Source organism: Ambystoma mexicanum, chromosome 6p (genome assembly GCF_040938575.1).
Source record: "Ambystoma mexicanum isolate Mex_15411 chromosome 6p, UKY_AmexF1_1, whole genome shotgun sequence".
Classification (NCBI taxonomy): Eukaryota; Metazoa; Chordata; class Amphibia; order Caudata; family Ambystomatidae; genus Ambystoma; species Ambystoma mexicanum.
Genome location: NC_090935.1, coordinates 1,307,221,486 through 1,308,177,263, shown reverse-complemented (window position 1 = coordinate 1,308,177,263; position 955,778 = coordinate 1,307,221,486). Strand labels below are relative to the sequence as shown.

Genomic DNA, 955,778 nt, shown 5'->3' with positions numbered 1-955,778 from the left:
AAAAGCGTGGAGTCTCCGGGATTTCCGGCCGTGTTAGCAAGTACGCCCACACCTCTACGTGATTGGCTACAGACAGAGATCTAGCGGCCAATCACATGGAGGTGTGGGCTGAAAGAAAGTATTCCGCGAAATTATGATCATATTGAGGCATTCGACGTTGGGATTGGCTTTTTTTGTGTGAAAATGAAGGTGGGTGGGGTCTTGTCAAAAAGGGTGAGTGTGTCAATGACATCATTCCCCGGTTTCGCTTCAACAAATTTAGGCAGGTCTGCACTTACTATGGTGTGTGACCCTCCCAAGAAGTGTTGCCAACTTGGCGGCTTTAGAAAGTGCGCCCCCCTAGCGACTTTCTGCTAAAAAAAAAAAAAAAAAAAGCGGTTAGCGAGAAATCTAGCTACTTTCTTCCATTGGTTTGGGAACTTGCACTTTTTCCTATTGGTTTCCAAACCAATAGAACAAAGTTGCTAGATTTCTCACTAGCCACTGACCTAATATGGACATAACTCTTGACTTGACACCTGTGGGGTCACCAGTGAATGCAACTGCAGAGCGTGACGCCGTCCAGCAGCCTGTTAAAGGAGGCATCAGGCTCAGCCTCCATTTCCTGCAGTGCTGCACTACCTAGGCTGCTGCTGCAGGGCACTGGCAAAAAAATAATACTAGCACTTTTTTTTTAAACTTCCTATGTAAAATTTTGAGCTATTCAAGCTCAAAATTCGCAAAAGCAAGCACATGGGCGCATCCATTTTGTGAAATGGATGCCCGCCTGTGCTGGCTTTTGCTTTTGCGGCACTAATGAAGGAAAAGCCAGCCAGCTGTAGTAAACAAAGGCTACCGCTGGGTGGCTTTTCCTTCATTTGTGCTGTACGCGGAGGACGGGAACCAGAGACTACAGGCAGAAAAGCTGCAGCTGCATCTCGGTTAGTGCTATTTTTTTAATAAAAATAAACACTAGCTGCGTTTTTTTTCTAAGTTTTCCGGGCTGGAGGAGCCCAGAAAACTTAGAAATAAAACCGCAGCTTTAAAAATGTATTTATGTTTGCGGTCGCTTTTGAAGCGACCGCAAATATAAATACAACGTTGTGTTTGAAAACGCTGCGGTTTTTCTTTCCAAGTTTCTCCGGCTCGGAGGAGCCTGAGAAACTCGGAAAGAAAAAATGCAGCGTTTTCAAACACAACCGCGTGTGTTTCCCGGAGACCCAAAGTGAAAGCCAAGGCAGGCAGAAACACACGCGGTTGTGTTTACATGCCGCAGTGTTTCTGCCTACAGCTGATTTCCCATTTGGGGCTCTCGGGCTCCCCACGGGGGGCCCGAGAGCCCCAAATGGGAAATGCTAAATGCTGCAGTGTTTCTGCCTAAATCTGCTTTCCCATTTGGGGCTCTAGGGACCCCTAGAGCCCCAAATGGGAAAGCAGATTTAGGCAGAAACACAATGCGGTTGTGTTTGAAAACGCTGCGGTTTTTCTTTCCAAGTTTCTCAGGCTCCTCTGACTCAACCACTTACTTTTTCATCAATGGCTCCTCTGAGCCTGAGAAACTTGGAAAGAAAAACCGCAGCGTTTTTAAACACAATAACGTTGTATTTATTTTTGCGGTCGCTTCAAAAGCAACCGCAAACATAAATACAACGTTTTTAAAGCTGCGGTTTTATTTCTAAGTTTTCCGGGCTCCTCCAGTCCAGAAAACTTAGAAAAAAAAACGCAGCTAGTGTTTATTTTTATTAAAAAAATAGCACTAACCGAGATGCAGCTTTTCTGCCTGTAGTCTCCGGTTCCCGTCCTCCGCGTACAGCACCAATGAAGGAAAAGCCACCCAGTGGTAGCTTTTGTTTACTACAGCTGGCTGGCTTTTCCTTCATTAGTGCCGCAAAAGCCAGCTCAGGCGGGCATCCATTTCACAAAATGGATGCGCCCATGTGCTTGCTTTTGCAAATTTTGAGCTTGAATAGCTCAAAATTTAACAGGAATAAAAAAAAAAGTGCGAGCATATTTTTTTTAATATTGCCTATCTATTTTTTAAATAAAAATTTTAGGCGAACCATTCCTTTAATGTTATTTGCAGAGTTTGGGCTCATCTGCATCCATGTCTGCACTGTAACGGATAGCACAATAGGAATTGAGCTTTTTAGATCATTAGAATTATATTACCAAGATATCAGCTTGGTTTATGCACCACGGCCCGCAGTACACAACCGTACGGGACCGCGACTTATTGTCATGACAACCCTATAACAAATTAGTTCCAAAATGGCGTTGGCTGAACTTTCATCTCGAGTACAGCCGACGCGAGTGATTGTCTTCTAATATGGTAAGTGACCAATAGAATATTTATGCAGCTCAGATGTATATACCCAAACATAGTGGATAACGACTAATTCATAGAGAATTATCAAGATATAATGGAAAGCTGAATATGACAATTTTGGCAGCAAAATAATGAGAATTTTTTAACACTTATTTTCGATGTGAATACTGCCGATTATTATTTAGGTAATATAATGGATACTTATTAGTCAAATGTTACGGATGGTTAGAGAGGTCAGGCAAATATGAATTGGCAAGAATTAGCCCATAATCGAACCAAGTGCTAATATATTACTTTAAGGATTGAAGTATGGGACCCATCCCATTTATAAGAAACTACTGATTGAACGGTCGTAAAAGTCATGAAATTACATTGTGTAAGTTACCCAGGTCACATTTAGGACTCAACCACTTACTTTTTCATCAATGATATATTATTGGCTGCAATAACCTAACCAAATGCTAAATTTCTTTCTTTTTCTCTCTCTGTTTCTCCCCCCCTTTTTTACTTTCTACAGTTGCGCTCTGTTTTATGATGTTTTCATGCATTATTGATGATTTCATGATTTATGCATGTCTTTCTTAACACCCATACAATCCTCCCCAATGCCAACCCCTATTTTTCAGTCACTATTATTGCATTTTGCATATTATGCATATTATTAACAAATACACAATTTGGTTTACATTTTGAAACTAATGCCAATCAATTTCATACCCTACGATTTGATTTGATACTGATGCATGACTTTTAATTTGGTGAATGTTGGCACATTGGGGGCACGTCATATGTTTTGTCTGATTTCCTAATTATTAGATGTTGTTATTATCAGCCCAGATTTGAGAAAGGCTCTGCTGAGCCGAAACACGTGTAATCACTAAGGGCACTTGCATGGAATAAAGACACAAAGCTACATCTGGCGCAGAGTCCTGGATTCTTTTTTTTTAGTGACCTACATTTAGTCACTGCTTTAGGCACTATACACTTTTGTAACCTGCACAAGTCACCTACCCTTCAAAAGGTCTGCCTGTGCTCTTTCAAAAAATGTATGCGTGCCATTCCTCACCACATTTGTTTTCTTAGACATGCTAAGAACGTCTGTTTAGGCCGTAAGCATACAAAACCTGTGTAACATGGCTTAGTGTTTGGCTTGTGGTAATGCTTGTTTTGTGAAACTCTACGAAAAATGTGTGATTTTCTAACTGGAAGAGTCGGGGGAATGTAGCAGGGCATTAATTTTCTCAAAATTCACAGAAGCCATTGCCTTACCGGGCCAACCATGTCCAGCACATACCTTTTTTTCGGTAATTTTTCCAATTGTTCCCCAAACTATGGAATATTTCCCTACAAAGTTGTTGCCTGGCCTGCGCAAATCACCCCTTCCTAAACTTGGAATTTTGTCTACTTTTCAGAAATGTATGCCTTTCTGTCTTCCCATTCAGCTTTCTTACCCTCCTCTTCCATTCCGTCCATGCATGTACTATTGGAAAAAAATGCTGAAATCGCCTACCTCTCACAAAACGGCTGGTAACCATATCAAAATATGTTTTTTTGGTTTCCACTCAACCTGTTCTTGAAAGCCTGGAAAATGGCGAATTCAGCAAAGCAAACCATTTGTTCCTAGCTCTTACAAGGAAAAAAACCACAGGCTTCTCCATACATCATTTTATTGGCATTTTCTGAAAAAAACAAAATGTTCTCACTTTTTGGTTATTGTCTCTCACCCCCATATAGAAAACTAGGATTCCATGGTGGTGTTATAACCGCCTACATGTGGGAATAAAAGGGGCCAAATTTGGCCAAGATATCTCATGTAACAGAAAAGTTACAAGGGATTGAATGGCGACATACCGAAATCACCAAAAAAGGCCTTGGCACCGGGGGGGAACCCTTGGCAGTTAAGGGGTTAAGGGAACGTGTCCTGCTGAATGTCCATAGCAGGCCCAAGCCCAGAGGCACTGGGCCTCCATGGTGCTGATGTCCCAAAGCACACTGGGGCCTGCTGGATGCCAAGAGCAGTCCCCCATAACACTTACGAGACTATCATGTGTGCAACTGATAGGCAAACATATTTGTGGGGGGCATCTAACTTCTTTAGGCATTCTAATGAGACTATTCTAGTGCAGCTTCAATTTTATAAGCAGTTAACTCCTTTAAGTCTGACCCACCCACTTAAGGATTGCTGTGAGAATGAACAACCTACCCTTCCAATCACTCCACTGCCATGCTTGTTAGCTCGTGTGGAGCGTCACCGGCATTCCGGCCATTGAATTATGGGCCGGTGTGGGGGTGCGCACGCTGCGCAGTGTATAAAACACGTCCACATTGGTTGCTGACTTTACCCGCGACTGCCCTTCCGTTGTCGGATGTGCATCACAGTCTTTATTGTACATTATCACGTTTGCGTGATGACATATACACAACATTCCTCTTCTTTACCATTAACAAACAAATAAAACATACACAAAACTTTATCACAGTACACCCTATGGATCCATGTTAGCGCACATAGTCACTTAGCTTTTCTGGATGACTGGGCGCGCCCTCAGGTGGTACTGGCTGGGTTGCTGGACCGCTGGATCCAGTAGAGGGCTGACTGTCAGCATCGGCAAGTCTGGGGGTCTGAGGCCACCCTTCCTCTTGGCTTTGGTTTCCTACATGAACTGGTCTAGTGCCACCCTCCTCCTTGGCTATAGCTCTCCACTGACAACCCTCCCTCTGCTGTATCTTTGTCGTTAATTTGATATCGCTCTTCTATCCATAATGTCCGGGACTTTCTTGAACCAGGATGCGTTCCTGGTGATTAATTACCCTTCTCGGCTTGCAGTGATCATAGTTCCTCTCTGTTCAGTCACTGTCCAGGGGTCAGTCTCGAAAAGGCTTGCCAGCTTGGTTCTTGATGGGTTCCGGAGGACCAACACCTGATCCCCTGCTTTGGTGCATGATTTCCTGGCTCGTCGTTTGCTGCTCATGTACTCATTTGCTCTGATCATCTTGTCATGTGTCTTTTGCTTATCCAGAGATTGTGCTTTGTTGTGGCGGTGTTGAGGTATGGAGGAACGTAGCATTGTGCCAAACATGATGTCAGCCAGGGGGTTATTGGTTGACGTGTGTGGTATAAACCGGTAGTTTCAGAGGAAACAGTATACTTTGAATTCCCATGTTATGTTACTACATTGCTTAGGCACATGACCGCCCAGAGGTATCTTGGCGCTGGGGAGACGGGCATACATCCATAGCAGAGAACTACTGAAGAAGAGGCACAGAGCCTACTGAAAGAGAAGTGTCTTAATTGCTTTCCTGAAAACCAAATGGCTTCAAAGTTTCTTTATTGAAGGAGGTAGTTTGTTCCACAGTTTGGCACCAGCTACAGAGAAAGCCCTACCTCCAGTCCTCATGCGATGGTAGGGGGGCACGGTAAGCAAGTTAGCTGAAGCTGACCGTAGTTGACCATTAGGACAATAACGTGAGAATTTGGCTTGCAGATACTCAGCACCCTGGTAATGTATGGCATGATGGACTATACATAATGCCTTAAAACAAATGCGCTGGTTAACAGGAAGCCAGTGCACCAGTGAACGTAGCACTGGGAACATATGTGCTCGTAGGGGGTGCCGGTGGCCAGGCGGCCGCTATATTCTGGAGGCATTGTAATCGCTGATTGAGACCCTTCACCTGCGCCAGATACACAGAGTTGCAGTAGTCCAGCCGAGATAGTATCAGGGCAGCCACCACTAGAGGGCGAAGAGGAGCAGGGATCAAAGGGAGTACCTTCTTCAAAACCTTCAGCTGACAGACAGCAGCAACTTGGTTGGCCATAGACAAAGAAGCCGAGAGGATTACACCAAGGATTTTCACCTTACCCACTGGGGGGGAAGGACACCAAGGGAAGTGGGCCAGAAGGAAGAAACCCAGAGTGAGGGATCGGGTGGACACCCCACCACCAACACCTCTGTCTTGTCTCCGTTCAGTTTGAGCCAATTTAGGTTCGTCCATTCTCCCACAGCAGCCAGGCATTAGGCGCGACGACATCTCAACCTGATCCAGGTCTTAGCTGATCAGGATCTGAGTGTCGTCGGCATAGTAAAACCTGATACCGTAGGAGTGGATGAGACACACAAGTGCCCAAATATAGATATTAATTAGAATTGGAGACAAAGACGACCTCTGCGGGACCCCACAGCTAAAATGGCAGTGAGCAGATAGAAAGGGTGGTATGGAGAGAATCTGGGTACGATCCGCCAGGAACAATGTGAACCAGACTAGTACCTGGCCAGATATGCCTATCTGGCCCAGCCGGGACAACAGTATGGGGTGGTCAACCGTGTCGAATGTTGCTGACAGATCTAACAAAATCAGAGCACCGATCCGACCTGAGTCCACCAGCCTGGCCATGTCATCCTGGACGGAGACCAGTACACTCTCTGTGCCTCTGCCTGGCCTAAAGACGGACTGCGCAGGGTCAAGGAGGTGTGAGGATTCTAAAAATGATGACAGAAAAAAACAAAAAAAAAGAAAAAAAAAAAAAAGAAAAAAAGAAAAAAAAAAAAAAAAAAAAAATCAAAAAAAAAAAAAAAAAAAATTAAAAAAAAAAAAAAAAAAATTAAAAAAAAAATTAAAAAAAATTAAAAAAAATAATAAAAAAAAAAAAAAATCAAAATGATGACAGAAGAGGTGATACCAGAGATTCAAGAAGTTTTGTAAGAAAAGGGAGGAGAGAAATCGAACGAAAGTTAGCTGTCAAGTGATGGCATCTTTAGAAGGTGAACAACTCTAGCCACATTTAGTTCATGTGGGAGTAGCCCAGATTGACATGAGTTGTTCACTGCAGCAGTGAGTAACGACAGGAGATCGGGAGGCCCCATGGGGCTGCCTGGGCCTTCGCGATCCTGAGGACTTTATTGATCGTTCTCATAAAGCGTTCCACGTCGCCATTTGCTTGGGGCCAGCGCGGGGTGATGAGGTGGTGTGTGATCTGAAGATCGTCCATGTACTTTGCAAAATCAGCTCCTTGGAATGGTGGTCCATTGTTACTTTTCAGGTGTTTGGGTAGCCAATGTGTCACAAAAATTGTTTTCTAGGGCTGGTACTATGGCCTCCGCTGCCGTTGAATGGACTACTTCTATCTCCGGATATTGAGAGTGTTCTTCGATAGTGACTAGGAGGTAGGTCCCCTCTTGTAGGGTGCAAAAATCAACACTCACTGAATCCCAGCACGACGTGCGTGACATGCTTCTTGGGGCGGATTGAATTGGCTGTGGTAGTGGTGGTGATTCAGTGGTCAGGCACGGGAGGCATGATGAGATGACTGATTCGACTTTGGCATCGATCTGTGGGAACCACACTCAATCTCTTATCCGTGGTTTGGTCCTCACTATGCCCTGATGGCCTTCGTGTGCTAGCACTATTATTCTTCCTTGTAGGGTGGGCGGCATCAGGATGCGAGTCCCCCCTTAGGATGAGGCCTTTGTCCGTGATGGATAGCTCATGGCTGACGGTAAATACCTCTGTTAAGAAAACTCTTGCATCCGGGGTGCGGTTGTGATTGTTCTGGAGGAAGAAGTTCCACACCCCTGCAAGGATGGTGTTTTTTGTGAGGTTGCAACTCGGGTCACTGTTCGTGGCCTCTACCAGTTCGTGTGTGCTCACAGCTTTTGGTTTGGTTGCTTCCACGACCAGGCATATGCGCTCTTCTGTTTATGCAGATTCTGAAACGTCTGCTCCGGTACCGGCTCGTGGGTGTCTGGGTAGAAAATCCACAGGGTTGTCTGCTCCCGGTCTGTAGATGAGGTCAAATTCGTACTGCTGCAGTTAAAGTAACCACTTCCCGATTTGTGCTGGGGGTGTTGGGCCGAACCCGTGAAAATGGGAATTTGTGGTCTGTTAAAGTCTTGAACTTCCGTCCGTATAGGTATAGATGGAGTTGTCTGCACCCCCACAGGATGGCAATGGCTTCCTTTTTGATGTGTGAGTACCTTTGTTGAGTGGGAGTGAGGGCTCTGGATGCGTAGGCCACTGGTCGCGTGTCTCCTGTGGGGGTGTTTTGGACTAGCAGCGCCCCATGTCCCACAGGGCTTGCGTCCATGTATAGCTCTGTGTGTAACTGGGTGTCGTAGTAGGCCATTGTGGTATTGACTGATAGCGTATCTTTGATGTTTTTGAAAGCCTCCTGAAACGGCTTGTTCCACTCTCATCAGGGCTTGTAGTGGTTCTGAGAGTGTGGCCATGTTGTTGATAAACCTCCCGCAGTATGTGGCCACTCCTAAAAAACTGCGCACTTATGTGGGTGGCGTGGCTCCCTTGATATCAGCTACTGTGAGTGGGTCTGCTGGCACGCCCTTGCTGTTAAATACATTTCCAAAAAACGTTAGTTCCTCCTTTGTATTTGTGTATGTCAACCCGGTTTTCTCTAGCCTGTCGAGGACCGATGCCAACCTGACCACGTGTTCTTCGTTGTCCTTAGCGTGTACCAGGATGTCATTGCTGACATTTGTCACGCACACATCCACTAACAACTCTGGAATACCCCGGGCTCGCCCTTGTCCCTCAACCCCACCCCATTCCTCTGTCAGGTTCCAGGACTCACGTGTACAGCCCCCGATTTCCCGTGTGCCAGCACGGGTTATCCGTAATGTTACACACTCTCGATTGCGCCCGTTCCACTGGCATATCCCCTCATGCCTGAGAGACCGGCTACCCTACAGTTCACTTCCACGTCACGTGACTTACGCTTCCTGCTAACGTGACTCTAAAACCTGTTCACGTGATGCGGTCGCGCGTCACGTGACAAGGAAGTAGTTCCGGTAGCGCCAGTATTTAAACAGTGTCATCCGAACACTCGATGCTTCACAGCTGTTCGTTTCGACTCTGTTTGGCGTCTTGGTTACGATCGTGTTTGGCTTCTGGAACTCGACCTCGGCTTGGAATAAGGACTTCTTTTGGAACACCCATTGGTTGCTGGCGTCTTGGATGAACTTTGATCATTGACCACGTACTGTTTCTCGGACTGTAATTGGATTATCCCTTGGCACTTTGTTCTTTTTTGGTACTCTTATCAACACTTCTCAAGCTACTTTGGATTTTGATCCCTTGATCAGGTGGGCTTGACTACCACACCCCTAACTGAGCTCATTGGCTCGTTACACCGCACTGGTGAGCGCTGCCCTTGTGAGTCCTGGAACCCCAATCCTAAAGGGTCAGCAGCGCCATCTCCACCCTTTTTGGTAAACCCGTTCCACGTTTGTTTATACTGTCTTGCTTACTGTTATTGCTGTTTTGGCTTGGTACTTAACCGGTGCTTTCTTTGCAGTGGCCTGGGGTCTCCAGAAGTTTGTGGTTCCGGAAGTAACATCTCCCACATGTGGTCTCAAGGATTGCACAGGGAGTGATTTGGACTCTCTCTGTGCGGCACTTGGAGACAGAGATTTCTTCTGCCTACACGACAGTCAAGTCACAACAGACTGTGAAGCCACTCAGTCGTGTAGTCAATGGAGGGAGCCGCGGACGACCCAATGGCTACTATGGTCCAGGCCATCACTGTGTTACGTGCAGATATGGCCGCAGCTAACACTGCCATTCACCAACGTTTAGACAACATCCAAAGCACTAGACACCCCTTGCCTCCTGACTCTGAATTCAGGGATGCACCACCAGTTCTACAACCTACTCCACCCCCCGTACCACCTCCACGGAACCCCGTACCTGTGGTGCTCCCTTCCCCGTTCCCTTTAGCAGCCCGAGAGGTATCATGGGGATCCACGTAAGTTCAGGACCCTTCTTAATCAATGCAAACTGCACTTTTAGTGCAGACCTCAGGCTTTCCCTGATTCAACCACTAAGGCTGCGTTTACACTCTCACATCTAGCCGGCACGGCCGCCGCCTGGGATAACCCTCTCCTGGAGAACGACGATCCTGCTCTCTATGACTTCGACCTACTCATCACAGAAATGTCTCGGGTGTTTGACACTAGACACAAGGTTTTGTCCCGAGATTTAGAACTCCTCGACTTGGGTCAGGGAAGGGGGTCGCTTATCGAGTATATAACCCGATTTAACCAACTATCAGCAGAGACGTCATGGCCCAAAAGCAAGAAGGCAGTGGTGTTTTATAGAGGCTTAAATAACTCCATGAAGGATGCCCTTTCCGTCATCCCCTCATTGCCAACACCTTTTCAGGACCTGGTTGACTTAGCCCTCCAAGTGGATGCCCGCCGCTCTGAACGCAGAGCTGAGGTCGGTTTCGCTCAATCAACTGCCCCATCATCCACTTCTTCTTCCTCAGACACTAGTCACGAACCCATGCAGATAGGGGGTATAAGAAGTCCTATCACTCCCATTGAGAGAGAACACAGGAGGGTAGACAATGCTTGTTTTTATTGCAGCCTGACCGGTCATTACGTTAAGGAATGTCCCCGTCGCCCAAAACCCAAAACACCGGGTTTTCGGACTGCTCGATCCTAGTGCCAGGGACTGGATCGAGCTCCTCTTGCTATACCCCGAATCCCATCCCAGTGTTTGGCCGTATCAGGCCCATCCACGTGCAGGCTGTTCTCCAACCCACACCTGATATCACACACCCCGTCACTATCATAATTGATTCAGGGGCCATGTGCAACTATATTGATATCTCTCTGGCTCCGGCGTTGCAGGTGAGCGCGGCACTCCAGGTGAGACTGGGCCTGGGCTGCCTCCATTTTGGCCAGCAGTGGCCCCGGCAAGCCCCCGCCATGGCCCGTAGCGTCCCTTTCCTGCGGCTCCCCTTCCCTCCCTCCTCCCGCCTCCCTGCCCGCCCCCGTCCGGTGATTGGCCAGGCTGAGGCCTGTATTTAATATGGAGTTGCCAGGGCTCCCTGCACGCCTGATTCCATCCCGGCGTTGCAGGTGAGCGCGGCACTCCAGGTGAGACTGGGCCTGGGCTGCCTCCATTTTGGCCAGCAGTGGCCCCGGCAAGCCCCCGCCATGGCCCGTAGCGTCCCTTTCCTGCGGCTCCCCTTCCCTCCCTCCTCCCGCCTCTCTGCCCGCCCCCGTCCGGTGATTGGCCAGGCTGAGGCCTGTATTTAATATGGAGTTGCCAGTGCTACCTGCACGCCTGATTCCATCCCGGCGTTGCAGGTGAGCGCGGCACTCCAGGTGAGACTGGGCCTGGGCTGCCTCCATTTTGGCCAGCAGTGGCCCCGGCAAGCCCCCGCCATGGCCCATAGCAACCCATTCCTGCGGCTCCCCTTCCTTCCCTCCTCCCGCCTCCCTGCCCGCCCCCGTCCGGTGATTGGCCAGGCTGAGGCCTGTATTTAATATGAAGTTGCCAGCACTCCCTGCACGCCTGATTCCATCCTGGCGTTGCAGGTGAGCGCGGCACTCCAGGTGAGACTGGGCCTGGGCTGCCTCCATTTTGGCCAGCAGTGGCTCCGGCAAGCCCCCGCCATGGCCCGTAGCGTCCCTTTCCTGCGGCTCCCCTTCCCTCCCCCCTCCCGCCTCCCTGCCCGCCCCCGTCCGGTGATTGGCCAGGCTGAGACCTGTATTTAATATGGAGTTGCCAGCGCTCCCTGCACGCCTGATTCCATCCCGGCGTTGCAGGTGAGCGCGGCACTCCAGGTGAGACTGGGCCTGTGCTGCCTCCATTTTGGCCAGCAGTGGCTCCGGCAAGCCCCCGCCATGGCCCGTAGGGTCCCTTTCCTGCGGCTCCCATTCCCTCCCTCCTCCCGCCTCTCTGCCCGCCCCCGTCCGGTGATTGGCCAGGCTGAGGCCTGTATTTAATATGGAGTTGCCAGTGCTCCCTGCACGCCTGATTCCATCCCGGCGTTGCAGGTGAGCGCGGCACTCCAGGTGAGACTGGGCCTGGGCTGCCTCCATTTTGGCCAGCAGTGGCCCCGGCAAGCCCCCGCCATGGCCCATAGCAACCCATTCCTGCGGCTCCCCTTCCTTCCCTCCTCCCGCCTCCCTGCCCGCCCCCGTCCGGTGATTGGCCAGGCTGAGGCCTGTATTTAATATGAAGTTGCCAGCACTCCCTGCACGCCTGATTCCATCCTGACGTTGCAGGTGAGCGCGGCACTCCAGGTGAGACTGGGTCTGGGCTGCCTCCATTTCAGCCAGCAGTGGCTCCGGCAAGCCCCCGCCATGGCCCGTAGCGTCCCTTTCCTGCGGCTCCCCTTCCCTCCCCCCTCCCGCCTCCCTGCCCGCTCCCGTCCGGTGATTGGCCAGGCTGAGACCTGTATTTAATATGGAGTTGCCAGCGCTCCCTGCACGCCTGATTCCATCCCGGCGTTGCAGGTGAGCGCGGCACTCCAGGTGAGACTGGGCCTGTGCTGCCTCCATTTTGGCCAGCAGTGGCTCCGGCAAGCCACCGCCATGGCCCGTAGCGTCCCTTTCCTGCGGCTCCCCTTCCCTCCCTCCTCCCGCCTCCCTGCCCGCCCCCATCCGGTGATTGGCCAGGCTGAGGCCTGTATTTAATATGGAGTTGCCAGCGCTCCCTGCACGCCTGATTCCATCCCGGCGTTGCAGGTGAGCGCGGCACTCCAGGTGAGACTGGGCCTGGGCTGCCTCCATTTTGGCCAGCAGTGGCACCGGCAAGCCCCCGCCATGGCCCATAGTGTCCCTTTCCTGCGGCTCCCCTTCCCTCCCTCCTCCCTGCCCGCCCCCATCCAGTGATTGGCCAGGCTGAGGCCTGTATTTAATATGGAGTTGCCAGTGCTCCCTGCACGCCTGATTCCATCCCGGCGTTGCAGGTGAGCGCGGCACTCCAGGTGAGACTGGGCCTGGGCTGCCTCCATTTTGGCCAGCAGTGGCCCCAGCAAGCCCCCACCATGGCCCATAGCGTCCCTTTCCTGCGGCTCCCCTTCCCTCCCTCCTCCCGCCTCCCCGCCCACCCCCTCACCCCTATTGGTTCATCAAGGCTCTTAAGCCACCTCCCCAGGGCAGCCCCTGCCCGGCAGCCCCTACGGCTAAGGAGCCCGAGGCGAAGGACGGCTACACAAAGTGTCTGCAGGTGTCCGCAGGGGGGAGCAAAGAAGCAAACTGACGCCAACTAAACTGTAAGTGTGGCACGGGTAGGGAGTAGAGCAATTACCCAACTCCAGAAAGCCAGCGTCAATCTACCTTACCTCTCCTGAACGCATACTGCCATAGAATCACACCATGCATACCTAGAGAGATTTGTCATCTCCAGCCTAACTCCATTATTGGCCTGACTGTAAATGTTGTAATGCATTACACACTAACACACCAGCCAATTTTAATTAGCGCCATATCGATAGAGAAATGTCATGATTAGCCTGCACCGCATCTAGACTGCATTATGAATGTTAGCATGTACCACACCTAGATTGAATTCGCAATTTTGACTTGCGTCGCATCTAGACAGGATTATGAGCGTTAGCATATACCACACTTAGCTGGAATTCTCAATTTAACCTATGCCGCATCTAGATAGAAATGTGAATGTAGCATGTACCACACTTAGCTGGAATTTTCAATTTAGCCTGCGCCGCATCTAGATAGAAATGTGAATGTTAGCATGTACCACACTTAGATTGCATTCTCAATTTAGCCTGCGCCGCATCTAGAAAGAAATGTGAATGTAGCATGTACCACACTTAGATTGAATTTGCAATTATGGCTTGCGTCTCATCTAGACAGGATCATGAATATTAGCATGTACCACACTTAGATTGAATTCGCAATTTTGGATTGCGTCACATCTAGACAGGATTATGAATATTAGCACGTTCCACACTTAGCCGGAATTCACAATTTAGCCTGCACCGCATCTAGACTGGATTATGAATATTACCATGTACCACACTTAGCTGGAATTCTCAATTTAGCCTGCGCCACATCTAGACTGGATTATGAATGTCAGCATGTACCACACCTAGATTGAATTCGCAATTTTGGCTTGCGTCACATCTAAACAGGATTATGGACGTTAGCATATACCACACTTAGCTAGAATTTTCAATTTAGCCTGCGCCGCATCTAGACTGGTTATGAATGTTAGCATGTACCACACTTAGATTGCATTCTCAATTTAGGCTGCGCCGCTTCTAGATAGAAATGTGAATTTAGCATGTACCACACTTAGATTGCATTCTCAATTTAGCCTGCACCGCATCTAGATAGAAATGTGAATGTAGCATGTACCACACTTAGATTGAACTCGCAATTTTGGCTTGCCTCACATCTAGACAGGATTATGAACGTTAGCATGTACCACACTTAGCTGGAATTCTCAATTTAGCCTGCGCCGCATCTAGATAGCAACATGAATGTTAGCATGTACCACACCTAGACTGAATTCGCAATGTAGCCTGTGCCGCATCTGGATAGCAACATGAATGTTAGCATGTACCACACTTAGATAGAATTGTAAATATTAGCATGCGAACGAGTGCCTGAGCGAACGAGTGCCCAGAGTGAACAGACGTGTTACGTAGAGCAGACAAGTACGTAAAATGAACAAGCTCAGATTGCATCCAGTACTGATGAGTGTGTAGAAAGGATGAGTATGTAGAGCTGCTGAATCCGTACAGCGTGGGGCAGACAAGAGTGTATGCATGGGGCAGACACGAGTGCATGCATGGGGCAGACAAGAGTGCATGCATGGGGCAGACAAGAGTGCATGCGTGGGGCAGACAAGAGTGCATGCGTGGGGCGGACAAGAGTGCATGCGTGGGGCAGACAAGAGTGCATTCGAGGTGCAGACTGAAACGCGAGGGGCAGACTAGAGCGCGCGGGGCAGGCTGGAATGCATGAGTGTGTGGAGCACACCAGAGTGTATAGACAAGACTGGGGTGCAAGGAGTGGATAGGAATGCACGGAATTGACTGGAGCTCATAGAATTGCATGACGTATATAGTACGGTCTGGAATGCAGAGAACGTTTGAAAAAGCATATAATTCATCATAATCACACCACCACGCTTACTCTCTCCTTTACATCACCACTCAACTAGAACACAGAGATACTATGACACCATTCGGTATAACTGTTCTCATACCAACATCCGCCGCTTACCCCACATCACTCTAAGTAAACACTGCTGGTTTCACACCCCCAGCCAGGCGATCTCCTCAGCCCTAACGCAGCCACATCCATTCTGAATAAATCCTGTCAGAACAAACACATTCTCCTGATCTCTCAACCACCACACATACCGTTAAGAAGTAGCTATTACACGATTACCGCATGAGCTGCACACATACCCGGTGCTCACACGCACCTTTTTGACTCTCTCTACTCTCTCTACTGATCTGAACTTCGGTTCCCAAGGGCGTTCAACCTACCAGCGCCTTCAGACCATACCAATGGTATATAAGGCGCTATATAAATGCAAAATAACATAACATAACATGATCTGAACTTGCCCCTTCTGAATAAGCCCAGACCAGAACCCGTGCAGGCGGTTGATGGTACATCATTGGTTTCCAGCCCCATTAAACAGCAGACGGCCCCATTACTTCTGACAAAACAATCTGTTCATAAAGAAACCTTAAGCTTTGACCTCATTTCCATGCCACAGTTTGGCCTAATACTGGGGATACCTTGGCTCCAAGAACATAACCCGCTAAATGATAGGAAATTAGGTTTGGTACATTTAAAATCAGACGTTTGCCAGAACTTCTGCCTTCCCACAGTCACAAGAGAAAACACGCCCGCCCAGGCCTTGGGAGCTATTGCTCAAGTAACCCTAACCGATACCACGGAGCCACCAACAGAACTCCATGTGGTAGAGCTGGTCACCACGAATGTTCCCACACAATACCAGGAATATGCAGGGGTGTTCGACCGTGGTTCCTCAGAAGTCCTTCCACCAGACCGCCCCTACGATTGTCCAATAGACCTGATCCCAGACACCACCGTTCCCACAGGTCAGATCTATTCTCTTTCTCCTACTGAGGACTTAGCCTTGAAAGAATACATCCAGAAGGCACTCCGTTTAGGTCACATACGCCCCTCCAATTCACCAGCAGCAAGTCCCATATTTTTTCGTCCCTAAGAAAGAGGGCGATCTACGTCCATGTGTGGACTATCGCCGACTCAATGTAGTTACAAAGAAAAAACGGTACCCCATCCATTTTCACTAAGTTGGAGCTACGCGGTGCCTACAATCTGGTCCGCGTCCGCACCGGAGACGAATGGAAGACCGCCTTTTGTACTCGTTATGGGCTGTACGAGTATACAGTCATGCCGTTTGGCCTGTGCAACGCCCCAGCCACGTTCCAGAGATTTATGAACGACATCTTCTGTGATATCCTGGATGTGTTTGTAGTGGTCTATCTGGATGACATCTTGATCTTTTCCCAGAATCTGGACAAACACGTACAGCGTGTACGTGAAGTGCTCTCACGCCTGCAGAAACACTCCCTGTTCGCCAAGCCTGAAAAGTGCCAGTTCCATGCTGATAGCGTGGAATTCCTGGGCTTCCACATCACGCCTGGGGGTCTGGCCAGGAACTCATCTAAGGTGAGAGCTTTGTTGGACTGGCCCGTTCCTACTACCCGAAAGGCGCTTCAATCCTTCCTTGGCCTCGCAAACTTTTATATGCGTTTTATCTCCGGGTTCTCCTCTGTAGTGGCTCCCCTCACTTCCTTGACCAGTCCTCACATACCCTTTTTGTGGACGGAAGAACACCAGAAAGCCTTTGAGGCATTAAAGACAGCCTTTACTACTGCCCCTGTTCTCCAACACTCCGATCCGGAACTCCCTTTCGTTGTTGGTTGAGGCTGATGCCTCCTCCTTTGCCATGGGCGCGGTACTATCCCAAACCTGCCCCTCCACTGGTCGGTTACATCCCGTGGCCTTCCATTCCCGCAAATTCACTACGACCGAAACACACTACACGGTTACTGAAAAAGAATTGCTCGCAGTCATGGATGCATTCCGTGTTTGGCGTCATCACCTCTAAGGTGCTAGGCACCGGATCACGGTATACTCGGATCACCAGAACCTGCAAGATCTAGCCTCCTTAAAATGCGTCAACAGTAGGCAAGTAAGCTGGCACCTATTTTTTGCGGCTTTCGACTTCCATATTAAGCACCGATCGGGCTCTGCCCACGGAAAGGCCAATGCTTTATCACGTTCCCCTGCGGGTGTTGCCTTGCCTGTATCCCGATACTCTCTTGGACTGCGGTAAGGTGGTTTGTTTATGTACTCCGTCCTTGCCTCTGTTGGAGGCTGTACGGAGCTGGGTGTCCCTTCACCCCGACCAATTGTCCGATTGGGACCCTGTATTCCACGACGGGTTGACCTTTGTCTTGGATCGTCTGTTCTTGCCCACTGCAGATACCCGTAATATGGCCTTGGAATGGTCCCATGATGCCCCTGTTCATGGACACCCTGGCCAGCGTCGCACTTTGGCTCTGCTGAAACGGTGCTGGTGGCCGTCCATGAAGAGGGACGTGGAGTGCTACGTCAACACCTGTGCAGTCTGTGCACAATGCAAACACCGTAGGGGACGTCCTGTGGGTCTCCTGCTTCCTTTACCCATACCTCCCAAACCCTGGCACACACTAAACATGGATTTTGTCACAGATCTACCCCGGGTACAGGGTTTCGATACCATATGGGTGGTTGTGGATTCCTTTTCTAAAATGGCCCGCTTCATTCCCCTCTGCTCCTGCACTGGCCAAACTGTTTTTTGAGGGTATATTCTGTCTGTTTGGGTTGCCTTCAGTTCTCATCTCTGACAGGGGTTCTCAATTTACGTCCCGCTTCTGGCGAGCGTTGACTAAGCTGCTTGGTATCGATGTTTGGTTCTCCTCAGGCTATCACCCGGAGACGGATGGCCAGACCGAGTGGGTCAACCAGTACCTGCGTTGCCTGGCCCTGCAGCTGCAGACATCTTGGTTGCGAGTCGTGCACCTCACTGAGTTCGCCTATAACAACGCCACCCATTCCTCCACTGGTTTCTCCCCATTCTACGTCTTGTACGGCCAGCACCCCGTGTCCTGCCCATCCCTGACCTCCCGTCTTCTGTCAATCCAGCCGCTACTGCTTGTGTTAGGGACCTGTCCTCCATCCACGCTTAGACCTCGGCACATCTTCTTGAGGCCCAGGCGTCTATGAAGGCTCAGGCCGATAAGAAGTGGGTGGTGGCCCCGGTTCATTCTGTGGTGTCCCGGGTCTGGTTGTCCACCCGTCATCTACGGTTGGTGGGTTGTCGCAAGCTCATGCCCCGCTTTGTGAGGCCTTATGTGGCTTCCCAGGTGGTTAACCTGGTGGCTTATTGCCTTGTGCTCCCGGGGTCTTGGCGGGTTCACCCTGTTTTTCATGTCTCTTTGCTCAAGCCGTGTCCTGGTCCCTCCCGACTCCGTGCCCCTGTGGCCCCGGTATCCCTGTCTTCCCCGGATGTGTTTGAGGTCTCTGGTATCTTGGGTTCCCGTGTGTGTAGGGGGCGTCTGCAGTATCTGGTTGACTGGTCTGGGTACGGGCTGGAGGAACGGTCCTGGGTCCCTGCTGTCGATGTCCACGCTCCCCGCCTGGTGGGCTGCTTTTATCGGGACAATCCTTCGTGCCCACGGGGTCGTGGGCCTTTGGGGGGGGGCTCTGTCACGCACACATCCACTAACAACTCTGGAATACCCCGGGCTCGCCCTTGTCCCTCAACCCCACCCCATTCCTCTGTCAGGTTCCAGGACTCACGTGTACAGCCCCCGATTTCCCATGTGCCAGCACGGGTTATCCGTAATGTTACACACTCTCGATTGCGCCCGTTCCACTGGCATATACCCTGGCGCCTGAGAGACCGGCTACCCTACAGTTCACTTCCGCGTTGCGTGACTAACGCTTCCCGCTCACGTGACTCTAAAACCCGTTCACGTGATGCGGTCGCGCATCACGTGACAAGGAAGAGGTTCCGGTAGCGCCAGTATTTAAACAGTGTCATCCGAACACTCGATGCTTCACAGCTGTTCGTTTCGACTCTGTTTAGCGTCTTGGTTACGATCATGTTTGGATTCTGGAACTCGACCTCGGCTTGGAATAAGGACTTCTTTTGGAAAACCCATTGGTTACTGGCGTCTTGGATGAACTTTGATCATTGACCACGGACTGTTTCTCGGACTGTAATTGGATTATCCCTTGGCACTTTGTTCTTTTTTGGTACTCTTATCAACACTTCTCAAGCTACCTTGGATTTTGATCCCTTGATCAGGTGGGCTTGACTACCACACCCCTAACTGGGCTCATTGGCTCATTACACCGCAGTGGGGAGCGCTGCCCTTGTGAGTCCTGTAACCCCAATCCTAAAGGGTCAGCAGCGCCATCTCCACTCTTTTTGGTAAGCCTGTTCCACGTTTGTTTATACTGTCTTGCTTACTGTTATTGCTGTTTTGGCTTGGTACTTAACCGGTGCTTTCTTTGTAGTGGCTTGGGGTCTCCAGAAGTTTGTGGTTCCGGAAGTAACATCTCCCACCTGTGGCCTCAAGGGTTGCACAGGGAGTGATTTGGACTCTCTCTGTGCGGCACTTGGGGACAGAGGTTTCCTCTTCCTATTCCAAAATCTAGTCGCTTGTATCTACTAAACTCTAGGTGCATCGAGAATATGGTCATATATCTCCAGTCTTTGTGAAGCTTGAGTTGGTGATGTCCTGCTTTTATTTCTATTTTGGGGAATACTTTGGACCCTGTGAGGTCTGCGATTATTTAATCAAGTGTTGGAGTGATGTAGCTCTCCCGGATGATAGCTGCATTGGGAAGACGCATGTCTATGCAGATTCTCATCTTCCCTGGTTGCTTTGGTTTCTTTATCACAACCATAAGGGAGATCGATGGTGTTGGTCCTGTCACCTCCTCTATTATTACAGCTTTCTCTAGATTGCGTAGTTCTTTGGCTACCAGATCCTGCATATGAAAAGGTGTCCTCCGGTGTCGTACTGCTTGTGGCTGTATGGTTGGGTCGATGTGTAGTTTTATCACCTTGCCTTTCAGACACCCGATCCCCTCGAACAACTTGGGGTGTTTTGACAGGAGGTTGCGGATTTCGTTGTCGTCTGAGATGTCGCAGATAAATCTGATCAATCCCAGATCTTCTGCTGATTCCCAACTGAGTAGACACTCGATGTCTGCGTCTACAATGTATATTTTCGATTGAATTGTTAGTCCCCAATCCCTGCTGAGCGTGGTGAGAAACCGCCCAACCACCGTAAGTGGTTTCCTGCTGACATACGCATAAAATTGTGTGCTGGCCGCCTTCAGTGCTGGTTGGGGCTTCATTGTGCGTAGGGCGTCGATTGGCATCACGTTCACTGACGCTCCAGTGTCGATTGTCATTGTCACCTCCTGTTCTCCCACTCGAATATTGCATCTGGGCCTCGCCTTCTTCTTCTTTACTTTCTGGTCTCCTTGCACTAATGCAGAGGTTAGGTGCATTTTCCCTTTTTACTTCTTGGTCTGGTGAGTTGCAATCGCTGCCATGGTCCTACTCTCTTCGTCTTCTGAATCGTCCGATGAGGAGTTGCTTTTGTTTGCTTCTTGCCTTTGGGTGTCGTTGGCCTGTGGGATTACCTGAAGATTGGCAGACTTTGGCGTAGTGGTCGAGAAGGCCACAGGCGCTGCATGATCGGCCCTGTGCTGGGCGATTCTGCTTTCCATGTCTGTGTCCACCGCACCACCCGCAGTCATTGGGGCCAGGGATTCTGGGTGCTATCTGGAGGTGCGGGCGAGGCTGTAGTCCTTGTAGGGTTGTGTTCATGTGGGCGGCCATCTGGCGGCCGTATTCCAGGATGTGGGATAGAGGAATTCCTTTCTTGCTTAGTAAGATTCTCCTTAATTTCTCCAAATACATCCCATTGATGACCTAGCATCTGATCTCCTTGTCGACATTTTCAAACTTGCAGGACAGTTCTAGTCACTGCAGCCGGGTGTGGTATGCATGAAGTGTTTCTGCCTAGCTTTGAACTGTTGTGCAAAAGTTGAACATTTCATAATTTGGATTGAGTTGGGGCATGAAATGGTGTGTGAGAGTGTCTTTTGTCACTTTATATTCATCATCAGCGTCCATTGCCTGTGGAAGCGAGTTGAAAATGCGTAGTGAGTCATCTCCAACATTTAACAGCAGGTGAGACCGCATTTTCTTTAGTGTGTTAATGTCTTTTCAGTCCATAGCCATCTTGAATTTATGAATCCTTAATGCCCATCTTGTTCCAACCAATGATGGTTGTATGTAGCGTTTGAAAGGGGCCATAGGCATACCCAGGTATCCTTGAGGACGTGGTGTGAGGTTTGGGCTGAATGATGGCACCAGTCTGACAGGAGTGGTTGGGCTCGGGGTGGCAGCCATTTTAGAAGTGAGTGGGCCTGACAATCACTCCTTGTTTTTGGCCAACTATAGTCTGAACCCACCTTGGGTGAGTCATGTGGGCACCTGCTCTGCATCAGCAGGATTATGGAGTTGGCTTGCTGGCTGGTGTCAGTGTTGGCCTGTGGGCAATGGCTCGTGCTGATGGTGTTTTTTTTTTGTCCGTGCTCGGGCCTGGGTCCCGTCCTCACCGCCAGTGTTAACTCGCGTGGAGCATTATGAAAGAGGGACGCCACGCTAATTAAACAGGTTAAGTGTTTATTGACACGGAGCTCGCCAGTCGCCCCTCTTACATCAGGCCGCCTTTTCGTTTTCCTTCTAACCGCCGTTCCTCGCTGCGGTCACGCGACGCTCATTACAATCAAGCACAAGAGCACGCGCGACCGCCGCGAGGTACACGGCGGTACTTTACATTCTCTACATATCTTCCCCCTCAAACAGGGCAAAAAACACTTTATATAATACTTATAACTGTAATGTAAAACTTAACAACTATAATTTAAATAAATCAGAAAATATGTCTGAATCCAAATAAAATACAAAAGTCAACAGAATTGTACAGTTTGCACATGACTTAGTACTTTCCATGTCCATTTACATTTTGAATACCTTAAACATGACTTGAGTAAAATAATATCAAGTCTTGTAATCCCTCATCCACACCGACTTAGACCTGGACCTATGTAAAGAATCCTCTTCGACTTTTGACCTTTGACTGTCATCTTCTCTGACCTTCCCACTTATCTTTTCCATGTTCTCATCCGGCACCCCTCCTCTCATCTTTTCATTAAATCTAGTATTATCCTCCTCCATCTTCCTCAACTGTTCCTCACCTTCGTTCCTTTCCTCATCACCCACTTTCGCCAGTCTCCCTTTCGACCAAACTTCACCACCTTCCAGAACTACCACATTACTTTTTACTGCACATATCTTCTTAGGACCCATAAATCTACTTTCCACACACTTGTTCACTAGTCTAGGATTTTTGACATACACTTTTTCTCCCACTTTCCAATCACGTTCCTTCACCCTCATCCTGTCATCAAACAGTTCCTTATTTCTTTCCTGACTCAATGCAATAAGTTTCATAATCTGATTACGGTCAACATTAACCACCTTGGCCATGCCAAGCCATCCTGGACAAAGCCTTGTCCCAGGCTCCCTTCCCTTCATCGAAACAAGTGGGGATACTCCCGTCACCGAATGAGGCGTAGTGACATAATTCCATGTCAGCATCTTTAATACTTCCCTCCATGGTTGCCTCGATTTCATGGCCATCTGCAGGCCCCCCTTTATATATCTGTTAACTCTTTCAACAAGCCCATTTGCTTTAGGATTATACAGAGCGGTCCTTGTGTGTTTTATACTGTATCCTGCAAGAAACTTCTTCATTGCCCCAGACACAAATTGTACCCCATTATCTGACACAATTTCCACTGGGACCCCCTCCTTAAGAAATACTTTTTCTAAGAATCCAATCAGCTCCCTTGCCGTGACCTCCCTTACAGCCTCCCACTCAAACCATTTGGAATGAAAATCCACTACAACAAACACAAATTTTAAACCATCTCCCAGACCTGCCACCGGACCCATTATGTCCACTGCTAACTTACTCCACGGTTGGTCCGGTACCACATTTGGAATTATCGGAGCTTCTCTCACCACTCTGCATTTGTCACTCGTTTGGCAAATTATACAATCCTTGACACACCTTTCCGCACACCTGTCAATTCCCGTCCACCAATAATTCTGCCTCAATTTCCTTTTCATAGCCGCTTCTCCAGGATGCCCCTGATGAGCCAGCTCAACTAGTACTGACCTAAGGGAATGAGGAGGAACAATGCACCTCCCCCTCCTTAACCTATCCTCACATAAGTTTAACTAATTTTTTACTTCCCACCAAGTATTGAACTTACCATCCAAACTTTTCCTTTCTGGCCACCCCGTCACCGTCCAACCTTTGACTAACTTGAGGTCATTATCAGAGTTCTCTTCCTTCACCCATTCCTCCTTACTGACTGCACTTTTTACCTCTGCTACCACTAACTCCTCCTCTGTCACTCTGTCCTCCATAGGTTCACCATTAAGAGGCAGTCTGGAAAGGCAGTCTGCCACAACATTCCTCTTCCCTGGTAAATAGCTCACTTTGAAGTTAAAGTTTTGGAGTCCCAGACCCCACCTGCTTATTCTAGGAGAACCCATGGCCCACCTGCCACTCTCAAACATCTGAACCAGGGGTTTGTGGTCCGACCTGACCACAAATCCTCTTCCCCACAAGAAGAACTTAAAATGATTTACTGCCCAAAACATGGCCAACGTTTCTCTTTCAATGACAGAATATTTGCTTTCTGCCCCTCTCAGCGTCCTAGACGCAAATGCTATCACTCTCTCAGTATTGTCCTTGTTGTACTGCACTAACGTCGCGCCCAGTCCCAACATGCTCGCATCCACTACCAAAACCGTTTTGTCTTTAGGTTCAAACCTACCTATGGATGGCGCCTCACCCACTGCTTGCTTAATGCACTCAAAAGCCACATCACATTCCTTAGACCATTCAAACCTCACTCCCTTTTTTAGCAACATTCTGAGGGGCACTGATACCTTGGCAAAATATTTTACAAACCTATGATAATATTCGGCCAAACCAAGAAATGATTTCACCTGCTCTTTATCTTTGGGTACAGGTGCACATCTTACTGCTTCCACCAAGTTCTTTTTTGGCCTCACCCCTTGCTCATCTATCTCATGTCCCAGATATTCCACCCTATGTACCGCAATCTTACACTTGCTCCTCTTCACCGTCAACCCTGCCTCACTCAATCTGCTTAACACTTGTCTCAACACTTCATCATGTTCTTCAGTAGATCTAGCATATATCAACACATCGTCCTGGAACACAATAATGTTTTTTACTCCACTCAACACCGTCTCCATGACCCTTTGGAACACGGCTGCCGCGGACGCAAGCCCAAATGGCATCCTACAGTATCTAAATGAACCAAACACCGTGATAAATGCTGTCAGGTGTTGACAATCCTCCTTCAACGGAATCTGATGGTAAGCTTGTGAGAGATCGATAACCGAAAACACTTTGGCATTGTTCAGTACTGATAGCTGATCACCTATTATTGGTAGGGGATGTCTATCCACTAATATGTTTCTGTTCAGATCTCTCAGATCCACACATAACCTAATGTCTCCATTGGCCTTAGCTGCTACTACTACCGGCGATAGCCATTCCGAGCTTTCACTCTTCTCTATTATTCCTCTTTGGAGTAACGACTCCACTTCCTCTTTGAGTTTCTCATTCAATCCATGAGGTATTGGTCTCACCTTGTGTACCCTCGGAGTGGCCCCGGCCTTTAGTTGAATTTCATGTTCAAAACCCTTTAACAATCCCAGTTCCTCCTGAAACACCATGGGATACTCTTTTTCCCATTTATCCTTCAGTTCAGCCACATCAACTGGTCTCTCCGCATTCGCCTGTATCCTAATTCCCAATTTCCACTGTTCTTCCCATCCCAGAAGTGAAGAACCTTCTTGGGTAACATATATCTCTGCTTCACAGCTCCTCCCTTTGTACTTGATGGAAGCTTGGAACATCCCTATAATTCCAATTCTAACATTTCCATATGCATATGGCTCTATATTATGCTTCTTCAATTTTGTCACATATCCTTGCATGCAACTCAGGAATGTCGCCTTGGACATTAATGTCCATGGTGAGCAACTGTCCACCTTCATTGTCACCACCCTTCCATCGACCATGAATACATCGGTAGGTGCACCTCCCTTGCTTGATACTTCTGTTACTTCCAATACATGCTTTGTTTGGTTGCTCCTTCCCATCTCTAAATCTTCACATTGTTCCAACATTCTTCCACCTGCTTCAATGCTCTGCACCGTCCCTGATTCCCGACACACTCTTGCGAAATGCCCTTTCTTTTTGCACTTTAAACACGAGATATTTCTGGCTGGGCAAAACATGCTTGTGGAAATATGACGGTTACTACCGCACTTGTAGCACTTGATTTCCTTGTTGAGGCCAGTCTTGCGAAATCCCTTCACAGCAGCCACTTCTCCTTCCGACTTGTCTCCCTTCATAGTGGTCATATATTTATGGGTCTGTTCCATACTCCTTGCCACGTCGATGGCCAACTCCAGTGATGCATCCTTTGATAGTAACCTCTCTTGTATCTTTATGTTATTTGTGCAACAAACTAATTGGTCCCTTATAAGAGAGTCAGTGAGCAGCCCAAATTCACACGTATGGCTAAGAGACCTCAACGCTGCAATGAAGTTCTCCACCGGCTCTTGCGGATCTTGTATTCTTTGGAAGAACTTATGTCTTTCAAATGTTATATTTTTCTTGGCCTCAAAATGAACTTCCAACTTCTTCTCTGCTATGGAATACTGGTCCATCTCTCCCTGGCCTTCTTGTGGAGGCTCCGGTAATCCATCATAAACACTTCTGCCTTCGGTTCCCAGATTGTGCAGCAGGATTGCCTCTTTTCTTGCCGCTGCAAACTTATCCCCTCCAATGGCAATCAGGTACGTGTCAAACAGCTTCTTCCACCTATCCCATCTTATAGGTGGAGCACCAGGTTCTGACAGGAACGATGGCGGAGGTGACATACTTGCCGCAGCCATTTTCTTGTAATTAGTGTCTTATTTTCCAATTGTCACCCTATGTGTTATTTTGCTTTTATCTTCAATACTTTTCTATTTTGTTATCCTTATTTCCTACTATCTGCCAGTCTCATGTGCTTGTCCTCTTAGGCGACTCTTATGTATGAAGAGCACAGGTTCACAGTAATACAGAATTACTTTGGCACACCTTAAAGTCAAGACTATGCCGTTACTTTACTGTCCTCTGGGAGGCATTCTTCTTGCTGATACTGCAATGACAACATTGACCACTAGGGCACACATTTGCTCCGCTTCACTGTGCTATACACTCTTGTTTCTTAATATGGCTCTTGTTGTCTCTGAGTTACTCTCAGTTATAGTATCTGCCCTCTGGGAGGCAGTCTTCCTGTGCACACTGCAAGCCACTGGGGTTTCACCTCTGCTGAAGTTTTAATGTCCCGAACACACCCCTCTTATGCTGTCTTCCATCGACTCTGAATTTTCCTTTACTGCACCTCCTCCCTGGCTACGCCCCCAGCCCCCCCTCTCCCTGCTCCTCACCTTCATGTCCAATGAGAGGGGGAGTGGGCGGCACCCACCAGGACAAACAGCCTTTCCTTGTGTGGACTTTCTAGTGAGAGTGGGGAGAACGTCCCCCTGCAGCGCCACGCTCCAAGGCACTGCGGAGACAGCTGCTCTTTAGGCCCCCACCTCTCCACAGGCTTCCTCCTGTCTTCGTCTAATCACAGCACGTTCCGCTTCAAAGGAAACGTCGCTGGGCTCCTCGGCAAGCTCCGTGTGCATCCTCGTCGCCACTTGAAAGAGGGACGCCACGCTAATTAAACAGGTTAAGTGTTTATTGACACGGAGCTCGCCAGTCGCCCCTCTTACATCAGGCCGCCTTTTCGTTTTCCTTCTAACCGCCGTTCCTCGCTGCGGTCACGCGACGCTCATTACAATCAAGCACAAGAGCACGCGCGACCGCCGCGAGGTACACAGCGGTACTTTACATTCTCTACACATTACTTGCATTCCACCCATTGAATTATGCGCTGGTGTGGGGACGCGCGCGTGCTACACAGTTTATAAAACACATTCACACTGGTTGCTGGCTTTGCCTGCGACTGCCCTTCCATTATCAGATGTGCATCACGGTCTTTATTGTACGTCATCACATTCGCATGATAACGTATACATAACTGTGCTAACCCCAAATCACGATTTCAATCGCCTAAAAATGTATGCATATGAATGCAGGTGCTAACAGTGAAATGCTTTACTTTGGTAATTGCAGGGCCTCAAACATGATTAATTAACATATGTAGCAATAGAGCTAACACAATTGGCTGAACTTTGAATTAACCAAATTGTAGACAATTGTATACCTGGTAAATCATCACAACCAATGTATCCTCTCCTTTCCCGCCCTCACTGCCACGTTTGCCTTTCAACAAAAATCTGTTTTATAAAGAGCACTTGAAAAGTATACAAATCATCATTAAAGTAGTCCAGAAATATGGGAATCCTTATAGAAATATGCTAAACAGAAAGATCACAATTGTTGTGTTATATACCCCATCTTGAAGACTACAAATACCAGAATGCAATTCAACGAAAGGATAATAAATGGCTTTTATGCTTTCTTTCAAGATTTAGACTCGCAACAAAAGATCATGTGAAAAGGTAACCTGGGTGTTTTGCATTGTTTGGCAAAGACATACTTCCTAGGATGCGAGTGAAATGTGATATTCTACAAAACAATAAATGTATTTGACACACCAAAAAGCAAACACATGAAATCTAGCGAGATAGTTTGCAACTTGTTTTGTTAACATGTTTTAATTGTTCTCCAAAAAGACGATTTGGGCATAAAACTATTTTTTTGTATGTACTTTTAGAATAAAACACCCCTTTCGTACACCCTGTCCAAAACAATGGTTCTTAAATGGACCGATTACTCATAAGCTCCATCTGAGCTTAAGGTATGTGTAAATGCACCACTTCGGTGGACAGGCTTCGAAATCCATTCAAGCACACTAGAATGCAGCTACGACTATGTCAAATTTCATTAAAGTTTGTCTTTCACTATTGAAAAAACCACAAGCAACAAAAAAACATTTACCCATGGAACAAATGTTCATATCATCTTGCTGCTTAAGTATAAAATGTACGCACCTTTTCCACTCCCAGTGAATATCCCTCCAAATGAATTGCAGGCTTTACAGAGGAACATATTAAGATTCGTCTGGGGGAGTGGGGGAAGAAGCCCAGGATTTCTAAGCAAATTATGCTCCGGGGAAGGGTCGCGGGCGGGCTGGGGGTCCCGGATATGTCTAGATACGCGCTTGCAGCACAATTATCCCATGCATATACCTGGTCCCAAGACTCTGATCCTCCACTCTGAACGCAGCTGGAGGAGGCCTGGAGCCCCTCCCAACCATCGGGGCTGCCTCACCTGCCTGCTATCAGACCCCAGCCCAATCAGGGGCCCTTCTCGGCCACAACATTTACGGTTGCTTGCTGGAAATCTGCTGCGCATAAATGGGGGTGTAAGGGTCCGAGGGGTCCACCGATGCCGATCGGGCACAACCCGAGTTCTCCCCAGGAAATCCCCCAGGTAGCTTAAGGCTTCCGGCTGGAAAAGCTGTCAGACTTTATAGAAGGGGGCGCCCCCATTACATTTGAAAAATGCAAGGAGAGGTTCGGGGTGGATGAAGGGGAGAGGTTCCACTATATTCAACTCCGGCACTGGATCTCCCAGGAAATTGTGAGAGAGCGCGGGGCTAGAGCCCTAACTGCATTGGAACTTGCCTTCACCTCAGTGGCCCCCAGGGGCGGGATATCGACCCTTTATCGTCTCCTTGAGAGAACAGACCCGGTGGGAAAGGAAAAATATATGCTGGACTGGGAGCAGGACCTGGATCGGGAACTTGAGGTGGAAGATGGGGGAAGATTTGGGAAAGACTGCACAAGAGTACGCAATGTATCACTGACAGGAAGGGAGGATATCTGCTACAGGTATTACGTCACCCCAGTTCAACTGAACAAGTCTAACCCTGAAACTCCCCCATATTGCTGGAGGGGCTGTTCAGCTAAGGGCACTCTATTCCATCTGTTGTGGGCCTGCCCCAAAGCAGAGCGGTACTGGAGGGAAGTAACGAACCAGATTAAGGCCATTACCGGACTGGCTTTCCCGTGGGATCCGTGAATCATACCACTGGAGGACACGGGAGGAGGGGAATTTCCACTATCGGGCCGAATCTCACAGCTCCGCACGCACCTCCTGCTGGCAGCAAAGGTATCAATGGTTCGCCTCTGGAAACACCCAGACGGACCCTCAATTCCACTATGGTGGTCCAAATGTTGGGAGATCGCAATGGCGGAAAAAGTAACAGCTATACGCTCTGGGAATCTGAATCTCTTCCTGAATATCTGGGAGCCCTTCATGGACTATGCAGAACAATTCCCATGTCTCACCAGAAGGCCACCTTTAACCCGTTGGCTACAGGGCTGATTTTTTCCTGCGGGGGGAGGGATGGGTGGGAGGTACAACTTACAAAGTATATAGATGTGTCGGCGACCGTACTGCTATGCTTAATCTTGTGGAAAAGATAATGATGCTATCCTGTTGCAATTGTTCCTTTTATCTCTAATAAAATGTTAAATTGAAAGTATAAAATGTACGCACCTTTTACATTTGAGAACCTGTAACCAAACATGTCCTGTATAGTAAGATGTCAATATGAGACATTGTGCAACTTGTGAGAAACCTGAGGGTGTCTCACCGGCTAGTCCCCGGGGATCTGTCATCCAGGTGGCCAGGACACGGCCATCGCTATTAGATCCAGTTCCTGGGGGTGGAACAGTGCGGGAAGATCACCTAGAGGGGGGGTCCTCGGGGAGTGGAAGTGGCACACTGAAGGGCGAGATGCGACATCCCCTTCCTTGTGTCACCTTTTCCCCATCCTACCAGGTAGGATACTTAGAAACTCAACCCCACCCCCTTTTCCGACACAAACACTTTCTCACGGACAGTCCATCGTGAGCAACAACGGACTAACACCAGAGCCGTATACCTGACATGTCCCAACACAAGTGTCAGGCAGAGTACGGCAATCACTGATAATTACACAAACCTGATTTCCATCATACTTCCCCACACGGATAAAAGGTGGAGCACGAAAGCACACTCGTAGCAAGGCAACACGCACAATTAGGCAGCAATTAGAAACTGGCAGTTTAAACCGAGGAGAAAGGTGGCGAGATCGGAGAGGACGACAAGGAGGGAAATGCCCTTCCCGTTTTCCACGTAGAACAGCAATTTTTAAGAAGCCTCAAGGAAAAGAAACTTAACTCCAGGGGTTGCAGCTGACGAACAGTGTAACGTGTGTCAAAGGTACACAGGGCCCTCCCGCATTGTTAGCTGTGGCGGGGAGAAGCGATTGCCACTGTGGTACTATCCTTGACTCTGACAGTAAAGCAACGCCAACGAGTTTGCCACAGCTGGTGAGTCAGAAGAAACTGATAGCAGGCCCGCAGTGTTATGCTGAAGATTGCAAGCGGCAACATTGTACGGACTAAGAACTTTTGTGCGATTGAACTTAAAGAAAACCCAATTAAGTACCAGATACAGAGTGATCCGGCGCCACGTGGGTGCTCACTCAAAGGTCTCTGTCTGGTGCACCCCCCCACCCTCCGAACGGGGAAGAATTATTGAATTGTGGAACCGAAGTGGTCCTGCAGCGGGTTATGTTAAATCCCAGGCACATTCGAAAGACTTCGATTGGCTAAGAATTTAAATTGGTCAGAGCCCGGAAGAGGGGGTCTAATTGGTTTGAAAAGGGGATCTGAGCCCAGAAAAAGGGGATCCAGGGTGAACAGCAAAACTCACCCGAGAAGATTGTTGTGGCAAATGTGAACCCGACTGACGGATGCCTAAAATCTAAAGTTGGTCTGAGCCGGACTGAGGGAGGCTAAAGGTGAAAGAAGGATTGGAGCGTGGCTGAGGGGGATCCAGGGTGAAGAGTAAATCACCCGCTCTTCATAAGGAGAAAGGAACATTATTTGTTGTTTTTGGTACATCAGGTGCTCTGAGGCAAGAGACTTTACACAAAAGAGACTTGGACACAGAAGGCCCTGATATGGGCGAAAAGAACTGTAATGTAACCCTGTGCCAGAGAAGCCCAAGAGAGTGCTGTGCTGGAGTGACCCGCCTTGTCGCGTGCTAAAAATGTGGGGAAGGGAAACCAACGGCCTAACATCCTGACTTATCATTTTGGGAACACTTCTTCCTTTTTTGTGAACATTATCCCACCCTATTGTGTAGCATAGTGTGAAGGATTGGCAATAGTTCTTTTTTTAGTATATGCCCTTTTATTTGAGTAGACTCCACAAGGACAGTGTTATCATTATTTGATGGTCGTAGCTTGCTCCGATCTTAGATTTAGGTTTAGATTAGTTGTTTATCTCACCCATTGTGCAGTTGAATAAATACCCTTGGACTGTGATCACTTGTGTCTGTCTTACTTTGATTCCATGCCTTCCTTACAAACTCCATCACACACGATTGCTGTGGTCTTGTGGTTAAGTGTCTAGTTTCACTGGTGCAAGGCTATGGTTCGATTCCCAGCCGCAGCACTGCAGCCCGTTTTTTTTCATTTTTTAAAATGTATTTCTTAAACACACAAGGAGAGCAGCCGTCCGTCCGCCCTCTCAAAAAAGTGAGCGAACGCCGTCCATCTGCATGGTCCCTCGACCTGAGCCCTGTGTGCATATGATTGGTCACTGATCTACAAGGAGCAGCATGCATAGACTACTATTGAAGCTTTTTTCGAAAAATGGATACTATAAACTTCGACAGGCTAACAATTTTTGCAGATAAGGTACACTAAGAGAACATTATTTGTCCAATGTTGTGGGTAGATCTGTCTATGAAAGTGTGGCCTGTTAAACAGATCCTCCTTTCATAATACTTTTTGCTCAAAAGCATAGTGCAAACATGTTACTCTGCTGAGCCAATCTACTGACACTCTCAGTAGCTCCTTTATAGTTTGGCAACATCCCAGTTACAAAGTGATATGTACATTCCTCCCAACAGACCGATGGAACTCAAGTTCAAACAGCCAGGATCAGCCTTTGACCATGGACAGCCCTGATCGTATATTAAGTTGTATAATTGTGTCCTCCCAGCGCCTGGTAGCAGATTTAACTCTCAAAATAAGCCATGTCTTCATTGAAATTGTCATGCTCTGCAAGAACCTTGGTACTTACCATAGATTGGGAGCAATGTCTTGAGTCTAACAGGTGGGGTCTGTCCCTATAAAAGGCCCGCCTGACAGCCAATTAAAGTCTGGTTGTAAGAAGGTCCTTCCACAGACACGCTCCACAATGCAGATAAGGGGGGGAGCCCTCTGGGAAAAAAAGTGCCCTGTAGATCTGTGTGTGGTCCGGATTCCAGATGGTGATCCGAGTGGAATTACTGATGGGGGGCAGTATCCAAGACAAGACAGGTATCAACTGCAGCAGGTAAGGAAGCAAGGGAACTAATCACAAGGACGTAGAAGGTGTAGACAAGGGATCAGGAAACAAAGCAAGACACAAGGAAGGGAAGGTACTTTGGAAACCAGCATCTGCTTATCGATCGAGAAGCGTTGTGACGTGAGGAGCTCCGCTGCAGACTTCAGTATGTTCCTGTTGTATCATGATGACGTGGCATGCGCCAAGCACTAACCACTAGAATGCTCAAGGCTATGTCAGGAGGCGTAGCGGGCACCGCAGGGAATAACAGGAAGACAGGATTCCCCAGTAACGGGGAATCATAACAGATATTGTGGTCTTTGAGAATCCACAATTATACTTCCAAAACCTATTGAGCTCATATTATTGTCATCTTTGTTGCTAGTGACACACTAATAGGGGCTTATCCGTATCAGTGTCTGAGAATAGGCTTCACCCAAAACAACCATTTCAGCCTGTTTGGAATACAGCCCACTTTCTACCACTTGCGGTAGCTCCCTGTACTTATTCTTGGCAAGCTTTTCTGGGTGTGTGACTTATCTTTCTCCTACAAGTATAACCGCTGGATAAATCACATTTGAAAATGCTCTCTTGAAAAAACTGGTAGAACTAGAATCTGTACCGTGTACATTTAACAACATGAGCAAGAAGAGGCACAATACATTACGCAGGTTACAAGACAATATAGCAAAAACCATCACACCTGCCGATACACAATCGTGGTAATGGACACCACAGATTATCAAGCTATGGTGACAAGATTACTAGATGACCATACCAGTTGTAGGTGTTTGCCCGGTGTCCCCACAGCATCCATCAGACAACTTATAGGCCCAGTTGTGGAAGACGTAATGAATGAGGGCTAAATTATCGAGAAAGGAGATTGAGTTTTTGGAACCAATCCATCCACGCATACCAGCCTCCTATGCGCTACCAAAGATGCTTAAAGGGGTCCTGCCACCACCAGGGAGACCAATAGTGTCAGGAATTGGGTCCAACCTAGAACCCCTTTCCCGGTTTGCAGATTTCCTCCTAAAAGGAGAAGTCTGCCCTATGCTGTCTTATATAAAGGACACTACGTCAGTACTAATTTTTGGTGACAATGGATATTGAATCCCTTTATACCAAGGTACCACAAGAAGAGACCCTTCTAATAATAGAACGGACACTAAGGAAAAGAGACCCACCTCTAGAAATGCTGGTTGAACTGATATTACAAATGACAGAAATCGCACTAACAAAGAACTTTTTCCTATATGATAGTGTGTACGAACAGGCATCCGGGACGGCAATCAGGGCAACCTTTGCCCAGAGACTGGCAAATGTATATGTCTCAGATTCTGAAAGACTAACCATTTATCATTCTCAGAACCTGCTTAAACAGCACATTGATATGGGAGGAACAACAGCTGGACAATGTTGTCATTGGGTTGAATGAGCCAAATAGATTCTTGAATTTTGTGCCGACTAAAAGTAAGATAGCAGTTCTGTTTTTAGACCTGAAGATACGAGCCAATGGAGGTGTATTAGAGACAACATTTTTCCATAAAAACCAGATAGGAATGAATTACTTCAGTTCCCAAGTTTTCACCCACGAACTTTGAAAAACAATCTGCCTGTTGGACAATTTTTGAGGTACCAAAGAAATTGTTGTAATCTGGAGGTATTTGATAGATAGGCACGTAATCTTACTGAGAAGCATAAGGGCCGGGGTTACCAATGGAAAATTCTACACCAGGCAAGAAAGAGGGCAAGAAATAGCCCCAGGGAAATCACTCTCACCTAGAACCGCAGAGAAAAGAACAGTCCCGAACAGATAACAGCAGTATTAACCAATTCCCCCTTAGTGAATGCTATTCATCAGGAGATAAGTAAGTTATGGCCTATCCTCAATGTGGGCTATAAATCATTACACAAGCTCAAACAATTTTGCCTAGTGCACACCTTTTGCTTAAATTAGGTAAAAGTATTAAGATACTTAGCAGGGTGCAGGGGAGAATATCAACCCTGACACTGGGTTGTACCAAATTATGTGAAAACAGCAGGTGTCCACAACCTTTGTGGAACACTCCCGTCCCTTGCACACCTTGTAGTTGAAAACACAACCAAATTCTCTTGCGTAATTTCAAAAATAAAACTTTATAAAGGGACGATTTCGTCATCCATGAATTTTGTACCCCAATTAGGGTTAATTTAGACAAACAATAATTCAACGTTCAATTTGTATCAGTTCATAACCAACATATATAACCTAAAGTAAACTGATTTTTACAGTACATGGTATACATAGTAACTATTTTTCATAGTCCAGACAACCAAACACTTCCATTTACAATTCATATGGCTTATAGTAGACAATTTGTACTTGATTTTAACTCCTAATCCAATGTTCACAATGATATGTGATATGCGTCTTAGCAGACAGAGTCAAAGTCTTCAAAGTACAGTATGCTTTACGCGTTTCGGGGCAAATAGAACCCCTTCTTCAGAAGATGTCTACTAGACGTGTTTTTTCTTCAATTTATCTGTATCAACAGTAAAAAGTATATTGTTATTTTAATCATAATGATACATCGTAATCCCTGTCTGTCATGACTGGATTTTTCTTAATGTATAATCACCTGTTCGTTTCTTAGTATGGTCTCAATTTGAAATTTAAGTTCCATCTTGATCAGTATATCTTTGCCAATCCTAAATAAATATATAAAAAATATATTAAAAAAGGGGGTTGTAAATCCCTACCGTTATGAGAAGTAAAGATGTTAGATATCAGCAACCATGTTTGCATTCTCAAACATGTCCATTAGAGAAAGGGTATAGGTGATTACCTGATCTGTAGGTCATAGTCAGGATTTTGGATAATCTCCCACTTTGTTTAAGCTCTATAATCCTGTAGTGGGTTTTAGCGGCACAATCAGTGATAACGTGGGCCCTGTTGACAGAAAGAGGTTCCTCAGAGGCTATTCTTATCAGTTAAAGAAATGCTATGGAATCATTCTATGTGGTGAGTATAAAGTTCTAACTTAGCTTACCTAAAGAGGGGACGCCCTTGTGCATGTATCCTGTGATGAAGTTCGTACGAACGGCAACTGAAAGAAAATGGCCGTCGAGATGTTTATATAGCGTATTGACGTCAATGCGTGTCAACGTCGTGACGTCACAGTGTTTACTTTTGACGCGATACAATGTGTGGTATTAACAGAACAGGGTAGAGTCTTAAAGGCTAAATTGGAACCTGTATTTTGAACATATTAGATGGTAAGTAATGTAGGTCCATTGAGTTATTACATGAATCTAGAATAGTATTTAAAATTATCACCGACTCGTGATTAGAGGAAAAATCCAGCATGCTCACAGTCTATCTGTTGTTGAAAATAAATGTATTTCTTCTATGTCAATTGATTACAATCGTGTGGCATCAATGTGGGTGTATGTATACATTTCATTGTTTCAAGTAAAAAATAGAAACTCAAGTTCTATCCAGCATTGATGGTGTTGAGAACACAAACAATCTAATAGTCTAGATGTATTTGCAACCAAAGAGACTATTCCTTAGATGTACATGTATATTTTATTGTCAGATATTTTTAAACGTCAACTTAAAAATTTGTGTTAGTACAGCTAGTCATCAAAAATATTCAAAAGTCTAACAGTAAGCTTATGAGGAGACTTATAAGAAAACACCCAAATTAAATTCTTCATTCATTCCGTTGGGAGAAAGACTGTTCAGTTTTTCAAACCAATGCAATTCTCTTTGCCCCATGCGTCTGTCATGGTCCCCCCTCTAGGTAATTTTTTCACTTCCTCCAGAATAATTACTTTAAGTTGGGCTACTGTGTGTTTATTCAGAGAGAAGTGTCTAGCGACAGGAGATTTGATACTGTTGGTTCGGATATTGCTCTTATGTTCATTCCATCTTTCTTTAGTTTTCCTGATGGTTTGACCTACGTAAAATATACCGCAGGGGCAACTGAGACCGTAGATTACTGATTTGGTGTCGCATGTGGTGTAATGATTCAATCGAATTTTTTGTCCACTGTTGGGGTGCCTCACATAGCTACCCTTCATCACATTGTTACAATTGCCGCAATTTAAGCACGGAAATGTGCTTGTCTTCTTCTTCTTCAAAGTCCGTTGTTTGTCTTGTTTGATCTTTTCTGCTTTCACCAGTTCGTCTTTGAAGTTTCTTCCCCTCTTGTATGCGATTAAGGGAGGTTTTGGGAATAGTCTGTCCAGTTGTGGATCCATTTTGATAATGTTCCAATTTTTCTTGATAATTCTGGTAATGTGATGACTTTGGGCAGAATATCTCAAAGTATGGAGAAATGGAATATCCTTCGATTTGTTCTTATTTATAAGGAGATCCTTTCTTTCAAGTCTATCGACTTTGTCTTTAGCCTTTTCAATGATGTCACTAGGGTAGCCTCTTTGTCTATACTTCTCGGCCAGCAGTTGATTTTCTTGTTGTAGTGTCGTGGTGTCTGACATTATTCTTTTAAGCCGTAAGAACTGGCTATATGGTAAGTTATTCCTTAGATGATCAGGATGATGGCTCAAGTAATGTAATGAGTTGTTCACATCTGTCGGTTTGTGATAAACATTCATAATTATCACTCCATCTGGTCCAATCCACAGTTCAACATCTAGAAAGTGTAGTTTGGGTTCTCCCACCTCCACTGTAAATTTAATCTGATTGTGAAGGTGATTAATGAAAGCCAAAAAAGCTTGTAGATCGTCTTTTGAACCTCTCCAAACGACAAAAATGTCGTCTATGTAACGTTTCCATGTTATTAGGTTCTGTTGCCATTGTTGTACATTGAGTATCTGTTTGCTCTCTAAATGAAACATAAACAGATTGGCATACGCCGGGGCCATTGAGGAGCCCATAGACGTGCCTGATGCTTGTAGATAAAATTGTGATTTGTTTCTGAAATAAGTATTAACCAGTATAATCTTACTGAGTTCCAGAATGAAAGTTTTGTTGGCTTCACAATTATTATTCAGCAATGCCCACTCTAGTGCTTCCAATCCGTCCCGATGCGGAATTGATGTATATAGACTCTGTACATCGAAGGAGACTAGTATGTCGTCCGCCTTGATGGTTGTAAGTGTAACAAGATGGTTGAGAAAATCCATCAAAAGAAGAAGAAACCTGAAGGATATACTAATACATACATACCCATGGGTAGAAGAAGAGACACAACAGGGATTGTGGTCTTCACCGAAACCTAAGGGCCACAGCCCATGTGGCCAATGTGGCCAATGTTCTTTTTGCGCACAAACGAGGTGCAAGACAGCCTTATACATTGGTTGGCATACGGAGTGGGAGAAGCAATATTATACGAGCTGCAATACCCCAAATGTGGTCTACCTCTTCATATATCTGTGTGGCCTCAAATATATAGGTATGACTAATCTCCCTATAAAAACAAGAATCACAGAACATGAATCCTGTATTGGAACCAAAAAACATACAGCACCAATGGTGGAGCACTTCATTTCTTGTAAGCACTACCCAGATTCCTTAAGGTGGACCATTTTGGAAAAACTAACAAAGCGCCCAGAGGAAGTGATCTGAACACTGGGTTACTCCAAAAAGAGCAACAATGGATTACTTGTCTGGGTACTGTGAGGGGTCATAAATGAGAGGCGGACACAAAGTGGTAATATTCTCATCATTAACCAGTTTATTAACAGAACAGGGTTTCGGATAAAGGCCTAACTTTCTCTATCCTAAAGCAAATGTCCCTTCTCTATAAATCTAAAATGGGCTGACCTTGTGTCCAAACTAAATCTGACCCTCACACTAACACATACAATAAAAAGGTGCAAGGCAAATGTTCCAAATTCCAATTCAATGAAAATATGTACACACGTAAATATATAACTTCACCCAAAACAATCCTTGTGTCCATGGGGTTGGTTCCCTTCCCCTGGATTATTTCAGGAAAATTGTTAAGCATTTTCATTTTCAAAACAAGTCTCTGGGCCTCATTACAAGGTATGCGGTAAGGGTTTACCAGTACCGGTAAGGGCACCGGTGCCGGTAAACCCTTACCGCCTTACTACAAGGTCCCTCTGCCGGACCTGACCTCGATGGCTGGTTTTACCAGCCGTTAAGGAACGGGCCCGCAAAGGGACCTTGGTGCTAATTACGGTACCGCAATTTGCGGTACCGTAGTTACCTCCTTCCCCATTCTCGAGCCCTATGGGGCAAAAATGGGAATGGGGAAATGCCTTGGTGAATGGGGAATTACTGGCCCGCTCACCTTGGAGTAGGCCGGGAATTCTGCCATCCACCAGGGTCGGACACAGTAAAATACCGGCAGCAACCATGCCTGAATGCAGTTTCAAACTGTCTGTACTGGCACACTGCGTTGTGAACAGCCTATTGGGGTCTGAGGGCCCATTGACCTGGCCCTGTGTTGCAGGTGTTCTGTACGTACCACCTCACTTGTATTTTGCAAGTGGCAATACTAGACTAACCATATAAATTATTTTATGATAGAAGGCTATCATTCCAAGATGGACAGTATGGTACACTCTTATTGTACTCTTTCAAATTACCTCTCTGAGAGTGGGAAAGGGGACAAATGGCACCAATGAGGATTCCTGTATACTTTGCATTAAATCAAAGAGCACTTTAGGACTATAACAGTGATCAGAGATCTCTACATTTTATAAACAAGTCTATGATAAAAGGATTGTATGTGCAAATCTCTAAATGCATAACTGATGCATGGCGTGGCCCTCACATCACGGTTCACAATACTCACCCTAAAATTAAAATGTTTGTAACCATGAACCATACATGCTCATTTGGACAGCTTACGTTTTTGGATGCGAGTGTAAAATGGCTGCAACATCAGCCACTGAAATGGGGTACAAGAGCTCTTTTGCTTCTTGTTTCTGGAGAATTTTAGAGGAGGAAGAGCTGGGTCTCAATGTGGGCATGCCCAACCCCAGTACAGAAACATATTTAGGGAATTATATCTACAAACAGTGCAGGTTACCGCACAAGAGAGACCCAATAAACAATTCACAGAAAGGCTACACAGAAAGGATTGTACCTCTTTCAAACTTTAGCCTGACCAGTAATAAGCTGATGAAGCGTTTTAAAAAAAACTGGCTTCTGGTGCATGGTAAAGGGCCCACAGTTGCTCAGCCACTACCTCCTCACCACTGCACAGGCCTCAGGGATTATTTCAGCAAAAAAGAGCAGGACCATGCTTTATCTAACCGAGCTGGCATTAGCATCTTTTATTAGTGCTGGCCTGCAGCTAGTGAAAATCATGGTGTGGCAGTGTAGAAAGGGCGTTTGGCCTTGTGGATTTACAATTTGAGGCAACTTCTTTGATTGCTTGAGGTGTTTAAGTGTGGACACAGTATGGCATGGTCGTCAGAGTCACATACACAAAACAGTCCAGTGGCTGGCTTGTTTAAAAATAGCAAAAAAGCTGTTGTGGGTGAGTGTTGAGAGAAATAATGCGCCAGTAGTTCAAACTTGGTGAGCTTAATTTAGTAGAATTCACTGTCACGATTCGTATGGAAATAAGAGGACTCCCACCGCCTCTTGAAATTGTAAAATCAAATCAATGCCACAAGACAATTCGCGCCAGTGTTAAAGAACAAATCTTTTAAAATTAATTATCTCTTCACAATATCTGTTGGCAACACGTGTTTCGGCAATAGGCCTTTTTCTTAGCCGGACAATTAGTGCTGAATACAATGACCATCCCTAAGTGGCAGCCAATGTAGACTCTTCACAAAAAATATTTAAAGAGCAACACTATATGGGTGTAATCCCTGTACTTGTTTTCATGGAGTTCAATCTCCCTCCGTCTTTCATTTGTTTCCCCTGGTTTAAAAAGAGCTTTGATGCTGAGAGGATGCATTTAGTCCATGTCCCAAAGCAGCCACTAGAATACTTAAGCAAGAAAATTACTGTTAACCTTTCCAGGGATGCGCCATATGTAACTAAAAAGTAATATAAAAAAAAGTTTTGGTGTGTCAAATAAAGAGACATGAAAATAAAGAAAATAGTTTTAAACTTTTCTGTGTGGCATGTTAGTTAATTCTCTTTTGCATAGGTTTGGTCAGCTGATACCTTTGCTGGTTTGGTGAATAACAATGCCCCATGTTCAGTTCTTAACACTGAAATGTTAAGCAGATACTGTGTAAGAACAATGGCTTGTTAAGTGACCCATCAGTTGAAAGGCTGTTGGCACAAAGAATGAGGGTCACAGGGTGTGTGACTCCAGAGCATCTCACACACTGCGTTTGGAATATGCATTCCTTTGTTTGCATATCCCAAATGCATCGCAGTCCTCCAAGTCGGCAGAGGGTAGCAGCCGCACATCGCAGAGCAGCGCTCACCGGCACAGCAGGCTGCTTAATCTGTTGTCTAGCAGCTTTTCAGGATGTGGATGCGTGCCCCCCTGGGCATGAGGCTGCGGCCCACCAGGGGGGCGCGCCCCACACTTTGAATACTGCTGCACTATGCTAAGGGGGGACTTCTCTACTTGAAAAAAATTAATGTGAAACAGACATGGTACCAGTAGTCAGACACAAAAGATATAGGGCCTCATTACGGGCCTAGCGGTAACCCTGCTGGTGCTACCGGTGGGTTGCCGCCGGACCCGTAATATTTTACCGGCACCTGAGTTTCCCTTATGAGAGTCTATGGAAGTGGGGACACGGAAGCACCGGCACCATTAGCAACGGTGCCGGTGCTTCCGTGACCAGTCCACCTACTGTGGCTGCAACGCCCTGCAGGGTCAGACCTGTCGAGCACAGCGACCATGGCAGGCAGACTCGGGGTTTGCCAATCCGGAAACAAGAGTGCTGGTGAGTTTACCGGCACCCTTGTTTCCAGACCGGCAAACTTGTAATGAAGCACATAGTCTCAAAACCTTTATTTGTACAATCAGGATGGGAGTAATACCTATCTAACCCTAACTCTAAGAGGTGAATGCCCTCAACTGATGAAACTAAGACTAGTCTGGGTCTAAAAGTCCAAAAAGAATAACTGTCTGTCCCACAACCTATCCTATCCCTATTTCTATGTGCTAAGTAAATTCTGGGTTGACCAAAATAACAAGTGTCCAAAAATAATAGTTCTTCACTATGCTTGAAGATCAACTCTCTCCTGAGTTCAAGTCACTCAGGAAACTTAACAGTTCTGAGAACAGTTCCTAGGTCTCTGAGCACAAAACACAGAACCTTCTTGTAAACTCGGGCTGGAGTTCCCTTCCCCACCTTTAGGCTCTCTCCTAGGTTCAAAACATTCAGGAAACTTCACAGATCTTAGAATAGTTTGCTGTTCTTTAAACTCAAAGCACAATACCTTCTTGTGAACTGCTTTTGGCTCTTCTGGTCTGGGTGCTATTGCTGGACCACTCAGTACACCCACTACAGGTTGCACCACCAGAGCCTGTGGCCTCTGGTGGACCTCTCGCGGTTCGCTTTCCTGTTTCCAGTTCTATGGTTTCCTGGACTACAAGTCCCACAATGCTTCCTTGTTTTTCAAGGGCTCTGCACCCTCTTCTGTTTTATCCCTCTGGCTTAATCGTTACCTTGCTCTGTGTGAGAACGCTTTCCTTTTTACTTTCTTTGGGTTTTACAGGATTCTTGGGCTTTTTGATTGTGAAATGCTTTCGACCGTGTTGCTTCTCTTTGTCTTACGCAGTTACATATGACAATGTTATGTTATGTTATCTGTACTTGTATAGCGCACCGTCACCAACGGAATTGGTCCCCAGGCGTTCTGGCGGATCTGTAAACTGGAAGGGCGGGGGTAAAGTTAGTCGGGAGGAGGAGAGAAGGAGAGTGGGAGATGTGGTGTGCTGTTGGCAGCTTCAGCTCTGTTGACACCGAATGCTGGGCTTTGGTGCAAGTATTGGATCGGATGAAGGCCTCGAGTGCTGTGGGTGAAGTTTATGTGTTGTTCATGCGGTGTGGTAAAGTGCGTGCGGATTGCTGGGAGAGAGATGGTTGTGTGGTTTTGTGTGGGTTTAAGTAAGCAGAAGATTGAGGGTTGGGTTAGTGGGGTCTGTATCCAGGTTCAGGTACTTACGATTCCGTTAGAGTTGTATACCTGTGGGTTCGGATGTTGCTGTGGGTTCGGATGTTGCTGGTTCCTGGTGGCCAACTCGATTTGGTGGTGTTGCGCTGGTCCAACTGTATCCTATTGAGTATAGTATGGATTGGTGGGTGCGTCTGAACCTAATCTTCAGGTGTGGGACTGGGTGGGTGATATCTATTCTTAGGTGATCTAGTGTGACCCTGGTCGGTTAAGGCTTTGAGTGGTTCAGGGCTGCGGTCATGTTGAAGTGTTGTCCTAGTGGATCCGTCTTGGTGAGCGTGTGTATTCAGACGTTCGTATCCTTCTGTCGTGAGTGGTTTCCTCCTAAAAGGAGAAGTCTGCCATATGCTGTCTTATATAAAGGACACTACGTCAGTACTTAATCTGCTCGAAGATAAAAGTTTGTCATCAGAGACTCAATTTTTGGTGACAATGGATATTGAATCCCTTTATACCAAGGTACCACAAGAAGAGACCCTTCTAATAATAGAATGGACACTAAGGAAAAGAGACCCACCTCTAGAAATGCTGGTTGAACTGATATTACAAATGACAGAAATCGCACTAACAAAGAACTTTGTCCTATATGATAGTGTGTACGAACAGGCATCCGGGACGGCAATCGGGCAACCTTTGCCCAGAGACTGGCAAATGTGTATGTCTCAGATTCTGAAAGACTAACCATTTACCATTCTCAGAACCTGCTTAAACACCACATTGATATGGGAGGAACAACAGCTGGACAATGTTGTCATTGGGTTGAATGAGCCAAATAGATTCTTGAATTTTGTGCCGACTAAAAGTAAAATAGCAGTTCTGTTTTTAGACCTGAAGATACGAGCCAATGGAGGTGTATTAGGGACAACATTTTTCCATAAAAACCAGATAGGAATGAATTACTTCAGTTCCCAAGTTTTCACCCACGAACTTTGAAAAACAATCTGCCCGTTGGACAATTTTTGAGGTACTAAAGAAATTGTTGTAATCTGGAGGTATTTGATAGATAGGCACGTAATCTTACTGAGAAGCATAAGGGCCGGGGTTACCAATGGAAAATTGTACACCAGGCAAGAAATAGCCCCAGGGAAATCACTCTCACATAGAACTGCAGAGAAAAGAACAGTCCCGAACAGATAACAGCACTATTAACCAATTCCCCCTTAGTGAATGCTATTCATCAGGAGATAAGTAAGTTATGGCCTATCCTCAATGTGGGCTATAAATCATTACACATGCCAAGACATGCCATCAAAAGAAGAAGAAACTTGAAGGATATACTAATACATACATACCCATGGGTAGAAGAAGAGACACAACAGGGATTGTGGTCTTCATCGAAACCTAAGGGCCACAGCCCATGTGGCCAATGTGGCCAATGTTCTTTTTGCGCACAAACGAGGTGCAAGACAGCCTTAGACATTGGTTGGCATACGGAGTGGGAGAAGCAATATTATACGAGCTGCAATACCCCAAATGTGGTCTACCTCTTCATATATCTGTGTGGCCTCAAATATATAGGTATGACTAATCTCCCTATAAAAACAAGAATCACAGAAGATGAATCCTGTATTGGAACCAAAAAACATACAGCACCAATGGTGGAGCACTTCATTTCTTGTAAGCACTACCCAGATTCCTTAAGGTGGACCATTTTGGAAAAACTAACAAAGCGCCCAGAGGAAGTGATCTGAACACTGGGTTACTCCAAAAAGAGCAACAATGGATTACTTGTATGGGTACTGTGAGGGTTCATAAATGAGAGGCGGACACAAAGTGGTAATATTCTCATCATTAACCAGTTTATTAACAGAACAGGGTTTGGATAAAGGCCTAACTTTCTCTATCCTAAAGCAAATGTCACTTCTCTATAAATCTAAAATGGGCTGACCTTGTGTCCAAACTAAATCTGACCCTCACACTAAAACATACAATAAAAAGGTGCAAGGCAAATGTTCCAAATTCCAATTCAATGAAAATATGTACGCACGTAAATATATAACTTCACCCAAAACAATCCTTGTGTCCATGGGGTTGGTTCCCTTCCCCTGGATTATTTCAGGAAAATTGTTAAGCATTTTAATTTTCAAAACAAGTCTCTGGGCCTCATTTCATGGTATGCGGTAAGGGTTTACCGGTACCGTAAGGGCACCGGTACCGGTAAACCCTTACCGCCTTACTACAAGGTCCCTTTGCCGGACCTGACCTCAATGGCTGGTTTTACCAGCCGTTAAGGAACGGGCCCGCAAAGGGACCTTGGTGCTAATTACGGTACCGCAATTTGCGGTACCGTAATTACCTCCTTCCTCATTCTCGAGCCCTATGGGGGCAAAAATGGGAATGGGGGAATGCCTTGGTGAATGGGGAATTACTGGCCCGCTCACCTTGGAGTAGGCCGGGAATTCTGCCATCCACCAAGGCGGACACGGTAAAATACCGGCAGCAACCATGGCCTGAATGCAGTTTCAAACTGTCTGTACTGGCACACTGCATTGTGAACAGCCTATTGGGGTCTGAGGGCCCATTGACCTGGCCCTGTGTTGCAGGTGTTCTGTACGTACCACCTCACTTGTATTTTGCAAGTGGCAATACTAGACTAACCATATAAATTATTTTATGATAGAAGGTTATCATTCCAAGATGGACAGTCTGGTACACTCTTATTGTACTCTTTCAAAATACCTCTCTAAGAGTGGGAAAGGGGACTAATGGCACCAATGAGGATTCCTGTATACTTTATGTATACTTTGCATTAAATCAAAGAGCCCTTAAGGACTATAACAGTGATCAGAGATCTCTACATTTTATAAACAAGTCTGTGATAAAAGGATTGTATGTGTGAATCTCTAAATGCATAACTGATGCATGGCGTGGCCCTCACATCACGGTTCACAATACTCACCCTAAAATTAAAATGTTTGTAACCATGAACCATACATGCTCATTTGGACAGCTTACGTTTTTGGATGCGAGTGTAAAATGGCTGCAACATCAGCCACTGAAATGGGGTACAAGAGCTCTTTTGCTTCTTGTTTCTGGAGAATTTTAGAGGAGGAAGAGCTGGGTCTCAATGTGGGCATGCCCAACCCCAACACAGAAACATATTTAGGGAATTATATCTACAAACAGGGCAGGTTACCGCACAAGAGAGACCCAATAAACAATTCACAGAAAGGCTACACAGAAAGGATTGTACCTCTTTCAAACTTTAGCCTGACCAGTAATAAGCTGATGAAGCGTTTTAAAAAAAACTGGCTTCTGGTGCATGGTAAAGGGCCCACAGTTGCTCAGCCACTACCTCCTCACCACTGCACAGGCCTCAGGGATTATTTCAGCAAAAAAGAGCAGGACCATGCTTTATCTAACCGAGCTGGCATTAGCATCTTTTATTAGTGCTGGCCTGCAGCTAGTGAAAATCATGGTGTGGCAGTGTAGAAAGGCCGTTTGGCCTTGTGGATTTACAATTTCAGGCAACTTCTTTGATTGCTTGAGGTGTTTAAGTGTGGACACAGTATGGCATGGTCGTCAGAGTCACATACACAAAACAGTCCAGTGGCTGGCTTGTTTAAAAATAGCAAAAAAGCTGTTGTGGGTGAGTGTTGAGAGAAATAATGCGCCAGTAGTTCAAACTTGGTGAGCTTAATTTAGTAGAATTCACTGTCACGATTCGTATGGAAATATGAGGACTCCCACCGCCTCTTGAAATTGTAAAATCAAATCAATGCCACAAGACAATTCGTGCCAGTGTTAAAGAACAAATCTTTTAAAATTAATTATCTCTTCACAATGTCCGTTGGCAACACGTGTTTCGGCAATAGGCCTTTTTCTTAGCCGGACAATTAGTGCTGAATACAATGACCATCACTAAGTGACAGCCAATGTAGACTCTTCACAAAAAATATTTAAAGAGCAACACTATATGGGTGTAATCCCTGTACTTGTTTTCATGGAGTTCAATCTCCCTCCGTCTTTCATCTGGTTCCCCTGGTTTAAAAAGAGCTTTGATGCTGAGAGGATACATTTAGTCCATGTCCCAAAGCAGCCACTAGAATACTTAAGCAAGAAAATTACTGTTAACCTTTCCAGGGATGCGCCATATGTAACTAAAAAGTAATATAAAAAAGTTTTGGTGTGTCAAATAAAGAGACATGAAAATAAAGAAAATAGTTTTAAACTTTTCTGTGTGGCATGTTAGTTAATTCTCTTTTGCATAGGTTTGGTCAGCTGATACCTTTGCTGGTTTGGTGAATAAAAATGCCCCATGTTCAGTTCTTAACACTGAAATGTTAAGCAGATACTGTGTAAGAACAATGGCTTGTTAAGTGACCCATCAGTTGAAAGGCTGTTGGCACAAAGAATGAGGGTCACAGGGTGTGTGACTCCAGTGCATCTCACACACTGCGTTTGGAATATGCATTCCTTTGTTTGCATATCCCAAACGCATCGCAGTCGGCAGAGGGTGGCAGCTGCATATCGCAGAGCAGCGCTCACCGGCACATCAGGCTGCTTAATCTGTTGTCCGGCAGCTTTTCAGGATGTGGATGCGTGCCCCCCCTGGGCATGAGGCTGCGGCCCACCAGAGGGGCGCGCCCCACACTTTGAATACTGCTGCACTATGCTAAGGGGGGATTTCCCTACTTGAACAAATTAATGTGAAACAGACATGGTACCAGTAGTCAGACACAAAAGATATAGGGCCTCATTACGGGCCTAGCGGTAATCCTGCTGGTGCTACCGGTGGGTTGCCGCCGGACACGTAATATTTTACATGCACCTGAGTTTCCCATATGGGAGTCTATGGGAGTGGGGACACAAAAGCACCGGCACCATTAGCAACGGTGCCGGTGCTTCCGTGACCAGTCCACCTACTGTGGCTGCAGCGCCCTGCAGGGTTAGACCTGTCGAGCACAGCGACCATGGCAGGCAGACTCGGAGTTTGCCAATCCGGAAACAAGAGTGCTGGTGAGCTTACCGGCACCCTTGTTTCCAGACCGGCAAACTTGTAATGAAGCCCTTTGTCTCAAAACCTTTATTTGTACAATCAGGATGGGAGTAATACCTATCTAACCCTAACTCTAAGAGGTGAATGCCCTCAACTGATGAAACTAAGACTAGTCTGGGTCTAAAAGTCCAAAAAGAATAACTGTCTGTCCCACAACCTATCCTATCCCTATTTCTATGTGCTAAGTAAGTTCTGGGTTGACCAAAATAACAAGTGTCCAAAAATAATAGTTCTTCACTATGCTTGAAGATCAACTCTCTCCTGAGTTCAAGTCACTCAGGAAACTTAACAGTTCTGAGAACAGTTCCTAGGTCTCTGAGCACAAAACACAGAACCTTCTTGTAAACTCGGGCTGGAGTTCCCTTCCCCACCTTTAGGCTCTCTCCTAGGTTCAAAACATTCAGGAAACTTCACAGATCTTAGAATAGTTTGCTGTTCTTTAAACTCAAAGCACAATACCTTCTTGTGAACTGCTTTTAGCTCTTGTGGTCTGGGTGCTATTGCTGGACCACTCAGTACACCCACTACAGGTTGCACCACCAGAGCCTGTGGCCTCTGGTGGACCTCTCGCGGTTCGCTTTCCTGTTTCCAGTTCTATGGTTTCCTGGACTACAAGTCCCACAATGCTTCCTTGTTTTCCACGGGCTCTGCACCCTCTTCTGTTTTATCCCTCTGGCTTAATTGTTACCTTGCTCTGTGTGAGAACGCTTTCCTTTTAACTTTCTTTGTGTTTTACAGAGTTCTTGGGCTTATTGATTGGGAATTGCTTTCGACCGCGTTGCTTCTCTGTGTCTTACGCAGTTGCATATGACAATGTTATGTTATCTGTACTTGTATAGCGCACCGTCACCAAAGGAATTGGTCCCCAGGCGTTCTGGCGGATCTGTAAACTGGAAGGGTGGGGGTAGGGTTAGTCGGGAGGAGGAGAAAAGGAGAGTGGGAGATGTGGTGTGCTGTTGGCAGCTTCAGCTCGGTTTACACCGAATGCTGGGCTTTGGTGCAAGTATCGGATCGGATGAAGGCCTCGAGTGCTGTGGGTGAAGTTTATGTGTTGTTGATGCGGTGTGGTAAAGTGCGTGCGGATTGCTGGGAGAGAGATGGTTGTGTGGTTTTGTGTGGGTTTAAGTAAGCAGAAGATTGAGGGTTGGGTTAGTGGGGTCTGTATCCAGGTTCAGGTACTTACGATTCCGTTATAGTTGTATACCTATGGGTTCGGATGTTGCTGTGGGTTTGGATGTTGCTGGTTCCTGGTGGCCGACTCGATTTGGTGGCACGCTGGTCCAACTGTATCCTATTGAGTATAGTATGGATTGGTGGATTGGTGGGTGCGTCTGAACCTAATCTTCAGGTGTGGGACTGGGTGGGTGATATCTATTCTTAGGTGATCTAGTGTGACCCTGGTCGGTTAAGGCTTTGAGTGGTTCAGGGCTGCGGTCATGTTGAAGTGTTGTCCTAGTGGATCCGTCTTGGTGAGCGTGTGTATTCAGACGTTCGTATCCTTCTGTCGTGAGTGATTCTTTGATTTCCGTAGGGTGAATATCCTTGAGACTGTTGTTTAGTTGTAGTTTGTGTGGTGGGGCATTGTGCTTCCTGCTTTGTATTGGTCGGCCGTGTGTAGTGAAGAAACATTCTGTTTCTCACCCATTGCCTTGGGCCCGTGATGTAGTGCTTCCTTTCCCTCTCTATGATTTGTTCTAAGGGCTGATGGGGAAGGTCATAGTTAGGTCCATGTCCTCTTGATGATTTGTTCTAGTTTTTCTGTCTTAGTTTGCCATATTTACTGTCTTTGGTTGTATTGCAACTGTCTCCCGTTTGGTCCTTTAGTATGCCGTGGGATATTTACCTCAGCTTTTCCCATTGATTGATTGGTGCATATCGCGGTCGGTCTACGTTTGTTGGTGTTTTTTGGTATGTCGGTGCCCCTGTGGCCAGTCTTTCTAGTTAAGACGTGAAAAGCCAAGTTTTTAGTAATTTCCTGAATAATAGGTGGTTTCTAGTGTTACGTATGTACTTTGGAAGGTCGTTCCAGGTTTTCGGGGCTTGGTGAGAGATGGAGGATCCTCCAAGTTTTCTTTTGTTGTAGGGCTTCGGTTCCAGGCGGATGTCCATGCTTGATCTGAGCGTTCTTGTTGGTCGATGTATGCGCAGTTTGTCTCTTAGGAACTCAGCGCCTTCGTTGTGTACTGCACTGTGCGTAATGTACATTGTTTTGAATTGTATTCGTTGTTTTATTGGTAGCCAGTGTAGTGTTTTCAGCGCTGGTGCGGTGTGTTCTCTTCGGGGTAGTTTCAGAAGTAGTCTGGCTGCCGCGTTTTGAATGCGTTGTAGATTTCTTAGGAGTCGTTCAGGCATGCCTAGGTATAGCCTATTGGCGTAGTCTAGTTTGGACACGACGAGGGCGAGGATGGTGGTCGTTTTGTTGGTGAACGATAGGAACGGTAAGATTCTCTTTGCCGCTTGCAGGAGGAAGAAGCATTTCTTGAGGAGAGTGTTTACTTGTGGCTCTAGCGTGAGATTATTGTCCATCAGAACCCCCAGGTTTGTTACAATCGCAGAGGGTGCTGGGGTAGTCCCGAGTTCCCGTGGCCAAGGGATGAATTGGTTTTCTGCTCCATTTTTTGTGGCAATCATTATTTCAGTTTTGCCTGGGTTGATTTTGAGGGAATTGGAGTTCATCCAGAAGAATACATCGCAGAGGCAGTTTTCTAGCGTTGAGTTTCTTTCCGGGTTGTCTTGTATTTTGAAGATTATTTGTGTATCATCAGCGTTGTTGTAGCAGATGAGGCCGTGGCTTTTGATGATTCTGATAAGTAGATACAGGTAGATGTTGAATAGTAGCGGGGAGAAGATCCATAGTAGGGCGGTGTCTGTTATTCCAAGTGCTTCTAATCTCATTATGAAGGTGTCATGGTCGACTGTGTCAAATGCTGCCGAGAGGTCTAGGAGTATCAAGGCAGTGCTGTTGTCCGAGTCTGCGTTGGTTTTTAGATCATCCCATATTGAGAGTAGAGCTGATTCCGTTCCTCTTAGTGGTCTGAAGCCAACTTGTGCCTGGTCTAGTAGGCCGTGCTCTTCTATAAACTCTTGGGTCGTTTTGTATATGTACGTTTCAAGCAGCTTGGCTGTATATGGGATATTGGAGATAGGTCTGTAGTTGGAGAGGTCCTCTACGTTTCTCGCTGTATCTTTGAGTAGTGGCCAGATGTATGTAGTTTTGAAGGCTTGTGGCACTTTCCCAGTTGCGATGGAATGGTTGAGGACATTCCTGTGATATTCCATGGGCGTTCCTTGTTTGAGAATTGATTTGTATATGTCTGGTGGGCATGTGTCATCAGGGGACCCTGAGTTGTTGCTTTCATTCACCAGTTTGACGAATGTCTCCACTGATATTTCTGGAAAGCTTCGTAGTTTGTTTGGGTGCTCCTCTCGGGTGTAGGTTGGGGTTGTGGTCAGATCAGATGGTCTGCTTTGAATGGTTTGTTGGATGTTAGTGATTTTGTTTTTGAAGTGATCCACAAGGTCGTTGCAGAGTTTCGTGGACGGAGTTGGTGTGTTTTTACATCCTGGAGGGTTTTTGATTTCGTTTATGATTTTGAAGAGCTCTTTTTGGGTGTTTGGTGCTCCGAAGATTTGGTTGTCGTAGTGTTTCCTCTTTGCTTTTTGTATTTCCTTTTTGTAAGCCCGGCTGTGTTGTAGGAATTTCAGTTTGTTCGCCGCATCGTTTTGTTTTCACCAATCAAGTTCTAGTCTTCGTTTTTTTCTTTTCATGGTGCACAGTGTTGGGGTGAACCATTTTGCCGCAGACCGTTTATTAGAAGAAGCAAAGGGTTTTTCTTTTGCGATGTTGTCTATAATAGTTATAATCCAGGAATCCAGCAGGGTTACCTTTTTGTCCAGGTCATCTTCTTCCATGAATGTTGGGTGTGGTTTGTTTAGCTCCAGGAGTTCATGCAGGTTGTGGAGTTTTTGATGGTTCTCCAATTTCTTCTCATGGTTTTCGTTGTTTTGTCTGGTTGATTGTTTGTTGGCCTTGTAATTTTGATTACAAAGGGGATGATGAGGTGGTCGCTCCAGGGTATTTGAATTGGGGGTGCCGTGGTGAGGAGTAGTTTGTTGGCGAAGATTGCGTCAAGTGTATGCCCCGCCGAGTGGGTTGCTCCTTTGACTAGTTGTTGTAGGTTCATTGCTGCTAGTTGGCTGGTTGGCGATTTATGTATGGTTGTGCTTTCTCCTTCAAACCAGATGTTGAAATCTCCTAGGACTATCATGTGATTGTGTCTGGTGGCTAGGACGGTGATTGCTTCTGTGAAGGAGTCTACGAAGGTTGCATCGTAGGTTGGTGGTCTATATATTAGTACGAATTTCAAGTTTGTTTTGGATGTTACTGCTAGACGTATGATTAGGGATTTGCATTTATCGATGATTAGTGGGTCTTCCGGTTTGATATCCAAGTGTTCTTTGTGAATGATTGCCAGCCCTCCCCCTCTTTTGGTTTTTCTGTTTCATTGGACGCATTTGAAGTATTCAGGTAAGCAGTTGTTGAGTGTGATCTTGTGATTGTCGTCTAGCCAGGTTTCTGTTACAAATCGGATGTCGATCCCTCTGTCGCAGAGCAGATCGTATATCTCAGTGGCATGTTTCGACATTGATCTTGCATTGATGAGGTTGCAGTGGATCTTATTGGTGTGGTTTTGCTTGTTGGTTGTACCTTGTTTTGGTTTGTGGTTGTTTGGTTGCGGTGCATCATTGTTGGCGAGCAGCTTTCATTTCCTCTTTTCTTGCTTGCGCCAGATACACTGTTTCACACACACATACACACAAACACAATTGCTTTTACAATGGTATTGGAGAATTCTTGAAGACTTTCGACACAGTGCCGGTAACCTCCCTGACCACTTCAATGTTCTCTCACTCTTCCATTGTATTAGGTATCTCAACAAAGGGCTCTCCTGATCCGTTCTTTTAGCTTTGCTACAAAGTTTCGCAGTTCAATTCAAAACTCCCTCTCTAGCCGGCATTTCGGAACAGCAGCTTACCAGCAAGAGTTGGGGAGTTCCTGAGCTTGCTTCTGAGTTCACAATGCGGCTTCCCAGCCGTACAAGAGGCTCCCTCTGCCCCCGATACCCTCCCAGGCAGTGGCCCGTTGCGAGAGAACAAGCACAGTTAACATTTGGGATCACAGGGTCCAAGGTCTCCACACTCTGCCTCTGCACCTTGTTGCCTTGCAGGGAGCTCCAGCTCCTCAGCACGCCAATCCTTCTTTCAGTCTGTCCCCAACTTCAAAGATCTCTGGTCTCTGCCTTGTCTCCTGCATCACAGCTTTCCCTTCTGTCTCGTCTTCCGCTCCTGCTCTTTGGCTCTCTCGGTCCTCTCTGCTCCCTGGCAAACTGGCTTGGGACTGAAAAGGGATCCCCTGCTGGACTGAGCCATGCAGCCTCCCTCCTGCTCTCCCAACAGCTTCTGTCTGTACTGTGGCAGGCCTCATCTTTTATACACCCGAGGCCTGTCAAGGGTCTCTAGGTGTGAGTTCTTGGCCTCCCTTGCCTGACCTTTACTAGGCCAATTAATGGGAAATGCCTGACTTTTAGGACCCCCTTCTCTTTTTGGTTTGCTCTTTCACCTGTAAATGGACACGCCTTTTATAGTTGAACCTCTGGTTAAGTGGAGTCAAATGTGAATAGTTGTTTATTACTGCCTGACTCTATCCGTGTATTGTGTTTTTTTAAGTTGGTTCCCGTTACTTTTCCTATGTTATTACTATGGGTAATCTGTATTGATCTTAGTTGCCTTTTCTTCGTCCCCGTATTTTGTAAGAATGGGGAGGGGGAGATAGAAGGGGTGTTAAGATCCCCCATGAAGGTCGAGGGAGGGGGTCTGGAAGTGTGATGGGAAAAAGGGGAATACCATGTCTTGCCGTTGGGTGTTCTACTCCCAATCCTTTGTGACCCTCCCCTGAGGGGATCCTCCCTCGCTTGTCCACCCCCAGGTTCCGGATCCAAAGGCCATGGCCCTTCCCTGGCCACCTGAATAGAGGGTCCCGGTGAAGTAGGTGGGAGAACACCCTCGGGTTTCTCACACTAAGGAAAGTATGAGTCAAAGAGTTCAACTTAAAAGTCTGTCTGTGTCCAAAACATATCATTGCCCTCACAACTCCAATTAAGCAATGTGTAGGGATGTCAAAGGAATTAGTGTTCAATTCAACTTTCCGAGCTTCTTCCAGCTCACAGCTTACTTTCAGCTCTCTTCCCCCAAGCATAAGAAAGTTCGATGAAAAAGTCTCAAAGTTTACCTTTTCCCAGTTCAAGGTGTTCTAGTTCTGTGCCAATCCTTGGGGTTCCCTTCCCCAAGTTTCAAGTAACACAATGCAAAAGCAAAAGAGCGGTGGTTTAACTAATATTATGCCCTTTATTTTTAATGTTATTTTTATTTGTGATTTGATACATTTTTTCAAAAATAATTTTTATTGATTTTAATTTGCCAACAAACCAACCACAACAGATCAAAGAATTACCACTAAAAACACCCCCTTTGCCCACAAGCTTACTCTAAACCAGCTTCCTTCACGTCTTGTGAGGATATGCACACTTCTGCGTCAGTGGAGGAGTCTTCTACCTCAGAGTCGTTCTGCGCCGACTCAAACAGTGTGGCCACTAATTGTCTCCAATCCATCAGCGACTCTCCCAAGTCATCTCCCCCTCTATGAACTGCTTCGCCCCACACCACCGTCTCCGGCTTTCCAACCCATGGCGATCCGACGCTTGGCCAGAATATAGGCCAAGTCCTTTAGTTTACACAAATGTTTCATCTTGCGTGGCCTGGGAAACCCCCCCAGCATGCACGCCCACAGGGACTCCACTTCTAGTTTGATGCCTTTCCATTCAAGCGATGGGCCACCTCCCCCAGAATCTCTTTATTTCAGGGCATGCCCAAAACATGTGTATTATGCCCGCATTTACTTCACCACATTTAGGACATTTCTGCGTCCCTGCATTCTTAAATTTCACAATCCTCTGAGGAGTCATGTGCGCCCTGTGGGTGATAAACAACTGAATTTGTTGCGATCTTGCATTTCTAGACAATTTCTTGTGGTATCTCTGAGCCCGCTCCTGTAACCCATCTCCCATAGGTTCTCCTGATTCTTCTTCCCAATCCCGCCTTAGCTGGATCACTTCTTTCCCAACCTTAGACATGAATAGTTCGTAGATCCGGGAGACCTCATGGCCCCCTTCCGACATGTGATAGATCGTTTCTACGACAGCGTCCGGCTGTCCTTCCAGCACTGCATTTTCCCATGTATCTTTTACCATCCGAACCAACATAGTGTAAGCAATATATTGTCCCCGACACAACCCGTTACTTTCTGCTAATGTGTCGAAATCCAGCACTTTCCCGTCTTGCCATACATCCCCTAATGTCTCAACTCCATTCGGTTCCCAGTATCTACTGATCCCCTTCTGCAATTGCTCATCAACCCCAGCCAGTGCAACCAATGGTATTTGAGGGGAACACAGGGTCGGGATCTCAATAGCCTGGAAGGCTCTCTGCCAGACTCTCCTTCCCAGTTTGAACATCCTCTTACCTTCCCTCTGCTTTGATGCCGGCAGCCAGATCCATTCCTTTAGGAAGAACGGGGTGCATTCTGCCTTCAATAGCTTAGATTTCGGTGTTGGGTCATCCGAAAGCCACCTAGCCACATACTGTAGCTGACTGGCCAGGAAATAGATCTCGAAGTTTGGTAGCTTAATGCCCCCCTATCATAAGATTTTTACAATTTCCACAGTGCTATCCTATTTCTTGTGTTGTGCCATATAAACCCCCTGCATAAGCTTTGGAGCTTAACAAAGAATCTCTTGGGTATCAGGTAAGGTATGTTCCCAAAGAAGTGTAACAGTCTGGGCAACACCACCATCTTCATCAGCACCACCCTCCCCATCATGGCCAAGGGGAGCTTGGCCCAAAACTTCATGCTGCGTTCAATGTTCGCCACCGCCTTCACTGTGTTATGTTTATTTTTCGGCCTCTGTCGTATGATAGACATTTATCCCCAGGTACTTAAAGGTCACGGTTTCCCACGGTATTTGGAGTATCGGTAGCTTCTCACGTACTATCCCTCTATACGTACCTAGGGGGAATATACAAGACTTCTTGTGGTTCACGGTTATCCTGCAAAATACAGCGTATCTGTTCATCACTTCCAATATGTATTATAAATTCTCCTCAGGGTACCTTAAATGCGATAGCATATCATCAGCATACAATGATATCAAATGCCGCCCTCCTCCCGTGGGAATTCCCATTTCTCCGTATTGTTGTCTCAAATAAATCGCTAGGGGCTCCAAGGAAAGGATAAATAACATCGGGGACCACAGGCATCCCTGTCTGGTGCCCTTGACCAGTAACCATTTATCAGAAATAATCGTGCCTGTCTTCACCCGTGCCAGTGGCACGCTGTATAGCAGGTGCACACATCTCAAATACAATGGCCCTATCCAGTAGCCTTTTAAAACCGCCATCATAGAGGGCCATTTGAAAGAGTCAAAGGCCCTCACCGCATCCAGTGATATGATTGCTACCTCTTGTGGATCCTCCTCTACCTGTTCCATGACGTAGTGGAGCTTCCTAAGGTTATCTGATATATGTGTATGTGGGACATACCCAGTCTGATCTGGATGTACTAGTCTATTAATGACTGGCTTCAGCCTGTTTGCCAACACTGCAGTAAGTATTTTGCTGTCTTGGTTAAGCATGGACAGCAGTCTGTATGACCCGCAATCCATGCTTGGTTTGCCAGGTTTAAGTAGCGGGATAATAATCACCTCTCTCAGGGATTCTGGCAATACCCCCTTCTCCAGTGCCTCATTCTACATTGCCAGCAACGGGGGAAGCAATTCCGCCCTGTATGCTTTATAAAACTCGCTAGGGAGCCCATCCACCCCAGGTGCCTTATTAGTAGGTAGGAGTTTGATCACCTCTTCCAACTCCTCTAAAGTAATTGGGGCTTCCAGGGCCTCTCTGTCTGATGCCTCTATTTAGGGGAGGCCAATTTCTTCCAGTGTCTATTATGTCCGTTTCTGACTCCCCACCAGCATCTGCATACAATCGCTGGTAGAACTCTACAAAGCCCTTGTTCACTTCCCTTGGGGTGTCCAGCGTATACCCATTTTTATCCATTATCGTTCTAATTGGTTGCCTGGGTGTTTCACATTTGTACAACCAGGCCAACAGCCTGCCTGGCTTATCTCCTCCCGCATGTTGTCTTTCTACATATTTTTTGTAATTCAGGTTACACAGCCTTCCCCAGTGTGTCTCGCAATCCTGTTGCAAGCGTTTGACAGTCTCTATCTCTCCCAGAGAGTGCCCGCCCCTTCGCATAATCTCCTCTAGTTTCTCCTCTGCCGCGTGTAACTCTTTAGTGATCTCCCCCCGCAATGCCTTGGATTTTGCCATTGCTACTCCTCTCACCACTACCTTAAATGCCTCCCACAGTGTGCCAGCTGACTCCACACTCCCTGTATTGTGTTTAAAATATTTCACAATCTCTTCTTTGAGGTCCTCGCTAAACATCACATCTTTCAGGGCCTCCGCTCTAGGTTTCCATGTCGGAATCTTTGCTCTGGGTGGGGAATACTGCGCTTCCACAATCAGTGCCGAGTGGGCCGACAGGACTCTAGCTTTATACTCCGAACGCACCATCTCCCCTGACAAGTCTGTCGAGACAAACATATAATCCAGCCGCGTATGTAAGTCTTGTGGTGCTGCATAGTGAGAGTACTGTCTATCGTGTGGGTGGTGTATCCTCCATATGTCTACCAGGTGGAAATCCTCCAACAGGGTCCGGAGTGCCTTAGCCGATGGGCCTGGGTTTGTTCCATTCTTGTCTGACCTATCCATCCGAGGATTCAACGTGCAATTACAATCTCCCCCCCATATAACAGCCGCGCCTATACATGGGCTGAGTTTGCCATATAAAGCCCTGAAATAGCTCACTGTGTCTTGGTTCGGGGAGTACGTGTTTATGATACACAATTCTCAATTTTCTACCAGGCCCTTAATCAATACCATCCTCCCATCCGGTTCTATGGTGGACTGTAGTAGCAGAAAGGGGACGTGTGGTGCTATCCAGCTAATAACTCCCCTCGCATACGCTGAGTATGTTGCTCCTATAGGGGTGCCTCTCCACTTCCTCCCCACTGTCTCTTACTTCTCTTTAGTTAAGTGAGTCTCTTGCAATAGGGCGATATCAACCTTTTGTCGTTTCAAATACAGCATGACCTTGTTTCTCTTCAGATAGCTATTTAGCCCCCTGACGTTCCAGGTAACTATCTTAAGGTATCCCATATCAACCATATCCCTTCCCGCCCTTCCCTTCTATCCTCAGCATTTGCCCCTCTCTCACCTCCCTACCAACTTCCTCCACCTTCTTCAGACCCAGTGGCATATAGATATAAACTCGTTCCCCAACTAACATTGTCACACACAACATCCAAACTCCACCCCCTCCCTCATCCCTACCCACCCCAAATTCAACCCCCCCCTGTTTCCAACTCCCTACCCTCCCACCCCAACACTAACTGGTGCCCAGCTCCATCCCTGGATCTCAGGCTACCCCGCATCTAGCCCTTTTCATGGCTGTTGCTCGTACTCGGGACACAGCGGGGGGTACCCCCCTACTGGCAATTCAACTACTCTAACTACTGGGGGTAGGTCATGCTTCTCCTATGTCTCTAGTATCAAGCCATTATACGCTGCATACTCCTCGCACCTGTCAACGTTGCATGCTTATATATTCCAGTCCAACAAGTCCACTAGGTGAGTATGCCTCATGTCAGTGCCCCACCCCTCTGGAATGCCCATTCAACTCCTCTAGTGATCTATATTAACACCTAGCCTTAGCAATCAGAGTGGCAATGGTTCACTTATCCTGTCCGTCTCGTTCCGATCTAGCTGCATCCTCCGGGCAGCCATGGGCGTCCGACCAGTTTGTCGCCTCTTCCGGCGTCTCAAAGAAGTGTGCCTTGCCTTTGTGTAGGACCTTAAGTTTCGCAGGATACAAAAGCATGTATTTGAAACCGGCTGCCCTCAGTCGTCGTTTCACTACCACGTAGCTGAAACGTCTCTGCACCAGCATGGTGTAATCCGGGTACACAGTGCCCGTGGCCGATGCTCAGGGTTATCGTTCCACCTTTACGAAAGTACTCCAGGATCTTTTCCCTATCTCTGTAGTTCACATTGTTTTCAATGATTGCGTGGGTAGGAGCCCCAGGTTGAGGCTTCTTTATCTGGGCCCTAGGTGCTCTTTCAATGGCAAACCCTTGGGAGAGCCTGCCTGCTCCTATTGCCTGGATCAACATGTTCTCCATATAGTCTGTAGGGTCCGAGCCCTCTTCCCCTTCAGGCAGCCCTACCATGCGAATGTTGTTGCATCTCGCTTGTCCTTCTGCCTCCTCTGCTCGGTTTTCTAAATTGCGCACTTGTTGTTTCAATATGTGAACCTCCCTGGCGTTGGCAGAGCTGACTTTTGTGTTCGTTTTCACTGTGCTTTCTAGGCCACTTGTGCGTTCTGCCAGTGCTCTCACATCCTGTCTCAGGAGGTTGACGTCCACTCCTATTGCGTTGATCTTGAATTCCAGTGCCGTCTTCAACTCCGCTATCATGGTCACCCACGAGGATTTCAGTTCCGTTATGGCATCTAGGATCAGGTGATCATCTCGTGTCGATGCTGCTGTTTCCTGTGCGTTAGTTTTAGTCTGTGCAGGCGTGGTCGAGGATTGCGGTGGTTTGGCAAAGATGTCCATTGTTGGCTGTTTGCCTTTAACTTTACCACCTTTGAGCGCCATTACTCCCGTCAGAATCAGCCTTGCTTGCCTCTCCCCCGTACAAGGTCTAGTGTTGGGCGTCTGCTCTCCCACAGTGAGTGTTCGGGCTCCCAACAGTGCGATATACCACTTGCCCTTTCACCTTAGAGGCCAAGTTCGCTGTATGCAGGGTCTCCGCGACCCGTCTGCCGGCTTGCTGGCCTGTGCAATCACTGAATCCAGTAGGGCCTGTGGCTCCTCTTCTGCCCAATCTTGACTATTGCCACCTTGCTGCCTGGCCATTATTCCTATGCGGGCCACTTGTGCCAGTGCACGTACTCGCAGTGCTGCCTGCCTGGGAAGCACTACTATCCGAGCCCTCAGGTGCCTCCTGGACTATTGCCCTTCCTGTTGGACCGCAACCGTTCGCCTGTTAGCACTATCATGCGCCTTGAATCCCCACTGTCCCAGTTTTCTGGGGGATTTTCATAGTATCTGTTAACTGGGTTGCACACACACTAGTGCCAAGCGAGCTATTCTAAAGTGGGGCCTCACCCACCTGATCTGCTTTGATACACTGCTGCGGTATTGTCCTGCTCCGCTTTTGGTCTTAACTCCAGGGTACCTTGATTGACTGCACCCCAGTAGCACTGCCTCTGATGTTGTAAGCCTTGGAATCCCCAACCGGGCCATCTGTTTGTTACCATGTATCTCTCGGTTCTTGCTGCTCTCCCGACCAAGTGCAACAATGTTATGTGTTGTGATTCGCACTTCTCTGCTGGCTGTGTTCATCCGCTTACTTCCTATGCTCGTTCAGGGCGGCTGGCTCACTCTCTGGTTTCATAACACGTGTGCCCCACGGATCACCAGCTGAGTCGTGCTTGTAGCCGATGTGTCCTCGTCGCATTATTCGGCGTAGCCTTAAAGTCATGGGCGGCCCTGATGCATCACAGCGCCTCTGTTATACTGCGTGCTGTGTAGCCCGCAGTTGCATCTCGCGCTGCTCTTTATTCCGGCGCTGCGTGGCTCCCGATATGTTTTGTACGTTCCAGCCAGATCTCCGCCGCATACTGTGCCCAGGAAAATGATGGCCGCTTTGCTTTCCGTGTTCTCCGTCACTGGGCTTTTATCCGCTACAGGTTGCCAGCAGCTCCGGTAGCTCTCAGCAGGCAGCAGGTCCATGAGGGTTTACATTTCTATCGTGCTCCAGGCCAGCGCAGCCTTTCCTGTCAGGCATTGCGTCCGTGGACCTCTCGTTCCAGAATTGCTGCACCACCGCTCTGCCAATGCCCATTCCTTTGTTATCAGGCGGGCGCCATTTTCCAGGCGTCTCTCTCCGGTGTCACCAGTTACTTCTATCCTCGGAACTGCGGTTCCCGACCTCGGTTTTCCATGAGGCTTAGCTCTCCATGTTCCTCTCCTGTTCCCACGTCCGTATTTGTGTTTTCAGCGCTAATGCACGGGCAATGATGCATGTGCACGGCAGGATCATTAAGGATCAACGAGAGCCTCGGGAAGACACTTCCTATGTCATGGCTGCCTAGCCACGCCCCCCTGTGATTTGATACTTATGGTTTTATCGATTGATATGGTAAAAAAACTATGATGCTGTAATTCATTAATCTTAAGGAATTTGGTTGATAAAGCCCAGTTTTGAAAAAGGCCTAAATAGGGCCGAAACATGTATCACATATGGGCATTTGACAATGGGCATTTAGAAACAATAAAATGTCCATGTGCATTTAAGTTTCAAACTTTGGCCTATTCATTGAAACACCCAATTACCTGTATAACTCTGGAGTGTCTGGCGCACCATTTGGGTACATCATCACAAACAAAAGCAAAAGAGGTCTTGAGACACCGCTCTCAAGACAAGTGTGGTTGCTTTAAGCCTCAGGTTTCCCTTCCCCAAGACTTCATTTCTTCCGCTTATACTTGTTACAGTCTTTCCAAAGAAAAGAGTCTTAACAAAACACCAGGTCAACCTGACCTTCTTTCAAGGCCCACTTCGCCCATTCATTTGCATTAGTTTCCTTAGGTGGGGGCTCTGTGTCCTTATATTTTACCATGCAGGGTCCCCGGTCTAGGAACAGTTGTTAAACTGCATGGTCCACCCATTGCAGGACATGCAACCATGGCCCCAGGACTCCTCAGTACCCACACACAGGTTCCATGGCACTTGCTCCTGTGCACGAAGTCACCTTCACTTAGCTCCTTGTAGTGGCCTCTTGGCTGTGTGGGTATTCTTGCACTTCTCTGGCTTCTCCTTATTAGCCTTGTGGCCCTGCCACCATGTGTCTTTCAGCTCCTGCCAAGCTGTGGCCTTGTTGCACTCCATTCACCCTTAAAAAGTTCATTGCTTAACTCTTTTCCCCTTTTAATACTCTTGACTTTGATGTTTGAATTAAATCGTTGTGCAACATGTGCTCAATTTGGTTCAGTATTAAAATGTGCTCTTTTATTGTTCAGATTTAAAGTTCTATTCAATTCGATATTCATTATAAATTCGCATTTTGTTCGGTATTCAATGAGATTTAAGTTGTTCAAATTTAAGTTTCTCGTTAGCTATGTATTCAATGAGCTTTTAATTGTTCACTGTTAAGTTTGTCTTTAGTTCGGTATTCAATGAGCATTTAATTGGTCAAAGTTCCTCTTTAGTTCAGTATTGAATAAGCACATTGTTATTCCCCCCCCCCACATCCTACCTCTGCAGGAGTCTGTCCTGATAAATTCTAGTTTCACCATCAACGCCTTTTGCCAGTGCTTGGATTTGACTTGTATGGACTTCATTGACTCACGGTGTCTCACCCTCTCTCAACTCTCATGCTGGACTTACCCTGTATCTTGTACTCATGGTGGCCCTGAATCATGCTGTTCCCATTTTCATCTTGAATCCTGGCTGTTCTCTCATAACATTATGTGTTACTACTGACTGCTGCAGTTGTATTCGCTCTCCCCTCTTGCTTCTCCACTTTTCACTACTCACTCTCTGTTCTCTCCACCTATCCTTATCTCCTCCCCTCCTCCCCTTACTTTCTTCTATGCACGTTCTCTATCAGAATTGTCCTTAACCAAGTATGATAGCAACATTGTTTGTCTCCTCCCCCTCCCCTACTTGTTTTCTCCCCCCCCAGTACTATCTGAAATGTCGTCAGGCCTAGTACATTAGTCGCTTGTTTTGTTCCTCCCCTCCCTTTCAGCATCCCTCTCCCTCACCTTTTGTTAATCTCCGTCTCTACCAGAAATGTCGCCAGGCCTAGTGCGGTAGTCGCCTGTCTGTTTCCATTTACCTCCCACTCTCCCCCTCCCTTCCTTATCTATGTCTTAGCTCTTGCACTATCTGAAATGCCGTCAGGCCGAGTACGATAGTAAATTTCACAGTCTTATTGTTCATGGCCTGTAAGAATGTCATTGTATTTTCCCTTGTTCCCTCCCGTGCCTTGAAGCGGTTTGAAACACATTGTGTATAAGCGCTATATCAATAAACTATTATATCATATTAGGGATCGGTTTTCCCTCATGGTCCTGTTGAAGAGCCCGGAGTCTCTCTGCCCTTCCGACACTCACCGGTCATCGGGGCTTTACCAGCGCAAGCCCGGTTTGCCTGCCTTGTGCCTCTCTCTGCACCTATCTGTTTTTTGTACTAGCCGCCTCATTCCTTATGTTCTTGCACCGAAAGGGCACCTTCCCACTGCTCAAGTTGCACCCCATTTTTCCTCACAGCCTAAGCCTTAGCTCACTCTTGCCATTTTAACAATGGGATGTAGCATTCGCTTGCTCTCCTTCCTCATTGTGTGGACTAGTATGCTTTTCTGTAGGAAACAATTACCAATTTTGTTCCTTATTTCCCACCATGGCTCCTGCATTCCTGGACTCATTTAATGTTCACACTAGCGACAGGCGCCTCTGCTCTTTTATGGTCTCTGCACTGTAAGCAACTTCAATTCAACACTACAGCTAAGTCAATGCCTAGTCTGGGATGCTGATGGAAGCCCTTATTGATGTATTTTTATGTCCAGTTCGTTTACTCTGGATGACAACCCTTATATAACACCCCTCTCTTAGAATCCCCCTGATCCCACTGAGCCAAGAAGTAGGTTTGTTTTGCAAATTAAAAGGTTTATTTGAAAATTAAACAATATATATCTATCACACTTTTATAGTAAATTAATATTTGATAGCACACTTTGAAGATGATAGTGATCAACAATGGATAATGTTACAGTGGTACACTCTTTTTGATGGCTTAGAAGTGAGATAGAGAGGATAAAGTAGCAGAGAATGCTTTTATGGCTTCAAAGACAATGCAATGATGAATGAAATGCAGTACAGAAAATAAACTTGATATGACTTCAACAAAAGACAATGTAATCACTTTTCTTTGACAATTCACCCCCCTCTTTATGCAAGGTAAAGAGATGGAAGAAAAGCACACAGTTCTCAGGAATGCAATCAAATATAATTCAGTTCCCCCTAGCAAGCTTAGAGGAAAACAGATAGGAGTTTTAAACACAGGCAATATACTTTGATGTGGTTGCAATTAAGTGAAAATATGCAAAAAATGCGTTTAATTCCCTATAGGAGGTTCAGGGTAGGTGATAGCTACTTTGTATTAGTTCAGGATCACTTTAGCAATGCTCTATGAATGATTGTCAGGTTGCAAACGAATTTCAGCAAAGGAATGCAAGGACAAATCTTTTTACACGTGGCTGAAATTAAGCAAAATGTCAAATCGCTGCAATTTAGTCACATGCGTTGAGCGCAATTACGGAAGCACTATAAGGAGTATGAAGTTGGTTCTAGGTCCGACGGAAAGCCTAGAATCTTAGCTTTAAGATGAAAGTTAAATCTCGTTCCTAGCACAAACGGTTCTGGGGATACGGCCGATTTAGTAAAGGTAGTTTTCGGATTTGAAATTTTAAAGCTCAGAATGACAGATGACAGTTTTTAGTTTTAAAGATGACAGAATGACACGATTCTAGGAGGCAGTTCTAATAGGCTAAAATAGTTTGGATTAGATTATTTTAAACTAAGAGATTGGTTTTGGCACAGTGCTAGCTGGGTACTCACACTAGATGTTGGACAGGAATGCGACTTCGTTAGCGATCGGGTCAGGATTGGCTGGACTTCTGCTAGCGGTTCTACACAGCGATCTGGTCTCTAGGTCTCTGGTTCTGTTATTGGTTCTGCTAGCGGTTCCGGATACAGCGGTCTCTGGTTCTGCAGGTCTGGATCAAGTGGATTCTTAGCAAGCAGCAAACCGCACAGCCCGGCGGTTGAATAGTTTGCAAATGATTTTTTAGGCCTGCTGAAGAGAACTCAGCTTGTAGATTAGCCTCTCTGCTACAAGTTCTGAAGTGAAGTTCTGGATCCCTGGAGTTCTGGATTTGAAGTCTGGAGTCTCCCAGCAAAGCGTCCCGCAAGAAAGTGGAAAGTGAATGTCTCTACCTGGGTTTCAATGTTCCTTTTATGTGTTTTGTAAATGGGTGTGTGCCTGGGCCTAGCTAAGCCTGCCCCTCTCACTTATCATTGGCCAATCTTTCCTCTCTCCCTTGATTGGGGGAAGGAAATGGAGTGTCAGAGTGATGCTGTAGGTTTTATGATCAGAGGAACCTCCCCTTGTCAAATTGCACACAAATCTATTTCTGACCCAAATACATATTTATCTATGTACCATTTTTCTAATATTATAGGTCCAGTTAACATATTTTCTGTAGCACCAAACCATCTGATCCCTGTCTTTGTACGATGTCGTGTCCACTTATGACAGAATTCTCCCCTTTTCATCCAGATAACGACCTCTAAACCTTTCCATATTTTACACAAATGTGCACCAGGGATATGGGTTTCAGATGATAAAGTGTCAGATTTTTAACATGCATACCTTTGGAGTAACAACCTTTTTTCCGCTACTATCCCCAAGAACATACCACAGGGTCCTAACACCTCTTAAATGTGCACAGAAAAATCACAAGAATGATGATGTTATTTATATAATTTTTACAAGTCCGCACTATGAATTATCCATCTTTCTAAAATCATGCTCTGGCCCCAAAGGGGTGTGGTTTTCCAAAGCACATGGTGGAATTTCTGGTTTATCCACTTCCCCCAAGCTCAGCTTGCTCTCACAGGCACTGCCCCTCCCAGTTTCTCCCAAGAGGAAGCCATTTTATGACCCCCCCAATATAACATTTGCCTGAGCCAGGGACAGTGCTTTGTTTAGTTTCCTGTAGTCCCCAGGTGCCACTTCCCTAATTCAATCAGAGAGGTGTCATCTCCTTTTGGCAGGGGCAGCAGGATGCAGCCAGGCCTGGGAACACAGCTGCTGAATTCCCTCTCCTGTCGGGGGTAGTTGTCAGGCAGAATCCAGTTTCATTAAGCCAGGCTTCTGCTAAATGTTCAAAATTATGACATTTAACAGTTGCAACCTATGTTACACTCAAAAGTAGGTCACTCATTTATTTTAAACATTTCGATTTTAGTGGCTTTCTGTCCATTTAACTTAAGCTGTTGACATTCACAGCTCAGCCAGTTTTGTTATAAACATTGTTTTGGGCTCTTCATCTTTCAGATTTTGTATGCACACAAGAATACATTCTGCCAAATGTCTGCTGGTGTTCATTGAGATTTTTGAATATCTTGTGATGTTTAAAATAGGCATTTTGAGCTTGCATTCAGGGAAACAAAGGTGATTTTAAAGCGCTTTTTTTTAGCCAACCGGCACTGCTGTTTTTCCTTTGGCACACATTTCACTCATGGCCCTCCTGGCCCATCATGCTTGCACTGGTGGGAGGCAGGTCAGGGGACCGCTTTGCTGTGCGCAAAACTGCACGGTTCTCTAGGATTCTGGCGCAAATGTGGGCTTTTCTGCCCTCTTGGATTTCCTAAACCCACAGCACCAAATGTTGCAGCATAATAGTCCAAACGTGGGTCAGGACACCCAACAAACCCCCCCGCCCGACTGCACTTTAATTTCGAGTCGAGATGGAGTCGGGTGCAAAGGATGTTTTGATCCACGCGCTGGGATGTCCGCATCATCTTCTTCCAATTCCGCAGATGGCACAGTTCAGCATCTTTTCCTCCATTCGCTTGGATCGATCGGTTCTCCTCGCCTGTCCTGATGGGAATATTGGGCGGTACCCCGGGCCCCTTGGATCTTTGCTCCCGGTCTCCGGGTCGTTCTCCATGGTCATTCTCTGTGGTTTCATCTCTCCTAGGATGATAAAGCAAAAGCGGCAATACCTATTCGTAGACATTTCTCCACCACTATTAATGGTGTGGCGAACACATACATTTTATACATCCGGTTACATTTTTCAGTCTTGTTTTAAAAACAAGATATAACAGGTAATATTTTCCTACCAGAATCATGATATTTTAGAGACTATCTGTGGGATATTTTAGGGTTGGAATTGAATTACTCTGGGGCAGCCCCCTCTGGGATTCCAGAGGATTCCTCCAGTTGTTGCAGAGTGTGCCTGGGATGGCAACACGTTAGCTGATTAATATGGACCCACTTGTCTTCCCCTTCCGCCAGACTACCTTTGGGGATGCGGATCTTATACGCTACGGGGGAGATCTTGTCTATAATTTCAAACGGTCCCTTCCATGTAGGCAAAATTTTCGCTGTTTGGCCTGGTTCCTTTGGAAATTGTATAGATAGACCCGGTCTCCCACAGTATATTCCTTCCTGGTGGTCTTCAGGTCGTAGTAGGTTTTCATGCTATCAGCTGATCTTTCTAGATTCCGCTGAGCATAGGCAAAAGCATGCTGAAGGTGTTTCCTTAAATTCTCCACATACTCATGAGTTGTGGAGGCATTTATCAGTGTCTGCTCTTGGGTCCTGTAGAGCAAATGCTGGGGAAGCACTATCTTGCGTCCGGTCATCAACTCAAATGGTGACATTTTAGTTGCAGATGAAGGGGTAGATCTGATGGCCATTAGGACCAGAGGTAATCGGATATCCCAACTTGACCCAGAATCTGCCACAAACATTTTTAATATGCTCACAATGGTTCGGTTGGATCTCTCTAATGCTCCAGAAGAAGCTGGCCGGTAAGCAATGTGTAGCTTCCTTTTAACCCCCAGTATCTCCCACATCTTTGTCATTACTTCACTGGTGAAGTGGCTACCTCTGTCTGTCTCAATCCTTTGAGGTAGACCAAAACGGGAAAAGATGAGGTTAATCATCAGGGCAGCTGCTGTTTCTGCCTTGCAATTTTGGGCTGGGAGACATTCCACCCACTTGGTAAACAAGCATGTGACGGTCAACATGTACTTGTTTCCTCTAGACGAGCGAATTACAGGGCCTACAAAGTCGATTTGCAAATCTGACCATGGCAGTGTCATCCCCCTCTTTTGGAGAGGTGCCCGGTGTGTGAGGGATGTTGACTGAAATTGTGCACACACCCCTTCAAGTATTGGTCGAGGTCCTGCCCCATGTGTGGCCAGTATGCAACCTCTCTTAAGATTTCAAGTGTTGTATGAAACCCCCTATGACCGGCGGTAGGCCGCATCATGGGCGTGACTTAACATCAGGCTTCGGAATGAGGTAGGAACAACCCACTGATCATGGCCAGCTTGGGATTTCCTTACCAACAAACCGTCTTGGATTCGGAACCTTTTTGGACATTTCATCAACACTCTTAGGTCCTCTTTCCCAATGTAATCGGTATCCGTCAGGGGAAAGTTCTCAGGGTCCTCAATGTGTTGGTAAAACTTACCAATTATTGGATCTCCTTTCTGAGCTGTAATCAAATCAGCATCAGGGGTCTCCTTAGTCCATTGTGCAGTTGAAAGATCATTGTGAGCATTTGTCTGGGACCTAGGGATAGCAGTGACCTGGATTTCCCCCAACAGGGACTCAATCTCTATTAGATCCCCTTGGATGGCCCCGGTTTTGGCCAGCTGATCAGCTAAGTCATTTCCAGTTTTGTCTGGTCCCTCTACTTTGGAATGACCCTTGATCTTTTTCCAGTAGATGGTCATCCCATTCGATGTGACCAGATCATCAATGTTTTGGATTAACTTCCCATGTTTCAAGGGTTTGTTATTAGCACATAACATGCCTCTGGTTTTCCAATTAACCAGGTGCTCCACAAACCCGTTCCGTACATAATCCGAATCTGTGATTATGATCAGTTCGTGGAGTTGATGTTGGACAGCAGTGATGATGGCCTGATGCACAGCCATCAACTCTGCCACCTGACTACTTCGGGGACCAATTTTGTATCCAGCGGAGGGTTCTGGAAACTCCTTCACCCATGCATTCCCTACACCGGCCACCAGTTCTTTCTCCCCGTTGTTGTCAACATGGTAAGAGCATCCATCCACATAGACAGTGGGCATTCCCTCACACTTGTCTTCTTCAAAGACTTTGTGTGGGGAATTAAGGTATGCCTCCATGTTGTCCTTGATTTTTAGACTTTCGTCCTCAAGACAGTTTTCTCTGGTACAGTCATGCAAGTCAGCCAGAACTTGCGCGAGAGAACTCTTCTTGTTTTGGCCATATCTGACCTCCACAGGAAAGCCTTGCATTGACAGAATCCAGGAAGTAATTCGGGAATTACTCACATTTCCGGCCCGAATTCTGTCACTTTGGAGATATTGCAGAGGCTGGTGTGGAGTCTCCACTATGATGTGTTCCCCCTGGATAAACGGGCGGTAATTCTTCAATGCCCACACCGTTGCCAGGAGTGCCTTCTTACAATCATTGAATTTTTCCTCCACAGAGGATAAAGTTTTGCTCGCATAGGAGATTACTTTATTGACCTTGTCATGCTTTTGGTATAATACTGCCGTCAAGCACGTATTAGAGAACCCTGTCTCCAGGAAGAACTCCTTGTTTCTGACAGGGTAAGCTAGGCAAGGCGCTTGTGAGAGGCTTCTCTTGAGTTGTCTTGCTGCCTCAGATTGTTCTGGACCCCATTCCCACTTGACCCCCCTCTTCAAGAGATGAATCAGGGGTCTAGTGATCTCTGCGTAGCCTTCAATGAACTTTCTGCTGTAATTCGTCAGTCCAAGGAGGCTCCTTAGTTCCCGCAGAGTTGTGGGATCCTTCAGTTTCTGAAGTGCTTCCACTTTCTTTTCTTGGGGACAGAGACCCTGAGGAGTAATCTCATGCCCCAAGAAATTAACACGGTTTCTACACCACTGTGCTTTCTGAAAGGAAAGTTTTGCTCCGGCGGCCCTCAACTGTGTCAGAACATAACGGATCTCCGCTATGTGTTCTTCCACAGATGAACTTTTGATGAGGACATCATCTCCATAAGCCAGGTTACCCCTCGCACCCAGGTCGGGCATGGCCTTATGTAGGAAAATGTTGAATTCATTGTCGGAGTTGAGGTATCCGAAGGGAGTCCGGGTCCATGTGTACTGCTGGCCCCCAAAGGTAAAAGCCAGTTTGTATTGGTCCTCCCTACTGACAGGCACGGTCCAGTATCCATTGGTCAGGTCTATTGCAGTGAATACCTGTGACCCCTGGATCTGGGCCAGCCCTTGGTCAATGTAGGGCAGAGGCCATCGGGAAGTATGGACCCATTTGTTGAGCTCCCTAAGGTCGGCGCAGAGTCTCCACTGGCCATTTGGCTTCAATATTCCCAGCACCGGATTATTGAAAGTGCTGTGGACTGGACGGATTATTCCCCGGGACTCAAGGTTCTTAATTATTTCAGTAAGGGACTCCATGTATGCGAGAGGCAAACAATATTGCTTCACAAACACTGGAGTCATTCCAGGGTCCGTGGGAATTGTTGTTGTGTGGATGTCGGTGCGACCACAGTCATATGAGTCTACCGCAAAGAGATCTTGGAAATCCAAGAAAACTTGTTTCAACTTTTGCTTCTGTTCCAGAGTCACACAGGCATCAGCTAGGTTGACTCTCTCTTCCACCATCTGCCTGAAGCCTGGAAAGACTTCTGGTTTGGCTATCTCAGCGGCCTCCTCCAGCTGGGTGGAGAAGTCCCTGGTCAGAGTGCTGATTTGGACTGGAGGCTTCAGGTGGGAAAGGCAGCCCTCATGGACCTGGAAAATCACCTCATCCCTCCTGAAGTCACAAGTCACATCTTCCTTACCATAACGGCAAGAAGTGTACACCAGGAAGTTCCCCCCATGCCGGGTGAAAATCCTGTCTGGTGTTGTATTGTCCTCACTGTCACTGTCAAAACAGTCCTTGGGGATTGGTCCTAACAGTTCATTTCCTAAATCAATGGAGAAATGTCGGTCATCAACCGCCATTCCAATAATGGTGCCTGCGGCTAGAGTAATACTCTTTAAGTCGCTGTTATCCACCTCTATTGGAATGGTGTCATGTTCTATTTTGACTAATGGTGTTGGCTTTACCCCTAACCCTTGCTGTTGGAGAGAAGCATTTAGATGAATATAAGCATCAGGGTTTTTCAATTTTTGTCCTCTTTTAACTTTCACTTCCAGGGAGAATTGTCGGGTCCTTTCTGGGATGGTGACTTTCTCTTTAAGCTGAATTTCAACTGCATAAGGTAGCAATTGAGCTGACCTAAATGCTTTTTCTTGATCATCAAAGCCCATGGGATTATCCGCTAATCGGGACCAAGCTTTGAAGTTTATTAGGTGCAAACTAATGGCGAAGCGATTGAGAATGTCACTGCCTAAGTAAAAGGCGGCAGTGACGTCTCGCACGACCCAACAATTATGGACTATGCTCTTGTTGCCAATGGAGATTTTGAGCATACACCTGCTTGGCAGGAGATGTTTGGAATTGGGTGTTTCCAGATCCATTTCCCATTTGTCTATCAGTTTGAATGTGGGAATGGCTGGATCTTTTGGGAGTTGGCGGGCCATGGCTTCGCTGATGAAGCTCTTACCGTTGTTCACACCCACTCAAGCGAGAAACAAGTCCTTCCCATCATTTAACTGAACAGGGATGAACAACTGCTCTCCAGTTTGCTGAATATCAGCCAGGCTCTGAGCTGATTTCACATCTTTCTGGACTATAGGAGTGGGAGTGTCTGATTGTGGATTGGTAAAGAATTTCAGAGTATTTCCTTCCAGTGTGGAATACCACCTTAACCTGGAAGGAAGGTTGATTTTCAGAAATAGAGAGGACCCCCCCATCACCAGTCTGTTGTCCTACTGCTATTACTGTCACGTCTGGAATTTGGTTGTTCTGGAAGTGAAATTCTACTTGGTCAGATTTTTGGTTCAACCATGTGGCAGGTGCCGTTTAAACTAACATGGTTGACACTCTGTTTTAATTTTATTGGTCGACTAGTCTGGGTCCAGAGGACCTTGTTTACACAATCTATTAGGGGTGACAACCTTCTCAGGAGGTTATTCCCTAGTAAACAAGGGGTGCCCTCTGGAGTCACTACTATGACCGGGTGTTTCACCTTGTGTCGACCAATTTTAATGTCCAAGTCTGCAGTCCCCTCGACAGGAATTTCCTTCCCATCAAAGTTCTGCAGTTGTCCAGGAAGAGAGGTGAGAGGAATTCAGTAATTCTCCCCCCTTCCTGCATTTAGTTCATCAAAGGCCCTTTTGGACAGAAGGGTATCTTGGGATCCAGTGTCCACCAGCGGCAAGATTGTACCCTGCCCCTGTACTTGTATCGGGGCATAGTATCTTCCCTCCTTCTCCTCAAGGGGGCACAGATAATGCACATTTTTGAACAACTGGTGGGCTAACTTTCTGGTTTCGACCCATGGGATTTTGGTATTGTTGGTTCTGGGATATAATAATGGGCGGCGACAGCTCAATCCCCACATCTACCCAGTCTATTGATTCGGTTTTAGGTTCCCCTGGTTCCAGTTCTGGGCCGCCCCTGCCTTTTGGGAGGCAGTCACCAGGATGGGTTTGAACCAGGGGTTTTTGGTTTTGTTGGTTCTGGGATAGGATGATGGGCGGCGACAGCTCAATCCCCACATCTACCCAGTCTGGATTGGAATCTCTTGGGACCCATTTTTCCTTGGGAGGAGTTCCCCCATCTCTGAAGGAGAATATCCTTTTCCCAGTGTCCTCTGAGGATCCCTCTCCCTCAAATTGGAAGACCTGTACCTCCTCCACAAAGTGGGTCTGTTTGGGTCCTTTGTTTCTCCTACCTCCTCTCTGCTCCTTGGGTGGCAGACTTTCAGGGGTAGGAGATTTTGTTTCCGGTTCCTGGTTTTCCAGGGGCTGCTTACAAGTTGGGAACAAAGCTTCCTCCAAGGCTTTACACCCCCCTTCCCCTTGTGCCTCCTCCCTGGGAACCGGTGGGTTATCGGGGTGCTGCCCCCGTCATTGTTCTGGAGCACCAGGCCCAGAGCTTGGGGCATTCTGTGGTGGCATGCTCATCTGAGGGTTCTGTTGCATCCTCAGCATGTGACCCAGATCCCATGCCATGTTTTGGACCTGGCACTCTAACGGGAAAACCCGCTCAGGCTGATACGGGGTCCGGTTTTCCCCCCTGGGCTGCTCCCGGGAAGGGTAGCTATCCCTTCTCTGGTAATACCCTGGGTTGGGAAGATTTGGGTACCCCTCCACCCTTGACCTCCCCTCTCCCGGATTAGGTTGTCTGGGCTCAGGGAATTGGGGAAAGAAGGATGGATGAGTTTGGGGCTGGAAACCTTGTGGATACCTGGGGAAAAAGTTCGGCCCAGGGTTTGGTGAATTTCTGCCCTCCTGTGGGAAGTTTGGAGGGAAGTTCTCTGGGTTAGGTGCTTGACTGGTTCCCCCCCCTTGGGCTGGAGGAGTCCACACATAACCCAGGATGGGTCGGTTTCCCTTGTAGCGGGGACTTACATAATCAGGGGAGCAAGGGACCCCATTTGTGGGACTACCTCCTCGACTCCCTGTCTGTGACTGGCCCGAGGGCCTTCTGGGCTGTGAATTATTTGGTGCAGGCAGGTTTTTAGGCCCCCCCATCTCCAAATCTAAAACGGGGGCAACCTTTACCTCTGCCACCTGCACCTTGGCAGCAGCAGGGGTGCTGTTGGTTTTGGGGTTTTTCTGCGCATTACTTTTATTTTCTATGGGCTTCTGCACCTCATAGATCCGGGTGGCTTGCTCAATGACCCAGTCTAAAGATCTTTTCTCGTGAAAATCTCTCACGAGCTGGGTCATTATGTACTTGGGAAGAGCATGAAAAAATGTGTTGATGAATTCTCTGCTGTCCGTGCGCACCCTTCTGGTGGTCTGCGCAAAGGCACGCTTCAATTCTTGCACGAATTCTTGTGGGGCCTGATCCTTCCCACATTGCAAATTGTAGGCTGCCTTGCGAGCCTCTTGGGTATTTCTATGTACAGAGAAATGTTTCAAGATGGCCGCCCTATATGTGGGCCATCTTGAATGGTTTTGGTCCTCCAGCCCCGCAAAAAAACTGGAGTATTCAGGCGAGAATGTCCATTTGACGTACTGGAAGCAGCTACTGCTGTCCTTCAAATGGAAAGTCTCCATCATTTGCTCATAGAGCTCCAAGTGTTCCCAAACAGAATACTTGGCGTTCTTATAATAAGGCGTGATGACACTCCTTATTGCCTTAATCTGTTTTAAGGGGTCCTTAAGCAAGGCCCTTTTCACCTTATTGGCCTTTTTGGTTCGGGTAACCCTGGTCCATTCATCCTCTGATTCAGAAGCACTGCTCCCAGAGGTGCCCGTCTGATCTTCCAGGTTTTCCCGGATTCTGCGAGCCTGGGAATAGCTGGCAGAATGTGGGGACCTGGTCTCCTGTGTCCTGTGACACTCAGTGGAGTCTTCAGATCCCTCCTTGCTACCAGGATTTGATGGGTACCCCCCCACTGACCTAACTGGCCAGAGGTTTTCAGGATGCCCTTTGTGGGCCTACTCTCCTGGGGTTCCCCACTAAATTGCACTGTACTTAGGTGCCCATACCCGGATGCCCGCCCATCCATTCCTGGGTGGTACTGGCCTATGAGCCCCATACTTTTGGCTGGATAGTAATCTGCCATCCCTGTGGCCCTGTGCTCATGTGCGCCAGGGGACATGGGGGTGGCAGCGTCCAGGGACTGGGAGAGATGAAGGCCTCTGGTACTAGGGCTCCTGAGGTTATGCTCAGGCGTTTCCCTTTCCCAGCGAACCTCATCTCTATCAGCCCCTGCTCCCTGTTGCAATGCAAGAGCCTGCACTTTCAGTTCCTCAGTTAAGGCCTTACTAGACTCTATCAGTCTCTCCTGCATGGCTACCTGTTGCTGGAGCCTATCATTGTGCTGGCAGAGAGCCTCATTCTCTCTCTGTGCCCCCTGATTGGTCGTGGAATACTGGACCAGTCTTTGCTGCAGGAGGGTTACCTCCTGAGTCCCATCCCTACTGGCCTGCTCCTTTCTCGCCAGAGCATCTTCCACCCTCCTGGTGTGCTCTAACAAGTTCTGATGCTCTTTTTGGAGGTCACCCAGCCCCTGGAGGGCCAGGTGATTTTCTTCCATTTTCCTTTTTAAGTGGCAGACTTCCTGGCCTAAGGTATCCCTTTCCTGAGTAAGAGCCTGCATCTGTGCCGCCAGGTCGTCCCTCTGCCGTTGAAGGGCACCAGCTTTCTGGCGCTCTTCATCAAACTCTGCCTGGATATCCAGGTCTTTCAAAATCATTTTATTGCTTTCCTCTTTCTCTCTGTCTAGTTGGGTTTGCAGGGTGGCTACCTGCTCTGTGCATGCCCTGTTGAAATTGATCTGTTGCTCCAGCTTTTTCTGGCACTGCAGTAAGGAGTCCAAACTGTCTTGGTGCTCCTTCTGCAAAGCCAGAATTCTGGTATCCTGGTCAGCCTTTTCCTGTTGCAGGATATCCATATCCTCCTTCATTTTAATGATGTATTGTCTACTCTCGTTTTCTGACTCCTGGCTTCTGTGCAGCCTCTGTTCAGAAGAGACCAGGTCAGATTGGGCCTTTTCTAATGCCATCTGTTGCCTATTTGCCAGATCTTGGCCTTCAGCACATTTGTCCTGCATGGCTCCCATATATAGATACAAATATGCCACTATCCTGGCAATCTTATTGTGTTCATCTTTGGCTCTAGGAGCCATATATAGTTCACTCAGGGCCACATGTAAGGGACCCTGATCTCTCCACATATCTGACCCAGTTGTAGTGACCTGTTGTGTGATCGCCTGCAACCATACATTTTGGTCCTGTTCAGACCATTCACCTCTCACAAACAGTTTATGTAAGAGGTGCTCCCTAGCTATCTTCATATCTACCAAGGTCGTCATTCTGGAACTTGATTTCCTACCAGACTTACAGAAGTTTGTATTTTATTTTGCATAACAGACCGTTTCCTTAGAGCGTTCCTTTGAGGGGTGTTTTTACAGTGTAACACGGCGTGGTGATCTGACAGAATTTATATATTCTGTCAGTTAGCAAACTGTATTAATCTGCACAAGTGATAGATCTAATCCAGAATCCCCGGCTACGAGCCCCCACTTTCAATTCAACACTACAGCACTACAGCTAAGTCAATGCCTAGTCTGGGATGCTGATGGAAGCCCTCATTGATGTATTTTTATGTCCAGTTCATTTACTCTGGATGACAACCCTTATATAACACCCCTCTCTTAGAATCCCCCTGAGCCAAGAAGTAGGTTTTTTTGTAAATTAAAAGGTTTATTTGAAAATTAAACCATATATATCTATCACACTTTTATAGTAAATTAATATTTGGTAGCACACTTGTGAAGATGATAGTGATCAACAATGGATAGTGTTACAGTGGTACACTCTTTTCGATGGCTTAGAAGTGAGATAGAGAGGATAAAGTAGCTGAGAATGCTTTTATGGCTTCAAAGACAATGCAATGATGAATGAAATGCAGTACAGAAAATAAACTTGATATGACTTCAACAAAAGACAATGTAATCACTTTTCTTTGACAATTCACCCCCCACCCACCCTTTATGCAAACTAAAGAGATGGAAGGAAAGCACACAGTTCTCAGGAATGCAATCAAATATAATTCAGTTCCCCCCTAGCAAGCTTAGAGGAAAACAGGTAGGAGTTTTAAACACAGGCAATATACTTTGATGTGGTTGCAATTAAGCGAAAACTATGCGAAAAATGCTTTTAATTCCCTATAGGAGGTTCAGGGTAGGTGATAGCTACTTTGTATTAGTTCAGGATCACTTTAGCAATGCTCTATGAATGATTGTCAGGTTGCAAACGAATTTCTGCAAAGGAGAGCGAGGACAAATCTTTTTACACGTGGCTGAAATTAAGCAAAATGTCAAATCGCTGCAATTTAGTCGCGTGCGTCGAGCGCAATTACGGAGGCACTTTAAGGAGTATGAATTGATTCTAGGTCCGACGGAAAGCCTAGAATCTTAGCTTTAAGATGAAAGTTAAATCTTGTTCCTAGCACAAACGGTTCCGGAGATACGGCCGATTTAGTAAAGGTAGTTTTTCGGATTCGAAATTTTAAAGCTCAGAATGACAGATGACAGTTTTTAGTTTTAAAAATGACAGAATGACACGATTCTAGGAGGCAGTTCTAATAGGCTAAAATAGTTTGGATTAGATTATTTTAAACTAAGAGATTGGTTTTGGCACAGTGCTAGCTGGGTACTCACACTAGATTTTGGACAGGAATGCGACTTTGTCACCGATCGGGTCAGGATTGGTTGGACTTCTGCTAGCGGTTCTTCAAAGCAATCTGGTCTCTGGGTCTCTGGTTCTGTTATCGGTTCTGCTAGCGGTTCCGGATACAGCGGTCTCTGGTTCTGCTCAAGTGGATCAAGTGGATTCTTAGCAAACAGCAAACCGCACAGCCCGGCGGTTGAATAGTTTGCAAATGATTTTTGAGGCCTGCTGAAGAGAACTCAGCTTGTGGGTTAGCCTCTCTGCTACATGTTCTGAAGTAAAGTTCTGGATCCCTGGAGTTCTGGATTTGAAGTCTGGAGTCTCCCGGCGAAGCGTCCCGCAAGAAAGTGGAAAGTGAATGTCTCTACCTGGGTTTCGATGTTCCTTTTATGTGTTTTGAAAATGGGTGTGTGCCTGGGCCTAGCTAAGCCTGCCCCTCTCACTTATCATTGGCCAAACTTTCCTCTCTCCATTGATTGGGGGAAGGAAATGGAGTGTCAGAGTGATGCTGTAGGTTTTATGATCAGAGGAACCTCCCCTTGTCAAATTGCACATAAATCTATTTCTGACCCAAATACATATTTATCTATGTACCATTTTTCTAATATTATAGGTCCAGTTAACATATTTTCTGTAGCACCAAACCATCCGATCCCTGTCTTTGTACGATGTCGTGTCCACTTATGACAGAATTCTCCCCTTTTCATCCAGATAACGACCTCTAAACCTTTCCAGATTTTACACAAATGTGCACCAGGGATATCGGTTTCAGATGATAAAGTGTCAGATTTTTAACATGCATACATTTGGAGTAACAACCTTTTTTCCGCTACTATCTGCAAGAACATACCACAGGGTCCTAACACCTCTTAAAATGTGCGCAGAAAAATCACAAGAATGATGATGTTATATATATAATTTTTACAAGTCCGCACTATGAATTATCCATCTTTTTAAAATCATGTTCTGGCCCCAAAGGGGTGTGGTTTTCCAAAGCACATGGTGGAATTTCTGGTTTATCCACTTCCCCCAAGCTCAGCTTGCTCTCACAGGCACTGCCCCTCCCAGTTTCTCCCAAGAGGAAGCCTTTTTACGACCCCCCCAATATAACATTTGCCTGAGCCAGGGACAGTGCTTTGTTTAGTTTCCTGGAGTCCCCAGCTGCCACTCCCCTAATTCAATCAGAGAGGTGTCATCTCCTTTTGGCAGGGGCAGCAGGATGCAGCCAGGCCTGGGAACACAGCTGCTGAATTCCCTCTCCTGTCGGGGGTAGTTGTCAGGCAGAATCCAGTTTCATTAAGCCAGGCTTCAGCTAAATGTCACTTTTGTTCCCAGTTTTTCTTCATTTAAATCAAACTCACAATTTTTGCACATGCAGCTAGAATGCTGATTCTAAGTTCAAAACTATGACATTTAACAGTTGCAACCTATGTTACACTCAAAAGTAGGTCACTCATTTATTTTAAACATTTCGATTTTAGTGGCTTTCTGTCCATTTAACTTAAGCTGCTGACATCCACAGCTCAGCCAGTTTTGTTATAAACAATCTTTGGGCTCTTCATCTTTCCAGATTTTGTATGCACACAAGAATACATTCTGCCAAATGTCTGCTGGTGTTCATTGAGATTTTTGAATATCTTGTGATGTTTAAAATAGGCATTTCGAGCTTGCATTCAGGGAAACAAAGGTGATTTTAAAGCGCTTTTTTTTAGCCAACCGGCACTGCTGTTTTTCCTTTGGCACACATTTCACTCATGGCCCTTCTGGCCCATCATGCTTGCACTGGTGGGTGGCAGGTCAGGGGACCACTTTGCTGTGTGCAAAACTGCACGGTTCTCTAGGATTCTGGTGCAAATGTGGGCTTTTCCGCCCTCTTGGATTTCCTAAACCCACAGCACCAAATGTTGCAGCATAATAGTCCAAACGTGGGTCAGGACACCCAACAGCACCCCACACATTCTGCAGGAGACATTGTACCATTCCACATACAGTTAATATTTTGCACGCTCATTTCACTGCAGCATCACCCTGAGGCAACACTTTTTCTGCATTCTGTCCCCCATAATCTTCATGATAATTATTGTTTTTAATATATTTTTATTATGATCAACAATTGCACAGTGAGTACATTGTGTTTTTCATTACAGTACGGTACAAATGAATGACCAAACGTTTTTTATTTTTAACATTTAACCCTGTCTCCTCCCTTTCCCTTCCACCCCTCCTCCCAACTTAAATCTACCAAGCTGAGGTGCGTGTGAGGCCTCTGAATATACACCCACGTCAATAAGATCTCAAAGGGGATACAGGGAAACTAGACATCGGTTCTAAATGTTTTCCTACAGACTGATCATCATGGGCTGCGTGTTGGGATTCTGGATTTAGCCTTAGATCGCCTAGGGGGGTGGGGTGGAGGGAGTGGTTCGCTATCGCCCTGCGGAGTTCCTTTCGGCTAGGGTTTCAGGGAACCATTTTATTTTTTTCCCAAAACTAAAGGAAGGCAAGCCACTGTGTGTCTATGTCAGTGTGGGACTCCAGTAATGCCACAGTGAGGCTTTCAATTTCATAAATTTCCTTAGCTTTGCACAGCCATTCTATCTTTGAAGGCAGGGCGCACCCCTTCTATCTCATAGTTACACAAGTGTATGCTGCTAAGACCAGGTTCCTGAGCAGGTGGGGGAGAACCATGTACTGTCCATCCACTTGTTCAACCCCAAACACCACCAGGAGAGGGGAGAGTTCACTGTCAATTCCATCTATCTCATGATTCCAACCCAGGATCTCGTTCCAATAAACTTGTATGCTGGGACAGTCCCACCACTGGTGCCAGTATGTGCTAATCTGTGAGCACCCTCGCCAACAAAAAGGGCTAATGCATGTGTACATTTTTGCTAAACGCTGGGGAGTTAGGTGCTATTGCATGAGTAGCCTAAAATTATGCCTCTTATATTGGACCGCTATTGACTACCTCCAAACTGCTCTGAATATTGTGGCCCATCCCTCCTGATTGTCCTCCCACCCCAACTCTTTCTCCCATTTCAACTGGGTGCAGGGGTTTGGTAGGTGACCTCTTTCTATAAGAGCTCGATACATTTTGGCAATGAGCCCCTTGGTCTCCGATTGTGTATTCAAGATATTCTCGAAGGGGGTGAGGTGCTGCTGTAGCTGCGTGTTCCACCATGAGTCCATAAGGACCCCTTTCAGTTGCAAGAATGGGAGTGGTTGAATCTTCAGGCCTTTTTGTGCGCTCTCAAGTGCCTCTCTAGACAGGAAGACCCCCTCCCTCCACATTTGGCCCACTCTGACTAACCCCTGCTCATATTGAGGCTGGAAGCGGATCGGGTCTATGATGAGGTCCCTAATAATGGGGCGCCAAATACAACCAAGGGGGGAGGGGCAGGTGGTAACTTCACACATATTTGTGTGTTTTTCCATATTGTTCATAACACCACTAAAACTGGGTGCTCTCACATCTTGCGTGGAAGAGATTTCAGGGGGGCCCAAAGCCATTCACCCAGGGTGACTGGGGCAAAGCAGCCATTCTCCAGATGTACCCACTGTTTGCCCTCGGACTCCTGAATGTGGTATACAAGCACTCTCAGCTGCACCGCTCTATAGTATTCATGAAGATCCGGGTATGCCATACGCCCTTTTTCCTTGGGGAGGATCAGAGTGTAGTATGCGATCCGGGGCCTTTTCCGTTCGCATAAAAACACCAGCAGGGTGCGTTTGACTTCCGCAAGAAAGGAGTCTGGGAGAATGATTGGGAGCAATTGAAAAGGAAGAGAAGCCACAGTAGCACGTTCATTTTTATGGCCATGAATCTCCCCGCCAATGAAAGCTTTAATTTTGCTTTAATTTTAAAAGTGTTTAATCGCCGTCCAGAGGGGCCTAAGGTTTGCCTGATGCAGATCTGTCAACTGCCTCATTATCGTAATCCCTAGGTATCGGAAGTTGTCGCCTGTGACTTTTAGGCACCATTTCGCTGGGCTTGAGTTCGAGTGGATACACTTGTCTCTTAGTGGCAGGGCTACGGTCTAGTTTCGATTTATGTGAAACCCAGAGTGCGCATCATATTCTTCCAATCTGGCCAAGAGCTCTGGGATGGACTGACGGGGTCACGTAGACTAGGACATCGTCGGCGAACAGGGCCAGTTTATACTCTGCCAAATATTTTAAGACCTATTATCGAATTGTCGTTCCGGACGATCGGGGCCAGAGGTTCCATCACTAGGGGGAAGACCAGGGGCGCGAGGGGGCGCCCTTGTCTGGTCCCTCTTGTCAGGGCAAAGGAGGGGGATTTTACGCCATTGACTACAACTTTCACCCTAGTGTTGCTGTAAAGCGCTTGCGACCCTGATCTAGGCCCCAGGTTAGTTTTTTCCAGCACCTGGAGCAAAAACCGCCATTCCACCCGGTCGAAAGCTTTTTCTGCGTCGACCGAGATCAGGATGGGGTCTACGTCCTCGGTGTGAATCAATGTCATTAGATCTAAGGTTTTGCGGACATTATTGGAGCCCTGTCGCCCCTTCGCATAACCCACCTGATCACTATGCACCAACATTGGGAGGACCCTGCTCAACCTGTTGGCTAGGAAGCTGGTGTATACCTTAGCATCCATATTTAACAATGAAATTGGCATATACGAACCACACTCGAGTCTGTCCCTCCCCTCCTTGGTTCTCACTATGATTCTAGCCTCTGTGAAGGAGGGCGAGGCTTGTCCCATGGCCAATATGTCATCGAACAAGAGAATCAAAAAGGGTGTTAGGGCGCCTCGAAAATGTTTATAGTAGGCTGGGGTAAAGCCAACCTGTCCCGGTGCTGATCCCACCCTTAGGTTAGAGATGGCAAAGTCCACCTCCTCTGCTCTTACGGGCGCTCTCAGCCCGTAATGGTCTGAAGTTCTCATTGGGGGAAATGTGACAATTTCCATAAATTCTGCTATGCTCTCTTGGGTGGAATCGCAGTCTGAGGCGTACAGCCATTCGTAGAATTGAGCAAAGCGAGTCGTTATTTATGTGGCTCCCGACCAGGATCTAATCCTATTGACTGTCCTTTCAGCTCTTTGCCTTCGCAGTCTGGCTGCAAGTAGAGTATGGGCCTTATCACCCTTTTCATAATATCTTTGTTTGACATATCTGAGATGGGTTAGGACCTTTCCCTGCCAAACCTCTTTCAACGCTTGAATAAGCTTTCTGATCTCAGGTAGGGCTTTAGTTGTCTCCCCCACCCCCTCCTCTAGGACTGCTTCCCTCCTGCTCATTTCCCTTTTCAACTGGGTCTCTCTAAGCAATCTCGTTCTTTTCACCAAGGCTCCTTGCGCTATCTCTAGACCCCTTATTGTGGCTTTCGCTGCTTCCCATACTGCTGTGCGGGTTGAGGTCGCCTGTGTTGTTTAACTTGAAAACTTACCAGATCTCTGTGTGCAATAATTCCCTAAAAAACGTATCCTTGAAAATTGTTTTTTACATGTCCACCTTTAGTCTACGATCCCGCTAGGGCCCAGATCCAACACGACTACAGCCATATCATGGTCTGACCACCCTACTAGCTCGATGGACACACTTTTGACGTGGTTCTCGAGTTCCACCTCTAGGAATATGAAGTCTATCCGGGAGAATGTTTTCTGTGGGGGGGAATAAAAGGTGTATGTCTTTAGTTGAGGGTGTTGGGCTCTCCAGGAATCCACCAAAAAATAATCCCTTATCAGGCTCTGAAAGGACTCCTTATCCTGGGGGGGAATGGCACCTTCTCTATATGATTTCCAATCTAATGCAGGGTTCATAACCAAATAAAAGTCCCCCTCTCAAATCAGGGCTCCTGTCCTCCCGCTGTCCAGGAATACAAAGAGATCTCTGCAGAACGCTAATTGCTGGGAGTTTGGAGCGTGTGCTGAACACAAGGTGATCTCCTTAGATCTGATAGTCCCCTGTACAATAAAGTTATCTCCTGCCTGTCCAGATGAGTATGTGTAACCTGTAGCCCGTGGGGTGCGTGGTACAGGATCCCCACCCCTCCTTTTTTTGCTGGGCCAGGTGCCCATATGGCTGCCCCCAATTGTTTGCTCCTAGGGATGAATTCCTCATCCCGTGTGAATTTGGTTTCTTGCACAAATAAGATGTCTAATTTAGCCTACTGGAAAGCTTTCACCAGCACTGATCTCTTCTGTGGCAAATTAAGAACCTTGACATTTAGTGACCCCATTTGTACTGAATCAGCTGCCATATTTTCATTGGGTTTGTGCAGTATGCTTGACCAAGTGTGTTACCCCTTCGCCTGCTTGTGTATGCCCTCAAGTATCTGATGTTGCTGTATATCTTTGCTGTGTGGGTTTAATGGCAAGGCGCGCGTGTTACCCAACCCTCCGCTGTTTGGTGTGGTCTGACGGCCTGCCCTGGAACTTGACCGCTCCCCCTTGTTCCTGTACGAATACCCCTGGAACCTCCCTTATTCCCCCACCACAATTGAAATAAAAGAGGAGAAAAAGAGGTTCCCCTTGAAATTGGAGATGCCCTAGGAAAAAACACAGGGCCACACAACGGGTGTCTCCCCGAGGGAACAAAAAACATGAAACTTCAACATATTGGCAGATAACTGGCGTGAGTGAACTGTGACCACACAATAAATAGTCCATCCCGACGAACAGTGGGTGATGAGCCATGGCAGGGCCCGTAGTGTCACTCTTGCATCGAGTCACTCCCTCAGGTTTTCTGGTCGGGTGCTGTTACCCCGCTACCGGCGGAGTACGCTTTCTGCTCTTCCATGGCCCACCATGATGGAATCATTGCTGTGAAGCACCCTCCATGATCAGGGAGTGTTGAGCCGCTTGTATTTTCTTGTGCCTTTAGATCGGCCTCTCTTCGGCCAGGGCCCAATTGGTTTTCTGGCTGGCTCTGAGGATGACCGCAGTTTCTCAGCGTCGGCCCGTCCTGCATTCTCTTTCAGGCCTCGCAGCACGCTGTTCAGCCCCGAGACCACTCTGTATTCCTCGTTGGCATGCTCAAACAGGAGCGCGAAGGGGAAGCCCCATCTGTTTCTGATGTTGTGCTCTCACAGCCAGGAGGTTAGGGGGCAGCGATCTCTTCCCAGGTCGAGAGTGGTGGCAGATAGGTCTTGGTATATGTATTCTCATTCTCTGGCTCGCAGCACTATTTTCACCTTATGTCTGTTGTGATGACACTTTTTAAAAAAAAAAACTTTTTATTGTTTTAGAAACATAACACCAACTTCACCAACTTTTAGGACATTCACACATATGCATCACATAATTATTGTCGCATGTTTTGCATCACAGTCCACCCCCTCCCACCCCTTTAACTCGAGCCCCTACTTCAATACCTCAGAATTTATTCCTTAGGGTTTATCCCCCTCCTCGTTCTCAAGCGTCTAATCTTCGCTAAGTTTGGCATGAGAGAGTCCCGCCATCGTGGCCACCAGTTGTCTCCACGCTATGAGGGGTCCTGCCTCCTCCTCCCCTCCCCTAGTGACCGCTTCATATCATGCCGCCGTCTCCGCCACACCTCTACTCTGGGTCTTTGGGCTGCTTTCCAGCCCATTGCAATTCTCTGTTTGGCCAAGATGAAAGCCAAGTCTTTCATTTTACTGATGTGCCTCAGGTTGCGTTGTCTGACAAAGCCCTCAGCATGCATGCCCATACTGACTTCACCTCCAACTGAATCCCCTTTTGTGACAGACGTTGTTGAAGCTCCATCCAGAATCTGCCCACCTCCGGACATGCCCCAAACATGTGGATCCTCCCGGCCTCTACCTCCCCACACCTGGGGCACTTCTGTATCACTGAGCTTCCAAACCTGGCAATTCTGCTAGGGGTCATATATGCCCTGTGGGGGACGTATAACTGGACCTGCTGTAGCCTCGCATTCGGGGATACCTTCTTATGATACCTCTGGGCCCTCTCCCATTGTCCGTCTTGCAAAGCTTCTCCCGCCTCCTCCTCACAATCCCGCCTCAGTTGGAGCAACTGCTTGCCCACCCTGATCATCAATAATTTGTAGATTTGGGATATTTCGTGCCCGCCCTCCGAAATATCATACATCGTCTCAATGACTGTATCGGGTTGTTCAGCTAGTGCTACCTCAGGCCACCTCTCTCACAGTCGCTTGATAATTCTTGTATATGTAATGTATTGTCCCTTGTGTAACCTGGTGTCCAACTTATATGGGGAGGAAGCCCGGTATACCGTTGACTATAGAGAGTTAACAACGTATACTCTATCTAGGTCCGGGAGGACAGTAATCCATTATTTACAAAGGAGACAGAGCTAGTTAATATAGATGCCACATGTACACAGAACTCATAATATTGGAGTATCTCAACAAGGACCCGTCATAATTAAAAATGATTAATATCAGATTTAATGAATCACAGATTTTTAAAAACAAATTAAATCATACGGTCCACAATATGTACATACATTTTGAAAATCTACACCACAAACAAAGGACATGGACAACAGTTACGTGACAAGCTTTCAATAGCTAGTTGCCAGTGTGTCAAGAGTAAACACACCGAACACCAAGCGGTACGTTTTATATACAGTTTTACGCACCCAAAGTTAATTAGGGTTAAATGTGTCAGCAAATTGGTCACTCTGGTAACAATCCAGAGTGTTGGCTCGACATGTTTCAGTTCCTAAACTAGGTATGGAACATTCATCAGGAGAAACATAAATGACAACGTAACCAAATAATTCTAATCAACAGACAAATATTAATATCAGAATATTTCTTGGCATCTGTGGGGTAAAAAACAAACAAACAAGGCAAGAGATGAGCTAACAAATAGCAAATGGAGTTGCCGGTTCTGACTATGAACAAAGGTATCACAAATAGAGGGGATAAATACCTCTAGTGATGCCTGTGGGTGCTCTCTACTGAGTGGTAGTAGGAAGTAGGAGTCCGGAATCCGGTCCAACCTAGGATAGACAAATATAGATATCCATAAGAGCGCCATGGGTAGCTCTCAAAAAGCCGGAGATGCGCCAAAACAAAGCGACTATCTGAGCCGAAGAACGGCAGAGGTGCCTTCCCTAGATAATTAGAGATAGAAATGGTGAAAGAGACCTAATGGTAAAAAACCTCTAAATAATCATATGGTCGCCATATGGGCAGCAAGTGCGGAGGGGAAGCCAAGTCCGCTCAAGGAAGAGGGGACAAGATGGCAAGAAGAAGTGTCACCCCAAAAGATATTTCCAAGAATTCCCTGATTATCATCAAGAAAGCGGATAAAGGTGGCGGGATCGTGGTGCTGAATCGCTGTGACTACATTTCGGAATGTGAAAGACAATTGAACAACAACCACTATTACCGTCCACTTACCGTGGACCCTACTCCGGAACTGATGGCTCTCGTGGCCGACAAAGTCTCTAAAGCTAAAGACCGTAAATGGATCTCGAAACAAGAAGCGGAGTTCCTTGTCAATAAGAAACCGAGTATTCCTACTTTCTACACTTTGCCCAAAGTGCATAAAACCTTGGTTAACCCTCCGGGTCGTCCAATTGTAGCTGGGATTGATTCCGTTCTCGAACCTCTCTCCACCTTTGCCGACCATTATCTTAAAGGATTCGTACAGACCATGCAATCATATCTGAAAGATTCCAGAGACGTCATCAATAGCCATGAAAATTTGACCTTCAACACTGAGACTCAACTTTTGGTGGGCCTGGACATTGTCTCTTTATACACCAACATCCCCCAACAAGCGTCCCTTGACGTCATTGAAGAAATACTCCTCTCCCGTGTTGATTCTGACCCTGTGCCTACCTCATTTATCCTCTGGTGTGTTGAACTGGCTTTAAAACGTAACTATTTCGAGTTCAATGGCAAGTTCTATCAGCAAATTGAAGGGACTGCCATGGGTGCCACCATGGCTCCGAGTGTGGCCAATCTCTATGTTGAGACCTTCGAAAAGATTAACATTTACAGCGATCAAAATCCGTTTAGCAATAACATTGTTAAGTGGAGTCGTTATATTGACGACATCCTTGTTATATGGAAAGGGACTATAGAAGATGCCAACGCCTTTTTTAATTGGCTCAATAACCTGAATCCACATTTACAGTTTACTATGACATTGAGTAATGAATCCACACATTTTCTGGACCTTACGATTTTTGCTTCCAATGGCCTTTTGAAAATTAAGCCTTACCACAAACCCACCGATAAAAATTCCCTTCTGGATTATTCTAGTCACCACATCAAACACCTTCGTGATAATCTTCCTTTTGGTCAATTCTTACGCCTCAAAAGAAATAGCTCTACTAAAGAAATATATGAGTCAGAGGCTAACATTCTCACCAAAAAACTCAGACAGAGAGGTTACCCAAAGAAATTGGTAAGAAAATCAGCTAAGAGAGCTTTCAACAACAATCGAGAAGCTTTATTGGAACCGAAACCTGTTAAAACCAAAGATGAACGTATTGTTTGTGTGAGTACCTTTTCTAACCGGAGTTTTGAGATCACCAACATCATAAAGAAAAATTGGAAAATCTTTAAAACCTCTGCTCCCTCCATGCCCGTGCCTATCTTTGCGTACAAAAGAAGTACCACGATAGGGAATAGAGTTAGTAATAGCAAGCTTAAATCTATTCCCACCGTTGAACCCCGTTTAACCACCCTTTGGGGGTTACCCGAACCCACTGGACATTATCCTTGTGGTTCGTGTGGAGTTTGTAAATTGACCTCCGTAACTAAAAGTATTGATGTTGGCCTCTCAAGACTCTGGACTCAAAAGAATTTGACTAATTGCAATACTGAATTTGTTGTCTATCTGATTACGTGTACCTGTGGACTGCATTATGTGGGTAAGACCACCCGGAAGGCAAAAACACGCATCATGGAACACCGGAGCTGTTTGAAGAATAGAACCGAAAATGCTCCGATGGTCAAACATTTCAACCTTCTGAAACATCACTATGAGGATTTCAAATGGACAATACTTCTATCACTGAAAGGAACCAACTATGCCACCCGTGAAAAGAAACTCCTCAAGATTGAGCAAAAAATGATTTATACTTTGCAGAGTGACACTAGGGGTCTTAATGACTCTATAGAATGGCACAATATCTAAGCGCCCTTTCTCTACATGCCGGGGGTCGGTCTCTATACCGAACTCTCTCTTTTTATTTTTATTTTCAGTACTCCATAGATTAGCTTTGGGGTGAAGGGTTGAGTACGCCGTCTGTTTTGTCCTGCCCGTAGACATGGGGGTACCCTTGTAACAGTTCTTCACACTCTGTGTGTCTCCATCTTCCTAGAGTGGTCGGATGTGTCCTTAGGCTTTATCTATTCTGTACTTTCTCCCATACTTCTTCATAGTTCTTTATAACTTTTTATCTTCCACTCACGGGTGTCACTTGCTCTTTTGTCTTTCTAACTCATGAACTCTACTTAGGGGGTCAGCTGTCACTGTTGGACGTTCGCTATTCCATTTTTTTATCTCCACTCCAATATGGCCGCCAGGGCCGTTACACCTTTAACGCCTGTCGTGTCACATTGACATAGACGTAGGACTGCCCGTGTCTCCGTAATTTGTTAAGTATTGGCCAGGCATCATACGCTGCCCTGTCCTGAGACCTGATTTACACGGAGCTTTGCCGCGGTCTCTTCAGCACTAGCGCTGACACGCTGATTTCTCCTAGGGATTCATTGTATGTTTCCCCTTTATTCCACGAAGGGAACCTCTACCTCTCAGGTACGCCTCAGGCTTCACAGACGTTCCGCCGGTTACAGCGGGCTCGTCAGAGTTATCTCTATTGTTACTCCCTCTTGGGTTTTGATTTACACTCGTACTTGGGTATCTCGGAACGGAGGCACAGCGTTACGATAGGGGCCTTGTTGCTTCGGCGCTTAGACTGTGTGACACAGGACGAGTATTACTACTTTTTTTTGGGGTGACACTTCTTCTTGCCATCTTGTCCCCTCTTCCTTGAGCGGACTTGGCTTCCCCTCCGCACTTGCTGCCCATATGGCGACCATATGATTATTTAGAGGTTTTTTACCATTAGGTCTCTTTCACCATTTCTATCTCTAATTATCTAGGGAAGGCACCTCTGCCGTTCTTCGGCTCAGATAGTCGCTTTGTTTTGGCGCATCTCCGGCTTTTTGAGAGCTACCCATGGCGCTCTTATGGATATCTATATTTGTCTATCCTAGGTTGGACCGGATTCCGGACTCCTACTTCCTACTACCACTCAGTAGAGAGCACCCACAGGCATCACTAGAGGTATTTATCCCCTCTATTTGTGATACCTTTGTTCATAGTCAGAACCGGCAACTCCATTTGCTATTTGTTAGCTCATCTCTTGCCTTGTTTGTTTGTTTTTTACCCCACAGATGCCAAGAAATATTCTGATATTAATATTTGTCTGTTGATTAGAATTATTTGGTTACGTTGTCATTTATGTTTCTCCTGATGAATGTTCCATACCTAGTTTAGGAACTGAAACATGTCGAGCCAACACTCTGGATTGTTACCAGAGTGACCAATTTGCTGACACATTTAACCCTAATTAACTTTGGGTGCGTAAAACTGTATATAAAACGTACCGCTTGGTGTTCGGTGTGTTTACTCTTGACACACTGGCAACTAGCTATTGAAAGCTTGTCACGTAACTGTTGTCCATGTCCTTTGTTTGTGGTGTAGATTTTCAAAATGTATGTACATATTGTGGACCGTATGATTTAATTTGTTTTTAAAAATCTGTGATTCATTAAATCTGATATTAATCATTTTTAATTATGACGGGTCCTTGTTGAGATACTCCAATATTATGAGTTCTGTGTACATGTGGCATCTATATTAACTAGCTCTGTCTCCTTTGTAAATAATGGATTACTGTCCTCCATTATCCTCTAGAAGTCTAGTATCTCCCCCTCTTGCCATATGTCCCGAAGGGTCGCAAGGCCCATCGGTTCCCAGTATTTGCGGATCACTTTTATCATTTGCGTGTCCTCCCCGCATAGCGCCACAAGCGGCACCTGCAGGGAGCTTGGGGTCGGGTTCCCTGCTATTTGGCACACTCTGTGCCACATTTTCCAACCCAGTTCCAGCAATCTCGCGCTACCTTGCATCTCTGGTTGAGGCAGCCACACCAGTTCCCTCAGAAAGAACGGGGCGGAATCCTTGCTCAGCAGTCTAGCTTCGGCCGTCTCCTCTTCGGACAGCAACCTTGCCACATACTGGAGCTGTCCCGCCAGGTAGTATATCTCGAGATTCAGTAGATTTATGCCCCCCTTATCACAAGGGTTCTGCAGCTTCCAAAGGACCACCCTGTTCCTGGAATTATGTCACAAGAAGCCCCTGCATAGGCTATGAAGCTTCGTAAAAAAGCATTTAGGGAGCATGTGTGGGATGTTAGTGAAAAAATGTAACAGCCTGGGCAGAACCACCATCTTAATCAGGGCCGCCCTTCCCATCATGGCTAGGGTGAGCTTTGCCCAGAACCCCATACTATTTTTGATGGCATCCACTGCCCTTTCCGTATTGTGTTTATGTTCGTCCGCCGTCATATGGTATATGTTAATCCCCAAGTATCGGAATGTCCTGGTCTGCCAGGGTATCAGCAAAACAGGTAGGCTCCTGAGCGGGGCATCTCTATATCTCCCCAGGGGGAACATGCTTGACTTCTTGGGGTTTACCGCTATGCCGAAAAGGGTCGCATAGCAGTCCATCACTTCCAGGACATACTGTAAGTTTTCCTCTGGGAAGCGCAGGTACAGCAGTACATAATTGGCGTACAGTGATATCAGGTGCGGTCCCCCCTTCGTATGGATTCCTATCTCCCCATACTGTTGTCTGAGACAGATCGCTAGTGGTTCTAATGCAACAATGTAAAGCATGGGCGACCAGGGGCAGCCCTGTCTAGTGCCCCTACCAAGCTGCCATTTGTTTGAAATTATCGCACCCATTTTGACCCCGGTCATTTGAGACCTATATATCATCTTAACCCACCTCAGGTACCCTGGTCCCATCCCGTATTCCTCTTGGGCCGCCAACAACCACGGCCACCTCACAGAGTCAAAGGCTTTTATTGCGTCCAGCAAGACTATAGCCATTTCTCCTGGGTCCTTCTCTGTCTGTTCTATAATGTGGTGCAGCCTCCTATCGTTGTCAGTTATGTTCCTGCCCGGGACATAGCCTGTTTGATCGGGGTGTATAAGTTTACCAATTACCCTTTTGAGTCTGTTTTCCAGCACTGCCATTAGAATTTTGCTATATTGGTTCAACATGGACAGGGGTCTGTATGACCCGCAATCTGTGCTTGGCTTGCTTGTTTTTAGTAGCGGTATAATCACCGCCTCCCCCAGAGACACCGGCAGCCTACCCTTATCGAACACTTCATTGAGCATGGCTAGCGGCGGGAGGGGGGAGTACTTCCTGCTTGTATGTTTTATAAAATTCACTTGGGAGCCCGTCCGACCCCGGGGCTTTGCATGTGGGTAGGTGCAGAACCACTGTCTCTAATTCCTCTATTGTAATTGGGGCGTCCAGGTTCTCCCGTTCCTCATCATTTAATTTGGGTAATCCAAGGTCTTCCAGTGTTTCCTGAATTTCTCGACCCATCTCCTCCCCCGGGTCCTCATAGAGGCGTTTATAGCAACTAAGGAACCCCTCGTTTACCCCCTCTTGGGTGTTCCAGGTCTAACCTTCCTCTCCCTTTATCTCTCTGACAACCGGTCTCGATGTCTCATTTTTATATAGCCATGCTAGCAGCCTTCCCGGTTTATCTCCCCCTGCGTGCTGCCTTTCAATGTATTTTTTGTAATTCAATTTACATAGTCTTTCCCAATGCTCCCTACTAGCTTGTTGTAGTAAGTCCACCTGTTCGGCGTCCTCCTTCTTCATCATTTCTTCCAGTTTCTTCGCTGTCTCTTGTAGCTCTCGCTCTATGCCCCCTTGGAGCCCTCTGGATTTGGAGATGGCCGCGCCTACCACTTTAAACGCCTCCCATAAGGTTCCCTCTGACTGCACGCTCCCTGTGTTAATGTCAAAGTACTCGATAATCTCCTCTCTCAAATCCTCTTGGAATACCGAGTCCTGCAGGGACTCGGCTCTGAGCCTCCATGTCGGGATTCTCGCTCTGGGGGGCTGATGTCGCCACTCCAAGACCAGGGGGGAGTGGTCCGATAGTACTCTTGCCTTGTATTCTGAGCCTATCATTTCCCCTACGAGTTCCGAAGCAACAAAAATATAATCCAATCTTGTATACAGGCCATGCGGGGCAGCATAATGTGAGTAATGCCTATCCTTCGGGTGTTGCTGTCTCCAGATATCCTCTAGTCCAAAATCTTGCAACAGGGCCTATAGTGCTTTCGCGGCAGGGGTGGGCTTATTTAGTCTGTTATCTGACCTATCCATTCTGGGGCATAACGTGCAGTTAAAGTCCCCTCCCCATATAATCGCGCCACCCAGATGGGGGCAGATTTTGCCGTATGGGGCCCTGAAATAGGCCGCTGTGTCTTGGTTGGGGGCATAGGTATTTATAATGCTTACTTCTCGGTTTTCCAGCAACCCACACATCATTATCATCCTCCCATCTGGTTCCGCTGTGGCCTGCAGCATCTGGAATGGCACATGAGGTGCTACCCAGATAACCACCCCCTAGCATAAGCAGAGTACGCCGCTCCTATGGTGGTCCCTTTCCATTTTTTTCTAACCACCTCCAGTTTCTTTCTAGTAAGGTGGGTTTCCTGTAGCAGCACTTTGCCCACTTTCAGCCTTCTCAAGTGCATCATTACTTTGTTCCTCTTCAGGTAACTATTAAGGCCTCTCACGTTCCAGGTGACAAATCTAAGACTACCCATCGCCATGCGTGGTTTGTCCTCTATGCCTCCATCTTTGTTCCTCTCTCCTGTCTCGTTTGGCATGAATATGGGCTCGTACCTCTCCCAATTGCAACAATAACTCCCCAAATAACCCCCCCCTCCCTTTCAACCGCAACTATGTTCACAGCACACCTTCCCACCCCTCCCTCCTCCCTACCCGTCCCCAACTGATGCCCAACTCCATCCCTGGATCTCAGGGTCCCCCGCATTTGGTCCTTTCTCGGAATGCCGAGATCAGGTTCCCAGCAGGGTGTCACCGGTCTACCGGTCACCTACGTAATCTATCTACGGGGGTGTGAGAGCAGGTTCCCCTAGGCTCCTATATCTAGCAGTATGTTCCCGTGCCCCGAGGATCATGTTTATACGGCCCTTATTGCGCCTATCCCAGCAGCCCTAGACCTGTCTTATATTCAAGTCCCAGTGTCTAAGTCTGCTGCACCGTTAGCGCCACAGACTACCTTCTACTTATTTGCGCCGTATTCCTTCTGGATACTCGATTCCGGCAGACAGCTCTGTGTATCAAGCCACTCCGACGCATCCTCTGGGGTGTCAAAGAACAGTGCCCTGTTTTTGTGGTACACCTTCAGTTTCGCAGGGTATATTAACATGTATTTGTAGCCCGCTTCCAGCAGTCTTCTTTTCACCGAGCCATAGTTCATGCGTCGTCTTTGTACCAGCAGTGTGTAATCCGTGTATGCTGTTATGTTTGCCGATGCCCTCTGTATCGTTCCTCCCTTCCGGAAGTGCTCTAGGATTTTCTCCCTGTCTCGATAGTTCAGGATCTTGGCTATTATCGGCCTCGGGGTGGAGGGGGCTCCTGGTGGTGGCCTCCTTGTCAGGGCCCTGTGCGCCAGCTCCACAGCAAATCCTTGGGTCAGCACCCCCCCCCCCCGGTTATTTCTTGCAGCAGCATTGTTTCGATGTTCCGTGGGGTTTGGTCCCTCTGCTCCTTCCGGCAGACCCACAATGCGGACCTTATTCCTCCGGGCACGTCCCCCCGCTTCCTCACGTACTGTTTTCTAAGTTGCTCACGCGCTGTCCAAGGATGTGGATCTCTGCTTTGTGGCGCCTTCAATTCGACCATGGCTGATTCCAGTTTGGTTTCCCACGCCATTTTCAGGTCCGCTTTTGCTTCCAGGATTTGCTGATCTTTGCTTGTGGCGTCCGGGCTTGTGGTGGGGGTCCTCTCCTTACTCCTGGCTCCTTCTGCCATAAGCGGCGTTCTGGCATATTCTTCCAGCCTGGGTTCTTTGCCTTTTGTTTTAGCCTGTTTGGTGGCCATCTTGATGTTGTTGTGCGTTTCTCTGCGGGCACCCTGGCTTGTGGCCTTCAGCTCCTCAAGCTCACCTCGTAGTCAGTAGTGGCTCATGGGGGGGGGCGCAGTGGGGGTCTCCATGCTCTGTTAGTTCACGTCCAGAGTGGGTTGTGTCCTCCCAAGTACTTGAGCACTATCACTTCTTATTGTCCTTATGCCCCGACTCCAGGTATTTCAGGTTGCTGTCTGCACCCCGATGCCCGTGGTGGTATTTGGGTGTTGTTGCAGCCCTGGCTGCCCCCAGAAGGTGGTGTTGCTTGCTAGGATTAAGCTCCAGCGGGTCCCCCACTTCAATTTGTGCCGCAGGTTATGCCTTCAGCGCCTCTCGTGTGCACCGGGCGGCTTTGCTGGCTGCCACCAGCTTCCTCACATTGCAGCCCTCACAATCTTCGCCGGGTCCAGCTGTCACTGCGGGCTAGTCCTCACTGGGGCTCTGCAGGTGTCTGTATGCTTGCGCAGGTCCACGCCGGCGATCCCTGTTTCTCCTCCGCTGTGCTGTCCCGGGGGAGAGGGGGTGTCTGGTCGGCGAGGGGGCTTCCTCCAAGTCGCAGGCTGCTCTGATATTACATGGGTCGTGCTATGTCTCCCCCCCCCTCGCAGCCTCCGTGGTGGACACCCCAGGCGAGCGCTCTGCCCCTGGTAATACCCACCTGCAGCAGGCTCATCCAAGGTCAATGCTGCCGGGTCACACTGTTTCTCCATCCATAAAGTAGCTTGCGCTGTTATTGCTCTCAATGCCTTGTGTGTGCTCCATCTGTTTGCTTCCTCTATAAAATACGACGTGCACCACTCAGACAACAATGTCCCTGATGTGTTTCAGGGTCACGCTGCCTTTTCAGCTCCACTCAGGAGAAGGAGCTTCTGATACATTGTATCCTGCCGGTATTCGTTCGTGCATCAATATCAGAGTGGGGTGCTTCCTGTACGCGCGTCCTCGCGGCCACGTACCTTGTTACTTTGTGGCTGCATGCGGGCCCGGCCTCCTCGCCGTGCTGTTACGCCTCTGCTGCAGTCCTCGCAGTGTCATGGTGTCATTCAGACGCTACCCCAGTGTATTCCGACACTTACACAGTGTCGTTCCAGCGCTCGTACTGTGGCAGACGAGCCCAGTGTTCGCTCGTGCTTCGGTCCAAGGGCCAATGCTCAGCACATCACGGCAGTGTATTTGGCCAGAGCTCCACAGCAACCTGGACAACCCTGTTGGAGGACACCGGGAAACCAACCATCCGGACACACGATCCGCCCATGTACGTCGCTCTCTCTTTGTTGCTAGGCGGCAGCCATCTTTTTTCCCCGCAGGGGTGAACTCCGAAATCTTCTCCAGCTTACAGTATAGCCCTCGTTCTATGCCGCTGCACCACAATGTATCCACATATGCCTTGGGGCTTTATACACACGATCCTCTGTTTATAGCTCAAAAGCAGCTTCATATGCACGGTTTTCAACAGGATGCCTTCTGAATCAGCAGGGGCCTCAGAGAAGGCACATCTCCCTACATGGCCCCTTGGCCACGCTCCCTCTGTAGTGATGACACTTGGCTAAGACGGATCTTGGGCCATTTGGGGGGGCCTCCAGCCCGATGAACTCTCTCGAATTCTAGCTCAGGGGACAGGGGGGTTGGGGAGAGCAATCCAACCAATGCCTTCCCCCTCCTTTCCAAGCTCGCCAGCGCTTCCTTGAGGCCTCTCCCTGATTTCCAAGGCATCAACTTTTGTCGCCAAGTCAGAGTTCCTCTGCTCCAGGTCCTGAAAGCGACTTTCAGCCCTCATTTCGATGAGGTCTGTGGACTGCTGATAGTTTTCTAGGGCCTCCATCTTGTCCTCGATTTTATGAACCCTCTCCTGAAGGGCGTTAACTGTTAGCGTCATGCTGTTTCTGAGAGGGAGAATCTCGTTGAGCAGAAGAGGCACATCTGCTTTCGTGGATGTCTCCTGGTCTCCCTACGGAATGAGGGGGACCTCCTGGGGTGGCAGTGCCGCCATGGGGGGGACCTACCCGGCGAAACTCCTGTAGCTTTTGAGCTGTTGCTGGGTCTATCCAGCTCTGCATTTGCACCTGACTGTTCCTATGGGCAGAGCGTCTCTATGATGGGGCGTCCCGGATCCTTCTTTTCTTTGCTAATGGCTGCTTTGATGAGTGCGTGTTTACCAGGGGGGGGGCACATGGCCGGGGGGTTCAGGTGTTGCTATGGCCACTTCAGTGGAGTGGGCCTGCCCCTGTTGTGTTTTGTGGTGTGGTTCCCATCCATGGCCTTGCTTTGCCTGCAGGAGCACTGTTTATCTGTGTGCGCTCCTCTCCTTCTGCTGGTGGTATTTGGTCAGAAGCAGGCACCTCTACTCTGTTTCCCTAGTTCCTACTTGCGTTCCGCTACACTGTGAGGAGCAAAGTTATGCTTTTTGCCCCCTTTCCCCCTACTGCTGACCCCTTTCCTTGGGGGTGATATGTGGCGTTGGTTGCTGTCCTGCGGTTGCTCTGGTCGGGGTTGAGGGGGAGGCTTCCCAGGTTGTGGTCCACACTTACCACTCAAATTTTACGAGCTCTGCTATGGCGGGGCAAACTGTTAGTCCTGAAGTGCAGGCACCATGGGCCTTTGTTATGTTTGATCGTTTCTGAGTTATGATGTAATGGTGATGTAGTAGTTTGGGTTGGCAGGGTTCTGGAATGATGAGGGTTCCAGAACTATGTGAGTTGAGAGCTGAAGGTATCAACGGGTGCACCCACCTCAACTGAGTCGTGCCGGCAGAACAGGGAGCCGATACCTTCTCTGCTCTCTCGCTGGGATAATGCACTTGCCCCCGATGACTTCTCAGTCCCTCTGGTCCAGCTCCTCCGATGTCCTTTGTGGCTCTTTTCCTTCTACATGGCTACTACTGCACAACGCTCATGTTGCAGCTCTGTTTCTTCACTGCGCTGCTACTAAGCTGCGCCCACGTGGCGCGGCTGTCTGGTCACTCACGATCAGCTGGGGCTCAGGGGTCCGGCGGCTCTACTCTTCGCTTTGCGTTTTCTTGGAAACCCTCACCAATTTCTCTCCAGACTGGGCCTGCCATACGTTAACTCTCACCCACACCAGTATGCTCACTCAGATCTGCCCACGGGCTGGGCAAGCTTTAGATCATCGCCATAACTCGTGGGTCCTTAGTGAGGCGAGTGCTCAGGCAGCCTTTCGTCTGCGCCCCCTGGTGCTTATTTTCAATGGGCATACGCTGTGCATGAACATATGCAAATGGTTGAACTGTGGCAGAGCCTGTACCCCGGTCCACAGAAAAATTCTTCCACGGAGAGTACCCATTTTATCCTAGATTTCTGTATGTACGAGTTTCGCAATGTAAAACTGTTTTTATTCTCACAAACTAATTAGAAGACTGCTTTGCCAGAGGTACTCTTAAGATGGAGCCCACATGGAAGTGACCTCATCAGCTGCTGGACAGTCTAATGCAGACCTAAACCTTATACTGAAAGGGAATTAGCAGATGTCCAAGTAAACAGATTCCTTGTTAGTGGCACAAATGACGGGTATGCAGTCTTTATAACATCTTTTATCAAGAAAGGCTTTTATACCAAAACATTTATAACATGTGCATTCGACATAAAGGGGGTCGTTATAAAGACATGTAACCAAAGTGACGCAGGATGTAGATTAACCGCACAGCAGAACTATCAAAGTTCCACCTTGAAGGATGCATACCAAGTGCAAGTAACAAGGCTCAAAGAGTTGCGGAATACTCAGGTCAGAAAGCAGGCTTGAGTTGTTGCAGGCTTAGAAGGAGGCCCACAAGGTTGCTGACAAAACCACACTTCCGGAGACAATGTAGAGCAATGCAGCATAGGAACCCATGTATTTGGAGTTTGCAGGCCCTGGCAGGTCATAGCTCTTCTGCGGAGGGCACACATTGTAGGTCGCCCCGAGACTGATTAGGCCCATCAGTCAATGGGACAGAGTCTTCTTCAGATCTTCCATGTCAATTGTAGTGAAGCGGTCCGGACAGCAGCTGTGACTCAGCCCCTGGCAGTCATTGGAGGTGCTGGTGACATCCTTCTTGGTTCTTTGCTTCAGAATCGTCTTGTTTCAGTGGTCGACTCTCAGGTTCTGCTCCAGGATATCAGGATGTATCCAGCAACAACAGTTGAATCCACTTCGCGCCTTGAAACACTTGTGTATAAGTGCATTATAAATGCCATATCATACCAATCATGTCCCATGCACCATTCAAACTTGGGGGTGGCTGTCCAATGGGGACAGCCAGCCTCCCAGTCTGCACTGGCTTCAGCCAGGCACATTGCAGGGCGAGAGGCAGGGGTGCTTGAGTTGTCCTTCCCCACTTCCTGTCCTGCCAGACACTCAGGGACCCTTTGCAGGCTTTCCTTGAGAAGCACGAAGACAAAAGGACCAGAATGGAACAAAAAGGGATCAGAAAGGACAGGCCATCTTATTCAGGGCTTAAAAAATAAGACCACAATGTGTTGGGTAAATGGTGTGCCTTTTGTGCCTTACCACAGCTGTGCCAACAACCTGCAATAAAATTACGAAAAAGGTTGTGATAAAAATACAGAAAGGATAAAAAGTATCCCTCTGCCATGGAAACTGTAAGAGTTACTCAGGGAAAGAAAAGAAACAATGGAGGAGAAGTTCTAGGAGCTTCTGGCAACACTGCATCTGGTGCTGTCTGTGGCTTCATTAAAAATAGATTAGAAAAAAATAGATGACTAAAAGTTGGAGGAAAGCACAACTCCAAAACGAAATCCCAAAAGGTTTCCCTAGATCAGAGTAAAAGTGTAAAAGAAGGAGTCGGTGTGGACAAAGGTTCCCACTCACCCAGGAGAACTAGATAAAAACATCCAGGTGTCCAGCAAAAAGTAATGGGTGACTCGCAGGGATTTTACACAAGAAGAGAAATCTACCCTAATAGTTACCTTCTCTTTAAATCTCTGTAGTTTCTCTAGATTTAATGAAGGCCAATTACTTGCTTTTTATTTCACCTCTTAGGACAGCCTTCTCTGTACCCCATATTATACGTGGATCCATATTCTCCACGTCATTTTCTCTGAAATAATTGGACAATGTGTCCACGCGAAGGTCGTTTATCACAGAATCCCACGATTGGAAATCATTTAGCTGCCCCGTTTTATGAGGATTAGACAGCATACACAGTACTAAGTCCACGATAACAGAGCGTGGTCTGATAACACTGACCAAGTTGAGCAGCAAGGGTTTTGAATATTAATGTAAAAGACACTACAAACATGTAAATTCTAAAGAAGCCGCAATGGGAGGGCAAATAGTGGGTGTAATCCCTTTCCTTTTGATGAAAAAATCTCCACTGATTAAAGAAATTGGAGCATTTTTGTAACCGTCTGGAAGATTCTCCCATCTGCCTGAGAAGGTGGTTATGTTTTGTCAAATGTGGGGCCAAAAACAGTTAAAATCACAGCCTATTATTTCACCCTCTATGAACTGGCACATCTTTTGGATTAAATGGTCAAAAATGCCTCTTGATCATTTGAAGCTGTGGTGAATCCCCAGATGTCGTCACTTCTCCCTGGGGGGAAGCCCCTTCCCATGAGACCAGGGAGGTGGGGCCGCTACCCGATAGTCCCCCAGGGGGTAGTACTCAGCAGGTGGGAAGCCCCCTATGGGATTAGTGACGACCTGGGGAGAACTATAACTCACCTAAGCCTAACACTCACACCAACCCTTCCCCTAATGTTCCTATATGTTTTTGCCATACTATCAATGTAGGAAGTACTAGGACAAGGAAGAGTGTGGACTCCTCAATGGACATGCATCCTTCAAGTACTGGGACAAGGGAGAAACCAATGGACTCACTTGAAGACCACAAGATCAGTACTTGGACAAAAAAAGAAGTGCAGAAGCATAAAGAGCACTCATGAGAACTTGAATCAACAGTCTAGTGTTTCCTGAAACCTGATTGGGCAAAACCCATTCAAAACTGAAAAGGGAAACCAGGAAGGAGAAAGAAGCCCTCCCTGGAGGAACCACGAGACGGGAAGTCAACCGGAGCAGAGAACAGAACAGCTTGAAGCTGGGAATGCTGCCCCACAGCCAGAGCTGTTCCTATCCGGTCCGCTGAGGAGAGATAGACCAGAGACATGTAGAAGCAGGCGTACAGACACGAGAAGCAGCTGCAACACAAATGCTGCAGAACACAAGGAAACAGCAGGGACCGTGAGATACCTGCAAGGACACGGAGAAGAGCCTCTGACCAGCCAAAGGACACAGGCAAGACCTTTTCAGGTACCTGGGTTGCCAGGACGGTTGGTGGGTCTTCAGAAGGGCTGATAAGTATGCAAACATGGGTCAGGGGCCTGCACCCTTTTGGGAAGAGTAACCCAAGTCATCCTCATAGTCCCAGTACCTGGAAGGACAGTGAACCAGGTCTGCAGCACCAAGAAGAGAATCCCACTGGTCTGGGACAGGTAAACTTTTATGAAGAGTAGCCCAAGTCATCTACATAGTCACAGTACCTGGCAGGATAGTGAACCAGGTCTACAGCAAAAAGAGAAGTACATGGGTCTGGCACCCACACTCATAAGACTGAGAGTTAATGTTTGCCGACATTTGTAGTGCAAACCAAGCCAGGGGGGCGGGAGGCATTCCCCCTGGCAGTGTGAACTGCATACTAAAGCCTGAGAAGGTCTTAATGAAGGGAGTCATTCCCCCAGCCTCAGCCGTGTGTACCGTGAATACAAGAGACATCAGGAGAAGAAAGCTATACCTCCTGGTGTTGTGCACCGTGAAACAAAGAAAGATCAGGGGAGGAAGCTGTATTGAATACGACAGTTATCACCGATTCCCCAGTGGTAGAGTGGTAACCTCCTCCCATGTGGCCAGAGGACAGCAGCTGCTAACTGATCCTAACCCTGAGGGCGGCTATATGAGAGAGGATCACATGGGAGGAGACAGCCTCTATGAGGATGTCGTGGCACCATCGGACAAGACATGGTATCCCTCATTTTCCTTTGAAAATAACATACCCATGTCTGAAACGCTCATGGGCTATTGTCATTTATCTACTCCCTTTCCTATGAAGAGCAGGGAAAACCCTTGTTCTAAAACTATTGGCCAACCTTGGTCTAATTTGCCAGTGTGATGAAATCACCTCTTTCAATTCCACTTGTCAAATCAACCAGAACAAACTTGCCATCAAAACCTTTTCAAAATGCATATCCAAATTTAATAAGTCATTCACATTGAACTTCTGTTCCCAGAATTCACAAAATACTGGGACAAAGAAGGATCAAGCAATGTGGAGCAAAAGAAACTGCAAGCCTAGCAAGCTTTCTACTGTTTGCTGGCACTCACCTGTGCCCTGGAAATGTAAACAACCCAAACAGGGAATGGAAGGCAGCTGCTGTGGCGAATGGCGTGACAAGGTTTCACCTCTCCACAGGGAGCCGAGAAGCCAGGACTAGCATTGTGGAGTCAAGCGGCTCACCACCAGAGGAAGAAGGAACTGCTAAACAGAGGGTCACTGCAGGAACGTCACGAGCTGGAGACGAACCCCTTGGTGTTTACAGGCAATTATCATTTCACTTACCGGAACCGAGAAAACAGCAGGCGTGTCAAGAGGAAGCCACATCGGACTGGCGGGCGAAGGAAAACAAATTGTAAGAGGGAAGCAGACAGGAATCCTAGGAATCCGGCCTACAGAAACAGGTTAGTCCTCCGAAAAGCAACGGGGACACCGGGGTGAATCGGCAAACACACTGAGTGCAAACAATTGAAAGTTACTTAAATGGGAAAAAGATGGACATATTAAAAGAAGGGAATTTGAGTCACAAATAAACCTCTTTCTAATGTGTAAGTGTACGCAGTGTCAATACGAAGAAAGAAAGATAATATTTCAAGAAGATAGATTATCAAACACTATATACAGACAACTTTGGGAGTGAGCGATAAACCCAAGTGAACAGAAGCCCTGGCAGGGGAGTATACCAGGCAATTGAAGATGATTGTGCTAATCAAGCTTTATGTGCAAATGTTGCATTTGGCCAAGAAAGGCCCAACTAATTGTTCTTGAAAGAAACTGTGAAGTCAAGCAGGTTTTGTGTACAAGTGTTGTATTTGGCCAAAAGAGGCCAAAACAACTATGGTGTATGAAAACCTCATGGGGTAAAGAAGAAACCAGGAGAAGGGAGCTACCCCCTCTGGAACCAAGAACTTTATACTTGAAGAAACCTTTTATTTAAGTCATTTATCCTTCCAAATCACTCCAGGTTAAAGACACCTCCTTTTTTCACCTTAGAGTTAGGTTTGTAGTTTGAGCGCCAGAATAGAACATTGGAAACAGGACAGTTTTGTTTTTGACATCCTGACACAGACAGAGCCTAATTTTTTGTTTAGGTAGTGAAATTCCTTTAGAGAAGGGTCAGAGAGGCATTTTCCCAACCCCTTTTTATTTTCAATAAAAGGCTGTAACCAAAAACATGACAAACTTGTGTCTGACTAATTTCCGACTCCTCACAAAGCCAAGTATTATTGCCCCTTTCAGCAGCATGGCATGAACTTCCCTGACGAGTTGGGCTCCATGCTGTTCTTGTCTGATCACGGGAGGAATGCAGGGGCACTTGTCTTGGAACTCCAGAGTGTGTCCCTGCTCGATGACATCAAACACCCATTTGTCTGTGGAGATGTTGCGCTACATGTCGACACAGCTCACCTCCAACTGGGGTGCTGGAGTGGGGGTTCGGGTGCTGGGCCTGGTCAGGCTTCCTTCTGCGTATACGTCCTGGAGGCTTGCTGATGACATTGCTGAGTACTTCCCCCTCTAGGCCTGGGAACAGCCTCTATCCGCTTCCTGAGCAGTGGAGTTGGAGGGCTGAAAGTAGGAAGGGTTGAGCACCTTGGAAGTTCAGGAGATTCTCTCTTTCAGGGAGCAAATGTTCAGCCTCTGCCGTTGCTCTGTGCCCAGAGAGCGTGCAGTCTCTGTGTCTGTCTTGATGGTAAGAAGAGACTCATCCACTGCTTTGCCAAAAAGGTTATCCCCGTCGAAAGGCATGTCATCCACCTTGGCTTGGAAGTCCTGCCTGAAATATGTGGCCCTCAGCCAACCTTGATGGCATAGGGCGACCCAATTGCCCATCTGGCAGAAACCAGAGTCAGCAATATAAAGGGTGACCGTGATTGCATGGTCAGATACCACTTCTCCTTCCTGAAAGATTGCCATTATCCCCCTTTTAGTCCTCTGGCAGGAAATCGAGGCTGGGTCCCAACTTGTACCAGAGCTCTCTGTTGTAGTGTGCAAGGATGGCTAGGGAGTTGGTGCCAAAGTGGTGGTTAGGTGCTTTCCAGACGCATCCAGCTTTCTCCTCTCCAGGTCAGGCAGTACTGAACAAGAGGATGAAGTATTAAACAACCTCTTCCTTGCAGCAATCGAGACTACATAGTTCGGTGTTTAATGGCATTTAAGTGCCGTCTCCAGCACCCTATAATTCTTTTCTCACCTACTAACAATGGACAGGGTGGAGAAGGTCTTTTGCATCACCAGCAGCACATCCTCCCAGATGTCATCCAGAAATGAGACTGAGACCACAGTCTTTCCGGAGGATTAACGGTGCTGGAAAAGGAATTCCTCCCTTTCCTCTGGAACCAGGTTGAAAAGCTTGGCCGCTCAGGAAATCATTGCCTGGAAAGATCCCACTTCATCCGGGGGAGAGTCCCTAGATGGTAGGTCTACACATCTGGTGGCTCACCATCTGCAGGGACTTTGTCCTCAAACCCATCCATACCATGGGAACAATCTGCATCCACGTTAGTGTCCGTACCAGTGTCCGTTTCGGTCAGGACCAACTCCTCCTCAGAGGGCCGTGAAACAGGTGGTGGCTGCAGGATCGCAAGCACTTGAGGAGGTGGCGCCAGGTGGAGCTGAGGCGGTCTTGGTGGGCTGGCCACACGAGCTGAGCCTGGAAAAACAGGAGGACCAGGAGCCACAGGCAGTAGTCACTGCTGAATCTCACACCAGAGTGTGGAGAGTTGACAAAATGTCAACAAAATAAAAATTTCTTGGCAATGGATCTCTCCGAGCCAAAGGTGTTAACATTGGTGCATGAGGCGAGGGGCTTGTAGGGTGAGCAGGCTGAAGCGGTTGTGCAGCCGCTGGGCTGGCTGTGGAAGCAGGCCAACACCCCTCTCCATAGGGTGAGAGGCGACATCTTCAAAGACTTCTTCCTCCTCCAACAGGATGACAGGAGCAGAGACAGGGGACGAGAAGACGACCCTGGGAGGCCTCACTGGGGATGTTCCAAGCAGTCAAGGGGCCTTTGTGGGGTTTGGTAGAAAAGAGATCTGGAGGTGCCTCTCTACCTCTGCTGGAACCTCTCATGAAGGTGCATAGCACAGGCGCACATGGAGAAGGTAGTGCAGACAGAACAGACTCAGCCAGCTCTGACCAAGACCTTGGAGCCAATGCTACCCTAGAAATAGCTGCTAGGACCGGTGAGATGGTGCCAGTAGTCATATGTGACAAAAACCGGTACCGCCGGATTGGCAGACTGTCATCGATGAATATTTTGACAACGGTCTTGGTGTCGACAATGATGCTGCCAACTAAGATGAACAATGTTTTGTCGACGTGGTTGATGAGGACGGAGTGGACATCTTTGGCCCTCTGGACAGGGTTCCCTTGCGTTCCCTTGATGCCAGTCACCGATCCAAACAACCGAGATGCCTCAGCAGCGTTGCTCATTGACAAGGATGTCAGAGCGTGCAAGCACTTCGCCTTTTTACGTACCTTCACCTTGGAAGCATCCTCAAAGGATCTCGACTTCTTGCCCAAGGGAGTACGATTTTTGGGCCTGGCAGAGGCATGACTGCACACAGATGCTGAGTCAGAGACCTTACCCTCCTCCAGCCATGAGACTAGTCTCCAATTGCGATCTTTCCTTGTCTTCGTGGAGAAAGACTGGCAGATGGGGCATCCCTCCACATCGTGGCCCAGGTACAGACAGTAAATACACTTTTGGTGGCGGTTCTCGAAGACATTCTTCTGACTGCATCTGGAACAGCTCTTGAAGAGGCTCTTCTCGGCCTCCGACATGGCACATTAACGTGGCCCAAAACTCGGTTTGCGGCCTCACATGACATAGCGATCCGACGAATGGTGGGATCAAGACTGCTGCCGACAAGTCACAATGATGACAGATGAAGAAAAACTATCAAAAATACTTGCAAGTCGAGAAAACCAGAGGACTCCCAGCAAGAAAACGTGCAGTAAATATCTGAAGATGGCCACCAGGGGTGGAGCTAACGAGGACGAGTGTCATTGGTTGGGGCAGTATGACCACAGCAATAGGCTATACAAGCGACAAAGCAATTTTTAGCGTATAGCAAAACTGCTTTATTTTACAGAGGATTCCCAGCCCGACGGGGAATATTCATAGCATGTGAATCCATGTAAGAGCCCGTGCTGGAGGAAGACTGCCCTTTTAAATCCATGCTCTTCTAGCAACACTACCATAGACAAAGGGGGGCATGAACAAACAACTTACATAAAAACAAAAAAGACCAGGAGGGCTTAAACAACCAACTTCCATTCATAATCACTTTGTGTACAATTTAGGGTGTGGGGGGTTCTCGCTAAAAGTCCCTGACAATTTCTGCCATGGCCAGAGCAGGCAGGCAACCAGGGTTCCTTCTTTCTTTGTCTTCCAGGGGTGGGGCTCTACCTCATTCCAGAGTTTGATTCTTCATCAGAATGCTGACCTCTCATATCTGCTGCTTTTTCCGCTAATGCATTTCGCTATTTTTGACCTTCACATGTAAAAAAAAGGTTTTACAAGGAAAGCCCCATCTGTAATTTATTCTATTCTCCTGTAGCCAAACTGCCCTCAAATTCAATTTTCTTCTTTTGTTGAGGATGGTTTGTGACACATTTTGGAACATTACAATATCTGCATCAAGGTAATGTATACATTACTGCGAACTAGCTGCAGATATGATCTCCTTTGCCTTAACAAAATGTACTCTGGTCAATACATCTGGGATGAGTCCATTCTTTTGTTGAAATGCACAATATACTCCATGTTCTGTCCAGAATCATCTCACTATCCTCTGTCAATTTGAGACTCGCCGACAGAACAATACCTGTGTGAATTTCTCTAGGTCCTGATCAAAGTATCGTGGCACCCCTCTCAATCTTATGTTTTTCCAGTTGGATCATATTTCCATATCATCCTGCTTCGTGATCAGGACATTCAACTGTTCCTCTAGGTTGACCATCCTACCCGCCAATTCAGCTTGATGACATAGGGCGTTTTCAATGAGTCTGAATGTTTTACCACCACAAATAGAAGCTTAAGCTCAGCAATAGATTTTGGGAGACCTTCAGCACTCCCCCTTAATCTCTTCCTTTCTCTCAAGAGCATTTGAAGATCATGTTTTGTGACTAATGTGTCATTGCTTTTTATTTTCACCTGGATCTGCATGAATCTGCGTTTCTACCACTTGCAGTTGTTTTTTGGCCATTTCTTCTTTTGCCTCGATGCGTTAATATCCACGTAAAAATATTGCGATACAAAAATATTGCCATATTTTTGCGCAAGATTGAGCAATGGACCCTGCGGGGGACACCACCACAACCCCTCCATTATTTTGAAATGTGCAGGGGACACCCCCGCATCCCTCGCTCACACAAATTACCCCCCCCAAAAAAATATCACCTATGGCGAGACAAACTACCATATGTACAGTGATATTTTTGGTGGGGATAATATGTAGGGATACCCTTCTTTCTGCAGAACTGTTTTGATACCTTCGTTCTTTATTTCAGTTGAAGACCTGGTCAGGAGGTCCACATTGGAACTGTACCCACAAAGTCTCCACTGTGCAAGGGTGCTGCATTCCATTCTAGCGCTGTGGCTAAGGCGTCCAACTGAAAAGCAGTTATTAGTAATGCAAAAGGATGTAACAGAACGTTATCGTTGCTCAAAATTCCACAAATTACAGGTAAAAAACTGAGGCAGATCTACCAATCCTATCCCATGCAGTTTACCAGTGTAGTTACATGTCTTAACCAAATAAGTATTTCCCATGCTGTACAAGGGTCCCCAGTCTGTGGGCTCCTCCATCCCAGTCAATTCAGCACCAAGCACACTGCTCAGACTCATGGTTCTAGCCCCAGCCTAGCCTCACCCTTGGGGCTAGAGGGGATCCTGACCAAAACTCAAGTTTGGACCACTGATCTGGACTGTATACTGCTGTCTCCCCTCTCCTCATAGGGCAGCAACAGCCTCCAGAGCACAGCGGAGCACCTTCCAGCATTAAGGATTGGTGGCCTTCTTCGCAGGGCAACCCAGGGCTAGCACAGTCTAGCAATACATATAGAGCTGTGTCAGTCACCAGAGTAGAGCGTTGCTCAGTTCAAGGCACTCTCTTGGTGGGAACACAGGTCAAACAATGCTGCGGCTCAAGGACCATGGAGAGATGCGAAGACAAAGCTACTCTGGAGGATGCCACCAGTCCTAGAGAAGGTATGGTGCAGGTTACGCTAGGTTGTTCATGCATTCTAGGGTAGTAATTAGGTTCACAGGCCAGATGGCGCTCCCCTCTGGTACGGCTTTAAAAATGTTCTTTGAGTCCTGAACTTGTACACGTGACAATCATGTACTCTCCTCTCTCTCAGGAGTTGTTAGCTTCACCCCTGCCCCCTTCTGCAGACCCTCCACTTATGATCCTGCATGCCCAGAATTCTTTTTAGCCACAGGTATGTAATGATCTATTTTAATTTGCCCACTATTTTCAGGAGCCCCCTTCTGCTTCCCTTCACGATGAAGCAAATGAAGAGACTTACATTTTCTCCTGTTCATTTGCCACCACCACCTCTGCCTGTGGACATTCGATCTGATATAAACTGTAGTTCACAATGACAGGACCACACTACATCAACTGCTCTTCTCCACTGGCAATTGCAGCACTTGCAGGGCTCAGCACATTTCCTAGGGACAGCCAGCCCAAGCACTGAATTTCCCAGATCCGAGCAGCTGAACGGGAGACACCTCTATGACTCGCCATTAGGATCCCTAGCTCAAGACTACTGGCCAGATCCACCAGTCCCTATAAGAGCATGCCTCTATGCTCCCACAGTGCTCGAGTTAGGCTGGCGGTGTAAGGACCCCATGGTGGCACCAGTAAAGACAGGCACAAGTGATCACAGTTCAAGGGTGTTTATTAAACCTTAAAAGGTAGGTTGGAACAGCGCCTAATCTAAACCTATATCTAAGATGGGAGCACGCTTCGACCACCAAATGAAAAATAAGGCAGTCCTTGTGGCATCTTGTCAAAATAAAAGGCCAAGACTTTAAAAAAAAAAGACAAATTAAAAAAAATGTTTGCCAAATCCTTATGCTAAATACAAAAAAGTGTGGGATTATTTTCTAAAGAAGGAAGTGTTCACAGATTATAAATCAGGATGTGGTACTTGAGGTCTTCCATCCCCATGTTTTCAGCACGGGACAAGGTGGGACTTTGGAGCACAGCACACGCTCGAGCTTCTCCCCTCTTCCGGAGCAGATCCCCAGAAAGTTATCAATATCGGAAGCAGGTGAGACTTTCTCTGAAGATTCTGAGGATCTGATAGTTCAAATACAAAAAGTTCAACAACATCTCTTCTCTGTATTTGGGTGATGCCCAGCTCAGACCCCTCTCAAATATCACTTCTTTATCGGGTTCTCTCTGGCATATCATGCATTCAAAAGGCTTTTCCCTCTTGTGTTTTGATTTGTTGCACTCACAGGTCCGTGGGTGTTGTCTTTTCACCCCTGAATCCCCTTCTTCCGGGCTTAGATCTGACTTGACTGTTTGCCTCCCTCGATCAGGTTCCCTATGGCTTTCAGTAGCGACTTATCTGGTGACATTTGTAAAATGGCCTTTTGTATTGGTATTGATATTGATATTGTACTTCTATTGCGCTCGTACACAAGTGTTTCAGAGCGCGACAGGGGAGGGGAACATTGGAGAACAAAAAACGATCTTACTAGGCCCAATGAAATTGAGAACGCGCAAGTGCATGGGGGAGGGGAAGTGCATGGAAGGGGGAAGAAGTGGAAAGTGCGAAGCAAAGGAGAAACAGATTAATAAAAAATAAATAAATAATAAAAGGCAGCAAACAGTGGTAGTGCAGCCAGCAATTGGCAAGTGCTAGGTTTAAGGCCGCAAACAGGGTAGGTCTGATAAGTGCAGGAAGAAAAAGGGGCAGGGGCTGTATGGGTACAGATACAGACCCTAGTGCAAGGGGTGGCCCGGAGGCAGTGCGGGAGGGTGGCAGGCTGAGCAGGTACCTGGGCCCGGAGGACAGAGGGTGGCCAGGTGCACAGTGCCAAGAGAGAACAGATCAGCACGGGACAGGGGGCGCAAAGGCAGAAGAAAAGAGGAAGGTCTTGAGGTGCTTCCAGCACCGGAGATGGTTCTCCTCAAGTTTTAGAGTGGCAGGGAGGCTGTTCCAGAGGGAGGCCCCAGCCGAAGACAGAGATCTTCCCCCAGCTCATTTCTTTGAAAAACAACTGACCCTGAGGGAGTTAGAGATAGAGGAGCGAAGAGCTCGAGAGGGGAGGTATTTGCAGAGGGATAGCTGAAGGTATTTTGGACCCAGGCCCTAGAAAGCCTTGTGGACAATGCAGAGGATTTTGAATTTAATCCTTGCATCCACTGGGAGCCAATGGGGGGGATTTCAGAGCTGGGAGATACGATCCCAGGGCTTGAGGCCAAGGACAAGTCTTGCAGTCCTGTTCTGCATTAGTTGCAGAGGGCGGAGCGTAGAGGCAGGTAGATTTAGAAAGAGGCTGTTACAATAGTCCAACCTAGAGAGAACCAGAGCTCTGGAGACCATGGGCTTCTGGAGGAAGGAGAGGAAAGGCAAAGTAACTCTGAGAAGGTGCAGCAGGAAGTTTGACTTTTTAGAGACATCAGAGATGTGGGCGGAGAAGGAAAGTGTGGAGTCAAAGATGACCCTGAGGTTCTTCGCCTTGCAGGTGGGGGTAGGAGGACGACCAAGGGAGGCCAGCCAGAGAGTGTGGGGAAAGGATGGTGAAGGTGTGCCGATGAGGAGGATCTCTGTCTTGCTGGCATTCAGACAAAGATCATTGGCAGCACACCAATCTTAAAGGGCAGTTTCACAGTGTTCATCCCTCTGCTGGGTTCACTTTTGTCAACACACTGTATTTCAGGACTTAGACTGTGCACCCCCTGTGTCGGCATCCCTCGATCGGGTTTACCATGACTGGTTCATCCAACTTGGTTTCTCTTCAAATGTCGGATTGCTATGGCTTTCCTCAGTCACAATTCTTAATTTTTTGATTGAATTGACATGCAATTTTTAGAAGTTTACTTTCTTTCATTCCGGTCTCTCTAAAAAAAAATCTGTGGTTTTGGAATATTGTGTCCGTACTGATGAGGTCTGTTTGCTTAAGTCTCTATTTCCCAGAGCTCCAGTTTCTGGAAGAACTGAGCGACTGCTATTACATAGGATGTTTTTTCACCTTTGATTAAGTGAGGCTACCAATCCCCTTCATTCCAAATCAGCAGATCCTTGAATAAATGGCTTATGTGTGTGTGTTTCTTAATGTAATCAATAATAGCAGCTGTATGATTGTTTCCTGATATTCTGCGGTCTTAAAGAAACAACACTCATTTCCAAACGACAACCCTCTTATAGCTCTTATTTCGTTTGTCAGAAGAAGGTTCAAACGTATCCGTAAGAAGGCCTTTTGCAGTGATTTATTGGGAAACTTCATCATATAATTCGGAAGTTCAATGACTTTCCTGGTCGCTGGAGGCAAATTACTTGTCAGTTAATTTCTAGAGGTCTGGCAGATGGTCTGGATCCAATCCCACTCTTCCAGTTTTTTTTTCATCTTATTGGGATTTTGGATTAGTTCATCTTCCGAGCAAATATATCTCCTCTAGGCTCCCCTTGTTATTTTGCACCCAGTTAATCAATAGTTTACTCTTCTTTTCTGCGATTTCTGTCTATACGATACCAAGAACAGTTGTGCATTACATATGATTGTTTTTATATAGCATCAACAAGTTCCTTTTTACCATTGATTGCAGCGATGGAATACATAGTTTGTGGCGTATTGATGCCATTGATGTTGATGTTGGTAAATTCAACACTCGCTGCCAAAAAAGGCCTTCCAATCGTAGCCAGATCTCCTTTGGGATCATTAGCAGCGCATCAGAGTCATATATCAAAGATGGAACAACCTTTCCTTTGTAAAATTGCATGACCGATATCATTGAGAAGCGGCCATACTTTGTTTATTGCTCTGGCTTTTCAATTAGGTTTGTTTGCATTGGGACTTTCTCGTTTGCTGTTGCTTAAGATCACTCCCAAGCATTTGAACTCTTTTACTTGTTCTATTTCCTGTCCTTCCAGCTTCCAGTGAAATGTCTCCTTTATTTGTCGGCTTCTCCATAATTGCAGTATGGATTTCTTTCGACAGGCCACCTCCCTTGTTCAGACGTACTCTCAATGTGTTTTGATGGAGAGATTTAATTGGCTGCAAGATGTTATCAGGGCATTTTCGTTTTGACAGTTTCTCCCACAGGATTTCTATGTTGACCTGGTCGAATGCTTGGACCAGGTCAACTAAAGGCAAAAAGATTCTTGCGCTACCATCCAAAATTCTGTGCTTTAACATACTCAAAAGGAGGATATTTGATGATGTTCCCGCCTCCTTCACGAACCCTCATTGAAAGGGGTCTTCGTTGACGGATGCTCTGGCCCAAGATTGAAAACTGTCAAGCATTAGAGACCCAAAGACCTTACCAATAACATCCAATAGAGCCATGGGACGATAGTTTTTTGCTGTTTCTCTACGTCCACTCTTATAAATAAAGGACCACAATTGATGTTGTCCACGATGATGGAATAGTTCTCGTTTTCATACAGTTCCTAATAACTATGGATGAAAACAGCAGATTGTTGTGGGTGTTCTTTTAAATCCACGTTGACGATTCCGTCTGGGCCTGGGGCCCTTGAGGTGTTCAGTTTTGACATTTTCTTCTTAATCTCTTCCATTTCACACAGTACACTCCGTACAGCAGCGCTCTTGTCCGGGGTTGCTGTCAGAGTTTCCTCTGGTTTTTGGAAGCAAGCTGTGAAATAGTCGGTCCAAACTTTCGCCTACATTATTTTCCAAAGAATTATTTTTGTCCTTTGTGATTGTTTTTTTATTAGGGTCCAAAATTCTCTGGATTTCCGGCAGCACACTGCCTTCAGAATTTCGGCCGCGTCAGCCTGGTATAGGATTACTCTGAGACTTCAGCCAGTTTTTATAGAGCTTTGTTGCTGCAATGGCTAGGTTGTGATGTTCGCGGCAGTTTGTCTTCTTAGCCAGGCGCTGGATCTTTATACGTTTTTTGTCATTTTAGAGTTGCTCCACCCTTTTTTCTTGATTTGATAAGCAATTAGGAGTGGTTGGTATTCGATGGAGCCTGTCAATCTTCCATCGCTTCTGGTACTACTGATCTGATTGTAGGTAGCAGTTAGCTCTGCGATATTCTTCGCGCTCAGTCTGAGGCGTGTGCCGCCGCTGCAAGCCTCAACTTCAGCCATCATTCTTGATCTAGACTCCCATCTTGTGACCCACCTGGCCCTCAGAAGATTATGATCACTATTGTTAGTTCTAATTATTTCAAACTCACTCCTTCTCGGAAGCAGTTCTCTAGATACAAATATGTGATCTATGTTAGCACTTTGTCCGTTTCTCTCCCAGGTTGGAATCTGGTCTGTAGCTTTTGTTGTTAAAATTTGAAGATTATGTAGATCACGTACATCAGGAGGCCTCAAGGATAGCCATAGGAATCCTCTCATCATAGTTAAAGGCATTTTTCCTGGGAGGTTATTCTTGGTTTCTTTCAGTTTCGGACAGGTGGCGTTCAGATCACCACATATTATGATACATTTTGGTTGGCATACTGTGTAGGCTTCTTCGAGGATGTTCTCAGCCATTTAAAAAAAATGTCATTTGTTATAATCAGGGGATTCCAATAAGTGTTAATCAGCATCAGGTCGTCCCCTTGGTCACTCTTATTTTGGTATTTGTCTTGTATCCAGTTCAGAAGTGACACTTGAAAGAAGAGCTTTGTGGTTAGAGGTCTTATGTAGTGGAATTCACTTCCAGAGCGTATTGCTGCCAGAAGTCTGGAGGACGGACGACCTCTTGGACCCTTTGCCGACGGCGATAAGTAGGTTTCCAAGCTATCCAAATATTGCTTTTTGGTTAGCCACGTTTCCTGGAGACACAGGATGTTGAAGGCACCCAGGTTGTCATCACTGGGTTCCAGGAGGTGAACAAATCCTCTGGTATTCCAGGGACCCATGGTTGTTGATTGTTCAGCCACTGGCATTTCCTCACCCTCCATGTTGGAATCTCGAGGGATTGTAGCCTATTTGGATGGCTATCTTCTAGTCAAGGCTTGCGAAATCCATGTCCATTTATGATGTTCGTTCATTTGGGATCCTATGCCCTGATCCTTGGTCTGGTCCCTCACTTCTGATGAGATTTCTTCTGGCTAAAAAGTCACTGAGTACCGGGAGAGGTCCTCGTGGTACACAACCGATCTCCAAAGGATCCTGGAAGATCGAATTTTCCCTTCTTCTGTTCCCCGAGTCGTCTTCTTCAGATCCTAGGGGTCCAAGTCAACTCTACTTAGCAGCCTCTTCTTGTACTCCACCATTTCCACTTCTCCCTTTTTTGTTTCTCTTAATGTATTTTCCCTCTTTTATCATCTTTTGATCTCGATTGGTGATCTGAGAGCTTGCTAGGTATTCCATTTTTACAAAAAGATGGAGTTCCTTTTTGATCACTGTAAGAAGGGTCCCCACTTGAGCAATCGACTAGGTCATATCCTAACATTTGGAAACTTTCTGTTGCCACAGTCAACATTGTGCGGATTACTAATGAAGGTATATGTAGCTACACACAGTCTCGTCTTCCTGTAATACCAAATTCCATATCTTCAAATCATCCGAACGAATCTGTCGCAAATTGGGAATACAGTGGAATAAAGTCATGACATTTTTCCTGTCGAGGATAGTGTCATCCTGTTTGTTTCCTATTCGCTCCAGCTTGAAGGTACGTTGGCTCTTTATCTTTTGGCTGTAAGGAATATATTGCTCCTTCTCTAATTCTTCTCTTTGGCCTAGTCTTTGCCTTGAGTTTGCTTTTTTCCCCTCTAACAGAAATGTATGATGACACATTTGTCTTTTTCCACAACAGAATCTTGTGTGTCCTTGATTTTTCTATTGACATGCTTCTAGCTCAGCTTTCACCATGCTCTATTGTTTTTGGTGGAGAAATTCAATGTCTTGTTGGAAGAGATCCCATTGGTCTCTTCATCTCTTGTTGGTTGGATTTTAGCTCTCTGATCAGGTGGTCGCTGATCTTTTGACAGTTTTTACATCTGTCAGCCAGGCTCATGAAATTCCTGAGTTGTTTTTCATCTGACGTATACTGGGGACCAGGCATGCTTACATTTGCGGTTGGTTGTGCCTTGTCCAATATTGGAATTTGCAGTTCTGACTCAGAGTCTTCTACCGAGTATTGGGACAGATCCATTAGGTCTATCCTGGCCTTTGATTCGTCAATAAGGATTTGTGGAGGGTTGCACGTTTCGGTTTGAGAACCCAGGGTATTTCCTGGGCTTGCCGCTGCTAGTTTTCTCGGTGCAGGGACAGGAATCACTTTAGGGATTTTTAGGTCTTTTCTCTTTTGAGGTGATGTAGCGACCTCAGGAACATCCTCTATAATCGTTACTCGTTTTCCTTCATATCTTTTGTTCTCTTTCCCCTGCGAGAACAGGGGATAATTTACAGGATCTTTATGAATGGTATTTCTCTCCGGCTTTGAGGTTTGGGGCTGATGTGTTCCTTTTTTTTTTCTCGGTCCGTTCCTCTCCGGATGTCCCGTTCGTGGGTTGTCTGGGCACAATACGTGTTCATTCAGTTTCAGGACCACACACCCATTCGCGGATTTTCCAGGTGCAGATGGTTTAGCAGATTCAACTGCGCTGTGCAAATTACTTGCAGACAATTTTGTATGAATTATACTGTCTGTAAGCTTAGATGCATCTGGGCTTGGATTTGGTTCATCCCTTAATTTTGTCAGATCCCCCTTAGAAATAGTATTTGTTGAGTCAGATCTAAAAGTCTTCTTGGGTACCAACTCAGTCTGAGTTGCTATTGAAATTTTTGGCAGTGCACTTGATCCTGTGATCAGTTGTTGACAAGAGGGGTTTGCAGATTATGTAGTTTGTTGAAGATTTCCGGCCCTCTCTTTGTTTCCAGAGCTGTAATATAACCTTTCAAATATATCATTTTCGCATGCAGCATTGTTGTGAGTGTTGTGTGGTCCTTGAGTGTATCATTTAAAGATTCATAAAGTTTGCTGAAGGGCACCAGAGCGATAGTTACAGCAGACATTAAAAAAAAAAAACAGACCTCTTTGCCATAAAGTGTCTCCTTACCACTCTGTGGAAGTAATGCGCTTGATCTTCGGTTTTGCAGTGGTGAGCAAGCTAAGAGGTTCTCTGTGTTGCTCAAAGATTGCATTGAGCTCCTTTTGGAGTGGTTTGATGGTTCTTCATTTTTCTCATCTGCCTCTCTGCAATTTCCTGAGTCAGTCCATGGAGATATACTGTCTCAAATCTGTGGGTGGGTCAGATGAACCAGCGCGATTTAGAGAACTTCTTCCATAGAATTTGAAACTTCCCCCCTAGGTTCACTGATCAAATATGAGTCCCCGTTGGGTTCCTTGCTACGTCCTGAGCTACCCAAGGTGGTGTTTTGTAGGTCGGCTTGGGCTGCCCCTCCAGTGGGGGCCCTTGAAAATATCAGACGTATGGAATTTGCATTCTGTGGTGCGGTCATTGCAGGGACCATTTTGGGTTGGTGAAGCAATTGTTGGTCAAAGGGTCTTATTTGTGCCTACAGCAAAAGGCATTGTGGTTCTAAGACCTGACCAGACAAAGCCATGGTTTTCTTGATGTACTTGATTCATAGGGACAGAAGCACCTTCCAGAATCTTGGCGTCAGATAGTTCATCCGAGGTTAACAATGCTTTGTGTGCAAGCGGGCTACTCATCCCACAGGTACAGACGCAATTATTTGAGTGCAATGATCTTGCGTAATATTCTCTTTTTTTCTTGAGGTTTGCTGTCCTTAATTCCGCTCCTTATTTGTATAGATTTTTGAGTTCTTTTTAGCTTAGATGTTTTGCTTTTGCCATGTTTTTGCGAGGTCCTCACATTCTCCCTCAGATTTATTGGATTGCCCCTCAGTGGGGGACTTGTTGAAGCTTCCATTGTGATTGTATCCCCTGTGCCGTTGAATCCAAGGGGTCGTGTGTAGGTACAGTGGAATCATTTAGACCCTCGCTGTCTTCAGGGGGGCCATTGATATCATCTGGGTGCTTTTTAGGAGAGTCGTCGCTAGGTTGCCCAGGTGCAATATTAGCTTCAGTGCCTAATGCTTTCCACAGGCTCAAGCAATCAGTTGGACTCGTCAGAACTTGTCCAACTGGCGTCGGATGAACTTCTATGTGAATCTGTAGCGGCTGAGATGCGAGTGTGTGTCATTCTGTTTTTCTTCCATTGGTTTGAGAGATTGTTTTTCTATGTTTGCGTAATCAGATTCACAGTCCTCAACTCCCAAGGTAGCTTGTGTGGGCCTGCATATACCTGGCGTTGGTATGCCATGTCCCTCAATCGTCGCTCCTTCTCGCTCTAAATGGTCAGACGTAGCTTCTCGAGGCGGGGACACAGCCCACACATCTTCAGATCTGGATGAATTGAGCGTCTCCGCGACTTATACACAGATTTGTTTATTTGTAACGGGCAACAGACCCAAGGAGATCAGGCCGCAAGGACAAGGACATTTTCAGGTTCCATAGTTACAAGATACAAACCAAAATATAACATAACTTACAGGATTGCAGATATGATACTCAGATATACAAAGGATAATTTTGTACAAATATCCATGGATGAGATACATTACAAAGTACCAGGTTAATTACAATATAGGTCGCCACAAGCGTATGGTGTAGGAAACCAAGTACAAGGAGAGGGGGCGTGCACGGGGTCGGTTACAGAAGTGTGCTGTTGTAACTTAATAGAGAATTTAAGCTCTGAAGACGTTACAAGGGAGGAGAGTTGGAGCGGGGGTGGCTCGTTTGGGCTTGGATATCATTAGTTTTAAACCCGTTGATAATGCTTTGCCTGCAGTGTGGGTAAGATTGGTCCACCCTGAGGAAAGGTGGGAGGGAATTCCAGAGCTGGGCAGCTTTGACAGGGAAGCTATTACCACTGATTGTCATCATTTTGAAGTAGGGGACTGTCAGACAGTTATTATAGGCCACTCTGGTAGGTCGGAGTGTAAGTCTTCTATTGAACCTCTCAAGTAACAAGGTGCTGCGTTATTAAAGAAGCCACTTGAAAGTTAGTGAGGCAGTTTTGAGTCCGATTTTATCAATGGTGGAGAGCCAGTTGGATTGTCTCCTTGCTGTTGATATATGGTCACTTTGTCATTCCTAACGCTGCTCCCAAGGCATTGTTTTGGAGTATTTGAATTTTCTTAGTTTTGTGTTTGTTGGATCCGATATATAGGGTGTTGCAGTAGTCCAATTTAGACAACACAATGGTTCTTGCCAATGTGGTACAACTGCTTGTTGAGAGGAAGGGTTTGCAGATCTAATCAGTTTACGTGTGTAGGCCGTAGATGATGCCATTGCATTTACTTGTTAAGTCAGAGTGAGGCTGGCGTCAAGGTAAAAACCTAAGGTTTTTACCTCCTTAGCAACCTTGATCGTATTGCCATCTATATCAAAAGTGGTATAGTAGTGGCCAAGTTTGTTAATGTTAGGTGTGGTCCCCAGGATGATGAGCTCAGCTTTATAATCATTCAGGCATAGACCATGGAGTGCCATCCATGCCTGGATGATGTGGTATATTCTATTCACCAATGCCAAATAATGATTGTAATCCCCTGAAAGTGGGATGAGAATCTGGGTGCCATCTACGTAGTTAGTGTAGGTGACACCGAGACAGTCCAGATCAAAGAGGGGCTTGGTAAATATGTTATGCATGGTAGGGGAGACGCAAGACCCCTGGGGAACACTGCATGTGATAGGAATGGGACCAGCTGCTTCTGATGTGGAGAAGACTCTCATAGATCTTTCACTTAAGAAAGATTGAATCCAAGCTATAGCTTGTTGCGAGAAACGCGCTGCTGACTCAAGGTGGTTGCAGAGGACTTTATGGTCCATCAAGTCAAACTCTGCTGAAAGATGCAGAAGAAGTAGTAGGGCACATTTTCCCTGATCTCTCAGCTAATCAACTTGGGCCTTAAGGTCTATGAGTGCGGTTTCGGTCCCATGCTGTGGTCTGAAACCTGATTGGCGGGTGGCAAGGTGTTGATTTTGCTCCAGGAAGTTCTGAATCTGAAGGTACGCCACCCTATCTAGTATCTTTAGGAGGAATGGCACTGTTGTAATTGGCCTACAGTTTGTAGGTATAGCAGGGTCCAGAGTTTGTTTCTTCAGGAGGGGGAGGACCCATGATTCCTTAAGGTTACTTGGGATGGTACCTGACGTGAATGACACGTTAATGAGCTTGGAGATAAAAAGGTGATAGGTCTCTCGCCGCGTCTTTTATGATTTGGGCAGGGCATTTATCTCCTCAGCAGTTGGAAGGTTTGAGCGAGAGTATTATTTTTTCGACCTCTAGTATGGAGACTTTAGTGAAGTTTAAGCGAAGTGCTGGTTTGGGTAATGTGGGTAATTACCAACTTGATGGGTTGATGTTGGTACGTTTAATTTTTTCTTGGCAATTTTAACTTGGAGTGGCAATTTTGTCAGCGAGTGCTTTCTGTATGTCAGAGCACCAGGTCTCATCTTTAACACAGTTATCGGGTACAGGGATTGGGTTCTCCAATTCCCTTAGTATTGCGAAAAGTTCCTTGGTGCCTGAATTGCCTTGCAATATCCTATTATCAAAATGTTCTTTTTTTGCTCGCCATATTTCAGCTTTGTATTTTGCGGAGATGTTAATAAGGTTGGCTTTGTTCACCTCAGATGGTGTTACCCTCCAGATGGATTCACTTTTACGTTTTTCTTTTCTTAGTGACTTTAGATATAGCATTAACCAGGCATTTAAGTGTGCTCTTGGCTTACTATTCCTCATTTTTAAGGCAGCAAAAGTATCAAGTGCTTCTGTCATACCTTTGTTAAATTCATTCACTAAGGTGGCTGGATCTATCGAGTCTGGTAGTGAGTTTAAAGTGGGGAGTATTAGCGGTAAGAGTGTGTTGGCCGTTATGTTTTTTTAATTCCTGGTTAGCATGGGAGGTGCTATGTTTTCTTTTGGGTCAGGTTGACTTTGGCATCTAAATTGAAAGCTATGAGCGAGTGGTCAGTCCAAACCAGTGGGCTGATAATGGTAGTGTTACAGTTATAGTCAGCCACCCAGTCAAGTGTTCTGCCCTTGTCATGGGTTGGCTGTGTTAATTTTTGTGAGAAACCAAGCGCCGTTAAGACGTTAGCATTGGACATTGCGTGTGCATCTTTAGGATCATTGTAGCCCAAGTTCACATCTCCTACTCGGAGTGCTTGTGATGCATTTTTTAGGTTGTCTGAGAGGATCATGGAGAGGTCCTCAAAGGAACTCATGGGGCCAGGCGGTCTGTATATGAGATATATAGTGATAGTTTGAGAATCTGAGATAGGTAGCTGACTGAGAGGGATTCACAAGAGTTGACAAGCACCGGTACTGCTAATCTCATTGCTAGGCTAGATTTAGCTATAATTGATAAACCTCCTCCACGGGAGTCAGCTCTATCTTTTCTAAGGATACTGTAGTTAGCTGGAACAGCAAGCATCAAGGCGGGGCCTGCTGCCTGGTGTAGCCAGGATTCGGTGATGGCTAAGAAGTCGTAATTTTCTGTTTCTATCAGGTCAGCAATTTCTAAAGCGTGCGCTACTAAGGACCTAGCATTAATAAGTGCTCCTTTGAGCGGAGGAGCAGGGAGCGCTGTTGATATAGTAGGCGGGGCCTTATAATGGTGAGGCGTTATAGTTGGATGGTTGTTAGGTTTAGATATTCTGGGATTCAGATTGTGAATGGCACTGGAGTTAGTGCAATTCATCTTTTTGAGGGTAGTATCATATTCATTACTGTGGTAGGTACGCGTGATGGACTGGCTGGCTGGCTGTTCAAATAATTTAGATAGTCTTGAACGTAGTTTAATATTCCTATGCGTAAGTTCGCATGGGATGTTAGTTCTGGGAGAGTTCAGTGTAGTGCTAAGGTTGGAAGGTTTAGCCAAGCTACAAGTGTTGTTAGTCATGGTGTTTGATGACATATTTTGGAGTAGCGAGCCGGCAGTAGAAGACAATGCGATTAGAAGAACAGTTAGGTAGAAGCTGGTGGCATGCATTGTGTACTGTGGTAATCAGCAACAGTGAAGACGGGGGTGGGACCACTCTATGTATAGATCTCAGCGCAATTGGAAATTTCTATACTTCCTCTTCTCCCAAGGTACGGCTCCGCCAAGCTGAATTCATCACAGGGAGGGGCAGGCGGAGCTGACACGTCAGCTAATGCGCCCGTCTCCCGCCCCGCCCGAGACAAGCCCGGCTTGGAAATCTGTGGGCATGGACTCCCTCGTCTCAGCGCTCGCGGCCAACTGGCCCGCCCCGCTCACCTCCAAGCCGTCGCTGCCCTCCCGACAGGAATCAGGTGAGTCTGGTCTTAGAATGTTGTGTGGGGGAGACGCAGTAAGGGGACTCAGGGGAAGTTTGTCAGATATCAACACGCTGGAAGGAGGGGGGGTTGAAATAGTTTGTGGAAAGCAGGGTAGGGGAGGAGATGTAAAGACCTTATCTGGAGAGGTCCTACCTGGCCCAGGGAAAGTTCTTGAATCCATGGATGACAATGTGAACTTTTTTGACCACAGTGGAGTTTTCAATGGACTCCTCAGTTCCATACCCAAATCGTCTCGGCGGGAACGCTGACTCCGAAGGCGCTGCCCATCCTCTTCCATACTGCTTTCAGGCTACATACTTCTTTCAGGCTACTGCTGCCTCAGCTGGCGCGGACTGCTGCAGAATGCACCACAACTCAGCAGCCGACTCTGCAGCCGCTGCGCACCTCAATTAGGCTTTTAAGGAATCTCTTACTCTGGCCTTTGGCAATGATGAAAACAGTAGAAAGACTACCGAACCTAGTGAAAGCCAGCTAAATGTCTGGGACTGCTGCAGACTGCACCACAACTCAGCAACCAACAATTCTTAATGTCTTTTTAAACAAGTCACTGTGAACCTCTTTCATGTGTTCACTCTTGTCAACACAAAATATTCCTTGAGGCATTAGACTTTGCCCTTTTTCATCGGCAACCCTCTTCCGGGTTCACCATTTGCTAATCTTTTTTTCACCATGCGGGATTCGTTAACCTTAGCTTTCCTTTACTTGTTGGACAAAGACTTTCGACTGTACAGAGGATTTTACTAGACCCTCACATGACCACTTTGACCCTCTTCTTGCCTTTCCCAAGGCCTTCTGGTTCTGGTGGTTTCAATAATCGGGTAATCACCCAGAGTTACTCGAGTGAGCACCCACGGGGTGCGTGGCTCATCTGTAGTTGACTTTCCCTTTAACATTAACAGTTCTTTGCACATTCTGTAATCGGCCGTTTACTACTTTTGTTCAACACAGTTCGGTTTATCAGTGGAGGAGGGTCTCATGTACAGTTGACATCTGCTGCAACACACGCTGGTTATCGTTAGCTGTCTTACGATTCCTTCTGAGGTTTCACAGGCTTTTATCAGAAAGGGCAAGGTCGCTTCTCTCCTGGTCACCCTCTCGGTATGCACCGTCTTTCTCCTCCTCTTGAACTGCCGTGCTGCGTTAGCGCTCACGTTGTGCGGTTTGCCAAGCTAGTATTTTGCTCTTGTGCTCCATCTTTTATCCCTTTGGGGAGAAGGGGCCGCCAGGTGTGTGCGATTCTGGTTAATTGCCTGACTCTGTCTGACCCTTGGGTTGCGACATGTCAGGAAAAACAGATTTAGCATTTGTCAATTTTTTATCATATTGTGAGGAAGCATTCGGGTTAGAAAAGGAGGGTAGTAGAGTTCTTGAGTATCCTACGTAGTAGGATGGAGAAAAGGTGTTACACAGGGGTTTGGGTAAATTCGGTTGGGGTTGTGGAATGAACGAAAGAGACCAGAGTTTTTATTGTGACCTTAACAGGGGGGATTGTGGGAATTGTAGTGTGTTTTCAATACAGCATACTGGGGTTTCAGGAAAAATAATCAAAGGGACGTGAAGAAGAATGACTGGGAGTATTCAGGTAGGAAACAGGGATTCTGGGGTATGTGGTTTCTAAGTGTAACAGGGTGTCTAATGGATTCACCAAATGCGCAGAGGATGGTGGATTTTCGAAAAGGCAGTTCATTGGGTGGAAGGGAGGTCGAGTTGATGCAGCCCATAAAAGCTTTGAGGTTCTAGTCTTCCTTGACCCTTTCTCTGGTATAGTACCGTGTCTCACCTGGCTCCCGTACCCAGGTGATCCTCCCTCGCTCATCCAGCCCCAGGGTTGGGAATCGAGAGCGCCAGCCCTCCCCTGGTCTCCTGAATAAGGGATTCTCGAGGCCTGCTGGGGAGAATATCCTCAGGGTTCTCACAACGGTCATACAGGATCCTTGGAGCAGATAGGAAGAACTCCACCATTGCTAACATCACTTGTGCCCTCCTAAAATCCCCTGCAAAGTCCCCTCTACCCAGTCTCTCTTCCGAACACCCCACCAGCCAGAGCTTGCCACCCAGCTCTCCACTTCTTTGCTTGGAGTCAGTGCACACATCCGCTCTCCCCTTCTCAGACAGGACTGCTGTAGCACCATGAAGGATCCCCTCCCTCACACACATCGAGCACATACTTTTACTGCACCATCATGGCACTGTGACTAGCAAGCTCCTCCCCCACCCCAAGCTGCTGGTGCCTATTTGGTTCCTCACAGTGGCTAAGTCTTCCCCTATCAAACACCCCAGGATTCATGTACAGTCTCTTGGGGTTCTGAGTGTTAGTTCTCAGCACTCACATAGGGGTACAATCTTTCCTTCCCACTCTCTCCTAGGGCTCCGGTCCACTGTTCTGCCCAGCCAAGCTGCTCCCATGGCTCACCAGTGATTGACAATTCAGCAAAATCGCACCCACCTCTCCCTATGGGTGTACGTACCTTCCTTCACCCGAAACATTTAAAACCCTCCAAACTTTGCAGGAGAACCCAATTAAAGGAATAATCCAGGATGATTGTCACATCAGAGCAGATCTCCACAGAGGCAGAAGTGTCTTTTGGGGGAGCCCAGCCCACAAGGTCTGTAAGGGCAAATTGTACCACTGGCTTCCCTTGAGCAGACTAGTTGAGTTTATAAACTACCGTAGCAATTGTTATCTGGCAAGAAGCATGAGGTTTGCCATACGCAGAAGCCCTCATGAAGTCCAGTTAAGGGGAGGTGTCCAGGCAACTGCCATTCCAAAGATCGGAAGCTAAGTGGGTGAGGCAACCTCATGGTTGTAACATTCTCTGGGAAGTCCTCCACATCTCCCAAACCTAAATGCTGCAGCCCTAAGAGATGGGATAACCCTCATAAAAAATCTCCCAATTCTTTTCAAACAATTGGGCCCCCTGAACCAGAGGAGTAAACTGAGGGGTCAGTGCCATGGATACCTCATCTGGAGTCAGAGCAAGAACCAAGCCAATATCCGTGAAGCTCTGGTCTGAAGAGGCACAGCTGCCAGCTTGTCCAAGTGCGGTGGACACAAGCTGCGCTCCAGACAGAAGTTGCAATGCATTGACAAAGATGTCCAACATCCTTTTGCCTAAATTCTTCCCACTGCTCCAGTTTAGAAGAGCGAGAGGAAAACCATAACTTCAATAGTGGTTAGTCTCCAGAAGATTCTTTGTTCCCACAATGGTAGGCACTAATCTTTTTGGAAAAAAAGGGAGCCATAAGACGTTGGAACGCTTCTTCACGATTACCTTCATGCAAGTTCATATCTTCGATGTTTATCTTCCCCGAAGCCATGTTCTGCACCCTTTTCCTATGTACAGAGGGGGAGAGCAGGACTACAATTGAAAAGTATCTGTGTGGTGCATGCACACCTCCAGACGCTAGCTTGCAGGTTTCTGTACCCACAGCTTACATGGGATGAATGCCTTCAGAAATCTAAACTCCTGATGGACAAACATTCAATATAACTCCGGGATTGGTTACTAGGGCAGAAAAGAATAGAACACATGTGGTCTTTCAGCAAATGGATGCTGCAAGAGTTGCTAATCAAATATTCGCTTTCTCAATAACTCTTCATTTTACTTGCAGCATTTTGGCCACGGCTGTTCAGTGTGAACATATGGACCCAAACCAAAAATGTTACAGGAATCTCATGGTTCAATCTATTGCGGTCTCGCACTAGAATACAGCGGTGGTGGCAATAATGTAAGGGGGGGAAGTTCAAGTTGCAAGCAACTAGCTAGCCATAAAATGTCACTCGCCAATTCAATTCTATACATAAACACAGCACACCATTTCATAGGTCACCAAGAGTCAAATATCACTAGCCAATGGCTAGTTTGAGTGCAAATTTAGACCCTGTGATAATGTACATATTTCCCACTCTGCTTTGAGAAGAGTTACAGGATTTTTGGATGAGGAAATTGTCTTGTAACCCTAACATCCCTACTCCTTCCAGACCCAAAATTATCCAAATGTTATCTACTTTGAGCATATGCATAACGCTTCTGCAAAGATGTATCTTTGTAGCTTAAGAAAAAAATAGGAAGCACATTTAAAACACAATGGGCCTCCAAACTCGGGTCCGTGGTCCCTGAATGGGGAAATACCGGGCCATTCCGAAATTGGAGGGCCCGGTATTTCCCCATTCAGGGGACCCGGACCATCCCCATTCCCATTGAGCCCCTATAGGGCTATATGGAATGGGGAGAATGTTAATGACGGGCCTGTTAGCATGCTGGACCCCGCGCGGGACCCGCAAAAGACGTCTCGTCTGACCAGATGTCCAGAGTGGGTCCCGCGAGGGGACCTCGTAATGAGGTGGTACGGGGTAACGGCGCTGGCACCTTTACTGGCGCTGTTAAACCCTTACCGCCTCACTTGTAATGAGGCCCAATGTCCCAGTGTCATTAGACCACTCAGGTCATCATTAGAACCTACTAAATTAGGCACCTTTCAGCTATAATTAATTGCTGTTTTTTTGGCACAGGCCTGCAACAATTTTCCCAACCCAAATTTAGATGACTCACACCAAAATTTCAGATCACTTCTTAAAAATTAATCTTTAAGTATTCATGGAATAGTTGAACAGCAAGCAGTACAGCTGAGAGCAATTGTGTCCATACTGATCATCCCCCAAGTCTAGCGTGTGAGTGAAGGTTATCGAAGAAAACAGTGCTTCAAATCTACAATGCTTGGTGATGTAAAAGGATTTATTTGAATCTCCCTAGCATAAACCCCTACAATATTCGTGTGCAGAATCATTAAATAAAGCCTCAATGCCAATACAACCAGCTTGTTCCTCATTCAAGTATTAAAAGTCCAATAGCCGCAGAAAAGAAGAATTTATAAAACACAGACTACATACCACTCCCTCACCGAGACATGTCATAACCCAAACTGAAGGTAAGCAGTAAAATACAACAGGTAATCCATAGTTCAATTTCATTTCAAGATTGTTCATTTAAACAGTATACATCAGACAAATATTTTATACAAAACAGAATATTTTGAGGCCTGGGTTGTCCCGCCTGACCCTTGCAGGGAGCAGGGAAGGGACACTCACGAGCAGCTCACTGGACCGGGGAAACTGATGGCTGGACTGCCCAAGGAAAGACCTGCAAGGTACAAGGACGCCTCCCACCTATGGCGGTGTTGTGAGTTTGAGGTGCTGAACAGAGGCCGGTTGAAGGAGGAATCATCAGCGACACCTGCCGAGAGAGGAAAGTCTCGCCACACGCCCGTTTCCGCCATTCAACGGCGAGGAGGTGGGACATGGCGGACACAGTAGAGTGCCAGAGAGCGTCCCAAAGCACTGTGGTGGTGTGGCCCGCTGCAGGTGCCTGCCGACTGGCTCCCATTGCTAGCAGGAGTCAAAAAGGACACAAGAGGAGGCCACCAGGGGGCGCGGGCAGGATGGACGCCTGAACGTCGAGCTCCGCACCCAGCCCCGGGTGAATCACGATTTATCGGCGAAACGAGGGTCCCATATACTACGCGACCCCCCCCAAAAGACGTGGAAGCCTGTGGCCCCCACCTGGGTCCAACTTTGGTTCCGATCCGACGCTCCTGTGCGGAGTTACACGGACCAAGGCGATATCGGCTGCCCCTCCCCCACGACCTGGCGCGGAGTGGCGCAGGAGACAGCACGAGCCGCGCCGCCCACGAATAGGCCCGAGAGGGTGAGCCCGCGGCGCTTCCTCCCCTGGGCATCCTCCGACTTGAAGAAAACCCTCCACCCACACAGGGAACGCACGCCCGGCGCCTCTGGTGCCCGAGGCCCGGCCTGACCCGGAGAAAGGCGGCGTCCGTCGTAAACTGGCCGACACGAACCCCTCATGAACTGGAGAGAGAACTTGCTGAAATACCAGTTTGTTCCCAAAGAAAGGACCATGGCCGCCGGTAGCCCCACCGTCCCACCCCCGGATCTGGGGGCTATCCAGAACAACATCCAAACGATTCTGGAGGAGATACGAGGTATGAGGACAGACATGGGGGCCAAACTGGCCGACCTCACCACCAAGGTCGCCACCCTAGAAGACCGCGTGGAGGGCGTCGAGAATAACCAACTTTCGGCGACACTCCTCGAAACCCAAATGGACATGAGACTCCGAGACATGGAAAGGCGCGAGGAAGAGCTTCGGTTCAAGGTTGACGACATGGAAAATAGGGAGAGGAGGAACAACCTTCGAATCTTTGGCCTGATGGAATCTGAGGGCGAATCCGTACAAGGACTTGAAGGCAAAGTGCACGATATCGTGAGGATCGCCCTGGGAACGGAAGACGTGGGGGCGACCAACTTCGACAGGGTGCACCGAGCGGGGGGGGGAGGCAGAGGCCCACGCTCGGTTCTGGTTCGGCTGCACTACTACAGGGACAAGATCAGAATCCTGGAAAAGGCGAGACATCTTGGCACCATACAGTACGGTGATTCAAAGGTATCCATCTTCCAAGACCTCTCGGCCCTAACCCTGTCAATGAGGAGGAAATGCGGCACACTCACAAGATGGTTGCAGGGAAAAGGAGTCCGATATCGGTGGGGTCACCCCTTCTATTTGGAGTTTGAGTGGCTAGGTGAGAAACACCACCTGGTGTCGGAGGAGGACATACGAAGAGCCACGGACGATCTGGTGAACGACCAGGCGGGCCATTCGGGCGCCCAGGAGGGAGGACCACGGGACCCCCCTAGGGGTCCCGACGGCCCAGGAAATCACAGTGGGAAATCTAAGGTCAAGGGGGCCCGAAAGTTTCGGAAAACCAGACACCCGTCGATGAACCCGGAAAATCACACTGACTCATGAAAATGACGTTCGATTGGAAGGAGAGAAAATCATGAGGTGAGAGACGATTCAGGGTACGGACGCAGGAGGCCCCGGGCCCACGAACTGCCTTGAACGGACACCGCGGCGGTGTCGCGTTTGGCCCACCGGACCTTGGGTCGGCAGACCATTATGTTAAAAAGTTAACTGTTTATTTGTGTTGCCCCGCGTTTGGGTTTCTGGTTGTGGGTTGAGGGCCCGGGCGGGGTCTCTGGTTTTTGTCTCGGTTAAGTGCACCGAAGGCCTGCAGGGGCCGACCTGAATCGGACTTGCGATCTGGGACTCTCCAGACACACGAAAACCCCGGGGCTGGGGTTGGAGTCCTTGGTGGTTCGTTGACCGGCCCCAACACATGTTGGGGAGAGTGGACGGACGCCTCAAGGTACAAGGGTGGGGAGGGGGGAGGGAAGACACGGGGAGGGGGGTCAGTTGCAAGGGGGGAGGGGATGGGGGGGATAACGGGGTAGTTTGGGGGACTCAGGGGGAAATTCAGTTCAGACCGCAAGAATACGCTTGGCAAGGGGCACTAAAATTCAATCACCACGAGGGGTTCAGAATACGCACACGGTATGATGACAACGATTGAAGGGAAGGTGGGCACGTTAAATGTCAAGGGTCTAAACTCTCAAAATAAAAGATCCCTCACGGGCAACATGTTCCGAAAACAACACCTGACGGTCCTATTTCTACAGGAAACACATTATAAGCGCGGGAGGGAATCCAGAATCAAGGGGAAAGACATCGGTAGCAACTATTGGGCTTCACACCCGACCTCGAAGAAGGAGGGGGTGGGCATTCTCCTGGGAAGGGCTCTCCAACTAACGGGGGTGGAAACCAAGAGGGGGTTTGGGGGTCGATTTCTGGGTGTCAAGGGGCTTTGCGAGGGGCAGCGAGTTACTCTCGCCACCGTATACGCGCCCAACACGGGCCAGGTGGAGTTCCTCACACGGATCTTTGGTGTCATGGATGAATGGGCCGAGGGGGCCATGATTCTCGGGGGTGATTTTAATCTCATAGCCGACCCCCAACTGGACTGGTGGTCCGCCAGAGGTGGGGTACCCAAGGGGATCACGAGGGATAACCAGGCCTTGCAGAACCTCTTGAAGGATCACTACTGGGTAGATGTTTGGCGCAAGGCGTACCCGGCCCAGGGTGGTTACACATTCTTTTCTCCCCCGCACTGCACCTACACCAGAATTGACCTTCTGTTGGCCTCAGAGGAGGGAGATGGGGCGATGACCCAACCAAAAGTCGAGACCATAACGTGGTCGGACCATGAACTACTTATAGCTAACTGGTCCCTGCCCATCGCCCCGAGATCGGCTCGATGGCGGTGCAACGACACGCTCCTTAGGGATCCAGTATTCCGTGAGTTCATGAAGCAGGAAATGCTGGCCTACTTCGAGACAAATGACACGGGGGAGACGGACATGTCCATGGTATGGGAAGCGGGGAAGGCCACCTTCAGAGGCCTCCTCATAGCGGAGGGCTCGAGGCGTAAAAGAGAGAGGGGCCTGATCGAGAGCAGACTCCGAGGGGAGCTGCAGATCTTGCGGGCCAGACTGGGAGTCCCGGGAGTGGACCGGAGGGCACTATTGGACGAGATGCAGGGCAAAAGACAGGAGCTCCATACGGTTCTCATAGGGGAGGTGGTTAAGAGGATGCGATATACCAAACAGAGATACTACGAACAGGGCGACAGGGTAGGCACTCTGCTGGCTCAGAGGTCGAGGGGGTGTAGAGTGGAGAGAGGGATTACCCGGTTGACCGACGAAGAGGGCAGGGTTCATGGGAACCGGCATGAAGTGACGGAATGCTTTGCTGAGTACTACAGCAAACTCTATTCTAGGCAAGCGGGCGAATCTCGGGAGGACATTGCCTCCTACCTGGCAGAACACCCCCTCCCCAAACTGACCGACCAGGACTTGGAGGCCCTCGAGGGGGAAATTTCAGAAGAGGAGGTGGAGGGAGCCATCAAGAGACTGAAGGCCGGAAAGGCTCCTGGCCTTGACGGCTACACAGCGGATTTCTATAAACAGACCCAGTCCACCTTAGTGAAGCCCCTGACCAAATTGTTCAACCAAATTAGAGGCAACGACACGATCCCCCCGACTTTCCTACAGGCCCTCATCACCGTCATACCTAAACCTGGTAAAGACCGGGCAGCTTGTGGGTCTTACAGACCCATTTCACTTCTCAACTTAGATGCCAAGATCTTTGCTAGGATCCTGGCCTCCAGATTGGAAAACTCCCTCCCACGCCTGATACATCCTGATCAGGCGGGATTCGTCCTCAATAGACAGGGTTCCGATAATTTAAGGAAGACCCTCCATGTATTGGCCACGACCGAGGCCAGGAATGAAGGCGCTCTCCTACTGGCTCTTGACGCGGAGAAGGCCTTTGACAGGGTCAGCTGGGCTTTCATGAGGGAGGTTCTCTTGTCAGTGGGGATGGGTCCAAGGTGGTTGGGATGGATATCCGCGCTCTACTCCTCCCCCTCGGCCAGAGTGGTGGCTAACGGGATTGAGTCTAGGGAATTCCCCCTTGAACGTGGCACGAGGCAGGGATGCCCCCTGTCTCCGTTAATCTACGCATTGGTGATGGAACCGTGGGCAATCTCGATCCGCAATGATGCGGACATCAGTGGTGTACAGATGGGGGATATGCACTGCAAGATCTGCCTCTTTGCGGATGACGCCCTGCTCTATGTCACCAGACCGTCCCAAACAATCCCTCGGGTTCTGCAGGGCCTCGCAAGATATGGAGAACTATCGGGGTATAAGGTTAATTTGGACAAATCGGTCGCATTCATGGGTGGGAACCTGCCAGACACGGAGGTGACCTTTGTGGAGGGTCTCCCCTTCAAGCGGAGCGATGAGGGGTTCCGTTACTTGGGAGTCCAAATCACACGTAACCTTGAGGACCTGTATGGGGCCAACTTCCCCCCCCTCTGGTCAGCAATCAGGAGAGACATAGAAAGGTGGGCGGGAACGGGTCTCTCATGGATGGCACGCCTTAACCTTATAAAAATGGTTATCCTCCCAAAATTTCTGTTTCTCTTTCAAATGCTCCCGGTCCAAGTCCCCAAGGCCTTTTTTGACGAGACAAAACGCATCCTCCTTAGATTCCTCTGGCAGGGCAAAAAACACAGGATTTCATACGAGGTTCTGACTAGGACCAAGGAAGATGGAGGGGTGGGCTACCCTGATCTCGAGACGTATTATAGGGCTTCCCAGTTGAGGATCCTGGTCGATCACTTCTCACCGGGACCGAAAAAACAGTGGGTAGCCATGGACAATAGGCCCCTGGCGCCCGTCACACTAGAGGAATGGCTCTGGGTCCCAAGGAGAACGATCCCCAGATCAGTCTTGAACCACCCGATTCTAAGAGTACTGTGGTCCCTGTGGAGAGAGGGAGGTTACTATAGATGGCTCACGACATGGCCCTCCCCCTTGAGCTGCATCTGGGCCCCTCCTTTCCTGGCCAAAATAGCGGAACCAGCAGCCTACCAGACATGGTTCGAGGCGGGCCTTAGTAGGACCGGCCAGTTGTGGGTGGGGGGCTCCTTCCTCCCCTTGAAGGACCTTGAGGAAGCCCTGGGAATAGGCACGCTTTCCCCGTTCCGATATCTTCAGCTTAAGGGTGCCCTCACGGAACCATCTTGGGGTGATACCCTCAGGAGGGAACTCACAGACTTTGAAAAACTCCTTCTGACCGCAAGGGGCTCCAAGGGGATAATCTCCCGCCTATACAAGCTCTTTCTGTTCTCCATCCCCCGAGACCCGCCACCAGCACGCATACAATGGGGTAGGGACCTGGGCGAGGAAATTGATGACGAGAGATGGACAGAGATGTGTAGACGGGCCAATCGATCCACATCCTCCCTCCAATATCGCCATCAGGCCCTCAAGATATTACATAGATGGCACTACCCCCCGCAAAGAATAGCCAAAATGCGTCCAGGATATGACCCACACTGTTGGAAATGTAGGACAGAGAGAGGTGACTATATCCACATGTGGTGGGGATGCCCAGTGGTCCAGAAATACTGGGACAAGGTGCGGACCTGGATCAAAGGGGTAGATGGGATAGAACGAGTATCCTGCCCGTGGCTCTTCCTCTTCGGGATTAGTAACGAAGAGGACCGGGGTAACACTCATGATCACATGCTCCAGGTGATGCTGGTAGCAGCTAGATGCTGTCTAGCGCAGAAATGGAAACACCCGAGAATGCCAGGGGAAAAAACCTGGGTGACCAAAGTAAGGGCCATCTACGACATGGAGTTCCTCACACACCTGCTCGATGAGTCTAAGTCCAGTATCGAGGAAATTTGGCTCCCCTTCTTTGATAAGTACGGCCGAGTGGTCTAGGTCCTGAAGACTGAGCTGAGGGATTCCCCTCCTCCCCACGGATGTGGGACCATGGGCCAAGGACCCGGCTGAGAACTGAACTCGTTTGGCCCATATGACTTTGGCGTGCCACACGCATATTGTATTGACGCCTCCATCATTAAGAGAGCCCGTTGTGCAAGTGTTTATCAAGGCTATGTAAGCGCGAACTGAAGGGGGGTGGGGGGAGGGAGAGGGAGGGGGGGGGCATGGGGTGTGTTTCGTCTGGTTTTCTCTTTATGTTAACTCACATTAATAAATGCAATGCAAGAATGTAACCTCGTTATGCACCAAGGAAACTTAATAAAATTGATTTTCAAAAAAAAAAAGGACACAAGAAAGGTATCCCAAGACCTAGGGAGCTGAGCCACCTCTTCTACTCTCTCTCTTCCCTCCCTCACGTACATCAACCCTGGCAACGGGGAGCCAAGAACTCTTACCGGGAAGGTTGGACAGGGAAGGAGACAAGGTAACAGCCATGAAAGGGGAGGGGACGGTGCCTTGGTCCTTGAACACCTTAAAGAGGGAAGGGGGTGGGAAAACTGGAAACCAATGAGATGGGATGAGAAGACTATATAAAGGAGGAGCTGAAGCAGGTTGTTAAGTGTCACTCTGATTCTTGCAGGAACTAGAGATGGAAGCAGAAACAGCAGGATATATCTGGGCATACTGAAGGAATACCAGGAAGCAGTTACTCTGGAGGGTTTGAGGGGAAGACCGGACAAGATATTGGCTGAACCTGAAAAAGAAAAACCGGAGGACAATTATGTAATTGTCACATTCATGGTCAAATAAAAGAGGGATCACAAATCCAAACCCAGTGTGTTTCCAGTATCATTTCCTGGAAGCACTCCCAAATATACTTAATCCACATTAAATCAATAAGAGATTAAACATATATAACAAAGCACAATTTCTAAAAAGATATGAACTTTACTTCAAAAATGTTGTCTTAACATAGGACAGCCCACATACATTCGATCATAACCTTTATCCACATACATGCAGAACAACAAGTATCCCATTAAGACTTATATTGTAGTTCCCATCAAGCGCCGTAAACATTTCAGTCCCAAAAAAATAAAAAAAATAAAAAAACCACAAACATTTCCTATTATTACCCACCTTTCCATCCAATCACTTTCACGCAACCCCTGCAGGTGTACATCCCATTATCCTGACCCCATTACCTTAAGAAATGGGATTGAAGTTTCCCATGCTACATTTGGGGGTGTGAGGCGAGTGTCTGGTGTAAACCAAGTTGAGGACACCCCAACTGCGTGCAACATTCCTTCCTTGATCCAATACTCTGTTTTGAGAACTTCTAGTTCCACATTGGCCCTTTCTATCAAGTCCACAACCCAGATCTCATACCTCAACCCACAGCCTAACTTTATGACTGGGCCATCGCCTAGATTTGTGAACCTGGCAACAACCTCCCACTTTCAACTCATCAACCCAAACACTCGAAGGTAACTTTAATAGCACTTACCTGTTACCAAAACAATTACCTGTACAACCTTACCTCCCACTAAAATCTGAATCGCAGAGCAGTCCAAAACCATATGAAAAAAGAATGCACCCCGTTAGGCTAGGGAGGTGAGCCTACTCCACGACACCGTCCCTAGGGGTCGAGGCAAGTAGGACTTCACCGGCAGAGACACCCCCCCCCCCCTCTTGGGGACAAGGACTCCCATGATGAACTCCCTGATGCCTTCCATGTGATGGCCTACATGGAACTATCTAATACACCAAATCATTACAAGTCCCATGACTGCAATGCTGAGGCGTAGCCAGGATCGTCTAATAAGGGGGGCCTGAAGCTAATGTAGTTGGGCCCACCGCAGTGACATTAACATCTGTAAATGCTCACACAGCGCTGTTGAGTGGGCATTTACAAATTGTGGGTGGGCCTTGCCTGCTACATCCTACCCCATCTACGCCTCTGCGGACGAAGATAAAGTGAACTTATACCATTATCAAAGGGAAAGAGAAGCTGTCCCTTTAAATCACAATCTCCAAAGGACTGTGCGAAATACGTTCAATAGAGAGGAGGCACCAGGTCTCACTCTTAACCCCATTATTGGGCCCTCAGACATTCCAGATGGAAAGTGTTTTTTTAAGTCATTCTCACAAGTGATCCCTTCTATGTTGCAGATGATACTTCTCCAGCATGCTTGACCATCATTGCATAGACCATTTACTCCCCTACCAAACATCATCACGCCAAACTTGCCTGCTATTCCTCTCTAGTAAACAATCTTCTGAAACCAGTTGGGACACTAACTCCACTAAATAGCCTAAACCACATCCTACCAAAGATCCTAAGCATTCAAACCTAAGTAACTGACCAGTCACCTAGCTACATACTCTATAGGGGTTAATGGCAGTGATTAAATCAATTGACGAGTCCATGGAACACCAACACTTGATTAGTCTTCTTTTGCAACTACATACTTCTATAAAGCATAGTGCTGTCTTGTGGCCCCTCTGCTGCCAGTTCACTGGGTCAGAGTAACATCACAATATGAAACAGGCAGGAATTTATTCCAGCTGGTGAGTTTTGAACACTTCCCCGGAACAAAGTATAAAGTGCAACTATTTTCTTCCAGGACCACCTTGTTGAAGCCACTCTTTGTGCAAAATTCAATTTTTGGGGAAAGTTTTTCTAACTTGGAGTTTCCCCTCTTTTCTGTATTCCTTTGGTTTTGACTATCCCTTTTCTCCAAGCTGGGCTTGATCCAAAGTCTGACTGAGTGCATCTCTTTTTGTGTTCATCCTTAAGAGTACTTATGACCCCTAAGGCAGGGGTACTCCAAAAATCGCCCCTTCATGTCCTAGAGAGAGTACCAACTCTTACCATATGGGTAGGCTGGTGAGAATGTTTGGCTCTGTAAAATGGTTCCACAGTGTGAACTCAACTTTATCTGGTGGGGTCATTTTAGACCCCCCCCTTCATTTATCAAAGCTATCTTTGGTCGCTTGATGTGTGTCTCCCAGGACTGGGAGCTGTATTCCACCTGGGACATGTTCTGAATAGCATATGTGTGTCTGGGACAGTGTGGAGTCATTCCTTTGTGTGAGATCTCTCTCCAGAATGCCGGGGTATGCTTGGAGGGATGGTGTGCCATTGGCTGAACACCCTTCTATTTGAGCTATGCTTGGTGTGTGATTGGGTGCACTGTTCATTCAATGGTTTTCTCTCCTAGGAGATAAAAGCAGAGCCTCTGCTCGCTCAACTCTGATAGCTGAATCTACGAACTTGCAATCTGGAAGGACGGCAGCGAGAAAGGACAAACTCTGCACCAGCCCACTTTTATACCCCAAAAAAGTAGATGAGGAAGAATGGCTTCAAAAAAGCAAGAATCCTCTTTGGTGCTCCTTTTTCCCCATATCTGGAAGACTCTTCACCACATGACCCCAGTCGAGGACTATGGTTCAATCTCCCCTACACCTGTTAACACCAGAGGCTTTGCTGCACCCATTCTTGCAACGACAGAGTCGAACTCTCCTCCCCAGTTGATCTTGCGCAGTTGGTACTTCACCAATGCGCTTTCTTCAATATCCACTGTGTGGGGATCTCGCCAAGGTGACCCACTCCCCAAAAGCCGGATACTGTGCCCAAGGATATCGGAACCCTAAATTCTTGACAACCCTTTACCAGAGCAATCTCTGGTCTGGTCTGCTCCTCTAGCTCAGAATCCTGATCTAGGAATCGCCAAACCTGGAATAATAGTCCTTACCAAGGATCTCAGGGTTCAATCTGCATCAATGTGCAGTCACTTGAGTACATAATGGTGGCTGAACAACTTGTGATGCAGCCACCTTTGGAAACTGCAAGCTTAAGAATGGCTTACCCGGTCCCAGGATCTTGCACTCCTGGTAATTTTTTTTTTGTTTTCTCCATCTCTGGGCTGCTTCTTCACAAACCCTTCTTGTTTCAATTGAACTTCAGAAACAGCTCCATGGGGACACTTTTGCAATTAAGAATTTCTCCCACTAAGGAGTGCCAGAATTGAGAATACTGTACTTGTATGAACTTGCCTACTGTGACAGATTTAGTAGGCCAACACAGTTAAGAAGGGATGAGATCCAGAGCCAGTCCTACCTCAGAGGAAGAAGGTGGCAGGTAGGGGGGGCCTCAGTAAGGAACAAGTTACTTACCTGTAACTGTTGTTCTCCAGCATGGGTCTGGCATGGATTCACATGCTCATGAATATTCCCCGTCGTCAGGCTGGGAATCCTCGGTAAAGAAAAAAAAAACAGTATCAGTTTCGTTTCTGATCTGTCTTTCGTAGTAGTAACCAATCACTGGTCTCTGCGTCATACTGACCACAGCCAATGACTGCCCTCTAGCTAAGCCCCGCCTCTGGCAGCCATCTTCAGATTTGGAAGCACGTGAAGTGGCAGTATGACCAAGTGAAGAGCCGCAGAGGGGTAGGCAGGAGGGTTCGCATGTGAATCCATGCCAGACCCATGCTGGAGAACAACAGTTACAGGTAAGTAACTTGTTCCTTCTCCAGCATGGGGTCTGGCATGGATTCACATGCTCATGAATAAAGAATACATAGCAGTACACACATGCACAACCACGGGAGGTGGCAAAGGCTCAACATTAAGCATTACATAAAACTCAACATCAAGCAATCTTACCTCCTCACCAGGGTCACCTCAGGCGAACAGGTTGCGCAGCACTGCTTGGCCGACCCTGGACTCCTCCCTGGAATCCCGATCGACGCAGTAGAATTTCGTGAAGGTGTGCGTCGACCTCCACGTAGCAGCCCTGCATATGTCCAGCAGGGGCACACCAGAAAGGAACGCCGTGGTAGCTGCGATCGCTCTGGTGGAATGGGCTCTCGGACGGCCAGGCAGCGGTCGGTTTGCCAACCGATGACAGTACATGATTCAGCCGGAGAGCCATCTGGAAATGGAAGCCTTCGAGAGAGCCTTCCCCTGATTGAAAGGTCCAAAGTTCACAAAGAGTTGTGACGTCTTCCGAAGACACTTCGTGCGGTCCACGTAGAACTTCAGCGCTCTAGCCACATCAAGCGAGTGCAAAGTCCTCTCAGCCAGCGACGAAGGCGATGGGAAAAACACAGGCAACACCAAGGGTTCGTTGAGGTGGAAGTCCGACGGCACCTTGGGCATGAAGGAGGGGTGCGTCCTGAGCACCACGCTCGTGTCGTGAAAAGTCAAGTATGGTGGCTTGCAAGATAGGGCCTGGATCTCTCCCACTCGTCGTGCGGAGGTGATGGCCACAAGAAACGCTGTTTTCCACGACAGGAACTTCAACGGGGCCGAGTGCAGAGGCTCGGATGGAGGTCCCATGAGCTTGGTCAGCACCACGTTGAGCTCCCACGCCGGGGCCGGTGCCTTCACCGGCGGGAACGATCTGAACAGTCCCTTCATGAACTCTTTCACCAGACGATGAGACCACAAGGACGTCCGCCCCGTGGTTCTGGTGTATCGGGAGATCGCAGCAAGATGAACCTTGATGGACGCGTGTGCCAGTCCAGCCTTGGCCAGCGTCAACAGGTACGGCAGCACTTGGGGAGCCGTAATCCTCAGAGGGTTAATCTTCTGTGCGTGGCACCAGACAGAGAACCTCTTCCATTTGTGTCCGTAGCATTTAAGAGTCGAGGACGCCCTGGCCTTTGCAAGAACCTCTCTGCAGTCGGCCGGTATGTCGTATCCTCCAAACTCTAGCGCTGCAGGAGCCAGGCCTGCAAGTTCAGCGACTTCGGGTCGTGGTGGAGGATGGCGCCTCCTTCCCTGGAGAGCAGATCCGCGTCCACCGGCAGCTTGATCGGCGGGGACGCTGACAAGTCCAGAAGGTCCGGGAACCTTATCTGCCTCGGCCACGCAGGTGCGACGAGGATCATCCTGCACCGTGACCTCTTGAGCTCGTTGATGAGCCGGATCAGCAGTGGCAGAGGAGGGAACGCGTATAGGAACAGGCCTTCCCAGGGGAACGAGAAAGCATCCCCCATGCTCCTCGGCTGGGGAAACCTGCTGGCGAACCTCCGGCACTTGGAGTTCGTCGCCGTCGCGAACAGGTCGATCTGGGGTGTGCCCCACCGTCGGAAGAGGCAATCCACTAGATCCGTAGTTCCCACTCGTGGCACGAGCGCAGCTCCCTGCTGAGTGAGTCGGCGATGGTGTTTTTTATCCCTGCCAGATGAAACGGCACCAGAAACATCCTTTGGGCGACGGCCCAATGCCACAGGTCCTGCGCCTCCTTGGACAGTGCTGGGGACCTGGTTCCGCCCTGTTTCCTGATGTAAAACATGGTGGTGTTGTTGTCAGTGAAGATCCTCACCACCTTGCCCTTGAGGGACGGAAGGAAGGACCTGAGGGCCCAAAACACTGCACGAAGCTCCAGGACGTTGATATGGAGGGACTTCTCCGTCGGGAGCCAAAGGCCTCTCGCGTGCAGATTTCCGGTGTGCGCTCCCCACCCTTCCAGGGAGGCATCCGTGGTCACTGTAAGTGAATAAAACAAACAAACAAACAAACAAACAAACAAGTCTCCTGGTGGCCTGGGGTCTGGAAGTCCATGCCCGCGGTCAGATGCGCGCGGGCGCCCCACCACCGGATCGCTCGTCGGAAACTCTCGTCGAGTGTGATCCTCTCCTCGAAGTTGCCCGTCGTTTGGATCCAGCGCGCGTCCAGGAACTCCTGCAACGGGCGCATCCGGAGCCTGCACATGGGAATGAGGTAGATGCAAGAAGACATCATTTCGAGGAGGGACTTGATGGACCAACCAACATCCGCTGCACCTTGCCCAGGATGGCCCTGGTCCTTTCCTCCGACGGGGAGGCCAGAAGGGACACTGTGTCGAGCTTCGCTCCCAGAAACAGTGCTACTTGCGCGGGTACCAGGTGGGACTTGGCGTAGTTCACGGAGAATCCCAGGTCCGTGAGAAGTTGGACGGTCCTTGCCGTGTGCTCCACGGCGAGCTCCCTCGTCTTGGCTCGGATGAGCCAGTCGTCCAGGTAGGGGTAGACGTGGGTCCCCTCTCGGCGCAGCTGCGCCGCCACTGGTGCAAGGCACTTGGTGAATACCCTGGGTGCCGACCGTAGACCGAAGGGAAGGGCTCTGAACTGATAGTGACGTCCTTGGACCACGAACCTGAGAAATTTCCGGTGCCCCTTTAGGATGGGAATATGGAAGTAGGCATCCTCCAAGTCCAACGACGACAGGAAGTCGCCCTCCTCCAGCTGACCCAGGACGTGCTGGAGGGTGACCATCCGGAACTTCTGCGCCTTGATGAACTTGTTCAGCCGTCGTAGGTCTAGGATGGGGCGCCATCCTCCCGTCGTCTTCTTCACGAGGAAGTATCTTGAGTAAACTCCGGAACCCCGAAGCCTCTTTGGGACGAGTTCGATGGCGCCCTTCCTGAGCATCGCCTTTACCTCCAGGAGAAGCTGAGGGACGTGAAGCTCTTTCCTGGCCACAGGGGGGACGCGCGGGCACCTTCTTTGAAACACGAGCGCGTGACCCTGGGCTAGAGCGTCCAGCACCCAACGGTCTGTGGAGATGGACTCCCACACGCTGACGAAGCTCGCCAGCCGGCCTCCCACCGGGGTGCTTCGGTGGGGGCCCGACCCCACGGCCAGTTCAATCCTGCTTAGACAAAGCTTTGCCGCCTTGACCTCCTTAGCGACGACGGCGGGGTCCGCCTGACTTGCCTCGTCCCCTGTAAGCTTCCTGAGACGATGAACGGGCCGCTTGACGGTAGGTGGAAAATCCGCCGCCGGAACCTTTGGAGGCGCCCTTGCCTCCGCCGCTCCGAAAGGGCGGCCGCCGTTGCTGGAGAACCCCGAGAGCCCGGGCCGTCTCCGCTTTAATGGCTTGAAGGGAATCGTCCACTGTTTTCCCAAACAGGTTGTTCCCATCGAACGGCATGTCCAGGACTCTGGTCTGTACGTCTTGACGGAAGTCTGTAGCCTTGAGCCATCCACGCCGCCTAAGGCACACGCCGTTGCCCAACTGGTGAAATCCAGTGTCGGCGATGTCCGTCGCAATCGTGATGGCGCGGTCCGACGCCACCTCACCTTCCTGCAAGATCTCTAGGGCATCCGCCCTCTTGTCGTCCGGTAGGAAGTCCAGCAGGGGAACCAGTTTGTACCACAGCTCCCTGTCGTAGCGGGCTACGATAGCTAAAGCGTTGGCCGCCTTAATCGTCGTTGCTGCAGACGAGATGACCCTGCGCCCCATCGTATCCAATTTCTTTACCTCGCCGTCCGGCGGGGAAGTCGATGTGGAGGCCGCACCCCCCCCCCCGCTTTCTTTCTGGCCGCCGCGGAGACGACGGAGTCCGGGGTAGGCTGTGCCCGGAGGCACAAGGGGGCCGCGTCCGGGACCCGGTACTTCTTCTCGTACCGGTCTCTTCTAGCCGGCGTCGTGGATGGGTTCTTGAGGAGGGCAAGGCCCTCATCCCAAATATCGTCCAGCAGAGGCACCGCGAGGACCGTCTTCCTCTTCGCCTCGCGCCGCTGATAAAGGAAACCTTCCTTCTTCTTCACCTCAGGGCAGAGCTGGAAGAGCTCGGATGCCCTGGCGATCATGGAGTGAAAAGATCCAATCTCGTCGGGTGGGTAAGCCCGGGTGGGAGGTGACGACGGCAGATCCTCGTCGTACACCTCGTCGTCCGTACAGGAAGGTGTGGGTTGTCTGGCCGAGGTCAGGAGGGGCAGCAGACCAAGAAACTCAAAGGAAAAAAGAAAAAAACAGTGGATTGGAGCATGGAGGCATTTTAGAGCAATGGTGAGGTTTTGGCTGGTGAGAGAAAGTGGTGCTGTGCTGTGAGTGTACATGTAAGATGTGAACAGTGACTGAAGGATTGAACAAGTGAATGAGTTGGTGGGTGTCACAGTAGTAGGAGTGTGAGCAGAGTAGTAGCGGTGCGTATGTACGAGTAGGCTGAGTAGTAGTTAGTAGGAAAGAGTAGAAGGGGCTTAGGCGGTAGTAGGGTGCACATACAGCAGCAAAAAAATAGTATATTAGGGAAGAGTAGTAGGCAAGGATAAGATCAGAGGGTAGAGTTAGTGAGTAAAGGAGAGGGCATCATCGAGGGACAGAGAATAGATAGGAGGACTGGGAAAAGAGGATGAAAGGAACGTAGAAGAGTAGTGAAGCAGGGGGAAAGTGAAGCAGTACAGAAAATAGAAAGGCGTGGTAGATCAGACGAGTGACTTGAGGGCCCCATCCAACCATTGCCCAAAATAGATGTCACCTAGATTGTTCCCTGAGGAAGTCTGGATAAAGCATTGGTCTTTAGGCCATTACCTATAGTTTTTAGATAGTAGTAGTAGTAAACGATCAATAGAATCAATCCAGAGTCGTTTACGCCCTGGTTAGTGTGTGATTGCCCATTCCTAGGCTAGAGGAAAAGGAACAGCCAATAGGTCAGTTGGAAATCAAAATAAAACCTCTGAATCTCATCTGGGAGTGTATGAGTTGCCCTCTGACACTATCCAAACTAAAATGTGTCCTACCCATTGCTGCAGTTTCTTTCTCAAGGACTCTGATGCCAAAATGTACTCATTTAAAAAGTGATACCTGCTTGCCGCATTGTAATCTCTTGTAATCTGTTTTACAAGTTCTACTTACCTTTAGGGTATTTTTTCTTTTTGCCTTTCTTTAATATAAAGATTATATATTTTAGACAAATATAGTGTGTATAGGACGTATTTCACTTGCTATAAGATGAAGTGTGTGGACTATCCCACTCCACCACCTTGGAGTTTGGCCTAATCTGCTCTGCCACACCTTCCACTTAGAGTGCCTGGTGTGCTTAAGGAAATCCCTGGTAGGACCTGGGTCAGGAAGAATACCACAGGACCCTGACCACAGGGCCATAAGGAACATCTTTCTGACAGCAACTACTTCAATAACATTTGGGCACTAGTCTAAAAAAGCCCCCACCCACTTAAAAGGTGACACTGGAAAAGCTCCAGCCCCCCAAACAAGCCTACAATCATTCAATGAATTCTCAGCCTGCCTTTCTTCCCATTGTGGTATCTCAGGGTCCACTTCAACGCCTGCTGTGGCCTCATTTGTTCAGGCGTTTCCCCCACAACAGTAGCTACAAATCTTGTTCCATGCTCTGGAGGGCATCTTTCCTTTTCCACAGAGTCTCACACTTCGAGGAAAGAAAACCGCTAAGCCATTATCTTCAATTAGGAACCAGATACAGCAGAATAAACTTGCAAATACACCAGTGCTCTTTCCGTTTCATTGAATGGTCCTGCAATCTAGATGTGCAACACTGAAAAATCGTGACACTAAGCAACATCTGATTGGACCTTTCCTCCTAGAAGTCTGTAGGATATGCCCCTGTAGTCAAGTAGTCTGGCAAACAGGATTCTAGGTGGAGCACAGCAGAGCTCTGGGATTACATGGTATCTTGTGCACCTAGTCGATCACAAATGCTGCTATGTTCAAATCAGGATGATTTCTCAGCCAAAAGCGCAGGAATGCTGCATCATTTGGTACCCTCTGAATTATTCATGGATTACAGCTACACCGATTTTCAGCCTTGACCAACCCGCTGCATCATCAGCCCCCAGTTCCAGCTGTTGTGCTAGCTTCTGCAACTCCCCCCCCCCAACTCACTTCCTCTAGAGACCATTTGTAGATGCTGTAAAGCAGCAACACCTCCACTCCCACCAAATCAATAGTGGCCTCCAATAATTCTTTGTTTTCCCAGATCATTATCAGCCGTTGCTGAAGTCTCTGGTGTGCCAATGTATGTGTCCTGGATGCTATGCATATTCTCAGACACCTTGTGCTACCTGAAAGACTAAATAGATTTTTCAGCAAACTTGTCAATTTTGTTTTGAGCTCTGTGGTGCATATTTTTGGACATTCACTGACTTCACAGTTAGGCATGTCCACAGCCTTCATGTTGTGAGCAAAATGCTATGTCCCCAATGGCCGGAGTAAATAACAGTCCACTCCAGTCTGGTGTTTGGCCTCTGTGCCTTACATCCTGCAAACCAGTTCTGGCAGATTGCTTTGCCCAGGTCCCAACTTCAAGGCGGCTCCCTCACTCTCTGCCACTTGAGGATGACTCCAAAGCGCACCAGTAGTAAACTTTCAGGAGAATCCATACCGTATCAATTTGATGTTCGATTACAGTAATGGCAGATATACTGCTGCATACCAGGTTGACAAAAGACCAATGGAAAGAACCACTGCTGTATTCTACATAAAGAAATTCAACATAAATAACTGCAATTTTTAATTTATAAACTTTATTGAGTAGAATTGTAACTGAACAGTGAAGACTTTGCTGCATAGTAAACTGCAATGCATGTAAATTGTACATAAAAAATTAGAAGCACAACTTACCTGTTGCAAATGCAGTATGTGAAATGATTCCTCTCTGAACTAAGGATTTTTTACCTTGTGCGAGAGCTAACAGTTGCACACCAAGATGTTACACAATTTACCAGTGCACAATTAGGAAAATCAAAAATATTGCACGTTAAGCTCGGCCGTTTCTTTCCGAATTTAACATTTTAGATTGTTAACAGCATACATACATATTAGCATGCATCTTTCGAAATATAATTTGAGTAACGCAAACAAAATTAAATTATTTTCACATGGAAAGCGCCTCATCTTCTAAAAACAGATTTGATAATGTTTCCTTGAGGAACATTTACTCAGACCTTGGTATTGAATTTACATGTCCATTAATATGCACAAAATCATGTTGGTGGTGCTCTTCATCAAAATCCCAAATATCCTCCATGTCAGACTCTGAAGCCATATCAGTGATGGTGAAGTCTGGGACCTGTAGATTTAGAAGAGAGCATTTTAATTTAGCTTAAGCTGTGCATGTGTGGCATAAAATATAGACATGCAGAACAACAAAGCAAAGAAAATCTTGCCAATCACTTCACTCTTTTTCTTCGCTTCTGGAATTCCCTTCTCATCACAGGCCCTCCCCTGCCCAGTTACCCTACTTTTAACCCCCTGGATGATTCCATGTTGCATTTCAGTTTGAGCTTTATAAAGACCCCCATGTACAGAGTGGTCCAACCCTTAACATTCTGCATTAACCATTCTGGAGGGTGGTGATATGCAGTCCACTCCCAGAAATCTACATCCTTCCAACCAAATAAATAGAGCACCTTTGGAATATTCCTGGGCTACACTACCCAAGCTTAGAGAGGGCTATTGGACTTTGCAAGTCCGAAAGTTGAAACCACTGCTTGCCAAAGTTTACAATCCAATATAATCCCTTAAAATAGAGTACATGTCTGCCCTTACACTGGGCGACCGTTAAAGAGGATGCTGGAAGCACATTATTTTTCGATCCTTTCGTTCCAGCAACAGAGCAGCAATAGACAAGCTGTAAATGCATTGTCAAACAAGCAAAGAGTGATTGAAATTCAAATACGGTGGCGTAGTAAACTGAAGTTAGTGTAAATTAGAGATTACAAAATTAGAAGCACATCGTATCGGTTGCAAATGCAGAGCTGAAAGGAATCCGATTAATCCTACCTGAGTAACTCAATCACAGGAGAGGATAGGTGAATAAAGTCTGCTCAATATTTGCATGTAAAATGTTTGAAACAGTGCCTTCAGTTGCATTCCAAAATTACAATCAGTGGATGGTATTTAGGATCGTCTTCCATCATAAATTTTGCTCACATGATTGAACTATCTCCTGGCACCAAGGATGATTCTGTAGCACCTAGCATTTTGGGATGGGAGAGTAAGCTAAAAGGAATTTTAGTGCTTGGGTACATCCATCTATGCACCATAGAAATCTACAACCACCTCTGCCTAAACAATCTTTACCGAGACAGAATAAGTCCAGTGATGTCTGCTAGCTCAAAGCTGTATAGCGCAACCCGGATGCTGAACAGAAAGGTTTTCAGACTTTCCTCTCATTTTATGAAATCCGCTTCTGGTGCAGCAATCTGTGTCAGGAATGTATCCATTAGAAATTGAGCTATAGCTCAAAGCAGGCCAGTTATTAGTTAAAATGTTCAGTTACATAACTGCAGAAATCAGTTAAAAGAGAAACAGTTGTGCCAATGAAAATAAACCTTTTTTATTCTTAAGTATATAGCTACATTAGAAGCCTTTTATACAAACAGAAAACAGACAAAAACAATAATCAAAGAAAAGAGTTTATATGATTTCTACGACAAATGATCCTTCACTGTTATTTTACCAGCTGTAACTACCAATCTAACCTTTCAAAATAATTGAAATATTCTCGCCCCACAATCTGTGCTCAAATGTGTTCCCAATCTGTATATTTGTTACGGAATTGCTCAAAACATTTGCTGCATCCTTGTTCAAACTGCAGATAATAGATCAGATGTTTTGCAGTTTCACAAGTAACTCTCCAGCAAAATCTGTAATCACAATGACTGTGGGCAATTCCCCTCCACCCCCGTTAATTCTAGCAAAGGGAGTAAATTAAATTGTGAACGTGACCTGAAAACCACACTTAATTTTCCAAGTTATTAAATTCATTATTAAGGCCATGGTGCAAGGCCAGGTCATTTAGAGGCATGCTACAGCTGTATCAAAAAGATAGTCTATGAGAGAGTCCCTTATACAACCAATAAATGTGTCATTTTAAAGGCATGGTCTAGTAAAAATTTGTATTGTCCCTGCGGGTCGGCCATGTTTTTTTTAAGCCTAAGTGGCTCGATTTTAGAAAACTTTCCTATGGACCTTACCCGAGTTTTCGTCCATTAAACGCACGCGAAAACAAGCACCAGGGAGCCGCCATTTTCTGATAATCCTATCTTTTCCCCGATCGCCCTGGCTGACCTGCTTTTGCGGCACTAAATCAATTCCCCCGCCCCTGAGCCTGTAATCAGCAGACTCGTACCGCCCATTTCCCAACGCCAAAGCACGTCTCGTGTCAACATTTGCTGCGCTTCAGCTAATGACGTGTCGCCATGGAAATGGCAGGACGCCTCTCTCCTCAATAAGTATAAACAGACCGTTTCACAACACAGCAGCCGATTTTCGATTCCATTCCTCTCTCTGTTACTTTGAGTATTCTGTGACTCGTTTCAGTGCTCTGGTCAGCTACCTTCGCCGCTTGTAGCCCGTGTGAACAGATACCAGTACCACCGCTATAAATTATTTTAGTTTGTTTAACACACAATGGCTACAATAATGCCCTACATGTACGAGCCCGAGTATACCGAGGAGGAACTATTGGAAAGGGAAGCACGCGAAAACGGTGGGGATTCGGACGGCAGTTGGCAGGACGAATCAACAGATGAAGAGCCTGGGCCTAGTCGAATGGACGGTGTCTCCACCTGGTGCACATGCAATCGGTGCGAGCTAATGCCAACTGAGGACGAGAACTGCTGCTGCCGAGAAAACTCGGGATGCCTGGCCTACATTTCGGAAGGCGAGCCACGACCGCAATGCATCACCGAGCTGCCAGACTTCAGGGCAGCCTGCCTCACACGGGCCATGTTGAGAATAATGATGGTGCTTACGCACAAACTTCGAGCAACTGTTCGTCCTCGTAATCCGAGTAACGAGTAAGTATACTCTGCTTGTCATGCCACACCTATTTCATGGTCTTCTACTATATTCAACGACTTACATGCGTTACAATGATATGTAGATGTAATTTTGGATAGTGTGCATTGTCTAGATAGCATTTGTCCGTGTAAAATGCCATTAGTTACAAGAATTGTCATTGACAACAAACGTTTATTAAACTTATCTTGGTAATTTAAAAACAGTTTGTTTCATTCCTTTTCACAGGTGGTACAGGCTGGTGGCCTATCGTTCCTTTACATGGTGGCTTCACGGGAGGCTTGGACACAGCGTTCGAAGAGTGATACCCGCCTGTGCCGTTCGTGCCATTAGAGAAACGTTCCCGAGTGACAGCGGTCAGTACAGGGGATTTTCTCTCGCTGTGCTGCAACCTGACCTGTATAATCTTTAAAGTCTTGTATTTTTGTGTCATGAAAATAAGATACAAAATAAAACACCACATATATTTTAACAACGGTTGTCTCGATTTTTTAAATGAATCAAGTGTCTCTCCATTCAAGGATGGACGTCAGACATCTGTGCTCCGAATGGGTGAAGGTCTGGTTGCTGTGAAGCAGGGTGGTCACTATCTATCTAAGCTAACATAAAATATTCTCGATAATGCATGCACTAAAACACACTTGTTCAAAGTCTTTCAGTAGGTTATGTCTCTATAAAAGTGACACATATCTATACTAACATTTACCATTGGATTATACAGTCTTGACCACTACAATACACCGGTTGAAGTGTGGGTCTGTGCTCACAAGAATCTCCGGTATGTGGCATTTGTTATTGATAAGCAACGATATACTATCATTGATATAAAGGCGATATACTGTATATTGATATAAAGGCGGTTCGCGTCAGTGGATGCGCGCTGGCATGGGGGGCTGTGACGGGCGCAAACGGCCAAGGTGCCAAACTACATGTACACTTCAAAAGGTGTCCCACGCCAAGGGGCCATCGGTCACATGGCCTCCTCAGACCCTGTGTCTCCAGCCAGGCCTCCCCTTGAAGCAGGCCGCCCCCCTGCTATCCACATAAGTGTGTCTCCATTCAGCAGTCTTCCTGTGCCTTATCTGCACGCCCCAGGCCCATCCATCCCACCCCCCTCTATCAAAGGCGGTTCACACCCGGGGATGAGCGCTGGCATGGGGGGCTGTCAGGGGCGCGAAAGGCCAAGGTGCCAAACTGCATGTACACTTCAAAATGTGTCCCACGCCAAGGGGCCATCGGTCACATGGCCTCCTCAGACCCCTTGTCTCCAGGCAGGCCTCCCCTTCAAGCAGGCTGCCCCCCTAATACCACGACATACACACGTCATTCATTCACAAACACACCCCAGTTTCTAATACTTTAAAAACCACTCTATATGTCTCATGAGAACATCTTTGTGCTTTGCAAGTCAACTCCTGAACGTGCTACCTGGGAACCACTGAGATCTATGCTAATCTGCTCGTCGTCGTGCTATCCGTGAACTTCTGTGACCGCTTTGAGCATACCCATTAGTGCGCTACCTGTGGCCATCCACCTATTCTCCCGCAACATACTGCTCTGCTTGCTGAATCCAACTGTTTGTTGGTCAAGGTAAGGCCATGTATCCTGGTCATATTTCGCAGATTTTTAAATTTCTATTTTCGAGTAGAGTACACAGTAGTGCTATGTTCATTGGTCTCATTGGTATTGACTTGAGTTTCCATTGCTATGCTATCAATAGATCTATTTATTTTCATCTGTGTCTATTGTCATTGAATTGCATCCTTCGGGGGTCCAGTCTATGATGTAAGCATATTTCCTTCTCGTGCAAGACAGAACATCCAAGGGACGAGTCACATGTTCAGATTTCAGTCACATCAATTATACATTTCTGCAACTTATGCAAATACTAAGCAGCACATAATGAACTGGTATAATTCCTGCATTGATCATTGTATGATTCATTTACTTTTGTATCAAATCTTTACTCTTGAAGATTGTATAATAATGTCGATATTTACTTTTCAGATTTATCAACAATGCCTGCCTGTTCGATTAGCGGTTGCCCTTCGAAGACCCATGCGAAATCTGAAGGAACTACAATGCATGTATTCCCGAAAACTGTTGATCGAATAAGAGAATGGGTCAGACATTGCGGATATCCACTGGATGAGCTGGAAAGTACAGTCCAACAAGTCTTGGAGGACAAGAGGGGTGATCGATACCGCATCTGCAGCCGGCACTTTTCCTTGCACATGTACACAACTTCTTGGGTAACAAAGAAGAATAAACGGCGAACGACACGGAAATTGCGCGAAAACGCTATTCCCACTCTATTCGTCCACATTCCGCCACCGGTGAGTCAAGTGTCCGATTTAGCTTTAGGCCTTGCGGTAGTGTGTAGGTAGCCGAATGGATTGATATTGTAGGTGTTCTATCCCTTGTAATAATTTCAATATTGATATGAGTGTATAGTTTTTAGAATAATGACATTTATCAATATATTCTTTTTTCGATTTCATAACCCACAAACGCAATGTATATATATATATGGGGACAGGGAACTGTGCTGTATTGAGCATTTTTCAAGTATTCTGTCGGTTTACATGGCTATTTTTAATATTGGCATTTCATTATCAATCATTAATTGACCTTTACAACTTCTTGACTATCCCTTGAATCTGAAGCAAGAACATTCTACATCCTTGACGTGGTCGCAGTTATCAACCACTTCTAGCGCGTATCAGGTAATCTTACTAGGCTAATCCGCTACATACTTGTTTTATGCATGTCAAGTAATAGTTTTATTCTATCGTGTAATTATTTTACCGAATGTTTGGTTACTGCTTTCCAATTGATATACACCTTAGTTATCGTCCACTGGTGTTTGTTTTCAGTTATAATTAGTGTTATCCATACTAATGCAAGTACTGTCTTTCAGGGAGATGCTGAAGCGTCCGCCACATCTACAACATTTCTAGATGTTTTTCAACATCAGGAGGTATGGATACTGACAGCTCCATCGAGCATCATCATCAGAGCTGGAATTCTTGTCGTTTGATTGTTCTACACAATGTTTCATTCGTGGTTAGCCGTTGATATGTACCTGTGCTGTCGACCCCAGGTGTGTGTTATGTTTTCACAATTGTAATCCTCACTAATGCAAGTACTATGTTTCAGGCAGATGGAGCGTCAACCCCTGCACTTGATGCAGAGCCTGACATTCAAGTATACGAATCAGCGCAACAGCTTTCGAAAGTGCGCACTACATTTGCAACATCCATAGATATTCTTCAGCAGCACGAGGTATGGATAATGACAGCTCCAGCATGCGTGATCATATAACGCGATTCCTTTTGCTATACTTTCTTCCCTATTAACGCAAGTGCTGTGTTTCAGGGAGACGACGAAGCTTCCACCACAATCACAACATCTCATTTAGATGATGCAGATGTAAAGGAATCGTTGAAATAAGTCGATGAAATGTGATCATATTTTGATTTTCCTTGATTCTTTTGGACAATGCATCTTTCGCGGTTATCTCTTTATATGTACCTGTGCGTTGGACCCCAAGTGTGTGTTATGTTTCCAATATTGAAAACCATACTAATCCAAGTACTGTGTTTCAGGGAGACGACAGAGCTTCCACCACAATCACAACATCTCATTTAGATGATGCAGATGTAAAGGAATCGTTGAAATAAGTCGATGAAATGTGATCATATTTGGATTTTCCTTGATTCTTTTGGACAATGCATCATTTGCGGTTATCTCTTTATATGTACCTGTGCCGTCGACCCCAAGTGTGTGTTGCGTTTCCAATATTGAAAAGCATACTAATGCAAGTACTGTGTTTCAGGGAGATGCAGATGCCTCCTCTCCAATACAACCATTCATGGCAGTCCATGCAGAGCCAGAGGTATGGATACTGACAGTTCCATCGAAATAGATCATCACTGGTCGAATACTTGTCGTTTGATTGTTGCACACAATGTTTAAATCGTATTTGGCTATTGAGATGTACCTGTGTGTTCGTTCTCACGTGTTTTATGCTAACAATATTTTGATACAAAGTAATGAAAGTACTATGTTTCAGGGAGATGATGGAGCCTCATTCCGTGCTGTCTATGTGGATACAGAAAATATAGTCGTTGCAGCGCAAGAGGAAGGGAGGACATGCGGAAACGAATCGGAGCTACAGCGTGCAGATGTTGAAGGTCGAGTCAAAAAAGTTGCAAAGAAAAAAAAACAAAAAAAAGGTTAGTTACAAACAGTTCATAACTTTAAAAAAATGTTTGTCCTGGGGACTATTTTATGTTTTTTTTCCAGTCAATTCTACTACACTCCAACTTGTGTTTAAACTGAACATCCCTTTTCCAATCTCTCCTCCAGTTACCCGTGGGTGTCAGAACTATACACACACAGACAGTGAAGCGAATGAGAGATGTGGCTTGCCAGACCGTGTACACTATGGAGGAACTATTAATTGAGGCGAGGCATGTTCAGGCTCAAGATGCTCATGTCCAATGGCCAGAACATGAATTAATTGTGTTTGGAGACTACAGCAAAGTTGCATTGGACCATAGCTACAGTGCGACCGCACCACCACAAGAAGATGTTATTTAATGTATTGAAGATAGCTCTGAAGTAGTTGCAGATCAATTTACACAATCTACACCCGCCAAAAATTTGCCACCAAAAAACCTGTCGACATTGTTGTGTTCTCCCATCAATGTTGAAGTAATAGATGTTGAAATGACAGAATGAACCAGCCGCAGCATCCATAGAAGCATCAGAACTTGATATCAGCGATATTACTTTTCAATGTGTTGAAATCTCCACAACGTCAAAGGCCGAAACAACGTTGACGCAGGATGACAGCCTAATGAAAGAGAGCAAATACATTGTATTCGACAGTTGTTTGATGGAAATTATAAGTATGCTGAAATGTGTGCATTCCATTAGAGGGAAAGTATGTGGGAAGCCATTGATTAATGTGACTCGTCAAATAAAAGGCTGTAACGTCAAAATAAATGCCGCCTGTAGATTAAATCATAGGTTCTCATGGTCTGCACAACCGATGCTGGGGAAACTGCCAGCAGGCAATCTACTGTGTGCAGCTGCATCACTTTTTAGTGGCTCCAGTTTTAGAAAGTTAGAGGCTTTCTTTCAGTTTGTGGGACTCCATTTAATTTCTAAAGCGCTGTACTACACATACCAACGTGATTATCTGTTTCTGGCCATTAGTGATGCTTGGAAAATTGAACAATTGTCTTTAGCAAGTACATTCGAAGGCAAAGGTTTCAGGCTAGCCGGCGATGGACAGTGCGACAGCCCTGGATTTTCTGCCAAGTACTGCACCTACCACTTTCAGGAGATGGATAGTAAGAAAATTGTGAGTTCGGTGGTCGTGCAGGTAACACAATGTACATCCTCAGTGGCCATGGAGAAACTAGGTTTTATAAAATCAGTGGAATATCTACAATCGAGGGGACTGCACATCGACCTCATAGCCACGGATAGACACGTTTCAATTGACAAGACAATGAGAGAGCAGTTCCCACATATTAAAAATCAATTTGACGTATGGCATCTTTCTAAATCAATCAATAAGAAAATCTCGGCTGCAGGGAAAAAAAAAGGTTTTGAAAGTATTTTGCAGTGGTCACATTCTATCACCAACAATCTTTGGTGGAGCTCAAAAACGTGAGGGGTCAGTGGAAATACTACTTGAAAAATGGCAGTCACTGATACACCACTGTACCAACGTTCACTGCTGGACAGCAAATGAACATTTCCACCAATGTGAACATGGCCCTTTGTCCCCAGAGGAGGCACGGAAGAAGAAGTGGTTGATTCCATCTTCACCGACACACAAAGCCATTGAGAAGATTGTTTTCGACAAAACTCTATCAAGAGATTTGAGAGGACTGACAAAATTCTGTCACACAGGAGATTTGGAGGTGTTCCACAATATGCGCCTAAAGTACAGGCCAAAGCGCTTGTATTTTAGTTTTCGGGGCATGAGACATAGGACTCTACTAGCAGTCTTGGCCCATAACAGCAATGTCGGACGTGAACAATCTAGGACTAGGGGTAAAGTAAGGAAGCCTCGCTACACTAAGGTGTTTTCAAAACGAAGTAAGCAATGGGTGATCAAACCAGTCTATGATGAAATGCAGTTCGACTTTGTGAAAGGCCTTATTGTTGCTGTGTTAGAGAAGCACAGATATGGAATTTTGGACGTTTCTGTGCAGAGCAGTGATCCATTGCCACCGAACATTGCGACTGTGCCATGCCCACCCGAAGCACAGCTGATTGTGAAGCACAAATCCCGGTTTAAATAATTGCAATACGATTGTCTTTTTGTAAATAAATGTTATTGTACAGTGTACCTGTAAACCTAACCCCTACCTTCACCATCATGGGTGGCGAACAAGCTGGGTGTCGTCTTTGAATTCTCTCTATTCACCTCACATATGTGTATGTATATATTTGTCTCATCTCATGTAAATGCTGCGCACTGTTAACGGAGGGGAGGCTTGCATATTGCAAATAATAAAACAAACAAACAATAAATCTCACTTTTAACTCAACTCCTGTGGTACTTTATACTTTCCCTGACCTTCTGCCAAAAATTAAATGTCTCAATTTGGGCTGCAAAGCTCGCAGACAACGGGGACAAAATTGGGGCACCTAGAACGCGCCAGCCAAGCGGGCCGTGGCATTTGGGAGAGAAGCCAGTTCGCATTTGCACATTGAGGCGCACTACATAGACGGATACTAAACTTCAAGTTCTCACAGATGCCTATATTACGTGATGTTGCAAATGAAGAATGCGAAGGACAGCGCCCAGATGAGGCCCACAAGTCGCACTGGAAGTATAAGGGTCTATTGTTTTTTTACCTTGAGACAGGGACCATGCCGAAAGAACTACATTTGAAGGGAGTGCGCAATAACGTAAGAGACGATAAGGCAGAAAATTCAGAAACTAGACAGTTTCATTTTAGGTCAGTATACGAAAAATCATTGTCAAGAGCACGGTCTGTTTTACAGACTGCATTACGAAGAGACACAATGGAAATTTCAAATATAATGTAAGTAAATCTTTACACGTTTTTATACCGGAATGAAGATTTAATGAATGGATGCATGAATAAATGAATGAATGAAGAGCTAGGAAAAGCAAGTAAAACTGTTCATAGTGGGCACATGGGCATGCAGGTCCACTGGTCTCACCGATCTCAGTCCTTGGCCCAGCCACTTTTCCCTGCACTGCCTACCTGCACTATGGGACTGTCTCTGTATCCTTCAGCCCCTTCTCCCGGCATTTACCTTGCACTTGCCACCAGCTGGCCCTATTTAATTTGTATTCAACTAACCATGTACAGCCCTTCCCGATGCGCGATCAGAAAGACACCTGGCCTAGTAGGATCGTTGTCTGTCTGCCCTTGTTCCCCACCTGCCTCGTCACGCCTAGAAACACTTGTGTATAGGCGCGTTACACATGCCATATCATATATCATATCATTCCTCACGCATGTAGACTGTCGTTTATCATTGTGTGTTGGCCTCGATTTATCTCGTTACTTTTCGCATTGATTTTAGAGACGAACATACTCCATTGAACTATCCTTGCAAGCAAATAGTTTCTGATCGGCCGTAATAAATAAAATGAGTAATATTAATGAAGTTCGGCTAGCGAGACTAATTATCATTTTTTTGTTTTCATAACAGGTATTTGATCCCTTTCTGCCACTGCCATCTGTTTGAGACACCGGCGGATGGATTCTTCAGCAGACACCTGCAGCTTCGTGTCAACAACTGGAGCATGATCACCATATTATGGGACGATCGCCAAGGGCCCACATGCCCTTACGCTGTACTAGTGGCTAGAAGCAACATATCAACCTTTTGGCTGGACTAGTGCCTAGTTGATGGAACAGCCTTGCGGTTCACCGTGCTTCCAAAGTGATTCTTTTTACGAAAATGAACACCCTGTGTACCATAAAGGAACAGCGTGTGACTCAAGATGAAACAGAACAGTTATTGCGGATACAGATAAAAGAAAATAAATGGCTTCCGGAGTTCATATGTCAATTGCTGAATATTCTCTAAACATTTAATGTCAAATAAATGTACTTTACCAAATGTACTGTGTTGCTGTTTCATTTTAAAGTACAGTTTCATATTCCGAATTGTGGCGCGCTGTGTTGCGAGTTGATCTGTGTTGGTTTCCGGGTTCTGTGTGGAGTCGCGTAGAAGACGACTGGACGCGTTAGTCTACGCAGCACAGTAACATCACGGGGAGAGGCGGGGAATATGAATGTTTTGATAATGTCAGGCTCAGGGGCGGGGGAATTGATTTAGTGCCGCAAAAGCAGGTCAGCCAGGGCGATCGGGGAAAAGATAGGATTATCAGAAAATGGCAGCTCCCTGGTGCTTGTTTTTGCGTGCGTTTAATGGACGAAAACTCAGGTAAGGTCCATAGGAAAGTTTTCTAAAATCGAGCCACTTAGGCTTAAAAAAACATGGCCGACCCGTAGGGACAATAAAACATTGTACTAGACCATGCCTTTAAGGTTCTCTTATATTGATGTAATATGGGATGGCACAGGATTTAGCTAACATTTCAATCGTTTGAAGTCCCAAGTCAGCGTAGATTTAAGCCATAGGCGTACTGGATGGGAAATTCAGTAAGGAGCACCAGCATATGGCCTCTATATTTTTGATACGACAATCTGAAGGCCTATAATTTTCAATCAGGTAGTAAGTAGGTCAGAAGAAACTTTGTAATCCTCCATCAACAGCCGTAAACTATATCCACAGTGTCCCATTTCAAATAGTTTGTGTTGCGTATATGTACAACCCTTTGCCATAGTATATATAAAGTGTTCATTTCATGTATTATTTTTAGTAAGCATTAACTACAAAATATTTATTGCCAAGTGCAAAAACATAATTATTTGCTTGGTTTTGTCTTTACATTAAATATAAGTTGATTAACAGATGATGCAGATACATTTGTAAGCATTCTTTGAAGACATGACTAGGTATGATTCAGCAGTACAACAGCATCTGCATTGACGAGCCATGACCGACTAACTTTACCTAAACGCAAAAAATAGTGGATTCAGTAATCGCCTCATCCAGCCTAGCTAGATATAAACTGTATAATACTGAGTCCAACATGCGTTCTAGTTTTAAAACAATTGTGCTTGGGTATGTTGTTACCAAGTCAACCATTAAAATGTACCCTAATTTGGAAAGATGAATTAGAGAGCCAGGGCCATTTTTAGTACATGTGGGGACATGCCAAATTTAATCCATTATTTACTGTGCATAACTTTGTAAAACATGCTAGTGTAGTCTACGAATGTAGTATAGATGGATAACAAAAACTGTGTTTCACAATAATCAGGGTCTAAATATATTTGCTCGAGCTCCCTGGCGCATACTAAAACCAGTATTAATGGCAAAACGCGACAGTGAGAACTAATGATTAATTTCCATTAGTAGGACTCGTACAAATATTTCAGCCGGTGTCTCCCATACCTTAGTTTCCAGGCAAACTATGATCAGCCTTTTTAATAATTGGTACACTTATGCTTTTAGTCCACGTTGATGGTAGTTTACCTTAATGAAAGCATTATAAAGATCATCCTGACCAGAGGAATAGAGAATTCTTTAAGCAGCAATTCTATTGTCATTTAGCCTTCCACAGTATGTCCATTCAGATAGACTAGTGAAAACTAAAATGTCAATCTCTAAATTAGTTTGAAAATAGGTCATTAAATCTCATTCTCAATCCACTGCATAAATGCATGAGGCTAGGAGTAGTCGGTATATCAGTAACGTTGGCAAATAGCCAAAATGTCCTACTGTTGTATTGCATCATATTTTGCCATTGCTTTAATTTTTTTGCTTATATCATGGTTTTTCATCCACTTCTCATACCCTTTTATAGCATTTGCATACATTTGACATGTCTTTTTTTAAAGGACTATTGTGGCCTGTCTGAGTTGCACTCTTAAGCGTTTTCTGCATGTCTTTTAAATGTATTGATTGCCTGGTAAAGTATGGTGTATTAGGTAATCGGACAATCTGCTAAATGTTCATATTTAAGGTGGATCTGCTCTGCAAAAGTATCTATTAACGAAGAAGTAATGCTAGGGCAAAGAAAGCTTTCATTGTGCATTAAAAGAGTAACACATTTTGTCATCCGTCCACTTAAGACAACCACATGGATTCAGGCTTATAGCAGCACCAATTTGATCTAAATGCACGGTTAGTGGCCTGCTAAAGTTCCATCTCCGTATTAGTGGAGAGCGTTCATAGACCATGAAAATGGCAGTGTTGCATGGTATAAATCACAATTTAACGGACTGGGCGATGAACAAATTACTTGCCACTCGGTAATGTTCTTTCTGATCAATTCCTCATCTATGATATCCCCATCCCAGCAAAGCTGTTTGCCAAAAACATTACCCACCACCAAGGGGTGCATCGCCTGAGGCCGATGTGTTACGACTGGCCTTCGGGGCCGTTCGTTATGGCATCGTTGGCGGCTTCAGCCTAGGTTGAGGATTTGTACCTCCAACATGGCGCCTGTAACCAGAAGGAATGGTATAGTTCCTCGGACGGGAGTGAAGCCCCTTCTCTCTCCCTGGAAACAGTACATGGATCCTGGACGCCTGAGCAACAATGCATTGCTACTGTCTTCAGGGGTTCCACGAGTTACCATCCTTAGCATTGCGAACCCCTTTCGACTCGCTTTCAGATTGCTAACTCTCCTTTCCTCGATCTGTATTTACATATAGGGAAGCACCGCCACCCCAACCATATTCATCCGCTCTGCCGCAATACTCCGGCTACCAAACGCGGACCAGATTCTCATCAGCTCTAGTAAGCGACTCTACTTTATTTGGCTACAAGCTCTTTGTCGGGTCACCGCTCCCTCCTCCTAGGATTGATTGCCATCTCTTGTGTTTCCCCAGAATACAGTCTTTACCGTTTCCGTTCCGGCTTCACTTCAAGATTCAGCCGCAAACCTCACCGGGACTTCATATTCAAGTCCCATTCTCACACAAGCACTGGTAGGAACTCCTTCCATCAAACCTCCTCCCATCTTTTTCACTTTACATTCCCAGAATAATCCCTTTCCTTTTATGTGTTCCGATTTTACTTTAAGATTGGGTACTCTTCACGGCTACATGATAACTCCTCCCACTAGACCTTGGTGACTACAAACTGGGTACATTTACTCTTCTTAAGAACTCTCAGGAAGGTTCCTATAAACACCCTGGTTAACCCTTTTCTTTCTAGCCCCAGTTTGCAACATGAATAAACCCTTCAAGAATACTCACCTTTTTACTTACCTACAAGAGCGTCATCACGCAAGACGAGTAAGAAGCTGATCCAATTCATCCTTCAGCGCTCTCTACTTACAGCCGGGTTTTCTTCCCCATGAGGGTTTCCCAGGAGCTTCCTTTCGGCGCCTGTGCTTGAAGGCGCAGGAAGATTGTTTCAGGTGGACTTATCTAATCTTCGCTTCTATTCGAAGACAAGGTAGGACTTGTTTTCTTGTCTGCGGGATTGATTGTGGGGTCCCTCCAGAGGTAAAACAAAGGAAACCCTTAACACGATGCCTCTATGCGCCCCGTGCCAGATAGGACATTGGGGCCAGTAAATATAGCGGTGCAGCGCCCTGTGACCCGAGTTCCACCCTTTTTCCATAGCACTCTGAAGCTGCAAAACTGTAGAACCGATGGTGTACTAGGTTCCCGCAAAGAATGGCAGGTAGGGAGGGTGATGAGGAATCCATGGGAGGAACATCCATTAGAAAGAACATTACCAAGAAGTAGGTAAATTGGTTCTTCTAATGGATGCTTTCCTCCCATGGATTCCTCATATGTAGACTCCCAAAGCAGTAAATAAATCTGGTGGAGGGTGGAAGCAAGACAACCACCTAAACCAGAAAACTCTGGAGGACAGCCCTACCCAACCTGCAAATACACCCATGTTGCTGCCACAAACATCCAGGACAGGGACTGCTCTCTGCACGGCAGAGGTGGCAGCCATTCCTCTTGTAAAATGACCGAGACCTTCAGGCACATCTTTCCCTGCCTACTTGGACACGGTCTTTTTGGTCACAGCCCTGCTAGCACAAGCACCAGTGTAACCAGCGAAAAGCTTGCCATCTCTTCTAGCCTCTAGTATGAGAGACCTAGAACTTAAGAGCGTGTACCAGGGAGGTAAAAACAGAACGCCTATAGCTCACTCACCTGTCTCGTGGAAGTGATGGCAACCAGGAAAATCAGCTTAAGTGTGAAAAATCTAATAGATCATGAATGAAGGGGCTCAAATGGAGCGCCCATAACAAATGTTAAAGCTAAATTCAAATCACACGCCCGAACCACAAACTGGCGGGAAGTAAACTTGTTACACAAACCCTGCAAGAACTGCCTAACAGTGGGGATTGTGACAAAATAGTCTTGTTCTGGTGACCTCTTGAACACAGAAATAGCGGGGAGGTAATCCTTCACAGTGCCAACCTCCAGGCCCGCTTGGACCAAGGAAAGCAGAAAATCCAACACAGGGGACAAAGGACATGATAAAGGATCCAGGTCCGGCACCAAATCGAAAATGTACGGCACCTGCAGGCATACATGGATTTTGTAGCGGGCCCCCCAAGCTGACAGGAGCACATCAAGAACATTGTCCGACAAGTCCCACTCCTTGTGTCTCAGCCTCTCAGTAGCCAAGCATGAAGGTTCATGCTGCGGAGGTTCAGGTGGAGGACCCGGATGTACGTGATATCTGATTATGAAAAGCTTGAATTGCAAAATACTAAGGGCCACTTTGCTACATTTTTCAATTTGAGCTTTTCGCTTTTTCCCCCCTGTATTCGGGGGGACACCCCAGCAACCCCTGAAAATACTGAACTAGAGGAGCAGGGACACCCCCGCAACCACGGCTCACCTAATACAGTATTTTCGGGTTCAGTGTTTTCTGGCTATACTGAATGCTGAAAAACCATCCGTTTGTTCTTTTTTTCAGTCTTTTGGTGCGATTCTTAGGACCCCGCCCCTCAGATTGGAAAAGCAAGTATACTCCCCTCGGAAGGCGCCAGAGAGAACAGATGGACATGTCCAGCAACTCCAGATACCACCTTCTCTGGATTCAGTCTGGAGCAATCAGGATCAATTTTGTTCTGAACAGGAGCAACCTCCCGAGAACCAGCGGAATGACTGGGATCAAGGTTGAAAGTTAATTTGACCGTCAGTGATGAGCAAATTCTTTGGAGCAGAACACCACACACTCCCTGCTGGCACTGGAACCATCTGAGGAGTCCCCCAAAGGGAGAAGATCTCCTCCAGAACTTCCTGACAGAGCTCCCACTGATGCGAGGCGGAAGTCTGCCTGCTCAAGACATCCGCTTTGACATTCTCTCGTCCGGCCAGATGAGCCGCCATCAGAGACACACTGTTCTCCAGAGCCCAGAACCACATTGCTTCTCTGCACAGAAGCAAGGACCCCAACACCACCTTGTTTGTTGAGGTACTGCATGGCCACTGCTTCCGTCAGGATCAGCAGAGTCTTGTGTTTCACAGAAGAGAGGAAAATTAACAGGGCAAGCCCGATAGCCCTATATCCATCAAGTTGATGTGTTCCAGAGACCCTGAGACCACAGTTCACTCACCGCTTGGTCGGAGAGGAGAGCACCCCTGCCAGTCAGCCATGCATCCGTGACAAAAGTCAACTGGGGCCATGGTTGGCGAAACAACGCACCTCTGCAAGTTTGCTCGCACAGTTCACCATGTGAGATCCTGAGCCACCTTGTTCGAGACATGAAGGTGGTCCAACATGTGGGCCTGGAACTGTGACCATTGGCAACAGCGAAGCCACTGAAGCAATCTCATGCGCAGCCTTGCTTCCGGCACCACAGGAAGCCATGAGGCCAAGAAGGCGCAGGAATGCAGAGGCACAGACTCGTTCCTGTGATTGGAGGACAATGACATCCGAAAGATGTTCGCCACTCGATCCTTGAACGGGAAAAGCCCTGCCCAGGTGAGTTCCCAAGACTGTCTCGATGAATCAGAGAGTCGGACGGCTAAACCGGAGACTTTTTGAAGTTCAGGGAAAAGCTAGGCTGTAGAAAAGAGTGCATCTGAGGCAGAGGTGCGTCAACACCAGATCTGGGGAGCGGGCTTGGATGAGCCAGTTGTACAGGCAGAGAAATACATTAATACCAAGCCACTACCACTGCCAGCAGCTTAGTGAAAACCCTGCAAGCAGAGGAAAGACCGAACAGCAGGACCTTGAACTGGTAACTGTGTTGGCCCACTACAAACCTCAGGTACTCTGTTCTTTCAATTAATCGGCTCATGGAACTAGGCATCCTGAAGGTCCAGGGAAACCAACCAGTCGGGCAGATTGAGGGCTTGCAGAATCTGAGTAACCATATTTAAACTGTCCTTGCACATGAACAAGTTCAGCAGCCGCAGATCCAGAATGGGAGACGAGTCTCTGTCCTTCCTCTGCACCAGAAAAATACGTGGAGTACCACTCCTTCCTCGTTCTGAGTATGGAACCAGCTTCATCTTGCTTTTCACCATAAAGCTGATGGACCTCCAGGAGGCCAGGGTCTGGAGTCAACGAGGGTAGCCAGAGGGCGGTGGTCCCGGGTGACAGGCGCTGTAGGCAATAACCCCATCAGGTGACCTGCAAGAAGGCCTAGGCGTCAGACGGGGTCCTCAACTATTCCGTGCTGAGCAAGTAAAGCCCCCCCCCCTCACTGGAGACTCATGGTAAAATGACATCACTGACGTTTGGTGGTCTGCGGTGTGGCCACCCCTCTGAGCATTTCTTACCCTACCTCTCAGGAAGAGTCTGCCTCTTACTGGGGCAGATTGGCTACAACCTCTCTGGGCAAAGGCAGTAAAGGAGAGAAACCCCTGCCCAGAGATGACAGTTGTGTGGATGGCTGTTGCATGGCAAGCCCCAAGGACTTCGCTTTTCATGGCTGAACCTTCTGGAGGGTATCGCCAGCTTTCACTCCAAAAAGTTTGTTGCTGTTGAAGGGTATGTACAACAATCTGGCCTGGACCGTGGCCCCAAACACAAACGTCCTCAGCCAGTAGTAGTGCCAGACCACTGAGCCGGTGATTATAGCCCTAACCACACAGTCCACTGTGTCCAGCCGTGACTGCACCATTTGGTGTGCTGCCCCTTTTCCATCAGAGACGAGGGATTGGAAACAGTCCCTCATTTCTCCCTCCAGGAAGTGCTCTGCTGCCTTGGCCTCCGCCGTTCAAAGGCCAAAGGAAAAAGTTGCCATGGTGCAACAGGTATTCACAGCCTGCAGTGCCAAACCTTGTTCCATGCATCAAACCCCTTACGCTACCTGTCCAGTGGAAGGGAAGGGAAGTTAAATATCGTCAGGCTTGCCGCAGCAACATGGACCACTAAGATCTCTGGTGAAGCGTGGGAGGAGAGAAAGATCAGGTATGACCGAGCAAGACGGTGCTTCTTTGCCATGTCTTATCCACAGCCAGTACAGAGACAGGCTTCACCCATGTCTCTAGTACGGGGGCTTCCACGACACACTGAAGGGCAGGAGTTTTTTGTTGAACACTTCATTTATTGCACATGGTAATCGTACATTTTGCAAACATTATACACTTGTATTTGTTAACATGGTTAGACACATATTCAAGTTCAACATAGCAATGATCACATAGTACTATTGCTCGCACTCTTGCGAGTACATTTATTTCATATCATTGGCCCAAATCATGTCTTGAATCCAATCTTTTCGTGAGGGTGCTTCCTGCCATTTCCATCCCATAAGAATAGCTCTTTTAGTTAACAAGAGCCCTAAATTAACAAGTTTACGCTGCAATACATTACATTTTTTGGTGTAACCCAATACACCGGCTGTTGGGTCCATGATAAGGGTTGTCCTATTTCATCGAGCGTGTGGCATATTGCTTCCCAGTATGCAGCTAGTGCAGAACTCCACAGCATATGTAATATATCAGCGCTTGAGTCATTACATCTTGGGCATCTACCTTCAGATGTGGCAAACATTTTCTTGAGCCCTGTGTATAGTACGTTCTATTGAGAACTTTGAATTGTATTGAGAACTTTGAATTGTATTAACCTATATCTGGAATTCAGGGTAACCTGCTTTGTGAGTCTGCATAACTGTGTCCATTGTCTGTCTGTAATAGAAGTGTTGAGATCTCTTTCCTACTTACCACTGATGTCAACTGTCTGCGTTATTCAAATTGTCTGCGCAATTTTATGCAGTAGTGATATGACTTCTTCCCATCTTTTGCGACAGTATATATTTAAGACATGGGTTCAATTTAGGTTCTGACGGAAGTGTCCATGCCACAGCTACTGCACAGCAGACCCGGTAATAATGGAACCGTTGAAGTGGCGAGTCGCTGATGTGTGTCTTAATCATTTCCCATGTAATAAAGCTGTCTCAAAACAAATAATTCCCAATTTTGTGACACCTGCTGCACTCCAATGTGCACTTAGCAATTTATCATGAGAGGGGCTCAGGGCTATCAGGCCCCAGAGTGGCAGCGCTCTGTCATATAGTACTAAGTTCTTAGGATGGTGTGTTGGCAAATCCCATGCCGCATGTGTGGTGCCTACCGGATCAAGCTTGTGTGCTGAGATTGCCTGCAATCAAGTATTATGGAACAGGGAGGTGCATGAAGCCTCTGGTCTCATATGTGTAGGCCCTGGATCTCGCTCTAACCAGTATGTCGCGAAGTGTGCATGCACAGTCAAATAATATAATTCAAAGTCTGGGGCTGAGAGTCCACCCGTTTCATACGGTTGTGTGAGGCGTTACCACTTCGCTCTAACCTGTCCATTCCAATCAAATGAAGAGCAAACCCTACCTATTTCATTAAAAAACGACCTCCCCGCCCACAATGGTATGTTACTAAAGAGGTATGAAAACTTGGGGAGGATAATCATTTTTAACAGCGCTACCCAACCTGCTAGTGATATAGGGAGGTGCTATCGTAATTGAGGGTCTTGGTCAGTGCGGGGGTGCATGCTATTTCTATCCTCCAGTATCTAATACTCAAAGGTGACCATCGAAGGTCAAAGTTAACCTTGGGTTCCTGTGTGCCTTGAGTCAATGGAAATATTTCAGATTTACTGCTATTCAAACTAAGGCCCGAAAATCTACCAAATTCCGGCACTTCTGTTAGTATTCTTTGCAAATTATGTTCTGGGTTCCTCACATATAGCATTATATCATCCGCATATAGCATAATAAGCTAAGGTTGGACGTTTATATGAATACCAGAGTTGCTAAAGCGGGCACGTATCAAATCTGCCAACAGTTCTATAACCAAGGCAAACAGTGGTGACAATGGGCAACCCTGTCTGGTGTCCCCTTCCAGCTGTAATGTGGCGGAGAGTATGCCATTGGCGTATATTCTTGCACATGGTTAAATATATAACACTTTCACCCATTTTATAAAGTTATGCCCAAATCCAAAGTTATTCAGTACTCGAAATAGGAAAGGCCAGGGCACTGTCGAATGCCTTCTGCATGTCTAGCGTAACTGCCACACCCTGGCTGTCCTATGGTACATGCGGATAATATTATACATCCAATTCAAATTTAATGCTGTTGTCCTTCTTGGAATAAAGACCGCCTGGTCTTCATGTACCATGAGTGGCATTAGTGGGGTTAGTCGCGACACCAGAATTTTTGCAAATATTTTAGCATCAGTATTCACCAATGATAATGGTCTGCAAGACCCACATTCATTAGCAGCTTTACCTTTAAGTAGGGCTTCCGACCAGAGCTTCATTAGACGGGGGCTAGTTTGTCCGTGAATTCTTTATAGAATCAGCACCCATCCCGTAGGATCCTGGTGCTTTCCCTTTCGGTAGATTTTGATGGCTTTTTTAACCTCGGTTATTTCGATGGGTTCTTCCAGTGACATTTGTGCTTCGGCCAACAGGAGGGTCGTGGGAATTCCTGTTAAATAGGCGATTTCTATGGTTGTAGCCTCCCCTTTCGGGGCGTATAATGCAGCATAAAACTCATAGAACACTGCGTTTACATCAGCATCGAGATTCGCCACAGAATCATCAGGTTGAATTATACAGGGAATGTGGGGACTACGTTTATCGGAACGAACTACGCACTAGCAATTTGCCTGGTCTGTCCGCCACCCCAAAGCGACATGCAGCTGCAATTCCCCATTTGCTATATCGCAATGTTTATCCAGGGCTATCTTAATGTCGAGTCTAATTGCAGGGGATGGGTCAGTCACATAATTCTGCTGCATTTGTGATAGTTCAGACTTGCACCTCTTTAATTCACTTCTAATATCCTGCAACACCCTATGTTCTGTCGAGATGGCTATACCCCTAATATAGACTTTGAATGCCTGACACAGCATAGCTTGTGTGGTGACCGAGCCCTCCTTGTTTTGAAAGTAGCTTATAATGTGGTCCTTTATTTTGAATCTAAATACTGTGTCCTCTAAAGTTGTTGGTTTAAAGCGCCATTGTGTTCTTATTTCTGCGTGTCCGGGTACATGTATAGTTAATAGGATCGGGGAGTGATCAGACAGCATTCTGAGGAGTATCTGGCAATCCAAGGTCCAGTTCAGTAACCTGTGTGTGATTAACCATAGGTCAATGCACAAATGCATATCATGCACAGAAGAGTAGAATGTGTAACCACACTGAGTGGCATGCAATACACGCCACAGGTCCTCAGTTTCTGCCAGAATAGTGCAAGATGCATTAGTCTGAGAACTAGCAGTTGCAGAGGTGCAGTCAAGTTGTAGGTCCACAAGGGTATTAAAATCCCCCCCACAGATGACCAATGCGGTTGGGTATTTAGCACCTTCATGAAACATGTCCTTATAAAAGTCTGGGTCATCTACATTGGGGCCGTAAACATTGAGTAGAAGAACTTTGCAGTTACGCAAATTCCTGGGTACAAATACGAATCTTCCCTGTTCACTTACAGTTTTGTGGTGTGTGAAAGCGAGGAAGTGATGCATAAGTATCATCACCCCACGCACTTTGGTAGAATATGATGTACAATACTTCTGATCCCCCCCCCTCCCTCCCCATCCTGGTGCTACCCAATGGGTCTGGTGATCTAGCATATGGGTTTCTTGGAGGAACAGAATATTTACACCAAGCCTATTAACACATAAAATGACCTGAGACTTTATTGGTGACCCCAGACCTCAAAAATTCCAGCTTAGTATATGGGACCTTTCTCGCTGGGCATCATCCTGTATCTATTACTTCATCTATCTTTGTTGGTGTGTCTTCCCATGTAACCACTGATCTGGACCGTTTTACCATGTGCATTTTATAACATTTTCTCCAACTTAATCTTCAACCCTGCCACCCTCTCCCTCCCTCATAGTCCCCTAAACTTAGACTATTTACATTTCCCCCTTCACATTTCCTTTCCACCCAAACTAGTGCCTGCACTCGCATCAGCGGCGGACAGTCACTGCTACGAGTGGACGATTGTATTGATGCCCAGAAGAGGGCTTTACATGGGTAATACAAGGTAATTACTGATTCAATGCTATCAACACATCATTACTAAATCAAGGCAGGCAGGCATTACCCAATACATTATCAAGTTTCTGCAGACACTTGTCCTGAAGGTAATGGGATACGAGTCTCTACGAACGCAGTGCCCTCCTCCCGAGTGTGAAAAAGTAGGTCTTATAATTATGTTGTATGCATAGCCTAGCTGGGAACAGCATAGCATAAACAATATCCCGTTCCCCCCCCCCCCCCCCCCCCCCCCCCCAAGTACTTTTTGGACTCCATCAAAAGTGTGCGGCTCTTGTTTCATAGCTATAGTATAGTCTGGAAAGATGCGTACGATATTGGATCCCATCTTCAGCTCTCGTTTCTCAAGAGCAGCTCCAAGTACCAGGTCTCCGTCACGGTAATTCATCAGGTGAGCTATTATCGGTCTTGGGTAGCCTCCCGGCTTGGGTTTCGCAGTTAGTGCCCTGTGGGCCAGTTCTATCACAAACAGTGGGGACCACCCAGGGTCTCCGAGAAGTTCTTGTGACAGTTCCTCAACTGCTTTCTCCATGTTACCAGTGTGTGAATCTTCCAGGACTCCTATAATGCGCACGTTATATCTCAGTGATCTCGATTCGAGATCCTCACATTTAACTTTCACATAGCTCATGTCTTTAGAAAGAGCCGTCACAGTGTCCTGCAGTAATGTTACTGCGTCTTCAGTGCTGCTAATGCAAGTCTTGGTTTCCGTTATGTCCTTTTTCCAGTTGGGCACGGATTGATGTGACATTAGCCATTATGCCGACCAGCTCGTCATTTATTGCAGCAAAGCCTTGTTACATTGAGTCCATCACGCCCTGCAGATCGATAGGTGGTGGGGCCTAGGTTGCCTCCCCTAGCTCCTGTACTCGCGATGCCTCTCCTGCCATTTCCGTGGGTTTCGGGTTGGGTTTCGTGAACCTGCCAATTGTGCCTCCTTCCTTGTGCCCCATACCCTTTGTCCTATTGTCTCGTGCTTGCGTTTATAATTCATTTATACACCTGGTTTGTTGACTTCTGGCGCACTAACAGATTAAGAAGAGGACTAGAGATGGAAACACTTTCTCTTAGTCAGTATAGCCCAGTATTTGCCTGTGTAAGCAGGTCAATTTTGCATGCACAGGTGCAGTTGCGGTGGGTCACTGTCGTGCTTAACTGTTCCCAGGGTCTAATCTAGCCAGATGCCAGTGGCGAGATCGCACTGTTGCCCCCTTGATCCGTTTGATGATTTCTGGCCTAGATAAATTGCGTCCCAGCCAGGGACTGAGTGTGCTTGTGCCTTAACTATTATGATCCTCTTCCCGCGTGATTCGGACACACAGGAGTGCTTTCATATAGGGCAAGGGAAATTAATAGCAATTAGCACTAGCCAATGCAGGAGACATTCACAGGCTTTAATGTTGTCGGGCGGCCCCCAGGGAGTAGCACTTCGTGTCATCAATATTTTTATGGGTGATGATCCTCAGGTTCATCACGCTGGGCCGTAGCAGTGTGTGCTCCGAAGTGTCTCTGCTCCAGTTACCTTTTGGAGCTGCGCAGTTACACTCCTTACCAGCGACCCGTGTTGTAGCAGGGCGGGGCTTCAATGGAGGCCTTGTTTCCCGGCTCGGGTGTTAAGGCAACCCGGTTAACGGAGTCGATCTCGGCACCGACAGTGCCGTTTTCTTAAAAAATTACAGTGAGTGTGCTTCCACTGCTTGGTTATTAGAGCCTAACTTTGTAGTTCTTAATGTCTACGCATACCACAAAATGACGCAAGTTAATCCCCCCCACTCTATGCAGAGCTTAAGCGCGGTATGCCATCCTGGCTTGCCACACAACAGCACCCCCCCAGAATGTCACAAAGTTCATATTGAACCTTGGACTTGGATGGAGCAGACCACCCGAGAGTACTGGCCACTTTAGCCATCAAGCACTGGAACACTACTTGGGGCTTTCCCTGGGTGAGAACTGGAAGGAAATCCATCTCTGGGAAGGTGTCAAGGCCACTGGCCCCTTGCAGGATATCTGCCAGTGCCAGCACATCCTCATCTTCCCTGTAAAATTCTTCCGTGAAATCCCTCACTTTCACAGAGCACAGATTCCAGCCCAAAAGGGACCTGGTCACTCATGGTAATAGAGGTCGTACATATTTCAAATAAAAGCATCCGTAGGGAGTGGGGGAGTATTTCTGTGAAACCATGGTGCCCATGGTGTAGAAGACCGTGCTGAGGCTGTTGCGCCTGAAGGCGGGGTCTGTCAGTGCTGAGGGACCTCAGCTTCTTTCTGGTCCAGGCCCGAATCCATAGGTGTGTGGGAGTGGTCCCCTGAAGGCACCTTTCTGGTCCTAACAGAGGCAGTGGGACCCTGCAGCGCTGTAGCCAAAGCCGACGGCGCAGTTGCCTGCACCACAGGAACCAAGGCTTTGGTGCCTTGGCGAAGATGTCCAACATCTTCCGACAAACTCCCATTCCGCCTGTGTGGAGGAAAGGTTAGAAAAGGCACCTCATTTGGCCGCTCAGGCGAATCCCTGGAGCAGTGGCTGTTCTGTGAAGAGGAGCATCTGTGCGAGGACTCACTCTCAGAGCTGGACCTCTTCCGATTCTCCTGCTTACTCTCCTTTTCCTTGCACAGAGCCACCCTTTTTTCGGAGTGCCGATCTTCACTGTGTGACCACGACAAATCGCAGAGCCTCACTTTTCGTCTTGTGGACAAAGGCAGAGACGTTGCTAGAGGGGGTGGCGTGGGGGTATAGCCGTAGGTCTTCTGGTTGTAGCCCTGGATAGAAGTTCAGGGGTTACAACCAAAAAGGCAAGCTAGTCCCCAGTCCCAACAGTCCCAAAATTAGCATTGCCCCGGATCTTTTCCAGACCTAGCAACACCCCTGGATGAAGGCGAACATCTTTGCTGCCCTTCTCCAGAGGGCCTTTGGGTGCATGGACTGGCACGCAGTCCTGAGTGTCGTGGTCCTCGCCCAAGCAGCACAAATCAATCATGTGCAGATCCAAGACCAACATCGGTCAGCTGCAATCCGCACACAGCTTAAATCGCGAGGCCTTAGACGGAGTAGGCATGGTGACATATGGGGGAGAGAGGATGGAGAAAGTTAGGCTTGATGGTGCAGGTCCCCGATTAGTGAACAGAATGTGTGGGAAAAGAAAAATGAGGTCACGGGGTGCAGCGCTGGCCCAAACATCCTATCCGGCGCAGGACACAGAGGTGTCGGATGGAGCCGAAGAAGAGCTGCACTTTGCCCCCTGGCAGCAGAACAGTTTCTGGAGAATAGCTGCGCTGAGATAGGGTTATCAGATGAGGAATCCGTGGGAGGAAAGAATCCATTAGAATTAAGAGTGTCTACGTTGATGTAATCCAGGCACTAATGTATAGTCTATAGTGGTATCCGGTTTAGAATTCAAATGAGTGCACTGCCCTGGTAAATCACCCTTAGCTTGGCCATTTAAAACTGCAAGAAGTCTTGTTTCAAGGAATTAACTTCAATATACACATACATTATTTATTTTATTTATTTATTACATTTATATAGCGCACAGACAGCCCAGGGGCATTGTGGTACTGTTACTTGTAAGGAGACTTAGTTACAATGGGTACAGGTTGTGCCTTGGGTTACAGTGAGGCGGTGACCTGTGATCAGCTATCGGTGGTATCATACAACCTAATACATCATACATGATATTCATGAGGGCTTATGTTCTTGTCCAAACAGGACTTCTGGGATTCGCCAAACATTCAACATGTCTTGGTCTTGATCCAGGCCCAGGAGTTGTGGACATTTGGTATTAACCACTCTACTCAATATAAAAGACATATACTGTGCTCAATAGCTTGCTCAGTTACAGATCATTTACGGTTCCATGCAGATGGGCTACATGTGCCTGTCCAGCCAGGGATGGCGGAGGAGTGTGTGGGATGGCAAACATGGCAAACATTAATGAGTAGGTTACGATAATTGTGTCAAGTTTGAGTCAAAGGAGGGGGGGCGTGGCAGGGAGCTTAGCTATAAAGATGTGAGCCTGCAGAGCTCCAAAGACGGCCAGACATCCTGAAATAATCCTGCCCAATAAATCCCTTTTTGTGGGATCGTGAAGGGGAAGTGGAGGAGATTTGGACTGCCGCATCAACAAAGCAAAATCGGAGCAGAGAAGTGAAAGTGAACCGGCATTGTAGGGAGGCCTCGTTGGAGGCCTCAGCCATCTTCAGAGAGGCTACCGTGGTGCTGGAAGGAGGAGCCTGCCCACGTGTGCCACTGAAGCAGCACAGGCGGATGAGTGACGGAGCCGGAAGGCGAAGAAACGGGAGAGTGAACGGGTCGCTCTCAGAAGAGCGGGAGCCCTACAGGGTGCGCCCAACTGGTAACAAGGAATGGGAGAGAGAACGGAATACCCGGCACAAAGCAGGTACGGAGCGGGGACACAGGGCCTGATAGAAAGCAGGGGCCTGACCTGCGGTGAAGGCAGAATGCCTGGCTGTAGAGACTAACAGTGCAAAAGATGCACCTGGGAGCAGGCCTGATAAAACAGCAGAGGAGTAAGCCCATTTAACATCAGGCAAGAGAGAGGGTTCTCATAATTGTGCAGGACTCGCAGTGGGACAATAAGTGTGTGCAGAGCAACTAGAGGATCCAAGAGGGCAGGCTCCCATAGCAAGCAAGGGAGGTGGCAGTGACTAGAAACAGAATGTATGTGACCTGGGGGTGGGGGAGAGCACTGGATAGGCACGGCCGGGTTGACCAGGCGGACATATTGACACAGTAGGCAGAGCACTCCTGGAGTTGGGGTTGGGTCTGGCACACTGAGGAAGAGAGATAGTGAAGGGACGAGGGATGGAAGCATACCTGGGGCAAAACCGAGGCAGCATAAGCAGGCCATGGACCAGCCGGATAACACAGGAACTGTGCCAGTAACGGGAGAAGTGACGAAAGAAAGCTTGATTGCGGCAATATAGGACTTGAAAGGCGCTGGAGGGCAAAATCCAAGAGGTGGGGTTGGATGTGCCCCTGATATGCGCAGACTTCAAGAAGGTCAAAAATAGGGTATCTGAGGCAGAACAAAGGGTTTGTGACCTAGAAGATGCATTGGCACTATTGCAAAATAAGGTTAAAGGCATGGTGAGAGCCAAAAGAGTCCTCAAGGACAGAGCAGAGGATGCAGAGGGCCGCTCCCGAAGATGCAACATTCGACTGGTGGGGGTGCCAAAAAGAGGAGAACAATTACTCAGAACTGTGTGGAAACATTGGTGATGTAAACTGTAAAAACTAGGAGGTGGGCATCTGTACTTCTGCACCCTATATGGTAGGGCAAAGGCACAGAACAACCCCAGCAAGGCTCTCAATTTGGTAAAATGTGGCGAACATCTAGGCTGTCAGGAGGTGACGCAGGCTGGTTCTTAATTACAGTTTTTCCCCAAAGCCCCAACAAAGGAATGTCCACACACTAGATTAGGTGAGAACAGCTTCTTTATATAAAATAAGGTTTGCTACTTATTCCAACAGTATACATGTAAATAGCACTTTTTACATGGAATACATATTCAGTAAATGGTAGAGGCATACACTATGCGGTACCACATTCCACTTAAATTCAGTAAGAATTGCACTAACTGCAGACAGTTTTAAATGAAGGTGTAACCAGCATAGAATAGGAAATAAATAAAGGTTAGTTCTAAACAGCAGAATGCTTTCTTTAGACTAGACAAGTAATTCTAAGTGAGGATCCCCCCACCCCCCACTGGGCCACCTGTAATAGAAAAGTTAGGAGTAACTTATGTTGTCCTTTACAGCCCAGTCCAATATTTTTCCACAACCTTCTGCTTTCTTTAAAAGGTTCTACCACCCCAAAATACATAGGAGGCCGTAGGACAACAGGATCCATTACGAATCTGGGATCCCTGGACAACTCCAGAGGCTAGAAAATGCTCTTGCGTGTCACAGTACCTTTGGTGCCTTGGCAGGCGAAGTGGCAGAGGTTCTTGGCTTTACTCAACGATTGCCTCGGAGGATTGACCCCCTTTAGAATAAGGAGCCGCTGGGATGCCGAGTCCAAGGATAAAAAAGAACCAGTCTTTTGGAATGGCAGCAGTTTGGCTCTTCGCAGTGCTCTTCTTTCTAACTGTAAAGTCCTGTGAAGAAGAAGACACTTGCTGGGGTCTCCTTAAAGGGTTGGTGGATGAAGATAAGACCCTTGGGACCCTTCAATAACTTCTGGCGGCGACGGGTGCATAGGTCACTTTTGGTGTTGGGTTTCGAAAATATCACAGCTTTCTGACTTACGGTTCTTTGGTACTGCAGCCGCAGCACGGGCCTCAGGACGGCTCCTTGCACACTGGACTTGACCACTGGAGTGGACCTCGGACCGTCGCCAAGTCTGGACCCTTGGGACAACGTCGATAGCTTCTGGTGGTGGGAAACCCACCGACGGACCTTTGACGGCACCCAACGACTCTGGGCTCTCCCCGGTGGAAAAAGTGGTCACTGCAAGGATGTCCTTTCAAATGTTGTTAGGCAGTTTGGGACTTTCGCAGCTCCGGGTGTCCAGCAGCACTATGTCAGTGTACACCCTCTTCTAAACGGTAGACCGCAACTGCTTCCATCGGTCACAAAACGCACCTCCGGACCCTGAGCGACACCAATGGACTTCTCTGGCTTTAGATGTCCGGCACTCCCCCTTTGAACTTCGAAGAGCCCTTCTCCGGATGGCAGGCACACAGGACTGGCTTCCAGGATACTTCTATGAAGAGTAGCAGTTTTGTACGATGGTCCCTCAGCTCGGGGAGGTACTCTCTAAATTTGTCCTTGGGAGACACGACAGGTTTTGGATTGTTGAAGAAATGCAGCAGCAGACTTCTCTTCGAGCTGGGCTTCAAGGAGCAGCTCCTTCTTGCTAAGCTTTGACTTCAGCTATTGAACACATTGGTAAATTAGAGGTCCCAAAATATACAGATCTGTCCCTCATTCACTCCGCCTGAGCCAGGCTAAGTCAGCCAATCACACAGTAGGGCCATCATGCAGGCAGGAAGCCAATTGGGCTGACAGGCATTCAGGCCATTCCCTCCACCCAGACACCCATAACAAAAGATGTGGATTGGCGCAAGTACCCAGCCTTTCAGTACACCACACTACATTCATGTCAGTTTCAGGCAAGGTCGTCTCATTCATTGTGTCACCAACACAGAAAACAGACACCCACAACAGAGAATGTGAGCTCACTTCAGACTCCATTCACACAGGTCCTACCCCTAAGGTGTACCCACAACACCTGGTAAGGCTCCAGTCAGGCAGACAGGAGGCAGCCCCAGAGCCATATATGTTCCACCCAACAGCCATTCAGGAGGACGCGACAGCGTCAGGATTTCCCAGGACTTTGGGAAACAAGGTAAAAGGCAATGGAAACCAAGAGGCCATAGGGGCCATCTTGCCCACTGTCAGTAATCCATTGATTCCTATGGCAGAGCCTGGGTATCCCAAAATGGAGGATACTCAGAGCCACTTTCAAGTCAGCATGTAGCTGCCACCAGCCCATACCCTGCTCTGTTGTCAACACACAGGTGCCCAAAAAAACACATAAGGGGTACAAGGGTGTGCCCCCACCCACTGGCGCCATAAGGGTATCTCATGGGTAATCTTTAGCAAGACAGGGCTCCTCCAGGATAGCAGCAGAAGTTGGTTGCCAGGCCTCTTTCAGTCGGATCTCTAGTTCCTTTGCAGGTCTCACAGCTGGATAGGATTCTTGGCTCCTTCAGGTTTCTCCAGGATCTCTGAAGAAACTGGTGCAGGCGTCCTCTTATCCTAACAGCCAGGTGAGAGCCAAAACTCGCACTAGCCAATAGCAGGACTAACCCACACAACCCCAGCAGGGGTCCAATCAGGACTACTGGCGGGAACATTCATGCATACCACTCACACACTGAAACCAGTTTGTGGATTTGGACCAGACAGTCCAAGCCCACATCCTGCCAGCAAACACACAACCCTCCAGTAGCCCACGAAAAGCTTCTGCTTTCCGGGGCACTGGAAGTCCTTATAAGGATTTTCCTGGCCTCTCAGGCCAGGAATAAGGCCAAAGAACAAGATGGCAATAGGACAAGCGAAAACGTTTGTCGCACGGTCATGTTTGACCAATAGCCACAGTTAGTAGCCAAACGCGGTAAAGCTAAAATGAAAAGTATCCAAAAGTGGGGAAAAGTCACTGCTGCCATCAGTTTATCCATTTAGTACACCTAAAGTCACCAGAAACCCTCTTAGTCTTAGTCTAGGGGTGAAACAAAAATGTACCCAGTTGTCCCGCAGTGTAAACTGCATTGTACAATGATAAAAAGTTACCACAGGTGATACAAAAGTAACCAAAAGGAGCAGCACAACAAGGTTTCCCAGTACTGACAGCCTGAAGGACGTCAGTTTCTCCATAACATGAGCAAAAGCCAGGTGTCACTGCACTGCAAAAAGTACAGGTCAGATTCCAAAATAAAAAAGGAAAGGCAGTAAAGAGAAATCTTTGCCAACAGAACTCTCATGGTAAAAGGGAGATTAGAGGGGCAAAGCTTCTGTATAGTTAACTCTTATGCACCCAACATGGACTACAAGGAATATTTACAGTCAGTACTGGCTTTAGCGAAATGAAATGTTATTTGATTTATATCGCATTCGTACACAAGTGTTTCAGAGCGAAAGGGGCGAGTGGAGAGGAACAGCCAATATTTGTATTCGGGGCGGGGACTTTAATTGTTACCTGTACCCGACCATGGACCGGTTGGTCACAGACACGGCACCCAGGCTGAAGTCAACGAGATCATTGTATAAAGTGGTGTCTGACCTGGACCTACTGGAATTGTGGAGAGGGTGACAAGGGGATGACTGGGAACAGGGAATACTCCATTTACTCACCAGTGCATTGGTCATACTCCAGGCTAGATTATCTATTTGCGGGCAGGGAATGCGTGCAAAGATTTAAAAGTATCCAGGGCAGGTTCTGTCAGACTATGCCCAGCGGGTGACAATGTTTAAGAGACTCACCAAACGAAAGTCTATACTGACATGGAGACAGAGTAGCCTCATTAAAAGATGTAGCATTCTGGGAGGAATTGCCTTCCTAGAGAATAATGAAGGGTCAGTAGCAGAGGTGGGGACCATGTGGGAAGCCCTAAAAGTGTTGATCAGAGGGGCCTGTATTTCTAAGGTAGTGGGGGTGCGGAGAATGCTATCAGAAACATTAAGGAATCTGAACAAGTGATCAGCAAACTAGAGAATGAAATGGGTAATAGACACGGTTTAGGGGAAGACCTAGCAGTAGCACTTCATACCCAGCGGGTACATCAAGAGGCACTGTCCAAGTTTGAGAAGAGTCAATGCATGACAAAGGGGATAAGGCAGAGCGCCTTTTAGCATGGCTGATGCGCAAGGAATCTCTGAGGGGGGCCATCACGCAGATTTATGATTTGATGGAAACACATGCAGTCACGCAGCAGCATACCGTATTCCAGGCGTATTATAAAAATCTATACACCAGTGAAGGCATATACACAGAGGAGGAAGCAGTAGACCACTTAGACATTGCACGGGTACCACGGCTGCTACAACAGTGAGGCGCTAGATGCTCCCATCAAGGAGGAGGAAATTGGGAGAGCACTCCGGTCCATGCAAAGGGGCAAAACCCCGGGCACAGATGGGTTGCCTGTGGAATATTACCTAACCGCTGCAGAGACAGATTCCCCTGTTGAAACCAGTATGAGGAGGCATTTGAGAAGCAAACCGTTCCTAGTTCTATCCGAGAAGCCTTGCTTACAGTATTGTTGAAACCTCAAAAGATCTGCACTACTGGGACTCGTGTAGACCCATCTCTCTCATAAATGTAGACGCTAAAATGCGGAAAGTGCTGGAATCTTGATCATCTAATGTGGTCCTGGATCTCATACACCCGGATCAATGTGGGTTTGTGAGGGATTGGAGGGGGGAGGGGTGATTAATACTTCCATGAATATTAGGAGATTACACTACATTATTGAGCAGGTACATGGTTCAAAAGAAGAATTAGCGATAATGGCCCTGGATGGAACTAAGGCTTTTGATTTGGTGGAGTGGCCCTTGGTTTTTCAGGTATTATAGCTTTTGGGTTAGGAACCGGCATTCAGAAGTGGATTTGTTTACTGTATAGGGATCCAGTGGCATGAGTCAAAACAGGGGGGGTGGATCTCTTCGCAATGTTTGCTAGAAAGGGGAACCAGGCAGTGGTGCTGGTTCCCCACTGCTGTTCGCCATGGCTCTGGAGCCCTTAGTGGGGTACTTCAGACATTACATGTCGGAAACTGGGATCAGGTTCCGAGGTATCACTCATAATATATCTCTATGCGGACGATGCACTACTGTACGCCAGTAACCAGAGGGAGAACATCCCAATAGAAGTTTTCTGGTGAACAAGGAAAAGTCAATATGGTTCCAGATGGCGGACTTACAAGGACGACCGAGGAAAGCGCTCCCTCATTGAGAGGTAAAATGGGAATTGGAATCCTTCCGTTACCTAGGAATCACAGTCTTCCACGAGATGGCAGAAACCTTTGTGTACAATACGGGCCGGGCATTGCTATGTAGCATTCTGGAAAACGTTTCCATTGTCTTTAATGGGGAACATCACCATATGCAAGATGGTGGTATTACCGAGGCTCTTATATTACTTTGTGTACATACCTTACAAAAGAATTTTTTTTTTATATATGCTGAATGGAAAAAAAGGGGAAATACTGTGGGGGCCGGGTCGCATACTAGTGGCCTCAGACACATTGCGCCGCCCAGATCTAGAGATTTGGGGGGGGCTCACTCCCAGATTTTGAAGCTTACTTTGTGGCAGCTCAGCTGCAGACGGTAACCCGTTGGAATGACTCACCAGAAGGGGATCAGACGAGGCTCCTACAGGGATTCCAAAGAAATAGGGAAGAGATAGTGTTATTGTGGGACCCTGCGGGCACTGCGGGAGTAGGCCAAATATATACAGTTGCAAGGCTAATTTGGAGTAATCTATAGTGTACAGCCCAAACTTGCCATTAGAGTTCGATACAATTCTCTGGGAGCGGCTGAAGAGTTTTGACATGAGCAAACTGTGTAGTAAAGGTTGCACTAGGGTAGGGGACATATATGGAAGGGAAATTTATGCCGTTCGAACAGTGGAGACAGACATACAACATGTCAAAGGTTTTTTTTCTGGGATATGCATGCCTAGTAAAGAGGTTGGCAGATTAATGGCAGGAAACCCTGAGGGAGCCAGAGGCGAACCCCCTGTTGCAGCAGGTGTTACATCTGGGCAAGCAGAGGAGCGATATCAGGATTGTATAGGGGGATAGGTGGACAGAGACCAGAGCTAGGGATCAAGGTGAAGTGGGAGAGGGGCATGGGGTAAGAGATTTCAGAGGGCACATAAGATTTGCATATGGGAACAGGTCAAAAAGGTATCTGGGAATGTTCGGTTTAATTTAATTAAATATAATTTTCATCCAGACTCCACACAATTAACCCACAAATCTCACTGTTGCCCTAGATGTGGAGGAGCCTCTGCAAGGTTCTGGCACCTGACCTGCGACTGCCCCATCAGAACGTATTGGCTGGAGGTTTTGGTAAGATTGAATTAATGGACATGCATCACATATGACCGCACCCCGGAGATATGCCTATGGGGGCAGGTACCCGGGGGAATGCACAAAAAAGAAAATGGTACGCTTCCGATTAATATTGGCTAAGCGACATATCGCAATATCATGGAAGTGCCCTAAGGGTCCAATGGTGCAATCCTGGGTGGGGGGGCGTGCAACGCTGGGAAATGGCAGAAGCAGACATTTTGAGGATGACAGATACCGGGCAGGGAGAGGATGAAGGACTGGATTGGGGACGAATGTTCAACGAATTAATGACAACACCGGACCTACGCCCACCTGGAATAGGGAGGCCTATGGGTAAACAAAAATTGTTATGTTTGCTGTGAGCAAGGTGGGAGGGTGTGTAGCGCAACGGAATAGTATGTTCGATGTCCTGCTGCAAAAATGTATTATTCAAGTTGTGGTCTTGACACTGTTTGGACTGTTACTCTGGATAGTACACAGACATGTAATAGAGGTCTCTTCTGTATGATGTTTAAGGACTCAAATATTTGAACAACTGTGTACAAAGTTTGTTTCATGCCTGAAAACCAATAACGAAATTTAAAAATAAAAAGTTTGAGTCAAAGGAAATATGATCGACTATTAATGTTTGTATGATTATGTAAACAAATAGACTGTCTACCATGCACTCCTTTCCATGCCAGTTCAAAAATGGCGTTCCTGGCCTCAAAATGCAATTTTTCAATGGGCCAGCTTTTCTGCAGCAAAAAAATATATCATGCCTTATTAACAGATCATAAGAACTATAATGGCTTTGAGTCTTGTTAGATACATGGTTAATTGTCTTGACTTGCTAGGGTCGGGCAAAGTGAAGCATTATATAATTACATACTTGGGTGGCCATCCCCATAGCTTGGAGGAGATGCATTGTTTTTACTTACTAACCATATGCAGAGGGCGCAAGTGTGGCGCAGAACTTTACGAACATTGGAAACTATCAGCATAACATGAAAAATGAATCTTGGGGAAGGGAAAACTTGAGGTTTAACTCCCTTATGGACATAAGGGTGGAGTCTGAAGGTACTGTTTTGTTGGAACTGCTTTATACTTGGGGAAGGGAGCTGAAAAAAGCTGTGAGCTGGGCAGAGCCCCAAACTTCGTGTTAAACACTGTTTTGTTGGTTACCGACATCCCTACACATTATATAGATTGTATAGATTAGTTGTGAGGGCAAGTATAGTAAATTGAACTGTTTTGACTTTCCTTAGTTTTGGTTTGGTAGGGAAATCATAGCATAGGGAAGGATGGGCCTTTTCCCACCCTGACGTTTGTTAATAAAGTGTTATTGTTAATTCAGAATCTGTTTTACCCAAAGTTGCCTTCACAATACTCACAGAGAGGGAGAGGGTACGGATATGGAGGATCAGGACCCAGATTTGGAGGACCATATTTTGTATGTGGGCAGAGGGGACACTTTGCATGAATGTGCCCACACGGACAACAGCCGCAGTATGGCAAAAGGGGTCCCAGGAATATGTTCAACCAATGTAGCAGCAGATACAACCCATTCAGCAACAGACAACTACAGCAGGTGCCTTTCACACAACAGTCCAGGATGCAGGACCCAGGGTTGCCCGGACACCACAGAGACACCCAGCAGAAAGCAATAGTACCACAGAGTGCCTTACAGGCTCAAGCACAAATATACACACAGGAGGGACATCACACGGTTAGCCCAGAACACAGTAACAGACTAAACTGTACTGACTGTACTTGGAGGTAACCCTTTCCCATTTCCAAGCCCAGACCCAAAAGCCCAATGGGCCAGCCCACACTGGACACGCATGTGCCCAATACTTCCGATAACTGAAGACCCCGAAGAGGAACCCGAGGTAGCAGTGACGATTGAACAAAAAGATCTAATTTTTGATCGACATGGGCGCTACCAAATCCTGCATTAAAGAGGGCGTTTCCCTTGTCGGACAGAGTAATGGACACAGGGATTTTCTGGGGCTGTTGAAATGGTTCCCATCACAGAAGATTTGCCACTCACAACAGGCACGCAGCAAATAGTAGTGCTCCTGTTTTATTAAAACGACACCCATCAACATATTACAGAGAGACATAATGAGCAAATTAAATATCACAATTTGATTCTCGGAGAAGGGCATTGTATACTCAACACCCGGCATTTTTAACGAGTGGGTCCCAGTAATCATACAAGCGTTTTGCACACAGAACACCCTGCGAGGTGCACCGCATCACGCCAAGTTATTCCTTTATGTAGTACAATTATTGTTAGGGTGGGTACTGTGAGGGGTCAGAAATGTGAGCTGGACAACTTTGTGAAGATTTTTCAAAAAGATACCATTTTATTAACTCAAATGTTTGGATGAAAGCCTCACTATCCTAACCCTGGCGAAGATTTCCCTGCCTAAAATAAACTAAAGGAAACACGCTTAGCTTTCTGTCCCTCACACTTATACATACAACTCAACAAGGTAATGTATGGCAGTTTGCATATAACAAATACAGCAGTTATGTTCACAACCTGATAACTGTCTCTCCTTATAATCTGGGTGAATTCCCCTTCAGACCCAGCAGGATTATATTCAACAGTTCCAAAAGGATAAGGAAATCCTGTCTTGTAACAAAGTTCCAATTCAGTATTAGTTTCAACTTGACAAAAGTTCCAACTTGAATTCCACCAACAGTTCAAAATTGTTCAACAAGGTTGTTCCTCTTTCCACTTATTATTGTTCTTTTGCCTTTATATAGCGCCTTATATACCATTGGTATGGTCTGAAGGCACTGGTAGATTGAACGCCCTTGGGAACCGAAGTTCATATCAGTAGAGTGAGTAGAGAGAGTCAAAAGGTGCGTGTGAGCACCGGGTAAGTGTACAGCTCGTGCGGTATCTGTGTGATAGCTGCTTTCTAGCGGTAGGTGTGATGGTTGAGGTCAGGAGTATGTGTTCGTTCTGGCAGGATTTATCCAGATCGGATGTGGCTGCGTTAGGCCTGAGGAGAACGCCTGGCTGGGGGGTGTATAACCAGCAGTGATTACTTAGAATGATGTGGAGTGAGAGGCGAATGTTGATATGAGAACAGTTATACCGAATGGTGTCATAGTATCTCTGTGTTCTAGTTGAGTGGTGATGTAAGGAGAGAGTAAGCATGTTGGTGAGATATGATGGGTTACATGCCCTTTCAGACAATTCTAAATTCACAGAGAGGCTATTGGGCACGCTTCTAAAAATTCACAGATAGGCTATTGGGTACACTTCCATATTCAACTTTTCACAGAGAGGCTATTGGGCATACTTCTTAATTCACAGAGAGGCTATTGGGCACACTTCTAAATTCACAGAGCGGCCATTGGGCACACTTCTAGAATCACAGCGAGGCTATTGGCCGCACTTCAAAGTTCCGTCTCCACATAGAAGCCATTAGGCACATTTCTGAATTCACTGGGAGGCTATTGGGCACACTTCTAAGTCCAATATTCAAAGAGGTAGTTGGGCACAATTCTAAAATTCTAAGAGGCTATTGGCTACACTTCTAGGTTCAACTTTTCACAGCGAGGCTATTGGGCATACTTCTAAATTGCCCTCTACGTACTCATCCCCTCCATGTACTCGACCCCTCTACGTATTCATCCCTCTACGCACTCATTTGCTCCCCGCACTCATCCGCTTTAAGGACTCGTGCTTTATACACATTCAACAGCAGTATCCTGTACCATGTATTCATCTCTACACTCATCTGTCTATGCCTTCATCCGTTCTGTACATTCATTCTTACTGTACACTTATCTACCCATCCGCTCTATTCACTCAATTAGCTCATCCGCTTATCAGGTCTATACATTCATCTACTCCATCCACTCATCTACTCCATCCACTCATCTACTCCATCCACTCATCTACTCCATCCACTCATCTACTCCATCCACTCATCCGCCATATACACTCATCAGTCGTATATACTCATTCGCCATATACGCACTCATCCCCTCTGGACACATCTCTGCGCACTAGCCCCCTCTGCGCACTCATCTCCTTCATGGCACTCATCTGCTCTCTGCACTCATCCACTTTAGGCACTTGTGCTTTACACGCATTAACAGCGTTATGCTGTTCCATATATTCATCTCTACCCTCCTCTGTTCTATACCTTCAACCGTTCTGTACACTCATCATTACTGTACACTTATCCATTCATCAGCTCTATACACTCATCCGCTCTGTACATTCGCACGGTCTGTACATTCTTCTGCTCCAGTGATCTACACACTCTCCGTACTTCCATATTCATCCGTTATCAGTATTCATGTGATCTACATACCCATCTGCTTCACGTATTCATCTGTTCTACACACTTATCCGCTGTACGCTCATCCGTTCCGGATATTCATCTGTTTTACGCTGTTGTTCCTCTCATGCATTCTTCCACTTAGCGCATTCCTTTGTCCTTGCTGATTTATCCATTCTAACTAATTCATCTGCGTGATTCCTTTAATTAGTTCTGCATGCATTCTGTTCATTTCAGGAGTTTAAATCACTTTACTGTTTCCGTATGTTTTACTCTAATAATCCTTTCGCTGTTTTGCTCTACCTTTATTCGTTTAATTCTGTTTGCCCTTCTAGTTTATATTATTAGGGGTTGTTAGCTGTTGGTTTCTCGCATCAGCATCAGGTGGTTCGACGGATTGGTGTCCTTGAGTTGCTGTTGGTCTGTTTGGGTTATTTTGGAACAGGTTGGTTTTAGGGGAAGAGCCAGGTTCTCAGGAGTTTGCGGAAAGACATTAAATCCTCAGTTAGGCAGATGTGGGGTGGGAGAGAGTTCCATAGCGTGGGAGCCAAGGCTGAGAATGACGATCCGCCTAACCTGATTGAGTTTGTCTTCGGTATGACTAGGAGACCGGCTGAGCTTGATCTTAGGGTGCGTGGGGGGTGGTAGGGTTTTAGCTTGTCTTGAAGATATTGAGGTCCGGTTTTATGCAGTGCTCGATGGGAGATGCACAAGGTTTTGAAGGTCACTCTTCGGGCTACTGGAAGCCAGTGTAGCGTCTTAAGAGCTGGGGAGATGTGGTCCCTTGGGCCGAGCGCAAGTAGCAATTTGGCTGCCGCGTTTTGTGCTCTATGGAGTTTATTCAGTTGGTACGTGTGAACTCCGAGAGGGTTTGCGTAGTCCAGTCTTGATATAACGATTGATTGGACCGCAGAGAGTCTGTTGGGAAAGGAGAGATATGGAAAGATGCGCCTAAGGGTTTTAAGATGGTAGTGGCAGGACTTTGAGACATTGTTGACTTGGCGCGAGAGTGTTAGGTCAGAGTCTAGGGTGCATCCAAGATTTTTCACTGAGTTGGAGGGGGTCGGTGAGTTGCCCATGGTGGATGGCCAGGGTAGTGGGTGCGGAAGGAGTTCAGAATTGCCACATACCATGATTTCTGTCTTGGAGGGGTTTAACAGGAGGTGGCTTTGGGTCATCCAGAGGTCTATGTCAACGAGGCAGGAGGTTAGGTCAGGTCGGGAGTTGGGTTTTGAGTCCAGGAGTTTTAGAATTAGTTGAGTTTCATCGGCGTAGTTGTAGCACAGGATGTTGTGATCGAATTATTGGTGGGAGGGTGATCAAGTAGAGATTGAACAGGAGGGCGGATAGGCATGCTCCTTGTGGGACTCCCGTGTCAACTGGTCGGGCTTGGGCGGTATAGGTAGAGAGTATCATTGTTTGGTACCGATCTTTGAGGAATGAGGCTATCCATTTAAGAGCGGTTCCACGAATTCCTAGGGAGTGGAGGCGGTCTAGGAGGATTGAGTGATTGATTGTGTCAAAGGCGGCGGATAGGTCAAGAAGGATTAGTGCTGCGCATCCCGCAGAGTCGGCAGTCATTTTAAGGTCATCCCAAATAGAGGTTAGGGTGGTTTCAGTTCTGTGACGGGCTCTGAAACCTGATTGAGCGGGGTCTAGGAGATTGTTGGCTTCGACAAAGGCATTTAGTTGGGAGTAGGCAGTTCGGTCAATGAGTTTGGCAAGGAATCTGGTGTTTGAGATAGGGCAGTAGTTTTTGGGCTCGAGAGGGTCGAGCAAAGGTTTTTTAAATTAGAGGTTTGACGTGAACCGTTTTGAATGCGTCAGGAAAGATACCAGAGGAAAGGGAGGTATTTATGATGGATCTTGCATGTTCTCCTCCGCAGGTGGAAGCGAACATTTCTTTGAGGATTTTGGCTGGGCAAGGGTCTAGCGGCGAGCCAGATGGTTTGCGGGCAGATAGGAGTTTGCGAAATTGTTCTGGTGGTATTGGACTAAAGGATTCGAAAGTTGGTTGCATATTGGTCGCAGCTGGTGGGTCGACTGGTATTGGGGGGTGGGATTTCTTGGGGGATGTGAGAGGGCCAGTTTGGTGGCTAGGGTATTTGTTCTTTCGAGAGCTATGGTGTAAAAAAGGAGGGAGAGCGAGTTGCACAGTGATTGTGAGGGGGACAGGATGGTCGTGTTGCAAGTTGGATTGGTGAATTCGGAGATGATTTTGTGGAGTTCTTTGCTTGGGTTTTTGCAGTTTAGGATTCGGGAGTTGTAGTGGGCTTTTTTTGCTTTCCGGATTTCGGCCTTGTACTGATAGAGGTGTCGGGCCAAGGTGGTCCTGTTCTCCTGGGTTTTGTCTTTCTGCCATTTGCGTTCTAGGTATTTATATAATAGTTTAGTGATCTTCAACTCAGGAGTGAACCATCTGGGGAAGATGCCACAGCGGGTTGATGGTTTGCAGGAGGGTGTGAGCCGCATCAGAGGTGCGTTGAGCCATGCGTCGAAGGCGTCGGGGGTTAGTTGTTTGTTGAGTTGGCAGGTAGGTGGTGGAGACTGGAGGAGTGCGTCGGCTAGGTCCAGGACGATTATTAGTTTTTTCCAGGATTTGCGTAGATTCGGGGGTTCAGATTCGAGTACGGGAAGGGGGTCAGGTGAGTGAATGGCGAACGGGAGAATGAAGTGATCGGACTAGAGGATAGGGGTGGGGGGCTTTAAATGAACCAGGGAGTTGGAGCTAAAGATGGCATCAAGAGTGTGTCCTTTATAGTGAGTCGGGCCGTTTATGGGGGGTTGGAGGTTAATTGCGTCTAAACCGTCAACCAGAGTGTGTCATAGGGTTGGTGGGGCTGTCGAGCCATATGGTGAAGTCTCCAAGAAGGGTGAGGTTGGGATGGTTTAGTTGAAGGGTGGCAATATAGTCGCAGAGGTTGTTTACAAATTGTCCATCATAGCCAGGGGGCTGGTAAATTATTAGGAAGGTGTGTGAGAGCGACGGGGAGAGGGATAGTCTAACGAGGAGAGCTTCGCAAGAGGGAATGGAAGGTTGGTTGTCGATGATCAAGGCGTGGAAGAGGTACTTGAAGACGAATGCTATTCCTCCTCCTCTGGAGGGACGGTTCAGTGGGCTGAGGGAGTAGTCAGGGGGGAAGGCTTCCTTAGCGATTGGGGCGAAGTCGTCCGAGAACCATGTTTCGGTGATTAAGACCAGGCCTGGTTTGTCTGAGGCGAGGAGGTCAAAGATGCAGTCTGTTTTTCGCTACGGATCGGGCATTAAATAGGATGCAGTTTACAACCGCCGGCGATGTTGATCTTGGGGCTGGAGCGGAGGGTGGTGGCGGCGGAGGGAGTGGAGACTGGGGAGGGAGAGGGATAGGGAGGGGTGATGCTCGATGGGAATAGTGGGCGAGCAGATAGATTGGCGGGCTTCGGGCAGGATTGGGTAGCTGTGTGTGTTAGGATGATAGAGTTTGGTTCGGGGGATTTGAAGGTGGGGTATGGGGGGTTAGGAGTTTCAGTTGCCGTTGATGAGAAATCGAGGGAGAGGGGTTTTAGGAAGGGTGAAGCCACGGGGGAAGGAGGTGATTGTGGGAGTGAGGTGATGGGTCGAGACAGGGGAGGTGAGGAGTGCTGAGAGATTGAGGGGGACCATGTACGTTTCCTCTTTAGTTTCTTTGTCACGATTGGAGTATGAGAGAGGGTAGGTGGAATGGAGGGAGAGAGGGATACAGCCTCGGTTCTTGCTAGGGCTAGGCGTGCAGTTTGTGACAAAGAGCTCAAAACAACAACTTCTTCTAAACCAAGAATACTTCCATAGTTCATTAGCATCAACAAAAACATCTGTCGGGATAATTCTGCAACAGTTCACAAAACACTTGCATCAGTGGTATTAATTTGTCAGGATGATTCTTTTAACAGTTCACAAGAAAATCTTAGTTGTTCTGCCACTTTTAGACACTTAACCACACCAAAGTACTTAAACCACCTCCACCTGGTCCAGTCACCTGCCAGGCCTACTACTACAAAGTTATCTGCACTGGTGTGACTATTCTGTCCTGGCAGGAGAGTGCCAGGACAAAGTAAGACTAACTACAAGTATTTGTGTGGTTAAGGTTAGCTTCAAAACAAGCTAGCAATGTCTTTTGCTCTACAAATGCAAGTGTAAGTATTTCTGGGGAAACAAGAAACACACTGGTGCGGTTTGTTACACACTTGTGATTGCCACACGGAATGCAGGCTACGCTCCACTCCTCCTGAATGCCTCCTATCAGAAGGGCAGCCCACATCCCACCCTTGTCTCCCCACTTCCGCATTCACCAACTGCTGACAATTCTCTTACACTTCTTTGGATTTGGCAATGTTGGTTTAAGCCAGTTCCTCTTAAGACCTCCTTTACATATGGGCAATATGTTTTACAAACACTTGGGTTCTCAATTGCCCCCTCTTGGCTTTGGCAATGTTGTTTCTTTATCTCTTGTCATGGTAGGATTCTCTTTTGGCTTGGACAATAGTTGTTTGTCTTGGTTTCTCAAGTTCTTGCCCTCTCCTAGTACTGGTCTTGGATCTGCCCCACAGACACAGTCGCACCCTTCTGTTCTGATTGTTAGATTTTTATTCTGCCACTTGCTCTGCTTTAAGTCAACTTGAATTACAAAAGGATAATCAGACTGCTTTATGTCAGTTCGGTATTCAAAACAAGATTTATTTTCCCACTTCAGTTTAGTTATATCTGTTTTGTGCTTAAGGCACCTGGACTTGGGAAGTGGGCGGTTACGGAACACTCCAGGGTCACAATCTACTTGTGAACTCACCAGGTCCGGTGTGCACGTCCGCTTGCCTCGCTGCCTCCAGGTCCTCTGCGTGCGCTTCCCTGCACGGCTCGGCAACCTCTTCTAAACATCCCGTGGCCTGTGCCTGTCAAAGGAGCTCTCCTTGCGTCTATGGCTCTCTGGCGCTCACCGGCCACCGGAGTACGTCAGACAACTGGAAAAGCTTTTAAATGTGTGCTTCCCGCTGCGCAACCTCTGCAATTAAGATCTCAAAAAGCAGAGACCCTCCCAGGACTGGCATCCGTTCAGTCCAAAACGGTGGTCCCAGCGCCCCTGCTCTCCTCCAACTTCTGCAGCCATGTGGAGGTGCCACAACTACTCTGCCTTTTGCTACTGCTCTTCTTGACTGCCTGCACCTGAGGGGGCCGTTTATGTCTCAAGTATCCCTCAGGTGTGGGTCACTACCAGCAATAGGCCGCAACTAGCAGTCTTGTGCCTTTGCACCTCTCTTCCTCGTCCAGGTACTTTGGGCATTGTGGGCCTTGGAGTCCACAAAGTCAAAATCAGCTTTTCTCATGGAAATATCAATATTAAGTTCGCTTCTCTCCTCAATATATTCCCTAAATGAGTATTATAAGGATTAAATGAAAAATTAGGCTTTACAGAGGAATGAGGGTTTTCATGGTCTAAATTGGTAATATTTAAAGACTCCTCTCTATTATTTCCCTGCGAGTCGCAGGAGCCTTCATCCCTATTGATGTCTGAATTTAAAGGGAGTTTTCTTACTGCAAATACATAACTGGTTATGATTGTTTTCACCCACATTTAGATAGTCTGCTTGGGAAAGTATCAGCTCTCTCCGGCAGTAAGCCATTACATATTCTGGTATCAATGACATTTCCTTCCTTGGGGAAGACAAAGACGGCTTCTCACCAAACGGAGTCCTCCTGTTCCCCTGGAGCCCTTCTCCTCCCAGGTTATCCACCCGGCTAATACCACCCCAAAGGTCAGGATCAGGAAGAGTGCATTTTACTGGCAACCGGGGAAGAGACTTTAGGTAGGGTCTTTGTGAGGACTCTGCAGGATACACCACAGTACCCAGAATGAAAGACAAGGCATTTCGATTGGTCACAGAGTTCTTGTTCAGACCAGCAGTACACAAAGAAATGGCACTAGAACGACACTCCCAATACACTTAGAAGCAGCACTCACCAGGAAGGACATGGTAAATTTATACAGGACCGACAAAGCGGGTATAGAGTGGCACACGGTCCTATGGATTGACCCAGCATTATGACCAACAAACTTGACAGATGAACAACTGTTTACGGAGGACGAAGAGGAGGGAATATATTTCAGATCTGCATCCCTTGTCAGGTGAATATAGAAAAGACCGGTCCCCCAGAGGACATGGTGGGCCCGTTATCGGCTCACTTGTGGGACAGTCTGAAAAAAGTACCAGAGATACGATGGACCAGTGGGACCCATGATGTAGGGTTGATTAAGGGAGAAGGGGCAGTCCGTATAAAATTTAAGGATGCTGCCCCAGATTAAACACCCACTGTCGCAACAAGGAGTCGAGGGCATATATAACACTCCTTTCATTATGACGAATGGGCAGAAGTCAGAATCCCCATGTAACAAGGCCATTTACCCTGTCAAGAAAGCGAAAGGTGGGGCTTGGAGATATATTCAATATCTCCACCCCTTCAATAACGCAGTCTAAGCAGAGTTTTCACTCGTACCAAATCCATCCACCATCCTGTGTAACATCCCCACAGAAGCAACATACTTCAGTTATAGATTTAAAGAATGCATTCTTACATCCTATTGCACCCATACTCCCAGTATCTCACTGCATTTACGTATCATGGGACCACATTCCAACACACCCGCTTACCACAAGGGTATTGAGAGTCACCCAGTGTGTTCAACAGGGTGATCCAGATGGACCGAAGCCACTTTCAAATGCTCAGCACAGTCATCCAGGATATGGATGATCTCCTGATGTGCTGTATAATAGAGGACCACTGCAGAAAAGTTTGAGACACTCCTGACAGAACTGGTAGAGAAGGGATACAAGGAGAAATTACAGTACTGACAAAAATGATTAGTGTACTTCAGACAGATCTAAAACGGCAGGAGGATCCCTCCAGAAAGGGTAGAAGCAACACACAGTCAAGCAGATGCAGCAGTTCTTAAGTCTGTGTAATTACTGCAGGGCCTGGGTCTTCAACTATTCCACATTTACAAAGCCCCTCTTTCAGGGGTTAAAAGCAGTACAGAAAGCAAAAGGTTGCATAATATGGACACCGTAAATGATGGACTCATTTGCAGAACACAAGGAAGCGTTTGTTCATGCAGCAGTTTTATCAACTGCTGATTACAAGAAAGGGTTTTTTGTTTTCACATTCTGATGGCACAGTGATAACGGCTGTCCTCACTCAAAAGAAGCCACAAGTACACAAGCCTCAAGCATATTACAGCATTCTTTTAGACCCAATAATGCAAGGCCACTTCCCATGGGATCAGGCACTCGCTGTAGTGGCATTTGCCATGGAGAAATCTGCAACAATCACCATGGGCTATGCAGTCATGCTCTATGAGGAGCATTCGCTCTTAGCGATATTAGAAAAAACAAAATCCACACTAATAACTCAGAGCCTAAGGCTACGCAGTGATCTTGCCCAATCCATCAACTGAGGTAATGAGGTGTTGGGTTGTCAACCCAGCAACCTTCATAACAGCCAGTGGAGAGAGGGGAGTATGTGCACGATTGTGCCCAATACATGGACACCATTGAGAATGATACTAGAGTGCAGGAAGAGCATAAAAAAGGAGGAGAAATGCTCACAATTGACTGATCCATGACGATTGATTCGAACATGGGTTGTCGACATATGGATGCAGCAGTGGTTTGTAATTATAGAGAAGAGTTTAATATGTGGGCTCAGGTGAAGTTGCGACTGCACTGTAGGATGGACAAGCTGCTACCATTTCTCACATTCCGCCTGCCTCACATCCACAGTGCACATGGGATTGGCCTGATGGAAAAGGAAGGGTTTCCAGAGGAGCAAGGTCTCCCCTGTGCAACATGCAGAGTTACTGTCCCGATTAATGTACATACTGCGCCTCCCAGCATCACTGGCGGTAGTAAAATGCACTATCCATACAAATGGCACAGATTTAATTTCAAAAGGCAATGGCGGGGCTGATTGTAGAGTAAAAGTAGTAGCATATTTGCCACTACACACAACACTGCACATGCCCTTTAAAGAGGATCAAACTTCCTTGATATTGCTGCAAAGGCAGCAATCCATACTCGCAGAGACATTAATTGCTTTACCCATTGCCCATGAGATAGAGCTACAGGGGGGGTGCACCTGCAGGACGGGCGCGGGGGCGTTGGGGAGATGGATTGGAAATCACTGACTTAAGTTGAACGGCGAGAAGATCAACGTGATGGTGGTAGACCCTACATCTGCATCCTCTTATTGGTCACCTGCCTTCTGGCCATCACCTGGTTCTGTAGTTTAGTATCTGGGGGCGAAAATGGCTACTTCCTTGTCCATGGAGGCACAGGTTGGTGCATTGTGCCAACACAGCCATTTCCATCTAAAGATGCTTCATAAGGTTCCCTCGCTTATTCCTGTACAGTTTCCGGCACCAGAGGTCTGGGCATTGCTTGTCTCTTAAATCGACTACTGTAACTCCCAGTTTGCACAGCCTGCTTATTGTCTGCGACTGTTGCAAGTCCTTCAAAATTCAGCTGCTTGTGTGGCTACTTCCACACCTCGCTGTGCCAAGATCTCACATGTGCTATGGAAGTTTCATTGGCTTCCTGTAGCTTAGCGTATTCAATTTAAGGCGTTATGCCTTGTCCCTTTTAAGGTCAAGGGGCCGTATATCTCCAGATAAAATTTCTCCCATTTGTCACTGGGTGAGCTCTAAGCTCAGCTAATGCTCCTCTCGTTTGTATCCCACGATTTAAACTTAGCTCGGTGGGTGGACAATCCTCTGTCGCTGTACCCATGTTATGGAACTCTTCTTCAGTCATTGCGGGCTATTTCCACCCAGTCTTTAGTCAAGCATTAAAAAAACTCACCTTTTTTAGGTGGTCTTTTTCTTCCTTTATGAGCAGCGCCAAGATGCTTCTGTGTGAAAGTCACGCTTTAGAAGTTAGTTTAACAAAACCCTAGCAAAAGCAGGAGTTATGAGAAAGGAGGGGTTCCTCACGGACACCCACGGATTGGTGTGTAGACGGAATAGTACAGGGAAACTGGTGATGCCCCAGGAGCTGCATAAAACCGCACTGGATCAGCTGCATTACCCAGCATATGTCCCAAAAGAGCACGTTGCTGGGATTAACTAACAATGGTTTGTACTGAATTTACAGGAATTGGTAACAGAGTCTGTAAATAATTGTGTGATATGTCAGAGGTTCACAGCTGGTCACACACTCAGAACTGTGAAAGCAACATAGCCACGCCAGAGGGGACCTTTGGAATTGGACATCAACATAGTCAATATGCAGGACAGGCCTAACTCTTATAGGCATACGATTATAGTTGCATGCCCTTTTTCACATTGGCTTGAGGGTGGCCCACATGCCCATAATGCCAAATCGGCAGCAACATTGCTAATGCGCAAATTATTCCCCAGATGGGGAGCATGCAAATTGTTGAGGTCCGACAACAGACAGCACTTTGCCAAAGATCTTTTAAGGAGATAACCACCTTACAGGGTATCAAGCAAAAACTGTGCTCTGCATACCATCTTCAAGCCAACTGACTTGGGGCGCGACTCAACGGCCTACTTAAAGCATGCACTGCCAAGTTGTCAGACACACTTGGCAAGAACCGTCGGTCTCTCGCTTTGTTTGCACTAGGCAATTCCCCTGGCGTAGATCATTTGACTCGGCATAAGAGTGTTCCTGGCAGAAGAAAGCATGTGCCTCTCACTCCCGTACTTACAATTCTGGACGCAAATAGTACTGTGCAACTCCTGAGAGAAGAACATAAGGTGTATTTAAATGAGCTTGCAAAATCTCTGAACTATATTTCACACCAGCTCCAACCATGTCAAGGCATGCCTGCCAACCTGTTTTCAAATATAGACAATCCATCACCACAAGAGACTCAGGACTTCACAGCACAGCTTCCTCTCAATCCAGGTGACAAGATCTTGATCCAGAACTTCATGATGTCCTGGAAGGAGCCCAAATTCACCAGGCCCTATACAGTGACATACGGCACCCCAACAACTGAAGGTTGCAGAGATGAGTCCATGGATTCATCTTACAGACATCTGCCGGAACAAAGCCGGCGCGCCCCTTTCAGGAGAAGGGGGGGGAGCTGACTGATGGGAAGTATTTGCCAATTGACTGTCATTTTTATCCTCATTTCCCTTTTACAGAAAACACGTGAGCAGTCAAAAAGAGTTGCAGCAAGTTGAAGTAGCAGGAAAAGGAAAGGGGGATGTATAAGCTATGCTTTTGTAGTGCAGCTTTGTCTGTTTATTTTTATTTGGTTTTTAGCTGGAAGGGAACAGTTTGCCTCTAGTAGGAGTGATAATGAAGTGTGCAATAAAAGAGGTGTTTAATTCTACATTGTTAGAAAATGCCATCTTGCGAAGACATGGCTCAGAGTCGGGCAATGTATGGTATGACGATATGAGAACGGTGGGGTGAGAGAGGGCCAAGGAAACATGTTGTGCTCTCTCATTCCACATGTTACAGGGGCACTGTGCTGAAGGTGAGGTGATCATCCCAAGAACCTTGGCCTGGGACACTTCTCATGTGGCCAGGGAAAGGCAGACTCTTCCTGGTCCCCACAGTTTTGATGGTCTAATGTTAAATCAAGGCCTTTGATAATTTAAGAAATCAGAACATGGTGACGTAAAGTCCCACAATGTCTTAAGTACTGGGATGAGGAAGAGGAGCTCAGAGGCACCATTCTGCAGTATGCAGTCTAGTGGTTCTAATGACCCACACCTAATCGTAACGCTGACCACTTAACAATTTTGAATACCGAACTAATGCAAGGTGGTTAGGTGGGCGATATACTCACTGTAAAGGAAAGCAGGCTACAACCATTACTGCGAAAACGAAAAGAGGGCAATATTGCAGCCAGATGGAAACATGCATTACCCAAGTAAAGAGGGCACAATACTTTGGCAAACCTATAACACGCATTGGCAATGTAATAAGAGAATATTGTAACCATTATTCGCAGAGTGAGCAAGAGGCAATAGTTAAGCCACCCATCCACAAGCATTGCTTAAGTGTGAAGGCATCACGAAGCAGACCCAGACAACAGATTAAAGTTTGGTCTATAAACTTATGAACTAACAATGCAGGATGGAATAAGGCCTACCTTGCCCTATGCTAAGGTGAGAATTCCCTACCTCAAGAAAACTAAGGATAGTCTTTGTTAGAAAGTCCAAAGCAAATTGTGTCCAAAACCTATACTTGCCCTCACATCTAAAGCTATACAATGTGTAGGGATGTCAGTTATCAAAGTAAGTAGTGTTGAAATAAAAGTTCAGAGCTTCTTCCAGCTCTTGGCTTGCAACCAGATTTCCCTTCTCCAGGTTCAAGATAGTTCACAAGGCACTGGGGTTCCCCTGCCCAAGAGTTCAAGTCTTTCAGTTTTCCAAAACAACAATTCCTTGGGACACTACCCAGCTATTCTGATATGGTTACCTTTCACCAATTCATTTATATAGTTCAGTTCTTTGCAATTCAAACACAAGCTTATTTATGGCAGTTTTCAGTGGCACTCGTTCTAGGGGTATTTGTCGATTCACACGGTCCACTCATTACAGGTCACACAACAGATACACAACTTGCTTCCTTTCCCCATCAGCACTTTGCTGCTTCAGCTTGACAGTGGTGCTTGATTCATTCATATATCACACCCTCTTGTGGTGTGGTGGCTTGGTTTGCCATCATGCACTTGTTGCACTTTCTTATATTCTCCTGGCTCTTGCCAATGCTTGTTTTCTCAGATCATACAGTTCCTTGTATCAGAAAGTTTCCCAAATTGCTTTCACTCAGATCGATATTCAAAGAAATACTTGTTTTCATTCAAATAAGTGTTCATTGCTAGCTTTGTGTGCTCGCCTGTCATCCCGGTGTTCCCCCTGCTTGGTAGACTCACGGGTTGGAGCTTACGGCATTCCGGCGAGTCATCCTGCCGCCACAAGTTCTCCCTCTCTCGTGCGAAGGCTTGCTAAGTCTCCAAGCAGCTCTCTGTGGCTTCGCCCAACAATACTTCTCCTGCAGCTTGGGACTCCTACAGATCCCCGCTCACGGTCTGCCAATGGCCTCCAGCATCCTTTAGCTTCGCTTCCCGCTGGATAAACTCTGCAACCTCCAAAGGGCCTTGAGCGCTCCGCTTGCCAGGCCGCTTTCCCGGAGAGGTCTTCTTTCGCCCAACAGTCTGTAGCCCTGCTTCCACAGCTGACTCCATTTGCACAGTACTTCCCGCTTTTAAAGTTCCCGCCACCATAATTGGTCCAAAAAAGGACTAGATTGCTCACTGTTGAAATGCAAGTCCTGATTTACTCTTGCTGGCCTTCTCCATGTCCCAGTACACAACTAATGTCTGTAAGTATGTGTTACGAAAGTGAGGTGGTTTCTCTCTAGTTGGTCTCTTGCTCGTCCCAGTACCAAGCTGGCATTTCTTGGGGAATGTTTTAGGGGTAAAACAGGGACAGGATTGACAATAGCCTATAAAGGCTTGAGGGACAGAACACTTATGAAAGGGAAATGGGGGACACCAAGTCTCACCTAAAGGGGCCTCATCACCACTCCCAAAGTCTCCTCCACCCAGGAGATCCTCCCTCGCATATCCTCCCTCAGGGTCAGGATCCAAGAACGATGGCCTTTCCCTGGCCGCCCGAGAGGAGAATACATGGGGAAAGAAGTGAGGACGCCCTCAGGTTCCTCACACTAAGCCAAAGAAAGGCAAGTGTGATAAAGAATGGCAGGCAAGACACCTTCCTTGTAAGAGGCATCAAGGAGGAGAGGAATATAACCGGCATTGCCTGGGGCAAATAAATCAGTTGAATGTACAGCACCAATTTGTATTGTGTCTTCACAGAAGAAATGGTGAATCTTAAATTTTGGTGAAAGTTAAGGACTTTTCTGAAAATGTGAAGCAAGCCTTACCACAAAGTACTTGTAGCAGTGTTGGCAGATTTTGTCCTGGCAGAGGAGTAGTAAACCAGGACAGGGATTGTTTGTGGTAGCCCTGGCAGGTTAGTGGACCAGGAAGAAGACATTGAAGTACTGCACTGTGGTTGAAGGTTGCGAAGGAAAGAAAGTGGCAAAGCCACTATTGTGTTTGATGGACTGTGGAGAAAAAAGAATATCCTGACAAAGACATTGTGAATCAAGAAGAATTGGAGTTGCCACTCAACCACCACCACCCCCTCCCCCTGAAGCCCCCCCCAAGAAGAAGTACTATTGCAGTGTTGATTATCAGTTTGAACATTTTGAAAATTAAGACGGTTTCTTTTGTGGAAACTTGTCAAGTGCTGAGTGGAAGACCTTTGGAGCAAGAAGAACTTCATGAACAGAACTTGGCTATACAAAAAGGGGAACTTTCTTGTTTGGAACATTAATTGTAAATCCTTTTTTGAACCTGGGGAAGAGGATCCAAAGTTAACAGTTGTGTGGACCCCTGTACGATTCGTTTCGCATGGGGTTAGAATACTTTTGATCCAGTGATTGGAACAGCTCCGGCCAAGCAGCACACACCATGAACTCCAACATCCGTTGAGAGGACATTTAGCCTTTTACCCAGCGTGATCCATACACAGAGAACTTGAATAATGAAGAAACACCAACAATTGTCAGCCATCTTCTAGACCCTATCAGAAGTTACGACATTTAGAATTACTCTGTGGCAATACTAAAACACGAGAGAAACAGGACCTCTTCATTCTCCTTTTTCTTCCTGTCTTGATGAAGGCCACTCACTCCTCAGCAACACAGATCGGCTAATGAATGGCCGAAACACTGTTGTGTCGACTCCCCCCCAGTGTTAAAAGGTCAACACTACAATTGTTGTAATTTGAAGCACTTTGGCTACATGTAATTTGTTCACTATGATTCCTCAATGTTGCAAGAATTGCACATGTTATTCTATATTTAGGTCCAGGCAAACCGGCTTGGAAAAACATCAATGTATCATTCACATATTATGGGCCCAATACATAGAATGAAGCGCAGAAGTAGCACAAGCGCCGCACGCCGAGAAGGAGCATGTGCCAGCTGTGGCGCAAAACAATTGCGCTGCACGCGTATTCATGGATTTTCCGAGTCATCAACAGCTGTGGCACAATGAACATCAAGCAGCGCCAGTTACGCACCCAACACACCCCCATGCGCAGTAAAAAGTTAGTGAAATGCCTAACACGGCGTAAGGCCCCACGCCATCCGTGTGCCAGCACACTGCCCCCCCACCCCCAGCGTAATCGTGTGAAAAATCAGCACGTACCCCGGTCGCACCAGCCAAAATCGCATGGAAAGGCCTGTGCATACCCCGTCCGCACCCCAGCGTAATCGCGTACCCCGGTGCATCAGCCAAATCGCTTGTTAAGCCCTGCACGACCCCGCGATACACGCATAAATCCCCTGGAAGCAGACGCCTCCTGACGGGACAGCCACACCTCTGCATCCATCAGCCACGACCACACCCCGCAGGCAGCCCACACCACATGCCCCCCCATCACCCGTGACCACACCCTGCAGGCAGCCCACACCACATGGGACTGCCCCCCAATCACTTGTTACCACACCCCGCAGGCAGGCCCCTGCCTCATGTCAGTCCCGTCCCCCCTCCACAACACATGTGACGGCAACCTGCAGGCAGGCCCCGCCTCATGTTCCCCCCAACACACTGTGGACTGATAGAAATAAATGCAGCAGATGTGAAATGAAATGCCACCACATGCTGCACACTCCAAGTGCACCTTAACACCCACCCATTGATCATGCACACAACATGCCACATGCCATTGGAAGTTAAACATGACATGCATGCAAGTGTGCACACACATGAACAAGGCCAGCATCATGGACATAGAACAGAGTAAGCAAGAGTGAAACTTGCGCTAAACCTTTGAGCCCAGACACCACTGATTTTCAATAAAAAAACATTAAAAACAGTATAAAAGTCATACTCGGTGAAATTAAAAAATTAAATCAGCATGAAATGAATAAATAAAAGATTGTCAAAATGAATAAACATTGGATGTTAACAAAATAAAACAGAAATCAAAGATGTGGTCCAGGTCCAGAAATGTCAGACCAAATGAAAACACTAATGAAAAGAAAACCATTCATTCATGGTGAACAGAAAATGTACTGTGAAAAAGATAACTATGTACAAACAACCAGGGTCCATTGTCCCAAACCATGTCCAAAAATCCTGAAGAATAAAATCAAGAAAGAACTATGTACAAAAAGTGGAGCAACGTCCAATAACTCCAAATACAAGATAAAAATAAATTAAACCTACACCTAAAGAACTATATACAATGGCAGCGGGCTAGTCCTTCGACTCACCATGTCGCCTCAAAGTCTCGGCCAGGGAATCGTCTAACACTGCGTCCACTTCCCCTTGGCAGACCTCCGCTCTCCCATCGAGGGCTTGCAGGGACTCCAACATGCTACTCCGAAACTCCCTGCAAGTATCCTCGAGGACCTCGGCCCACCTCTCTGCCCGACGCAGTGCATTCTCCGCCATGGTGAGTCTAGATCCCCGTGCCCGCTGCCGTTCTGTTCCCATCTGCTGGCCAAACCGCTCCAACATTGGACATCCTTGTTGTAAGGTCCACGTTTGCCTCCTGCCCGATGGCCGATACCTGCCTCTCTTCCATTGGAAGCCCCGAGTCCTGTCGCCTCCTACTCTGAGCCTGTTGCTGCCGATTAGCCCGGTGCCTGCGCCTTAAGGACAACCTCCTAGAAGACAACCCCTGGGGCTGTCCTGCATGTGCCCTGCTGCATGGTGCCCGCTCTTCGTCCATTGCCACATGTTCTGTCGCCGGCTGGATTTCCATGGTGACCACCTCTGCTGAGCCTCCTTCGACTCCTGACTCTGGCAGGGATGTGGTCTCCACCAGACTGGCCGCCGGGGTTAGGACAGGTACACAGGGGGCCCTGGTGGTATCTGGGCCGGAAGACGGTAGGGAGGACGACTGGCACACAGAGGAGGAATACGAGGAGGGGGTCACAGCAGTGTCCAGCACATGTAACCAAATTGTGACCAGGAACTGAGCTAGCCAGAGGCGACAGACCTCATTGCGATGATGTGCAAGGCCCAGATTGGAAGTCTGCATGTCATCACGAATGTTACCTGTACGCCTCACGATACCGGCGACCAACGATTCCACCCTGTCACAAATTGCTTCATCCGCAGGTATTGGCGTTTCCATTTGCGTAGAAACATCCGCTACCTGCGGATGGGTCCGGCCTGAGGCATATCCGCAGGTGCATACTGGTGCAGTCGCAGTCCCAGGGACAAGATTAGGCACAGGCCCCTCCACGGTGACCTGCACTGCCTCTGGCCCCTTACCCTGGACTGCACCAGTCACACCTACGTCATCACCCCGCCGGGCCCCATATGGTGGGCTGATGCAGCCTCCTCCTCCAAATCCACCATCCTCAACTGGATAGCAGATCTCAACTGTAACACCACCATCCTCACCAACACACCATGTGCCTGGACTGACCATCACCTCATCACTTTCACCATCAACAAAGACAAACAAACACCTGCACCCCTTCCCAACGTTCCACCCACACTCACAAGAAACAGCAAAAATATCAGTCAAGAAACTCATACCTCTACTCCAACCCATCATCGACTTCACACCCACCATTACCAACCCCACAGAATTAGTAGACCTCTATAACACAACCATTCTCAAGGCCATAAATACTGCAGCACCACTCAAATTAGGGAAAGCCAAACCACGCGCGCATCTCAACTCCTGGTTCACTCCTGAACTAAAAACTCTGCAAAAACAAAAGACAAGCTGAATCAGCGTGGAAACAGTCACCTTCCACTAATAATAAAACAACCTATTCCCTAGCCTCCAATATCTCCAAGTCAGCAATCACCCAAACAAAAAAAACATGCACAATGAGAGAATTTGCAATGCCAAATCCAACACCAAAGAGCTCTTTAACATCCTGCGAGACCTCGAGTCCCAATCTCCCATCCCAGACACATGTACCAAAGGCATCACTTGGTGTACCAACATACAAGAAGCACTCCTTGGCAAAATTGAGTCAAAGAAAGTCTCATCTTCGCAGACAATCCCATCTCTCCCACCCACACCTCACGAATGGACGATAACAACCTATTCGAATTCTCCACCATCACTACCAAAGACGTTGAAGACATAATTAACTCTTTGAAACCCTCCAAAAGCCAAGGTGACATCTGCCCTTCTCCAGTGATCAAAGACGCGGCCAAACATCTTGCCCCTTTCATCACATCCCGTATAAACTCATCCTTCACATCCAGCATAGTACCTAACAACCTAAAGGATTCCTGGACTTTACCTCTACTCAAGAAACCCACGCTAGACCCCAGTGTCCCCACGAATTACAGAACTATTCCTACTGTGCCCTTCTTCCTAAAAATCCTTGACAGAGCTGTCAACCTGCAGATCCAGAACCACCTAGAGAAAAATAACTTACTATGACTAAGACAATCGGGCTTCCGCCCCAAACACGGCACAGAGACAGCCTTGATCGATCTCAAGACACAAATGGACAACCTCAAAGACAACGGCAAACTAGCCCTTCTCCTCCTCGACTTGTCAGCCGCCTTTGACTTGGTAAATCATGATATTCTCTGCAAACATCTAGCCTCAGCAGCCAAATTCTCTGACAAGGCCAATGCCTGGATTCAGTCCTTCCTGAATAACAGACCCATGAGGCTCTTTGCTCCCACAACCTCTGTCGAACCAGCCCCTGCTACATGTGGCGTCCCCCAGGGCTGCTGTGTTTCCCTCACACTATACAATGTGTTTACAAAACCTCTCTTCGACATACTGGACTATTTGGGTGTCATCTACACGAAGTAAGCAGATGACACTCAAATACTCATCCCACTAACAGGCGATTACTCCACCGACAACACAGTACTCACATTTATTCCATTATCCAAGAATGGATGGCCAACTACAGCCTCTGCCTCAACGACAAGACCGAGCTTCTTCTCCTAGGCTCCCAATCCAGACTCCAACTTAACAAACTTTACCAGACATTTCCCATTGAAGGCAACAACATTTCTGTCTCCAACAGCGTCAAAACTCTTGGGAATTACCTTGACTCCTCCCTTACACTGACAAGCCAAATCAACGCCATCTCATCCGCCACCACTTACACATGTAAGCTCATCAACGCCAGTAGACCTTACCTCTCGACCTCCAACTGCACTACCTTAGCCAGAGCACTAGTACTCTCTAAAGTCGACTATTGTAACCCTCTCTACCTGGGTACCAGCCAAAAGAACATCAACAAGCTTCAAGTTATCCAAAATAACGCACTAAGAGCAGCTATGAACATACCCAAACATGAGCACATCTCTGACCCCAGACGCTCCTGTCAATGGCTATCTATACCTCAGGGAATCGAATATAAAACACCCTCACACACAAATGCTTATCCAACCAAGCACCTAAATACCTTTCGGACAACTTCACGCACCATACCCCATCTCGCCCAACTAGATCAGCCAAAACACACTGCTTAAATATCTCCAGAATTAAGATCCAAAAAGCAGGCGGCACAAGCTTCCCTGTGATTGCCGCTAAACTCTGGAACTCTCTACCAGCAGATCTTAGATCCGAACCATCCTTTCACGGATTCAGACAGTGTGTCAAAACTTGGCTACTGGTCACTCGCGTGGCCAGCCGGAAACAGAGTGACTACGCAGGTGCGGAAACAGCGCGTTAGCGTGAAATCAGAGGAAAGGGCCTAAGCACGTAACTTACGCGACACGCACTGAACGCACGTGACGTTCAGGATCGGGATAAAGTAGTACGTAGGAGAGCATCACACGCTTGCCGAGTTATAGCGGACGGACGTGAGGACTTTGTTTCCACGCGATCTCTTCACTGCGTGCAAGACTCTTTTGGTGGGGGATTGCCTCCACGCACAGGCGTGTGTACTTTTGAGACCGAGTTGCGTACGCATTTTGCAATCTGTGGGTGCCCATGTGTGTCGCGTAACCCCTTATTTAACATCACTGTAGCTTACGTGTTTTTCGTGTACCTATTTATTGTGTTGCTGGGTTCCACAGCGTACTGCATTAGGTTTTTTCTTTACACGTGGGCTGCCGAGGGGTCGCGTACATGTTTTTTCCATATTTGGGGTGCCTGTGCATTACGCGGCCAGTTTATTTTTACCCCAGGGGGTACTGGGGCACACTGGTACATTTGACATCACGTACACTGCCCCTCACTCAAAACTCAAATTGCCCAGGACAATCGATAGCTGCACCTCCCATTGCACCAATTCATCTGTGCCATGGGGGGGGGCAACTAGGGGGAAGGGAGGCAAAGTGTCATGATGCCTACCCCCGGGCATCAGGACCAAGCCCATCAGCTCCGGAAGCAGGCATCCAGATACCTTTTAAAACCCCAACAGCCCCATCTGGGGGCTGTTTGGGTTCAGTTCTGGCACCTTAGGCATCAGGCTCATCATGGAAATCAGTCCTGGCACCATAGGCGCCAGGCTCATAGACTTTACTTACCTGATGCAGACCATGCTGCTAGTGAGTCCAAGCCAACGTGAGGCCTGGATGGGACTATTTTTCTATAGGGACTATTTTTTACTCGGGCGTGATTCTAGGGAACTTCTTACCTGGAACTACTTTGGAGGCTATTTAAACCACGTCCGAGCAACAGCACATGCTTCGCATTATTCTGAATCCAGCAGTGTAACGCTCACCGTGCCTGCAGTCTGTATCCAGTCTTCTGCCACGCCCGCCTCAAACCTGGAGCTCCTAAAACCAAGAGGAAAGAAAAGGACAAGATTAGAAAACAAACTATTTCAAATTCCTCACCCGATTTCGGATCCATCTCGCCTCCGAAACCTGGAAGGAATATCATTTCTGTACATGTCGCATCTCCAGCTACAGCGCCGCGCCGAACTCACCAGTCCTCACAGCATCTTTCGATTTGACGGTGCCTCCATCATTTCTTCACCGAACTCCGGCACCTGAGGGACAAAAGAAAACAACAAGGTGAGCTGAGAAAACCAACAAATAAAATACTTATCATAGACTTACCTGATTACCACTGTAGGCATTATTCTATAACTCTCTACATCTTCATGTGCCGCACCTGCAAAGGGAGAGAAAACAACACGTTAAACACCGGCAACATTTACCGGACGGTGTTGGGTAATACAGACTCTTACCTGAGCGCCACCAACTGCCACGAGGGGTATCTTCTCACGATCTTAGTTGCAAGACAAGGAAGGAAGGGGGGACAAGAGTCAATCATCGGACATATTGAACTCTATGAACTTGATACTTACCGAACTTTGCCAGGAAACCTCAGTCAATACTCTCCGGAACTCTCCCACGCCTTCAAACCAGTGAAGTAACTGGCATCAACGCGCCCCTGCAATCCACGAAGGATGGAGAGCTCATCATTTAAATACATAAGGTGAGGTTCCTAAAAGGGGATATCAGAGGTGACAAGAAGGGAGAACGAGAACAGTGGGAGGGAGCTATCCCTCATATCCACGGGTGGCTAAATCCCTTTCTCCACTTACAGGAGAATACTTCTACGGATCAAGCAGACGAGATTAGGCGGGCCAGTCCACACAGTCATCTCAGCACTATGCATCACGTTGGTGGAGACCGCAGATGTCCGGGTCCGATCGACGCCCCTGTGGGAACCAGGTGAGCGTAACACAAACCTGGCTGGAGTGACGGAGGCGCCCAAGGTGGCAGAGGTGTACTAGGTGGCCGGGGCCGTGCAGGGAGAGCTATGCCCCCCACCCAACAGCGTCAGGAAGCTGCAGGGGCAGCTGTAGCAACCACCACCCAGCCTCTGGGTCCCCCAGCTATGCCTGTGGTGCTCCCTGCCCAGTCCACAGAGACGGAGGGGCAAATGCTATTCGTGCATCAAAGGGGAAGGGATATGCTGTGCAGCGCCATGGCACCGGCACCCAGGTACAGCCACCTGCAAGGGCACCTACAGTCACACCATCAGTGTGTGTTGCCACAGCCCAGGCCACCAGTGCTCCAGCCCCTAATGTCCCAAGTGGGCAAAGCGTGCAGTAGGCAAACAGGCTCAGCCCCAAGGTATGGCACATGAGACCTGCACGTTGAGAAAGAGGAGCTTTGGTGAGGAGCAGCTCCAGGTCCTCGTGGACTACGTGCGGGAAGATGAACATGACATGCTTGTGCGGGGAGGGAAACATACGCCAGCCCAGCGCATGGCCCACTGGCAGTGTGTCGCTGATCTTATTAACGCCTTGGGCCATGATAGGCGCAGGGAGATCTGACAATTTATGAGGGAAGGTCTGGTGAGTGATGATGCGTGTGTGTCCAGGTCATGTGTATGTTGCTTGGATGAAGTGTGTTTATTGTCGGGCAGTTCTCGTTGCATTTGCATGACTGCAATGGGTGAACCAGGTCATGGTGGACTGACACATGCTTGTTGACCTGCATACTGCATACGCACAATGTGCTGCACACCGTGACAAACCCATCACCACACCTGCTCACTCCTTCCATGTCACTCTGTCCAGGCTCTCTTGGCCATCTTCCTGCTCCAACCTGTGATGGCGGATAGCCTGTGACAATCTTTCACTTCACAATCGCCTTCTCTACGCACATCTCCGACGTCTGAGAGGTCACCCTGCCAGCAGCACCTCCTCAGGGGATTCCTCCTTTCCTCTCATTCCCCCAGTAGCTCACAGTCTCCAGAGGACTGGTCATACCTATGGTGGGGTACGGCAACTGCCTATACCCAGATTTCTGTGCCTCTGCAACTCATCCTGACCTGGACAGTGGGGAGTGTCCTTTTGTCTTGGTGCCAGGTATTGTGTCTTCCTAGGACTGTGATGATGGCACTGGCTCCCAGTGGCTACGACTTAATTTCCAATCGCTCTGCATTGTCCAGAGGGTCTCATGGATCCTGGTGGCGCAGTTCCTTTAAGTCCATCTTCCCAATTTGCTTCCTTCAAATGGTTTTTGATCACCCCTTTCCTACTCCCTCAGGGTCCCTTACTTCTCAGAACAATTAGTTGGTGGTTAATGTCTGTCTTCGGCTGGGGCCTCCCTCTGCTACAGCCTCCCTGCCTCAATAGAACTGTAGGTGAACCTTCTCTGGGTCTGGGGGCACTTATTATCCTTCCTCATGTGTTCTGCTTTCTCTACCTCCTCTCCCCTGCTGGAGTCCTGGATGACAGAGAATGCACTAGTCATCTGCCCACACTCTGATCTCCGACACAGGCCTCTGAGCCACCAGTTGTACCCATGCACTGCCTCCATGCCATACTCCACACTCTGTGGCCGTTTATTGTATCCCTACAACCCTCTAGCAGCTATTGACACTTGATGTCTGCACATACATTTCCACCAGCCCGCCGCATTTTCATTGATAATGTAGTTGTAATTAATTGGTATGCCATTCCCATGTACTGCACTGCCCACTCCCACTTCCAACCCCAGGTCTCACCTTCACCATGCCTATTCACTCGCGTGATGTCAATGTGACCTGGCCTAATGGGATGGGTGTGTCTGGCTTCACTCTATTCCACCACCCTTGCATCGTAGCACCGTGTGACACTTGTGTGTATTGAGTTAGTGATTTATATGTCATGTCACATCCATTGTAAATGGGTCTGGGACAGTAGTCGGCAAGTCCCATCTCATGCAGTATTACAGATCAGGCATGGCTATGGTACATGGCATATGTGTTTTTGCATCTGTGATGTTGGTGGATGAACTATGCTAGTCAGGTGCTCATGTGTGCAGCAGGTGCTATGCAACATGCACTACATGTTGTACTTAGCCCTTCCACACAGGTCCATGGCTGCTTTCATGCTACCCTTTACTTGCACTGACACTGTGTAGGTGCAGGAGTTTATGACATGGCAGGTTGATGTGTTGCATGACGACATTGTGATGCCTGTGTGTGTGGGCTATGGTATGTTACGCTCATCTGGTATCCATGGGGGCGCCACACAATACTGGGTGGAGGTCTAAGCGCTATCCTGGATCCCTCTCTGCTTGGTTATGTGCCAGACATTGGGTAACACCTATAACAGGAGAACGGAGGGTTAAGATACTGGTTCTGTGATGGGTGGACTCCCACCTCCCTCTGGTCCAAATCCCCTCCCTTGGGGTTATTGCTCACCTTAGGTTTTGTGCGTTCAACTCTGTCCTGCATCTCTGTGCAGGGGTGCGTGGTTGGTGCGGGCGTTCCGCGGACCTAGTTGCTTCACTGGTCTATGTGCCCTTATGTAGGGTCGAGACCGGCTGTGACTCCAACTCTGCTTGCTGTCTTCCAGGTGAGTTATAAAGTTTTTTTCCCTCCGTTTTCTCTGTCTTCTCGGCATCTTGCTCCACTAAACTGTTCCTGAACAATGTCTCTTTGTTTTCACACGGATGGTTGCGATCTCAGAGTTTTGCCGCGCCGATGGCGAAGACCACGATGATTTGTTGATGCGGAGCGCTGCACTGTTTATTGGTGTTAATTGCTAACCTGTGTTCTCTTCCCTTCTTTGTACAGGTTGCAGTGATGTTCCGGAGTGATGAGCGATTGAAGCGCTGCTTGCCCAGGTAAGTGCTTTGTTAATGCCGACCTAGTTCCTTCTCCCTTGCAGGTTTCGGTGAAACCCGGAGATGGGCGAGGTAAGAGAAGCACAGGGTGCTGCCAGGACTCGCTGCTTGCCCAGGTAAGAATTGTTATTAATGCTGTCCTTGTTTCTTTACCTTTGCAGGTTGCGGCAACTCCAGAGATGGGCGAAGTAAGCGAAGCGCAGGATGGATTCAAGACCGGTTACTTCTCAGGTAAGTGTTCTTGCTCGCTAATGCTGTTCTTGTTCTGCCAGGTTATTAATGCAATCCGGATCTAGGGCTTCAGGATCGGGCCGCCGGAGAACAATAAGTTATTCTCTTACCTGGTAACCTTCTTTTGATGGGATGGTCCAACGACATATTCCATATCTATGACAGTAATCACCACAGCTGTGCTGCTTCGGAAAATTTTCGGCGTCTGCGTCCTGCGTCGATGTCGATACTGTCCTCAAGGGCCTCCGTCGAGCCGACGTCACCGGATGTTATAAGTAGGACGCACGACGCCTGTAGCCTCAGTTGTAGTTTTTTTCCCCCAGAACGTGTGGCACCAAACCACTGCCAGTATGACCACAGAAAGCCTTGTGGAAACATAAGCTGCAATCGCATAAGAAATTCTGTAGCGGGGCAGGTAGAGAGGGAGCGATATGGAATACGTCGGACCATCCCATCGAAAGAACGTTACCAGGTAAGAGTAACTTTTTCTTCGAGGGGATTGGGTCCTCCGACATATTCCATATCTATGACAGACTCCTAAAGCAGTATCAACTTATGGAGGAGGGAAAAAGAATTTAGAATATAGAAATTTAGAATGCCCAATCAAATTGCAGAGTAAAGGACCGCCTTGCCAGAGGTCGGATCCTGCTCATGGATAGAATCTAGGGAGTAGTGTCGTACAAAAGTATGGACTGAAGCCCACTTGGCTGCTTCACAGATGCTACAAATAGGAACACCCCTCTGCAGGGCAGTAGAGGCAGCCATACCCCTAGTAGAATGGGCCCGAAAGCCTAACGGAGGGTCCTTACCCGCCAGGCGGCAATATTCAGAAATTGCCAAGATAATCCATCTAGACAAAGTCTGCTTAGTAACAGCTTGTCCCAAACGCCTTCCAGCATAACCAATAAAGAGCCAATCGTCCACTCTGACCCGGGACATGCATGAAATGTAGAAACTTAAACCTTTCCTAGGATCCAACCTATGGAGCCTCTCCTCGTCCTTAACAGGATGTAGAGGAGGATAGAATGCCGGAAGAATAACCTTCTGGCTTAAATGAAATTCCGACACCACCTTAGGAAGAAAGGAAGGACGAACTCTAAGGACAACCCTGTCCTTATGAAACACAGTGAAGGGTGGTTTAACTGAAAGTGACCGCAACTAAACACATAGTTTTAAGGGTTAACAGCCTCAAAGGACAAGAATGTAAAGGCTCAAACAGAGCACCCATAAGGAATTTCAGAACAAGGTTCAAATTCCAACCAGGCACCTGGAAAGGTGATGGCAGAAACACATTAGTGAGTCCTTTGAGAAACTAAGAATTTAAAGGAATTTTGAAATAGGAACACGCCTCAGACGAGCGCTCAAATATAGACAGCGCCGCCAGGTAACTTTTAACCGTACCCGCTTGCAGGCCCCTGTGGGCCAACGAAAGCAAAAAAGACAGAACCACAGGAATGTCACATGAAAAAGAATCCACATTCTTAACCCTGCACCAGTCACAGAACTTTCTCCAACAGCAACGGTACAGGGACTTCGTTGCCGGCCGTCTGACCGAAAGCAACACCTCCATCACATCTTCAGGGAGGTCCCAATCCTTATGCCTCAGCCTTTCAGAAGCCAAGCGTGAAGGTTGACGGATCTGATCTCTGGATGGATAACCTGACCCCCCTCCCGTGAGAGCAGATTGTCTCGGTAGGGAAGACTACGTGGAGGGCAGATGGACAAGTCGAGAAGGTCCGGGTACCACACCCTCCGGGCCCAAGCCGGAGCAATGAGGATCATCCGGGAACCGAACCTCCGTAACCTCTGCAGCACTTGTGGGTTGACGGGGACTGGAGGAAACGCGTACAGCAGAGGGAAGGACCACTCCACCAGGAACGCGTCTCTTAAGGCTCCTTTTGGAGGAAATTCCCGCGAGCAGAACCTTTCGCACTTCAGGTTGACACTGGAGGCGAAGAGATCCACTTGAGAGGGGTACCCCAATGGGCAAAGATCTCCAGAAGAATCTCCTGAGCCAGCTCCCACTCGTGAGAGATCGCGCTCTGCCTGCTCAGAGCGTCTGCCGTCTTGTTTTAGTCTCCGGCCAGATGAAATGCTGAGATCGAAACTTCCTGCTGGATGGCCCAGAACCAGAGCTGAATCGCCACCCTGCACTGAGGAAGGGACCCTGTCCCCCCTTTTTGTTGAGGTAGTGCATGGCCACTGTGTTGTCTGTCAGAATCAGGACCTTCTTCCCTCACACAGTCGGCAGAAAAGCCTTCAGAGCAAGCCTGACGGCACTCAGCTCCAACAGATTGATATGGAGTCTGGACTCCGGAGACTAACGACCGCTGACTGAACTCGTTGGCATGCGCCCCCCATCCCATGAGGGATGCGGCAGTCACGATCGTTACCTCCGGCCAGGGTAGCCAAAATGGAGCCCCCTTCATCAGACTGCCTTCGACGGCCCACCACAGAAGGTCCTGGGCGACCGAGGGCGGCACCTGAATGGGATCCGACAACCTGGCGGAGGACTGTGACCACTGCATCTTGAGGGCCCATTGCAGAGATCTCATCCGCAACCTGGCCTCTGGCACCAGAAGAATGCAAGATGCCATGAGGCCGAGCAACCTCAAGAACTCGAACGCCATGAGACTCTGGGCGTGTTGAAACTTGTGCACCATCTGCTGAATGTGATGAGCCCGCACCTGGGGAGGGAAACACTGCCCCAGGGATGTGTCGAGCACTGCTCCGATGTACTGGAGCCGCTGGGTTGGCGTCAAATGGGACTTCTTTAAGTTGAGGAAGAAGCCAAGCTTGTGAAGGGAGTGGTAGGTGATGGACAGATGATCCAGGACTTGCTCGGGAGAGCGTGCCCTGATCAACCAATCGTCCAGGTAGGGGTAGACGTGAATCCCCCCCTTTCCTGAGATACGCTGCCACCACCACCATGAGTTTGGTGAAGACCCTCGGGGCAGAGGTCAATTCAAACGGCAGGACCCGAAACTGAAAGTGCGAGTCTCCAACCGCGAACCTCAGGTACTTCTTGTGCTTGAGATGGATTGGCACTTGAAAGTAAGCATCCTTGAGGTCGAGACACCAACCAGTCCTGAAGTTGAAGGGCCTGGAGGACTTGAGAAAGAGTAAGCATCTTGAACTTATCCTTCCTGAGGAGCTTGTTCAAACCGCGCAAGTCCATGATGGATCTCGATCCCCAGTCTTTCTTTGAAATCAAAAAATAAGGGGAATACCATCCCTTGTTCCTCTCTGCTACAGGCACTAGTTCTATGGCGCCTTTCTCCAGCAGAGACTGAATTTCCTGCGCAAGGAGCAGATCCTGACACTTCAAAGAGAGATTCCCTGGTGGGTTGTCGTGAGGCCTCTGCCGGAAAGGAAGACAGTAGCCTTGGGCTATGATCTCCAGAACGCACACATCTGAAGTAATGGCACACCACTCTACAAGATGCTGCGCCAGCCTTCCCCCAACTGGCGAACCATGGGACCTGGCCTCATGACTGAGCTGAAGCGGCTGCAGCAGTTCCTGAGGGCAAAGAGGCAACTGCCCGAGCGGCCTTGGCACCTAGAGTACCCCGTTTTCCACCTCTGGCACTCCTAGGGTGGCTCCTTTGACTTGCAGCTCCTCTCGATTTACTAAAGGATGAGTAATATCGAAAGGAACCTCCCCTCCATTGCTGTCCCCTAGGACGAAAAGGCAAAGGTTGGCGAACTGCAGTGCTCAATGACTTCGCTGGAGCTTTTGAGGTTTGCAACCTCTCAAGGCTCTCGTCAGCCTTGCTGCCAAAAGATGTTCACCATCAAAGGGCATGTTGAGGAGCCGGGAGTGCATATCAGGAGCAAACCCCGACTTCCGCACACGCAAACCTGCGTATTACTGTGCTCGCTGCCATGGATGGGCTGACACAATCTACCATGTCCAGACCCGACTGAACGGACTCACACATAGCATCCTTGCCATCCTGTACCATAGCAAGAAAACCATCCAGGAATATGTTCAGCCGCCAATTAAATACAGTTCCACAGAGTGTGCGTGAAATGTGACAAGGCACACACGGAGTTGGCTGCCTGTAAAGCCATACCCCCTCAAGAAAACACTTTCTTCGCCCAGCCATCAAAACGCTTGTCGTCCCTATCTGGAGGAATGATAGGGTATGATGTCTGCTTTGCTGGGGCCTTAGCCGCCTGCACCACCGAACTCTCCCGAGTGGGGTGCGTGGTCATGTAACAGGGGTCGCTACTGGCTGGGCGGTATTTTCGCGGCAAAGATTTGCTTGCTGCCTGGAGACTTCTCCGGGGCAGTCCAAGCCGCCACCAACCTTCTTTGCAAAGCCATATGGAAAGGCAGTACCGTGTCAGTTGGAGGACCTTGGTCGAGGATGTCCATCAGGTCATCCTGCAGAAAATCCACAGGTGGCGCAGACCACCCCAAGTATTCCGTGACCTTCGACATAAGGCGCCGGTACGAGAACTCGGCATGGGTGCCAGGCTCAGGCCTACAGAACTCCACATCCGGAGAGGTGTCCAGACCACTTGTGTCGTGCAAGGACTGGCACAGGTCTTCAATCTGGCTATCCCCAGACAAAATCTCGTCGGGTACCTACTCAGGAACCAAACCTTCCTCGGACCCTTCATCCACCTCAAAAATATAATCCAGAGGCTGGAATGAGGGCACAGAAAAAGGGACAAAGATATTTTTAGCCTTGGCCAGAGCCTTTCTAGGGGGCACCACCGTGCCACAGGGTACCTCCGACAAAGCAGCCTCGAAGGGCGTCGACGACAACTTCGACAGTCGACACAGTCCTCGAGGGCGGAGCCTGGGCGCCGATGGCATCAACGGCTACCTCAGAGGCGGAGCCTCGAGAGAGTCCCTCGAGGACCTCGGCGTCAAAGGCGTCTATGTCTTCCTCGAAGACTTCACAGGCTCCGACAGTCTCGAGGGCGTCGAGGACCGGGACCTGTAACAGGCATGCCTAGAGCGACCAGCCTTGTCCGACTGGGACCTCTAAGGCGCTCGGTGGTCGCGACAACCGCTCGAGCCAGAAGGCGCACGAGTGGCGTCTCTAGCACGCTCACGGCCGGCGTCTTTCGCCGGCGCGGACGGAACGGAGCCCTGCGACTGAAAAATCGCCATCATCTCCTGCCGGAACGAATCCCATTCCTCAGGAGTGGAATGCTCGTTGGACAAGCAACCCGACGACGGGCTGAGTCCTCGGATGAGGACGGGGAAGGCGACCTGTGACGGCGCTTCCATGAGTGCCTCGAAGAGGCAGAGGAATGGCAAGACCGACTCCTGGACCGAGACCCCCCTCGGACTCACGACGACGATGCGGAGGGTTGCCCCTCGAATCGTCTGTCGAAAGTCCAGTGGATCGTGACTTCGCGGGCTTGGCCACCTTACCCACCGACAGCTTCTTCTTATGCTCCCGCAAGGCCTTCGATGTAAGCGACTGGCAGTCGACAAGTCATCCGTATCGTGGTCCTCCCCGAGGCACTAGAGGCAAGCGTTGTGCATGTTCGTCAACAAAATCTTGGAACCGCAAACCCAACACTTCTTAAAACCTGACCGCGGGGTGGAAGAAGCCGAAGACATGTTACTACACAAACAAACAGGTTCGAAGAACCGAAAGAACAGGATTCAGTAGAACTGAGGCGCGCCGAGATCTCAGAAGCGAACACGTTCGTGGAAGTGCGTCCTACTTATAACATCCGGTGACGTTGGCTCGACGGAGGCCCTCGAGGACAGCGTATCGACGTCATTGACGCAGGAGCCGAACATTTTCCAAAGCAGCACAGCTGTGGTGATTACTGTCATAGATATGGAATACGTCGGAGGACCCAAACCTCTCGAAGCAGATGAGCAGGAGCTGGACACAGTGAGCGTTATGCTGCAGGAGTGCAGAATAACGCAAAGCATGTTCTGCTGTTTGGGTGTGGTTTAAATAGCCCAGGTAAAGCAGTTCCAGGCCAAGTAGTTCCAGGCCCAGCCACACCCTAAACACTAGACCGCATGGCTTGGTTCTAAAGAACTGAGCTGTGTAATATGCCTCCATGTTGGATTAAAGTCCAAAACTGGTATTGCTTTATTCCTGATAAGGAGCCTGGCGCCAAAGGCCCCAGGACTGACTCCATGTATGTTTCTGATGGCATTTAAAGGCCCTGGGGGCCAGTGTGAAGAGTGTAAAGGGCTTTAGCCCCACTGCTGCCAGGGGGCTGTTATACCTGAGGGGGTCAGGGGCATGGATCGCGACAGGTATTTACAAGGCTCTTCATTTATTTTTCTGTCCATGTGCAGGTGATGAGGCACTGGATGCAGAGGAGGTGGAGGAGGAACAGGATAGTGAGCCACGACCAACCACCAATGGAGGACGTGGTGTGGTAGCCTATGAAGATCCACTGGTGCTACAGGCCATTCTGGCCCTGACTCAGTCTGAGTCTGCCTCCGAGGAAGCCTTAGGCACTAGTGGTGAATCAGATATAGATACCTCTGTGCTGTCACGGGTGAGTGCATCAACTGTGGGTGCTTTTGCATCCGAAATGTCTGGAAGGGGCAGAGGGGCAACCCCTCACAGTTCCACTCAGTGATGGTACATCCGTCTGTGTATCGGTTGCAGGGTCACGCTCCACAGTATTGACTCCTGGTCCTGGGGCAGCAGATCAAGGGAGGGATGCAGTCCTGTAGCCAGACGGCGTCATCACATCAAGGGCCAGGTACCCTTGGCCTAGGCAAGCGTGGGGTCCGCCAACGCGGTGGCTGTGTGTTAGCTGGCGATACTATGTGGGAGCAGTCCATGTATGCTGTTGAACAACAACAGGCTGCTTCACATGAGATGTTGGCTCAGGGCATGGATAGGGTGGCCAATTCCATGATCCCTCAGCAAGACAGGTGGAGGACCAGCAGCAGGCATTGCGGTTCACATGCCACTCACACAGGCTGAACATGGTGGCCAGCAACAGGAGCCGATGGGCAGAACTGAGGGCTCTGCGTGCATCCTTGGCTGCAGAGGGTCGGGCCAACAGGGAAGCCCTGAGGTCAGAGTATAGGTCCCTCAGGATTACACTGACTGCACTCGAGGCATCCAGCAGTAGACGGTCTGAAGAGCAGATGCAAATGATGACTCGAACGATCACGAAGGAACTGCGTGCATATTGTGAGGTGATGCATGGAGACCTCCGGGCCATCATGTTGCAGATGCAAGCATCTCAGTTCCGCATGGCCACTGCCATGGAGGACCAGGCCATGGCTATCCTCCCTTTCCACTACCACATTCTGATGCAGCAACAGAGGGTGGCAACAGCAGCAACAGGTTTCCCACTCCATCATAGCCGTGCAGCCCACTAACCCATGGAGGGTTATTTTTTAAAGTCCACACGTGTGTGTTACATGCACCCCCGCCCCCCCACCCCCTGGTCCCCTATGGGCATTTTTGATTTTTATTATTAGTTTGTCTATTGTCATTTATGTGACAGTGTGCTGCTTTGTGTGGCAGCTGAGTGCATCCACTGTAGGTTCCAGCTGGACCCATAGAGGCTTGTCTCGTGTTGGTGATTTTGCCTTGGGTCCAGACACATATGCCACTGCTGCTTCCCCTTTCCATGGGCTTGCTAGGAGTGCAGCGTGTGAAAGTAACTTACACAGTGGCATTGGGTTTCCATTTCATCTGTGGGCAGTCTCAAGTCCGACCTGTGTATATACCCCTAGTGGGATTCATGATTGTTTGTCCAGTGCATGGTTGGCATCCCTTTTTGTTTGTATATTGAGATGCATCCTTTGTTCATGTTCCATCTTCATGTATTGCCTGACTATCTCCATTGTTGTTAGCCTTCATGCTGTATGCACTTCCCTAGACCCCTTTGGTTAGCAGTGCCACACAAATTTAGAAGGGAGGCATGTGCAAGTCACGACACATTGAGGCACATGTGCATTAGGGTATGGTCACGGTCAGACAGATTAACTCTTGGGTCCTGTGTTTCCGGTTTGTTGTACTGGCCAATTGATGTTCCTGTGTACATGATTATACTGATTAGTTAATTCTGGACATTTTAGGTTGATCATTGCACGCTTTGTGACAGTCAGGGTGTTAAGGTTGGGACAGACGATTGTCCCTTTGTCATCATAGATTGTCACCTGGGGTGTGCACTCCGCAAGGGTTGGATTTTAGGTGACAAATTGTGCCACAAGCTGGGTACGGGCAGCCTCGCCACATGCCCATCCCCTCCCACATGCTGCCACAATGATCCTGCACACTACTGGTGGCGCATATAGTAGCTCACCACCAGAGTGGTCAAGGGTGTGGAAGCGTGACTTTAGCACTCCACTATGCCCCTAGTTGCAATATGGGCTGCGTTGCATCTTACCTGGGGTGGTGTGGTGGGGTTCCGTATTGGCGACATCATGTAGGTGCTCAGAGGGTAAGCACTCTCCCCTGTAGAGGCGAGATGGGTTGTCAGTGGTGTGGTTTTGTCTGTGTGAGAAATGCATGCATTTGCAGGGCCATTTTTACTCACCAATGAGTCATGTGTTGCCATGCCTCCTAGCTTCCAGGGCCCAGTGTAGGGGTGACATTCTGAATATGAATCTATCATGGGTGGACCCCGGATAGTTGGCAAATACAGAGGTAATGATTCCCTTGGCATCACATACAACCTGCACTTTGATGGAATGCCAGTGATTGCGATAGATGTGCTCTGTGGCTTTACATGGACGTAGGCCACATGGATGCAATCAATGGCACCAAGTACTTTAGGGAAGTGTGCCACCCTGTAAAAGTCCTGGACCACGGCCTGCCTTTCTGCAGCTGTTCTGTGCATGTATATGTGCCTGCGGACTGTGGGGTGTGCATTCATGATTGCCAACACCTGGTGTAGGCAGCGTGACTGCGTGGCCTATGAAATGCCCCCGAAAATGACAGTTGTCCGCTGAAATGACCCAGTGGCCAAACAATACAGTACATTGAGCACCTTTTCCAAGGGGCTCAGTGCTTGGGAGCACAGGGTGGGTAATGTGAGGTCATCTTCCCACTGTGTGACAAGGTCGAATATCATAGGTGAAAACTTATACCTGCCATAGACCTGGTCATCAGGCATATCCCAAAAAGGCTGGTCCTGGGTAAAAAAATGTGTGCCCTGGCTATCCTCTTCCTGCGGTGTCCCGCGATCACTGCTGCAAAAAATGTGACATTCATCGTAGCAGCATAGCACATCTGTTTTTCGCACACCCTTTTTATGCATTGTTTTTAGTACACAGTGATGCTTATGCCTGCTTTCGCTTGGCGGACTGCTTCCGGATTATCACGTCTTTTTCCGCACGCCGGAGAGCCCTGTTCTATTCCATGAATACGTGTTAACACGTGTGTTGGCGTTACAAGTATTCTACTGTGGTACTACCCACGTAACGCCCACATTTACGCTCCTTGTTCCCCATTCCATGTGTTCTGCCCCCTTTTGGGCATCTTGCGTAAGGCGTTCGTGGTGTCACAGTGATGTGTTGGACCCGCACGGATTCAGCACAAGTCTTCGGTAAACCACGCGCAATGTGTTCCATGAATCAAAAAACGGGCGCTTGCATGCATTTTGCACGCAATCACCCCTTTTTCAGTGCTATTTTATTCTATGAATCAGGCCCATTGTCTTTTCATTAATTTGCATCCTGTTGAAAATATTTTTTAAAACATTTTTTATGCATTAAAGCATTTGATAAAAATGAAAATCTTGATTCTACCAATTTGTAACAATGTCATTAATCTTATAAGTGAATATTGTGTGGAGTGTGTACATCACGTTCAGTCACCCTTATAATGTGTTCTCTTTTTGACTGTTAACTTTATGAGTTCTTTGAATCCCTTACATCACTTATACATACAATCAGGCACACACCCAAGTCTCGCCCAGCATCTAGTGCGCAAATGAAACCCTTATTTATTTTTGTCTAAAAGTTCAATATTCTGAATGATATACTACTCATATCACACCCTTCTCACAATACCCCCCAGGTTACACTGATCCAGGAATCAGGCTAGTTTCAAAGGCAATTATTTATTTGTTTAGAATTTAAATCACAATATATTTTTAATAGGTAACAACAATCACCAGTGGGGTGACAGGAACAATTAATACAATCTTTAATGCACTGGGAATCAAGTAAGGAACACAAAAAGAATGCAGCAAGGAAAATAATACTTTCAGGTTGGTTTGGAATAGATGGCACTATGGTCAGAGGTTCCCCCTGCAACACCCCTCAACCCACCAATAGGCAATTTAAATAGATGTGAGGAGAGAGCAAGTACTCAGGAATAACACAGACCAACAGCTTATCACTCCCACCTTCCCCCTTTAAACACAAGAGAAAAACGGATTTGACTTTTCAACTCCTGAGCAAAAACACCAAATATGGTCAAAAATGCTTAAATTATTATACATTTCTACGGGAGCCGCTTTGAACAGATGGAAGCAAGCACAAGCAAATGATTTAATCAAAGAAAACAATTGGAATCTCAAAGGCCAAGTAGGAAATAATTTAAAGGCAATTCACACGTGTAAAACGTTTGCACATGTAAATTCATGGCAAACTTACAACGGGTCAATCGCACTGTTTAGCACTGCGGTTTTGTGTTGTGTAGCTAAGGATGTTAGGTATAAGTGTGAGTTGAAATTTTGCTTCCATCTTAAAAACTGAGGGAGTTATGGAGGTTTCAGTGAGGTTTTAAAGATACAAATTTAACGAGGACGTCAGTTCAAAAATCAGAAAATATGGATAATGCACTTACTCAAGACTAGAGCGTTCAGACTAGACAACCAAGTTGGGACAAAGTAAGCTCTGAGACGGATTCATGACTTCAGTAACAGATCCCCATCACCTTCCCCGGCGGAACCAGTCCAAACACTCGAATCGGGATTTTTGGATCAGAGTTGCACAAATAAAAATGTCTATCAAAATGACACTTTTAGCAAAGACAGGATAGAATAGCACTAAAGATTCTGACACTGTTACCGGTTATGAAAGTAAGGATAGTTCAAAGATGGGTTGGGACAAGATAATGCAAGGTAGACAATAGTTGTCTAGAGTCCTGTTAATACTCACACCCCACTGTGATTTAAGGTTTTTGGCCCATCCAGATTCTGGTGAATGGATCGGTCTATCGGGGAAGGACAGCACATCAGTCTCAGGACAGGATCAGCTAGGCCGGTCACCGGAACTGCACAGGATCTGCCCTTCTTGTTTCTGGGTATTTCAAATCAGCGGGATTGTGAGTTCATCAGGCAAGCATTTGTGGTAGCAAGCCAAATAGTTTCAGGATGCTAGTTTCATGATGCTTTCCCACACCACAGCGCTACACTGGGTTGTGAGGATAAGTTGAGGATTGAGGCCTTGCTGAAAATGGGTCAGCTATTGCTTGGCATGGTCCGTGGCATCTGGATCCGGAAGGATGTTAAGTGCTGGATGCAGGATCAGAGTGCTTTGCTGGAATCAGAAGAGAAGAGAGAGTGTGTGTGTTGTCAGATGTCTCCATTTATCCTTTCAAATGACATCACAAAAATGGGTGTATGGGCCTGCTTCACTAAGCTTGCCCCTGTGAACTGGGATTGGGCCAGAGCCTCATCTCTGCCTTGCACCCGAGTGATTGGATCAAGGACAGATGTCAAGTTTTATGGTTTGGTTTTTACAATCCTTAGAAACTTCCACTAATATCAAAATAGAATTTCATCCTTAATGCATGTTTATACATGTGTAACCTCTACAAAAATCACATACAAGGATTACATATATTATGGAGTATGTGTTCCTCAAAATCCTGCAGCTGTGAGATCTTGTTTCGCCTTTTTGCAGCATTGTTTCAATTTCTCCATGAAAACGTTTTCCGAACTTTCCCCAAATTTCTACAAATGTGTGTTTGGCATAGGAATGTGTGTGCAAAGTTTAACAATTCTAGCATAAATACAGTTCCCATAAAACCACAGATTGCCATTCCTGTTCAGAATATGCTACACAGGTCCTCCACATTTTGACATGTAGGGCCAAAAATGTAATTTAAAACTCTGCCCTTTTTATATTTTTCACCATTTTTGATAGCAAGTTATGAGTCTCTAAAAATGTTAATTACATATTCTCTAACAGAAAATGGTCCGTCTTGTGTCTGCCTCAGGAGCTCAATGAGTGGCCCCAACTTTGGGATTTCCTTCAGCAAGCCAGGTTTACCACCTCTCCAAACGTCCATTTCCTGGCCTGGAGGATCTGCCAATGTTCAGTCTCTGGCTGCAGACAAAAGTCTGTCCTATTCCACAATTATTATATGCCAGTGAGCATCTGCTGAGAGTAATGCCCTCTCCCTGGGTGGGAACCTGTTGTTCTACTTCTGCCAGGCCCAGCCAGGCTAGGTTAATCCTTTATTTCTTGACTTAAAATCCAGCAGAAAACAAACTTGTTGTATCAGATGACATAGGTAAATTACATTCTTAGATTTAAACCTGTTGGATCAAGAACAACTGAAATCTGTGTTCCTTTCATCACAGTCCTTTTACATTTGCTAATCCGGCAGACTGTTAGTTTAGATAACTTTAAAGTTTAATCAGGAGAGCCTATTTGACAGAAGCCGTCATTCACACGTAGCCTAGTGTGGCTGCACACAGATTTTTGACAGGAACGGTCATTCACAGGCAATCCAGTTTTGCAGAGAAGGTGTATTGCTCTTAACATTTTAGGACTTTGTACATTCACAGTGCTTCCTTAGGTTAAACGAATTTTAGCGCCAAGCAAGATTTTGAGTGTTGGGAAGTGTTATGTACAGGCATTTTGGAGTTTCAGCAGCAAAGTAAATGTCATTTACAGGAACATTTTGGAGTTTCACTGGCAAAGCGCTGCTGCTCCCGCGGTACCCCAGGTTTACTTGTCATGGAGCCCACTGGCACTTTTTCTGTGGTTTTGGAGGTTTTGCCGTGCACGAGGGTTTTGCCGCCACTTTGCTGTTTCTCACACCATAGATAGCAGAGTGGGGCCGCATAATATAGCAGAGTGGGTCAATACATCCCACAGTGTGAGGGAAGATTCGTTTTTAGAGTGTTTTCCTTTAGTCTTGTTTTGATAGACAGGGAAATCCTCTTTAGGTTAGGGATAGCGAGGCGCTTGCCATTTTATTAACTCAAAAGGGTTTGACAATGTGTGAAAAACCTTCATCAAGATGTCCGCCTCGCATTTCTGACCCCTCACAGGCACCCAAGCTTTTCCTCCCTCAAGAGGAACCAGTAAGGGTGGGTAACTGTCTGGTTTTTTGGCATTGTGCAAAACAAGGGGTCTGTTCACATTGACAAGGGGTGTCAATGTGATTTTGTTCCAAGAAATGTTTTATCCAATAAGGGTCACCTAAGGTAAAGCTCACTATAGGGGTCTGATGTAGTTCCACCAATCAGCTCCTGTGACCTGCCCCAAAAAGGTAACTAAAATGTTGTATGGTAATTGTGTAATTTGTGTATAAAAAGGTTTAGCCACAGTGGTTGGTGTCAAGCTAATTTAATTCAGTTCAGTGGGGCTGTCTAAACCGTATCTCCCAGTTGTTTGGGTCCAATAAATATGCAATACTTCTTGCTCGGTGTGTGCTCATTTTTGATTATTGTTTGTTTACTGGGATTGCTTTTGACAGAGGTTCTGAGTACAGTCTTTCGATCACTCATTTAAGTCACTTAAAACCTACCTATAATTCAGCTCTTCGTCTCCTGTCTTAACTTTCTTCTAGAGTTATTCTATTTCCTCTGCTCTTTCTTCCATCTGTTGGTTGCCTTTTCCCTCCAGTCTTAAATTCAACTTTCTCTGCATAGCTTAAGTCACTTCAGAAACCTATTCTCCACTAATATCTTTTGTCCTCGACTTCATTCTATTCTACACTTCGCTCTTAGTTCTCAGTCTATTCCTCTTAACTGTCCCTCGCCTACCTTGTGTCCAGTTCCACTTCGTCACGCTCTCTCTTGGCCCCTTTACATTGGAACACACTCCAGTACTCTCTCTCTGCACTCTGTCTTCCTATCCGTTGTTCCGCCATGGTCTTAAAGACCATCTGCTTGGTTCTTAATGTTTTTACAGTTTTGGAAATCATTCTGTTCATCGCTTTGACGTAAAGCGCCACATAAATCAAATAAAATACAAATGTTATACCTCAAAATGAATGGGATACCATATATTATAGTGCCAGATTATATATAATAGTTGGTATCACAACAGAAATGTCTGGAGGACTCCAAGAAGTAGAATATAAGGCTGGCCCATACTCAACTCACCTTCCCAACACAAGGCCAAATCAAGTGGTATCTTGTTACACAGAGGGCCAGTAAAATCAAGGGAATGCCAAATACAACACTTATCAGTATTTGTATTTGGTAGCCTCAAAAATTAATGGACAGGATGACTTCCAGAAGGAGAACATAATTGTCACGCTCACCTGATTCCCACGGAGGCGCAGGTCTGGCTTCGAGTGCTGATGCTTCTTCAATGGTGAAGCGCAGGACTCTGAAGATGGACTCACTGGCTCGCAGGAATATTCCCCTGTGCGTGAAAAGGGAGTATTACCTACTGACGGAATAATGCTCAAGCCTCCCACTCCCTTCCAACCCTCCAAGAAACCCTTCCTTGATTCCCTGTGAAGTCTCACCTTAGGGTCTGGAAGGATGAGTTCTCCATCCTGCTTCTGATGCAGGGGCGCGTTGAAACCCAGTTACTTCACTGGATTGAGGTTTGATAGGAGTTCAAATAAGCTTGACTATTCTGGTAAGGTGCTGTAAGAGTTCTGTAGCAAGTTCAAAAGTTCAAGCTTAATAATAATGTTCATTGTCTTATTGCAGCAAGCGCTAACGCTTATGTCTTTTTCCCCTTAGGGGCCGGGGTTCGGAATGCCGGAGATATGGCGCCGACCCGAAGTGAAACGTGCAGTTCCAGTAAATGACAGGTAAATTCTGGATGAGCGTTCGGGTAATGTCTTTGCATTCGCTCATTCAATGTCTTTGTCTTTTTTCCCCATAGGGGGCCGGGGTCCGGAATGCCAGGAAGCGGAAGGACCCGAAATGAAATGGGAATGACCCAACAGGTAAGTCTTAGAAGGAAACTGAGCTTTTCCTATTCCCTTCCTTCTCTCACCTCGTGTTCTTGCCTAGGCTCTGGGAAGTGGCTGCGGATCTGGATGATCGCTGCTGAAGATGGAGGTGCCCAGGAAAGGTGAGTGAAATGCAGCGCTGCAGCGATCGAAGCGAAATGCTTTTAAAATGATGTCTTCCCTTTCAGGATTGTCGGTGTGATGTCTCCGTGATGCAGCTTTAGCAGGTAAGGTCTTCTTTCTCTCCAATTCTCTCTTAGCAGGTGACCCAGGATGCTGACAGGCGTGGCTGAAGTCCAGATGCAGGAGCTGACACGGTGAGCGTCCAGCTGCGAGGAGCAGAACAACGCGAAGCGTGAGTTGCTGATCGGGCGTGGTTTAAATAGCTTTGGAAGAAGTTCCAGTATGTATCCTTCCACCGATCAGGTATGTATCCTTCCCCGACCACACCCAGGGAAAGTAGTCCCACAGGTAAAGTAGTTCCATTCAGGCCTCAAGAGGGCCTGGATGTAGCAGCATGGTCTGCATCAGGTAAGTGCACATTAAAACACTTGAACACATGTCTAGCTTTATGAGCCTGGCGCCTAAGGCGCCAGGACAGGGGTCCAACATGAGCCTGGCGCCTAAGGCGCCAGGACTGTGTCCAAAGGGCCCCAGCTTGGGCCCGCTGGCACTTCCCTGGGGGAAATGATGCCTGCCTCTGGGGTTGCTGGGTCGGACCTGGCTCCTTGGAGGTAGGCATCATGACAATAATGTAGACAAATTATTTACTCACATCCACAATACAAGAAATGTTTCAAACACTGTTTTGTTAAATGTTAACCCTTGAAATAAAGGTGATACCAAATATTCCAGCAATGAATCAGTGCTATAGCTTGCACCCCCACAAAAACTGGTGGAAGGAGAGTATAATGCAGACATGCTTTACTCAACATTCTAATATAAGGCCAAATCAAGTGGCGTTTGGAATGTGTTACTGAATAGCTTTTACTATAATTCCCTGATAAATAGATGGGAGTACCCCAAGAAGAAGAATCTACTCCCCTACTCACTACAAGAATTCAAGTGGTGTTTTGGTAAAAGCTAGCCTGAAAATCAAGGCGATGTCAAATATTACAGCACCATTTTACCCATCATAGTTGATATCGCCACAAAAAAGTATTCAAGGACAACAAGAAGGACAATGTAAGGTGGGCACATACTCTACTCACCTACTCATTACAAGACCAGATCAAGCGGTGTTTTGTAAAGTTGGAATCCTCAAAATGTAGTGGAGTAGGGGATACTTAATACAACACTAGATAGGCCATTATAGTTTGTATTCCCACAGAAATGGATTGGGGAGGGCACACAAAGGTTAATAACCTACTCATCTTCCCTCTAAAAGAACAATTCAAATGGTGTTTGGGTAATAATTAGCTCTCTGAATCAAGGGGATACCCACTACTACAGCAATTAATTGGCTTTTCAAGTTGACATTCCCTCCAAAAAGATGATGGGAGGGGACGTGGCTTGGACGGCCATGTAAGGGGACGTGCTCCGGAGGAGCTCCTTTGATCCTGGAATGATCCTGGAGGGAGAGTGCATGCACGGATCCCAGTCGGCACTGATAATCTACATCCACAATTATGAATATGGTGGCCACACTCGCTGAACTTCTGGTGCATGTGTGATGCACGAAAACAAAGTTACACTTATTTGTTCGCCGCAAGCCCTGATCGAGAAAGTTGAAACAAAATGGCGGCCGGTACAGAGAACAACGAGGGCCATGGAAGCGCTGCGACTATAGCTAACGGAAGGCTTGGAAGACACCCGCTTTGCAGCCCACGATCCTGTGTTTAATTACAGTCCCGAACGGGCCGCAGCGTGGAGGACCAGACGAAGGAGAGGCGGACTGGCCGGGCCGCGCTCTGGCTTTGCTGAATGACGATCGATGAAGATGCGTGCGCCCGGATCCTAAATATGCGTGGAAGGTAATTGACGAAACCTTACGTGCAGACTGTTGGCTGACGCTGGGCCCGCACTGATACCAGAAGGATTGCCGGAGATAATTGTGGAAGATACATTGTATGCGTGCACCTGGATAAGGAATGAGCGAATGTTGCGCTCGGTACACAGTGCCTGCTCGGGTGCTGGCTACAGGGTAACAGAAGACCCAGGGGCAAATGCGAGTGAGTGAGCGGCAGCAGCGGCATTGAAGAACATTGCGGCCGAATGCACGGAGTGACTGGAGAGACCCAAAAGGTAAAGCTGGTCGATTAAAACTAACATTACATACGCACTAAGATCTGTAAACTGGGCTGCATAAAGCAGGGGCGGCCGCTGAAGGCGCGAGGAGTGCTTGATGCTGAGGAGCAGGCGAGATTCAAGGGACCATCCCCCAGAAGCACTGGAGGTAGAGGGGAAACACGAGATCGTGGAGCCTTACAGAGTTGGGTAACACCGAGCGGGGTGATCTAGTCCCAAAACTGAGGGAACTTTGTTATAGATTATTGAAACAGGCCTGTCAAGGAGGATATTGCGGGACATTTGCTGGTCCCCAAACATAACTTAAGATGATCCCATTGAGTCAGGGAACGGGAACAAGATATTCGGGACTGCACTGTGAACTGAATGGGCTTGAGATCTACAAAACAATGAAGAAATAAGGCACAGGCCGTAGTCACGACAGAGCGAGAGTTAGTACATGGGAGAACACAACCCATTCAGGGTTAGAGGAGAGCGACAAGGACACCCATAGACATGGTCGCAACGACCCTATACTGTTAAGAGTGGCCTGTGGCCACCTGGACATTTGTGAGCAGAAAGACGCAGAGGATTCAGGCCCGGACAGCATAGCAGGATGTCCTCGAAAGTTGTCAGACCCAGGATTAAACAGCCCACGATGGAGGCTTATGCTAAATCGCCCCCAGGTGTGGAGGGGGGCAAGAGCAAGGAGACCCCCACGACAGTGGCAGAGGCACCGGGCACGATCCAGGAGGTGCTGGTAGCGATTGCTGACCTGAAAGTGGCCTGGGAGACTAAATTGGGACTGGCAATGAATGATTTGATAGTAGGCCTGGACCTCAAGATTGTAGCGGTCCAAGAGGAAGTTAACCTGCTGAGACAAGATGTGCGGACGATTGCGGAGCGCACTGAGACCTTTGAACACGGTGGCGTGTGCCGCACATGGAGTGGAGCTCCATGCCCTTACGCAGCGGGTGAGCAACTTGGAAGAAAGAGCAGAACAGGCAGAAGGGCGCGCCAGACGGAATAACATTCGTATTGTTGGCTTGCCAGAGGGAATGGAAGGGCCTAACACTACAGAATATGTGGAAACTATGCTCCTACAGGAGATAACAGGCTGGGCGCTGACCTAGGGGTTCATGGTTGAAAGGGCGCACAGGGCCCTGACAAGGAGACCGCCCCCAGGAACCCCCCGCGTCTGTTGATCGCAAAGATTCTGAATTATCGAGCTTGTGAGAAGATACTCCGGAAGGGGGGTGAACGATTAAAAAGGGAGCGGCGAAGATCACAGCGTATCCGGACTACACGTTGCATGTACAGAGTAGCAGGATGAACTTTGGTTCAGTGAAGAGGAGACTAAAAGCAGCGGGCCTTCGTTATATGCTGCTCTACTCAGCCAAGTTGAAAGTGTTCTATAAGAACAAATCTGTTTTTCGATATGCCGCAGGATGCGATGGAGTGGCTGGATATACAGGGCCGCCCTCAGGAACCGGATATCCAGACTGAGGCTGTGGAAGATAAGTAGCACGCGGACATGTCACATTTGGTGGAATGGCTAAGACATTGGGACTTGAATATAGAGTAAAATGAAGCATGTGGGGAGTGCGCTGTGGTATAAACTGGCGGGATCCGTAGGAGGTAACAATCCTAAAATAGACGAATGGGAGCACCTAAGGGACACCCCTTGAACCCACTAGTAGTACATTTAGTTAGGTCACTGTTAGATTGGTGACGCCCCGCGGGGTCCTAGTCCTCGTATTCGAGATAGAACCAGACGCGGGTGGGCCTGAGATCCAGGGATGGAGCTGGGCATTTGTTGGGGTAGGGTAGGATGGGGTGAGGGGAGGGGTTGGGATGTGTGCAGTGGGGCGGAGGTTGGGGACAGGGGAGGGGGGAATTGTTGAGGTTGGGAAGGGCAAGAGTCGGTGAACGGGCTGTCAGAGCAAGCATTGATGGGAGAGGTGGATTGGGAATATACTGAGTAGATGGCATCGGGTAATCTCAGAGTGGTGACCTGGAATGTGCGGGCCCTTAATAGTTATTTAAAACGTAACAAAGTGATGATGTACTTAAAGAGGATGCGGATTGACGTAGCCTTGTTACAGGAGACGCACCTCACAAAAGAAAAGTTGGAGGTAGTCAGGTGAAAATGGAGAGGTAATGTTATGGGGGCCACATATTCGGCATATGCAAGAGGGGTGATCACATGGGTGGCGCCGCACGTGCCGTTTCAGGTGCTTAGCTCAACAATAGACCCAGAGGGCAGAAAGGTGGTAGTGTCGGGATTTCAGGAAAATAGGGAAGTGCATATTATAAATTTATACGCCGCTAACCATGATACGGCAGCTTATTTTAGGTCCCTCTATGGCAAGATCGGCCCCCTGTTGGGTGGCGGTGATTTTAATTGTACCCTGAATCCTAGAATAGATAGATCAGATGATAAATCAGGGAAACTGGCGCCAGCGACTAAAGCGCTAGGGGCAATGTTAGCAGACCTAGGCCTACAGGATGTGTGGAGAAGATTGCATCCAACATACAGGCAGTACTCGCATTATGCGGCACCACATGACCTGCACACGAGGCTAGATTATGTATTTGCTGCCAGCGAGATAGCGGAAGAGATGGTGGGTGCGGAATATAAAGCCCGGGTATTGTCCGACCATTCGCCTCTGGTCGTAGAATGGCGACACCAACCCCCCAGAGCGCGGATCCCGACATGGAGACTCAGAACTGAGGCATTACTAGATGCAGGGTTTTGTGAGGATTTGAGAGAGAATATAGAGGAGTATTTTGAAATTAACACGGGCAGTATACGTTCTATGGGAACTGTCTGGGAGGCAGTTAAGGTGGTGGTGCGTGGGGGGGCTATATCGAAATCTAAAGGGCTCCAAGGGGGCATAGAACGGGAACTTCAGGAAACTGAAAGAAAACTGGAGGGTTTAACACAAAACGAGGAAACCACCCGTGAGAACTGTGCTAAGATTAAAGACCTACAGTCAACCTGCAGTGGACTCTGGGATAGATTATGTAAATTAAATGATAGAAATACACGGAGAAGCTACATGCAGGGGGGGGATAAGCCGGGAAGGTTGCTGGCCTGGCTGTACAAGAGTGAGACCCCCCCGCACGATAATCGGAGAGATTAGAGATGTGGAGGGTCGAACCCGTAATACCCAGGAAGGGGTGAATGAGGAGTTCCTCAAGTATTATAGACAATTATATGAGGACACGGGGGAGATTGAGGAACAAGACATACTGAAAACAATAGAGGATATGGAGCTGCCCACCCTGGATGACCTAGAACGTGTGGATCTGGACGCCCCTGTAACCTTGGAAGAACTGGAGGTGGTGATCCAACACCTGCCCAAGTGTAAGGCGCCCGGGTCAGATGGGTTGCCTAGTGAGTTTTACAAGACACAGGCAGGAGCTGCTTCGGCCATTGCTTGACATGTTTAATGAAGCCTACGAGGTGGGAGAACTGCCATCGTCCCTCCGCGAGGCAGTGATCATCCCACTCTTGAAACCAGGCAAGCCGGCCAGGGAGTGTGGGTCTTATAGACCCTTGTCCATGCTCAACCAGGACAGTAAAATACTTACGGCAGTGCTAGCTAACAGGTTAAAGAGGGTGATTGGTAAGTTGATACACCCAGGACAGACAGGCTATGTCCCTGGTAGGAATATCACAGATAACCATAGGAGGCTGCACCATATCATTGATCACACTGAGGAAGACGTGGGCGAGTTGGGTATCGCGTCGTTAGACGTGGTGAAAGCCTTTGATTCGGTGCGGTGGCCATGGCTGAAGGCGACTCTGAAAGGATATGGAATGGGACCTGGATATATCAGGTGGGTCCAGATGTTGTACAGCACCCCGATAGCGAGAGTTAAAACGGGATCCACAATTTCAGACAAACAGCAGCTTAGCAGAGGGACCAGACAGGGATGCCCATGGTCACCCATGTTATATATACTAGCATTAGAGCATTTGGCAATATGCCTGCGACAACAACATGGGGAGGTGGGAATCCGTACGATAAGAGGCACACATCTGATATCGCTGTATGCAGATGACATGCTCCTCTATCTGCGCTACCCGGAGGAGAACCTGCAATATGTGTTGGAGGTGATGGATCGTTATGTCACCCTTTCGGGCATACCGGTGAACCCCGGGAAGTCTAGTTTGTTCCCCTTGGAAAGGTAGAAGAGTGTCCCGTCTGAGAGGTTGCCGTTCCTGCAAATACCCTGGCAGACTGCGACATTTAGGTATCTGGGAGTAAACATCTATCATAGGACAGAGGCAGAGCACAAACATAACACTGAAAAAGCGAATGAGGGAGTTAAGAATACTATGGTGTTCTGGTCCAGATTACCCCTATCTATGATGGGGAGAGCAGCTCTGCTCAAAATGGTGGTTTTGCCCAGACTCTTGCACTTTTTTGTGAATGTCCCAGAGGTTTTTTTGGAAGACTTCATGGCATGTGCAGGAGCTTCATATGGGGCAAATCTAGGAATAGAGTTGCCCTGTGGAAATTACAGAACTCGTGCGACAGGGGGGGCATAAACTTGCCGAACTTTGAGCTTTATTACTTGGCGGGGCAGTTGTTGTTTGTGGCCAGGTGGTTGTCGTCGGAGGACTCGGGAGAAGCTAGGCTTTTTTAGGGTGATATGGCTCCATACTTTCTGAGAGAGACGGTGTGGCTGCAAAAGAATAAAATGGTGGGAAAAGGGAAACTACTCTAGTTGGGTCGGAAGGTCTGGCGCAGGACATGGAGAACGGTGGTGGATCCGGATCCGCTCTCCCAGCAGGTCCCACTGGCGGCGCTATGTGGAAACGACTCTCAGTTGATGGAAGCAGTCCGCAGATACTGGGAACCGGAAGGCTTGGCCACCCTCGGGATATATGGCAGGAAGGGGAGGTACTGGAATTCCAGAGGTTGCAGGAGGAGACACTTGCACCTGACTCCTGAAACGGGTGAGGGAGAGGTGGCCTGAGACAGCGCTGGCAGAAGAACCCGATGCCGCCCTGGAAACGATGTAGGATGTCTCAGAGGGCGGGCACGAAATATCCAGGGTATACGAGCTCCTGAGAGCAAAGGTTGGGAAGGAGGTCTTCAACTGAGGCAGGACTGGGAGGAGGAAGTAGGCGGTCCCATGACAGAGGGGCAATGGGAGAGAGCTCAAAGGTACCATGAAAAGGTGTCCCGAAATGCAAGACTCCAACAGATCCAGTTATATGTCACCCACAGTTCTTATTTGACCCCCGGGAAAATAGCCAGATTCGGAGGATTGGCCATACAGAAATGCCCCAGCTGTGGGGAGGTGGAAGCGGGGTTGCTGCATATGTTCTGGGCCTGTCCCGAGGTGCACAGATTCTGGGTCGAAATAAAGACTAAGATGGCCGATGGGGGAGTGGTGCTAGATGTGGGGTCAGCCTGGGCATGCATGCTCGGGATTTTTCCCAGGCCACGCAATTTAAAGCACATAAGCAAGATGAAGGACTTGGCTTATATCCTGGATAAGCGTAGGATTGCAATGGGTTGGAAGGCGGCCCACGGACCCAGGGTGGAGACATGGTGGGCAGACGCAGAATCAGCAGTATGGTTTGAAGCCGCCACCAGGGGTGGTGAGGAGGAAGTGGGCCCCTTGATGGCTTGGCGACAATTGGTGACCTCTATGGTAAACCCCTACCAGGTCAACTATGAAACAGGAGACTGATGAGTCTACAAGCATAGCGATTCCCGGAAACGCTCCTGTAGATGACATGGATGAGCCGGCTCAAGTTTAATGGGGCGGAAGGGGGGAGGACGGAGAATAACACTGCATAACGTGATGGTTTGATTGATTATGCACGTCCTGAAAAGTTTTATTATTTGTTGGTTTTGTGTGTTGAAAATAATAAAATATTTTTAAAAAAAAGAAAGAAAAACTCCAACAAGAATGTAATGCAAACTGATACACTACTCACCCGCCCAATTTACAAGGCCTTGTGTGAACTGTTAATTCTTGAAATCAAGAGGATATCAAATACAAGAATACCAAGTATCACAGCACCATATGAGCTATTAGATTTTGAATCTCCACAAAAAAGGTAGGATGCACCAAATAGACAAAGGTGCGTGAATATACTGTACTCGCCTCCCCAATATAAAGGCAGTTCAAGCAACATCTTGTTAAATGTTAACCCGCGAACTCAAGGGGATACCAAATATTACAGTACTAAATCAGCTGTTATAGTTGGCATACTCCCAAAAACCAAATGGGATGACTCCAAGAAGAACAGTGCAAACACATCCTCTGTTCATTCTCAGATATTCCAGACAATTAAACATATCCCACTTAAGGTGTGGTTCAACAGATATCCATCCAAATCACAGATTGTGTCAAAATCACAACAACTCACCTAGAAGGTTCAAGGGTTTTAATTAAGGTCTCTTGTCTCCTGTGGGCTTTTTCCTTCCCAGCCCAGGCATCCCTAAAGGTTGTTACTGGATCAGCAACACCTATTATCTGTAATCTGACTGGCTGGTTGTTATGGCCTAAAAAGGCAAATTCCTTATCTTTCTAATTCCATATGGGAATTACTAGGCGGATGCTATCCAGGGGTCTCACAGAAACGATGATCTTACAACTGGGCAAAGTGCCGTCTAATTTCCCCAAGCTTTTCTCTCATGACCTCATACCCCTCACCCTGAGCTTCTCTCCATCTCCTTCCCATACCTCCCACTCTCCACCCAGTCCCTCCCCTCCCTCACACTCACTCTTCTGTACCTCACTTTCTCTGTTCCAGACCTGTTGGGGCCCCAGAAGGGTATTCCCTGCATCTCGCCTGCCTCCTGTATAGCCTGCAGCAGGGGCTCCAGGTAGATTATGTGAAGGAGAGGGGAAAGTGGACATCCCCGTTTAGTCCCCCTACTCAGGAGGATGGGGCGCGACATAGACCCGTTCACCGACAGGCATGTTACCCCAGCATGGTTGTTCGTTTTCACCATTCTTAGAAAGTCTCCCCCAGTCCCATTTTTTTCATTACATGGGACAGGAACGTCCACTCCACCCAGTCAAATGCCTTTTCCGCATCCAAAGAAAACAGGACAGCAGGGGTGTTTGTCTTCTAAGATTTCTCCAATAGGTGGGCTACCCTTCTGATTTGATCGGCTGTTTGCCTTCCCAGTACGAACCCTGATTGGTCCTGGTGGATCAGAGAAGTTAAACTCCCCTCTAACCTATTTGCCAATATCCTAGTATAAATGTTTGTGTCCACATTGATGAGCGCTATGGGCCTGTAGGAGGTGCACTCTGTAGGATCTTTATTGGATTTCGGTATGAGGGTTATTATTGCCTCTTCCATGGAGGTGTGATGCACCCTGTTTTCCTGAAGGTATTGAAGAGACGTGTCATGTTTTACTAGCGCTACCGAGAATGTTTTATAGCAGGGTTGCTGTGTACTCATCCGGGCCTGGTGCCTTGTTCATAGGTAGCTTTGCGATCACCCTTCCCAATATATCCAAAGTATCCCTCCAAATCCTTGGCAAGTGGACTTTCTCGAGGAAGTCAAGATGCTGTTGGTTTGGAGGGTCCTGCGAAGAGTAGAGGGTTTCGTAAAACCTCGAAAGACATTCTTGTATGTCCTCCGTGCGGGTATGATGCTCCCCCCTCTCGTCATTTATGGCTGCAATCACATTCCTCTCCCCCGCAACCCACTCAGTAATCTGGCTAAGAGTGCATTCGCCTTATTGGCTTTTGCATATTTCTGTCTTACCAATAGGAGTGCCCCTTCTGCTTTTTTCGTTCTAAAAACCCCCAAGTTGCCCTACCGCCCTTCTGTAGGCTTTGCGAATGTTTCTCGTGGGGGATCCCCGACTCTTTTCCTGGCCTCCACCTCTTCTAGCTGAGCCTCTAATGCCTTCATCTGCCTCTCCCTTTGTGCACTGGCCTCCGAGTTTGCACCTCATTGTAGCTTTGAATGCGTCCCACCTGGTGCTCTCGCCCGTGCTATTATTGTGTTCGAAGAACCCCTTAATCTTACCCTCCAGTTTCTTCCGTATCACTGGGTCCCTCAGCAGCCCAGCTGGAATTCTCCATCTCCACAGCCCCTTTGTTCTTTGCCACTGCCTCATTCTCAATGTTACTACCTTGTGATCCACTATCCCTAGAGGACCCACCTCCACATCTTCCACCCTTGCCAGTAGTGTTGCAGACACCCATATGTGATCTATTCTTGATTGTGTGCCATGTACTCCCGGTATGAATGTGTATCCTCCTTCCTCTCCCTCAAACCCGTCCATACATCACTTAGTCCAGCATGCTCCATCCTTTTTTGTAATTCAACTGAGGCCACTACTCCGCCTCCCAGTCCTCCCCTCCCTAATCTGTCCTTGCCCTGGGCCATGCCATGTTGAAGTCACCCATTAGTATGATATATCCCTTTGCAAATATTTCCAATGCTCCTAAAAAGTTTATCCTAAATGGTTCCTGTCCGACATTAGGGGCATAGACACCATGGTATAGGAGACCCCTGCACATTCCCCTCTTATCAGTATGCATCTTCCTCCCAGGTCCCTTTTGATCTCTGCAACCCTGAAATCCAGGGTATTCTTGAGGTCCAACGCTACCCATCCTGTTTTAGTCAGGCCCAATGCAAAGAATATTTGGTCAAATCCCCCTAGTTTAAGTCGCTCCTGGTCCTTCAGAATGAGATGAGTTTCATGTAAACCCAAATTGTCGGGGCCTAACTTTTTAAATTTGTTTATTTAGAATTCAGCACACAGGTGAGCATATACAGTAACAATTGCTTATAACCTCTCAGAACATGTAAGACAGTATATCCCATCCTCCCACCCCCTGTGGGTATTGTTCTCGGACCTCATTCGGCCTGACCAGGCAACGAGAGGTCGCTAATAGAGTGGAGGGCTCTTGCGATCAAGCATGGCTTATAGGTCAGGACCGGGTAGTTCTGGTCATAGTCTAGCACTGGTGCCCAAATGTTTATAAATTGGTGGAGCAGTCCCGCTTTAGCTGCCGTGACCTTTTCGGCTATTAGAATGTACCAAAGTTTCACCCACCAGAGAGTCATCAGTGGTCCTTTCACGGACTTCCAGGTGCGGGCCACCATGATTTGGGCTGCCAACAAAAATTGTGATACCAACGTTGCCCTCCTCGGTTAAGTGTCTGGGAGTGGGATCCCTAGGAGGACTTGCTCGGGCTCTAGCGGAATTGCCACTTGGGTGATGTCCTTTATTGTGGCAAGGCATTGGATCCAGAACTCCCTTACCTTGGGGCAGGTCCACCACATATGGAGGTAGGATCCTGGGTGGCTGCAGAGACGCCAGCAGTGGGGGTCCAGGGCCTGCTGAAAGTGATGAAGGCCCAGGGGAGGGGGTAGTACCAGCCCAAAAGCAATTTGTGGGCGCATTCCCGATTAGTGATGCAGCGGGATGCTGTGCGCGTTCTAGTCCAGATGTCCACCCATGTGTGATCCTCTATAGCATGACCCAGTTCCGCCTCCCATTGGGACATATAGGAAGGCTTAGTGTGGAAGGTGTCTTCTTGCAGCAGTTTATAACAAGCCAAATTATTTTCACGGACTGGCAGGTCATTTACAGTAAGCTCTAAGGTGGTAGGGGGACGTGTTGTAGCCGCTCGGGTCTGGGGGTGGAAGCACCAGTGCCTCAGTTGGGCGTAGGTAAATCTATCTGTCTCCGCTATTTCTCCAACTTCTTCCTTTTGATGGGCTGTTGAGCCCGCTCACGTTATGTGTTAGCCATTTGAATTTCACGATGGAGTTTTGCTTCTTAACCTTCTATTCCACATCCTCCCCTGTCCCTCCACCGAGTTCTGCCAACCCCTCCTCTCTTCCCTGGGACTGTTCTCGTTTCTCCACTTGAGTCTAACCTGTGGTGGTCCTCCTTTTCCGGCTTAAACTCCTTCCCCCCTCCCTTTCCCTATCCATCCCATTCCCCAACTTTGGGATGTACTGCGCTCCCCTTCTCACCTACCCCTTCGCCTTTCCTTTTCCCTCTTCCTGCCGGGCTTGTCCTCCCTTATTGATTCCAACATGATTGTGCTCCCTGTTCCCCACTGCCCTTAATCAACCCTACTTATCCACCACCCCTTTACTTTAGGTATTTGTGCACCCAGCGCCACCTCCATCATCCATTGTTCCCTCTGTCACCTTTAGGCTCCTCTCCCACTTTTGGCCGCAGGCCTCTTCGTGTCGCTCTCCTCCTGCGCATTTCCCCTGCTGTCACCCACTCCCATGGCCTGGGCCCGATTCTACTCTGTTGGGGAGGGCCACTCACCCCATATCTAGGTGCATTAGGTCTGCTGCCTCTTGAGGGGGAAAACTACCCTCTTTTGGACTCAATAGTCAGCTCCCTGACTATTGGTCCCATTAGGCAGCATTTGGTTAGCGTACTGTTTGCCAAGTCTTGGAAAAGGGAAAATTGTTGTTGGCCCTTGTAGAGCACTGGCTGGCTCCTGCAGTCTGGCTGCCCTTATGACCACTTCTTTCTGGCTGTATCTCGCAAATGTGGCTAGTACATGCAGTGGTCTTGCATTAGGGCCCTTTTTCTGTGGACCCGGTCAAGCTCCACTTCACTGGTTCTGCTTCTGCCAGGAGGTCTGCAAAGAGCCTCAGGGCTCCCTCTTTCAGATCTCCGTGTTGTATCGGTTCTGGGTGCAGTTTGTTAGATTGATTCTCCTCAACCTGTTCTCCATTTGCATTTCAAGAATCTGCGTGGCATCATTTAGGCGTTCAATGGCCTCGCTGTTTGCCGTGACCTCTTCGTCTACCTCCTGCAACCCTCCTTCAAATAGATCTGTCCTTTCCCCTAGTCGGCCCACCTCCTTTCTAATGTCCGCCAGCGCTAAATTGAGCTCTGATCGCAATAGCTGAAACTGCTCCTGAAACGTCTTGGCCAGTTTTTCCTGGAGGGACTTCATTTCTCCATGAAAGGCTTGTCTAGTCACTGGGGCCGTTGACTCTCCTACGGTTGGGTACTTTCACTCTAGCACCAGGTCCGGATTGTTCTTTCACTGGTCCCTTGTCTTCAGGGCTGGACACATAGTGGGGAGGGTGCCCGGTGTTTCCCCCACTGTGGGAGCCGTTTTTGGGGGCCCTGCCCTTGGGTTTAGCAGACATTTGTGCCCCCGGGCTCTGCCTCTTCCTTCATTTCCTTTTTGTCAGGCCGGCCTTGGCTGTTGTGGTGCTGCCTGGGGATGTGAGGGTCTCCTCGGGCCCCAGCCTTCCACTCCTTCACCGGTCTTCCCCTGGTGCTGGTCTTCGATGTCCCCGCCTTGAGGGTGTTATGCTCTGGTCCCGGCTGGTCCTGGGGGGGGGCCTGTGAACTCCTCTCTGTCCCAGGTCTGTCCCTCTCCGCCCTCCCGGGTGCTGGTGGTTTCCTGTCCTCCCGTCGGCTGCTTTTACTTGTGTTTTGAGGATGGGCCAGGAGCTCCGGTGCACTACCCGCTACTTTTCCGGGTTCTGTGTCCTAGTCCCAGGGGGCAAGGACCGGCCTCAATCAATATAAGGCCATCTCCCCCTCCTCCCGCCAGGGATTGCTGGTGTTCGAACAGCACAGCCTCATCTCCCCACATTCCTGCTGGACCTGCTTCAAGTATTTGCCTCCCCCATGCCAGAGGCCGCAATAGATTGGCCAAATTAATTATGTACAACCTGGTCCTAAATCCCACCGCCTAGAGGGGCCAGAAACGTGCCCCTACTGACTCAATAGTACTCCAGTTCACCCCAAGTTAATGGGCCATAAAGACAGTTATCCACCCCTGAACCAACATATCGTAAAGTGATCCCTCACCACATCTAACAGAATAAAGTGACAACACAGCTCACCCCGTGCCCTCTGACAAGATACCTGGACTTAGGTCACTCGGTCGAGAAGTCAAAAGCAACTGTACACTGATGTATTGGTGAAGTTTCACATTGCATGTTGTTTCCCTCGTCTCTCATGTGACCATAGATTAACCTGTTGTAGGATTTGCAGGACAACTGGAGTCATATAATGTGATGAGTGTTTGTGTGTGTCTGGTCACAAGGGCAAAATGTTAGAGTAGCCACCAATCATCGACACAGACCACGTCCGGCCTGGCAGCTCCACCCCGACGAGCCCAGCTGACCCGTCCACCCCACGTTGGCACCACGCAGATGTCCACCAATCCTGGAGCAGCTCATCAATGCACCACCTATAGCTTAGTCGACGCCACCCAATTCCCAAGACTTTTGTGCCCCCTATAGCTACAGGATTTATGACGTAGTTCTGTAATAAATATGACTGTCTTTGCTATTGTCAGACAGAGCGCTCTAGGAGCTTGCAGAGTCCTTTGCATGCCCTATAATGGTTAGATAAAAAAAACCCTTTACATCACCCGGACTTGGTTCAGGTCTCATTCCCTCCTGGGGTGTGTCCTTTATTGCCTCTCATTGTGGGGAGGCTACTGCCTTTTGGGGACGCTTGCTTTCACACGCATGAGAACAGAAGTCCCAACTCTGATACTGGTTCATTCCATTAAACTGAGAAAACCAGAAGGCAGGCTGGGGAAATGGAACCCAGACACCTACAGGGCAAAGTCTGATGCCAGGTGGTGCTTTGAGAGAAAGCTGGGATAATCAGCTTGCAACCCCTCAATACCCAGACAGCAAAAAGTGATGGCAAAAGATCCCTGAAGCAAGCCCTTAGAGACCAATAGGAGGAATGCCGTAACCAGCCCAATGGTCAGAAAGGAGCGGTTATCAAGTTCCAGGCAGATTCCGATTGGCGAACTACACCAGAAAAAAGTCAAGGGAGACTTAATTCCGAAAAATCACAGCGCAGGGTCTGACCGTACAAAGATCAGAATCCAGTGGAATACATGATGAACCCAAAGAGGAGCTACCCACAGACAGATTAACTGAAATGTGGAAAGAAGAAACCACAAAGAAACTAGCCAAGACAGTGGAGACCAGGAAGCACTGGAAACCCATTCCCACCAGAGGATCTGCCACCAGATGTCCAAGAAGAAAACTGGGGAGAACTGCACTATCTATTACAGCCCAGACACCCAGGGAATACTGTGCAGGAAGCAGGCAAGTCAGAAAACAGAAGTGGGTAGATGACGACCACAAGGCTTCTGAACCCAACAGAGACACTGGATAACGGGCCAAAATAGACCTCATCCTCTCTGGGGAGTTAATGGAGAAGAACTCAGATCAGGGAGAATTTAAATGGCAGTCGTGCATCTAGGGAGAATGTCAAGAAATCACCATCGGAAAATTTACATTCTCCCAATGGGAGACCAGTAGGTAGGGCAGGGAGATGTGACTAGGTCCCCTATTGTCATTTCACAAACACGCACACACTCCGGCTCAACTTTGTAGCGTGCACACACTCATAGCATGTTACAGTTGCATGGTTCATCGGATATCATCCGCTCCATAGGAGAGAACCCCTTTCCCAATTAGCCAGGTCAGTATGGGAAAGAATGGAAGAGAACACTACCACTCCCAAAATGCCTCACTGGGTTGAAGTCAAAACCTGGCCGTTATCTCAAAAAGGCTGCTACGAATACCTGAGGCAGAATGTCGCAAGGAACACCCAGTTAAGTCCAAGGTTGCTAAAAGAAAATTAGGGAATACTTTGACAACCCAGGTCCCCACAGATTTTCTCAGAGCTGAAAGGGAAGGACTGCATTTCCCAGAATTCCCCTGGTTTCCTGATGGAAAGCCTGGACCATACCAAGAAACCACATTTGTTGTCACAAGTACAAGAGAACCCTGGCGTTTGGTGCCATGTCTTTTTCCATCTGGCCCCTGGGGACAGCCTGCTAATTGTTCAGGTATACAGAACCTAAGTTTGGTTTTCGTGATCTCACTAATCCCAATGGGACGTTTGTTGCACATGTGGCTTGTGGTGCATGCAAGCAATGCTTGTTTGGTTGAACCTCCTGTGTGAGAATATTTTATGTGTAAACGGTGGTGGTAAAACTAGTAAACGCTTGCAGTATTAGTCCATGAAGGGTGACATAAGTGTAAAGTTCAAGCATACATTTGTTGAGTTTATTTTGCATGTGAAATCTGGGTTTCAACCACCTTAAGTGTATGGTGTTTATGCCCGTTCTGCAGGGCATTAGGATCATGTGAAGGAAAATGGAGGAGAGCAAAAGAGCATCATGCAACATTGCACCCTGCCTTTCCGTCTTTCACTCATGTTCAGAGCCCACGGAGAAAAAACATTCACAATTAACTTTTCTGAGCTTGGTATTTACATGTCATTTAAGGAAGCTGCAGGCTTTTCAAGAATGAGAATGCAAATGTATTTTCTACAAGGGAGTAGGCAATCTTGTATACAATCTATTGCCTACAAGGGAGGTCTCAGGGCTTAGATTTAAAATGCCATCTGATGGCCTTGCATGTCGCTTTGCAGCAATGTGGAAGAAATGGAGACACTGCAACACCTCCTTATTTACTGCCCAAGTTTACAACTGATCTGATCCGAATACTATAAGCACATATATGACAAGGATAAACCACCTGGGTGTGCCCAACTGTGGCCCAATAATTGTGCAGTCTCTAAGGTATCCTTAGTAGTAGCAACATTACGGTTGCTAAGAAAAATAGTAGAGCTTCAAATATAGGACTTGTTATGAGCCTTTACGTTAACACACGTTGAATCTTGCATTAGAAAAGCAAAGAGTGGTGGTGTGTACATTCCACATTTTTGTACTGTAGTTTGATGAACGGCTGATTTGTATTTTTTTTTCCAAGATAGATATTTTATTTATTAACCAAAGAAATAACAATTAAACAGCAGACATCTATATTGGCATAAGCTTAAAATGGCATAGTTCATTGTAGTTATAATAAAATCATAAAATTAACATATATTTCATTCACAGTGTTGCTTGGCCGTGGAACCAGGGGTGGTGGAGAAGAGCTCCGTGCGAGGGAGGGTGCCTCGACTTGCGATTCAGTCTAGCCAACGGGCGGTGGGAGGCTTTTGCGTGAGGGCTGGATAGCGTTCTGCATAGTCCATGAATGAGTGTTTCGGAAGGGATTGAGGTTGAAGTGCAGTGATCCTTTCCGCTATGACGATGTCCCAGCACTTGGCCCACCATAGTGGGATAGAGGGACCCTCAGGGTGCTTCCAGAGACGGGCGAGGGCTATCGTGGCAGCTGTTAATAGGTGTGTACACAAGCTTGCTGCATTCCCCGACAACGGCAAGGCCCCTTCCCTCGTGTCTCCCAGCAGAATGATTCCGGGGTCCCACGGGATACTGAGACCTGTGATTGCTTGGACATGCATCAATACCCCTTTCCAATAGTGCTCCGCCTTAGGACATTCCCACAGGAGATGGAATAGCGATCCCTCCTGCGGACAGCCTCTCCAGCAGTTCGGTGATGGGTTTACGCCCGCCTTGTACAGTTGGGCTAGTGTGATATAGTACCTGAAGCACACTTTATATCCTCCTTCCCTGTTGGTAACACATTGGGTGCTTCTGTGAAGACTTGCCCATATTTTGTTCCATGCCTCTGGCTCCAGGGAGTACCCCAAGTCCCTCTCCCAATTCAACATGCATCTCTCCTTCGACTCTGGGTTAGACTTTTCCAAGAGTTTGTAGAGGGCGGAAATCTTGCCCCTCGGAGGGGATGACGTCAGTGTGAGTTCTAGAGGTGTTAGGTCCCTGGAGCCGCGTTCTTTAACGGTGCGTTGAGAAATCCAGTGACGGATCTGCGTGTAGTTGAATCTTTCCTCCTCTGTGATGTTAAAGCTCGCCTTGCAGTCCTCAAATGAGAGCGGCTGACCCTCTTTTAGAAAGTCTGAGATTCTGTGAAGGCCTTCCTCTTTCCACTTAGCGAAGCTGCAGTTGCAAAGGCCGGGGGAGAAACACGAGTTGCCCCAGATTGGAGTCAGTGGGCCCAGTGAGCTTTTGCTTCCCCACTTCCTGATCGCAGTTCTCCAGCTGTTCACTGTGTTGCATGTTGCTGGTAGCGGGTTCAGAGTGGGGGAGGATCTCCAGGACTGGATCCGTGGCAGGTCGGGCAGGGGTGACTTGCACCATGCTTCAAGTAAAGGCGTGTGCGAGCTGGGCCGCTCGCCGGTATCTGGGGATGTCCGGGACGCCCAGTCCACCTAGCTGACGGCTATGGGTCATAATTTTCCTGGCAATGCGTGCCCCCCCTTACCCCCCACCCAAGATTAACTTCATGGTTTCTCGCTGCAGAGAGATTAGGTCCACTTCTGGGATATGGGTTGGGAGTGCATGGCAATGGTACAGCACTCTAGGGAGTAGGTTCATTTTCACCGCCGCCGCTCGGCCCAGCCAGGAAATCTCCCGTTTGTTCCACGGTTTCAAATCTGCTAGAAGCGTTTTAAATAGCTGCGGGAAGTTATGTTTGTAGACCAGTGCGCTAGTTTGGGGGATTTGGACTCCTAGGTATTCCAGTGTGGTATTGGCCCATGGGATCGGAAGGTCGGGGCATAGAGCGTTTCTCTGTCGCTTTGGTAGGTTAATCGGTAGAGCTGAGGACTTATCATAGTTCACTCTGAACCCAGAAATTGGGCCAAATGACTAGTTCTTCAAGCAGGGGTTGCAGTGACCTATGCGGATCAGTGATAGTCAAGAGGACATCATCTGCGTAGAGTGCCACTTTGTGTTCAATCCCACCCACGGTGACCCCCCTGATGTTTGGGTTAAGGCGAATCCTCTCGCCGAACAGTTCCATAGACAGAGCGAACACCAGGGGCGACAGCGGGCACACCTGATGGGTCCCTCTGGATATGGGGATGGACGCTGATTTCCTCCCGTTGACTCGGAGTTTTGTTGACGGGTGTGCGTAGTTTAACATTGTCCAAGTTATGAAATTGTGGCCCAGGCCCATGCAAGTGTTAGGGAGAATTCTCCGTTAAGGCTAATTTCCCAAACCTAGTGAGTCCCCCAGCAGCTTCGCTTGATTTTTGGGGTTTATTTTTTCTCCTGCTAAGAGTGAGACACTTTTTCTCCCACTCTTAGACACGATTTGAGATATCCTTTGACTTTGTAATGTGTTTGATGGGCTATGGGGTCTTTTACTCCATAGGGTTTCATGTGTTTTTGGTATGTGTGTTACACAGCACCCTCCGTGCCTTAACACAGGGGTGTCATAGTGACCACCAAACAGACTCCGTACCCTGGGACTGACTACTGTCTCCAAGGGCATGTAAAGTCACCATTGGCTTTACTAGTCCTAAATTGTGAACAGAGCCAGTACAAACCATCATATTGTGGGCTTACTGGTAGGGGCAATTCGATTGCACCTGGGTCTGTTCGAGGGGGCACTGTCCAGTCCCCCCTGAGCGAGTTTTGGCTGGTGGCAGTGGATACTACTTTTTATATTCAACCGCGAATATATTCCTATTTGATTTTCCCATTGTTCGAGGCTGATACTTTTTAACATAGCCTCAAACATACGGCTGGTTTATTTATTTAATATTAATTCACCAGTTGGTATTTTTTGCCAGAACTCTGTTCCAAAATGGCGTTTGTGTTCGCTTCTGTGACTCCAACCCAAGTCGAGCCCTTTGTTCCACTTTTTGGCGGGCTTCTCCACAGAAGCCTCCAAAAGTGGTGCCACTCTGTCTGGGTACCACAGGGGATGTGGGAGGGGGTTTAGGCACCCTGGACTGAGTTGCCTCGGCAACTGAAGTCGCACTCTTGTGTGATTGGCCAAGTGGTGAGCCATCCGGGTCACCACTTAGCATGTTTGAGTGACAGCTAGGACTGACGAATGGGGGTTTTCTGCATAAAAGCAGGGCTTTGGGGACTGGGACTTCAGACGTCGCCACAGGACCAAAGAATCCGAAGAGGAAGAAGCTGAGCCTACCTGCAATGACGACACCACCGGTGGAGCCCTGCTGAACCGACTCACCACTTCTTCCAACGACAGAGGAGATCTTCATCCCGAAGAGTCTTCTTCCTTTGACTGGTGGGGATAACCAGTTTGCCCGCCTTTTCGCCTTCCTGGATCATCTCGTGGCCGCCTTGACTGTGCCAAGCACCCCGGCAACCGGAATACCATGTTTTCTCCACCACTGCGAATAAAAGGGTAGTACCTTTTACCGGAGAACTCTGCGGCTGGTTTCTTCCCTGGCAGTGCAACGACCTTCAGCTTTCATCCACGCCGAGATCTTCTCTTCCTCTGGACGACGCCGCAACTTGCATCCACTGCCAGGAACAACTGCCCCCGCTGGAGGATTCTCTCCACTTTCAAGGTACTGTGTCCGCCTGGCCTCCCTCGCAACAGTCTGTGTGGGGTGTCTCGTAAATCCTCAATTTAGCACTTGGGTTGGCCCTAGGCTGGCTAACTGAACTTTTCTGAGCTGAACTAATTCCTTTTTAAACTCTCTGCAAGACTTTCCAAGCCTTTTAAACTGTGTGATCTCGGGCGCATTGGTGTGCTACTCTCTCCAAGAGGGAGCTTGTCCTCTGAACTTTTTGCTCACAAGTAGACATTGACTTTCCTGCCTTGCTAAGTGCTTCTAAAGTATTGTGTTGTGTGCTGTTCCTAATTTCTGCCTTTTCCCTCGCTTTTTCTTAAACCTATTTGAGTGCCATCTTTAGTTAAGCGCTCACCCTCTGTCTGGAAATAAGTGGTGTTAACTAAGACTTGTCTAATAAGGACTAAGGGATGTATATATATTAATAGTGACTGTTTTTGAACATGTTTATAATAAGTGTTTCTTTAAATAAATAATTATATACTTGATACCAAAAGCTCTGGTCAGTGTTTGCTTGTGCTACTGTATTTTGGTACCTATCTTGTATACTCTATATACTGTCTAACTCTTGTTGAGAGAAGTCTGGCTGCTCAGCCACAGCTACCAGGTAAATCTGGGTGGTGCAGACTGCTACCAATTGGGTTTACTGCCAACACCTGTAGTCTTAAGCCTTTTGCAGTGGTCCCTAAGGGAACTGCACAGGTTTCTGCCTAACAGCAAGCTATGGTGCTCCGAATGTAGTCCCAGTTTACTAGATCAAACTCTTTATGTGCGTCGAGGGGTATTAACAGCAGGGTCTTCATTCTGTTCAGGGACTCGATATTTAGCGTGCACCTAATATTATCATGTGTCTCCCCCCCTGCCCGGGATACAGCCTGTTTGATCTTTGTGTATTAACTCGAGGAGAATCCTGCCTAGCCTATCTGCTAACACCTTGGAGTAGATTTTCCCCTCGTTATTCAATGCTATTGACGTATATGAAGCCGCCTGTTGAGGGTCCTTCCCCGGTTTCTGGAGTAGGATGGTGGTTGATTCGGCCATGGAGTTTGTTACCTTTTTAGTGGATAGGAAAGAGTTGAATAGCATTGTTAGTTGCAGAATTAGGATGCGTGCAAATGATTTATAAAAATTGGGCATCAGTCCATCCGGGCCTGGGGCGGTGTTCTTTAGTGATTTTGTGGCGTCTATGATTTCCTCTGCAGAGATCGGGGCTTCTAGGGAGTTGAGGGGGGACGTGACAGCCGGGGCGTGAAATGACGCTAGGTAGAGTTGCTGCTGGGCTCTATCCTCTTGAGATGAGGGTGCCCTTGCATGAACGCCTTATAGTGGTTTACCAGGGTTTCTATTATGTCTGGGGTGGTGAATTTGCTTTTCGCATTCGACCCTTTGTGGCTTATGATGTTGTTTCTGCTGTGTCTTTCGTAATTTGTGTGCTAGTAGCCGGTTTGCCTTATTGCTTTTATGGTAATAAAATTGTTTTGTGTAAGCCAAGGCCTTTGCGGTGTGGCCGGCCCAGTGCATCTCTAGCGCCCTGCTAGCTTTTTTTAGCTCCCTGTCTGCCCTTCTAGAGTATTGGGTCTTTAGTTCTTTTTCTAGAGTGGAGCCTTTGGAATCCAAGACTTGTTTGCGGATCTTGGAGACTCTGGCATACTCAGCAGCTGCACTGATAAACACCCCTCTTATTACGGGCTTCATAGCCTCCCATAATAGCCCAATTGTGACTTTGGGGTTCCAATTTTCCTTGAAGTAATTGATCAAGGCGTCTTCCGCCTCTCCCCTAATCACCTGGTCCAGTAGCAGGGTATCATTGAGCTTCCAAAATCTGGGAGGGGGGTCGGGCACCCCCGACCCCCCCCAAGATCGAGGGGTCTGCCGACACTGGTGCATGGTCGGATACCATATGTGTGTGGATTTCTATGTTGCTAAAGCATGGGAATAGGGTGCTAGTGGCTAATATGAGATCAATTCAGGAGTGCCCTCCATGAGCGTTTGAGTAAAATGTGTTGTCGCGGGTCTCTGGGTTGGCTACCCTCCATATGTCTACTGTGCCCGACTCTCTGAGCAATCTAGCTAGTGCCAGTCCTCGGGTGAAATCTGGGTTGGATGGGGCAGTGATTTATCCCTTACGGTGTCTGGGACTGCGTTAAATTCCCCCCCGATTAGGAGGTATCCCGTGGTGAAAGTTAGTAGCGATGGGAGTAGTTCTAATATGAATTTGTCCTGATTTGCGTTAAGCGCGTAGATCCCTGCGATTGTGATTGGTTGCACGGCAATGTATCCACGTATAAGGAGATATCTGCCGCTGGGTCCTTTTTAACTGTGGGGTTGGATAGAGGGAACTTGTCACTTAATAGGATCGCCACCTCCCCTCTTTTTCTCACCACTGGAAGCAAAAAAGCCCTGTTTGAAGCGTTTAAATTTGATTCAGTGCTCGACTGGCAAAAGGTGGGTTTCCTGGAAGATTACTACATCCCCATTTAGTGTCGCCAACCTATTCTCCATCGATTTGCGCTTCCTTGGAGAATTAAGACCCTGGACATTCCAGGTCAAGATGCGGACATCTCTTAACGTTGTCCGGGCCTATTGATTATGGGGCGCGGTTGGTTCTGTGCAGGTAGTGCTGTATAGGAACAGGGGAGTCTTTGGGTGGCTCCCGTGTGTGTGTGAAGATGTGCTGCAATTACTGATGTCCACAAATAAAACCGTAACTGTTAATTGGGGCCACTGGGGAATTGAATAGTTCGCCGGGCCCTTAACTACCCCCCCAAAACTGTAGGAATGAGACCATAAAGCTCATCCGTGGGGTTGCTGGTCAACCCCATCGTCAGAAGTTGCGTCCCACAGGGGTAGGGAATATCTGCAGGGGAGCGGTATTGAGGGCTCAGGGGCAGTGTGGATGATGTTGGCGTGAGGTTATGTGCTTAACTGGGTGCATATGGGATTTCCCCGTGGGTGCTAGGCCCTTCCCCCACTCCCGCCCGGGTGAGAGGAGGGCATCCAGAGCGATGACGGTGCTTGTATGTCTCTCGAGTTCTCCGAGGGGATATGGCACTAACCTGTCATGATGGCTTCAGGCGAGATACTAGGATCAGCCAATCAGTCCGGATTATGCTGATTCCGGGGGCCACGGGGCCTACGGCGCCTGCCGGCATGTGACCAGCGGTTGGATGTTGGCGAGCCGGGTTGTGAATGGGAGTGTGTAGCAGGTTCAGAGTTCTCGTTGGTGGATCTTTTTCCCAGAAACCGTTCCGCCTACTTAGGGTTGTGGATCTGCCTGTGCGATCCTTCCCATTCGAAGCATAAGGCTGTTGGGTGACCCCAGCGGTATCGTTTCTGGAGGGTTATGCTTGCAAGGTCTTGAAACAGCGCAATGTTGGCGCCTCTGAAGGTGATTTGCTTCGAGGACCTAGCCCCTCTCATCTCCTCCTTGAACCTGAAAAAGTGGATTTGGGCGAGAACATCCGGAAGGGAAGATGCTGCTTGTCTTGGCGCTGTGCGGTGGACTGTCGATTACTAGAGGGGCACTGTCCGGTAATGTTATTATGAACTTCAACAGGTATTCGGTGAAGCCTTCGAGCTTTTCGTTGTTGATTGTGGTAGGGATTCCGCGAATACGGATGTTGTTGTGACGGAATCGATTTTCACTATCCTCCTGTTTGATTTCAAGTGCGTCGCACCTGGCTTCCAAGGTCGCTATTCTGTTTAAGCCACATTCTAGTTCGAATGTGTTGTCACACAGGCCGTTCTCCACTTCCTCTGTGCTTTTTTTCACCTCCTCCACTCTTCTGTCCAGAGAGGCGATTTTCGTAGTGACTTCCCCTGTGCCCTTTTGGACCTCTTTGGTAAGGGCCAGCAAAAGATCTTTTAGGTCTGTTTTAGTGGCGAAATGGTCCACCTGCGATTGCTCCATTGAGTGGGTGCCCCCAGGTGTAACGCTTGTGGCGCGGTCGCACTTGCCCGCTTTATTCTGGCATGTGCTAGTCATCATTGTCGTGATGTCCGCTTGTTTTGCTGCTTTGCTGCTTTTTGACATGGCTCTGCCGGACGGGAAGTGTGGGAGGAAATGCTGCGGCTAATCCGTCTGCTTGCAGCTTTGGAGGGCTCTTACGGGGCAGAGGGCAGAGCTCTGCCGGTTGTGCCCTGCGATTGGGCGGGAGTTGGCGTGCGCCTCTGTGATGCTGTGCTGTCTGGTCTGACATGAGGACTGCTGCGTGCGCCAGGGTTGTGTGTATTGCATTTTGGGGTGACTCCCGGTGTCCTGCTGTTCTCCGCTGCGCTGCTGGGCAGTTCCTAGGTTGCCAATCACTATGGCTGGGCCGGAACAGCGCCAGCTGTCGCCACAAGGGTGGGGTGGGGGGGACCCCGGGATGTCGCGCTTGATACTTGGGCTCTCAGTGGTTCTGGGCCAATGCTGCATAGCGGTGTGTGGAAAGCGTTCCGAATGTGGGCCGCTTTAGGTGCAAATGGTTCTTTGGTTTACTTGCGGGATGATCTGTTGGCCTGGCCAAGGGTGTGCTTGGCTATGCTAGCGCCCGCAAGAGAGTTTTCCAAGCTGGGGCAGGGTGCATAGAGGGTTTGGGGGTTGCGGCAGTTGTCCGGCACTCTCGCAGATGTGGGTTGCCCTACGGACTGGTGTTACCTCTGTTGCGGACTAACCTTTAAGAGGGCCGCCTGCCTGCTCAGTAGCTGCTGTCTCCTGAGCCGTAAGAGGGGGACGTTGCAGATGTTGGAAGCCCTCTTGATGGGCTCTGGTCTCTGACTTTATGTGCAGTGTCCCCTGGCGCGGTGTGTGGTGTGCTCTCGGGTGCTGCAGCCTAACCCGGCTGGATGATAGTAGGAGGGGCCGGCACAGGGCCCAGCGTCCCCCGGGCCGCAGGGGGGGGGGGGACACCACCGATGTTGGGGAGTTCTTTTGTTGGATCCTGGGCTCGGCCTTTGGAATTGCGGTCCCCTAGTGCGGCGTGCGCTAGGGTGCTACCGCCGAGCCTGGCTGGATGAAAGTGGGAGGGGCCGGAGCAGAGCCCGGCACCCCCTGCGTCACAGGAGGGGGACACCGCGGATGTCGGGAGCTCTCCTGGTGGGTCCCAGACTCAACTTATCTGCTTGGGGTCCCCTGGAGCGGGATGTGATGTGCGCTCGGGCGCTTTCACCGGGTCCAGCTGGATGATGACAGGAGGGGCTAGAGTGGAGCCCCAGCCTCCCGGTGTGCTGCTCCAATGCCTCTGGGCCAGGGGCCCCGTGCCCGTTTACAGCCTCGATCACGTGGGTGGCTGCTGCCTCACGGGTTCTCCCTCGATGGCACCGGACGGTGCTGGAGGGCTTCTGCCCGCTGATCTCCTGGATACGCTGCTGTGGGGATCTCCGGCCACCGCAGCCCGCTGGGTTCACCTTCCAGGGCCACATGCGGGACACACGCGATGGCACCGCTCAGTGTGGGCAAATCCGAGGCCTTACTGCGGCCCGCGGCTGGCTGGTGTTAATGGTGGTTTGCCCCTCCCCCTCTGTGGCCACAATCAATATGGGCACCCGCCATTTTGGCCTTCTTCCTGCTGGTTTGTTGGGAGAGTGCAGAGCTCTCCCGGCCACAAGGATGCACTGTGCTGCTTCTGACCATGCTCACCAGAAGCAGTGGATATTCATTCATGGTTCGGCCGTGCCTGATGTAGGTTCGGCAGCGGCTTCAGTCCGCAGGAATTCGCTCCGACGACGGGGCTGTCCAGGAACGCTCATGGAGCCATGCCGTACGGTCGGCACCCGGCCACGCCCCCCGATTTGTATTTTAAAACTGTTACTCTTCTTTATTGACTCTTTGATGTATTGTATTTGGAATCCATAAAATTGTATTTGATGAATTCAAATGCAATTTTATTGATTCCAATAAAATGTTATCAATATTTTTATTGATTAATGGATAGAGTTGAATTTGTATTTTTGCATTCATAGATTTTAGGTTGGATTGAATGTGTAAGGTATAATTAAAACCATAACACTCAAAAAATATTTATAACCCACTCTGTTTTGATGGTAACCATCCCAATCGCATGTGCTACAAGAATTGTTTTACAATAATTCCTCAAATCCTATCGAGTGTGAGGAGCCAGGAAAGAGACTCAGAAATCATGATTGTGGTTACAAACTGTTATTCAAAATAATAAAGGGGTTGGAAAATGCCTTGCTGTCCCTGCTCAAGGAGGCATTTTCCTACCTCAACCAAAACTAAGCATCTGTCCTGCATCAAGATGTCCAAAGCAAAATGTCCTGTGTCCGAAATTCTATCCTAGCGATGACATTCTAAAAGTAACAAGTGCTAAGGGTAATGACTTTGGCCTTGAAAGTGCACACATGTTCAAGTCCAAAATAAAGGTGCAACTCCAACACAAACATTGCCAATGGATCGTGTTCAGCTCCAGGGGATGGTGCCCTTCCCCAGGTTTCTCGTCACCAACGCAATGGATCAACAAGGCAATCAAAGTTCCTTATAGCCCAAGAGGATAACCCTCTCCTCTTGGCATTGCACTTCACTCCTAGAAAAATGTCTCCCTTCCAGAGGCCTGTTCATAGAATTCAAAACCCTGAGTATTAGTCTTCCTGGGTATTCTCTGTTCAACAAAACAACTTTGATTCAACACAACTTGTATGCGGGTCCCAGACTCGCAGGACACCTTGTCTACCACCCCAAAAGGTTCTTCTCCACGTTAAATGCAACTTGACTCACAAGCTTGTCTTTGGGATTATTCTTTTACAACGCACTTAATACTGGAAACCAATTTCTAACTGCGAGACTGGGATTCGGACCTGTGTTGCTATGTGTGTTCTTGCTTCCAACACAAACAAGCTATCCTCCAGGCCACCTGGTGTACCTTCTTGCCAGGCCTTTGTCCTGTGGTTCACTTCACACACTTGCAAAACTTGGCTTTGACCGGTATACTTTGCTGTCAGGACTTATATCAGGTGTCAAATCCCGTTTCATTCACCACACTGGCTCTCATCTGTCCTTGATAACGTTGCCGAAGCGCCCCGGTGTACCAGCTTCGCTTCTTTGGACTCACTGGCTTTATGTGGCATTCTCAGGTCCTCTCACGGAGAATGTGAAGCAACGCTCTGGCGCCTCGCCTCTGCTTCATGCGCTCACCGGTTTCGCATAGCCACTTCCATGTCTTTCGTGGCTCCCATTCGGCTGCTGAGCCGTTCTAAGTGTTCGGACAGTGCTGGTGCGGCATCTTGCTTACCGTGGCCGCCAGGAAGACTTCCCTTCTCTTCATGCTACTATCCCAGCACGGCAAGCCCGCTCCAGCAGTTCTCCTTCCGCTGTCTCCCAAGGCTCAATCCTTTCGCTGCGGCTCGGCAGTCCCACAGTCAGCACCAAGAGGATAAAACTTCTCTCGATAGTCTCCTGCCTCCATGCTGGTTGGGGTTTTTAAATGTCCCGGGACCCATCATACGCTCGCAACCACTAAAGTGCGTTCTGGGCTTCACCGATCCTCATTGCACCATTCAGCCTACTCGTCCCAATATTACATGGGAACGGTAGGAAGTCCTTGGCATTCTATTCAGAGTATTGAAAAATGTCATTAGGTTTTATGGATGGTTGAAGGTAAGTGTCACAGTATGCTATAAAGTTCAGTAGGCTTTTATTCGACATAGTCATCTTGCCTTAACAGTCTTACAGAATACATAAACAGGAAAATCAACATAAAATATAACATTGAAACAGAAATTAATTAAAAATTACAGTAAACAATACCCATTGGCTCTATTAGTGCAATTCGTTCAGCTACGTTCGCAAATAGATCAAGATATTTATGTGCTCTTTGATTTTTTTGGCTCTAATCTACCACGCACAAGTGGAATGTGGATACACAAAAAAACACTTTAATCTCACCACATTTAGAGAAACCTCAGTACCTTGTTTATTGCTATTCCATTAGCGTTGAACAGTGGGACTAATAACCTGCGCCGGGCCGCACAATACTTTGCAGAAAAACAAATATGCATCAACTCCTCCTCAGCTATCGGGCATACTGGGCAGGAGCCATTCCCATTTGGGGACCACTTCTTGGTAACACGCCAGGTGCATGTTAGAAACTCTAAACCCGACATACATTCAAGACCCCATCCAGTCTTACTTTCCAAATAGGAGATACCCCCTACTGTACTACCACAGTCAATAACTAATTCTACTTCAATAAACGATCTTACTTGGCTCTTTGCAGCGGTTCCATCTCCCCGGGTGGTAAACTGCGGCCTATACCATGAGTCCAACAGGCCTAAGCTGCCCACAGATTGTTTAACTTGCAGGGCCCACGGAAGAGATCTGCCTCCCTCTGGTTCGAGGATATGAATTATATCTTTTTGGTAGATAGAGCTCTGGGGCTGACAAGATCCTCAGCAAAAAAATGCTGGTCTAAAGCGGACCTCTCACTGTATTGGCACAAGACCCAATTCTAAATAAATTTGATTAGTAGGAGCTGATTTTGGTAGGCCCAATAATTTAAGACTGCTCGTTCTGGTAGGCCCAATTTATTACGGCCCCATAGTTCAGCTCCATAGGTTGCCGCTGCCTTCGCCAGTGTAGAGAACATTTTGATTGCCAAGGAAATCGAACCTTAACCATGCGAGTAAAAAATAAATCTCGTTATGCCCCCTTCATATTTTTCCATTTGAAAGCTAGCTTTACTCACTTGCGGGAACCAATTCCCTTGATCATTAAAGCGTATGCCGTGATAATCATATTCCTGCACGTGTTCTAGCGCTAGGTTCTTAAGCAGCAACTTCAGTTTGGTGTAGAAAAATCAGTTTTACTCTTAGACATATATTCATCTCTAGGCTTGACTCGGAGCATTTGACCTCAAACACCTTTACCATGGTCTTAAGCCCTTTAGGGCCAAGTGGCCAGTACAACAGCGTCATCGGAAAACGAGCAGCAGGCCTTTCTCTGCTCCCAGTTTGGGGGGGATCCAAACAATTCCCCCTAACATGAGTCACCACCTCATCCATGTATATCAGGAATAGTAAAGGAGCCAGCATACAGCCCTGCCTAACCCCTCTTTGGACTGCAAACTGCTCAGTCAATTCACCCCCCAGAACCCACCTAACAACCGCCTTGTCGTCTGTATATAGCTGTATGATTATCTTGGGTGGGGGGGGGGGGGGACTCCCCTTTTAACCAGGATTTTCCAGAGAACTGCCCTTATTTATTTTATTCATCTATTTGTAACGTGCCAAAGCCCACAGGCATCAGGGCGCGGAGAGAGATCATGGCTAGCAAGCTGTCATGAAAAGTATCTAGGCACTTGTATTAACCTGCACTTGCGTTAACCTACTGAGCTATCTTGCATGTATTTAGAGCTTATTCGAAGCATGGAGGAAAATGCTGAACCAGCCAGGCCTCTCGGACTGAGTGAGCCAGCATGCTTGTGCCGGGTTAACTGTGAAGGCCCTTCTTGAAACATAAATATCTAGTTTTGCAAGAAGCCCTGCGCAGCGTTTAAGAGCCAGGCACTGCCATTCTCTTCTGCGCTTGTCAGGTGCACTGATAACACAGGAATGAGGAATGTAGAAAGGCATTTCCCACAACAACGTACACGGAGCCTGAGAGCCGAACACTGGCAGTAACTTTCCAGTAAAAAACATGTTTTGCTGCATGGAAGGTGTTGGACTAGAAGATTCTCGAAGAGCTGGTACGTCATAGTGATTGACGTGCAGCCCCTAATAAGAGAACTCTCCTTGGGCCAGTTAGGGAGGGACTCTTACTGGGCTGTTTGCGAGACGCACGCACGGAGAGAAGCAGCGCCTGGATGACCAGCCAGCACTAGAGGGCAGAGGCTCCTGGCACCAGGGCAAAGGCTCCTGGCACGACATCCCTTGTCTGGTGCAGGCTTTTGGGGGCTAGGCCAGTCCCTGAGGGGTGCCGGGCACACAGTGGAATGGGTCCTGGATGTGGTTCTATCGTATCTCCAACGATTCCCAGGAGAGTAAGTCCATTGCATATTCATCTGCAACTGATAATTTTATTATTCAGCTTGCACTTTCATTCCATATTACTGAAAACTGCTGCTTGATTATAATTAGTGTACGTAGTAAATAAACGCAAGCATAAAATCTTCTGTGTGATTGGCTTTCTTCCAGACTGTGTTCATTGTGCCTCGCATACATTCTTACTTGTGTGGGAGAGTGATTAGGAGTGATTTTTTCACTAAGGGCTGGCCCCGGGAGGGTGCGGGCTCCCCTTTTCACTACACAAGCGATGCAAGTAGGTGTCACTAAACTGATTCATGAAGAGAGTAGTTTTCAAAGTTTTTTTTTTAACCTAGGGAAATTTATTTCACATTGTTGGCGAGGGGGCAGTTTGTTACAGACAGTAGCCGCTTTCACAGGGAACAAACTTTCCTTCCCACTGACTCTACGAGATTTTCGGGCATTGTAGTCGCATGGTGTCTAGTACTCCGAGTAGAAGTTTGAACCTTAATACGTTTTTTTAAGATAGCCAGGTGCATCGCTAAACAGGCATTTGTGTGTCATATTAATTTTAAATTCTATTCTTGTTTACGCAGGAAGCCAGTGAAGGTCTCTTGTGCTGTGAGATATGTTCGTGTTTTGGCACATTTGTCACCACTCTGACAGTTGTTCTGCAGGATCTGTAATTTCTTAACACAGCTTTTGCTAGCTCCACCAAGTAATGCGTTCCGATAATCCAGTCTTGAAAGAGCCCTGACCAGTGTAGCACAATTTTCAGTTGAAATAAAAGATTTCAACCGTCGTATTAGTCTTAGATAATAATGAATACTCTTAGTCACGCTAGCAACCTGAGCATTAGCCTTGAGTGATGCTTCAATAGTCATCCCTAGTGTTTTTACTTTATTGACTACTGCAATTTCGTGGTGATAGATATATAAAATATTTTAGATGCTATTCCTAATTTATCTCTAATTTTGTTGGAATCGGAAATCAGGAGTTCGGTTTTCTGACCATTTAAGCAGAGTCTGTTCATCATCCAGATACAAATACTTTCATCAACGATTGTGATCATACTAGCATCTTTGTCATAATTTCCACTTAAACTGAATATGAGCCGAGTATCATCAGGGTAATTCGTGAAGCAGAGACCCATGGACTCCAAAAGGGCACAAAGGGATCTACTAAAAGCTTTGAACAAAGCGGGAGATGAGCATGCTCCCTGGGGAACTCTGCATATAATCTGCTCTAGGCTAGAGGACGCCTTTTGCAAAATGATTTTAGATTTCCTGTTGCTCATAAAAGATTGAAACCACTTAACACTGCCAGGAGAGCAATTTCCATGTACCTGTATACATTTTCTAAGTTTGGCGTGATCAACAAGATCGAATGCTGCAGATCCAAAAGCATCAAAAGACTGGCTTTACTATCAACTATCTCTAACATTTCAGATTGCAGGTCTACCATGTCGGTTTCAGTACCATGTGCCGTCCTAAAACCGGACTGTCGACAATGTAAGATTTAGATTTTTCAATGTTGTTGGGACTGAATCGCAGCGATTTTATCAACAATCTTAAGTAAGAATTGTGTATTTGTAATAGGCCTGTAGTTAGAGAGTACTGTAGTGCCGAGATTAGATTTTTTTTAGCAGAGGTTTTACAGTGCCATTTTTCAACAGATCTGGTATATCATTATGCAAAAAAGAAGAATGTAAAAAACAAGTTCAAAATGGTGCAAAAATCTCCAAGTGTTGTAAAATGATCCGAGAAGGTAAAATATCCATTTGACAAGATGTTGGGCGCATCTTTTTCAAAGTCTTGATCAAAGAATCAGTGGTTATAGATTTAAAAGAAAAAAAGGACAGTCCGTAAAAGTCATAGGTGGAGTAATAAAAGTCTGGTCATCACAGGTAGTCTGTCTCCTTTGCCAAAGCAATGGAGGAGTGTGCAGAAATGATTTTGTCTGCAAAGACTTTTTGGATTGCTTCACAGTCTGCATAAGTAGGACTGAACAGTTTTTGGGCTAATGGTTTTTCTAGGGTTTTGACAATCTCAAACAATTTAACATCCTTTGTGGAGTTAGCCCTCATCACCGAGTCGAATGTTGTCCTCAGGTCGATGAAGGCAGAATATACCTTCTTCTTCCCAAGTACTGCATATGTCTGAGTTACAAGATGAAGTCAAAGAGGCTGGTCTAGGGCACGAATTCTGGGTTGGAATCCTGCTTGCAGGGGATAGAAAATGGCATTATGCATTACCCATTCCTTCAAGTGAACACAGATTGATTTAGCAAAAACTTTTCCCACCCCATCTAATAACGATATGGGCCTGAAATTGAATGGGTTGGTCCTATTTTATAGATTGGCATGATTATTGCCAAGCGCCTTGATCTAGAGACCCAATTCAATCTTAGACAAGTGTTAAAGAGGAGCCATAGCAGGGGGGCCCATATTGTAGCTTCATCCTTAAATACATATATAGGGATGAGGTCAGGTCCAGGGGCCTTATCCCATTTCTGGTTAATTGCCTCACAGACTTCTTTCAGTTCTAATTGGAAGGGCCTACTTTTGGCCTCATCCTCCTCCCGTATAGCCTGCCGGAGCGTCTGCCCATCCATGCCTTTTTTTTCGCCCCCGCATATAACCCCTAAAAAATGTCCAGTCCATACATTAGGACTTATTTCTGAAATCACTCCCTTATCCTATCCATAATTGAGACCGTTCAACCTCCAGAATGTTCGGCTATCGCCCCTGGATCCTGCCTCCTGCATGGTGTCCCATTTGGTACAGGCAAAAAGATTTTTTCCTTTCGGTTACTGCTTTGTATTTAGCCTTAAGTGCTCTAGGTTCTAATTTATCGCTAGGTTGTTGACTTATTAAACAAGGATGGCACTATTTGCATTTCTGAATTCCCTATCAAACCATGGGCAACATAACATTGCATGGCTTTTTTTGCTCTTACTTGGCTTCGATACGAAGGGGGGAATGGGCTCTATAACTTTATAAAAAGGTGGCTACAAGCTCTACATCGCTTATGTTAGTCTGTGCCAGGTCACTTATTAGAGGCACTATTGCCTCGTATATCTGCGGTTTGGCTTGCGTGAGATCAAGACCTATCCATTTAATTCATGGTTTGGTAAAAACCCTGTACACATATCAGGACACTATTAAGTTGACAGGTATTAATATTAGGGCTCCCACTCAGCTCATTCCTTTTTACACAACAGTTTATGATCACTCCCCTACATATCTAGGACTTCCAAATCCTTTATCCTGCCCCATTGCCCCACAGATACGAATATGTAATCAATGTGAGAGGAACCACAATGCCTAAGTGGTACCGAAGTGGCTGTTGGGTGGTTGGAGAGACCTTTCTTTGCTGTTCTCCTGCTGTCCCGTGTCTCCGTCCCCAAGAGGAAGTTAGCAGTTTGAATTTCGCTGTAACGCGGCACGTACATTCACTGCTTTGGACTGGGTGAATATTATTGTTCATTTTTTTTCCCTGATCAGAGCGGATTTTGTCTGTGGACCTTGTGATCAATATTGTGCGCTCTCTGTCCCTGATCAGAGCAGACTGTCTGGATTTCGCTCTTTTTTGTTGAACGCTGGTACTCGCATAGCTCTTTTCTTTCCTTTGTTACAGCGTTCCTACGCTTACTTTGTGGCCCCGCCCCCTTTCCCCTGACGCTGGCCAAGCCTACTTCACGCCACTTCCTAGCGCACCTAAGTGGTACCGAAGTGGCTGTTGGGTTTTTAGGCGGTGAGGGCTTTACAAAACAAACAAAAAAAGGAGAAATTTCCCTGTACAATTTTGGCCTCTGTACCTGCTCTTGAGGCACTCTTTACTGAATTTGCTTTAGGCAGCTACTTTGTGTGTGAGATCTCTGGTCATTACTGTTTGTGAGTTTCGGCCACTAGAGCAATATTGAACTCTTAAGGTCTCTGGGATTCTGTGGCATTTTGATTTCTCCCAAGTGTATCTACTCAACGTGGCCACAGTGTTAAGAAATGGGAAAATATGTCTCCCAAACCCAATTCCCAAGAACCCTAATGTTGGCCCCCTCAAATGAGGGTCAATGCCACCCTGAACCAAACAATGAAAACGATATGGTTGAATCCAAGGGTAACTTAGTGGACTTAGGACTAGGGGGAGAAATAAATGAGCAAAAAGATCTCAGTTGTTATAAATCTGGAGGTAGTGGGAGACAATGATTGTTTGATGAATATGGCTGTAAATAAAAAAAAAAAAAATCACAAAAATACAGATATTATACAGGAAGTGGAACCATCACATATGGTTGCAGAGATATTCCGACTGCACAACAGTCTGTGGAGCAATCTGAGGAGTTAGAGGACACAAAACTGGATGTCTCGATATCGCAAACTGTGAAATTAGAACTGAGTAAACATGTAAGGCTTTCAAGAGGACCCTCTACCCCTGTCAATGCGGCATGTAATGGTGTTGACAATGTTCACCTATTTAACACTTCCTCGAATGCAGACCTTGACACCACATAGAATATTCTCTGCCAGTGCAAAATTCCCTCTTCCCTCAGCCTCTATTTTTTCTGAGGCCGGGGGTCAAAAGTGGGCAATGGAGGAGAATATTGATTTGGCTTTGCATGAGGGGTTGTTGAGTCCAAAGGAGCAAAGTAAAATATTGCCATCAGTGCCCGAAATTCATTCACCTCCGCCTAGGGCCTCCTTGACTAGTTCCCCAAATCTTAACAACGAGCATTTTGAGGATACTAAATCTCCTGCACAAGGGGCATGAGTTGACTCATTGGGAAATCAGAGACCTCAAACGGATTGTATTAGACACACAATCCAAACTCAATAGGGTGGAAGGATTTCTAATGGGTAAAACATGTGTTGATATGCCAGGAGCAAGGAAGACTTGCCTTCTCCTCTGACAGCCAAATAACAGGGCTGTCAGACTAGTGAACACAAACAACCGTCCCAGTTTTAGTGCAGTTGTAACCATCGCAAGTAAGTCGACAATGACTGACTTGGCCCTTACAGACAATGCACGGAAAATATGTGATGAAGGGGATAAACAAATTCTTAATGTAATGAAAGAACTATAAAAAAATGACTAAAGTAGAACAGGGAGTGCCAACTTTGGTTCTGTCTTCTACTTTTAAAACAACTGGGGAGGGGAAAAGACCATGGCGGCAGTAAAATCCACTCCAGACGCCCTTGATAGTCTGTCAGTTCTGATAGACCTTTTGGAAAAGTCTAATAACGTAAACAACTCAGTTGCGGGCTCTCAAAACACAGAAGATGCATCAATGCAAGAATGTGAGGGTTATTCACTCTTAAGACGCCAAAAAAGTCTGGCGCTGAAAGCAAAAAAAAGGCAGTTAAAGAAAAATCAGCCGGATAAGGTACAAATAAAAACTAAAGAATGCAAAGCTCTTTCTTTTGGACCAAGGAGCGTGTGAGCAGCGAAGTACTGCATCTAAACCTGCATTGCATCTGCCAGGATCCAGGCACTGCGAGCGTTGCTCTTGCCTGGCCCGGACTGCTTCCTGGAGGGGGCGGAGTCATCCGGACCACGTGTGTGATCACGTGACTGGCCGCGAGCAGAAAACTGCGCTCGAGCCGCCTGAGCGGCACATTTCTTTTGGACCAAGGAGCGTGTGAGCAGCGAAGTACTGCATCTAAACCTGCATTGCATCTGCCAGGATCCAGGCACTGCGAGCGTTGCTCTTGCCTGGCCCGGACTGCTTCCTGGAGGGGGCGGAGTCATCCGGACCACGTGTGTGATCACGTGACTGGCCGCGAGCAGAAAACTGCGCTCGAGCCGCCTGAGCGGCGCATTTCTTTTGGACCAAGGAGCGTGTGAGCAGCGAAGTACTGCATCTAAACCTGCATTGCATCTGCCAGGATCCAGGCACTGCGAGCGTTGCTCTTGCCTGGCCCGGACTGCTTCCTGGAGGGGGCGGAGTCATCCGGACCACGTGTGTGATCACGTGACTGGCCGCGAGCAGAAAACTGCGCTCGAGCCGCCTGAGCGGCGCATTTCTTTTGGACCAAGGAGCGTGTGAGCAGCGAAGTACTGCATCTAAACCTGCATTGCATCTGCCAGGATCCAGGCACTGCGAGCGTTGCTCTTGCCTGGCCCGGACTGCTTCCTGGAGGGGGCGGAGTCATCCGGACCACGTGTGTGATCACGTGACTGGCCGCGAGCAGAAAACTGCGCTCGAGCCGCCTGAGCGGCGCATTTCTTTTGGACCAAGGAGCGTGTGAGCAGCGAAGTACTGCATCTAAACCTGCATTGCATCTGCCAGGATCCAGGCACTGCGAGCGTTGCTCTTGCCTGGCCCGGACTGCTTCCTGGAGGGGGCGGAGTCATCCGGACCATGTGTGTGATCACGTGACTGGCCGCGAGCAGAAAACTGCGCTCGAGCCGCCTGAGCGGCGCATTTCTTTTGGACCAAGGAGCGTGTGAGCAGCGAAGTACTGCATCTAAACCTGCATTGCATCTGCCAGGATCCAGGCACTGCGAGCGTTGCTCTTGCCTGGCCCGGACTGCTTCCTGGAGGGGGCGGAGTCATCCGGACCACGTGTGTGATCACGTGACTGGCCGCGAGCAGAAAACTACGCCCAACCCACCCTTGCGGCGTTAAGCCTGACGGTGAAAAGGCCATTAGCTGTTGTGCGGCTGTTTGGCGGCGTTCATAGAAGGTGTAAAGTTGGATTAGTCCCTACCTTTTACAGGTCCATACTAACTTTTATTTAGTAGGTTGTGATTTCTGTTTTTATATTAAAATTAACTATGGCTAATGGATTGCGTAGTGGGCGGTGTACAGAAGCAATACTAAAAGCTTGTACTGAAACCAACAATGACTTCCTAGGCCATAAAAGCAGTATTCCTGATAATGAACTATTGGTTACCAATACTTTAGCTGAGGAAGCTAAAGATGATAACTTAAATAGTATTGATACTCCAGCACAAACTACCTACATCGCTCAGATTCATGCTAACCCAACTGCTAATATCTGCAATTTTATAAAAGAGGAAGCTAATAATGTTGCTAGGGTGGGCTTGGCGAGCTGCATAACCCCATTATTACCTTGCACTTTGAATGAAGACCCGTTTAGAATTATTATGAGGAAAATGGGTGAACTAGATGAACAAGTTAATCAATCTATTGATATGATGACCCCACTTGTCTATAGGCCTTCTAATAAGGGGATTTTTAACTCCACCTCTAGAAATCGTACTGTGCAAACTCATAACGAAATAATGGGTGACGGAGGCACTGAAGTGATTTCACATGCTTTATCGTATTCCCCTGAGCAAATCAAAGCCCATAGAAGGTCTATAAATGACGATCCTGAGGGTAGCACATCCGACAAGGGAAGTGCCGAATTTCAATCTCCTAGTCCCCTTCCTGTGATCACAAAAATATTAGATCTTCTGGATAAGGGCCACGAACTTACCCACTTGGAACTAAAGGAATTAAAGGCAACTATGCATTTTCTTTGTTCCAAGATGGATAAAATTGAGGGCTTTATAACTGCAATTGATACCATGAGATATTTGCAATATGAAATAGGTGGACAAAGACCTAGAGTGGTTACAAATGATTGTCATGAGAGAAGCACGCAATGTTCGCTCCCTGATCACCCAGAACGTAACAACTCCGGGCAAATATATGGGGTATCATCAGAGATATTGAAGTGCTCTTGTGAGAACGATTTGAGTGAGATTAAGGCTTCGATAATTGCATTAAATAATACAATAGCTTCACAACTACTTAATAAACCACAGCCTTGCGATATGCTGCGTAGTCCTATTCCCCAAGTGTTGAAATTAGATCAGCCTGATAGTCCTTCAGTTTTGTTGGATGAAATTGAGAAGCAAAAAGAGGCAGAAATTGAAAATTTGCACACTGAGGTAACCTCAACTTTTATGTCTCGTCGAGCTAGAAGGATGCATATGCGTGCTGTGAAAAGACTTGCGAAAAGAAGGAGGGAGGAGAAGTGCATAAAATCTACTTCTATCCTAGAAATTGCAGATGAGGAGATCATTGACTTGGATCAGCTGTCCAAAGAGAGTCAGGATGCCCTCACACCTGCAACTGAACCAAGTGTAGAAAAAGAGGGTGAAAGCCTTGGCACCTCTGAATTATTGAAGGTGGATGTGCATACGAATATGGGAAAGAACAAAACCTATACTACACAATTGGCAAAATTGAACACTCAGAAAACCCTAACTTCTAAAGCTGTGATACATCAAGATGCAGTTACGATTATTCCAAAGGTCCACTTAATACAGGGAAAGGGAAATGTAAAGCCTAACTCGGACTGCATCATTCAAAACTCACCAAAAATCACCTTAAATGAATATTTCCCCTCAGTAGGTAGATGCTGTACGTCAAAAAATCAGATTAAGCATCAGGACGGAGGAATTAGTGTCCCCCTAAAAATACCTCTGAGGAAATCATATAGTGAGATATGTATTAGTGCCTTGAATATCCAAACACATGTAAATAATGCACATAGACTGAGTAATGTAATAGAATCAGGAGTAGGAATTGGAAATGGTAACAAAATGAACGTAAGATGTGCCGATGCAATAATGTCGGATAATTGCTTAGCGGATAAAAAGGAAAATGTAGTGATGGTAAATGGCCGGGGGAAAAAAGTGGAGACCTCTGAAGTACCTTTTACGACGCTTTTTGGGAATTTATCAACAAATGAACTAAACAACGTGAGTACCCTTTTTGCCCCGAGCCACATCTCCATCCATGGTCCTGCAATGAGTAAGTCCCTACCTGAGAATCAAATTAACATCACTAACTCAAATAGGGATTACGATTTACCTGTTAGTGGGAGTACATTTTCACCTGAGCCAAATCCCTGTGCGGTTTCTATGACAATTCCACAGGTTGTATCTTTAATGAACACAGAAAAAAGTACACCTGCTACTAGGCCTCATCGAAGTGAACTGGCAACTCAGTGCATCATTGGATTTGAGGGGGATGTAAAGATATTGGCGGATAATCGCATTAATCGATCCTATACATTCTCCGTATTCTCAAAAATACCTCAATTGAGAATAATCAAATCTGAGGATATTACAAGGGTTTCTCTGGCAAGTACAAATAATCACAGGGCTATTTGTTATCTTGCCTCTGAAGCTATAATGAAATTTATATGGTTTAATCGTGAGGAAATAAAAAAGGAGGGTCTGACGCTGTTTACTTTTGATTGTGAGTCGGAGGCTTTAATATTTCTAGAAACACCAGGTAAGGGTATTGGAAAAATTCAAACTGCAGGTGGTCCTTGCGTGCAATCTGAAGCAGGGTTGGAGGGAGGAATGCGGGAAATTTTGAAACTTGCAGCCAATACAAAAGGTCTACCATGGTTGGAACCTATGCTTTCGGCAATCTTATGTCCGAATCCCCCGATCCCGGCGAAATAGCTATGCATTGATACGCGCATGCAAATTATATCATGGAATTCTTGTGGGTTTGTAAACCTGATGAAATGGCACTCTGCTCTAACCTACTCAGAACAACCTACTATAATAATGATACAAGAAACAATGAAAACTGACCCATTTGTGATTCCTGGATACTTAACTTTTACATCACCTGCAAGGAGATCTTTGTTAGGTCGTCCATCTGGGGGTTTGTTGGTTGGAGTCAAGATTTCCTTGCAGGCTCAATCAGAATTAGCTTGGGAATCTGTCAGTATTTTGGCGATTCATCTTGTAATACCCTCATTTAGGTACTCATCTCTTATGATAATTTCCTTATATTGGAATCCAGCTGCCCTCTCAGTTGATGAAATGTTAGACGAATTAGATGCATGTTTATTAGATATATCTACCAGATACCGCACTTGTGAAATCATTATAGGCGGTGACTTTAATTGTGATTGTAGAGATTTGACTGTAATCCATAAATTTAAATCATCCACTCTTTCACGTAGTAGAGGAGGCAAACTTAGAGAACTCCTCACAGAGTGGGACATGGACTTAATGGTCAGAAACGACATGAATCTTGGTAATACATGGTCAAGAGGAACAATGCAATCAATGATAGATTATATATTTGTATCTCATAATCTGTTTATGCACATGGCACCCCTAGAAATAGGACGGATTGAGATAGGCGATCATGCACAACTTTCTACCTTTTTTCAACTAAAATGTAATTCGCTTATACCTAATATAACCCTGACAGTGGTTGAAATAGATCGTCCTTTCCATTCCATCAGATGGAACCAAGGAATATGTAACCTTGTTGTTACACAAATCTCCTCAGAGATTGAGAGGATCAGAAGTGCAGGGGGAAATTATGATTATACATTGTGTATGCATTATCCAGATATAGTTGCAACAGCTCTTGAACGATTCGGCAATATACAAAGCAATGTGCAACATGCACATCCATATGATCATACATGCAAACTATTAAAAAGGGAGAAGAACAGGGCATTGAGATATTTAAAGAAAGGCAACTTGGGCAGTGAAGTTAGTAAGACAAGGAGGAATGGAATACTATTAGCCTATAAACATAACTTGAGATCTGCTCGTATTTCAAATTATAACGATGCAAATTGTACATTAATTCGTGCCATCTTAGCTCATGACACACGAGTAATCTGGCGCACTCTGAAAGCTGATAATAGACGCGTGGCAACGTTTTCGTTAAATTGTATTCCTGAGCACATTTGGCAAACTTTCATAAAGGCTAAATACCAACTACCTTGCAAATTTCACTTTGTCCCTGATGTTTCTCTCGAATATTCTAATATCCCAAGGCTGAACTGGGATTGCAACGATATTATATGGGCAATCTCCAGGTTGACTTATTCAAAAGCCGCAGGACCTGATGGCCTTCCCCCCTGTCTTTATAAGGCAGATCCCGTGTTGTGGGCTGACATCATAAACCTTAAGTTTGATTCTATTATTAAATCTGGGGAAGTTCCACCCTCTTGGCTAACCGCCAATATAGTACCTATTTTTAAAAAGGGCGATCCATCTCTCCCAGAAAATTATCGTCCAATATCGTTAATTGATTCTGAGGCTAAGATCTTTTCTATCCTTCTCTTAAATGAATTGGAGAAAGTAATCAGGGCGAATGACATGTATTCGAAATATCAAACTGGATTCAGGAAGTCTATGAGTACAACCCTAAATGCTTTTATCATGTCGCATGTTATTGCTGGAGTAAAAGAAAGAAACTCTAATCCTGTATATATAGCAATGATTGACATGAGTTCTGCTTTCGACACGGTGGTCCGCAATTTACTGTGGAAGAAAATGTTGAAGTTAGGGATTCCAGCTGTGTTGATGTATTGGATTATTAAGTTGCACACAAACACTTCGTATAGAATAAGAATCTCCCCAGAAGGTGGGACCACAGCCCCTATACGTACAACAATAGGTGTGAAACAGGGCTGTAACCTCGCGGCTACCTTATTTAATTTATACCTATCCGATCTTGGTGAAAATTGGGAAAAGGGCGATTTGTTTTCTGTTAAAGTGGGGAGTATTCATTTGAAATGGATTGCATTCGCTGATGATATTATTTTGTTTGACCCTACTCCAGTAGGGCTCCAAACCAAACTCTCATTATTTGAGAATTTTGCAAAAGCACATAATTTGACACCTAACCCAGCAAAAACTGCCATTATGACCTTTGGAGTGAAATCAAAAAATGCGAATTTTAGATGGCAAATATTGAATACACAAATTTGCATTGTGAACAATGCTATCTATTTAGGGTATTATATATCAGCCCTTAACTCTATTAACGCATGGTCAAATATTATTAGAAATAAAACTCGACCACTGTTGTCCCAAATGAAAAGGATTTATAGCCAGTACTGCAAATTCTCTTTAATCCCGCTAATAGACTTCATGACATTAAAAGTCGAAAGTGTCATATTGTACACATAAGATATTTGTCTGTGTGACATGACTAGCGTGCTTGATAGTATACAGGGTTCTCTTTTAAAATCTGCAATGTTTCTCCCGATGTCAACTCCTAATGCCATTATTCGACATGAACTGGGTCTGGTTTCATTATCAACTCGTTGGAAATGGAGACAATTGTCCAATTACGTTAAAATTCATTATCCTCCTATCAATTCATTGTATATCGATTTAAATAAAATGTTGGGCATGCAAACTCCAAAATCCCTTTTTAATTATCAATTGAAAATGCAACAAATTTTAGATAATATAAATACAACCGTTGAGGACATGCAATATCGTCCCGGTTTTGTTAAGAAAAAACTTTTTGAAATGGATTGGTGTATTACTATTGATTTAATTAAAACCTATGTGTTGTATAAGGAATACAGTATGCATGTAAAACAGTGCATTCCACGTTATGACCATGTTTTGTTATTCCCTTGCGAAAATATCCGAAAGGTATATATTCGCTTTAGATTAAATCTATACCATACACGGGAACGGACTAAAAACTGGGAAATTAATAAATTAAATGATCGCGTGGGATGTCGATTTGTTGAATGTAATGAATCGTACGAAACATTGAAACATTTCATACTGTATTGTCCGCATTTTAAGAATACAAGGACACTCAAATTGAGGAAATTTGCGGAAATTGAATTTGAGGACTGCCTTGAAGTTTTGTGGACCAGAATGATGCAGGGATGTCACAAACCCTTAATATATGAATTGGCAAGTTTTTGTAAACACATTGAGAATGAATTAGAGCTATTTTTGTAATTGTAAAATGATTATTTGTAATATTTTAAATTTTGTAAAGGTTCTGCATGAATTGTTGTGTATTATGAACCAAATGCAAATAAAAGAATAAAAAAAAAAAAGCTCTGACAAATGAGGTTGCACTGTCAGACTTGATACAGCTTAATGAAGAAAGCCAAGGGGCTCTGCAGCTTTACAATGTAATTTCTGACTTAAATCTCTCCTGTCCAGTCTTGGAAAATAAAAAAAAAAAAAAAAATCACAAAAAACAAAAAATATAAAGACAGAACAAGGGGGGTGAAGATATGTGAGGATGAAAATATAACTTCAGGGCCTGAGTACAGATCTCTCTCTCTTAGTACGAAGGGGGAGGATATCAAAGAAGTAAAACAGCTCCAACTTTCCAACTTCTATAAAGTTTTGGAAAAATCAACCTCAAGCCAAATCTTACCACAAGAGATCTTGAATCAGAAGGAGGAAACCCCAATGACATCAATGGAATCTAACAGATTGGGCTTCACATCATAACCATTGGCTGGTAATCGGAATCCTTTACCCCCAAGGGAAGTGGACTCCTGGCTCTTGCCGGACAAGGTGCTTACCTTAAAAACAGAATTGGATGATCCCAACAAAAGGGTTGATATGGACCAGGCACTACCAGTACTAAAACAGTTCCACAATGATCAATAGAGGAAATTGGGAAACTTAATAGTGACCTTCCAATGATTATTAAAACAATGATATTGGATCTAGTAGCAGATGCATCTAGGCTCAAAAATCAGGATCAATGGGAAAGTCTAAAGGAAGGAAATGGAAGTTCCCATCAGGACCATGTGGAGGCCCCTACTAATATCAACATGCAGGTCGAGCCGACTTTGAAACATCCTATTCGGACAACCCAGCCGAGTATGGGGGAAAACTCACAAAAGGTCCAAGGGAATTCATCTGAACCTCTCTTTAACCCTAGAATTACTCAAACAAAACATCAACAGGATGGTGGCTAGGTCCTGCCAACAGCCAATAATGCCAATTCACATTAAAGCCAGTGATTTGCGGCAACCGGCCCTACCAGATTACCCTAGCATTTTGCTATACAACCTATTTGATATTGGTGGTCCGTCTTCCCTAAATAGATCATGTGTTCTCTCACTGTTCCATGAGATCCCAAAATTGAGACTGATCTCCTCGGTGGACATTAGTTTAGTGGACTTCATTCACCCATCACGGCTCGACCATGTGAGAATTGTCCGGAGGTCTCAGAACATTTTTGATCTCATAATACAGGAGACTGAACACTTTAATAAGATGGGGTATGACATCCTTATCTTCAGCAACGGTTGGGACACGGTATGGATTCTAAAGAACAGAAACCCAACACGCTACCATTGCGGGAGGAGGGCCGTATGAGTAAAGATGCCAATATTCCTGCAAGGGGAGGTGACGATCAAGAATGGAGATGGTTAGCGCTATCTCAGAGAATCTATATCTCAAATACAAACTATGCAACAGAAAATTTAGTTAGACAGATTCTACGCAATTTTGGCAAATCCTCTCATGGAACTCTAGGGGCCATTCAACCTTGATGGCCTCTAATCTGGTATGCACTAAACTTAAATCCATGAATCTGATTTGTATCCAAGAAACATGGTTGATATTCCCTCTTCATTTGGACGGATTTGAATGTAGACATCAATTTGCTATGATGGGGACCCGTGGTAGACCATCTGGGGGCCTCTTAACAGCAGTGAAAATAGAAAATGGTACATGATTAATAGAATCTCTCACTGTCACAAGTGGCGTTTTGGTAATTATATTGGAGTATAGGAATTCATATTGTCTGACTTTTATGCTGGTAATGAATATCTACTATAACCCAATAAAAAATGTATTGGACAACATCATTCCGTCCATCAACGCTTGCCTCTCGAATATGTTGCTCAAATATAGGTGTCTTGATATTATTGTAATGGGTGACTAATTTGGATATTAGATATGGTGTGGGGATGATTAAAAGGATGGGTTCCACCTCTTTTAGATCTATGGGGAACTCGGGACCGATGGATGGGGCACCCTATTCAACTTCTCACAAAACTATGCATGGGCATATTTCGTCTAAACATTTCCATTCTTGGGGACTAAACTATATGAAACCAATTTTCGATACCTCTGCCAATGAGCACACATGGTCAAATGACACAAAAATCAGCTATTGATCACACGTTTCTTTCAGACAGACTTGTAGCTTCCTGTGTTGATTTCAGTGTGGGTGAATCCTACACGAGTGATCATAGAACTTTAGAGGCTAAACTGAATTGGAATTATGCTAATCCAACTCAGGATTCCCTTTCAACGACTATGATTGCGTCGTGTGGGGGGAATCGAATTGGATGGCATAATGGCAACAGATAAATTAAATGCCACCTTTCTATATGAGCACCATTGTACGCCATTGTCCACAAGACTAACATTATTTTCGGTTCCCTATTTCTGTGAATATGAAACATGAGGCACCAACATGTGCACATTTATGATCCTATGGTAAGGGCAACAAAAACAAATGAGACAAACCGTCATATTAGAGCAATTATAAAATCTAACCAAGATCAGGATACAAAGGTCAAGGCAATCCATTCTATCAAACAAGCAAAAAAGAATTGGCTGAAAACCCATAGGATGTATATGCTGGAGAAAAATATAATATAGCAATGTTAACGGCATTAAGAGATTCATCTGCCCGTCAATTTTGGACATCAATAAACTCTTTGGAAAAAACACAAGTAAAGTTACAAACCGTATGTGTGCATGAGGACGTTTGGGCTACTCATTTCCCTACTTTATATGAAGGAAAGTTTGCTATGACAAATAGTCTAGAGATAATTAAAATGGGAAACTGGGCATGTAGTTTTGATGTTGAAGAAATAGAAAAACAGATTAAGGCCACTAATGCCTCTCGAGCTGCCGTCCCAAACAAGCTTACCAACATTACATTGAAGAGAAACCCTGAATTATGGGCTAAGGCACTTTTTATATTATTTTCAGACATTACATTGACCCATTCCATCCCTGTCTCCTAGAGGATTTCATATATTGTTACCATATACAAAAAAGGGGACAGAAGGTGCCCACATAATTACTGTCATGACCGCAGCCTCCAAGGAGTCAGGTTTAGCCCAACTGCCTCGGAAGCTGGGTCACAACTTCATTTCCAGGCACCCATCGGCTCCCATAGGGGCCTTATGGACCTTGTCCTGGTGCCAGTGGCGCCAGGCTCATAAGGGGACCCAGTCCCGGCACAGGACGTGCCGGGCTCATGATGTAAGGAATGGTGCTTGGGTGGACCTACCTGCTGCAGACCATGCTGCTCACTCACCTGCAGGATGAAATCCTCATCCATCCATGGCTGGAACTACTTTACCTTCTGGGTGTGGCCAGCACCACTCCCTGGGACTGGATACTGGAACTATTCTGGAAGCTGGGACTTCTTACCTGGGCGAGGCTGCTGTGGAAGGAGACACCTAAGCACTCCAGTAAGCTATTTAAACCACGCCCGATCAGAGCAACGTGCTTCGCGTTATTCTGCAATAGCAGCAGGACGCTCACCGTGTCAGCTCCAGAGAATCTTCAACTTCTGCATCTGGGGAAGAGAAATCCGCAATCTTACCTTCCGAAATACCATCTTCGTCTCCAGCAGCATCTGAAAAGGGAACAGAACACCAGGTTAGCAGATAAAAACCAGCGCAGCACTTACGCAGTCCATCGGTGTATCTCAAGCCACGGGCTGCAGCTTTCCATTTTTTCCGGCACCCTGTGTAAGCAAAGACATTTGTTAGTAAACCTCTGTGAAACTTTCCTTACCTGCGCTGCATTCTTCTCGCCTCCGCCGACGCTGCTACTCGCATCTGCAAAACAAAAGGACATCATTAAGAAATACAAAACTCCATCTGTACGCACGTGTTTTGGGCAGCGCTCATCTTTCTCACTCCTCGGTGCATTCCTCGACATCCATTTTTCTACCCAGCTGCTTCTGCGACCTGAAAAAGGAAAAGAGACATTAAGAAGTGCTTTTAACTTCGAATTGGCATTTTCTACTTACTTGCCTGCAATACCTTCGCCATTCCATCGCTCTCCGGATCTCCATATTCAAGCAACCGCCGTTCGTGCTGCTAACAACGGCCTAGCTCCAAATCTTCATCCTCTGCAACCAAGAGGCTGGACAATTAACCAGTGAAGTAACTGGCTTCGGCGCCCCTGCACAGACGCAGGATGGAGAGCTCCGCTTTCACCTACATAAGGTGAGCACATTTAGCCTACAAACTACTTGGGAGTACCAGGAAGGGGAGGCAGCTTACCCAGTCAGGCTTATATATCCATATTAACCCCTTGCTCTCATAATTGCAGACACCTCACCCTTCAGATCAAGATCTCAGTGAGGAAAGGGCCTTTCCAGGGTGGCATTCGAGGCCTGCGCGTGACCCTAGAAGACTCCGAGAACCCCCAGCCCAGACCTGCGCCTCCGAGGGATTCAGGTGAGCATTACAATTACCGTCCAATATCTACCATGGACGCGGACTCTAAAATATTTGCAAGAATAGTCCATCGGAAAATCGAGGAATGGGTGGAAATAAATCGGATACTCCGCATGCAACAATTGGTTTTCGAAAAGGGATGGGTACAGAAATAGGGGGTTTAATTTTTACTCTCTTTCTGGAGAAGGCGTGTAAGAAGGCCGCCACCCCTATATACCTAGCCTCGATTGATCTTTCCCTTGCGTTCGACAAGGTAGACTGGGTAAGGTTGTGGTCCAAGCTGGCTTTATTGGGGATCCCGACTGGACTCTTGACCATTCTCATACACCTACATGAAGATTCTGCCATTCAAATTCGCTTAAATTTATCAGGGGATCTGTCACAGCTCATACAATCAGGTAATGGTTTGAGACAGGGGTGCCCGTTTGCACCCACCCTTTTTAACCTTTATATACTGGATATTGATGGGCCTTCAACAGCACCATCTCTTGTTCCAGCAAGGATCGAGGGTGGGAAAATATCTTGGACAGCTTATGCTGACGACATCCTTCTGATCGATGCCACCCCTGTGGGTCTTCAGCGGAAATTGGTGGCCCTTTCAAAATATGTGGAGAATAATGGCATGATTATCAACGGGAAGAAATCTGTTGTAATCACCCTAACAAATAGAAGAAAATTGACCAATTTCAAATGGAAGATAGATGGTTGTTTATTACATAAGGTTAGATCTCTTTGCTATTTGGGTTTCCCGATTTTCAGACAATAAAATAAGGTGGAGAAGACTAGCCTTATATCGGAATCTCATTACTGCCAAAGATAATACCATATATGCATTAATGGGTTGCAGATTGAGAACCGGCTCATCGACATCGAAGTGGTTGTTGAACCTACAAATAGACTGTCTGAATTGTCTTGATTCCATCTGTCTTACATTGGAAACTGATTCTCAATCCTATTCTCAATCCTATGAGAGTTGAGGAAAAACTCCAATCCCTGGATTAGCTGCAATCCATGGAAAGGGTCGTGGCTTCCAGGATTTATAATCAGATTGTTTATGATGGAAAGAAAATTGCTACACCGCAGTTTGCCTTAATTAGATTTACGGACCCTAGAAGGAGGGCTGCATACATGAGATTGCGCTTCAACATCTTGCTGACGGGGGACATTTTTGAAATTCGATCTGGTACCACACAGAGAATCTCCTGTCGTTTTGCCACAGTATTGAAACATTGAAGCATCTATTATTGAAAAAGTTTTACAATCTCCTCTAATTTAATTGTCACATTGCTAGGTAGTGGCTCATCTACTGGTTCCCTAAATGTTACGTCATGTTATATTATGTGATGTTTCATTAGGCTCCTTTGCATTAATGTGCAATGTCCAGGCACCTTGAAGCAGCCATAAGGTGGCAGGTAGCCCTTCCTAAAACACCCAAATAATATATATATATATATATATTTTCTTTTCTAAAAGGAGCAGCAGCACACAGTTTAGGACACCCAAGGTACTCCTGGAAATGTAATCTGGTAAGCAAACGCCACACCCCTGTTTAGACCTGTTAGAGGAGTTTTCCTAACGTCCCACTTGGAGACAAGACTTTAGTAAGTTATCCCAGTGGTTTGTAGACCCTCCCTCCCCACCAACTCTTAATATTAGTCTGTAATACTCAAGGACCTTGATAGAGTGGCAGAGCAGTCAGGTATATCCTAAGAGGAAGCTGTGAGCTGTAGGTAAGCACACTGAAACTAGTTAGTAATGCACAAAGAAACACTTAGACATACACTTATATTAAAATATAGATTGATTATATTTACACAAGTCACTGTTAAATACTTAGCACAATAAACCAACACACACAGGTATACTTTACAATGCTTTCAAAAGGCCACTTCTTAGTTGGTAGTTGCTGAACGCGCACGATTGTTACAGGAGTTTGACAAGTCTACCGCACTATCAGTAATAACGCGCACCCACAAAGTAATACAGTAATTGAATTTAGTCAGCATGCACATACACGATAGTGATTTTTGTGAAGGGAAACATTTAGTTAGTCTTTTCCTAGTAGAGCTGCAGGTTCTAGAGGCAGTTTCCCTGCACAACAAATCTTTTATAGTCCAAAACGCAGCCCTAGCTAAAAGGCAGTTTGGAGAGGCTTAGTCTTGAAAAGCAGCAGTAGTCAAACGTTCCTGTGGATACTTTCTAGTCTCTAGAAAAGAAGATACAAGAAGGCTTAACCAACGTTGGAGATCCTATTAAAGTACTCGCTAAAGGGACACTAGCAGCGGCTTGAGTCAGAGGTAAGAGGGGGTTGCCCTGGACACCTCATCGTGCACTCCAAATCGCTGGAGAGACTTTCTGGAATAAGGTAAACAATACCCTTTTCCCCCCACAGTACCTTTGGTTTGAAGAAAATGTTAGTGGTGAATACTGCACAATGTTGCAGCTCTGGCCCAGACTGCCGGATTCCTTGGTCTGATGATGAAAGGCACGACAATGGACGGGATCTCTTAGCAGCAGTCTCGAGGGAGGACCTCTGGCACGGCTTTCAGCAACTGCTCTGTTCACTCCAGGGTTTTGGCGCTTTCTCTGCAGCCCCAAGAAAGGACGCGATTCGCCCAGTCAATCTTCGTTTCCTGCAGTCCCACACTCTGAGCGGGTCTGGCCGAGTTGGATTAGGTCTCTAGGGTGTCCTTGAGGGCTCAGAAAAGACTGACTGATTCGGCCTGTCCACAGCGATGGACTCGAAATGGGGAGCACATCTCCTGGTATTGGGGTTCTACAGCTCTGGAAACTCACAGCACCTCGGGAGATGGCTCAAAATAAAGTTTGTTTTGGGACTGGCTGCTCCCACCAGTCAAAGGGAAGGAGTCCTCTTTGGATTTCCTCTGTTGCACAGAAAACTGGGTAAGGACAGCAGTGGTCGATTCACGGTGTTGCAAAGGGTCTGCAGGCATCTGTGGTCTTCTTCGGTTACTTCAGCTTTCAGTGGTCTACTAGCTTTTCACTCCATCAGCCTCGCCTTTGATACAGTTCCACTACTTACTCCTCTGCAATATTCCTCAGCAGTTTAAATAAAGTGGCATTCAGCTGTCCAATCACGACAGCCAGACCCTCAGTGGGAGCTGGTCCCATTCAGGAACTCTGGCAGTCAAAGGGCAGGCGGTGTAAAACTCCTCCTCCACTTCCTGCTTGCCAGCCCAGAAACTCTGGAGCCTAGGCAGGGACACCCAAGAGTTTCTGCCAAAGGCAAAAAACACACACACACAGACACCTCACAGAATGTAGCAAGGGCTAACTAACAGAGAACAATCACGCTAGTAACGGCGAAAAAGGAAGGGATGCCCCAAGTTGGTACTTGGGTGCTCATATTGTGCACTATCGAGGCTATGGACATAGCCTGCAGTTGAAAAATCACGCAATAGTAGGTAGAACATGTCCACTGCCACCAGCCATAATTAGGAGTTTGTCTGGGACATAAAAAGTCACAGGAGCAGAGTGAAGGGGGACACCAAGGATCCCTTTGGCACTCTACGTAAGGTGATATGTGCCAATCACATAGATTAAAGGTTTAGGCGAGATATGAAGTATCTATCCGGAAAAACTGCAGTTACTCAAGGATAAAGAAAATAATCTCAAAGGAGGACTCTAAGGGTCCCCAGCTACACTGCCCCTAAGGAGCTGTGTGCTGCAATAGTAAAATAGACATTCCTTTAAGTGTCATGGAGGAAAACGGACTCCATAGGACATGTACAAATCCAAAGAATAAAGTTGCAAAAGACAGAGCCCATAAGAATGAATGAGTGGAAAAAGGCTCCACTCATTCAGGATTAAAGAAAAAGGTCCATAAATCCAGCAAAAAGTGCTAGGGGTCTCACTAGGAGAGGGGATGAAGCATAAAAATTATAAATCTCCCTAACAAGACCCAAGATGTTTATGCTAACCCTCCATTAGCAGGACAGGGTAAATACAGCTCAGCGCAAGAAGAATATACAAATGCTGGATTGTGAAGATTAATTCCTATAAGAGCTCATCCTAAAAGGTCCTGTTCCACACATTACTATAACTACCCCCATAAAGTTCCTAGTAGGCCTTAAACTCCAGGCAGCCCAGTCCTCAACTTTTGCTCCCAGAGGAGCCAGGTGTTCAAAACCCACCTTCATTTAAACATGCACATATTTCCCTCCAGATTTCTTGTCTGTAGAACCTGGCTGTTTGGGGGTCCATGTGAATAAGCATTAAGCAGAAGGGCATTGCCTGCCGGTTTTATTGGGCTTAGTTTCAACATGGCTAACTCTCACAATGGCAACCTGGCACTGTGGAAGGCTTAAAAGGTTTGACCCCTCCTGAGCCAAATACAGTACTGTGTCCTTAAATAGGTTTGGCAAACAGACAAGCCTAGGCACATTGTTAAAACTGTGGTGGTGGTTTGCCACAGTATAAACATATATATGCTCTGGTCCTCCACCAGGTAACCTTCTACCAAGGCCTGTGGGTATTCTGTAGATGCTGCAGTCGAGACTTTAATGAATCTATCCTCAAATGGGGGAATACTGAAGGTTTGTGGTCTTGCTTATATTCATATACTTCCCTATGTGGGAGCTCTGCCATTGCCATTACTTTCTGGAAAAAAAGCAGCTCAGTGGCTTTGGCCCGGTTCTTAAATGTGAGATTATCAGAGATGTCCCACTGATTCTGGGACTTGTGCACACAGTCTTGCTCTGCCCCAGTATTGTAATATTGAGGAGTACACATTAAAGTAGCATCCATAGTTACCTTGTCCCTCGAGCCCGTTATCCTCACATTAAGATAGGAAGTTCAGGGAATTCACCACAGGTAGTACTTACTTTGAGGTCATGAAAAAGTTATTTTGGAAAGAAATATAGCACAACATACAAATTAATATTTCAGATGACTCTTGAAATTATTACCTGTATTTTGGTCGCCCTGAAGAAGCACTTGTGAATGAAACCCCATGCTGGCACAAATAAAATGTGTTTTCACACAAGTGCCACAACTATTAGTGTATTCAATTATTTCGACATTTCTCTTAAATCCGATGCCTATGAAGGGTTTTTCTTACACAATATGAATGGGATTGTGGTGATATTACACTCCTTCAGGCTTGGTGCATATATTGTAATATTTAAAGAGCATTAAGTGTTAGGTGTTATATCCAAGACCTGAGCTATGGACGCAGGAAAAGGATGCCCAGCGGAATGCTCCAGCCCAGTGCAGGAGGCAAGGTCAATTGTTTACTTTTTTAAAAAATTTGTTTTTATTAGGCGTTTTTCAAACACAATACTTGGACATCAACCATAAATGCAGTATCAAACCTCCCCAACAACCCCTCTCCACCCAACGTTCCCAATGGGAAGCATTCAGTGAACTTATGTTTCTTGTAGCAAGTGTCCTTGGGAAGTGGAATCTAGGAGGCTTTCAATCAGTCATTTATAGGCTTCGAGGAAGGGAGCCCATTCCATTTCTCTGTTCGGTAGGTGGTCGCGTAAGAGGGTTGTTAAATTTTCCATCGCGTAAAGGTGTTTGGCTTTTGTTGCCCAGGTAGTCCCGGTCGGGAGGGCTGGCAATTTCCAGCTGATCGTGATGTACGCCCTTGCTGCCGGCAACAGGAAGTGGGTCATGTGAGGCACCTTCATCCATCGCTCTTCTTGCTGTTCCAAGCCAAATAGGACCAGTTTGGGGTCTAGGTCTCTGGGGATCCCTTAGATCTTTCTGATCCATGATAGTACCTCCTTCCAGTATTCTTGCGACTTCGGGCAGGCCCACCACATTGCCAATAGTTCGCCTGGGCGCCACATCCCCTCCAGCACATAGGACTCGTTTGGCGAACATTTTTGAGAGCCTCTTTGGATCAAATTGCCACCTGTGTAATAATTGTATACCGTGGAGTTTGTATTGGGCCTAGATCGACGTTTTGTACGCCGTTCTGCATAGCATGGACCATGCATTGCCCGTCATTGAGCCCTTATCGGTTTTCCATCTTTTTCGGAGAGACTCTGTTTTGTTCCTCCTCGCGCCATTGAGTGCTGTGTATAATTTCGAGATGAGACCTTTGGTGTGGGATGAATCACTCAGGATTTTTTCCAGGGGGGTGAGTTCTCTCAGATTATCGTTCCATTTCGCCGCTGTCAGCTTGCCCTTTACTTGGAGAAATTTGAACACATCCAGTGGACCCATCTGCAGTCCAGCCTCTAGGTCTTGGATTGAAATCATCAAAGACCTAATTGTTTCTCTATAGACTTAACAAAACATCTTTTAAATATTATTAAATTATGAAAATAGTGAGAAAAGATTAACTGTGCACTTTCAAAAGTTCAAATGCAAACACTCTGTAGCATTGTAAAATAATAATATATTTAATTCATAATCATAACGAACGATTTTAGAATTATGCCAAAGGTCATTTTTTAAGAATATGGCTACAAATTGTAACGGTTCTCCCCATTCACAATCCGGCCCTGTTCCGGGCCAGGTATATTTGTCCAACTCGGCAGGGAACATTTTGTTCACCCTTAACCTTCATAACCTTAAACTTCAAACAATGCATGCTGTTGGGATATTGCTTCCCGAATTACACACTGAGTCACAATTCCATTCTGGACTCAATTACTGATGCACCATGATTGGATATATTTGTGCATCTATTGCTGCAAGGAATTGCCACCTGGCAAGGGATACACACCTTGTTTTTTTAATATTTAATAATACATAAAATGATACGGATAATTCCATACCTAGAAGGGTAATATACTAACCAGATTCCCTTTTCGTCAACGCCATGCCAAAAGCATAGTGTACTTGTGCCTTGCTGCATCAGTCGCCTGATCCGCCGAACCTGCTCTGCTCGTGGCACAGAGCAGGTTCAAAGATCACAAGATGCACCTTTTCGACAGCAAATCTCTGCAGTGCAGAGACAGCATTTAAGATCCACCCCCCTCCCCGTAGCAAAACTAAGATGATCATGAGAAGTCCATGCTGATGGGAGGGTAAACCCAAAATTAAAGCTATGCCTGAGTTTAGACATGATCATGGCTGCCACATCCCACCACTGTGTGAGCCAATCAGACAGAAATTGCATTTATTTATATGTTTCTCTGCTCAATCACGGTTCTAGCCACATTTAAAAAAAATCAACCCTCTCATTGGCTAATTGACAGATAAAAAAAAAATAAAAAAAAACACATGGAAACTCTGTACATAACTGCCAAAAACGTTTTCAGCATGCTAATCGTCTATAAACGGACCAGGGACAATCTTACATAGCCCCTTTTTTTTCCTCCGGGCCCGGGAAGCTTAGCATTAAAAATACTCCGGCCCAGGAAATGGACGACCACAAGGATACCACCCCACCATCACAGTCCACCTGCTCTGGTGAGGTGCGCTCAGCAACCTGCAATGAAAAGGTTAGTACAGAAGATGGGCAACAATGCCGAGTTCTTTGATGTTAATGAGGCCCAGTACACCGGAGGGGAGTTTTAGTGCCCTTGAAGGCTTTTATATAAAATAAACTGCAACGGTAAAACATACCCGATTTTTTTCAATCCAACCCACTGCCCCAATCTATAGTCCCATTGCATGTTGGAGGATGCACTGATATGGGTAGGGGATACCAATTGCTCAAACCCCTATGCATATTAACCTTAAGCAGGTTATCAATTACTTCACTCTAAGCATCCTGTTACTACATCCTTCCGACATTTACTTTAACACTGCGATACTTTGAACAACCATTGCAGCTGCAGTCTGCCCTTATTAACTAACCCACAGGGCTCATTGGTCAGTCCCAAAACAAAGTCAGTAAATTACAGTACCTCTGCTGGTGCCTGTCCTTCTGCACAATGGGTGGCTTTCACAGGGCATATTGGTGGCTTTGGCAGCCCTGTGTCTTGGTTGGACTTCGGAAGCCCTGGTATCCATATGGGTTATTGAAGGCCTACTTTCCTTCATGGTGGTGCACACGTGCAAATTACTCCCCTAGGACTTTGGAAGGACTTGCATTCATATTGGGCTTTGGGAGCCCTTGAATCTATGCTGGGGCTTAAAAGTACACATTTCATCTGTGGCGGTGAAAATGCGGAGTAAAACCCCAACTGTTAGTTTGGGCTTAGGAGCCCATGCACTCTGTACGAGAAGGTGCAGGGTTATATTTCCTCTGTGGCGGTGTGTACACACTGTCCAGGGGTTGAGAGCCCTCTGTTCATTTTTCCTCCATGGCAGTGAGAGCCTTTGGACTCCGCCCACCAAAGCACCCAGCTGACGCACTCCCCGATGAGCCCCAGCCGCTTAGGACATTGCGGCCGGGGCTCCAGGTTAGTTTTGCTTTCTCCTGCTCTCCCAGTCTGGCCCCGTGGAGAGCTGCTTGCCGGCAGTCACCACCCTCGCCCCCCTGACCGCCTCCTGGCAGTGCTGGCGATCTTGCTGGTGCCATCGTCTTTTCTTCACCGTCCACCTCGCCTGGCCATGGGGCGGGCAGAATTTCCCCAGCACAGCCATGCTCTTCACCCGAGCCTCACTGTGCACGCCGCCCAGGACCTCTACCTCTGGGCCTCCCGAATGGACCCCTGGGTGGCCTGTAGCCACCAGGCCATGTTGCGGGTTGCAGCGACACACGCCCCAGGGTGTTATTTTCACCCGGGCTGCACCGGGCACGTGGCACAGGACTTTCTCTTCCTCTGGCCCACCCGGGTGGGCCATTGTCTCCCAGGCCATGCTCTTGCTCAGAGTCCACCCAGCACAGGTGGCCTTAGGCGTTTTCATTCACCCAGGTCACTGCACGCACATGACCTGGGCAGGTTCCTCTCCTGTGTCGGGCTGCAGCTGACAGACACAGCCCGGCTCAGCAAGTTCAGAGCCCTGGTGGGCCGCTCGAGGCAGCAACCTCCCAGGCAGCATTAATCTTTTTCCTTTCTTTCTGTGCTCTATCCTACTTTCTTGTCCATCTCTTTGCACTCCCCTCCTTCAACTGTCAATTTTCAGCGGTTCTTTTCTGTCTCCCAGGTGAGTCCAGTCCATGGCTCTGTTGGTTGGCAGGGGAGACATGCCATTGTCCTCCAGTGTTCCATGTGTCCCCCATGGTGGGGAACATGGTACAGTCAGGTAAGTGTTAACACATACACATTTAATAAAAGCTTTAATCTAACTTAATGTGTCTCGTCTTCATCTATTTATATACTCCTCATATACGTTTACCCCCCCCCCCCTTAGCTAACGGGGCTCATATGTGCCGGGGGTTACACTTATATGGTATGATCATTATCATAAATACACCTTTAAACTGTATACCTACAGAGCTGTGAAGTTTCCCCTTGTAATGCCTGATGAATTCATTGTTTTTTTTTCCCTTGAAACTCTAAAAATTGTAATTTGCCTATATTTTATGTGGGAAAGAAAAGATTACAAGAAAAAAAATGTAAAGAAAGGGGCTGCATTATCTTATACGTGGGAAGGGGAAACTGGCTATGTATACCAGGTGTCTATATATAGCAGTGTGCATTAGGTAAACGTTTTAATGAAAACCGGGCACCCCTCACGCCCTACAAGCACCATTACAAATGTCCCCACAAACACGACCAATATAAAATGAGTTGCTGATTAACAGCTCAGCTCAGGATGTGAGTGCAGTGTGCTCACCACCCTCCAAGCTGCATGGTTATAAAAGCCCCCTCATGCAGCACCAATAGAACTTGAGTGAATGCACCACAATGAAACTTGGGACGGGTGATGTAGCTCATGATGAATCTGCCCCACATTCAGTTGTATTGTTCTCAAAGCCCCACCATGCAGCACCAACTGGGACGGACGGTGCAGTTCAGTCTGCTTTTGCATCAATATTTTTTTTATTTACTTGTTTATAATCAAGAGCATTTGATTTTTACAAGACGTTGATACGCAACATAGAAAAACATTTTGTAAAAGAAGAAAGATTGAAACCAGTAAACTAAGTGCTTCACTAAAGAAACAATGTCCCAGCAGAAAAGAAAATCAATATTCATTGAATTACACTTAACTAGGTTGTAAATTCTGGTTTAGACTCAAAGCTGCGTCTAAGATCTTTACTGTCGCTATAGACCACTTAGTTCTGTCTCCTGCAATCAGACGACACCACCATGTGTTTTCCTCTCGGAGTGATACATCGTACATCAAAGGAAGCAAATAGGCTTCCGCAAAAATGTGGTTCTAGTGCAAGTCATGAGTAAATGTCTTATAGTTTCCACTAGATCTGGCTCCGAACAGAATCTGCAAGTATGAACGTCAGTTTTCGTGCAGATTGCCATAATTTCCTGCGTCAGTAGCTGATTGAATCTTATTTTCATAAAAGTTTTCTGCATTTTTTTGTTGGGAAATTTTATGCAGTAGCTCATAGGTTGGTTAAGTTTATTCATTGTTGCTGGTAAATGAGCCAGGAGCTTATTTCCTATTGTTTTTTCACCAGTTTGGATCCAATCTGCTTGTGCTATTTTTGCTTTGATTCTGTTGGGATTCACGATCAGGTCATCTGCTGAGCAAGCCAAATCTGCTAATTGTTTTGTAAGTTTTTGTGCCCAATTATTTAGTGCTCTACAACGGCCTTGGCTGAGCTCTATCTGGACCAGCTTATAGATTGGAAGGGTATCTGGAAGAATAATTTTCCGAAAGAGACGCATCTGGCTTTGGTTAACTGATGCATGTAATGATAGTAAGCCCAATTTGCGTCTAACAGCAGCAATTGAGGAGGATTTGGGCAGACCCAACACGGCTTTCCATAGGTAGCCTTCCAGCTTTGTCCATATGGTATTATCGATGTTCAACACAGCGTCCATGCCATAGATGATTGCCGGAACTTCCTTTTGTTTGTAGAATTGGATCGCTGGAAGAAGCGATAATTTGCCATATTTCCGATCCACTAATTTCGTTTGGGTTGCCAGAGTTTTGATCTTTGTCCATTGCGCTAAATGGGTCGCACTTTGTGACCTTTTTGAATCTATCATGCTTCCCAAATATTTCATAGTAGACACGGTTTCAAGTTTCGTGTTGTTCAAATACCAGTGGCCTTGGTGAATCGTTGTTTGACGACTTTTCCCCATCGTCAGTATTTTTGACTTATGGATGTTTATCTCCAAATCATTATTGCTGATATAGTTTGCCAAGTTCGTGAGTTGGCATTGGAGACCTATTTGGGTTTGATCCATAAGGATCAAGTCGTCAGCGTATAACAATCTTGAAATTTCAGTATTGCACAATTTGGGTGGAAAGGCTCTGACCCCCGGTTGTGTATGCTGGAAGTCTCCCATGAAGGCGATGAATAGGGCCGGAGCGAGCGGGCAGCCCTGTTTAACACCACGCTCTGATGAAAATCGGTCCGATAGCATCCCTTGCCGATTTAAGCGTACTCTTAGTTTGGTATCCGTATGTAATGCGATCACCGGGCCCAAGATCTTTGCTGGGCAATTCCACGTTGTTAATTTCGCCCACAGCTTTTGACGGCTGATCTCATCAAAAGGCTTGTGTTAAATCAATGAACGCAATATAAACTGAAGGAGCACCGTTCTTGACATTATCCTTTATGATGTTCAAAATCAGGATGTCGATACTGGTGCTTGCGTTTTTAACAAAGCCCGTTTGGAATTTATCTAGGCAGGGCGCCTATCTCGCTCAGTTGTGAAATCTAGTTAAGAGGGTCGAAAAGATCTTTCCCATGATGTCAAGGAGGGCGATTTCCCTTTTTAAAAATAGGTACTATTCCCGCCTCAGTCCATGTTTTAGGTATTTGCCTAGTGATCGTACATTGCTCGAAAATGTTTTTAATTAAGGCAGCCCCATTCCTCTGGGTGCTGCTTTAGATCTATATTGGTTAAGCCATCAGGGCCGGGAGCCCTAGAAGTTTTTAATTTCAAGATAGTCGCCAGAATTCCGTCGCAATCAGCCAGGTCTTCCCAAGATGTTGTTGTGCAGCATAGAGATTTGCTTGAAGTTTGCGGGATAGGAGCAAATTGAGATGAAAAGATGGTTATCTACGCCTGCTCTGATACGGCATTCGAAAGTTGATTGATTGTTTGTCTCATCATCTTTATCTTTAATCAGGGACCAGAATTCTCTGGAATTTTTTGTTGTTAAGGACTTTAGCATTTGCTCTGAGTCATTCTGGTACATTGCTGCTTTGTGTTGTCTCACCCAAGATTTGTATAATTTTGTGGCAGCTTTAGCGGAGTCCTTTTGTTCCTGATTTTTGGAGACTTTAGCCAGGCGGTTTAGTTTACGCATTTGTTTTAGTTTCAGAACCAATTCAATATCATACTCCTGTATCCCTTTTCCATTGGGTCGATGACTTAGACCTTTTTCTTTCCTATGCGGCAACAACAAGGGCATGTAGTTTGGTCTTCTAGTTGGGTCCGTCATTGTTTTGCTGAATACATCAAATTTTTTGGCGATTTCCTTGATGTTTGTCGCTGTAAGTTGGATTCGCGACGACCTTCGCGCTACCTCCACCTCAAATGGATATACTTGCTTTGGAGTAGATTCTGACTCGAGTCATTATCAAGGGGTTGTGGTCGCTAGATTTTGTTCTGTATACCTCAAAAGAATCAACAAAGGGGAGGAAAGAGTAGGACACAAATATGGTCCAATGTTGCTGATGCTTCAGCTAGTTCCCAAGATGGAATTCGGGGTAGATGGCCTCGAGCTGATGCCACGTTGTAAAATTTTCTTGAGTCCATAAAATCAGACCACACCGCACCTCTCATAGCTGAGGGGCAGAGATAGGACGTGGCAGAAGTTTGACCGATTCTTGCATTCAAATCGCCACAAATTATGATGTAGTCAGTTTTCTCTTCAAAAAGGAATTTGTCTATAGTTTCCGCAATGTTATCAAGAAAATACGTATTACTTATTCTCTGCGGGTTCCAATAGACGTTGATGATTGCGAGGTTAGATTTCGTGTTACTTCTCGATGGGGTTTCTGTACGGAACCACTCAGCTAATAGGGCTAACATGCTATATGCTTCGGCCACTTTCTTTCTAATAGAGATGCCCACTCCGATTTTAATTGCCGTTAGGAGGCCTGAGGACGGTATTCCAAATAAAACTTTAACTGCTGGAGAGATGTGTGTATCATATCCATCTAGCACTGGTGGTTCCATAAGCCACGTCTCCTGGAAATAGATGACATCAAAGTTGCTCAAGTCAAAAGCGTCTGGCTTGGTCAGATGATCATGACCCCTCGTGTTCCAAGAACACATGATACTCCTATTCCTGCAAGGACATTCCAGTTTTAAAAGTGCCGTAGAATCTTTTAGTTGTTAATTTTGATGGTTTGGGTTTAAAACCTTTTTTAACCATCTCCAGGGCCCCGATGATTCGCGCTTTTTATTGTGGGGCCACTCAGCACTTTCGTCAGACTCTGGATGCCTATGATTTTTCCCCCATCTGGGATTTGAACTCCAGTTGCCATCATATTGGAATTTTCGATGATTTGTATTGATGTTAGACGAATGTAGTCTCGATCTGAATCTCCCCCTGCTGAATTCGGGTTTCTCCCTAAAGGCAACTCTTCTATTGCCCACTGGCAGATCTGTAAAGTTAGAGTGACGTTCCGATTGGTTTGCCACCGCGTTACTTGGAAGAGGAACAATCTTTACCGCAGGTTCAGACACAGGGATTTCTTCTAGCGAGAAGCCCAATTGAATCAAGGCCGCGGTTACATCTTCATCACCGTCTAGGTCCACAGGATTGTTCACATGAAAGTAGGTTTTTGCCTTCCCGTCCCTATGGTAAGGCTCAACTAGTACAAGATCCGATGTTTTTAAAGATTTAAATGCTGGTATATTAGTTAAGATTTTCAGGACCGTCTTTCTGTTCAAGACTAGGAAATTTTTTCCAGGTGCAAGTTGTTGCATTTTATAGACTCAAGTAGATGTTGCTTTAGAGTCACACCACCGCCTTGTCTCTAAGGGGGTCTTTGTTACAGCATTTTCAGTTTTTGTCTTTTCAGAGATATTTTCATGTTGTTTTGGTCGCAAGTCCCGTTCATTGGCGGAAGAATCCGCTGGTGCTTTTTCCCCCCCTCTTTACAGATGGCAACTTTTGTTTTGTTTGTATTTGAAGGTAAGGATTTACTCGCAATTTGTGGTTCTTCTGCATCATTTGCATTTAACTCCGAGTTTGTTTCCTCTTCATTCAAATGAACTGTCAAGTTAAGGAGTGACGAGTTCCTCATTGAACCTTGCTCATTTGGTTTGGAATTATCAAGTTCGATAATAGTTTGTTCAATTTCTGGATTGTTGTACACTGGGGCTTGAGGTGCCGCATGGATAGTTACAATCTTTTCCTGAATTGGAACAGTTACTTTAGGAATTTTAAAGATTGATGGCGTTTTTGTGAGTTCTTTGCTTTTTTTTTTCCCGTTTAGAGATGTAAAGATTGGACGCTGATTTCTTACGGTTTGGTTTACCTTTGCGCCTTTTGTTTGCAAGTCCTTTGGATTTAACAAGGTAAGATGTTCTGAGAGTTTTGCATATTTTCCCCAAAATTTCTTACAGTGCTTAATCTGGTAATTAAAGACTCAAGCCGGGTAAGCTTAGAGTCCCATTGTTTTTCTTTCTCCACGTTTTGTTGGTTTTAGGCGGTGATGAAACCTTCCAAGAATGTTACTTTTGTATTTAAGGTTGAGACACGAGTTAAGGAATCCTTCATTGAATCGTTAATTGATTCATACAATTTTACAAAAGGTGCCATGCCCACTGTTATAGCGGACATGAATGTAACTAAGTCCGATTTGTTTTGTTGGTGTGTCTTTAGGTTGGTGACCTACCATGTCACTGGGTCTTCTGTTTCTCACCGGTGTTGAGGTGTCTTTTGGAGAGTCGTTGTATGGAAACTGTCTTCCAGATGCAAAATCTGATAGTATTGTTTTTGCCCATAAGAAGCCAGCACAGGTGGAACGGCTTTAAGAAGGGACTTGTTCCTTAAGTCCGGTTGGACTGGTATTGGTGACGATGTCTTTCTTTGGTTATTTCCACTTGTTGGAGGGGAAATAGTTGCTGGTATTTATAGATTATTCCCCAGTCTGCCTCTCTCCGAACGGTGTGGGGGCACGTCTTCGTCGAGGAGATTTATTGCCTCTGTTCGTGCTCCCGTTCGACAAGAAATGATCCTGTTTCTTTGAACATCCCTGCCACCTCGACTGGTGGACAATGGAGTGGTTGACTGATCACACTGGACCTCAGCTGCACTATAGATGGTGTCCGCTATCTTTTCGGGGCTGCACCGGACACGTGGGTAATTCCAGTGGGACATCAAGCATTTCTGCGTCGGAAAGTTCGATGTCCGTTTCTGGTATCCTCTTTGTTTAAAAAAGAATTCTTTAAGAGTGTGTGGTGTCGGGAGATTCTGAAGAGTAGATATGACTAGGTCGCATTTTTTTGTTTCTGGTTTGTAGCCCTTTTTTGTTGCTGGGAGCCGTGATCTAAATGTTCCCCCAATTCCTTTTCACTCTTTCTTGATAGTGCTCTTTTTTTTTTTTTTAATAGCGCCATTGCAATTTCTCTCTTCTGGGCAATGAGCTCACAGGCTACAGCGTTTGGTCTGTTTCCCAGAGTTTGTCGGTCCAAGACTACGTCCATGGACCCATTTTCATCAGTACAAGTGGTCAAAAGAGCCAAGACAGCCTGTTTTCTTGAGGCTTGGCCACGAGGTGGCAGCAGAGAGGAGCTCTGCGTCTACATCGCCAGAGACTAACACAGGCTGAGGTTGAGAAGCAACGGCTTCCGCCTGTGAGGAGACTTGGCGGCTTTGATGATCCGGATCCTTGGTGATAGAGGCGGGGGGCCCCGGCACTCTCACCGATGGAGAGAGAGGTACGTGGGAGCCACAAACAACCCCCGCTGTCGACGTGGCGGCCCGCAAGCGAGGGCGGTTGCGCAGGGTCCTACGACTCCGCTTGGCTCGCTCTCACTCGCCGCGGCGGAGGCCCGCGGGGCGCCAACAGCGGCGGGCTCGTACTACGCGGCGGGCTCCCAACCTCCGGCGTTGGGACCGTTGCAGTTGCAGAGCGATGGCCCTCCCCTCACAGGTCCACAGCAGACTGGGCTCCCGATGTATTCGGAGACGAGTGGGGGGGAGGGAAACTGAGTTGGGAGCAGAAAACTCAGAGTGAGCAGGTACCGGGGCCAGATACGATGTTTCACAGGAAATGTTCGTAGAATCCTCCTCCGAGTTTTCACTCATTACACTCTCCAAAGTAGCGTAGGACATGTCATTTAGTGCATTCCGAGAGATCGCTACCTTACAGGTCGCGTTTTGAAGGGGGTTTTCAAGGGGGCTGGAAGTCATTTGGGTGGGGGGCGTTAAGGAGCATAAGGATGTCACTTTTTTCAATAAATAAGTTAGCATTAATTCCGGGTTTTTTTTCTTGCTGTGTAAATTTTACGCGGTTCTTTCTGCTTCTCCAGGCACAGATATTTGCTCTTCAGTACCCTACCGGATGGAATTTTTATTTGGGGGTGAAGGGAGGAAAGTTCAGAATTTTCCATAACGATTTCAGGTCTAGGAAGCAGGGGGTCCGTTTGCAAGTCCATCTCTCCTTACCTCCTAGCCAAACAGGGAGGACTGCAGTTGACTGCTCGCACCTCAGCGAGCCAACTCCGCGTAAATAACCACTCTGCAGGCAGTGCTATAGCTCACACAGGCAATCAGTTAACAAAAGGAGTGGCTTGGAGGTAACTCAAAGCACAGGAAAGACTAGAAATGCATAGGATATAAGATCCACAGTTTTATTGCAGTACCCGTTACCTTGGTCAGTCACACACACCTTCACTCTCTCCACACGCTCACACACACACACACACACAAGACTTATCCTCGGCCTCCAGCCCTGACATCTCTCCACTGGCTCCCAGTGTCTGCAAGGATCAAGCGCAAGACCTTATGCATCGTCCACAAGGCTTTCTTGAGCACGGGTCTGCACTACATATAACTCTTCCAAAATACCTTCCTTCCAGTCCTTCGCTCAGCTACCTCCAACTCTGAGGGTCAGAAGGTTCTCCAGGTAGAGAGTGGGGGTAGATATCTCCTCTGCAGGTGCCTCCCTCTGGAATGGCCTCCCCGTCTCTCTGGAAGCAGCTCAAGACTTTCCTTTTCTCCTCTGCTTTCTCTCCTTCCCTCCCCTGCTGACCAACTGTCGCGGCACTGACTGGTTGCTTGGCTAACCTCAGTCTCACTGGGTACCAGGCTCCTCCATGATCAGTCTCGCCTGCACTGACTCTGGGCATACTGCGCACGTAGGGGCTTTAACTGTCACCTGTACAGTCCCCTTCTTTGCACTTACTCAGAGCCACGCTGCCCTGGCTGCACTTCGTCCTCCCCCCACTTCCCCCTGCACTTTGCGTCGTCACACTTGCACGATCTGAATGAGAAGGCCTAGTTTGTTTTGTCCTCTCTCCCTGCTCTTGTTGCGCCTAGAAACATGTGTACAGACGCTTTATAAATAACATATCTCACACACCCAGTTTATTTAAAAGGTACTTATTGACAATGCTATGCAATCTGTGCGGTCAGCCAGGCATAAACTGAAGTCCCCAAAGATTTGGATGTAGGTTTCAGCAACGGAAGCAACTTTCTATCAATATGAAAGGTGCTTTATCTGTGACCACAATCAGAGCTCAGCTGCTTCATGTGTGACTGCGCGACACACATCAAGCATCCCATGAACTAACGTTTACACCTAATGAAGCGTTTAATACACTAGGCTGTAACATTTCATTAAAATACAAAGCTCATGTGAGACATTTTAATCAAAATACGAGGCTGCCACTGTAGTGTGTTTAGAAGCTTTTATTACTACAGCAGGTCGCTGCAAGCCTTCGGAAACATTTCTTAAACTAGAACTTGTGCTGCCAATGAGGAAGCCTTTAACAATTTATTGCAGTTTATGAAATGTCGAGCTGTGCTCTGTTGTGGTAATCAATACAACACAGTTTATTATTCTTAGAGAAAGCTTTGTAAGGCTGCCACTGGAGATTAAAACAATTAATGCAAGGCATTCTCTCTGAATAAACGGAGTTCATCTATTAAATACTGCAACACGTCAAAAATACCCAACTAATGGACCAGGCACAAGTAGGCTTCAGACCCATGAGAGGAACAGAGACAGCACAACTCTATATATGGGACAACCGAAAGACCAACGCAGACTCCAACACTAACTCACCACTGATAGTACTCAATCTCTCTGCAGCATTCAACGCATTGGCACAGGAAACTCTACTGAGTGGCCAAATGGGAGGGCAATGAGGGATATATGGGAGGAACATCCAGTCGAAAGAACGTTACCAGGTCTAAGTAACTTGTTCTTCGAATGGATTGTGTCCTCCCAGGTATTCTTCATCTTTGACTCCCACATCAGTGTTTGGTTTGGAGGAGGGAGTAGAATTTAAATTCCTATAGTCTCATGGCTGAGTGCTGTACATCCTTGCCAAAGTACTATCCTGCCCAAGGGAAGATTCCAGGCAATAATGCTTAGTGAATATGTGGATGGAAGACCATGTTGTCATTTCACAAATGTTTTTAAATTGGTACACCCCTTTGCAGGGCTGTAGAGGTAGCCATGCACCGGGCGGAATGGGCCCTTAAGCCTTCACAAGGTTCTTTCCCTGCTAGCCTAACATTCTGAGATTGCCAGAATTATCCATCTGGATAAGATCTGTTTAGTAACAGCCTTACCCAGCTTATGTCCTGTATATCCAATTAAATGTTGGTCATCAATACATAGTTTAGACATTCTTGATATATAAAAGCTTAACGCGCTCCGAGGGTCTAACCTATGTAGTCTTTCCACCTCCTTACCAGGATGAGGTGGGGTAAAGAAGGTAGAACAATTTTCTGACCTATATGAAAATCAGAAAATTATTTTGGGCAAAAAAGAAGGTTTGACCCTTAAAGCAACCCTATCCTTGTGGAAGATAGTAAAGGGTGGCTTGGATGAAAATGCCTGCAACTCGCTCACTCGACGGCCGAAGTTAGAGCTACCAATAGAACGGTTTTAAAGTTTAACAACCTTAAAGGACATGAGTAAGGGTTCTTCAAAAGGTGCACACAATAGGAATTGTAGAACCAGATTATGGTCCCAAACTGGAACCTGGAAAGGAGATGGGGCGGGGGAAGGGTGGGGGGGGGTACCACATTGGTGAGCCCCTTTAGAAATTGTGTCACCAGTGGAATTTTGAAATTGAACATTCCTCCGACGACTGCTTAAAGATGGACAGCGCCGCCATGTAGCGTTTAATAGTACCAATTTGGAGCCCCAGATTATCTAAAGATAGCAGAAATTAGAAGTTACTCACCATAGTAACTAACGTACTCTTAGTCCATAGTCCCCTTTCCTCCATACTGCATGGGCGTCCCTTGCTAGGGACGGGAGACGGAACGTTTCCCACCAGAAAAAACCTTCTTCCCCTTTAAATCTAGAGGCGTGCAGGGTTGCGGCCCTGGGAGCATGGGCTCCCCTGACTCCACCCACTGGCGCCACTCCTCAGTCCCCATTGAGGCATCGACAATATTACAATTGCCTAAGTGACACCAGTTTCATTAAGGGGGAGGATGATGGGACGTATGGAGGAATGGGAACTATGGACTAATAGTATGTTAGTCACTACAGTGAGTAACTTGTAATTACTCTTACGTCCCGTCCCCTTTCCTCCATACTGCATGGGCGATTACAAATTAATGTAGCCCCAGGGTGGAGAGGTGCTCCTCCTTAAGAAAACAAGTTCCTTAATGCTGCCTGCCAGAATGCTGCATCTGACCCTGAGCCGGCATCCCAACAGTAGTCCTAGCAAAAAGCAGCGGGGGTGGCATCAGTGGCCGCCCTGCTAATGACCTGCCACTGTACGTGTCTCTGGAAGACGACTGCCGTGGCCCTGGCTCTGAATGAGTGGACATGCACGTTTGCCGGAGGTTGGCTTGTGTTGCCTCTCCCAGGCCTCCCTCAGGAGGCCACCACCCACCTTGCTATGGTGGCCTTGGAACACTGATATCCTGGCCCTAACCCTCCGAGGGTGATAGAGCCTCAGACTTGCAGAAGCTCTTGGCCCTGTCCACATAGAACTTTGGCGCTCCTCTAGCATGAAGACAGTGCAGAACCATCTGAGCATGGTCCTTAGGGTCAGCGAAGAAGGTAGGGAGTACTATCTCCTCATTTAGATGGAACTCAGAGACTACCAAAGGTAAGTACACAGGATGCCTTCCGGGGACCACTCTGACCTGTGAAAGGTAGTGTATGGCTACGGTGCCATTGGAGCTTGGATTTCGCTGACACAGCATGCAGACGTAAGGCCCACCAAGAGGGCTATCTTAATGGTGCTTAGCCTGATGTCCGTGGATGCCATTGGCCCAAAGGGTTTATGCGCCAAGGCGCCCAACATTATACTGAGGTCCCACACGAGATGTGGCTTCTTGATGGGAGGGTAGAGCCTGGAGAGGCCTGTCAAATGTCCTTTAACCACCGGATTGGAGGATGAGAAAAAACGTCCTCCGAGTTCCGGTAGGCTCCGATTGCCGCCAGTTAGACTGAGGGCGAGCCAGATGGCCACCAACTTGAGCCGATTGACGAGGGCTGCTCCTGACTGAACCCTCTCCCTGGACCCTGTGACTGTCCAAGGTAGCTTTCCATCCTCCTAGGGATGAGTCAGTGGGGATGGTAACCTGCGGAGCCTGCCTATCCGTAAGTTGCTGTCCGTGCTCCACCAGACTAGGTTGTGACGGAGATGCGGTGGAATGCTGACCCGCTCCGCCTGGGAACCCTTCTCCTGACTCCAGGAGGCCACGCAGTATACCTGCAATTTAGGCGTTGGTAACACCATGCCAAGGTCAGTGTTCTGCTGCGAAAATGCCCCCTGGGCCTGTGATGGCTGTGATCTTGTCCTCTGAAGGGAAAATTCACTTGAAGCTGGGCCTGGGCTCCAGCTGTGACTTCTTGAGATTGTGGCCAAAGGGTAGAAACTTGCATAGCAAATGAAAGGCCATGACCCTGACCTACGAAAAGACAGATGGGGCTGCCGATCGGTATGTGAAGGTAAGCATCCTTCATATCCAGGGAGCACATGGAGTCTCCCGTTAACAATATCTCTGCAATACACGCTGGGGGAACCATGGTATGGGAAAAATCTGTGAATAGGCAACCAGACCCCGCTGGGAGGCCGTGCCTTCACTGCCTGCCTCCCTACGTGCAAGCGAATTTCTGCCCACCGAGTTATTGTCTGAATCTGTGGGAGCAGAGGGAAGGAGAGAGGCGGAGGAGGGATTGGTAGGCGGTGGCCAGAGGACATTGCGTGGAGGATCGAAGTGTCCATGAACCTTGTGCACCAGCATGGGTGCGCGTCTGGCTATATGCACTAGGGGTGGCTTTAGTGAGGATGCATAAGGATTCAGCAGTCTGGGAACTGTTCCTCCTCTTGTGACGTTCATAATCAGTAGTGGAACGGACTAGGATGAATCCCCCCCAGTCCCCCTAAAGGAAGGTCCCGTATGCGTTCCTGGGCGTCTGGGTTGAATTTGTTCACCCGTAGCCCGGTAGTCCTCCTGCCAGTAGCAGTGAAACGGCACCACCTGAGGTGTCAATGCGTGCCACGGAGGGCTCCATTATGTTCTGCGCAACTATTTTTGGCCGCCGCCAGCCCTGTGGCATCAAGGCGTCTGTTTGTAGGCTGCGCCGAATAGGGTTCAAGCTATAACGTGCTGACCCGAGCCGGCTGCTGAGAAGGAGGCCATGGTGCTGCCAAGACCATTGGAGGCGCGGCAGCCGGTGTTGTGGGTGCTGGCATGGGCAATTGGAGCTGCACAGGAGCCGGAGGCGCTGGAACCAAGGGCAGGGTGGCCGTGGTGTGAAAATATATCAGTTTGGTGCCTCATAATGTATGCATGTTGGCACATCACAATTGCTGCAATAACAATGGCTACGTGGCCATTTTGTTTTACCCGCCATCTTGGCTGCATTATTCAGTGTCTTGTTCATTCTGCATTTTCGCTCTGTACACGCTAGAAGACCGCTGCATGAACTTTCTGGCACTGCACATTCTGCTGAACGTGTTGTTAGTCTTACACTGTAGAACCTCCAAGTCCTTGCAGAAGCATAGCTAATCTGCAAGTCAGGTGCGCTCCTGTCTCGGTCAAATGTTTTCTCCACTGAACTGTTAATTATAATAATGTGCATCTGAAACGTGCTCCTTCTGAGAAACCCCATTTCCAAGTTTTTGAGCAGCATGACCTTAGGCTCTAGGAGCAACATAGTAAAAGCTCCCACACAATAAATGGTCTGCGTAAAGACCGGGAAATATGCAAGTATGTTGTCATGGTAATACCATCTATGTGGAAAGGTCACAAACCCTATGGTGCCTATCAAATGAAGGGGCAGGACAAGCGCATCGTAGGTTATTCCTAAATGAATATATGCTTGTTTTCTGGGACTCCGGGCTCTCTCCCTCCACAGTGTTTGTGCGCATGCATCGTGAGGTGCAGCCCTGCGACAATGAAGGGTATGCCGTGGGCCACATACTTGGTGAAGACTAGTCCCACCTGGAAACTCGTTCCCCTACTTGTTCTCCAAAGCGGGATGTGTCGGACGAGCCGCCTTTTTATCTGGCCCGGCAGCCATTTTGTCGGGCTGCGTGCCTGTGTCGTGGTGCTTGCCACATTTGGTCCCGCCTCTTCCAAGACTCCTGGTGGTCGAGGCCTACCCTGCACCTCAGGATGGGGCCTGGTAGGGGGATTGTCGCAGGCAATGCCGCCAGTAGTGCTGCGTACAGGCTTCCCCTCAGACATCTGTCTGGAACTAGGGGGTAGCCCTTCGGGCCTTACCCAGTAAAAGAACCTTGCAGCCCCTCTGCTCAATCACCGGTAGGATCTCGCGACGACTCGGCCTGGCGGCCAGTAGCTGTAGTAGCAGCCTTTGTACCTGCATAGGTACAAGGACCTGGAACTCCCGTGCTAGTGCCTCCTGGGCAGAGACAACTTTGCCGGGTGTGTGGTGCATACAGGCACCCCCTTGGACATCTGTCCGACACTGGGGCGTAGCCACTGGGATCTAGACCCAGTAATTGAACCTTGCAGCACCCCAGCGCAGTCGCCTGTAGGATCTCGCTACCCCTCCGCCTGATGGCTTGGAGCTGTTGGCAGCCTTGGTACCAGGACCTGAAAGGTCCCTCTCGCTCCTATGCTTCTTGGGGAAGGAGACACTTTTGCGGGGTACGTGGTACATACAGGCCCCCCTCGGACATCAGTCCGGTAATAGGGCATACCCACTCAGGCGTAGACCCGGTAATAGAACCTTGCAGCCCCTCGGCGCAGTGTCCAGTAGGATCTGGCGACCCCTCAGCCTGACGGCCGGTAGCTGTAGCAGCCCCAGAACCTGCACTGGTACCAGGACCTGAAAGGTTCCTCCCGCTCTTGCGCCTCCTGAGGGAGGAGTCGCTTTTGCAGGGTACGTGGTGTGTACAGGTGCCCCCTCTGCCCTCTGTTCGGTACTAGGGTGTAGACCCGATAATAGAGCCTTGTCGCCCTTTATCGCAGTCACCGGTAGGATCTAGCAACCCCTCAGCCTGGCAGCAGGTAACTATAGTAGTCTTGGTACCTGCATTGGTACAAGAACCTGAGAGGTCCTTCCCGCTCTATGTGCGGATGAAAATAGTTCCCCTAGCTTTGGCCTGGACTTGTCCTGACAAATTCCTTTTAGTCCTCTGGCTTCCAAAGAGCCTTGTCCACCGGGCTAACCTGTTCTTCAGAGTGCGTTGTAAGCATATTGCACGCGGTACATGACTCCTAGCAGTGGTCAGGGCCAGGGCAGCCGAGGTGGAGAGCATGGGGGTGAGACGAAGGGACGAGCCCCTTGCAGGCTGAACACCTGCTGGAGCCTGCTGACGACGTACTTTGCCGGGGAGAAGCATGGCGCCAGAGGACAGATGTATCTGATTAAAGACAAGAAGATAAAAAGAAAATACTTATCCGGGGAAGAGCGCATTGAATTACAAGGCCGGAGGCCTAACCCAGGAGCACTGGTGAAAGCAGTGCGTTCCTGTCGATGCAGAAAAGAGGACTGAGGAGTGGCACCTCTAGATTTAAAGGGGAAGAAGGTTTTTTTCTGGTGAAAAAGGTACCATCTCCTGTCCCTAGCGAGGGACGACCATGCAGTATGGAGGAAAGGGGACGGGACGTAAGAGTAAGGATCAAACATCTGGTGTTTTACATAGAAAAGGATCTACATTCTTCTCCCTGCACCAGTTGCAGAATTTATTCAAACAGCAATGGTACAAAGACTTTGTTGCTGGCTTCTGGCCAAAAGCAAAACCGCAATCACGTCATCTGGCAGTCCCAATCCTTATATGTCAACATTTAAGCGTGAAGGTTGAGTGTCTTGACCTCTGGATGGAGAACCCGACCCCTCTTGCAAGCAAAGTTTATCTCTTTGTGGAGGACAGATGGACACATCCGGAAAGTCCGGGTACCATGTCCTCCTGGGCCAATCCGGGGCAATTAGGGCCATGCGTTTCCCGAACCTCCTCAACCGCCTGATCACATGAGGAATGACGGGGACTGGAGGAAACCAGTCCACTACGAATGCATCTCCTAGAGCTCCTCTTGGGGGAAATTCCCTGGAGCAATAACTTTGCACTCCCTTTGGACCTCGGTCCTGAACAGATCAACTTGAGGGGTTCCCCGATGCGTGAAGATCTCTTGAAGGACTTCCTGAGCTGGTTCCAACTCGGAGACTGTTCAGCCTGCTCTGAGCGTCCGCTGCTGTGTTCTCTCCGGCTAGGTGGACTGCGAATAAGGAGATTCCTTCTTGAATCGCCCAATACCAGAGCTGCATTGCCTCTCTGCAAAGTGGTAGTGACCCTACACCTCCTCACTTGTTGAGGTAGCACATGGCCACTGTGTGGTCTCATTATCAGGACATTATTTTCCCATACAGAGGGCAGAAAGGCCTTCAGCGCTAGTCTGGTAGCCCTCAGCTCCAAAAGATTGAAATATAGTTTGGACTCCGACAGAGACCAACGACCGCTGATTGTAAGATCGTTGGCATGGGCTCCCCACCCCGTAAGGCATTTGTCACTAATGTTATCTCCGGCCATGGTTGCCAAAAGGTTCTCCCTTCAGAATTTTGTCCTTGCAGGCCCACCACAGAAGATCCTGTGAGACCCTGGTTGGACTCTCAATTGGGTCGGACATCTTTCCTGATAACTGGGACCATTGAGTTTCTTAGAGCCCATTGAAGGGATCTCATTCTCAGGAGGGCCTCTGGCACCAGAAAAATGCAGGATGCCATTAGGGTGAGCAACCTCAGAAAATCCAAGGCCTGTAGACTGCAGCCATTCTGAAACTTGGTAACCATCTGAAGAATGTCTTGAGCCCTGACCTCGGTTGGCAAGCTCTTTCCCAAGGATGTATCTAGTACAGTTCCAGTGTCATATGGGACTTCTTGTAATTGAGGGAGCAGCCCAGTCTGAAGCGAGTGGCAAGTGACGTTGAGACCGCGCCATGATCAGCTAATCATCCAGGTAGGGGTAGACGTGAATCCCCCCTCTGAGACTAGCTGACACCATCATCCAGGTAGGGGTAGACGTGAATCCCCCCCCCCTCTGAGACTAGCTGCCACCACCGCCATCAGTTTGGTGAAAACCCTCAGGTGGAGGTTATCCCGAATGGCAGAACCCGAAAGTGATAATGAGTACTGCCAACTGCGAACCTCAGGTATTTTCTGTGCTTGAGATGGATTGGAACATAAAAATAAGCATCCTGAAGGTCCAATAACCCCAACCAATCCTGAAGTTGGAGGACCTGAAGGATCTGAGAAAGTGTGACCATCTTGAACTTATCCTTCCTGAGGAACTTGTTCAAGTATCTCAAGTCCATGATGGGTCTCATTCCGCCGTCCTTCTTGGGTATTAAAAAATAAGGGGCGTACCATCCCTTGTTCTTCTCCGCTACAGGCACTGGTTATATAGCACATTTCTCTAGCAGGGTTAACATTTCCTGCAAAAGCAGCAGATCTGGAATCCTCAAAGAGTGGTTCAACGGTGGACTGTTGAGGTCTCCTTATAAAAGGAAGGCAGTAACCGTGGGCTATGGTCTCTAGAGCCCAAGCATCCAAAGTAATGTCTTGCCATTCTTCTAGATGCTGAGACAGTCTCCCCCTGCCGCTGGTGAGCTGATACTCAAGACCTCAGAGGTTTTGAGGAGACTGATGCAGTGGCCGATGGTAAGGAGGCTGCTGCTTGAGCTGGCTTTGCACCTCTACCTCGTCCACCACAAGGACATTTTCTCTGGCCCCTTTGACTGGCCATTCCTCTCACCCTTCCAACTGAGGAGTAGTAGCGAAAAGATCTACCCCTTCAAGGTTCCCCACTAGGATGAAAAGGTTGCCTAATAGAGGCGCCTAAAGATTTGGCTCTGCCTTTGGGGGTCCGCACTTTCTCAAGGCTCTCGTCAGCCTTGTTGCCAAAAAGATGAGACCTGTCAAAAGGCATGTTCAGAAGTCTAGATTGCATGTCCGGTGCAAAATCTAACTTTCTCAACCACGCTAATCTGCTAATAACAGTGCTGGTAGCCATAGTTCTGCAGATGCTATCCGCACATGGCCTCTTTGCCGTCCCTAAAAATAGCTAAGAAGCTGCTTCTTTCATCCCCTTCTGGAATGTGCTCTGCCATGATGAAAATGCAGTCCCATAGAGTGAACGTAAACTTTGCGAGGGCACATGTGGAGTTGGCAGATTTTAGTGCTCTGCTCCCTGCAGAGAATACCTTCCTTACCCATCCATCTACGCGTTTGTCATCCCCATCAGAAGGGATGGTAGGGTACGCCGCTTGTTTTGAGGTTGCAGTAGCTGCCTGCACCCCCAGCATCTCCGCAGTGGGGTGTTTTGACAGGTAGTCAGGGTCACTACTGGAATGGCGGTACTTCTTAGTTAAGTTTTTATCAACTGCTGGATTAGTTTCCACAGTCTCCCAGTTTCTGGCCACACTTTTCTGCAAGGCTATATGGAAGGGTAAAATGGGATCCTATTGAGGACCTTTGTCAAGAATGTCAGTAAGGTCGTCCTGTTCATATGGTAATGGAGGCCTACTCCAACCCATGTAATCCACCACCGTTGACATGAGCTGCCTGTAGGATGCATCCGCATGCTCCCCAAACTCAAGTTCAGGTGAGGTATGAACCCCACTTGCAGTCTATACATTTTCATAAAGGTACTTCATCCTTGACTCTTCCGAAATGAAACTGTCTGGTACATTGGGTGTACCATATTGCAGGCCAAATGGGGCATCTTCATCAGACCGCTCCTCTTCTTCAGTTTTTGAAGAATGAGACTTAAAATAAACGTCTTTCTTAGACAGAGGAACCTATGTTTTGTCTGGGATTGTGGTTTTTGCGATTGTGACATAACTGGCTGCAACGCCGTAGTGGTCGTCAAGGTTTTCTTTATCAGTGCCATTGGTTTAGGAGGGGTGCTCGGCGTCGATGGCACAGCCGGTAAAGATGGCGCAGCTGACGTTTCAGTCTTCGGCGTCAACGTCGAGGGTTTGGCGGGCGTCGAAGGCGTCGACTTGTGCTTATGTCTCGAGTGATCCTTCGATGAAACATCGGATTGAGGCGTAGAAGGCTCACAATGTGGATCAGGCTTTTTTCCTGGGATCGAAGGTGTGCAAGACTTAAGACGGGACCTTTCCTTTCCGGCTTTTTTCGAAGGCTCAGTAAGAGCATGGCTAGGTTTTTGTTTTTCAAAAATCTTAAGCATTTCAGCCCAGAAGGCTTCCCACTCGGCCGGAGTGGATTACTTGGTCGAGCAAGCACCTCTTTCGGGGAAGGCAACCTACGGTGCCTTATCTTCCACTTTGAGGATGAAGAAGAGTGGTGTGAGTCACTCCTCGACCTGGACCGCTTGGCCTTCCTCCGAGCAGAGTCGCCTTTCGACTTGTCAGTCAAAGGTTTCAGAGATCGGGTAGGGGATTTTTTTTTTTTTTTTTAAAAAGAGACTTTGCCTACTTTCAGCTTCTCCTTCCGTTCCCTCAAGGCTTTTCCAGTCATGGACTGGTAATTCGAGCAGTCAGAGGTGTCATGGTCCGCTCCAAGGCACCACAAGCAGAGCAGATACGGTGCAGATCAGTCAGCGACATTTTCGATACGCAATCCCAACACTTTAAAACCAGACTCTGTGTCAAAAATGAAGACATGTTTTGGAAGATTTTTAACAAAGACGTCACAAGATGTGAGGCACGCCGAATTTCGTTGAAGCTATCACGGAAAAACGGAACTGAAGTCAACAGGCGCTGCGTGTGCTATATATGCCTTCAATGATATCTTCGACGGAGGCCTTTGAAGGACAATGACTGGACGCCATTGACGCACAGCACCCTCTGCCGAATTTTCTGAAGCAGCTGAAGCTGGACAACAAGTGTCAAAGGTGAGGAATACGTGGGAGGACACAATCCACTTCAAATGCTTCTTCCATCTTCACACAATCAAAAATATTCTACCCTTCCTCTCCTTCACGCACAACACACTGGCCATCATCTCCCTCATGTCCAGTATAGACTAAATGAACAGCATTTATAGCATGAACCACATGTACCTCGGAATGCCCGAGTACTTACTGAGAAAACTGCAACAAATACAGCAAATTCAGAATGCAGCTGCCAGAGTTCTCTCTGTGATAGTTTGAGGATACCACATCACATGAACGTCAAGGATGCTACATTGTCTCCCAGTCAAAAAAAAAAAATCACCTTCGTCCAGTGGAAGGGAAACGAAATAGAAGACTGGCTTAGGTCACTAACACAAACTACCGGGGTGGCACAAGGTGGAGACCTGCTACGTTTGATATACACACAAATTCGACATAGCGATTTGTGACGCAAAAAAAACTATGAGGAGTACGCTGAGGAAAATATCATCTTAAACACAAAACAGGGGGGAGCTCCATTATTGAGTGTGTGGAGCGTCGGCCCAGCGGATGGCCCTTGATAATAACCACTGAGACTATTGATGGGATTATAATCAGCCTAAAGAGCTCAAGGGCCCCAGATCCTAATGGGCTTGCTAATATCGTCTTAAAACAAGACACAGTGGGTTGGGCTAGACTCCTCAAAATCCTATGCACCAGAGTTTGCCTCGACCAGAAAGTTACAGGCTAAGGTCGCCAGTCTATACTCTTGCCTATCTATAACGAAGGAGATAAAATATCACAATGTAATTATAGATGATTGTCCCTTCTGGAGGCTACTGTAAGTGGTTTCAACCCAGCACACCACCTAAGTCAATGCCTAGCGTGTGATGCCCAGCTGGAATCCTTAATTGTATATATTTATGTCTAAAGATTTTATTGCTGAACGATGTACCCTTATATCACGCCCCTCTCTTTGAATCCCCCTGGTCTCACTGAACCAAGAAGGAGGTTTGTTTGCAAAGTTAGGATTTATTTGATGGATTTAACAATATATAAACACACTTATGAATTTGAACAATATCTAGATATCAGACTATTAATATTTATACAATGATCAGCGTTGGGTGATATTACAATAATCAACAATCTCTTTAATCAATAGGAGTATGGACGAGAAGAATAATGTAGCATAGAATAAAACTGTGGGTTCAATGAAATGCAAGGATAGGAAATTAATGCAGCACAGAAATAATACTTGTGTGTTCAATCAAATGCAATGTAATCACTCTTTCCCCCTGATACTACTCAATCCCCCTAATATGCAATATAGAGACGGAAGGAGAGAAAACAGGTTTCAGGAATAAACACTCTACAAATGCAGTTCAATCCCAATTTCCCCCAGCAAGCTTAGAGAGAAACACGACTGCTTTTAAACAGGTCAGATGCTTTTGTATGTGGCTTGGAATGAATGGGAAAAATGCAAAAAATTGATTTAAGTCGCTAAATATGATTCAGAACTAGTGGGAGCCGCTTTGGATAGTTCCAGGTAGACACTAGCAATGATGATTGAATGGTTGGCAGATAGGAAACTGAATCCAGAGGTTGAATGCAAAGAAATAGCTATTTTACACGTGGTGAAATTGAGCCAAATGCAGAATCGCAGCAAACTTTTATGCGTGCGTTAAGCGCGATTGCAGCAAAACTATAAGGAATGCGATTCTGGATTTGTTGGAAAGCTGATGATGTTAGCTTCAATTTGACACTTAAATTTTGTTCCTAGCATGTACGGTTCAGAGGTTATGGTTTTAGTAAAGGTCGATTTTTCTAAAAAGAGTCAAGATTTCAAATGAGAGATGCGCTTTTGAAGACTACAAACAAGGATTGGCTTTACACTAAGGGACTATGAAGATGTGAGGTACCAACGGTACAGCCACCAGTCCAGAGGCACCTCTGTCTGATCTTTGCCCGCTGCGACACTTGCCTTTCTTCAGCAACTATATTAGCGCAAAGATGATTTATCACTACAATTATCACAGGATTATATGGATGAGCGAAGGATTCAGGACAGACAAAAGAGGTTCTACAATGCAGTTATGGATATGATAGAATGGGTTGGATGGGATTACTTAAGGATAAGAGATTGGCTATGGACAGTTCTATGCTAAATACTCACAATTATGGTTTTGAAATAGGCCCGCCAGGATCTGGTCACAGGGTTTTGGACTGGAATCTGCTCGCCTCCGGACATGATTCAGGCGCTTAGTTCTGCACTCAGCAAGACACTCTGGTCTCTGCACGGTCTCTTGGACTGGATCTGACGGGTTGGTTCTGGGTTACAGCTCTGCTCTACTGGTTTGGATCTCGGGTTCTAGAAGGGTTCTTGGCAAGAACCAGAAACAGCACAGCCCGGCTGTTGAATTGGTTGTGCCCCTTGGAAGTTTGGGGTTAAAATCAGGTTGCAAGATTTTTAAAGGCCAGCTGAGAAGGGTTAGGGTAGGGCCTTCTGCTTTCAGAGTTTTAGAGTCTGGATCTTGATTCTCGATTCTCCTGCAGAACGCTTCACCAGTAAATCAGTTGATGGGTGAATGTGTGTGTCCCTCCAGGTCCTCAACAGTCTCTATTTATATATTTCCCAAGGGGGTGGATAGGCTGATAAGCCCACCCTCTAGGAAACTGATTGGTTAAAGTATTCCCGCTCTCCTGATTTGAGAAGGAAACTGTCATGATGATGCTGTATTTCTGGTCCAGGAGAAAAAAAAAACCCCTTTGTTTTTACACAGAAAATCTATTTTTTAATATAAAGCATATTTACAATATCACCAACTTGCAAATACATATTTACATCCCAAATTAAATAAGGCGCGTATCTGTCCAAGTCCCATCTTCTTAAGAGTTTTGGTTCACAAATGACAGTTTTTCACGCTTTTGGTTGGTTACCCAGTGTCAGATCTGTACACATTTTTCCACATAGATGCGCATAACAGCTGGGCACCATCCTGTAAATTTTCATATTCCTAGCATTATCACAATTGCTACAATATCAACATTTTCGTGTTTCAGTCTTTGAACATCGCACACATTCGAGTTGTTCCTACTTGTGACCAACATTTTCATTTTAACCACCTATAAATTTCAGATTTTTACCAGTCTGGCACAGTTTTCTATGACTCTTTTTCTCCAAACTATATTTTCTTCAGTTCCAGATACACAATTCAGTCTAGCCCCGCCTCCAAGGTTTGGCTGAGCCAAGGGAAACTTGAGCCTCTTCCTGCCAGCAGCTGGTTTCTGTTGACGCCCAAATTTGCATTTCCTTTCAGTCAAGGGAGTCTTTTGTCTCCTGTCAGAGCAGGCCAAAGTCCCCTCCCATTTCCATTAACACCTCCCTGCCAGTTCCTCAGTAGAGAGCAGGGGGGAAGATTCCTTTGTCTGGGAGAAGTTGTGGAATGTCTTTGAAGTCCATTGTGGCTGGTTTTAGCTCATTTTTGAAACCCTGTTTAAAATGGTCTTTTTTTATAAAATATAAATTAAATTTTTACAAATTTAGCCACAAATCTCTTAATTCCAGCCTTTCTAAAACAGAGATTGAATTGTGCAACCTATATTGCTTTTGATAGGAAGTCTCTTCTTTTCCGTAATTTGATTTTAATGTACAAGTTTTAAATGACAGCATAAGTAAATGCCAGCTTCTGACATAGGTGAGTGGCGGTACTGCACCCATATCCGACATTTTCCAAGCAAGCACCTTTGAATGTGGATTTTCTTCTGATAAAATGTGCTTCTGCTGACATTGGGCTTAAGTGGATTCTTTAAATAAAGTGATGTTTAACACCCAACAAGGATGTCAGATCTTCTCTGCTGTTTGAGAATCATTTTTTCACTTTCCACAGCCAAGGAAAAACAGATTTTTAAAGCAGTTCTGTGTTTCCCTTGCAATGCAGCACTGCTTTTTCAAGTAGTTTCATCTTACTCTGTGGGCAACTCAATGATAGGTTTTGGCAGTGGTCTTCTGTGTTACCACTGACATAGCAAAAATGGATTGGTGGCCTATTTTTCAGGTTTTCCTGTGCACTTTGAGATTTTTAGCACGCATAAGGCTTTTCGGCGGCCATTCTGTTTTTTGATGAAAACAGCGCACAAAGATGTTGCAGGGCATGACTAGTGGGTTAGAACATCCCACATTACTGTTAAGATTTTCTCTACGTTAGTCTTCAGGGAACTAAAGTCCTTGGCAGACGAAAACTATCATTTTACACAAACTGGTTTTCGGCCAGGTAGGTCTACTACCCAAAATTTGCGAACCTTGGATATACTAGCCCGAGAAGCTGCAACTAAAGGTGGCTCTCCGCTGTATGTTATCTATGTTGATTTCCGCACAGCCTTTGATGGTGTTAGTTGGCCTTAGCTATGGGCTAAACTGGAATGGTGGGGCTGCCCTGGGTGGTTGCTTGACATTTTGATAAACCTACACACAAACACGACAGGTCAGGTAAGACTGGACAATAGGGCCACTGACTTCCACAGTTCCCCTTGATAGGGGGTTAAGCAAGGGTGCATCCTGGTCCTGCTGCGGTATAATCTATACTGGCAGACCTACCCTCATACTTTAACAATGTGGTGGGGTGCTGCCCTAGAATTGGAGGGGTTCCTGTCCCTGACCTTCTGTATGCTGACGACTTGGCCATTTTTAACCATACCTTCAGCAGCATAAAAGATGTCTGAAACCCTGGCTGTGTATGCCGCTGAAAAAGAATTGGTGGTGAATATGTCCAAGACAAAGATTATGCTGGTCTCTGCCTTCAAGGTAAATCGCCCACCCTAAATACCAGTTTGGGCATATTGCCATACGTCAAAAATAAGTACCCATATTCGGGCCTAAATATGAGCCTGAGTCGGTCTTATATACACATTATAGAGGTTAAGACAGCAAAAGGCAGAGGGCTGACTAGTCTGATAGACAAGTTTGCCCGGAAAACAGCAGGCTACTCCTTGGAGGGAATTCTGACCCTATACTGCCAAAGTTTTTGCCAAATGATATATGGCTTGGAGGCCCTCCTAATAGCTAATCTGAACTGGTTAGATCGTGTTGAGGGTTACTTTTGGAGGCGGGTCCTTAACCTCACAAACAGTACCGGTAGAATTACTGCACCTGGAATTGGGGATGGTCTCCCTGAAGGGCCAACTATTACTTAGACAGGGAGGGCTCCATATGAAGGCTAACTCCCAAATTAAATGTAAACTATTGGCACTTGTGGGATCAGACAAGGCACCTGAAAGGAAATGTGGAGGAGGGGGTTATACCTGTCTGATTTACCAACTGTATGAGAGCCTTGACTGGACCCCCGGCTAAGCGGGGTACTGATTAGGACACCTTAAAATCATTATTTAAAAGAAAGCTGAACGCTGGGACTGGTGTAGTAATTATACTCGATTATAGACACTGAACATATCAATATGTGGCCAACATGTCACAGTTATTTATGCCTGCAACCCTACCTCCGATAATGCCCCTGTCCGTCTGTCCACACCCTGATGCTCAGACTGCGTACCAACCAAATTCCTCTCATGGTTTTCCAGGGCGCAAGGTTAAAAATAGCATTGGGATCAACAAATTTGCTGTATATGTAAATTGACTGGCTTTATCGAGACACCCAAGTATGTGTTTAAAGAATACAGCCTTCTCAGAACTACTTGGATGACTATTCTTGGGGGCTATGTCTACAGCTATGATTCAATTAAAAGCGAGGCATTTTGGAACTATTGCCTAAACTCAGACTTGGAAGCCCTCCATAACTCACTATCTTGGCTTTGGCGTAGCATTGAAAAACTACTCTAAGTTACAAAGACCTAAATTAAACCACTCTTATTGATTAAGCCCTCATGACTAACTTTGTTGCCCAGAGTTGCTAAATTCTCTGCATCAAAATAGGGCTACTAACCTAGATTAGTGGTTTGGTTGTGCGCTCATGCCCTATAAAGAAAGAATGTAAACTACAGGAGACTCTTTGGTGCAAGTCGGCAAACTGTGTACATTATGAAGTTATAGAACTATAGAATTATATCTCATGAAACTTTTAGGAATTTTATGGTATCCATATTCATTTGTGATTTTATGAAACCCATTGCTTGAGGCCGTTGATGGAAGTACTACTATGAATATCATATTTATTTTATGGATCTTACTCTATGAATTTTATGATCTGTCTGAATAATGAATGAAAATGTGATTTCAAATTCTGATTTTCAGATTTAAACACCAAATTGAACTGTATGATATGTAAATTGAAACTTAATTACTTTCTTTGCAATCATAAATAACCTTCAAAACAATGTGCATAACACACAAAGCAATCCACGGCCAAGGAGAGGAATTCATACAAAAAAATCATCTACAAGCCAACAAGAACAGTTGGATCCAGCAATGATATTCGCCTAGGACCTAAACGAGACAAAAAGGAAAAAACCTAGTGGATCAGCATTCCCCTCATATAAGCGTAAAACTATAGAATGTCATGCCAAGAGAAATACGAACTATGAAGAACCATCTAAAATTTAGGAAACTTCTAAAAACTGAGAACATCCGCACACCATGAAACGAACACACAACAAAAAAAAAGGAGTGGGGGAGTGGACCGGACCAGAGTGGAGGGCAGGGAAGAAGAGACGGGTCCAACTTGGAAGGATGGCTGGAGACCAGAAGGGTGTCTCTTCCTGAGAACTGGCCAAAGGTGGAAACAGGGGAGGGAGATGTGTCCCACTTAATCAGACCACAGAGGGTGTGAAACTCGTCACACAAAGGAATGCGGCCGAAACTGTGATGCTCACAGACCGACCACGAGGCACAGGGAACACATCACTGGTAGGGGTGGTAATTGATACACACTATAATGAATCAAACGGGGAAGGGATGTGGGTTGCATTTATTCAGAACATCAGGGGTAGGAAATGTACTGCCACTAACCATACTAAAAACTCACCCTTCTGCATACACCTTCTCAAACTCATCACAAACATACCTCCCTACAGGACCACAAATCACATGCACTGAACACCATGACACGAAACAAACCACACAATCTCGTCCAACACCACAAGGCGACTACGAACCAAAAAACACCTACGCTCAGTGACCGGTTTCTCTGAACTGAAGCTGCCAACAGCACATCACAGCGCTCTTTTTCCTGTTCAATCATACTAAGTTACCCACCATCCTTCTTGCATTACAGATCTGCCAAAGCGCCAAGAGACCACTCAGGTGACACTGCGCGGTATAAGAACCTTTAACGTAACATTAATGCAATGGGCACAGCTCGGTACTCTGTGACAGCTAGTAAGAGGCAGTGGTGCTCAGACTCTGGGGCGGTATTTGGTGTAAAAGCTACTCAGCGATTATTAGGCAGAGTGTGGTTTGGAAATCTTTTCAGGCAAAAAGCATTGTTCATTTTTTCTGTGTAGGACTATGGATTCAAACGGTGGGGAAGCCCATCAGGAGATTATCGGTAGTATTGCAAACCATCTCGAGGGGAGAGCGAATACTATTTTGCCTAGTGTGAGGGGTCAGCAATGAGAGGCGGACAAAAAGTTGAAATATTCTCAATATTTGCCATTTTTATTTAAAAGAAAAAATGGGTTTAGAAAAAGGCCCATCTTGCCCTAACCAAAGGAGAACACCTCTACCTATGAAAACAAACTAAAATAAGTTGACCTCGTGTCCAAAATGCCTCTAGCCCTCACACTAACATAAAAAATCATTAAAGGTAAAATACAATTTCTATAGTCACTTCAACCAAGTTGTGCAATACAGATACGTGGGATACATTACTCACTATAATCGTATTTGATGCTTGTATCAGCTTAGATTCACATGCTATGCATAGGCCGACATCTAGTGGTAGCCACAGAGTATTACATTTTTTGTTTTCGAAACTCGAAAAAGCGACAGGGCGTGTCAGTAATACTATCCCTAGTGTGACGTCCACTGTACCCATGGTCCTTCACAAGTCGCGGTCCCTCAGATTGTTTTGTTTCTGACACGAGGTATGAAGTGTAGTGCGAGTACAAATTTAATAAAGCAGATAAGAGTAGATCAAGCCAGAAAACATCTATGCACCTTCTACTCCCCTGAGAGGAAGGGTGGGCACATGCAAATCTAAGCAGATACAAGAATCAGAAATACGATTACGGTGAGTAATGTATCCCTTCTGAGGCTTGTGGATCTGCTTAGATGACATGCTATGCGTAGATTAGCAAGCAGTGTCTGGAGAGGGTGGTGGGTTGTGAGAAAGTACAGCGGCAAATAGATGTTTAGCACTGCTTGTCCCACCTGCTTTAGAAGGTGTGTCAATGCGGTAGTGCAGAGTAAAAGGATGTATGGAGCTCCATGTAGCTGCTTTGCAAATGGCGTCCAGCAAAACGTTTGGAATAAAGGCCAAAGCAACTCCTGTACCCCTAGTAGAGTGAGATCTTGGTGTGAAAGAGTTTTGTTTGATAGAGAGTAGCAGAGCTGTAGGCATTTCACTATCCATCTGGAGAGGACTTTTTTTTTTTAACGCGATTACCTTCCCTGCCAGGTGCTATGGAGACAAGCAGTTGGTCTGTTTTTCGTAGCGGTTTTGTTTTGTTTACATAGTAAAGAACCGCCATCCTTACATCCAGTGTATGGATGTATGGAGGTTTCTCTCTGCTGAGCTTGAAGGGGGAGGGAGCCTTTTTACTCCTTCCATGAATGCTTAATGACCAGGACTTTCCACCAGGACACCTTGCTTTGAGAAGTGTTGTACGCGGATAGAGTCAATAGGTGCACCTTGATGGAGTTGAATACTAGACGGGAGTCTAGTAATTGGAGCATGTAATGAAGAATGTGTGATGGAGTACATTCGATTGGGTTTACATTTTTTGACTGACACCATATTACACACCTTTTCCATTTGTTACAGTAACAGTGTCTGGTGTTTGGTTTATGTGCCTCCTTGAGGATTTCCATACACCTCTGACTAAGTTTTAAATGACCAAATTCTATGACTTCAGGAGCCAAGCTGCCAAGTTCATAGATTGAGGATGTGGGTGTAAAGTTGTCCGCCCCGGTGTTGGGTGAGCATGTTGAAAGGGTACAGGAGTTAGATTGGATCGCACATTGACAGTTTGCGCAGATGCGGAAATCAAGGTTGTCTCGCCCACATAGGAGCAACCAGGATTAGTGTAATTTGTTCCTGGTGCATCGTGTGCACTATCCTGTGCAGTAGCGGTGACCGCAGGCACATTTCCCCAACCAGCTGATCCACAGGGCGTTCCCCCTTGGACCCGGGTTGGGAAACCTGGATGCAAAGTCTATGCATTGTGTGCTTAGGCTTGTGGCAAACAGGTCTAAAGTATGATAGCCCCAGATGGAAAAGCTATCATCTGAAATCTTCCTGCTGAGCTGCCACTCGTGCTCTTCGGGTAGAGGATTTCTGCTTAGTGAGTCTGCCAGAGAATGGAGTTCTTCTGGAAGGAGTTGCAACACTAGAAACATATTCCGCTTGAGTGCCCACTTCCACATTTCTGGGGCTAGTCTGGACAGACTTGGAGAGTGTGCCTCCCTGCTTGTTTATATACAACATGGCAGTGGTGCTTTCTGTGAGGACTTGTACTGTTTGGCCCGACAGATGCACTTGAAAAGCTTGCAGGGCTTTGAGCACTGCTAGTCGCTCTAAAAGGTTTATGTGATTTTGGGCTGTGATATGGGTCCATAGGCCATGTGCTGTGTGGTGAATGTAATGGGCACCCCACCCGGTGAGTGATGCGTCTGTTGTGACAATCGCTTGCACTGTAGGATTGTGAAAAGGTTTTTCCTTCAACAGATTTTGCTTTGTCCACCAGCGTAGCGCTTGAACTAGGGTTAGCTAAACAACCACTAGATCGTTCCGCTAACCACTCTTGCATTGGGCGCATGCGCAACTGTGCATCCGGAACCAGGTAAATACATGAAGCCATCATCCCAAGCAAAAACATTGCTGGCTAGATACTTTCGTTTGACGGGAAGACCAGTCCCTCCTCTGTCTTTATGATAGCTCCTAAGAACCATTTTGTTTTGCTTGGATTGAGAATCCAAATTGGAACAGAAGACTGATTGTTCTTTGGGTATTTTGCTGGCAAATTTGAGGGGATTCCCCTGTTACCAGCCAGTAGTCCAGATAAGGGTACACTGGGATAGATTATCTGTGTAGGTGTGCTACCACTAGTACCTTGGTGAATACCCTTGGAGTAGAGGTTATGCCAAAGGGCAGCACCTTGAATTGGTAGTGTTGATTCGCGTTCTTGAAGCGCAGGAATCTTCTGTGCGCTGGGAACATTGAAATATAAAAGTATGCATCTTTCATGTCCAAGGTTGCCAGGTAGTCCCCCTGTTTTAACAGTGTTAACAGTGAGATTACTTCCTGTATGTTGTCATGCAGATATATTGATGGACATAGGTGTTTGCAGGGTGCAGGTCTAGGATAGGGCACATTGTTAGGTCTATCTTTGGCACAAGTATGTGGAATAAATACAATTGTTTACCTGGTTTGCCGGGATGATTTCTAAGGCATCCTTTAGTAGCAGTGTCTTGACCTCTTCTAGCAGGATGCATTCTTCCTGTGTAGTTCGTCTTTGCGGGTGGGTTGCTGGTGTTCGTATTAGCTCTATGCAATAGCCCCCCACCACAGTGGAAAGTACCCACTTGCCCGACATGATCCCCTCCCATGCGTGGGTAAAGTGAGAAATACAACCTCCTACTGGACAGGCATGGGAGGGATCGTGTAGCGGGTGGTCATTGCTTGGGGGGGTGGAGTCCCCTCTTGAGGGGGATCTGCCCCTACTTCTGGACCTTTTGTGGCCCCTTTGAAAGTTCTGTTGCAAGGACTGCCCCTGAGAAGAACTCCAGCACTAACTCTGCCCACCCTGCTTGTAATTGGAGGGCCGCTTGGAGTTCTGTCCTCTAAACCGTTGTGTATTTGACCCTCATCTCTGCACGAAGGGTTAGTTAGTGAGTTGTCCCAGGGATATGAGGGTGTCCTATTCCTCCTTTGCACGCTGCAGTGTGTTGGGCTTGATGGGCATGTTTAAAAGGGTAGCCTGCGTCTCCAATTTGAAACCCGAATGCCGAAGCCATGTATGGTGTTTGATGAGGGCACCTTACGGCACAATTCACCCTGCATTGTCTGATGCGTCTAAGCTATTTTTAAGAATGCAGCTTGCTACTCGTCTCCCTTCAGCAATATTTTGTAAGAGCTTTGTCTTAAGCGGTTCTGGAACCAAGTCTATTTATTGTGCGACCTCATCCCACTTGTGGCAATTATAGCTGGATAATAGCTTACTGTTCTCACTTGATAGGCAACCTAGGAAGCTACTTTCCAGCCCAGGGTGTAGATCTTCTTACTCTCCTTGTCAGGAGGGGCTTCCGCAGAGGTTAAAGGTGTTCCTGCTCTCTTTCTTGTGGTGGCGACTACTATAGAGTCAGGCTTTGGCTGCCCCCGAATGTACAACGGGGCTGGTCTAAACATTTTTTTCAATGCATGGGTTTACTGCCCATGTCAGATTGGGGGCAAGTAGAGAAGGCTGAATACGCCGCTGGACAGATTGAAGCAGTGGGATGAACTGTGCTGCAGATTTCTTATCCCCAAAGATGTCATCTACAAAGTCTTTATCGACTTGAGCTTCCTGGGTATCCATTTTAAAGGGTTCTGCAGCCTTTAAGAGTAGGTCATTGTACTGCAGCTGGTTGACCATCAGGGAATTGGCTATTAGTTGGTAAGTATGGTTTGGGGATTGTATGATATATACATCATTGTCATAGTATTGATTTAAGTCCCCTGTGTCCACTTGGTCTTCTGGGTCTGTAAATGAGACAGGGTGTTGGGAGCCTTGAGTGTCGTAATAATGTGTGTCCTGAGCCACGTCTTGATATGACAAGGTATTGGTTTGTGTTGCATCCAGGCAGGCTCTTTCTAGCTGCTTTGCCTTGAAGGGGGTGGGTGGGGAAGGGGCTGAAGGTTAGGGAGTTTATCTGGGTGTTGATCAAAGAAATTTACAAAACTAGACATTCTCCTCATGACCCTATCAAACTGTTCTGGGGTCCATTGAGGTGAGCTTGGCAACACTGAGGGGACAGGTGTGGGCAGAGGCTATGGAGCAGGGGACTGTTTGTGATACATTGCCCCTGAAAGGGTGTCCTTCGGGGTAGAATAATCCCTACTCTTTGAACTTTGAGATTTTGATGCTTGGGGTTTTAGATTTTTGATGGCTTTGCTTTGAGCAGGCTGTCAGACATGTTTTTTAATTCGATCACTCCTCTCTGAGCTTTTTGCAGGAGCCTTCGTGTCCTTCCGGAACCAGAGGACTTTCCAGATTTCGTCGCAATGTCGGAAACTGACTTCGGTGTCTGTTTCGGGGGCCTGTCTTGCAGTGATTGCGACCGCAATGGCCCGGAGGACAGGGATTGACAGGGACCTTCCCTTCGACCCCGCGTGTGGCATACTGGTCGACAACATGGTCGACTGTCGGCCGTGGGGGATGTGCTTGGTGTGGCGTATAATGGAGGTGCTTGAGCCGCCGGGTGTCATCTCCGTAGCAGAACCGCTGGCCTGCCAGTGGAGTCGGGGGCTTGCATGCCGAAATACAGTGGGTTCAGATCACACTCAGCGTCACTTACGACGCCGACATCGCTGGAGGCTCCCTCGACATCCATGGCGGACTCGGCCTGCATGGCGCGGTGGGCCCAGCGTTTAGTTTTTCAGGTCCATTCAAGTTTTTGGCCTAAACAGTTTGCAGGACTTGCACTGTTTTTCGGCGTGGTCCCTAGGGAGGCAAAATGTACACACTCAGTGTAAATCCTTCCAGGGAAACTTCCTGTTAAAGAAAGGACAGAATTTAAAAAGGAGTATTTTTCCATAGTGTGGAACGATGGCAGCCTGGCGCAATACAAGGATGCATAGGGGAATATGCATTCTCTAAGTGAGATGGAATATGAACCTCCCCCCACTCTCCCTACTCTCCCTACTGTATGGGCTGAGGCCTGTTGGGGCCTAGGTAGGCCGCAGACAAAGTTGGTAGAGGCGGGAATTATTGTTGATGAGTGGTCTTGTCCTTGAAAGCAGTCACCGGAAATCTTATGGTGTATGGTTGTCAAAAGGACAGGAAGAAAGACTAACTTAGTAATGGCGTCAGCCAGAAGAAGGAACTCTGCGATATGCGTCAGACTATGATGGTGGAAAAAACAATCTGAAGGACCACGATGCGTGAAGGACCATGGGCACAGTGGATGTCACACTAGGGATACTATTACTAGCATACCCTGTCAATGTCCCTTTGAGTTTCGAAAACAAAAAATGTAATACTCTGCAGCTACCACTAGATGTCAGCCTATGCATAGCATGTGATAAAACATTGCATTTCCGGACTTCTACCCTTCGCAGGGCTCCTCCCCTGAAATGTCCAATTTCAACAAAGACATAAAAGGACAAAAACTCTTTTCCAACACAACATTACATGTCCTGGTGTACTCCCCTGCCAGGAATATCCCCCCTTTGGCTCACAGAGCCCCTGCTGTACTCTCCCACCAGGTATCTCTTTCAAAAAGGTTTCACTAGGTGATGCTCTTATCAGGTCTCTCCGCAACATTCACATTTCTCTGAAATGTTCGTACAATTTCTGCCACCCCAGTCTTCTCAAATGTGGAGTCCCACAAGGCTCTTGCATTGCTCCTACCCTTCATAACTTATTCACGAGGCCACGGTTCACCCTGCTAGACACCCTGGGCATCTCCTTCACTAATTACGCTGACGACGTCCAGGTGCTCATCCCCACCCTCTCGGGAGACTACCAGGCCGACATGAACACCCTCAATTCCATCTATTCAACTATCCAATCCTGGATGGCACAGAATTGGCTCTGCCTAAACACAGAGAAAACCACTGCTTCTAATTGGGTCTCCTGCCACCCTGGGCAAACTGGGCAAACAGTACAGCTCCTTCACCATTGACAACACCAATATCATGGTGTCTCAAACCGTTAAGACCCTTGGCATTTATCTCGACTCCAATCTCAACATGGATAGACAGGTAAACGCTGTTGCCTCATCCTCAGCTTACTACTCTAAACTGCTCAATGGAGCAAGACCATTCCTCTCCCAACTCAACTGCCTTACCATTGGTACGGCAATAATTGGGTCACGTTTGGATTATTGCAACGCTCTCTTTGTAGGACCTCCAGTAAGAACTTTGCCAAACTGCAACTGGTACAAAATAATGCCCTCAGGGCTGCCACTGGGATCTCCAAGAGGGACCACATCCCACAGGTGCGCAAGGAGGTGCATTGGCTCCCAGTAAAAGAGAATTGTTTTTAAAACTCTTGCCCTCACACACAAATGCCTTCATGCATTAGCACCACCCTACCTGGTCTGAAGAATAGTGAAGTCCACTTCTAACAGGCCCACCAGGACTGCCTACGTCAACAGGATCTCCCTGCCAAAAACCCAAAGAGTGCGTGCAGGCGGAACAAGTTCCCCCTCCCTAGCAGCTTCCCACTGGAATGCTTTACCTCCACACGCCAGGCTCATTGATTCACACTTTGCCTTCCGTAAAGCAATGAAAACCTTGCTATTTGTCTGATGCCGGATCAACCTGCACCCTTCTCCTGTTTTTTGCCTCCTGATAACTGTTTGCACAGTCTGTTAATGTCTTGTAACTAAGCAACTTGGGCAGCTTTTTTGTAACCCTTAATCAAGCTCACGTTCATTTACTTGTGACAGTGCCTCGATGCCCCTGGGCTGTAGTGCGCTATACAAATAAATAAATACAATTGCACCTCTTCATTGGCACAACCCTTGTTGACTTCAGTTAGCACTTGCACTACCTCCCTCATACTGACATCCCCTACATGAGGGTTTGTTCAAGCTCCTTCTGTCAACCTCTCTTATACGTCTCTTGGTTCTTCGCAATGCTTGTTCCAGGTTCCCCCAACTGACATCTCATTGTCTCATTTTGGCTTCTCCTACTCGTGGTTTGCTGTAACATCAGAGTTCTGCTTCGGATTTGCCATCTGCAGCTTGTCAGACCCTCGGTCAAGTCCTCTGCCGGCTTTGTGGTCCCTCGCCGGTACGGTCACTGCTTTCCAGTTTGGCAGCATCATGTACAACCTGTCTGCGGTTGCAGACACCGCTGCACTTCTCTGGAGCCCTCCAACCCTCATTGCATCTCCTGCCACTCCATTAGTCTCGCTGCTGTTCCTCTTCCCACTCTACAGCCAGATCTGGCTGCTCCTTCGCTTTCGCTGTTTAACTGCAAAGTTGAACAACTTAATACAAGGTGGCAATATTGTTCAAACTACATGTTTGGATGGACTTGCTTACTCCAACGTGTACACAAAGGTTTCTATCCCTAGAGAGCTTGGTAATTCAAAAAATTAAGCAGGTGTATGTAGCAGTGGGTTGACCCCAGCCCCTAATACATACTTAGAACATGATCGGGCTAATTATATAAAATGTACATTACTTAATACACGCTCATTTGACAAACCTTCAGCTGAGATTTCAGATTACATCCCGATGCACCAGATTGACCTCCTTGCAATTTCAGAAACCTGATTACATGCTGCTGCCGGTCCCTCACTTTCCTTGGCAGTACCAGCAGGCTATAACATCTTCCGGACAGATAGGATTGGGTGCAAAGGTGGAGGAGTAGCGCTGATTTGTAGATCAGCATTGAATGCGCACTAGGTGGAAATTCAGGGGCCCTCGGGGTGCGTTATTGTGCGAATACCACAGTTAATATCATGCTAACATATAGACGACCTAGAGTGATGCCTGAATTCTTGGACCAATTTACGGACATGTTGCTTTGGTTGCTCAAACCTACATCCAAATGTATTGGATGGCAGACAGCACATATTACATAGCACTGTCAGTAGAGTCCTTTGTAAATAAGATGGGTTTCACTCATGTGCATGAACCACCATGTAAAAGGTAACATTCTGAATTGGTTGGACAGTATTCATACTTGGATTAAGGGAGTCGAAGTTCCCCCTACCTCTGGTCCAACCACAGTTTCATTGCCTTTAACATCCTATTATCTATACAATTAAAAAAAGGGAGGCCAGTGAGAACTATTGTACCCAAAAATGTCCGGAAGCTTACACCTGAAGCAATAATTCCATGAATCGCTCCGCTCTCACATAACCTAGACCACTATGAGCTTGCCTGGGCTTATCAGAATACCCTATCGGAAGCAGTGGACTTAATTGCTCCTTTGAAAACTCACTTTTTACCATATGAGATACATGGTTTAAAATTTGAAAACTGAAAGACTTGTTATACTTGGCTTAAATCTAGAACCATTGACGATAGGGAAACCTACGCTTTCCATCATCAAAGCAAAGAGGGCAGATTATGATACAAGATTATGAATGCCGGCTCGGATACGAGGGAACTTTTTAAAGTCCTTAGAGAATTAGAAAATCCATGCCCGAGGGAAACCAAACTCACGAAGGATAGAGCCTGTTGTACCAATGTTCAGGAAGCTAATATCGGAAAAGGCCCGAAAGATCAGTGATAGCATCAGCAATAAACATAAGATTAAATGCAGTGTAAGTCAACGTAAAGCTGCCTGCATATTTGAAGTGCAACCCGCTCCTAGGTTAGAGTATTGGTGGTCATGTTTTTAGTTCAGAGGTAAGGACCAAAGCTAGCTAGCGGTCAGTGAGAGCTGCACACCCTAAAAACACGGTTAAAGCATTCAGTATTTTTTTATTCCAGCGTGTCTTCAAACATGTGAAATGGTTGTTACAAGTGATGTTGCGTAATCATTTTTATCGCGTTTCATTCGATCCCATTAGGCCAATGCATTTCAGACTTAAGTCCATCATCAGGGTAAAAATCTTTCATACTGATCCAACCAGTACATTCATAGGTCACACCAAGGACCAAAGAAACCAAATCATTCAAAAAGGTTCATATACATTGCTATTATACCCACTACGGTACACACTGTGTACAATTGGACCAACTTCAAAGATGGATTGGATCATTACGGTATAAGTAAAATCAGAAATCTTAAATAGTCACAGAACAACAGAAATAAGAATGAAACCAAGTGGATTTACAATAAAAATAAGGTTGGAAAAGCATAAACATGAAGTGATCATAATGAAAATAATTGTGAAAAGTCATAATGAGAAAAATAAAACATGGTTGGCCACAGAAACAAAAACATAGGGAAAAGCTATACATAGGTACATAGTTAATATGTGAAATCAGAATAAACTTTCATTGGTGTGCAAACACCATCATAATAAAGTAATGTTGGTAAGGGTACACTGATTTTCCATAAGGGTAACTCTGAATCACTCTTGAGTTGACCTTTTGACAGACTACACATGCAGTGCATCTCGTGCTCTACTGCAACTCGTCCTTCCCATATACAAGCTAGAAAGCACGCGATAGGCAGGCATGCATTCATGATCTCGTGTGACGTCAGTGGTATCAAAGAAACAGTGCTGATATGTTTGGCCCTAGTTAGTAATGGTAGATGCGGGTAAAAGGGATGTAAAAGAAACTGAAACCTGCGGTCAAACTCGTCACTTGAAGGATCACCAACGCCTTGAGTGGCCAATGCTGCGAATAACAGTGACATGAGGTCATTAACAGACCGTGGTTAAAGTCCCACAAACAGTGTGGTAAAAATAAGCATATACCTGTTCTGAAAATTATAGTGGCTGAGAACAGTGTAACCAGTTAGCCTCCGTACGCGGTGGGATGATTGGAGTTCAGGTTGGTACAAGAAGCTGAACTGATAGCAAGTCAAGCCAACTACTTACAAAAGGGATGATTGCCCTGTGGTTGTAGTAAAGGCTTGTGTGCCGTCTTTGATTCAAACGATCACAAAATTAATCTTTCTCAGAGGGTCATGTCCCTGAGTGCATTAAACAGGCCTGGATTTCTCCTCTGCTAAAGAAGCCCACATTAGATCCCAATAATGCTGCCAACTATAGGCCGATTACAAACGTTCTTTTTCTTCTCAAGATTCTTGATCATGTGGCTTATCTTCAGATTCAGGAGCAATTAATTGCTAACATTGTGGTTAAGGGACATCCTGGTTTCAGAATGGCGCATGGCACCGAAACCGCACGGCTGCACCTGAAAGTTAATATCTTGCAAGTTATGGAGAGTGGGACACCAGTGCTGCTGATGCTTTTAGACCTATCCAATGCTTTTGACTTAGTGGATCACACCATTCTAGTTGACCAACTTCTAGACTCAGCATATTTCTCCACCACGGCAGCCAAGTTGGTCAATTCCTTCTCGGCCAACTATTCAGCCAGAGTATGAAGCAGTGAAGCATCAGCAGATGCAGTCAATTCTTTCAGGTCCCTAAAGGGTCCTGCCCATCATCGGCCCAGTATAACATTTTTCACCAAATCAACTACGCCGATCATAAGCAATGCTTAATCCCTCCGTCAGGGGAATACAAAATGGATTCAGAAAATATTTAATAAGGTTTACTCCCTAATTCAACACTGGACGGTGGAGGGCATGGCACTAAATTATGGCAAAACTGAATTAATGATCGCTGGCACAGCGGGCAGGCTAAGTAAAGTAGGCAGGGATTACAATAAATATCATTGCAGGAGGCAAGATCGCTACACTGCCAAAGGTGAAAATCCAAGACGTCTATTTTGATCAGGAAATTAATATGAAGGAGCATGTAAACGATCTGGTTTCCACTTATGCATTTTACAGCAAACTGCTTAGTCAGCCGCGTCCCTTTGTAACTAAAAAGAACTGTGCTATCATTGCCAGAGCCATCATCAGTGCCAAACTGAATTATTGAGGTAGTCTTCTACAGCGTATAGGCAAGAGAGACGTGACCAAAGTCATCAGTCGTGATTACCCAGCCACCAATAATCACCTGCTATCTGTTCCAAGGATAAATCTTTGTACAGCAACACCTGCCTCTTAGCAATGACTGCATGAACGCGCAAGCCTTTGGGTATCGATTTCTTTTGTAGTTTGTACACTTCATATACAGGAGACAATCCATCTGGCTATTGTAACATTGAAGACTGAAGGCCCGCTTGCTGACCATCAAAAGGTACGAACAAGAGGTAAATGTTCTACAAGCACTTAAATGTTCAAGATAAAATCTAGGTGCCCTTTGCATGTGAAGTGTAAGCAGAACTCCACCCCCCCCTTCTGTATGCAGGTATGGAAAAACGTAAATTAAATTATTGCTGAAAGTGAAAAGCTGACACTACCGTAGGCAGAAATTTAAGGAGAGTTCTTACCACCCCCTTTTCTTTGTGAAATGTTGTATATGGCTCTGTTGCCGACGGTTTGAATCTCACTAATCCTTCTAGCAGAAGTAATGGCCACAAAAAAGCTGCCTTCCAAACAACTAGCTTTTTGTCTGCCGATGACATGGGTTTTGAATGGTTTATGAAAAATTGCAGCCAATACAACACCGAGATCCCATACCGGATGAGGCTTCGCCACTGATGGAAGAATGTGGAGAAAACCCTGAAAGTATTTTTTTTATAACCGGGTTTGAAGTGCATATGTTGAGTTCCGGAGAACTGACATAGGCTCCTATGGCTGATCAGTATGTGTGACAACAATGTACATTTATGCCGTGCGATGAATCTGATGATGTCATCATTTCTTTCCAGGAGTTAGCCTCCCACATGTGGCCAGGGGATGGCAGCCACTATCTGATCCTGGGGCAGCTTTATGTGGGAGATAAGATGAGACATCATTGGGGAAAATATCATTGCCCACCCACCCCTAATTCCTTTCCAGGGATGTTTCCTATATCCCTCAGACCTTAATGGCATATTGCCATACTCCTCCCAACCTCTGATTTCGCCCCAAATTCCAATTAGGGACCATATACTAATTACTGGGATGAGGAAGAGGCCAGGAGCAGTGAGGATCACTACTAATGAAGCTCAGTATCCACTTCCTCAATACCATTCAAGAGGAAGTTACGTAGCCACTGACATTAGGAAAACCAACAGAGCAGTAATGATTACTAGGACCGGGCAACCAACGCGACGGCTAGTTTCTGGAAAAGGAATAACCAAGCCGGGAACTTTAAATTCTACTCGGCCACAGCTGATGAAAGACAAGTGGAAGGAGCTGCAGACACCGGTCTGCTGGTCGGTCAGTAATGAAGCCGAGCACCAAATTGAAGTAAGGCACGCCACGGCAGTTGGCTGGAATGCTAAACGAATGGCCGGAAGAAAGAGGTGCAACTGGTTCACAGAGAGAAAGGGAACTGAAGCATGAACCTGCACCTGGGGAAAGATGCACAGGAGCAGGACTGCGCTTAACGGAGTGGACACAGAGCCAAAGCAGTGCACCGGACGGAAGGGAATAAACGTCAAAGGCAACCGGTAAACCCGAGGAAAGCAAAAGGGTTATCAGCGTATGGATGCCGTGACACAGAATTAATACAGAAAGAAGGTAACGGAAGCAAGGGGAAGCTAGAGACTAGAGAGGAACCCAAATTATACAAATGGGATGCCAGATGGTCTTACAGGCTCTGCCGCTTTATAAGAAGCTAACGAGAAAGCACATTTAAAGTCATTGAACAAGTGGAAGTATTTGCCAATCAAGTTATGAATGGGACATTAAAATCCTATCTAAGGAAGAATGTATCTGTGTAACAAAATCCTGGAAGGGGAGTATACCAGGTGAAGAACAATGTGTGTACAAATTGTGATGGTCTTAAAGAAATACCATGCTTGAGACAATGAACTAGTGTGCAGACTGTTAAGAGAAACATCTCAAGAAGGGAAATTTCTGGGAGTGAATTGTGAACAAAGTGATTAAAAGAAAAGAAGTCTTTAGAAGTAAACCCCTTTGTATACAAGCTGAAGAGAAAGCTTGGGAAGGGAGCAAATTCCCAGAATAAAGTGAGGGAGAGAAAGCCTCTTGAAATTGAAGATTCTGTTTAGAACTTATGGTTATATTACAAAGAGTCTGAAGGAAAACTGAACATTGTCAGTGTGAAAACCTTTTTGTTGGATTTGAACTTGTGTTGAACTTTGAGCAGCTGAACACTTGGAAAGCAAGAGACATTACCCTTTTCACCTTGGAGTTACTTTAGAGTGTGAGGTCCAGCATAGGATTACGAAACGGGATGTACTTTTTGTTTGGAAATCTTAACATTGGACAGGCCCATTAGTTTTGGTTGAGGTAGGGAAATTCCTCCTAGATTAGGGATTGTGAGGCCTTTTCCAACCCCCATTGTTTTAATGTAGCCACAAACATGCATCCCCTATGTCTGTCTCATTCCTAGCTCCTCACAGGCGTTAGAAGCTACATAAGACAAAAATGAAAGGACATTGTCCAATGAAGGATGAAAAGGGTTAAATGAATGTTCCAACATCCAAAAGCAAAATCTAACCACTTACTCTTGTATTGTGACCTGGTAAGACTGCTTTCAGGCAGCGTGTATGTAGCACAAGCTGTAGAAAAGTTAGAGTACCAGAGGAGTATTCTGTAACAAGTATGTACTAAGCTTTTGTAGGTAAAACTGGGTTCAGGAAAGCTGGCAGGCTCTCCCTGAATGACCACAAGCGTTAGGCCTGGGCGAACGTCTATGGGCAAAGAAACGCGCAAATCACCTCCACAGCAGCACAGGAGTGGCAGAACGACTAGGTAAATATTTCCTTGACTCTCACAGTAGCTGGGCAATGAAGATGCAGGTGGACACCCTCTTGATGCAGCAGCTGCAGGACCAGGTCGCCGAATTCTGGGTCTTCTGATTAAAGGAGGGATACAAAGGGATTTTGCAGCAGCAGTCGAGTGGAGAGGCTCGCAGCAAAGGATTCTACGTGCCTTATCGCGGCTCTGTGATTTTGGTGCCCTTTTCAAGACACCAGATAAAGAACAGTTACTGCCCAGTCGATTCGCCTCGCTTTGTCAGCCCAGCACTCCACAGTGAGGGGACTTCAAGGAGTGGAATCTTGCCTCTGGAAGTCCGGAAGGAGTCCACCAAAGTTTTGGGAGGATTCGATCTTCTGAAGATAATGCACTGCACGATGGTGCCAGGTCTCAGGGTATTGGCAGTTTGCAGCCCAGGAAGGTTAGAGGTCATCATGGTATGGCTCAAAATGCAGGTCGTCTCAAGGCGGATAATGCCCAAAGTCCTCTTTGGTGCTCCTCTGTCGTATGGAAGAGCAGGTCTGCACGCAGCAGTCACTCAGCAGGCATCTCTCGGAGTAGCTGCAGGCATCTCTCGGAGTAGCTGCAGGCATATTTTTTCCTCTTCGGATTTAGTTCCAGTGGTGGACTGTGGGCACCAGGAATCCAGCCTCTTATCCAGTAACCCAGCCAATCAGCTACATTCAAACTTGGGAGGAGGGTAGTGGGTGTGGCTGTCCTGCCTAGTTGGAACTGGTTCCAAGCAGGCATGCAAGAAGACAAAGACCAGAAGTGTTTTGTGATACTACCTTGCTTCGTGTCCTCACAGACACACTGGCACCTTGACAGACTTCTCAAAGGATGCTCGCAGAAGACAAAGGTATGAGAAGAACCTCCCCCCACCCTGCAAGGCGTAAGGAGCACCAAGAAAGGACAAGCAACCCAGAAATGGCAAAAAAAGAAAACCGTCACCATTTTGGGTTCAATGGTGACCCTTTGTTGCATTACCACAGTTGTGAGCACAGCCTGCGAGTGAAAACAGAAGACGTCCACTGCCACCAGCCATTCAGGTATGTTTGCTAATGCAACAGAAATGTTACAGGAGCAGTGAGAAAGAGGATACAGTGTGACCCCCTCAGCACTCCACATAAGGTGGTGTGTGCTGATCTCAATATAAAAAGTAGAAAGGATAACAAGTATCCCATTACCATTGAGAACATGTGTCCTTAAAGACAAGCCCAAGGGGCTCCCCAGCAATACTGCACAGAAAGTGCTGTGTGCTGCAAAAGTACATTATAGATGCCTATAAAATTGGAGGAAAGCATGACTCGAAAAATAAAGTATCGAGAGAAACAGAAATGACTCACAGTCAGAATAAAATAAGGGGCTGGGGTAGGGGAGAAGGTTCCCACTAACCCAGGATCATAGGCAAGAAATCCATAAGTCCAGCAAAAAGTGCTAGGGTCCCACAGGTGTAGATTGGTCATAAAAACTGAAAATCTACTTAATTTTGATTTGGGCTCTGTGGTGTGGAGAGGTTCTATCTGGGGTTATCTGGTCTTAGGCCTGGGGGACTCCTGTAGAGCAACTGGAACCACAGGGAATATACATGCCGAAGTACGCCTGACAGATTCACATATTGATACTGAATATCTAAGGCTGCTTACTTTGGATCAGGTATATCCCTGTATATTACACTCTACACTATACCTCACCTCAATAAAACATACTAGCACACAGCGTATATTAGCTAACTGCTGCACGACGGACAACCTTTATGTCATAGGTTTCTTATTCTGGAGCACTTCAGTCAGTGTTTTGCATTTTGCTACACTGGCTGTGTATATTGGCATGCGTACTGCAACCACCAAACTTTACACTTGTGTACCTTCATTAGATCTTTAAACACCTGTATTTTAACCTCACTGCTCCCTGGTATTCCTTAACAGATTACACCACGGTGGTGAAACATTAGCAAAAAAAGAACCCTCCAATTGTTGGAAGAAAGGGAAGACGCGTGAGCAGGCATGGAATTGTCTGCCAGTAGTTTGAAGCAATCCACAATCAACTCAGCGCTCTACAGGCAGCAGGCACTTGGTAGTGCAGGGCCCTTAGAGGCCACTGCGGAGGCCAATATTATCTGCCATTCTACGGATGCTCCGACCACACCTGCAAAGGCCAATGACCAAGAGTGATGATCTATTGGATCCTGTGCTGACGCCTGTGGCCACTTTGGACGGCTGAATAAATTCCCCCCAGATGGATGGGGTAGTCTCGAGCAGGGTGATCAGCCAGAGTGTGTATATGCTCACCAAATCCAGTCCTGGGCCCTGTGCCAGACTTCCTCTGTGGACCAAGGTGTCCTAGACGGTCCCTCTGCTAGCTCGATCCTTGCGGAATTCGAGCGCTCCACTAACCGCCTCTATGAAGAAAATTGCTTCCAGCCAAAGAATCTAGGTAAACTCCCAAATGCGGTGGATTCTGATTTATCTGCAGTCAATGCTCCGATACTTGGATGCAGGGCAGATTGCCCGCTGAATGAGATAACATGCTGCACGGAAGAAAATGCAACGTCTGATGGCAGCGGGCATGAGATCCTTTGCCGCCATTCCTAACATTAAGGATAATTCCAGTAATCCATCTAGTAATGCTTAAGAAATGAAGGGGTTGACACGATCTTTTCTTGGATCTCGACTATAGTTCTTGTTTGGTGGATCCTGACCCTATGGTGCCGTTCTCAGCAAAATGGGGCACCCTCTATGCAAAATATATCCGGCTGATAAACCGGGTGGTGTAATGGGCAGCAGAATGTACTTCACCAATCATATAAATGGTTTTGTTTGCCTTGTTTCTGGAGGGGAGGGGCGAATAGTACTTCGAAGCAGACTACATTATCCTCTGCCCTTCCTACTGTGATGCAAGGTACATAGTGCGGGTAATAAGATATATGATCCTGACTGGATAAATTGGCTAATCAAATGTGATGTGATTCATCTATGGTAGACTTCGTTAAAGGGCGATACAGAAATTGGTGTTATCTTAAGATTTTTCGTGTGCAGCGATCCACCAAGAACTAGGCAGACCAAGGAAAGGCACTGCAATTTTAGCACGCAGACCTTTACATTGACAACCTGTCCCAATTATGAGCCCTTCTGATCAAGTACTAGCAAACTTCCTTGCCCAAAAGGACGGTGCCGAGAATAAGCTCATTATTATTAATGTGTACCTGTATTCAAATGAGAATGCTGCAAATTTCTTGGCAACCGAGGGTTGGCTGGCAAAACTGATTATATCTAGCTGCAATGATAGCATTATGAGGGATTTTAATGTTTAGTTTGACCGACATATGGAACCAGGCAAGGAAAGGAAACTCTTGGAAACAGCATGTGGTATCCCTGAGAGGAGCCAGGGCATGCCAGTATGTGACGCTCGTGGACATGTGATAAATTCCTTTTTGCAACACTTCTCCCTGGTCGATCTGAATAGGAGCTGTGCAGGGAATACCTCCCCTAAGGCAACCTTCAATACTGGTGCCAGAACATCAATAAAAGATTGCTTGAATTTCTTTCCCGTATGTGTGCGACTGTGCGGTGCATGATACACCGGAAAGTGATCATAACCCCATTGTTCTTTCGTTGAAGCTGGAATTACCAAATACCTCAGGGCAGGGGTGGGGGGTCAGTACCGTAAACAAACTTGCTCCATGAGACAGTCCAAGGAAAAGCTAGCCGTAGTCTTGAAGCAGATAGATGTGTGTAAATGGGGTTCATTTTGTCCGGTCTATGTTCAAAGGTTCAGATGCAATAATTCCAGTTTGAGGAGTTGGCTACATTCACCTCCAGTGAGGTACTGTAAGAGGCCAAGTAATGAAACTTGATTGTGGGCAAAAAAGTGACGGGATGCTCCCTGGTTTGATGGGGGTTTGGGGGGTGCTGGGGTTGATTGGTAAGGCGTGAATTATTCACCATTAGCAAAAATAAAAGCACAACGGCTGGTAATGTACACAATTTAAAACAATTGTATAAAAAAAGATTAAAAGGAAAAGTGTACATTGAGTCGCGATGGGACTTGGACAAGATGGTTAGAGAAAATAATGTAAAAGGTTTTTGGGGCCTTGTGGCGCAAGGTTTTAGGAAAAATTACGATTGTAGCTTCATTTTGCCAACAGGGCGGATGTCTCATTATAAGGATTCTGTTTAATGTGGATGTAGAGGCACCTCCGAGCATATCGAAGTCAAGGTTCCCTTCCATCAGAATTGTTTTTATGCTAGATGTACATAGGGCAATTGCTGGTAGCAAGTCAGGTAAAGCTGCTGGACCGGATGCCATAAGGTCGGACATATATAAATGGTTCCAGGTATGGTGGGCCCCAATCTTGTTGAAATTATTTAATGCAATCGCCCAGACCCAGGTTCTTCCTTTGTCATTGAACAAGAGTATAATTATACCTGTTTTTAAGAAGGAGTCGCCCGATGATCCACATTGCTACCACCCAATATCATTGCTTGATAGTGCCTCTAAGATTGTTGCCTGCAGTCTGGCTGTGAGATTAGAGGAGTGGGCTGTGGCTAATGATATTCTGCCCATCTATTAAGCAGGCTTTAGGAAAGTTTTCAGGGCAATCTATCATTTTGTTCTTAATATAATACTTGAAAACTATGTTTTAATTAGTCAGGGCCGGGTCCACACTGCATTTTTGGACCTGGCAAAGGCTTTGGATTCTTTGATCGGGGCAATGTTGTGGAGTAAATTGTATAACACTGGGGGTCCCTGCAGCCGTACTGCAGTTGATAAACAGTCTCTATTCCGACACCTTGGCGGTTGCCCATTGGCTCTGCTGCTTTTTTTTATTTTCCCTCCGATTTTAATCCCTGTTGCCAGCAGGAAACAATCTCCCTGTCTCACAGTTTTAGATATTCTTCTCTTCTTTACGCTGATGCTATTTTATTGGATTTTACTCCTAAGGGACTAGGAGCCAGTCTAAGTGATGCAGCCAGTTACTTCAAGTCACATAGCTTGAAGTGAAATCTCTCCAAATCAAAAGTAGTCGCATTTGAAAAAATAAATACATTTAAAAAATGGAAAAATCGCTCTAAGTATACATGCCAATTAATGTTATCATTGAGGTGGTGACCACCTACAGCTATTTAGGGACCATGTTCTCAAGTAATTATTCTTGGATTCTGCATCTTAATGTGGTGGAAAAAAGGCTACGAGTGAGTTTAGGTGGCTTGGCTAGGTTTAATTATAAATCTGGCAGCTGCTGGCTCAATAAGTGCATCCAGGTGATGAGGCCAAAGTATACTCTGCAGCACTGTATAGTTGCGAAAATATGGGAAAATACAAATTGTTCTGCATTAGATCGCATACAGAATGGGGTACAGAGGAAGATACTGGGTCTTAGTCCTAGCACACCCACCAGGGGAGGCACAACGGAAGGAACTGAGTATACCAAGCTTCAGGCTATGTGTGGAACAACATTTTGTTTGAATTTTGCTGGAAACACACAGCTAGGAAATCCCAACATTATGAATGCAATGGGGGAAAGTGAGTCCCAGCTTCCCCATGTTAACTAATTGTGGTTTATAAGTGTGCCACCCTTTACAAGAGTTGGGGAGTACATTTTAAAAAAACCTAACAAAGAGTCAAAGTGCTAGAACACAATCATGGTACGAGATCTAATGAGAAGCAGAGTTCCCTGAAATACTTAACTGTTGCCCGTAGTTTAGCTGCTGTAGGAAAAGCAATTAGCAATATAGGATCTCCACAGCAAAGGCAAATTATTTTAATGTTAAGACTCAATATTTTCCCTTCAAGGGGACGAATACATTGGCTGCTTAAAAATTGCTGTTCATCAGAAATTCGGCAGAGGCAAGGACATTCATTTTGTGCTGCAATGATGGCAACATTATTTTTGATTTGTGTGAATATGTAAAAGCATCTTTTAAAAGACTGGGGAGACAATTTTAATTCCATTTTATAATATATATCTTTGGTTTTAGAGAATGGAGAGTCAATTTTAACTTAATCCTATATTGTTGGAGTGTTAGCTATGAGCTAAACCTACCTCACTTGTGAGAACCCCAGAACTTTTTGCTGAACTGGTATATTAATTTACCCGATACCAGGGGAGTTGCTAAGTCTGGAAAAGACCCGGGGCTACGTCGGAACTGTCGGGACTGGGGGCTAGCTAGACTTTTGGCTGTAGCTCCCGAGATTCTATTCGGGGCTACAACCAAATGATAAGGGGCTATAGCCCCCTTAGCCCCCCCCCAGCAACGCCCCTGCCATATACCTCAGTGAGTAAGAACCTTTTTCCACACTCCGATCCTTTTACTCTTTATGGGTGCCATTTTTAAGACTCTTCATGGTGTCCTTTTAATTTTATCCTCTGCCAACTTTCAGTATATACCCTTTTATTGTTACAGGGTTGCCCTGTGGGGCTCCCCTTTTACTTTCTCTGGCTAACATTGAGAACTACAGTTCCTAAGGGTAGATATAATATTTCTATCCCTTCTATATCTTGTTAGGTGAAATCAGCACACCCCACCTTATGTGGAGTGCTGGGGAGATGCAATGTGTCCCCCTTCTCTTTAGCTCTGTAACAAATATGTTTCAGGGACAAGCTTACCTTAAATGGCTGGTGGCAGTGAACCATTTTGCAAATTAGGTGCACCTTTACTGCAGGCTAATTTCAGAGCACTACTTACCAAAATGGCCCCATTGTTGTGCTTCTTGGTCTTTCCCCTGCCCTCCACGGTGGGAAATTCCTTTGTGTCGTTTTGATCTTCAGCGGGAGACCACAGTCAAGCCCGCCCAGGCTCCAGACTGTCTGTCAAGGCAGAGACTGTTGTGTAACCAAAGCCTGCTGTTACCCTTCCTTCCAAGCGACCTGGGAACTCCGAAAACAACAACCCAGAGACTGGTGAGCTCCACTAGAGACTGCATTTTGAGCCATCCTACGTCGTGCTGCGACTTTGCAGGGCTTCAATCTCCTAACACCTTGAGCCATTGTGCAGTGCAGAGTCTTCCGAATCGAGCTGGACCTTTGGTGACATCCTGCTGGACCTCCAGAGACGTGATTCCAGTCCTTGATGTCCCTTCAGAGTGCTGGACCAGATTAGCGAGGCAAATACAATCAGCGATATTCAGTCTTCTGGCTCCAAAAAAGGGTGCCAAAACCACAGAGCTGCATGCAGCCGCGATGAAACTTGCCTGTAGCCTTACCTGTTGATCACTGCTGCAAAATCCCTTCCAGTGTCATGACAAGGAATTCAACGACCAGGTTTTTGGCTGCATATCCTGAATTCGGCCCAGTTGCAACAGCTTCTTCTGTGCGGAATGAACCATGCAAAGAACCTCTTGCCTAGAGCCTTCCTAGTTGATCCTGGCTGCAAAATCCCTTCCAAAGTCCCGTCTTCCGTCTTCATGACAAAGGAATCCATCTACCAGGCTTTTGGCTGCAGATCCTGAAGTCTCCCCTGCTGCAACTATTCTTCCATGCAGAGGTACTGTTTTGGCTGGGGTATTTACTTACCTTGAGCCTGTGTAATGTCTGTAAAGCGTTTGGGGCGTTTTCTGTGATTGGGAGTCCACATCCAGTTCACCCAGGCCCACTGCTGCAATCCTCGAGGGTGGTGTCTTTGAAGTGCATGGACCCTACCTAACTTTAAAGTGAACTACTTACTTGTTTGAACAGGACCTGTGACATTTGCTGCGACAGAACCCTATCTCACCCTGCCTACAGCTGGCACCTAGGACACCAGGGTCCCTCTTCTGCCCCTGACTGAACTCCTGCAATAGACTTGGGAAGGACTGGATAAGTAAAGGGTTCTATCTTGAAAAGAACAAGCGGTTAAAAGTGTACTTACTTGTGAAATTGTTAGTTGGTGACTAACAGAGTGAAGAGTTAAAAAATGTCTTACTTGCCTCAAATGTGTGTTGTGCCAGTCTGAAAAGTATATGTAAGCTTATTTTACTCACCTGTGAATTGGTTATGCCTCTTCCCCAAAGGTAATGCTGTTGGCTTCACTATATTATTCCGGTTAGTATATAAATGTATGGGTCCCCCAATTGGGTCCTGCTTCCTCTGACTTACTGTTAGCCTGTCTAGATAAGTCTGCCTTAGGTTATACTTACCTTTAAGTTGCTGGTAGCTCCTTTAAAAAGTATAGGGGTTTTATTTATCTTGAATAGCTGTGCGCCATCCTAAAATAAGTTAGAGAGTTATTGCTTATCTTAGTTTGTGTCCCACTGACCTGAAAAACATCTGTAATAGTAAATTACAACATTAGGTTTTGCCTGACTAGAATATCTGTGTGCCATTCCTAAAACATTTTCTGTAGGTGTAGCTGACCTTGGTCTGCCTGGTGCAATCCTAAATTAGTGTAAAGAGTTCTTGCTTATCTTAGTCTGTGTTCCACTGAGCTGAAAAGCAACTAATTGTATATTACACCAAAAGGCCTTACTCACCTAGTATAGCTGTTATTATAAATGTAGTCACAGGTATATACTGTTCCTTGAATATGGGGACCACTATTCAGAAAAATATCCTGTTACCAGGGTTGGTTGATTATGTGATTTCTTTGCCGAGTGTCACTGTATGACAGACAGGGTCTACTACCCTTAACTTACTGTAAAGTAATCAAAAATATAACTACTGGTTTTACTCCCCAAGAATAGGTGTGCCCTATACTAAATGGGGTTGATAAGGTCTGGCTTGCCTAGAACTGTTAGTTTTCCGAAAAAGGTCTATACTTTGGTCTGTGTACTTTAAAGCATAGTAGTGTGTTTTTATAATTGTGTTTATGACTATGACCAGTACTTACCCCAAGACTTGGCCTATTTGTATTTATAATAAACCTTTATTGTTTTAAATAATACTTCTGGTTGTGTTTCTATTGAATCCTTGGTATACTACAGGTTCTATGTACTTTCCTACAGTCCTCTCTCCCTCCTAAAATGAGCCTGGCTGCTCTGCGTACGCTACCATATACTCCGGTGGTACAGCTTTACACTAAGAGTGGAGTCTTGCACTGTCTCAGTTGCATGGTTTTGCTAAGCCCTTAGTTGGACTTCAGAAAAACTGTACTAACAATGAGGCACCAAGGTCACCATATGAATAGAATCTGATGAAGATACCTCAGGATTATCCTCTGCCACTCGGGACACTGATGCTGCAGGAGGTTTGATGCTGCAGGAGGTTCTTCTTTTCTGTGCTCCTTAGTTGCTGTTTTGAGGAAAGAAAGTGGTCTGTGTACTAGAAGGTTGTGAAAGTGCCCCACAAGTCAATGTCTGAAGAATCTGCAATCTGAGGCAACGTAGTGATACAGGGAGCTGTGCTCAATGTGGAGCTCTTATTTTTACAAGACCTTTGAAGGCCCTCTGGGTGTATCCCAGTAGCTAAACCCTCAGAGGAACTTCTGGATGGTCGAAGACCCTCAGGGCCTTTGGCTCTGGTAGGCTTATGATGCTGAGGCATCACCTCCGGTATGGAAGACCCAATAATAGACCTCAGAGGGCAGTAAGTGTTACCACTGGTAGAAGTCTGGATGGCCTCGCTGAACTCCCGGTCACAGTAGACATGACCTTGGTGCAAGCACCAGTAGCAGCCAAAACGGCCTCAAAGAGGACTCCGGTAGCGCGTTGGCTAACCGCAACAGTTCTACTGTCCCTCCTGCTTGCACAGGGTGCCTGACTTACCTGCTTCGATGACTGCAGACACACAAATTCCTTGATGTTGCTGGGCGGAGGCACGTGGAACAGAAAGGGCAAAGCAAGAAGAACATGCTACCCACCGATGGTTGGGTCTAGACGCTAATCAACGCACGTGGGTATCCGCCACCGCAAAATGCCTGTGGCACGAGGCACAGGTGGAAAAACTAGTAACGCCCGTCATAAAACTGATCTGGTGTTGCCGGAAGGCAAATTAATTAGAAAAAATGTAAAGTGAAAACAGGTGCAGAGACTAAAAATATGCATGTGCAGTGAAAGCATCCAGTCCCGTCAGTGCGGAAAAAAGGATGCTGGGTGTTGCCGGTAGGAGTCAGCGGGGCTAGCAATCCCCGACTGCTATGCCACTAAGACGATGGCGGGTGGGCTGCATAGAGGAAAAGGAACCATGAGCTAGAGTACAGTAGTCACTACAGTGAGTAGTATTTTCTTACTCCCAAGTCCCGTCCCCTTTCTTACAAAACGGTAATACCCAGTTTAGGAGGTTGGCAAATAAAAACAATTTAGTTTGTATATTTCCTCATTGGATATATACTGCTATGTATGAGAACCAGTGAGCACATACCTATGAACAAACTAATACCCACATGTCAGCCAAAGATGTTTTGAAGTCCGGACTGTTCAAATGATACATCTGATGTATCTGATCTTGCCTTGGTAACCAAGTATTGAGCTTGCAGAAGGGTTCACCCATGTCGCAGTCAAGAGGAATGTGCCTCTGAACACCACAGATGGCACTTCTGCTCTCAACCAATGCACTTTAAGGGCCTTTGGTAGTGAGAGGCTATTCCATGTACATGTCTTTAGGATCCAGTCCACCACCAATCTAGGAATCGTCGTCTTAGAAGCTGCCGCACCGGGGGTCTGTGTGCCGTAGGTGACAGACGTTCCGTTGACCTAATCCGTGAAGCTTTCTCCATGTAAAACTTTAGAGATATCCAAATTATCGAAGGATCAGAAGTTGGATTAGAGAAGTTCGGTTTACAAATACTCTGGTTCATGTGGAAGTCTACATTTTTCGGCAGAAAATTAGAGTGGGTTTTGTGCCGAATCTCACAATGTCATCACTCTCTCGGGGAAACCCTTCCCATGTGGTCAGGGAAGGACAGCTGCTACTTGATCACGAACCTGGGGGTGGCTGCCTGAGAGAAGACCATATTGAGAGGGAAGGAGACTCATCATCGCTGCAGCACACCACAGAGGAGGGCAGGAGCCCCAGCCTCTCAAGAGCCCAGGAGCGGCTCCAACTACACACGGATCAGCTGTGCACCGGATTGCCCCGTCACACACAAATCCTCAAGGGTGAGGTCTTTTCATCAGTATTATATAGGTATGCGCCTTGAGCACCCCTACATCCAACTGCAGCAGCCGCACGCCGTTATTTCCACCCGAAACCGAAGCGCACCGCATCGAGTGAATCACCTGAGCTTGGCAGATTCTTCCGCCTGACTCCGTAATGGCAGGTGCATTGCGGCATCAGAGCGAGGCTCTGGCTGCGTGACTTCGCTGCTGAGCAACAGAAGCTTATTTTTACCGCTCCACTTCCGCCGGCAGGCGGAAACGCCAGCCTCACAACTAAGGCCCATACAAAGACCCCTGTTTGCCCCATGTTTGCGCGCTGGAGCGCACTACTCTGCCCGTCCTCATACTCGAAGTATGTTCTCTGTGCCAACGTCTCAACTGAAGTCTAGAGGAGTAGGAGATCCCGCCATCCACTGTAGGAGTAGCAGGATCTAGGATCGATGGCCGCAGGCCCTGCCAGATGTAAGGTAGGCCATAGGCCTCCCCTAGTTGTACTCCAAATTTCGGAAGCATGCCTGTTTCTTCTCATTCCTATAGTGGTTGGGCACCCACATGGGCCCTCACTAGCAAACGGCATCTAGCCTGTTTTCTACTGCCACATGTAGTAGAAACGGTAATTGTACCTATTGTAATTGTACAATTGTAATTGTAACACCCCAATTTGCCAGCTCGTGCCTTATAGACTCGCTCTCTGACACACTACTACTGGTCTCACACATACCACCCTAGCTCTATAGCTTTAAGCATGACTCGGAACCCTTGAATGCTACCCCACTATATGACTACCTTGATTGTGTTGTGCCCTATGGTCGCTAATAGACCACATTTGATTTGTGTTGTGCCCTATGGTCGCTAATAGACCACATTTGATTTGTGTTGTGCCCTATGGTCGCTAACAGATTACATTGATTGTGTTGTCACTCGCTCGCCTTTACTGTGAAGTTTGCACATGCCATCTTTTAGCCTGAGTGTGACCTCTAATTTAGGTGAACCCTTTGTCTAATTGCATCTATTCACAATTTTAGCCTAAGTGTGATCTCTAATTTTAGGTGAATCCTTTGTCTAACTGCATCTGTTTGCACATGCCACTTTTAGCCTGAGCATGATTTCTAATTTAGGTGAACCCCTTCCACTGAGAACTCTCCAAGGTCTTAGGCCTCTGAATCTAAAACACTGCCGGCATTATACCAATTGTTGTGCCTTACCTGATATTGCCTTATACTAGTTTGCACCTAACTGCTGCTGCCACAATCACCACTAGACCTTACCTGACGTTAGTTGCCGCTCCCTTCTACTACCGCTACAGCCAGAATAGCCCCGCTATACAATATTCGATCCACACTACTGTCGCTGATCCCAGATCCAAATCGTACAATGTACCTTCGTAAGAGCCAAACAGCCACCCTACCATACCTCCTCATACCCTTACTACACCTTGCCATCTTTACTGCTGCCATAACTATGTACCCTGCAGAAAATGCACCTTGCCCAACCTTAGAAAGAAACACCAGACTACGAGCCAGACTACCCCGCCTCTACGAGCCTATCTACCATAACAAGAGACCCACCTCGCAACACTAATACCCGCCCGAACCAAACCACACCCTGCTACAACTCCACCCAACCCAAACTCATCCCTTTAACAATCCAGGACACACCCAACTCTACCATTATATCCGGAGCCTAGATCAACGCGAGATCGCTAGTGGCCCACGCCACAGAAATAGCAGACACCTTATCCTCAAACAATCTCGACCTCCTAGCAATCACTGAATCATGGCTGCACGAAGCAGCAGGCCCAGCACTTTCAATAGCCATTCCAGAAAATTACCAAATAATCAGAACGGACAGGCCCAACAATAGAGGAGGTGGCCTAGCCATCATAGCTAAAACAAACCTCGAGCTAAGAACACTGTCTCAAGCACCTCTCAAATCCTGCGAGCTCCTAATAGCCAAACTGCCTATCTCCAACTGTCTCGCCTTAACCATTTATCTAATATATAGGCCACCTGGCCCCATTGGCTCATTCGAAGCAGACCTATCCAGCCTCCTAGCTAACAATATAAAAGACACCTCCCAAATATTATTGCTAGGCGACCCTGATGACAAATCAGCACAAGCCATAGCCAACATGCTAGATGAACACGGCCTAATCCAAAGAGTGCTCACCCCCACCCATAATAAAGGTAGGACCCTGGACTGGATCGCCACCCTGAACTGCGATACCGTCATCACCAAAACCGCTCCCCAACACTGGGCAGACCATCACCTCATTGACTTCACTTTATCTCTCAATAAAGAAGTCAAAGAAAACATCATGGCACCACCACTGCCCACTAGAGCAAAAAAAAAATATAACCCCAGACAACCTCCTACCACTACTACTGCCAACCCTCAATGATCTTCCCGACAACCTAAATCCAGAGTGTTTAGTAGAAAATTACAACAATGCCATAAAGAAAGGTCTAGACATCATTGCCCCTCTTAAACTGCAAAAGAGTAAACAACAAGTCCATCTGAACACCTGGTTCACCCCACATCTGAAAGAACTTAGATTGCACAAAAGGAAACTTGAAACCCAATGGCGCAATTCCCCCACTGAAGAGAACAAATCACAACTTTTTGCAAACAACTATAAAAAAGAAATTCTACTCACAAAAAAGAATCTCTTCAATGAAGGAATCGAAAAATCTAGCTCCAACACCAGAGAACTTATTGCCATACTAAGGGAACTAGAATCCCCCATACCCCCACCAGACAATATAATCAAGGACAAAGCATGGTGCACCAGCGTCCAAAACCCCCTAACTAATAAAATCAAAACTCTCCAAACTAAAATCGCACTAAAAAAAAAAAAAGACTCCCTCACCATCAATGAAGCATCTCCCAGCAACCACGCCAAAACAACCAACCCTCCAGCTCAGAATCTCTTCAGGTTCACCAAAATATCTATCCCAGAAACAGAGAGAGTTATAGCCTCACTTAAACCATCTAACTGCAAAGGCGACAACTGCCCTCCCCAGATAATCAAGGATGCTGCCAGGGACCTATCCCCCTTATAACCAAGCTGATTAACGCATCCTTCTCTTCCAACACCATACCAAGCAACCTCAAAGAATCTTGGGTCTTGCCTCGCCTCAAGAAGCAAACCCTAGACCCTGCTATTCCCACCAATTACAGGCCCATCACCACGGTGCCTTTCCTGTTAAAGATAATAGACAGAGTAGCATACCTACAAATTCAGCAATATCTTGAAACTCACAAACTATTAGGCACCCGCCAATCGGGCTTCAGACCATAGCACAGTACTAAGACAGCCCTAATTGATCTTAAAACCCAGATCAATGAGATCAACGACAAAGGGAACACCGCCATGCTACTCCTCCTCGACCTGTCGGCAGCGTTCGACCTAGTGGATCACGCAGTCCTGTGCGAACACCTGGCCTCAGCTGCCCACTTCTCGAAAGAGGCCATAGCCTGGATCCAATCATTCTTGGACAATCGAACCATGAGGGTCTTCTCTACCCTAGCCTCAGCAGACCCCATCAAAATAACTTGCGGGGTACCCCAGGGTTCCTGCGTCTCTCCCACCCTCTACAACATTTTTACCAAGCCCCTATTTGACAAGTTGGACAGACTGGGTGTCTCATATACTAATTATGCAGATGACACCCAGATCCTCATACCACTTTCAGGCAACTTCGACTCAGATACGGCCTTGGTAAACAAAATATATCTCATCATTCAGGCATGGATGGCCACACACGGCTTATGCCTGAAGGATGAGAAAACCGAAATCCTGCTCCTCAGATCCAACACTAATCTAAAAAAACTCAGCTCCAATTATAAGGCCTTCAACATTGATGGCAACACCATCCCAGTGGCCAAAACAGTGAAAAAGCTAGGCTTTCACCTTGATGCAACCATGTCACTAAAAAAACAAGTCAACTCACTAGCATCCTCTACCGCCTACACACGCAAGCTAATCAGGGCAAGTAGAGCCTTCCTCACCCAGGCTAGCTGCATCATCATTGCCAATGCCCTAATACTATACAGACTTGACTATTGTAATGCCATGTACCTAGGAGCCAACAAATACATAACCAACAAACTACAGACACTACAAAATAACGCTCTCAGAACAGCCCTTAACCTACCCTTCCAAGGAACACATTTCCAACAAAAGGAGAGAACACAAATGGCTGAAAATCTGACCGCATCTCTCTCAAAACGGGATCACTCACTTTCAAATGCTTAAACAACGCAGCCCCCTCCCCATCGCGCATCCAGAATAAAGAAAAAAACCTCCACCCGCCCCACCAGATTGATTAACTCCTACTGCCTGCAGGTACCCAATTTCAGACAAAAGAAAACCGGCGGCAGTAACTTCCCTGTCTTGGCAGCCCAACATTGGAACGCCTCCCACTCAACGTTAGGACAGAACAATCCTACTATAACTTCAGGCGAAACATCCTCACCTGGCTGCTGTCTAAAGATCCCCATGACTAACCCTGCCATCTCACCTGCCCATGCCTTTGCTCAAACTGGGCTCCTATGCACAGCATTAAATATGTAAAAATGTAAGTTCAACCGTACTGTCTCTATGCACAGCACTAAATATGTAAATATGTAAGCAATGTATTAACTATATGTATATATGCACATTCCTGCAATGTAATGCTAAGCCTCTTTTTCATGTGTGCTTTATCCTGCAACTACGTTTTTATGTAATCCTACCTTCCTGCTCTCTGTTGCGCCCTGTTACCTCTGGGTTTTGAGCGCCATACCAAATAAATAAACAACAAATAAACACCAACTAGCAGGAACTTGGTATCCCTCTTTCCACTCAGGCTATGACACCAACCCCATGCATTCCCAATCTTGTATGGCATATTGTGACAGATCTAGTTCATCCAGTTCGCACTGACCTTAAGGCTTTCGCCCATTCACTCAACGGAAAGACAGACGAGGAAGAGCAGAGTAATGCTGAGCATTGAACTAGAGATGCGTTCCAGTGGTTGGATGAATCCGATGAGCGCCAGGACATTTAAAATGCTGGCACTGCGAGGATGATGGAGATTCACTATATCCAGACTCGGGTCGGGAAGCGAGGGAGGAGGCAACAGCAGTAGAGAACAGGAGAATCCCTACCGGCGCCGTCACAAGAAGCTTGGAGGACAAAAAGGTACACCGCCCAGGAGCCTGCACCAGGAGAGGCTGCGGAGAAGAGACCAAGCTGAAGCGGGTACCAGAGGGCAGACGGGACGCCAACAGCAGAGGAAGGTTCCCTGCTGGAGAGAGCAGAGACCACAGCGAAGACCGCAGAGAATGCCAAGGCAACCACAGGAGACCTGTGAGCCTAGGCGAGGGAAGTGGGACACTGAGGCGCTTCACAGCGTACTGCGCAACGAAGATAGACTGACATTGGTAAAGCGAACCTGAGCAAGGTAGCAGGCACGCTGAATGTGTTACGAAATAAAATAGATGTATAGGTGTTGAAGACCCCAAGACTACGTCCTGCTAGGACCGCCTTATCATACAACTGTTTGGCTCAGAGTACACCAGGCAACGTGTGGAGAGTACCCACACCCAAATAAAAAGTGAATATTGTGATAGCCATGTCAGGAGAGTACCAGGCAATGTGATTGTGGGTCTGTGAACCGCACCAAATTGTAAATGAACTGTGAGACTTGGGAAGAGGAAAGGCAGCATCTTGATTGTGGAAACTCCAGGGGAAGGCAACCATACCCACTATCTGGAACCTTGGATAGTTTTGTAAAGACAAGGAGCAACAGAATCCCTTGTGTGTGAGAGATCCAGGGCAAGGGAGCCATATCCCCATGACTGGAAAGGTACATATCTTTGAGAAAGAAATCGGTGATTGTGAAGTTTTATAAAAATAAAGGAGAGTGAGAGAAACCCCTCAAGTGTGAAATCCCCTGGATTGGAAAGTTGTCTACTGAGAGAAAGAAATCAAGGGAAGAAGCACCCCCCCTTGAACCATTGTGTTTTAAAAGTGTAAAGTGTCTAGGAAACTAAGGGGAAGGGAAGCACCTCCTGAGTGTTATGAAAAGTGTAAACTATCTGAGGAACTCAGGGTAAGGAGACCCCCTTGGAAGAATTCTGAATGTGAATTCTAAAGTGCCTAAGAAACTCAGGACAAGGGAAGCCCCTCCTGAGTATTGTAAAATTGTGAAAAGTATAAACTATCTGAGAAACTCAAGGGAAGGGAATTCACCCCCCCTTAACCCCCCTACTGAGGATTGTGCAACTTGATTGTTTCTTTTTGCACCCTTTTGGAAATTTGGGTTGGAACTCTGAAGAGCACCACAGTTGAAAGACTATATCCCTTTTCACGTTAACGTAGGTTCAGAATGTAAGGGTTAGATTAGGATTTTGGACAAAAGACTGCTTTTGGAATTCTGACATTGACATCCTTTAATTTCGTTGCAGGAGGGAAACCCCTCATAACGATAGCACATGATTGGTCTTTCTCCAACCCTCTTATTACTTTTATTAAAGTCTATAGCAATCAACCCAATGCCCTCGTATCAGAGTCTTTCTCCCGATTCATTACAGTTTACAGGACCACCTTGTCTCAAAGACGGAGAACACCCAAAGAGCACCCGCAGTTAGCCAATCATCGAGGCTGAGATGACAGCAATAAGGCATACGGTCTTCCAAGTCTTAAGACTACCATCCGTTCAGGCCATGGGCACAGAGTTCGCACATCAGAGTTTTTAAAACATTATGATCCAGTGATGGCTGCGGGATCCCTCTGCAAGGGTAAAACCACACCAACACTCCAAAATGTTTATTAATTGGGTTTGAAATGGAACCATCTGCTTCAACTTTTTATAGGAAGGCACAGATTACTGAAAGATAGGTCCTACAGGAGTCTGTATTAAGGCCTGACTCAGCCAACTGCGATCTGAAGGAGTTTACACAGAAAGACTGTTCCCACCCTCGTCCGCACACAAATGGCAAAACTTGGTGCATTAACTGGCATACTGGGATCTTGCGAAGATTAACAGGCTGCCCTCAAGGTCTGCATGTTTCTCGAATCATTCACATGTCATAAGTGGGAAATTGGTTGAGAACCCTCCCCCCAACTCCAGCATGAAAAGGTTCGACCTGAGCTGCAACGGATGATGAAGTATGACCAACATTTGAAGGTCAGAATACCAGAACCTGCTCAGCCAAATGGACTATGTTGACCCCCTCCCACCGGCTGCAGTAGGTTTGTAAACACTCGACAGAAGCGGGTGTGAGAGAGGTTGGCGGAACACAAGGGAACTGTATGTCTGATCTCAGGAGAAAGTTATTTCCCAAATAATCAGTCCTTCCGATGCCCAAGAGGTATACAGAGAGCACTTTCTGCTGAACCTTGAAGCAAACAGATCCACCAAAGGTCCCCCAAAGCTTCAAAAGATCCGACCCACCAGAGATTGAGAAAGCTCACACTCCTTTGGAGCATGTGTGCATTTGGAGGGAGTTTCTGCTGCCCTGTTAGGCTCTCCCAAGAGATGGGAGGCTAACAGAGAGATTGGGGGGGGATGTCTAATGATCCATAACCACAACTCCTGGCCTAACCTGTATGGGGGGGATCAGGGGCAGGTGGAAGGGCATTTTGTACCTCCATGCTTGTTGAGTGAAAACCTTGCTGTTAAATGTTAGAATGCAAACTCCCAACTCACTAGTGAGGCATGAAATGGAACATTATCGGTCATCTTGTGAAAAAGGAACTCCTGACAGATTAAGTGAGTTGGTTCATCAAGTCAAATCTCAAATGCAATCTAAGACTGGGGAGCTGGAAGGGAAAGGGGGGTGGGGGGGAAGAACAGCACCAGAGCCGATTAGGATAAATACCCGGTTTCCAGTGCTCAACTAGATGCTGATAGATATTCCTCAGAAGGCCTTGCATTAGAGACAGCCAGGACAAAAGAGGCCATAAGCCCCAGCAGCCTCTGGTAGGATATCCGATACAAGAACGGCGGTCACTAGTTTCTCATTGGAAGCCAACCTGAGCAGGGAACACGATCGCCTGGGCCATGTCCCATCGGGACCCTATCAAGGTGATAGTCTGGCTCAGTAAGAGGGAGAAATTCTACAAGGAGTGGATTCAATCCAGGATTCTTCAAGGGAAGGGGATGTCTCCAGAGCCTGTCACTGTATCAGCCAGTTGTCCAGGTAAGGATATATACACACAAGTTAACCCTTCCCTGATATGAGCTACAACAGCTGAATCTTCATGTAGACCAGGGGGAGGGCTTGGAGAGGGACCGGACGTGAATTGAGGCTGAAAGGAAGGACCCTCTTCTGGTGAGCAGTAGGGGAAGCAAATCTGCGGAACCTTCGGTGGGGAGGTGCCTAGAGACATCCCCAAGATGTATTGCACACAGCGAACTCCCCTCTTGCAGGGCTTACAGGATGTGTGCAGGTGTGCCAAATTTGAACTTTTCCCACAGGAAAAAGGGGTAAAAAAAAAAAATCAGAGAGGTCGAGGATGACCCACAGGTCTAATTCTTTCCTTTGGGATTGCAAGAAAATGAAATAAAATCCCTTCCCCTTTTTATGCACGGGCATCACTTCTATGGCTCAAGGGTAGAAGCTTCCTAACTTCCACAAGGAGTTAGCTGCTGGGGGAGAAGCAGGGAGGCGTTGGAGGGGGAGACGTGTTGGGAACAGTGGAAGACGCGAGCCCCTCTTTGTCACCGATAAGGTCCAGGGATACCTTGTTATCTTTTCCCACACATGAACCATCACTTCTTGGCATCAGGTTGGTGCTGAGGAAGGGGAAGAAGCATTTGCTTGTGCATTGCTCTTTACGTGATGGAAAGAAAGGAGGAAGTGGCGGCCAAGGAGCTTCTGTCGCTGTTCTCCTGGTCTCGATTGGAATCCTCTTAAGTCTGAGAATGTCCTTGACCGATGAGAACTACCGGTCAAGGAAGCCCTGGGCCTGGACTAGTTGGTAGACTAGGATTTTTCCATTAGCAGGTTTTGTCCTCCTTCAGGAGTTATTTATCTGCTGAGACATTGAACAACTGGAACATGAGCTACTTTATCCTCGCCTGAGCCACAAGGAACAGATTAGTACACTTGAACCATGCCCATCTGTGCATGCTTAATCTGGACCCTGAGGTTGTGTCTAGGTGCTTGCTGCCCCCTACCAGTGACGCTGCTCTGGACCACACTCTCCAGCTCTGGACTACACTCTCCAAAGCTTACCACGAGTTTCAGCGTTAGGAAGACGCTGTTGCTTCTGCCAAGATATGTAACATTGGTGTCTACACTGCAGACTGCGGAGCAACTACTTTACAGCACCCCATGTGGTGTTGAGCTTTTTTGCCTTACCGCACCACGAGCTACAGCCACGCTGATATCCCCTCACAGCGGAGCCGTGTCTTATTATACTAAACCACTAGGACCTACAAGCATCATAAGTTGTGAATTGAAGACTGCTATTTTGTCCAGCCCACCTCCATGAGTCACTAGCAGCAAGAGACTGACACCTGCCGACTACATCGGGCTCTCCTCCACCAACAGCTTCTACTGTTGACTTGCTCCTTCCCCATCCCTCCACATCCCGGACCTAAGCACCAGGGAGACTCAATCCTGAGGCCCAGAAGAAGGCACCACATCTGGAAGCCCAAACATCTGAGGACTAGGCACTCCACCAGCCTGTTTAACTTCAATCCTGGTAAGTTCTTTTCCCGACAGACCAATGATTGGTCAACATTACACCACAGTGCAATCCTTATCAGACAGGGTTACTCTTTTTCTAAAAAGGACAGTTACTCCTGCATTCCCTACGTTCTCTCCTTTCTCTTTCGCTACAGCACTATTAACTATGCTGTTTGACCTCCTATATCTGCTGATATTGATGTTCAAAATTGCAACACAGTTGTTGTGGGTTTTTAGTGTACCCTGTATAATTTACTAATTGTCAAGTCATGTTTTTTCTGTTTTCCTGAAAATGTTTGGCTTAATATTAATTTGAGACGTATGCTCCAACTTTGCTATTCACCTCAGATATGTTGGTATGAATTACCTTGACTGTCTCACAATCAACATGCTGAGAAACATGAAATAAAACTCATGTATAAGCCTTATGAATGAGACTATGAACTAGTATGTTATTTATTCACATATAGTCTAGAAGCTTAATGTCTCAATATCTAATGAAAAATATGGGCCACAGGTGACTTAATTAACACCAATATTCTACCAGAATAGAATAGCATACTTAACTAATGGTATGCTCTAATCAAAATTGGCGGCTAAACCCTCTGCAACGCTCTTGCTGCTCCCTACAGCAGGTCCATACCCAAGAGTTTGGCCTCAGCAACACCTGAGAGGAATTGCTCTCGCTTGCCCTCTAGGGTGAAAGGAGAACTCAAACTTCTTTCTCAGGTGCAAGTTGTTTGCTGCTAGGGTAGCCTCAGCATTCTTCTGCCTCAGATGCAGTGAGCTATTGGAGTACACTTCCCTTCCCATAGTCTCTATGGCTCCCTTTGCTGTAGGGGTCCTATTAGACGAGATTGAAGATCAAGAGAAGGGGCACTGAGCTACATAGTCACAGGCACTAGCACTGACTGAGCTGTAGGGTGGGAAGCCAATCCAATCTGAATTTGGCATCAAGTCTTATCTGCAGGGCCACTGGCACAGGAGCTTCCCAGAATTTGCACGACTCCTTCAGCAGATCATTTTTTAATGGACTTCTTTATTTTAGACAGAATCCTAGATTCCATGGGAGTCAGCTCCAGGAGGTCCAATTACTTCATAATGCCCATTACCTGTTTGTGGAACACAGACTATAACACCTTCCATCCTCATCCTGGGCATCATTGTCCCCCCAGTCGTGTCAGTCAATGCTGTGTCTAATTGAGGTGATAAGTATTTAATGATGCAGTGGCCACTGGAAGGCATCAAGAAGCAGGTACCAGAGCAACTGGCTGTGGTGTAACATATTGCTATAGTAAACAGTGCTGGGATAACCAGATGAGAAACTGGAGTAAGGGACAGAATAAACATTGGTTCTACTTGGTGAGGCACTCCCACAGATGTGGGGCAGCGTAACAGTGGTTAGTAGGGAATGGTACTGGCAACACTGGTTGAGGAATAACCTCTTATGAGGTCTGTGATGAGTGCATCATGGGTGTAGTTAGTAAGTGATGATGTCTCGTTAGCAGGCACTCTTCGTGATGTATGGAGTTGGGTGACAGATTGTATAGGGTTCCTAGGCCTCCAATGTGTGCTGAAGACAATGAAAGTGGTAGAATATTTCCCCATTTTCAGGGGTTCATCCCGGGTCATGTCAAATGATGGGCCGACAGCAAGACCAGGCCAGCAGGAAGAGCAAAACATCAAATCGGAGGAACCTGTGGTACATGTTGTAGTATGGGTTGGAGGTGGGTGTTACATTAGACTAACGGACAAGGGTGCAGACAGGAATCTAGCAAAGTAGCTTGCACAGGTCGCTGAGACTGCTCCATGTTGCTGCCAGAACCGTGACAACAGAAGAATGGGACGAACAGTGAAGTTTGGTGTACCCCTCCTTACCCCACCCCCGCCCCAAGAGGTGACTTAAGACTGGATGTGGCAGCTGCAAGACAACAATGCTACCCCACTCCAATAAAGTCAACAGTTCTTCTTTGAAGAAACGACAGTAGAGACCAGCCCGATGAGTCTATACATGGAGCACTTTCTAACAACAAATGCAATTCCGTTCAGTCTCCAACCTAAACAGTGCTCCCACTTCTTGGATGGTGATGCACACAGCTAAGGGCTTCAGGGGTTACAGGGTTAAACAGTAGGACTGTTCCCACCCTGGAGATGGAGTAGCAGAGCTTCACCTTGCAGAAGGACGAGTCGCCCAGCAAGTTGCTTCAAAAGGATCCTCAGTGAAGTGTTCTTACAGGTACACCAGAGCTGTTTCAGGTAATAGTTTTAGTTGCCACAGGTACACATTAAAACAAATATAATAAACATGACTGGGGAAGATACCAACCCATTTAAATCCACAAGCACCAGACAAATATGTGGCAGCCTCTCATTCAGAAGAGGTCAGTATCTCATCAGTGTGGACACACTGGTTTGTAGACGTACCTGTCTGGCAGGCTGTCCGGTCATTTGGTCGACAGACAATTGGTCGACAGACAAATGGTCGACACAATTTGGTCGAAAAGAATTCGACCATTTGTCTTTCGACCAAATTGCGTCGACCATTTGTCCTGTCGACCTTTTTCTTTTCTCGACCAAATGACCTGTAACCGTCTGGCAGACAATCATCCAGTCAGAATACATTCCCATTCAGCTAGGCTTCCTTTATGAGTTCAAGTTAGAGCTCATATCCACAGCCTTGAGAACTACACTAGAAGGGCAACAAACAGTCACCTAGTCACAGGACCTGAATATCAGAAAGTCATTTTGCCCCTGCTCAGGGAGAAAACTGGCCACAAAAATGAAACCTAGTAACAAGAAAAAAGCTACCAGCAGCTTGTAATAGACAGAGGGTGGGAAATCTCAACAAGGGACACTCTGGGGCACTTTAGGAATACCCCTCCCTGGACAGCCATATGGACTACAAAGGCATCCCATAAACAGAGTTGCCGACTGCAGTGGTGCTATGGATAAAAGCATAAATGATAGGATAGATGAGTAGTGTCTTCTAGAAGTGTGGGAAGCGCTTGTTATGTTATAGGTTCTTATACTTCTACAAGCCGCAAGGAGAAGGCCAGAGGACAAGCCCTGCACTCCTCTTTGCAGCTCCGCTGCGAGTGCCTCCATCAGCTGTGCTCGATCAGCTGGCAGCAGAATTCCATCTGCTTTTCGGAGCGCCAGCTGATCTCGCGCACATCGCGAAGGCCCCCGCCTTGGAAGGCATGGGCACCGACAAAGCATCTTTTGAATTTGGCGCCGAAACGACGCCGCTTCCCGCCCGCAGCCCGCAGCCTCATACGGCTTCCCGCCCTGCCGGCTCCACCCCCCCCCACCATAAAGAGAGACGGGGCTCACCGCCAGGCGAAGCCGCAAGGAGAAGGCCAGAGGACAAGGCCTGCACTCCTCTTTGCAGCTCCGCTGCGAGTGCCCCCATCAGCTGTGCTCGATCAGCTGGCAGCAGAATTCCATCTGCTTTTCGGAGCGCCAGCTGATCTCGCGCAGATCGCGAAGGCCCCCGCCTTGGAAGGCATGGGCACCGACAAAGCATCTTTTGAATTTGGCGCCGAAAGGACGCCGCTTCCCGCCCGCAGCCCGCAGCCTCATACGGCTTCCCGCCCTGCCGGCTCCACCCCCCCCACCATAAAGAGAGACGGGGCTCACCGCCAGGCGAAGCCGCAAGGAGAAGGCCAGAGGAGAAGGCCTGCACTCCTCTTTGCAGCTCTTCGCTGCTCGAAGTCTGCCGTTTACCACGGACTCTTGCTGGAATCACAAGGTAAGGAGTCCCGCACTCCGGAACTACCCCACACACTCGCAAAAAGGCGAGACCGTCTACGCACACGTACTCTACCTAGCGTATTGGTCACTCTGCCCATCCCCACAAGTGCACGCAATGCACGACTAGAGTCAAGAACCTTACCTACAACTAACCGAAAGGCCACCTCCCCAGTACTGCATCTATACCACAAACTAATCCACACAACGAAGCTGACCCCACTTATCAAGCACCACCGTGAGCCATTTGCATTGGATACAATGTCTAAGACTCTTGTTAATGTGTCACTCACACGTTTGAATGAAATTACCGCTATTTGCAATTCTTCTACCACTGCCTTGCTACCTAATGATGCAAATGCCACTTTATCTGTGTCTATGACCCCAGGAAACATGCCTCCCACCGGTTCGGATAGGCCACCCCCGACCATCGATGTCACCCCTGAACCGCACCTCAAATGTGCCCTCATCAACGCCCGCTCCATCAATGCGCATGCACTAGACATCCACGACCTTATTACCACCCTAGATCTAGATCTTCTAATGGTCACCGAAACTTGGCTACATGAAGCCTCAGGCCCCGCCCTATCCCTCGCTCTCCCACCTGGCTATGCCATCACGAGACAAGATCGCATGACCACTGGAGGCGGTGTCGCACTCATAGCCAAAGACTCAATCACCATCAGAAGGGCTGACAAAACTATCAACAATAACAGTGACTACCTTCAATTAAAACTCACCATCTCGCACCAATGCACCATCACCCTACACCTCATCTATCAACCACCAGGCCCCCTAGGAGACTTCCAGGCCTCCATCACCCACCTCCTGGCGGACAACCTCAAAAAGTCATCCAAAGCCATTCTCCTTGGAGACATCAACCTTGGCCTGAATGACGCCAAAGCCTACAGCCAAACACTTGACACAGTTCTAGCCACCCTAGGATTCGTCAACACCATCAACAACCCCACACACGCCCTAGGCAGATCACTAGACTGGATCGCCCACCACAATTGCCCCATCACAGTCACGGACAACACCCCCACCCCATGGTCCGACCACCACACCATCACCTTTAACATCCCCACCACTACAACCACATCCCACCCCCCTCCTCCCTTGCCTCCTGCCCTTACAAGGAGTGCCCGTCAACTGACCAAAGAAAGACTCCTACCCTTCTTACAGGGACCTGCCTTCACAGCCCCATTCTCCAACGACCCGGAAACTCTGGCAAAAAATTATGATACGGCCATCACAGCAGCAATCAATACCATCGCCCCACTTAAACTTCGGAAAACCAAACCCACTAGACACGCTAATGCGTGGTTCACCCAAGACCTTCTAAAACTACGCTCCGACAAACGGGCAGCATTAGCTCTTTGGCAAACATCCCGGGATGAGAAAGACAAACTCAACTTCAAATCCCTTGCAATTAATTACAAGAAAGCCATCATTAAAGCCAAAGCTAAATCCTTCGAAGAGTGAATTGCTGAGGCCAAGTCGAACACCAAGGAAATGTTCGCCATTTTCAGGGAACTTGAGAACCCCACACCCACCCCCCAAAACTTCACTAAGGACAAAGAATGGTGTGACAACATCCAAACAGCCATGCGCAATAAGATCAGCTCTCTCCAAGCCAAAATCTTGAACACCAAACTAACACTCTCCACCCACACTACACCCTCCCCACCACCACTGCCCCCATCACCCACTGAGGCCCCACCCACCTTCTTGTTTAAAACCGTCCAAGAAAACGACATGATCAACATTATGAAAAACATAAAACCCTCCAATTGCAAAGGCGACCCCTGTCCTGCCTCCATCATCAAAGACTGCGCAGACACCTTGGCCCCTTTTCTAACAGCCTTCGTCAACGCCTCCTTCACCACTGGGAGAGTCCCCGCCTGCCTAAAGGAAGCATGGGTCCGACCCCTCATAAAGAAACCCACACTTGACCCCACCTCCCCTAATAACTACCGCCCCATCACCACTGTCCCTTTCCTCCTCAAGATTCTAGACAAAGCAGCCTACCTGCAGGTCCAGCACTTCCTCGAAGAACAGAACCTCCTTGGACTGAGACAATCCGGCTTTCGCCCTAGGCATGGGACAGAGACCGCCCTACTCGACCTAAAAAACCAAATGGACGACGCAAGGGACCAAGGCAAACCTGTCTTGCTCCTTCTCCTGGGTCTGTCGGCAGCTTTTGATCTTGTAGACCACGACATCCTCTGCCACCACCTCTCCTCCACAGCCAACTTCTCTCAAGAAGCCATTACATTGATCACCTCCTTCCTCCAAGGCAGGACCATGCAGGTCTTCTCTGACCTAGCCACTGCATCACCCTCTATCATGCTATGTGGGGTGCCCCAAGGCTCCTGCCTCTCCCCCACCCTCTACAACATCTTCACCCGCCCCCTCTTCCTCATCCTTGACGCCATGGGCATCTCTTACACCAACTACGCCGACGACACACAGATCCTTCTCACTCTGACAGGCGACTATGACACGGACTCTGCTACCCTCAACAACAATTCAAATGTGGATGGCTATCAACGGCCTCTGCCTTAACTCTGACAAAACTGAGCTCCTACTCGTAGGCTCCCCTGACACCATCAAGAAACTTGACGCTCAGTTCAGCCATTTCACCATTGACTCAATCACGATCCCAGTACTTGACACGGTAAAAACACTAGGTGTCTACTTAGACTCCAATCTATCCATGACCAGACAAGTAAACGCCATTGCCTCCTCGGCCGCTTACCATGCAAAACTCCTTAACGCAATCAGACCTTATCTGTCAAAAGACACCTGCACTAACATAGCCAGGGCCATAACCGGCTCACGACTTGATTACTGCAATATTCTTTTCCTTGGGACCTCCAACAAAAATCTTGAGAAGCTCCAAGTAATACAGAACAGTGCCCTACGCGCTGCACAAGGCATTGCCAAGAGAGAGCACATCACCGCTGCCAGAAAAGCTTCCCACTGGCTCCCCATAAAGGAGAGGATCCTATTCAAAGCTCTAAGCATCACCCACAAATGTGTCCATCTTGCCGCCCCAATGTACCTTTCGCAGAGGATCCACCTGGTCTCCTCCACAAGACCCACTAGATCACCCTATGCCAGCATGCTCTCAGTACCCAGGGTAAAAAGGACTAAGCAGGGGGCTCCAGTTTCCCGTACCTCGCTGCCGTACACTGGAACACCCTCCCTAGCTCCCTGCGCTCTGAACCCTCACTGACAGCCTTTCGGAAAACCCTGAAAACGACCCTGTTCATCTAACAATTACATGGCCTAGCCCTCATAATTGTATTGTATGATGTATTATGTGATATATCTGATCACAGGTCACTGCCTTACTGTAACCCAAGGCACAACCTGCTCACATTGTAACTAAGTCTTCCTTGCAAGTAACAGTGCCACAATGCCCCTGGGCTGCCTGCGCGCTATATAAATTTAATAAATAATAAATAAATAAATAATAATACCGTGCACTGTTGCCACCTTTGTGGTTTCTTGGTGCCCTGCGGATATGTAAAGTAAGGGCAGAGGTTAGGAGGGGGTAATTAGTAGGACTGAGCGGGAGAAAGCAAGGGAGCTGTGATGTGTTATCGGCAGCTTCAGTTCAGTTGACAGCATTCGCTGAGCGTAAATTTATATTTCGGTTGGTAGTCGCCATATGCTGTTGGCCGGGGCTATGTGTGGTTTGTTTCGTTGTTGTAGTGAAGTGCGTGCGGTTTGAGGTTCATGCAGATTGTTGAGGTTTTTAGTAGGCTTATGTACAGAAAAGGAATGACGGAAAAACTACCTTCCTACACAACCTGATTCAGCCATCAACAAGCCCACAGAACTCTGTCAAACATCCTTGTATATTTTAGAAAGTCAAACATCATTCCAATTAGCAAATTAGTTTAATGATTTTTTTAAATTAATCAGATCCAAAGATGCAAGAAAGTTTACAAAGTGCAGAGACACTGGTTTCCCCATCAGAATCTAAGGATGCTTGATAGCCTAGACGTTCTTTTACCTTTAAGGAAGTGCCTCCTCTACTGAAAAAGCTTAAACATGGTTGTTCCAGCTCAGCTACTCTACTTGCTCTAGTAGCGCAATCTCATTCCATGGTTTTGACCAAATACATCACTCAACTACTTAACCTGTCTCTTCGTGGGATTGTTCCTTAAGCACTAAAAACCACCCTCCTTACTCCTCTTAAAGAAATCCTCTGTGTATCCTGAAGAACTATCAACCTCCTAGCCAGCTTTCCTTGGATGGCCACGATTCTTGACAAAACAGTGATGCAACAATTTGAGGTGGTCATGGAGAATAATCAGATGCTGACTCCTTTCAACCGGCTTCGGCTCAAAACATGGCATGGAAACCACTCTGGTCTCTGTTTGGGATGGCGAATTGTATGATTCTAACTTAGGTCACCTGTCTTTGTTGCTCATGTTAGACCTGCCTACCTCTCTGGAATGGTTTCAGAGTTTTCTTCCCGGAAGGTCACAGGCAGTTGCAAGGCATAAATTAGTTTTCAAAAATTGATCAGCAGAGTTTGCTAATTACATTTTTCTTGATAAACAAACAAACCCATTTGATTAGCAATTTTGTTTTTAATGCCACCAGAAGATACTTGTACCCAAGATATAAAATGAGCAACAATACCACAGTTTTGTATAAAGCTGAAGTAAGACATTAGTGAGATAAGTCGGGCCTTGCAAATTCATTCTGTAAAATGGTGCATGAGACCACAAATCCACTTTAGTTTGGCACACTAGTGTCACCCACAGGCTGGCCATGCACCCAAAGGCCGGTCATGCACAGTGAAACCTTTATTTGACATTTACTGCAAATAAAGTAAAGGTTAAATAAAGGTTTGCAACATCCCCAGCAAATGGTACTGGCCCTTCTTAAAATCTAATCGACTATGCAAGTGGGCAAAAATGCTTTGCAAACCCTGCATGAGTGTCTGTAAAAAGGTTAGCTGCATGAATGGCCACAAATAATGAATATGATAGAAAGACGCTTAAAACGGTTTGGCAAGCTGTCTCTACTGCAGGTGCAAATATATAATGCAACCATAATCATAGAGCAAAGTGAGCTCTGTAAACCAACTACAGTGTACAGTTTTGAAGTAGGTATGTATGTAGATGTACAGACTGGCTGAAACTATTTATCACTACTTTAAGTAAATATCGAGTTAGATTTGTGTATTCATTATGTAAAAGACTAAGCAGAGTGGATGGCATAGGCAGAGAACTGGGCAAACTAGGCAGAATATTGTAGTTTGCGGCTATCTCACTTTCAGGGTAGCGGGTATAAACCAACCTGGTAAGATAGAATGTCCAAGAGTATGGGATCAGCTCATGGGTTGACCACCAGTTGAAAGCTGTATGTAACCAGTAGGCCACAGGACTAGGTTTGCTATCAAAGCATTTGGCCGAGTGGTCATGTACATTTTCAAAAGTCTTCACTCGTCAACATGATGCATCTTCCCCAACAAAATGAAATCTAATGGACACAAATTTACATACACTTCACTGTAAAGCATGCAGACAATGCAGAGTTTTACAGTAGCAATACTGTAATTATGCATTACATAACCTATTATATTTTTAGAAAAGTAATTGAAAGCATTTTTAAAAAAACTAACATACTGGTCTTTGGCAGACAGGATACAGTTAGCTTAATAACATTATCCTGATTATTTCTGGTTTGCAATTATTTGAAAAATAAAATGTGCCTAGCACTTCCACACAGGCCTTTTGGCACATGAGTGAAGGGGGTGATACTGCTGTACTCTCTCTCCATTAGCCACTTTGAACTTGCAGTGAACTGAGAAAAGCTGGTGGAAAGATTTTTGAACGCAAGAGAGAAATGCAGGGTGAGCTGTGCTTTCATTGAACAGGGTAACAAATAGCTAACTTTGCTATACAAGTGCCAATTTAATTAGCAAACCTACAGAATTGCATAGCAAATTTCTCTGCAACACTGCTTATTTTATGCCTTGAGTTAAGATTTGCCCTTTTATGTCGGCCTCTCAGATTACTTGTGAGGTACCTTATGGCTCCTCTCTTCCACCTCACATGTTTAACATTTATGTTCTGCCCTTGATGACCATCATCCACCACTTCGACATTCAGTTTCACATGTTGTGGATGCTACACAATTTAAGGTTTCTGGTCCTCGGGAGAGTTTGTCCCTACTCCAGTCTTGGCTTGATGGAATTAAACTATGGCTGGACACCAATAAACTCCAACTAAATCCCTCCATGACCAAGGTCATGCTCATGGTGCCTAAACACCTACGAAAGAACCATTTGAGATACACTTTGCCTACCTGCTCTGTTCAGCCTGGCAATATAGTTTTCAAATAAGGTCAAAAACCTTGATGTAAATTGGGACTCAAAAACTGAGCTAAACCCACCAAGTTAATGAAGTTGTAAGATCCTCGTTTTTTGTCTCCGGATGCAGAGATGCATTCTGTCCTACCATCCACAGACAGCCCAATGAGGTGGTGGTTGGTACTTTGGTAAACTCACATTTAGACTATGTCTATGCTTTGAAGGCGCAATAACCAAATAATCTGTTGAGTCATCTAAAAAATCACTAAAAAACCCAGCTGTCTGGCTTACATTCAAACTCACTATGATTTCGTCAATATCTGCCATCAGACATACCCTGCATTGGTTGCCTATGCAGCAATGTATTACCTTCAAGATACTTGGTCTAATTTTTAAGTGCATTCACAGTCTGGCACTGTAGTACCTGACTCAGAAAATTCAACAGTAACATCTAGCGTGGCCCCTTCGCTTGACATTTACAGTTGTTGAACATCCCTCCTCCTTCCGTTGCACAACCAGAGGGTATGGCTGTTCTCTGTGCTGGGCCCCGGTCTGTGTAAATCTTCTACTTCACCTTTGCTCACTAAACTCTTTAAACTTTTCATAAAGATTTGAACATCTCTTTTCTTAACCTGTTACCCGGTTTGAATCCCCGGGTTATATGCATTACAAATTCTCAATCAATCTGGATAGTTTGGGGGATATTCACCTAATAAAGTGTTTCAGGATGCTGCAGAAAAGATGTTGAATGTGTAACCAAAATGGTTTTCATAGCCATAATCCCAAATTCATGTTTTAAAGAGGTCAGAAGTACTGTGTTACCTAAAGAAACGAGGTTGGATTGCCAATTGATTTTGCTGAGTCTAGTCAGTAAATCTATGGTGTCCCAGACAAACCGGTTAAGCTGTCACAATGTTAATTTGTCAATGCAGCCGATTTCTAGATCAATCCCTTGGAATTTCACGATTTAGATTACGTCATCTGCCCTTTTGTTGGTAGAGTTATCTTTTGCACTGGCTCAGTAAATGAAGTCACCACATAAGCTCTATTGACTTGCAGATGATTCAGAACATAAGGATATATGTTTAGTTTGATCACTGCACTATTTCCATCTGTATGCAGCAGCCATGTTTCTTCTGCCTTTTTACAAGGTTCAGTTTTTCCAATGCTCAGTTCTTGGTTCATCTGCTTAATTTGTTTCAGACACTATGGCAGTGTGTCAGCTATGCTACAATTCAAGTAGTTTGAGCATTGTCTTTGGAATCGGTCATATGCTTACTCACAGGTTTGTCATTCAACTGTTTTTCTTGTGCAGGGCCATTTCTATTGGTGTAAAAGGCAGCTACAAGGGCTTAAAACGAGAAAGGGACATGCAAAGGCAGATGTGAATTACTCTCTGTACTGTTTACCTAATGAACACCCTAATTGAGCAGGGGCAAAGGACAGAAGCCTGCACTAACTGGCCTGTTTCAATATTCCCCCACACACCTTCCGACATGCAGACAGCGCAACCTTGTTTATCTACCATCCCAAACAATAGCAATTCTTTGCAAGCCCTTGAGGAACAATCACCTGTCAAAGGGAAAGGTTAACTAGATGAGTGATGCATTTGATTAGAACCATAGTATAGTATTGAACTTAAGATGTAGAGCATCTGAACCTGAACTCTGAATGAGTCTTGCCGTCCTTGAGTGATGCAAGACCATTGGCACACCCAGAAAAAGAAACAAAAAAAGCTAAATCATACTGAAGAGAAAGCAAATTGAGAAGGGAAGGATATGAGGGGGCAGGAGAAGGTTCAGAGTAAGAGGTGGTGAAAGAAAAAGGATGATTTACTTAGAGAAGTGAAGGCTGGGCAAAGAACATGGAAAAGTTGAAAAAAGAAACAAAACGGAGAAAAATAAGAGTGGCGCAAAAAAAGATACAAATCAGTAAATTTGCATGATGTTGAGTCACAGTGAATCATAGCCACCCATACAAACATCTGCCAATTCTGGTAATGGCTGCCCAACCTGAAGGCCAATCCTCACTAACTGCTCTTCCCAACTCATCCTGGGCCCCTTTTCCTCTCCTACTTCCCTCTCCAACCATTTCCCCCAGGGCTCTATACTCTCCCGCTGGCTTCAACATCAACCTTGCTCTCCTTGCACGCCTCTTTTTCCTCCAACTTCCAGTGTTACACAGACACACAGCTCTTTTCAGACTCCCTGCTGACGCTCTTCACCCTTCATCATCCCCGACTGCCTCTTTGCCATCGACTTGTGGTGCACCTCCTGCCCCAATGCCTGTTAACTGAGATCCTTCCCACCGGGACCCATGCTCCCTCCTCCTTCCCCTCACTTTGGCCTTCCTCCTTGGGCTCTCCGCCTGCGCCTTCAACTGAAGCCAGAAACCTTGAAGTCACCTTCAACTCAGTCTCTCTCCTTCATCCTTCACACTCCGGACATTGCCAAGAAGTCCCACTTTCAGCTCTTCCTTCTCTCACCTTTTTTCACTTTCCCGGAGAGGCTCAATGTGGCTCAAACCCTGGTCCTCTTTAGACTGGACTTCTGCAACAGCCTCCGCCTACTTCTACCATCATCCACTCTGAAACCCCTCCAGCTAATCCAGAATAGGGCAGCAAGATTTATCTTTATTATCATTATCCTTGGCCTTAAGCCAGGGGCCGCATCTCTCCTACACTAAAAAGTCTTCACTGGCTCCCGGTCGCTGCACAGATTAAATTCAAATACCTCTGCATCATCCACAAGGCTGTCTGCGCCCAGGCACCACACTATCTTCAACTTTATCTCAGTAAATACTCTCCCTCTAGACAGCTACGTTTCTCTGGCAACTCTGTGTGTAAAGCGTTTTGCTAAACAAAGGGCAGGGGGTCATTCACTCTGCTCAGCGTGCTCCCTACTTTGGAATAGCCTCCATGTCCCCCTGTGCCTTGAGCAGGATCTTCTCAAATTCTGTAAGCTCCTTAAGACCTTCCTCTTTTCCTACTCCTTCCTTCTTCTATCCTTTGCTAATCCTGCAGTTGCTGAATCTGTGTCCTAGGCCCTTATGCATCCTCGGGGCTCCGACCTCCCACACCAATTCTGCCCAGCTCCTGTCTATCCACATCACTTGCATATGCACACCATCCGTTCTGAAGGTTCGCACTTACACCTCCCATAGCCCCAGTCCGTGTAGCACTCAACATTCCCAGCACTTCATCTGTGGCTCCCCCATGAGCTCGGACTCCCCAGTACTTATCCACTCTTCCCTCTTCCTTGCTATACTTGCACGTTCTGAACACTCACAAGGTATAGTAGGTTTGTCCCACTCCCTCTTCCTAACAAATAAAAAATCTGGCTCAAGCGGCCCATGACCATATATGGCACATACTGGTTTCCATGTTTACCACTTAAACACAGCCTCCTTGTTTACACTCTGGTTGTGATTTTAATGGGATGTGTTTCCTTATCACAAAGTGCTTGAAGCCAATGAGCTGCCACCAGATAGGGAGTCCTACAAAGGGCATGGCGACCTGCTTGAGGAAGCAGACTATACGGTACCCTTCGGGCACCCCAGCGGGGAATTTTGGAACTCCCACCGAAACTGAAATATAGAGCCTGTGAGGCTTTGGAAAGGAACTCGCTGGAAAAATGATTTGTGAACTGAGGGGGAAAATGTAATCTGTGTCAAGGGACTGGCGGTCAAACATTTTACGACTTTCATCACATGGGCTCAGCATGCCAAGACGCAACAACGGTGGGTAAAAGGGACCTACCAGCCAGTTGAGTGGAGTGTTGCTGATAATGTAGTCCACCATATCATCCAGAGATCCCATCATTTTGTCAAGCTTTTCTTTAGTGGTTGCAAGGAGACTGTCAGACACTTCTCTGAAAGAAGCCAAGTGGAAGTTTTGGTACAGATCACCTGCCATCATGCTCATGTGGCAAGCATGCCTCTGGATATTGTGTGGCAGACCTTGTATGCTGGAGAACATTGTGCTACATGTGGTCTGAAGATTCTTGGCAAGGTTGCGTGTGATAGCCAGAGTGCGAGACTCTACATCCTAGAAGGAAAACAAGTCAATGTATGAAGACTGCATTGTTATTGTCCACCAAATATACCCCTTATCCCCACCCGTATGCTAGCGATGTGGTAGATCCATAGCTAAGAACCAGATGAGGCCATGTAAGCTAGATGGGATGTTCCTCCGACGTATTCCTTATCTTTGATAGATCATCTCCCAGCTTGCTGGCCTCGGAAAACATTCTCAGCAGAGGGCGCTGCGCGTCGACGTCCCTCAAGCCAATGTCCCTTGACGGCCTCTGTATCGGCGTCACCACGCGTATAAATAGACTTGCGCAGCGTCCGTTGCTCAGTTCCGTTTTGACGTTAACAGTTGTATTACATGAATTGGTTATTGACCTTGAAGGAGCGTAAGCTGCAACCACAAGGGAAGTATTACTGCAGGGATGGATGGGAGGGGCGATAAGGAATACGTCGGAGGAACATCCCATCGAAAGTACGTTACAAGGTAAGAAGTAACTTGTTCTTCGAAGGGATTGTGTCCTCCGACGTATTCCTTATCTTTGATAGACTCCCATAGCACTGGTGTGCAATTGGAGGTGGGAGTAAAACGCAATGTTTCCTTTTAGGAATGAACCGAATGTAATACGGCTTTGCCAAACCTAGTCTCTTGACAAGAGGAGGAATCCAGGTTGTAAAATCTTGTGAAGGTATGTGCGGACGACCATGTGGCAGCCGCACATATGTCTCGAACCAGAACCCCTCTTTGGAGGGCCGAGGAGGCTGCGATACCCCTGGTTGAATGAGCCCTAAGATTTTGAGGAGATTCTTTCCCTGCTAGTTTGTAACATTCCAGGATGGCCAAAATAATCCACCTGGAAATGGTTTGTTTTGTTATCGGTAGTCCTAATTTGTGCCCTGAGTAACCTATGAACAGTTGGCCTGCTTGCCTAATCCTAGCAAGTCTGCTGATGTAAAAGCTTAAAGCCTGCTTTGGGTCCAGCCTATGTAGCCTTTCTTGCTCTTTCCCCGGACGGGGAGGCGGATAGAATGAAGGTAAGGTAATTTTCTGAGTGATGTGGAATTCAGAAACCACCTTTGAGAGGAAATTAGGCTTCACCTGTAGGACAACTTTGTCTTTATGAAAAATTGTATAAGGGGGTTTACAAGATAGAGCTTGTAATTCGCTCACCCTTCTAGCAGATGTTAAAGCTACTAATAAGACAGTTTAAAGGGTAAGAAATCTTAGCGAACAAGAGTGGAGTGGTTCGAAAGGAGTACCCATCAGGAAATTTAAGACTAAATTTAAGTCCCATAAAGGAACCTGGAAAGGTCTTGGAGGGTAGACATTTGTTAATCCCTTTAGAAATTGTATTACTAAGGGTAATTTGAAATACGAAGGCTCCTCTGCAGTGCGCTTGAAGATCTACAGCGCTGCGAGATAGCCCTTGATAGTGCCAACTTGAAGGCCTGAATTTGCCAAGTAGAGTAGAAAGGATAACACCGTTGGTGTACCACATGAAAAGGGGTCGATATTCTCTTCTCTACACCAGCTGCAAAATTTGTTCCAACGGCAGCGGTATAAAGACTTTGTTGCTGGCCTTCTGGCCGAAAGCAACACTTCCATGACATCATCAGGGAGGTCCCAATCCTTGTATTTCAACCTTTCAGAAGCCAGGAGTGAAGGTTGAGAGTTCTGATGTTTGGATGGAGAACCTGACCTCCCTTCTGAGAGAGAAGATTCTCCTTGAGTGGAAGACGAATTGGAGGGCAGATGGACATGTCCAGAAGGTCCAGGTACCACGTTCTCCTGGCCCAGTCTGGGGCAATTAGGATCATGGTTCTCCGGAATCTTCTCAACCTCCTGATCATTTGAGGAATGACAGGGACCGGTGGAAACGCGTACAGGAGTGGAAACTCCCAGTCCACTACGAACATGTCCCCTAGAGCTCCTCTCGGGGGAAATTCTCTTGAACAAATCAGATCGCACTTTCTGTTGGTACTGGTGGCAAACAGATCCACTTGAGGGGTTCCCCAAAGGGCGAAAATCTCCTGAAGGACTTCCTGAGCTAGTTCCCACTCGTGGGAGACTGTGCCCTGCCTGCTCAGAGCGTCCACCGTCAAGTTCTTCTCTCCGGCTAGGTGAACTGCTGATGGAGAGAATCCTTCTTCAATTGCCCAAAACCAGAGCTGCATTGCCTCTCTGCACAGTGGCAGTGATCCTACGCCTCCTCTTTTGTTGAGCTAGTGCATGGCCACTGTGTTGTCCATCATCATTAGGACATTTTCCCCCTGTACAGATGGCAGAAAAGCTTTCAGCGCTAGTCTGATTGCTCTCAGCTCTAACAGGTTGACATGTAGTCTGGACTCCGATGGAGAACAACAACCGCTGATGGTCAAGCCGTTGTTATGGGCTCCCCACCCCGTGAATGAGGCATCTGTGACTACTGTTATCTCTGGCCATGGTTGCCGAACAGTTCCCCCTTTAAGATGTTTTTCTGTTAGGCCCACCACTGAAGGTCTCGAGCCACCTTGTCCGGAATCTGAAGGAGGTCTGTCATTCTCCCTGAGTTCTCAGTGCCTACTGAAGAGATCTCATTCTCAGGCGAGCCTCTGGCACAAGGAAGATGCAGGATGCCATGAGGCCTAGCAACCTCAAAAAGTCGAAGGCTGGGAGACGTTGGGCATTTTGAAACCTGGTGACCATCTGCAGAATATCTTGAGCCCTCACCTCTGGTGGCAAGGCTTTTCCCAGGGAAGTGTCCAGGACCGCTCCAATGAACTGGAGTCTCTGTGATGTTATCATCTGTGACTTCTTTAAATTGAGGGAGAAGCCCAGTTTGTGAAGGAAGTGGCAGACATAATCTAGCTGGATCTGAGCTTGTTCCGGCGATACAGCTCTGATTAGCCAATCCTCCAGGTAGGGGTAGACGTGGATCCCTTCCCTCTTTAGACTTGCAGCCACTACCGACATTAGCTTGGTGAAGACCCTCGGGGCGGAGGTCAGCCCAAATGGCAGAACTCGAAATCGATAATGAGAGCCGCCAATTGCAAACCTCAGGTATTTCCTGTGTTTGAGATGGATTGGCACATGGAAATAAGCATCCTGGAGGTCCAGAGATACCAGCCAGTCCTGGAGCTGGAGGGCCTGAACGATCTGAGAGAAGGTTACCATCTTGAACTTGTCCTTCCTGAGGAACTTGTTCAATTCTCGTAAGTCCAAGATGAGTCTCAGTCCTCTGTCTTTCTTCGGTATGAGAAAGTAGGGGGGAGTACCAGACTTGTTCCTCTCCGCTACAGGTACCGGTTCTATGGCACCTTTCTCTAGCAGGTCTACAATTTCCTGCAGGAGGAGTAGATCTGGAACTTTCAGAGAGCTGTTCCCCGGTGGAGGACTGAGGGATGCGTAGAAAAGGCAGGCAGTAACCTTGGGCAACTGTCTCCAATGCCCAAGCATCTGACGTAATAGCCTGCCATTCCGTCAGATGTTGAGTTAACCTGCCCCCTACTGGTGTAATGTGAAGGGAGTCCTCAGAGCGGTTTGGAGGCGGATGATGCAGATGCCGAGGGTAAAGAGGCACCTGCTGCGGCTTTAGTATTTTTACCCTGTCCACCTCGGGAGAATTTTTTCGGACCCCTTTGAACCGGCTGTCCTCTGCCTTTTCCGAATGCGGAATAAAAGCGAAAGGACTTACCGCTCCAAGAGGTTCCTGAGGGGCGATATGGTGTCCGATGGATTGCAGCTCCTAGGGATTTTGCTGCTGCCTTTGATGTTTGTAGTTTTTCTAAACTGTCATCCGCCTTCTTACCAAACAAAGAAGAGCCGTCAAAGGGCATATTAAAGAGTCTGCTTTGCACATCTGGAGCAAAATCAGACTTTCGCAACCAAGCAAATCTCCGGGTTGTTGTACTTGCCGCCATGGCCCTGCTGATGCTGTCAGCAGAATCGATGCCAGTTTGAAGGGATTCGCACATAGCGTCTTTACCATCCTTGATGACGTTTAGGAATGCTTCCCTTTATTTTCCCTCCGGGAGGCAGTCAGCCGCTGATGAAGCACACTCCCAAAGTGTGTGGCTGAACCTTGCGAACGTACAAGTAGCATTGATGGATTTCAACGCCATGCTACATGCGGAAAATACTTTTTTGGCCATAGAGTCATATCTCTGATCATCCCTGTCCTGTGGAACAGTAGGGTAAGCCGATGTACTCCCTGCTGAAGTAGCTGCCTGAACAACCAGACTCTCCGGAGTTGGGTGTTTGGATAAATATCCAGGGTCAGCAGAAGACACCCTATATTTAGCTTATAATTTTTTGTTAACTGCCGGGATTACCTCAGGTGTTTCCCAGTTTGCCAATATTCTCCTTTGTAATGCCGCATGAAATGGCACCACAGGATCCTCCTGTGCACCTTTGACCAATATGTCTGTGAGGTCGTCTTGCTGATCAGCAGGTGAGGGTGTGGACCACCCCATAAACTCTATTATCCTTGCCATCAAGGTTCTATAAGGTGTTTCAGCATGTTCCCCTGGGTCTGGTGTGGCAAATTCCACTTCTGGGGAAGTGTCCAACCCACTTGCTTCCTGTAGTGATTCATGGAGGTCTTTCAACCTACCTTCCTCAGAGGTAAATTCCTCTGGTGCAGGAGTTGCAGATCCCTGCAACTCAAAAGGTCTTTCCTAATCCGAATCTTCCCCTTCTTCATAAATAGAAGATAAGACTCTGGAGTGATCAGGTCTTGAAAATGGTATAAATCCCATTTCCAGAGCAGAAGGAGCCAAATTTGTCATGATTGGCTGAGAAAACGTTGACGTCCTCGACGCGGACGTTAAAGGCTTCGAAGCCGTCGAGAAAGGTGGTAGAGTCTTCGATGAACTCGAGAGTATCGGGATTCTACTCGAGGTTGTCAACGACATTCTCGTGCTCGAGGCTCTGGCCGTGGGTTTATCCTTTCTCAGCGTCGAAGACGGCGTCGACGCGACTGACCTGTGCGTCGAAGAACCCTTCGGCGACGACAACGCCGATCTGTGTCGAAGGGATCTTCCACGACGGCGTTGAAGATGCAACTTTGCCTTTACTGAAGGGTTTGTGACGCTCTCGAGTGGCTTCTTTCGCCGGGTACTGCGACTCGCGGTTTTTTGATTTTTCGAGTCTTTCACCCAGGGTATCACCCTCAGCAGTCTTCAAGGGGGTCGAGGCCGCTTTCTCGAAGACGCTTAGCATTTTTTTCCTGAATTCCTCCCACTCAGCCTGAGAGCTATGTTTTGTGGGGCAGGAGACCCTTTTTGGGGAAATGGAAGACGAAGACGAGGAAGGGGATCTTTGACGTCTCGTTTTTGAATGCTTAGATCTCGAAGAGTGATGGGAACTGCTTCGAGACCTAGAACAAGAATGTCTTTTGTGATGGCAAGGAGACAAATGTCTCGACTCCGCCGAGGAAACTTTCGGAGAAGTTTTGACTGCCTTACCTCTTTCGAGCTTCCCCTTACGCTTCTTCAAGGCTTACGCCGTCATGGACATGCAGTCCTCGCACTCCGAACAATGGTGCTCGATTCCCAGGCACCATAAACAGATCCTGTGAGGATCCGTCAACGACATTTTCTTTCCACAGTCTGAACATTTTTTGAAGCCGGACCGTGGAGGAGTCGGTTCGGGTGAGGAAGCCATCGAGTACGAATCGGTATTCACGAGGAATAATTTTATATTTGACTGAAGAAATGAGCAGCGATATTCCGAGGCCCCGCGAAGCGCGGAAAAACGGAACTGAGCAACTGACACTGCGCCAGTCTATTTATACGCGTGGTGAAGTCGACGCCGATACAGAGGCCGTCGAGGGACATCGGCTCGAGGGACGTCGACGCGCAGCAACCTCTAATGAAAACATTTTCCGAGGCCAGCAAGCTGGGAGATGATCTATCAAAGTTAAGGAATACGTCGGAGGACACAATCCCTTCGAATATGGATTTACAATATATGTGCTTAGATTTCTGAAGATTCAATACAGTCAATAATATAAGCTTGCATACCTCTGTGCCTTTACACTGCTCAATGCCATGGCCAGTGTTTTCTTTCCACTGCAACCAAGACTGATACAGCTTTTCCTGGGCATCGTGCAGCTTCTGGTTGGCACTGTTCATGTTCTTCCTGGCATACTCGATCTGTTTCAAATATATTTAGGCCATATTAGAACAATCTAATTCTGAGAAGAGTTACATTGATGATTATTTACACAATAGGGCATCTGCACAGTTTCCCGAGTAATGAGAACTGCACATAAAGAAAAGTTCAAACTACCTGAAACATGTCTCAATGGGGCTAGGAGTGGGGAGGCAGGGATGGGTTAATTACTAGGGCAGTCTAACTTAATTTCACAGCAGCATTTAATACTGTGGGCTTTAGCTCCTGATTCTGACTAGCAACAATCTGAATTGAAGGCAACACTGCCCTAAAGTGTTCAACCACCTTCAAGGACCAAACATCTGTATAAAATTTGAATGTATATGTGAATCGCCCATATCCTCTAGTGGTGCCCTCCAAAATCCTTCCCTTGGCCCCTGCATCGTTTAATGTGCACATGGTAACACCCATTAAACAAATACAGCAATTTAAATGCAATTTTCATACAAAGACTGGCAAAGGTGTAGATTTGAGTATAGGATTAAAAGGATGGGATCCTTAAACAAATGTATTTACATCGAATCCAGTAGAACAAGTTACTTACCAACTGGTAACGTTCTTTCGACTGGATGTTCTTCCAACGTATTCCACATCTTTGACATGTAATGTTCATAACAGTGCACTTCGGAAAGTTTTTCAGCAGAGGGCGTCCTGCGTCGATGACGTCAGGTCAATGTCCCTCGAAGGGCTCCGCCGAGGGCAACGTAAGCGGATGTTATAAATAGGACGCACAGCGCCCGTAGCCTCAGTTTGTTTTTTCCCTCAGAACGTGTGGCACCAGTTTCATGCCTGCTTGACTGCACATAGCCTTGCGGAAACGGAAGCTGCAATCGCACAGGAAATTCTCCAGAGGGGCAGGCTGGGAGGGTGATGTGGAATACGTTGGAGGAACATCCAGTCGAAAGAACGTTACCAGTTGGTAAGTAGCTTGTTCTTCGAATGGATTGTGTCCTCCAACGTATTCCACATCTTTGACAGACTCCCCAAGCAGTACCATGAAATGAAGGAGGGAAAAGAATTTAGAGTACCCAATCAGATTGCGGAATAAAGAATCGCCTTCTCAAAGGCCATATCCTGACCATGGATCGTATCCAGGGAGTAATGTTTAACAAAGGTGTGGAGCGAAGCCCATGTAGCAGCCTCACAAATATTCCTAATAGGAACAGCCCGCTGGAGGGCGTGGTAGTAGCCACGCCCCTAGTGGAATGAGCTCGTAACCCTTCAGGAGGGTCCTTACCCGCCAATCAGTAACACTCCGTAATAGTGAGGAGAATCCACCTGGACAAGGTCTGTTTGTTAACAGCCTGGCCCAATCGGTGTCCAGCATATTCTACAAAGAGTTGATCGTCCACTCTGACCCTGGATATCCTAGAAATGTAAAAGCTCAGAGCTCTCCTAGGATCCAACCGATGAGTCACTCCTCTTCCTTACCAAGATGAGGAGGATAGAAAGATGGAACCACCTTCTGACTCAAATTAAATTCAGGTACTACCCTAGGTAGAAAGGAAGGTAACCCTTAATGGTACCCACTTCAAGGCCCCTGTCGGCCAAAGAAAGTAAGAAAGACAAAACCATAGGAATGGAGCACTGAAAAGGACTAATATTGTGACCTCTGCACCAGTCGCAGAACTTACAGCAAAGTTACAGGTATTTTGTTGCAGGCCGCCTGGCCGAAAGCAACACCTCCATCACGTCATCCGGGAGGTCACAATCCTTCTACCTCAACCTTTCAGATACCAAGCGTGCGAGAGCAGATCTCTCAGTAGGGAAGACAGTGTGGAAGGGCAGATGGACATTTCTAGAAGGTCCGGGTACCACGCTCTCCTGGCCCAATCCGGAGCAATGAGGATCATGTGGGAACCGAACCTCCGTAACCCCCGCAACACTTGAATGACTGGGACTGGCGGAAACTCGTACAGCAGCGGGAATGACCAATCCACTACGAACGCGTTTCCTAAGGCTCCTTGAGCTCCTTCAGCAGAATCTCTCGCACTTCCGGTTGACACTGGTGGTGAATAGATCCACTTGTGGGGTTCCCCAAAGGGCGAAGATCTCCTGAAGGACTTCCTGAGCCAACTCCCACTCGTGAGAGCTCGTGCTCTGCCTGCTCAGAGCATCCGCCACTGCATTTTTGTCTCTGGCCAGATAAACTGCCAAGATTGAAACACCCTGCTGGATGGCCCAGAACCAGAGCTGCATTGCCTCTCTGCAGAATGGGAGTGACCCTACCCCCCACCTTTTTTGTTGCGGTAACACATGGCCACTGTGTTGTCCGTCATGATCAGGACACTTTTCCCCCGCACAGACGGCAGGAAAGCCTTCAGGGCCAGCCTGATGGCCCTCAGCTCTAACAGATTGATGTGGAGTTTGGACTCCGACGGAGAGCAACGACCGCTGGCGGTCAAGTCGTTGGCATGGGCGCCCCATCCTATGAGGGAAGCATCCGTCACTACAGTCACCTCCGGCCATGGTTGCCAAAACTGCTCCCCCTTCATCAAGTTCCCCTCGTTGGCCCACCACAGAAGATCCTGGGAGACCAAGAGTGGAATTTGAACGGGATCCGACATCTTGCCCGAGAACTGCGACCACTACATCTTGAGGACCCATTGCAGGGATCTCATCCTCAGCCGAGCCTCTGGCACCAGAAAAATGCAGGATGCCATGAGGCCGAGCAACCTTAAGAATTCAAAAGCCGGGAGAGACTTCTGGGCATGTTGAAACTTGTCCACCATCTGCACAATGTGATGAGCCCTCACCTTGGGATGCAAACACTTCTCCAAGGACGTGTCTGGCACAGCCCAGATGTACTGGAGCTGTTGGGAAGGGGTCAGATGCAACTTCCTGAAATGAAGAGAGAAACCCAGCCTGTGGAGGGAGCAGCAGCTGAGACCGAGGGGATCCAATGCTTGCTCGGGAGAGCGCGCCCGGATCAGCCAGTCGTTCAGGTAGGGGTAGACATGAATCCACCCCCTCGGCCTGAGGTACGCTGCCACCACCACCATGAGCTTGGTGAAGCCCCCTCGGGGCGGAGGTCAATCCAGCCGCAAACCTCAGGTACTTTCTGTGCTTGTGATGAATCGGCACATGAAAGTAAGCATCCTGTAGGTCCACAGACACCAACCGATCCTGAAGTTGAAGAGCCTGGAGGACTTGAGATAGAGTAACCATCTTGAACTTGTGCTTCCTGAGAAGTTTGTTCAACCAATGCAAGTCTAGGATGGGTCTCAATCCTCCATCTTTCTTTGGGACCAAAGGCACCAGTTCTATAGCGCCTTGCTCCAGCAAGGTTAAAATCTCCTGCGCAAGGAGCGGATTTGGAAGCTTCAAAGAGTTTCCCGGGTGGATTGTCGTGAGGCTGCTGTAGGAAGGGAAGTCCAGAACCCACGCAAAGTAATGACGCGCCACTCTTTGAGATGCTAAGACTGTCTTCCCCCAACCGGAGAACCATGGGAAATGGCCTGATGACTGTTTGGAAGCGGTTGCGGCAGTGCCTGAAGGTAAAGAGGCAGCTGCCTGAGCGGCTTTGGCAACACTATTTCCCCTACCACCACGGGTACTCTTTCGCTGGCCCCTTTGACTGGCGGCCCCTCTTATTCTACCAAAGGAGGAGTAGTAACGAAAAGAACCTCCCCTCCACTGCAGCACCCTAGGACAAAAAGGCAGAGGTTGGCGCACAGCTGCGCTTAAAGATTTTGCCACAGCTTTTGAGGTTTGCAACCTCTCAAGGCTCTCGTCAACCTTGTTGCCAAACAAATGTGCGCCATCAATTGGCATGTTCAGAAGATGGCTTTGCACATCCGGAGCAAAACCAGACTTCCGCAACCACGCAAATCTGCATATAACGGTGCTCGCAGCCATGGACCAGCTAACACGGTCTGCCGTATCCAAACCCGACTGAAGGGATTTGCACATAGCATTCTTGCCGTCTTGCACGAGAGCCAGGAAACCATCCCTTTCTTCCCCCTCGGGAATATGCTGAGCCGCTAAAGAAACAGTTCCACAGAGTGTGTGAGAACCTTGCTAAGGCACAAGTGGAGTTGGCCGATTTCAAAGCCATGCTCCCCGCAGAAAATACCTTCCGAGCCCAACCGTTGAAGCGTTTGTCGTCCCTATCCAGAGGGATGGTAGGGTACGCTGCCTGCCTTGAGGTGGCTGTGGCCGCCTGAACCACCAAACTCTTGGGAATGGGGTGAGTGGATAAATAGCTGGGGTCGCTAACTGAAGGGCGGTACTTTGTCAAAGATTTATTAAAAGCCGGAAGAGATTCCGGTGACTGCCAAGCAGCTGCCACCCTTTTCTGTAAGGTAAGATGAAACGGTAACATCGGGTCAGAGTGTTAGGCAGAAACCTGTGCAGTTCCTTTGGGGACCACTGCAAAAGATTTAGGACTACAGGTGTTGGCAATAAACCCACTTGGTAGCAGTCTGTACCACCCAGATTTACCTGGTAGCTGTGGCTGAGCAGTCAGACTTCCCTCAAGAAGAGTTAGGCAGTATGTAAAGTATACACAATAGGCACTCAGATACAATAGCACAAGCAAACACTGACCAGAGCTTTGGTATCAAGGTATATAATTATTTATTTAAAATCACACTTTTTGAAACACTCCAGCACTATTATTGTACATCACTCTAAACACAGTTACTATTATTATATATACATTCCTTATTCCTGATCAGACAAGTCTTAGTTAACACCACTTATTTCCAGACACAGGTGAGCGCTTAACTATAGATGGCACTCCAATAAGTTAACGAAAAAGGGAGGGAAAAAGGCAGAATGTAGGAAAATACACCACACTAATACTTAGGAACTCTTGAGCAAGGCAGGAAAGTCAAAAGTTACTTGTGAGAAAGTCCATCGGTCGGCCCACTCTTGGAGAGAGCAGGGCACAAATGCACCCGAGATCACACAATGACAACAGGCTTAAAAAGTCCTGCAGGGAGTTCAGAAAGGTTTTAGTTGGGTTTCAGAAAAGTTTAGCCAGGGTGTCCCAGGCTAACTCAGGGTCCAAAGCCGGGGGCTAAATCTACCCCGTACAGTCGGTTGCAAGGGCTGCCTGGCGGAACACGGTACCTTATGTGGAAAGGATCCTCCTGGCAGCGGTTGCAAGTCACGGCGTCGTCTAGAGGAAGAGAAGATCTCGACGTGGAGGAAAGATGAAGGTCGTTGCACTGCCAAGGAAGAAGCCAGCCGCAGAGTTTTCCGGTTGAAGGTACTACCCTTTGATTTGCGGTCGTGGTAAAACGTGGTACCCCGGTTGCCGGGGTGCTTGGCACAGGCAAGGCGGCCACGAGATGCTCCAGGGAGCGAAAAAGGAAGCAGACTGGTTATCCCCACCAGTCGAAGGAAGAAGACTCTCCGGGCTGGAGATCTCTGTCGTTGGGAAAAGTAGCGAGACGGTTCAGCAGGGCTCCACCGGTGGTGTCGTCGTAGCAGGTCGGCTCAGCTTCTCCCTCGTCAGATTCTTCGGTCCTGTGGCGACTTCTAAAGTTTCAGTCCCAAAAGCCCTGCTTTTATGCAGAAAACCCCCATTCACGCAGCCTAGCTGTCACTCAAACATGCTAAGTGGTGAGCCGGCCGGCTCACCACTTGGGCCAATCAGGACGGAGTGTGACTTGAGTTGCTTAGGCAACTCAGTCCAGGGTGCCTATATCCCCCTCCACCCCTCCTAAGTACCCCAGACAGAGTGGCACCACTTTGGAGGGCTTCTGTGGAGAAGCCCGCCAAAAAGTGGAACAAAGAGCTCAACTTGGGTTGGAGTCACAGAAGCGAACACAAATGCCATTTTAGAACAGAGTTCTGGCAAAAAATACCAACCGGAGAATTAATATTAAATAAATAAACCGGCGGTATGTTCGAGGGTATAGGAATTAAATAATTAAAGTTGGTAGCCTCGAACAAGGGGAAATCCCATAGGGATATATTCGCGGTCGAATATAAAAGGTAGTATCCACTGCCACCAGCCAAAACTATCAGGGGGGACGGAGACGTGCCCCCCTCGACTAACAGACCCCAGGGCAATCAAGTTGCCCTGGCCAGTAAGTCCACAACATGATGGTTTGTACTGGTTCTGTTCAGAATTTGAGACTAGTAAAGTCTATGGTGACTTTACATGCTCTGGGAGACAGTAGTCAGTCCCAGGGTATGGAGTCTATACTGGGGGGTCACTATGACACCCCTGTGTTACTGCACTGAGGGTGCTGTGTAACACACATAACAAAAACACATGAAGCCATATGGAGTAAAAGACCCCATAGCCCATTAAACGCATCTAGAATCAAAGAGACACACTTAAATCATGTCCAAGAGTGAGGGTAAAAGAGCCTTACTCTTGGCAGGAGAAAAAAATAAACCCCAAAAATCCAGCAAAGCTGCTGGGGGACTCACTAGGTTAGGAAATTCAGCCTAAACAGAGAATTCTCCCTAACACAGAGGACTGACCTAGATCTATGATGTCAGTTAGATCATCCTGCACAAAGTCTTTTAGGAGGAATGGACCAGTCCAAATACTCGGAGACCCTAGCTATGAGCCTCCTGTATGAGGATTCCGCGTGAGCCCCAGACTCAGGCCTACCAAATTCCGCTTCTGGGCAAGTATCCAACCCACTGGCATCTTGAAGGGTTTGCCTCAACTCCTCCAACTGTCTCCAGAAGAAAAAGATTAAAAAAAAATAAATAAAAAAAAAAAATAAATAATCGGAGCCACATTAAGTTCACCAGGGTCCTCAAAATCACCTTTTTTCCTCTTCATATATGTCATCCAGAGGGAGTTGAAACCCTGGCCTGGGGACAGAAGAGGGCCTGGAGTCCAATACAGGCCTCACAAATTTCACAGGAGCCTTCCTAGGTGGATCAACCACATCGGGGTACTCCAATAGCAAATTTTGGACAAAAATCCCCAAAGGCTTCGAGTGCCGAAGGCTTTGGAGTCAATACTGGTGCCGACGGCGCCATGGGCTGATGAGACAGAAAAGCGTTGACGTCTGAGTCGGACAGACAGCGCCAACCGAGTCGACGTCGGCTTCGGGTCCTTAGTAGGTTGCAGCGGTCTCGCCGGGGACGAGGACCGAGACCTAGAAGCAAGAGACGTCTCTTGCGACACTCTGAAACCTTGTCTGAACGGGACCTCTAAGGTTCCCGATGCGAGACACTTCACGGACCCGAGCCCGAAGGAGTGCGACTCACGGTATGAGACCGATCCTGGCCAGCTTCGCTAGAAGGCGCGACCGGACCCATACCCTGCAATTGAAATATCGTTAACATTTGCTCCTTAAAGGCAGCCCATTCCTCCGGAGTCGAGGACTTTGTTGGGCATGCACATTCATTAACCCGTGATAAAAAAAACATTCAGTGTTATAAGATGAAAGGATGTTCCCTTTAATCCATGGGAGTATTGGCCAGTTGTCAGTTCTGCAATGGACTACTGGAACTCTCCCGAGACAAACTAGAAACTGCAAAAAGGTTAAATGCCATTGTCTCACTGATCAATTCCCAAAAAACGCCTACACTGGCATTACATCCTTTGTAATGGTTAAATTCTGATCTGCATAGGACTCTTGAAGGAAGCCCCACTATATGTAAAATACACTTACTAGACAGTTGATGTCTTAGATTTGAGTTTTATTGTAGTTTTTATTCGAACTGTCACAAGTGATGACTTTCCAGTCTAGGTCATAAATGTCAGGAATCAATTTGACAAAACTATACCTTTACCCAACGGAGAAAAGTATCTTTATCCAACTTCAGCTTGGAAATAGGATTGGAGTTTGGCCTATGATACATGGTGAACTTTGAAAAGGATAGCCGATTCAAAAGGTGTGGCCGAGGAGGGATACATCAAATGCAGGGCCTGGGCTAAAGAAAAATAAGAACAAGTTACTCTCTTACCTGGTAATGTTCTTTCGATGGGATGGTCCGACGACGTATTCCATATCTATGACAGTAATCACCACAGCTGTGCTGCTTCGGAAAATCTTTCGGCGTCTGCGTCGATGACGTCGATACGCCGCCCTCGAGGACCTCCTCCCACGGCCGACGTCACTGGATGTTATAAGTAGGACGCATGACGCCCGTAGCCTCAGTTGTAGTTTTTTCCCCAGAACGTGTGGCACCAGTCTTCTACCAGTCTGACCACAGAAAGCCTTGCGGAAACGTAAGTTGCAACCGCATAAGAAATTCTGTAGCGGGGAAGGCAGGGAGGGAGCGATATGGAATACATCAGACCATCCCATCGAAAGAACGTTAGCAGGTAAGAGAGTAACTTGTTATTCGAGGAGATTGGGTCCTCTGACGTATTCCATATCTATGACAGACTCCCAAAGCAGTACCAATGCAAGGAGGTGGGAAAAGAATTTAGCAAAAGAAATTTAGAATGCCCAATCAAATTGTGGAACCGCCTTGCCAAAGGCCAGATCCTGCCCACGCATGGAATCGAGGGAGTAGTGATGTACAAAAGTATGGACCGAAGACAAGGTGGCTGCGTCACAGATGTTACGAATAGGAACATCCCTCTGTAGGGCAGGAGAGGCAGCCATACCCCTGGTAGAATGGGCCCGCAAGCCGACCGGTGGGTCCTTACCCGCCAAGCGGTAACACTCAGAAATAGCCAGAATAATCCAGCGAGACAAAGTCTGCTTAGTCACAGCTTGTCCCAAACGCTTACTAGCATAACCAATGAAGAGCTGATCGTCCACTCTGACCCGGGACATGCGTGAAATGTAGAAGCTTAAAGCTCTCCTAGGATCCAGCCTATGGAGCCTCGCCTCTTCCTTACCAGGGTGCGGAGGAGGGTAAAACGCCAGAAGAATAACCTTCTGGCTTAAATGAAATTCCGACACCACCTTCGGAAGAAAGGAAGGACGAACTCTAAGGACAACCCTGTCCTTGTGAAACACAGTGAAGGGTGGCTTAACTGAAAGTGCCTGTAACTCACTCACTCTGCGAGCGGAAGTGACCACAACCAAAAATACAGTTTTAAGAGTTAACTGTCTCAAAGGGCAAGAATGCAAAGGCTCAAAAGGAGCATACATCAGAAACGTGATGACAAGGTTCAAATCCCAAACGGGCACCTGGAAAGGTGGCAAAGGGAACACATTAGTGAGCCCTTTTAGAAACTGAGAAATTAAAGTAATTTTAAAATAAGAACACTCTTCAGACGAGCGCTTATATATGGACAGCGCCGCCAGGTAACCGTTAACCGTACCCACTTGCAGGCCCCTGTGGGCCAAAGAAAGCAAAAAAACAGTTGCAGAACTTACACCAACGGTACAGGGACTTGCGGGCCGTCTGGCCGAGAGCAACACCATCATGTCTTCAGGGAGGTCCCAATCCTTATACCTCAACCTTTCAGAAACCAAGCGTGAAGGTTGAGAGATCTGACCTCTGGATGGAGAACGCGACCCCCCTCCCGTGAGAGCAGATCGTCTTGGTAGGGAAGACGACGTGGAGGGCAGATGGACAAGTCGAGAAGGTCCGGGTACCACGTCCTCCAGGCCCACGCCGGACCAATGAGGATCATCCGGGAACCGAACCTCCGCAGTACTTGCGGGATGATGGGGACTGGAGGAAACGCGTACAGCAGTGGGAATGACCTCTCCACCATGAACGCGTCTCCTAAGGTTCCTTTTGGAGGAAATTCCCGCGAGCAGAACCTCTCGCACTTCCGGTTGACACTGGAGGCGAAGAGATCCACTTGAGGGGTCCCCCAAAGGGCAAAGATCTCCAGGAGAATCTCCTGAGCCAACTCCCCGACGGCCCTCAGCTCCAACAGATTGATATGGAGTCTGGACTCTGATGGAGACCAACGGCCGCTGTCAACTCGTTGGCATGAGCTCCCCATCCTGTGAGGGATGTGTCCGTCACGATCGTCACCTCCGGCCAGGGTAGCCAAAATGGAGCCCCCTTCATCAGATTGTTTTCGACAGCCCACCACAGAAGGTCCTGGGCGACCGAGGAGGCACCTGAACAGGGTCCGACAACCTGCCGGAGGACTGAGACCACTGGCGCTTGAGTACTCATTACAAAGATCACATCCGCAACCTGGCCCCTGGCACCAGAAGAATGCAGGATGCCATGAGGCCGAGCAAACTCAAGAACTCGAACGCTGGGAGACCCTGGGCAAGCTGAAACTTGTGCACCATCTGCCGAATGTGATGAGCCCTCACCTGGGGAGGAAAACACTGCCCCAGGGACGTGTCGAGCACAGCTCCGATGTACTGGAGTCTCTAAGTTGGTGTCAAATGGGACTTCTTTAAGTTGAGGGAGAAGCCCAGCTTGTGGAGGGAGTGGCAGGTGACTGACAGATGATCCAGAACTTGCTCGGGAGAACGCGCCCTGATCAACCAATCGTCCAGGTAGGGGTAGACGTGAATCCCCCCTTTCCTGAGGTGCGCTGCCAATACTACCATGAGCTTGGTGAAGACCCTCAGGGCAGAGGTCAATCCGAACGGCAGGACCCGAAACTGAAAGTGCAAATCACCAACCGCGAACCTCAAGTACTGCTTGTGCTTTGGATATATCGGCAGATGAAAATAAGTGTCCTTGAGGTCGAGAGACACCAACCAGTCCTGAAGTTGAAGCGCCTGTAGGACTTGAGAGAGTAACCATCTTGAACTTGTCCTTCCTGAGGAGTTTGTTCAAACCGCGCAAGTCCATGATGGGTCTCAAACCCCCGTCTTTCTTGAAAATAAAAAAATAAGGGGAATACCATCCCTTGTACCTCTCCGCAACAGGCACCAGTTCGATGGTGCCTTTCTCCAGCAGGTATTGAATTTCCTGTGCAAGGAGCGGATCCGGACTGTTTAAAGACAGATTCCACAGTGGATTGTCTTGAGGCCTCTGCCGGAAAGGAAGACAGTAGCCGTGGGTTATGATCTCCAGAACCCACACATCTGAAGTAATGGCGCGCTACTCTGCGAGATGCTGCGCCAGCCTTCCCCCAACCGGCGAACCATGGGACATGGCCTCATGACTGAGCTGAAGCGGTTGTGGCGTTGCCTGAGGTCCAAGAGGCAACAGCCCGAGCGGCATTGGCACCTCGAGTACCTTGTGTTCCACCTCTGGCACTCCTACGGTGGCCCCTTTGACTGGCAGCTCCTCTCGCTTTACCAAAGGATGAATAATAACGAAAGGAACCTCCCCTCCATTGCTGTCTCCTAGGACGAAAAGGCGGAGGTTTGGCGAACTGCAGCGCCCAACGACTTCGCTGCAGCTTTGGAGGTCTGCAACCTCTCAAGGCTCTTGTCAGCCTTGCTGCCAAAAAGAGGTTCCCCGTCAAAGGGCATGTTGAGGAGCCGGGCCTGCACATCAGGAGCAAACCCCGACTTCCACAACCACGCAAACCTCTGTATCACGGTGCTCGCCGCCATGGACCGGCTGACGCAACCTGCCATGTCCAAACCCGACTGAACGGCCTCACACATGGAATCCTTGCCATTCTGAACCATAGCAAGGAAACCATCCCGTTCGTCCCCTTCGGGAATATGTTCAGCCGCTAAGGAAACAAAGTTCCACAGAATGTGCGTGAAATGTGACAAGGCACATACGGAGTCGGCCGCCTGAAGCGCCATACCCCCTGAAGAAAACACCTTCGCCCAGCCGTCAAAACGCTTGTCGTCCCTATCGGGAGGGATGGTAGGATACGAAGCCTGCTTTGCCGGGGCCATAGCTGCCTGCACCAAACAACTCTCCGGAGTGGGGTGCTTGGTCAAGTAGCAGGGTTCGCTACTGGCTGGGCGGTATTTCCGCAGCAAAGACTTGCCCACTGCCGGGAGACTCTCTGGAGCAGTCAAAGCCGCCGCCACCCTCCTCTGTAGAGCCATATGGAACGGCAGTACCGGGTCAGTTGGTGGACCTTGGTCGAGGATATCCGTAAGGTCATCCTGAAGAAAATCCCCTGGGGGAGCAGACCATCCCAAGTACTCTGTGACCTTAGACATAAGGCACCGGTACGAGGAGTCGGCATGAGTGCTAGGTTCAGGCCTACAAAACTCCACCTCTGGAGAGGTGTCCAGCCCACTGGCATCGTGCAGGGACTGCCGCAGGTCCTCAATCTGGCTATGGCCCGAGAGAATCTCGTCTGGCACCGTATCAGGAACCATGCCATCATCAGAGCCCTCATCCACCTCTGAAATAAACTCAAGATGGCGGCAAGGCACAGAATGTGGAACAAAGCCATGCTTGACCTTGGCCAGAGCCTTTCTAGGTGGGTTCCCCGTGCCACGGGGTACCTCCGACACCACAGCCTCGAAAGGCGTCAAGCGAAACGGCGTTGAGCGCAGCACCGACAACATCAACGGCTTTGACACAGGCCTCGAGGGCGGAGCCCCGATCGTGTCCTTCGACATCCAGGGCGCCGATGGCGTCAACGACTTCGGAGGCGGAGCCTCGAGAGAGTCCGTCGACCTTGGCGCCAACGGCGTCGCCGTCTTCCTCGAAGACACCACAGGTGCACACGGTCATGAGTGCAACGAGGACCGGGACCTGGATCGGGAATGACGATAACGATTCCCCTTGTCCGAGCGGGACCTCTCCCGCGAATCGTGCTGACCACTACAGCCCAAACAAAGCGTGTGAGCAGTGTCTCTCGACCGATCACGACCAACCCCACTCGGAGGCGCGGACGGACCAGTGCCCTGCGATTCGAGAATTGCTAACATTTTCTTCCTGAAGGAAGCCCATACCTCTGGCGTCGCATGCTTGGTGGGATAAGCGACCCGCCGACAGGCAGAGTCCTCGGATGAGGACGGGGAAGGCGACCGACGACGGTGCTTCCGGGAGTGCCTCGAAGACTCCGGGACCGAGACCCACTGGACTTCCGACAACGATGCAGAGACTCGCCCCTCGGATCGTCCGTCAAAAGCCTCGCAGACCTCGACTTCCGTGGCTTGGACACCTTACCTACCGACAACAACTTCTTGCGTTCCCGCAAGGCTTTGGACGCGAGCGACTGGCAGTCGACAGTCATCCGTGTCATGGGCCTCCCCGAGGCACCAGAGGCAGGCGTCGTGCGAATCCGACATCTTGGTCCCACAGTCCCCGCACTTCTTAAAGCCCAGACGCGGGGTGGAAGACGAGGTAGACATCTTCACGAAGAATATACTTCGCAATACGAACAGGTTCGAAGAACCGAGAAAGAACAAACTCCAAAGAGTCGAGGCGTGCCCAGATCTCCGAGCGAACACGTTTGCGGAAAAAACTGAACTGAGGCTACGGGCATCGTGCGTCCTATTTATAACTTCCAGTGACGTTGGCCGTCGGCGGAGGTCCTCGAGGGCGGCGTATCGATGTCATTGATGCAGGAGGAGAAGATTTTCCGAAGCAGCACAGCTGTGGTGATTACATGTCAGATATGGAATACGTCAGAGGACCCAATCCCCTCGAACAGGTGGTAAGAGTGAAGTAACTTGTTCCTTCTCCAGCATGGAGTCGTACATGGATTCACATGCTCATGTATAGGATTACACAGCAGTACATATACACAAGCATGGGGAGTGGGCAAGGCTCACAGAAGCAATACACTTACCTCTGGAACAGACTCAGCTCAAGCAAACTTATAAAGCACGGCTTCGCCGACCCGGGACTCTTCCATGCAATGCTTGTCGAAACAGTAGAATCTTGTGACGGTGTGGGTAGACCTCCAAGTAGCAGTCCTGCAGATGTCGAGCAGGGGAACACCAAAGAGAAACACTGCAGTTACTGTGATGCTCTGGTGGGATGTGCTCTCGGCCGGCCGGGTAGTGGTCTGTTGTCCAGCTGATGGCAATGCAGGATACAGCCGGAGAGCCACTTGGACACGAAATCGTTCGACAGGGCTTCCAATGTGCCATAGGTCCAAAACTGATGAAAAGCTGAGAAGTCTTATGAAAGTCCTTTGTGCGAGCAACATAGAACCCCAAGGCCCACGCAACGTCCAGCGAATGCAAAGATCTTTCTGCACGGTGACGACGGGTTTGCAAAGAAAACTGGTAGAACAAATGTTAGTGCAGATGAAAATCCGACAGGACCTTTGGAATGAAGTAAGGATGGGTTTGCAGTATCACCTTAGTTGATTGGAATGACAAATACGAAGGCTTACAAGAGAGCCTGCATTTCCCCACTTCGCCTGGCCGAGGTGATTATCACCGGGAAGGCGATCGTCCAGGACAAACTCCAAAGAGGCCCGATGCATAGGTTCAAATGGAGGCCCCATCAGTTTCTACAGCAACAGATTCAGCTCCCACGTAGGGGCAGGAGCCTTCACCAGAGGGAATGTTCTGAAGAGACTCTTGAGGAGCTCCTTAACAAGCTTGTGTAACCACAGGGAGAGCTTGCCTGGAGCACAGGTGTACCAGGATATGGCAGCCAGGTGTACCTTTATGGATTTATGGACATAGCCAGACTTGGCAAAGGAGAGCAGTTAAGGAAAATGGTGTGGCGCTGTTACGCGCAGCGGAGACATCTTCTGTGACTGACACCACACTGTAAAGCGCATCCATTTGTGTTTGTAGCAGGTGTAGTGAAAAGGGCAACCCGCACCCCCCTGGGGCCAGCAATAATCACTCCTAATCACTTTCCCACACAAGTAAGAATCTATGCAAGGCACAATGAACTCGGTCTGGAAGAAAGCCAATCACACGGAAGATTTGATGCTTGCATTTATTACTACAGTGACTAATTAGAATTAAGCAGCAGTTTTCAATAGCATGGGAATTAAAGTGCAAGCTAAATAATACGAATTATCAGTCACAGATGAATATACAATTCTTACGATACTAGGAATCGTCGATGTTGATACGACAGAATCACACCCAGGACCCACGACACTCAGTGTGCCAGGCACCACTCAGGGACTGGCCTAGCCCCCAAAGCCTGCACCAGAGCGGGGATGTGATGCCAGGAGCCTTTGCCCTCTAGTGCTGGCTGGTCATACGGGCGCTGTTGCTCTCCGTGTGCGCGTCTCGCCAACAGCCCAGGAACAGTCCTCCTCTAACTGGCCCAGGTACAGATCTATTAGGGACAGCACGTCAATCACTATGATGTACCAGCTCTTCGAGAATCTTCTAGGCTAACCCTTCCAGGCAGCAAAACATGTTTTTTACTGGAAAGTTACTGCCAGTCTTGGCTCCCAGGCTCTGTGTACGCTGTAGTGGGAAGCGCCTGTTACATTCCTGTGTTATCAGTGCACCTGACAAGCGCCGAGCGCAGAAGAGAATGGCAGTGCCTGGCTCCTTAACGCTGCGCAGGGCTTCTGGCAAAACTAGATATTTAGGTCTCAAGAAGGGCCTTCGCAGTTAACCCCTCGCAAGCATGCTGGCTCACTCAGTCTTAAAAGCCTGGCTGGTTCAGCATTTTCCTCCACACTGCGAATAAGCTCTAAATACACGCAAGATAGCTCAGTAGGTTAAGGCAAGTGCAGGTTACTGCAAGTGCTTAGATGCTTTTCACGACAGCAGGCCAGTATAGAGTAGGCTCTGGCCCTGGCTGGAATGTTCTTGCATTTCAAAAGGCAGCAAAATGTGTTCAAATTCTAGGGTTGAAGGAGCCAGGCTGTGAGGCTCAGACGCTGGGTCGTGGTGCAGGATTGCACTTACTTCTCTGGAAAGCAGGTACGGAAGGGGAGGCAGTTTGATGGCTGGTACCACCGACAAGGTCCGAGTACCAGATCTGCCTGGGCCACGCTGGTGCAATGAGGATCATCTTGCAGTGGCACTGTCCAAGTGTGTTGATCACTCGTAAAAGGAATCTGCGGGAATGTGTACAGGAAGAGGTCCTCCCAAGGGAATGAGAAGACATCCCCCAGCACCTTGGCTAAGGATACCTGCTGGCAATCTTGATACTTGGTGTTGATAGCTGTGGCAAAGAAGCCGATTTGAGGCAGACCCCAATCTCTGAAGAGACGAAACCACAGCTCCCTGCTGATAGAGTCCGCAATGATGTTCTGAACGCCTCCCATGTGAAATGGGACGAGAAATATCCGCTGAGAAAAGGCCCAGTGCAACAGATTCTGCGCTTTCGGAGAGAGAATGTGGGAGCGCATCCCCGCCCTGCTTCAGGATGTAAAGCATGGTGATGTCTGAAGATGTGCACCACCTTCAAATGGAACGGAAGCTGAAAAGACTTGATAGCCCAGAAAACTGACCGCAGTTCTAGGACATTGATGTACAATTCCTTTTCTTCCGGGAGCCAGAGGCCTCTGGAGTATGAATATCCTGTGTGAGCGCCCCAACCCTCTAGAGAGGTGTCATTCATGACTGTCGCCCGATACGCAGGGATCTGAATAAGGTAGCCCCCTGTGAGATACGGGCGAATTGACCACCATGGCAGGGCCTGACGGAATGCCCGATTCGGGCAATCTTGTTCCATGCATCATTGACTTGCTGCCATGTTGCACCCAGAAACTCCAAGTGGTCGAAGAAATTGTACCAACATACAACAATTTGATGAACATGCACAGGACCTCACTAATGGGTTTAAGCAAAGAGGGTACCCGAACAAATGCATCAGAAATGCTAAAAGAAATAGCAAGGAATGTGAAGAGATACATGCCTCACGAAGTACATCAAAGAAAAAGAGGAATAAATAACATGCAACACTATGTATAGCCCTGTGAGCTCTGCTATCAAAAAACCCATATTTTGATATGGCCACCAGTGGCCCACATTGGCCACTGGTGAACACTTCAGATTTTTATCCTATGAAACCACGATTTGCCTTAAAAAAAAAAAAAACAACAATCTTAAACAAATGTTGGTGCACACATATAAAGAACACCACCACAAAATAAGTCACACACTAAGGTCAATGCCACCCGTAATGGGACACCACAAATGTGGTCAATGTTCTGTGTGCGATTTTACATCCAATACAAAATGCTTGGAACTAAACAAGATCACGTTTAATCAACGAGTTCACTAACTGCAAAACTGCCTGGGCAATTAATGGAATCAGGTGCCCGTGTAACCTGTGGTACATCGGGAAAACTAAGACCTGTGCGACAGCGGATATGCAAACATCGCTCCTGCTTAAAAAACACACCAGACAAGCCTCTCATAGATCATTACTAGAAGAGACATGCATACTCTGATTTTAAAAATTGTACAAAATACAAACCATCAGAGCTAAAACTCGGGGAGGAGACCGAGATCCCCATTTGAAAAGACTAGAACATTTCTTTCTGTAGGTCTCCAAAAATTGTCTTTGAAACACCTTCACATTATGTCCACACTATTCCAACAAACATTGCAGATCTGTAATTTATCCAACTTGGTTTTTTTTGTCCCTTTAATCTCCCCATTTTGCAGCATTTCTTAGCTTTAAGACTAGCAATCACAAAAATGTTGTTTTGCATTAATTTACACAAGACCAATATATACTATTTAACTAATACAGCACCACTGTCAACATTAACAATGAATTGCAGTTATTTTATACCCTGTATAAGGTCTCATTGAGGTTTTGTCTTGTATGTATTCTGAGTCATCACTATCTTCCATGGTTTGTGTTAAAATGACAAATTTAATATGGTGAATATAATAACTGAATGCAGACACGGAAATGAAGGTCAAAATAACAGTGTGCACCACCTAAATAATCTGCTAAAAAATGGCACGTTGGAAGTTTTCCGTTTACGGAATAAGCAAACTACTTATTTGATGAATTATCAGACATTCTAGATTGTGGTTGTGAATCCATAAACCGGAGAGGCTTCTTCGTTGATGTGATGCGACAGCTTTTGCATCTGAGTATCTTTAATAGCCATTACACAGACCACCTATCTGAAGGCTTAATCTTGCACCAATACATGCAATCCACACCGAGTGACACCCTATGTGAAGGGCCGTCAATTTTCTGCGGCCTCCGCCACATTTTTTAAGAATGACCATCTCAGTCCCATTTCTTTATCCATGATGGATCATGGCATGTCATGGTACCTTTAATTGCAAAGCCCGGAAGTCCCGCGTCCTTAGCGAGTGTGCATTACAGCGCGGACGCAGTAAAAGTGACAGTTCCTGGGATCGAACGGATGCCCTAAAGACACCGGTAAGGAATAAGAAATGGAGCCGTGGGGGAACGGGCACACACCGAGTACCGACGGCACGTTTCTGATTTTTTCACAATTAAAATAGGATGGACCACGCTCTTGGAGGGGAGGCAAAGTCACATCATGTTACTCTATCCACACCACTCCATCACGCGGATAAGACCCAGCTATGGTGGTGGAGATTTGGGAGTGAGCACAACACGTGCACCACACGTGCACCTTCAACATGTATAATTACAGTCATTCACAATTGGGCAAAGCATGCTCCGGGGTACAAGGTAAAACATCACCCCGCAGGGTTTTTCTCAAAAGAAATCTCAATCCTAGTTTGAAAGATAAGGAATATGGTTGTCACCCTTATTAGAACCAGGTTGTTCAGCCATGAAGCAGTGGTTTCACTGTATGCCCACACCGGGGCTTTTAGAATACCACAACCATGGCGGTACACTCTCTTTCTATATAAGTAATGAAGGCTGATAGTCAAGATCAGGTGGTGCAGCCACACGCCAGCTGACTAAATGCAGCTCCGTTTTTCCCATAGGTTCTGCACCTGATGGGGAGTGACCCACGTTTTAGGATGAAAGACAAGATTGGCCTATGGCTCACAGAAGGTAGAGATTGCTCTCACCTTCCACTTTGTAACAATACCAGCCAGTCATACAAATTGATGTTTATGGTGTAATATATATATTCAATACATACCCCTCCTGTCATTTTCAGAACAACAAAATTCCTCTGGCATTGTATGCGGATGTATGCTAGACCCCGCTATCAGTCGACTCAACAAGGTGAGCAGACTCACACTTTCCTTTTGAGCTATGTGGCCTCACAATTCTCTTACCCTTCTGATTTAGTGTCATGACCCTTGCCCCTGGCCCTCACTGGCAAGTCAGCCTTCCAGTTAGGGCCAGGTCAAAGGCCTTAAAACCTCATCCAAGACTCTCTTGGAGTCAGTCCTGGTGCCTTTGGCTCATGACCATCATGAAGATCAACATTAGAATGTGACTATTTACTTGGGACTATTTAATTTAGGGGGGGGGTTCAGCCAACATGGAGGCACACACATAGCTCAGTTACAAGGAACTGAGCTATGCTGTCTAGTCTTTTGGGTGTGGCAGGCCTGGGACTATTTTACCTGGACTACTTTGGGCGTGGCAAGCCTGGGACTATTTTACCTGGACTACTTTACCCGAGACTATTTAAACCACACCCAAACAGCAGAACATGCTTTGCATTATTCTGCTGTGGGCAGCGTAACGCTCACTGTGTCCAGTTCTTTGATGCCAGCTTACCTGAAACTAAGGACCTGCAGAGAGAGAAAGAACACTACGAAACTTACCTGGAACAGTATCATGTCTTCAATCCATCGCTGACTTCAGTTCCATTCACCTGAAGGTACGAACTCCATCATCCGGCACTGCATACATCCTGGAATACCAGAACCTGGAAAGAGGAGAAAGAAAGACGGCATTAGTAAGCGTTTACTCACGTTTCCTCCCGATTGAAGAAAGCCACACAATTCTTACCTGGGTAGTCATCTCCTGGTCAGTATCATTGCTGGAACATTACGGCGCTCGGCGAGGAACATCGCAACCTGCAAGCAGAGAAAAGACACGGGTTAGCAATATAAAAGGCGCAACAGCGCTGCGCATCGCGCATTAATCACCGGACAGCATCGCGCACACCGCGCTTTCGCCTACTGGCCCATGCTCATCTTCAAACTGCATGACAACATTAAAATACCTTTCCATACCTAAAAGGACAGAAGCAAGACATTCGAACTAAGAGGAACATAAGAACTGCATATAAAGACTGTAAAGCAGCAAACCTACGGAGTCGCAGCAGGCCTGGATTCCCACAGGAGGGCCTGCACCAGTGAAGTAACATGGTCGCTGCTCGCCCCCCATATCTATGCGCGCCTGCCAAGAATCTGGTATTGAATCCAGCTCTCCTATATTGCAGACCCATCTTTAACCAGAGGCCTTACCAAGGGACCGGGAGAGGGTTCGAGAGTGCAAATCATCCAACCAGGGCTGGGTGGCGTCCCCGTGGATACTTTTAATATGGTTTAAATGAAACGAAAGATAAATAAATGTTATATATATTTTTCTAACTCCAGGCTTGTGTGTGTCCACAGTTTTTTGAACAAGTCACATATGACATAAGAATCCAAATAAGTTTATAGTAAGATACAGAGCGGGAGACGGGTAGTTCGTATTTCATTTGCTCTCCTTTTACAGTATTCTTGCTCGGCTGCAACACGTTCCCACCTCATTAACAAAAAACTTGAGTATGACCTACCTTTGATTGTGTGCAAAGGGCAACCAGATAGATGCAGGAGGACATCATCTGCAGCAAGGACTTGATGGACCAGACTGTTGCAACAGAAGCGGTCTATAGCCATTGGACCTCTCCCAGGATGGCCTTCACTTTCTCTTCTGAAGGAGCCGCTATACAGGAGACTATGCTGACGCAGGATCCCAGGAATGGCACGTTCAGAGATGGTGATATGCAAGATTTCTGATAATTTATCAAGAATCCCAGTGAAGTTAGGGTCTCAATGGTCTCCATGATGTGCTGGATTGCCAGCGAGTGATCAGGATAGGATCAGCCAATCGTCCCGGTAAGGACAGACCCATATTCCCTTGCGACACACATGCGCCGCCACCAGAGCCAAACATTTGGTGAATACCCTCAGGGCAAACTTCAGGCCATTCTGCAGGGAACTGGTAATGTCTTCCCTGAATGAAAACGCAGGAACATCCGGTGTGTGCAATGAATGGGGCTGTGGAAGTAAGCATCCACCAGGTCAAGGATCACCAGGAAATCTCATTCCTCCAGTTGGTCGAGCACATGCTGCAACATGACCATCCTGAATTTTTGGGACTTTAGTTGAGGCGTTGCAAGTCTTGAATGGGTCTCCACACTTCTGACTTATTTCGCGCCAGAAAGTATCGAGTCGCTGAGGGACTGGTTCTTGCCCCCTTGTTTAGCATGGCTCGATCCTCCTTTAGGAGCTGCGCTACGTGCGGTTATCGCCTGGGAACGAGAAGAGCGCAAGGCATTTGTCCTGGAATTCCAAAGATATTACCTGTTGAAAGATATTGTGCACCCCATTTGTCTGTGGAGATGTTGCACCACTGGTCGACAAACTATGATAACCAGACTTCCACTGGGGTGCAGAAGTGAGGAAGCAGGCCCTGGGCTCGGTCATGCTTGTTTGGTGTCTGCGTTCTGGATGCTGAGGCGTACCAACGCTGGTTGCCACTTCTATAGGCCTGGGAACGCTCCCCTATATGCCGCCTGGGTGGTGGAACGGGAGGGCTGGTGATAGGGTGAGGTGAACCCTTTGGAGGACCTCAAGACTTCAGAGCAGGTCTTCATGGATGTTCAGGAGAGCAGTTTCCGTGGTTCTGGCAGCTCTGAAGCCAGCCTGATGGTCATGAAGACAACCAACAGATTCAGTGTGGAGATTAAGCTGAGAGATGGCCAGTTTCTCGAGGAACTTGCCCAGGAAGGGAGTGATGGAGATTGGGTGATAGTTAGCTGGGCAGGAGGGGTCATCGGAGGGTTTCTTAAGAAGAGGGTGCACAAGGGAGTGCTTCAGGGGGATGGGATGACTCCAGTGGTGAAGGAGTGATTGCAGAAATCAGCCAGGGCAGGAACCAGTGAGTTGATGTGGTCCTTGATAGTTTGAGGAACAGGGGTGTACCTGTTTCAACAAGCCTTTCATAGATCGGTCTAGAAACCTCTTGGGCAAACTACCTATGTGGAGTGTTTGGGGATAAAATGTATCGCCTTGCCTACTTAACTCCAGCTTTTTGGTTACAATTGCAAGTTTACTTGAATGGCTGGTGGCAGTGGGTTTACCGTAGAAACCTTTGTCTTATTACTATCAGGCTGTTAAATCAGCCTCACTAAGGCACAGAGGGACCATCATTTTTCTGCAATGGTGGGCTCCTTTTTTGCCATTTGTTTGCTTGTAGTCTGAGCTCTTCCCGTACGATTCTAGGTGGGAACGACGTCAGTGGGAGTTTTGTCTTCGGCGGGAATCCTTTCTTTTCCTTACCAAGGCTCCAGAGTGTCTGAGAAAGCAGGTGGTGTCGAGGAAGGAGCCCTTTGTCTTTCACCTTGCCTGAAAGTAAACTCCCAGTGGGGGCAGCTGACAAGTTGACCACTGGACCTGAATCCAAAGAGGAAGATTAAGAACCATGGCTGATATGATTTCCAGCGACTGGAGAGACTGCAGTGTAACCAGAGCCTGCTGTTACCCTTCCTTCCAAGAGAGTTGGGCACTCCAAAAACAACGACCCAGAGCCCTGTGCGATCCACTAGACTCAGGAAGAGCTACATTTTGAGCCACCCCACATCATGCTGCGACCTTGCGGGGCTACAATACCCCACTACGCTGGGACCTCGAGCCATTGTACGGTGGACTGTCCTCTGTATCGAGCTGAAACTTTAGTGGCATCCTGCAAGACCCTGCAGAAAAGTGAATTGAGTCTGAAAAGTCCAAACAGGGTGCTGGACCTTGCAAGTGACAAGAACCCAACCAGCGATATTCAGTCTTCGTCTGGCTCCTGAAAATGGCGCCAAAACCACAGAGCTGCATCCAGCAGCGAAGAAACTCTTGCCTGGAGCCTTCTCAGTTGACCCCTGTCGCAAAATCACTTCCAAAGTCCTGTCTTCCGTCTTCATGACAAAGGAATCCATCAACCAGGTTTTTGGCTGCAGATCCTGAAGTCTTTCTGCTACAACCCTTCTTCCGTGCAGAGGTACTGTGTTGACTGGGGCATTTACTTACCTTAACATGGGGTGTTTTCTGTGATTGGGCGTCATCTCAACTAGCTCACTCAGGCCCACTGCTGGAATCCTTCCAGGATGCCTTCTTTGAAGTCCCTGGACCCTAACCAACTCTATTTGAACAGTCTTCCACAGGAACTCTGAATAACCCCATCTCACCCTGCCTACAGCTGGCACCTAGACCACTAAGGTCCCTCTTCTGCCTCGGAGTAAACTCATGACATAGACTAGGGAAGGACTGGATAAGAAAAGGATTCTGTATTGAAAAGTATAACACGTGTTTAAAAGTTATTTACTTGTGAAATAGTTGGTTCGTAACTAGCTCAGAGTGAACATGTGTGTTGTGCCATTCTGAAAAGTAGATGCAAGGTTGTTTTACTCACCTGTGAATTGGTTGTGCCCCATCCCAAAAGTAATGCTGTTGGCTTCACTGAACTATTTCTTTCAGATTATTAGTGTGTAATTTCACCAACTGGGTCTTGCTTCCCCTGACCTGCTGTATAGCCAGTCTAAACTAGGTCTGCCTTGGGTTTTACCTATTTGGAATAACATGGAGTCATTCTTAAAGTGTAACATTGGGTTTTGCTGTCGTTGGTGTGTTTTATACAGATAGTAAAACAGACTTTGGTTATTACCTAACGAAGTTGCTGGTAGCTCCTTTAAAAAAGTATATGGGTTTTACTTACCTCGAATAGCTGTGTTCAATTCTTAATAAGTTACTGTGGGTTATACTAACCTTGGTCTGCCTTGGGCCATCCTAAAATAAGTTAGAGTTATTGCTTACCTTAGTCTGTGTTCCACTGAGCTGAAAAGCAACTGTAATTGTACATTACACCAAAAAGGTCTTACTCACCTAATAGAACTGCTATCCCGAATGTGGTTATAGGTTTCTACTGTTCCTTGAATGAGTGTTCCACTATTCAGAAAAGTATACTTGCAGGTTGGTTTACTTAGTGCTTATCCTACAAATAATTTGCCACATATATTATTTTTGAGTCATTAACAGACAAATGATCGCCATGTCGAATTTAATGTTAACTGAAATCTTACATTTTGCTGACACGTGTTTTGATCTTTGGTCGTCTTCAAGGCATTACATTGTATATTTACGCTTGCTCATCTAAATATTCATGATAGGTAATTTTTCAAAATACAATCAAATCAAAGCAATAAAGACAATTATCCAAACATTGCCATTGCAATACCAATTCAAATGAGCTCAATAATTATGTTGAGGAAGAAAGGTAAAATAAGAATAATAAAAAGAAAAAAGATGAAGAAAAATGACAAAATTATAGTTCGCCATTTTATCTGCTCGGTTAACATTTATAGAGTCTTATCCTAGTACCTTATACATGATAATTACCTGTCCTGTGTTTATATATCTTCATTGGTCAGTATTCATTCCACATGCAGTATTGCATGCTTGTGTCTTTAGGTCACATATGTTCATCGAGAATCAGTGGTTCACCCACACCCATGTCAATTTAAAGTGTGTAAAATGAAATGGGATTCCTGATTATTACTATAGTGGTAGATATTCCCCTCCGTGCATTCCAGTCAATTGCATGCATTATAATTCTTGTGTTTAGACATGTATTGTTATATGTTAACCATTGTGTCTCACACCTCATAGGTATTGAGTGAGTCTAACAGAAGACATTTTAGGTGTTATTATATTATTCCATTACGAGGACTCAACAAGCTCATCTGCCTCTTATATTGTCCTTAATTTGGACTCTCAAATTTCTACATGTAAAAGTGCAAACAAGTTTTAGTTGATCATGTTGGGGCATATTGAGATTAATTTATGTGGGAGATAAAAGTGAAATGTTAGAGAAATAATCTCACCCTGTATTCAATACAGAAAGTCAATCCTTCAGTGGTTGTTGACATGTTCTTGAAATATATCCTTGATTGAGAGGATTGTCAACATCATCTGTATACAGTAGAATCACAGTATATTAGCCACTGCTAGGACGCTCTTAACAAGTGTATTCACCAGGGATTAGATAATTACTAGTCATTTATCTATACAAACAATTTTTTCTTACCTCTGTCATTTTCAATTCACCCGATCGGAGTTTAATCCTGGTCGCATCTGCGTTATTCGTGGCAATCTAACGCGATCGCCAGTTTGAAACATTATAATTGACAAACTACTCAATGACATCATAGCGCACGCTGCGTGTGAATGTGCAAGTCTTTCTTCATTAATTTTGAGGTTATCAATAAAAAATATTAAGTAATAGTTATTGGCTGATTATCAATATTATATCCTTCACTTACAAATCATTAAGATGTAAATATAAAGACTTGTATATGATGATTAGATTCCCAAAAACTTCCATTACGCTTAACTGATAAGGATTTGATACCCGATCCTGCTCAATCATAAGATGCATGAATATGTTTTGGTAAAATTTGGTTCCGTCATTGTCCGGTTTGTATGCCATATCTAATCGTTCATATCTATTTACACATATTGAATATTCAAACACAACAGTAGACCATTGACTAGGTGATCAATTTGAATTGTGTCATTGTTCAAGTAGTATACTGTGACTATATATAATCGTTATCTGTTGATGGAAACTGTAAATGATTGTCGGAAGCAGAACATAATTTGCTTAATCTAACAAATTGGTGACTTGGTCTGGGTGAGCAACGGATTCTCAAATGAGCTTGATACATTGAATCCAATTAGGTAAATTCATCATAAGGTTTGTAGTTATATGTAAATCAGACATGCATTATATTTTACCCAGTTTTCACTTTTTACATACGTAAATGTCATACAAAATTGACTGTTCTAATCCATACATTATAAAAAGACATTCATCTCATGTTCCAGATTCAGTCCAGTTCTTAGACAACATAATTGACATATCATTTTGGATTCTATTTGTCTCAACAGTAGCTTCTGATCTCCCCCACAAATACCCATTACTACCTTGTGTAGTCCAATGAAATATATCATCTTAATTGTCCACTTCATGTTCTTGCCAGTGAGCTGCCAGAGGCAGTTGCAGGTCTTGTGAATTAAGACTTGATAAATGTTCTCCGATGCGGATACGCAACTCCCTTATAGTACTGCCCACATAAATGCGGTGACAAACAGATGATGGCATATACCACATATTTTGATCTGCAATTGACGAGATCCAAAATTCAACCTACGGTTCCATCAAAGTGTATGTGTGCATATTTGCACATGCTACAATTAAGACATTCCTAAAACCCTTCTGTGCATGGCATCATCCATGCACAGGTTCCCAAAGTTTCTGTGTTCATGGGTTTGAGAAATGAGGGCTTCACTTTATTCTTAATAGTACATGCTCGAGTTTATATAAATGTAGGTTTGTTATCTATATACTCATCCGGATAATTATCTGGAAAAGATGCCAATGCCGGTTAACTATTTTAAATAGCTGATTCGTAGCCTCTGAGAATTTGGTGACTAGACGCACCTTAAGTTGCTCTTTAGTTTTCATTGATGTTTTAGGTTTCAGTGCGTCATTTCAATTCATACTTTTGATTTTGTTATGGGCTTGAGAGAAGCATTCTCCACTGTACCCTCTCTTACTGAACCTCTTACTCAACAGATCACTCTAACTCAAAATCTTTGTCATCACTGCAATTTCTGCGGGCTCGAAAGAATTCCCCCATAGTATGTTGTGAATGGTTGATCTCTTGTGGCAGCTAGAAGCAAAAAGGGTGGAGTTGAACTCAGTTTGTTTCCTGCATCTGCTCGCAATTTAGTCAACCTGGATGTAAAGATGCAGGTTTAAAAATTCAATGTGTGTGGGATCACTATTGACTGAAATATCAACCACCATAGTAATCACCAGGAATCCCACTTGATTTTACACTCTAAATTGACATGGGAGTGGATGAGCCACTGATTTTCGATGGACAATTGTATGTGACCTAAAGACACAAGCATGCGAGCCTGCATGTGGAATCAATACTGACCAATGAAGATATATAAACAGATGACTGGTAATTATGTATATGGTACTAGGATAGGACTCTATAAAAGTTAATCGAGGCAATAAATTGGCGAACTATAATTTAGTTTTTTATCCTTTTTTTCTTTTTTTCATATTTATTTTCCTCTCAACATCCTCATAATTATTGAGCTGATCTGAATTGGTATGACAATGGCAATATTTGGATAATTGTCTTTATTGCTTTGACTGTATTTTGAAATATTACCTATCATGAATATTTAGATGAGCAAGTGTAAATATACAATGTAATGCCTTGAAGACGACCAAAGGTTGAAACATGTGTGGACAAGATTTAAGAATTCAGTTAACATTAAATTCGACATGGAGATCATTTGTCTATGTTAATGACTAAAAACTAATATATGTGGCAAATTATTTGTAGGATAAGTGCAATACCAAGAAGGGAGTAGTTTCTTACCTGTAACTCCATTTCTCCAGTGTTGGTATCTTTCATGGATTCACATGCTGTGAATATTCCCAGTCAGGCTGGGAAACCTCGGTAACTTTAACTTAGCGTTTCCCTATGGAAAACTTGGACGTTCTTTTTGGGTGCTTTAGGCCACGCCAATAGGACGTCCGATATAAATAACCCCGCCCCGCAGCTTGAGGGAACCCAGGTTTGCCTGCAAGGGTGGCCGGCAGGTGCATGTGAATCCATGAAAGATACCAACGCTGGAGAAATTGAGTTACAGGTAAGAAACTACTCCCTTCTCCAGCATTGGATCCTTCATGGATTCACATGCTGTGAATAGATTACATAGCAGTACGACCAATGTGTGGTGGTGTATCATAGGCAAACCAACCAATAGCACCTTATCATGTACATGCAACCAACAACCCAGCAAGTGACAGAGCAAAATAGAAAACCCTCGAAGCTGCTGGGCCTACCTTACTGAAAGAGGCATTGGAGGACCGCCCGCCCCACCTGCACCTCTTCCACATATTGCTGCCCCAGACAATGCCTGGTGAAGGTATGCAGCGGCGCCCAGGAAGCAACCTGACAAATGTACACCAGCAGTATCCCAGACCATTGTGTCGCCGCACAGGCCGTGGACTGCGTAGAATGAGCCTTCGGAGCACCCCTCAAAGGCTTGCCAGCTTTTGTGTGAGAAAACGAAATTGTAGATGAAACCCAACAGGAAAGTCCTTGTTTGGAAATAGACTGCCCCTTGTTGGCGGGCCCAAATGCCACAAACAGCTGCTTTGACTTCCGGAAGTCCCGTGTAGGATTCAGATAGAATTTGAGTGCCATCTTAACGTCCAGAGAACGAAGGACCCTTTCTGCCGGCGTGGATGCATTAGCAAAGAACAAGGGTAAGGCAATAGAGGAAAGTTTGTGCAACTCCGACAGCACTTTCGGGATAAAGTGCGGGTTAGTAGCCAGGAGAACCTGGTCCTTCATAAACCTCAGATAAGGTGGGTGAATGACCAGTGCCTGCAATTTTTTATTTTATTTTTATTAAGTTGTTTTCAGTTCATAAAACTATACAACTTTACATACATATCAATCACATTAACTCATAATACAATATTAGCACAATATTAAATACTCATTCATACTTTAGTACAAAAGTGCAATGCATAATACAATGAGGTGATAATTACCTTGAATCATGGTTATCACATTTCGTCACCAATTTATCTTTGACATTTTCATTATTTCTAGGCGGAAATGTTTTCCATACTCTATATAATGCTATATAGACTGCCTCAGATTGCACATTCAGGCACCATCTCCAAAATTCCTCCGACTGTATATAACTCATGTTATGGACTAAACGACCATAATTCAACAAATGGTGATTTTGTCTTTCTGGGCATGAGGTTCGTACATGCCTAACAGTCTCACATTCATCCATGTCCAGACACATTCAACAATATCTCTCTTTTTCAGGAATCTTCCACTGAGAACCAAAGGTAGACTTCACCGGAAGTTGATAATAAGAATAATGGACTCAATCATTTTGGTGGAAAATGAGATTGGCCATTCTCTACAAAAGGGTCTTGAGAAGTTCGTATCTAATCTCTTATACATGGTGTTATTAATGTGGATAGTCCACGTTTTCTCTCCTATCGAGTTCAAAATACAAGCTTTATTCACATTTCTTACATTATTTAAGATTTTCCAAACAGCAATAGACTCATTTTATTGAAGGGTATTAAACATGGTCTGCCATTTGGTGTTTAATTTGGACCATTTTCTACTTTTACACCAATTGGTAAATCAATTTTTCAACCACATTTTCTAGTTAGTGATCTCGATGGACCCCATATTGGATTTTATCAAGAGCCGAAGAGAGCGTAAATATTTACGTTTTACCAACAGCTCCCCATCAAAAGATCGATTGATCTCGTTTCCAGTATTAGTTTTCGGACTTCCCTTCACAGTCCCGACATAGTCTGTAATGGCTTTAATCATGAATTCAATCTCATTGCCACTAAGGGAATGGGCATGTTTATAGACCGACTCAAAAAGGCCATGTAAATTGTGTGACATTATCTTACATTTTTTTATGTTCCACTTAATGTTTGTACCCTTATGGTTAGTGTAAATATTACCAGTGGCACTCGTTGGTATCTTAATATCCATGCCTAATTCCAACTTAAAACACAGCATTGCATGGTCACTATATTTGTTCTCCACTATTTCAAAGTCACTAACGAAATCGAGCATTTCAGTATTACCCCATATGTAATCAATCCTGGAAGACTTCTTACTGCACGACCATGTGTGTTTCCCTGGAGTATCCCCGACTGTTCTACCATTAAGAAAACTAAGTCCCCATTCATTCATATATCTTACCCATACACTCCCTTGTGTATTAGACTTGGAACACAATGCTGTGTTGTTAACTGCCAACTTGTGAAATTTGGCTTTCATGATCATTGTTCCACATTGTGCATTCATATCTCCACCTATCAAGATCATAGAGTTATTAACATCAGATGGCCATGGTTTTACTCCCACCTAGGGACTCATATACATTAATGATCAACATATTAACAACATGAGATTTTTGTTTCAGACCAATAACAACTGCAAGGACATTATAGTTTGTTTCTGTGGGTATGAGGGGTTCAGAGTCAAATTCATGGCCGACTCCAATAATCAGACCTCCAAATGGCCTTCCCTTAATTCCCTTTTTCGCATGGTTATGGAAGAGGACACGAGAGTCTACCAAAAACTCCTTCAACAGCTAAGTTTCCTGTAAGAGAAATATTTGATGGTTAAGAATACCATTTAAGAGTGCCCTGGTCTAATAAAATGGGCATGTCCCCTAGTATTCCACAACACAATCTTGCATACTCATGGACAGGATTTTTTCATCATGTCTACAAGTTGTTGCAACCAACTTATTCCAATTTGATTATCTGTGTCCCCTTTGGGAGCAATATTTCTCTAAATCTAAATCATAGCCAAGGAAGTCGAGAGATTCTCCCTGGGCTCTTATACCTTAGCTGTTGCAAGCAAAACACAGTGCACTCTAGATATTGCCCCAAACTGCCTCCTGAATAAATTCAAAATCACATGATTTAAACATTCTCAGTTCAGGAATTTTAGCAAATAAAGTTAGTAAAGAGGGTTTGTTAATGGGATTCTTTGTTCTTTTATCTATTTTTTCACTTATTATGAAAGTCTGTAAGTCAAGATCTTTATCCTTTTTGTCACCAAGTGGGGCATACTTGTTCTCCACACAGACCTTCACCTTTTGACCATTACTTTTCCTTTTTATGTCAGTGCGTAGTCACAGAACTGATTGAAGACCCTTCCAGTTCACTTTCTGAATCAGAACTGTCATCTTCCAATGGTAGTTCTTTTTTCCCCCATTTGCCTTGTTATTTTGAAGTAACCAGCTGGTTAACATACCAGTTTTCATTTCGTGTTTTCTTTTCCGATTTGCCCGCTTTCGGGCTCGCCTCTTATTGATTTTCTGATCTTTACAAGATGTTGTGGTTGAATTAAGATGATAGGGTACAATCTCATCTTCTTTAATATTTTTGGTCTTTTTGGTTCCACTCAGTTGTCTTTTCTTAGGTTGTTCAATTGTTTAGGTTTTTTTTTTTTTTGAGGACCATTAGAAAGCATTTTTTTCATCAGGGTAATTCAGGCCTTTCACAGGGTCAACAATCACTGCCGAGTTTCTGCTTTCATCCATTTCAACAACATCTGGAGCTTTATTGTCAATGACTATGGCCTGATGCGTTGTCTTCACATTTTCCATCAGGATGTTTAAGTATTGACTATGCACCTGAGTCTGGGAGTAAATGTTATCACATAATTTAATCAGGATTTTAAGGGCAAAATGCAACAGATTCAGTGATGGGGTGGAAATACTAATCGTGTGGGGGCATTTATATTGTCAGATTCACTAATTTCTCTTGTGGACCCTTCATGATTCAGCGTATCGTTTATACCCTCTTCTCTTCCTGTGTTGGGTAGCGTTTCAGGTATGTTAGTTGGAGGAAACATAGAAGGGGTACTGCATAATCTGTCAGTTTTTTGTTGTATACTATGTTATTTCCCAATACCACCATTATTAAAGCCACATGCCACTTGACTCAAACTGTTTATTACTTTGCTCAATAGCACGTTGATTGGATCCACATAGCTGACAACACAAATTCAACAAAGAGTTATCGTCTATTGGCCGAAATGATGGAACTGATGCTACACTCCGGTGACCCAAACCAACCTTACCATGTACCGGGGCAGTCAGTATTCGTGGCATTATCGGGTTTAAAAAAATCTGTGATTTGAATGGGAGATCTTCCAGGAAGTATGGTTGATTTCTTAGGTTCACTATTTCTCTCACCTCTATCTCCACTAAGCGGCGAGTCACTGCACTGTGATGCAGCATTGGATTTAGCAGTTTTCCCATAAGGCTTGTTTTTACGTAAATTATAATGTTTACTTCTCCCCTGTGCTTTTCCAGGCATAATAGAAAAGAAGGTAGATCACCAATCAAATATAAAATCAGAAGCCGTCCAATACAGGAAGTCGGCAAAACTGCAAGAGTAGCCTAAATGCAACAATTCAAAAAAGTAGTAGATATAAATAAGTAAAATGATTTATTATACAAATCAATTCTGTGTAGAAAAATCAAGTCCAGAAAGGGAGGGTGGGGGGTGAGACACTCTGGTCTCACAAACCTCAATAGCCCCCGTCTGACACTCTACAACTCACTCCGCAACACGTGTGCGGCTGAGTTTAACTCCGTAAGCTCCTTTTCTACAATACCAACGCGGCTCTCAACGACCGCGTAACTCTCCTTCTCCGCTGCACCACCCAAACACAAACCTCTAAGTGGTCCTGGATCGGTCGCGGATCGCAGGCACCAGGCGGGCACCCAGCCAGTTAAAGCCGCAGGATCAAAGAAACGCTTCAGCTCTTTGCGCCACACCTGACTCGCAGAGGCACAGGAGGACTAGAAGAAAGAATCTCTCAACATGAACAGAAAGCAGAGACTGTCAAGCCGCACGGTACTCTGGCAATCTCTACCGGCCGCTTCCAACAATCCGTCAAAGTAGCAAAGTGCCTGCAATTCTGACACCCGTCTGGCCGAGGTAATCGTCCACTAGAAATGCCACCGTCCACGAGAGGAACTTCAAAGAAGCTGTCTACATGGGTTCAAATAGAAGTTTCAACAAAGCCGAAAGTACTACATTGAGACTCCACACCAGTGCAAACCTTTTCTCCGGGGGAAATGTCCGAAACAGTCTTTTCAAAAAATGTTCCACCAAGCGATCACTAAAAACAGATGAGCAGCACGGTGCCTTCTCGTGAACCTAGAAATTGCCACCAAATGCACCTTGATGGAGGATAACGCCAGGCGCCCTTGTGCAAGGTGTAACAAGTACGGGGTAATCCGAGCCGGGAGACGTTCAAAGGCTTTATCTCAGGGTGACCCTCACACCTGGCACAGAATCGCACCCATTTATGACCATACGAGACATTGGTAGAAGAGGCTCTTGCCGCCTCCAAGATCGGCCACACTCCCGGGAGATAACTAGATGACCGAACTCTGAGTGTTCAGGAGCCATGCCGCAAGGCTGAGAGATGCCGGATCGTGATGCCACACTCTGCCGTCGTCCTGAGACAGGAGATCCGGATCCGCTCCTAGTCTAAACGGCTCTTCCACCTTTAGATGAAGTAGGTCTGAAAACCACGTCTGCCTGGGCCAGAATGGGGCTACCAAAATCACCCTGCACCAGTACTTCCGCACCCACTGGATGGTCCTCCGAAATAGTGGAAACGCATATGCGAAGAGGAACGTCCACGGAAATGAGAATGTGCCCCCTATTGACTCCGACTGAGCCCCCCTGCTGGCAAACTCCAGACACGGTTTGTTTTCCATCGTAGCAAACAAGTCCATCGGAGGTGACCCCCATTGCCGGAAGATTCTTGCCACCTGTTGTGCTTTCAGCCTCCACTCGTGCAGCTGACTGGCGTCTCTGCTGAGCATGTCTGCTTGAACATTCAGAACCCCCAGCAGATGGAAAGCGACAATATTGATCCCTTGAGCTAGAGAGCAAAGCCAAACGTCCTGCGCCTCCTTTGACAGGACTCGGGAATGCGTGCTGCCCTGCCTCCTTAAATAGAAAATTGTGGTGGTACTGTCCGTCAACACCTTATCTGGGACGCGTCTGCCGCGACCGTGAATTGGAACTCCGGCTCAAGCAAGGGCATGTCCCTTACGAGATTGGTTGTGCAAGTCCACCACCGAAGGACGTCCACCAAGCCCTCGTCGACCACCAGCTTGTCTGACCACAATCCTCGACTCTGCGACCACCGGTCTGCGAGGAACTCCTGCACCGGCCTCATGAACAGGCAGCAATTGGGAAGAAGTGGGATACACAATACTATGGCCCCCCCCAACAGCAACATGTAACCTCAGACAGAGATCACTGTACCCCCTCTCCACTCGCCTGCCTTGGACCGCAACGTTCCCACTCGCTGGAAGGTTTTTCCAGTTTGTCTTGGATAAGAAACTGCGCCCTGAGGAACACCAATTCTCTGGACGTGTCAAATATGATTTGTTGAAGTTCACGGCAAATCCCAGCCATTGCAAAAGGCCCATGGTCGCCATGAGAGACTCCCTTGCCCGTTCCTGCGACAAACCCCTTACCAACCAATCGGCCAGGTAGGTGTACACATGATGGCCCTCTCTCCGGAGGAAGGCAGCCACCGGAGCCAGACACTTCATAAACGTCCTGTGGGACGACTTCAGGCCAAACAGGAGTACCCAAAACTGATAGTGATCCTCTCCGACCACAAAAAGCAGGAACTTGTGTTTTTTCCTCATCGGGATGTCAAAGTAGGCATCCTGCTGATCTAATGATGCTAGGAACGCGTCCGGTTGCACCGAGCGTATGACATCTTGAAGGGTGAGCGTCTTGAACTTCAGGCGTTTCAGATTCTTGTACAACGCCTGAAGATCTAGAATAGGCCACCACTTGCCATTGGGTTTTTTCACGACAAAGTACCAGGAGTACACCCCCCCTGGCCCCGTTCCGTGACTGGAACTGGTTCTATCGCCCTTTTTTCTAGCATGAGCACCACCTCCTGCCGCAAGATTGGAAGATGCGGCTGCACCACATACAATGGCGGAATAGGGACCGGAGGACGCCGAAACTCCAAGTGGCCGAGATGTACCGTGTCCAGCACCCAGCGTTCTGATGTTATCCGTTGCCACTCGTCGACATGGTTCGCCACCGTGCCCCAGCAGATTGTCCATATGGTAGTCATTGTTGAGCTTTTGATTGCCTTCCGTTAGCCATCGAGGACTGCAAACCTTTCTTTCGTTGAGCTTGAAAGTCCCTGCTCTTCTGAGCAGACTGGACTGATCGCCATTAACCTTGAGACGAGTAGCTGGAGCGCCCGTAACTGCGATCTCTGGAGGAGACAAACCGGGCATTCCCAGAGGCTCCATGAAAAGCTCGAAAAGAGCAAAAAGAGAACCACTTTGTAAAGAACCCAAGGACTTTGCCGTCTCTGTATCCTCTCATTACTTTCAGGGCCTCATCAATTTTTTTCCCTGAACAAGTGTTCACCCTCACAGGGCATATCAATGACCTTTTATTGGACCTCAGGACGAAAATCTGTATACTTCAGCCAGGCCAGCCGTCGAAGCACCACCCCATTATTAATTTGCTTAAACCCGACTCCGCGAGGTCCACTGCAATATTGATGCTGTGGTTGGAGGCCCCCCCCCCTCTCACACCAACAGCATTGCCTCCTTACGGTGTTGCTCCAGATGATGTTCAATCGGGCCTAGGCGGCGCCACATTTCTCGATCATGTCTGGCCATAATTGCCAATGAATTTGCAGCCTTCACAGTCGTAGCCCCCACCGTCAGGACCTTCGGCCCAAAGGCATCCTGTTTTTTGGCCTCACTGTCCGGAGGTGTAACATTTGTGTTGGCTTCTGGCCTCGCGGCTGGCAGCCGCCGAAACCACGGACTCGGGCGTAGGCTGTGACACTATATATTCTAAGGGTAAACTCAGGAGTCTTGCATTTCTTTTCAAGGTGACCCTTCACTGCCCGTTCTGAAAACAGGTTGTGCATCGTGCGAAGGCCCTCCTGCCACACGTGGTCCAGAATCGGCACCGAAAAGACAGCCTTCCTTCGCTTTCCCATATGGTCGAAGAGAAAGCAGTCCTTGATTCCTCTTCAAGCGGAAGCCCAAACTCCAGACACGCCTTTGACATCATGGCATGGAAGGCCCCAATATCATCTGGCGGAGATGGCTGTGCTGGACTACGTGGCTGTTCCAGCTCAGGGTCCGTGTCCCATGCGTCATCCCTCGTTGGCGACAAAGACACCTGATGGGGTGTCCTGCAGAGCACTCTCAGGGTTTGATTCAGTTAACTCCCCCTCCTCAGGATGACTCAGTGGATAGCCCAACCCCACCAGACTTCCTCTGCGCCTCACCGGGCAAACTGTTGACCACCGGCACTGCCGGACTCGGAGGTGGTGGCAACCTCGCATCCAGTTGCCCCAACAAAGACTGGAGCATAGATAACACCTGCAACGACAGCAGGGATTGCTGTTTAACCAACGGGAGAAGGGGGGGCCCAGCCCCCCCTTCTCCCGTTGGTCCAGCCCCCACCCCACTCGACGGCCTTGCACTCTGCAGACCCCCGAGCCGACGGGTCAAAATTCTGCTCCTGTTACTCCTCCATCGCACAGGAAACAGAAAATGTAGCTGGATCCTGCTGAAAATGTTCACAGGAAGCATGGACTCAAAGACGGCGGACTGTCACACCCCACCCGTCGTCAACAATCCTTCCAACTCCATCTGCGATGACAACAGCAATGGACCACTGTCTGTCAAAGTCGTGGACGGCAGCGATGACACCGTCGATGACGGAACCCGTAGATTGCATCTCCACTGTCAACAAAGGAATATCCGTTGACGAGCTCATCGTCGGAACCACGCCCTCCCCGCTCTTAGGTTTCACCGGAGACCCAAACCTTTTGGAAGACAAACCTGACCGGTGCTTTGAAGACTCCCAGCTGGACAAAGACTTGTGGTGATCCATGGACGAGTGCTTCGATGAAGACTCCTTCGGCTTCACCTGTCCTTTTCCCAACACTGTAGACTTCTCGGGCCTACTACCAGACCCCGTGGACTTTAGCGTAGGGTTCTGCTGACGCCGCTCGGCGATGCTCCGAGGCCTTCTCTGCTGTCCCTTAAGACTGGCTCCCCCGGGCCAAACCCACCTCCGAAGCCAGGTAAGTTCCCTCATTAAGCCAGCATATGAGCCGTCGATTACGATCTTTCAAAGTCTTCTGTGAAAACCCCTGGCATATCTCGCAGGCATCCGCCAAGTGATGGGGTAGAGACAGAGACAGTCCATATGGCCATCCCCTTCATACACCACCTCCAGGCCACAGGTAGCACAAGGCCGAAAGACTCTTCTGGGCTACCGAAGACATCCTAGCCCACAAACCAAAAGCACGTACACAAAGTGATCCCAACAGTTTGGAGACGGTTGAAATCTGAAGGGAAGCTGCTGGGACAGGGCTATTTATATCAGACGTCCTGTTGGTATGGCCTAAAGCAACCAAAAAGAATGTCGAATTGTGTAACGCTCACCTGATTCCCGTAGAGGCGCCGGTCTTGACTGGGCGTATACCGTATCTTCAAAGGTGATGTATAACACACGGCTGGCTCTTTGGGCTGGACCTCTGTGCACTGTATGTCTGACTCGAAGGGTAAGATGTCTTAGGTAAGTGAACGCCGTGCTCTCCATCTGCCTCGGGGCAGGGTGCTGTAACCAGTTTCTTCACTGGATAAGGGGAGCAGGCCTCTTGACTTCAGAGGACTGCTGTCCGTCGTTTACTGCACGAACGGTAAGTTTCGAGTTATTCTAATGTCTTTAAAGTCTTTAGTAATGATGTTTCTTGTTTTGCAGGGTTCCGGCGATGGCGGAGGACGGGCTGAAGTGAGTTGAAGATGGAGCCTGTGTGATGAATAGAAGCGCCTGGAAGCACGTAAGTAAGCGCTTGTTGCCTGCTTCACGATGCGCTCTGTCTTTTTATTTTGCAGGTACAAGTTCGGAGCGGCTGCAGGGTGCCGGAATACCCACTGGGTTAGATGTGGAAAGGAGTAATGACACGTGAGTATTAAAGTTCCCCAATGTCTTTAAACGCACCTTGTTTTGTCTTTCAGATGCGGGATGCAGCGCCGAAGGCCTCCGGAGCGTGCGAAGAGTTGGTAAGCTTTTGTCTTTCAGATGCCAGAATGCAGTGTGAAGACCTCCGGAGCGCACGAAGAGTAGGTAAGCCTTTGTCTTTCAGATGCCGGAATGCAGCGCGAGGCGTTGGTGACAGCCGATGGACCAGGTAAGTGAAGAGCTGTCACTGAAGACCGTAATGCTAACCTGTTCTTTCTTGTCTTTATAGGTGTTGCTGAAGACTGGATTCAGGATGGTAAGCCTTTTTCCTTAGGCCCAGGATCAGATGCAGAAGACACGATGAGAGTTCTGCTGCAGAGGATGCAGAATAACGCAAAGCAAGATTCATCCATCGGGTGTGGTTTAAATAGCCTCCTGTAGTGCTTAGGTGTCTCCTTCCACAGCCACGCCTAGGTAAGAAAAGAGTTCCTGCTTTCCAGAAGAGTTCCAGTGTTCTGAATCTAGGGAGTGGCTCCTGCCCCACCCAACAGGAAAAGTAGTTCCAAACAGAAGAGGATCAGAGGCTCAACTGGCAGGCAAGTAAGCAGCATGGTCTGCTGCAGGCAAGTCCACCCAAGCATTATGAGCCCTAGCGCTTCCAGCGCTGCGACTGGGCATATTTATGAGCCTGGTGCCACTGGCGCCAGGACTGGGTCCAAAAGGTCCCAATTGGGACTGGTTGGCACTCGGAACCTGGGTTATGGATCTGCTTCCAAGGGAGTTGGGAAAACCCTGACCTTTTGGAAGCAGAGATCATGACAATAGGACACTAAAGTATCAGAGTTTTCCATATGAAAATGCTGTTTTTGTTGTTTTTTTAAAACAATTTTTTATTAATTCCAACTTGGTAACAATACAGTATAGCAGCACATATACATTCCAATTCGCATGTACCGTTTCATGTTTTCTCCCCCCTGCCCACCTACCCTACCCCCCCCTTACCGAGCATACCACCCCACCAGCCTTACACAACCCCTTCTATGGGCATCTCTCCTTCCTCTCCCCCTGAAGGGCTGTCTTCCTCCAGACTTGCCTGGTCAGATCCAGACAGTGTAGCTACTATTTGCTTCCAGGCTATCAACATGTCTGCTTCTTCCTCCCCACTTCTGTTTTCTGCTTCATTCCACACCACTGTTTCAGCATTCACCCATTTCTGGAGATCATGCCACCAGGTCTCAACTTTCAGTCTTCTACTTGCTTCCCAACTCATTGCTATCCTACGTTTGGCTAGTATGTACTCCAGATCCTTGAGTTTACTCATGGGTTTAATTTTACGCGGCCTGGGGAACCCCCCCACCCTAACATGCATGCCCACAGGGAGTCTACATCCAAATGTATCTTTCCTCGCCATGAGGTGGGCCACCTCCCTCCAGAATCTCCTTATTGCAGGGCATGCCCAGAACATATGTACCATTCCTGCGTTAACCTGCCCGCATTTTGAACAGGTCTGTGTTCCCAGGTTTTTAAACTTGGTTATCTTCTTAGGGGTCATGTATGCTCTGTGGGTGACATAACTGAATCTGTTGCAACCTCATGTTCCTCGGTACATTTTTGTGGTTTCCCTGTACCCTGACCCACAACCCATCTCCCATTTATTCCCCAGCCTCCTCCTCCTAATCTCGTCTCGTCTGGATGACTTATTTTCCCACCTTGGCCATCACCTGTGTTTACCTCGTGGCCTCACTCCGACACATCATTAAATGTTTCTATGGCAGTGTCGGGCTGTTGGGTCAACACTGCCTCTGCCCATGTACCTTTTATCATTTTCACCAGCCTAGCGTATGTGATGTATTGTCATCGATGTAATCCTGTGTCTTCCACTAGAGCATTAAACTATCGCCTTCCCCTCTTGCCACACATCCGAGGGTCGCTATACCCATCGGATCCCATTGCCTTCTGATAATAATCCTCTTTTGCCCATCCATCCCATCGACTGCCACTAGCAGCATCTGTGGGGAGCACGGGAACGGGTTCTCATTTACCTGGCAGGCTCTCCGCCACATCTTCGCACCCAGATCCAACAGTTTTGTCCCCTCTACTCGCTGTGATTTTGGCTGCCACATCCATTAATTCAGGTAATAACGAGTGCACTCGGCTCTCAACAGTTTGGACTCTGATGTAGGATCCTCCGATAGGCACCTTGCTACATACAAGTTGGCTAACCAAATAGTATACTTCAAAGTTGGGCAATCTAATGCCCCCTTGTGCATATGGGTTTTGAAGCTTCCACAATGCTATTCAATTCCTGGAATTGTGCCATATGAACCCCCTACATATACTCTGAACTTTAGCGAAGAATCATTTGGGTATAATATGGGGAATATTCGCGAAGTAGTGTAATAGCCTGGGCAGTACCACCATCTTTAACAGTGCCACTCTCCCCATCATGGCCAGAGGCAGCTTGGCCCAAAATGTCATGCTATTTTCAATTTTAGACACCGCCTTCTCTGTTTTGCTTGTGTTCAACTTCCACACTGTGGTAAACATCTATTACCAGGTATCTGAATGTCTCAGTTTCCCACCTTATCTTTAATATCGGCAGTTTATGTTGTGGTATTCCTACATATCTACCTAGGGGGAATATGCCAGGCAGCATCGCATATCGCTCCATAACCTCCAAAATATACTGTAGGTTTTCTTCAGGATACTTCAAGTACAGCAGTATATCATCTGCGTATATAGATCTCAGATGTTGCCCTCCATTAGTGCTGATCCCTACTTCTCCATATTGCTGCCTCAAGTATATCGTTAGGGGTTCCAGTGCTAAAATAAAAAGCATCGGGACCACAGGCATCCCTGTCTGGTACCACTGTTAAGTTGCCACTGTTCTGATATGGTCGCTCCCGTTCTGACTCGCGCCAATGGTTTGCTGTATATCAATTGGACCCACTTCAAATATGTAGGCCCAATACCATATCCCTTTAAAACAGCCATTAACCAGGGCCATTTGACTGAATCTAAGGCTTTCACTGCATCTAATAAGATTATTGCCACCTCTTGGGAGCACCCCCTCTGTCTGTTGTATAACGTGATGGAGCCTCCTAAGGTTGTCAGATATACTCCTGCGCGGGACATACCCAGTCTGGTCAAGATGTAAGAGTTTATTTATAACTGGTCTCAACCTATTGGCCATCACTGCTGTATCATACCTTCCTGGTTGAGCATTGATAGTGGTTTGTATGATCCGCAGTCCGTGCTTGGTTTATTGGGCTCAAGGAGCGGAATGATGAACGCTTTCCTAAGGGACTCAGGCATCGTACCCCTGTCAAACGCCTCGTTTAACATTGCTAGCATCGGGGGGAGCAATTGAGACCTGTATGTTTTGTAAAATTCACTTGGGAGTCCAACCGCCCCTGGGGCTTTATTAGTGGGTAGTAGCTTAATCACTCATTCTAAATTCTTCCAACGTAATTGGAGCCTCCAAGTTCTCTCTTTCTACTGCTCCAAGTTTGGGAAGATTAATCTGTCAATGTTTCCAGCACATCAATTTCCTCCCCCTCTGTTATGTCTGTGTATAATCTCTGATGGTACTCAAAAATAACTTTTGTTCACACCTTCTTGGGTATCTTGTGTCTGCCCATCCATCCACTGCATTGCTCCGATTGTTTGTCTGGGGGTCTCACTTTTATATAACCAGGCTAGTAATCTGCCCGGCTTATCTCCTTCTGCATGTTGCTTTTCTACTTATTTTTTATAGTTTAGGGTGCATAGTCTTTCCCAGTGATTTCTGCAATCTTGTTGTAGTTGGTGTATGTCTCGGCCTCCTCTGGGGAACGCCCACCCTCTCACATTTTGGTCTCCACTTTCCTTTCTGCGTCATGTAATTCCTGTATCATGCCACTTTTTAACCCTTTTGATTTTGATTTTGCCGCCCCTCCTTACCACCAGCCGATCCTACACTATCAGTGTTATGTTCAAAGTACTCTCGTATTTCTTTCCTCAGGTCTTCTCTAAACACTGTCTTTTAGTGCCTCTGCCCGACTCTCCATGTCCGGATTCTCTCCCTAGGAGGCAAGTATTGCCATGTTATTGTCAACGGCGCATGGTCTGAGAGGACCACAGCTTTGTATTCCACTCTCATTTCTCTGGTTAGCTCTGATGCAACAAATATTTCCATTTCCTCGTCACCACCTCTTGCCTATCTTTGGTCAAATGAGTTTCCTGTAACAAGGCAATGTCTATTTTCTGTCTTTTCAGGTACATCATGACCTTATTCCATTTTCTATAATTATTTAGCCCTCTTACATTCCAGGTCACTATCTTCAGGTCTCCCATCTCAACCCATCCCATGCCATGCCCCCCTGTGAGTGTCTGTGTGCCCCCATGCCCCCCCCATGGGTGTCTGGGTGCCCCCACCCTTACCTGCCTTCTACCCTTTTCCCCCCCTCCACAATTCCCTCCTCTTCTACCATCTTCCTACTCCCCCACCTACCTATTTCTCTCTCCTCTCAGCCTTCCCCCTCCTAGCACTTACTCCTATCATCTGTTCCCTTGACTTTTGAAAGCAGCTTGTCTGTCTCCCCTCCCCCCCTTGTTCTTCTGCCTCCTCCCCCCACCCCCACTTTTTAAATTTGTCACCGACAAATTTGCTCAGTAGCGTGCCCTGTTCATCTCCTTCTCCCCACTCATATCCCCCCGTCCCCACCCCTCCTCCTGTATACCACCTGCACTACATCAATTGTCGTCAGACATAGTAATGTTACTGCTTGCTTTGTTCTCCTTCCTTTCCATTACCTATTGCCTTACTTGTTCTATGCACTTGCACTATCAGAAATGTCGACAGGCCTATTACGATAGTTATTTTTCTCATTCTGTCAAGGACTGTTTCAAGGACTTTTCCTGAATGTAACTTTATTTTCCTATGTTCCCTCCCTTCTTGAAGCACTTTGAAACACATTGTGTATAGGCGCTATATAAACAATCAATCCGTTCCCTACACTGCCTGTCTCTTCTACTGCCCTCCTCTTCTTACACAGTGGCTTGCGATTGTAGACTCGTCCCTTCTTAACACTCCAAACTACCCTTCCTCCCTCCCTCCTCCCTAACCACCCCAAGTCCCCCAACTTTCACCCCAATTATCCCCAACTATACCCAACTGTTACCCAGCTCCATCCCTGGATTTCAGGCTACCCGCATCTAGTCACTTACACTCAATTCCCCATGCAACCCTTCCTATCAATCACAACACAGTCTGCATTATAGTCTAGTCCCAAAGTCCACCTCTACGTAATGTTCATTGCTTCATAACATCTACTTACACAACAGCACGGCCAGGGAACCCCCAAATACACTTACCTGTTCCGCTCTCCGTCTGGTCACCTGCTCTCGCTGCACAGTTCCTTGCGTCCAACCATGCTGTCACGTCTTCTGGAGTCTCAATAAACAGGCTTTGTTCTTATGAAACACCTTCAGTTTCCCCAGGTACATCAGCATATATTTGTAGCCTGTTTCTGGAAGCCTCCTCTTGATCGACACATAACTTAGTCGCTGCCTCTGCACCAAGAAGGCGTAATCTGGGTATGCAGGGATGGTCGCTGATGCTCTACTCGTCGTTCCTCCTTTCCGAAAAAAATGCTCCAAGATCTTCTCTCTATCTTTATAGTTCAATATCTTGCAATGAGCAGCCGTGGGGGGGGGGGGGGGCTGTCGGGCTCCCGGTGGTGGCCTCCTGACCAGTGCCTTGTACGCTCTCTCCACTGCGAACCCCTGCGTGAGTACTCATCTCTTGTAGGAACATATTCAACAGTTATGATCCTTCTCCCTCCGGGAGCCCCACAATGCGTACATTATTCCTGCCTGCACCCCCTTCTGCTTCTTCTGCCCTGCTCTCCAGGTTGCACACTTATTGTTGAAGTTTATGAACTTCTTTGACATTAGCTGCGCAGGTGGCTGTGTTAGCCTTCACCTCATTTTCCAGTTCACCTGTGCGTTCAGTTAGCGCCCTCACATCTTGCCGCAGCAAATTAACGTCTCAGGATCAGCAGGAGACAGTTTGCCACGTCCCATCTCATGGCTACTTAGCCACGCTCCGCTAAATTAACGTTCCTGAGGTGTCCCAGCCTGACGACGGGGGAAATATTCAAAGCATGTGAATCCATGAAAGATCCAATGCTGGAGAATTTCACTTATCCTGCGCCCTGAGGTAAGGCCCACCAAGAGTGCTGTCTCAATAGCGACCAATCTGATGCCTACCGATGTCCTGGGCTCAAGCGGTCTATGGGCCAGGGTGCCCAGAACCATGTTGAGATCCCAGACCGGGTGTGGACACTGGACAGGAGGGTGCAACCTGGTTAGTCCTGCTAAATGCCTTTTGACACCAGGTTGGAGGTGGAGAAAACATTATCGCCTGAGTTTTTGTATGCACCTATGGCTGCCAGGTAGGTGCGACATGTCCACCTGCACCCCAGTGTGCCAGATGTGCAGAGAAGGTTAGCACATGGTCTAGGGTACACCCTAATGGGTATATGCCCTTTCCCTTGGCCCAATGGCAGAACCTGGTCCATTTGCTTCTGTATTGGTTCCTAGTGGAAGCGCTTCTTGGCCCTTGCATGATGTCCAAGTTGTCCTGTGCCAAATGGAGGTGCTGCAGCGTTGCGTGCTCAAGAACCAGGCTGCTATGGCCAACTTCTCTGGGTAGGGTTGGACTACCACCCCCCCTCCCCCACCCCTTGTTGGGATAATAGTGGATGCAACCCCAGTGGGAGGGGTATTGGCGGTTGATGAGACAGTCGTAACAGCTCTGAGAACCATGGTCTGGCAGGCAACTGTGGCCCTATAAAAATGAGGCGTAGTCAATGCGCCTCCATGACCTTGCAGATGACCCTGTGTATTAACGGAGTCAGTGGGAATGTGTATGCCCACATGCCGTCCCACTGAATATGCAGCGCATCCCCAGTGAAGCTCTGCCTTGTCCCATTCAGGAAGCAAACTGGTAACACCTCCTGTTGAACAAGGTGGTGAATAGGTCGTGGATCACCCCATCCGTTGAAGATCTCGTTCAATTGCTACTCGTATTTGGCGAACCCCAGCTTGCTGAGCGCCTGTCCACCACTAGGTCGGACTCCCCCCGGCTGGTGGATGGGCAAGAGCGAAATGTTGTTCGCTAAAGCCCACTCCCATAAGTCGATGGTCAGCCTGCACAGAGGAGATCCTCTGGAGACCCAGTTTGTTGAGGTAGTACATGCAGGTGGAGCTGTCCATCTGAATGCAGACTGGGCTGTTGATAACCGGAAGGAAAGCTTTCAGATCCAACCATATAGCCATCATTTCGAGCCAATTTATGTGCTTGTCCTGATCCACCCTCGACCATATGCCGTGCACACAGTGGTTGGTCAAAGTAGCTCCCGAGTCCCCAAGGGAGGAGTCTGTCGTGATGATGTATGTGGGCTGGAGCTGCCTTAATGGTCTGCCCGCCAAGAGATTGGCGTCAGTCCTCCACCATCGTAGGTCCTGGTGACGATGAGCTGGTATGCTGACTAATGCCGCTCGGGAACCAGTTTCCTTGCTCCATGAGGCCGAGAAATGTAGATGCAGCCTCCTCATTTTGAGCCGGATATAAAAGCACAGCCAATAGGCAAGTTGCCATAATCACTAGTAAGTGCTGGAACCACCATCCCGAAGTCACCGGCCTGCTTAGGAAATGCCCTGTAGCCGCTTTGATTGCTGCAATCTTGCCCACGGTGAAGAATATATAATCTCTGCTTTCGTATCCCAAATGAGACCCAAGGTGGTCAAGGACTGAGGAGGCTAGAGCTGAAACTTCTTGAGGTTAATTGAGAACCTCACTTCATAGAGCGTATGCATAAGCCTGGCTGCTGTGTTTGACTCCCACTGGAGAATCCGCTCGAATCAGCCAGTCTTCGACATGGTGCCCTACGACCTGAGCAGAGCCGCCACTGCATTCATTAGTCTCGTAAACACCTGAAGGGCTGAATTGAGACCGAATGGGAGAACCTTGTATTGCAAGTGGAAGCCCATGACCCGGAACCGTAGGAAGGAATGACAGGCCTGCCAAATCGGAACGTGGAGGTATGCATCCTTCAGATCCAGGGAGCACGTCCAGTCTTCCCCATACAGGGACTCCGCTATCAATGCTGTCGGAAACCATCTTGAACTTTTTGAAGGGGTAGGTAAAGGTTTAATGCCGACAGATCTAGACAATTCGCAGGCCTGCCTAGTGGTTCTTCTGTATTGCGAAGATGAAAGAGTAAAATCCCAAGCCTCGTTCTTAGGGGGGAGAACTTCCTCTACTGCCTCGCTCGCTAGTAGAGAGCCCAGAGAGGATTTCTGTAAGGAGAGATGGCGTCCCGATCTGCGGGATTTGGGAGGGTGAGGAGTAAAGCCCTGAGAAATCAAAAAGTATCCATGGGTCCGTGAACAGTGTCCGCCAGGACTGAAAATGAAGGGCAAGCCCCTCACCAGAGAGCTGTGGATCCTGATGACACTGTTGCTGTTTCTTTCCCTCTGAGGATGGTGCCTGGGAGGGGGACTGGAAGAAGCCCTTGTGTGCAGTCTTCTTCTAATTACGCCGGTGTTGGCTGGGAGACCTGTTCAGCTGTCTAGTGCAGCTGTCCTGGAAGTCTGTGAATCCACCAAAGGTACAACCTCTGTCAGACCGTGATTGGCTCTGGCCACTGCTCTTAGCAGCCGGCTTTGCAAGTATTGCCAGAAATTTGGCTTTTTGGGAGCTGTTCTTTTTCTTGTCCAACTCTTCATCAGTGGAGGAATCCCCTCCCTCAAATGGTAGATCTAGAATACGATCCTGTACATCTGGATTAAACACAGTGTCAATGTGAACCAAAGATGATTCCATTAAGTCTTAAGCCACCATTTTTGCTTCTGGAAGACCGGCCCGGAACCGAACCTGCCTATGAACTTGGAGATCCAAGGTGGTCAGAAATTTCCCTCCACAGTTTTTGGTTTACGGCAGCTAGCGTGGTGTCCGCATTGTCTTGCCATAGGTGGACAGTGGTATTTGAGAATACCTTTTTCCATCGGCCTCCAGGACCTTTTCCTCCTTGCCTAATAGGGCCGAAGTGGATGAGGACGTGGAAGTCTGAGGCTTAGCATACATTGATGCTGCCACGATGATGGCTGTGGGTGCACGGACAGGATGAGAATCACCCTCTGCCTGCATTTAACATCTAGACGCTTGTTGGTTGGCTGAGTGGAATGAGGTTTTACCCAACCCTTCGATTCCAGGTCCTCTGCATCCTTTTGCAAAGGTATGCCCTATTTGGTGGCTCAGCAGATGGTCAGTACCTCTGCTAGGACCCCCACCTCTGGCTGCTCCTTTTGTGGTGGAGGAATCCCTAGGTACTCCGGCAAACCTTTCATGGAAAGCCCTCGCGGAGGTGTCCTGATCCTCCTCGTCCTCTGTGGCCTGCTGTGTCTTGCAGGTCTGTGCAGTCTGCAGGCAGCGTATTTGGGGGAGCTGCAGGAGGCTGCGCTATTAGGCTGAACGTGGGGCTCTGCGGGCTGCAGCGAGGCCACCACAGTATTTGGTAGCGGGGACTGTACCATAGCTGGAGGTTGCGATGGAGCCGGTGTTTGGACTGGAGCTGGCTGTTGCAGGAGCATAGGGAAGGGGGATGTGGGAAATCATATCCTGAAGTATATTCCCATTTGTGGGGATTTCATGAGTGTGAGGAACTTTTCAAAAAGCGCTATTTCACATGCTGGTGAAGGGCGCTCCTGCATTGGTACAGCCGTGTGGGCCGGCACGTACTGCTGAGATCTCCCTGCCTGCACTGGGCGTAGCCCATGTAGAACCCTTGCCCCGATGTGGTCGGGTAGGAGGTGCTAGAAAGGTGCGCCTCCGGACGAGCCACCATTTTGTCTGGCTGAGCAGCCATTTTGTCTTGTACTGCACCACGTGCTGGATGCGTGTCATCTACAGTACTAGCCCAGGCCTCTGCCCGTTTGCTTTAGTGCGTAGGCTTGGACCTGTCCTGCACCTCATGTGTGAACCTGTCAGACTCAGTGCCCTCAGACATTTTACTGGTAGCGTTTTCTGTACTGCGTGTAGGTGTCCCCTCAGGCTTGGGCCTGGTAGTAGAGCGGAACCGCTCTGAGGAATTCCCCGGAACAAGAGCCATGTGGCCCCTCTGCGTTGGGACCAGGTGGATCTGTGCACCCCTCAGCAATGTGGCCAGTAGCTCGAGGAGCCGTGGTCCCCTTGCTGGTAGTAGAGGCTGAGAAGGAGTCGCCATTGCAGGGTGCTTTAGAGATACTTACCTTAGATTTGGTCTTCCTCTGTACATACTCCTTGATATGCTCCTTTGGTGATCTGGAGAACAGCACCCTCCACCTGGCCAGCCAGTTCTTTAGGTGACCGGGGAGTAAGTGCATTGAATGCCGAGCAGCCGTCCCAGCTGTGGTCTTCACTGAGACACCGGGAGGCAGAGCACGTGCGGGTTAGACATAGGAAATGATCCATCGTAGGCCAGGCACCTTCTAAAGCCCGTCGCCGCCATGCGCCGGGCAGGGGCGTGGCACCAGAGGACAGTGTATTGATATCTCTAGAACAAAGTAGAATGGTTAGTACAGAATGAAATAAAGGGACAAATACCCCTGGGGACGATCGGATTGCGTAGATCACTAAGGGGAAAAAGGGCTTTAACCACAGCGTAGGTGAAATAGGATGCGCCCATCGACGAGGAATAAGGTGCGGCGCCGGTGGGCAGAGTCAAGGAAGTGCATGCTCCCGTGGGCTGCGCCCAGGTAAAGGACCTTTTCTGGTGAAAAAGGTTCTGTTCCCGTCCCTAGCAAGGGACGCGACGTAAGAGTACAATGTTTATTATAGAGGTGTTATTTGGATTCATAGCCATCTCTATTTCTATGCTCTCCATTCGTTCTGGTGGGTTAGTGGGGAAAGTGAAAACGCACAATTGCTGTTGTGATGCGTGCATACTGGAGGGAAAAAAGCATCTGCTTGCAGGCCAGTTTCTATGCCTTCTGTTTTGAAAGCATAGAGATCTTTGCCCCCAGGGAAGTCTTGTGTCCTCATGATACAAGGATGCTTTCGCTGTAGTAGGTAAGCTGGCTGTACTGTGTTAAGTTCTCCAGGGAGGGGTGTTTAATTGGTTGGCTTAGTATGAAAATTGTGTTGCACAGACTTGATGGAGGGGGGGGAACAGTCAGACCAGGATGGGCAGTGGCACAATCTTGAAATCACATAGCAAATTAGAACATGGCACACCAAGGTAGTAAACTTTTTTTTTTTAAAGTATGAAAGTCACCAAGCAATGAAACACATGAAAGGTTTTGCGGCAAAAGAGCATGTCCTTCCCACACTAATACAAGTGTTCTTTTGCAGACAGATTCCTTCTCACTTTCACACAATGCCACAATATCTCCCTAATAGATAAATTGTACCCAGGTGCATCAAGGATCTGGGAATTGGCGGATGGGGGAGGGGAAGTCTGGAGACCCTACTCAAAAGTCATACGCTAAGGGCCAATGGAGACGAGTGTGTTCGGTTCAGAAAAAGGGCCATTTCATTTGGAGTTGTCCCAGTCACAGTGGCATTTTGGGAAATGACTTGGTGGATCTGGCGGCGGGTGAAGGTATGAGGAGGGGAACGGTTGATGTGAGGTTGCCTTTGAGTGTGGATGAGGTGAAGGCTGTGGTGGTGAGACGGGTCATGGATGAGTGGCAGGAGAGGTGGGTGAGTGGGGTGAAGGGCAGGTGGATGTTTGGTGTCCGTGGGAAAGTGTCAGTGAAGGTGGACGCGGGAAGTCTGGAATGGAGGAGGGGGGAGGAGGTGATGCTGAATCGGTTGAGGATAGGGCATGTGGGGCTGAATGACTGTCTGCATCGAGTGGGGAAGCGTTGAGTCGAGGGACTGTGCAGTATTGGGGTGCCCGAGACTGTGGGACATATTTTGCTTAGGTGTGAGAGACATGTTGTTGAGAGAAAATTGATGAGGGTTCGGTTGTCTGCGCTGGGGGTGGCTGAGATGAGTGGGAAGGCTTTGCTGGGAGGTGACGGGGTGAGAGGCAGGAGGAGGAGCAGTGTGTTGTTGGATTTTGTGAGACAGACGGGGCGGTGGGAGGAGTTGAGTTTATGTGGGCTATGTGTTGATTGGTGGGTTGGTGCAGATCATCCTATTGGATGGGGAAGTGCCTGCGTGGGTCCTCCCACGCATTCAGTAATGAAGGAGAAGAAAGAAGGGAGAAGGGAGAAGAAAGGGCCATTTCAACTCCCTTACGTTGGTTAGCAGCCTCAGTGGAGTCTTGAATCCAACTCACTTGCTCAGGTGCTGTACACAGTGGCCTTGGGGGGCATTGAACAGCGGCTATTTATCAGGGAAGGGGGCAGAGGGGAAGAGGGCCGTTTCTCCCAGAAGAATACCACAGTGTCTCACTTTACCACCGGCCAAAATGAAATCTGTCCTTGCTCACCTGGTTTGGAGACAGCTCATTAACTCCGGTTTCAGAATAACATTGAAACAGTGCAGGGGATTCATCACGATGAAATGACAAGAAAGGGTCGAGTATGAATTCCTTCAAAGGCCCCACAAAGCTGACTGCACCATACCTTGGCCCAATGGGTGCCAAAGTTGCACGCAGGGGAAGAGAAGCATACAGACAGCGAAAGCATGGGGATGCAGGGGAATGGGATGGGCTGTCTAACAACATTGCAATTTTGAGCGTATATCACCAGTCCCTTAGTAGGTACGGAAACTCTGCCTAAACTCCTTTAAAAAGGAGCTAAACATTAAGACTAAGGAAAATGCAAAAATACAGTATTTCTCTTACCCATCAGCAGCTATCTGCACAGTGAAATGGGATAGGGGCAGCCTATCTGGAGTAAGGTGGGGTTCACTGAGGGTGCTCCAATATTTAGACTTTCACACAATTTAATATGATAGGACTTCTGTGATGGGCATTACAAATTGTGTTTTTGAAGCTAGTTCCAAAAGAAAGCTACGAAAGGCCGATTTTGTGGACACCTTTAGACTGCCTGGACCTGCTTTCTTTTCAGACTCCCCTTCATGGGACTTCCCTTTTTCCTTGCCCCTCTATTACTAGCCCAACTTAGCTGCAGATTCCCTGCTTTCTCCCGACACCGTCCCAGCGAGATATCAAACTGTACCTTTGCCTGTGCATATTCTGCTGTCTAGATCTACATAGGCCCTTGCTGGTCTTTTGATTACACACAAGCTCTTCAAACTGTCAGTAGACCGATCATATTTTATTTATTTTAGGTTTGTATAAAGCGCAAACAAAGCACAGATGCATCAGAGCTCCGTACACAATTTTAACATATACAATAAGAGAATACAATAAAATGTAATTAAATAAAACCCCAAACAATTAAAATCTCTGAATATTCCATGCTTTCAGCGTTTTCCTCAATCTAAGATACTGCAGAATTAGATAGCAAGGAATTCTAATATGACACTGCAGCACCTCAAAAGGATTTCAACGAAGAGTCCCGGTTGCAAAAACCTCTAGAACCTCAAGAAATTATCTGTTAATAAGCCAGATAAGGGGTCTGAAAATAGATTGCTTTGTAAATGCATAACAATGTAATCTAATGGCATCTAATAGCAAACAGTGAAGAGACTAAAATGGGAATAAAACTATCACATTTCTGTGCCCCTGAAACTAATATTGCAGCCGCATAAAAAACAGCTTTGAGCGGAGCCCAAACGTTTTAAGGAATACCCACTAAAATTAAATTGCCAAAAATCAATCCACAATAAAACCAGATTGTACTAATAGAAAACGTGTGGGTGAGAAAAAAGATTGTACAGATCTCGCAGTAAAAAGGTAGACGTTTCCAGATTTCACAGCAAATTGATGTGGAGGTAGAAGACATTCTGGTGGCCAGAGTGAAACCCAGCAATTCAGCAGTATAAGAAAACAAAAAGACCAGAGGATTTTAGCATTCAATAACCGACTGGAAAGCATAGCCTGATGGGAAGAATTCGAGAATAAATAACTTTTGACCGTTTCAAATTCAAGAATTGAGAGGCAATCCAATGAGCAGTTACAGAGCTGCAACATAGATTTGTCTGGAGAAATTAAGAGATGGAGCTGAGCGTCATCAGCATATTGCATGAGGTATCTCCTAAATTTTAATAATCTTGTTTGAAAAAACATGGGGAAATTTTGACATTGCTGTCAGATACAGGAAGCCGATTTTTCATCACTTTAAACAAGGCAAAGAGTGCTTTATACCAAGAATAATTTGCCTAGGAAAGGTCATGAAAATAGCACTGTTCCTTTTTTAGATTACCTACATTATCAACCAAAGGAAAGGAACGCCAAATACATTCCAAACATCAAACAGACTAAGGAGTTAAAAACTACAGAGAACAAAGGGGCTGACCCATTAGGTTGCATAGTTTCCATATGCAATGGGTCTATATGGACTATCTGTCAAGACACTAGGTGTCTAACTCGACTCTACCCTGTCCATGACACGCCAGGTCAGTGCCATTGCCTCAGCCTCTGCCCACATACGAAGCTCATCAACGAGGTTAAACCCTACCTATCCAAACAAAACTGCATTTCTATCGCCAGAGCCACTATTAAAACTAGATTACTGCAACACCCTCCTTGCAGGAACCTCCACAAAAAAATCGAAACCGTCTGCAGGTTATCCAGAACAACGCCCTTAGAGCCGCTCTCAAACTACCTAAAAGGGATCATATCACACAAGCAAGGTGTGACGCGCACGGGCTCCCTGTGAAAGATCAGATCACGTTCAAGATGCTCACGCACAAGTGTCTCATATTGAATACCCCACCTCTCCGGCACCATTCGACGAGATGTATTCACTCGCCCGAAAAGCTGTCACGCCAACAAACTCCGCACCCAGACCATAAAAAGGTAGAAAGCAGGAGGCATTGGCTTCCGCCATATTGCACCCTAACTCTGGAATGCACTCCCCAATTCACTGAGAGCAGAACCATCCCTCTAAGTATTCAGTAAAGTGCTAAAAACTGCCCTGTTCCACTAACCTCCTGCCCTTTCCACCTTCCTAGTCCGTTTCTCTTTTCCCCTCGTCTCTGCAACTAAGTATGTATGTATGCTCTTGCTCGTTCATGTACTATGTACTTAAGTTTGAATCTCCTGTAACAGCGCCACGATGCCCAAGGGCTGTTGTGCGCTCTACAAATGTGAATAAATACGATCCCCTGCAGATTTCATATCATCTTGACCAAACAGAACAATTCTCTACTTTCAAAATAGCAACATTTACCAATGCTAAAGAGAGACGTCATTGATTAGCCTAGTTTCTAATAGAAAGTGTTTCTTATCTTTACCTTGCAAAAAGACTTGAATTGTTAGATAAATTAATCAAAATGATCCAATCAATCGACATTCTGACACTCTGGTTTAAAGTAAACATTGCGTGGGCTGACAATCCAATCAATTAGATTCCCTTTAACACAGGTGGGAAAACAACAATTCTGTCGAAAATCTAAACGCTCAAGTGATGTGTCTAAAGAGGTAAAATAAGTGCATGCCGTATTCTCAAACGGAACATTAAAATCCCCTACAAAAAGGCAAGACGGTGATAGCAAACGTGCGTTGGTAATGATATAAATCAACAACGACACAAATGCATCATTATTCCGCGAAGAATGATATATCCAATAAACTAAGGTTAAAGAAGAAGGAACAAAAACGTCCATGGCAATAAAAGGACAATTAATAGTCATTTGAGAAAAGCTAGCACTTCTTAAAAATGATAGCAACCCCCAGCTCTATCAGACATGTTCTTACGTAAAATATAGAATAGTCAATCGGTACCAAAACGTCTAAAAGGTACCGAGGATACACGTGAAACCAAGTTTCCATGATTAAGAGAAAATCTCTGATATGTAAAATGATGCCATAAAGAATTGTGGAAGCATGTGCAATAGCCGAACGAGCATCAATCAATAGCCATTTGATCAGTTTGTTCTGAACAGTCGTATGCTAGAGCCCGATATTAGATCGGACCTGGTCTGTCGTCTCCTAGGCTTCATAAAATGAAGTCTAACCAAGCGACTCACACCATGGATGATGGATTAAAAAAACGAAAAAAGACATTGTCGGAACAAAGAAAAATTAACCTTCAAATGGCCCAGGAAACAATAGCTCTTAGCGGTCTCAACAGCTTCTCCAGCTGCCAAACTGCAAAGGCAAATTTGCGCGACGCTGGCCCGCCGAGCGCTGCCACCTCCAAGGCTTTGCTATGCATAACATGTTGCAGAGAGAGTTCCTTTCAGAGTTTTAAAAGCATTCATCGTGAAAGTAACCATTTAAATTGCAGTAGCTAAAGATGCATTGTGAACGGAAAAGGGAATCAATGCAGCAGCCGCTTAGATTCATATGGATTGTGAAATAACATCACATCTTTTGTGGCTGGATGTGACACGTATGAGGCAATCCCTTTGAAGAGTCGTATTTTTGGCAGCGGCAGCAGGTGAAATGTGCAAGTGGTGGGGCGCTAAGCCTGGAATGAGTAAGTGAATGTGACCGAGCATAGCAAGCAAGCCGAAAACCGCATCATTGGGGGGGGGGGGAGGGTGGCTTCCCCTCTGCCCCCAAAATATTTTTAAAAATGGGGTTTAAAATATGCATTTTACAGAACCGTTTTCAAACTAGCAATATGCTTTTATTTCTGAAACTACAGATTAGGATTATGTTGGCTGTCAAAAGAAATAAACTCCAAGCAAGTACCAAGGATGTCACTTCAGGGCAGGGATTGGCCCTGGTAGTCCGGCAGGTTGAGTCTACTGCAGAATTGCCCATAAGTGCAATAGAGCAAGCCCATTTACCTGGGATGTCTTGAGGCAGGAAAGTAAGCATTTTTCAAGTCTTCAAATTTGTTAACAGGGTTCAAATCCAACAAATGAAAAGTGGGGGTTTGGGGTGGCTCAGAAATATATACATAGGCACCAACTGGGGCAGATGGCGTAGGTGCACCCATTGAGATACTGCCACAGTAATCATCTACTCTACTTTTAAAATTGCCAAAGACCTGTGTGGGGATACTAGGCAAGAAACATTCTCTTTTTGAAATAATTGTGTTAACTTTCTTTTTTTTTTTTAAAAGACTGTCCTGCAATTGCTTTCCTAAAGATTTAAGTTGTCACAAAATGCATAATTACAGTACAGCTACTGTAAAAGGCATCATTATCGCCATGTTTTTCAGTAAAATTTAAGCAAGTGTATCTACATCTCAGTGTAAACTATTCCTTTTTGTTGGGGAAAGAGCATCATATACACTAGTGAACACTTTTGAAAATGTACATGATCACATAATCAAATACTTTTAATGGTAAACCTAGTTCCGTGTCCTGCGGGCTGCATACATCTGTGCAACTGGTTCTCAATCCATGAGCTGATCCCAAACTCCTTGAAATTCTATCTTATTACCCTGTTGCTTTACACCAGTTACTCTGAAAGTGAGATGGCCGCAAAAATAAAATATTGCACCTAGTTTTATGCCCAGTTCTCTGCCTGCTACACTTTCCAATCTGCTTAGTCGCTTACTTTCTTTCCTCTTACATAATGAATACATAAAGCCAACTATAAGTTTACATAAAGCAGTGATCTTTAGTTCCACCCAGTTTGTACATTTAAAGAGCTACTGCAATACCATAACACTGTAGTTGGCTCCAGAGATAGCTTTGCTCTAGGATTATGATTGGATTATATATTGGCACCTGCGGGAGAGAGCTGGCTAATCCAGAGCCTGGGAATGCAAACCGAATCTCAAGTAGCTGTGTGAATTTCATGCCAGGCTGCTGAGCCAATGCCCAGTTTTGACCCAGTCCTTGGAGGCAGAGTCCAAGGCCAAGTCTTCAAGGATTGACACACCTCAGCCACCTTTTCATTCACTTGCACACCTCCTTGTTCACATTCAGGTTCTGGAAATACTCATTTCCGATCACAGATATTTCTTTTTAAGGAAAGCATGAATTGCACAAAGCCTGGTTCCCTTCAAAACAAAAAGTATCAGCACCCTGGGTTCGAGTCCTAACGGTGATAGATATCACTTAAATTGGTGCACAGGGCTGGAATGCTGCACCTTTGTGCTTAACCGACTCAGCCGATTGTGTAAACTATTGATATCAATGACAGATGAGAGCATCGTATCCATCAGAAGTTGACAATTACCTTGCTCACCACAAAATGTACTATGTTTTCAGTCTCAGGCTAGGACTTTCCTTTAACATCGTGACCTTTTTGGTTTTACGAAATCTCCGAACTTCCGTACATGGAACATCATGGGTCAAGCACACAAAATACAGGACACTGTCCTGTGCAATACTGACAGCACCCAGCTGCATAGAGCGTTGCACTGAAAAATGAATTCAAAGTATTTTTATCTAATCTATTTATTTCTCATGCACCTTAGCTTTTACAGACACTCGCACTGTCTTACTTCAGCGGTACACAAAAATGCTGCATTTTTGATAATTGTATGACTTTTGTACAAAAACTTCTGGTGACATTTAAAATATTAGTACCGACATGCTAATCAAATCAGTTGGTTTGCTAATTAAGACAATGTTAATTAGCAAATAATGCTAAACAAATGTTAAAAACGAATGCATGCCTTGATTGGAAAGGAGCCTCATTAATGGACCACCTAACCTTTGATTGGAGAGTATGGGCAGGCCAAAACTGCTTTGGGGGTGCAGAAGTAGCGGTGGATACTATAGGGGAATGCCGCAAACAACTCAGAAGGTTAGGTAACTGTCGCTGAGATGTTATATGTTTAGACCCGCTTTCCTATAAATCATATGGCATTTTGATTTTTTCTATTCCTGATGTAAAATGCGTTTCATTTCAACCTGGGGATGGGTACAGCTCCCTCACATCCCTCAGTGTGGTAATCTCTGCCCACTCGTAGCAAAAATCAAAAGCTGCCACCCATTAATATACGCACATTAAGTGAGCATAACTTACAGTGAAATATACACATTTAGTTCAATTGACCTTTCCCTTTAGAAGAAAGTGCACAAGACAAGTATTTGCCTTTCAAAAAAAGTATCCAACACTGGAGAAAAAAAAAGAACCCGAGAGGAGAATTTCCAATAATTATGCTGGCACCTTTTAAACCCAACAATTGATATTGAAATAGTCCAAGGAAAACAAAATCCAAATAGGAGACATGTGCTTTGATGACACTTGTGTGGTGACTAGTGCAGATGATGCTTGCCCGCAAGTTGTGGGTAAGCGTCTGCACTGTAAACATGACAACCTGGAGTGAAATACTAGTAGCTGAACACTTTAACGATCCAACTTTTTTCAATGCTACCCTCAAAAACACCTACAAGGGGTTGAGTTTGCCCCCTAAAAAAGGGGCAGGTGCTGTCCACCCACATGTATACTCTACTTGTACCCTGAAAACCAGCACAGGCCAGAACCAGAAAATATAACCCCTCCAGTCTCCAGGTTAGAAAATTCTGTTGTCACATCCTGGGCATATAGGCTCACTTGCCCCTCATCTTTACACTTGTCACACCACACATTTAGCTGTCAAAAATACTATTTGAAACAAAGCCAAACGTGGGGGAGAGAAAGCTAAGGATAAGAGGGCAAGTGAAATACTCCGATTTACAAAGATAACTTGAAATGTACACAAAGCATGGTAAAGCACTCACAAAAATATATAAATCCGTTTACAATTGTGGCATTATTCACTCCACCTTGAAGTTGAATGGAAGACTACTAACACCAGAATGCAATTCTGTAGAAAGCAAACACTCATAACAAAAGGTAATGTGGGAAAAGGTTACCTGTTTGAAAAAGGCATGATGCTTCCTATATAATGTGAGGAATATATTGCATTATACCTAAAAGAAACTTTGTGGGCGTGGTAAATATCAACATGCGAAAATAAGGCATTACGTTTAAAACAGTCTTCTCTCTAGCGCAGAAAAGCCGGATTTGTAGTCCCAGATTTCTCGCTCGACCATGTGTGATCCTGCACATATAACTATCTGTCTGACAAATATAAATATTTGCCTTGCTGTAAAAAATTGGGGAGCATTTGGAAGCAGGCGGAACACTGGTATCAGTCGCCCGATCATAATTAATCATAACTAACTCCGTTATGACTAATTATGATTGGGCCATGAAAGAAAGGATGTACATACAGTACGGGATGATGAGGGAGCAGTTCAGAGCTGCCAAGACTGTCAGCAGCTCCCAAAAGCTTGGCTTTTTGCTGCCTGGCTGATCCACAGAATTGGCTCCCTTTACACTTCACGGAATTACAGTCCACGATTAAAACTAAAAAGAGACTCCCTTTTGGGTTGTAATCAAGGCGGTGGGCCATGAGGCAGGGGTGTTGCTTGGTCTGGAAAAGATCTGGGGCTACGTGAAGGACGGTACTGTCGAGACTCGGGGCTAGGTATCCTTTTGTTTGAAGACCCCGAGCTTCAATCCGGGGCTACAACCAAAAGACCCGGGGCTATAGCCCCCTCAGCAGTGTAAACTCCCTTTCGGTGACTCTCCATCGCCGTCCCCGGACCACAGGCTGCACTTGGCCAGCACACAGGCCCCAGTTGCTGCAGCAGCAGAGTTGCAGACTGCACTTTGCTCCTGCTGCGGCCTGTGCTGAATAACACCCCGAGTGTGCGTGAGTATCAGGAGGAACACAGGGGCCACAAGCATGCCAGGCACTTGCCTTCAGCACCAGCCTGCGTTGGGGCAGGCGTAGTGCTGGAAACTTTACATTTGGGATGAAAAAGAAAAACCAAGACTTGGTTTATCTTTTTCCAACAAATCATGTATAATTAATCATAGGTTGAGAGGTACCAATTCGGCAGAGTCACGCCACTGGACTGGAGTGGACTGGTGGTCTCGTTGCTTGCACGCGGTCGGAGCAGCAACTAGCAAGTCAGGCTGAGGCCTGCAAGTGTGGTGGTGATTAAGTTTTAAGTCAGCCACGGCCAGGCAGTGATGGACAGTGACCTGCCCATTGCCTATGCATTTCACAGCCTGGTGTGGGTCCAGCAGCAACCCAGGTCCCACCCCAGCCTATGAGAGCCATAGGCAGTGGGCAGGGTCAAGTAGTCCAGAGGGCATTAAGCAATCGCCCCACTCTGACAGTTCCTAAACATCTCCTGATCCTGCAGTCTCAGCGGCACATGAGAATTGGGTGCTGTGCAAAAAAGGGCCCCTCTTCCCACACATGCGCCTGCGGCCATACATTTTTTGTCATCAAAGGCCCTGCATTTACGGCTGCATTCCATGTGCGCTACTCCACGTTGATCTCCCACCCGTTACACGATTGTCCTGTCTTCATGAAACCACACTCTAGTCTCAGATATCCCTCCCTTTGTCTCCTTCATCTCCTCGCACTACCTTACATTCTGCTTGCTTCCCCCCTTACTCCACAGCTACATGGCAGAAATACGTCATGACTGCCCTTGCTACTATTCTCCGATTCACTCTCTTTACCATGCCGCCATCCCTCTCCTTCACTTCCTTCCTTTCAGGCCTGAGCCTCACCCCCAGAAAGCTCTTTGCTCAAGCAAACTACCCTAACCTCAACTATCACGCGCCTGCCCTCCGGCACTGCACTCATTCCCACAATCGCTTATTACAATTCCACTCTAGCTCTGGAATTCCCAATCTGTATGCACAAATCTATGCTCACCAATCATGATCTGGCTCAATGCACCCCATTGTAGCTGCAGCCATTACTCGGACCTGGAACAAGTGCCACAACTCTGCAACCCCAGCTGCCTTTCACGACTGTCACATTTGTTCATTCCTCCTGTGCATCTAAGGTGGTGGGTTTGGACAATTTATCAAGAAGGCTTATTCGTTGGATTAGTTCCTCCAACTTTTTACCACTCGTTTCAAATCACAGCTACCAAATCTCTCCCATCCATACCGCTCACTCGCAGTTCCCCAGGTCTACAGCTCCCCCACCGCGGGTTCTATAGACTCGACAGTTCTTGACCTCATCCAGACTGCTTTCCAAAGATGTCCCCATAGGGCTCACAGGAGATTACAACCTCTCCAAGATCTCCCTCACTCACCAATTACAGACCTTAATTGAGCTCCTCTGACCACTTCATAGCTTCCTTTTCGAAGACATTTGCTCCTGAAAGAAAAAGAACTCTCGACATGGTCTTCATCTCTTAATCCAATCACACCCTGGACCCTTTCACCCACTGACCACTATTCTCCACTTCAATATGTTATCCGCACCCCCATCGCATCCCATCCATGTTCTAACCAGACCCTGCCTAGCCAGAGTCTGATCCTCTGCTCTTGCCCGAGCACCGAGATGGCATTCTGACTTTAGTGCGGTTCTCTGTTCCCATCTGGACCACTCTATTCCTCCCAAACCTTCACTCCTCCATCTCTCACCCCCAAACAAATTATCAATCTCCCTATAAGCCAGTTTCTTTTGGAATAGGATCTCCTAACTTATCAAACCACCTTCACGCAGCCCCACTTTATCACTAAAGAAACCAACCTCTTCCAGGTCTCCAATTAGCTTATCTGCTCACGATCAAACTTTCCTTTGTTCCAATTCCGTTTGTCCTCTCGGCTGCCTTTGATGCAATGGCCTCCCTCACTATCAAAACTCTGATCTGGGAATCTATGGCATGGTTTGACTATACTGCTTTTGTTGACCGTTCTTTCTCCACCTCCTCGAATGTGGACATTACTCACAGCATGTCCCTGTATGCCCCTCAAGGTTCCGTCCTTAACCCCTTCCTCTTCACCTTCACCTTCTGGCCAATTTATCTCCTCCTTTGGCTTCTATCATCTCATCGGGATGAAAGAGAAATCTGCCCCTTCCTACTTTTAATCCCTGCCCTTCCTCAAAACCTCATTACTTCCTGATATTCTCCCCCTCCCCAAAGCATGCAACCTTGTGGTCATTTTTGACAGGGATGTTAAACGTCACCATTTCACTACTCCCATTCTGGCAGCTAGGATCAGAAAGATCCATCCTCTCCTCCCTAACTCCACCAAAACCCTCATATCAGCTCTTGTGTAGAGTCAGCATTACTATTTTGACAGCTTCTTTCTGGGTCTAGCACTTATCCCTGCTGGACAATACTCAACTTCACCATCCGTGCCTGTCACAATCTTTCCTGCTCTTCTCCCACTTCCCTTCACCATCTCCCTACGAGCCATCACTCCATGTAAAATGGGTCCTTACAAATTCCACCTCGTCTTCAATCTCTCGATGGCCTTGCACAACCCTTCACGCCCTCTGCCTTACTATCTCCAGTTTCTCTCCTCCACTCAAACTCTGATCAAGTGTACTGCACAATCTATTCCCCAACCACCATTCACAGTGTGATGTTGGAAATGCATCAGTGGGACAGGGCCTCCGTATCCTTGTCCTTTACTGCTTTTTATCGTGTTTTCTGTTGCGTTTTCCGTGCAGGAGTTCATGTGGGACTCCTGGCGGTGCTGCTCTCTTTTGGTTTGGTGAACAGACCCATGCGATACCCTTATGGCACCCATAGGTGGGGGTACAACCCTGTGCCCCTAGTGTATGATTTTGGGCACCTCTGTGTGGCCCACAGAGCAGGGTATGGGCTGGTGGCAGCTCCATGCTGAATTTGACAGGTGTTCTGAGTATCCTCCATTTTTGGATACCCAGGCCCTACCTTTGGAATCAGTTGATTCCTAATGGGAAACAAGATGGCCACTGTGGCCTCTTGCCATCTATTGCCTGTTAACTTGTTTTCCCAAAGTCCTGGGAATCCCTAACTCTGTCCCTTCCCCCTGACTGGCTGTTGGGTGAAATATCCATATATGGTGTTGTTGTGAAGTCCAGGCCAGACTGGCTGGAGCCTTCCTAGTGACTATGTTGTGGGTACACCCTGTGGGTGGGACCTGGGTGAATGGAGTGTGTGACGAATACGCATTCTGTGTTGTGGATGTCTAGTATCTGGTGTTTGAGACAATGACTGAGACAGCCCTGGCCGAAACTGGTATTAATGCAGTGTGGAGTGTTGAATGGCTGGGTACTTGTCCCAATACACAACTTGTTGTGAGTGTCTGGAGAGAAGTGAATGGCCTGGATGCCCTATGCACCTGATTGGATGCCTGCCTGCATGAATGCCCTTCTGACCGATTGGTTGCCTGAGTGTGACCCAGCAAAATGAATGGGAGATCAACTAGTATATCTGGGGGTCTCTCACTGCTAGAATTCGTGTTCAGAAGCTGAAGTCCACTACGAAGAGTAACTGGAGTAAAACCGAAGCTTAACCTGGAAGCCCTGCTGGACGAGAAGAATTGCTGCTGTTCTCCTTCACAATCTGAAAGCTGCTGTGCCTGCAAGGACTGACCCAGAGAGGACCTGATAAGGCGCCCTCTTCCCGAGCTACGAGGGACCATTGTACCCCAGCTGATCTTTGCCAAAGCTCCCTGGTAGATGGACCTACGACAGGCTGCCGACCGGAGACGGGGACTGCCGCGGAATCCCAAGGAGAAGCGCCCGGACTGTTGTCCGCCACTGTCAACGACCACCGTCATTTGATCCAAGGACGCTCTCGTCTGCATCGCCGCCCGCTTTATCCTGCTGGAGAAGGCCCGACCGTCGAAGCGCCGAGGAGCATCCGCTGGTGGGTTTCCCGCCACCTAAAGACCACAGAGACACCGACGACTCAACGCCCTTGCTGGGCCACAGTTCTTCACCAAATCTTTGCGGTCCAGAGCTATCGTCACTGAGGTGCCCCGCATGCCTCTTCCTTGAAGGACGCCAACGTTCCGTCGTCAACGAGCACCGCTAGGAACGAAGCTACCACTTCACTGCCGTAGTTCACCCTGTTCTCTGAACGTTCGATGACCCGTGACTCCTGCCTTAAAGGGAGGGCACTCAAGAAGGGCTGTCGATTCCCCGATGATGAACGCTACATTCCAGGTACATTGGGCTTGTAGAACTATTGTAGAAGGAAATAAGACTTATAGAATATATGGACTGGGCTTGTGATACATCTTTGCTTTACAGGTTACCCAGGTGGGAGGGGAAGGGATATCCACACAGAACTGTACCTAGTTGGTAGAGGCCAGTATTCTGCCAATTGTTCAACAATCTTGCTTTCCTTCCTCTCTCTACTGATGGTTTCCTCTTTATTGATCTGTGTGACATTTTGACAGTATAGTTGATGCACTTTAATGAGATCAGATAATATTTGTGGTACCACTTTAAAACTGTATATATTTACCATTGTTGATTTTCTGAGCACAAAGTGAGTTATTGTGATATGTAAATAACCTTGAATATTAATTATATAAAGACTGTTTTAACCAATACAGTGTGTGGACATTCCTTTGTGGGGGGCTTGGGGATTACAATGTACTTAAGAACCAGCCTGCATCACCTCCCGAGAAGCTAGGCCTTGATTGCTCGACCACAAACCAATAATAGAGAATCTTGGCTGGGGTCCTCTGTGCCTCTCCTCTGCCATATAGAGAGCAGAAGTACAGACACCTCCCTCCAGTCTTTACAAACAGCCGCTCACTTTTGCTCCTTTTCACATCTCGTTCAGCACACTGAGAAATCCATACCGCCTTGTCAAACTCCCTACATGCCTTCAAATACCCAATTACACGTCCCCTCTATTCACCACCACATTTCCACAGCAAGCCCAACTACCCAGCACTAAAATCCTCTGTTTAGAGCAAACTGCACATGTATAGACTCCGCAAGCCGTCTTTCCTGGTTTTGTCCCTGGTACATCGAACTCCACTAAATATACTTATCATTTTCCTTAACATATTTCCTGGTGATACACAGAAACTGTTTCAAGGTTACACCTTTTCTGTAGCAATGCATTGTGCTTCTGTGTGAAACAGCTTGTTCCCTCAAAGAGAAATACAAAGACAAGCATGGAACAAAGGAAAGTCAAAGGTATTTCTTTTATGACCAGTGTTTTTCTATTGCATTGTGACTAGAACTCTAATGTACAATGTTGGGGATCTTGCAGAATTCCAAAGAATGCCAATGATATGGAAACATGAAGGGCCTGATTCATGGAACATTTTCCCATGGGATTGTGCCATTATAAAAACACTTCCATGAATCGGGCCCAAAATGTTTTTTCTTACAATATACGATTTTAGAAGGCCTTCCTTACTTACCAGGTCAACAGTATGGTGGAGCTGAGATATAGCTTCCTGACTCCTTAATTTTGCATCTTGCACACCGCTGATGGCTCGCTGGTAGGCACGCTTGCGGACTTTAGTAGACAAGGACCCAAGTCGAACATAGCAATTTGGCTTCAGTGTCTCTATTGTACAGTCTTTATCTGCAGCTTCCTCTGCTACAAAAAAAATACCACATGTTACAAAAGCACCCATCCCCATCACACCATCCCTAGTCAAAGGAAAAAAACCTGTTCGAAATCATAACAGGAGTACTAACAGAGACCGTGTTCTCTTGAATCCTGGAAGAATTTATCTGGTAGAAAACTTTATTCAGAGGGCTCGAGCAGGCAGCACAGAAAACCCCACAATATTCGATCAAATTAACCATTGCACAAGTGACAAGTAAAATTGTCGACAATACGAAGCTTATGCTGTGCAACCAATTATTCCATTCACATTGGTCCTCTCAGATACGTGCTCTAGAAATACCCCCACTACATCAAACACGCTTTTTCCACTCTGCTCCTTAATACTTTAACTGCTGTGGGTTTTATCCACCAGTGCCAAGACCTTTCTTTTGGACATTTGGGTGCTTTGTTCAAATATTAACATCGAATTGGATTCCCTTTCTCTAACCCCCCCCACTCGCCCCGCCCCCACCAAGCCAGCACTCGTGGACGTTGGCAGTGTTTGGCAGAATATCACGCGAGACATTTGCAAAAACTACAATTTGTTTTTTCAATTTTTAACTGAAAAGGATGCATTTTATTTGACTAAATAGTTTCTAGCCCTAAAATTGCTGTACTTCATCAGGGTGAGGGACAGGAAATGATAACTCAGAAAAGTGTGCTCAACATAGAGCAACCTTTTCAGGCAATCTGCAGCCAACAGATGGGTCAGTAGCTGACAAGGTACTATGACAACGTTCCATGCCTGATTTGGAGGACTTCTGGTGGGGGTGTGCTGGGGGGGGGCGGGGTAGAGGGTCTTGCCAGTACGTCCCCAAACCAGAAGAGGATGTACCTAAAAGGTGACCTATTGGGGATAAATGTCATCTACACATAAAACGCTTCCACATCATAGTCATCCAGTTCAAAATCGAACTATTAATCAACATCCCTGTGCAGTCAATATGGTCACTTAAAAAAAACATAGCTCAGGAATATACAGCAACAGGCAAGTGCAGGAATAAAACTCATACAAACCTCTCTGAAGCCTATGAGAGTCACTCAGCAGGCAGTAGAAACATTGTAGTTCGGGAGTCCATACTCACTGTGGAGAGTGAACCCTTGGCAACGCAAGGTTTTCCCCAAGTTCCCCACGAAGTGTTGCTGACTTAATGGAAACATTGTAGCACAAGAATAACTTTCCCTTGCAATGAATGAGAAGGCCCTAATTAGGCCCCAACAAACACAGTCAAAGGTCTCAGGCAATCATGCGTTAAGTTACAGGGATAAGACAAATGTTACTGATCCAGTAATCCAGTAGAGACTTGGCCTGGAGCACCACCTCCAAGGACAGGGCGAAGGCTTGACAGATGCGCAGCAGTCCCAGCATAAAATGCAGGTGGCTACTTGCAGATTCTGCTAGTGTTCCTGGGTTTCATATTGGCAAGCTCTCTACAGCAGGTGCTGATGTATAATACAATCAGAGCAAAGGGAGCTCCGGAGGCCAACTACAGTGTATGGTATTGTGCTAAATCTGTAGATGTACAGACAGATGGAATTATTGATCATTACTTTACATCTGGTTAGCTATGTGAACTCATTACGTAAAAGGAAAGAAAGTAAGACTAAGAAAACCTGTTGGAATATTGTGATTTGCACCATCTCACTTTCAGGGTAGCTGGTATAAAGCAACAGGGGGGCGAGACGGAATGTCAAGGAGTATGTGATCTGCTCATGGATTGAGCACCAGTTGTACAGCTATATGTAACCAGCAAACCACAGAAGTAGGTTTTCCATCAAAACCATTTAGCCCGGTGATCATGTACATTTCCAAAAGTGTTCACTCGTCAATATGATGCACCTTTCCAACAAAGACATAATTGACAGGTTTAGATACACTAACCTAAACTTTACTTAAAAACATGCAACATGCAGCGTTTTACCCTTGCAATATTGTAATTATGTAACAACTTACATTTATAATAATGGAATTGCAGGACTGTCTTTGCAAAAGATTAAAGGTAACACATACTGGTCTTTGATAAACCGGATACAGTTAGCCTAATAAAAGTCTCTCTATTACTTCTGGTTTGCAATTATTTGAAAAAGAAAGCTTTTCTTGCTTTGCCTTCTCACAAAGGCCTTTGGCAATTTTAAGAGTGGAGGAGACCATTACTGCTGCACTCTATATTTGCCACTTTGAACTTACAGTGAACAAAGAAGAGCGGTTGGAGACAGCCCTTACGGCAAAAGGCGAACGCAAGGTGAGCTGAGCTTTCATTGAACAGTCTCATTGAAATAGCTAGCTGTGTTACACAAGTGTCAATTTAATTAGCAAACCTACAAAATTGCAACACTGCCTATTGTAAGCCTTATTGGTGGTGAGAAGTAGGCCCAGAAGTATGACCAAGGTCCAAGTTGCAGCCGTACTAATCTCGTTTTAAGGGACATTAGTAATGAAGGATAAGGTCACCCTGGTGCTGCATGAGAGTGAGCTTTTCAAGTAAATGGTAGTGCTTTATGTGCTAGTGTGTAGCACAGTTGGATACGTTTGACAATCATCTTGAAACAGTGACCTTAGAAACGGGATCCCTGATCGGCCTGTTGCGAATGAAACAAAGAACTGGCTGGTCTTTATTATTGGTTTTGTCTTGTTAAGGTAGAACATTACTGCTCTGCGCACATCTAGTGTGTCCAATGCCTTTTCACCCCTATTCTAAGGGTTGGGGGAATAAACAAGGTAGTTCAATGAATCAGTGGATACAATTTTTATATATATGTTGGTGAGAACTATGATCTGTTCTTAATACAACCTATGTTTGTGAATGGCAGTGAACGGTTCTGTAACAGATCGTGCTTGTAGTTCGCTTACTACTGCAATAGATGTTACAGCTATTAGGAGAGCCACCTTATAAATTAGATCCCTTAGAGAAGCCTTGTGAACAGGTTTGAAAGGGGCTCCCAGAGTCGCCGAAGAACTGTACTAAGGACCCACCCTGGCAGCGGATGCACCAGTGGGGGTGCATGAGTTTAACCCCTTCCATGAACGCCAAATAGTCAGACCATGAATGATCTGACCATTTCCTTTTGGAATGGGATAGGTCTCTACCTGCGCAGTACAAAATCAATCCAGCAAAGTTATGGACGTCGTATAGAAACCAGCGCAAGCTGTCCCCTGCGGCAATGATACCCCTTCTCTCTCCTATGACAGACAATCTAAACGATTTGTATACATGAGATGAATTTGCGAGGGCCTTTGGTAACACTTGAGAAGGCAGTCAATATGCTAGCCAATAAAAACTAGGCTGCTGAAACGCCAACATAAAAAATGGTATTGCTCGGAGATACAAACGTTAGGATAACAAAGGAGAACGCCATGAAGCAATGGCAAAAAACGCAGGCAGTTTAAGACAAAATCACCTACATTGCGGTAACCAAAAAACATAAAAATGCCATTTTAACAGCAAAAAAATGCTGCTATAACATGAGGATTGCAGGGCGGGCTCAAGCACAAAGGAACTGTTAAGGATTCTCAAAGAGCAGGAGGACTCATGTCATGTTCTATTGCAGGTCACGAAGGATGCCAAGTGGTGTCGGACCATCCAAGACACCATGTGTAACAAATTGTTCGATACCCAAAAGGACATCTCTATTAAAGCCAAGCATGCACAGGGAGACCATCTGATCACTCCACACTACGCCGCTTGTGTGGAGCACCCTAAATATGCATTTCAGCCTATTAGCGAGGAGCATTTTAGGCAACTAAAACCTACAAACTGCAAGGTAGATATTTGCCCTGCCCTGACCATTAAGGAGTGCGGCCCGCAACTGGTCCCAGTGAGCACAAAATGTATAAATGCCCCTTTCAGGGAAAGCTCTGTCCCAGCGTATCCAACAGGCCTATACCCCCCCCATTGATGAAAAAAAAAATCTACCTTGGATGCAAATGTGCCTGGGAACTATTGGCCAATTAATAATGTGCCCTTTCTACTCAAGATCCTGGATAAAACAGCCCAAAAACAAATTGAAGAGTTCTTCTGCCAATTCCACATCTTAGGACAAACAATCCACCTTCCGCTGTGCCCATAGTGCAGAGTCTACCCTCAGAAATGAAATCTAACATCTTAAACATTTTGATAAGGGGGGCACAGCTATGTTGGTGCTGCTAGATCAGTCTGCAGCGTTTGATCTTGTTGATCACACCACCCTCATGGATATATTGTGTAGCACAGCGCATTTCTCAGCTGAAGCGGCACACCGGGTACACTCATTTCTATCTGAGCGCAAGGCCAGCGTTTTCGCCCAAGATGTTTGTGCAGAGGAGTTTCACGTTTCTTGTGGGGTGCCTGAGGGGTCCTCAGTGTTTCCTACTCCAATATCTTTGCGTACAAATTATTTGACCAACTGGATGCTGCAGGCATAGTTTATTCAAACTATGCTGATGACACGCAGTGCCTTGTGCCACTGTCTAGTGATTACAAGGTAGACTCCTCAACTCTAAATAGCACACAGACTGATACAAACGTGGATGCTGGCAAATAAGCTAGCACTAAATGAATCCAAGACAGAATATATGGTGGTCGGTACTGGTCCCCAAATTAGGAAACTATGGTAAGAATACGAGCAATTTGAGGTTTCTCGCTGTCCAATTAAAACACAACCCAAAGTAAAAACGTTGGGTGTGACCCTGGATCAGAACCGGCCAACGAGGGCTCAGGCGAATAGTCTGGTGGCAGGCACCTCATATCACCTGAAGTTGCTCGCACAAGTACGGCCGTTCTTGAATGTCAACAACTGTGCCATGGTGGCGTGTGCCATCATAGGATGAAGACTAGACTATTGTGCCAGTCTCCTGCTAGGCATCACCAGTGGGGATTTATCAGTGCGCATAGTTGAAGTACTACTTAGAACAGACCACGTGTCCGCTGCTCGCAGAGCCCTACATTGGCTCCCTGTAAGCTATCAGATTTGTTTTCGGGTCCATTGCATTTCTCATCATTGCATCTATGAGCAAGGTCCTGAGTATTTGGCTAAACATCTCTCTTGGCTTCCGGCCCCCGTAGGGCTCGACGGTCTAACACTTGCCTGCTGCTCACCCCACGTGCTAAATTGTCCTGTGTTGCTTGTGGGTCTTTTCCACATGCATCCCCGGTACTGTGGAATGCCCTTCCATCTGATTTGCGAGCATGTGCGTCGCTACCAGAGTTGAAAACCAGGCTGTTTTGCTGACTCACATGCTCCGATTTCCATGGTTTCTGTCTGGCTCCATTTATTTGTTTGAGTTTTGAGAGAACCCCTTGTTTGAGTTTTGTAAGAACCCCTATGCCTCCGGGCTTTTTTCCTATCGTGCTATAGATATAAATTAAATTTTAAAAAAAAAATAACTCCTTCACAACTGGTACCTTCCACAGGATGTCTTGTGTTGGGAAGTAGGATAGGCCACTAGCAATGCCAGATGTACCTTGAGAAGAGTTGTAGAACAACCCATGATGCAATAAATGCAATACCTATATCACAAAATCTGCTGGGGTACGGTTGATGGGGTTAATCTGATTTGTTTTACACCAAATGACAAAACGCTCCCATTAGTTGGAGTAGTAAAGCATTGGGTTTGGTTTTCTTGCTTCACTTAGAATTTCCATACATCTTTTCAGAAGTTTTAAGTGACTACACTGCGATTTCAGGAGCCAAGGTGCCAAATTCTATTTGTGTGGGCAGGGATGTGTTAGTTGCCGGTGTTGTTGGGTTAACAAGTTAACAAGTTGTGTGTTCTGTAACTTAATTGGTGGGTGCATGACCATATTCAAGATATGCAGATACCAAGTTTGTTGTGCCAACTTTGGGGTTTGGGGGAGGGTGGGGCAGTGAGCAAATATCCTTCAAGTTGCAATGGTAAAAAATTTAAAAGATAATCTATAGGAGTGAAGAGATTTGAGAGCTGGAGAAATGTGGACATGTTAAGGAAGGTTCATAACTATCAAGCTGCAGTGTTTTGAGCTGCTGTAGCGTACGCATGTTTAGGAGGGATTGTGGACAATATATATATTCAGGACGCCATCATGCCTTGCCATTTCATTACTCTCTGTACAGATATCCTTGACCCAATCAGATATGTTTGTGAGCATCGCCTGCTGCGATGGGAAAGCTAGTGCATTATTGCACCTAGGCACTTTCTTTTCCTGAGATGGTACTAAACTATTTCGTCTCAATGCTAAATCCTAGTTTGTGAAATTGGCTTTCCACTTTGTGTGTTCTCTAGGCATGACTGCAATATCTCAACAGTTGTGAGGCAATCGTTTAGATAGGGATAAACAGGTATGTTCTCTCTGTGTAGGTGCGTCGCCACTACTGCGAGAACCTTTGTGAAGGTTTGACCTGAAAGTGTTGTGCCACTACTTGGAATGTTGGGAATCTTCTTTGACTGGTGAACACGGAAATATGCATCTTCCAGGTCTAATGTGGTCATGTATGTTCCTCTTTTCAGTAAGAGAATGACTTCATGAAAGGTGGTCATTTGAAACCTTTGAGGTCTTAAATTCTGGTTTGCTGGGTGCAAGTCTAGTACTGGTCTTTTTGTGTTGTCCTTTTTGGGACTAGAAAAATAATTAGTAAATGCCCTTCCTTACCAGATTTTGATGTACGAGTTCGATAGCCATCTTTAGTAGTAAGACCTTAAACACCTTCTGTAATAGTTCCTTGTGTTGTCTTGGCATTATTCCGCAGTCGTAGACTGCATGGAAGCTTTAGTAGCTCTTGCAGTACCCCATGGACATTTTAACACCCACTGGTCTGATGTTATGCCCGCTCATGCGTGGGTGAATAGTTTTATATGCCGTCCTACTGGGGATGCATGGAAGTGGACCCAAACTTTGGGGTCATTGTTTCCGAGTGGAGGACGACCGTTGCGTGGGCTGTCCTCTACCCCTAGTCTTACCCTCTGTGTATTGTGACGAATCTTTGGATGTCGTCTTTTCTCCCCTAGGGGGAGCCCCTTTCCATAAATCCAGGGAGGTGAGGCTGCTACCCAATAGTCTCCCTGGGGGTGGTACTCAGCAGGGGGGCGGTGGGCACATGGGGAGGGATACCCCCTATGGGACTAGAGGCAACTCTCAAGGGAGACTGAGGTATGGCCGAAATACAGCCCAACCTCCCTCATCATCCTCATTCCTTTACACAGTACACTAATCTCCCCACACTTACATGCACTTGTGTAGAGTAGACAGCCCAACACTTGAAAGAACCACTGAGATGACGAAGAATAGGCAGTACTTGCCTGAAGTATCTGGAAACTGAGCCGAGGAAGAGTCCAACAAACCCAATAAGAAGTGAGCATACTTGTACTAGAACGAAGATATGTGGAGCCATTAAGAGCACCCCACTAAACCACAGCAAGCATTCCAGTCTATATGGACATTAAGTATAAAACTGAGGAGGGACTCATAACAGAGGCAAGCCCTCCCTGGAGGAAGCGCTAGAGCCAGCGTGGCCCCAGGAAAGTGGAAGGCAGCCGACTGGCACACCAAGGCGTGAGCAAGAATGTCCGGAGCAGGTCCAGAGCGGCAAGGATTGCTCGGCAAGCCAGGAAAGGCAAGCTCTGTGTCCCTGAGAACAGGGAAGGAAGAGCCACGCTACCCAAAAGAGAATTATCGCTGCATAGCTGCTGCAGACCAAAGTAGGACCACGAGGGTTGGGGAAGCGCCACAGATGACCGCAGGCACCAAAGGAGACCTGGAACTACCGCGGACCACAAGAAAAGTTATGCAGGTTGCTGGGAAGATGCCGGGGCCCCAAGGAGGTGGTGGGAAGCCCAGAGGGGGGAGAGGAGCTGACTGAGGAAAAGGAACTCTTACACTTTTGAGCGGCAAGATAGTACGTGGCAAGAGAGTGAACCAAGTCCATTAGCACAACCAAGCAAAAAGGGAGAGTCTGGGACCCGCACCGTAAGAGGACTTTAATTTTTTTATTAGCATTTGGTTAAATTACATTTCAACCCTTTTGCCACTCTACCAATGAGAAAAAGAAACAAACCATAAAATCTATCAATTTACAAAACAGAATAAAAAACTAAGACGCAAATGAACTCCCAATTTAAAGATGCCAAAACAAGTTCACTTCCCCACAATTCTGAAGTCAACACATAACTAATCTTTCTAAAAACAAATTCATTTAACCACAACTTTCATCAATTCTAAAAATAAAGAACCCTTTAGAAGCAAGCAATTCACTTTCAAATTTCATCAGATATGATTCCTAATTTTACATAATTAAAAAAAATGACAACTGGTGGGGGAACCACCCAATAATCTGGACCAGGCATTCTCACTGTCAATTATCTTAACGCTAAAAACAAGTTTCTCAAAATAAAGTATTTGCAGGATTATTAACGCTTTACGAAATTGATATATGTGCTGCAGGTTTCCCATTTCATTCAGCTCATTGCAAAATCTGCAGTAAGCGTCCTCCCTGGAAATAAGACCTCTGCGAACCAGATTCGGTCTAGTTGGATGTATGAGGACTCTAAGATCACACTAGAAGAAACATTCAAATACGGTGTCACAATTCCCATTAACTTATGTTCATGATGTAAATGTTCAAGTGAGAGATAACTATGCATAGATTCAAAGAACTGTATCCAGTCCTGCTGATGCAATCTCTATTTTACCTTAGATGGATCAGCCAATAGGCTTTCACTGTCAACCCCAGTTTTTTTAGCAGTTTATTGCAGGTTTCCACCAAGATGTTTACAGTGTGTACACTCTTACCCATCAAAAAGCGATTGAAATCCTTCTAAGTCGTCTTTCGGTGGACCAAGTATGCTACAGTATCATGCAAGCATTCGCCATTCCATACGAACCATTAATGACGTCAGACCCAGTTCATACCCAATTAGAGATATAGGGATGTAATTAGGTAGGCGCAAGACCTTCTTCCATAACATTGCTTCCACCAGTTCTAGGTTGCTCTCTGCATAACAACTTAGGCACTTGGACCTCATAGAATCTTATCAATTCTCTCAATGAAAACTTGCCATACTTGTTAATTCTTTGCATCCGACCTATGAGTGCCAAAGCCATACTCATCACAAAACCTTACACATAGGTTTTAGTTGGCTTGTCCAAGACAAAAACCCAGAACATTTCAATAGATCTCCAGCATAGAATTATCCAAGAACCAAGTAACTTTCGTCCGTCTGCTGGACTTTGTCAATCTTAGAATCTGTTATTTTTGGGTTCATACTACGAGAATTCTCTCGAGCATACGCTGAAAAGGAGGTTTCTGTAGACCGATTGGTGTGCAATCGAACAAGATGAAGTCATCGGCGTAGGCCGTGCAGGTCTATTTTATACTTGCCGTGGTGCAAAAGCCTCCCTGGTAAGCAACTCCTCTGCATCTGAAATGTACAGGATGTACAGGTTAAAGAGACATGGGGCTAATATGCACCCTTGTCGCAAAGAGGTTGTGTTTGTAATCTTCCTTCAAAGTCCCCCTTTATATTCAATCAGACTTGAATGTTTGAGTTATGTGAGCCCACCAATATATTTAAAAGGTGGGGGGAGAATACCCCATGAGCAAGCTTTGACCACAACCTGTGATGGCTAACCATGTTAAATGCTGCTGCAATATCTATTGAAACTACATAGATCGAATCGCTTTTACCCACCCAAACTAGATCCTGTAGACTTCTGACCAAGTGACCATTTAATGCAGTACCCTGTTCCTTACGAAAGCAGGTTTGAAACTTTCGTAGACTTCCCACACTCTTGGTCCAATCTTAAATGTATAAGGATGATGGATGCAAATATTTTACTATCCGCGCCCATCACCATGTTAGGGAAGTACTTTTTAGGGTCCGATCTTAGACCACACTTATGAATTGGCACCACAAAGGAAGTCTCCCAGGATGATGGATAACACCCCGTCATAAGATTGTCATTGAATAAGTGGCACAGCATTGAGGCCTGGCTTTCTGAATCAGATTTGAATACTGAAATGTGTTCACCTGTTGGGCCCCCAGCTCTGGGGCGGTTTGCTTTCTTAATACAGGCCAAAATGTCATCTTGCTCGATTGTACAGAACCAGATTTAATAAGTTGGTCCCACTACAGATTCAAAATTAACTATACCGTTGTCCCCATTCCAGCGTAGATCGAGAGAAAGTGTTCCACCCGTTCCTTTTTGGAAATCTGATTAAGTTGCGCAAGGACTTGGGCATTACCCAATGAATTGAGACCAAAATCTCACGGGGCCCTTCAAAACCAAGAAGTTCAACATCAATTCTCCTTCCCTTTGATTTTGCATGACCCGGTGGTTCCTAATCCAGTTCTTATAAGACTGCTTTGCCTTACGAATTTCCAGTTCCACCCTCATTGGAGACTTTCCTAATTGTTTTAATTTGCATCTTCAGCAAATCCTTTCTACCCTTAATTTTAGGGACAGAAGGATGAGGGTGTGACTTTTTATTATTTACCATCCCAACGTCTCCCAGGGATCCATTTTTCTGCACCATGAAGATCAGCCCTTTACTTCTTTTTTATTTAGACAGTAAGGGAAGGGAATGGGTTTTTGACATGCAATGGTGGACTACTTGTTTTTTTGACAGACATCCTGACAGAGTCCTTAATATTTGGATTAGGCAGGAAAACCCCTCTTGGTAATTGGGATAGGTAGGGTTTTCTCCTTTTATTAGTCACTAGTTTATAACCAAAAATATGCCACGTTTGGGTCAGCCTCCTACTGCTACACCCTTACAGTATAGGTTACATTTGCTGCTGACTCCGAGATCTTGTGAACCAACAAGGCCCAGCCTGTTTTTGGTGGGTGCTTGGCTGTGCATAGGTTGCAGAGCAAAAGGCGCATGTATTTGTAGGGAACCCTCCATTTTGAATAGCTCGCCCAGAAATGTTACCTACATTCTTTAGGGTATTGTGATCTTTTTAAGCACCCTCTAGAGCTTCATCTACCCGTGTCCCAAACAGATGTACTTCATCCCTTGGCTTAACCATGAGTCTAGCCTAAGTCTCTGGCTTACATTTTGTACTCCAAAGCCAAGCAGGTGTTGACGATGGTTGCACCCACTATCTGTCGGCCCGCTGGCTAAACTGCGTCCATACTATTTTTAATGATAGTGTTCAGAGTGTTTGCCATCTGCAATGGTCTTCCTAAAAGCTCTCTGCATTTCTTCAGGTATCTGCTTGGCCAGTCCCTCCAGGTTATCCTTTTAGAGCCATTATATCTGGCAAGGAATGCCCCTGCATTTGCAATTCTTGCGTTATAGGCAGCAGACCTGGCTGCTCTTTTCCCCAGACCATATGTGAGTCTTGTCTCCCGGTCTGGTGAGTACTCCGTAACTGCCATAGGTAGGGTACCTCTTCTGTGTGAAGCATCTATGACTAAAGAGTCTGGGATGGGATGGCCTCTTATGTACACTGTGGGTGAGGGTTTGTATTTCTTCTCCACTCGTGGATTAACTGCCTTAGTGGTGGCAGGGTTCAATAAGGAGAGGTTAAAGTTCTTAACAGAATCAAGTAGGGGTATACATTCGGAAACTGGTCGCTTTTCCTTTAGTACATTCACTATGAAATATAACTCTTTGGTAGGTTCCTCTGTCATAATCCAAAAATCACTGTGCTGCTTCTGTGACTAGGTCTGTATACAGGAATGTGTGCTCTGTAGGGTATGGCGACATTGGCGGCACTTCCTCATCTGAAGAGGCCATTATATAATAAACTGGGTTCAAATACTCTGGAGGATCTAGGTGTGAGTCGAAGTCCTGTATGTTCCAGTAACTCATGAGTTGAGGAGGTGTTCGCGTGGGAGCTAGTCTGGTCCTCGAACTGTGCCTTCTTTGCAGGAGTCTACCCTTGTGGAACAGAAGATCTCTTTTTGTGGCAGTCATGGATCTCCATGAAAAACCATTTCATTTGCACTAGTCAACCTAATCGTCGACATGGACCACTCTTTCACTGGGCTACCCCCCTTCCTCACCCTCCTAGTCCTGCTGAGTTGATGTCCACTAATGCTTTCTTTTTTATAGTGCTGGAAATGGAGCTAGAACCTTTTGTGTAGGTCTGTTTTGTGTAGTGGATGGTTTATGTCCTGAGGGTGTCCTTGGCCTCATGTTTTCCCCTTTAGGTGTCGGGTACTATTGTGTTCGATGTCTGGGAAATGTTGCTGCCTTTGTGTTGATAATGTCACACCCCTTGGAGTATCTCACACCTCCAACCTTATCACAGAAGCCAAATGCAGTTGACCCCTCCCACCTTGGTTGGCACAGGCTCCTGATTTTGTTTAACAGGTTACCTCGAGGCAGCCAATGGGAGGGGAAGCGGGTTAGGGAGAAGATGTGGATAGGGAAGGGGGTGTTTAGGGTAACCAGAATTAGGGCAAGGATCTTGCGAAGTGGATGGGTATTGGGGAAGTAAGGAAAGGTACATACAAAATCTATAGAAACACCTGAATTTGTTGCACCTGACCTCCTAATACCAGTGTTCAGTCCCTTGATCAGCGTAAGCACACTCCTTGATTAGGACTATGCTCACATGAAGAAGCAAACGTACATTGAGTCATAACATAACTGACAAGCAACCAACAAGCAAGATAGCACCAGGAAGACCTGGAATAAGCAGTACATGAGCACACATACAAAAGACAAGAGCGTACTCTTAGCACTGGCGAGCTTGCTGAACACAAGAAAACATGGCAGAGCATAGTATTTAGCAAAGAAGTACTGTTAGCGCGCACAACCAACATTGCATTGTTCTTAGCCCCTGTCCAAACACATCTGGTACTTAGAGCGTTCTTTTAACTTGCTGAACAACAAAGAAAGGAACATTTCGTATGCCAGATGAAACGTTCCTGGTTGAGCTTGCCAGATTATCTATTCTGGCCATAGTCTTTCCCCCACGTGTCCTCAACCCACACACCATGAGACGTGGAGCACTCAACTGAGGCCTGGAGTGGGGGGGCAGACTGCCACCTTCCCAGGCTCTGAAGATGAAGCCTTGAGCGGGACGAACCCGCGGTCTGAGCAGTGAGATCTTGCGCACCATGAGGGAATTCTCCTGTTGCCTCATCCTACGGTTACCCATTCGTTCACGCTCACCGTCCTGCCGTCATTAGTGGTCCTGCCCGCACTCCTCCCGCCCATGCCAGATGCCAAAATCAACTAGCGGCACGGGCCGGGGCTTTACAGGCAGTCTTGCTTGTGCGCACGCACCCATGGTTCCCATTGCCTCATGGGAACTGTAGTCTTCTGGGCCCCACGGACCGCACATGGAGTCTCCGTGCCCCCGCAGTCTTCTGGGCCCCACGGACCGCACATGGAGTCTCCGTGCCCCCGCAGCCACAGAGCTAGCCCCACTCATCTTTTTCTCACATTACCCACTCTCCCAGGACCCGGTATGTCCGGGTGAGCAAGATGATTAAACCCTTACCAAGCGAGAGGCGTGAACAGCATCTCAAGGCTCCCAAGAGTCATCCTCCAGACCATAACCTACCCAGGAAAGCAAATGCCATAGCTTCCAAAATACGATGCACCTCGAATTCTTCCTGACCATCCCGCAACACCCCGGGAGACTTCTATGTTGCTACACCAGGAGCTGCGCGTTTAACCAAAGAAACATGAAACACAGGATGTACCCTCATAAGGGATGGCAATCACAAACAAACTGCTGTTTTAGAAATACACTTTACAATGGTATATGGCCCAATAAATCGAGGTAGCAATTTGAGACCCGGTCAATCTGATATGTTGAGTGGACAAGCAGACAATCCCCTACAGCATACTTAGGACTCTCCAGTATCCTCCAATCCGCCTGTTTCTTATAGGCATGCTTGGCCCTGTTGGGATGTTGGCGTGCCCTCGGTCTGATGACCACAAGCTCTTGCGCATGCTCAGTAATTGCAGGTATCTTATTGTGTACCGGAGACTCCTCTGGCAACATCTTACAGTATTGTCAGTATAAACAGAAATGCAGGGACATACCCAGGGAATCATGCTGCTTATTGTTATAGCAGAAATCCGCCAGCCACAAGGCACGCACCCAAGATGACGGACCTTCTGCTAAAAAAACCCTCAAGTACTGTTCTATGGTTTGATTTATTCTCTGCGTCTGCCCGACTTTTTGGGATGGTAGCTTGTGGACAAGCCACAGGAAATTGAGCATCTTGCAGAAAGCATGCCAAAACCTGGACATAAACTGGGAACCACGATCAGACACTATGGTTCACAGCAACCCATGCAATCTCACCACATGTTGCAAGAATAATTCAGCCAACATTCCCGCAGTCGGAATTCCTTCATAAGGAATGAAATGCACCTGCTTAATCAAGTAGTCCACCACCACCCAGATGGAATCAAACCACCCATCCTTGGGTAGTTTGATAACAAAATCCATAGACAACCAGGACCAAGGCTCCTCCAGAGTAGGCAAAGGTTGCAGCAATCTTGCCTTTTTCAAAAGATCAGACTTGGATCTCACAGGTCTCACAATGTGAAACATAATCAGGCACATCAGCGGTTAAGCCCTCCCACCAAAAATACAGCTGCACCAGATCTTCGGTTTGTTTGTTTTTTTATTTGTAATGCGGGCCAGACCCAGGGTATCAGGGCGCAGAGGAAACATGAATATTTTCAGCTTAAGGTTACACATTTACATACAAACGAAAGCCGGTATTGCAGAAAGGTTAGCATCGGTCAGCTATTTGGGAGATATATACATACAATCAGAATGGTCAATTACATAATACACAATGTTACGGTTCATCAGCTACTAGGCATTGTAGCAACTGTATAGTGCAGGATAAGGGCTGGTGCAAAGGTGAAGACGGTAGGACAACAACAAGTGTGTGTTACTGGTCATTTCCTCTAAGCCAGATGAGGTTATGTCTGAAGTTCAGGTAAGTTTGGTCTGCCCTCAGGGATGGGGGGAGGGAGTTACACGTCTGAGCTGCTTTGACTGGGAAACTGCTTCCTCCGACTTTGGTCAGTTTAGACCTAGATACCACTGGACAGTTTGTGCTTGCAGTCCTGGTTGGACGATTGGAAAATTGTCTATTGATTCTCTCCATGAGGTATCGAGGTGCAGTGTTGTTGAGGCACTTGTGTGTAAGCGAGGCAGTTTTGAGTAGAATTTTGTCACTGGTAGAAAGCCAATTGTTTTGTCTTCTTACCTCAGAGATGTGCTCTTTTTTAGCTATGCCCAGTGCCGCTCTAAAGGCATTATTCTGGAGAATTTGGATTTTGTCGATAAAGTACTTATTTGCACCCAAGTATAAGGAATTACAATAGTCCAATCTCGACAAAATTAAAGGCTCTAGCCAGAATGGTGCAACTATTCTTAGATAGGAATGGTTTAGTTTCTCTGTTTGACTTGAATGTGTATGCAGAGGCAGAGGCCATGGAATTGACCTGTTTGGCAAAGGTGAGGGCGGAGTCTAGGTAAAAACCAAAGGTTTTACCTCTTTGGCCACTTTAATAGTGTTGCCATCAATATTAAAAAGGTGTATATGTGGCCACGTTTGAGATTGAAAGTAACTCCCAGAATGATGAGTTCAGTTTTGTCATCATTCAGGCATAGACCGTGAGTGGCCATTCATGCCTGAATGAGATAGATTTTGTTTACCAAGGCCAAATCCTTGTCATAATCCCCAGTAAGTGGTATGAGAATCTGGGTATCATCTGCATAGTTAGTGTAGGTGACACCAAGATGGTCCAGATCATTGAAAAAGGGCTTCGTAAATATATTGTACATTGTGGGTGAGACACAAGAACCCTGTGAGACTCCACATGTGCTCGGGATAGGGTCAGCTGCTGCTGATGGTGAGAAGACCCTCATAGTTCCTTTACTCAGAAAGGATTGGATCCAGACTATGGCTTCATGAGTGAAGTGAGCTGCTGAGTCCAGGTGATTGCATAGGACCTTGTGGTCCACCAAATCGAACGCGGCTGAGTGTGACGCTCACCTGGTATCCACGGGGACGTCACTCAGCCTTGTTCTGACCTCTTACGACCTTGAATCCTTCCCTGGAGTTTACTCGACTGGAGACTGGGCCTGAAACACAGGATTGGTAGAGTTTAACTCCCTATTGTCTCTGTGTGCTTGAACCCCTTCTTCCCCGGGGTCCAACCCTTCCCTTTGATCCACAGCTCACCTTGTTTTCTTGGAAAGTGTGCTCTCCGTTCTGCTTTCAGCGCAGGGGCGCGTTGATTGATGCAGGCTCGTTGCTACCTAGTTACTTCACTGGCAAGAGTCCGACAGGTAAGTATAATGAGTCTTTTGAACAGTTCTCCAACTTCGTTCCTTTCCTTCCTTAGATGATGGCCGGCGTCCAGGGATGGCGACGTGCTGCTGAGATGAGTAGCGCTAAAGGTGAGTGAGAGCGCGATGCGACTCTTTCGTATTTGTATTCTTTTTCTGTGTCTTTTAGGTGCTGCAACGTTTTCAGCCTGGATGCCGGTTATGAAGAAGAAATGCGGTGAGTAAGTGCGGTATGCGGCGCCTCTAGATGTTTCCACGCTAACCTGGAGTGTCTTTTCCCTCTTGCAGATGGATGAGAAGTTCCAGAGACAGAGTTCCCACAGAACGGCTGGGATTCAGGAAAGCGTTTGAAGCTCGTACAGTCTTTAAAAATAAGCGAAGATTTGCTGAATGCTTACTAATGCCTTTTTTCTGTTCTTTTACCTTTTCCTTAGGAAGCGGCATGTCGGGATGGGAATGACACCGCCGAAGATGCCCGCAGAACAGAAGAAGCGATGAATGATGGGCAGAAGCGCTGCAAGGTAAGGCTGTTCCTAACGGTGTTCTTGTTCTTGCAGGAGCTGAGCACAGAAGAAAGATGCAGGCCTACTGGAGACTGATCCAAACACAGTGAGTATCACGCTGCAGGTGCAGAAAACACAAAGCATGTTTCTCAGCCTGGGCGTGGCTTAAATAGTCTCTGGGTATCCCAGGTGTCTCGGGGCTGAACCACACCCAAAAGACTAGCCTGCACATGCAGTTCTGGGAACCGAAATATGTGGGGGCATCCATCTTGTCCCCATCAAAGCACTACAAGTCCAATCCCCAATGTTATCCTATGGGAGTGAGTGAGTATGGTGCCGCAAGCGCCAAGTCTGACTCCAAGTGGGTCTTTGGTGGGATGGTAAGCCCCTTGAGGGCCATGTAGGTGAGCGTGGCCTGGCTCCAGCCTGACATCTTGGAGGGCTGGGGACATGAGGGGCAGGAATCATGACACCGAGAGATCTAGGAGAAGTAGTAAAGCCGAATTTCCCTTGTCTCGAAGTTCGTCTATTTGGGCCTTAAGATCAATTAGTGCGGTTTCAGTACCGTGTTGAGGTCTAAAGCCTGATTGTCGTACTCCTAGGACTGGTTAATCTCTAAATACTCCTGTTTCTGGAGATAGGCTACCCTGTCTGAGATTTTAAGTAGAAATGGCACGGTTGTGATGGGCCTGTAGTTAGTGGGAATAGATGGATCTAAAGACTTTTTTTAAGGAAGGGGAGAACATAGGACTCCTTTAAATTGCTAGAGATGGTGCCAGTATAGAACAACATTAATGAGCTTAGTTATGAAGGGTGGCAAGTCTCTTGCAGCATCTTTAATGATTTGGGCTGGCCATGTATCTCCCCGACAGTTCGAGGGTTTGAGGGAAAGGATGATTTTTTTCCACACCCAGGATTGAGACTCTGGTGAAACTAAAGCGTCGAGATGGTTTATGGGAGGGCGCAGGGTTACTAGCTGGTGTGTCAATAACAGGTAAGCTTGCTTTTTTGTCAGTGATCTTATCCCGCAACTTAGTTACTTTGTTGGTTAAAGCCTTCTGTATATTAGAACACCAGGTTTTGTCCTTGGCACAGTTGTCTGGTACAGGAATCGGGGCTTCAAGCTCTTTCAGAATAACAGAGTTCCTTTGTGCTTGAATTAGCTTGAGAAATGTATTTCCGCCCTCAAGGTTTTGAGGTGAGGAGTGAGCCAAGAGTTCAAGTGTGCTCTGGGTTTACCCTTCCTCATTTTTAGGGGGGGTGATAGTATCTAAGGCTTCAGTCATGATTTTGTTATATTCATTAACTAAGGTAGTAGGACCAGCTGTCGCTGGTAGTGAGTTGAGAGTTGGCAATATTAAGGGTAAGAGCTTATCTGCGGTGACTTTTTTATTCCTTATCAGGGTGGGAGAGGCAAGTGGGTTATTTTTAAGGATTTTAGCAGCTAGTGAGAATGCTACAAGGTGTTGGAAGTATCATCCTGGGAAGAGGCCAAATTCCGTAAGAACATTAGAAATGACTGTAGCTTGCTGGTCTGTGGTGTCATTGAATCCAAAGTTGAGATCCCCTATCAAGATTGTCAGATAAAATGGTGGAGATGTCCTCCTCAAATGCACCAATGGGGCCTGGAGGTCTGTAAATAAGACGAATAGTAATCGTTTGGGAGTTGGAAATGGGTAATTTGGCAGTATGGTATTCACAGGATTTAAAGTCAGGTGAGGGGACTAGTTTCATGGTTAGGTTAGACTTAGCTATGAGGGCAATGCCTCCACCCCTTGCCTCGGTTCTGTCTGCTCTGAGAATGGTAGAATTATCAGGTACTGCGAGCATGAGGGCAGGGCCTGCTGCTGCATGTAGCCATGATTATGTAATGGCTAGAAAGTCATACTTTTCTGCCTGAATTAAGTCCACTATCTGCGTGGAGTGCGCCACTAGAGATCTAGCGTTTATTAGGGCTCCCTTAAGGTCTGGAGTAGGGGTTCCTGTAAATGGATTGAGTGAAGTACAATTACTTGTTTCTTTGTCCAGTATCGCAGTCAAGCGTTTATTCTGCTGATTTATTTTGTGGGTAAGACCATTGGTCGTGGGTAGATTAGTGGGGCTGGTTTTTTTGGATATGTTTTGTTTGTAGTGAGGGCATTCTCTCCTAGGGCCTGTATTAGTTATCAAGGAGCTGGCAGGTAATTCGTAAAGTTTGGAGAGTCTGGAGCCGAGTCTAGTGTTTCTAGAAGATATGTGGCAAGGTCTATTAGTTTTAGGTAAATCCTGAGTGAAGTTGAGCCCAAATGGTAATCGTCATTGGTCCATGATCCTAGGATACTGATCGTCAGATGGAGAGGTCTCCTCTATTCTCGCCTCTGTAGAATTTCTAGTCAAGGTATTGAACTTATGTTTCAGGTTCTGCTTGGATATCGGTAGGGTGAATATAGTACCCAATATATCTGCCATATTACTTGTCATGGTAGAGTAGGGTGCAAGTATAGTGGAATGAATTGTAATACTAGTCAATAGACCTGCTACCAGTAGGGCTAGCAGTAGGCATGTTCGAAGGACATTGGGGAGCATAGTGCCCTTGGGTCCGTTTCTATATGTTATATCCAAGGGAGTTTTGTACCTTCTTCCTGCATGACCTCCCAGGGGGGACTTGTGGCACCAAAAAAAGGTTTTCTTCTGCAAAATCTCCGTGGAGAGAAAAATCTTTCCTCTCTGATAAGGCAACCCCTCCTTAATACTCTTGGCTCTGCTTCCCCGCAACCCCTACTGCCACCTCTTCCTAGGGAAACCCTTGCACACCTCCCAGAGCATATCCTTTGTGACTGCCCCCACAATCTTATCCTCCGATTTGATACTTCTCTCCACCAGACATTGTCCCCCCGTAGTCTCTTGCCGGGACAGGGCAACAGCCTTCCCATTAATCCTCCAGGGATGGTAAGTGACCACGAAATCAAATTCCTCAAAAAACTGAGACCAACGTAGTTGGCGGGACTCAGGGTTTTAGCTGATCTTAAATACTGCAAATTCTTATGGTGAGTAATAAAACCATAGAACGTCGGGCCCCCATCAAACATGGTCGCCATTCTTGAAAAGCAGTTTGAATGGCTAAGAGATGCTTATCCGTGATGGCATAATTCTGTTTGCAACTGGATGCATGTGTCTGTCCTTTTCTGCCTGTGACAAAACCATCCCTGTGGCCATATTGGATGCGTCCATCTCCACTTGAAACAGCCTCTCCAGATCTGGATGCCTTGGTAAATGCTCGTTTTAACTTCTTAAATGCTTCCTCAGCCTCTGTGTCACACTCAAATTTGCTTGCCTTTCTTAATAACCTCATAATGAGTGTAATAGTAGCTGAGAAGTCTTGACTGAACCTGTGATAGAAGTTCGCAAACCTCAGGAATGAATGTCGTTCACACTGGGGTTATGGCCACTTGGTTACCGCCTGAATCTTCCCGTCATCACTGACCGCCCCAGTAGGTGTCAAAATGAATCCTAGAAACCACTAGTGTGCTTTAGCAAAGATTTCATTTTATATGTAATTCATTTTCCCTCCAGTGGTTTAACACCCCTGACCCAAATTTTTGTGCTCTTTAGTCTGATTTTGCCAGGTGAGCACAGCCTTCTGCTGCACTCCTCTGGGCTTTTGCTCACTTTTTATGGGGAAACTGACATGCCCCCAAGACAATCAGTACTGGGAGACTGTTTCCCTTAGTCCTTGTCCACTGTTGCAACCCTTCTGCAACATGTAACAAGTGTGCAATGTATCTTCCAATACAGCACACTTGGGTCTCAGTCATTTCCAAAGGCCATCTATGCTCTCAAAGGAATTTTAGGAGATTTGCAGATGTGTCCTGGACAGGGCTGGTGGCAGCTATCTTTTTGCATATTTTTTTAACACTTTCCTGCCAGGTAAACCGTGATTACCACGTTTGGCACAAATAGGTGGCCTACCTCCAAAATGGCCATGCCACAAGGTTCTTTGTTCAGTCCTTTGGCCATCTTGGGCCTTCACCTTCAGTCCTTATTTGGTCATGCATTTTTTTGCGAAACGCTAAGCTTTCGCGGGCTTCTGCATGCCTTGTATGTGTGCCTCCAGGATGTGGGCTGGGGTGTCTGTCCCCAATACACATCCTGGGTGCCAGAGTCTAGAGTGCGGTGAATGCCTGGGACCACCATGGTCCGGGATTGGTCCACGTATGGAGTGTGTTTGTGAGCAGATCTCCCATTGGGTCCTCTTCATTTTGGCACGAAGGAGACTCTGGATAAGAGGAGGCCCCAAACACCCATGCCATGTTGATCTCTGGAGTTCTCACTGAACGAAGGCTAGGATCCAAGTATCCTGAAACTAAGAAGCCAAGTCGAGGAACTGCTGGTGACCCGCTGGAAGGTTTGGCACCCTGAGCCCACTGTCGTCCCGTGGGACCCCTCTGCATCTGGTCATCCTAGAAGGTCTGCGAAGACGCTTCGACCCATTAGAATAGTGGGACCAACTATTCTCGGCACCTTCATCAAAACCTGCAAGTAAGCCTTCTCGGAAGTGTCCCTGGGCCAACCAGTGGGCTGGCCAGCTTACACAGGACTTTTGCTGGTTCCATGTGTTAATATCCCTGCAAAAATATCCCGATACAAAAAGAAAAATGGCCATATTTTTGCGGCAATATTGAGCCATGGACCCTGCGGGGGACACCCCTGCAACACCCACTCCCACAAATTATCCCCCCCAAAATATATCGCCTATGGCGAGACAAACAACCATATTTTTGGTGGGGAGAATATGTAGGGATACCCTTTTGCTCTGTCTCTGCCGCCGTTACGGGGAGGCCCTCGAAACTCGGTAGATTACAAGCTCCTTGTCCGCGGCACCCTCACACCGAATTTTCGAACTCTTGGCATTCCCAGGTCTGAAGTGAGACGAGTGCACCCGGCCCGGAGCCGACACGGTTATCGTGTTGCCCAGCCGCAGCAACAATCTTTGCAGGTGCGCTGCATTTGTACCCCTCTAGACCCTGAAGCCTGCTGCAGTGAAACTGGCCTGATCCATCCATCGGAGGCGGAGAAATCGCCACTGTCCCGTTTGGGAAGCATCACTATCATCATAACTGAAAGTCGCAGTACCGTCATATTGCCGCATTTGAACCTGCAACCGAAGTGGACTCGACTGGTGAAAATTGGTCCGCAGTGCGCTGGCGAGTAATTGCATTCCTGACCAGTAGCCTGTAGCGCCTCCATCCATTTTTACGCACAAGTGGCCCCTCGGGGCCCCTCTCCTTTCCACTGCTAGTAGCAAAACTATTCCCGAACCTTGGAATCACCTCTGCCTTCAAGTGGAGGCCCTCCTCAAATAGTGGGAATCGATTCTTTATCGCCTCACCCACCGTCCTGAGCTGCTAGAGACCCCTGAAGAGACCCAGTTTTGCCCATTGGAACAAACGCGTGCACTTGCATTTCATGTACTATTGAGCATTAGGCTCCTATCTTCTTAGGGATTGGACTGCCTCTTAGTTAGGTGTATGTTTGATGTTGAAGGGGACTAAAGACTATCTGCACTGCCTGTTTCCTTCCCGTCTAGGTTGTGGACATATTTTGTGCCTTTAAACCCTTTAGACCCCATTGGTATTGTATACATCTTGTATTGATATTGTGGTGTTGGTTTGGAAGTATTGCTGTGATTCTTTACTGTGTGTTGTTTTACAAAGGCCTTGTAATAAATGTGTTTATATTTTTGATATATACCCCCGTCTGGGAGTTATTTCTAAGTGTCCTGGCTCTGTGTGCTCATTGAGGTCCTTCAGTCACCCTCACCACTCCCGAGACCTAGTCTTGACCGCAGACCATAGCTACCCTGATTGGTCTGGCCTGTCCAAAGGTTACCCCGTTCCAAGAAACTAGGCTGGCCTTCTGAAACTCTGCCCACCAGGTCAGAGTTCGGAAATCCATCTGAACAGCGATTCAAATTTCTCCAATTTTGCAAACAATTGATACTTCTGCAATCTCCTCAACACCGCCTTTATGTGCAGAACATGCTGTTCGGCAAACTGAGTAAATCAAAATGTAAACGATTACAAATAATTCCCAAAACTCATGTAACACCTCCTGCATGAAGTGTTGGAAAGCCGCTGGGGCATTACATAATCCAAAAGGTATGACCAAATATTCAAACAGACTGAATTTAGTCTAGAAAGCGGTTTTCCACTCATTGCCCTCTTTAACTCTAATAAGGTGATAGGCAACTCTCAAATCCAGCTTAGTATGTGTCTTAGCTGCCTTCACCAGGTCTAGCAAGACAGCAATTAATGGTAGTAGGAACCTATTTTTGATGGGACCCTATTCAAGGCCCGATAATCTATGCAAGTCCTCAAGGTACCTTCCTTCTTGGGCACAAACAAAGAAGAAGGGTTAAGAAATAGGTGTTTAGGAATGTTCAAATAAACACACAAGTCAACATTTTGTCGAGATGCTGATGCAGATGTTGTCTTTTTCCGAGAGAGCATAAATACAGCATCACAGCAATTAGCATTAGCCTCCAATCAATTACACAGTCAAATGGTCTGTGTAATTTGAATGGTGGTAACTCTGCTTTTTGTCCTTTATCAAAAACCTGGTGGACACCGCCCCAAAACTGCTCTGTGGGCATAGCCCTTCCACCAGAAAATGGGTAGGCCCCCCAGCAGCAGTCAAGTGGGAACCACAATGCTTCGTCTCAAAAGTCAATGTCCTCTCCCCCCAGTCAATTGCTTGGGTTATGTTTTACTAACCACAGCATTCCCAAAATGACTCCAAACTGGGGGGCCGCAATTAAATCTTATACAATAACCTCCTCATGTGCTGTCCCACACCTCATTGTCATACCCTGGGTCTGTGTGGTGATGGGAGCCGAGATCAAACATTACCCATTGACTGCTTGTACCGGCTCACTCTTCCTTCAGTACAGTAGCTATACCCAATTTGGCAGCTAATGAGATGTCTAGAAAATTCCCAATAGCCCCAGAATCTAACATTGCAGAAACAGTCTCCCTGGAATTGGCAAAAAAGTAAAGTTACCAACAGGTATAAATGTGGTGCCTTGAGCAGAGTCGTATTCGCCACTGACGGGAACTCTTCCCTCCTAAGGCTCGGCACAGTCGTTCCCCCCCACCTCGGACTGCTTCCTCTCCGTGTTTCTGGCTTGTGTATTGGGACAATTCCTAATAGAGTGCCCTGCCTTACCACAGTATAGACACAAGTTGCCTGCTCTCCTTTTCTCACTTTCCTCTGCAATGGTACCTGGACACTACCAATTTGCATATGCTCCCCTTGTTCACTCCCGTGATGTATTGGCAGAGGTTTACAACAGAAAGCCATGTAAAGGCATTTAAAGCAATCAATATACGCAGGAAGCACAGGGCGTTTTCAGGTAGAGCAGTACAGCCAGGAATACATGGATATTTGGTTATGGAGTACCAAGTCATTAGACAGTTACTGTGGGGCTGGGGGTGAGTCTCTCCGATGCGCTCTCCTCTTGGTTGTTCAGGTAGCTGTTGAAGGCAGCCCAAATGTTCTTAGGGTGGGAATGTCCAGGGAGCATAGTTAAATATTCCTCTTTGCAATTCCGGGACCAGTAAGTGCATTGAGCCACTTCTGAAAGGTCAGGGGAGTGGGGTTCTTGCAGCTTTGGAGCATACATTTCTTGGCCACCATGCAGCTTATGTTTAGGAATTTGGTCATGCGTTTAGTCTCATCCGTATTCCACACTCCAAACAAGGCTCATAGTGGATTAGGATCAATTACAGTACTAGTAATGCCAGCAAATGGCCCCAGGATCCCATCCCAGAAGCTCCCCAGTTTATGGCACGTCCAAAACATGTGCAAGTGATCTGTGTTCTCCACCTTACAGCGAGCGCAGGAATGTGTAGAGGTGTGAGCAAACTAGAGATTTTAGATGGAGTGTAGTATAGCCTGTTCAGTAATTTATATTGCATGACACGGTAGCAGAAGTTGAGGGATACCCTCTTAGTGTGTGTGCATATCTTTTCCCATAATTGATCAGTGATCTCAAAGCCCAGTTCGGTCCCCCACTCGGAGCGTGCCTTGGAAGGTTGGGCCGGGGTGCCCGCCAGTAGTATTTTATATAGGGAGGAGACTATGCCTCAGACCCTGCTCGAGTTTGCAATGAATACCATCTCTGGTGTATCGGGGGGCTCACCAGGGAAAGTGGGACATCTATTCCTAAAGTATTGCAGGATCTCGAGTGCGGACCCGAAGTGTCCCTGCTTCCATGTCTGAATCAATGAACCTCCCGTTGGGATATAAATCTGTTAAAGCCCAATAGCCTAGAGCCTCCCAGTGTCAAGCCAAGGCCACGTCATTCGTCGGCTCCAGGTCGGGGAACCTCCACATGCAGAGCCATTTATAATAGGCATGGGATCTTGTGGTTGCCCGCAGTAGTCGATCCCAGACGAGTAGAGTAGTACCGACTGGGTCAATGGGGGAATCTGGCACGTAACGGTGGTGTAGGATAAGGGTCATTATGTTGAATCCATCCGCTGCCAGGGTTTCCAGCTTGACGTGTGGGCGAATCAGAAAGCTGGGGTACCAGATAGTGGCATGTTGGGCCTGTGCTGCTATCCAGTACAGTGTTAGGTCAGGGGCTGTGAATCCCCCACTTCTCGTATTGGAGTGCCAAAGCGGACCATTTCTTACGCACCGTGCCAGAGTGCAACAGGAACTGCACGCAAGAGTTATGAAGTTTAATGAATTATGTTTTCCCAGGCCAGACAGGTACGTTGCTGAAGCTGTAGAGCAGCTTGGGGACCAAGACCCTTTTAACAAGGGAAAGCTTCCCTGCTAGTGACAATGGGAGAGAGCGCCACTGCGCCATTTTCGACTCAGCGAGTCATGCTACAGCCAGGTAGTTGTACGCCAACAGAGAGGTCTTGGATAGAGACACCCGGATTCCCAGATACTTGACTCCGTCAGGGGACCAGCGGAGTGGATATTCTGTGGTGGGTGGAGTTAGTGAGTGGGAAGATCTAAGACTTGGAGTAATTAATTACAAAGCCAAAGTGGGTGCCCAAGCGTGTAATGTCACGTAGTATGGGATCAAGATAGGTGGTGGGATCTCTGACGTATAGTAACACATTGTCAGCGTATAGGGAAATTATCTCAGGGGTATCGTTCAATTGTATTCCCCTATGGTAGTGGCATGTTCTGATGTAGTCTGCCATTGGCTCTATCACCAACGCAAAAAGGATCGGGGAGAACGGGCAGCCTTGTCGGGTTCCTCTAAAGAGTGTGAATAACGTGGATGTCAAGGAGTGGACTCGGACGATCGCCACTGGAGTGGTATACAGTATTTTGATAAACCCAATCATGTTAGGGCCAATGCCCACCGTTTCTAATACTAGCCACATGCATTTCCATGACACCATATCAAATGCTTTTTGAGCATCGAGCGTAACCGCAACAGTGTTCGAGTCCTGGTCAATTCTGGCCATTACATTAAAGAGTCGCCTGATGTTGTGAGAGGTGGATCTCCCTGGCACGAAGCCACCTTGGTCCTATAGAGCAGGTGCGTCATGATCGGGAGCAAACGGTTTGCTATACCTTAGCAAAGATCTTAGTATCAGTGTTCATAAGAGAAAGTGGACGGTACAAGCCGCATTCGTCGCTAGGTTTGTCAGGCTTGAGCAACACTGTTATGGCAGCCTAACGCAAGGAAGGCGGGAGGACGGACAAGTGAAGTGCTTCATCCCAAACCTCTAGTAGTTTTGGGGCGAGGATGGCAATATGTTCGTGGCAGAATTTGGATGTGAGCCCGTCCGGGCCCGGTGCCTTACCCTTGGGTAGATCTGAGATGGCCCGTACTATATTATCCAATAGAATCGGGGAGTCAAGTGGTCCCTGGTAGAGGAGGAAATGTATGTTGTGGGGATCTGATCAAGGAGATCTCTCGTGTTGTTCACTGGGTTCCGGGGATAGGGCATATAGATTTGTGTAGAACTCAGTGAAGATATCTAGTATTTGCTGGTCTGACCAACAAAGGACACCCTGGTTTATTCTTGACAGAGGTGATTTGTGCCTGGCCCCAATCCTTTTTAGTCAAATATGCTAGTGTTTTCCCGGGTCTTTCACCTTCTCCGTACTTCCATGCTGCCTGTGGGCGGCTGAGGTAGCAGACTTCTCTCGTGGCATGCGTCTCGAATATCTTAAGTTCCTCGCTAATTAATGCCAATTTGGCTGGATCAGCCGCCTTTGAGCAGTCTTGTTCCAGCTCGCGCAGTCTGGATTTAGAGCAATTGAGAAAATTTCTTATGGTTTTCAGTATGCCCGCCTCCCTAGGTATGGACATCCCCCTAATATATACCTTGAAGGCGTCCCAACGGGTACCTGCGGTGGTGGTCAGGGGGGAGTTACACTCAAAAAAGGTCTCAATGGCAGCTAGTATGTCCGCTCTGAACACTACGTCCAGGAGGGCTGCGGTCTTAAAATGCCTAGTGCTAAAAGCTTGCGCCGGCGTACCAAACTCCACCGATAGGGTGATCAGACAGCGTACGGGTAAGTATCTGCGCCCTATCGACCCTACCCATTATATCACTAGATATTAAGAACAGAACGATCCTGGAGGAGCTGTCACGGACAGATTAATAATGAGTATATTCCCACAATTGAGAGTGGAGAGCCCTCCAGGCATCCCGGATGTCAAGCGATGCAGTGTGTGATTAGTCCGGTGTGCGGTGCATGATAGGGGTCTGGGTGCAGGTCCCGTCCTGTCCAGGCTGGTGTATAGTATCGGGTTCATGTTGCCCCCGCAGATGATCTGAATTCCCACGTAGCCTAGCAGTATTGAGGAGATGGTATCGATAAAATCTGGGGTATCAATGTTGGGTCCATAGGTGTTCACCAGAAGGTACTCTGTTCACCATCGTGCAGTGCAGGATAACATACCTGCCCTCGGGGTCTATATAGCTTTTGTGAAGTATACATTTTATGGAATCCCGAAATCCTCCCGAATTAAGAAAGCCACACAATTCTTACCTCGGTAGTCATCTCCTGGTCAGTATCATTGCTGGAACATCACGGCGCTCGGCGAGGAACATTGCGACCTGCAAGGAGAGAAAAGACACAGGTTAGCAATATAAAAGGCGAAACAGCGCCATGCATCGCGCATTACTCACCGGACAGCATCGCGCACACCGCGTTTTCGCCTACCGGCCCATGCTCATCTTCAAACTGCATAACAGCAAAATACCTTTCCATACCTAAAAGGAAAGCAGCAAGACGTTATTATTCAAACTAAGAGGAACATAAGAACTGCATATAAAGATTGTAAAGCAGCAAACCTACGGAGTCGCAGCAGGCCTGGAGTCCCACAGGGGGCTTGCACCAGTGAAGTAACTTGGTCGCTGCTGGCCCCCCACAGCTACGCGCCCCTGCCACGAGGAGCAGGACAGAGTATCCACATTTTACAATATTAAGACCAATCTTTAACCAGAGGCCTTACCAAGGGACCGGGAGAGGGTTCGAGAGTGCACATCATCCAACCGGGGCTGGGTGGCGTCCCCGTGGATACCAGGTGAGCGTAACAGTTAGTACACCTCTGGCCTGTGTAGAGTAAGTTGTGTAGTACCTGTGGGGTCCCCATATTGGAGCGATGGTCATTGCCAGTCGGCCACAGGAGTACATTTCTTGCAGCATCAGTATTTTGCTGCTGTGTCTATTGGCATATGCTATGATCTTACGGGCCTTGGTGTAGTTACTCAGCCCCCGAATGTTTCAGGACATTATAGTAGTAGGCATTACGTTATTCTAGGGTACATCCCAATTTATATGTCCTAGTATGTGTCTATGTATTGGATTGATGCCCTGAGTCGCCCAGCAAGTCCCAAATTGTCGGCTTGCCTCCATATACTCAATGTACATCCCAGCAGATGTAGCTTCGTGCGTGTAACCAGTAGGATTTGTCCTCATCATAATGCACTTCCACGTCGTGGACTGCTGTTTTGCCTCCGCCATTTTCAATTTCAGTTCCTCTATTTTGTCCCTCCTCCTCCCTCACTACGTGACCCCAACCGGCAGTGTCCCTCCCCTCCCTCCACCCGCAATGAAAAATCACCCCGCTCAACCAGCTGGCAGTTGACCCGCTCCAGCGCAGTCTAGCTGCCCTTTGGGCCCAACAATTAAAAAAAAAAAAATCACTAAAACCGTTGCAACTGCAGTGGGGTGAGCTGTTGCCATCATACACAGGAGCAATGAGGCATCAGAGTTGGTGCATAGATCAGCGAGATGTTTTGCTATTGCATGTATTTAACAGCCCAGTCTATGTGATGAAAGAATCGGCATTGAAGCATGAGCAGGCGTAGCCCATCAGTACCACTCAGAGATAATAGGTGTGGTCCCAGATGGGGACATCCGCTAGTATCACATCAAGGTGCATAGAACTGGGAACGGGAGCTGACAGAGCTTAATCAAAAACAGTTCAGTGTCAACCAAGTCAGCACCACCCATATATATGAATATTAACAGTTGGAGCAGCAATAACAAGAATGATATGCAGGCGAACAGTGTATGGATCAGTCGTTGTCCATAAGGTCATCAGCTGGTCTGTGGAGCGGTATCTGTGCTTCTATAAATTTCACTGCCTCATCAGGAACCGTAAAGAAATACAACTTTTCCCGAAAGGTGAATTTGAGTTGTGCTGGGAACAATATTGCATTGGATGTTCCGCTCTCTTAGAAGCTTTTTCACACCAAGAAACTGACGTCTCTCTTGCTGTACCCCTACAGAGAAGTCGGTGAAGATCCCGACAGTCTGGGAGCCAAGACGCAAGTCCCCTTTTTCTCGTGACAAGCGGAGGATGAGGTCCCTGTCTCTGTAGTTGAGGATTTTGGCAATGATGGGCCTGGGGAAGTCGCCAGGTTTAGGCTGTGGTGAGTGGGCGCGGTGTGCGCGTTGCACAGTGCAGGGAGACCGGCCGGTGTTGTCCAATAGTTATTTGAGAAGGTTTTCGACTGCCAGCTCCATCCAACCCTTTAGGGCATTTTCAGGGACCCCCAATGATGCGTACGTCGTTTCTGCGTGATCTGGATTCCAAATCATCGCATTTCGCTTTTACAGTCTTCATATGGTCAGGGAACCAACCGTGTCTTGAAGGGTATGCAGACTGTCCTCGTTAGCTCCAATTCGAGATTCTGCCTCTGTGTTCTAGTCCCAGCCTGATAAAGTTGGGATTTCAGCGATGCGACATTGGCCTTTTTATCATCCAGCTTTTCATAGAAGGAGGCAAAGTTCTTAGCCATGGACCATCATTGCCGTGAGGTCAGGAGCTAGATTGTTTGGAGGTGAGTCGGGGTCTTCCTGGTTAGAGGATGCATGTGCCGATTCTGGTCTGGGAGTAACTTTGGCAAATTTATCCATAGCCCCGGCTTTATTAGCACCACAGGATCTGTTCGACATGGCAATGTATTAGAGAGCGGTGTCGTGCCCAAGGTAATGGTGTCTGATGATATGAGGTAAGCAGCCAGTTATTGGAGGCAAGGAGGAACCCAGATGTAGAACCTGCAAATTTGGGGTCACACGGCAGCCAGCGCCAGCCAGGCAGCGTGCAGACAGAGGTCTTGGCCAGCAGCCGGCTCTCAGATCTGAGGTGAGCGGAGGTAGAGATGAGGCAGGTTGAGTTGGTGTGTGCAGCACAAGGGGTGGTGGCCAGGATCACAAGAATGTATGGGCGATTTAACAGAACTGCAGGTCTCCAGCGACGTGCACGAGTATGCTGCCTGTTTTGTAGGGGCTACTGTTGGCTGCCGGCTGGGGTGCAGCAGTGTATAATGCAGTCTGACACCAAAACACGAGTGAAAGGAGATGTTCATTGCAGGCCCAGAAGACATTTGCCACTCAAGACAGTCGGGTATGCTCAGAGTCTCCACGGTCTGTATCCCGTGGGCCCACCAGGTGAGGAAGCAAACGTGAGGCCCTAGTTGAGATTGAGGAACATATATTTTGCAGTTATTAGGCCCATCTATGGCCTGGGGCTCAGCCGGCTGGTAGAGATCTTGTAATGTCCAGGCCCGGAGCACGCTGCAATGGTAGCAGGTACCCGCAGCAACAAGGAGCCAAGCACAGCCCCGGGAAGAACAGGGGCACACCCCCAGGCCCGTGGCTACCGCCGTGCACGCAAACGGGCACCAGGGAATATGCGTCCAGGCCCCCGCGGCTGCTACTAGATGCGAGGGCCAGCTGCCGCAATATGGCGCCAGGCCAGGGTTCGGTGGAGCCTCACCAAAGCTGCCGTGCACAATGCACGCCACCCACCTGTGCAGGGCACCTGATGGGCCGCCACGGGGGCCAGGCCAGGCCGCTGAGGTGGCCGGTGCGAGGGTTGGGGAGGTAGTCGGTGCCCAGCAGGTCGCCCGCAGCACCGGTCCTCGTATGCAGTGGGACCCGCCTCTTCAATTGCCTCCTCCTCGCATGACTCCCGCAGCATGGAGCGTCGGCCTCACACGGGCAGCGCAGCAGCCAAGCTCCACAGCTCAGCCCCTCCCCCCAGTCCAAAAGTAGTCGCAGGCAGCGGCTCAGCTCTCTGGGTCGCAGACGGTCAGGGGGGCCGTAACAGGGACGCGGAGCTCCGATTTTCCCCTAAATTAAGTTTGACTGTTCTTCAGTACATCAGCTACTCGCTGTAGCAGGCATGAGTCAGGGACATTAACAAATCCGCCGATGTAGTCGGATAAAGCTGGATGGCTCACAGAGCCATTAGGCTAGGCAGCCATTTTTCAGGCTGCTCAACAGCCCCCCCCCCCTCTCTAGTCCTCTCTGGCCTCAGTTCTTCTTTTCGCCCCCCTACGTTAACTCAATCGGGGATCGCGTCTCAAGGCCAAATCAATTAGAGCGCCACATGAATCTGCTTGAGGTTCCACATGGGCTATCGCATCCTTTAACTCATCCCTCAATCCTTGAGGAAACAAAACAGTCTGCTTAGGCTCCGGCCAAGCAGTCTCCACTACTAAGCAGTTAAACTGTGTCACGTATGTGACCAAATCCCTGGGTCATTGTCGCAGGGCCAATAATTCCTTGTCCTGTGCAAAGGAAACCATGCGCTGATCAAACAAGCATGCAAATTCAGCTGAAGCCCCCCGGTCTCATAAAATCATCGGCTCATCTTTCTGTACCAATCTTTCTGTACCAACGGAATGGCCCAAGCCGCAGCGTCCCCGGACAAGTATGATAAAACAAACGCTGTAGGCGCTTGGGCTGACTCAAACGATGTTGGCTTACACAGGATATGTAGCTTACACTGGGTCCAAAAAGGTAGAACATTTCTTGTAATCCCCTAGAAATCCCTCAGGGGCCGCCAATGGTACCCCCAAAAGTTGCTGCTGCACCACCGCTGTGTTGGAGCGCCCCAGGGACCCTGAGGCTGATATGGTGTGGCAGCACCCCCCTGCAGTGTGTTCCTTGAGCTCTCAATCCACAGACCTGCATCTTCAACATGTCAGTCTCCTGCCTAGACTGTACCAATTCCGCCTGAATATCCTGCAGTGCCTTGAGCACCTCAGTTAAGGGTGGAGGGGACTCCATATAGCTTAGGTGTTATCATCTCAATTTGGGGGTTGGTGATGTCACACCCCTGGAGTATCTCAACTCCTTCCCGACCACGGAAGCCAAATACAGTTGACCCCTCCCACCTTGATTGGCACAGGCTCCTCATTTAGTATAACAGGTTGCCTCGAGGCAGCCAATGGGGGTGGGGGGGGGGGGGGGCTAGGGAGAAGTTGTGGATAGGGAAGGGGGTGTTCAGGGTAACCGGAATGAAGGTAAGGATCTTGCCTAGTGGATGGGTATTGGGGAAGTAAGGAAAGGTGCATACAATATATTTACAGCTATTTAAACCAACACTAATCTCCATGTAACAACAACAAGGGACTCTCTAGTCAAACCTCCCCCTGAAGAACCGCTTTACACCTACAAGCGGGGAAACGCGCGTCGAGGACTTTTCAAGAACTTTGAGTAACCAGCCCCACATAAGGACACCTAACAACTATTTTGAGCAAAGACAGACGCATTAACCCTAACAGGAACCCTCAGGTTATTGATGTACTCCAACCCAATTGTCTGACGTGGACAAAGAAGAATTTGTTCGTATGATTTAACCAACAGGAACCCTTAAAGGAACCTACAGACAATTAGTGAATTCCAACTAAAATGTTTGGTGCAACTTACAGAAGCAAGGAGGATAGCACTCTTATTTTGTTCCATTTTTATATTTCTAAAGATTTAGTGAACACATTAACTAAACTAATTTGTTTTTTCACAATACTGAATTAAAGTATTTTTTCTTTTCAACCTTAATAGTCTTATGTAATTATTTTGAAAGAGCTCATACCAAAGACTCAACAAATCTTTGTACTGGTTTCCGCTACTCAGGTCAGCCTCTGAGTCTAGGACGCAGCCCTTCCGTTACTTTGTCTACATTTCCAAGTGGTAAGCGCAAGCATTGCCCTCAAGGCTGATACCCCCCTCTTTTTAGCTATCTTGCAAGGCGTCAGTAGTTTTCCCCATTCATCCATTTGCTTCCTTTATTTTTCCGTCATATTTCACCTTTTTTGCATTGCCTCTTGCGAGGCATTAGTAGTTTCTCTTTATTTTTCAGAGATTTAGACTTCTCTAGTGGTGCTTGTTTTACCTTCCTACCCTTATCCCAGCGTTGACTGTCGTATTTTGTCATTTATTATTGGTGCTACCTATACCTGGCACTGCTTATGTAAGGGAGGGAGGTTTTTATTCCGTTTTCTTGCAAGTGCGAGCAGTCTTGTGTGCATGGAGCGCTGGTGCAAATGGAAAGGGGAGCAATGGAAAGGCTACCTTGTCCAGCTCGGTTATAGTCCCAAAAGGGGCCTGAGGGCAGGTACCCCCCCCCTGCTACATTAAAGGCCTGGTGTCCTCCCTTCCGTCTGGATGAGAGGAGGGCCTTTGATGTAGCTGTCAGTGGCAGGGACCTCCTGTATGACAGGTGCATGTTACTTGTCTCTGCCACCTTCAGCCTGCTCGGGCACCCAGAAGGGGTTGGAGGGGGAGGGTTATTCTTTGGCACCTGTGTGCCTTGCCTAGATGGAACAGTTTGCCGTGTTGCAAGGAAATCTTAAGAACTTCTATCCTCCCCCCTTAGTGAATGGAACTCAGGACTGATGGATTGGGTGGTGGTGTCATTGACCTATAAAACCCCACTTTCCCTCAATAATCATAATTTTATTCAGTCATTGGCGTCTGCTCAACCACACTTCGGCGGCAGTAACCTCCCCCTTCGGGAATAGCACAGGCCTGCTGTCCTTAGAGGTGTTGTCAATGGCAACCTAAACACATTTTCCACACATCCTCATCCTTTTCTTCCAAAGTAGACATTGCAGGGTAGTTCCATCGACCACCTAACTATCAAGACTGCCATCATTAGTGATGCCTCTATTCCTACTTCATTTTATAGCAGTTATATGTTAAAAGGTACCAAATATCTTGTGCCAACGTCCGGGGTGCTTGCCTCAGGCCTATTTAATGCTCCTTTATTCCTGCTTATCCCTTACCGTTCCTTATTATCCAGCTCCCTTGTTAACCTTTGCAACAGTGCGCTGTATAACCTTGCCCTCTGGGCGGCCCTGCTAGCTGGTACCTACCTTTTGTCTGCCCCCCTCTTGTGCTTGGCGTCCCCCATATGTCCCCCCCTCACTCCCCCTCCCACCATCTACTGGTTTCTTGATGGTGTGGTAGGGCCGGGGGCATGGGGTCTATTTTGCTCCTGATCGACCTTTAGAAGAGCCCAATATGCTTGACCCCAAACCCTAGCATACCAACACTATGTACCCTTTGAAACGTTCTATAAATTGAAATTCGGACCCCTCTACCTGTCCTCCAATGCATGGGTGTCATGGATAATTGACCCACCGATATACAAGCATCTCATGAAGTCACATTCCTCTGCGCATATTCAAGGGCAATCGTGAATTAACATGCGCAGTCTTCCTTTTTAGACAATTAGCTATGTTTGTACCCAACCGTGTTGGATGGACTGTTGAGCCATGCCTGTAACTACCTTTACTTTGCCAACCTGCAGTGCATCTGCAATGATCTCCGAGTGTTGGCCGACGGCTGGCGTTTCACTGCAGGCTTCTTTCATCTTTCACAGTCTGTTGCAAACCAGCGAGAGCAGTATTCCGTTTCCTTGCCAGTGCCAGCAGTCTTGTGTGCACGGAGCACCGTTGCAAATGTAATCCGGATGAGAGGAGGGCCTTTGATGTAGCAGTCAGTGGCAGGGATCTCCTGTATGACAGGAGTATGTTACTTGTCCCTGCCACCTTCAGCCTGCTCGGGCACCCAGACTGGGTGCCTTTTGTGCCCAAGGCCTAGTGGCCCACCCTGCGCACATAGGTGTGAATGGACAAGCACCTGGTAGGTGCTGCCCATGTCCGCTTCCCCTGCAATCTCACCTCCCATCTTATGCCCCTGGGCCTTCCACTTCGGCGGGCCCATGTAAAGTGTCAGCTGCAAACTCCGCTGCTACATGGCCAAGGGACTTCAAACTGCCCAGTACTGCACCTGGAATATTCCTACAGGAGGTGCACTTGAAATGCACTGCAGTGATGAGTCCAGGAATGCCAGGATCTGTTCTGCATCAATTATCAAGGTGCCCAGGAGTTTAAAGTTCACAGCCATCTTGGCTGGGCTTGGTAGCGCACGTGCCCCCCTCCCGCCCCAACTAAACTATCAACTTGCCACCAACACCCTGCACCATAGCAAGACCATTCGGTCAAAGGTTGCTACATAATTGGCATAAAACCTCTAACAGAGATTCTGAACACCAAATAAAATCTCTTTTCATCTGACCAACAAGCCTCTGCATGTGTCCCAAGCCACAACAGGATGAACACTCGCAATGGATAGAAATCCAGGGGTGCAAGCTGCCATTTCATTCGCTTTTCTGATGATGAACAGAATGTGCTGTTTTCTGTAGCTGCAAATGGACCCTGTAAAAGGAGGACAGTTCAAACCCTGTCCGAAGCATTAATCGCCCGTATCAGCCTCCCTGGTTCAGAGCTGAAAGACTAATGAACTCAAACAAGTGATACCAGGTCCGAATTACACAGTGCAGCCTTTTACAGGCATAACTGCTGGCAATAGGGCAAATGCATGAGGTCTCTGTCTGGTCAAAGGCAAGGCAGTTCTTGGACAGCAGCTCTTACACACACAAATAAGTCTAGCAAAGTTTTGAAGTAGTTTATAGTTGCTTCTGATCTGCTTAATTTCTCTGGATGTGGCAGTCCACATACTTGGCTAGAACTTTGTTGCTCAAGACATGAACAGGCACATCCTTGCGGAACCAGCTGTAATTGTGAGTCCCGCACCGAATCAACAGCCAGTATCACTCGTTTGGTTCCAGGCCTGAAGAAAGAAGTCATTTTTTTGTGGCAAATGACTAGGCAACCATTAGGAGCAGAACGAGCACTTTCCTTTAAAATTTTCCTTCTCCCATTGGATTTGTTTGCAACAGAGGATAAAGTAATAGCATCTTTATTTAATGTTTTCAAGTTAGACATGTGGAAGTATACAACAATGAACTCTTTTTTTATTTTTCTTAATAGGATGGGAAGCCTGCTCTTTTTATATAATTGGTTGGCTGGACTGACCAGATGCTCACATGCAATTAACTCATTCAGGTCTTCCATTGAATCTCTGCTTAGATAGAGTTTATTTCAATACCTCACAAGTGAGTGACCTTCACTAGTGAATGCAGCCTCATATTGCATCTTTCACTATGCAACTGACAGTGTTAGGACTGTATGCAAACAAAGGGGGGTCTGGGAATCTCTCTACCAGCACGAACACAGCCCAATGACCTGTTCTTGGGAGAGACTCTACCAAGTCTTTAGCTCACTGTCCTTTTCACAGAGAAGAAATTTCCACGCATATCAGCCTTTGTCCTGCCCAGGGGCAGTCCAGTGCCGAAATGCTAGGCAATTCTCCTCTGAACAAGAGTACCATCAGTAACCCCATACACGTGTTTCAGCCTTGTTGGGCATCATCAGTGAGGTGAAACTGTTGCCTCTCTGGTAGAGAGATTCCCAGACCCCCCTTTATTTGCATACATTAACTTTGGGTTTCACCCTAAGTTAACAGGGCAATCCAGACGTGGACCCCTTGCTCACTGTTCTTAGAGAGGCAACAGTTTCACCTCACTGATGATGCCCAACAAGGCTGAAACACGTTTATGGGGTTAGTGATGGTACTCTTGTTCAGAGGAGAATTGCCTAGCATTTCGGCACTGGACTGCCCCTGGGCAGGACAAAGGCTGATATGCGGGGAAATTTCTTCTCTGTGAAAAGGACAGTGATCTAAGGACTTGGTAGAGTCTCTCCCAGGGGTTATTCACCCAAGAACAGGTCATTGGGCTGTGTTCGTGCTGGTAGAGAGATTCCCAGACCCCCCTTTATTTACAGCCAAACCCTTCTCTCCATTGCAGACAAGCTCCCTTCTGCACCAACGCCAAAATTTACACCCAGCCCAACGCATTGTAATGAAAACCTAAAAGTAAGGCAACTATGTAAACGTTAATTAACTATACAATGAAAACAGTTCTACAGCAATGCACAAACAGGGCTATCAAAGTGTGCAGTAGGTTTTTATTTTTTTTTTAAAGTAAAAGCTTACACAAAGACTGGCCCATCGGTTTATAGTAAATAAAACTACACTGCCCCTTTGCCATATTTCTGTCATTGTCTGTGCCTGCTGCCTATTGGCTTCCTTGTAGTTTGTTCTACAATTCTGTTGCCACCTTTCTGCAGCTACTATGTACTGAGATGTGAGTCTATTAAATCCTGTTTTGTTAGCGAAGGAGATTGTGCAATTGTTGTTGTTGCCTTCTAGCTTTCTTAAAGCATGGTTAAATCCCGTTGTTTATTCCTACGGTCTTTGAGGGATTCATTCTGTGTACAGATTGATCAGTTTGGTGTATTGGGCGTTTTAAGAATTCTATGTTGGTTATTTGTTTTATGTAAAAGTGATGTGAAGCTGTACACCTGGTTATTTTGCATCTGGTATCTCTTTATGTACAGAGGCAGATGCTCAAATAACTACCAACGCTAATTTAGCAAGTCATTTTTCTGAGGTTCTCACAATGTCTAGCATCACTGAATTGAACTGATGGACTATCTATAGCCCTCTGCACTGCACTGGATACCCTCTTCTCCACCAAACCTCAGGACATCCTGTCCTCACCTTCATCTACGCCCCTCCCTATGCCTCTCCTTCGTTGCCTCCCTTGCCTACCCCACCCCACTCTGATCCCACCCCATACTCTTCCTTCTCTCCCATTGCACCGGATGAGGTCTCTAGAATAGTCCGCTCTATGAAAGTCCCCAAACAGGTGCTCCCCTGCTCCTCCAGAACTATCCAGAACAAAATCTCGTCTCACGTCCCTCCCTTGGCTGACTTCTGCAACCATTTCTCTGCAACTGGCTCTTTCCCATAACCCCTCAAGCACTCTTGTGCACCCTATCGTAAAAAGCAGTCTGATCACCCTTCCTGTCTGGCTAACTACCGCCCTATCTCCATCACCCCTTTCTTGGGAAACACATGGAGAAGTTTGTCATCCGCCAACTGATCCACTACAATGAATTGGTTGGATGCCTCCACAACCACCAGTTTGGCTTCAGAGCATCCAGAGGCACGAAAACTGCACTCCTGAACACCCGTGAAGACCTGCTCTCGAATCTGGATTCCAACTCTTCCTCTGTTCAGATTCTTCCTCCTCCTTTGACACAGTCCATCATGCCATCCTCATAAATCGTCTGTGATACCCTAGGCTTCAGGGACCAGGCACTGGCCTGGCTGACCACCTTCCATTCTAACGGACCCTTACAAGTGGAACTGGCCCTTTCCTCTCCTCCACCCCTCTCCACATGCAGCCTCCCTCAGGGTTCAATCCTATCGTTGTGGCTCTTCGATATCTACCTTGCCCCTCTGAGCCACTTGATTCTCCACCTTCTCTCCTCAATTCCAGTATTATGCTGATGACACAGCTCTCCTTTAACCTTCCTCTAGCTCCTCTTCTTCCTCACTCTTACCAGACTGCCTGTCTGATATTCTGGCACGGTTTTCTGCTAACAATCTCTGCCTTAATGCCAGTAAGGCAGAGCCTTCTCATCCGGACGCCCACTCCGTTGCCCTCCCACTCTCTGGCCACCCTCTTGGGTCCCCTCACCCTCTTGTGAGGCAAAAAAAAAACCTTATGGTCATCTTCGACTCCTCGCTCTCCTCTCCACACAACGGACCTTGCCAAGAAGTCCATCTTTCAGCTCCACATCCTCAGAGGCATTCTCGCTTGCCTCACCTTTCCCCAGAAGCTCAATGTCTACAGAGCTCTGGTTCCCTCTAGACTGGACTACTGCAACAGGATGTATACTAATTGACCTTTTCAAAATTGATTGTGAAATGAAGGTCTATTAGGACATATATGCGGGATAAACCCCCCGCAAAAACACACTCAATCCCATTATATCATTTATTACCCCAAACCCACCACACATATATAAAAAGTCTAATAAAAAAAGTAATGGCCAATTGTGCAGAAGGTCAATTAGGACCACTATTAGGTCAATTATGACAAATGGTCAATTGTAAAAGGTCAATTTGGGTAATACCCTGCAACAGCCTCTTCCTCAATCTGCACCATCCTCCCTTTGCCCTCTCTAACTCATCCAGAATAGGGCTGCACAATTTATCCGTGGCCTCAAGGCCAGGACCGCATCTATCCAGCCCTACAATCTCTCCACCAGCTCTAGGTGACTGCAAGGATCAAATTCAAGATCCTTTGCATCATCCGCAAGGATGTCTGGGGCCCGCTACATCCAGCTTTCTCTCCCTAAATACCTCCCTGCTAGAGTTCTTTGGTCCTCTAGCTCCAACTCTCTGCAGATCAGACATTTCTCAAAGCAGAGTGTGGGAGGTAGATCTCCTTTGGCAGGAGACTCCCTCTGACATGGCCTCCCTGCCCCCCTAAACTTGAGCCCTTAAGTTTCAGAAACTTCTCAAGACTTTCTTTTCCTCCTCCTCCTCCTCCTCTCTCTGTTACGCTCACCTGGTCTCTGCGGGGACGTTGGAGCCCTCCCTGGATTTGACTTCCCTGGATCTTGCTTTACCCCCACCGAGTTGGTCTGGTCAGGTTGCTGGCAATGCCCTTGGGGGAAGTTAAGAGGCAGTGAGAATGCTGCGACTGAATTGCGATCCCCTCGTGCCAAAATGAGATGTGCAAGCGTTTTCCCATACGCTCTCACCTGTTATTTTGCAAAGATGAGCTCTCTGTCCTGCTTCTCTTCAGCAGGGGCTCAATAGACAGACCCAGTTGATTCACTGGTCCATATGCGTAATGGCCTATACCGGCTGCGACCAATCCTCGTGGGAGGTGAGTGGTGATAACAATGATTATTGTCCGTATCCTTAATAATGTCTTTCTTTTCCCCAATAGGTGTTGAAGATGGATTTGCTGAGTTGCGTTGCTGACGGTGTACCCACGCGGTGTCTGAAAAGAATGTAGCGGACCCCACTCGAAGGTAAGCAGGGTTTTTAAATGAAACGCAAGGCTTAGGTGTTACGTGGCCAAGCATTAAATGTTTATGCGGTTTCTAACCTTGTGCAGTCTTTATTTCTTGCAGGGATGGCCTGGTGTTGGAAAATGGAGAACGGCTATCCGGGAAGCTGTTCACGGCTGCGAGATGGAAGAACCACGTGGATGCCTGACGAGAAGAAGACTTCTGCGTGAATGAAGACTGACAGGTGAGGAAGAGGCACCCAACAGAAGATGGATTCGAGGAGACAGGTAAGATGCGCGCTGGAGATACTGGCATGAAGCTCGTAATACTTCAAGCAGTGCTATGGCTGGTTTCAGGTAAGGTGCGCGCTGCGGATGCCGGATCGAGGTTGGATGCGTTCCGGGCAATGGTATAGCTGGAATCAGGTAGGTGCGCCGAAGATGTGAAGCTGGAATCAGAAGATGCAGAGCTGGAGACGGGTAAGAGCTTCAGGTGGTGTTAAGCGTTACGCTGCATACAGCAGATTAACGCGAAGCCTCAATGTGTGGGTGGGGCCAGCTTAAATAGTCTGACCCTAGCCACTCCCCTTTAGCTCTGCCTTGTGGCCCTACCTCACCACTCCCATAGATTATTGCACGTGCCTTCCAATGCTTTCTAATGGCCACACCCGGCCCGGATACACGTGCCTTGGACCCAAAGTGTGCAGAGCACACACTATGAGCCTGGCGCCAAAGGCGCCAGGCCAGGGTCCATTAGGACCCTTTGGAAGGAGTAAATAAGGGCCCTTGGTTAGTGGCCATGACACTCTCCCCCTCCCATGGCAATGCCCCCTGCGACTGGTGCTTGGTCCCTTATGAGTCTTACAGGGGCCAGGCCCTACTGGACCAGGGTACCCCAGCACCCCTATCCAGCACTTGCCCTTGGACACCCTTCCGAACCAGCCTGAATCTAGGCCACTGTCCATCGCACTCGTTTTTCCCTTTCCCCTCATTTCCCCTGGCACTTGCCCTCTATGGCTCCCTTAGTACTTGCTCATCCCCTTGGGCCCACTGCACCACCCCCCGCCCCATCCCAACCTTTCCTCCCTGGCCTTCACGCTCCCCTTGCACTTCTGTCACTGCACCTGCACAGTCAGAATGTCTCGAGGCCTTATATGACCTTACTGCCGTTTCTTCCTCTGGGCGCCCCCCCCTTAGACCCCCCCACACACTTTTCTGCCTTGAGGCGCCTGGAAAAACGTGTATAGGCGCCATACAAATGTCCACTAAATAAATAGCTCAAGTGATGTAGCTCACAGTCGCAGCCACAAAAGACCAAGAAGCTAAATTTATTTACTGCTCGAAAACACACCCTTTTCAATCCCTCCTGAACAAATCCCTCCTGCACATTTCCAATGAACACCAACGTCTCCCATCCATGTTAATTTGCAGGCTTCAAAATACTGCAGCTAGACTCATGCTACTGTGCAAAAGCAGCCACGTTTAGCCCAACATCATGATTTTCACAAACTTGGTTCTCGCACAATCTCAAAATGTAAACCCTGCCATCGGATCTGAAGCCGTTGTGCATTATCCAGAAACCAGTCCCCCTAACCCCCACCATAAAACTATGCTCGGGCAGGACTTCATTGGTCTTTCAGTGTGTTGCCCTGCACTTCGCATTGTCGCACTTGCACAATCTGAATGTCATAAGGCCTAGTAAGATAGTTTGTCTTGTCCTCCCTCAGTCTTCCCTCTTTTGTCTTGACGTGCCTTGAAACACTTGTGTATAGGCACGCTATCAATGACATACCACATAACTGCTTCCAACTTCAGATCAGACCGCAATTTAACTCCCAAGAGGTCCCTGAAAACATGGCTCCTCAAATCTAATCTCCACTGGCATAGGGATAGCACCAAGGACTACCGGGTAGGCAGCTTCTAAACCTTCTCAACAGCAATGATATGATATGATATGATATGGCATTTGTAACACGCCTGTACACAAGTGTTTCACAGCAAGGTTACTCGCCTGAATCACCCTTTGTTGCTATTGCCCCCATGGTTTGAAAGCAGAAGTTCTTCTGTTGATTGGTTTCCCTGTTGGTCAATTATGCAACATTGTTGGGAGGAGAATTAGAGCTGCTACAAAGGTGTGTAGGAATTTGGTCTTGAGATCCTGCCGTATGTGCAGGTGTCTTGTGCTTGGTACCAAGCTGAGTGTTGCTGTACATCTTTGTAAGGAGTTGGATTGTGGCCATCCCTGAACTAGGCTTCATTACAGATCGCCTTTCACAGATTGTGCATTTTGCTCAGCAGTTAAAATGTATACCTTACACAACCATGCGTGTGTATGGTGGGGATGGTAGCAATTCAGCAGTATTTATGTGTGGGTTGGGTAACTGGCATAAATTGGTAAACAGTGTTCCGTATTGGTTAGAGTGCTATTGCATGGCAGGGGGTGTGCTTGCAAGTGGCATTCATGTCAAGATGGTTCTGTGGATTGAAGGCACTTATGTGGGCATGTGGGTCAAGTATTCTGGTAGGGATAGCCACTTCAAGCTATGAACCAATTGAAACCTTTGCAAATCCAGATGTTCTGGGTATAATGAGTGGATTGGCCACATGGTACCATCAACAGTTAATAAATGCACTCCTTGTTTATTCTGTGAAGAACCAGCCTGGTGGTTTAACAGAACAGATGTTTTATAGCACCAATAGATCTCTTTTTTCTCAACACCAAAACACACCCTTTGTTGTACTTACCCAAATCTTCCTCAGTAAGTGGAAAATATTCGTCTACTAGAGTCTCAGATTTGGTGAGGGCACTTTCTACACCATGGTTAACAATTTTCACCACATGGCTCGTCAGAACTGTATTAATACCACCGTTTACAACAGATTTGCTCATTTCCACACCTTCATTCACAGCTTCTTTAGTCCGGTCGAGTACACCAGTGATTGTATGGGCCACAGTATCTTTAGCACCAGTTACTGTGCCAGATAATACAGCTTTGGCACCAACTACAATATCGGAGGCTCTAGAGACTATCTGTAAAAAGAAAAAGGAAATAAAAATTGTTTATAAAACCCAGAGGATAGCTAAAAGCCAAGTTCACTTTAATTACTTGTACATTTCCAGCGTCACATCCAAAGCACCTTAAAAACAAACTATAACGCAGATCTGGGACAAACTTCCTGTATATGCTGTTCATCTACTAAAAACGCTGTTGCTTGCACATTGGGGTAATGTTACACTTCCCCGCTCGAGTCCACAACAAAGAAACACAAGGATTGACAAAGACAAGAGCTTTAGCTTCATTTTAGGGGCTTTGTTAATTGGTTGGGAACAGCAATCTAACCCCTACACACCCGGTATAAAGCGTCAACTCCGACATTCCACTGAACATGCTCACCTCAGAACAGTTGACTAGCATAGGGAAAAGGAAGATTAGGACAGTGATATGGACAAAGAAGAAGTATGTGGACAGGCTAGAGAAGGGCATTAAATGGGAGGAAGGGAAAAGCGAGAACAAAGGAAACAGACACAAGATGACATGATGCAAATAAAATGGAGCAGGAGAAGGTAACCCACAGCAAGGCAACAGGAAGATAAGTCGAACAAGGGAGCTCATTTATAAGATTGGAGTGGAGGCAAAGAGCAAACTACAAGGAGATATATATTCCCATATAAGGGAATGAAAGCAAAGCCAATCTTGCACTGCTGGAGAAGGAGAAACCGAGGTGAGGGAACGGATTGGAAGGCTTCCCGATTATCCAGAACTCACAGCTGCACTTCTCCACTTACAAAATTACTTTGACTATAGGCATTGTGAGATGGCACTTTACTTGAAATTATGAAGTCTAGGTGACACCACCATTTTATCACTAGGCACCAGTTTTACATCCCTGGTGTCAATGAAATAATGCATTCTTGAGGTAATCTTTGTTAACATGAAGGGGAAGGATTAGGAAAGGGAAATGACGAAGCATTTGCTTCAGAAGTTCTAAATGGTTTCCTCAAAGTCAATTACCTCATGGTAACTTACTTTACTGAAATTACATTAAGCACAATTCAATTTACTTTGACGAAACAGGGTGAGCTCTCTGGCTAATGTATCATTTGTTCTAGCGCCATCTAATGTGGGAGAACAATATTTGGCTTCACAAACATCCATATGTACAAAAGTAGATTGGCATTTGCAATGCATCTGCATGCAGAACACATCCTGGCAGAATGAGATTGATTAATGAAAATTAGTACTAGCAACAAAATGAAACCCTACCCTAGCACTGCTGTGGTAGGCCCCTCATTTTTCTGGACCTGGCTTACCCGAGGAGTCTTCATTTGAAGTCACATATAGTAAAGTACAGCCAACTATACCCTGGCAGTGTCCTGATCAGAAGAACATGTTAAATCCAATAGAGTATTATGGCTAGGTATAGGTTCTAAGACGAGTGTGATACAACTGATGCTTAACAGGGTAATCTTCTGCCTCGCAGAGCAAGATGCTATAACCAGATATTACCCTTTTGTGAATGAGCAGATTCAAGTTTCGACCCATGGTTGGAGAGTCTGAAAATGTAATGTGGCAGACCACCAGCGACAGGGTGGACAAAGGTTTGAATCAGGGTGCAAAATGTGCATGCACTCGCCACTAGCTACTGAGGACTCTTGGCAAGTAAGAAATGGTGTGCCATATGTATAGAATTGAGGCGGCGAGTACCTTATGGCTGGCTAGTAGCTTGCAGCTTGAATTTTTTCACTTTGTTTGAATGAATGCAATCCTATGATTGGAAGTAGTCAGCCCCTAATTTTATATATAAAATGAAGGTTTGGCTACTCACCTCGTCTAATCTAATAATGAGCCCATGGAATTGTGAGGAGGCTGTTGATCCATGCATTCTGATAGGAATTATCCTCCAGCAAAGTTCTATGCAATATATTTGAACACTGGTTTGCTAATGTGCAGAGGGACCTCTCCTACCAGCTACCAGGAAAAGCTGAATCACAAAGTCTCAAGTATCACCTGCTCCAAGGTATGCATTGTTCTCTAGTTCCTGTGCTAACTTAAATCGAAGAGGCAGAAGCCCTGCACACAGAGGGATCTAGGTTTTGTTCGCAAATCCCAGAGGGCCAGAAGTTTCCAGCTAAAATATATTGCTTTTAAATGGGGACTCTCGCCGTCCCACGTACAACTAGTCCTGCCACTGCTTCAAACTACCAAAATGCATTTATGGTTTCAAGGGAGTTTTGCTTCTTTGCAGTTAGGTCCATAAACCAAATGAAAAAGCACTCAACTCATTGAGACAGAGGCCTGTGGCTATGACTATAAGCTCAAGAAAAGGCTACAACAAGAAAGAAGCCATAAGTAACGCCAGAGCACGGGGGTTCTCTTATTCATTAATATTTATAGAAAAGGCTATTTTGTTAAACACTACACATTAACATAAAAATGGAGTGAAGCAGTACATTTGCAGGATGCTCGGCAATAAGACAAGCATAATGTGGGTCTAGATAGTGGGGATGCAGGTGGAAACATGGTTCAAGGACTATGCAAGTTGGCAGTTTATTTTAGACTTTATATGAATGGCCAGCGTGTGACCACCGAATCCTACTGGTACTGGACATGCATGGTCAATGAACCAGACAACTGCCTTGCTACCATGCTCCAGCAGCTCCCATTCATCACAGCAGCATTGCCAGAGGTGCCTCAGCAGTCCTTGTTCTATAATTTTACATCACAAATGTAGAATTTAAGTACAGAGACCCCCCTCCTGTTGTCCCCTGTCCTTTTAGACCCAAGTGTTGACAGCCAGTGGACAGAAACAGCCCAATATCAGACCGTGATGTTGCACGTACACAGAGTGCCTTCAGAAAAACATCCAAATGTTTCCAAAGAAAGATCTTATCTTCAGCATTGGCCCGAATACTTCCATTCAGGGACTGTGTAGCATAAGTATTGGTATCTCCAAAAAGAAGCAAGTTGTCTACCCAATCATTCCTAGGAGTATGAATCCCAGTTGAGGCTGCAAGTTTCAAGGCGCCCCCATCTGTCAAAATGGGCACCATAGGGAGCCAGATGACTGCCTGAGGGACCCCATCCACAAAGCTAAGTGGCACACTGATGCTTGAGCTAAAACATGGCACTGGTGCGCAGCGCATTCTGGAGGCACTCAGAGCCATAATGGATATTTATTCCATGCCTCAGTGAAAGCTGCACTTGCTTTGCTGAAAAAACATGTTTTCAAAGTTAATCGTTGCTGAGCCTGGTATCCAGGCCTCAGCCAAGGACACTGAGTTGGGAAAGGTAGGATCCACAGGTGCCGGCTGGTACCAGATAAAAAAGGTTCGTTATGGCTTGCTATGTTTGTGCAAGGTCTCAGGATGAGCTATGGAATTGTTTTCCGTGGTGCTTTAGGAGCGGGAAGCGCTTTGCTCCTTGGGGTTACTGTTGGTTGGCCCGGCCGGCAGCCAACGGTCACTCATCAATGCGCAAGCGCTAATGCCAGAAGGTTCGAGAAATTGCCACCCCTTTTGAGGAGTGCATATATGCGGAGCTCTGGAAAGGTCAGGCGGAAAAAGCACAAACACCTCAGTCGGAGGGGGGACGTCTTCTTCCGACATACCTTTGGGCTGTTGTGCTCTCGGCCTGGCTGTTACCAGGGTCTCCACTTTATATAAGGCTAGACAAAAAAGACCCCTTTTCGAATACTCCCTCTCTCTCACGGTCAGGGAATGACCAAAAGTGTTAATATGTCAAGGAGACAGTTACACCATTCATAAAATGTACTGATCTTTTGCAGATGTATTAATGCACACCCCACCCTCCTGGTACATTTAGTCTTGAAGAAATAGACCCAGTACGTGTTACTTCAATTATGAAAAAAGTTTTGTTTTAATCAAGTATTCACAACGATAAAAACACTCATAAAAGTGTTTGGTATGAGTATGACCCAACCTCACACAGCATGGTATAAAAAACAATACAAATCACAAATTTGACATACATATAACCACATCCAATAGTAAAAAACTATACACGACACACAAATGGATTTAACAATTTTCCAAACAAACTGAGTACACTGACTCAGATACACAATAATCCCAACATGTTTCAGTTCTTCCTTGCACTAAATGCACGAACTTTCTTCAGGGCAATAGTTCCAATTCATAGTTTCCACCAGGCAATCCAGAGCCACACCCGGAAGTTCCCAAATTGTTCCTAAACCAGGAAACACAAACAATGGGGGCGGTCACCAGGCATTGTTCATCATACACCTACACAAGTCAGAATAGACTGGAAATCAAATTCCACATCCCAGTACCAAATGCTTTTTAATCACAATGCATTGGGTTGACAGGACAGGTTTGTTGTCAACCTGTCCCCATTATCAAACTACATACCTCTTTAATTGGTATTGGTAGTGCTGGTGTTTCAAAACACCACAGGTTAGCTGTAGACTCCACAACTCAAGTCTCTATTACTCAATTTGTAGCTTCAAAATAGCTGTCGGTCCACTTCAGTACTGCAAATCAACCAAACAGACAATCTCATCAAGGTATAGCCATATGGGACCCACCACGGACATATCCCATCACCGACATGCACCACCAGCACCTCTCACTAAATTATCCGGATTGTGACGCAACATTACATGTCTGCTTAGTGAGACTACATTGTCTAACTTGTACCAGATGCAATAACACACCACCTAATTGTGAGAACAAAAGTAGCAGTACCTCCTTTTTCAAAATATTCATCTCCGTGACTTCCATCAAGATTTTCCTTCAATAAACCGAAATCCCTATACTCAATAGTTCCAAGGGTCGGTGCCCATTTAAAAAAACCATGCGTATATGTATCAGTATGCGGTCTTGCCACTACAATACAGCCTCACTCTTACATGTATGGCTATGGGAAAGAGCCACCAATTCAGAACAAAACGAAATGCAACGTACCTGTATCCCACGGAGTGTTTACATCTCAGTGTGACCAACGCCTCAAATCTTCTGCATGTATGCGAGCCGCGCTAAACTTTATTTAAGTGTGCTCGCGTATAAACATTCAGATGTGTCAAACGCCATAGACAGGACTGCGTGCACTACAACTATGGATACAGAAAGAGGACTTGCACAACAGAGATCCAAGCCATGCAGAAAAACGGCAACCCAACGTCACCACATCGAACATTTAATGAATATCCGTAATGGCTATGTGAAACCAATTCAATCCCACAAGGGGAAGTAATTAGAACCCAATGGAGAAAGAACGAGTCAATCTACTGCGATATCACAAATCATAGACATCGAAAGCAGACCAACAATACCCACTACACAATAATGATGAGGACAATGCAAGTGACAACCAACCGAATTAGTGGGTGTGTAAAACGGCGGCGCTGGATTATATGTTGGGAAACGCAGTGCTTTTTCAAACCCATAGGTGAAAAACATTTCAGAACACCACTTTTAAGTCAAGATTGATTTTCTGGTTGTAGGCTCTAATCATGTGTATGCTGCCACTCAATTTCTTCATTTAAACCAACGACATGACTGACATTTGAAAATCATTTTCTGTTCAAACAATAACAATTTCCCATCTGTTTCTGACTTGCTTTTGCCCAACACGTTTTTCAAAATCGCCCATCTCAAATCCTCATGTGAATGCTTCATTTGTATAAAGTGTTTAACCATAGGTGCCGTTAAAATCTGATTTTTTATACAGCTTCGATGTTCCACCATACGGGTACGACACTTCCTGTTAGTTTCGCCGATATATTGTAGTCCACATGGACATGTGATTAGGTAGACCACCTTTTCCGTGTTACAATTTGTCATATCGTTAAGAGACCACATAGTGGTAGGATTGAGCAAGACCTGTTTTGTTTCTTTGGTGTAAGCACACATGATACATTGTCCACAGGGGAAATGTCCCTTAACAGGGGGAAGACCCCACAAAGTGGTTTGTCTACGTACTGTCATATATGTTTCACCGATATATCGTTTTTAATCAACATGCCTCTGATGTTCTGACTTTTTGAAAGCCACTAAAGGCGGTGGCACAGATTTATCATTATAAACCTTTGTCCAGGTTTTGTTGATGATACCTTTGATTTTATAAGATAAATTCGAAAAGGTATTCACAAACACAATACGGTTCTCTCTATCTTCTCTCTTCTTTTTTTCTAGTAGAGCCTCTTGATTATTGTTAAAAGCTCTTTTGGAGGATGTTTTCACCAATTTCGGCGGATAACCTTTACTATGTAATTTACTGGATAACAAGGCCGCACTACTACGATAGTCTTGCTGTAAACTACTGTTCCTTTTGAGTCTTAAAAATTGCCCAAAAGGCAAATTTGTTTTAATGTGGTCAGCATGATGGCTGGAAAAATGCAGCAAGGCATTGCTTGTCAGTTTTTTTGTTGTAAGGTTTCACTTTTAGATTCCCTTCACGATGGAAGATAGTGATGTCTAAAATATGGATCTCATGTGTATTTATTTCCTTTGTAAATTTTAGAAAAGGATTTTGTGTGTTTAGCCATTCCATAAACAGCTCAGCCTCAACTTTAGTACCTTCCCATACTATGAAAATATCATCTATGTAACACAACCACTTTTCCAGATGTTTTTTGAAAGGATTGGTGTCGGGTTAGATGACCAGTTTTTCAAAATATTCAACATAAAGATTGGCAAGATTAGGTGCCATTGCTGCACCCATTGCAGTACCTTCTATTTGTTCATAGAAACTTCCTTGAAATTGAAAGAAGTTTCTAGTCAGAGCAAATTCTGCACACCACATTATGAAAGCATTGCTAACCGGATGACCATCTTCTCTGTCTCTCAAGATTTCTTCGACTACTTCTAGTGTCGCTCTTTGTGGGATTACTGTATACAAAGATTGTATATGTCGAGGCTGATCAGTAGAAAGTTGTCGGAATTATAAGACAGATTTTCAATTTTATTGATGGCATCCGAGGTGTCCCTTAGATAGCTGCTCATTTTCAGAACAAAAGGTCTCAAATAATCCACAAATTTGGACAGTGGTTCTAGTATGGAACTAACCCCCGATACAATGGGTCTGCCTGGTGTATTAATCAGACTGTTGTGCACTTTCGGTAAGATGTAAAACACCGGTACTCGTCCTTGCTTTCTGATGAGATAATCACATTCCTGCTTGCTAATCATCTTGGCCTCATAAGCACTTGATACCTTGATTTCTATAATAGCCATCAAAGTACTCGATGGATCATTAGGGATGGGGCGATAGCTTCTAGCATCATTTAGTAACCGTAGACATTCACCAACATAATCTGTACGGTTAAGGATGACAATGGCCCCACCTTTGTCAGCTTGTCTCACAATGACATCTGCCCCAGCCAGCTTGGAAATTAGTGCCCTTTGGATATTACCAAAGTTGGAGTGATTAGGTATGCCTTGTTCCAATTTATAAACTTCTTTGAGGGATTGTTTTTCAAACACCTGGCACTCAGAGGTGCAACTGTGAGAACAAGCGTTGAATGTAGATGTATTTCTTAAACCCGTGCGATTAAGATTTTCATAGATGTTATTCTGGAAAAATTCATTTAAATGAACTTTCCGCATGAAGCTGTGGAATTACGATCTAAACTCCAAAGGATCATGGAACTTAGTGGTGACAAAATGTAAACCTTTATTTAGTACTTGTTCTTCATTGCTACTTAAGGTATAACTAAACAAATTGATCACCACCGATTCCTCGCCCTGCTGCGCGTTTGTATCCGATTCCCCCAATCCCCTCGGTTGGGTCCATGTCCTAAAAAAGGACGTCCTTGGTTTTGTTTATTTTGGTACCGTTGTCCTCGACCTCTACCTGTACCCTGTTGGTTACTTTGGTCTGTGGACTCTGTACTTCCATCGTCACTTGAGCTGTAAGAGGTATTACGAAAGTGGATCCTCTTTTTAAAGGAGGTCTGACTATTTGTGCCATGATAGGTGTTCCCAAATTTATAGCCATCAACAATGTAGGGGAAGATCTTCTCATGCGAAAAATTAGAAAGATCTTTTGTCATTCTCTTTACCCGCTCAGAATTCGTGTCGTTCTTGAAGTCTAGTAATTCTCTGAGATGTTGATCTAAATTATTCTTGAAATCCTCGAGATCCAAGGCTTTCTTCAGTTCATCTTGTAGTTTAGAAATATCTATTTCTATCTGTTTAGATACCTCTGTAGCTATCTATAATAAGCACTAGCCAGTCTCGACCACATTTGTTAGATATGTAACTCCAGTTGCTCTTAAATTCTGATTTGTCCAGAAATAACCTGGGTTCATTCCTAGCAATCAATTACCAGGGTCTTCCAGCCGCTTCTGGCGGGATGAGGGATTCACTTACGCCCATGGTGATGTATTCTTTCTAATTCACTATCTTTTCTGTGATTTATTTCTGTGTTATCACTTATTGCTTTATGAATAAATAGCCGTATAAGTGCTCATTATCCTCCAACTGCACGTGTGGGTGTGAGTTATTGTTCCGTCTACCTGCGTTCAAAGTATTTGCTCAGCTCTGCAAATGTACTGGTGATAAATAACTGTCCGTGCACTCTTGGTGAGCAACACACACCAAACTAGTAAATACTTGCAAACAAAAACTTGGCAGCCACATACGCACATTTTCCAAGAATACGTTTTCATAAGTAGTGGCAGCATATAAAAAATTAAGGATCTTGAATGTGATTGACTGACCTGAAAATAAACCTAAAAGTAAACGTTTTGGTTTGCAAGAATTACTAGGTGTGAAGTCGTATGAATTAATGTATTCCATTATATATATATTTTTTGAACTTCTGTTTATTGTTTTTGAATACAACTATCATATACATCTTACACAATAGCAAAGATTTCAAACAGCAAGATCAAAAGATCCATAGGGTCTCCCAGCTTACTACCAATGCAGATACTTATAATCTTGTCCGTGTTTCCTTAGCCACCGCCTGTTGTGTTAACCAGCGTGGTGTTCCTTGTATACTCGACTCTTCTCGATCCCCTAGGTCAACGTGGCCTCTCCCTACTCCTCCTCCACCCTCCTAATCCTACCTATTTAGATACTACTCAGATGGAGACCGGTAGAGTGAGAGTAAAGTATGGATGCAGTTCTGTATCTTATGGCTTGGTGATCATCACATATGGGCTGTCCTGCGTGGGGTCATCTGGGTATTTGTGGGCAGACCCAAGGTTGCTCGTCGGTGGGGCCTGGTTATCAGTGACATATCTTCCCGTAGTAGTATATATGTATGGCGCTATATGAATGAGTCTAGCAATTCTCAGAGCTTGCGTGTACGTTCTGCGTTAGTCGGTTTTAGGCGTTTAAATGCATTTTTCTCCAGTGAGCATATTTTGGTGAGGTAGTCTGTCCATTGCAACAGTCTATCATAGGCAGCGCTATGTTTGGGGTTAGCCAGTAATCTATACTCTAGTAGCCCTGGTGCCTGTGTGAATAGAACGTATAGTCTCTGCGGACCCCATGGAGGTGCCTCCACGTGTCTCCCAATCCAAGGTCTGTCAAAAGTGCACTAAGTGTGGATTGTTTTTTCTGTTTCCCCAGGTTGATGTCACTCGTGCTCAGGCGGTCCAATGTAGGATCGATTGCGACATTGAGGTCCCCCCCAATAAATGTTAGTCTTCCCATGAAAGGTGCACAGGCTGTGAAAGTGTGGGTGAAGAAGACCGGAGTGTACGTCCTGGGGGCATAGATGTTTTGGAGTGTGATAGGATGATGCAATTGTCCTTTCATTAAGTACATATCTGCCCTCCCCGTCAGATATAGTGTTCTGTAGTACGAAATGGATCCGCCTATGGACACCCCTCACTTTCCTCGGTACAGGGCGTGAGCAGCTGCACCCACCCATCCCTGTTCCAGCATTTTTGATTCACCCTCATTTAGGTGGGTTTCTTAAAGAAACACTATGTCCCCTTGAAGGTCCATCAAATGGTTTAATAGCCTTCTCTTGATGGGGTTATGTTATTTTTTCTGTTACAATCAAAGAACGGACTTGAATATAGCAGCGATCTACTGAAGAAAAAAAAATTCCAATGCTGTTTCTTTAATGTAACCATACGCTAATAGTGCTGTAACAAGTGAAATGTTTCATCTGTTTTTTTTTCTTTTTTTCTTTCTTTCTCTTTATGTTGCCTTAAAACCAATAAAACCAAATTTAAAAAAAAAATAAAAAAAGTGTAATCTTGGCCATCATCGTATGGGGGTGGGGGGAGAAGGAGTCTAGGTCTGTCCCGCCAGTATCGGGGGCCGAAATGCATCTCTTTCCTAGGTTTGAAGATGTGGCTTAGAGGCACATTCCGATTGCTCGGCCTCCATTTCCCTCTGCCCGATCCCAGTCTCGTAACCACCCCAATAACAAAAACAATAACTATCGGGAGCAACATCCCCCATATAAACCAAGTCTCTCCCAATACCAGGCAATATAGCCCATGCATGGTTTTGCTGGGTGCGGAGCAGATTAGCCACACTTGCTCCCATGCATTGCGAAGACCCCTCATCAGAGGGTGTGGGTTCACAGCATCCATCCAGAATGTTTGGCCCGTGTGATCACACCTAGAGTCTGCACAGTGATTGGAAGTCGGGCTGCATATCAGATTCTGGACCAAATTTGCATCAGATTTGAAGTCAATAGCTTTGCCATAAACAATGTTAGTGGGGGTTTCGATTGCTAGCGGGACCGCTGTCGCCACCGGAGCCCAGTGCCGTTGACATACCTGTATGTTCATGTCGCCCCCCTCTAAGCTGCAGCCGACAGCGTCTGCTCTGGTCCTGCATCAAAACCTCAGGCCATTCCCGCCCTGGTGTCATATCGAGGAGCGGTCCTCGATCTCAGGGGCTCATTAATCCTTTTCCCTTAGATCGATGTATAGATCGTGATGCCCGATTTTGAGTAGGGAGTTTAATTTGTTGGCCCCTTTTGCATATGGTCTGGCGCCCTGAGGCTCCTCCCAGGCCTTTGCCTTCTTCCCCTGTTCCGAGGAGATCCGTGGTCAGACGATGTCATTGGCTGCAGTGCTTGCGTCCTTTGTTAGTATGTTTAGCCTTTGTAAGTATCACCATGTCTCCTCCGGGTCCTCAAACGAGTGCCACTGGCAGTCAATTTGTATGCACCACACTGCCAGGAATTTTAAGTAATGTCTCTAGTCTTGTCCCATAAGTGCCTCAAAGAGGGGATTGAATCCTTTCCAACGCCGGGAGACCTCCGCTGAATATTCATGGAACAGTCGTATGGGAACTTCCCCCTATTTTCACATGGCTGACAGATCTGTATGCCTTCAAGATGGCCATCTTAAGCTGAAAGTTAAGTCAGAGCATAATCACTCTTGGTCGTTCCCCCGTCACAGGTTTGGGGCCTGCGCCGGGTGGATCCTCTCAATGGTATAGTCCTGGGGGTTCTCTATGTGAAGCACATCCTGCAGAAAATTATATATGAATGTTCGAGGTCCGGGCCCTCTGCGTTTTCTGGGGGGCCGACCACCCTAAGATTGTTGCATCTGGACTAGTTTTCTAGCTCTGCACCAAGGCGCTGTACTTCCCTAAGGATCCCGTCTAGCTCGGTCGCCGTGGACTCTGTTGTCCTCAAGCAAGCTGATGCGCTGTCTTTTCTTTCAGCCTGGACATTGAGTCTCGTTTGAACATCTGGGAGATCTCGTTTGATGGCTTGGACCGTGGTGTTAGTCTCTTTTGTCCGCTGGCCAATGATCTTCATTTCCGCCAGGATAGCCTGAAGTCGTGGAGCGACGTGGGGTGGGGTCGGCTGTGTTGAGATTTTCTGTTGGTCTGGCTGGCTTATCAGGGTTCCCCTGTGACATAGCCCTCAGGGCCCTTTTTTATCCATCTCGCCCATCGGTTGTGTGCATGTCCCAACTCCATCACTTCAAAGGGCTAGATGCCTCTATGGGTCCCTGTGCAGCTGTCCAGCGCTCGCAGGCCCCGAGGTACTGGCCAGTCTCTATCCAGCCCTGCCAGTCCCAGTAGTTATGATGAAGGCGGTACTGCAGGTGCTGAATTCACCCTTAGCGTCGTGGCCGGGGTGTGCGTCGGTATCCTAGCGGAGGTTTGGTAGCCCTGCTGTGGTGTCGGTTACACTGTCCCGTTTTGGGTTGTTTTCTCACTGGCTTGCCACAGCATCAATGGGGTATGTAGATCTTCTCCCTAAAGGATATATCCCGTCACGGGGCCCCACGGCACCCTAGAACAGAGCAGACTGGCCCTTCTGGGTTTTGGCAATAAATCTGCACCATTCCAATCGCCTTGGTCAGAGGTGAGGGTGCCCCCTTCTGTTGGCCTTCGACCTGGGCCCGTTTCGTAGTGCTCCCGGGAGCCCGGATGGTGCTTTTCAGGTAATTGGGGGGGGGGGGGGGGGGGGGCGCACCTCAAGCAGTGTAGGTGTGGGTGGGATGTCGCCATTAAGGCAGCATGCTGGAATATTTTCTCAGTGCAAGGGGCCCTCTGCACTTAACGGGGGCATCAGGGCATGGGGTCTCTTACCTCTACATAGAGGCTTGCATGTGGTCATATGAGCGGGAGGATCCAGCTTCACGAATTCATCCGCACCTCATGGCTGTCTCCGGGGCCCAGGATATTGCCTCCGTTGACGTCTCTGTGTCCCCCTCACTGCAGGGGCAGTGCTGTCTCCTCCCGAGGCTGCTGCATGCACGCCCGGGAGCCGCCGCCTGCCTGGTGAGCATCTGAGGCTGCGTTGCCAAGATTTTGCTTGGTGGATAAGAGGGCAGGTGGGGGCTGACAGTTGAGGCTGCTGGCCGACATTGTTCCTCAGGCACATAGTACTTTCCGCGGTTCACTGGATGGAGTGTACAAACTCTGCCTCCCCTTCGGATGTGTGTTACCAGCAGGGTGGATGAAGTTATCCGCTTTTGGAGACCTCACTGCCAGTCTCCCAGCCCTCCTGCTCTCCGAGGCCGACATATTCCAGCTTCTCATTTTATATGAAGCCGTTGTCGTTTGCGGCTAATATTGTCATCGAGTGTTCTAGGACCTGTAACACTGCTGTGGTGCCATTCACAGCAGCGTTTCGGGGCTTTGAGCAGGAGAATGTTGCCGGTTTATGGTAGGTTCGGGCAGAGCCTCAGCACCACGCAGCCATCTTTGCTCGGGCTCTCAAGCACTCCTCTGTTCCATTACATTGTTAAGTCTGAAAGAAATGCACCATGGGCTTATCGATTACTAAACTTTCTAAAAAATTCCAAACTTTAAAATGAGTAAAATATTGCCACTTCAAAATCGTACAGGATGAGCGATGTAGGGTTGTTTGTCCAAATTTAGGTAAAATAACTTCCACCCAGAAAACCAGGCTATGGGAATCCTCAAATGGCACAAAAGTAGACTTGGGCACTCATTCTGCATTTACCCTGCTGCAGTTTCAGAAGTCAATATTTTCCATCCTCTAGCAGGGCCCCACTAGTTAAGCAGAGCTGAACCTATGCTAGGTTAGGCTTGATTAGCTAATCCAGTTTCTTTGTATTCAGAGACTTCATTCTTACACTTCCCTCACTCTAATATAGGGCTACAAGTTCAAGTATTGGGGAAAAGGCAAAACTGGGCCACGTGACCTACTCACACAGTTGGCTTTATACGAGAGATATAAGATGTATGCAAGGGATCTCATTCACAATAAAAGCAATACTAAAAACGGACTTGGCATATCAGTCTAAAAACCCAAGAAAAATAAATATTGCCCCGTTCCCTTGTCTTGTAGCTCCCCCAATAGTTGTTTGACATTTGTAATGAGTTGATGAGCCATTAAAAGACAGTAGTTAGCTGTAGCGCAAAGGCACACCTCAGTTCAGTGTGCCTGTACACAAATGATTGCAAACCAGTCAGGGAAGGTCAGGTTAAGGATATTGTCTTTCAACTAAGCCACAGTGTCTTGGGCTGCTGAAAGGAAAAGTAGAGTTCACTTTACTTCTAGCAGCAGCTGCGCAGGAATCGGGGTGAAGTGCACACTTGCCATTTATTTAATTTACTGAATTGAGGAATGCAATACAGCGTTGTATGCCTGTCACAAGGCCAATCAAAAAAGGGGAAAACGCTCTTCGTCATGGGTGGGGGGCCACCAGGGAAGGATACAGAGCCAGTCCAACCTCTGAAGTGGACAGGGTAGCATACATGGCTCCAGTTCTTCCCCTCCCCAATTTCATCTGTGCAGACCCACTTATGGAGCCTTGCCTCAGAGTACGTATACTCACCAGTGTTCTTTTCCCATTTCATATACAGATACTGACGAGAGGGCAAAATAAGTCACGGGGACCCAAGAATAACCACAGTGTTGCAGAGGCACAACCACTGCTGCGTAGCAGCGGACGAGAGAGACGCCAACAAACGCCACACGGCAGTCCAAAACAGAAACCACCAAAAGGAGGACCAGCAAGGCTTGCCGGTAAACCAGCCACAAACAATGGACAATCCACTAGAGCACCATGGACTCAAAAGGGTAAGGTTGCCTGACCTTCCCAAGGGGGTCCAGATAGCAGGATTCATACCATGAACTGCGAGACAAATTGGAACACTGCCAAGTCTACAGAGCTGTACAGGAAAAGTGGGCAGAGCTAAGCCTGTTTTTGAATCTTTTCCCTGCATATAAATGTCCTGGGAGGGGAATGAGGCAAGAAGGTTGGTTAATGACAAACTGCCAACCAGCACCAGTGATGGTTCACTTAAGCAGGGGACAGGAAGAAAAAGTTAACGGGTGAGGTCAGAGGAGGAGGTGGACAGCGACCAAGAAACCAGGAAGGAGGTAGCAGCGGTTTGTGGAGAAGAATTGTGGACTAGGTGAATGATAGTGTGTAGAAAGGGTAGTGCAAGGAGTACGTGTGACTGAGTAGTAGAGTGGGAGAGGAGTTATCATGAAAGGGTGGAGGCAGGAAATGTGAAACACCGGAGGGAGAGACGATCAGTGGGAGAAGCGGTAGGCAGAGTAGAAGAAGGCAACAGTGAGTGTGCCCGACTTAGGGAACACTAACCAGTGACTATTCTAGAGAGAGTTAGGAAGGCCCAGAGGGAGTCTTAGGCAAATAAGGCCAAGTGCTGTATCACTGCAGCTCCGTTCTAGCATACAGAGGGTGTAACAATTGGTAGCATTAACTAGGGAATAAGGATGCTTGAGCTAGTGAGGGTAGAGAACTCGGCGAGGGAGCAACCCCCTGCATAGTCTTTGTTTTTGCTTTGTCACCCCGAGTGGGATGGTTATGCCCAGACGTGGGTCCCGTGCCTGCTGGTCCTAGAGACCCAAGCTACTCCTCACTGATGAGCCCCAATAAGGGCAAAACATGTTAGGGGATGCTTGTGGTCTCGTGCAGAAGGGATGTGACCTCGTAGTTCAGGCTGGACTGCCCCTTTTGGGGTGGGGCCAAGTCTGATCTGCATATGGTCTTTCCCCTTCTGTTATGGTTTGGCAGGCGAAGAACAATGGTCTGGAGGTTTGCCCCGAGCAATGCCAGTGGTTAAGATTCAGTCTAAACCTTCCAGCCATCACCTCTGTGTTTTTGCTTTGTGACCACCTGCATAGTTGACAAAAACCCTAAACTGTCCTGCAGAGTGGTTTCTGCGACACTACACAAAGGTTTAAAACACACATAAAATATTTTGATCTGCACCTCCTTTCAGATAAAACTTAGAAGAGTATATGCCACGTAAAAACACAAGCGTGCAATGGGGCATGGCATAAACTCCACTTTTACAATAGCAATTGGAATGTTTTTGGGGTGCTCCAGTATTAAATACCCCTTGAATCAGTTGTGTGGAAGGTAAAAGCAAAGAAGAAAATAATGTGGCTAACCCGCAGCTAAAACCTACCTGAAAGATTGCAGTGCCATTAGTGGGTTGTACAAATGTCTGTTTGGTTGTGAATATTTTTCTTTTAAAACCTACGGAGTCACTGGGGCCCAAACGAAACAAAAATCACTGCTCAAGTCCCAAGCTCATGTCCCAAAAGCCTTAGCCTTGCTCCGTTGAGCCACTTACCGCTCAACTTGGTGGCTGCAGGGGTAACTGGTTACTCTGGTGCCGATTACACACCTGTAGATTTGGTCCTGTCCCCAAACAGTCCACTACAACAATGACACTGCCACCACTGCCTCAGATACTTGGTACTGCTGAGCACTGGTGGGCCGGACTTGTGATAAGTGCGACTTTCTTCCACAGTGGAGCTTTGGGTTGAGTGGAGTCGATGTGCTTCTGCATCAGGGCAGTCGCTCCATAGGAGCATATGCCTCTGCTCCACACAGCTCGGCATGGTTCCTAATGCTACAGGGCCTGCCACTTCCTTGGGACTGGGCCAGCAACCCAAATATGTAGATGGGCGGCCTGCATGCAGCCCTCGGTTGGCTTTTATACAAAGTTGTGCTGGCCTAGCCATGGAGTAATATTCCCAAGCTGAGGAATGCTGCAGCAAAGAGCCAAAATCCTTGCTGAAAACTAAGCTACTTACTGGGTGCATCGCAGCCCAGGGGGTTTCCTCCTAGTGGGCAGTGTGAGAGGTTGTCAGAAGCAGGAGTCTGACATAGAGGTGGCATTTACAGGAATTTATTAAAGGATTTCCAAAGAACCCCTAACTGACCCTACTATTGAAGCATAACCCTACCTAAGAACTAAAACTCTGGTGCATGTCATCAAGATAACTCAAAAGTCCATCCTCTGTCCCAAAACTCCTCTGTCCATATCAATATAACCATAGCTTAAACTGAAGGTGACCAGGAGGAGGACTCCATCCACCCGATGAAAGGAAAAATAAGCAATAGTATTCTTCAAAAACAGCTCCTCTGAACCAAGATCCCAAGAGGACTCCCCCCTCCCCTTGATGCGAGAACCCAGTCCCTTCTTTAACAACCAGGAGGATGCCGCCCTCCTCTTGGTACAAAATAAACAATCCTCATATGTTATTTCCGCTAAACCACGATCCCATCAGGAGAATGACCCCCCTCCCCCGATGCAAAGTAAGCACAGTTCTCCTCTTTGTGCAGTTTGCATGAGCCTGTGCAGCTCTTTCCAGAGTTCTTTCCACTTGAAAGGAAGTTTACTTTCCGCCCCTTTTGTGCATGCCCTTTCCCAGTTATTAGCCTTGGTGAAACCACTGGGACGAGGGAGATTACCCTCTGTTATGCGTCCAGCCTTGTGCCAGTAGTGGTGTGGATACAACTGGGACAAGGGAGAACTCCGGATGCACAACTCAAAATCTTTTCCTTCCAGTAGCTTTGATAGGACGACTGGGACGAGGGCGATTACTCCCAATGCAACCTTCTACACCCAACCCCCTACCAGGTCTCCCAGGCCTGCGTGATCTTCTCATAGGGGCAACTCCATCTCTTGTTCTTCCTAGGGTGTTGTAGCTGTGGTTGCCTTTCTTTGCTTTTTGCCTCTCCACCCTGCTTCCACAGTGCCTGAGATCTGTTGGTCTAGGCGTTGCTGTGGGACCACCAGGTCCACCTCGCTGAGGTCTCACCACTGCCACTCTCCTTCCAGCTGCTTCTCTGGTCAGCTTTTCCACCTTCTTGGGTCATTGCCACCAACTGCTTCTCGCAGACCTGCTGCTGGGACTTCTATTGCCAGGTTCGAACTTCCTGTGGTTCCCATCTTCCTTGCTGGACTCTTTCGGATTCAAATCCTTAGTCCGTTTTTAAACCAGATAGCTGGCTCCTCCCCATCAGACTGTTAAGGTACGTCTTGTTTCCATGGAGTGATCTTCATGTCTCCTCAGGGCCTCCTCGTCTCAGTACTCGGGGAAGTGATCGTACTACAACATAGAAGACTAATATTATAGGTAGTAGTGAGGGCATGTGGAGAGGAGCTTGGTGTGCGAGGAAAGGGGATCAGTAAGACGAGTCATGGAATAAACGTCCCTTCCTCCAGAGGAGAGTCCTACCCTGGAAGGTCCTCCTGCAGGTTACCACCCTAGGGGTATTATTGGTTAGCTTCCGCACCACAAAGGGGAAAGACCATATGCAAATCAGGCTTGGTCCACACTGTTTTACAAGCCGTAGTAGTTGAAAACGGTTGTTGGGCAAAATCCCGCATGTTTGTCTGGTGCTCGTCCTTAGATACTTGCACACTCCTGCAGTAGTAACCCTTCTGCCACACCATTTTGGTGCTGGCTGTCAGTGTATGATGATGGTTAAGTTATGCTACAAGTAAGAATCAAGTCCGCTTTGACTAAGGCAAAGTAGATTGGGCCCATGAAGCAGTTCACAAGGGATATCACAGAGAGGGGTGATCCAGATGCCCAATGACAACCCTGATTCCATTACTGCGATTTGGGAGGTGGAGATGGGGTTCACCTAAGTGGCCAAGAAACTGGATACACTCGTTTTCAGGACTGAAATAATACAAAGCATGCTGAACAAGGTTAACATCCAGGCAATCGCAGCTTATGACAATCGGCTATGATCTGGCATCTATAATGCCCCTGTACACTATATAACACGCCTGTACACAAGTGTTTGAGTGGTCGAGGGCAGTAAAAACCGGCAGCCAATCACTGAAAAAGCATCCCACGATACATGAGGCATGTAAGCTAAAAAAAAAAAAAAAAAGAAGATCTACAGGAGCGATCCAGACCAGTCTACTTGAAATTTCATTAGAGACAAGCCCAGTTACAAATATGAACTATTCATCAAACAGAAGCTGGTACAAATATTGAACAGCTCCTGGTGGAGAGTGCCCCACTCCATGGCCCCCAGTCACAAGACAGAGGTGCCTTTGCAACCATTTAATGGAGGGGTTCCCCTCCCCAGCCCCCAAACCCCACACCACTCACCCAACACTAACCCCCCTAGGGGACCCTGACGTCTATGGAAACAAGGCAGGTCACCACACATAATAGAGATGCCAGAAACGAGGTTGTATTCCCAAAGCTAGGGTTTTATTGAAAAGCAAAAGTCTCAGTTGGCCAACTCGGTCTCACGCCCCGCGACGTGTATCTCTAGACCTCGGGGACGCAAGAAGAGTGAATTACGTACATCAGTTGCATAGATACAAAATGCATATCAAACAATCAGCTATGACATGTTTAACACCCCCCTTCATTGGGTTTCGTTGAACTTGGTGTGATGATGGACATCGACCACTATGACACCTTCAAACATCTATTCTAGTAACAATTTGCAATTCGTGAGTGCGTAGGCATCTTTCGGTTCTTGAATAGAACACGGCGCTTCTGTTCTTGGAAGCGAACTACATATGAGGGGGGAGTTGCATTCCGGACCTTGCTATATATCAGGTGCTATTCTCGTCCTGGGAGCCGACATGCTCTTTGCGGGCTCAGCAAAGGGTGGCTGTTAGAAAAGCATAATTCAAGCCTTAAGCGGTATTATTCTAACATTCTACCATATAACAAGACTGGCTGGCAGCTGTGAAATGATTAAATGCCCTGCAGCTCTGCTTCAAGGCTACATTAAGGAGGGAGCCGGGCATTCTTCCTGGCGCTGCCTACGATTGTGTTTCAGCGAACTCTTGTTATCCTCTCGGCCCTGTGGCCTTGTCCTTTTCACATACAGACAACAATGTTCCACAGTCGAGCAGTGTAAGCGGAAAATATACTGCGAAGCAATAGGAACAGAAAGCAATGAGTAATGGTTAGAAAACAAAATGGCGATTCTTGTTACATCAAAATGGCCGTTCATTGGCAAACTCGAAAACCTATATTGTGTATTGTGCATGAGACGGTTGGTCCACGGCCACCAAAATGCGTTTGCGGTCTCAAAGTAGAGGTATCCGTATTTCTAGACTGACAAACCCTCCTTTGGCCGTATGCCAAACGTCTCATCTATTTATTGAAACCTCCTCTAGTGATGATGAATCTGAAGTGCTTATATCGGAGTCTTGCATGCTATCGTGGACATCATTGTCTTCATCAATATCTATTGCCATCAACTCTTTCACTGCTCTCATCTCATTTGGGTGTGGGCTAGTTCGATCATGAGGTTGTTTTTTCTTTATCATATGCATACATCCTTCCGTACATCCCTCAGTTACCTCTGCACAAACTATGGGTAAACAATGTATACAACAACAGCACGTTAGGAATATTCCGAACACCACTACTAATATTGAGATCAACTTCCATCCCCAAGATCGTAGTATTCCCCAAAACCAAGATCCTATTCCCCAGCTCCCTTCTCCCGTGGGGAGTTCAGAGTTTAGAACGTGCATTTTCTTTATTGCTTCAAAGATCGTGGGGGAATAGGCAGCGACATAAACGCAACATGCTGATCCCACTATTTTGCAAATTCCTCCACGATCAACCAGGATCACATCGAGAGCCATTCTATTTTGCAGCGTCATTAACCCGATTCCTCTTTCTTCCAACGTCATGTTAAATAATATATATGTTGTTGTGTTTATTGTATTCTTTAGGATTCTGGACAGTTGCCTTATATTATAGGAGTTCACTATCTGTCCTAAGAATGGAATGAATGATTTCGCTACATCAGTTGCTATTAAAACACCTTCGTCAATCCTCTTGACTCTAGTTCTGGATAATCTGGCCATGGCTGCTGTTTCCAAGAGGAATACTCCTGGGAACAGTAGCCCTAGGTATCATGTACCTCCCCAGTTTCTGGGCAACCAAGGGTATGCTTTCTCTCCACATATAAAATAAACTGGATCACCTACGTATACTGGTTCTATTTCCCATTTTAGTACCACTGTATTCATACAACCAGTATATGTTCCGACTGAAAAAGAGCCTTTCTTTTTTAGACAAAAAGGGACAGTTCTTGGGCTATAATTCACCGTGTAAGATGGGGGAATTGCATCTTTGTCCCCTTCTATTCTTACACAAAACGTCATTACAGATGTTTTTCTGGCGGGGACAATCTAGCTCGTCTATTTTGTCGTGTTATCTTCCATGTACTTTTCCTCGTGGGCTCTGGGGCTATTACTTGTGCTTTATGGAAAATGGAACAATCCACAGGCTTCATTATTATCTCCTCAAACTCATTCATGTTGGTTCTGTCCAATTGACCCGTATTACTCTCATTCCACTTCCCATAGAACATTGCACCTAAAGATGCACTACATGCAGAACTTAATGGTAATGGCTGCACATACCACTCTATTCCTTTTCCGCATGCTGTGGTAAATGGGCACTTACCCAACAATTTGTTTTCTTTAGGATTGCATGTGTCATCTTCATTATAAGAAGTAAGGTGTTATTTCCAAAACCTTCCCTGTGTTTTTCTTCCATTGGGGGTAGGGTATAAGTGATCACCTGAACCGGGCTTTCAGTAGTGGATATATTAATTATTGGTAAAAACATTTCTAATGGGTGTATTGTTTCTACCCACCATAATATTAGGGCTGTCGATATTGGTGTACCACGCTCATTAAGCACATTATTATCGTTGTTGCCAGCATAAAATTTGTTTTACCATGCGTTTTTCTTAAACTTATAGTCTTTATAACTGACTCACTCTCAGCGGTGGTGGTGGTGCAGGAGGAGGCTGGAACCAGTCCCAGCATGTTTCTCGTCATCCTTCTTCCTTATCACAGTTCGTTGTGGATATCTCTCTTCATCGCGCTTGCTCTGGTGTCTAAGTTCAATGGAATTCTCACAATTCAGTTTTGCCTGTCCTTTTTAGCCTGGATTCGATTATTCGTTTTTAGGCGAGATCACTTGTCCCTTCTTATACTGCTCAGAGGACCTTTGATCAGTTATCGCCTCAGTATCATGTGCGCCCAGCTTGCCCGCTCTGGTTCCGGACACATCTACTGTTAATCAATTATCTCACTTGCCATAGTACCATGTGCGCCCAGTTCATCAGGTTCTGGTTCAAGACACATGTACTTTTTATTATCGCACCGAGGAGCCGCAAGTCTCGAATTGTCCGATTTGCACAATTCTCACGCTTCTCTCCTCTACACCCCTGGTTCCTTCTCCGTCCATGAGCTGAACCAGAGGTTGACATAAATATAAAAAAAAAGAACGCGAATCACTTTGCCTTCAGAGGCCGCAGGTTGTATCGCCTTGCTCCTGGTATCGTATGATCCGTGAACAGTGCTGGTGCACTTTCAGATTCAGGCTTGAAGTCAGCCTGTGGCGCTACTGCAGGTGCTGGTGTGTGCCGCGCCAATGATGCAGATTTGTTTTTTGGCGTGCTGGCAAGTGCTGGTGGGCGCCAAAGGGGTACACGATTTGGTTTTGCTGGTATCTGCAAGGCAGATTTCATGTCGGTCAGCAGTGATGTCGATTCTGCTGGGCAATGTTGGGGCACTTTTTGCCCTTCCCCTTTTTGGCAATCGTCTCAGGCTTTGTTTCGAGTTTCACTTCTTGTTTTGCCAGATTAGGTGACTGCTCACTGGCAACAGTTTTTCGTTTCTGGGACCGCTGTCTCTTTCCGGTCAGCAGTGTCAGGCAAGACTTTCAGTGCAGTTGGAATCTTTTTTGCATGGGTGGCATGGATCCACAACTTCCTTCCATCCACCCGTATTGCCGTCTCCGTCGCCAAAAGTACTTGATGGGCCCGCGCCACCTGGGTGCTAATGATGACTTTCTTTCAAAGTTTTTTTAGCAGCACCCAGTCTCCTGGCTCCAGCGTGTGCCCCGGACCGGTATACCGTGCTGGTAATGCCCCCTGCACCTGCTGATGAATCAAACGCAATTTCTGCATTAAAAGGCCACAATAAGTACTAAGCACAGGATGTTCTATCTCACTGAGTCGTTTTGGCTGAGGTGCGCACCAAACATTTGCCGGCCTCCCCATTACGATCTCGTATGGGGAGAGCCCAGTTTTAGTCTGTACAGAAGTAAGCATGCATAATAGTGCTATTGGTAATGAATCCACCCAACTCAACTTGCTTCCCGTACAAATCTTGCTAATCTTTGATTTAAGGATCCCGTTGTGCCTCTCCACAAGACCGGCAGAACTCGGATGCCTTGAACTATGGAATCTCTTATCAATCAGGAGACCAGCACATATCTGTAATACCACTGCACCCACAAAATGGGGTCCATTATCAGACCATAGGACCCGGGGCAAGCCAAATCTGGAAAAATACTCCTTCAACATTACTTTTGCCGTAGTCATTGCGGTGCAATCTTTTAAAGGATATGCCTCCACCCACTTACTGAATGCACAGATTACCACCAAGATGTATTTTAAGTTTTGGCACCTCTCCATCTCTATGAAATCAAAATGGACTACCTCAAACGGCATCAAGGGCGGGCCAAAACTGCCTGTTGGTGTCACTGTTCCCTTTCCTACATTGTGTTGTAAACACGTGATCCAGTTCTGCACCAACCTCTCTGCATTCTTTTTTATGTTTACATTCTGCCATACTGTAGAAAGGTGCTGTATCATTTTCTTTGCACAGATGTGCGTAGGGCTGCGGGCCATTGTGACCATTGCGGTCACATATGAATTTGGCAACATCCAGTTTCTAGTTCCCTTGTCCACCCAACAACCCTCCAAATCCAACTCAGCAGATCCCTCTGCCCATCCCTGTATTTCATCGGCCATAGCCTCGGCCTGCATTTCTTTGACAGTCGCAACTCTATCATACAGGGTACTTCCTCTGTCTGAACCGTCATCTTGGTATTTAAATCAGTGGCAGTTTGTTTCGCAATTCTGTCTGCAAACGCGTTTCCCTCTCCTATTTTGCATGTTACTTTTTTATGTGCCTCGCATTTCACTATTGCTAGGCGCTTTGGAAACGTGAGTGCAGACAGCAATCGTACAATCAAAGGGCCATGTTGACTTCTAGCACCATGTGATGTCAGAAACCCTCTCTCAGCCCAGAGTCAACCAAAGTTATGAACCACTTCAAACGCGTACTGACTATCAATATATATATATTCACATTCAAATTTTCAGAAATCTCGCAGGCTCTGGTTACTGCTATTATTTCCGCGGCTTGTGCGGAATTATAGGGGATTCTTTTACTTTCTACAACACTCTCTAGGGTACTGATAGCGTATGCGGCAGTTGTCGTGCCATCTGGTAATTTAAAACATGAGCCGTCACAAAATAACTCTCCATCCGGCTCCTTCTGTGGAATATCACTTAAATCAACTCTCTCCTTGGTTTCTTCCTCAGTGACCATTAAGCAATCGTGGGGGGGTGATTCATTCTTCCCAATTTCTTTTATGGTTAGTGGCATTAATTCTGCAGGATTCAAAGCGCTACACCTCATAATTTGGATATGGGGCGCGAACAAGATAATCTCATATCTTGTCAATCTGGCAGAGGTGAGGTGTTGCGTCTGTGTCCTATTTAATAGAACGTCTATGGCATGTGGCACCATCAGAATGAAAGTGTGCCCCAATACCATCCCTTCGTTTCACTGACGCAGCAGCCGCCGCGACAGATCGCAAACATTGTGGTAGTGCGCGCGCTACAGGGTCCAGCGCAGAAGAAAAATAGCCGCACGGCCCATTTCTTCCACCTTGTTCCTGTGTCAAAACCGCCAATGCACATCCTTCACTTTCACACACAAATAGTCTAAAAATGTTCTTATAGTTCGGCGTACCCAAAACTGGAGCCGAGCATAATGCAGTTTTCAATCCATCAAACGCTCTCTGATGTTCCTCAGCCCACTGCAAAGGCATAACCGCATCTTTTCTAGTCAAATTCACTAATGGTTTCACAATTAACGCAAAATTACCAATCCATTGTCGGAAATATGAAGCCATGCCTATTATGGCTCTGACTCATTTTTGTGTCTTTGGAATAGGCATACAAGAAATACTTTCTATGCGTTCTGGCGTTAGTCTTCTCCCTCCTTTCGAAAGTAGGTAGCCCAAATAAACTACCTCCTTTCGATTATACTGAAATTTCTTCAAACTAGCTTTATGGCCGTGTTCCGCTAGGTGTGACAGTAGTAATACAGTGCTTTCTTTACAAATCTCCTCTGCCTGCAGCTAGCAATAAATCGTCTATGTATTGCAAAAGTACACAACCCACGGGTAATTCCAGCATGTCTAGCTGTTCTTTTAATGCTCTACTGTAAATACTTGGACTTTCCGTATAACCTTGCGGAATCCACGTAAATGATCGCCCTCCTAATGTGAACGCGAACAAATATCTACTGTCCTTGTCCACTGGAATATTAAAGAATGCGTTTTTCAAATCTATTACACTAAAGTATTCTGCTGAAACAGGTATCATTGTCAATATTGTAGTAACGTCTGGCACTAGAGGAAATTGCAGATATACCACCTTATTCAATGCGCGTAGATCAATTATGAAACGGTATGGTACCTCATTACCTCCTTTTTTATAAACCAGAAGAATCAGGCTGTTGCATATACTACCTGTGATTTCCTCTATTACCCCTAATTTCACCAAATCGGTAACAATACTCTTCAATCCTTTCTCACCTTCAACCGAAATTTTGTATTGGGGTATTTGCGGTAGGGTAACACCTTCTTTTAAAATAATCTTTACTGGCTCTATCTTTAAACATCCCACATCGTTGTCATGCATTGCCCATATACAGGTTGGTACTTTACTTAGTTCCCCTGGTAACGCTTCGGACATGAATTCTGACACAGGGGCATCATGTGGCCATATCGTTAGAAACACTCAGTCTGCCGTGCAATGTATAACAGAACCTAGTTTTTTCAACAAATTTAATCCCAACAAATTTTCTCCTCAATTTTCTGTTAGAAGGAAAGGACAATGCTCGGTAAATGGTCCTATGGTAACTGGGACTCGTTTGGACACTGGGTTTATGACTGGTGTACCTGCGAAGCCTACGGAAATATTCTTTTGCCCTGACAGTGGTATATTCGGTACCAAGTGATGGTCTATTGAACACTTCTGTGCACCTGTATCTACAAGAAAGCAGTGCTCCTCATTCCCGACTCATTTCTACGTAGGGTCCTCTCTGATTCACGGGAATAGACACTGGTTCCGACCCCTGTCCTGGGCTGTCCTACTGGGGAAATAACACATCGTCCGATGTGTAATCATTACTATTACTGTAATACGTGTTTGGCTGTGTATCGAAAACATTTCCACTCTTCCCTCTATTTCCCCCCCACTCTGATTTCCATATTGTTGATTTTGCTATCCCCGACTCCGGTTTGGGGCATTTTGGTTTTGGCCTTGGTTTTGATTACCTCTGTTATTATGATGCTGCTGCATACTATTCCTATTTGGTCCATTCGCTCCTGGGTGTCCTCTATGCTGTCTCCTCTGACCAGACCCATTTCTATTCTGTAGATGCGGGCATTGCGCTTGCCAATGTCCTTCCTCTTAACAATATGCACACTGATTTGGCCCCACTGTTCCCCCATGCATATTCGAACTACTCCTTCATTGTGCGTTCCCTCGCCCTACATTATGTCCTGTTACTTGCTGCAATAGTACCTGTGTTCTAATTAGACATTCCTTCAAGTCTTCCCCCACCTGTTTTAGCAACGATAATTCGTTCACCATCTCCTTCTGCCCCGGCGATGGTAACTGCTGCCGTTTATTATGCGACCCCTTTTCCCCCTTCTCAGGTCTCCCGATATCCCTACTCCTGTACGCAGGTGTAGTAAACATTGCGACATAATCATTATCTAATTCATCTCGGAACTCAAAAAGTCTATGTTCTCTCACTTCTTCATCCCTCTCCCTACAGCGTGCTAATGCATTCAAATCTAACAATCGCTGCGGTGGTAATTTGCCAATTAGCTGTTTCCATCTCTCCACCAAATATTCACCCATGCATTCCAACACTACCCGTCTTTCGTTGCTTCTACGAAAGTCATAATTGAAGACAATGTTGCCGTTCCATCATTCCCGTCTATATACATCTCTGCCTGTTGCTGCAATTCCACCTTCCTTTCTTTGCTGATTGTGCTGTGGGTTACCCTCGTGCACTCCCGTTGGTCAGTCCCGCCTCTTGCCCCGTGGTTTCAACTTCAACCCCGGGAGGAACGGACGGTACTGAGTCTGTGTCTAAGGCGGGAGGTGCGGATGGGACAATGGGAACAGCGAGTGTCGTTTGTGGGCTTGGTTGGCTAGTAGGAAGTGTTACGCGCGCGGTCTGGGGCTGTGGGAGGGCTTGAGCTACCGGAGGGGGGAGCTTGGGCTATGGGCGGAGTCTGGGCAATAGCTACTGACGTGTCTGGTCTTACATCTGATCTTGGGCCTTGTTTTGTATGGGTCAATATATTTTCTATCAATTCATCTGCTATGTGTAATTCTCGTTGTGGGTATATCTTTTCTATATTCAACTGGTCACGCCTGCCTGCCCTTCTTAGACTCTCAATCCACTCCTCCTCTTCTTTTTCTACCGCTACCTCACCTTTTGATTTATGCCTGTGTGCATGCTTTGCTCTGCTTCTAAATCGGAGCATTGCTTCCTTTCTCCAGTCCTTAATAGTCTCAAATGCTGCAGGACTCGCTTTCTTTCTCATCAACACCCTTTCCAAATTATCTATCCTCGCCATCTCAAAACTACCATTAATCGGCCACTGATGGTCTTGTTGCTTTCTGGTTTTCCTATGCCAAGTCTCACAGAATATCATTGCACCCACTCCATACTTCACATACATCTCATACGCCGGCGTTCCCCTAGGTGGTACCATCTGGCCATTTTCCAAAGATTGTCTATCACAGTGGAAAAACCCTGCTAAGGTGGACAATACCCCAGGCATGTTTCAACCTTCCCCCTGGTTAATCAACCTTACCTAGGGCGTTTGATTTTGCAAAGTCAACTCTCAACCAATATCAGGATGCTTTGAATCGGGGAATGACTCACCTGATAAATCAAGTCGTAAGTATACTGACGCACCAAAAGAAGTGTCTGTTTCTTGGCTTCCGCCTCGTTTCGGGAGCCTCGCCTCCTTGTTCTCTAGCCAGGCACGTCGATCAGGGATCAGATGAGTGCAGATCTGCAAAGGAATCTCTCATTCACTTTTACAGGGCGCCCCGAACACCTCTTGATCCTGGCTCGATCGTCCCGTCCTCGCCGTTCTCTGCCTTTCTCAATTACAACTTTACGCGAACGAACAAGTGGGGGAGGGTCCCTGTTGGGCGCCATCTTGAAAGGGGCCCCTAGGGGACCCTGACGTCCATGGAAACAAGGCAGGTCACCACACACGATAGACGCCAGACACGAGGTTGTATTCCCAAAGCTAGGGTTTTATTGCAAAGCAAAAGTCTCAGTTGGCCAACTCGGTCTCACGCCCCGCGACGTGCATCTCTAGACCTCGAGGGACGCAAGAGAGTGAATTACGTACAGTTACATATATACAAAATGCATACCAAACAATCAGCTATGACATGTTTAACACCCCCCTTTATTGGGTTTCTTTGAACTTGGTGTGATGATGGACATCTCCCACCACTATGACACCTTCAAACATCTCTCCTAGTAACAATTTGCAATTCTTGAGTGCGTAGGCATCTTTCGGTTCTTGAATAGAACACAGCGCTTCTGTTCTTGGAAGCGAACTACATACAGGGGGTTTGGGGGGAGTTGCATTCCAGACCTTGCTATTTATCAGGTGCTATTCGCGTCCTGGGAGCCGACATGCTCTTAGCGGGCTCAGCAAAGGGGGGCCGTTAGAAAAGCATAATTCAAGCCTTTAGCGGTATTATTCTAACATTCTACCATATAACGAGACTGGCTGGCAGCTGTGAAATGATTAAATGCCCTGCAGCTCTGCTTCAAGGCTACATTAAGGAGGGAGCCAGGCATTCTTCCTGGCGCTGCCTACGTTTGTGTTTCAGCGAACTCTTGTTATCCTCTCGGCCCTGTGGCCTTGTCCTTTTCACATACAGACAACAATGTTCCACAGTCGAGCAGTGTAAGCGGAAAATATACTGCAAAGCAATAGGAACAGAAAGCAATGAGCAATGGTTAGAAAACAAAATGGCGATTCTTGTTACATCAAAATGGGCGTTCATTGGCAAACTCGAAAACCTATATTCTGTGTATCGTGCATTAGGCGGTTGGTCCAGGGCCACCAAAATGCGTTTGCGGTCTCAAAGTAGAGGTATCCGTGTTTCTAGACGGACACTAACCCCAATTTAACCCTTAAACTACGTTAGGCAGAAACCTGTGCAGTTCCCTTGGGGACCACTGCAAAAGATTTAGGACTACAGGTGTTGGCAGTAAACCCACTTGATAGCAGTCTGTACCACCCAGATTTACCTGGTATCTGTGGCTGAGCAGTCAGACTTCCCTCAAGAAGAGTTAGGCAGTATGTAAAGTATACACAATAGGCACTCCGACACAATAGCACAAGCAAACACTGACCAGAGCTTTGGTATCAAGGTATATAAATATATATTTAAAAACACACTTATTGAAACACTCCAGCACTATTATTGAAAATCACTCTAAACAAAGTTACTATTATTATATATACATCCCTTATTCCTTATCAGACAAGTCTTAGTTAACACCACTTATTTCCAGACAGAGGTGAGCCCTTAACTATAGATGGCACTCCAATAAGTTAACGAAAAAGGGAGGGAAAAAGGCAGAATGTAGGAAAATACACCACACTAATACTTAGGAACTCTTAAGCAAGGCAGGAAAGTCAAAAGTTACTTGTTAGCCAAAGTCCATAGGCCGGGCCCACTCTTGGAGAGCAGGGCACAAATGCACCCAAAATCACACAATGACAACAGGCTTAAAAAGTCTTGCAGGGAGTTCAGAAAGGTTTTAGTTAGGCTCAGAAAAGTTTAGCCAGGGTGTCCCAGGCTAACCCAGGGTCGAAAGTCGGGGGCTAAATCTACCCCGTACAGTCGGTTGCAAGGGAAGCCAGGAGGAACACAGTACCTTATGTGGAAAGGATCCTCCAGCGGGGGCAGTTGTTCCTGGCAGTGGGTGCAAGACGCGGCGTCGTCCAGAGGAAGAGAAGATCTCGACTTGGAGGAAAGATGAAGGTCGTTGCACTGCCAGGGAAGAAACCAGCCGCAGAGTTTTCCGGTTAAAGGTACTACCCTTTCATTTGCGGTAGTGGTAAACGTGGTGTCCCGGTTGCCGGGGTGCTTGGCACAGACAAGGCGGCCACGAGATGCTCCAGGAAGCGAAAAAAGGAAGCAGACTGGTTATCCCCACCAGTCGAAGGAAGAATACTCTCCAGGCTGGAGATCTCCTCTGTCGTTGGGAAAAAGTGGTGAGACGGTTCAGCAGGGCTCCACCGGTGGTGTCGTCGTAGCAGGTCGGCTCAGCTTCTCCCTCGTCGGATTCTTAGGTCCTCTGGTGACTTCTAAAGTTCCAGTCCCCAAAGCCCTGCTTTTATGCAGAAAACTCCCACTCAGCCTAGCTGTCACTCAAACATGTAAGTGGTGAGCCGGCCGGCTCACCACTTGGGCCAATCAGGACGGAGTGCGACTTGAGTTGCCTAGGCAACTCAGTCCAGGGTGCCTAAATCCCCCTCCACCCCTCCTAAGTACCCCAGAGAGAGTGGCACCACTTTGGGGGGCTTCTGTGGAGAAGCCTGCCAAAAAGTGGAATAAAGGGCTCAACTTGGGTTGGAGTCACAGAAGCGAACACAAACGCCATTTTAGAACAGAGTTCTGGCAAAAAATACCAACCGGAGAATTAATATTAAATAAATAAACCAGCGGTATGTTCGAGGCTATAGGAATTAAATAATTAAAGTTGGTAGCCTCGAACAATGGGAAACCCATAGAGATATATTTGCGGTCGAATACAAAAAGTAGTATCCACTGCCACCAACCAAAACTCGATCAGGGGGGACGGAGACGTGCCCCCTCGACTAACAGACCCCGGGGCAATCGAATTGCCCCGGCCAGTACGTCCACAATATGATGGTTTGTACTGGTTCTGTTCAGAATTTGAGACTAGTAAAGTCAATGGTGACTTTACATGCCCTGGGAGACAGTAGTCAGTCCCAGGGTATGGAGTCTATATTGGGGGGTCACTATGACACCCCTGTGTTACTGCACTGAGGGTGCTGTGTAACATCACAAAAACACATGAAGCCCTATGGAGTAAAAGACCCCATAGCCCATTAAACACATCTAGAGTCAAAGAAACACACTCAAATCATGCCCAAGAGTGAGGTTAAAAGTCTCACTCTTGGTAGGAGAAAACAATAAACACCAAAAATCCAGCAAAGCTGCTGGGGGACTCACTAGGTTAGGAAATTCAGCCTAAACAGAGAATTCTCCCTAACAAACTAACCCTAGCCCCAACCCTAACCCTTACCATTACATGATGGATCCATCGAATTTTATTCAACGAAATGGCCATTCAATGAAATGGTATTTCGATGCAAAAAATTCAATGGTTTGTCATTCGATGCTTTGTAATTAGACGGAATGATCGGATACCTCACGATAATACTTGTGGCCACCGGGCCCGTTAACCCCAATCTGGGGCAACCCAGGTTTCTTCCCGGACTCTGCATCCGCAGCTTTGCCAAATGGCCAGAGGGCGGCCTCTATAAAATCTCAGACTTTCTAAAAGAGGGCCGGCCACTCTCCTTTGAGGACTGCAAGGTGAAGTTTAAGGTCACCCAGGAGGAGCGTTTCTGCTATACACAGATCCGTCACTGGATCTCGCAGCGCATCGTTAGAGCGCGGCTCCAGGGACCTCACACCCCTCAAACTCTCACTGACCACATCCCCGCCAAGGGGCAAGATCTCCACCCTCTATAAACTCTTGGAGAGATCCAGTCCGGAACTGAAAGAAAGATACATGCTGAACTGGGAAAAGGATCTGGGGCGCTCCCTGTAGCCAGAGGCATGGGACAAAATCTGGACTAGACTCCATAGGAGCACTCAATGTGTCACTGATAGAGAAGGGGGTTACAAAGTCTGCTTCAGGTACTATGTTACCCCAGTACAGCTGCATAAAGCAGGCGTGAGGCCCTCACTGAACTGTTGGAGGGGCTGACCGTGGGAAGGTTCGCTCTTCCACCTTCTGTGGGACTGCCCTAAAGCGGCACACTTCTGGAAGGGGGTTCTGACACGTCAGAGCAATCACAGGCCTCAACATCCCGTGGGACCCCGGTATCATTCTGCTGGGAGACTCAGGGGGAGGGGATTTGCCATTGTCAGGGAACGCGGCCCGTCTGTGCACACACCTACTATTGGCGGCTAAGATAGCCCTTGCCCGTCTTTGGAAGCATCCTGAGGGCCCCTCTATTCCACTTTGGTGGGCTAAGTGTTGGGACATTATCACGGCGGAAAGAGTTGCGGGACTTCGCCTAGGCAACCTTACTCCGTTCCAAAACACCTGGGCTCCATTTATGAACTACGCGGACCGCTTCCCGGCTCTTACCCTAAAGCTGCCCAGTGTCTGCTGGCTGAGCTGATTTGCACATTGTAGCGCCCCGCTCTAGCTAAGAAACAACCCCCACCTCCAGCGACTCTTCAATCAAGTACAACCGCGAGGGGTTTTGGGCTGAACTCCTATGCTCTTTCCTGCATTTTCTTATAATCATCTTCTCACTATAATGAAATGTGCCTTATACGCTCATCTCATTTCTGATGCCCGTTTGTTTATTTGTTATCTATTTCAATAATGAATAAAATACCTATTTTGAAGAAAAAAAAAAAAAGTAAAGTGCAGGCCCCAAAGATGTCGGTCTCTAACTTGAGGAAAGAGCCAACCGATTTTATAGTGGAGAACTCAAATGAAAAAGAGACTCCCTTCTTACACCAAAGGGTAACTTCATCCCCAAAGTCCAGTTTTCAAGCGGTCCAAACAAAATCCGAAATATAGAAAAATTCTTCCAGTTTCCAAACAAAATTATCTTACAGATGTCTGCCTGCTGCACTCTTGTAGGGTTATTTGCTCCTCTGTCTTTCTTCTCAAAGATGGTCATCTGCTGCGGTCCAAGTGCTCTCCAGCAAATTGATGTTCGGTGGTCTGCCAGACCTTTGCCTCTCCTAGGCGTTTTCCCAGTAATTTGTTCAGGGTTTTGCTTGCTGGGAGGTCGTGCTGGCACTAGTTGGGTCCGATAGGCGCAGGGCCATGCTTCTCGAACTGCCCACTTCACTTGACACTTTCTCACATCTTTTCCTAGTCTTTCCTTCAGTCTCCCTTTGGCTACTTCTGGTATTTTCTCTTGGTCCCAAATGGTCTACCTCCATGTCAGGCCCTTGCTTTCCTCCCAACTCAACAGCCAATAGCTACCACCTTTGTCCCATGCACTCGCTTTCCCTTGGTCTCCTGTGAACTTGGACCTAAAGAGCCGGTGGCACAAGACTTCCTCCACAGTGTCTCTTCCAGTCCTTCTTTGAACGGCACCCTATTTCAAGTTAACTTTTCAATAAGACTTCTAACCTGTGTAACCTCACTCTTCACAACTGGTTCTCTCTCTTTCTCTTGACAATTGCTCACTCTAGCTCTTGCAACACTCCCTTTTGTTTCACGTTCTCTTATACTATCCCTGGTTTCCCTCACTAAGCCAGCACCCTTCTTGCTCTCATCCTAAAAATCTTCCTCCTGCCCTAAACACTTCTTTTGCTTTTTACTTCCCATATATTACCCCATGCTACACTCCCCAAGCTGGTACGTTTCCCAGTAACTATCCTTTCAACAGGGGGGGTGGGGGCGTGGCCAAGGAGGCATAGAATAGGACACGTCCCGAAGTGTCTCCTGCTGATCCTTTAATATCCTTGCGCACACTGGTGCTGAAACTGATGCAACCTTAATACGACCAACACTTTTGCTGTGGGAATACGAGAGGAAGAAAATGGTTATACTCTGGAGGCGATTCATGAGGAACTGAAATAGATGTGTCGTGGAGAGCTACGCGAGATTCCAAAGAGGAATACTCAAAATGGCCTCCATATGAGAACAAAGGACGGAGCCTGAATCTGCAAACACAACGAGGTGTGAAAGCAAAATTGCAGACTGCATCCCTTGTGTGGGCGCAAGCAAAGAGGGTAGTGCGGGCTTGCACGGACCGACGCCAGTACAGACTACAAACAAATGAACAGGGCGTAAGATAATGTCCCCCGATGATGTAGTGCACCTTACAACAATACATGCTGAGCCTCCGAAAGTCGAGATAGATGGCATGATGGTGACCTGCAGCGCCGTATTCAGAGGAGGAGGCCAGTGACTAGTACTGTGGAATAGCTGGGACACGGCAAAGCGAAACTGGCGGGGAGTGCAACCATGGAACTGTACGAGACGAGCAGACCGCAGTGTATGTTCTGGAGAAAGGGAGCGCGGTGGAACGACATTGACATATGGTAAACGTGGGCGGTGTGACACGAGATACAGGAGAGTATACGAAACTAACATTGTAGCCGTGAGCCCGCAGTCACATTAAAGCGAAGCCTTTCACATACAGAACGGGACATAGTTCGCCCAAGTCAGAGCTACCCGCTGTCTGAGATGCATGGAATGTTGACGCAGACTTGCTACACTGTGTCTGGATGTTAAATCAAGCTCTGAAGCCAGTGAAACTCGATACTAGCATAACACCGGCTAGTACAGTAACACAATGGAATAGGCCTGTGAAGGCTGACACAAGGTAATAACCCTACAATGCAGTGTTCCCAGCCCCTGCAGTGGATGCCTAAGCAAAGTGGAGGGCTTAATAGTGACACCCAAAGCAACAGGGAGAGGTGCAAACAGCCGACAACATTGGCCAGGTGACCTGCCAGTGGAACTGGATGCATGATGGTACATGAGCGCTGCAAAGACATATGGACATCATATCAGTCAGTGACTTCGGACTTACAGAGGCTGGAGGAGAGCCACATGACACTGGGACGAGAAGTATTTAGACATCCAAAGCAGAGCGACCCCTCCTAAACTGACATTGCCTCCAAACTGACTAAGGTCAAGGGAAAGCAGCCAACACTTGAGGAATTTGCCAAGTCGCCACAAACAACGGAGGTTGCTAAAACCAAGGGTCAGAACACGCAGGGCGATGCGACCCTGGCACGAAACGACCAACAGATCCTGGAGGGAATCGCAGACCCGAAGGCATTGTGGGAGAACAAGCTCGACACCGCTATGGCTGAGCTGAAGACCTCGCTGGAATTTAAAATAGACACTAAGTGTGGACGTCTACTTGCTGCAACAGGATGTGAGGGCGCTGGCCGAACGCACAGATGTATTGGAAACAGAGGTGAAGGCTATTACAGCCACCTGCACAGCGAATGCCAAAGAAGTTTATACACTACAACAGCAAGTGCGCAACCTAGAGAGCAGGTCGGAAGAAGCAGAAGGGCGTGCGCACAGGAATAACGTACGAATTGTGGGGCTCTCGGAGGGAGAAGGAGCGGACCCAACCAACTATGTCGAGACAATGTTGTTACAGGAAATTAAGGGAGGAGCGAGAGAGCACACAGAGCCCTAGCTAGAAAGCCACCACCAGGGCCCCGTCCAACGCCGATTATCGCCAAGATACTGAATTAGGAAAGAGAGAAGATCTTGCAGTATTTTCATAAAGGGGGTACAAGAAACAGAGCGTCAGCGACCATCACAGCATACCCAGATTACACCTTCTTGGTACAGAGACAGCAACTAAATTATGTGGCAATCAAAAGGAGACTACGCAAAGCGGGCTACAAATACATGCTGATGTAACCCGCGAAATTGAAGGTGTTTCATAAGAATAAGGCCCCATTTTTGAGACTCCTGAGGACGTGACGGGGTGGTTGGACGCAAGGAAATGTCCAGTGGGAGCGGAGGATCAGACGAAGAGCGGAATGGATAAGTGAACCTGTGGTTTATGTTGTATAGGAAATTGACTTTAGCACTAGAATATAACAGTATATAACGTGACTAGCAGGAGAGGTTATAAGAGGACGAGGCTAGACGTAAATTGTGCAACATAATGTTAGCTTGATGCAGGAGACAGTTGTCGCTTCAGATCAGCAGCACCAAGAGACACACTATTACCCCCACATAGGTAGTTTAGAAGTGATACTGGTAGCAGAGTACCCCCCTGCTGAGCTCCGAATATTGGTGGTACCGGGAAAGGGGCTAGATGAGGGTTAGCCTGAGATCCAGGGATGGAGCTGGGCAACAGTTAAGGACGGTGGGGTTGGGAGAAGGGGCGGGAATGGGGGTAGTTCGGGTAGGAGGGAGGGGGTTTGGAGAGTTCTGCAACCAGGGTTGGTTTGGGACGCAAAGGGGAAGGGAGTTGGGGTAAGGGGAGGAGACGACCTACAGACACATGCTAAGGACGCAACAGTTTGTGACAGGTAAGGTGGGGGAGTTGAGCGAGGAGGGAGTTTGGGGAGTTGTAAAAGGGCAAGCCTACAATCACAAGCCACTGTGTAAGAAGAGGACAGGAGAGGAGGCGAGCGGAGTAGGGAACGGATGAGATGGGAGACCTGAAGATAGTGACCTGGAATGTGAGAGGGCTAAATAATTATATTAAACAGAATAAGGTCATGAGATACTTGGAGACAGAAAATCGATCTTGCCTTGTTACAGGAAACTCACCTGACCAAAGATAAGCAAGAGGTGGTGGCGAGGAAACGGAACGGGACTACCCTAGGAGCAACGTACTCAGCATATGCCAGAGGGGTTATAACGTGGATAGCACCATATGTTCCGTTTAAGCTATTACAATCCACCATAGAGACAGAAGGGAGGATGCTGTTAATAGGAGGGCTGGTGGAAAAGAGAAGTAAGCATCATTAACGTTTAGGCCCCGAATCAGGACACCACTGTACTTTAGGAACCTATATGTCAAGATTAGCCAGTTTATGGGCGGGGCAGTTATATGGGGGGGGGGGAATTCCAACTGCACATTGGACCCAAAGCTAGACAGATCAGATGAGAAGGTCGTGAGGCCTACCCCAGTAGCAAAGGCCTTGAGGGCCCTATTACAGGAATGGATTAGTGGACGTGTGGAGAATGCCACCCACAAGACAGGGAATACTCTCACTATTCTGCCCCACAAGACCTGCACACTCTATTAGATTACATATTTGCTGCATCAGAGCTAACGGGAGAAATGATGAGAGCAGAATACAAGGCTGTGGTCCTCTCAGACCATGCGCCACTGATCGGAACATGACAGTACTTGCCTCCTATGGCGAGAATCCCGACGCGGAGACTCATGGCCGAGGCACTAAAAGACACAGGGCCTCATTAAGAGTATGGAGGCAGCCATATAAGGGCATGGCTGCCTCCATACCGGGTTCCAGTACCAGGTTCCTCCAGTGAGGACTTACCGGGCTATTCCAACCATGGAGGACCCGGTAAGTCCTAATTTGAAAAACCCATTTCCATTTGAGCCCCCATAGGGCTCATTGGGGCTGGAGCTAATATCGGGCCCGTTATTAAGCGTCTTGGTCCCCTCGCGGGACCCGGCAAGGACGTCTGGTTTTAACAGACGTCTGTTCCGGGTCCCGCAAGGGAACCTCGTAATTGCGCATCCCCTAACGAACGGTGCAGGTCCCGTACCGCCACCCTTCATTACGGTAGCGCAAGCCTCGTGATGAGGCCCACAGTGTTTAGAGAAGACTTGAAAGAAATACGAGCTTTGAACACAACATCAAGCAGTGTAGGATAGGCTGGTACACTATGGGAGGCATTTAAGGTGGTGGTGAGGGGCGACGATATCAAAGTCAAAAGGGTTACAAGGCGATATAGTATAGCAATTGCATGATGCAGAAAGGAAAGGAGACCAAAATGCGGGAGGGTGTGAATTCCCCAGAGGAGGCCGAGACCATACGCCAACTTCAACAAGATTGCAGGGTTCACTGGGAAAGACTATGCAACCTAAACTTCAAAAGATACCTAGAAAGGCAACACGCAGAAGGAGATAAACCAGGCAGATTACTAGCCTGGTTGAATAAAAGTGAGACCCCCAGACAATCTGAGCAATGCAGGGGACGGATGGGCAGACACGAGATACCGAGGAAGGTGGAACAAATGTTTTTTTGAGTACTATCGGCGATTGTACACAGACATTACTGAGGGGGAGGAAATTGGATACATTGACAGAGATTAATCTTCCCAAACTTGAGGCAATGGAAAGAACTTAGAGGCTCTGATTACGTTAGAAGAATTAGAACAAGTGATTAAGCTACTGCCCATTAATAAAGCATCAGGGGCGGATGGACTCCCAAGTGAATTTTACAAAACATACAGGCCAGAATTGCTCCCCCCGTTGCTAGCAATGTTAAACGAGGCGCTCAACAGGGGCGCGTTGCCAGAGTCCCTTAGGGAAGCGTTCATCGTTCCGCTCCTTAAACCCAATAAATCTAGCACAGATTGTGGATCTTACAGACCACTACCAATGCTCAACCAGGAGAGTAAAATACTTACAGCAGTGATGGCCAATAGGTTGAGACCAGTTATAAATCAACTCATTCATTCTGACCAGACGGGGTATGTCCCACGCAGGAGCATATCCGACAACTTTAGGAGGCTCCATCACGTTATAGAGCAGACAGAAGGGGGCACCCAAGAGGTGGCAGTAATGTCATTGGATGCAGTGAAAGCCTTCGACTCAGTCAAATGGCCCTGGCTAATGGCTGTTTTGGAAGAATATGGTATAGGGACCGTATATTTAAAATGGGTCCAACTGCTATACAGCAAACCATTGGCTCGAGTCAGAACAGGAGTGACCATATGAGAACAGTGGCAACTTAGCAGAGGTACTAGACAGAGATGCCCGTGGTCCCTGATGCTTTTTATTTTAGAACTTTAACCCCTGTTGATATACTTGAGGCAGCAATATGGAGAAGTAGGGATCAGCACGAAGGGAGTGCAACATCTGATATCTATGTACGCGGATGACATGTTGCTGTACTTGGAAGTATCCAGAAGAAAACCTACAGTATATTTTGGAGGTTATGGAGCGATACGTGATGCTACCTGGCATACCAATTAACCCCCAAAAACCTAGCCTATTTCCCCTCGCAAATACGTGAGAATACCACCATAGAAACTGCCGGTATTACAGATAAGGTGGGAAACAGACGTTCAGATACCTAGGGATATACATAAACCACATGGTTGAAGTCGAACACAAGCAAAACACAAAATTGAAAATAGCATGACATTTTGGGCCAAGCTCCCCTTGACCATGATGGGGAGAGTGGCACTGTTAAAGATGGTGGTGCTGCCTAGGCTGCTAAACTACTTGGCGAACATACCATATAGGATACCCAAACGATTCTTTGCTAAAGTTCAGAGCATAGGTTATATTACTTTGCATTTATATCTCAAAGCGCTGGTAGGTTGAACGCCCTCGGGAACCGTAGTTCAAATCAGTTGAGAGAGAGAGCGCGAGAGTCGTAAGGTGCGTGGGTGCACTAGATGTATGCAGCTGGTGTGGTACTTGCATGATAGCTGCTTATTAGCGGTAGGTGTGGTGGTTGGGAGGTCAGGTTGGGAGGTCAGGAATATATGTGTTCATTCTGGAGGGTTTACACCCAGACTGATTTCTGGCTGCATTAGGCCTGAGGAGACGCTTAGGCTAGCGGTGTGTGCTCAGTTAGCTGTGATTAATTAGGATGTTGAGGAGTAAGAGGCAGGTGTTAGTATGAGAACAGCTATACCGAATGCGTCAAAGTATTGCTGTGTTCTAGTAGAGTGGTGGTGTATAGGAGAGAGTAAGCGTGGTAGTGTGGTATTGTGTTTTCAGTAAGGCTGTTCCATCTACTCCATCCTGTCCATCCATATGTAGGGGGTTCATATGTCACGATTCCATCCAGGAATAGAATAGCGTTATGGAAGCTACAGAATCCATATGAACAAGGGGGCATTTGATTGCCCAATTTTGAGGTATACTAGCTGGCTAGTCAACTTCAATATGTAGCAAGGTGGTTATCAGGTGACCCTACCCCAGAGTCTAAATTGTTGAAAGCCGAGTGCACTCCTTATTTTCTGAAAGAATGGATATGGCTGCCAAAATTGCAGCGGGAAGAAGGGACAAGACTGCTGAATCTGGGTTGGAATATGTGAAGGAGAGCCTGCCAGATAATGGAGAACCTGTTCCCGTGCTCCCCACAGATGCCGCTAGTGTCACTGGAGGGGATGGATGAGCAAATGAGGAGCATTGTCAGAAGTCAATAGGAACCGACCGGTATAGCAACCCTCTGGGATGTGTGGCAATAGAATTCAATACACTGGTGGAAGACACAGGGTTACACCGAGGACAATACATCACATACGCTAGGCTGGTGAAGATGATAAAAGGTACATGGTCGGAGACAGTTGACCCGACAGCCCGACACTGCCATAGAAACATTTTATGATGAGTCAGAAGAGGCCATGCAGTCTCCCGAATATACAAATTGTTGATGTCTAAGGTGGGGAAGGAGGTGATCCAGACGAGACGAGACTGGGAGGAGGAGGCTGGGGAATCAATGGGAGACAGGTTGTGGGTAAGGGTACAGGGATACCTCAAGAAAGTATCAAGGAACGTGAGATTGTAAAAGATTCAGTTGTATGTTACCCACAGAGCATGCATGACCCCTAAGTGGATAGCCAAGTTTAAATACGCGGGTATACAGACATGTCCGAAGCATGGGGAGGTGAATGCAGGAATGGTACATATGTTCTGAGCATGCCCTGAAATAGGGAGATTCTGGAGGGAGGTGGCTCACTTCATGGCGGGAAAGTAGATACATTTGGAAGTGAACTCTCTGTGGGCGTGCATGTTAAGGGGGGAGGGGGGGGGGGTTACCCAGGCTGCGTAAACTGAAACATGCGAGTAAACTCAAAGACCTGGCGTACCTGCTCGCTAAACGCAAGATAGCAATGAGTTGGAAAGCAAGTAGAAGACCGAAAGTAGATGCCTGGTGGCACGATCTCCAGAAATGGGCGGATGCTAAAACAGTGGTGTGGAATTAAGCAGCAAACAGAGGTGAGGAGGAAGAAGTGGACACATTGATAGCCTGGAAGCAAATAGTAGCTACACGGTCTGGGTCAGCCCAGGCAAGCCTGGAGGAAGACAGCTCTTTGGGGGTGGAGGGGCAGATGAGGGAGGATGTCCATAGAAGAGGTTGTAGAAGGCTGAGTTATGTGGTAGGCTCGGGAATGGGGGTGGGAGAAAACCAGATGAAACTGTACATGAAAATTGAAATGTATGTGCTACTACACTGTATGGTTATGAAGTTGGAACTATTAAAAAAAAAAAAATTATATATATATATATATATATATATATATATATATATATATATATATATATATATGGTGAGAAAAAAAGGAGGAGAGGGGCGCACTCCAGTTCCCTGCACAGTACACCTTCTCAGCCACAGGTGTTCTCCTCCGACCGGTTTCTGTGCCAATACACGTCATCAGGGAGGCTGTCTTAACTTGCAGCTCACAGCAAGTGCAGGTGTTAACACTTAGTGAGGATTGTGCTGCAAGGACTTCTGGTAGCTGTAGTCATCAGGTTTGCAGGGAACAGACTCACACCCAATCCCACAGTGGGGAAAGGGGGGGAGTAGCCTACAGTGAGGCACTCCAAAGTAGGGCATAAATTACCCCGGTGCAGCACCCAACAAGATTTCTGAAGATTCCACCCTTCAGAAAACTTGGAAATATGGTGAGAAAAAAAGGAGGAGAGGGGCGCACTCCAGTTCCCTGCACAGTACACCTTCTCAGCCACAGGTGTTCTCCTCCGACCGGTTTCTGTGCCAATACACGTCATCAGGGAGGCTGTCTTAACTTGCAGCTCACAGCAAGTGCAGGTGTTAACACTTAGTGAGGATTGTGCTGCAAGGACTTCTGGTAGCTGTAGTCATCAGGTTTGCAGGGAACAGACTCACACCCAATCCCACAGTGGGGAAAGGGGGGGAGTAGCCTACAGTGAGGCACTCCAAAGTAGGGCATAAATTACCCCGGTGCAGCACCCAACAAGATTTCTGAAGATTCCACCCTTCAGAAAACTTGGAAATATGGTGAGAAAAAAAGGAGGAGAGGGGCGCACTCCAGTTCCCTGCACAGTACACCTTCTCAGCCACAGGTGTTCTCCTCCGACCGGTTTCTGTGCCAATACACGTCATCAGGGAGGCTGTCTTAACTTGCAGCTCACAGCAAGTGCAGGTGTTAACACTTAGTGAGGATTGTGCTGCAAGGACTTCTGGTAGCTGTAGTCATCAGGTTTGCAGGGAACAGACTCACACCCAATCCCACAGTGGGGAAAGGGGGGGAGTAGCCTACAGTGAGGCACTCCAAAGTAGGGCATAAATTACCCCGGTGCAGCACCCAACAAGATTTCTGAAGATTCCACCCTTCAGAAAACTTGGAAATATGGTGAGAAAAAAAGGAGGAGAGGGGCGCACTCCAGTTCCCTGCACAGTACACCTTCTCAGCCACAGGTGTTCTCCTCCGACCGGTTTCTGTGCCAATACACGTCATCAGGGAGGCTGTCTTAACTTGCAGCTCACAGCAAGTGCAGGTGTTAACACTTAGTGAGGATTGTGCTGCAAGGACTTCTGGTAGCTGTAGTCATCAGGTTTGCAGGGAACAGACTCACACCCAATCCCACAGTGGGGAAAGGGGGGGAGTAGCCTACAGTGAGGCACTCCAAAGTAGGGCATAAATTACCCCGGTGCAGCACCCAACAAGATTTCTGAAGATTCCACCCTTCAGAAAACTTGGAAATATGGTGAGAAAAAAAGGAGGAGAGGGGCGCACTCCAGTTCCCTGCACAGTACACCTTCTCAGCCACAGGTGTTCTCCTCCGACCGGTTTCTGTGCCAATACACGTCATCAGGGAGGCTGTCTTAACTTGCAGCTCACAGCAAGTGCAGGTGTTAACACTTAGTGAGGATTGTGCTGCAAGGACTTCTGGTAGCTGTAGTCATCAGGTTTGCAGGGAACAGACTCACACCCAATCCCACAGTGGGGAAAGGGGGGGAGTAGCCTACAGTGAGGCACTCCAAAGTAGGGCATAAATTACCCCGGTGCAGCACCCAACAAGATTTCTGAAGATTCCACCCTTCAGAAAACTTGGAAATATGGTGAGAAAAAAAGGAGGAGAGGGGCGCACTCCAGTTCCCTGCACAGTACACCTTCTCAGCCACAGGTGTTCTCCTCCGACCGGTTTCTGTGCCAATACACGTCATCAGGGAGGCTGTCTTAACTTGCAACTCACAGCAAGTGCAGGTGTTAACACTTAGTGAGGATTGTGCTGCAAGGACTTCTGGTAGCTGTAGTCATCAGGTTTGCAGGGAACAGACTCACACCCAATCCCACAGTGGGGAAAGGGGGGGAGTAGCCTACAGTGAGGCACTCCAAAGTAGGGCATAAATTACCCCGGTGCAGCACCCAACAAGATTTCTGAAGATTCCACCCTTCAGAAAACTTGGAAATATGGTGAGAAAAAAAGGAGGAGAGGGGCGCACTCCAGTTCCCTGCACAGTACACCTTCTCAGCCACAGGTGTTCTCCTCCGACCGGTTTCTGTGCCAATACACGTCATCAGGGAGGCTGTCTTAACTTGCAGCTCACAGCAAGTGCAGGTGTTAACACTTAGTGAGGATTGTGCTGCAAGGACTTCTGGTAGCTGTAGTCATCAGGTTTGCAGGGAACAGACTCACACCCAATCCCACAGTGGGGAAAGGGGGGGAGTAGCCTACAGTGAGGCACTCCAAAGTAGGGCATAAATTACCCCGGTGCAGCACCCAACAAGATTTCTGAAGATTCCACCCTTCAGAAAACTTGGAAATATGGTGAGAAAAAAAGGAGGAGAGGGGCGCACTCCAGTTCCCTGCACAGTACACCTTCTCAGCCACAGGTGTTCTCCTCCGACCGGTTTCTGTGCCAATACACGTCATCAGGGAGGCTGTCTTAACTTGCAGCTCACAGCAAGTGCAGGTGTTAACACTTAGTGAGGATTGTGCTGCAAGGACTTCTGGTAGCTGTAGTCATCAGGTTTGCAGGGAACAGACTCACACCCAATCCCACAGTGGGGAAAGGGGGGGAGTAGCCTACAGTGAGGCACTCCAAAGTAGGGCATAAATTACCCCGGTGCAGCACCCAACAAGATTTCTGAAGATTCCACCCTTCAGAAAACTTGGAAATATGGTGAGAAAAAAAGGAGGAGAGGGGCGCACTCCAGTTCCCTGCACAGTACACCTTCTCAGCCACAGGTGTTCTCCTCCGACCGGTTTCTGTGCCAATACACGTCATCAGGGAGGCTGTCTTAACTTGCAGCTCACAGCAAGTGCAGGTGTTAACACTTAGTGAGGATTGTGCTGCAAGGACTTCTGGTAGCTGTAGTCATCAGGTTTGCAGGGAACAGACTCACACCCAATCCCACAGTGGGGAAAGGGGGGGAGTAGCCTACAGTGAGGCACTCCAAAGTAGGGCATAAATTACCCCGGTGCAGCACCCAACAAGATTTCTGAAGATTCCACCCTTCAGAAAACTTGGAAATATGGTGAGAAAAAAAGGAGGAGAGGGGCGCACTCCAGTTCCCTGCACAGTACACCTTCTCAGCCACAGGTGTTCTCCTCCGACCGGTTTCTGTGCCAATACACGTCATCAGGGAGGCTGTCTTAACTTGCAGCTCACAGCAAGTGCAGGTGTTAACACTTAGTGAGGATTGTGCTGCAAGGACTTCTGGTAGCTGTAGTCATCAGGTTTGCAGGGAACAGACTCACACCCAATCCCACAGTGGGGAAAGGGGGGGAATAGCCTACAGTGAGGCACTCCAAAGTAGGGCATAAATTACCCCGGTGCAGCACCCAACAAGATTTCTGAAGATTCCACCCTTCAGAAAACTTGGAAATATGGTGAGAAAAAAAGGAGGAGAGGGGCGCACTCCAGTTCCCTGCACAGTACACCTTCTCAGCCACAGGTGTTCTCCTCCGACCGGTTTCTGTGCCAATACACGTCATCAGGGAGGCTGTCTTAACTTGCAGCTCACAGCAAGTGCAGGTGTTAACACTTAGTGAGGATTGTGCTGCAAGGACTTCTGGTAGCTGTAGTCATCAGGTTTGCAGGGAACAGACTCACACCCAATCCCACAGTGGGGAAAGGGGGGGAGTAGCCTACAGTGAGGCACTCCAAAGTAGGGCATAAATTACCCCGGTGCAGCACCCAACAAGATTTCTGAAGATTCCACCCTTCAGAAAACTTGGAAATATGGTGAGAAAAAAAGGAGGAGAGGGGCGCACTCCAGTTCCCTGCACAGTACACCTTCTCAGCCACAGGTGTTCTCCTCCGACCGGTTTCTGTGCCAATACACGTCATCAGGGAGGCTGTCTTAACTTGCAGCTCACAGCAAGTGCAGGTGTTAACACTTAGTGAGGATTGTGCTGCAAGGACTTCTGGTAGCTGTAGTCATCAGGTTTGCAGGGAACAGACTCACACCCAATCCCACAGTGGGGAAAGGGGGGGAGTAGCCTACAGTGAGGCACTCCAAAGTAGGGCATAAATTACCCCGGTGCAGCACCCAACAAGATTTCTGAAGATTCCACCCTTCAGAAAACTTGGAAATATGGTGAGAAAAAAAGGAGGAGAGGGGCGCACTCCAGTTCCCTGCACAGTACACCTTCTCAGCCACAGGTGTTCTCCTCCGACCGGTTTCTGTGCCAATACACGTCATCAGGGAGGCTGTCTTAACTTGCAGCTCACAGCAAGTGCAGGTGTTAACACTTAGTGAGAACTCCCCCCCTTTCCCCACTGTGGGATTGGGTGTGAGTCTGTTGCTGTGAGCTGCAAGTTAAGACAGCCTCCCTGATGACGTGTATTGGCACAGAAACCGGTCGGAGGAGAACACCTGTGGCTGAGAAGGTGTACTGTGCAGGGAACTGGAGTGCGCCCCTCTCCTCCTTTTTTTCTCACCATATATATATATATGTTCACATTTCTGCCGTGCGTGCAGGGGATTCAAGCTGCACTCTCCACAGCAATTCAGCAAACCAATCCAATTCGGATAAAATGCTGCCGGGGCCACACCTCTGTTATCAAAAAATATCTTCCTTTATTCTTTTGACCAGGGAAAATCGTAATATTTACAAAACATGGAAGTCCATTTAAAAATGCAAAAAGATAGATATATATATCAAAGTACATAGGTGTGTATATATATATATATATATATATATATATATATATATATATATATATATATATATATATATATATATATATATATAGCCTTCCAACAATCCCACTGGTCTAGACTGCTCCATGCTTTTCCCCAATTCACCTCACAGAGCTTCCTCACACCAGTACTTCACATATGCGTTATCCTCCTTGGTCCAAAGCTCCCAGGGCCTGCTGCTCCCCATTGGCCAACTAGCTCCATGTTAGTCTCCATCAGACAAGCCTTGCTGCTTGGAGTCCCTCTGGCACTTCAACCTTCCTATGGGCAAATTTCCCTCACACTGAAATTCTGGCTGGGCCAAGTAAGTGTTTACCTCATTGTCAATCTTCCCCATGGATGCGCTTTAGGCTGATGGTGGGCACCAGCGGGCTGTATGTTAAGTTTTTCCACAATTGGGTCCTGTGTCCCTGGTCATGTGCTCAGGGGGCCATCCCCAAGTGACAAGGGCCAGTCACAATTTGGATTCTAAATTGACTTCACCTCATCCCCCTGGATTGTGTGCCCATGTGTGCACAGCATGTGTTTTTCTCAAAGAAACACTATAGGAAGTGTTATATTGGTTTCTCATTCCAAGTTTTTAGATTGCATAAATTGCAACTTTTTTAAATCTCCTGCAACGCATGCCAGAGTGAGTACAATGCTGGATAATTTTAACTTTGCACATGTTTGTTCTCTCAGCAAAGGAAGCACTAATGCATTGTAATAACTATCCCCACGGGGCACACAGAGGTCTTACCGATTTTCATAGGCAGTGGTTCCTGGGAAAATAAAACAAGAAAGAAAATGCTGGGTTGTTGCAATGTTTTCCCTTTGTTCACTTAAAGCAAACCGAGCTGTGTCTAACCTCAAGCAACTGGCTCTGGCTAGAGGGAGCCAACAGCTCTCTGGAGCCTACATGCCTCAATTATTTGAAAGGTGTTTTTTGGGCACTGGGGTCTACTAACAGGTACACACTCTTTGCAGTGGTGCTTGGCCAGTATCCTTTAGGGCACCTCTGTCCTAGGCCAATTCAGTCTACCGCCTCTGAAGGTGGGCTATACACCATCTAACAAGCAGCACGCCATTTTAAGATCCACAACAAAGATTTGTGTGGGGGTGGGCTTGGAGTTTGTCATTGGATGGCGGCTCTTAACAGTTGCCTTCCCTTTACTCAGGGCGGACATTTGTAACCTCCTTCTAGATGGGTTGTATCACTGCATAGTTTGGGTTTGTAGTAGGGGTGGGACGGTCTAATAATGTTAAGAAATGTACCACATGTTAATTGAAGTGCACAATCACATCAGCATTGGCTAGGCCATCATTTGCCCAATCTAAAGTTTGCACTGGAGTGGTGGGACGCATGCTTTGCACAATTTACTTCTGGATTATGGAGGACACCAGGGAGCCAGTGAACATGGTCAGTTGGAATGTGCATTGGCTAAACCCAACGAAGGCCAGGAAGATGACAACATAACTTAACAGATGGGTTCATGACTTCTTGTTCCACTCATGCTCCAAAATCTCTCTTTATCCAAGTCTTCCCCCACTGTTGCTCACAATCCTTTCTTCAACTCCACCATATCCTTTGTTACCTTTCCAACAACCACATTATTGTGTACACCTCACACTTAATGATCCCCATTGCCTAATGCTATACTACAAAGCAGGGTTTAGGACCGATATGCTACTGGAAACCTTTTTAAGGGGAGGCGTTATTACTTGCCCAAGTTTGGGCAAAGTGAAAGTAGAAGGCATCCTCTATACGAACGAGGGGGTAACTCACTCAAGTTCATAGAACCATTTCATCCATGGCAGGAGCTTTGACTGTATGCAAGCAAGTGTGATTTGCTGTGGTCTGGTTGGTGATCCGGCACCATTGCCTTACACTAATCGATAGATGGCCCAAATGTTTCTACACATCAATTGCTGATAGTTGATTATGTTCATTGATGCCTGGCATGGATGAGAGATTATAATAGGATTCTTGATGCGTCACTGTATAGATAATTAGCATTCATCTGTGACAGCATATTAGGTGGAGCGATGTCCTTTGTGAATTTAGTGGATCCCAGGCGATTGAGTCACCCATCACTAGGAAAAACGATCTAAAATCAGTGTACAACATTCACTCTTGCATTGACCCATTTCTGGTGTCCACATCCAAGGCTTCTAATGACGGTGGAGTGAAGTGCTGACAAGTACGCTCCAACGATCTTCCTGTTAGGTATCGATATATGCCTACTCTTGAAGGCAGATTTCAAACCCATCTGATAGATTTTGCATTTACTTGCCAAGTGAGCAAATATTTCATATATTCTGCAGTACAACATTCTGTTAGTTCTGTTCCACTATTTTCCACCCAATGGTATGCCTTTAAAGTCTTTGTATCGAGGCTGAAAATATGGTGCTCGTCAGATCAGAAAACAAGTTGTTGGGCCTACTTTTGCTAAATCTGGTAGTCCTCTAGACACTTTGGTATCCAGATATTTTTGCTGACAGGGAGATTTTCCCCAAGTCTCCCTGAAAGCTACAACAGAAGTTTGATGTTATACCCAAAGTAGCCCATATGGCTGCCAGGGCATAGGTGTTTCGAGGTGCCCACTTGTGTCTATGAACAAGTTCCCCCTCACAGAACAAAAGTTTGGATGATAGGATGGAGGCCTGTGCACTTTACTTTTGGCTGCACCACTTTGCAGCCTTTTTACTGCATTGGTAGCCAATTAAAAATGTTTTTTTTTTAAAAAACACCAAGGCATTTTCATTCCTGTGAAAGGCCCGTTTTGTTGTTATCCTATGTATTAACACGGCAGCCACTTCGGCTATTCTATCTCAGGCACCTCAATCAACATCAACATCTGTGTCAACGAAAGTGTAGTTGGGTTGGCTGACCCAGACTGGATTGCCAGCAAACCTAGCCACAACCTTGTTGTGTATGAGAGGTCACACACAATTCCTCAGAAGCTACCCAGGACTACGTCCCGAGCAGCTGAAGAGAACATTGCTTGCGACACCTTGCTGTTGGAGCCAACTTTCAAGCTTCCACATGCAAAGCTCTGTCCATCTGGTCTCCATGGGAATCCAGATTCCTCCGCTTATCTGGAAGGGATAGCTGGATCCTCAAGCAGAAAGCCCTGTGTGCAAGCAGCCCTTGAAGCTCAATGGGGGGGGGGGGCGGGAGGAGGGGTGTAGGAGAGGAGTTAGTTCCCCTTGCTCGAATCCCAATGACTTGCTACTACTCCAGTGCCTGTACTGGCCCAGATCTCAGAGGCACCCTTTTATTAAGGAGCCCTCCGGCGCATCCTATCCTGCAACCCTTTACCTCACCACAATCACTGGCCGGCAACAGTATTTTTGTAACTCTGCTGCTGTACTGCCATCCACTACCTTGAGAGTCACCTGTGAGCCTGTGGACCCATTCTGCATCACTGGATCTATTCTTGCGTGCAATCCGTGGACGAAGAGACAAAACCATGGCAAGGAGGAAAACCTGACAGTCACACCTCACACTTCTGCACACTCAAAACATTGGAGAGTTTCTTGAGTGCCCAACAACCTTTCACACATCCTTGAGGTCCTAGCTACCAAACCACCAATTACTGCATTCCAATTTCTCCAGTCACGAGGGTAACCTTCCTTCCAATTGGTTGACCTGGACTTGAAACTCCTCTGCTGTGGTCCTCCATCACCAACCTGAAGGTGACCTTGTATCAGTCTAGACCCGAGAACGATGCTATGACCTACGGGGTCTTGCCTTCGTTCCCTGCCATGACTAATGATTATGCAGCCACTGAGCTTTTCGTACTAGTACTATTGAACACTATCCCTGGAGAAACACGTCATAGATGTTCATGACTGTCGTGGAAAAGGACTTAGACTTCTTGTGCCTGACTGAAACTTGGCTGAATGATGCATGCGGCCCAAAAATAAGCCTCAGTCGCCCTCCGGTTTACGACTTCTTCAGCAAAAATCGTGAGCATGGCCTTGGAGGGGGTGTTGCTTTTCTGGTCCAAACCAACTGGAAAGCCTATGGCATTCCCATTATATGCGCTGGCTGCAAGATAATTAATTTAAAACTTATTTTGAATGCCAACTGCTGTATAAACTTACTAGCCCTCTACCGCCCCCCGTCAATATGCCTAATTTTAACATACCTTTTATGTCTTCTTGCTTCTATTCATATTGCTCTTCATACTGATTTAGATGGCCTTTCGGCTCCGGGCACCCTTCAGACAGGAAGCAGGAGAGGTCAAAATATCTCAATTTCTGGTTTTGACATGTGCAATGAAGCCAGAACACCACCATCTCACCACCCCGGGCCACCGTAATGCACTAAGGTGCAGCAGCCCTCCCTGCACACATTTCAGCGTGCAGTACCGCATGGCTGGAAAAGCAAAATGCATTGCATTGCCGACTGAGGTACTGTATGTAATGGGAAACCACATTTCCCTACACTAAAAGCCAGCCCAGGAAAGCATTGCAGTTGCTTGCTGCAGTGGAGGGGGTTTTGATTAGACTGGCTTGCTTGGCTCCTCCATAATGGGTGGCAGGGTAGCGCACCGGCGCTCATTATGGATGAGTTGCCCCTGCCCAGAACCCATACTTTCTACAAGGGAAAGCTTGTTTATCTCTGGACGAATTCCCAGAACCGACAATTCATACAGGGGAATGATTCTCCATTCTTCTATGAATCCATCGAGCCATTCAACAGACAACATGTGTCAGGATTTCACAGGGCACGGTTAGGTTTCCAAGTGACAGTATGCATGCTAAAGGCACATTTAGATTCCCACATTACGGTACATGATTTAAGCATTCTTTCTGGAGGTCTAGGAGGGGGGATCTGTAGTATTTTGCAGCCGGAGTTGGGTATGAGTTTTGTTGTAGAAGGGCAGTGTTTGGAAACATGATATTCTGTTTTCCTTAATATGGCAACTAGGGAACCTTTATCTCCCCAGGGCAAGATGGAGGCTTGACTTTTCAGCAGTGATTGGCTGAGCTGAATGTGAGGTAGTTTGGAATGTCTGAGAGGATTCTAAACTCTCTTTCATTCTAGTTTCCCAAGAGGCAGGTTGCGTCTCAACAGTTCTGTAAATAAGTTCATAAAGCACTCCAAATATCTTGAACTAGAGGAAGACGCACTGAAAAGACAATTTTCAGAAGACTCCAGTGAAGTTTGGGCGTTATCTTGAAGCAGAAGATCAAAGACAGATGAAGCAAGCTAAGTTACTTTAAACTCCAAGTTACTCAGTTATAAGTTTTGATATGGGTTTGAACATTTAAAAAGAGATAAAGCTGTTCAATCAGATCTTCCTGAATGTAAGACTGAGTTAAAGACCCTGTTACAGTGAGAATTTCCGTGTGAGCAATTCCAAAACTGGCAAGTGTGCATGTGTTTTTAATGAACTGAACTTGTTGAGCTAGAGCGCGAGTAAAAGTATTAACAGGCGCGTGGCTGGCATTGCTCGAGTAAATAGAACTTCGTTTTGCACTAACCCTGTAAATAGTGATGAAACAGTTTCTGCAAGCATTTTTATTTTGTCTCGCGCGTACCTTCATTCGAGCAGCATTCGAGTAAAGGACCCCCTCGTACGTTGCCTACGTGCCGAGCAAGCGTCGAAATTATTCTGAAAAGGATTTGAATGAGAACTCAACTGCAGTTTCACGTCGGGGGCAGCTGTCTGTAACAATGAAAAACTATGAGTAGTTGCGGAGGTGATTTAGGCAGTAATTCAATACACTAGGAAGTGCTCCAAGTAAAAAGAGTTTTAGCTGCAGATTGTTCTGCAGTACCCGGTGTGATGCTGGAAATGCATTGGAGGGACAGGGCCTCCCTGTCCTTGTCCTGTAGTCCTTTTTCATTGTGTTCTGTGTTGGTTTCTGCCCAGGAGTCCATGTGGGACTCCTGGCAGTGCAGCTCTTCCTGTTTTTGGTTTGGTGTACAGACCCATGGGATACCCTTATGGCACCCATGGGTGGGGGGTACAACCCTGTGACCCTAGTATATGTTTTTGGGCACCTGTGGGTGGCCCACAGAGAAGGGTATGGGCTGGTGGCAGCTCCATGCTGAATTTGACAGGTGCTCTGAGTATCCTCCATTTTGGGATACCCAGGCCCTTCCATTGGAATCAGTTGATTCCTGATGGAAAACAAGATGGTCCCTGTGGCCTCTTGCTTTCTATTGCCTGTTACCTTGTTTTCCCAAAGTCCTGGTAAGCCCCGACTCTGTCCCTTCCCACCGACTGGCTTTTGGGTGGAAGTTCCATATATGGTGTTGTTGTGAAGTCCAGTCCAGACTGGCTGGAGCCTTCCCAGTGACTATGTTGTGGGTACACCCTGTGGATGGGACCTGGGTGAATGGAGTGTGTGACCAATATGCACTTCTTGTTGTGGCTGTCTGGTTTCTGGTATGAGAGACCAAGACTGAGACAGCCCTGCCCGAAACTGGCCTGAATGCAGTGTGTAGTGTTGAATGGCTGGTTACTGGTCCCAATCCACATTCCTTGTTGCGAGTTTCTGATTGGGAGGAGGATGGCCTAAATGCACTGTGTGCCTGATTGGCTGACTGACTGCATGAATGCCCCTCTGTATGATTGGCTGCTGAATGTTACCCATCAGTGTGGATGAGAGACAGGAAAGTATATCTGGGGACCTCTCGCCACTGGAGATTGTTGAGAAGCTGTGTCTACATTTTAAGAGTAACTGGAACTGCTGATCCTCGACGCCCAGCTGGAAGAAGACGACTTGCTGTTTCATTTGCTTTGACCTGATCTGAAAGCTGCCGAATTCGGCGAAGACCGATCCGAGAGAGGACCTGGTAAGGCGCCCCCTTCCCATGCTCCGAGGGACCATCGAGCACCGCTGACCTTCGCCGAAGCTCCCTGGAAGTCAGACCCTCGAAAGGCTGCCGACCGGAGACAGGACCGCCGAGGAGAACGAAGTGAAGCACCTGGACTTCGCCGCCATCAAAGTCCATTGCCGTCGACCAGGGTTCGCAGGTTTGTATAACCGCTGGAGGCCCGTCAAAGTTGGGTTGCCCCAGAAGAGGGGACCGCTTGGCACTGTGCCGCCGACCAGAGCCGCCCGCTCCTTTGCCTAAGAAAATTTTATTCGAAGGACTCCCTTGTCCACACCGACGACCGCTTTATCCTGCCGGAGAGAGTCAAGGCCGCCGACGCGAATCCGCCGGTGGGTTTCCCGCCACCTGAAGGCCACAAAGACTTTGACGACTCAACCCCCTTGCTGGGCCACAGTTCTTCTGAAACTATTTGCGGTCCAGAACTATCAAACGCCGAGGTGTCCCGCACACCTCATCCTCCCAGGATGTCGCCGACGAGCACCGTCTGGAACGACGCCGTGGTCTCGGCACCCTGAAACTTCTCATCGACACCAAGTTCACTTTCTTCGACGGCTCTCGACAATCCGTGACTCCTGCTTGAAAGGGGGTCACTCAAGAAGGATCCATCGACGCTTCTTCGAAAAACTCTGTTCCACCAGGTACATTGGAGGAGTAAAAACATTATAGGAGGAAATAAGACTATTGAGCATTATATGGACTGGGCTTGTGCTATATCTTTATTTTACAGGTTGCCCAGGTTGGGGGGGGGGGGGGGAGAATCTCCACACAGAACTGTGTTTAGGTAACTGACTCCGTATTCTGCCTATTGTTTCAACCATCTTGCTTTCCCTCCTCTCTCTATTGCTGGTTTCCTTTTTATGGATCTGTGACATTTTAACAGTACAGTTGATACATTTTAAAGAGGTCCAATAATATTGGTGGTACCACTTTAGAATTGTATATATTTGCCATTGTTGACTTCTGAGTACAAAGTAATCTATTGGGATAGTGTACATACCTTTGAATATTAATTATATAAAGACTGTTTTCAGTAAAACAGTGTGTGGACATTCCTTTGTGGGGGCTTGGGGACTACACTGTACTTAAGAACCAGACTGCATCACCTCCTGAGAAGCTAGGCCTCGATTGCTCGTCCATTGCTACCTTATAGAGAATCTTGGCTGGGGTCCTCTGTGCCTCTCCTCTACCATATAGAGAGCAGAAGTACAGACACCCCCCTCCAGTCTTTACACCGGGCGAGCAAGGAGAAGCAATAGAACTGGTCAGTTTAATAGCAGAACATATAGTGAGTTGAATGAAAGAGACAATACATGAAAGTATAGCTGCAAGTATAAGTCAAGCAGAAAGCAGAAGAAAATACAGAATTTTGTAACAGAAACTAGAGTTAGTCAACGTGGACATAAGGCTGAGTAAGGTTCATGGAAGAAAGTTTGCTATGAAAATTCAGTGAGAAGAAGAGACTAAATTAAAGATTACAGAAAATAATCAGCAACCAATAAAGAAAATCTATCAGCATCTGTGCATAGACAGCAGGTACTAAGGAGGGTGGCAATTTTTTTGTCAATTACAATAAGTGCAGAGTAGATGGTAACCTGTATTTATTATTGTCTTTTAGATAATCACAGACACTGAGGAGTCCAATCCAGTACCTAAGGGCATCGTCAGTGTGTGCCAGTGAATATCTGCATTTTTTATTTTCTTCATTCCCCTCGGGTTTGCCAGCTTGGTAGTTTTATCTGGTAAGAGACTGTTGGGCAGGCAGATTTAGGGGGTCTGGTGGGCCAGAATCCCTCCTGCAAGAAGATTTCAGACTGGACCTGACAGAATGAAAGGCCCATGTGTGTAATCCTGCCTGAGTGATAACGGACCCAGAGTCAGATTTGAGTTTGGGTGTGCTAGGGAAAATGTTAATGGAGATTAAGGAGGATTTAAGGGTGGCCAGAAGTGAAACCTTAACTTTGGGAATAAAGGTGGAGGAATTAAATAGTTTGGTACATAGATCTGAGGTCCCAGGGCCATCAAAAGGAAGTAGAGCAATTGATCTAGAACCACCAGTTTTGTATCCGGAGCGTAGTGTTAAGGGGCAGATGTCAGAGTTAGAAGGGAACAAGAGTATACATTTAACTCCAGGGATTTCTTTGGTTTACACACCTTTAGCACCTCCAGAGAGGTTTGGTGGTGATAGCAAGAGATTAAAAACTTTTTTTATTGCAGTGTGAATTACACTGTGTAGACCAGAGGCTTTTCCCACTGGAACTGCTAAGGTAGCATTCCTTCTTTCGTATTTTACAGGGGAGGAGTCAGCCTGGTCAGTACCTTTTGTTGAAAGGGGAGCAGCGGAATTACATGATTGGATGGAATTTAAGAGTCAGTTTTGTAAGATGTTCGACAGGAGAACGTCCTCTTTGAGTGTTGACAGTGAGTTACTGGAGTTGCGTCAGGGAAATAGAGAGTTGGTTGCATACATTACGCAGTTTAGGACGCTTGTACAGGAGAGTGGGAGGCCTGAGGGAAAGAGCTTTCATATTTTACAGAGGATTACGGGAGGAAGTTAAGGATGCGTTGGGCACCATAGTTGAGACCCACAGTTCGTGAAGATTTCATTTCTTTGGTAATACAATTGAATGTAAGATTATCTGAGAGGAGGTCTGAAAAGGAGGAATTTTTCTGAGGGAAAGGTGTGGAGTAGGAGTGGTGAGCGACCAAGATTGGAGCAGTCGGGAAAGGAAGTTAAGGGGCAGATGGTAGAAGGTCAGACAAGTCAGATTAGGGCTCCATTGTCTAAGGAAGAGAAAGACAGGAGGCATAGGGAGAAGTTGTGTCTTTATTGTGGAGACGGAACACACTTTGTAGGGAGATGTCCACGCACACCTCGATGATTTCCACCTGTTGTAGGAAGAGGACAGTTGGTGGCAAATTGCATCCAAACAGCGGTGCCACATATCACGCTCAATGTATTCTTGTTTTGGGAAGGTAAGCTGAGGTGTGGGGATCCTTGTGTGATTGACTCGGGAGCTACATGAAATGTCATGGATCTCGCTTTAGCAAATAGGTTGGGAGTGCCTGTAGTAGAGAAAGGAGTTCTGGAACAAGTGAGGGCGGTGGATGTTACACAATTAACATCAAGGCTAATTACACAAATGACTGACGTTTTAAGGATGAGGATTGGGGAGGAACATGGTGCAGATATAGTTGAGTGGATTGAGGCCCCACAGCTACAGATTATTCTAGGTATGCCTTGGCTTACTTAATACAATCCAGTAATTGATTGGCGAAAACAGACTGTAGAGTTTGGTTCAGAATTCTGTAAAGAGCAATGTGCTTCGGTGTATCTGGAGTGGGGTCTGGAGGAAGTGTCCAAAATTCAGGGCGTGTGTCTAGCTGCTGGAGCTGTTAGGGAACACAGTGTTGGAGCAGTGTCTGTGGTTTTACCTGAATGTTATCAAGAATTCAAGGATGTATTTAATAAGCAGGTAGCGAGTGAGTTACCCCCTCATCGCCTGTTTGATTGGAAAATAGATCTTGAAGATGGAGCGCTGATCCCTTGTAGAAGAATTTACGCACTGACTGAAAAGGAGAACAAGCATTTAAAGGAATATCTAGATGAGAATCTAGCAAAGGGCTTTATTCGACATTCCCAGTCACCCGCAGCCTTGCCCTTATTTATTGTACCCAAGAAGGATAAGACCTTGAGGACATGTATCGATTATAGGCCCTTGCTTAAGATCACGATAAAAAACAGATACCGTTGCCTTGGATTTCAGTCATGCTAGATAGAATTCAGAGGGCGAAGATTCTCACTAAGTTAGATCTTACGGGCCTGATCATTTGGTGAGAGTTAGAGAAGGTGACGAATGGAAAACAGCATTTAGAACCCGCTATGGGTTGTTTGAAAATTAAGTCAAGCCATTTGGTCTCCAACGGCCCTGCCGCTTTTCAATTTTTTATCAATCATGTTCTTTGGGAATATTTAGATATTTTTGTAGTAGTTTGTATTGATGACATCTTGATTTTTTCAAAGGAGTTTAATCAACATGAGGAACACGTCCAGAAGGTATTAATCAAGTTGAGGGAAAATCAACTATTTGCGAAATTAGAAAAGAGTCGGTTTCACTCAGAAAGAGTTGAATTTGAAGGATCTGCAAAGTTTCATTGGATTTGCACATTTTTATCGCAGGTTCATTCAAAAATGTTCACAAATTGACTATCCGATTACAAGACTGTTGAGGAAGTGGAGAAGGCGTTCCAGTTCTTGAAGGAAAGATTTATTTCGGGACCAATTTTGCTGCATCCAGATGTGGAGCAACCTTTTTTCCTGGAAGCAGATGCTTCTGATTGTGCGATGGGCACATTGTTGTCAGAGCGTCATCAAGTGACTGGTCAGTTGCATCCGGTAGCCTTTTTTTTCTCAAAAAAGTTTTCTCCAGATGAAAGAAATTACACGATTTCAGATCGAGAATTGCTGGCCATCAAGGCAGCTTTCACCAAGTGGAGGCATTATCTTTTGGGTGACAAGCATGGAGTCAAGTGTTGACTGATCATAGGAATTTAACTTTTCTTCGGTCCGCAAGAACTTTGACCCCGAGAAAGCTGCGTTGGTCTTTGATGATTTTGTAATCTTGTTCAAGCCTGGGCGTCAAAATGGAAAGGCGGATGCGCTGTCTCGATGTGTTCCTGGGAGTAAAAAAGTTGATCATGGGGTGCCAATGCCTTTGCTTGCTGAGAAGAATTTTGTTGTATGAAAGATTGAGAAGGTAAAAGATTAAGGTAAACTTGTATTGCCACCTGTGGTCTTAATTGTGTGTAGTTGTCCATAAGGGAACTGCACAGGATTCTGCCTAACAGGGGGTGTTCAAGAGGGTTTTGTTCTTGTTATTCCAAGTAATCCTGGAATCAATGAAGGGTTGGGGTGGGCTCTGTATTTCTGGGAAGCCCCGATACTGGGTGGTGAGGGCGGTACTAAGGGATCCCAAGGGGGAATGTGAGCAGTAACGTCCCCTTTAATGGAGGATAGGCTTCAGCGGTTGACAGTGGGTTCCCTGAATGTGCGGGGTTTGAACTCCCCAACAAAACGGTCATTGGTGTTGAGAGTTTACTAGGCTACAGCTTCGCTTCTTGTTTTTACAGGAAACTCACTGGGTCAAAGGTAAAGAACCAAAAATGAGGGGCAAGGCTACTCAGTATGTATGTACCTCCTGCTATGTTGCTAAAAAAAACGGGGTGTTGCCCTCTTGGTTTCTCCCAAGGCGCAGTTTGCGCTTAAAGCCCAAAAAATGGACCCAAAGGGCCGGTATATTATGGTCAAGGGTGACGTGAGGGGCTCAATGTTAACACTCGTAGGTGTATATGCTACCAATGAGGCACAGGATGACTTTTGGAGGGGGATGAGCGGTAGAATTGTAGAGTATATTGAGGATAATTTGTTAGTGGGAGGGGACTTTAACATGACTCTGTCCTGACGGAGATAGGTCGCCCGGAACTTGTCCGGATTGGCAAACTCCGAAAAAACTGGCAACCGCCTTCCAGGAGGTTAATGGGGATTTGGGGCTGTGGGATACAGGGACACCGGAGGAGGGTCGGGATCCGTACTTTACCTACTATTCTAAGATGCATGGAGCCTTCTCTCGGATTGACTGCGTCCTGGTAGATATCAGTGAAGGAAGAGATTAAAGAACATGGGGTAGAAGTCATTCCTTGGTCCGATCATGACCTGGTTAAGGTTAAACTGGGAATCCCCTCTCCACCGGCTGGTTCCTATTGGCGGTGCAATGATTTTCTGTTGCAGGATAAGGAGGTGCGACAATTGGTTTTAGCCGCTATCGCAGACTATTTCGCTAATGACAATGGGGAGGTGGGTGTCATGGGAGTTTGGGACGCGTTTAAGGCGCCATTAGGGGTGCCCTCATTGAGGTGGGCTCGAGGAAAAAAGGAGCGGGAAGAAAAGCAGTTGAGAGATAAGATCGCAGCTATCTAGCCTGGAGGGAAATTGAAGAGACAGATGTTTCTGCGTAAATGGGGAAGAATTACAGCAGCTGCGCTCAAGGCTTGCGGCTTTTCTTGGGGGGCGGACAGAAAGAAAGCTGTCTTTCTTGAAGCAGAAATACATGGAGAAGGGGGGAAAAGCAGATAGGATTCTGGCGTGGAGGCTCCGGGAACTTAGCAATAGTAGGAGAGTGAACTCTATTCGCATCCCCGAGGGGGGTAGGGCTCTAAGGGATGGAGAGATAGCGGAGCAATTTAGGTCATACTACGAGCATCTATATACTGCTGAGTACTTTCAGGATGGTGCTGATACCAATAGTTTCCTGGAGTCCCTCCCCATCGCCCGTCTGCCCCCTGAGAAAGCTGACCCTCTCGAGCAATTTATTACCCCCCAAGAAATAGTCAACACCATTGCTTCCCTGAAAAGTAGTACCTCCCCAGGCGATGATGGTTTTACTGTTAATTTTTTCAAATTGTATCGCTCCACCTTGGCTCCCTTCATGGCTAAAATGTTTAATGCAGCCCTGGAGCTGGGTACCCATCCACACTTCAGGATATCAGCCGTCATTGTGGTCCTCCCCAAATAAGGGAAGGATCCATCCCTGTCGATCGTGTCGCCCCATTTCCCTCAATACGGATGTCAAAATTTCAGCTAAATTGTTGGCAAACAGACTCACAAACTCCTCCCGTCGTTGGTCCATGGGGATCAGGTGGGCTTCATTCCTGGTCGTCAGGGATCTGACAACTTTCAGAAGACCGTAGATCTTATGTACGAGGTCTCGAGGCGGGATTAGGAGGGTTACCTTCTTTCGCTCGATTCAGAAAACGCATTCGACCGCGTCAAGTGGCCTTATAAGGGAAAAGTGCTCCGGAAAATGGGTGTGGGAGAACTTTTGTGGGTGGGTCTCGGCCCTGTACAACGGCCCCATGGCGCATGTTCTAGTTAATGGGTGCGCTTCACCTCCTCTGGCTCTTTCCAGGGGTACTCGTCAGGGGTGTCCCTTGTGCCCGCTCCTATATGCCCTGGCAATGGAGCCTCTGGCCATTGGTGTTAGAGCCGATCGGGAGATCACTGGAGTTAGGTGTGGGGACTGTGACTTCAAACTTTCATTGTTTGCGGATGACATCTTAGCCTACCTTACGAATCTCCAGTTCACTCTACCTCGGCTGTTGGATCTTATAGCGCTTTTTGGATCTTTCTTGGGGCTCAATGTGAATGCCTCCAAATCCTGCATAATGCCGATGGGCAATAGAGATGGGGATACACGGGGGAGATTGAGATTTTGTGCGCGAGACTAGAACGGAATTCTACCCTGTATCTGGGCGTCACCATCCCTAGAGTGTTAACACAACTTTTCCAAGCTAACCCCCCCCCCCGATTTTGGTAAAGATTGGTAGAGATCCTAATCGATGGGCCCCTCTTACCCTCTCCTGGTTTGGTCGTATGGTTTCGATAAAATTGAACATCTTGCCCCGTCTTCTCTATCTATTCTCTGCTCTCCCTGTGGTGATTCCGGAGGCCTTTTTTGAGGCGTTGCACTCTAGTATTTACCGACTTATTTGGAACGGCAAAAGAGCTAGAATTAAGTATGCAACTTTAACCCTTCCCAAGCTGTATGGCGGCTTTGGCCTTCTGGATTTTAGGTTGTACCCTAAGGCAGCTCAACTTTGTGTGATGCTGCAGCATATTAGAGACGATAAGAGGACATATTGGACCTATGTCGAGGATTCACACCCATCCGAAGAAGGTGCGGGATCTGTTGTGGGCCCCACCAAAGTCCCTCCCTCCCTCCCTGCCTTAGAGGTCATCCTACCCTTGCCGTTTTGTGGGACCCCTGGAAACCTGATAGGTTTAATAAATGGCTTTCCTCCTGGCCTTCCCCTTTGTCGTCACTTTGGGGTCCCCCTTTCTCTTTAGGGACCAGGGGGTTCAGGGACACCCAGGTGTGGTCGGATGTGGGTCTGGAGAGGGCAGCTCAGCTTTTGGGCCAGGGGGGTTTCATTGAATATGATCAACTGTCCAAAGCATTGGGTGAGGGGGGTCTCTCTGTTTTTGAATATCTTCGCCTGAAGGGAATATTCATGCACCCAAAGTGGGTCACCGATTTGAAGCAGCCTTATTCCCCCCTTTGAACAATTCTTGGCTTGCGCCCCGACCAGAAAGTGCTCTCTTTAAGATGTATAAATTATTGGTTACGGCAGACCTGGTGGGTAGGCAGCCATTTTAGCAAATTTGGGAGGGGAGATTGGGTATAGCAGTGGAAGACTCTACATGGAGGGCTATTTTTCAATCCATTTTCTCGGGGGAGCTATAAGGTTCTCCATTCATGGCACCCCCACCGGTTGTTTTGTCTAAAATGTTTAAAAATGTGTCCGCGATGTGTCCCAGGACGTGTTCGCAGCGAGGTACTTGGTACCACATGTGGTGGGAATGCCCTGTGATCCAGGTGTATTGGGCAGAAGTACTTAGCTGGATTAAGTAAATTGTGGGGGTCTCTCCATTCCTACTCCCCCTGGAGGTCCTCTTGGGCACGCCTATGCCGGACGCTGAGATGAGTGGTTTCCCAAAAATGGTAGGGGCGATGTTGATAGCAGGGCGGTTGGCACTTGCTCAAAAATGGAAGAGTCTGGTGGCCCCTTCTAAAGCAGAATGGCTCAATAAGCTTAAGGCGATCTTTATCTACGAGAAGATGGCGGCTATAGCTAATGATACTATGTCTTCTTTTGTGCAGGAATGGATGGCAGTCCTCTTGAATGATGAATGTGACTCTGAGACTGTAAATTCTGGAGGCCTGTGGACTTTTCAAAAATCTTTGTGCTTTCCTTTGAGTTCACCATTACCTGAAAGTTAAATATGTAGGGGTTCTCCCCACTTTTCAACCTATTTGAATGGTTTTTGTTGGCCCTTACTCTTCGTTGTTCGTCCATACCACAGTTGTTGTACCACGCCTCTTCCTGGATTTTGGAATGTTTTTGGGCAGGGGGTGGGGTGGGAGGGGTTGTTTTTGTTTTCTCTTTAAGGCATTTAATGTAAAGATAATGTCTTCTTTCGTTGTGGGTGTTCTGGTGACAGGGATTTCCAGTGTACCCGTTTGTATGCTCAAGACGTTAATAAAAACAAAGTTAAAAAAAAAAAGACTGGGAGGCACATCTCGGAAGCATGGAGAATATATAGGTGCACGAAACAAGGCTTCCCGCTGTCCCCAATGCTCTATATATTCGTTTTGGAACCCTTAGTGGTTTTCCTGCAAATAACATATGCAGACACAGGGATACACATAGACAATTGTATGCTCTATAGAATGATCCCCATTTCCATCTTCCTGATCACCCTTTGCTCCACAATGACAACAGCAAACCACCACTGCAGTCTATGCCCACTGCAACATCAAACTCTGATGACGAGCCCCGACCGACCAGAACCCCAGACACTAACCCACAACCCATAAAGATACCTATCACCCACCACCTCATAACAAATATCCCATGCGATACCTTAAGTAGAAATGGCAAGTTACGATGAAGACTACCCAAAATCTATGACCCCCCCCAGCCAGACTAGCCACCAAACCTAGCAATACAAGAAAACTCCAACGCAATGCCCCCAAACTAGACACCTCCCCCACCAAAAGAGACTCCAACGCTAACAGTCCCATTAACAAACACTGCAAATCAAGCAATAGAGCCACCAAAAAGAAAAGCCATATCACCCCTGCGACACCCAAACCAACCATACCTCTGAAGGGTGCCCTTATTAATGCTAGATCATTAATAGCACATGCCACCGAAATTGCCGATCTCATCCAAATAGGTGATTATGACCTTCTAGCCATAACGGAAACTTGGCTTCACCAAGCAGCAGGACCCGCTTTGATGCTTTCCCTGCCCCCTAACTACAACATTCTCAGAGGACAGAACCAACTCTCGAGGAGGCGGCCTAGCCATCATCGCTAAAAACAATCTCGCCATAAAAATAGAAACGCCCTCAATCACCAAATCTTGTGAATCGTTAACCGCCAAACTCTCAACATCACCTTCTCAATCTATCAACATACACCTCATCTATAGGCCACCAGGTCCCCTTGGAACCCTTGAGGAGGACATCTCTATGATCCTCTCAATCTAAAAAACTCATCGCAAGCCATCCTCCTGGGTGACATGAACTTAGGTTTCAACGACCACAAAGACTTGCAAGTGACTAACATCACCAATATCATCACAGAACTGGGATTTACCCAAAGAATCTCAAAATCTACCCACGAAAAAGGTCGAACACTCGACTGGGTAGCCAACCACAACTGTAATGTAACAATTACCGATGTCTGCCCACAAATCTGGACAGATCATGCACTAATAACCTTCCTCATAAATGAAAACACCACCTAACCCAAGGAAAATATATCCCCCCCCCACCAACCAGAAATAAAAAAATAACTGCGGACAAACTGCTCCCACTTATCCTGCCAACTCTAAATTCCTTATCTGAATCACTAAACCCAACAGCCCTAGTGAACGAATTCAGCTCAACCATGGCCATAGCCTTGGACACTATCGCCCCTCTGAAAATAAGAAAAAGCAAGCCCAGAGCCCAATTAAACACTTGGTTCACCCCTCACCTCAAATCCCTAAGAATTGAAAAACGCAAATGCGAATCCGCCTGGCGACTAACTCCATCAGAGACTAACAAAGTAGCTCTCATCAGTGCCTCTTAGATCTATAAAAATGAAATAAGGAGGGCCAAAAAAGAAGACTTTAACAACAGAATACTACAGGCTAAATCTGGAACCAAAGAGCTATTTCTTATACTAAAAGAACTGGAAAACCCTATCCCTGCTCCAGACAACTACGACAAAAATAAAACGTGGTGTTCTAACATCCAAAAAGCTCTAAACCACAAAATTGCCACACTCCAAACCAAAATTGAGAAAAAGAAACAAAATCTATCCCCTTCAACCAATCAAAGTGGTAAACCACCTACCTCTACAAAACCAGAACATAAATTCAACTTCACCAAAGTAACCATCCTAGAGATTGAAAAAATAATACTCTCGCTCAAACCAACAAACTGTCGAGGCGACATATGCCCAGCCCAACTGATAAGACGCGGCCAGAGACCTATCCCCATTTATCACCAAACTTATTAATGCTTCCTTTGCATCAGGCACTATACCAGACAATCTTAAACAATCATAGGTCCTCCCCCTCCTTAAAAAGCAAACCCTGGACTCTGCCATCCCGACTAACTACAGGCCAATCACTATGGTTCCATTTCTGCTAAAAATCCTAGACTGAGTGGCCTACCTACAGATCCAGAAATATCTGGCGATGCACCAACTATTAGGCACCAGACAGTCAGACTTCAGGCCTCAACATGGTACCGAAACTGCGCTCATCAATCTCAAAATCCAAGTCGATGAGCTGAGAGATCTTGGAAAAACTGCCCTACTCCTCCTACTGGACCTCTCGGTGGCATTTGACTTGGTGGATCATGATGTGCTCTGTACCCACTTGGAAACCGCGGCCCACTTCTCCACACATGCCATTGCATGGATCAGGTCGTTCCTAAGCGGCAGAACCATGAGTGTTTTCTCCACCTCCACAGCGGCTGACCCAGTACCCATCACATGTGGCGTCCCCCAGGGATCCTGTGTCTCTCAGACTATGTATAACATCTTCACGAAGCTCCTGTTCGATGATCTGGACCTTCTGGGTGTCACCTACACAAACTATGCAGATAACACTCAGATTCTCATCCCACTTTCGGGGGATTATGAACAGGATTTGGCCTTGGTCAACAGAATATACCTCATCATCCAGGCATGGATGGCCCGTCATGGTCTATGCCTGAATGATGACAAAACGGAACTCGTCATACTGGGGAACACACAAAATATCAAAGACTGAACGATGACTACTCATCATTTGTCATAGATGTCAACACCATTAAAGTAGCGAAAGAAGTAAAAACACTAGGTTTTTACCTCAACTCTTGCCTCTCTCTAACAAAGCAAGTGAATGTGATGGCCTCTAGCACCACTTACACTTGTAAGCTGATTAGAGCAGCTAAACCATATCTATCCACCGCCAGCTGCCTCACCCTATCAAGAGCCCTGGTATTATCCAAATTGGACTATTGCAATACACTATGCATAGGGTCCAATAAACACACACTGCAAAAAATCCAAACCCTGCAGAACAACGTCCTTAGAGCCGCCCTAGGAATCCCAAGAAGAGAGCATATCTCGGACGTCAGAAGACAATCTAACTGGCTATCCACAGCTGACAAAATTAAACTCAAAACAGCATCATTGACTTTCAAAAGTATTAATGACCTAGCCCCCAAATACCTAACAGAAAGATTCAAAAGAAGAACTTCTAACAGACCTACCAGAGAAGCATACACAACCAACTAACTGTGCCCCCATTTAGGTTGAGCACAGCCGGAGGCATCAGCTTCTCCGTCAAAGCGGCCCAGCTATGGAACTCCCTCCCATCATCCTTAAGGTCTGACCAATCTTATCCACACTTCAGACTTAATTGCATTAAATGGCTCAAAGAAAATGACCTATAACTGACTACACTAAGACCACTCACGTCTGACCCACCTGTTAATCCGCAGCTGAACGCATACCTCCTTGCTCATCACCCCTGCTTAATCCACCTTGCTCCTTGACATTCAATGTATACTGTGTATACACCCCTGTGTACAATCACCTGTGTATGTAACCATGTATTTTGTCATCATTTACTGACAATGCACCCTGCAACCTTCCTGAAATGTGTAACTGTAACATGTAAGCTTAAAGTATTTTTGAACACACGCCCGATACCCTCGGGTCTGGCGCGTGCTATAAATAAATCAACAATGTCACGCATTTCTTGTCATTCTAAGCTGATGATATGCTCTTGTTCATCACTAACCCTCGTGTCAACCTTCCTGACCTCCTAGAGGCAATAGACGCTTACGCCAACCTATCGGGCATTTCTATCAACAAAGCGAAATCATTATTTACCCCCTCGCAGAACTGACTGGTTCCCATAGAGCAGCTCCCACACCTGGGCATTGCGTACCTTCCGATATTTGGGTATAGACCTAAATCACGACCCTGTGCGCACACACTGCTAACAACCAAACGGCCCTAGAAAAAACAATGAGATCCATGGAATTCTGGAAGACCTTGCTTTTGGGGATGGAAGAGAGCAGCCCTCTTAAAAATGACTGTTCTACCTCGTTTGTTATATTGTTATAATTTGTTATAAACATACCTGGGATATTTTTCAAGAAATTTAACATGATAGTGCGGCATTTCCTGTGGGGTGGAGGGCGGAATAGATTGGCGGAATAGATTAGCTCTACATGTTTAACAAAGACTACCTGTCCGGGGGAATCGATGTGCCAGGCTACAAGATATATACTATCTGGCAGGACAGCTGCAATTTGTGGTGCAATGGCTAGGGGTCGAGGAATCCATCGATTCGCTGCTATTCCAGCCGGCACTGCGGAACTGCTACCTACGAAATCTCATCTGGATGGACAAATCCTGGGCCAAAGGCCTCCCAACTCTGCGCTCGGATTGGGGCTGGCGCTATGGAACAGGGCATGGAACATGCAGGGGACCCAAGAGCCATGCTCCCTGCAGATCCCCCTGGCGGGACATGCGGCCACCAGGCCAGAAGCTCTGACTGCATACAGGACACACTGGGACACTAAGGGAGTGGCTCGGGTCAGAGACCTATGGAAGGAAGGGAAATGGGTAGATTTCAACACCCTTATAGAAGAAAGCGATATTCACAAAGGACAGTTCATGCTACACAATAGTATGGTCCAAACTATCAAGAGGAGGTGGCTGGACCATACTGACTGTTAGGGAGAATTCTCTCTTTAGGCTGAATTTCCTAATCTAGCGAGTCCCCCAGCAGCTTTGCTGGATTTCTGGAGTTTTTCTTCTCCTGCCAAGAGTGAGACTCTTTCTCCCACTCTTGGACATGATTTATGGTGTTCCTTTGACTGTTAATGTGTTTTATGGGCTATGGGGTCCTTTACTCCATAGGGTCTCATGTGTTTTTACTATGTGTGTTACACAGCACCCTCCGTGCAGTGACACAGGGGTGTCATAGTGACCCCCCACCATAGACTCCATACCCTGGGACTGACTACTGTCTCCCAGGGCATGTAAAGTCACCATTGGCTTTACTAGTCCCAAATTATGAACAGAAACCAGTACAAAGCATCATATTGTGGACATACTGGTCGGGGAAATTCGATTGCCCCGGGGTCTGTTAGTCGAGGGGGCACGTCGCCGTCCCCCCTGATCGAGTTTTGGCTGGTGGCAGTGGATACTACTTTTTATATTCGACCGCGAATATATCCCTATGGGATTTTCCCATTGTTCGAGGCTACCAACTTTAATTATTTAATTCTCATAGCCTCGAACATACCGCCGGTTTATTTAATATTAATGCGCCGGTTGGTATTTTTTGCCAGGACTCTATTCTAAAATGGCGTTTGTGTTCTCTTCTGTGACTCCAACCCAAGTCGAGCCCTTTGTTCCACTTTTTGGCGGGCTTCTCCACAGAAGCCTCCAAAAGTGGTGCCACTCTGTCTGGGTACCACAGGGGGTGTGGGAGGGGGTTTAGGCACCCTGGACTGAGTTACCTTGGTTACTCAAGTCGCACTCATGTGTGATTGGCCACCACTTAGCATGTTTGATTGACAGCTATGCTGAGTGAATGGGGTTGTGCTGCATAAAAGCAGGGCTTTGGGGACTGGAACTTCAGAAGTTGCCACAGGACCGGAGAATCCGACGAGGGAAAAGCTGAGCCGACCTACCACGACGACACCACCGGTGGAGCCCTGCGGAACAGACTCACCACTTCCCGACGACAGAAGATCTCCCGGCTGGAGAGGCTTCTTCCCCTGACTGGTGGGCACAACCAGTTTACCTTCTTTTCCTCGCATCCCCAGGACGTCTTGTGGTCGAATTGCCCGTGCCAAGCACCCCGGCAACCGGACAGCCACTTACCACTGGACCGCAAATAAAAGGACCGCTCCTTTTACCTGAGAACTCCGCGGCTGGTTTTTTCCCTGGCAGTGCAACGGACTCCTGTCTTCCTCCCCGACGAGATCCCCTCTTCCCCCGGACGAAGCACCGACTTGCATCCGCTGCCAGGAACAACTGCCCCCTCTGGAGTATTCTCACCACTTTAAAGGTACCGTGTCCGCCAGGCCTCCCTTTCTAAAGATTGCTACAAGGTAATAATAATCCCTTAACCTTCTGGACTGGGCTGGCCGCCTTGACCCTCTAACTGGTCCCTTCCTTTTGGTCCAACTCTTTCTGAACCTTTGCAAGACAGTTGTGCACTTCAACCGTGTGACCTTGGACACATTTCGTTCTGATCCTCTTAAAGTGGATCCGGCCTTCTGAACTCTAACCTCACAGTTTTACTTTGCCTTCCTCTCTTGTTGTGGTCTTGTGAAAGTGTTGGGATCTGTTTCAAATGATACTCTACTTTTCTCTCCCTTTTAAAACTAATTATTAGAGTGCCATCTCCGTTAAGCGCTCACCACTGTCTGAAAATAAGTGGGGCTTTACTTAAGACTTGTCTAATATTCTTCTATGGGAGTGTATATCTTTTAGTGATCATGTTTTTGAACTGCTCAACATTAGTGCCTGTGTGTTTTTCTAGATCTGGTTTTAAATAAATAATTATCTCTTCTACACCAAGCGCTGGACAGTGTTTACTTGTTCTACTGTGTTCTTTTGACCTATTGTGCATACTCTGTATACTGCCTAACTTCTTGAGGGAAGTCTGACTGCTCAGCCACAGCTACCAAGTGAATCTGTGTGGTGCAGACTGCTACCAAGTGGGTTTACTGCCAAACGCCTGTAGTCTTAAATCTTTTGCAGTGGTCCCAGAGGGAACTGCACAGGTTTCTGCCTAACACTGACGAAGAGGAACTGCAAGAAGACCTGGATAAGTGGTAGGACGTTTGAGAAGGAGGACATAAGACATCAAGGCTGTATGAAGAGCTCATGAAAACTAATATGACACTGCAAGTGCGGGGCCAATGGGAGTCCAAACTTCACGGATCAAGAATGGTCAAGGACCCTCAGATATACAAAAACTGTCTTGAGAAACGCGAGATTCAAGCAGACGCAGCTCTGCGTCATCCACAGAGCGTATCTCACCCTGAAAAGACTATCCAAAATGGGGAATAAAGATGCTCAAATCTGCCCCAGATGTGCCGAGGAAAATGCAAACATGCTCCATGTTTTGGGGGTGCCCAGTGATACAAACATTTTGGGAAGGCATCAAAGAAAGAGCGACAGGAGGCAAAGTGCAAATGCAACATGGACACCAGAAAGCTACTTGTTGGGACTGTTCCCGAGGAGTGGCAAACAAAGGACACACATAGCTAAGATGAAGGACTTGATGTGAATTTTGGCGAAACGCCGGATTGCTGTGTCATGGAAGACCGACAAAGGGACCAGGGTACATGCATGTGGGCCCACTTAAATCGTTGGGCATTGGCAGAGACAGTTGTATGGACCAGTGTAGTACAGAGAGGGTCGGGCGAAAGTAGCGACAAATTGTTGGCCTGGAACACAATCCTATAGGATATGCTAGGACCTAGAGACGACAGAGACATTGCAGACCCCGATGGGCCGGATAGTGTGGTCATAAACACGACGGATCGACAAGATGGCCCTAATGGGTGCATCTCACCAGCCGTGGGGCAGTCCGAACACTAGTCCACGAGGTTGGGCGAAAGGACATGCAGCCAGTACCCAAATGCCCGATAAATGTGAACACTGAAAACTGCAAGAGCCACGACTATCACCATCGTGAGAGACTCCCCACAAGCTGTGCCACCTGTATGTTGTGTTATTGTATTTGTAGTTTTGTTGTTTACATTGAATGTTTAAAATATCTGGGTAGAAGGGTCATTTTGACAGCCATAATTCATGCGAACAAGGCAAACTCCTACAGATTGCACCTCTTTAGGCCCCCCCACGCCTCCCAGAGGTTCCTCAGAAGGCCTGGGACATTGGCAGCAAAGATCCCTTTGTGCGGGGGGGGGTCAATTCCACCCCCAGATATTCTAGAGAGTCCCGCTCCCAAACAAGTGGGTAAGACTCCCGCTATACCCCTACTTCAGCCTGTTCCTCCGTGACATTAAGTGCCTTAGATTTCGCATAATTAATGCGGATGCCTGATGCCCATGCAAAGATCCTCGGGAGAGTACTCCCGCCGGTCTTTCTCGGGAACAATAGTACGTCATCCCCATACAATGCAATCTTGTGTTCTGTCCCCTTAGCAACCACACCCTTTATCGCTGCGTCAGCCCTAATTGCTCGGGTCAGGGGCTCCATGGCCATTGCAAAAACTAAAGGAGAGAGGACATCCTTGTCTGGTGCCCCTCCGAATGGGTGTAGGTTCAGAGTCTTTCCCGTTAACTTATACTTTCATGGATGGGGCCTTAAAGTTGGCCAGGATCATTTGCGTAAAAACTTCCCCACTTCCTAATCCCTCTAGCGTGATTTTAAGGTAATTCCAGTCCATGCTATCGAACGCTCTTGAAGGGGCTAATGCCACCAATGAGAATTTCTGCTTCAGCCTCCTACCCCATTCAACCACATTTATTGCCCTGAGACATTGTCCTGTGTATGTCTACCCATTATAAAACCTGCCTGGTCTGGGTGAATAAGTTTGGGTAGTATAGACATTAATCTAAGGGAGAGGACCTTTGCGTATAATTTAGCATCCCCGTTAAGTAGGGAGATAGGACGGTAGCTAGAACATGAGGTGGGATCCTTTCCTGACTTCAGCAGCAGTATGGTTGTCGAGGGGCCCATATCCCTGGCTGTTTTCCTTGTCTCCCTTATGTGATTGAATAATCTAGTCATAGGGCCTATCAAGAGGGCTTGAAACATTTTAATAATTCCCGCACCCATCTGTCCTGGAACCATGTTCCTTGTTTATAAATGTATTGCCCTGCTGATCTCCTCCTGAGTAAAGGGAGCCTCTAATGCCTCTGTCTGCCTCGGCTATCTATGGCAGGCTAAGCCACTCCAGAAACGCTTGCTGGTCCTCTTCCTTTAGACCTTCCCTGTCACTGCTTTAGCGTAAAAGCCATGGATAACTTCCATCTTTTGGGTCTCCCCTTCAAATTACCTTCCCCATCCCTCAGTTGTGTAATGTCATTTTTTTGCTTGCTGTTTTCAAAGCTTTTCTGCCAGAAATCTATTTGCTTTGTCCCCTTTTACATAGAATGTTTGTTTTGTTTGTAACTAGCTGTGCTGTGCCAATCTATCTGCCAGATATGCTTCCAATTTGGTCCTGGCCTTCATCAGGGCCCTCCTGGCCCTCTCAGTCCCTGTGTCCTTGTGCATCCCCTCGGCCTCCTTTACCACATTTTTCGAGTGCTATCCTCACCTGCTCTCTTGCTCATGTATGCAGCCTTCTTGGCTATGTAAATTCTCCCTGCATGACCGCTTTACTTTTATCCCATACCACTCTCCAGTTCACTCCCCCAGTGTCATTCTCCCTAAAGCAGTGTCTTACAGTTTCCTCCTTATGGGCCCTCATTAATGGGTCCTTCAGGATCATGGGATTCAAGGGCCAGGGTTTCCGCCGCTCCGGTGCTGCGGTCATGGGCTCCAAATGAAGGATCGCCGGAGCATGATTCGATGGATACCTTGTGCCAATTTCTATGCGTCACCTGGGGCATAAGTGCCTGAGACTAAAATCATGTCTATGCGGGAGAATCCCCTATGGACTGCTGAGTAAAGTGTGTATGCCCTTGAATGCGGTTGAAAAAAAGTCGCAATAAGATGTAATTCCCTGAGAAAGTGCGCCTGCCTATGTGTTGGGGAAGTGTCTTGTCCATATGTGGGTTCATCACGCAGTTAAAGTCCCCCACACCCTAGTGAGGAAGTGCTCTTGTTTGTCTTTAGGGCCATAGATTGCTGCCAGCGTCACCAATTGATCCCTTAATACTCCCACTACCACCACGTATCTACCCTCTAGATCTTTGTGTATAAAGTGTTTGGTGAATTACGCCTCTTCGCAATTAGAATCGCCACTCCCCTTTTCTTTGCCCCGCTGGAGTCAAAGAATTGTTTTGGTATTTGCTTGTGTCCTAAGTCACGTCTTTTTCTTCAGGAGCAAGTGTTTCCTGTAACCACTATACCGTGGTATGCAGCTCCATCAAGCGCCTTAATACAGAGTGTCTTTTAACCATGGAATTTAGGCATTGGACGTTTTGCAAAACCATATGTAGGTCATTTGTCATCCTACCCCCGTTTTAGACTCTTCCATCTGACCCCTTTTGCCTCCTCCGAGAGCCTTCTTGGATTGCTTGCACCACTATTCCCTCCCCCTCCCCAAACTCAAACATGTGAAACATAAGAACTGTCTTCCCCCCTGTCCCCACCCCATACCTACTTAAGCATCATCCACTGGGTATCGTACCACCCAGGGTTTTGAGGGCTTGTCCGAACCTACTCTCCCTTTCCACCCCTGTTCATGTAGCCTCAAAATGTCTCCATTATATCGTCCCTCATTTTAAGATGCCCTTTGATTTCGTGGCCGAGTTCCTACCATATCTTCCGGCATCTATTTGCTGCGTCTTTCAGGAAGGGGCCCCCTCTTCGGCAACGTTATTTCTGTTTCTTCCCTTTGGCTGCAATCGGGCTGATCTCCATCTCTCTTTCCTCCACAATGGCTGAATGTCTATTTTATCTTCCGGACCTTTTCCCGGATCCTTGGCTTGCCCCTCTTCTCATTCATCTATTAAAACGTCTATCTCCTCTTCTTTGGAGATCTAATATTGTCCTCGCCACTCGAATCGCAGGGCACACGGGAATGGCAGTCTGTATCTAGTCTTATTTGCACAGAGCCAGCTTGTTACCACTCGCAATTGCTTACGGTTGAGAAGCGTTGCCTGTGCCAAGTCCTGAAAGAGGGCTAATGAAGTGTCTCTAAACCTCACTGGTTCCTGTTTACGTGCCTCCTTCATTATTTCTTCCTTTACTTGGTACACATGCACCCTGGTCAAGACATCTGGAGTGAGTTTCCTGCTGATCTGGAATGCTGAGTACACTCAGTGGGTGCGGTCTAGCACAATTTCTCACTCACTTCTCGTTCCCAAGATAGTTTGAAACGGATTCCTTGCAGATCTCAGTCCGGATTCGAATGTCGTTCTGTCGTGACCTGTTTGGACTCCCTGCTTGTCCAGGATTGTTTGAATTTGCTGTTCGATGGCATTCACTTGATGCGCCAGCTCGTCGTCGGAGTGTCCCTACACACAGGCTTCCGTCGGAAGCTCGTCCACTCCCCTTCTCCACCGCCATTACATTTTTGTTAATGTCTGAAATGACCTTTGTTAGGTCCGCGGTGCTCTGCATGGTCTTTCTTAAACTACTTCAGCAAGGCCTGTAAGTCTGACCTTCTAATCGGAGTGTCGTCCTCCTCCAGTTGTATGGTGGTTGGCGAGTGGACCTGTACATTTGTCTACTCTTGAGAGCGCTTTTGTGCCTCTTCGTCCTGCATAAGCGCCCTAATGTCCCCCCGATTGTGGGCCCTGTTTGTTTAGCCGCCATGCTGGATTCCAGGTGGGTGCCTGCCCCACTCCCTCGATGGGCTGGCGTCTCCTCTCGCTATCAGTGTCTTTTGAATGCTTTGCCCGAATGTAATGGCTCCTATAATGCTGCGTAAACTGGGAGATCACTTTCCCTAGCTGCATTGGGAACGCAGCCCGATCCTGGTTGACTACGCCTGTGTGTGCAGTGATTATCTCAACTTTCCCCGTGGGACGTCCTGCTGAGGTGGGCCTTAGATGCTCAGAAGGCCTCAACACAACCTCCCTTATGCCCCCATGCCAGATATGCTTGCTTCTGCTGGTGCGGCTCCTCCTTTCACCCCAGGGTCTCAGGTTTCTCAAACTCCACCAGCCAGGGCTTCTGCTGCTGATGCCTGTGAGGGCGCTCCTCTCTGCTTCTCCCTCCTCCACCTGCAGCGCGATGCTAATGTAATGCAGGCTCTGTTTCTAACAGCCAGGCGCCCCGGGGCTCCCCTGTGCCTGTCACGCCTCCGCCTGTCACTTGGCCTCCTCCTGCCACCCGGGCTTCTCTGGGGTTCTCAGGCCTCCTCACATTAATCGCTGGCTCCTCTCCCTCCCCCGCCGAGACCGCCTCCTTGCTGGGATCCGCTGCATACCTCCCACACGCCTCCGCTGCCGACCCCCACTTCCAGCCGCCCAGTACATACTGCAGGGGGTGGGGGGGGGGGGGTCACCGATCCTCCATCTCGCTCCTACTCTTCTTCTGCACCTCAGGGGGTTCGGTCAGTCTGGGAGCGCGCTTTCACTCCTTCCACTCGGGGCCACCCACCATCTTGACCAGAGGCTGCTGACGCCTCTGTGGAGCACGGTCTCCCGGATCCCTCACTCGCCTGCCTCCTCCACAACTCTGGATTCCGGTGGTGCTGCTTACATTTAGGGGGGTGTTTAACGGTTGGGCTGGGATCACGTAGCTGGAGCTCAGCGGAGCAGCATCTGCTGGCGCCTCCGGCTAGCCACTTCCCCTCCCCTCCGATATCTTTTTACAGAGAAGGGGTAAGATTCTTAGTTTGTGATCCACAAAACAAAGTGGGGTATGGGGGGGGAATCTCTTCCCCTGTTCCCTCAGCTTGTCACAATTTCTGGCGGGTGTACTCCAATCCATGTTTTACCCTCCTGCCAAGGTTTTTACTTTGCTACTACTTCGGTGCGGGTCCCAGATTTGCTGAGTACCTAGTTTACTCTCCTTCCAGGGCTTTTTAAGTCCATTTAACATATGTATGCAACTTCTAGGTTTACTTTCTTTATTTGCATTTGCTCTTTTTTTATCTAGGTAATTATATTTCTTATATTTCAGCCTATAACCTTTCTCTAGCTAAGACTAATGTCCCAATTTCCTTGTAAGGACTTCTGCTAGTTGCTAACGGTACGCTACATTCATCCTGAAGCGCCCTGTTATCCCATTCTCCTTTTCTGGGTTTACTGGTTGTCTTTGGCAGCTTTGGTATCTCTCTGGTTCCTTTTGTGGTCCGTCTGCTGGCTGGGAGTGCATCTGGTCGGCCGCTTGTGTCCGCCTTGCCTTCTCCTTCGGTCTGCTGCTCTTCTTGGCAGCACAGCCAACACTTTCGGCCTTACCTGTCAGGACGCAGTTTTTTCCCGTCTCCTTGCTTCGGACTGCTTCACTTCCTCCCGTGTTCCAACCAGCATTGGGAGGCCCGAATTGCTCATTCTGCTCAGGTGGTCTGAAGTTGTGAACAGGTGTCGGGACATTCAAAAAAAAACGACTAGCCCATGGTGTTGGTTTGTCACTCTTGGCCATCTTCATCACTCCTCTTTGTTTCTGTGAAAAAGGGGGTGAGGAGTACTGAATTTTCATTACTGATTGTCTCAGTGTAATAAAAGGGAAGGGAACAGGTAGGAGATTGATCAACTATTAGTGGAGGCTCTTTATCCACAATACAATAGGCCATTCAAGAATGGGGAACATATAAATGGGTGCTACCCAGAAGTAATAGGTAAAAACATGTATGATGCCATGGTCTCACTTCACTTCCCAAAGGGTTGTCCTCCCCCATATGGTCCTCCCACAGATGGCTACCCCCAGGGTCAGTCATGTAGCTTCTGCCCATCCCTGGCCACATGAGGGTGGATTTCCCTTAGAGAAATAGTGACGAGTTCGCTAGATTCGTCACACAACCAATTTAGACTGTTGCTCAGATGAGGACACTGCTAAAGTCGCTCTTGGGACCCGTCTTGTTACCGGAGGCTGGTCGGGTAGCTTTTTGTTTTTAAAGCTAAACTGCTTAGAAGAGGATCATTTCCAGATTCATTGTCGTGTATGAAGTTGAGACCACCCTTATTGTCTTTTTCGATCACTGCAGTGCTCCTGCTCTCTCAGGGTAAGGCTGTGTCAACAGTAATCGGGTGGTGATGCCAATTAGCAGAGAACAAAGGGCTCCCAAATAGTTAATGTGTTGGTGTTTATATAGACTCTATTGTTTGTGATTGACTAGTGCCACAAAAATCCTTCATATGTTTGCCATCTCCTGTTGGTTCCTGGAAGTGTCACTTGCTTGTCTATGTGAATGGAGTAAGGATCTAATAAAGAAATTAGGACTCTTGCGAAGGTCCCTTGATAAACTTATTTGTCTATAGCCATATCTGTATTTTGTCGCACCTTAACAGCTTACCTATCCTGTGTTTTGGGGTTGGGCATGTGATCTTGCATGTATGTTAAGAGTTGTGACCTGGCAACGTCCGCTGTGGTAAAACATTGTGGGATTACACCCCCTTTTAATAGCCTGAGTTTTGACAAACTGAAACCTTGGCTTCTAATTGCAAGTGTGAATCTATGTTTAACTGTATTAAAATACTGCCACAAAAAGAAATGTTAGGCATTAACAAGAGCTGCAATACATGTGTGCATTCAATATATGTGAGTAGATATACAATAGATGCACCTAGAAGAGCATTCAAGTGAAAATAGCGAGGGACCTCAACTAAGAGGGTAGCCAGGATATAACCAGAGAAATGTCACTTGTAGCAGTGGGATTTTAAGAATTCTTCTTAGACAAACCACTGTTTACCCCAAAGGGTGGATGGATTCTGGGCATTGTCTCTGGGACAGAATGCTAGATTGCATGTATTTTGGGCATGCCCTTCTCGGAGGAAGGGTGACCTGCATTTACCTGTTGAAATAATAGGTTCAGGCGAATTGTCGGGTCCAAGGAACAAAGTATGACATGTCGTACTACCTCACATTCAGCACAGCCAATCGCTGCTGAAAGTCCAGCCTCGATCTTGCCCTGGGGAGATAAAGGCTTCCTGGTTGCCATATTAAGGAAAACAAAATATCATACTTCCAAACGCTACCCTTCTACTACAAAACTCATACCCAACTCATGCTGCAATATACTACAGATCCCTCCTCCTACACCTCCAGAAAGAATGCTTAAATCGTATACAGTAATGTGGGAATCTAAATGTGCCTTTAGCATACATACCGTCACTTGGAAACCTAACCATGCCCTGTGAAATCCTGACAGTACCCCCTCCGTAAAGCCCTATCCCTGGGCCAACTTTCTCTGGATGTAATCGATGAAATTTTCTAACCAAACTTGGGGCATGTAGATTTTCCACCTTCTCCCAAGATCTCTCCTCCGGCCCATAACCCTTCCAATCAACCAAGTACTGAAGTTGTCCCCGAACCACTCTTGATTCTAATATGGCCTGAACCTCCTATTCATTCTCATTTTCAGAAAACACTGGGCCTGGTGCTTCACAAATTGTCACTCCTACAAATTTTTTATAAATTTACATGGAAAGTCAGATGAATCTTTGACCCAGATGGCAACTTCAATTTCACTGAGACTGGAGAAAATACCGGCTCCACTTCAAATGGCCCAATATAACGGGGACTAAACTTACTTCTCCCTTTCAAGGCCAAATACTTAGTGGACAACCACACCCGATCTCCAACCTGATATTCAGGAACACTCTGATGTTTCCTGTCAGCAAATGTTTTATAACTCCACTTACTTTTCTCTAATGCCTGAACTGCCCGTTTCAAATTTTGTCCCCTAGCCTCCAACCTACTCGCAACATCTGGCACCTCTACCTCCTTCAACACAACCCCTCTTAAAAAGCGTGGATGAAGCCCTTGATTCACAAAAAACGGGGACATTGACGTAGAACACTTTGCTGTATTATTGTAACAGAATTCAGCAAGCCAAAGCAGTTCTAACCAACCTTGATCTGAGCCCAGATAACATTGTATCTACTTCTCTAATTCTTGGTTGACCCTCTCAGTTTGACTGTTACCCTCTGGAAGTATATACTTCTCTAATTCTTGGTTGACCCTCTCAGTTTGACTGTTACCCTCTGGATAACTCTTAGTTAAATTAATGTCTATTTTGAATTCTTTTCAAAATGCTTGCCAAAATTTGGAGACAAATTGGGTTCCTCGATCCGAAATAACCTGACTTGGTAGGCCATGTAACTTCTCCACATTCTGCAAAAATGCCTGAGCCAACGAAGTAGCCGTAGCTGCCCCTTTGATGGGAATAAAATGCCCCGCCTTCAAAAAAACATCTACCACCACAAGAATAGTTGAACAACCCTTATCAGGCGGCAAGTCCACAATGTAGTCCATAGAAACTGTATGCCAATGGTGAGGTGGAACCCGAAGTGGTACCAACAAACTCGCTGCCTTCTGATGATCAGACTTAAAACGTATAAATACTTCACAAGTTCTTAAATAATTCTCTATCTTCACGCATTTCCTTCCACCAAAATTCTTTGTAACAAGTCTGTCTTCTTGAATGCGGGGTGCTCTGTCAACGGAGAATCATGGCAATCCTTCAAAACTTCCATTCGTAACTCCTCCGATGGCAAATAGTTTGGCTTCCACAAAAGGTAAACCCTCCTTGATCTGACATGTAGGATCCTCTGTCTCCCAATCCAAGAGCTGCTTTTCGGACATCTGTTGTCGAATCATCACCCTACTAAGTTATAGTGGTAGCAGTAGCAGAGCAGCCAGGCTTATCTCAAGAGTATCTGAGCAGTAGCAGAGATTACACAAAGGGACCACAATTACTGTGACTCAAGCAAACACTGACTCAAGGTTTCAGGTAAAAAATAGAAGTACATTTATTTTTACACCATCAGGTATAAACACAACACCTCTATTAAACTTTAAACAAAACCACATGTTAAATCTACTACAACTAATCAATTCACTTTCTACAGTATGTCTCAAGGTAAGTACCCTGTGTTTGAATGAACCAGTGTTATGAACAAAACACGATACCGCGGATACGGTTGTTGCTATCACTTTTTGACAGTTCCGTCTACTTAATAACGTGTATCCGTGACATGGAATGCTACCGGGTCAAAAACACACTTCGCACCTTAGATACCCAGAGGGAGTTGGGGGCAAAAATCACAGGCAATATTTAGGTTAGGCAGGCAGTATCGAGAAACACTCAAACAGGAGTTCAAAAGTCAAAGGGTCAGAGCCAGGTTTAGGTGACATCGGAGACCTGTGCCGAAGATCACACCATTACAGTTCACGATTCAGCGTAGCCCAAAAGTACTTGGATATTGTCAAATGTTCGGAAGCAAACGTTATAAGGAGGGAAGACAAGGACGAGCCTTGAAGATGAAGAAAAGGGGTTCACCCAGTTTCCTCGAGTAGGACACAGTACCTTATTCCAACGATGCAGCTGGTGCCCTGGCAGTTGTTCCTGTTGGTTTCCCGCAGACCCACGATTCCTGGAGCTTCGTTGTGAAGGAGGACGTCTGAAGGGGGTCTGCACCACGCAGGGATGAAGACGGCAGCAGCGACAACGAAAAGGTGTGCTCCTTAAAAACAAGAGAGGCTCAGCCGGTCCACTACAGCAGTGTGCATCGATTTAGACCACGGCGGAGATCTCTGGCTGAAGAAGACGAGCTGGTTATCCCCACCAGGCTCAAGGGACAAAGACTCCGGACTGGATCTCCTCTTAGTCGTTGAAGGGAAGATAGCTGAGGACTGCAGCAGGGCTTCACCGGGACGGGGTAGTTGCAGCAGCCGTCATTCTCTCCGCTTCTCTTCGGATCCTTGTAGTTCCAGAGGCGACTGACTTCTAGCCCAAGAGACCTGCCTTTTATGCGCAAAACCCCCATTCACATAGCCTGGCTGTCAATCACGCAGCAGGGGGGTTGTCCAGCCGGGACAACCACCTCAGCTAATCATGACAAAGTGCGACTTGGGTTTCCTAGGATACCCTGTGCAGGGGGTGACACCCCTTCCCCACATTCAGTCTACCTAGACACCCAGGCGCCAAGAGGAGGGCTTCTCTGCAGAAGCCCTCCAAAAGACGGTGAACAAAGAAGGCGAACCTAGTTTGCCGCGCAAAGTAAAACACAAGAAGGACTTTAACAAAAAGAAATGGCGAAAAAACCCAACCGGCAGTTTGCAGGAGGACCCGGCGACGCTGGAGCCACTTTTCTGAATTTCCTATGCCCCCGGACCTTACGCCTTTCCATGAAGTATTAGAGCCTAGAGGGCCAGACGGGACTCTCTCGTGCCGCTTCGGCGGGGACAACGTGTGGAGCATCCAAAAGTTCCTGAGACACCCTCTGTATATCATCTTCTGTAACCAGTGCATATTTGTAGCCCTCAAGTTCAAAGGACAAGGAAAAGGGGTACCCCCACCTATAGCGCACTCCCTTCGATTGAAGCATCTTTGTCAGGGGAGAGCACTTCCGGCGTCTAGCCAAGGTGAAAGCCGACAGATCCTGATAAAATGGAGATCTGCAAACCCTCCCAGACGATCGGCCCGCTCTTTCGTGCAAGCTCCAGAATTTTACTTTTCTCTGAGAAGTAATCAAAATGCACCAAGACGGACCTGGGACCCCTACCGTGAGCCCCAGCTCTGTGCACCCTGTCGATGGTTGGTTCGTTGATGTTGGCATCCTTAAAAAGAGACCGAACCACAGCGTTAATGGCCCTGGCTAAATCCAGTTGTGTTTCACCTTCTCTATTTTCGAGATCGCCCAGTTTCAGGGCAACCTTCTCTCTCCTCTCCAATTCTGCAAGGCGCATATCTTAGTGAGTTTCCAGAACCTCGACTGAGGAGGAGTTGGCTTCCCGTGCCTGGACCCAGTCGTCGATGGTGTTAACTTTCTTGTCCAACGTGTCCAGCCTCACAGCTATATCAGCTCTGAACCCTCAGATTTCCTCTAGAAGGGCGGCCATACCCTTGGTAACGGCGCTGCCATCCACTATATCTGGACTCTGGGGGGCCGTCATGGTGAGGCAGGGATGTGAACTCAACGGAGTGCAACAGAACTTCTACAGGGATTCCGACTGAATCATAGGCACACCAGTTAGAATGAAACTCTGACCAGACCCCCTAGAAATACTACATGTGTGGAGGAGCACCACTTGGGGTGGAAGGAGAAACGGAATAAAGGATCACCAGAGGGCAAAACCACTTCTTCTAGCCAGCCTAGGACGCTGCGTGGACCAACACGTGGAGGGGGGTGACCACCTCCAATGGACTCCGTACGAGTTAGAGCCGAGGCCTAGGCGGAGGAACAGCAGCTCAGGAAGGTACTCTGCCTAATCACTGTGCAGTACCTGGGACGTTGTCTTTCAGCCTTCAGGTCCAACCCCCGGCGCCCGGGCTTCACCTTCTCCATCCCTGGTCGACTTGATGGAGGACTCCAGTGTATACTCCTGGCCCCCAGGCTGTGGCAGCTGGGGGGTCCCGTTGCCGTTGCTCCCTTAACATGCCTTGCCAGAGCTCCTTCATATATGTGGTGTGTCAACTCCCTGGACACTTACCAATCTTGAAGCGCCACAGAGCTATGTGGCGGCAGAGAGGTGGGGCAGGGGGGCTCTCGTATATTAAAAACACTGTCCTGTTCAAGTTCTATACCTGGATTGGGTCATCTCTATTATAACAAGTTATGCTTTGCAAATGTCCTGCGGTTCACAGCAGATTCCGAAGCAATTGTTTAATTATGATTTCACTCCCTTATAAATATGCTTGTCACTGAAACTGAAAACCTCGGGCTGGATACGTGTCGGGCCCACAGGTGATCCACTGTCCAGCGACTCCCACCCGCAGCCCGGCCCTGCACCCCACAGACCAACAGAAGGCCGGGGCTCACTCCCACGCGCCTCTGCAGCCCCTCCACGGGCAGTCAAGGGGACCGCCCGCTCTCTCCTCCAGCCACCGCTCCAAGGGGCCGCCCGTGCCTGCAGGGCTGCCCGACTGGGGGGGGCGCAAGGGGGGGTCACACACGCCACCGAACAAGGCTGACAGGCCGCACCAGAGCTTCGGTGCTCCGTGGAAGTAGGCTGGATGCCGGCGCCGGGCGGGAAGTGCACTCGTTCCGCCTCCTCACACAATGGCCCGTATCTTCAATATTTCGGTGGTTAAAAACGCTGGACCCAGATCTGGGTGTTCTCCTGTGGACTGGGCAGCCCCCGGTTGGGTCCGATGCTCACTCCTGAGGGGTCAGGGGGGGGGCTCTATCCCCTATAAAGCGACCCAAAGGAGGAGACCGACAGAGATGAGTCTGTGCATTTCAGCACCCCCTGGCGGTTCCTCGTGCCTCCCAGTCTTGACTCTGGCCTTAGGGTTTCTGTACAGCAACCTGATCCATGCAGGGAAGCCCTCGCCCACACCAAAGTGGGCCGGGCCCCGAGCAGCAAATTCCAACTCACAGAATCGAAGGTCTTGACCGCGTCTAAAGACGCTATCGCGCCTTCGCCCTGTTGACCGTTGGTTTGATCCACCACGTGGTGTTACGGCCCGGGACATAGCCAGTTTGGTCCGGTTGCACTAGTGTGTGTATTACCCTTTTGAACCTGATGGCTAGAGCTTCCGTTAGGATTTTGCAGTCCTGAAATATCAGAGAAAATGGTCTGTAAGAGCCTACGCCTAAGGGGAGTTTACCTGGTTTCAGGATCGATATTATTTTGCGCATGCTCTTTGGCAACTGGCCCAATTCGAGCGCTTCCTGGTTCACTTCCAGCAATTTGGCGGCTAAAGTAGTCTTATATGTCTTGTAGAACTCTCCGGGTAGCCCATCGGGTCCCGGGGTCTTGGACGTCGGCAGGCCGTCTATCACCGCTTCCAATTCCTCTGCCGTTAAGGGGGCCTCAAGCATCTGTGCGTGTTCTACTTCGAACTTCGCGAGGTCAACCTGGTCTAGGGCGTCTGCTATGTCCAAGTTATCTGCCTCACGAGTGCTTGAATATAGTAGAATTGCAACAAAAAAAACTGGTTTAACCCCTCCTGGGTTCTCGCCTCTTCCGAAGCCTTATTTTTAATCACGTAGATCGGGACTTTCTCAACCTCTTGTTTGGTTAGCCAGGCCAAAAGCCTTCTCGGTTTATCCCCTTCAGCATGTAGCCTCTTTGTGCATTTTGTGCAATTTAGATTCCCCAGCTTCTCCCATATCGCCTTGCACTGTAACCTAAGGGATACCAGTTCAGGTGGTTCCACCCCCTGTGAACCTGCTTGTGATTCCAACTTCCCTAGATCCCGTTCTCTCTCCCATGTTCCGTCAGGACCCTCCCCTTGAGTCCTGCTGTCTTCCCAATCACTGCTCCACTGACTACTACCTGGAGGATGTCAGAAAGTATGTACTCTGTATTATGCTCTGTTCAAGTATGCTATGTCAATTGTACTGCATTCCTTGTAATTATGTAACTAAGCCTACCACAAGTAAGAGCGCTGCAATGCCCTTGTGCTGTATGTGCGCTATAAAAATGCAAAAATAAAATAAAGGCGCCACACTCCGTTGCCTATCTGTCTACGCTACCTGTGTTGAGTCAAATGTAATCGTCTATCGTATCCTGCTGATACCCTTGGACCTCCCCCTCTAGCAATGTCCCTGCTCTCAATCTCCAGGTCGGATTTGGGGCCTTCCTGTGCGTGTACGCCCATTTTGCCGTTACCGGGGTGTGGTCTGAATGTTCTTGCTCTGTGGTGCATGCTAGTGAATTCTCCCAGTGTCTCACTCCCAGTAAAGAGGTAATCTATGCGTGTAAACGTGCAGTGTGGGGCGCTATAGTAGGAGCATCCCCTCTTGTCCTCATGTAGGCTCCTCCAGACTTCCTCCAGCTTCAGTTGCTCCAGAATTTTCTGGAGTACTTTCGCTGGCGGGTCCAGCCTCTTGTATTGGTCATCTGAACAATCTAGTAGCTGGTCCAGTGCACAGTTGAAATCCCTTGCCCAAATAAATGCTGCCTCCCTGTATGGGCCAGTCATGGTGCCAGTTTCCGAAAAAAAAGTTGTTGCGTTCGGATTTGGGCGCAAGTGTTGACTAAGCACACCTTGTTTTCCAGCATCCAATGCACCAGCACCCACCTGCCCTCTTGGTTTTCTTCTTGCGTTAGCAGTTGGAAAGTGACCCCCGGCGCTATCCCTGTCAACACCCCTCTGGCATAGGTTGAGCTGAACATTTGGCCGCTATCTTGGACTGCTTATGTCGTATCAAGTGTGTTTCCTGGAGCATTAACTGTTTTAGCTTTTGATTTGTTGAGCCAGGTGTGCACCCTCAACCTCTTTACATGGGAATTCAGTCCCAGGACATTCCAAGTTGATGCTGTGAGTTCATATCACTTTGTCTCAACAGGGCCCTTCAATTCCCATGTGCCTATCCTGACTCTTGTCTGTGTCCTGGTCCCTGGTATTTGCGTTAAGCTTCTTTATTGCTGCCATGATCGACCTCCAGGTGTCTACATCCTCTATCTGTCTTGCAGCTCTTGTAGAATCTCCTCTCCTGGGTGGCACGTCACACGGCCTTTGTCACTTTACCCTTGTATACTTTGTTTCTTGCGCCATCATAACGCCTCATCCTTATTACGTGCGCTCCCCTTCTCGTGCCTCTAACAGAACAGAAAACATTAACTGTAAACAAATGCCCAGCCACCCTCCCCCTGTGTGGGCAGCGCGGCTTCTCTTGCACTGCCCTTCGAAGGTGTGTTAAAACTGGCATCTCAATTTATGGAACAGTGTGGGGGTTTCGTGTCCTGTCGTCTTCCGTGGCAGAACCAAAGCTTGTGGCTCCTCTGATTATATAGCACCTGGCTTACGCTATATCAATAGTGTTATAACGCTCTTTTGTGGTGTTCGGTCCGCACATGTCACGGAGGGTGGTTTTCATTGTCACCGTTTCTGGGTCTCTGCTGAGGTATGCCTTGTTGGCCAACCCACGCATGGGCTTCCTCCATCATTTCGAAGTGCAAACTGCCTTCTCTTATCACCTTCGGTTTGGCGGAGACAGTAGCATGTAGCACATGTTCGCTACCCTAAGGCGTTCGTTGATGGGCCAAAGCAAGCCTGTTGTCTCTGGACCAGAGCTGTATAGTCGGGATAAATCGTTATTCTAAAGGAGTTCCTGGTTATCACCACTCCCTTCCCTCGAGAATTGCAGTATTTTTTCCCAGTCTTTGTAGTTCATGATCTTCGAGGGACTCTTCCTGGTCAGGGCCCTGTGGGCACTCGACCGCGAAGCCGTGGGACAGCACCCCCACTCTGACCTCTTGCAATAGTAGATTCTCAACATAGTTTTTGGTTCCCTGCCCTCCTCCCCCTCAGGCAGGCCAACAATCCAGACATTATTTCTGCGAGCCCTCCCCTCCGCATCTTCCGCCCTGTGCTCTAGGATCTTCACCCGCTGTAATACATCTGACATTTGGGACCGGGTGGTGACTATATCAGTATTCTGTACCTGCTGTTCTGCCATGTTCACTCGGCCTGCCAGGGTTCTTACATCCTGACGAAGGAGGCCTATATCCACCATAACCGTGTCCAATTTGTTTTCCAGGGACGCCTTAAGGGCTGCTATAGCCTCCAGTATAGGGCCATCGTCCCGGCCTCCTCCTTGCTGTTCAGAGCTAGTCGAAGCCATGCTTGTGTCCGACAAGGTGGGTTGGTTTGTTTGCCTCTTCCGCCTTTTGGTTTGTCTGGCATTTTCTTCCCCTTGGCAAGATCTAGGACTCGGTCACCTCATAAGATCCTGGAGCGCAGTATGTCACCCCAGGTGGCGTTATCACTTGGACGTCCGAGGGCCTCTCTGCACAACTATGCAGTCCTCTGTGAAAGTTCTTGACGTGAGTTCAGCGCTGCCGGGCCGGACTGGGGTCACTTCTCCCCCCTCCACCTCCTTGCAGGCTCAGAGGGCTGGTTTTTATACCCCTGTGCGGTTTCCCTGCCCCTACCAAAATCTCCTGGGTGGGTTTGCCTTACATTCCAATTGGTGTATGTAACTGAATGTCCTGCTTCGCAGGTGCGCTGTGGTGGTCAGGGCGTCATACCTTCCTGTGCTGGTTATGGCCTGGTACCAGCTCCTCACACGGGGTGCATTTAAGCAGGGTGTACCTGTTCTGCATCTGCCTGGCCCAGCTGGACAGGTGGAGTTCAATCTATGCTAAGAGACAAGAGTTGTGGTCTCCCAACTATCGGCTTAGTGTACTCCCTACTCCCTCCTTCCCATCGTTAACCCCAGGTAGTTTGTCCAGAGGCCTTTAACTTCTCTCTGCGTTTGGCCAGATCCTACAATGGCCTGGCATCACGCTCCTTTATGTGGGTCATATACTCGGGATTATGTGCTCAAAGGGTGTCCCTGACATCCATGTGCTGTGCTGAGCGGTGCGGTCTAGTTGACATCTGGGGGTGTGGGGGGGGGTGATGGACTGCACCCTCCCACGTATCAAACAGTGTTTCTTTACTAGTTTCAGTTGCTTGTCTCAAATTTCATACAGAGGTATGCTGCCTCCCTTGTCCTCCGACAGGTTCTTTGCAGCCTCGGTGGTGAGTGCCTCATCTGTGTAGTAGCCTGTGGTGATGCGTGTCCCCTTTGAGCGGAATTCCCATCACTGATACTGCTGCCGTGTCTCAAGGGGCCAGGGGGGTTCTCTTTATGTCCGATTCACTCCAGAGTGCCCGTGCTATAATTGGGCCTTCTGGTTAGGGGACTTATCAAGCACCCTCGTAGCGTTAGTTCGGCCCCTGTTGCGCTGCTCTAGCAGCCTGTCCTGGCCCAACACAGAGAATCCAAGTTTGTGTTTAAACAGTGTAATGAAACGACAAATAATGTCCCCCAACCCCTGTTGCCGGCGGGGGTGTGTGTGGACCTCGTAGTGGGCCCAAAGCCTGCGCTGTTCTGCGGCATGTATCCGTTTCTGTACCGCTCTCCCTCACATGCATCTGGGTGGCCTCTGCTGGTACCTCCTGCTTCTCTCCCTGCCCCCGGGTGCCGTGTTAGCCCAAAGGAGCGGACCTGCTATCTTCCCCGTCCTGGGACTGCAGACTTTGTTGCTGTTGTAGTGCATGAAGACAACGTGGAAATCGTCCAGGTCTCGTTGTGGCTTCTGACGGCCTGCGGGCTCGACTGCTCCCGATGAGTGATATGGACATGGGTGCTGCGTTGCCCTCGAGCCATTGGCCCAACGGGGCGGTGTGCTGCTCTCACCCCCCGGGAGGGGGCTGGTGTTGCCTGCTGTTGGGGTCCATCTGGACTTTGCTGTCCCCCACAAAGGGGGAGGGCCAAGGATGACTGGTCTCCCCAGTTACCCCTCCACTATGTCACCGGTCCTGTGACCACCACCGCTGAATCTGCACTAGTGCACACATCTCCTATAGTCCGGGGCCGCTGCCAAGCCGATTTTCAGCACCAGCACTTCCACACCTGGGGTCCCAGCGACCCATGCACAGCGCCCAGCTGGCGGTTCTGTGGACGCCGTTTGCCTTACGGTTAGCTCATGCCGGGCGGCTTGGGTACCTCCCAGTTCACCGAGGTCCTGTCAGATGTCCTTTTGTTCTTAGCGTATTTCCTGGAGCCTGCATGCGACGCGGCTCTCACTGATCCTGCTGCCGCGAGTCTCTCATTTCCGGTAGGGCCGCCATCGGCCTGCTCACTGCAAGGGTCCTCCTTGGCAAGCCGCACAGCATGCGCCTGCCATCTTGGATTCGGAAGGAGGTTTTTCCAATGTTCTTAATTTGCATGTTACTTCCTCCGATTCTCAACGGAAAGCTCTCCAGCTGTTCCCTGGATGTTACGCCGCTGGTTTGTTGCTTTTTAGTTGTATTAAGTGGCGTATCAAGCCATTTTACTTCAGGATCATCTTGGAGCTCCTGAGCTTCACTGTCCATAACATGGCCACAAAGCCACGCCCCCCCTCCCCGTACCCAGATTTCTATACGTCATGAGCTCGGTCCCGGTATGGATTCCGATCCCCCCGCCCCAAGAGGATTGCACGCTTACAGAAAGGGATATCCCAGTCTATACGGGGCAGTAAGAAACCCCGAGTGGCCAGGAGAATACTGTTTAGGGGACCAGGAACAGGGGGGGGCGGGAATTGGGGGTCCCAGTAATGTCTAGATATCTTACGGCAGCGCAATTGGCACCAATGCTACACTGGTCCTCACGTGGCATGGAACGGTGGACATCCCGTTGGAGTGTGTAGGGTGTATGAAAGGTAAGGAGGGGCGTGGGGAGTCCACTATTAGAATCCACAAGAATGACTCTCCGCTACTGAGACAATGCACTCAGCGAGAACTCAAGCCGGGGTGAGGCCCCTTTACACCAATGGACCCTGAGGGACTTCTTTTAAGGGGGTTCTCCCCTGCAATTCGAGGAACGCAAAACCAAATGCTCTCTACCAGAACAAGAAAGGTTCCATTGCATGCAAATCAGACATTGGATTACATCTAAAGAGTGTAGCGAAGCAGGGGATATACTGCCATACATGAATAAATGGGAACAGGACCTGGCGGTGGCGAGTACAGGGGAAGGATGGGGCAGATATGGGGACAGGTGCAGAAAAGCTCCCGATGCTCTATGTTAAAGGTGTCAGTTTATAAAAAGGTATATATGAGATGGTACATGACCACACACAGACTGCACACAATGAACCCGGATAACTCGAGGGAATGCTGTATGGGCCGTAGCCAGGTGGGGGACATTGGGCACGGCCACCACACATGTCCCAAGGAAAAAAATGTTTTGGAAGGAAATTGAGCCACATTCGTGAGATCGTGGGGGTGCAGTAACCCATGTGTCCAAAAGTGATCCTATTCTGAGTGGTGGCAGAGGGGTTGTATTACGCTAGCGGTGCAAGGGCCACACTAATCACCCATATGCTCACTCCAGCGAGGATTACTGTGGCACACAACTGGAAATCGGAACAAGGACATATATCGGCAATGTGGTGGGGGTCATGGCTCTGGACAAAGTCTGGGCGTTGGCAGAGGGTAAATACCAAAGTTTTGGAAATACAGGACTCCCATTTCTTGGGTTTGTAGCCAAAAAGAGACCAACAGTTTCACAAACCCGCCCTGCTCAGGAACTCAGTGTTGCGAGTCTAAAAATGGGCCGGACTGGACACAAGAAAGGGAAACCTGAAGGAACAAGGCGACAGACTATATATGCAAGAGCACCAACAAAGTTAAAATTTGTTAGGAGTTGGGGGAGTGGAGGGGGAAGCAGCAGGGGGAAAGGTGGGCGGGTATATGGAGATGGAGAAAACCCAAGGGAAGAACCAGCCTCTTTGTGGGGGATTGTGAAATATATACAAGTGACATTGTGTATAACCAGAAAGACTAGGGGAAGGGGAGGATCCTTCTCTGCTGGAACCTTGTTTCCTTTTCTTTCCCTTCAGGACTATGTTTGGAACTTTGGGAGGAAGTTGGTGTATAGCTCAAAGACATTCCCCTGTCACGTTAGTGTGAAAAGGGTCAGCTTAGGATTTTGGGGACAGGACAGAGCAATCTTGATTGAACATCCTGACACAGATGCTCAATAGTTTTGTTGCGGCAGGGAACCCCCTCAGAGTTAGGGATAGGTAGGATTTCCCCAACCCCTCGTTTTCTTTTGAGAATAAAAGTCTTTGATAAATATTAAAACGGAACTGCATCCCAGTCCTGATCCCTTAGAGTTACCATGAACATCTGAAATCACTTTAGACCCAAACAAAGTGCCAATATACACCATTATCAAACACTGAATGGTGCAAATCACAGATAATTTCTTAATCCAAATATCATGGACAAAACTACTCCTATGCAATACACAGTAACTAGGGAACAAGCCCAAAAAGTGACAAAACAAGTAGGTGCCAAACAAGCCATGCAAACTCAAGTACCAGCACCCTTAGTCCTCTATCACTAAATGTAGCCTTTAAAGTAATCGTTTTTGTTTTTATTAAATGGCTAAAGCAAAGCAGAATCGTCATAGTGTCACAAACACTTGCCAAATGCAATAATTGAGGTCATTCAATATTGACAGAATCATGAGTGTGGAATGTTAAAGCGCATTAAATGGCATACACAGGAGGGCAGCAGTTTAAAGGAAGACCTGCAATTATGAAAAGGTTAAAAACAAAAGAACTAACAGGCTGGTCATAATGAAATATTCTTAAAAGTGTGGGGCTTATTCATTTTGCCCATACACTCATCCACAGAATTGGGTTGATCTAGCTGCTCTTCATCTTCCTTAACATGCACTGCAAAATTTCTTAAAGTCTAGTAGAACAGGCTATGGTCGCAATATTGGCACCTACAAAGCAAGTTTGAAGATCGTACCTTGTCCGATGGCTGATAAAATATTGGCAGTCTCTCTTCAATTTTGTCCAGCCCGATGCATGCGTAATTATTGGCAACTGAAACTAGAAATTAAAAGCATCTATTAGTTTCTCATTGTGAAACCTAAAATGCATGTGGATAATCAGTGGAAGTGGGGGAGGGAGGGTCCCACAAAGGTAACTTGCTCCAAACAAACTAATTTCTCCTTTGGTTTTAGCTTCCAATGAATGATACAAGCACAGCAAGGGGAGAATAAACGTAGTCGACAAGGAGTTAAATTAAATTGATAACTTTTATTAAAAAAGGTACTTGTGTACAAATCCAGCAGGCGACAAAAAACAATTTCAAACTAAATACAGGCTCCGTGGAGAACCCGTCGGTGCTGGGGGAGGCATACAAGACGGAGCTAAGAGGAGAAATATCCTGGACCGCAGCCCACAGGAAAATGCGCTTATGCATGCTCCGAGCAGTGAAGGGGGTACAGAGCGCAGAGGCGGCTCACCTGGCCCAGGACCAGCCGCAGACACACTGTGCGGTACAATTAGCCCAAAAACAACTGCAAAACTAAGCCCTAGATAATGCCAAGAAGGCACACACAGCAATGTGCGCCAGGGTATACGAGACAGGAGACAAGGAGGGCAAGATGCTAGCTTGGCTGGAGCGCAGGGATGAGGGCCTCAGCCAGGTCAGAATGATTAGCGTGGAAGACTTTGAGCCGATAACGGCGGACCGGGACATAGCGGAGGGTTTCGCAACCTACTATGCTGAGTTATATAGTACACCAACCTCCCCTATGGACACATCAATCCTATCAGAGATCACCCTTCCGACACTTAAAACCGACCAGATAACCCTGCTAGAAAAATATATCACAGACGACAAACTAAACAGCCATAGCAGACCTCCAATCCGGTAAAACCGCGGGTCCAAACGGCTTCCCAATCGAAGTGTGGCAGAAAATAGGCCCGAATGAAATAACACTGCACCTGTTGAAAATGTTTGAAACCTCACGTACAGAGGGCTCCTTACCACAGGATCTCAGGAAAGCCACTATTGTAGTTCTACCCAAACTAGACAAACCCCCAGACAGATGTAGCTCATATAGACCCATCTCCCTTATAAATACCAAAACCAAAATACTAGCAAAGACATTGGCCAACCGACTGCAACAGGTCATATCTTCACTCATTCATCCAGACCAATGTGGTTTCATACCGCAAAGATCCACCCGAATGAATATACACAGGCTGCACTCTGCTTTGGAGAGAGCAGCCACCATCCAAGGCCCACTAGCCCTGCTTGCAATAGACTTCGAAAAAGCCTTTGATTCAGTCTACTGGGAGGCAATTTGGGAAATAATGCACAGAATGGGCTTCGGCCCGCAATTTAGGAGCGAGGTAAAACTGCTGTATACATCTCCAGTGGCAGCAACAAAAGTGAATGGACACTTATCCGACCCCTTTGAATTAGGGAAGGAGACAAGACAGAGCTGTCCCCTATTGCCCATGATTTTTGGAATAGCGTTCGAACCCCTTGCTGAGCTATTGAGATCCACAGGGACATGGAGTGGATTTCGCTGGTCGGCCGCGTGGGTGGACAAAGTGTCCCTATATGCGGACGACCTGCTGATATACCTAAAAGATCCAACAAGATCCTGCCCTATAGTGACATTTGTTGGAAAGATATGGTTCTTTCAGTGGACTGTTAGGCAGAATCCAGGGCAGTTCCCTTAGGGAGCACTACCTCAGATTAGGACTACAGGTGAGAGCAATAAATCTCCTTTGGTCTGTACCACAAAGATTTAGTTGGTAGCTGTGGCTGAGCAGTCAGACTTATCTCAAGAGGGAGATGAGCAGTATTCAGGGTTGACACAATAGGTAGTACAGTACTATGGAGCAAGGAAACACTGACCAAAGTTTGGTATTAAAAAAGAGAATTTATTTATTTTATACACTTTAAGTCAACACATAGATCACAGTTAATAAAGTAAGTTAAGTTTAGTCAAAAGAAAAGCATATACAACTCCCTATTTAATTGTAAACAAGTTTGCGGTATAGTGAAAACTGAGCAAAACGGCACAGTGAAAACCTACTACAAATGGCACTCTACCAATTCAACGAAAGGGAGGGAAAGTACAAGTTAAACCGAAATATCTTCAGACACCCCCTAGCAACACTTCCCTGATGTGTTGTTAACAAGTAATGCACAGTAACACTTTAACAAAAAGACAAGTGAATGAAAACTGAGCAAAATGGCACTCCACAAGTTAAAACAGTAGGAAGGAAGAGGGGTTTAGAAGATTTAGGTGCATCAACACATTTCTCATTGAAAACTAATCTAGTGAGAGCAGATCTAACAAATCAGCCAGAGTCAATAGGCCTGAGCCAGAGTCAGTGGTACAGGACCAAGAGCTTAGGAGCAAAAATGTTCTTGTAGCTGCAGTCAAATCTTTAGTAGAAAACTTTTGAAGAGGTAGATGCAAGACGAAAGACAATGTTAAGAGAGAGGGCGGCCGACCCCACAAGTAGTTAAAGGATTTAAAACACCTTTAGGGCTACCACGGAGAAAGGGCGGCCTGGCGGAACAATGTACCTTAAACGTGAAGAAGTGGCTGCTGCGGTGGCGGTTGTTCCTGCAGGTCGAGGGGTCCAACAGAGGAAGCAAGGCTCTCGTGGAGGAAGGTTCGAGTCGCTGCACTACCCAGGGATGAAACCAGCCGCGCTGCTGCCAAACGAAGTTTAAAAAGGTACGCTCCTTTTAATCGCGGTCCGGGTCGATAGCTGCCTGGCTATCCGGTCTTCGAGTGCGGGGCACTGTGGAGTCGACCAAGGCAGGTCCGAGGATGCGATAGGTGAACTGGTTTACCCCACCAGCTCAAGGGAAGGAGGCTCCTCCGCTGAAGATCTCCTCTCGTCGTGTGGAAGAAAAGTGGTGAGACGATCCGGCAGAGCTTCACCGGTGGTGTAGATGCTGAAGATGTCTCTGGCTTCTCTTCCCTTCGGTTCCGTAGTTCCAGTGGCAACGTCTTGCTCTTCCAGTCCTCAGGACCCGGCGTTTATGCAGAAAGAGACCCATTCCTACAGCCTAGCTGTCACTCACACAGTGGAGTGGTCTTCTTGGTGGGAGACCCTCCAGCCTATCAGGTTAGAGTGCGACCTGAGTTGCTGTGGCAACTGTCTGGGGGTTCTACTCCCCCTCCAAAACAGACCCACCCCAGACTCAGTGGCGCCGAAAGGAGGGCTTCTTGGCAGAAGCCCGCCAAAAGGACGAACAAAGGATCTTGGACCTGGGTTAGGAAAATGGAGTAAGACTCGAGAAAGAAGTTTTATCAAAGTTCTGGCAAATAAAACCTACCAGAGTAAAGTTAATAATAAAATAAACCAGCGGTATGTTAGAGGCTGTCAGTAAAAGTGGTAGCCTCGAACAATGGGAAAGTCCAATAGAGAAATATTTGCCGCGGAATTTAGTAACCACTGCCACCAGCCAGAAACTTTGTAGAGGGGAACTTTAAGGTACCCTCTCGAAAATTAGCATAGGGGAAAAACTATTAACCCCTTCCAGTACTTCCATATTAAGATGGGGTGTACTGGTTAAGTTAATAAAAAATCGACTAGTAAAGTCAATGGGGACTTTACATGCCCTGGGAGACAGTCAGTCCCAGGGTATGGAGTCTATGTTTGGGGGTCGCTACGACACACCTGTGTCACAGCACAGAGGGTGCTGTGTTACACATGTGCATAAAGATGGTTCCTATGGGTGAGAGAAAAGATCCCAAAGGCATTACACACAAAAATAGCCTAGAGAACACACAGCAAAAATGCCTAAGAGTGGGAAAAAAGAGTCTCACTCTTAGCAGGTAAAAAGAAACAAACCCTTCAAATCCAGCAAAGCTGCTGGCGGACTCTATAGGCAAGGACCAAGTCCATTCTACTCCCAATAAAACAGCAAGCGGTCGTGTTGCCAGCCCAATGCCCCCACCGAGTAGTAAGGGAACACTTTAGATGAACAAGTTACTCTCTTACCTGGTAACGTTCTTTCGATGGGATGGTCCGACGACGTATCCCATATCTATGACAGTAATCACCACAGCTGTGCTGCTTCGGAATACTTTCTGCGTCGATGACGCCGATATGCCGTCCTTCGAGGGCCTCCATCGAGCCGACATCACCGGATGTTATAAGTAGGATGCACGACGCCCACAGCCTCAGTTGTAGTTTTTTCCCAGAACGTGTGGCACCAATCTACTGCCAGTATGACCACAGAAAGCCTTGCGGAAATGTAAGCTGAAATTGCATAAGAAATTCTGTAGCGGGGAAGGCAGGGAAGGAGCGATATGGAATACGTCGTCGGACCATCCCATCGAAAGAACGTTACCAGGTAAGAGAGTAACTTGTTCTTCGAGGGGATTGGGTCCTCCGACGTATTCCATATCTATGACAGACTCCCAAAGCAGTACCAACGTAAGGAAGTGGGAAAAGAATTTAGAATATACAAATTTAGAATGCCCAATCTTGCAGAGTAAAGGACCGCCTTGCCAAAGGCCAGATCCTGCCCATGGATAGAATCAAGGGAGTAGCGACGTACAAAAGTATGGACCGAAGCCCAAGTGGCTGCACCACAGATGTTACGAATAAGAACACCCCTCTGCAGGGCAGTAGAGACAGCCATACTCCTAGTCGAATGGGCCTGTAAGCCTACAGGAGTATCCTTACCCGCCAGGCAGTAACATTCAGAAATTGCCAAGATAATCCATCTAGACAAAGTCTGCTTAGTCACAGCTTGTCCCAAATGCCTTCCAGCGTAACCAATAAAGAGCTGATCATCCACTCTGACCCGGGACATGCATGAAATGTAGAAACTTAAAGCTCTCCTAGGATCTAACCTATGGAGCCGCTCCTCGTCCTTACCAGGATGCGGAGGAGGATAAAAAGCCAGAAGAACCACCTTCTGGTTCAAATGAAATTCCGACACCACCTTCGGAAGAAAGGAAGGACGAACTCGAAGGACAACCCTGTCCTTATGAAACACAGTGAAGGGAGGCTTAACTGAAAGTGCCTGTAACTCACTCACTCTGCGAGCGGAAGTGACCGCAACTAAAAATACAGTTTTAAGGGTTAACAGTCTCAAAGGACAAGAATGCAAAGGCTCAAACGGAGCACCCATTAGAAACTTGATAACAAGGTTCAAATTCCAACCGGGCACCTGGAAAGGTGATGGAGGGAACACATTAGTGAGCCCTTTCAGAAACTGAGAAATTAAAGGAATTTTAAAATAGGAACCCTCCTCAGACGAGCGCTTAAATATGGACAGCGCCGCCAGGTAACCTTTAATGGTACCCACTTGCAAGCCCCTGTGGCCTAAAGAAAGCAAAAAAGACAGAACTACAGGAATGTCACATGAAAAAGGATCCACATTCTTAACACTGCACCAGTCGCAGAACTTTCTCCAACGGCAACGGTACAGGGACTTTGTTGCCGGCCGTCTGGCCGAAAGCAACACCTCCACCACGTCTTCAGGGAGGTCCCAATTCTTATACCTCAACCTTTCAGAAGCCAAGCGTGAAGGTTGATGTATCTGACCTCTGGATGGAGAACCTGACCCCCCCTCCCGTGAGAGCAGATCGTCTTGGTAGGGAAGGCGATGTGGAGGGCAGATGGACAAGTCGAAGGTCCTGGTACCACTCCCTCCTGGCCCAAGCCGGAGCAATGAGGATCATCCGGGAACCGAACCTCCATAACCTCTGCAGCACCTGCGGGATGACGGGGACTGGAGGAAACGCATACAGCAGTGGGAAGGACCACTCCACCACAAATGCGTCTCCTTAGGCTCTTCTTGGAGGAAATTCCCACGAGCAGAACCTTTCGCAATTCCGGTTGACACTGGAGGCGAAGAGATCTACTTGACGGTCCCCCAAAGGGCAAAGATCTCCAGGAGAATCTCCTGTGCCAACTCCCACTCGTGAGAGATCGCGCTCTGCCTGCTCAGAGCGTCCGCCGTCTCGTTTTCGTCTCAGGCCAGATGAACTGCCGAGATCGACATTTCCTGCTGGATGGCCCAGAACCAGAGCTGCATCGCCTCCCTGCACAGAGGAAGTGACCCTGCCCCCCCCCTTTTTGTTGAGGTAGTGCACGGCCACGGTGTTGTCTGTCAGGATCAGGACATTCTTTCTTCGCACAGTCGGCAGAAAAGCCTTCAGGGAAAGCCTGACGGCCCTCAGCTCCAACAGATTGATATGGAGTCTGGACTCCGACGGAGACCAACGACCGCTAACTGTCAGCTCGTTGGCATGAGCACCCCATCCCGTGAGGGATGCGTCCGTCACGATCGTCAACTCCGGCCAAGGCAGCCAAAATGGAGCCCCCCTCATCAGATTGCCTTCGTCAGCCCACCACAGAAGGTCCTGAGCGACCGAGGGCGGCACCTGAACGGGGTCCGACATCCTGCCGGAGGACTGTGACCATTGCATCTTGAGAGCCCACTGCAAAGATCTCATCCGCAGTCGGGCCTCTGGCACCAGAAGAATGCAGGATGCCATGAGGCCGAGCAGCCTCAAGAACTCGAACGCCAGGAGACTCTGAGCATGTTCAAACTTGTGTACCATCTTCTGAATGTGAAGAGCCCTCACCTGGGGAGGAAAACACTGCCCCAGGGACGTGTCGAGCACTGCTCCGATGTACTGGAGCTGCTGAGTTGGCGTCAAGTGAGATTTCTTTAAGTTGAGGGAGAAGCCCAGCTTGTGAAGGGAGCGACAGGTGACGGACAGATGATCCAGGACTTGCTCGGGAGAGCGTGCCCTGATCAACCAATTGTCCAGGTAGGGGTAGACGTGAATCCCCCCCCTTTCCTGAGATGCGCTGCTACAACCACCAGGAGCTTGGGGAAAAGCCTTGGGGCGGAGGTCAATCCGAACGGCAGAACCCGAAACTGAAAGTGCGAGTCGCCAACCGCGAACCTCAGGTACTTGTGCTTTGGATGGATCAGCACATGAAAATAAGCATCCTTGAGGTCGAGAGACACCAACCAGTCCTGAAGTTGAAGGGCCTGGAGGACTTAAGAGTAACCATCTTGAACTTGTCCTTCCTGAGGAGCTTGTTCAAACCGCGCAAGTCCATGATTGGTCTCAATCCTCAGTCTTTCTTCGGAATCAAAAAATAAGGGAAATATCATCCCTTGTTCCTCTCCGCTACAGGCACCAGTTCTATGGCGCCTTTCTCCAGCAGGGATTGAATTTCCTGCACAAGGAGCGGATTCGGACTCTTCAAAGAGAGATTCCCTGGTGGATTGTCGTGAGGCTTCTGCCGGAAAGGAAGACAGTAGCCGTGGGTTATGATCTCCAGAACCCACACATCTGAAGTAATGGCACGCTACTACCAGATGCTGCGCCAGCCTCCCCCCAACCGGCGAAGCATGGGCCTCATGACTGAGCTGAAGCGGCTGCAGCAGTGCCTGAGGGCAAAGAGGCAACTGCTCGCACGGCCTTGGCACCTCGAGTACCTTGTTTTCCACCTCTGGCACTCCTTCGGTTGCCCCTTTGACTTGCAGCTCCTCTCGCTCTACTAAAGGATGAGTAATAATGAAAAGGAACCTCTACTCCAATGCGGTCTCCTAGGACAAAAAGGCAGAGGTCGGCGGACTGCAGCGCCCAATGACTTCGCTGCAGCTTTCGAGGTCTGTAACCTCTCAAGACTCTCGTCAGCCTTGCTGCCAAAAAGATGTTCACCATCAAAGGGCATGTTGAGGAGCCTGCTTTGCACATCCGGAGCAAAACCAGACTTAAGCAACCACGCAAACCTGTGCATTACGTTGCTCGCCTCCATGGACCGGCTGACGCAATCAACCATGTCCAGAACCGACTGAACGGATTCACACATGGCGTCCTTGCCATCCTGCACGATAGCAAGGAAACCATCCCGTTCCTCCCCTTAGGGGATATGATCAGCCGCTAAGGAAATGCAGTTCCACAGAGAGTGCGTGAACCGAGACAAGGCACAAAACAGAGTTGGCAGCCTGAAGCGCCATACCCCCAGAAGAAAATACCTTCTTTGCCCAGCCGTCAAAACGTTTGTTATCCCTATCAGGAGGGATGGTAGGATACAACGCCTGCTTTGCGGGGCTGTAGCTGCCTGCACCACCAAACTCTCCGGAGTAGGGTGCGTTGTCAAGTAGCAGGAGTCGCCACTGGCTGGGTGATATTTCTTCAGCAAGGACATGCTCACTGCCGGGAGACTCTCCGGAGAAGTCCAAGATGCAGCCACCCTTCTCTGCAAGGCCATATGGAATGGCGTCGATGACTTCCTTGAAGGCGGGGCCTCGAGAGAGTCCGTCGACGACCTCAGCTCCGCCGGCGTCGATGTCTTCTTCGAAGACATTACAGAGTCTTGCGGTCTCGATGGCGTCGAGAACCGGGATCTGGAACAGGCATGCCTAGAGAGACCATCCTTGTCCATCCGGGACCACAAAGGCGCCCGGTGGTCGCGACGACTGCTCGAGACAGAAGGCGGACGAACGGTATCTCTAGCGCGGCCTCAACCGGCGTCCTCAGACGGTGCGGCCGGACCTGAGCCCTGCGATTGAAAAATCACCAACATCTCCTTTCGGAACGAATCCCATTCCTCCGGAGTGGAATGCTTGTTGGGACAAGCTACCCGCCGACGGGCGGAGTGCTCGGAAGGCGACCTGTGACGGCGCTTCCTGGAGTGCATCAAAGAGGCAGAGGAATGGCGGGACCGACTCCCAGACAGAAAATCCCCGGACTCACGACGATGATGCGGAGAGTCGCCCCTTGAATCGTCCGTCGAAAGACCAGTGGAACACGACTTCCGGGGCTTGACCACCTTACCGACCGACAGCTTCTTCTTACGCTCCCGCAAGGGCTTCGAAGTGAGCGATTGGCAGTCGACACAGTCATCCGTATCATGGTCTTCCCCGAGGCACCAGCGGCAAGTGTTGTGCATATCCGTCAGGGACATCTTGGACCCGCACACCCGACACTTCTTAAACCTGGGGTGGAAGAAGCCGAAGACATTCGATAGCAATGAAGAAACAGGTTCGAAGAACCGAAAGAACAGGATTCAGTAGAATCGAGGCACGCTGAGATCTCTGAAGCAAACAAGTTTGCGGAAAAAACGGAACTGAGGCTACGGGCGTTGTGCGTCCTACTTATAACATCCGGTGATGTCGGCGCGACAGAGGCCCTCGAGGACGGCGTATCGACGTCATCGACGCAGGACGCAGAAAGATTTTCCGAAGCAGCACAGCTGTGGTGATTATGTTCATAGATATGGAATACGTCGGAGGACCCAATCACCTCGAAACCTGGGTATACAAATTACGAACAAACTTAACGACAACATACCAAAAAACCTGCACCCGGTGATGATGAAATTTGCGGATGATGTACGACACTCAACATCCCTTCCGCTGACACTCCTAGGTAGAGCAGCGCTCTTCAAAATGATGGTCCTGCCCAGTTTCCTATACCTATTACAAAACGCTCCACTGTACATCCCATGAGATGAATTTTGTAAAATAGACCAAACACTCAGGAAGCTGCTGTGGTGCGGAGGCCATCTACGCCTAGCGCTTGCCACTCTTCAGAGATCCGTATGGGAGGGCGGGATCGGGCTCTTCCGGCTACAGACATACTACTGGGCCAGTCAGATGGCAGTTGTGAATGATAAACTGCACGGAGACACCTCACTACCACACAATAGACAACTGGCACCCGACATCTGGGAAAAACCCATCATGAAATACCTTTATATTGGGAAAACCCAGACAACCAATCCAACCATGCAATCACACAACATATGGGCAGACGCACACCAGAATGTGGGATGGGGACACAAACCAACCCAGGCGCAGCCACTGTGGAACAATGAAAACCTTCCAGAAGTGAATAGACTCCCAAAATGGCCTACCTGGGCAAGGCAAGGGACACTGCGGAAAGGGGAGGTCATGGAGGATGGCAATATAATCACATTCGCGACACTAGCCCTCCACTTTGATCTCCCGCAGACCGAACAGTATCACTACGCCCAGCTGAAGCACGCATTACAGACCCACTTCCCTGACCTAGACAGCCTGCCAGAATACACCCAAATGGAACGCAACCTATTCCCAGAGCAAATCAAACACAAAATAACCTCGATCCTTTATACTGCAATAACCTCCTTTGCCACAACTGAACTGTCAAGCCTGCAAGCAAAGTGGGAAAATGATTTGGGTGCTATACTGCCGGAAGAATGGGTCTCCCCACTAATGTTTCCCAGAGAAATAGCCATATCGTCTAGGCTTAGGCTAATTCAATTAAAGATACTGCACCGGATATAATATCGTAGAGTAGCGCTCTATAGCTGTGGAAGGATAGGTGATCCAGCCTGCCTGCGCTGTAGAACCGAGGAAGGCACCTTTTTCCACATTCTATGGAAATGCACCCACATTCAACAATTCTGGCAGGAGTGCTGCAACAAACTATCGAGAGTTATGGGCAAAGTAGTCCCGAGAGACCCAAAACTGCTGCTGCTGGGCGTGGATGATGGGAATGAACTGTCCAAATATGAGAAGTTATTATTCTTTACTTCTACTGCACTGAAAAAAAGGAACATAGCGCAACTATGGGGCTCCGATGTAGCGCCAAAATATAAACAATGGGTGACAGACGTGGACATTGTGTCACAATGGAGCGCAGGGTTATGCTGCTAGAGGATGCCCTGTGAACGCTTAGAAGGTATGGCAGAAATGGGCGGATGCCCACTAGAACGCGGCCTAAACTGCACAACCAAAGTGGACTATAGGGAGGCATTCTGGTAACCTGATATACTCCATGTCTTGTAAGGAGAATGTAATCTACAGAATCGTGAATAACTAATTGAATAATGGTATGACTTTGACAGCACTCAATTGACGACCCTCTATGTGTTATGTTGCTGTATTTGTTTAAAATACAATAAAATGTTTTATCCCAAATAAAAAATAAAAAAAGGTACTTGTGTGCACAGGTAAGCATCAGAATGAGTTGGAAATGGTAGACTAAGCCTTGAAGAGTGGCACTTATAGGGGAACTTCTGGGGGAGGTTTGGCTTTGGAGGGGGAATAAAGACTGTCTAAAGCAAGAAGGGGAGCATGTGGGTGGGGACTTGCCCAAAAGGCAGCCCTGGTGGCAGGGGTATGTGCCATGATGCATGCTGCAGGAATACACTGCAAAGTGGAAATTACAGGGGCCTCCCCCTGTGCTGGTTACCTTTCTCACGCGTTGGCACCATCAACAATTCATGCTTTTTTGCGCATGCTGTAATTTCTGCCCTTCAATACACTAAACGTCTAGCCGAAATTAGTGGCCAAGCAAAGTATTGAAGCATTCAGACGGTGTACAAAGGAATCCATCTGCTCATTTATTTGAGAGGATATATACTTTGCTTGATCTGGCAGAAATTAACCTTTACCTGAAAAGACGATTGGGCCATCGAAACGCATGTTAAGACTCTTTTGTTAAAGTTAACCAACAGAATACCCTCAAACACCAGTTTTTCCAGTTCAATTGACTTAAGTACCTGGGTTCTCCAGTCTCACCTCCTCTACACTTTTGCCCGAATACTAACATATTTAGTTTTAATGTGTAAAAAGTCATGTTTTTTAATATCGGTAAAAGTACAAGCAGAAGAAATTCTTGATATTTTCCGATTCAATTACACTCAAAAATATTTGAATTCCTAAAAGAGCATGCATGTGTATTTACCAAGGGGATATCTTTTACATGTTCCGAACCTTTCAGGGCTAACGCATGGCAGCAGACACCCACCTAAAAAAATGGTCATACAAAGCTAAGAGTACCAGTCCCTTTTCTTTTACACGATGCCAAAAGCGAAAAATCATAGCTAACAGAGCGCGTATTTGCTAAACCATAAAGTAAGAATACACAACATGGTGTTGGGGGGGTGTTGGGGAAGAAGACTAAGCTAGCAAGGAAAGTGGGTGATAGGTTACAAATAGATTCTCGAATTGATGCAAGAACAGCATAGCAACCTAAAATAAGTGCATGTTGGGAGTGAAGGTTTGCTAAAGGACAGGACTTCTTGGATGCATTCTAAAGTAAGCAGTGGTAATCCCATCCGAACTATCCCATTTCGTCGCAGGCCAGTTTGTTCGAGGCCCATTTGTTCTGAAGTTTCTCTTTACCACATTTCACCACAAATCTAGATGGGGGTTGTGTTTAGGCATTTAGAAAAGGTGTGGGGGAGGGGGAGGATTTTTCCCGGGGTAAATTGGCTAAATTAATTTGTTTTTTTTAAATGGGCCTCAAGCAAATTGCTGCGAGGAAATATAGATCCAACCCCTTCTGGTGCAAGTGTAAAAGTCAACATTTGGTATACCCCTCTCCTTCAAAATGCAAACCAAAATCCTGCCACGGGTTCATTTTAAGCCATTCCTTGGATTTAGGATATTCTACGTGGGTCATAATTGAGCAGACTTAATTTGAATTTACTATCTTGACTGAGCAGTGCGCTGGCCCAAAAGACTTCAGGGGTGAGAATGGGGTCTGTGGGGCTGCAACAGCTTTAAAAAGAGGTCAAGAGAGTTTAGTGCTGGGTGAGCCCTGCAGTGGGAAAAGAAAAAGAAAAAAAAATAAATAAATGGCGCCGGCTTCCTTTAAGGAGGGACTGAGGAGGAGTAGCAAGTGGTTCCCCATAAAATTACAGATGCCAAGTGTATAGCTACTCAAAATGCCACAAAAAAGGCGCTTAGGATTAGCTGGTACTTGTAAACATAAAGGCAAAGGCCAGTCATGAGCGGTGGGCCAGAATATAGGGGAATGCATGAGCTTAGTAACACTTCTTTGCTGAGCCCACCTTGACTTTTTTTTTATCCCTACAATGGGTCAGAGGAAGAGGGTTCTAAGCGCCCAACAAGACAGCTGCACATGGGAGCTCTTAAGTCTGATCTCAGTTGCAGAATATCTTGGGTCAGCTAGACTGGATACCTTCAGAGAATGGTTTCAAGAAGACATTTATTGTGAGGCATTTATTGTGGGGGAGCATCAGAAGCACTCTGGCATGCACATTCGCACCCTATTTTTCCTGAATCCATTTTTTTGATAACAGTGAAAATGGCATTTAAGAAACACACCACACACAAAAGCATCACTCTGGGTGGGACCATTACATATATGGGAAAACAGCATTTGTTTCCAGAGACAGTACTGGGACTGCTAAGGCCCTGCAAAGTCAAAGCCATGAAAACCTCCTAATCGGCATATGTATGGACATCAGAAGCGCCTTCACAAAAAACAAAAGCAGTGTCAGGGGCCAAATTTGTGTTCAACTGCCCACTCCCATCAGCGCCCTCCTGTAATTAAGTGTGCCCCGTTCCTGTGCCGGAACGCCCAGCGCCAGCATGAGAGCGGGTGCATTTAATTACAATAGGGCGCCTACCACACCTCTCCCACCACGCCAGCTCGGGGAGCCCTTGCTAATGTGGCACCCTGGGCGGTCGCTTAGCTCGCCCGGGGATAAACCCGGCCCTGCCTGTGCGCACTGGAGGGAATTCCAATTCCCCTAATTTTCCAACCATTCAGCTTTTCTTGCATTACCAATTCCTTGCAACATCAACGATTCCCCTCGATTTGTGTTGCAATAGTAAGAAAATAGCCACGTCAAAACCTGCAATGGGAAGGCCTCAGATTTCTGCTCTGCCCTTTGTTGGCCCACATTGCTTCCTATGCCTTCGACGTCCCCACGGTTTTGTACCCTGGGATGCTGGGCGGTTAAGTCCCCACCCTTCACTCAAACCCACGACTGCAGGACATTTTTGGCCCAACAATGCACACTCCTTGGATACAGCAGGTACAATGCGCCTAAACTCAACAGCTGCTATAGAGTTGTCTAACCTTCCTCCTTTGCTCACCCATTACTTGCTAATCTCCCACTATTCAATATTCTTATTCCATTTAATTGCGAGAGACATACACTGTCCCTTAGATGCTTTTTACTCAATAGTATCAAAAGCATTGGCAACATACAGTAGCATTAGGAAGTGCTTCAACAAGCATCTCAAGTTGGCCGCACCTGTGGTGCACAATAGAGGGGTTACTTATATACCAGTTCTAGTAGCTAGTTCTAGTTGACAATCTGCGATGGGGACTCCCAGAAGCTTCTCAAGGCTGGCCATGTATCCTCAGGCCATGGATGTGAAGATATAAGGTCCTAATAAGTAGACTCCATATCGCAGCTTTAGCCAGCCATCTTTTGAAGATGGAAATTGTGCTTCCATGAAAGCAGAGTAGAACCCTCTGCCAGCAGGAGGCATATTGCCAATAGCTTACTATGGGCCTTGGGGAGTCTGCTTGGCTTTCCAAGTAGACAAGAGGTTCCAACGAGATAGTATGTTCCAATTTCTTGTCAGCGTCTACAAGGCTAGCCAACCAAAACTTTTGTAATAGTTGGCAGGACCATATCAAAAGAAAAAAACCTGCACTGGTTATACCACACTTCAGACAGGCCCCACCACTGGTAAGTCGAATTTAGCCTTTCGAGCTAGAGTCACATATGCCCGGTGTAACACCTTTAACTGAATCAATTTGTATGCAGCGTTTAAGGACACCTTGCTGGTGTATAAACACATTTTTGACCATGCAGACTCGTACATTGTTACCCCAAATCATTTTTCCATTAGGAATTGGAGCACTGTCGAGGTGAAAAGTGTGTGTAATTTTGTATAGCATGCCGACTACGTACCTACAACTGGCAGATCCTGTGATGTACTTCAGCAGAGAGTTGGGGGGTGGGGGGGTTCAGAGGGAAAAATCCGTGGTCCAGGCATGAACGGACTTCATACGGTAATGCTGGAAGACGAGACAGCTTACCACCCATTTTGGCTACAAATTGGTCTTTGGTCACAAAACGTGCCCTCTGGGTACATGTCACTAAATTGCACTATTTCCTACTGATTCCAAGATTCTGCCACTCACTTGTCGCATGCCTGAGCCAGAACCCAGACACCCGAGAGTGTAAATTCAGGGGCGTAGGGGAATACGATGGGTTTGTGTAATCCTTTTAGGCATGGATAGTACAACCAACAAGGTCGAACCTGCACTCATCTCAGCCGCTACTGGAGATTAAGAGGGACTGCAAGGGGTGATGCTGCTCAGAGGTGCGTTCAGCTCAAGTGTGGATGCGGCAAGCTCCACAGCATCCAGTAACCTGTATATTGGACCTGTGCTACTAGATAATAAGAGCTCCATGTCAGGGGCTAAAAATCCTCCTCCCCACCTCTCGCCCTGGTCGAATGGTCTTAATAGTGTCTCCCACTTAATACAAGTGCTCTTGGGCTGCAGAGTTAGGTGTACCTAGAGGGAGCGGAGCTGATCAAAGAAAGCCCTTCCCAGATACACCAGGATGTTAGGAAATAAATACAGCATCTTGGGAAGAATGATCATTTTGGCAAGTGAGATCGTGCCTTATGTAAAAATCGGAAGCAGCGCCCACTTAGAGACTTTATGGCATAGGGAATAGAGTGCATTCTAAGATTTGTCCCTGAGCAGCAGTGTATGCTTAAGGCTGATGGCTAAACCCAAGTACTTAACCAAGGTCGCTTCCCTTTTGCAGTCACCTATGTTTTGGCAGTCTTTGAAGGTTACTGGAAAGTGGAAACAATAGGCAACTACACCAATTAATTTTCAGGCTGGAGTGGTGCCCAGACCAAGCCACCTCACTCACTGAATCAAGGTTAATCCTTGGATTGTTTATACACAGTAGGCCATCGTCTGCGTATAGGGATGCCCCCACCTCCGACCCCACCCACAAAAAAAACAGCCTGGGGCCGTCGTAATTGTAAGGGGTTCTATTGCTATGGCTTGGTGCCACGGCCCAACCAAACTTCAGACTCACGCTCCCTGCTATGAAGATTTAAGGTCATGGGTTAGAGTAAAGCAGTCTGACATAGTCCAAGAAATAGCCAGAAAACTCAACCATCTCGAGAACAAACAGGTACTGCAACAATAAGGCAGTCAAATGCCTTCTCGACATCCATAAAGGCGGGCACTGCCTGAGCCACAGGAACGATTTGTGCCATTATGGCAAAAAGCCTACACACAGATTCAGGACAGTGGCTCTTCAGGGAGAAACACAGATTGGTGCAATATATTTGATTAGGCGTATGGCCTGGACCTCAGCGGAGATTTTAGTAAAAAGGTTTAGTAACGATATAGGCCTATGGGGGGGGCACAACCATGTTGGGTTTCACAGCTAATGTAATAAGTGCCTCATTCATCAATGAGGGTAGAGAACCTGCTGCTTGTGCCTCCTTCCATATACTCGCAAGATGAGGGGCGAGGCTGGACACAAACTATTTGTAGAATTCGGCACTCAAGCCATCCGACCCTGGTGCTGTAAAACAGTGTGGAGATCCCTGATGGCATAAGGATCTCAGTGGCCGTAATGTGCGAATGTATTGCCTCGAGATCGGCTTCACTCAGCCTGCCAGGGCGGGTGTCCGATATAGGAGCATGTTTTAAGAAGACACTCGATCTTAGGCTGCGTAAAGATTAAGGTAATCGGTGTGAAGCGTGTCCAGGACTGCGCCAGAGGAGGTGTGTATTGTGCATTACTTTTTTTTAATTTTTTTTTTAAAGGTACTATTTCTGTGCCTCCACAACCTTCACCAGCCATGCTAATGCATGGTCAGTTAAACTGACTTCACCATATTTGCGTGCCCGAGCTGGCCGCTTCAGGAATCGCATTTCCCTTTCAGATGCAAGCCTAAATTGGTCCAGTTTGTCTGAGTGGGAAGAGTAAGGATTTATCATGAGTCTGTGCCAACCGCAGCGTCTTGATATTTTTTTTTCAAGGTGCATCATCTCGTGCTTTACTGCCCATATGACCCCAGTCTCAGTGCCCATGCATATCCCTCCCGGATGTAAATCTTAAAAGGTTTCACACGCTGTGGACATACGCGAGTAGAGCCTAGGTTAATTTAAAAATAAAAACTAGAAATAGCAGTAGCCTGCTCACCTTTAAATGCCACATCCAAAAGGGATTGTGGTTTAAAACCGCCACTGCAGGAGTGATTTGTGCAGACTTTGAAAGTGCATTTTAGCAGTGAATTGTCCGAGAGGGTTTAAAGAAGCAATGGGCAGGAAACTGTTATATGCACTATGGATGGGGTGATGAGAATCAAGTCAATGTGGGAGTACATGTCGTGCACTGAGGAATAGAATGAGTTGTCTGACGTCTCGTGGTTGAGCATCCGTCATACATTGAGGAGATTGAAGATGGATTTCTGCATTTCCTGTGCTGCTAGCATGAGGCCCCTGGGTCTTTTATTCAAACTGTCTCTTGTTGCATCTAGTGGTGAAATGAAAAAAAATGTAAAAGAAAAAAAAACGCAGTGTCCGAAAAGAATTGCAGATTATCTATATTGGGCATAGATATTGACCAGCGTGATCTTTTCTCCACAGTTCCACTGAGAAATACATAGTGACCTTCGGGGTCAGTCTCCCATGAGACCGGTGTAAATGGTAAGGATTTATGGATTAAAGTGCGATTCCCCTATGAGTTAGAGGACTAGGTTGTGTAAAATCGGGAGGAATCCAAGATCTGGAAAAGGACATGGGGCCTGACCCACCATAATGCGACTCATACATCTTAGCTCCCTGCGGCCACGAACGTTACAAATAATCACTGAACATACCTTTCTTAAATCGTGAACTTTTAGCTTATGTGTAACAGACGTCGTAGAGAGGAAGAGAAACCATAGAGTAGACAGGCAACTCTAAGTCCAATTTACAGCACTGGGATGGGTTGTAGAACATGTAAAACTAAACCACCAAACCCAAACTGCGCCACCCTAGCCCCACTGCCCAACCCAAACTTGCAGTGATACACACTAACCAAAACAATATAAACAATGGGCCAATGCCCTGGGGCAGCAAGAGTGCTGGCGCAGATCTACCCACGGTCACAGGGGACAACACTGGGAAACTCTTGAACACTGAATACACAGGGATGGACCGATACATACTGGATACGGATTATTCCAACTTGTGATCTACAAAAGCACATCAATGTGAAGCACCTAAGGGGACACATACCAGGGTATTCCCGAGAAAGGACTTCACTAGGGATTGGCGTCAATGGAAGCATCCAGGAATGAAAAGACCTCCGCGGGTGTTCAAAAGAAACGTTTTATTGTTGCGCACCACTCTTCAGCTGATTGGGAAATACCATGGCATACTTTTGGCACTTCTTGCAGAGCCGCTGTTTAGCTGCAGTGAAAGTCTGGCCTGTTGGGTGGCCGCTGTCAGATCTGGATAAAAGGAAATGCAGGCATTTTGGCATCTCAGCTCACCCAGTTCAGGTGCACGACGTAGAATAGTGTCTGCCCTGGTAATTTAGAAGGGGAACAATCACCAGTCGGGGTTCCAGCAGGTCTTCAGGGCAATCTATGGGCCTGTTCCACCAAAAACTGCAGTGAGAGGAAGGGTTGCACAGAATCTCTGATGAAAGTTTGCACTGTATGGTATTGTATTTGAGAGCACCCTTTCCCCATTTGTATGGCCTCAATGCGCTTCGTGGTTGAACACCCTTGGTGTCTGCAGTCCATGTGTAGGAGGTTGTAAGAGTATAAATTAAAAGATGTGTGTGCATTTTTGCCAGGCTGTGACTTTGGTGGGCTGGCTAGGCTCCAGTAAGCAGCCCGGAGGTCAGGCACATGGGTGGGCGCTGTTGGTGGTTTAGTATTTGAGTGCTATAGCTGAAGATGCAATTTGTGCCCAGCTAAACCGAATTTATTTTTCTTGGTTGTCGCTGTAAACTGATGGCAGAGGTGTTGAGGTATGTCAGGGGTTTCAGTGTGGACGGCAATGTGCACTGCTAGACCGGAATAGAATAGCCATAGCTGCATTCTAGGGTGCATGGATGGGTGGCCGTGCCTGTGTCCACAGATGGGGTGCCGTATACGTACTGTATGCTTGGATGGAGTCCGACTGTGTTTCTTTTTCTTGGTTCAATGCGATTGGCTGGTCTCCCTATTCGTGGTCTCCCTGGAACGAAAGTCTGAGCAGTGGGATAGGGGCCCAGAGGGAAGGGTGGGGCGGAGGATGAGGGAGGACGATAGCTTGTTACTGTGTGCCTCTGTGAAAGCTGCCAGCATCCATGAGGTATTGACAGGTAGGAGTGTTGTGTTTGGGTCAGCGTTCTTGTGCACCTACGCAGAGTGTAGATTGGGGGGAGGGTCAGAGGGGGAGAGAGATTTCACGAAAAGGGAAGAAAAAGCCAAGTTTTGAGGGCCTTTCTGAATGCAAGGCGATTGTCAATATTGCGGATGTGTAGAGGTAGAAAGGTCCAGATGATCAGAGCTTGGATGGAGAAAGAGGATCAGCCCAGTCTGCAGTAATTGTAAATGTGGGACAACTAGGAGAGATGCTGTGCGAGATCTGAGATTCCTTGAAGGGTGGTAGCAAGTGGTTTTGTCTTGAAGGAATTCCAGGCCAGTGTTGTGGATGGCCCGGTGGGTGATGCACATGGCTTTAAAAAGGTAGTGAGTCGACCAATAGGGAGCCAATGGAGGACTCTTAGTGTAGGGCTGATGTGTTCTCTCGGAGGAAGGTTAATGAGCAGGCAGGCGGCAGTGTTTTGGATTCTTGGCAGTTTCTTTAGCTAAAACATTGGTGTGCCTAGGTAAAGGCAGTTTGCGTAGTCTAAGCAGGAGAGGATGATGGCAGAGAAACAGCGAGGATAGGCGAGTTAAGGGAAGATATGCCTCAGTTGATGTGTCTTGATGTGTTGGGAGAGGGATAAATCAGTTTTCAGTGTGCATCCAAGGTTTTTCACTGAGGTGGAGGTTGCCGGTGGGGAGCCTAGGGATTGTGGTCAGGGAATGGGTTGGGGGCAGGAGCGCCGTTTTCCCGCAGACTATGATTTCATTTTCCCCAGGATTGAGGATGTGGTGGTGGTCGTCATCCAGTAGTCAATTCCGAGAGGCATGATGACAGATCTGGACGGTTGGAGCCTGCCAATTCTGGGATTTTAAGGATGATCTGGGTGTCCATCTGCGTAGATGTAACAAGTACAAGTAAGACTGTGGGAGCGGATGAGTGTGGGCCAAGGGTTTTGATGCATGTTGATGAGCAAGAGATATGGGGATATTCTTTGTGGGACCCCTTTCATTACTGGACGTGAGGTGGAGGAGCAGGATTTGGAAGCGATTAGAGATCAAAGAGGAGATCCAAGCGAGGGCAGTGTCTTCGATTCCTAATGAGTGTAGCCTGTCTAGAAGGATAGTGTGATCGATGGTATCGAAGGCAGCAGAGAGGTCAAGAAGAAGGCATACAGTGCAGCCTTCTGCATCAGTTGTTGGGTCGAGTAGGGAGGATTCTGTTCCCCCAAACAGTCTGAAGCCAGATTGAGCAGGGTCCAGGAGCTTGTGGGCTACCTTCAGTGAAAAGGCCAAATTGCTTGTATGCTGTGCGGTCCACGAGTTTGGCCATGAAGCGGGTGTTGGAGATTGGGCGGTAGTTCTGAGGCGGAGGAGTGGGACGAGTAGGTTTTTGAGGAGGGGTTTGATGCAGGAGGTTTTCAGGGCTTCCTGGAAGATCCCCAATGTTAGGGAGTGGTTGAGGATTGAGCGTGTGATAATGCTTGCACATGTTGAGGCTAAGTGTTCAGATATGGCATCACATAAGGATTGGGAGATGGGTGGGTTAGAGCAGGCTGGGGAATTGAATTCGGAAAGGATTCTATGCAGTTCATTGCTCTGGTTCAAGAGTTTAAGGTTCTGTTCCCATAAAATGCATTCTTGGTTTTTCTGATTTGCAGTCTGTATGATCTGGTTAGTCTTGCTAGGGCGTTTTTGTTCTTGCCCGTAGGGATGGTTCTCCAGGTCCATTAGAGATGGTGCTTGATGGTTTTTAATGATTTGAGGTTGGCGGTGAAGCACGTGGGTGTCGGTCCTGGACTTTGAGAGGTTTGTTTTGTTGGGCTCAGGGGTGCAAGGGTGTCGAGTGCCAGAGGTCGAAGATTTTGATGGGGTTGAGGGGTGTGGTCCTTCCTGGAGGGAGAGCGTAGGGAAAGATGTGAGGAGGGAGTTGGCTAGATCTTGGGTAATAATAACTTTATTCCATATGGGAGTGAGAGGCGTGGGGGTTTATGGTAGTCATGCGGATTTGGGGTTGAATGGCCGAAGTGGAAATGTTCGAGGGAGAAAACACTGAAGATTATTTTTCCGTCTTTTCTCCCCTAAACATTCCCGATGTGGCCAAACCCCCACCCACACCCACACCCCCTTAACTTGCATTCCGTCTCGCTGTGTCCCTGCAACGCCTGTTCTCTTTCACTTTTGTGATCGGGAACCGGCACTGCAGAGTCCTTTCCTTCCCCCCACCACCCTTTGGGTCAGCTGCAGGGGTGTCCCCCGCAACCTCGGTTCACTATACTGTATAGTAGAGTGAGCGGGCCGTTGCAGGGTACACCACTGCAGCCCTTTTTATGTTCTACTTACCAAAAGTAGAAACATTTGGTAAGTAGAACAATTAGTGGTATCCGTTTTAGAACTTTTAGTTGGGTCGGACATTTGGAATGGGTCTTTTTGGCCGAAACTAGTCGTGCATGGGCTGTGGTGGTCAGTGGTACAGAGAAGAAGATTGCTGAGTGATCAGTCCATGATAGAGGGTGTGGGGGCAGAGTGCATATGTTTGTGGTGCTGAAGATAGTATTGAGGGTGTGACCTCCAATGTGGATGGGTGTGGAGATAGATTGCGTCAGGTTGAATACTTCTAGGTTGTCTGTGAGAGAATGAGTCAAGGGGTTTGAGGGAGTCTCAGAGCAGATGTTGAAATCCCCTAGGAGGGTATGTGTTGGATGGCGGTTGAGGTTGGTTGTCAGAGCATGTCTGCAGAGTTTTTGCTGTAGTCAGGGGGTCTGTAGACAAGTAGGGAGCTGTGCAAGTTGGAGGGTGAAAGTCAGAGTTTTACCAGAAGGGATTTGTAGTCTGCGGTGTTGGTCTGGTGCCCTATATTAGTAGGAATTGGTCTTTGTGTAGTATTGCAAGTCCTCCACTCCTTCGCGATCTGTTCCGCAGTAAGGTAGTATCCGGGAGGGAAGGCCTTGCGCGCAATGGGCTCATGATCGTCAGCAATCCAGGTCTCTTATGATTTTCTTCTGTGATGAGGTCAAAGATGTGGAATTTATTTTTGGAGACGGACCCGACATTGATGAGGGTGCAAGGGAGTTGGTGGGGTATGCTTCCAAGTGCTGGACGGGTGGGGTTGGGAATGGTAGGAGGAGCTGGTGTGTAGCAGGGTGGGGTGGCCAGGGGGGGGGAAGGGTGTGACCAGGGGAGGGCGTTAGGGAAAACAGACTGTCAGGGTTGGTAGGGGCAAAGGGGTGGGCGGTTGAGTTTGTGGGGCTGAGGAAATGGGTGACTAAGGGAATAGGGCTTGGACCGGGTTGGGTGCCAGCGGGGAGGTTTGGGCCCTATAGTGAGTTTCCATGTTGCCAACTGTATAGGATTTGGCAATCGGACCACCTGCACGTTCATCCTGCGGGACCTTGCCTCAAGGTCTTCTCTCCTGGCCGGGACAACCTTCATGCTTAGTCATAATGGTTTCAAGACTCACTGTGTCTGGGTGCCATAATTTTCTAGCACATTAATATGTGCTTCTATCTCTGTAATTCTTCCACTTTACTCCTCTAGTTGTTGCATCAGCCTAAGTTTGCACACCAGATTGTCAAGTATACTATTCACAGAGTCAAAACCCTCCTTTGCGTGAGGATCAATGAATTTTCAGAGGAAAAGGTTGCAGAATCACTTGTTGCGGCTCCACTTGGAGATGGGCCAGGGGATTTGTGCCATATTGCAGATAGTTAACTTATGCAACTGCCTCTGCAGTCGCATACATGCTTCTCAGTACAGTGTGGCATGGTTTTTGAGGCAATGTTTAACTGGCTTTGGCCTTCAGCTATATGGGTTGATGCAGATCTGGGGGCACAGAGAGGCACCAAGGTCAATATCAAGCAGAGAGTTTAAAAAAGGAATAGGGCAGCACTCCACGCAGATAAAATGAAACTGTTCTCTGTATAAATAGTTCTAGGGATGCCCCTGCTGATCCGCAGAACCTTTTTGCATTTCCCACAGTCTACATACTCCGGCCTGGAATGTAAAAGGAGGATTCTTCAAGCATAGGCAGGAGTTGGTGAGATTGCACACTCAAATGATTGCTGTGGTAACCCTTGCAGGCCCACCATCATGCGCTCAACAGCTCCTGACTCAGCCGCAGGCAGCGTGGCAACGGCAGCAGTCTCCAGCACCTCATGGCGAATAGTGGAGATGGCGGGGGGGGGCGCCCCTGCAGTCCACCCGCCTCCGATCCCCTTGCTGGCCGTGTCCACACTTGGCATACCCAGTCCACCGAAGCTGTGGCCGTGGAACCAGGCAATGCAGTTTGCTGCAGATGGGAGGAGACCACCTTCGTAGTGGGTTTGGCGACTGAGCACCGGGTGGAGTAACTTACAAGTGGGAAGATGAGATGGTCAGGCTCCCGGCGCTGTCCTCCATGGACAGAGGTCTCATACCAATCTGCCATTTCCTCAGCGGGCATCTACCGCCCCCATCTGCTTTTTCCGATATCTTCCTTTATGGCTAATAGCCACTTCAACTTACCTCATCCCATAATATATTGTTCTGAATGATCTTCCACCATTCAGTTCCAAAGCAAGAGGCATTTTTGTTTTCCAGTGCAAACATTTTTACTCTTATAAAATATTCCCATTGGGCATTGGACTTACATTTTTACTCCCTAAAAAATCATTTAACTCCCAATTTAAAATAAAGATTTTTTTTAAAAAAGGAACTAAAATACTCCCACTTCAAAAATCTTATCTGGAGCACTAACTACTGTTGAATAAGGTTACACTCTGTTCTAGATCCTAGCACCCGCTTTTGCTAAGTTTCCCTTAAACTCGTATATTGGACATGAATTCAACATGTCTCCAAATACGAAGCACAGTTTCTACCCACTTAGCATTTGTAGTCTCCATTCCACACACACTTCCTCAACCCTATTGCTTGCTCCACACGCATTTTTTTTAGTATATCTTTTGTTTTTTTTGTATTATCCTTCTAGCAATTCCAAACCATTCACCCACTGAGAGGTGACAGCTTTGCCATGGTAGTTTCATGCAGTGCCCTTCATTCAGATGTGATGGTATTACTATTGTAGAATTTTAGATACCTTTAACTACAGCCAGTGGTGATGGCCTGTTGACTTCTTTCATTGCCATAGCACTCAGTCTCATGACGCAGCCCACTGCAATTTACCAGTTAGTGTGGACTCTGCAACAATGATGTATATACAAAATAGACTTGACCCTGCTCTGCTACCACTTAATATATCCATACTCGCCCCCCTGCATTGATGTACTATGGGCCTTTATGCAACACTTGAAACCAGCTATAACTTTGATCTTAACATGTTACACTATCCCTTAGTAAGCACAATTAAACCAATTGACTCTTCTTAGGCTGGCTTGACCCCAACAGCTACATTTTGCTCCATAGGGCAACTGGTGCCTTACAAAAATATTCATATGACAATAGCACCGCGCATTTAGCAAAGTGTATAAATGAGCATTAGAACACATTCCAAGGACATTTAAAGCATAATGGGTGATCTATAAATGACAGAAACTCAGTTTGCATCACATGTGTGAGTTAAATTCGGGGCATGCTACCTAATGGCTCCTGGCTCCCAAAAAGGTAGCTCCTGGGATGCTGTTGCGTAGAGAATGGCGTCAGCTCAATTACTTGGCCTCTTTGCCTCGGAGAGGACCCCCTGCTTTTTGCAGTCCGAGACCTGTTCAGACATTTTGTACTCCTCCAGTAATGGCTAGAACCTAGGTAATTGACAACAACCACGGGCCCGGCACCGTTACGAGACACAATCTCCACCTAATAGAGCCAGGAAGCAACATGTCAGATGTGACACTCTGACTAGTCAGCAAAACGCAACTACTCCTACATCGTGGTTACTCACCACGATCTCCACACTTGTGTACGAGCGCGATAGAAATAAAATATCAATCAATCCACAAACACTGCAGCTCAGGACCAAAGTGGTCTTAGAATTTTCATAGAGCCAAAAGAAATTGCCCCGATGATGGACCATGGTCTGAAATGCATCGGCGACGTTGCTGTACCTCTAGCAAAGCATAAGAATATTAAAAAGAAGATTTGTTTTATACATTGGTTTTCTGGACAATTGTCGTTTCATACTCAAAATATACACTATACGAGTGATCACATTAATTCTCGATTGTAGTGTATTCTACTCCTTTGGCAGGACGAGGTCTGGTAGAAAGGTTTACCCAGACTTCTCTTCTGTAGAAAATGGAGTGGCCACACCATGTCGTTCTGCCCCAAAACGTGGTTCCAAGCCGTTGAAGGGCTGTAAAAAAAAAATAAAAAAATGGTTCCAACTCCCATACTTGAGACAGCAGCTGGGAGGTGTATGGCATAATCAGGCGAAGTTTGGAACAGCTGCAGTATAGGGAAACCTTAATATATTATCCTAGCATCAGTGGTGCGACAGAGCTGGGAAAAGCCAGACCCAAAAATGGCAGTGAGGGAGGAGGGGCAGTGATGCGTGCACCGGCCAGTGGCTGAGAAAAATGTGGGGCAACAGACACCGGAAGAGGAATCCCGTGCCAGTTAAGTGTGGAGCAGTGGCTGCTGATTCCGCACCAGCTCAGCAGGAAGGCCAGTGGCGGTGGGGGCGGGGGGTTAGGGGAAGAGAGGATAGCCCAGCAGGAATACTGCCTCCCAGCCACCCGCAGCACATGCTCCCCAAACTGGTTTAAGCACACAGAGGTGAGGGAGAAGCGAGGCCAAGACCAGTGGATGCAGGCTTCGTAGAGGCCCACCGCTAACAGAAGCAGATTGTGGAGAGCAGCTCCTGGAGCACAAGAACCTGCTTCCCCCTTTCTTGCCAAAGTCCACTGTAGACCCAACTCCCCCAACCCTTCATGTCTGTGCCTCGGCTGTCCTTCCAGGTGTTCCTGGGTGGGGAGAGCGCTGTTTCTTTGGGGGAAGCTGAGCCCCTATTGTTACCACCAGACGCTCCTGCCGCTTATGCTCCCAAGAGGCGCTGGTCTGAGAAGAGCAAAGACCCTTCTGGCTTTCTCCTGGCTCATTCGGAGTCTGTCTCTTGTGCTTGGTCGCCCAAACACACACCACAGGTGGGTTACCGTCCACTGACTGTGGCTCCCCCTTTCCTTATTTTACATTTCCAGGAGTTTTGTGCAGATATTCCAATAGGAGGGAGCCATCCCCATTGCTGACAAATGTACACCGGCCTTTAGATAATATTCCGGGGATTTCAAGTGAATCAGGCCGTGCCCGATTTGTGGAAAACCTCTGTCCCTGCAGAATTTTGACATTGCACAATTCAATTTCCACCTTGATTTTTCAACCGCTGAGTGGCTCTCTGCACCCCTCCACTCCTGTCTTGGAATTTTCTGACCAGATGATTTCGGTTTCACCCAATTGTGCCGCCAGCTCCTGTAACGAGAACATCTCCCCTCATCAAAGCCCCCCTCCCCAGGCTCGTCAAGTCATTACTACCCTAGATGTAGGATCACAAAGTCCAATTTTTGCTGCTTACCCACAAATTTGCGTATGTGCCTCTGTAACTGGGCCCATTTCAACCCAGGCACCCCGCACCACCATATCCAGAAGAAGTCGTAGTCGTCCTCCTCTTCCTCCGCTCTCCCCCACCCCCTGTTGCTGATGGGATGAGAAGGCAGCATGTTAACTCTACAGTTTCTCAGGTCTGACATATCTTTTGTAACACCCTGATTTCCACCTCCCGATTTGCTTGATGTCCTCTGACCCCCAAGCCCATAGCTGCAGCTGAAGTGGCTGCCCCTAATCCTAAAAGAATGTGTCTTGAACACCCCCTCTGTTACCCCTATTTTTCCCAGTGCCATGTCCATGACTCCTCTAAAATGGAAGCGGCTCAATGCGGACCATCCCGGTGAATGAGAAGGGGAACCCCCCCACCTCACCCCCCTGCCAGCAGCCTCTGTTGGAGATAGGCTGTCAGCGCCCTGACTGGGCATACTATACTCCCTGCGATGGGCCAGAGAGGTACTGTACACCCCCTCCCCTGCTGGGTTGGTTTGAGACCCCTTTAGTAAAAATGTTAACCGGTCCTCTGTCATGCGCACATCTCCCAATTGTAAAAAAACCAAGTTCCCTTGGCATCCCTATTCTCGGGGACCAGCTCGCTCACTCTGAATGCCCCAAAGAAAGCTAGTGTGAAGGCTGCCGTGAACAAAACCCTCTCATACTCGTCATGGCACACCTCCCCAAGGCATTTAACCAGGCTATGCAGTTTACAACATCGATGGGACGTCTTTCATCGGGCTTCTTCACCACTTGCTTTGCCCATTCTTCCATGGCCATTACAATGTAATGTTCCTTCGTGGATGTAACATTTACCACCCAACTTAAAATAATGGGCTATTGCAGCCAAGTGATAGGTCATCCATGCTCTGGTTTCCCCAACCGCCAGCACCAACCCACAAAGGCCCTTACTGGCAGATCCATCTGCCCATCCGACAAAACTTCCTCTTGGAAGGCCAAGAACCGTTCCCAGAATGCCTTGTATCTTCTTGCTGTGCACAGTGCTAGAGCTGTGTGAATCGGAGAACTCAAATCACCCCAATCATGCCCCACCACTGAGCTTTGAATGGGGTCATCACCTTGCTTGCTTCTGGATAGTTCCCCCGGAACTTCTCCCACTAAACGAGAGAGAGTCAGCAGCTACATTTTTTTGACCCCAGGAATATGCCGTGCTCTGCCCTCGATGTTTAATGCAAGCATGCTCTTGTTGAGTTCTGTAAGCAGTCTTAATACCTTGTATTGCTGGATGACCCTCGATTTATGATCTGGATGTCATGTTCTGTACGGCAGATCCTTATCCTGGGAGGTACTTCAACATGGCCGCCGTATCTGGCGATTATAGCACACACAACAGTCTAGATGTTATTTCCCAGAACACATTGCAGCTCACTGACGTCACATCCTCCCAAGCAGCTTATCAACAGGATCCTCCAAGAGTCCAGTGCGTTGCTACTCTCTTTGGAGTATACAAGCGCTACGTGAGTTAGTTTGTTACAGTTTACCTCTCCTTGCTTCCTTATTCCTGACTCCATCTGACAGTCTCTCACCTCGCTATTTTCCCTCCTATTCTTGATCTACAGACAGCGACAGCAGTACGGGAAAAGACATTACCAGACTTCGGATTAGTTAAACCACGCCCCTTTGGAGCGCGGTCCCAGCCCAGTCTTTCTTTAGTTCGGAATACTGATCCTCGCCCTCCACGAGGTATTCCGTACGCTTTATATTTATCCTTCTTCCATCGGCAGTCTAGGGAGTTCCGTAATCGGTTGTTCCCTTTTCATGTTTTCATTCTAGCGCGGTTACCTACCTCAACATCCCAGGTCTACTGCCAATCCCCCGTGAGCACTCCGGGAGTCTTCCTTTGTTTACAAACTGGTAGGCTTTATATTTTGTGGTTTTGCTACCGTTGTTTAGTGATCATTAGCTATTTCTCTCTCTACCCTTTCTTTTCTACAGTTTTCCTTAGCCCATCGATTCAGTACTTCTGGGAACTCCAGGTTACCTCTCCCTTCTTTCACATCAATTTCTCAGGACACCTCTCTTCCTACTAACTGGGGGTAAGATATAGAACAGAAGATACAAAGGGGGTCTGGCAAACTGATAGACAAGGAAATTATATTCTAATCTAACCTTATCTTCACCAGAACTTAGTCTCAATTGCTAAGAAGCTCCCAAACTCAGAAGGCGGAATTTCATCCCGCGCTGGAACATCTCGGGGAGACAACGCTCTCTAGCAGCTCTCCGCAGGGTTTTTTTCCCCCGTGAGGGTTTCCCTGGGAACCTCCCGGGGATCAAGCCTTTGAGCAGGACTCCGGAGGGGTTTTCAGGGGAATTCCTAATTTCTACAGGGAGATCCATTCCAGGCACTCACCGGGCCACAGGACATTTCTCTTCGTTCATCCAGCCCAGGTAGGTGATTTTCTGTTTTCCTTCTCTATTCACCTGGAGCAATTGTTATTTGTATCTAACATTGTATATTCGCTGACAATGGACCACTCTGACCAGAGCAACACCTTTCTGTCCTTTAACTGCTCACCCCACATTTTAACGGCTACCACAATGGGGAACAGCTCCAACAACATGATGTCCCTAGTGATCCCTCTTTGATGCCATTCAGTTGGCCAAGCCTTACCACACCAATTGCTGTCCAGGATTGCCCCAAAACCCAGGGAACCTGAAGCGTCTGAATAGTTTGAGCCGGTTGCTGCTGGTCCACTCTTACCTCCACAGCAATACCCCATTGAAATCTTCCCAAAACTTTTCCCACATCCAGAGATCCTCCCTCACTTCGGATCCCAGCCTGACATGTTGCAACCCCACTGTTTTGAGCTCGATACTCCTTGCAAACACTTTACCTGCCAGGATGACTTTTCCCGCGAAATTGAGGTTACCTGCCAATGACTGGAGCTCTCTCAGGGTCGCCTTGCTCCTCCCCCCCCAAAACCTCGATTGTCTCTTTCAATCTCATCACCTTATCCTGGGGCAGTCTGCTCTCATGAAAGAGGTAAAAAAGAAACCCAATACGGATTCCTCCCATCCCATGCACACTATCCGGTGGCCACAAAAAATGTGGTAAAGAAATGTAATTGTGCTTTTACAAATTCTGTGTAGAAGTGATACTTTTAAGAACATATGATTAATTTGCTTTGATCAGACTATTTGTATTGACTGCGATACATAAATTACATTTTTTTTACCACATTTATTGTGGCCCCCGGATAGTGTGCATGGGACGGGAGGAATTCGTATTAGGTTCCATTTTTCCTCTTTCATGTGTATATTGGGCTTTTGTGCCAAAGCCTTATTTCCTCCCATTCACCTCTAATTATAAAACCAGCTGTGCTGGATTACTACTACATTTAATCTGCCAATTACTATTAGGTGTGCACCTAATTTCCCCTTTTTTCCTTTGCAGCCTGCACTCACCCCTCACTGAGTCCATTTCTAACCCTAGGAATGTCAGGAACGTAACCAGACCCACTGTCTTACATTCTGCTAGTGGGACCCCCATACCCTTCATCAATCCCTGGAATATACGCATGAGTGTCCCGCACTCCCTGGTCCCCTCTTTGCCGTGAACAAGAAATAGTCGATGTAATGCAAGACCCCTCCCTTTTGCACCTGTTGCTTCAATGCAAACTCCCAGAAGGTGCTGAAAGACTCAAAATATGCACATGAAATAGCGCAGCCCATTGGCAAACATTTGTCATAGAAATACCGGTCTTGTACCTTGAAATCTAGCAAATGATTACTCTCTTTGTGAATAGGTAATAACCGAAATGCCGACTCAATGTCAGCCTTCCCCATTAGAGCACCCCGCCCGGCTGCTCTTACCATCTCCACCGCATTGCCAAAAGATGAATAATGCACCCAGCACAACTCTTCAGCTATGTCATCATTCACAGAGTCACCTTCTGGGAGGGAGAGGTGGTAGATCAAGCGATGCTGCCCCTGGACCAACCCCAAAAGGTGACGCCACTAAATTCTCCATTGGTGGGCAAGAAAAGGGGCCAGCAACTCTACCCAGTTTGATTTATTTTTCTACTTTTAGTGCCACCACCTCTGGCATCCCCAATGCTGACTGTAAATTGAGTGCCTCCCTACCCATCTTAATCCCCCGAGCAGGGGATTTTGAAACCTCACCTGAAACCTTCCCATAGTAGCTTAGCATCCGCACTGTTGTGGTATGTATCTAAAAAGGGAGTCAATGCTTGGAGGTTAACTTTAATTACAATCTGAGACACCATTGGGTAGGTATACCTTAAAATGAGCGCCCTCTTTTCATTCCTGTTTTCCTTTCTCATTTGTTTTGGAGCTACTCCTCTGTTTCCCTTCACCAGAAGAGGAGCTGCAGTCCCCTGCGTCCCTGCTTGAAACGACATGCTTTGCCGAAGGGGCAGTTCCCATCAGCCTTAAACCACCAGCATTTTGCTTGCTCCCCCTGGTAGCTGGCACAGCTGTTCTAGGAGGAGTGCCCGCGAAAGGACGCCCTCCCCAGTTTAGAATAACCCCCTCTGCCCCTCCAGACCTGAGGTTTCTCCCCTTGGGCCTTGTCCCCTCCCTCTCTTCCGGGCACCATCTTATCTATGAACCCCCAGATGTCCATCTCATCCCAGGACATGGCGGGCCAAAATTGCATTTTTAACCGAAAACCCTAGTCATACTCCAACCATCGCGCCCCACCATGCTTCAAGTACAGTCTATGGATATATTGCTCATATGCAATCATTGATAATGCATCCTGTGGGTGTTTGTCTAGAATAATTGCCATACATCCTAAACGCTTTCAGCCAGTTGTGGATGGTTGGCTCCACCTTGGGTTTTTCCCTCTTTTCCTTCTCTTTCTCTGACAAATCCTTCAGACCCTCCCCTGAGGGCTCCATTCCTACCAAGTCTAGGATTTCAATACATTCTTTTCTCCATAGTTTCTCCTTAGTGGCCCATGGGATGTGCCACACCAAGGTACTCACTGACACCCGGACAGGAGCAAAGCCTGGCATCAGTCTCCCATACTGGGTGACATTGCCCCAAATTCCCCCTTGCGTGTGATTGACTGTTGCTGATGCCGCAGTCTGGGGCCCCTTGATTCTCCCCACTAATGGTGTTGACCCCAGGCCCCAGCAACCCTTGTCCCCACCAGTTCGGCCGTTTTGTCCCTGCCAGTGCTGTCCCTACCTGAGGCAACATATTAACCCCCCCTAAGGAGCTTGAGTTAGCTAAGGCCATAGCGCGATAAACCCTGTTGGAGTTGTCCCCACCTGAGGCAACTGGACCACCGCCCCTGGTAGACCTGCGTTGGGTAAAGTAACTGCCTGATAACACCTTGGCCCTAGCCCTGCTGGTACCAGATTCACCCCTCGTTGTTGTACCACTGCTGCATTACTTGCCAATTGATTAAAATCATTACTATTTCCACTCAAAACCTGACCATTTCCCCATGATTGCATACATTGCATGACCATACCTTTCACTGCCTCCAAGGATGTGGGTCCCTCCTCAGCAACTACCACTGGTCTGCTTGCTGGAGCGCTGGGTGAACCACGGTTCCCTGGAGCCACAGCAGGTGCAAGTGCCGGTACGGCTACGCCCTCCCTTTTCCTTTCGCCCCATTTGATCTGGGCTTTTTGCTGGTCCTAGCTTGTTTGCTTGCTTTAGCCCTCTCCGTCATGGTCCTCTTTCTTTTTATTACTGGCTCCTCTTCCTCTTCGCCGTGATCCTCAACCTCCTCATCTCCTTCCAGTCCTTGTATTTCTCTCAAGGCCTCCTCGCTGTCGCTGTTGGGAAACAGAGGGGAATCCGCCCTCTGGCTTGGACCTGCCCGTTCCTCCCCCGGTGAGAGACCATTGCCTCCATCCAATTCGGCCCGTGCTTTGCAGCAGCCAATCTAGCCATGGCCATGAATGCTTCAAGATCTATTATTTAGCACCCCCAAAGGCTCCTAGTCACAGGCCTCTGTGACCCACGCTTGCAAGTTTTTGGCTGTACAGGTTTTAATCCAAGAGCATTACTCGTGTGCCTTACTTTGCCAGGCAGCTCTGCACGCAATGAGCAGTTTATAGTTACGCTTGCAGGTTTTGAATGTGCAGGTTTAGTCCAAAAGCGTCACTTGCATGCCTTATTTTGCCAGGCGGCTCCGCACGGAATGGACAGTTTATAGTTACAGCAGGCTGAAAATGAATAGTGACCCGCACCCTAGGCCCTCAGTTAAAAGTCGGATGCTCTCCGACTGCACTATCCGATCGTCACATAAGGTTTCACCCAAGCAATCCCGGGTCTCTTTCCCCCAAAATTGTCACCCAGGCTAGCACAGACCTCTTATTTCACCCTTTGGCAGCCCGGCTCTTTGATCAAGCAGGCACTGTGTCTCCTTCTCACTGCACGGTTGCCTTACCTGAAGTCGTGCCTTCTTCCAGCTGTGTCCTGCTTTTCGCTGCGTTGCCATCTCTCTGGCGGTGCTCCGCTTCTTCTGATTCCGCCTCAAGTCCCACAAAGCCTCTCCCCGGCACCGCTACTCCCACGAGGGGGACCCCAGCGGTTGGTTGCTCCCGTCTTCCGGCTCCAGCAGCAACAACTGCTCTGTGACGGTCCTCTACTTCTCAGCTGTTCCTCCTGCCTGACGACGGCCCCAGGCACCAGCACCGTGGTCTCGCAGCTGCATCCTCATCCCCGCCTTCTTGTTGTACCGCAACACCTCAGAAGGTGTAGGAAGGTCCTGCAACGAAAACCTCCTTCTCCTGGCGGGAGTCCATCTGCAGGGGCTGGATGCTTCCTGCAGCCAGACGTCTGCCCGTTATAAAGGGGCATCCCCCGCCCTTTTCTTTTGTTAGCCCTTTGCAGGCTCTTCTCTGTTTTGCTGCACTCCGGCTGGCTTCCTTCCCCCTTACCCAGCAGGGGTGGGGGGGGCTGAGGGGAGGGCGGAGGAGGAACCCGCACAAGTTATCGTGGCACCTCCTCCATTACTTTGCACCAGCTCGGCAGGAAGGCCAGTGGCGGGCGGGATTGAGGGGAAGAGAGGATAGCGCAGCATGAATCTCTGCCTCCCAGCCCCCCACAGCGCATGCTCCCCAAACTGGTGTGAGCACACAGAGGTGAGGGAGAAGCGAGGCCAAGACCAGTGGATGCAGGCTCCGTAGAGGCGCACCGTTAACAGAAGTGGATTGTGTAGAGCAGCTCCTGGAGCACAGAGACCACAGCACAGGACCGGACTAGCAGCAGGCACGAACGGAAGTGGGCATGATACGTGACCCGAGCCCAGTCCCCAAGCAAACAAGTACGCCTGAGGTCCCCCACAAGGAGACAAAAGACACAGCTCCGAGCATAGGGGCTCACTGAATAAAGGGAACTTCAATGTTAGGAGCCCAGTACACACACCAGGGACACCACCTGGCAACTGGTGGGAAGAGTGCACCGCCCGACAAAGGCTACTGAGGCCAGAGGCACAAAGCACTGCGCCCTAGAACAGTGGGGCAGAGGGTGAAAATGTGTGCAAATACAAGACATGGCCCAGGCAGGGTCTGCATAAAGGTAAGTTGGACAGCCAGGAAGTGGCAAGGGCCCCCAGCAAATACAATCCTACTCCCCCTACGCAACCACATAGTGCAGGAGGCCCACTGCAAGGGCTAGAGAAAAAGTTGAAAAAACACTGTTATTCAAGAGAGGAGCACCACAAGCATACCAGGGGCTGCGAGAGGAGATGAGGCGGCTATCGGGGCAGAGGAATATTACAGAGAGCCCTGGGGTGGTGACAGCTCAGAGGGATGGAAGTTCCACCACCCGGCTGCCTCACTCCCCAATACGCCCTGGAAATAAGCCCTGGAAATAAGCCCTGGAAATAAGCCCTGGAAATAAGCAGGGAAAACTAAGCTGAGAGCAGTGGCGGCGGTCTGGAGGAGGGGAGAGGAGCACAGGAGAGTGGAGTTTGAGTCTCTAACACTGAAACGGTCCCCAGCAATCACAACCCCCCCCCCATCCCCACAAGAACACACAGTGCAGGAAGCTGGCGTAGGGCACCATTACAGCGACAACTGCAAAACCTGGAAAACACAGTTTTAAGGAAGGAGCAGTATAAGGACATCAAGGGCTGCAGGAGACAGGAGGAGGCAGCAAGGGCATAGGAATAGAGCAGAGAGCCCTGGTGTGGTGGCAGCTTTGCAGGACGAAAGATCCACCACCCTGCAGGCTTGTTCCCCTCCTCTCCCCTACGTGCTGGGAGCACCGAACGCCCAGAGTAGCTGTATTGGGATGTCAGGGGAGAGAAGATACTGGGGAAGCGGTGGGGGAGCCCACAACAATGAAGCCGCAGAAGCAGCGAAGGAAAGGCACTGATGCAATGACCAACGAAAAAGAATAAGCCAAACGACCAGTCAACCAAACAAGAATGGGCGCATATACTACGGGGAGCGCGACAGGGCGAACCGCATCGGAGGCCAAGTGTAACACAGAACATCCTGAAGGCGATCCACAAGTTGAGGATGCAACTAGGTGACAAGATAGAGGCAATGGGTATAGATGTAAGGCTATTGCGCCAGGACCTTCGGAGGGTGTCTACAAGAGTGCAGAAGGCAGAGGACCCATTCACGCCACTACAGAGGGACACCCAAACCGGATCAAGAGGACTGCCATCTTGGAAAGCAGGATGGAAGATCCGGAGGGGCGGTGCTGCCGGAATATATGCTTGAGCTGTCTGCCAGAGAGAGCAGAGGGCCCTTCTATCGAGTTATGGAGTTCTTTCTGGATAAATGGATTGAGGAGTGGATGAGGCCCCACGTACTGTTGCATTTTTTTTCTTCAATCAAGCGTGCCCTTAGAGTCCCAGGAAGGGAGCTGCCCCCAGGAGCCCCTCCCAGACAAGGGATTGCCAAACTACCGCAACAGAGACACCATTCTCCAGGAGGCGCGGAAGAAAGGACTCCTACAACACAATGGAACGAATGTGGCAGTGTACCCGGAATTTACTAAAGCGGTTCAAAAGGCGGGGCAATCCTTTGATAAAGTGAGGAAGCAGCTCAGGGGAAAAAGGTCAAATTTGTCATGATGTTCCCAGCCACCAGGCGCGTCTGTGGCCCACAAGGGGTGTGCTTCTTCTCCAATTCCTCCGAGGCCTGGGACTGGGCGGAGACTATTCCTAGCTACACAGGAGACCAATTGCAACGGGAGACAGCAAGCAGAGCCTGCGCATGGAAGCTGCGGGCGTCCTGGCAAGCAACCAGGATGTGAGTGCCATTTTCTATCCTTTTCTTCTATGGGATAGAAACAGCAACATTACGATCACCAACTGCAGCCTGATCATGGGAGTAGCAATGGAGTGACCAATACACAACACCCCCCCCCCCCATACCAGAGGCCTTCTCATGCGCTTGAGGAGAGGATCAGTTTGTTAATGGGTTGACAGATGCTTCTGTTTTGGGCCAAGTACAGGGTGGGAAGGAGGGGGTAGTTGGGGGGAGGAGGGGGTCATTTGGGGGGGACATTACAGGTTAAGTGCACAGTGGGAGATGAGTGATAGCCAGTGGCATTCAAGCATGGTCTGGGTCAATGACATTGGAAGAGTACACAATACACCAAATTACGGGGGAGCGTAGGGGGCTCAGGTGCCTGACCTGGAAGGGATTGGTAATGCACTACATCAGGGATCACAAAGTGGACATAGCCTGGTTACAGGAAACCCAATCTAATGGGACCTGTGCATCATTGCCTTGGGAAGGGGCAGTAGAATGTGGTAGAGCATGCGGGATACCATAGGGGATCCCAGGGGGTGGCAGTCCTGGTTCACAAAACCATACTGTTGCAGGTCGGTAGGGCAATAAGGGATGGTGGGGGCAGATATGTGGGAATATTAGGGGACCTATGGCGGGGGTGAGACATGGTCCTAATAGTTAGCGTTTACACGCCTCCGCCTCTGCAGGCCGACCTTCTGGTAGAGATACAGACACTTCTAGCAACACAGGACTGATCCGACACGTAGGTGGCGACTTTAATGACGTGGTAGATAGGGGTCTGATAGACTGTCTCGGGGTGAGGCACGCATCAAACTGGCACACTTCTTGGCGGCGAGAGGGCTGCGCAATGTATGGAGGGACCTCCAACCCACCCAGCCCAGCCGCAGTTCTAGTCCAGTGCCCACGATTCCCGGTCCAGACTGACTATGTGTTGCTACCTTGAACGTCCATGGGTAGTGACGGAGGCACACTTTTTGCCAAGGGAGCAGTCAGGCCACGCCTGACTCAACGTACAAGTGGAAGGTAGGGCGATGTTTGGAAGAGGGGAATGGAGGCTGAATGAATGCCACCTGGGGAATGTTAAGATTAGGGGAGCGAGGTTGGTTGGGAGGGGGGGGAGTTGGGGTATTTGGAGGGGCGTTAATGGCAGGAGGGTGGAGAGTTGGGGGTTTTGTAGTGTTATTAGTCAAGGAAACGAGCTTACATACAGGCGCGTCTGAGCCTACAGCGATTAACCAGGAGGGAAAATAGAGGGGACAAGGTAGGACAAGTAAAAATGGGGGACCTTAAGATAGCCACCTGGAATCTTAGGGGGCTTAATAGTTACTTGAAAAGAAAGATTATGATGTACTTAAAAAGACAGAAGATAGACATAGCCTTAATACAGGAAACTTATCTCGCGAAAGAGAAACTAGAGGTAGTAAAGAGGAAATGGAAAGGGACCACTACAGGCACAACATATTCAACCTATGCTAGAGAGGTAAATACTTGGGTGGCACCACATGCTCCCTTTCAACTACTACATACCACATCAGATGAGGATGGGAGGATGGTGACAATAAGGGGACTGATAGAAAACAGAGAAATATGCTTTATTAACACATGCCCCAAATCAAGATACAGTGGCATACTTTAAGACCCTATACAACAAGAGGAGCCCGTGCCTGGGAGGAGCGGTGATATGGGGGAGGCGACTTCAATTCAACACTAAACCCGAGCACAGACAGATCAGACAGGAAAACGGCCAAATTCACCCCGACTGCCAAAACCCTAATGACCCTTTTGGGAGAACTCCAGCTAGAAGATGTGTGGAGATTGCACCACCCACACGATAGACAGTACTCACATTACTCAGCCCCACAAAACTTGTATACACGCTTAGATTATAGGTTTGTTTCACAGGAGATAGCGGCTGAAATAGAGCAATCTGAGTACAAAGCGAGGGTCCTCTCGGACCACTCACCTCTGGTCCTAACATGGCAATACTTTCCCCCAAGAGCAACTTAGAGCGGAAGCACTGAAAGATATAGTGTTCAGGGAGGACCGGAGAGGAAATTATAGAATATTTCGAAAAGAACACGGGAGTGTGGAATCGCCCGGTACCTTGGGGGAGGCTTTTAAGGTGGCAACGAGAGGAGCAGCCATAGCCAAATCAAAAGGGTTGCAAGGAGGCATACAAAGAGAATTGCAGAAGGCAGAGGCGGAACTGGAGGCAGTGTTGGGTAGAGGTAGTGACTCCCGGGAGGATGCTGAAGCAATAAACCAATTGCAGCAGAAATGCATAGAGCTCTGGGGGAGATTGTGTAATTTAAACTATAAGAAGTACATAGAGAGACAACACATGGGGGAAGACAAGCCAGGTAGAAGGCTAGCATGGCTATACAAAAGTGAGACCCCCAGGGCAACGATTAGAGCAGTTATAGGGGAGGGCGGGCAAATAGTGGATAACCAAGAGGGCGTGAACAGAGTTCCTTGAATTCTATAAGCGATTGTACCAGGACAAAGGAGAGTGAAAGTTGCGAAATGAAGGAAACAGAGGATATTGGGCTACCAAAAACAAGTGCTGAAGAGTGGGAAGATCTAGACGCCCCAATCACACTAGAAGAATTAGAAGTGGTAGTGGAGCAGCTACCCACAAGCAAGACCCCGGGGGCAGACAGACTCCCTAGTGAGTTCTACAAAATGTATAGGAAAGAAGTGATCCCCGCTCTGCTCCCAATGTTAAACGAGGCATTTTAAACAGAAATTGCCAGAATCCCTGAGAGAGGCGATTATTATCCCACTCCCTAAACCTAACAGACAGAGTACGGACTGCGGGTCATATAGACCATTGTCGATGCTAAACCAGGACAGCAAAATACTCACGGCTGTGTTGGCAAATAGAATGAGTAGTAGGCAAATTAATACACCCAGATCAGTCTGGATATGTCCCATGCAGGAACATATCATAACCTCAGACGGCCCACCAAGTCATAGAACACACAAGTGGAGATTCGAGCGAGATAGCAATTATATCACTAGACGCAGTGAAGGCCTTTGACTCTGTCAAATGGCCCTGGCTGATGGCATCTCAGAGAGTATGGACTGGGACCTGGGTACCTTAAGTGGGTGAGATTACTATACAGTTCACCGCTAGCCAGGGTCAAGACAGGAGAGGTAATCTCGGAGAGGTGGCAGCTCAGCAGAGGCACCAGACAGGATTGCCCTTGGACCCCTATGCTGTACATCCTAGCATTGGAGCCCCTAGCGATATACCTGAGGCAACAATATGAGGAAGTCGGGATCCACACAAAAGGACCACCACACCCAATTTCATTATACGCAGATGACATGTTACTATACTTGAGGTACCCAGAAGAGAATCTCCAATATATTCTGGAAGCGATGGAGCGATTTGCGGTTCTCTCTGGCATTGCGGTCAATCCTAAGAAATCATGCATATTTCCCCTGGGAAGGTACATAGGGGTGCCGAGGGAACAATTGCTAGTCTTGCAAATACCGTGGGTGACCAGCACGTTTGGATACCTGGGGATTGATATTTATCATACGATATAAGCGGAATATAAGTACAATACTGAGAAAGCAGTTGCGAATATAGAAAGCAGCATTAAGTTCTCGGTTAAGCTCCCCCTGACAATGATGGGGAGGGGGGCGTTGTTGAAGATGGATGTATTGCCTAGACTATTACATTTCTTTGGGAACATACCATACATGATACTGAAGCGCTTCTTTGTAAATCTCCAAAGCATATGTAGAGGCTTCCTTTGGCACAGAACCAGGAATATAATTGCCCTATGGAAATTGCAAAACACGCATTAAAAAGGGGGGATAAAATTACCTAATTTTGAGATCCATCACTTGGCCAGTCAATTGCAATACGTGGCCAAATGGTTAACAGAAGACTCGAAATCAGAGTCCAGATTGTTAAGATCAGAGTGTGCCCCTTTTTTCCTGAAAGAGGTGATGTGGCTGCCCCGTCCTGAGATAGTAGGGTGCCCAGGGATGTTGGAGCTTGGATGGAAGGTGTGTTGCAAGGCTTGCCAGGTCATGGAAAATCCAGCTCTGTGTTCCCCGCAGGTGCCGCTAGTGGCATTGACTGGAGGAGACGAGCAACTGACACGGACAATACGTAAGCACTGGGAAACGGTGGGAATTGAAACAATGGGAGCTATATGGCAGGATGGAATAGTGTGGGAATTTGGGGAGCTGACAGAGGAAACGGGCTTACACGTGGGACAGTACATCACCTACACTAGATTGGTCTGGAAAATCAGAAACATGGTCCGAATCAATACTGGAAGAGCAACCTGACACGGCTATAGAAACGATATACAACATAACAGAGGGAGGTCATGAAGTTTCCCGACTCTATGAGATGCTGATGTCCAGGGTGGGAAAGGAGGTAACCCAATTAAGACTAGACTGGGAAAAGGAAACTGTGGAATTTATGAGTGATGATCTATGGGAACGGGTTCAATGGTACCATAAAAAAGTATCTAGGATCGCCAGGCTACAACAAATACAGCTCTATGTAACCCATAGGGCAGATATGACCCCCCCCCAGAGGATAGCACGGTTTAAGGATGATGGATGACAAACGTGCCCCAAATGTGGAGAAGAAAATGCAGGGATGACCCACATGTTTTGGGCGTGCCTGGAAATTGGTAAGTTCTGGGGAGAAGTAGCCCACCGACTAAACGAAAAAGGAGTTAAGCTGAATGTTGGATTGGTGTGGGCATGTATGGTTGGGGGGGGGTGGAGGGGAGTTCCTAGACCGCGCCAACTAAAACATCGGCAAACTTAAACACCTGGCATGCATACTTGCCAAGCGCAGGATTGCTATGGGGTAGAAGGCATCCTATAGACCAAAAGTAGAAATTTAGTGGAGTGATCTCCAGAAATGGACTGAAGCCAAAATGGCAACATGGCATGAAGCGGGAGGGGAGGAGGAAGCAAAAAACCCTGACAGCCTGGAGACACCTAGTAGCCACATTGTATGGGCCCACCCAGGACAGCTCAAGCGAGCACAAATCTTCTGAGAATACAGAAGGTGAAGTTCCTCAGACGAAAGATAATCAGAAAGCGAAATGGAGTAAGCGCAAGTTGGGGGAGGGTAAGGGTAAGCGGTAGGAACGGGTTGATGTGCAAATGATGTTAATGTATTACACAAGTACTGCTGGTTGTATTGTTAATAGTGGATTGTTGTAAAAACCTATAAAAAAATTTTAAATAAAAAAAAAAAGATTAGGGGAGCGATCTTGGAAAGATTGGAGGAATACTTCAATTTGAGTACGGGAATGGTAGACAAAAGCTGCACGCTGTGGGAAGCCTACAAAATGGGATAAGGGAGTAGTGCAATCTGAGATATGAGCACAAGAGCATGGGAGAAGCGCAAAGCTGCGTGAAAAAGAGGGGGCGGTGGAGGAAGCGGAGAAACAGCATATGGAGGCTCCGTCGAAAGACACCAAGCAGGCACTGGCTAGGGCGGTAGGGGCTTACAAGGAGGTGGTGTCGGATGAAGCCTGACAGGCTTATCTGGCAATAAAGCAAGAGTGTACGACCTGGAAGATAAGAGGATCAGAGATTGCAAATTCTTAAAAATCCCACTAGACCTGCAGGGCGAGTTCCTTAGTTTGCATACTCTACCTAATAGAAATGCATTCGCCCCATGGTGAGGGCTGACAAAATATTTACAAGTGCTTTCTGTAAAATGGTGCAGGTCACCATAAGCACACTTCATATTTGGTGCATTTCTGCCAACCAGAGACAGCAATGCACCATGAAACCTAATTGACGTTTACTGCAAAGTTCTCAAAAATGTCAAATAAACGTTTCAAAACATCCACATAATCGCTAGCAGGGTAGAGTACCATGAAAATGGTACTCACCTTCATACAATCTCCTCGTCAATGCAAGTGGGCTAGTAGATTTTGCAAGCCCTGGTTATGCTGACATGGCTAGATGGGAGAGTGCGAGATGGGTTAGGGCCGTAACAGAGGGAATGGGGGCAGGGGTGTACACGAAAGGGGAGGATATGGCCCAAGCATTTGCCAATTAGTATCAATCCCCTGCAGACAGACAGATACCTGGCCTGAATAGAGTTGCTGAGCCTGTGGTGTGGTGGGGGCGGGGGGGGGGGGGTAAATCAGGAACGTCTGGGGCTAGAGGCAGAGATAACCAAGAGGAGCTGATGGGGGCGGTGAAGGGATTGCAAGCCGGGGAGTCATCGGGGCCCAACAGGCTCCTGGCTGAATGCTGAAGATGCTTCTGGGAGAAAGTCGGGGACCCCCATGCTAGTGATGTTGCGGGAGAGTCGAGACGGAGGGGAAATTCCCACAGATCTACGGATGGGCGATGTAGTTATCCACAAGAAAGGGAAGGCCCCGTGCAAATGCCCCTCATACAAACCAATTTGGATCCTAAATGTGGAGGCCAAGATTTAGCAAAGGTCTTGGATAACAGGCTGCTCCCACTAATAAAAAGGTTAATACACCCAGACCAGTGTGGTTTCGTTCCGGGAAGGGCCAGCTGGGGAAGAGTATGGGGCAGGGGAAGAGGACAAAACCTCCCTATACAAAGATGATGATTGGCATATCTGGGGGACCCGGCGAGGTCATGCCCAATAACTAGAGAGGTCCTACAGGAATTGCAGTGGTATTGCAGTCTCAAAGTCAATTGGGAGAAATCAGTAATAATGACTGTCATGGGAGGCAAGTATACCACAGGAATGTCCCCAAAGGTTGGAGGTGGAGAGTTTCAAGTATTTAGGGATCCAGGTGCACCGAGACATGGGGAAAATCCTGGAGCATGACCTAGACCCGGTAGTCAACAGGTTACGGGAAGATGCAAAACGTTGGGCCACACTACCGGTAACCCTACTGGCCAGGGATTGCTAAAGATGCTGGCACTCCCCAGACTGTATTATGTGCTACAGAACACCCCAGGAAAGATACCAAATAGGCAGTTTGATGAGATGAATGCCCAGATTAGAGGGGTGATATATGTGAACCAAAAGCCATGTATAGCACTGCACACACTGACCAGGTCGGTGTGGGAGGGTGGGGTGGGACTGCCGGATATCTGAGAATATTACTGGGCTGCCCACATGGTGGTAGCAAACAAATGGCTATTTGGGGAAGGGAGACCTATACCCTCAAAAAACTAGACGTGGATGTCCTGGGGGGAACAGATATGTTATAAACGCTGTACGGTGGCTGGAGAGGAACGCATTTTCATCCGGCAGGTCAAAAGTGCACATATGGGAGGCAGTCGCAAGAGCGATGGGATGCGAGTGGGGGTACAGTGGGGGAAAAAAATAACATGGTTACAATCACTGTGGGATAACCCAGGCCTGAAGGAGATTAGTAAACTGGGTGAACAGAAACAATGGGATCGGGCAGGGATATTGAAAGTTGGTGATGTACTAGAGCAAAATGCTCTAATGTCCTACCAAAGTCTGAGAGACAAATATGGTCTGAGAAAGAGAAGCATATACACAGCCATGCCTAGCATATGCGATGGTGACAAAGTTTAAAAGGGATTTCGATCTCCCAGACCATAGCCCCCTAGAGGTAAATATGCTCACTGAAGCACTGCAACAGAATGGCATAACAATCCTGTACCAGGCCATCAACAACTTCTCACCCCCAGTGAGCTGGGAGAGCGCTCTGGGTACCCTAGAAAACGAGGTATGGGTGGAGGCGATGGTGACGGCTAGAGAGGTCAACATGTCCTCGCTGACGAGGATCATCCGGTACAACAGTTTTCGAGGGACAGACTTTACAGAATGGGTTGAGCGGAGACAGACCCGTGCCTCAAATGTGGCAAGGCTACAGGGACCTTTTACCAACGGCTGTGGGAATACAGACAGATTTCGGAATTATGGCAAAAGGTAATTTCGAACCTGTCAAGGGTAGTTGGCAGACTCGTCCCCAATGACCCCAAAATGCTACTCCACACGTCAGCAGTGACTACGAAGGATCCAGGTGGGAGAGCAGACTAATAACAATAGCAGCAATGGTGGTCAAAAGAGACCTGGCGGTTAGGTGGTGGTCTGGTGACATGTCAGGGGTGACCAATTGGGAAGTTGGGATTGAACACTGGCGCTGCATGGAGAAGATAGTATATCCGTATAGAGGCATGCAGGGGAAATATTCGAAAATATGGGGGAAGTGTGAGAACAGTGTGGGCTATATAGAGAGAAATAAGAACTTTGGGACTGGTGCCAGCTTGGAACAACAGGGATGCAAAAGAGATGTGGGGGAAGGGAGGAGTGAACATGCGTGGGGCGGACAATGATAACCCACATTATGCAAATTGAAGTTGATGGACGTTACGTGAATATGAAGATGAAAAAATTTACCAAAAAAAACATAGCTCCTGCTTACTGGGTCATGCTCGATACCCAGGAGCTGTTTTTAGCCCCTGCTAATCAAATCTTTATTTCGAACCCTGCACTAATGTCATTGTGGGTCTGGTGCCTTGTGCTGCATTGTTCCTTCTGTGCACTATAATCCTAGGTATTCATACCCAGTTTCAGGTTCTCCAACATTGGCCTTATGAAAACTGGAAACATCTCACCCTCAAGAGGGACCACTTTCGCCCACGGCAAAATTCTTAACTGTACACATTTTGATGCTGTTAAGCATTCCTTATTACCTTGCATATACCGTGGTGATAAGGGATTTCATATGCCAAACTGAGTTTCTCTCTCCAGTCGTAAATTTACCTATTTTTCCTATCTACATAACTTAACTGTCTAAATGTAGATGAGCAAGGAAAATTCCAAACCCTATTAACAATTTTTGCTCCCCCAAACCCCACTTCTGACTCATCATTAACCGATTAATGCTTAATCCACCCTGCTGCTAATTTTATTTTGCGAAATGCATTTCCCTGTGATCCAAGAGTTCCCAACCCAGATCTACGTTAATGGGCACACTTGGTCAGTCGCTTTTCTGCAACATGTGTCCAGACCCAATAAGTTTGCCAAAAAAAGGCAAAATGCTATATTTGTACTTGAAACGGGCACAAATCACATAATAGGCCAACTAAACGATGTGCAAGTTAATCCAGTAACTTGTATGATGAGAGGGTGTCAGAGCACTGGAGAAAAAGCACCAAGTCCCTCAACTTCAGCTCCCTACACTCAGAAATGTGCACATGCCCAATATGCCCCCCGTTTACCAACTAATCGTTACAAATGCCTCAGGCGTAATGTAAGCATCCGTATTCTTGTAGCCAATTGCGCAGCCTTAAATGGTATAGCAAGACACCTCCTCCCAACCTCTAGCCCTCCCCCATCCATAACACCTTTTCCTCAGCTTGAAGAACCAGGCTTGCCAAGACATTGTACACATTGTTAGCAGAAATCCTCTGAACTGAATGCATTTGTGGAGTTGTCCTGTCTAGCTACCATAGGTGTAAACCACACTGGAATTATTTGCACATAGTATTATAGCCAACCTTGAAATTCGATCCCTAATGAGAACCAACTATTCACGCTCCAGAGTTATGGCCGATTATTTGGCCAAGGCTCAAAGCTACGACAAAAGTTTTAGCTTTCGCTTGAATCTTTGGCCAACCTTAGATGTACTGGCTCGTAGGAAACAAATTCCTTCTGTTGAAAATCAATGTCGGTTTTGTAAAAATCCTACTGAAAGGGAAACATTGGAGCACTGTTTAATACACTGTCCACTACTATCTTCTATTCGAAAGAAGTGGCAATGTATCTTCACAACTCTTACCTCTCTGTAAAGATAACTACCGTACAATTTTTGGATGCAATTTTTCCAGATTCGTAATAGCATTGTATTTTCCCTCTTAAACATCACTATTCATTATCAAATGACTTGGCTACAGAAGGAAGTAATTTTAGAGGAGAAATGAGTTGTAAAGATTTATCATGCTGTTTCTTTCTGTTCTCTTGTCTTATATTCTTGTAATTAGTATACAAGATGTTTTTCTTAAACCGAATGTATTGCATTGTCTATTTTTGTATTTCCTGTAACATTTGAAAGGTTGATTTTATCAACCAAACATTTAAAAAAAATAAAAAAGAACCAACTATTCAGCATAGCCATCTTACCCATTCATCTTGATAAAAACCCCACCCCATGTTTTCCAATGGCATGTCCTTATTCACAAAGATTTCTAGTTTCAAAAACGGACAGAGTAAAAATGTTTCTCTTGCTCTCCCATTTCCCCTTATCGCAGGTTTAATTCTGGTTCTACAATTTTATTATTGTTGCTGTAAAATGGCTACTCAGCACCGCCCAGTTTATGCATTGTTGCAGATATGGGCCATACTGTACTTCCACTTTGTTTGGATCATTAAAGTGGGAAAGCCGGAGCACCTTAAAATCGTTGGCCTGCCTTTCTACATTTTCAAATCATCTGTAGATTATCATTAATTCACTACCCCTCATTGATAAACCCTTATAATTAATATTCTCGGCCCCTCCACCCCCCCCCCATTTAGCACTTCATGCTATATTCATAGATTCATCTTCCTTCTATGCGAACACGAATTACTCTGGAAAACCCTGCAGACCGACCATTGTTCTTTGCCTGCCAAGCCACTGCAGAAAGAGGAAATGCCATATGCAAATAAAGCGTGGTCCCACACAAAAGGGGAACTCTAGCCAGAACAGTCTGGCCCGATTTGTATATGGCCTTTCCCCTTTCTGTAATGGCTTGGCAGGCTGAAGAACGATGGTCTAGAGAGGGTTGCCCAGAGCAATATCCAGAGGTTAAATATGAACTCTAAACCTTCCAGCATCACCTCTTGCTTTGATTGGTCACCCAGAGTGGGACGGATATGCCTAGACAGGAGTCTAGAGCATGCCAGGCCTAGATACAAAAGCTACACCTCACAGGCCCCCTCCCCCGCCCCCCAAAACATGTCAAAGGTTGCTATGGGTCTCGTGCAGAAGGGATGTGACCTAGAAGTTCAGGCTGAACTGCCCTCTTTGGGGTGGGACCAAGCTGCATTTGGTCTTTCCTCTTTCTGCAATTACTTGGCAGGTTGAATAACGATGGTCTGGAGGGTTTCCCAAAGCAATTGTCGGAGGTTCCATATTAATTCTAAGCCTGCCAGTCATCACCTCTTGCTTTACTTATTCAAAAACCTCGAAATACTGAACGGCTGTTATTTGCACTGCACTGTTACAGCTTGCAAAGTGTGGGCTGGGTACACCTTTCTATGCCTCAAATCCGAGAATCCACTGGAAAAACCTACCCACTGTTCAGTGTCACGTTTTCTATGTTTGACTGCTGGAGAATTACATTTAAAAAAAACAGATTCTCCATTATAGGCGAATAACCCTAAATAGTAAACTATGATCCAAGGTGAGGATTGCGTAAAACAGTTCAAGCATGGAACTAGACCCGATTTAACCAGACTTCTCTGTCACAGGTGCATTAACCCAAAATACAAAATCATGACCTACATCAAAGGCTGCAAAAATGAGTTTATGCATGTTGATTAAAGCACTAAAAAGGGGTTTTCTGACCACAGGTGGGATAGCATTCAACAATGATTTGGTATTTTAATTCAGACTTGTTTTAGGATGCGAGCAGCGTGCTTGGGTCAAACTAAGATGGTACATTCCAAAAGCATGTTGGTGCACACAAATTATGGCATGTGCCATAACGAAGCAAAGAACAACCAAGTGCTGATACTGCCGGTGTTCCAATACCAATACCATTGATTAACACAAAGTAAGATTTATTTCAGGAGAAAGAGCATTTCTGTACACAAAGAAAAATGCCATTGTTGGGAACAAGTTACATGTGATGGAAAAGGCAACAGAAAAATCCTGATGGAAAGCGCATCAAAAGGCATTCCATGCACAAAAGACATCAAGCAGCTTCAACTGTTGCAAATGAGCATTTGTTCAGGAGAGAAAAACTACGGCGAAGGGAGTGGGATGAAAACTACAGAGCAAGTGGGGGTGGGGGGGCATGCTGTTAAGCATTGCATCGCCCTATACATTTTCCTATATCATTGGGGTCAGACAGGAGGAGAGGTGTTAAATGAGTCTGCAGGAAAGTTGCAGTGCTTTGAGGCTTTCCTGGATTTTGGTTTGGCATTTGTGAACTGCTGGTTTTAAGCCCAAATGTTGCCAGTCTACTGCAGAACTCGTCCAAGCTTCCATCTTTTTGCTATCCATTAGTGATTGTACTTTCCTCAACTACTGACCAGCCCCAGCAGCGGAGGAGCTGGCATTTCATGTCCCAGAATTCATTTTCCAGACAAGCAACAGCTTCAGCATTTCTGAACAGCATCTGTCACATTACAAATGCAAGGCATCAATTCAAAGTCGACTGGTAGGTCATAACATGGACTAAATATATTTGCTCTAATTGGCACCAAGTCATTTTTGACAAACCAAAATAGTTAACTGCCACTACCAAAGGCAGTAGTGCACTCTGAATTTGTTGCTATGCTCGTTAAATTTAGCTGAATGTTTTTTTTCTCTTCTTAAAACAAACCCTGCACTCTAGCTTTCCACTTGATACTGGAACTCAATCCAAAACCTGTACAATTCTGGCGATCAGTAAACAAATCTGCATTTTCCTCCCCTCCGATTAGAAGCAAGGTTGCATTCCCAAGTCTAGCAAGCAGCAAATGTTCTCTCTGCTCTCGTTCCCCCATTTCTAAATGCACAAGGTGATCACCCTATTGCTCAATCTTTGTGTTATATTAAATGACGAGGAAGTGGACACGTAACGCGATCGAGGTTGCCTGATTGTTGGTATACCGTTTGGGCAAGCAGTAGGGCCTGTACGGGTTTGCATGTTTTAAGCAATTCTCCTTCCTGTCCACAGCAAAACATCCCTGGTCACAACCTTACAAATTGTGAAGTCCTGCCTTAGACAGTGACTCGACCACAATGCACGCAATAAACTGTGATCCTCCTACCTACCATCCGTGTCATCACCCATCATCAATTTTAAACTTTAAATCTGAAGACCAAATATCCTTTTTGCTTTATCCCTCAGCACTACAAAGCAAGTATTCATCAATGAGGCCAATAAACCTCCCGACTTCCCCGAACCTGCTGTTCAAATTGCAAACCCCTGGGCAGTTTGTTTGTTTATTCATTTGATAATGTGCACCAAGCCCTTGGGCAGCTGGGCGCAACAATACAAGAATTCTCAAAGCTTGGTTACAGTGCCCGTCACAGGCTGGTGCATACATGTGAATACAGTGTGTAGTACAGTAAATGAAACAGTACAGCCATTTGCCATTTGTTGATACAGGTGAATGCAATGCGAGTACAGTAAGTGAAACAATATAGACATTTGCCATTCGTGGAGCATGGAAAGGTATAACTGATCAGATACAGGACAAGGGTCAGACTTAGCATTGTTTAAAATTAGTGAATGCCAACGGCTATGGCTATGGACAAAACAGGTCTGGTGTGTAAGTCGCAGTAGTAATGTTAGGTGCAGTGGTTGTCAGGGTGTAGTGGCAATGGGGGGAGCAGTGGTTATGGGTCATTGGAGCGAAGCCATTTGAGAGAATCGATTCTAAATTTGGCGTAGGGTAGGGGACGTCTAAGGTCTATTGGGAGTGTATTCCATACTTGCGCAACTTTGACTGGGAAGCTAGTTCCTCCAGCCGTGGTCAGTTTAAATCTAGGGATTTCAGGCAAGAATGTGTTGGCAGATCTCAAAGGTCGGGTTGTAGATTTCCTGGAGATTTTTTCCGAAAAGTAAGGAGGTGCTAGATTGTTTAGACATTTGGAAGTAATAGATATGGTTTTGAGGAGGATTCTATCCTTTATTTTTAGCCAGTGGGACTCTTTCCGGAATTTAGCGATGTGCTCCCTATATGGGATGTTCAACGCTGCTCTTAGGGCGTTGTTTTGCAATCTTTGGAGTTTGTCAGTGACATACTTGTTGGCTCCCGAGTACAGGGCGTGGCAATAGTCTAGACATAAGAGCATTAGCCAAGGTGATACAGCCGGCACTGGAGAGGAATGGTCTGGCAGCTCGGATTAATTTACAAGTGTAAGCTGTTGTGGAAGAGAGTGGACTTGCTTTTTCAGGGTGAGAGAAGAGTCCAGATAGAATCCTAAAGTTTTTACTTCGGGCATAACCTTAATGATATTGTTGTCAATGTTGAAGGATGCATAGTTTGAGGTTAGTTTTTTTAGGTTAGAGTCAGATCCGAGGAGCAGAATCTCGGTTTTATCGTCGTTCAGGCAGAGGCCATGGGTCGCCATCCATGCCTGAATGAGGATGTATATCTTATTCACCAAGGCCAGGTCCGCTTCATAGTTGCCCGAAAGGGGTATGAGGATCTGGGTGTCATCTGCATAATTAGTGTAGGTGACACCCAGTCTGTCCAACCTGTCAAATAGTGGCTTGGTGAAAATGTTTTACATGGTGGGTGAGACACAGGATCCCTGTGGGACTCTGCATGATATTTGGATAAGATCAGGTGGAGGTAGAGAAAACTCTTAGTCCGGTTGGCTAGAAAAGATTGGACCCAGGCTATGGCTTCTCCTGTGAAGTTAGCAGCGAGCCTGAGGCGGCTGCATAAAACTGCAAGATCCACCAAGTCAAAGGCTGCTGACAAGTCCACTAGCAGTAGCAAAGCTATGTTGCCACTATCCTTTAACTCCTCAATTTTTGTCTTAAGGTCAAGCAAGGCTGTTACGGTACCATGGAGAGGGCGGAATCCCGATTGATTGATTATGAGGGGACAATGTTTATATCAATTATCCCCCCAAGGCCCCTTCCATTGACATGTGTGGCATCGTTTGCACTGCAAGTCTTTCAGCTCCTGCATTGCCCCTTGTCATTGGCACCAATTTCTATGCGTTTTTGCAAATCCTTTCACATATCCTCTGTAAGGGATCAAGAGTAAGACTCGGCCACAGTAGCATTTTCGGTTAAAGACATTGATAAAATAAAAAAGGGGTTTGGGGAAATCACACCTATCCCTAACTTTGGGAGGGCATTCCCTGCCTCAACAAAACTAAGGAACATCTGTGTCACAATGTCCAAAACAAAGTTCTCTGTCCAGTGTCCAAAATCCTAATCTGACCCTAAAGTTAATATAATGTGAAGTGGGGGATATCTTTTAGCTGAACACATGCAAGTTCTAAAGTGTAAAAGAAACCAATAATGTTCGTCCAGAAAGGGGGGCACTTCCATTCCCCCGGATTGCAAGGTCACATAAATATACTCCACAATCTCAAGGGTGATGACTCTTCCCCAGAGTTTCCTCTAGTTTGTCAATAGCAGACGTTCTTTCCCTGAACCTCTTTTGGGTTATACCAATCCACAATCTGATTGTGTATGATCCTTCCCTTCAAGGTTTTCATAATTACACAATTCACAGGCTAATGGAGCAGGGCTCTGCCCCTCAGCGATCTCTTAGCTTTTCTACCGTTTACAGATTTTACAGTTTCCAAAATGAGAGAAGGGGAGGTGGGGCGTGGGGGGGCAGGGGGTTGTGGCAGGGTGACGACCGTTTCCCTTTTTCTCAAGTTCAGCAATCTTAATGGGTGCGTATCCCAGACTGGCCTGGTTTACTCTCCTACCAGGACGTTCTTATTTCACTCAGTATTTGGGTGAAAGTCCCGGACTCACTTCTCATCAGCAAGCACCTCTTTTATACAGTTAAGATTCTTTAATCAAGCTTTTCATATACTGGGTCAGCATCTCCTTTTTATTGCGCCGGTGTCCCAGCTCCCTTGTTTGGGCTTACCAGGTTCATCACTGGTACGCAGCATCTGCCATGAATCACCCTGGCGCCCCAATCCCTCTCTTTGGGCTTATTGGCCTCAGTCGACGGCGTCCCTTGCCGCCCCACCGTTGTAGCTGCTGTCGGCCATCTGGTTCCTGCTTTGCCTCCTTCCTCACTTGACAGCTCCTGCTGTTCGTGGCATAAGCGCAGCAAACCTTCCACTGCGCTACTTGAAAGGCACTTCCATCAGCTTCTTCACTCCACACTACTGCCTTCTTTCCTTCGATGTCCCGACCAGTGTCAAGAGAAGCGAGTCTCTCCCCCTCTCCAGGTGTGGTGCATTTAAGTGTGCCAGCACCCGTTAACCTTTTCCAGCAACTCAAACACATTTGTGTTCCACTTCTAGAAATCTTCATTACTCCCATCCTCTTCCTTGTCTCAATGTTATTAAGCAAAGAGGAATGTGCATATGGTTGATGTTTAGTGGATTGGTCCATTTCAAGAATCCAGGCTGCTCTGATAAGTTTCTTCTGGGGATGCCAGTCCAAGAGCACTTTGTCCATCAAGTGGGGCAGAAGATTTGGGGTGTTCCAAGAAAGTCCAGGATGGTGGAAACTTCTCTGGACCAACTACTCTACTGCCCTAAGCCAACTACTCCCTCCTCCCCGGTCTTAAAGACTCCCACAAATACCACCCACCCTGGTATTACCCATCTACTGTTACAACTGAAGTTTCCTATTTAACACTGGTCCCCTACTTATCCAACACCCATAGGTACATTTGGTCCTCTTGGGAAGGAGACAAGCCTTCCTAGAGAACAGGGTGTTTCTATGGGTGAAGCCAGATTGTTTGTTTTGGATGAAAATCAGTCCCAGGCAGCTGATGGATGAAAGGCCCAGACAGTTGTGACAAATCTGACAATGTCACTGACTCTCTGGAAGGAAGTTTCTCCTATGTGGCCAGAGAAAAGCAGAAGTTACCCGACTCGTTATCTGCAGGACCACCACATGGATGAAGAAAACTCATAGTGCAACCTGAAGATCTTAACTCCTCATGACACCCATACAACAGAGGTGTATGGCTATTACAGCGCAGAGGACAATAGCCCAGGTTTTTGTCTGCAAACTACCCAGTTTGCCTTCCTCTACCCATATAAGTACTGAGACGAAGAGAGAAGGAGTAATGAAGCTGACTAGGAGGTCGCAAGTCAACCCTGGACTCTAGTCTTTGGAAACATTCCAACTTCTACCAGGAAGTTTAAAACCAACACAGCTGATGGCAATGTGGAAGCGTGGCAGATTAGAAGGATGTCTGTAATCCGTGAGCGTTGAAGAGTACGCCAAAAAGCGGAAGAGCATGAATTGCAGCGCAGAGGCAAGGACCGATGGCGTAAGGAGAAGCTGCGCTGAAAGCATCTTGCCAGCCAGGAGCAACTGATGCCGCCCAGAGCAGGAGAGACCAGAACGAAGACAGACCGGCTGAACATTGAGTCAGCAGACTGAATGAGAAACCACAAGGAAGCCACGGACACTGCCAGAGACGACCAGTATGCCCAGGGAGATTGACTGGGTTACCAAGCGGCAGAGAGCGGATGTTGGGACGCATTGAGAATGAAGAGGAACTCATTGAAATTAACAAAAAAAAGGATCTAAATGAGACTATTATGAAGAGGGTCAGTGACTATATTTCCCTAAGGAGAGGATAACGTATTAACCTTGGTGAAAGCGAAACAAAAGTGCACATTTTAATAAAAGGAACCTATATAAATCTAGACAAGGTTGAAAAGAGGTCAGACACCCCAACCCTCACACAGGGAAGTGAATGTTGGAAAGGGGTCAATGACTAGAATGTGGAAAGGTTTTGTGAACTAGATAAAAGAAAGAGTAAATCAAGAAGAAAGCCAGGACATGTGAACACCAAATAAATAGGGAGTCCGAGACTCATACTCAAGAGACCTATCAAGAGCAAAGCGACACCCTGGCAGGACAGCAAACCAAGGGTGAGAAATAAAATGACGTCCTGGCAAGAAATTGGAACAGGAATAGACAGTGAAGTGATTTCCTGGCAGGACAGTAAACCCAGAGTAAGAAGTGAGGTGGCATCCAGGCAGGAGAGAGAAAATCCAGTTATTACACGAGGAGGTGTGATAAGAAAAGAAGTGACATCCTGGCAAAGGAATAATTAAACCTGAACACTCATACCCCTTTTTAAGCACTGGAAAGAAAGTAAAAAAATACCCTGGCAGGAAAGTATACCAGGGGTGGAAAATTGATAATTTGTGAGAAACTGAACACTGTAAAGAAACATACGTGTAAAGGAAATACAAAAGAACACTCATGCCCTTTTGAATATAGTTTAATATTACAGGAAGAAATGTTGAACTGTCAGAAGGACTATGGGGGGGGGGAAGAGAGACCCCTTTTTCCTGGCCGAAATTGGATTACCTTTCTGTTCTGCACCATAAGACTATATGTTGAGAACTTCTGAAGTAAGCTACAAATCTATAGCTAACCAGACACCCCTTTGTACTTTATATCGAGTTTAGTGTAAGGGCCAGTTTAGAATTCTTGGACACAGAATGGAGGATGCAGACAGACGTTCCTTAGTTTTGTTAAGGTTGGGAAACCTCGCATTAAGAAGGGTTGGGGGGAATCCCATGTATCCCTAAACCTATTATTTTCAGGGAATAATCACTTAACATGCCTCTGTGTCAGAGTCTTACTCTTGATCCCTTAAACAGTTTAATCTGTCACTAGAAACTAGGCTAACAAAATAAAGGGTTTTGGCCAGTACAACTGTATATTCTATGGGATATAAGGGATACATTACTCACCGTAATCATATTTCTGATGCTTGTACCTGCTTAGATTTACATGCTCTGCATAGGCCGACATCTAGTGGAAGCTGCAGCGTAGTACAGTTCGTTTTTTGAAACTCGAAAATGGGCATCAACCCAGTAATACCATCCCTAGTGTGTCGTCCACTGTACCCATGATCCCTCGCGCGTGTAGGACCCTCAGATTGTATTTTTTCTGACATGAGGAGTAGCGCGAGTACAGATTATCCAAGCAGATAGATACGACTACAAGCTTCCATGCGCACTTTCTCAGAGGGGAGGAAGGGCGGGCGCATGTGAATCTAAGCATATACAAGCATCAGAAATACGATTACGGTGAGTAATGTATCCCTTCTGAGGCTTGTGGAATCTGCTTAGATCACATGCTATGCATAGATTAGTGAGCAGTGTTAGAAGGAGGTGGGATGTGAGAAGGGTAATGAGCAAATAAATGTCTTAGAACCGCTTGTCCCACTTGAGTGTGTGTCTTGGAATGAGTGTCAATGCAGTAGTAATGAGTAAAGTTGTGAAAAGAGCTCCATTTAGCTGCTTTGCAAATGGTGTCAAGGGGTACATTTGCAATGAAAGCGAGAGTGGGCCCTTGGCGTAAAAGGCAGAGTTTTATCTGAAAGGGAGTAACACAGCTGGATACATTGGACTATCCATTTTGAGATGGCACCTTTAGAGACGCAATCTCCTTCTCTGTCTGTAGCTACGTGTCAGGATTCCTGCCCCTCATGTCCCCAGCCCTCCAAGATGGCAGGCTGGAGCCAGGCCACGATCCCCTACATGACCCTCAAGGGCCTCTCCATCCCTCCAAAGACCCACTTGGAGTCAGACTTGGCGCTTGTGGCACCAGACTCACTCACTCACTCCCATAGGATAACATTGGGGATTGGACTTGTAGTGCATTGATGGGGACAAGATGGATGCCCCCACATATTCGGTTCCCAGAACTGCATGTGCAGTCTAGTCTTTTGGGTGTGATTCAGCCCAGAGACACCTGGGATACCCAGAGACTATTTAAGCCACGCCCAGGCTGAGAAACATGCTTTGTGTTTTCTGCACCTGCAGCGTGACACTCACCGTGTTCGGATCGGTGTCCAGTAGGCCTGCATCTTTCTTCTGCGCTCAGCTCCTGCAAGAACAAGAACACCGTTAGGAATAGCTTTACCTTGCGGTGCTTCTGCCCATCATTCATCGCTCCTTCTGTTCTGCAGGCATCTTCGGCGGTGTCATTCCCATCCCGGCACGCCGCTTCCAAAGGAAAAGGGAAAAGAACAGAAAAAAGGCATTAGTAAGCATTCAGCAAATCTTTGCTTATTTTTAAAGACTGTACGAGCTTCAAACGCTTACCTGAATCCCAGCCGCTCTGGGGGAACTCTGTCTCCGGAACTTCTCATCCATCTGCAAGAGGGAAAAGACACTCCAGGTTAGCTTGGAAACATCTAAAGGCGCTGCATACCGCGTTTACTCACCACATTTCTTCATAACCGGCATCCACGCTGAAAAACATCACAGCACCTAAAAGACACAGAAAAATAACTCGGTTCAATACAAATACGAAAGGGTTGCATTGCGCATCGTGCTCTCACTCACCTTCAGCACTACTCATCTCAGCAGCACGTAGCCATCCCCGGACCCCGTCCATCATCTAAGGAAGGAAACGAACAAAGTTAGAGAACTGTTCAAAAGACTCATTACACCTACCTGTCGGACTCTTGCCAGTGAAGTAACTAGGCAGCAACGAGCCCGCATCAATCAACGCACCCCTGCCCTGAAAGCAGGACGGAGAGCACACTTTACAAGAAAACAAGGTGAGCTGTGGATCAAAGGGAAGGGTTGGACCCCGGGGAAGAAGGAGTTCAAGCACACAGAGACAATAGGGAGTTAAACTCCACCAATCCTGTGTTTCAGGACCAGTCTCCAGTCGAGTAGACTCCAGGGAAGGGTTTGAGGTCGTAACAGGTCAGAACAGGCAGAGTGACGTCCCTGTGGATACCAGGTGAGCGTTACACTACGGAGACAAACAGTTGATCTGTCTTTCTTAGCGGTCTGGTCTTGTTTACATAATAGAGGACCGCTCTTCGCACATCTAGTGTGTGTAGTTTCACCTCAGCAGAGCTCTTGGGTTCTTGGAAGAAGACCGGTAGCTCAATGGACTGGTTAACATGGAATTTTGAAATGAATTTAGGTGAGAACCTAGGGTGAGTTTGTAGAACCAGTTTATCCTTATGAACAGTAAAGAAAGGATCTTGCACTGACAGAGCCTGAATCTCGCTGACCCTTCTTATGGATGTAATGGCTACTAAGAAGGCAGTTTTATAGGTCAGGTGTTTGAGACTAGCTTTATGCATGGGTTCAAAGGGGGGGCCGATGAGTTTAGCAAGCACCACATTAAGGTCCCATCCTGGTGGTGGGTTCGAAATTGGAGGGTGGAGTCTCTTTACCCCTTCCATAAAGGCTTTAACCACTTGTACTTTCCACCACAACACTTTGTTATGGGAGTTAGTGTAGGCTGACAGCGCTGCCAGGTGTACCTTGAGTGAATTAAATACCAACCCTGCGTCCAGCAGGTGGAGCATGTAGGTGACAATATTGGAAGGTGTGCAATCAACTGGGTTGATTTGTTTATTCTGGCATCAAATAACAAATCTCTTCCATTTATCAAAGTAACAGTGTCTTGTGTTTGGTTTCCTTGATTCTTTTAGGATATCCATGGATCTCTGTGGTAGTTTGATATGGCCAAACTATGATTTCAGGAGCCATGCCGCCAAGTTCATCGAGCTGGGTTGAGGATGCACCGTTTGTCCTTCGTGCTGGGATAGTAGGTTGCGCCAGCACGGGAGTCTGAAGGGCTCGTACACTGCCAGTTTGCGCAAGTGCGGGAACCACGGTTGTCTCGCCCACATGGGAGCAACCAGGATGTGAGTCATCGATTTCCTGTGCATCTTGTTGACCACCTTCCTCATCAGAGGGGTTGGTGGAAAAGCGTAGGCATACATCCCGACCAGTTCATTCATAGAGCGTTCTCCATGGAGCCTGGCTGGGGGAACATGGATGCGAATCCTGGGCATTGTCTGTTTTCGCTTGTGGCGAATAGGTCTATAGTGGAGAAACCCCACTGTGAGAAGGTGTCTCCTACAACTTCTTTGTGTAGACACCATTTGTGTTCTTCCGGAAGGGGATGTCTGGTCAAAGCGTCCGCTAGTGAATTGAGATCCCCTGGAACATGTTGAGATGACAGGTAAATGTTCTGTCTGAGTGCACATGTCCAAATTCTCTGGGCAAGCATGGACAGATTTGGCGAACGAGTGCCCCCTTGTTTGTTTATGTAAAACATCGCTGTCATGCTGTCTGTTAAGATCTGCACTGACAAATGTACTGTTACACATTTACATTAGAAATGTCGTGCCATGGGGCGTGGCCTGGAGCTCCGGCGACTCGGGCCCGCCGTGATGGGCCCGCTGCAGTGTTAAAATCTAATATTCTGACGGTGAAATAAACCCCCCAAAATCCACCTGGGGTGTCCGAACTCCCACTGCTCACTGCAGCCTCCACTCTGGAGCTGAACGAGACCAGGAAGCCGGTCCCCGGAGCTCCGAAATCAGCAGCCCCTCTGCCGCCTCCATCCAAAATGGTGGGCGGAGCTCGAGAACCTGGCATGTGGGGGAGGCAGGCTTCAGCGAGTGACTAAGCGACATTGGAGGCAGTCCAGACCACACAACAGCGAACCTGATCTGGGGGGCCCCCCCACCAGCCGCCATGTGCAGGCTTAACAGCGCTGCGCCTCCTCAGTGCCTTCCAGTCCCAACGCGGCACCCGCATTCATTCCTGTGCCTGCCGGCGGCCCCACCCCCACTCCAAGTAGGCTCTTGGGAGCGTGTGCTGGTGCGGGTCCCATGGGCATAAAACGGCGCTCGTGAGGGAGAACCCTTCTGTCCTCAGCGGTCCCTCGGGTGCCTGGAGGCCCACGGGTCATAAACAGGTGCGTGCAGAGGACTAATACGGGCACTGTGCCCTTACAGCAGGCTACCCACTTGGAGGACTGGACCTCCCAAAGCGGCCAACCCGGATCTCCCAGGAGGGGCCCCACAACATGGCAGGTGACCCCCCCCCCCCCTCAATATCACCCCGGAGCTCCTCTGCTCCAGGAAAAGGTGGGTTGCAACTGGTCCAGGAGACTCTCCGCTACTAACGGAGAGTCTGGTATTCACCCCGCAGGTGGCCCCGCTCCTCCGCCGGGAACCATACCCCACCCATCAAGCACCGGACTTGGCTGGCCCTGCCTGGGCACCCCCGCTGGGAGCTAGGGGATTTCATAAGCGGCCCTGCGCCCCTTTGGCAGCTCTTCCCCTCCAGGGGTGCCCCGGCCCACTCTGCCTTCCCCCACTGCCTCCATATAACAGTGGGGGCCCTCAACACACAGACTCCCTCATCTCAGCGAAGATTATCCGCGGAAGGTAGCAACATCCTCCACGCACAAAGCGAACAATAGCAAGGAGTCCATATCCTCCTGCCCAGATCAAGCCTCGGCCGTCCCTTCCCGGTCACCCAATCTGAACATTGAGGTTCATTAGTAGCCCCCCTGCTCTTCTCACTCTGCGGCCCATACTTCCTGGGGTGCCCCGGCCCACTCTGCTCCTGCCCCCCTCACCGTCACAGCATAACAGCAGGGGTCTGCATTCCACAGCAGGGGACTGCAATCCACGGAACCTGTGAGGCCGCCAATTACCAGCTGTAGAGCCACGTTTCCCACTTCAACATCCTCCACCCATGCCTCGGAGGGTCCTAGAGTCCACCTCAGGAACCAGATCTGAAATAATGGCAAAGCAATTGAAGGCGGGCAAGAACTCCGACATTGTGTCCATGTTCTCGACGACGGACAAAGGGAAGAAGCTCGACCCCCTGAAAGCCACCCCACCAAAAGCCCAGGAAGACCGGGGCTCCCTAGCTACCAAAGAGGACATACAGGCATTCATGGCCGACATTAAATCCGAAATCAGATCCTGCATGCGGAGCTTACCACTGTTAGGCAGAATCCTGTGCAGTTCCGTTAGGGAACAATGCAAAAAGATTAAGACTACAGGAGTAAGCAGTAAACCCAATTGGTAGCAGTCTGCACCACCCAGATTTACCTAATAGCTGTGGCTGAGCAGTCAGACTTCTCTCAAGAAGAGTAGGGCAGTATATAGAGTATACACAATAGGGCTAAATACACAGTAGAGCAGACAAACACTGACCAGAGCTTTGTATCAAAAGTATATAATTATTTAAAACACACTTTAGGCAATATACTAGCACTCTAAATCAAAAGCAAGTTAAAACACAGTCAGGTAAAGTATACACACCTCCCTTGATAACTATTAGACAAGTCAGAGTTAAAACACCACGATTTGTTAAACAGATGTGAGTGCGTAACCTGATGGCACTCCAATAGTTCAGTTAAAGAGAGAGAAAAAGGCAGAGCATAGAAATAAAACAGGTCAACACTTTTAGGAGTTCTCAGCAAGGGACAAAAAGGCAGTATACACTGTAGAGCCAAAGTTCATAGGCCAGGCCCACTTTAAATGGAGCAAAACGAAATGTGCCCAGGATCACACGGTTTAAAATGCACTAAAAGTCTTTGTAGAATGTTCAAAAGAGGTTGGGGCGATTCAAGAAGGTAAAGTTAGAAGGTCTGGGGCTAACCCAGTTGGAAAGCCAAGGATTAAAGTGTCACCTTGGGCAAACCGAAGAAAGGGAGGCCAGGCAGGACAGTACCTTAAAGAGAGGAAGCTCCAGCGGTGGCAGTTGTTCCTGGCAGCGGTTGCAGTTTGTTGTTTTGACCAGGGGAAGAGGATCTCGTCGAGGGGGAAACGTGGAATCGTTGCACTGAACACGGATGAAACCAGCCGTGGAGTTAGTCGATAAAAGGTGCGTTCCTTTTATTCGCGGTCAAAGTGGTGAAGCTTGGCTATCCGGCAGCCGGAGTGCTTGGCACGGGCGATTCGACCAAGAGACGTCTTTGGAAGGTGAAAGGGGCGAACTGGTTGGTCCCACCAGCTCAGAGGAAGACGACTTGTCCAGCAGAAGATCTTCTCTTGTGGTCGGGAAAGTGGTGAGGTAGTTGCAGCAGGGCTTCACCGGTGGTGTCGTCGTTGCAGATGGCTCAGCTTCTTCCCTCTTCGATTCCTAGGTCCTGTCACGACTTCTGAAGTTCCAGTCCCAAAAGCCCTGCTTTTATGCAGAAAAATCCCCATTCAACAGCCAAGCTGTCACTCAAACATGCTAAGTGGTGAGCCGGACGGCTCACCACTGGCCCAATCAGAACAGAGTGCGACTTGAGTTGCTAAGGCAACGCAGTCCAGGGTGCCAATTCCCCTCCCCGCCCATCCTGTGGAACCCAGACAGAGTGGCACCATTTGGAGGGCTTCTGTGGAGAAGCCCGCCGAAAAGTGGAACATAGGACTCGACCTTGGTCAGAGTTACAGAGACGAACACGAACGCCATTTTAGAAAAGAGTTCTGGCAAAAAGACCCAACCGTTATTAAATAAATGAACCAGCGGTATCTTTAACATTGCACCAAAAAGTGGTGCGTTTAAAATCAATGGGAAAATCCCATAGAGAATATTCCGGTGGAATATTTCGCGTGGTAACCACTGCCACCAGCCAGAAACTCGACAAGGGGGGACTGGACAGTGCCCCCTTGAAAACAGACCCAGGGGCAATATAATTAACCCCTTCCAGTACTTCCACAATATGATGTTTTATACTAGTTCTGTTCACAATTTAGGACTAGTAAAGTCAATGGTGACTTTACATGCCCTGGGAGACAGTAGTCAGTCTCAGGGTATGGAGTCTATGTTTGGGGGTCACTATGACACCCCTGTGTTACTGCACTGAGGGTGTTGTGTAACAGAAAAATAGATGATACCCTATGGAGTAAAAAGAACCCCATAGTCCATAAGCACACAGAGTCAAAGACATACCTCAAATCATGCCTAAGAGTGGGAGGAAGAGAGTCTCACTCTTAGCAGGAGAAAAAAACAAACGCCACAAATCCAGCAAAGCTGCTGGGGGACTCACTAGGTTTGGGAAATTAGCCTTATAGAGAATTCTCCCTAACAACCACCAAACTAGAACACACTGATCAAAGGGTGAACGAGATGGAACAAAGACTGGGGGAGATCGACGACCGCTCTCAGGACCAGGCAGTCGCGCGGGGGGAAAATCCAAAGCTCGATAAGATCCCTACAGGGCAAGTGTGAAATCCTTGGGTTCAAGCAAGAGGATTTGGAAAACGGGGCCCGGCAAAACAACCTCCGAATCCATGGGGTTCCATCTTCTGTGCCATACAAAGACCTGGCCAAATACGTGGGGTACTACTTTCAAGCTCTGCTTCCACACCTAGATAAACCACATCTCCTTTTGGACCGCACCCACAACGAGGGGTGGACTCGGATCTCCCTCTAGATGTGATTATAAGAGTGCACTTCTTTGCCACAAAGGAAGCAATCTCAGCTATCAGCCGCACCCGAGACGAACTTTCCTTTCAGGGGTCACCTCTCCAAATATACCAAGACCTCTCCCTACTCACCCTCCAGAAGAGGAAAGCCCTCCGGCCCTTGCCGCTCTTCCTGCAGGAGCAACAGATTCGGTACAGATGGCTGTTCCCAACCGCTCTACAATTTTCATACAACGCCACGCCACGCAGAATCAGCCACCTCGAAGACGCCAGCAAGATAATGCGACCCTCCACACCTATAGAGGACACTTCAATAGGCCGGGAATCGGAGGTCCTTCTAAAGCCTAGACATTCCTCATGGTCCAAAGTCCCGCGAAATAGCAGGAGAAAATAGAGCGCAAAAAGATTCTCTGCTGGAGGGTTGCCCCCTCCGGGGCCGCCCTCCAAACACCGTTACGGAGATGCCTCGCCGTCCTTGACTCAGCACGGATGATCACATATGACGCAGCGGGCCCCACCCACGGCCCATGCCCAGTTCCAAGGTACATTCCACCCCAGAGTCTTTGGAACTCTGTTACTCTCACATTTCCACGATTGGCCCTGTTGGCCAGGGGGATGGCGACATTTACAAAATTGGCCCCTCCACCAGTTAAAGTTATGCTCCCCCATTGGGGGCACGTGTTAAAACCCCAAGAGCAAGGTGACTTGGGGCTAACATTCCCCAGGGATGCTGGCTAAACACCTCACCGACCCTACCCGACCGAACCTAACAGCAGGGGCGGATCAAGCACAGGGACATCAGACCCTAAAGTTTCTTATGCTGAATGTTAACGGATTGAACTCTCCCGCTAAACGGAAATCAATCTTGAAAAAACTCCAGGACGAGGACGCAGCAGTAGCTCTGATACAGGAGACCCATTTGCTACCGGAAGATTGGGGACGGCTCCGCTCTAGGTTTTTCCCACTTCAATTTTTTGCTTCAGGGAGCTCCAAGAAAAGCAGCACAGCAATCCTTTTCAGAAAGGGCCTGAACCCTCAAATTCTGGATACCAAATCATGCACGGAAGGCCGATTCATTGCTGTCAAGTGTCAATTGCTGGGAGATAACTACTCTTGTCTCAATATATCCCCCAATACTGGGCAATCAACTTTCTACGACTCGTGGGTGCCACCTTATCTCACTTTATAGAAGGCCAAACTATAATCGGGGAACACTTTAACGGAGTGCCGGACCCCACGAGGGACAGATCCCCCAACCCCCCTACTCGTGGTAGACTCATGGTGGATCCTCCATCCTTCTGAAAAAAAATAAAAGACTACTCCTTCGACTCCTATGTCCATCGGACCTTCTCAAGGATAGACCTGACGTCTGCTCAGGTGGTCACCTACACCAAAGAGGTATCCATCGGCCCCCAGATTGTCACACCACGCCCCAGTAACCATGGAAATCCGAGCACACATTCCAAAGCCCAATTCTCCCCCCAGATGGTCACTATATGACCCAATGCTTAATGAAATGCCGCTCAGGGACACGATCGCAAAAGCGATCAAAAACGTTCAAGGAAAACCTGGTGGAAGACACCTCCCCGCAAACACCTGGGCCACCCTAAAGGCGGTGATCAGGGGTGAGCTAAACGCACAAGAGGTGGCATTTCATCGCAACAGACGGCAGGCCCGCCTAGCTTTGGAGGAGGAAGTTAAAACAGCGGAAGAGACTCATAAGGAAAAAGGCTGGTCCCCCAAGCCATCCGCATCGCCAGAAAATGACTAGAGGCTCATTACGCCAAACATACGCCCCACCTTATGGCCAAAGCTAAGCAATTTCACTACGCCAAGAACAACAAGGCTAAGAAGCTGCTGGTAACCAAACTAGCCAAGGCAAAACCTAACAGTACCATTGTTGGCCTCCGAGACTCACAGGGGATAATACAATACGCGGAACCCAAAAAACTACACGTGGCGGCGGAACATCTGTCCCAGGTAATGACGGCACCCTGCCGGAACCAGAGCGAACATAGGGAGTACCTACGGAAGGCGGCCCTCCCCCGACTGCACGACTCGCCTAGAGAAAGCCTGGAGTCCCCAATTACAGGTGAGGAGGTTGAAGAAGCTATTAAGTCCCTCAAACCCTGGGCCCCAGGCCCCGATGGCTTCTCCACGAGATTTTACAAAATCTTTAAACCCCAACTGATCTCCCCCTTGGTGGCACTCTTCAATTCCTTCAGGGAAAAGGGGACGGTGACCCCTTCAATGCAAGAATTCACCACAATCCTCCTTCCTAAACCAGGGAAAGTCCTGAGAGATCCGGCCTCTTATAGGCCGATAGCTCAGACAGCACACGGGCCAGACGGTTAGCCAAGATCTTGGAATATAGATTGCCGTCAATATTCAGTAGGGCTAATTCACACTGACCAAACAGGCTTTATTTTAAATAGATCTGCAGGCGATAACGTGCGCAGAACCCTGAACCCGATCAACCTAGCCATGCGCAACTCCCAAGGGCTGGTGCTGATGGCTCTTGACGCCACCAAAGCCTTTCACAAGGTGGACTGGTCCTTCATGCATCTTACGTTGGAAGCCTTTGGATTTGGCCCGACATTCCAGACAATTGTCCTGGCTAACTACAGAGCAACAAAAACTCTCCTTAGAATGAATGGTTCATTCTCTGCTCCGATCTCCCTGACCTGCAGGACCATACAAGGCTGCCCCTTATCCCCATTCGCCCAAAGGATCAGACAGAACAGCTATATCAGGGGCCCTCACTCCAATCTGTCACAGCACAAAATCGCCCTATACGCAGATGTGCTGCTCACAATCTCGGAACCCCACACCTCACTACAACATGCCCTAGTCGAAATAGCTAGCTATGGCGAGGTCACTGGCTTCGCCATTAACTTTTCCAAACCAGTGGCCCTGAGCATAGGTCTCTCCCCGGTGGAGCGGGAGGCCCTGATCCCAATGTGCCCAATTGCATGGAAGAGAAAGTCCATCCCCTACCTAGGGGTCCAGATCCCGGAAAACCCGAGGGATACATCTCAAACTAATTTCCCCAAGCTCTTCAAAGAATTCGAGGATGACTTGAAACGCTGGGCATCCCAAGAAATCTCTCTAATGGGTCGCATAACGGCCTGCAAAATGAACCTCTTACCAAGATTCCTCCACGCTTGTTCATCCCTCCTGGTAGCAATCCCAACATCCGAGCTAAATGAGCTGCAGAAGAAGATGCTCCGGTTCATCTGGAAGGGCAAAAAAACTAGAATCCCCCGGAAGACACTAATAGGGGACGCAAGACTTGGAGGTCTGGGGGTCCCCGATCTGCAGGCCTAAAGGGCAGCAGCACAACTAGCTCACGTCCGCGCCTGGAAAATAGCCTCAGACCGTCCAAGATGGGTGGAACTTGAGCAGGCACTGCTCCCGCTCCCCCTCCCCCTCAGATTCCTTCCACACATTCCACCCACCCTTAGAGAACATGGGGAGGGCCTCCTGCTGGCAACCAAACACACGCTGGCCGTCTCCTGGGACTGGGCTTTAAAAAGCAAGGGGATCCTGAGGCGACTGAGCCCCCTATCTCCAGTTTTCCACAACCCAACCTTCTCACCCGGGACGCACCCGTGAAACTTCCAGAACTGGATCGATGGAGGCCTCGAAACCTTGGACCAACTATATGAAGGCACCCTCCCCTGCACGTTTGAGCAATGGAAGGAGCGGTTCCAACTTCAAGAGAGGGACAGGTTCACATATTTTCAGCTACGCCATTGGTGCTCACATCCGCAGACCCTCCAAGCAGCTTCGCGCCCCCTCACAGCCCTTTAACTAACTCTCAAGGACCTCCCATCTCGAGGCAGAATACCTACTCTATACAGACGATTTTCGGAGGACTTCCTAACCACAAGGACCCGGCTATGGCTCAATGGGAGGCAGACTTGGGACACCCACTGGAAGACCAAGCCTGGGTGGACATCTGGTCACCAATAGAGAATGCGCGTATAAAATTCTACTGCGCTGGTACTACCCTCCATCACATGAACCACTCCCTCGACGCCCTTTGCTGAAGAGGATGCGGCCGACCGGTCTCTTTCTTCCACATGTGGTGGGCATGCCCGAAGGTCCCAACAGTTTTGGAAACTATGCCTAGCGGTCATCGAACAGATCACCCGGACCCCCACTTCCCCTTGACCCGTTCTCCTAGGGACCCCGATCCCAGGGATATACCCGCGCTCGGGAAACAAAGCCAATCTACTAACCCAATGCCTCCTGGCGGGGAAAATAGTGACCGTCCGCTTCTGGAGGGCCCCTCGATGATCCAATGGTGGGGGAAACTATGGGACATCCCGATTTCCGAAAAGGTGATAGCGGCAAAAGCCGGAATCCTCCACCGCTTCCAAAACATTTTGGCCCTCGTGCTGGAATAGGACCATAGATTCCATGCTCTGACCTTTAAACCCACTAACGCCCAGTGAGTCCTAGGGGATCACAACACCACCTGAAAGGACAAACACAAAACAAGGTGGACAGACCGAAGCACAAGCATATGGGAAACACCTGCACCAAGGGCAGGGGAGGGCGTCGGGAGGAGGGACATTGAGGGGAATGAATAAGAGCCATGCTATTTGTTGTACTTTCTGTAAACTTGTTACCTTGTCTTGGTTTAAAATAAACATTTTTTTAAAAAGATCTGCACCGACAGGTTCGACAGGTGGGGTTCGAACGCTCGAAGCAACCTGAAGACAGCTTGATGTGGTTCTTGGCCACTGTGTGAGACCAGAAACCCTGAGCTGTGTGGTGAATGAGGTGAACTCCTCACCCCAAAAGGGACGCATCCGTAGTGACTACCGCCTGTATCTCTGGATCGTAAAAAGGGTTTCCCCTTTGACAGGTTCTCTCTTGTCCACCAGCGAAGACTTTGTACCAATGTTGGCGAAACAACCCCTAGATCGTCCCACTGAGACCACTGTCGCCAACCATTCCTGCATGGGTCGCAGGCGCGCATGGGGAACCAGGTAAATACATGACGCCATCATGCCTAGCAAACGCATCGCTTTGCGCACCCTTATTTGGCGACTGGACTGATATTGAGGAATTTGCAGTAGTAGATTCCGAATTCTTTCCTCTGATGGAAAGGCCAACCCCTCTTGAGTGTTTAGGACAGCTCCTAAGAACTGTTTGGAGGTGCTTGGCACCAGGCTTGATTTTTTCTTGTTGATTGAGAAACCCAATTCGAAGAGGAGGTCAATCGTTCTATGGATGTTGGATCTGCAAATTACTGGGGTCTCCCCCGTGATGAGGCAGTCGTTCACGTAAGGGTACACTGGTATTGCCTCCCTGCATAGGTGCGCCGCCACCACCGCCAGTACCTTGGTGAATACCCTTGGAGCCCAGGCTATACCGAAGGGCAGCACCTTGAACTGGTAGTGCCGACTGTCCACCTTGAAGCGCAAGAATCTTCTGTGCGCTGGGAATATGAAAATATGAAAATAGGCATCTTTCATGTCCAATTTTGCCATGTAATCTCTTTTTAGGAGGGGGATTATCTCTTAGTCATGCAAAATTTTTGGGGCTTGACATAATTGTTTGCAGGGCGCAAGTCTAATACTGGGCGCATTGTCAGATCTTTTGTTGGCATAAGGAAGCAAGTTGAATAAATACCCTTGTTTACCTGGTTGCCCGGGACGAGTTCTATCGTGTCCTTTGCGAGAAGATTGACGATTTCCTCGAGGAGGATCTTTTGGTGGTCCAGGGAGTGTATTTTTTGTCTTGGAGGGTGGTTGCGGGGAGGCCCCAAAAGTTCGATGCTGTATCCCGCGGACACTGTGGACAGCACCCAACTGTCCGAGGTGATCCCTTCCCATGCCTGGGTGAAGGTGTAAATGCGCCCCCCTACTGGGGATGCATGGGAAGAGACCCCGAGTGGAGCGTCACTGTTTGCTGGGAGGCGTACCGCCTCTACCTGGGCTGCCTCTCCCTCTACCACGGCCCTTCTGGTTACCTCTGGCGTAACTTTGGGTAGTCTGTTGGTTTCCACCCCACGATGTACCCTGCCCCTGTGAGTAATTAGAACCCCTCTGGGAATTTTGGCCGTGTGTGCGACGAAAATTGTTATTCCCTCTTTGGTTCGTGGGTTTGTTAGTTAATTGTCCCAGGGACCTTAGGGTATCTTATTCTTCATTGGCAGTTTTGAGTGCCTCCTCTACCGCTTTTCCAAACAAGACATTGAGTTCCACCGGCATGTCGATGAGTAGCCTGGGTCTCTGGTTTGAACCCTGAATGTCTCAGCCAAGCATGTCTCTTGATGAGAGTTCTCTGCAATGAGCCGGCCTGCATTGTCTGCTGCGTCAAAGGTCGCTTTCATAATGCACCCGGACACCGATCTACCCTCCGACGCAATCTGGGCTAACTGGCCCTTTAGTGGTTCTGGTGTGGAGGCCATGAGGGCAGCTACTTGCTCCCATTGGTGACAATTTTAACTTGCCAGCAGAGTGGTGGTATTCGCGATTCTTGCCTGGTAAGCGGAAGTGGAAGCCACTTTCCTTCCTAGACCATATATCCTATTGCTCTCCTTGTCTGGGGGAGCTCCAGATGATGCTAGAGGTGTCCCCGCTCTTTTCCTGGTGGTAGTAACTACCAATGAGTCGGGCTTAAGCTGACCCCTTATGTAAAGTGGGTCGGAAGGGGCGGCCCTGAATAGTTTTTCAATTCTGGGGTTGACTGCCCAGGTGAGATTAGGGGTGAGGAGGGAGGAGTCAATTCTGCGCTGGATAGACTTCAGAATTGGTATGGCTTGGGCAACGGACTTCTTGTTCCCCATGATTTCCTCTGCTAAGTCCCTCTCTTGTTGAGCCCCTGGAGTGTCTATCTGAAAGTGCTCTGCAGCCCTAGCTAAGACATCATTCAGTAGTGGCTGATTATCCACAGGTGAGTCATTTACCGGTGGATATTTGGGAATAGGCGAGTCTAGACTATAGGCCCCTGCCTCGTCTTCTCCGTAATAAATCGACTCCTGCTTGGTCGTCCAGTATCTGTATGTCTGGATCTGCAGCATACTGATGGTACAGTTGAATAGAGAGTGTCTGAAATCAGGCCCTGAGCTGAGATCTCTTACTAGGAGGCTGAGGGTCCTTGGATCCTGAAGGAGTAGAGGTGTCGGGGGTATTCTGATAGCTCAGAAAATAATCAGGGTTTTTCTCATAGAAATTAGCCAAAGAAGACATTCTTGTCATCACCCTGTCAATGTCATCACCCTGTCGATGTCATCAGAGCTCCATTCCCTGGAACTGGGGATGAACACCTCTTGCTGAGGTTCCTCTTCTATTCCCATATCCTGTGGAGTGGGATGGAGCAGTTTAGGTCTAGTGACAGGGTCAGGGGTCTTAGATTTATCTATCTGAAGACCTATGCTTGTCCTTCTGGACATGGGGTACAGATGTTTTCTCTGATGACGTTTTCTGCTGTGTGTCCCCTTTACCATGAATAGAGGAATGTTTCCCTGATTGTTTGGCCTTCTCAGAATCTTTCCACGCCTGGCGCCGAGATTCAGCGGTGGGTTGGGAAGGTTCTGTAGCTTTAGAGGGCGTGCTTCGAGACTCAGAGACAGACATGGAAAGAACTGCCAGTGCTGACTAAGCGTGCTGCTTGGGGATAGAGGTCAGTTTCGTCGTCTGACGACCATACCTCTGTAACTTTGGGGAGCGAGGCACCCTTGGCAATCGTGGACGGTTGCTGTGTGTCGTGAGGCGATTTCGACCAGGAACGCCCAGAGGACACCGTTTCTGCGGACCGCTCTCTTTGTGCCCCCTTCTTCTGATCACTCGACACGTATGTCGATTCTCGGCTGGGGTTAGTGTGCTTAGGTGCAGTAGTGTGGGTAGTGCTCATGTCGCCGGGTGTGGTCCCATAACTGCCCCGCCGGACAATCCTCCGAGGCCGGGGACTCGCGCTCTATCGACACCCCTGTGCCCTCACCGTCCGAAACGGCGGCGTTGCTGCCATCACTGAAGGATCCCACCGCCTCCATGGCCTCGAGCTGCCTGGTGAAGTGGGCCCAACGTTTAGTGGAGCGGTCTTTTAGTGTTTTAGTTTAAAGAGCTTACACACTCTGCAATTGGCTTTGGGGTGATCCCTAGGCAGACAGAGATTACAAGTGTTATGCTTATCTACCCAAGGGAACTTGCGGTTGCACTTGGGGCAGAATTTAAATGGAGTACTCTCCATATGTTACTCTATGGCAGCCGGCAAGCGTATGTAGGAAATAAACCAGTGCGAGTATGTCAACCCCCCACTCTCCCTACTTGCAGGTCCGAGGCCAGAGGCCTTCCGAGGCCCAAAGTCCGTTGTGCAGAGTCGACAGCTGTTTGTTCGTCGGACCGGCGTCGATCTTCGGAATCTCGACGTGGGATTTAAAGAACGGGGAATTTTAGATGAATGACAAAATGGCTGAAAGCCAGGAACTCCGCAACTATGCTTCCGACAAATTTGGCAGGAAAAAACAATCTGGGGGTCCTACACGCGTGAGGGATCATGGGTACAGTGGACGTCACCAGGGATAGTATTACTGGCACGCCCTAGGTCGACGCCCATTTTCGAAAAACAAACTTATACTCTGCAGCTTCCACTAGATGTCGGCCTATGCACAGCATGTGACTAAGCAGATTGCACAAGCCTCAGAAAGAGGGGAAAAGAGGGGAAAAGAGGGGGAAAGAGGGGGAAAGAGGGGGAAAGAGGGGGAAAGAGGGGAAAAGAGGGGGAAAGAGGGGGAAAGAGGGGGAAAGAGGGGGAAAGAGGGGGAAAGAGGGGGAAAGAGGGGGAAAGAGGGGGAAAGAGGGGGAAAGAGGGGGAAAGAGGGGGAAAGAGGGGGAAAGAGGGGGAAAGAGGGGGAAAGAGGGGGAAAGAGGGGAAAGAGGGGAAAGAGGGGAAAGAGGGGAAAGAGGGGAAAGAGGGAAAGAGGGAAAGAGGGAAAGAGGGAAAGAGGGGAAAGAGGGGAAAGAGGGGAAAGAGGGGAAGAGAAACCTTTTCCTAATTCTGCATTTTTTCTGTAAAGTTTGACTTAAACAACCATAAGTGCCAGTTTTATAATCACTGAGTGAATTCTTGCGTTTCAAGAGAACATTGCCTTCTTATTCAGTGTGTTAAAGAAAATAAGATAGACATCCGTACACTGATATTTGAGAGAGCAAAACATATTGGCGTCACAAAGCAGCTGCTCTGTGCCATTTAATTACCGGGCAGTACGTAATCTGTGCTGGTACTTTGAAACGCAGGATCTCATTTGCATGCGTTTTCATTTAACATTTGTTTTCCCTCTTTGCAAGTGAGTTTTGCTGTGTGGAAAGAGCTTAGCACAATTGTTTCCGTTAGCTTTCCGACATGACTGCAGGGATTTATTCATTGTACATAGACCAGTGCAGAGTTTTTGTAAGATGCATTTCTTGCTTAAAAAGAAATGTGTCTGCTGGCAGAGACTCTAGTGTGGCTGTGGTAATTATTCCAGGTTGGACTGCTGCCCTGTACGATTTATCAGTCAAAGAATTTGCAAGTGTGGCAAATCTGTGTGAGCCATGGGAGGATTCATTAGTCAACGTAGGGCCTGCAGACGTGGTGTCTTGTTTACAGAAAGTCCCATTGCTGAAAGGGAGTAAGGCAGCAGCTCTGTGGAGGAGGGGCTGGATCGTACTCCATGCTTACCGTAGAGCACACCAGAAGAGTGTGCAATAAGAGGCAGACACCTTGCGCTTGGAAAGAGCCCTAGCTGCTGAGAGACAAGCTTCTTTAATGCAACAGCTGCAGTTAAAACTCTGGTGTGACAAATTGCAGAGAAGGCGGCAGTTAGGGTGGTCCAATTTAAATCTAGAAAAAGCAGAGGATGGGTTGAGACGCAAGGTGGCTGCTGTCATCGCCACTGCTGATGCAAATTGGAGTCCAGATTCCTGGAAAGCTGATATTTGGCATTCCTCTTCTGATAGCACAGATTCAAGCCCAGAGGTGAAGGCAGAATCTGCAGTGGAACAAGATGTAGAAAAGGTTACTGCTAATCCAGTGACTAGGCGTAGGGCAGGCCCTCATCCACAGAACCCAGGTGGCGGTATTGTGGATTTGACCACGCCTGAGGATTTCACTCAGCAGGAAGTGGGTGAAATTATCACTAGATTGAGTCAGAAGTCAGGTGAGCCTTTATTGGCTTAGATGTTGCGCATGAATGATGGCGGGGATGGAGGTTTACTATTGGATTCTTCTGATTCTCCACACTTCTTACCTTGTCCATGGACACCAATATTCAGGAGGTGTTGCGAGCGGGCCACCACCAGATGTGACTGGGCAGGGCTCTCAGGTATCTTGGCTGCACATAGCGGTACAGGGGTGTAATAGAAGTACCCCACTACAACAGATTGACCCACTGAGGAGAAAAAGTGGTATACTTTGAAAGAGGCTGTTCAAAAGAGCAAGGAAGATGCAATGAAGGAAGCAGTTCATGTAGATGAGCCAGTGCATTTCGGGGTGGAGTCAGTATCAACCAGAAATATGTTTGTCAGAACTGCCCCACCCGCATATAAAATTGTCATCATGACTTTGCTAGTAGGCATGACTGGTAAGGTAACTTATGAAGTGGTAGATGCTACAAGACAATTGTCAGATCTGGGTGAACGGGACAAAGGTGTAGACCAGCCTCGAGAGAGCAAGAGATGGGGGGGGCGCAGTGAGAGGAGAACAAAGGGCAGGAGACAAGATAGCCGGGATTCCAGAGTGTCAAGAAAGGACACGTTTTTGGCACTATTGAAGGATGGTGTGACACAGGAAGAAATTGATGGTATTGAAACCAGAAGAGTGCTTGCTGGGAAAGAGCGCTATAAACAAGTAAACAGACAGGTAGTGTCTAAGCCGAAAAGAGACTACCTTCAGCGCCTCCTGAGGAGAAACGGGGAGAAAGATCTAGGAGGATTCCTTCCCAGTACCAGCCAACATATGCCAAATAAAGTAAAAGTGCTATGTTGTGGTGGAGTCTGGTTACACTCTTTCTAAATTTGAATAGGCCAAGTACCAGCAGTGTCAGCTTGCATAACAATTGACAGACCACCTCATGTTAATATAAATATATTGTGGAAACCTGGGAACAGACAGGAGGTCTGAGCTTTGATTGACACTGGGGCAGAGGCCTCATTGATTCATGGAAATCCTTCAAGGTTTACAGGTTGACACACCATTACTGGACAGAAAAGAGACACCCATAGTACAGTCAGGAGTGGAAATAAAGATGGGCAATTTGAAAAAAAAGAAGAAATATCAATTGTCGATTGTCCCGATGCCTGAAGACATTGTTGTATTTGACATTTTGGAAGGGTTGACTTTAGGATTCAGAGGTGAAACCTATCAATTTGGAGTGAATGCATTGACTTGTACACCAGTTATTGTAGGGAAATTGAAGATCCCCTCCGGTGCAAGTGCCAATGGCCACGAAGCATGTGTCAATGAAACAATACTGCATTACCATGGACATAAGGAAATGTCCTACACCATTAAAGAATATGTAGATTCAGGAGTATTGAGGGCGGTCTATACTACTTAAAACAACCCTATCTGGCTTCTTAAAAAAAATTTTTAAAAAAAAGTGATGTAAGCGGGAGGACTATAGAGAGTAACACACTCCCCTTTAGTTGCTGCAGTGCCAGATACCATTACCTTGATTGAAAACCTACAAGAGGGAACCTAGTACGCTGTACTAGATTTGTCAAATGCATATTTCACAGTGGCAATTGCCAAAAAGTGGCAGGAGCAGTTCTCATTTTCTTGGGATGGGCGCTAATACACCTTCACAAGATTCCCTATCGGGTACTTGCATAGTCTCACCCTCTGTGCAGAACACAAACAAAATACTGAGTAAGGCCGACAAACAACAAATCTCACATTACATTGATATTCTGATTCCGGGCCAAGAGGAGCGCAGTGTGCGAAATCAAATAGAAGCAAGCATTGATAGATTGAAAAAGAAAGGCTGGGAAATTAACCCCAACAAGATTCAAGGGCTACTACACTGCCTGGGTCTGCCCAGACCTGCCTAGAAGACGATTCCTCGGGGGTAGCAGAGGAGGGAGTACCCCTACAGAGAGGGGCGGAAGGTGGTGAAGAGGAGTAGGCTCAAGATAAAGGGGCGGTGAGGTAATGGGGAGGTGGTGGACATATCATGACACTGTACGTAATACCTGAAAGCTATGACTGTTCACTGTCTGGTTCCTTTTGTTTATTTGTTACACATAAAATTAATACATTAAAAAAAAAAAATACAAGATTTAAGGGCCAGCTGAAACTAATATTTTTGGGAATTCAATGGCACAAGGCGCACGAGAGATCGTGCCGAAAGCCAAACAAGTTATTTGAAGTTACCAGTCCTGTAAACAAGAAACAAGCTCAGCAGTTCAAAGGGCGGTTTGGATTTTGGAGACGGCATATACCACATATAGGGCAAATTCTGGCCCCACTTTACAAGGTGACACGAAAATAAAAATGTATTTGAATGGGGGAAGAGCAGCAGAGAGCATTTGATTTGTCAAATGACAGTGCAGCGTGTGCTTAGTTTGTGACTTTTGAAGTCACGAAAAGTGGAGCTAAATCTGTCCAGGAAAATTATGTTAACTGGAGTCTGTGGCAGAAGCAATACAATAGGCAAGAAGTCCCTGAAATTTGTAGTCGCAAATTACCTGAGACAAGTGATACGTACACTGCATTTTAGAAGCAATTGCTAGCATATTATTGACCTTTTATTGATAAATTGAACAATTGGCTGTGGGTCATGATGTACTGATTAAACCCGAGATCCCATATATGCAGTGGGTGTTGAGATCTCCTAAAACACACAGGATAGGTCACGCTCAAGAGGCCAGTGTAATCAAATGGAAATGGTACATTCAGTACCGAGCCGAATCAGGAACAGGTGGGGTTGTAAAATTACATGAGCAAGTGGCTAATATACCACCTGTAGATTACATACCACAGGAAGTGACTGAAGTACATGACTGCAGTGAAATGGAAAGTGCCTTATCGAGATCCGACAGCGCAGACAGAGCATGTCTGGTTTTCCAATGGCTCTGCTTGCCATGTAGGAACGGCGAGCTACTGGAAAGCAGTGTCGTAATCCAAAAACAAAAAAGATCGGCAGTGCCAGGGAAAGGGAAGAGCAGTCAGTTTGCAGAACTCTACGCAGTCTATCAAGCGTTGCAACAAGAGTCATTTGTACACAGATTCATGGTCAGTAGTGCACCCACTAGTCCCCGGGGGATCTGTCATCCAGATGGCCAGGACACGGCCATCGCTTTTGGATCCCGTTCCTGGGGGTTGACCAGTGCGGGAGGATCACAAGGGTGAGGGGTTTTCGGGGAGTGGGACACTGGATGGCGAGACCCTGTATCCCCCCCTTAACTCCTTTATCCCCTTCTACCAGGAAGGATATATAGGAACTCTATCCCCCGCCCCTTCACGTTACAAACACTTTTCCACGGACAGCCCGCTCTGGGAGAAAACAGACTCACACCCGAGCAGTATACCCAACATTTCCCAATACAATGGTCAGGCAATTGCAGACAATCACTCACATCTGATGACTTCCATTAAACTTCCCGACACTGATAAAAGGCAGAGCACGAAAACACACTGAGCAAGGCGAAAAACATGAAGGAACAGCAGTTTCGAGCTGGTAACGAAATAAAGGGAGAAAGATGGCAAACCACAAAGGGTTGCAAGGAGGGAAATACCCTTAACCTTTTCGACAAACCGTTACTTTCAAGAAACATTCGACAGTGAAAACATAAGGCCAGGAAACCTGCAAAAAGAAACCTTCATGAAGTGTCAAAGATACCGAAGGCCCTCTTGCATGGCTGACCAAGGCGGAAAGAAGCAGCATCCATGGCAGAACTAAGGAAGCGCCAGAGAGATCAACACAGCTGTTGAGTTGGGGAGTCTGATGCAAGACCGGTCTGTGTAGAAGTCAAGGTTGCAAACGATAATGTTGCATAAAGAGCTCAGGAACGAACATTGTTAAAACGCGTGTGATGAAAGACGCAAATAAAGCTAACCAATTAAGGAATGTTTGAATGCAAGATACGATACCATTGACAGAGTGGTCCAGCCCTACGAAGGTGCTCAATCGAAGGTCTCTGTACGGTATCCCTCCAAGAAGTAAGAAACGAAAGTAGAAAATTGAAAGAACATGGCGTCAAGTGAATCCAAGTGGTCCTGCAATGGTTTAAGCAAAACCCAATGCACATTCGAAAGTCTTCGATCTTGATATCAAGAGGAAAATGTAGAGAGTAAGATTACCTGGTCCGAGCCCGAACGAGGGAGACAGTGTAAACATTGTGGTAAAAAGGGGTCCAAGCCTGAAGGAGGAATACCCCTGATGAACATTGAAAGCGAGAACTTGTGCATATGAGAATCCCAATGAGAAAGGAACTTTGATGCTGGTTTGTTAAGACAGGCCCTCTGAAGTAAGAGACTTTATTGGAAATCTACGCTTTGAACTGTGTCCTCATGCCAAAGAAGCCAGAGTGTGCACGAAATTTGAACGGGCCACCTTGTCCCGTGCTGAAAATGTGGGGAAGGGACACCAACTGCTCAACTATCCGGAAATATTTCTTGAACATTTTTCCTTTTTTGCAAACATTATCGTCCCACACCATTTTATATTAAGTAAGGATCGGCAATAGTTTTATTAGTATAGGCCCTTTATTTTGACAGACAAGGACTGCATTATTATTTGATGGTCATAGCTTGCTCCCATCCTTAGATTTAGCTTTTGATAGGCGATCAACCAACCCATTGAAGTTCAATAAACACCTCTGAACTGTGATCATTTGTCAGTCTTCACTGTTTGATACCATGCCTTCCTTACAGTAGCCAATGGGCTAGGTCTGTGGCTGCGAACATGGCAAAAGTATAGATGGAAAATTCAAAAGAATTGTGGGGAAAGGAACAGTGGCAAGATATTGGAGCAATGCCACCACAAAGTGCAGTATCAGTGTGTTATGTGGATGTACACTATACAATTGACTCATTAGAAGGTTGGTTTAATTCTGTTGCAGATGAACACACCAAAATGTCATCTTTGGATGTGGAGGCTCAGGACTACACTTTGGAGGTCTGGCCAAGTGGGCTCAACAGAAACATGGGTATTTTGGAGAAAAAGATACTCTGAGGTGGGCAGAAGCTCGAGGGATTAATAACCCTTTAGAAGTAATGAAAACAGTTATTTTGCAATGGCCTGTGCATCAACATCAACAACATAGACCCCTCCTACACTGTGGAAAGCACTTTGCGAAGAAGCACATTACCAGGTCAAATCGATTATATCTGTCCTATGGCAATCAGTAAAGGCTGTCAATATACCTGTACCATTGTGGCGCCTTTTCAGGATATTTGATGATGTTGCCATACAAGAGGGCCACACAATTAAACACCATCAAGATGTGAGATCAGATTATTTTGCATTGCGGAGTATACTTGCAAAGTCAAAGTGACAATGGCATACATTTCAAAGGCAAGTTAATTCAAGAATATTGTCAAGGGACCAATGTCTAGTGGCTCTACCATGTCCCGTACCATCCACAAGGGTCAGCCGGATTGAGTGAATTAATTGCGCAAGTCAGAAAATAGTAGCCTGGTAGGCTGGCGCGAGCCTGTGTTAGATGCTGTAAAAGTGTTGAACAAAAGGCCAGTAGCTGAGTGTGAAACGCCTTTGACACGCTGAACACCTACTGTGCAGATACAACCTAATTCAGCTACAGAAATCTTGTATTTACGCCAGGTGGCTTAGCTTCTTACCGAGCAACTCCAGGATCTGCAGAAGTAGACTTGCATGCTCAGAGAGAAATCCAATTACAATCCAGCGGTAGAATAGTAATTGGGAATGAGATTGGAGTACAAATTCCCTCAGAACATATGGGATTGATTGCCCCTTGATCTGGATTAGCATAAAGGCATCCAAGTACTAGGAGGAGTGATAGATGCCGACTATCAAGGAGAACTCAAAGTAATTTTAATGAACAGCGAAGATCAGATATTACCTATCCATGTAGGATATAGGATAGCTCAATTGATTGTCATACCCATTTGTCCATGGTCAAAAATAGCGAGCCCCCTACAGTGTTAAGTACTCAGGAGGGGGTGGGAAGGTCATCGGACCACATGGTACGGTGTGCAAAAATGTGGGTGGAGAAGCCTAGTGGCCCACCTGTACACGCAGATGTCATAACGTCAGAGAGAGACCACGTTGTGTTAGTAATAGAGCCTGGCAAGGAGAAAGGGGACTATGTCCCTGCTGACAAATGTTATTTAAGAGAATGATTATCAACACTGAAATGCTTTTTCTGGCTTGCTTTACAGATTCTTTGCCTGGCTGGTGTGAGGGCAATTCTGAATGGTCTCCATTTGGTAGAATCAAACTACACAGAGCAGAAGCAACATGTCAAGTGCCACATTTGTGCAAACAACCAATTTGAAATTGACGAGGGTGGAGAATGAGATTCGTAAGTCACTTGATGCCTACGCCGACATACCAGCCCAAGCAGGCACGAAGAAACTAATCTGGAAAGCTTTGAGGATAAACCAAATACAAAATTGCCCAAACAGAGAATATCTGGATCCATTTGGCTCGGGAAATTCAACATATCCCTTACCTTTGCTGATCAAATTCACATAATGGAATGGATCTACTGACAACCTGTCCGACAGCAGCGCCAACACCTGCTTCAACTTTTCAGTGTCATGCACAACGACTCTTCGGCGGAGGATCTGTTTTTGTTGACCCGTCAGCCAGAGGAGGTAAGTGTCGGCAATTGAATATGAATAAGGAAATCAACCGGACTGTGTTTGAAAAACAACTATGTGCACATGCACCAACGTGACGAACACCATGACTTGTAATCATACAATTGTAGCCGTAAGACATTTGAACCATGTCAAACTTCCACTAGGATGGTTATTCTCATGCAGGAATACTACTTTTACTTACATTCCTGCTAACATCTCTGGAGGACCCTGTGCAATAACGCAACTATCACTAACCTAGTTTCCTATGCAGCCATCATTACCCATAATTAAGAGATACATTTTTGAATCTAAAGGGCTTACCCCCAGATTGTGATTCAAATGTGCATTTATTGTTGGGACCAGAAGTTCTAGTTCTTGCTTATTCTTTGGTAGGAGCCTGGGGATTAGCTGCTGGGGGCAATACATCTGTGATTAAGCTAGCATGTTTAGTAGTGAAAGGGTTGAATCATACCTCAAGCTATAGAAGATTTGCTTTTAGATCGCCAAGTTATGAGTAAAGAGGTTTTGCAGAATAGAGCTGCTAATGATAACCTGTTATTAAAATACAATTTAGGAGGATTCCAAGATGGCCGCCGGAGAATGAGGTCGCACTCCCACTAGCTCCCAGCCAGGCCCATGCAAGGAGAAATAAAGATGCAGCGGATAGCAGTAAAATAGGGAAATAATACTTGCAACCCCAGTGAGAAAAGGTGTGGTGTCATCGAAGTAGCCCGATCGTAGTCGGCGAAGAGGACCAGGGTGAAGCAGGATGCTCTCCCTGACAATGGGAGAGGTGAGCAAGTGATGCCGCAAAAAAATAAAAAACAATTAAAAATAAAAATATGAAGCAGTCGGCCTGTTGAGAGGAGGCAGAGTCCAGACGGCCAAGAAATTCCTGCCGGAGACGCCAGGAGACCTGGCAAGAGCAAAGGCTTGAGGAGGCTGTCCCCCCTCAGCGGTGAGAGAGAGGGCGCAGTGGAGATCCGGCAACAGAAAGGCGATCCAGCACCAGAAAGGCCAGGGGAAAGGCTGATCCCCGGAGAAGCAGGTGATCGGGAGGAATGCCCCTGGCAGACGCACATACACGGAGAGAAGGCATTGGCAACCACAGCCCGCATAGGGCACTACACCATAGCGGAGAGGCAGACCATAGCAGAGAGGAAGAATGGTGCTGTAGGGGGCCTCCAGCACGGTATGTACTGGCAAAAAGAAACGAGAGCAGAACGCCCCCCCAGTAAGGGACAACTATGCACCCGGTCCTCTGGGGCGGACTTGCAAAGAGGCATAATGAGCATGGTTCTGGAAGTGGGCTCGCAGCTTCTGTGACCCTGCACGCAGGCCCCTCCCCTCCAGCCACTGCCAACCAAAATATAAAGACAAGGACGAGAGGGGGGCCTAGGGGTGATGCCGGGGCCCTCAACAACAGAGAGGAGAGTCAGTGGCCCAGTCCTGGGGACGCACAGGAGGTGGTGAAAAAGCGCAGCTGCAGGGGGAAATTAAAAGAACAGAGCAATTCACAGCCCAAGGAGAGCCACAAAACATCTGGCGCCCACTCAGATGCCCGGAACAAAAGAGAAGCGGACCCCAGCGTCGCATAGCATCAAGAAAAGTACAAGGAGCGGCCAGTTGGAAAGTGGCTGGCAACTGTCCCCAGCAGAGACTGCCTCCGGCGAAACGGGACAACTACATATGAGGCGATGCCCCCCTGACAACTGGCAAAAAATGGCCCTAAGCAAAGAAGATCGACAAGTGTGTTTAAAGGGCTTGGAGGAGAGAATGATCGCATCTCTCCAGGAGCAAATTTCAAATCTGAAGAGCTCCTTGAAGGAAGTCAGAAGAAATAAACTCCGAAAAATCAGGTGGAATTGGCAGATCCAGGCCTATCTGAAGTAGATAAGGAGGTGCAGCACAACTCGGAGCTACTGGAGCAAATCGCCTCCACTACGCAAAACCTGGAAATTCAGGCCGAGGACTTGGAGAACCATTCAAGACGGTCCAACATAAGATTCAAGGGCCTGGCAGAGACTAATTTGGAGGCAGATCTGAAATAAACGGCACAGCAGTGTTTTGCAGCCCTAGTGACGGACCCCGCCCAAGAGGAGATCCGGTAGATCGGATACATAGGGTGGGTCCCAAGAGGAGTGGGGAGGCAAACGGGCCAAGGGATGTACTGGCAGCACCGGCCTCCTATGAGGAGAAAGACAATTCGCAGGGCAGCTATGGGCCAAACCACGAATATAGTCAAAGGCTTGCAGGTGAGCCTGTTCCAAGACTTGGCCGCTACCACACTTCAGAAAAGAAGAGCAATGGGAACAGTGACGAGAACACTGGTGGGGAAATTAAAAAAAAAACATAAATGGACCCTCCCCTTTGGCTTGTTATTTTCTTGGGATGAAAGACATCAGAGAGCCACCACATGCGCTAAAGGCCTAGCAATCCTGGGATGGAGGATGGGGAGGCGGACCCCGAGGATCAAAGACATGGGGCCCAACAAGAGGGAATGGTCTATCGCACAGGGGAAGAGAGGAGATAAACTGAAAAGGTACTCATATCAGACAAAGAGGGATCAAAAAAAAAAATAACAGACATGATCCACAAGAAGTATACAAATGAGGCGATAAACGCCTGAGGCGAATGGAAGAAAGCAAAAGAACGGTGGAGGGAATAGATGGACTGAAGAGGAACAGTGGAATGCTAACCAGCAGGAATAAGCGGGCCTGTACAGGGAGGATTGGAGCATCGCTTGGAATCCTAGAAGGTTAGTGCAAGGGATCCAGGTGAAAACAGGGGCCGGTGTCCAAATTGGATTGGAAGAATCCTAGGACACCGGGCCTAGACCAGATAGAAGTGGGGGGGGGGGGTGCATGGAGGGACCATGAACATTCAGGGGACGGGGACCTCAGGGGTTACAATAGGAGACTGGGGGGGGGAGGGGAGCGACGGAGTAAAGATGAGGCCGTTGCAAATTCTCACATAACATACAGGGCCTGAATACCACGGTGAAGAGGAAGAAGCTAGGAGCACAGATAAAAAGGGACAGGCAGATTTGATATTCAAGGAAACGCATCAAAAAAGGAGATTGCCATAAGCTACACATACATCAGTTTACACAAATCTACCAGGAGAATGCTCGGAATAGAACTTCAGGAGTATTAGTGGGCATAAATAACTCCTTGGGGGCGAAGGTAACCAAAACCTTAGCAGATCCGAACGGGGGGTTCCTCCATGTTCTGTGGAGAATAGGGTGATGACAATAGGCACTATATATACCCCCCCCCCCCCCCCAACACTGGACAGGACGCTTGTATATCAGGCTCTGGGAAATTAGAATGCTTTGCAGAATGGGAGATTCTTCTCAAAGGGGATTTTAACATAGCTTGGGACCCTGAGAAGGATAGGAGTGGCTGGGTTATCAAAAGGGGCGAGTACCCATCAAAGGCAGTGCGGGACAGACTGGCTGGAATGGCAATGAGAGACTTCTGGCGTGCAAAAAAAGGGGCAGGAAACGGGCTATACATGTTTCTCCCAGGTTCACCAAACGTGTTCTAGAATAGACTGTCTGGGTTACCCCCGGTATATTAAGGATGCTAATAGATATAGAGGTAGATCCAGTTCCCCTGTCGGATTATGCACCGTTAAAGATCTATCTCAGGGGGGCTGAAACAGAGTAACCCACTGTGCTCTTGGAGAATGCCAGGAGAACTCCTTAGGGACAATGTAATACGAGAGATTGTGAGGGGTAAAGTCAGATTATTTCACATTGAACTATACACAATGGGTCCCTCTGCACACTGGAAGGGATGCCTTTAAGACGGTTCTGAGGGGGGAGTTAATCACCCTGAAGGGTCAAAAATGGAAGGAGAAAGACAGATTAGTAAAAGATTTGGAGGCCGAATTGGGAGAGGCCCAAAAAGAACTGGCAGAGCTCAAGAACAGGGAGAACTACAACAGACTGAAAGAAGCCCAAAGACAACTGAGGCTGCTTAGAACCACCAGGGCTCAGAGTGCTCTCAAATCTGAAGTACAGCTGTTATTTCAGGGCCAATAAAGTAGATGAAATGCTTGCAAGGCTACTGAAACAACAGAGGTTAGCGCCACGTAGGGGGAATAAAGCAACTAGATGGGTCTATAATCAGACTCAGATGCGATAGTACAGGCCTTTGTAACATACTACAAGCAGCTCTACTCCTCGGAGTGCCCGGACAGCCAGAGGATAAAGGTAATTTTAGACGGGGTGAAGTTGTCCAAGGTAACTGGAGAAGACAGGGAAAACTTAGAAATGTAAATTACAGAGGAAGAGGTGGAGAGAATGATAGAAAGTCTCCCAAATAACAAGGCACCCGGCCCGGGTGGCTACTCTGGGATCTTTTATAAAAACGTACTGTAGTGAGCTAAAACACTTTCTCGCTAGATTATATAACAACTTTGGGACTGGGGAAGGAGTGACTCGTTCGATGATAGAGGCGAAGGTGGTGGTGTTAGAAAAAACAAATAAAGATCCTACAAGCTGTGGATCGTATAGGCTCATTGCGCTTCTAAATATAGACGCAAAAATGTATACAAGGATTCTAGCGGAAAGCCTAAAGGGAGTACTGCCAGGGGTTATAGGGCAGGATAAATCGGGATTTATCTTGCGGTTGTAAATATGGGACAATACCAGCGGGGTAATCCATCTATTAGAGAAATTGGAAATAAAATGTTTCAGAATCTAACTTTGAAACTCTTGTCGGAGCTATGATCTTGCCCAGAACAAACTACTGTAGCGCCCTCCATCTTGGTGCCAACAAAGGTAGTCTAGGCACTATTCAAGTCCTACAAAATGACGCAGTCCGTCTGATAAGAAATGTGAATAGGTGGGAGCCGTTATCAGAGCATAGGAGAAAACTCCACTCGCTTCCGGTGAAGGCCAGGATTCAATTTAAGGCCCTAAACGTTGTACACAGGTGCAGTTAGGGACAAGAGCCTAGGTATTCGAAAAACTGTATGAAAATACATTCTGCTAAGAGAGCTACTAGACTTAGTGAGGAGGTACGTATGATGGTGCCACCTAGTAAAACGCATCAGAGGAGCTGGAAGATCCTTCCCGGTGCAGGCTTCTATGGCTGGCTTGGAACAAACTTCCGAAGGACCTACGTACAGAAACAAATATGCTAAATTTTAGAACATTTGAAAACTTATTTTTCAGTGACCTGTCTTGGTAAAACAACCCTACCTTCTGTTTTAGTTTCTGCTTTTCTCTGCGCCCTGATGCCTTTGGGCTCTGGTGCATTATAAACGGACAAATAAATAAAACTGATCCCGGCCACCCAGATATCCGTAGATGCTGAAAAAGTCCTGTGTGAGTCCCCAGTCTCTGCAAGTGTGAGGAACTGCAGCAACGGCGATGTGACTTCTACTGTGTTGGCCCTTAATTTTGTTGATTCCACGAGATTCCACCTTAAAAGGTGTTGGCCGGCACAGAGTCCTGTGAGAGTGCCCAAGCTGCCCGAGTCTGCCTCAGAACGGCGAGGAAAAAGCAGACCGGGACCATCACGGTGGCCGCCGCCGCCGCTATTGACACAGAAATGGCGGCGCTGGGCCCACAGACACAGTTAAAGACTCTCTTCGAACGCCGGCATTTGACGGCGAGCAACATCGCTGAAGCTGGTCCTCACAACACTAACTGACGAGGTAAGCAGAGAAAAGCTGACTCAATGTAATTCACTGGCCGCCATACCCTCCCTACAACATCTTGCATTGGTCAGTGTTAACTGCAAAGCTGCCGAAACGTTTGAGTGTACGAGTACTACTTTGCAGTCGATTCATGTTCCATATAATGGATCTCCAAAGCTGAGAGGAGGAACTATGAAGCGCACACTGCAAAGAATGCAGATCCAAAATGATACAATTGAAGCTAATTTGCCAGATGGTAAAGAAAGAGTAGGAGAAGGTGGCTTACCTGCTAGTACAACCATTGATTCGATGCTCTGCCAATCTCCATTTGAGGTCAGAGATTTAGAATTACTGGAAGTACAAGTGCCTTCTATCTGACGCGAACAAAGGGTTGCCAAACAGACTATTCGCAAATCAAAGATAAGTTGATTAAGAGCTTCGTTCAAGCTGCAAAAACAACAACAATCAGTTGTAGAGGCCACACAGCTACCTCTGGAACTGGATAAAGCTACAGTACCTCGCCTCTCCTCTGAAAATAGTGAACGAACTGGTACACCTCACACACAAAAAAAAAATAAAACGAACCAATGAATGATTTCTCTCTGGAAAAAAGACGATTGTCTAACCTGTCAGTACAACATCACTGTTCTCATAATACGACCTTGGAAGTGTCCCAAAACAAAGGAAACGTTACAGCTGCATCCAGCTAACATCTGGTAAATATAAATCAGCTACCTAAAGAACCAGATTTGGAAAGTGCCATAAAGACTAACATCTCAGTGGCTGCTTCAATTCAGATACATAATGTATTAGCAGCAACGTCCCTGGCACTGATTCCATTAATAAAACTCTACCAATCATTGAATGATTCATTAAAGGACCAAGGAAATCTGTTAGCTCAGCTTGACACAAAACTATCAAATCTGTCTCATATTACTCCTTATTACAATCAAAGAGCGAAATGGAGGCTAATCTCTCTTTACAATGGCAAACAGACTAGTCAATCTTTCAATGAAAGAATACACCAACTCAGCAGACCTTATGGATGCCATCCTTGAGTGCATGAAATGGTTTCGCCATTTGGACAAAAATCGCCTCGTGGAATCATCCAATTCCAAGCTCCCATTTGAGTGTCTGCAGCCTGTGGCAAGAGTAACACCAGTCGTCAAAGTGAATCCTTGTGACGCATCAGCCACCAACAGTTTCAATACCCCAAAATCTATACCGGCTATATTGGCCGCCGCTGCATTACCAGCAGTGCTAACAGAAGCTACCGTAAGGACAGTTGACATAACTGACGAACTGGCGGCCTCTGAATCTCCAAGAGTCGTTGTGGACCTAGTGACCTCTACGGATCTAGTTAGAGGACAGCCAAAAAATGACTTTAAAAAAAACACAGTGCAACACATTTGGCCTCTTCTTGGGGAGTGCAAAAACACTTGATCTAAACCCAATAAAATCTAAAGGAAACATCCTACTTAAAACAGGCACAACCAAACGCCAGCGTATGCAAAACTCGGCAAAAACCAAACAATTTATACAGAACCTATCAACTCCAAAGAAATCAGGGTTCTTTCAACGCGCCAGTGCTGCAAAGACCAAAATGTCGGTATTAACAGATGCAGCAAAGGTCCCTGATTCAAATGTAACTGAGCAGGCGAATGCAAGACAGGTGGCCAACCCAAAAAAAGGTCTACATTTGGACTCCGAAATAAATGCAACAGACTCAGCAAATGAACCGTCGGACCAATATGAGTGGTCCACGTACTCTATTGATTCTAATGAGGATTCACAATCTGAGACAACAAACGAACAGGCGGCGATTCCTTTGCTGCGTACTATTGCGCCTATAACAGCCACCCATGAGACATGTCCCAACAAGGTGAATAAATGCATGGTCAAACTTAAATCTGGCCGTGGCGCAATTATCTCTGGAACCACAACCTTCACTTGGAGGCCTGAAAGTAACGAGGACACGCCCTGAAAATCACTCCAATGAGGCCTCAACAAATAAAACACTGAGTCAGACAAACCTAAATCCGAGACTACCATTAGCACAAAGAACAAAACAACAAGTTCAACAATCTCAGGTGGAAAATGAAAAAAGCAAAGCTCGACAACGAGTGACTGGGAAGGTGCGGATTGATAATATTTTCCCAGATGGAAATGAAGTAAACCTGAACAGAAGCAACGTAACGCGCCTACTACATGCTATTCCTTCATTGAGAACTATTACGTCGGAAGATATCCGAATTGTGGAATAGCTATCGGAGGCTTGTTCTGACCAAGTTGTTTCACACATCGGATCGCACGCAGTAGAAAAAAACATTACTATTAGCTAAAGACGAACTCCTCTCATATGGATTTGACATCTCAATCCAGAAAGATGAAAGTAAAAAACATCTGTCAGACAGCATGTCTGTGGAAGAAGATACCCGCACCACTAACGAAAAAAGAAGGAGACATATTAATGGACGTGTTTAAAATACATCCAGTGATGTCAGCAGGTGTCGGTCACTAGAATTGTCAGGAAACGCCAAAATTAACTAAACATACAAAACGGAAAACAAAGTGCAGGCTTATTTCCTGGAATAAACGAGGATTTATCCATCTCTATCAAGATCTGCCATTCTCCCTTGGAAACAATTTTGCTGTAGGTCTACAGGAGACTTGGCTACGAGAGTATCCAGTCAGAGATGGATACTCCATATTGTTAAATCCGGCCGGAAAACAACGGAGTGGCAGACCCTTCTCAGAGCTCTTGCCCATGATAAAGAACTCGTTTGGATACTCAATAAATAAAGTATACATGCCTAACTTGTTTGTCCAAGCAATCATGATGGAGCTCAAGTCGGACGACAACAAAGAAGTAAAACAGCTGTTACTGATAAACACTTATTGGAATCCAAAGATGATTACCACCACATGTTATTTGAATGCCTTAACCTCAGTAATAGATGATGGCTTACTGACATGCCAAAATCTGCAGATATCTGGCGATTTAAATTTTTCTTGGTTTGACAAACAACAGAGCAAACGGCTCACAAAAACGACTGCCGACTCCAATTGAGAGAGAAGACATCTCTGGCACTTAGCCATGGAAGCTTGAGACTGCGAAATGGTGAATGGGATGACCAAACGTGATAAGCCACCAAAGCCTATATGGCACTATGGGTCAACACATAAAACTCTAGATTATTTCTGTATTTCCAACAACCTGTGGCATGACATTGAAGATCTTGAAATTTGTAAATCCACAAATAGCGACCATGATCGTCTAGAACCATCATTGAGGCTTGACAACGCTATGCCAGACGAAAAATTTATGACATCTGTGGCAGTAAATCATGGTGGGAACAGATTACGAATAAACGCATCACAACTAAACAAACTATCAGAAAATATACGCTTTGGAAACGTATCCCAGAGTAGTAAAATAAACTTTGCACCGATGTTACAAAAATTTTGAATTGAAACTAAATCAGGCACCAGACCCTCACTAACAAGGAAACATGAATTTAGTTCCACTGTCCTGCACGAAAAGAAGTCGCTGCGAAGACATTTAAAGCAACTATTGAAACGTCTGGGCTGTAATGCCAATCCTGAGATTAAAAAAAGGAAAAAGAAATATAGGAATTGGATGAAATCCTTTGCCTCAATAAGAGACCAAGAAAAAGGTGAGCACATGATAAATAGATTACACATCACAAGTCACGAGAAACTTGGAAGATTCTAAATCAAGACGTGAGGCAGTCAAACGGAATTTCAAGGTGTAAATGGGAAGATTATTTCCGTAACGTATTTGAAACTGAATCTCATTGTGACAATGCTCCGATGGTTGCTTGTACTGAAAATTGGGATGTCATTGAGTGTGCTGGAGAAATTGCTCTAGTAATCCAGCATTTCAAAAAATTCTCATGCGGCAGGACCCGACAGCATTACCAACGTTATGCTGAAAGAAAAAAAAGAACAATGGTCCTGCTTCATTGCACACCAATTGGAACTAATCTCAAGATTCAAAAAAATACCCCTCATGGCTAACTGCGATTATTGTGCTGATATTCAAGAAGGGTGGTCGGGAAGATCCCTCAAATTACCGCCCGATCGCCCTTCTTGATACGATCGTCAAAATCTTCGCGACTTTCTTGCAATGCAAAATATCGAGGTGGGCAAACTGTGCAGGTCTGATGAATTGTCGACAAACAGGCTTCACCAAAGGCGTGGGGACGGAAGTAAATCTTACTATTAAATCTGTTAAAACTGGAGACCCTTAAAAATAAAAAAAAATTTAAAAAACCAAAGCTCTTTCTGGTATTCATTGATATGCGCCAAGCATTCGACTCGATAAATCAAGCAAAACTGTGGAGAAAGTTGGCTAAGTGGCAATGTCCATCTTCGCTTCTACAACCATTGATAGCCTTACACACTGACCACGATGTGCGTGCGAATAAATGCACCGGGTGAGCTTTCGAACGAAATCCCCACTAACAAGGGCGTGAAACAAGGTTGTCCCTTGGCTGCGTTATTGTTTAAATTATTTATCGCAGACATTCCATCAGCACTTGGTGAAGTTAAATGCTTTCCGCCAAAAGTGAACAGTCAGTCGATTAGTTGGGTAATATATGCTGACGATAGTGTTATTTGATCTTACACAAATTGGGCTACAGAGGCTACTCGTCAGATTTCAATTATATTGTGTGGAAAACGATCTGACGATTAATGAAAAAAAGACAGACTCTGATCATTGGCAAAGCAACGTCAACCAAAGACCTTGCATTTAAGTGGACAATTGGTCAAGAAAAAAAATAGAAAATGTTACTTCGATTCAGTACTTAGGAATACTATTCAACAATTCAATAAGAGAGTGGGACTGGTTCCTGGACCTAAAACATCGTATGGCTAGCTTTGCACTACAAGGTGCCCGCATACACGCTGAATATGGCAAATTCACAGTTATTCCCGTGATGACATTTTACAGGCAGAAAGTGGTCCCGGCGATTACCTTTGGTGCAGAATCGGGGTGGAACCTAAACTTTCATTGTTGGGACATGCTAAAAAGAAAGTTCTGGAGACCTGTCCTTTGTCTGCTGCCTTACATTTCGGTAAAAGCGATTAGGCATAAGTTAGGTCTTGATTCTTTATATGTTACCGTACTATGGCAATCAATTGCAACATTGAGGAAAATGTACCTGACCAATCCAGCGCCAGCTTACCGAATTTTGGTACTAACATCACACCATCCCGATGAAAGTATTCTGAGTTGTTGGGCTAACATAGTAAAATCAATTGTTGACATCGCCGAATGAAGTGGGAGACTGATGACTGCTCTGCAAATAGCTTAAAAAAAATTGCGCCTATGGAGTTAGAAACAGAACAATGAAAAGCGGGCAGAATTGAAGACCTCCTTGTTCTTAGGTAGAGCAGCAAACAGTTTAGACCTCTTACCAAAGTACTTGAAGAAATTTCCATCTAAATATCATAGCAACAAGTTTCTAAGATTAAGGCTGAACGCATATCAAACAAAAGATGTATTCTAGATCAAACATGATATGGCCACGAAGGATAACATCTGCAGATTTTGTTTGACTGCCGAAGAATCGTTGAAACATTTGATAACAGAATGTGAGTCTTTGGTGAATGAGAGATCTCTCTTTCTCGGGGACTATGCCACTATGAACAACAACATGGATGATTGGTGGTTCACAATGCTCTCAAGTAGCAACGTACATCGAACTTGTGTAGTGATTGACTTCTTAGATACGATATTAATAAATGAAAGGAAGTCGTGATGACACAGTGTGTCGGACTGTGTGGGGTTGGTTTTTTGTTTTTGCTGCTGTTGTGGGTTTTGTAATAAAGGTTTGAATAAACTGAATGTTACAAATAAAAAAAAGCTTTCGGCAGGTTGGAATGGCCATACTTATTTCAGGTGATGGAACAAAAAAGGGTTTGGATCCAAGTACATTCAAATGGTGGAGGCTGTGAGGTGGAAGCAGTGGCAGCCGCCCTGGATACTGGGAGAAAGGAGGGGGTTGAGGAAGAGTCCCGTCAAGTGCTGGCCATCAATGAAAAGAGACAAACTACAGGTCCCAAAATGCCCCACAAAATACTGCATCGGGGGGGGGGGGGCACACCGATGGGTAAACAAAGGAAAAAAAGGAAAGGGAGAACCAGGTTTCCTTATGTTAAAACCGCCCGAACACAAACAAAGTACAGGGTTAGCCCACAGTGGACGGAGCAGGGAGGAGGTGGGGAATCTGAATCAGGTGCGTTAAAACCGTTGCTGAGAACACATGGGGCTGATTACGGGGGAGGGGCCGGACAAGAGTTAAATGCAACTCCAAGAGACTCAGGAGGGGTCTTATTTTTCAGGAGCAGCACGTGGCGAGAGACGCCGCACCCGAGTGAAGTGAGACCAGCCAAGCATACGAGTGGGCTTACTAGTAGTAAGCGGAAAGTTCACAGATTGACACCGTACCCGGTCCAAGGCTCAAGACCTTCCAGTGGAGAGAAACGGCCGCCTAAGAAGAAGTATTCGGAGTGGTGAAGTGTATACTATTGACATTGTGTTCATTTCGTTTTCATGGCCGGCGGACAGGTTGAAGGGTGAAAAGCCTGTAATCGCCTGGCTGTTATCTTGGAACTAATTCAGGCCAGTTGCGGCAGTTGCAAGTAAAGTAAGGTAGAACGCCTGTGCCTATGAGGTGAAAAGAACTGTCATCAGTTGGCTGAATTTATTGATCTGTGACCAGAATTTGTTGTGCAATAAACCACTGTGAAAGAAAACCTCGTTTGTCTCCAGCTGACTACTTAACAGAGGCATACAGAAACCCATCGATTAGGTTGGCAGTTAATGCTCATATTTCGGACGCAATAGGCATTGAACGAGGGACTAGGCAGAAATGTCCTTTATCTCCCCATCTGTATTGCCATATATCTGGAACCAATGCTGGCCTCTATCAGACAAAAACAAGATATTAAAGGGATCCCATTTGGTGGGGAAACGCATAAAACGGGCGCTTATGTGGATGACATGTAACACTGGTGGGAATATTAAGGGAACAAGAAGGGCTCACTGGCCTAAGGATAAACATGGGCAAATCAGAAATGTTGGCAGTGGGCCTACCCAAAAATGGGATCGCCACCCTGCAGAGTTGCACCCCCTTTCGCTCTGCCGGGGGGAGCATAACATATTTAGGGATAAAATTAACCAGTAGAATTTCCACGCTGTATAAAGCCAAATACTCGGACTTAAGAAGTCACAAGCAGACTTCGACAGTTGGACCCCGATGCAGATCTCTTGGCTAGGGCGAGTAAATACAGTATGAGTTCCAAATACTCCCTACTGCTGTCCCCAATGTATTCTTTTAATAAAATACCTTGATTTCTAGATTCGTCTGGCAAGGCAAATGCCAGAGAGTGGCTTTAGGCCTCTTGACGACCCTAAGACAGAGGCGGAGTGGGGCTGTCCAACTTATATCGCTACTATGAAGCCGCTCAATTGAGAGTAGTGCGCTAATGGTTTTCTGATTTCAAGGACAAGGTCTGGGCACAGATGGAGAGAGCGGTGACGGGATGCTCATTGGCCGGACTACTGTGGCTTCAAGGGAAATATAGGCCCGCCCCCCCGAGAGCCAGGCATTGTAGAGTACTCCGTGCAACATGCAATATATGGGACAGGCCGCTCCAAAATGGGTCCCCCGTCGACTATTCCATCCCTATTCACACTGATGTTTGAAACTCCCAATTTCACTCCGGGCACAATAAAAAGAGTACATTTAGCAGGTGGAAGGAAAGGGGTGGGTGAAGATTAGAGACATGGCATGGGACAGGGAAATAGTGTCATTTGAGGACCGCAAAACACACGTAGGGAGATAGATACGAATACATACAACTGAGGCACTGGTTACAATGTAGGGAAATTCGCCAGGCAGCAATTAGGCCACTGACAAAATTTGAGACATACGCTACCACCTATGCAGGAGATCAACATCTGGTATCGGATATAGACACGATGCTTCAAGAGTGCTCAGACCATAAGATCTGGCCATACCAAATAGCCTGGGAAGGCACGTTGGGAGAAGCGGTCCTAGAGTGCCCTTGGGAAGGGCTGTGGAGGAACATCACAAAATTGACCAGGTCCCTACAGTTACGAGAGGCATGGTATAAAATTATGCTACAATGGCACTACACCCCTAACAGACTACATGAAATGCATGACTCGGAATCTCAGGAATGTTGGAGGGGGTGTAAAGGGATCAGACACATATATGGTGGGGGTGCCCCAAGATGAAGGGCTTCTGGGAAGAAGTTACAGGTAATTTGCAGAAGATAGTACCTGAAGGTCAACCTCTCTCTCAACAGGCGAGAGCCAATGTGGACTTTTAGACCCAGAGCAACACAGAATATCAAATCCACAGAAAAGCGCTTTGGTGACTTTGCCAATATCGGCCTGGCTGGTTATTGCAAAAAACTGGAAACAAAAAAGCCCAACCACGGTGCCGTGCTGGCTTCGTAAACTGAATAGTAGCAAGGGAGTGGATTACCTAAAAGATCCAAGGGGAGGCGGAGAGATTCCGGAATGACTGGGGAGAGTTTGCCTTTTTGTAAAGCGAGTTTGTGCAACAATGGTGCCCACAAAATATACAGGCGTTTGACATACAGTGATTAAAATAACCAGACGGAACCCCATTGCCGTCAACGAACTACATTTACACAATACTCCACAGCCAGACTCTGTAGTCCCCTGGGGGGGATGGAGGAGAGGTGTTGAGAGGGTGTGGGAGCGAAGTTGTCTGAAAAAATGCCAATAAAGAAATGTTTGAAAAAACAAATACAATTTAGGGCGCAATGCATTTGAAGGAATGTGTTTGGATTCCAAATATTGGAGAAACCCTACGTTATGCTTTGCTTGTAATAATATGATGATTTGGATTCCTTTCTGCTGTTATCTTCAAAGTATCTCTAGTTTAGCTATGATATTTCATGTTTCATAAGCCAACTCTAGTGCCACTGAGCTATGGAAGCCAAGTGTCCAAGGGTGGAATCTAATGCATTTAAATAAAAAAATGATATCTGTGACTCAAAGATGGAGTTTGCTCGAAACCCTTCTAAGTAATTTCACAAAACGGAACTCACCATGGTTACTACGATGCCAGGCTCCAGCAAGGGGACCTGAAATATATTGTGGTTCGAGAAACTGTGCACCGACGTGAATAGGAATCGGTAAGACTAGGACAATGACCCAAATGGGAACATGCAAAATGGATAGCTTGCCCGTATTGTGACCGATGAGGAGCGAAGAGGGTGCAGAGATTACTCCAGCGCATAGCCCTCTGATTAGCAAGTCGCAGCAATCAGAGTCAGACAGGCTGCACATTACAACCTGCGTTTAGACACCCAGCCAACCTGGTGGTTGAAAGACTGATAATGTAACTGTAGTGAATTTACGGTGAAGGCATTACGAGTTGGTGGAGAATATGGTGTACATGGTCTCTCTGCCTTTAACATGGTCCTGCTCACATCACACTTGCATGCACACAAACATGCACTGTACATAGGATGAAAGGATGCACTGCTCTCAACAAATAAGACACTGCCTGCACTGGCAATTCTTTCCGAATGCAAATGAGAACAAACCTGAGTGCCATCAGTGGCGCCGGACCACACAATTACGCCAGAACACAACAGGTGCTTCTATGTTTTCTATGAGAACTGTTAAGGATTTCAATCAGGCGACACACACCTTGGTCTCAGCCTAGTATGCCGTGCACAACTGAAATGCTTGTTTTTTATATTGATTCAATAATGAGATGGTACACCACTCATATCACACCCCCTTTTCAAATACCTGGGTCACAATGACCATGAACCAGGCTGGTTGGTAAAATACAATATTTATTTTAAAATTCCAAAGAAATCATACAATTTTTAATATGGGGCAGCAATCTCCAATGGGGTGATAATTACAATGAGAATGTGAGCAATGCACTGGCTTTAACCTGCTAAACCACAGCACAGCGCAACAGGAGCACTTTTTGTTTTAGGAAAGACAGCACCCAAGTTAGAATTTCCCCCTGCAATGTCCCTCAACCCACAAATAATCAATTCTGAGTGGATAAACAGAAGCAGCAGGTAATCAGGAATAAGAAACGGGAAACGTAATACAAATCTGACCTTCCCTCCCCAAATAAGAGAGAAAAACGGATTTTAAACCCCTTGCAATGTTATGAGATGACTCGAAAATGGACAAATAAATAATGAATGTGTGTTAAAAACCTTGAAGCAAACTTATTTCCTCACTAAAGAAACAATGCAAATACACTTAAACATCATGGATCACCAAGAGCATACAGTTCAAAAATGAGTGGCAAGTTTAAAACACGTTGCAGCAAAACGACATGTTGGAAACTTAGCAATTCCTGCCTGAAATTACCTAAACTTTTTTTTTTATTTTTTTTAATAAACTTTATTTTTGGTTTGCATGTCACAGTACACTCGCTGCAATTCTCATCTACATGATACGAATATATGTTACACATTGATAAACCGGAACCCATTACAGTCTTTTACATCAGGTGCATGTCTTTGTATAACTATTCAGTGTAAAATTACATTTGACTAATAGTTTGGCATGGTATATCATCCGCACTTTCGCTATCAGAGTTTTCCATGTCTGGTAAGGTATCGTCTAAGTATGCCCTGAACAGGTCCCAAATGTCTCTTGGTTTGCATGGAGCAGGCATCATACCCACATAGTTTTCTTCACATTCATTTACATAAGTCAAAGTTGCGAGGAACTGTTCTGCTGTTGGAGCCTGACTGCTCTTGCATTTCTGAAGGATGCATTTCTTTGCTACTGCGCAGGCGACGTTAAACCGTCTCCTCGTTTTTTCCGGAACCTTTCCAATGTCGCCAAAGAGATATTTAGTAGGGTTGAGGTGTGCAGGGATTTGTGTTATTTCCTCCAGGATGTTAGCCACTGTGCGCCAGAATCCTGCCATCTGGGGACAGGCCCAATACATATGAAAAGAGTCCGCACCAGGGCATGGCCTTTCGGGCAGCTGTCGGATATAGCATTGTAGAACTTTGCCATTTTTGCAGGGGTAAAGTGTAGCTTATTCAGGATCTTGATTGTATTAGGCCTGCATTTAGTGAAATCTTCTTAGAAAGGAGACGGTATCTGGACCATTTCCCTGTCTCGATTTTGGTGCCCGTGTCCTTTTCCCACGATGTCTTGATGGTGTTCAGTGTTTTCGTGTGAGCCTGAACTATATTGTATAGTTTGGATACCCCTGTGCCCGCCTGAAAGTACAATGACTGGTAACATGCATGTTCGGGGGGTTCATCTGGGAATGTTGGCCACCTTTCTTTGAACGCTGCTTTCATCCGATGGAATTGTAGGGCGACCAGCTGGTTTCTCCCAACCGAGTATGCAAAGTCTTCAGGGGTTACGAATTTACCGTTTGGGAACATGGTTTTCATTGTAAGATCGTATTCTGGGGTCCAGTTTTTCTGGATGGCAATGTTGTATGTCGGCTTAATGCCTGGGAAGTTCCAGAGCGGGGCCTGGGAGTCATAGGGGGTGTCTATGTGGAGTTGCTTGCTAATTGTGGCCCATGCCGCAACTGTGCGGGAAGCAGGATCAAACTTACAATCGTCTTTATGTAATTTTGTGAATATGATGGATCGCAAATCGGTTGGGCGGACAGAGTGTCACTCGATGGGTATATGTGGTGTTCTGTCCAAGGGGTCCTGCCAAAACATTGCATAGTGTGCCTGTGCCATATAGTAGTATAGTTCAAAACCAGGGGCAGCGAAGCCTCCCATTTCGTAGGGTTCGACCAACTTGTCCCATTTCATTCTGTTCGCACCTCCGTTCCACACAAAAGTGGTGGCCATGGATCAGAGATTGTCAAAGAAGGGTTTGCCCGGCCATATAGGTACATTGCAGAAGATATATAGGAGCTTAGGGAGTACTGTCATCTTAAGTACCGCTATTCGGCCAGCAAGGGATATGGGGAGTTTAGACCAAATTTGAAGTTTAGAGTATATGGTTTGTAGAGTGGATTCATAGTGGTCTATATAGAGGGAATTCTTGTCACGAGAGACCAGGATTCCCAGGTATCTGATGTATTCGGGAGCCGATGACAGAACATGTGCGAATGTGGGGCAAGTAGTGGCTTGTGTCAACGGAAAAGATCTCGGATTTAGCAGTATTGATCTTGTAGCCTGAATGCGTGGTGAATTCGGTGATCACGGCCAATATAGGGGATAAGTTCTTTTCTGGTTCCCGAACATATAGCAGTGCATCGTCTGCATATAATGAGATGGATTGGTATACACCGCCATTTTTATACCCTTCAGGTCTTGTTCAGCCCCAATTACAGCTGCCACCGGTTCAATTGTAACAGCAAAAAGGATGTGGGAGAAGGGGCATCTTTGCCTGGTTCCTCTGCATAAAGTGAATTGACTGGATAGGGTTCGATTGGTTAGAACTCTGGCTTTGGGAGAGGAATAGAGAGGTTTGACACAACCTATCAGATAGGGGCCGAATCCTAATTTGTGAAGGACCTTGAACATATATAGCCATGAAACCGAATCGAACGCTTTTTCCGGCGTCTAGTGATATGGCTGCTGCTTGTGCCTCTGGCTCGATCTGTGCTAGGATGCTGAATAGTATGTGCAGGTTTAGGGCAGTGGATCTCGTTGTGATGAATCCGCATTGGTCGGGGTGTATTAAAGTGGTAATTTTCGGGAGCAGTCTAGTGGCCAGTACCTTCGCGTAAATTTTGGCGTCTGTATTGATCAGGGACAGGGGGCGGTAGGAGGAGCGTTCATAGGGCGGGCGTCTGGGTTTCAATAGCACCGTAATAACTGCATCCGACATTGACTCTGGGAGTGAACCAGCGCTCATAGCCTCTTCCCACACGAGAGTCAATGTCGGGGCGAGTATCGGGGTATGTCTTGTATAGGTCGGCGTTCAGACCGTCCGGCCCTGGAGTTTTACCCGCTGCCAATGATTTGATCGCCTCAGCAATTTCCTCGCTTGTCATAGGTTGTTCAAGGGTCTAGTTGTCTTCTAATGTTAATCTAGGGAGGGCAATCTTACTCAGGTATGTCTTTATATCGTCTTGTGTGCATCTATCATGATTGGCATAGAGGTTAATGTAATATTCTGTGAATTCAGAATTTATTTCATCCTCCCCGTGAACAGCTATTCCCTCATCTGTTAGAATGCTTGCATTAGGGGTGTGGGTATAATCATTGGAGTATATGGGCCAGATGGTTACCTGCTCTATTGCCTTCCCCGTATCTGCGTGTCCTGGCTGGGATGGCCATGTATTGTTGTTCTTTGGTTGCCAGTTCATTAAAGGTTTGGATATGTAAGCTGTCAGCCAAAGTGTGCTTGTCATGGGTCATACTATATGCAGATTCAAGTGTTTGCAGGAGTTATTATGTATTGTCCAATTTGGTTCTAAGAGGGCCAGTTGTCTTGGACATCAAATTGCCCCGTACCCATACCTTAAATGTTTCCCATATGGTTGCCCAGCTGTCCACCGAACCTTTGTTCAGTTGGAAGAATTCTTCCATCTCAGTGTGGAGAGTTTCTACTACATTCGGGTCCTTTAATATGTTGGGGGGCAACTTCCATCGCTGTGCTGAGCGATTGATGTCGGTGAACAACATGTCGAGAATGACCGGGGAATGGTCCGAGTGTGTGCGAGGGAGGATTTCGCAGCACTCGATAGAGTTGATAAGAGGGGACGAGATGAGCCAGTAATCTATTCTGGATTCGGTATCGTGAACTGAAGAATAAAATGTGTATTTTCTATCTGTTGGATGGATCCCTCTCCATGCATCAGTCAGGGTTAGTTCCTCTTGGGCTTGGCGTATAATGTTGGCCGCTTTAGTAAGGGTTCTAGGTTTACTTGAGGACCTGTCCAGTGTGGTATTGAGGATAGTGTTGAGGTCCCCTCCCCACAATACCCAGGCATTCGTGGTCGGGCCTATCTCTGCAAAGCGATGTATGTAGAACTCTGGGTCGTCTAGGTCTGGACCGTATGTGTTAACCAATATAGGTTTTTCGCCTGCCACGGTGCCCCAGATCACAACATATCTGCCCTGTGGGTCGATTTTGCTTTTCTCGGTGGAGAACCCCAATGACGGGTGTATTAACCTGATGACACCTCTGTTTTGGGAGGAATATCCGTATAATGCCCATTGTTTTCCCATTGCCGCAGGATACTCTCGTTGGTAGATTTTAATGCACGAGTCTTTTGGAGCATAGCGATGTGCGGGTGATGTCTGTTGATGTATGCTCCTAATTTGCTGGCTTTCGCCCTATTGTTTAACCCACGGATGTTCCAGGTAAGCATTTTCAGTTTTATCCTCATGGGTGTTCTAGTTTTTTGCGCCATTTGCGTGCATAGTGATAAAGCTTGGGAGGGTGGGTTTTCTCATAGAGGACAGCAAGTGGAGCAGTGAGGGCAATTTTAACAATGAATAATCCAACTGAACATTGTGCCTGGTGCCCAACTGGGGCCTTCTGAGGCGTAAACATTGTTCTCGAACAATAGAACCGTCCCATGTTGCCTGTACCCACCCCCTCCCACACCATTGTGCCCAACTTGATGAACCCTTTTTACTAACTTGTGGATATTCCCAAAGAAGGGGGACGAGTGCACCAACTCCGCTTCGCGTTCGAGCGCATATCATCCGGCATTATTCAAGGATGGGGAGCAGAGGTGTTTTCCTGCTTCACCCTGCTTTCAGCATTTCCAGTGGCCAAGAGAGGCCAATTGTGACTGCGACTGGGCCCAAGGAATTGTGAGTCAGGCTATACCGGCTGCTGCAGATCGTTCTGTGTTAGGGAGAATTCTCTGTTAAGGCTAATTTCCCAAACCTAGTGAGTCCCCCAACAGCTTTGCTGGATTTTTGGGCTTTATTTTTTTCTCCTGCTAAGAGTGAGACTCTTTTCTCCCACTCTTAAGCATGATATGAGAAGGTCCTTTGACTGTGAATGTGTTTTATGGGCTATGGGGTCTTTCACTCCATAGGGCTTCATGTGTTTTTGGTATGTGTGTTACAAAGCACCCTCAGTGCAGTAACACAGGGGTGTCATAGCGACCCCCAAACAGACTCCAAACCCTGGGACTGACTACTGTCTCCCAGGGCATGTAAAGTCACCATTGGCTTTACTAGTCTCAAATTGTAAACAGAAACAGTACAAACCATCATATTGTGGAAGTACTGGTAGGGGTAATTGGATTGCCCCTGGGTCTGTTTTCCAAGGGGGCACTGTGCAGTCCCCCCTTGTCGGGTTTCTGGCTGGTGGCAGTGGATACCACGCAAAATATTCCATCGGAATATTTCTTATGGGATTTTCACATTGATTTTAAAAACGCACCACTTTTTGGTGCAATGTTAAAGATACCGCCGGGTTATTTATTTAATATTTACTTCCCGGTTGGGTCTTTTCGCCAGGACTCTAACCCAAGTCGAGTCCTTTGTTCCACTTTTTGGCGGGCTTCTGCACAGAAGCCCTCCAAATGGTGCCACTCTGTCTGGGGTCTACAGGATATGTGGGAGGGGGATTAGGCACCCTGGACTGAATTGCCTCGGCAACTCAAGTCGCACTCTTGCGATTGGCCCAGTGGTGAGCCGCCCGGCTCACCACTTAGCATGTTTCAGTGACAGCTAGGCTGTTGAATGGGGGTTTTTCTGCATAAAAGCAGGGCTTTGGGGACTGGAACTTCAGAAGTCGCCACAGGACCTAAAGAATCCGAAGAGGGGAGAAGCTGAGCCATCTACGACGACAACACTACTGGTGGAGCCCTGCTATACGAACTCACCACTTCCCCGACGACAGAGGAGATCTTCTTCCAGGAGAGTCTTCTTCCCTTTGAGCTGGTGGGACCAACCAGTTCACCTTTTCCGCCTTCCTGGATGTCTCATGGTCGAATCGCCCGTGCCAAGCACCTGGCGGCCGGATAGCCACGCTTCACCACTAACCGCGAATAAAAGGGTCGTACCTTTTAATCGGGAACTCCGTGGCTGGTTTCTTCCCTGGCAGTGCAACGACCTCCAGCTTTCTTCCTCGTCGAGATCATCTCCTCCTCTGGTCGAAGCCACGACTTGCACCCGCTGCCAGGAACAACTGCCACCGCTGGAGCTTTCTCACCATTTCAGGTACTGTGTCCTGCCTTTTCTCTCCCTTTAATGAATTATTGGAGTGCCAACTAAGGTTACGCGCTCACCTCCGTTTTGCTAATAAGTGTTGTCTTAACCTAGACTTGTCGAATAATTAACTAGGGAGGTGTATATACTTCTAGTGACTGTTTGAACTTGCTTGATATATTAGTGCCAGTGTATTTTCATAAGTGTTTTTAAATAAATAATGATATACTTTTTAATACCAAAGCTCTGGTCAGTGTTTGCTTGTTCTACTGTGTTTTTGGCCCTATTGTGTATACTCTATATACTGCCTAACTCTTCTTGAGAGAAGTCTGACTGCTCAGCCACAGTTACCAGGTAAATCTGGGTGGTACAGACTGCTACCAATTGGGTTTACTGCTTACTCCTGTGGTCTTAAACTTTTTGCAGTGGTCCCTAAGGGAACTGCACAGGTTTCTGCCTAACATTCTGGTCAAGATCCCATCTTCCAGGCGGAAGGGGTATTGAGGCTTCCATGCCGTTGAGGGAGATTCGATGAAGTGCGCTCTTCCACCATGCTGTACACGAAGCTTCGCCGGAAAGAGAAGGGCATACAGAACCTGTCTCAATCGCAGTTGGCGCTTGATGGTTTTGTAGGATCGTCTGAGTTTGGACACCTGCAGAAAAGTCTGGATACATATGGATGTTGTCATTGCCGAACCTCAGGGGACCTTTCTCTCTTGCCAGTTTAAGGACGGCGTCCCCATCTCTGTAATTCAGCAGTTTGGCTATAACTGTGTGGGGAGGAGCCCCGGCCTGGGCGGTGGAGCGAGGAAGTGATGTACCCGCTCAACAAGGAACTGAGGTGAGAATGCTTCTTCCCCAAGGAGAGATTTCAAAAGGCCTTCGATTCGGGACTCCATGGACCTTTACAGAAGGTCTCCGAGAGGCCGACTATTCGGATGTTGTTCCGTCTGGACCGAGATTCCAAATCACCACACTTGTCGCAGAGTTTATCCATTTCCCCTCTTAGGAGTGATATGTCTTGGGTGTTTTGCCGAGTAGAGTCCTCATTCGCGCCAATTCTACTTTCAGTCTCTGTAATCCTGGCACTTTCTTTGTCTAAACGGGTTTTGAGAGAGCCCATCGTGGAAACAATGTAGTCAAGCTTGACATTGATAGTCAGGAACCCATTTTGACCCGTAGTTAATAGATGGTCAAATTTCGTGTCTTCCGTAGTCAAAGATGAGGCAGGGACTTGTGGATCCGGACTTTCGGGAGGCGATTGTGAGCTTGTAAAGAAGTCCATGGGTCCTGTCTTTCTGCTTTTGCCCACGCTTTTTCCAGGCATTATGAAGGTGAAAAGGCAATATGAGCCAGTTAATATGAGAAGGCCGTATGATAAGATGTAGTAGAGGGTGGCACGGAAGGGCCGCGGGGGCCCGCAGGGGTCCCAATGTGTCTGCGACGTCAATTGCCCCACAACAGCGTGTTCTGTGGTCCACACGGGCCAATGTCCTTTAGAGCTGGGATGCACGGATTCTCACAGTAAGGTTGGATGGTGACAGGCTGAGAGCTGATCGGAGGGAAGCACAGGGCGACTCAGTGGACGCCAGCTGTGCCTGTCAGGATCTGTACCTGGATACGCCTGATTTGGACCAGATAGCCTTGCACTGAATGTATTGTGTCCTCCCACGTTTATATGGGTACACGCTATGCGATATTCCTGCACAGGAGCGTATTTCCCGTGTGGACTACTGTAGGGTGATTTACTGGTGTCTAGGTGGAAGCCTTTCTGGAGTCTGGAGCTCCGATTCCCGGACGATGGTTAAGGTTGTGTGGTCGGGCTCCCCAGGGGGATGGTCGCCGGGGTTCTGTAGTGGCCTCTGATGTGGTTAGGGGCATTCATCCGCTGGTATTGTGCACAGCCGGCGTCCGGGGGGGATGTTTCGCCCCCTGGTTCCCCAAGCTGAATTCAGGTGTGGCGTGTTATGGAAAAGCGCCAAGACCCCTGTGCGGGTCCCCGCGACCCACCTCGCACCCAGCCGTATTGTTTGCCTTCACCTCCGTACCTTTCTCTCTGCAGTCAAGGAGTGGGGTCGGGGACATCTGACCCAAGCCGCCGGGCCGTCACCAGGGATGTGCCTCGGGCTGCAGTGGGAGCCCAGCCAGTGTGTTGCACCCAATTGCGCGGATGATCGTGCCAGCCTCAGGCACAATTGAGAGGGAGATGGAGGCGGCACGCCCCGGTCACCACGGGCCCACGCTGGCCACCCCCCGCTCCGTGTAGCGAGGCGCCGACTCTGTCCCAGACGCCGGCAGCGAAGTTCTGGGGAAGACAGGTATGTCGCAGCCTCAGGGCCGCAAAGGCAGCGGATTAGAAGGATTTCACTGCGGACACAATAAACAGTGAGGAGAACGTAGCAAGGTGCTCGATGCAGGACGGAGCGCCGGATGTCTCGGAGTATGTGTGCCGCGACGTTCCGTGTCCGCAGTCCGTCAGCCCCGTTCCGTCCACTGTGAGGCCCGGTGCGACAGGAAGCAGCGGCACTCTCGTAGAATCTTGTGGAGCCACGGAGCGGCTCAGGTCCGTGGCCTCCAGGTCTGCCCAGGTTCCCAAGCTTAGGGTGTCCGATTTCGATCGGGATTTCGCCTGAGAGTTAGGGATAATATCGGGGACCAGCATGGATGGTTTTCGAAGCTTGATGCACTCTGAAAGCAGGATAAAAATCAGGTAGGATTTATGCAGGAGAGGAGCTCTTCACTCAAGCGGCAATCTTGTTGCGCAACAGCGCCCCCTTCCAACCCAAACGGTTTTTAATAAAAACGGGTGAAATACACCGATTTGGAGTGGGGTGTAGAGGTATATCCCAAGGACAATATGAAGTGAAATTAAGTATCTAGCTGGTAAATTGGATGAGTTAGGCAAGATATAAAAAGGTGCGCTTTGAGTAAAATGCTGTGAAATAGGAAAGGAAATCAGCTGTGACAAGAACAGTTTTACTTTAGACTAGAGTATTCAGGCTAGGCCACCAAAGAGGGACACAGTAAGCTCCAGGGTTGATTCACGAGTTCAACACTCTCACCCCAGCGCCCAACCCTGGTGGAAACAGTCTGATCACTCTAAATAGGATTAATGGCTTAAAATTACACAAGACAAAAATACTTAAGAGATGGAGCTAGCACTAGAAATCAAGAGCCGGATTGCAAGAATGATTCTGACAGTTTGAAAATGTTATCAGGATAAGGATAGGATGACTTAGAGAGTGGGATAAGGACAAAGACAAGATATGCTATGGGTTTCTATGGGTAGACTAAATACTCACAGTCACCTTTTAGTTTGGGATTTTGGACAGTCAACGGTTCTGGTCACTACACAGCAGGCCGCCTGGCAAACAGCTGGGCAGTTCTCGTCACCTGATGGCACTGGACTGGAATGGCAATTCTGGTCTCTGGATACTAAAGGTCAAGTGGATGGCAGGACAGCAAAATGGCAGGATGCTTCCCAAAAACACCAGAGCTTTCCCCTTTGTTTTTTTTTAAAATAATTTTATTTCACCAAACAATACAAACCAAACTTGTAGTGCATACAATAACATTATAAACATACATCGCTTCATCATGTCCACTGCTTCTCCCCTTCCTTCCCCCCCTTTCGAGCCTACTCCCTTTCATGTTCTGTTTCTGCATCTTGTAATGAGGATTCCTCCTCCATGATTTCCGTTGGGTCTTGTATTAACCCAAATAACTCTGCTATTAATTGTTTCCAGGCCGTCAGGGTCTCAGCCTCTTCCTCCCACCGACATTACTTGCATCTTGCCATACTGCAGTTTCCGCTTCGGCCCATTTCTGTAGATCTTTCCACCATACTTCTATTCGTGGTCACTGGCATGCCTTCCACCAGATGGCAATTCTCCTCTTTTGCAAGTGCATACGCTAGATCCTTTAATTTACTCACATGCTTCAGTTTACGTGGTCTCGGAAACCCTCCTATCAAACAGGCCCACACCGTGTCTACCACAATCTTGATTCCTTTTTCAGCTAACCTGTGCGCAACCTCACAAAAACGCTCAATGACTGGGCATGACCAGAACATAGGCACCATTCCAGCATTTTCCTCATCACATTTGGGGCATGCTTGTCCTATGTTTTTAAATGTGGCTATTCTCTGGGGCGTCATATACGCCCCATGGGCTACATACAGTTGTATCTATTGTAGTCTTGCGTTCCTCGACACTTTTGTGGTACCCTTGGGCTCGTTCCCACATCCCATCGCTCATTGGGGCTCCCACTTCCTCTTCCCAGTCCCGTCTCAGTTGTGCCACTTCCATCCCCACCTTGGACATCATCAGCTCATATATTCATAGCTCTCAACTCACAAGCTTTTGGCGGGTGTCACCCGCCTTGTAAAGGGCTGACTCACCCGCCAAGCATCCTGCACGCCCATTCATTCCAATGGGCATCTCACCCGCCAAAAACAAAATCGAGTGATTTCACCTGCCTTTGGAACACAGATGGTTGAAAGCTATGTATATTCTGGATATCTCGTGTCCCCCCTCTGCAAGGTCATATTGTGTCTATGGTAGTGTCCGGTTCTTCTTCTAGTTCTACTTCGGACCATGTCTCCTTGATTCTCCGCACCACCCTATGGTATGTGATATACTCGCCCACATGTAACCCAGTTTCCTCCTCCAACACAGCAAAGTCCCTTATATTCCCCTCCAGCCATATATCACCCATGGTTTCTATCCCCACCGGTTCCCAGTGATTCCTAATCATCCTTAGTTGCTTGTCTTTGCCCGCCAGCGCCACTAGCGGTACCTGTGGGGAACACAGGAATTAATCCACCATCAGCTGGCAGGCCCTGCGCCATATCTTCCACCCAAGTATCATCGTCTTTGGATGCCCTTCCATGTCTGGCTTAGGCAGCCACATCATTTCCTTTAGGAAATATGGGGTACAGTCTTGCCGGAACAGCCTAGACTCAAAGGTTGCCTCTTCAGAGAGCCATTTGGCTACATATTGCAGCTGGCTTGCTATGTAGTAGATTTCATAGTTTGGCAGTTTTATGCACCCTCTCTCATATGAGTTTTGTAGCTTCCAAAGGGCCACCCTATTCCTCGTCCCAAGCCAGAGGAAATCCCTGCACATGCCTTCTATCTTAGCAAAGGTCTGCCTTGTTATCAGGTATGGGATATTTCCAAAATAATGCAAGAGTCTCGGTAGGACCACCATTTTCAACATTGCCCCTCGTCCCATCATCGCCAAGAGTAGCGTCACCCAAAACTTCATGCTATTTCCAATTTTCCTGATCGCCTCCTCTGTGTTCTACTGGTGTTCCTCTTCCACCGTATGGTATAGATCTATTCCAAGATATCGGAACGTGCGAACCTCCCATGGTATCTGTAGAACCGGTAGCTGTTCTAACGGAATCCCTTGGTACCTGCCCAGTGGAAATATACTAGATTTTTGGGGGTTCACAGCTATGCCAGACAGCCTTGCATATCTCGCCATCACTTCCAGAATGTACTGGAGGTTTTCTTCCGGGTGCCGTAAATACAACATGTCATCCGCATACAAAGATTAGATGTGGTTCCCCTCCTACAGCGATGCCTATCGGGTCGTACTATTGCCTCAGGTATATGGCCAGGGATTCCAGGGCTAGAATATACAGCATAGGAGACCATGGGCATCCCTGCCTAGTGCCTCTACAAAGTTGCCACCTCGCTGATATCACCGCTCCTGTTTTAACTCTGGCCAACGGTGCGCTATATAACATTTTAGCCTACTGTAGGTACCCGGGCCCTATCCCATAGCCAGCCAGGGCCGCCATAAGCCACGGCCATTTGACTGAATCAAAGGCCTTTATTGCGTCTAGCAATACAATTGCCAGTTCGCCTTCGTCCTCATTTGCATGTTCAACGACTCGATGGAGTCGCCTTAGATTGTTGGATATGTTCCTGTTTGGGACATAGCCAGCCTGGTCGGGATGTATTAGTTTAGCAATAACCCTCTTCGTTCTATTTGCCAAAACAGCTGTCAATATTTTACTGTCTTGATTGAGCATTGATAAGGGTCTATATGAGCCGCAGTTATGACCAGGCTTATTGGGTTTGGGTAGAGGTACAATTGTCGCTTCTCTGAGGGACTCTGGCAGCCTTCCCACGTTATACGCTTCGTTGAGCATTTCTGAAAGCGGAGGAAGCACCTCATCCTTATATGTTTTATCAAATTTGCTTGGGAGACCGTCAGTCCCCGGGGTCTTACTGGTGGGCAACTGTCTCACTACTTCTTCCAATTCCTCTAAGGTAATCGGGGAATCCAGCTCCTCCCGCTCTTCAGCAGTCCTATATCCTCCAGTGTTTCTACTATTTCTTTACCATCACTTTCCTCATCATCACCGAACAGAAGTCGATAATACTCTACAAATTCCTGGTTAACTCCTTCTTGGGTGTCCACTATGCTCCCATCCTCCCTCGTTATTGTTCCGATTGTGGGTCTGGGGGTCTCATTCTTGTATAGCCTTGCCAAAACCCTCCCTGGCTTATTCCCCCGCACGCTGTCTCTCTATATACTTCCTATAGTTAAGATTGCACAGTCTCTCCCAGTGCCCCGCACATTTCTGCTGCAGCCTAAGTATTACTTCATTATCTTCCTTGGTGTTACCTCCCTCACTTAACGCCCTTTCCAGCTCCCTCTCTGTATCTTGTAGTTCAGCCTGGATCCCTCCGTGTAGTCCTCTGGACTTGGCTATAGCTACCCCCCTCATTACCACTTTAAAGGCCTCCCAAAGTGTACCCGCTGTCTCTACACTGCCAGTATTGATCTCAAAGTAGTTTATTATTTCCTCCCTCATGCCCTCCCTAAGGGTGGTGTCTTTCAGCGCCTCTGCTCTGAGGCTCCATTTCAGGATCTTCGCTCTCGGGGGTCGAAATTGCCACCTCAGGATTAGTGGCGAGTGGTCTGAGAGGACCCTGGCTTTATATTCCGTCTGCGTTCTCAGTCATTAGCTCCTGTGTGGCAAACATATAGTCAAATCTAGTATGTAGGTTTTGTGGTATGTTTACCTAGTATGTTAAATCTAGTATGTTTACTTTTGCTGAGTAGTGCGAATATTGGGGATGGTGTGACCTCCATACTTCCACAAGCCCAAAATCGTCCAACAGCGTATGCAGAGCTCTAGTGGCTGGGGTGGGTCCATCAATTTTACCATCTGACCCATCTACCCCGGGGTTTAACACACAATTGAAATCTCCTCCCCAGATCACCGCCCCTCCTAGGCACGTGCTGAGTTTGTTGCATAAGGTTCTAAAATATGCTGCCGTGTTTTGATTCGGGGCGTACATGTTTATGATGCTTATCTCCCAGTTTTCCACCAGCCCCCTCATCATGACCATCCTCCTGTCTGCCTCCACTGTGGCCTGTAACAGTTGAAAAGGGACATGCGCGCCACCCAAATGATCACCCCCCCTAGCATAGGCCAAATATGATGCACCTACCACAGTCCCCCTCTGTTTCTTCCGGATCATCTCCATCTTGTTGTGTGTAAGGTGAGTCTCCTGCAGCAGGGCTATGTCCATTTTCTGTCTGCGTAGATATAGCATGACCTTATTCCTCCTTAGATAACTATTGAGCCCTCTGACGTTCCAAGTAATTATTTTAAGATCCGCCATGGCATATTAGGGTCCCTCTCCTTCCACCACAAGTGCAGTCCATGACCAGGTATATTTCGATTCTGTGTAGGCTTGTTTCCCAACATAAACTTCCCCAAACAACAAACACTTCAAACTTCCCAACCTCCCCCCCTCCCTCCCGCCTCCCGCCTCCCTTCCCTGCCCTGCCCCAACACACAGCCCTCCATTTCCTTCCGCCCCAACACCCTACCCAACTGTTGCCCAGCTCCATCCCTGGATCTCATGCACCCCCGCATCTAGCCCTTTTCTGACAATTGCCTTTGCTCATGGCTCAGCAGGGTGAAGTCGCCCTAATGGCGGTCCTGCTACTCTAACTCCCGTGGGTAGGTCGCTCTTGCTGCTCCAGTTTGCTTCCAATTAGACGCGCTTAATGCTACCCAAGTTACATTCACATTTTATATTCTAGTCCAACAAGTCCAAATGTCCCTTATTGCAATTTTCAATGTTATCTGTCCTCGCCCCGCCCCCGTTACCTGTACAACAGTCCTTTTATTTTTTTTCCCCCAGGGCCCCCCCCTCTCCATCCTTGCATCATACATATTGTGTCCCCATCACTTATCGTGATCCCCGTGATCTTGCTTCTCGCCTTGTTCCAGACAACCCTGCATGTCCAACCATGCCGTCGCGTCCTCCGGGGTGTAAAAAAAATACGCCTTACTTTTGTGCAGGACTTTGACCTTTGCGGAATACAAAAGCATGTACTTGATTCCAGCCGTACGCAATCTCCTCTTGATCGCCACATAGCTATAACGCTGTCTCTGCACCAACATGGTGTAGTCAGGATACGCTGTGATGGTTGCAGATGCCCTTTCGATCGTTTCACCTTTGCGAAAGTACTCCAAGATCCCTCTATCTTTGTAGTTGAAAATCTTTGCTATTATCGCCCGAGGGGGGGCTCCAGGTCGTGGTTTCCTCATCAAGGCCCTGTGCGCCCGTTCAACAGCAAATCCTTGTGAGAGTTTGTCGGCTCCCATTTCTTGCATGATCGAATTCTCCAAGTAGTCCGTGGGGTCCTGGCTTTCTTCTCCCTCCGGCAGGCCGACCACCCGTATGTTGTTCCGTCTCGCTCTCCCTTCAGCCTCCTCCACTCGGTTCTCCAAGTTGGTGACCTGTTGCTACAGTATGTGGACTTCCATTGCATTGGTTTTCACTGTGCTCTCTAGGCCTCTTGTTCTTTCCGCCAGCGCTCTCACATCTTGTCGCAGAAGGTTTACCTCTAGCCCAACCGCATCTATTTTGGTTTCCAGAGCGGATCTTAGGTCCGCCATCACTGTCCCCCACAAGGCTTTCAACTCCGTAATGGCTGTTAGGATCAAGTGATCCTCTTTTGTCAGGGATGCTTCTGTAGGTGCGGCTACCACACCCTGTACCGGAGTGGTAGGAGTCTGTTGCGGCTTGGCAAAAATGTACATAGGGGCTGCTTGCTCTTGGTCTTGCCTCCTCTCACCGACATTGTGCAGTCCTGCCTATGTACCAGGGTCCAACTTTTCTGTAGCGTGCGGGTCCTGCTTCCCCGTTCCTCTTCCTCCGTGATTGCAGCACGCTGTGGCACTGCCAGGCCTATATGTCTCTTGCGCTTTGTCCCAGTCCACTTTCTGGGGCTTACACCTCTCGCTCTCGAGGATAGTCTGTTGCAGCTCACGTGCATCATGAGCAGCTCGTGCACTGTGTTATGATCCGCTTCTCCTTCCAAGTCCCCACAGGTCCTTCACGCTTGGTAGTCAAGCGAACCAATCAGCTATTCACCCCGTTCTTGTGCGCTGCTCCAGCCCCTTGTTTCTTCGTCTCGCGGCTGGGCCTCTTCGATGCCAGGCGTGCAGTGTAACAGTGTGTCTCACTGGTTCTATATTCCTGGTGCAGTTTTCTTGGCTGCAGTTGCCTTTCGCTTCTCATTCCTCACGCTGCACTCTCACTGCCAGCCTTCGTCCGCCATGGGTTTGCTGGGCCTACCTCAGCCTACTTTGTTGTAACGCTGTCGTGATATACAAAGTGCCAATTTGCCAATCAGGGCTTTAGATGACAGCATTAGCCGCTGAAAGCCAATAGTTTATTCAAAGTATGTGCTAAATGCTGAAAGTAATGCTGAAAGTAATGTGTGATAGCACCTCCATTATGCACTAGTGAGCTACAAGGAATCTGCAGGCCTAGTAGGGGTGGTAGGTCATATTATGCATAGTGCATAGACAGGCAGGGCGGAGGCCCCAGTTCTGTAACTAATAGAGACATTATTGGAGTGTTTGGAGCATTATGGCACCTATATCGCGTTTAGATAGCCAATCTTAAGCGCTATGGACACTGTGCTATGAGTGCAGGCCTGGTATAGCTTGCTTACATGGGGTTAATTCATCTTGGCTTCTGTTAGAATATTCTGCCTTTCTGTAGGTCTGCATGGCTATGTAAACAAATCCTGTCATGATCTCTGCTTCCAAAAGATCAGGACTTGCCCGACTCCCTTGGAAGCAGACCCATAACCCCGGTTCCGAGGGCCAGCCAGTCCCAATTGGGACCTTTTGGACCCTGTCCTGGCGCCAGTGGCACCAGGCTCATAAAGATGCCCAGTCCCAGCGCTGGAAGCGCCGGGCTCATAATGCTTGGGTGGACTTACCTGCAGCAGACCATGCTGCTTACTTACCTGCCAGTTGAGCCCCTGATCCTCTTCTGTTTGGGACTACTTTTCCTGTTGGGTGGGGCAGGAGCCACTCCCTAGGTTCAGAACACTGGAACTCTTCTGGAAAGCAGGAACTCTTTTCTCACCTAGGCGAGGCTGTGGAAGGAGACACCTAAGCACTACAGGAGGCTATTTAAACCACACCCGATGGATGAATCTTGCTTTGCGTTATTCTGCATTCTCTGCAGCAGAATGCTCATCGTGTCTTCTGCTTCTGATCCTGGGCCTTAGGGAACAAAGGCTTACCATCCTGGAATCCAGTCTTCAGCAGCACCTGTAAAGACAAAGAAAGAACAGGTTAGCACTACGGGCATCAGTGACAGCGCATCTCTTACCTGGTCCATCGGCTGTCACCAACGCCTCGCGCTGCATTCCGGCATCTGAAAGACAAAGGCTTACCTACTCTTCGCATGCTCCGGAGGTCTTCGCACTGCATTCCGGCATCTGAAAGACAAAAGCTTACCAGCTCTTCGCACGCTCCGGAGGCCTTCGGCGCTGCATCCCGCATCTGAAAGACAAAAGTAGTTGAGTTTAAAGACATTGGGCAACTTTATTACTCACGTGCCATTACTCCTTCCCACGCCGAATCCAGTGGGTATTCCAGCACCCTTCAGCTTCTCTAAAGCTCCGAACTTGCACCTGCAAGATAAAAGGGACAGTTAGTACGCATCGTGAAGCAGGCTACAAGCGCTTATTTACGTGCTTCCAGGCGCTTCTATTCCTCACGCGGGTTCGATCCTCAACTCTCATCAGCCCGCCATCCGCCATCGCCGGAACCCTGCAAAACAAGAAATATCATTACAAAAGACTTTTAAAGACATTTGAAGTGCCCAGAACTTACCGTTCGTGCAGTTAACGACGGACAGCAGTCCTCTGAGGTCAAGAGGCCTGCACCCTTATCCAGTGAAGAAACTGGTTACGGCACCCTGCCCCGAGGCAGATGGAGAGCTTGGCGTTCACTTACCTAAGGTGAGGGCGTTAACCTTTGGGGTTCTACAGGAGAAGAGAAAGGGAAGAGGAGAGAGGCACCCAATAACCCCAGTTCATTAATCCCATATTTTCTACCTGCAGACATCTTACTCTTCGAGTCAGACATACAGTGCACAGAGGTCCAGCCCAAGGAGCCAACCGTGTGTTACACATCACCTTTGAAGATACGGCATTCACCCAGTCAAGACCGGCGCCTCTGCGGGAATCAGGTGAGCATTACAATCCTTTTTCTCTCGGAAGGCACTGATAAGACATTCCTGAGATTTCACGGAGATGGGCTCCAAGCAGGGAGGGGCACAGAAAGGAGCACAGTGGAAATTCACAGAGTTGGGTTTTTCCATGAGCAAGCCTATATTTTGCACAGGGAAAGTTCTGGAACTGCGCGTTATGGTGACCGACAGCACGAGATTACACAAATCCATGCCCACATGGATCAGGTGGGAGATCGATCCGTACACTTGGTTCGAGCAAGATCGAGTGTCCGGAGCCTGATGCTCTGTCGGCACCCTGCAGCGCTGTCATCTGAGCCGGGCTGGCAGCAGCTACCTTATGAGGGCCAGGGTCTCCCAGTGCTGATTGAAGGGGCGCAAGACTGTTTCTCTAGGTTTCTCTATATTCTATATTGTGTTTGCTTTAATGATCTTTTGTAATCTTCGCTAATACTTGAATTCCAAAGTGTTGCTAAATTCACTGTTTCTAATAAATGCTAAACATTTTCAAGGTGTCATTTGTCAATAGCACGAGTTCACTGCTCAGCACGATATAACCTGTATTTTGGGCTGAATTGGGTAATTTTTGCTCTCAAGGGCTGGTCCCGAGGAAGATTTTCCCCTTTTCAAGACAAATGCGCCAGCTTTTTTGTCTGGGGCCTGCCGCTCCGCGGCTACAAACTTTCAGTTGATCTTGCCAATCCTTCTGTAGTCATCAAGGACCCAGCTCTTGCCCCCCCGCCTTTACATCTCCAATAGTGCATTTCTGAGCATGATCATGTCTTTAGCTTATTTTCATGCAGGATCATATCGGATTGTCAGGAGCACCTCGGAAGACATGTCCTACTCCATGGCCCTCTAGCCACGCCCCCCAGCTTTCCCCTTTGGTTATTTGGGATTTCAGAATTGAGGCCTTGCTGGGAATAGGATCAGCACTGCTTGGGTTTTGCAGTGGGCTTGAGTAGGGTCAGCAATGCTTTGGCCTTGTAGTTGGGATCTGGAAACTGGATGGTTGGAACAGGAACGCAGCACAAGAACATCAGGAAGAGTGTGTGTCTAGAGGCTTGTCAGGGACTCTCATTTATAATGCATAGTGACATCAAAGTATATGACTGGGGCAGGCTTACCTAAACACGCCTCTAACAGGATTGGACAAGGGCGACAGTCTCTGCCTTGCTCTCAGCTGGTTGGATTTCAGGAAAATTATGTCAGATTTATGAGGTGAGTTTTACAATGTCCAAAAACCTCCCACAGTTACTTTAACTAAAATCCGATTTTGCCACAAACATACATTTACACAATTGCAATCTCTTAGCAAATTATATACACAGGTTACATATTTTATGCAGCACATAGTCCAATCCTACAGTCAGTGAGACCTTGTTTTGCCCTTCTACCAGTTTTTCGCACTTTTCAATGAGATTTATATTACTCAAAATTCTATAACTTTATACATGGGTGTGGATTATCATAAGGGATGTATGTACACAAATTAGCATTTGAAACATGGGATGCTTTTCTTGTAATCCGCCATCCTTAGCCATTTCTGTCCAAGGCGTCAGTGAATTCTACCAGGTCTTAAAAGAAAGCCCAACAATGCACTTTTACACTGCGAAAATTCTACATTTTTACAAAGTCTTGCTGCCGAGATAAAAGTCTTTACAGTTTATTTATTAAATAGTCTTTGGAAACAAATGGCAGTCCTTTGTCACTGGATCATTTTTTTTCATTCCTTCAATTTCTACCAACTGTCAATTCCTTCAAAGCAAGGTGGGGGTTTCTCAGCTTGATTGAGGGTTTTATTGCCTCTTCACACTTCCTTGCTCTGGGAGTTCCATTGTCAGTGGGTTAGCCTAGCCTAGATTCTTTTCAACCTAGTAATTATCATTTAGGTGTTAGGATCTGCTGCGAGTTTATGGTGTGGCTCCCTTCCTTAGGGGGAAGCTTTTAGCTCTGCCATCTGGAATAACTTGCTTTTGAGAGCTTGCAAATTCAGCCCATGTGTTTTAAAATCTTTATTTTCCTATTTCGGGTCCTGAATTAAAACAAACCTGTGGAATAAAATAGCGCCTGTGTGTATCACCAACACCACAACCCCTTCACATTGCTAGATAATGCAAGCTTTCATTCAACAATTTACTTTTAAACTGGCATTTTTTTTTCCTTCAGTTTGCAAAGGCCAATTTTTACGTGCGTGGTGAAAAGCTAGCATCTCTTTATTTAAATTTGGTTTGGCAGCTCCATCAGATTCCCACACTGTCTTTGCAGCCAAAGTCATTTTCTTGAAAGCAGGAGTTTTTTCTGAAGCACAGATATATTGAAACTGACCTGGCTCAGAGAGTTAGAGTCTATTTGAACTGCTGAGCTTTGGATACTTTTGGAAAGAAATAAACCTGTATGAGTAAAAGTGAAGTTCCTTGTTGATTTCTCTCAGAGTTGGTTTGACAGGGCCTGTCATTCAGAAATCATGCCTGGTTTTGCTGAGGCACAATGAAATATCCAGGGCATGGCAGGACCTTTTTAATCACAGTAGTTTAAGACAGAACAGATGGAATTAGCGTAAAAACAGCATTTTTAAAGGGTGAAAAAGTTTCATTTTGAAGGAGAATATTGGGTTTTCAGCAAAGCAGTGCTGCCTTTTCACTTTATTCCATTTATATGTTTCAGAACACACTGGTACGGTCCTTCAGTGTGTCCCCTTGTTCCATCCTGCCTGAAGTGAGCTTGGCAGGATGGTGCAGCCATCTTTTTGTTGCTGCAAAAATTCAGTTTCAAGGCCCTGGTGCGTACAGGAGCCAGCGCAGCCATATTGCTGTTTCTTGCGCAAATGCAGCTTAGTGATGTGGGGAAATGCTGTTGAGTGGGTCAATATATCCCACAGAACGTACACTTACAGAGCCATGTTCAGTTCAGCTGTCTTTTCAGAACAGAATGGTAAAGATGAAGGTTTGTCCATGCCGTGCTGGACAATCTGTTGGACTGAAAGTAATTCAGCAAGCGTGACTTGTAATAGTAAAGCTAAATACAGGAAATCTGAGTGTTACGGAGTATTAAAATAAGCAAGATTTAATCTACCTAGGTTAATGCAAGGAAAACGCTCTGTCTCATTTCATTTTTACAAGGACTGTTCCAGGTCGAGTAGCCAAACTGCTTACATTTCCATAATCAGTATATATGGACTTCAACAAAGGAATGGCTATTCTTATAAGTTCGTTAGGAATGAAGCCTGGATATCTTGTGCTAACAAGTACCATAAATGTATCTTAATTTCCACAAAAAGAATTAGTTTCAATTGGTCAGCCAACGCCCGTTTCAAAACCCACACCATCTAGTGATGAGGGCAATGGGTCACTTGACTCACTTATGTCCCTTTGGGACCTATAAACACAGGGGCCCCGGCTGGACTCAGTCCTGGCGTCTGGCTCATATAGAGATGTGAGCAGGAACACTATTTCTGTGCAGGAGTGTTTGTATTTTACAAGAAATTTCCAGGAGCTGAAAGCCTTTATTCCAGAGAACATCCTCATGTGCTGACTCATCGGGTGTGGCAGGCAGGCTGAACCTGGTGGGCGTGGCTTCAGAAGGTCAGCTATATAAGCTGTTCCATCCTTAAGGCTGGTGCTTTGCGTTACTGTGCACTTGCATGCAACCTGATGCTCACCGCCGCTTAGACCAGTTTACTTACCTTTGAAACCAGGCGTTATCCTGCATACTCACTTCTAGGAAACCGGTGCTTCATCGCTTCATCTGCAGACTCATCTCCTGACATTCAGTGATCTTGATGCTGCAGCACCGCACTCTGCATCCACGAACTCAGACCCTGTGAAGAAGAAGATGACAGACAGGTTAGAACATCCGTCCTAGGGCCGCGCCACATTGGAACCCCAAGCACCCCCTCGTTAACTTACCAGCTACTGTACCGCTGCAGCGTCATTCCTCATTCCCTCCGGCTGTCGCCTCAAGCTCTGCAGCTTCTGCCGGGGCGGCAACATAACCTGCAAGGGAAGAAAGCCAAAGAGCAAACATCAAAAGTGGAATGGACAGCAATACAAGACAACAAACTTATGCAACAAAAACAGATGAGGAAAGACAAAGGCAAACAGGAACACTTACCTGAAGTATAGTGGCTCAGTCGCAGCAGGACTGGACTACCATGCACAAGGGACCAGTGAAGGAACTCTGTCCAGATCATACAAGCGCCCATGCCAGAAGCAGCAGAACGGAGTGCTCGCCAAAACTAATCAACAGGAACAGTCCCAAGCAGCATCACCTATTACCACCAGTCACCACATAAGCGCAGAGGGCGAAGTCGGACCCGAGCGGCCTCATGGGCTGCAACCATGCCCCAACGCCTCCGCAGAGACCAGGTGAGCATAACACCGGGTCTTTCTCAAGGCTAGGATATTTGCAGACTTCCTATGGTGGGTGGCTGCATTGATAAGATTGCTAGTTTGTTTGAATCCTGAGTGGGACTGATAAGGATGGCACTCCTATGCTCATCAGTGTTGCCTGTTTTTACTCTAATAGCTGTAGATCAGAGGAGCTATAGGTACAAGGCAAAACTTTTTCCTACTCCACCATTATTTGCGTACAGTAAAAGTAGGTCAATACGAGACAATCTAATTAGAGCACATTTTTCAGCCAAAGGAACAACAAATTTAAACCACAAAGGAACAGTTGCCTGCAACAATTGCAATAATCTAATTAAGGGTGAATACATCAACCATCCCCACAAAGCATATAAGATCAAATTACAGCACACATCTACTTGTGACACCAAAAATATTATCTACGGGATTAAATGTCTGCGGAATTTTCTATGTCGGGATGACAACCAGAAAAGCAAAAATTTGCTGGTCCGAGCATAAGTCAAACATCAGACTAAAGAAAGACTGGTCACCGGTGGCATAACATTTTTTACGTGAATCACATTCAATAGCCCAACTCAGATTTATCATTCTGGAACATGTAACTTTATCAAGAAGAGGAGGAAACATAGTCAAATTGTTATTGCAACGTGAACTGTTTTGGATTGATCAATTGAACTCTATGTACCCAACAGGAAAGAACGGAGATTGGGATATGAGCCGTCATCTCTAATTGGCTGCAAATTACACTTCATCAATACTGACAATTTAACTTTATAAAGATAACACCAATATGGCGGCATCTAGACACCCTCCACTTGTCACAAGGTACACATCAACTGGCACTCCTACATAATGTAAATGAGTCTATTCCGCCACCCGGAAGTTGGAATTTACAAGGAAACCTGTAATTACAGTTTTTGGTAAATTAAAATGAAATAGTCAATTAAGAAATGTGGAAACCATGTACAAATTGCCACAAACTGTTAAGCAAGTGTAAACTACACTCATGAGATTAGCGGTACGTTGCTAAGAATCATCTAAAGATGGCGTCCAGAAACACCCAAGAAATCACACAGGAAACTTACAGTTCCCATGAGGCACAACCGTCTCCCGGGCAACGGCGCTTTCAAGTATAACTCAGTCTGCAGAGACTGGCGTCTACTGTCAGGAGCACACAGAGGCTGTTCTCCGATATGATATACGGATAAGGCATTAAAAGAAAACATAAGACATTGGATCAACAACATCACAGCGCGTGTATGGGGATTGAACGAGACGAGTAGCTTAATTACGCATTCGAGGCACAGCAATTAAGTCAGAATGCGAGGGTTGACGGTGTAGTGATACACAAAATTGCAACCTTGCCAATCAGGGCTTTAGATGACAGCATTAGCCGCTGAAAGCCAATAGTGTATTCAAAGTATGTGCCAAAAATGCTGACAGTAGTCTGTTGTAGCACTTCCATTATGCAGTAGTGAGCTACAAGGAATATGCAGGCCTAGTATGAGTGATAGGTCACATTATGCATTGTTGATAGACAGGCAGGGCGAAGGCCCCTGCTCTGTAAGCTAATAGACAATATTGGAGTGTTTGGAACATTATGGCACCTATATAGCGCTTAGATAGCCAGTCTTAAGCGCTATAAACACTAAGCTATGAGTGCATGTCTTTTAGAGAATATTCTGCCTCACTAACGGTAGCCCTGTAAACTAATCTCCCTTTCTCTGGGAAGGCACTGATAAGACATTCCTGAGCTTTCGCGCAGATGGGCTCCAGGGAGGGGCTCAGAAGAAGGAGCACAGTGGAAATTTACAGAGCTGGGTTTTTCCATGAGCCAGCCTATATTTTGCACAGGGAAAGTTCTGGAACTGTGCGTCATGGACGGACAGCACGAGATTATAAAATATGCATGCTCACATGACTCAGGTGGGAGATCGTCCTGTGGACTTGGTTCGAGCAAGATCAAGTGCCCGGAATTGGAGCTCTGACGGCACCCAGCAGCGCTGTCCTCTGAGCGGGGCTTGTTACAGCTAGCTTATGAGGGCCAGGGTCTCCCAGTGCTGATTGAAGGGGCGTAAGACTGTGTTTCTCTATGTTTCTCTATGTTTATCTAAGTTCTATGTTTCTCTATATTTTGCATTTCTCTAAGTTTTGTGCTTTGTAATCTTCTCTAACTTGAATCCCAACATGTATATTCACTCACTATTTAGAATAAATACTAAAACTTATTGAAGGTGTCATTTGTCACTAGCATGAGTTCACTGCTCAGCACAATAGAACCTGTATTTTGGGCTGAATTGGGTATTTTTTGCTCTCAAAGGGCTGGCCCCGAGGAAGATTTTGCCCATATCAAGACAGACGGGACCGAAACCGCGGCTCCTCTTTTTTTTAAAAAAGATGAATGTGATCCCACTATCTATACAAGAATACCATTATGTAGTGGCTCCAGGGTCTAACGTGATACATATATTATTCACAGATGGGATACCCATACATGGCAACAGAACAGAAGTTACTATAAGAAAAATCACTAATTGAGCACCATATATCTACCCACGGAGGCGAGCCGCCACATAGCAGAACCATCGCGAAGACGGTGAGTAAACAGAAATGCACACCCTGCGAACTAAGACGCAAATACCATGGAGTGGGACCCAGTGCTCATCAACGAGCGACTGTGTCCCACTCATGGTATTAAACCGAAATGATTCCATTTTTGATGAAGATGTAGTAAAATATGCATGTTCCCACTAGGTTTTAATTTAAAATACTGTGGAGCTCCAGCCAATACAAGATTTCATGAAATACTATATAATCCAATACTATGGAATCCTTTCCTGTCACAAGAGGACATCTAAAGGACACGGGTCAAGTCCTTTGTTTCTGAATTAGGAACAGTAACCTAAAATATTATTGAAGATTCCACATTAGACTGAAATTAATTTATTTTATTTATTTTCAGGAGGATCAAATTGAATAACTGTACCTGATGAAGGGCTAGTCCCAAAACGCATCATACAATGTTTATGACCTCAAATTGAGAAAAGATCAATATTTATATTGAAAATGAAATGAATTTTCAGCACGTTATGTACAAACAAGAATTACTGAGTGAAATTGTTCACATTGAGAAATTGCAAATTAAGTTGTGTTTAATTTGTAAATACTTTGTAATAATATTTTGTTTCAAACTATAATGTATAATGTTTGAAAAATACAGACATATTGATGAAAATCTTACTACAGTAGCATCTTTAATTCATTTCTGACACTGTCAGACAAAAGTGTGCCCTGTGTTAGCCCACCCAATTTTAGGTGGACCATTCTCCTTCTTAATTGTCAGAGGTCTTGTGGCCGAGACCCACACAGGAGCACCTAAATCATATGATTAAAGCTAATCAATCCTGAATTATACTTTGAAAAAATGAATTAGAGTGCATCTCTGCCTCCATAAACACAACAAAGCCCAGGTGGGCCTATAGCAGCTGTGGCTATCGAACAGGATTAGTGGTGCCTTTCAGCTCGACTGGCATCCATCCCTTGTGAAGTCCAAGTTCACCGCTTTTGCAAATCGCTTTCATTTGATGCTAGCCGAGATGTGGGATTGCTCAGAGTTCATACCATTTTCAACCATATGACCAGACCATGGGATTATTCTTTTTAAAATCAGAGTTTAAATTCTTTCACAAAGTGCCTCCACCTATTGATTAAAGGGCAAATGGGGCCCAAACGTTAATTTCAACAAAAACAGTTACTTTGAACACTGCCCAACAAAAAGACATGGTGCATTTAGTTTAGAAGACAGGATTGATAAATTATGCAATGCTGGCAAAGTATTTACTGTGACACTGGATCCAAGATATAAAAGAGCACTCTTAGTTTGACGGTGATGTACCCTGATGTGTTATTCACCTAAAGTAGACCATCAATGTTGTTTAGCTGGGACCTGCAGAGCGAAACAAGTAACGCAGGAATCGTAAAGCTGGGTTACCTCTGGAGAGATCATTACCAAAGGATAGACTTCCCTCACCTTCTAGGATATAGATCTAATCAGTCTTTCCTATGGAGAAGCCCTCCTCTTCCACTTATGTGCCCGACTACAGGTGAAGAGATGCTATTTTTAAGCAAATGGCCAGCTCCCACTAATCTCTCCTTCCCTTCACCTTAACTCAACTAGTCATATGTTTATCCTTCACTGCCTCCAGCCAGTATGGATTCTAGTACCTACACACCTTCCGAGTCAACCAGTGTGTCCGTAATCCATACTAACGTCCCAGACCTTTCCTGGGTGCTATACCCATGCTGAAACAGAGGCTAGCCCCACTCCAGAGAAATATCACTTGATCCACATAGCAGTAGTTTTCCTGTCATAATGAGTTATGATTCCTTAGATTCTTCTTTCCCAAAGAGGGAGAAGGATATTAAATAGGTCCCCTCTCAGTCAAGAAAGCTTCATAGTACCACTCACCTGAAAACAGTCTGTTCCCTTTCACTACCTCACACATACCACCTCTAGACAGGCCCTTCTGTCCCGTCACTAGTTCTCAGTCATTGGCTCCATCAACAGCCAGTCAAGCAGTCACCATGGTAGTTACCCCCTTCCTGCTTCGTAGGAGCTCCCATGCAACCAGGCCCTGCCACCCCAGTTTAGAGCTACCCAATGAATAAACGATTAGCATTACTTCACACCAGGAACTACTGACCGGAAGCTACTTGGGAACCTGTAGGAAAACCACTTCAGAGTCCAATATATATATATATAGCATAGGGTGTTACACTGACATTAAAATATGAAACGGACACTGTACTAATTGATAAACATTCTGGCAAAGTATTTGCCATGAAATCATAAGGAAGAGCCATGTTAATGCCATTAAGGCCCAATGAGGTGGTGTGCCGTTCAGGGGGTTCGATTATTTCAGTGTGAGGGTGCTCAGAGGGCTTAGAAAGTATTGTAAAAGATTCTGTGCGAGTGTTTGGTTTCAACTTCCATTTATGATAAATTTGCGGTCCTTTTTCTGGTTGTTATCTAGACATGCATTTCCATTGGAAAAGACGTGCATCAACTCCGGTCCGTGGAGGTTATGTGCCCATTTCACAAAGAACAGAGCTAACCCATGAGGCACTCAGTTTAAGGTTTTCCGTTTGGGGCAGAATCTTCATCTAGTCATCTATTCATAACAACTTGAAGTTTTGTGTAAGGTGCATCTCCCTCCGAGTAGGAAATAACAGGGTGAACAGCAACCAGTAGGAGACATGAGTATGGGATAAATACACCTTACCATGCACATGCGCGAATGAAACCCTAGGGGGAGGAATGGACCCTCTCCCACATGACTGGTCAGCCCTGGAGACTAACCATAATTCGTGTGCCCCTGTTGAAATAACCAGTCAGAACCTTGTTTTGCATGCAAGTGTAAAATTGTTTTCTTTATGTAAAAGGAAATTGTAAATAAAAACAGGTCCTCTGTATGCCAGAGTAATATTACACCAGAGCGCCATCGTTTAGTTTGTGAGCTGAATAAATGCTTCAGAGTGTTTTCCATTACCTCCGGTACTGAACCATTAACTAACATCACTGGATCACCTAGGCGCAAGCTAGGTCACATCCGGTACATACATTATCTAATAGCAACACATGGGTCACCTAGGAGCAATTTGAATCACATGTGGTAAAAAATCAATTATAAGGGTAACCTTGTCAGTCTCCCTGCCTGCCAGTAGCGGCAGACTACCACCTAGTCTCTCCCCACTTCGATCACAGACACACACACACCCCGTTATCCTAACCCGGGAGGTACCTGATCAACTTCCCCTTCGCTTACGGAGGGGCGTGTGCTCCATACATAACCGAGCAATCCTATCCGGCCAACACCACCTAACAAAATCACGGGAGCGTGGCCAGAACCAAACGGGCACTGAGAAGGTCCTCACTTAATAAACTGCAGGGTTTAATCGAACCCTTAGCCCCTCTTCACACTGCACTATCTCTGCACAGGGAAAAGAGCAAGTCTTAATGGGCAGAATGCCTCGTACGCGGTCATGCGTTCTAGCCGAACCCACTAAACCACTCAGGTCGCACAGCAGCCTTTGGAGGTGTGCCCACGTCTGACATTCACCTCAGTAAACTACCACGAACGACCCTGTTGAACCAGGCCTCAGCGTGTCTTAGGCCATTCACTGGCCCCACATCTGTCATGTCTGCTTGAGAGAGAGAGAAACACCAAAAACAACATGTGTTCCCATTAAACAGAACACGCGGCCTAACATGCTCCTCCCCGATCACTCCTACCTCAGCTGCACCACGACTGGGGGAAAAAAAGAGGCCTGGACCAGTCCCTCACAGCAGACCCGGTTTACGGGGGAAAAACACCAGCTCAACGTTCTCCCCATTTATGTCCCCAGCACCAGCACTGCTCGAGCACTCGACCCTTCGAAGGGGAGAGCAAGCGGCCGGCCTGGAGTTGGGACCACTGATTAGGACGTCACGGTTCTCTTCAGGGAAAGAGTTGCCGCTCTCCCAGTTCCCTTGTCTCTTCATCTACTGCTCTCCCCGTCCTCTCCCCCTTCGCAGCTTCCCTCAGGGCTCATATTCTCCCCAGGGTCCTTCGGCTTAAGTTCGCCAGCAGGGGAGCTCCCGCCTTTGCGGAGGTGAAATCTACTCACGGCACGGCTCGCTCTCCCCTGCTGGTGGATCATACGATACAGCCAGAAACAGCTGCCTCGAGCTGGCAGCGCAAAACAAAATGACAGCAGAGGGAAAAAAAGGGTACATGAAAACTACAAAGCCCGTCAGCCACACCGCGCTCACTCATTCACATAAAGCCTCAAGGAATACAGGTTTACACTTGCTTGATATATAGGCAGGTGTTCATGGGCAAGGATGCAGTTAATTTCCTGTAGTGCTTGCTCGCTTAACTTCAGGTTTCTTTTCAGGGTTTCTGTAGACTTGGCTATTCATTTGGAAGGAAAGCTATTAGTGGTGCACAAAATGTGTTTTCTTGATGGTCAACCTATGTGGAAGGCTGCAGACAGCCAGGCACAAAATTGATGAGGAAAAACAAGCAAAATGAGGCACAAGAATATGTTGAACGATAAGTTAAGATGGATCACCGTTTGGGGGTAGTGGAGGGCGTGTCCAGTAGGAAGTCAAAAAAGAATGTTCTGCACCTTGCTATGATGTTACCAATATGCCCAGAGCGGGTATTATTTTCTTTTATTACAGTTTATTACAAACGTTTTAAAATATCACATCAATCATACATCTAAAAAAGGTTCCGCACAGAGTAATCCTTGTAAACAAGGTTCAGCCTGGCATAAGCTGATGACGGCTAGACATCTTTTTAACACCGCAGCCGCACTTCCTGATTCTAATATTTTACCATCATGGAAACGAGGCTCGACCTACTCAACAAAAGATTACATCTTTGTTTCTGAACTCTTGGTAGCTCGGCTGACAGACTTCAGTATTTGCCGGACCAACCAAAGCGACCATATCTTGCTGGCTATCAAATGGGCCTCTACAAAACCAGCTTCAGACCAATACTCTAAAAGAATCGAACCGGAAGGAAAAGGCAACCGGGTAAGGATTACACGGGCCAATATTCAAGCAATCACTTGTTCATATGGAAGCAGTAAGGAGGCTGCGAAGGTTGACTACAGACCACTCTTGGAACCTTACAGAGCCATGATAAAAAGCTCAAAGGTGTCAAACTCGAACCAAACTTTTCATGCGCACAACTTTGATGCCCTTTTGGTGGCACAGCGAAACATCCTCCGTAGAGCGAAAAGGATGGCTTCGAGAAACAACACGCCCGCCAACAGGCGCATGTAAAGGAGACAACAAGAGCCTATAAAAGCTGGCTACGGGCCCATCGTCTAAAACTACACAACAATACTCTGAAAATATGTTAGAACAAATTGAAAAGTCCAATTCTAGAGACTTTTGGAGCCTGGTCAACCCACAAGCTAAAGAGGCATCCACAATGATGCTAAATAGTATATCGGAAGCATCATGGACTGGGTTCTACTCAACACTTTTCAGATCTCCAGATTTTGATGAGGGCCATTTACCACCTCAGACGACAGCACGGTGGGTTGATCTCTCCGATAGAACTGAAATTTTGGACAACATATTCAAACTAAAGAAATCAAGGGCACCAGAACCCGATGGTCTGTCTAATGAAAATTTGAAATCCACGGCAGAAGAATGCACAACCTTCCGCTCAATCCCGCCTACTTGGACCTCTGCAGTCATCATCCCTATATTTAAAAAAGGAAGGAAGGATGACCCCAGGAACTTTCATCCGGTGGCCCTCCTAGACGTTATAGGGAAAGTCTATGGTTCCCTTTTGCTGGATCACTTCAATCAGTGGGCAAAAAGAGCACCCTGTAATGACCCTCTCCAATCAGGGTTTAAAAAGGGAGTAGGAACTAGCATAAACATCTTTACCCTCAGCCTCTTAAAAAAAAAAAGCAAAAGCTTGTGAAACCAATCGGAACCTATACCTGGCATTTATAGACATGTCCCAGGCCTTTGACTTGGTCAACCGTAGGAAACTCTGGGAAAAACTCACCAGTTGGGACTGCCCTCAGGAGATTTTGAATCCTATCAAGGCTCTACATGCTTCTACATCAATGCAGGTACGACTGAACACCAGTGGCCTACTCTCATCATCCATAACAACTGACAGAGGAGTCAAACAAGGTTGCCCATTAGCTCCAGCCCTCTTTCTGTCATACTTTGGGGACTATAGAGAAATTTCAATCAGGACATGAGCATACCCCCCAGAATTGGGAAAAGAGAAGATCCCCAAGACTCTTGTATGCAGACGATCTCATTCAACTGGACCAGACCCCAATTGGCTTACAACGCCAGTTGTCTGCATGGACTACATATACAGCTGCTAATGACCTAGAGGTAAACAAACAAAAAACGAAGATCATGGTGTTTGAAAAAAAACACAAAAAGAAAAAGAAGAACTCGTGGTTCCTGTCTACAAACAAAATCGAACAAGTGACCGAATTTAAATATCTTAGAGTCCTCATTGACTCCATGGCTAAAGACTCAGCGATGCAGCATCATCTCTTGGAAAAAATGAAAACTTTAGCCTCGCAAAAAACAAATATGGACGCTTCTCTTCGCTGCCCCTACACAAATTCTATAGGGGCAAAGTCATCCCAGCTATTAGCTACGGAGCAGATGCTATGCCATCTTTACCCAATTTTTTATGGGCTAGATTGGAGAGTCTCTTCTGGCGCTCAGTACTGAATCTACCATCTTGTACTCTGATCGCCTTGATAAGACGTGAACTCTCCCTCTCCTCTTTAGAGTCAATAGTCAAAAGAGCGTCAGTCATGTTATATCGGAAGATTAAAGATCCTTCTTCCTCTGCAATTTTTCTGATGGTTCAGGCAGAGATGATCTCAAGCAAATCCATGTTACTGTCCAAATGGGAGCAAATGTGCCTACAACAACTTGAAATCTGTGGCAGCTCCATGGAAGAACTTTTGGGCAACCCAACAAAAACCAAATTACGAATCGAAGAAATGGATTGGATAAGTACATTGGATAAGGCATCTGAGTACAAGCTAACTAGTCACTTACCTCCAACACGCAGAAAATTGAATGTAATTCAACCCTTTCTGATAAAACATCCAAACAGAAAAACACGGAGCACTCTACTGCGTGCGAGGTTAAACTTGCTACCTACAAATGAAATCCTGCACACAAGGGGTCTCTCACCAACTAATACTTGCCGCTTTTGTAACAACATCGAACAAAGCGAAACATTACGGCACCTCTTATTGTTGTGTCCAGGTACAGACAAATTCAGATCACCCTATATTCTCCATCACCTAAAGAATGCCTACCTGAGGGAAGAAGAACTCTGGTGGGAGCTTTTAATAGGAGGCTTGAGACCATCTTGGACTGTTGCAGCCACTAAAATTTTGGACCAGATCTTTGCACACGTACCTCCGTGCTAAAGGGAGTGGACACAAATAGATGGTGGCTGTGGGGAGTGATCTCACCTTGTGCTTCTGTTTTTGCTTTCACCCTCACTATTCTTGTTTTCAGTTTTACCTGCATCCTCATCTTCATCTTTATCTTCATTTCGTTTTTACTCTTGAAACTTCATAATTTCTTCTTTCTTCGGGTCTTTTCGTTTCATTTTTTTTTCGATTGGACAAATATGTTGTGAAACTTTATGCTCATCTTCTTGTAAAAATCACTTCGGTGATTGCATACTCGTATAAATAAAAATAAAAAATAGTAATGCTGACTGCATTTCAATTGAAACGAACAGGACAGTCAGTGCAACTGATTACATGAATGGCACCCATCTTTTAGGATTGGCTCGAGGGAAAATGGGGAACACATGGCCTGAATGGAAGGCCTTAACCCTTTATAAAACAACGCCATCAGACAGCATGGATCTACATCTCAAAAGACGCCATATGCTACATCACTCCACAATCTGATGGGGGCATAACCTGGAGAACAACAGCGGATCACACAAGATATGACTGTCTGGGTAAAAGAGCAAGCGCCAAACTTAATTACATGGCAACGAGTGTAGAAACGACTGATGTTTGTTGTTCATGCGCTAAGGATGACAAAGATTCAGATTTCCATTTTTGTATATTTCTTTATCGTAAGTGTTTCTGTTGTGAAAAAAAAAAAACTTTCTTTATTGTGACAAGAGTCTCTATTGCTAAAAAAAACCACAACACGTGTTTCACCACTCCACTTGACATGCGGATCTTCAGGAGGTAAGTCATTTTTTTTTTAAAATGTGTGCAAGATATTTTTCCTTCTGATACTTTGACTTCATTTATCTAGTTGCCACTTATCTGGATTCTTATCTGATGTTAAACTTCAAATTTCTTGAAAGTTATTCAGGCAAGAGAACGATGAGGAAGAGAATGCTTCCTTCACTCCCGGGCGGTATTCTCTTCCTCATCATTCTCTTGCCTGAACAATTTTCAAGAAATTGGAAGTCTAATTAACTTCAGATAAGAATCCAAATCATAAGGACTTATGCTGAAGCACCAACAAGATAAATCAAGTCAAAATACCGGAAGATAAAATATCTTGCATAACATTTTCTTTTATTTACCTCCTGAAGATCCACATGTCAAGTGGTGAAACATGTGTTGAGGTTTTTTTCACAATGAGAGACTTGTCTACATAATGAGAGGTTTTTTTTTCAACAACAGAAAGGCTTATCACAATAAAGAAATATACAAACATGGAAATCTGAATATCTTTGTCATCCTAAGCGCATGAACAACAAAGAATAATAATTTCTGTAAATCAATTACTGTTGGACAAACACAACAGTATATCTTTGTTACAAGCCACAAGGAAACCCCCAAAAAACTTCACTAATAAAACTCACCTATAAAAGGGAGTGAATGTTTGCAGTTTTACTCTAATCCTTAGCAATGAGTGTAGTTCTAGTCTACGTGCCAGTTTTGCAAATTCTGATTTGTAATACTTGCTCCAATAATTTGGAGGCAAAACTGAATTACAGAGCCAACAGCTTTGAGATGCCTTCACCCCTAGACAGCAAACTGCTCATGGGGCTAAAACATGCCACTTTGCCAGTTTTTCGCAATTCCATTTCTTTGACTGTTTTAATATTTTGATTGCTAAAATAAGCCCTTTTACAAACCTTTGCAAAATAGGCTATTCTTTTCCACGATTACACCATTAAGAGACGCCACAATGTGTTTTTGTTAGGTCCGCCTTTCAACTTTCCCTGTGCTGGTGAAACACTGAGTTTAGGGTGGTGCGAGTCCCAGCCCAGGACCCAGAGATAGCCTGTGCTGACCCCTCATACTATTCGGCCAGAATAAGTGGATCCACGAAAGCAGAGGGGATTGGCAAGGGGAATCCTTCAGCGGGATTTCAAATCCTTTGCCTGTCATTTTGCATCCACGGCCGCAGATTGCCTTCCGCCTGTTCTTCGTTAACTGCTGACAGAAGCCATGGATTTTTGACATCCCTTTCCATCTAATAGGTTATTCCAGGCTTGGTCTGTAGAATCTCACCTTTCCTATGGCTCGCCAAACCACAGCATTACGATTTTAAGTTTCACTGATGAGGGCAATTTAGTACCTAATAGTTCACCTTCTCAGACATTGTACAACGTGAAGAACAGCCCTTAAAGTGCCAGCACTCTTTACGCATCTCGTGTGACAGTCCCCTGCCCGCTTAAAGGGGCCAAGGGATGGTGACATGGGGATCCTTCCCGGGGGCTATGGAGGTCCCCAGCTCAATTGGTCACTCCCTCACTTCTAGTGCCATACTGAGAACTTTGGAAACACACCTAAGCATAACATATACCACTTGATATGAGTACCCCCTTTTTGAAGTCTTTCATAAATAATAGGTCTTGCATAGCCAAAGCTTTTAAGACTCTAATAAAATGGAAGTTATAGTTCAGAGACTTCAAGAAAAAGTTCTATTTTTCTTTCACTGAACTTGATGTGGGTCTTTCTGTATACGTTGCCTTTTCTTGTTTTGATCTGTTAACATAATGGGTGTAACTTCACTGCGGTGACGGCCCAATGTATTATGCACCAAAGACTCTCTTTCTGAGTTGTTCAATTTACTTAAAAGTCAGGTTAATAAAGCATGCGCAGTTTTATCTTCCCATGAACTCTTACAGCACAAGTTAATAGTCTGTGAAATGTTTCTCCAAAGAGAATTAACCGCAAGGGGACTGGTTTTTAGGATTCCTCCCCCCCCCACAGTGATGCTGCCCCTTGAGATGCACAACTACCAGGATGTCAGCATGGCTACACCAGATGAAATGTTCCAACTAACTGACAGGGACCACACTGACTGCCTCTGCATGCTAACACTGCTTTCTTTCCACCACATAAGACCCACACCAAATACGCCACCTGCACAGGGCAATCTAACACCCACACCCAACACACATCAAAAGATCCGAACTCTACCTTTCAACATCCAACTTGTATACAGCGGTGCCAACCAGTGCTACCTTCCAATATTGGCACAGAAGGCTTCCTCTGCATGCTCCTTCTGATTGCGACACAAACCACCTTAAAGCCAGTGATCGAAGTGAGCCGGAGGGATTGCGAGCGGTGTTCCACTACCTTTTTTTTATTTCTGTTTACCATTCCTTTACTTTTTATGACCATATTCACCATTCTATACAGAGGATGTATCCATTCATGTCCTTGTGCAAGTGTAACATTTTAATAGGAGCCTTAGTTACTAGTCACTTAGAGTATTGCAATGCCCCGGCTGCAACACCTTGTGACATGTTATACTGCGCTTCCGCCCACAAACTCTCGCCTGCCGAGACTGTAGCTCCTCTACTTTTTTCGGTGCACTACCACTGCTTAAAAGATTCCACCACACAGTACGCTGGTACTTGTGAGCACATCAACACAGCAGCAAAACTACCTTGCATTTTCCGATCATCCCCAATAAAAAAAACCGGCCCGCGGCTTCTTCAGGTGAAAGAGATAAGGGACAATGCAAACGGAGGAGGAGCGCAGTACAAAACCAAATGCAGAACCTAATTTATGAGGGCATATTTAAGAGTCGATTCAGAAAGGTAAAGAAAACATGAGACCTTTCACACCTTTGCCCTTGCACGCGTTACACTGTTGTAGACACACGTGAATGTATTTAGATAACATGCATACATTAGATAACATGCATGCATTATACCTGTCGACATTTTCAGTTAGAAAAGAGTATGATTTTAAAAAAGCAGCATTTTGGCCCAGAACCTACTGCCAACTCAAAAAAGAGAACTTTAGAGATGGGAAGTGTAAAATGGGAAAGTATTTTTCCCTACACATGCTAAAGTTAACTATTCCGTAGTGCAGGGCGCTGCGGGGGGGGGCAGGGGGTGGTGGTAATGTGGAATAATATAATAACACACGGTTTCATCGCATGTACTCCGGTAAAAATCCGGAATGAATCCAGGTTGCAGACCCCTTCTCCCAAACCGTGGTACCCGTGGGATTCGCTGTCCCTGGAAAGCTCACCTGTTATTAGTTTTGGCGAGCCCTCCGTCCTGCTGCTTCTGGCTGGGGTGCTTGTGTGATCTGTACCGAGTTCCTTCACTGGTCCCTTGCACGTGGTAGTTCAGTCCTGCTGCGACTAAGCCACTATACTTCAGGTAAGTGTTCCCGTTTGCCTTCGTCTTTCCTCGTCTGTTTTTGTTGTATTGTAAAGTTAGTTGTCTTGTATTGCTGTCCGTTCAACTTTTGATGTTTGCTCTTTTGCTTTCTTCCCTTGCAGGTGATGTTAGCTGCAGAGCTTGAGGCGACAGCCGGAGGGAATGAGAAACGAAGCTGCAGCGGTACAGTAGCTGGTAAGTTGTTAACTAGGGGCACGCAGGGTTCAAATGCGGCACGGCCCTAGGATGGATGTTCTAACCTGGTCTTTCTTCTTCACAGGGTCTGAGTTCGTGGATGTGGAGTGCAGTGCTCGGCGTCGGGATCAAGATCACTTGATGTCAGGAGATGAGTCTGCAGATGAAGCGATGAAGCACCGGTTTCCTGGAGGTGAGTATGCAGGAGAATGCCTGGTTTCAAATGCAAGTAAAGTGGTCCAAGCGGCGGTCAGCGTCACGTTGCACGCGAGTGCACAGTAACGCAAAGCACCGGCCTACAGGATGGAGCAGCTTATATAGCTGAGCTTCTCTAGCCACGCCCATCAGGTTCAGCCTGCCTGCCACACCCAATGAGTCAACACATGAAGACCAAGCCTAGGGAGCCACACCCGATGAGTTAGCACATGAGGATGTTCTCTGGAATAAAGGCTTTCAGCTCCTGGAAAGTTCTTGTAAAATAAAAGCACTCCTGCACTGAAATAAAGTGTTCCTGCTCACATGCCTGGTGCCAAAGGCATCCTCGGCTCACAAGGATCAGGAACACTCAGCCTCACTCAGACTGCCAAAGAGGTTTATTAGGCAGCAATGAATATGATAAACAGACGGTCTGTGCACTCGGTGATGAACCATAAAGCAGAATTCAGGTCCCTGCACACTCCTTTAAATCCTACAGAACTTTAGTTACAGTATTCCCCTACCCTATCGGCACCAGCCAATGCTGGCTGCTGCTACTCCAAACTAATAAGGTGTGCTATACAGACTGCTGACAAAGAACTCAGCCAGCCTCGTTCTATCGGAGCAAGGCGGCCAACTTGATGCCAAAGGATTTTACCAGTTTGGACTTAAATCGGCCAATGAGCCACTCTTTAGCAGTGGAAGTCATCACAGGGTCGGTGGCAGCGGCCCTCACCTGAGGAGGTTGTTTCAAGAAGCACTTCAGTCGCAATATTGTTACCAGGAACTGGGCGGTTACATAACTCCCTATGGACATAAGCTGGATATGACAAGCAAAAGACTAATCCCTAGAGACAAATCGATTTATTGTTAGAAAATAAGGGCAGAATAATGTACCTGAAGACCTGGTGGTACCTTTTGTTGTTGTGGGGTAATTTGTCTGGAACACACCTACAAAAAGAGACCGACAATTACATGCATCTACCCTAACTCCCTTGCTGCACCAACCTCTGCACTGGACAGCCACATTCTCTAACTTCACAAACCTAATCTCCTCCCTCCACAATAACCCCCACAAACCTATCTATGCACCAATCTTTGTTCTCACCTCCCGAACTAATATTCATTACCTCCTCTCTTTCGGATAATTACTTTGCTCACTACCTTTCCTCTAAAATGTGTGAAGCTATCCGTCGCCCTCTCCCTCCCAAGCCAGTCTATCCACCGCCTCTTCTACTTTTGCATACTTCTCCCCCACCTAACCTTTTGAATTAACACCCATTCTTCGGAGTGGCAACCTATCTTATCACGCTAGCGAATATTTTGCTCCCCAAACAGTCAAATACTTTGTCTCAATCCCTTACCCTGATCTCAGAGCACACAGCCACCTCCCTCTCCCGGTCAGACTCTGTTCTGCCTCCTTCCAATCTGCAGCTGTCTTACCCATCTGAAACCCTCTGCTGACCCAATCATCCCATCAAACTACGGCCCAGTTCTTCTACTTCCCCATTAAGTCCTTGAGCAGGTGGTCTTTGACCGAATCGCCAAGTACCTTGAGGATAATGGCTTTGAGTGCCACTTCAATCTGACTTACGTAGTAAACACTCCACCAAGACTGCACTCATGCATATCTCAGACTTTCTTGCTAGTGCTCGCCACAGCATACTCTTATCCTTTTACACCTTTCTGCCGCTTTCGTCAATCTGTGTTTTTGCTTCTTCTTTCCAATTGTCCCATTTGGTTGTTCTCCTGTCCCATTGTGCTATTTTGATACTTGTATCCCAATAACTTAACCCAGCTGACAGGTTGCGTGAAGTGGCAGGTTGCGTGAAGTGGCATACCGATAGCATGTGAGGTGATGGTGTGGAAACCTATCAATTCTCCTGACAGAAGTACACGCACACCTAAGTGCAGAGGTTTGTTGACCGGAATGCTTACATCACCATTAATAATGGACTTCTATTTTATCAGCTGTGAACTGGAGTAATCAGTCTACTAAATGTACACTAGTCTGCTGCCTCATTAAGCCCTTAAGTGCCAAGGACGAGGTATCTAGTCCCTGGGATTACATCCAGGTTGCCATGGACGAGATAACTCGTCCTTTTTTGGCACTTTTTTTTTGAGCGATACCTGCAAAGCAAAGCAGGGATCGTTCAAAAAAGTAATTCAACCCCCGGGCTATGTGAGGGGCTGTCCCTCACTGCCAGGGGGCTGAATTACCTTCAGTTTCACATCGGCGTGCGTAATGCACGCCGACATGAAAGTGAAAGCATTTTCACTGCGGCAGCTATTTTCGGCTGCCGCGTGAAAACACAAGGCGAGTGTCCACCTTGCTCTGCCTTGATCTCCCGGTGTATTTCAAGCCGGAGATCAAGGCAGCTGTCGTTGGAATGGGGAGAGTCTCTCCTTTCCAACGACACCTTGTGTGAAAGCATTGCTGGTCACGGAACGGACGCAAAGGGCTTGATCCGTGGCCAGCAATGCCCACTAGACCACCAGGGATCACTTTTAGAAGCGGCCCCTCCACCCCCCCAAGCCCCAAAGCATGGGGCCACAGGTATGAAGACCCCTGGGGGAAGATGGGTGAGCAAACGCCCCCAAGGAAGGGGACAAATAAAAAGCGAACCAACCGGGGATGGTGGTGGGGGCCCACTAGCCACCAGGTCTTTTTTTTTATACGAAAGGGTGGTGGCCCTCTCCCTCCCACCCCAAGTGGAAAGGGGAGCACCCCTTGTAGCCATCCCTGGGGGCATTTTTTTGCCCCCAGGCAGGAGTACATAAGGTTGCCCCCCCCCCCATCCAATTGGAGGGGTGGTGGGAAGAGCCAACAGAAAAGCGTGGGCAGGCCCCCCAAATGATGGGGCATGCAGTGTAGCCCCGTCCCCCCGGGCAGATGGGTGCCCATCTGCCCCATCTGCCTCTAGGGAATGGGCCTTAGAAGAAAATAAAATAAGGGAAAAACATGGATGGTGTTGGGGGGGGGGGTGGGAGTGCTCCCTCCACCCCCCAAAATGGACTGGGGGGGCTCATGTTATGCAGCCCTCCCTGGGGGCAGTTATCTGCTCCTAGGAAGGGGCATCTGACCCCAGGGAGGGTTGATCAAGATCCCCCCTTGCATTTGGTGTGGGGGTGCGGGGAGGGCCCCCCCCTTTAAATGAGAAAACTGTTTACCCAACTCCCCTTGGCGCAAATGGGCACAATAGTGTGTCATTCTGCCCCCAGGGAGCCCTACACCTACTGCCCCACCCATTGGGGGGGCCTGTCCAACGTTTTGGGGTGGGCTTCTCCCCCCGCGCCAAATGGAGTGTGGGGGGCACCTCATGCAGCCCTCCATGGGGGTAGATTTCTGCCCGTAGGAAGGGTCAAATGGGTTTTCACTGGGGGAGTGAGGTTCAGTAGACCACCAGGGATGGCTTGCAAGTGGCGGCATGATTGGAAAGTATGAGTGTAGATTTGTTTTTGCTGAAGTGACCGTAGGTAACATGTTTTTTGTTTTGTTTACAGCTTTTTCTACGTGAGCAGCTGCAACGTTATGCGAGTACTGTTTATTATTCTATGGTTAGGGCCCACTGTCAGTGGAGTGGGTGAGACTGGATTGTTGGTGGTGTGGGTGGGAATCGGCCGTTGGGCAGATATTTTGGTGTGCTGGGACACAATGGCAAGGGCAGGCCACAAATTGCCCCCATGCCAGCAGAACATTGGTGTTCCCCTGGGAGCGGATGCCTCCCATGTGGGTTGTCCGTCTGCAAGCCCAGGCTGCACCTGTGGCTGTGCTACGTTACAGATGTCACCTCCGGGGAGGAATGGGGATCCTGCCGGGGCTCCCTGGTGCTGCCGATGTGCTTAGGGGACGGTACACCCACCTGGTACATGGATGTCCAAGGCCGGGGACATCACCTCCAACCGTCCTGGAGTTGCGGCTGGGCTGCATTACAGCTTTTCCCTTCGGGCGGTTTGGCACATTGCCGGGACAATCTGGTGGGGAGAAGCTGTAACGCAGGCCAACCAGAGCTCCAGCAAAGTCGGCGGAATGTCCCTGGCCTTGGGCACCCTTCACCCATGTGGTTCTTTGGCGGGGCTTGCGGGTAATTCATTCTGGGGAGATTTGCGAAAGTCAGACATCTTTGGATTCCCATGGGTGTCTGCTTTTCAGAAATGCATGGGGGTCACAGTTTTCCTTGGTGACTTGGACACCATAGGCCCATATCTGTATAAAATCCTGAAATTCAGCGGTGATGCTGGAAATGCATCTGAAGGACAGGGCCTCCATATCCTTGTCCTTTACTGCTTTTTATCATGTGTTTGTCATGTTTATTGCACAGGAATTCATGTGTGACTCCAGGCAGGTGCAGCTCTCTTTTGCTTTGGTGAACAGACCCGTGGGATTCCCTTATGGCACCCATGGGTAGGGTACAACCCTGTGACCCTAGTGTATGTTTTTGGGCACCTGTATGTGACCCACAGAGCAGGGTATGGGCTGGTGGCAGCTCCGCTGAAATGACTGGTGCCCTGAGCGTCCTCCATTTTGGGATGCCCAGGCCCGATCATTGGAATCAGTAGATTCCCGATGGAGACAAAATGGCCCCTATGGCCTCTTGCCTTCCATCACCTGTCACCTTGATCTTCCCGAAGTCCCGGGAAGCCCTGCCTCGGTCCCTTCCCCATGACTGGCTGTTGGGTGGAAGTTCCATATATGGTAGTGTGTGGAGGGGAGGGGTGGGGGGGTGGGGGTGGGGGGGGGGGGTAGTGCCCACCAGACTGGCTGGAGCCTTCTCAACGACCGTATGTTGTGGGTACGCCTGTGGGTGGGACCTGGGTGAATGGAGTGTGTGACGAATACGCATTCTATGTTGTGGATGTCTAGTATCTGGTGTTTGACACAATGGCTGAGACAGCCCTGCCCGAAACCAGTACGAATGCAGTAGGGAGTGTTGAATGACTCTGTACTTGTCCCAATACACATAACTTGTTGTGAGTGTCTGGAGAGAAGTGAATGGCCGGAATGCACAGTGTGCCTGATTGGCTGCCTGCCTGCATGAATGCCCTTAGTCGCGATTGGATGCTTGAGTGTGACCCAGCAGAATGAATGGGAGATCAACAGTATGTCTGGGTACCTCTCACTGCTCGGAATTGTGTTCAAAAGCTGAAGTCCACTATGAGTAACTGGAGCAACTGAAGCTTGATCTTGAAGCCCTGCTGGACGAGAAGAATTGCTGTTACTCTCCTTCGCATCTGAAAGCTGCTGTGCCTCAAGGACTGACCCAGAGAGGACCTGATAAGGCGCCCTCTTCCCAAGCTACGAGGGACCATCGTGCACAGCTGATCTTTGCCTAAGCTCCCTGGTAGATAGACCTTTGCGCCCAGGTAGGTGCACCCACACATGTGAGGTACCATTTTTGTCGGGACACCTGTGGTAACGCAGGCAGGTAGGCCATGTGTTGTTGGTGGTGTGTTTCGGTGGGTGAGCCGAGTGAAATGTGTGGAAATTGGGGGTTTTTTCGCCATATTTCGGACTTGGCTGGGGTTTCTGGGTAATATATTCTGGGCAGAATTTTCGCAAGTCAGGCCTCTACAGATTCCCACGGGTGTCGTATTTTCGGAAATGCATGGGGTTCCCCCGTTTTCGTTGGTGGCTTGGACACCCTAGGCCCACATCTCTATGGTGTGCGCTTGAACAGAATTCCACAAATTCTGCTGTCCGAAAAGACTTGGGGTTGGCCGTGTGTAGTGATACACAAAATTGCAACCTTGCCAATCAGGGCTTTAGATGACAGCATTAGCCGCTGAAAGCCAATAGTGTATTCAAAGTATGTGCTAAAAATGCTGACAGTAGTCTGTTGTAGCACTTCCATTATGCAGTAGTGAGCTACAAGGAATATGCAGGCCTTGTATGAGTGATAGGTCACATTATGCATTGTTAATAGACAGGCAGGGAGAGGGCCCTAGCTCTGTAGCTAATAGGTATTTTTGGAGTGTTTGGAACATTATGGCACCTATATAGCGCTTAGATAGCCAGTCTTAAGCGCTATAAACACTAAGCTATGAGTGCATGCCTTTTAGAGCTTGCAGATGGGGTTAATACATCCCTGCTTCCCTTAGAATATTCTGCCTCACTAACGGTAGCCCTGCATGGCCCCAAGCTAATCTCCTTTTCTCTGGGAAGGCACTGATAAGACATTCCTGAGCTTTGGCAGATGGGCTCCAGGGAGCCAGGGAGGGGCTCAGAAGAAGGAGCAGTGGAAATTAACAGAGTTGGGTTTTTTCCATGAGCCAGCCTATATTTTGCACAGGGAAAGTTCTGGAACTGTGCGTCACGGACGGGCAGCACGAGATTATAAAATACACATGCTCACATGACTCGGGTGGGAGATCGTCCTGTAGACTTGGTTCTAGCCAGATCAAGTGCCCGGAATTGGAGCTCTTGACGGCATCCTGCGGCGCTGTTCTCTGAGCGGGGCTTGTTACAGCTAGCTTATGAGGGCCAGGGTCTCCCAGTGCTGATTGAAGGGGCGTAAGACTGTGTTTCTCTATGTTTCTCTAAGTTCTATGTTTCTCTATATTTTGCATTTCTCTAAGTTTTGTGCTTTGTAATCTTCTCTAACTTGAATACCAAATGTATATGAAATTCACTGTTTAGAATAAATACTAAAACTTATTGAAGGTGTCATTGTCACTAGCATGAGATCACTGCTCAGCACAATAGAACCTGTATTTTGGGCTGAATTGGGTAATTATTGCTCCCGAGGGCTGGTCCCGAGGACGATTTGGCCCATATCAAGACACCGTGTTTTCGGCTTTCCCCTTGGCGCCCAGGTAGCTGCACCCACACATGTAAAGTACCGTTTTCGGCGGGACACCTGTGGTAACGTATGACATTTGTTGCGTTTGTGTGGTTTTCATAACGTTTATACCCATTTGCTGGTGCCCTTTGTCACACAACCCTTTCATTTCCCAAATGTGCCCTACATTTAGTCGCAGCTTTGGGCACCATAAACTTTTGTAACCTGCACAAGTCAACTACCCTTGAAAAGGTCTGCCTATGCTCTTTCAAGAAATGTATTCTTGCCGTTCCTCATCACATTGGTTTTCCCCGATTTACACATGGCAAGTACGTCTGTTCAGGCCGCAAGCATAAAACTCCTGTGTACCATGGCTCAGTGTTTGGCTTGTGGTATTGCTTGTTTTGTGAAAAACTACAAATAATGTGCGATTTCCTAATTGCAAGAGTCGGGGGAATGCAGCAGAGCATTGCTTTTCTCAAAATTCATAGAAGCCATTGCCGTACTAAGCCAACCAGTTCCACAACCTTTTTTCGTTCATTTTCCTGCTTTTTCCCCAAACTATGGAATTTTCCCTTACCTAGTTGTTGCCTGACCTGCGCAAATCACCCCTTCCTAAACTTGGAATTGTGTCTACTTTTCAATGTATGCCTTTCTGTCCTCCAATTCGGCTTTCCTACACTTTTCTTTTCTTCCATTCCATCCACACATGTCCAATTGGCAAAAATGGCCAAAAATCGCCTACCTCTCACAAAACGGTTGCTAATCGCATCAAAATAAAAATAATTCATTTCCACTCAACCTGTTCTTGAAAGCCAGGAAATTGGGTAATTCAGCACAGCAAACCATTTGTTCCTAGCTCTTCCAAGGAAAAAACCACAGGCTTCTTTGTACATCATTTTAAATACAAAAATAAATAAATATTCGCCCTTTTTGGTTATTTTCTCTCACTCCTCTACAGCAACCTAGAATCACCAACAAAGACCTTGGCACTGGGGGGTGGGGGGACCCATGGGGGTTAAAGACAAGTATATTTAATTCGAATTTAAATTGGTTACTTATATTGCACTTCATGCTGGACACCAAGCACAGTACCAGGACTACGTACCAAACCAGTGCTGCTCAATGTAGTCTGGTTTACAAGACCATAGTTTCGCCCCTGAGCCACCCTTTACGGTTACTGTTACAACAAGAAGGACTTCAGACAACTCAATGATATTAAAAACTGATCAGAGCAATTGACACTCTCCCAGCAGGGTATTAGCACATTTGATCGCAGGTCAAATTGAGCTTTTCTATTTGTTTGATTATGGTCAAAATAAGGGAATAGGTTAAGGTGGGGGTAGGGGTCCAGATGGTTTCGAATTTTAAAAAAAAGCTTAATTCGGTCAAATAGGAAACAGTCATTTTTTTTCCTCGGTCAAACAGACCTAAACCCCCAGCAATATTTAAGAGAACACAAGTTGGCAGTTTCAGGTAGGATTTGCACAAGGCATTTTCTGGGCATTCAGTGTGTATGCGTGCTAGTCCCCTAAAATAGAGGGTTTAGGTCTTCTGTTAGACAAACAAAGCATCCTCCCTGGAGGAATCATAGACAAAACGAGGCAGTCTAAGAGATCAGGAAAAGACAATCTAGCATGCTTGGCAGGTGCCGGATACTGCCCAGTGAGCCTGTCAAAATACACCTGGCCACAGAAATAAAGATTTTGCATACTCTGAGGAAAGCAGGGCTAAACAAAAATGTGTCACGTTTGCCTAGAGTAGGAATTCCCATTCCCCACTGGGGAAAAAGGTGACCACTCAAAATCAGATTTTTTTCTCTCCAGGAGATACATGCAAGTTATCAAAAGTTTCAAAATACTGAACTTCACAGGTCACCAACTGGGAAGGAAACCAGTGGTGGGGTGATCAGCAATTTCTATGTGAAAGGGCAAGAAAAGAGGGCAATTTCAAAAAGGGAAAAACTATTCAGAAACACAGATTGAGGGGTGATGGCTCCGAGGGATGCAGGGTAAGCATAACAGCAAATAAACCCCTTCAATTTACACAGAAAAAAAAGATAGTTACTAATAGTTACTAAGACACTGGGAAGGAATGGCCTTCTCCAATTTGTAAGAGGGAGCCTACCAAGGGAAATTATGCAGTCAATGAGGAGGATTGCGACCATCTTGGTCAACACCAAGCCGAGATGGTTGGAGATTGTCCCTGCGTAGATGGGCACTGTGCCATTCATAAAGAAAAACACTGAAGAAATTCAACAAGGCCATGGATACATTTCGTTTTGTAAGGGTCAGGGTTCAGCAATAATCCATGAGCTAGTAAACTTTGGCATACCTGGTTATTACAATGGAGTACACCCATGGCATGGTTGCACCTCATTCTTAAATATGGACACTTAATGAGAAGCGAGGGCACCACTAGGGAATACATAAATAAGTATGTAGAGTGACTAACATACAAACGCATGGATCATAAATGCCAACAGAAAATCAATAAACAAAGGGGAGCGGAAACCGCCCTTCACTTGCCCCTATATGCCGGAATTCCTGGGGTAGATGGCCAGAAAAGCAACTTCTCCCCCCCTCACCTGCCTAGCACCCACCTACCACTGCAATAATGGTTACTCGCATTAGAGTCTGTTAGGGAGAATTCTCATAAAATGTGCCAATTCCCTCTACCTTAGAGCCCTCCAGCTCTTTTGCTAAAGTTTGGGAATTTGAACTTTTTAATTCAGTGGTTTTCTTTTTGATTGTGGAGTTTTAGACAACTCCATAGGCATCATCTTTTTTATTTGTGTCACACAGCACCCTCAGTGCAGTGACACAGGGAAGCCTTTTAGGCTGTCCCAAGTTTTAAATATCTTCTCAGGGATAAACTACCGTTTCCCATAGAATGTAAAGTTAAATTGGCTTTACTAGTCTTTAAATTCCTAGACCCAGCTCATACTATCTTACAATAGAGTGCTGGAGGAGCTGCCTAGTATCCCCCATGTCTAGAAACTCATGTAGCAGTCAAATGCCACCCTTTCCTATCGAAATGGCTGGTGGCAGTGGTTTTACAACGAACTAACATGATTTTTCCCGACGGCGAACACCGGCAGCTAAAAATAGAGGGAGCCATGTTTTTCACCTAAGCCCCCTTTGTTTAAACAGGTCCCGGTCTTCTTTTTCGCGATTTCTTTTTGGAAAGGTCCTTCTAGTGTGTCTCTGCGTGCCAAACCAGGTTTGGTCCCTTTGTTTCTATGCCTTTGGCGGGCTTCAGGACTGAAGACCGCCTCTGGCGCCCGAGTGTCTGGGGTGGGCAGAAAGTGAGGGAGGTGTCCGAAACTCCCTGTGCTTAGTCTCCTAGGAGACCCAAATGCACTCTTGCGTGATTGGCAACCTGACAGTCCGGAAAGGACAGCCACCCTGCTGGGCGAGTGGCAGCTAGGCTGGAATGAATGGGAGAAAACTGTTTAAAAGGCGGGTCTCTTAGACTGAAAGGCAGAGCCGACCACTGGAACGAAAGAACCGAAGACGAGCTGGAAGAGGACAACTACTGCTACTACGTGACCGTTGGTTTGCCCGGTGGAGCCCTGCTGCAGCTCTGAATCGCCAGGTTCATCTCGACAGAGAAGCCCCTTCAAGGATGACTTCTTCCTTTGAGTTGGTGGGACCAATCAACTCGTAAGCCACCTGGATATCGAGCTGGTTAGGATTTACCAGGGTCAAGGACACCAGCTTGTGTGCTTGAAGAACAGCAACCGTAATCTAAGACTTGCCAATTTGTCAGCTTTTGCAACCCGTCCCCGTGCAGGAGTCCCCCGACGTCCTCCCTCTTGTCCCCACGACTGAGGCTCAGGAACAGCGAGATCTGCAGGAACTGTCAGGAACAGGAGTCTTCAGCTGCATCGTTTTCTTCAATATAAGGTACTGTGAAAACCCGACCGAGATAACTTACCTCTCACGGCAAAAGTTTGTGGAACTTTGGCAACTTGCAGGCCTAGTCAGCTTGTGACCTGACATGCAAACATTTCTTCTGTGAACTACTTCTAAGAACCTGGCAAAGACTTTTCCGATCTAAATACCAGAACTGTTTTACTTATACAAGACACTAGCCCATTGACTTTGGCCTACCTATTGCAATGAATCAACTCCTCTGGTGAACTCAAACTATTTGCACTGTTTTAGATTAACTGTAATATTCATTTTATTAACTTATGCTTTTTTGCTCCTACTTCAATGCTATTTTGCTCCTAATTCAAGGGAGCTCAACTGCTTAGTAATCAGTACTGTAGTATAATTTTTGTGTGATATTGGTTGCCTCATTTAGTGAATGCTTTATAAATAATTGTGGAATAAATGACTAAGGGCCTCATTATACGGTAGGTGGTAAGGGTTTACCGGTACAGGTATTTTACTGGTACCGGTAAATCCTTACTGCCTTACTACGAGGTCCCTTTGCGGGTTGGGGAATTTAACGCCTGCTTTTTGCAGGCGTTAAAAATCCAACCCGCAAAGGGACCAGGGAGCTAATTACGGTACTGCAATTTGCGGTAGCGTAATTAGCGCCTTCCCCATTCCCATTATTCCCTATGGGGCAAAAATGGGAATGGGGAAGGGCAATGGAGGAAGGAGGAATTACTGCCCAGCCAACCCTGGAATAGGGCGGTAATTCCCCTTTCCTCCAAGGCAGTACTGGTAAATTAACGGCATGAACCATGTGTAATGAGGCCCTAAGTGTTTTTACCAAGAAACCTTGAGTATAAGTGTCTATCTGAATACTTATCATTGTAGAACTTTGTGTAACATTCTTACAAGCTCACATTCCCTCTTATAAGCTTGGCTGCTCAGCTCGCTACCAAAAACTGTGTGGTACAGACTTATTCCAAAGGTTGGTTTTGTTTACACCTGTAGTCATAGTTGCGTGTAGTGGTCCCAGAGGGTACTGCATGCGAACTCTGCCTAACGGAAGCCAGGAGTCATTCAAAGGCAAAGTCAGTCTCGCTCCAGCAGGCTGCTTATGCAGTGGAGGCATCACTCAGGACCTTACCTATGGGCCCCGGGACATTACCTGAATCGGTAATGCCCCTGCCGCTCGGGTAATATTGCTTAAATAAATCACTACAAACTGCACAGGAAATTATGCTGACAAAGAGTTAAAAGCAAGTTACAATGAGCACAGTTCTTACGTTAGGTATTGGGCTGTGACAAGGGACACCCTTCAACCAGACTGAGTTGGATACTCTGCTCTGCCACCACCTTAGGCAAGCGCCCAGTGAGACACAGAAAACAGCAACAGCCGTTCTTTCGGTTCCAGGACACACTGCATGTGTCAAAACGTTATGCACATTTCTCTCAGAAGCTACCACAACTTGTTTTCTAGAGGGAAGTACTGGTAGGCACCTGGCGTCTAACTCTCTCTCCCCAAATCCCTTTGGCTAAGACTGGGAAGCTCTCCTACAATGCTGTTCTCAGCAACCCAGGTCATTCTGAGACGTTGGTGCAAACACGTACCCGTTTACATGAGCATTCCTTGCGGAAAGCAAAAGCTGAAATCTGTAAGCATTTCGGTGCGTGCTCCGAAAATCAATTAACCCCATCAAACCTCAGGCGGCTGTGGGCCTATGCACAGATCTGTAACTAAACAACAAAGCTCAGGATAGAAGTATAACATTCGTTGATGTTTGAGAGGATTATTCAATTGCCTTGTACGAGTGGCTTATTAGTTAAAAGTACAATATGTATGAGCATGGAGCTTGAAAAAGGTCAGTGGAGGTGAGAGGGAGTTAGTGGAGGGCATGGTGAGCCATTTGGCATAACTATCCAGTGTGGCATGTTACGAATACATAGTGGTTTGAGGGAGACTACATGGCATTCCTTTGGTGCTGTGGTGGCTCATATGCCTCACGTTTTGTTGAGGTTGCGTGTGGATCAGATGTAGCACATGGAATGTTCGCCCTCAATGCCTTGCCAAATGAAATCAAACCATTTGTATAGAGACCGCTGGGGGAAATGCCACCTGTACTTTTTGATTGTTAACATAAAAAGATGCTGCAATTCTTTTTCTGAAGGTGAGATTTTCAGCATGGAACATTATGAATTCTCAAGAATATAGTGCAAACGAATAACTCTGCTGAGCCTGTCAAAAATGTGCATTCCTGCAGCGAGAACCCAAAGTTGCAACAGCCAGGGAATGCCTCCTTGTGGACAAAGATCCACAATTATATAACTGCGCCCTCCAGGGGGAAAGAAAGAAAAGTTACATCTCTCGCTCTCTCCGATTGTTTCCTTCATTGTTGGTTGGTGAATATTACTTTAGAAAATCTCTCTGGAGAAGAATCCTGTTATTGAATGGCTTGTGTAACTGATGCCAAAATGATGGCCGAAATTATTCGTTTTAAATAAGAAACAATATAGGTCAGTCAGTTGAATCGCATGATGGGTTAAAAACTGGCTAAGATCTTTGAACCAACCTGGGACATTTTGTCCCCCTATGCATAACTGGGATTACCAGCTGGCAACAGCTGGTTTCGTTTTGCGTATTTTTCCCCCAAGTCTCGGGTGGCCTTGAGACTTTTACCTATTGCACCTGAAATCACTTCTGACATTGGCAAGTCTATTAATTTGACCTTTTCTTTTAAAAGCTGGTCAGCGACCGTAACATCATAATACAATGTTGTGCACCCCAACCCCCCTCCCGACCCTTTGGGCTAGAACCAAAACCGGGGTAGCTGAGCCACGTTAAGAGTAACCAAGAAAATAATAAGATGTCAGTTGACTTACTTTGAGGCTGCATCTTCTGGAAGATGGGCATTGCACGTGTGAGTGCCACGGCTGTGATGGTCACCACTCCTTTCTCCGCCACTTCACAAACAGACCTCAAATAAGGGTGATTCTCCTTGGTGTTGGCATAAACTGAGGATACCAGGTTATAGGCGGAGTTTACCAGGGGTAGGCTAGCCATCCGCGATAACGCATTCTATGTGAGAAAGAAAAGGCTTTGGGTCACCCGAGAAACAAAGAAGGCGTACTGCTAAGAACCACAGCGCCAGAAAGAAACATGCTTACCTGCCGAGACTCAGCTTTCAACAAAGACATGGCGAGACTTCAGAACCTACAATTTAAAGAAACGTTTAATAACAATGAGCAGAAAACACCCCAGACATCCCTACAAGAAAGTCAACATACTCCAGTCAACAGAACCCCCATCTCCCAATGCTAATCAAACTAACTTAAGGTAGATACGAAAGATGGCATTACTATGGCACAACTTCAGTACGCTGAAGGAAAAAAAAGCTATGAAGGCACCACGGCGCCCTCTAAGCTAGAACCAGTGGTCGAAGTGAGCGGGAGCGGTGCTCCTCAACTTTTTTAAGTTAATTTTTACAGCTCCTATACTTTTATTTGAAAAATAAACTGTTCCGGAATGATTTCGTTTGAAAATAAAAATGTAGGAAGACGTTGCAGCTTGCACTTTAAGTGCACTGCACTGAACGTTCCCTTAAACAGCAGGTGCAAGTGTTTAGGGGTTTGTATGGTGTGTGGAAGAGGGCTGGTGATGGCGTTTGTGGGGAGTGGGTGCAGGCCAGCAGGGAAACATAGTTCCGCTACTTCTTTTTGTACACTTCGACCACTTGCTAGAACCATTCGTACCAGCACCACCTATACCTAAAGAATAACGTAGCCTATAGCAGGTTACAAGTAGGGTGGGCACGGCCACCTGCGAGGACTAACTAACTGGAAAGAAGAAAACGAAAAGTTTACACAGTAAGCACGTCTGCGGGTGTAAAAAAAAAAAAGCGAGCCAAGTACTTCGCGAAACAGCCACACCTCCCCATAACAAGTAATGCCTAATTAAGCTTAAGGTACCTACCAACCAACCAGAAACGCGTTTGCCCCATAGAGCTCTAATGAAACATACGTCCGGACGTCAAAACGGTGTAAAGGGGCGTGCCCACAGAGTTCTGATAAACAACTAGAGGGCGTACACGGTCGTAGAATGTGTCCTTCCTGAACGCCATGGTGGTGGATAGAACCAATTCCCCACATTCCTACAAGGCAACCAAACTTTGTTCTTCTTTGTACTGCTCCGAACTGAAGCAATAATCGTGGCATGCACGCATTTCCCCCTCGTCCCAGCCCATACAATCGAGGTGAACCCACCTCAAAGACAGGTTCCTAAATGGGTGGCAAATTTTGATTTTTGCTAGAGGGAAAGAAATTCCTACACCGAGCGAAATGATGGAGCTATAGACATATCGAAGCAATTTAGAGCATTATATTGCAGCAAGAGTTGGAAACAGGCAGGTCTAAACAGGTTACCTGTGAGTTTACCAAAACCTTTTTTCTAGATGGATTCTTTTTTTACAGAAAAAAATCAATCGAAAAAAACCGATTTTTTTTATTATTGGGGGAGGTCCACCCCTGTGGTGTGGGACTTCCTGTAGTGTGTTGCTTTAAGAACACACACAGTGGAGTTACTCCACTCTATCGTGTACAATAAAGGGGCCGTTTCCCCAATGTGCTTCAGTGCACAAGCGGAGTCCGGATGGTGAACAACGTGTCCTGTGTCGTCGCGGCGGGGGCGAAACACAAGCCCCCCCCCCCTGGAGTGCCATGCAACACTGGAGACCGGGGGTCATCAGTATGAGGGACCCAATGGTTGGGATATGAGGCGGTGATGCCAGGCATAACCGTTGAGGGCAGTGCTCAAGGGAAAGACGTTCATTTGCCGTGGAGCAGACTCGTGCTTAGCAGTGAGATATCTCATATTCCTTCGGCACACAGAGGTTGCGGCTCCCTAGCGGAATGCACGTGCGCCTCCACACATTTTTTGGGGAGAATCCTCAAATGTGCTGCAACATTTCCAAAAAAACAAAAATGTTCTCTCCTTTTGTCGTTCTCTCTCTCAGAATGGGGAAAGAAGGACAATTAAGGAAATGAGGCTGCAGCTGCTGGTGCCGCCCAGGTGAGAGCATGAATGCTACACCAACAAGAGTCATTGGCCCCAATGCCAGAGTTTGATGTCTCAGGGACACCTTCTTGTCTGGGACCGAGATAGAACCTGTGGATTGACCGCCTTGAGATGTATTTTAGGGCCACTGGGGAAACTAACGATGAGGCCAAGGTATCAACTCTCATCTATGCAGCTGGCCCCACAGTCCATTTCAAGACGCTTCAACCAGCCGATGAGTCTTATGCAGCTGTGAAGAATCTGCTAAGAGAACATTTCATGCCCCTTGCAAATATGAATTACGAAAGATTCGTCACTGCATGCCTGGAGGTCCTGCTGGCCGCCCTGCCATCCCACACAGAGGTATGAGCCCCTCAATGTTACTAGGAAAATCCCATCATCCTTCTCCAAATAACCAGGAAAAAAAAGAAAAGTTTATTTCATTTTTGCACCTAAATGCGGAATATAGTGTGACTGCTTCCGCGCTTCGTGGCACCTCTCTGTGTGCTTAACTTTCCCTGTTTGGCTGCGTGTTTGAGGAAGACTCCAATTCTGGAGCCTTTGTTTTGCCGTCCTCGCAGCAATTAGAAGATGGCTGCCACTGTGAAGGGGCTGTAGAAGCCTCTATCAGTGCCTCGCAACTTCCTCCTGGCAGCTCATGGGCTATCCGGAATCTTCAATAGCCCAAACCGGAACCGGCAGGCTTAGCCGGCCCACTCCTCCGAAGGCCCCTGTCTGCTACCCGGACGCTCTCAGATGAAACCCTGTACCCTGCTATCCTCCTGTTGTATGCATGTGCCTGTGTGCCTGAACCCTGTTCCTTGCTGTTGCCCCTGTTGTATGCATGTACCTGTGTGCCTGAACCCTCTACCCAGCTGTCGCCTCCTGTTGTATGTGTGTGCCTGAACCCTGTACCCTGCTGCCCCCCCTGTTGTATGCATGTGCCTGAGCTCTGCTGCCCCCCCTGTTGTATGCATGTGCCTGAACCCTGTACCCTGCTGTCCCCCTGTTGTATGTATGTGCCTGTGTGCCTAAACCCTGTACCCTAGTGCCCCCCCTGTTGTATGCATGTGCCTTTGCCCGTGAACCCTATACCCAGCTCAGCTGTCCCCTTGTGCCTACTTGTCCTGCTGCCTTGCAACATGGGGTTAGACTTTACTGCATCTTTGTGTTGCAGCCGCCCTACAACATGGGGTTAGGCTCCATGAATGTGCCCATCTGATTGACTTTACTGCATCTTGCTGTTGCAGCCGCCCTGCAACATGGGGTTAGGCTCCTTGAATGTGCCCATCTGATTGTCTTTACTGCATCTTTGTGTCACAGCCGCCTTGCAACCTGGGGTTAGGCTCCATGAATGTGCCCATCTGATTGACTTTATTGCCTCTTTGAGTCGCAGCCGCCCTGCCACACAGGGTTAGGTTACTTGAAGGTGCCCATCGGATTGACTTTACTGCATCTTCGTGCCCATCTGATTGACTTTACTGCATCTTTGTGTCGCAGCCGCCCTGCAACAATGGATTAGGCTCCATGAATGTGTCCATCTGATTGACTTTACTACCTCTTTGTGTCGCAGCCGCCCTGTAACATGGGGTTAGGCTCCACGAATGTTCCCATTTGAACTCTTTTTGCACTTTTGCTTGTGATGTAATTACCTTCTGTATTGCTCTCTGTTGGGCAGAATCCTGTGCAGTTCCTTTGGGGAACACTGCAAAAAGATTAAGACTACAGGAGCAAGCAGTAAACCCAATTGGTAGCAGTCTGCACCACCCAGATTTACCTGGTAGCTGTGGCTGAGCAGTCAGACTTCTCTCAAGATGAGTAGCGCAGTATACAGAGGATACACAATAGGGCCAATAATACAGTGGAGCAAGCAAACACTGACCAGAGCCTGGTCTGACGTTAGCACAAATTTTCGAGCTGGGCAGATCATATGAAGTGGTGGAGACACGTTCCTCTAAAATGAATGCAGCTACACACGGTAAAGATTGATGATGTTTGTACCATGGTGCGCGTTCCAGGGAACAAGAGGGCTGCGTAGGAACATGTCGTCGGCAAGACAGAAGGGTGCAAATTCACCAGAGTTGTGTTCACAGTGTGGATACTGCCTCCCACACCCATAACAGTGTCCTGCAAAGGGCAAGGCGTGTGGAAGGTGCAGCAGCTCTGACCACTACGCTCATATATGTTGTGTACCATTCCCGGTTGTGATACAGAGAGAACCAGTCAGGGTTGGAGCCTTTAAACAACGCACCCCCAGAGCGTGGCTCTCATGGATCAGGAGGAGGATGCAACTGGACAAGGGGTAGAAGAGGAAAAGGATGAAGAGAACATTTTCTTCATATCTAATCTGTGTGAATTAAAGGCAAAGGCAAGACAACAGCCGAAGTGTGTAGTGGGAGTCAATGGTTCTGAAATTCCAGTACTAGTGGACACAGGAGTCTGTAAATATCATGGCGAAAAGACACTATGAAGCGATCGCAGATCCTCCAGCTCTAAAACACCCAACAGCGCACATATTCACATTCGGAGGAGAACGACCAATCCCGCTGATGGTTGCATTCGTCTCACAGGTGGAACACAGATCTGGCTCGATCAAGGCCAGATTTTATGTCACAGACAATAAGTGGCAACACTCTGCTGAGCTGTGCGGCAGCAGAGGCACTGAAAATAGTGCACTTTACGTACAGTGTGTACATCAAGGACGTGCAAGCGGTGCTGGAGAGGTTTGCTGATGTGCTCAATGGCATTGGACAGCTGGTGGGAGAACCCACCAAACTGCACATAGATGGCTATATCCGCCCAGTTGCCCTAATGCATAAGAGAGTCTTGTTTCACCTACGGGAACTGGTGGACAAGGAACTAGAAAATCTGACACATCATTGAGAAGATGGAAGGACCAACACCCTAGGTATCACCCATTGTCATAGCGAGAAAACCTAAACAACCTGACTCAGTGAATATCTGTATGGACATGAGGTTGCCGAACAAAGCTATAAAGAGGGAGAGGCACCTGTAGTGTAGAGTTTAGATGCATTAGGGCAGGTGAATTGACTCACTGAGCTAACCATATTGCATGTTAGGTCCATAGATTGCTGCATTAACAGCTAAGACTAATAGCTTATTCGAAGTGTGTACTAAATGCAACAGAACTTTATAGATGGCTTAGTAATGCTTTAGTAGTGCCTAGATATCAAGCATAGTGAGCTACATTGAACGTGCAGGTCTCTAAGGGGTGGAATGCTACATTGTGCACAAGTGCATAGCTTGCAAAGGCAGGAGAGAGGACCGAGTTTAGTAGCTAATAGAGGCATGTATTTGAGTGCTTAAAGCATTATAGCGCCTAGATGGCCATTCTTGTAATATTATGACACTAACTAGCAGAGTGCAGAGCCGGTAAAGCTTGTTCTCTAGTGGTTAATAGCAATAGGACTGCTTCAGCTTCCCCTTGAATACCGTGGCTCTGCTATCCTACATAAACAATCCCTCTTTCGCATGAGAAATTGATGTCTCGACACAGCCACTTCTGATAAGAGACATACCAGACATCTTGCAGCTGGGCTCTGAGTTTGGGAGGAGAGAGGGGCACCTCGGAGCGTTACCGAGTGGGATTTTTCCACCAGCAAGAAACATGTTTTGCTCTAAAAAAGGTCTAGAATATTGCGTCATGCTGATTGACTGCCCAAGCCAACAAGAATACATGCACACATGACTCGGGAGGGGATTCTTCCGTGGACTCGCATCAAGCAAGTGCCTGGAGTTTGATCTGCCCCTGCGGCTTCCTTGCTATGTTCTCACTTAAGGGCTGGCTGAAGAACACCTGGTGATGAGCAGCCGTTCGTTTAAGATGAGCAGGGCCACCCAGTAGTAGACATAAAGAACGTGAGACTGTTTTCTAATTATCTGTAATTTATAACTTGCATTTTCTTCCCATTGTTGCTAAATTGCTGTCTTTTTATTTTTGTCGTTCTGTCAAATAAATACTAAGTTTTATGCTGAAAGTGTTATTTCTCCAGTGTGAGTTCAGGGCCGTAGTGCAAAGTCGTCCCTGGGAGTGGGAGTGTGTTATGGTAAGTGGGCTGGTCCCAAAATTGTGCTTGCACCCCCATCCTGAGACAGCACCAGACACCCACAATTCATGACATAATTGCTGAGTTGCAAGGTGCATGTTTTTTCTCGAAGCTTGACCTAAGGGCTGGATATCATCAGGTCGTACGGCACCCCAAGTCCAGATACATTACCACGTTTACGGCTCACAAAGGGCTGTACCATTACAAGTGCCTTCGCTTGGGAGTGTCTTCAGCTGCAGAAGTATTTCAGAATATAATACATGGTGCCCTGGCTGGCCTGGAGGGCATCCGGAACATAAGTGATGACATTCTGGTGTTTGCAGGGTTGGAAGTCGAACACATGGTGTTAAGGATTTCAATCAGGCACCCCACACACCTTAGTTTTGGCCTAGTATGTAGCGCCCAACTGAGGTGCTTTTCTCCTTATTTATGTGGATTCAATTTTGGGATGATACGCCACTCATATCACACCCCCTTTTCACTTACCCTGGGTCACAATGGACCATGAACTAGGCTGGTTGGCCAAATGCAATATTTATTTATTTATTTAAAACTAAAAAAAAAAAATCACAGACTTTTTAATATGGGGCAGCAATCACCAATGGGGGGTAGTTACAATGAGAATGTGAGCAATGCTTTGGGTTTGACGTTTTAGTGGCGCATACGCAGCAGAATAGGAGCACTTTTTGATTTAGGACAGATAGCACCCAAGTTAGAATTTCCCCCTGCAATGTTCCCTCAACCCACCAATAATTAATTCTGAGTGGATACAAAGAAACAGCAGGTACTCAGGAATAGGAAACTGAAAACGGAATCTAAATCTGACCTTCCCTCGCCAAATAAGAGAGAAAGCAGATTTTAAACCCCTTGCAATGTGGTGAAATGACACACGGAAATGGATAAATCAATAATGGAAGTGTGTTAAAAACCTTGCAGCAAATACAATTCCTTACTAAAGCAACATTGCAAAGATACTAAAAATCACAAAGGATGGATTACCAAAAGCACACAATTCAGAAATGAGTGGAAAGTTTAAAACAGATTGCAGTCAAATAACGCATTTAAAATGTACACTTTTGCAATTCCCGCCTAAAATTACCCAAACTGTTTTTAATTAAAACGGGTGAAATACACTGATTTGGAGTTTTTATGTTGGGGATAGATATATATCACAGGTACAAAATGGAATTGAAAGTAAGTCTCTAGCTGGTAAATTGAAAGAGTTATGCAAGACAGAAAAAAGGCGCACTTTGAGTAAAATGAAGGGTGAAATTGGAGAGGAAATCAGTTTGTGAGAAGAACAGTTTTACTTTGAACTAGATTTAATGCCTAAGAAAAGAGGAACCCCATCCGTGAATTCTCTAGGTTACGCTGCAGTTGTAACCCTTCAAGCAGTGTACCCCTTTTCTTTAAGGAAAATTACTTTATTTAATCCAAATATCGCTAACACCAAAATGAAAAGAAAAGTAGCGCTAATGCTTGGAGATTAATGACAAAATGCACAGAGAATTCGGACGGTGGGACAAGTTATCAGGTTAAGGATAGGATGACTTATGGAGTGGGATACGGACAAGGAAAGACAAGGTAAACTATGGATTTCTATGGGGTGATGAAATACTCACAATCCACTTTTACATTTTGGGCTTTTTGGACAGTGAACCGGGTATGGTCACTACACGGCAGGGCACCTGGCAAAACGCTGTGCAGTTCTGGTCACCAGCTGTGAAGGACTGGACGGGCAATTCTGGTCATTGGATACTAAAGGTCATCAGGGTAGCAGGATTGCAGCAGCATGCAGTGAGTGGCAGCAAGCCAGGCTGGATCAGGATGCCAAAGGTACCACAGCTTTCCCCTTGTGAATGGGAGATTTAGTGTTTTTTTTAGATTTGAGGATTTGCTGGGAATGGGATCACCATTGCTTGGGTTTTATAGTGGGCCCTGTAGTAGGATCAGCAATGCTTGGCCTTGTAGTTGGAGTCTGGATCTGGAAGATGATGGGTACAGGAACGCAGCGCAGGAAATCAGGAAGTGTGTGTATGTAGTGTCTTGTCATGGACCCATATTTATAGTGCATAATGACATCATCAAAGTATAGGCTGGGCAGAGTTACCTAAGCATGCCTCTAAACTACTTGGATTGGGCAGGGGTGCTAGTCTCGGCCTTGCTCTCAACTGGTTGGATTTCCAAGGGAATAATCTCAGATTTATGAGGTGAGTTTCACAATGTCCAAACACTCCCACAATTACTTTACTTAAAATATGATTTTGCCAAAAACATACATTTACACAATTACAATCTCTTAGCAAATTATATACACAGGTTACATATTTTGTACAGCACATACCAGTCCAATCCTCCAGTCTATGGGACCTTGTTTCGCCATTCTGATACATTTTGGTAATTTTGAGCATGAAAGATTTGGCCTAAAATTCCATAACTTTATACACAGATGCAAATTATCCCAAGGGATGTATGTACAAAAATGTTTGTTTGCAACATTGATATGTTTCTATTTATCCTCAATATTTTGCCCTTTTTGTCCCAAGGTGTCAGTGACTTCTATCACGTCTCAAAAGAAAGCACAAACATATCCCTTTTAAACTGGGACATTTTTACAATTTTTCAGTCTTGCTGCAGAGATAGAAGTCTTTAAAGTCTATTCCTGAAATAGTCTTTGGGAACAAATGGCAGTCCCTTTGTCCCTGGGTCATTTTTTTTCTTTCCTTCAACTGCTGCCAACTGTCATTTCCTTCGGAGCATGGTGGGGGTTTCTTCCCTGATTGAAGTTTTATTGCCCCTTCACACTTCAGACCTCCTTCCCAGGGAGCTTCATTGTCAGGGTCCCAGCAGAGACGAAAGTCTGTTCACCCCGTAATTATCAGGGGGCTGTTAGTATCTGCTGAGAGAGAGCCCTCCTTTTGGTGCCACCCCTCCAAGCAGAAAACCTGTTTTTCAACTTACAACTCCAGCCACCATAGTTTTAACCTTTATTTTCTGATCTTAGATCCAGAATTAAAACAGGCCTGTTGCACAAAATAACCCATGTTTTATAGTCTCATAAGCAACCAACCTCTCCATCTTGCTAAAGACTGGCAGACTTTCATTCACTAGTGTACTGTTCCAACACACAGGAATTTGTTTTTCTTTAGTTTGCAAAGGCCAATTTTTTTACACGTGGTGCAGCAGGCCTTCCTTCTTAGATTCAACTTTTCATCTCCAGCAGATTCACACAGTCTTGCAGCTATAGTTATTCTCTCGAAATGCTGGAGTTGGAGTTCCAAGATTGGTGGCGGAGAGAAGAGGACGTGCCTGAGCACTCTTTCGTTTCCTCCTCCCACGCTGCAACAAAAAGCAAATAAAATAAAGCGACTCTTCGTGCAAGCCGCACCGGAGGACAGGGCCAGCCCGTAGAAGCAAAGGCCAGGCGATTTGGGCACCAGAAGGGGAGGTTCCGGAATGGCAGAGAGGTGAGCGGGCGCCACCCAGCCCACAGCGGCGCACCCAGGCAGGCGGACCCACAAAGAAGATAAGGCCTCCCACATTCCGGAGGAGGTGGAGCAGACTGATCGTCCCCTGGCCCGCATACGGTCACAGAAGCAGAAGCCGGACCAGCAACCGCAGCAGTGGATACAACGGATCCACGGGAGGCGGCCTCTCCAAGCGGTCCTGAACCCACGTAGGCTAAGCTGGCCGGGGGGAAGAACACGAAAGTTCCATTGCATCACCCAGAGCCACGGGGGCAGGGGAGGCGACGTGATCGCCATACGGAGCCACGGAACGGGGGAGGCAGGTGGCCCCTGCCCGCCATAACATCACGGAGGGGCCGCGGCGGACACCGGGACATGCTCTCAGGTCCTGGTAAGAAAAAGAGGCCCCCCCAGAGAGACGGCAGAAGGGCAGGGGGACACCAGGGAAGCAAGACTCAGCAAGACTCAGCACGCTTGTGCAGGGGCCTATATCTGAAGCCCCCAAAAAAAAAAATCTTGGGGCCAGAAACACCAGAATCACAAGAGGAAAAAGGGGCACAGAAGACCATTCGCAAAACCGAGGGACCAGAAACTCCAGAACACAACAGGGGAAAAAAGGGGCAACAGGAGACCACTCGCACAACCAGGAAGACATGTCCAGCAGCCCGGGACAGGGAGCGTACACAGCAAAGCAAGCAAGGGAGAAAGAGGAACCCCACGCCGGCGGTGGGCAGACAATAAGTCAACGATCATGCCCAGGAAAGGTCGAGTTTAGTCGGTGAAAGAACAACAGGCAACACAACGCTCCACACCAAGGCTGGAACAAGAATAGAGCCGAGGACTAGAAAGCCCTCAATACTAACACACCACGACACGGGGCAGCAATAAGTCTGAGGCATCGGAGAATTCACCAGCACCAATGTCCAAGACCAGGGGGAGACAGGCCCAATCTGCACAGCAGACACCACAGAGGAAGCAGGACCAGACCATGACACAATATTGGGGAGCAGACCAGGTGACATCTGAACCATCCTCGAGAAAGAAAAAGCAAGAAGGTCAACTAACATTAACGGCGGCAGAGAAACAGCATACAGACATGGCCTCGAGGGAAGACATGAAAACATGGTTCGAGGAATTTCAAGCACAGTGTATTACTACGATGCAGTCCCAATTTGACTCCATGAGAAGCAACCTGAAAACCGCGGTGCAAGGGCTGAAGACTGAAATAACGGACCTAGGTGAGAGGATGATACCGTGGAAAAAAATCACACAAGACCTGGAGGAGGAAACACGACAGCAGGCAGCAACTCAGAAACACCTACTGCGAAGGACCCACAATCTAGAACTACAATGCAAAGATTTAGAAAACCGCTCAAGGAGGTCGAACATAAGAATTAAGAATATGGCGGAATCGGTAGAAGACAAGGGGGGTCATTACAAGGTTGGGGGTAGCCATCGCGCTATTAGTGCCATGGCTATTCCCCTTACCGCATACCGGGTCCGGGTTCCCTAAATGGGGAATTACCGGGCCATTCCAACCTTGGAGGACCCGGTATTTCCCCATTCAGGGAACCCATCCCCATTCGAGCCCCCATAGGGCTCAATGGGAATGGGGACCATGCTAACAGCGGGCCCGTTAACGGGCCATTGTTAGCATGCTGGTCCTTTAGCGGCTCCCACTAAGGGCGCCTGGTAAAAACAGCCGCCCTTAGCGGGACCCGCTAAAGGACCTCGTAATGCGGCGGTAAGGGGTTAACGGCACCGGCACCTTTACCAGTGCCGTTAACCCCTTACCGCCAACCTTGTAATGACCCCCAAGGACCTGAAGGGGGCGGTACAGCAAGTCTTCAAGGATATCCTGGATGCACAAGATGAAGAGGAGGTCACAACAGACAGGGTACACAGAGTCGACCCCAGGAGAACGGGAGAACCGGGATCCCGCCCCAGGGATGTTGTGGTTGCGCTCTCCTCTTATCCTCAAAAAGAACAGATCTTATGCAGAGCCCGACGATGCACCATATTCGTATGAACGGGAAAGACATTCAGCTGTATCAAGATTTGGCACAGTCAACGCTGCAGAAATGTCAAAATATGGGCCCAGTGGAAAGAGTTCTAGCAGCAAAACAAATCCGATATAAATGGACGTTTCCATTTGGGCTACTGTTCACATGGGAAGGGACACAGCAGAGGGTCACAACTTCTGAAGAGGGACAGCAGCTCCTGGGCATACAAGAACGTGAGGAAGACACCCAGGGTACTGTTATGTTTGATTTATGCTTGATCCAAAATGGCGTGGGTGCGCAATGCATTCTGGGAGCACTCGGAGCCATGTTGGATATTTACTTCATACCGCAGTGAAACGCTGCACACATTTTTGCTGAGTGTTAGATTCACAGTGCTGAGACAAACATGCTTTTCCAAACCTGGTATGCGGTCAAGGCCATTTCTGCTGGGAAAGCTAACGTTGTTATGGTTTGCTACTGTTCTCCGTGGAGCGTGTTTTTAGAGAAGGGAGGCACTGCGCTTCTTGGGGGGAGCTCTCGATTGACCCAGCTGGCAACCGACGGCTGTTCCTCAACTGCGCAAGTGCAATTTCCAGAATGTTCGAGAATTAACTCCCCTTTGTGGAGTGTGTATATATGCGGAAGCCCGGAGGGGGTCAGGTGAGACTTCAGCCGGCGAAGGACGCTTACGCCCGGCCTTCCTGTGAGCTGTGGTACTCTCGGCCTGGCTGTTCCCGGGGTCTTCCAGCCGCTTCTGGACGAGATGAGGAATCCTGTTACACTCACGGTTCTTCTGTGATCTATGTCCTTATTTTTATGAGTTATTTCTATGTACTTGTAATCTTTGAATAAATAGCCGTAAAGAGCTGATTATCTTCTAAAGAGTGCGTGGCTGTGAGTTATTGTTTCTGTCTGTTTATGGTTTAATGTATTTGCTCTATAAATGCATTGGTGATTTATACATTTTTGGCGTCACGAACAGGATGCTCGTGATGAATTGTGCCGAGTATTCAAGAGTCTGTTGAAACGTAGATAGGATTTGGTTGTCGTGCAAGTGAAGTTTTTGATAGTGACGTTTTTTTTCTCCTTGTTTCAGTGTTTGAGTGCCTGTGGGAGTGATTGCAGCGTGGAGAGAAGAAAATATATAGGTTCAACAAGGTTTTGCTTTGTTTGCGATAATGAGTAGTTTGTTCAAGAAGAAGAACGTTACCGCTGGCGGTGACTGTTCTGATGTTGTTATCCCAGGTTGGACTAAGAGTCCATATGATAAGTTGGCTCAGGCATGGGCATGTGGTGCCGGTTTAGGTGAAACTTGGGATCAAGGATTGGGAGATGCCGATCCGACTGATGTAATTGCATGCTTGCAACAAGTTCCAGTAGAACGTGGCAAAGAATGTGCGGCATTAGGTAGACGAGGTTGGGTTCTTTTGCATGCTTATAGGAAAATACATCAAATGAAGGTGGAAATGAAAAATGAGGTTTTGCTTAAAGAGAGAGAGCTAGCTGCAGAATGGCAGACTGCGTTAATGCAGCAGATTCAAATGAAACTGTTTAAAGATAAGGCCGATACATATCGGGCGGTGGCCGAGAGGGCAGCAGTCCGCGTAGCCCGGTATAAGTATAGGAAAAGACGGGGAGGGGTCAGCAAAAGAAAGGTGGCAACTGTAATTGCTACCGCTGGCGTAGACTTTGATCTGGACATGTGGGATGGTGATATTTTTGATTCGACCAGTCTAGAAAGTAGTTCCGCCGAAGAGTCTGACCCCAAGCCAGAGGCGAAACAGAAAACAGTGGCGGCGAAGCCTGTTAGAAGACGGCGAGCCGGACCACACCCGCAGAATCCTGCTGGCGGAATGGTGGATTTAACCACGCTGGAGGATTACACACAACAGGAAGTTGGGGAAATATTACCCATTTGAGGCAAAAATCGGGGGAAGCTTTATTGACATGGATGGTGCGATTGCTAGATGGGGGTACTGCAGGGTTGTTGGTAGATTCTACTGATTCACCACGTTTTTTACCATTGTCAATTGACACCAATGTACAGGAGGTCTTAAGAGCAGGACCGCCCCCTGATGCAAATGGTCAAGATACACAGGTGTCTTTGTTGCACCTGGTAGCCCAAGCATGTAACCGTAAATACCCTATTACCACAGATTGGCCCAGTGAAGAAACGAAGTGGTATACGTTGAGAAAAGCAATTAAAAAAGTCAGAGAGCATGCTATGAAAGAGGCGATTCACATAGATGCTCCTGATCACATGGGAGCCGTGCCGCTCTCAGTTTCATCTCGCAACATGGGGATTAGAACTGTGCCACCCGCATACAAAAGTGTCATTATGACTTTGCTCGTAGGTATGACGGGCAAGGCTACACATGAAGTAGCAGATGCCATTCGGCAACTTGCATATTTGGGAGAGTGGGATAAGAGTGATAACAAGCCGCGGGAGAGAGAGGGGCGTAGTGAGAGAAGAACTGAAGGCAGGCGGCAAGATAGCAGAGACTCCGAGTGTCCCGAAAATACATGTTTTTGGCTTTGTTAAAAGATGGTGTGCCACACGAAGAAATTGATGGCATTGAAACCAGAGTAACAATGACTTATACAAAAAACGAGGACTTGCAGCCAAAGAGCGCTATAAACAGGTTAAGAAACAAGTAGTCACCATGCCACAGGGGGGACACCTCACCTTCTGCTCCCCCTGCGGAAGAACAAGACGAAGGGTCTATGGGGACACCTTCCCCGCACCAGCCAACGTATGCTGATTTCAGAAAAGTGGTGAGTGCGATGCTAGAGGCGGAGTCGAGTCACACTCATTCCAAGTTTGACTAGGGCTTCGGCCAAGCTCCGGCAGCGTCTGCCCGCATAAAAGTGGATAGGCGGCCTCATGTTAATGTTAAGATTTTTTGGGGACCAGGAAATACACAAGGGGTCCGAGCATTGATAGACACCGGGGCGGAGGCCTCTTTGATTCATGGTAATCCGACACGATTTAAAGGCAAACAGTTTACGATTACAGGTTTAGGGAGAAAGGAGACCCCCGCAGTACAAACGCGAGTGGAGATGAAAATAGGCAATTTAAAGAGGCAGAAATACCAAGTGTTGATTGTCCCGATACCTGAATATATAATTGGCTTTGACATTTTGGAAGGGCTAACCTTGGGACTTGGCGGTAAAACGTATCAGTTTGGGGTGAGTGCATTAATTTGTACACCCATTACCGTAGGCAAATTGAAGATGCCCCCAGTGCAAGTGCCAGTGGCAACCAGGCGGGTAGCAATGAAACAATACTGCATTCCTGAGGGGCACAAGGACATTTCAGGCACCATTAAAGAGTACATGGAGGCGGGTGTATTACGCCCTATTACCACCTCATGGAACAATCCACTCTGGCCTATTAAAAAGGGAGATGGGTCGTGGAGGATGACGGTGGATTACAGGGAGTTGAATAAACATACTCCTCCCTTAGTACCCGCAGTCGCAGATGCTATTACCTTGATTGAAAATGTCCAAAAGTTTGAGGGGACTTGGTATGCAGTGATCGATTTAGCTAATGCATTTTTCTCCGTTCCAATTGCTGATGAGTGTCAAGAACAGCTTGCATTTACGTGGGGTGGACGTCAGTACACTTTCACGAGACTACCCATGGGGTACATGCACAGCCCGAGTATCTGTCACCGTTTGGTGGCAGAGCACTTAGACAAGATACCGTGTAAACCTGACATAAAATCTCTCATTACATTGATGATATTTTGATCCAAGGCAAGGATGAGCACAGTGTGCAAAGTCAGCTAGATGTCCTTATGGAAGGATAAAAAAAAGGAAGGGTGGGAGATTAGTCCGAGTGAAATTCAAGGTCCAGCTGAAACAGTGATATTTCTAGGGATTCAGTGGCATCATGGGCATCGAGAAATGGTGCCAAAAGCTCGACACAAAATACTTGAATTCACCACTCCAACGAACAAAAAGCAAGCTCAGCAGTTTATAGGACTGTTTGGCTTTTGGAGACAGAACATTCCGCATTAAGGGCAGATATTGGCCCCCCTCTACAAGGTGACATGAAAGAAATATGAGTTTCAGTGGGGGGAAGAGCAGCAAAGAGCCTTTGAGATGGCGAAAGACACGGTGCAGCAGGTGCTTGATTTATGGCCCTTGAAGGAAGGCGAAGTGGAATTAAATGTGTCTGTGCAAGACAATTATGCAAACTGGAGTGTGTGGCAGAAACAAGACAGGAAACGTGTGCCATTAGGGTTTTGGAGTCGTAAGTTGCCCGATGCTGGTAACTCATATACTCCATTTGAGAAGCAATTGCTGGCATGTTAATGAGCTCCAATTGATACCGAGCAAATGACGGTGGGTCATGATGTATTTATGAGACCTGAAATACCAATCATGCAGTGGGTACTGAGCTCTCCTAAAACGCATCGTATAGGACATGCTCAAGAAGCCAGCATAATTAAGTGGAAATGGTATATTCAAGACAGAGCCAAATCAGGAAAGGGTGGAGTGGCAAAATTACATGAGCAAGTAGACAACATACCGCCCTCAGATTACATACCACCGGAGGTGCCTGAAAAACGTGAGTCTCCCGTGAAATGGGGAGTACCTTACAGCGACTTGACCGTGGAGCAAACAGAGCATGCTTGGTTCACGGATGGTACCGCGCGATACGTGGGAACTGAGCGGTACTGGAAAGCAGTGTCGTACAATCCCAAAACAAAGAAGATGTTGACAACGACAGGGAAAGGGAAGAGCAGTCAGTTCGCAGAACTTTACGCGGTTTACCAAGCGTTGAAACAAGAGACCCCTGGTCAATGTTATGTGTACACAGATTCATGGTCAGTGGCGAATGGATTGGCAGTGTGGTTGCCAACTTGGCAAAAGAATGGATGGAAGATTCATTCAAAAGAGTTGTGGGGAAAAGAACTGTGGCAAGATATTGCAGAAATGTTGTTACAAAGTGAAGTCACTGTATATCATGTGGACGCGCATTGTGCCACAGATTCATTAGAACATTGGTTTAATTCTGTTGCAGATGAACACACCAAGATTTCCTCAGTGGATGCAGAGGCTCGGGAAAACGATATGGAGGGTTTGGCCAAATGGGCCCATCAGAAATGTGGGCAGCTTGGAGAAAAGGCTACTATCAGGTGGGCACAAGCTCGAGGCATCAGTCTTCCTTTAGAAGTAGTGAAAACCATTATTTGCAATGTCCCATGTGCCAACACCAATTACATAGACCGATACCTCAAATTGTTCGAGGCACATTGAGAAGAGGAACATTACCAGGTCAAATTTGGCAGATTGATTATATCGGTCCTACTCGGGATATTTAATGGTTTTGCCGTGCAAACGTGCAACCCAATTGAACACCATCAGGTTGTTAGATCAGATCATATTACATTATGGAGTGCCTTTGCAGATTCCAAGTGACAATGGGTCACATTTCAAAGGCAAATTAATCCAAGAATTTTGTCAGGAAAAGAGCATTGAGTGGATCTATCATGTGCCCTACCATTCAGCTACGGCAGGGATAATTGAACGAATGAATGGGTTACTGAAAGAACAGTTGCGCAAATCTGGAGACGGCAGTTTGACAGGCTGACGTGATCGTGTGTTTGATGCGGTGCAAGTGTTAAACAATAGGCCTGTGTATGAACATGAAACTCCTTTGATGCGATTAATGACTCCTACTTTGCAGGTTCAACCCAATTCAGCCAGAGAAACACTATTATACTGGGAAATCACTCCAGGTTCTTTAGCTCCCTATCAAGCAACTCCAGAGTCAGCCGGGGTAGACCTGCATTCCAATGAAGAAATCATATTAGATCCAAGAGGAATAGTGGTAATTGAAACAGGGATTGGAGTACAGATTCCCCCAGAGCATATGGGATGGATTGCCCCTAGATGTGGCCTAGCCTTGAAGGGAGTTCAAGTGTTGGGAGGGGTAATTGATGCTGATTACCAAGGCGAGATGCTGATTACCAAGGCGAGATTAAAGTCATCCTAATGAATAGTGGGGATCAATTGTTATCAATCCACAAGGGTGATCGAGTGGCCCAATTGATAGTCATTCCCATTAAATTGTCTATGATTAAGAAAGGGGAGGCTACTACAGTGTTAACTACCCGTGGGGATCGCGGTTTTGGCTCTTCAGACACTATGGTACCGGGTGCAAAGGTGTGGGTGGAAAAGCCAAGTGGCCCACCAGTGCCCGCAGATGTCATTGCATCAGGCAAAGATCAAGTTGTTTTAGTTATGGAGCCTGGTAGAAAGAAATGGCAATATGTACCCGCAGACAAATGTTACCTGAGAGAGTGATGTGCAACACTGATATCTCTTTTCTGGGTTTGCCTTGTAGATCCTGGGTCTGGTTGGTGTAACTGTGGCACTAAATGGACTCCATTTGGGTGAGTTAAACAATCTGCTGTTACAACCGAAAAATGTCACATCTGTGCCAGTGATCAAGGGGATACTGATAGTGATGAATAATGTTGTCCCCAAGCAGCCCTATGCCAGTGCCGAAAAACCCGCCAGACCGAAGACATGGATTCGTGAAATGCGACAAACACATCAGGAGCAAGTGAAAACAACCTTGATGCCAGCCGTGCTCGAGTCGTTTGTAGGAAGACGGAAACACTCTGCTATGATTACCCAAGAGGAGAATATGTGGATGTATCTGGCACAGCAAGTACTGAACATATCACACTTTTGTCTTACTGATATGCCCAATGCTGAAGCTTTATTGACTACGTGTTTAGTAGCGGTGCCGACCCCTGTTCCAGTTTTAAAGCATATCTTCGGCGTCACACATAATGATTCTTTAGTTCAAGACTCAGACATTAGACAATTTTTTTCAGTTTACGAATACTGTCGGTTCTGCCAAGAGACTGACAGAAAATGGAGAAATTTGACACGTGTTATTACTTACAATATAACTCAAGGTGATGTCTGTTACATTATGACATGCAAAGCACAAGAAATTGGCAAATGCCGACAAATAGAGTTGACCAATCAGTACAATAACACCATGTTCGAGAGGCGGCTATGTTCACGAATGTCACGCAAATGCACCAGTGTAAATAATACTATGTCCTGCAATCATACAGTGATAACTGCTAGTCATTTGAATCATGTGAAACTTCCAACAGGATGGCTCTTTTCATGTGGTAACATTACATATACTTATATTCCAGCTAACATTTCTGGAGGTCCATGTGCTTTAACTCAATTAGGACTAATGATGTTTCCTTTACACTCAGCGATAACTCGAGGTAAAAGGGAACTTCCGAATCTGTAGGGCTATCTCCTGCCTGTGTTTCACATGTACATTTGTTATCAGAAGCTGAGGTTCTAGCATTAACCCTTTCATTAGTGGGTATTTGGGGTTTAGCTGATGGAGGTTACAAATCTTTGATGAAATTAGCGTGTTTAGTAGTTAAAAGTCTTAATCATACTTCGCAGGCTTTAGAAGAATTACTCCTTGATAGTCAAGTTATTAGAAAAGCAACTTTGCAAAACAGAGCTGCTGTTGATTACCTATTGCTAAAACATAATTTAGGGTGTAATGCCTTTGAAGGTATGTGTTGTTTCAATTTAAGTGACCACTCACGATCTATTGAAAGTCATATTCGAGGTTTGAGGGATCTCATTTCTCAAGTGTCTCAAGATCGTAATAGAAATTGGTGGGATTGGTTATTTTCATGGATACCTGATATTGGGGGTACACTACGTTACATTTTTGCTTGCATTTTTATTATATTATCGATCATAATTGCTTGTTGCTGTTGCATTCAATGTATTCCCAATTTAGTCTTAACATTTCATAGGTTTCAGAGACCGGTTCCTGTGCCACCGGGATATGGAAGATAAATATCCAAAGGGTGGAATTGTTATGCTTGATTTTTGCTTGATCCAAAATGGCGCGGGCGCGCAATGCATTCTGGGAGCGCTCGGAGCCATGTTGGATATTTACTTCATACCGCCGTGAAACGCTGCACACATTTTTGCTGAGTGTTAGATTCACAGTGCTGAGACAAACATGCTTTTCCAAACCTGGTATGCGGTCAAGACCATTTCTGCTGGGAAAGCTAACGATGTTATGGTTTGCTACTGTTCTCCGTGGAGCGTGTTTTTAGAGAAGGGAGGCACTGCGCTTCTTGGGGGGGAGCTCTCGATTGACCCAGCTGGCAACCGACGGCTGTTCCTCAACTGCGCAAGTGCAATTTCCAGAATGTTCGAGAATGAACTCCCCTTTGTGGAGTGTGTATATATGCGGAAGCCCGGAGGGGGTCAGGTGAGACTTCAGCCGGAGAAGGACGCTTACGTCCGGCCTTCCTGTGAGCTGTGGTACTCTCGGCCTGGCTGTTCCCGGGGTCTTCCAGCCGCTTCTGGAAGAGATGAGGAATCCTGTTACACTCACGATGATGTATTTCTTTTTGACTTCTTTGCTTCTTCTGTGATCTATGTCCTTATTATTTTTATGAGTTATTTCTATGTACTTGTAATCTTTGAATAAATAGCCGTAAAGAGCTGATTATCTTCTAAAGAGTGCGTGGCTGTGAGTTATTGTGTCTGTCTGTTTATGGTTTAACGTATTTGCTCTATAAATGCATTGGTAATTTATGGTTGTTCCGTGCACTTTTTGGGGAAGAGCAATACAGGTACTAATGGACAGAGGCCAGCACAGAAGAAATCAACCTGGGAATTGAAAAGAAATGGCAGAAAAGTGAAGGGGCCGACGCCAAATAAGTAAAGGAACAAGGAACCAGCCAAGAATAAGAGCAGCAGAGACTCCGAGGGCCTGGAGAACCCTCCCTCCGGGACCATAGCAGACATAGGAGGAGCAAGTCTTTCACAAATGCAGGTGCAGAGGGGGGAGAGATCGCTCGGGACGACGATTGGAACCTAGAGGGTTTTAGGATACCCTACCAGTTATTCCTGAGGGAAGAAGGGCATGGAGCGGAAGGCATAACGCCTGAGCGGTCATAGGCACCAGGGCCCACCTCAGGACAGTTTTAGGGGCTAGGGCGGAGAGGAACAGGCAAGTTGGGGGAAGCACTGTTTGGGGGGGAGAAGGGGGCCGGGAAGGAACACAGAAACATGATAAAGTCACAAGGGATAAACACAGGAACACTAACCCCCGCTACGGAATGGGGATAAAGATCTTGACATATAACACCAGAGGATTAAACTCCCCAGTTAAAAGGAAGAAGGTGAGCATTTTCTAAAACAATGGGCTTACGATATAATACTGCTCCAGGAGACTCACATCAAGGGGCAAGACAAAAAGAAGGTTCGGTTACAGGGGTGCAACCGGATCGTGCAGGCCAACGCACAAGACAAAAAAGCGGGAGTCCTTGTAGCGGCCAGAGACTCTTTACATATTCAGATACTTAACACAGAAGCAGACAAACTGGGCAGAAATATCTTTGTGAACACAAATTTAGAAGGACTCCGCCTCACACTGGCAGCAGTGTACGCCCCTAATACGGAACAGAAGGGATTCCTTAAAGACACTCTGGACAAATTAGAGCAATTCGCTGTTGGGGAGATTATATTGGGAGGGGATTTGAACATAGCATGGGACCCCATTCTAGAGAGGTTAGATCCCAGACAGAGATCGCAGGGATCCCCATCGAAAGCCTTAAAAAAGAAAATAGCAGATCTGGCACTGGGGGACGTCTGGAGGCATATACATACCAAACAACAAGGCTTCACACATTTTTCACATGTACATAGCTCCATGTCAAGGATTGTTTACCTCTGGGCCTCGGAGGGAATCCTGGGGAAAATATGGAATACAGAGATAGGCTCCATTTCACTCTCGGACCATGCTCCTTTGTGGACCGAACTGCTATTGGTCACAAAGGGCTGGGGGCGGTGGAAATGGCGACTCCCGGAGGACATACTCCGAGACCCAGTACTGAAGAACACTGTCAGGGATAGCATAACTGATGATCTCTTAAATCATAACATCCCAGAGATTTCCAAAGAGACATAGTGGGAAGCACTAAAAGCAGTCACAAGGGGACATCTAATAGCATTAAAGACCCAGAGAGAAAGACAGAATCAATGATGGGAAAAAGAATCAGAGACAAACATAGAGAAAATCCAAGCCGAAATCCTACAGACCCCCACACCGGAATAAAAAAAAAAGCCTGAGACATGTTGAAGGTCAATTAGAATCAATTTGTACAAAAAAGGCCAAGAAGCACCTGCTTCGGCTGAAACATTGGTACTACGTTAAAGCTAATAAGGCCGACAAACTCTTGGCCAGGCAACTTAAAGGGAAAAGACAAGATAGGACAGTGGAGGCGTTGATAGACCACAGGTGGCAAAGGCAAACCCAAACAACTGAAATCAGGAACATATTCGAGCAATTCTATCGAAACCTCTACTCGTCGGATCATCCTGACGAGGCGAGACAAAAAACCTACTTAGAGGGGGTAAATCTTCCGGTCCTATCGGAAGAAGAAAAGCAAATGTTAGAGGAGGAGATTACGGAGGAAGAAGTCACCAAAGCAATCAGGGACCTCCCCAGTAATAAAGCCCCGGGCCCAGACGGATATACCGCACAATTCTATAAGGTATATCGAGATATTTTGACCCGATCTGACAGAACTATTTAATACCTTCAAAGATAGAGGCAGTGTTACCCAATCTATGAATGAGGCAAAGATCCTGGTGTTTCATGAACAAGGGAAGGATCTGCAGTTGCCAGGTTCATACCGCCCGATAGCATTGATAAATTTGGATGCAAAGCTATATACTAAAATTCTGCCCACCAGGCTCACACAGGTCCTCCCGAAATTGATTCACCAGGATCAATCCGGGTTTGTCCCGGGAAGACAAACACATGACAACATCAGAAGGGTCATACATTTAGTGTAAAAAATAGGCATAAAACAGTCCCCAGCAATAGTCTTGGCATTGGACGCGGAAAAAGCGGTTGACCGAGTAGAGTGGATGCTTCTCTTACACATACTCAGTAAAATGGGCATAGGTGAAAACTTCATCGATATGGTGCGAGCAAATTACAATGCCCCGACTATACGGAGAGCGGTGAACGGAGGCTTGTCTAAGAAGGTTAGAATTGGGAGAGGGACGAAACAAGGATGCCCCATATCCCCCTTGCTATATGCCATATTTTTGGAGCCCCTATTGGTCCGCATAAGGGGAAATCAGGAGATAAAAGGGATAAAGATGGCAGGTCACTTGCACAAAATCGCAGCATATGCAGATGACATGCTGGTGACCCTGGGGATCCCGACGGAGTCACTCCCAGATCTAATGCACGAGATCGACATCTATGGCTCCCTGTCAGGGCTAAAAATCAACAGACAGAAATCAGAGATCCTCATATTGGCAGGCAATGCCACCCACATACATTCGGTAGCGTCAAAACTTCATCTGAAAGTGGCAGAAAAAGGGGTCAAATACCTGGGCATCACTCTGACAGGCAGAATACAGGACCTATATTCCCAAAACTATCCCTAAATACTCGACCAAATAAAGCGGAACCTGTCGAGATGGAACCCTTTATCAATCTCATGGTGGGGTCGGATAATGGCGATTAAGATGACCATTTTGCCAAAATTGCTCTATTTATTTCAAACTATTCCTATACAAGTCCCACCAGCCTTCTTTAAATACCTAGCGAAAACAGTTTCGCCATATATATGGCAAGGGAAGACACTGAGAGTGTCGAGTGCGGTCCTCACTGCCCTCAGGAAGGAAGGGGCTGTGCCCTCCCGCAGTTTAAGAAATATTATGAAGCTGCACAACTAGGGGTATTGAGAGAATGGATTCCAGTTAATTCACAGAAGTTGTGGGCGGCACAAGACAGAGCGGTTGCGACAGTACCCACCAGACACCTTCTCTGGGTGGGGAAGAAACATAGACACCCAAACCTAAGTATAAGTGAAATAATGACCACCATGTTAGAAATCTGGGACAGAGCTATACAGAAAGGAACACTATCTACAGGCCCAGCCCCTTTCACGCCACTATTTAAAAACTCAGAATTCCCTCCTGGAACACAGCCAGGTGCATATTGGAAATGGGAGGAGGCAGGTTGTCAGATGGTAGGGAACATGTACCAGTCGCAACAAATAAGAACATTCGAGGACTGTGCATCCGTGTTAAACCTAGACAATACCGATAGGTATAGATATGAACAACTGCATCATTGGCTAAGCACCTACCGAATGAAAGAAGCAGCGCTGCGGGACCTCACTCCGTTCGAAACCTATATAATGACAAACACAGGCACCTCAAGATTTGTATCAAACTAGTATAAATTCATCAATACCACAAAGGAAGAAATAAAATGGCTATATATAAAGAGATGGGAGAAAACATTGCACACACCGATCCCCAAAGAACGATGGGAATATATGTGGGGGCTAATACCCAAACTTACCAAGGCAATACAATCCAAAGAAATGTGAATGAAAATACTCATACAGTGGCACTACACGCCAGAAAGGCTCCACGCAATGTACAGGGATTCCCCGAATAAACGCTGGAGGCAGTGCGGAGGGGAGGGAAACTGGCAACATCAGTGGTGGCTCCGCCCAAAACTTCAGCAGTTCTGGGCAGAGGTGAAGGCCCAGATACAGTTGATGCTCCCCGGGCATAGGTAGTCAAGGTGAAGAAGTGTGGTTTTGCGGACTATGGGATCCAAAAGACAAGCACATCACCAAAATACAAATGCAGAACTTTATGGGGTTACTAATAGGGGCGTGGCTGGAAATAGCCCAGAAATGAAAACAAAAGGACCCACCGGTGGCAATAGACTGGACGAGGAGAGTCTGGTCGCATATAACAATGGAGCATTTAACATATAATGTACAGGGGAACAATCATAGGTTTGGAAGAGACTGGGGCACGGTCCTAGAGTATCTTCAAAGCGACTAAATGGAGCAGTGGTGCCCACACAATATAAGGATACTGGACTTGTTTAAATGTTAAAAAGCAATATTACGGACATTTTCTCAACACAAGACACTTCCCGGAGGAGGGGGGGAGGGTAAGGGAACGGGGTAAATGTTTATGTTATATGTTGCAAAATCAATAAAAATAGTTTTAAAAAAAAGAAATGCTGGAGTTGGGCTGAATCACGGATACATTGAAACAGGCATGGCTCAGCTAGTTAGAGTCTCTCTCTGAACAGCTGAGTTTTGGATACCTTTGCAAAGAAAATGAACGTGTTTCCTGTGTAAGTAAAAGTAAAGTTCCTGGTCGATTCTTTTATAGAGTGGGTTTGACAGGACTTGTCAATTCAGAATCATGCCTGGTTTTGCTGAGGCACAGTGAGACACAGGGCTTGGTAGGGCTTATTAATCACAGTGGCTTTAAGGAACAGAAGGAATTAGTGTCACAGCAGCATTTTTTTTATTTTTTATTTTTTTTAAAAACTTTTATTTTTGGTTTGCATTTCACTTCACAACTGCACCACATTATTTCCAATTGTACATCACAGAGTATGATAATAATGCAAAGCCACCACATTACATATGTCAAATCAGCAATCAGGTGTGCTCACTGGCAGCGGGCCAAGCTTAGTCTCCTTCGGAGTTTTCTTCGTCGGATAAGGTTCTATTCAGATATGATCGAAACGGAGCCGATATGTCTTTAGGCCTATTTGATGTTGGCGTCATGCCTATGTAGGTTTCTTCACATTCATTTACAAATGTTAGTCCTTTAAAGAGGTGTTCTGTGCGGGGGCGTGTTTACTTTTCCACGCTTGGAGAATACATTTCTTTGCCACAACACAAGTTACATTAAACAGTCTTCTGGTTTTCTCTGGTACTTTCCCTATGTCTCCGAACAGGTATTTTTGGGGGCTGAGCTGTGCCGGGATCTGTGTGATCTCTTCTAGTAGTTCTGCAACCTCCCGCCAGAACCCAGTGATCAGGGGACATGCCCAGTACATACGGAATGCATCTGCCCTGGGATTTCCGCATTTCGGCATTCTGCCGATATTGTGTTGTAGAATTTTGCCATTTTAACCGGGGTGAAGTGAAGCTTATTCAATATTTTAAATTGTATCAATCTGAGGCCATCATTTAACGAGACATTTTTGGACAAAAGGCAGTATCTTGCCCATTTCCCATCTTCTATGGTTATGTTCATGTCCGTCTTCCATGAGGCTTTAATGTTATTTGTGGATTTTGAGTGTGTTTGAATTATGTTGTATAGTTTTGACACCCCTGTACCGACTTGTGAATAGAGTGACTGAAAACATGCATGTGTGGGTGGTTCTTCTGGGAATGTTGGCCATCTCTTCTTAAAGGCAGCTTTCATGCGGTGGTATTGGACGGTAGCTAATTGGGATCTCCCCCCGTGTCTGCAAAGTCTTCTGGTGTAACAAATTTACAGTTTGGGAACATATTTCTCATTTTAATTTCATATTCCGAAACCCACGTTTTATCTATGCTGGTGTCATATGAGGGTTTGAAGCCCGGGAAATTCCAGAGCAGGGCCTGCGAGTCATAGGGAGTGTCTATTTGCAGTCTTTTACTGGTTGCGGCCCAGGCTGCTATCGTGGAGGTTGCCGGGTCTAATTTGCAGTCGTCCCTGTGGATTTTCATGTATATTATAGAGCGCGGGTCAGTAGGCCGGACTGAATGGCGTTCAATGGGGACATGCGGCGTACTGTCTGTTGGGTCCTGCCAGTATTTGGCATATTGTGCCTGTGCTAGAAGGTAGTACAGCTCGAAATCGGGTGCGGCGATTCCCCCAGTTTCGTATGGTTCACCAGTTTCTCCCATTTCATCCTGTTAGTGCTGCCCTTCCATATGAATGTTGTTGCCATGGATCGCAGGTTCTCAAAGAAGGGTCTTCCCGGCCATATTGGGACATTGCCGAACACATACAGGAGCTTGGGGAGGACTACCATCTTGAGTACCGTGACACGGCCGATGAGTGAGATAGGGAGTCTGGTCCATATTTGTAACTTGGTGTGGATCATTTGTAATAGGGATTCATAGTTATCAATGTATAGGGACGTCTTATCTGTGGAGACGAGAATTCCCAGATATCTGATGTGGTTGGGGGACCACCTCAGACCATGAGTGTGTGTGGGACAGGTAGTGGCCGGGGTGAGTGGGAAGATCTCCGACTTTGTGGTATTTATTTTGTAACCCGAGTGCATCGTGAATTCGTCTATCACTGCCAACGTGGGCGCCAGGTTTTTCTCTGGATCACGTATGTACAACAAAGGTTCGTCTGCGTACAACAATATAGTTTGGAGTATGCCGGCCATTCTTATGCCCCTCTGTTCAGACCATCCACCTTATGGCGATTTTGCGATTTGCAAAAAATGTCCCGCAATTGCCGCTATAAATCATTAAATGAGCGCAAAAAAGACACGTTAGCTTAGTGTGTCTTTTTTCGCGCTCATTTAATGATTTAGAGCGAACACAGCTGGCTGCTGATTGCAGCAGCTTGAGGGTTAACACCTCGGCTCTGCGTTGCAGGCCCAGGATTGGGGGAGGGTCACGCAGGCCTGGGAGATGCACAGCATTTGGCTGTGACCCCAGGCACCTCCAAGGCTCATTGAGTGCCCGAGCTGACAGTTGGTGAAGCTAGCCAGGTAAGCACTGGCCTGTCCACTCATCTGCCCCAACTCAGAGCACCCAAAGAGGCCACTGGACTGTTTTCATTCCCGGCGCTCGACAGGAAAGTAAATTACTTTCCTGTCGAGCGCCGGAAAAGAAAGCATAAACTTAATGCTTCCTGACACTCGTCTACAATTGGTATCATGCAGCCCAGCCCCGAGGCTGGGCTGCATGATACCAATTGAAGACGAGCGTAGCTGTATTAATTTCAAATTGCTTTACAATTGGTATCATGGGCTGCATGATACCAATTGTAAAGCAATTTGAAAACGAATACAGCTACGAGCGTTTGTATCATGCAGCCCAGCCTTGAATCAAGGCTGGGCTGCATGATGCCAATTGAAGACTCTCATAGCTGTATTCGTTTCAAATTGTTTTACAATAATTGTAAAGCAATTTGAAACGAATACAGCTACGAGCGTTAGTATCATGCAGCCCAGCCTTGAATCAAGGCTGGGCTGTATGACACCAATTACGCACAAAATTGGGTGTTAAAATTTATGAAAGGCAAATGCCATTCGTCCTGTGCAATTTTGGTGGTTATGCAAAGCCAATTTAATGATATATGCATATTTCACCTTGATATGCTAATTTCTGATGACATCACATGCCATTGCATTTGTTAATGAGTTCCCTCCCCCACTTTAATTTGCAGGACTTGACCCCTGGTAGTGTTGTGATGTTTCATTTCTGTTTGTGGGTGTGTTTAGTCACCATGTGTGGGTGGCATAACCAAGGAATTATGACCACCCAAGAGAGTTCATTGTTTGGCTAGGTATTATGGGCTTGCAGTTACTGCCACTGCATTGCCCCTGTGTCTTGGCCTCATGGATTCCTTCCATGGAGAAGTGTAGAGTTGTTCCCCCTCTCTCCTGGGGTCATAGGACAAGCGAAAAGCAAACCTATGGGCTTCAACCAGGGTTACACTTTTGAATTCAAGCCTATCTGTTTATTTGCTTTCCACTTGTCTGCTGGAAGTAGTGGCACAGCACCATTTCCTTGGAGCTCATCAGGCTGTATCCCCCTTCCACCACCACAATCCAAAATGTTAGGCTGTGGTGACTCGACCTGGCTGTCCTACAGAGCGCAGCCAGACAGAACACATTTTGTTCCTCACTAACAAAAGCCTTGCAATTACTTGGTTTTAGGCTAAAAAAGATGTTAAATGATATATTTTTCAACGTTAGAAAATGCCGCAAAAAACGCAGTTGGGTGCCGCAATTTTTTTCTTTTTTGTGCCGCAATATTTTCCATTTCATGCCGCAATTTTCTGGAGGGTCTGTCTGTTCCTGTTCTAGCCTGACTGCTACTGCCACTGGTTCTATCGTGAGAGCAAAAAGGATGGGGGAGAAAGGGCGGTTGTTCTATGTAATCTAAAGTGGTCGGGAAGAGAGTGGTTCTTGTGAACCCTAGCTTTGGGGGAGGTGTAAAGCAGCTTGACACATTGTGTGGAGTATGGACCGAATCCGAATTTCCCTAGGACCTCGAATAAGTATGCCCAGGAGACAGAGTCAAACGCTTTATCCGCGTCGAGTGTTACAGCCACTACCTGTGCTTCAGGTTTGATCTGCACCATTATTCGAATAGCCTGCGTAGATTTAAGCCCGTGGATCTTGTTGGGATGAAGCCACATTGATCGGGGTGTATAAGGGTGGTCATCTTAGGTAACAATCTAGTTGCTAGCACCTGGGTGTAGATCTTGGCGTCTGTGTTGATTAGTGAGAGGGGCCTATAAGAGGACATTTCGTGGGGAGGGCTCCTAGGCTTCAACAATACTGTGATAATAACGTCCGTCATTGTGTCCTGAAGGAAGCCGGTACTCATAGCCTCCTCCCATACAGATGTTAGTATTGGGGAAAGGGTTGCTGATTATTCTTTATATAGCTCTACACTCAGTCCGTCCGGGCCTAGGGTCCCTCTCCAGGCGTCTACCCGGTCTAATTCCACTAGGGCGTGACGCAGGACAGTGGCCGATCTGGTGAGGTTCCTCTGTTTATCAGAGGATCTGCCCATGGCAACATCGAGAATGGTATAGAAGTCGCCCCCCCGATCACACCCGTGTCCATTGTCGGGCCGATTTCACCCAATATATTGATGTAAAAGTCGGGGTCATCCGTGTTCGTAGGTATTGACTAGGTTCAAGTTCTCGCCTGACACAGAGCCCCACACAATCACATACCTGCCTTGGGGGTCAATTTTGCTTTTCTTGGTTACAAATCCCAGTGATGGATGCATCAATGTTAGGACCCCCCTGTTATGGGATGAATATTCAGTGTAGTGTCTGTTGTTCCCCCATTGCCGCAGGATGCTATTGTTGACCCTTTGTAGTGCGTGGGTTTCTTGAGGCATAGCAACGTGTGGGTGGTGTCTGTTGATGTACGCCCCTACCTTGCTGGCTTTTGCCTTGTTATTCAGTCCACAAACGTTCCATGTGAGCAATTTAAGTGTTAACCCTGTCAATGAAGTCGCCTGCTGTGCCATTTCATTAAGTGTAAGTGGTATAAGAAAAAGGGAATACATTTCCCGGGTGCTTCAGTTAGTGATGAAGTGATTGCAATTTTTGAGGTGTCCAAACCAGTTAACTTTAACTCCCAGCGGCCAACCGGGGCTCTGTCAAGAGGTGGTAACAGTCCCCATCGTTCAAACTTTTCCTTGTGTCCCATGCCCTCCCCCACCCACACCATCGGCCCCAACATGATGATGTGCCCTCGTTACAAACTTGTGGTTCTTCCCTAGGGGGACGAGTGCAGCAGCGCAGCCCCTGTGGCCGAGCGCGTCTCATCCGGCCATTTTAACTTATGGGAACTGCTCCCCTTTGTGCACCACAATTGCATCATAAACAGTATAAAGGATATCAGGTAGCTGCCTTCAGTCATTGGAGTTCCTTGGTTCTTCCACCCGTTGTTGTAGGTTGTCTCGGTCGTGTTTGTTTCTTCCAGGAGGAAGGGGGATTGTTGCTTCCACGTAGGCCATTGCTTCAGCAGGGGTTTCAAAGAAATGTGCTTGTCCACTGTGCTGTATACGAAGCTTTGCAGGGGAACAGTAGGGCGTATGGTACTTTCCTAAGCCTGAGATGGCGTTTGATCGATTCGTAGGATCGCCTCTGGGTCTGGACTCCAGCCGTGAAGTCGGGGTAGATGTGGATGTTGTTGTTTCCGTGTCTCAGGGTTCCCATTTCTCTCGCCAGTCTCAGTGCCGTGTCTCTGTCTCTATAGTTGAGTAGCTTAGTGATGACCGTTCAAGGGGGGGCACCTGGTTTGGGGGCCAGAGCCAGAGTGCAATGCGCCCTTTCGTACAGGAACGGCGGAGAAAAGGAGTCATCGCCAAACAGGGATTTCAACAGGTTTTCAATGTGTGATTCCATTGGACCCTTGCAGAAGGACTCCGAGGGCCCCACAATACGTATGTTATTGCGGCGCAATCTCGATTCTAGATCTTCACATTTGTTCCGGAGCTTTGACATTCCTCCTTTCAGGGGTGTTATGTTGTGGGTGTTCTGGAGGATTGAGTCTTCGTTGGGGCCGATTCGAGTTTCTGTTTCCGTAATTCGGGCGCTTTCTTTGTCGACACAGGATTTGAGTGAACCAATTTGTCACAGCTCAGGATTCCAGGCGCAGGAGTGGCATGAACCAACTACCCCCACTACGGTCTGGGCACCTGCAAGACAGTGCTTACGCAGGCCTCCGAGACCCCAGCAGCGAAAGAGGGTCAGGATCTCGATGGTTCGATAGGTATCGAGCAGAGGGTAACCAGAATGAGGGTTAGGAAAGGGGAAGTGGACAGGCAAGGGAACAATGGGGGAAATAACAGTACAGAAACACTATTGCCCAAAACATACACACAGTGTTTTACAGCAACTTTTGATACAAAAGAAGCACTTAGCTCTGAGGGTGAGTGCTGACCTCCTGCCTGCACACTCTCAGGTCTGGTGCCCGGAGCAGTTCAAATGCTGCAAGAGAGTTTAGCATTAGTGACCTGTGTTACCTCACATAGGCACTGTAACGCTCACCTGGTTCCCACGGAGGCGCAGATCCTGGCTGGACAGGTACCGTGTCTTCAATTGAGAAGCGCAGGACTCGGATGGTTCTCTGGACCGGACCTCCTCTTATGGAATGTCTGACTTGTAGAGTAAGGTGTCTTAGATATGTAAATGCTGGGCTCTCCATCCTGCGACTGATGCAGGGGCGCTGGGTTCCAGTTACTTCACTGGGATTGCTTTAAGTCTCTTGTAGCCTCAGAGGGTTTAAAGCTGCTGAAGAAGCGATGCCGTCGTTTTCTGCACGAGCGGATGCTGGTCGGTTTGTAAAGTTCGAGAGCACCTTTTAATGAAGTCTTTGCCTTTGTTTCTTAGGTGCCGAAATGCTATATGCTGAGCATACGGATGCACGTAAGTATGAAGGTCCGTGCACGTGGAGGAGCACGTAAGTAATATGCTTGCTGACAGGTTTATTCGCACCTCTTAATATCTTTTTCTTGATTTGCAGGTGCGGAGATGCAGCAGAAGAGGAGATGGCGAGGAGCGCACAGCTCCGGTAAGTGAAAATATAATTGTGTCCAATTTCCCCTTTTTTTGAACTAACCAGAGTTCTTTCTCTTGCAGGTAGAGGCCGCGGGATTCGGGAGATGCCGTGGATTCAGGTAAGTAAGCGCGGCTGCTAAAAAGTTGCCCTTTGCTAACCTGATGTTCCTTTGCTGACAGGTGCGGCCGGAGACTGGATCCCTGGATGGTAAGTGAAGATCTGACTTGTTTTCACAGGCTGGAGCAGAAGATATCACTAGAAGACTGGAGCTGACTCGGTGAGCGTCCTGCTGCAGATGCAGAATAACGCGAAGCACATTCTTCCAATCGGGTGTGGTTTAAATAGTGTTGAGGTGATTAGGTGTCTTCCTCCTCAGCCTCGCCCAAGAGAAAAAGAGTTCCTGTGTTCCAGAGTCAAGGAGTGATGCCAGCCCCACCCAGGTAAGAAAGTAGTTCCAGATTGGAAAAATAGTCCCACCCAGCAGAAGGCTGGAGCTTCATTTTGCCAGGACTTGTGAAGGTGAGTATGCAGCATGGTCTGCTACAGGTAAGTCCACCCAAGCACCTTTACCCAAAGTATGAGCCCGGCACCTCTGGCGCCGGGACCAGTGATTCTTATGAGCCTGGCGCCAACGGCGCCAGGACATGGTCCAGAGGGCCCCGATAGGGGTCGGTTGGGACCAGGGGCGGGGGTTGTGAGCCTGCTTCCGGGGATGTTGGGCTTGTCCTGACTCCTTGGAAACAGTGCTCATGACAGGCACAATACAAGAAAACTAACATACAATATGGTGACACTCCACCCCTGGGTTGGTTAGTGCAGGCACATGCACGTTAAATGTTAATCTGCTCATGCAGTCTATTAGTGCCAAACTAAAGATGTGCAGCAGTGCCCGCCGCACATGGCTACAGTAGGAGATTCAGAACCTGTGGCCCAAGTTTGCTGCACGTGGCTTAAGAAGTAATAAGACCCATTGTGCTACCAAAGTTTTGCCGCACGTGGCTTAAAATAAAAAAGCGCTATGTGCAGCCAAAGTTTGCTGCACGTGGCTGTGATAAGAAAAGCACTCCGTACTGCCAAAGTTTGCCAGACGTGGCTGAAAGTATGTTTGTAGGCAAGGCGCTGCGCGCATTAGTCTTTATGCAGCATGTGGGCCAAAATCGCCTTTGATTTAAATGCAAAGAAACACGGTTAGGCACTTAGCTTTGCCACAAGCAGGGGACGTGATGTGGCTGGGCTGTGCCCCCTGCACGTGTCCCTCTGAGGATTGGGAACCCCAATGCTTCCACCTTGCTTCCACACTTTCTCCCTGCTGCTGCGCGTTTAAATCCAACGTGGGTTCGATCGCTGGGGTTTTGCTGTACTTATCTAGCATGGGAGAGGGGCCGGAATGCTTGTTCCTTGGGGCATGGCCCCTCGCGTAATCCCCGTCGGCAGGTGCTCCGGAAGGTGCGTCTGTTCTGGTGTGGTGCTTAAGCACAAGCCCCGTACCTTGGTCCTGCGCGCATGCGCGTGCGCAAGCCCCTCCCAACAAGGGAGTGAAAAAGTAGTTCCCGGCCCGGAGGCTGCTGGGATTTGTGGTTTGCAGGTCTTTTTGCATGCAAAATGGACAAAGGAGCCTCCGATAAGGCTGCAGTCTTTTGCTCTGGTTTTGTCTTGCTCTTTTTTCTGTGTGTCCTGTGCTTAGGGCGTGTTACAGAGCCCTGTCTACCCCTAATAACACCCTGCACCCTGACAGTACTCCCCCCGCACGGAAGGGCTCGGGCTTAGGTTTCCCAGGATGATTTTCATGAAATGCCTTCACCAATCTAGGGGCATGCACATGGTGTGCAGGTTCCCAAGAGCGTTCTTCGGGACCATATCCCATCCAGTCAACCAAGTAGTATAACTCATGTTTACGGTGTTGTGAATTCAGAATGGCTTGGACCTCATATTCAGGATGCCCCTGTACAATTATGGGTGGTGGCTTCTCAGTGCGAATGGATGGACGGGCTGGTTTCAACAGAGACACATGAAAAGTGGGGTGAATTTTCATTTGGTGGGCTAACGCCAGCCTCACTGCCACTGGATTAACTACATCCAAAATAGTAAAGGTACCCAAGAACCTTGGTTGTAATTTGCGAGGTCCAAATAGTTTCATATTTTGGGTTGATAACCAGACTCTGTCGCCCTGTTTGCACTGGGGATTTGCGCCTATTTTTTTGTCTGCATAATGTTTATATGATTTTTTTGCAGCTTCTAAATTTACCTGAATATCCCCCCATACTTGTTGTGCGTGTGCTTGACGCCACAATAGGGTGGGTAGATTTGTCAAATGATCGCCCGGTATTGTGGGCAATACTCGAGGATGGTACCCATTAGCACCAAAAAAGGCTGTATGTTTGGTGGAGTTATGTACTGTGTTGTTGTATGCCACTTCAGCCAACCAAACGTATTGGACCCATGATGTCTCGGTGTTAGCTGCGTAACAGCGTAGGTACTGCTCCAGACCCTGATTTACCCGTTCGGTTCGACCATCTGTTTCCGGGTGATAACCGGACGATAGACTGACCTCCATTCTGATTAGTTGACAAAATGCTCACCAAAATTGCGAGGTGAATTGGGGGCCTCTGTCTGTAATAACACATGTGGGTAAACCGTGCAGACGAACCACACTGTGTAGGAACAACTCTGCTAGCTCGCCCGCAGTGGGAACGCCAATACACGGAATTAAGTGGCTCATTTTTGTAAGAGAGTCTACAACAACTAGAATGGAGGAGTACTTTCGCACCGGTGGTAAATCCACAATCAAATCCATTGTGATTGTATGCCATGGGGTTGGCGGAGTTGGCAATGGCTGGAGTATACCTACTGGTTTCTGGTGACTAGCCTTTTGTCTGCTGCAAGTGCTACATTGTAATACATAAACCCGCACATCACGAAGCAACGAGGGCCACCAGAAATGTCTTGCCACATTCTGCTGGGTTTTGTAATACAGGGATGCCCGGCTAAGGTGGTATCGTGACACCAACGTATTACTTCTTTTTTCAGTGCTGGTGTAGGTAAGTATAAAGTTTTAGCGTAGTACGGGATAGAGTCTACCAAGGTATGCTGCAAGCCCCTAGAGCACCATTCCTGCAATTCTCAGGCAGGCATGGCTTTCAATACATCATCAAAGATGCTAGGTCTTCCTACCAGCCCAACTATCCTGGTAGCCGGAACTATTGGGCGAGCTTCGCCCATACCTTTGTCCTCAGGTTCTGGATATCGTGACAAGATATCAGCCTTCATGTTGTTGGTTCCTGGGCGATACGTAATTAAAAAGTCAAAACTCGAAAAGAACATTGCCCACCGTAATTCACGGGGGCTAAGTGTTTTTGCGGTTTTTATAAACTGTAAATTCCGATGATCTGTCATGACAGTGACCGTATGACGAGCTCCTAACAGGTAGTGTCGCCATTCGTCAAACGCTGCCTTCACAGCCAATAGCTCTCGTTCAGCTATGGTATAATTAACCTCCGCCGGTAGTAGTTTTCGGGAATAGTACGCCATAGTATTTAGTAACCCTGTCTTGGGATCTCGTTGGGACAGTACTGCTCCTAACGCATAGCTCGAGACATCAGTTTCAACCAAGAATGGCTGACTCAAGTCAGGATGTCATAGCACGGGTGCAGACGTAAAAGCTGATTTCAACAGCTGAAAACCCTGTTCAGCTGATTCGTCCCATACAAACGCCTTCCCTTTTTTGAGCAACGTTGTGATGGTGTCACGACCCTCGCCCAAAACCCCCTCTGGCAAACCCATTTGCCAGGTGGAGTCAGGACTCGGGCCTCTAGAGCCTGGCATCCTCTGGAAGCCCCACGGAAGCTGTAAAGGAAAGCAGTGTTAAGTACCAGGCAAGCAGGGTAAAGCACGGGTAACCAATAAACAGGAAGGATCTTACCAGGAATTGGTAGCTGAAGGGATTCCGGGGCTCAAGATGGCAAATCGTCCCGGGTAGGAGGCACTGACTGGTAGTCACACCAGACCCCACCTGAAGAAGACCTGGAAGCCGGGCTGAACCAAATTGCAGCTAAGGGTGGTGATGAGGCGTAGTTCATACAGTGTTCCAGATTCTTTGGAGAGGGGTAATCCACAAGAAGTCCGTGACAACAATCCAGGGTCTAGAGCCAAGTGTAGCAGTCCAAGCTGACGAAACAATGAAGAGCGGGATCCAAAGAGAAGTCCGTGACAACGGTCCGAGGTCAAGAGCCAAGAGTATCAGTCCAAGCCAAAAACACAGATATAACGTGATCCAAAAGAGTTCCAAAAAGAGTTAGCCGGGTCCAAGATCAAACAAAACACAAGGTGACAAAACGCAGGCCAAACAGGGTCTCCGAGAAAACAGCTGTGAAGCGCGGTACTGAAGTACTCCACTGCTTAAGTACCGTTTGATTCCTGATCACGTGATCGGGAATCCAGGTCACGTGATCGCGAGTTCCGGTCACGTGACCGCAAGTTTAGGTCACACGATCGGATAGCGCCAGCAGCACGATGCAAAGAAGCGAACCTAATTTTTTGATGGCTTAATCTCCACGGCAGCTGCCAATGAAGAAATGGTCGCAGTCGTGACTGTGGAGTAGTAGCGTGAAGCTGCTGCTGTAGCTGTGTGCGAGCCTGTCTGGACCGCCAAAGTGAGCCCCGGAGGGTAAGTGGGAGGTGAATCCGGGCCGAGGGGGAACTGGGATCACTGGTGGGTCGGATGGAGGGCATGACAGGGGGCCAGACACACCATTACAGTCATCACAGACCACCGAAACCTGCAATATCTCAAAACAGCCAAGGCCCAGTCCTCGCGCCAATTACGGTGGGCCCTTTTCTTCGCCGAATATGATTATGTAACCACATTTCGACCACGAGTCAGAAACCGAAAGGCGGATGCCTTTGTCATGACCCACAGGACGCGCCCATTTTGGTCTTCCTGGTCCTTATCACAACGGGCCTTGCATTCCCTGACACTCCCAACACGGCCGTCCAGCGTGACACGCTTTCCGCGGTCTATACGTTGGACGTAACGTATTCTACTAATAGACCGCACACCCGTGGCTCCGCGCATCTCAATGCTATTGCCAAGTACCGATCAGACGTGTGCTCTGTAGTTCGCTGTATTGCTTTCCTGGTTCCTAGCTTTTCTACTTCCATTACTTGCTCTTTTCCCTGTTCCCCTTGCTTCCTGGACTCGTGCGCCATCAGCACGTCTTCTTCGTTTCCCAGATCCCCGGATTGCTGCATCCCGGAATCTTAAATGCACGCTGGAGTCGGAAGAGACTCGCTCAGCCTTATTCAAGTCCAGGTCTGTCCGCAAGAAGACACCGCCCACAGAGTCCAGCAAGGATCGGTCTCAGGTGAGAAGGGGGGAACACCGTGACAGCCTTATCTTGCATGGGCATAGATGAAATAGTATATACAACTCCAGACCCAGTATCTATTATACCTGAAGACAAACTCTTGGGTATCACGACAGCCTTAACACAAGCAGAACTACGAAAAGAAATTCAACGGACAATGAATCCTGATGCCTACCTCGCATGGCAAACTCAAGGAGAACAATATACCATCAAGGACCATCTACCCTTTTTTAGGGATCGCCTATATGTACCCAAGAAGGAATTACAACAGCATATTATTTCAAACTATCACGATTCACTGATCGAAGGGCACCCTGGGATCGCCAAAACCCTAGCTAAGGTGAAAGAGAACTTTTGGTGGCCTACCTGGCGTAAAGACATCATTCAGTATATTCAGCACTGCAGGGTCTGCGCACAAAACAAATCACAGAAACAAAAACCATCTGGTCTCCTACAACCATTGGACATTCCTCCAGTTCAATGGCACACTCTTTCCCTTGACTTCATCACTGATCTACCTCCAAGCCAAGGGTTCAACACCATCCTTGTAGTTGTGGACTTATTCTCGAAGATGGCCTATTTTTATTCCTCTCAAAGGCCTCCCCGACGCAGCCACTTTAGCAAAAGTGTTCCTCGAGGGCGTGGTTAGGCTACATGGCTTCCCTTCAGTTCTGGTCTCTGATCGAGGCAGCCAGTTTGTTTCAAACTTCTGGAAAAAATGTTGTGCAATGGCGCAGATCGATGTTCGGCTATCTACCAGTCACCATCCCCAAACGGGCGGCCAAACCGAGAGAACCAATCAGACAATCGAGCAATATTTACGGTGCATGCTGCACCACGAACAAAGGAATTGGAAAGACCTACTATGGATAGCCGAATATGCATATAACAATTCTTTGCATTCAAGCACGGGACAAACACCCTTCTATCCCCTTTACGGCAGACATCCACTTACCTCTGAACTAGACCTTCCAGCCAGCTTGGAAATGCCAGCGGTAAAGACTCTACACACAACCATTACTCAGGCTTTCAAAAGGGCAAAGGAACACCTTATTCATGCCAAAGAAAAACAAAAGAGATTTGCCGACCAACACCAGAAAAAGGCCCCTGATTATCAAGTAGGAGACAAAGTTTGGTTAGCCGCTAAATTTGTACCCATCAAGGGAACCCGGACCTTTCATCCCAGATTCTTAGGACCCTATACCATTAAGGCAATTATCAACCCAGCAGCCATGAAGCTGGATTTACCACCTAATCTACACATCCACTCGGTATTCCATGTGTCACTCCTGAAACCAATGCAACCCGGCACACGGATTGGGACACCACCTAAGCCCATACTTGTTGACGGAGAACCAGAATTCGAAGTCAAAGATATCTTGGACTCTAAATACTCTAGGACCAAGCTATATTATCTCATTGATTGGAAAGGATTTGGACCACAAGATAGATCCTGGGAGCCCAGTGAGAATATCCACGCACCACGTCTAATCAGGAAATTCCATCGGAACTTCCCAACCAAACCTGGGCCAGACAGAAGGAACACCATGGGAGGGGCCTTAGGGGGAGTGCTGTCATGACCCTCGCCCAAAACCCCCTCTGGCAAACCCATTGGCCAGGTGGAGTCAGGACTCGGGCCTCTAGAGCCTGGCATCCTCTTCAAAAGCCCTCATGGGGCCAGTCCTGGCGCCTATGGCGCCAGGCTCCTACACCATGGAAAACAATGTGCTTGGGAACTACTTTATTGTATTGTCAGCCAACATGGAGGCCTCCACATAGCTTGGTGCCTAAGAACCAAGCTATGCGGTCTAGTGTTTTGGGTATGGTAGCCTAGGGAATACTTTACGTGGACTATTTTGTTGGGGCTATTTAAACCACACCCGAGCAAGCCAACACGCTTTGCGTTACTTTGCAGCTTGCAACGTGATGCTCAACGTGTCCAGCTCTTCCCTCGAACCTCGGAGAAGCGGAACCTGCAAGGAGACAAAAGGAACATCATTAGCAGCAGCATCTTACCTGCAGTCTTCATCTTTAAACACTCGCAGCTACTGAGAACAGCTTCCTCGAATCTGCACGCCTCCCGGACAGAACGACCTGAAAGAGGAAGATAGAGGCAACATTAAAGAAAGCAGTAGAGACATTTACAAATTACGAACTGCTCAAAAGGATTACCTTGCTGGTCGCCTCTCGGCTGGCACCACTCCGGACATTCCTCTTGCGCTGAAGAACACCGCAACCTACAAGAAAGGAAAACACAGGTTAGCAAAGGCAAGACTTTGCAGTGCTGCGCATAGCGCTTACTTACCACATCATAACGCTCTTAATGCGCCATCATTTACCAGCGGGGCTCAACCAAGCCAGTTCGCCGCGCTGAAGGTCCGCATACATAAGGGAGAAAAAAGAGACATTTTAAACCCAGAAAGGCATGCAGGATAGCAACAAAACTAAAGAACAGCAATACGACCTACCTGAACAATATCAAACGGGCCAGCGTCAGTGAAGTAACTGGACCGCACTCGCCCATGAAAGACAACGCGCCCCTGCAAAGAAGGCAGGACGGAGAGCACGCCTAATTCTACCACAAGGTGAGGAGAGGGCGCCAGAGGGACTGAAATCATACAGCGGGTGGATGGAGGATGCTTACCCCAGTCTGTCAGTCTTGAACACAGTCCTCCTGTATTTTCAGGCAGAACCTTCCCCGCAGACCACATCAGGGCAAAGCTGAGAAGCATACCAGCGAGTAACCCGGCTGGGTGGCGTCCCTGTGGATACCAGGTGAGCGTAACAGATCGGTGTCACTAACTCAGAGAAGTCCTTAATAAAACGCAGATAAAAATTTACGAAACCTAAAAAGGACTGTACTTCCTTCACGGATGTGGAAGCCGGCCATTCTACTACCGCCTGTACCTTTTTCTGGTCCATCTGCACCCCAGATGGAGTCAGGAAGTACCACAAGAACTCCACCGTGGTACGGTGTAATTCGCATTTCTCGAGTTTAGCGAATAGATTGTGTTTTCGAAGCCGCTGTAGCACTGCCCTGATGTGTTTGATGTTTTCCTGCATGTTAGCAGAATATATCAATATATCATCGATATAGACTACCGTAACATTTCATCTAGAAAGTGCTGAATCGCTGCTGGGGCATTACATAATCCGAACGGCATCACCTGGTACTCGTACAGGTCAAATTTGGTTCTGAATGCTGTTTTCCACTCATCTCCAGCCCGCACTCGTACCAGGTGATAAGCCTGCCGAAGATCCAATTTTGTATACACAGCTGCATTTCGCACTTGATCCAGCAATACTGGGATCAAAGGTAAGGGATACCGGTTTTTAACCGTAATACGATTAATTCCTTGGTAGTCTATGCAGGTTCTGAAGTCACCCGTTTTCTTCGGTACGAAGAAACGTGGCGAAAAGACTGGCGAGTTAGAGTGTCGGATAAATCCACTTTTCAGGTTTGTTTCGATGTAATCTTTGAGGTGTTCTGTCTCGGCCTCGGTTAGGGCATACACACGACTACAGGGCAGTACTGCACCTGGTTCAAGATCTATACGGCAATCAAATGGCCGATGGGGAGGTAATGTTTCAGCTGCCTTTTTGCTGAATACATCCTTGAACCCTTGGTACTCAGGCGGTAAGTCACACAGATCTGATGCCTCTACAGTTGTGACAATAGGTCCTACCATGGCTCCCTGCACCAAGGACATGGTCTGTACCACTGATTTACAGTGTGAGCGACAGTGTGGAGAGGACATGGATACTGTACCCTTGGACCAATCCACGAGGGGATTGCGTTTCGAAAACCATGGTAATCCCAGAATTACGCCAAACTGCGGCGCTGCTATAAGATCAAACCTAATTTCCTCTCTGTGGTTTTGTTGACAACATAGTGTCAAGGTTTGAGTGCAGTGGGTTATGGGGCCTTAACACAAAGCAGTTCTGTCCACAGCCCTTACTGGTTCTGGTGCTTTCTTCATACACAAAGGCACCCCTAGCTTAGTAGCGTACGATATGTCCATAAAGTTACCCGTGGCACCGGTATCTAGGAGTAGGGCAACCCTAACCTCCCGTCCCAGGAATTGCAACGATCCAGGCAGAGTGATGTGAGGGGCATAGTTTACAAAGTCTATGACTGGGGTAACCTTCTTCCCTTGGCTCGGCTGTAGTACCCCTACAAGTGCCGAGCTGAGGCGGTTCCCTGCGCTTTGGGTTTCGTAGGGCATTCTTTAACAAAGTGCCCTGTGGTTCCGCAGTACAAACAAAAGCCTTCCTTACGCCGCCATTCTTTTTAGTCCTAGGTGAGTGGACCCCGCAATCTGCATAGGCTAGTCCCCGTCTGATTTTTCCGAGGCACGAGTCATGTGAGTTTGATCTAACCTGGCTATTGGACGAGAATCCCCTCGTTTTTTGTCCCCCCGTCATTACGCTTGGCGATGGTCAAGGCGTAGTGCCAGGTCAATCATAGCAGGGCAATCTTGGGGTTGAGGGTCGACCTGTGCAATTAGGTCCTTTAGCTCGTCACGTAGGCCTTGATAAAAGAGAGACATCCATTTATCCTGGGGCCACTCTGTCTCCACCACCAGCCTATTAAATTGAGTCACATAAGTGACCAACTCCTTATTACCCTGGCGTAGGGTGAGCAACTCCCTATCTTTACACATAGCGGCAGCCCAACGATTAAATATCTTACCAAACTCAGATTGGAATTTGTCCCAACTATACAATACCCCATCCTCCCTTTGTACCAAGGATTTGACCTAGCTGCCGCGTCCCCTGTGAGATAAGATATAACATAGGCCGTCCTAGCCTGGGTTGATCAAAATGCTGTGGGTTTGGTGAGGAAGTGAAGCTGACATTGGGTCAGAAAGGTTTGATACTTCTGCGGGTCACCTGAATACCTTTCTGTAGGGGCTAATGGGACCACGGGCTCTGGGGAAACATGCACTTGGACAGGAGTGGGAGCAGTGTCACCTCCTGGAAGGGGAGCAGTCTGTGCCATTAAGGAGCACACTTGGGTGGCCGGGGTAGCATAGTCTTGCTTGGTGGCATTGAGCTCGGCTTGCAAATCCTGTAGAACTTTAGTTAGTTCCTGCATGGCCTGGCTGGGTCGTGCCACTCAGGCGCCTGATATACTTCGGCTTGTGCTTCTGTCACAGCTCCGGATTCCAGGCGCACCAGTGGCACGAACCAACTACCCCCACTACGGTCTGGGCGCCTGCAAGACAGTGCTTACACAGGCCTCCGAGACCCCAGCAGGGAAAGAGGGTTAGGATCTCGATGGTTGGATAGGTATCGAGCAGAGGGTAACCGGAATGAGGGTTAGGAAATGGGAAGTGGACAGGCAAGGGAACAACAGGGGCAATAACAGCAGTACAGAAACACTATTGCCCAAAACATACACACAGTGTTTTACAGCAACTTTTGATACAAAAGAGGCACTTAGCTCTGGGGGTGAGTGCTGGCCTCCTGCCTGCGCACTCTCAGGTCCGGTGCCCGGAGCAGTTCAAATGCTGCAAGAGAGTTTAGCATTAGTGACCTGTGTTACCTCACATAGGCACAATACAAGAAAACTAACATACAATATGGTGACACTCCACCCCTGGGTTGGTTAGTGCAGGCACATGCACGTTAAATGTTAATCTGCTCATGCAGCCTATTAGTGCCAAACTAAAGGTGTGCAGCGGTGCCCGCCACACATGGCTACGGTAGGAGATTCAGAACCTGTGGCCCAAGTTCGCCGCACGTGGCTTAAGAAGTAATAAGACCCATCGTGCTGCCAAAGTTTTGCCGCATGTGGCTTAAAATCAAAAAGCGCAAAGTGCTGCCAAAGTTTGCCGCACGTGGCTGTGATAAGAAAAACACTTTGTGCTGCCAAAGTTTGCCGCACGTGGCTGAAAGTATGTTTGTAGGCAAGGCGCTGTGCTGCACGCATTAGTCTTTATGCAGCATGCCGGCCACAATCGCTGTTGATTTAAATGCAGCGAAAACGCGGTTAGGCACTTAGCTTTGCCCTCAGCAGGGGACATGATGTGGCTGGGCTGTGCCCCCTGCGCGGGCCCTCTGAGGATTGGGAACCCCAATGCTTCCCCCTTGCTTCCGCGCTTTCTCCCTGCTGCTGCGCATTTAAATCCAACGTGGGTTCAATCGCTGGCGTTTTGCTGTACTTATCTGGCATGGGCGAAGGGCCGGAATGCTTGTTCCTTGGGGCGTGGCCCCTTGCGTAATCCCCGTCAGCAGGAGCTCCGGAAGGTGCGTCCATTCTGGTCAGGTGCTTAAGCACAAGCCTCATGCCTTTGTCCTGCGTGCATGCGCGTGCGCGAGCCCCTCTCAACATGGGAGTGAAAAAGTAGTTCCCGGCCCGGAGGCTGCTGGGATTTGTGGTTTGCAGATCTTTTTGTCTGCAAAATGGACGAAGGAGCCTCCGATAAGGCTGGAGTCTTTTGCTCTGGTTTTGTCTTGCTCTTTTTTCTGTTGTCCTGTGCTTGGGGCCTGTTACAGAGCCCTGTCTACCCCTAATAACACCCTGCACCCTGACACAATTGTTGAGACAATGTCGTCCAGCTTGACATTGACTGCAAGGAACCGGTTTTGCACTGTGGTAAGAAGGTGGTCAAATTTTGTGTCGTCTGCTGACCTTGCTGTGGAGGCGTCGGGTGGATCCGAGCTACCAACGGGCCCTTATGAGTTTGTGTACGAGTCCATTGGGCCTGTCTTTCTGCTTTTTGTGACATTCTTTCCGAGCATCCTGGATATATCAAACCCGCGTGGGCCCAACAGTTAATTTATTCAATCAATGAGCGTGCGCCCCACGCGCCAATGTATGGCTTTAGGTCCTCGTGGATGGGAGCTGTTATGGGATGGTGGCGCCGGGGGGAACAATGGCGAGGAGCGGTTGGCTTTCCCTCTTTTTTGTTTAGCTGATTTATTGGTGTCGGACCTTCTGTCCCTTGTTGAGCTCAGTGTTGGGTCCCTGTGCGCTGTTGGGTGCAATAGCAGGACCGGGTTCTGCCGACTGTTGTTGGTGTTATATAGTGGCAGGTGTTAGCAGGCCGGGCGTTCAGTTTGTATGCCACTTGGTTGCTGCCAGGAGTGGACTGTGTCCTCTCACGTGTATGTCTAGTTCCACGTAGTCGCCAGGAATATCAATGTGAGCTTGTGGGCCCGCCTTGGGGCTTTTATTCTTGGTTCCTGTTGAGTTCAGCACCGGATCGGTTCAGAGCTGGCGTGGCCAGTTAGCGGGTTGGCGACCCCCCCGGTCGCAATGGATGCTGATGCGAGCTTGTAGGGCCGCCTCAGGTTTTTTTTTTCCGGCCCCGGTTCCCGTTGGGTTCGGAACCGGAACGGCCCAGAACTAGCGTGCTTTGTTGGGCTGCTGCGCCGGGTGGATGCGGGGTTGGCCCGGATGCTCGTGATGTTGATCTGTGAGGGTCTGGTGGGGTGGAGCCCCCCCCCGGCCGCCAAGGACATTGTATTTGTGGGCCCCCCTTGGGACTTCCAGGTCCTGGTTTCCATTGAGTGCCGAACTAGAATGGCCCAGAGCTGGAGTGGTCTGTTAGGCTACTACGCCGGGTGAGTGTGGGGCTAGGCTGGATGACCATGGTATCAGATGCGTGAGGTGCTGGCATTCCGCGAGGGTCTCGCAGGCCGGCGACCCCACTGGCCACAAAGAGTGCGAGTGCAGGCCCACCTCAGGGCTTTTTAATCTTGGTTCCTTCTGCGATCAGGTTCGGTTCAGCATAGAGTTGGCGTGGTCTGTCTGGTCGTCGCGCTGAGTGAGTATGGGGTTGGCCCGGGTGCCCGTGGTGTCAGGTACAGGTTGGCAGCCTTGTAGGTCACGTTGTTGTAAGAATGGGGCCTCTGGTTCTTTCGTGTATTTCCTCTTCTTTATCCTCCCCTTCCCCTGTAGGTTCTGATTGGGTGCCTTTGCTGGGTGGCTGTGTGCAGGGTGGCATTGCTGGAGCGTGACCGCCCTGGCCTGTTGTGCGTGGCGGGCCCTTTCTCAGCGCAGCCTGATGTATGGGGAGGAGGCGGGGGCCGTCCCAGCACGGACCCGTCGGCCCCGTATTCCACGAGGCCGCGACCTGTGCGGCTCGCGTGTGCTGCCGAGTGGTGCCGGAGCTCCAGTGCAATCCCTCGTGAGATTGGTGTGGAAGGGGGGAGGAGGTATCCTTACCGGGTGTCGCCTACTGCTCCCCGGGCCTCAGGCACAACTTCAGCCCGTGTCGCCGGCTCCCACCACCTACTGGCCCGGGGGATCCGGCGGGGTCGGCTTCTGGAACTGCAAGGGCGGCTGCCGTTGGGGTCGCCTCTCTCCTCGGCCCGCTCTGCCGGCTCCACCCCCACCAGTGCCTCCACTGTGGCCTGCGCGCGCGTAGAAGCCACGGGGTCCGCGTTGGTGTCTCCAGCACTATGAGACGGGACGCTGTCTCGCCATGCGTCCCTGGGTGGGGAAAAGGGTATTCCAGCACCGATTTCTTTCGTTCTTTCTGTCGGGGGTCGCAGGAGTAGTTATGAAGGCAGATACGCTGTCGTGGGCAGTTCGGGGGATGCAGCTTCTTGATGTATGTTCTATAAGGATTTATGCCGGAGAGGAGCTCAGCGTTTAGGCTGCCATCTTCGTTGCGCAACAGCGCCCCCTCCACAGCAGCATTTTTTTAAAGGTGAAAACAGGTTTCTTTTCAATGGAGATTTTGGCTTTTGCAGCAAAGCAACGCTGCATTTTCCACTTTCTTCCTTTTGTTTATGTCAGAACCCACTGGCAATCTCCTTCAATGGGCCCCCTTGTTCCATCCTGCCCAATGTGTGCTTGGGAGGCTGGTACAGCCATTTTAGTTGTTGTTGCCAAATACAGTTTTGAGCCATTGTGCTCATAGGAGCCAGTGCAGCCTTTTGGCTGTTTCTGCGTAAATGCAGCTTGGTGATGTGGGGAAATGCTGTTGAGTGGGTCAATATATCCCACACTGGCGAGGCTGATTAAGGCACTTGGACGGATCCTGTCACTGGGGCTCACTTTGCATAAGGAAAATTTCTCAAGACCAGCATCGGGTTCTTTGGTTTTGTTTTGAAGGAAGGGTGTGCATCTCCCGACCCGGGAAAAGTATAGGACATCAAGGATGCCAGACCCCCGGAGACACTAACGGAAGTGCGCAGATTCCTGGGTATGGTGGCATAATGTGGGTGGTTTATCAGGACTCCGGCCACATGGTCGGAGCCGTTAAGAAACCTTACAAAGAAAGACACCATCTGGCAGTGGGGCCCACTAGAACAGGCTGCATTCGATGATGTGAAGATGGCCCTCATGGCCAATGGCACTATAGCATTCTTCCCTCAGAAATCGTGGTGGACGCAAACCAGTTTGGTCTTGGGACAGTATTGACGCAACTTGATATCAATAGCGAGATGAGGCCAGTAGCATTCTCCAACCGCGCTCTCTCAGAAACAGAACAGAGATACTCACAGATCGAGCGGGAGGCATTGGCGGTACTGTGGGGGTGCAGGCATTTCCACCTGTATCTGCTAGGGAGACCCGTAACTGTGGTGACGGACCATAAACCCTGGTGCCGATCATGGCAGGATCATCTTCCAAGCCCCCGGCCAGGATAGAGAGGTGGATGTTAGCCCTCCGAGAATATGGGGTCTGTCTGGTGTACAGACCAGGCACCAACAATGCAGCAGACTACCTGTCGAGGCAACCACAGAGAGAAAAGGCGGACAGTGAAAATGCTGCAGAGGAAGCTGAGGAGCAGGTACAGGTGATCATTGAGTCAACCACACCTACCTCCATGCCTGTTCAGGAACTTGCGGAGGCCTCGGATGAAGACGAGTGTTCCGCCTCCTCCGAGGAGTGCTGCAGAGGGTGAATGGAAGGCAATTCTGGAAGGCCTCAATAAAAGAACCCAGGAGGCCCATTTCACCCTGGAATAATTGGGGAAGGTGAGAGAAGAGTTGGCATTCTCTGACTCAGGCCTACTGGTGATAGGGCCAAAATGATGGTCCCGGTGAGCAAAATCCAGCAAAGCACATTGCTGGCTCACCGTGGACATCAGGGTATGGCTAAAACTACCATTGAGTCCATGCCCTGGAGTGTACTACCATAGGAAGCTGTATACGTGAATTTTAGCTCGGCAGGGAGAGACGCACATTTTCTGGTGGTTGTGGACCAATGGACAAGGTATCCTGAAGTAGAGTTCCTGGAATCAGTGGCATTTGACAACGTGGCGGCAGCACTGGAAAAAGTGTTTGCCACTTATGGACTGCCACAAGGGGTATTTGGACAACAGGCTTCCATTTCAGGGAGAGAGTTTCAGATAGTTCACGAGAGAGTGTGGAATTCACCACCGAAAGATAACCACAGGGTGATCAGCGAGACAGAACGTTTCATGAGGACCCTTAACAAGGTATTCCACATCGCCCATGGCCAAGGACAGTGTCTCAAGAGGGCACTCTATCAGTTCCTGAGGGAGTGTCGGGCGACTCCTTACTGCTCAACAGAAGTCGCACCGTCGGAATCCTTGTTCAAAAGATGCCCCAGAAGGCTACTGCCGGACACCAGGGAACGAGAGCATGCAGAAATTGATGATGACAAGGTGGCCGAGGAGAGGTGAGCTAGAAATGAGACAGGAGATGAAGTGTTGGTGAGTAACAGACACTCACAAGGGAAGTTGTCACTCCCATATGAACCCAACCCCATGGATGTAGTACAAGTGAAAGGCTCAATGGTGACAGCGTCTGATGGAAATGCCACTCTCACAAGGAATGGCAGTTTCTTCAAGAGAATCGGGGAGAATAGTTAGCCCAGCATCTCAACTGGAGGAGGGTGTGCGGAAGAGCCTGATGAAGGGGGAGGGAGTGACCGCCTCCAAGTCTCAGTGGACCAAGGAGAAGCAGGTGAGGAAAGGCCAAGCTGGAAAGGGAACCCACGATACCTGCGACGTGCTGTTTGGGGGAGACCTGCTTGCCTGAACGACTATGTGCTGAACACATAAAGAAAAGGTACAGGACATTGCCCAGCGTTAAAGTACAAGTGTCATTGTTATTCATGTTATGCTGTTGAAAGGTTTGCCACTGTTGTCGTTATGAAAAAGGAGGAGTGTGGTGTGTTTCTTTAAGAACACATGCGACAGACTTGCGCCACTCCATCACGTGCAATAAAGGGGGCGTTCCCGCGATGTGCTTCAGTGCCCAGAGAGTGAACAAAATGTCCTGTGTCATCTGTGGGGCCGAGGGTTTACCGCGCACAAGCCTCATTGGGGGGGCGAGATTTAAATGTGCATAGGACTCAATCCTTCTTTCTGTTTTCGTTTTTGCTCGCGCCTTCAGACAAATACATGCAGAATATCCATAGTAGCAAAATTACACTCCTGTATCCATGGTTCAAGGAGTATGGGGTCAACTGCTCCCCCTGCCCCTTTGTACTCAGCTCATATGGGTCCTTAGATAAAAAAGGGGCAGTATACCTGCCCCACCTACCTGAGCGAGGCTCCTGCCCTTCCTGTCTGGCATATCAAGAGGAGACCAAACCCCTCACACTTTCTGTTGTTTCCTGTTTCCGACGGGTCCTACGTTTCAGCAGCTTCAGTACCCGTGGTCTCGACCCAGGGGGCAGACTCTCACTGGCTTGGCAGGATACAGGGTAAGATATCTCCATAGCCGGTGCAGCAAAGTCTGACGTCGCCTGACCTTTCGAGGTGCACTTCCAGGTTACACTGAAATATATCTTGGCAGCGGGAAAAAGGCAGGGAAGTGATTGTTTGTTGGACACCATGTGTTTGGCACTACAATGCAGAGATTACTGTGCAGCTCCCGATCTCGGTCCAGACACCAGGAGTTACAGACCATGGACCACTCACAGCATAGACACAACAGATCTCGCTCAGCCTACCAAGGTAGATGGCATGAGTTGTCTCATCCTCAACGCAGGCATGCCCCTTCCCCACCTGCTTCTCCTCCACAGGCCACCATCTGCAGGCCAGTGGAGAAGTTGGAGGGGCTGATTGTGCCCAAAGTAGATGAAGCCATAGATAGGAGGCTGCCCCTCTTGGCCTCCCACAGACCTCTTTCTCCTGCCTTACTGAAGGGGCCAGCTGACCCACCTTCTGCCACGGTGGCAGCAGAATCTCACTCAGGCCATCTGAAAAATGTAGAAGGATGGGACACCCTGGGAAAGTACCTTAAAAAGCAAGTCATTGAGGAGGTGACTGCAAACCTGCTGACTAATTTGTATTTAGTAGATGTGAAAGCAACCACACCCCTGCCAGCGAACATACCAGATGCCTACAGTTACTACATTCCAACAGAGGTCCATGGGCTTGTATCCTGCAGAGTGTCTGTAGCATCACTTTCGGACGATGGAAGGATCCGGAAAAGGCTGCCGTGCCCAGACGTTGGCCTAAGATGTATTCCCTGCAAGGCCTCCAGGAGTGTTAAGATGGATTTCTGAACTCTGACCTGGTGGGCAGAGGTTCAGAAGGCCAGCCTAGTTTCTTGGAACAGGGTAACCTTCTGGACAAGCCAGACCAATCAAGGTACCATTTGCGGCGGTCAAGACTAGGTCTCAGGAGGGGTGAGGGTGACTGAAAGACCTTGATGAGCACACAGAGTAAAGGACACTTACAAATCACTCCCAGTCAGGTGTATATATATTAAAAATACAAATACATTTATTCAAGGCCTTTGAGTTTCAACACAATAGTTATTAACAGTAACACTTTTAAACCTACACAATCGTACTAAAATACATATATACAAAACCAAGGGGCCTAAAGGGTTAATGCACGAAATGGGTTCACAACCCAGAAAAGGGAAGGATGCAGGTAGTGCAAAGAGTCTTTAGGCAGTTCTGCAGTAATCACAATACTAACTGAAAGGCAGTCCAGTCCCTAAGAAGAGGGGAGCCTATTGCTCAAATATACCTGCAATGCTGGCGCACGCGGTAGTGCAGATGGGCGAAAACAGGGGCTCTTGTAGGGTCTGTAGCAGCTCAGGAAGGTGGGTGAGGTGATGCAGAATAGGTTCCTACTATTCATGGAGGGTCTCCCCGAAAGGGCAGAACAGGTTCCAGGAGTTGGGAATAGTTCAATAGCTTAAGTAATCTGTGGAAAGGAGAGGGGCCCTCAGGGGCCACTTATGCGTAATAATTGATGGATGTGCTAGGGCCACCGGTAAGGGTTGCAATTACTCACTGTCCCCTGGCACACTCCGGACCAAACTTCGGCGGTCGAGTCCAATTCGGTTGCAGGTTCAAATACGGCAATCTGGCGGCTCTGTGGCTTTCAGCAACAAAGATACAGCGTTGATTCCCAAATGGGACAGTGGCAATTTCTCTGCTCCTGGTGGATGGATCAGGTCAGTTTCACTGTAGTAGGCTTCAGGAGACAGACGGTCACAGCTGCAATGCACTTGCAAAGTTCGTCACCACGGCTGGGCTACACGGTAACCGCGTGTACTCCGATTCAGGCACTCTCTCTTTACTCCAGACCTGGGAACGCCAAGTGTACGAAATTCAGTGTGAGAGTGCCGTGAACACAGAGCTTGTACCGATTTTTGCACAAACACCTCCATCCATAGCTGTGATACTGTATTCTCTTCCAATTGATGTATCCTCAATCAAAATTTGGCATTTCTTTTCTTATCAAGGCTTGAGTGTGCCTCAGTCCAAAGTTCAAAGTCAACAAGCTATTTTGAGGCTTATACGCGCAATTCTTCTTCTTCACCCTGCAACTAGGATGCACAGAGTGTCTGTGTTTTTATGTCTTTTTCCCTTTATTTTGCTCAAAGGAAGTGTCCAGAACTAAGCCACAACTTTGCACAAAGTTCTTTGTCCCCTTACTTTGCTGGTCATGCATCCTTCTTCCTTGTCATGGATCTCGTCTGGACTTGCTGTATTTCTTCACCATTGTCTGTAGTCTCTTTGCATTGGGGTGCAGGCAGAGGGTCTTCTCCGATGTATGGCTTGATGTCACCCAGAAAGATCCAAGCTCTTGTTCCCTGTAGCTTGTCTGCAGAAGGTGTAACGTCCTCCACCCTAAAGGGACCGTTGAACCTCGGCTCGTCCCACTTTTTCCTTGTGTGATTTCTCATCAGGACCATGTCCCCAGGGAATAGTGGAGGAACATTTAAGTCTGGAACTTGGTCTGTTGTAGTATCTCCTTCTGTGTTCTGTGCTGCCCTGTACCCTTCTTGTTGTCGCTGCAGCTGTCCTGAAATTATAGTAAGACAAGATGTCATGCAATTCAAGTAATTTTGCATTCCCGATCCTAACCCTTCTCCTGTTGGCTAAGCATCACACCTAGCTCTATTTCGAGGTGCTAATGGCGTGTGTATCCTTCTGCCCGTCACAATTTTGTGCGGCCTGAGATTATGGTAAGAATCAGGCTGGTTTCTGAGTGCATACAGTGCCAGTGGAAGACAATGTAGCCATCCCTTCTTCAGAGTAAGCTTCAACTAGGCTATCCTTTCCTTTAACAAGCCGTTGGGCTTTTCGCATATGCCATTCCCTTCAGGATGATACGCAGAAGAAAACTTGTGCTTTATACCAAGCAACAAGCTAATCTGTTGAAATACTGCATTAACAAAATGAGGACCATTGTCTGACCTCATGACTTCACACACTCCCCATCTGGGAAACACCTCCCTTACTGTCATGATCTCTGCTTCCAAAAGGTCAGGGTTTTCCCAACTCCCTTGGAAGCAGATCCATAACCCAGGTTCCAAGTGCCAACCAGTCCCAATTGGGACCTTTTGGACCCGGTCCTGGCGCCAGTGGCACCAGGCTCATAAATATGCCCAGTCCCAGCGCTGGAAGCGCCGGGCTCATAATGCTTGGGTGGACTTACCTGCAGCAGACCATGCTGCTTACTTGCCTGCCAGTTGAGCCTCTGATCCTCTTCTGTTTGGAACTACTTTTCCTGTTGGGTGGGGCAGGAGCCACTCCCTAGGTTCAGAACACTGGAACTCTTCTGGAAAGCAGGAACTCTTTTCTTACCTAGGCGTGGCTGTGGAAGGAGACACCTAAGCACTACAGGAGGCTATTTAAACCACACCCGATGGATGAATCTTGCTTTGCGTTATTCTGCATCCTCTGCAGCAGAACGCTCATCGTGTCTTCTGCATCTGATCCTGGGCCTAAGGAAAAAGGCTTACCATCCTGAATCCAGTCTTCAGCAACACCTATAAAGACAAGAAAGAACAGGTTAGCATTACGGTCTTCAGTGACAGCTCTTCACTTACCTGGTCCATCGGCTGTCACCAACGCCTCGCGCTGCATTCCGACATCTGAAAGACAAAGGCTTACCTACTCTTCGTGCACTCCGGAGGTCTTCACACTGCATTCCGGCATCTGAAAGACAAAAGTTTACCAACTCTTCGCATGCTCTGGAGGCCTTCGGCGCTGCATCCCGCATCTGAAAGACAAAACAAGGTGCGTTTAAAGACATTGGGCAACTTTAATACTCACGTGCCATTACTCCTTTCCACATCTAACCCAGTGGGTATTCCGGCACCCTGCAGCCGCTCCGAACTTGTACCTGCAAAATAAAAAGACAGTTAGAGCGCATCGTGAAGCAGGCAACAAGCGCTTACTTACGTGCTTCCAGGCGCTTCTATTCATCACACGGGCTCCATCTTCAACTCACTTCAGCCCGTCATCCACCATCGCCGGAACCCTGCAAAACAAGAGACATCATTACTAAAGACTTTAAAGACATTAGAATTACTCGAAACTTACCGTTCGTGCAGTAAACGACGGACAGCAGTCCTCTGAAGTCAAGAGGCCTGCTCCCCTTATCCAGTGAAGAAACTGGTTACAGCACCCTGCCCCGAGGCAGATGGAGAGCACGGCGTTCACTTACCTAAGGTGAGAGCGTTAACCTTCGGGGTTCTACAGGAGAAGAGAAAGGGAAGAAGAGAGAGACATTCAATAACCCAGTTCATTAATCCCATATTTTCTATCTGCAGACATCTTACCCTTCGAGTCAGACATACAGTGCACAAAGGTCCAGCCCAAAGAGCCAGCCGTGTGTTACACATCACCTTTGAAGATACGGTATACGCCCAGTCAAGACCAGCGCCTCTACGGGAATCAGGTGAGCGTTACACTTACCAAAGATTTGGCCAAACAGGTAGAGTCTGGGTGTGTACATGGACCTGCTTCTATCCATCTAGAGAATGGACACACCACAACAATTAGATACCTGTACCCGTTACATACTTGAATCATATCGACATAATCGATGTGCAAGCGCTGAAAAGGACCATTAGGTCTTGGGATAACTCCTCTAATCACACGTAGTGTATGCCCAGCCGTGAACTGCTGACATATTATACAGTTTACCATAAAAAATGCAATGTGTTCTGCCAAGTTCGGTATGAACCAGTCTTCGGCAATTGTTGCTGCTAGATTCTCCTTCGTCATGTGCGCTGGATAGTGTAACTGTTCCAGTGCTATTTTCAATAAGGATATATGCATCACCGTGTTTTCTTTGCTCTTCTGCCTTTTCTTGTTTTCTGACCTGTTCATCATGATAAATGCTCTTGTTTCTGTCTATCCTTTTTCTTAGCCCCTTTGTCTCTTCATCGCTTTTCCTTCCTTTCCAATTCATCCCGCTCTCCTTTTTGTCTCATTTCCTCAATGCCTTTACCATCGAGTTTCAATAAAATCTGACCTCCTATCCATTCGTTCTGTGTGAATTCCGTCTCATCAGTCCTGTCCACATCTCCTTTCCATCTCTTTCCCTCTCTTCCCGTATCTAGAGATGTACTTGCTTGGGTTTGGTCTCCTTTTTCCTTTTCGCATCTCTCCTTGTCCTTCGGGACTTTGGAGGTAATATCTCTGTCTCTATATTTCGTCACTACTTTGCATAGGTGACTCATATGCCGGGCTGCTATATCCCGTGGCTGCTTTAAGTTCCCTCAACGGGTTTAATCCTTCGTCTTTACTAGCTTCTCTTTTCGTTTCAGACGGGGCAGTTGGCGCAGAAGTCTCCTTACCCCCCTCTGTACATATATTCAGTATCCAATCTAATCTTCGGACGGCAGTTGGCAGGACGAATCAACGGATGAAGACACTGGACCTAGTCGCATGGACGGTGTTTCCACCTGGTGCACATGCAATTGGTACGAGCTAATGCCAACCGAGGAGGAGAACTGCTGCTGCTGCTGTGAAAACTCGGGATGCGTGGCCTACATTTCGGAAGGCGAGCCACAACCGCAATGCATCACCGAGCTGCCAGACTTCGGGGCAGCCTGCCTCACACGGTCCGTGCTGAGGATAATGATGATGCTTATGCACGAACTTCGCGCAACTGTTCGTCCTCGTAATCCGAGTAACGAGTAAGTATAATCTGCTTGTGATGCCACTACTATTTCATGGTCGTCTCCTATATCCAAAATTACATCTACATATCATTGTAACACATGAAAGTCGTTCAATAGTGTGCAGTGTCTTGATAGCATTTGTCCGAGCAGAATGCCATTAGTTACAAGAATTGTCATTGACAACAAACGTTTAATCAACTTATCTTGGTCATTTAAAAACAGTTTGTATCATTATTTTTCACAGGTGGTACCGGCTGGTGGCCTATCGTTCCTTTACATGGTGGCTTAACGGGAGACTTGGACACCGCGTTCGAAGAGTAATACCCGCCTGTGCCGTTCGTGCCATAAGAGAAACTTTCCCGAGTGACAGCGGTCAGTGCAGGGGATTTTCTCTCGCTGTGCTGCAACCTGACCTGTACAATGTGTAAAGTTTTGTATTTTTGTGCCATCCAAAAAAGATAAAAAATAAAACACCACACATATTTTAACAACGGTTGTTTTGATTTTTTAAATGAATCAAGTGTGTCTCCATTCAGCAGTCTTCCTGTGCCTTGCCTGCACGCCCTAGGCCCATCCATCCCACCCCCCTCTATCAAAGGCAGATTGCGCTAGTGGATGCGTGCTGCCATGGGGGGCTGAAAGGGGCGCGAACGGCCAAGGTGCCAAACAGCATGTACACTTCAAAAGGTATCCCACGCCAAGGGCCCATCGCTCACATGGCCTCCTCAGACTCCGTGTCTCCAGGCAAGGCTCCCCCTTGAAGCAGGCCGCCCCCCTGCAATCGACTTAAGTGTGTCTCCATTCAGCAGTCTTCCTGTGCCTTATCTGCACACCCCAGGCCCATCCATCCCACCCCCCTCTATCAAAGGCGGTTCGCGCCAGTGGATGCGCGCTGCCATGGGGGGCTGTCAGGGGCGCGAATGGCCAAGGTGCCAAACAGCATGTACACTTCAAAAGGTATCCCACGCCAAGGGCCCATCGCTCACATGGCCTCCTCAGACTCTGTATCTCCAGGCAGGGCTCCCCCTTGAAGCAGGCCGCCCCCCTGCAATCCACATAAGTGTGTCTCCATTCAGCAGTCTTCCTGTGCCTTATCTGCACGCCCCAGGCCCATCCATCCCACCCCCCTCTATCATAGGCGGTTTGCGCCAGTGGATGCGCGCTGCCATGGGGGGCTGTCAGGGGCGCGAACAGCCAAGGTGCCAAACAGCATGTACACTTCAAAAGGTATCCCACGCCAAGGGCCCATCGCTCACATGGCCTCCTCAGACTCTGTGACTCCAGGCAGGGCTCCCCCTTGAAGCAGGCCGCCCCCCTGCAATCCACATAAGTGTGTCTCCATTCAGCAGTCTTCCTGTGCCTTCTCTGCACGCCCCAGGCCCATCCATCCCACCCCCCTCTATCAAAGGCGGTTTGCGCCAGTGGATGCGCGCTGCCATGGGGGGCTGTCAGGGGCGCGAACGGCCAAGGTGCCAAACAGCATGTACACTTCAAAAGGTATCCCACGCCAAGGGTCCATCGCTCACATGGCCTCCTCAGATTCCGTGTGTCCGGCCAGGACCCCACCCCCCTCACGCTGGCCGGCCCCCGGCAAACCACATAATACCACGACATACACACGTCATTCATTCACAAACACACCCCTGTTTGTAATACTTTATAAACCACTTGATATGTCTCATGAGAACATCTTTGTGCTTTGCAAGTCAACTCCTGAACGTGCTACCTGAGAACCACAGAGATCTTTGCTAATCTGCTCGTCGTCGTGCTATCCGTGAACTTCTGTGACTGCTTCGAGCAAACTCGTTAGTGTGCTACCTGTGGCCATCTACCTGTTCTCCTGCAACATACTGCTCTGCTTGCTGAATCCAACTGTTTGTTGGTCAAGGTAAGGCCATGTATCCTAGTCATATTTCGCTGATTTTTAAATTTATATTTGTGAGTAGAGTACTCAATAGTGCTATGTTCATTGGTCTCATAGATATTGACTTGAGTTTCCATTGTTATGCTATCAATAGATCTATTTATTTTCATCTGTGTCAATTGTCATCGAATTGCATCCTTCGGGGGTCCAGTCTATAATGTAAGCATGTTTCCTTCTCTGCAAGACAGAACATCCATGGGACGAGTCACATGTTCAGAGTTTAGTCACATCATTTGTACATTTCTGCAATTTATGCAAATGCTAAGCTGCACATGATGAACTGGTATAGTTCCTGTGACCAAAACAAACCTTGCATTGAACATTGTATGGTTCATTTACTTTTGTATCACATTTTTATTCATCAAGATTGTATAATAATGTCGATATTTACTTTTCAGAATTTTCAACAATGCCTGCCTGTTCGATTAGCGGTTGCCCTTCGAAGACCCTTGCTAAATCTGAAGGCACTACAATGCATGTATTCCCGAAAACTGTTGATCGAATAAGAGAATGGGTCAGACATTGCGGATATCCACTGGATGAGCTGGAAAGTAGAGTCCAACAAGTCTTAGAGGACAAGAGGGGTGATCGATACCGCATCTGGAGCCGGCACCTTTCCTCAAACATGTACACAACATCTTGGGTAACAAAGAAGAATAAACGGCGAACGACACGAAAATTGCTCGCGAGCGCTATTCCCACTCTATTCATCCACATTCCGCCACTGGTGAGTCAAGTGTCCGGATTTAGCTTTAGGCCTTGCGGGAGCGTGTAGGTAGCCGAAAGGATTCATTGATATTTTAGGTGTTGTGTCCCTTGTAATACTTTCGACATTGATATGAGTGTATAGCTTTTTGAATAATGACATTTATCAATATATTCTTTTTCGATTTCATAACCCACAAACAAAATCTATGGGCCTCATTACACGGATAGCGGTAAGGATTTACCGGTACCGGTATTTTTTTTGCAGGCGTTAAAAACCAACACGTAAAGGGACCCAGGGAGCTAATTACGGTACCGCAATAGGCGGTACCGTAATTAGCGCCTTCCCCATTCCCATTATGCCCTATGGGGCAAAAATGGGAATGGGGAAGGGCAATGGTGGAAGGGGGAATTACCACCCCGCCAACCTTGGAATGGGGCGGTAATTCCCCTTTCCGCCAACACGGTGCCGGTATTTTACCGGCATGAACCATGGCGCTATTAGCGCCATGGTTCTCCGCCATCCGTGTAATGAGGCCCTATATATGGGCACAGGGAACTGTGCTTATATTGCGCATTTTCAATAGCATTACTCTCAAGCATTCTGTCTCCTTACATGGCAATTTTTAATATTGGTATTTCATTTTCAATCAATAATTTACCTTTACAACTGCTTGACTATCCCTTGAATCTGAAGCAAGAACATTCTACATCCGTGACGTGCTCGCTGTTATCAACCACTTCTAGCGCGTATCAGGTAATCTTACTTGGCTATTCCGCTACAGACTTGTTTTATGCATGTCAAGTAATATTTTTATTGTATAGTGTAATTATTTTACCGAAAGTTTGGTTAGTGCTTTCCAATTGATATACACCTTAGTTATCGTCCACTGGTGTGTGTTTTCAGTTATGATTAGTGTTATCCATATTAATACAAGTACTGTCTTTCAGGGAGATTCTGAAGCGTCTACCACATTGACAACATCCCTAGATGTTCTTCAGCAGCACGAGGTATGGATACTGACAGCTACATCGAACTAGATCATCAGAGCTGTAATACTTGTCGTTTGATTGTTCTACACAATGTTTCATTCGTGGTTAGCCATTGATATGTACCTGTGCGGTCGACCCCAAGTGTGTCTTATGTTTTCAATATTGTAATCCCTACTAATGCAAGTACTATCTTTCAGGCAGTTGATAGAGCGTCAACCCCTGCACTTGATGCGGAGCCTGACATTCAAGTAATTCCCGGGGAAGTGGAAGCGGGACCTTGCGTATACGAATCGGCGCAACAGCTTTCGGAAGTGCGCACTACATTTAAAACATCCCTACATATTCTTCGGCAGCACGTGGTATGGATACTGACAGCTCCATCGAGCGTCATCATATAACGTGATTCCATTTGCTATACTTTCTTCCCTATTAACGCAAGTACTGTGTTTCAGGGAGACGACAGAGCTTCCACTGCAATAACAACATCCCATTTAGATGATGCAGATGTAAATAAATCGGAGAAATAAGTCCATGAAATCTGATCATATTTAGATATTCCTTGATTCTTTTAGACAATGGGGGTCATTATGACCCTGGCGTTAAGGGTTTAATGGCACCGTAAAAGGTGTCGGCGCCGTTAAACCCTTAACGCCTGATTACGAGGTCCCTTTGCGGGACCCAACCTTAACGGCTGGTTTTACCAGCCATTAAAGTAGGGTGCCGCAAAGGGACCTCGGTGCTAATTACGGTACCGCAATTTGCGGTATCGTACTTAGCGCCTTCCCCAGTCCCATTGAGCCCTATGGGGTGAAAATGGGAATGGGGAAGGGCCATGGTGAAATGGGTGAAATGGGGAAATACCACCCTGCCAACCTTGGAATGGGGCGGTATTTCCCCATTCCACCATGGCGGACTCGTTACACCAGAACCAACCATGGTGCTAATAGCGCCATGGTTTAGCGCCGGGGTTATAATGAGGGCCAATGCATCATTTGTGGTTACCTCTTTATATGTACCTGTGCCGTCGACCCCAAGTGTGTGTTATGTTTACAATATTGAAAACCATACTAATGCAAATACTGTGTTTCAGGGAGACGACGGAGCTTCCTCTCCAATTACAACATCCCTTGTAGGTGATGCAGATGTAAAGAAATCGGAGAAATAAGTCGATGAAATCTGATCATATTTAGATATTCCTTGATTCTTTTAGACAATGCATCATTTGTGGTTATCTCTTTATATGTACCTGGCCGTCGACCCCAAGTGTGTGTTATGTTTCCAGTATTGAAAACCATACTAATGAAAGTACTGTGTTTCAGGGAGTTGCTGATGCCTCCTCTCCAATACAACCATTCATGGCAGTCCATGCGGAGCCAGAGGTAATGATACTGACAGTTCCATCGAACTAGATCATCGGAGCTCGAATACTTGTCGTTTGATTGTTCTACAGAATGTTTAATTCGTGTTTAGCTATTGAGATGTACCTGTGTGTTCGTCCACACGTGTGTTTTATGTTTTCAATATTGTGATACACAGTAATGAAAGTACTATGTTTCAGGGAGTCGATGGAGCGTCATTCTGTGCTGTCTATGCGGATCAAGAAAATATAGTCGTTGCAGCGCAAGAGGAAGGGAAGACATGCAGAAACGAATCGGAGCAGCAGCGTGCAGATGTTGAAGTTCGAGTCAAGAAAGTTGCAAAGAAAAGAAACAAAAATAAGGTTAGTTACAAACAGTTCATAATTTTAGGAATTGTTTTGTGTTGGGGACTATATTATGTTTTATTCCTGGCAATTGTACTATACTTTATATTGTGTTTAAAATGAACATCCCTTTTCCAATCTGTCCTCTAGTTACCCGTGGGTGTACGAACTATACACACACAGACAGTGAAGCAAATGAGAAATGTTGCTTGCCAGACCATTTACACTATGGAGGAACTATTAATTCAGACGCGGCGTGTTGAGACTCGGGATGCTCATGTCCAATGGCCCGAACATGAATTGAATGTGGCCAGAGAATCCAGTAAAGTTGTATTGGACCATTGCTACAGTTCGACTGCACCACCAAAAGAAGATGATACTGAATGTATTGAAGATAGCTCTGAAGTAGTCGCAGATCAATTCACACAATCTACACCCGCCAAAGAAATGCCACCCAAAACGCTGTCGACAATGTTGTGTTCTCCCATCAATGCTGAAGTAACAGATGTTGAAATGACAGAGAATGAACCAGCAGCAGCACCCAACGACGCATCAGAACTTGATATCAGCAATATTTCTTTAGAATTTCTTGATATGTCCTCAACGGCACAGTCCGAAACAACTTTCACGCCGGATGACAGTCTAATGAAAGAGGGCAAATGCATAGTATTCGACAGTTGTTTGATGGATATTATAAGTATGCTGAAATGTGGGCATTCAGTTGGAGGGGAAGTATGTGGGGAGCCATTGATTCATGTGACTTGTCAAAAACAAGGCAGTTACGTCAAAATACATGCCGCCTGTAGATTAAATCATGCGTTCTCATGGTCTGCACAACCGATGCTGGGGAAGCTGCCAGCAGGCAATCTACTGTGTGCAGCTTCCTCGCTTTTTAGTGGGCCCAGTTTTAGAAAGTTATGAGTCTTTCTTTCAGTTTGTGGGACTCCATTTCATTTCTAAAACGCAGTACTACAAATACCAACATGATTATCTGTTTCCAGCCATTAGTGATGCTTGGAAAATTGAACAATTGTCTCTAGCAAGTACATTCGAAGGGAAACGATTCAGGCTAGCCGGCGATGGACAGTGCGACAGCCCTGGATTTTCTGCCAAGTACTGCACCTACCACTTTCAGGACATGGATAGTAAGAAAATTGTGAGTTTGGTAGTCGTGCAGGTGTCCCAATGTAAATCCTCAGTGGCCATGGAGAAACTAGGATTTATAAAATCATTGCAATATCTACAATCAAGGGGAATGCACATCGACCTCATAGCCACGGACAGACATGTTTCAATTGCCAAGACAATGAGAGAGCAGTTCCCATATATTAAACATCAATTTGACGTATGGCATCTTGCTAAATCAATCAATAAGAAAATCTCGGCTGCAGGGAAAGAAAAAGGTTTTGAAAGTATTTCACAGTGGTCCCAGTCTATCAGCAACCATCTTTGGTAGAGCTCCAAAACTTGTGAAGGGTCAGTGGAAATCCTACTTGAAAAATGGCGGTTACTGATGCTGCACTGTAGCAACGTTCAACCCCTGGACAGAAAACCAACATTTCTACCAATGTGAACATGGCCCTTTGTCCACAGAGGAGGCACGGAAGAAGAAGTGGTTGATTGCATTTTCACCTACACACAAAGCCATTCAGAAGATTGTTTTCGATAAAACTCTATCAAGAGATTTGAGGGGACTGACAGAATTCTGTCACACAGGAGAATTGGAGGTGTTCCACAGTATGTGCCTAAAGTACAGGCCAAAGCGATTGTATTTCAGCTTACAGGGCATGAAACATAGGACTCTACTAGCGGTCTTGGCTCAAAACGAGAATGTGGGCCGTGAACAGTCTAGGACTACGGGAAATGTAGGGATGCCTCGCTACACTACGACCTTTGGAAAAAGAAGTAAGAAATGGGTGGTGAAACCAGTATATGAGGAAATGGAGTTCGACTTTGTTAAAGGCCTTATTGTTAGTGTACTAGAGAAGCACTGATATGGAATTTTGAGCGTTTCTGTGCAGAGCACTGATGCATTGTCACCAAACATTGCCACTGTGCCATGCCCACCCAAAGCAGAGCTTGTTGAGAAGTTCAAATCCCGGTTTAAATAAATCATTGTAATCTGATTGTCTTTTTGAAAATAATGTTATTGTACAGTGTGCATACAAAGTATGCTAACCCTAAACCCTCCATTCACCATCCTGGTGGCGAACAACATGGGTGTCATCTTTGACTTCTCTCTCTATTCACCTCATATCGCTGACCTTGTGAATATGTGTTTGTATATATTTGTGTTGCTGTAACTAAGTTTTGCAATCTCATGTAAATGCTGCGCACTGTTAACCGAGGGGAGGCTTGCGTATTGCAAATAATAAAACAAATAAACAATAAATCTCACTTTCAACTCAACTCCTCGGGTACTTTATGCTTTCCCTGACCTTCCCCCAAAAAGTCAATGGGCCTCATTACACGGTAGGCGGTAACCATGGCGCTATTTTACCGTGTCCGCTTTGGTGGATGGCGGAATTACCGCCCTACTCCAAGGTGAGCGGGGGCAGTAATTCCCCATTCACCAAGGCACTTCCCCATTCCCTTTTTTGCCCCCATAGGGCATAATGGGAATGGGAAAGGCGCTAATTACGGTACCGCACCAAGGTCCCTTTGCGGCACCCTACTTTAACGGCTGGTAAAACCAGCCGTTAAGGTCGGGTCCCGCAAAGGGAACTCGTAGTAAGGCGGTAAGGGTTTACCGGTACCGGTGCCCTTACCGGTACCAGGAAACCCTTACCGCCTACTGTGTAATGAGGCCCAATGTCTCCATAGTTATGGTTCTCTAGGACTGCAAAGCTTGCGGACAACGAGGACAAAACTGGGGGCCTTAGAACGCGCCAAGCGAGGCGTTGCAGATGGGAGAGAAGCCAGTTCGCATTTGCACATTGAGGCCTAGTACAAACATGGAGTCGAAAATTCAAGTTCTCACAGATGGCTTTACACGGGATGTTGCAAAGTAAGAATGTACGCTCATGCAGAGTGAAGGTCAGCGGCTTTGATTTTATGCTTGCGGGCTAAAGAGGCCCGCGAATCGCACTCGCAGTATAAGGTTCTATTGTTTTTTGACCTTGAGAGACAGGGACCACGCTGAAAGGACTTCATTTGAAGGAGGTGGGCAATAACATAAGAGACGATAAGGCTGAAAATTCTGAAACTAGACCGAGTTTCATGTTAGTTCAGTATATGAAAAGTCGTTGGCACGAACACAGTGGGATTTACGGACTGCATTACGCAGAGATACAATGGAAATGACAAATATAATGTAAGTAACTCTTTAGACGCTTTTATACCGGAATGAATGAATGAATGAAGGAATGAATGAAGAGCAAGTACAACATTTGTGGGATCGTCTTTCTACCGGGCACATGGGCATGCATGTGCCCATGCGACACGCATGTAGACAAACAGTCGTTTCTCAGTGGTTCAACGGTAAAAAAAAACATTTGTTTGTGTGTTTCCCTCGATTTATTTTGTTAGTTTTCGCATTGCTTTTAGAGCCGACCATACTCCATTGCACTATCCTCGCAAGCAAATAGTTTCAGTTCGCCCGTAATAAATAAAATGAATAATAGTAATAAAGATCGGCTGGTGAGACTAATTTCAATTTTTATGTTTTCTAAACAGGTACATCGTACCATATTGCCAATGCCACCTATTCCAGACCCCGGCAGACGGCTTCTTCAACCGCCAGCTGCAGCTTCTTGTAAACAACTGCACTACATTGACCATCTATTGGGACGATCGCCAAGGAGCCATATGCCCTTACGCGGTACTAGCGGCTAGAAGCAACATATCGACCTTTACGGTGGCCTAGTGCCTAGTTGATGGAACAGCCTTGCGGTTCACCGTGCGTCCAAAGTGCTTCTTTTAATGAAAACCAACACCCTGTGTACCATAAAGGAACAGCGCGTGACTCACAATAAACTTTTACGGATTTGCGGATCGAGAGAAAAGAAAATAAATTCCATTCCGATTTAATATGTCAATTGCTGAATATTCTCTAAACATTTGGGGGGTAATTCATAGAATTTAGCGCACAAGTGGCGCACGCGGCTGGCGCACAGTGTGCGCGTGCGAATCCCTGCGCCAGCCGCGTGAGCTAAAATCCATTTCCGCGCACAGCGTATTCATGGATTTTAGCTACCAAAACCAGCCGCGGCGCACAGTGGCTCAGCGACTCTGCAGCAGCGCCAGTTACGCCCCCAAGAACGCCCCTCGCGCAGGGAAAAGCCATCAAAATCCCCAATCCAGCGCAAAGGGCTGCGCTAACCCTGTACCAGCACGTCAAGCGGGGTACGTGTATTACTGGGGCTCGCGGGAAGTTTCACACGCGATTGGCCCTGTGCGAGCGGGGTACGTGTAATTACTGGGGTTCGCGTGAAGTTTCACACGCGATTTCAGCAAGGTACGTGTATTTCGGGGGTGCTCTGGAAGTTTCACACGCGATAGGCTCTGTGCGAGTGGGGTACGTGTATTTCGGGGGTGCGCAGGAAGTTTCACACGTGATTTCAGCAGGGTACATGTATTTCGGGGGTGCGCGGGAAGTTTCACACACGATTTCAGCAGGGTATGTGTATTTCAGTGGTGCGCGGGAAGTTTTATACGCGATTGGCCTGGGTACGTGTATTTCGGGGGTGCGCAGGAAGTTTTCTACGCGATTGGCCTGGGTACGTCTATTTCGGGGGGTGCACGGAAGTTTCACACGCGATTTCAGCAGGGTACGTGTATTTCAGGGGTGCGCAGGAAGTTTTACACGCGATTGGCCTGGGTACGTGTATTTCGGGAGTGCGCAGGAAGTTTTAGACGCGATTTTGCTGTCAGAGCGGGGAACGCATATTTCGGGGGTGCGCGGGGAGTCCTACATGTGAATTGGCAGTGTGGGTCCTCCCAGGTGTCCCCTCTACCCCCTCCACTGCCACTGCAGGCAGCCCACACCACAGGGGACCACCCTGCACCGCTGGTCATGTCCCCCAGCCCCCCACCCCCCCATCATTGACAAGCACCTGCCAGCAGGCCCCGAAACATGTCCCCCAGCCCCCCCCCACTCCCCCATCATTGACAGGCACCTGCCAGCAGGCCCCAACACATGTCCCCCAGCCCCACCACCCCCCCATCATTGACAGGCACCTGCCAGCAGGCCCCGACACATGTCACCCAGCCAACACGTCATCACAATCTAGATCCCTGGCTCTTATGGCCACCCAAATCCCACCCCACGCCACCCCAGTCCAAACACCCAACCAAGCTTTACATCCACTCCAAATTGAAATCCCCATTACATGATAGATCATAAATAAGCAGTATGCGCATGAGTACAAGTCTGTCAGACCCACACAATGGCAACACATGACTAAGAAAACCCACATTGTGACATGCATGAAACCAATGAGAGAAGACCCCACATTGAAGTAAGAAATCAAAATGTATTAAAGTCAAAATGAAGGGAATGAAATCAAAACACACAATAATGCCAATAATAATCAAAATGCAGCATGTCCCAAAAAATGATAAATAAATAAAATGACAATCCAAATTAATCCAAATGAAAATGTGTCCAAAGTCTCCGTCCAACAAAGCAAATCCAAAGTGAAAGAAAAGCGTAATATCCGTTGCTCCATGGTGAAGAAAAAAAAAGATGAAGGAGAAAAATCCACTGCAAAACTATGTACAAATAGCAAATCCAGGGTCCATGAGCCCAACGACATAAATGAAACCTACAATGAAACCTACCTAATTACTAACTATATACAAAAATGTGGAGCGTAGTCCATGCGCCCAAATGAAAGAAAAAAGAAATGAAACTTAACACTAATGAACTATATACAATGGCGGCGGGCAAGTCCAATGGCTCACTTGTTGATGTCACGGGCCAGGGCATCATCGAACTCCTGTTCAATGTCTTGGAGGCGGGCCTGTTCTCTGGCCCCGAGGTCTTGCATGGATAACGCCATGTCCACCTCCAACTCCCTACGAATTCCCTCGAGGCACTCAGCTCGCCTCAGCGCCCTTCGCATGGAGTTCTCCGCCCTGACCATTGTGAGCCGTGCCTCCTCCGCCCACCGCCGCTCCGCGCCTATCTGCTGGCCCAACCGCTGCCACACGGAAGACACTCCCATTCCAGGGTCCTCCTGCCCTCCGGCCGATGCCTGCCCCTCTGATGTAGATGGCCCCGAGCCATGATGCTTCCCACGTTGAGTCTGCCGCTGCCTCCGACGCAACTGCCTCTGCCAGCACGACGGCATCCAGGCTGATGGAATCCACCGACGCCGTCGTGCACGTGCCCTGCCCGATGATGCCGGCACATCCTCCAGCTGCTGGGGTACAGTTGCTGTGGTGTCCACCCCTGCTGGACTTCCGACTCCCGACTGTGGCAGGGATGGGATCCCCACCGAGCTGGCTGCGTTGGTCAGGGCAGGTCCACAGGGGGCCCTGGTGGCATCTGGGCCGGAAGACGGCATGGAGAACGACTGGCGCATAGTTTCCACAGAGGAGGAGAGGGCCGCCAGAGTGGCCGACACATGTACAAAACCCCCGACCATGGACAATCCCAACTGGGCCACGTTGGCACGCTGCTCTTCGTGATGACGTGCGTGCTACCCCCGGGAAGCACACACGTCATCACGAATGTCACGCGTGCGCAACGCGACACCAATCAGGACTTTCTCCATGCGGCCAGGGGTCCCCTCGGCTGCAAGTAGAGGAGTGTCAGATGACATGGACATCCTCCCTACCTGTGGATGGGCCTGGGATGGGGCATCCCTGCTGGTGCATGGTGGTGCAGTCACAGTGTCAGGGACAGTGACATGCACAGGCCCCTCCATGGCGACCTGTGCTGCCTCCTGCCCCCGTCCCTGGACTGCACCACTTGCACCAGTGGTACCACCCCCACCAGGCCCCATGTGCGGCTCAGTAGCGGCCTCCTCCTCCTCTGTGGAAACCACCAACCTGGATGGCTCCACCCCTGTGGGGGCTCACCCACCCCTTACGCTGCAGCCGTAGTGGCAGGCGCAGCACCAGTCCCCTCACTCCTGGACGATGGTAAATTCTGGGAGGGTGACTGGGCCTTGCGTCGCCGGCCAGTGGGGGCATCCCCGCCGCTTTGCTCCACAGCGCCGTCTCCGCCCTCTTCATCACTTGCCGCTGTGTAGAGGGAGACATAGAACACAAGCATCAGGGTACTGTACAATGGTCCCCTAGACAGGAAGCAATAGCAGATGAGTGGCACTGTCAAACATCACTTCCATCATGTCCCTCCACAACACATGGGTCAGTACAGGCAAAACACATGAAGTAACAGGCATGGCGCATGCAATGAACATTAGCATACATGTCCAAGGGACTCTTGAAACATACAATGCTGGTTTGAAACTCACATGCATCATGGGTCATGCCTATCACATGCACACACTTCACCGTAGTTTCATCCATCTGGCCTCGTACACCCAAGACACAGTGGATACAAGGATGAGTAGGCTGCATCAGTGAATCTGAATATTGTCACAGACATGTGTCATGCATCCATGGCATTTACAAGTCACAGACACGCAAGTCAGACACATAGACATGGACACCATACATGTCCATGACCGCAGCACCAATCTCTCACACCCCATCCATGTCCAATAACAGAGACAGGCATGCATTAATGTGTGCATTCCGCATGCTGCTACGCATGTTGCATTGTAACACATGCACCTACCATGTGGTTCACACATTACTGGTCTCACATGCATGACCATGATGTCCCTGCACACACACATACGTACATGGCCTATGTCACACATACAGGCAAGTATCAGACAAGCAGCACCCTGCAACATGCCCTGTCTCACACAGCAATGCTTGGCCACTTACCGCACAACTCCAGACGGATCTGCCTCTGAAGGATCTGGGCGTGGAGCGCTGGGCCTATGCGTTCCAGGACCCTCATCTGGATGGTACTCATGCTGCCCTGGCCCCCCTCCACGAGGCGCTGGGCCTTTATGAGGGTCCTGGATCTCAAGTCCTCCCAGCGCTTCTTGACTTGCTTGATGTTGCGGGTTGCCACCCCCTCCGCGTTGATGGCAACCACAAAGTCGTCCCAGATCCTATCCCGCCTTTCCTTGTTGGCGCGTGATGTTCCGAAGAGGGCATGATAATGCCCCAGGACCTGCTCCACCAGGACACCAACTTCCTTCTCACTAAAGCTGGTGGCCCTCTGCCCCTCTGGCTGGGGGTCGCCAGTGGTCTCAGGTGGTGTTTGCCCCAACATGGTGACCCCCGAGGCAGGCGTGGGTGGGCAACTGGGTCCTGGGGCTGGGCTATGGAGCGATGGTATCCCAGTCGGGAGTCTTCTGTTCCAGCAGGGGTGGACACAGCAACTGGACCCCTGCAGGTGGCTGATGTGCAGGCACCAAATAGCAGGGCACGTGGGCAGCAGGCAGTCAGGCAGAAGCAGATGGCATGTGGGAGCGTGCTCGGGGCTCTGGGGGGCAGGAAAATGGCCTTCAGGGCAGGAGCGTGGTCTTCCGTGTGTTTTCGTGTGGCCAGTTTGATACGGAGTGATTTGGCACATGAAAAAATTGCACGTCAGCATGTAATTCGAGGAAAGGCCCTTAGCGCGTAAGCGCGTCAGCACACGTACGCGATTTCATTGGACCAAAGGCCCTTAGCGCATAAGCGTGTCTGTGACGTATCGCGCATGGGCGTTGCCCTTTCACGTGTAAAACTTCCCGCAGACCCCTGAAATACACGTACCCAGGCCAATCGCGTGTGAAACTTCCCGCGCACCCCTGAAATACATGTACCCTGCTGAAATCGCGTGTGAAACTTCCCACGCACCCCTGAAATACACGTACCCAGGCCAATCGCGTGTAAAACTTCCCGCGCACCCCTGAAATACACGTACCCTGCTGAAATTGCGTGTAAAACTTCCCGCGCACCCCTGAAATACACATACCCAGGCCAATCGCGTGTAAAACTTCCCGCGCACCCCTGAAATACACGTACCCTGCTGAAATCGCGTGTAAAACTTCCCGCGCACCCCTGAAATACACGTACCCAGGCCAATCGCGTGTGAAACTTCCCGCGCACGCCTGAAATACACGTACCCTGCTGAAATCGCATGTGAAACTTCCCACGCACCCCTGAAATACACGTACCCAGGCCAATCGCGTGTGAAACTTCCCGCGCACCCCTGAAATACACGTACCCTGCTGAAATCGCGTGTAAAACTTCCCGCACACCCCCGAAATACACGTACCCCACTCGCACAGGGCCTATCGCGTGTGAAACTTCACACGAACCCCAGGAATACACGTACCCCACTCAGTATATGCGTGCTTTTTATTTGTGCACACTTTTGTAATGCGCAGGGACGCTACCGCCTGCCTTCGTGTGGCGGACGTGTTTAGGCCTGTGCGTGTCTTTGCCCGTGCGTGGGTTTGCCCTATACGATTCCATGAATACATGTGGTTCGCGTGCGTGTGAGCGTTCTGTGTACTTCCCAGCAGTACTTCCCCCATTACGCCTTCTTTTTCACACGTTATTCCACATTCCGCATGTTACGCCCCCTGTTCGGCCTACATTTGTTGTGTGCGGTGCGGTGCGCTATGTGCGCTTTCGCTGTGCGCTTAGCGCACGCTGTTTGGAGATGTGTGCGCCAGCGTGCACCATGCACGGATTTGGCACACAACCAGTGGGAAAGTAGCGCAGCGCCTTCCTTGAATCGCACGCCTGCGCTTGCTTTCTCACGCTTGCGCCTCCTTGCGCCTGCTTGCGCTGGGATTTTCGGCGCACGTTTGTTCCATGAATCGGCCCCTTAGTGTCAAATAAATGTACTTTACCAAATGTACCGTATTGCTGTTTGATTTTAAAGTACAGTTTCATATTCCGAATTGTGGCGCACTGTGTTGCAAGTTGATCTGTGTTGGTTTCCGGGTTCTGTGTGAAGTCGCGTAGCAGACGACTGGGCGCGTTTGCCTACGCGTTTGCCTACGCAGCACAGTAACGTCACAGAGATAGGCGAGGAATAAGAATGTTTTGATAATGTCAGGCTCAGGGGGGGGGATATGATTTAGTGCCGCAAAAGCAGGTCAGCCAGGGCGATGCGGTAAGTGATAGGATTATCACAAAATGGCAGCGCCCTGGTGCCTGTTTTCGTGTGCGTTTAATGGACGAAAACCCGGGTAAGGTCCATAGGAAATTTTTCTAAAATCGAGCGACTTAGGCTTAAAAACACATGGTCGACCCGTAGGGACAATAAAAATTTTTGCCCGAACCATTCCTTTAACCCGTTTATCTTCTCTATATAACACTTTATTATGCTTTATGTTTCACAACAAGTTCAACGATCTGAGCAAGCACCAATCGTCGCAAGCTCCAATTCTGTTTTTTCAACAATAATTTCACTTTTACTTTTCTTAACTACAACCATCTATACATGCCATGCAACATCATAATATTACAATCGTGCAATTTTCTTGCTATTTTAAAAGGTTTTTACCGTCTGACTTCATAGATAAAAAACATAAAAAAGACAAGACAGAGTCCGGCTGGCTATACAAATCTCATGCCATCTGCTTCCTCAAATGCATCCTACCCCTATTTGTTATTCCTACATGGAATTTAAGCCCATTGCTTTCAGATTGTATTTAATCTATTCTGGTCTCCTATGTCATCCTATCAATTCAGGACCTTAAATGAAGGCTTCTGCAAGCGTTCTTCAAAGCCTAGGAACTTGGGCGTATACTCTTATCTCGGTCACTCCTGGTATCTCTCTCTATTGCTCGGTCACTCTCAAGTCAATGGGCCTCATTACGACCCTGGCGGAAGACCATGGTGCTACAAGGTTGGCGGGGCGGTAATTCCCCCTTCCTCCATGGCCCTTCCCCATTCCCATTTTTGCCCCATAGGGCTCAATGGGAATGGGGAAGGCGCTAAGTACGGTGCCGCAAATTGCGGCACCGTAATTAGCACCAAGGTCCCTTTGCGGGTCCCTACTTTAATGGCTGGTCTACAGCAGCCGTTAAGGTCGGGTCCCTCAAAGGGACCTCGTAATTAGGCACTAATAGGTTAACGGCGTCGCAGCCTTTTACGGCGCTGTTAACCCATTAGCGCCTGGGTCGTAATGAGGCCCAATATCTTCCCCTTATATATGCATTATACTCTTACTCTGACGCTATTTTTGTCCCACCTCCCTCGGTTACCTTCCCTTTACTTGTTTTAAGGCATGCAACGTTTTTTGCCAAAGCATTCAGTCTTTTTCACTCACCGTTGGCATATTTTTCCTCTCTGGATGCTCGAGATCACCGCCTTCGTTACCACCTTTCCGTGCTGCTCGTCCGATCCGCTGCTCGTAGAAGTGAGAAGGGAATCTTGGGGGAAAGTAAAGGTTCCTTCAGACCTAACCTGCAGGTTTTTTAATTAAACTAGCCACTATCTACGGGGAGCTTCTCGTTCTTTCAGCCGGATGGCAAAGGACTCATGATATTGCCGAGGACCCGAAGTTACTTATGTCGACGGTCAATGGGTGTCTTATCTAATCTTAACCATCTAATCTCTGCTACCAAGTGATAATGAGCTCTATTGAAACACAAAGCCCACGGTTGTCAGTAAAAGTATAACAATCTAATTGTTAGTCTAAAACATTAAAAATATGTACATTAAAATAATATTCTATATACAAATCCAAAAGAAACCAAAGTCAATCCAGGCTAGCAATATAATCTGCCTACTTGTACAATTCGGTCTTGCATCCAAGACCTGGCAGAGATCAACCTCCCAATGGTCTTGAAGTAACAACACACACATACACCAGAAGAAGGCCTTGGCAGGGGAGACACGTCCACCAGCTTAAGGAGTATGCTTAGTCTGAGACTCCTCTCTCCCCTTGCCATTCCATTCCTGTGCTTGCCCGGTTCTTTTGCTTTGGGGTTGCTTCCTTTCTCTTGGGCCAATGGAAGTGTTATTATTTATACTGCACAGTCCCAGTTATCAGAAAACCAATACCCATACAGGCGATATAAAGTAAGCAAGGAAGCGGGGAACTCCTTCCTGACAGCAGTACAGTACTTTAATGGAGTGTGGCCTTCTGATAATAACCTCAACAGAGCCAGTAATGCCTTTTAGCTTAAGTCAGTCTCGCCTTGCAGAAGAAAATTCAGGAATGAAAAGGAGAAGTGGTGTATTAAAACAAGTGCATACAGACAGAGTATGCCACAGGGGACAACAGGCAGCAGCAACAGCCCACCCACAGTTCCACTTTCCGATTTGTCCAGGTGGAACGACTCTCGGGTATGGCTTGCTGGAGCTGGGACAGATGGCACACCCCTATACTGTGATATATAAAGCACAGCTCCTGCTCTATATATAATAGTGGCAGGGTGTGAATCGGTTACAACAACAACAGCTCACCATCCACTCAGCCTTGTCCTGGACTGTGGAATGTCAATACTCACTTAAATCGCCTGGGGTAATTTTTAGGGAAATTTTCGCCAGGGGTAATTCCTTGGGCAATATTCTACCAAGCCCACTGATTCCCTGCGGAACACTGCATACCACCACTTCTTTGCCCACTTTTGCGCGTGCTCTGCGCTGTGGCACGGCTAGGCTTATGTGCTCAAACCCTCCTCTTCCTGTGCAGAGCAGCCGGGACTCTGCTTAAGGACACAGCCACTTATTTTCTCCCCCGCAGAGTCCAAGACATATTTTGCAGTTTTGTGAGCGACAACAATAAGGGAGCAGCCTCTGCCACCATAGGCCACCACTTCTTGGCCCACTGAAAAGCTTCCTGTCCTTGAACCTGGCTAGATCTGCCCTCCAGCCCGCATAGCTATGTGACCGTTTTCTCATTTGGTGTAAAACTCATTCAGGGGAGAAATGTAGGTAAAGTAGAAGGGCGAGTGTTGCGTAGTAATACGCGGTTCTGCGCATGCGTGGCCCATAACGAGGCTCGCGCATGCCCGCATTAATAAAGACGGTCCCGGGCGGCAGTTCGTGCCAGAGACCAGAGCAGCAACACGTCTCCGGCGTGTCTCTTGGTGCGAGTGTTGTGTGCGTCCTTGTGTGCCTGCAGGTGGGGCCTGCCATCGCCCCACACCATCACATTGGCGACGAGGACGGCGCGGGAGCAGTCCTCCGCTCCGGTAGCGTCCAGAGAGGAGAACGCTGCTCCGTGTCGGCACGGGCTCACACGTGTGGCCGGTGGCCATCTTGGATTGAGCGCAGAACGCAGTGGTTGCGGCCCGTGAGGGTGCTCATGCGCCACCTGCAATTTGCACCCAAAAGAGTGAATCTTTGGACCCTCCACAGCCTCTGCAGCCGCAGGGTTGTGGCATTCTGCCAATATAACAGAAAAAAGAAGAAAAGAGTGGCACTGGAGAAGATATTGCGCCAAGGGTGACCCGGGGCCCTGTCTTCAAAGCAGTTCAACGTATTTCTGTGAGTACCACGCAGGGAAATGGGGGAGGAACAAGAACAGGATGGCGCTCCTGCCCCCCTCCCTCGCAGGGTGAACAGCACACTAGCCCCCATGCCAGAATTTGATACCACGGGCCCACGTTCCAAGTTGGGGCCCAAATGGCTCCTGTGGTTGAAGAGGTTGGAGATGTTCTTCACGGCCTCGGGGATCACGGAAGACGAAGAAAGAATTGCAATCATGGTGTACTCGGCAGATGCACAAGATATATGACTCTCTGAACATTCCGGTTGCAACATATGCTGCGGTGAAGCTGGCGCTCCGAGGTCATTTTCTGCCAATGGCGAATGTTGACTTTGATAGGTTCGTCATGAGTGCGGAAAGACAACGAGAGGAAGAGTCATTGGATCAATTTTGTGCACGACTCAGAGTTCTGGCAAGTTCCTGTAGATGGGGTAACGAAGAGGAGATGGTTCGGAACCAGTTGTGCAGGGCTGCAGCTCTGGTAAACTGAGGAGGCAGGTATTGAGGGAACCTGGTTTGACCCTACAGCAGATTCTGGACACAGGAAGGGCCTATGAGCTGGCTGACGCGAGGGGTGCGAAAATGGATGCAGCCACGCATGGGAGGAACGAAGGTGAGGCTTTTACAATTGGCCGCACTAACCCAGGAAAGTCAAGGTGGACGTCAAGAGGAGGTGATAGCCCGGGGGGGGGCATAGCAGCGCTCCCTCGTGCCAATATTGTGGGTACGACCTGCCACATATGGGTGACTGTCCAGCCAAATCGAGAACCTGTGGCCGGTGTAACACCCCAGGACATTATGCTAGAGTGTGCAGGGCATCAGCACCTGTCGCCGTGTCGAGAGGGCCCGAAAGGGGTGCCAGAGGCAGCACTCGGAGAGTGAGGGGTGTATCCTCCATTGAACAAGGCGTACAGGACCTGAACATCGCCGAGGAGGAGGAGGAACACGAAATCTTCTTCATCTCGAACATAGCTGAAGGCCCAGGCAGGAGATGACAACCCAAGTGCACAGTTAACATTGGGGAAACACCCACACCCGTCTTGATAGACACTGGGGCCTCCGTCCGTGTGCTGGCAACGGAACACTATAATGTACTCCCTGTGTAACGCTCACCTGATTCCCGTAGAGGCGCCGGTCTTGACTGGGCGTATACCGTATCTTCAAAGGTGATGTGTAACACACGGCTGGCTCTTTGGGCTGGGCCTCTGTGCACTGTATGTCTGACTTGAAGGGTAAGATGTCTGCAGATAGAAAATATGGGATTAAGGAACTGGGTTATTGAATGTCTCTCTCTTCTTCCCTTTCTCTTCTCCTGTAGAACCCCAAAGGTTAACGCTCTCACCTTAGGTAAGTGAACACCGTGCTCTCCATCTGCCTCGGGGCAGGGTACTGTAACCAGTTTCTTCACTGGATAAGGGGAGCAGGCATCTTGACTTCAGAGGACTGCTGTCCGTCGTTTACTGCACGAACGGTAAGTTTCGAGTAATTCTAATGTCTTTAAAGTCTTTAGTAATGATGTTTCTTGTTTTGCAGGGTTCCGGCGATGGCGGATGACGGGCTGAAGTGAGTTGAAGATGGAGCCCGTGTGATGAATAGAAGCGCCTGGAAGCACGTAAGTAAGCGCTTGTTGCCTGCTTCACGATGCGCTCTAACTGTCTTTTTATTTTGCAGGTACAAGTTCGGAGCGGCTGCAGGGTAACGGAATACCCACTGGGTTAGATGTGGAAAGGAGTAATGGCACGTGAGTATTAAAGTTCCCCAATGTCTTTAAACGCACCTTGTTTTGTCTTTCAGATGCGGGATGCAGCGCTGAAGGCCTCCGGAGCGTGCGAAGAGTTGGTAAGCTTTTGTCTTTCAGATGCCGGAATGCAGTGTGAAGACCTCCGGAGCGCACGAAGAGTAGGTAAGCCTTTGTCTTTCAGATGCCGGAATGCAGCGCAAGGTGTTGGTGACAGCCAATGGACCAGGTAAGTGAAGAGCTGTCACTGAAGCGCGTAATGCTAACCTGTTCTTTCTTGTCTTTATAGGTGTTGCTGAAGACTGGATTCAGGATGGTAAGCCTTTTTCCTTAGGCCCAGGATCAGATGCAGAAGACACGATGAGCGTTCTGCTGCAGAGGATGCAGAATAACGCAAAGCAAGATTCATCCATCGGGTGTGGTTTAAATAGCTTCCTGTAGTGCTTAGGTGTCTCCTTCCACAGCCACGCCTAGGTAAGAAAAGAGTTCCTGCTTTCCAGAAGAGTTCCAGTGTTCTGAATCTAGGGAGTGGCTCCTGCCCCACCCAACAGGAAAAGTAGTTCCAAACAGAAGAGGATCAGAGGCTCAACTGGCAGGCAAGTAAGCAGCATGGTCTGCTGCAGGTAAGTCCACCCAAGCATTATGAGCCCGGCGCTTCCAGCGCTGGGACTGGGCATATTTATGAGCCTGGTGCCACTGGCTCCAGGACTGGGTCCAAAAGGTCCCAATTGGGACTGGTTGGCACTCGGAACCTGGGTTATGGATCTGCTTCCAAGGGAGTTGGGAAAACCCTGACCTTTTGGAAGCAGAGATCATGACAGTACCCCCCCTCAAGGCCCCTCCCAAACCGGGCTTCTCCGGGGGTTTTGGCTTGTCAGGAAATGTTCGGTGAAATCTTTTGATTAGGTGAGGAGCGTGGACATATTCAGCAGGTTCCCAGGATCTCCCTTGGGGGCCATAGCCTTTCCAGTCAATTAGGTAAAATAGTTTAGATTTGGAGATCTTGGAGTCCAGAATGCTTTTGACTTCAAACTCGAGTTCTCCATCAACTAGGATAGGTTTTGGAGATTTAGTTAGTCGGGTTTGAGGTTGCACGGGTTTTAATAGAGAGACGTGGAAGACCGGATGTATCTTCATGTGCGGGGGCAAGTCCAACTTGACCGCTACTGGGTTTAATATGGTAGTGATGGAATAGGGACCAAGGTATCTTGGGTTGAATGTGCGTGGCCCTTTTAGAGGTAGATATTTGGTGGATAACCAGACTTGATCCCCTACTTGATATTGAGGGGCTTCCTTCCGATGTTGATCTGCTCCTTTCTTGTATTGTTCTTTAGCCCTTTGAAGGTGAGAAACAGCTTCCTTAAAGGCTTGGGTGATTGTAGAATGCAGGTAGTCTACTGCTGGTGTTTCAAGATCTTGGAGGGGATCCAACTCCAAGGTTCGAGGGTGACTGCCGTACAAAAGAAAAAACGGGGTTTTCCCAGTTCCCGAATGGACAGAGTTATTGTAGGCATATTCGGCTATCCAAAGGATGTCTTTCCAAGTTTTTTCAGTTTGTTGCAACATGCAGCGTAAATACTGTTCCAGAGTTTGATTGGTCCTCTCGGTTTGTCCGTCGGTCTGAGGGTGGTGACTGGTCGATAGTCTCACATCAATTTGAGCCGACCGACAGCAACTTCGCCAAAAATGAGAAATAAATTGACTACCTCGATCCGAAATTAGAACCGAAGGAAAACCGTGCAGTCGGACGATGTTTTCGAGAAATTCTCGGGCCAGAGTTGCTGCTGTTGGCAAGCCTTTGAGCGTAATGAAATGCGCCATCTTGGAGAATAAGTCCACGATTACTAGAATCGTATTGTATCCGGAGCATGGAGGTAGATCGGTGATGAAGTCCATAGAAAGCGTATGCCAAGAGCGAGGTGGGATGTCAATAGGGCGTAAGAGGCCTGCTGGTCTTTCCTTTTGACTCTTGTTTTGGGCGCATACTCCACAGGACATTATAAAGTCTCTGATATCTTTTTTCCAAGACGGCCACCAGAAGTAGCGCTTGATCTTTTCTGAGGTCTTGGCCATACTGGGATGTCCTTCCATTAAAGAATTGTGATAACAAGAGATTACTTTTTTCTGTAAATCTGTGCTGGGTAGGTATAATCGTTCTTGGAAATACAATAAGTTGTCCTTTACTGCAAAGTCCTTTCCCTGCAGATGCCAATTCTGTATGTCTGCTGGAGTTACAAGTTGCCTGGCTTTATCCTTAACTTCCTCTATGGATTCTGTGGCGATTACACCCAGAATTCTTGGTTCGGGAATGATTGGTACAGGTTTAGGGTTGATCAAGTGTTCTTCCACTCCCATCCGAGAAAGGGCATCAGCTTTACCGTTCTTTGTACCAGGTCGATAGGTAATTATGAAGTCAAACTCGTCAAAGAATAATGCCCAACGGAGTTGTCTAGAGGATTGGGCTTTTGCGGTTTTCAAATATTGCAGGTTTCGGTGATCCGTAATCACAGTAACGGTGTGTCGGGCCCCCAGCAGATAATGCCGCCAAGCCTTAAAGGCAGACTTGATAGCCAGAAGTTCCTTGTCAGTAATCGTGTAATTGATTTCAGGAGGCGAGAATTTGCGGGACCAAAATGCCACGGGATACAACTGATTGGTTACCGGGTCCTTTTGTGATAGAACTGCCCCCATGGCAAGGCTTGAAGCATCAGTTTCCACGATGTAGGGGAGTTCGGGCGAGGGTGTTTTAAGATTGGTGCAGAGATAAATTTAGTCTTCAAATCCTGGAAAGCTTGTTCCGCCTCGGTAGACCATTCAAAACGTTTGTTTTTCTTTAACAAGGCAGTGATGGGCTGGACTATTCGAGAGAATTCGGGGATAAACCTGCGGTAAAAGTTAGCGAAGCCTAACATGCTTTGCACACCTTTTACGGAGGATGGTGATGGCCATTTGAGAACTGCATCGACCTTCTTTGAATCCATACGCACTCCGCCAGGTGATAATATGAATCCCAAGAATTCAACTTCAGTCACGTTGAAAACACATTTTTCCAACTTAGCGAAAAGTTTGTGTTGACGCAATCTTTCGAGGACCATTTTCACGTGTTTCCGATGTTCAGATTCCGATGAAGAATAAACGAGGATGTCGTCAATGTAAACAACAACACACACATCTATGAGCTCTCTGAGGACATTGTTCATGAAATATTGAAAGGCGGCCGGGGCATTGCAAAGTCCGAAGGGCATGACCTGATATTCAAATAGCCCATATTTGGTGCGGAAGGCCGTCTTCCATTCATCGCCCTCTTTTACTCGTACCAAGTGGTAAGCTCCTCTAAGATCCAGCTTTGTATATATGCATGCTTTTCTGACTTGGTCCAGGAGTTCAGGGATCAAAGGTAACGGATATCTATTCTTAACGGTGATCTGGTTCAGGGAGCGATAATCTATACAAGTTCTAAGGTCTCCTTCCTTTTTTGGAACGAAGAACAAAGCTGAAGAAGCAGGGGACTTGGAAGGACGAATAAACCCATTTGCCAGGTATTGATCCAGGTATTGTCGAAGGTGAAGGTTCTCAGGCTCGGTGAGGGCATAAATTCTACTACAAGGAGGAGTAGATCCAGGTATCAGGTATATCTGGCAGTCATAAGACCTATGAGGAGGTAGAGAGTTAGCCTGATCCTTCCGGAAAACATCTTGGTATTCTAGGTATTCGGGAGGTAACTGGGGAGTCTCTGAAGAAATTGCTGCCAGTGCAACACCAGGTGGAGGGTGACAAGTAGAGACACATTCTGGAAACTGGACCGTTCTTGCTCGCCAATTGATCAGAGGATTGTGTTTCTCTAACCAAGGTATTCCTAGAATAATCTGAAACTGAGGGGCCTTGATCACATCGAACACGATCTTCTCATGGTGTCCATCTTGACTTACTAGCGTCACCTCTTGAGTGGTATGCGTTACTGGCCCGGAGGCTATCTCTGTACCATCCACCGTAGTAATGACGTCCTTTACAGCCTTGGGACAAAGAGTTAGATTCATCCTCAAAACCATTTCATGATCCACATAATTGCCGATGGCACCGCTGTCGACGGAAGCTTCAATTGCATGTAATCGATCCGGATTATCAGGGCTAATGAGGACCATAGGTATCACGAAATGCGAGGTCACGGAACTGGTTTTCACGCTCGGCAAGAGGACCTCTATTCTTGTCGGGTGAGGTCGTTTCCCTGCTCAGAGTTTGTAACTTTGGTAACTGCAGCTCCTACTGCCTTCTTGGCAGGTTTCACCGGAAAGTCTCGAAGAAAGTGCCCTGAGTTTCCGCAATAGAGGCATAATTGCAACTGTTTTCTCCTTTCCCGCTCCTTTTGTGTTAGAGGACCTTTCAGACCCCCTATTTGCATGGGTTCCCCGGAGTCTACTCCTTTGGAAGGAGTTGGCGGTTTGGAAAATACTCGAGCATCAAACTTGGAACGATCGGCCTTCCTGTTCTGCAGTCTGTGATCTATTTGAACGACTAAGTCTATATAGTCCGAACAATCTTGTGGGGGATTCACTACTTGGGCTAACACATCTTTGAGCTCTCCACGTAGACCTCTATAAAACAGCGTAATCCTTTTGTCCTCAGGCCATTGAGTTTCCACTATCAGTCTGTTGAAAGACGCAATATAAGCCAAAAGGTCTTGATAACCTTGTCGCAACGAAAGACGCTCATTGTCCAAGGCCTGCCCCTGTGAATGTCTTGCGAACAGTTTTTCCATACTGAGCTGAAAAGCTTGAAAATCATGGAGGACCGGATCATCTTGATTTACTAGAGGGATCGACCAGTCTGCCGAATTGCCACTAAGGTACGAAAGCACGAAAGCTACTTTAGCTTGATCAGTTGGAAAGGCTGCTGGCCGGCATAAGAAATGCAACCGGCACTGATTGATAAATACTGCAAACCTCTTTGGGTCACCAGAAAATCGTTTGGGCGGAGCCAGAGGTACATTCCCAGGTAGGTTGATCTGCACTGGATTCATAGAGGATGTAGAAGGAAGATTTCCCCCAGATGCGGGTAACGGGGTCTGTCCGGCTTGTGACTGTAGCAATTGTCTAGCGAGATCATCTGTTCGCTCCTTGGAAATAATCAGTTCCCTTCTTAGAGCGTTTGTTTCCTGACGGGCTGCATGCACTTCTGCCCTTAGTTCCCCAAGTAACTGGGCTAGCTGGTCGGTATCCGAGGTTTCCATAGCGCCTGGACGGGAGTTTTGTGGTAGGCTTTGCGTTCTGTAACGCTCACCTGATTCCCGTAGAGGCGCCGGTCTTGACTGGGCGTATACCGTATCTTCAAAGGTGATGTGTAACACACGGCTGGCTCTTTGGGCTGGGCCTCTGTGCACTGTATGTCTGACTTGAAGGGTAAGATGTCTGCAGATAGAACATATGGGATTAAGGAACTGGGTTATTGAATGTCTCTCTCTTCTTCCCTTTCTCTTCTCCTGTAGAACCCCAAAGGTTAACGCTCTCACCTTAGGTAAGTGAACGCCGTGCTCTCCATCTGCCTCGGGGCAGGGTGCTGTAACCAATTTCTTCACTGGATAAGGGGAGCAGGCCTCTTGACTTCAGAGGACTGCTGTCCGTCGTTTACTGCACGAACGGTAAGTTTCGAGTAATTCTAATGTCTTTAAAGTCTTTAGTAATGATGTTTCTTGTTTTGCAGGGTTCCGGAGATGGCGGATGACGGGCTGAAGTGAGTTGAAGATGGAGCCCGTGTGATGAATAGAAGCGCCTGGAAGCACGTAAGTAAGCGCTTGTTGCCTGCTTCACGATGCGCTCTAACTGTCTTTTTATTTTGCAGGTACAAGTTCGGAGCGGCTGCAGGGTGCCGGAATACCCACTGGGTTAGATGTGGAAAGGAGTAATGGCACGTGAGTATTAAAGTTCCCCAATGTCTTTAAACGCACCTTGTTTTGTCTTTCAGATGCGGAATGCAGCGCCGAAGGCCTCCGGAGCGTGCGAAGAGTTGGTAAGCTTTTGTCTTTCAGATGCCGGAATGCAGTGTGAAGACCTCCGGAGCGCACGAAGAGTAGGTAAGCCTTTGTCTTTCAGATGCCGGAATGCAGCGCGAGGTGTTGGTGACAGCCGATGGACCAGGTAAGTGAAGAGCTGTCACTGAAGCCCGTAATGCTAACCTGTTCTTTCTTGTCTTTATAGGTGTTGCTGAAGACTGGATTCAGGATGGTAAGCCTTTTTCCTTAGGTCCAGGATCAGATGCAGAAGACACGATGAGCGTTCTGCTGCAGAGGATGCAGAATAACGCAAAGCAAGATTCATCCATCGGGTGTGGTTTAAATAGCCTCCTGTAGTGCTTAGGTGTCTCCTTCCACAGCCACGCCTAGGTAAGAAAAGAGTTCCTGCTTTCCAGAAGAGTTCCAGTGTTCTGAATCTAGGGAGTGGCTCCTGCCCCACCCAACAGGAAAAGTAGTTCCAAACAGAAGAGGATCAGAGGCTCAACTGGCAGGCAAGTAAGCAGCATGGTCTGCTGCAGGTAGGTCCACCCAAGCATTATGAGCCCGGCGCTTCCAGCGCTGGGACTGGGCATATTTATGAGCCTGGTGCCACTGGCGCCAGGACTGGGTCCAAAAGGTCCCAATTGGGACTGGTTGGCACTCGGAACCTGGGTTATGGATCTGCTTCCAAGGGAGTTGGGAAAACCCTGACATTTTGGAAGCAGAGATCATGACACCCTGGTCCACCAGGCCTAGCAGAGTCCACAGCACGGATATATGCTTTCGGAGGACACACACCGCTTCCCATCCAAGGAGTATTCGTGGCCCCAGTCACTCACGGACAAAACAGAATAAGGGCAAGATTCTTTGTCACAGATGTGAGTCCGCATTCCCTTCTGAGTTGTACTGCGGCTGAGGCATTGGACATTGTACACTTTTCATTTGCGGTCTATCACACTGACTTGGAAAATCTGTTGAGTCATTTTGAAATGATATTCCGAGGGATAGGGAAACTAAAGGCTGACCCAATACGTCTCCACATCGATGGGTCTGTGAGACCAACGGCTCTCAAACACCGCCGCGTCCCTTTCCATCTGAGGGCACAGGTGGAACGCGAGCTGCAATCCCTGATAGACAAGGACATCATTGAGAAGGTAGAGGGCCCCACCCCGTGGGTCTCCCCGATCGTGGTAGCCCCAAAGCCCAAACAACCGGGTGCAGTACGCATCTGCGTGGACATGAGGCTTCCCAACCTAGCGATCAAAAGAGAGCGCCACATAACACCCACCCTGGACGACATCATTGGGGAACTTCAAGGGGCGAAAGTGTTCTCAAAACTGGATTTGAGGTCCGGATACCATCAGTTGGAGCTCCACCCCGAGTCAAGATATATCACGACGTTTACGACTCACGAGGGGTTATACCAATATAAAAGACTCAGTTTTGGTATCTCTTCCGCGGCAGAGGTCTTCCAGAATACCATCAGGGGAGCCCTGTCCGGACTCAAGGGAGTGATAAACATGTCCGATGACATTCTGGTCTTTGCCCGGTCCGAGGCTGAACACCTAAAGCACCTGGAAAACACACTGGCGAGGCTGCGCGACCTAGGGTTGACGCTGCACAAAGAGAAGTGTGAGTTCCTGAGAGACAGGCTGGAATTTTTCAGGTTCGTCTTTCACGCGGGGGCATATCACCTGATCCCGAAAAAGTGAAGGATATTCGGGAAGCTACCCCGCCAACCTCACCATCTGAAATCAGAAGCTTCCTGGGTATGGTGACATATTGTGGTCGCTTCATCCGCGATCTTGCCTCCCTGTCGGAACCCCTGATATCGCTAACCAGAAACGACATCGCCTGGAACTGGGGGGAGAAAGAACAGAGTGCTTTCGACAACATCAAAAATGCCCTATCGGAACAAGAAACGATGGCATACTTCAATCCGGATCGGGAGTCTGAAATTGTAGTTGATGCCAGCCCCGTAGGACTGGGGGCTGTCCTCATGCAGGCCGACAATCAAGGAACCATGAGGCCCATCGCATATGCCAGCAAAGCGCTAACAGAGACGGAGAGACGGTACTCTCAGATCGAGCGGGAAGCTCTGGCCATCCTATGGGGGTGCAAGCACTTCCGGATATATATTTTGGGAAAACCGGTCGTGGTGGTAACCGACCACAAGCCTCTCATCCAGATCTTGTCCGGAACATCATCCAAACCACCGCCTAGAATCGAGAGATGGATGCTGTTGTTGATGGAGTACAGGGTCAAGTTGCTGTATCGACCAGGCCCTGACAACCCGGCAGACTACCTGTCCCGCCATCCAGGTGCGGGGAGGCCAAAAGACGCAGTGGAAGTGGGAGAGGGTGTTGAAGCGATACATCTCGCGGTCGAGGCGGCACTGCCCGTTGCCCTATCCCGCCAGGAGATCGCGGAAGACTCCAACATGGACGAGACATTCACAAGGATCAAGCATGCCATGGAAAATGGAGAATGGCGAGAGGTCCTCCAGGGCAACTCCTGAAGGAACGCAGGGGCTCAGAAAGACCTGCAGGCCCTCCGGAAAGCGCGCCATGAGCTCTCGGTAGCCGGGGATGGCCTCCTGCTATGGGGTCACCAGATTGCCTTCTGAGACCACTGGTTGACAAAGTTCTGCAGCTCGCACACAATGGGCACCAAGGAATGGCCAAGATGAAAGCAAGACTGAGACTCAAGGTCTGGTTCCCCGACCTGGAAAGTAGAGTGGAGGAGTTTGTGAGAAGGTGCATCCCCTGCCAAGCAGTCCACCCGGTGGAGAGGGCCCCGCCGATCCAAACCATGGAGAGAAGTGACCAGCCATGGGGGACGGTCCATGCCGACTTTGGATCCACCGGCTGAGGGCTCTACTTTCTAGTGGTGACAGACCAATGGTCCCGCTATCCGGAGGTTGAACTGGTGGAGTCGACGGCGAGTCACCACACCATCATGGCGCTGGAGAAAATGTTCGCCACGCATGGATTTCCGGTGGAGATATGCTCAGACAATGGGGCACCATTTCGGGGGCAACGTTTTGCTCAGTACTGTGAGGAGAGGGGAATACGCCATAGGAAAGTCACACCGCTCTGGCCGAGGGCAAATGGGGAGGTAGAGCGCTTCAAAGTGTTCCGCATATCAACAGATGGAGGCGCAGACCTCCGACGCAACTTAGTGGACTTCCTTCGAGAGTATCGCTCGACCCCCCATCAGTCAACCGGGGTCGCCCCTGCCGAAGCACTCTTTAAGCGTGTACCAAGAGGGCTCCTGCCCGAAATGGAAGGCCGCCAGCCGGGGGAGATTGAAAAGGATCACGTGCGAACGGAGAGGGCGGTGCGGAATGAAAAGGAGACGATCAGGAGGAAGCTCTCGGAGAGGCCGATTGCGGTGGGGATACCGTATTGGTGCGAAACAGAAGAGCAGAAGGAAAGTTATCGTTAACCTACGAAACCCAGCCCCTGGAGGTGACGCACGTAAAGGGCTCGATGATTACAGCGGCCAACGCACGTGGAACTGTCACCAGGAATGTCTCGTTTTTCAAGCGCGTGGGATCTGCCGAAACGGATGAAGTTGACCCTCTGGCACCTGAGCCAAGCGATGAACCGCCACCGAGACTCGATGGACTGGCCGAGACTCAAAGGACACAAGAGGTGCCTCAGGCCGAGGCACGCAGGTACCCGAGCCGGGCGGGGCGTAAGCTGCCGCAGAGGTTCCAAGACTTTATTATGGACCCTGCCTAGTCAGCTAGGTCGTGCTAGAACATTTATACTTGAAGAATACGTTGTTAAGTTATACTGTTGATCAATGTTCATTGTTTGGGGAAAAAGGAGGGATGTTGCGTAGTAATACGCGGTCTGCGCATGCGCGGCCCACAACGAGGCTCGCGCATGCGCGCATTAATAAAGACGGTCCCGGGCGACAGTTCGCGCCGGAGACCAGAGCAGCAACACGTCTCTGGCGTGTCTCTTGGTGCGAGTGTTGTGTGCGTGCTTGTGTGCCTGCAGGTGGGGCCTGCCATCACCCCACACCATCACAGCGAGGTGAGACTGAGCTTGCTTGGCCTAGACATTTCCAACAGAGTGGGTGCAGGGCACGATCCCTAACTCCCAATAGAGTACTGAGCAGGGCTAGAATAGGGACAGCTAGGAAGTCCACGAGGGAGCCAGTACTTAATGAGTAATCAACAACCTAAAACAAGACCTTAGTTGGGGTTACCGCTCAAAAGAACTAACCAGGGATCATGGATGCCTTTGATAGGAAGTGTATCCCAACTGAGACGAGAGAGGGGAACAGCCACAGGAACAACGTTCGCAAAGCCCTGGACTAGCTGGCACCCGGAATCAACCAACTCGGCCTCTCATTATTGTGATAAAAAGAACTGACCATATCATCTTTGAGTACTGTAATAAAAACCCTTGGGCTTTCTGTAGGCCTGGTGTGTTTTGTCCCGCTTTGCCATACTTATCGCCATCCCTTTATCCAGGGCCATTTATGCCTAACTTGCATCTCTGTGCCAGAGGTGGCCTCCCACAATATCCCATAGAAGGCTGTTACTTGCTTTTAGTACCCATCCAGTCACTTTGAGAATTGTAAGGAACTCATGGTGGCAACAGTAAAGACAGACACAAGTGATCACAGTCAAGGGTGTTTATTGAACTGTAAATGCAGGTTGTAAAAACGCCTAATCTAAACTTAAATCTAAGATGGGAGCAAGCTTCGACCATCAAATGAAAAATATGGCAGTCCTTGTGGCGTCTTGCCAAAGTAAAAAGGCCTATACTAAAAAACCTATTGCCAAATCCTTACAACTAATAATAGAAAGAGTGTGGGATAGGGTTTTTAATAAAGAAAAAAGTGTTCACAAATAATACATCAGGATGTGATTGCCAGGGGTCTTCCTTCCCCACGTTTTGAGCACAGGACAAGGTGGATCTCCTGAGCACAGCACACACTTGAGCTTTCCCAGCACGAACCGACAGTTCCGTTCCAACTATCAGGTTCTTTGATGGCTAAGTCCTTTTTCAATAAAAGTTTCTTGCCTTAGAGGGCCTGATGTATTCAACAAACAAACAAAAAGTTATTTTCCACATATACGTTAGCTGATGGCTTCACCCCTCAGTCCCCGTTTTCCGGGCGCAGACCCCTCAAAAATCGTATTCAATAAAACAAATAAACAATTAGTTTCTCAATGAACTTTGGGTGATGTTCACTCCTGGATGTCCCTCGGCCGGCTCGGACCCAACGGACAAGGGGGACAATTAACTTCCCTTGGTCTTTCAATTCTTCTTGCATTCATGAACCTCTTTTTTGTTGAAACTTTCTTTATTAGTTGATTCGCTTCTCAAGACATTCAACAAAACATTATCATACTGAGGTACAGCAACAGAGGCACAGTATGTGCAAGATGCCAACAGACAAGTAGCAGGATTCCTCTTATCGCGTGTACCATGCGAAGCAGGGCATGTTCATAGGGCACTCATTGGCATGCTGGTTCATGGTTCAGCTTGGTTTGGATACATGGTCATTACCTACAGTGCAGGCCCTGACACTCCCGAATCTGACTTGGGGTGTTGAGATAGTAGGTAGGACACAAAAGGGCCCCAAATGCTCTTAGGCCTGCTCTGCTGACCAGACAAAAAAACATATTCGCTATCAATGCCGCTAAGCCAAACCAAATGCTTGAGCCATGTCCGTATGCCAGGAGGGGATGAACCAGTCCATCTCATCAATATACATCTCCTAGCAACTATCATACATGTTGTGAGCAACTTCCTGTTCTGTTTTGGGATCTCAGTGAGCAAGCCATACATACAACACATTAGTTTGCAGGGCACTACGCGCCCCAGCATGTTGGACACTTACTCCACCACCCCTTCCAGAAGTCCCTTAGTTTAGGGCACCCCCATAACATATTAATAAAGTCAGCTGATTCAGCATTACAACCACACTGGTTCGATTAAACAGATGGAGGCGAGCTGGGGCTAGGTACACTCTGTGTAGAGTTTTGAGTTGAATCAGTTGTAAGCGTGTATTGAATGCACCAACATGCGTGCGTTCGCATAGCATAGCCCATTGTTTATCCGTAAAGGAAAACCCAGCATCCTCCTTCAGTTGTCGTCTACACTTCAGGGTCTCCCATGGGGAGTCGCGTTGAATTAACCCATACAGTGCCGAGACCACTCATCTCGTAGCCGGGGAGCCGAGTAGGAATTTCAACAGCGGGAGTACTGGTGGCATATTGGGGAACGACGGGGACCACTCTCTAAAAGCGGCTCGGATTCTGAAATACTGCAGTCTGCGTTGGAACCCCACTCCCACCTTTACAGAGAACTGCTCCTGAGATACAAATGTTCCCCCAGGGTATAAATCAGCCATGTGTTCAATCCCCACTCCTTGCCACTCTTGGACTACGGCTTCATCGCATGTCGGTGGTAGGCACTCAATATTCCATATCTGAAGGCTCGGGTCAAACAGAATATCGTCCCGCAGTCACTTCAGGACCCTGTTCCATGCATGTAACGTGCACGACACTAGGTCGAATTTACATTTATCCGTCACCCTCCGTGATACTAGGACCCCTTGCAGAGTGAATGGTCGCACTGAGCATCTCTCTATGAGGATAACATGGGGCATCCAGTAGGACGCAAAGTATAGCTGTGCTGCAAGGAAATATAACTCCACATCTGGTGCACCAATGCCCCCACTTTCCCAGGGGAGAACCACAGTGTCCCAACTAACTCGTGGGGGCCTGTGGATGCCAAGCCTGCTTAACCATGTGGCCTTCAACTCAGTGAAGTAACTGACTCCCGGCCACACCAGGATGTTTTGAAAAATATGGAGCCGTTTGGGGACCACCACCATTTTGGCGATCGCTATCCAACACAGCAGCGAGAGGGGACGTCTACACCACCCCTCCACTTTGGACCTCAGAGCATTCAAATACCTTATATGGTTATGCTCCACTAACACTCTGGCATCGCAACTTACCTGCACTCCTAGGTACATCACTGACTTTTGCTCCCATCTGTATCATTCAGTATTAGGAGGCTTAACAGTTGACTAATTTAGTGGGAATAAGATCGAGCAATTTCTCCTGAGGCCCGAGTCCCGCCCAAACTCAGCTATCTTCTGCGACAGCGGTTGGAAGTTGGTCGCTGTGTCTTTGAAATATAGGATTGCATCATCCGCATATAGGGACAACAATTTCCTAGTCCCGCTAGTACCAGACCTTTCAACAGGTGTAATTTCTGTAGCCAGGCCGCCAATGGCTCAATCACGATCGCAAAGAGCAATGGCGAATGCGGACAGCCTTGCTTAGTTCCTCGACCCAAGTTAAAGGCCCTGGATCACCTGCCGTCAAGCCCTATTTGAGCATTCACTCCAGCGTACAGCAGATGCACTGGCGACAGGTAGTACTCCGGAATGCCCACCTGTCGTAGCATCTCAAATAGGTAGCTCCAGTCGACGGAGTCAAATGCTTTCTCCACCTGGACTGATTAGTTGCATGGGCCTGCATATCTATAACCCATCAGGAAAAACCTTATGTGCTAAACATTAGGTTTGCCGGGCTAGCAGCTGTCGCATTCAGCCGGGGTCTATCCTCCCCGGTAGTCAGTAATATTCAGTCTCAAATAAGTATCATCACGTGGTCACTTAGCCCTGAAGGAATGACCTCTCACTCCTTCAGTAGCGCCTCAAGGAAGTGCTGCACTGCCCCAGGATCGGTGAAGAAGTGTGCTTGGCCTCAATGTTGCACACGCAGTCTAGACGGGTATAGCATAGCATATTGTAGTCCCCGGTCACGCAGGGCTCACTTTGCTGCCAGGATAGAGAGGCAAGCATTCTACACCGATGGGGTTAAATCTGGGTAAAAGGACACCCGGGCATTTTCATAGTTCAAGTCTCCAAGCTCACGGGCTGTACGAAGAATTGTGTCACAGCCTTTATAGTTCAACAGGCCAGCTATGATCAGGCGTGGGCACTGGCAAGGCCTAGGGGTCACCTGTGACAAACAATGTGCCCTTTCGATCAGAAATTGTGATGACAATGGTGGTGCCTGCAGCACGTCCTGGATAAACTTTTCCATGAACACCTCCTTGTTTTGCTGTGGGATGGTCTCCGGGACTCCACCACCCGGATATTATTCCTCTGAGACTTTGCCTCCAGGTCTTCATTCTTTTCCTTAATGGCAGTGACTTGCCTCTGAAGCGAACAAATCACCTGTGTTACCTCGCCACTGGTGTCCTCCAGGGTCCCCACTCGGTGATCCACTTCGGATATCCGCCCACACTCCTTTTAAATACGTTCCTACATACGCTCGACCTTGTATGCCATTCCGCCCAGTTTCGTATTTATGAACGCAAAGCCAGACTGCATTTCAGCCAGTACTAGGCTAAGTTCTGATGTCAGGTTGCCCCCTGCGGAATTCGAGGGGGCCTCGTCCTGTACAGGTAGGCTTGGTCTGTCTGGGGTGTCGCGGGTGCCAGCATCTTCTCTCCTCCCGCCACTTAGTCCCTCCGTCTGAGAGAAAGCCAAGCGGGATTGCCGCTTTTTTTACTTAGCCACATAGCACCTCCTTCGCTGTACCACTGTGCAACTCCACAGGGGTCTCTGCACTCCTTCTAAACAAGCAGGGTGTATTCATTAGCTTTGAGCTCCTCGGCCCCCGGCAATTGGGGTGGTCTGGGCGCCCCTCTCTCAGTCACAATGTTCTTGTGGGAACAGGTTCCCTTGCCCATGGTAATGCCTCAGGGTATGAGGGCAATCAAGAGGATTAGGGGGTCACTCTGGTGGGAGCAGGTCTGCTGAGATGGAGCCCAGAGTGTGTGTGCTGGTCTTGTTAGCTGGGAGCTGCACCAGCAGGGGGGGGGCAGGGATTACCCACCTCGAGATGAACTCTGAAGCTGGAGCAATGCCCCCAGCTGTTAGTTGCTTGTTGAGGCTGTGGGCGCCAGCCTCTGCATCCGATAGAATGCCGGCCCAGGCCTGCACCTGTTTAATAGGGATAGCAACAGGTTTAGCCTGCGCTGCATGGGAGTGCGCCAGTTCAGGAGCTGTTCAGAAGCTGTGAGCGTAGGTGCAGATGGAGCCTTGCTAGATCTTGTGCGGGATGGCCTCCCAGGGTCCTGTCCAGCTGGGGTGGCAGCGGCTGCCAGTTAAGGTTGGTGCAGCGTGAATAAGCAGCTCGGTCATGTTGTTGTGAGCCAGCGTAGTATTCGCTGAGGCTGCTGTTACAGTTAATGTTGCCTGCATAGTGCTGGGATACAGCGGGCCAGCTCGAGCAGAGTGTGTGCAAGCTCAGGCAGTGTGGATGCTGAGCTGCTGATGTCGCTCGGGCGGCAGGGGGCCCGCCCACTCTTGGAGTGTATACCACCGCCGGTGGCCCAGGAGGCGGCCTTACCGACGTGGCTGATGCCGAGCCTCGCTTCTGTCGGGGGTGCTATATCTCGTCGATCGCCACAGGAAATCCAGGTTTTGGTGGAGCGGGACCATTGCACTGATCCCCTCGGAGCAGTTCTCATTGCAAGGCTGGGTGTACCCCACTGACTCCACCACCCTCGGTTCCAGGGGTTCTCGTCTCTCCGCACTGCCAAACTGTTCTGGGCTATTTCGAGTTCCGGTAGCCGTGTTGCCACCAGCTGGTTGGACTCCGTTTACACGTCCATACGGCGTCTGCTCCTCACCAGCCCAGGCTTCCCTGGTGGTGCGAGACACACAGCCCCCTAAACGCTGTTGGGATGTACGCCGACTGTCTTAGGAGCCCCAACGTACGCTGCAGATGGACAGCTCTAGTATGAATGAGCCCCCCGTCGTTGGGATTTCCTCATTCCCTGATGGGTACAATGGCACCCTCCCCCTTCAGCAGATCATACGCAGAGCTCAAAGAGAAGCAACCATCTTGGCTGTGGGCTCTCTTGCGCCCCCCCCCCATTAATGTCTTTTTAAACACTTCTTCAGGCTTCGCCCCTGATTGTCGGATTCCCTCTGCAGGGTTCACTCTCATCAACTTTTACAGACAGTTTACTGTGGACAGCCCTTGGTCGGGTTCACTTCGATCAACACACTATTCTGGTTGTCGGCTTCCCTCTGCCGGGTTCACTCTTGCCAACTTCTACAGAGAGTTCACTGTATTTCGGACTTTAGACTTCACCCCTTTTTGTTAGCATCCCTCTGCCAGGTTCACTCTTGTCAACCTTTACAAAACACAGTTCATACACTAGTTTCACCAAGCGGGACTCCCTTTCCTTCACAATCATATTGCCCCAAGCATAACACCAAGCTCCGCTACCCAGGTGTTCCTCCCTCGCTCGTCCAACCTCAGTGTTGGGATCTGAGAGTGCCAGCCAATCCCTGGCCACCTAAATAAAGGATTCTCGAGGTTTACTTGGGAGAATACCCCCAGGTTTCTCACAGTATGAACATCTTATCTACATTGTTGACCTAAGTGAATGTTAACCAAGGTGTCACTGATCACTTGCCCTCCTTCTGGTTGTCTTTTAATGTGTGTAATCACTAAATCACATACCATGTTTATTCTTCTTATCAGGCTTTAAGCATCACACTCATCCTATTTCAACCACTCTGAGTTAACTCCATTAGCCAGAGGAATGGGCTGTGTGGTTTGGGGTCTTGCAGCTCCTCAATATCATTTACCAAGTTTCTAATGACACTATTGATGGCAATAGATCCATTGTTTTGGACCTTCCAACCCCCCTCCCACATAGAATTGTGTGGATATGTGCACCTGGCAATTCGTCATTTTTGAGTTCGCCCTTTTTGCTGCAAAATTATTGGGTGATACCAAATAGAAGACAGGCCAAGTTGTGTTCTAAGGTAGCCTCTGCACTTCTGTATATCGCAAGATATTTAGAGGTTGGCATCCACCTTATGTTTCAGGAGCGGAATTACTACATATGGAGATGATTAACAACTTTGACTTGGTCTAATTATTTGCAAACCTCATGCCTCTCTGAAGTGTTCAACTACATCTACTCCCAGGTCTAACTTGTCATGGTGCGTGCTCCGAAACCCCTGGAGCTGTTGGGCCCACCCCACAAGAAGGACTTGTCAGGCCCTAAGGAAGTCAGGCCCTAAGGAAGTGCCCCAGAGCCTCATGGACTCAGTCCTGGCGCCGTTGGCACCAGGCTCATGAAATGGGCTGACCTTATGAAACTACTCAATCTGCCTAGTGAGGCTGAGCCTTCTGTATATCCAGGGTGTGGTAAAGGGACTACTTTACCTGGAACTACTTGCAAGGCTATTTAAGCCACACCCTGCAGGCAGAACACGCTTTGCGTTATTCTGCACTCCTGCAGCGTAACGCTCACCGTGTCTGCTCTGTCCTCGAGTTCCTATAGCCACGCCTGTCTGTGATTTTCATCCATCGGTGCCTGGAAGAAGAAAAGGAGAAGAACAGGTGTTACTACAGCGACAAAGGCCTTACTTGCAATTCCGTCCATCGGTCTTGTCTCCAGCTGGTCTTCTGACTGCCGCCCCTGTTGGGAAAGGACTTCCGCGCAGGCATCCAATACTGACCCGGGATTCTGCATTCCTCTGGGTTACTTCGGAGCGGTTCTTCCATTCTTCATCCTGGGGCCGCGCCTGCAAAAAGGGAACAGAAAACAGCAGGTAAGTTGCACACAACACAAAACGAACAATTGTTCAGCCATCCAGCGCCACTCATCCGCGCTAATACTCACCTGGAGGCAACCAGTTCAGCATCCTACGAGAGTCAATTCTTCTTCTAGACTTCCGTACGAAACCGCGTCTGCAAGAAAGACAAAACACTTTTAAACCTTGGGACAATAAGACTTTGAGCATAAATACCAAGCTGTCATTGGGATAGAGACTTACCTGATTAATCCAAGCATCCCTGAAACACAGCAACAGCCACTCTGGAACAGTGAAGTAACTGTGCCCAGAGAAAGACTGAGCCTACTGCACCCCTGCTGAAGGTCAAGCAGGACGGAGAGCCAATCTCACCAAACTCAAAGGTGAGCAGGAGAGGAGTCGGGCATCAGGAGGTTGCAGGTAGTGGGACCAATCCAACCCACTCATTAGCTAACATCTTGTTTCAACATTGCAGGCTAACGCGTCCTGGGGAGATAACAGGGGAGAGGACACCATCATACCATCAAAACTACGCTAGTACAGATATCGGTCATACGACTACGTGCTACGCCCCTGTGGAGACCAGGTGAGAGTGACAGAACGCAAAGCCTTCTACAAATTCTCTACCTGGGCGTCATGGAAACCGCAGAGACAAACCAACTAGCCCAGCTTTTGGGGGAACTCAGGGCCGAGGTACATTCGGCCCGGCAGGAGACCAATGCTTTAAGGAGGGACTTGATTGTGGATAAAGATCGTACCGATGAGCTTGCTAAACAATTGCTTCAATCCCAGGCGGGGCAAACACCGTGACCTGGATTGGGGTCAACGGTTCCGACTACACCCAGCAATCCAGTTCAAGTTGTCCCTCCAGGAGCCGTACCTTTGGTACCTCCAGAACGCTTTGCAGGAGACCCAAAAAGGTATGCGGATTTCATGAACCAGTGCCGACTACATTTCCTATGTAGGCCGGGGGCCTTTCCAATCAAGGGTAGCCTTTGTATTGTCTTATCTCACTGGCAGTGCTGCAGACTGGTCGGTACCTCTAATCAATCGGGACGATCGCATCTTGCGAGACTTCCAGAGGTTCCAAATGAACATGGAGAAGTTGTTTGACCGTCACTCTCAGGGTCAGGCATTGGATAATGAACTCTTGTCCCTACGCCAAGGCAATCAAGATCTGTTGACGTACATCGCAACCTTTAATAGACTGATAGTAGAAACTGATTGGCCAGACGACAAGAGAACAACTCTGTTTTACCAGGGCTTAAGAGGGGAGTTGAAGGATGTTTTAGCTCAAGCGGTCAACCCTCCTAGTGATTGCGTGGAATAAATAGATCTGGTGATTCATCTTGATCATAGACTACAGAACCGTAAGGCAGATTGAGCTAGGATGGACACTCGGGTTTTTGTACGCCCAAAGGAGAATGCATCCAAGACTTCCGACTTGGCCGAACCCAACCAGATTGGAGGAGTGTGAGGGCCGTTAACCAAGGCTGAAAGAGATAGAAGAAGACAACAACAGCTATGTTTGTATTGCGGCTCATCCGGCCACTTCCTTCGAGACTGCCCTGTAAAACCACCCAAGAAGGCAGTCGGAGTTGCCTGCAAAGTGGAAACGGAGCCGGAGTCGGAAAACTTCCTCGCCCGACAAAAGAAGGACTCTCAGACCTCACACCTCGTCTTGCCAATGATCCTCATAAATCACCAACAGCCATCTCAAATGGATGCAGTCAGAGCATATATCGATAGCGGAGCCATTGGAAATTATAAGGATCACGATTTGGCTACAAGGATGAATCTTCCTCTGTGCGAAAAGGCAACTACAGATTTAGTCACCACTGTCGATGGAACTTAGATCGCTTCGGGTCCAGTAACGTACTCGACAACAGAAATGACACTTTTGTGCCAAGACGGACATCGGGAAGACATTGTGTTCGATCTAATCAAGGCTCCACAATTTCAAATAATTCTGGGAATGCCATGGCTAGAATCACACAATCCTTGCATTGACTGGCGTGCTAAGAGGCTGACCTTCTCAGTCGAATGTGCTCGTACCTGTTACCAAACAAAGGAACCTTTGGTTAAGGAAGTCCAACTATCATGAATCTGCCTAATCTGCTACCTCCAGAATACCGAGGCCATCAGGATGTTTTCCAGAAGGACCAAGCGAATACTCTTCCTCCCCATAGATCGTACGATTGTCAGATCGACCTTATACCTGGTGCACAGATTCCATGTGGCCGAATCTACGCACTTACGGAACCTGAAAATCTGCATTAAAAAAAGTATCTGGACCAATACCTGGCTAACGGCTTTATCCGCCCATCCAAGTCCCCAGCAGCCTCGCCCTTGTTCTTCGTGCCTAAAAAAGAAGGAGACCTTAGGACTTGCATCGATTACCGCGCATTAAACCAAATCACAGTTAAAAAACGTTACCCCTTGCCACTAATTCCTGAACTTTTGGACCAAGTTAAAAATGCCCGAATCTATACCAAGCTAGATCTTAGAGGGGCATATCATCTGGTACGAATAAAAAAAGGGGATGAACGGAAGACCGCCTTCCGCACCAAATACGGATTATTCGAATACCAAGTGATGCCCTTTGGCCTTTGCAATGCCCCAGCGGTGTTCCAGTATTTCATGAATGACGTCCTGCGTGAACTGATTGATGTGTGTGTCGTAGTATACATAGACGACATTCTGGTATATTCATCGTCTGAACAGGAACATGTGAATCACGTCCGTGCAGTTTTGGACAAACTTTGACAACACAGATTGTTTGCAAAACTGGAAAAATGCTTCTTCCATGTTACGGAGGTCGAATTCCTTGGGTTTGTCCTAACCCGACATGGTGTACGCATGGATTCACGGAAGGTTGACGCCATTCTCAACTGGCCTTCCCCAATCTCGATTAAAGGAGTTCAGAGTATGCTCAGATTTGCGGACTTCTATCTCCGCTTCATTCCGGGCTTCTCGCAGCTAGTACATCCCATTATCTCTCTACTGCGAAAGAACAAATGATTTCAATGGTGAGAGGAAGCCAAGAAAACCTTACAGGACTTAAAGCAAAAATTAATCTCAGCCCCGATCCTGAAACATCCACGTCCAGACCTACCGTACGTGGTTGAGACCGACGCTTCCAGTTCGGCAATGGGAGCGGTCCTCTCACAAAAAGATCCTGAAACGGGTCAACTCCATCCAGTGGCCTTCTGGTCACGGAAATTCACGGCACCAGAATTGAATTATGCCATTACGGACAAGGAACTTCTGGCCATCAAGGCGGCCTTCAAGGCTTGGCGGCATTACCTTCTGGGAGCAAGACATACAATTACAGTAATCACTGACCACCGCAATCTAGAGTACTTGAAGGTGGCAAAGGCCCAATCATCCCGCCAACTCAGATGGGCATTATTTATTGCTGAATTTGACTTTGTGATTACTTACCGACCTGGTTGTCGAAATGGCAAGGCAGACGCTCTATCTTGCATTGGGGTAGAAGAGGAATCCACCAACCCAGACCCAGTGCCCATCATTCCCGGAGAAAAGATCTTAGGAGTGACAACGTCTCTAAACTTAGACAACATCCACAAAGGAATCACACATCTCATGGATACAGACACTCTGAGAGACTGGTCTACCAAAAGTGTTCATCATTCTGTCTCAAACCACTTACCATATTTTCAGGGACGTCTCTACCTACCCAGCAAAGAACTTCAGGAGAGGGTCATCTCGAATTACCATGAATCACTGGCTGAAGGTCATCCTGGGATAGCTAAAACCGATGCCAAGATCAAGCGATACTATTGGTGGCCAACATGGCGTAAAGACATCAAGCAATTTGTATTATCCTGTGGAATTTGCGCACAAAACAAGGCCTTGAAGAAAATATCACCAGGTCAACTGCAACCACTGGATATTCCGCCTACGCCTTGGCATACGTTGTCTCTTGATTTTATAACTGATCTTCCTCCTTGTAACGGGTTCAACACAATTTTGGTGGTGGTGGACTTGTTTTTGAAGATGGCTCATTTCATTCCACTGAAGGGCTTACCCTCAGCTTCAATCTTGGCTAAAGGATTCTTAGAGCAGATAGTCTGAATGGATTCCCTTCCTGCCTAATTTCGGATCGTGGCAGTCAATTTATCTCACGATTTTGGAAAAAGTGTTGTGAATTAGCGCAAATCGATGTAAGACTTTCCACAAGCCACCATCCCCAGACTGATGGTCAGACTGAGAGGACCAACCAGACTCTAGAACAATACCTCAGATGTATGTTACACCAAACTGAAAGCAGTTGGAAGGACATTTTATGGATAACCGAGTACGCCTACAACAATTCCCTGCACTCCAGCATCGGACAGACTCCCTTCTTCACCATTTAAGGGTTGCATCCACGAACCTCCAATCTTGACTCGCCTCAACCTTTGTAAATGCCAGCAGTAAGAAGTTTGCACACGACTATTACTCAAGCTTTCATACAAGCAACGGATCAGCTGAAACAAGCCAAGGAAAGATACAAGAAGTCAGCAGACATCCATAGGAGTGAAGCTCCAAAGTATCAAGTTGGAGATGAAGTCTGGCTGGCATCGAAGCACATACCAATGAAAGGAACCCGAACCTTCAACCCCAGATACATAGGTCCATACACCATTAAGGCCATCATCAATCCGGTAGCTGTGAAGTTGAATTTACCTTCGCACATGAAAATTCATCCCGTGTTTCATGTCTCACTTCTCAAACCAGTGCAACCAGGAACCCGAGTACTGAAACCACCAAAACCGATCATGGTCGACAGAGAACCCGAATTTGGAGTCAAGGATATCCTGGACTCAAAAATCGTCAAATCAAAACTGTTTTATCTAATCGACTGGAAAGGATATGGACCACATGAAAGATCATGGGAACCTAGTGAACACATTCATGCACCACGGTTGTTGAAAAGGTTTCATCATAGTCACCCGAACAAACCAGGACCAAGGGGAGATCCCGCCATTAGGAGGGTATTGGGGGGGGGAGTGCTGTCATGGTGCGTGCTCCAAAACCCCTGGAACTGTTGGGCCCGCCCCAGTCTCTGTCACCCAGAAGGACTTGTCAGGCCCCAAGGAAGTGCCCCAGAGCCTCATGGACTCAGTCCTGGCGCCGTTGGCGCCAGGCTCATGAAATGGACTGAACTTATGAAACTACTTAATCTGCCTAGTGAGGCTGAGCCTTCTGTATATCCAGGGTGTGGCAGAGGGACTACTTTTCCTGAGAGACAGGGTGTGGTAAAGGGACTACTTTACCTGGAACTACTTGCAAGGCTATTTAAGCCACACCCTGCAGGCAGAACACGCTTCGTGTTATTCTGCACTCCTGCAGCGTAACGCTCACCATGTCTGCTCTGTCCTCGAGTTTCTACAGACACGCCGTCTGTGATTTCCATCCATCGGTGCCTGGAAGAAGAAAAGGAGAAGAACAGGTGTTACTACAGCGACAAAGGCCTTACCTGCAATTCCGTCCATCTGTCTCGTCTCTAGCTGGTCTTCTGACCGCCGCCCCTATTGGGAAAGGACTTCCGCGCAGGCATCCAATACTGACCCGGGATTCTGCATTGCTCCGGGTTACTTCGGAGCGGTTGTTCCATTCTTCATCTTGGGGCCGCGCCTGCAAAAAGGAAACAGAAAACAGCAGGTTAGTTGCGCACAATACAAAACGAACAATTGTTCAGCCATCCAGCGCCCCTCATCCACGCTAATACTCACCTGGAGGAAACCAGTTCAGCATCCTAGGAGAGTCAATTCTTCTTCTAGACTTCCGTATGAAACCGCATCTGCAAGAAAGACAAAACACGTTTAAACCTTGGGACAATAAGACTTTGAGCATCTATACCAAGCTGTCATTGGGATAGAGACTTACCTGATTAATCCAAGCATCCCCGAAACACAACAACAGCCACTCTGGAACAGTGAAGTAACTGTGCTCAGAGAAAGACTGAGCCTACTGCGCCCCTGTTGAAGGTCAAGCAGGACGGAGAGCCAACCTCACCAAACTCAAATGTGAGTAGGAGAGGAGTTGGGCATCAGGAGGTTGCAGGTAGTGGGACCAATCCAACCCACTCATTAGCTAACATCTTGTTTCAACATTGCAGGCTAACGCCTCCTGGGGAGATAACAGGGTAGAGGACACCATCATACCATCAAAACTACGGCAGTACAGATATCGGTCATACGAGTACGTGCTACGCCCCCATGGAGAGCAGGTGAGCGTGACACAACTTGGGTCCTTCCTCTCCGCTATCTTTTTCTCTACCTGTAGTGTCTGCCAGGGGTCTAACCTCTCTCCCTGGCTGTTCAACCAATATCTGGCACTCCTTGCCCACCGCATCGCCGCTCTTTTCCCCAACTTTCAGTTCTATGCAGATGACACCCAGCTCATTTTCAGGCTACCCTCTGCTTCCTCCTCTCCTTCGCTCATCTCTGACTGTCTGTCTGCTATCCAGGAGTGGTGTGCTGCCAATGACCTCTGCCTTAATGCCAGTAAGACTGAGATTCTCCTCATCGGCACACCCGCTCCCTCCTTCCCTATAGCTCTCTGGCTGGCCTCTCTTGGCCCTCTTCCTGCTACCCCCTGCAAGGCTAAAAACCTCAGTGTCATCTTAGACTGCACACTCTCCTTCTCTCCTCACATCTCTGACGTCTCTAAGAGGTCACACTACCAGCTGCACCTCCTCAGAGGTATTCTTCCTTTCCTCTCCTTCCCCCAGAAGCTCACTGTCTCCAGAGCTCTGGTTCTCTCTAGGCTGGACTATTGTAACAACCTCTTTCTAAACCTGCCTGCTTCTACTCTCTGCCCTCTGCAACTTATCCAGAACAGGACTGCAAGACTTGTCCTTGGCCTCACGCCCAAGGATCGTATCTCTCGAGAACTGAAATCTCTGCACTGGCTTCCAGTGGCTGCAAGGATTAAGTTCAAAACCCTGGCATCGTTCACAAGGCCTTCTGAGGCCTGGGACCTCAATACCTTCAACTCTATCTTCCTAAATATCATCCTTCTCGAGCTCTTTGCTCATCCTTCTCCAACTCCCTCAGTGTCAGTCGCTTCTCCAAGCAACGAGTTTGTGGTAGATCTCTTTCTTTGGCTGGTGCCTCCCTCTGGAACAGCCTCCCTGCCTCCCTTAAACTTGAGGAGAACCATCTCCGGTTCCGGAAGCCCATCAAAACCTTTCTCTTTGCTTCTGCCTTTTCTCCTCCTCTCCTCTGCTGACCTGGCTGTAACCGGAACTGCACTGGCTACCTGGACACTCTATGATCTCAGACCCAGGTCCTTCCCCCGCCAGCGTCACACACCTGCACTGCCCACCTGGCAACCCCCGCACTTGAGGACTGTTTCTGTATCCCTACAGTCCCCCTACCAGCCCTTGACACCTGCTGCCCGCACTTACCCATGCACTTGCCACATGCTGGCTGTTTACCTACATATTGTTATCCTCTTTCCCATGTACTGCACTGTCCCTGCCCCCTCCCCACGCACTTGCGCGATCTGAATGACACCTGGCCTAGTAGGATCGTTGTCCGTCCTTCCTTTGTTCCCCGCCCTTGCCTCGTCACGCCTTGAAACATTTGTGTATAGGCATGTTATAAATGCCATATCATATCATAACCCACACGTAGTTATCAGGGATTGCAGATCACCCGGAAGTGACTCCTTCTGGGGTTTACTGGTTTCACCTACCATGTTGGTCTACGTACCTTGACTGACCCCCCTATATTGGGTTTGCCCTTGGGTTGTCATTTTAGTACCTCCCGGCCCTCCCACCAGGTACTCCTATCCCTTTTTGTGCACTTACACCACCCTCCATAAGTGGCTCGTCCCCCAATATCTGGTACCTGTTTGTTGTTGGAATCAGAATGTTTATGGGCCCCTCACTCTCATCTGAGGTCATTGTGGGATTCCCCCCATTACCTCTTTCTGCATTCTTTCACTTTCTTGGACATCAGACGTTCTAATGGGACTTTCCAATATTAAGAGGTCCACCACTTTTGGATGTAATTCAATAATCTGAACCCCATTGTTTCTGTTGACTGAGTTGGACAGGGCATAATTACGCCCACCCTCTTGTCCTTCAAATTTCCTGTTCTCATAAGTGTCCACAGGGTCTTTTTGGTTCTCATGTCGCCTATTTGTGCTTGATAATAATGTTGGTTTTAAAACGGGTGCTACATTCTCAGAAAGGATTTCAATATCTTCCATTTCCAATACACAGTTTAATGCTCCTGTCGGCTCTCGGGGGTTTGGAGTATTTGGACCTTCAATATCCTGCAAAAGGTCCTTAATTTCGATTATGAGCAAATTAACATCCCTTATGGGTTCAAATGATTTAAAACCTCTCTTGCTCCCCGCATTTGGAGAGATGGCTTGAGCAGCTTTTCTTTTTGTCATTTTAACAGTTGTGTTAAGAAATATATAATAAGCTCTATTGAAACACAAAGCCCACGGTTGTCAGTAAAAGTATAACAATTTAATTGTTGGTCTAAAACATAAAAAATATGTACATTAAAATCACATTCTATATAAAAATCCAAAAGGAGCCAGAGTCAACTCAGGCTAGCAATATAATGGCTAATCCCCCACACTAACGTGAGATGGGGGTTTAGATTCTATTAAAGACAAGGAGGCTCATATTATGCATAACAATCTTTACTCTGAAACCACAGCAGCAAAGAAAAAACTTTTACAAACAAAAAGTTATAAAGAACAGAACTAAATAGAGTTCAATGTCAATGTAAGGGAGCTCCCCAATCCATCATGGAGGACAAGTCATGCCCTGCAGGAGACCAATGAGCAGGGGCCCTTCCTTATATAAGTCCATTACTCTAAACCCAACTCCTCTTTCTGTAGCTGTCTTGAACCAGACGTCCACTGCACAGATCCGATGATAAACGATGAAGGCAAATCCATCGAAGCTCTCGTACCACACACTCCACAACTTGAAACGGTGAGCCACACTCCTGATCAGAATCTCAACTTGTACCTGTAAGAACAACAAGCAAGAATGGTGGGTGGATGGGAAGAACAACAAACCAAAGAATGTTCTCTCTTGAAACACCTGTGTACATGCATGTCATAACTGTCATATGATATATCAAGGGTGGGTGGGTGGTATAATAATCACCTCCTTGTCTTTAATAGAATCTAAACCCCCATCGCACGTTAGTGTGGGAGATTAGCCATTCTATGACAAGACAGGAGGCTCATATTATGCAAGTTCGAAGCCCTTGCATCTCATTAGTACAACATGATCAATACAATAGAGACAATATAATAAAATCATAGGAGAAGAAAATGTTTTAAATGCTTTCATTTGATCAATCAGCTGACCGCAAGAGTATTGCCCAAGGCTAGTCTGCCTGAATAACTGTCTTACAAGGCATAGCCAAATCCGCTGCCAGAAAACAACTGGCAGATGTGCCAATTCCAGGTTTCCTTACAGGCACCCAAAACCAACTGGTTAAAAAGAGGGGGCGGGGGGGGACACTGAACCCAGTTTTCCTATACCAATAGGCTAGGAAAAAATCCATTGGAGTAATAAACTCCTCTGTTGTCCAGTCAAACATCTAAAACACTTAAAACCATACCATCTTTGGGAACCAAGACAGTAAACAAAAGAAGATAAACACTTAGCTCTCCTGGAGATAAAGAAAAAATTACCCCTTAGGGGTGAAAGCTTTGTAGGTTCCATCCCATGCGTTAAAGGAAGATATCGTATTAGAAACAGGACATGTCACATAACTACACTGGGGAACCAAGTTGGAAACAACGCTTCATAAAAGGTAAAATGGGAGTAAAAGGTAATTTTATTAATCTGTAATAGGACGACCTATCCTGAGCAGAGCTGAAAAGCAATAGACTTAACCCACAATCGTCCCCGGACTTATGTGTATACTAAGAAAGGTATGTTTTCTGGAGGCAGAAGCAGAATGGAAGAAAGGGGCCCCACCTGACAAGTTAAACCTGCTAAACCGCCAAGACAGAGACCAACAGATCTCCCGAGCTCTTGAAGAAGGACTCTGTTACCATGACAAAAGGAAGAAATTTACAAAACCTGAACCCTAAGAGACCGAACTTGGGAAGGAGAAAATATTTTTTGTCTTACAACCAATCGCTACCATTATAGTGATATCTGAACCCCTTTGTAGATGTGCCAGATGCCTGGACCTCGGTCCCTCCTCCATGGTTGATAAATCCCCTAGAGGATCATAAACTAACCGAAGGAGGACCACTAACTTCCATAGTCTTAGCAAGACTGCACAGAACTGATCACTAAACAGTTAAAATGAAGTTGCTCACCATAAGAGGACTAACCTCTATCTTGGCCAATCTGAAAAACCTTATTACAAACAATCTCCTGTGAAAACCCAAAAAGGTCTACCGGCCATGCAGGCGACTAGGAGAACCAAGTCATTAACTAAATATATCCCAGCTATCTGGAAATCGCACTGACAGACACTTTCTGAGATAATTAATGTAAAGACGTTGGAACGGCTTGTGATAGAGGGCCGTAATAACTTGGATGGAAGATGAGTAGCACTCCCAGACCCCTCTATACCACCAAGGGATATTGTGCCTTCCCAAAGGAGGAGAAAACCTCCCCCACTTATCCAAGGAAAAACCTTGCAACCCAGAAGAAGGCTACCCTGAGGACCACACTAAAGCCCTGCTTTACACCCTTAAAATAAATACACTCTTACACTTCTAACCAACCCCCTGACAGTGGAAGGGGGCTCCGCTTAATTTAGTGAAAAATCAGAAAATTGGCACAAAGGAAAGTAAACTGACTGGAGGGAAAGCCCATTGCGAGTCTGCAATGGTCATGAGCCAGAACTCCTGTAAAAAGGAAAAACGGAAACCATCAGGTGTTACTCCAATAGGTGTAATATTATGATGCAATCTCCCCCAAGGATGGCGGGAAGAGGAATGAGGAGGGGAAGGACTTTTGGATAATTATCATGCCCCGTAAATGAGAGGTTGCGAAAGAAAAACTGGGACCACTGTCCCTTCAAACGCTGAGGACTGAGTCTCTATATGCATGTGAGGCTGACTGGCCACTACGGGGGTCAGGGGAAGGAAATAATTAAGCCCATTGCCCATAACAAAATATCACTTATATAGTGCTACGAAACCTCCGGTATACGAGTGTTGCTCATCACTACTACCCACGGTGTGGGGCGTGAGGTGTTCACTTATCGATCTCAGCAGGATGAAAGACTGATTTAGACCCTCCCAAATTAGGAACCTGCATCAGTAAGCTCAGTACAGATCTGAAGCCAGCACTCTATTCGCTGCATTGTAGAAAAATAATATATATATATATATATATATATATATATATATATATATAAAGACAGACACTAAACAACTCTCTTGAGGGTACAGAAAAAACCTACTTGTACTCCTCGAGCAGAGGAGAAATTGTAACACACTGCTAGACATATAGCTTAAAATAGGCGGAGCCCTGGGAGGAAAACCATGGGGCAGGCGTCAGAAAGTTATTATTTGGCAACTCGTCCCTCTGTACCAACAAGTGTTTCCAAACACTCAATCCAATTAGAACATGGTTGCCCAACTTGCCTTGTAACAAAACTGAACAGATATGCCCGGGCTGACCTTGTCTCCACCAATAGTCCAAATAGTATAATGAATGTCCAAATGGGACAAATAGTAAGGGAACCACGCCACCACTAAAGAGAGCATCAAGCCCTGCAGACCTCAATAGGGGCAGAACGCATCATTTTTTCTTCCTCATGTCGAGAGAAAATTCTGTAGCTTAATCAGCACGGGTATCAGGTGGAGCAATTGTTATTGGGGAAAGCAAAAACCTAAGGAAAGGACTGAGTTGTCCTAAAACTAACTAAGGTAAAGGGTGCCTAGAATTTTAACTAAAAGATGAAGGTTAACACCAGAGTGATGGCTAGAGGGGAAGGTACAACCCCCACATGAGTCTGTTTACAACTACCGCTACACACTCTTTTCTTTAAAGTACTTAATAAATAAATAATATAAAATATATAAAATATACAAAATATCCAAGGAAGAGGGGTTAGGCCCTCACAGGGGTCCGAACCCCCGGCCCTTATAGAAGCTGATACCTACTGAGCTATCCGGGCTCCTGACAATTTTGAAAACGCAAATGTGTTCCAGTCAACACTTAAACATATTGTTTAGCAAAAGAGTACACTGAGCAAGTGCACCTCAACTGCTCACCCTAGCAGGGCGTGGCAACCAGCAGTACACGAGGGAGCACCTCGCAGTAGAATCCAGGCAAAGCCTGAAACCGAGCAGGTTACGGCACGCTTACAGGAAAAACAATGACATCTGCCATATGCAGCACCTAAACAAAGCTGCCGACCTTAAGGGAGGAAAACACTGAGCAAGTGCACCTCCAACTGCTCACCCTAGTAGGGTGTGGAACCAGCAGTATACGAGGGGTCACCTCGCAGAAAACACAGGCAAAGCCTGCCACCGAGCAGGTGACTGCACCTTTCCAGGGAAGATAATCACATCAGCCACCAGCAGCACCTAAACAAAAAACTGCCAAGTTTAAGGGATGAATACACTGAGCAAGTGTACCTCAAACTGCTCACCCCCACAGGGTGTGGTAACCAGCAGTATACAAGGGGTTAACCTCGCAATAGAACTCAGGCAGAACCTGAAACCGAACAGGTTATGGCACCTACAGTGAAGGCAAATCACCTATGCCCTGTGCAGCACTTAAATAAATAAATAAGTAAATAAATAAAAACAACAGATTGGCAGCGTATGAGGCTCTCAAGTAGGCGAACTAGTGTTAATATAGGCTAAAAATATCAATTTAAACACAAAATAAAATATCCATTTCTAAATATATATATATAAATACATATATATACACACATGTAAACACATATACATAAATATATATATATATACATACACATCCATATGTGTACACTGCCTATGGCAGGCAGCGAACCCAGGTCCCTCTGCACGGTAAACCTTCAACCTTCTCCTTGAGCTATGTCGCTTGTGTGCTGAAACAGTAGCCTTCCTGAAACCATATATACATATATATAAATATATATGTATATATATATATACGAATAAATATAGAAAACCCAAAACCAAGAAAACATGGAGGCGTTCAACATAAAAGAGAGAGGACACAGCTGCACGTTGTAGAAATGCTCATTAAAGAGCTTCACCAACGAAATGAGGGCCTAGCGAATTGCCTCCCAGCCGGGTCCCAAGAATAGGCCTAGCCTGTGTGCACCTGATTTCATACGCGGGCAGCGTATAAATAGAAAAAACACACACGCGACACGTGTGAAGTGAATGAAACTAAAAGGAGCTGCCAGTCTTTACAGCCGTGACGCGCATCGGTAAGAAGCTGCGCTTCTTTAACAGACCGCGCGCATCACCAACAAACCTGTGTGAAATGCGCGCTGGCTCCGGGGACTGAAGGCAGCCGCGTAAAGATAAACAAACTTCCCCTGAGGGGAAAGAATTTCACGCTTCGCCGCCTGAGTTTTATGAGGCAGGCCAAGCGACCCTAATTACACTGAAGACGGCGAGAACGCCGCCCAGAGCAGGAAGAAAACAAACACTGCACAAGTGGAAAGTTCCCAGCGGATCGCCGCCACAATGTAACAATGTGACCTGGAGGTCAGCGTTCGAACGCGAACACGGCACTGAGCCAATTACCAATATAACATGAAAATACATGACCCTTTCACCGGCAGTGCCATAAATCACCAAACTCTTTCAATATAACATAAATAACATAAAATAACACTCTAAACTCCATAAATTCAACACTAAGGCAAGAACTAGGAGGAGTGACTTAGCTGTGGATTCAGCGGCAAAGAAAGAGGAGTTGGGTTTAGAGTGATGGGGGGTCATTACGACCCAGGCGGTAAGTACGACAACTTTACCACCATGGTGTAAACTACGTTTACACCATTGTAGATGGCGGATTTACCGCCCCATTCCAAGGTGAGTGGGGCGGTAAATCCCCATTTCCCATTTTACCCTTCCCCATTTTTGCCCCATAGGGCATAATGGGAGTGGGGAAGGCGCTAATTACGCCACCGTAAATTACGGTGGCGTAATTAGCACCAAGGCGGTTTAGCGCCATGGATTTTAACGGCTGCTAGAAGCAGCCGTTAAAATCGGAATCAGGCGTTAAGGGTTAACGACGGTGTTAACCCTTAACGCCTGAGTTGTAATGAGGCCCATGGACTTATATAAGGAAGGGTCCCTGCTCATTGGTCTCCTGCCTGCAGGGCATGACCTGTCCTCCATGATGGATTGGGGAGCTCCCTTACATTGACATTGAACTCTATTTAGTTCTGTTCTTTATAACTTTTTGTTTGTAAAAGTTTTTTCTTTGCTGCTGTGGTTTCAGAGTAAAGATTGTTATGCATAATATGAGCCTTCTGTCTTGTCATAGAATCTGCCTACTTGTACAATTTGGTCTTGCTTCCAAGACCAGGCAGAGATCAACCTCACAATGGTCTTGAAGTAACAACACACACATACACCAGAACAAGGCCTTGGCAAGGGAGGCACGTCCAACAGTTTAAGGAGTATGCTTAGTCTGAGACTCCTCCCTCTCCTCGCAACTCTGTTTGTGTGCTTTCCCTGTTCTTTTGCTTTGGGGTTGCTTCCTTTCTCTTGGGCCAATGGAAGTGTTTTTATTTATACTGCACAGCCCCAGTTATCAGAAAGCCAATACCCATACAGGCGATATAAAGGAAGCAAGGGAGCGGGGAACTCCTTCCTGACAGCAGTACAGTACTTTAATGGAGCGTGGCCTTCTGATAATAACCTCAACAGAGCCAGTACTGCCTTTCACCTGAAGTCAGTCTCGCCTTGCAGAAGAACATTCAGGAAAGAGAATGAGTAGTGGTGTATTAAAAAAAGTGCACAAAGACACAGTATGCCACAGTGGACAACAGGCAGCAGCAACAACCCACCCACAGCTCCACTTTCTGATTTGTCCAGGTGGAACGACTCTCGTGTACGGCTTGCTGGAGCTGGGACAGGCGGCACACCCCTATGCTGTGATATATAAAACAAAGCAAAGCCCTGCTATATTTATATATATAATAGTGGCAGGGTGTGAATCAGTTACAATAACAGCTCACCATCCACTCAGCCTTGTCCTCGACTGTGGAATGTCAATACTCATTTAAATCGACGGGGGTAATTTTTAGGGAGATTTTAGCCTGGGGTAATTCCTTGGGCAATATTCTAACAAGCCCGCTGATTCCCGCTTATGCGCTCGAACCCTCCTCTTCCTGTGCAGAGCAGCCGGGACTCTGCTTAAAGGCACAGCCACTTATTTTCTCCCCGGCAGAGTCCAAGATATATTTAGCAGTTTTGTGAGGGACAACAATAAGGGAGCAGCCTCTCCCACCACAGGCCACCATTTCTTGGCCCTCTGAAAAGTTTCCTGTCCTTGAACCTGGCTAGATCTGCACTCCAGTCCGCATAGCTATGTAACTGTTTTCTCATTTGGTGTAAAACTCATTCAGGGGAGAGATGTAGGTAAAGTAGAAGTGCGAGGTAAGACTGAGCTTGCTTGACCTAGACATTTACAACAAGGGCACGGTCCCTAACTTCCAATAGAGTACTGAGCAGGGCTAGAATAGGGACAGATAGGAAGTCCACGAGGGAGCCAATACTTCAGGAGTCATCTATAACCTAAAACAAGACCTTAGTTGGGGTTACTGCTCAAAAGAACTAACCAGGGATCATGGATGCCTGGGATAGGAAGGGTATCCCAACTGAGACGGGAGAGGGTAACAGCCCCAGCAACAACTTTCCCAAAGCCCTGGACCAGCTGGTACCCTGGATCAGCCAACTCAGCCTCTCATTATTGTGATAAAAAGAACTGACCATATCATCTTTGAGGACTCTGTTAAAAACCCTTGGGCTTTCTGTAGGCCTGGTGTGTTTTGTGCCGCTTTGCCATACTTATCGCCATCCCTTTATCCAGGGCTATTTATGCCTAACTTGCATCTCTGTGCCAGAGGTGGCCTCCCACAATATCCCATAGAAGGCTGTTACTTGCTTTTAGTACCCTCCAGTCACTTTGAGTATTGCAAGGAACTCATGGTGGCAACAGTAAAGACAGACACAAGTGATCACAGTTCAAGGGTGTTTATTAAACTGTAAATGCAGGGTGGAAAAACACCGAATCTAAACCTTAATCTAAGATGTGAGCAAGCTCCGACCATCAAATGAAAAATATGGCAGTCCTTGTGGCGTCTTACCAAAGTAAAAAGGCCTATACTAAAAAAAAACAGCATCCTCCTCCCATTGTCATCTACACTTCAGGTTCTCCCAGGGGGAGTCGCGTTGAGTTAACCCGTACTGTGCCAAGACCACTCGTCTCGTAGCCGGGGAACCGAGTAGGAATTTCAACAGCGGGAGTACTGATGGCATATTGGGGAACGATGGGGACCACTCTCTAAAAGCGGCTCGGCTTCTGAAATACTGCAGTCTGCGTTGGAACCCCACGCCCATCTTCACAGAGAACTGCTCCTGAGATACAAATGTTCCCCCAGGGTATAAATCAGCCATGTGTTGGATCCCCACTCCTCGCCACTCTTGGACTATGGCTTCATCACATGTCGGTGGTAGGCACTCAATATTCCATATCTGAAGACCTGGGTCAAACGGAATATCGACCCACAGTCACTTCAGGACCCTGTTCCATGCATGTACTCCATGCATGTACCGTGCATGCCACTAGGTCGAAATTTACATTTATCCATCACCCTTTGTGATACTAGGACACCTTGCAGAGTGAATGGTCACACTGAGCATGGCTCTATGTGTACACGAGGATAACGTGGGGCATCCGGCATCCAGTAGGATGCAAAGTATAGCTGTGCTGTAAGGAATTATAACTCCACATCTGGTGCACCAATGCCCTCACTTTCACAGGGGAGAACCACAGTGTCCCAATTAACTTGTGGGGGCTGTGGATGCCAAGCCAGCTTAACCAACTGGGCCTTCAACTCAGCGAAGTACATGACCCCCGGCCACACCAGGATGGTTTGAAAGATATAGAGCAGTTTGGGGATCACCATCATTTTGGCGATCACTATCCGACCCAGCAGCGAGAGGGGAAGTCTACACCACCCCTCTACTTTGGACCTAAGAGCATACAAATACCTTATATGGTTATCCTCCACTAACACTCTGGCATCGCGACTTCCCTGCACTCCTAGGTACGTAACTGAGCTTTGCTCCCATCTGTATCCTTCAGTATTAGGAGGCTTAACAGTTGACTCATTTAGTGGGAATAAGATCGACTTTGACCAATTTCTCCTGAGGCCCGAGGCCCGCCCAAACTTCGATATCTCCTGCGACAGCGGTTGCAAGTTGATTGTGGGGTCTTTGAAGTATAGGATTGCATCATCCGCCTATAGGGACCACCAATTTCCTAGTCCCGCCCAGTGCCAGACCTCTTGACAAATGGAATTTACGTAGCCGGGCTGCCAATGGCTCAATCACGATTACGAAGAGCAATGGTGAAAACGGCAGCCTTGCTTAGTTCCTCGGCCCAAGTTAAAGGCCATGGATCGCCTGCCGTCAAGCCCTATTTGAGGGTTCACTCCAGTGTACAGCAGACGCACCGCCGACAGGTAGTACTCCGGAATGCCCACCTGTCATAGCACCTCAAATAGGTTGCTCCACTCGACGTAGTCAAATGCTTTCTCCACCTGGACTGATTCGTTACATGTGGCAGCATATCCATAACCCATTATGAAAAACCTTATGTGCTAAACATTAGGTTTGCAGGGCTAGCAGCTATAGCATTCAGCCGGGTCCATCCTCCCCGGTAGTCAGTAATATTCGGTCTCAAATAAGTATCATCACGCGGTCACTTAGCCATGAAGGAATGACCTCTTACTCCTTCAGTAGCGCCACAAGGAAGTGCTGCACTGCCCCAGGATCGGTGAAGAAGTGTGCTTGGCCTCCATGTTGCACACACAGTCTAGACGGGTATAGCATAGCATACTGTAGTCCCCGGTCATGGAGGGCTCACTTTGCCGCCAGGATATAGAGGCAAGCCTTCTGAACCGATGGGGTGAAATCTGGGTAAAAGGACACCGAGGCATTTTCATAGTTCAAGTCTCCAAGCTCACGGGCTTTACGAAGAATTGCGTCACGGTCCCGATAGTTCAAAAGGCGCGCTATGATCATGGGCACTGGCCGGGCCTAGGGGTCACCTGTGACACACGATGTGCCCTCTGAATCAGAAATTGTGATGACAATGGTGGTGCCTGCAGCACGTCCTGGATAAACTTTTCCATGAACACCTCCATGTTTTGCTGTGGGATGGACTCCGGGACCCCACCACCCCGATATTATTCCACCAAGACCTCACCACCAGGTCTTCATTCTTTTCCTTAATGGCAGTGACTTGCCTCTGAAGAAAGCAAATCGCCTATGTTACCTCCCCACTGGTGTCCTCCAGGGTCCCCACTCGGTGATCCACCTCGGATATCCGCCCACACTCCTTTTCGATACGTTCCTGCATACGTTCAACCTTGTTTACCATTCTGTCCAGTTTCATATTTATGAACGCAAAGCCAGACTGCATTTCCGCCAGTACTAGGCTAAATTCTGATGTCGAGTTGCCACCTGCGGAATTCGAGGGGGCCTCGTCCTGTCCAGGTAGGCTTGATCTCTCTGAGGTGTTGCGGGTGTCTACATCTTCTCCCCCCCCACTTAGTACCTCCTTCTGGGAGAAAGGCAAGCGGGATTGCTGCGTATTGCCCTTAGCCATATAGCACCTTCTTCGCTGTACCACTGTGCAACTCCCCAGGGGTCTCTGCACTCCTTCTAACCAAGTGGGGTGTATTCAGTAGCTTTGGGTTTCTGGGCCCCCGGCAGTTGGGGTGGTCTGGGCGCCCCTCTCTCAGTCACAATGTTCTTGGGGGATCAGGTTCCCTTGCCCATGGTAATGCCTCTGGGAATGAGGGCAACCTAGAGGATTAGGGGTCACTCTGGTGGGGGCAGGTCCGCTGAGATGGGGCCCAGAGTGTGTGTGCTGATCTTGTTAGCTGGGAGCTGCACCAGCGGGGGGGCCAGGGATTACTCACCTCGAGATGAACTCTGAAGCTCGAGCAATTCCCCCCGCTGTTAGCTGCTTGTCGAGGCTGTGGGCGCCAGCCTCTGCACCGATGGAATGCCGGACCGGGCCTGCATCTGTTTAATAGGGATAGCAACAGGTTTAGCCTGCGCTGAATTGGAGTGCGCCAGTTCAGGAGCTGTTCAGAAGCTGTGAGCGTAGGTGCAGATGGATCCTTGCTAGATCTTGTGCGGGATGGCCTCCCAGGGTCCTGTCCAGCTGGGGTGGCAGCGGCTGCCAGTTAAGGTTGGTGCAGTGTGAATAAGCAGCTCGGTCACATTGTTGTGAGCCAGCTAAGTATTCGCTGAGGCCGCCGTTACATCTAATGTTGCCTGCTCGAGCGGAGTGTGTGCAAGCTCAGGCAGTGTGGATGCTGAGCTGCTGATGTTGCTGGGGTGGCAAGGGGCCCGTCCACTCCTGGAGTGTATACCACTGCCGGTGGCCCAGGGCACGGCCTCACCGACGTGGCTGATACCGAGCCTTGCTTCTGACGGGAATCCTACCTCTCCTCAATTGCCACAGGAACTCCAGGTTTCGTGGAGCAGGGCCATCGCACTGATCCCCTCAGAGTGGTTCTCAGTGCAAGGCTGGGTGTCCCCGCTCACTCCACCACCCTCGGTTGCAGGGGTTCACGTCTCTCAGCGCTGCCAAACTGTTCTTGGCTATGTCAAGCTCTGGTAGTCATGTTGCCCCCAGCTGGTTGGACTCCGTTTACACGTCCATACAGCGTCTGCTCCTCCCTCCTCAACAGCCCGGCCTTTCCCGGTGGTGCGAGCTATACAGCCACCTCAATGCTGATGGGATGCGCGCCAACTGTCTTAGGAGCCCCAACATAGGCTGCAGATGGACAGCTCTAGCATGAATGAGCCCCCGCCGTCAGGATTTTCTCATTTCCCTAATGGGTACAGTGTCAGCCTTCCCCTTCAGCAGATCATACGCAGAGTTCAAAGAGAAGCAACCATCTTGGATGTGGGCTCTCTACCGCCACCCCCACATTAATGTCTTTTTAAACACGTCTTCAGGCTGCACGCCCCTGATTGTCGGCATCTCTCTGCAGGGTTCACTCTCATCAACTTTTACAGACAGTTTACTGTGGACACCCCTTGGTCGGGTTCACTTCGATCAACACACTATTCTGGTTGTCGGCTTCCCTCTGCCGGGTTCACTCTTGCCAACTTTTACAGAGTTCATTGTATTTCGGGACTTTAGACTTCACCCTTTTTGTTAGCGTCTCTCTGCCGGGTTCACTCTTGCCAACCTTTACGAAACACAGTTCATATGCTAGTTTCACCAAGCGGGACTCATATCCCTTTCCTGCACAATCATATTGCCCCAAGCATAACCCCAAGCTCCCCTACGCAAGTGATCCTCCCTCGCTCGTCCACCCTCAGGGGTGTGATATGAGAGTGCCAGCCAATCCCTGGCCATCTGAATAAAGGATTCTCGAGGTCTACTTGGGAGAATACCCTCAGGTTTCTCACAGTAAGAACATCTTATCTACGTTGTTAGCCTAAGTGAATGTCAACCAAGGCGTCACTGATCACTTCCCCTCCTTCTGGTTGCCTTTTAATTTGTGTAATCACTAAATCACATACCATGTTTATTCTTCTTACAAGGCTTTAAGCGTCACACTCATCCTATTTCAACCACTCTGAGTTAACTTCATTAGCCAGAGGAATGGGCTGTGTGGTTTGGGGTCTTGCAGCTCTTCAATATCATTTACAATTTTTTAATGCCACTATTGACTGCAATAGATCCATTGTTTTGCAGCTTCCAACCCTCCTCCCACATAAAATTGTGTGGATATGTGCACCTTGGATTTCGTCATTTTTGTGTTCGACCTTTTTTGCCGCAAAATTATTGGGTGATACCGAATAGAAGACAGGCCAATGTGTGTTCTAAGGTAGCCTCTGCACTTCTGTGTATCTCAAGATATTTAGAGGTTGGCACCCACCTTATGTTTCAGAAGCGGGATTACTACATATGGAGATAATTAACAACTTTGACTTGGTCCAATTATTTGCAAACCTGATACCTCTTTTAAGTGGTCAACTACATCTAGAGTTTTGTCCCATCACCCAGAATTTCCTATACAAATCAGAGCATCCTCTACATATAACAAAATGATATACAATATTCTATTGCCTGGCCTCACATGCCTGGTGGGCAACCATGTCTGGTACTTTGCTTGAGTATAAATGGCTCAGAGATAAACGCATTTGTCTGTACTATAACCTTCGGAATTGTAGGCAACAGGTCAGTTAGTGCTAAGAGGTGATGCCCAGCACAAATTTGTGTTAAAACCCTTGACATCAAACCAAATGCTTTTCAAAATTAGGCCACACTATTGCACCATCACCCACATTCTTCTGCGTTATTAGCACAAAAGTGACCCTGTCCTAGTCAAATGCTACCATTATCCCAATTTAAAAGGAGGGAGAGAGGACCCAGTGAATTTTAGGCTGATATCTTTGTTTAATGGGATGGGGAAAATGTTTGCCAGAATTATATACGAACATCTCCAGTCATGGGTAGTATAGGAGGAAATACTTGATCATTACCAAGCAGGGTTTCGCCCAAAGATAAGTACTACGTACCAGGTGTTCCGCATACTGTTGGTCATACACAGTCCTGAGAAACATTAAACTATATTCGGTGTTCGTGGATCTCAGGACCTCTTTCAATTGTGTGTCGTGGGAAATACTGTGTTCTGTATTTGCCAGAAGAGGGGTGCCTGCAAACCTCCTACAGATTATCAAACAACTTTATTCACATAACAAAGCTGCAGTGTAATGGAGTCTATGGGGCAATCTGACAGATCCATTTATGGTGACCAGAAGGGTGAGGCAGGGATGTGTTCTCGCCCCTCTGTTGTTCTTAATTTATATTGATGAAGTTACACGCCATGTAAGATGGAAATGCCTTGACCAACCAAGACACGGGGCAGAAGTTATACCAATGCTCCTTTTCGCAGATGACGCAGTCTTGTCATCAACATCAGTAAGGGGTCTGGAGACTACGCTTGGAGACTTTGTAGAAAAATGCACTTAGCTTCAACTTGAGGTAAACATAGGGAAGACAATATCCCTAAATCTTCCGACCAAAATTTTAAAAGTTTGCTAAATTAAATTGAACATTAATGGTATTGCTGTCAAGAAGGGTGTCACGAGGATGGGACGCACCTGCCTTCTTAATGGTTGGCGTTGATCTTGAAGCCAGGCTGTTGGGTTTTCCAGGCTGCCGAAGACTGAGCAGCGTGGGGTACCCAACACGCCTCTGATAAACGGGCATGTGCTGGATCAGTTCCCTACACCACAGGATGGCACTTCCCCAATTTACATGGCGTCAGGACAGTGCAAGCACTGATAGGGAAGGCCACTGTAGATGTTTAGGTCCTGGATGTCCAAACTACGGGTGCCGGTATAGCTGGTCCAGGTGGTTACTGGGACTGAAGCACTGGCAGTGGCAACAGTTGAGATGACCAGTAAGGGAAAGGGGGGAAACAAAGAATGACAGGAAGGGAACCCAGGAGGACAGAAAGGGAATCCAGAAGGCCAAGGTACAGGACCCAAGGAAGAGGGAAGGCTAACCCAGAAACCAGGGAACCAACAGAGGAGCCCACTCCCAAGGCTAGCAGAGCTATGGAACCAGAAATGGGCAGGAAACAGGAAAAAGGGCAAGCAGAGCACAAGGCAGAATTCACTAAACAGATTGAGCGTTAGTGGGAGCAAAGCGCGATTCAAACAAAACCGCATTGAGACGCGACTGGCAGTGTCTGCGGTTGCTGGAAATTGCCCCAGGCATGAAAACGAGACTTGGAACACAAGCGCTCATTGCCAAAGGGTCTGCGCATTGTGCAGAATGGAGAGAACCAGAGACTGCACATGCGCAGACCTACGCAGAACACCAATTTCCTGATGGCCCAATGTGGGAAGCCAAGCAACCGGGAAAGGCGCCAAGAAGGATAGAGTCACCAGGAGGGGATAACCAAGGCCCGGCATGACACCATAATCACTCCCAGGGAGGCCCGGAGTGCCCGGTTTCCAAGGGAACTGAGAATGGAACTTACGAATCAAACGAAGGGCGTGGACGTAACTATATGGCTCCCAAGTGCGATCACAGGCCAGATACCCTTTCCAGTCCATGAGATATTGGACCACCCCATGTCGAACCCGTGAATCACAGAATTACTGCATCTCAAACTCCGGAGCTCCCTGCCTCATAATGGGAACGGGCCAGGTATGCAAATGGCCATGAGAATCAGTGACAAAGGGCTTCAGAAGGGAAACGTGAAACACAGGGTGTATCCGCCACGTGCGGGCACACTGCAAATGAAAGGCTACCCGGGAAACTTGTAGGGTGATCTTGAAGGGCCCAAAGAAACTAGAAGCCAACTTGGTAGGCAAATTGGAAGGTTCTTGGAGGATAACCAAACTTAATCTCCTACTTGAATCAAGGGCTCGGGAGAGCACGTCTTATCTGCTTGGTTCTTGATTCAAACTCATACCTCTGCTAGGGCCCCGGGAACACCTTTGGGTTGTTTTGGGATTTCAGCAACCAAATGGTCAGCAGATGGAACTGCATTAGGTGGTACAGGATGGAACGGCAGTATCTTGGGATGCTGGCCTGCAGAGACGTAGAAGGTGCTCCGTCCGATGGAGGAATGGATGGCATTATAATAAGCCACTTCGGCAGTGTCCAGTTGTTCAGACCAGTTGTTTTTCTTGGCGTAGCACCGTAGGTATTGCTCTAAAGTCTGGTTGGTCCATTCAGTCTGTCCATTGGTTTGGGAGTGATACCCAGAGCTCAAGGCACATTGAACCCCCAAATGCTTGCACAGTTGACTCCAGAAGGCAGACGTGAATTGTAATCCATGGTCTGACAGCATCTTTTACGTTAGTCCATGAAGTCGACAGATCTCATGCAAGAAACAGCACGCCATCAGCAGAGTGGTTGGTATCGTAGGGAACATTATGAAATGTACCATCTTGGAAAATCACAACCATTATGCAAGTGTTTCCTTTGGATGGTGGTAAGTCGCTAATGAAATCTGTGGCTATGGTGTGTCATGAATACGGGGGTGTTTCAGTGGGTTGTAATAGGCCTGTGGGTCTTCTTTTGGACGTCATGGTCTGGGCACAGATGGGACATGACCCTACATACTTCTTGACTTCGGTTGAAATTTCAGGCCACCAAAACTGACAAGACACCAACTTGAGGGTGGTTTTTATCCCCTGATCACCATCCACATTAGAATCATGTCTGTGCAGAATGACTTCTCGTAGGGATGCAGAGGGAATGTACAACATATCCAGGAAGAACAACAATCCTTCATGCTCTTGAATACCAGAAGTATGCAATAGTTCCAGCCTAGCCTGGTTTTTGGCAGTGTCCTGTAAAAAGGTGTGCAAGATGAGTTATATAGCCAACAGGAAATGCTTGGAAGAGATGATAGGAGCATTGGTTCCTTTCGGGACGGCATCAAAGTCCAAGGACCGGGACAAAGCATTGGCTTTCAGATTGGTTGTGCACGGAATGTAAGCAATGGTAAAGTTGTAATGAGAAAAGAAGAAGGCCCAACGAGCCTGTCGAGCAGTTCGACACTAAATGCATTGTAGATATTGGAGGCTCTTATGATCTGTACGCACCTCTACCGGGAATCTCCCTCCCAAGATGCCTACATTCCTCTGTTAGGCAGAAATCTGTGCAGTTGCCTCTGGGCCCACTGCAAAAGATTTAAGACTACAGGTGTTTGGCAGTAAACCCACTTGGTAGCAGTCTGTACCACACAGATTCACTTGGTAGCTGTGGCTGAGCAGTCAGACTTCCCTCAAGAAAAGTTAGGCAGTATACAGAGTATTAACAATAGGTCAAAAGAACACAGTAGAACAAGCAAACACTGACCAGAGCTTGGTGTAAAAGAGATATAATTATTTATTTAAAACCACATCTAATAAAACACACTGGCACTAATATCAAGCAGTTCAAAAACACGGTCACTAAAAGATATACACTCCCTTCCACAATTAGTTAGACAAGTCTTAAGTAAAGCAACACTTATTTTCAGACAGCGGTGAGCGCTTAACGAAGATGGCACTCTAATCAATCGGTTTAAAAGGGAGAGAAAGGCAGAGCAAAGATAGAAACAGATCCCAACACTTTTGGAAGAACACAGTAGGAGAAGAAGGCAGGTTAAAACTGTAAAGTCAAAGTTAACAAGGCCAGACCCACTTTAAGAGGCTTCAGTCGAAATGTGTCCAAGGTCACACTGTTCAAAGTGCCCAAAAGTCTCGCAATCAGTTCAGAAAGAGTTGGACCAAAGGAAAGGGACCAGTTAGATGGTCAAGGCGGCCAGCCCAGTCCAGAAGGTTAAGGGATTATTATTACCTTGTAGCAATCTTTAGAAAGGGAGGCCTGGCAGACACGGTACCTTAAAGTGGTGAGAATACTCCAGCGGGGGCAGTTGTTCCTGGCAGCGGATGCAAGTCGGTGCTTCGTCAGGGGGAAGAGAGGATCTCGTCGGGGAGGAAGACAGGGGTCCGTTGCACTGCCAGGAAAGAAACCAGCCGCGGAGTTCTCAGTTAAAAGGAGCGGTCCTTTTATTCGCGTTCCAGTGGTAAGTGGCTATCCGGTTGCCGGGGTGCTTGGCACGGGCAATTCAACCACAAGACGTCCTGGGATGCGAGAAAAAGAAGGTAAACTGGTTGTGCCCACCAGTCAGGGGAAGAAGACTCTCCAGCCGGGAGATCTTCTCTGTCGTTGGGAAGTGGTGAGTCAGTTCCGCAGGGCTCCACCGGTGGTGTCGTCGTAGCAGGTTGGCTCAGCTTCTCCCTCGTCGGATTTTCAGGTCTTGTGGCGACTTCTAAAGTTCCAGTCCCAAAAGCCCTGCTTTTATGCAGCACACCCCCATTCACTCAGCCTAGCTGTCAATCAAACATTCTTAGTGGTGAGCCGGCCGGCTCACCACTTGGGCCAATCACACAAAAGTGCCACTTGAGTTACCAAGGTAAATCAGTCCAGGGTGCCTAAACCCCCTCCTACACACCCTGTGGTATCCAGACAGAGTGGCACCACTTTTGGAGGCTTCTGTGGAGAAGCCCGCCAAAAAGTGGAACAAAGGGCTTGACTTGGGTTGGAGTCACAGAAGAGAACACAAACGCCATTTTAGAATCGAGTTCTGGCAAAAAAATACCAACCGGCGAATTAATATTAAATAAATAAACCGACGGTATGTTCGAGGCTATGAGAATTAAATAATTAAAGTTGGTAGCCTCGAACAATGGGAAAAACCCATAGAGATATATTTGCGGTCGAATATAAAAAGTAGTATCCACTGCCACCAGCCAAAACTCGATCAGGGGAGACGGAGACGTGCCCCCTCGAATAACAGACCCCGGGGCAATCGAATTGCCCCGACCAGTATGTCCACAATAAGATGGTTTGTACTGGTTTCTGTTCATAATTTGGGACTATTAAAGCCAATGGTGACTTTACATGCCCTGGGAGACAGTAGTCAGTCCCAGGGTATGGAGTCTATGGTGGGGTGTCACTATGACACCCCTGTGTCACTGCACTGAGGGTGTTTTGTAACACACATAGTAAAAACACATGAGACCTTATGGTGTAAAATACCCCATAGCCCATAAAACACATTAACAGTCAAAGGAACCCCTCAAATCATGTCCAAGAGTGTGAGGAAAAGAGACTCACTCTTGGCAGGAGAAAAAAACAAACTCCAGAAATCCAGCAAAGCTGCTCGGGGACTCACTAGGTTAGGAAATTCAGCCTAAACAGAGAATTCTCCCTAACATCCTCAGACACCACTTTTATGGCCAACAGCTCCTTCTCAATGACGGTGTAATTCCGTTCACTATATGGACAGTTTGCGAGACAAGAATGAGATGGGATGTTCCAGCCCGGTATTAGAATGGATGTATTGCAAAAACACAGCTCCGATGGCAAAATTGGAGGCCTCGGTCTCAACCATAAAGGGCATCTGCTCATTCAGGTGCTAAAGAAATGGTGCTGACATGAAGGCTGTTTTTAACGGGTGGAACGCGGCCTTAGCATTGACATCCTAAAGCAAATGAATCTTCTTACTGGTAAAACGAGACAGGAACACAGTAGTCTGAGAGAAATGGGGAATAAAGCAACGATAAAAGTTGGTTAACCCAAAGAATCCCTGAAGTGCTTTTATGGTCTGCAGCTCTCTCCATTCTTGTATCGCCTTGACCTTCGCTGGGTCCATCCGTATGCCTGCCCTGCTGACGGTGTACCCCAAAAAGTCCATAAATTCCTGATGAAAAAGACATTTACCAGGTTTAGCGGAAAGATGACCTTGGTCACATGTAACACATGGTCTTCCTTTGACAGTGAGAACACAAGGATGTCATCCAAATACACCCAGACAGAGATTCCAATGAGATCAGAAAATATTGAATCCATGAAGCATTGGAAGACGGCTTGGGCGTTGAAAAGGCCAAATGGCATCACTCGATATTCATAATGTGCCAACATTGTTTTAAAAGCTGTCTTCCATTCATCTCCTTTCTAAATTTGTACCAGGTGTTAGACACCCCTGAGATTAAGCTTGGAGTATATCTGGGCTTTGTGTAGTGACTCAATGATGTCTCTGATCAAGGGCAAAGGGTAACAGTCTTTCCGAGTTATATTGTTTAACTGCCTGTAATCGATGCAGTGACGTGAGGTTCCCTCCTTCTTCACAAAAAACAGAGGGAAACCAGCAGGAAATTTAGAAGGCACAATGTAACCTTTCTTCAGACATTCCTCTATGTATGCTTTCAGGGCTTCTTTTTCCGACGAAGTAAGAGAATGGATCTTACCATGATGAATGATGGCTTCTGGCAACAACTCATCAATGGGGTCTGAGAATACATGCGCAAAAGCTGAATACTCCTCTGGGACATTGAGTACTGTGAGAAACCTGAAGGTGTCTCTCTAGCTAGTCCCTGGGGATCTGTCATCCAGGTGGCCAGGACACAGCCATCGCTATTAGATCCAGTTCCTGGGGGTGGACCAGTGAGTGAGGATCACCTGGATGGGGGGGTCCTCGGAGAGTGGGAGTGGGACACCGACGGCTGAGACGTAGTATCCCCCTTCCTTTGACACCTTTTCCCCGTTCTCTCACACAGGACATTCAAAACCCCTACCCCCCGTTCCGACACAAACACTTTCGCACAACACAAAGAACAACGGACTAACACCAGGGCTGTTTACCTGTCATATCCCAATACAAGGGTCAGCAAAGTCAGGCAATTAACCTGAATCACACACACCTGATGGCCCTTTCCCTTCCCCACAGGGATAAAAGTTGGAGCCCGAGAGCACAGTACGAGCAGGACAGACAGCACAACGAAACAGCTAAGCAGCCCCGGTAGTTCAAGAGAAGGAGAAAGGCGGAAAGAGTCGAGAGGGTGGCAAGTAGAGAAGTGACTTTGCCCTTTTTGTGTCAGGCCCGCGGAACCTTCAAGGAAGAAAGCCTAAGACTGCGAATAATAGCACAAATGTTTTGCAGCAGATGTCAACGATACACGGGCAAGCCTAGGCCAACAAGCAGGACCGAGGGAAGCTCCCGCGACCGTGATACTGGCCTTCAGTCCAATTAAGAAGAAAGGTCAAGCGGGTCATCACAGCCGGTGAGTCAAAGGGGAAATGATAAGAACTGGGCTGTGTTGAGTGAGAATCACAAAGTGGCAAGTTTTGAACCAAGTTTGATGAACTATGAAAGAACTGTAAAGAGTGTAAAAGGGGAGACCAGCTACAGAGGGAAACCGGCACCACGTGGGTGCTAACTCAAGAGACTCTGGTCGATCCCGATCTGAGTGAAACTACAAATACAAGAAGGCCGTTGGTGGGCCAGCGAAATACGTAAAAGTAGTCATACAGAGGGTCAAGCAAAATCTGCGTACAATCAAAAGACTTTGATCTACATGCAATGGGAAAGAAAAGGAGGTGAATCCTGCAAGCACTAGTGAATGTAAAGTTGGCAAGAGTGAACCCGATCAAGGGATGCTGACGGCAGGGGTGAGACCATCACCCTATGTGAACTGTTGATTACAATAGCTCAGGGTCAGTGCCCAGAAGAGAGTAAGACCCAGGGGTGAACCATTATCACTCAAAAGGAGCTTTCATTTGGTTAAAGGAACTTTTGTTTTTGTTATTTGTACACCTCAGACTCCGAAGGCAAGAGACTTTCAAAGGAAACGAGACTTGACCATCGCCGGTCCTGGGAACTGCCATTGGAACTGTCGTCTTGTGCTGGAAAGTCTGAGACTGTGCTGTGCTCCAAGCTCCCATTTTACCTCGTGTTCAAACCGTGGGAAAGGGAGACCCAGGCTACTGCATCCTGGCATATTATTTGAAAACAATTCTTTGTTTTCCTGAAAACTGTCCCACACCCTTTTTTTGAATTAGTTGTAAGGTTTGGCAATAGGTTTCTTAGAATAGGCCCTTTTTGTTCTGACACGACGCCACTAGGACTGCCCTATTTTCATTTGATGGTCGACGCTTGGTCCCATCTTAGATTTAGGTTTAGATCAGAGGGTTTTCCAACCTGCATACAGCATTCATTGTTCAATAAACACCCTTGACTAGTGATTACTTGTGTCTGTCTTACTTGTTGCCACCATCATATCCTCACATATGGTGTCAGAAGTGGGATGTGACTCAATTTAAACAAATTGGGGATCCCTACAAATTCAAAGGCTTAGTCAGAGAGTCCCCAACCCTTCCATTGCCACCAAAGAATCAATAGGGTTTCATATCTGTAGCAGTAGGGAAGCTATTATTCCACATGAGAAAAATTGAATGACTCCTACAGATATAGCTTTGATTCCCCCTTTGGGGTGTTGCATCCGATTAGCCCCAAAGTCTGGCTTAGCATGGAAGTTCGGGACAGATGTCTTAGCGGCGTTATTGATCCTGACTTCCGAGGAGACATGAAGGTTCTCTTAGAAAATCATGGCGAAGTCCCATTTGAGGTACGTTGGGGAGACCAAATTGCTCAGGGAATTTTGGAAAGAGCTCTGTTCCCTCAATTCCAAGAAAGTGAACCAGATAAAAACAGACAGAGGTAACTTAGGCTTTGGAGAAGCTGATAAATCCCCTACATTCGAAGAAAGGAAAGCAGAGGAACCCACCATCTAGCCCGACCTAGCCTTTGCCCAGCTTAATGATCCAGCCCTCTCTAAAGCTTTTTATAAGCAATTCCCAAAGAAGAAGGCTTAGGAAAGGGAAGTCCCTTTTTCTTCTTTACAAAAAAGAAACCTCCCCCGAAGGCCTAATAAAAACTCAACTAGTAATACCTAAAAGTCACCGAAAGGTCATGCTAGAGATCGCACATTCCCATCTCACAGGAGGTCATTTGGGCCAAGTTAAAACCCAGACACATATTAGTGGAAAGTTTCACTGGTCAGGTGTCCACGCCGATATAAAAACTTTCATGCAAACATGCAAGATATGTAAAAAAACCAGCCTGCACATTCCATTACCTGCCCCTCTGAACCCGTTGCCAATTATAGAAGTCCCCTTTTCACGCATTCGCATGGACTTAATAGGACCTCTGGAAACATCTAAATTGGGCAACAAGTATGTCCTGGTGATCGTAGATTATGCAACCTGATACCCCTAGGCATTTCCAATGTAAAATAATACCACTCAGCAGATCCTGAAACATCTTCTATGATATTTCTCTAGAGTCGGTTTTCCGAAAGAAATACTAACCGACCAGGGTTGAATTTCATGAGTTAGCTTATGGCCGAAGTCAAAGAGCTAATCCATATTACAACCTTGCGAACTTCTGTATACTATCCACAAACCAATGGTCTAGTAGAAATATTCAATAAGACCATAAAACAAATTCTACGGAAACTGGTAGACAAGGACGGGAAGAACTGGGACTGATTGATCCCATGGGCACTAGTTGCAGTGAGTAAAAACCCTAAACTTTCACAGGTTTCTCTCCCTTTGAGTTACTCTATGGAAGAGAACTGGGTGATGTCCTGGGCATGCTCTGGGAAACGTGGGAAGAACGGAGGAGGCCCCAATTCCAATATCCCAAACCGCCACTGGATTACGAGAACACATGAAATTAGTCTGGGGCTTAGTTTGTGGTCACATGGGCAAGGCCCAAAGTCAGAAAAAGTCCAGTTACGATAAAAATGTAAGTTTAAGATCCTTTTCTTTTTTTAAAAAATTAATTTATTGGTTTTTAACAAGGTGTAACAAACAATCAATGGTTCATCATTGCAATGTGCTTAATTCCAAAAAAGAACAACATTCCCCTTCCCTCCCGCCCCTCCCCCCCTCCCCCCCTCCAGGACCGCAGTTGAATCCTCTGTCCTCTCTGGGCAGTGTGACGGGCTGGGGCTATCTATACTGTCCGAGGCATTGTCTGGCGCCACGGGGTGCCACGGGGTGGAGCAGTGGTACAGTTAACGCTACCCAACGGAGTAGTTCCTCGCTGGAGTCCAGCCTAAGTATGTCATGACCACTGCTTTCAAGGAGTCAGGACCTACCCAACCTCCTTGGAAGCAGGCTCATAACATGTCTTATCGGCACCAGCAAGTCCCAATAGGGACCTTTTGGACCTTGTCCTGGCACCGGTGGTGCCAGGCTCATAGTAAGGATCCGTCCCGGCACAGGAAGCGCCGGGCTCATATCAAGTGTAAAAGTGCTTGGGTGAACCTACCTGGAGCAGACCATGCTGCTTACTTACCAGCAAGATGATGCTTTACTCTCTTCTGGCAGGGACTACTTTTCCTTCTGGGTGGGGCAGGCACCACTCCCTGGATCATTGCTGCTGGAACCCTTCTGGAAGCAGGAACTCTTTTACCTGGGCGAGGCTGCTGTGGAAGAAGACACCTAAGCACTCCTATGGGCTATTTAAACCACACCCGATTGGTACCACATGCTTCGCGTTATTCTGCATCTGCAGCAGGACGCTCACCGTGTCAGCTCCAGCGAATCTTCAGCTCCGGATCCTGTAATTACGAAAATTACATGCTGGGAACCAATCTTCAATCTTCAGCGGCTCCTGTAAAACAAAAGGCACAGGTTAGACAAAGGCAAAGTTAGCGCTTCAACTCACCCGATCCATCGGCAGCATCCAAGACGTTTTTTCTGGATTTCTCGTCCGGCATCGGCCTGCAAAGACAAAGAACATTGGTTAGTAACGCTTGGTTACAATACTGCTTACCTGTGTTGCGCTTGATCCAACCTTGCTCGCGCTGCAGTCCGGCACCTGTAGAGACAAAAGGGGACATTAAGGTGCATTCTACGGCCCCAAAGCAGCCTTCCTACTTACGTGCCTTCGAATTCATCATCTTCTTGTTACGCTCTCTGCCACGAATCGGGGAGAGCATCTTCTTTGGCATCGACAGCATCTGAAAAGTAAAAGACATAGACATTAGGGAAAAAGACATTTGAAGAGAGCAATCTAAAGAGAACTTTAATACTTACAAGTCACGCTTGTGCAGCAAACGGCGGCTTCGCTCTCAACTACCCTCTGCAATCAAGAGGCGGAACTCACATCCAGTGAAGTAACTGGACCCAGCGCCCCTGCACAAGACGCAGGATGGAGAGCTCAGCATTCACTTACTTAAGGTGAGCACAACAATCACCCGAGTACCACGGGAAGAGAGGGAGAGGGGCTAAGAACTACTCCCAACCTTCCAGCCACTAATACCTTGATTTTCCACTTGCAGACACCTAACTCTGCAGGTCAAGCTTTCGGTGAGGAAGGGGTCAACTCCGGGAGCCGAACGAATCCTACGCCTAACGTTGAAGACGTTTTCACCGCCCAGTCAAGACCAGCGCCTCCGAGGGAACCAGGTGAGCGTTACAGAACGCGAAGCCTCACCATACATTTCCCGCCCAGGCGCAATGGAGACTTCGGACACAGACCAATTGGCCCAGTTGCTCGGGGAGTTGAGAGCAGAAGTACACGCAGCTCGCCAGGAAACAAATGCCCTAAGGAGAGAGTTAGTGGTTTCTAAGGAGCGAACAGACGACTTGGCTAGACAATTGTTACAAGCCCAAGCGGGACAGACTCCTCTGCCTACCCCTGGTGGAAGTCATGCCCCAACAGCTTCCTCTAATCCGGTGCAAATTAATCTACCAGGAAATGTACCTTTGGCTCCGCCCGAACGCTTTTCAGGTGATCCGAAAAGATTTGCTGTGTTCATCAATCAGTGTCGTTTGCACTTTCTGTGTAGACCTGCCGCTTTTCCAACGGACCAGGCTAAGGTGGCCTTTGTGCTCTCATATCTTAGCGGCAGTGCCACAGATTGGTCTATTCCTCTAGTGGCTCAAGATAACCCTATTCTGTATAATTTCCAGGACTTCCAAGCTAGTATGGAAAGATTGTTCGCAAGACATTCTCAGGGACAGGCCCTGGACTATGAACTTCTTTCACTACGACAGGGCAATCAAGATCTTCTGGCCTACATTGCATCATTTAACAGACTAGTGGTTGAAACCGGGTGGCCTGAGGATAAGAGAATCACCCTTTTCTATAGAGGCCTTTGTGGAGAACTTAAAGACGTTCTTGCCCAGGTGGTGAATCCTCCACAAGACTGTTCCGAATACATTGATCTGGTGGTGCAACTGGATCATAGGATACAAAATCGAAAAGCCGATCGTTCCAGGTTTGAGAATCGAGTTTTTTCAAGACCACAGAGCTCCGTTAAAGGAAATGATACTGTGGAACCCATGCAGATTGGGGTGGTGAAAGGACCTCTAACCCAAAAGGAAAGAGAAAGGAGAAGACAACTGCAATTGTGCCTCTATTGCGGGAACTCAGGGCACTTCCTCCAAGATTGCCCAGTGAAACCAAAGAAGAAGACAGTAGGAGCTTCCGATAAGGGTGCCAAAAGTTCAGAGTCGGAAAACGACCTCGCCCGACAAGTGTAGAGGTCCGCTTGCCGAGCGTTAAAACCAGTTCTTTGACCTCGCATTTTACCATGCCCATGGTCCTCGTGAGTCCGGAACAACCCAATCGTATGCATGCCATTAAAGCATACATAGATAGTGGCGCAATCGGCAATTACGTGGACTGTGAATTGGCCGCCAGGATGAACCTATCTCTTTGTCCTAAGTCGGTGAAAGACGTTATCACCACCGTGGATGGTACGGAAATAGCTTCCGGACCAGTTACTCACACCACCATGGAAGTGACGTTGGTAAGCCAAGATGGACATCAAGAGAAAATCGTGTTTGACGTGATCAAGGCTCCACAGTTTCAAGTTATCCTGGGAATCCCTTGGCTGGAGAAACACAATCCTCAAATTGATTGGCGAGCAAAGACAATCCGGTTTCCAGAATGCGCACCTACCTGTTATCCGCAGCCCCCCGCGAAGCTAGCTGCAACTGCTTCTGAGAGTCCTCACCTGCCTCCTGAATACCGGGAATTTCAGGATGTCTTTCAGAAAGATCAAGCTAATTCGCTGCCTCCTCACAGATCATACGACTGCCAAATAGACTTGGTTCCAGGATCCACTCCTCCATGCAGTCGAATTTATGCCCTCACAGAACCTGAAAATCTTCACCTAAGGCAGTATTTGGACCAGTACCTGACTAATGGATTTATCCGTCCCTCGAAGTCCCCAGCCTCTTCAGCTTTGTTCTTCGTGCCAAAAAAAGAGGGAGACCTAAGAACATGCATAGATTACCGTGCCCTGAACCAGATTACGATTAAGAACAGATATCCGTTACCATTGATCCCTGAACTTCTTGACCAGGTTAAAAGTGCCTGTATCTACACAAAGATGGACCTCAGAGGAGCTTACCATTTAGTACGAATAAAAGAGGGCGATGAATGGAAGACGGCCTTTCGTACTAAATATGGACTATTCGAGTATCAAGTAATGCCCTTTGGGCTTTGCAACGCTCCGGCAGCCTTTCAGTATTTTATGAATGACGTCCTCAGAGAGCTCATTGACGTATGTGTAGTTGTCTATATTGATGACATTCTGGTCTACTCGTCCTCCGAGGCGGAACATCGAAAACATGTCACCGCAGTACTGGAGCGGCTCCGAAAACACAGACTCTTTGCAAAATTGGAAAAATGCATTTTTCACGTCACAGAGGTCGAATTTTTGGGATTTATTTTGTCACCTAATGGAGTCCACATGGACTCAAGAAAAGTGGACGCTATCGTTAAGTGGCCCTCACCAACGTCAGTGAAAGGAGTTCAAAGCATGTTGGGCTTCGCCAACTTTTATCGAAGATTTATCCCAGAGTTTTCTCGAGTAGTCCAACCCATTACAGCCCTCCTCAGAAAGAATAAACGTTTTGAATGGTCTACAGAGGCTGAACAAGCTTTTCAGGAACTAAAAACAAAATTCACCTCGGCTCCAGTTCTAAAACATCCTCGCCCGGAACTTCCCTATATAGTAGAGACTGATGCTTCCAGTCTCGCAATGGGAGCAGTACTTTCGCAAAGAGACCCGGAAACAAATCAGTTACACCCAGTGGCATTTTGGTCCCGCAAATTTTCAGCTCCTGAAATCAACTATACCATTACAGATAAGGAACTTCTGGCTATCAAGTCCGCATTTAAAGCTTGGCGGCATTATCTCTTGGGAGCCCGACGCACAGTCACCGTCATCACGGATCATCGTAATTTACAGTACCTTAAATCAGCCAAAGCTCAATCCTCTAGACAGCTTCGCTGGGCATTGTTTTTCGCCGAATTCGACTTTGTGATAACTTACCGACCAGGCAACAAGAATGGAAAAGCAGATGCTCTCTCCCGAATTGGAGTAGATGAACTCACGACCAATCCTGAACCCGTACCCATAATTCCGGAACAGAGAATCCTGGGTTTGATAGATGCACAATCCATTGAAGACATTGAAGCTAAAGTTAAAGATCTTCTGACTCCAGCAGAAGTGCAAGACTGGCAACTCAAGGGAGATGATTTCACAATGGATAAGAACCTACTATACTTTCGAAGAAGATTATATCTACCATGTACCGATTTACAAAGACAGGTGATCTCTTGTTACCATGACTCCTTAATGGAAGGACATCCCGGCATTACCAAAACGTTGGAAAAGATAAAAAGACATTTCTGGTGGCCGTCTTGGAGAAAGGACATTAAGGATTTCATTAATTCCTGTGGTGTGTGCGCTCAAAGCAAAAGCCAGAAGGAGAAACCAGCAGGCCTCCTACATCCAATAGACATTCCTCCACACCCATGGCATACTCTCTCCATGGACTTCATCACGGATTTACCACCATGCTCCGGATTTAATACAATCTTAGTGATTGTGGACCTATTCTCGAAAATGGCTCATTTCATCCCATTGAAAGGGTTACCTACAGCTCCAATTTTGGCCCGAGAATTCCTCGAAAACATCGTTCGGTTGCACGGCTTTCCTTCAGTTTTAATCTCAGATAGAGGGAGTCAATTTATTTCCCACTTCTGGCGGAGTTGTTGTCGCCTAGCCCAAATTGACATAAGGCTTTCGACCAGCCACCATCCCCAGACCGACGGGCAGACCGAGAGGACCAACCAACCCTTGGAACAGTATCTACACTGCATGTTACAACAATCAGAGGGCACTTGGAAAGACATTCTCTGGATTGCGGAGTACGCTTATAATAATTCAGTCCACGCCGGAACTGGAAAAACTCTGTTTTTTCTTTCATATGGAATCCACCCTCGCACCTCAAATCTTGACCCACCTCAGACTCTTGGAACACCCGCTGTAGATCATCTGCATTCGACAATCACTCAAGCCTTTAAAGAGGCCACATCTCACCTCAAGCAGGCCAAGGAGCAATACAAGAAGTGTGCGGATCTACATCGAAAGGAAGCTCCTCAATATCTTGCGGGAGATCAGGTCTGGCTATCCACCAAACATTTACCCCTAAAAGGACCGCGTACTTTCAATCCACGATACCTGGGGCCTTACCCAATCACTGCCAGAATCAATCCAGTGGCGGTTAAATTGGGCCTACCTGCCCATATGAAGATACATCCAGTTTTCCACGTCTCACTACTGAAACCCATGCAACCTCAAACCCATTTGAAAAAATCTACAGACCCTATTCTTGTGGACGGAGAACTAGAATTCGAAATACAAGACATATTAGACTCCAAGATTTCCAAATCTATACTATCTGATTGACTGGAAAGGTTATGGCTCCCAGGAACGATCTTGGGAACCGTGGGAACATGTTCATGCACCCCGTCTGGTTAAGAAGTTTCATCGAACTTTTCCTGATAAACCAAAACCCCCGGAGAAGACGAATTTGGGAGGGGCCTTGAGGGGGGGGGGGTGCTGTCATGACCACTGCTTTCAAGGAGTCAGGACCTACCCAACATCCTTGGAAGCAGGCTCATAACATGTCTTATCGGCACCAGCAAGTCCCAATAGGGACCTTTTGGACCTTGTCCTGGCACCGGTGGTGCCAGGCTCATAGTAAGGCTCCGTCCCGGCACAGGAAGCGCCGGGCTCATATCAAGTGTAAAAGTGCTTGGGTGAACCTACCTGGAGCAGACCATGCTGCTTACTTACCAGCAAGATGATGCTTTACTCTCTTCTGGCAGGGACTACTTTTCCTTCTGGGTGGGGCAGGCACCACTCCCTGGATCATTGCTGCTGGAACCCTTCTGGAAGCAGGAACTCTTTTACCTGGGCGAGGCTGCTGTGGAAGAAGACACCTAAGCACTCCTATGGGCTATTTAAACCACACCCGATTGGTACCACATGCTTCGCGTTATTCTGCATCTGCAGCAGGACGCTCACCGTGTCAGCTCCAGCGAATCTTCAGCTCCGGATCCTGTAATTACGAAAATTACATGCTGGGAACCAATCTTCAATCTTCAGCGGCTCCTGTAAAACAAAAGGCACAGGTTAGACAAAGGCAAAGTTAGCGCTTCATCTCACCCGATCCATCGGCAGCATCCAAGACGTTTTTTCTGCATTTCTCGTCCGGCATCGGCCTGCAAAGACAAAGAACATTGGTTAGTAACGCTTGGTTACAATACTGCTTACCTGTGTTGCGCTTGATCCAACCTTGCTCGCGCTGCAGTCCGGCACCTGTAGAGACAAAAGGGGACATTAAGGTGCATTCTACGGCCCCAAAGCAGCCTTCCTACTTACGTGCCTTCGAATTCATCATCTTCTTGTTACGCTCTCTGCCACGAATCGGGGAGAGCATCTTCTTTGGCATCGACAGCATCTGAAAAGTAAAAGACATAGACATTAGGGAAAAAGACATTTGAAGAGAGCAATCTAAAGAGAACTTTAATACTTACAAGTCACGCTCGTGCAGAAAACGGCGGCTTCGCTCTCAACTACCCTCTGCAATCAAGAGGCGGAACTCACATCCAGTGAAGTAACTGGACCCAGCGCCCCTGCACAAGACGCAGGATGGAGAGCTCAGCATTCACTTACTTAAGGTGAGCACAACAATCACCCGAGTACCACGGGAAGAGAGGGAGAGAGGGGCTAAGAACTACTCCCAACCTTCCAGCCACTAATACCTTGATTTTCCACTTGCAGACACCTAACTCTGCAGGTCAAGCTTTCGGTGAGGAAGGGGTCAACTCCGGGAGCCGAACGAATCCTACGTCTAACGTTGAAGACGTTTTCACCGCCCAGTCAAGACCAGCGCCTCCGAGGGAACCAGGTGAGCGTTACAAAGTACCTGAATTGCTGTTTCCCATGCAGCAGTCTGAACGGCTATCCATCTTTTGAGATATCCCCACCAAAGGGCCTCACTCAGGCCTCTGGCGCTTTTCCATCCCATGGCTATGCGTCTTTTCGCCGTTTTGTATATCAAGTCTCGAAGTTTGTTTAAGGGCTTGTTCTTGCTGCTTCGCCTGTATCTTCCCAATATGCAGGCTGCCGGTTCGTGAACTTCCACTTTGATCTCCGCGTTTGCCACCATTTCCCTCACTTGGGCCCAAAAACCCCAAATCACCGGACAGCCCCAGAACATATGGTTCATTCCCACCTTCGGCTCGTTGCATTTGGGGCATTTCTGGATTGCAGCCCCCTTGAACCTTGATATGGCTTCGGGTGTAAGGTAGACCCTATTGGTGATGTATAGTTGGATGAGTTGTAGACAGGCATTTCTAGAGATTTTCTTGTGATAATGGGTTATCTCCTCCCATGCTTTGTCTTCGAAATTCCAGGCCTAGTTCAGTCTCCCACCTCCCCCAGCTTTTGAGTTTGTTCCCGGTCGTACCCAGCATCAAGGCTTCGTATATTCTGGAGGTTTCATGGCCTCCTTCAACGGTGTCTAACATTGTCTCAATGATCTCGTTCTCTATGACCTGGTCGGCAGCCTCTGGCCATCTGTTCCTTATAGCCTGTATCAGTGCTCTGTGGAGCAAAAACTGGCCTGTGGGTAGCCCTGTGGCTTTGGTAAATTCAGTGAATGACATAAGCTCCTGTTCCTGAGTAAGGTCTCCCAGTACTGCCACACCGCAGGGTTTCCACTGGGCACACGTTTCTATTTGGCCCCATGAAAGTTTTGCCATGATTGCTGCGATGGGAATCTGCGGGGAGAGCGGGTCTGTTGCCCCCACTGTTCTGCAGGCCCTTTTCCAGAGCTGGGTCCCTAGCTTAACCAGGTATGGGTAATGTTGCAGGGCCCCCTTCTCGACCCATAGTAAGTCTCGGAGTAACAGTCGGGCAGGGCTGGTTGGAGGAGTCGAGTGTCTGTGGTGGTCTCATCGGCCATCCATTGCATCATGTGCCTCAGTTGGCTTGCCAGGTAGTATAGCTCAAAGTTAGGGACTTTCAATCCACCCCTCTCGTATGGTCTTTGGAGAATTTCCAGCGCTACCCTATGCCTACCTCCCTGCCATAGGAATCCCCTACAGAGTTTGTTAATGTCTCTGAAGAATGATGGGGGGGATGTTAAAGCGAACGTTGGTGAAATAGTGCAGTAATCTGGGGAGCGCCACCATCTTGAGGAGACCTGCCCGCCCAGCCACCGAGAGTGGGAGCTTACCCCAAAATTCCATAGATTTCACAAGGGAGTCTTTGGCCCTGACCGTGTTGAGAATGTGTTCAGTGCTAGGATTTCGGTGTATGGTGATACCCAAGTATCTAAAGGAAGTCTCCTGCCATTTAAGTTCTAGGGGGGCAGGGATCTGTGTTCATCACTGTACAATGCAGCGAGGGGGTAGAGGCAAGACTTGTCTTTGTTAATCTGGATCCCCGTATGTCTATGGAAGCCATCTAGGGTCTCTAAAATGTAGGGTAAGAGGTGCTCGGGGTTGTGCAGGTACAGCAGCGTATCGTCTGCGTACATGGAGACGAGGTGGGTCACCCCGTCTATTTCAATGCCCGCGTCTACGTATTCCTGTCGGAGATATGCGGCTACGGGCTCTGCGGTGATAATATATAACATTGGGGACAGTGGGCATCCCTGCGGAGTGCCTCTGTGGAGAGACCACCTATCTGAATATGTCTTGTTATTGCGCACCCTAGTGGTGGGATTGGTATAGATCAATTGGGTCCATTTTAAAAAGGCGGGTCCAATCCCCATCTTGAACATGGTGGCATATAACCATTCCCATCTCACCGAATCGAAGGCCTTGGTGGCGTCTAATGACGCGACTGCATATTTCTGAGTCCCTCGCTCCGTGCTATATATGACGTGATGTAACCTGCATAGGTTCTCGGTGATAGAGCGCCCCGGCACGTAGCCAGTCTGGTCTTGGTGGATCAGCGGGGGGATTACTCTACGCAATCTATTTGTAAGGAGGGCAGTCAGTATCTTGCTATCTACATTTAGCATGGATAGAGGCCTATATGACCCGCAGTCCGCCGCATCCTTCCCGGGCTTAAGTAAGGGAATTATTATGGCTTCTCTCATGGAGTCTGGAAGGCTACCGCGATCGTAGGCCTTGTTAAATTTAAGATCCTTTTCTATCAGACAAAAAGTACTAGTCCTCTTACCCACCTCAGAAAACAAACTTGTCGCCAAGTGGCACGGACCTTATGAGATAATAGAAAGGACGGGAACGTAAACGTATAAAATAGCCCAGCCAGACCGAAAACCAATTGGCCACTTATATCACATTAACCTCTTAAAAGAGTGGAAAGAAAACCTTTCAGCTACACATGCCAAAGTTCTAGCCTGCCTGGTTCCCGAAGACATAGATAATTTTGACTTAATACCACCCGAGTTATCTATCCAACAACGAGAAAATCTAAAAGACGTAATAGCCTCATTCCCTGATGTATTCTCAGAAAACCTGGGAAGAGTAAGAGGTATATATCATTATATTCAAACACCAAAAGGCAAAGTAGTTCACCTAAAACCCTATCATCTACCAGAGGCCCATAAACAGATAGTGATCGAGGAAGTGAACAAAATGTTGAAGGCTTATATCATCAAACCTTCCTCCAGTCCATGGTCCTCTCCTATTGTGTTGGTCAAGAAACCTGAACGTTCCTGGAGATTCTGCATCAATTTACATCAAATTAACGCCATATCCAACTTCGATGCCTATCCCATGCCACGCATCAATTACCTAATTGATAAACTAAGAACAGCCACCTATCTATATAGCCTAGATTTAACCAAGGGGTACTTGCAAGTGCCCGTATATGGGTCAGATAAGGAAAAAACTGCGTTTTCAACACCCCTAGGGTTATTCCAGTTCAAAGGCTTCCCTTTCGGTATACACAGTGCACCAGCTATGTTCCAACGTCATGTGGAAAACATTCTACAACTCTATTCTGACTTTTGTGGCGCTTACATTGACGACATCGTCATTTATAGTAAGATCTGGGAAGACCATCTCTGCCATCTTTACACCATCATGACAGTCCTTAGGAATGCTGGCCTAACTGCAAATCCAGCTAAATGCAGATTAGCCCAATCTGCAGTGAAATATCTTGGCTTCTTCGTAGGGAACGGAACTGTGCAGCCCCAACATGAAAAAGTAAAAGCCGTCTTGGAAACTCCAACTCCCAAAACCAAAAGAGCTTTCCTTGGGTTAATAGGATATTACTGTAGGTTTATCCCCAACTTTTCAGATAAAACGGCACGGCTGACAGATAAACTTAAAAATGCTGAACCCCAGAAATTTCAGTGGAGCGAGGATGATGAGCTATGCTATAACATCCCAAAGCAAACACTATGCCAAAACCCAGTCCTAAAGATAGTCGATTTCTCGAAGGAATTTGTGTTACAGGCGGATGCCTCCCTTCCAGGGTTAGGAGCCGTTCTGTCCCAAATTTGCGATGGACTAGAGCACCCCATACTATATACCATTCGCAAGTTATTCCCACTTGAAAAAAACGACTGTACGATGGAACTAGAGGCCCTAGCCATCAAGAGGGCCATTATCCACCTCAAATACTATCTAATAGGAAGAAAGTTTACTCTGGTTACTGACCACTCACCCTTAGTCTGGATTAGCCAACACAAAGAGTCCACCCCTCGGGTCATGCAATGGTTTCTAGACCTACAACCCTATTGTTTCACGATGGAACACCGGAAAGGAAAAGACCAGGGAAACGTGGATTATCTTTCCCGGTTCCCCTGGGAAACAAATGTGGCTACATCGCATGGGGGAAGGGCATGTGAGAAACTCGAAGGTGTCTCTCTAGCTAGTCCCCAGGAATCTGTCATCCAGATGGCCAGGACATGGCCATCGCTATTGAATCCAATTCCTGGGGGTCGACCAGTGACAGAGGATCACCTGAATAGAGGGTCCTCTGAGAGTGGGACACCGATGGGAGAGATGTGGTATCACCCCTCCTTTGACACCTTTTCCCTGTTCTTTTTTTAAAAATGTATATTTGGTTATAGGAAAAACCTTTTACAAAGTACTTTTTTCTTCTATTAGAATCATTCAATAAAACCAACCAACATCGGAAGAAAGAAAAAGAAAATTAAAAAAAAAGGAATTTCACTTTCACCTTTTAAACTAAAAAAACACCCTTCATTCAATAAAAATAAAAAAGGAACAAAGATGTGCGAGAAAGAAAAAGGATAAAAAAGCCAAAGAGAACGAAGGAGAAGAAGAACAGCTATCCATTAAACGGGTTGATGTAAAATCACTTAGAATCAGAGACCATAACCAAAAAAAAAATTTCACAACTAAACATGATTTCAATTGAGTCGAATCAAAGAATCTCCGATCTTTTTAGAATTCACAATGTTATACCTTTCTAGGACTTGTACTACCGCAATTTTCAGGTCATTCCAATGTCCAGAGATCAATCGGTCCCAGAAAAGTTCCTCTATATAGGCATCCCCCCCCTACGCCAAATCTGGCAAATAGTAGAAGTCTTGCGTGCCAAGTTCCCTCACACTCCAGCAGTAATTGTTTTAAAGATTGTTTCTGTGGGATTTTGCACACATTGCATAAAGGATTGGCTTCCTCCTCTTTCCCCGTTATCGACAGGACCTCTCCTGTGTGTGCTATGTTCAATCGGATTCTTATCTTTTCCCTGTTCTCTCACATAGGACATGCAAAACTACAACCCCCCCCTTTTCCGACACAACCACTTTCACACCAAACACAAAGAACAACATACTAACACCAGAGCCGTTTACCTGATGTGTCCCAATGCAAGGGTCAGGCAAAGTCAGGCAATTAACCTGAATCACACACACCTGACAGCCCTTCCCCTTCCCCACAGGGATAAAAGGTGGAGCATGAGCGGACAGTACGAGCACGCCAGACAGCATGACAAGACGGCTAAGCAGGCACCGCAGTTCAAGAGAAGGAGAAAGGCGGCAGGAGTTGAGAGGGTGGCAAGGGTGAAGTGACCTTGCCCTTTTCGTGCCAGGCCTGCGGAACCTTTGAGGAAGAAAGCCTAAGACCGCGAACAATAGCACAAATGTTTTGTAGCAGATGTCAATGGTACACGGGCCAAGCATAGGCCGATAAGCAGGAGCGGGGGAAGCTCCCGCGACTGTGGTACAGGCCTTGACTCCGATGAAGAAGAAAAGCCAAGCACATCACAGCCGGTGAGTCGAATGGGAAACGATAAGAACCGGGCTGTGTTGAGTGAGAATCGCAAAGAGGCAAGTTTTGAACCAAGTTCAATGAACTATGAAAGAACTGTAACGAGTTTAAAACGGGAGACCAGCTGCAGAGGAAAGCCGGCACCATGTGGGTGCTAACTCAAGAGACTATGGTCAATCCCCATCTGAGCAAAACTACAAATACCAGAAGGCCATAGGAGGGCCAGCGAAATAGGTCAAAGTGGTCATACAGTGGTCATACAGAGGGTCAAGCAAAATCCCTGTACAATCGAAAGACTTTGATCTACAAGCAATGTGAAGGAAAGGGAGGTTAATCCAGCATGCAATAGTGAATGTAAAGTTGGCAAGAGTGAACCCGATCAAGGGATGCTGACGACAGGGGTACGACAGGGGTGACACCATTTTATTTATTTATTTATTTACATTTGTAAAGCGCTCACACAGCCCACAGGCATCGAGGCGCTGTTACAGGAATTGTTTGTTTTTCTTAGTTGCGTAATTGTGTTTTTTTTTAGTTTTTTTTTTTAGTCACGTATTTATAACGCGCTTTAACACCCAGAGGTTTCTAAGCGCGGACCCGGGGATCGAACCTGTTGTTGCTTCGTGTTGTCTTGCTTCCAAGACGCGCACGCTGCCGCTGAGCTATCCTCCCGGACACCCTACCATCACCCTACGTGAACTGTGGATTACAATTCATTTGGTTAAAGGAACGTTTGTTTTTGTTACTTAAACACCTCAAACCCCGAAGGCAAGAGACTTTCAAAGGAAACAAGACTTGGCCATTGACGATCCTGAGAACTGCCATTGGAACTGTTGTCTCGTGCTGGAAAATCCAGAGACTGTGCTGTGCTGCAAGATCCCATTTTACCCCATGCTAAAAACATGGGGAAGAGAGCCCCAGGCTACTGCATCCTAACATATTATTTGTAAACACTTCTTTCTTTTCCTGAAAACTATCCTACACCCTTTTTTGTATTAGTTGTAAGGTTTGGCAATAGGTTTCTTAGTATAGGCCTTGTTTGTTTTGACACAACGCCACTAGGACTTACTTATTTTCATTTGATGGGTGACGCTTGCTCTCATCATATATTTAGGTTTAGATTAGGCGTTTTTCCAACTTGCATACAGCATTCATTGTTCAATAAACACCCTTGAACAGTGATCACTTGTGTCTCTCTTACTTGTTGCCACCAGGAGTTCCTCACATTACCAAACAGACTGTGGGTGCCAATGATTCACCTACTAATGAAACCAACGTGTGGGACTTCAGAGAGGCCAGCGATGCACTGCATTCTGGGGTACAGCGTCTAGAAGCAAACACCAGCATTCGCGATTCCCAATGTATGTGCGGGTTATGGAATGTGAACCACGGTAAACCCAGAACCACAGGATAGGTGGGTGATTTTATGACATCGAATGAGATGGTCTCACAGTGTTCATTAACCCACAACTGCAGACTTTCCGTGTGTTCACTAACCAGACCAGAAGACAGCGGGGTCCCATCAATTACTTCCACCATGCTGCATTCTCTTTGCGTACCAATGCTATGCCCATTCTTTCAGTGAATCCTGCGTCAATATAGTTCCCAGAAGCTCCACAATCAAGCAAGGCCAAGGTTTCCAAATTCTTTCCGGAACAGGTTATTCATACCTGTAGAGCCAACCAAGGCAAGGACTAAATGGGAAGCAAAAGAGAGTTTCGAAGGACTGGGGAAGAGACAGGGCCTGTCGTTGCCTTCCTCTCAAATGACAGGCCTGCTGCATTTCTGACACTCACAAGGGACGAGTTGGACATGTTCCGATGTAATGCCCCGATGCGCCACAGTATAAACATAAGCGAAGAGTATGCCTCCTTCTTCTTTCTACAACAGATAACGTCCCTCTCATGGCTCCCAATTGCATTGGTTCAGGGTTTCTGTCTGAAGGTCCAGAAAGGGTTGCAGGGCTGATTGGAGGCATGGATGGTTGAGGTTCCGTTCTTCGTCTCTCGCCTCGTCGTTGCTGTAGTCTGTGGTCAATTCAAAGGACTTGATCCAGCAACGCCTGAAAAGAGTCCAGTTCTTGGATGTGTAACAGCTAGTCCTAAAATTCATCCCTCAAGCCAGGCCGGAATAGGGTAGTCTGGGTAACTTTCGTCCATTTGGCGAAACCGACTTATATAAGCAATGATGTTGCCGTTTCCTTGCTTAATCTCCAGTGGCTGGGTCTGGGCTATGGCTGCCGAATTGGGAGACTTGAAGACATCCAAGAATGCTTTCTCGAAGGCAGAAAAGTCCTCCAAAATAGGGTTATTGGAGGACACCAGTGGAGCTGCCCAAGCTAATGCACTGCCGATCAAATTTCCAAAAATTTAAATAATCTTCACTTTATCCTGGGTGAAATGATTGGGGCGAAACAGAAAATGAATCCTGCAGTGGTTGCAGAATTCTGACAGAGGTCTGGGATCCCCGTTGGATTTCAGAGGTGCCGTATGGGCCATGGCATTTTCTCCAGATGCTACGGTGCCGGCTCCTTGAACCACCAACTGACTTAGACTGGCTTTTCCTGCCTGATGGTAGTCAGTTCCAAACGGAGAGCCTGTACTTCGCTACGGAGGTCCTGCAATTCCTCCATTTCCAGACTGGGTGAGCGGCGTCTCAATTTGTCAAGAAGGGTGTCACGAGGATGGGACATACATGTCTTCTTCACGGTTGGTGTTGATCTTGAAGCCAGGCTGTCGGGTTTTTCAGGCTGCCGAAGATTGAGCAGCGCGGCATACCAATCCAACACCCCTCTAATAAACAGACAGCTAGATCAACTCCCAACACCACCGGACGGCACTTCCCCAATTTACGTGGCATCAGGACAGTGCAAGAATGATAGGGAAGGCCATTGTAGATGTTGAGGTCCTGGGATGTCCAAACCATGGGTACTGGTATAGCTGGTCCAGATGGTTGCTGGGGATGAAGCACTGGCAGTGGAGACAGTTGAGTTGATCAGTAAGGGAAAAGAGGTGAAACAAAGAATGACTGAAAGGGAACCCAGAAGACCAAGCTACAGCACCCAAGGAAGGGGGAAGGCCAATCCAGAAACCAGGGAACCAACAGAGGAGCCCCCCTCCCAGGGCTAGGGAACCAGAAGAGGACAGGAAATAAGAACAATGGCAAACAGAGCACAAGGCATAACTCAGTAACCAGAGCGTTAGTGGGAGTAAAGCGCGATTCAAACAAAACCACATTGAGACGCTATCTTGATATGGGCCATATCGTCCTCGGGACCAGCCCCCGGGAGCAATAATTACCCAATTCAGCCCAAAATACAGGTTCTATTGTGCTGAGCAGTGATCTCATGCTAGTGACAAATGACACCTTCAATAAGTTTTAGTATTTATTCTAAACAGTGAATTTCATATACATTTGGTATTCAAGTTAGAGAAGATTACAAAGCACAAAACTTAGAGAAATGCAAAATATAGAGAAACATAGAACTTAGATAAACATAGAGAAACATAGAGAAACACAGTCTTACGCCCCTTCAATTAGCACTGGGAGACCCTGGCCCTCATAAGCTAGCTGTAACAAGCCCCGCTCAGAGGACAGCGCTGTCGGGATGCCGTCAGAGCTCCGAATTCCGGGCACTTGATCTTGCTCGAACCAAGTCCACAGGACGATCTCCCACCCGGGTCATGTGAGCATGTATATTTTATAATCTCGTGCTGACCGTCCGTGACGCACAGTTCCAGAACTTTCCCTGTGCAAAATATAGGCTGGCTCATGGAAAAAACCCAACTCTGTTAATTTCCACTGCTCCTTCTTCTGAGCCCCTCCCTGGCTCCCTGGAGCCCATCTGCCAAAGCTCAGGAATGTCTTATCAGTGCCTTCCCAGAGAAAAGGAGATTAGCTTGGGGCCATGCAGGGCTACCGTTAGTGAGGCAGAATATTCTAAGGGAAGCAGGGATGTATTAACCCCATCTGCAAGCTCTAAAAGGCATGCACTCATAGCTTAGTGTTTATAGCGCTTAAGACTGGCTATCTAAGCGCTATATAGGTGCCATAATGTTCCAAACACTCCAAAAATACCTATTAGCTACAGAGCTAGGGCCCTCTCCCTGCCTGTCTATCAACAATGCATAATGTGACCTATCACTCATACTAGGCCTGCATATTCCTTGTAGCTCACTACTGCATAATGGAAGTGCTACAACAGACTACTGTCAGCATTTTTAGCACATACTTTGAATACACTATTGGCTTTCAGCGGCTAATGCTGTCATCTAAAGCCCTGATTGGCAAGGTTGCAATTTTGTGTATCACTACATTCCACCCCTATTCAACGTGTGTGCGACAAATGCTGACTAATACACATCAATATAGTATTTAGTGCAGTGATAAAGACCTTGGGGCTTTGCAAGAGGTTTAAGCAAACTACCTTCTAGCGGTTAGTTAGCGTGGCATGCAAGGTTAGTAAAAAACACTACCTAAACAAAAATGTACACAAAGTGAACAGTGACATATACCCTTGCCAAAACCTGGCCTACACAAAAATACCTACACAAAGTGAACATGGACATTTACTCTAGCCAAAACCTGGCCTGCACAACAATACCTAAATAATTATTGTATAACTGATTGTCAGTTAAAAAGCAGCATGCAGTTAGAATGTCAAGGCAATCCAGTGTAGTCTAATCTACAATGCACTATTGCATTTATGTATGGTTATCAATTCTAAAACCTGGCATCCTTTAACTCTAAGGGCCTACCCTCCCCCCTGATCCCAGGGCATTCAAACGTGACTATGGGCTGTGTGACTAGACACTTCCCCCATGTATGTGGAACCCAACCAGAAACCATCTAATTTCGTGAACAAGGTGAACCCATGGGCACCAGGTTATCTAAATAAAAACAATTCTACTAATTTACATCAAAGCATGGCATGTGTTATTCATGCAATCAAAAGCAAGCAATTTAATCCATATGTATGCTGGTAACTGTAGCTCTGCGTGCCAGTGTGTGGAGGGTGGTCGCCCCGACTCAGTAAAAAGCCAACACCTGCTGATTTAACAATGTTTGCCATACAATGCATCATGTGTATTTAGCAGTCTTGTTGATCTGCCCTATGGCAGAAAAAATGTCTTCATACCTAAAATTCTGCCATCTTCAGTGGTTGCCAATACTTGTAGCAGTGTTGGGCGTATCAATGAACCCCACTAGGCTAGAAGTTCTATAGCAGAGCTGGCATCAGAACCCATAGTGGCTAGCTTATTGTGCACAGTTTCTATGTCACAAACATATAAAGCTCCTGCAATTAATGAATCTAGCTCCCTAGCTACGCGCACTCTAGTGATGGGCCATAGAAATGGACTCCATTTGTAGCAGCTTGGTAGTACTAAGGAAACATTGCCTCATGATAAATCTATGTCTAAGTGTATCACTGTAATAATAGAGGTGTGCATTACCAGCCTACAATTTAAATGTTGCCTTACTACTGGACAATCTAACATGTTCACAGTGTCTACCTATTGTGACTTGGAGAATACCTTTCTTCAAGTGTGATATCTACCATATACAATATTAGTTTTAGCCACAAACACCATACTACCATCCGGCAGTGGCTGTTTCATCACACCATTGTGTAAAATGCATTTAGTCAAGTTATAGTCCATAAAATCTTGGCGAGAACACTTGCTGCAGTTCTTGGTCAGAAAAACAACATTAAACAAACTAAACAAATCGTTGTTATCACCATTCAGTGACAAAAGATGCCCGACAATGTGCCAGGCCAGAATGCTAGCAATTCCATGTGGATACTCATTTGTAGCGCTTTTCCAAAGAATTATTCCAAATGTCTACAATCAAAAGGTGACTCTTTGCATTAGTATGCTGGAGACAGCTGTCCCCACAAAAACATGAAACTGGTTGGTTTAACAAAAACCGTGTCACACTCTGTGTCATAAAATCAAATAACTAGTCAGTCATGGTTTCATTTACCTGCCTTAAACTGGCTGTAAAAGTATCCAGTGTTTCAAAGGTTACCATCTCAAATTAGAGCTCACACACTTGGCAGCATTACTTCAAATTAAGAATCTTAACCTACGCACAGGTGACTTTGATGTGCGCACTCATCTTATCTCAAAATAAATTACACTCCTGCTTGCATATTTCTGCTGCCCCAACAATTCATAAATCATTTTCCTGCCTACGTGCAACGTAGAAGTTTTTTTTTTTTTCAAAAAGCAAAACATCTCTGGTTAAAGCAATTCAGTTGGAAGAGCAAAACCATTTCGTTTTTTCAGATTCATCTCAAAAAGTGCATTTAAAAACCATTTTTCAATGTGTTAGCATTCAAGTGCTGTGTCACACAGCTGTTTGTGGTGCATGATCTTACAGTCCACAACTCATTGTCCACAGTCCTTTAAACAAGAAAGGCAAGACATGTCAATTAAGTTATTTCCAGCAACTGAATCATTTGAATGTGTAGCATCAAATATTTGATAACTATCCAGGTCTGCACCGTGCCAGTTCAGCAAAAGTTATTACTCTGTTGGACACCTTTCGCAGGTTGCAGAACAAATGTCCTCATAGGTCATGCATGTTAGCAGCATTGAGTGCGGTGCAGGACACGTTTAAAGTTGACTCGCTTTCTCTGAGCACAGTTTGCTTGACTGATCAGTGTCACCCACAAATTGAATACATCTACTTCTGTCAATGGTGAAAGGCATTTTGCTTTTTTGCCTAGGCAAAATACAAACAGAAATGTTAGGATTTCATCAAAAGTACAATGTCATTATTCATCAATATTAGGATGTCATCAAAACTTCAATATCAGCGTTATCCACCCCTTCCCTGAACACCACCCCCATCTTCAGAAGTCTCACCAGGTAACTACACACTTTATCATTGCTACTGCAATTATTTATCACTCTTCTGCATGTTATTGGGGGCTTATTTACACTCAACCATACGGGGTGTAACTGCCTAATCACAAACTCATTTGTGCAATGCGATCATAGTTGGTCGATGGTACCTCAGACTGATCTGTGCTTTTACAAAAGCCATATAATAAGTACCCAGGTCGCACAATGCTTTTCTTTTTTCACCAAAGCGATCACGAATGCCAGGCGCCAACTTGCTTCAAGTGTCTCATGATCTTGATTTAGTTTGCCCTGCTGGCATCACTCCATTTTTCAAAGGTAAAGTCCTTCAGTCCAATATCGCCTGCAGTTGCACAAGCAGCTTTGTTTATGTTTCTCCATACAGCTAGTGTCTTTCAAGCCTCTGGTTTTTTTTTTCACTTATCATTTTCTCAAAGGGTGTTTGCTGATTTCTTGGCCCACCCCTTTGAGAGCGATAGTCTAAGTCAGTTTCTTTTGTTGCTTCAACAAATCATTCGTTCTTGCACTAAGCCGTGAGGCTTCTGGATCATGGCTAATGTGCAGTGTTCATGTTGTACTCCAAAGCCCCGCTCTGCATGTTGTCTCTTGCAAAACGGCTAAGCGCTTTATGTCAGTTTTGCTTCCATCTGGAATGCCATAATGTCTTTGTCAGTTACTCCAGCCCTGGCAATGTAGCTTGCATTTTGCCAGCTGTGTATTTTCTCTTCTCAAAGCGCCTAGAGGTTTCTTCTCCAGTGCACAGCGCTTTACTTCAGTTCACATCACATGGAGCACTGGGATGCAGCTTGCACAGCAATAGCGTTTCACTTCACATCACATCACATGGTGCATGGGAATGCGGTTTGCATGGCAATGTCTGTTGGAATGGGCAGCTGTCTTTTCTTAGCCCATTCACAGATGCACAGGTTCCCCAATGTTCAGATGTGATGTGCCCATCTGCCATCCTGCATGCAGCCTTTGTTTTCCTTCCAGTGTTACTGGGCAAATTCTTTACTTCTGATCAGCTCTGTTATTGCATGCCGTTAGAAAGCTTGCATACATCAGCATTTCTGTCTTTGCACCCCCTCTCCTCAGTTTTTTGCTCACACTGGGTGTCTCTCACAGGGGATGGAATGCAGGAATGTCAATGTTTATCTTTTCGCGCAGCAAGCTTATCTCTTTGCTGTATAACTCTTAAACTGTGGCGGCTTCAATGGAAAGGCACTCGTTTCAGACAGTTCATCCAGATTAACTCTTTCTTGCATTAAAAAGGAGTGCAGTATTCTGCTTTTGTTTGCCTTCCTGCACCTCGCCCAAGACAGCTTCAAGGCACAAGCTCTGCACACACAGCAAGACTCTTATTTTCAAAAGAGGCACTTTTTCTTCTCATCAGATTCTACTCCATGTAATTTAGCAAAATGTCAAAGCGTCTTTTAGCCTGTTTTAAACTGATTAATGTCTCATTTAAAAGCATACGTTTTTTTTTCTCCTTTTTCCTCGTAACCTTGTAGTTTGGCTTCACGAGCTCACTCCAATGCAATGTGCGATCTTTCAAAAGAACCCACAACCCACTAAATCTTTGTGCTATCTTATCACACACAGATTTTTTCATTCTGTTGTACCATTGCCAGAATATAACCACTTATTTCAGTGCATTTAAAAAAATGCCATATTTAGTGCAGCTCCCTGCACGGTTTTTCCTGCAAGAGCAACCCACACTCTATATTGCTTATGGGCTGTTATTGTGTCAACAACATTTTTCACCATGTATCACAGTCAACAGGTCACTATTTCCAAACATGCATCAGTTATAAGGCAACAGTACAAATCCATGGCATAGCGTGGGAACAGTCAAAAATACTCCAGGGGCAATTTAGAGGCAATTTAGAAAAATATAAATTGTTTTTTTCCCCCCAAACCATTGCAAACTGATTCTGCAATTTCAAATCAATACACAAAAATCGAAAATCCAAATAACATCACTCACTTTCTTTTTTAAGTGAGTCTCTCACCCATTATAAGCATGGCACAGCTTAAAATGCAATATAACCATTTTAGTGTGTTTCCTTTAAACAGAATTCGCCACCAGCACATGGAATTTACAGTTGCCAAAAGAAAAACAAACCCTTTAGGCTCTCAGCACAGATGTTACTCTTTCTCCTAAGCACGGCTCCGCGTTATTTTTCAGGAATGTCAACACTTCAAAAGCATACATCAAAAAAAGCGAACCTTCGCCTCCGAAAATTACAGCCCCCCACTCGCTAGCACACTGGGGCTGAGTCAATGGTTAAATTACTATTCACAATTTGCATGTCAAATCCTCGCAATTATTTTTCCCTGCCCTCATGACAGAATAGAGATGAGAACTCCGTCTCACTTTGCATTTCAAATTACAACTTTAAACTGGGGAAACCGCATGATAAAATTCTTTCCTAATTGAACATATATCTTTCTTGACCATTCATCGGAGCGCTTTAAACAAAGCCATTTCCCGCTTGTTTATCGCCTTGTACTCCCTGGCTCCATTCCCAATCTATAAGTCAGTCACGACTGATTTACTGAAGGGAGTCTTAACCACACAAGCTATCGGCCACGGCAAGCCGACACAACGCTGCTGTCTTTTGAAGTCTCAGAGCTGCAGTGAGACCCCCAAGGAAATGCGACAGCCTGCTCCTCACTCTACACTGTGTTCTCTCACACAATTTGTCATTTCACAGCAAGGCACTGCTCTTCACAAATCCCACAAAGCTGCCACCAAATGTCTTGATATGGGCCAAATCGTCCTCGGGACCAGCCCTCGGGAGCAATAATTACCCAATTCAGCCCAAAATACAGGTTCTATTGTGCTGAGCAGTGATCTCATGCTAGTGACAAATGACACCTTCAATAAGTTTTAGTATTTATTCTAAACAGTGAATTTCATATACATTTGGTATTCAAGTTAGAGAAGATTACAAAGCACAAAACTTAGAGAAATGCAAAATATAGAGAAACATAGAACTTAGATAAACATAGAGAAACATAGAGAAACACAGTCTTACGCCCCTTCAATCAGCACTGGGAGACCCTGGCCCTCATAAGCTAGCTGTAACAAGCCCCGCTCAGAGGACAGCGCTGTCGGGATGCCGTCAGAGCTCCGAATTCCGGGCACTTGATCTTGCTCGAACCAAGTCCACAGGACGATCTCCCACCCGAGTCATGTGAGCATGTATATTTTATAATCTCGTGCTGCCCGTCCGTGACGCACAGTTCCAGAACTTTCCCTGTGCAAAATATAGGCTGGCTCATGGAAAAAACCCAACTCTGTTAATTTCCACTGCTCCTTCTTCTGAGCCCCTCCCTGGCTTCCTGGAGCCCATCTGCCAAAGCTCAGGAATGTCTTATCAGTGCCTTCCCAGAGAAAAGGAGATTAGCTTGGGGCCATGCAGGGCTACCGTTAGTGAGGCAGAATATTCTAAGGGAAGCAGGGATGTATTAACCCCATCTGCAAGCTCTAAAAGGCATGCACTCATAGCTTAGTGTTTATAGCGCTTAAGACTGGCTATCTAAGCGCTATATAGGTGCCATAATGTTCCAAACACTCCAAAAATACCTATTAGCTACAGAGCTATGGCCCTCTCCCTGCCTGTCTATCAACAATGCATAATGTGACCTATCACTCATACTAGGCCTGCATATTCCTTGTAGCTCACTACTGCATAATGGAAGTGCTACAACAGACTACTGTCAGCATTTTTAGCACATACTTTGAATACACTATTGGCTTTCAGCGGCTAATGCTGTCATCTAAAGCCCTGATTGGCAAGGTTGCAATTTTGTGTATCACTACAGACGCGACTGGCAGCGTCTGCAGTTGCTGGAAATAGCCCTTGGCATGAAAACGAGGCTTGAAATGAAAGCGCTAATTAACGCAGGGTCCGTGCATGTGCAGAACGGAGAGACACGGAGACTGCGCATGCGCGGACCTACGCAGAGCACCTATTCCCCCAAAGGCCCGATGTGGGAAGCCGAAGCAACGAGGAAAGGAGTCAAGCAGGATAGAGCCGCCAGGAGGGGATGACCAAGGCTCAGTGATCCCGGCCCCGCCCCCAGGTGAGTGGCATGACAATTTCCCTAGAACAAGTTCGATGTTACGATTACCTTAGCGTAAAGCTTAATGACCAAGGTAACTGAAGATCTCAACTTGCAAATCTAGTTCACTGTTAGAAAAATATGGTGGGGCAATCTGGAGATTTTTTCTTGCTCATGGCCAGGGGGCTTTTTCACATCCCCTCACAATGTACACTGCCCAGTCTAAATCTGCAGCTTTACATGGTGCAGAGACATGGGGACATGTAGCTAGCAGTAAACTGGGCATGGCGGAAAGATGTTTCCTTTAGCGGTTGTTAGGTATGCCGGCTGCATGTCCAGATACTCCCATTTATTTAGAGCTGGGCCTTAGGCCGATTAGTGGTGATGTTGCCCTCAGGCCAGTGCTCTATTGGTTCAGAGTTTTGGACTACCCCAGAGCTCAAAATGTACCTTTACCGGGTTCCTGCAATGGGGATTTACCGGGTCATTCCGACATAGGAGGACCCGGTAAATCCTCCTTGCAGGAACCATTCCCCATTCCCATTTCAGCCCCCATAGGGCTCAATGGGAATGGGGATGGGGGTAACAACGGGCACATTATGAGTGTCCCGTTGTTACCTCCCTCTTCCCCTCGCGGGACCCGGAAAAGACGTCTGGTTTGGAATGAACAGGCTAACGCACCTTCTTTTCTACTACATACCATCCCTTTTCAAAGTGTGGGCGACAATGCTGGCTTATATCTATCTACATTGTATGTAGTGCAGTGATAAGTGAGGTAGTTAAAGATCTTGGAGTTTTCCAAGAGGTTTAAGCAAACTGTTTTCACGCTGTCAGTCATAGCAGCAGGCAAGGTTAATGTAGACCTACCTAAACAAAAATGTATACAATGTGAATAGTGCTATTTACCCTAGCCACAACCTGCCCTACTCAACAATACCTACACATTGGGCCTCATTACGACCCAGGCGGTAAGTTACTGCCTGGGCCGTGACTTTACCACCATGGCGTAAACTACGTTTACGCCATGGTGGTTGGCGGACTTACCGCCCCATTCCGACCTTGGCGGGCGGTAAGTCCCCAATCCCCATTTACCTTCCCCATTCCCATTTTTGCCCCATAGGGCATAATGGGAGTGGGGAAGGCGTTAATTACGCCACCGTAAATTACGGTGGCGTAATTAACTCCATGGTCCCTTAGCGCCATGGATTTTAACACCTGCTAAAAGCAGGTGTTAAATCCGCCATGGCGCTAAGGGACCTCGTACTCAGGCGGTAAGGGTCAGCGCTGTTTACGCCGGCGTAAACCCCTTACCGCCTGAGTCGTAATGAGGCCCATTATATTTTAACTAATCATTAGTTTATAAGCAGCATGTAGTTAATATAGCAAGGCAATCTTGTGTTGATTAATCTAAAATGCACTATTGCATTTATGTGCAGTCACCAGCTCTAAACATGGCATCCTTCCAGCTTGAGGGCCTACCCACCCCCCTGTTCCCAGGACCTAAAAACGTGACTAAGGGCTGTGTGGTTAGAACCTTCCCCCACGTTAGTGGAACCCAACCGAAACCATCTAATTTCATGAGCAATATTAACACATGGGCACCAGGTACAAAACAACATTTCTACTATTTTGCATCAAAACTCAAATTATGGCTCAATCAAAAACAAATGGCTTAATCTAAACATTTGCAGGTAAATGTAACTCTTTGTATAAGTGTGCTGGAGACAGCCATCCCCAGAAAAAGAAATGAAACTTGCTGGTTCAACAAATAGTGCAATAAAATGCATCTACAGTGCATTATGATTTCATTTACCCGCCCTATGGCTGCAAAAATGTCCTTGTAGCAAAAATTCTACCATCTCCAATTAGAGTTCATACTCTTGGCAGAATATCTTTAAAGCAAAACCTTAACATACGCACAGCAAGCTTGTGTGCGCACTCATTTTATCTCAAAGCATTTAATGCTCCTGCTCGCACAACCCTGCTGCCCCAACAATTCATAAATCATTCTTCTAGCTACGTGCAACGTAGTAATTGTCTAAAAAAAAAACAACTCTGGATAAAGCAGCTGAGTTGGAAGAGCAAAACATTTTGTTTTTCAAAATACATTTCACCAATAACAAAACCATTTTGCAGCATTTTGGCATTCAAGTGCTGTTTCACACAGCTGTTTGTGTCACATTATGTCATAGTCCACAACCCTTTCCGGTTGCTTTCTCCACAGTCCTTTAGACAAAAAAAGCATTACATATCAAACAGGTTATTAAAAACGCCCACTTAAACCTTTGGGAATGTACATCATCAAGTGTCTGACAATATACCAAGTCAGCATGGTGGCAGTTCTGTAAAAGTCATTACTCTGCTAGGCACTTCTCGCAGGTTGTAGTACAATCGTCATTACGCACGTCAGTAGCAATGAGTGCGGTGCATGGAGGGGTTCACATGGCACCCCGCAGTGACCCGCTTTCTCTGCAAATGCGTCTGCTTGACTGATCAGAAGCACCCGAAAATTGCACATGTCTAACCCCAATCACGGCACGCTACTTTCTTGGTTTTTGACTAGGCAAAAAACAAACAGGAATGTTAGAATTTCACAAAAGTACAATATCAGTGTTAACTACCTCTTCACTTAATACCTCCCCCACCTTCAGAAGTCTTATCAGGTGACTACCCACTTTCATATCATTGCTACCATAACCATTATTCACCCTTCTATGTGGTATTGGGGGCTTATTTGCCTTCAAACATTAGGGGTGTAACTGCCTGTTCACAACTCATTTGTGCAATGTGATCATAGTTGGTCAATGGTACCTCAGATGGACCTGTGTTGTCTGCAAAATCATATTATAAGTATCCCAGCAGATAACATCTCCAAATAGATCAATGCTTTTCTTTTCACCAAAGCGTCCATAGGTGCCAGCCGGCAACTTGCTTCCAGTGTCTCATGATCTCGATTTGGTTTGCCCTGCTGGCATCACTCCATTTTCAAAGGTAAAGTCTTTCAGTCCAATACTGCCTGCAGTTGCTTGCACAAGCAGTCTTGTTTATTTTTTCCAGTTCTCCATACAGCTAGCGTCTTTAAAGCCTCTGGTTTTTCACTTGTCAGTTTCCCAAAGGGTGCGTGCTGGTTTCTTAGACCACCCCTTGGGAGCGTTAGTCTGAGCCAATTTTTTTATTTGCTTCAACCAATCATTCATTCATATCCTTGCACTAAGCCTTGAGGCTTCTGGATCATGGCTAATGTGCAGTGTTCATGTTATACTCCAAAGCCCAGTTTTGCATGTTGTGTCTTGCAAAATGGCTACCTTAGTCAAATTTGATTTCATCTGGCAATCCCATAATGTCTCATCAGTTACTCCAACCCTCGCAATGTAGCTCTCTATTGCTGGCTGCGTTTTTTCACTTCTCTTCAAAGAGCCTTGAGGTTTCTTTGCTAGTGCATAGCGCTTTATTCAACAGCATATGGGGCACTGGGCTGCAGCTTGCATGGCAATGTCCCTTGAAATGTGCAGCAGTCTATCCTTAGCCCATTCACAGGTTCCCAGTTTCCCGAAATGTTCAGATGTTTGATACACCAAGTCTGCCATTCCATGAACCATACTTTCTCTTCCAGTGTTGTCACCAAGCGAATCCTTTGCCATCTGATCAGCTCCATTATTGAATGTTAGTGTCAGAAAGCATGCGTGCATCGACATGCGCAAAATAAATTGTGCTCTTCTTCACCTTCTCAATCACGGCAATTGCCGCTTTCAGTTCAGCATTCTGGCTTGCACCCCCACCCCCTTCTTCTCTCATTGACAGCGTTTCTCGATGGGGATGGAATGCAACTGCTCGCCAGCGTCTCTGTTCTTTCTCATGCTTGGCACAGGTGTGACTTCAAAGGGAGACACTCACAGTCTACAGGGGCACTCATTTTAGACAGTTCCTCCAGATTTACTGCTTTTAGCATTTGCTCCAGCTACTCGGAAACCCCCGTACTGCCAGCATTTGTGCGCTGTTGTAAACACCACCTCTACTGGACATGAGCAGCATTCTGCGCTTTTCTCACTTCTTCCACCCACAGCCAGTTTCACGCACCCAGACCAGGACAGGAATTTCTGTGCAATTTGTCTTCTCAAGCCACAAGCTCCATAAGGCAAAAAAATTGCTGACAAAAACTTTCAGTTCAAAAGAGGCCCCTTTTGTCATCAGATTCAACTCACTATAATTCTGCAAAGCGTCTTTTAGCCTGTTGAAAGGCAGTCTGCTGATCAATGTCCCATTCAAAAGCATATTTCTTCCTGGTAACTTTGTAGTTTGGCTTTACAATCAGACTCTGATGCAGTGTGAGATCTTTCCAAAGAACCCTCAACCCACTGAATCTTTGTGCTTCCTTACGCACAGATGTCTCAATCTGTGGTATCATTGCCACAATAAAAGAAATCATTTTCTGTACTGAGCCAAACCACATTGCACTTAAAAATGTCACTTTTTGTGCAGATTCCTGCACTTTCTCTGCATGAATTGCCCACACTTTGTTCTGCTCGTGGACTGTCAATTTGTGAACAACTTTTTCAACGTGTATCACAGTTAACATTATCTCAATAGTGTCATGTTCAATACATTCATCACTTAATTGCAACATTTCGGTGTCTTTACCAACCAATCCATGGCATAGAGTGGGACTGTTCAAATACTCTTGGGGCAATTTAGTAGATTTAAATTGTCTGTCCCCCCAAACCACTGCAAATTGATCCTGCAATTCCAAATCAATGCACAAGTCAATAATCATATGCCATTCACCCACTTCTTTAGGGAGTTTCTCATCCATTGTAACCATGTCTGGCACAGCTAAATGCAATTAAGCCAATTTAGTGTGTTCAATTAAAACAGAATTCGCCACCTTCAAATGGATTTTACAGTTGCCATAAACAAAGCCTCTCAAGTCTCTCAACACAGAGGTTACTCTTTCTCCTAACAACTCGACCACTCTCAATGTTATATTCAGGAATGTCAACACTTAAAGCATTAGTTTCAAAAGGCGAACCCTCGCCAGTCTACATTTCAGCCCCCCACACTCATTTGCTAGTACATTGGGGCTAGATCACAATGTTTGAATCACCATTGACAATTTACATTTCAAATACTGTTGCAACTTTTGCAACTTATTGCTTTGATTTCCTAATCAAAGCAATAAATCCTTCCTCACCGTTCCTCTGAGCGTTTCAAACAGGGCCACCTCCCACTCTGCTCATAGCTTACTGCCCCCTGGCTTTATTCCCAAGCAGTAAGTCAGCCCAGCATTTACTGATTTACTGAAAAGGAAAATCTTAACTACACAAGCTATCGGTCGCGGCAAACCAACACACAAGTACTGTCATTTTGTTGACTCAGAGCTGCAGTGAGGCAACAATGGAAATGCGACAACCTACCCCTCAATCTGCACTGTGTTCTCTCACACATTTGTCATTTCTCCAGCATGGCATGGCTTTGAACGATCCCACTTCTGACACCAAATGTATTGAAAAGGTTATTTACACCACCGGGACCAGCCTTATTGCAATAAATTAACCTATCACACCCCCATACAGGTTCCCCATGCGAGGGCCATGAACTCACCACTGGAGATATAACACCATCAGCATAAATGTAGCATGTATTAGATATAAAATAAAGCATAATATAACAGAACAGTAAATGTAGCAGCAATTTAGAAATGATGGAATTCAAGACAGCGAAATCACACATAATTAGAGAAACCCAGTCTTACGTTCCTTGTATGTTATTATTAGCGCTGGAGGACCCTGGTCATCTAACACAAACTGCTGCTCATCATTCATCAGCCAGCTCTGTAGATGACAGTGCCACAAGTAGCCACCTGGGGCATCATCACGCTCCAGGCACTTGCTCGAAGCGAGTCCACGGATGAATCTCCCCCTGGGTCATGTGTGCATGCATTCTTGTACCTTCGTGCCATCAGTCAGCGTGACGCAACATTCTAGACCTTGCTCAGCGCAAACATGTTTACCGATGGAAAAAACCCAACTTGCTAAACTCTCCAAGACGCCCTTTCCTCCCCCCCTTTGGAGCCCATCTGCCACTTCAGGAATGTTTGTTATCAGTGCGTGCAAGGCCGTACCATTCCTTCTCATGCGAAAGAGGATTTGTTTACCAGGCTGGCAGCACCACGGTTGCAAAAAAAGAATATTCCAGGAGAAGCTTGTCATTAACCTCTAGTGGGCAAGCTTTACTGGCCCTGCGCTTCACTAGCTAGTATCATAGTGCTACAAGGCAGGCGCTAGAGGTGCTATGATGCTTCAAACACTCTCTGTTAGCTACTAAATTTGGGCCTCTGCCCTGCCTTTCTATGCACAATGTAACCTTCCACCCCTTTGAGGCCTGCACGTAGCTCCTCATGCTACTAACTAACACAAAACATTACTAATTCATCTATAAAGATCTGTTTCGGCATTTAGCACATACTTTGAATAAGGTATTAGTCTTAACTGTTAATGCAGCCCTCTAAGGACCTAATATGTGATATGGTTAGCTCAACAAACTAATGCACCTAAAGAAAATGCACCTTCTGTTCCACTACACAAGCGTTTCAATAAGTCCATGCCCAAAAAATGTAAAGCACATTTATCTGTTACAACAAACTGAGCTATGCAGGAAATGGGCCCTATCTGAAAGCGACTAGGCACTGATACTGGACTACGCACGGGATCATTAGAAAATCCCACTGAGGTGTTCATTTTCCCCAGAGAGTGATATTGAAGGCACTAGTTTGTGGGAAATTGAAGTATTGTTTGCTCCTGTATCTAAAAGGAACTTCTGCTTCTTTTCAGAAATGCAAAGTTCCACGTATAGACCGGTGGGGTCAATGGGTATTTGTACACTGCCTTTCCCCTCTCCTGGGCAACCCTATGTTGCATAATAATCTGGATATGGCTGGTCTTCATAATAGTCCCCGGCGGAATATTGTTGTCCTTGCCTTGGATCAAAATAATTAAACTGTCCTTGGTCCTGGTTTTCTGCATTATTACCATCAAAATGGCTCCCACTGCCTCTTGTTATTCCTCTTCCCATAGACCTTCTTCTTCCCCATGGATGTGTGGGACATTCCCGAATCAAATGATCTGTGCTCTTGCAATAATGGCATCCATCATCCACTATTCCTCCTCTGTATGATGGAAGAGCACTTAGCCCTCTCCCTCTATACATTCTTCTCAACATTCCTCTTCCTCGTGACATAACACTTCCTCTGCCTCATTATGGAAATGCTTTCTGCATTATAATACTTTTGTCTTTAAATATTTTAATTTTCTTTTCTTTTGTATGCCTATTCGAACAATATCTGCCATAGTCATAATTTGAGCTGCAGTCTGCAGAAGCCATATTGATTCATATGTTTGCAAGCGTGGGAGTAGTCCTTCCACAAAGTGTGAGCAAAAGGCTTTTTGCCCCTCTATGGTACCTAATTCCATTTCGATGTAAGAGGAGAAAACCTCTTCCTTCCTTGCAAAGTACTTTTCTTCTGATTCGCCTTCGTCCTGTCGTTAGTTTATCCCAGTTCATTTGTTTCCTGGGCACTATTTGCTCAATTCTTTTGCTAACAGCCCTGGTTAGGGCCAATATGTCCTCATGCAATTGCCCTGCTTCGTCTCTAAAATGCACTACTTCCTTCTGCTCCAAAACCTCCTACTTGATTGACGGTTTATCACTATTTTGTTTCCTACACTGTCGCCATATGTCGGGAGGGGGGGTGAGAAACCAAAGGGTGTCTCACCTACTAGAACCGGGGATCTCTCTCTCAGGTGGATAGGGCATGGCCATCGCCTTTGGATCCAGACCCTAGGGCTGGACCAGTGCAGGAGGATCACCTGGGTGAGGGGTCTTCGGGGGTTGGGGCTGAGACGACCGATGGTGAGATGCTGTATCCGCCCATTTCCCATACCCATGACCCCTCCTATTTCATAGGATTCTCTGATGTCCCACCCCCCGCCCTTTTCTATACATGCACTGGGCCGAGGAAGAGGGCCACTGAGAGTAAAAAAACTAACCCTTAGATATCTCATTGGATATGTCCCGCTAATCGAGTCAGGCAAAGTCAGGTAATTGACTTTAATCGCATACATCTGATACCCCTTAGCTTTCCCCACATGGATAAAAAGCGGAACATAGAGACATACTCTGAGCACTGAGCAAGGTGGAACAAGAGAAGCAGCAGAACTTCTGGGGTGAAGACAAACCTACTGGAGCCGAGTGACCGATCATGGGACAAGAACCAAGGGTAAAGGAACCCAGGAGGTCCTCGCAAGAGGTTGTTGCCCACAAAGAACCATAAGAGATACGTGCAGAAGGCCAAATCCCATATAAGAAGACTGCATTGTGTTTCAAAGGCGCCCACAACCCTTCCGGGTAAACGACAGAGTTGGCGAGGCGAGGCCAAGCCTGTGGTATTAACCAAGACTCTTGAATGAAATTGGCAAAAACAAGAAAGGAATACACACAGCTGGTGAGTTAGCAAGCAAGATGAAAGACCGATGTGTGTTAAGGAAAGATTGAAGTGGCAACAATATATCTTACTATTGAAGGCTGCACGCATGTGGATGAGACGCGAAGAAAGGCAGACCTGAGGTGAACTTTAAAATTACCTATAACTTTGAAGCCTGTGATACAGAATAGCAGAGTGGTCCGGCGAAAGGAAGTAGCCCACCCGAAAGTCTCTCCGAAAGGTGAAATGTTTTGTTATAAAGCCACAAAGTGAGTGAACTTTAAAAAGCGTGATGATCAAGATTGTCCCCAGCAAAAGGGTGATTGGAAAGTGAACAATAACCTCTTGTGCTTATGATATTGAACTTCATAGACCAACAAACACTGGGGCAAATAACACACGAGTACGAGTTGAAGGGAAATTCGAAGTGGTCCTGCGGAGCTCTATAGTAAAAGTCTTGCACATTCAAAAGTCTTCGACATTAGGGAAAGGTCCGAGCCCGACTGAGGGATCCCGGAAGTGTAATAAGTTAGGGGAAGGGAACCCCTAACGAATGTGAACAAAGCTTGGGGAATGGAGTGGGGCGTGGCTAGATAGCCATGCAGTAGGTCGCATCTTCTGTGACTCCTGCCGATCCTACACTGATCCTGGAAATCGAGTTGTCTATACTGAGAGCAGACGCCGACCGAAACATTACAGGAAGCATGAAGATTCAGGGCACAACCTTGTGCTAATTTCCTGCTGGTGGAGAATACTGCTGTGAAGATAGTGCTGCGAGAAGGAGCTGGACCCAAAAAGGGAACGAGCAGGCAAGATGGCAGCTCACCAAGAACAAAGGACTGAGTGAGCTGACCGAGCAGAGGAACAACCCGGCTGCTGGAAGGAAGGAATCCGAGTCGTGAACGCCCTGCCGGCGGCACAATGGGCTCCATGTGGATGGCATGAGTCAGAGGACAGAGGAAAGCAAAAAGCACACAACTCCTGCGGCCTGCAGTGCCAAGCATGGAGGTTGCCACTGCTGTTCCACTCTGGCGGCAGTTGACGCGGTGCGCAAGTCTGGAGAAAAGTGCTGCCTGCTCCTGTGGATGCTCTTCCAGGAGAGAAACCGAAAGAGGGAGAGCCGAGTGAGTCATGGAGCGGGCCGGTAGGGGTGGAGGTGACACTATCCTCTCGTGGAGGACGCGGCTCCATAGTTGTGGAGCCGCGGAACAGGTGCATGACCGGAGTCTAGCTGGTGGAGCCCGGGAGGATTCCGGCGAGCTCCAGGGAGAGGAGTACCAGGAGACACTGCAGCGGCAATGAGACATCACACTAGTTAAAGTAAGCCGCGGAAGTAACATAAGTCTTCGCATGTTAAGACTCAACGGATTTATTGAATAAAATTTTGGGTGGCTCCCATCGTGGTCCGACCTGGAAGGCGGGCTCTGTGGTAAATATAATACTGAGGTTACCAATGTGGTCTGTTACGACATGAACATGGCCCACACTACGTATTAATGATAGGCTGGTTTCCGTTGTGAGATTCCCAAGATTATCTGCAGTGAAAGATCCAAAGTGTTGCATGGGAACATAACACTAATACAAGGAAGCTGCTTCCACTTCAGTCCGGCCGTGCAGCTGAATACGTAACGATAAGGGGGCTGCGGTTTCCACCATGGTCCGCCCCAGCTACTGAGCGAGGCCCATCTACTGACATAAACAAGAAAACTGCTCCCACTGTGGTCCGCCCCAGCTTAGGAAGACGGCCCGGTGGAAAAGCCGAAGCAGCGCATGGATGGCGCAATGCACATCAAGAGCATGAAGGTTTTGGTATGACCCACTCAGGGAAGAAAAGCGAGGCCCTCAGATAATGACTTGCATTGAATGGAAGGGTGCCAGTGAAGCCCAGCCTGATGAGGCTACCGAAAGAGAGAAGCCACCAGATGTGGGTCCAGGCAGTTCTGCCCTTGGGGAAGTAGTGTTGGAAGCACAACAAAAGTGCGCCTAATATAGCAAGATCTGCAGCTGAGCACCACTGGAGGCACAACTTAATAGTGGTGAGGGCATGTATGGATAGCACTGGTACACCAGTTATAGCAGCTAAATTGGTGTGCAGCTTTGGTGCAAGACCGTGAAACATGCAGCAGTAAAAAGAGACCAGTGTGCGGCAGAGAAGGCGGCCTGGAAGGAATGACACCCTGAAAGCCTGCTACCCCCAGGAACATGTAGAGAAGTTGTGGGGTGTAGTGCAGAACACAGTGAAGCAACAAGGGCCTAAAGGTAGCACTGTGAAACTGGCTGCACACGAGTCATCCGGTGGGCCTGAGGCACGTGCCGAGTACTGAACGCTGTTGTGGCAGGTCATGTGATCCAACCATGTGTTGTGGGGGGGACATTGAAAAGCGATATGCGAGCTCCACGCTGTATGCGCCGAATGACTACTGCATAAGCTATATCCCAAGACAACACTGTAGTGTGGAGTCCACTACATCAGCCCACGAGTGGTACTACCCCCTCCCCTAGGAAGTGCCACATCTCGGGGGAGCGCACGCCTCTGGGCAGGGGTGCGAGCCAAAGAATTGCATGGGGTGAGGCATGCACGACTAGACACCAAAGGAGAGCCATAGAAGTTGAGCACGCTGCAGGGGTGCTTGGTGGAAGGATCCCAAGGGATGCAAAGAAGAGCCCGGCAGTCATGGAAAGCAGACAACAGTGGCCTGTAGCTCCAGTGTAAAGTGGTACGGTGTGGCCCCGACCACAACAACAACAGTAACACTACTGTAGGACTGCAGTGGGATGGCTGGCAAAGAGAGACAAGGTGAGTAAAACTAAGGAAAACCACAAAGCCATCAGAGCGGGAACCTGGAGGGTTGGTGCAGCGGGGCTGTAACCGGAGCGGGCTCACAAGGATCACGCCATATAATAGGGAGCAGGCAACAGGCTAAACAGCATACTCTCTGGCCGGCCTCCCTTGGCCCGCCTCCTACCCCCACCTGTGAGGCTAAGAACCTCAGGGTCCACACTTTCCTTCTCTGCCCACATCTCTAAGGTCTCTAAAAAGTCAAATTACCCACTGCACCTCCTCAGAGGTACTCTGCCTTTCCTCTCCTTCCCCCAGAATCTCACTGTCTTCCAAGCTCTGGTTCTCTCTGGGCTGGACTATTGTAACAGCCTCTTTCTAAATCTACCTGCCTCTACTCGCCGCCCTCTGCAACTAATCCAGAACAGGACTGCGAGACTTGTCCTTGGCCGCAAGCCCTGGGATCGTATCTCTCCAGCTCTGAAATCTCTCCACTGGCTCCCAGTGGACGCTAGGATTAAATTCAAAACCCTCTGCATTGTCCACAAGGCTTTCAGGGCCTGGGTCCAAAATACCTTCAGCTATCCCTGCGCAAATACCTCCCCTCTCAAGCTCTTCGCTCATCTACTTCTAACTCCCTCAGGGTCAGTCGTTTTTCAAAGAAACGAGCTGGGGGTAGATCTATGTCTTCGGCTGGGACCTCTCTCTGGAACAGCCTCCCTGCCACTCTAAAACTTGAGGAGAACCATCTCCGGTTCCGGAAGCTCCTCAAGACCTTCTTCTTTGCTTACGCTTACGCTCTCCCTCTCCCCTGCTGAACTGCTCTCTTGGCAACGTGCACCTGGCCACCCTCTGTCCCCTGGGCCCAGGTACCTGTTCACCCTGCCACCCTCCTGCACTGCCTCCTGGCCAACCCTTTGCCCTGGTGGACTGTGTCTGTACCCATACAGATCCCCACATCCCCATGTTCTTCTTTTTTCTGCATTTATCAGACTTACCCATTCTGCTGCCTTAAACACAGCACTTTCTGACTGCACTACCACTGTTTATTGTCTCTACTATTGTCTTGATATTGGGCAAAATCTTCCTCGGGGCCAGCCCTTTGAGAGCAAAAATACCCAATTCAGCCCAAAATACAGGTTCTATTGTGCTGAGCAGTGATCTCATGCTAGTGACAAATGACACCCTCAAAGCTTTAGCATATTTATTCTAAGCAGTGAATTTCATATACATTTGGGATTCAAGTTAGAGAATATTACAAAGCATAAAACAAAGAGCAATGCAAAATATAGTGAAACATGGAACTTAGATAAACATAGAGAAATATAGAGAAACATAGAGAAACACAGTCTTACGTCCCTTAATCAGCCCTGGGAGACCTGGGTTTTTCATAAGCTAGCTGTAAAACAAGCCCCGCTCATAGAAAAACAAGGCTGGAGGACACCGTGAGAGCCAATTCCGGGCACCTGACTGTACACGAATCAAGTCCACAGGCGATCTCCCCCTGATCCCATGTGTGCATGGATATTTTATAATCTCTTGCTGTCAGTCACCATGACGCATAGTTCCAGAACTTTCTCTGTGAGGCTGGTTCATGGAAAAAACCCAGCTCTCTCTGAGATGCTCCCTGCTCGCTCCTACCCCCTCCCTTGGTTCCCATCTGCGCTGGCTGAGGAATGTCTTATCAGTACCTTCCCAGAGAAAAGGAAGATTAGCTTGGAGCCAGGCCTACCGTTAGTGAGGCTGAATATTCTAAGGGAAGCAGGGATGTATTAACCCCATCTGCAAGCTCTAAAAGGCATGCACTCATAGCTTAGTGTTTATAGCGCTTAAGACTGGCTATCTAAGCGCTATATAGGTGCCATGATGTTCCAAACACTCCAAAAATACCTATTAGCTACATAGCTAGGGGCCCTCCCTGCCTGTCTATCAACAATGCTTAATTTGACCTATTTCATACTAGGCCTGCATATTCCTTGTAGCTCACTACTGCATAATGGAAGTGCTACAACAGACTACTGTCAGCATTTTTAGCACATACCTTGAATACACTATTGGCTTTCAGCGGCTAATGCTGTCATCTAAAGCCCTGATTGGCAAGGTTGCAATTTCGTGTATCACTACATTCCACCCCTATTCAACGTTTGTGCGACAAATGCTGACTAATACCTATCAATATAGTATTTAGTGCAGTGATAAAGACCTTGGGGCTTTGCAAGAGGTTTAAGCAAACTATCTTATAGCGGTTAGTTAGCGTGGCATGCAAGGTAAAACACTACCTAAACAAAAATGTACACAAAGTGAACAGTGACATATACCCTTGCCAAAACCTGGCCTACACAAAAATACCTACGCCAAGTGAACATGGACATTTACTCTAGCCAAAACATGGCCTACACAACAATACCTAAATAATTATTGTATAACTGATTGTCAGTTAAAAAGCAGCATGCAGTTAGAATGTCAAGGCAATCCAGTGTAGTCTAATCTACAATGCACTATTGCATTTATGTATGGTTATCAATTCTAAAACCTGGCATCCTTTCACCCTAAGGGCCTACCCTCCCCCTGATCCCAGGGCATTCAAGCGTGACTATGGGCTGTGTGACTAGACACTTCCCCCAGGTAGGTGGAACCCAACCAGAAACCATCTAATTTCGTGAACAAGGTGAACCCATGGGCACCAGGTTGTCTAAATAAAAACAATTCTACTAATTTACATCAAAGCATGGCATGTGTTATTCATGCAATCAAAAGCAAGCAATTCAATCCATATGTATGCTGGTAACTGTAGCTCTGCGTGCCAGTGTGTGGAGGATGGTCGCCCCCACCCAGTAAAAAGCCAACACCTGCTGATTTAACAATGTTTGCCATACAATGCATTGTGTGTATTTAGCAGTCTTGTTGACCTGCCCTATGGCAGACAAAGATGTCTTCATGTCTAAAATTCTGTCATCTTCAATTGGCTGTCAATACTTGTAGCAGTGCTGGGCATATCAATGGGCCCCACTAGGCCAGAAGTTCTATAGCAGAGCTGGCATCAGAACCCATAGTGGCTAGCTTATTGTGCACAGTTTCTATGTCACAAGCATATAAAGCTCTTGTTACTCCCCGCTGCTCCTGCAATTAATGAATCTAGCTCCCTAGCTACGCGCACTCTAGTGATGGGCCATAGAAATGGACTCCATTTGTAGCAGCTTGGTAGTACTAAGGAAACATTGCCTCATGATAAATCTATGTCTAAGTGTAGCACTGTAATAATGAAGGTGTGCATTACCAGTCTACAATTTACATGTTGTCTTACTACTGGAAAATCTAACAGGTTCACAGTGTCTACCTTCTGTGACTTGGAGAATACCCTTCTTCAAGTGGGATATCTACCATATACAATATTAACTTTAGCCACAAACACCATACTACTATCCGGCAGTGGCTGTTTCATCACACCATGGAAAAAATTCATTTAGTCAAGTTATAGTTCATAAAATCTTGGCGAGAACACTCGCTGCAGTTCTTGGTCAGAAAAACATCACATTAGACAAATTAAACAAATGGTATCCATTCAGTGACAAAAGATGCCTGACAATGTGCCAGGCCAGTACACTAGCAATTCCATGTGGATACTCATTTGTAGCGCTTTTCCAAAGAATTATTCCAAATGTTTACAATCAAAAGGTGACTCTTTGCATTAGTGTGCTGGAGACAGCTGTCCCCACAAAAACATGAAACTGGTTGGTTTAACAAAAAACCGTGTCACACTCTGTGTCATAAAATCAAACATCAAGTCAGTCATGGTTTCATTTACCTGCCTTAAGCTGGCTGTAAAAGTATCCAGTGTTTCAAAGATTACCATTTCAAATTATAGCTCATACACTTGGCAGCATTACTTCAATTAAGAATCTTAACCTACGCACAGGTGACTTTGATGTGCGCACTCATCTTATCTCAAAATTAATTACACTCCTGCTTGCATAATTCTGCTGCCCCAACAGTTCATAAATCATTCTCCTGCCTACGTGCAATGTAGAATATTTTTTTTTTTTTCAAAAAACAAAACATCTCTGGTTAAAGCCATTCAGTTGGAAGAGTAAAACCATTTGGTTTTTTCAGATTCATCTCAACAGTGCATTTAAAAACCATTTTTCAATGTGTTAGCATTCAATTGCTGTGTCACACAGCTGTATGTGGTGCCTGATGTTACAGTCCACAATTCATTGTCCATAGTCCTTTAAACAAGAAAGGGCAAAACATGTCATTTAAATGTGTAGCATCAAATACTTGATAATTAGCCAAGTCTGCACCGTGCCAGTTCAGCAAAAGTTATTACTCTGTTGGACACTATTCGCAGGTTACAGCATTGAGTGCGGTGCAGGGCACGTTAAAGTTGAAATAGCATGTCGCAGTGGCTCGCTTTCTCTGAGAATGCGTCTGACCCTTCTTTGATCAGTGTCACCCACAAACTGCATATTAATTTCTGATATTATGAAATGTCTTGTCGTGCTTTGCCTAGGCAAAATACAAACAGAAATGTTAGGATTTCATCAAAACTTCAATATCAGCGTTATCCACCCCTTCCCATAATACCACCCCCATCTTCAAAAAGTCTCATCAGGTAACTACACACTTTGTCATTGCTACTGCAATTATTTATCACCTTTCTGCATGTTTCTGGGGGCTTATTTACACTCAACCATACGGGGTGTAACTGCCTAATCACAAACTCATTTGTGCAATGCAATCATAGCTGGTCAATGGTACCTCAGACTGATCTGTGCTTTTACAAAGCCATATAGTAAGTTCCCAGGTCGCACAATGCTTTTCTTTTTTCACCAAAGCGATCACCAATGCCAGGCGCCAACTTGCTTCCAGTGTCCCATGATCTTGGTTTAGGTTGCCCTGCTGGCATCACTCCATTTTTCAAAGGTAAAGTCTTTCAGTCCAATACCGCTTGCAGTTGTACGAGCAGCTTTGTTTATTTATCTTTCTTTTCTTAGCAGTGTCTTTTCAAGCCTCTGGTTTTTTCACTTGTCATTTTTTCAAAGGACGTTTGCTGTTTTTGAACCACCCCTTTGAGTGCGATAGTCTAAGCCAGTTTCTTTTGTTGCTTCAACAAATCATTCATTCTTGCACTAAGCCGTGTGGCTTCTGGATCATGGCTAATGTGCAGTGTTCATGTTGTACTTCAAAGCCCCGCTCTGCATGTTGTCTCTTGCAAAACGGCTAAGCACTTTTTGTCAGTTTTGCTTCCATCTGGAATGCCATAATGTCTTTGTCAGTTACTCCATCCCTGGCAATGTAGCTTGCAGTTTGCCAGATGTGTATTTTCTCTTCTCAAAGCGCCTAGAGGTTTCTTCTCCAGTGCACAGCGCTTTACTTCAGTTCACATCACATGGAGCATTGGAATGCAGCTTGCACAGCAATAGCGTTTCACTTCACTTCACATCACATCACATGGGAATGCGGTTTGCACAGTAATGTCTGTTGGAATGGGCAGCTGTCTTTTCTTGGCCCATTCACAGATGCATAGGTAAATGTTCAGATGTGATGTGCCCGTCTGCCATCCTGCATGAAGCCTTTGCTCCGTACCACAGTTTACTGGGCAAATTCTTTACTTTTTGAACAGCTCTCTGTTTTTGCTCCCCCTTCCTCAGGAATGCAGGCATGTTTATCTTTCGTGTGCACCTGGCAGCGCCATTAGCACGCAGCTTATCTCTTTTGCCTATAACTCTTATACTGTGGCGGCTTCACTCGTTTTAGACAGTTCATCCAGATTACCTCTTTCTTGTACTGTTTCTGCTTTTGTTTGCCTTCACGCACCTCGCCCAAGACAGCTTCAAGGCACAAGCTCTGCACACACAGCAAGACTCTTGTTTTTCAAAAGCGGCACTTTTCTTGTCATTTTTCTACTCCATGTAATTTTGCAAAATGTCAAAGCGTCTTTTTTTTCTTGTAATGTGCGATCTTTCAAGAGAACTCACAACCCATTAAATCTTTGTGCTATCTTATCACACACAGATGTTTCATTCTGTTGTACCATTGCCAAACTATAACCACTCAGTTCAGTGCATTTAAAAATAAAAATGCCAATGTTTAGTGCAGCTCCCTGCACGTTTTTTTTCTGCAAGAACAACCCACACTCTATTGCTTGTGGGCTGTTTAATGTGTCAACAACATTTTTCCCCATGTATCACAGTCAACAGGTCACTATTTCCAAAGCATACATCACTTATAAGGCAACAGCACAAATCCATGGCATAGCATGGGATCAAAAAATACTCCAGGGGCAATTTAGAAAAATATAAATTGTTTTTCCCCCCAACCATTGCAAACTGATTCTGCAATTTCAAATCAGTACACAAAAATCGAAAATCCAAATAACATTCACTCACTTTCCTTTTAAGTGAGTCTCTCACCCAATATAAGCATGGCACAGCCTAAAATGCAATATAACCATTTTAGTGTGTTTCCTTTAAACAGAATTTGCCACCATTAGCACATGGAATTTTACAGTTGCCAAAAGAAAGAAAAAACTCTTTAGGCTCTCAGCACAGATGTTACTCATTCTCCTAAGCATGGCTCATTCCCCTTCCTCATTATTCAGGAATGCCAACCCTTCAAAAGCATATATCAAAAAAGACAAACCTTCGCCTCCGAACATTACAGCCCCCACTCGCTAGCACCCTGGGGCTGAGTCAATGGTTAAATCACTATTCACAATTTGCATGTCAAATTCTTGCAATTATTTTTCCTGCCCTCATGACAGAATAGAGATGAGAACTCCGTCTCATTATGCATTCCAAATTACAACTTTAAACTGGGAAACCACATGATAAAATTCTTTTTCTAATTGAGCATACATCTTTCTTAACCATTCATCGGAGTGCTTTAAACAAAGCCATTTCCCGCTCGTTTATTGCCTTGTACTCCCTGGCACCAATCCCATGCAATAAGTCAGTCACGACTGATTTACTGAAGGGAGTCTTAACCACACAAGCTATCGGCCACGGCAAGCCGACACAACATTGCTGCCTTTTGAAGTCTCAGAGCTGCAGTGAGACCATCAAGGAAATGCGACAGCCTGCTCCCCACTCTACACTGTGTTCTCTCACACCATTTGTCATGTCAGCATGGCACTGCTCTTCACAAATCCCACAAAGCTGCCACCAAATGTCTTGATATTGGGCAAAATCTTCCTCGGGGCCAGCCCTTTGAGAGCAAAAATACCCAATTCAGCCCAAAATACAGGTTCTATTGTGCTGAGCAGTGATCTCATGCTAGTGACAAATGACACCCTCAAAGCTTTAGCATATTTATTCTAAGCAGTGAATTTCATATACATTTGGGATTCAAGTTAGAGAATATTACAAAGCATAAAACAAAGAGCAATGCAAAATATAGTGAAACATGGAACTTAGATAAACATAGAGAAATATAGAGAAACATAGAGAAACACAGTCTTACGTCCCTTAATCAGCCCTGGGAGACCTGGGTTTTTCATAAGCTAGCTGTAAAACAAGCCCCGCTCATAGAAAAACAAGGCTGGAGGACACCGTGAGAGCCAATTCCGGGCACCTGACTGTACACGAATCAAGTCCACAGGCGATCTCCCCCTGATCCCATGTGTGCATGGATATTTTATAATCTCTTGCTGTCAGTCACCATGACGCATAGTTCCAGAACTTTCTCTGTGAGGCTGGTTCATGGAAAAAACCCAGCTCTCTCTGAGATGCTCCCTGCTCGCTCCTACCCCCTCCCTTGGTTCCCATCTGCGCTGGCTGAGGAATGTCTTATCAGTACCTTCCCAGAGAAAAGGAAGATTAGCTTGGAGCCAGGCCTACCGTTAGTGAGGCTGAATATTCTAAGGGAAGCAGGGATGTATTAACCCCATCTGCAAGCTCTAAAAGGCATGCACTCATAGCTTAGTGTTTATAGCGCTTAAGACTGGCTATCTAAGCGCTATATAGGTGCCATGATATTCCAAACACTCCAAAAATACCTATTAGCTACATAGCTAGGGGCCCTCCCTGCCTGTCTATCAACAATGCTTAATTTGACCTATTTCATACTAGGCCTGCATATTCCTTGTAGCTCACTACTGCATAATGGAAGTGCTACAACAGACTACTGTCAGCATTTTTAGCACATACCTTGAATACACTATTGGCTTTCAGCGGCTAATGCTGTCATCTAAAGCCCTGATTGGCAAGGTTGCAATTTCGTGTATCACTACAACTATCTATTTATTTTTATTTATTATTATTTATGTATCTTCTCTGCTCCGCACTTTCCACTCTCCCCCTTCCATACACTTTTCCCCTTTCCCTTTCTCATGCACTTCCGCATTCTCAATGTCACTGGGCCTAGTAAGATCGTTTTGTTCTCCCCTGTTTCCCTCCCTTGCCTTGTCGCGCTCTGAAATGCTTTGTGTACGAGCGCGATATAAATAAATTATCATATCATATATCATATCACTGATGGCGAGTAAAAGTAACAAGGCGAAAGGCAAAGAAACTATTATGGAAGCCTTCACAAAATGCCAAGAGAGCCCTTCAGAGGATGCAAACAAACACAGCACACCGTGTCAGAGTAACAGCCACAAGGAAGCTGCAGATAATGGGCACCAGCAGATCCTAAATGCCATTACTGCATCGCAAGCCACCCTCGAGTCCAACATTGACGAAGTCAGGATAGACGTAGACCTATTGAGGCAGCATGTAAGTGGACTGGCAGAGCATACAGGCAAGCTTGAAACACAAATGCAGGAAAATATGACTGAGAGCAAGCTGATGTCTAAAGAAGTAGACGTCCTGCGGCAAAAAGTGAAGTTACTGGAGGACAGAGCGGAAAACGTTGAGGGACGAGCGCAGCGTAACATCAGGATTGTGCGACTACCTGAGGGAATGGGGGGGTCCGACCCCACAAACTATATAGAGAATCTACTACTGCAGGAGCTGGTAATTTGACTGAGGGGTTCACTATAGAGCGTGCACACCGCTCCTTGGTAAGGAGACCACCTGGAGCCCCACCTAGGCCGATAATAGCGAAGGTCCTCAACTATAAGGATTGAGAGAAGATTCTAGCATTCTCCAGGAATGGGGCCAAGATACAGAGGGCCTCTGCGAAACTGGCAATATATCCGGACTACACCTTTCAGGTGCAAAAAAGCTGTGCACAATTCATCGCCTCGATACTGAGAGTGAAAAAAGCTGGACTCAAATACATGTTAATTTACCCAGCCAAGCTGAAAATCCTCCACAATGGAAAAGCCTGGTTCTTTGAGACGCCATCTGAAGCACAAGACTGGATGGACAATGAGAAGATCCCACCACTTGCTGAGTGATTACAGATGCGAGTGGAGTCAGAGAAGCGCGGTTGTAGTGGCTGGACGTCTTTAACGGCTGAAACTCTGGGACGTTCGTGGATTTTCCAAATTGGACAGGTGGGAATAAAACTGTTAAGTGAAGTGTTAACTATCCCATAGTCAGAAAATGTGGTCTATTGCAGGAACAACAAGAACCGGACACAAGTAAAGTGGCCGCCTACTACCCCATATACTTTTTAATAGGGTATGCTATTGTACTCACTCGTGGGACACAAAGAGCCCCGGACTTCAACTGGGGGTTCAAGGAGCGGAAGCAGGATAGGTCTAAGCATCCATCGCATTGCTGGACAGTCACAGTTTGGAGACGTTTATTTACACGTTGGGGGAGGGTGGTGTGTTGGGGGAACAGGTGGAGAAAAGAAGGGAGGAAAGCCTGTCAAATTAGGTGATGCTCTACACACAATCCCGATGGGAGCTGCAGATAGTCCAGAGCTCCCACCAGTACTTTGGGAATTAGAACAATATTGCTGAAGGGGTAAGAATAATGACCTGGAATGTCCGGGGTCTCAATAACTATGTTAAACGTCAAAGGGTGTTTATGTACCTAAGGAGGCAAAAAGTTGGGATTGCGCTACTGCAGGAAACCCATCTGAATGCACATAAGTATAAGAAACTGGCTAGCGCATGGGGCGGGGTGATGGTAGGTTCCACATACGCAAGAGGAGTCCTCACATGGGTAAACCCTGCTATCCCATTTAAAGTAATAAATGCTAAGACTGATAATGAAGGTAGAATGGCTATACTGCATGGCATGTTGGAGAACCGAGAAGTATGCATAGTAAACACTTATACGCCCAATCATGAAGCCACTGTCTTTTTCAGGTCATTATGTGCGAGGCTGGGCCCGTATAGAGTCAGAGTCGTGATATGGGGCGGTGACTTCAATTGCACCCTAAATCCCACTATATATAGGTCTGACACAAAGTATAGAAGACTGGCCCCTCGGGCTAAGGTCTTGAGCACACTATTGAATCATTTTCAGTTGGTAGATATATGGAGAACACTGCACAAGGACAGTATAGAAAACTCACATTATTCTGCCCTAGACAGAGTTCATATTAGGCTGGATTATTTGTTGACTGTGGCAGAGTATGCGATAGAATTCATAGAGGCAGAATATCAGGCTAGGGTATTATCGGACCATGCGCCTCTCTCTTAACAGTATGGAGGGTGTCGGCCCCCAGACAGCCCATACCCACTTGGAGATTGAGAAGCAAATCTTTACAGGATAAAGCGCTTCGTGAACACATAAAAAAAAGTATGGTTGATTTCTTTTATGTGAATGAGGGTAGTGTAAAACAGGTGGGCACGATCTGGGAAACATACAAAGTGGTGATTAGAGGAAAGATGATAGCTACAGCAGGTGGTGTACAGAAAATCATTACCAAAGAATTAAGGGACGCTGAAGGTAAATTATTGGAACTGGAAAAGGAGGGAGATGTGAGTGAGGAACATCTGAGAGAAGAAATCAGATTGAGGCAGGCGTGCATGACACATTGGGATAGGCTGGGTAATTTCAGCTATGCAAGATATCTGAAAAGAAGTCATGCAGAGGGCAATAAACCAGGGTGGATGCGAGCCTGGCTATATAAAAATAGGAATGGAAAATCCCCGATACATTCCATCCTAAACATGGATATGGAGGAGGTAAACACGCAAGCAGGTATTAATGATGTTTTCTCAGAATATTATAAATAGTTGTACACCGACCCACGTATAGAGCGGGATGAGGAGCTACAGGACGCCTTAGATCTCATCAACTTAGCGTGAACAGAAGAACAACATAGGAACATGCTAGATGAGCCCATAGCCCCAGAAGAAGTGATAGCTACTGTAAGAACGCTGCCCTCTGGAAAACCCCCGGGGATGGATGGGCTGCCGGGGGAATTCTATAAGGCTTATGTAGACAAGTTAGTGCCACTGCTGGCCAAGGTATACAATGAGGCATACAAATTGGATATACTCCCAGTAAGTATGAGAGAGGCTGTGATAATCCCGCTCCTCAAAACAAACAAAATAGACAAGGATTGTAGTTCCTACAGACCGTTGCCCTTATTAAACCAGGATAGTAGGATTTTGACGGCACTCTTGGCAAATTTACTCAGGAAAGTAATACCAACCCTGATCCATCACGATCAGGCGGGATATGTTCCAGAGAGGAGCATTTCTGGGAATCTGAGACATCTGCACCATGTCATTCAGTGCACAAGAAATAAGGTTGTGCAATGTCCCGTTGCATCACTGGACGCTACCAAGGCATTTGATTCGGTCCACTGGGACTGGTTATATGCCACCATGCTTAAAATGGGCATAGGGCCGAATTAAATGAATTTGGTCAAGCTAATATATACACAACCGATGGCTAGGGTCAAGACGGGTGCCACGATTTCTGACAAATGGGAATTGCGGTGTGCAGTCATAATTTCGAATGTATAATTTCGAATGCATTAATGACGAAAATAAAAATGGCGACATTTTTTTTTAAATTTATGTTTTTTTATTTTATAGGGTTTTTTTGGGTCTAGTTAGTTAAAAAAGTTAATTAAAAAAAATAGGGGGCTGGGGGAAACCCCACCCCCCCATATTACCAAAAAAAAATCGACTTTTTTGGGGACATTTTGCATCCAACATTAAGGCATTCGAAATTATTGCATTCGACTTATTGACTATAAACCGGGAATTGCATAAAGGGATGAAACAGGGGTGTCCATTGTCCCCAATGCTATACATAATCGCAGCAGAACCAATTGTGGCTTTTCTGAGACAAAAATGTAGTGATGGCGGCCTAGAAATATATGGGGTGAGGCACATTGTGTCAATGTATACAGATGATATGTTGTTATATCTGAGTACCCCTGTGGTGAATCTGCCATATGTGTTGGACAATTTTGGCACACTGACCGGGATCAGAATAAATAGGCATAAATCATGTTTATTCCCACTAGCAGGTATGGCAACCCTCAGAGAAACAGATTTGCCGGTTCTGCCTTTACCATGGAGCAGGAACACCTCTAGATATCTGGGACTGAACATATGCCAATATCCTAAATTAGAGCACAAAGTTAACACGGTGCAGGCCAAAGAGATCTTGGTCAAATCAATGGAGTTCTGGTGTATGCTGCCCCTGTCGATGGTAGGTAGATCTGCTCTATTGAAAATGGTGGCATTGCCTAGGCTCATGCATTGCTTTGGAAATGTCCCATATAATATTCCTAAGAGTTTCTTCCTAGAATTACATACGGCATGCAGGGGCTTCCTGTGGCAAGGGGGTAGACATCGAGTGGCAATCAATATATTACAAGGACCCCATGCAAAGGGGGGATTAAAGGGTGGATTAAAGATCCCAAATTTCGAATTATACTTCCTGGCGTGCCAGTTACGGTTTGTGGTGCAATGAATGGCAGATGACCCTACCGGAGCTACAGTTCTCCTACAGCCGGCATTGTGTAGACTGATTCTCAGAGATGCAATCTGGACTTCACAGCCGAAACAGTATAGCCATCCATATTTAGTAAATCTAGGCATACAGATATGGCGGAGGACGTGCAAAACTATGGGACTGGGAGACCCTATATCGCCACAGACACCCTTAGCAGTGGTAATGGAGGATAGACATGGTTATAGAACGAGAGTCAGGGTGCAATGGGAGGCTTGTGGGATTTGTAGAAAGACAATAGACTGCTAACTTTTACGGAACTAAAAGAGACAACAAACATACATGAGGGCCAGTTCCTGCTACATGGGACCATTATCAGTACAATAAAAGGCAGGTGGCCAGGAGTCACAAATGAAACAATTGGGTGCAAGAACATGGAAACACTCAAACATCTCAGAGGGGGGGGCACGCTGATTTATGAGGTACTGATTGATCGTGATTCATGTGCCCAATTGAAATGCAAGGGAAGGTAGGAGGAAGAACTAGGTAGAACATTTGAAGACAAGGAGTGGCAGAGATTAGCCCTATACCACAAGAAAGTCTCTAGAAATGCCATGCTGCAGTTAATCCAATTTTATATTACACAGAGGGCATATCTAACACCGGCTGCAAAAGCGAAATTCAGGGGAACAAGCAGGCAGACGTGTCCCAAATGTATGGAAGAGAATGCAAGATTGATACATATGTTTTTGGGATGTCAAGTGGTGCAGGTGTTTTGGAGGGAGGTGGCGAACAAAGTCGTCCGGGGTGGTATTCATTTAGATATTCACTCCCCGGAAACGTATATGCTGGGCTAGTTTAAGAGAGAGAAACACGAAGCAGAAGCCGATGGCTAAGATTAAAGACTTGATTTACATACTAGCCAAACGTAGCATAGCGATGCTGTGGAAAACTAATAAGATGCCAAATATCGATAGATGGTGGGAAAATCTCAGAAAATGGGTAACAGCCGATACTGGGGTGTGGGAGAAAACACTGGGGGAGCAAAAACAGGAACGGGGTACAGACATCCTTCAGTGGATAGCCCTGACAGTGACATTGTTTAAACAAGATACAAGAGATGGAGATACTCAAGTTACACAAGACAGCACTGTGGAAAGTATGGTAGAGCAATAATAAACTAGTACTTGTACAGGCAGTTAAAGTGGGATGGGATGGGTAGTTTAAAGGGTGTTTGATAAGAAATGTAGTAACATAAGATTGTTCACATTATGGTTGTTTAAAAGTTTGGGGAAGGGAACCCATGCAAGTGCTGTGATTGAGAGGTTTGAGCCTGACAGAGGGAGACCTACGTGAACTTTTTGTTTTTACTTTGAGAGGTCAGAGTCCGATCGGGTGAGACCTACGTGAACTTTTGGTTGAACTGTGAAGGAACTTTTGGCATGCAGGAAAAGTGACTTTAACGAGGAAGATCAGGCGGGCCTTGATCCACATTTTGAACTGCTTTGTTTTGAGAACCTGAGCGTGTCATCCTGTCTATGGGGACTGCCTTACACTGTGCTGTCCAACGTGGGGAGGAGAGCTGACTCGGCAACTTTGATTCTTTATATTCTAACACTGATTTTCCTTTGCATATATACTCCCCTTTGCACACTTTTGTATAAGAGATAGGGCAGGCATTAGGTTTTGTTAGTATAGGCCATTTTGATTTGACAGAGACTGTCTAGGACTGTGTTTTCTTTATTATTTGATGGTAGAGACTACACTCATTTTAGCTACAGGGCAAAGTAGGAGTTTTTCCAAACCCTGAGAATTGAATAAAGGTTTTACAAATTGCACCTTTTGTGTCAGTGTCATACTTGTGATACCATGCCTCCCTTTCAGAGGTAATATGCACACAAAAAGTTGGTCAATATCCCCTAACGTTAATGGGCCTGTGTGTATAATTTTGATAGTCTGATTATACCACTGTTCATGGTTATGTCTGATGCCAGAAAAAATCTTTGGTAAAAGACAACAGCTCCATCCTATTCCATGGTACATGCACAGGATGAGTCGGATTGAAGTGGGAGAATGGGACAAAAGACTCCCACCAATCCCCTCACGCCCCTGGCCTAGAGGATCGCGGCCCAGACACCGCCACGAGAGGAATTTGCCTATCTACCAGACGACAAAATACCCTGGTACAGGAACATACGGATGTGCCCACCAGCCTGCCCTGCTCAAGCCGACACCTGCGGCATGGACGAACTCGACTGAACCATTCAACAGTAAATAAATACATCGTTAGAGATGCCATGACGACCTAGCTAACGGTCAGAACACCCGTGCAACCATGCACACTGGACACTCCCACACCAATCCACACGAAGAACATACTCAGTGCTATGACGTAGGTGACGGCCACACCCACTGACGCACATCTTTATTATTTTTCACATAGGGTTTTCAAAATGCAGAAATGCAAGACGCACAAAGCACTCATCTAAAATGCTTGCTGACGCTTCTCCTAACCCATGCATTGTGATGAAAAATGCAACGAAGACATGATACTGGATATGAAGCAATATGATACCGTAACTTAAAGTGCCGTGCATCAAACATCCCCACCTATGCACCAGGCCCAAGTAGGCCGCAAACAAAAGCCTCCACGAACATTGAACGAACAAGAGAACAATTGCTGACCCTGCAGAATGAGCCCAGTGAGAACTGACAGCCAAGGGGGCAATGTTGCAACTCGCATGCCACAAGCCGAAGCCAAGGTCACACCTGCAAACTAAGCCAGACACGCAGAGGCAAATACAATTTTAAATGTGCAGAATTCTGCCTCAACCACGGTCTCTCCTCACGTGACCAAGCCGAACCTGACAGGGTGCCAGACCCAGGAGGGAGAAGTCGCCTGGGTCCCACGTTTTGAGACACAGGCTGCAACAATGAAATGACCCAATGGACACCTACGGCGGTGGGAATAGTCTGCTCTCAAGCATATGAGCAAATCCACGTATTGTCTGCACAAACACATAGTTACATATTGTTGCAAATGACAGGTACACCGCGAGCTGGGAACAACGATGGTCCCAGGCTGGGGGGCTCGCGAGTGGACCAATCAGAACATGGGGCACTCGTCACTGACGCCATTAACATTAGCCAATCATCAGGGGTCTTCGTGTAACAATTTTCATGTATCTAATAGAAGGGACAACCCAAGTATACCACCTGACTGACCCTTAACCACTAACAATCTCCTGTCTACGTGTGCTATACTAACCCTACCACTCGAGGAACCAATCCAGAGTGGCGATAGGTTTTTTGCTAACTTTCCCAGGTGACGCAAGTAGCGCGTCATACTGAGGCAAAAAGGGCCTGCGAGCCCCACGAATTCCGAGAGTCAGGACGGACGCGTACGATCCTAGACCCATCCCTGCCGTTGTTTAATAAACAGCAGAACCACCTTGCTTCTTGTGTCTGTCTCATACTCATTTTTGGGATACGCGGGAGGAGTTGGGGCCTCCCTGCCCGGAGGTCCGCGGACGGCCCAGCTGACCCCGGGAGAATTTCCCCCCGACAGGATGGTCTGGGCTAAACCCAGGAACTTCCCTCATAGGAGTCGGATGAGTGGAGTTGGGAGCTTTTGCGAGTCACTCAAGTAAGATTTTAACTCCATGTTCACACCCAATTCATTTAAATTAAAGCTCTTGCAGTCTATATCCTCATATTGGTTAGCCAAGAAGGCCACTCATCAAGAGACCACTTCTGACTGCCATTATGTTTTTCATATTTGTCAAACACTAATCCAGATAACTTGTGGACAGTGATATTATTTGCCTGTGAGTTTTCATTAGAGGCAAGGGCTGGTTGCTTTATTCCTGCCCTGATCCATTCTTCCAACCATGATTCAATGCGTGCCAGAGTTTCTGGAAGTTTGGAACCCCAAGTAGAGGGTCACTTGTCATGTCATCCATATTATATGGAGAGAGAAGAGGTTGTTTAGTCAATAAATGTTCCAAAAAGGGGCCTGCCTCTGAAAACTCAGAGGGTGCAGAACAACATAAGGCTTTTTTTCTTGCATGAGTATTCCTGTGTCATCCTGTTCCCAGTCCTCTTTTAACTACTGTTGATTATATACTCTAGCCTTATCTTTTTCTGACTGTGGCTTCCTTTTTTTGAGCTGTGCTTCCCTCATTGCTTTCTGCCAAGCGTAATCTTCTCATTTATTGTATTTTTCCCACTGAAGTGATCTAATTCCATTTCGTCCCTTTGCTGACAACCTTTCCCTGAGGTACCCTAATTTCTAAGTCAAACGTCTAATGCTGTGGAATTTGTAAATTGATTGTCAACAGTATATCAGTGCCAGAAATAATAACACCCGCAGGCCTTTTTTACCATTATTTCCCATCCCAGGAAACCTTCTGGGGGAGTCAGAACATGCTGTTCAAGTTTATTTAAGTGTTTCCTAAAAACATAACATGTGGTGGTTGCATTGCCCATATTTCATATGCATTGATACACCTGTGATCACAATTCATGGGTGTTGATTGAACTTCAAAAAAAGGGTATGATTAATGCCCATCTAAAACTAAATCGACAGATGGGAGCAAGCTACGACCATCAAATAATAATAAAGCAGTCCTAGTGGTGTCTTGTCAAAATAAAAGGGCCTATACCAAAAAAACCTACCGCCAATCATTACCTCTAAATACAAATAGTTTGGGGGGAATAATGTTATGAAAGAAAGAAGTGTTCAAAATGATATGTCAGGTTTTCAGGCCGCTGGCTGCCCTAACCCATGTTTTCAGCACGAGATAAGGCAGTTTACTCGAGCGTAGCACAGTCTCTAGCTTCTTTAGCACGCAGTTACAGTTCGATCATCAGCATCAGGGCCATCTTAGCGTAAGTCTCCTTGCTTCTCAAAGTCTCTTCACTCAAAGGGCCTGATGCAACCCAATAAACAACAAGTTACTTTTCCTCTTCAGATTTTCACAAGCCTTCTCATCGGGTGAGTCACTCTCCAGCCTGGGTCCCCCCCTCAGCCGTGCTCTGCTCTTTTCAGCCTAAAGTGCTGTACAATGTTCGTAAGTTATTATTTTCTGGGTGACTCACGGTTCACCCCGGATCCCCCTCAGACAGGCTCAGATCCCTTCAACACAATTAGTTTCCCTCAGCCGGGCTCAGACCAACGTCAATTTTACCTCAAGTATTGAAGACTTTCGAATGTGCACTGGGTTTGGCTTGACCCGTTGCAGGACCACTTCGATTTCACAATTCTCTTTCTTTTAACATTCGGTTGGATACCTACCAGAGACTTTCAAATGAGCACCCAACGTGATGCCGAACCACTCTGCCTACGGTACCGTATTTTAGCTTCAAAGTTAATGTCACGGTGCTTGCCCCCAGACATCAGGAGCAGACCAGCCTGCCCCAGGTACTAGCACCTATGGGGACCTTTAAGGCCCCAAAAGGTTGCCTCAAGACTTCCTGGACTCTATCCTGGCGCCGTTGGCGCCAGGCTCATAATATTCTTTCAAGTAAGGCAGGTTGCAGTGGAAGAGGAATCACATTCAGCCCAGTCTGAGGCATGCTGGAGGGACTACTTTACCTGGGACTACTTGTGCAGGGTGTGGTTGGAGGGGCTACTTCACGTGGGACTACTTGTATGAGGCTATATAAACCACAACCTAAGAACAGAACACGCTTCGCGTTATTCTGCACTCCTGCAGCATAACGCTCACCGTGTCTGCTAGCTTCAGTGAACCCTGGTCTTCAGCCCCGCCCGTCCTGAGATTCACGAACCATCGCCTGTGAAGAAAGAAAGGAGGAGAGAGAGAAAAACAAGAACAAAGACAGCAGTTACGTTCTTACCTGACGCTCCATCTTCAGTCGCTCCGGAGTCTCCACACCTGCCGAACCGTAAAGAAACATCAGGTTAGCCGCGCAGAGGGAAAAGGCCACATTAAAGACATTTCAACATTACGCCAGCGGTAATACTCACCTGAAGGCTGCACACTCCTGCGATCCATCAAGACACCTTCACGCGATCGCCGCTCCCGAGTCACTGCACCTGCTGAACAGAAAAGGAACAGCAGGTTAGTCGCGCAGAGGGTCAAGTACCGTATTTTAGACATTGTCACTTTGCGTTAGCATTGAAACTCACCTCTGGAATTCTGCTCATCTTTGTAGAGAGGAAGCACTCTTCATCGGGCATATCGAAACCGCATCTGCAAAGTAGTGAGGATTTTGGCAACTTGAACTCTAAGCAAACTATACCAAGAAACTATTGGCATAAAGACTCACCTACAGAGTCACAGTTTTTCAAGACTCTACACCAGCACGCAGGATCAGTGATGTAACTAGATCCTATGAACAGCAACGCACCCCTGCATACAGTCGCAGGATGGAGATTCTGCCATTCATAACTCTAAGGTGAGACATAGTAGATGGGTGCACAAGGAGGTCAAGGGAGGTGAGAGCCGGTCCTCTTCCTTATGTCTAGTTAATATTTTGTTTCAACATTCCAGGCAAACCTTCATTCGTGACAGAAGGGTAAAACAGAGAGGGCACAAGCAGCCATTCATCACTCTGCTTTGTGTGATGCTGGTGGAGATAGTCACTGCCCAGCTTCGTTCGGCGCCCCTGTGGAGACCAGGTGAGCGTAACAGAACGCAAAGCCTTCACACAAAATCTCTACTTGGGCGCCATGGAAACTTCAGAGACCGACCAATTAGCCCAGCTTTTGGGGGAACTCAGAGCAGAGGTGCATTCAGCTTGGAAAGAAACCAACGCTCTAAGGAGAGAACTGATTGTGGCCAAAGAGCGTACAGATCACCTAGCCAGACAATTACTCCAATCACAGGCTGGCCACACACCGTTACCTGGAATGGGGGCATCAGTCCCAACTCTGTCAAGCAACCCAGTGCAGGTGGTCCTTCCGGGGGCTATACCTTTGGCTCCACCAGAACGCTTTGCGGGAGACCCAAAACGGTTTGCGGTTTTTATGAACCAGTGCCGTCTACATTTCCTATGTAGGCCTGGAGCCTTTCCGAACGATCAATCAAAAGTGGCCTTTGTACTTTCATACCTCATTGGCAGTGCCACGGACTGGTCATTACCACTAGTTAATCAAGACGATCCCCTTCTCCGAGATTTCCTGGGGTTTCAGCAGAATGTGGAGAAGTTGTTTGCCCGACATTCACATGGCCAAGCTTTAGATAACGAACTTCTGTCTCTACATCAAGGGAACCAGAGTCTGTTAACATATATTGCAACCTTCAATAGACTGGTGGTGGAAACCAGTTGGCCTGAAGACAAAAGAACTACGTTGTTTCATTGTGGGTTGAGAGGCGAGTTAAAAGACGTTTTGACTCAAGTGGTCAATCCACCAAGAGACTGTGTGGAATACATTGACTTGGTGGTACAGCTGGACCACAGACTACAGAACCGGAAAGCTGACCGAGCTAGATTGGAGAATCGGGTGTTTGTGCGTCCGAGAGACAACACTTCCAAAACCACTGACATGTCCGAACCCATGCAAATTGGAGGAGTACGGGGACCGCTATCCAAGGCAGAAAGAGACAAAAGAAGGCAACAACAGTTGTGCTTATATTGTGGGACAGCCGGTCATTTCCTTCGAGACTGTCCAGTGAAACCACCCAAGAAGGCAGTCGGGGCTGCTGACAAGGTCAGCGCTGAATCAGAGCCAGAAAACTACCCCACCTGACAAGCATAGAGGTCCGCTTGTCGAGCGAGAAGAAGAACTCTCAGACCTTGCACCTAGCCTTACCAATGATCCTCATTAGTCACCAGCAACGGTCTCGTATGCATGCGGTCAGAGCTTACATCGACAGCGGAGCCATAGGTAACTACATGGATCGAGAATTGGCTTCAAGGATGAGTCTTCCTCTTTGCGAAAAGGCAACGACTGATTTGGTCACTACTGTCGACGGAACAGTGATCGCTTCTGCCCCTGTAACACAGTCGACGACAGAGATGACACTGTTGTGCCATGACGGGCATCGAGAAACCATTGTGTTCGACTTAATCAAAGCTCCACAATTCCAAATAATTCTGGGAATGCCGTGGTTAGAAACACACAATCCTTGCATAGACTGGCGTGATAAGAGGTTGACCTTCTCAGAATGTACTCATACTTGTTAACGAGCAGAAGAACCCCCGACCAAAAAAATTGCAACAGTCATGAGTCCGACAAATCTGCTACCTCAGGAATACCAGGATTTCCAGGATGTTTTCCAGAAGGACCAAGCCAATACTTTGCCGCCTCATAGAGCATACGACTTCCAGATCGATCTCATACCTGGCGCTCAGATTCCATGCAGTCGGATCTACGCCCTCACGGAACCCGAGAATATTCATCTAAAACAATATTTAGATCAATACCTGGCTAACGGCTTTATTCGCCCGTCCAAGTCCCCGGTGGCCTCGCCCTTATTCTTCGTCCCTAAAAAGGAAGGAGATCTAAGGACTTGTATCTACTACCACGCATTAAACCAAGTGACTGTAAAGAACCGGTACTCCTTGCCTCTAATCCCTGAACTGCTGGACCAAGTGAAGGACGCTCGAATTTACACTAAGTTGGATCTCAGAGGGGTGTACCATCTCGTACGAGTCAAAAAGGGGGACGAATGGCAGACTGCCTTCCGCACCAAGTATGGGCTATTTCAATATCAGGTGATGCCCTTTGGGCTTTGTAACGCCCGGGCGGCGTTTCAATATTTTATGAACGATGTCCTTCAAGAGCTAATTGATGTCTGTGTCGTCGTATATATTGACGACATCCTGGTGTACTCCTCTTCCGAGCGGGACCATGTGAAACACGTCCGTGCTGTACTTGAAAAACTCAGGCAACATAAGCTATATGCTAAATTAGAAAAATGCTTCTTCCATGTTTATGAAGTCGAGTTTCTTGGGTTTGTTCTGACCTCTCGTGGCGTTCGTATGGATTCGCAGAAAGTAAACGCCATCCTCAAGTGGCCCTCTCCAACTTCAATCAAGGGAGTCCAGAGCATGCTTGTATTTGCAAACTTCTATCGCCGATTCATTCCAGGCTTTTTGCAATTGGTGCATCCCATCTCATCCTTATTACGAAAGAATAAGCGCTTTCAGTGGTCTGAAGAAGCGGAAAAGGCCTTCCAAGACCTGAAAAAGAAATTCACCTCAGCCCCAGTCCTAAAACATCCTCGCCCAGATCTCCCGTACGTGGTAGAAACCGATGCTTCCAGTCTGGTAATGGGGGCGGTCCTTTCTCAAAAAGATCCCGAGACAGGTCAACTTCACCCAGTGGCCTTTTGGTCACGAAAGTTCACAGCACTTGAACTGAATTACGCTGTAATAGACAAGGAACTTCTAGCCATCAAGGCAGCATTCAAGGATTGCCGGCATTATCTCCTAGGAGCCAGACACACCATTATAGTGATCACAGATCATCGTAAACTACAATACCTAAAGACGGCCAAGGCCCAGTCCTCTCGCCAACTCCGATGGGCGTTGTTTTTTGCTGAATATGATTTCGTGATTACATACCGACCTGGTTGCCGAAACGGAAAAGCAGATGCTCTGTCCCGCATAGGGATGGAAGAAGCATACTCAAGTCCAGACCCAGTGGCCATAATTGTTAACTGTTAATGTTAACTGTTACTGTATACTGGTAGGTTATAGTACAATTGTAAATAACAGTTTACATGAATCTTCAAATTCCACACTAACATGGGCAGTCAGCAGATCCCAAGGAAGACAACAAATGCGGAAATTAAAGATCTCCTGTGACAATCCTGCCCCTCCCTCTTGGAAGAATAATACCACCAGAGAGAAAAAGGGCACGACCCTCAGGGAAACCCTCCGGTGGAAAAAAAAACCTGCATCACCGTAGATAGCCGGACTTCTGGCCAGATATTAGGGTTGGATGCTGTCCACTGGCAATCGGAAACTTGCTGGCGGTGAAGACTTCTCTAAGTTCTCTCTGGTCTGAAAAGATACTGACTATAGAGCGTGCGTAGAACCTGGTCGTCGGGAGCACGCAAATCTGTGTCCTGAAGCACTAGATAGAAAGTGGGTCTACCAGGAGAGAAGGAATTTATGGTCAGAAGGCAATAGCAACCGAGGAGGGTAGTATCGGAAAGCGTAAAAGGGGAGACTCACTTTCCAATGACAGGCGGGTAAGTTATATCTCACTACAAAGGGGTTGAAAGGATTAGCAGCACACGGAGATACAAAGGAAGCAAACGGAGACTGCTGGGGAGATTCGGCACAGGGAGAGTGCAGTAAGGAGAGTCTAAACACGAAAAGGGTAATAACAAGAAAGGTTAGAAAGAGGAAAAGTCACAAGCATGAAAGGACATAAGCTAAACTCCTAGGAGCGAACTTACGGAGAACCGGTATGAGCAGTAGCGATGCGTTTGCTTGCTGCACTTCCTTCCGTATATGAAGTCACGTGATTAACCCATAACGTTCCTTGCGAACGTGAAACAACAGTACCGCCGTCCTCAGCACAATCACGTAGAACGCCGGCCATGTTGAGCGTACTCTTCCTGATTGATCCACATAATCGCTTGCGCTGCCACAATGACCAGCGCCGGAAAAGTGTAACAATAATCCCTGGGGGAAGGATCCTGGGAATTACTACATCGCTGACCCTGGATGACATCCACAACGAAATTTCGCATCTCCTCGACACCAAGGCTTTACAGGATTGGTTGACTAAAAGCAAATACCATTCAGTCACAGATCATTTGCCTTATTTTCAAGGGTGTCTTTATTTACCTAGTAAGGAACTTCAGGAAAAAGTCATCTCAAATTACCACAAATCGTTGGTAGGTGGTCATCCGGGAATTGCAAAAACCGAAGCCAAGGTCAAGAGACATTTCTAGTGGCCAACATGGCGTAAATACATCAGACAATTTGTACTATCATGCAGCATTTGTGCACAAAACAAAGCCCAGAAAAAGAAACCATCAGGTCTACTACAACCTCTGGATGTTCCACCTACACCCTGGCATACATTGTCTCTTGATTTTATCACTGATCTTCCCCCTTGTAATGGAATTAACACCATTTTAGTGGAGGTAGACTTCTTTTCCAAAATGGCCCACTTCATTCCGCTAAAAGGTTTACCCTCAGCTTCGATTCTGGTGAAGGAGTTCCTAGAACAAATTGTCCGGATACACGGATTCCCCTCCGTTCTAGATTCAGATCGGGGCAGTCAGTTTATCTCACAGTTTTGGAGAAAATGTTGCAAGTTAGCCCAAATCGATGTAAGACTTTCCACCAGTCACCATCCTCAAACGGATAGTCAAACCGAGAGAACCGACCAAACACTGGAACAGTACCTGAGATGCATGTTACACCAAACAGAAAGCAGTTGGAAGGACATTTTATGGATAACCGAGTATGCCTATAACAACTCTTTACACTCCAACACTGGGCAGAGTCCGTTCTATACAATATATGGGAGGCATCCACGAACCTCTGAGCTCGATCCACCTCAACATTTAGAAATGCTAGCCTAAGTAGTTTTCACACTACCATTACACAAGCCTTCAAGAGAGCGACAGAACATTTAAGGCAAGCTAAGGAAAAATACAAGAGATCGGCAGATCAACATAGGAGTGAAGCTCCATAGTACCAGGTTGGGGATGAGGTCTGGCTAGCCTCGAAACACATACCAATAAAAGGAACCCACACATTTAATCCCAGATATTTGGGTCCATACACCATTAAGGCCATCATTAATCCAGTGGCGGTAAAATTGGAGTTACCTCCGAACATGCAAGTCCATCCCGTGTTTCACATCTCTCTTTTGAAACCAGTACAGCCTGGAACTCGGGTAACGAAACCACCAAAACCAATCTTGGTAGACGGTGAACCAGAATTCGAGGTTAAAGATATTCCAAACTTGTCAAATCGAAACTATTCTATCTAATTGACTGGAAAGGCTATGGACCACAAGAAAGAACATGGGAGCCAAGTGACCACATTCATGCCCCACGTTTAGTAAAACAGTTCCATCAAAACCATCCAACCAAGCCTGGACCGGTGGGGCAAACCACCTTAGGAGGGGCCTTGGGGGGGGGAGTGCTGTCACGGGGCTTGCCCCCGGACATCAGGAGCAGACCAGCCTGCCCCAGGCACAAGCACCTATGGGGACCTTTAAGGCCCCAGATCCCTTCAACACAATTAGTTTCCCTCAGCCGGGCTCAGACCAACGTCAATTTTACCTCAAGTATTGAAGACTTTCGAATGTGCACTGGGTTTGGCTTGACCCGTTGCAGGACCACTTCGATTTCACAATTCTCTTTCTTTTAACATTCGGTTGGATACCTACCAGAGACTTTCAAATGAGCACCCAACGTGATGCCGAACCACTCTGCCTACGGTACCGTATTTTAGCTTCAAAGTTAATGTCACGGTGCTTGCCCCCAGACATCAGGAGCAGACCAGCCTGCCCCAGGTACTAGCACCTATGGGGACCTTTAAGGCCCCAAAAGGTTGCCTCAAGACTTCCTGGACTCTATCCTGGTGCCGTTGGCGCCAGGCTCATAATATTCTTTCAAGTAAGGCAGGTTGCAGTGGAAGAGGAATCACATTCAGCCCAGTCTGAGGCATGCTGGAGGGACTACTTTACCTGGGACTACTTGTGCAGGGTGTGTTGGAGGGACTACTTCACGTGGGACTACTTGTATGAGGCTATATAAACCACACCCTAAGAATAGAACACGCTTAACGTTATTCTGCACTCCTGCAGAATAACGCTCACCATGTCTGCTAGCTTCAGTCAACCCGGTCTCAGCCACGCCCGTCCTGAGATTCACAAACCATTGCCCGTGGAGAAAGAAAGGAGGCGAGGGAGAAAAACAAGAACAAAGACAGCAGTTAAGTTGTTACCTGACGCTCCATCTTCAGTCGCTCCGGAGTAGCTGCACCTGCCGAACAGTAAATAAACATCAGGTTAGCCACGCAGAGGGAAAAGGCCACATTAAAGACATTTCAACATTACGCCAGCGCTAATACTCACCCAAAGGCTGCATACTCTTGCGATACATTGAGACACCTTCACGCGTTCGCCGCTCCGGAGTCACCGCATCTATTGCACAGAAAAGGAACAGCAGGTTAGTCGCGTAGAGGGCCAAGTACCATATTTTAGACATTGTCACTTCGCGTTAGCGTTGAAACTCACCTCTGGAATTCTGCTCATCATTGTGGAGAGGAGGCACTCTTAATCGGGCACATCGAAACCGCATCTGCAAAGAAACAAGCACACTAGTGAGGATTTCGGCAACTTGAACTCTAAGCAAACTATACCAAGAAACTATTGCCATAAAGGCTTACCTACAGAGTCACAGTTGTTCAAGACTCTACAGCAGCCCGCAGGATCAGTGATGTAACTAGATCCTATGAACAGCAACGCACCCCTGCATACAGTCGCAGGACGGAGAGTCTGCCATTCATAACTCTAAGGTGAGACATAGTAGAGGGGTGCACAAGGAGGTCACAGGAGGTGGGAGCCCGTCCTCCTCCTTATGGCTAGTTAATATTTTGTTTCAACATTCCAGGCAAACCTTCATTTGTGATGGAAGGGTAAAACAGAGAGGGCACAAGCAGCCATTCATCACTCCGCTTCGTGTGACGCTGGTGGAGACAGTCACCGCCCAGCTTCGTTTGGCGCCCCTGTGGAGACCACGTGAGCGTAACAGTTAATTCGTTCATCTGCTGTTTTAATAATCTTCTTCATACAATGTTGTAGCTTGGAACCTTGGTTTCCATACAGACCGGTCTGGTATCAGTGTCCCCAACTCACCGGCTGTGCTGACTTCACTGGTGTCAATTTTTTGTGGGAGCCAAGTATAGTACCACAGCGGCAATCGCCTCTCCCCGCCTTGATTATCGACGGGGGAGAGCCCACACAATGTAGGATTCTTCAGCTTTAATTCCAGGTCTTACGTTTCCTATTCTCGAAGGCTCATGAAAGATGCAGTCCTTCAGTGAAAAGCACTTCCCTCCTTTCAATCCTCTTCAGTCTAGCCGTCTCCCACCTTGTATTAAACCGACATCTTGGATCTGCTGCTTCCTCATGTGCTTTACCTCGCTCACAGTGTAATTTTGTGCTCTGCCTTTTATCCGTGTGGGGAAGTGTGATGGAAGTCAGGTGTGTGCAATGATCAGTAATTGCCTGACTCTGCCTGACCATTGTATTAGGACATGTCAGGTATACGGCTCTGGTGTTAGTCCGTTTTTGCTCACAGTGAGTTGTCCATGGGAATGTGTTTGTGCCTGAAAGGGGGGGGATCAGTCCCTACGTATCCTACTTGATAGGATTGGGTAAAGGTGTTACAAGGAAGGGGATACAGTGTCTCGCCATCTGGTGTCCAACTTTCAATCCCTGAAGGCCCCTCATCCAGGTGATCCTCCTGTACTGGTCCACCCCCAGGAACTGGATCCAAAAGCGATGGCCGTGTCCTGGCCACCTGGATGACAGATCCCCACAGACTAAAGGGTGAGACACCTTCACATTTCTAAGACCAAGAATAAGACACCTTCGCAAAATAATTTAGTCACATAGATAAATGTATTAGCATCTGGACAAAACACTCGAGCGGAGAGAGGCGACAATCAGTGCTCTCTGACTTACTTACAATCTTGCGCTCTTTAAATACAGCTTTTTCAGCTACGTTAGCATGACACGTAAATAACACAGGGTCCTTGGAAGATAAATCACTGGCAGGTGGAACAGAAAGTTTGGTGAGTAATTATAGTGAAGAACAAATAAAGACATGCAGGGGGAGACTCAACATGTGTTCCTTTCTATCCTTAGCCTGAGGTAAGCGTCACCACCATCTGGTATTTGCATGTGCTAGTTTGACCATGCCATTTTGACTGCAAGCTATTTCCTAGCTGTCAGCCTTTCAATGGGAAAGAGCAGTGCCTGCAGTTTGGCAGATAAACATTTTTGTGGACTTTGCGGTTTGTGAAACACGGGGGAAAACTGTCATGTAACATTAACTAGAGCGACAGCTTGTGTTCACTTAATGTGTATTTCCACATACGTCTTTTCAACCAGCTGGTCATCCCAAATTGGCCCTTGGGATAGATAGGGAGCAGAGCTTGCCTCTTCCTTGGAGCTCTCTGTCTTCACCTCTGTGTCAGAGGCCTTTGGAGCAGACTATACCCCCAACAGATGAATCCTTTTTTAAGAATTGTGCAGACTTAAATCAACTAAGGGGAGTGTTCCCCCATTTAAATATGCAAAATGCCACAGTGGGTTGGTCCATAGAAAGCTTGTTGTTGACGGTCCCAATCTAGGCTGCTGTAACAAGTGTCCTCTGCCTGCTGAGGTCTACCCATAGTGCTTTGTCTTGAGTAAGTGGGGAGAGGGACAGGACATTTGAGAGCCCTAGAAAATTCCAAGATGGAGAGACCCCCTCTGTGGACTGAAGAACTCTCCTTAGCTACTCAAGTGAACAAGCCCATTTACTCTGCTGACATCAAAAGTATTTCAGTAATCTGGCACCTGATGGAAGTGGCCATTGTAATTACAGGACTGCCTGTGAAGTACCACACTTGAGCCCCGGGGGATTGTTCCTGTTCCCTGGAGTATGTGACAAGCTTTCTCCGGGGGATAAATGCATAGGCTTCCTGGGTGGCACCCACATGGTTGTTATGGGCACAGCCAGCCCAGACCGAGTAACATACACCAGGCACTTTTATGAATGATTCTGTCATGATCTCTGCTTCCAAAAGATCAGGACTTGCCCGACTCCCTTGGAAGCAGACCCATAACCCCGGTTCCGAGTGCCAGCCAGTCCCAATTGGGACCTTTTGGACCCTGTCCTGGCGCCAGTGGCACCAGGCTCATAAAGATGCCCAGTCCCAGCGCTGGAAGCGCCGGGCTCATAATGCTTGGGTGGACTTACCTGCAGCAGACCATGCTGCTTACTTACCTGCCAGTTGAACCTCTGATCCTCTTCTGTTTGGGACTACTTTTCCTGTTGGGTGGGGCAGGAGCCACTCCCTAGGTTCAGAACACTGGAAATCTTCTGGAAAGCAGGAACTGTTTTCTTACCTAGGCGTGGCTGTGGAAGGAGACACCTAAGCACTACAGGAGGCTATTTAAACCACACCCGATGGATGAATCTTGCTTTGCGTTATTCTGCATTCTCTGCAGCAGAACGCTCATCGTGTCTTCTGCTTCTGATCCTGGGCCTAAGGGAACAAAGGCTTACCATCCTGGAATCCAGTCTTCAGCAGCACCTGTAAAGACAAAGAAAGAACAGGTTAGCACTACGGTCTTCAGTGGCAGCGCATCTCTTACCTGGTCCATCGGCTGTCACCAACGCCTCGCGCTGCATTCCGGCATCTGAAAGACAAAGGCTTACCTTCTCTTCGCATGCTCCGGAGGTCTTCGCACTGCATTCCGGCATCTGAAAGACAAAAGCTTACCAGCTCTTTGCACGCTCCGGAGGCCTTCGGCGCTGCATCCCGCATCTTAAAGACAAAAGAAGGTGCGTTTAAAGACATTGGGCAACTTTATTACTCACGTGCCATTACTCCTTCCCACGCCGAATCCAGTGGGTATTCCAGCACCCTTCAGCTTCTCTAAAGCTCCGAACTTGTACCTGCAAGATAAAAGGGACAGTTAGTGCGCATCGTGAAGCAGGCTACAAGCGCTTACTTACGTGCTTCCAGGCGCTTCTATTCCTCACGCGGGTTCAATCCTCAACTCTCATCAGCCCGCCATCCGCCATCGCCGGAACCCTGCAAAACAAGAGATATCATTACAAAAGACTTTTAAGACATTTATAGTGCCCAGAACTTACCGTTCGTGCAGTTAACGACGGACAGCAGTCCTCTGAGGTCAAGAGGCCTGCACCCTTATCCAGTGAAGAAACTGGTTACGGCACCCTGCCCCGAGGCAGATGGAGAGCTCGGCGTTCACTTACCTAAGGTGAGGGTGTTAACCTTTGGGGTTCTACAGGAGAAGAGAAAGGGAAGAGGAGAGAGACACCCAATAACCCCAGTTCATTAATCCCATATTTTCTATCTGCAGACATCTTACTCTTCGAGTCAGACATACAGTGCACAGAGGTCCAGCCCAAAGAGCCAACCGTGTGTTACACATTACCTTTGAAGATACAGCATTCACCCAGTCAAGACCGGCGCCTCTGCGGGAATCAGGTGAGCGTTACAGATTCACTCTTCACCAAGCTGATAGAATGACATCAAGTGCTTGTTGCTTTATAATTATTTAATCCCAGCAACCACCATGTCAAAACCAGACATGGTGTATGTTTTGTTTCAAATTAATACTGACCTGGGCAAAGTACTGGACAATTCTCCAGACCATTGTGCATAAGCCTCCCAAGCCATTACAGCAAGGGGAAAGGCCATATGCAAATCAGGCTTGATCCTACCCCAAAAGGGAATATTAAGCCCGAATTGGGTGGTCACATCCCTTCTGCACAAGACCAGTAGAAACCCCAGACAAGTGTCGGCATCATCAGTGAGGTGTAGCTTGGGTCTCTGAGCCCAGCATACTTGTTCGAGCATACCTGTCCCAATTAAGTAGATTGCTGGAAAGTTTAGAATTCATCTTAAACTATGGCACATGTCAGGGTTTGCTTCATATTTAGTTTTTACAAATACCACAAGGCTCCTGGGGACACAATGAGGGTACTCTGAACCAGAGGTGCATACAGCTAAACAATTCACCTGTTGCAATTTTTGAATGCCAGCAGCTATTACCAGGAATGCACATGCAACCTTTGAACCTGCCCTGCAGGGCAGCTGCTTGGGCTGTAAGTGGACAGCCACAACAAAGAAACAGAACCACTATGCTTTTTGGCAAGGAGCATTATGAAAGTAGAGTCTATTTGGCAGAGCCCACTTTCAGAAGCAAAATTACCCACCTCATTTTATTATTTGAAATGAAGAAAGCTCTGCCTATCCTTCCCTTACCAGGTGGCATTCTGACACAGAAATATGTTGCATTTAATGAATAAGGCCACCCAATCTAAAACAAAATCATGCTTGGCCTTATATGCTGAGAAGGCCCTTTGATCAGGTGGAACGGGAAAAGAAAAAGAAAGTGCTATGCTATTTTGAGATGTAGCATATGATCATGGCCAGTAAAGTAAGTGGTTTATTTTATATAGCATCCTTGCCGGTGGTGTTAGTGGGTCAGGCAGCTCCAGAAATCTGTGATGTTGAGGAGTGCATGTTGGATGCGCCCATTACCTCTGAGCAAGGGATTCTATGGTGTCCAGGGCAGGGGAAGATGCAATGGGATGGGTAAGCCAGAAAGGTAGTCTGAGGGTTAATAGTACCAGTTGGTGCATCTGAGTGAGGGGTGTGTTTAGCAAAAGGACTGGGTAGGAGGCTGTTTAGTGCACTAGACCTTTTGGGACATCTAATGGGGAATTAATATGATGTAACCCTGAACAATTTTAGAAGTGAGACTTTAGTGTGGGAGGAGTGGGGTCAGTGCTTAGATACTTCTTCGGGTGTGGCAGTAGAGCCATTTCTTGGTTTGAAATTGTGGTCTTATAATGAGCATCATAGTAAAGGAGATGGGGATCTGGATGAGGTACCCCTGATTGGGATTGTTTCTTGAGCAGGCAGTACAGCAGACTAATTATATATATTTTTAAATTAAATGTTTATTGGTTAAACTTGCCAGAGCTACTACATAGCTAAACTAAGTTACTCTAACCATTTACATTCATTCATTCATTCCATTCCACAATAAGAAAAATTTCACAGTACATGACATAACAGTCCTTCCTCCAACTTAAGTCAACGGCGGGGGGGGAAAAAAAACGAAAAGGAAGGATAAAAAAAAGAAATGGCAAGGCCAAAATCAGATTCCCTTGTTAACGGTTCACGTGAGCTTCCAACTCCTTGTGTTGAGTGGGCTTGTGTTCCTTAGACTTTACTAGAACGGCTTCAATAAACTTGAGAACGTCTAGGCTAAGACTTGTACTCTACCCCATTATCATCCACTCCCACCAGCTCTGGTCTAATTCAATGTTACACATTTTTTGATGTTTCTTGAGGTGTAAAGTTGAGAGTTGGGTAAGTGGTTACTCAATTATTAGGGGTTTCCACCATTCCATACAATCCACAGACTCTACAGTGTGCTTCTTACGGGGGTATTAACGTTCTCTCAAGTGCCACCTCTCTTGTATCTAAGATGTTCAATCTTGCTCTCAACAAGAGATCTCTGTAAATTGGTGAGGGAAACTTCTGCAGATATACTGAGAGTTGGTTTTTCTTTGGTAGGTCTTCTCGTATCTAAATTCCTCAGGTGCACTGTTTCATAGCTTCTTGTTAATTTTCATGGGGTTAGAGAGTAACTCAATCTTTCATTGTTCTATCCATCTTAGCCCAGAATTTTTGCAACATTGGATCACTGTTTTTTTCTTTGGCATTTAAAGATTTCCAGAGGAGATTCGTCTTCTGCCAATCTAGTTTTTCGGTATAGTGTGATGGACTTCCACAGCACAATGCTCTCCAGAGATTGTAGTCTGAGTTCGTGGTGTATAACCGCCATTGAGAGGGCATTGCTCCTCGGTACCAGACAATCAGTTTTCAGGCCCAACCACAGCACTGAAACAGCTCTCTTGGACCTCAAAATCCAGATGGATGCCATCAGAGATTCAGGGAAACTTTGCATTCTCCTGCTGTTGGACCTCTCAGCCGCGTTTGACCTGGTGGACCACGAAAAACTCTGCAACTCACTTGCCCGCGAGTTTAATTTCTCTAGGGCAGCCACTGCTTGGGTGAAATCCTTCTTAACCGACCGCACCTCCAGAGTGTCCATAGGCAAAGAAGCAGCCAACCCCATCGCAGTCCCCATAGGAGTACCCCAAGGCTCTTGCCTTTCTCCCACACTGTACAACGCATATACCAAACTCCTGTTCTCAGCACTTGACGATATGGGTGTCATATACACACATTTTGCGGATGACACCCAGATCCTTATACCTCTTACAGGCAACTATGACAAGGAGACATTAACAATCAATAAAATTTACGTCATCATACAAAACTGGATGGCACTAAACAGCCTATGTCTTAACGATGAGAAGACAGAAGTCCTCATCGTAGGATCTCCAGCCAAAATAGCAACCCTTCAGCCAGAATATTCAACCATCAATATCGACGATACCAATATTCCAGTGTCGAAGCAAGTAAAAACACTGGGCGTGTACATCGATGCCAGCCTGACCATGACTAAACAGATCAATGTACTTTCCTCCTCCACGGCCTACACCTCCAAATTAATTGTGCTCAGCTGACAATTTCTGACCCCAGCAAATTGCCTCACCCTAGCCAGAGCACTGGTCCTATCGAAATTGGACTACTGTAATGTATTACTACTGGGCACCTCCAACACCAACCTAGCCAAAATGCAACTTTTGCAAAATAAAGTCCTGAGGGCAGCTCTAGGCATAAAAAAATCAGACCATATATCCAAGACTAGGAAAGATGCCCACTGGCTCCCCATCAAAGCCCGAATTATCTTCAAAACATTATGCATCACCCACAAATGCCTTACCAAAAAAGGACCTATCTACCTCAATAACACGCTGCATCCCAAATCTGACATGAGATTACTTAGATCCAATGACAAACTCCTCCTGGAACCCCCCGCCCCCGATTCAAAACCACAAGAGCAAGGGGCAGCAGCTTCACCACTTTAGCTCCCAAACACTGGAACACCCTACCCATCAACATCAAAAAAGCATCCTCCTTCACGGTCTTTAAGAAACAGTTAAAAACCTGGTTATTCAACCAATATTAGCACCCAAAGATAGGACCCCGTCCATCGTATACTGTTGTGAATATTTAGTCCACTGTATATTGTTGTGAATATTTTGTAATTTATATCATGTAATGCAACTAATGTAATGTTTGAATTCTACTAATTTCTAAGCTGTCTTATAACCACGCCGTGACACCCGAGGGTCTGGGCGTGTAACAAATAAATAAAATAAATAAAAAATAAATAAAAATTGGGCAGCCGCAAACGTTTCCACCAAAATAACCCTTCTAGTAGGGCCTAGATTTTCCAGGACAAACACAGCATTCCCTCCGAGCCATATGACAAGATGGACACTACCTTCTGGCGATAGAATGATAGGTGCGGCATGAGGGAAAATCTGCCTTATTTTTGGAGGATTCTCGTGCCTTGTGCTGCCAGGGGTTTGGTCTTTATTCTAAGTGCATGATAATGAGGACTCTCATCACAGTTCCCATTTATCACAACCCCCAAATGTATCATTGTGCCCACAACTTCCATCCTTGTGTCACCTTTCCACCAAACTTGATCTAATCGCTGGGGCCTTCGAGCTGATGTCATGTTTAGGATTTTAGATTTACAGGCATTGATTTTCATGTGATTGGATCTGAGATATTGCTGGAAACAATTAAGTCTCCTTTGTAAACCTACTGGAGTTAAATCCATAAAAACAATATCATCTGCCTATAGGATCCACAGTGTAGATTTCCCATTTATTTTGGGTGGAAATGCCCCCACTTCTTTCTGCGATACTCCTAGGTCAGCTATATATAAACTGAACAAGAACGCTGCGAGGTTGCAGCCTTGTTTCAAGCCCCTGTATTTCTGGATTTTTTCCGAAAGCACACCTGTGCCTGCTAGTCTGACATGTACTAAGGTGTTGGTATAGAGCGCACAGATTGCTGCTGGCAGATCTTTGGGACACTTCAATTTTTTTTAATTTCGCCCATAATTTTGTTGTTTACACAGTCAAATGCTTTTTCTAAGTCCAGAAGGGCCATGTAGATGCCTGACCTTAATTCCAGCGCTCTTAATTTTAGGACCCCAATTATGAAGATGTTTAAAGATGCACCAACGCCTTTAATGAAGCCTGTTTGGTGGGGATCTAATATTCCAGATTTCATGGCCCATTTTGTCAGGTCGCTCAATAATATGGCAGCGAACAACTTTCCCCACTGAGTCCAACAAGGCAATTGGGTGATAGTTATATGGGTCCGCTATATCTCCTTTCTTGTATATTGGAACCACTATAGCTTCACACCAAGATGCTGGTACTTGTCTTGTACTCAGGACTTGTTTGAAAATTTGCATCAAAAGACTGCTACATTCTTCCATGTTCTCTTTTAGTAAAAAATTCGATATCCTGTCTGGGCCAGCTGCTCTTGATGAGCTAAGCCTCTTGATCCTTGCTTCCACATCTTCTCTGTCTATGTCAATGGCCTATTCGGCTTGAGATTTGGTGGATTCCATTGGTGGTACATCCCCAGGGTTGGAAAAAAGACTTGAATAATTGCCCCGCCACCCTGCTTCACTGACTTGCCCAAGCATTTTGTCTGCTCTGAAGGAGCCTCCATTATATAAAAGTTCCCAGAGATCTCTGGTGTTTTTCTGACAAATCATTTTTTGGCATTTGTTCTGCTTCAGATGGAAGTCGCTGAGACTTGGTGGCAATGAGCAGTTTTTAAACCTCTGTTTCCGTTGCCGGATTAATTCCACTAATTCTGGTAATTTTTGGGTTTTAATTGTTCTTAAATCAGCACAGAGGTGTTTTTGGCTCTATGGACTAGCAGATCATAAGCATTCTTTGGAGCCACACATGGGTTTTTACATGATTTCGAAAAATCTCTCAAAATCCATGTGTAGTCCACCTGTCTCTTATCAGCTTCCACTGCTTCTTTAAATTGGCCGCCAATCCTCGCAATCTCTCTCTTTCCTACCTTTAATCAATTATTTGCCCATGCTAATTCGACAGGGTCCATTACATTGCGGCTCTTCTGTTCTTGACCTGCTTCTAATGCCATTGCAACTAAATCATGATCACTTGCAGTCTGATTTTTCACTTCTAGGTTCTTAATTCTTCCTTTCAAATTCCCTGACACGAAGTAGTAATCCAAACAAGATCTCTTGTTTCCTCTGCCACATGTGCTTCTCCCTGGTGTATCCCAGAGTGTCTGTCCATTAAGCATATGGAGGTCTCTTAGATTTATTTCTTGATAGCAGGTCTGTGCACTTCCTTGTAAAGCTTTCTCTTTTTTTGTGAATCGTTTTTCATCTAACAGATGTATACTAAAATCACCACAGATTATCACGAGGGCTTCTTTCCATCCTGCCTGGGCTCTATCTACTTCTTTGCATATTGCTTGAACAAAGTTGATTTCTTGAGCGGAGTTCACCAGCCAATATGCGTTTATTAATATCAAGGTTTCCTGTTTGCCCTGGCTTTTTCTTAGCAGGTGCAAAACCTGCATATATGGATTTGGGATAGTATGTGCGACTGTTTTGTATTCTGAATCAACTTTCACCCAGGATAGTAGCCCTGAATAGGGTCTTCCTATGAGACCTTTACATGCTGGATTTGGAAAAGCTTCATAACCATTGCATGATGGAACTCTCCTAGACCAGGTTTCCTGCATACAAATGACGTCATACTTTGTTAGAGCTTTCATTTCATCTGTAAATAAGGGCTTAAATCCCCTAGGGTTGCAGGAAGCAAACCAAATCCACAAGGCCACTTCCTTACTGTAACGCTCACCTGGTATCCATGGGGATGTCACTCAGCCTGTTCTGACCTCTTACGACCTCGAACCCTTCCCTTGAGGCTACTCGACTGGAGACTGGGCCTGAAACACAGGATTGGTAGAGTTTAACTCCCTATTGTCTCTGTGTGCTTGAACCCCTTATTCCCCGGGGTCTAACCCTTCCCTTTGATCCACAGCTCACCTTGTTTTCGTGGATAGTGTGCCCTCCGTCCTGCTTTCAGCGCAGGGGCGCGTTGATTGATGCAGGCTCATTGCTGCCTAGTTACTTCACTGGCAAGAGTCCGACAGGTAAGTATAATGAATCTTTTGAACAGTTCTCTAACTTTTGTTCCTTTCCTTCCTTAGTTGATGGCCATCGTCCGGGGATGGCGGCGTGCTGCTGAGATGAGTAGCGCTGAAGGTGAGTGAGAGCGCGATGCACCCCTTTTGTATTTGTATTGAACTGAGTTATTTTTCTGTGTCTTTTAGGTGCCGCGACGTTTTCAGCGTGGATGCCGGTTATGAAGAACAAATGCGGTGAGTAAGCGCGGTATGCGGCGCCTCTAGATGTTTCCACGCTAACCTGGAGTGTCTTTTCCCTCTTGCAGATGGATGAGAAGTTCCGGAGACAGAGTTCCCCCAGAGCGGCTGGGATTCAGGTAAGCGTTTGAAGCTCGTACAGTCTTTAAAAATAAGCAAAGATTTGCAGAATGTTTATTAATGCCTTTTTTCTGTTCTTTTCCCTTTTCCTTAGGAAGCGCCGTGCCGGGATGTGAATGACACCGCCGAAGATGCCCGCAGAACAGAAGGAGCGATGAATGATGGGCAGAAGCGCCGCAAGGTAAGGCTGTTCGTAACAGTGTTCTTGTTCTTGCAGGAACTGAGTGCAGAAGAAAGATGCAGGCCTACTGGAGACCGATCCGAACACGGTGAGTGTCACGCTGCAGGTGCAGGAAACGCAAAGCATCTTTCTCAGCCTGGGCGTGGCTTAAATAGTCTCTGGGCATCCCAGGTGTCTCTGGGCTGAAGCACACCCAAAAGACTAGACTGCACATGCAGTTCTGGGAACCGAAATATGTGGGGGCATCCATCTTGTCCCCATCAATGCCCTACAAGTCCAATCCCCAATGTTATCCTATGGGAGTGAGTCTGGTGCCACAAGCACCAAGTCTGACTCCAAGTGGGTCTTTGGAGGGATGGAGAGGCCCTTGAGGGCCATGTAGGTGATCGTGGCCTGGCTCCAGCCTGCCATCTTGGAGGGCTGGGGACATGAGGGGCAGGAATCATGACACTTACATTTAGTCTATTTCTTACTTCTAACTGCTGATGCATCTGCCAACCACCTCCAGTTGTCACACTGCTCTGCTGATCTTCTATTCTCTTCTTGATGGTTATTTCTCACTGTGAAGCACACTTTATCCAAGTCGTGCATGCTTGCTGTCAGAGGTTTTCCAGGATTCCTAGTTGGTGAACAGCTCTCAGCGAGTGTCTTTACATACCTTGCAATAGCGGAGTTCCAGTTCTTTCAATCGGTCTCCCATTTTCCTGTAGAGATGAGGAATACTTACGGATATTTTGGCCTCCTTCTACTTGCTTACTATGATGTCACTTATTTGAGTTTAAAATTGTTTTATTTAAGGATTTCCTTCTTTGAGGCTCTTTATAGTTATATTGTCTTCTAGAAGAATCTGGTACAAGTCGGGATCTTTGCTCAGATTGAAAGCGGGACCTTTGATAGTCTTGTAAGTCATAGCCCAGGGGCAGCAATTTCTCACTTTGTTCCAAGATTGCTGTCTATTTCCCATGATATGAAATGCAAGACCACCCGATCGGTAGACTTTTCGGATACAAATTCCACTATCATATCATCATCGGAAGAGAGAAATCTCAAACCAGGTATGTGTTGAAATAATGTAATCACATTCAACCTGTTTAAAATAGGAGCCATGCAACCATTTCCAATCCGTTCCAAATACATTTTTGGAATTTCCTTTTTATGCCTTCTGCTGTTAACATGTGGGCTTTTCGCTCTTGATCGCCTAGAGTGAATGGATTGTGGCAGTTTCCGTTGGCTCAACTTCGCTTTTTTCTGATCCATGGTAAGAAATTCTCTCTCCTCGTCACGGTTCTTCGCAGGAGTAAAAGCTACTCTCTTCTTTCCTTTCTCTCCTTCAGGCTGGACTCATCCGTGATGTGGGCGGCTAAACGTTCAATTTCTACCCATTCAGATTCAGAGAGGTTATTCCAATGTGCATCTTCTTTGTCTTGCTCGATGATTTCCACCAAGTCACTGAGACATGTTACGTCCTTATAGTAGAAAGGGTATCTGCTCACTCTCGGACCGGCTCTGCCTGCCCTAAAACACCCTCCCACTCTCCCTTACAGGGTTGACTCTGCGCAATAGCCATGAACTCACAACTGGAGAGGTGATACTTTCAGCATAAACTAAGCATTTATTTGACAGAAAGGCAAAATATAAAAAGATACAGTAATTTAAGCAGCAAATGGGAATAATAAAAATGCAAGTTAGAGAAATCACAAATACTTAGAACACAGCCTCACGTTCCTTGCATCTAATGCGGGGAACCCAGGCTCATCTTAAACGAACTGCTATTCATCACCAGGTGCCTCCCCTCATATCTTTCAGCCAGTTCTTAAGAGAGAGCGTGTAGTAGAAAGGGCATTTGCACCCCCTGGGACCAGCCCTGGATTGCACTATAACCACCTACAACCTCTCACAGTTTCAAAACTATGCGAGGCACAATGTACACAGTCTGGAAGAACCCCACTCACAAGAAGATTTTACACTTGCATTTATTTACTAATAAACCAACTAAATCCAAGCAGCAGTTTTCAATAAAAAGGGATTAAAATGCAAGCTAAACAATGCAGGTTATTAGGTACAGGTGAGATGCAATAATATTCTTACACTCCTAGAAATCACTGATCTTGGTGCAATCTCGTCACATCAAGGACCCACGCCGCCCTCGTGCCTGGCGCCTCTCCCTCCTGGGACTGGCCTAGCCCTGTCTCTGCAGCCTGCACGGAGGCAGCATATGACAGCAAGAGCCTCTGCCCTTCAGTGCTGGCTGGTTTCCGGGCGCTGCTTTGCGTGCATGATCCAAACAGCCCAGCACGAGACCCTCCCTTTCTAGAGCAGGTTAAAGTCTTCTTATTAGGACTTCCTGTCTTTTCTAGAAGTTTCTTAACACAACCCCCTTTACGCAAAACATGTTTTCTATAGGAAAGCTTCCACTCTCCTTAGCGCTCGGGCCCCCTCCTTTTTTCTTCTGGGAAACTCTCCTTGGAATGTGGCCTTATCAGTGCACCTGCGAGCGCGGAGCACGGTGGAAGGCAGCACTGGACTAATGTCTGCCCACAGTGGCGCTTTTTGCGAGAAATAGCTGTTTATGAGCTGAAAAGCTTTTGCTGTTAACCCCTCGCAAGCACATAAGGGCTCTTAAATTGGCCATCTATTTATGAGGCACCATTCAGCAGCATTTTGCTACACTCTTCGAATAAGTTCTATGTAGCATTATGTATGTGCAACAAGCCTTAGACCTAAATATGTAGCTCAGTGGGTTAACGTCAGTGCTTCACACTACAGAGCGCCACAAGGAGCCGCGGGAGTACACCAAGCTCTGGGCACCTGCTCAATGCCAGTCCACGGAAGAATCCCCCTCGGGTCATGTGTACCTTCTCGCTGTCAGTCAGCATGACGCAATATTCTAGAACTTTCTCAGTGCAAAACATGTCTAACTTTCCAAGGCGCTCCTTCCTCCTCCCTCAGAGCCCATCTGCAAATTCAGGAATGTCTCTTATCAGTGTGTGCAAGGTTGTGCCGTTTCTTCTCATGCAAATGAGGGCCTGTTTAGGGAGGCTGGCAGTGCCACAGTTGCAAAGAAAGAATATTCCAGTGGAAGATGAAGCAGTATACATTGCATTAACCCCTAGTGAGCAAGCTTTACCAGGCCTGCACTCTGCTAGCTAGCGTCATAATACTACAAGGCTGGCCATTTTAGGCACTACAATGCTTTAAGCACTCGAATACAGGCCTCTATTAGCTACTAAACTTGGGCCTCTGCCCTGCCTTTGCAAGCTATGAATGTAACCTTCCACCCCTTTGATGCCTGCACCTTCAATGTAGCTCACTATGCTTAGTATATAGGCTCTACTAAATCAATACTAATCCATCTATAAAGGTCTGTTTCAGAATTTAGTACACACTTTGAATAAGCTGTTAGTTGTAGCTGTTAATTCAGCCATCTAAGGACCTAATATTTAATATGGTTCGCTCAGCAGGCTAATGCACCCATGAAAATGCATCTTCCATCACACTACAGTCCTCTATTTCACAAAGATCATCTCTTAAGGGGCTCATATCTTCTGGGAACATAAATAATCTTTTCACCACCTGCCCATCTCATCTCCCGTTATGGCTAGTTCCCCTTTGGCTCTTTTGGGGGCTTGATTCACTAGCGGCGGCTGTGGAGTCCTCATATTCCTACAAGATGCTCTCGAAACATTAGATTTGGGTTTTTTTTCGGGGCAGATTGATTCTTTGTTTTCCTTTTTTCTTTTACCGGTAATTTCTCCCGGTCTCCTTTCGGTCTCGCCGGATCTTTTTCTGTGAAAATCAAGAAGATGTTTGAAGTGGTTTTGTTTCCTTAATCTTCTTGGACTAGATCTACTATCACTGCTGGTATCTCAGGTTTCTCGGGAAGAAGGGGTGAAGTGTTCACTTAGGTCAAGGGCTCTTTGTTTTTCAGATCTTTCCACATTGATTGCATCCATCTACAATCTTCTAATATAGCTTCCATTAAGGTGGATTTGTCAGAGGATTCTCTACGTCCTAAGTCGCACTGACAGTTCTGCCAGAGCACCGAGGTTTCTGCTTCTTTCTCTATATGGGATTCCACTTTCTTAGCTCGGTTCTCCACTGTTACTAGCTTGGTCTGCAGCATTGCTTTCAGAGGGCTTTGATCTCTCATAGAGTCATTAATTACTTTATAGTTTTAAAAAAGGCGACAGAGAGAGCGAAATGGAGGGTAAGATGGTAGTTTGTAATTCAGATGCTTCCTTTTTAGTTATTAAAAGAGTTGTCTCCTCACTCTGTGGATCCCAATCTGACTCTTCCTGACTTGAGTCTGAGGTGTTAATTGATTCATTTAACTGAAGATTGTTAGGTGTTATGTTCTCGGGATATTCAAAGCTACCATTAGGTGATTTACTTAATGATAGACTCAGATTATTATTCTCATTTTGTCCAACTTCCTCTCGCTTCTTGTTGTGTTCACTTTTTGACTCACTTTTTTCTGTTTTTCTGATGGGGTTTCTAGGCAGCTCCTCTAATGACATATTAAGTTCAATCTCACAGAGCCTATTTTGAATTGAGGCTAGACTCTTCCTCTTTTGCGTGGAAATTATTTCTGTTAAAACTGAAAGATCTTTTACTAATTGCGCTGCATGACCAGTTTTTGTATTTCAGAGATAGATCTGAAGACTCACTTGCACTTTCTCTTGTCATTGTGCCATGCTCGGCCATTTGTTGGTTCAAGAGTAGTCGACCGTGTGCGGCATCTGGTGTGTCTGTTTCCATTTGGGGGGCCATATCGCACGTCACTGCAATGACTCCACGGAGTCCAAGGCCCTCAAACTCAGTGAAGACCTCATCAGGTATGATTCCGCTCACTCCTGGATTGAATTCAATTGGCACAAGATTTCCTTTTATTTATTTATTTAAGGCTATTTGTCTTATTTCTTCCTCCGCCAGTTGAAAAGTCTCATGTTCTACATCATGAGAGGGGTTTCAGTTTGCTTAAATTTATTTCTTTTGTTTGTGAAATCATACTTCCTTTTTCCATGCGTCACGTTATTCTCCTCCAATTGTATCGCATTTACTCTCCACATTGGAGACTTTCTATTTGTTTGGTTCTGAGTGTTCGGAGAGGTTTTTGCGTGTTCTGGGACTTGCTCTCCTTTGGAGTCTCCTTCGGAAGCTTACAGTACTAATCGCCTTCTTTATTTGGCGAGTTTTCATTTTCACTTATCGCTGCGTGATAGTTGACAAAATATGATCAACTTGTAGTCACGCATTAGTATTAGCATAATCAACGCCCAAGGATCCGCTACCTCACTCAGCATCTAACTAAAGTATTAGATTACAGTTTTAGTAGCTGTGATTTACTGACTTGTAGATGTTTACATCCCCTCAATTGGCTCTCTGATGTTGAGCCGTTCACTGTCAATAAGTTATAATGACCGTCCGGCTTCAGGGGGTCAAAGGGCCCTGTCCCGCAGTCTCCCTGAAGGCTTCAGGCTTTAATACAATCCAACAGCAAGCAGTAGTGAGAGCCCACGCGGCTTCAAAAGCTGCATCATATGGTACTTACAGTTTGTCAAGAGATTAAGCGGTAGCAGTTACACAATTTGCTCAGAATCACACTGTGTAATGAAGATTAGCTGACAGTCTCATGGGGTCCACATTGCGACCTCTCCCTGCTAACTGCCAACTGTCAACAGTCACTTGACTCTGCTTCGAGGTTCTGGAAGGTTTTAACTCCGGTTGGGTGGAGCACTTCCGCCCACACAGCATCCCCTGGAGTTAAAGTGAACGTGTCTTTTTTCACTTCTTTCTCCAGCCGTATTCAGTATACACAGGGTTCCAAGGTAATGCTATGCACATGCAATGTTATGCCAACTGTCACTTGACTCACTACAGCAGACTAATCTCATTGTAGGGTGTTATGGCTTGGCTATCTAAGCGCATAATCCATGTATTAACAGAGTCATACAGAAGCTAGTATTTTCTGTTGAGTTAGGCTTGGTCTGTTACTATTTAGCATATTCATTTAATTGAAAAGCCAAGTTTTGAATGGTTTTCTGAACACCAAGTGGTCCATTTCCATGTAGCGATGTAAGAGCAGGGAGTTTGGTGGACTGTGGGGAAGAATCAGGATTTTTCCTGTTTAAGGGCTGCAGATCTAGTCCTTTTGCTTAGCTTTGTGTCCTGGAATGTATGCACTGCTGGAATGTCCTGTTGAAGCAAGCTGGGCTCTCTCCTTAGTAAGCACTGGTGGGAGATACAGGTGTAGTGTAAAGCATCAAGGCGATGGCAAAGGTGCATTGACCCACTGACCTAAATGCATATTAGGCCTAAGGCTTGCTGCACTGCCAGTTAAGACACAAACACATAGCTTATTCGAGGAGTGTAATGCTGACAAGCAGAGCTTCCTGGGTGGCTTAGTAATGCTGTAGCAGCACCTAGATGTTAAGCCTAGTGAGGTATGTTAAACATGAGCCCTTCTATGCTTACAAGGGGTTAACTGCGAACTTAGCATTTCTGCATGCAGCATCTATTTTTGCAAAAAACTCCATAGTGAACGGACACTAGCCCGGCGCTGCTTTCCACAGGAACAGTCTGACCTCGCAGGTACTGATAAGTCACATTCCAGAGAAGCTTTCTAGAGGTGCGAAGGGAGGGGGAAGAGCACAGGGCAGAAATTGAGTTTTCCATCAAAACATGTTTTGCGCCCGGCATGTTTTGCAGCCAAAAGTCTAGAAAATCACGTCACAAATGATTGACAGAGAGACCCTAATAAGAATGTCTCACCTGCCCCAGAGCGGGGAGGACTCGTCCTGGGCTGTTTGGGCCGTGCACGCAAAGCAGCACTCGAAAACCAGCCATCACTAAAGGGCAGAGGCTCTTCGCTGTCATATCCCACCTCCGTGCCAGGTACAGACCCGTGGAGAGAGGTGCCAGGTGAGAGTGTGGCTTGGGTCCTAGATGTGACAAGATCGTGCCAAAATCAACGATACCTAGGAGTGTAAGGTTCTATTGTATTTCAACTGTGAACTGTGATGCTTTACTTGTGTACTGTTCTATTCTGCTAAACATACTGCTCAGATATATAATTGGCTTGCAATAAATGCAAGTATAGCACATTGCCTAGGGGTGAGTTTCTTCCAGAGTGAGTTCCTTGTGTCTCGCATAGTATTTGGGAGGGGGGGGGGCGTTTTAGTACAAACATGGCTGGTCCCAGAGTGAGCAGATACCCTTCACAGCACAGCAGGGGCTTTTGAAATGTATTATTTTCTGGACAGGGAGCCAATGAAGCATGACAACTGCAGAACATGCTCAAACCTTTTTATCAAGTGGAGTAATCTGACCGCCACATTTTGTACTCTGTAGTTTCTCCATGAGGTATTCCAGCATTTTGAAATATAGGCTGTTTGCATAGCCCAGGCGTGCTGGGACAAGTTATAGAATAGCTGTGATCCTGTGGGTAAAATCTAGGTATCATGGTAGAGTGCAGAGTCAAAGCAAAAACACTTGTGACAATAATTCACCTGCAACTTCAAACGGAAGGCTGCCCTTTGTGGCTCCTTAATGTGGAAGATATGGGCCCATTTCATCTGGCCAAAAGATTGAGGTAGTGTTAGGAGGAGCCACACTGCAACACATGGGTTGTTTTGTTAGGGTCGCACTTCAGTCTCATCGTCCATGTGAGCAGGGCATGTTTTTAGGCATTTGTTTTTAAAGGTTGTGCTTTAGCTGTCATTTGTGTCTAAATAGTTTGGTTAGTCCCCCTTTTTCAGGGTATGGTCAAGATCATGGGTCCTGTGGCGGGATCTACAAGTGGCAGTGACTAGGAAGATTGGGAATGGAAAAGTGTCTTCCTTGTGGGAACGTGGACTGTAGAGGACACCATGATTATGTTCCCATTACAGAAAATACCAGCTATCTGGGTGCCACCCTTAACAAATTTCTTTTAGGTAGTACAGTGACGTTAGCTGTGAGTTTTCTCATGATGGGATTCTTTCACAAGCTAGATCTGAGTCCCACAAGTACTATCCGATAGTGGCGATACACAATTAGGTCGGGGGCTGCATTTGTGAGCTTGGCAGTAAGGACTGGCCCATAGGAAGATTTGTTTACAAGGAGGAAGCTTACTGATGGTGTGTGAAATGGAGCAGATAAGTGCAAGATATTCGGTCGGGCTTGTTGACAGAGGGAATTATGACTGATAGATTCTTGGTTGATCAGTGCTATCCCACCAGTTATATTCTTTTGGCATGATTAGCGCATTTAATCTTGAAGACTATTTCCATGTACGATGGGCGATTGATCAGCACCATGGTTCCATGATGAAAAGTAGTTCAATTTGATACTCGGAGAGGAGTTCTAATATATCTGGAGAGAATTTGATCACACGTTGATCAAGCTGCATCTGGTGAGCACCATTTCATGGTGGGCAATGGGAGAGCATTCATGGCTGGTGTGTTATGGTGCATATGAGCAATGGGAGTGTGTCCATGGCTGGTTTGTTGTTTGCAATAGCTTTCCAGGAATCCTGATTAAGGCTTTCAGAATCAAAAAGGCTTCTGGGTGGTTGTGCCTGTATTAAGTGGTATTGTGACCAAGGGTGGTGTTGCGATTTTATAGTAATTCAATACATTGGTGGCGTGGGTAAAGGCAAGATTGTTGGGTTAGAGTGGGGTCCTTTTTCTCAGATTATTGATCCTCTGTGGTCCAGAGAATTAGTCATAGTAGATGGATATGAACATATGCTTCATGAGTTATCCCACTACAAGGTCATTAATTTCTGGCGATATGAAGTAGGATTCATTCAGTGTCTCTAGTTGACAGTCTAAAGGATTGCTAAGGCAGCTTCAATCATTTTCCTTCCATTTCGAGTCAACCATCTATACGCATGCTCCACATCTTTCATGGACGGCTGGATTTGATGGTGCGATTGTAGACAAATGAGTGGAAGGGGTAATGCTTACCTTGCTGTTTAGTATTAGGGGGACTAGGTCGTGAAACAATTTAATAGGTGTACTATTCTGGAAGTTGATCAGTGTGATCATTTCAGAGCTTCAAATTGATAAAATGTCCCAGATTCAAAACAGTTGTGTTTTTTTTTTGCTTAAGCTAGCTATGTCATCAATTCAACTGGTAGCAGAATAGAGTGCTGCATTAAACTAGATATGTAAAGCCAGCTATGCCATGAATTCACGGGGGCAGAACATTTTTCTTTTTTTTGCACTGGTTGCACAATTAAACTAGCTATGCAATGGCTTCACTAGTGGCACTAAGATTAAACTAATCTAGCTAGGCCATGCATTCACGGAGCAGAATTTAATTTGACTGGCTATGCAAAGGATTGCTAGTAGCACAATGGGTTGGGGTGGCTAAGCAATGGCTTCACCAACAGTGCGATTCACTGGTGGCAGTGAAAGGAAGCAGTGCAGCCTTCTACCTATGCAATGTGTTCACTAGTAGCACAAAGAAGGTTCATCATGAAAAGATTAATAAGGTAGAGTAATGCAACAGTGAGGTGGCTGCATTGGTAGCACAGTGAAATTAAAATAGCTAGCAATGGGAATAGTGCAAGTGGTGGCACACTGAATGGGACAAGGAATTTTAGCTGTGAAATTAACTCACTGTTGGCCCAATGATTAATCGCTGTATTTACTGGTAGTACAATGAAAAAAAATGTTATAACACGCTTAATACCAGAGACCCAGCCAATAAGCAAAGGATTCAAACTCGTGTTGCTCTGGTGTCTTGCTTCCTAGGCAAACACATTGCTGCTGAGCTATCCTCCCAGCCAGAACATACAAAGCTATGATATTGATACACTTGTGTCACCGTGAATAGAACAAAGTTAAACTGGTAATGCAATTGAGTCACTGGTAGCACAATTACAAGAATTCTTTGGCAGGGAGCAGTCAATGGCTCCTCCACAGATTGCTCAACCCTTAAGCAAGTTACAAAGTAAAGGCTGCCCCACCCTTTTACCCTGGTCATTGAGGGCAAATGGCTCCACCGATGGCATACACTGGTTGAAGATTCATTGCACAAAATCTGTCTTCATAGGTTTCATAATAGTTATCCCAATCCAACCTCTTGGTAACTCGGCCAGCCTTCACCCAATTGTAAAACTTAAGACTTCCTATTTTAGATTGATGAGAAACCTAACATGGGTCAAAAGGCTTCGAAATACAGTTCCTTTCAGGGGGCAAGCCCACATAAAAATATCCTGGGATTAATCCAAAGTAACCTCCCTACTCGGGGCCAATTATCCTGTCCCCGACTACCTGAGGAAGGACCTCCTTTTCTGAAACCACCTGTCAATTTGAAGGATACAGATTCAACAACTTTAAAATGCTCCTGGAGTTTCCTGTATTACTTTCAAACACTTCCAATACACAGACAACAGAATAAAACTTAATTGAGTGCGTCAGAATTTTAATCTGAATTAAAGTCAGTTGAAACGACCTAAAACTATTAACAGTTTGAAGCCATTAAAGTGTTTAACCATGCCCTCCCTTAACTGGATAGCCCAATTGTGACTGATTGCCAAGTCAATTTTAAGGTAATCGGCCAAAATAGCCATTGGGATTCGCAAACAAAGGCCAATTCTATCAACACCATAGGAATTGTGAAGGGCTGCGCATTGACTCGCGAGGATCAGACCCCAAGACCACGAGTGGGAATCGACATGGTCGCCAGGAGCGGCCTTGGAGAAATTCCTGCCTGCTCCTCGTAGGATGCCAAGCAAACTGGACAGCAGAGTGGCAGGAGCGGCCTTGGAGAAATTCCTGCCTGCTCCTCGTAGGATGCCAAGCAAACTGGACAGCAGAGTGGCAGATTCTGGGAGAGTCAGTGTCTGAGGGACTTCAGCGGTTCACAGAGTGTAAGTATAGACTCAACTATACTGCAAATATTGGGGAGGGGAAGTTTTGTTTGGTGTGTGTTTTTGTGACAGTTACCCGATTTATTAGGCGGTCAGCTTAGCTTACGGATGAAAAATACTCAAAAAGTATTCCTATACTCTGGCCGTTAGCTTGGTTAATGGATGAAAAACATTAAAAACGCCATAAAAAGGATACCTGTGCTCCAAGCAGGTCAGTTTAGTTCATGCAAGATGTTCTGTACGATTCCCTGTGTCTAGCTATTGGCAAAGGTGCTAACTTAGGTCACAGAAGGTGGTTTCTTAATTTATCTCATTGAGATCATCCCTATGCACTGTGGTATAGATGGACCACAGTTTTGGAGTTCCTTGTATCTTGGTGTGGCAAGAAGACAGCTGTGCACTATGTTATATTTGTTATCGTGTTTATGTTGTAAAAGTGGAGGTATATTTTGAAGTATTATGGTTTTCTTTTGAGGGGTCGCGATGTCACGTGTTGTTAAGGATTTTAATCGGGCGATACACACCTTGGTCTCAGCCTAGTATGTAGCGCACAACTGAGATGCCTTTCTCTTTATTTAATGCGGATTCAATTTGAGATGGTACACAACTCGTAACACACACCCTTTTTTAAAATACCCTGGGTCACAATGGACCATGAGCCAGGCCGGTTGGTGAAAATGCAATATTTATTTATTTTTTAATTCAAATTAAATCATACAATTTTTAATACAGCGCAGCAATCACCAAGGAGGTGATAATTACAATGGAAATGGAAGCAATGCACTTAATTAACCTTCGCCTAGAACATGTACAATGCCCAAGTGAATAGGATCACTTTTAGAATTAGGAGAGATAGCACCCAAGGTAAGGGTTTCCCCCTGCAATGTTCCCTCAAACCACAATTAATCAAATTCTGAGTGGATAGAAATAAGCAGCAGGTAGTCAGGAATAAGGGGAAGAAAACAATCAAAATCCGACTCTCACAATGGTATGAAATGACACTCAGAAATGGCAAATAAATAATATGCGGTTAAAACTTTGAAGTAAACATGATTTCTCACTAAGACAACAATGCACAAACACTAGCAATCACAAGGCAATGGATCAACAAGAAGCATACAATTAGAAAATGAGTGGAAGTTAAAACATGCTTCAGCCGAATGACACGTTGGAAAGTTGCAATTTTCTCAATTCCCGTTTAAAATGTGAAAAACGGTTTCTTTGAAAAACGGGTGAAATACTCTGATTTGGAGTGCAGTGTTTGGGCTAGGGGATAGATGTATATTACAGGGTTAATATTGAAGTGAAAGGATGGTAGTAGCTTAAGATTTGGATGAGATTTTCGGGGAGGAATGGGGTTCAGTTTTAGGGAAATAGAGCAGTTAAAATAAAAACTTTGGTTTTAAAGAAAGGCAAAGGTTACCTAAAACGAAATTATCTAGACTATATTGTTAAAGAGGAACACAGTAAGCTCCGAGGTTGATTCGCGAGGTCAACCTTGTCCCGCCCAGTGCTCAACCCCAACAATAATATATATGGAAATTAGTTTGATTACTCCAATATACCTAAGGGCTTATAATTTACACCAGACAAAATTGAAAAGAGATGGCGCTAGCACTTAAACATTAAGGACAGGATACGAGGGCATAAATATGACTACTTAGAGAGTGGAAAAAGGACAAAGGCAAGAGAAGGTAGGCTATGTGTTTCTATGCGGTGGGGATTATACTCACAGTCCACTTTTTTGTTTTGGGATTTTTGGACAGTCAACAGGGTCTGGTCACCACACGGCGGCGCACCGGACAAAAGTCAGCTGGGCAAGGTCTGGTCACCAGGTAGCGAACAGCTGGGCAATTCGGGTCACTGGAGGGCACAGGTACCGCTGGATGCAGTTAGTGGGCAGCAAGCCAGGCTGGTCTCAGGATGTTTCCCAAAAGAATACCACAGCTTTTTCTTCCTTTGGTTATTTGGGATTTTAGGGGGATTTCAGAATTGAGGCCTTGCTGGGATAGGATCAGCAATGCTTAAGCCTTTGTAGTTGGAATCAGCAAGATGAATGGAGCAGATCAGGAATGCAGCGCAGGAACTTCAGGAAGAGTGTCTGTCTAGAGTCCTGGCATGGACTCTTATTTATAATGCACAGTGACATAATAGAAGTATATGGCTGGGCGGGCTTAGCTAAACACATCTCTAACCCACTGGATTGGTCAGGGGTGCTAGTCCCCACCTCGCTCGCAGCTGGTAGGATCTAAAGGGCAGGATGGCAGATTTACGATATGAGTTTTACAATGTTCAAAAACCTCCCACAGTTACTTTAGCTAAAATCCAATTTTGCCACAAATGGTACATTTATACAGTTGAAGACTCTTAGCAAATTACCTACACAGTTTACATATTTTATGCAGACCATTACAGTCCAACTCTGCAATCTGTGAGACACTGTTTTGTACGTTTAATAATCTTTGGTCATTTTCAGTGTGAAAGGTTCGGTCTTAAATTCTGTAACTTTACACGTGTGTACATACCATCATAAGGCCTATTTCTGTTAATTTTTAACGTTCCATCATATGTCCTTTCCCCATGATTCACATTCTTCTGGCATTCGTGTCCCATACAGGCTATTGACAGCCAAGACCTCTTATTTGAAAGCCACAAAAATCACATTTAATCCATTACATTTTCATATTTTTGCAAAGTCCTGCTGCAAACATAAAAGTCTTTAAAGTGTAATATAAAATAGTCTATGGGAACAGATGGCCGGTCCTTTGTCCTGCACTGGACCGTTTTTTTTCCTCTTCAGCTACCACCAACTGTCATTTCCTCCAGAGTAAGGTGGGTGTTTCCCAGCTTGATTGAAGGTTTATTGCCCCTTCTCCACTTCACACTTCCGTGTCCTGGAAATTCCATTATAGAGGGCTCCGCCCAGACCAGATTCTGTCCAACCTAATAATTATCATTGGGGTGATAGTATCTACAGAGAGGGCCCCTTTTGTTTTTGTCATCCTCTCAGCAGAAACCTGTTTTTGGCTGACATCCCCCTGCAGCCACTGAAGTTTGATTTAATTGTATTTATTTTTGTTCTGAATTGGAAGAAAACATGCTGAATAGAACCATTTCATACATTGTATTTTCATAGTACAATCCCCTTTCACATTGCTAAGCAAGAAGTTTTTGTTCAACATAGTACTCTCAAACAAGCATTTTTCTTCTTTAGTTTGCAAAGCCCCATTTTTACACATGTGGTGCTAGCACTTTGCTTTCAAATTCGTTCCATCTGGATTCCCACACCGTTTTGCAGCCATAGTTCTTTTCTTGAAGGCAGTAGTTTATTTGAACCACATATGCACTGAAATTGGCATAGCCCAGAGCTGGGGTTTCTTTGAATTACTGATCATTGACACTTTGTAACTTAAAAAGTGAAGCTTTTCCCGTGCGGTGGAAAATGAAGTTTCTTTGTTGATTTTTCTCAGATTTGGTTTGACAGAGCCTGTCATCCAGGGGTCTTACTTGGTTTTGCTGAAGCACAATGGGAATATGAATAGGCATGGCAGGGCCTTATCAATAAAAAGTAGTTTGAGGAAGAACAGATAAAATAGCATCAGAACAGCACCATTTTAAGGTAAACTACTCACTTTTCAATGGGGACTTTGGGGCTGGCAGCAAAGCAGCGCTGCTTTTTCACGATTTCTTTTGTATATGTAAGAACACACTGGCAAGCTCCCTCAGTGTGCCCCCTTGTTCCATCCTGCCCAATATGGGCTTGGCAAGATGGTGCAGCCATCTTTTTGTCGCCGCAAAACACAGTTTTGAGGCCGTGGTGCTCACAGGAGCCAGCACAGCCATTTTACTGGTGACTGCAGATGCGCAGCTTGGTGATGTGGGGAACTACTGCTGAGTGGGTAAATATATCGCACAGTGTGAGGTTGTTGAATAAGCCTTGAAATGTTTAGAAGGTGATGGACTTTATCTCGATGAACTGTTGCTTGAATCAGTGAAGAGTGTTATGCTATTTGGGTTGAGCTCGAGGAGCATATGAGGGAAGTTATGGTCTGGGATTAAGGGCGGAAAAAGCAGTGTGGGTGGGGTTTCCGTAGCATGCCCTTGTTGATAATTTGATCGAAAAGTGATGATAATTATTTGAACTGAATTAATAAAGGTATTTAAACATGTCAAAATCCTGATTTGAGGTCAAGTATTGATGATCACAAGTAATGTGTCTCCATGAGGGATACACTGACTCAACATTTATGCAAGTCTCTTCCGCGACATCAAGAAAAAATAAGCAAGTATAGCACGAAATGGACTAGCGATACAGAGGGCAAAATGGCAAAGCCATGGCCCAAGGATGGCAGCTTTTACAAATATGTGCAGTAAAACATGGCCATGTATTTACATACCGCCTCTAAGGGAAAGAAATGAAGTGACCGATTGGCTACATTAGCGCTACGGAAAATGTTTCAGGGTGAGGAAGGGGACCCATCCCAAACATAGTGGATGTTGAGCCAACACGATGGGGAAGGTGAATCACCTATGGCTCCCCTGCCTCCTCAAACTGCAGACTCAGAACCAAGGAGAAAGCAAGGGATTTTACCCCTTGGAATGACAAAGCAGCGGCAGGATATACCAATCCCATTTTTGTACCACCTGTGTATAGCAGTGAAGACACCCTTAGCGGTGCAAAGCAGGCGAATAAAAATGCAGTGGCGAACATAAGGCGTGCAGCGACTTGCAAGCAAAACTAAGAAAAGACGAAGGGAGGAGAGAACATAGTGGGGATCATGAGGCGATAGTGCCGACAAATGAATGGGTAGGCAGACAGATATTGCTTAAATTGGACGGGAGAACTACAAGCGAGCTAGGACACACAGGAGAGGGAGCTGCAAAACTAAAGGATACAGAGGAAGACTCTTAATAGTGGCCAGAGATAATGGAGAAAGTACAGAGAAGAGCAGTAGGAACACGACAGGTTGAGACAGGAACTAGATGAACAGAGAGAAAGGGAAGAGAGAGCAAAAGACACAGAGCTAGAGGAAACAGTGATGAGAAAGGCTGAGGAAGAAAAGGAGTGACCGTTGCAAATAGACAGAAAAGAGAAGGAGGAATGGCGACGATAGCGGGAGAGAGACGGAAGTAAAGAGATATTCTAAGAAAGCAGCAGACACTAAAACAGAACTGAAACATTTAAATGAAGGAGAGGGGATACAGGGAAGCTTTATAGGAGCAGGAGAGATAATGCAGTTGCCCCAAAGACTAGTAGTAGTACAGCAGGGTCTCCCTTAAGGAGGGAACGTGGTTTTTTGGACAAGGAAGGGGAAACTTTTCAAGGAGGCTCAGCTTTGAAGAGAAGAGGACAGTAATGACAGCATTGGGACCATGGGGTCAGACGAAGATCAACAGGAAAGTGACATGACGAAGGGGGAAGGCCTCGCTGCCACTCCAGGGAAGTAAGCCCTGATAGAGACACATTGTGGGGAGAAGGGGGACACACAGGAAGAGATGGAGAGCTCAAGGCACGACTGGAGAATCCTATGGACAGGTCACATAGTACAGACGAAGTCACATCATGTGCGCAGAGGCTCAGAGCCTTACCAGGACAGAGACGGGCAGAGATAAGGGCGTTCCCAGCCACCAAAGACGTGGGAAGACATGACGGGGGATTGAGACTGACACAGTTTCCGTTAATAGAGAAGGGTGGCGGACGACCACAGTATATACCGTAGCAACAGATGGATAAGGATCATTTTAGGTGTAAGCGGCCCTCGTTGACTGCAGCGGTTGGGAAATGGATTGATGAGCTAAAAAGACTGACGGCAGGAACAACACTGGCAGTGGGCAACATGAAGAGTTTACTCTCAGCCATTCTTGGGGAGGTAGCAGACAATGTTTGGAAACGGGCAAGGTATCACAGAGCACAGCAAAAAACATGACGGACACATCTGACATAAGCACGATCATGGCATGCAAAATGTGCAAGGACAAAGACTCACTTCAATACATCCAGGAGATACACAAGCGATGGCGTCGAAACAAGAGAACAGTGGGATAAAACAGTGGGGCTATTTTATCACATATTATGCTATGGGCTGCTGGAACAAGTGGAGAAGCAATTGAATAAGTTAGTCGGGATGGTGGCTAAACCATGGTCAGAGATCCAGCAAACTATAGTGCACTATTGCCGGTTAATGCAGGAGAACACAAGAAAGAAGCGTGAGGAGAGAAAGCAGGGAAAAGTGAAGTTAGTGCAGAAGAAGCTATCCAAGTACACAATGGAAGGGGCGATGTTGATAAGTGGAGAGGGAGTAGTTGTCCAGAATGCGCAAAATCGACAGCAGACAGTGGGAAAAGGCTTTGTAGGAAGGGGTGACGCAAACCACTGGCCAAGGAGGAGTACATTGGGGAAGAGGGTTCAGACACCTAATGCAATAGGGTGGACACAGCTTTAATGGGGGATAGCAGAGACCAAAGGGGGCTCAATACAATGCTGGCTATGCGGAAGGATAGGTCACATCACAAATGTGCAGGTGCAGGGCACAGAATGGGGGAATGATACCAGCTAATATTCCAGACAGAACAAGTCAACTATTATGCGCAAGATCACATGCATGCACACGCAGTGCAAGCACAGAGCATGCCAATGCAGCCATACCAACCCATGACACATGTACCACAAGCCCAGGAACATGTGCAGACACCTCAACCAGCACAGCAAGTACCGGTGCAGCAGAACATTGTAGCCATGGCACACACAAACTCCACAATTCAGACTCCCTTACAGAAGTTGGGGGGAGTGACTGTAGTGGGAGGCAACCCTTTTACCGGGATAGGGATGAAATTATACCCACAATAGGACAGCCCACAGACAAGTTCTATGCTCGATTGTATCCGTTACAACTGATCCAAACAAGGAACCAGGTGGCAAGACTTTCTCTTTTCTCGTGGATACTGGAGCGACTTGATCCTGAATTAGGGAGGGGAGATTCCCAATGTCAGGTATTGCCATGAATGTGCAGGGATTCTCGGGCTACAGATTTGGTTCCTTTTACTGATGAACTTCCAATTTCCATAGGCGAACATGGCTTGACAATGGCATTGTTACATTCCCGACAGACACCAGTAAACATAATGGGTAGGGACATGATGAGCTGACTTAACCTGAACATCTTATTCACTTATCAGGGGATAGTATGTTCGACTCCAGGAATTCACTACATGAATGTGAGGGAACCTATCCAAGCATACTGCAGACAGACTGTACAGAGGGGGGTGTGTCTTGATATTGGGAAAATCTTCCTTGGGACCAGCCCTTAGAGCGAAAATTACCCAATTCAGCCCAAAATACAGGTTCTATTGTGCCGAGCAGTGAACTCATGCTAGTGACAAATGACACCTTCAAAAAGTTTTAGTATTTATTCTAAACAGTGGATTTCAGCAACATCTTGGGATTCAAGTTAGAGAAGATTACAAAGCACAAAACTTAGAGAAATGCAAAATATAGAGAAACATAGAACATAGAGAAACACAGTCTTACGCCCCTTCAATCAGCACTGGGAGACCCTGGCCCTCAAGCTAGCTGTAACAAGCCTCGCTCAGAGGACAACGCTGCAGGGTGCCGACAGAGCAACAGGTTCCGGACACTCAATTTTGCTCGAACCAAGTCCACAGATCGATCTCCCACCTGAGTCATGTGGGCATGCATTTTTATAATCTCGTGCTGTCAGTCCATGACACACAGTTCTAGAAGCTTCCCTGTGCAAAATATAGGCTTGCTCATGGAAAAACCCAACTCTGAATTTCCACTGTTCTCTTTTCCTGTGCCCTCCCTACTTGGAGCCCATCTGCGCGAAAGCTCAGGAATGTCTTATCAGTGCCTTCCCAGAGAAAAGAAGATTAGTTTACGAAACCATGCAGGGCTACAGTTAGAAAGTCGAGATGAATTAAGCCTATGTGAGCAAGCTCTAAAAGGCATGCACTCATAGCTTAGTGTTCATAGCGCTTAAGACTGGCTATCTAAGCACTATATAGGTGCCATAATGTTCCAAACACTCCAATAATGTCTATTAGCTACAGAGCTGGGGCCTTCGCCCTGCCTATCTACAATGCATAATGTGACCTACCACCCCTACTAGGCCTGCATATTCCTTGTAGCTCACTACTGCGTAATGGAAGTGCTACAACAGACTACTGTCAGCATTTTTGGCACATACTTTGAATAAACTATTGGCTTTCAGCGGCTAATGCTGTCATCTAAAGCCCCGATTGGCAAATTTGCAATTTTGTGTATCACTACAGGGTGCCAGTGAACCCCCGAGCTATTCCAGTATGGAGTGGAAGTGCCGATAGCATGGCTTCTAGGGATAAAAGGCAAGTTGCTACGTATGCCAAACAAGTTCTTATTCTGACCACAGGTTCCCTTGGATGAAAAGGAAGGACAGGTGTTACCAATAGAACTGGAGACAGTTATAGTAAGGGACGAAAGAGTAGTACTGCACAGGACTGATGACTCAGGACAGGCATGGAGGACAGTAATCGCAGTAAAAGGACTAACTGACTTGATGGATGAGGAACTGTTTTGAGATGATCATTCGGATCTCGAGACAGTGTTTTCCATGAACATTACCTATTGGGTGAGGATAGACTACAGAGAAGTGTCACAAGAAATGGGTTTACTGAGAAAGGCACACCAACATTTCGAGGAAGACTTGGCACAAGTACCCAGTGTTCTATGGGCAAGCATTCCCTATGGCATTGGCCTGTTAAAGGGAGTATGAGCTGTCAAAATAAGGCTCAATCCAGGGGCCATCTTACAGAGAGCAAGACAATACCCTCTATCCAGGGAGGCAGACAAATGCATTTATGAGACGATAACTGCATTAGTGAAGCAATTAATTTTAGTCCCTTTGGAGTCACAGTGTAATACAGCTGTGTACCCAGTGAAGAAGCAGGCAGTGGGGATCATGGCATTTTATTCAAGATCTGCATCCCTTGATCCAAATTGTTGAGACAGAATGTCTGTCAGTTCCCAATCCAGCAACAAGGTTATGCAGTGTTCTGCTGGAAGCTACCCACTTTACGATAATAGACTTGAAGAACGCTTTCTTCTCTATACCATTCCACAAGGAATCACAGGACTGGACATCCTTTCTATATAGAAACCGGAAGTGGAAACACACAATATTACCTCAGGGGTACTGCAAATCACCTTATATCTTAGAAAGTGTCCTTCAGATGGACCTGGGGAATATATATTTGGATAGTAAAGTCATTCAGTATGTAGACATCTTGATCTGTAGTAAATCAGAAGAGCAGCGTCAAAAAGATTCAGTGCAGTTGTTGACAGTGCTAGCAGACCAGGATTACAAGGTAGACAAGGCAAAATTACAATATTGTGGTGGTGTACATTGGACAGTCGATAACATAGGAGGGCTGAAAAGTAACCCCAGAAAGAGCTGAGGGGATGTTTAGATGCTGCCGCCACCACAGACAGTGAGAGAGATGCAGCAATTATTGGACGTTTGTAATTATTGCAGGGCCTGGGTATTCCATTATAGCACATACACAAGGCCCCTACTAAGCAGGCTTTAGGAGGCAAAGAGGGGGGATGGTAACCGGTCATGGACACACAAAATGACTGAAGCATTTGAGGAGTTGAAGAAGGCAACACACACAGCCCCAGTTCTAGGGATTCCAAACTACAATGACAAATTCTATTTGTTCTCATACTCAAACAGAATACTGAAGACCGTGGTACTCTCACAGATGACAATATTAGGACACAAACCAATGGCCTACTATAGCGGATGTTAAAACCCAGTGATGAGAGGACACTAACCTTGCAAACAAGCATTGGCTGCTGCTGCATTTGCAGTAGAAAAGTCACAATGGGGTGCAGTACCACACTTTACGTGGAGCATGCCCTCTTTGCGATCCTCGAAAAGCCCAAAAGCATACCGACTACACAGAGCATCTGGATACAAGGTGATAATTTCAAATCCAGCAATAAAAGGTAGTGAGATGCAGAATTGCAAACTCAGCAACGTTCATAGATGAACCAGTAGTGAAAGGAGACCATGTGCACGACTGTACTACGTACAAGGAATACTGGGATGACATCCCCAAGGTGGGGGGGGGGGGGGGTAGGGGAGTACTCTGTATTGATGGGTCATCAAATACAGACCAGTGGAAAAAGGGATATCAGACAGGACATTTGAAGTAGTAGCAAGCACAAGATTGCCTTCACATTTCTCAGCGCAGACAGCAGAATTAGTGGCTCTCATAATGGCATTAGAAGCACACAGACAAGGCGGTTACAGTGTATTCAGCTTCAGCCTATGTGACGTCTACAGTACACACTGGGCTGTCACGATGGCAGAGGGGGAGATTTTGACATGCTGTCTGCACACCAGTGCAGCACGCATCCTTATTGAGCAGATCCAGATGCACTGTAACCTCCATCAGCCATAATTATCTTGACGTGCCAAGAACACAGGAAGGGGGAGGAGTTGTTCACCAGCAGCAGCGCAGAAGCAAGGCATGCAGCATATTTTACAGAAATAAATGAGTTCGACACCCCATTTAACACACGCTTTCATGTGCGCGACCTGATGTTGAAAGAAGGGTATAGTTTGCTACCCGCCACACAGATGATGGAATTTCAGGGGAGGGCACCATTAGAAAAAAAAAAGGAACTATCAGTAAGGAGATGATGTTCAATATCCCCTACAGATGCATTATGGCAACAGGAGAGCACAGGCAAGCTAGTGATTCCAGTAGCATTGTTGCAAGTTGTACTCACGCAATTGCACAATACCACTCACTTAAGTAGGGATGTACTTGCTGCCCATATTGAGCAAGAGTGGTTCTGTACAAATATGGCAGAGAATATAGCCGCATTCATGGAAAACTATTGTATGCAGCAAATACAATATGGGTCATACATTGCAAAGAGCAATACCATGCCCTATTTTGCCTTTCCAACACCTCCATGTATATTATGTATATATTTTTTTCACATTTATTAACCGCACGAAAACCCTCAGGCATCAAGGCGCCGTTACAACCTGTTACTGTCATATATAGTCAAAAGTCAGGTGCCGGTGGCAAAAGGTGCAATAGTCCAGTTTAAAGACGAGAGGCCTAGTTGAATAACCAGGTTTTCAGTGCCTTTCTGAAGGACCAGTAGGATTGTACAGCTCTTAGATGTGTAGGGAGGGAGTTCCATTGGTTAGCAGCCACAGACGGAAGCTAGCACCCCCCACTTTTTATCCTTTTGGATTTAGGTTGGACGAGCCAATGGGTGTATGCACGTCTGACAGGACTTGGTTCTCATCAATCTGTGTAAGGTGGGGCAGTGTTAGAAAGGCATTTGTGCGTGATCGACAAGGTCTTAAACATAATCGTTTCCTTGTTTGGCAACCAATGGATGTTCCTTCTTGCCTCAGTTATGTGCTCTCTTCTGGGAATGTTGAGAGCTGCTCAGATAGCATTGTTTTGTATCACTTGGAGCTTTCAGATGTTACGTGTGGACGTTCCAGTGAAGGCGGCATTGCAATAATCCAACTTGGCTCCAATGATGGCTCTTGCGATGGTGAGGCAGCTGTTAGGTTGCAGGAATGGTCTAGCAGCATTAACTAGCTTCGTTGTGTAGGCAGCTGACACTGTAATTGACCTGTCGTGTTAGGGAGAGTGTGTCAAGGTATACACCTAGGGTTTTTACTGATGTAGACAGGTATCTGAAGCCCATCGATGCTGAAATTGGCATATTGGGGGGTCTATTTTTTTTATTATGGTTGAGGCCCTGGATAGGATCCAGATCTGCCAAGGCTACCGCTATATAATAGTAGGCCCTTGTTCCAGGTGGATCAAAGCTGGTCCATGCTCACACTTGATGTTCTCAGGGCAGCCAAAGGTGTTCCCACAATGGGTGGTGTGAGAGGTCCTGCGATAAGACAACGGGCCAAATTTAGTAAATGAAACTTTTGAACACATTACCGCCCTGTTGGGGATTAAGCATGTGCCCATCACCCGCAAGCGCATGGAATATGAGAGCACCTCAATGGACAGCTAAAAGAAAAGATTACTAAAATTAAAGCCACATTAAAAAAAGGAAATGCTTCATTCCCTGCCCTAGCATTGTTCGCGTTGCGCAATCAACCTGGATACGACCACCATCATGAAGTGGTGACAGGGCAGCATATGTGACTGCCACTTAGTCCTCCCACTCGAGCGCCGACAGACACCCATACTTCTACTTTTGTCTTAGGTGATGAAACGCATCTTTACCTTGGTTCTATGGCTAGTGCTTCTTTTATCTCTTGGCAGCTGAAGTCAAATCGGAAGAGGTCAAAAAAAGGTTCAGGAAGATTACACACCAGTATGAACTCTGAATTAAACAACCAACCACCTCTTTATCGAGGGGATGCTGTACATTTACAAAGCTTTTTTAGGCCCTGGTTTGAGCCTAGATTCAATGGACCCTTTTCCGTGGAGCACGCCACTGATCGATCGGTGACGCTCATTCGCAAGAAGGCCTGGCACTACATTGAAGACATCAAGCCCTGTTGAATAAGACCATTTGATTCAAGAAAAACAAGAAAGAAAAACACCACAACGAAGACTGACTAGGTCTATGACCAGAGTTGGAGAAGAATAAAGTGCAGAGCTAGGTTAGGCACACTATCTTTTCATAATGAAAGTAAAAAGACAGCTTTTAAATACATGGTTTCTTAACTGCACACACCCTTTGAGAATCACTTTCTTCAATTTATAATTAAGACCGAACAGAGGACATCACCTCGATCGTTCTTTTATGCCTTTATTTGGCACAGACGTACCCACTTTTGACCCAGGGAAACCGACTAATATCACGTTGTTGAAGAGTGCTAAAGTTTGCTTAGTGTGGGAATGATTGTTGCCCAGTGCTACCGAAGGAGAGCTTAACACACTAAACAGTATCAATACGTTTGAGGCTTTTCAGGTGATTTTACTGACTTTCTGGACAGTAGAGTGTATACAGTACTACAAAAAGGGGTACTGTAATTCGAAATGCCATATTGATGTTTTGTGCCTACTGCCGTCTCCACTTCTTTACCCTCTTTGCACTACACAAGATTCTATTTTCGCATGCACATGCTTTGGGTCCCACTAACGCAACCCCTATCCATGCTCTGACAGAAGCTATATCTGGGCAGATGACTAATGCTACCAGAGAGGTAAAAAGATTCAAAAGTGGTACAGATGTAGATTTTGAACAGGTAAATTCATATCTAAAAGATTCAGCCCTCGTATCCAACAACATGTGGTATAATCACATGACCAAGGTGGGGAAAGAAACTACGAAGGAAAGCAGTTATGTATGCTCTCTCATCCTCTATTCCACAGGTACATCCAGAACATTTGCAGCAACTGAAATTCCAACCACCAGAGCACAATGCCTTATGCACTTGTCGCTCTGCAGAACCAGAGGTCGATTTCAAAGAAAAACAGGCCACTTTAAGTTTGATGTCAAAGGAGACGTTCCCGTATGAAGACAGTTATATCAAAACTCAGAGATGAGAGGACTACTGGAGCACTAAGACAATAGAGTACATAACTGAAGGCCCACACAAAGGAGAAGCCACAATAGTGACACAAAAGGCATTACAATGCCCCAAGACAGGACAAAGGGAGATAGGAGGAATGCCAGGATGCTCAGAGAGGCCACAGTTAATAGTATATGGTCAAATATACACAAGTGAAGGATCGAAGGAGGGAATGGTTGCAAACAAAGCACATGAACTCCCAACAGTTCCGGTAGAAGGGGTACAAAAGAAAAATGATGATAGTCAAGGAATTTGAAGAAAGTGCAAAGCTGCTCATCTCGGTCAAGAATTAAGTAGGTCCTATGACAATTCTACCACTCGAGAGTGCTTCATGGTGTTTCCAGAATGATGGTCCAGTGAAGGTTGGGGAGAACAAAGGATGCAAGCGAATATTGAAGACATCAGGCATGACAGTTACTGCAGTGCGAACGGACCACTACTGGGCCTGCGGGTCCAAGGCATACATGCAACTACCAGCAAATTGGGGAGGAATATGCTCTAGAGTACAGCTGAGCACACCAGCCTTGGAAGTACCTAGGAAGGACATACAAGTAGATCGGTTGCCAAAGATGGATGTTCATAAGAGGAAGAAGAGATCTGTAGATCTGATAAGGGTAAAGAGGAAACTATGGGTCATCAAAAATGGAAGATGCACTGGATGCAATACCACAAGAACAGATTGTTCAGCCGGACCGAAATGTTTGTGTTCATCGTTCCAGCGGTTCAGATAAATGCAAATGCAAAATGGCTCCAGATCAAGCAGTGGGAACCGATGCAAACAAAATTCGACCGTTAAGGGGTTCAAAGCCATCAAAGACGAGTAGAGAGCTGTCAGATTAGTGGCCCCCACTGAACCGATACGTTCTGGACCTTCTCACGGTTATGGAGGGAGGCTGTTGTGCCAAGATCAGCCCCTCTTGGTCTACATAGATACCCGCCCACGATGAGGAAAATGGAACACTAACAGAAGCCATCACTCGGATATCAGACCTGAAAGCTAAAATGGAGGCAGAGACCAATGCTATAGGACAAGACTACTGGTCATCATACATCTTTTCTTGGATACCATCATGGATGGCCAACAGACTGAATATATTTGCCTTCTGGGTCAGATCAGTGCCGGAAAACTACTGCAAAGACCAAATAAACAGACAATGCACTGAAATCACAGCAGACAGTGTCCTCTGCTACTGCAAGGCACAGCATTTGCTTTTCCTTCCAGCTCCCATGACTATTGGGGAAAATGGGTATGGTGCAACCCCGATGGAGATTGCAGCTATATGACCTGGAGTTTGGATGAACAGGTGAAGGAGTGACAAAGGTCTGGATCCCAAAACTATGTGAATAGAGAGGGTAGTTTGGGTAATGTGGTTGACTAGTTGACCATAGGGGGGAATTGAAGAGGGGACCCAAGTGTGGCCCTCAGGACCCCTACCTAACTCTCAGCCCAAAGACAGATGGAGATGAGATTCACATCACTACTGGACCCTTCTTCACCATTGTGATGTATAGCAGATGTGAGAAAAGCTATTCAATCAGACATTTACACCATACTAGACTAACATGGCAGGGATACAGTCGTCATCGATCGAACAAGTTGACTGACTATAACCTCAAAGGGGACGCCACCACCAACATGATTTTGATGCGTTAGACATGAAGCATATAGGCATCCATGAACAAAGCTACACAAACACTTTAGTTTATTGAAGATAGACATGAAACAAATGCTTGACTCACAGAGGACCAACACAATTGCACAAGTATATCTTCAGCTCTATGGAAAAAGCAACACGCCCAAGAATACGATCAACTAGCTTGCTCATGCTTAATTGAGACTATTATGAACGAACATAAAAACAAAGATGGCAGCCATAGGTGCACTGACGTGAGTGGCGAAAGCAAGACAAACTTCAGATATAGTAAAAGGCAGATGGACTCATCCAGTTGAAGCAGACAAAGCATCTAATGCAGACACTGCACAGCCCTGCCAAGGACAAGCAGACGCAGAACATTTCCAGTACACCAAGGCGATAATGCACGCAAGGGATACAGCCTAAAATCCTCATAAGTTCAAGCAAGAGAGATCAATTTTGTGGCTCCTACACAGGACTTGGAAGAGGAGGACAGAACCTATTCCTCCAAGGCAGATGGAGGGGAGGGGGGGGAAGGGGTGGGGGAGAATAGATGTTCCCATCGAACCAAAGGTTGAAAGATACAATTACTATACAGGTTCAAAGCTGAATGTTGTATCTCAGGGCCTAGGCCATCAGAGATGGCAGCTTATACTTATCAGGAACACTGCGCCTTCAGGATCATTCCCACTGCCATTTGCAGTTTCACTTGGTTTCACTTTGCCTGTTAGCTGTTCAGGGTCTCACTGCTGAGAAGACCTGTTCTGCCCAATCCCTAGCTACCTTTCACGTTATGCACAAGATGTTGCAGTGGCAATTACTTTCATGCTAACCTGCAACTTTGCATTTGTGACACTTCGAGGTGGTCCTAGGAGGAGCCACCAGATATGGCTACCCAATGAGTATACCAACCCCTACTGATTAAAGATATAACTAACCAAACCCCTTCCCTGCTAGGTTTTTGGGATGCAACTGTTTTTGTAATGTCACTAGCCTTATAAATGTAACACGTTTGGAAGATTAGCTCTTGGAAACGCTGTGCTGTTCCAGTGCAATCCCCGTCATTTATAATAAAGACAGAAAACTGTGCCCTATGGTTGGAGTCTTCCGTTCTTGTGGCAGGGAATTTCTGGGGCCAAAGTACCTTCTTGCTGGTAATCAGGATAGCTGCTAAGAGTGCCCCTGCCGCTTCTTACCAAGTATCAGCCCAGAGGTTCTCCACAAGTAGGCAGTTAGATTACTATATCACAACTGATTTAATCAGACCCTCCAGAAAATTGCGGCATGAAATGGAAAATATTGCGGCACAAAAAAGAAAAAAATTGCGGCACCCAACTGCGTTTTTTGCGGCATTTTCTAACGTTGAAAAATATATAATTTGACATCTTTTTTAGCCTAAAACCAAGTAATTGCAAGGCTTTTGTTAGTGAGGAACAAAATGTGTTCTGTCTGGCTGCGCTCTGTAGGACAGCCAGGTCGAGTCACCACAGCCTAACATTTTGGATTGTGGTGGGGGAAGGGGGATACAGCCTGATGAGCTCCAAGGAAATGGTGCTGTGCCACTACTTCCAGCAGACAAGTGGAAAGCAAATAAACAGATAGGCTTGAATTCAAAGGTGTAACCCTGGTTGAAGCCCATAGGTTTGCTTTTCGCTTGTCCTATGACCCCAGGAGAGAGGGGGAACAACTCTACACTTCTCCATGGAAGGAATCCATGAGGCCAAGACACAGGGGCAATGCAGTGGCAGTAACTGCAATCCCATAATACCTAGCCAAACAATGAACTCTCTTGGGTGGTCATAATTCCTTGGTTATGCCACCCACACATGGTGACTAAACACACCCACAAACAGAAATGAAACATCACAACACTACCAGGGGTCAAGTCCTACAAATTAAAGTGGGGGAGGGAACTCATTAACAAATGCAATGGCATGTGATGTCATCAGAAATTAGCATATCAAGGTGAAATATGCATATATCATTAAATTGGCTTTGCATAACCACCAAAATTGCACAGGACGAATGGCATTTGCCTTTCATAAATTTTAACACCCAATTTTGTGCGTAATTGGTGTCATACAGCCCAGCCTTGATTCAAGGCTGGGCTGCATGATACAAACGTTCGTAGCTGTATTCGTTTCAAATTGCTTTACAATTATTGTAAAGCAATTTGAAACGAATACAGCAATGAGAGTCTTCAATTGGCATCATGCAGCCCAGTTTATGCTTTCTTTCCGGCACTCGACAGGAAAGTAATTTACTTTCCTGTCGAGCGCCGGGAATGAAAACAGTCCAGTGGCCTCTTTGGGTGCTCTGAGTTGGGGGCAGATGAGTGGACAGGCCAGTGCTTACCTGGCTAGCTTCACCAACTGTCAGCTCGGGCACTCAATGAGCCTTGGAGGTGCCTGGGGTCACAGCCAAATGCTGTGCATCTCCCAGGCCTGCGTGACCCTCCCCCAATCCTGGGCCTGCAACGCAGAGCCGAGGTGTTAACCCTCAAGCTGCTGCAATCAGCAGCCAGCTGTGTTCGCTCTAAATCATTAAATGAGCGCGAAAAAAGACACACTAAGCTAACGTGTCTTTTTTGCGCTCATTTAATGATTTATAGCGGCAATTGCGGGAAATGGCAAATTTTGCGATTTTTTTGCAAATCGCAAAATCGCCATAAGGTGGATGGTCTGTTTAATATACCTTACTAGCAAATCTACATTACAATGCTCCCTTCTCAGCAGTAAGCAGATGGTTCAACTCTAAGCTCAGTCAAGGAACCCATGAGCTAGGCAAACAAACATGTGGAATCCTTGCCATAACCACTGCCTGTGTTGCCACGAACGTTCACTCACTGTTTATGGAGTGCAGTACATTAATGCCTCCTCATCTGGCACCATCCCCAGTAACCTTGATTCCTGGATACAGCCCCCTCCTTTAAAGAAAACAGACTCTAGACCCAGCTATTATCAACCAACTATAGGCCAATCACCACTGTGCCCTAACCTTCTTAAAATTCTAGATAAGGTGGCATACCTCCAGATACAAAGGTATCTGGAAGTCAACCATCTTCTAGGAACCCACCAATCAGGCTTACAGCCTCAGCATGGCACGGAAACAGCACACATCGATCTTAAAAGCCCAAATCGATGAGCTCAGGGACAATGGTAAAGCAGCCCTAATCCTCCTCCTCGACATCTCAGCTGCTTTTGACCTGGTAGACCACAAGGTCCTATGCAACCACCAGGACTCAGCAGCACACTTCTACAGGTAGGCCATAGTATGGATACAATCCTTCCTTAGTGATGGGACAATGAGTCTTTTCTCCATCAGCCACTGCTGACCCCATCACCTGTGGAGTGCCCGATGTGCCTCCCGACACTCTACAACATATTTACCAAGCCCCTTTGACCATCTGGACAATCTTGGTATCACCTACACCAATTATGCTGATACTCAGATCTACCACTTTCAGGTGATCAGAACAAGGACTCTGAATAGTCTACATCATCATTCAGGCATGGATGGCCGTGCATGGCTTATGCCTGAATTATAAGACTGAGCTTATTAATATGGTATGAGACAGTCTACAGGGGGGAGGATGATGAAGTGGGAACACCAACGGCTTGGAGACAGGTAGTGGCCACACTAATCGAACCCACCCAAACAGATCCAAGTGACCATGAAACCTCTGAGAGTACAGAAGGATAGGCACCCCTGGAAGGGATCATATAGAAGGCGAAGGAGTAAGCTCGAGTTTAAGGGGGGAGGGTAGTGGTATACACACATTAATGCAAATGATGTTGAATATTGTAATGTGCACTGTCGGGTGTGTTGTGGAGTTTGTAACTCCAAAACATTTTTATTTTTTAAAAAAAACGAGCTTATTATTCTGGGCACCAAATCCAGCCTCAAAAAACTCAGCCCAGACTACATGTCCTTCAGAATTGACAGCAACATCAAAGTGGCCAAAGAGGTAAAAACCCTTAGGTTTTTATCTTGACTCCATGCTCATTCACCAAACAAATAAACGCCATGGCCTCAGCCACTACATATACATGCAAACTTATCAGAGCAGGTAAACCCTTCCTCTCTATAAACAGCCGCATCACCCTAGCTAGAGCCTTAATCCTATCCAAACTGGATTATTTTAACTCCCTCTACATTGGCGCCAACAAATACATAAAAAAAGAAAAACTCCAGAATAACGCCCTTCAAGCCTCCCTAAACATACCCAAAAAAACACCACATCTCAGCATTGAGAAGACAATATAACTTGCTATCTACTAGCGATAAAATACATTTGAAAACAGCCTCTCACATACAAATGCTTAAACAATGCAGTGCCCCAATACCTTACCGAGAGAATCAATAGGAAATCCTTTTGCAGGCCTATTAGAACATCGAACACTAACTGCCTATCTGTACCTAGATTAAAACTCTCCAAAGTCGGTGGCAACAGCTTCTCAGTCAAGGCAGCGCTGCTCTGGAACTCTACCCCATTCCTCTACGAGCTGACCAAACCTGCATTAAATTTAGGCAAAACCTCACTAAGTGGCTTAAAAAGTCCGACAGTAACTGTCTCCCTGACAGCGACTACCGCAACCTCAACCAGCAAACCGCCATACCACCTGCTTTTTTTAACCTAGTTTAAGACCATTTTTGTGTGTGTATATATATATCATACATACTCTGTGTACACGTGTATTATATTATTTTAACTTCTGCCTGTACAATCTCATCCTTACATACCTTAAGCAATCCTAGCTTCTATGTATCCATTATATGCCTGTAATGTTGTACTATACCTTGTATGTAAAGTAAGCGTAAAGCTTTCTTGTACCTTGCGCCCTGATACCTTTGGGTCTGGCGCAATATAAATAAAACAAACATTTCCTTTTAGGAAGTAAATGTCACAATATGGTCATTTTAAGGTGAATAAAATAGATTTATAATCCCAACACATTTTTGTAGGCCATACTTCTTTGCACTTAGGAATTGATGGCAATTAAAAGATGAATCATATAATGCAGTAATCAGAGTTCCATTCTGTAGCACCGATCCCAACATATCCATAGAGCTGTGGGATGGAAGCAAGCTTCTGCGAGATTGACTTTAGTGGCGTGATTTGCTTTTTTGTTGAATAAAAGATCCTCATACACACTTATCTGTGGGGCTCTTAATGGCTGAATGGAAGCTGAAAAATAGGGCTTTCACATGGCAGAGGCAGCACATATGGGAACACCCATGACTAGTAATGGGAACAAGTGTCAGAGCATCCCATCGCCAGTAACTAAACACTGTAGAAAACAATCAGTGGATGATCCTAGTAATATCTTCCCCTTACACCACAATTTGGTAAGCAGATTGGAGGTGGGATGTTTGAGGAAGCAGTGTGGACAGAGGACAGCAAGGTTCTTCAAAACTAAATAGTTTGTGCAGCTACTGCGTTTTCAGCTCAACACCCTACTCCCCCATTGAATTCCAGTAAACCACCTAGCAGGTGGACCACTGGAAGTTAACATGTCAGTGCAGGGAGGCCTCCTCCAGGAAGCCTTAGATCAGCTGTGCATATCAAGGGCAGTGGAAAGGGGTAACACCTGAACCCATGGCGGTCTAAAAACCAGGGGGACCGGCTTGCTAAGGATATACTAACTAAACTGGAAGTGAGCACAAAAACCTGAACTACCCATCAGCTGTGCACACCTTGGAGGTGCTCATCCCAGCTGATCTCTCCTTCTCTAACCCTCTTACGATTCCTCTCAAGGTCTGACCATGCTCTCTTCCCATCTGGAGCCCTGGGCTCCCCAGCCAAGACACTGCCCGCACTGCCAGTCTCCTCCTCAGTCATTCGACCAGTGAAGCAAGTGTCAGTAGCTGCCTTTGCTGCCTCCTTCACCCCCCACACACTATTCACCCTCACACTGACTCAGCTCTTACTAACCTTCACCTCCCCATTTCCAACACCCTTGCCATGAGGATCCACATGAAGCCTGCTTCCGAGAGCAATAAGGGCAGGATTACAACCTAGCCTCGCTGAAGGGCAAGTGCAAAGTTGCAGAACGGAAGTGGTTGGCTTCCAACATCCTCCGACAAACTGGCCAGTCGCCTGCTCCAAAAGCAATACAGATTCAATTTGCTCCAAGAAACAGGCCCATATCCAAGCCCACATCTCTGGGGCCACAAACATCACAGCTGAACGTTTCTGAACTTGCCAATCCTACTACAGTCTCAACTTTGCATCTTCCTTCCCAGGCCCTCTGCACAGTGTTGGTCTCCCATTTCACAACCAAAACTTAGGACATCCCGTCTCTACGCCCCTTCCTCCTCCACCTGCATGCAGGCCTCCCCTTGCCGCCACCCCCCTGCCCACCTATAACACCTGATGAGGTCACCAAGACTATGAAAGGCCCCTTCAAACTGGTGCTTCCCTGTCTCTCTTGCTCACTCCTTGGCGGAGTTCTGTAACCGATTTTGCCTCCAGTTCCTTCCCTTCACACCTCAAGCTCTCCCTCGTTTACCCCCTCCTAAAAAGGCTGCCTGCTTATGCTTCCTGCCCAGCTAATTACCACCCCATCTCCATTACCCACCTTAGTGGGCAAACTTAGAAAAGTAGGTCATCTCACAACTAATTCACACTGAACTTATTGGCTGCCTCCATGACCACCAGTCTGGCTTCAGAGCAGCCAGAGGCACGGGAGCAGCTCTTAACACCCGTGAAAACCTGCTCGATTCCAACTCTCCTGCCCCCCCCCCGCCTTATCCTGCTCAATCTGTTCTCTACCTTTGACAGTCAATCTTTCCATCCTCAAAAATCTGCTCCACGATACCCTGGGCATCACAGACCGGGCACTGGATTAGTTGATATATTTCCTATCGAATCAGCCCTCCCAAGTGCAACTGGGTCCCTTCTCTCTCCTCTACCCCCTCTCGACTTGCAGCATCCCTCAGGGCTCTAGACTCGCCATGGCTTTTCAACATTTGCCTTGCCCCTCTCAATCACCACTTTCTCTATTCATATCCAGTGTTGGACAGCTCTCCTTTAAGCTTCCCTCTTCCTCCTCTCATTGCCGACTGTCTTGACTGCTATTCCGGCATGGTGTGCTGCCAATGAGCTTTTCCTTAATGCTAATAAGACGGATATCCTTCTCATTGAGACTCATACCCCCTCCTACACTCTGGCCATCCTCCTTTGGTTCCCCTCACCCTCGTGTGAGGCTAACATGGGTCTTATCGTCAACTCCTCTCATATTGCCAACGACCACTTTCAGCTTCACGCCCTCAAAGGCATTCTCCCCTTTGTCAGCTTCTGCAGAAACTCAATGTCTCTCAAGCTATGGTTCGCTCTAGGCTGGATTACTGCAACAGCCGCTTCCTTTATCTGCCCTCTCCTCCCGACACCCTCAACTAATCCGAACAGTACTGCAAGACTTATCCTTCGCCTCAAGCCCAGGGACTGCATCTCTCCACTGGCTCCCGGTGGTTACAAGGATCAAATTCAAGATACTCTGCATCATCCAGAAGCCTTTCTTGGGCCAGGGCCCTGGCTACATCCAAATACCTCCCGGCTAGTCCCCATCGGTCCTCTAGCGCAAACTCTGCAAACCAGATGTTTCTCCAAGCAGATCTTCGGAAGGAGCCTCCCTGCCCCTCTGCGACTTGAGCCTGATCTTACGTTCCAGAAGCTCAAGACCTTCCTTTTTCTCCTCCTCCCTCCATTTCCCCCTCCTCTGCATCCCTTATGAGTCCTAGTGAGGCAAAGTTCCTCCTTCGACCAGTCTTTCTGCACCCCTGATTACCAGCAGATGCCCTCGGGCACCCTTCCCCAACTAGCCTACCAAGGTTGGTCCACCCCCATCCACCCACTAGTTATCCCTCACCCCCACTTCCCCCTGGCACTTGCCCAGACCACCCCTACCCTGGGGCCCCTTGCACTTCTCCCTCTATCCTCCCTCCACCTGATCTGCCAAACCCTACACTTCTTGATACTGCACTTGGAATCCAAATGCCACATTGCCTAGTAGGGCCAATATTTTTTTCCAGTGTCCCCTCACTCTTGTCAGTGCATGAAAACACTTACTGTATATGCACCATACAAATGTTCAATAAACAAAGTCTGCCAATTCTTGTGGCACTCGCCATCCCAAAGGCTTTATGAACTGACAAGGAGAACTAGACTGCAATTTGTCATCATTTAAATGAAGTTTGGTGGTACATATGCATTCTAGTGCCTTTTAGCGCAGTCAGAGTGAAGATCTGTCAATTGTGTAGATCAACATTCTCCCAGTCCCAATCACACAATGCTTTGCCATCTAAAGTGGTCCAAGCATTTTAGCAGGCAGATTGAACATTGCCATACTAAGATATGCATAGTTCCAAATCTTGGGCTCTTACCTTTAGATAACATACATTCGCGCACACACGGAAGTACGCTGTTTGCTGCAGAACGCTGAACATTGAGGAGACTGAAAGCTGCTCGTCTAATTCCTACGGCGTTACGGATTGAATGACAGGACGACGTCTTTTCGTGAAACACGGACGTTGCCTGACCCATGTAAATATTAGGGGTCACTAATGGGACACTGATTGTGTACCATCTGTTTACGTCCATGTCTAGATATATGTGTATATGGTAATCCACCTTTCCTTTACCTTGTTTTCAGCCCTGCAAGGATTGGTTACGTGATTTAAAATCCGCCCACTTTTGGTTTGAAATACCGTGTCCCCAGCGCACCCGCGCACACGGAAGTACGGGAAGTACGCAGTTTGCTGCTTTGTGCAGCGTGCAGTTGGCTACATAGCTTCACTTACTTAGCTTGCCATTCTCAGCAGTTTGGCGGTGGTAAAGGTACTGCGCATAATATATAGAAGGCACGGTGAATAAAAAAAATAAAAAAGTATATAGTCTGGAGACGCGTGTGTGTATATATGTGTATCGAAGTGTAGCGTATGTGTAGTGGTGGAATGAAAAGAAAAATTGTGGGTGAAAAGAGACTGTACTATGGCCACAAATTTAAAACACGGCGAATGAGCATTGCTCACGCCATAGCGCTACCACTCCCGGTTTCCTCGGATTTAGACGAGGACCTAATAGCATGTGCTCAAAATGGTATTTTGTAAAGGTTTTTTTAAACCAATATAGAATAAAATAAAAAAAATACACATTTATCCAAAAAAACTCATGTAAAGCAGGAAACCAGAACCAGGCACTTTTTCGAACAGCATCCATTCACACTGTTTCACATCCCACCACTTCTTTGCTCCACACAAAACTGGCAGATTACTGTACATGAAGGCTTTAGACAGAACTATCCCTTAAAATGCCCATACTGAAATCATGGTTAAGCTTTCGAGGAAAAAACTGACTATTAAAAAGCTAAACTAGAAGGAAGAATTTTTGTTAAAAGTTATTCCTAAATCAAGTCCCTATAGATAGCTTTTTCTACCTTCTACATTGTCTAGCCAACCCTGGTGTTCGTTGGTGCGACGCCTACAATTGAGGTGTAGAGGTACTCGCCCTTTCCGCACTCACTACTTTCCTATATCTAAAAGATCAAGTGCACCCTTTTGATGGTCGGTTCTTGTCTAATGTTACCGCCCTCAATATGTGTGTTATCAATACTGACTTTTCGACCTGTTGATCGGATAGTGGTTAAAATAGTATCCATCCAACAGTCACTGTCTTTCTATTAGAAAGAATCACAATTTAAAAAGCCGTTAACACCACCCTGATCCAAGAGGAGCAAACAGCTGGCTCAAAATGATAATGTGGTTCAGTGAATTTCCTGCCCTCAAACTGTTGCCAAAGGGGACCCGGAGGGCAACTGAGAGGGATAAGGGGATTAGCCATAATGAAAATTATTCTCAAAATGTTAACACAATACTCATGGTGCACTGCAGAAAAGGTTTACAATGTAGCATACAGGAAAGGGTGAAAACTTCCTGGCTCCAAGAGACCATCTGTTGGGACAGCTCACCTCATGCCCAGTCTAATCCCACACGGTCTCTGAAAGGACTCCACTTAAAATCAGTGATGTCTATGCCCATTTTTGCCCTGGTTTAATCATTTAACTGTTGCACAAAACTTAAAATGCAACTGCAATAGACTGCAAATTCATGAATGCAGCATTCAGTCTTTCCTTTTTGCCCAAACACCCTTATTGTTCTCTTCACCTTCCAGCATTCGTTGCAGCCCCTTTAGGCCAGGAAGGGGCACGGTGTACCCAGCTTCATGTGTGTCAATCTACACAATGGATCTCCCTTTTTCCATCCCCTTCATAGCGAAGACCCGATGCCTCAATAAATGGTGAGGGGGTGGGCAGGGGAAACATCTAGCTGTGAGGCGTTGGGGGGGGTCTGAAGTAGAAGAAACTAGTAGGAATTCTGACACTGCACGAATACCCGACAATGGTGGCCTTCCTCTTCTCAAAAGGCAACAGTCCCACCATGCCACAGAGCACAGCACCAATGCGTGTTGGCATGAGTTTTAATGCGTCTTAGCCAGCCACAACATGCTAATCTGTCACTTTGATAATGGTGGCAAGATAACACCCAACTAGTGGCACTAATATCTGTTCTGTCTAGGCATCCTTGTCTAACATGCCCCTGTGTTTCTAAACATAGGAGTTGGTGTACTACAAACCTCCCAAATACAAAGGATACGATGCAGGAAACATGGGTGGTAGCTACCATCATTCCATAGAAGATAAGCCAGGTTGGCTAAAAAGGCAGTTATCCAGTTGGATTCAGCAGGGATGGTTTATGGGCCCTTTTAATGAACTAAAGTCGGGAGCTCAATTACTATTCTAATAAGGCAAACAAAGTTAACATTTAGATCCACCACATTAAGGAGTTAATTTGGCTAGGGTTGCTTAACAGGTGTTACTAAACTATCAGCTAGACAAGGCTGATCAGGGACAGGTGCTACATGGTAAGATATCCAAGGTTACCAGGGTCTCATCATTGGGCCTGGCTTTAGACACTGCAAAACTCGTTTTAATAGCAATGCCCGGAGGGGGCCAATGCCATTTTTGCAGTTCTAAATTTCCAAGCCGTAGCTTTCTAGATGCACACCTTTAGGCATAGGCACAGCCGATTCACCCATGCCAGGATTTGACACGGACTGCCTTGCCTTATTCTGTGCAAGGAGTCAGACAATGTAGAGTTTTCAACAAGGGTTCTACAAATCTGAACTACTTGTGCAGAATCTCATCATGCAGCCACACATGGTACTTAAGATTCAGCGTAGTGTCTCAAGGGTTATGGTTTATAATGCCAATGTCTTAATGCCCATTTGTATAGTAGGCTTTTAAAAAAATGTTGTTACTTCAGGTTCCATTTCAAATCTATGTGGGCATATTTGGAAACGTTAGATGTAGGTAGTGGGGCAGTGTTTTGCCCATGGCAGTTAAGTTAGCCCATAACTGCTCGATTTTAATTGTGATAGTGAGGTGGAGTATTTTACTTCCTATTTTTTTATTTGGGAGTAGATTTTCGGGTGTAAAAAGGTCAATCCAATTCCCAATGAGAATATTTTATAAGCAAGTCAAAATATGTTTCAATTCAAACAGAAATTTTTCGTAATATTTTAGTTTTTCATGAACATTAAAAGATGCACGATTACTTATCAGGCAGTAAAATAGTGGTTTCTTCCTGTGGTACTACGTGCACTACTGGTCCAAACATTCATGGAGCAGTGAGGAGTTCCAGGGGCACAAGATTCCCTTACCTTTTTGTTGGGAGTATTTTTACAGGCGTATGTGCCAATTTTTTTAGGCCGTAAAGGGACCAATACACCCCTCATTTGTAGTGCTGGTACCGAACATTCAAGGGTGCCACACTAGTAAAGGGTAGCATCAATCCCGGTCCTACACCTTACAGTAGGACACGGTCACACTGCCAGGTTTATCACAGAATGCCAATTCTATGTTCACATTATAAGGATGATTTAAAGGTCTAATCGGTAGAAAAAGGTGGGTGAACGTCCCTGGGTCTAGAGCACATCATTGATTAAAAATACCAATCACCACTAGACTGTCAAACCAAAGTATGGTTGCTAACCCACCGTAATGCATTTAAAACCATTATCTGACTCAAATAGGGATTCTGTGAAACGCTTTCTGGGTGCAGAAGTGGGTGTGCTTCTAATTCTCAGTGAAGGCCTCTTTTCTGCATATCTGCATTTTCTGAAACACTGGCAAAATCTTTATGCCTAAACCAGTTCACATTGGTCAAGGACTGTTTTGAATTACTGTTTGTTAACGCCTCAGTTCTTTTGGATCCCATGAGAAAAGGGGGGGGGGTTTACTTGCCAGGGCATTCCACAGGGTAGGTCAGCTGGGTCTGTGGCGTACAATCAGCAGGTGACCTTTCTGGAAAAGTACTAGTCTGTAGATGTTAAATTGGGGGGGGGGGAAATGGGAGCATCGGACAAAGCTGGCACAGAGACATAGCTACTGCAGGGCGGAGAGAAAGTAGATGCATCTTCCGGGCTGCTTTGCACCAAGTCTGGTTTGAGAAGCTGCCCAGTGAAGTTCTTGGCAGGGATGAAGCCGTGCAAACCTATGCCAGTGATGTATCCTTTTCAAATTCAGCATTTTATTTTGTAGCATGGGTTAACGACCACTCAAGTGCCAGTTTTATAATCACTGAAAGGGAGTGAATTCTCGTTCCAAGAGTGCATTGCCTGCCTTTTCAGCGGGAGGTAAAATTATGGACATCCATGCACCGATATTGGGAGTGTAAAACCACCACAAAAATAAGGCTTCTATCAGAATTCTCCCAGCGTATGGCTATAGCACCCACTTATTGCGCCTTCTTCCCTCCACCGACTAGGGCCACAATCTCCAGAAAAACCTTAGCACACAAACTAAACATCCAGTATAAACGCTACACTGTTGCTGTACACTTGTGCATCCCCACAAAACTACTTGTTCTGAGAAGTGCCACAGTGAGCACCTCTGCTTGGCACGACATGCAATGTGTTAGGTTCGAAGGAGTATCCCAAAACGTGTGGGTCAATACACCCCTCCATTGAAAAAGGGAATTACGCCAGTCATTTTGCTTCCAACTAAAAAAAAAAAAATTAACAGCTCATCTGGAACCTTGGTCGATGAAAGTACTAGCCACGATATGGAGACAGGGCTGTGCAGAAGGGAACTATTTGATAGTACATGGATCTCCCTCTGGAAGGCTGAAGTTGCCCCAAAGTCACAAATGTGTTAACTTGTAAAGCCAGTTTTCTAAAGTGCTCCAAAACCCAGTAAGGAGCGCTATACAAAAGCTAGGATCACCAGATCTCGACCCTTGAAAAGGGAGCATGCGTTTGTGGCCTAGCTGATGTCACATGCCTTCTGGTAACAAAACCGCATGAATAGTGGACTGGCCTATACTACAGTTGGTAGGAATAAGAAATCACTTTCTGCTGCGAGTTGCTAGGTTAGCTAGGCAGTGCAAGACAATACCGCTGCTCAGTACATGTGACAACAGCCCCCCCCCCTCCCCTCCCCTCCCCTCCCCCCTAAAACAAGAACTGCATCACAGGTAGAAATGGATCAAAATTATAGTCATACATTTGGGATGGGGCATTGGTGAATGGTCTACCCTCGTTGCCAAAGGGCAATTAGTAGGGAAGATACGGGCATCAACCATAGTGAAGATTCTGTTCCTCAACATTTCAGTACAATACTCTTCCCTCCTGGTGCGTGCAGGAAACAGGTTTGCAATATAGCATACAGCAGCAGGGAGGCAAGCCAGGTTTACCAAGAAGGCTCTAGACAAACCAGTGTTTTGTTACACTAGGCCACATCTTCGTGCAGTCACTGTATAATAGCTTGAGTGATGGGAGTACAAAAAAAAAAAATAAGACAAGACAGATGCAAGAATTGTGATTTACTGGCATGACAACGAGTTACATACAAAAAGTGCCAAAAACGCGTAACGTGCAAAACAAAAAACGCCCAAAATAGATGCAAGTAGTATGATTGGTATAACGGACAAGTATACGAGTTGCATACAAAAAGTGCAATACAAAAAGCGCCCAAAATAACTCACAAAAAGGTAAGCAGTGCTTGTGGTAAATCATTTAGTCTTTCATTCGGACCAACGGGATGTTGGCACGATATGCAGATATCCATTAAACCATGAGCAAACGTGCGTGGCTTGCAGTTTGGCTTCAAAGTTTAGTGTTCAGTGCCAAACTCTTGTACAGTTTATCTTCTGCACGATTCATCCTCGGGTCTGGCTGCCACCTGCCCTTGTTCAGTCTCAGCAGATGGAGACCCACCCATATGCGAGTAAAACGGCCCTACCAACCAGTTCAGTGGTGTGTTGTTAACAACGTAGTCAACCATATTGTCGAGAGAACATTTCATTTTGTCCAGTTGTCCTTTAGTAGTTGAAAGTACATTGTCAGACATCCCTCTAATAGAGGAAACCAAGTGGAAGTTCTGGTACACCTCTCCAGCCATTGCGGTCAGGTGAAATGCCTGCTCCTGGATGTTGTGCGGTAGGCCGTGCATACTAGACACCAGTGTGTTACAGGTGGTCTGAAGATGCTTGGTCAAGCTGCGAGAAATTGCTAAGGTGCGGGACTCCATATCCTATAAAAAAAAAATATATATGTAAGTTTGAAGTAAAATAACCATGCCTACACAGGAGTCGATAGCTGTAGCCATACTAGAACACATTTAACCCTGATCTCCATTTTTTTAAAAAAAAAAAAATCTAAAAATAAAACCAGCACTGACGAGTCAATGTGCTCAGACATTAATTTCAAGCCATACTGTTGCCAAGGACTCCCATCTAAAATTCACAGCGCACTATTAACAATTCCAATTTTTTTTCTACATAACAAGTTTAAGAATTGGCTGAAATTAAACCAAAGTGACAGAAATGTTCTCAACTCAAACATTTGTAGGAGATCCCTTCAACTTGATTCCCCAAGTAAACCCTGATCAGCTAGAACATTTTATTGGTCTATATGCTTACATCAAGGCCTTAATACTTCCCCTGGACTAGATGCAAAGTAGGCATTTGGTTTGGAAGACAAGATCAATTAGTTCATTCTAAAAGCAGGGTTCCAATCAGACTGGCCTAGATTGCCTTTTGATATGTTTAAGCATATTATGCAAGAAACACGTGTGCAGGCATGTTGTAAGTGACCTATCAAAATCTACACCTCCCGTCTTCAAGACGCCCATTTTAGTCCCCAAATTCAAAAAGGAAAGCGAGATCTCCTTAATTATAGACGGATCATGCTTCTTGTTGCTACAAGTAATTTCTCAGCATTATTCTTAAGGAACGGGCTCACGTCGATAGACAACCCTAATCAATCTGGGTTTAGAAAGGGTCTAGACACTTTCAGCAACAGTCCATTCCCAGCGTCCCCTACCTAATATTTGTTGACTTGAACCAAGCCTTTGATGAGGTCAATTGGGATCAACTTAGTTATGACATTGAACGCCCACCAAAGTTTACACAAACTAGTACAAATTAGCTTAAACTGAGGGTATGATTTCTGATGACGTTTCCCCCCCCCCCCCCCCCCCCAAGGTCTCTGGCAGGGGTGCATATTTGCACCATCACTTTTTGGTGTATACATAGCCATTCTAGGTATACCCCCCCCCCCTACCCAGGTTGGGGCCTATGAGGCACTTAGTATATGCCAACAAGTTTTGAGTGACAACCAGCCCCCCCCCCCATAGGTCTGCAAAGAATGCTCGATTCCCTTATCAATAGGTGTAGGAATAGTACTTTGTTTTGGATGAAGTCATTTCCATCATCGAACTAGCAAGAAGACCTACATTTTGGTTGGTTTGGTCATGAGCCACCACTGATGGCGTCGGAAATATCTAGAAGTCACCATTTAAGTTAAGACATTCAACATCTAGAAAAACAAACCCTGAGCCTTGGTTTCCAAAATTGAAAATATGGCCGCTTTTCGATCATGCTCTTAGATGATTTTATAAGGGGAAAATAGTGCCTTAAATGCAAGTGCTGAAACATTCACCTTCTGTCATATGGGACAAGATAAAAAGCAACCTTTGGAGATGCATCCAATGATGTTCCCATTTCCATCATTCGTAATGATTGGGGTGGGCCTCATGGCAACTGTACATTGGACATTTGTACTATACTAATCCTCCATCATTTCTGCATTTACCAGGTTATCCACCATGGAGAAACAGTCTTGTATGGTGCTGAAATAATGCTAATAATTTACTTCCACTAAATCCACTTCAGTATTGCCCAATTCTGAAGGAAAGCTGGATTGGATCTCTAAATACAAGCTGTTTAGAAAAAACTAGTCCATGCATCATTTATCAACTTTTAAAATCAGTGAACAGAAGATGGATTGGCCTGCACCAGACTCAAGGAATCAGTTTATAGAGCAGTCCCACTTTCATGTTATGGCATTTATATAGCGCTCTATAGATCATTGGTATGACCTCAAAGCACTGGTAGGTTGAACACCCTCAGGGACCCTAGTCCAGGTCAGTTGAGAGAGTATGTGTGGAAGGGTGCACCAGTTAAGTGTGGAGCTGATGTAATTGTCTGATGGTAGCTGCATTTTAACATTAGATGTGGTATGGTTATCGGTTCAATGTGTGTAGTCTGGTGGGTGAACACCAAGACTGGGTTCTGGCTGCTAGGCCCGTTTGTCTTGGGGTATAGCAGCGTTAGAGTGATGAGGTGTTCATGGGATAGTGTGAGCAGCTAGGAGGGGGTTTAGCTGCACTGTGTGATGGTTTAGAGAGTTAGCATAGTGATAGTTTAATATACAGTGCCCACACACAGCACTTAAGTGCTCCACGACGGGGGGGGGGAGGCACACAAAGGAACACTCCTACAGGCCATGAACAATAAAAGATAGGATTAGCCATTGCACTCGGCCTAGCACCCCAGGCAGTGCAAGTGCCAAGACAGACATGAGAGAAACCGGAACAGACAGGCAATTACCATACTAGGCCTGACATTTTAGGAGAATCTCATGAGGAGGAGGGGAGGACACAGGAGGAGACGGAAGGAGTCAGGGAGAGCAACCAAACAAGTGACCATTGTACTAGGCTCTATGACACCTCAGGCAGAGAGGGGTGGGTGGTAGGGTAGTAACTAGTAAGGGGGTGGAGGAGACAATTTTAATCATACATGGACCACAGACAGTTGCGATGGAGCAAGTGCAGAGAGGCAAGGGGTGGGGGGGGGGGGGTGGGGAGGGAAGAGATAGAAGGGAGGTTGAGTCCAGCATGAGAGTAGAGGGGTGAAGCACCATGAGTTTGTGTCTGGGTTGGCTGGTTTATTTTTAATGCGCACCAGACCTGGGGGGTATCAGGGTGCAGCAGTTGAAGCAAGTGCAAGGCTTGGGTTACAGAAATACAAGATACAAGCAAGATATACGAGGTATATGCAGAAATAAACAGGTGAGATACAGGTACAGAAACAAATGCCGCAAACATAAGTCAAGAAATATTTGATGGTGTGCCGAAGCATTACCAGGGTAAAGGTAATACAGCAGTCAAACCGACAGGTCCGTGGTTTTAAGCCGGTTGATGTAGTTTTGTCCGAATGTGAAGTAGGGTTGATCTTCTCTAAGAGGGTGCGGCAGCAAGTTCCAAAGTTTGGCTGCTTTCACAGGAAAGCTACTACCACCACCCTTGGTAAGCCTAAATCTAGGAATAGTAAGCCAGTTGGCGTTGCCAAGTCTCATGGGTCTGGTGGCGGTTCTTCTATGGAACCCATCCATAATGTAGCTGGGGCCGCATTATTTAATGCTTTATGGGTGAGTGATTTCTTCTGAGTCCAGAGCCAGTTGTTTTGGCACCTAGTTGACGAGATATGTGATCTTCTGGTCACCCCTAGTGTGGCTCTTATGGCGTTGTTTGAGGATTTGTATCCTCTGAATAATAGCTTTATTAGCACCTATGTAGAGAGCATTGCAATAGTCTAGCCTAGATTATATTAAAGCTCTGGCCAGGATCATGCAATCATTTTAGACCTAATGGGCTTACAATTGTAGGCAGTGGCGGAGGCCAATGATGTCACTTGTTTATTGAAGAGGGCATGGTCAAGGTAAAAGCCCAGGGTCTTTACCTCCTTGGCCACCTTAATCAGGTAACTGTCATTGTTGAATGAAGAGTATTCCTGGCCTAATTTCTTAAGGTTGGTGTGGGTGCCCAAAATGATAAGCTCAGTCTTGTCATCATTCAGGCATAGACCGTGATTAGCCATCCATGCCTGGATGATAAACCAAACCCTTGTCGTAATCCCCAGAAAGTGGGAGGAGAAGCAGAGTATCTGCATAGTTAGTGTAGGTGATACTCCAGTCCAGATCGTCGAACAGGGGCCTGGTCAATCTATTGTATAATGTAGGAGAGACACAAGAGCCTTGGGGGGGGGGGGGGACACCACACGTGATAGGACTTGGCTCAGCCACTGCTAATAGGGAGATGACCCTCATGGTTCTGTCGCTCAGGAATGATTCAATCCATCTAATGGCCTCTATTGAGAAGTGAGCTGCCGAGTCCAGGTGGCGACATAAGACCTTGTGGTCCACGAGGTCTAATGCGGCCGAGAGGTCTAAGATGAGAGCAGTTTTGCCTTGGTCTCTCAACTTGAGTTTAAGTCGATTAGGGTGGTTGCCCAATTGTCTTGCTCCCAGGAGTTCCAAATATTTTTGGATCCGAGTACAAGCAACCTTATCAGGTATTTTGAGCAGGAAGGGTACCAATGTGATGGTAGTTATAGGAATGGATCTAGGGTTTGCTTCTCTAACAATGCTTCATGCTGGAATTGGCTTTCCAGATGTGTTTGTTTGCGTTTAGCTAGGCAAAAATGTCCTTTTTGTATTGGGAGGAAATTTTAGTTCTTTTGGATTTATTATCCTGATGGGAGAGGCGGTTTTGCATTTCCTCTTTAGGAGTCGTAGGTCCGAGTTGAGAGGTAAACGTCAAGTGGTATTTAGGTTTACTAGGTCTAAGTTTAAGTGAAGCAATTTTGTCAAGTGCAGTTAGCATGGTTTTGTTGTACTCATTGACCAGTGTGCCTGGATCCAGGTGGTCAGCCAATGAATCAAGGGTGAGGAGAATGGCAGGGATCACTTTGTCCACTGTAATGTTTTTTGTTCCTTGTTAAACAAGGTGGGGCAATGGGTGTGGCTAGCGGGAGTGGTCTGGAGGTAGACAGTGAAGGACACAAGGTAGTGGTTAGTCCAGTTGGTGTGATGGAGGTGATATTGGCAGTACAGTTGTAGTAGGGTTTGACCTTTATTGTGGTTAGGCTTGTTAATTTTTTGGGATAGGCCAAGATCAGATAGGATGTTAATGACCTGTCAGACAAGCATAGTTAAGTCCTAGATTAAGGTCACCAAGTAGTAGTTGGGTGGTGGTTTTGAGGTTATTGGACAGTAGGCTGTAGATATCCTCCTCAAACATTCCAAGTGAGCCCGGAGGCCTATAAATCAGGTGGATAATGAGTGAGTTGATTTAGGGAGGGGGGTTTACAGTGAGGACTCGTTTGCGGGGGGGGAGCTGGTCTCAGAGAAAGGCTTGTTTTGGATATAATGGCAATGCCTCCTCCTTGTGTTGTATCTCTATCCTGTCTGAATATGGTATAACCATCAGGGACAGCTAGTGAGCTTCGTGGTCCTGCCGCATCATGTAGCCATGATTCAGATAATATAAGGAAGTCCAAGTTGTCAGCTAGTATGAGGTCAGACATGTCTGTTGCATGGGCAACAGAGGACCTGGCATTTATAAGGGCTCCTTTGCATGGGTGAGCCTTTGTTGTAGCTATAGCCTGAGTCAACTATCTTGGGTTTATCCACAGTATGCCGCTTAGTGGTGGTGGAGTGAGGCTGGGTAGTGACTAGGTTGGTATTGTGCTGCTCGCGGGTTTGGCAGTTAGTTCGCTTATTTGATGGGGCAGTAATCTTATGAGTGGTTCATAGAGTTTAGGTAGTAGCGGAGTCTAGAGTTCCTGGATTTTAAGGTGAAGGGTTACTAGCAAGAGTTCGATGTGATTGAGGAACTAAGAAGGCAGTCGATAGGAGGGCGAATTGCTGTCATTCTGGTCACGTTAGGTAGGGCTTGTACATACAAGGGGGAGTGAGTAGCCATACATTAACTGGTTATACAAAGTATACTGGTGATGTAGAGGTTGTGGGTATTATTGTGCATGTTGTGGCGGTAGATGGTTATGGCACTTCCAGCAGCACACAGTGGATAGTAAGATTTTACAAGGGTGTACACTAGGCAGTAGCTAGCTCAAGGCACAGTGAGCAATAGGCTAATACGGTTATAGGTCAAAGGATCCAAACATTTTTCTTTTAAAAAAGGGTTGAATGACAAGGGTCGAGTCAATTCGACAGAAAAAAGGATCCAATTGTTTTGAGGGGTCCCCCTCCAAACCCCTGTTTTTGGGATAAAAACCTTTTTAAAGCTACACTAGAGCAAAAAAATATATATTTCTTCAATCCATGGCTTTCGGTCAAATGCACTCCACCCTTTTACATTCGACCCTTAAACTGGACACCGGCTAAATACCAGGGTATACAGGGAGCAATAGGCCAGTACCAGATCCTACAGTGAGCAATAGGCTAATACCAGGTCAAACAGGGATCAATAGGCCAGTACCAGGTCATACAGGGAGCAATAGGTTTGTTCAGGGTCCCAAGATAGGCACAGCAACAATTCAGGCAAATAAGGCAGTTCAGCATAGGCATGAGGGACAGTACTGCAATCAGCAGTGCTAGTCCTCTAGAATAGTGGCAAATTGGCAAGACAGGTGACTAGTAATAGCAAAGTTAATTCCATGCATTTTTGACATGAAGATAACAGTGGTCAGTGCATAATGATCTAGGGCTTTGAGTAGCATGGAGGCACCCAGTTTTCTGGCAGCAGAGAATGCAAGTTTTTAAATAAACGCACGCGGATGTTATGCAGCAGGAGGCTCTGATGGCCTGAGTGATAGTCTGGTGGCGGTGTGAGCAAGATGTAAACATACCTTTCTTGAGCAAATCAATCGAATGTGGTGCCTGACAGCAAACAGGAAGTACGCCTTTTTCCTTGGGCCTTCTGCCGCGCGGCCAGCTTCCAACTACCAGGGGCCAGGATTTCCAGATAAGGCACGCTGTTGCCTAGAAACTGAATCTGGCCTTAGTTTCATTGCGCCGGCCATTTTATGGTCATGTGATGCACGCTTCAAGATAGTCAAGAGAAAAACAGCTGGTTTGATGATCACCGTTACGGTAGCCTGATCGCTGTTATGGTAAAGTTTAGATGGTGGACCCTCATGGCTCAAGACAACTGCAATGAATGGGGCGGGTGAATTGGAGAGGGATGAGGGAGAAAAGATCAGGGAAAGGAGGGGGATATAGGAGGGGGGCATACAGCAACATTATGGGAGATCAGTGACATCATGGGTACTAGAAGGGCAGGGGCACAAGCAACATCACAGGAACCTGAGTGGCTGGGGCATATATTGACATAACTGGGGCCCACAGCAACAATCTGGGAAACCAGGGGGTGGGGCCCAAAGCTACATCATGCAGGACCAGAGGGGTTGGGGCACAACCAACATCCCAAGGGCTGGGGTACACAGCAACATCACAGGGGGACGAGGAGGCGGCACAGGGATGTGGGAACCAGAGGGGGGTGGGGTGGGGCGGAACAGCAACATCATGGGGAACCCACGGGGCTGGGGCTTTGGTACACAGCAATGTCACAGGGACCCAAGAGGGCACCTGGTGACCTTATGGGGGACCAGAGGGGTTGGGGCACACCCTCCCCCCCCCCCCAACATCAGGAGACAGTGATATCATAGGAACCCAAGGGGGCTTGGGGTACAGTGACCTCATGGGATGAGCTCAGTGGCACAGAGGCACAACATGGGGGGCCAGAAGGGCTGGGGCACACAGCAACATCAGAGGGGCTTGGAGCAGGATATTGAGGTTGAGAGGGGCTTGGGGCATGCAGCAACATGAGGAACCATAGGGGTCAGGGGGGTACATAGTGGCATCATGGGCTGGGAAGCATACCTGCAGCGGACAAGGAGGAGACATAGGCCATTGTTGTGGGCCTTGTTTGGCTGAAGGCAGCACAGATACTGGCAAGGAGAAGTGAATACCAGTAAGGAGAGAGTTTTGCGTGGAGGTATGATCTAAGGAGATCAAATTCTGCATTTCAAGCAGGTGGTTGCTTACTAGCAAATATTTAGCCTATTCAGTGCAGAGATTGTTGTGGATCTTATTGAAAATTAGCCATCAGGTTGCTAGGGTTCAATTGCTTCAGGAGGTCGTGGTTGGCATTACAGAAAGGACCAGGTGTTTAGAGCTTTGCAGAATGTCAGTCTTCAGGGCGTTGAAAGGGGGAAGTGAATTCCACAGAGGTTGAGAAGGCAGATTGGATCCTCTGACCCCAACAAGAGTTTTGAATTAGAAGGAAGGCAGTGCTTATCTTAGCATGTAGCATGTGGGATAGGAGGTATGGTTTTATCTTTCCTTTCAGGTATAATGGGCCAGTCTTGTGAACTGCATGGCGAGTTGTGCACAGGGTCTTGAAAGTGGCCTTTCGTCCAACTGGGAGCGAATGGAGGGTTTGGAGAGCTAGAGTGATGTGGTCTCTCAGACCGAGGGCAAGGAGCACTTTTGCAGCAGAATTTGAGTTTGTTAAGATGGTATGCCAGGGCTCCTAGGTATAGGGAGTTGGCATAGTCCAGTCTCATCACAATAGACAAATGCAGCAAGTCTGAAGGAGAGGTAGGGAAAGATAGCGGATGAGGTAGAAGGGCAGTATTGACGCACACAATTTTGGTTTTAATGGGGGTTCAAGAGAAGGTTCATCCATTGAGCAATATCACAGACAGGCTTCACGATCGGGGTGTGGGTTGGTGCCAGATTGAATATTGATGATTTGGGTTATCAGCGTAGTTTTAGTATACGATGTTATGCATGCAGATCTTCAGGAAGGTTGAACAGGGGAGCAGATACTCCAGTGTTCACTGAGTCAGCAGCCGAGACAAAAAAGGAGGTGATATTGTTTCCTGTTGCTGAGGAAGGAGGCGATCCACTTGAGCAGTGCCACGGATTCCAAGGGTGTGGGGTGGTCAAGACAGAGTGGTTAACTATCAAAGGCTGTAGAGAGATTGAGAATTAGTGCAGTGCATCATTCGGAGTCTGCAGGGACCTTGAGAACATCTCAGATTGAGGGCAAGAGTGTGTCATGGTCTGAAGCCAGATTGGTGCCGAGGAGACCATTTGGTTCTACAAATGCGTGGAGTTGGGAGTATGCCGTTTAGGCGATGAGTTTTTCAAGAAATCAGGTGGTGGGGGGGGGTTGTGGTTCAAGGGATACCTTGAAGAGGCCTGACATGCATAATTTTGAAGGCACAAGGGAAAAATGCCAGAGGAGAGTGAGTTATTTAGTATGGCTCTAGCATGCTCCTGTGCATGTAGATGAGAATATTTTTCAGCACAGAAGCGGGACAGGTGTCAAGGTGGGATCTGGTAGATAAGAAACTAGTCTCTAGAGATGGGTTTGAAGGTAGGAGGATTGTGTGTTGGGAGAGGGACAAGTTGGAGTTAAGGAAGTCGTCCTGTCAAGAGTGGCGGTGTAGAAGTGTAGCGAGAGGTAATCGCAGAGTAGGTTTGACGAATGTTCATGTGGAGTTCTTTGCTGCGCTTGCCACATTTGAGAATTAGTTTATTGTAGTATGCTTTTTTTGGCCTTTCGGTTCAGCTTTGTAGTGGGTGGAAGGCAAACATGGGATCTGCTATCAGATTTAGATGCTCACCATTTGCGTTTGAGAGTCATTTTGTTTTTTGGTGGGACGTGAACCATAGGGGGCTGGTCCATCGCATGAGGAAGCAGGGTGTGAGGAATTAGTGAGTCATTGAGCCAAGAGTCAATGGTTAAGGCTCTGTCTGGGGGCGCTGTAGGGGAACTAAGAAGTAGGGCTACAGCAAGGTCAGGAAGGATCTGGACTTCAGCATTTGAGATCTCAGGAGCAGGCGTGTGGATAGAGAAGGGGATGACAGTGGTCAGTCCAGGTCATGGGAGCTGAAAATTGCATCAAGGTGTGAGTGGGTTGGACTAGTCAAATGATGGTAGAGGTCGAGCGTATCAAGACTATCAACCAGTGGATGTCATGAGGTTGTTGGGAATATGCAACCAGATATTTAAGTCTGCTAGGAGTGTGAGAGATGGGCGATTTACTTGGTAGCTACAGAAAGGAGTTGTTGGCAAAATGTTGGTAGAGAGTTAACTAGAAGGGAGTTCACAAGAGGGAATACATGTTTGAGATGCGACAAAGTGAAGAATCAGTAATAAAAACATTAAAGCACCCGTTTAGGACCGGTTCTGCTAAAAAGGTCAGACTATTTGCAGTCACAGGACTCTACTTTGCAGTCTAAGTTGAAGGCAAACTTGCTTGTGCATTCTAAACACTTGTATACACAAATTTGTATGCCAATAACTGTCATATTCACATCTATCAGTTTTAGTGTGAAAGGTTTGGTTCACAAAAAAAAAAATACTAAAACAAAACCTCAAAACAAGATGCAGGATCCCACATGTAGGGCAGATGTTTGTGATATGTTCTCTGCAGAAAGTTAAAATGCTGTGTACAACCTGTGTCTCCAGATGTTGGAGACACGCCTCCAAAATCACATGGGCTACACTGTGGGGGAGCCAAAGTCTGCAGACAACTGGTTTAAAACATTTTGCTAATGAAATTGGACTAGTCAGAGGCTGGAAATCTTGAAACAAGTACCTCTGCATTGTTAACATTTTCACAGTTGCTTTCGCTGGTGCTTCTGCTCCACTCCAACCAAGACTGATACAACTTTTCCTGCGCATCATGCAGCTTCTGGTTGGCACCGTTTATGTTTTTATGCGCATACTCCATCTGAATTGATATAGAAAAATTTAAATTTAGTACTCAGTTGAGATAGCGGGATGTAGGTATGGCTCAAAATCTGCCTTCAAACACTACGATTTGCACGACTTTAACTCTAAACCGTAACCAAACGGGTGCAAGATGGTCTGTAGATGCGTTGATGCAAGGGAATACTAAAAGCAGTCACAGTATACTTCCAGTAATAAGACTTTAGGACTCTTGAACCTGCGATTCTTACGGTGCTTGTCTGGGTGCCTGACTGTAGAAGATCAGTGGTCAAAGTGGGCGGCATCGGTGCTCCACTATTTTGTAAATGTTCATATACTTAAGGAAAATGTTCTGGAATGGGTTTTCAGATAGTGTGGAAGTGTAGAAGTTGAAACGTACACATTGCCATAAACAGCAGGCACATATTGTATTGTGCGTGGGAGGGGGCATGCCATCAGGTAACAGTTCCACTACTTATACACTTTGACCACTGCAGAAGACTAAGGAAATTGAAGTATGGTATATCGGGTCCCTCCCAGCTATATTATTTGCCAATAGAATAGTTACCAGGACTTCATGCAAACTAATGGGTTGTAAAATATTAAGCTTGCAGGAAAAAACGCTCGAAGAATGAGAAACAGCCACCACAATGAACATCTTGAATGCAACAGTTCTGCAAAAGGAACAGAGTTCAACCCATGACATTTACGAAGTGAGTATAGCTCAGGGGCAACACATTGGTAAGGGAAGCAAGACAAAAACAAACGTTTAAATCCCAGCCCTTAGGCGTCTCTGGTATAAAGTTAAAGATATTTCTACAAACCTAATCTGCAAAATGTCCCATAACAGCCCCCACCCCCCCCCAAACACCAACAAAATACTGCAAACCAGAGTCCTTACCAGTGCAACAGTTTGGTGAAGATGAGATATTGCTTCATGACTCCTAGACTTTGCATCCCTCAACCGAGATATGGCTTGCTTATAAGCACGCTTGCGAAGTTTACAAGATAAGGATCCAAGTCGAATATAGTAGTTTGGCTTTTGATCCACTTCAAAACCTTCCACATTTGCAGCTTCTTCAGCTATAAATATGGACAAGCAAGACATGAGGATTGGAATCATTACAGGTGCACAGTAAATACTAACCCAAACCCTGCCCCTCAACCACCACCCAACACTAACTCAGTAGAAACAATTGCCTCCACCCAATAAGGTGGAAAAATTGTGGCTGCAGAGAGGTGCAAGGTAGTCCTCACTGCAGAAATCCTTCCCTTGAAATGGAAGCAAATACACCCTTCATTAGGAGTCAACCCGCATCATATTTCACTCAACTGTGCACAATTCTGAGGGTGAGAACATTTACATATTCCATCGTGTATACCGTACTCTTCCCCACACTGATGTGCATTCAAACCTATAACAAGGCAAACTTACACATGCCCGTTATAAAAGAGAATGGGTTGGGAGTTGCAAAGGGCACAGCTCAAATCTGGGGCTAGAAGTAAATATTGGTAGATGCCAAGTTTAGGAGCATGCACCTAAAAAGTTCCCACTAAGAGGCTACAAGAAATTACTCAATAAGCTAAATATGGGAGGGGCAGACATACAAAATAGTCTACTGAAGTACAGGATCTCACATTACTTACCCAACTCCTCCTCAGTCAGTGGGAGATACTGGTCTATTAGAGTTTCAGACCTTGTAAGTGCTGTGTCCACACCATTGTTGACAATCTGCATCACATGACTCCCCAAAACAGTGTTAATACTGCCATTGACAACAGCTTTTGTCATTTCCACACTGTCGTGCACAGCTTCTTTTGTCATTCCAACCACTCCTGTGATTGTATTAGACACATTATCTTTGGCACCCGTTACTTTAATGGCCAAGACATCTTTTGCACCAACCATCATATCCGAGGCCCTGGAGACAATCTGTTGATTGCAAGAGATGAACACTTCAGAAATGGTGGACAAGGATCATGGAAACCCTCAACTATAGGCCAAGTACTAAGGGCGCCAATACATAGCAATTACTACCCATTACAATGAACATACCACAAACAATGGTTACAAGAGGTTTCAGATATTGCACGAGGACAAAGAAAGTGGAGTAAAAACAGCACTTATCTACAAAGTTCCTGGTTAGCTTTGAGCGACGCCATGGTTCAGTAGTATCCCAACATATTTCTAGTCAATCTAAACCAAAGCGAATGTCCAGTAGCTTTATTTTTTTTTTAAGACAATGAATGGCATATTTTACCTTGTCAGATGGCTGATAAAGTATCGGGAGCTTCTCCTCAATTTTATCCAACCCTATGCATGCATAATTATTGGCAACTGCAACTATGAAAGAAAAGCAAGTTAAATCATGTTTAATTTACATCACTTTAAAGATAAGGATTATACAAGACATCCGATTACATTCACAAGCAACTAGTGGCATACACCCCAGCTTCAAAAACGAACAGTAATGACACGAATTGTGGAGAGGCTCCGAAAAGTAGGAGGCAATAGCCACAGTTCAACACATGCAGTGTACTAACGTCACTTACAGCAACATGGGCATATGCTTCATAATACAAGGAGCATATATTCGTAACTGGCAGAAAACATGTCAATAACCTTTGGAAACAAGGGGGCAGCTCCAGAGACTACTCATGAACACTGTTCCAATGTCAATGTGTCCCAAGATATACTTAACTAGGACATGCTCAGGACCCGAGATGGCCTCAGGGTGTGGGGCTATATCTAACAATTATGGGGACATTGAACATGCTTACTCCCATGCATGACTAGGACTACATGCTAAGTTAGTCCACAAAGCAACAATTCTTTAGGATTGCATGCCGACTGCAAGCTGGCACAAGGTATTACACACCAAGAGGTGAACGCAAAAAGTGCATTTGAACATAAACATGCATGAAACTAATATAAATGTCTAGCCAGTGCAACAAAAATGTCAATTCTGAGGTGTATGGATATCAGAATATGAGATAAGCAGTATAAGGTTGTCCAATGTGAGGGGATAAAAATAAATGAGCGAAAATTGTTCTCTCCCCCACGCCCAGACATTTCTGGTAATGTGGACCTTCCAACCCCCCTTTTTGGCGGGACACTTTGCTGTGTGCCACCAACTTCACCCCTCTGCAAAATTGGTTCCATTCAGTTATGTGCATGGGAACCAGCACCGTTTGACTGAGCAGAGGAGACAGGGGGGCAGGGTTGTCCTCGCACCCTTTACAATGAAACCCTAGATGCCATTATAAAAAGGGTGCGGGGACACCCCTGGTCCCCTTGCTCACTACAAGTGTAGTGAGTGGTAGATTTGTTAGAAATGTGTATTAATTGCCCATGAATAGTAGGAAGTGTGAGCAGTGTCTCCCCCAACTCCCTCCTTCAAGGGGCTTGGGGTGTAACAGAAAGGCGAGGCTCATCAGTGATGTGGGTAGGAATGAGGGATGGTCCCAATATATGATGCTGGCTTCTTTGCATAAAAACAAAGTGCATTTTGGGAACATAGGCCAGACAACTAATTTACCAAAACAGGTCCGATAAAAATTCAAACATGCATTTCTCCTAAGCATGCAATGCACACTTTGTATGATGCTCGGTCATCTGTCAGAATAATCACCATGACACAAAAATATGAGCAAAGGCATGAGCAGCTTTGGATAGTTTGTGTGTTTGGGCTGTACTGATGAGCAAAGATGTGAAGTTGTTGCAGATTCAAATGCACAGCGTTCATTAAACAGACTGCTTTCTCAAAGTGGGGAGGTTTGGGCATTGGGTCTATACGGAACAGAGCTAAATTTTCCCTAGCGCTCAGTCTTTTTTCCAGCCCAATGTCTTCCCTGGGTGAGTGCCTCGCAAATGACCAATAGATCAAATTGTTGACATGCTAGTTTTTAACAGGACTTCGGTGAAAGATATGCAGAGCTTATAATATAAAGAGTGGCTGAAGGCAGGCCTGGTTACATTTTTATTACACCACTCAGGGGAGAAATTGTACTCCTGCAAAAACGGCTGCCCAGTTCTGTGTAGACACTAGGCAAGGGGACTTCTGACCATACCAAGTGTGCATTGCATGATCAGAAGGTGGTCGTTCTCATGTCCCCAAAATGCAGTTTGCTTTTAAGCAAGCATCCAACATTCTAAAGGGCACACATAGCTCTGCCACAAGTCCCACCCATACCACCCCCCACGAAGGGGTGGAGAGTTCAGTACATTTTGTCCATTTCCAGCACCAACACCAGTAGTGCGTTTACAGCTCCAATAAAATCATTAACTCTCAGGAGACTGCATGCGAAGTGCCTGCGTGTTATTTCAAAGCAAAGTTGGAGCTCACAAAACCGGCCTTAGTATCAAAAGATCGCATGAGGTGGTGTTGGGGCAGAGAAACAACTGATCATAGGGTTTATGGCCCTGGGCATTCAAGGGTGGGTAAAACACATACAAGCTTTGTGTCCCTTAGATGCCATGGCTCCCTTCGGCCAATAGATGGTGATAAAAATTAAAATGATCCCTCCCTTATTTGTTTTTTTTTTTTAAAAAAAGGTAAATTAAACCTTGAACATGTTAAGGTTCTTATACCCGAGCACAAACTGGTTTCTTGGTGCTCTGGCGGACCTGTAAAGCAAGTGGGTAAAGGGGGTGTGAGTTAGTGAGGGAGAAGAGAGCTGTGGGTAAAGGGGGTGTGAGTTAGTGAGGGAGAAGAGAGTTGTGATGTGCCAGCAACTTTTATTTTAACACTGTTCACTGAGCATAGGTGCGATTTTCAGTCGATAGTCATGTGCTGTTGGGCGATGCCATGTGTGGTTTGTTTCATTGTGGTAGTGAAGTGTGCGGTAGCGGAATTGTTGCATTTAGTTTAGACTAAGGTGTATACAGATGGAAGTTTTTTTAGTAGAATTGGTGAGCGGCAGTCCTCCATCCCACCCCCTCCATTTTGACTGCCTGCAGCAAATGCCACTTCCCCATGTCATAACACACTGTGGGGCGTTCCAATTACTACTCAAGTTTTGTGCAGAGGTGGGTCCTCCACCAGGCTATTCCCTGTCGGAACCCTTTGTACCCCCCGTGTTCAGACCAATTGCCACACTCAAACACTGCACCTTCTCCTACGCCCAGCACATCCCGGTGTGCATCAACCACCACGCCTGGATGGGGGGGGGGGGGTCGGGAGGCGCTGCTCCCTGTGCCACATTACCTCCGAGTTTGGGACACCTCTGCGCATAAGAAAAGCTACATTCGCGATATTAAAATACGTAATTCAATTGTTTCCAAATAAATATCAACTCCATCTTCACTTACTTTGAGGCTCCATCTTCTGAAGGATAGGCATAGCACTGGTGATTGCCACGGCTGTGATGGCCATTACCCCTTTTTCAGCTACCTCACAAACAGACCTCAGATAAGGGTAATGCTCCTTGGTATTAAAATATGCCGAGGACACCATTCCGTAGGTGGAGCTCACCAGGGGGAGGCTGACCACCCGGGATACAACATTCTGTGCAAGAAAAAAAACGTTTAGTCACGTAATAAAGGAACGTTTGAGCAGACAAAATATTTAGACCAAGGTTTACCTGCTGATGTTCAACTGCTACCGACGACATGCTGACAACACCTCAATCCCTAAAAACAGATTAAGGATGTATTTGTTAAAGGCGCCAAAATACCACTCATGAACGAACGATGCATAATTAAACCCAGTTACTCTGGTTAAATTAGGCTACACACCGTTAGTTTCAAGTTATTAAAAAGCGGTATTTAGTCTAAGCCGCCCACAAACACGACAAAAGTAAAGAACACAATTGGAGGGGGTTGGTCAGCAACAAGCCCTGCCGCAGCCGCAAGATATGCAATTCTCACTCCCCCCGACCCTTAAATCACTTAAACTACCGCAGATAACAGATATTTCGTCAACACAGCATGAATGAAATCATACTTGCTTCACATCCGCGCCCTTACCCAAACTCTTTTTTGAGTTCCACATGAAAACAAGTGGCAGCAGAGAGCATTAAATCCATTACATTTTGGCATTCCATTGCAGCAATGAACAAAAAACGGAGTAGGTTTCCCCAAAACCAGCAATCGCCAGAAAGTATTCAGAAAGACACAGTAGCCGTCTCACTTTACCGGAAAGGTATGGGACACCAAAAACTGTCGCATAACACCGACACGAACTAGAAGAAATTCTACAGCACTTTCAACTCAGTAATCCTTGCAATATAAAACAACATAACACCGACACGAACCAATTCCATAGCAGCTTCAACCGCACCGATCCTTGTAATAAAAAAAAAATAATCGTTTCCACTGACTGACTGACTGACTGACTGACTGACTGACTGACTGACCTGTTCGCAAGAAGACCCGCCTGCTTGCAATCTCACGAGCGCATTCAATTCACAGCCAGCTGAGACACACTAATCTAAAACACGTCTCGCCGCTATTTATAAATCTCCACTTCTCGCGAGACTGCCTTTCCAAGCGGCTTCCGAGCAGTTGACGAAGGGGGCGAAGGGGAAGCGCCTGCGTGGGTCCGCCCACGCTTCCGATAATTAAGAAGAAGAAGAAGAAGAAGGGGAAGCGCCTGCGTGGGTCCGCCCACGCTTCCGATAATTAAGAAGAAGAAGCAGAAGGGGGCGAAGGTTAATCTGACGTCACAGAGGACTGTATAGGGGCCGTAGTCCGAGGGTTAATCATGACTCATGCATTGTCCGGTGATCTAGTGATTTTGGAAGCGGGGCATCCCCTCCATTCGTTCCATATTCGGCGTCGTGAAGTTTAGTTGACATACGATTACGTCACTGCGGTAGGGAAACAAGAAGACTCACAAAGAGTAAAAGGAAGCATGTTACATATGGCCAAGATGGACTGGCCGTTATCTTCTGATTTCTGGGTGTGGCTGTAGAAAGACAGTGACGGTGTTAGGGCATTACGTCCACGTACTCTTCCTCGTCCCCTTACTTGCCTTGGTGAGTATGGGGGAAAACTTTACAAATCTATTGGTTGTGTCCAGGCAGTGACGTGCAGTCCCCTAATGGAAGGGAGATCTCACGTGTTACATACATGCCAACGTTTTGCCCTAGCTGGGAGGGAGATATTTTAACAGAAATCGAGAGAATTGTATTTTCTCATTAGAATTAGTTGGGCTTAGAAATATTTTAGGAGGGGGGAAAAAGCAAAAAATAGCTACATTTTTCATGAAAAAATCCCTAGTTTTAAGACCCAAATGGGCAGGGTTGGCATGTATGGTGTTATCA

At 47.0% G+C, this 955,778-nt stretch overlaps 2 protein-coding genes across 4 annotated transcripts; both read right to left on the bottom strand.

Annotated features, from left to right (window-relative positions):
• Positions 1–143,563: 143,563 nt before the first annotated feature.
• LOC138510365 (perilipin-2-like) lies at positions 143,564–702,633 on the bottom strand. Of its 3 annotated transcripts, none has more exons than XM_069625966.1 (9): positions 702,522–702,633; positions 701,717–701,762; positions 701,432–701,627; positions 556,924–557,006; positions 466,748–467,033; positions 423,527–423,708; positions 359,771–359,902; positions 353,499–353,786; positions 143,564–144,125 (listed from the first exon to the last, which is right to left on the bottom strand). In XM_069625966.1, exons 2-9 carry the CDS (start codon positions 701,744–701,746, stop codon positions 143,991–143,993), a joined length of 1,332 nt encoding a protein of 443 aa, XP_069482067.1. In that variant the 5' UTR covers positions 701,747–701,762; positions 702,522–702,633; the 3' UTR covers positions 143,564–143,990. The 3 variants fall into 3 exon arrangements, with proteins under 3 accessions (XP_069482067.1, XP_069482069.1, XP_069482068.1); XM_069625968.1 differs by lacking the exon at positions 702,522–702,633 and adding an exon at positions 702,413–702,432; XM_069625967.1 differs by lacking the exon at positions 702,522–702,633 and adding an exon at positions 702,317–702,410.
• A 234,876-nt stretch (positions 702,634–937,509) lies between these two features.
• On the bottom strand, positions 937,510–955,075 carry PLIN2 (perilipin 2). Its single transcript, XM_069625965.1, has 8 exons — positions 954,870–955,075; positions 954,096–954,144; positions 953,824–954,019; positions 950,774–950,856; positions 950,160–950,445; positions 949,414–949,595; positions 948,400–948,534; positions 937,510–938,234 (listed from the first exon to the last, which is right to left on the bottom strand). The coding sequence occupies exons 2-8, from the start codon at positions 954,123–954,125 to the stop codon at positions 937,845–937,847; spliced, it is 1,302 nt and encodes a 433-aa protein (XP_069482066.1). The 5' UTR covers positions 954,126–954,144; positions 954,870–955,075; the 3' UTR covers positions 937,510–937,844.
• Positions 955,076–955,778: the final 703 nt, after the last annotated feature.

What these genes read in the sequence shown, in the direction of transcription:
- LOC138510365 (XM_069625966.1), bottom strand. Translation starts at nt 701,746, where the DNA reads ATGTCTTTGTTGAAAGCTGAGTCTCGGCAG. An exon ending in TGAAAGCTGAGTCTCGGCAG is followed by an intron (nt 701,628 to 701,716) that starts GTAAGCATGTTT and finishes TTTCTCACATAG; the next exon opens with AATGCGTTATCGCGGATGGC. An exon ending in TCCACCATACTGTTGACCTG is followed by an intron (nt 359,903 to 423,526) that starts GTAAGTAAGGAA and finishes TATTTGAAACAG; the next exon opens with ATCGAGTATGCCAGGAAGAA.
- PLIN2 (XM_069625965.1), bottom strand. Translation starts at nt 954,125, where the DNA reads ATGTCGTCGGTAGCAGTTGAACATCAGCAG. An exon ending in TAGCAGTTGAACATCAGCAG is followed by an intron (nt 954,020 to 954,095) that starts GTAAACCTTGGT and finishes TTTCTTGCACAG; the next exon opens with AATGTTGTATCCCGGGTGGT. An exon ending in TTCACCAAACTGTTGCACTG is followed by an intron (nt 948,535 to 949,413) that starts GTAAGGACTCTG and finishes ATATCAATTCAG; the next exon opens with ATGGAGTATGCGCATAAAAA.